Here is a 1,134,144-nt window from a genome sequence, read left to right as displayed (position 1 = left end):
TACAATATTTTATCTAAATACATTCCATCTTAAGAACTGAACGATTATACATGTATGATACCATATGTATATCATACATGTATCATATGTATATCATGTGATATGTATATATCTATGTATTCTACATGTATGATATAATACACATATAATTTAAGCCATCATAATTAATATTTTATAGATTACTTAAGGACTATAATAAATTAGCCAAACTAAGGCTAAATCAACTTGTAATTCAAATTGTGGGGAAGTTATAAATTACAGTGGATATGAATATCAGTTCATAAATCCATTTCTCTAAAAATACTATTTCACAATTTCTTGTAATACAACTTAAATTCTGTTTGAATCTCTGTCTCATATGGTAGAGGTGACATACCTTGAATCAATTTAGATTCTCCTCTTTGTATCAAAGTTCTGGAAGACCTAACAAGTAACCAAAAAGTGTCTCACTGTATATGTGGGTGGGTGCATGCCATGTTTGAATATGTCCCCCAAATTTCACGTATTGGAAACTTAATCATCAAATTCATATGACGAGTGAAGGTGGGAATTTTAGGAGGTAATTAGGGTTAGATAAGGTCATGAAGGTGGGGCCCCTATGATGGAACTGGTGGCTTGATAAGAAAAGTAAGAGAAACATCAGCTGAGACTCATGCCCTTGCCCTTTTACCATATGATGTCTCACACTCTTGCCCTCTCGCCATGATACTGCAGCTATGTTATGACATCAAAAAAAAGCCCTCCACAGATGTGGGCACCATGCTCTTGGACTTCCCAGCCTCCAGAACTGTAAGAAATAAAAGTATTTTCTTTATAATTTGTCAAATTTAAGGTATTCTGTTATAGCAACAGAAAACAGACTGAGACAGTTTTGTTTTGTGTGTGTGTGTGTGGTTTTTTTTTTTTTTGGTCTTTCATCTATCAATACTAGCACTGTTGGTTGTCAGCTGATCTATGAGAGTTTCACTTGAGCATGCTTGTTGCTGTTGTGTATTTCTTATTCTTGAGAGCAGGACACAGAGCTAGCCTGCTCTAGGAATCACCAACACCTCTTTATTCATCGGTCATTTCTAACAACTACATGATATTTTGCTTTGAGAAAATTAAGAAACATTCTACAAAGCACAAACGTAGCAAAAAAAAAAACTCTACAACAATCACAAATTTATATTTGTTCACTTATTGTTATATTATTTTTTAATTTTAATTTTTTATTTCAATATTTTTGGGGGTACGAGTGGTTTTTGGTTACCTAGATGAGTTGTATTGTCGTGAAGTCTGAGCTTTTAGTTCACTCGTCACCTGAGCAGTGTGCATTGTACTCAACATGTAGTTTTTTATCCCTCACCACTCCACTTCTGAGTTTCCATAGTCCATTATATCACCCCATATGTCTTTGCCTATCCACTGCCTAGCTCCCGTTATAAGTGAGAACATACTTGGTTTTTCATTCCTGAGTTACTTTACTTAAAATAGTGGCCTCCAGCTTCATCCGAGTTGCTGCAAAAGACATTATTTCATTCTTTTTTATGGCTTTGTAGGATTCCATGATATATATACCATTTTTTTATCCACCCATTATAATGAGTGAGTAATGGGTACTTAGGTTGGTTCCATATATTTGCAATTGAAAATTGTGTTGCAATAAACATACACATGCAGGTGTCCTTTTGATATAATGACTTGCTTTCCTTTGGATAGACACCCAGTAGTGGGATCGCTGGATCAATGGTAGATCTACTTATAGTTCTTTAAGAAATCTCTATAATGTTTTCCCTACAGATTTTAGTAGTTTACATTCCCACCATCAGTGTATAAGCATTCCCTTTTATTAGAAATGAAATAATTTTTAAAAGTTGTTTTTAAAAATAGAAAAGAGTACAGATAAACTTAAGGTCATTTTATCCCCAATTATTAGTTTTATTTTACTGCCCACTTTGTAGAAACAAACTTCCCAATCTAAATATATATGCTTACATGCACAGAAGCGTGAAAAATAAAAAGATACTTATTATCATTTTTATTTCTACATTACATAAATGCTACCTTAGTATTTGTATTATTCTGCAACTTACTCATTTTTACTAAATATAGTATTTCTGTAATCTGCTTTGAACTGTACATGAATTTCTTTCTATGATTTCCATTTGGATGATGCACTTTCTATACCTTACTCAACTTCAACCATTAGAGCTTTAAAATATGCCCTGAAACCTGAAATGACAACCCGCCACATACCCCACATATTGTGATGATTTTCAATAATTTTTAGAATCAATTTTTTATATTCCACAAAATGTCCTATTGAGCTTTGGCTAAAAGTTGCATTAATTTATCACCTGTAGAGAATTGACAGTTTAGTACATCTTCCCTTTCTCCTTTAAAGCTTTCAATAGCATCATATATTCTAGGCACCATGCACATGTGCATATATTTTACACATATTCCTAGTGACTATCGAGTTTTTGTTGCTCTTTAGAACAGGCTTAAAAGATGAACATTATTGCATTTATTTCTTGTATAAAGATACTAATGATTTTTCTTTGTTATGTATCCATACATTTATTGAACTCTGTCATTATTGGCAGTATTTTATACATTTTCCTGATTTTTTGTGATTTCCTTTATTTCATTTCACTTATAATTCCATTTAAATCTTTTAGCTCTTATGTCTTTGTCTGACTTTATCATATTATCTAAAATTTCCAATAATAATGCTAAATAATAGCCATCATATGAGGCACAATTTCCTGTTGCCGACCTTAATGAAAATATTGTATTCTTTCTGTACAATTAACCACTGTTTCATGAAAATGAATTGCTTGTTACACAGATACAATTTTATCCTATATAACCCTATATCATCTTGAGAATATCTTGTCAAAATTGGTTTGAAAATCCTTGGAATTATTTACCATTTTTGTATTTTTTGTTTTGCATACACAGGTGCATATGGCTTTAATAAGCAGCTTGGCTTAAACATGTTACATAATACTGTTCAATCAAAGATTCTAAGTATTTTACACTTTTGAGCATTCATTTTATAGGTGTTATCTAAAACTGAATGTTAATGCTACTCGAAATGCTTGTCAATATCCATTTAATACATTTCACTGATTTAGTTAAACTGTACATTTTCCCAAAGGTGTTGTGCTTCAGGCTTTGTTCCAGATGCATGTAAGATTTAATGTGCAAACAAATATACTGCCTGTCTAATATTTTGTGCTAAAATGACATGCTTTTCCCTGTGACCTAGTTATAGAACTACAGTGACAATAAATAGATAAAAAGAACCTTTAGAGTCTTAAACATTTAAGCTCTCAAGTCTTTCAATTTGGTGCTGCAAGAATAAAAATGTTACACCTTTTGAATTCTGATACTCCTTCTATAAATACATAGGAATTTATTAAAATATAGAATTGCATGATTAAAGCACAATGTGTAAGGATTCATAAAAGTGATACACATTTTAATGTTAAAGAATAAAAAGCTAGCCAAAATGTATTTTTTTGGTGTGCTATGAAACATCATACTAAATATGCTAAATTACTTTTGAGATGCAGCAGTGGTCTTGAGAATATTATCTACCATGCTAAGCCAATCAATCTCTGGAGAATAAAACTATTCATAACTCTCCTTTGAATATAAACATGATACTATTGGCAAAAATCAGATTTCTGTGTCTTTAAATTTAGATTTTAATTCACTTCCAAGATTCTTAAGCAGTGATATTATCATGGAAGTGAACAGTGCGCTAAAAAGGGTTTTGCAGTCCGTCACATGAAGCAGTGGTTAAATTAATTATCAAGACAAATCATGCAGTTATCTGAATTTACAATGTGTAGCAAAAATCTTCCTTGTTTAACTAATATCTAAATTACACAATTCAAATTCCATTGCTTTTTCCAAATCTGTTCTCCATTAGTATCTTTTTTCCCTTTTATATATTCTAGCAAACTTACATTCAAAATATTAATCATTCTAGGATAATTTTGCATAACTTCCTCCCTGTATTTATTTGCTCCTACTCCTTTCCCAACCAAAAATACTTTTCTCTTTCCCACTGTTTGCCAGACAGGCTCTACCCAAATGTCAAATCTACCTCTGAAAATCTATTACATTTGTGAATGCATATAAAACAACTTTGCCATCATTATTTATTTTATACTACTTGACATGAGATTTTAGTAAATAGTAGATATATTTCTTAAATTTTATTTTAACAAACAGTCATATCAGTTAAGAGCTTTTTTCCTCCCCCCTTCAAGATATTTAGGTTTCTGTCAGTTTCTTCATTAGACCCTTTTCTTCTCACTCTACAGTCTCCTTTGATTCTGACTGGCTCACAGCAAGGCCATCTCCCCGCATCATCCCTGCCAGTTCCTGGGAGCCCCAGTCTTGTATATTTGCCTGGTTATTGTGGAGTACACCATAAGTTCGTGTGGGCAACACAAACTTAACATATAAAATCTGAATTTACTCCCCTTCTCCCATATAATTATGGCTGTTCGCGGTACCACTATGTTTTTAGTAATCAAGGTCAAAATCTTGGAAATAATTCAAATATCTTTATTTTCCTAGTCTCCTGTATGCACTTACCTTCTGGCACCAGACTAAATGTTTGTGTCCCCCAAAAATTCTTCTGCTGAAATACTGACCTCAAACGTGATGCTATTAGTAGGTAGGGTCTTGGGAGGTAATTATGGCTAGATGAACTCACGAGGGGCCTCATGATGGGCCTCATGAGGGGACTGGATGACAGTCACACTGTTGAATCTTAGAACTTATTCCTTCTATCTAATAATGTGTTTACCCATTAAACAACCTCTCTTTATCCCCTTCTCCCAACACACACACCAACATACCCTTCACATCCTCTGGTATCTATAATTCTATGGTTTACCTTCATAAGATATTTTTAACTCCCACATATGGGTGAGAACATGCAATATTTGTCTTCCTGCGCCTGGATGATTTCCAGTTTCATCCTTTTTGCTGCAAATTACATTATTTCATTCTATTTTGTGGCTGAATAATATTCCATTGTGTATGTATAGAACCTTTTCTTTGCCTGTTAGTCTGTGGATGGACACTTAAATTGATTTCATGTCTTAGCTATTGTGAATAATACTGCAATCAACTTGCAAGAGCAAGTGTCCCTTTGATATACTGATTTTCTTTTCCATTGGATAAATTCTGGAATTATATGGTATTTATGTTTAGTTTTTTCAGAAATCTACACACTGTTTTTCGTAGTAGCCGTATTAATTTACATTCTCACCAACAGTGTATACAAGTTCCCTTTTCTCCACATCCTTGCCAGCATTCTTTGCTTTTTTTTTTTTTTTTTTTTTTAAATAATAGACATTCTAACTGGGGCAAAATGATATCTCATTGTGGTTTTATATTCATTTGTTTCAATAAATTTTCGTATTTCCTCCTTAATTTCTTTCTTGACCCGATGGTTATCCAAGTGTATATTGTTTAACTTTCATCTTTTTGTACAGTTTCCAAAATTACTCTTTCTTGATTGCTGGTATTTGCTCTATATATGTGGATACTCCAGTGGTGGGTGCATATAGGTTTAAAATTATGTCCTCTTGCTGAATTAATCCCTTTATCATTATATAATAACCTTGTCCCTTTTTGTTCTTTTTGACAAAAAGTCTGTTTTATATAAGTATAGCTACTCTTGCTCACTTTTTTTTACTGTTTATAAGGAAAATATTTTCTATCCCTTTACTTTCAGTCTATGTGTCTTTAACGGTGAGATGACTTTCTTGTAGGCAGCATATAGGTGGACCAATTAAAATAAAATTCATCCTGCCAGCCTATGTATTTTAAGTGGAAAGCTTAATCCATTTACATTCAAGGTTATTATTGGTATGTACGAGCTTGTTCTTGTCATTTTATTAAGTGATTTCAGGTTGTATGTACCTCCTTTGTCTCTTTTTTTCTGTCTTACTGTTTACCTTTTTGGTTTGGTGATTTCCTGTTTTGAGTCCTTTCTTTATCGTTTGTGTGTTTGTTCTATCAATGGGTTTTATACTTTGATGCATTTTCATGGTGGCAGATATCATTCTTTCACTTCCACGTATAGAACTCCCTTAAGCATTTCTTACAGAGCCTGTCTAGTGGTGATGAATTCCCTGAGCTTTCACCTGTCTGGGAAAGACTTTATTTCTCCTTCATTTAAGAAATATAACTTTATGGAGTATAATAGCCTTGACTGGAAGTTTTTTCTTTTAATACTTCAAATGTATCATCCAATTCTCTCCTGGCCTACAAGGTTTCTCCTGAGAATATCACAGTTATCCTCATGGGGGATACCTTATAAATGACCAGATACTTTTCTCTTTCTATTTTTAGAATTATCTCTCTGCCTTTGACTTTTGACGGTTTGACTATAATTTACAACAGATGACACCGTTTTCAAAAAATTGTATCTGCCAGTCTCTGAGCTTCCTGTATCTCAAAGTCTGATGCTCTTCCTAGACTTGGGGACAGTTTTGTTAAATAGGTTTTCTATTTCTTTTATTTTTCTCTTCACCTTCTGGGACCCTAAATATTTGGTCACTTTATGGTGTCCTATATGTCACATAGGTTTTGTTCATTCTCTTTTATTCTTTTTGCTTACTTTTTGTCTGTATTATTTCAAAAGATTTGTCTTCCAGTTCTGAAATTATTTATTCTGCTTGATCTTGTCTATTGTTGAAGATTTTGAATGTCTTATTATTTTATTTAATTAATTCTTCAATTCCAGAATTTCTGTTTGGTCTTCTTTTATCACCTCTTTGGTAAATTTCCCATTCGTGTCTTGAATTGTTTTCCTGATTTATTTGTATTTTTTTTCTGTATTGTTTTGTACCTTCCTGAACTTCTTTAATGTCATTATTTTGAATTCTCTTTCTGAAATTTTATAATTGTTTTATTGGACTCTGTTGCTGGACAATTATTGTGACCCTTTCAAGGTGTAATGTTTTCTTACTTTTTCATGTTTCTTGTGTCTTTATGTTGGTATCTGCACATCTGGTATAACAGTCACCCTTCTTAGCTTTTGAATTTACTTTTTAAGGGGAGGACATATTTCTGAAGATGTATTTTTGGTGTTCATTGGGTAACATACTTTAAGTTTGATTCTGAGTGTGTGCAGTAGTGTAGTCTCAATATAATTTACCTGGCTATAAACAACATCGATGATATCTGTTATTTTCCCATTGGTCTAGGGTACAATTGTTAGTGGAAGCTGTGATAAAGTTTTGGTGGGTACAGGATTATGAAATGGGCCTATTCTTGAGCCCCGGGGTGGTATAAGTTGTTATCAATGTTAGTAGGTCCAAGAGGGTCAATTTTGGGGCTTCCTAGTGACTTGCTTGGGTGCTAGTAATGGCAGAAGACAGCTAGGTAGATGGACAAGTCCTCAGGCCCCTGGGCAGTGGGTGTGACAAGAACAAGGGCAATAGCAGGGATGGGACAATTTTCTGGCTCACAAGAAGTTCACTTCGGTGTTGGCAGTGGTTGCAACAGGCTGAGTGAGCTGGTCTCCAGGCCCACAGGTGGCACACGTATGGTAACCAGCAGTTGTGGGTGCCAGCTGTTGTGGTAATGGCAAGCGGGGTGGGCTTGACCTCAGGCCCCTGGGAAGAGTGTTCCTTGACCAATGGTGGTGGACTTGGCTGGTTGGTCTGCAGGCTGCCAGGGGGCATGCTCAGGCACTTACAGGGTGGTTAGGTCCTGGCTGGGCAAACTTGCCCTCAGAACCCCTGGTGGTGCACACAGGTGCTAATTGTGGTGAACATGGGTGAAGTGACCCCCAGGAACCCAGTAGAATGCTTAGGTAGGGGCCACAGCAATGGCACTGCAGCCCAGATACTGTGAAGGGTGGGGTTGCTTTCAATGGCAACAGGCTTATGCAGGTGTTGGAGGTGCATGCATTTCACTGTGCTTTGGTCTCAGTGGCAGCAGCCTGCAGCTGCTGGAGGAGTTTGTGCTGAAGGTGCATGAGAATGCATGGTAGCTTTGCTGCTTAAAGAAGTGGGGTTGTTGCCAGTGGATTGTGCTTCAGCCTTGAGAGAAGCAGCCAGCCATGATAGTGGTTGTGGGCAGGGGATGTCAATGAGGCTCCAGGGATGTGAAAATGCAGGGGTTGTTGGGCTCCTGGGCAGGACATGGTCTAGAGGGGACTGGGCTGTCTGTATGGTGCCTTGTTGTAGCTGCTTAGGGCTTGTGGAGGTGTGGTACCCAGCATGAACTCCCTCACTGGAGCAATGCCTTCATGCAGTGTCTAGGGGACTCCCTTTGTTAGCTTCAGGGTTCCCAAAGGTCGAGAGTCTCTCATGTAGCTAGGAGCATGGGAGTCCATGGTGGGAATATGGATTTTGGGCAGGCCACTCCCCCTTTCCACACAATATAGAACCTCTCCAGGATCCCTACTTGTCCCAGCAAAGCAGGCTGTTTTGGTTTCCTCTCTTTCCTTGCTTTAAATGTTTCCTGTCATTTCTCTGTTGAACTCCAGTGTTCTCTCTTAGATAATCTACTCAAAGTGTGATTAGAATTTTGGTTCTTATTTGTAGAAGAGGAAAGTACCAGTTGCTTCTAATCAGATATCTTAAAGGTCTTTCTCAAAGAAACTTTATTAAAAAAAAAGATTCAAGTCTACAAATGAAAAATACTCCGGCTGGGCGCGGTGGCTCAAGCCTGTAATCCCAGCACTTTGGGAGGCCGAGACGGGCGAATCACGAGGTCAGGAGATCAAGACCATCCGGGCTTTAGTAGAGACGGTGAAACCCCGTCTCTACTAAAAAATACAAAAAACTAGCCGGGCGCGGTGGCGGGCGCCTGTAGTCCCAACTACTCGGGAGGCTGAGGCAGGAGAATGGCGTGAACCCGGGAGGCGGAGCTTGCAGTGAGCTGAGATCCGGCCACTGCACTCCAGCCTGGACGGCAGAGCGAGACTCCGTCTCAAAAAAAAAAAAAAAAAAAAAAAAAAAAAGAAAGAAAGAAAAATACTCCAATATCTCTCATAAAATTGATGCACAGTTATCTATAATGAGTGCCTTCTTACGCTACTCACCAGATTTGAAAAGTAAAATAAAAATCATTATGAATCTCAAGGCAATAAAAGAAAAGGAAATAAAGTTAGATAATGTACAAAAGGGCAAAAACCAGGCTCCTCCCAGGTTCTGTGCACTATCATCTAATAATATGTAACAGTGGAGTAATATCTACAATGACTGCAGTAAAAAAAAGTGTGAATTACGAATTTTTTATGTTTTTAGAATTGGAACTAAAAATCTTAAAGTACTTGAGAAAAGGCGGCTTTTTAAAAGTGTGCATTAACTCAGAAACTATGGTTACCGATATGGTTTGGCTGTGTCCCCACCCAAATATCATCTTGAATGTTGTGGGAGGGACCCAGTAGCAAGTAATTGAATCATGGGGGCAGGTCTTTCCTGTGCTATTCTCATAATAGCAAATAAATCTCATGCAATCTGGTGGTTTTAAAAAGGGGAGTTTCCCTGCACAAACTCTCTTTGCCTGCCACCATCCACGTAAGAGGTGACTTGCTCCTTCTTGCCTTCTGCCATGATTGTGAGGCCTCCCCAGCCTTGTGAAACTAAGTCCAATAAACCTCTTTCTTTTGTAAATTACCCAGCTTCGGGTATGTCATTATCAGCAGCGTGAAAATGGACTAATACAGTAAATTGGTACCAATAGAGTAGGGCACTGCTGAAAAGAAAAGATATCCAAAAATGTGGAAGCAACCTTGGAACTGGGTAACAGGCAGAGATTGGAACCGTTTGGAGGGCTCAGAAGAAGATAGGAAAATGTGGGACAGTTTGGAACTCCCTAGAACCTTGTTGAATGGCTTTGACTGAAGTGCTCATAGTGATATGGACAAAGAAATCCAGGCTGAGGTGGTCTTAGATGGAGATGAGGAACTTGTTGGGAAATGGAGCAAAGGTGACTCTTGTTATGTTTTAGAAAAGAGAGTGGTGGCATTTTGCCCCTTCCCTAGAGATACATGGAATTTTGAACTTGAGACAGATGATATAGGGTATCTGGGGGAAGGAATTTCTAAGCAGCAGTATATTTAAGAAGTGCCTTGGGTACTGTTAGAGGCATTCAGATTTCTTTTTTTCTTTCTTTCTTTCTTTCTTTTTTTTTTTGAGACAGTCTCACTCTGTCATCCAGGCTGGAGTGCAGTGGCATGATCTTGGCTCACTGCAACCACTGCCTTTGGGTTCAAGTGATTCTCCTGCCTCAGCCTCCTGAGTAGCTGGGATTACAAGCATGCGCCACCACACCCAGCTTATTTTTGTATTTTTAGTAGAGACAGGGTTTCACCATGTTGGCCAGGATGGTCTCAATTTCCTGGCCTCGTGATCCACCTGCCTCAGCCTACCAAAGTGCTGGGATTACAGGCCTGAGTCACTGCACCCAGCTAGGCATTCAGTTTTATAAGAGAAGAAGAGCATAAAAGTTCAGAAAAATTTGCAGCCTGACAATGCAATAGAAAATAAAATCTCACTTTCTAAGAAGAAATTCAACCCAGCTGCAGAAATTTGCATAAGTAATGAGGAGTCAAATGTAAATCCCCAGGATAATAGGGAAAATGTTTCCAGGGCATATCAGAGGTCTTCATGGCAGCCTCTCCCATTACAGACCCAGAGGAAGAAAAAGTGGTTTCCTGTGCTGGGTCCAGTGTCCACATGCTGTGTGCAGCCTAGGGACTTGGTGCCCTGTGTACCAGCCATTCCAGCCCTAGCTGAAAGGGTCAAAGTAGAGCTTGGGCTGTGGCTTCAAAGAGTGCAAGCCTTAAGTCTTGGCAGCTTCCACATGGTGTTGAGACTACTGCAGTGCAGAGAAGTCAAGAACTGGGATTTGGAAACCTCTGCCTAGATTTCAAAGGATGTATAGAACGCCTAGATATTCAGGCGGAAGTTTTCAGCAGGGGCGGGGCTCTCATGGAGACCTTCTTCTAGGGCAGTGTGGAAGGGATATGTGGGGTCAGAGTTCCCACACAGAGTCTCTACTGGGGTACCACCTAGTGGAGCTGTGAGAAGAGGGCCGTCATCCTCCAGACCCCAGAATGGTAGATCCGCTAACAGCTTACACTATGCACCTGGAAAAGCCACAGCCACTCAATGCTAGCCCATGAAGGCAGCCAGGAGAGAGGCTGTACCCTGCAGAGCCACCTGGGCAGAGCTGCCCAAGACCATGGGAACCCACCTCTTGCATCAGCATGACCTGGATGTGAGACTGTTGCTGTTGAATGGCATGTTAAGTGTATATGTTTTTTAGATCCATTGGGTCTAAAGTATTGTTAAATTCCAATGTTTTCTTATTAATTTTTTTAGTCTGGATAATCTGTCTATTGTTGGAAGTATAGTGTTGAAAATTCCTACTATTTTTGTATTACAATCTATCTCTCCTATCAGATTTTAAAATTTTTATTTTATATATTTTTATATAAATATAAATATAGACACCATGCATTTGTCTCAAGCTTGTATATAAGTACTGGAACTTTCTAAGAGACATTCTATCCTGTGGATTATTGCTACTTTTCATAGAATGGAGTCAAGATTGAAAATTCCTATGCTACCAGCTTGCTAATATCCCCCATAACTGCTTTATTGTTGATGCCATTTAGACTATTCCTATTTCTAGTTTACTGATAGTTTCATCATGAATAGATACAGAATTATTTTCAAATGCTTTTGTACACTTACTGAAATGATGTTACAGTTTCTCTCCTTTATTCTACTAATGAGGTAAATTTCATTGATTGATTTTTAAATATTACATCAAACTTGCATTCTTGTGATAAACGCTACTTAGTTGGTCATGATGTATTAACTTTTCTTTCACATTTCTGGATTCAATTTGCTTATATTATACTAAGTAATTTCCAATTTTATTATCTGTTTCCTCCTTTAATCCTGTCAATTTTGTCACCAATTTTTTTGAAAGCTCTATTATTATGTGCTTACAAATTTATGATTGCTATTCACAAGTTGATCTTTTGGTCATTATTAAATAGTTAATTTTTACTTTGATAATGATCTGTGTCTTGGAGTTTTGCATTATATTTTAGTGCTTCAGATTACAATATATATTTAGAATATGTGTTTTAAATAGCAATATATATTGTAGAGTACTTTTTTAGTGCTCTAGAGATTACAATATATATCCTTAACTTTTCAAAACATACTTAGAATTAGTATTCCATGACATACATAAAATGTAGAAACCTTGCAAACTTACAGGTCCATTTAATCTTTATCTTTTATGTCATAATTGCCATATGTATTATATCTATGTATATTACAAACAACTAAGATAATGATATAAGTTTAGTTTGATCTGTACTATGCATTTTAAGGAAAATTAAAAAATATATATTTATATTCCCCTCATTGTTTACTGTTTCTGACATTTTTCACTCCTTTCTGAAAAACAAATTTTCCCTAAGCCTTTATTTTTCTTCAGTTAAAAACTTTTCTTTTAAAATTTCGTGTAGTGCCTGCAACTTAAATTTATGGCAATAAGTTATCCTAATTTGAATTTAGCTGAATGTATCTTTATTTTGCTTTCATTGTTGAGGAATACTTTGTGTATAGAATTCTGGATTGATATCTCTCTCTTTTTTCTTCACTTGATGATACCGTTGCAATGTCTTCTGGTAGCTATGGTTTCTAAGTCAGGATTTCTTCAAATCACAAGTCCCCAGTATATTATTTTTTGTGGTTAATTCCAATATTTTCTCTTTATCTTTTTTCAATACTTTGATTGTGGTATGCCTAAGCATGCTTTTCTTTGTACAGTCGGGCTTTGTGCAGTAGGCCAACCATGTGTTCCACATTGATGGATTCAACCAACTACAGATCAAAAATATTCAGGAAAAATTTCATCTGCACTGAACATGTACATCCTTTTAAAAAAATTATTCCCTAAAAAAATGCAACAACTATTTACATAGGATTTATATTTTACTAGGTATCATAAGTCATCTAGAGATGATTTAAACTGTATAGGAGGATATGCATAGGTTATATGCAAATACTTTGCCCATTTTATATCAGGGACTGAAGTATCTATGATTTTTAACATTCACAGAGGAGCTCTGAAACTAATCCCCCATGAATACAGAGGGACAACTGTGTCTATTCTTCTTCAACACTAATGTTTTTCACCTAACTTGAGAAAATTTCAACCATTATTTCTGCCAAATTCTTTCATATCTCTCTGCAACTACTTTTTCTCATATGTTAGGATATTAGATAATTGTCTCACAGGCTCTGTTCATTCTTTTTCTCAAGTTTACCTCTCTCTTTTTGACTTGGATAATTTCTATTTTTTGTATCTTCAGGTTTACTAGTCGTCTCTCCTCTATCATCTACTTGTGATCGGGTTCATCTTGTGAATTTTAAATTTCAGGTACCTTATCATTTGGTTTTAGAATTTTTAAATATTTTTATTTATCATCTGAATTTTGCTCTGTGTTCATTTATTACAAGTATATTTTTCTTTACTTTTTGAGTATATTTAAAATAGACATTTAAAAATCCTTCTCTTTGAAGTCCAATATCTGTGTCATTTGGGAGTTGCTTTCTATTGATAGTCTTATTACATGATACTGGATCATATGTTTTTTTATTCTTCTTATATAAAGGAAGTTTGGATAGTAAGCTGGATGTTGTGAATATTATGCGATTGAAATTTTGAATTCTGCTATTGTCCCCAAAGAGTGTTTAAGTTTTTGTTATAAGGGCAATTAACCTGCTTGAATTTTAACTATAAACTGTTTCTTCGGCAATATCTCCAAACTCAGTACAGTTCTTTTATACTTAGCTGGACTGCTTTAAGTCTGTACAGCACATACCCGATTCTGGAGTCAACCTGAATCATGGTCAATATTTATTTACAGATCTTGAGAAACTCCATAAGTTGTCTCTCCTTTTAGGACTTTAAAAAATCACTTTCTAGTGGCCGTGAGTTGCCCCAAACTCCTTCCTTTGATTCTTCAAGCCGAAACTGCTGCCGGTTACTTGGAGAATTTTCACACTACATGGAAGCCACAGCAGTCTGCCCTCTGGCTAAAAGCCAAATAAACAGGAAACTCATATATCACCCCTTCTTCCAATGTTGACCTTCCTCTTCTCTCTGCTCTTTACTACTCGTTTGTGCTTCAGGTCATCGTTGTTTATTTGGTGTGTCAGTTGTGTGACAGAAGCACATAAGTCAGGAGTTACCTGAGCCACTCAAAAACAAAAGTAGCCCTTTAACTGTATGAAGGAAAGTCAAGCTGTAGGATTTTTCTGAAGAACATATGATAATTTTTATCCATTTTCTTATCCATTTTACTCAGTTACATTAAATTGTCATCTTCTGTGTACAAGGTACTATGCTGCTTACTGAAATCACATTTTTTGAAAAAGAATAAAACTTGGTCTTTCTCTAAAGTAATTTTTCAATGTAGTTGTGGAGGAAAACAGTCTAACCGATAGCCAAAACTTGGTGTGCGGCTGGGCGCAGTGACTCACGCCTGTAATCCCCGCACTCTAGCAGACCGAGGCGGGCGGATCACAAGAGGGGTGAGGAGTTCGAGACCAGCCTGGCCAACATGGTGAAACCCCGTCTGTAATAAAAATATAAAAAATTAGCCAAGCGTAGTGGTGTGGGTCTGTAGTCCCAGCTACTTGGAAGGCTAAGTAGTGGGAGAGTCACTTGAACTCAGGAGGCGGAGGTTGCAGTGAGCCGAGGTCGTGCCATTGCCACTCCAGCCTGGGCGAGAGCACGAGACTTTGTTTTTAAAAAAAAAAAAAAATCGGGCCAGGCGCAGTGGCCCACACCTGTAATCCCAGCATTCTGGGAGGCCGAGGTGGGCGGATCACCTGAGGTCGGGATTTCGAGACCAGCCTGACCAACATGGAGAAACCCTGTCTCTACTGAAAATACAAAATTAGCCAGGCATAGTGGCGCATGCTTGTAATCCCAGCTACTCGGGAGGCTGAGGCAGGAGAATTGCTTGAACCCAGAAGGCGGAGGTTGCTGGTGAGCAGAGGTCACGCCATTACACTCCACCCTGGGCAACAAGAGCGAAACTCCATCTCAAAAATAAAATAAAATAAATCAGTGTGATAATTGCCATACTTTATGCTATCCAACATGTAATAAGAGAGCACAGTGAAAAATGCACCTTTACAGAGTAGTTGGCCTTGTACAATCCCCAAGTTTCAACTAGGTGTGCGCATGCACAAGAACAGTTTTGTGGACTTATTAGTGGGTCACTGTTCTGTACCTACATAGATTTTGATTTAAAATGTTCTTTCACCAGTATAATACAATTTGTTGATATTGGAAGGATTGATGTAATGTTTGAAATTCTTTTTATTTATTTATTTATTTTTGAGACGGAGTCTCGCTCTGTCGCCCAGGTTGGAGTGCAGTGGCGCAATCTCCACTCACTGCAAGCTCCGCCTCCCGCGTTTACGCCATTCTCCCGCCTTAGCCTCCCGAGTAGCTGGGACTACAGGTGCCCGCCACCTCGCCCGGCTAGTTTTTTTGTATTTTTAGTAGAAATAGGTTTCACCGTGTTAGCCAGGATGGTCTAGATCTCCTGACCTCGTGATCTGCCCGCCTTGGCCTCCCAAAGTGCTGGGATTACAGGAGTGAGTCACCGCACCCAGCCATGTTTGAAATTATTTGGGCACAAATACACTTATTCAAGGACATCATTCTTAAGCAAAAATCTTTTGTGACCATAATCATATAGTGAAGCCAATTAATAATATATAAGGTAATTACAAATGTTGCCTCTGTACTTTGGTGGGATCCTGTACAAGGTACTTATGACAGGTGAATTGACATCTGTCATAGGTACCATTCAGGCAGAATAGAATTTTGATTTAGTTATTTGGGAGTTACCATCTTGTAAATTTGCGGGTGCAGTGACTACCTCCAAAATTTACACTTCTGAGGGGTAGTAAAGACGATGTATGCAATCTGATTTTCACATTGAGGATCCAAGAAAGATTGTGTCTACCTTCACATATGGGCTTCAATATATTTCTAATAACTGCAAGCATATTGCAAGTTTCATTGCTTGAACAAAGAAAGCTAATGAGTATCATGTTAAGAATTTGTGCCTATCTATAGGCAGTTATAAAATAGGCAGTAATATCATGATTCTGTCACCCAAAATCATCCATCATCTGTCTCATCACTCATCATTAAGATAGCTTAATTTCCATAATGGCTAGATTGCATTATCACTTGTCAATGCATAATTATTAAATGGAGCTAAGCATTGCGTGGGCTAAGCGTCTGCATCATCAGTTCCAGGCATTTCAGTGCCTTAAATAAGAGGCCAGCAGCTGTGTCACACAGGCAGCAGCATGTCACTGGAAAGAATTAGTAAATTGAATGGAAAGCATGATATCTGTGTATTATAGATTGCATGGTTTTCTGTAAGCTCCAAATTGGTACATTTTGGTTATTTCACACATCATTTCCTCCTTTTGTGACCATTAAAATCCACTGAACTAATCATTCCACAAATCCTGGAAGTCCACAGCTCTCGCCTGGATGAAAATTTATGTAAACTTACTTTTTGGACTGTAAGAGGTAGTTATAAAACATGAAACTTACATATCTTTAAAATTCTAGGGATTTTACAAATATGATTATTCAAATAGATTTGTGGTATTACTATGCTCAAAATATATATTGCATCATAAAATAAGTGATTTACTTAAAAGTAATGTGGTCCATTTCCTTTTATCATGTGTTCACAGAAGTTCCTAAGACTTAAAAACATGACATCATGACATGACAGCTCATAGCCATCACTTTGTAGGACACTTCTAGGTTCTTAAATTTCTAATCAATCCTGTCACTTCTCACTGACTTTTGAAACTTTCTGGGAAAAAATTATTTTTGCTCTAGATTTATTCTGTCTAATATATAACCTTATCTCTGAATTTTTATGAGGCTTCTTTCTACCATCTTTTGGTACAGTGAATGATGAACTGATCTTTAGACTAATAATTTTTTTCTGTGTGTTATATAAAATTATTGCATTCTAGAAGTTTCCATTTGGTTTTCAGTATTTTATACTGAAACACAACATTCTGTATACAAGTTGGAGGGCAAGATATTATAGGAGGTAGTTTAAATTAAATACATGAGCTAAAAACATGTGTAAAATACGTTTTCCCTCAGTGTTTGGTGAAACTTCTTGCATACCAGTAGATAACATCTGGAAGTACCAACTCTAATTAAGCAAACACAGCAGGAAAAGATCTTCTTACTGTTAACCCATCTGACACCTGAAAATTTCTCATTCAACTATACATACCAATGAGAAGAGGATTTGAGCATTAGCAAGGCCTCAGCTGCTACCCTAAACTTAATGAAAGTCAGTGAAATGAGAAATCTGTTTTAACGTAGACATCTAACTGTCTTGCTTTTCTTTTAAAAGTTAGTATTAACTTCATTTTCTAATTTGTAATGTACAAAAATATACCACATTTTGCATACTAGTTTTATCATGTAACTATTAAATTCAGTTCATAATTCAAATTTATATTATTGTTGACTTTAATTTAAAAAAACTAGAAATAAAGGCAAATATTTTTCTCTTTGGCAATATGTTATCTCTTCCTCAAGAAATAGATTCCGAAAAGAGCCCCATGGGGCTCTATGTCTGAGAAAAACAAGGGTTGGTAAACACCAAATTATTTTATCTATCTTGAATAATCACATTTCATGCTAATACATTAATGCTTCTGAGAATTATTACATTAAGGATTTCTGTTTTTTGATGATAGAACCTTTTCCACTGCAATACCTATGAGAAGAATAAACTATGATGTAGCTATCTTGGAATGCTCACTGATCTTAATTTCATTTAGAATTTGCAAAGAAGAATCTCATATAATAAGTCTTAGTAGATCTTAATGTGATAACAAGGTCCTGTCCACTGGAAGAGTTGCCATGCCTGGGATAGTTTGTTGAGAAATCATGAAATGCCCCCATCACCTGGCAGCTGGAAAACTGGTATAAAAGGTATGGATCAAATCAGGCCATGTCTTCCCACAACTTTTAAGCCCTGACCCCTCACCTCTCTTACCTTAGAAAAGTTGAAAATATACATTATTCAAATGCAATGCTAAGTTTTTCTCTAAATAACCACATGGCCAAGTGGAGTAAGAGGTCTGTCAGGACTACTTGAATGTTACCATTTCCATAGGTTCCGTGGGTTGAGAAATTGCAGCGGCCCTTCCAGAGGTTATGTAATTCATTCAACAGACGATGCAATAATCTGTCTTTGGAACACTGTCCTTTGTGTCATGGCATTTCAGGTTTTCTTTTGACAGGTCATGCAACTAAAGAATAACACTTCACATAATCTTATTTTTTAACAAATGTATTAATCATTTTTTGCTCAAAATAATTTTATTGGGTATAATATACAGATCTTAAGTACACAATTCAATGAATTTTGACAATTGAATGCAGCCACATAAATCACACTTCTATTGAGATAAAACGTTTCTTTGTGCTGTACCAGGGGTCCCGAGACCATCCCCAGGTTTGATGATTTGCTAGGAGTGCTCCCACGACTCAGCATACAGGCATAGTCATGGCAGTGATTTATTATGGAAAACAGATAAAAAGCGAAATCAGCAAAGAGAAAAGGTGCATCCAGCAATATCCGGAAGAAACCAGGTGCAAGCATCCAAGAATCTTATCCCACTGGAGTCGTACCAGCTGATCTTAATTCACCCAGTAGCAACTTCTAATGGCAAGTATGAAGTGCTGTCTACCAAGGAGGCTTCTGAGAGACTCAGAGTCCATGGATTTTGTTAGAGTTGATTACATAGTACACACTTTTCCTACTCTGTATAAAAATTTTAGACTTCAAGAAAAACAGATATTCAGGATAAACTGATTGTTTGAACAAATAGTTTAGGTTTATTGTTTGAACAAATAGTTTAGGACAATGAATCGTTCTTATGAGGCAATGGTGGGAACTCTCTTGAAATATACGTTTCTAGATGCTAGCCAAGATCAACCTTGCAAGCAGGCCGTTATAAAGATCAGCGTCTCCTGCCTGCTTATGTTAACCCCTTTCTGCACGTTTACTGCAAATCAAGCCTCCAAGAAATCATAGGTCTACTTTTGATCAAAATAAGTTAGTTTTCCTAGTCTAAAAATTCACATAAGTGGAATCAAATAGAAGAACATAATGTCATTTCACCACTTAATTTTCATTCATTTGTCATAGTTTCTAAATGTTTTTGGTCTTGATTTATTGTGCATTTTATGTTGCGACATTTTATAACTCAGGAATCATGGCCATCAGCAGCTCCAGGCTCAGCTTCACACAGTTTGGCTGCTGGAAAGAAAAGTCAAGTGTGCATTAGAAAATCTTAGAATTTCTTCTCAGTTTTTTGGCTAAAATCATGTGTGAAAATTCCAAGGAACAATCCTGATTGTCCTGGATAGGACAATGACCCACTTGTGACCAAGACCTGATAGGCAGGTCTTGGCTTGCATTCTGAGCTACAGTTTTACTGTTATCAGAAATGAGTCATTTTCAGAAAGAACAGGATCCAGTCACTAGAAGAGATGATGCTGGGTGAGACAACCATTCCAGTGTGGCAATATGATATTTAATTTTTTAAGATGTCTTTAATTTTTTAAATTCCAAACCAAATGTATGCTAATTTATTGAGCAATAATAAAAATAATTATTTTCTCAGGTCCTTTGGAAGGGACCTGAGAAAATACAAAATGAATAGAAGAAAGATTTTTTGCCCACATAGTCTCTAGTCTGGAATGGCACTTATAGCCAGCCATGTGAACATTCAGTAGATCCTATATAGTGGACAGAAGGTGTTCCATTGAAAACAATTATATCTTCCACCTCTGAATCAATTTTTCGTCATTGCATTTCAATCTTCTTTAGCTTCTTGTTAAAAAAAAAAAAACCAAAAAAACAAAAAACAAAAAAAAAAAAACCCTCATCTAACAACTATTAATTCAGAAAGCTAAATGCCATGGTTCAAGCCTAGATCCTTCATCCAACTGCTTCTGCAGGCAAAAACGAGATTGAGTTGAGGGTACCTGGAGATCAAAACAGAAAGCACACTGTACAAGTCATTTATTAACTACTTTTTAAAACAATTCTAGTCCTAATAGCAACATTTATTCTAGTTGAGAAGCCAAGTTGAAGATGGCATAATAGACAATTCAAAGTCATTTCCTCTAAACATATTTTGTCTAAACGATCGAATATAAAATTTTCCTGAGTTACATTTGCATCCCTGGAGAAGGGCTTCCCAGTGTTAGCTTGCTGCTGATGTTTAGTGCAGCTGCAGAGCTTTAGCCTGACTCTCCCACTCCTTGAGCATTCCCTATGCCCAAAGAATAATTCATGGTTCCAGACGAATTTTAAAATCTTTCTTCAATGTAGTACTATTCCTCAGTTTATTGTGCAAACGAGAAAAATAATTGTTGTTTTAAATTTGTACATTAAAAATTAATCTTTTTCTCAACACTTTTCGTTCAATTATACGTATGATTGATTGACTGATTGATTATTTTGAGACAGAATCTCACTGTCACCCAGGCTGGGAAACAGTGGAATGATCTTGATCATAGCTCACTGTAACCTTGAACTCATGGGCTCAGATGATCTTCCCACTTCAGGCACCTGAATAGCTGGGACTACAGGCACCTGCCACCACTCTTGACTTTTTTTTTTTTTTTTTTTGGTAGAGATGAGGTCTCACTGTATTGCCTAAGCTGGCTTCAAACTTCCGGCTTCAGGCAATCCTGCCACCTTGGCCTCCCAAAGTGCTGGGATTATAGGTGTGAACTACCTACCACGTCTGATCCATTTGATGTATAATTTATAAAGTCTACAAAAGCTAGTAAAGCTATACCTATACATTGAATATAAATAATTTTAAACATATATATAAAGCAGAACCTGCTCAGATGATTTTTAAGTATTAGTGTTGATCAAAAAAGAAGGGCATTTTAAGGAACGTAATACTAGTTATTTCCCTTTCTGTCTCAATTCTGTTGGATATCCCAGCCTCCAGGTCATCCATTATCTTGAGACTTCTGATACCCACTGTACTTTACACAACCTCCAAAGTACCATAAACATTTCCCATTTTTTCCCCTGAAGAAATCTATCTGGAACTCTTCTTCTGGGATTACAAAATTTTCTCGTATTACCAACTTCTCTCTCCCTTCTCCTTCCCTTTACCCAAACATCACTCTCCCTGACAGACACTGACTCTGCTTGCAGGTGAAGGTCACTATTCTTTTCATGTTCCTTCACAACCCCCATCATTATTGCCAAACCATTTCCACTTCTACCTCCCTCAAAATGTTACTGCTCTTTTGAACTTCAGACCACTTAGCTGTAATCTCCAAATTGTTGTGACACACCAGTGTCAAATGTCTACAAACTCTCCACTGTGTTCACTGAAAAATTGAGTTCCTGGTTCACTGTCATTCCCTTCCCCCTTTTCTGGTACTCATTCCCAGTGATTTTAACACCAGCATGTAAAGCCCATGCCACATTTTGAATCGGCAGCTCTTTGGCCACCTCACTTCCTTTTCCTTTATCCTATTTCGGTCATCTTGTCTTTGATCACATACTGGACCTTAGTAGTCACCAGTAAAGCCACATGGCCACCAAAAATCTCAGTTCCAAATATTCCATTATTTAACTAATCATTTTAACCTTCAGTGTTACTGAAACCAGGGCCTTTACTCTGCTAATTCTTTGGCCTCGGCACATGTTCTATCACACTTTCCAAGCATTTGCTTCCTTGTTTACTAAATTAGAACACATTGACCATCTTCATAATCACTGCTCTGAATAGCAACATCTTTGATTTACTCTCCCTTGTCCAATTGACTGATAAAGCACCAACTCTGGTTGCAAAGTTATAGCTGCCTTTTAATCTGAGCCTAGCAAGTAAAGATTGCTGGAAATTCTTACTCTACCATGCGATACACTACCACAGACTTTGAATGGACCCTCATCATTAGCCAAAAGAATTTACTACATGTCCTTTCTAAGTTTACTTTCTCCCTTTCTAAAAGAAAACAAAACCAACAATTGTATACCCCTTCCTATCTCCTCAGAGGTCCAAACTCTCCCACCATACCCTCTCAGCTAAGACTTCACTTCATACGGTATTCGTAAAACAGATATCATCAGATGGAAACTCAATCAACTAGATTAACCTTCCTGTATCTGTTTTTTTATCTCTTTTGACTTCTCCCCATAAAGTGGGATAATTTTCTTAGATCCTTCCAAAGGCATCCCCTGCAATTGTGATCTACATTCCCTCTTCTCTCCTTCCAAGTATTTTAGTGGTTTTAATGATTTGTTCATCCTAATTCTTCTGAGTAATACATATTTCTCCTTATTCTTTGTTAGTAGATAGTAGTACCTGGGTTCATCCTTGGGAGTCCACTTAAGTAGGCATCTCCTCCATGAAGTGCTTTCCCTGGTTTCCCTAATGGAAATTAAAAATATACTCCTCCTTTATGCCTCTATATTTTGTACAATTTTTTATTGAAAGGTCATTTTGCCTTTTAATGTGGCACCTTGTTGCTACCTCTGCCATACAGTAAATTCTAAGCTACATGAAAATGCTGAAAGTTTTTTAAAAACTTTTTCTATTTCCCATGACTTTAAGTACTAAAGCCTTCCAAATAATAGGTTGAAAAAATATTTGTATCAATATTCAATTCATATGCATACCATTGCATATTCATTAAAGTGACTTTCTCCCCTATTAACATAGTTTCAGTCAATTAGCTGATCATTCTCATCACATGAAGAATGTCATTAATGAAGCTGGATTTTTCTACTCTTACATTTTAATACAGAAATGTCTTCTTTCTTGGTTTTTCATTCAGTCATTATGTTTGCAGACATCCATAATTTAATCATGAAATAACCATTAAACATGTTAATGTATTATATATTTAATATTTGGAATATTCATATTACTTTTATTCCTCTGCATATGCAGATTTAGCTCTTAACGTTTCTCTATTTTAAAATAAAATAGGGCTCAGTTCCCTTCCTAGACTTAAAAATAAGTACACTCAATAACATGCTTTTTGATATTCTAATTCATCCTTGAAATCTCCAGCTATGTTGGCAATTTTTGATATATTGATTTGAAGACCACAATTAAAAATTTTTGCTAGGACATTTGTAGCTTCTCTTTGTACCAGTAATCTTGCTTAAAATGTAGTAATTAGTTTCAAGAAGAATTTAAGTGCATTCAGTAAAATAAATTAAAAAGCTTAGTCCAAGTTTATAAAGAAGAAGGACTCGTGCCAAGAATCCCTTTTTCTTCCATCATATTTACCATATAAAACCTTCTATTCAGCTTAGGATTACTTCTGAGTTATTTTAAATGCTAATTATGTATTTGTTAAAATCAAGTTGAAGTGGTTAAAACAGGGGATATTAGTAATTAAAATATTCACTTACAGTACACTATGACAATCAGATTTATTATCGAATATATATTTTATAATCAATTTCAAGACCACAAAGGGATTGAATGGTATATTACTGTTAATGAAACATCTCCCAGTACAATTATATGTACATAATTTAATAAATTCTTTTATTATATTTTAAAGCATGAGACATATAAATGTATTTTAAAATGTAAACATTAATGAAAGCATCCACCATTTTGTGGTTTGCAATATTTAAGCTTTGAAAACCACTTTAACAATCCCTTTACTGAAAATAGACGTTTGCCGTTTGCTTTTGTAAAATACATGAGTGAGGCAAAGTTAAGATGGACAGCACGACTGATGAACGACACACTCAAGATCCAAAAATAGTTTGACACTTGTAAATAAGCAGGCAAATCTATTAAAAAGAGGTTACTAAGGTTAAATCAAAGACTTTTCTTCAGTTAACATTTTATTATCTAACCTACCATCTTGAGGGACATAAAACAGCTGGTGGCAGTATGAAAATACTGAGTCATTTTATTTTTATTTTTATTTTTTATTTATTTATTTTTGAGACAGAGTCTCGCTGTGTCGCCCAGGCTGGAGTGCGGTGGCCCAATCTCGGCTCACTACAAGCTCCACCTCCCAGGTTCAGGCCATTCTCCTGCCTTAGCCTCCCGAGTAGCTGGGACTACAGGCGCCCGCCACCACACCCGGATAATTTTTTGTATTTTTAGTAGAGACGGGGTTTCACCTTGTTAGCCAGGATGGTCTCTATCTGCTGACCTCATGATCTGCCTGCCTCGGCCTCCCAAAGTGCTGGGATTAATACTGAGTCATTTTAAACCATAATAAACATAAGCCATCCTGAGTCATTTTAAAACATGGTTAACATAAAGGTATTTTCCCAAAATATTTAATGAGTATATAGCTTTCGTTAATAGAAGTAAATTATTCAGAAGAATATTCTTCTGAATGAAATTTACAAGATAATCAACTGAGGAACAGAAAAAAATGTATATTATTACATATTTAATTTTATAAAAGTTAAAGAAAGTTAAGTTGGACTGATATGAAAGATCTCATTGATAATCAAAGTATATAATTACTTAGAAGATATACAATTATTGTAATAGACAAACATTTTTTCATAGTTAACTCTTTTGACATTTCATAGTACCACATTTTTATAACACAAAAAGATTTCCCATTTGTTAGTTTATAATTGGAAGATAAGAATTTTAGTATTATTTCATTTAAATGTTGACTTAATTTATATATGACTATTAAATCAGACTTCCACATTGAATTCAGAGTCTACCATCAGAGATTTGAATTGAAATTTAATAAATTGCGTACAGATGGAAATTCTGTGGAAATGTATTTTACTTTAACATAAAATAATTCCCTAATACATTAATTACTTCCACTGGACAAAACTGTAAAGTATACAACTATTTTTGGCTCAAATGGCACTAAAATTTTGAATGATATGTGTTCTGCCAAATTCAGTATTAATCATATTGTTTTAAAGGAAAGTAATAGTTCCATTCACATATCAATAAACAAATACAAATACCATGGCTCACAGATTTCGGTTCTTCCACTTCCATCACAGAAATTTGGAAAAAGCATTGCACCGTGCAACCTTATATCTACCACAAAAATAGCTAAATAATTTGTAAAATAATAACTTTTCTTGAATTCCTAAGTGAGCTAAGGTTGTAGAGCACTAACCTGAAATCCGAGGAAAAACAGGTACCAGGTAGGAGGCATAAGACACAAATATTTTCATCTTTGAAACCGATGCTGGATGCACCAGGGCTGGTAAGAAGTCAGTTGAAGTTTTTGACAAACTCTTAATGACTGACTGGGCTACCAAGAGACTATGAAACCCTCGGAGCCACAGATACATGGGAATTCGTACCTACATCTAGGCTCTCCACGGCCCTCACAAGGCACCCAGGAGAGACCCAAGATTATCTCTTATGACACAGGCCTGGAGTAAGGGTACAGAACGGCTTTGGGAAAGACACAAAGTCTCACCTTTCTCCATCTTCCATAGAGGAAAACAGCCACAAGTCACTGGGAAAAGGGCAGTAAAACCTGTCTCCTTCTGGATGCAGGAAAGACCCATTCCAGCTGGTCTCGGAAGAGAACTAAAAAAGATTCTTTAGATTGTCGAAGAAACCCCCCATCTCTGGGGCAGGAACAAGAAAACCTCTGGGGTCCAAAATATTAGCTGTCTCCTAGTGACATAAGAGGTGCAGGATCTCGGATCCCCGAGAACAACCCACACCCAAGACCCAGCAACACAACCTTTGCCAAAGACTGGGGTTGCGACAGAATAAAAGAGAACACCCTTAGCCTTTCCACGCCTATCTGCAGAGGAGCAAATGTTAAAAAGTAATAGGGCCGGGCGCGGTGGCTCAAGCCTGTAATCCCAGCACTTTGGGAGGCCGAGACGGGCGGATCACGAGGTCATGAGATCGAGACCATCCTGGCTAACACGGTGAAACCCCGTCTCTGCTAAGAAATACAAAAAACTAGCCAGGAGAGGTGGCGGGCGCCTGTAGTCCTAGCTACTCGGGAGGCTGAGGCAGGAGAATGGCGTGAACCCGGGAGGCAGAGCTTGCAGTGAGCTGAGATCCGGCCACTGCACTCCAGCCTAGGCGACAGAGTGAGACTCTGTCTCAAAAAAAAAAAAAAAAAAAAAAAAAAGTAATAGGAATCCACCACCAAAGGAGAATCAAATCTCACAGAGAGACTTCCTTTGAGACTCAGGCACAAAGGAAAGACCTAAATCAGATGGTGAGAAGACATTGAGGGTAAAATCTGGCAAACCTGCCCTCACCCTAAACACACTGGAGGCATTTGAAGTTTGTGCTGCACTGAGAGAAACATGAAAATCAGTAACAACAAACTGAACAATCCCAACTTAGATTCTAAATGGATTGGCTCAACCCCCAGGCTAAAGGCTTCAAAAGAGAGAGGCAGAGAGAGAGAGAAAAAGAAGACAGAGAGGGGCAAGGTGGGAGGGAGGAAGGAGTTGGGAAAGGAACAAAAGTGGACTTTTCAAGCATAAAAAATATTTACTTCAACAAACAAACAAGAACCTTGACATGCTGACACATGATATTAAAAGTGCTGAAAGTCAAAGATAAAGGTTGCCAGAGAAAAAGGGCATACTATATCCGAGAGGATAAAGATAAGAATTATAGATGTCTACTAATCAGAAAATGTTCAATACAAAATATGACGGAGTGGCATCATTGAAGAATAAGTCAACCCAGAATTTCATAGCCAGCAAGAACATCCTTCAAAACTGAAAGAGAATTAGAGGTGAGAAAAAAAGGCGGGGTATTAGCAATAGACCTGCACTATGAGATATGTTACAGCAAGTTTTTCAGACAGAAGGATTGTATGCATTAAGTAAACAACAGCTATAAAATGTACTTTTTCCCCTTTTTGTTGCTCTAAAATATATCTGAGCAGATAGAGCAAAGATAATACCAACAAACTGTATCTTTACAGCATGGGTAAAAGTGAAGGTTATGGCAATAATAGCACCAAGAATGAGATCAATTTAACTAAAAGCCAATTATTTAAAACAATTGACAAATTTGATAAACACATAGCCAGACTAAATGAGGTAGGATGGAGGGGAGAACACAAATTACAAATAGAAATAAAAGAATGTTCTTCTTCTCCACTCTTATTTAACACTGTTTTGGAGATCTTCTCCAATGTAATAACATAAGAATAGTAAATAAAAGGCACTTAGACTGGAAGGAAACACTAAAAGCTGTCTTTTCAAACATCATGATATTTCACATTGAAAAATCCCAAAGAATCTACAAAAGAGTTACTTAGAGTAACAAATGAATTTTAGCAATGGAATATGATATGAGGCCAATATGCAAAAATCAATAACAATTCTATATACTCATGATAAAAAAAAAGTAAGGTAATATTACAAGGAAAAGTATCTTTTATAATAGCATTAAAAACTAAAAGATTTATAAGTTGGACAAAATATGGTCAAAAGCTATATGCTAAAATTTTCAAAATACTGATGAAAGAATAAAAAAATTCAAATAAATATATACTATATTCAGAAATTGGAAGACTCAATATTGTTAACATGAATATTTTCACAAACTGGTCTATATATTTATCCCAATTCCTATCAAAATTCCAACAGAATATACTTTTATATATAGATAAAGATCGTTGTGACATTTGTAAAGGCAAATGAGCTAAAGTAGTCAAATGATTTTGAAAAAAGGAAAGCAAATTTTCCCTGATTTAAAAACTTACTAAAAAGTTACAGTGATAGAAGGTATGAATAAATAAAATGAAGACATATCAATCAATATAACAAAACAGAGTGTCCAAAAATAGACCCAGAAATACATAGTCAATTGATGTTTAACAAGGCCAAAACCAATTCAGTGGAGAAGAATACTGTTTTCAACAAAAGGGTGCTGACACAATTAAATATCCATATGACAAAAAATTAACATCAATGCCTACCTCATATATTATACAAACGTTTGCACAAACTCTTTTATAAACCTAAATGTAATAGCTAGATCTGCAAAACTTTTAAAGTAAAACACACGCAAAAAAATATTGTGACCAAGGGGGCAAAGATTTCTGAGATACAACAAAATAATTCAAACTAGGAAAAATTATAAACTTATTTTTAAAATGACGACACTGTAAATAAAATGTACAGAGAAGCCACAGATTAGAGAAAATATTAGCAGATAACATATCTGATGGACTTGTATTAAGAATATGTAAAGAACCATTGAAATTCCATAACCAGAAAATAAGCTACACAATAAAAAAATGGGTAAAAGTACATTAAAACATATTCAACATCATTAGTCACTAGGGAAATGCAAATTAAAACTACAATGTAATACCAAAATACATATAGTGGAATCGCCTAAAAAGGTGCAAGTGAAATTTTCGGTTTGATGGAAATGTTCTATATTTTGATTATGGTATGGTTACATGCTTGTCAAAATTCTGTCAAACTCTATCAAAACACAAAAATTAAACTAAAACAGTGAATTTCACTGTATTTCAATTACACCTTGAATTTAAAAAAAGAAAAAATCATGACTGGCAAATAATTTGCATGCAGAAATGAACTTGTAAGGAAAACATTCGTGTTTTACAAAAGTAAAATATTTGGATTTTGAAAGTATAGTCTCCAATTATATGTCATGAATTATAAGTGTTATGTAAGTTGAGTAAATAGCAAGATTATTACATGTGAGTAAAAATTATTTTATGTCTATGGAAAGCTAGATTAGATAGATGATAGATAGATAGATAGATAGATAGATAGATACAAAGAAAACTGATAGATAGGAAGGATATAGACATGCAAATATATATATTCATCTTCAACCTGTTTTTTCTCAAAAGCTTTTTAAAATAGTGATTGTTACACGAAATTAATTACTGACAAGTTATAGTCATCTGATCTAGGCTAAATAACAGAAGCTCTAATAAAAGAAATAATAAATTCAATTCAAAACAAAATAAAAAGAACATAATTCAATACCTTTTCCCTGAGACACCTAAGAATAGATGACTTCTCAGTATTTCAGTAACAAACAAGTATTAGACTCAAATAAAATGTTCAGTCATGTCATGAAAAATACATGTATAAAAAATGCAGCATTTCCTATGAGTTCCTCATTATCTGATATATACTCAGCATCCTTCCAAAGTTTCCATATTTATTTTAGATTGTCTATACTTTTATTTCTACTTTTAAAAATAATCACATTTTTTATTTATATTTGATATTTATATTTTACAGAAGAGCACAGTTAGTCACGAGAAGCTTCAGCAACATTGATTATTAATGGATCCAGGATTTGGAACTGGACAGTCTGAATCTAGAGTCCTCCTTCTTAAAGACTACAGGATACCATTAAGGAAAATTCACTGTGAATGTTATCAGGTATTTTTACATATTAATTTGTGAATGCTGTTTGATATTTAACCCTCTAAGGCTAGAGCTTAAGGCAAACAAATCAATCCTACCCAGTAAGAATGCTCTGGGGCTGCTTAACAAGAAGGATCCCAAGAAAGGTTAGCTTATCAGGTGCTCAAGGAAGATGGAGGAAACAGTTTAAGAATCCACAGATATCTCCAAAAGCCCTGCCCCTGGGGAAGCAGCCAGAGTCTGATTGGAAACCCAAAGGAGGCTGGTTGTACAGGTAAAGCAAATGTCATGCGTTGTGAGAGGTCAGACTTGCCCAGGTCTCCTCGGACTCTCCTACTTCTATTTAGGGGATGAATCATAAAGTGGCATATTTACATGGGTAAATTATTTTTATCATACTTGCTATTATAACGTATTTTACATCAAACAAGACAATATAGATATTCTTACCTCTAAGTAATGATGAAGAAACTGAGGCTTACTCACTTGCCAAGGTTATAAATTCCAGAAACAGAGTTCAAACTCGGCTCTTTGAAATTCAAATGCAGTAGTCTCTCCCATTTGCCAAAGTGCACTCTGTTTAATAAATTCTAGAAACACAGGCAGCTAATTCTTAATGCAGAATTAACTCATTATAGAAGTGTCTGTGCTGTCACATCTGCTTGACTTCCTGTATGAGAAGGGAGGTGTGTAAAATCTTAGTGTGTTGATTTTTTTATGTTTATCTTAGCTGATGCTTATAATGGATGTAGGTTCATTGCCTACAGGATACAGTATCTTGGAGTTAAGGGTTAGCACTAAGATTTTTATTATATAAACAAAAACCATTGACATAATCCAAAGTCTAAACTCTGAAATATTTTATAAAAAACCTGTTTTATTTTTTATTTCCTAGGAAACAAGAGAACTCCCATAGTTTCTTTCTCAGTTACATGTGTGTATTATTTATAATTATCACATGTATTAAACTAAGTGTACATACTTTTACATATGACTTTATGTACACTGTCACACATACTGTGTTCCACTCTCCATGCCTGCTCACCAAATCTGCTCAACTCATTTTCAGCATCTTGTCAAATGGAATGCAATTGAATAGTTGATTATTCCAATAACTTGTTTTGTAAACTTTTTATCTCCTGCACCTAAAACATCAGAATTTCCTACCTTCAAAATATATCCTCATCACTTCTCACACTTTGCCACACTGTTCCACACTGGTCCAAGGCCAAGGATCTTTCGCATGGCCAACTCCAACAGTTTCTTCATTTTTCTTTTTCTCCCACCTTGACTCACTGTAGTCCAGTCTCTACATAACCAACAAAGGAAACGTTCTAAACTGTAAATTGTATTTCATATTATACAGTCTTCCTGTTTGTAACTCTTGAAGGGTTTTTCATTATTATCCACAACATCGTATTTCCATAGAATTTAAACACATATCCATGGCCACCAAAGTCCTATGTCATTTATCCCTGCTGACCCCTCAGGTCCGTCTTCTATCACTCTTAACTTTTCTCAGTATAAATCAAGAGGACATGCCCATCACCACAGAATGGCTACAGGTCACAGATTCCACAATCTACCCTTCCTCCCAAGTCTCCCCAGAGCTGGATGTTTCTCATCCTTCAACTCTGCTCAAATGTTCCCTGTACAGGTAAGTTATTCATAAACAACATGAAAAATATTTTCCCAACTTCCTCCCAATCACTATTCTGTTACTCTGCTTTGGTTTCTATGGTAATCATTAGTGTCTGAAATTCCATTACTTATTTTTGCATTTGTTTGTTTTCTTGCCTCCTAGATAGTAGGTTCCAAGATGGCAGCAACTAATTCACCCTGCTCCTTATTAAATGCCCAGTGCCTTGAGCAATGTTTGGTTTCTCCAAGAGGCTTATGGTGGATTTCAAGACAACCTGCCACATCCCGTCTTCTGGCAGGTGTCCCCACCCGTTTGCTGGAGTTGGCTAAAGAGCAGCTGCCTTCTCTGAGGAGTTCCCTTGCTCTCACCTAGAAGGCAACATGCCTCTTACTACACCTGAAACTCTGACACTGATGACTGACACAGGGTACAAAAGCCTGCCCACCTTTACCAGGATAGGATGGCTAGTTCTTCAGTTAAGCATTTTTCCTTAAATACCTGAGAACATTTCTTGGTAAATGTATATTTACTATATGTAAATGTTTTAATCATTATTATCATACCTAACTTACCCCTGATTATCTGAAATGCAGAAAAGTCGCTTTTTAAAAGATAATGCTCCCATTTCTGCAAACTGTTCACAAATTATATCCTATAGGGGAAAATCATGATTAAACAGTTTATAGTGCATAGAACAAAACTTGGTTTGGGGTAAATAATATGAATAACTAATAAAATCCACAGTTGTAGCATGTGGACCCAGAGTCATTCCTTCAGAATGAGTATTTCTTCAAATGTGTTGGACATTAATCATAGTCTCTGTATACGATACAGAGAGGATCTTTAAACACGTGTTGTCAGTGCTTTTAGCTTTTGAGGCCATTGGAATGAAGGGAACATTTAAGTACCTATTTCCCAAAACAAATGATCTTTTGTCATAAAAAAATCAATTAGTTATGAATAAAGTCTGTTATACCCTTCATGTCTTACAGTGTCTACCATTCCAGAGATCCTTTATTAACATCCTCTACCCTGATCTTTTCAAAATATTAATTTTCCTTGATCTTCAAACTATCCCCCTTTCTCTACCAACATGGGACTTCGTCTCAAAAAAAAAAAAAAAAAAAAGTGTTCCATGCTCATCAGCCAACTCCCACTCACCCTCCATACATTGTAATCTGATTTTTTTTCACACTTCACACTTTGGAATCTGATTTTTATTCACCCCAAACATTGTAATCTTATTTTTATTCACCCCCTTTTTTTAACACTCCTCTTGTAACTATCACCTTGATGTAGATTTTCAATTACTAGCTATTTATGGAGCATTTATCATGCACCCACACACCTTCAGAAGGACTTATGGGTCCTATTCTGTGTATATGGAGGTCTTGAGTGGTGTGAAGCCTGGTCGTGTGTTCAGGAGTGGAGGCAGAAGATGGGATGCTGTTGTGTTGGAACTGGAAACGGCTCTCAGAGACTCTGTGTCTAGAGGCTCAAAGAATGTTTGTGTACAGGCTGCTAATCTTGGCATGTTTTCCTGCAACCAATATACACTAAAAATTAGATATCTTATATAATTAAATGTTTAAGAAATTATTCTTATGCTTTATAATTTATAGGATTCTGATAGTGAGTAATTATTTTGAATCTGCACTTAATACATTTGAGAATCAGTTGGGGTTGGAAATTTGATTAGTATGATGCATAATAAATTTCCAAGTTCTTCCTAAAAAGTCAGTAGCATACAGGATTGTGTAAATTACTCCTTAAGACTAAATGAGGAGCAGGCCAACATTCAAATTCAGGAAATACAGAGAACGCCACAAAGATACTCCTCAAGAACAACAACTCCAAGACACATAATTGTCAGATTCACCAAAGTTGAAATGAAGGAAAAAATGTTAAGGGCAGCCAGAGAGAAAGGTCAGGGTACCCACAAAGGGAAGCCCATCAGACTAACAACAGATCTCATGGCAGAAACTCTTTAAGCCAGAAGAGAGTGGGGGGCCAATATTCAACATTCTTAAAGAAAAGAATTTTCGACCCAGAATGTCATATCCAGCCAAACTAAGTTTAACAAGTGAAGGAGAAATAAAATCCTTTACAGACAAGCAAATGCTTAGAGATTTTGTCACCACCAGGCCTGCCCTGCAAGAGATCCTGAAGGAAGCACTAAACATGGAAAGGAACAACTGGTACCAGCCATTGCAAAAACATACCAAAATGTAAAGACCATTGATGCTAGGAAGAAAATGCATCAACTAACGAGCAAAATAACCAGCTAATATCATAATGACAGGATCAAGTTCACACATAACAATATTAACCTTAAATGTAAATGGCTGAAATGGTCCAATTAAAAGACATAGACTGGCACATTGGATAAAGAGTCAAGACTCATCAGTTTGCTGTATTCAGGAGACCCATCTCACATGCAGAGACACACATAGGCTGAAAATAAAGGGATGGAGGAAGATCTACCAAGCAAATGGAAAACAAAAAAAAGCAGGGGTTGCAATCCTAGTCTCTGATAAGACAGGCTTTAAATCATCAAAGATCAAAAGAGACAAAGAAGGCCATTACATAATGGTAAAGGGATCAATTCATCAGGAAGAGCTAACTATCCTAAATATATATGCACCCAATACAGGAGCACCCAGATTCATAAAGCAAGTCTTTAGAGACTTACAAACAGACTTAGACTCCCATACAATAATAATGGGAGACTGTAACACCCCACTGTCAACATTAGACAGATCAACGAGACAGAAAGTTAACAAGGATATCCAGGAATTGAACTCAACTTTGCACCAAGTGGACCATATAGACATCTACAGAACTCTCCATCTCAAATCAGCAGAATATACATTCTTCTCAGCACCACATCGCACTTGTTCCAAAATTGACCACATAGTTGGAAGTAAACCACTCCTCAGCAAACGTAAATTATAATAAACTGTCTCTCAGACCACAGTGCAATCAAACTAGAACGCAGGACTAAGAAACTCAATCAAAACCGCTCAACTACATGGAAACTGAACAACCTGCTCCTGAATGACTACTGGGTACATAACGAAATGAAGGCAGAAATAAAGATGTTCTTTGAAACCAGTGAGAACAAAGATACAACATACCAGTATCTCTGGGACACATTTAAAGAAGTGTGTAGAGGGAAATTTATAGCACTAAATGCCCACAAGAGAAAGCAGGAAACATCTAAAATTGACACCCTAACATCACAATTAAAAGAACTAGAGAAGCAAGAGCAAACACATTCAAAAGTTAGCAGAAGGCAAGAAACAACTAAGATCAGAACAGAACTGAAGGAGATAGAGACACAAAAAACCCTCCAAAAAACCAATGAATCCAGGAGCTGTTTTTTTTTTTTTTAAGATCAACAAAATTTATAGACTGCTAGCAAGACTTGTAAAGAAGAAGAATCAAATAGACTCAATAAAAGAATCAAGAGAAGAATCAAATAGACGCAATAAAAAATGATAAAGGGGATATCACCACTGACCCCACAGAAATACAAACTACCATCAGAGAATACTATAAACACCTCTATGCAAATAAACTAGAAAACCTAGAAGAAATGGATAATTTTCTGGACACTTACACTCTCCCAAGACTAAACTAGGAAGAAGTTGAATCCCTGAAGAGACCAATAGCAGGCTCTGAATTTGAGGCAATAATTAATAGTCTACCAACCAAAAAAAGTCCAGGACCAGACAGATTCACAGCCAAATTCTACTAGAGGTACAAGGAAGAGCTGGTACCATTCCTTCTGAAACTATTTCAATCAATAGAAAAAGAAGGAATCCTCCCTAACTCATTTTATGAGGCCAACATCATCCTGATACCAAAGCCTGGCAGAGACACAACAAAAAAAGAGAATTTTAGACCAATGTCCCTGATGAACATCGATGCAAATATCCTCAATAAAATACTGGCAAACCAAATCCAGCAGCATATCAAAAAGCTTATCCACCATGATCAAGTGGGCTTCATCCCTGGGATGCAAGGCTGGTTCACCATATGCAAATCAATAAACATAATCCAGCATATAAACAGAACCAAAGACAAAAACCACATGATTATCTCAATAGATGCCGAAAAGGCCTTTGACAAAATTCAACAGTCCTTCATGCTAAAAACTCTCAATAAATTCGGTATTGATGGAATGTATCTCAAAACAATAAGAGCTATTTATGACAAACCCACAGCCAATATCATACTGAATGGGCAAAAACTGGAAGTATTCTCTTTGAAAACTGGCACAAGACAGGGATGCCCTCTCTCACCACTCCTATTCAACATAGTGTTGGAGTTCTGGCGAGGGCAATTAGGCAAGAGAAAGAAATCAAGGGTATTCAGTTAGGAAAAGAAGAAGTCAAATTGTCCCTGTTTGCAGATGACATGATTGTATATTTAGAAAACCCCATTGTCTCAGCCCAAAATCTCCTTAAGCTGATAAGCAACTTCGGCAAAGTCTCAGGATACAAAATCAATGTGCAAAAATCACACGCATTCTTATACGTCATTAACAGACAAACAGAGAGCCAAATCATGAATGAACTTCCATTCACAATAGCTTCAAAGAGAATAAAATACCTAGGATTCCAACTTACAAGGGATGTAAAGGACCTCTTCAAGGAGAACTACAAACCACTGCTCAGTGAAATAAAAGAGGACACAAACAAATGGAAGAACATACCATGCTCATGGATAGGAAGAATCAATATCGTGAAAATGGCCATACTGCCCAAGATAATTTATAGATTCAATGTCATCCCCATTAAGCTACCAATGACTTTCTTCACAGAATTGGAAAAAACTGCTTTAAAGTTCATATGGAACCAAAAAAGAGCCCGCACTGCCAAGACAATCCTAAGCCAAAAGAACAAAGCTGGAGACATCACGCTACCTGACCTCAAACTATCCTACAAGGCTACAGTAACCAAAACAACATGGTACTGGTACCAAAACAGAGATATAGACCAATGGAACAGAACAGAGACCTCAGAAATAATACCACACATCTACAGTCATCTGATCTTTGACAAACCTGACAAAAACAAGAAATGGGGAAAGGATTCCCTCTTTAATAAATGGTGCTGGGAAAATTGGCTAGCCATAAGTAGAAAGCTGAAATTGGATCCTTTCCTTACTCCTTATACAAAAATTAATTCAAGATGGATTAGAGACTTAAATGTTAGACCTAAAACCACAAAAACCCTAGAAGAAAACCTAGGTAATACCATTCAGGAAATAGGCATAGGCAAGGACTTCATGTCTAAAACACCAAAAAGCAATGGCAACAAAAGCCAAAAGTGACAAATGGGATCTAATTAAACTAAAGAGCTTCTGCACAACAAAAGGAACTACCATCAGAGTGAAAAGGCAACCTACAGAATGGGAGAAAATTTTTGCAATCTACTCATCTGACAAAGGGCTAATAACCAGAACCTACAAAGAACACAAACAAATTTACAAGAAAAAGACAAACAACCCCATCAAAACATGGGCAAAGGATATGAACAGACACTTCTCAAAAGAAGACATTCATACAGCCAACAGACACATGGAAAAATGCTCATCATCACTCACCATTAGAGAAATGCAAATCAAAACCACAATGAGATATCATCTCACACCAGTTAGAAGGGCAATCATTAAAAAGTCAAGAAACAACAGGTGCTGGAGAGGATGTGGAGAAATAGGAACACTTTTACACTGCTGGTGGGACTGTAAACTAGTTCAACCATTGTGGAAAACAGTGTGGCAATTCCTCAAGGATCTAGAACTGGAAATACCATTTGACCCAGCCTTCCCATTACTGGGGATATACCCAAAGGATTATAAATCATGCTTCTCTAAAGACGCACACGTGTGTTTATTGCAGTACTATTCACAATAGCAAACACTTGGAATCAACCCAAATGTTCATCAGTGACAGACTGGATTAAGAAAATGTGGCACATATACACCATGGAATACTATGCAGCCGTAAGAAAGGATGAGTTTGTGTCCTTTGTAGGGACATGGATGCAGCTGGAAACCATCATTCTCAGCAAACTATTGCAAGAACAGAAAACCAAACAGCGCATGTTCTCACTCATAGGTGGGAATTGAACAATGAGATCACTTGGACCCAGGAAGGGGAACATCACACACCGGGGCCTATTGTGGGGAGCAGGGAGGGGGGAAGGATAGCATTAGGAGATATACCTAACGTAAATGACGAGTTAATGGGTGCAGCACACCAACATGGCACATGTATACATATGTAACAAACCTGCACGTTGTGCATATGTACCCTAGAAGTTAAGGTATAATAATAATAATAATAATAAAAAGACTAAATGAGGAACTTTGATACTCATTGAGATCATCAAATTTATTAAATAGAACACTAAGCTAAAAAGGGCAATAATTCAAAATCAAAATTACTATGGTTTGATAAAATCCACTGATCTCTCAGTTTTACAATTATATGTCCTCTAAATAAATGAGAATTTGCAGAACATACTAATTAGAGCACATGTTTACTTGCCGAACTTCTTTGAAAATTAAAATTTTATCTTCCATATATTAATCCTTCAATCAACTTTTTCTTATGAAATAACCATATACTAACCTTCATGAAATTTATGCTTTAGAAAACTTTGAACATGCTTCCAATTTCAGAAGAAAAGTTGATGTTCAAGGTGTCAAAATTATTGATGTTATGTAATAGATGATCTTCCGAAATACAAAGCATAGCTGTTCATGCAATTTGTCACACCCTTGCTCAAAATTAAAAGCCATATCTGTAGCATATTGTACCTTTTCCATACTGATATTTTCAAAATAAGCTGTGAAGTTAAAATGCCCAAGTGCTCACTATATAGTACTAAGCACTTTATTATTATCTTTCATCTGAGCTCTTATTTTTTCAGATAAGAAAGTGTGTTTAATATAAAATGGTTAACATTATTAATAAAAACGTTACAGAGCACCTGCCTTTTGTTACCAGGTAAAATAAGTCCAATTCCATTTTAGCATATGAAGGCTTTAACTTACATAGATATTTTAATTTTATTAATAGACACACAGAATTGGCTGTGTCTAATATGCATTGAAATATGTTTCCCTTTTTATTATGTGAAAATATCTTAAGCTAGAAAAATAATTACATTTTCTACAGCTGTGATGATTAAAAAATGTATGGAAGTAGTTGAATGAAAATGTGAAGCATCTAAATAAATAAAAGTGATTAAATAATAATGAGGTAAATACTTGGGATTTTTTTTTTTTTTAGTTTACATTTTTATTTTCTGATTACGTTTATAAGCAGCAGTTACCTGATTAGATAGCATTTAAACTGATAATGTTATTTACAAAAACTTAACTAACTTTTGTTTCCAAAGAAACAATGCAGGAATGAGATGGTAGAAAAAAGATAAATATTTAAACCATACCAAAAGAAAATGAGATTTCAACCATAATTGAAAAGTATGAAAGTTCATAATATATAGACTTCTAAAGAAAATTTGAGTTTTTGTTCTGTGAGTTACTGAACTTTACAGTTGTATTCCTGCTGAGCAGAAGGGAAATTGACCTAAATTTTATAGGCTCTCCAATTCCATGTAGTAGAGAATGGCTTGGAAAAATTAGAGTTGGGAAACTATTGTTCAGTTGCTTGGGGAACATGACTTCCATAGGTGTATTTGATTTATTAATACTGATTTATGTAACAACTTCAGAAAGCCACATGTTTATTTGCCACTTTAAAATACATTATTTCTTTTTTTGCAGGAGGGGGGTGGATTTTTACTTTAAGTTTTGCAGATGAACCGGTATCAAGAAAATATTGAGCCAATATTTTGTGAAATCTACAATGTTAGGCCCTTGAGAGAAAGAAATAAAAGAGTAATTGCCTACCAAGAAGTGAGTACTCTAGTGAGGCAGGCAGACATCATGACTTGGTAAATGGCTTCTAAGTAGAATTGAGTATCAGGAAGCTTGCTGTTGCAGGATAGAAGACAGACTGCAATTCTGACTTTGGGATCAGAAATGGCTTAATGGTGAAGGTATATTTTGAGATGAAGCATGATTAGAGGTTCTCTTGCTGTCAAGATGAAGATGAAGCAGCAAAGCATTCTGACATAAAATTCTAAAATAGCAAAAATAATTTGCAAGACAGCTATGCATGGTATGGTGTGTGTTAATAAGTGGTCTGGAATGGCTGGAGTTGGTGGAAATGATACGGCACCAGCAGAGTAGGAAGATCGTGCAGGAGAAAGTCATGTAAATTAAGACACTGTGAGAGCAAGAAATATTATAGATACTGCTATCTAGAGATAGAATCTGCTGAACTTTTTCATCTAGATGTTGTTATAGGATGAGTTAGGAAAGTACACTCAAGCACTCATCTTTAGATCTATTTCAGGCCAGCCATGATAACTCATATCTGCCATCCCTGTAATTTTGAGAGGCTGGGGCAGGAGGATCACTTGAGGCCAGGGAGTTTGAGATGAGATTGGGCAACAAAGTGAGACCCTGTATCTACAAAATAAAAATAAAAATAAAAAATTAGCCAGGCATGGTGGAACATGCCTGTAGTCCTAGCTATAATACTTGGGAGGCTGAGGCAAGAGGATTGCTTGAGCCCAGGAGTTCAAGGCTATAGTGAGCTATGATAGTGCCACTACACTCCAGCCTGGGAGACAGAGCAAGGCCCTGTCTATAAAATTTAATGTAACTGAAAAATTAAAATTAAAAACAGGATCTATTTTGGTTTCTCATAAGTTCCTTGGTCCCTTTATACCAGACCCCACATACTCAACCTACTTTCCTCAAAAAGTCCCGTGTCTGGGATCTAAAACCCAAATCTATCTACAATATCTGTCTTTCACAACAATATGTAAAATTAAATCATGTGAAGGTAAAAATCAGAAAAATAAAGAACCTATGCCTTTCCTATTACTCCATTCTGCTTCAACAGTAGCAAAGGAATCTTCTTTGCATGAGAACATCTTTCTGGCTTAAACTTGCAATCAGGCTGAAAATGCATTAAACTGATTGATTGTTTCCTGTGAATAAACAACATTGCACAGGACTTTCAGCCATATGTCCAGTTCCCTGGCCTCTGCATGTTGAAGAAACATTCTCTCGTGGACATTTATATAAAAAACTAAAAATATGTCCAAAGCCTCAGTATGACTAGGAAGATAACTGTGTAATTTGCCAGAAACAAAGAAGCAGAGAGAAGAAATGGAAAAGGAAGGAAAGTATGTAAAATGTTAAGAGGCGGGAAGAGAGAAAACACACTGGGATAAACAGATTGGGAGGAGTAAGAGAAGGAAAAGAAAAAACAAAAAACAGAGAATGCATTTTTAAAAATCCTTTTTGTGTCCCCAAAATGGAGAATTTAGTTTTCGATGCTGTATTAGTTATTGCCTAACAATATTGCCACAGTTAGTGGCCTAAGAAACATACATAACACTATACAGGAAGCCCTCACTTAATGTCATCAGTAGGTTCGAAGCAAAATGACATATAACGAAACCAATTTTTTTCTCATCGAAGTTATAATAAAACAATGCTGATCAAAATTTTATTATTCTGGGACCAGCTTTACACTGCTTCCAAAAATCTACAGAGAGAACAACATTAAATGAGGACTTACTGTATCATCTCACAGTTCCTATAGATCATAAATCTGCCACAACCTAGCTAGGTCTTCTGTTTCATGATCTCTCACAAGCCTGCAATCCAGGTATCAACCAGGGTGGGGGTTCATCTGAAAGCTCAGCTGGGGAAGGATCCACTTCCAGACTCATAGGGCTGTTGTCATGTTGCTAGACTGAGGGTCTCAGTTCTTTTCTAGATGTCAGCTGGAGGTTGCCCAGAGTTTCTTGCTGGCTGTTATCCAGAGGGCACTCTCAGTTCATTGCCAGAGGGTCTAGTAGCAAGAGGGAACTTACAATCTTATGTCACATAACCACCAAAGTGACTTCTCATCACCTTTGCCATAGTCTAGTAATTAACAGCAAGTCATAGGTCCCATCGCACACTCAAGAGGAGGCCATTTGAGTGTCTGCCTGACACAAATGCATTGAGTTTTAATTGTAAATAAGTTTATCTTAAAATTTCTAGTGTCCGAGAACTCACATTAACATAACCCACTTTCCCTGTATTGAATAACACTTGTACCAGATGTACTTTCCTATCTCTCTGTTAAACAATGCTGGGTCCAAGTGAAAATGACTTCATGTCTTGCTCCAGAAAATGGCTGGTCCTAGATGACAAGACTGATATCTTTTTAAGACTCACTTCAATACCTTTCTTTGTTGTAACTACCAATCCAAAGCTATTAAGTTATAAACTCTATCCCATCACAATCAATTCCCACCTTTCAAGAACTGACCTAAAATCACATAGTTCAGGGTCTAGATTCCTACAAATATCTTTCCCTGAATCCATTCTCTGAAGACATTACTAAGAGTCTATCAAATAGTATGCTACCTTCAAGCAGTAAGCTTTGCTTAGTCCAGGAGTTTTTTGGAAATTGACCGTCAACATAGTCAATGAATAGATAGATGCAGATTAGGAAGTCACCTTCTTTGTTAAATCAATAGAAATAAATTAGTTATTTCAGGATAAATATACAGGTCAAGAAGGCCAAATTTTGAGAATGTCTTCATGTAACCAAATTCCTCAGCCATAGTCATCAGAAAAATAAGCGGTGAATCAAGAAAGAAAGAGTTGTCACAGAGGCCTAGCTAGAGAACCCACAGATGAGATCTCCCTTAATGTAAGAGTGCATAATAAATTGTGAGAAATTATAATGTTGCGGAATGGTACATAGAGATTAAAATGAAGATCGATAGAGTTGCACATTATGATGTGAATTATTCCTATAAACAAAATATTGAGCAAAAATACAAAACAAGAATGAATGATTAGATTTAAATTTTAGTTGAATGCATAGGGGCACGGCTATGAAGAAAATTAAGAGTATATTTTCATAAATGTTAGTATTGCGATTACCTTAGTAGGGAAAGGTGATGTGGTTTGGGAAGGGAGGTGATAACTTCTGTGGTCTTGGCTTTTTGTATTGCTTCTGGGTATAAATTTCTAGACTGAGAGTATTTCATCTTTATTCCTACAGAACTTCAAAGATACCACTCCATTGTTTTCTGGTCTACATAGCTGTGTTTATGGCAAGAAACCTGCTTTCATTTTAGTTCTTATTGCCCTGCATGTAATGTTTTCTTCTTCCCCTGCTGCCTTCAAGACTTTTTTTCTCCATATTTGCTTTTCGATGTTGTTGTTGTTGATTTTAGTTTGACTATCATGTGCTCAGGTCTGATTTTCTTTGTACTCAGCCTTTGCTCAAAATATTTTTTTTCCATTTTTACACCTTTCTCCTGGTGGAACAACAGGTAAATATGAGTTAATCAATTTAACAGTGTTCCACAGCTCTTAGGTGCTCTGTTGTATTTTTTTTTTTCTTTTCATTCAGTTTTCACTTTGGGTTTCATGTAAGATTATTTCATGAAACGACTAACCATTTCTATTAACCACGAACTGATTGACCCATTTCTACTGACCCATCTTTAAGGTTAGCCCTTCTGGACTTAGTTATGTAAGTGTAATGATAATCTCGTGAAAGGAATTCTTTATCTCTGATAATGTGGGATTTAAAAAAAAAAACAAAAACTTTTCTTTTCATATTCCATCTTCTTGCTTAAGTTTTTCATGTATTGCTGCATGTTGCCCAACTTGTCAACTAGAGCCATTGACATATTAGTTATAGATATTTTAATGTGGCTATCTAGACCATCTCTAAGTCTAGTTCAGTCTATTGTTTTAGCTCTTGAGAATAGGTACTATTTTTCTTGCTTTTTAGAGAGTCGTAATTTTAAAATTAAGTAGCGATTATTTAGATATCGAGGTAAATTGTATGTACACTCAAATGTGATCATTCCTTTGCTTTTTTTTATTCTTGCCATAGGGGGATAAGTCCATCTATTCAGGAGTTAGGATATGTCTTGGATTTTTTGTTGTTATACTTACCTTTAGTGCATTGAAAACAGAAAATTTCTTCAGTTGTGGGCTGCTTCTACCTTGTGCTTAGTGTGATGCCTGGATTATCTGAAGATTTTTTTCTAAATATTTGTTTCTCTGCTTTCAGCAGGCCCTGCACAGACATTCCACACAGAAGCCTCTCTCCATACTTTTGCCTTTCCCCTAGCAAATTACTATCATTTGTTATTAGTGCAGATTCTTGGTGTTAAAAGGTGGAGTTTTTAGGTGCTTATGCTCCAGATTCAGGCACAAGCAGGCCCTGAGTAATTAGTCTCATGGATGGAGCTTTCTCACTCATTCCGTGGCACCTAAAATCTGTCTTCTATAGTGAGAAAAGGTCTTGGGTAGAAGTGTGTTTCCCATTTCTCCTCTGGCAGCAGCTCTTTGTTTAGCATCACAGCAGAATTGGGTACAGCAGGTGCTCTGCCCCTCCTCACAAGCAGATGATTTTTGCTTCTACTCCTCCCCTGGCCACAGGTAACATTTGCCTGCAACCGAGATTTCCAGGGTGCTCTTGTAGTGCAGATGACTTTTGCTTAGATGAGAAAAGTGCTTGTTCAGGAAAGGGATAGGTTTTAGTGGTCCTGCTCACTAAGGGAGAGAGAGATCTCTGTTGAATCTTTTGCTCTCCCCCTGCCCCCTGCCAGTCCTTCTCATAAACACTAGGTGGAGGCCTGTGGCAACAGCTGGTGGGTGGAACCAATGCCCTTGTGTCTGGGGGTCTCAGGCTTCTAAATTGCCACACTAGCCTACACTTATGATTCCTTACAATGTCACTTATTTTCTTCTCACCTGCTTTTATGGCTTTTACTGACCCTGCCTTGCTATTCCAATGGCAGAATGATTTTTGTGTCCCACCGCTCCTTGTAGGGGCTTACCATCATTTGGAATTCACTTCATCTGTATATCCTCCAAACTCTGCCCTCTGATGGGTCCCAAACATATATGATTTTGTCAGTTTTTAAAGTTTGTCTCAATTATAGGTTGAGAGTTTTAAGCATCCTAAGTGCAACTGGAAATTGTTTAAGTGTGTTTGCTTTCTTTTGTGGGGGTTGAGAGTTTTGATATTGTTTTTTATTGAACTAAATAAATTTCTCTTTCTTGAACCTTCTGGTAAGGACCATAATAATTAGAAAATGAAGTTCTCTGTGGATTCACAGAGAAATATTGTTAAAACATATAACTTCATATAAGCTTTATGGATTTTTCTTTACATGTATCACATAGCACAATAAAAAGTTTAAAAATGAAGAAATCTTTATATTTTCATTTAAATGAACACTGACTTTTACTTAAATGACCAGAAATATATAGATTCTGTATTCAACACATAGAGTATAAACTATCCCCTCTGAAATATGACAGAGATAGGAAAGTGAGAAAAAGCTGTGCATTAGTCCATTTTCATGCTACTGATAAAGACATGGCCAAGACTAGGTAATTTATGAAGAAAAAGAGATGCTGGCATGGTGGCTCATGCTTGTAATCCCAGCACTTTGGGAGGCTGAGGCGAGTGGATCACCTGAGGTCAGAAGTTCAAGACTAGCCTGGCCAATATGGTGAAACCCCATCTCTACTAAAAATACAAAAATTAGCCGGGCACGGTGGCACGCCTGTAATCCCAGCTACTCCAGAGGCTGAGGCAGGAGAATCGCTTGAACCCAGGAGGCAGAGTCTGCGGTGAGCTGAGATGTTTCCACTGCATCCAGCTTGGGCGACAAGAGCTAAACTCCGCCTCTCAAGAAAAAAGAAAAGAAAAGAAAAGAAAGAAAAAGAGGTTTAATGGACTCACAGTTCCACAAGGCTGGGGAGGCCTCACAATCAAGGTGGAAGGCAAAACGCGTATCTTACATAGGTGGCAGAGAAGAGAGAATGAGGGCCAAGCCAAAGGGAAATCCCCTTAGAAAGCCATCAGATCTTGTGAGACTGATTCACTAGCAAGAATGGTATGGGGGAAACTGTGCCCATGATTCAATTATCTCTCTCCAGGTCCCTCCCAAAACACATGGGAATTATGGGAGCTACAATTCAAGGTGAGATTTAGGTGGAGACACAGCCAATAATATCACACAGTATCCTTCTTCTTAAAAGTTTTATAATCTAGAGGCAGGAAGGGACATAAAAATAATTTTGATACAACATGTGATACTGTTACAGGAGGGTTTAGTGGAAATACTCCTTCCCTCAAGGATTCAGAATACTATCTTCCTTGGAAACAATTTAGGAAATTTTAGGGTAAAAATCTGATAATTCTGTGTTTTTTGTATTAAACTGGAATATTGTTCTCTACTGATATTTATTTGGTTTTATAAGAAAAATCTAAAAGTACATCTGCTAATGTGACAGAGAGACATCCTTCAAATTCCTCTAAGTGCGCACAATGACCGTTAGATTCTTAGTTTGGAGAAATCTTTTATTTTTTGGAATCAATGAAGTATGCATGAGAGGTGAAGCCACCTGGATTTCCTGGGTCAAGGGCAGACTAGTAGAACTTTTCTGTCTAGCTAAAGGATTTTAAATGCACCAATCAGTGCTCTGTGTCTAGCTAAAGGTCTGTAAACACACCAATCAGCGCTCTGTAAAAATGCACCAATCAGCGCTCTGTGTCTAGCTAAAGGTTTGTAAATGCACCAATCAGCACTCTGTAAAACGGACCAATCAGCACTCTGTAAAATGGACCAATCAGTGCTCTGTAAAATGGACCATTCAGCAGAATGTGGGTGGGGCCAAATAAGGGATTAAAAGCTGGTCACCCAAGCCAGCAGCCACAACCCACTCAGGGCCGCTTCGGCCTTATGGAAGCTTTGTTCTTTTGCTCTTCACAATAAATCTTGCTGCTGCTCACTCTGTGGGTCCGCACTACCTTTATGAGCTGTAACACTCACTATGAGGGTCTGTGGCTTCATTCCTGAAGTCAGCGAGACCATGCAGCCACCAGAAGGAAGAAACTCTGGACACATGAGAACATCTGAAGAAACAAACTCCAGACATACCATCTTTAAGAGCTGTAACACTCACCATGAGGGTCCATGGCTTCATTCTTGTAGTCAGCGACACCAGGAACCCAACAGAAGGAACCAATTCTGGACACATGCATTTGAAAGAAATAGGACTAATAATTTCAAAAAACCCTGCAAATTGACAATCATATTACTACTTGACTAAATATAATTTAACATATAGTTCTACATGAATTATTTATACAGTGTCAACCTTAACATTCACGTTCTCCAATTTCTGTCCAAATCTACATATGTCATTACTTTAAACTAATTCAATAGCACTTTATAGGTTTGCAAGAAAATTTCCTTTTTAAAAGTGTTAATATTGAAAGACAAGTAGTTGGTACTTCTAAATGCATTTGTCATTGTGCAATTCCGTCATAATGGGAGTCAGTGAAACATCATTACTGAGAGTTCAGAAATTTTGCAATGCACTAAAGGGAAACTTAATAAAGGGGAAAATATCCAAAAAGCTCAGAAGCTTTAAAGGACTGTGCAAAACTACAAGAAGACAAAACAAACCTTTCATTCATTAGAACCTTGGATGATATTGTAAGGAAAGGTTTTGGATGCATTCTTCATAATTTATATATAGGGTAATAATGTTGTGTACACTGTTGTTTATACCAGGTAGCTACATCTGCCACAAACAAGTGCCTATTAAGCCAATCAATATATTTAATGCTGGGCCAGGAGCAGTGGCTCACGCCTGTAATCCCAGCACTTTGGGAGGCTGAAGTAGGCAGATCCACAAGGTCAGGAGTTTGAGACCAGCCTGGCCAACATGGTGAAACCCCGTCTCTACTAAAAATACAAGAATTAGCTGGGAATGATGGCAGGTGCCTGTAATCTCAGCTATTCCGGAAGCTGAGAAAGAAGAATCGCTTGAACCTGAGAGGCAAAGGCTGCAGTGAACCCAGATTTTGCCATTGCACTCCAGCCTAGGTGATAAAAGCAAAACTCCATCTCAAAAAAAAAAAAAAAAGAAATATATGTGTGTGTGTGTGTGTGTGTGTATATATATATATATATATATAATGCTAAATTGCCATTATTGGTAAGGCAGATTGTTGAACCAGTAATGATTATGACATTATTATTGCTGTTGTTGCTGCTGCTACTGTTGTTGTTACAGATTGCAGTACATCATTTGCTAGTTTCTAGTCTAAGCATTTGACACACAACTTTCCTATGACCCTATGAAGTAGATAATATTACCATCCCATTGTTTCAGATGAAAATCTAAAGTTTAGAGAGTTTAATTTGCTTCCACAGTCACACAGTTGTTATGTTTGCCAGACTGCTTAGCTTGTGAATCCAAGCTACATTGTAATACTCTATTTGGTAGTGCTCTAACACATCGTGTCTTATGGTGCTTACGCTATTTATTTTTTGATTCCAAAGAATGGAATGAATTCTGCTATTCTGATTCATATAACAAGCTAGAATACAAATTAAAATTTTGCCAGATTTTATTCTAAGTATATTTTTTAATGATAATATTTTTCTTCTAAAAGAATTGATAGAATTTTAAGGGTTTCAGAAGGTAATTACTCACATAAATAGAATTTAAATTCAAAGAACTATATCTCATAGACTACGAGTTTATTCATGAGATTTCTTGTATTGAGTATTCATTTTCCCATCTAAGTCAGTACATTATAATGGTAGTTGTAGATACTCATTTATTCAAGAATATTACTGAATATTTCTTATGTACTAAGGTAAGAATATCCAGCTGGATATGAGCATTGAACATTTAAATGCATAGTTAGAGAGTAAAAAGCTTACTGAGAATTTAGGAGAAGAGATTAATACATCAATACATTGCTGGCCATAAAAAAATTACACAAATATATTTAAGCTTGGATTCACCTTCATTTCTCAGTGACAACAGAAAGCCATGTGATGAGAATTCAAAACGCGAGAATATAAAGCAGCTTCTCACAGTTCTCCACCTAGTAACCACACTCTTCACACCTTTTTATAAGACAGTATCTCTGTACTTGTTTTAAAAAATGCTCTTCAGTCTAGTTATTTATAATGAGTGACTTGTAAAATGCTTTCAGAAGCTACAAGGTGAATATTTTCTTCAAATATTGACTGCAAAGTACATAAATCTCTGACATAAAATAACTACACTTCCTATGACTTCCCTCACAGCATTGTCTTTTCTCGTTTGCTTATTTCTTGCGTGGTTGGTTGTTTTTCTTACTATTACTATTGTTCATTCCACCAAGAGTTTGAACCGAAGAGTGGACAAAGAATAAGTTGAAAGTGACTGTGCAAGCAAAACATATTCTACAGGTAACTGTACTCTTTACAGATAATAATTATTAGATTAAGAGAACAAGCTTCTGTACCTGTGATTTTTCATCTTGTACCTCATAAAATGCAAGGCAGCATAAAGTGCAGAAATTGTACCTCAATTGCTAGTTTTGTTCTGGTTTTACTTTCAAGTTGCTTTCACTTGAATAATTTACTTTTCTTCTAAATTAAGCCAGGCAAAGTTAATATTTCTTCATCTCTTCTCGGGAGTATACGGGTTCCTAGAGCTATTATAAATGCTTTGGGGGGAAAAGCAGAAATTAAAAAAAAATACACTGAGAACACACTGATTTAAAGTCTGAAACATATCAATGATTTAATTGTGTTAACATACAAGGAAAATATCACAACAAAACTTTTGATACTGATGAACTTATTATATAAATACTGAGAAAAATTAGTAAAAAGTTACCCAAGCAAATGAAAAAGTGCATGTTGCTGTAACTCCAAGTAAGAAAAGGTAACTGGGTCATAAAGGTTTATTGAAGGGGGCATGTCTGTTCTGGGGTATCCAGGCAGGATTCTCCTCTGAAAGAGGTATTAGAAGTTAGAAGACAGAGTGGAAGAATGAGGTTTTTTACTTGTTTTGTCCCATCATAGAAAATTACACTATGAATATTTTATACACCTCTTCTTGCATATGTCATGGCATTGTTGTAAGTACTTAGGAGTATAATTAAAGGGTTTGAAACTATGCATATTTTCATATTGATTAGATTTAGCCAATTATTTTCCCAGAGGTGTATTCCAATTTATACATCTATAATCACTGCATAGGCAAATCCCCTATTCCATATTCTCACTGATACCTAGTATTATCCGATTTTCTATTTTTTGCCAATCTGATAAATATGAAATTGTAGTTTCCTGTGGTTTTACATCTCTCTGACTAAATATGCATTTAAAAATCTTTCAGATATTCATCGGTCATTCTGATATTCTCTCCTATACATTGTCCATTTACATCTCCTGATTTCTACTGAGTTATTTCTGTATTTTACTTATACTTAGATCTTTTTATGCTATAAATATGAGTTGTTCATGGCTTTGATGTTTTGCAAATATCTTTTCCCAACCGTGCTCTGCCATTTAAATTTATGTATATGTATATATTATTTAGTAAATTACCAGAATTTTGTCCTCATCAATTTTCCTGCTATAACAAAATACCATAAACCAGGTGACTTATAAACAATAGAAATTTATTTCTTATGGTTCTGGGGACTGGAAAGTCCAAGATCAAGGTGTTGGAAGAGGTCCTCTCTATAGACTCCTGTCTTTTCACTGTCTCCTCACACAGCTGAAGGGGTGAGAGATCTCTCTGGGGCCCCTTTTACAAGGAAACTAATCCCATTCATGAGGGTTGCACCATCATAACCTAATTGTCTCCCTGAGACCCCACTTCCAAATACCCTCACACTGCGAATTAGGTTTCAACATATGAATTTGCAGGGGGTGGGGGAGCACAAATATTCAAGCCACAGCATTTGCTTTATTTTTTGTTTCTTCACTTTAACCTCATCAATATGAATCCACATTTACTTCATTGTTTTGCTTTTTGTGACTGACTCAAAAACTGAAGTCATAAATATATTCTCCTATTTTATCTAAAATTGTTTCAGCTTTGCTTTTTTATTTCAGTTTTGAATGACCTAAAATGTATTTTTTGCATACAAAAAGAAGGGTCCAATTTTGTTGATTTACATATAGATTATTCATTTTTCCAGCATGCCTTATTGAATAATCCATTTTTTCCCTTCTGATAAAGATGGCCAAATCTGTCATGTATCACATTTCTGTATATCTGTGCCATTTTCACCCTCTCTATTATATTTTTTCTGAGGAGTCTGCCTATGGCTGGGCTAGTGCCAAATGTCTTAATTAGGAAAGTTTATAATGTATCTTCATACTAGATTACTCACTTAGAATTGTTTTCCTTCCCTTGGAGGAACTTAAAGAAGAATTACAGTTTTAAAATATGATGATGACTGCCTAATGAGGACCAAGAGTGAATGTGAGGAAACCATTAGAAAAATTGACAAAGTGCAGGGTAAGGTAGCTGGTACTAGGCGGGTGGTGGTAGAGATGTAGAGAAACTGGTACAATAGATATTTAGGAGTAGGAAAGACACAGTGGGTGGGTGGCTATGTTTGATGATAGAAAGCAGTGTATGGTGCATGTCCTCAATGTTATTTGAAGAACTACATGAGTAACAGTGTCATGATTAGAGACAGAGAAAACCAAAAATGAGTCAAAGAAGATCTTTTACCTACTGAAGAGCTAGCAACCTTGTGACTCAGGCCAGCAGTAGACTGAGTTTTAACCCACCAAATATATATGTGTTGATATATATCTGTTATTAATTTTACTTTGTTATTAATTTCATCTTCTACCTATATATATATTTGATGGGTTATATTAGTGTGTGTGTGTATGTGCGCACCAATTTTTATCATATGATTCATTTATATTTCTTAACTGTTCCTGCATGCGATATACTTGCTGCTTTAAACAAAATAATTTTAGCAAATGGATATTACTTGAATACATGAGATTGAAGGACAAATTATTGGTACTATAGATTCTGGTACTATTTGTTAATTAAATGGCTTTCATTTTGTTGTTGTTGATGTTTAATTTTTTTATTTCCATGGGTTATTGGGGAACAGGTAGCGTTTGGTTGTGTGAGTAAGTTCTTTAGTGGTGATTTATGAGATTTTGGTGCACTCATCACCTGAGTAGTATACACTGCACCCTATTTGTAGTCTTATTATCCCTCACTCCCTTCCCACACTTTCCTCCTGAGTCCCCAAACTCCACTGTGTCATTCTTATGCCTTTACATCCTCATAGTTTAGCTCCCACTTATAAGTGAGAACATGTGATGTTTGGTTTTCCATTCCTAAGTGACTTCACTTAAAATAATAGTCTCCAATCTCATCCAGGTCGCTGTGAATGCCACTAATTCATTTCTTATTATGGCAGAGTAGTATTCCATCATATGTATATACCACAGTTTCTTTATCCACTCATTGATTGATGGGCATTTGTGTGGGTTCCATGCTTTTGCAATTGAGAATTGCGCTGTTATAGACATGCATGTGCAAGTATCTTTTTTGTATAAAGACTTCTTTTCCTCTGGTTTGATACCCAGTAGTGGGATTGCTGGATCAAATGGTAGTTCTACTTTTAGTTCTTTAAAGAATCTCCACGCTGTTTTCCATAGTGGTTGTATTAGTTTACATTCCCACCACCAGTGTAGAAGTGTTCCCTGTTCACTGCACTCACATCAACATCTACTATTTTTTTAATCTTTTTGTTATGACGATTCTTAGAGGAGTAAAATGATATCGTATTGTGGTTTTGATTTCAATTTTCCTGATCATTAGTGATGTTGAGCATTTTTTCATGTGTTTGTGGGCCATTTATATGTCTTCTTTTGAATATTATCTATTCATGTCCTTAGACCACTTTTTGATGGAATTGTTTGGTTTTTTTCTTGCTGATTTGTTTGCGTTTGTTGTAGATTCTGGATATTAGTCCCTTGTCAGATGTGTAGATTGTGAAGATTTTCTCCCACTCTGTGGGTTGTCTGTTTACTCTACTCACTGTTCCCTTTGCCATGCAAGAGCTCTTTAGTTTAATTAAGTCCCAGCTATTTATCGTTGTTTTTATTGCATTTGCTTTTGGGTTTCTGGTCATGAAATCCTTGGCTAAGACAATGTCTAAAAGAGTTTTTCCAATATTATCATCTAGAATTTTTATAGTTTTAGGTCTTAGATTTAAGTCCTTAATCCATCTTGAGTTGATTTTTGTGTAAGTTGAGAGGTAAGGATTCAGTTTCATTCTCCTGCATGTGGCTAGCCAGTTTTCCCAGCACCGTTTATTTCCCACTTCATGTTTTTGTTTGCTTTGTCAAAGATCAGTTGGCTGTAAGTATTTGGATTTATTTTTTGGGTTCTCTATTCTGTTCCATTGGTCTATTTGCCTATTTTTTATACCAATACTTTGCTGCTTTGGTGACTATAGCCTTATAGCATAGTTGGAAATCAGGTAATGTGATGCCTCCAGATTTGTTCTTTAGGCTTAGTTTTGCTTTGGCTATGCTGACTTGCTTATTGTTCCATATGAATTTTATAATTGGTTTTTCTAATACTGTGAAGAATAATGGTGGTATTTTGACAGGAATTGCATTGAATTTGTAGATTGCTTTTGGCTGTATGGTCATTTTCACAATGATTCTACTCATCCATGAGCATGAGATGTGTTTCCACTTGTTTGTGCTGTCTATGATTGCTTTCAGCAGTGTTTTGTAGATTTAGGTCTTTCACCTCCTTGGTTAGGTGTATTCCTAAGTTTTCTTTTATAGCTATTATAAAAGGGGTGGAGTTATTTATTTGGTTCTCATATTAGTCACTGTTTATATATAGAATAGCTACTGATTTGTGTAGAAATACAAGATTTTTTATCTGGAAACTGCTGAATTCTTTTATCAATCCTAGGAGCTTTCTAGAGGAGTCTTTAGGGTTTTCTAAGTAAACAGTCATATCATCAGCAAACAGCAACATTTTGACCTCCACTTTACCAATTCGAACGCCCTTTATTTCTTTCTCTTGTCTGATTGCACTGACTAGAACTCCATCATTATGTTGAAGAGGAGTGGTAAGAGTGGGCATCCTTGTCTTGTTACAGTTCTCAGAGGGAATGCTTTCTACTTTTTCCCATTCAGTATTATGTTGGCTGTGGATTTGTCATATATGACTTTTATTACATTGAGGTAAGTCCCTTGTATGCCAATTTTTCTCAGAGTTTTAATCATAAAGGCGTGCTGGATTTTGTAGAATAATTTTTCTGTATTTATTGAAATGATCATGTGATTTTTGTTTTTAATTCTGTTTATGTGGTGTATTACATTTATTGACTTGCATGTGTTAAACCATCCCCACATCCCTGGTATGAAGCCCACTTGATCAAGGTGGATTATCTTTTTGATGTATTTTGGGATTTGGTTAGCTAGTATTTTGTTAAGGATTTTAGCATCTATGTTCATTAGAGGTATTGGTCTGTAGTTTTCTTTATTTGTTATGTTCTTTCCTGGTTTGGGTACTAGGGTGATACTGGCTTCACAGAATGATTTAGGGAGGGTTCCCTCTTTCTCTATCTTATGAAATAGTGTCAGTAGAATTCCTACAGTTCTTCTTTGAATGTCTGGTGGAATTGTGCTGTGAATCCATGTGATCCTGAACATTTTCTTGTTGGTAATTTTTTAATTACCATTTCAATCTCACTGCTTTTTATCGGTCTGTTCAGGGAATCTAATTCCTCCTGATTTAAGCAAGGAGGGTTGTATTTTTCTAAGAATTTATCTATCTCCTCTAGGTTTTCTAGTTTATATGCAAAAAGGTGTTCATAGTAGCCTTGAATGATCATTTGTATTTCTGTGGTGTCAGTTGTACTATCTTCCGTTTTGTTTTGTATTGAGCTTATTTGAATTTTCTCTCTTCTTTGCTTGGTTTATCTTGCTAAAGGTCTATCACTTTTATTTATCTTTTCAAAGAACCAGCTTTTTGTTTCACTTATCTTTTGTACTTTTTTGTTTCAATTTTATTTAATTCTGTTCTGATATTGGTTATTTCCTTTTTTATTCTGGGTTTGGGTTCGGTTTGTTCTTGTTTGTCTAGTTCCTTGAGGTGTGACCTTAGATTGCCTGTCTGTGCTCTTTCAGACATTTTGATGTAGGCATCTAGGTCTATGAGCTTTCCACTCAGCACCACCTTTGCTGTATCCCAGAGGTTTTGATAGGTTGTGTCAATATTGTCATTTAGTTCAAAGAATTTTTTAATTTCCATCTTATTTCATTTTTGACCAAATGATTATTCAGGACCAGGTTTTTTAATTTCCATGTATTTGCATGGTTTTGAGAGTTTCTTTTGGAGTTGATTTCCAGTTTTATTCCACTGTGGTCTGAGAGAGTACTTGATAAAATCTCAATTTTCTCAAATTTGTCAAGGCTCATTTTGTTGCCTATCACATGGTCTATCTTGGAGAATGTTCCACATGCTGTTGAATGTTTATGCTGTGGTTGTTGGGTGGAATGTTCTGTGTATATCTGTTAAGTTCATTTGTTCCAAGGTATATTTTAAATCCATTGTTTCTTTGTTGACTTTCTGTCTTGATGACCTGTCTAGTGTTGTCAGTGGAGTATTGAAATTCCCATTTGAGTCTGTCTCATTTCTTAGGTCTATTAGTAATTGTTTTACAAATTTGGGAGCTGAGAGCTCCAATGTTATGTGCATATATGTTTAGGATTGTGATATTTCCCTGTTGGACAAGGCCTTTTGTCATTACATAGTGTCTCTCTTTGTCTTTTTTAACTGCTATTGCTTTAAAGTTTGTTTTGTCTGATATAAGAATAGCTACTCCTGCTCGCTTTCCATGTCCATTTGTATGAAATGTCTTTTCTCACCCCTGTAACTTAAGTTTATGTAAGTCCGTATGCATTAGCTGAGTCTGTGGAAGGCATCAGATGGTTAGTGAATTCCTACCCATTCTGCAATTCTGTATTTTTTAAATGGAACATTTGGGCCATTTACATTCAATGTTATTATTGAGATGTGAGGTACCATTCCATTCATCATGCTATTTGTTGCCTGTGTGTCTTGTTTTTCTTTAGTTTTGTTTTGGTTTTTTAAAGTGTATTTCATTTTATAGATCCTGTGAGATTTATGCTTTAAAGAAGTTCTGCTTTGATGTGTTTCCAGGATTTGTTTCAAGATGTAGAGCTCCTTTTAGTAGTTCTTGTAGTGGTGGCTTGGTTTTGGTGAATTCTCTCAGCATTTGTTTCTCTGAAAAAGACTGTATCTTTCCTTCGTATATGAAGCTTAGTTTTGCTGGATACAAAATTCTTGGCTGACAATCATTTTGTTTGAGGAGGCTGAAGATAGGGCCCCAATCCTTCTAGCTTGTAGGATTTCTGCTGAGAAATCCGATGTTAATCTGATAGGTTTTCCGATATAGGTTACCTGGTGTTTTTGCCTCACAGCTCTTAAGAGTGTTTCTTTCCTCTTAACTTTAGATAATCTGATGACAATGTGCTTAGGTGATAATCTTTTTGCAATGAATTTCCCAGGTGTTCTTTATGCCTCTTGTATTTAGATGTCTATGTCTCTAGCAAGGCTGGGGAAGTTTTCCTCAATTATTCCCTCAAATATGTTTTCCAAACTTTTAGATTTCTATTCTTCCTCAGGAACACCAATTATTCTTAGATTTAGTCATTTAACACAATCCCAGACTTCTTGGAGGCTTTGTTCACATTTTCTTGATGTTTTTTATTTGTCTTTATTGCATTGGGTTAATTTGAAGACCTGGTCTTCAAGCTCTGAATTTTTTTTATTCTATTTGTTCAATTCTATGGCTGAGACTTTCCAAAGCATTTTGCATTTCTATAAGTGTGTCCACCATTTCCTGAAGTTCTGATTTTTTAAATTTATGCTATCTATTTCATTGACTATTTCCCCCTTCACTTTTTGTATCCTTTTTAAAATTTCCTTAAATCAGGCTCCACCTTTCTCTGGTGCCTCCCTGATTAGCTTAATAACTAACCTTCTGAATTCTTTTTCAGGTAAGTCAGGGATTTCTTCTTGGGTTGGGTCCATTGCTGGTAAGCTAGTGTGATTTTGGGGGGTCGTTAAATAACCTTGTTTTGTCATATTACTAGAGTTGGTTTTCTGGTTCCTTCTCATTTGGGTGGGCTCTACCAGAGGGAAGGTCTAGGACTGAAGGCTGTTGTTCAGAGTCTTGAATTTCTCTCCCATAAAAGTTTTTCCTTTCTCTGCCACATTGAAAGGCTGCAAATTCTCCAAACGTTTGCCCTGTAATTCCCTTTTAAATATAAGTTTGAACCTTGGGTCATTTCTTTACTCCCATATGATTTCGCTCATCTCCTTCTTTCTCTCATCTCTGAACTAAATTAACACTCTTCAGTTCTAGCTTCCACAGATCCCTAGGGCATGAACGGAATGCAGCCAACCTCTTTGCTAAGGTACAACATGGGTGACCTTTGCTCTAGTTCCCAAAAAGTTTCTCATTTCTATCTGAGAACTTGTCAGCCTGGACTGCACTGTTTATATCACTATCAACAATTTAGTCACAACAATTTAACCAGTCTCTAAGAAGATCCAAACTTTCCCTCATCTTCTAGTCTTTTGAGCCCTCCAAACTCTTCCAACCTCTACTCATTACCAAGTTCCAAAGCTGTTTACACATTTTCAGGTATCTTTATATTAACACTTTAGTCCTCAGTACCAATTTTCGGTGTCAGGTCATTCTTGCATTTCCATAAAGAAATATCTGAAACTGGGTAATTTATATGAAAAGAAATTTAATTGGCTCGTGATTCTGCAGGCCACACAGGAAGCATAGCAGCATCTGCTTCTGAGAAAACCTCAGGGAGCTTTTACTCATGGTGGAAGGTGAACCAGGAGCAGAAATTTCACATGGTGAAAGCAGGAGTAGGAGAGTGGGAGGTGCCACACTTTTAAACAGCCAGATCTCACGAGAAGTCAGTCACTATTGTAAGGAGAGAACCAAGGTGGATGGTGCTAAACCATTCATGAGGGATCCACCCCTATGTTCAAATAACCTCCCTCCAGGCCCCACTTCCAATATTGGGGATTACGTATCAACATGAGATTTGACCAACATACACAAACTACATAAGGTATATCTATTTGGCCATGTGCGGTGGCTCACACTTGTAATCCCAGCACTTTTGGACACCGAGGTGGGTGGATCATGAGGTTAGGAGTTCAAGACCAGCCTGGCCAACACAGTGAAACCCCATTTCTACTAAAAATAAAAACAAAAAATTAGTTGGGCGTGGTGGCAGACACCTGTAATCTCAGCTACTTGGGAGGCTGAGGCAGGAGAATTGCTTGAACCCAGGAGGCGGAGGCTGCAGTGAGCTGAGATCACACCACTGTACTCTAGCCTGGGCGACAGAGATAGACTCCATATCAAAAAAAAAAAGATACATTTATTTGTTTGTTAATTTGTTTATGGAGAGAGGCAAATATGTCTCTTCTATGGGCTGTTTTCCCCCATTTCAGAGCCACAAAGTTTCACTGGTCTTTCACTTATTTTATGTTAATTTTATGCACAGCAATTCACACCTAGAGTTTTGCAGTTCTGGAAGCTGGCTTTTCCCTCCACTCATCCTAGGATTTTTTTTAGTGGCAGCCATCCTAACCACTTTTGAGTGCCAGTATGTAGTTCCTCTTGTCTTATCTAGGGAGCAGGACAGCACTTTGAGGCACCCACCATTAGGCAAGGATCTTATTTTAAGCTCCCTCCCTTGTGCACAATCAAGGATTTTCTGTCATGTCCTTCTTGAATAATAACCTCCCTGCCAGCAGCCCTAGGAGCTTTACCTAGGTACCAAATCCTTATGATGGCCATGGTATCAGCTCCCACTTGGTGCGCAGCTTGCCTCTTCATTTCTGCCCCATTAGGACTTTCTTTCTTTCAAGGTTGACCACAAGGTTTTCAACATCATCTTTTTGAGAAACTTCTTCTGCCTAGAATGATATGGCTTGGCTCTGTGTCATATCCAAATATCATCTCAAATTGTAATCCCACGTGTCAAGGGAGGCACTTGGTGGGAGGTGATTGGATTTAGGGGTTGGTTTCCCCCATGCTGTCCTCATGATAGTCAGTGAGTTCTCATGAGATCTGATAGTTTAAATGCATAGCACTTCCCCTCTCTTTCTCTCTGTCTTTCCTACTGCCATGTAAGATGTACTTTGCTTCCCCTTCACCTTCTGCTATGATTATAAGTATCCTGGGGTCTCCCCAGCCACAAGGAAATGTGAGTCAATTAAACCTCTTTTGTTTATAAATTACTCAGTCTCAGGTAGTTCTTTATAGCAGGGTGAAAAATGGACTAATACAGAAAACTGGTACCTGCAGAGTGGGCCACTGCTAGAAGATAACCTAAAAATGTGGAAGTGACTTTGGAACTGGGTAATGGGCAGAGGTTGAAATTGTTTGGAGGACTCAGCAAAAGACAGGAAGATGTGGGAAAGCTTGGAACTTCCTAGAGACTTGTTGAACAATTTTGACCAAAATGCTAATAGTGATATGGACAATGAACTCCAGGCTGAGGTAGTCTCAGATGGAGATAAGGAACTTCTTGGGGACTGGAGGAAAGGTCACTCTTGCCATGCTTTAGCAAGAAACTGAAGGCATTATGCCCCTGCCTAGAAATCTGTGGAACTTTGTACTTGAGAGTTATCATTTAGGGTATCTGGAGAAGAGCTTTCTAAGCAGCAAAGCATTCAATAGATGACCTGGCTCTTTCTAAAAGTGTACAGCCATATTCATTCACAAAGAGATCATTTGACATTGGAACTTATGTTTAAAAGGAAAGCATAACAAAAAAGTTTGGAAAATTTGCAACCTGACCATGCAGTAGTAAAGAAAATCCCATTTTCTGGGGAGAAATTCAAGCTACCAGCTGCAGAAATTTGCATAAGTAATGAGGAGATGTATGTTGATAGCCAAGATAATAGGGAAAATGTCTCCAGGACATTTCAGGGATCTTCATGACAACCCCTCCAATCACAGGCCTGGAGACCTAGAAGGGAAAAATGGTTTTCGTGGGCCCAGCCCAGGGCCCTGCTGCTCTGTGCAGCCTTGGGATATGGTGTCCTGTGTCTTAGCTGCTCCATTTCCAGCCATCGTTAAAATCAGCCAAGGTACAGCTTGGGCCATTGCTTCAGAGGGTGCAAGCCCCAAGCACTCATGGCTTCCATGTGATGTTGGGCCTGTGGGTGCACAGAAGACAAGAGTTGGGCTTTGGGAGTCTCAGCCTGTATTTCAGAGGATGTATGGAAATGCCTGGATTTCTAGGCAGAAGTCTGTTGCAGGGCTGGAGCCCTCATGGAGAACCTCAACTAGGGTAATGCAAAGGGGGAATGAGGGGTTGGAGCCCCCACACAGAGACCCCACTAGGGCACTGCCTAGTGGAGCTGTAAGAGGAGGGCCACCATTCTCCAAACCCTGGAATGGTAGACCCACTGACACCTTGCACCTGGAAAAGCTGCAAACACTCGATGCCAGCCCCCAAAAGCAGTTGCAGGAGCTGTACCCTGCAGAGCCACAGCAGTGATGTTGCCCAATGCCATTCAAACCCATCTCTTGCATCAGGATGCCCTGGTTATGAAACATGTAGTCAAAAGAGATTACTTTAGAACTTTAAGATTAAATGACTGCCCTGTCAGGTTTTGGACTTGCATGAAGCCCGTGGCCCCTTTGTTTTGGTCAATTTCTCCCACTTGGAATGAAACTATTTACTTAATGCCTGTACCCCTATTTAATCTTGGAAGTAACCAATTTGCTTTTCATTTCACAGGTTTATAGGCGGAAGGGACTTGCCTTGTCTCAGATGAGACTTTGGACTTGAACTTTTGAGTTAATGCTAGAATGAGTTGAGACTTTGGGAGACTGTTGGGAAGGCATGATTGGTTTTGAAATGTGAAAAGAACATGAGATTTGGGAGGGGTCAGAGGCAGAATTATAGTGTTTGGCTCTGTGTCCCCACCCAAACCTCATCTCAAATTGTAATCCCCATGTGTCAAGGGAGGGACCTGATGGGAGATGATTGGATCATGGGGCCGGTTTCTCCCATGTTGTTCTCATGATAGTGAGTGAGTTCTCAGGAGAGCTGATGGTTTAGAAGTGTGACACTTCCTCCCACTGCTCACCAGCATGTAAGATGTGCCTTGCTTACCCTTTGCTTTCTGCCATGATTATAAGCATCCTGAGGCCTCCGCAGCCATGTGGAATTGTCAGTCATTAAACCTTCTTAGTTTATACATTACCCAGTCTTAGATAGTTCTTTATAGCACTGTGAAAACAAACTAATACATAGGATGAACAAATCTAGGATGACTGTCACTTCACCCTAACAATTAGAAAATACTGGTTAAAAAACACAACTTTGGTGCAATTCATCACCAGGATCTCCCTCTCTTTTCCTCATCCATATACATAAACTCTTCTCCCACAGAAAAAAAAAACTCTGATTCCCAAATATTTACACAGTTATTCATTTGTTTAGTTCTCCTGTACACATCAAGTCATTTTAGAATTAGAACTCTCATGACACAAACAACAAAAAATTCCCTAAATAAAGTCCAAATTTTCTGTTTCTTTCTTTTTATCTTTAATTTGTATTCCACTGAAGGTATATATGACTGAAGACACAGGCCATTTAAACGTTTCTTGGATTAGTTCTGTGTTTATTTTTTGAGATGTTGTTATTTTAGTTCCTTTAAGAGTTTTGTCACATTTAAAGAAATAATTTGTCATAGACTGTGTAAGTCAATGACATAAATTGTAATATCCAAGGTAACTATTAAAAGAATACTAAAATCATGTTTAATTAACGATATAATTATAGGGAAAAATGACAAAACTATGTTTGATTAGTACAAAGAAGGCAAGAAATTAGAAAAATGATTTTAAAAAATTAAATAGACAGCAAATAGAAGAATAAAATTAATATATTGATAATTACATTAATTATAAATTGACTAAATAAGTCATAACAGTTAAAAATATGATGATGAAAAAGTTATAAGCACAATTGCCTAATCATTAAAAAATGTGTAATGAAATTTATGCTTAATTACTATTAGGATAGATCTAATGTTAGCTCTTATACCTACTATAATTTTAAACTAATCCATGAGTTAATGACAATTTGAGTATCTGCAACAAGTACAATATATCATAAAAATAAGGATAATTTCCATTAGTGAGAAAGTCTCAAGGGCTTCTTTATTTTTGGTTATGTGATCTGCGCGAATCAACTACTTCTCATGATGGCTGTCTGCTTACATTCATAAAGGAAAGACCCGCTAAATTTAAGTTAGTGATTGTGAAGACAAGATTTTAAGTATCTTCTATTCATTATATTGTAGATCAATGAAATTCTTATCATGTCTCCTCTGTGTACTCTAAATGAAGAATTTCTGTTTTAGAGAAATAGAAGAGTTTGATATGGTTTGTTTTGCTGGATATGGGTGACTGTGTGTAAGTACACCAGCCATGCATAGTGGATATCAAGGGTGAGAAGAAAAGAGAGGTAACATCTGCAGGGTCTCATGCCAATAAGTGGGATTTTAGATTTTAACCCATAGATAACAGAAAATCATCAAGGATATTGGATGGGGTAATGTCATGATGGATGCTTTTATTCTTAGAATGTGCATTGAAACTCAAGTAAGTGTTCACAGTAGCCCCAAGAATGCTCAGTAATAGGATTTAAGGCATTTGGGGCAGTTAAAAATTCAAGGCATTTACTGCATCCCTACCAGCCATGTCACTTTTACAAGAAATAGATACCATTAATATTTCATTCTCTTTAGAATTCTTATAAATATAGTTCTAATGAAAAATATGACTTTTGGATCATCATTATTCATAAAATTGTTGGTAAATCTTTCTGAAAAAAAATCCTCAGTGAAAGGCATTTATTACCTTCCACTTTCAGGTTAGAGTAATATTTTAATCCAAAAGAGTCAACAAAAAGTGTTTTCAGAGAAGAATCTTTTCCCTGCCATCCGATACCCCCTTTGTTCCCAACTGGCAAATATCTTTATTTTATTTACTTATTTTTTTGAGATGGAGTCTCATTCTGTCGCCCAGGCTGGAGTACAGTGGCACAGTCTCACTCACTGCAACCTCTGCCTCCAGGTTTCAAGCGATTTTCCTGCCTTAGTCTCCTGAGTAGCTGGAATTACAGATGTGCACCACCATGCCCAGCTAATTTTTAAGAATGAGAAGAAGTTTCACCATGTTGGCCTGGCTGGTCTCAAACTCCTGACCTCAAGTGATCATTCGGTCTCCCAAAGTGCTGGGATTACAAGTGTGAGCCACCACACCCGGCCTAACTGGCAAATGTCTTTAATGTATCCTCTGTTTTCACAGATGGGTGTAAATTCTACCTTAATTCAGCTGATTGTTAAAAGTTTGTTTCTTCCCCAACAAATACATGGAATATCATTATAGATGCCTGTAAGGGAATAATATCGAGTCTTCTGTCATTCTGTATCTTGTAAAAGTTTTATTGAGACAAACAAATATTAATATGACATGCAAAATTTAAAAAGATGTGAGCTTCATTGGATTTGAAATCATGGAAACAATGCAGAAAAATATCGTGTGTGTGTTTTTTCCATCTCCGTATGTTCTGACATCTAATGCTGACTGTATTACCCAGTTTGATCCAAATTTTTTACATTTGCTGATGTAACTAATCATATTTTCCAGTGTTATTCAACATTACTTAGAGTTTATGTTTATGAGCACACTAAAAACTTATAGCGAACCTTTGTCTTTTATGGTAATTAGCAGAGTCTGGTTACGGTGTGAATTCCTCAAACCCCAGCCCTACATTGTAACAGGGTAAGGAGAAAAAGAGAAAAGATAGCACTTCACAGTCTCTTGTTGATATCCTACAGAAGGTATACCTTAAAGCAAACATCCAAATATTGTCATTCAAATATAAACTGATTATAAAGTTATAAACAAAATAAATCATAAACAATTTAAAATATAAAGATGCTTGTTTATGTGTCCCAAGAACAAACTCAAATAAAAAGTCCTTGAATTAATGCCAAATTGACTTTAATTTCATTATCACATTACTGGTTTATAGTACAATATACCATATCTTTCATATGTTGAAGCTTCGAAAGAATCTAAGGTCAAATCAAAGATCATGTTTAGTCAAAACAAGAGCAAAAGGAAGTAAAAATGTCTTTACAAAATGTTAAGATTCTCATATTCTATGATAATAATTATCAGCCTCTTCACCTTAAAAACTATCAGGGTAGTTCAATTCGAATATCTCTACCAGTATTTTCTACCAAGCTGCCCTTAAGTACTGTAATTAGAAACCCATTAATAACATCAGATTTTTCTTTGCCCAGTAGAGGGCAGTGCTACATATGGAAACCAACTTATTACTTGGTTCTTTGAGAGTTTATGAATGAATGACCCCATCAACTCCTGCACCTAGTATAACTCTTAAAATAGAGAATCAGGCCGGGCGCGGTGGCTCACGCCTGTAATCCCAGCACTTTGGGAGGCCGAGGCGGGCGGATCACAAGGTCAGGAGATCGAGACCACGGTGAAACCCCGTCTCTACTAAAAATACAAAAAATTAGCCGGGCGCGGTTGTGGGCGCCTGTAGTCCCAGCTACTCGGGAGGCTGAGGCAGGAGAATGGCGTGAACCCGGGAGGCGGAGCTTGCAGTGAGCCGAGATCGCGCCACTGCACTCCAGCCTGGGCTGGGCGACAGAGCGAGACTCCGTCTCAAAAAAAAAAAAAAAAAAAAAAAATAGAGAATCAAATTCGACGGAACTAAGTGGCAATAGAGATATGGAGAAGTAAAATGTCCGCACAGCAAAGCAATAACTACAGAGCTGTGGCCGCATTGATAACACTAATAGTGTTTAATATGAGTTACACAAGTGTTTTCAAGTAATGAGTCAAATAGCAATGTACATGAGAGCCAGAGATTAGATAATTCTTCAGAATTAATATTCAAAAGTATTATTAGAAGAACATATAAATTATCTTTAGTTGTCTTCTTGCTTACTAGAATTAAGGTAGGTAACGTCCCTAAAGAGTAATGCTCTGAAAAATAACCTAATTTAAGATGATATTAATTCCATCCCTTGAAGCTTTTTCTCCAGTTGAATCTTCACAGTGATTGATTCATTCTTTTGCATTAAAAATCCCAAATTCATGAGCCAGTTTTAGTTCACTGTGCTCTCTTATAATATCAATATCCTAGCACCAAAAATTGAAGCAATCTATTTTCAGAGACACTGAAACAATAGCAAAAATAGTTTTTTTCCCCAACATCTGGGCACTTTACTTTAAAAAACCAGGCACTGTAATATGTGTAATATGTAATTTTTTGAGGAAGACAACATCTACTCTTTTCTACCGTAGGTAGCTTCATTTGCTTCTACTCTATAAACTTATCAAAGCAGCTCCTAAAAATTACTATGGTAATTTGACAGCTACATCACCTTGACCCATATCCTCTTAGATAGAAAGTTTACCTTCAAATATTTCCCCAATATTTCTTAATTTTAATTATTCCTTTAAACTCATTTGATTTTTTATTTGTAAGCATAAATTTAATTAATTATTTGAAAAATACTTCATTCTGGATGTGTAGTCTTTAGATCCCCTTTTTCCAATTTATAAGTTTAGGAAGAAGTTATGTCTTCTTTATTTTGTGAGGTGCTTAGAAATAAATACTTGATGATGATGATAAAGCTCCCATAGGATTTCTTCTCTACTTCATTATCTAAATATTCACTAAGAGGAATGTCTAAAATAATTAAATAAGTATGAACATGAGTTAAACATTTCCAGTTATTTCATGTTGCAGCACCTAAGTCAACACTGCCATATGCTGAGTCTCCTATTAAAGCTCTCTTCAGGGAGGAGAAGAAATTGGTAATCGGATAGAAAATTACCTTTCAAAAGAGTTACTTTTTAAAAAGATACCACCTCCACTATACATTATTTTATATGTCATTCTTTGACTTGAAAAATATATACCCAAATTTTTCTATGAAAGCAAATGTCTTGATATAAATTATTAAATGAAAGAAGCAAAGCTAATCTGGATGAGAGAAAACTGTTTTATAACACACAGTGAAATGCTCTTAGTTTAGTTTTTAGTTTAATTTGTAACACCATTGTAATTTTAGATTCCGCTACTTACTTACCTGGGTTAACTTCATGATGATAGTTAGTTGGAGGTAATATTATGTTCCTTCAAAGGCTGAGGCAAGCATTATAGGGAAATGTATATGACACACCTGTCATAAGGACCAGGATGCGTTTGTTGACTAGTAAATACTTACAACTCTTATTAGCTCTGCAAATCACTTTTTATTTGATGTTGGGCAAATAATTAACTTCTTTGAATCTCTTCTTCACCACTCAAATTGGAATTATAATACCCACTTGTTTTACCAAAGAGCGATGTTAATTTGAGATGAGATAATAATAAACGTGAAAGTGTGAAAACACTTTGCAAGTGGCTGAGTGCCGTATAAATATTAGGATATATAATTAATTGGGAATATACATAGAAATTAAAACTGGCCTTTTTTCAGCATTTTTTAAAGGACCCTAGTTCTACTGCATACTTCGTCATCTGGGGACATTGTTTAGAAAGACCATATTGAATGGAAAGGTTATAGTAGGTTGTAGAGAGCAGATCATTGCTTATAACACGACTGTAATTTTTATTTACTTTGTGAAAAATCATGTTTACATTTTTCAGAGTTTTGCCTGAATATCAATGGATTGATTTAGTGGGTCAGAACTAATACTGTCGACTATATTTGTAAAGTACAAGACTCCCAAGATACATCACATTTTTCTTTTTGAGATACATTTTATTTTTAAATAGGTTAGTTTCATATATTCACACAGAAGGAAAACTTTACCAACAATTTGTTGATGAGAAACCCTGGCCAATATGACAGAGATTTCTATTTAGGATCACTGTATGTATTGTATCTCCTACCTGGGAGTTCTGTAAGGGACAGAGTTCGCGGATGGCATAACTGTTGTCTCCAAAGGAAGCAATGCATCTTGCATCCCTCTGAAGAGTCATCCCACGATGAGTATTATTGAGAGTCAAGTCCTCCCTGACTCAAGAAGAGAAAAAGAAAAAGTGCTCCTCAGAGAAAGTGTTCCTCAGAAACACTTTCTAGAAAGAAAAGTGTTCCTTTCAGTGCCTCTTCCCCCAGACAACCACATCTCCTTCTGTGTCCTCAGAATGCCCATTCAGAACTGCCTTCCACAGCTGATAAGGAAAAACTACTTCTGCGCTTAAACATTATTAGTAGCTCTAGGGGTATTAGCCATACCTAATTCATCTGTCCATCGTTTTATTTACCTACTTGTTTAAGCTAGAATTCCCAACCTCCTAAACACACACACACACTGAGCACACTAACTATATACAGATAGATAGACAGACAGATAGATAGATAGATAGATAGATAGATAGATAGATGATATATGATAAATAGATGATTGATTGAGATGATAGACAGACAGACAGACAGATAAAAGTATTTGAAATATGTGGAATCGCAAGGCCAAAGGCTCTACCATTGGTAACTAATTACTCTAATGGTCTATATTTGTAAGAACTTGGATAACTAAGAATAAAATAACATTACAAGTATATTTACTGATGAAATGCCTCAACAAGGGTATTTTTAGAGATCGGTATAAATTGCCTTCTCAACAGACAGATGGGTGGATGTCAGATCCCACAGTAACCTCAGCTACATAATAAATTACTCAGAGCATCATATATTTAATAGACACATAACTTATTGGTTTTTTCTTTTGTATATATAAATACCTTTTTATTTTCAGTTCTTAAAACACACCGTGTTATTAAATACTTCCTGCCACAGTTCCTCTTCACATCCTGCTGCTCAACCTAAAATGGAACCCCCTACAGGTAGGTCAGACTCCTTCAGATGGGCTGGCTAGAACTGAGACCCTTCCCTTAGAAGGACCTATCAGTTAACTCGTATCATATGCCTACTTTATCAGTTGTTGTCTTTCCCACTAGACTGAAAGCCACATAAAAGGCAGGGCTGGTGCCTATTTTCTCATCATTCTGTCTAGAATCCCTTGTACAGTGGCAAGCTTAGAATAGTGATCAGTAAATTTTGCTGGGTAAATAAAATTGAGAGCTGTACACATTTTAAGCATCATGGAAAGTATTTGCTTGTGTTAAGAGATTCAGGTGACTGTGTCTCATTAAAAAAAAAAAAACCAGAAGGTATTATGGACTGTTTTATGGCTAAAACGGTAGAAAGAGGTAGATAAACTGCAACATAATGAAATGTTTGAAAGCATACAGTAGATCATATGTGTAACAGCGTCAAATGCCATGGAGAGGTAGAAGAGAATGGTGATTTAGGGAGAAAAAATGATGTCGCAAACAGAAGGTAACTTCCGTGGAGAATTTTCAAAAGAAACAGAAGGTAGCTAGAAAGCAGATCGTTGGAGAGTGGAAAATAATTTACTAGCATTAAATGCCCATTCACACTGCAGGAGGCGGAAGCAGAGGGTGATTCTAAAAGGGGGATGATGAAACAATGCTTATAGAAGAGCCTCACTGCTGTGGATCATGGGCACTTTCTCATCCAGCTAAGTGTACATGCTTACTTCATTTGTTAATGAATTTAACTTGGAATGTTAAATTCCAAGTTAATGAATTTAACTTGGTTGGAAATGATATCATGCTAATAAGCATGATAACTGGATAAGAACAAAAAAGTCATCAAATGCAATCCATGGAAAGTTAGAGAATCTGGCTCCTACTTCTCACAATAAGAAACTCAGAACTGCAAGCTAAGTGTTTTATTCCAGGTGCCCAGGTGCATTAGGCATGGGGGTGGGACTGGAACAAAGGTCACTTTTAATGTTACCAGATTTTACACCAACCATTACAAAGACCGATTCGCATTTGGAATATCTTTTTTTCAGCATTTTTTAAAGGACCCTAGTTCTAAAAATCCGGTTTATACTAATTAAATCATAATTAGTTAAGACCACATAATTCTATTTAACTTTGATGATATGCCTCTATTCTTCAGAATAAGAAAGAATGTCTCTGTGGTTATACTTAACATTTTTTATTTGGTAGGTATCCAAGTACAGCTCTTTGCAAGTTATATATAAGCTAAAAATAATGCCTGGGTATTTGTTTCAGAACAGAAGGAATTCTAGACTAATGTGATAAATGGCATTTCCCCAACTGCACCCATACTATTCCATTTTGGTTATACAGTCAGCTCCAAGACTAGATAGAGTCTTAAATGTCTATCTTCATGTACTTTAAGTTTGTGACATTCAAAATTTCAGGGAAGGGAATACAGTTGCCACCGTGTGCTTTAAATGTAGGTAAAATGGTAAATTCAAATCCAAGTCATTCATTTCATTTATTTGAGCAATATTTGAATGGCTAAACCCAGATACAAAATATGGAAATAGAGCTATGAGGGAAATAAAAATGTATAAAGACAACATCCTAATGTCTAAGTCTTCTTACAGTCCAGTGAGGAAGAATATTGTGGTGTACAGTTTTTCCTTATTTTAAATTCATGGATACACTCCTGAAACCCACATTGACATTGTTGCTATGACAAATAATAGTAGAAAATCATTATTACTTGAATAGCTAAGAATAAAATAACATTACAAGTATGTTTACTAACGGTCTGAATTAAATTCTTTCCTTTCAATATGCTTCTTTCCAATGCAACCATGTCTTCAACTAGAACCAGAGGAATAATTTCTAAATGGTGGAGCTTGAGTCTAAAGACAATCAAATAAGACAAATAAAAATGTCTCAAAATTCTTCTCTGTAAATATTGTTTTTAAAAATTATTTTTTTCAAACATTCATTTTCCACAACTTCAAATAAATCTTCCCAGGCAGCCCAGGACTATTTAATCATCTGCAAAAAAAAAAAAAAAGCTACAGCCAAGAACATCAATCCCATGGGACAATGAGAACTTTAGAAATAGTGGGAAGTGGTATCGAGTAATCACTGGCAATGATGAAGCACTGTATGGTCATTCGGTGACTGTGACAGGGACTTTGTCCAAAAGTGAGCACATTTTACTTTCGGTTAGACATAGGTTGGCAAGAACTCAACTCTGAACCAGCAGCCTCATGCATTCTCATTAATTTTAATTGAATGAATTGAATGTCCAGTCTAGACACAATTTTCAAACCCAATTAATAAGATACTTAAGGTGTTGGCAAAAGTCTACACAAGGCTTTTAGCTATAATGTTAAGAATTTTAAAGATGGGCCAAATGCCGGGAAATTATAAATGAGCCAATGCAGTAATTTTAGTTGAAAAAGAAATAACAGATGATACTGTATGCTCTAGGAAGCTCAACTTATTTCTGTACTTATGCACACAAAAAAAATCAGAAATAAAATGTCAGTTTTAACACACCTGGATGAGATGAGGGTACTGGGAAACAAAAAACACTGCTTAAGTAAGAAAAGTTATGTCAGATTCATTGTTTTGCTCACCTTGAATGGAGCCAGAATTAACGTCTTGTGGTGGGAAGACCTTTTACATGTTCAAACATGGTCTAACTTTTTGAAAATAGTCATACCTTTTGGCAAAATTTTTCTTTCTTTGGCAAAATTTTAATATTTTCTTATCTAAATGGACCCATTACTTTTGTTTAATCACCACTCTCTACTAAATTTCACTAAAAGATTGACTTTGTGCAGGGTAGCATGCATTATTAAAACTTGTGTCACAATACAGGCCAATATCACATGCTATGCTATCTAAAGCAAATGTATTCACATGGAGTTACTTGTTCAGTTTGATCTTGACAACATGCTTGCTGAAATGAAGCTAGCTGGCTGCAGCTGAGTTCAGGGAGCTTCAGAGTTAAGTTCCAGTTATCAGTTGTTAAGGAGCGAGTTCTCTGCTCAGAGCAGGCAATGGAGTTGAAACCAGAGCGTAGCCTGTGTGGGACCAGGGGACAGATACCCTGTGTCAAAGCCAACGAGCAAGAGGGAGCTGTGGGTGGGACAGCCATCATGGAGACTGGCAGCAGTTCCGGGTTTCAGGTGTAGAACAGGTCAGAGTGAACGTAATGAGGCGATGTGTGACAAAGGCTGCCACAAGTGTAAAAGAGTGAAAAATACCCTTTACACTGCCCTGCCTACAAGCTTTAGGGATAGAGTTAACGATTGATGATACCCTCAGAACGCCGAGAAACAGAAGCCAATAAAAATAAAAACGTTCATTCTTAACTTACTGAGTTACATATGCAAATATATTACTATAATAATATATGTTATTGCATTATTGTAATATATGAAAATAATATAACATTCATAATAATATATTATAACATATTAATCTAATATCTATAATAATATTTAATATATTATGCATATTCTAGAGAAAGCGAGAGCCTGCCCTGTATATAGTAATATGCTAGGTTCTGGAAGAGTAGGGAGGCTGAGGCAGGAGAATGGCGTGAACCCGGGAGGCGGAGCTTGCAGTGAGCTGAGATCCGGCCACTGCACTCCAGTCTGGGCGACACAGGGAGACTCTGTCTCAACAACAAAAAATAAATAAATAAATAAATAAAATAAAAACAAAAGCCTATGTTTCTCATGCATATGGCTGAGATTGAATTTAATTATGATGCAATTGAAAATCCATGCAGGGCAGCCTATCAAGATCTCAGTTCTCCCGCTGGAGCTAGTCTAATCGGGACAGGGAAACAGTGAGAGCAGACAGAGGTGTCTCCCGGACTCAGCGGGAGGCGGGGGACTCAGCGGGAGGCAGACAGCCGCTCCATGGAAGGGATCAGCATGGACTGGGATCCTTTCTAATTTTCCAACTCTCATCTCAGCTCATCTCAGCTCCTTTTATTTAATCCCCTCTTTCATCAGGCTTGCTGCTGCTTTTTTTTTTTTTTTTTTTTTTTTCCTGCCATATGGAAGATAAAAACAAACGCTCACTCCCTTGCCAAACTTACAAATGTAGACGGACCAAATGCATGAGGAAAATACTCTGTTCATCTGAGCTTGGGTGAGTCACCTCCACACAGGGCTGGGTACAGTGCATAAAACAGCTGCCTGTGGCCTCTGCTATACTGGAGAAGTAAAGACTTTAATACAAAACTGAAGCTGTCAAGTTTTTTGTGTAATGATGTTTTTATATAGCTCTCACATGCGGTACAATTTGCTCAGATGTCTGATAAGCCTGGATTGTCAAATCACACACAAGAATGAAAGTGTCAGATGTTGCTTGAAAACTTGGGGCACCTGGGTAGGCTTTGTCAAGTGCCACACTGGTGGAGAGATAGTTAAGAAATTGCAGGATCAACCTGGAGTCATTTCTTTTTTATTTTTAAAAATAAAACTTTTTTTTTTTTTCTAAAATGAAAGCGACTAATCTCTGGAGCTGGTAAAAATACCAGTCTGGGTGACCAGAGGGCTGTAATTCTTTGACTCCAATAACCCCCTTAAGGCACCGGTGTGATTCCGGCCTTCCCTTGTGCCTGGCTTTTCAGTCTCGAGCTTTGTGGGGGTTGTGGAAGGATCGACACTGATATCGACTGTCATCTTCTTCCCCTCTCTGTTTTCTGCACTGCCCTTTGTTTGGGACAAATCTGCACACTTTTCTTCTGCCACACTGTTACTATTGCTCACTCCCATCTCCTTTTTAGCCATTGTGAAGTTATACCTATTTTATACCTTCACTGTCTTTTTTATTTTTATTTTTTCTTGAGACAGAGTCTCACTCTATTGCCCAGGCTGGAGGGCAATGGTGCAATCTCTACTCACTGCACTTCTGCCTCCTCAGTTCCAGCAATTCTCCTGCCTCAGTCTCCTGAGTAGCTGGGATTACAGGTGCCCGCCACTGTGCTTGGCTAATTTTTGTATTTTTAGTAGAGACGGAGTTTCACCATGTTGCTAGGTTGGGTTGGTCTCAAATTCCTGATCTCAGGTGATCTGCCGTCCTCGGCTTCCCAAAGTGCTGGGATTACAGACATGAGTCACCGCACCCAACCCACTGTCATTTTTAACAGCATTTCAGGTAGTCTTCAGGGGTCACAAAGACCAGCCACATGTTTGGTGATTCACAGAAGGACTCACAGATCTGATGTCCTTTGTACTCACAGCTATAAGGTTTTTGATGATGTTATTTTTCCTTTTGTGTGTTTGTCCCTCTGTATTGTGTTCCTTTTTTTTTTTTTGGCTTACTTACTGTAACTATCTGTTTTGTTATCTAGTTAGATTTTTACTAGCAGCTGGTCACATAGATACCCTCTGCCCAGGTTTTCACCATAAATCACAATGTTTGTACCAACAACCCCATCATAGCAAAACAAACTTATCAACGAGGAGTGGAGAAACTATTGTGACAGCTGAGCTCCCAGATGTCAATCAAAGGCCGGCCCTGCCAGAAAGACCTTTTGAAGATAGTGCCACGATGTTAACTCCTTTCTTCACCACTGATAACAGGATGAACATGTGCAAAGACACACCTGCATTAACAAAACTAAAAACCTTTTATCTAGGCAGCCGCTCAAACGGCAGATTTTCACTACAGTGAAGTCAAGCTAAACTTCCTGATGCAGTTAATAAATACTATCGGAAGAAGTCAGAGAAGTGAGGAATTTTTGTGATCTGGATCATCAGGGTTAAATCTTAGGTTTTTACTTGAATTTCAAAGCGTAGGTGGGGGTAAAATAATTTAAGGAAGTATAAAGCAGCATAAACTGGCATGTGATATTCTGCATGAATGTTCATTGTCATGTAAAAAATTAAGTCACCCTAGAGAAATGGAATCACACGAGGAAACACATGGAGGTAATAATTTATAATTTACAATAGGGGACAATCTGAACAGTAAATTTTGTCATTCTGCTGTAAGCAGAGGGATATAGAAAGACTGTTTTTTTTTTTTTTTTTTCCAGTAGAGATCTAATGGAACTAATATTGTAGAGAAATATAACTGGCTTGGATCCTATGATGATTCTCCTTGGGTCAGAATGGAGCCTTGTGTTATATACATGCACCCACTTGAGCTAAGGCTATAAACATTTAAAAGGCAAGATTTTTTTTTTTAACTAAAAGACTACAAAGGTACACATTACAACAAGAAGTTATAACTATGATATTGAGGGGAGGAGAGGGAGGAAGAGGTTAAAAGTTAAATAAGGGAATTTTAAAAGATGACAGTCATAGAAAAGTCTAGATTTTGGCTCTGAATTTCCTAGCTGCAAAATGAAAGAGAGCTACAGATGGTTACCTATGTAGCGCTCATTGTCATTTAAGATAAAACATTATCCTGGAAGAGCAAAACTTCCCTGTAGATTATCTCTAATATAACCTTATGACAGTGGGTCTCACATAGGATGTGCTGAGGGAAAGGATGTGCTTCCTTGCATATAATTCAGTATGTTCTTGCTTGATGCTGTTTCCTGCAGAAGCCTTTCATGAGAGTCAGTGGAAAAGCTGCCAAAATACAGCTGCAATTCTGCAAGCTTTCAGGACCATATGGTCCCAGGATGTCATTCTCGGGTGACCTGACTTAATTAATGGATGCAATCTCAAGGGATTGAGAGTCAGCTTGGTCTTTCATATTAATCCATAATTATAACTTCTCTCAAATCATCCTGTGATAATGCTGGACATAAAGAGCTCTAGGATGTACTCTTTGGTGAAGACTGGACTGTAAGTTAAGCAAATCTGTTCATTGATAGTTACCTCTATTTTATTTGCTGTATCATTTTAAGTGACTTTTACTTGTTAATATTTTTTAAAATTATCCAAGATAGCACAATTACTTCCTTTGGAAAGTGAGAGCCATACTTTTTCTACCAGGGTTACCCGTCATTCCTTAACCTTGTCCTGTCCTTTCCTGAGTTCCTCCCTCCTCTTGTTAGGGGACGCAACCTGTGAACCTCAGTCTGCTAGTTTAGGAGTGAGCTCCTGACAAGAAAGTGCCATAAACTATGATATGTGACCTATTTCTCAAAGTTACACTGAGACAATTTTATATATACTCAGTCTTGTGAATCAGAGGCCAAGAAGACGAGTAGTTGGGGGGTGAGGACTTGAGCAAGTAGTTCATGGAGCTTTGAGAATGAGACAGGCTTTCTGTAGCGGTGGGTACAGGGAAGTGGAGAATGTAAAGATCCAGACATAACTGCTAAGGAGAGAGGGACCAAGAGAAGTAGATGCACAGAGAAAGGGAGACATCATGAGTACAAGAGATGAAGATAAAAATTGCTGTTTTAGTTTGCTGGGGCTGCTATAACAAAATATCATAAACTGGGTGGCTTAAAAAACAAGAGAATTTAATTTGTCATGGTTCTGGAGGCTGGCAAGTCCAACATCAGGGTGCTGGCATGGCTGGCTTCTGGTGAGGGCCCTCATCTGTGTTGTGGATTGCAGACTTCTGGCTGTGCCCTCACATGGTGGAAGGGAAGAGGGATCTCCCTGGGGTTCCTTGCATAAGGGCACTAATCATATTCGTGATGGTTCCACCATCATGATCTAGTCACCTCACAAAGGCCCCACCACCTCCTCATGGCATTCCTTTAGGGGCTAGAATTTAAACATATGAATTTTGAGGAGACACAAACATTCTGACCATAGCAAGTAATAGTCTGTGAGCAGCCTGAAGTCTCACCTTTCCAAGCATTTCTTCGTTCAACTTTCCCAGAGTCAGAGAGATGTGTCTACATTGTTTTACATCAGAAAAATATGGACCAAAAAAAAAGAAAGAAAATGAAGCAAGCATGCAAAGATGTACAGACAAAAGCAAAATTGATAGACACCATCAGTGCATTAATGGTGAAAGAAAGCAGTCGTAAGTCCCAAACTCCCAGTTCCCAGGCCCAACAACTATGTACTTTTTCTTTATGTCTATGACTTAGACTGCTATGGGATCGTTGCAGTGAGGATCTCTCATCCAGTAGAAAAAAATCCTCATTAATTAGCATCTGCTTGTTTTACAGTAATAACAACAAATGTATAATTGTGAATTTACTTGTGAAAATATATTATGTAAATAATCCTAGCTGTTACTTACCTGTTGCCTTCTATATCACGTACTATATTTTAGTTAAACCTCACAAATCACACTTTTTGGAAAGAGGAAATTGAGACACAGTTGTATTTATTACTGCAATCAAACGATTTATCTAACAGACCCTCCTGAGTAGATCAAAGAGATGGTATATAGTTTAACATAAAATACCTAAAGGAATAAAGTAGAAAACTACTGTAGTTTAATCCCAAAGATATGTTAAATTACTTTAAATTAAACCTGAATAAAATGTGATAAATAAAAGAATTGACTGAGCTTGATTTTATATTATGAAATTTAATTATAGAGTATGAAATCAAAACATATTTTATGTATGCCTTGCTTATATATAATAAAACACATTTTTCAAAATTCATAGTGTAAATATTTTATTTTTTCCCAACTACAGAATATTTAGCTGGCTAAGTCTTTGATTGAAACATGTATGTATATTAATGTACTTGGAAATACATAAAATGAATTCTAACAACAAATAAATCTACTTAGGCATATTTACATACAGTAAACATATTAGCTTTAATCATACAAAAATACATGATTACCGATTATGCATTAGCCTTTTGTGCAATGTAATATTTTAGCTTATAAGAGTTTATTTTACTTGTTTGAATGCATTGCAAAAATAACAAAAATCCCCTAAAAAACAGAAAGAGGACATTTTGTGAATATGTGAGGATGAGGGCATTTATAAATCAGTTTGTGAAGCCCCAACAGGGCATATAGTTTTGAAATCCAAAATCTTTCTATTCAATTGGATATTCTCATGTAGATAGCAAAAATGGAAAAACCTAAGGTATCTGTGGGATAGAGATATATTGACATTTACTGACAGAAATAGAAATGTTAGAAGAGGAGACCAGAGGAAGAAATGACACTTTTTTAAAACGAGAAGCTGAAAATCCACGGGCTGGAGGAGGCCAAGGAAGAAATTGGTCAGTGGTCAGTGTCACACAAGTATTCCAGATAGTAAGTATTGATAGAATTAGAATATCATTAGTAGCCCATAATAAATACAAAACTTATATCACATATCTATTATATAATACATAGTCTCAAAATGAGGTCATTTACAAACAACAGTCATGTATTAACTTACAGTTCTTTGGATAGGTAATTCTGTGAATATAAGGGCTAAACTTGTCAATATGCTGGTCTCCCCTAGAAAACATACATTGAGAATCAATCAGGTCAGATGGTCTGAAAAGACTTCTCACACATCTGTCAGTTGGTACTGACTCTCAGCTCAACCTTTCTCTCTACATATTATATTAAAGAAGGCTAGTGGTTTCAGGGCAGCAACAGGGCATGAATAGAAGGTCTCTGGAGTCCTGTGCTTAAACTCTCCAAATTCACATGCCCTGGATTATGCTGATGAAAGCAGATCACAACACCAGCCCAGAGTCAAGAGGGCAAGAAGTGAATTCCATTTTTAATGGGAGGAATGGAAAAGTCTATCGCAAAGAGAGCAGAGAAAATAGAGAAGAGAATAATTTATGGCCACTTTTTGAAGTCTAGCAAATAGTTCTAGGCAATGATAATTGGGTTTGCCAATATCTCAAAAAATGAGATGAATAAACATTATGAGATTCATAGTGGAAATATAAAATATCATCTATTATAACACACACAGAAACACACACACACACACACACACACACACACACACACAATCTAAATGTAATCAAGCATCCAGATCTAACAAACTAATCTGGGGATAGGAAATTAAGGGACAGAAGATCGGGCTATTCAATGTTACAGATAAATCCGTATTTGGGTAAACTTTTTAGTGCAAGCAACTTTATTTCTTCCAACCAATAAACTTGAAAAAAAAAAAACATTTAAAAGGCACAGATTGGAAAAGGAAAAACAAAACTGTCTTATTTGCAAATAAAATGACTCCCTACATAGAAAATTCAAGAAACTCTAGCTAAAAAGTATTATAAATAATGGTTGCTGGATAGAATATCAACAGAAAAACTGGTATTTCTCTACAAAACAAGGAGCAGAAAATTTAACTAATAATGTCCTTTTACCATGGCAACAAAAATACAGTGTTCTTAGGAACAAATCAAATGGAAATTGGCCAAGAACCCAATATAATAATTTTAAAAAGACAAAAAAGTAAAGGTCTTTATGATCAGAGGTTAGATTGAGACTTTAAAAATAAGACTCAAAATGTGTCAGACATTCTAATCTGTGGATAAAAAGTGATTTCAACTTAACTCTGAACCTAAACTTGAATACATATTTCTAAAATGAGCATAAATGTACAAAAACCCATGAATGGTCTAGATACTCTTAAGAAAAGTAAGACAGGTGAATTTTTCTGCCAAGCAATACCATATCCTATAAATCTGTAGTGCAGGAATAAACAAATAACATAAAGTGATATGGTATGACTGTGTCCCCACCTAAATCTCATAATCCCCAAGTGTCACGGGGAGACCGCTTGGGAGGTAATTTAATCATTGGGGTTGGTTTTTCCCTTGCAGTTCTAATGATAATGAATGACTTTCACAAGATCTTATGGTTTTAAAATGGGCAGTTCCCCTGCACATGCTGTCGTATCTACTGCCACGTGAGACATGCCTTTGCTCCTCCTTCACTTTCTGCCATGATTGTGAGGCCTCCCCACCCATGTGGAACTGTGAGTCCATTCAACCTGTTTTTTTTCTTTATAAATTAAGCAGTCGCAGATATTTCTTCCCAGCAGTATGAAAATGCACTAATACAGTATATTGGTATCAGTAGAGTGGGGCACTGCTAATAAGATTCAAAAATGTGGAAGTGACTTTGGAACTGAGTAACAGGCAGAGGCTGGAAGAGTTTGAAGGTCCCAGAAGATGAAAGGACAATGTGGGGAAATTTGGAGCTTCCTAGAGACTTGTTGAGTAGTTTTGACCAAAAAGTCCAGGCGGACGTGGTCTCAGCTGGAGATGAGGAACTTATTGGGAATTAGACCAAAGGTGATTCTTGCTATGCTTTAGCAAAGAGACTGGCAGCATTTTGTCTCTGCCCTAGAGATCTGTGGAACTTTGAACTTGAGAGAGATGATTTAGGGTACCTGGTGAAAGAAATTTCTAAGCAGCAAAGCATTCAAGATGTGACTTGGGTGCTGTTAAAAGCATTCAGTTTTATTCATTCACGAATATATGGTTTGGAATTGGAACTTATGTTTAAAAGCAAAACAGAGCAAAAAAGTTCAGAAAATTTGCAGCCTGACAATGTAATAAAAAAGAAAAAGACCATTTTCTGAGGAGAAATTCAAGCCAGTTGCAGAAATGCATATAATAACTTAGAGCCAAATGTTAATCACCAAGACAATGAGGAAAATGTCTTCAGGGCATGACAGAGGTCTTCACAGCAGTCCCTCCCATTATATACCCAGAAGCCTAGGAGGGAAAAATGGTTTTGGGGGCTGGGCCCAGGGCCTTGCTGCTTTGTGCAGTCTCAGGACTTCATGCTCTGCATCCCAGCAATGGCTAAAAGAAGCCAACATACAACTCAGGCTGTGGCTTCAGAGGGTGCAGTCCTAAGCCTTGGCAGATTGCACATGGTGTTGGACCTGCAGGTGCACAGAGGTCAAGAATTGAGGTTTGGGAACCTCCACCTAAATTTCATAGGATGTATGGAAATGCCTGGATGCACAGGCAGAAGTATACTACAGGGCAGAGTCCTCATGGAGAACCTCTGCTAGGGCAGTGCAGAAGGGAAATGTGGGGTTGGAACTCTCACACAGTCCCCACTGGGGTGCTGCCTAGTGGAGCTGTAAGAAGAGGGCCACCATCCTCCAGACCCCAGAATGGTAGATCCACCAACAGCTTCCATTCTATGCCTGGAAAAGCCCCAGACACTCAACACCAGCCTGTGAAAGCAGCCAGGAGGGAGGCTATACCTTGCAAAGCCACAGAAGCAGAGCTACCCAAGACCATGGAAACCCACATCTTGCATCAGAGTGACCTAGATATGAGACATGGAGCCAATGGAGAACATTTTGGAACTTTAAGATTTGACTTCCTCCCTGGATTTTGGACTTGCATGGGACCTATAGCCTCTTCATTTTGGTCAATTTCTCCCATTTGAAATGGGTGTATTTACCCAATGCCTGTACCCTCATTGTATTTAGGACGTAACTAACTTGCTTTTAATTTTACATGTTCATAGGGGGAAGGGATTTGCCTTGTCTCAGATGAGACTTTGGACGTGGACTTTTGAGTTAATGCTGAAATGAGTCAAAACTTTGGGGACTGTTGGGAAGGCAGGATTTTGAAATGTGAGGACATGAGATTTGGGGTGGGGAGGGGTGAAATGATATGGTTTGGCTGTGTCCCCACCAAAATCTCATCTTGAATTGTTGCTCCCATAATCCCCACATGTCATGGGAGGGAGCAGTGGGAGGTAATTGAATCATCAGGGCAGATTTTTCCCGTGCTGTTCTTGTGATAGTGAATAAGTCTTCATGAGATCTGATGGTTTTATAATGGACAGTTTCCCTGCACATGCTCTCTTGCCTGCCACCTCCTTTGCTCCTCCTTTGCCTTCTGCAAAATGATTTCATGGGCTTCATGACTGTGAAGCCTTGCCACTTATGTGGAACTGTGAGTCCATTAAACCTCTTTTCCTTCATTAATTACCCAGTCTCAGGTATTTCTTCATAGCAGTATGAAAATGGACTAATACATAGAGTAAAAAAATAAAGTGGGAAATATGGGAACTGGAAACTTGATAAAAGAAAGATCCAGCATTGCAAATAAAATAGTATACAATATACAGTTCCAGAACATTTCACCCTCTATGTAGCAAAAGTCAACAAGGACTTCTTCCTCATCGCCTACATAACAATGAAGTTAAGTTGGATTAGCCTTAAATATTCAAAGCCGAAAATGGAGACTTTATAAAAGAGAATGTAGAAGAGTATTTTATGTTCTTGTGTTCAGCTGAGATTACTTAAATAATACTGAAAAGTATTAATCATAAATTAAAATGATAATGTGCTTTGACTACATTAGTAAAAAACAAAAAAATCTGTTTTCAACTTGGAACACCATGGGGAAAAAGTAAAAAGAAGACATACTCTGGGAGATGATATTTTCAACAAGATAACTGCTTAAAATTAGTATCCAGAATAAATAAAAATATTGCAAATCACTGTGGAAAACAAACAAATAATAGAAAAAAATGGGCAAAAGACAGAAACATACTGTTGCTAGAAGCAAAACAAGCATTTATTCCTAGCAAATAATATTAAAAATTTCCTCAAACTCATTAGCAATTTAGAAAATAAAGATTAATCATCAGTGAGATAGCATGTTATAATGACCAAATTGGCCAAAAAAAAAAGAGGAATTGTTATTACAGTACAAGTTAAAGTGTAAAGATAAAGGACTACATATATTATGACCCAGAGATTTATAACTATATACTTGTTTTTAAAAAGGAAGGGAGGGAGAGAGAGAGAGACAGGAGACGGGGGAGGGAAAGAGGAGGGAAGACAGAAAGAGGAAGGAAGGAAGGAAGGAAGGAAGGAAGGAAGGAAGGAAGGAAGGAAGGAAGGAAGGAAGGAAGGATCACTTCTGTACTGCATGACATAGAAAAGAATGTTCAGGCTGGGTGCGGTGGCTCACGCCTGTAATCCCAGCACTTTAGGAGGCTGAGGTGGGTGGATCACCTGAGGTGAGGAATTCAAAACCAACTTGGCCAGCATGTTGAAACCCCGTCTCTACCAAAAATACAAAAATTAGCCAGTCATGGCAGTGGGCGCCTGTGATCCCAGCAACTCTGGAGGCTGAAGCAGGAGAATCACATGAACCCGGGAGGTGGAGGTTGCAGTGAGCTGAGATTGCGCCATTGCACTCCAACCTGGGTGACAGAGTGAGACTCCATCTCAAAAAAAAAAAAAAAAAAAAAAAACACGAAAAAAAAAAGAATGTTCAATGCAGCATTTTTGTCACATTAACAATCTGGATAAAGCCCAAGTTCCATCAACAAGGAAGACATAAATAGATTTAAGTATTTTCACTTTATGAACATGAACATAAAATCAAACTAAAAATCAATGTCTTTACACATATTAATATGGATGAATCACAAAAATCTATGTAGAACAGTAACAAAAGTTAACAAAACTTCCAAAAATCTCATATAGGATGACAACATATATGTGAAGAATGAAACAAAATACACTTAAAATACAACAAATGCTCAGACATACGCACAAACTTTTGGAAGCAATAATTGAGTTCCATAAGGTTGCAGGAAATAAGAGCAATATGCAAAAATCAAGTATATTTATATATACTACCAATAAACATTTTTTTAAATGAAGAAAGTAATTCCATTTATGACAGTGATAATGGTATGTCCATGTAAGACAGTATTGGTTTCTTACAGAACTAAGCATAGGATCCCACAACCAAGCCCCTTAGTATTCACTCAAAAGTGTTAAAGACATGACTTCACAAAACCCTGTACATAGATATTTATAGCAGCTTTATGCATAATTGCCAAAAATTAGAAGCAACCAAAATGTCCTTCAGTAAGTGAATGGGTAAGTAAGCTGTGGTACGTCCAGACAATGGAATATTATTTAGCACTAGAAAGAAATGAATTGTTAATCTATGATAGACGTAGAGGAAACTTAAGTGCATATTGTTAAGTGAAAGAAACCAGCAGAAATGTTACGTAATGTATGATGCAACCATATGACATTCTGGGAAAAGTAAAATGATGGAGATAGGCTGGGCGTGGTGGCTCACACCTGTAATCCCAGCACTTTGGGAGGCCTAACCAGGGGATCAAAAGATCAGGAGATCAAAACCATCCTGGCTAACACGGTGAAACCCTGTCTCAATAACAATACAAAAAATTAGCCAGGCGTGGTGGCGGGCACCTGTAGTCCCAGCTACTCAGGAGGCTGAGGCAGGAGAATGGCGTAAACCCAGAAGGCAGGAGCTTGCAGTGAGCTGAGATCGCACCACTGCACTCCAGCCTGGGTGAAAGAGCAAGACTCCGTCTCAAAAAAAAAAAAGATGGGAAAGATAGTAAATAGTTCAGTAGTTGCCAGGGGTTGAGGAGGAGGGAGAGATGAATAGGCAGAAGAATTTCAAGGCAGTGAATATACACTGCATGATACTATAATGGTAGACATATGTCATTACACATTTGTCTAAATCTGTACAATGGATGATACCATTCTGAAATCAGAAAGTGATAATGGTTGCATAAGTCTGTGAAGATCATAAAAAACCACGGGAATGTACATTTCAAAAGGCTAAATTTTATGGTATGCATAATGTATCCCAGTAAAGCTATTGTTTTTAAGAAATAGTAAAATCTGCCTGATATGAATTATTTTAGATTTAGAATATTTTAAGGGTAAATTTTAAAATTCTTAATGCTGTGTAATAAAATTTTTGAAAGCAATTTCAAGATGCTAATTTCTTAGAAACCAGAATAAAAAGCATGTTATCATTGCTCAAATTTTTCAAACCCAGCGGAGCTTCCTTATCTTTTTATTTATTGAAATGTCCATTTTAGAATTAGTACTCACTGAACTGAGAAAAAGTGTGCACTTTTGCAGATGAGTGAACTGAAGTGAACTGAATGAATTTGGGACTTTTAAATGATGTCCAAACTTTAAATTACAAAATGATAATATTACCCATTTTTTAAAAACACCATTTCATTTTCATAGTACTGATAAGCCTAAAAAGTCAAGGAAAAATGCTAACACTATAGCTTTCATCAGAAAGAAAAAGGATAGAATTTTCCGTGCTGATTTTAAAACGCTAATTGTAACACAGCTGCCCTTTATAATCATGCAAACTTTTAGCTTGCTCATTGATGTTTGATAGATTTTGCTAATTTTGATTTATTAGAGTGTCTTACACAAGATTATTTGCCATAAATTTAATACATAAATTCCATTCGGTCTTTTTAAGTTGTAAATAAAACTGATCACAGGATAACAGTATTGCTGAAACAGATAAAGGAATTAATACATTGGAATTGTTCTTGGGATGAATTCTCAATATGTGCTTAAAAATCAGTGGGCTGTTTACACATGAGTACATTATGTGAGATGCATGAGATATGCCCCATGTACTGTGCCCCTTGTAAAAAGTAGTTTTACATGTTGAACTCCCCTGTCCTCAGTAGTAACCTGTCTTGATAGACTCTTTCACTAGGTTTTTACAGACCAAAGAGAAATATGAAGAGCAGCCAAAACTTGCCCAGAGGCACTGGGTTTGATGGAAAGTTAGAAAAGGACTGAGAATTCCCTCCCTGCTGGGGAAGAATCTGTACCCCATTATCATTCACACACTGTGGTTTTAAGAAACTGCCAGAAGTTCTCCTCCCGAGTAGGAAAGGAATGGTGACCCCTAACAGGGCTAGGTGCAGCCCCTGGAAGGGTCCTGTTGCCAATGAACCTGGCAAGGCTCCAGCAGGCTTCCTGTGAACCATGACTCATGAGGTGAACAGGTAACAGAAGGCTTCCACCATGCCACCCTTCGTCTTCTCTATGTTGACACAGAAAAGTACCCGCAAATACTATGTATACCCTGTTTCAGGATGCTGAGTTTGCATCTCTCACCCAGCTCCATTTGAAATTGCCATTTTTCTTGATCTCCCCTACCCAACCCAAATGCCTTTCTAGGAAGCAAAAACCTCTAAAGATACTTACCTTTTCCTCCTTCTACGTTCTTTGGCTGTAGTTGCATCTGTAAACTAAGGATGGGCTTATGCCTATTCATTTGTACACATTCTGGTGGGAAATTAAAAATTCAAAGCAGTTTCAACAAAATAAACATCTATATTGCCATATACTAGAATTTACCCCTGGAATTACCACCAGAATTGCCAAGAAACATCTTGGTGTAGTGCTTTCAGTGTTCTCTTTTTGCTTTTTAAATCAGTTTTTGGTAACTAACACTACCTTTTCATAGATATTTAATACAATGAAAAACATGCAAGGATGAATGTAAAAAGAAATCACATCAAATCTCTGTATCGGAAAAACCAATATCATCAATAAGACTCTTAGTCCAATATATTTTTAGGCATATATACAGATGGATAGTCTGTGTGTGTGTGTGTGTGTGTGTATATATATATATATATTTATGTATATATAAAATAAATTTGAAAGATTAAAGAACTTCTAATAAATGCTCTGTTATTAAAGAAAATACTGTTTTCTAAAGACTATTTCTACAATTCCTATATGGAATTAGGTTGGAGTTTTGTTTTGTTTTGTTTTATTTTTCCTTTCTAAACTCCCATTTTATGTTTAGACAGTTTTTTTTTAACAACCAGCCATCAAAGCACTCTCTCAAAGCTTACTCTCATTACCTCTTCTCACCTCATAATTTGTTCGTTTTACTTTTCTTTTACATTATGAAAGTTAAAATGTTAAAACTATTAGAACCTATGCCAGTACACAGTAAGTACTACATACATATTAGTGAAATAAATGCAACTATGTAAAATGAAATGATTATCAAGGTTTGCTATATTTATACTCTCTTCTAAATCCATAACTTTCATAGTTATTTAATTGTTGTCTATATTTAAATACATTTAGTGTTATGGCCTAAATGTTTATGTCCCCCAAAATTCACATGTTGAATTCCTCACCCCCAAGGTAATGCTCTCAGGGGATGGGGCCTTTCAGGGGTGATTAGATCATTGGGCAGAGCCCTAAAGAATGGGATTCTTGTACTTATAAAAGAAGCAAAGAGGTCTGGAAGAGACCCCTCACCCCTTCCAACAAGTGAAGATACAACCAGAGGCACCAACAATGAACCAGGAAGCGGGTCCTCACCAGATATTTAATCTGCGATACCTGGATCTTGGATTTCTCAGCCTCCAGAACTGTGAGAAATAAATGTATGTTGTTTATAAGCTACATAGTTGATGGTATTTTACTGCAGCCCAAATGGACTGCTGAATTAATAAAACATTTAGTAATGCTCTCCCTATGCTTTGTTGACTCTGTATTTTTTGAAACAATTTTTAGTTGGTGGATGCTGTGGTCAATAGAGCTCTGTTGCTGTTGTTATTAATGTTGTTTGCTATTTTTTTTTTCAGTGCTCCTGTTTGTTGTGCCAAGGAAGGTTCATTGATAGTCTGAGTTTCTTTATGTTTTAAAGCATCTACTTTGTGCACAAAGTATGTTTAACTAACATCTTGGCTTGTATAAAAATAAATTTTTTCATCTTTATTTTTGTCTTGGCTGGACGAAATATTTTGGGGTCATACTTTGTTCCCCTTAGAATTTCAAACATTTCTCCATTATCTTCTCACACCAGAAATTGCTGGGTGGAAATCCTTTTATGATGAAAACCAAAACACAATGAGAACAAAAATATCTTCTAGAAACTAGAAATAGAAACTGTCCAACTGATTTTTTTTAAAAAATTACAGCGTATATCATATGTAATAACAGCAAAGAGAAAAGAGGGTAAGGATAAGTTTAATAAAATGCGGGCAACAACTACACAGAACAGAAGATTTTATTGAATGTCATCAAAAAATGACATCAAAAAAGACTCAAATAAATAAAAAGCTACTGTTTCAAATCTTTCCATCCTTTGCATAAAACAAGAAGTGCTTCCGAATCCCAAGGGTTCAAGCTGATTCTTGTTCTAGGATGTTTTGCTCAGCTGTTGCTGAAGAGTTGTTTATTTCAGGACAGAAAAGATTAACAAAAATAATTTAAAAGAAGGTACAGGCTCAGTCAAGGATGCACGGTATGACTTAAAAATAAACTCTAAAGTTAATTTCCAAAACACAAACCCTACTATATCCTGGATGATTTTAAGAGACATGGCATTCAGTAACTCCACCTCCTCCTGCAGGCTGGGACAGGGCCCTGGCACCTCATAAACATATCAATATATGCAATATTGACCATGGTATGTCTCTCCCTCAGCAGAAAGTGGTCCACTAAGAGCAAGAACCCTTTCGTATTTCTCTTTTATTACTGCGGATAGAAAAGATTAGGTACTAAATACATAGATGTATAATATAGATCTATAAAAATGTCCTTAATTTGAGCCCTGACTTCACAACCAGTTATACGAGTTAATTATAATATATCCAAACTTCAATTTTCTCATTTGTGAGATGGGATCAATGATCCTGACGTCCTACCTGTCCCAGCTGGTTTCAAGAACAGAATGAGATCCTGTGTGAAGGTATGCCGCTGACCGCAACCACTCACCAGAGGCAGGGTATTATCCATTGTAATCCCTGTACTTTATGTTGTAGTTTTCTTAGTATTGATTTTATTTTTATTATGATATACACTCCAGGAAGTTAGAAAATCTAAAATATGGCTAATTAATTTGCTTGTTTTTGAGACGAAGTCTCACTCTGCCACCCAAGCTGGAATGCAGTGGCATGATCTCAGCTTACTGAGACCACTGCCTCCTGGGTTCAAGCAATTCTCCTGCCTCAGGCTCTCGAATAGCTGGGATTACAGGCACATACCACCATTCCTGGTTAATTTTCGTATTTTTAATAGAGACGGGGTTTCATCATGTTGGCCAGGCTGACCTCGAACTCCTGATCTTGTGATACACCAGCCTTGGCCTCCCAAAGTGCTAGGATTACAGGTGTAAGCCACCACAATTGGCCAACGTATGGCTAATTTTTTAAAATAATATTGTTTTAAGCATTAATTACCACTACACTTTTTTAAATGTCATGTGTGTTTTGATTTCTTATATTGTGATTTCCCAAGTGTGACATGTACATTTAAAAATATATAGTCATATATTCATCACACACCGGGGCCTATCATGGGAAGGGGGGAGGGGGGAGGGATTGCATTGGGAGTTATACCTGATGTAAATGACGAGTTGATGGGTGCTGACGAGTTGATGGGTGCAGCACACCAACATGGCACAAGTATACATATGTAACAAACCTGCACGTTATGCACATGTACCCTAGAACTTAAAGTATAATTATAATAAAAAAAAATATATATATAGTCATGTATTTAATAAATATTTACCAAAAATAAAGTATGAAAAGATACAACAGCAGGAGAGAAGGGTCACTGATGAAATGGTATAAACAGGTCAAGCTTTTGCTTCTATATTTAGTAATTCACAAATTATACAAAGAAAATCAGATGTTTGTGTTGGTTACAAACCATGAAATGTACTGCTGCAAAGAAAATTAGAGCACTTGCTTAGAAGAAATTAGCATCTTTATTTTCATTAACTACTAACTAAAATATGACATTTCCTCCCATTATGAATGTAAGCAATGAACTACAGTGGTTTTAGACACTTGTCATACATGGAAATCACAGATATTGCCATCTCTTAATATGGTAGCTTCAGATATCAGCAAATATCACTTTTTTGTGGGGGTAGGGGGTATGCGACAGAGTCTCTCTCTGTCCCCCAGGCTGGAGTGCAGTGGTGTGATCTCGGCTCACTGCAACCTCCGCCTCCCGAGTTCAAGCAATTCTCAGATCACAGGCATGTGCCACCATACCTGGCTCATTTTTGTATTTTTAGTAGAGACGGGCTTCATCATGTTGCCCAGGCTGGTCTTGAACTCCTGGCCGCAAGTGGTCCACTCGCCTTGGCATCCCAAAGTGCTGGGATTACAGATGTGAGCCACCACACCTAGGCAAAATATCACTCTTTGAAATTACAGAAATCAGTGGACCCTTTGTTACGTCTTGTTATTTAATGTTAATAGTGAAGCACATGTACTACTATATGACATATAGTTTTCTAAAAATAATGTGATACTGGTATTTCTATATGATTGCTCATTTTGTAATCTTATTTTTAAATACTTTTTGTTGCCTTATTTTGGAAACAGCTTATGGGCTTCATGAGGCTGTTAAAGAAATCCATGATTTATGTTAAAAAAATCAAGAACCCCTGTCTTAGAGGAGATCTAATTCTGCTTCCCAGCCTCTGTGGCCTTCCTACTCAACATAGTAATCAACAGCATCCGCGTCATCTGGGAACTTAGTAGAAATACAGAACTTGCGGCCCTACTCAAAAACTGCTGAATCAGAATCTGTATTTCCGCAATACCCTTAGGTGACCTGTGCATTTTCCAGTTTATTATTCTGTAATGTTAAAATATTTATGATTTTAAAAACCCCAGTAGTACCTATCTACTTTCTGTGACATCATCTAAACATTAGCCAATTCACCAGGACCAAACAAAAACCAAAACAAGTAAGAAAGGGAAAGAGCAGAAAGAAGAACAATACCTGTTCTACTGCCAGTAAACAATGCATTTTCTGATTTTAATTTGGCACAGAGACTTAAGTAAAGTGGTTATTCACAATATTAACTTCATGAGGAAATCATTATTCCAGGCTCCAAATTGTGTAATCTGGAATTCACAAAGAAATAAACACACCTTGCTTCTATTTGATTCCATTCTGGAATTTAAAAATCAATGAAAATATGTATTTATCTAGAAAAGACAGATCACTTTGAAATGGTGAGTGCATCGATTAGCAATAACATCTATCTTTAAAACAAGTGAAATGAGAACGAGAGATGAAAGAGATGGTTAAAGGAAAACTGACATTGGCAAATTACTGCAATTCATTTACCATCCAGTTTTGAAATTTTAACAGTTATTTTAACATATTCATTAATTTCATAAATCCTTAAAAGATGTAGAAATATTTACATGATTTTCAAAGAAACCCCAAATGATGTTGAACCTTCAGAATGCAAAGTTCATAAAATGAATGATGCAATATCCTTTTTTGGAAATTTTGACTCAGTAATTTCCTGCCAAAAACCTTTTTAGCAATATTGCCTTCCAAGAATATAAATAAAAATGATTAAGCAAAGGATAACTTCAAAGAATGAGATAAGGCAACATGCTTACATAATAATACTTCCTAAAATAAAACTAAATGTGCATTTTTATTATTTGTTTCTTTTTTGTTTGTTTGTTTGTTTTTTGAGACAGAGTCTCACTCTTGTCGCCCAGACTGTAGTGCAGTGCAGCAATCTTGACTCATTGCAATCTCCGCCTCCTGGGTTCAAGCGATTCTCGTGCCTCAGCCTCCTGAGTAGCTGGGATTACAGGCGCCCGCCACAACATATGGCTAATTTTTCTACTTTTAGCAGAGATGAGGTTTTGCCATGTTGGCCAGTCTGTTCGAGCTCCTGACCTCACGCGACCTGCCCGCCTCGGCCTCCCAAAGTGCTGGGATTACAGGCATGAGCCACGGCGCCTGACCTTTATTATTTCTTTGAAGCAATATTTATTGATCACAATGTCAAAATCCTGAACAGGACATGAAGAAATGAGTAGGTAAGCAAATACTGATACAGCAACTTTCACTTTTTATTCCTATGATTGAAATATAAAAACAATATTCAGCCAGATTTTTTTCAACTTTTATTTTAGATTCAGGGGGTACATGTGCAGATTTGCCACCTGGGTGTATTGTCTGATGCTGGGGTTTGGGATACTATTAATCCCATCACCCAGGTACTGAGCATAATACCCAATAGTTAGTTTATGAACGCTTGCCCTCCCACCTCCCCACCCCCCTCTAGTAGTCCCCAGTGTCTATTTTCGTCATTTTTATGTCCTTAAGTACCCATTGTTTAGTTCCCACTTATAAGTGAAAACATGGAGTACTTGGTTTTCTGTTCCTACATTAATTTGCTTAGGACAGTGGCCTCCAACTGCATCCATGTTGCTGCAAAAGACACAATTCTGTTCTTTTGTATGGCTGCATAGTATTCCACAGTGTATATGTACCACATTTTCTTTATCCAATCTACTACTGATGGGCACCTAGGCTGATTCCACGTCTTTGCTATTGTGAATAGTACTGTGATGAATATATGTGTGCGTGTGTCTTTTTGGTAGAACAAGTTATTTTCTTTTGGGTATAAACCCAGTAATGGGATTGTTGGGTTGAATAGTAGTTCTATTTTAAGTTCTTTGAGTAATCTGCAAACCGCTTTCCACAGTGGCTGAGTTGATTTACATTTCCACTAACGGTGTGTAAGAGTTCCCTTTTCTCTGCAGCTTTGCCACCACGTGTTGTTTTTGTGTTTTTTGTTTTGACTTTTTAATAGTAGCCATTCTGACTGACATGAGACGGAAATGATACCTCTCATTGTGACTTTGATTTGCTTTTCTCTAGTGATTAGTAATGTGGAACGTTTTTTCATGTGTGTTGGCCACTTGTATGTCTTCCTTCTAGAAGTGTCATTTTTGGGATACAGGGTCATTTCAACATAAGCAAATCAATAAGTATGATGATTCACCACATAAACAGAATTTTAAAAAAACATATAATCATCTCAATAGACACAGAAGAAGCTTTTGATAAGATCCAACATCCTTTCATGATAAAATCCCTCAGGAAACTAGACATAGAAGGAAAAAACCTCAAAATAGAAAGGGCCATCTTATGAAAATACAATAGCCAACATTATACTAAATGGGCAAAACTGGAAGTATTTCCTTTGAGAACCAGAAAGAGACAAGCATAGCCACTATCACTACTCCTGTTCGACAAAGTACTGAAAGTCCTTGCCAGACAATCAGGCAAGGGAAAGAAATAAAAGGCATCCAAATAGGAAAAGAAGTCAAATTATCTCTTTTCACTGGTGATACAATGCTATACTTAGAAGACCCTAAAGCCTCCGCCATAAAAAAGAATGAGATCCTGTCATTTGCAACGAAATGGATGGAAGTGAAGGTCATTATGTTAAGTGAAATAAGCCAGACCACAGAAAGACAAATATCATGTTCTAACTTATTTGCAGGATCTAAAAATCAAATCAGTTGAACTCATGACCATAGAGAGTAGAAGAACTGCTACCAGAGGGTGAGAAGGGTAGTGCAGGGGGTGAAAGAAGGGTGGGGGAAGGTTAATGGGTACAGAAAATACAGTTAAAAAGAATGGATAAGACTTTTTTTATTGCATTTTGATTGCACGACAGGGTAACTATAGTCAATAATAATTTAATTGTACATTTAAAAATAACAAGTATAATTAGATGGTTTGTAACACAAAGACTAAATGCTTGAGGGGATGGATACCTCATTTTCCAGAACGTAATTGTTATGCAATGCATACCTGTATCAGAACATCTCATATACCCCATCACTATATACACCTACTGTGTACCCACAAAAATTAAAAATTTAAAAAAAATTTAAAAGACTCTACCAAAAGGTTCCCTGGAACTGATAAATGACTTCAGTAAAGTTTCAGGATACAAAAGTCAATGTATGAAACACAGCAACATTTCTTTTTAAAAAAAAAAAAATATATATACATTAAGTTCTGGGATACATGTGCAGAACATGCAGGTTTGTTACACGTGCCATGGTGGTTTGCTGCACCCATCAACCTGTCATCTACATTAGGTACTTCTTCTAATACTATTCCTCCCCTAGCCGCCCACCTTCCCACAGGACCCCAGTGTGTGATGTTTGCCTCCCTGTGTACATGTGTTCTCATTGTTCAACTCCCACTTATGAGTGAGAACATGCAGTGTTTGGTTTTCTGTTCCTGTGTTAGTTTGCTGAGAAAGCTGGTTTCCAGCTTCATCCATGTCCCTGCAAAGGACAAGAACTCATCCTTTTTATGGTGGTATAGTATTCCATGGTGTATATGTGCCACATTTTCTTTATCCAGTCTATCATTGATGGGCATTTGGGTTGGTTCCAAGACTTTGCTATGTGAATAGTGCTGCAATACACATACGTGTGCATGTGTCTTTACAGTAGAATGATTTTTAATCCTTTGAGTATATACCCAGCAATGGGATTCCTGGGTCAAATGGTATTTCCAGTTCTAGATCCTAGACAGTGAGGAATCACACACTGTCTTCCACATGGCTGAACTAATTTACACTTACACTCCCACCAACAGTGTAAAAGCATTCCTGTTTCTCCACATCCTCTCCAGCATCTGTTGTTTTCTGACTTTTAATGATCACCATGCTAACTGGTGTGAGATGGTATCTCATTGTGATTTTGATTTGCGTTTCTGTAATTACCAGTGATGATGAGCTTTTTTTCCTAGGTTTGTTGGGCACATAAATGTCTTTTCTTGAGAAGTGTCTGTTCATATCCTTTGTCCACTTTTTGATAAGGTTTTTTGTTTGTCTCTTGCAAATCTGTTTAAGTTCCTTGTAGATTTTGGATATTAGCCCTTTGTCAGATGGATAGATTGCAAAAATTTTCTCCTATTCTGTAGGTTGCTGTTCACTCTGGTGATAGTTTGCTGTGCAGAACTTTTTAGTTTAATTAGAACCCGTTTGTCAATTTTGGTTTTTGTTGACATTGCTTTTGGTGTTTTAGTCATGAAGTCATTGCCCATGCCTATGTCCTGAATGGTGTTGCCTAGGTTTTCTTCTAGGGATTTTATGGTTTTAGATCTTGTGTGTAAGTTTTCAATCCATCTTGAGTTAATTTTTGTGTAAGGTGTAAGGAAGGGATCCAGTTCTATACACCAATAATGTCCAAACTGAGAGCCAAACCAAGAAGACAATCTCATTTACAATATCTGCCGCAAAAACCAACTTAGGAATACACCTAACAAAAGAGGTGAAAGATCTCTACAAGGAGAACTACAAAATACTGCTGAAAGAAATAAAAAATGATACAAAGAAATGGAAAAACCTTCCATATCATGGACTGGAAAAAATCAATTTTTAATGGCCATATGGCCCAAAGCAATCTTAGATTCAACACTACTCCTTTCAAGGTACCAGAGTCATTTTTCTTTTCACAGAACTAGAAAAACACATTCTAAAACTCATATGGAATAAAAAAATAACCAAAATAGCCAAAGTAATCCTAAGCAGGAAGAACAAATCCAGAGGCGTCACATTACCTGGCTTCAAACTATACTGCAAGGCTACAGTAACCAAAACAGCATCACACTGGTACTAAAACAGACACATACACCAATGGAACAGAATAAAGAACCCATAGATAAAACTGCATACCTACAGTCATCTGATCTTCCACAAATTTGACACAAACAAACAATAGAGAAAAGAGTCCCTAGTCAACAAATATGCTGGGATAGCTGGCTAGCCACATGCAGAAGAATAAAACTGGACCCCTATCTTTCACTATATAAAAGAATTAACTTAAGATGGAATGTATATTTAAATGTAAGACTTCAAACTGTAAGAACCCTGAAAGAAAACCTATGAAATACTATTCAGGACATTGGACTTTAAAAAGAATGTATGACTAAGTTCTCAAAAGCAATTGCAACAAAAACAAAAATTGACAAGGGAAACCTAAACTTAAGAGCTTCTGCACAGGAAAAGAAATTCAACAGAGTAAACAGATAACCTACAGAATAGGAGAAACTATTCACAAGCTATGCATCTGACAAAGGTCTAATATCCAGAATCTATGAGAAAGTTAAACAACTCAACAAGTAAAAGAAAAAAAAAATCCCATTAAAAATTGACAAAACTAGCCTGGTGACAAAGCGAGACTCCTTCTCAAAAAAAAAAAAAAAAAAAAAAAAAATTGACAAAAGACAGTTTTTTTGAGGTTTCATGTGCATGTGCACACACCCATACACACACACACACTTCTACTATTTAACCTGTTTTAAATTGCAAATGTAGCTTTAGGAAAGAGTATATTTTACAAAGATCAATTTTCCTGAGAGAGTCATAATTTATCATATCAGAAACTAAGACTAACTTTTTCATCATAAAAAAACTGAAAAATGCAGATGAAAGTGATGAAAGATATTCATTTGGAAATGGAATTGAATATGAATAACTAACTTTAATTACTGTCGGAAGAAAAGCTGCATAAATTTAATTATGGTTCTTTCCAGAGGACAGAATTCCAGGTTCAGAGTCACAGGAACTGGGCTTACATTGAACACAAGTCACTTAGAAACTGAGCTATGAGGTACAACTCACCAATCTTTGAAGGGGAAGACTTTGCTCAATTGTAAAGAGAAACTACCACAGCAGCCTCCGTACCATCTCACAGTGGGACTTTATCCTTGTGGTGTCAGACCTAGATAGTTTCCAATGTAGTCTGCCATCTTGGATTCCTCTCTGGATTCCTCCCTCTATTTTCCAGTCACATTTATTTATACTTACTTTTCTTTTATTATTAATTATTTGTAATAATTTTTTTAATGCTTACGGTGTGTTCAAGACTTATACTCATTGAGACACGAGCCCAGTAAAGCTCATGCTTGTGGTGGTACCTGTGGATAAACCATCCAGATCCCTCTCAAGGAAGCACTTATTTCCACAAATGCTGGAAGTATTTTTGGCATGTGTAAAGTATTCCAGTTAGCCGCCAATTTAATTGATGGTTAAACACCTCTCCAAAGTGCATTTTAATCAGGAGATTTTGAAGCTGCAATTGTCTTGATAATCCAAATGAATGAAGCAATAATGGTAGAAAAAGAAGTTGGGTTAATATTTTGGATCCAGGAAATGTTTTACCATCAACTCTATTACCTTGTGGGCTCAACTGGTATAAATGCCAGGAAAACCAATGCTAAGGAACACATCCTGGGGTCTGACCTCAAAATAACCTCATATGGAACAATTCAAGAAAAATATAATGACGTACACAGCAATATGCCGAATGAATCTCTGTATTCAAGGACCCACTTGTTTCATTTCTTGTGTGTTTTGGCAGAATTTAACCTAAAACCAGTCATTCTCCAAATATTTCACCACCTGCACCTCTTCCTAAAGCATACCTATGGAGATGTTCTATGGTCTATTTGGGAATTTTAATGGATCACAAGTTCTAGAATGCTTGCTGACATCTATCACACTCCTCAACACTCTTCCTAGATTTATCACTGGTAATGATCAGAAATCCAGACCAGGGAATGAGTGACCTGGTATCATAATTTGACCTCTACCAAATGACATTGACATACTTTACATAAATCATATATAAATTACTTGTAGAAATGATTTTGCATTTGTTTGAAAGCAATGTATCTATTTCCAATATGTCCAAATTCTTTTTAAATTCATGAACATATTAACAGATCTGCTTAAAACCTAATTTTGAGTAACTCAGAATCAACCGCAAAAAGCAAACTAACCCAAAACGACTGTTTTTTGGTTTGTTTGTTAGTTTTAATTTATGACTTCAGTGTAGGAGTGGAGGGTGATGTGGGTTCTAATTTACTTCTGGAAAGTGCTGTTCCTCTCTTGAACAAGTTTACTCTTTTCCTGAACGTATTGTCTTCCTTTCCTTTTTTCTTCAAAGTTTTTTTGCTGTTCTCTCCTTTTTGTCCTTTTCTTTCTTCTTACTAGGCCACAGGAGGAGTGCTGAGGAGTTTGTGATGTAGTGGAGCCATTCAAAAATTCTTTTTTCACAGTTCAAGATTTACTTAACCAGGTTTTAGACAAAAGACATGTCTTTCTTTCCATGACCCAATTAACTCCATATAATGTAAGTTCCTAACTCAATGAAGCAGGGCAGAGGGGGGTCATAAGTACAAGAGTCTCTGAGATTTGCCTCTCTGAAACTGGCTTCACAAGCAAGGTCTCTTGCATGTTGTTTTAAAATGACCACTGAAAATGTAAAGACCTATAACGGGTAAATATATTTGCAGTTATTAGTAAATAATGATATTGCAAGAGTAGAAGGGAAAGTTACTTCTTACTGGGGTTAACTTATAATACACTGAGTTGTATTTTCAGCCACTCTGTAATCTATTATAAAACTCAAATCTAGCAAATTCAGATAATTTTCAATAATCTATCACCAAGATTATAGATTTTTTTTTCAGAAATAGTAGTTTTATTTCTTGTTATTATGAAGAGAGAACAACATTGGATTTTTTATTTCTCAAGAATTCACGGATAATATTTAGTAATTAATTTAAATAATTGTTGATGCTTTAACAATAATTGCAAAAGCAAGAGTGGAATATTTTGTCAAACATTTACATATGAATTTTATGTACAATTTACATATTTATTTTATGTAATATAGCCTAAGAATAATGTTTAGAACTGTCCTGTTGTTTCAAACTGATATCTATCCGATTATTTTTAATAATAGTAAATTGTTCACTTTAGTGTAGCATTATCCCCAGTGTGTTATAAACTATCATTTGAATATGCATCCCTTTTTTAAAAAATTTGTAGAATTTTTTGAGAGTAAGTTGTAAGTTAGACACTACTGCAAGGTATAATGAAAAGAGAGAAGAACTAGAAGGTCAAGTATCATATATACTCTGGATATGACCTTAAAAATCTCTTCCACTTTATCTTTTTTATTTTTTTTTTTTTTTTTTACAGGCTCAAATATCCTCATCAATACAATTTAAAATTTTAAAATGGACTAAATGAGCTCCATGTTCTCTTGGTATCTTCTAAAAATATCATTATTCCATTGCATCATTTAAATCTATTTTAGGATATTCTATATATCTCCCATTGTTTCTTGATTTATAAATAGAATATGTAAAATATAACAATTTGTATTCAGTGTTAAATAATATCTATGCAGGCATGTAGTTCTTCAGTAACATGTACCCTGATTCCATGGGATACAATTTTCTCACTGTAAAAAAGTAATTTAAAACATTTTTATATTGAAAAGAAGGTATGAGTATGCAATAGAAATTCATAACCACTCATTATATTTAGCCACTTAACTTTTCATTCAATATTTGCTAAAGCACTGAATTTATGGCTAAAACATTAATCAATAGATTTTTAAATCTAAGTCATCTAATATACTTGAAAAGAATAGAATAAATTGAATATATGTAACTGACTGAAGCCACTTCACCTTCAGAAATATATACAACAGATGTTTTTAAAGAAAGCATACCATGATCAATTTTCAATATAAAAAAGTGAAATATCACCTTTTGTGTGACAAAAGAAATGAAGCAATTTATTGAGTTAGTCCAACATAGTACAATTTTGATCTATTATCCTACAATAAGTATTACGGTCACTTTCAGTCATTAATAGAGCCTCTATTCAATAAGTAAGAGGTTCATTCCATCATATAATAAACATACTGATATATAAAAGCTTTAAATCTTCTCTCACCCATTCCTAAAATCAGTCCTGCTTCAGGCTGAAAACCTGGAGACTGAACGAAGCTGTTTGTCATCTTCTCTCTTTGTCTCTCCTCCTCACACCTATTCCCAGCTTATGTCAGGCCCTTGAAGACTCATTGACCTGAGTGATCGCATTCCTACTCCATGCCTAGAAGTCTTTCCATGCCTTCCACAATCCAGCCTTCAACCTGAGTGTGTCACCCAGGTCCTCTAATCCCTATCCTTTTAGGAGATCCTATTGCACAAAACCCTAGACATCAGCATATGCTGTACTTTACTTCCATTAACCCCATGAAAAACTACTGCATTGACTTGGGAGGGACATGCAAGGAGCAGAGGAGTGGGGCTCACGGCATGGCTTCCTCTGAAAATCTGCTTAAAAAACTTCACTCTTTGCCGTTTTATATATAAAAGTGTACTCTATATTAATATATAGAGTATACATATATATATTATGCTATATATTTTTGGCCTCTAACCATTCATTACTATTCATTCAGGATACTATTTTTCTTTTCTACATACTTTTCTCTTGTATATTTTGTTCATAATTTAATTTGGTACTACTTTGATATATTTGATTATATATTTGATTAATATAGATAGTATACTTTATACATATATAAATATATATATAATATGCTATATACTAAGTACAGTATATATGTTCAGATGTTCAAGTGTCCTAGGACGTATTTCTGTAATATCTCCCTACAGTGATTTTTACCTCATACACTTTCGAGTCTAATCTCTTTCTTATTTGAATCCAAGTCAAAACTAAAGCAAGAAGACACCAATTCTCACTTACTATCAGTCACTTATTACCATACTAAACCCACATTACAAACACCATAAAACTCTCTCCACAGCTTTATATAATAGTGTTCTCATTTGTGTTAGAGTTGGCTGGGGTTTGGTTGATGTGAACTGGGCTCCTCAGGGCTTCCCTCTAAGCTCCAAGTAGAAGCCACATCTGCACCACGTGTCTCTCATCCTTCTGGGACCAGTGCACCAGCTAGGGCCACGTTCTTGCCATGCATCCCCAAAGTGCGAGACAGCAAGCCTTAATGTACAAAACACATTTCAAGGGTTTGCTCCTGTCAAGTTTTCTAACATTAAATTGGCCAAAGAAAGCTTTAAGCAGGGAATTATAATATCTCTCCCTCTGATTGAAGAAGCAGCAAAGTCAGGTGAAAAGGGAGGAGTAAAGTATCATGGCAATAATTCAACCTATCACATCTACTGTCTGAAAGTTGTCATAAAGTCACATGTTTCAATTCAGTATTCCATGTCATTGCTGCTACATTCACGGGTGCTGTCTTCAGACCAGAAGATACATTTTAGAGATGAAGGTAATCTATGAAGATCAGCACAGTTGGCCATGATGCTGTCATGAATGAATATAAAAATGTTCCTCTTCGAAATTACTTTGCTAAATTTTCATCTTGAGTCCCATTTCCTCAGTTTCTCCTAAATTTTACTTTCCGCATGACACTAGCAGCTTCTTTAGAACTTGCATTTAAATTTAATAAATTCTTCGGTTAAAGCACTGTTTTACCTTGCAAGGCAAGAACATAATATCTATCAAATTGAGAATTTAATTAAATTTGATGTTGCCCGTGTGTAATTATTTTTTGACCTCCAACCACTCATGACTATTCATTCGGTATAGTATTTTTCTTTTCTACACATCTTTTGTCTTTTTCTTGTATATTTTGTTCATAATTTAATTAGGTACTATTTTGAGTCTCAGACTCAAGTACTTTGCTATCACAGTGTATAATCTGGATCTTTTATCAATTCTAGTCCATCACTTCCCCACATGTAATTTATAGGTGGAAATTAGAGATTCTGATAGTGTGAAAAACTGTGCACTTGACTCTAGTGCTATAGGTATTTTTAAAAATATGTTTATTTCCATAAACTTTTAATGTGAAATCATTATAGACTTACAAAAATGTTGCAAGGATAATATATTCAAAATTTTATTGTATAACCTTTACTCATATCCTGCTCATGTAACAGCTTATATTCATGGTATAATTATTAAAAGTTAGAAATAAACATTGACACAACATTTTTAACAAATGACTTGGTTCAGATTTTCCCAGATTTTCCACTAGTGTAATTTGTATATTTCTGGATTCAAGCCAGGATATCACATTGCATTTATCTGTCTTTTTTTTTCATGGTCTTCACCAACCTGTGGCAGTTCCTGAGTCTTCTCATCTTTCATAGCTTTGACATTGAAGATTACTGGTCACGTATTTTGTAAAATGCCCCTTGATTTGGATTTGTCTGCTCTTTTCTCGTGATAAGAATAAGGTTATAGAGTTCCTGAAAGGAATGACAGAGAAGTGATGTGCCCTACTTATCCCATCATATTAGGGTGCACATGAACTCCATATATCTTATTACTGGGGATGTTAATCTTCATCATTTGGTACAGGTGGTATCCGCAAGTTCCACTGTAGAATTACTATTTGTTTCTTCTTTGCAGGCTCTAGTCATTTGAAGCAGGTCACTAAGCCCAGCCCACATACACAGGGAGAAGAATTAAGCTCCTTCTTCCGGAAAGAAGTGTATGAAAGTATCTATGAAATATCTTAAAATCAACACAGTAATTAATAAATATTTTGGGGAAATTACTTTGAGGCTGTAAAAACATCCTGCTTATCCTAGCCTAATCGGTTCAGCATTCATTATGGAAGTTGCCTGCAGCAATTATTACTGTAGTGCTCTAACAGTGATTTTCTAATTCCCCTTTTACTTCCACATTTATTGAATGGAATTCTTCTGTAAGGAGATGTCTCTTCTCCCCTATTTATTTACTTATTCATTAATTCAACATTAATTTATACCAGATTAGGGTTATCGATATTTATTGTGTTATTTGGGTTAAAATGCAAATACTATAAATATTTTGTTATTCACATGGTTCCAGATTAATCTACTGACAGCTCTTTCAAATTGTTTCTTAAGTCCTATGGACATGTCCATTTTTATTTCCCCTTTTCTTACCTTTTTCTTTCTCAAGGGCTTGCTTACTCATCACAAGATGCTCCAGATTCATCTTGTATTTTTTCTCCCCCAACCCCAATTCTCCAAGGAGCTCTGCTTGGAGAACGTTCTTTAGAAATCTGGGCATTTAGAAATTCGGGTATTAGATGTACATATTCATATTCCTGCTTAATTTTAGAAAGACTAATCCTTTTTACAAAATCATAATTGGTTAACTTTACTTGCTTCCTGATGGTTCTTTTCTATTTCTTTCTTTGTCTTTGAGCTATTCTTCCTCAATATTCTCCCCTGATTGTGTGATACCAGAGGACATTAATGCACCTCTTACTTTTGGATTGGCTTTCCTTATTTCTTCTTTTCGAAAATTCAGAACATTATGAAATGCTCCTTCCAACTTATCTGTTCTTTTCTATTTCCTGTCAATCTCTAAAAGTTTAGCCAATCTCATAGATTCACAATTTACCTACAATCTTGACTTCCTTCTATCTCCAATTTGCCTGTCAGTTGAGTCCTCTTTCATGCCTAACTTGGTTCAAATGCCATATTTGCCACATCCATCCTTACGTGTTTCAAAAATACCCCAATTTTTATCACTAGATATTAATTTCCACGGTAATACAAAACAGGGTTACCAAACAGAAATTTGCAGATTGAGTTGAATTTTTGAACACTATTTTTTATCATTCCCCTGGCCTTCTTTTGTACTCTTGCATGAGAACAGCTTGCAATAAAAAAATAATAATAATAAAGCTGCCTACAGATGTGAATGCCAATCTTCTCTTTGTAATCTAGGTCCTCAGGAAAGCCATAATTATTAGAAAAAGACAAAATTCTATAATTGCTTAATATATAAATGCTGCATTAGTTAAGATGTAGGTTCAGATACTAGTGTGACAAAAACCCAAATTAACAATGATTTAAACTAGATGGAAGTTTATCATTCTTCTGCATACAGTTTGAGGCATGTAGACCAGGGCAACATAGGATCATCAAAAGAACCTGGTTTCTTCTGATCTAGGGATGCTCTGCAATATTTAGGGTCATCCACATGATTCAAGGTTATGCAATCACGTCTGCACTGCAGCACACAGGAGGATGCAAAGACAAAAAGGAGAGGGCAATTTATTTCCTGTTAAGGGCACAACCATTACGTTGCATACATCTCTTTGCCGTCTCTTTGAACAGTTCTTGGACACACGGTCACGCAGTCACACTTAACTGTCTACACAACTGGGACACATAGTGTTTGTACCAGACAATCACATATTTAGCTGAAATCAGGTGGTTTCTAGCATTACAGAAGAAGGGGAGAAGTACTGTTTGAGGACTACGAATTCTACCTCTTCCAGAAATACCAAAACCTCTATTTTCCCTTTCATATGTTTCTTCTCTCTCTCAGTCTCACTGAGGTTTCCCTACGCTTAATTCTCCAAACCTCACTCATGGATTATTTTCCCACGCAATAATCACACTCCCTAAACACAGGATAACTTAAACCTGTTCACTAATGATCTCTCATCTTCCCCTTCTACAAAACAAATGATACGTAATGTTAACCTGCACTACACAAGCCCATGAATAGGAATTTTGTGAAATTAATTGCATGAAAACTATAACTTTACACTGATTTTACCCCCTCAATAAATATCAAAGAATTCTCTAGATTCTACCAGTTTATTAAAATATTACTTGAAAATATTATTGCTTCATCTATTATTAATAACAAACTACTTTTGACTTGCCAACAGGACTGCATTATTATGTTAAAAACTGCTCTCTGCACTCACAGTTTTTATGAAACCGATCATTGATGACATCGTTCTCCCTGCAAAAGTATCAATTGTTTCTCATTGTCTTGTTTCTAGAATTAGCCTCTTTTGACTAATTTTCATGACTTTTAGATTTAGAGCTTACTTACTGAGCATAAAAATAATTACACAGGAGATATTAAATCATTAAACATTAAATGACTTCTTCTTATCCTATAACAGTTATTTTCCATGCCCGAGCTTTTATTGGAGGTTGCATTGTTTGTTTACTGGTACAAGGATATGCAAACTTGGTCTCCTGGAAAAGCATAATTTGCCAGCAGTAATCTTTCTTCTTATTTCCTAGGCCAGCCCAACTGAAAAGACCATGCAGCCCCATAGAATCAAGAATGCATAATCCTTTGATAAATCCCAGAAGTTTCTTGTTTCCTTGCTCCCAGATGTTTTCTTAAGGCAACACATAAAACATGTAGGGAATGATAATTTTTCCTCCAAATATCAATTGTACATTCTCCTTTTCATATTAATAGTGAGATAATCATTTCTTCTTAAAAATATGTTCTGTTTTTATACTTTAATGTACATTATGAATCAGAGTACCACAAAATTATGATTAGATTTATAGAAACATTAATAGGAATGATGGCTTACTTTTAACTTACGATCCATTGTGGAATTTAATCATACAGCCCTATTCGACTTCTAATTTGATTAAACTAAGCATCAAATTCACTTTCAAGTTCTCTGAAAACAAAATGATCAATTTATAGGTCTATCTTAGAGTTTTCTTTTGAAATTTTACCTTCCGTGAGGATCACTATGTTCTTAAAAATTTGTATACACACCACTTTGATGTTAATTTCCTGTATAAATCAGGGAAGGCCTGAACCACTGTCATTGCCTGCCATCTCTCTGCAACTTTCCAAGGCTGATCATGAACTGCTTCACAACTGTTGTATTGCCAAGCTCGCCATGTGTCATTTTCCAGTTGCCTTCCAAAATATGGCACCATTTACCACATTAGCACTTATCTGTGAAGACATTATGCACTGTAATCAGGTTCCTCCAATGTAAAACATACTCTTCCAAGTTCAATTTAAATCAGCAATGTTAGATGTGGGGCCTAGTGTTTGATCTGCATAAGAAGAGGGAAAGAGGGAAATAACCAGGAAACTCAAACATTCTATACTAAGTTATAGCTTGAGTCAGTCTTAAGAACTGATTCAAGTGATATTTAATACACATTTGTAAATAAGTCATCACCAATTTATCCCTCTTTAAAAATTATAAATGTATATATATTACCAAGCTTAGGTGGGAGAGAGGGCAATATTTGTAAGAGCGATATAGAATATGAAAGAATAAATCAGCTTGCCCCTGCAACATTTGTTCTTTGTCCTGGAAATTTCTCCCCATGCTTCTTTCTGTGATTCCCTAGAATTTAATAACCTTCATTAAAAGGTTTCCAGATACATGGCACCAAATATTTTGGATCATCGTCATATCTGAAACCATCATACCTAATGAATATTAAAGTTGCATAGATTATACCTGAATCCATTATGATTATAAGCAATATGAGAAAATAAGAATACAGGGAAAGCAGTTATAATGCTTATGGTTATAAGCATTGTAAGCTGAATGATTATAAGCATTATGAGAAAATAAGAATATAGGGAAAGCAGTTATCACAGAGACTTTAGATAAGGAAATATAGAATGATCTCCAGCTCTAATGGTATAAAATCCAAGAAAACTTATGACTCAAAACTTCTGAGGCCAAGAAGAAAGACTTAGGAATTCTTTAGGGACACCTAAAAAAATACTTACAATCTGATTAAAACATCCAATACCAACTGTTCTCCATAAGGGCATTTGTTAGTGATCTCACTGTCCAGGAGATAATGGTACAGAACTGGCAACCAATAGATGATTTTCAGGAATTAGTAAAGTCAATTGGCAATGCCTGAGAATATGTATTAGAGTTCAGGCTTACTCTTGATTAAGAAAAAAGCAGTGCAAGTATTTTTTTTTTCAAAATAGAAATTTAGTGCAAGACATAAGAAGAGAAAAAATAGCCTCCAGAGAAGAGAAATATAAAAACATAAAAAGGGGAGGGCTTGGTGGGAGATTGTAAAAATGAATAGAGCAATGAAACTAAGCAATAACACGGAAAGATGGTAAATGTTGATGTATCATATTTTGGTCAGCAATGGAAGTTGGCTTACTGGGGAAGAGACAAAGATGGCCCTGGGGAGTAATAGAAGCAAAGAAGTGGAGAAAGAAAATATGCTGAATATAGTCTCAGAGTTGGGAATCTAAGTTTAATTTTTAAAAAGTCAGGTTTCATAAGACAGAGAAGTGCAGAGTAAATAAAATAGAATTTTCTAACACAATCGAGTGGGCCTGGCACTCTGCTCCTCTTGCTTTTTATTAAATTCAACCTTAAGTTAGGAGTTTAATTCTAGATTTCACCATACAATACACATTTTTAAAGCAACACACTCCCCTCAGCATTTTCAACAAGACTGAGGAAATGTGTATAAAGGCGCTATGTAGCTATTCTTATTCATTTAATTTTGATGAAGTATGAAGGTAAATTTATGACTGTATTAACCAATCAGTTTGGTTCAGCATTGTCAGGAAAGGAAAATTGTAAATACTCTTAATGAAGAATAAACATTCATAATTTAACATTGCCAATTGTCAAGAACTGAAACAGAGTAAGTGTGCCTACCTCTGCTTTTACAGTTCCTACACTCCCATCATTTTCCTCAACCCCAAATCCCACCTCCACCCCTAAATATATTTTCCATCTCTTTTCTGCCAACAACTACATTTCCACTCCAGTTGTATTCCTCTCTCAGTCTTAGGGTATTTGGTCCTTTCTTAATGCTCTACATTGACAATGATGGCAGCAACTGTGTAGGTGAGTATGTGATAAATATTACTCCAATCTGGATAGCGGCACAAGGACCAGTATTTCCGTATCATCTGCTACAATGTCACCAAAATTTTCCTCACAGAGTAATGTTTTTAAATGTGCATTGTCCATGTGACCTTTGAGTCAATGTACACCTTTTTATTCAGTGTTCATCCCATCCCTTTTTCCATATGCTAATTGTTAAACATGAGTCACTAGGTCCAGGTCACTTGAGGAAAGAGATGCACAAGGGCGCAAATACCAAGCATGGAGATCACAGCGGGCCCCTCTGAGGCTGTCTACCACATCATGTGTAACCAGATTCCCTGATTCATTATGGTTGGCACAATCTGAAATGACCCATGACCCTGGCCTATATATATAACTTCCTCCTTTTTGAGTATGGGTAGAACCTCTAAATATGATGAGATAGCAATCCAGTGATTATGTTATGTTATATGACTGAGTTGACTGTAAGAAAGACAATCAGTATGGACCTGTCTGAATCACATGAGCCCTTTACAAGCAGAGAATGGTCCTCATGTGGTGGCAGATGAGGAGGTCAGAGAAATGGAACGTGGAAGGATACCCAAACCAAGGAGATTATTCATTGTTGACTTTGAAGATAGACAGGGCTGAATGGAAAGGAACAGAGAACAACCTGTAGGAGCTGAAGGAAGCCCCAGTCTCAAATTCTGCCAACTACAAGAATGAGCTCTGAAGGGGATCTTTCCCCAGAACCTCCAGATGAGACCTTTGCTCAGCTTGGATTTCAACCTTGTGATACCCAAACAGAGAACCACTCACCACCGGAACCTCATCTCTACTAAAAATGCAAAAAATTAGCTGGGCGTGGTGGAAGGCGCCTGTAGTCCCAGCTACTCGGGAGGTTGAGGCAGGAGAATGGCGTGAACCCGGAGGTGGAGGTTGCAGTGAGCCGAGACCGTGCCACTGTACTCCAGCCTGGGCAACAGAGCAAGACTCTGTCTCGAAAAAAAAAAAAAGAAAGAAATTATTTCTTATCGTTCGTTCTGGAGTCTGGGAAGTCCAAGATCAAGGTGCCAGCAGATTTGATGTCTGGTGAGCGACTGCTTTCTGGTTCATAGATGGTGCCTTCTCGCCACGTCTTCAGATGGTAGAAAGGGTAAAAGAGCTCCCTTGGGCCTCCTTTAAAAGGGCACTAATCCTATTCCCCAGGGCTCTGCCCTCACAATCTAATCATTCCCCTAAAGGCCCCACTTCCTGATATCATCACCTCGGGGAGTCAGGATTTCAGCATGAACTTTAGGGGGACGCCAACATTCAGACCATAAGAAGTTCTGTAAGTTTTGTCAGAAGTGTTTCCATGATAATACTAAGACCTTAGTTTTTTGCTTCACTCTCATTCTCTCACAAGTGTACAGAAGACTTTTTCGGAGGCCATATTGTGTGCAAATTATCACAACAGATTTAACGCAGAGGCAGCTGTGAGATCCAGGTATCTTCTAGGGAGGCAGACATTTTTAAAATTAAAACAATGCCACTCTTCCCACTGTTATTTCTCATTTTGTCAAACATGAATGTTTTCTATAGAAATGTTATTTATCTTAACATGCAATAGATTTTCTACTGCTCTTTTTAAAAGACTTAATCGTGCATAATGATATTTATAATTTCTCAATATTAATTGCTTACATGGGAAATATCAACAGATGCAACCCATTAAGCAAAAGTGGTTTTTGAGTTCTCAATATTGTTTAAGAGTATAAAGTAATTTTGAGACCAAAACATTTGAGAGTTCCTAATCTAAATCTTTCCTCTTACTAGATGCATTCATAGTTCACTGAATGAATAAAATACATTTAATACTGGGCTACCGGTTGATTTTGTAACTGTGAATTCCTGTACGTTTTATTTGAAAGTAAATAACTCTAGAAAAATGCAGAACTTAAAATAGGCTTACCTTTGATCCAGCAGTCCCACATCTGAGCATTCAGTCTAAGGAAACTAAGTTGTCATAGGAGACAGGGGGGAAGTCTTAGTAACTATATTAATCAGGCAAGGTTAAGCTTATATTCTTATAAGAAAGAAATTCAAACTATTGATGATTTAACAAACGAAAGGTTTAAATGTCACTCACGCTGTATGTCCACAATGAAACTGAGGGTACTCTGCTACAAGTACCCACCCAGAGACCAAGAAAAAAAGTAACAACTATTCAGAATATTAGTTTAGCTATAAATATATGAGCTCAATTATGCAAAAACTAAGTCACTGACACATTTGTTATGTTAGCACAATATTCAAATATACTATACTAATGTGATAAAAACTCTACTACTTATGTGAAAGAGGTTAGAGATAAGTCATAGAAATGTATTTGGTTTTTTTAAAAAATACAATTTGAAGTGGAGGTCTACATTATTATCAGTTGCTTATTCTCTCATTTCATCAACCTAAATACCTCATTTTCTTTCTCCTTGAATAATATTCCACAAAATGTACCCATACTTGTCTTTTATATCAGTTGAATTTTAAGGGAAATGTGTTTTAGACAGAAAATTTTGGATGATGTTCAAAAAAATAACATTTTTGCAAAGTTGCTTTGACAAATAATTAGATTTGAAATGTGTATTTAAGTTTTAGATTGGCAATTGCTGCCTAGCAGATATTTTAAGCCAATAAAGCACGAGTAAATTATACGGATGACAGATCCAAAAGTTCACAACTTTTTATCTAACAGTCTATTATTGATGGAAGGAGAAATGGATGACACATTTTTGAACAGTGGTAAGTTTTTTAGAACATGAGATTTTCAATTATTTTTTCAATCTAAAATTCCACTTTTAAGGTAGAAGACAGATACCAGCAATGTTTTTCATAGGAGTTGTTACACGAGATGCTTCAATCTGAAAGTAACCCATCAATCACATTTTTATATATCACAAAAATATTATGACCCCACCCAAAAATAAGTCTAGATTCTCAAATAATCTTTAATATCAACTATGCTCATCAAGGAAGATTTATTACAAAAATGGTCTTTTGAAGGTCATTGAAATATACCTTCAGGTATTTGAGTTTTCCTAGATTTATTCGTACAACCTAAAATATGGCTTCTGCTGACATGGCTTTGCCCAGCAAACCAAATCACACAACACACAATGTTCCCAAAGTCTATTTTTTGCTTCATTGTTGTTGTTGTGTGAGATCAAAATATGAAAACACAATCCTGATTGAAAAAAAAAAACAAAAAGCTGCCATTTGACAAATGCCACGGTAATAATTGTTGCAAAGAATCATAAATGGATGCTAAAATTAGTGAGTTAAAAAATTATGAGAATCAGAATATTTGCATAGCCTCAAAGTATTGCCCCACAAGATATTAATTAGAAAGGGAAAAACAATGTTACAGTGGTTATGCTTGGAAGACACCAGCAAGTGATAAAAGGTAATCAGTAATAAGATGGAGAAGGTGACATGTTCTTCCCGATAACCTACACTCAGAAGGGTAGACATCCCTTTTTGGTATTTGTGCCAAAAATAGATAATCTGAATTTAATCATAAGGAGATAGCTGACAAATCCGATTTTAGAGACATCCAGTTAAATAACCAATATTTCACAAAGGTGTCAACATCACAAAAGACAAAGAAACAGCTAACATTGGGGAAGACTAAGGAGACAGAACAAATAAATGCAACAGGGATCCTGGAGGGCAATCTGGACCAGTAACTTGAATAGATAGTCAAAACATGAGTGAAGCCTGTAGATTAGTTAACGGCATTGTATCAATGTTAATTTCCTGGTGTAATTTCCTATTAAATATGATGCCAAAGGCTATGAATAGATATGTTATGGAAGAATTAACATGGCAAATAAAGTTATCAAATGATGCCCAAATTCACTCACAGGTAAAGGAATGAAATATAAAGTGATATTGAGAACAAGCTTTACAAATCAAATTTGCAAAATTTAAAAACAATATATGAATAGCATGTAGGTGAAGGGTTGGGAAACAGGGAATCCCTTATATGGTTGATGTGTTTGTCAACAGGGATGACATTTTGGATGGCAATTTAACAGAATCTAGCAGAATTTCAAAAACACATGTTCTTTTATTCAACACTTCCTCTGCTAGGAATTTACAGTACTTGTCTACTCTCAACAGTATCCTAAGGATGTCTATTTCGTGATAGTAGAAACTCCATGAGCAAACAAATTGTTTATCCCCTGCCAAGTTCTTAGGAGAATGTGGCACGTACTCAGTGCTCACTGCATGCTTGGTGAATCAGTGAATGTATGAGTCAATCAACGAATCAATCAATTGTAGCATTGTTTGCACAGCACAAGCTGCATACACATGCCCATTAAATAATCTATGATACCTCATGTACTATATAATATCATATAGTCGTTTAGAAGTCTTTTAAAATAAGAAATATCTGTGTATCTGATTTTCTAGATACTCAACTTCAACACAAAGCTGGCTCTTAACTATCTACTGACAAAGCTTCACTCAATAAATCAGTATCATTTTTTGGTTTCCTTTTTATTGTCCCTTGAACCCATAATGTGGGCCATTTATTCCGTAAACTTTGGATGAAACTTGCCCAGGTTTCATAACTTTTCCAGTCAGTGACAGATAACAAAAACTCTTCAGGTCATTTTCAGACAAGCAACCTTCTTGTTTTTGAATTAAAAGTCCTACGGAGTCAATTCCATAGTTTTCCCATTTGAAACTTCCTCTCACTCCCAGCTGAGGCCTGCTTCTGGGAGTGTGGGCTGGAGGAGGGACCCTGGGAGTGGGGAAGAGTAGGCATCCTTGCCCTTCTTCTTTGCTATTCCCTTGCCTATAGTGGCTCTGAGTCTTCTCCATGAGAAGGGGGTGAGGAGGAGGGAAGGGGCTGAGGGCCAGACACAGATGCAAACCTGGTGGTGTCCTCTGGACGTGGCTAATATCCCATGTTGATTTTGTTCTCTCTTGTCTTCTTGGGAGGCTCTCTTGCGCTCAGACTGGACATTGCCCGGTGGCAGCTTCCCCTCACCTTCTGCAGGTCTGGGTCTCAATCCTCACCTGGGGAGTCCTTCCAGGCTGTTCTCTTAGAGCTACGGAGGAGCCCCAGGTCAGTCTCAGGATGAGTTCACATATGATTGAGGGTGTAGACACTTCCTTGGCCACCCCTGCCCTGGAGTAAATGGCTTCTCTCAGGTGACCTCAGAGGCCTACTCCCATCCTCCCACCCAGTAACAGCTTCTCACACTTCCCACCTCCACCTGGGGTCCAAAAGGGCCAATTACTCACTTTGTCAAAGAAAACGGACTAATAAGAGGACAAATATAATTAAATCTTCAGGTCTCACACCTGAAGTGGCTCATACCTGTAATTCCAGCACTTTGGGAGGCAGAGGAGGAGTGACTGCTTGAGCCCAGGAGTTCGAGACCAGCCTGGGCAACACAGGGAGATGCTATTTCTACAAAAGTAAACAAACAAACAAACAAAATAGCTGAGCATCTTGTCACAGGCCTGTGAGCCTAGCTATTCATGAGGCTGAGGCAAGAGGATGCCTTCAGTCCAGGAGTCGGAGGCTGCATTGAGATAGGATCATTCCACTGCACTTCATCCCAGGCAACAGAGCAAGACTGGGGGGAAAAAAAAATCAACTCTTTATATTCAGAGTAAAGTGCAAGAATAAAAAAAAGTTTATCCAGGCACTAAAACAATCTAACATTAAATGTGATATGATTTGGTGTGTGCTACTGAACTGCATAGAATCTTATTTGGTAAGCTTCTTCTATTTTATCTTTCTTCTTTTGGACTCAGTATCATAAAATAATTGTCAAATATAATAACTTTAATGATTTTTGGCAGCTGTAATTCAGATACTTGGAGTATTAACTGATGTGGGTAAAAAAACTGAAGAAATACTGTGATTTTAACTGTAAATTTATGCTAATTCTAAAATACAGGTTTTACTTTTTAAATTAAAAACACCATACTCTATATAAATTTATTTTGTAAAATATTACATTTGACAAAATCTTGTTTAAAAACACACACACATAAGTATTTTTTGTAATGTCAAGCACTGAAATCTAGTATCTAATGAATATAGCTACAGAATGAAGCGTGGGATGGTATATGTTTTAAAAAATCTATTTTCAGCTACACTGCAATAACAAACAAAAAAACTGTGTCTGAGACTCTTCCTTTCTTCTGAGCAATCCCAGCCTAGACATCGACCCTTTGATAGATTGTGCATGTTCACCTGGCTATTCAACGAGAGACTGAGTAGGAATTTTGAATTACATTCTTAAAATGTTAATTTATAGAATATGCTCAGTAACCAAGGGCTGATCGAATTTAACAGCATAAAAATACACACCCTAACGTGTGTTACCCTTTATTCTAAGGATAATATTTTCAAAGATTTATTTCATAGCTAATATATAAGGAATAAGGAAGTAGGAACACACAAGCACATTTAAGAAAAAATATTACTAGATGAAAACAGTAAAGCCATTTCAAAGTATTCTCCTCATATTGTGTTGATATTAATTTAAAACTTTTAATTTTTTAATTGAACTTTGAACAGGCTGTAATGCTTTAATGTAACAATGCCTCCTATATAATGTAGTGTAGAAATGCTATTTCTAGCAATATGGCAGGCGAAATATCCAGAAAATCCTTTCCTGAAATGCTGAATAAAATATGCACCCATGATTTTAAGTGCAAAGCTAGGGAAATAGAAGAAAATATCGGGTAACAAAATGCATGGAGAGCTGAAAACAAGAGGTAGAAACTTGTGAGTGATGCTAGTGTGGCCATTCTGACTCCATAATTAAAAGGCTGCAGTGTGAATTGCCTCATAACATAGATGACATATGATTAGGCATTGATATGGCTGGGCTGTATCCCTACCAAAATCTCACCTTGAATCGTAATAATCTGCAAGAGTCAGGGGTGGGGCCAGGTGGAGATAATTGAATCACAGGGACACTATCCCCCATACTTTCTCATGGTAGTGAATAAGTCTCATGAGATCTCATGGTTTTATAAATGGGATTTCCCCTGCACAAGCTCCCTTGCCTGCCACCATGTAAGCGGTAACTTTGCTCCTCATTTGCCTTCCACCATGATTGTGAGGCCTCCCAGCCATGTGGAACTGTAAGTCCATTAAACCTCTTTCCTTTATAAATTACCCAGTCTTGGGTATGTCTTTATTAGCAGCATAAGAACAGACTAATACAGGCATGCAAAAGGAGGGCTTGGCAATGGAATCCCACAGAGGTGGTTCTCTTGAGGAACTGCACCTTTGGTAAATGATGGGTTTAGGAAGAGAGGACGTGAACCCTTCAGAAAGGGAGACAAGATACTTTTCTATCTGTAGGTTCTTCTCTAAAACTTCCTCATCATATGCACTCTCACATGAGTTGGAGTGCCTGATTCAGGTGAGCAATATCCCTGAGTGTTTGGAGAGCCCAGCAGGGCTTTCTTGGAGGGACATTTTCATATCCAGACACACAGGATTCTCATAGATAATACCCCACTGAATATAAGGTCACAATTTAGAAAAAGAAATTATAAAAGCAAAGGGAAATAAATCATTACTAAGAATCACTAAAAATAATAAAGAATAAAATATGACACCTCCTTACAAACTTCAGATAATGAAATGTTCAGGTATGAAATGTAAAATAAATATGGAAAAGTTTTTCAAAATCAAATCAAAATATGAATTAAATAAATACTATAAAAAGAATAGGAATGCTTGAAAAATAACCAATATGACTAGAAGTGAATAATATCAGCAAATTGAAAATTTGGTAACAGCGTTAGACATCTAATTGGAAGACTAATTAAAAGAATATGTAGATTCAAGGCTATAACTGCAGAAATTATCCAGGATGCATCTTAGAAAGCCATAGATGGTGTAAGGAACATGGCCAAGGTAAACTTCCTACGTGACTCAGTGAGTTTAGAGCACAGGCATATAGCTTAGCTTGTTATCACAGCCATGCAGCCTAATATGGGAAGGCTCATCATCTGGCTCTAAGCCACTATTGTCTTTAAAAGGTATAATTGCCCTGCTGACATGGTACAAGGGCTCATGCCCAGAGAGAGAAAGAGTTAAGTAGCTGACCCTAAAGCCAAGGGAGAGCCAACTGTGCAGCTGTTCATGGGAGCAGCCAAACCAAGCAGCCGAGACAGAGCAGACAGTGTAAAAGAGCTGCTGATGAAAGAACTGCTGAATAAAGCTGTATTTCACCTACCTATGGCCCCCTGAGTGTTTTTTCAGCTATCTGCCACTTATCCACCCACAGCCCTCAGACTTCAGCATGGGCTGGGACCTGACAGAAAATATGAAAGAATGGTTTTGAAAAACGGAGGATAAAATAAAAAACTTCATCATATCTAATTACAGTGTAGAAAATTGAGTAAATGTTGGCTGTGGCATTCTGTGAAAAACTATGTCTCCAATAAAAGCCTAGCCCTCTCATAGTCATATGAGTTCGTAATGTTACTTTGCTGCCCACCATCAAAAAGCAAGTCCATTTCCACATTCCTTGACTATTACTGGCCTCCTAATTTGCTTTAACTAGTAGAATGTGGCAGAGGTGACACTGAATTCCAGAGTAGCTTCCACTCTTGACCCATTGATTTGCTATCCTGATATTTCAATATAAAGAACTTCATCTGGAACCTTGTGCTCAGGAAGCCACAAAGGAAATAAGGAAAACTTAAGGGCCCGATTGACTGCCAGTGCCATCGGCGAAACACATCCGTGAGACCACCTAATCCATTCAGCCCTACGTAGCCTGTCAAATGACTGCAACTACATGAGTAACCCCAGGAGAAGCTGATTCCAGATCAACTGCTAACTGCAGAATCATTAGCTAATAAATGGTTGTTGTTCAGAAACCAAAAAGGTTTGGGGTGATTTGTTACTCAGCAATAGATAACTAATATATTTATCATATTCCAGATTGGTCTCCAGAAGTACCACCAAGGTTTGGGCCTGAAACTTTGCGGGGTTTTCTTTTTTTAAAAAAAGAATACAAGCCTATGACTATACAATTAAATGTAAAAGTCAAAATGCATTTAGACTGAGAAAAAAATCACAAATTTTAAAAGGTTTGTGATAAACATTGCAAAATCACACAGTGTGGATATAACATGTTTAACAATTAACAATCACATACACATATTAATATTTGACTACTTATTCATAGATTATCTTTTCATATGACAGTGATTTGGTAAGAGTTTTAATTATAATGCAAAAGAGATAATTTAGTCTTTCCTCCCAGACGGACTCCCTCAACCTCAACACTATTGACATTTGGGGCTGGATACTTATTTATTGTAGGGGCTGTCCTATAGATTGTAGGTTGTTCAGCAGCATCCCTGGATTCTAACCCCTAGATGATAGTTGTAATTACTAAAATTATATCCACACTTTGCCAATCATCCCTAGGTAGACATGGGGATAAAGTTTCACTCTGTTGAAAATTACTCTTCCAGGATAATTGACCCTGGTTTATAATCATTTATCGTTGATTTTGGATGAATAAATATGCCACTATAGACATACTTAACTTAGTACTGTTACATGTTTGTATAATACAAACATAAGAGTTTTGATAAATTCTATTTCATGTATTCCCATTGTTAAAAATATACCATTATATAAGTGAATGATGAAGTATTATTGTATTAGGAGATAAATTCTGCTTTCACTAGTGTTGTTGAAAATCATATTATCTGTTTACAATTTTATCCATTTGATTGTTTGAAAATTTGCCACAGAATGACTTCTGACTCCATTTATTTCAACCTGTTCTTCATTCCCCACAGCTTTCTAACACCAGGTAACAACACTTTTGTATCACAATATGAGCTTCGCACTTAAACCTCCGCATAAAACCTTTGAATTAAATTAATTTAGTTCAAAATTAAACCTTAATTTTGAATGAGGCAGCCTAGTAAGTGGTGGACGCTCACCTGGAGCCAGCCTACATCAGGATGGCTAGCAATTACATAATTATACAAACTAGAGACTGCCAAAAACGTAACTCAAGTGACTACGCACAAGTTTAAATGATTCCCTAATTTATTGTTCCATTTGCCTGATGCTCAAAATGCTCATGACCCCTTCAAGGGACTCACAAAAAGAAGTCAGACTAAAAATAAACATAGAGCACTCTTAAACAATCGACATGAAAATATATTAGTTTTGCACATGTTACAAAAACATAATGCTGGGTTACCTTAGAGTTGTGAAAGCAGCTTCTATTAATGTGCTCGGTCTTCCATACAAAATACCATAAACTGGGTGGCTTAACTAAAAATGTATATTCTCACAGTTCTGGAGGCCAGTTTTCCTAGTTTGCAGGTTGAAGGGACGAATGTATTAAGTGCTCTCTGAGAAGACTGGACGTCTCTACAGCACTCCTCTGTCTTTTTTGGGCCCTCACCAGAATCACCCTTTCTAGTCTGTTCACGGCAATGTAGTTTCTTTCTAGCATACACCTCAAAACTCTTCCAGCCTCTTCTCATTACCCAGTTGCAAAGCTGCTTACACATTTTTAGGTATTTTTTATAGCAGCACTCTACCTGTTAGAACCCATTTTCTGTCTTAGCCTGTTTGGGCTGCTGTGAAAAAAAAAAAAAATACACTGGCTTGTAAACAACAGAAATGTATTTTTCACAGTTATGGGGCTAGGAATTCCAAATGAAGGCACTTGCAGATTTGCTGTCTGGTAAGGGCCCACTTCCTGCTTCATAGATGGCTGCCTTCTAGCCATGTCTTCACATGATGAAAAAAAGAAGAGAGTCTCTGCAGTCCCTTATATAAGAAAATTAATCTTGTTCATTAGGATTCCATCCTCATGACAAGTCACCTACTAAAACCCTCATTCTAAATACCATCATTTCATTGATTGGGTTTCAACTTACAGATTTTGGGGAGACATAAACATTCAGCCTATAGCACAACTTTAGCTTGAATAGTTTTATTGTACATCTATCTGATTGTAATAAAACTAAAAAAAAAAATTGGGGGAGGCATTTTTAAAAAGTAGACAAGAAGAAAAACTGGAAAGAGAGAACGCTTACAAAAGAAAAATAGAAGCACTGACACAGTTTTCAAGAGGAGCAATTGAATCCAGAAGACAATGGAATGAGGACTACAAAATGCTGAAAATGAGTCAATGTAGAGTTTTATATTTAGTTAAAATGTCATTCAATTACCAAGTTGAAATGATGCCACTTTCAGGAAACCTAAGATAGAACTTATTAATCAACAGAAACTTAACAGAGGAAATTCTCAATTTTATGTTTTGACAAGGAGTACAATTCCAGAAGGAAGACTTAAAAGGCAGAAGAAAGATAGCCAAAAAATATGAATGTGAATATATATGTGTGTGTGTGTGTGTATATACATATATGTGTGTATATATATTTAAATATATACATATATATAAATATATCCATATATATTTGCATGGATAGCTAAACATATGGCAAAACTAACAGAAATAAAGAGAAGCAGGGAGCAGTGGTGCATTCCTGTAGTCCCAGCTATTTACATGCCTGAGGCAGGAGCATCACTTAGCTCAGGAGTTCAAGGCCAGCCTGGGCAACATACTGAAACCCCATCTGAAAAATAAGTAAATAAATAAGGAGGCATCAAGGTTTAGAAACAATTCATTTTAAAAATTGAAAGCAGACAGTTACCCATTATTACTTCAATACAGCACTGCTCTTAAGATTCTAAGCAGTAAAGTTAGAGGGAAAAAGTAATCAAATAAAAGTGGAAAAAATGAAAGCAAAGCAACAAATTACTATTATTTTCAAATAATGACTATAAAATTGTCTAAACAAATGCCAAGATTTTAAAAAACAATTAAAATTAAAAAATAATTGATCAAGCTTCTTGGATGGAAGATAAATACACTAAAAGTAATAACAGATCCATAACTTGAAAGAAAAACTTTGAAGTATAAAGATAACTTTTGGAATGCCATTTACAATAGCATTAAAGCATAAAATATCTACAGAAAAAGCTAACAAAAGTTTTTTATAAATTTTATGGAGCTAAGTCACACATTTGTTAAAATTTTAAATCTCACTAAATGAATAGAAAGATTTCCATATGCCTAGATTGTAATACTAACATTTGTTAGGATGTCAGTTACCCGCAAATGGATTCACAATTGTAAACAGACTTCTGAAAAAATCTATAACACAGAAATTATCTTTATGACCTTTAGTTAAGAAATGACTTTTTAAAGTATACAAACAAAGTATGAACAGTAACAATACAATTAAAAGCATCTTTTTTTCATATATGTGGAGAAAAAGGAATTCTTACACACTGTTGGTGGGAGTGTAAATTAGTTCCGCCATTGTGGAAGACAGTGTGGTGGTCTCTCATATACCTAAAGACGGAAATACCATTTGATCCAGGAATCTTATTGTTGGGTATATACCCAAAGGAATATAAATCATTCTGTTATAAAGGCACGTGCAAACATACGTTCATTGCAGCACTGTTCACAATAGCAAAGACATAGAATCAACCTAAATGCCCATCGATGAGAGACTGGATAAAGAAAAATGTGGTACACATACACCATGGAATACTACATAGACATGAAAACAAACAAACAAACAAACAAACAAACAAATGAGATCATGTCATTTGCAGAGACATGGATGAAGCTGGAGGCCACTATCCTTAGCAAACTACCACAGGAAGAAAAAGCCAAATATCGCATGTTCTCATGTATAAGTGTGGGAGCTAAATGATGAGAACACATGGACACAGAGAGGGAAACAACATACACTGGGGCCTTTTGAAGAGCAGAGGACGGGAGGAGAGAGAGGATCAGGAGAGATAACCAATGGATACTAGGCTTAATCAACTCAAATATTTTTAATTATTGTTAAAACTTGGGGCAAATAATATCCTACAGAATGCTCCCTCATAATTAAATACTTACTAAAAGCATGTTATATAATTTTTACATATGGAAAAATCTTACTGTGTAAATTATTTTGTGGACCGTTAATTTTTTAGACCTGTTCATCTCCCGCATACAACTGTGACTGCTTCAAAAATGTTGAGAATTTCAGATTAAATTGGTAGGTAAAGGCATTTCCACTCCTCTCTGAAACAAAGGAAAGCAGCAAAGATAATCACAGAATAGAAAAGGAAAGCCTATAGTCAATGTAACTAAGGAACACTATTAATTTTTAATTTTGAAGAAGTTTTCCCAATGCCCAATCGGAGGGAACAGGGGAAGCAGGCATACCAAAATATAATGCTGGGCTCTTCACTTCCTGTGCAGAACGAACAATGTTTCCAATTCTGTATTCCTTAAAAATATGGGGGGAAAACTTAGGAACAGCTGGATGGGACAAACAACGGGGTCTCTGTAACAGCTCACTGACTCTAAGCAGGAGCTGGAGAATGTGGAGTTGAATGAGAAAAGAGTGCTCAAAAAGATTATTGATGGAGAAATGTTGGAGGTTGGGAGCTGGAGAGGTAGGATTCTTTGATGATTTGGATTCGCTAAAGAGGCATAAGGTTCCATTCGTGTGTGCACACATGCACACCCACACGCGCACACACACACACAGAAGCAGGCTTAGGTATTCCACAGTGGGCCAAGAAGACGTCTCATGTTTCTGGATTACATTCATATGCTCCCGAGTGATACGTTGGTGAAAGTGTCTGAAGATAAGGAAGGGTGGTTGGGTACAATATTGTTGGAATAATCCCTTCTTTTCCTAAGAACATAGCAGTGTGAATAGCAATATTTACTGAGGTTAAGTGCAAGACAAAGACAGAAAACAAAACACAGAAATAAACTTTACCATGATAAATAAGATAATCTACATTGAAAATCTAGCCACAACAAGTACTATCTATTAAATTATATAACATTAATATTCATGAATTGGAAACTTCAGGAAGTATGAGGAGAAGGCAACATAAAGACCTAAGAAACTTTGTTATCATTTCCATTAGCCCAATGGGAAAAAGTAGGAAAAAGTGCGGTGCATAGGCATGTAAAATAATTAATTAGGCAAATCTAATTGATGTATTTGTATTAACTACTCTATTTGCACTCATTGGTAACTTTCTAGCAAGTACCCATTTTGAGGTGTTTTTAAAGGTTAGCGTGTATCAACACACAAAACGTCATTGGATTCTTCAGTAAAGCAGGGAATTAAGAAAAATGTGAAAAATGAATTACTGTTCTACTTAGAAATTCTTTAATTAAGGAACTGTAAGGCCAAAGAAAATCAAACTACATTTTCACAGTACATAGAAAATTACAGTTATGAAAACCTTACCTTTTAGAAATTAGGGAATAACTACAAAGTAGGGCTTAGAGAAATCTTCACAGCAAAATATGTATTCATCTCTTAGCAAAAATAAACTAAAATGAATTGATTAAGAATTTAATTTTAAAAGTTAGAAACAGAACCAAAAACTAAGCCTGAGAAAAGCAGAAGGAACAAATTAGTAGAGATTAAAACAGAAAATAATAGAAAAAAATAAAATATGTAGTAAGAATAACAAAAATCCAGTGGCTATTTCTTTAAAGAATACTAAGTTTCAGTTATGCAAGATGAATAATTTCTGGAGATCTAAGAGGCAACATGGTGTCTGTAGTTAATGATAATGTATTGTTTATTTGAAATATATAAAAAGAGTAGACCTGAAATGTTCTCACCACACACAAAATATCAGTAACTGTGTGAGGTGATGGATATGTTAATTTAGCTTGACAGTGGTAGCATTTCTCCATCTATACATCTATCAAGACATCACATTGCACAGTTTAAATAGATAAGATTTATTTGTCAATCATACCTTAAAAAACTGAAAACAAGGGAAAAATCGAATAGCTATTTCCTTGAAATCAAACAGTAAAAAAGAAAATAATATAACTGAGAATTTTTCAAAGAAAAATAAACATAAGTTCACAGGAAAAATTATAGTCCAATATGTATATATAAATATACATCTAAAAATGTAAGTTAAAATCAGGCAGCATATTAAATAATTCATATGAACAAGTTAAAGTTTATACCAAGAAGGCAGACCTACCTAAACACTTAGGAATCTATGAATGCAATTTATTATATTAATATATTAAATAGAAAAAAACTCATGAAAATAATAATAATAAAGCCCTCATGAGAAATGGAGAAATTACTCAGAAATATTCGATACACATTTACAATAAGCTGAAAACAAAGAAATCAATACTTCCTTACAATGATATCGGTCTATCCACTAAAAACCTACAGTCAACACCATACTTAATGAAGAAACCTTTGAAGCATCTTCTTTAAAGGAAAGGATGACCTGTTTGGCAAATAGTATCAACATAAAAAGATAAAAAAGACTACTCTATACAATAAAACAAAAGAAGTAAAATATTTGAAATGGGAAAAACCCATCATTGCTATGATAAATATGTCTAGGAGAAATAGAGACAAATTAAACTAATCATGAATTTCATCAGTGTTGTTGGTTACAAGATAGATATGTAAAAATCAATAGCTTTGGTGAAAGAATTGTAACAATTAGAAAATATATTCAATAAAATATCCCATTCTTAGAGTAACATGTGAAGGTACGTAAGTGTAAACTTTCATAAATAATGTGAAAAGCTGGCCAGGTGCGGTGACTCACACCTGTAATCCCCGCACTTTGGGAGGCCGAGGTGGGCAGCTCACGAATTCAGGAGATCGAGACCATCCTGGCTAACGCGGTGAAACCCTGTCTCTACTAAAAATATGAAAAATTAGCCAGGCATGGCAGCACGCGCCTGTAGTCTCAGCTACTCAGGAGGCTGAGGCAGGAGAATCACTTGAACCCGGGAGGTGGAGGTTGCAATGGGCAGAGATCACACTACTGCACTCCAACCTGGGCAACAAAGTGAGACTCCATCTCAAGTAATAATAATAATAATAACAACAACAACAATAATAATGTATAAAGCTTTCATGGAAAAAAATTAAAAGGCAAGATATAAATAAAGGTGAATAGAACATCAAAATTTATGCTATTTTATTGCATATGATTAGAATTAGAAAATTTCTGTTTAAAAATCCCACTGCACATATTGAGCTAATTTTTAAGTAGCTCTTGGTGACAAAATCCAAACATTTTAAGTGTGTTGATTGCTCTTTGAATATCAACTATATTCTAAGATTGAAAATAGTAGTACTACAGAAGTAATTAGATAATATATTGTCTAATAATATACACTTCACGTATAGATTTAAATATCGAACACCTTATTTAATTCACAGGTGACATGGCTAAAGGACTTTAAAAGCAGCAAAAGGTTCTGGAAAACGTTTTCTGCTTCAGGCAAACCTACCAGCCCTCATTTTTAAAAGTTGCCCTCCAACCTCTGATTCCTGAATATTCTCAGATAAAACTGTCATCTCTCTTGCTGTTGTGTTTATCTCTAGAATACAACTGGAGTGTCCACAATTCCGTTTCTTTTTTTAAATAAAGCTCCACAACCATGGATTTCCCCACCTGGGTGAAGTTATTTGACTTTTAAGCACTTCCAGCTGGCAGCTTGGCTGCCGCTCTGTGGGGTTTTATAAACTTCTCTCTGACAACTGCACCACCCCTAAGTACCCAGGCTTTAGAGACAATTTTCACAAAAGACACATAAATAGAGGTTTTAATTATTGGATTAAAAACATATGTTCCAAAGGTGGCTGTTTGAAAGGGGACAATATTTTGGACAGGTAACATCACTCCAGATCAACAAATATACCTGGAGATATCTGCAGTGCTTCCTATTGTAAACAAATAAGAATTTCTCCATGTTTACTCGGTGGTTTTTTTTTTTTTTTTGAGACAGAGTCTCGCTTTGTCGCCAGGCTGGAGTGCGGTGGCGCCATCTTGGCTCACTGCAAGCTCCGCCTCCCGGGTTCACGCCGTTCTCCTGCCTCAGCCTCCCGAGTAGCTGGGACTACAGGCGCCCGCTGCCACGCTCGGACAATTTTTTTTTCTTTCTATTTTTAGTACAGCCGGGGTTTCATCATGTTGGCCAGGATGGTCTTGATCTCCTGACCCCGTGATCGGCCTGCCTCAGCCTCCCAAAGTGCTGGGATTACAGGCGTGAGCCACCGCGCCCAGCCCTGAGTGTATTTTTCAAAAATCCATTATTTCAGAGTGAGCATTGACTTTTTATTTATTAACATAAATATTTATTTGTTTACACTTCACTGAAATTGAGGTAAGGTTATTTGTAAAATGATACTTTGCTGCAGAAAGAACGGGTGCACTTATATACAGAACTGTAATAGTCTTCAGTCAAAAGTCAACTTCAACTAAAATAATTTATTTCAGAGTTAAAATATCTAGTATAAAGGCCATCCCAGGATTGCCATTTATATTAAACTGTTTTCTCTGGGTAATAGATATTGTTAAGCAATGAGATCCGTTAACAGACAGCTTTGAAGACAACGAAAGACAGATAAAAAGTTCCATGAGGGTCCCTAACTAACAGGACTTGCTGAGATTTGCAATCCATTCACCTAAGGAATCATTGCTGAGAAAATTTTCCGTCAGCCACTATTCCTGCTATCTTCTGAAAAATTTCTTACCCAAATTAAACATAAATAGTCTGGTTGATTGGCTAATCATAAATAATAAAGAACACACGAGAAAAACCCTGAAACAAGTAAAGACAAAATAGCCATAATAAGTATGTGCTTTTAGACCAGTAATGTCTTCAGTTTTTAGTGGTCCAGACTAAACGTTTTAATAAAAATCCAGGTAGTCTTGGCCGGGCGTGGTGGCTCGCGCCTGTAATCCCAGCACTCTGGGAGGCCGAGGCGGGTGGATCACAAGGTCAGGAGTTCGATACTATCCTGGCTAACACAGTGAAACCCCGTCTCTACTAAAAATACAAAAAAATTAGCCAGGCGTGGTGGCGGGCGCCTGTAGTCCCAGCTACTCGGGAGGCTGAGGCAGGAGAATGGCGTGAACCCGGGAGGCGGAGCTTGCAGTGAGCCGAGATCACGCCACTGCAGCCTGGGGGACAGAGCAGGACTCCGTCTCAAAAAAAAAAAAAAAAAAAAAAAAATTCCAGGTAGTCTTTCATCAAAAAATGAGCGTTTTACTGGTTTACATATTTGCAATTCTATCAAATACAAAATTAAGGATTTTAGACTAATGTGTCCTATTAATCAGAAAACAAAATTTGTACATTGATTAACACACATGAAAACTAATGCAGCTCTTTACAATAAGGGATCATGAAAAACTAATGTGTAGTAAGGCAAGCTCTTTTCAAATTATTTCAAACCAATTTTGAACCCCTTTGGTCATTTATAGCTAGAGTCACTTTTCTTGCTGTTTCTAAAAGAGAAAAAATTCACTCTTCACCATTGTTGTATCTAAATTTTTTGAATAAGGAGGGCTCTCAAATACAACTCTTTCAAAAATGTTTGCAATGGTGAATATTCAAAATTGAGTTTGGATGATTGACTTTTATATTTATATAAACTGCCTTTCAAGAATCCTGTGTCATCTTCCCCTGGTGCCATAATGTATTTCTATTGTAAATAGTATACTGATGCCAATTTGTAAAGGAAATCATTAGTCTCAAATGATCTTTTTCAGAAATTTACAAATAATATAATGGAATTATTTTTTATGTTCAGTTTTCCTAAGCATGTGAATATTATTTTTGAAAAATTATTTTTCAATATAATTGCAATTTTTGAAATTATTTGTGAAAAATAAAATTCACATGGTTAGGAAAACAACAACAAATAACTTCTCTTTAAATACCTTACTTTTTTCCCACAGATAACCTGAAATAATAGGGCTACATGTACATAAAAGACTCATACTTGAAAAATAGCTCTGGCCAATTTATAACTACTCTACTGCCTTTTTAATCCACTGCTTTGATTTTTAATTTATATATATTTTTTATTTTCTCAAGAAAACAAATAAACGAACAATATTCTCATGAGATGAGAAGATGCCTATGATACATTCTATTCTATATGCTACTTGTCATTTTATTACATGAGAAAGAAAATATTTGTGGATTTATGAGCCATGGATCTTAAAAATTATATCACTTGCCCAGGCATCTAAAAATGATGTCCCCTGGCCAAGTGTAGCAGCAATTCAGTGGCATTGGTCATGATGGGGAAACATCAAAATGACATGGAATTTATTCAAATTGAAACTTACAGGTTTCCAGAATATTAATTAAAACAATGACAATCAGATGGAAGATATATTAAAAGGTGATGGAATATCAAAAGTGATTCTGAAGGAAAATTATGATAATCATATTCACACTGTCTTAAAAATGATGGTTTATTTCAATAATATATGATTGTATGGATCATTTATTAATCTTCTCAAGGCTGTGGACACTTACATTAAAATCAGCCTGGATTTTTTGAAAAATAAAATACTAAAGCAGTGTCTACAAAGACATTAAAAACTCTAATTATAACACAAGATATTCTGTTAGTTGGTCAAATTAAAATGCTATAATAAACCTAAGAACAAGTATTATTATTTTAATAAGGGAAACATTATTTACAACAACAGCATAGAAACCAGTATGAAAATAAAGATGTATATGATTCTGATGGATGAGCTGTGATAAAAATTGAGAAATTTTAAAGTAAAAAGAAATACAAGCTCTGTGGAGAGGAGGTAATTCACATCTTTTAAAACTTGGAGTAATGGCATGTTGTGTTTAAAGGATATCACAGAGAATGGTACTTGTAACATTTTGACCTCTCTGGAATATTATTACTAAAACATTATTAATCGGAATACCTATGAAACAGGCTCCAATAACTAAAATTTTATTTGGATTAGCTATTGGAGACAATGTAACATGCCCTAACACATGATGCGACATTCATACTCCTGAGACCAGGCTTCAGATTCATTTCTGTACTGCCTGATTGTTTGGGGCGGGCAGTCTCTAAGTGACCGGCAGGTGTCTTGGAAGAATAAAGAGTTCCTTTGTGACAACTCAAAAACAGGAATCAACTTTTTGAAACACAGAAAGTAGTGCCTACTTTAGTTTTCTAAAACATATGCTGCTTCAGTGATTACAAGTTAATTGATCTTTTCTCCTCTGTGAGAAACCAGCCTAAATTCATGGTTTTCTCTAAGGATACTGTAATGAGAAGTGTTCTTCTCTCCTTGGCAGTACATATTTTAAACCAATATTCTGGAAAAAAAAAAAAAAAGAAAGACTTAAGTGTAAAAGCCTCTCATTTCAAGTATACGGTTAATTTTCTCAATAATTTTATTCAAATCCAAACCTTAGAAATATTATTCTCATAAGGTATTTTAAAGTGAAGCTTCAAAGAAAGAATTGGGAGAATTTTAAAAATATTACCCACAAGAGTACAAAACTCAGATTTTCAGTGTTTTCCCTCATGCTTCTTTCGTAGGAAGAAATGCAATTAAGTTGGTGAAGTGCTGTTTTTCTATTGTGAGCTTGGGTGCGAGATTTATATATTTGTTTCCTTGCTTTAAGCAGTAGCAGTAGAAGGAAAGCTATCAAACAAAAAAAAATTTCGTTTTGCAGAGTTTGATGTGAGAGAATTTAATCTGAGTACCAGATAGCATCAGGGTTGCATCTGCCTCCAGCCTGTTTTCCGGCCTCGTCCCTTTTCCCTGTCAATGGAATTTGGCATCCAGGTCTACGTGCTCCCTCTGAGAAAAGGACAGAGGTAAATCAAAGCCATTTATCACCTAATTAGATGCCAAAGGTGAAATCACCAAAATAAGGCTAATTCTGACTTCTTTGTAGGAAAAAATTATGTAACGTTTAATATGTAAATTTAAACACATGAGCTCCAAGCACATCTGCCTTAAGGGACCAGCCATCACAATGTAAGAAAAAAGAGTTTAATAATGGCCCTTCATGAAATAAATAGAACACTCAAGACAGGGTGTGTACATTTTGTGTTGTTTGGACTCCCATATTTCATAAAATTAACACCATTCACAGAAATCATGGATTGGGATTGGTTAGTTTTCTGTGAATATCCTAAATCCTGACATTTTCCTTTATAAAAACATATGAACACTAACAGTACTAGAATTCCCCCTTTAAAAATATTTGCAGAAAATAATTAAAATCCTATCGTCTCTGTTAAATGGACTTAATGTAAAGGAAATTGACTCAGTCATACATGAAATACCCGAATGATGTTTCAGAAATGACTTAACTGAAACATTTCTGACATTTAAAATATCTTCCTTAAATAGCAAATTTTCTTTATCTCCAAACATAAAAATTTGTCTCCTATTTGTTTAAAAATATATATATTTTTTGAGATGGAGTCTTGGTCCGTCACATTGCTGGAGTGCAGTGGCACTATCTCGGCTCACTGAAACCTCTGCCTCCTGGGTTCAAGCGATTCTCCTGCCTCAGCCTCCCGAGTAGCTGGGACTACAGGCACAGTTTTTATTTATTTCAAAAGCAGTTTAAAGTTTCCTAAGAAATATACTCTCAGCTCATGATGTAACTCAGCTATTTGTTATCAGTTCTTTTGTTTCTAAAATGCACCCACACAAATATTATACTTATAGATTAGTGGGATGAATGTTGCCCTCAAAATAATTTTTTTAAAAACATTTTTTTATTGACAGGAAACTTGAAGCATAGAGAGGTAAAATGACTTGAATTTCTACCCAGAAAGCTACTGACAGAGACTAAAATATAAAACATTTCTAGTACAATTTCACTTTACTGTTCAATGATAAAATATATGCCACCAGCAAAATACTTGCTACTTTGGGTGTGAGTTGGTAAGTATTGAGAACAGTCATAATAATTTGTTTCAGGCTATGTATGTTTTGTGTTTGTTTTGCTTCAAAGTACTTCACAAATGATCTTGAAATGAAACTATAGATTTGTCTAATGGCAGAGATAGAAAAAATATGGCCAAAATTGCAGGAAAGGACAAACAATAGATATTCAGGTAAAAATTACAACTTAGATTTCTTGAAAAAAAATTATTGTAAGCTACCTATAAGAGAATGTCACTGTCTATAAAATAAATAGTTTTTGTTCTGCATTCCCAACTGTGCAAGTACCTAATTTGCCAGATTTGCTTTTAATGGATTGTCCCATCATTTTGTCAAGGTTTCATACAGTAATAGATACAAAGTCCATTAAAACAAATATGGCTTCTGCCTCATTCATTTGTTTGATAACTCATTTTTTCCTATGCATGCCACACTAATAACCTTTCTTTAAAATAAAATTTTAAGTGCATGAAACATACTGACCCCTCTCATGAAAACTGGCATAACATTAATGGAGTTAGTGGGATTGTTTCAAGGTATTATCAGAGTATTCACATAGTAGCACATTAAGACAAGAGATTACAAAGACCTAAAAATGATAATCAGCAATCAGTACAAAACCATATTTAGACTCCCAGGTGTAACGTTGCAATATCTTCTGAATCCAATTCCTGAAGGCATAGGACACATTTACAGCAATTAAACAACGCTTCTTTTTATTTCATGAAAGGGTGAAAATCTATTTTCGCAATCAGCAGCAATTATTGGTCCATTATCCCATTTTCCCTCTGAGGATTGTTCATAATCTTGGACCTCCTTAAACACATGAGCTCCTAACACATCTTCCTTAAGGGACCAGCCATCACAATATATAAAGAAAAAATAGTTTAATAATGGCCATTTGTGAAATAAAGATAGAGCATTCAAGACAGTTTGCCTCAGAATATTCAAGTAAATGTGATATGTAAAATTAATGAAACAGTATCTGAAAATGCAGAGCATAAAATATATGAGCAAATCTATACTGATTATATCAATATAACTGGCATTTTGGAGAGTCGTGAGAGAAATCACAAGAATTAACATTTGGTAATTTATGCACAGGAAACATAGGTAGTGCGTATTGTGTGCAAAGCACAGTTGCTTGTGGGTGCTGCCTCAGAGTTAAAAGCAGAAGTCTAAATGCCAGGAGATTCAGTGAAGAGGTCAGATAGCTAATGACTTTATACTGAGATGTGATTAATGTTCTAGAAGTGGGCAAACCATGCTAGTTATGTTTATTTAAATCGTTCATTGCTGGAATAACCAGGGAGCATCTACTGAAAGAGGAAGCATTTCATCTGAATTTTATTCTTTCTGGGTGAAATCTCAACGATACCCAAACAAGTTAAATTTATGCCAATGCATTTTCTAATTCAGGTTAGAGTGGTAAAGCATTCCTAATACCTGTACACTTCTGTGTGCCAGGCTATTATGAAAAAGTATTGAGACATTAATCTCAGGAAGGAAGCATAGCTACAATTCCCAATCCAATAGGTGTATGGTGGCAAATAACCATACATGGTACCCTTTAATGGACAGAGGCCAAAAGACTGTTCTGTCCCCCTGATAAGCCCTAATACTTGACCTTTCTTGGGACAACAGAGAAAATTATTCCTAATAATTCGAAGTTCCATGACTTAGAACCAATTCTTACCTCTATGAAAAGTGACCACATTCTCCTAAAATAAATGGAGTAACCTTGGTAAATGCTGGCTGGGTTCTTGTGAGTCATAGCCATTTCCACATTTCCTGGAACATAACTACACTGGTTATGAATTCCCAAGATGGAAAACCAATCCTGGTTATCACAGCTCTGCATTTTGTTTTACCCAAGAGCTTTCTCTCCAGATATTGATCCAACTGGTTTCTCATCTCTCCCCTGAGCCAGCCATGTTCAAAATCATTAGAGGGCAGAGTAATGGTTTTCAGCATACAAGAGAAAGCCAGGGTTGTAGGAAGGCTAAAACTTCTCTTGTTTTTATGGTAATATCAAGATTTCCCATTTGTTTTAGAAAAGAATGTTCTGGTTAATCGAGGGTTAGTTGAAAAATCCCTTTGGAATACCTTGCTCTTACTAAATGAAAAAAAGAAAGATGGGGCCAATCTTTCATATACATCACTATGCCAAAGTAAAACATGGATCTAATCAGAAAAACTCTAGAGGAATAATGTGAAATCTCTTTTTTACAATACTTTCCACAGTAAACAAGCTTTTACTCTTTGCTTGAACTTAAGTGCAGGGAAAACATACTTCTATCCTGCTCTTTTCTCTTTTCATAGCTGCAGAGATAAAGTTATTTTTTGGAACTTTAGTACTACATTTTATCAACTGTAGTACAAAACATTTAAATTTAAATCACATGTTCAAATTATTGGGACACTTAATTTAAAGTCTATTCTCCACAGCATTAATTTTTCTTGTACCTATTTCAACACTAGAAGAAAGGGAGAGAAGAGAGGAGAAATAGGGATGAATTCCAATGATATTCAAGATTCCCTGTTATCTAACTAGATAAAGATGCTCATTGTAACTGCACATCAAAAACTTTCCTGAAATTATCTCCTCTTCTCAGCATGGGGTTTTCTGTTATTCCTATGTAAAAAAAAAAAAAAAGCTGTAATTCATTAAATATTTACATCAAATCCAATTCCATTCAACATTTTCACTGTAGAAATTGACCACTATCATACTAGAGCATATAATTTCTGCCATAATCATGCCTTTTATCAAAGTTTGCGTTTTTGCCATTGTTGTTGCATTTTAAAATGATTTTCATATATATTTATATTTGTTTTGTCTCAAGAATTTAATTTTTATTGTTTAATATTGTTTAATAAATGTCATTAATTACTCTAAATGTTATTAATAATAAGATGAATTAAATATAGATATGCTGCTCATAAAGCTTTCTGTTTAATACGAAAGACTGGACATGGATATGGATGCCTCTGATGTGGAGCTGAGCACACAAAGTCATATGAGAGGCTCAGATTAAGGATGGTATGGGCTTATAAATAGGGAAAGGGAGGGCAAGAAGATGGTGATGAAGAGTGCATTGTACCACAGGCTAGGATATCCAGGTTTTACTTTATATAACCAAAGGAATAAGTGAAATTTTTCAACAGAAAAGTGAAATGGTCAGGGGTGGCTCTAAAGAATTTAATCTGATATCAATGGTTACACTGAATCAGACTGAGAATGGCTGGAGTGTGGGAGAGCACTGGCCTATCTGTATTTAACGAGAAACCAAATTAGGGAAGTGTCAGTGGAACTAAAAAGGAAAATATAGTTTCCAAATATACCTTAAAGGTAAACTTGGCACCACTCAGACCCAAGAATGATGAGGCATCAAAGGTGGGCTAAGAGTATGTGCTTCAGGGGCTAGGAACTTGTCTCAAGTTTTGGAAACTAAATGAATGGGCATTTTGTGGACAAAAGAATTGGAAATACAAGAAAGGAAACCTAGTGTGGAAAAGATAGCAATTTCAGATGGGACACGCAAGAATAAAAGTTAGCAAGACATGCATCCAAATTTTAAGAGATATGGATATATTTTCATCCAGGATTTAAAATTCATACAGAGATGTGAAACCATGAAAAATTTAACTTCTAAGTGAAATATGTAGAAGGAACAACAAAGTGGAGCAAAGACGTCCTTCCTTCTGAAGGAAATTCTTGCAAGGGAGATTACTGTAAGGTCTGCGTCCCCTGTGCTGAACTCCTGGAGGGTAACACAGAGCGCTGACTTTTGAGAGATTTTATAGGCAGACTTTTAAAACATATATATGGTATTTAATCATCTCAAAACCTGGACCAGAGGTTTTATATATGGTGTTATAAGGCAAATGAAGAGGAGTCAACTCTGTGCTCCAGAAGTTTCTGCTTTGATATTTGCTTCTTTCTTTGTAACAAAATGGGGGCTATGATGTCCTGTGGATGATATCACTAATAATGACAATAGAGGTGGAGAAACTCCACATACGAATGGACAAAGGCCAGATCATATGACCATGTATGACGATAAAGCTGGGACTCACAACCTCTGCAGCAACCATCTCGGTAAGCCAAACAAGTTGAACCACAATAAGCCCAGAAAGATCGTGACTTGGTCAAAGATGGTCAGCTTTCTTATTTGTTGTCACTGCTTCCAACTCAAGGCTAACTAGAGAAAACCAAATATGCTTCCAAAACCAATTATATGAGATGTCCCACTTTTAGGTAGCCTGTCTTCAGCTTCCTCATGCCAACAACATCCAATCAGAGCCTATCTGAAGGCTTCCCTTTTTACTTTTGTCAGTATGAAGCCTCCCCACTCCTCCACCTGCCTTTGCATCTCTAGCACCAATGGTGGCTGATACCCTCACTTTAGCAAGCTCTGAATAGATAAGTTTCTGGGTTTTTTCTCACTTGAGTGGGCTTCACTTATCTCCAGAGTTTTCCTGGAAGCCCCATGAAGAAATTATCTACATTGCACATCACTGCAAACCCCAGCCTTCAAACAGGCATAGGACACAAGCAAGCCCCTTGTGCCCTGCTGCGGCTGCTTTTATTAGTCCATTTTCATGCTACTGATAAAGACATACCCAAGGCTGAGGAATTGATAAAGAAAAAGAGGTTTAATGGACTCATGGTTCCACATGGCTGGGGAGGCCTCATAATCATGACAGAAGATGAAAGACACATCTTACATTGTGGCAGGCAACAGAGAACGAGAGCGAAGTGAAACAGGAAGCATCTTATAAAATCATCAGATCTCGTGACCCTTATTCACTACCATGAGAACAGTATGGGGAAAACTGCTCCCATGATTCATTTATTTCCTACCAGGTCCCTTCCACATGTAGGAATTATGTAAGCTACAATTCAAGATGTGATTTGGATGGGGACACAGCCGAACCATATCAGGCTTGTTGACTCTGTGCCAGTGTGGTAACACAGAAGAGGTCTGAAGTCTGATTCTGATATGATTTGGCTCTGCATCCCCACCCAAATCTCATGTTGAATTTTAATCCCTAATGTTGGCAGAGGGACCTGGTGGGGGGGTCATTGGATCACAGGGTGGGCTTTCCCCTTGCTGTTCTCATGATAGTGAGTGAGTTCCCATGAGATTGTTTGGTTTAAAAGTGCGTGGCACTTCCTGCTTCTCTCTGTCTCCTACTGCCATGTGAAGATGTGCTTGCTTCCCCTTCACCCTTCCACCATGGTTGTAAGTTTCCTGAGGCCTCCTCAGCCATGCCTCCTGTACAGCCTGTGGTACTGTAAGTCAAATAAACCTCTTGTCTTTGTAAATCACTCAGTCTCAGGTAGTTCTTTTTATTAATAGTGGGAATGGACTAATACAAGTCCCTTTGCGATGGGTTCCTCAACTATTTTTAGATCGGTACCCAGGTGTCCTTGATTTCCATTTCTTTGGCACCATGGTGGAATTGAGTCATTGCTGTTTGTTCATGTTTACTCTTTCTTGTGCTCCTATGTTGTGTTGTACTGTCTAAAAGTTGTTTTTCATAATAAGCAAAATCACACAATATAACATAGGCGTAGTCCCTATAAACTTGTTCGGCTGACTTCATACCATAGTGAGTTTGCAGTTCTCACCAGATTGGCATACATCCAGACATTTCAGTGGGTCACCAAAAGCTGAATGAAGTTCATTTCAACTCATGTTTTGTTTGTTTTGTTTGTCCTAAGAGTGTGGCTTTGTTCTAGAGAAAGCCTTCTCTCTCATTTCCACTTATCAAGAAGCACAGATAGTCACATCTGCATTTAGTGGCAGACAATTATCAAGTTTGGGGTCAAATACACAATATACACAAGTATCACTTGTGACCAACCATTGCCAGCTCCTATGGGGTCAGCTAAGTCTAAGTTCTCTTCTTTTCCAGGAAAATTTATTTTTTCTCTCATTATATTCCTAAATTTTGCACTTAACTCAGAACACATCGAAAGAGCTTTACAACAAAATTGAGACAAGACCCAAATAAAATTATTACCCTGCAGATCAAACAGTATAATAGCCCACTTTAAAACTGATCATGTATTGACAAGGATGCTTGTAGACATTGTAACAAAAGTGGAATAATAATGGTTTTATTTTACAAAAGAAAATTCAAACCAAAAAACTTCCTCCATTCAGATTAATAATTGTACTTCAAGAAGGGAAAAAGATGCCTATCTTACCCTTAAATAATCAAGTTGAATTGACTATACATATAAAACTAGTCAACCTCATCAATTCCTGGTGGACACAGGTGCTATTTGTTCCATGTGAAATCCTGCCTCTTCCTCAGAATAAACTTACCACACAGGTGGGAGGTATTTCAATAACCCACAGGTTTTTACCATCTCCCAGTTTTTAACACTTGGGCATTTGACTTAAAAACATTTTTTAATCCTCTCTAATAACACAGCTGCAAATATGACAGGGAGAGATTTACTTTTCAAATGAGTTCATAATATTAGATGCACACCGGAAATTCCAGGTATGTTTTGAAGTTTCAGAGGATTTCTCTATTCATAATCAAGTAGTAGATTATACTTTGATATACCTTTGCCCTCTCCATTACATTTGATACATAACTCCATTAGCGATCTTGACATTATACCTGACACACTATGGGACACACAATAACACAGGAAAATAATGGAACAGATCTTATTAAACTTTACCTCACCAAAGTGTTACCCAATCGTCACCAATATCCCTTGAAGCCAGAAGCAAGAGAAAGTCTCAGACCCATTGGCAAAGGCCTTATATCCAAAGGCCTTCTCTTACTCTGAACTAACCTTTGTGACATTGTTACACTCCCATTCTGCAAGGAAAAGAAAGAAGGAAAACACTGCCACCCACAAAACAAATGGCCAAGGATATCTATTTGTTCAAAACCTCAAGGTCATCAATAAAATTGTTAGCCCTCACTTCTCACTTCCCAGTAGTACCTAATCCAAATATCACCTTGTTGTCAATTCCTAAAACCACTTAAGTCCTTGTAGTAGATCTGTGATCGTTTTCAGCATGCCCCTAAAGCAAGACAACAAATATCTTCTGGTCCTACTTGGGGAGAATGACAATATGCCTGCACCATTATGCTCTAGAAATTAACTAAAGCACCCTCATATTTTTTCCAGGCCATCAATCAAGACAGAAGGTATAAATTTTCTTTGATTCAGCTTTGACACAATATGTAGATGATCTATTTTGTTGAGAGGAAAGAGGAAACCGATAAAAAGGGAATCCATTTACTTGCTCCCAACCTTAGTGGGAAAGATCATAAAATTTTCAAAAGTTAAATTACGATTTTACCAAAACATAGTCCATTATAGGCCATGATCTATCTAAGGAGAAAAAAAAAAAGGCCTCTCTTCAGATAGAATAAAAACTACCAAAATGATCCTAAACCTCTTACAATACAATAATTGAGAGGATTTCTAGGTTTAACTGGATGTTGCAGACAACATGTGCCAATTTTTTTTTTCTGAAATTGCATCAACTCTTTATCAACTGACTACATCCTAAATAAGAGACTCTCTCTTTTAGGATCCAAAACATGAACAAGCCTTCTATTACCTAAGGAAGGTTTTTCAAAGCTTTCTTCCCTAGGCTTCTTTAACTGCAAAAAGCCTTTTTTGTCTATTTGTTCATAAGTGGTTTGAACAAGCCTTTTTGTCCTCTATGGTTCATGGGAAACAAAAACCCAAATGCTTACTATAGCCTCATTTGACTTGTTCACTTGGTCTTAGGCCAATTGCTACTACATGTCAGTATTTCTGGTGAACTAGTTCTAGGCTCCATGCTTGATCTAGGTCTCAGTTAAACTGCTGAGTCCTACAACACCCTGAGTCCTTCTGCTTTCCTGCCTTCATCATAATAAGGAGGACCTCAAGATCACCTTACCATGGTTAGGTAACCTTTGCTATCTCACTCAAATGTATTAGAAGCTTACATTGAGCATCTTCTTCTAATATCATAGCTCAAAACTGAAACTGGAGGGAATTAAACAGGATACACTCTAATTTAAGCTCTCCTTTATAATACAATCTTCTACCTGAGAGAAAATCAGCCCAGATGGGAGAACTTACTGCACTTGCTAGAGCTTTTCAATTCGACAAAGTTCAGAGAGGGATATATACTGATAACAAACATGTTTCTGGAGTAATACTTGATTAGGAGTTGCTTTGGAAACAAAGGGGTTTCTAGGTAGCTGAAAACACCAACTAAAAAAAATAGACTATAGTTAAGGAACTTTTAGAGGCACTCCTACTTCCTAGACAGATGACTATGATAATGGTTTAGGTCCATGCAGGAAGGGGCAATATGGAAGTTAAAAGAAATTATCTAGTAGATCATTATGCCAAACAAGTCTTTACCAAGGTTATAATCCTATCTAAACTACCCAAAGATAAATCTATAGGTGAATTCCAAATAAGCCATTATAAATTAATAATTGTTTAGTCTGAGATTTTATAAAGAAAGAGTTGAAACTACCTAGTCTAACCCTTCACTCAGGTAATCTCTGACACTCCCAAGATAGTCTGATGGTGGCACCAGATGAATTCAAATAGATATTCAATAAATTTCTACATGAAACTACTCATCATGATACAAACTGGACACTAGCTTCATCAACATTGGTGAAGAAACTTTACAAAGACAGCTGAGTCTGGCATGTGTTCGTGGCGTGGCATGTATCACCTATCAACATAACACAGGGCCAGGAACCAAAGCTTCTAGGTACCTGTGAAAACCTTCAGATGAATTCTTACCATTTGTCAAGCCTTCTGCTGAACAAGTCAACCTTTCCAGAAGAATGTAGGTGCTAAAAATCATGTAGTTTTTAAGTAAATAATGACACTTTACAGAGTTCTTTTATAAAATTGTTCCTGTAAAGTATATGCCTTGGTCACTTGACATAAAAGTAGATATGCCCCAGGCTGATAACCAAATCAAGCTGCTTTTTAGCAACTGTAATTACTGGTAGTTCTTCAGCAAGAAAATGCTTCAACACATCTTAAAAAATAGATTTATGGTAAGTAAAGTATATTCAAATTCCATGGAGAGTGGAACCAGGAAGGAAGGAAGGAAGGAAGGAAGGAAGGAAGGAAGGAAGGAAGGAAGGAAGGAAACGGAGAAAGAAGGAGAAAGAATGCAGTGCATTTTAAAGAAAAATTATTCAAAGTCAAAGGGAGTTCTTAAGATTATACAAAAGGGCCTTCCTGAGTGTTCCTATGATGCTCAGCCAACGGCCTGTGGGAAGTGTAGCCTCAGAATAAATGCATTTTGCATTTCAGATGCAGCTTGGCCTTTCAGCCAGTTATATTTTACAAGGTAGAAGATCCAAGATGTATGTTATGGGCTAAATAATGTCCCCTCAAATTTATAATTTGAGATCCCAACACCTAGTATCCAGAATGTGACTATCTTTAGAGATAATGTTCCTGAGGGACATTAGGTTAGGATGAAGGCATTAGAGTGGGACTATAATCCAATGTGACTGCATCTTTATAAGAAGAAGAGACACCCAGGATCCATGCAGAAAGAGGAAAAACCATGTGAGGACACAGGGAGAAGGTGGCCGTCTGCAAGCCAAGAAGAGTGACCACAAGAGAAACTGAACTTACCAACATCTTAATATTGGACTTTCAGCCTCCAGAACTGTGAGAAATAAATGTCTTTTGCTTAAGCCACTCGGACTGTGGTATTTTGGTATGGCAGTGCTAGCAGACTAACACAAGGTACACTTTCAGCATTGTTGTAAGCACCTTTCTGATCTATGTGTGTATGTATATAGATTCATTATTATCCCTATTCTTTAAGGCAAGCATAGCTTAAGTTTGTACAAGTTCACACTGCAAGTAAGTGGTAAGGTCAAGATTTGCATCTGGTTGGTCTGGACCCAGGGTCCTTTTAACCATGTGGCATTACATTTAGTGTTACTACATCCAAGCTCCAAATCATAGCGTTCTTTCTTCTTATAGTTTATGCTTCTGTATAAATTCAGGTATCTCTCATTTTGAGTTACTTCTCTTTGAAAGAATGTAGGGTATAAGTAACAAATGAATGATTCCCTTTTCAAAATATTTTTAACGTTTTAGCAATGTGAAAATCCTACAATTTTAAAATTAAATTATTTGGTTTAGCAATCCAATTTTACTTATTTCCATGCTAATCCATGTAGATATTTATTTTTTGGTTATATGCACCATAGCATGTGCTACTAAAAAAGGTTTCCTTTACTCTGATTCCTTACACTTTATGTTATACATATCACACTAACTCCCTAAACTCCAATCTTTCTCCTATTAGGAAATAAAATGGCTAGTGGCTTTACAGCTGTGTACTTTGCCAAAATTTATTCTAACCATACATATTGGGTGATCTTAAGATGGGGTAGCAGAAAGAACCGTACACTTGAATACAGGACACCATTCATTAACTACCTGAGAGTCTCTGAGCAAATATGTTCCTTCCCTGGCTCTCCATTTTTTATTTTTCTTAATCGGTAAAATTAAGAAATTGGGATAGATGGGCCAAAAGACAACACAGGAAAGACGTCTAAACCAACTACTATTTCTACCACTCCACTTTGCCAGCACATTTTCTTATAAAATTTATGTCACTGGCAAAAGATATTAGTCTCACTGGTGATCCATTATTTAGAGTTTTGCAACTCACAAAATTTTCTTGGTTTAAACAGGAAATGATGAAGTCTATAACACCAATTTCAAAAGAGCTAGGGCTTCTTCAGTCAGCACAGGAGGCTCCTGCAAGGGAAAAACGACTCTAGGTGAGTGTTTTCTGATGAGATATAAAAGGTAAGCGGGAGTCAGACACACTTCTGGCAAATAAATCTGGCGTATAATGACTATGGAATACTACCGAATATTTACTAATAAGTTAACTTTAAATATGCACTTATAATTGTCATGTTTGTATTTAAATTTTATTTATTAAAATACACTTATGGCTTGATAATTATCCAGTAGAGATAATATAAATTTTTATCATTTGTTGCTCACTGGCTTTAAAGATTGTAAAAATCTTTTATGAAAGATACTGTGACACTTAGCACTCATTTTCACTCACGATGACTACTTTTAAGAAAGTATATTGGAACTGAAACTGAATAAAAGCTGAAATTAATTTCATGGGAAAAGAAATGCATTTAAAAACTGTCGTCATTACATAAACCTTGGTTTAGTGTCTGTGTTAATAATAAACGTAAGTGTCAAATACATCCTTTGCTTTTAGTAATCATATTTGCTCTGGAATTGAGAGAAAATGTACAATACTAACTCATTTACAATTTGTTCCAAGTGTTCCTTTTGATTATGTTGTTTTTTGTGGTAATTATACTAATAAAAACAATACTGAAATTCAGGCCGGGCGCGTTGGCTCACGCCTGTAACCCCAGCACTTTGGGAGGCCGAGGCGGGCGGATCACGAGGTCAGGAGATCAAAACCATCCTGGCAAACACGGTGAAACCCCATCTCTACTAAAAATACACACAATTACCCGGGCTTGGTGGCGGCGCCTGTAGTCCCAGTTACTCGGGAGGCTGAGGCAGGAGAATGGTGGGAACCCGGGAGGTGGAGCTTGCAGTGAACCAAAATCGCGCCACCACACTCCAGCCTGGAAATTCAACAGCGTTTCTTTACTGATTGGATTTTTCATCTTTCCCAAAAGCATATTTAAAACATTCCTCTCACACAGTGATTTTTTAAATTACTAAATGTGAGCTGACTAATTTTCATTGTATATCAAGGTTACATCCAAATATATGAATATAAATTATGATCTTTCAGATTTCACAAAGTTCTGACCATCCTGAAATTCTTATTTCCAAATCATTTATATGGAAAAAATATAGAGGCTAATAAACACATTAGCACCTGGTAAATAATTCCTTGATTATAATGATTATCATGATAATGATTGATGATGATGATATTGATAACTTTTCAAACAACTTAAAGGGCCCTTAGCATGAAGTGCTTACAAAGCACTTTTCAAAACCCACCATCATTTGAATCCTCATGGAACAATGCTGTGAGGTAGACACAGTTGCTATCCTTAGGTGAAAAAATGAAGACACTGAGGGATGGCAAGGGAATTTTTTTTAAGAAAGTTGCCTGTTATACAGCTAGTTTTTTGCTAGATCCCAGATTTCAACCTGGGCAATAGTAGATTTAATGATAATTCTTGGTATACCTATTGTGAAGCACATGTTGTCTATGTAATTTAATTTGAGCATCACTAAATTCATAGAATTTAGGTGAGATATTGTAAAAATCAGGAAGGTTAGATTCAGTTTGACTAAGTTTGTCACCCACAAGTGTTAAGAGGCTAACACAGAACTAGAATATCATGTCATCTCTTTGTAGACATGCTTATTTTAGTTTATGTGAGGTTTGAAAGAAAGTATCCTAATGGGATGGGATTGGGAACACTGGCATTTATATTCTTTTTACCACTTAGTTCCAATAACCTTAGGGCTTTCACCTCTCTCAGTTTCCTCATTTTTAAATGAACACACCGAAATGGATAATTTCTAAAGTTACTTCCCAGTTGCAAACACTTTGTATTAAACTCTCTAAGACATCTTCTTAAATGGCAATGAAGGCATAGGATAATTTCTGATTATGCTGCTGCCAATGAAAAAAAATTTTCTTTGAAATAATGCACGTAACTTGCTTTAAATGGCACCTGTCATAAGTGAAACACGAAATATATTTTATCTGTAATATTGAATCACTATGAGTGTGCTGTGATACTTTTGAATTTCAATATACACATCTCTTGACATGAGAACAGAAAAGTTTTAATTATAAATCATGCATTTGATCTCCCATTGTCTAGGAGAATCATTGGTCATAGTGAAATAATATATAAAGGAACAATTTTAAAATGCAGGTTTGCCACTCTATAATTGGAATAGTAGACATAAAGCCATAATTGTCTCCAATTTTGTAAAAAGCTTTTTATGTACCATTTTTCATTTTACTTCTCAGGGACCCCTATTAAAATTTTCACCTGTCTCTTACGTAGGAGATGGAGTTGCCTGTGGGGAAGCAGCTCCAGCACAGATCAAGGCTTCACATGAAAGAGTCTGGACTTGTATTTTGTTAACGTTCACTGTGAAGAAGATGCTCAATGGGAAATACAGACATACAGAAGGGAAGGGGAAATCTAAGGAAGTCATTGGTATCTAGGCCACAGATACTGTATTTGTTTTGTGTTGCCTTAAGAGAATACCTGAGACTGGGTAATATATAAAGAAAAGTGGTTTATTTAGCTCACAATTCAGCATGCTGAGAAGTTCAAGAGCATGGTGTGGCATCTGGCTGGCTTCTGGTAAAAGTTGTGTGCTGAGTCAAAACATGGCAAAGAAGCAGAAAAGCAAGCGGTCATGTGCGAAGAAATCACATGGCAAGAGAGGAAGCAAGACAGAATCTAGGAAGCTGGAGTCACTTTTATAAGAGCTCATTCTTCGGCAACTAATTCAGTCCAGCTGGAAAGAGAACTCACTCATTCCTGTGGGAAAGCATTAATCTATTCATGAGAAATCCACCCCCATGAAGCAAACACCTCACTATCCCACCTCCAGACATCAAGAGATTGGAGATCACACTTCAACATGAGTTTCCGAGGGGACAAACAAATCATAGCAGTTACCAATCCTGCTTTAATACAGGCCTGACGAAATGTCCTTTTGCAATCCTGGTGTTTTCTATTTTGTTAAACAGCTTTATTGAGATGTAATTCACTAACCGTAAGTTTGCCCATTTCAAGCACACAATTCAATGGTTTTCAGCATATTCACGTATTGTTGCAACCATCGACCACAACCTAAACCTAAAGTATTTTTATCAGTACTCCCTAAAAGCCCCCATAACTTTTTGCAGTCCTACCCATTGCCCTCCATACCTCCAACTCCCTGCCATAGGCAACCACCAATCTACTCTCTATCTTTATAAATTTACCTGTTCTCCCCGTTTCATATAAATGGGGCCACACAATGTGTTTTCTTTGGTATTTGACTTCCTTCACGTAACACTTTCATTTTCATGTTGTAGCATGGATCTGTTCTTCATTCCTTTTTATTGCTGAACAATACTCCATTGGGAGGATAAACAGCCATGCATCACTCAATGAGGAGGATGCATTCTGAGAAATGTATCATCAGGTTTCATCACTGTGCAAACATACACAAACCTAGATAGTGTGGCCTATTACACACCTAAGCTATGTGGCTTAGCCTTATTGCTGCTCCCAGGATACAGATCTGTACAGCGTGTTGTTACTGTACTGAATACGGCATGCAGCTGCAACACAATGGTAAGTATTTGTGTATCTAAACATATGAAAGGTACAGTAAACATACAACATGACAGATAAGGGCCCGGCACTGTGGCTCATGCCTGTAATCCCAGGACTTTTCGGAGGCCAAGGCAGGCAGATCACCTGAGGTCAGGAGTTCAAAACCAGCCTGGCCAACATGGCAAAACCCCACCTCTACTAAAAATACAAAAATTAGCCTGGTATGGTAGTGCACGCCTGTAAACCCAGTTACTTGGGAAGCTGAGGCATGAGAATCCCTTGAGACCAGGAGGGAGAGGTTGCAGTGAGCCGAGATCGTGCCACTGCGCTCTAGCCTGTGCAACAGAGCAAGACGCTGTCAAAAAGCAAACAAATGAAAAGAAACAAAAACAAACAAAAAGAAAAGAGAAATGAAAGATGAAAAATGGTATACTTATATAGGGCACTTACTATGAACAGAGCTTGCAGGACTGGAAGTTGCTCTGAATGAGTCGGTGAGTGAGTGGTAAGTGAATATGAAGGCCTAGGACATCACTGTATACTACTGAAGACGTAATGAACACTGCACACTTATGCTACAGTTGATTTTTAAAATAACTGTGCTACGACTTTATGACAGCTACCATGTCACTAGGCAGTAGGAAGTTTTCAGCTTCATTGTAATCTTATGGAGCCACTTTTGTATATGCAGTCTCCTTAACCTAAAAGTCATTATTTAGTGCATGACTATACTGCATTTGTTTACCTGTTCATCAGTTGATGGATATTTGGGTTGTTTCTACTTTTTGACTCTGAATAATGATAATGCTGCTATGAATATTTTGTTTTCATGTGGTTTTCATTTCTCTTGAGTATATACCTAGGGCTCGTTTGGTGACTCTGTTAGTACATATTGGGTACAAGAAATGTGTGTGTGTGACTGTATCATGAAAAGTGTGTGTGTGTGTGTGTGTGAGAGAGAGTGAGATAAAAAGGTGATGGTTTGTTTTACAAGACAAGAAGAATAGGAAAAAAATCATTCAATAGAAATTATATGTAAGTAGATTCTTATATTTTAACAACAAATGTATTTATGTCTTTTATACATAAAAGAAGCATATAGACATGGTATTATAGCCTGTGATAGTTAAAAAATATATGAAGTTGAAAGCACCATTCCTGCTTTCATCACGTAAACAGTATCCCAACTCTAAATTCCATGTATTGCCTATTCTAATGAAAATAACTTTGTGACATTGAAGTTTTCCTCATTCTCTTATATGTGCTTCTGTTATTAAGCAACAATAATGCCACTGTTTTCTTTAGGCTGCTCACAACCCCTTGCTCACATGCTTCAGTGGGCTGAGAATGACCAGCCTGCTAAGTGACTGTGTGGAGTGAACTAGAGTAACATCAGATTCCATTAGCTGCAGGCAGGCTTGGTGCAGCAAAGCTTGAGGGAGGAGAACACAGCTGAGTCAGAGCTTATCCATCATTGGTTGCTGAGCCTCACTGAGAGTATGTTGTCTGCTGAGAACAAGATTTACCTGGAGACTGAAAATTGAACTGATCATGGGTGAGGCAAGTTAGTAAGGTGAGTTAACATGTTAATAGGAGTGAAGCAGACCTATAAATAACATATATGACAATGCCATTCAATGTGAATTTCCAGCAATATTGGCAGGTTTTTAAATTATAAGCTTCTTAAAAATCTCTTCATTGTGTTACCTGCTAGTTAAAAATGCAAAACCAAGAGACTGATTTTTATTTTACAACGACTATAGGCTCTTTACTTGATTTTTTTCCTTTTTGTAAAGAACATTTTAATAGCACTATACAGCATTCTTACCTACAGGTACAGTGCTATACAGCAAATTTCTAGAACTTATTCATCTTATATAACTTTATACTCATTGAATAACACTTTCCATTTCTCCCTCCCTTTAACCCCTAGTACCATGAATCTACTCTGTTTCTATAAGTTTAACTATTTTAGGTAGCTCATATCATTGGAATCATGCAGCATTTGTCCTTCTGTAACTGGCTTGTTTCCCTTAGCATAATGTCCTCCAGGTTCATCCATTTTGTTGCAAATGACAGGATTTCCTTTTCTGTTAAGGCTAAATAATATTTCATTGTATGTACACACCACATTTTCTTTATCCGTTCATCTGTAAGTAAACACTTCGGTGGTTTCCATGTCTTACCTATTGTGAATAATGCTGTAGAGACCATGGGAGTGCAGATATCTCTTCTAGATCCTGATTTCATTTCTTTCATGTATATACCCAGAGGTGACACTGCTGAGTCATACGGTAGTTCTATTTTTAATATGTTGAGGAACTTCAATACTTTTCTCAATAGTAGCTGAACCATTTTATATTCCTACCAGCAGTGTAGAAGGTTTCCCATTTCTCCACATCCTTGGCAACCCCTGTGATCTGTCGTTTTTTGATAATGGCCATCCTGACATGTGTGAAGTGATAGCTCGTTGTATTTTTCACTTTGGAATTGCATTGATGGTTTGAGACGTTGAGCATCTTTTATTCTACCTGTTGATCATTTTTATGCCTTCTTTGGAGAAATGTCTATTCAAGTACTTTGCTCATTTATTAATCTGAATATTTGTTTTTTTGCTCTTGAGTTGTAGGATTTCCTTACATATTTTTGGTATCAACCCCTTATAAGATATATGGTTTTCTAATATTTCCTCTCATTCCACAGGCTGCCTTTTCACTCTGTTTATTGTTTCCATTGCTTTGCAGTAACTTTTTACTTTGACAGAGTGCCACTTGTCTATTTTTGCTTGTGTACTGTGTTTTTGGTGTCACAGCCAAGAAATCATTGCAAAGACCAATCTCTAGGAGCTCGTCCTTTATGCTTTTATCTAAAAGTCTTACAGTTTCAGGTATTACATTTAAATTTTTAATCTATTTTGGGTTGATTTTTGTGTATGATGTAAAACAAGGATCCAGTGTCATTATTTTGGCTGTGGATGTACAGTTTTCTCAGCACCATTAATTGAAGAGACTATCCTTTCCCCATTGTGTATTTCTGGCATCCTTGTTGAAGATCAGTTGACGTTATATGTGGGTTTATTTCTGGGATTGAGACTTTGTTCCACTGGTATATTTGTCTGTTTTTAATGCCCACACCACATTGTTTTGTTTTTAAATATATTTTGAAATCAGTAAGTGTGATGCCTCCAGTTTTGTCCTTCTTTCTCAAGATTGCTTTGCCTAATTGGGGTTTTTAGTTTGTCATTTTCATGTAGATTTGAGGATAGAATATTTTCTATTTCTGTGCAAAATTCCACTGGGATATTGATAGTGATTGCATTGAATCTGTAGATTACTTTAGATAGTATGAATATTTAACAATATTAAGTCTTCCAGTCCATGAACACACGTCTTTGTATTTATTTCTGTCTTCTGTATCTTTAATCTCTTTCATCAATGCATTATAGTTTTCAGTGTACAAGCCTGTTATGTATGGTTCGAATATTGGTGTTCCTCCAAACTTTATGTGTTAAAGTCTAATCCCTAATGTGATGAAATTAAGAGGTGGGACAGTTGGGAGGTAATTAGGTCATAGGAACTCTGCCCTCATGAATGGGATTAGTGTCCTTACAAAAGAGGAGTGAGAGGGACTTTTTGTCATTTCTGCCACGTGAGGATGCAGCAAGAAGATACCATCTCTGAGAAACAGGTCCTTACCAGACAACGAATCTGCTGGTGCTTTGATGTTGGGCTTCCCAACCTCCAGAACTGTGAGCAATAAGTTTATGTTGTTTATAAATTACTCAGTCTAAGGCATTCTGTTATAAAAGCCTGAACGGAATAAGCCTCCTTGGTTTATTTCTAAGTATTTTTCATGTCATTCTAAATAGGATTGTTTTCTAAGGTTCCTTTTCAGATAGTTGTTAATAGTAACATGGCTTTTGTGTTGAGTTTGTAATCCTGAAATGTTACTAAATTCATTTGTTAGTTCTAACTGTGTGTGTGTGTGTGTGTGTGTGTGTGCGCGCGTGCTTCATCCTCAGGGTTTTCTACATATAAGATCATGTCATATGTACACATAAATCATTTTACTTCTTCCTTTCCTATTTGGATGCCATTTCTTTTTCTTAGCAATTACACTGGCTAGGACTGCCGATATTATCTTGAATAGAGGTGACTAAAATAGTCATGTTTGCCTTCTTTCTGATCTTAGAAGAAACGATTTCAGTTTTTCACATTGAATATTGTATTATACTAATGGTAGGTGTTTCATATTTGGGCTTTATTATGTTAACGTTAATCCTTGTATACCTAGTTTGTTGAGAGTTTTTATCAAGGAAGGATATTAAATTTTATCAAATGCTTTTCTGCAGTCTATGGAGATTATCAGATGATCAGATGATTTTTATCCTTTATTTTGTTGTATTACATTATTCTGTTACAATGGGCCACATTAATCAATTTGCACATATTGAACCATTCTTTCAGCCCGGGGATAAATCCCTCTTGATCATGGTGTATGACCCTTTTAACTATGCTGATGAACTCAGTTTGATAGTATTTTGTTGAGGGTGTTTGCAACTATGTTTATCAGGGTTATTATCCTTTAGTTTTCCTTTCCTGCAGTGACTTTATCTGGCTTTAGTATTAGGGTACTGCTAGCCTCATAAAATCAGTTTGGAGATCTTTCCTCTTTTTCGATTTTTTGAAATAAGTTAAGGAAGATTGGTGTTCATTCTTTCCTGAGTGTTCAGTAGTATTAACCAATGGAGGCATATAGTCTTTGGCTTTTCTTTGTTGGAAGATTTTGATTACTGGCTCAGTCTCATTATTCATTATCGGTCTGCCATGGTCTGAATGTTTGGCTCCCCTGGAATTCATTTGTTGAAACCTAATCCCTAATGCAATTTTATTAGAAGTGGTGCTGGCCACATCTACAACCATCTGATCTTCGACAAACCTGACAAAAACAAGAAATGGGGAAAGGATTCCCTATCTAATAAATGGTGCTGGGAAAACCGGCTAGTCATATGCAGAAAACTGAAACTGGATCCCTTCCTTACACCTTATACAAAAATTAATTCAAGATGGATTAAAGACTTAAATGTTAGACCTAAAACCATAAAAACCCTAGAAGCAAACCTAGGCAATACCATTCAGGACATAGGCATGGGCACAGACTTCATGATTAAAACACCAAAAGCAATGGTAACAAAACCAAAATTGACAAATGGGACCTAATTAAACTAAAGAGCTTCTGCACAACAAAAGAAACTACCATCAGAGTGAACAGGTAGCCTACAGAATGGGAGAAAATTTTTACAATCTATGCATCTGACAAAGGGCTAATATCCAGAATCTACAAAGAACTTAAACAAATTTACAAGAAAAAATAAAACAACCCCATCAAAAAGTGGGCAAAGGATATGAACAGACACTTCTCAAAGAAAGATATTTATGCAGCCAACAGACACGTGAAAAAATGCTCATCATCACTTGTCATCAGAGAAATGCAATTCAAAACCACAATGAGATTCCATCTCACACCAGTTAGAATGGTGATCATTAAAAAGTCAGGAAACAACAGGTGCCGGAGAGGATGTGGAGAAATAGGAACACTTTTACATTGTTGGTGGGACTGTAAACTAGTTCAATCATTGTGGAAGACAGTGTGGTGATTCCTCAAGGATCTAGAACTAGAAATACCTTTTGACTCAGCCATCCCATTACTGGCTATATACCCAAAGGATTATAAATCATGCTGCTGTAAAGACACATGCACCTGTATGTTTATTGTGACGCTATTCACAATAGCAAAGACTTGGAACCAACCCAAATGTCCATCAGTGACAGACTGGATTAAGAAAATGTGGCACATATACACCATGGAATACTATGCAGCCATAAAAATGGATGAGTTCATGTCCTTTGTAGGGACATGGATGAAGCTGGAAACCATCACTCTGAGCAAACTATCCCAAGGACAGAAAACCAAACACCACATGTTCTCACTCATAGGTAGGAATTGAACAATGAGAACACTTGGACACAGGGTGGGGAACATCACACACCGGGGCCTATCGTGGGGTAGGGGGAAGGGGGAGGGATAGCATTAGGAGATATACCTAATGTAAATGACAAGTTAATGGCTGCAGCACACCAATATGGCACATGTATACATATGTAACAAACCTTCACGTTGTGCACATGTACCCTAGAACTTAAAGTATAATAATAATAATAAAAGAAATTCCCTGTTTTCCAAAAAAAAAAAAAGTAAATATATAAAAAATAAAACTGGTGCTGGCCAGGCATGGAGGCTCACGCCTGTAGTTCCAGCACTTTGGGAGGCCGAGGTGGGCGGATCACGAGGTCAGGAGATCAAGACCATCCTGGCTAACACGGTGAAACCCTGTCTCTACTAAAAATACAAAAAATTAGCCAGGCATGGTGGCATGCGCCTGTAGTCCCAGCTACTCAGGAGGCTGAGGCAGGAGAATGGCGTGAACCTGGGAGGTGGAGCTTGCAGTGAGCTGAGATTGCACCACTGCACTCCAGCCTGGGCAACAGAGCGAGACTCCGTCTCAAAAAAAAAAAAAAAAAAAGTGGTGCTTTAGGAAGTGATTAGATCACAAGGGCTTCACCCTCATGAATGATGAATTAGTATGCATATTAAAGAGGCCTATGGGAGCTTGTTCACCCCTTTCACCATGTAAGGATGCAACAAGAAGGTGCCATCGATGAGGCTGAGAGCTTACCCTCACCGGACACCAATAATGCTGGCACCTTGACCTTGAACTTCCCAGCTTCCAGAACTGTGAGTGATAAATTTATGTTGCTTGTAAATTACTCAGTCTAAGGCCCTTTTTATAGCATACCAAATTGGCCAAGACATGGTGTTTAAGATTTTGTAATTCTTCATGATTCAGTCTAGTAGGTTGTACGTTTCTAGGAATTCATTAATTTCTTCCAGGATTTCCAATGTGTTAGCATATACTTTCTTAAATAAAAATCTCTTATGATCTTAATTTCTATGGCATTAGTTATAATGTCTACTCTTCCATTTCCAATTTTATTTGTTTGGCTCTTCTCTCCTTTTTCTTAGTCTAGCTAAAGGTTTGTCAAATTTTCATATCTTTTCAAAATATCAACTCCCAACTTCAGTGGTTTTTTTCTATTGATTTTTAATCTCCTTTATTCCTGTTCTAATATTATTTTTTAGCCTCTGCTAACTTTGTGTTTAATTTGCTCTTTTTCTAATTCTGTGAGACATAAATTTAGATTATTTATTTGAGATCGTTCTTCTTTGTTAATATAGGCATTCATTACTATAAACTTCTCGGTAATATTTTTGCTGCATCACCTAAGTTTTGGCATGCTGTGTTTTGTTTTTGTCTTTGTCTTGAGATTCCTTCTAATTTCCCTGCTGATTTATCCTCTGACCCGTAGGTTGTGTCAACTGAAGAATGATGAGGTTCATCAATTTGGAAAGGAGAGCTTTATTTCTCAAAAATGATTGCAGCCTGCAAGGTGGCCATTCTGACAGCCTAGGAAAGGTAATCTCCACCCAGAAGCCAGAAACAGACACTTTCAGGGTAGAAAGAATAAGACAGGGATTTATGCTGAATGTGGTGGCCAAATACACATAGTCAATAAGCTATAAGAGAAGTCATGAGTATTTATGATAGGAGTACAATGCAGATGTTCAGCTGGGCTTCATGCTTCTCCATGGGACCCATGTTCAAAAAAAGTGGTCGCACTAGTGTGATTCCAGGATGGAGTTTTCAGTCCTTTGACATAAAAAGGTAAAGCAGAGGACATGAAACCCTCCCTGCACATCCCCCGTAGACTGGCAGAACTACTCTGTGGCCAGTGATCTCTTATTAGGAAGGAATACTGCACAGTTATTGAAATCACAAATGGGAGGGGCAGAATCAGGCAGTTGGTTGATATAGTGGTAGAGTGAGCCTTACCAAGGGGCTGGTTTCGGTTTAACCCTTAGGAAAGAAAGGGTAATGGTGGTTAGTGAGGAAGGGGGTATAATGATCTTCCATACTGTCATGGCCAGAAACTCAGTTTTCAAGGTTTTTCTAGGGTCTCCTTGGCCAAGAGGGGGTCCATTCAGTCAGCTGGGGGCCTTAAGATTTCGTTTTTATTTCTAAGTTGTTCAAGAGTATATTGTCCATTTTCCACATATTTGTGATTTTTTTTTTTCATTTTCCTTCTCTCACTGATTTTTAGTTTTATTTTATAGTGGTCAGGAAACATACTTGGCATGATTTAAACCTTCCTAAATGTGTTAAGATTTCCTTTGTGAACCAGCCTGTGAACTCTCCTGGAGAATGCTCCAAGTGCTCTTGAGAAGTATGCGTTCTGCTGATGTGAAGTAGAATGTTTCTTATGTGTCTTGCTATGGTCTGACAGTTGGTAAGCCCCCAAATTTATACACTAAAATTCTAGCCCTCAAAATGATTAGGAGGTGGGGGTCTTTGGAAAGAGATTATGTCCTAAGGGTGAAGTCCTCATGAATGAGATTAGTACCCTTATGAAGGAGACCCCAGAGAGATATTTGCCTCTTCTACCATGGGAGGACACAGTGAGATGCTGCCTTCTATAAACCAGGAAATCCGCCCTTACCAAACACTGAGTCTACCAGTGCCTTGATGGGGGCCTTCTTATCCTTCAGAAGGAGGCTCGGAAATAAATGTCTATTGTTTATAAACTATGCAATCTGTATTTTATTACAGCAGCCCAAACAAACTAATACACTATATATTAGATCCATTTGGTCTACAGATCTGTTCAACTCCACTGTTTCCTTATTTCTGAAAATAGGATATTAAATTATCCTACAAATATTACATTGCCATTCATTTTTTTCCTTAGACTTATCAATGTTTGCTATATGTACATATGCTTAATATTGGGGAGATATATATATACACACACACACACACACATTTATAATTGTTATATCTTCCTGACAACAGGACACTTTTATCATTATATAACAATTTTCTTCATCTCTTGAGTCTGTTTTCTATTTAAAGTCCATTATATTAAAGTATAGCCTCCTGGTATAGTTTGGTTTGGTCCAAATTTCATGCTGAAATGTAATCCCCAGTGTTGGAGGAGGGACCTGGTGGGAGGTATTTGGATCATAGGAGCCGATCCCTCATGAATAGCTTGGGCCATTCCCTTAGTGATAAGTGAGATTTTGCTCCGAATACACACAAGATCTGTCCACATAAAAGTGTGCGGCATCGCCAAACCCCCACTCTCTCTCTCTCACTCCTGCTTTCTTATGTGATATGCCTGTTCCCACTTTGCCTTCCACCACGAATGAAAGCTTCCTGAGTTCCCCCCAGAAGCATATTCCAAGATGCTTCCTGTACGGCCTGAAGAACTATGAGCCAATTAAACCTCTTTTCTTTTCATAAATTACCCAGTCTCAGGTATTTCTTTATGGCAATGCAAAAATGGCTGAATACATGACCCCTGCTTTCTTTTGTTTGTCATCAGCATGCAATATCCTTTTCCACCCCTTCACTTCCATTCTATATATTTTTAAATTTAAAATAAGTCTCTTATAGGCAGCATATAGTTGAAACTGCTTTTAAAAAAATTTATCCACTCTGTGTATTTTGATTTTGATAAATTTAATGCATTTATGTTTAAGGTAATCATTGATAAGCAAGTACTTATTGTCATTTCATTAATTCTTTTTTGTCTGTCTTGGAGTATTTTTTGTTCCTCTTTTCCTCTCTTGCTATCTTCCTTAGTGGTTTGAAGAATTTCGTGGCTATATTTTGATTCCTTTCTCTTTTCCTCTTGTGTATCTTCTATAGGTATTTTCTTTGTGATTACCATTAGGCTTACATAAAATCTTTTATAACAGTCTATTTATGCTGTTAACTTCAATTGCATACGAAAATGCTACACATTTAATTCTCCCTCCAATACACTTTGTTTTTGATGTGACAATTTACATCTTTTCATGTTGTAAATTGTTGTCGTTGTAGTAATTCCACTACATTTTCTTTTAACTTTTATATTAAAACCAAAAGTATTTATACATTACTGTTGAAGTATCACAGTAGTCTGTGTTTGTCTACATATTTACCTTTACCAAGGAGCTTATACATTCATATGCTTTCATATTTGTCTTTTTTGTTTCAACTTGAACTCCCTTTAGCATTTCCTGTAAGGCAGGTCTTGTAGTAATGAACTTCTTCAACTTTTGTTTTTTCTGGAAGTCTTTATTTTCTCTTCACTTTTGAATAAGAATTTTGCCAGGTATAGTATTTTTTGTTGACAATTTTTTTTCATCACTTTGAATATATGGTTACACTTTCTTCTCGCCTACAAGGTTTCTGCTGAGAAATCTCCTAGTAATCTTTGTGGCTCCCATTGTTCTCTTGCATCTTTCAAAATTATTCCTTTGTTTTTTGACTTTTAACAATATGATTATAATATGTCTTGGTGTATATTTCTTTGTGTTTATACTTTTGGGGTCTTTTGAGCTTCAGCAATCTGGATATCCGTTTTTCCTCCCAAACTTGGAAAGTTTTTTTGCCTTTAGTTCTTTAAATAAGATTTCTTCCTTCTCTCCTTTCCGAAACTTTTATAATGCATTAAAATAAAAATTTGAACTATAAAAAACTTCATTAGGTCCAATAAGTCCCTTAAGTGTTCACTCTTTTTCATTCTTTTTCCTTTTTGCTCCTTTGACTAAACAATATCAAATGACCTCTCTCTGAGTTCACTAATTCTTTCTTCTGCTTGACAAAATCTGCTGCTGAAGCTCTGTATTGAGGTTTTTGGTTTTATTATTATATTCTTGAGCTCCAGAATTTCTGCATGGTTCTTTCTGATAGTTTCTACCCATTTGTTAATATTTCTATCTTATTCATGTATTATTTTTCTGATTTTGTTTAGTTGTCTGTTTTTTTGTAATTAATTGAGCTTCAAGATAATTGCATTAAATTATTTGTCAGCCAATTCACAGATCTCAATTTCCTTAGGGTCATTTAATGGAGATTTGTTCTGCTGCTTTGGCTGTATCATTGTTTCCTTATTCTTCATGGTCCTTGTAGCTTTGTGTTGGTGTTTGTGCATTTGCAGAAATAGCTACTTCTTCCACTCTTTATAGACTGGCTCGGACAGAGGGAGACCTTCATCCATCAGCCTTGGGAGATATTCCGGGTGCTTCTCAAACCCCTTCTATGGATGTGTATTTTCTGAACAAATGCATGGGTAAGTAGACAGATTTACTAGTTTGTGTCTTTCTTTCTTTCTTTCTTTCTTTCTTTCTTTCTTTCTTTCTTTCTTTCTTTCTTTCTTTCCTTCCTTCCTTCCTTCCTTCCTTCCCTCCTTCCTTCCTTCTTCCTTTTCTCCTTTCCTTTCCTTTCCTTTCCTTTTCTTTCCAGGAGCCTTCCATCTCTTACCCCTTCTGGTATCTGACCCCTGTACCACAGGCTGGGACATTGGAGGCATACTACATTTCTATCCATTATTCTCTGTGAAGAAGCTCCTTCTCCCTATCTCACAGAGCCATGCCAGTAGCAGTAAGCCCCACCTCTTTTTCTCTGTTCTTAACTGTCTATGGACATCTGAACTATGCCAGTTCTCTCAGAACTCTGAGGCAAGACAGAATCTGTTTCTTTAGGCAGTGAACTAAAAAGCCAGGGTTGTTGGAAGCACAGTCCATTCTCTCTGCATCCATGAGGGAGAAGTTGTAGGCTGAGGCTATTTCTCTTGGTGCTGAGCTGTGCTGGCTTGGAGAAAGAGCTGACACTAGTAAAGTAAAATTGCTCTTACCTGGTTCAATACAGCCATTCTCAGCTTTGTGCTTATCTAGAAGCCTGCAATTTCTTAACTGGATTCTGACCCTCTCATAAAGGTACACAGACTGATGATATTTGGTCCATATATCATTGTTAAATTGGTGTTTCTGTGTGGGAAAGAGTTGAGACTTCTTATTCTGCCATCTTGCTGACCATCTTCATTGATGTTTTTAGCTTAGTTTCTTCTTTCCAATGTTGTGCTGAAGAATCCTATTTCTGTGCACCATTTACTTTAACTTATTTTTTCTTTTTAAACCCCAGTTCATATTCTTCTAGTTACTGTTATATATGAATGGAATTCATGAATTCTAAGTATGAGAAAATCATACTTGTAAAAAAAGAAGTATTTTTCCTGAAAATGAGAATTTATTTTCCAATTTCCCAGTTCTCCTGAATAACTGAAAAAGAAAACCTGTGTTAGTCTTCTCACCCTGCTCTGACAAAATACCACAAGCTTAGTGGCATAAACAACAGACTGTTATTTCCTCACACTTCTGGACACTGGAAATCCAAGGTCAAGGTTCAGCAAGGTCGGTTTCTGGTAAAGGTTTTCCTTCTGGCTCTCAGAGGGTAACCATCTCACTGTGTCCTCACATGACTCTTCTCCCCTGCACAGGAAATAGAGGCAGAGACAGAGAGACAAGCAGAGAAACAGAGCACTCCCCAGTGTCTGGTCCTCCTCTTATACAGACAGCAATCCCATCAGATTAGAGCCCCACCCTTATTATCTCATTTAACTTTTATTACCTTCCTAAAGGTCCTTTCTCCAAGTACCATCACATTGGGGATTGGGACTTTGATTTTCAATATGAATTTTAGGGGGACATATTTCAGCCCATAATAAAACTCAGGAAGTTTGGGTAATTATACATGAGCTCAAGTTGTGAGTTTTCAACTTTTTTGATCGTATAACATCAGGGATACACACAGTAGCAATCTACACATTCCAACCATGTGCCAGTTCTCTGATTAATGAGACTTTCATGCATGCTGACACATTAATATTCATAAATGAATATTAGCATTTCCTGGTAATCTATTCAAATTTTTAAAACCAGTATTTTATTCATAGTTGGATTAAAATAAAATAAACTGAATTCTAACAGATCATGTGCAAGAAACAGGAAAAGGAATCTATCTCCTGCCTGCTTTATGTTTTATATCAGAAATATCTGTGTACATTTAAGAGAGAAAGTATTTCTATGGCTAATGGTAATTTTGAATTTTTAAAAATAATAAATAATATGTCAGTCTTATAAGACTACTATTTTATAAAGTTTTCAAAAGTATCCCCGAGTTATCCATAATTTTTCTCGTGTGTGAAGTATATATGTACTTGATTGCTTTATATACTGCTTGTTTTTCAGAATTGTAATAAGCATTTACTCATTTTACTTTTTTTTCACTACAAGCGATAAAAATGGCCATAAGTATTTTCTGTGTCTTTGGGAAAACAATATAATTGCAAAGATAAAACATTTCTGATATCGAGAAATTTTCTACTCAATTGCTGCTTGATAGTCAAGATAAATTGGCTCTGATGAAGCTGCTCCCAAAATTCAGAAATGTCTGCACATACATTTAAATTTTTTTTTTCTGAAAAATTAAAGCATGTACTAACAGAGGTTCCAGTGGTACTCTGGTTTTTAAATACTCTGTTGAGTTACATGCTGAAATCTGCAATATTAACTGCAATTCATTATTATGAAAATCATCATATGAATTATATGATTATATGAAATCATTTCAATATCATTGTATGAAAAAATAATTATTTTCCTATAGCATTCTGCTATCACCACATTTTAATTTTTAATTTTTTTACTGAAGGCAGATACTGTTATTCAACAAGTTTCCTCTGTTATTTAATAATGAATCTATCAAATAATGGGAGGTAGTCAATATCCATGTAATTTCTTTACAGAATACTTCATTTGTCTAAAAAATATTTAATTTAAAATAAATTAGAATTAATGCATACCTTTGAGTCTGAGGTCTCATCCTACCTCTTATGACCTCGACAAATAATTTCTCTTCTTTATGCTTCGGATACAAAACAAGGGAGTCTACCCAAATGATTTCTAACTTTCTTTCAGATAAAACATGCCATGATAATCTTGTGATATTAAAAACTAACATTTTAGTCAGACTCATTAAAAAAAAAAGTATTCCACTTAATAGCATCTCTGACAAAAATGTAATTTTTAATTCAACCCATCTCCCTTTTCAAAAAAAATTATAAACACATACCACATATACTTATATTGAATCTAATAAAAATAACAGTCTGAAATAAAAAGTAATAAGTAATCAGAGATGTACTTGCCATGTTTGTGTCTTGCCTTTCTTATGTTGTGAACAGAAATTTTAAAAAGGGCAAGGTTCCTATAGCTCCCCTCACTATTATCCTTGGTTAGGAGGCTTGGAATGCAAACAATTTGGCAACCTCAGATGTTTTTATATAAGTCATATATTTACATGTGACATCATGCAGAAGAAAAAAGGATCTACTGTAAAGATTCAATAAAAAAAATGTGCTTAAAACACTCAGTGCAGTGTCAGACATAGAGCAAATGTATATTGAATGTGGGTTCATTCATTCCTGTGGCCATTTTCAATGATGGCTATGCTAATACATTATTTCATCTCACGTCTCTCCTTAGAGTGAAATTGACACTCATCTCACAGAACAGGAAGTCTATGTCAGTCCATTTTCATACTGCTGCGAAGAAATACCCAAGACTGGGTAATTTACAAAGGAAAGAGGTTTAGTTGACTCACAGATCTGCAGGGCTGGGGAGGCCTCAGGAAAATTACAGTCATGGTGGAAGGAGAAACAAACACATCCTTCTTCACATGGTGGTAGCAAGGAGAAGTGCCGAGCAAAGAGGGGGAAGAGCCCCTTATAAAACCGTCAGATATCCTGAGAACTTTCTCACTATCATGAGAACAGCATGGAGGTAACCACCCCCATGATTCAATTACCTCCCACTGGGTCCTTTCCATGACTTGTGGGGATTATGAGAACTACAATTCAAGGTGAGATTTGGGTGGGGACACAGTCAAACCATTTCAAAGTCTCTGTGTTTTCCTGCTGAAACTGCTCAGGGCTTCTGACTCCTGAGATGACTGGAGTACATCAAAATGAAGCCACCTACCTTCTGATACAAGGACATTTACAGAACACAGTTTCTTCCTGTTTAGTTTGTGTGCTCTTGCTCTCCTTCTGTCAGAGAAGCAGCCATCATGGTATGAGGAAGCCCAGTGGACACGGGGAGACCACAGTTAGGTGGCCCAGCTGACAATGCCAGCCAAGGCTTCAGCCAATAGCCAGTGTCAACCCCCACCCCACCGGTGAATAAGCCTCAAATCCCCTGCCACCCTGCCTCCACATCGTCCACTGAGGCTCCAAAATTGGAGCAGATGGGCTGTCCTCACTATGTTCTGTTCAAACCCTCACCTGCAGAAACTAGGACAGGCTAATACATGATTATTGTTGTCTTAAGTAATAAAATATTGTGACCATATATAGAAAAAGATAAATAGCATAACTTCTTTTATTTTCTTAAGTGGAACAATTTTGAAATGGACACTCCCTTCCCAACACTGTTGTTAGTTAATAAATGTTGACTGAATTGAATGAAGGCAAATTTTAGAACAGAGGCATAGACTAGCATGTACCGCACCCATTATCATCACATAAAACTCCTGAATGAGGATTACTGTAATGAAGAAAGAATAGTTCTAATAGGGGGCCAGAAATAGGAGAGTGTAGTAAAGACAGGCATAATATAATAAGACAGCTAAAGACATCATATATTTTATATTTGTCATTCTCATATGTATGGAAAAACATTTTATATAAGTCAGGTTATCATTTTATTAAACTATTATTGATGCAAAATAATACTTTAATACAAACACTTCATTTCTTCCATTTACTTTCCATCATCACTGAGCTTTAGCCAGAACCTCTCTGGCAACTGGGGATCTCACATAATGTAAGGTGTGACCAGAGGATCCTTTTTACAGAAAAGAAGGCACAAGAATAGGCCCACATCAGAAGGTTTTATCACGTTCTCCACCACCCAGAAGTGGATGGTCAGAGAGTTGATGATAGGCTGGACAAAGGTACAGTTTGCAGTGCCTGCTCAGAGCTGATATGCCCCAAGAATGGATGCTCTTCTCCTAAGACCTAGTATAGATTTTGAGTCAAAGGCCTTTAGATACATTGCTATACCCTGGGGAAGAATACATGTGTTCAGGAGTCAAAGGTAAAAAACATCAGCTTTGTTGCTGTTTTGGGTTTTTGTTGTTGTTTTGTTTTTTGAATTTGTGCCTTCTGTAGCTGTAATGCTGGGTTCTGCAGGTTCAGAGGTCCTGATCCCCAAAAGGGAAACACTTCCAACAGGGCACACGGCAAGTTGCTACTGTATCCCAGTTCCTTTGGGCAAGAAGGGAATTGTAATAGTTTCCTAAGGCAACCATAACACATAATTACTACAAACTGGTCATCTAAAACAACAGAAATTTAGTTTCCCACAGTTGTGGGGCCTAGAAGTCGGAAATCAAGGTACTGGCAGGGCCTTGCTCTCTCTGAAGGCTCTAGGGAAGAATCTGTTCTTGCTCCTTCCCAGCTTCAATGGCTCCACACAATCCCTGGTACTCCTGGGCTTCCATCTGCATCTCTCCAGCCTCGCTTCATTTTCATATGGCCTCCATCCGCATCCTTGCCTGTGTTTGTGTGTTGTCTCCTTTTCTTATGAGGACACCATCATCTGGTAGGACCTTATCCTAACTTCCTCACTTATATCTGCACAGATCTTATTTCCAAATAAAGTCACTTTCTGAGGCTCCAGGTGGACATGAATTTGGGGGACTGTGATGAATAATTTTATGTATTAATTTGACTGGCCAGGGGATGCCCAGATTAAACATTTTTTCTAGGTGTGGTTAATGATCAGACATTATTTCTAGGTAAATTCCCCAGACTGGAATTTACACCATGCACTCTCATTGAATTACACCACCAGCTTTCCTGGGCCTACAGGTTGCGGACAGCAGGTCATGGGACATCTCAGCCTCCATAATCATGTAAGCCAATTCCTCACAATAAATATAAATTTTATGTGTGTGTGTGTGTGTGTGTGTATGTATATATATAAATATATATATGTTTGTATCTCCTATTGATTCTGTTTCTCTGGAGAACTCTGACAGATACAGGGAGTAGGGAAGAATCCTATTAAATTCACTACAAAGAGTCACTATCCTGGTAGTGGTGATTGAATTTGGCCAATAGGAATGTAGAGAAACCAAGAGGAAACTTCCCCTTTGCCTTCTGAAGGGTCGCTGAAAAATCACTGACATGAGGCAGATTAGGAGGAGAAAGGCGCACACAATTATTTAATGACTATATATGGAAGCTTTCAGAATGAAGACCCAACACCCTAGTGGGGTTTGGAAACTTACATATCATCCTTGCTAAACAGGCTGTGGGAGAGGGGAGAAGAGGAATTCTGTTGAGGGGGTTACTAGGGAGAATGAATGGATGCAGGAACAGTAATTCACTTGTAAATAGTTCTCTTTGACAGCGAAAATGTCTGCTCAGGTGTGGTTACATTCTTGGTCTTACAGGAGTGGGAAGAAAATGAAAAAACAATTGTTCTCCTTGGTGTGTCGGATCTTGGGCGGGTAAAGGAACTTCAACTCCTTTGGTGAGATGGTAGCAGCAGAGAGGTCAGAGAGACCTTGAGGCTTTGTCTTCAGTTGAGCATGTCAAAACACCATATTTTGATGTTTCTGAGTCCCAACATGGGAAGTAAGAAGTGTGTTCTACATTTAGAATAGAGAAAAACGTAATAAAATTTAAGAAGTACCTACATATATAAGCTAAAATTTTATTAATGTGTTGTCAATATTGACATTTTCTCAGATATATTTAAATGTGTATTTTTTCTATTGGGGTATATGTACATACTCTAAAGTTAATTTGGGGGTTACAGGTCTTTGAGTTTTGACAAATTCAATAGAAGATTTGGCTCGCTCAAAGGAAAATTTAACTTCCATGGTTATTTAAGAGAAACATGACTTTGTACTTCTAAATCATTTTGGGAACCCATATAGTGTTTACTATAGTGGCACATAACATTTCAAGCAGGAGGCTCGTATTTCATACTGGTGGAACCTGAAAAAGTCATTCCCCAAATTACACAGAATTGGTATTAAAAACTGTACCCACACATGGGGTCGAGCTTCCCAATAATATTTCTACTAAGATAAAGGACAGCATTACAACCTCTTCCCATACATTAACTCACTATGAGTTTGGATGCCCTAAATACAATACCCTTTGCTCACGAACAACAGTTTTGTTACCAAGTTGTCTGACCCCATTTAGTCAAACCTGTCTTCAAAATAATGTTGATATGCTCTGGCAATGGTCATATTTTAGTGATGTGCTGATAGGCTTCACAAGTATTGCTGCCCAATGTAGCCTTTAAACAAATCTTTGCAGGGCAAAGCACTGGAACCAATTCCCCTACAAGTCAGTCTCCTGAGCAGTCACTCTTGCAAGGAGCCTATTCCTCTGCAGCAGATTACCTCATCTGTGATTATTACTAGGGGCGGGAGGTGACTATAATTTGAAGAGTGTGGTCTTTTTAAAACAGTTTTGTAGAAAACAGTGTGAGAAGGGTTAGGGATTACTGAAGAATTCATTAGGCTTGTTTTTCCTCTGCCCACTCTGACAAATCCAGAATTCTATTGTTCAAGTCTCAACGCAAAAGAAGCGTAAAAGAAAATGCAAGGTCAAGTTTCAAAGTCCTCCTCACCAAAAAGTTGAAAATGTATTACCTGCATACTTAATTTTCCTAAGGATTATACTCTCTCCTCATGCTCAAGGCTGTGCATGAATTCCTTTTTGCTTTCGCTCAACAAGTAAAGGTAGGCAGTGTATTGTATTCTGGGACTTTTCAAGATGCCAGGGACTACAAACATTAAGCACATGGGGCACATTGCTAAAAATGTTAAATGTGAAAAAGCAAATCAGTGTCATCAAATGTTAAAATGCAGGGCTTTCCAGAAGGCATCAAGAAACATTTTGCCAAAAGAAGAAAAATAAAACTCCTATAAGAAGCTCAGATGTTGGCTCAGGCAACCAAATCAGGTAGAAGAATCAACTTATTCTAAGTTGATTCTTAGATAAGTTGACCAAGGGTCAACTTATTCTACAGAGAGAAATTATGAAAACAAAAGACACCAATCTGTGACCTCGTCATGAAAATCTGATAGGAAAATCATAGCAGAAAGAATTTAGGGTAAAATTTTAGAGATATTATAATCAAGGACAGGGTAAATTGCCCACTGTCACTATTTTTTTTTCCCCAACATTGTGCCAGAATTCCTAGCCAGAGCAATAGATTAAAAATGATAATAATAATAAACAAAATGTATAAGATTTCAAAGAGGAAGTCACCAACCTGTGTTTCTATGTTAACAATTGTCTACTAAGAAAGTGCAAACAAAAACATCCACCACGAACTGTGTTTTTTTTTTCCCCCAGACAAAATCTCACTCTGTCCCCCAGGATGGAGCGCAAGGGTGTGATCTCGGCTCACTGCAACCTCTGCTTCCTGAGTTCAAGCAATTCTCCTGCCTCAGCCTCCCAAGTAGCTGGGATTACAGGCGCCTGCCACCACGCCCGGCTAATTTTTGTATTTTGAGTAGAGATGGGGTTTCACAATGTTGGCCAGGCTGGTCTCAAACTCCTGACCTCAGGTGATCTGCATTCCTCAGCCTCCCAAAGTGCTGGGATTACAGGCGTGAGCCACCACGCCCGGCCTCAACTATTATAACTAATTAGAGAATTTAGCAAGGTTGCTGATTCATGCTGTTAAAGTGTGATTCATGGTTGTTGGCAATATTCCCTCTTCTAATTCTAATCTTTTCTCAATTTACTATTTTCCCTCCTCACCACATTATCTGCTATCTATTGCTCTATTTTCCAACATAGATTTCATTTTGGATATCTCCATTACTATAACTTTCTATCTGTCAGAAAAACATTTGTAGGATTTATGAACCCATTTTTCTCTTATATGAAAGTGAAATTATAATGCCCCAACTTATAAAGATATGTGTGTTACTTACTTGACCTTCTCAACAGTTTCCACCTTGTCTTTTGTACCAGGTAGCAGCTCTTACTGATGTTCACACTAGTGATCACTGTTCTGCAAATTCTGCATTTTGCAAATGGGAAGAAAACACCTGAGTCAAAATTCAGCTTAAAAGAACTGAATTAGGCCTCTATGCCTCTATGCAGTGCTCTTCCACTCCCACCAGCAGTTCTAATCACATGGGCTTATCAGAACGTTCCAATTAGACAAATAATGATCCGGGCTTAAGAATGGTCAATACAAGAATGATCTCCAAACAAAACAAAACAAAACAAAACAACCTGAGTTTCCACCATCCAGAGATGCCCTGCCTTGTCTCAGGAGTCCCAAACTCCTTGGCCATGAAGTTAAGAATTGTTGGCCCTCTCTTTAGGGTTAGTGACCAATAACAGAGACAACATAATTAAATGCATGTATAATATACTCTCATATATATACTCTCTCTCTCTATACACGCACACACACACACACACACACTATATACATTGTATTAGTTTGCTGGGGCTGCTATAACAAAGTACCAGAGACTGTGTGGTTTGAAAAACAGTAATTTATTCTCTAACCATTCTGGAGGTTAGATGTCTGAGAACAAAGGCAGGTTTCTTCTGAGCCTGCCGTCCTTGGCTTGTAGATAGCTGTCTTTTCCTTGGTCTTTCCTCTGTGTATGGCTGTGTCCTAATCCAATGTTCTTATAAGGACACCATTTGTATTAGTCTGTTTTCATACTGCTATAAAGTACTACCTGAGACTGAGTAATTTATACAAAAAAAGGAAGGTTTAATTGACTCACAGTTCTGCATGACTGGGAAGACCTCAGGAAACTTACAATCATGGTGGAAGGGGAATCAAGGCACATCTTACATGGCAGCAGGAGACAGAGTGTGAAGTAGGAAGTATCACACTTTGAAACCATCAGATCTCATGAGAACTCCTTTACTATCATGAGAACAGCATGAGGAAATCGCCCCCATGACCCAATCACCTCCCATTAGGTCCCTCCCACAACACATAGGGATTACAATTTGAGATGAGATTTGGGTGGGGACATAGAGCCAAACTATATCATTTCGCCCTGACCCCTCCCAAATCTCATGTCCTTTTCACATTTTAAAACCAATCATACCTTCCCAACAGTCTCTCAAACTCATAACTCATTCCAGCATTAACTAAAAAGTCCAATTCTAAAGTCTCATCTAAGACAAGGCAAGTACCTTCCACCGATGAGCCTGTAAAACCAAAAACTAATTAGAGAAGTCACTATCACAAGAACATCATGGGGGAAACCACCCGCATGATCCAATCACCTCCCATCCAGGTCTTCCCTTAACATGTGGGGATTACAATTCGAGATGAGAATTGGGTGGGGACACAGAGTCAAACCATATGATCAGTCCTATTAGAGTAGTTTACCACCTTAATTACCTTGTTCTAACTTTAATTGTCACTTTCTTATCTTCAAATACAGTCACATTCTGAGGAATTGAGGGTTAGGACTCCAACATATGAAATTGAATGGGAGGGAATGAGACGAATTTCAGCCCATAACATACAACAAACAAGTAGCTCCCAAATGTTTTGCATAGTACATGAACTTGTCTACGTTGTCATTATGTTGACGGAATTCTACACGGCTTCACTTTCCAGTTTGTGGGATGTGTCCCAATATATTTTACTCACGATCTCAGTCATCCCAAACCTATGGCCTATGTAAGTACAAATAATATATTATGAAGATTTGCACCCTCCATGACCATTCATGACTTTCTATCCATATGCACTAAATTGGATGTATATTCAAGTTTCAAAGTTTGACAATTCAGAGACATTTTCATTCAGATGAATCACAGTGGAATTTGTCACATTTTAATGTCTATATTTATTCATCCTGACAGGAAATACAAGCTCTCTGGGTCAGAAAACAGAGATCTTAGTGCTGGTCCCTTATTCCTTAATTTCTCCAGGGGCAAGGCAATGACTGCCTGATCTTCCCTGCACATGCAGAACAGGAAAGCCTCAGTGTTATGAAACTCAGAGCATATTTAGTGTGGCTGTCATATCTGTCCCTCTTATTTTTTCAGAGAGACAGAGAAATGGAGACAGACACAGAGATAAAATATGTTTCCGGAATATAAAGAAATCATCTCTAAGGAGAGGAGGAGAAGGTCTCTAATCTGGAATATAAACCAGTGGTTCCAGGATAGTCAAGAAAGGAGTTTGTTATGCTGCAAAGGAAGCAAATGTCCCTGGAGCAACATAGAGTTTCTAACTTGCAAGGCATGTCTACCATTAAACCATTCTTTAACCCAGGTTGAGAGTCACTGTTGCTCGAACATAACATGTTCTGACTGTGCGGAAATGTGTAAAGATTCATGGAGAATTTTTTTTTTCCCAGCAGAAATGTCTTCTCATATTACCTCCAGCTGTGCACAACAATTGGCAACATTGTAGGGTGCTGAAACAGCATCATCTTACTCAATCTTGAGGGAGGGAGGTCTGGCTCCTCTGCCGCTTCCTTCACTTTTGCCCACGTTTATCCAGTTTAGTTTATACTGTTGCCTGGCAGGAGGAAGAGTTTTGAGCTCAATCTTCTGCTACACTACAAGGAGCAGGCCTAACAAAGTCACTCTGCTGGCTTGCATTCCTAGCACAGGTGAGAGGAGTCCATCAAACTTAGTTTGCTTTTACTAGAGATTCCTGGACTTCACACTTCTTGCTACTCCTCCCTCTACCACCAGTGTATTAGTCTGTTTGCATGCTGCTGATTAAGACATATCCAAGACTGGGTGTATCACAAAGAAAACGAGGCTTCACGGACTCACAGTTCCATGTGGCTGGGGAGGCCTCACCATCATGGTGGAAGGTGAAAGGCACATCTTACATAGTGGTGGGGAAGAGATAATGGGAGCCAAACCAAAGGGGAGACCCCATATGAAACCATCAGATCTCATGAGACTTAGTTACTACCATGAGAACAGTGTGGGGAAACTACTCCCGTGATTCAATTATCTACCACTAGCTCCCTCCCACAACACGTGGCAATTATGGGAGCTACAATTCAAGACGAGATTTGGGTAGGGGCGCAGCCAAACCATATCAGGTAAGAATTTCACCTGTGTTGCTATCATCTTTGTCCTGGTCTGACAGGGGAGCAGCCCACTGCCATTCTTGCCTTCCTGTGACCTGTCACCTGTCCTCCACACAGCATCCAGAACTCTGCATTGAGGTTCTAAGTTGGGTAACTTAGGTCAAAACTTGCCCCTGGTCAAAACTCTCTGAAGTCTTTCCCCCGACTTATAATACAAAAAAGGCTTTTCTGTAACTCAAATGCTCTACATTATCCACCCCTCGACTGTCCCGTTAGTTTTCCTTTTTCCATTCTTTAAATTTGCTAAGAATCATCTGACTCCAGGCATTTGCAGTTGCTGTGCCCTCTGCCTCGAAGACACATCTCCAAGATATTCCTAAAGTGTTCTGTCTCACTTTGTTCCAATCACTATTCAAATGACCTGTACTTAGAGAAGTGTCTCCTGAACACTTCATCAAAAACAGCACTCTTACATCTCTAGCCCCATTTCCTTCTTTATTTTTCCTCAGAGACCTTACCACTTACAACCTGGCACCACAATAAGGAAAGGTTGGTTTCTGTGCTTACTGTCTTTGTCCTCCTCCAGAATGTCAGTGCCACAAGGGCAGTGACACTTCCCCACCCGCGTACCCTGGAGCATGGCCTGCCCTTGAGAAGGCATTTATGAGCAAGTGAATGAAGGAATGAACAATCAATCAGCCGGCACCCGGCAAGGGGAGTAAAACTGTAGGGGGTCGACTAAAGGAGAATGAAATTCTCAAATACCACTACAAACAATGGATGGTAGCTGTTTTGGGCTGAGATGTGTCCCGCCAAATTCATAGGTTAAAATCCTAAGCACTGGTACCTCAGAATGTGATTGTGTTTGGAGATAAAACCTTTACATAGATAATTAAATTACAATAAAGCTGTGAATATGGGCCCTAATCCAATAAGACTGGTGTTCTAGAAAAAGAAAGCTTGGAGGCACAGAGACACCAGGGATGCATATGCCTAGAAGGAAGACCATGGAAGGACACATGGAGAAGACTCCTCTGCAAACCAAGGAGCGAGGCCTCAAGGTAATCCGACCTGCCAACATCTTGATCTTGGACTTCCAGCCTCCAGAACTGTGAGAAACACATTTCTGTTGTTTAAGCCACCCAGTCTGTGGTGTTCCGTTGTGGTAGCCCCAGAAAACTAACCCGGCAGCTACACTGGATAAACTAAGAATTAGACAAGAACCTAATCTAGAAATACAGAGGTGAACACAGTAAAAGCAGATGCAGGAATGAGTTTTCTTGCACAGTAAGCTAAATGCCCTGAAATCTAAAATATAGGCAAAAAACCATCTCATAAATTAGAGAAACCAAAGTTCTGATAAAATTTTGTCAGGAAATACATATAATATTAATTTCAAGTAAGAGGCCTATGAATTACCTATTGTTAAATTTTTGTTGGGAGGTAGAATAGAGTTTAGCTTTTTTTTTTTTTTTTAACACAAGGTCTCACCCTGTCACCCAGGCTGGAGTGTGGTGGTGTGATCTTGGCTCACTGCAGTCTCAAATTCCTAGGCTCAGGCAATTCTCCCACCTCAGCCTCCCAGGTAGCTGGGACTACAGGCACATGCCACCATGGCCAGCTCATTTTTTTGTAATTTTTTGTAGATATGGGGTCTCACTAGGTTGCCCAGGCTGATCTTGAACTCCTAGGCTTAAGATTTTAGCTTTAAATAAAGGGAACTGAATTAAATAAACACCATTTGGTTGTGGTTGACTATTGATGATTTAGAGCAACAATTATTGTAAATTTATTTATTAAAGTTGAAATTTAACTTCATTTCCATGTCTTTAGTATACTGAGGAATAAACAATGTAGGTAAATAAAAGTGATTTATGCTTAATGAAAAACAACATGTCATATAAAAAGAGTAAAAACTATGAAACTTTGGTTTAATGAATAGATGTCAACCTGAACAGAGATCGCTTAATAATTTGTACAAAGTCATGAATTTTTAAGAATAAAATTAAAACTAACTTGTTCAAAAAGTAATTTAGGGGTATTTAATTATGTTAAGCCAAAATTTCCAGAGAAGAACACAGGGCTGTGAGATGGTAACAAATAATGAAAAGCGAAGTGACCAGAGGGCTTGAATTTTTGGTGCAGCTGAGGATGGTAGTGCTGAGTCACAATGAGGAAGATTCCAAATGAGGTTCCAGGTGGTGTCAGAGGTCTTATTGACACAGCAGACCGTAATTGGTGCTTCGGCTTCTCGTTCCATGACACTAAGATGAAGGCAGCTTTCCAGGCAGGTGGGGAATCTGCTGGTGTCTCTGAGATTCGCCTTCGAATAAAATTAGCAGCAGCTTGCAGTAGTTAGAAAGGCCAATCTTCCCTTATAGGCACTGAAGGAAATTTCCCTGAACAGATTGAACCGTGTGGGAAGCAATTGATTCCAGGAACACCCACGTTCCCAAGGCCTGGGCGCGGTCAGTGCAGCTCTGCTACATGGATCCCAGTTCAGAATCCACAGCCTCCTAACCTGGATTTATTATACCATTGTTTTACCCTGAGGGAAGGACTTTGCATTTCTCTCCATTGAATTTCATCTTGTTAATTTTAGACCACTGCGCTCATCTCCTAAAATATGTTTTGAGACTATGTTGTCTTTCAATTCTTCAACTTTCTTTTCCCAAACTGATATCATGTGCCCCTTTTAAATGTATAGGCTTAAAATACAAAGCCAGGAAAGGCTACTTACAAATTACTGAGTCCTCTTTTCCGGTTGATTTTTATCCATTAAACAACCTGCCTATCCATTGCACTGCACAATCATCCTGCTTTCTTATTTTACATTCTTTTTTGTCTTCAAGTGTTTTGCAAAATATTGTATTTATATATCCTGCAAAAATAAAGCTAGAAAAGTCCCAGAGAAGTACCTCGATCTCTACTACAGCAGGGACTCTGTTACAAAAGCGGATAGGAATCTTGATGTTGCATATTGTTAAGAGAAAAACCTGGGACCGTAACACCCACAGCCCCCTCTACCTTTGCAACGAGGAAGGTGTTGAGAGACCAAATAATTACTTGGGAAAGTCCAACTTGACAATTACATAAAGCTTATTAGGACTCACATACAGGGCACTCCTGGATAACAGCAGGATAGCTCTAGAGATCCACGCTGCCTCTTGTCTCTAAACTACTTTTAAGCTGATTTTCTGGCTCTTTGCCCACTGTGTTTAAGTGATGAGACTGTTTTTCTTGGTAGGTTCTCATATAGTCCGGGGATGTTTAAGTTCTCAGAGACACTTGCTCCTCCGCTGGGCATCAGGGCCTTGGCTCAATGCCCGGCCTTTGGGTTCAAGCAGTGGGTATACATCCTTAAGTAACCTGATGGGGGACCCATCACACTACACATGTGTGTGTTTGCAGGGAAGGGAATCCTGAAAGCAGAGGCACTCCAATGGCCTGTATAGGTAAGTGCTTGCTTAGTGATAGCTAAATGCTCAAAGATTAGGGTCGTTTAATACAGGTCAAGAGATACTCCAATGACACCTGAGGCTATCACGGTGTCATAGTACACTAACATCTATATTATTGGTCTGAGTTATCAATGAAAGGTTTACTTCAGTTTTCCATGCTCTACTTCGTAATGAGAACTTCAACATCACTTTCCATAAAGTAGATTAAGTTCTTCAGAATTGCAACATGTATTGCAAACTATCCCCTAAAACTGTGGTGATGATATGCATTTCATTGGCATCTCTCCCTTCTAACCAACACTGAATATTACAAGTGAAGACGACTTTGCAAATTTGATAAAGGAATATTGATATTTCAAAGCCATTTTAATTACATCTATCATTACTATGATTTATTTCTGTAATTATATTTTGTGTTTTTATCTTTATATGTTTTATGTTTATATTTATGTATTATAAATCTTCCAGAACCAAATGCATTATACATAATTTTAGAATTAAATCAAAGTACAGCTATTCATAAGTTAAAAAGAGTAAAATAAGAACATCCATTTACTCACCACTCAGCTTAGTGACTGAGACCTGACAAATGTTCCTGAATCTCCATTACAAACCAGCAGTCCCCACCTGAGATCATCGTGGTGACACACACTGACATTCCTAGGGTACCATTCAGTTTAAAGAAGTCACTTTTCAAATGATCAACATCCAAATACGTTTTTTTCTGTCAAGTTTATTTTCTCAACAACATATTTGTGATATAAGAGCATAATTTCCTTCCCTAGTCCCCTTTTAAAATTTCCTCTTTTCCAACTTCACAGAGGAAAGGCATTTCACTCATACAGTCTTCAACTTGCTGTTGGGATTGTTAACTGCTGTTCACTCACAGTTCTGGCATGAGTCAAGTGACCATCCATGTATGTTAATTTCTGAACTCTATCTTACTCCTTTGTCTTTTTTTCTATCCTTGTGCAAATATCACACTGTCTTAATTACTATAGATTTTTATAATAAATTTTGCATGTGGTAGTGTATATCCTATAAATTTATTCTTCAAATCCAAAATTGACTTGGTTATCCTGGGAACGTTTCACTCCTGTACAAATATTAGAATCAAAGTATCAATGTTTGAAAACACCATGGATTTTTATGAGTGTTGCACTGAATGTATAGATACATTTATGAAGAATTTTATCTGAACGATTTTGAGTGTTCTAATTCATAACTATGAATATCTTTATATTTATGTAGAAATTCTCTCATTATTCTCAGCAAATTTTATACTTTTCATTGTTAAGATCTTGCCTATCCTTGTTAGATGCAACATAAGTATTTAATATGTTTTTGCGAATGGTGTTTGTTAAAAATTGTGTTTTGAATGCTTTCTCTCTCCAGAATAGCTCAAGAATAGCAGCCTTACATTGGCTGCTGTCAGATGTTTGCAACTTGTTTTTATTTATTTAGTACATAATATATTTTATAGATATTGTAAAGACTGTTTTTGGTGCATCTTGCAATTTTTATTGTACACATGTTATTTATCATTTATGTTAAAATAATTCAACTTTCTCAAGTAGATTTATTTTGAAGTAGTGCAGATTAAATTATGCATAGGAAGATTTTCTTTTTATAGTTATTGATTTCTGGCTTAATGACACTGTTCTCTGAGAATATTCTCTGAATGAATACAATCATTTCACGCTTGTGACTTGCTTTACAATCCAGCACATGGCTGATTTTGTCAAATGTTACATGTGGATTGATACAATTTTATATGTGATGGATCAAATCAAATTTGTTACTAAATTAATTTGCCATATTTTTAAGTTCTAGGATTCCCAGTGAATTCATTCTTCTCACAGTTTTCAATTCTTCGGTGAATTTCTCCATCTTTTCCTTTTCATGTTTTTTTTTTCTTTTTCATCTTTTTCTACAGTCCTATATTCTGTTGAACATATTGATCATTATCATTCTAGATATTTTGTCTGCTAATTCTAGTATGTAGATCACTCATGGGTCTTTTCCAATTCTACATTTGTTCATTGTTTTTTGGTCATTTGCTCCTAACTCTGAATAACAGATTTTACTGAAGGCTGGACAATGAATATTTAAAAATTGCAGAGGTTTGCCTAAAAGGTTTCACCCCTTCCTCTGCTAGGCAGACAGATCATCTGGTAACCACTATTCCAATGAGCAGCTTCACTGAATTGGAGAGGAATTACAGTATTGTTACGTTTTATTCCGCCTCTGTTTTCTCTAGCTCTCAGGGTGCAACACTCTAGGAGTTTTAACTGATAACTTGAAATATCTCCCAAGGTGGGCCTGGTCCTGGATGTGAATGCTTTTCTTCTCTGCACAGCAGGACTCTTAAAATTGTATCTGGTTTTCAGAGGCTTTTTGTTTAGCTCTTTAGTCCTGTGCAGCTTCATAAGTTATCAAAAGTTTTGAAGGGAATACCAGCCACGTTCTCTCATCCTTTCTTCTTACCGGGATGTTGATCCCTTGGGCTTCGGTTTAAAGCCCTATAAGCTAACAAAGACTCTGCTGATATCTCTGTCTCAAACAGTGGCCCCTACCCAGGAAAAGCCTCAGAACCCAGCCTCTTTCACTGTATCCAGAACCGGCGGAAGTTATCAGGGGAAGAAGCAGACATACCACATTAGCTCGGCGTCCACATTCCTGCCTGTCTGGAATCTTGGCTCCTCCAGTCCTTTTTGCTTCATCTGGTTTCTGATACATAAGATAAATATTTTTGTTTTTCATTCAAAAATTCTAATTATTCTTACCAGAGGCATGGAGGTCCCATAAGCTATTTCATCCTACTCAGAAATAGATATAATTGGAGTGTTTTTCTTTTCAAACAATTTGAGAAAACAACCTTCATTGAACCTTTATTTACCTCGGGAGATGTCATGTGATAACAGTCAAAATGTATCAAATAGAAAATTCATTATATAAAGAATAATCTAACCTTAGAAAAGTTTGTGAAATGGAATGGGAAAGTATAGGAATATAATTTTAAGTAAACAAGAGGATAGGCATTTGTATACTCTATTTTTTCTAGGTGGTAGAATTATGAGGTTTTTCATAATTTTCTGATTTTCAAAACTTTTTAAATGAGAACTTGTTACTTCTCTAATAAGCAAAAATAAATGTTTAACAAAATATTTACACAAACATACTCTTACATGAAATGCTCAATTATTTGAAAAATTTATTAAGTTCCTATTCCTAACAATATACATGTTTCATCTTTGCAGAATTGTAAGGAAAATGATTTTTTCAAATAACCGAATATTTCATGTTAGAGTATATTTGTGTAAATATTTTGTGAAACATTTATTTTTGCTTATTGTAGAAGTATAATATACTTCATAAATAGAAAATCTAACTGCTCACATACATATTTTATGTACATAGACACAATCTCAGAGAATATGGAAAATAATGTTAAATAACACTATTATCAACATATAAACTAAAGCAACACATTGTATGGAGTAGAGAAAGCATATAAATATATAGACATGATGAAATATGACAAAAAGTGATGTATTTTCGAATTCCTAAAAATTTAGTGAAAGCATGAAACACAACCAGTTTACACAATGGAGATCCACGTAAACTCTCATGATTAGTCTGCATGATATAATTACCTGCATGTGGGAGAAATTTAGTTAATGCTTATTTGAAACAAATGAATATTAAAAAGCTCACCGGCAAAATGGTATCTTGTAGGTGTCTTGACGACTGAATAAGATATGCGCAATCAGATAATAAGTGTGTTTTGATATAGCAAGCCGACGAAAACAGTAGAGGTGAAAGGGATATTGTAATGTCATGACTCATGTTCGCCATCATTTACTAATTGCTCACTATTTGCCAGGCATAGAGCCATTTGCTTATCATACACTGATTCATTCATTTAATTTTCACAACAAAGCAAGAGGCAAGATTTGGCTTATTTATGGGTAATAAAATGAGAGCATCAAGGATTTCATTTTAATGAGTAAATCGATTTCAGAACGTGTATTCTGTATAACCTTGAGAGTAACACTGGAGTGGGTAGAGAACATTAAGGAGAACAGAGATTGAAAATGGGGTATTTCATTTTGGGAGATAGTATAAAAATCATTGAGGTGGACTCATTGTGCAATGCTCTGAATGTGAATGTATTGGTCAATGACAATAAAAACCTCATATTATTCCTTCATTTATCTTCTAATACATATGATTTCAGACCATATTCATTTACTCCCTTTGTTGAAAACATGTTTTAATTTTTGGAGAAAATATATTGTGGGGGAAATACTTAAAATAATAACAGCTATAGTGAGCAGAGGGGAGACACTACAGATAACATGTATTTCAATTTGAGTTTGAATTTGGTGCAGGTAACAGAATACAACCACCACGGCTTAATCCAATGATTGAGCTTTCCTCCCACAACAGGAAGGCAATACACTGAGGCACATAGACAATTAGGAAGAAATGAGGACATTTGTGTGCCTCATTTCAGCTTCTGGTGGTGATTACCTCTTTGCAGTGCTTCAATTTCTGCTACCCCCAATAACCCCAATTTATAATTAAACTCCAGGAGGATAAGAAATTTGTCATCTTCTCTATTGTTTGCTACTAATTCTCCAAATTTTGGCCAATACTGAACCACAGTGGATGGATGCTCAATAAACATTTGCTAAATGAATGAATAACACCGTCATAGGAGTTGCAGCAATAATAAAAGGCAATTTGAGTGCATACGTGAAGTTTGCAATCAAATAGTGAAATGACTCACACGTTGATCTTAACTAAAATGGTTCGTTTAAATTAGTTAACTACTTTACAGTCTTCAAAAACATAGAGACACTTTCAGGTAACAAATATATCTTTTATGATTGAGAGCAAACAGTGTGTATTAGCCTCCCAAATATACATACACATGTACTCATGATGACACTATTGGCTGACTATTTCAGATAATTTGCTTTAAAATTTAAATTATGAATTTAAATAAGTATCATTACTCTCCCTATTTAAATGCTGAACAGCAACAATAATCACTTACCTGATTTCATTTCTCAATTTGAAAATTTCTCAATTGTTTATCAATGGATAATTCACTTAAAAAATTACAAAAATATTATCTTCTATTTGAATCTCAATAGCAACAAACAATGCCCTATTGAAACAGCTGTGACTTAAATGAGACTGTCATTCTCCTAAAATTGACATACTTTCAATTACAAAATAAAACACATACATTTATAAAAATTATTTTGAATTATTAGATTTTATTTCTAAAATTAAGTTACACTTCCATATAAAAGTATGTTTGCTTCAAATTTTGAAAAGTGATTTCAAAAATCGAGATATAGCACTTAGTATTTCCCTATATGTGATTTCTGTATCACATAACTCTATTAATGCACAGACAGAAGAAATACAATGAAGGTTTTTCACTGTGCGTTGAGTACTGTAATTTGAAAATAATAAACTAATAATGTTCTGGTCTCATAGTGAATTTGAGGATTTAGAATATTCCTTTATATAGGAACTATCAGAAGCAGGAGGCAAAAGATGGCAGCAGTGAGTCGTTCCAAGATCTAACATTATACATGTTCATTTTGCTTTATTTTTCAGTATTATCTAATTGTGAATTGAATTATATCTTAAGTTACAAATTATTCTAGAAGAATAAAAATCATAAATGTTTCAATGAAATGGGGCACTGAGCAAATTAAATCAAAGCAATCCAGGACATTGGACATTACCACTCTGCTTCCTAAATAACCACATCACACCAGACCCAGCCCCAACAGTGTCTGTAGGGACTGCCTGCAGGTCATTTCCCAGACACACAATTAGTTGATAGAATTTGTCATTGCTCATCTCAAAAATAACTAAAAAACGTTAGAAAATTACTTTCTTTACTTAGATCTCTACTAGGCATAAAAGATACATATATTACCTCTTGATAGTGTCTACATATCTACCTCCATTTTAATCTAAGGAGTAACTGATGTCCCCTCATCTCCCTTACCACCTCCCCACTGACTTCTTGAGTTAGAAGATGCAACGGGAAAACCAAACAATAGCAGACTGACAGAAGCTCGGGTGAGAACTAAGAACATCTCTTGAAATATAATGTGGTCTAATGGATATGATGCTGCTAATTTGTCTTGTACCAAGTACTCAGTGTAATTGAACTGCCTTTCTGAGAACTAAGATAAAAATTACAGTTAAACGTGTGCTGCAAAAAAAAAAAAAAAAAAAAAAAAAAAAAAGGTCTTTCATGTCTTCCCTCACAGGACTCAGGATATTTCAATATCAAACTGGCTTTAACACACTTGGAGTCAGCTTGGGGAACTGTTTTTGCAGGTGAGACCAAGCCTGTGTGTGCATGTCCACACCGGGGTAGCAGGAATAAAAGCGAACATTTGTATTGTTGTCAATAGTCTATGCTTAATCTGCTCCTCCTAGCAATTATTTGTTACCTATTTAACCTCTGTATGACTTTTCTCCTTTACTCTTCCATTTATATTTCAACTTACTCCCAAGTATAATAAAGAATAGACTTGAATATTCAAATCATTTAAGTTTGTTGGATAATCTCTTCCAACACAAAATAGAAGCACAATGTCACTGAGAATCATAAGCACCAAATCCCTCTTATTACAATTTCCTGCATTCTGTCATGCTTATTTGCGTTTCAGAAACAAGCTCTGCGGAGGGGTGGGGTGGAGGAGATCGCAACCTCAGACAGTCTGCGGTGTTCAGGGTCATGCCTGTGGCATAATTAGGAGGAACATTCGCCCTGGCCCCTGGGCAGGCTGTGCTCTGCTTGGCTTGGCTTGTGAATGCAGCACGAGTGAGCCCCCTCCTGACTCCTGAGTCAGAGGGACAGGGTCGAAGGCCCAGAGGTCTTCCTTGGCACATGATTTGGGTTTCGTTTTTCAACAAGACTTTGAATACGGTGATTCTACTTGCTGTATTTCACAGCAGGATACGCAAGAAGTCCCGATGGGGTCAAGGAGCAGTCAAGCCAGGAGGTGATATGGAAAACCGATCTGAACTTGAAGAAGGCAATGCGAGATGCATTGGAAAACTGTGGGGAAGGATTAGGGGAGTGGTTCACTTTTGCCCAGGAAAGAAGGAAGAAAAGGAGGAAGAGAAGGTGGCAGAGGTGCAGCAGAAGAGGCCAAGAGAGGAGGACAAGGTGGCACAAGAGGGGGAGGAGAGAGAACTTAATCTGTTCAAGTTTCAAACTGAGCAAGGGTCTTTCTTGCAGGAAGTTTGCAGGCATTCCAGATTCAAATCTGAAGTGATTTTGCCTAAGGAGAAACTTTCACTACCCTCCAAAAACATGCCATCTGAACAGGGAAGGTGATGGCAAGATTGGGCAGGTGCTGTGGAGAAGACCTCTCTGCTGGACGTCGTGCCTTTTTAGCTCTGCAATCACAGGATCTGCAAGAGCATCCACCTGCGCCCAGCAGCACTTTCTGCCGGCCTCCCTTCCCCAACCCACCTAGCCACTGTAGGACCCCTCGCACCCCTGGCCCTTTGTTACAGGCTGACATCTGCCCCAGCAGAGTCAACTGTCAGCGCCTTGCACGTGAATGAGGAAAGCGGTGTTAACCTGGGGTTCCATCCCTTCCCAGGTCCCTTCCAGCTTTCGCCTAGCTCCGGAGCATCCAACCATCTCAGGTCCAGGGCGTGCGTTCCCAAGGATGCTCGGCCCTCTCCCAACCCGCGGCCTCCTCCCCTCTCTCCCGCGGCTGCCGCTGCTGCCGCGAAAACCAGGAGAACTGGAATGCGCGCGGCGAAGCGCCGCTCTCGCGGCGGCACTGGGCATGCTCCGCACCCGGGGCCGGTTTCGGCGGCGGGGCGGACGCTCCCTTACTAGCCGGGCGCCCGGGCCGGCCGCCGAGGCTTAGGTGGAGGCTGAGGCTGCCGCGCGCCGCGGGAGGAGCCTCGCCCTCGGCGGCGGCGGCGGCACAGGTGGCGCGGGCCGCGCGCGGGGCGCAGCTCGGGAGCGCTCGGCGCCTGGCGCCGCGGCGGCCCCAGGCTCGCGCCCGCAGCTACAGCCGGCCGAGCGGAGCGGCGGGCGCGGCGGCTACTCTCTCAGCCCGGCCGGCTGGCGGCGGCGCCCGGAGTCCCAAGGAGCCCGCAGGAGCCCGCGGAGCCCGCGGAGCCGGGCAGGGGGCGCTGCGCTCGCCGCGCTCGGAGGGGCCGCCGGGCCGGGCGCCGCGCACTAGCGTCGGGAGCCGCCTCTCGCCCGCGGCGCTCGCCCCTGCCACCCGCCAGCATCCCTTGTCCCGCGGCCGCGCTCAGACAACAAAAGCGGAAGATGCTGCAGTTGGGCAAGGTCAGGACCTTGCCCTGAAGCCGGGCGGCGCCGCGTACGCCTCTCCCCGGACTGAGGAGCTGTCGCCGGCGGCGGGTGCATGTTTGCGAGGAAGCCGCCGGGCGCCGCGCCGTTGGGTGAGTTGCGGGGCTGGGCGGCCGGGGCCGGGCAGAGCCTCTTCCCGGCGCCGTCCTCCTCCTCCTGCCGCCGGTGGGGGTGGTCCTGGGCTCCCGGCCGGCGGGCGGGCGGCGGCGGCTGCTGCGGGGGTCCTGCCTGCCTCGGGAAGGACCGCTATCGTGCCAGGTCCCCCTCGGAAGCCGCTGTGCCTGGAAGGGGGTCTGGGGTTAGTGCCTTTCTTGGAGCTGTTACCAAGTGGCTGCCCTGCGTGCTCCCCCTCCCTGCCACCCATCTCCCCGGGAGGAAGCGTATTTAGGGCAACACCGACAATGCTGCTCCCTGCCACCCAGAGAACATACCCGGTGCATTCATGACGTCCCTAATATACGGGAGGAGACGGGGTGGGGGTGGGGAGGACTTCCCTCCAGTCTTTTGCCCTTATGTTCAATGTCATTACGATGTTTGGCTAGAACAAAATGGAAAGACTTAGTCATATGCGTCCATGGCCATGTCTTCAGGCTCCCGCGGCTTGCCAGACCCAGAGCCCCCTTGGTCTATATTTAGCGGCTTCCGAGCAAGCCTTTGCTGCCGGCTTCACAGGTTTCGGGGGCTTCTGCTTGCTGACAATAGACAGCCAGGCTCTGGAAAGCGCTGCCTGAAAGCCAGGTTTGGAAGGCTGTGCGTGTGTATGGGAGATAAGCGATGCGAAATTGGGGTGATCCGTAATTAATGGCTGAAAGCGAAGCTGCTTTTTTCTTTTTTCCCGACCCTCATCTTATTCTGGTGTGTAATGTGTTTTCTTCGATTGCCACTCGGCAGGTTTGAGCCTCTACGTTCAGAATTAAGTCACTAGAAAGGTGATGCAGCCTTCCTGGTGTGTGTGGTAGGAAAACAGACTTGGGAATTTTTGGGGTGTGTGTTTGTGTGTGTATGTGTCACAAAGAACAGTTACTTCCAGAATGCCCAAAGTTGTATTTTGCTGTAACCGTGGGGGTATGAAGGGTGTGGGAGATGAGAGCGAGCGGGGCAGGTTGTGGTTCCAAGGTGTTTTTTTCTTTTCTTGTGTGCCTCATTTGAGCTGCTGTGGTTCGCCTTAGCTCTGGAAGGTGTTATTAAGATGTATTTTTACTGTGCTCAAGCAAATACGTTTATTTAGAAAACAGAGAATGTTATAAGCATAGTATTAGGCCTGACAGGTGTAAATTTTCACTTTTAAGAACTATGTGACCAATATTTAAGAGGCTTGGGATTTTCTGCAGTGACTTCCATGAAAATAGGGAGGTGATGAAACTCCCTGGGAGTTATCTCATTGTGCATACTTCATCAGGGGCTGAAGCTACCGAGGGGAGTCCAGCTCGTCTCAGCTGCTGGTCGTTCACCTACATAATGACAGGGCTTCGGGGCTGCACCACTTCTAAAATCCCATGGAGAAGTGTTTGCTGTGACTCATATCAAGTTATGGCGGTGAACCTGTGCATTATTTTGGGGATTTGTGCTACGAGAAGTGTGACATATAGGGGCGAGTATCCTCAAATATGAACTAGATGCTTTAAACTGCCCTCAGCTGTCTTTTATTAACATATCGTTGCCATACGCAGAATCTGTTCCTACTGTTGTTGGGGGAAAATGTTAAGTGGTATCGTTAGTGATCTGTGGGTTACAAGGGCTCAGGGCTTGAAGGAAGACGATTACATTCCAAGTTAAGTGTTGAAATTTGGGAGGCCTTTGATTATACTCATCACAAGTCAGTGTTGCAGAAGGACTGGCAAGGTCTATATGGCTCAAGTTAATTGAATACTGTGATTAGTTTTTAGCAATATTGCCTTAGTTTCACCTTATTCACATTCAGGGAACTTTCCGAGAGCACTTTGAACACACCGTTGTGCCCGTTGCATTGTTTTAATATAAAATTTCTTTCAAAAAAGAAGCAGTAGATGAAGTAGCATACATTTCTCATTTCCTTTTCTTTTTTCGTTTTGAGCCTAGTGTTTCAGTCTTAAACATGATTCTTAAAGGACTAGTTAGTATTGCTCTTTGCCTGTGTGTGCACCCAGAGCGGCCGATGGGCATGAGAAAAACTACATGTACTGTATATGTGGGTTTTATGTTATATTGTGGATTGCAAATGATATTACCTGATTGAATGGCAATTGTAGTAAGTACATGAGGTTGTTGCTCTAATAAAATTGTCATAGTCTTAGGAGTTATTTAATTTGGTGTACGTTTGTGTAGTTGTATAACCCAATCATTATAGGTGTCACTAATGTTTTCATTGTTTGTAATAAAAGTCATGCACTGTCAAATTACAGTATTTCTATCCACTTTACATCTTTCACAATAGAATACAAGCCAGTTTTTTCTCCTGGTGAAATTGTTCATCAGAGACAAAAATGAAATTCAAATATTAGTTTGCAAATGCAATTTATAGTTTTGTTAAATAATATCTAAGGATAATATTGCTTTCATAATGGCTTGTAAAATTAAAAATGAAGTTATGATATTCTCAAATATAATATTACTTTGGTATTTAGTTGAATATGCAGTGCATTTGCAGAGAATGTTACAGAACTTGCTCTTTTCCGTTTTGTCTTACCAAACTTCTTTTTTGTGTGGTATACATTTATGTGGACTTGTTGAAGGGGTTTTCAGAGTAATTTCATCAGGTTGTCTTTAAGAAAACATTAAAATTTCGTTTGAAATAATGTATTGTAATTTGTCCATAAGGTCAGTACACTATGTATGGACTAGCGTATACAGTTGTAACGAGTCAATTGAATTAAAATAGAAACTGTGACATTTTGAACTTCCAATGTTTTTTTCTTTATGATTAGCCACAGAAAATGGGAACACCCATTGTTTTTTCTCTGTGTGAACATTATTTTCACTTCCTTAGAGGGAAATCCTTGATGCTAGTCTTACTCTTCCTAACAGAGTTTTTATTTTTAAAATACTTAACATAGTTGGGAGTACGTCAACTTGGATGCCATAATTCAGGCAATGAACAAAAACGAAGCATGGACTGCCAATCATTTTCAAGTCCAGTACTTCAGCCGAAGGTGTGGTTCTTTCCTGGGTGATTTACAAGTGAAATACACCGCCAAGCCAAATTCATTGTTGGCTTCCATGATGGTTTTCCTCATTCATCTTCTGAAGGTGTTCTCCTGTCCACAGTACTTTGATAGCTTTCTGGTGTGTGAAAAGTTAATTTGAGTGGGAATAGTTCATGATACTTGTTGCTAGCTTGAAGTTATCTGATTATATGCCAACGCAACAGCTTTTTATATTAATATAAAATATTAAACTTGTCATCAGTAAATAGTTTCTATCACATTGTCTGCCAATCCAGCCTACTGATTAACAAACTGGTTGGGTTTAATGAACTCAGTTATAGTCACAAACAGTACCTCCACACAGGGAACTCACAGAAATATTTTATCATACTGTGCTTTTTAGTCCATTAAATGTTAAGACTCATAACAAAAATCTGCAGTTATGACACCTCCAGTTGTTTATCTTTTGATCACATAGCAGTTAAGTGCAATTCCAAGCTCTGAATCATGGTTAATTGATTTGTAGGAAGTGGCTTAGCTATGTTAGGATATCGAAGTTGTACTCTGTATCTATTCGTTTTTGACAAATTGGAAATAATCATTAAATAAGTGAAACAATGCTTCCTAGAAACTTCCATCTTAGATAAATTTTCACCTCTCTTGGCACATGACTTGCAAAATGAATTACATATATTGAAACTTATTTTATTAGTTTCCTGTATATTATATATTACATTATTTTGTAATAAAGTTACATACACACACACACACACACGTTGTATGTCAGAGTCCAACTATTTCTCTAGAAATATATTTGTGATCTAAAATGACAATTATTGGAAAAATAAGTTTGCATAGTGTAATACTGTTTTGCATTCTCCTTCTGGTGGGTACAGAGATGTGGAGAGAGCACTGGCTTTTGGTGGATTCCAGCCCTATCTCTTCTTAGCTGTGTATCCCTCACCATTTATGTGATCCTCAGTTGTTAACTCAGTTTCTTCAGCTGTAAAATGGGTACAATAAGACAGACTATCTTAAAAGATTTCTTTGAGGATAAAGTGAGTAAAAGCATGGATAAGTGGCTTGTAAATGGTAACATTTATGTAAACACAAGAAATCAATATATACATTTTAAGACAGGTACTAATATTTTATATATATATAATTAAATAGGTTATCTAGGTTACCATCCTCTCTAACAAAGGGTATTAAATGGCTATAATTTCCCTACCCCTACCCCATTGTAATATTGCTTCATTATGCAGATTTGCATATATAATATGCTAAACTTTCTGTTCTGAAACATACCAGCCCTTTATATATTAAAGTATATAACAGTTAAGCTAAAGGAGGAGTAACTTATGTCTCCCAACACCATGATTAAAAGATTCTAATCTAGTAGAAATTATAAAACTTTGATATTCTCTATTAGTGTTATATTAGTCACCTGATTAAGATCAAATTTTCTACAAAGATTAATGTTGTACAAAGACTGTCATAGACAGTTTAATAAGCATCACTCTCTGTGAGGTCATATATTACACATCTGCTCTGTTGAGAACCACAGAGCATGAATCTCATCATAATGTCATATTATGACAGAGAAAAAAGAAACAGTGAATGTATTACATAAAGGGAAGACCCCCTCCCCAATTAAACTCAAGTGCTTGAAGAGAAATTAAAAGTGTGTGAATTGGTACCTCTTTGAAAATAGATGGTCATTTTCGCTTTCGTTTCACTCTTAAGAGCTGCAGTGAAGACAAAAAAGTGCCCAGCTCTTCCAGGTTTGAAGATGCCCAGGTCCTTGGGCTGATCAAACCCAGAGGGGCTTGATTTAGAACTGTGATCTTCAGCAACGTAATTTTTAGGATAATCACAATTCAGTGTATCTTGGAATTTGTTTCAGAATGTGACCTGTATAACGGGGGACAAATTTATCTTCACTCAAAAACATTTTGACAATAAATGTAGTTATTTGTATTCAATGTTATGTGTTGGGAACTGCCAATTATAAGTTACCAGAGCAAAATACATGTTACGATAAAAGACCTTACTGGTTGGTTGGTTTGTTTTTGGATAAAAGTAAGCAGGTGAGCCAATTATATTTGGTTAAATAAATATATGTAACATTTCTACAAGTTTTGAATGATACAGAAATGTTACTGAATAGGATGTTTACTTTACAACAGTAGATGATGGGGGAACAATTAATTTGATCTTTGATATTAGAAAATACACTTCTCTTGCCTAGGTAAAGACCAGAGTTTTCTCATTGGTAACATTTTTGGTTTGACACATGTGATTATCGCAACTGTCATTAGAAATTTTGTCCAGTAGATATGTATAAAGAAAACTGCATTTTGTGCATGTTTTATGCAGTTCGTTCTTTTGGTTTAGGAACCTCCTTATAATGTAAAAATACTTTATTGTATTATCTCTTTGCATTTAAATATGCAATAACATAAAGCACAGAAAGGTATATATTTATTTTAAGAGTTATAAAATATGCAGGAATGTGGGTTGTTGGTGTCCTTAAGGAATCAAATAAATATCTAGCTCTCCTCCTCCCCACTCCCCATCTGAGCAAGTTGGGATATTGGAAGGGAAAAAGATAAGTAAGTGACTGCCATGGACAAAAACATCAGTTTTGATTAGACATAGCTTGATGTGGCAGTTGAATGACATCCCAGGTCGTCGGCCTTCTTTCCCTCCTCCCTCCCCACAGGGACAGAGCTTTTTCTGAGCTGGCAGAACCAAGCCTTGCTCTCTGCAGGGAAGATGATCTCCAGAGGAAGAGAGAAGAAGCAAGGCAAGCTGCTCCTTTATTCTTCAGAGGCAGAGAAAGTGAAAAGCTGGAGAGAGGCCAGCAGTGTTACATTAATTAAGTTCCCTTCGCCTGAAAGGAAATAGCAGAATAGAGAAGAAGTGTTCCCCATTGGCATGGTTTATAAAGAATTCTAGTTGATAGAATTCTCGATATAGTAGCTTTCACAGTGCTTTGCTTGGTAGTTGAGCTCTTTAAATATTTCATGGTATTTTGACACCACATCAAGAATTATCAAGGTAGTGTCTAATGCCCTGGTTGATTTACAACAAGTATGGTCCTTGGAATTCAGCAGATTTATGTATAGCCAACTTTAAAATAACTTACCCTTGACATTCTTCCCCTATTTCTCATGTTATTCTTTAACTGCCAATAATTGGATCACTCTGTAAGTGGTGAGTATTAGACACAAAAAAGACGATGTCAAAATCTGACTTCCCAAACCATATATAAGTGATCCAGGCTAGCTATTATTCACAGCTTTTTTTTTTTTTTTTACCTCAGTGTAAATGATTAGATTTTAGTGGCTGTTTGATGTTTTGCAACTAATAGGAGGAATCATGGACACAGTAAAGAAAGAAGAGAAAGATTGCATTTCTAAATAGATATGATTTGACTCTAAGCATAACTACTCAACCTAAAAATGCTCACTTTTAAAAATAAATTTTATTCTCTATCACATAGTTTATTTGGACTTTCAAATATTAGAGTAATATAGCAGTCTTTACCTTCAACAGTATAGAATAATGTAATTTCCAGAAAGAGCAACCTTTTTGGTAGCTCCAAATGTAAAAGAGCCACAGTTCAATCTCTCATCTCGAACAAAATCTTCACTGGTGTGGAGCCTTGTTCTTGGGGTCATGGAGAAACTGAATAAGGAGGAAGAGGAATCCTCCAGAAAGACAGAGAGGTGTTATATAAAAAGTCTCAGAGACAATAAAAATTATCTCATTAACGCAGGACATGGAAGGTTGATGCAGAAAGGCTGGGGCTTGTAGCATCTGAATTGGATTATTCGTGTTGCTTAACTTGGGTTGAAAAACGGTAATGTTAAATTCATAGCAGGTGCATATATATATTATGGCACCTCTAGCCAAAGAAATATGCAGTTATGAATTACATTTTCAGAGTAGCTAATTATATGAGAAATGTTCATAATACTAAAGCTAAGAAGATAAGGCAAATAACTATATTGAATGTGATACCCAGCACATATACCCACTCAAAAATGTGAGAACACAGTGTTTATGTCAGGGTTTCAAGAGTCGTATTCTTTATATATTACTTTTCCACTAAATATATTATAGTTTTATATATATATAGCATTATGCAGAAGAAAAGCATGCCTTTCCATTCTCGAAAAGAATAGTATATATTTATTTTGGGGTGAAGTTCATTAATTAGCTGAATGCATGACTTAAAGTTAACAAAAGTCATTCATCATGGAATGTAGATTACACAGATTTTGTTCATCCATACTTATGTTTTCTCTCCTTTAAATTTGAGATTTGTTTGTTTTCAAAAGTAATGCATGCTCATTGAAAATTCAAAAACACAGAAATGATTAAAAGAAGTTAAAATTCATGCATGGTTGCAAGCCCCAAAAATGACTATATTTTTAGCAGAAATGTCAGGCGATACACATTTTTAAGTTTAGAAAAAATTTTTCATATTCTGTTTAGTTACCTATTAACATCTCATATAATTAGCATTTTTACTGTTTTTTTTTCCCCATAGCTTTATGTAACATTATTTACTTACATCAGTCTGTTTTGGAGATTGATGACATTTTCATTTTTGGTAGTTATATTTAATGCTATAATTAAGATCCTAATAACTAAATAGTCATCATCAGATTATTTACTCTAGATTACTTCCTAGAAATGGATGTTTTCAAGGTTGTTGATATATGTTGTTCATTTGTCTTCCAGAAAGATTATATAATTTATATTTCTCTCAGCAACGCAGGCGTGTGCCAATTTTCCCGTGATTTCAACAACATTGGGTGTTGTAATGAGAAAAAAAAACTTCCAGTTACATAGGGGAATTATTGTGTTTTCCTCTAATTCATTAGCTTCTCTATTAATATTTCTGAGGTTAAATATTTTATAATTTTGTCCACATCTAATTTTTTGTGAATTATCTTTTTATATCTTATACACATTTCTCAATTTATGTTCCGTTTTAAAAATTTATTTATATTGCTTGTCTATAGTAATTATGTCACTCTTTGTCATGTCTTAACAGCTTATATATCATTTTATTTGTTCCTATTTTGGGAGCATAATTCTAAAGCTTGAAGTTAAACTTATTTACTTGTCCTACAGGAGTTCTTCTTTGAGGAAACATTTTACTGCTTGCTGATTTCATGTGTCTCAGTAGTAAATACAGCAGTGGAGCAAATGGTTGAGAAAATAGCTTCAAAGCTGTACCCCAACTGACTGAGTTCATATCCCCACTTTATCATTTTCTTAGTGAGTGGATATTTTACCACTAAGTGTCATTGTTAACACAGGGGAAACAATAATTCCTGTATCTTCAGGTTGTTGTGAGGGTGAACTAAGAGACCATGGACTTAAAATACATAGCAGAGTATGTGGTGTATTCACTATTATAACACACACTAGCTCTTTGCGCTGTGAAATAATACAGATGCCAGATGCTTTTCTGTAATTCTGGCCTTTGCTTTTCCCAGACGAGGCATAGTTACACACCTGCACAGACTCCAGGACCACTGTGTGAAAAGGCAAGATGTTTGTGGCAGTCTGGGGCTCATGGGTGCAAGTGCTTTGTGTGTGGTTCTGGCAGTTTACTGTGTATTCTTCAGGGATGCCTCACTTCTCAAGTTCAAGTTCCTTGGGAAGAGTCAGTACAGTGTTTTTAGGCAAACACAGGATTTTTTACCTTCTCCCCCTGCTCCCAGGCACACACGCCTTCTCTCTGGTCACATAGGACCATGCTTCTCCCCAGCCCCACTCCATACTGGTAATCTGTCTTTTAAAATAATTGATCCACAAATCATCGGATAGTAGTAGGCACGTAACAAAGAATCAGTTAATCATTTGGGGCAAAAATGGTTCCTGAACCAAGGTTTCTTTGCTTGCTCTGGGTTGGTTTTGGGTAGCAGACACTGCAGCACCCTGGAGGGACCACTGCCTTAGGATGCAAAGTTCTGGGATCTAAATCTTTCTCGGCACTTGCCTTCTCTTATGACTTCGCATCTTTGCCTATTTTGTCATGTGTTCATTGGGATAACAACTCACAGGGCTTTGGTGAATGTGCTGTGATAATTTAGGTGAAAATGCTTTGCGAAGCTTAATCATAACGAACATTTAAGTATAAAATATATTCTCTGGAACTTTTGATGCACTTCAAAAATACAGTAATGGTGGGGGTAAGAGTTCGAGTCAAAAGATTTTCTTGCCTGTAAAACTAAATCTCTGAATTTCATTACTAATATCGTTATAAAATGCCCACTTCCATAATGGCTGTAAAGATATTGCTACATTTCATGCTACTGGGTATTGCCTAAAGGAAGAATTCTCCTTTATCCTTCTGTAGAAGTAATTCTTGTTATTTCTTCATACTGCTTCAAATATTGTAAGTTATACAAAATTGGCCCAAAAAGTTTCTTGTGTTTTTTTCTTGTGGCACACATATTTGCTGCTTAAAGATGGGAGTTGAATGAAGCCCTATTGTCCCTCAAGAGTGAAGTCTGTAGAAATGTCTCCAGAATATTACTTTCTGTGTTGGTGGACTGCCGAGTCTGGCACCTGTGAGGCTTTATCAGAACAGTTTTAGAAGTGTGAACCATAGTTGGCTTCCATTTTTTGAGCATATTTCCTTAAATACTTTGAACAAAATTGCACAGAATTCTTATCGCTCTAACTCTAGCCTGCCAATAGGAAGAAATCATGTGTAAGTTACAGAAATCTAATTTATTCTCGATTCCCAAAACTTTCGAAGGAAGTAAAGAAGTCAAGTTAAACATTCCTCCATGAGTATGTTACTTAGTGAGTTACAGAGTTTTAGGTACTTGAGAGGGGATGCCAATCTTCGTTTTGCTGACTGCCTATAGCAATTTCAGATATGACCTCCTTTCCTTATAAATCAAAAGTCTTCTTTCAGCAGTTTAGCACAGGTTGTGTGATAAATTGTACCGTGACACCATAATTCCTGTTGCCGCAGTTGAGGGGACTCATGGAGTGTACTTAGCTTGTACTTGTGGACATAGGAAAGAAGCAGAGTGTCAGATGATAGAAACAAAATGATGGCTGGAGGAAATTAATGTTCAGGCATCATCCTTCTTCCTCTGCAAATATAGGCGATGGATGTGGAAGGCTGAGGATGTTCTCATGAGATAGGAGCTAGGAGTTTGGTAACACCTGTTAAGTGCAGGAATTTCAAGAAGTGGGAAGGTGCAAGGTAGCTTAAACGTTTTGGAAACAGAACTATTATAATGGGCAAGTCCACTGTTTATTGATTTATGCATTCATTCAACAAACTAGACAAATTTAATTTTAAAAGAAACATGAAGTTATAAATAGTAGCCAGCAGCAAGCTCTGGATGTATATACCTCCAACGCCACATAATCTGTCCCTCTCGGAATGGTATTTTTCTAGTTGAAGGGTAGCTATTTCTATCCTTTTCAAACATAGATTTCCAACTGAGATGGCTGTGCAGCCTTAATTCCATCACATCTCTGAAATCCTTCCCTTTCTCCATGTGCCGATTCTCTTAAAATGCATTAATTGCTACTAGGATTCAAGATCTTTCAGTAGTAAACGTAAATACTTTATGTTTACATAGAATTAATATGAGTTTATATGGCTTCCTTGTGGCCTGATAAATCGTGCATTTTACAATAGTGCAGTCAGACCTACAGAATGGCAGGCGGTGCAGAGCAGCAAGTGGGAGAGCTGGTGACAGGGCTGGATAAAGTGCTGTCTTAAGTTGAACAGAGTGTGGGAGGAAATATAAGCAAAGTTATTCCGTAGAATTTTATAGCATGTTAGTCTTTACAAGTGCTTTCTCATATTTTATCTCTTGAAAGGGAGGATAAGAATTTTGAAAGCAATGTAACAGATTTTTGGACCAGTAGTAGATTTCGTCGTGTTCACTGACTCTTGGAATATCCTTAGGTGATATTCATCTGATTTTAAATATACATGCTGTTCCTTACAGTTATTTATCATTTTAGCTAATTGAGATGTGGTGGGCTGGGATTTGGTGGCTATGTGAATTCTTTTTTAGAAAGAAGGTGCTATCTAACTCCAAAGATTTTTTTTTTCTTTTTTTTTTTCTTTTTTTTTTTTTGCAGTTTCTCTCAAGGTCTTTGATGCTTACACAGTTGTGTTTGTTGTCCATTGCCTTTCCTTTTTCTTTTTATTCTTTAAAGCAAATTGCTTTGTGGATTATGAGGGAAGATATTTCTTCTTTGCTGTAGCTTATTAATTTTCAATATGTATACCCAGGACTTATGTTAAATTGTTACTATTACAGAAGTGATTTCAGTTTTTCTGCTGAATAGTTTTCCTATTAGTAGAGCATTGTTACTTACAGGTTTACTGTCAGCATAGCTTTGAAGATAGAGCTTTCTGGTTATTTGGAGAAATGTAGGACTGTTCGTACATTGATTAGAAGGCACTGAGAAGACAAATAAGGTAGGCTAGTCATCTAATATCAGCATGTGGTGCTATACTCTTTGCATGAAACCAGTGGCATGTGGAAAAGTTTGCCATCATCAACAAGCTGCGTGTGCATACTAGGCTTAAAAATATAGACACAATGTAAGATGTCAGGTTTTCTGATGTACAGATGTGTGATGTTATAGAGAATATTATGATGTCAGAAGAATTTGTGAAGCTGTTCATGAATCACCAGGAGAAGATGGTAGAACGTTTTGACAACAGATTCACAGACTGGGCTGTAGCACTGAGTGGATAATTGAGTACCACATGGAAGGGCATAAATATTTCCTAAGGGCACAAATATTTCCAAATTTATTAACATACTATATCCCCTTTCATCTCAGAAGTTCAGGAAAACTTGTCCAATGTCAAGTGATAGTGCATCCTGTCTTTGGAGGGATTCCACCAAATTTTTCCAAGACCGTCACAGTTGGCTCAGGCTGCCCTAGTACCACAAATTGTGTGGCTTAAGCAACATTTATTTCTCACAGTTTTAGAGACAGGAATGTCTACGATCAAGATGCTGGCAGCTTCGATTCCAGGTGAGGGCTCTCCTCCTGACGTGCAGATGGCCGCCTTCCTGCTCTTTCCTCACATGGCATTTTGTAGAACTCTCATCTGTTTTCTTAGAAAGCTACTGATCCCTTCGTGAGGACCCCATCCCCATCACCTAATCTAACACTAATTACCTTCCAAAGGCCTCATTTCCAAATGCCATCACGACGGGGGCTAGGGCTGCATCATATTACTTTGGTGGTGGGTGGGGAGAAGACGCAAACATTCAATCCATAACAGAGACCACAGGATGAAACCAGCAAGGTACCCAGTGTCAAGGAAGGCCAACCTCTGATGGCAGATTTTGGAACTTTGGTATTGAATTATTCCCTAAATGAATGATAATTCCTGATGGATAATCTGAAGCTCTTTGAGCTGTTTTATAAATAAGTGATTATTCAGCTCACTTTAAATGTTTAGCTTTGATTTATAAAATTTGGAATGTGATACACAGAACAATATGGTATATAGAGTACCTAGACCCACATGTCTATATTTATTAACATATGGCATTCCAGAGTTCCTTTTTATGTGTATTTTTCAAAATTGCATGGATGCTTCTCATCTTGGTTGAACCTCCCACTTCTTGCCACCTTCAGTCTTAAGAGGCTGATCCAGCTGTCTCATTGCTCACCAGGGTTTCTGCAGTAGGCTCCTGCCTGGCCACCCCACTGTGAGCTCATCATTCCTACAGCTGTCCTAGGGCTCCTTCTAATTCACTCACATCTTGCCTTTGTTTATAACCCTAGCGGTGACAACCAGCAAAAGGTCCAGCTTCTTTCTGTTTTATCTTATCTCCCCTCTCTGTTCCCGGGTTTATTAGGCTGCAGCCACTTTGGCCGCCTGTCTCTGCCCATCATCCTGCTAAAGCAAGTGTTTCTGTCCTAACAGTTATCCTTTTGATCTTTTTCATAACATATGAGTGATAGAAATCATCTCATTTGTTTGTTTTATTTATTTATTTGTTGGTTTATGGGTTTATTTCCTTGTTTCCTTCCATTAGACTGCAACCTCCTTGAAGGTTGGTCATTAAAATGACTTTAAAATTGATCATTTACTGATATAGTACACATAGGAACTCACAAGCATTAATGTATACCTGGCTTCTAAGTAGCTGCCTTATGAAGGATAAAATTTTAATATATGGTCATCAAGTCATATAATAGATAGATGTTGAAATCAGAAGACAAGACAGAAGACAGTCTATCTGAAGGGATGTGAGAGATCAATATGAAGATGAGTTTGTAAGAGCTGCCTGCCTTTCCGTGTGCAGATGTAATATAGTGCTTTTTGCCTCTCAGGTCAGCTGCCATGGATTTCCTGGCATCCTCAGATAGAGCAGGTTGTCTTTCAAAGGCAGGTCATCTCATGATAAATACAGCTATGATAGGTTTTTGTGGCAGGAGGATATGTTAAATATATGAGAATATACTTTTGGTTCATGATTTTAATATGAACCAATATAGAAACAAAAAAATAGAACGGTACCAAGTTTATGTTTTCAGGGACCAGTAATCAGCGTCTCAAAAAAAAAAAAAAAAAAAAAAGTAGTGGACTGTGAACTGCAGGAAAAAGTTGATTCTGATGGGAAATTTCAGGTTACTTTTTCAAGACATTATAATGAGAAAGTATAGATGAATAATGGCAAAATTGGAAGTACAAATATATAATTATCAAAATAGATTCATTTTCTCAGATTGAATTTATATTTTTCCTTATCTTTAAATTGAAGGTACTATCTATGACTTGGAATATTGTCAACTAAAAGAAAAGTATTTTAAAAGACTATAAAATATTCGGATGCTAATTTTGGCATAAGACCACCAAAGTGATAAAGGTTGAAAACATTGTGATGTTCTTTATAAGGAAGAAATTTTAATGTGTTTGGGATATGGAGTTTTAAAAATTGCAATGTAATAAAATGTTAGAAGTGAATTCTTGTGACTTCAAGAGTGATATTTTAGTAATTCCATGTTTACTTTTTTTCATCCCATATAAGAAATGTCTGTATCTGGGAATTTATATTAATACAAAATGAAGTATTTGCTTTTATAAACTTTAATATTTCTTGTTTGGACTCCACTGTCATGAAATCCCCTGCTTATTTAAATTAGCTGTGCCTTTAGTGAATTATGTCTTTGATATAAACCTGCACATAGAAATGCTTGAAAGTATCAAATGTGTCATTAAATTGGGAAGGTTCCTTTGGCCTAACGAGAGTATTTTAAGGTAGTTCCCCTTTGATGTTTACATTGTGGCTACCTACTCAAACACTAGTTTAGATTGAGTTGTTTCTCTCTTGCAGCATTGAATTGGCTACATAGCTGTGCATCTTTAGTGTTTGAATCTGCTCTAAATTATGTCTTAAAATCACTAACTCAATTTTGTCCTGGAGAGACATTTGAAGGTTTGTAACTGAAAATGTGTCACCTGTGGTGTGTCTGGGTGCAGGTCATCTCAGGACTCGGTGGAAGGTGGCATTCTGGCCCCTTCTCCCTATCTTCAGCTGCATGATTGACATTCTGCCTGCTGTCTAGTAATTCCAGCTTTTGGCTTTGAGTCTTACAGAAAGAAGGAAAACGGCCTTCATCTGATTATTTACCAAGGGTGGTACATGCCTTGTGAAGTTTTCTATTTAAGAGTCATTATAGGGGCTGGGTGTGGTGGCTCAGGTCTATAATCCCAGCACTTTGGGAGGCTGAGGTGGGCGGATCATGAGATCAGGAGTTCAAGACCAGCCTGGCCAACGTAGTGAAACCCTGTCTCTACTAAAGATAGAAAAATTAGCTGGGTGTGGTGGTACGTGGCTGTAATCCCAGTTACTTGGGAGGCTGAGGCAGGAGAATTTCTTGAACCGGGACTGAGGGGTGGTGGTTGCAGTGAGCTGAGATTGCACCACCTCACTCCAGCCTGGGTGACAGAGCGAGACTCCATCTAAAAAAAAAAAAAAAAAAAAAAGAGTCATTCTGGGAATTTGAAGAATACACAACCAGGCCTACATTGCTGTGTTGCAAGTAGTAGGTAGGATCATGTGAAGTTTCTGACAGGTGACTATGTTAGACCTATAAAAATGTTCTAATTATTTTCATTCTCCTCAATGGAGGAGCTGATTAACAATTGAAAAACAACATGTATTCCTTTCTTCCCCCTGAAATTCTTCATTTGGTGGCTTGACAAATAAGAGATTTGAATTCTCTTGTGTTTCCAAGTACTAAGGGAGATGTGCCAACTCTTAGGTCATGGGGGAAACCATTGATTGGATTAAGGTTGGCAAGGCTGGAAAGAATTAGCTTAAGTCCCTGAGCAATTTAAAGAACTGTGGGCTAGTATGTTTGGCCCCGGGGAATGGGGTGCACGCAGTCACTATCTGCCACAGGCAAATATTCTTATCTTCGTCAACCTTCTACCTTTCCTGGGTCTTTTAGCCTAGCCTAAAGGTTGTAACTTTGGCCTCTAAGCTATAGTAGGTTTAATTAAAGGACAGATGCAATGTTCCAATATTAACAATATTCTATTTTCTAAGTTTCAGCAACATTTTGTTTTTGTACTTTGAAATGTCATATGATTATTCTAAATGAGGTTAGAATTAATTTAAGAATGCCATTCATTTATAAAATTGAAGCCCTCAAGTCTTGTCCAAATGTTTACTTCAAATTGAATATGCTGGTAATACCAGGTTGAAAGCATTAAAATATAATTTAGCATCCAAGGAGATGAGTAAGCAATTCATGAAAACTGTCAATTTAAAAAATCTCTTTTATACATACCTTGATATAATGTGTTGAAAATAGTACTTTACTTTTGTGACTTCCTTCACAAATCCCATAACCTCAGTCTAATCATGTGGAAAACATTCTACAGAATGCCTGACCTGTATGCCTCAAAACTGTCAAAGGCATCAAATACAAGGAAAGAAACTGAGAACCAAGAGGAGCCCAAGGAGACACAATGACTAAATGTGGTGTGGTGTTTTGGATGGGGCCCTGGGACAGTAAAAGAACATTAGGGAAAATTACATAAATCTGAATTAAGTAAGAACTTTAGTTAATAATAATGTATCAATACTGGTTCATTAATTTTAACAAATGTGCCATACTAATCTAAGATGCTTATAATAGGAGAAATGAGGTCCTAAAAGGTAAAATGTATTTCTTTTTTACAACCTAATTTTTAACACTAGAATTTTTTTTTTTAATACTTGCTCAAACTTTTTAAATACCTCTGTAAAGGGAAAGATGGTTTTGTTTGATTTTAGTGGGGTTAGACTATGTCCCAATATTTTAGAATTATTATTCAAATTGATTTCTAAATAAATAGTAAATCAGCCTAAAATATTTTTATCAGTTACGTCATGGATTTTTGGCAAAGGTGAGGGGAAGGAGAATAAGTACTCAAAATTATTTTGAAAAAGCAATAGAATGGAAAATATATTATTTGATGGTGGCTTGGAATCAAAAGAAACAGATAACTTACATTTGTAAAATTGCTCAGGTATTTTGTTTAGAGTATGGCTTTTTATAGAAGCAAAGAACATTTTCATCATGTTTTGAAATTACTTTAACAAATGAGTGGGGAATGCTATCTTTCCATTTACGAGGCCAAAAAATGTAATTACTCTTTAAGAATCACCTTACTGATAATCTGAAGATAAACTTTTAATGCCTCCTCACCAGCCCTTTTACCCAACCCATGTAATCCTTAGAAAGTATACATAGTTAGGGTTGCTAGATTTAGCAAATGTAAATACAAGATGCCTACTTTACTTTGAATTTCATATAAACCATACTTTTTTTTTTGGTGCGATTATGTTCCAAATATTGCATGGCACACACTTGTACTAAACAATTATTTGTTGCTTTTCAGAAAACCAAATTGAACTTGATTTGTTCATGGTTCAATCTTGGTAGATTACATGCATCTAGGAATTTTTCTATTTCTTTTATGTTTTCCAATTTTTTGGCATATAGTTATTCATAGTAGTCTTGAATGACCTTTTATATTTCTGTGGTATCAGTTGTAATGTCTCCTTTTTCATTTCTGGTTTTATTTGGTTATTAAATAACCAAATAAATTACTATTTGATTCTTCTCTTTTTATCTTGTTTAGTCTAGCAAAATATTTGTCATTTTATTTATCTTTTGAAAAGAACTCAACTTTTTGTTTCATTGATATTTTATATTTTTGTCTCAGTTTCATTTATTTCTGCTCTGACGTTATTTTTTTCTTATACTAATTTTGCGTTGGTTTATTCCTGCTTTTCTGGTTCCTTGAGGTGCATTTTTAGGTTATTTATTTGAAATCTTTCTACATTTTTGATGTAGGCATTTATTGCTATAAACTTCCTCTTTGTACTGCTTTTTTTGTATTCCATAGGTTTTGGTATATTGTGTTGTGTTTCCATTTTTATTTACTTCAATAAATTTTAAAATTTTCTTCTTAATGTCTGTATTGACCCATTGGTTATTCAGAAGTGTGTTGCTTAATTTCCAAGTATTTGTAGTTTTCAAAGTTCCTCTTTTATTGATTTCTAGCTTTATTTCATTGTGGTCAGAAAATGTACTTGATATGATTTAAAAAATTTGTTGATACCTGTTCAGTGGCCTAACATATGGTCTGTTCTGAAGAATGTTCCACGTGCTGATGAGAAAAAATGTGTATTCTGAAGCTGTTGGATGAAATGTTCAGTAAATGTCAGTTAGGTCTATTTGGTTCAGAGGTAGTTTAACTCCAATGTTTCTTTGTTGAATTTCTGTCTGTCCATTGTTGAAACTAGACTGTTGAATTCTACTGCAGCCTATTTCTTCTTTTAGATCTATTAATATTTGCTTTATGTAAGTGGGCACGTTCCTGTTGGGTGCATATATATTTACAATTATTATATCCTCTTGCTGAATTGACCCAAAGATCATTATGTAAGGATCTTGTTAGTCTCTTTTTTTTATAGTTTTTGACTTAAAGTGTATTCTCTTTGATATAAATGTAGCTACTTCTGCTCTTTTGTGGTTTCCATTTGCGTGGAAAACCTGAACAGACCAATAACAAGTAATGAGAGTAAATCAGTAATAGAAAGTCTCCCAAAAGAGAAAAGTTCAGGGCTGGATGACTTCATGGATGAATTCAAATGTTTAAAACACTAATACCAATTATTTTTAAACTAGTCCAAAAAAAATGAAGGGGAAGGAATTTTTCTAAGCTCATTCTATGAAGTCAGCATTACTTGGATGTGAAAACCAGACAAGGAAACAACAACAAAAAATAACACTATAGGCCATTATCTCTGATTAACATAGATATAAAAATCCTCAACAGAATACTAGCATACTGAATTCAGAAGCACATCCAAAAGTGCTTTTGTACACCATGATCAAGTGAGATTTATCCCAAAATGCAAAGATGGGTTAACATATGCAAATCAATGATTATGATGCATCACATCAACAGAATGGACAAAACACTATATGATTATCTCAATAGATGAAGAAAAACATTTTGATAGAACTCAACATCCTTCATGATAAAAACTTTCAACAAATTAGTAGTAGAAGGAACGTGCCTCAAAACAATAAAGGCCGTATGTGACAAACCCACAGCTAATATCATAGCGAATGGGCTAAAGCTGAAAGTCTTTATTTACTATCTGGAGTAAGATAAGGATACCCACTTTCTCTACTTTTTTTCAAGATAGTACTGACACTTCTACCCAGAGTGATTAGACAAGAGAAAAAAAAAAGTGCATCCAGATTGGAAAGGAGGAAGTCAGATTATCCACTGTTTGCAGATGACATGATCTTGCATTTAGAAAAATTTAAAGACACCACCAAAAAGGTACCAAAACAGGCATATAGAGCAATGGAATAGAACAGAGGCCTCAGAAATAACGCCACAAATCTACAACCATCTGATCTTCGGCAAACCTGGCGAAAACAAGCAAAGGGGAAAGGATTCCTTTTTAATAAATGGTGTTGGGAAAACTGGCTAGCCATATGTAGAAAACTGAAACTGGACCTCTTCCTTATACCTTATACAAAAATTAAGACGGGTTAAAGACTTCAGTATAAATCCTAAAACCATAAGAACCCTATCAGAAAACCTAGGCAGTCCCATACAGGACATAGGCATGGACAAAGACTTCATGACTAAAACACCAAAAACAGGGGCAACAAAAGCCAAAATTGACAAATGGGATCTAATTAAACTAAAGAGCTTCTGCACAGCAAAAGAAACTATCATCAGAGTGAATGGGCAACCTACAGAATGGGAGAAAATTTTTGCAATCTACTCATCTGACAAAGGGCTAATATCCAGAATCTACAAGGAACTTAAATGTACAAGAAAAAACAAACAGTCCAATCAAAATGTGTGCAAAGGAAATGAACAGACCCTTCTCAGAAGAAGACATTTATGCGGCCAACAAACATATGAGAAAAGCTTGACATCACTGTTCATTAGAGAAATGCAAATCAAAACCACAATGAGATACCAGTTAGCATGGCAATCATTAAAAAGTCAGGAAACAACAGATGCTGGAGAGGATGTGGAGAAATAGGAATGCTTTTACACCGTGGGTGGAAGTGTAAATTAGTTCAGCCATTGTGGAAGACAGTGTGGTGATTCCTCAAGGATCTAGAACTAGAAATACCATTTGACCCAGCAATCCCATTACTGGGTATATACCCAAAGGATTGTAAATCATACTATATATAGTAAATTCTGTTATAAAGACACATGCACACGTATGTTTATTGCAGCACTATTCACAATAGCAAAGACTTGGCACCAACTCAAATGCTCATCAGTGATAGACTGGATAAAGAAAATGTGGCACATATACACCATGGAATACTATACAGCCACAAAAAAGGATGAATTCATGTCCTTTGCAGGGGCATGGATGAAGCTGGAAACCATCATTCCCAGCAAACTAACACAGGAACAGAAAACCAAACACCATATGTTCTCATTCATAAGTGGGAGCTGAATAATGAGAACACATGGACACAGGGAGAAGAACATCACACTGGGGCCTGTCGGGGGGTGGGGAGCTAGGGGAGGGATAGCATTAGGAGAAATACCTAATGTAGATGACAGATTGATAAGTGCAGTTGATGGCACGTTTATACCTATGTAACAAACCTGCACATTCTGCACATGTATCCCAGAACTTGAAGTATAATAAAATAAGTGATAAATGCAGTAAAGTTTCAAGATACAAAATCACCATAGAAAAACCATAGCATTTTTATCTGCCCAACAGTGAGCAATCAGGAAAAGAAATGAAGAAAGTAATCTCGTTTGCAATAGCTACCAAACCCTCAATCTTAGGAATACATTTGACAAAGGAGATGAAATAGTTCAACAGTTAAAACTATAAAACATTGATGAAAGAAACTGAAGAGGATACAAAAATAGAAAAATATCCCATGTTTGTGGATTGGAATAATTATTATGTTAAAATTAATATATCCATTCTACTAAAGAAATCTACAGATTCAATGCAATCATGCTGAAAATGCCAATAACATTCTTCACAGAAGTAGAAACAACAATTAAAACATTTTTATGGAACCAATAAAGACTCTTAAGTAGCCAAAGCAATCCTGAGCAAGAAGAACAGAACTGGAGGCATCACACTACCTGACTCTAAAATATATTGTAAACCTATAGTAACCAGTACTGTAGTAAGCTGTAGTACTGTTATAAAATCAGACACACACCAATGAAACAGAACACCAAAATAAATCCATGTATTTCTGGTTAACTGATTTCTGACAAAGTTTCCAATAACACACAGTGGGGGAAAATACAATCTTTTAAATAAATGCTGCTGGGAAAATTAGATATATATATTTATTTGTGTATGTTGAGAGATATTCTTCAGAATAAACTAGACCCTTATTATCCTTTATCCTACAGAAGAATAAAACTAGAACTCTATCTCTCAACGTGTACAAAAATCAGCTCAAACATTGATTAAACACTTAACTGTAATACCTGAAACTATGAAACTACTAAAAGAAAACATTGGTGAAATGCTGTATGGTTTTGTTCTGGGCAAAGATTTTTTGGATAGGATTTCAAAAGCACAGGAAACAAAAGCAAAAATACATAAATGGGATCATATTAATATTAAACTAAGAAACTTCTGTATAGTAAAGGAAACAATCAATAGAATGAAGAGACAGCATACAGAATGGAAGAAAATATTTGCAAAGTATCCATCTGGCAAGGAGTAAATATCCTGAATATATAAGAATCTCAACAGCAGTTATAATAATAATGATAATAATAATCCAAGTAAAAATGGGCCAATAATCAAAAAGACATAGAGATATCTTAACAGGTACATGAAAAAACGATCTACAGCTCTGATAATCAGGGACATTCAAGTTGAACCCACAATGAGGTATCATTTCAACCCAGTTAAAATGGATATAATCAAAAAGAAAAAAAATATAACAAATGCTGGCAAGAATGTGGAGACAATGTCGGTGGAAATGTAAATTAGTACAGCCATTATGAAAGTAGGACAGTTCTTCAAAAAACTACAGATAAAAATACCATATGGTCCAGCAATCTTTTGGGTATCTATACAAAGGAAAGGAAATCAGTATGTTAAAGAGGTATCTATGCTCTCACGTTTATTGCAACACTATTCACAATAAACAATATATGAAATCAGCCTAAATGTCTATTGATGGATGAATGAATAAATTTAAAAAAAAACCGAAATCTTGTGTTTTGCAGCAACATGGAAAAGCCTGGAGGACCTTATGTTAAATGAAATAAGCCAGGCATAGAAAGACAAACACCACATATTCTTACTCATATGTGGGAGCTAAAAAATTTCATCTCGTGGAAGTAGAGAGTAGAATAGTGGTTACCAGAGGATGAGAAGGATAGTGGAGAGGGAGGGATACAGAGAAGTTGGTTAATGAGTACAACATTACATTTAGATATGAAGGATAAGTTCTAGTGTTCTGTAACACAGTTACAATAATAGCTAGATGAGAGGATTTTGCATGTTCACAACACAAAGAAATAATAAATGTTTGAAGTGATGGACATGCCAATTACTCTAATTTGATCACTACACATTGTATACATGTATTGAAATATAACATGTATCCCATAAATATGTGTAATTCTTATGTGGCAATTAAAAATTAAATGAAAAATTTGAGTTAATTTATCCATGCAGAGTTTCTTGGGCACAAGGGGATCTACAATTGATTCCCTTTAATAATAATAATAATAGTAGTAGTAGTGGTAGTAGTAGTAGTAGTAGCAGTAGTAGTGGTAGCGGTAGCAGTAGTAGCAGTAGTAGTAGTAGTGGTAGCAGTAGTAGCGGTAGTAGTAGTAGTAGTAGTGGTAGCAGTAGTAGCGGTAGTAGTAGCAGTAGTAGTAGTAGTGGTAGCAGTAGTAGCGGTAGTAGTAGCAGTAGTAGTAGTGTTATCAGTAGTAGCGGTAGTAGTAGCAGTAGTAGTAGTAGTGGTAGCAGTAGTAGCGGTAGTAGTAGTAGCAGTAGCAGTAGTAGTGGTAGTGGTAGCAGTAGTAGTGGTAGTAGTAGTAGCAGTAGTAGTGGTAGTAGTAGTAGTGGTAGCAGTAGTAGTAGTGGTAGTAGTAGCAGTAGTAGTAGTGGTAGCAGTAGTAGCGGTAGTAGTAGTAGCGGTAGTAGTAGTAGTGGTAGCAGTAGTAGTGGTAGTAGTAGTAGCAGTAGTAGTAGTGGTAGCAGTAGTAGCAGTAGTAGTAGTGGTAGCAGTAGTAGCGGTAGTAGTAGTAGCGGTAGGAGTAGTAGTGGTAGCAGTAGTAGTGGTAGTAGTAGTAGCAGTAGTAGTAGTGGTAGCAGTAGTAGCAGTAGTAGTAGTGGTAGCAGTAGTAGCGGTAGTAGTAGTAGCAGTAGGAGTAGTAGTAGTAGCAGTAGTAGTGGTAGTAGTAGTAGCACTAGTAGTGGTAGCAATAGTAGCGGTAGTAGTAGTAGTGGTAGCAGTAGTAGCGGTAGTAGTAGTAGCAGGAGTAGTAGTGGTAGCAGTAGTAGCGGTAGTAGTAGCAGTAGTAGTAGTAGTGGTAGCAGTAGTAATGGTAGTAGTAGTAGTAGCAGCAGTAGTAGTGGTAGTAGTAGTAGTTGAGCCTTCATTCCATATCGTAGACCCCCACATCTGACTTGTGATAGAAGGCCTTCTTCTTGGCTTGTTAACTCTTTAAAATTACTGTCTTAAATGCACTTTGTTGTGTTAATAATTCTAGTCTTAACCTCTGCCCAAAGTGAACTCTTACAGAACTTTTGTTTTCCGTTTATTATGGAATATTTCATATATTACCTTTTATAGTAATCATTTCCTAACTTGGCAGACCTTGAAAAGAGAATGTTATAAATTTCTTAAAATGAGCGTAATGTTTTAATGAAACATTATGCTGGGCCCCTCTTACAAATGAGCGTAATGTTTTAATGAAAATATTTTATAATTGAATAAGGGGGGTGTGTATCAGGATGAACTAAGCTAGGCTGCTTTAACAAATAATTCCCGGTTTCAGCAGCCCACAAGAGTAAAAGTTGATACATTTTGGGCATGGATTGGCAAGAGTTGAATGGAGAGTTTGGCAGTCCTGGTGACTCCAGAACCCAGGCTAGTGGATCCTCCATCTCAGCACAATCTTCCACAGCCATAGAGGTAGGGAAATAACATGGAAGATTGAGTCGTGTGTCACTGACTCCTGTTTCATCAGGCAGAGTGGGCCATGTGACCATGCCCAGCTCTGAAGGGAGAGGGAAGTCCAGTCCTTCCATATGCCCAGATGATGAAGAACTGAAATACTGGAGAACAGCCCTAACCGCATCAGAGAAAAAGCCTTTTGTGTACTTTTGAGAATTGGATAGCATACATATACTTTAATTTTGAGAGCTACTCTTTGCGGACCTATAGTTTTTATTAGTAAAACAAGTCTTGTTTCGTAATTCTTGTACATGAAATAGAAACGAGACTTTTGTATAAGAGAAAACGAATGTCAAAAGCTTATGAACGGCACAGAATAGGATGTGAATTGTGATTGGAAACATCATTACAATAATGTGGTCAAATAAAATGGTAGCATGCTCCAGAGCCATCTTGCTGGTTTTTGATATTTCCATGGAAATTAACCTTTCTATAAATGCTGTTCCCAGATGTTAAGAAAAGGCGAATCAAACTTTTCTTGTGTTTCATATATACACATGCACAGGCATATGTGTATGTATGTATATGTTTGTGTGTATATATCCACACATTTAATTTTTTAAATAAACTTGAAGGTCTGATTTTTATATTTCATTTTGGTAGAAACAGTGAATCATACCCAGAAACACTTGACAATTTTAACTGTATCTCCCTGTCTCTCCCATATCCTGTCTGCCCCACAGCCCTGCTGCTCTGTCATCCCCCCACCTTCCTCTCCTTTCATAGACACGTCTGTCCCGAGTACTTGGGGCTCCGTGGTGCTGCAGTCATATTCTGCGGTGCCACTTGGCATCTGCCTCACCCTTCCTCTTCCGTGGGGTACTGTCTCCATGGTAACCACAGGCTGCACTGCAGGCAGCTCTGCCATGTGGGGCGGCTGGAGCTGGCAGAGGCAATCAAAGAGTGAGGAGGCCTTGAAGAACCCTGGAAAAGCTTCCAGTGCAATTGCAGAGACAGAAATGAAAAATGTTATTAATTTGAGACATCCAGGCTAGCGGCGAAACTCCCAGGAGGCCCCATCTCCCTTCCCCACCTTGCAAATGATGGTGCCCCAATATCCACATGCTTCCTTCTCTCTTTGGCTGCTTTTTCTCTGTTGGTGTCTCAGGAAATATGGTGTGGGCAGGTTTGAGGCTGGGCGAGAGTGAGTCTCCGCAGTGGGTGACTGCTAACATGCATGAAACAGCAAGGACTCTTAGCAAGTAATAACCTGAAAAGGTGTAGACACAGAAGTTTGCGGATCTTAACACTGCAAACTTTAGCTCAGGATTCTGGAAATAACATCTAGTCACTTTCCCAGCTGTTCAAGCCTTAAAGCAGGTTTCTGGTGCAATTGTACTCAGTTTGAGTTCCGGGGTATAGAACACTGCCAAACATTTGCATCTGTTTTCTCTATGCATTGATCTATCCTAAAGATTTGAAGTAAACCGAAAGTACAAATGCAATTTGTTTCTTGGGCTCCTGTGAACCCTACCTTACTTGGGCCTGACCTTGTCTCTTGGGAGCTCATCCCAGAGAAAAGCCAGCAAACTTTTATATGAAATAACACATCTCGGTGAGGAGAGAGAGTAAAGAAGAGATAGAAGAAATTCTTTAGGGACCAGAGCCAGAAAATGTGTAATATTTATAATGGAGTTATTTATATATAAAATTGTATACCACATTTGTTAATATACACCGCTGTAGTTTTTCAAATATAAAATGAAAAACTAGAAAGGATATAATCACATTTTTTAGTGTTTCAGACTGCTTTTACAATTTCTGTTCCTTTGTGTGTCTGTGTGTACAAAATTGTTAAGCTATTCTGTACCACACTTTCAAAAGAAGAAAGCTTGAGTAGAAGATAATTGCCTTCTACATTTCTTTTCTTATACACAAGATATATTTATTTGTTTCTGCCATATACAAAGTCTCAGAATTTTGCATGCTGCTCTTTGGTACTTAAATATTTTTATATATTAGAGGAATTTATATATAGTTTAATGAAATTTGATGTTAATAATTTGAAATTGTATTTTTCCTCTCTTTGTTCTATAGCAGTTCTTCCCAAATGAAAGAAAAGTCTTTTTGTCCTTCAGATTTTGAGAGTTTTATATCTTTGTCTTAAAGAGAAATACCTCTTGATAGAATCTGATGATGATGATGATGAAGATGGTGGTGGTGGTGGTGGTGCTCTTGACAACTATCATTATTGAAAGTGGGAATTTTTTTTTCAAACATTGATTTTCTTGCTGTGAATTAGACAGTAATATGAAATGAAAGCTTCTCAATAATAGATATTTTACATATTAGGGTTAATCTTCAAGCATATTCAAATATTTGTAACACAGCTTAAAAATTATTTGCTTATCTTTCAAAATATGGTCCTTTTAAAAATTACATATGCTTATTTCTTATAGGCTTGATTTATAATGATGACTCTAGGAAGTTTACTTTTAGAAATTAACTTCGAGACATCTTATGAATTTTAGAAACTGTTTATAACTGGATGCCAATTAAAACAGCAAATAGCAAAACTCAAAGAATATAGCTAGTTTAGTACACAGAGGGAAATTCATTAGAAAAGAATAACTGATAATTAGTGAGCTAAGTACTCATCTCAAGAAATTAGGAAAATAATGGCAATGGAGTAAAATGAAAGAAAGATGAAAACCAGCTATTACAAATGTGCATATTTTACATTTAAAAATGATAAATTTCAGTATCACACATAATTAGTATCTCTTAGTGAACCAGGAATTAAAACATTCTTAGTCTAACTAATACTGAAATCTAATGTGTATAGTCCCATTTCAGACACAAAAATGAAAGTATATCTGCTAACATCACTTCTTTAACCTCAGTCATTACTATAAAACAAGAATAGACATAAGAAGTATAGGCAGGAACAAGAAGAAAAGCTTAAAACTATGTGCAGATAATATTTACTTACAAATCTCAAGGGACTCTAAGGTTTTAACTGTCATAATTAAGGGAATTCAGCAAGTTTGCTGGATGAAGTATCATGATAAGTGTGGCTTATTCATGTTTGATTTATAATAATAATTTAAAATTACTTTTAAAAGTTAACATTGAGATATCATAGCAAAATTTAGAAACTGTTTATAACTCAGTGCCAATTAAAGCGCCTAATGTATAAACTTAAACAATGCTAGCTTTGAACACCTTTTCAATCTGCATCATTATTAAATGCTCTTAAATATGTGGTGTGTTTTTTCAAAACAGTATTTTACCCAATCCAGGCTACTGGACTGTTTCTCCCAGCTTTATTTCCCATGCAAAGTAATCCTTCTCTTTTGTTTAAATATTTATGTGCTTTTTAATTATATGTGCATGTGTGTACATACACACATAGTCAATTTGTTGCAAATATGATTACATTGATTTTAACTCTATGATTAAATGTTAAACTTGCTAACTCTTAGATGGAATTTTTCTCCATGAATTGTGTTTTGACCCAAGTCACCTTTGACTCAAGTTGAAAGATTATATATACAATCTTTTTTTTTCTTTTTCCTTCTTTTCTCTTCTCCTCTCCTCTCCTCCCCTCACCTCCCCCCTCCCTTCCCCTTCACTCTGCCTTCTCCCTTCCCCTCCTGTTTCCTGCCCTCTCCTGCCTCCTGTCTCCTCCCTCCTCACTGATCCCTCCTCCCTCCTCCCTCCTCCTCTTCTCCTCTTTTTCTACCTATCTATCTGGAATCATACCATGCCAGGTTCTGCCCATGTCTAAGGGACTGTGGATAGGGAATGATCATGTCTTCCACTTCTTTGTATGAATAGCACCAGGTTGAAGATCTTATAAATGGGAGTCATTCAGGAATGTTATTCAGTCAAGCTGTTACAAAATTAGAGAATTTATACACTTTCTTCACAATTTCATGTTTTATTTCTTATCAAGGATGTTCCTTGTGAGATTGTGTGGAAGCAAAAGCGAACTTGCTGGTGAACCAACATTTGGTCTTGGTAACCTTGATTACTTTCTGGTCTTCATTTATGGATGGGAAACTCCATGAGCTATTGAATCTTCCTAGTGTTATCTCGAGTCTCTTCAAGGTCACTGTATTAGTTTGCTGGGGCTGCTGTAACAAAACACCATAGACTGGGTGACTTATAAACAGCAGTATTTATTCTCCACAGTTCTGAAAGCTGGGAAGTCCAAAATCAGGCTGCTAGCAGGGTTGAGTTCTTGATGGCTTGCAGACAGTTGCTTTCTCACTGTTCCCTCACATGACAGGGAGTTTTTGCTTCTCTTCCCCTTCTATACGGACAGTAAAATCCCATCATGAAGACCCAACCCTCGTGACCTCATCTAAACATAATTTTCTCTCAAAGACCCCTGGCTTTAAATGCTGTTACATTGGAAGTTAGGGCTTCAACATATGAATTTGGTTGTGGGAGAGAGGCACAAAGAGTCAGTCCATTATAGTCATTAATCCCAAATGCTTAAAATGCTTTGGGCAGCAGTTTTCTTTCCCAGGGGATGAATATTTCGAATTGAATTATGTATTCTCAGAGAAGCAACCATAAATAGCCGTGTTCTTACACAAATTCATAGTGAATTAGGGGTTAGGAAGCAAAAATTGAGGTTGTAGGAAAAGGGAGGTAGTTTTGAAGTTGAAGAACTACGTACAGTAGTCTAACAGCTAGCTTGTACTTAGAGTTTGAAACCCTGAACAACAAAGGTTTCTAGCAGAATGATTGAACAATTTAGAAACCTTTGCTTCTGAAAGGACAAAGGTTTTGTGATTCCATAGGAAAATTATTTTTAAGCTATCAACTTAAGTGAAAGGATATAGTCATGATTACTATATGAGGTCAGAATTCTTGTTTGTTTTCTACATGGGCAAACCAATTTGTGATTAGATTGTTTATATATTTTTTTCACAATTGTTTGAAAGAATCAAGTAATCACTGGTATGTGTCCATTCTTTTATATTTAACTTAAAAGATGTCTAGGTTATATTTTCCTTTGAAAATTAATGATGGGGTTTACCTGGGCATAGTACAGGCTATCCAGGTAAGAGATTGTGGTATCAATTTCCTGAGTTAAACATTACAGTAGTCCCCTCTTATCTTCAGATTTTGGGTTTCAGTTATTCACAGTCAACTGTGGTCTAAAACTATTAAACAGAAAATTATACAAATAAGCAATTCGTAAATTTTAACCTGCATGCCATTCTGAGTAGCATGCTGAAATCTGTCTGTCCCACTCCTTCCCACCTGGGATGTGAATTGCCCCTTTCTCCAGGGAATGCATGCTGTCTGTGCTCCCCGCAACCCAGTAGTCACTTAATAACTGGCTTGGTGATGGGGTCCCTTGTCGTGATATGGCAGTGCTTGTCTTCACATCACCCTTATTTTACTTAATAATAGCTCCAGTGCACAAGAGTAGCGAAGCTGGTATATTGTAATAATCGTCCTATTGTATTATTAGTTATTGTTAATCTCCTACTGTGCCTAACTATAAATTGTACTTTATCGTAGGTATGTATGTGTAGGAAAAAACATAGTGTATAGAGGATTTGGTACTTTCTGCAGTCTGGGGGATCTTCTGGGGGTTCTGGCACATACTTCCCTCGGACTGCTATCTTATGTTTACTAGTTCAGTGATATTTGATATTACTGCTGTGGTTTTTTTGCAGTGAAGAGCTTATTTAAAATTTCTCACAAAGAGGTCATAAGAGTGAGAGAATTTTATCATTAAAAGTTACTGTTTTAACTTAAAACTGGGATAGGACTTCAATGCATGATAAATCAATTCCAGTGTTTCAATTTATTTTTCTTGGCTCTCAAACTAAGGCTGTAAATATGCCTCACATTTCATTCACTGCTGAATATTAGGGCTTGGATGTCTGTGTTGTGAGGGCACTCGATTTCCCCATCCCCGCCATTCCCCTGCAGGTAGTAATATTACATTGCCTTTTTTAGGCTACCTCTCTATTGCTTTTACTTCCTTGTCACCAGTGGGGGCGTGTGTCACCAGCTGGTCCCGCTTTTGGATGGAATGGGTATGTTGAAGGTCAGTGCACCATGCAAGGCTGCAGTGAAGCTGCACATTTTCTCCTTGTCACCCCCACCTTGGGCAGGTGTCAAAGGGGTGGACTCCATTCCAGCCCCTTGTCCAGTTGGGAAAGTTGCATGCGGAAGGTGAAGTAGCAGAGTAGCTGCTTTGGCATCCAGCCCAAGGGGATAATTCAGCTCCACTAGCAATAAAGTGGATGCTATCTTTTTAATTCCATCTGATATTTCTTAATTGCTTCAGAATGGAGAGGTGACTTATACACAACATGTTTTTATCGATTTTGACGTTATGATAAAGTGGTAAACTCACAGACAGTCAATAAAAATCTCTTTGTGATCCAATTCACCTTGAAAGATAAATATTAAGGGGCTGGTGACAGGTAACCTCAGCCCTGCCAGAATGTGTCTCTGTATATCCACTAATTAGGCTTGAGAGCAGGTTTGCTGTACTTTAACTTCTGCATGCTGCCTTATTTATGTGCAAAATATAGTTATGTTTTGGGATAACTGTTTCATCTTTTAGTATCAATTCGGGTCATTTTGAGTCATATCATAATATTAACTTTTAAATACTTGTGCATAAATGTGCTCTGCCATAAACACTGTAAACATCCTGGAACTACCTTTTGCTTTTTTTGGTTATTATATATGGGTTTCAGACAGATAAGCATAACACTATTGAATTCCTGTGTTTCCAACAAATGTTAGTTTTGTACAAATTTAAGAATGAATCGCCCTTTGTCAGATGGATAGACTGCAAAAATTTTCTCCCATTCTGTAGGTCGCCTGTTCACTCTGATGATAGTTTCTTTCGCTGTGCAGAAGCTCTTTAGTTTAATTAGATCCCATTTGTCAATTTTGGCTTTTGTTGCCATTGCTTTTGGTGTTTTAGTCATAAAGTCTGTGTCCATGCCTATGTCCTGTATGGTATTACCTAGGTTTTCTGATAGGGTTTTTATGGTTTTAGGATTTATATTGAAGTCTGTAACTCATCTTAATTTTTGTATAAGGTGTAAGGAAGGGGTCCAGTTTCAGTTTTCTGAATATGGCTAGCCAGTTTTCTCAACAACTATCCAGAATCTGCAAGGTCCTTAAACAAATTTACAAGAAAAAAACAACCCCGTCAAAAAGTGGGCAAAGGATATGAACAGACACTTCTCAAAAGAAGACATTTTTGCAGCCAACAAACATATGAAAAAAAGCTCATGATCACTGGTCATTTGAGAAATGCAAATCAAAACCACAGTGACATACCATCTCACGCCGGTTAGAATGGCGATCATTAAAAACTCAGGAAGCAACAGATACTGGAGAGGATGTGGAGAAATAGGAACGCTTTTGCACTGTTGATGGGAGTGTCAATTAGTTCAACCATTGTGGAAAACTGTATGGTGATTCCTCAAGGATCTAGAAACAAAAATACCATTTTATGCATCCATCCCATTACTGGGTATCTACTCAAAGGATTGCAAATCATTCTACTATAAAGACACAGGCACACATGTGTTTATTGCAGCACTATTCACAACAGCAAAGACTTGGAACCAGCCCAAATGCCCATCAATGACAGACTGGATAAAGAAAATGTGGCATATATACACCATGGAACACTATGCAGCCATAAAAAAGGATGGATTCATGTCCTTTGCAGGGACATGGGTGAAGCTGGAAACCATAAAACCAAAGCCCGCATGTTCTCACTCATACAGGGGAGTTGGACAATGAGAACACATGGACACAGGGAGGGGAACATCACACACCAGGGCCTGTCGAGGGGTGGGGGGCTAGGGGAGGGATAACACTAGTAGAAATACCTAATGTAGATGACAGGTTGATGGATGCAGCAAACCACCATGGCACGTGTATTCTGCACATGTGTCCCAGAACTTACAATAATAATAAAAAAGAATGAATAGATTTTTCTGCAGGAAATATCCAGAAATTATCAAGTAAAATAATTCTGCATTTTTACCCCTCCCCTGAAAGAATGTAATCATTTCTTCCTCCCAATATTAGAATAAGAAATTTGACAGTGAAAACTCTTACTAGTATATTTGTGTCTCGGGCTTATCCAGTCTCAAGTCTCACAATAAGTTGTGAAGAGTTGTTTCATTTGAAAATACTAAAATATGAACAACATTATGAAGATTATTTAGAGACAAAAATAAAATCGCTAGAGGGTGCCAGAAAGTCTTTCTTTGGTATAGTGATGAAATCTTGGTAAACTCTCAGTTAAATTCCTAAAGATTTTATCATCTTTTCTTCTTTAAAATACAAATTCTTATAAGTCTGATCGTTCTTAAAGAAATGATGCTAATCAGAAAGGCTGCCTCTAATATGTTAGCTCTTTACAGTCTGTATTTTATAAATACATATGTAGCACTTTTTTTATCATTCCAAGTCCTTTACGAATATTAACTCCCTGAGTCCCCCTAATAATCCTATTGGACAGGGACTGTTTTTATCCTTGTTTTACAGATGAGGAAATTATGACATAGATAAGTTAGCAAACTTCTCTGTCTCTGTGTAGTATCATCTACTGACTAAGCCATGTAAACACGAGAGATGGCTTAGAGGAACGCTGTCTTAAGTCAGTTTACGCCAAATCCCATTCACAGAAGCTCTACCCTCATGACCTTACCTAAACCTAATTACCTGCCAAAGACCCCTGTCTCCAAATACCATTACGCTGGGAATTAGGATTTCCACATTTGAATTTTTTGGGAACACAGCCCTTCATTCTGTTGCAGGAACGTTACTCCTGTGTCTCCACCAAAGGTTAGTTTTCCATAAATCGAGGTTACAGAGTTATGTCTTGATCAGTAGGTAGTAAGTTTGTCCTCTGCACCTGACTGTTTGAATTTGTGGAAGTTTCCCTCCAGGCATTAACTTCCATTTTCCGGCCAATTCTTGCACTAGCGCATGCTGGGGCCACCTCTTCATGAGTGAACTGAGTGAGCAGAAGGGTAGCAACAGCAAGGACCAAACCGTTCTCTGCTCTTCAGGAGATGTGGAGAAGACAGGTTTTCTTGCTTTGCCCAGTAAAAGCCGACTAGGCACTTGATACATTTTTTCACTTCCTTTTACAGGGAATTGAGCCAAGGGAGATTCTGTTGATCCTGGAGCTTACTTAAGTCAGGGAATTCTGCAAAACATGTTCTTTGTAAGCAAATTCATCTCCAAGTTTTCTGACCGTACAGCTCTATCATGAGTGTCCCTGTCATTCCATCTTAACTGATTGACCAGCTACATAGAAGGCTCAGCTTTCATGTAGCTGACAGTTCTCCATTTCAGCACTATTGGCGTTATGGACTGGATCACTGTTGTCACGGGCTGTCCTTTGCATTACAGGCTATTGAGCAGCATCGCAAGCCTCTGCTAGATGCCTGCAGAACCCCACCACCCAGCTGTAACAACCAATAATGTCTCTAGGAATTGCCAGATGCCTCCTGGGGCACAGAATTGCCTATGAATGAGAACCACTGATGTAGATTTGCAGAGGCTTTCCATGGACCCAGCCCCTACTGCAGTCCTATATTCTCCCTTCTGATTTATCCATTGGGCACTTTTGCTAAGCATTGTGGTCATGGATGCAATATGACCATTTTTCCACTCGAAGTCAGTCTACGTGTAAGTATTTGCCAGGTGGTTTCATGCTTCTTCAAGGCCTCTCTAGTATTCTCAAGGTGCAGACGTTTTGAGATTTTCATCCTACTACCAATTAGGGTTGTGTCAGGGGAATTAGAATATTTCTTGCTTCCTTATTTTCTTAAATTTTGTTCCTAACACTTTAGTGCCCCCCTTCTGGCACAGGAAAAGGAAATACACATATTTGGACTAAATTGACTTGTCTCCTCACTTTCTAGTGTACCTCTTGGACAAAATACTTTTGAAAAATAGATATGTTTTTATTGCATTAAAACATACATAGGCTGGCCACGGTGGCTCACGCCTGTAATCCCAGCACTTTTTGGGAGGCCGAGGCGGGCGGATCACGACATCAGGAGATCGAGACCATCCTGGCTAACACGGTGAAACTCCGTCTCTACTAACAATACAAAAAATTAGACAGGCGTGGTGTCAGGCGCCTGTAGTCCCAGCTACTTGGGATGCTGAGGCAGGAGAATGGCCTGAACTCGGGAGGCGGAGCTTGCAGTGAGAGGAGATCCGGCCACTGCACTCCTGCCTGGGTGACAGAGCGAGCCTCCGTCTCAAAGAAAAAACATACATAAAATTTGCCATCTTAGCCATTTTTAAGTATAGAAGTAAGTGGCATTATATACATTGATGATGCTGTACAACTGTCATCATTTCCAGAACTTTTGCATTATTTCAGATAGAAGCTCTGTACCAATTAAACAGTAATTCTCCACCTTTCCATTCTCGCAGCCCATAGCCAACATCAGTCTACTTCCTGTCTTTATGAATTTGGCTATTCTTAGTACTTCATATAGCTGGAATGACATAGTATTTGACCTTTTGTATCAGGCTTATTTCACTCAGCATGATGCTTTCGAGGTTAATCCATGTTGTGGCATGTGTCAGAAGTTGGCACCTTCTTATGTCAGAATAATATTCCATTGTATGAATAAATCACGTTTTGTTTGCCCATTCATCCATCAATTGACATTCAAGTTGCTTTCACCTTTTGGCTATTATGAATAATGCTGCTGTGAACATCAGTGTGCAAGTATCTGAGTCTTTGTTTTCAGTTCTTTTGGGTATATACCTAAGAGCGGGATTGGTGCATCATATGGCAATTCTGTGTTTACCTGTTGGAGGAGTGAACAGGCGGTACCATTTTACATGCCTGTTAGCAATGCATGAGGGTTACAGTTTGTCCACATTTTCACCAACATGTATTTTCCATTTTTTAAAGTATGGCCATTCTAATGGATATGAAGTGGTATTTCACTCTTAATTTTGATTTGCGTTTCCCTAATGACTGTTGATGTTAGGTGTCTTTTTCTTGTGCTTATTGGCCATTTGGGTGCCTTTGTCTTAGTCTGTGTTTGGTTGCTTATAACTGAAAATGTACAACTGGGTAATTTATAAAGACAGGGAATGTAGTTCTTCCATTTATTGAGGCTGAGAAGTCTAAGGTCCAGGGGCCGTATCTTGTGAAGGCTTTGTTGCTGTTTGGGACTCTGCAGGGTCACTAGGCTGTGGAGGGCCTCACATGGCAAGGGGGCTGAGTGCGCTAGCTCAGGTCTTTTCTCTTCTTACAAAGCCATCAGTCCCACTCCCATGGTTCTCATTCATCTGTTAATGAATAAATTTATTGATGAACTTAGATCCCTCATGATCCAATTACCTCTTAAAGGCCCTGTCTCTCAGTACTGCCATGTTGAGGATTAAGTTTCAACGTGCATTTTGGAGGGGACGAATATTGAAACCATAGCAATCTTCTTAGGAGTAATGTCTGTTCAAGTCATTTGCCCCTTTTACATTTTCTTCTTCTTCTTGTTGAGTTGGATACTTTTAAAGAACAGGCAAACTCCATGATCCCCTTGATTCTGAATATTCAGTCATTTAACACCAAAGATCATTAGTTTGATTCATTTAGTTTCAGTGAGTTTCGTACCTCATTTGAAGGTAATATGATGTTCAAGCTGGTAACTTGGGTCTATCATTATTGTTTTCCACATCAGACTGCCCTGAGGTGGAATTCACACGCAAATCACCACCCCGGAGCACCCAAAGACTGTCCTGACAGAGCAGAGGCAGGAGTCCAGCTGCAGGTCTTAATTGGGGCTAATATGATCCTAAGCACCACAGCAGGGATGGTGGCTGCATTGGAGGGCAGGGACACCCCTGTGCCTGCTTCTCTGCTTGCTCTAGCAGTGCCTGCAGGTGAAGTGACCTGTCAGAGGTCATGCATAATGGTAAGCATTAGAGCTAGTGCTCCACCTGGGGACTCTGTCTCCCCCGCCCCTGCTTCTCCATCATTGGTTTACCTTGGTTGACAAAAGAGCCCTGAAGCAAAGTGTAAGGAACTAGCTCCATGATAATTGGGAAAAACAATCCGATGTGCCTTAGATCACAAAACAGGCATTCTACATGTTCAGCACTGCTTACATTGTTTCGGTTTTCATACATGCTTAAAATTTATAAATAGTACATTATTTTAATGAAGTCACAATGTAAGTTGGTGTTTTACTAGGTGTATTGATTGCAATGATCTGCCAAAGTTCTTGGCTTAGAATCACAGCTTTAGCACTGATTTGCTAGTTGATTTAGGGTCAGTGTCTTTGACTAGTTGAGGCCAGCACAGGCTTTATAGAGCATAGATACTAATGAATGAATGAATCAATGGTCTCACTATCTATAACTAATGGCAAAACTGGTGGGTCTTTTGAGTTACTTTCTGGTCTAATACACAATAATTCTAAACATAATGATCACTCATTCTCAAACAGTAGCCACAGAATTTTCTGCCGGTGTGACTGAGTATTCTGTTAATGAAACAGAACTGGCATCTCCACGTGAAGAGAGAGAAAATCTTAAACAGCTTGTTAAAGTTCTGATTGACTGATTATAATAATCTGAGATCTTATTCCTTCCCTGTAATGTTTTCTGTGATTTTGTATTTTCTTCCCCCAAATAAAAACAAAAACAACAATTATTTCTTGCCTCAAATAATTATTGGACTTTTCTCTGAAATCAGTCCAAAGTCTGAGCAAAGGGCAATTTTCCTGGCTAGAATTAACATGCAATAAAATTAGTACCACAGCCTCTAGCAAGTTCATCCTTCTCTGGAATAACTCGACTTGTTGAAACCGTCCCTGGCTTCACAATATTTCGTACCAGCCAACCAGCTGGATAGTCAAGAAAGGTCATTATGCATTGGCAGTCCGGAAAGCATTAAAATGTGAGCTTGGATCAGAATCCTGTGGTATTGCATACAGACTTGTGATATTAAAACAAGGCTAAGAAGAGAAGATATAATGCCACATCATGCATTTGTCACAGTGACAGATGTGCTTGCAGATATCTAGAAAAATTGTTACAGCTTATCTACTGCTCGTGATAAGGTGTCAGGGAGGCAGTGACTTGGAGTGAGTTCATGATAACTAGAATCATGTATTGATTGGGACCACACAGAAGAGAATGCATTATTGATCACGCGAAGGATTCCAAGAGAAGCCTAATGGCATGTGATTTCTCTTTCTCCCTGTGCGTTATTTTGCATGAGCGGTAGTGTAGTTTGTTATTAGGACGACATGGGAAAGGCAATTACATTGTGGCAAAAGCTTTTCTGCTTGTAGGAAAAATGCAGTAGGAGATCTATAATAAATGTTTATTTAGCACGTAGGATGTGCCAGGCACAGTGTTGCACACTTCAGATACAAAAATCTCCTTCAATTCTCCCAGTCTCTGAATGTATTTGTTTTTAAATTTCCTGTATCAGAGCTGCCAGTGAGGACCTCCTATTTTTGTAGATGGTTAACCTTGGCCCATACTTCCATTTACAGGGCAACTGAGATTTGAACCTCCTGCTCAGGCTTCTTTTTAACCAAGTCCTGTGTCCTCACGTGATGCATTGGTTATACCTGACTGCATTCATTTTCTGATACTGCTGTAACAAATCACCATAAATTTAGTGGTCTAAAACATCACAAATGCATTTTCTTAAAAGTTTTTTTAGATACAAGGTCTTGCAATATCATCCTGACTGGAGTGCAGTGGCAAAATCATAGCTCACTACAGCCTTAAACTCCTGGGTTCAAGCAATCCTCCCACCTCAGCCTCCCAAGTAGCTAGGTTAATAGGCATGTGCCACTGCTCCTGACTAACTTTTAAATTTTTTGTAGAGACAAGGTCTTTCTATGTTGCCCAGGCTGGTCTCAAACTAATGACTGCAAGAGATCCTCCCACCTTGGCCTCCCATAGTGTTGGGATTACAGGTGTGAGCCACTACGCCTGTTCCTCTTAAAGTTCTTTATGTTTGAAGCTCTGTGTGGGTGTCACTTGGCTAAAATCAAGGTGTCAGCAGGGCTGTATTCCTTTCTGGAGGCTCTAGAGGAGGAGAACTCTTTTTTTTTTTTTTTTTTTTTTGTCTCTTCCAGCTTCTAAATGTTGCCCACATTCCTTGGCTTGTGGCTCCTTCCTCCATCCTCAAAGACCGTAACAACAGATTGAGTCCTTTCCACTTTACATCCATATGTTCTCCTCTTCTTGCTTTGTCCACTTCTCAGAACCCTTATGATTATTGTAAGCCCACCTAAATAATCCAGGATGATCTCCCAATTTTAAATTCAGCTGATTAGAGACCTTAATTCTATCTGCAACCTCAATTTTCTTTTGTGTTGAACATAACATATTCACTGGTTCTCGGAATTAGAACATGTATGTATTTGGGGGGTATTGTTCTGCTTCCCTCACTGATCCAGCTTAGAAGTGAAAATCTGTCTCCTTTGCTGGTCTCTATTAATAAATCTGAATTATATCAAGAGTTTATTTAGTTAATTGATGCCTGAAGAGGTTGACAGTTATTCCCCTTCAGTAACTCCTTTCTCTCTTTTCCCTTTCTTTTTGAAGTTATTGATAAATTCTCTCCCTTTCTCAAAATACATAGTTCTTCCCATATCAGGCCCTTTGAAACTTTTTCCTTTCAGTGACAATAGGCTGCCAAACAAAAAAGAGAACTTCCAAGCAACATAATCCTAATTCTAAAAGGAACTTTTGTGAATATGCTTGTAAATATGCTTTTCTCCATCTCATATTCTTATATCAGCCCATTTTACACATTCAAAAACAAGAACAGGCTGGGCATGGTGGCTCATGCCTGTAATCCCAACACTTTGGGAGGCTGAGGTGGGCGGATCACCTGAGGTCGGGAGTTTGAGACCAGCCTGACCAACATGGAGAAACCCCATCTCTACTAAAAACACCAAATTAGCCAGGTGTGGTGGTGCATGCCTGTAATCCCAGCTACTTGGGAGGCTGAGGCAGGAGGATCGCCAGAACCTGGGAGGCAGAGGTTGCAGTGAGCCGAGATCGTGCCATTACACTCCAGCCTGGGCAACAAGAGCGAAACTCTGTCTCAAAAAAAGAAAAAGAAGAAGAGGAAGAAGAAGAAGAATTGAGGCCAGACAGATTTGTGATTCACTGTACACTAGTAGCTTTCAAGTGGGGACAATTCTGCCACCTGAGGGACACGGAGCACTGACAGGAGGCATTTCGCATATCACAACTGGTGGAGGAAGTGTGGCAGGGCAGCTCTCAAGTTAGGCTGTAAAGTTCGGGGATGCCACTCACCTCTTACAATGCAAAGGAGAAAGGAGAGCCCCCCTACAACAGAGTTATCTGTCCTGTGATGTTAGCAGTCCTGTAGCTGAGAAAGCCTTCCTTACACTAGACAGCTAGATAGTGGATCCAGGAAAGGCAGTGGGAGAGCTAATCCTAGGGCTGCTGGAGAGTCAGCCCGGTGCTAGGACCAGTAAGCTGAGTGGCCTTTCTAGAGGAGAAAGATGAGACTTTTAGATACAATTGTAACTCCTCTTGGTTATAAGATGATCATATTTGTTTTGCGAGAATCATGGTCAGAAGATTTGTAAATACTTAAAATGTCACGTTTTTGCATCTGCTTATTGTGGCATCCACATTTCTAAGTAGTACAATAATGATTTCTACTAAATACTGGCAATAGAACTTTCTAGGAAGAACAGCATCATTTGTCTGCCTTTAAAATTGAAGAATAATTTGTCTCTGGGACCTGACACCTTTTTTCAGGCCATGGAGGTTGGTCAAGGCCTTTGCTGGTGGCATCCCTCAGGTGAGCTCTTGGAAGCCTGCCTTTCATTGTGGGAAGTGGCTTGCTGTGATTGAGGAAGACGAAGCAAGTCAAGCAGTAATTAGAAAGTGGACACGCTGACCTGAGCCATGCAGAGAAACATGACGTTCATGACCCTGATCAGTTCCTGATTCAGCAGTGGTGAATCAGCAGAGCAGACCCAAACTGCTGAAAGATCTTGGAGTTCTGCTTTAGATGTCCCCTAAATAACACCTGACATCAGGAGCTCTTAGTCCTAGGTGTACTTCTGCTGATTTCACTTATCTGTTGTATCTATTTTGTAGAGAATGTTGAATAGAATTGTAGAATTTGGGGGTGTGAAACCATCTCTTTCTGTCAGACAACCCTGCATCAGACTGTTAAATTGCCTATAATCTTGTGTTAAATATGTTGCTTCCAATATGCGATTATATTATTCCCAAATTTGGTTTAGACAGAAGTGGTACTTTGATAGAAGAGGCAAAGTATGGATAGTGATTATCATTTTATGCTGATTGTAGCACATGAATTTGCCAAGCAATTGTTAAGTTGGCCTTCCAGTGCTCAGATTTGATTATTTTTTATGAAAATCAGCATTAAAAAGGAGGTTCTTTCACTTCCTGGTTTGCCCGTGTAACACATATCCAAGCATCTATAATCACAATAATTGAATTTACTGCTGGAAGTTATTAATAATTTTATTGTCCTGGTAGCAGCTGTCCATGTAATGCTTACACCAATCAAAAATAATTGGTTCCTAAGCTAAGGAAGCTATTGTACATGAGGTCCTGGTGTGATATATCTGGCCCCATAATTTGATTTATTCCCATTGAGTAAAATCCTTTGAGACCTACAGCCCTTAAGTCCTGACAGAGAATATTTTTGGGATATACCATTTACACTAAGAAACAACAATTGTTTGGCAATCAGCAGTTTTATTATTGAACATCTATTTGCATAACAGTGTGCTCTGTACCATGGAGAATACAGATGAATATCAATATGTAATTTCTTTTCATAAAGAAAAAGCTTTAAGCTTTCTTAGGAAAACACAATTTAAACACGTGGACGTTTTCATGTAAGATCAAAGGTTAAATGAAATACGAGAAAATATATGTGCTCAGGTTGCATTGCTAAACTAGGGGCAGCTAAGCAGTACAGAGACTCCAAATCTAATTCTGAGCTGTGTACAATGAATTTTGAAGTCTCACTATTCTTTATATTTCATGTTAGTCTGAAATTTTCTCTTGAAGGGGATACAGAAAACTGTTTATCTTATGTATTCAAATGATATTCATTCTATTTTATTCATATTCAATTTAATATAGTGCTTGTTTTTCTCATGTGCACTGACAATAAATATAAAGCAGTTTGAGAACTCTCAAGAGGCTGAAAACAGAAGAGCTGGCCAATGTCTCAAAGGAGATAAATTGTCGTATAGCCAAGAAACAATGTTCTAATAATTATGGCGGAATGAAGACTCCTTTTTGAAGGAAGGGCTGGGGAATGAGAAAGCAGGTGTAATGGTAGTAATGGTGATTATTTTTTGAGTGACTCTTCAAAATACTAACTTCTTAGGATTATAGGGTAAGGCATGGAAATGTCTGTTTTAGAACTAATGGTAAGAAATGCATCAGGTTTTCCAGTTTCCTAATACCATACTCCTTGGATGTACTTTTGTGAAGAAGTCTTTGAATAGATGGAATAAATTTTTTCAAAACCATGGTGCCTTCAAAGTAAGAAGATGTCATGTTGTTAGTGCATACTTGAACAAATTCCAAGATTTGAGAGGGAACCTTCCCAAAGTTTGACCAACTGTCCGAAAATACTATAGTAAACATGAATTACTATAACAAATGCCTTCATTTTAATGGAAAATGTTTTATTTTCCATAAATTATTGATTTTAAATGGAATATTTTAAACATTTAAATGGAATACTTTTGCAAAGAAGTCTGAATAGACGGAGTAAATTTTTTCAAAACCATGGTGCCTTCAAAGTAAGAAGATGTCATGTTGTTAGTGCATACTTGAACAAATTCCAAGATTTGAGAGGGAACCTTCCCAATATTTAACCAACTGTCCTGAAAATACTATAGTAAACATGAACTACTATAAAAAAAGCCTTCATTTTAATGGAAAATTTTTATTTTCCATAAATTATTGATTTTAAATGGAATATTTAAATTTTAATGGAAAATTTCTAGTAGTAAGTTGGTTAAAACAGGACAGTCTTTGAGAAAAGTTTCCTAAGAATTGGTCCATATTTACATAATGTAAATGTGGAAATTTGTTTAAATCAGTGGTTGAAAGAAGTCTTAATTTCTATTTCCCATTTAATTCCATTTACCCAATTTGAGTATAGAGTATCTAATGAGGCAACAAGTGCTATAGAAAACCACAGAGTAAGTTTAAAGGGATTGGGCACAAAATGGTAGGGGCGTTGTTGGAAGTTCTGTTAATTAATAGGATAGGTTACATTGATAAGACATCATTTGAGCTAATATTTCAACAAGATAGGGATGGTAGCCTTGTAGATACAGTAAATTGGATCCCTAAAGTGTGAGAATGCCGAATATACTCAAGAAATGCCAAGGAGTCCAATCATGGCTGGTACACAGGCACAAAGACAAATCATAGGAAATGTAGTCATCACTTCAGAGAGATGATGGGAGAGCACATCAAGTGGACTCTGTAGGCCACTGTGAGGGCCCTTTGGCTTTCACACTGCAGAGTTTTGAGAAGAGAAGGGACGTGATCCAGCTCATGTTTTGCAAGGATTCTTCTGACTACCCTGCTCAATTGTGAGGTGGGGATGGTAGCTCAGATAGCAGGCACTTGTAGAGGGCCTGAACAAAAGATGACATCAGTTTGGACAATGGCATTCAGAGGAGAGATGGCAAGAGAGGTGATCATCTTCTGGTTATGATCTGAAGGTCAAAGAATTTGCTGACAGATTGGATGGGGTATAAGAAATAGATGGATAAAAGATGACTCCCAGTTTTTGGCATAGCAACTGGAAGGATGGCGTTCTATTCATTGAAAGGGGAGAAAATGAAGTTTGAGTTGGGAGAGGTTCAGTAGATCATGTTTGTTATGTTTTTATTTTGCAGTTCTGTTAAGTGGTATTATGCTCTGTCATGTGGCAGAGGTTTATCAGATGTCTGAGTGGAAGGGTCCAATAGGCAGTCGATGATACACGTCTAGAGTTGAGCAGAGAAGGCTGAATGGGACTCTAAGACTTTCTGAAACATAAAACTCAAAAACTCAAAACTATCACATATATTGGTGATCATGCTGTACAGACATAAAAAATGAACTTACATATATCAGAACATGCATGTGGGAGGGGTTGTTTTCTGTTCAAGTCATTTTCTATAGTTTACATCTTAGAGGGCAATAACAGGAAGAGCATTCCAGTACCTTTTAGAACAAGATCACTTCAAAATACTTACAATAGAAAAATTTCTGAAAACATTATTTACCTTTTAGCAACAAAAGAAATTATGTTTTATTGAGAGAAAACCTTTACTGATATAGTAATGTGTAGATGGCAGTTTAGGCAGACTTGGGACAATACCCTATATTTGCAATATTTATGGAATTGACATGTTTTATGCAAGACCCTGGAGTAATGGAGATGTGCCAACCTTCTTCAAAAACTATTGTATTTAAATGCTACGACTGTGGTAGACTAGGTCACTGCTTGAATAAAAGTGAATTAAAAGTTTTAATTGGTACCTAAATTACCTGGTTTAGCTTCTTTACATATCTGTTGTAAGGTAAATTATAGCACTTTTATAAAAACAAACAGCCTCTGGCTTGTAATTTTTATAAGCAGTAAAGGCGTGTGTATATTTTAAATTTTTCCTGTTTTGTAGCTGAAACACTTCTTATGTGCATTATAGAATCTTAGCTATAATTGCCAGAAATCCAATTAAGATACTAAAATGGTAAAATTTACAGATGAGCTTAACAGTACTTAGCTCTAACAGAGAACTGGTTCTAAACCTCTGTGTTAAACATTAGGGATTACGTATCTTTTAAAATGCTACAAAATATTAATAAAACAACAGCATTTACAACTGAGCTTTACAGTTTACTAAAAAGGGAGTTGTCCAGCAAATGTGATTACAGAATTGTCCAGTGGTTGAAACATTAGTAAATCTGTAAAAAGCATTGTGTATGGAAAATGTGGGTGCTATTTTGCTTAAAAGATGTAATACCTCTCAATAGACAAATTCATCATGAGATTAAAATATTTTTATGGCCAGTAAATCCTGGTTACAAACCATCTCTATTTTGAAAATGCTTTATATTGGCCGGGCGCGGTGGCTCAAGCCTGTAATCCCAGCACTTTGGGAGGCCGAGACGGGCGGATCACGAGGTCAGGATTTCGAGACCATCCTGGCTAACACAGTGAAACCCCGTCTCTACTAAAAAATACAAAAAACTAGCCGGGCGAGGTGGCGGGCGCCTGTAGTCCCGGCTACTCGGGAGGCTGAGGCAGGAGAATGGCGTAAAAACCCGGGAGGCAGAGCTTACAGTGAGCTGAGATCCGGCCACTGCATTCCAGCCTGGGCGACACAGCGAGACTCCGTCTCAAAAAAAAAAAAAAAAAAAAAAAAAAAAAAAAAAAAAGCTTTGTTTATTATACATATGCTGTCTATACATTCATGTCATTCAAGGACTCAAAAATATCACAATAGCATGTAATACTTAATAAAATCACCTGCTAGTTAATTTCAGTGTGAGTGAGCAAGTAAAATAGAGTAAGAACACTGCTTATGTAAATACGCTTTAGAACAATAATTGGTTGTAAGAAGTAGCAGTTCTTCTTTATTTTTGGTGGTGCTGCAATTTCTCTTTTCATGGAAAATTGAAGTGGAAATGCTAAAACACTGATAGAATCACTCTTCCCCTGGCATTTACTGGCAGAATAGAAACTCACAACTTACAAGGCAGATCTAGCTCAGATCTAGCTTTTGAATGGAGTTGTACTTCAAATTTATTGTCTGATAAAATTTTTGAGTTTTCACATGTTTAATTGTAGCATAAACCAATTGAACCTTAAATATTTTAGATAGTTAATCCGATTGATCACAGTTGTTATGATGAATGAATGTATGATTGACAGTTGTAAAAAGTACAGTAACAATTCAACTGTATTATTTTTTCTCCCTTATTTTGCCAGTTCTTTAAATAAATGGCAAATAAAGGGATGGGGAGGGATCTTTCAGTCTATATCTGGTAGGCCCTGTAGTGTGCTCATACTGTGGTAAGTATAGGTGTTAAGGAAAGAGTGCTGAATACAAAATAGGTATGGTACCTGCCCTTGTGGTGCTCAGAGTTTTCTGGGGACACTGATTTTACCCCATTAATGAACAAATTTTGCTACTGAGAAAAAGGTTAAGTGGTAAGAAAGCAGGATCTGGAGGAGAGAGCATTGAGACAAAGGCTAATGTGTGCGGTGTGTGCGAGTTACAGTCATGTAGGTGGCTCTCATAGATGAACAGCAGTTACTAAGGGTAAGAATAGGAGACTGTTCTGTGGAAATCATGTTCAAAGTCTCTAGGGCCTTCCCTGTATTGAAAGCAAGTAGTGGGCAGCAGGAAGATGACTGATAGAGGTCCCCCAGAGCCGTGTAGACATATAGGGGGACCAGATGATGCGTGAACTTGTTTTCTTCCAAGAACTGGCTATTTATTTTTCCTATAATATAATCATCAGCGTTGATGATTGATGGGAAGATATTTTAATTTCTATTTTCGTTGTCATTTACCGTATTTTGTTTTGTTCTTCTAGATCTGTGACCATGTGAAAGTCTGCATGTGGAATTTAACACCTGTGGTGATAGTGCAAATTATGAAACAAGGCACCATGTGTTAAGCATAACACATAATGGCACAGAAAGGAACTGCTTCAGTCATTCATAGGAAGGAGATGTCAGTGTTAAAGGAGAGTGAAGACTCCATACAGGAAAGGAGCATGAGCCGTGTCTTAGCAGACAGTCCCGAAGGAGATGTTCTTGTAGTGATTCAGTGTGGGCCTGAGTTCAGGCTTGATTCCAGCCATTAGCTTTGTGACTTGACCATCATAGAACCTACTTCACTGGGTTTTTCCAATTAACAAGATAACACATGTAAAGCATTTAACTTGGGGAAAGTGTATATAAGTTTGTGACATATTAGCTAGTTTTACTGTTGTTGTTTTAGTCTTACTTATTATTTTTATTATTTTCTTTTTTTTTTGAGATGGAGTCTTGCTCTGTTGCCTAGACTGGAGTGCAGTGGCGCGATCTCGGCTCACTGCAAGCTCCGCCTCCCGGGTTCACACCATTCTCCTGCCTCAGCCTCCCAAGTAGCTGGGACTACAGGAGCCCGCCACCTCGCCCGGCTAGTTTTTTGTATTTTTAGTAGAGACAGGGTTTCACCGTTGTAGCCAGGATGGTCTTGATCTCCTGACCTCGTGATCCGCCTGCCTCAGCCTCCCAAAGTGCTGGGATTACAGGTGTGAGCCACTGCGCCTGGCCTATTCTTACTTATTCTTGTTGTTTTATTATTTGATTAAACGTGGATAGTAACAATAATTAATGCTTTGGGGCTAAGAATATGCATCCATGATACATATATCAGTTAAGTTCTCTGTAGGGTTCATGTGGAGCAATATAGTGGGTAAAACTACAAGGAATAGGACAGATTTGCTATTTTATTGATTGTATTATAATCATACATTTGCAGACAGCAATTTTGGGTTTAGTTACCTTACAAACACTTAAAGTTCTTTCTGTCATCCAACCTTCGACCCCCTCACCCCATTCCTGTCGACTGGCTATTTGCCTGTAAAATTGTGGGAGTTTCTTTGTGTGCATGTATATTGACACCATTTATAAGGCAATATTATATAAAACCAACTTAGCCAGCTATATTTGTTATTAACTCAATAGAACCCAATGTCGTGGAAGGTGTTTAAGAAGGTGTCTAGGGATTGATCAGAAGAAACATCAAATTAAAACTAGAGGGAAACAAGAGTGAAAAATAAGCACAAGCAATCCCCATATAAAGTTATTTTTAAAAAATGGTCCATGGCTGGGTTGAAGCCACATCATCTGTAATTTCATTTGATCACAGTCATTTTGAGGTAGTAAGTCCAACCTCCAAACATATGCCGTAAGGAGTGCCAGCTTAGCTATAGGCCCCTAAGGAACCCACAATTTCTGTAGTTCCTATCTGAAGTTCTCTTTTCTATTTCACGGCCATCCTGATCGTGGGCAGACCTTGTCAGCCTCTTGTGGATCCTGGCTGGAAGGTTTGTGTTGAAATCATAGTATATCATGTCGTGTATTCTTCCTTTTCTTCGATGCTCATGCACGTTCACAAAACACATTATAGAGCAGGGAGGCATAATTTCTCTCATAGAGAAGATATTTTTCTTTAATAGCATAGGTAGTCCCTGATCAAATATGCACATTTGTAGCTCAGCTCAAATTTATTAAATATGACACTAACTAGGTTAACCCGTACTTAATATATGTCAGCTCTTCTGTTTATTGACCCCAAAGATCATAGATACCCTTATGAGTCAAGAGCTTTGAGCATTATTCTGGGTCCAAATGACAAGATTTGCAGGCCTCATTAGGACACAGGTATAAACTCATCAGTGAAGGGCCATCAGATCATATTGTCCTCTTGCTCACAGCCTGTCTGGCTCTTGTGCAGGAGGGAGCTCATCTTTACCATGGCCTGCTAACACACCCTCATTGACTGCTGTGCTCCAGCCTCATTGCTGTTTTTGTTTCTTGTACAAACAAGGCTTGTTGCTGCCTCAGTGCCTTTGTTTCGCCATACATTCCTCCTGCAAACGTCTTTGCCAGAGCTTTGTACCTTGATATGGCTGGCACATCCTCCTCATCCCGGGTGCTTTTCAAAGGTTTGCTCCACAGGAAGCACCATTCCTCTGTCTCTTTTCTTGTGTTGGATTCAGATTAACCATGTGAGAGTAGGGGAAATTGAACTGTGAAAACCAATGTTTTTATTATTTAGTATGGACTGTATAATTTAGGAATCTAATCCTGATGTCAGTGGTGTAAGAGTGGATTTTAAGCTCGGATATCTAATGTGAAGTATGTGAATTTTTTTAAATGCATGGTCTCAAATCAGCTTATTGGACATTGATATGTCTGCATGCACTAATTTCAACTATTTAAGTGTGTTGTTTGGGAATTTGATAATTTTGAAAATAAATAATCTTACGTAATTATTAAAGGGATTTCCAAAACCACCCATATTGCTTTCACACTCTAGACTGCTGTGATTTCGGTTTTATTTCTTGTGCCAGGAACTCATCACATAAGGTTCAGATTTATTCTGGTCCAAGTACATTTTTAAAAAATATTATAGATAGCTCAGATTCAGCCATGTTACCAGTAAGTGAATCATATCACAAACCACATTCATGTTGAAGGGAGATGCATTTTCTGGTGTTCTTTTTAGTTCTTTTTAGTTTTGACTTATCTGGTAATTCATTCTGCCACTGTAGTTCCTGATGCCCTTTCATATTCTGTCCTCTGTTTTGCACTTTTTACTTCCATTTCTTCCCTGCCACCTTCCTTTTCTGGACAGTTGCCTTTTCTTCCTGTGTCTAGCCTCTTTCTAACTTTGACACTTAGATTTATACTAAACTATCATCCTGAGCCGAATTTGTCAAATACAGAGAAACACAGCCTTTTGCAAAAGCCTTCAGCAACTTGGTGCTGAAAAAGTGATAAAGGCCACACTCCTTCAGATGACACTCACTCCCAATTTCCCATCAGCCTCCCCTTCCACAGCGTCCCTTCTTACCTTGTTCCCTCTGGCCATGCCGGATGAGCTGCTGTTCTGATCTTGCCTTGTGTAGTCAGTATTCCAGAACTTTGCTCCATGTCTTAGTTGGGAAAGCAGAAAATATATTTTGCTTTGTATTTCTGTTCATTCTTTCTTTATCTGAATACCTTATAATATTATAAACTCCCAGGGGGCAAGGTCCATGTTTTATTCTTTTTGTCTCTCCCAGTTTATGGCATGGTGGCTTATACATAATAAATGCTGAATAGATATTTGTGAGTTGAAAATTTTGTGCCCTACTAAACTAACCACAGTTTCTTAATGCACATAGTATTCATTCAGTGCTTTCTCAAAGCCTTTTCTTGCAACCACACTTTAAAACGAGTAACATAGATAAAGCAGTGAAGAGTCAAGTTCAATTATCTGGCAATATCCTTTATTCTCTCTTGGAGTTGATGGCTTAGGGCAGTGGTTTGCAGACTTTGACCTCCATCCCCATCATCTAGAAAGCTTGTTAAAATTCTAGGTCTGGGCCGGGCGCCGTGGCTCAAGCCTGTAATCCCAGCACTTTGGGAGGCCGAGACGGGCGGATCACGAGGTCAGGAGATCGAGACCACCCTGGCTAACATGGTGAAACCCCGTCTCTACTAAAAAGTACAAAAAACTAGCCAGGTGAGGTGGCGGGCGCCTGTAGTCCCAGCTACTCGGGAGGCTGAGGCAGGAGAATGGTGTAAACCTGGGAGGCGGAGCTTGCAGTGAGCTGAGATCTGGCCACTGCACTCCAGCCTGGGCGACAGAGCAATACTCCGTCTCGGAAAAAAAAAAAAAAAAAATTTCTAGGTCTGGGGCCCAGAGTTTCTGATTTATTAGGTCTGTGGTGAGGCCTAAGAATGCACGTGTCTGAGAGGTTGCCAGGTGTTGTGAATGTCTCTGCATCAGAACCTCATTTAGGGCACCTCTATGCAGGGTGACCAGAAGTCTCTGACTCTTCTAAAGTGACTGAGTTCAAGAACACTTAATCTCTGAATAATCTCAAGATGAGTTAAAAGTGGCTTTTAGTTGTGTGTATTTCATATACCTTTTTATCTTGAGATTTTGTTTTTCATCAGTAAGGTGCTTACAGATCTCCTCTCCATTGGTCTTTATTTGATTGAAAGGGAAAATGCTTTCACCTTTGGATGTACACACTAAACTCTTCTTGAATTTTCCCACCCTAGTTTGCCCAAAGGAATTTCTGTTGAACACACATCATAGCGCATCCTAGATGGTAGCTCCGTTAATCCTCATGCTAATCCTACAATTTGTCTCTGTTTTTCCAATGAGGGGAGGTTAGTTCACTGGTCCAAGGTTATACACACAGAAAAAGTAGGGGAACTAGGATTCAAACTTGGTGAGTCTGGCTCAGGAGCTCACACACTTCACCACCATCCTTTGGTATCTCCCTAGGTAACATAAGATGCTGCTGTCCTTGTTTCAACCTGTGGGTTGATGCCTTTTCCACAAATCCTTTTGGCATCTCCAGCTAATCCCTGGTTTAAGGCTGCCCTCCGGCATTACAGGTTTTTTATGCTTGATTGCAAAAACTCAAGTAACCATCACTCTTTAAGGAACTGTGTCTTAATCAGATTTATTTTGGTCTGTGAGTGCAGCTGCACATTAGAGTTACAGAATATTTTTATCACTTGCTTTATGAAAAATGACAGCGCACCACAAATGGCCCAGTTTAGAAGAGGATAGTGGGGCCTCTTATCAGATGATCTTGCTTTTCTGAATTTATAGTTTTACATGCATCATCATATTTGGTTTTAAAAACCAAAACAACAACAAAAACTGCTAAACATTATCCTGATTTTACAGGTAAAGAACTGAGTCTCAGGAAGGTCGAAGAACTACTTCACGGCCGAATCATTAGAACGAGATCCAGGTTCAAACCCAGGGTTTGAATTCCCAGTTCAGAATTGATTTTACTGCATGTTCGATACTTGTATTAAGATGGAATATATACCTTCTATAAGCTGTAGGAGAGATTTTGCAAATATTGGATACAGTTCTCAAATTAGAGTTTTGAGTATTCACTTACTCAACAAGTTTTTACTGTGCTCTTTCTTTGAGCCAGGCATTCTTCTGGATGCTTGGAATATATCACAGAACAAATACAAACTTCCCTGTAGTTCGAACATACTATTTATTTATAAAGTAAATAAATATCGGAAGCTTCCACATTTACTGTGATAGGTAATTTTAAGTGTCTGCTTGACAAGGATTTGGTGCCCAGCTGTTCAGGAGGGTGACAATAAACAGCAAACAGAAATGAGTAAATTGTGTGTTAGCTGTTGATAAGTGCCATGGAAAACAAAAGTAGAGGAAGGTTGGGGAGAAAGGATTCCAGGCAAAAGCAATGCAGTTGAACTTTTATGTTGGATAATTATGTAGAACTGACACTTAAGAAGTAAAGGAGGTAGAATGGCATAAACCCGGGAGGCGGAGCTTGCAGTGAGCTGAGATCCGGCCACTGCACTCCAGCCTGGGTGACAGAGCGAGACTCCGTCTCAAAAAAAAAAAAAAAAAAAAAAAAGGAAGTAAAGGAGGTGAGGGAGTTAGCTGTGATGCTGGCTTTGAAAAGACAGGTCCAGGCCCAGAGAGCAGCGGGCACAACGGGCCACCCGTGGCAGTGTGCTGAGTGTGCTTTGGGAACAACAAGGAGGACAGTGTGGCTGGAAGGAGAATAGTGGGAGGATACTTAGGAGAATGAATGCTCAGTCAGGTTTTCCAGGACCTTCTTTATCATGGACGGTTTTGAGCCAAGAAGTGACGTGATCTGACGTAGACTTGGATCAGTCTGATGAATCTGTAGAGAACAGACTGCAGGAGAGCACTGGTGGACACGGTGAGACCAGTTCAGAGATGGTGTTGTCAATCTAAATGACACATGATGGCGGCTCAGACTAGGAGGAGAGAACAATGGAGGTGGCAAGAAGTGACTCAACTCTGTACCTATCTAGAAGGTAGAATCAACGGAGTTACCTGGTGGATTAGGTGTATAATGGGAGAGAAAAGGCTGAGTTAAGAATGACTGCCAAGCTTTTCGGCCTCAGAAACTCTGAGGGATGCAATTGGCACCAAATGAGTAGGAGAAGGAGGTGAGTGGGGCAGGTCTGAGAGGTGGATGAACTTGAGATGAATTTCAAGTTCACCAAGGCCTCTGGGGCACCCAGCTCTCAGTGGATCTAGGTGGCAGTGGCTCAGTAGGCAGGTGGATCTAGGAGTCAAGGTCCCGGTGGGGGGAGTGACCTGAGATTCATCAGTGTATGGGTGATATTTAAAGTCACCAGACTGGGTGAGATCTCTGAGAAAGTGAGTGTAAATACAGAGGAGGAGGTAAGACCACTGAGCCCCGGGGTGAACGTGATTGGGATGTCAGGGAGAGGGGGGAAACAACAGAAGAGTGAGAAGTGGCCAGTGAAGTAGGAAGAAAACGTGCAGAGAATGCTGTTCATGAAGCCAAACTCAAAGACCCAGGAAGAGCTTGGCTGTGCCTCCACCTGTCAAATGCTGCAGGAAGGTGAAGAAAGAAGGTCTAAAAATTGTCCCCAGCTTTAGAAAGAGGATGGTCCTTGGGGAGCTTGAGTAAAGCAGTTTTGGCAGAGTGATGAGAGAGAGAGAGCGAGTTTTCCTAGCGCAGGAGACCTGGTGAGAAGATGGGGAGCCATCTGCAACTAGGTAGATTCTTCCCAGAAATGTGTGTGTTTTCCAATGTTGACAGGCTTTGATTAATCTTCTGAGGTTTGAATGTGATTCTTTTATTTGGAAGAGGTTTAAAAAGAAAGAGAAAAACATCAAAAGAGAGACACAGAGAAACAGGTAAGTAAAAGACAATCAAAGGAGAGAGAAAGAGTAATTCTCAGACAGATCACTTGGACTTTCTAGCTGGTAAAGTGCACACATAAGGGCAAACCCATTATCAAATTGGTTTCCTATTGTTCATTTCCAGCTGCCTCTTTTCTTTTTGCTGAATAATTAATTGGGTCTTCTATGAACAAGTAATTCAAATACATATATTTGGTTGCTCTATTACATTTCTTACCTGCTTGTTTCTGTTTCTGAAGGGTCAGTCACTATAATTCCAGGATCTAGGAGACTGTGTCCCACTGCATGTAAACAGAAACTTTGAGGTTTTCCCTGTGAGTGTACAGTATCTTTTCATGAAATGTGTATTTTCGAACTGGATACTGTTTGGATCACCCTGACTGGTACCTATTTCTTTGGCCAGTGATACTGTCACAGTTGGGATTTCCTTCACGTCATATAGAAGTGTCCCCAAATGTTATGTTTACTCAAGTTTTCTCGCAATATCATCCTCAGTTCTCTCCTGTTTCTTGCCATTTGTTCCTTACTGCCATTAGACCATCACTTAGGATCAAGGTAGGAATATAGTGATTTGGCATTGTGCTGACCATGTTTCATCTATAATTAATTAAGCAAGGATTGTGGATTTTTTTTTTCTAATTTTAAGAATGCACTTAAAAAAATCTCAGACTTAGAATAATCACCTTTGGTTAAAATGAATGGCTTTACTGTGAGCATTTTGAGGTCAGTCTCTGGGTGACATTCCTGTGGCATTCTTGGGGCTGAGTGTGATACCATGGCCTACAGTGGGAGCTGGAAAATATCTGATGAAAGCCGAAGAGTCTGAAAGGTAGGAACAAGGGGGAAGAAACAATAAATGCCGTTGGGTGTGACTGAAGAGGTGGCGTGGTTAAGAGACGTAAGTTAATAGTAAATGTGTAACAGGAAACAGGAGATAGAAGGTGAAGGTAAGCTTGTAGCTGACTTGAGGTGGGAGGAGAAAGTATTCCATGACTGAATGACTAGCAATTATACTCAAAATCTTTTATTTGCCTTTTCTAGAAAGCATCGACTGCATTTAGCTGCCCTCTGCCCTAACTGCTGATTAAAATATAAATAACTGGTTCTGGCTAGGATTTTGAATATCAAAGCTTAGAATTTTGGATTTACTTTTACCACCAGCACCTTATGAAACATACTGTGTTTACCAAAATCACAAATGGAATTGGCCATTGCCTATGTAGAGCCTTGGCAGCAGCACACAGGCCAAGCAAACTCTCCAAAATACAAACATGATTGCCTGTGACTCAGTACTACAGGCAGAATCCAGCACTTCTGTGAAGAAGCCCTGGGTAGGCGTGGTTTAATGACTTTAAAAGTAGGATTTCCAAACAGGCCCTGTGTTAATGAACAAAGCTGCGTGAAGCCCGCTGCTCCTGTGGACTGCACGTGGGTGAGACCAGTTCCCTTCAGGCCACAGAGTAAAGTCAGCAAATTCCTCTAGGAAATAACTAGGGCTGAGAAAACAGACTCTGTACCATTTCTTTCAATCATGCAGCGTGAAGACCTTTCTTCTCCTGAAAGGTAGTGTTTCAGCCAAGATCATTTTGGGGGCGTTTAAATGTTATTCTAATAAGAGAAATTCATTCTAGGGAAACAACACACACACACACACACACACATTGGAGAGAGAGATAATACGAATATTATTTTAAGGATTGGCTCATATAGCTATGGGGCCTGGAAAGTCAAAAAGCTATGGGGCCAGCTGACAGGCAGGAAATTCAGGTAGTGATGCTGCTGCTGTAGGAAGTCTGAAATCTGCTGGACAGGCCAGTAGGTTGGGAACTCAAACAGGGCATTTATGTTGTAGTCTTGAGGAGAATTCTGATTTGGGGAACCTCTGTCTTTTCTCTTAAGTTCTTTAGCTGATTGGATGAGGCCCACAACATTAAGCCTGGTGATCTGCTTTACTTAAAGTTAGCTGATTGTAAATATTCATCAAATTCACAAACACCTTCACAGCAATATCTAAACATGTGCTTGACCAAGCAGCTGGGCTCCATGCCCTAGCCAAGTAGACACATGAAGTTCCCTATCACAGTAAATGTGGAAGCTTCCGATATTTATTTACTTTATAAATTAATACTATGTTCGAACTACAGGGAAGTTTATATTGGATAGTACAAAATGTACTTCAAATAGAAACTTTTGTTTTTCATTAATGAGATGCAAATATGTGTGAGTGCATGCTGTGATTTTGGATTGGCACTCTGGGTGTTATTATCTTTGTTTAACTCAGTAGCGAATGGATTTGAAAATAAATGAAGAAAAGAACTCCCATTATTTTTTTAAGAAATATTTTTTATTAATCATAATTGCCTTTTTTCTCATTCTCCAATACAATGTCTCCTGCCAATTTAATAATTTATTGAAAATGGGAAGTAGAAATAATACTAGTATTCATAAAAGAAATAAAGCTATATATTTAGTATAAATAATGCAGATAAGTCCATACTTTCTATATCAATGCGAAGTTGATTGTTTGTTAGTAGCTACTTTATTACTTATTACCTTGGAATTTCATATCTAGGGAATATATTTGTCTTTACAAAATACGTTCATCATTTTTAATTTGCCACAAAATTTTAGCCTAGTTTTTTCATTTATATTTCTCATTTCCACGGAGTTTTGGGTGGAGTGGAGTGAAACATCTTTCCACGATGGTGTTCATGTGCCTTTGGACTTAGAGGATGCATGAGAGCTCTGTATTAGCACCTCAGCTCATCTTCCACCTATATCCCTTCTCCTCAGCCACTGGCTGTACTTCCTTTTTTATAGTAATTTTATTTAATATTATTCCATTTTTTTTATTATACTTTAAGTTTTGGGATACAGGTGCAGAACGTGCAGGTTTGTTACATAGGTATACACATGCTATGGTGGTTTGCTGCACCCATCAGTGGAGTGCTGGGTGTATTTTAAACCTCCTACCTTATAGGCAGATTGCTGGAAAAGGAGGTCTGAGCCTTGGATTAGATTTGGCTTTCAACCCTGCAAGGCTCATGGTTTTCCTACTCAGCCATTCTGGGTTCCTGGCCATGGGCAGAATGTGCCACTGTGGTTAGATATTTATTTTCTTTTCTCTCTGTTTCTCACTGTGCCAGTCTGGATGTAAGACTGCCTGTTCTTTGGAGAAATCTACAAAAGGCCATGAGAATCATCTGGCACACTTTGTCAAGTCCTCAAACCCTCCACCCTGTGGTCTGAGATACATAGACAGGAGTTTAACAGCCACTTTCTTAACAGATAGTGAATACCTACCTTTCCAGTCAAGGGCAGTGTGCTCACTACCTAAACCACACCCCCAGATGAACCAGTTCTTTAATCTGGACATATCACTGACAGCCAGTGGTAGTTTTCTGATTAGTTGGGACTCCCTTTACAAATCATGGAAAATGAACTTAACCTGGAGTAATAGGAAATGTGGAATTTACAGACTCTCCTTAGAAAAAATGCTAGAGATTTGCTCTGTCCCCACGTTCTACTGGTCATAGCTCATTTTTTCTCTTTCTGTCTGATATGGCCATGTCCCTACCCAAATCTCATCTTGAATTGTAGCTCCCATAATTCCCACATGTTGTGGGAGGGACCTGGTGGGAGATAATTGAGTCATGTGGGCAGTTTCCCCCATACCGTTCTCATGGTAGTAAGTCTCACGATATCTGATAGTTTTATAAGGGGAAACCCCTTCACTTGGTTCTTTCTCTCTCTTGCCTGCTGCGTTATAAGACGTGCCTTTTGCCATCTGCCATGATTGTGGGCCCTCCCCAGCCATGTGGAACTGTGAGTCCATTAAACCTCTGTTTCTTAATAAATTACCTAGTCTCGGGTATGTCTTTATGAAAATGGATCAATACACTGTCTAGTAGTTCTGCTTTCTTCTTTACTACGTTCATCTTTAGCAGGCTCTTTACAAGTAGTGTCAATATGTCAGTGGGAGCTCCAAGTATACATGCTAGGAGTTGAGCAGCCATAGGGAAGAATATACTTTTTCCTGATGGTTCCAAAAGACTGTTAAGGATTCACTTAGCCTGATCTAGCCTGAATCTCATGGAAATCATCCTGGACAAGAGAACGAAATATTCTGACCTAGCAGGTTTGGGTCAGGATTTGACTCACATGATACATGATCCACGTATACCATATGCCTCCCCGAGCACCTAGAGTCATTACAGGTGGAGCTATGTGTATAGAAGCTCTTTACCAGAAGCTTTGCATGTGGAAGACATAGCCTGAACCAACAGTGTGGAGCACAGCATGATGTAGGCTTAGGACATTCATGAAGGCCATTACCAGTCAGCCCCAAATTCACGTTAGGCCTGGTAACTTTCCCAAGCTACAACATCCAACACACTATATTAATGCTGTTATTTAGAATTTTATTTATTTTACTATTTTTTTACATTTATTTTATAATTTTGCATTTTGTAAGTGTGTAGTTTCTGTAAACTTAAGGACTTCTAGCCTAGCTGTATTTGTACATGCCTAACTATAATAAAAATAATTTGAAACTGGATATCTTTATTTTTTTTTTCTTGAAAGACATACTTTTTTAGACCAGGTTATAGTTTTTCTCCCATAAACACAAGGAAGTAATTTGGTAAATATTTTAATATTCATTGTTGAATAAAACAAATTAAAGTTGAAAGAATGGGGGCAAACTTTTGTCTTGCAAGGGAGAAAAGTCTATGAAAATTATGTGTGGAAGTATGGAAAATTGTTGTTACTATAGGAATTTAGGATTCTCATTGGTATTTTAAAATATATTAAAATAAGCATTAAATAACTTTTTAACATAATTCTAAACAATGTCCGGTTTTTAGCATAATTGCTATTGTAATTGAAAGATTTTTCTATTTGACACTTGACAATATAAGCCACAAGTAATTCATTAATGAAAGTATATGTAGATATGTTGTTGTAATTATGCTTCTTATTTAAAAATTTCAATATCTATTTCCACATTGTTTCACATAGTTAATTTCTTTTTAAATTTAGTTTTTAAAAATTTATAATTGACACATATAATTATACATATTCATGGGGTATACTGTGATGTCTCAATGCATGTATACATAGTATAATGAACAAAGCAGAGTAATTATCGTATTCAGCACCTTAAACATTTATCATTTCTTTATGGTGACAGCATTCAAAGTCTTCTAGTATTTTGAAATATATACTACATTGTTACTTGCTGTGGTCACCCTACTGTGCAGTAGAACACAACACTTATTCTTCTTGTCTAACTATAATTTTATAACTACTGACCAACCTCTCCTGATACCTCCCTCTTCCTCCTCCTTCCCAGCCTCTGGCAACTACTATTTTACTGTCTACTTCTATGAAGTCTACATTTTTAGATTCTACAAATGAGTGAGAGATCATGCCGTATTTGTTTTATTGTGCCTGGATTGGTTCACTTAACGTAATGTCCTCCAGACTCATCTGTGTTGCTGCAAATAACAGGATTTCTTTCAGTTTTATGGCTGAATAGTATTCCATTGTGCATATGTGTATATATCACATTTTCTTTATCCATTCATCTGTAGATGACTTTTAGATTCATTTCTGTATCTTGGCTATTGTGAATACTGTTGCAGTAAACATGGGTATGCGTGTGTGTGTGTGTATATATATATATAGGAAATAAAATCAGTATGTCAAACTGATTGCATGTATACATACACACACACACACACACACACACACACACACACATATATATATGTAATCTTTGACATACTGATTTTATTTCCTTTGGATATACACCCAGTAATGAGAGTGCTAGATCATACCATAGTTCTATTTTTAATTTTTTGAGGAACCTTCATACTGTTTTCTGTAATAGCTGAACTAATTTACATTCCTACCAACAATGTACTAAGTTCGCTTTCTCTGCATTCTTGCCAGCATTTGTTATTTTTTGTCTTTCTGATAATAGCCATTCTAACTGGGGTGAGGTGATACCTCATTGTGATTTTGATTTGCATTTATCTGGGGATTAGTGATGTTGATTTTTTTTGTATGTCTATTAACCATTTTCATATCTTGTTTTGCAAAATGTCTATTTGGGTCTTTTGACCATTTTAAAATCAGATTATTTGCTTCTTTTTGCTATTGAATTGTTTGAGTTCCTTATAAGTTCTGGATATCAGCCCCTTGTCAGATGCATATTTTGCAGATACTTTCTCCTGTTCTGTAGGGTGTCTCTTCATTTTATTGTTTACTTTGCTGTTCAGAAGCTTTTGAGTTTGAGGTAATCCCATTAGTCTATTTTTGCTTTTGTTGCCTCTGCTTTGGAGATCTTATTACAAAAAAAGATTGTCCAGTTGAAATTCATGAAGCATTGATCCACTATGATTTCTTCAACTAATTTCATAGTTTTAGGTCTTACATTTAAGTCTTTTATCTATTTAGAGTTGATTTTTGTATATGGTGACAGGGGTCTGGTTTCATTCTTCTATATGTGGATATACAGTTACTTCTAATTGTTGCTTAAAAACACAGCACCTTTGCCATCTGTACAGTATGAAGCTAAAAATTGATAGTTTGTTGAAATGTTGAAAATGTTATTGTACTTGCATTTTTATCAAACTGACAACCTATATGCCATATTTCTAATTTTTCCATTAATATTTCTGTTTTAATTGGCTGACATTCACTTAATACAACAATGACAAAATTGTCCAAATAGAAATAGTTAGAAAAGATTTTTTTATACCTTATTTCTGGTTTGGATTTTGAGTTTTTAATGTTTCATTAAGCAAGTTCTCCAATTTGCTCCTGTATTTGGAATATTTCTTCTCTGCATTAGCCATTCATTCATTTAAAAATCATTATGGTTTGTGGCCATAATGTGCTAAGGTGTGATTTATGTTCCAGGGATGTGTCAAAGTACAAATCAAAGTTTCTCTTTCTCACAGGGGTTACATTTTAGATGTCTTGATTTGATTTATTTTATGCATTTATGCTTTTCTAAATATAGACTAGTCACAATTTATCACGGACTCAAACATTAAATATAGTGCAACCCATCCCTTGAAAAATTCCTTTCTTAGCCTTGATATTTTATTGATTTTATTCAGATTTAAACTTTCCATGACTTGTGTGTAATATCAAGCCATAGATCGTCTTGACGATTGTATTAGCGTGCTAGGCCTTCTGTAACAAAGCATTGCACACTGAGTGGATTAATTAATAGAAACATAGTTTTGGAGATGGAAGTCAAAGACCAAGGTGTCTCTTTAAGGGTTGTGAGGGAGAATCTGTTCTTCCAGGTTTCTGGTAGTTCCCTAGCAGTTCCCTTTTCTGTTTCTTGGCTTTTGTGTCTTCACTCCAAGCTCTGTTTTCATCTTCACGTGGTGCTCCTTTTCTTAAGGACACTAGTCATATTGGACTAGAAGCCTTTGCTACTCCAGTATGACCTCATCTTAAGTAACTACATCTGCTATGCCTTTGTTTCCAAATAAGGTCACATTCTGATGTACTGGGGGTTATGATGCTGTGAATTTTGGGAGGCCATTATAATATAGTCCATATCCATCACCATGGAGTAGGTGAGATTTACTTTTTCATTTAAAAATAGTCATTAAAGTATTGTGCTGGGGCAAGTGATATAGTAGTTAATAAAAAAAGAAAACAACATGTTTAGACCCTGATTTTATAAAGTTGACTGGCAGATCACATTCAAAATGGTGCTAAGACAAGCATTCAGGTCCTGGCTATTTCATGTCCTAAAAGTTGATGGTAGAAACCTGATTTCCACGTTGAAGCTGCTGTCTTAACATAGCTGTGGCTTCCTAAGGTGTCCTCGGCTAGTAGCCACTGGAGAGTCAGGTTTCTTGCCATGATACACTAAGGGACTCCAGTTACAGTCACATGCTAGCTCCTGTTCGTGAAAATGATGGCTCCCTGACCCCCTGTCCCTCCTCCCCCAGTCAATTAAGGGGCTAACTCCCTGATCTTTACCTTCCTGCCTTTATGTATAGCCAACCTCAGGACATCCAAATTCAACTCAGACACTTGCTCTGAAGCTTGGTTAAAAATATTAACGTGACTTACTATATATGAAGTTTGCTAGGAAGAAAGTAGTTTGCCAGCCAAATACAGTGATTGATTAGAAAAATGAGCTAGTTATTGAGATTTTAAAAAATCAATTCAACAAAATGCTGGCAACAGAATATACATGGTACCTATAAAAGAGTTCAAATTAAACAATAGGTGCTCCCTGAATTCATTATTTTGTGATTAGAAACAAAGTTCTGTGATATGCCAGAACTTCTGTGTAAAATTTTTTTTTTTTTTTTTTTTGAGAGGGAGTCTTGCTCTGTCACCCAGGCTGGAGTGCAGTGGCTGGATCTCAGCTCACTGCCAGCTCCGCCTCCCGGGTTCACGCCATTCTCCTGCCTCAGCCTCCTGAGTAGCTGGGACTACAGGCGCCCGCCACCTCACCCGGCTATTTTTTTTTTGTATTTTTTTAGTAGAGACGGGGTTTCACCGTGTTAGCCAGGATGGTCTCGATCTCCTGACCTCGTGATCTGCCCGTCTCGGCCTCCCAAAATGCTGGGATTACAGACTTGAGCCACCACGCCTGGCCCTGTGTAACTTTTTGTAAAACTAATGCCAGAGTTATTTTATGCTATAAACTATTTTCCAATTTTCAGAATGGGATGAAGTAAATATAACTGATGGTTGCTTTCATTTTAATGGGAATCTACAAATGTGAATCCTAATTTGGCTTTAGAGGTTGCATTATTAGTCTTCAAAATCTGGCAAGCAGTGTGTGTGTGTGTGTGTGTGTGTGTGTGTGTGTGTGTGTGTGTGTATGTATTTTTTAGTCTATCCATCCCTTCAAGATATTCGCAATGCACTCACGTTAGATCGATTTATAAACTTTAAAAAGTCTTCAGGGAGCTATCACACAGACTTCTTAGAAACCTGTGTTAAAAGTTTCTGTAAAGATTTTCATCCCTGAATAACACCTATTTTATTAAAATAAATATGCATGGGCTTTAGTTAGTTAAATGGGAAGTCATTTTTTCCCTTCTATTTACATAGAAATGTGGAATATGGGAAGTAAAAGCTGGAGGAATAAGTACAACAGCCAATGCCTTGGTAAATGATGAGTGAACTAAAGTCTCATAAACAGATTGAGCTTGATGAGAACTGGGACTCAGACTGAATTCTTTTGAATCTAAATTGTTATCTTAAAGACAGCAGTGTTTGAAACACTTTGGGGTACTTATATTTTATAATTTGAAGGTCGATCAAACCATTGTTAAGATTTTCTGTGCTAGTACAGATAATATAGTATTTTATTTTTCCTTTAAAAACCTGGTTCTGTTAAAGAAAATCAAAGAAACCACCCCTGGAAAAAAAATGAGTTTTTTTCTGATTTTATTGATCCAAATAGAGTCAAAGAGTCATTCTCCTAGGATCATAAATAAGTATTTAGCATTTCTAATACACAGTTAGAAAGTGAACTATGTAGAACTAGTGAAATAGCCACATTATTGTAGCTTTAACTTGTAATAAAGGTAAATTTTCCTGAGTATTATCTCAAATATCATAGTGGTGAGACAGACATGTTTTGCTAAACTCTGTTGACAGTCTTAATACTTCGTTGAGATCAAGTTTATGGACACAGGGTGGTTTTACAAATTATTTATTTTTTCCTCCTCTGATACTGATGATACAGGCTGTCTGAGAATCCTGACAGTCTCAAGACAGCAAATATTTCTTCCAGGAGATGATCTGTAATGTATCCACGAGGAAGTTTAACAAAAGTAAGTGTCACCGTCAGAAAAATGTTCATTTGCAAACCTGAATGTGAATCCCTCTGATGATGTGCTTGCCTGCCTGGGTGTCCACCTGTTATTCTGTAAAGAGAAGATAAAATGATTTATGTAATTGTTCTCTGCAGGCAAAAGGAGAGTGTACTGGGAACTACTAATGAGACAGTGCTTTTTGACAGGTAGTTTGGTTTTCTTGTTTTATTTTTATTGCCATATTTTCACATCTTTTGGTAAGACAAGAAGTGCAACCTTTTCGTGAGAGTCCGATTCGAAGATGGATCTGTCAGAATGATGACATTCCCTACTGGGCAATGTTGGGAAAGAAAGATTTGTTACCTGCCTTTGCTGATCAAGCAGTATTATAGCAGGGTTCTAATTATTGTTTCTGGACTGAGCCAAGTTAATGTTTCTTCTATATAACAGCACTTCACATGTTTGAAAAGAACTACTGTACCTGTTCCTGATTGTCTCTAAAGCAACAATGCCAGGAGAAATAAAATGTTTGCCATATAAGCAAGTTAAAATTTCTAGTAGCCACATGAAAAAATGCAAATAGAAACAGGTGAAATTAATGTTAATAATATATTTGAGTTAAACGAATACACCAACATATTATTTTGACATTTTCAGTATAAAAATTATGAAAGAGACAGTTTACTTTTTTTCTTATTACTAAGCCTCAGCAGTCTGAAGTGTATTTTATGCTTATGGCACCTTTTATTTTGGACTAGCCTTATATTATTAGCTAAATAGCCACGTGTGGCTAGTGGCAACCTTACCGAATAACACATTCCAAACCAAATCATCCCAGCCTCTGAATAGCCTTGATAGTTTTAGAGATTTGAGTTTGTCCATGCCCTGGTCCAGTTGATCTGCATCTCGTTAATATGTGCTGATCCTGTCTTGCAGTTGTGGTCTGTCTAGGATAGACTAGAACTTTACTTGGTCTGATGTGAGTAACAGACTGGGATACGGCTTCTGAAACTTGAATGAGTATACTAAATCACCTGGGAGTCTTTTTGAGATGCGGAGTCTGATTCTGTAAGTCTGGAGTGGACCTCAAGATGCTGCATTTCTGAAAGCTCTTGGTGACACTGATTTAGCTGCTCCAGGGACCACACTTTAGGTAGCAAGAGCCTAGGGTGACAGTTTTGGCAGAACTTCTTAGTATTGATTATTCCAACTTAAACTGATTGCCACCATATTTAAGGATATTTTGTCCAATGTATGTTGCTACCAAGATTTGGCTTTCCATATTATTCTTGCACATTGGTTTTCTAAACCCTAATATAGAATTTTGCTTGTGTTACTGGTACATTTTACTACATTCAGCCCATCAAACAGAGCTTGTGATGTCAATGTGCATCCTTGTTCTTTAATCTATGTTTTCAAAATTGCTGCCTCCCCTTAAGTGACCCCTACATCCTGACACTATTTACATAATACCATCCTTCATGTCAGAGAAAAACAAAGTGGACTGGGTTCTCTGTGTTGAAATTGATTCACTGATTTTTTTTTTTTTTTTTTTTTTTTTTAGATTGTGAGAATTTGAGCGGTAAATAATTCACCAAATGACATCTTTCTCCCTGTCTAGTCCACAAGATCAGCCAGTGTGGAGTCATGACACATTCCTTGCTGATGCTCAGAAATATTGTTTCTCTTATATTGCAATATTTACCAGAAAGCTTTATCAGATTAAAAAGAAGAGAGCAGATCTTCACCTCTAGGGGTGAAAGGTACTATTCATAAGGGAGTGTGATTGATTGATACTGTTGGTTCCATTGGAATTGGATGGATACTAGATGAGCTGTTAGTGCAAACTCTTCTTTGAGAGGCTTTCTTGTGAATGAAAGGGCTCAGGGTCATAGAACTTCAAGGCTTGGAGGTCCATTAAATGGCATTCTAGTCCAGTTCCTCATTTTACAGATCAGGAAACATGGGCATACAGAGGTTATGTGATTTGTCTAGAGAAGCTATAATGTCTTTTCACCCCTGCTGAAATGCCACCACCCCAGAGAGCCCATTCTTTCCATCTCCTGGCCTACTTCATTTTTCTTTCTCACCACCAGCTGTTATTGTGGTGTGTCTATTATATCTATTTTATTATTTGTATTTTGTCTCTCTCAACTTCAATCTAGAATAAAAGTTCCATAATTTTGTTTGAACAGTTTTGTCCTGTTGCCTGGCAAAGAGTGTGTGATTAGAAGTCATTTTTTACAGACTTAGTCAACTTATGGCCTAAACACAGTGATCCATATTCCAAGTTTAGATAATTATGTAACTGTAATGACTTATGGGGTAGGGGTGGGGATGAGGGCTCATTAACTTTTTGTTTGTGTTTTTGGTTCTTGTTCTGAGATTAAATGCTGACCTTTAGACATCTTATAAGGCTAGTAGCAATGCTGAAATTCAACAAGGGGCTGGCATGAGAAATAAAAGTGCCTCTAAAATGGATTAATGAGAAACGAGAGGGTAAAGAGTGCACGTTGGAAGGTTACATTACTTTTTTTGGTTCATCATTGTTTGTTGTAAGGAATTCAAATGATTCCTTGAACCATTTATATAAAATTGGGTGATTTATACAGTAGATGTCTCAGATATAAAATGGGATATTATTGGCCTTATAGGTTTCTGGTGAGAATACAATGAAATAATGTATTCCTGGCATTCAGCATGGAAGTTTGTTATAGTAGTATTATCAACATAAAAATATTTTAGATATTTTATATTACCCATTTCAAGTTTGTCAGTGGCTGCCTTGTTAGGGGAGATATGCTCATTAAAAAGTGGAGTTTCCAAATTACCTGAATGTATAGATACATGGACAATCAGATTTTGGGTATTTCTTATTTTAAAATTTAATACATTAATTAACAGTATTGCCCCCTGTTAAACCTACAGCTTCCCACTGTGCCTACATTACATTGAAAATAAGTGCCAGAATGCTGATTCTGGAGACTTTATTTTACTCAGCTTGGATTCCGACACGTAAACACTCGTGATTCTTAAATAGCGTGAAGTGATACGAGTTATTTTGGTGGGTCCAGTTTGTAGCATTCAGATCAAAATGTGCAAGTTTTAAAAGTTGAGTCAAAATCACAAACAATGGGCATCTCCCCACTTAATATTTATTTCTCTGAAAAATATAAAAACATAGAGGACATTTATTGTCATGATTATTCAGACCGCTAGGCTTCACGTCTCTCTGGGGCAGTTCATAGATAAGAAATAAAATCAACCACTAACCTGAGATAATTAATTTTGAGGGACACAAGTTACTTTATAATATACTTTAAAAATTATGTTCAATACATAATAGTAAACAATTAATGTTTCACAAAGAAACATTATTTATGCTACTTTAAGCATCTTTGATGAGAGGTTTTGTGTTGATCCAGTTTGTGTTTTGGAAAGACAGGCATCGTGAATTTCGGTGGGTGGGTTTTTCTGTTTTTATAGGTTGTGTGTGGGTTTTTCTATGTTTATAGGTTGCTTAGAGTTCTGTTTGACTCAGCAGACTACTCAGATGTAGTTACAGTTTTTTTTTCCTAATGAATATATTGCAGTAACTTTTATAATTTTTTAAGAATGAAAAAAGATTTTGTGTTAATTAACTTTCAGATTATTTAAAATGCAAGACTCGAATTTTGGATTCAGAGAATGATTCTCTCTCTCTCTCTCTCTCTCTCTCTCTCTCTCTCTCTCTCGGGAGATACTCACCTTTGGAGCTAGGAGCCTGCATATAAGAGATATGACTACTCGGAAGCTAGGGTCTTGTAGAGACCTCATAAACAGGCCACATGGAGACTGGGAGAGGCGCCCAAGGTGTCCCTCTGTTTCAACTCCCAGCCATTTGTGTCTTCCCACCCAGGCACCCAACATGTGGGCCGTCTCTAGCCCCAGCCACTCATGATTTTGCCATTAATACATCCATATGCAAATCCCCAAGTGAAATCCAGTTAGTTAAGTCCAGGTAACCCCTGGAGCCATGATAGGCAGCAATAAGTTAAAAAAAAAAGTCATTGTTTCATGCCACTAAATCTGGGGTAGTTTGTTACACAGATATAGACACATCTGGTTTTTGAAGTGTTCTCAGAATGAACCTAAGTTTGATGACCCACAACTTGAGAGACAGTTCAGAACTGAGATGTGGTCCATGCCCCATCCTTTAATGGTCCCTAACAGACCAAATTGGCTATTGGATGGAATATGTTTCAGTTCCCTGGGTAATTAACTATGTCATCAATCGTATGACCCCATATCCCAGCAATACTTTTCAGATGTCCGTGTGTATCACTGTCCTTGCTTGGACAGCTCATAAATCATTAAAAGGCTGAGATTCATTTAAGGAGAGAGCTAGACTCCTCCGCGTTTTTACAAAATTGTGCAGATGACAAATTCCTCCTTGAAACTTTCATATTTAAGCATCCTAGCCTGAATTCAATTAATCATATAATATTACATCATTCTACCACTTTATTTCCACAATATTTATTGAACCATTGGGTTACTTCTAATTTTGAGTTAGAGTGGAATTTTCTTATCTTGATGTCTTTGCTATTGTATTTCACCAAATCTAAGAAAACTTGATTGTAAGAAGCACAATTATGTTAGGTGCTAATGTGGAAGAAAAGATGCTGACAAATAATTTTAAGATGTCATAGATTTTAAGATATGACCCAGTATCAAAGACATTAAAATGTGAAAAAATATATCTCTTAAATTGATGCAGTGTAATGTTTAATAACGATAGTCTCATACTCTAGCAAAGAATATCTCAGAAATTCAGGATAGGCTTGAGGGAGGAATCATTAAGTTGGGTGAAGCTGATGCAGGGCCTGACCTTCATTCTAAAATGTAGAACTTAAGTAGTCAGCTATTTGAAACCGAATCTTTCTGTCACAGCTGAATCCTATTACCTCAAACCCCAGCAAATACCTTTCAAATGTCCATGTCTATCCCTGTCCTTACTTGGAGAGCTAATAAGTCATAAAAAGGCTGGGATTCATTTAAGGAGAGAGTCTGAACCTCTGTATTTTTCTCAGATTGCCCAAAGTTTGAGAACCACTATTCTGGAACATACTTAGTTCACACCTGGCAGAGAAAGTTCAAAATAAATGTGCCTGGTATGTTTGAAATTTTTAAAGGACAGCTAATGTAATCTAAAAATGCAGAGCTGGGAGGAAAGGACCTCCACAAGGCATAAAGATTCATCTCAGGAATTCTGAAGTTTGGTGGAAACAAAAGGCCTCAATGTGGAGAATTAGGAAATTCCCTTAGAAAGAGAGAGAAACATCTCAGACTCCCTTGAGATGTTGGGAAGGGCATGTTTTCTAAGAAGGAAATGTTAGGATATAAAGTGCAAAAAAATGTTTGGTGTTTCTAGAACGGAAGCTTTGTGTAAAATTGATTGTCCTGGCAGAGCACAGGACTGGAGTCAGAGAATCCAATTCTGTGGGCCTAGTGATGCCCTATGCTGAAGGTAATGAGAGCTTGTCGTGGAGTCGTGGCTACTGTAATGGAGACAAGTAAAGGGCCTGGAAGTAAACTAAGAGCAAAAATATATACATTTGATTGTTTTCAGAATTGATTTTTTCTCCAAAAATGACCTGGAGGTTCAACAACCAACTACTTTGTAGATATTAGTGACCAAAACTTGTGTACATTATTGTCTCCCTCTGTAGTACACTCAGGAGTCTTGGAACTGAAAAAAAAAACAACAAAAAACAAAACAAAAAAAACCTTTGTTTTTTTCAAAAGAAAAAACAGATCCACAAGTCTTTGAGCTAGGAAAACGGAAGAAAACAAACAAACATAAAAACTTCATACTTTTTGTCCAGATGATCTGATTTGTTCCTAAAGATACTCATACTGTAAATTTAGCTTAGAAATGTTTGCAGATCCAGCTTCTTAAAACCCAGTAGCTAGGGCAGTGGTGTGATTGTCCAGCTGTGAGTGGAGATTCGAGATCGCCTTCTCTTACAATGACTAGTCTTTCCTGCCCTTGGCTCACAAGGCCTTACCAATTCTGTTCTTCAAATATTGACCACCGGCAATAATGTCCCATTGTACATTTACAATTTACAGAGCATTTTAATTCACATCATCACATTTATTTTTCAAACAATCATTAATGTTGAACAAGATAGACTTCATATACTTCCAGTGGCTTTCTGAAGCCACACAGATTGTAAAATGTAAAGTGAAGGTCTGATCCTGTTTTGATTCAGTGCTTTATTCTTTCTCTCCATTTGCCAGATTTTTTCATGTCCTTTGAGGTAAATGTCTAATAAATGTTGGAATCATAATATTTTTCATCAGGAAGGGGACTTTAACAGACATGTGTTCTCTCCTATGTACTTCAGAGCTAGAGAAATGGTCACCCTGAGAATTGTGGTGGTTGAACCAAAGTCAGAAAACAAGCTAACAAGTAGCAGATCCACGTCTGATTCCCTGATTATTCTTTAAAACTACATCCCATTCTGTTCTCATATTCTAATTAATTAAGCTCTATGGCAATTCCCTTTACTGCTGCTGACCACCTTTCCCAGAGCGGTGGTAGTAAGGGAATACTGTGTACAACTGTACGTACATATTTGACAATTTAGATGAGATGGAAAAAATCCTCAAGAAACACAAACTACCAACACTAACATTAAATGGGTAACCTGAATAATTCTACAGCTATTAAGAAAATTGAACTCATAATTTAAAACCTTCCAGAAAAGAAAAAATAGAAAGAAAGGCCTAGATGGTTTCCTGGTGAGGTGAATTCTACAAAATATTTACAGATGGAATAACAATCCTGCATAGTGTATGCTTTTGTGCAGAAAACAGAAGGAAGGAAATATTTCCCAACTCATTTCATGAGGCCACATTACCCTCATACCAACTCAGACAAAAACAATAGAAGAAAAGCTACAGGCCAATATATTCCTCATAAATATAGATGCAGAAATCCTCAAAAATGATAAAATCAAATCCAACAGTATATTAAAAAATTGTTTTCTTCCTTTCCTCATTCATCTACTTTATTTTTTATTCTTGGAGATAGTTGCACTCTGTTGCTCAGGCTGGAGTGCAGTGGTGTGATCATAGCTTACTGCAGCCTCGACCTCCCAGGCTCAGGTGATCCTCCCATCTCAGCCTCCTGAGTAGCTGGGACTACAGTTGCAAGCCAGCACACCTGGCTTCTTTTTGTATTTTTTGTAGAAATGGGGTTTTGCCATGTTGGCCAGGCTGCTTGAACTCCCAGACTGAAATGATCCTCCTGCTCTGGACTCCCAAAGTGCTACGATTACAGGCAGGAGCCACTGTACCCGGTTCCATCCACTTTTAAATGTTCTTCAGTCCTATGTTTTCTATGAGGGATCTCATGTTGAAAGCGGGCACATTCAAAGACCTGTGAATCAGGAGATTTGAAAGTGGGTGCTACTTTTGTTTGTAGTTCTAGTTTCTTCAGTGTAGGAGTCAGAATTTATTATTCTATGATGTAATAAAAGGTATGTTCACAATAATATTCAACCCAAGATCCTGCAGAATATAGGTGTTTGTGTATTCAATTTAACTGAGTACTTTTAAAGCACATTTATTTATATATGTATTTATTTTTTAATTCGACAAATAAAACTTATGCATATTATGGGGTGCACCATGATGTTTTGATATATGTATATATTGTGGAATGACTCATTCAAGCTAATTAACATATTCATCACCCTCACATACCATTTTTTGATGAAGAAGACTTTTTTGTATTTATATTCGCAATCAACATTGTTCATTTACTTGTTTTGGCATGTTACGTTATCTAGCGAAGAAAAATTAGAATGCGTAGAAATGATCTGTAGATACCAGCTGGTTACAGGTGTCTTGGATAAATGGGTAGAGGAAGAGAGGGTAAGATGCCATGATGTTATTTTGCATTTATTTTTACATGCATATATTTACCATGGAGGTTTTATTAATATTTTTATGGGCATTTGATGGTGCAGTTATTGAGTGCAAGCTCTTCGCCATTGGGTATGTGCTTTGATTTTATTTCCCCAAACTCCTGTTTTCCTTGGCATTTTACTACAAGCTACTACTTCAGAAGGCAAACTATCCCATCCCCTCGCCTAGGTCTCACCTGCCTCTCCCACAATGGATTATTTTTTGGTGGACTGAGACCTTTTGATTTCTGTCATATGATGAACAGTTTTTTAATTCAATTTTGTTTCAGGATATATTCAGAATTTGATGTGTAGTATACATACTATAAGGCTCAATTGTTTTAGTTTAGCATTCAGTGAAGTTTGACAAATGGGTACTGTCATGTGACCGCAGCCAAAAGGGAGATAGAAAACAGTGGCAGTTGAGCTCGTTGGCTCACGCCTGTAATCCCAGGACTTTGGGAGACCAAGGAGGGTGGATCACCTAAAGTTAGGAGTTTAAGACGAGCCTGGCCAACCTGATGAAACCCCGTCTCTACTAAAAATACAAAAATTAGCCAGGTGTGGTGGCGAGTGCCTGTAATCCTAGCTACTCGGGAGGCTGAGGCAGGAGAATCACTTGACCCTGGGAGGCCGAGGTTGCAGTGAGCTGAGATTGTGCCATTGCACTCCAGCCTAGATGACGGAGTGAGACTCTCTCAAAACAAAAATGAAAACAAAAACAAAACAGTTTCACTATCCCTCTAAGCTCCCTCCTTCCCCACTGTAGTCACCCGTCTACCCTCCCTGCCCTGGCAACCCCCTCTGACTTCTGTCCCTGTAATTTTGCCTTTTTCCGAATGTCATATAAATAGAATGATGCTGTACGTAGTCTTTTGTGTCTGGCTTCTTTCACTCAGCATAATGCATTTGAGCTTAAACTATGTTGTATCATATATCACAGCACATTTAAAAAAACTGAGTAGCATTCACTGTGGCTTTATTACAATTTGTTTATCCACTCTCCAGTTAATGGACTTTGACGTTGTTTTCAGTCATTAGCTATTATGAATACATTTGCTACTAACATTTGCTTAAAATATCAAACATGTTTTTGTTTCTCAGGTAAATGCCTAGGAATGGAATAGATATTCTTAAATGCATGCTTAACTTTTTAAAAACACCAAACTCTTTTACAGAATTGCCATGCAGTTTTCCATTTCCATGATTCTAGGTATAAAGGTTCTAGTTTCTCCACAATTTTGTTAGCTCTGTGTAGCACTGTGTGGAATATATATAATTTTTTTTTCTTTCTCGTGCTTATTTATTTAGAGACAGGGTCTCACTCTGTTGCCCAGGCTAGAGTGCAGTGGCACAATCACAGCTCACAGCAGCCTTGACCTTCTGGGCTCAAGCAGTCCTCCTGCCTCAGCCTCCTGAGTAGTGGGAACTACAGGCATGCACCACCATGATCCACTAATTATCCTGTTTTTTGTAGAGATAAGGTTTCGCTACATTGCTCAGACTGGTCTTGAACTCCTGGGCTCAAGCGATTTGCCTGCCTTGGCTTCTCAAAGTGCTGGGATTACAGGCATGAAATGCCACGCCCAGCCTGGAATATGGTTTTATTTTATCCATTTTATTAGGTGGGTAGTAGCATTTCATTGTGGTTTTGCTTTGGGAGAGAATCCCAAATAGCCATTGATGTTAAATATCTTTTTATGTTCTCTTTTCTAACTATCTCTCTTCATTGGTGAAGTATTTTTTAACACCTTCTGCCAATTTTTTTTAGTTGGGTTTTTCTGTTTCTTAGAGTAGTAAGGGATTTTGTTTGTTTATTTTCTGTTTTTTCCTAGCTCCTGCATACAAGTCTTTTATTAGATAAGTACTTTGGAGATACCTTCTCTCAGACTGTGCCTTATCTTTTCATTTTCTTGACAATATGTTTCAAAGAACAGAGCTTTCATTTTTTTTTTTTTGAGACGGAATCTTGCTCTGTCGCACAGGCTGGAGTGCAGTGGCATGATCTCGGCTCACTACAAGCTCTGCCTCCCGGGTTCACGCCATTCTCCTGCCTCAGCCTCCGGAGTAGCTGGGACTACAGGTGCCCGCCACCACGACCAGCTAATTGTTTTGTATTTTTTAGTAGAAACGGGGTTTCACCATGTTAGCCAGCATGGTCTCGATCTCCTGACCTCATGATCCGCCCGTCTCGGGCTCCCAAAGTGCTGGGATTACAGGCGTGAGCCACCGCGCCTGGCCAGAGCTTTTGTATCTTAGTGAAGTTTTGTTTTTACAGTTTTTCTTTGATGCTTCCCTTTTGCATCATACGTACGAAATCTTTGCCTAACCCTTACATTGTCTTCTAGAACTTGTACATATTAACGTTTACATTAGATCTATGATTAATTTGATGTTTTTGGAAGTGATATGAGGTTCTTTTTATGGTTATATACAAAAATATGTCCAGTTGTTTTACCATCAGTTGTTAGGAAGACTCTCCTATCTCCAGTGAATTACGTTAATACATTTGTCAAAAGTCAGTGGCCCGGGGGAGGTATTTCTGAACTCTTTTTTCCTCCTCAATCTGTGTGTCTGTTTTTATGTCAAAAAGATACTGTCTTGATTACTCTTACTTCATATTGGGTCTTGAATGAGGCAGTATAAGTTCTCCAACTTTGTTCTTCTTTTTTGAGCTTTTTTTTTTTTCTGTTAATACTATTCTAGGTCCCTCAATTTGGCACAAAAATATAATATCAACTTGTTAATTTCTACATAAGTATATGCCAGAATTTTTATTAGGATTGTGTTTAATTTCAAGATCAACAGTTTGGAGAGAAGCAACAACTTACCCATGTTGAGTCTTCCATTCCAGTAGACACACACAAACACACACACACAAACACACATTCTGCTTTAATTTATTGCATTATTGTCTTGTAATTTTCACGGAATAAACTTCATATATATTTTATTACATTTAACCCTATATATTTAATGCTTTGATGGTATAAATGGTATTGTTTTATTTCAGTTTTCAATTGTCAGTTGCAAGCATGTATTTTAAAAATAGATTTTTCTACATTGAAGATTCCAGAGGTCTGTGGAAAGAGAGGGCCACACCGGGTCTATTTAACTCACTGCTTCCCTAGGAGCCACTGGAGGTGCATAAGGAGTCCTGGTGCTCCGCAGCTCCTTGCAGGGTTCCCAGCTTCCTCCACTTTCAGCCCAGGTTCTGCTCCCTCTCGCCTCTCAATGCCTTCCTCTAGGAGAGGAAGTCTGCTTGGAGTCTGTGCTAGTCCGTTTTCATGCTGCTGATAAAGACATACTCGAGACTGGGTAATTTATACAAGAAAGAGGGTTTAATGGACTTACAGTTCCACATGGCTGGGGAGGCCTAATAATCATGACAGAAGGAAAGGAGGAACAAGTCCCATCTTACACGGATGGCAGCAGGCAAAAAGCGAGGTTGTACAGGGAAACTCCCCTTTCAAAAACCATCAGATCTTATTCGACTTACTAACTATCCTGAAAACAGCATGGGAAAGACTTGCCCCCATGATTCAGTTACCTCCCATGGGGTCCCTCCCACAACACATGGGAATTCAAGATGAGTTTTGGGTGAGGACACAGTCAAACCATATCATTCTGCCCCTGGCCCCTCCCAATTCTCATATCCTCACATTTCAAAACTAATCTTGCCTTCCTAACAGTCCCCCGAAGTCCCTACACATTTCAGCATCAAGTCAAAAGTCCACAGTTCAAAGTCTCATCTGAGGCAAGGCAAGTCCCTTCTGCCTGTGAGCCTGTAAGATGAAAAGCAAGTTACGTTATTTCCTAGGTACAATGTGGGTACAGGCATTGGGTAAATACAGCCATTCCAAATGGGAGAAATTGGCCAAAACAAAGGGACTACAGGCCCTATGCAAGTCTGAAATCCAGCAGGGCAGTCAGATGTTAAAGCTCCAAAATGATCTCCTTTGACTTCATTTCTCACATCCAGGTCATGCTGATACAAGAGGTGGGTTCCTATGGTCTTGGGCAGCTCTGCTCCTGTGGCTTTGCAGGGTAAAGCCTCCCTCCTGGCTGCTTTCACGGGCTTACATAGAGAGTCTGCAGCTTTTCAAGGTGTGTGGTGCAAGCCATTGGTGGATGTACCATTCTGGGGTCTAGAGGATGGTGGTTCTCTTCTCACAGCTCCACGAGGCAGTGTCTCAGTAGGGACTCTGTGTGTGGCCTCCGACCACACATTTCCCTTTTGCACTGCCCTAGTAGAGGTTCTGCATGAGATGCCTGCCCCTGTAGCAAACTACTGCCTGGACATCCAGGCATTTCCATACATCATCTGAAATCTAGTTGGAGGTTCCCAAATCCCAGTTCTTGGACTTCTGTGCACTGGCAGGCTCAACACCACATGGAACCTGACAACACTTGGGACTTGTACCCTCTGAAGCCATGGCCTGAGCTCTATGTTGGCCCCTTTCTGCTATGACTGGAGGTGCTGGGACTCAGGGCACCAAGTCCCTAGGCTGTACACAGCATGGGGACCCTGGGCCTGGCCCACAAAACCACTTTTTCCTCCTAGACCTCCTTGCCTGTGATGGGAGGGGCTGGTTGCTGTGAAGACCTCTGACATTCCCTGGAGACATTTTCCCCATTGGTGATTAGCATTTGGCTCTTCATTACTTATATAAATTTCTGCAAGCAGCTTGGATTTCTTCTCAGAAAATGAGATTTTTCTTTTCTTTCACATTGTCAGGCTGCATGTTTTTCAAACTTTTATGCTGTTTCCCTTTCAAAACTGAATGCCTTTAACAGTACCCAAGTTACCTCTTGAATGCTTTGCTGCTTATAAGTTTCTTCTGCCAGATACTTTAAATCATCTCTCTCTCAAGTTCGAAATTCCACAAATATCTAGAGCAGGGACAAAATGCCACCAATCTCTTCTAAAACATAAGTGTCACCGTTGCTTCAGTTCCCGACAAGTTCTTCCTCTCCATCTGAGACCACATCAGCCTGGACTTTATTGTCCATATCACTATCAGCATTTTGGGCAAAGCCATTCAGTAAGTCTCTAGGAAGTTCCAATCATTCCCAGTTTCCCTGCCTAATGAGCCCTTCAAACGGTTCCAGCCTCTGCCTGTTTCCCCATTCCAAAGTCACTTCCACATTTTCATAGCACCCCACTCCTTGTACCAATGTTCTGTGTTAGTCCATTTTCACACTGCTGATAAAGACACATGTGAGACTGGGTAATTTGTGCAAGAAAAAAGGTTTAATGGACTTACAGTTCCACATGGCTAGGGAGGCCTCACAATCATGGCAGAAGGCAAGGAGGAGCAACTTATGTCTTACATGGGTGACAGCAATCAAAGAGACACCTTTGTGGGAAACTCCCCCTTTTCTATTTATTTATTTATTTTTAGTCAGAGTTTCACTCTTGTTGCCTGGGCTGGAGTCCAGTGGCGTGATCTTGGCTCACTGCAACCTCTGCCTCCCAGGTTCAAGCGATTCTCCTCCCTCAGCCTCCCAAGTATCTGGGATTACAGGCACCTCCCACCACATCTAGCTAATTTTTGTATTTTTAGTAGAGATGAGGTTTGGCCATGTTGGCCAGGCTGGTCTTGAATTCCTGACCTCAGGTGATCCACCCACCTCGGCCTCCCAATGCTGGGATTACAGGCATGAGCCACCATGCCTGGCTGGGAAACTCCCCTTTTTAAAACCATCACATCTCATGACACTTATTCGCTATCACAAGAACAGCACATGAAAGTCTTACCTGCATGGTTTAATTACATCCCACTGGGTCCCTCCCACAACATACAGGAATTCAAGATGAGATTTGGGTGGTGACACAGCCAAACCATATCAGAGTCTGTCAATTTTCTTGCTGGCCGGTCTCTGGGTAGGAGAAGCTCTTCCTGGCTGCATCTAGTCAGCCATCTTGGCCCTTCTGACTTACAATTTTGGACTGTACTGTTCTGGCAGTGACTATATCTAGATTTGGTATCAGAGTAAAGAGTCTCATAAAATGATTTAAGAAGTATTCAATTGCTTCTGTATTTTGCAAAATCTTATATACAATTGGTATAATTTCTTTTAAAATATTTGGCAGCATTCACCTTTGAAGCAAATTGTGTTTTCTTTGGGTGAAGGATTTTTACCTGTGAATCAAATCTTCTATGAGAGGGAGAAAGTTACACTTGTTGTGTAATTCCCCTTGACTGAGATTTAGATATTTGTGTCTCTCAAGGAGTTTGCGGTTTTATCTATGTTATCACAGATAATTGGCATAAAATTGTTAATAATAATTCCTTATTTTCCTTTTAATATCTTTAGTTCTTGTAGTGATGTTCTATTTTTCCCTGAGTTGAGTATTTTCTGTTTTCTCTATCTTTTTCTTGCTTGATGTGTCTAATGATGTATCAATTTTATTGTTTTCAGAGAACAGGCTTTTCTGTTTCATGGATTTGTTTCTATTATTTTCCTTTTCTCAACTTCATTGATTTCTGTCCTTGTTTTATTCATTATTGTTACTTCGCATTTTATTTCATTTTTTTCTTCTTTTGTAAGGGTAGAAGTGTAGATTCTTGACTTGCAATCTTTCTGGTTTTATTATAGAAGGATTAATGAAGCAGATTTTGCTCATCGCAACAGTTTAACTGATTCCCACATATGCTATGTTGTGTTTTTATTCAGTTTAAAAATATTTTATAATCTCTCTGACTTTCTTCTTTGATAGCCCGTGAATTATGTACACCTGAGTTTTAGATTTTCATATATTTAGGGATATTTCAGATGTCTGTCTGTTGTTAATTCCAAACTTAATTTCATTTTGTTTAGAGGGAATATTTTAATTCTGGTAAATGCATTGATATTTGATTTATGTTACTGAATATGATCTATATCAATGTCCCAGTGTCCTTTAAATAATAGTTATTCTGCTCTTTTTGTGTGGAATGTTTTATTAATGTCAATGACATCATGTTCATTGATACAGTTGTGTAGGATTCTTTTATTGTTGCCAATGGTCTGTCTACTGCTTTTATCAGCTATTGAGAGGGGAGTACTGACTTCTTCAACAATAATTATGGATTTTGTCTTTTTCTTCTTTGAATTATATACATTTTTGTACTACATATTTTGAATAATGTTGTATGAATATGTATATTAGATTCTTATGTCTTGATGGATTGAATCCTCTATCATTGCTCCTTATAATTGTTTTTTAGTTTGAAGTCTGTCTTGTCTGATGTAACTACTCTGGATTTCTTTTGTATAGTACTTGATATTATAATTTTCTGTCATTTTACTTTTATCTTTTTGTAATATATTGAAATTTGGCTTTATGTTGACCACATTAGATTGGATATCACTTTTTAAATATAATATGACAATCTCAGCCTTTTATTTGGTGATATTTAATTCATGTGCATTTCATGTGATTATTGTATTTTGGGTTTACATCAACCATTTTGGTCATTGTGTTATATTTTCCCCATCTGTTTCTTATTTACCCTCAAAGTTTCTCCATTATTTTGGATTAACTGAGTTTTCATTTAAAGTATTGCGTTATCTCCACTGTTGGCATATTAGTCATAGCTCTTTCTTTTATTTTTACCTAGCAGTTATGGGATTTACTGTGTATGGGTTTATATAAAATTTACTATGTCTACTGCAAATTATATTGCACTGTGGCTTATATATTGTAAGGAAGTTATAATAGTATAATTTTTTTTTTGTCTCAGAATCTGAACTATGATTTTTTTCCTATATATGTTGTAAAATCCACAATATTTATTATTTTTGCTTATGTCAATGTTATCTTTTTAAATGATTAAAAAATTTTAAAACTTTTTTCTTTACCTTGACTTTTACTATTTTTACTAGTCTACATTTCTTCTAGGAGTCTAGTTACCCATAGGTTCGACTTCTTGATACTGTCCCACAATTCTTGGATGCTCTGTTTAATTTTTAAAATTCTTTTTAAAGATAATCTGTATTGAGTTATCTTGAAATTCACTGTCCTTTTTTTGGCTCTTTTTTTTCTGATAAGCCTGCTTAAGGTGCTCTTCAGCTCTGATCCTGTATTTTCATTTTCACATTTTGGTAAGTGTTTCATTCTTTACTTACAGTTATATTTCTTTGCTTATATCCCCATCACTTCATGCATGTTTCCACCTCTTCTATATTAATTTTAGTTCTTTTAAAATTCCTATGTGATAGTTTCAATACCTGCATCATTTCTGAATCTGATTATTTATTATTTTATTTCTTGGTAGTCTGTTTTCTTTTTCAGTTTGTGGAAGAACAGCAAAATCAAAGGTAAATACTGTATACCTCTGGATATGGGAATCTTTGTGAGTCTCTTAGTGTTGGAGGATAAGTCAATAATCCAGTAATTTAGCTGGGTTGGGTTTTGTGGTGGCTAGTATTATCCTCAGTTCACTACAGTCTCAAATGTGTACAGCGATGCACTCTGATTATCTTGCGGCTATTATTGTTCTCCTCTGTTTGGGGTGACAGAGGATTGTTCAGCTTCTGTCACCCTATTCTCAGCCTTACACAGTGCCTGACTATGTGTTCCACAGAGGGTGTCTTTCTCTGCATTCTTGTCCTTCCTCAGAGGTACAGTGTTGTGGCTTATGATTCAATGTTAGACATGGTGGGTGCCAGCAGGATTCTCCAAGTCTAGATTTAGTCTTACAGAACCTATCCTCCTAGGTCTAGGATTTAGGGCCTCTTCAGCGTCTCTGATTTTTCTTAGGAGGGACTTTCCTGTACCTCTCCTAATGGTAGCTGACTTCTGCTTTGTGTCACTGAGGAATTTAGAGCCCTAGAGATTTCCCTTCAATTAGGGGCAGATTGCTTTTGCTTCTACCCTTTACCCAAAAGCAGTGGATATTTTCCTGCTTCCTCATGGTGAGTTGGAGGATTTCCTCCCCATCTCCCTCCTGAAGGGACACTATTTGCTTCTACCACTGCCACTGCTGTCTCCTGCATCAGGCCTGAAGTGAAACATTTGCTGATGCTCCTTTAACACCTTTGTTTTCTATAGCAAAGGTGTGGAGAAGAGGGTTGTGTTTTACACTTGTTGATTGAATTTTTAACTGTAATACTATGGATGTTTATGAAATGGATTCTCATTGGCCAATGTGGTATTTATGTGTAACTCACTTGTTTTAAGCCTGGATGAATACTGAGGGACATGGCAACAAAAAGTCTAATAATTTTTTAAACGTTTAATTTTTTATCAGTATTTAAATTGAGTTTTGCCATGTTTTCTTTTTTTTTTTTGAGACACTGTGTTGCCAGGCTGGAGTACAGTGGCACAATCACGACTCACTGTAACCCCAGTTCAGGCGATTCCCCATCTTCCGAATAGCTGGAATTACAGGCACCCGCTACCATGCCCAGCTAACTTTTGTATTTTTAGTAGAGATGGGGTTTCACCATGTTGGCCAGGCTGGTCTCAAACTCCTGACCTCAAGTAATCTGCTGGCTACAGCCTCCCAAAGTGATGGGATTATAGGTGTGAGCCACTGTGCCCAGCTGAGCTTCACATTTTGTGTTACACTTTCTATTATAAGCATTTCCCTGGATAAAATTCATATTTCCTCAAGACTTGATTTTTAAAGTACTACTGTACAATATGGTATTACCGTGGTACCTAATGGCCCAGAAACCTTTTACATAGCATGAATAATACCTTTCCCTTAAATTTACTAATGTGAGAACATTGCCTTATAAAATATGTAAAAAAGTATAGCATATACCATCAATTTGGCTAATGAAAATGAGCTGCGTAACAGCTAAAAATCTGAATGTTTTATAATGATTGATATTTACATTTTTATCATTATACAGCAATGAAATTATCCTCAGTGATTAATTATTTGGATGGGCCACCAGTGTGTTTTGTAACAGTGGCTATAACACTTTCAGAACCAAGCTAAAAAATAAATACTGAGACATTTTCTTTGGAAACATTTGAGTACAAATTTGAGTCAATACAATTCATGATTGACTGTAGTAATCCTCCCAATGCACACCCAGCACAAATCCACAAACTCATTAATTGGAAAAAATTGCATGCATCATTAGTGGTTTTGTTTAATTTCATCTTTTCATTAGTCTTTTGGAAGACACGAATTGTCAGAACTTGAAATCTTTACCATGTGTAGGTATTGAATCCTCATTTATTGAGTGTTTTACTTCTGAATATAATTCTCATTATTGTTGAATATATATTTGAATTGTTGACATGAATATTAAAAGTATGCACTGAATATGGATTCAACGAATTTGGAGTTAAATGTAAATTATCAATGGCTACAAAAATTGAGTAATTTTAACACAGGCAATTGAATATTTTAATTATCTATTGTTGCATAACAAAAATGCTCTGAAACTTAGTGGTTTGTAGTGACATACATTTATTACCTTATGGTTTCTGTGTGTAATGAATCTGGACATGGCTTAGATGGATTCTCTGTTTCCCGATCTCTCACAAGGCCTGAATCAAGATCTACAGTCTCATCTGAAAACGTGCGTAGGGAAGGATCCACTTCCATTCTCACCTAGTGGTTGTTAGCAGCATTGAGATTTTCATAAATTGTTGGACTCAGGTCTTTATATCCTAACTGAGTTTTGGTCAGAGGCCTCCTTCATTTCCTTGCCAGGCTGGTCTCTCCAATATGGCAGCTCACTTTATCAAAGTGTGAAAGTCAAACAGCACTAGAGAGGGACTACTATCAATATGGAAGTCACAATATTTTATAACTTATTTATGTTAATGATAATCCCATCAATGTTGTTGTGTGATTAGAGGGAATTTATTCAAGGAGAAGACCATGAATACTAGGATGGGGAAATTATTTGGGACTGTTTTTGAGACTGCCTACCACAATAAAGTACTCATTTGTTACACATACCATATATTGTTTGAATATATTGTTGGAGTCACTGACGTTCTTTATCTTAAAATTGCTTTGAAGAATTAGAAACTCATACACTGCTCATTGTTTTTACCATGTCACTAAAACTTCTTCTCAACCAAAGGTATTACTATTGTGCCATAATTTATGCCAACTCTCCAAAATAGAGCAGTAGAGATACAGACCAGTAGGCAGTTACTGCCTCATTAATGGAAGAGGTATAACAGAGAGGTCAGGATAGGAGTTTGTTTGCATTCCTGTTCTGTCATTAACTTTATATTTCTGAGTCTCAAGTTCTTCTTTTTCAAATGAAGATAACATTGACATTATATTTGATAGTTTTTACAATTTACCTAATATAATGAAAATAAACCACTTAATATAGTACTACTACATAGTATTTGCAACATAGGATGTATTATTATGATGCATATCATTACTTAAATAATGAGGAATCCTGTTGAATTGATGAAAAATTCTGAATGCATTCTTACTGAACTGAATGTGTAGTTTACTAAATTGGGGGACACATTTGCTGGACTGATGGTTTATTAGAAAATGGTTTCAGTCTATGGAGTACTAACTTAAACTGTTAAAATAATACACTAGTAAATGAAATTGAATTGATGTAGTTTTTCTCAACTAAATAGAAGTGTTCGTGTTTCTAATTGATAAAACAAAGCAAATTTAAATATCTCTCATGCTGATTCTAGGCCATTGCCATTGACACTTCTCTCAGAAGTAATTTCTGAAAGTGATTTACAGTGGGGAACATCGCCTGCCAGATGCTAAGTCTTCCTGTAAAGAAGACTGGGTAGTTAGAACAGTGTAGAACTGACACGGGTCAACCAACAGGTCATTTGAAGAGATTATAAAATTCAGGATCAGATGAAATTTATTATTTTTTTTTTTTGGTTTTGCTCTTCTAATTTTCATGAAGGTTTTGAAATAAATTTCCCTACATTTTATTATGAAAACCTTAAAGCTCAGAAATGTTGAAAGAATTCTGCCACCTAGATTCTGCAGGTGACAATTTATGAATTCTTTTGTGTATCGATACACTTTGCCATTTCTTTACTCTTCCATCAATTCATTGTTGGTGCTTTCAGAGTAAGTTGCAAAGTGAAGTACACTGTACAGACTATACATTTAAATACTTCAGTTTACGTAACATCAGCTAATCTCAGTGTTTCCCTGTTTCTTTTGAAATAAAAATCTATATAAGATGACAGGAATAAGCTTATATTCAAAAAGTTCTGACAAATGAGTGTTAGACCTAAGTTTATATGTGGCTATATTATATGTTAAAAGTCAGAGTTTAAGGAAAAGACAATTGTATTTTGATAACTGACTAACATTTGGAGAAAGTGGTATTCTTTACCAAAAAATCAATGTGAATTAAAGATATGATGTTTCATAATATGTGGAAGACATCATCAGAGAATACCATGGACATTAGTAATTTGGCCAATGGCATCTAGTTTGTGAATTGTCAATCCCTCTGAAAGCTTAATTTATCATTAAAAATAATTTCTATTACCAGGATAATCCTAGTAGTAACAGACAATTACCAATTAGTTTGTGGGATGAAATGAACCTTTCATTACTTCAAGTTCAGACACAAGCACCTTGTAAAACCCACATCCTGCAGTACCTGAAGTTTCAAAGAGTTGTATTCAACTTGTTTAACGGACATAGAGCAACACTTTCTGAGTTCCCCATTAACAGGCAACCTCCTATCAAAGCAGCACATTAATTTACAGTCCATATAGGAAAAGAAAATCTGATTTGGAGCAGTTGTGTAAATTATCATAAAGGAAATCTTTAACGTAGGATAAGCAGTCAAGAGAATTTCATTTTAATATGTAAAACTCTTCATGAGCACCTCTTAGTTTGTGAGCTGGGACTATCGTCATTTTACTAATTCACCATAAACTGCACTGTGAATACAGGGCATTCTATTAATTTTGGAATAGGAGTTAATGCAATATAGGTACTATTTACCAAGTATTAAAGTTTTGCATTTTAATTTTTACCTCCAGTCGTGTTCCCTAGCACCATTCTTCTAAGTTTGAGCCTTAAGGGTTATGGTCCCATGGAATGAAATATTAGACCTTGCCCAAGGTAAAGAGGCAGGCTTAGATCTCAAGTTGACATTCTTAACCTTTTAACATGACAGATACATAAATGGCAGGGGATGTGCAGTTAGAACAGGATTTTCCATATTCCTTTGCCTCCCATAGACTGTGTCAGTAACCACAATTAACAGGTTAGGCTATGGAGTTTCATATCTGAGGCCATCTCAGACAGAAAGTACCAGGGAACTCACATTTTCTTTCCTTGACAGTGTTGGAAAGAGGGGAGACAAACACGGGGAAAGCAGGCAGTCAGACATGTGACCCTGTGTCTACTCTTCCAACCACAAGTCCTGAAGGACGGGGATTGGCATACAGGAGAAAGCCAAAGGCTGAGCGCTGCTGAGGGCTCTTCCTTTAGCAGTCAGGGAAGAGCTTGCTTAGCACGCCACCTTGCAAGAAGAGAATTGCTAACACACCTTCTGAGACTGTTGCAGGCCGTGTGGAGGCCTGTGTTTAGCTCCTGTGCCACCCTGAGAACTCCATAGCATGGAATGTCATAAACTTCCAGGATAGGGCCCAGGATTCTGCTGAGGCCATTCCTGGAGGGTTTGCCAAGAGTATTTCCTTGTCCCTGGCAACGGGGCTATACAGTAAAAGAGGCGGCAAAAGTTACTTTGGCCAAGACTCTGCAAACCACCAAAGATTGACAGCACCTTTTGTCTCAAGGAGTCTGCAGGGAAGATGCCTTGACCCTGACTAATGGCAGACACAGGGGAGGCTGTGAATTTTCCCTAGCCGACAGCTGTTGGAATTCCTTGCTTCACCTGTTCCCACTCCTATGTATGTCTTTGGGAAGACCCAAAAGGACAGGAAAATAGTGACATCCTAGTTGCTGCTGTCACAGCTACTGAGCCTGAACAGAGGTGGATCCACGTGTCTAGTCTTGCTGCCCCATAAGTGTCAGGAAAGAAACTGACTTAAGGTTTTGCAGGGGTTTCTTCATTAAGAAAATATATATATATATATTTTTTTTAATGGAGTCTTGCCTTGTCGTCCAGGCCGAAGTGCAGTGGAGTGATCTCAGCTTACTGAAACCTCTGCCTCCTGGGCTCAAGTGATTTGCCCGCCTCAGCCTCCCAAAGTGCTGGGATTACAGGCGTAAGCCACCGCACCTGGCCTAAATTCCATATGCCTCCTTCTGTCACATTTACATAGCCAGGTTTAATACTAATGAAGTATTTATTGAATTTCTACTGTACTGATACTGTTTCAAGTAAGATCTTCAAGGAGCAATGCACAGCCCCTGCCTGCAAGGAACCAGCAATCTAAGAGGAAAGAAAAACGGTAAAGCCTGCTTGCAAGCCTCTCAACAGGTTCTGAGAAGGAAAACAAGTAGGTCTTTGAGACACATGGTGCTACTTCCCTCCACTCACCACCTCCACAGCCACAACTCTTTGCTGAGGAGAGGAAACCTGCTCTAATCCAAAACCGAAGTTGACCGTGTGACTCACAGTGAGGGCTCCGTGTTAGCTGGCAGAGGAGCTTTTCCTTGTGGACGTGTGACATACGCTCTCTTAGGTAGGTTCTTTGGCGTACTCTTATTTAATTGGCTTAATCTAGTATTTCCTTGCCACTTGGATACAATAGGGCATATCGGTTAAGGATGCACATGCAGCCGGGCACGGTGGCTCATGCCTGTAATCCCAGCACTTTGGGAGGCCGAGGCGGGCGGATCACGAGGTCAGGAGATGGAGACCATCCTGGCTGACACGGTGAAACCCCGTCTCTACTAAAAATACAAAAAATAGCCAGGTGTGGTGGTGGGCGCCTGTAGTTCCAGCTACTCGGGAGGCTGAGGCAGGAGAATGGCGTGAAACTGGGAGGCAGATCTTTCAGTGAGCCGAGGTGGCGCCACTGCATTCCAGCCTGGGCAACAGAGCGAAACTCCCTCTCAAAAAAAAAAAAGAAAAAAAAAGAAAAAAGCACATATAGGGCTGTGAGCAGTGGCTAACGCCTGCAATCCTAGCACTTTGGGATGCCAAGGTCGGTGGATCACTCGAGGCCAGGAGTTTGGGACCAGCCTGACCAACATCGTGAAACCCTGTCTCTACTCAGTATACATAAAGTAGCTGGGCATGGTGTTGGGCACCTGTAGTTTCAGCTACTTGGGAGGCTGAGGCAGGAGAATTGCTTAAACCTGAGAGGCAGAGGTTTCAGTGAGCAGAGATCACATCGCTGCACTCCAGCTTGGGTGACGGCGAGAAAAAGAAAAGAAAAGAAAAGAAAAAATGCGTATACAGGAGCCAGGCTCGCTCTCGCTCTCTCTCTCTCTCTCTCTCTCTCTCTCTCTCTCTCTCTCACTCTCACTCACTCTCTCTCTGTCTCTCTCTTTCTCTCTCTCTCTGTCTGTCCCCCTTTCTTCTCTGCCTCTACCTTCCCTCCCCCATCTGCTCTCCACTTGGCTTCTCTGGTGCTGGAGCAAGGATATGGCCTTAGGGAAAAAACAGTTAATACTAACACCAGCCAACCACAGGCATCCCAGATGCTGACTGAGGCCCCTCCATGTGTTTTTCTGAGGTTCTCCTTAGACCCCGATGCGTGTTGTTTGCGTGGTCACACAGCCTTGGAACTCCCTCTCTCAAACTGTTCCCGCGCACAAAAGACCTCCTAACCACATCTTGTTTCTGTGGTTTCTTTGTACCAGCAGGTAGCCCTTGGGGACAGGATCTCTCCGAAAAGGTTCCAGCTCAGTGCTCTTTTGTGTTGTTCAGGTAGCCAGTGGGAACTCTATACTCACTTACTTATCTCACCAAAGAAAGGAGCTTACTTAATCTGTTCTTATCCTCTCTCCTCACCCTGCGCATGGTGGCTGCTCCACACTGCATGTGTTTTTAGGTTTCTCCATATAGGAGGCCAGTGCCAGCCCCCGGGTGCATGAGTGGCTCCCAGGACCAGGGCCTCTTGCCAGGCTGCCACAGGTGTGCTCTAACTGTGTTCTGTGCTGGATACCGGGGTGGACTCATGGGCTTTACGACCCAGCTGGCAACAGAGGACAAGGACATGCTGTCTCCTTCCTCACAGGCACCCCCATGTATCTCAGTGGGTATCTTAGAGACCTTATCAGTGACATGAGATGATGATGAGGAGCCTTTTCTCTGCTCCCACAAAGTTGGAACAGATCCACCGCTTGCTAGCAAGTCTTGGGGGTGTCTGAATCCCCCACCTGTTAGCAAGTCTTGGGGGAGGCTGATGATCTCTGCTCTCCGCTGTATTCCTGAGAATGTGAACCTGTTTGGGCTTTTGCTGAAATGCCTACACAACAAGAACCCTACTCTTCATCCTGTTATATTAACAAGCTGCTGGCACAAGTGCTGTTACTTGAATGGCATACTTGATTTGATGAAATCTATGACGAAATACCACTGGTTTTGTGCAACAGTGTGTAGTAGTTACTACTTAATAGAATTACACAGGAAAAAAAAAACCCTTGGGGTTATAATCCATTAATGTTGTTTAGGTAGCGTAGATAACAACTGATCATAATCATAAATCATAAGACACAGTTTGAGTCTCCTAAGGATTTTATAAGATAAAATTCATTAATAGCTGCCAATTGGTTAAAGCAACTTATTAAGTGACATTTTTCACGTAAGCTTTTGCTATTGTTATAATTCTAAAAGTAGGCATAATTATGGCAGTATTTTCTAAAAGTTCAATATGTTAAGTAAAATAGGTGAAAATTCTACATTAACGTTAATTTTAATTAACATTTAATGTTAATTCTGATTTCTCTATGGTTTTTGAATTAAACTCCTTTTCTATTTTCATTTTATTCATGGCAGTTTTCACATAATTTCTATATCTGTCTATATATTACTTCTTAGTGATATCTGTTGTCTCTTAATGAACTATTTTGTAGGGATTTGTTTGTTTAGATATAATTTGTAGATATAATTCCTTCAGCAAGTAAGATCCTGGCATCCACAAAATTCTCACTAATGAGAATCTTATGAAATAAGAAAAGATCTTAAAAATAAGTTCTTTACATTGCGTTTACGTCTAAAATAGGAACCTATTAAATCTGCTATGGTCAATTATAACTTAGCTCTTGTTGATCATGATAATGGAAATATCAACTCAGTTATTTTGTTTAGAAATCTTACATACAACAATCTATATTGTAGTCTCACAACTGGAAATGTATTGCTATTCTGCTATCCTTTCATTTGATGTTTTATTTTATTTTGTCAAGTAGGGAAAGCTTTCTTTATCTTTAGGCAACATTGCAGAGTCCTATTCAGAGTGAAACCTAGGGATTGCTAGCAAGATCGTTGATATTTGTCTGTTAAAACCTGCAGCTTGGAAATAATTGAAAGTAGCTTAGCGTTAACCAACAGTGGCTCTTTGCTGTCTGGCTTTCCCTTTTCAGCTGGCCAGGAGCCACTCGCTTTCCTTTTCCACGTGTGCTTTGCATCTCTCCAACCTGGCCAGCCCACGTGCTGTCACCGTTTCTTGCAAACTTTAAAGTAAATTTTAGACAGATGTGCCTTAGTGTTACAGAACTGTTTAAACCAGCAGTCTTTTACCGTGTTAATACATCCATCAGTGATATCCCACTCCTGTGGGCTTCAACTGCTGTCCTCTACCACATCTTTTAAATAGACTTTTGTCCACTGGGGACTGAAAGTTCTGTAATGTCAAGATGTCTTCACTTTTGTATGTGAGATTCCTGATTGCTCTCTTTAGATACACAAAGATATATTCTATTTCAAAATACAGATGCATTTTATATTCATGTAAAAAAATCTACATTGGCATGATTTAATATGTTTTAGGTACAACTTAATTGATCTCTGAATATTTGACTTTTCATTATTGTTAAAATGACATATGCTAGAAATAATAGATACATAAAGTAAATGTAATTAAATAGATGATGAAAATATATGTCAGGTACATAAATACGCGTTAAAGAAAAAAGCATCTAAATTAATAGCCTCATTCAATTAGTAATTTCATGGTAGTTGTAATAGATTATGTTTGTCAAGTCATTATGCAAATTCTTACAGAATTTACCTGGAGTTTTCAAAGTGTGCCCATCAGTGCTGTGTGGCAAAGCATGAAAATTATGGCTTCATTTTAACGTCTTGTTCATTCGTCAGTTACATGCATGCTGATTTAAATGTTTGTTCTAGGCCAAGTGGGGTGACTCATGCCTTTAATCCCAGTGCTTTGGGAGGTCGAGGCCGAAGGATCGCTTGAGGCCAGGAGTTTGCACCCAGCCTATGCAACATAGCAAGACCCTGTCTCTACAAAAAATTTCTAAATAAATAAATAGATAAATAAAATTTTAAAAAGTGTTTGTTTTAAGACAGATGTGGACTCTTTTAGAAAGTTGATGTTGACATAGAATGAGATACATGTATCACCAAAAATATCTGTTGCTAAGGATATTTGGATGTGCATTTCAGTTCCTACAAGACCAAATTAGGAGCAGAAATGGTTTGATACATTTCTGTAACAAGTGGTGGGGGAAGTTGTTATTCAGGCTTCCAAAAGGAAAAAAAAAATGAACAGAGATCACTTCAGATTGTGAAAACATTCCAAGATTCGGGTGGCTGAGGCACAGCTGTACTATTTCATTTTGTTCCAGAAGGATGTGGTAAGGTCTGCCCTGCCTAATGACCAGGGTACGTTCTGAGAAACGCATCAGGAGGCACTTCGTTGTTATGTGAACATTGCGGACTATACTTACACGCAAGTAGATGGTACAGCCCGTGTGGCCCATTGCCTCTAGGCTACAAATCTGTACAGCGTACTACTGTACTGAATACCGTAGGCAATTGTAACACAATGGTGAGTATTGGTGTATCTAAACCTAGCAAACGTACAGTAAAAATATGGTATTCTAATCTTATGGGACTACTTTGATATAGGCAGTCCATCATTGACTGAAATGTCCTAATGCAGTGCATGACTATCAAATAAGATTCTAAAACACACCCGATTATATGAATAGATATTGGTGTATAGATGAGTATGTGTGTGGCGGGTGGTAGTTCGGGTTACTTTTGGTTACCCAAAGCAGGAAAGAACACAGAATTAATGGTGGGAATTTTTTGTTTGACATGGAAACGTGTCCTGGCATCGTGGGCTTCAGTCACGCTTTGATGGGGGCTCCAGTAACTTTTTTGTGTGGTTCCCTGCACTGTGTCCTCTCCTAAGAGTCAGCTTCATCGTAGGCTGTCTTCCCCTATCAGAAAACAAAGGCTACTATGTTTGGATCTCACATTTTCAAATATATTGTTTAGAGAAAGGAACCTTTTTTCTTTAATCATCAAACAAAAGTGCTCAACTTTACTGTTACTTTCCTGAAATCCAACAACCTGCTTGGATTTGTTTAGACCTGGGATACTTCCTCATCATTGCCCCAATGCGGTGGCCAACTAACCAACTCACTCATGGCCATTGACAAATGGGAGAGAAAAGGAATTGATGCTGGGAGAACTCCACAGTGTCTGTTACTGGGGAGAGTTTGGAATAAGAAGATGAGGAGATAAATAGGGGTCATGCCATGTCAGCCTTAGGATGGTTTCCAGGCTTGCAGTTATGAAAGAATAGAGAGCATTTGGACCTATTTTGAAGCTGACCTCTTATGCCAAAAATATGATTTTCACAGAATTAAAAATGTTCCAATTCATCATAAGAATAAAAATAGAACTGGAAAAGCAAGAAAAAGTATACCTCTCCCAGCAATTGCTATTCACTCTCTCTGCTTTGACATTCCCCACACAACAGGACATCTGTGTTTTACTAATTTATTTGTGTTTATGGTTTCTTTCTTTCCTTTCGAAGATAAGTTTCATAAGCACAGGGAGTTTTGACTATCTGGAACCTTGAAGGAAATAGTGTTTCTGTTTGGTAGGAAGTTAATAGATACTTGAGGACTACATTACCATATATGCTTTCATTATGTTACAGTGACACCTGAAGTTTATGGGGATAGCCATTTTAATAATGATTTTTTAAAAATCTCTAAAAAAGATCATAAAGCACTCACATATTTTTCTCTGGATGCCATGTGATGCTGCTTCTAAAACATTGCCCAGTTCTTACTGTTCAAGAACAGACAGCTTACCTGTAGATCTAGTGTCTAGGAAGAGTCTGAGCTACCAAGCTGGACATTATAAAGCAGCCGTAGAATTCATTATCCTGTGATGTTGCTGATCTCCCATTATGGAAATGGTGACTTCATGTATAGTTGTTCCACTTGATCCTTAAATATCAAAATGAAAATAGATCAGAAGCTTAATTCACTCTCTAGTACTTAAGCAATGAGTAATAGAAAACTAAGGCATCAATTGGACCCTGTCTAAACAAGTTGGAATTGGATGGATCTAAATTTTAAATGCACAAAATGGAAATTTTTGACACCTTTACAGTATCATGCCTTATCCAAGAGAATTTATACTAGCCTATTGGATTTATTTATGTTAATACACCTTCTTATTTCTTGATAATCTTTAAAGAAATCTCATGTGGGATGGGTAAGTTGTGTTAGATGTAGGCACACTCAATCAGGGAAATCAGAATGGCCATGAAATTTCACTATCCCATTTTACAGAGCACTGGAGGTGGTGGTTTAAGTTCCCAAGGCAGCAGTATTTAACCACATCCTCTGTATTTTGTTCTGCCTGCCCAGTTCTCCATGAAGCTGTATGGTGGTGCTATAGAAAGAGCCTGGTCTTTGGAGTTGGATGGTCAGAGTCAGATTTTAGCTTAGCAGTGCAGTCAATTCCATCAGGCCTCAGTTTCCTCAGTATCTTTCACAGACCCTGAGTGACTGGTTCCTAGGCAACGCAATGAATATTTGTTGGCCGAAGATAAAATCCTATGTAGGAAGAGTAGTGGTTTTTGAATACAAACATTTCACTTTTTTTTTTTTTTTTTTTTTTGAGACCGAGTCTCGCTCTGTCACCCAGGCTGGAGTGCAGTGGTGTGATCTCGGCTCACTGCAACCTCTGCCTCCTGGGTTCAAGTGATTCTCCTGCCTCAGCCTCCAGAGTAGCTGGGATTACAGGCTTGTGCCACCACACCTGGCTAATTTTTGTATTTTTAGTAGAGACGGGGTTTCACTATGTTGGCCAGGTTGGTCTTGAACTCCTGACCTCAGGTGATCCTCCCGCTTCAGCCTCCCAAAGTGCTGGGATTCCAGGCATGAGCCACTGTGCCCAGCTAAACATTTCACTTTGAAGATGACTTCTTATGCTTAATGTGTAATAAGTATGTCTAACTCTTGGCACAAACCATAGTAAAATTCAGATGATATGTATAAAATATCACATTATGGAAATAGATACAGAACCATTTTCTCTGTTGCGTGTCATAAAATATGTCTTTTTTAAAAAAATTGGCCCTTAAGTGCCGACACCGGGTGCTGCCTAACTTACCCTAGGATTTTAAACTCAAATTTAAAGTAGTATGACAATACTTAATTAGCTAATTTAAGAGGCATATTGCTTCTCATTTTAATCAGTAGCATACCTGTATACATATACACCCATGTACGCATGCCAGTAATTGGGTTGCTTTTCAAATTACAATCATGCCTTATAAGAAGCATTATAAACAGAGTTGTTTTTCAAGTTAATGATTTTTCTGACATGCCACAATTGATATAATTGCAAATAATTTTTATAGTAGGAGGAAAATGTGATCATTTTTAATTTAGAAATTAACATTTGTTAAAAGGTAGTAATCCACATTTAAACATTTAATGCATTGCACATTTAATTTTCACAACATTGCTTGAGGCAGTGTTCAATGTTTTCTTACAATTTATCAAATTGCTTTCAAGATTAAGCTTTAAAAGTAATTTTCTATAGTAAATCCTTGAAAAAATTATGAATATCATCCCAAATTCTACAACTATCCTTCATGAAGCCCTTTCTTCCCTTTCAAGGTCTGTGTCATAGTCATTGTTAATTACTTTTAAAGCTAAGTCATAATCTTAGCAATTTAACTGAACGTGGTAGTTCAGATGGCAACTTTAGCAAATGCTAGGAAATTAACTTAAAAGCATTGTAGATACATATCTAGTATCTACAGTAGATACTAGATATGGACTTTTTGTATAAAAATGTAGCATAGTACACGCTAATATTTAATATGTTAAAGAATATCACATTCAAGTTGGCGTGTATAGTCTTACATATAAGTTCTTATATTTAAGATGTCGTATTTGTCAGGGGACATAGTTTTCTCAATAATTGAAAAGTAAGATATTGTCAGGTTCTGTATGTTTGCTTCAGGGACTGATAGTTTCTTTGATATGTTTAGCCTGGGATGTTCAAGGCCAGCATTTATAGACATGATTGTTTCTTAAGTTCTGCTCTTCCATTGAGATCTGCAAGTCCTCCCTCTTGATAGAATAATTATTTACAATAGGGCCACAGTGACTTCCCACATGCCCTGTACCCTTTTAATCATTACTGGCTGCAACATGCATTTGACAAGAGACTAGTCAGTGTTTACAGTTGTTTTTTGTTCTCCTCTACCAAACTGTGACCCTTCGGTGAGCTGTGACCAATTTCTATGTCTTGGTATAGAACAGAGCTTTACCTGGTCCGTTGTTTATGCCTGGTGATAAATCAATATTTGGTGATGATGAAGAAGTCCATTTGCTATTTGGAGACCTGTGGTCCACCCTGACTCAGTTATTCCTGTCCTTGACAGTGACATATGAATTTCCACCATGATTTACTCTTTCTTGATCATTTGTTAGATTCATGGTTTATGGCTATCCTGTGGCAGTGAGTAAATTCAGAGTTAAGTAATAAAATTATGAGCATGTCTTGATTTTTAAAATAATCTTCTTGGTATATATTCTCAGTAAAGATGACTAAGTTAGAATCCCACCAATCTATTGCTATACGCATATGCTTTTAGAATTTGGAGCTTGAAAACTCTGTAAGAGTCTCCCAAAATTCATCTTTTATATCCTATTGTATTATGCATAGCTTTACATCACTTTCAAAGTGATGCAATAAATGGAATCCTGGAATAATGGATATCTCAACTAGAATCTGATATTCAATTCTCCTAAGAAGCTTAAAATAAGGCAGTAATAGTTAAAACCTGATTATGAAAACATTCACATTTGTCATCCTTATCACAAGGAGAAATTTTGCTTTCACATTTTGTACATTTAGAATTTTGCATGATGCTCAACCTGCAACATTACCAAGGAATTATATCCCAATAATCTTCTTCCCAGTCTGCCCATATTGAAGTATCCCCACGCAGCCTCAGTGATGATAATTCTCACAGCTTTCCATTCCAACTGGACTTGTTCCATTAGTAGTTCAAGTTAATTTTCTTAGTATCTTGGATGTTCTGTCTGTAGTTGTCAATATTCTCATTTCCACTTTCAACATCTTTTCAGATAATAAATACAATAAAACTTATTTGTAATCACTGTGTTGTTTCTACTAAGAAAATGGTAGAGTCCTGAACAAACAGGCTCAGGGAAACATTACTGTGATTAGGAAAATGTAGAAAGTTTGGTGTGTGTTGCTGTCTCTAGTGAATGTGATTTATATTTTTATCAGAGTTTCTGCCTGTGGTAGAGAGAAGAAAGAAAGCAGATGCCAGAGAATCCGAGGCAATGGATGAGACCAACTACAAGGGGAAAATATTAAAATAGAAACCATGTAGTTGTAACAGAAATCAACTTCTGGCAGCTATGAAAAGCACTTCAGAGCAGTTGGCATAAAACTGCTTATAGACTGAGAGCTGCAGAAAAGCCCTGAGAAGATCTGATTCTAAATTAAAGAATTCCCAGAGAAAGTTAGGGTTAGTTTAAGTAATGATTGATCTTGTCCTCATGGCTCTGTGTTGTTGTTGCCTGTTTGTATCTCTGTTCTCCACTCTAGACTGTCAGCTCTGTGAACATAGCAGTTTCTGTCTGTGCTGTTGAGGGAGGGGCTCTCAGCTCCTCGACTGTCATCTGCCAGGTGGCAGGAGTTCATTAAGTATATGACAATAAGTGAATAAAGTATGCTTAGTTATGGTTCAATGACTGTAAGTCTTCACGTTATGGTTTAAACAGTTGAGGACGGGGAAGGAAGTGGCCATATGCTTTCAGAAGTTGTAGCAGAATCTCTTTGGGTAGAGAAACCGGACTTATTTTGAGCTTTCAGTGCTTATGCCATCCCATTCAAATTCTAATATGTCTTGTGGTACCCTTCATCTGACGGGAAGTTCTATTGTAGGGAGCCACTATTACTGATAGACTGTATTTCCTGTACTTCTTTTGTACGGAGTACAAAATGAGGGTGAGAATCACTGTTACAAATGGTACATAATCTACTCAAACACAATCATTTATAATAGAACTTACTTTATAGGCTTAGCAGTTCTAATAGATGGCTGTTTTAATATGTGTTCAGAAGCAAACCATGCCATGCATTTCCTTTTGGTGAAGTAGGCCTGTGGGAACATGCAGACGGGACCATTATGCCTCTGTCCATGTGTCTTAGTGCATGGTGATGGTGAACTAAGAGGAAATACACAGTGTTTTAGAGTGGGCTTTGAAAACCTAGGTCTGTAATGATCACACAATTCACAATTCTAAGGTTGTATTAGATATAAATCTACATTTTTTTCAGATTGCCAATAAATTCTACCCCATAGATCATAGTTCTGAACTCTGTGTTATATACACCTGTTCCTTTGAACTCGATGACACTGGGAATGTGGAACACATTTGCTAATGTAATACTGTGGAACACTAAGGGCAAAAGACATACAGCCTTTTGAATATTACATAAATTAAAAACCTAATCAATGCAAGGACTTAGAGTTATGATATACATACCAAAATCTGGGAGGCAAAAGGTAGTAGGGATTAAGCAAGCTGAATCCTCATTTATTGTAGTCTAAAGTCAAAAGATAATGTTTAATTGGACCCAACAAGCATTCTTTATATAAGTCTATTATTTAGAGTTATGGGAGTAACCACTGGGAAAACCACAAATAGGAAAGTATTCAAGTTGCCAGCAGTAACAGAGGAATTAAATGTGGAAGGAAATAAAGGGACAAGTTGTTTTTCAATATGAAATCCTCCTGAACTGTTTAGCAGTTAACTATGTGCATGTATTATTTTAATAATATAAAATTTAAGCAGAGACAATATAACCATTGATCTCATGTAGCAAATTGACTCAGAATGTTAAATATTTATTTAATAACTTAGAATGTTTATATAATCACTTTTATATGTTTATATATATTATATATTTATATAACTCAGAATGTTATTATAACTGAATACCCATTAGGAACTTGAGAATAACAGCAAAACATAAAAAGAAAATCACCTCTGATCCATCCACTCAAATGTAATTACTACTAGCAGAGAACTGTCTAGCCCCAACCCTGCCGTGGTTTTACTTAATAAAAGTGGAATTATGGGAGCAATTACTGATCATCTTTTTTTTAAGATCAGTTATTCATGATCATCAGAATCATTGTAATGATAGCTAATGTTTATATCCATTATTGTAGGCACCCTCCTCAGTGTTTTATATATAAATATATATTAACTTTTTAGATTTCCCCGATGCGCACATAAGTGCCATTACAACCCTGATGTTATAGATGAGGCAACCAAAACCCAGAGTGCTAAAGAACTTACCCATGTTTCCACATTGCCCATATTATGTTTTAGATCTGCACATTGCTTGTAGATGGCTGGCTTAGGAAACGAACCCTGGAAATGAATGCACAGCAGTGACAAAAGATCTTCAAACAAATTTTGATTGAATATATTCTACCTTATGAAATGTGGATTAGATACTATGACGTCTTTGATCACTTCAAAGTTCTTGTAGTGTTCTGTAGTTAGAGTGACATGTGGGCAGTGAACATTAGTTGCTATTGATTTTATTTGCTTTAAATTGTTAGATATATAATGCATTGTAAAATACATTTTAAAATAAATTTTTTGTGCAGTTTTAGATCTACAGAAAAGTTGAGAAGATAACACAGACTTCTCATATATCCCATTCCCAGTTGTCCCTCAGCTGAACATCTTGAACATCTTGCATTACTATGTCACATTTATTGTAATTACAAAATTGTATTGGTATATTATTATTAACTAAAGTCCACACTTCATTCCAGTTTTCCTAGGTTTTAGCTAATGTCTTTTTTTCTCTTCTCAATCATGTCTCCTTATGCTCCTCTTGATTCTGGAAGATTCTCAAACTTCCCTTGTTTTAATGACTTTGATAGTTTTGAGGAGTATTGGTCAGTCACATTATAGGATGCCCCTCTCCTGGAATCTGAAAGGGTTAGTGTACATACTATTGACATGACTGACCATTATTGACATTGACCTTGCTCACTTAGCTGAGACGGTGTTTGTCAGATTTCTCCATTGTAAAGTTACTCTCTCCTGCTTTCTGTACTCTACTAATTGGAAGGAAGTCACAATGTACAGCGTCCACTTGAGTGTGGAGTAATATACTCTACTTTTTGAGGCTGGTGGATCTATGTGAGTTATGTGGAATTCTGCATGTGAGATTTGTCTTTTCTCCCCATTTACTTATTTATTCAAACATTTATATTAGTATAGATAGATGGGTATTGATTTTATGTTATCATCCAATGCTACCATATTTATTTTGTTGTTCCAGTTATTCCAGCTTTCTTCAAAGGGGCTACTGTGTGGCTTTGACATATTCCATCCATCCATCCATCCATCCATCCATCCATCCATCCATCCATCCATTCATTCATTGTTCGTTCATTTATTTGTACTTCCTTATTTTCTGGCACTCTGAGGTTCTCTGAACTCATCTTACATGTTCCCTGATCCAGTCCTAGGATCAGCCATTTCTTCTAGGAGCCCTGATTCCTTTTATTGAAGAATACTATTAAAAACCAAGGGTGGCAGATATGCTTGTTGCTAGTGGAGTGTCCATGTTTTTAGATTGTCAGTTGATATAGCAAATAAGTACGTGAGTGTATACTAACCTGAGTATATACATTACCTATGAATATTTCTATCTTCAACCGTCTCTATACAAAGCTATATATCAGTTCACAGTGATGGGTCCAACTCTAGTCTGTTACCTCCTGGATCATTCTGTTCTCCTCTTGCTTAAATGTATCTTCCCACTCTAAGTTTAAGAAACATGCCATCCTTTTACTTAATTGTTCAGTGACAGTAGAGAAGTATAGCAGGATCACAGTCGTTACCCCATACTTCCATGGGAAACAACATCATTGATTAAATCACAATGATTAAAATGATGATTTTCCCTTTACTTTCGCAACTGCCATTCATTTCCAAAGTTACTTAGATCACCTTTTATTTTCTCACCTTCAGTGAGGTTGTTTTGTACAGTTAGATTGCTTTGCCACGTTTGGCATTTCATCCTCAGATCCCTTGCTTCTTAAATGTTTTTTTAAAATGTGCATACATTAAGCTTCATTCTTTGTGTTGTAAAGTTCCATGGGTTTTGACAAATGAGTAGTGTCATGCAGAATAGTTTCACTGCCCTAAAAATTGCCCTGTGTTTCACCTCTTCAACCCTTTTCTCCTCCTTCCAGACCCCTGGTAACCACTCATCTTTTTATTTTTATTTTTTGCCATCTCTATAGTGTTCCTATTCTCGAATACCATACAATTGGAATCATTCGGTATGTACCCTTTGCAAATAGTCTTCTTTGCTTTAGTAATGTGGGTTTCAGCCATGTCTTTTCATGCCTTGATAGCTCATTTATTTTTAGGGCTGAATAATCTTCCATTATATGGCTATACCAATGTATTTATCCATTCATCTTTTGAAGGCAATCTTGTTTGCTTCCAGTTTTGGCAGTAATGAATAAAACTACTATAAACATTCACATGCAGGCTTTTGTGTCGACATATTTTCAAATAAGTTGGGTAAATACCTAGGAGTATAAAGACTGGATAGCATAGTAAGGCTATATTTAGTTGTATACTAAAGCAGCTGCCAAACAGTCTTCCAGAATGGCTATACCATTTTGCATTCCCATCAGCAGTGAATGAGAGAGGGCCTGTTGTGCTGTATCCTCGACAGTAACTGTTATTGTCAGGTGTTTTAGATGTTAGCCATTCTAATAGTTGTATAGTGTATCTCATTGTTGTTTTAATGTGTAATATATTGTTAAACAGAAACCATGACTTGTATTTAAAAGTGCATCTACCTAGAAGTCCCTGAATCAGTCTTGCCCCCCAAAATATGAAGACTTTATAGAAGTACAGGATTCATATGAGTCCCCAGAACAGAAGCCAGTGGCTAAAATTTGGTAAGACTTTTTGCTGACTTGGTTGGAGCAAAAATGAGCTTAAAAAAATGGAGATTGCCAGAATTTAGTAAGATATTTTACTGAGTAGATTGGAGGAGAAAAATGAGTGGGGAAAAAAGAAAAATTTCAAGTATAGCAATATTGCAGACCAGATATCTGGGAGGATGAGCACTGGTGATAGAACAGTGAATTATAAGACGAGTGATATAAAATTCAGTGGGTCGTAGGATCTCCCTTTGAAACAGTGAGAAAAGCAGTTTGTGGAATAGGAAGTGAACTCATCTCACAGTGGGAAAGCATTAGACAATTACAGCCTGAAAAACCTTAGAACGTGAGCTGTGTGAGTCACATGTGAGAGGCAGAGGATTCATTTCCTTAATATTTCGGTAGCCTTAATGTTCAATGACTCTCTTTCTCATCTTCAATTCAGTGGATCTGGACATCCTATAGCGTCTACCTCTGAAATACCATTTGGTGCCCTACTTTATGTCATCCAATCATAAGTAGCTCCTGGCAGTAGCCTGCTCTGCACAAGTTTATACAAATCAGATTACTTTTCCCCTTTGGAGCAAAAATGATCTTTCAAAAGCAAAAGGTTGAATTTCTCAGTGACCCCTCTTGTGCATATTGGAACTTCTTTTTATTTATTATTTATTTATTCGTTTAGTTTTGAGACGGGGTCTCGCTCTGTTGCCAGGCTGGAGTGCAGTGGTGCGATCTCGGCTCACTGCAACCTCCGACTTCCTGGTTCACGTGATTCTCCTGCCTCAGCCTCCTGAGTCACTGGGATTACAGGCACGCACCGACACGCCCAGCTAATTTTTCTATTTTTAGTAGAGACGGGGTTTCACCATGTCAGCCAGGAGGGTCTCCAGCTCCTGACCTCGTGATCCACCTGCCTCGGCCTCCCAAAGAGCTAGGATGACAGGTGTCAGTCACTGCGCCCGGCCTGGAACTTCTTAATATGGTTTAAAGGCCTTGCGTGAACTTACCTTTGGTTAACAAACCTTTGAGAATATTCCCCTCTCTTCTTTTCACAATCTAGGTATCTTGAAATATGTTAGAGTTACTGATATTTGGTGTTTATGACATCTGGGCTACTATAAGTTTTCAAGAAAAAAGATTGTATTTCCTAGGTACATGCTCATAGAAGGGACTCAAAATTTATTAGTTGAATGAATACGTATTTGATAAAACAATGTTCATTACATTGCTATTTATAATAAAAAAATACTCAGAAAATAATGGGTAATTGTTCAATAAATTACTAAACAGCTATATAGTGGGCTACTATATAGCAATTAATATCATGGTTTTATTATATATGACCTGGTAAAGTGTGTACATTGTAATAAGGTAACATGTCATAACAAACTGAAATACTTATATGGTATGATTAGAAGATATATATATTTTTTGAGATGGAGTTTCTCTCCTGTTGCCCAGACTAGAGTGCAATGGTGCAATCTCGACTCACCACAACCTCTGCCTTCTGGGTTCAATCAATTCTCCTGCCTCAGCCTCCTGAGTAGCTAGGATTACAGGCTTGCACCACCACGCCCAGCTAATTTTGTACTTTTAGTAGGGACGGGTTTCTCCATGTTGGTCAGGCTGGTCTCGAACTCCTGACCTTAGGTGATCCTCCTGACTTGGCTTCCCAAAGGGCTGGGATTATAGGTATGAGCCGCTGCACCTGGACTTGTTTTCTTTTCAGACAGAGTCTTGCTCTGTCGCCTAAGCTGGAGTCCAGTGGCACAATCTCGGCTCTCTGCAACTTCGGCCTCTCGAGTTCAAACAGTTCTCCTGCCTCAGCCTACTGAGTAGCTGGCATTATAGGCATGACCACCACACCCAGCTAATTTTTGTATTTTTAGTAGAGATGGGGTTTCACCATGTTGTCCAGGCTAGTCTCAAACTCCTAAGCTCAAGTGATCTGCCTGCCTTGGTCTCCCAAAGTGCTGGGATTACAGGCATGAGCTACCATGCGTAATAGAAGATTTTTAATAGATACACACTTGAGCCTGCAGAAAAGTTTGGGGAAAATGTATCATATTCTCAGAGTGCTAATTTCTTTTTTTTATATGTTTGGAAGGTATTTTCCAAATATTATAGGATCAAGAATGAAATTGCTTATTTTGTTAAACAAATCACTGTAAAATACAAATTTGCTATTTAGATCACTATATGCAACTCAGAATTACTGATTATTGTCCAGTTATTTGATGCTATAGAATTACTCTTTACTAAAGTAAAAAGATGCTGGTTTCATATTCATGCTCATAGAGTAAAATTTCCAGTTCCAAATAATACAATATAACTAAGGGCATTTAAGGATATACAAAAGAAAAAAAAAATGGTTGCTGCCTATGGAGTTTTCCCAATTACATACCTGGAGGGTGCCAGCTATCTCATTTCAAATGCTCTTAGTTACAGTGTCCCTCCAGAAGCATTGCAAAAATGGAAACTATAATTGTTGAATTATCATAGGTAAGAAGAAACCAGTGTTGCCATCTCTGTGCCTATTCAAATTAGTTCATTTGCAATCGAGGAAAAGCCCAGGTTTTGTTCTTAAACACAGAGCCAGAAACAGATGTGAGAGTTAAAAGAGATTCAGAAGCAACTGTATCATCAGGTGGATGCTTTGCCCTTAGTAAATGTAGCTATCACTGTTACTCACCCTAGGTGAGTAAGAGTTTGCTCATTATTACATTTGTTCTGTTTTGGCTCAGAAACTAAAACCACTGTGCAAACTTACAAAAAAGCTCCATGCTTAACTGGTACCTATCAGCTAACAAGACATTTTGCCAGTGTGCTATTTAACTCACAGAACAACAATGACAAAAGAATGCATTCACTTTGCAAGATAAAATTGTGAAAGATAATTATGGAAGAACAGTCCTGAAAGTGTTTAAACCTTATATTATTCCTGTAGGAAATTAGCTTCTTAAATACCTTCTTTCTTTTAGCCTTGATAGATGCAAAGAACACCCTCTTGCAAAACAGTCATGAAACTCTGTACCTTCTCATTAGAAAATTAGCATGTTACTGCTACTTAACAACAGTATTTTTCTGAAAGTAATGAAAGCAAGAGAAGGGAATTCTAAAATGTATTTTATGATTTATAAATATGACTTATAAAGTGTCTACTACTTAATCTTTGGATTTCAAATATAATACTCAATTCTAAGTGAGAATGATCAGGTTTCCCAGTAGCCGACAATGTGACGAGACAGTGCTGTTATTCTACTAAAAGAAACTGTTCTGCCTAATTATCTCAATTGATTTTATGTTTATCAATCATTGGTTTATATGCTGTGGAAGAGTCAAATGAAAAAATTTTTTAGAAGTTTCTCTAATGGACGGAAGGGTATGCCTTTTCCTTCCTCGTCACTTGGTACTCAGTAGAGTGTCTGGCACACAGTAGTATCACAACAAAGGTCTGACATATGGTGAATAAATTAAGGAACTTATGCTAGTCAGTTTCTGTTTATTAATTCTGCTAATTAGATCATCAGGCTCAATAACATCTTTAAATGTATTATATAATTTCATGACCACAATCCTGATTAGATCCTATCTATATTGAATTTTAAAAGGTATATTTCCAGGTATTTTATGTCATTAAGCCTTTCTTCAGTGTTGGAAACTCAAATATCTTTAAACCGTATCATATTGAATCATCTTTGCTTTCATTTCTTCTCAAAAGTTCCCTAGCTACTAACAGGTGACTATAGAGGGAAAGCCAAAACTGATACTCTATAATGGGAGTAATTCTTTGAAGGTTTAAATTCCATTCAACAAATATTTACTCAACATTTATTATGTTTCAGACTTTTTAATATATACTTAATTTCATTTCATTGTATCATTAACACATGAAATTGATAGTCATTGCTTAAATTTTAGAAAAATTACAGTGAGGCTAAGAGAAATGAATTTAGTTCCTTAAAGTAGTAATGGCTAAGTGGGCAGCTAGTCCAAAATTCTGGAATGTCAAACTCTACCACCCTAGTCTATTCCTTCTTAAAATAATTGGAGAGGGAGTCTGGAATAGTAGAAAATGCATGGAGTGTTTTGATATGGGTCTGAATCTAGCATGCCTTTTTGTGTGATGTGTGACTTTGACTAAACTACATAAACTTTCATGCCTCATTTTTATCTATAGACAGTAGCTTGCCTGACACAACTTAAGTGTCACATTAATAGTATCTATCACTGTCTATACAGTTAGAACGCTGTTTCATTATGTTTCAAAATATTGCTAGCATGGATAAATTATTAAACATCTCCCTCTTTATTCAAGTAGAGATATGGACAGAGCAAGGGGGGATATTTCATTATACGATAGTAGTAATAGCTAATGTCTTTTCCTATTAAATTCTACAAAAAAGTCTGTATATTGTCCCAGTGAACAAAAGTGCATTGAAAATGATGTAACAAATAAAAAGGGGGAGTAGAAGTTGATAAAAAGCCATAGGAGAAGATAAAATATTTGAAAACCATATACACCTCAATAGGAGGAAGAAGCAGGAGACATTGAACTCTAAGCCATGAAATTCTGTCTCAAAACAAAGACTTGGAAATCACCAAGGAACCCATATTCTGAGATAAAAAGGAAGAAAGCGGGTGGTAAATAAAAACAATACAGGATTAAAAACCTCACCAGTGACATAAAACTACCTAGAATTTAAGATAGAATCACAGACTGGGAAACCACACCAGTGAAGTAGAAAATAGTCACGCAGCACCTGTAGAGTGTGTAGAAAGGTTTTAAAACGGTGAACAAATATGTGATGGATTATTTAAGACCTAAATATAAATGCTAGTATACTAAAGATTTTTACAAATGAATGAATTGAGGTTTATAGAGGTTAACCTACTCGAGGATCACTTAGCAAGGAAAAAATATTGACAAACCAGGATTCAGCCTCAGGTATTTCAGAGTCCAGAGATAGTGCTCTTGTACATGAATGAAACTGCCTGTTACCTCCCTTTATTTCTGCAGATTAAACTAATGATTATTTATATGAAAAAGAGCACAAACATTTTAAAGTCATGATTTATACTGTGTTTTATATGGCCCACAAAATGTATATAGTACGTTTTAACACAAAACCTTACTTTTTTTTTTCTTGAAATACTTGTTATATGGAGATAAATGCAACAATAAAAATTCTCTTTTTTTTTTTTTTTTTTTGAGACAGAGTCTCGCTCTGTCCCCAGGCTAGAGTGCAGTGGCTTGATCTCAGCTCACTGTAAACTCCGACTCCCTGATTCCAGTGATTCTCCTGCCTCAGTCTCCCGAGTAGCTGGGATTATAGGCACACGCCACCAGGCCCAGATAATATTTGTATTTTTAGTAAAGCCAGGGTTTCACCATGTTGGCCAGGATGGTCTCAATCTCCTGACCACGCAATCTGCCTTGACCTCCCAAAGTGCTGGGATTACAGGCCTGAGCCACCGTGCCTGGTGAAATCCTCTGTTTTTGTAGAAAATGACATTAAAGCATATGGACTCTCACTTCATACACACACATGCACACTGGCATAATCAGTGGTTACCAGAAGAGTAGAAAAAGTCTAGTATACGTGAAAATAGTTCCCCACTAAAAGAAAACAGCATTTACAATATTTAAAATTTAAAGAAGTAAATTGGTATCTTGGTTTGAAGACACACAAACTTTTTTTTTTCTTTGAAACAGAGTCTCACTCTGTTGCCCAGGCTGGAATGCAGTGGCACGATCTCAGCTCACTGCAATCTCCGCCTCCTGGATTCCAGCGATTCTCCTGTTTCAGCCTCTTGAGTAACCAGGACTACAGGCGTGGACCACCACGACCGGCTATTTTTTTTTTTTGTATTTTTAGTAGAGACAGGGTTTCATCATGTTGGCCAGGCTGGTCTCGAACTCCTCACCTCAGGTGATCTGCCCACCTTGGCCTCCCAAAATGCTAGGATTACAGGTGTGAGCCAGCACACCCAGCCAAAACACAAACTATTGAGACACTTTTTCTGTTAACTTTTGCTGTGTGGTACTTTTAAACTAAAGTCATTTAAAAAAGTTATGAACATAGAAAACATGCTTTGTTGCATGCATTGTTACAGAGGGGCAAAGGAAACTTATAGCACTGTCTTTTTATAAGTAAAGTCAAGTAACTATCCTACAAATTTGAACTATTTGTATACATAGATACAAGAAGATAATTGTAATGCAAATCCAGAAATGATGTTATCTTAAATTTCTAGGATACTAGCAAACATTTATTCAGAAGTTTGAAAATCGTTTATTATTTTCATAATTTTACTTCTATAAAATTTCCACATTCAGAAATATAGCTACATCATTTATATTTAAATTATTCAAGTACATAATGAGGATGATGGGAGCTTAGAGGTGAATATTTGAGAATAGCATTTAATTCTAAACATATTAGTTTGGACTTGTAAGCTTACACTTGGTTACTCTATAAAATATTTATGCGTTTTTGTCTTTGATCACAATTTGATCCTGTGGTAATGATACCACTGAACCCTGAAACTTGGAATACATCCAAAATGAGGGAAAATTAATTCCACTTATCCTTGCCCCATTTTGGAAGTCCTGGCCGGGGGCCAGGAATATTCTCCAGCCCGTGGTGAGACTCAGGCAAGTGCCGGGCTGTGAGGATGACAGGAATGCAGTGTCCCCACTGCCCTGTGTCCGTATCAGCGTTACACCGAAATGATCAATGATCATTCATTCAATTGTGGTGAATGGAGGAGACCTTGAAAGTCTTTTCCTAGTTGTTTCATTAGGAGATCTCATTTAGAAAAAATATTTGTAAAGCCAATCTCAGTGTCAGAGAAACCTTTGTCCTCAGTGAATTTTGCTGTTTTCAGGATCTGTAAGGGCTCTTTTCCTGGTATATTTGCCTTTTTACTGCTAGTAGATACATATAAACACAATGAGATAAATATAAACACAATCCAGTGTTTGTGGACGATAGTTCTGTAAAATTCCTCCCTCCTGTGCTACATCAAAGACAAAAAAATAATAGTTGCCTACTCCTCTTTGATAATTTGCTTTTTAAGTTTTATCACCAGAAGTAGTTCTTCTCTTGAGCTTTTCACAATTTCTATAACTATTAATTTTTAGCAGCAATATATTTTCCTACTGTTTTGTTATAAAAATATAGGAAATGGATTGTGTAAATTGATGTTTAGTTTTTATATGGATTTTTGTAACACTTAACCATTTGAAAAATCAAGACATCCTATAAACAGCCCTAAGTCATATGATTTTAAGTATATTATTTCATTTTCAAAAACAGGTTGGGCTCATTACCTTAAAAATGGGCAAATGCTTATGTTTGAAAATGTTATATGCCCTTGAAGGAAAGCTATAAGAAGTAAATTAGGCAGTACAAAGGATGAGATAAGGTTTTAGCAATGCTGTAGGTTCAAAAGGACAAAATGCCCTTTATTTGGAAATCATTCTTGATAGGATTATGCTGAAATATTATTGCAAATGAAAGCCTATCAGATAAGGCTCTATGGGAGGAACATGGCCCATAATATGCTTTGTTCAGAACAGAATAGTGCAAAAGTAGTTTCTAGGGAAGTAATTGGGCTGGATATGGACTAGCATGTGTAGGCAGAAATGCTGCATCAGTGTAGTTGGTGGAAGAATGGCCCTGAAAGGTGACCGTGTCCTAATCCCTGGAACCTGTGAATATGTGACATTGCATGGTGAGAGGGGTTAGTGTGGCAAATGCGGTTAAGGTTGCTACTCAGCTAATGTGGGAGGTGCAGAGGAACTAGTTCATCCTCTCGGGCCACATAGAATTCCATGAGTTCCTAAATGCTGAGAACTTTCCCTGGGTGTAGCTGTATGGATGGTTGATGATGGAGAAGGGTGAGGGGAGGACTCAACCTGCCATTGCTGGCTTTGAAGATAGAGGTAGGAGGCCAGGAGTCAAGGAGTGCAGGTGGCCTCTAGAAGCTGGAAAAGGCAAGGAAATAGATTCTCTGTCAGATCATCCAGACCTGCTACTGGCTTGATATGGCCTGCTGAGGCCTGTGTGGACATTCTGACCTAAAAACTGTCATGTACTAACTTCGTGTTGTTTTACGTTACTAAGTCTGTGGTAACCTTTTCTCCACCAGAAATAGAAACCTCACTGAGTAAGGTAGAAGAGTCACATCTTCCATATTGAATGGCTGTTTCTCGTACATGAATAACATTTTGGATTTTAAGATACCATATTCTCCCTCCCAAGAAATCTTTGTCTTCTTCCTCAGCCATCATGGGCCATCAACCACTGTGTCTGGGCTGGTCCACATTCGAAACCTGTCTCAGAGCAGTTCAGTTCTTTCATTTCCCCTTCTATCCCTACCACTCTACATTTAGCCAAGATTATGGAATCTGGCTCCTCACTGATCTCGCTTAGCCAGTTACTCCCCTATCTTCTCCCATCATTAAATCTGGAGTCACAGAGTGGGATCCTAAAATGAACTTGATGATGTCAGTCCCCTAAAGTGAAAACTCTTCAGTGGTTTCTCATTACCCATAGGATAAACTGAATTTCCTGAAACCATGTTAAGTCTCGCTTCCAGATTTTTATTCCTTCCCCGCAGTTTGTATCCTCACCTGCTAGTTTGCCCACTCCTCTTTTTATGTCATGGCTCAGCTGAAGTGTCATTTCCTCCAGAGACCTTCCTTGGCCTTCTCAATGAAAACATTCTTGGCATTTATGATAGCTACTGCCTCACCCTGGTGGGCAGTAAGGCCTACTTGCCCTCCACTGGAGTCAGGGCACCTAGTACACTGTCTAGCATAGGAGGAACCCTGACTCTTCGTTTCTAAATTAAATGAGTTAAGTAAATAAATGAATATTTATGGTCCCTGAAGAGCATTTTAATTTATTGTTTGTTATCCAATTGTATAAGGTTGTGAAAAGGAAGTAAAAAATACATGGGAAGATATGGTAAATACAAATATAGTAGTGTTTGGGAAGATAATAATAGTACATTTATTTTGTATGGAGCTAATACCTTGAGTTTTCTGTGTTGAGCCTATAAATCATAAATAGGAAAGTTTAAACCATACCAGATGGAAAAGAGCATCCAAGAAGACATTCCTTACCCAGAAACACTTGGAGCCTTGCAAACGGGGAAAACCCATCTGCTTGGATCCTAAGCATTTATTTTATATCCTGTCAATCACTCATGCATGGGAGAAAAGATGGTATAAATTCTAATTTTGTAAATGACTGATGTTTATAATTCTTGCTCCCTACTGGCTTGCAAGTAATCATCTTTCAGTCCTGTTGAAAAATCAGCATTCCTTGTGGACAAAGATGTGTAAGTTACGCTTTCATATTGTAAATTAATTCTAAGTACTTAAAAATATTCAAAACAAAGATGAGTCTACAGATGACAAAGCTAATCAAATAGAAAAACACAAATTCACACAGCAAGACTCCAGTCCTCTGGTGTGCTCTCATTGATCTAAGGCTGCTCTGATCTCTTACAGCATGTAGCATGTGCGCGCACAATTTATCACCTAATTATATAGCACCTTTTATCAGTAGCTATTGTGTTTCAGGTTCATACACCAGTTTTTCTAAGTTTAGATCAGTGTTTAAATTTTCAACAGACTGATGGAAATAATATAATCACCATGGATGTATTAAAATACGAGGACAGAAGATAGTGCTTAGTAACTTTGAGGATGCCAGTTGGTGCCATTTACTCATCCCTCTTCCAGAAATAAAATTCCTTAGGACAGAGAATTAATATTGGAAGCTTGACCGTGAATGAAGAATACTATGATAGTTTCAGGAGTTGGCCTAATGCTAGGGGCAGCCCCTCCCAGGGTGTGATATGGTACACTGATGTGCAGTGGGCGAGCAAGTGTCGCTGTAGTTGGTCACCAAGGGTGGAGAAAACAATAGAACACACTTTACACCATACAGTATTTCTTTTCAGTAAATTTAAAATAAGTATATGTCATAATATGGGAGTCAACCTAGACATAATACTGTGTCTATGAAAACTGTCACATGAGGAATAACATCTAGGAATAAATAACCCCAGTGTTAGAAGAAAAACATTTGTAAGTAATTTCATAGGTATCAAAAGCCAATATGATTGGTTGATGGACTGATCACTCTATGAGTTTTCTAGGGCTGCTGTTTCAAATTGCCACAATCTGAGTGACTTAGGACAACAGAAATTTACCTTCAGTTCTGGAGGTCAGAAGTCCGAAATCAATGTGTCAGCTGTGCCATGCTCTCTCAGCAGGTGCTAGGGAAGGGTCTATTCCAGGCCTTTCTCCAGCTTCTGGTAGTTCCTTGGCTGGTGGCAGCATCACTCCAGTGTTCCCATGGCGTTCTGCCTGTGCACATGTCTGTGTCCATATTTCCCTTGCTCATGAGGACATCTGTTGTGTTGGTTTAGGAGCTCACCCTACTCCAGTATGACCACATCTTCGCTAATTACATTTGCAACAATCCCATTTCCAAATAGGGTCACATTCTGAGGTATTGGGGGTTAGGACTTCAACATACGAATTTTTGGGGGACACAGTTTATCCTGTAGCCAATAATACCGTGTGTGACATTATGAAAGGCATCAATTATGAATCCAGGTTTTTTGGACTGAATTACTAGAGGAACAGAATTGCCATTTCCTGAGAAAGGGAAATGGAGAGGAGCAAGGAGGCAGAGCAGATCAGAGTGGGGCCTCAGAAAGACCCACCTGTTGGGCCTACATGAAGAGTGGACATTTATACTAAGGGTCAGGAGTGCCATAAACCAATAGCACAGCAAACCATAAAATACTCATTAAATTCTTTATCTCTGGAAATCGACATCAATACCTTCATGTCCATTGTATGGAAAAAATTATGAAAATTGGTTGCATTAGAATTTTTAGCCATCTAAAGCATTTCTAATTTTACTTAAAATGCATCACTGGGAAATCATGATATATATTAGAGAGTTCTGTAAATGTGGACTTTTTTTTCCCCTAAATAAATGTAGCTTCTGCCGTTTATCCCCGAGTTAGTTTATCATTTTAAGCCTTTGTTGGCAAGAGTTTATTGGCTGTGAATGGATTCTGGCAAGGAAGCTTTCCGTAGGGAAAGAGGAAATGGAAGCAGAATAGAAGCATTGTGCGCTGCTAGAATATTTTTCTTTTAAGAGGACATTGCTGTTTTATTGGTGGAAGTAACCATGGAATTTGATAATTAAAAGAAAGAATCAGTAAAATTCTAGGTGACAAGAAGTGTAATTTATAAAAAGCCATGTCAGGCATGAATAATATCTTGAACACTCAATTCATTGGCCTTGATGTGCTTCCTCTTAGACCCCTGCTGTACTCGTATTTAAATGTTTGAAAGCGTTCATGCTTGCACAAAAATATACGGGGAAGAAGCATCTCAGGACTTTTTCTCTTTCTTATATTTGCAGACCATGTTAATAAAATATTCATGCATTCATTGATGTAACCAGTACTTTTGAATTATTTAAAAATGGAGAGCAAAACATAAGCCTCACAACTAGTTTTGCTAGTTACAAATTTGTGCTAACAATCATTAATGATGGATTTTTTGTGGCATATACACATTTAGACAGTTTTAAAAATGTGTGTGTGTGTGTGTGTGTGTGTGTGTGTGTGTATTTTAAAGAAAATTGTGTCTCGGTATCTAAATCAGTCAGCATCGTCTGACAGTTTTTGAGGGTAGAACATTGCAATAATTATTATCAGTTCTTCCTAACTATGTAATTAGAGCATTGGGTTTGGCAGGCGTTCTCTCATTTAAACTGATTATCATTGGAGAATAAAAACTTTGAGACCGCATGGTCTAGAGAAGAGAAAAGAGAATTGATAGGGAGAAATTCTGGTTTCATTCCCAGAGTTAGAATAGCTTCATCATATGACTTGGAGAGCAAGTCAATTAATTCTATTTGGAGAATGTTAAATGCAGTCACCCACTTTCTTGGCATGGCATCCTCATCTTTGATCCTGTTTGACCAGTGTGAAACCAGCATGACTGCATTTTGTTTGCCTAGAGTATCTGATCAGTTAGAATAACAATTGACTTTGCTTCTCTCAGCACTCGGAAAATAGGGAGAGATGGGGAGGGTGAAATTCTGAAGACTGAGATTGATACTACCTAGGAAAGATTATGGATCCCAAAGTTTAACAGTAATGAATTGATAGGATAAATGTTAATTCTGAGGCAAGAAAGAGCCTCTATGCCCAAGGTTCATTTTCGTGAACCACTTTCATAGCAAAATTACATTGGAGATTATGCTGATGTTTCTTTGTTCCATGAAATTGTGTTTCTATGGCAACGTTTGCCAAATACATTATCAAATATATTTAACAGTTACAATCACACCTATTAACTAGTGGATTGATGAGCATCAGATGCACTTTTAATAAATCTTCAACATAAGTAGCCATCATGGCATTTATGCCATTTATTCTCTGACCCTTTCGGCTATTTCCTTCCATTTGTTCTGGCTGGTGTGCACTTGAGAACATGTTCTTGCTTTCATACTAGCTCAGATAACATTTGACTTAATATCAGCATTTTCTTGTTACACGGTCGTCCTCTTGGTTTGCTTCTTTGACAACCTGAACCTCTAAGTTATTTCTTGGCTCTGATCCATGAGACACCCCCTGCCCATACCCCGCAGGCTGCTGTAACAAAGTGTGACCAACCCTGTGGTTTAGAAGAACTGAAATGTATTATCTTACCCTTCTGCAGGTTAGAAATCTGAAATCAGAGTGTTGGCACAGCCACGTTCCCTCTGATGCCTCTAGAGGAGGATTCATGCCTCTTCCAGCTCCTGGTAACCCCAGGTGTTCCTTGCTTGTAGATATGTTGCTCCACTCTCCGCCTCTGTCTTCCCATGGTGTTCTCCCAGGGTACCAGTGTCTTCACATCATCTTCTCTCTTTTTTTAAGGACTCCAGTCCTATTGGATTGGGCCCATCCCACCCCAGTGTAACCTTATTTGAACAAGTTACGTCTGCAAAAATCCCATGTCTAAATAAGATCATATTCACTGGTACTGGGGAATTAAGCCCTCAACATATCTATCTGGGAAATACAATTCATTCTGTGACAATTGCTATGTGGGCTCCTGACCCTACCACATGGTGTTCATTCCCTCCACTGTCAGATTGTCACAGGGTCCATATCTAACTTTTGATTTTGTAAATAAATGCCAATTTATTTTCAAAGGACTACCTGTAAGTATTTCTTTTATGAGTGATGTTTGTAGATTTCCCATGTAAACTCTGTGCATCAGTCAACATGCAGAGACCAAGGCTGACATATTCAAAGAAGTAAATGTTCACATTCACATTCATCAAGAAAAATCAGCACATCATTACTTGTAGAAAATCTTGTGTGCCCTAGGTACTCTGTGAGCATTACCTTATTCAGGCATTACAGCAGCATATAAAGTAGGAATTATGTTCATTTTACAAAGGAAGAGATCATAAGTTTAAACTGACACAGTAAGGGGACATATCAGGTCTGACTCAAAAGCCCATGCTCAATCTACATCTCTATGACATTGTCAGTCAACTCAAAGGGCTCCAGGACTTCATATTGAAATGTTTTTCTAATGAACGACAACAAGCATATGGCAGGTGCTAAGTGGCTGAAACTTAATCTGGAGTAGAGGATAATGGAAAGACTGACAAATGAATGACATGACGCAATTCAAATTGGTTAACCAAATAAAGTTTATTTTTGAGAAATTGAATTTTTAGGTAAGCAATACAGGATACCCCAGTACCTCAGCCAGAAATGGAATCAGTAAATGAAATGATAGGGCCAGCTCAGTTTTAAACACTGGAGCAAATTCAATCCTCTAAGCCTAAAAACTAATCATAGCAAAGCGTGTTTTATTGCAGATATGCAAGGATGGCTCAATATTAGCAAACTCATGAATGAAAACTAGTACATTAATACTAGTCAGAAGAAAGGCTTTCTGATCATCTCAACAGATGTTCAAGATACGTTTGATAATGTGTAATACCCAATCTTGGTTAAAAAATAAATCTCATAGCAGAATAAAGTAAAAGGAAGTTCTTAAACTTGTAAAGGAGTTACCAATCGGAATATTATATTCAGTAGTAAAATATGAGAAGTATTTTAATGAAAATCTGGAATGTTATGCGTTGTATCACTTGCAATATTCGACATTATATTTGAGATACTAGGCAATTCTAAATATGGCAGGGGTAAAAGGATATGGAAGCAAGAAATATGCCATTATTTGTAGATTTTATAGTCCATGTACCCAGAAAACCCAAGGGAGTAACTGAGAAGCTATTATAACTAATAAAAATGAGTCCATTAAGATATTCAGATTAAATCTCAAAATATAAAAATTAATAGCTTTCCTCTATACCAGCCGTAAATAACTAGAAAATATAATAGAAAATGTATTCTTACTTGCAGAAATAATAAAATGATAAGATGCATAAATAAAATCCTAACAAAAATATGCAAAACTTTTTAGGAGATAATTATAAATTTCATAGAAGCCCATAATGAAGATCAGGATGAAAGGAGACAGTAGAAGGTTTGTGAACGGGAAGGCAAGAGAGAGTTACTCCTAATAAACAAATTTAATACTCTCCCACTCCAAAATCCAAACAAGATTTTTCAGGAGTAGCAAAAAAAATTGATTCAGAAAGTCACATGAAAATGCAAGTGAGCAAAATAATCCAAGATAATTTGCAAAATAATAATAAGATAATTAGACAAAGTATGCATCGGCACTGTGCTGGTTTTTATTTATATGGATTGTGTCATTAAGCTCTTAAAACAATAATGTAACTAGAAATAGACTTGTACATATGTGAGAATTTCATATATAAGAGGGAGAAAGAGAGGAGACTTTTTCAACCAGTGCTTTTGTCTTAATGTGGTATCTTTGGCTGTCTATATGGAAAAATAAAGTAATATTAGACTTTCATCTTCCCACTAAACATAAATTCCAAGTTGATTAAAGGACCTACATGTTTAAAAAGTATAAAATATGAGGTAAAGTTATGATAAAATTTAACCAAAGTTAATTTAAGGCTACGGTTGGTCAAACTGAGCAGCATCAACTAGAATTAAAAATTAGATGTGATCATTAGGTAATGAGTTGTTTTGAAATCGTCTTAAAAAACACTTTCAAATATCATTTCAACAATGAAATATCATTGGATTTTAAGCATATATTCTTCCAAAGCAATAAACTTAAAGGGAGCAATGTTCTGTAAATGAATGTCTACTGTGTTTTGTTGGAAAGTCAGTGTTATTAATTTATAGGATCCTGTCAATTCATATTCATTTATTTGCACTTCCAAGTAAAAGTACATTAAAAACTGAACACAATCTCACAAGGGAATAGAAAAATTCCCCTAACAAAATGCAACTCTGTTGTATCTTTACCTACTAAAAGCTCAAGTAAAACTGTACAGTTTAATCCATGTTGTTCAGGCATGGATGTACACAAATGTGTGCACAGACATGGACGTACACATTCAGAGTTTCCTTTATTAAATTATGGGAATGTGTAAAGTTGAATGATTTGAATATAACCAGCCAAGTGTTTCAAGTGGAGTTCCAATAATACTTTTTGTTAATTAAAAAATCTTAAAATGCTCAAAATTCTTTAAGAAATAAAAAGTTAGCTTTACAAATGCTTTACATATTAAATACATCAATTGCAGGTAGAGTAGTCATAACTGAAGGGACTACTTCATGGTGTGGCTGTGGTGGCTAAATATGTTGGCATGTAAATGTTTCTCTAGAAAAGTGGCCGAAATATAGTTTTTAGTAAATCATGTGTTACAGTTATTAGTGTTGTTGCATTTATTTTTACCTATGATTTGTGTTCGCTTTCAAATCTTGCTGAGTTGTTAACATAATTGGAGACATTTAGTGTATCTTGATTATCAACAGACTGTCCAATCTAGTTGTGCACACACATAACAATTGTGCTTAGCTCTAGTTGCTCCAAATACTATGTAAAGATACCATTGCTTAAATTAAGAAAATTTATTGGTACTAATAAAGACTTGCTTTCCCCCAATCCCTACATTTTAGGGACTTTAATAACTTGTCCACTATCGCATAGTCCAGAAGTTTTTACATTAGGATCATGGGATCATTCCATCCATAGCATCACAAACATACTGCCCACTCCGGGTCTAGAGGAACCTAAGTTGCTGATAAGATGTGACCTTATTGTGTAAACAATTTTGCATGTTTGCGGAGGCCAAGCTTTAGGAAGGTAGAGTCCCTTCCTCTGACATTTTCATATGCTTGCTTCTGTCCCTCAACTCTATTCGAGAAAATGTTGTGACTTTAGTTCAACAGTAAAATACAAGTGGGGGTAAACCCTAAAATTTCTCTGGGAACTACAAGCTCAGTATGTTAGTTAGCACGGTGTAAGAACTTTGGATAATTCAAGATGAATGTGTATTCATGGAAATGATTAAAAAAGAAGAAACTAAAGGAGAAGGATCTTCAGGAAAAGTTCATTTTCTCCTTCAGTTCAGTTTCTTTAGTCCTAAATAAGCTACAAACTTTCTTTAATTATCCTAGCATAGGTTTACATTGTCTTTGTCATTTTTGTTCTTTCTAGCATCTGAAAACATTTTATCTGCCCATCTTGCTTCAGACTTTCCTGATTTTAGGGAAGAATTGAATTATCAATAGCAATTAATTTTCAGAACATCTCTGTAGAAAATCAGTAGCGTCTAGTTTTCTGGGTTAGATACCCAGGGAATTAAGGTGTAATGCTTTATTTATGACCACCTCAATGATTTATCAGACAGAGAGCATCTTGGGAAACTGCATCCCTTTAAGAAGTGTTAATAAATTAATAGAGTAACAGAAAGAAGTCTCCAGGAAATATGCAAATTGAAGAATTCCCTTCTGAGAGGGCAATCTTACACTTTACTTTTCTAAAATGGAATCATGACAGTTGTAGAAGTGAATTGTGATTACTGAGAAAGAAAAAGCAGCCCTTGTCCTCTGCCAGCTGGCCTGGTCCTCTGAGAGGCTCCTGTGGTTGCTGTGAGATGGCTGGGTACCCAGAGTTCAGCCCTGCTGATGCGCTGTTACGTGTACCCACTTGCAGAATGGGGGTCTGGTTGAATAGGGTGAGGTGAGCCATGTGCTCCGCACTGGTCTGGGTGCCCAGGACATGCTGCAGGTGCAGGTGGTGAGAGTGACAGCAGCAGCAGTGTGACCCCTCTCCATGACTGCCCTGGGCACTGGCTGTCCAGCCCAAGAGGCTGACTCATGAAGAGTCTCTTCCTGCAGCAGGGCAGTTCCCCTCCATGGCTGGCATCCAGACCCAAAAAGGTGCTCAGGTTCAAACACCCTGTCCTGATACTACTGATGTGTTTGTTACTCCCTCCCCTATGGAAGAGAAAAGTGGGGCAGGAAATTACCCAATTACCCTCTTTGATAAAGTTGGGGAAGATGCTAGTAGCCCACCCCTGACATTCTACCAACATACTTCTTTCTGCAAGGTAAAATTTGGCTAAATTTTAAGACTTTTTTTTTCACTATTTAATCTGCAAGTTTGGGACATTCTTATACATTCTGTTTTACACTTTCCTTTTTTCCCACATTAACAGTATATTAGTAGCATATTTCCATCTCATGCTTGCTTCCTACTATGTTAAATAGTTTATATTTATTTTGATAGAACATACATTATCCATCCAATTCATATTTTATTCACTTTAAATTAAAACTTAGTTTTTTAAAAAAGAACTTTTTATATTTGATGTTCAAGTTGCTGAAAAGTGTTTCTAAATGGTTATTTTGTTCAAAAATACAAATTAACCCTTCTTTACTCCAGCCATCATTATTCATGGTATTTCCTTTTAAGATCTGTATCTGTCCTGTTTCCAAAGAGATGGCTTGCAGAATAACTTGTGGAGAGGATGTGGAGAAATAGGAACACTTTTACACTGTTGATGGGACTGTAAACTAGTTCAACCATTGTGGAAAACAGTGTAGCGATTCCTCAAGGATCTAGAACTAGAAATACCATTTGACCCAGCCATCTTGTTACTGGGGATATACCCAAAGGATTATAAGTCATGCTGCTATAAAGACACATGCACACGTATGTTTATTGCGGCACTATTCACAATAGCAAAGACTTGGAATCAACCCAAATGCCCTTCAGTGACAGACTGGATTAAGAAAATGTGGCACATATATACCATGGAATACTATGCAGCCATAAAAAAGGATGAGTTTGTGTCCTTTGTAGGGACATGAATGAAGCTGGAAACCATCATTCTCAGCAAACTATCGCAAGAACAGAAAACCAAACACTGCATATTCTCACTCATATGTGGGAATTGAACAATGAGATCACTTGGACACAGGAAGGGGAACATCACACACCGGGTCCTATTGTGGGGAGCGGGGAGGGGGGATATAACTTGTGGCTATTTTTGACCAACCCACTATCATCCTCATCTTCTAGGTAAATGTGAATACTATAATGTTGGGATACATTAACTATGTTTCACTGAATTATAATTACCAATACACAGAATAACAGTTTATGTTTTGATGTGAGGAAAAAGCCTATGTATAAGGTATTATGTTAAAGAACTCTAATCAAGGGGAATTTTTTATTTTTCCATTGTATGCACTTATGAGCAAGATAGTTACATGTACAGTCAAGTTGCAAGAACAATAGAAGTAAACTGTGGTGCCAGTTATCCTCATATTAATTATCTATTGCTGCATAACAAATTAGCACAAAGTTAGTGGCTTAAAACAATGCCTGTTAACTAACAGTTTCCAAAGGTCAGAAGTCCAGGCTTGGCTTAGTTTGTCCTCTGCTTAAGGTGTCATTAGACTGAAATCAAGGCATTGACCAGTTGTGGTCTCATCTGCCTGCTCGACTGGGTAGTGACCCACTTACATCCGAGCTGTCTCAGATTGTTGGCACAATTCCTTTCCTGTTTGGGGTTTACTTCTAAGCCAACAATAGAAACATCTGCTGCTTTGAGGCTTTCATCTCTAGACACTTTTAAAAACTAGTTCACCTGATTAAATCAGGCTCAACCAGGATAAATTTCCTTTTGATTAACTGAAAGTCAGTTTCTTAGCAACCTTAATTCTACCTGGAAAAATCCCTTTGTGTCTGTCATGTAACTTAGTTTGATCAATGGAATGATATCCCATTATATTTGCAGATCTTTTCCATATCTGTGGATGAGGGGATAATAAAAGGATATGGATTACATGGGGGTTGTTTTAGAGTTTTGCCTATCACATCCCCCTCCCCAAGAAAAACCTACTAAAATCAGTTACCACTGATATTCTTTGAGTCATGAATATGTGACAGATCCTGTATTGTTTTCACCTGTTAATCACTTAAGTTCTTTTTCACAAGAATTTAAAATGTTACCTTTTTTCATTTCTCTTATATTTTCCCATTGTCCATTTGAATTCCTTAGACATGAGTTTGATGTTCTGTCTGTGTGTTTCAACCACTGTTATTTTCTATTGCTTATGCCATTTTCGGCAGGACAACAATAGCTCTTTTATAGTATCCAGCTTGTATTTGTCCACTGATCAAAACGAAAAGTCAGCTTATTCCCTAGTGTGTTCTGTAAGTGGTTGTTGTTTTTGTTCTGCTTTGTTTCGCAGCAACTTTTGGGGACATAGTATGTGGTCCATCTACTGAACGTGGCTGGGTCACCGGCTCTGTAGGATGGTTCACAAGTCTACTCCCTGACTCTTCTCACTTTTCTGCTAAGTGATCTCTCACCCAGGGTGCCATTGAGAGACATCACCAGTGTTGTTCTGAAGAAGAGACAGATAGTATAAGTAGTCAGGGTCTTGCCTCCTCCCCCGATAGCTCTGGGAAGGAAAGTAGGAATTATGCCATCTGCTCTGTATCTAAAAACCATTACCCTAGAGAATTTCCTAGTTGATGTGCCTCCGTGGGGAAAGAGGAAGGTAGGCAAAAGAAGTTTCTCCTCCATTGCATACAGGTATTCAGCATACTGCAGACTTGCTCATGATCTCCGCTGGCCACTGTCAAATATGCACTATTTCATCTTGGCAGCTCTTCCCATTTGCTACCTGCAATTATGTCATCTGCCCTATACCTAAAAACCATTATGAAAAACCAAGCTGGTCTAGTGGACATTGGAGAATGTGGTTTACACCGGTGGCCCAAAGGGAATCCCGATGCAGAAGTACAGGCATGGCTAGACCAACCCACTGAGGCTGCCTTTGGTTGACTGAATAAGTTATGAAGAGGGCCAATGGAGAGGCAGATTCCTGAGCAGTAGGGTGCAGGAGAACGGATTTTAGATATAGAGCAGATGACTGACGTCATTACAGGTAGCAAATGGGAAGAGCTGTCAAGATGAAATAACAGTGCATATTTGACAGTTGTCAGTGGGGGTTATGAGCAAGTCTGCAGTATACTGAATATCTCTATGCAGTGGAGGCATACCAACTAGGAAATTCTCCTGCATTCTCTTGGCTCCCTCACTCATCTCTCCTTAGGGTACTGGACACATATGATCTCAACCTCTCTCTTCTCTTTGGGATCTGTCCCTCCATGAGCCCCTTCGTAATTTATTAAGTTGACCAAAGGCAGCCCCAGTAGGTTGTTCTGGTCATGCATGTGCTTCAGTGTCACGATTCCCTCTGGGCCACAGCTGTAAGCCACGTTCTCCAGTGTCCACTAGACCAGCACCAAAAGTGAACTTGTTATGTCCTTTCATCTGAATCCTTTCTGAATCTCTTACTTGGTTCTAACTTGAGCAGTAAACATAAGTGTGATTATTTACTCAGTCCCTGAAAATATTCACATCAAAGATTTGGGGACTTGATTATAACCATATAAAAGAAAGATCAACATATAGACGAGAAATGAAATCTGAATCTCATAATGGAATCGGATAATGGGTTGTTTGAAAGATACTGAGCTTTTCACAGTGAACCCAGACGGTTCAAGAAGAAAAGAGGTTGAATTAAGGAACAAGCACGTAGATTTTTTTGGAATGCTGATTGAAATAGATTCGTGGTAGTGGAATGTAACCATTATTAAACTATTTTAGCACTAGTTAACAAAGGATGCGACTTCACAAGAGGAACATACATTTATGAAGGCTCATTTTATACCTCCATGTGGGTGCCAGCTACACATGGTTGGAATTTACATAATAGGTCCTTTTCTCAGACCTTTGTTGCCCTCATGAGTGTGCATTCACGTATCTGGATAATTTAGGTTTAGTTCTCCTTCTATCTTATTTTCTTAAAAGTTTCAAATGTAGTAAGTTTACAAAAGGTCAGCTTTTTTTTTTGTATTTAGTGTTTAGTAGAGCAGTGGTTTTTAAACATTGTTGCATATTAAAATTATCTCCCTAAACCTAAACCACACCCCAACCCAGTTGCATCAGTGTCTCTTGGCGACTGTATTAGTTCATTTTCATACTGTTATGTAGAAATATCCGAGACTGGGTAATTTATAAAGAAAAAGAGGACTCATAGATCCACATGGCTGACGAGGCCTCACAATTATGATGGAAGGCAAAGGAGGAAAAAGGCACGTCTTAAACGGTGGCAGGCAAGAGAGTGTGTGCAGGGGAACTGCCCTTTATACAAACATCAGCTCTCATGAGACTTACTATCACAAGAACAGCAGGGGAAAGGCCCCCACCCATGATTCAGTTACCTCCCACCAGGTCCCTCCCATGATGCAGTGGGATTATGGGAGCTACAATTCAAAATGAGATTTGGGTGGGCTCAGGTGTCAATATATTTTTTAGAAACCCTAGATGATGCCCAAGTATAGGCACATTTAAAAGTCATTGTAGCTATAATTTAAAAGTAGTGCATTTACAGGTAATTAGTATTTATAAATTAGATGCAAGGTCCAGAATACACAAGGAGAAGATCAAATGGGTAATTGTGATGCACTTGAGTATAATTCAGTGTGGAGAAGTTCAAAGAAAAAAAGATCAGTAATTAAATGTTTATTTTACCTGGTTCAGAGTTGAGGAGTCATTTGTAACCGTATAAATTGTGTATTGTGTAAATTATCCGTAACAACAACAACAACAACAACAAAACAGAGGTTTGCTCTTATATACGGTTCTTCATTTCAAAACCTGTCTTAACAGAGGTTGTGTTCAAAGAACATCATGAAGTTTTATCAAATATTCTTCAAATTATAAATTGTATTGCAAGAAGACAGTTGAAGGGCAATAAAAAGCAAAAGCCAGACTGCTGGGGGAATGAAATCCCCAACATTTGATTATAAGCTTCCTAAAGGGCAGAGGCTGGCTTCCTCAGAAACCTCATACTTCTTTGTGGCTTTGTTAAACTCAGCATTCAGAAAACGACTGTGTTAGGGAACTGATAGATTAGCACTCCATATGGAAAATTGCAGCATGGAATTGGAAAGGCATAAGCTTTATTTTTTATTTTATTTTTTAATTGAGCTGGGCTGGAGCTCAATCTTGGTTCCACCTAACACTCCTTAGATCCCTTCTCTGTCAATTGGATTAGTGTTCTCTCTCTCATTTGCTTGCTGGGGAGTGAGATAATATTTGCCAAATCCCCAGTTATTGCCAGCAACAGGTGTGTGTTAATGATAGTTCTTCTCTTCCATGCCTACCTTGAAAACAGTTTATCAGTGTGTTTCTTTAAAGCAGTGCCTTTAAAAGGGAAGTAAAGTAGTTGGTTTGGAACAAAGGCTAAGGAGATTGTAACATTTAAATTTGAAGGATATAGAGGGCACTTTATTGGATAAAGAAATTATTGTAGAAATCCGTGGTCCTGGGCAGGCTATTTTACTTATTCTGCACCCAACACTGACATCACTGGCCAGCTTACAGTGGCTCCTTGGGTCATCTGTTGTGTCACTGCTCAGGATTTCCTTCAGGGCTGGCCTTGGTGGAGTCACAGGAAAAGCATCACCTATTTTAAGCATCTTCAGCTTTGTGTGTCACCTCTATTACTCTAGAAAATCCTGGGCCAGCCTCGCCTACCCTTCTCATCTCCCTCCTTGTAGGATCTGGTGAGAAAAATGTCTGAGACTTAGGATGTGGCTCTAGGGATCGTCTAGTTGCTGCATGTGGGAATGGAGGTCCCTGGTTTCAATCCCATTCCAGTTCAGAGGCAACCTGGCCGTGGATTCTAGCTCAGAGGAGATAAAAGCTGCTCTTTCAACATGTCCCCCATAGCCTCTGCACTCTCCAGGTGAGAGGGCAGAGGAGGATGTGAGATGGCTGTGGGCAAAGTTCACTGGGAGCAGCAGCCATCCCTCCAGTCTTTCTAAGGTCATGACAATCACTGGCAAAGTTGGGAGACAGCACATGGAGTGGAGGATGACATCTACTTCTCAGGCCTACTGAAATTGGCTGTGGAGAAGATGTGGTGAGGTGGCCGGCATTGCATTGAATTCCTGGTTTCTGAGAGGTAAGAAAGATAGGTCCAATCTGTGCCTGGGGACTCAGGATTGGGTGGCTGAGAGCAGAGGAGGTGAGGACTGCTGGCACTCTAGGGGATGATGTGGTGTGTAACTTGAAGATCACAGAGGTGTTCAGCTTCAGGACCTGGCCCTGCCTCCAAAGTACTACTGTCCATAGTAGATTCTCAGGTCCCAGCTCCTCCCCTCCCTTTCTCCAGGAACTGGATGAGTGGGGTCCCTCCCAGGAAGGGACCATCACACTCAACAGGGAAAGTTAAATGGAGGCCCTGCTTTTATCTTTCTCTTGCCTTTCCCCCAATCCTAGTGGGATAAAAGAGAGAAGAGAGAGGGCAGTTACAGGGAAAGGTCCTTGCTTTACCCTGTGTGCTAGAGAGGGGAAGATGGAATTAGGAATGATGATGGACTCTTACGATGGACAACCATTAAGTCCTGTTTACTAAATGACACTGTTTCAGTGACTAAAATTGCTGAAAATTTAATACATTGAACTGGACTATTTTTAAGGAAACCAGCCACCCAGCATAAAAGGAAGTTTGACAGATCACAAGAGGTAGCAGTTATTGGACAAAAATAAAACCATTTGATACTTATACATCAACAAGTGGTGACTCCTCATATAACCAAGGTAGATATTTGAAGTGCAGGAAAAGCTGTAATACCAGCTGATCTCCATCGAAGTGACTTGCCAGGTCTACCAACCCATGTTATAATTCCTGTTACAGGCTATGCTATAACCCATGTTACATTTGGAACTGATGCCAGCACCTTGCTGGGCACCCTCTCTCTGTAGGGCAGCCTGCAGTTCTTCCCCCACTAGGTTGATTGGAGTCAGCAGTGCTTGTTTCCACACCTGTTTGTCTGCTTGTGCCTGTTGTGTTATCATCAATAGATAACTCAGGTAAATAGCACTAAACCAATGGAATGTGAGGATAAAGTGTGAAAGACAGCTATTGTTTTAGTAAAAGCTATAATAAATACTTGAGAGCGAGAAGACAAAAATAACTGTTGAATTAGGGTGTGTGAGAAAACATTAAAAATATATGGCAAAAAATGAGAAAAATTCAAAATTGGTTTACACTCAGTATGTTTCAGGGTCTTCTGATTTTCCTTGCCTCTTTAAATTCACTGAAACATGAACATATGGAGGATACACCATGCATCATGCATGAGGACGATGTGGCCTTCTGACCGGAGACTTATACCCAAAAAAGACCTGTCATGTCATAAAAAGATGGGGCATTGGAAATATATTCTAATTTTAAGGAAATGTTTAAAGGATGTGTCAGTATTTGCCAGTGGTTTTGCTTAAACTGATTTTGGGGGATCTTTTAAAGGAAACCTTTAAATCTTAGAACAGTTTTAAATTTTCAGAATGATTGGAAAGATGGTACAGAGAATTCCTGTATGACTCACACCCACTTTCCTCCATTCTTAAAGTTTTGCATTCACATGGTACATTTGCCATGACTAATAAGCCAATATTGATACATTATTACTAAGTGTAGCCTATAGTTCAATCATATTTCCTCAGTGTTTCTCCAGTATCATTTTCCTTTTCCAGATCGCTTTCAGGATATACCACATTACATTTAGTTATGTCTCCCTACGATCCTTCGTGGCTGTGACCGTTTCTCAGACTTTGCTGGCTTTTGATGACCTTGACAGTTTTGGGGAGTACTGACTGGTCTGGTATATTGTAGAGTATCTCTCAGCTAGGATGTTTCTGTTTTCCACATGATTCAGTTGGGATTATAGGTTTAGGGGAAGAGACCACAGAGTAAAGTACCATTCTTCTATTATGGGCTCATCCTGTTAGGCATGGTTCATCTCTGATGATGTCACCTGGTTGGAGTGGCTGATCTGAATCACCTGGAGAACTTGTCCATGATTCAAAACCTGAGATCTGGACATTTTGATTCGAAAATGAAAAGAGATCACAGGTAGTTTGGGACAAGTAGTGCACGAAGTGGCACACAGTACATACTTAAGACTGAGTGGTCCAAAAAATCTTTTATTCTGGGACTACATTAGGTCCACATACCAGGTGCAAAAACTTAAACGTTTGTGGATCAGATCAGGAGTTCTCAAAAACATTTAGATATCTCAAAATCACCTGGGAGAGCTAATAAAAAATGCAAGGACCTAAGGTTATGTAGAGAGCCAGACCTGAAGAGTTGTATTTTTTAACCAATTTTCCAGGGGAAATTTGACAGGACCAACGTTCAAGAACTAAAAATAAAGATGTTGGAGATGGAAGAATTTTGCTGTAGGGAGATGCTTGTTGTTTTTGCCCAGCAAGCATCCATTTCCCCTGCTTCAGGCGCAGTCACCAATATTTATTAGAGAAGCCCCCTGCCCCATTCTCCAAATTTTGTGCTGGCCTCTGTCTAAGGTTCAGGAGTGGGGCTTTTCCGCAAGCCTCACCACTCAACCACCTCCATTTTCCAGGTCTCAGAACTCGATCCAGGGTTGGAAAGAACAAAATCAGCCTCATCAACTGAAGTTAAGCAGATGAATGGAAAGTATGAATATAAACATTGAATCTAATCAACACAATAAATTAAATGTTGACATATGAAATACTAAGGTAGATATGACTCAAGAAGTGTTTTATAACCAATAGTCAATGAACTGTGATGGTTCTAGTCATGGGCAAAACGCCATCTTTGGAGGAATGATAGATGGCTATTGTTAATTGCGTACAAACGTCCTGTTGATTGAGGGTTAAGTGATTCATTTGTAGCTGAAAGGCAAATTTACATGCCAAGAGATATTTCATTATATTTTGCTCATTTGAGGGTCAATTATGGTAATATAGTTAAACAATTTACGGAGTTTGTTAAAACAAAGTAATTGAAAGTGAGAACTTGCTTATACAGTTATTTATTTGAAATAGTGTCATGAGTGTTATATATTTGTTGAGAATTAATTAATTCACACGAGTATTTTTTAACAAGTAGTCACCCCATAGATTATCCTTTTTGAAAATCTGAATTTTCTTATACTGTTTTTATTAGGAGTATGGATGTCCAGTAGTATAACTTGCCTAATGATTTATTATGGGATGCTTCCTACTTCTCAAGAGATTATAAAATTTTTCACTTATTACTAAGGACTTATAAATACAGAATGTTTAACAATAAAATATTTCTATCTTCTGGTGACAGTATTATGCCTTTTTCAAAGTAATTTTGTTTTTTAAAAGTAATTTTTATTTGCTAGATGAGTAACTTGGGGATATATACCTGCGATAAAGCATCGATAATAGCTACAATCAGATATATTCTGGGTGGATATCCCTGATCAGTCACTCATCAGCTCTTTGTGAGGTTGAGGCTATTAATTAATATTTCTGAGTCTCAGTGTTCCCATGTATAAAATAAATGGGATTGATAATATTACATTTCTCATTCTGTGGATAAAAATAATTATGCAATAAGCCTAGCAAATAGTATGTATTCAAGTAATGATAGCTGTTTACGGTCTTGTAGACTGCATCTATTACTTATCCCCTTCTCTGACCTTCCACAAACACTAGGGCTCACAGTATAGGCTTATGATTAGAAATGCAGTTAACAGAAAATATTGTTTTAAATGCATTGTTGTTGGGTATCTTATGGAGGTTGGTATTTTAACTCCTTTCCTTCAGCGTCCTTTGTCTCACTCACTGGCTGATGAGGGAGAGGTCTCCCCCTCTGCTTCCAGTGTTTTCTGTCTGAAGTCCTCTGTGACTACAGAAAAGCTAGGATTCTGCCCCCCGCCATTGTTCCCTAGCTGTATTTGTTTCCTACCACTGTTGTAACCAATTACCACAAACTGAATGGGGTACAACGCTAGAAATTTATTCTCTTTCAGTTCTGGAGGCTGGAAGTTCTAAACCCATGTCAGAAGGGCCACCCATGCTCGCTCTGAAGGCCCTAGGAAAGATTCCTTCCTGGCCACTTCCAGCTTCTCTTGATTGCCAGCAGTCCTTGGAGTTGGCTTGTGGCAGGATACTCCACCCTCTGCCTCCATCTTCATATGGCTGTCTTCTGTGTGTGTGTGTCTGTGTCCAGATTCCCCTCTTCTTATAAGGACCCTAGTCTTTGTATTAGCACCACTCTAATCCAATATGATCTCATTTTAACTAGATTATATCTGCAAAGACTCTATTTACACGTAAGGTCACATTCACGGGTCCCAGAGGAGCTAAATTTCGTGGGTATATTATTCATCCCAGTGCCCCAGGGCTGCAGACATATGCTGTATTCAGAGTCCCTTCCAGAGCCCAGAGCTTTGCTCCTTTGACTCCTCTGACTCCTCTGAAAGCGGCAGCACCCGTAAGAGCAACCACGGCCCTCCCTGAGCTCTGTAGGAAGGGGAAGAACCAAGCTCTCCTTGTGATATTACACACTTGGATTGATTAGGGAAAAGCTGTAAATACTCCAAGGGGAGATACTTGACAAGATAAAGTGACGTCAAGTAGCAGGGGAGTTGGGGACAGTGCAATGGAGGGACATGCTGGACAGTTATTGAATGCTTAGGGAACCTTCCTGTGATTCTCTTGTCTTATCCTCAGGAGTGTCCTTAGTGTTATCTCGATTTTACAGATGAGGAAATGGATATTCAAGGAAATGGATTTCAGGGAAAGTTGTGTGACTTCTCCAAGGCCCTGTAGCTAATGTATGGCGGAAGAGAATTTTATGTCCAATTTTCTTCAATTCAAATGCCCAAGTCCTTTCTTGTTCTCCTAGAATTTAGGAAATGTCTTTCACTCTTTTATTTAACTGCCTATTGAAATTCTATCACCTTTATGTAAGGCCAGAATGGAAGAATAATTCCTAAAAGGCAATGTGGTAAAAACTGTACTTTTCTCAGCCATTCGAAAGAGGTGTTTAGTTCTCACACCTCTCTTCTCCCCCACCTGCCGCCCCCCTAGTCTGTCTGTCTGTCTTTGATGACTGTGAGACTGTGACTATAAAGTCAGACATGATGTGCATTTTGAGAGACAGAAGAACAACTAGGATGGGATTGGATGTAAGAAGTGAGAAGCTGGTGACTACACTTCCAGCTGAACGGTGTTGTACGTAGTTAGAGCATTGCCAGTATTTGACGTTAGTTGTTAAGGATGCCTCTTCCATAGGCAGACAAGCTCAGTTAGTTGGACTGCCCTAATGTGCAGTTAGCTGGATGCTCAGATTAATGCACAGAGCCATCTTTGAGTCCTTGAAGAAAATCGTACTAATTAAATGGCATCATGGGGTAACACAAAATTAAATTGTATTCTCCAATTGAAAAAATGCATTTCTTAAATCAAGACTGAGATACGTATTACTTCCATATTGCAAATGGCAATGTGACTATCTGATAATCAGCATGGCTAGCATACCAACCAGTGTTTTATACTAAAACCATCATTGTTTTATTCTCTATCAACAAATAGGCAAACTGATGTGTGATGAAATATATCTCTATGAACTTTTCTTTGTATTTTTAATAATTGTCACAACAGTGTCAAAGTTCAGTTATTTTATAAAACAACTACTTGAATTTCCTTCTGCTTAACGTTATTTGATACCTAGTTTCAATTCTTTCTACAGATTAATGTATTATCTCTTCCTGCTTGACAACATGTTTAGTAAATTTTATCTGTTCCAAGAAATTGTTCTGAACAGGAAGTGCAGATATTAAAAGATAGTTTCTATCGATCATTCTGTTAATAGTAAAAAAAGAATTTAATGACTTCTATTAATACATGATGATCTCCTTTTAAAATTGATTGGTTATAAATTTGCATGTTTGTTGCATGACTTTTTTTTTTTTTTTTTTTTTTTGGAGCTGGAGCCTCGCTCTGTCACCCAGGCTGGAGTGCAGTGGCACGATCTTGGCTCACTGCAACCTCCGCCTCCCAGGTTCAAGCGATTCTTCTGCCTCAGCCTCCCCAAGTATCTGGGATTACAGGCACCTGCCACCACACCTGGCTGATTTTTGTATTTTTAATAGAGATGGAGTTTCACCACGTTGGCCAGGCTTGTCTCTAACTCCTGACCTCAGGTGATCCACCCGCCTCAGCCTCCCACAGTGCTGGGATTACAGGCATGAGCCACCATGCCCAGCCCTGTTGCATGCTTTTTTACTAAGTCCTTATATATGGAAACTTGTAAAGAAACAATAAGTTTCAGAGTTCTGTTCTTAAGTAGCGTCCAGGACTAAGGCTACATTGGCATAAATAACTCTGTATCACAGGAGTGTCCAACTCATTTGACTATTGTACTCATTAAATAATAATTGTTTTCAGCAATATTATTAGTAATTTGCACCATTACTAATTGTGTAAATTAGTCCTAATAGTAATACCTGTATGGCACAAAACAGAAAAGCTGAAAGACCTGGATTGTACTGCTTGGGAAAAGAATCATTTCATTTGTATGGATTCTTAGATATATTTGAATTTACATGTGGATGCATTGTTTCCTGTCACTTCCTAAAATAGGTGCACTGACAGATGATTGAGAGGAAGTTTCGGTGTTTATTGGGCTCTACTGGCATTTGAGGTTGATTTCCTGGCTGACAGTAACTGTTCCGCACAAAAGCTTCTTTTGTGATACCATCATTCCAGCTTTGCACTAATACCAGACAGTGTGATACTGGATGATGATCTGGGTCATCTTATATTTTTGCTCTTTGAGAAAAAGCTTCATTTCTCTTAATTAATCCGCAGCATTGTTTATTTCAGTCTCCACAACCATAACAAATTTGAGTTATGATGAGTCATTCTGAAAACTTTTATTTGAAGAGGTAGAAGATGTATTCATGGAACATCTTGCCACCTTGAATCATATTCTGATGCAATATTTTCAAATTCTGCCCCAGATTTCCAGACTCCCCCACTGTGGCTTTAACAGAAGAACTCTGCTTGTGTCTGTAGGGCTTTGTGTGACATTCAATTGGATCAAAAACCTCAGTGGCCAAAAGATCATAGGACTCTGTCTGCTCCTCTGAAATTAAAAGGGATTTACCACCTTTTTAAAGGAAAGGATTGCTCTGTGTTTAATCTACAGTTTACTCTTTAAATCAAAGTTCTTCACCATTAAGAGCTCACACACCTCTTTGAGAATGTCATATAAGCTTTAGGACTTCTTAGTAAAATCCAAAAATGCATACACATTCAACTTTTCAGAGACGGTTTAAAATATTCAGAGTCCTCTGTGAGCTCTTCTATGGACTCCATGTTAAGAACGCCTATCTGAATTTCATACTGTTGTTTTTATTGTTAATTTTCCCACAGAAAAACCTGAGACAAAAAGCCCTACCGCTTGACTTTAAACTCTTTTCCAAAATGAGTGCAATTGTCATCTAATGTGAAGTGTAACAGTAAGACTTTAGAAATAGATAAAACAAAGGGTATTTATATCATCGTAGGGAAACAAAAGCAGAAATAATAAAGAAAAAGGTTGAAGATTTCATTAAGATTAAAACTTCTAATTTAGTTAGAAAATCAATTTCTGCTATTTAAGGAAGAGTTTATAAGAAAATCTGCTGTCTCCTTAGGAGAAGACCAGACAGAGACCATGGTCAAATTGATTGTAAAATAAATAGACATGGCCAACATGTGGGGGAAGATGTTCATTTTTGCCTCATAATTAAAACAATGAAGTAACTGTCCTTTGGATCAGCAAACTTGACTAGAAAATCCTAGTGCCTAACATGGCTTTTCAGTGTGCCTGCTGAGCTCGTAAATCCAACAACCTAAGCAGAGTGAAAATCTTCAGTGTTTCAAAAGCCCTCACATGGTATAGATCTTTAAGGCAAGGATTCTAACCCAAATAATTTATCTTAAGGAAGTTAAAAAGCAAGCAAAGGTTTCCAGTCTAATCTCTTTTAATAGTGGAAATTAGAGAAAACTTAAATATTCAAAACAGGAGATCAGGTAGCTAAATTATAAGGCGTCAAGTAATAGATAATAGAAAGTTATTAAAGTGACTGCATAAATGATTATGTAAATAGAAAGGAGTCAGGAGAAGGTATTAATTTAGGTCTACAGTCATAAAGACTACAAGTTATAAAGCAACATTGTGGAATTTTGTTTGTGTCTGTGAAAAAATATCTCTCATTAAAAAAAACTTGAACATTGGCTTTTCTCTAAATGGTAATGTTTTTAAGTATTTCAACTCTATTCTTTTTTATGTTCCTTATCTTTATTTTTCATTTTATATTGTAGATCTGCACTAATTAGATAATTTAAACATTGAAAAATGTTCAAATTCTAAAAGTTAGGCTAACAGAGGCAGGCGGATCACAAGGTCAGGAGTTCGAGGCCAGACTGAACAACATGGTGAAACCCTGCCTCTACTAAAAATACAAAAATTAGCCGGAAGTGCGGAAGTGGGAGGTTGCAGTGAGCTGAGATCACGCCAGTCAGGGAGACAGAGCGAGACTCTGTCTCAAAAAAAAATAAATAAATAAAAAAAAGCTAACAATGTGGATTCACGGAAAAAAAATAGAGCTATTTCCAGGATGGTAAGAAATTTGGACCACTTTCCTTTTATAATGTAAAGCTTTCCATTTCATATGTATATCGTGATTTTATGAGTATGTTACTAGGAATATTTGATTCTGACAGAATCCAACGGATATATATATTTAAGAAAAGAAGTGATTTTGTTTTGTTTTATAAGATACAGTCGTGTTTCTCATAACCCAAGAAGAGGAACATAGCTGAGTACCAGAAAGCAAGTGAAACTAGTCCCCCCACTCCTTTTTGATCACCTACTGTGGTGTTGGGTCTCTGGCTCTCTTCTCACCCCCAGTCCCAGTCCCAGTCTCTTTGTCTCTGTCTCTGTATCTCTCTCTCACACACATACTCTCTTTCTGTGTCTGCTTTTCTGGTCTACTCACTGCTTTCAAACTTTACGTCATATTTGTAGTCATTGAAGAAGGATTGGTTGACTCCTTTGGGCCCCAAATCCACCAGTCCCAGGACAGGTTCTCTCTGTCCTAGCATGGTCAAATTCAGATGGCTAGACATTTGCCTCAGGGGAAGGGGTGAGGGAAGTATAGGAACATGTCAGCCTGCTCTGCTTTTTGTGGATCACTGTGTAGGCATGAGTAGGTTCCTGCATGATTGGAAATATTCAAATTAAAAATATATCCACCATATTGAACAGTCATTCTTTCTTCCTTTCTTTCTGTTTTAATACCACGTGTGACAAGCCTAATCAGAATCTTAAGTAGTATTTCAGGATCCTTATCTATTCTAATTCTGTTTACTTCATGTATTATTAGTTCAGTACTGAGTATTCACATTAAGGTTAGAATAGTCAGTTACTATCAAAACCCACAAATACTAGTCCTATGTTTTGAAAAATACAGACCAAGTTTCCTTGACTCTTCTGTCTGCCCCTATGTCTGTGATGCTGATGAGGTCACCTAAGCCCTAGGGAGTTTCTGTTTCTTTCTCTTCAGTGACTTCCCCTATCCTAAAAGCTTCTACTCCTCTTCACAACTTAGTCCATGGTGGTAATATTTCTCAGAGGCTGATTACGTCTTTTAAATTCATCAGCCATTTTGAATTCCATGCTTTCCCCCTGAATTCTACCAGAATATACTTCTGAAAATATACAGAAAGTTATTCAAACTGGAATTAGACTGCTAACATATTTTCAAGTTGAATGTTTAATTTTATAATTGGAAAATGATACATCTGCCTGGAGAAAATCAGTGGGGTTGGAAAACAAATTATGTGTCGACAGTGTTGGTACGGAAAATTATACATATTTATGAATGGCCAAATCATCTTATTACTGAGATTTGAAAATATAATTATTAATCACTTATACTGTAATGATTTCAACTGAATGGCTTATTCTGGGGCATATATTTTATGTGTGTGTTAATTTGCATATATCTACTGTCCACTGTACGTTATCTCTAGTTACCATCTCATTTTATACTTAAACCTTCATTAATGGAATTCAGTTTCTAGTGAATTGTCTGTTTCAGTGATATAGGCAAATGGATATTATGTAAAATTATTAGTAGAATATATTGCCATTTTTAAGCTCTGGAAGAATGGTATGTTTTACAGTTACCTTTATATGCATGTATAATATACACTTTAAGTACATCATGAGAATTGCTCAAAGACCATATTAACCACAAAGTTCCTTAAAGAATTTAGTTTTTGCAATTACAAATGTGAAACAATTGCCTTCTGTTGATATGCTCTTGTAGTTAATTACAAATTCAAGTGTGTTATTCATATCATTTCTGCTAATACTGTTGTGGACCTGGTGCCATCACCTTCAGAGAGACCTCTGGAGGCTCCAGCTTTGCACCCATGGAGTTGCCTCCGGAGATTCAACCTCACTGTGGTTTCTGTGTCTGGATTTTCAAAGCAAGGCATAGAGCAGATAGTCCCTCAGGTGACCCAGGACTGGATCCCTGAAGGAATTCCAGAAAGTATAAGTTCTGAGTCTGATGCCGAGAATTCTCCATTTTCAACAAGGTCCCCAGGAGATTCTGATGCATATTGAGGTTTGAGAACCACTGATGTGATTCTGAGGGGAATTGCCTCTTATTTTATAGTCTATGAAAGACAAAGAATATGAAAACAATCTTCTTTCCCCTTTATGAGAAATTGGCTTGATTACGTTGGCTAAGGGGAGCTCTTTCCTACAGAAAGAAAAGTCTGGGCCAAACAACTCCCAGGAATATTTTGTCACCGAATTCCCCAAATGTTTGAAGGATGGAGAAGGAACTGGGATCCTGAAGACACTGGGCATCAGGGCCCTTAGGGAGGCTTCGTTTCTCTTGGGATCTCTCAGCGATTCGCGTCTGGCAGTGGTTTGCCCTCACAAGTGACTGCAGGTAGTGTTTCTCAGTGAGCATGGGATGTGATATGATCACAAGATGCAGCGTGGGTCTGGCTTAGTTACTCATGGGTTATGTGAACTTAGTTACTCATGGGTTACGTGAACTTCAGCAGTGTCTCTTAGCATCTCAGATGTTTTGGCTGTTTAATAACATCCTGGCTGGGTGTGGTGGCTCACGTCTGTAGTCCCAGCACTTTGGGAGGCCAAGGTGGGCGGATCACATGGGGTTAGGAGTTTAAGGCCAGCCTGGCCAACATGGTGAAAACCCGTCTCTACTGAAAATACAAAAACATTAACTGAGTACGGCGGCGGGTGCCTGTAATCCCAGCTACTGGGGAGGCTGAGGCAGGAGAATCACTTGAACCTGGGAGGTGGAGGTTGCAGTGAGCTGAGATGGCGCCACTACACCCCAGTCTGGGTGACACAATGAGACTCTGTCACAAAACAAAACAAAACAAAACAAAAATCCTGAGTGGGAAAGAGACTCTCTGAGTGCTGGGTGCCCCTTACTGCTCATGATTTAGTATAATACAGCCCGAATATTGTGCAGTGATTGTCAGGAAGACAAGACTAATGAAGAGACCACAGAAAACCTGCTCCATTTAGTTTCATAAAGGTGCGTGTAAGAGCTTTCTCATGCTGAAAGCTGTAATTAGAAAAGAAAGTAGTGTGATAAGGCAGGTCAACTCCCATTTTGTATTATTAGTGGAAATGAAGGAGTCTGTTGTTTCAACCTAGAACTTTTGTATTACAGTTAAGAATTTAGTGATACATTATTGGAATATTCTCTTAGCAGACAAATAAAACTATGAGATATGCACAATATTTATATCTGCCATACATTTTTATTGTTACCTAATTTGACATATATCATCCAGATAATGTACAATGGTCTAGCCAGGGGGAACAGAGATGAAAGCTCTGTCAACAGACCTCCCAGTGCTGCTCATTTGATGTTTGCAAATACAGAGCTTACCGCAATGGCCTCTGCCTCTCCTTCAAAGTGGTCATCAGTGCTTGGCCAGTCAAAACCTAGCATCGACCCGAGCAGAATGGTGCCGTATGCCAGTCTGCCTTAATAGGCATCCTAGGAATCCATTTTCAATATGCTTAAGGAGGGGCTAATGAGCATTATATTGGAGGTTTTCCAAAAGACCCTAAGATAAAAATGGGCATTCATCTGACTTGCTTGTCAAAGGGAATATAGTTCTTGTTCGTGGTTCATTTCTAAATCATTTCTTGAGTGTGACACATACTCAGTGATCTTTTGTCTTAGAGACAGAGGTGCACAGGCATGAGTTCTGCATTTCTGGAAGTGGAATTAGAGAGATGCAGTGGGTGTATATGAACAGATGGAGACATAGACACATACCCACACACAACCTCACACCTGCCGCCAGATGGCATGCTGGGAATTAATGGGCATTGTGTAGCCAGTGGTTTTCCTGCCATCAAAATGTTATTGAAGCACTGATGGGATTAGAACTACCATATACAGCTGCATAGGTTGTACATTGCTGAATTCTAGGAGATGCTGTTCACCTACTTCTGTGCTCCTCACATGTGCTTAGCATCTTGTTACAATGCTGATTCATTAGGTCCAGGGAAAGGTGAGATTTATTATTGTTAATGAGCTCCCAGATGATAGCTAATGCTGCTGGTGTACTAACTACATGGAGTCACGAAGACCCAGATGACAATGTGGATGGAGTGTTGAGTGCTGGGATGAGGTAGGTCCCAGGCTGAGCTCTGGCTTGCAAGGAGATGCCATACCCCTGGCCACAGCTGCATGGTACAGAGATCAGGCAGTTTCCTGGTTCTCTTTTCCTGAGGTGTTTATTACTGTGAACATTTCTGACTTAGAAATATTGCCCTGAAATTCAAGGCAGGTTTGAAAGTTTATGTTACCATATGTCAGGAGGGAGGAGAGGAGTTGAGAAAGAGAATTCACAGCGTATTATTATTATGTGAGACAGGACTGAAAGCCTTCCCTCTGTGACTTCACTGAGACTCCCAACACCACCCTGGTCTAAACTGAGGCTCAGGGAAGTGCCCCAAGCCACCTGTATTACTTCGTTTTCATGCTCCTGATAAAGACATAGCTGAGACTGGGCAATTTACAAAAGAAAGAGGTTTAATGGGCTTACGGTTCCATGTGGCTGGGGAAGCCTCATAATCATGGCAGAAGTCCAAGTCATGTCTTACTTGGATGACAACAGGCAAAAAGAGAGAGACAGCTTGTGCAGGAAAACTCCTTTTTTAAAACCATCAGATCTCGTGAGACTTATATTCGTTCACGACAACAGCACGGGAAAGACCTGTGCTCATGATTCAATTACCTCCCACTGGGTCCCTCCCACAACACTTGGAAATTCAAGATGAGATTTGGGTGGGGACACAGCCATAGCATATCACCACCCATTTGAACATCAAGTGGCTCTGAGCCACCAACACTAACACCATTGTAACTTGCATTATTATCCCTATGGAATGTTTTACTTCTCCCTATGGGGTCCTCATTCCCTCAGCCAAATGGATGTTGACAATACAAGTATACGTAAATAAATTATTCCTGGAATGTGATTTAATTATTTAGTGCAAACCTAATGGAAAAATAAAAATCATGTCTAACACAAACCCTTATTACAGAAGAGAAATAGTTAAAAGGCCTGGTTATATATGCCATGAGATTTCCCAAAATTTAACATTACAGTGCTAGTTTCAAGGTACGTCTTTTAGAAAACCCAAGCTTTTGCTTTCTGTCTCTATACTGACTCTAGTTATTAAGAAATAATACAGAATCCACAATGTATAACAGTTCTATTCTGATATAATGAACATATAGCATTTTACAATTTAAAATTATTTTAATTGAAATATTTATAACATTATTATTAACAAATTATTTGATTTGTTTTCTGACTATAAGCCGTGCTGAGTCATTTTGGAAAACCTATGTCTATCAAAAGGCCTCTGGAGGTGAATTCTTTGCATCTCCAATGTATCCCCTTCTCTACATCTCATTTGAGCCTGTCGCATACACAGATGACCCCAGTAGCTCTGCCGAGAGTTCGACACCATTTTCAGCTCATTTTCAAGCTGTATTTTTAATATTTCCGAAATACTAAAATCTGATCTTGAAGTTCATACCTCACATACAAAATATTTTACTTCATCATCAGTTTTTTTTATTTTATTTTTTTCTTCTTTTTTTTTTTTTTTTTTTTGAATGCAGAAGAGTGGACACAGACCCTGTCTGGCCTAGCTTTCCTTTTCTTTCCAGTCTCATCTTCTAAGGTTCTTGTCTTCTGGTCTTCGCTCCCCTTCTCTGATCCACCTGGCAGCCTGGAAGCTTGCTATGTGTATGACTGCCTCTGCCCAGGTCACAGCTCCCAGTGATTGGGACTGCCCCTTCTCCATCTTCCCACTGAGTGACTTCTGCTTGTCCCTGGGCATTTGGCCCAGCAGTGTGCTCCCCAGGCATGATCCTGACCTTGCCATCCCAGTCTAACCATTTTAACATTTGTTTCATCATAGAGACTGTCTCTTAATTCATCTGCCCCCAGCCTAGAACCGCAGAACTGCAAGATCCTCTAACTTAGCTTGTCTGCCTTAAATGGGTCTGATATCCCCTATGCTCGATGTATCAAATAGGGGCTCATAAACATTTTCTCTATAAGGAAGGAAGGAACGGAGAGTGGGGGAGCAGGATTAATGACTCACTCCTTGAGGATAGATTTTACCATATTCATGTTGCCCCATGGCCAGTAGAACTTGATAAATTTGCAGTCTGAGTTAGATAATATTCTTTGTTTTTTATCTGGACACTTTTTTTTTTTCAAACATACAAATTTGACTTTTATTCATGTGAATTGGGTCTGCAGTGTTGGCTACTCAGTTAGTAACACTTTGTAGTAGAAACTGCTTTTGTTGCTGATTATTTGATCCTCAGTGCTGAGCACAGTATCTGGCCCACAGAAAAGATATGTTTAATAGCACAGTCAACTAATGGCCTTGCTAGAACCAGGTTAAAGAGCTGACTGAACTATATCAGTTATGATCTTTGGTTACAAGTTGAAGAAACCACTGATTTGCTTCCAGGGGGAAAGGAAAAGTCACATGTTGGAACCATATAACATGGCATAAAGGAAAGTCCAAAAGCCAGGAGTTAGGGAGGGCAGGACCCAGGAGCACTCCAGAGATAGGAGCATCAGGGACTAGTAGAGAGTGACTTTGGGGTGGCCGCACCTGCAGAATCAAGTTCAACTGTTTTCTATCCTTATTTTGCTTTTCTTAAGGTTTAAATCCCAAGAGAAGCCCACTCAGAGACATGCCCACAGTTGGCCAAGGAAAGACATTTTCCTATGGCTGCTGTAACAGATTGTCACAAATGTGGAGATTTAAAACAATATAAATGTATTACTTTCTACTTCTGGAGGCCAGGAGTCTGAAATGGGCCTCACTTGGCCAACATCAAGGTGTTGGTAGGGCTGCACTCCTTCTGAAGGCTCTAGAGGAGAGCCCATTTCCCTGCCTTCTCTGACTTCTAGAGGCTGCCTACATTACTTGGCTCATGGACCCTTCCATCTTCAATGCCAGCAATTACATCATTCCTTCTTTCTTTGTCACATCTCCTTCCTGACTCTGACTTTCCTGCCTCTCTCTTCCATTTATAAGGACCCTGTGACTACACTGGGCTCAACCAGATAATCCAGCATAATATCCACATCTCACAGCCAGCTAGTTAGAAACCTAACTTTCATGTGCACTAATTTTCACTGCCATTTAACATAATATATGCACAAGTTCCATGGATTGGAATTTGCATATCCTTGGGGGCCAACTCTGACTGCAGAGTTGTGGACCCTTCAATGGGAGTCCATAAAATTTCATTCAGTGTCAGAATGGGTAAGTCTGTCAAGGAAAATCAAGATTCAATGAACAAAAACAGGGAAACCAGATCAACCAAAACAACTGATTTCCACTGTACACAATGAAGTTCACATTATCCATTTTTGACACTGAATAGTGCCTTGTAAAGATGTTTCTCCATTCAATGAGAATATCTGAAGTTAGGTCAGTGAATTTGCTAATATGAAATGTTTAAAATGGCATTCAGGGAAGCCATTTCCTCTGAATTCTTTATTACTTACTTTGGAAGCTCTTGCAGTGCTCATTGGATCAAATTTGGAGGACAATTAAAACTAAGTCAGTGTTTCTTCTACAAGAGTTTCTTTGGTCAATTGAAGCACAGGCAGGTGGAACATTAATAAGCCAAATAATCTGTGCAGAATGGGTCATGATCCTACAATGAAATGACCTACAGGAGTTTTTAGTCCATTGACTTACTGTCATAGGGTTACCTGGGCTTGGGTAGTTGGGCAGAAAGCACAATGGCTGAGTAAATAGTGTGTTTCTCCCATTTTCATTGCCTTATATAAACCTTTACTGTATTCATTCTTTCTCACACTTCTATAAAGAACTACCTGAGACTGGGTAATTTATGAAGAAAAGAGGATTAATTGGCTTATGGTTCTGCAAGGTATACAGGAAGCATGGCTGGGGAGGCCTCAGGAAATGTATAATCTTGACGGAAGGTGAAGGAGAAGCACGTACCGTCTTCACATGGCCAGCAGGAGAGAGAGAGTAAAGGGGGAAGTGTTACACATTTTTAAACAACCAAGTCTCATGAGAACTCACTATCATGAGAACAGCAAGGGGGAAATCTGCCCCCAAGAGCCATTCACCTACCTCTCAGATCCTCCCCAACACGGGATTACAATTGAACATAAGATTTGGGTGGGGACCCAGAGCCAAACCATAACATTTACTAATAGCAAGTGGAAAGGAGTTCTGTATTTTAGATTAAGAACAGTTGTCCAGGCAAAATTCAGTTGGTGAATTATCATTCTTTTGTGAACTCAAATGTGTGGTTTCAGATCCAAATCCATATATGAACAGGAGAAAAGAACTAGACAGAAGGTAGTACTGGGGTTTGACCAGTCCATGTGGAAGATGTACTTGCTGTACAGAGCTGCTCCAGGCAACTCCAGGACTGATAAACTTATTATTTGTGAAGGCCTGGGTTAAACTCACAAGGTCATTGCAAAATATGTTATGAATAAAAGCAAACAAAGGAGACGTGTGCTTGATTGCTTTCATCCATCTTAAAGCGAGCTTTCATTTGGAAATTGTAAAGGAGCTTTATTTTGTCTTTGATTTACTTTTCAAAATAATTCTTTTTTGGATCATTTAGTTTCTTGGATAAGCAGGTGTTTCATATGCACGTATGAGGTTTGTCTCGTGCCAGGTACTTCCTTTTTGTTTATTGTACAAGATTGCAAGATTGGAAGCATGCTCTAGACATTGCAGTATAGATCTAATAACCAAAACTTATGGTTCTATTCTCTGCTCTATTAAAGACTCAGGGTATGACCTTGAAAATGTTACTTAATTTCTTTATGCCTCATTACTCTCCCATTTATAAGATGTCTGGGCAAAGAGTCCTTACTCTCCCTTGTGCTGCTCAAGGGCTACTCATGTGCATCTGTAGTCTTTGCTGTGTGCCAAGAGGAGATGTATAGAATGGATGCCGTTTTTGTAGGGGACTCTAGAATTTACAAAGTGAAATTGAAATTTCATCCAGTTATATCAGTAAGCATATTTTTATATTTAAAGGTACGTTTAATCTTCTAGATAATAGAAACTAAATATAATAGAAGTCACCTATGCCTGCGGATAACACAGGTTTTTCTCTTACTGATTTGACTAATATCACTTAATCTTTATATGTGACCTGGTCCCTTCATTTTTCAATTTCCACATTTTTTTCTAATTATGGTAGAATCTAGTTTTCCAGATTTGCCCATTGTATTCACTATTGTGATCAATTTAGATTTTAAATAGGAAGTTTTCTTGGTTACCAATATAAGCTACATATTTTTTGTATGAAATAGCGTACAGTGTATCAGAAATAATTAGCGTTAGGTCCTACGCTACTTGAGAACCTGATGAAGTCTTTTACAGCCAAAGCAGTTTCCTGTATTCACACAAGGCTTATCTTCTGCCCTGCAGTTGTTTGTTCTAAATCAGTAGGTGGCAACTCTAATAACTCGAGTTTATTGACATATTATGATACAAATTTAAATATACAAAATTAAAATTCAATACTTTATTATTTACTTTTTCCTTGATGAAAAAGTGATTAGATTGTGACTAGATATTGTACCATCTTGAATATAAAATCTACAAATTACTTTCTGATTAACATTATTTTTCCTATTTAGTTCACTTTGTTCAGAATATCAATGGAACTTTAATCCTCTGTTCAAAGTTCACAAAGCTGTTTCACTTTTTAAAATAGCTAATTGAGAGACTTTTTTTTTTTCCCAATTGTGCAAATTATATGTGTGGTACACAGAAATTAGATAATGATTTTCCAATAAGATAATGTGTAGATTTGTTATTCTAAATTGAAATTCAGTCACTTGTACAATTTAAATTTAGCATCATTCTCAGAGTAATTACAGTTTCATGAAATTGGTCTATCCGAGTGCATTGCCTCATGCGGGTGCCGTGCGCAGACACAGTCACAAGGGAGCAGAGGCAGATTCCAGGCGAAACAAAAGAGCCCTTCAACACTCGGTATCATCTTTGGTGGAATTATTGACATCATCAAGTACCAGTAGCCACTTGTTTCTTAATTAAGTTAATAGATGACTAATTGATCCAGTAAGTAAATGATTCCAGGCAAAACAAATACTCATACAATGAAAAGACCAACTAAACAATCACGTAACGGCAGAATAGGTTAAACATTATCAATTCACTTACTGCTCATTCTTTCATTCATTCAACCAATAAATATTGAGACACTGGTTGGTAAAAACTCTTTCAATCGAGAGATTGAGTTAGGAAGAGTCATTTAAAATAGAGAATCATTAAAAAAAACACTACATAAATGCTTTGTTTTATTTTTAACTTAATTGTACCTGTGTTCACTAACAGTATAGGACCTAGGTCAGTTATTTAAATATGAGTCTGCTCGTAATAATACCCAATGAGCATTCTTGCTGCTGTGCTCCCTACTCTTTCCTTCCTCTAGGAGGAATTGAAGAAACTTGTGAAGTATTTTAAAGAAGAATCCTCCTAGCGGTTTGTAATTTTTCCTTTGCCTTTTACAATTACCTTATCTATAATACCATGGCATTTTTCAATGACTTATTTTAAAGGAATTTCAACAAGTATTCATAAAATAACAAAAACTATTCTTGATGCAGTTATGTCTCATTGTCTTATATATGTTTAATCACATAATATAATTATTTGACAAAATTGGAATGAATGGGTTTAGAAGCAACGCAGCTAGCTCCGAGGCAGAAGGGTCTCAGGCTCCTGTGGAGTAGACAGATGACCACAGGTGCAATGAGGGGCTGGGTAACAAGGATTGTGGAATGGAGTTATTTACAAGAGCTTCTAGAATACTTGGTCATTGTGGTAGGCACTGGAACACCAAAGCAAGCCCTCTGAAGACTTTCCTACTTAGAAACCTTCCTTCTTCATAACCAAAATATATGCTTTAGATCCAATTGCTATATTAATTATTTTACCTATGGCTCCTCCGAAGTAAGAAGGAGGGATAAATTGGAATTTTTTTTTTTTTGCATCCAGTACTCAATGCCGAGTACTGGACCTGGCAAAGAATGTGGTCCATGAATGATTTTTAAATTAATAATTTACCAAATTGGTATCAGTATTAAGAGGCATCCAGTAGATTAACAGCACAGTGTAGTGATTGAACCATAGGCCATGTAGGTTTAAACAGTAGCCCTTTCCTTCGCCACCTTGGGGAGATTAACATCTCTATATCTCAGTTCCATCATCTAGAAAAGAGGATAATAATAGAAGTGCTGCATAGCATTGCTGTATTAATTGAGTCAGTACTGGAGAAGAGCTTAGAATAATGCCTGGTCCATAGTACATATACAATTAGTATTATTATTACCTGTAAAAATTTCCCTTTAACTATAACTTAGAATTTTATTACCTCATATGTATAACAATCCATGTACAGATAATCTTTGGCATACCTGCTGAGATCAGTATGACGCTGATATGCTTTTTTATCTAAGACACAGGGAAATTAATTGATAAGAAACCTGATTGTAAATATAGAAAAAAAAACTTTTGTTGTTGAATATTTATGCTTTGTCTAACAAAAATCTAAATAACTACCACGTTTGCATAATTGAGATTTTAAAAAGAAACATGTTGATTTATCTTTATGTATCATCTTCCTTAAGATCCTTGGACATGTTTATACAAAGCAAATTCTGATTTTAAGCATTTGCTAGTGTGCTTTTAATAGCTCCTGCAGGTCATTAAGGTTTTCATAATAGACAGTTAAACATAAAACCATTTTTGCTCTTTGTAAAAAATATCTTTAATTGATTAAGATTTCATCTCCCAATTATCTTTTGGAGATGAAAGCTTGTCAAAAAACAGCGACATGAAAAGATAGATGATCATCAGGTTCATGCTTGGACCTATCCCTCCAGAAAGACCATCATGCTAAAATATTTCTATGTAAAGAAGCAAGCGCTTCCTACCTAATTTACAGAAATTGTGTTTTTGGACATACAGCCAAAGTTTATTTTTCTACAGGTTATTCATGTTTTATTTTAAATTTGTTTACTATTTTTGAGCACTTATAATTGACTGATTTTCTAACAATTAAATATTAAAATATTTGACATTGTATTCAGGAATAATTTATGTATTAGAGAGTGGTAACTGCTGATGATATGAAACATTCTAAATGTACTGAAAAGGAAGAACAAAGAAAATAAAACGTGTGAAGCCTGCTGCCATAAGGAGAGTTTTCCTAAACATATTATAATTTAATTGGTCAGGGAAATTACTTTTAAAAGTACAGTAGAGAATACTAAAAATGAATTTTGAAATGTTAAATATTATTATTGTTAGACTGGGAATATGATAATTTAAACAAACCTGTTTACTCAATCTAAGATTTACAATATGCTATGATTACATAAAATAATTGTAAACAGAGAGAAATTACAACTTTTCTGAAATTTGCCTTTGGAGTTTTGAATAAGCATGGTCTCTTGGAAGATAACTGACTTCACAACACATTAAAAAGATACTATATGATGGTTACCAGATGCTAAGGCCTGAGTGGATACAGAAAGGGGAAATGTTGGTCAAGAGGCACAAAGTTTCAGTTAGACAGGATGAATGAGCTTTCCTGATCAATTATATAGAACAGTGACTAAAATAACTGTGTTGCATATTTCAATATTGATAAAACAGGAGAAGTGAAATTTTTTTAATCAAAAAATATTTGCAGTGATAAATGTTAGCTGTCCTGATTTAATTATTCCACACTGTTAATATATATCAGAACATCATATTGTACTCCCTCACGAATGTATACAACTATTATGTATCAATTAAAAATAAAATTTTTAAATAGATATTGGTATCATAGGGAATTAAAAAGATGGCATCTTCAGGATTTCAAAAGTAATTACTCTCTTAGTGACACAGCTGAAGGATTTATCTAAAATTGTAAAAACAACTTCCTTGAAACTAATGTGTATTGTTTTGTAATAGGATGTATATACAAAAGAGCTATTACATCCAAACATTGACTATTCTGGGGTCTAATCAAAATAAGACGACGTGACAGGATGTCAGAAATTTAGTTTAAAATCTGCCCCCAACTACACTTCTGAGACTGTACGTGCTATTTATTTTTCTTGAGTCCCATCTTTCTCCATTTGTGAAATGAAGTTAAAAGTAATGACTTCATACATTGGATGTAAGGGTCAGAAGATTTTTATCTGTAATTGCAGTAAAGTGGGTAAAGTGCTATAAGAGAAATATAACAACACTAACTTGACAAGTCATAGAAAGATGACTCATGTTTTTCTGTTAACACAATCAGCTTTTTGTCTAACGGACTCTACAGTTTAAAATGTCATTTTACACAAAAGAAAACAATTGCACATTACATTTTAACTATTCAGATTATTAAAAATTTAAATGACCACTCATATTTCTGTTTGCCAAAGTGCATGTAATTTGGCATTCCTTTATGTTGTTGGTGAAGTCTCCATTGGAGAGGCATTGGGAACAAGATGGCGGCATCTGTCACAGCTTAAGATGTTTGTATTCTTAGACACAGCAAATTCATTTCTAGGAATTTATTCTAACATAATACTCACACATACACACATATACCCTTATAAAGTGATCCTGATTTCAACATATATATATGAGCAAAATAAAAAAAGAAATGAAAAAAAGCATTTGTAGAGGAGAGAACTAAAAATGATACATCAATACAATGGAATAGCTGCATATAGATTTAAACAACATGGTAAATTCATAAGTAATGGTCTGAAATGGTCTCAAAGACATACTGATTGGAAAAAAAGTTACAGAACAATATATATAGCATCATCACGTTTTTGTTAAGTGTGTGTGTGTGTGTATGTGTATATCAATTTGTGTGTATATGCATGTATGTATGTATATGTATGTACCTTTACATACATATGTAAATGGATAGGGGAAAACTAGCTGAATACTCATAAAATATGACTGCTCAGAAATTTGTCTATATGTTGTTTTATTGTTTTAAGTTATTTGAATATTTGAAAACCAGATATTGTGTAATTTTTCAGTGTGTTAAGCAACTTTTTATAATGGTACTATGAATTTTTATATTGGAGTTACCTTTCCTTTAACTTATCAGTTTAAATGTATTCTTAAAATACTTAGAGATGATTATTGACTTTCCCATAACAACTAAAAGCAATGCAATGAAAACAACATTTGTAGAGTAGAGAACTAAAAATGTTACAGCAATACAATGAGATAGCTGTGTACAGATTTAAACAACATGATAAATTCATAAATAATGGTCTGAAATAGTCTCCAAGACATACTGATTGGAAAAAAAAGTTACAGACAATATATATAGCATCATCACATTTCTGTTAAGTGTGTGTGTGTATGTCTGTGTATATTGATTTGTGTATATGTGGATGTATTTATGTATACGTGTGTACCTTTACATATATATGTAAATGGATAGGGGAAACCTAGCAGAATACCTGCAAAATAGGACTGCTGAGAAATTTGTCTATATGTTGTTTTATTTTTTTATTTTTTTATTTTTTTTGAGATGGAGTCTCGCTCAGTCGCCCAGGCTGGAGTGCAGTGGTGTGATCTTGGCTCACTACAAGCTCCGCCTCCCGGGTTCACGCCATTCTCCTGCCTCAGCCTCCCGAGTAGCTGGGACTACAGGCGCCCACCACGGCCGGCTAATTTTTTGCATTTTTAGTAGAGACAGGATTTCACTGTGTTAGCCAGGATGGTCTCGATCTCCTGACCTCGTGATCCGCCCGCCTCGGCCTCCCAAAGTGCTGGGCTTACAGGCGTGAGCCACCACGCCCGGCCATTTTATTGTTTTAAGTTGTTTGAATATTTAAAAGCCAGATACTGTGTAGTTTTTCAATGTGTTAAGCAACATTTTATAATGGTACTATTAATTTTATATTGGAGTTACATTTCCTTTATCAGTTTAAATGTATTTTTAAAATACTTAGAGGTGATTATTGACTTTTCACATAACAATTAAACAACTGTTTTATCCAGTGTTCAGTTTTTGAGTACTGTATTTTTTTCACTCAGATCAGATAGAAGTTATAATATTTTTAAAAAATTGTCCATATTCCTGGCTCAGCCACTTGTTAATAATTTTGTAGTGCCTACAGCCTAGACTTTATAACTGTTAAAACTTATTTTGCTTTTCTTTTCTGAATTTTATGTTAAATCCGGGCACAAAGTTTTGCATAATGTTAGCATTAAAAAGTAGTCTTTTTGAAGGAACATTAGCTTACCCGGATGAGAAAGACCACAACAAGAACTCTAATAACTCAAAAAGCCAGAGTGTCTGCTGCCTCCACATGACCACACTAGGTCTTCAGCAGTGGTTCTTCACCAGGCTAAAATGATTGAAGTGACAGACATAAAATTCCAAACAGGAACAATGGTTAGGAAAAAAGATCATCAAGATTCAGGAGAAAGTTGAAACCCAATCCAGGAACTATAAGGAATGAAACAAAATGATACAGAAGCTGAAAGATGAAATAGCCATTTTAAGAAAGAACCAAACTGATCTGGTAGAGCTGAAAAACTCACTTCAAGAATTTCATAATATAATTACAAGTATTAACAGCAGAGTAAACCAAGCTGAGGAAAGAATCTCAGAGCTCAAAGACCAGTTCTCCAAAATAAAACGATCAGCCAAAAAAAAAAAGAAAAGGAATACAGAGGAATGAACAAAAACTCCTAGAAATATGGGATTATGTAAAGAGACCAAATGTATAACTCATTGGTGTCCCTGAAAGAGTAGGCGAGTAAGCAAGCAACTTGGAAAACATATTTGAGGATATCGTCCATGAAAACTTTCCCAACCTTGCTAGAGAGGCCGACATTCAAATTCAGGAAATGCCGAAAATGCCTGCAAGGTATTACAAGATGACCATTGACAAGACACATAGATTCTCTAGGATCTAAGTGAAAGAAAAAAATGTTAAAAGCAGCTAGAGAGAAGGGGCAGGTCACCCACAAAGGGAACCCCATCAGGCTAACAGTGGACTCTTCAACAGAAACTCTACAAGCCAGAAGAGATTGGGGGCCTATACTAAGCATTATGAAAGAAAATAAATTGCAACTGAGAATTTCATATCCAGTCAAACTAAACTTCGTAGATGAGAAGAAATGAGATCCTTTTCAGACAAGCAAATGCTAAGGGAATTTGTTACCACCAGACCTGTTTTACAAGAGGTCCTGAAGGGAGTGCTAATTATGGAAAGGAAAGAATGTTCAACTAGCCACCACAAAAAGACATACAACTACATAAATCAGTGACACTATACAGCAACCACACAGTCAAGTCTACATAATAACCAGCTAATAACAAGATAATATGATCAAATCTGTACATATCAGTAGTAACATTGAATGTAAATGGCCTAAATGCCCCACTTAAAAGGCACAAAGTGACAAATTGTATAAAGAAACAAGATGTACTCTCTTTAAGATACCCATCCCACATGCAATTAAACCCACAGGCTCACAGTAAAGGGATGGAAAAAAAAATCCACTAAGTAAACAGAAAAAAGCAAGGGCTGCTATTCTAATTTCAGACAAAACAGACTTTAAACCAACAACAAGTAAAAAACACAAAAAAGGCTTTACATAATGGTAAAGGGACCAACTAAACAAGAAAACATAGCTATCCTAAATATACATGCACCTAAGACAGGAGCACCCAGATTCATAAAACAAGTTCTTAGAGGCTTACAAAGAGATGCAGATAACCACACAATAATAGAGGAAGATGTCAACACCCCATTGACAATATTAGATAATCAGAGCCGAAAATAATGAAGTCATATGGGACCTGAACTCCACACTTGACCGAATAGATCTGACAAACATCTACAGAACTCTCCACCTCCCTGCCCCCTCACCAGAAAAAGCCACAACAGAATAATAAGGAAATTCCTTGAAAGTAATGAGAACAAAGATAAAACATATCAGAATTTCTGGGACCTACCTAAAGCATTGTTAAGAGAAACGTTTATAACACTATATGCCCACATAAAAAAAAAGTTAGAAAGATCTCAAATTCACAACCTAACATCACACCTAGAGAAAGTAGAAAATCAAGAGGAAATCAACCCCAAAGGTAGCAGAAGATAAGAAATAACCAAAATCAAACCTGAAATGAATGGAACTGAGAAAACAATTGTTGTAAAAAGGATAAAATATTTTGGAGTTGGTTATTTGAAAGAATAAATAAGATTGCTATACCACTAGCTAGATTAATAAGAAAAGAGGGAGAATCCAAATAAACACAATTGGAAATAACAAAGAGGACATTACCACTGACCCCCAAGAAATACAATAATCCCTCGGAGACTACTACAAACACCTCTATGCACACCTCTGTGCACTAGAAAGTCTAGAAGAAATTGATAAATTCCTGGAAACATACAATCTCCCAAGGTGAGACAAGGAAGAAATTGCAATCCTGAACAGACTGATAATGAGCTCCAAAATTGAACCAGTAATAAAAAGACTATGAACTAGAAAAGGCCGAGGACCAGATAGATTCACATCTGAGTTCTACCAGATGTATAAAGAAGAGCTGGTACCAATCCTACTGAAACTATTCCAAAAAATTAAGGAGGACAGACTCCTCCCTAACTCATTCTATGAGGACAGCATCATCCTGATACCAAAACCTGGTAGAGACACAACAAAAAAAAACACTTTGGGCCAATATCCTTGATGAACATTGATGTCAAAAGTCCTCAACAAATTTCAAACAAACCAAATCCAGCAGCACACGAACAAGGTATTCCACCATGATGAAGTAGACTTTATTCCTGGATGCAGGTTTGTTTCAACATTTGCAAATCAATAAATGTGATTCATCACATAAATAGAACTAAAAACATGAAACCTAATTATCTCAATAAATACAGAAAAGCTTTTGATAAAATTAAACATTCCTTCATGTTATGAACCTTCAACAAACTAAGCACTGAAGGAACATACCTCAAAACAATAAGAGCCATCTATGACATACCCACAGCCATATCATAGTGAATAGGTAAAAGCTGGAAGCATTCCCCTTGAGAACTGGAACAAGACAAGGATGACCACTCTCACCACTTCCATTCTTTTGCTGTGCAGAAACTCTTTAGTTTAATTAGGTGGTCCCATTCATCAATTTTTGTTTTTGTTGCAATTACTTTTGGTATCTCCATCATGAAATCTTTACCAGGGCCTACGACTGGAATACAATTTCCTAGGTTATCATCAGGGTTTTTATAGTTTTATGTTTTCCATTTGTCTTTAATATGTCTTGAGCTGATTTATGTAAGGAAGGGATCCGGTTCTGGAAGTCCTAGCCAGAGCAATCAGGAAGGAGAAATAAAAGGCATCCAAATAGGAAGAGAGGAAGTCAGGCTATCTCTGCTTGCAGACAATATGATTCTATACCTAGAAAACCCATAGTCTCTGCCCCAGAGCTCCTAGATCTTATAAACAACTTTAGCAAAGTTTCAGAATGTAAATTAGGAGATATACCTAATGTAAATGACGAGTTAATGGGTATATGGCACATGTCTACATATGTAACAAACCTGCACATTGTGCACATGTACCGTAGAACTTAAGGTATAATTAAAAAAAAATTAGTGCACAAAAATCAGTAGCATTTGTATACATTGACAACATCCAAGCTGAGGGTCAAATGAAGAAACCAATCCCATTCACAATAGCCACAAATAGTACAAAATACCTAGGAATGCAGCTAACCATGGAGGTGAAAGATCTCTGCAATGGGAATTACAAAATACTGCTGAAAGAAATCTGAGATGAATGATAAAATGGAAGAACCTTTCGTGCTCATAGATAGGAAGAATAAATATTGTTAAAATGGCCATACTGCCCAAGACAACTTATAGATTGAATGCTATTCCAAACTACTAATGACATTCTGCACAGAAATAGAAATACCTGTTGTATAATGCATATAGAACCAAAAAAAGCCCCAATAGCCCAAGAAATCCTAAGTAAAAAGAACAAAGCTGGAGGCATCGCACTACCTGACTTTAAACTATACTATAAGCCTACACTAATGAAAACAGCATGTTAGTGGGAAAAAGAGAACAGACACATAGACCAGTGGAACAGAATAGAGAGCCCAGAAATAAAGCCAGACCATCCAATTAACAAAACTGACAATGAGCAATAAGAGACCTCCTATTCAATAAATGCTGCTGGGCTAACTGGCCAGCCATATGCAGAAGATTGAAACTGGATCCCTTCCTTACATAAATCAACTCAAGACAGACTAAAGACAAAGGGAAAACATAAAACTATAAAAACCCTGATGATAACCTAGGAAATTGTATTCCAGTCGTAGGCCCTGGTAAAGATTTCATGATGGAGACACCAAAAGTAATTGCAACAAAAACAAAAATTGATAAATGGAACCACCTAATTAAACTAAAGAGTTTCTGCACAGCAAAAGAAAATATCAGCAGAGTAAACAGACAGCATACAGAATGGGAGAAAGTATTTGTAACTTATGCATCTGACAAAGGTCTAATATAGAGAATCTGTAAGGAACTTAAAGTAGCAAGCAAAAAACAACCTCATTAAAATGTGGCCCAAAGACATGAACAGACACTTTTCGAAAGAAGACTGTGTGCAGCCAACAATTTATGAAAAAGTACTTAACATCATGAATCATTAGAACAATGCAAATCAAAACCACAGAGAGACACTATCTCACACCAGTCTGAATGGCTGTTATTAAGAAGTCAAATAGTAACAGATACTGGTGAGGCTGTGGAGAAAAAGGAAAGTTATACACTGCTTATTGGGATGAAAATTACTTCAGCCATTGTAGTAAGCAGTGTGGCGATTTCCCAAAGAAGTTAAAACAGAAGTGCCATTCAACCCAGCAATCCTATTATTGGGTATATTCCCAAAGGAATGTAAATCATTACACTATATTCGTCACAACACTGTTCACATAGCAAAAACATGGAATCAACCTAAATGGCCATTAGCAGTAGACTGGATAAAGAAAGTGTGGCAGATATACACTGTAGAATATTATGCAGCCATTACAAAGCACAAGATCGTGTTTATTGAAGCAACATGAATGGAGCTGGAGGCCATTGTTCTAAGTGAACTAAAGCAGGAACAGAAAGCCAACCCTCATGTTCTCACTTATAAGTGGAAGGTAAATACTGAATACATGTGGACACAAAGAAGGGAACAACAGACACTGGGGTCTGTTTGAGGGCATAGGGTGGGAGAAGGGAGATGATCAAACAACTACTATTGGTTACTAAGCTTCTTTCCTGGGTAATGGAATAATCTGCACGCCAGACCCCCATGACACTCAAGTTACCTATATTACAAACCTGCCTATGTACCCCTGAACCGAAAATAAAAGTTGAAAACAAGTTGTCTTTTCTTCTGCTTTATACTTGAGAAATTTCAGAATGAATGGTGGAAAAGATGATTAATATTGATTAAATTGTGAGCACATCAACAAAATTCACGATAAATCTCTTTTAAATAATGGTTTCTGTAAGTAGAAATTTCAGGTTTACACTTTAGTGGAGTGTTTCTTTAATTTCCTGATATAAAAAAGTCTACTAAATTTTACCCTGGACAGGTGAGTGTCTATGAAATCTTAATTTTATCATACCAAGAAGTTAAGAAATACATTTGGTTTTAAAAAATGCATTGCTTAAACCATGCGTCACAATGTAGTGTAAGTATTTGTAGTCATAGTTCATTTATCAATTATTATTGATTACATCTTGGTGTGTAAGATAATTTAAAATATGTTAACAAAGATAATTTAGGAATTAAAATCTATTTTGTATTAATGTTCTAATGTCTAGTAACAAGCTTTGTAATTTTTAAAATATAATAAAAATTACTGTTTTTGAATCTTGACTCAAACCTAGAATATAGAGCTATACCAATGTTACCTGTACCAGTTAGGAAACTGAGATCCAGAGAAATATTTTTTCCAGTAGGACTGTAATTAAAGCTGAACCCTTTGGGGGCAAAACAAAATTTGTTTTTCAAGAGACATTTAGACTTATCACGTTCTTTTAACTCAGAAACTTTTGTAAGTATCCCCCATCATGCACTCTGGACAGTGTATCAGTCAGGATGGGCTGAGTATGTCAAAGCAACAAACAATACCAAAATCGCCCTGGCTTAATCCAAGCAGTCTATTTAATCACTCAAGTAACATATCCTCTCTGGGTAGATGAAACCTCCTCTTCCACATAGCTGCTCTTCAATCTCTTATGCCTCTGCCACCCTAATACGACACACAGGATTTTTCAAAGTAGGAAGAAACAGAGGGTGAAGAATCATACATGGGATCTTAAATGCTTGTACTCAACTATAATTGGTTGACCAAAACGAGTCATAACAGCAAGACTGATTTTAGGTGAATGCTGTCCTAGATGAAGAAGAAAAATGGAAAATCAGTCAGCAATGCTAGTATCTATCAAGGTAAAATTAACCCACTGCACCTTGAGTTGGGAGATTATGCAATTGGTTCACACCAAGACCAGAAAGGTACTAGTTGAAGAATAGGAAGAAAGTCAAGTGCCATAATACTGGCTTCAGTATGAGCATAATAACGAAGTAAAATAACTTGCCCAGAGGATCCTGCAAAAACCCTGCCAGAAAATTAGTCATTGGAAACTTAGCACTAATCATAGCTATATAATTATAGATTATGATATGCAGTCATTGAGAGAAATACCTGAAACCTAAATATACAAGGGTCTATTTTTCTAAAATAGGGTGCAGTAAATGAATAAGATTAGATCATCTTATGACATAAAAGCATTGTATATCCTCATTATTCATATTTAAGACTATTATTGTATGCATATTTTATGGAAACCATGGAGAAAATATCCATGTCCAAAAATATCAACCTAAACTTCAGCAATAATTATGAAATGATTAGTTTTTAAATGTGTATGTATATGATTTAGTAAAATCTTTGAACATCTTTAGAAATCTTTAAACAGACAAATGTAAAATGTATTGTGAAATCATGATTCCACTCGTGCTAAGTCATTCATACGTTATTTTCCTTGATTTCTTCCTAGCTATGAACCCTTCTTGGAGATGGCTCCTGAGGAGTCTAAGTCATAAACTCTGAGGGACTATATAGAATAAAATTTGGGGATGGAGCAGAATCTCGGGCCTGGCATTTTTTCTGACTCATTCTATGTGCCGGTGTTCAGCATTAGTTAATGACCCTCAGAAACACCTGAAGATTGTCACTATGCTCAATATTAGTTATCTGTTGCTGTATAACATGTTGCCCTAGAATTTAGGATCTTAACTAATATTTACCTCATGGATTCTGTGAGTCAAGAATCTAGGAGCCACTTAGCTGGGTATTTCTGAGTCAGAATTTCCTCTAATGTTTCAGTCAAGATGTGAGCCCGGTCTATATCATCTGAAGGTAGGCCTGGGACTGGAAGATCTGCTGTCTAAATGTCTTACTCATATGGCCCATTGGTTGTAGGTATCAGTCCTTTGCCAGTTGTTGGTAGGTGGCTTTAGTTTTTCCTTACGTGGACCTCTTTCTCCATAGGGCTGCTTGAGCATCCTGTCTACCTGGAAGCTGACTTCCCCAAAGTGAATGATGAAAGAGCGATCAATAGGGAAGTCCAAGTGTCTTTCATAACTTGTCTCAGAATCATATACCATCACATCTACCATATTATTTGTGCAAAGGGTCACTAAGTCTAGCCCCCTCTCAAGGGGAGGTGAATTAAGCTCTACTTCCTGAAGAGAGGAGTGTGAAAGAACCTGTGGACATAATTAAAAATTATCATATTTTCCCAAACTCAACCCAACAGAGATAGTAACAAATAATAAGCAGATAAGATATAAATGCAGGTGAGAGGGAAAATATTTTCATTTGGAGGTAATTTAAAAAGGGAACAGTATCTGAGAGTCTTATTTGGAGAAAAAGGGAATTTGGCAGTAAAGAAATGCTATAAATTTTGCTTAACAGGGTAATGATTTGTACAAATTGTAAATGAAAAGAAAACAGAAAACAAATTGGCAAAAGTAAGGCTGGGAATTGATAATCACCTTTTCATAATATCTAATTATTTGTCCATTTAAAATTAGTTATTGATCACATACCAGGGTGTTTGAAGCCCTAAAGTATAATATTGAATGATTATATTCAAAAAATGAGAGTTTCATTGCCGTGTAACCTTTACAATTACAGTAATACCTCTTAAATATATATAATTTAGATTTAACTCCTAAGCACAGCTTACTTTTAAAGTCATGTGTTGTAATAGGCAGATTATATCACTTAAAATTTCAAAATTTGTTATATGTGGGTAAAAAATGTCAATGTATCTTGGCAGCTATAAAATTATTATGGCTGTATTCAGTCTTTGTTTTCTATTTGTTCTTTTAAGGTCAGTAATTTATTTAAAAAACTGCTAAGTCAATGGTAGTGACTAAAGTTGCATAAGAGTAGTTGAAACTCGGTTTTATAGTTAATTTTAAAATACTGATTGATACTGTCTCTGTTGTAATAGGTTAAACATATGGGCTGAGTGCAGATATCTGTTTGCAGAGTAAGATTTTTGTCCTTGACTGTCCATTGATAGCAATTCTGGAAAAACTAGATGTGTCATTGAGATTCGGTATCTTGAGAAATTGTGAAGTGGCAGATACATATTTGCAATCAATATGAAGGGTAAATTGCCATAATTTGAGTGGACACTTTCAAGTACTGTGAAGTAAGAACATGTTGCGAACCACTGTGTAGCTGGCATTTGGGGACTTTCTGTTTAATAGATTGTGACAGTCAAAGTTGGCAATTCACAGTGGTAAAATTGTTGTGACTGGCTTAAGCATTTTTTTTTTTTTTACCAGATTTTATGATGTAAATCTATGATTAAATGGGGAATCTAAGCTGGAAAACTACATATTTGTTTAGGATATTACTAGGGAGAATATTTAGGAAGACAGGTTGTGTTTCACTAATAAGCTTAGATGCTTTTGTTCAGTGTCTTGCACAGATACAGTGTATGAGATGGATTCGAAGTCTATAGGAGCTGTGTGAGGGGAACTCCAGCACCTGAGACATTTGGCAGTGACAGTGTATCCTGGACAGTCACTGTGTGTGATGAATACCGTATTAGGGGCTGTGCTAAGCATGCTTCTTTGAAGTTGCAGCCAAAAGAATAGTCAACTCAACACTGAGCTTCATTTTTGTGAAATACATTAGAACTTCCTCTTTTATTCTGGAAGAGTCAAATTTTAAAGTACGGTGCCTATTTCAATTTCTGCTCAATCTTCTGTTAGTTTGATGGGTCTGTAATTTTAGAATCCCAGACTTTATTTTTCTGGCATAAGGATAATTGTCCCTGTAGCTTGGTAAACCCATCAATCAGCTTTGAAATATATTTGTGTTGTCTAGGGGAACTAGGATGGTTGTTGATTCAAGAAATGTGTCACTATCTAATTTGTAGTAGAGATGAACCCTAGAACTTATTATGATTATTAATTTTATCTAGACATATTTCCATGATAAATGTAGACATAGGTGTGATTGGTAGAAATATATATGGTTTGACTACTTTAATATTATGTATCAACTGAAGTCATTAATTTGAATATTTCTATTTTTATAGATATATACTTAATATATTTAATTTAACATATTGAATATTTATGTTTCTAAACCTGGGAAGAGTTATAGGACATTTATGTGCCAGTGTTGTAAGTGTAAAATTCTTTGACATTTTAAAATAGGACTGACAATAAATTATAAATGTTCTTTCATTTTGACTTATTCAATAAGCATTTAATGATGCCAGCTCTTTAGTAGGCATTATTCTGGACACTGAGGTTATAAATATGAATAAGACCCAATTTCTGTGCTCAAAGAATTCATGAACTAATTAGGAGACGTAAAATGTAAAATATATGGTATTTCCATAGATCTAAGATATTGAGTATATCATTGATTTAGTAACAGTTTTAGTTGCAAATGACAGAAAATTTATCCTGAATGACTTAAAGGAAAAGGAGACCATCGTCACATGAAGAGGCATCCCAATTTCAAAAACATAAAAAGATTTTTGTAATCCCAGAAGAGATAAGATCATCACAGTTCTTAGTGATGATGTAATACTTGAGGAAAGTTCAAGCTGTAACTGTAACAGTATAGAGGATGTGAAGTGATTCATAGTGCCTGGAGTTGTCCAAAAGGCTTCATGGAGGAAGAAATGCATCCATGGGACTATGAAAGCGAAAAGAGAAAGGGAGTTTTGCAGCCAACAGAAGTCTTGGTGATGATAAAGAGAAGATGGTAAACTGAATTGTGGTAAACTGAATTGGCACACGCAGGAAGAGAACTCCGCGTGTTCACAACACAGTTTAATAAGTAGTATTGGGAGCAGCAAGAGGCTTGGTGTGTGTAGTGTAAGGTGTGAGAGGAGAGGCAACAGTCTTAAGAATGGAGACGTGTGGGCCAGGGCAAGAACAGCCTCATACGTCATGCAAAGCAGATTGAACTCTATCCTCTGTGTCAGTGGTTTCCGAACTGTTTCATGTCTATTGATTTAGTGGGTAACACTAGCATTTTAAATAAAATGGAATAAAATAGAAAATATAGTGTATTACATGTTATAAAGCTTCTTTTTTCATGAAATCTTGTTTCAGTTAAAATACATGCTTATGTGTCATTGGGCTGTGAGTTAAAACACATTTTCTGTCAAAGAAAGTTTGGAAACCTCTGTTTAGGTGCTGAGATCCCCTCAAATAAATTTAGGGAAAAAGCATTATGTCATCAGATGGTTGGTAAGGAAGATTGACTCTTTTAATGAATAATGCATGGACTTGATTGAAGGAGGTCATATTGCAGGCATGAGAGGCAGGTTAGAAAGGTTTTTGTGTGTCCAGGCAGGAGACTAGGACTCATGCTGAATTTGGTGTGTTTCTCAGGATCTGATGGAGCCATTTGTAATAGGTTGTGGCTTATTACAAATGTATAGGTATGGATATCAACTGTGAGGTCTCAGCTAGAGGTAGACATCTGAGTCATTACTTGCACATCCAATCTTGGGTGTTCATGGCTTTGCCAAAGAGAGGTCTGGACAGTGTTCAGTGAGAGGAAATAGAAGGTGTGGACCCGTTGGAAACTCATGTATGTACACCAGTGGCCTTCAGCCTCATGGTACTAGCCTCGCTGCAGGATTCCACATGCAGTTGTAGAGAATGGCTCACTTCATTTGTTGATATAATAATATAGCACCCCATGAAGGGCCCATCTAAAAAAGACTCCTGAGAATGCCTTGGTGGAACCAACATATGTGAAGGGTGACAACATTGCCAACAGTGTATGTGCCACACTTCCATTACTGGGATATGACACGGAATTCCAAAAAAATGCAAATCCATAAATACAATGTTTATTCAGTTTAAAAAACAATGATAATATAGTATGTTATATATTGGTAATTTCCTGAAATTAGCAGGTTCAAGGTCAAGATCATTAACAAATTCAAGGTCATCATCCAATTTCTTAAAATCCATAGCTGGGCATGGCAGCTCATGCCTGTAATCCCAGTACTTTGGCTGAGGTGGGCGGATCGCCTGAGCTCAGGAGTTCGAGACCCGCCTGGGCAACATGGTGAAACCCCATCTCTACTAAAAGCACAAAAATTAGCTGGATGCGGTGGCACATGCCTGTAGTCCCAGGCTGAGGTGGAAGGATCACCTGAGTCTGGGAGGTGGAAGTTGCAGTGGGCCGAGATTGTGCCACTGCACTCCAGCCTGGGCAACAAAGTGAGACCCTGTCTCAAAACAAACAAACAATAAAATAAAAATAAACACACACACACACATACACACACACATACACACACACAATTCTCTTCAAGGATCTACCAACAGCATCGCTGCTCTCCCCACTTTCCTTCTCTGGCAGTGTTTCAAGGCTCACACCAGTGCTCCCTGCATCTCAGCCCAGTTGCTCCTCTTTCCTGCTCCTCACGTCTCCCTATATACATTTATTCTGATCCCTTCCTCTCTGCTCTAACCCTCTGCCATTACACTGTCAGTCACTCCGTCTCCAACCCTTATTTAGCTCTTCCCTCAGTCCTCAGGTCTGAGGGGACCCTGATTGCTGTTGAGAGATCTGTCAGCTCTGCTCTGAGAGCCTGACCTGTTGCTTGGTTGACGCGCATCTTCCTTGCTTCACCTGTGGTGTCGGCTCTGGCTCTCAAGTCACAAGCTTGCTTGGGGTAGAGCTCAGAAGCAGCAGCAATTGATTCACCCTTAACCACTGGCTTGTTTTTAAAAGCACTACCTTTTCAATAATATTTTTAAGATAGATAAGTTGTTAGTGTAATGCCTGTTAAGATTAGATGAAGTTGGCTGAGATCATGCTTTAGAAACGGGACGGTGAGATATTCAAAACAGCCAAAGGAAGACCCGCTCCCATCCTCAATGACCACAGTTTGCTGGAGCCTGGCTGCTTAGGCGTCTCCCCTGTATGAGCACCACCATTCCATTTTGCTTTGTGGAAGTCACCACAGAAGCTTCCTTTTTACCTTCACACATAATATATGTCACTAAGAATAATAACTCAGGTGAACATAAGTCTGTAGTAATATTCAGGATGATCCCATTCTTCTCAATGATGAATAGCTCATGCAAGGATACAGAATGTGTTTCCTGACCCACCAAGCTATGTTAACTCTCCCACTGCTCCTGCCTCTCCGAACACAGAGGTAGAATGATCATCCCCTTGTGTTTGACACATGAGCTCAACACTGAGATCCCACCAGCTCTCCACCATCCGGCCATCACATCTTCCACTACAGCAGCAAATGACCTGTGTGGCCGACTCCATGAATAAGACCTGATGCCACACCCCCAACTTCTCAAGTGGAACTGAACATTCCTCTGCCTCCTGCCTTTGTCTGCTGTTGCCCTTGTGGTTGCATGTTCTGACTATGGCTCAAAGGCGCTGCTTCCCATCCTTGCATGGTCTTCTCTATATGTTTGTCAGATTCTATTTGCAAGCTGTTGGTTGCAGGTATCAGGTTCTGGAAGCCTACTTGATCAATGGTTCTATCTTGGAAGCCTCTTACCCAAGATGTACATCATTCTCAGATAGTCGACTGAAGCAAAAGTATTAAACTAGTCCTAGAATTCTGAATTCTATTTCTGCTTTTACTGAAAAGCAGCTATCTTGAGTTGAAATAAAGGAGTATCATTTCAAATGCCACATAGAGCAATTCTCCTAATGCAAAGCCCATTGTATTTACGTTACATGCTCTCGTAAGCAATTATTATTGATTTTACTCTAATCGTTCATATATTAGCTCAACAAATATTTATTAACCAGCTGAGCTAGCTGTGGGAAATTGAACGTAGACCAAGACAGATTGAGTTTCTGCCCTAATTATCTGTGATTTTGACAACTGTTATTATATTGTTTATATTATGATAAGCAATAACTTTAGCTTTCTCTTTATAAAGTGAGAAGTGGGGATGAATATATTTTTACATGTGCAGAGCACGTCTGAGTGAGAATGACATGATGCCTATTTCTCTTGGTAGCAACATACTAGTTATGAATAGAGAATTGCAGTTTCGATGAAGAGAGTGATTATACAAATGAGGTACTCAGTACTGTTCTTCCTGTTGCTAATTTGTACTAATCCACACATTCTGTGTACCCTAATATGCATAAAAATATGTTTGTGCTTATTCTTCTATTATATGTAGTAGGAGTCTTTAAAATGTCACATATTTTGTGGAAGATTTTAAAAATAAAATATGTTAAAATATGTAAATTTTAAAAACATTCAATAGCTCTTATTTATATATATATTTAAATAACAATACTTGGGATGTTCTAATGCCCTATTTCTTTATTCACTTGGGTATAAGGTAATGGCAAGTTATGAAAGTAATGCCTAATGATGGAAGTAAATCCAAAAGTAATTCAATTTTGCAAACATTTGTGTTTTAGAACATAGGATCAAGAACAGGGAAGGGGTTATTCTCTGGAAGAAATGGAAGACATTTCTTTGATGTACATGAGAGAAGGAAAGAAGGCTAAGTATGGCTGTAACAGGGTTTGCTTGTTTGTTTGGTGTGAGGGGGCGCAGGAGGTCACGGTAGTTAACGTCAGAGTCTCTGGAGTTGAAGTCTATGGCTGAAGGTAAAAGAAGAAAGTGAGAGAAGAGTTATAAATGTTTCTAGCTACTCAAAACTAAAAGATAAAAAGGGATCTTCCTGAAGAGAAGGAACAGGAGGGGAAACAAGATTTGACAAGCAATCTTTAGAAGTCATCAGTCTTTTTTTTTTTTTTTCCTCCATAGTTTTGGGGGAACAGGTGGTGTTTGGTTACATGCATAAGTTCTTTAGTAGTGATTTCTGAAATCTTGGTGCACCCATCACCCAAGCAGTATACACTGTACCCAATATGTGCTCTTTTATCCCTCACCCCCCTCCCACCCTTTTCCCCTAGTCCCCAAAGTCCGTTGTATTCTTCTTATGCCTTTGTGTCCTCATAGCATAGCTCCCACTTAGGAGTGAGAACATACAATGTTTGGTTTTCCATTCCTGAGTTACTTCACTTAGAATAATTGGCTCCATTTCCATCCAGGTTGCTACAAATGACATTATTTCATTCCTTTTTATGGCTGAGTAGTATTCCTATATACTACTCAGTGTATATAGGATGCAGTGTTTGGTTTTCTGTCCTTGTAATAGTTTGTTTAGAATGATGGTTTCTATATACTACTCAGTGTATATAACATGCAGTGTTTGGTTTTCTGTCCTTGTAATAGTTTGCTTAGAATGATGGTTTCCAGCTTCATCCATGTCCCTGCAGAGGACATGAACTCATCCTTTTTTATGCCTGCATAGTATTCTATGGTATATATATGCCACATTTTCTTAATCCAGCCTATCATTGATGGACATATGGGTTGGTTCCAAGTCTTTGCTATTGTGAATAGTGCTGCAATAAACATACATGTGCATGTGTCTTTATAGTAGTATGATTTGTAATCCTTTGGGTATATACCCAGTAATGGGATTGCTTAGTCAAATAGTATTTCTAGTTCTAGATCCTTGAGGAATCGCCACACTGTCTTCCACAATGGTTGAACTGATTTACACTTCCACCAACAGTGTAAAAGCATTCCTATTTCTCCACATCCTCTCCAGCATCTGTTGTTACCAAAGATGGTATCTCATTGTGGTTTTGATTTGCATTTCTCTGATGACCAGTGATGATGAGCATTTTTTCATGTGTCTGTTGGCTGCATAAACGTCTTTTTTTGAAAAGTGTCTGTTCATATCCTTTGCCCACTTTTTTTTGATGGAGTTGTTTTTTTCTGGTAAATTCGTTCACATTCTTTGAAGATTCTGGATATTAGGCCTTTGTCAGATGGGTAGATTGCAAAAATTTTCTCACATTCTGTAGGTTGCCTGTTCACTCTGATGATAGTTTATTTTGCTGTGCATGAGCTCTTTATTTTAATTAGATCCTATTTGTCTATTTTGGCTTTCGTTGCCATTGCTTTTGGTGTTTTCTTCTAGGGTTTTTATGGTTTTAGGTCTTACATTTAAGTCTTTAATCCATCTTGAATTAATTTTTGTATAAGGTGTAAGGAAGGGATCCAGTTTCAGCTTTCTACATATGGCTAGCCAGTTTTCCCAGCACCATTTATTAAATAGGGGATCCTTTCCCCATTGCTTGTTTTTTTCAGGTTTGTCAAAGATCAGATGGTTATAGATGTGTAGCATTATTTCTGAGGCCTCTTTTCTGTTCCATTGGTCTGTATATCTGTTTTGGTACCAGTACCATGCTGTTTTGATTACTGTAGCCTTGTAGTATAGTTTGAAGTCAGGTAGTGTGATGCCTCTAGCTTTGTTCTTTTGGCTTAGGATTGTCTTGACCATGTGTGCTCTTTTTTGGTTCCATATGAACTTTAAAGTAGTTTTTTCCAATTCTGTCAAGAAGTCATTGGTAGCTTGATGGGGATGGCATTGAACCTATAAATTACCTTGGGCACTATGACCATTTTCATGATATTGATTCATCCTATCCATGAGCATGGTATGTTCTTCCATTTGTTTGTGTTCTCTTTTATTTGATTGAGCAGTAGTTTGTAGTTCTTCTTGAAGAGGTCCTTTACATCCTTTATTTTTTTATTTTTTTTATTTTTTTTTGAGACGGAGTCTCGCTGTGTCTCCCAGGCTGGAGTGCAGTGGTGTGATCTCGGCTCACTGCAAGCTCCGCCTTCCGGGTTCACGCCATTCTCCCGCCTCAGCCTCCCAAGTAGCTGAGACTACAGGCGCCCGCCACCATGCCCGGCTAGTTTTTTGTATTTTTAGTAGAGACGGGGTTTCACCATGTTAGCCAGGATAGTCTCGATCTCCTGACCTCGTGATCCACCCGCCTCGGCCTCCCAAAGTGCTGGGATTACAGGCTTGAGCCACCGCGCCCGGCCCACATCCTTTATAAGTTGGATTCCTAGGTATTTTATTCTCTTTGTAGCTATTGTGAATGGGAGTTCATTCATGATTTTGCTTTCTGTTTGTCTGCTATTGGTGTATAGGAATGCTTGTGATTTTTGCACATTGATTTTGTATCCTGAGACTTTGCTGAAGTTGCATTATCAGCTTAAGAGATTTTGGGCTGAGACATTGGGGTTTTTTAAATATACAATCATGTTATCTACGAATAGTTACAATTTGACTTCCTTATTTCCTAATTGAATACCCTTTATTTCTTTCTCTTGCCTGATTGCCCTGGCCAGAACTTCCAACACTATATAGAAGTGGTGAGAGAGGGCATCTTTGTCTTATACTGGTTTTCAAAGGGAATGCTTCCAGTTTTTGATCATTCCATATGATATTAGCTGTGAGTTCGTCATAATTAGCTCTCAATCTTTACATTCCCTGACTGACATCAGAGTGTGGTTTCTGGCCAGAGAGCTCAGCTGCCCAGATGTCAGCAGCACAAAAGAGTCATAGGTAGATTTCAGGTTGAAAGTTTGCAGGCAAGGTTGCCTTTCCCTGCCCCAAGTCTGTTCCACCCACATCTTGGCTGATGGCCGGTCACTCAGGCCAAGCCCCTGGACTCACCTGGACTCCTCTGTCTGTGGCTCACATCCACATAGAATCTTTCAGGTGTCCCACCAGTTCTCCCTTCCAATTATCCTGGTAATCTGACCACGTCTCAAGACCTCTCCTGCCTAGATTCAGCTGCGAATAGAAGATTACATCAGAGAGTTTACTACTGGGCATAGACTTGGGCCATCAGTAGAACTTTCTGCAGTGATGGACATTTTCCACTTTTCACTGTTAATAGTGTACCCACTGGCCATCTCTAGCTATTGAGCAGTTGAAATATGAATAGTTGACTTTTTAATGTTATTTTAATTAAAATGTAGATAGTCATGTGTGGGTGGGGCTGCTGTAGTGCAAATCTAACTGAGGAAATATCTAGCTTCCCACAGCATGCTTGGAGTTTGGAAATGCTGGAATTTGAAGCATGTGACTTCAGATCCTGAAGGCCCTAGGACCCCAAGAGTGACAGAATGAGAGGAGAATTGGAAGGATAAGAGGTCATGGCTTACAGAGAGGGGAGGGCAGCTAATAAGGAGCAAAACCCATAAATGGCCAAAGGAACTTACTGGCAAATTGGAGAGGAGGAGGCCAACAAGTAACGGTGACACAAGAATGCTGGGTGTGTCACTTAATTGGATGGTTGTATGATGCAGACATCATCATTTATTTTGTTGAAGATGACCATGTCTTGATGTGTAAGTCATCAGTTGCGATGCAGAAGTGACAAAAGAAAGAACAAGTTCAAATATGAAGTAAGAATTTGCGTGTGTGTTTGTGTGTGTGTGATGGATGTCAATAAAATATGACATTGAATGTTGTCTCTGCATTGATGGCGAGAGAGTTTGGCCTTCCAAAATGCAGTTAAGATTCTAGCATGTTGCCAAGTGTAGTGTAAATTTATAGAGACTCCTATTTGGGAAAGAAAAGTTTAGACTATTCATTTGGATGTCGTAACATTTTATTACCTATAGTTATAAGAGTTCAAACTGAGAAGAAGGCTCGGCGTGCAGGGCCTACCTGCTTTTGCTGTTATTGTTATGCAGGCCAATTTTTCTGAATTTCTTATTGCATCATTTATGAAAGTGGTAGCATTATGGATGTGTTTAAGATACTGTTTTATTCTGTAGGCTTATTTCATACAATGGGCTATATCCCTTTGTAAGCTTTGCTTTATCCCGGTATGCTGATTTGAAGCAAAGTTGGGACATATGCCTTCTCCTGAGACCTATGATTCATTTTAGATGAAGATGATACCAAGAGATGTTTTACCTTGCTTCTGTCAGTTCCCAAGACTCCGCACCCAGCCTACAGGGGAATTAAGGGAAAGAAAGTTGAGAAAATTGAACTCTTCTTGTATTGGTCAGCTTATGCCGCCGTAACACAATACTGCAGACTGAATGGTTTAAATAACAGAAATTTATTTTCTCATATTTCTGGAGAACAGAAGTCCAAGGTCAATGTGCTAGGAGGCCACCTCTCTTCCTGGCTGGTTGACAGTACTTTCTCATTGTGCCTACTTATGGCTTTCTGTCTATGTGTATGCAAAGGGGAAGAAAGACCTCTGATGCTACTTGCTCTTCTTATAAGCACATCAAGTCATGTTATATTAGGTCTCCACCACTCTGTGACCTTAATTTAACCTTAATCACTTTCCTAAAGGCTCCATCTTCAATACAGTCACATAGGGATTAAGGCTTCAGCATATGAATTTGGGGAACACAGTTCTGTCCGTAACACTGCTCATGCATGTGTGGGCATAGAGCAGTGTGACTTGCACCCTGAAACTGCTAGGATTGTTGTTTTATTATTTTCTGGACATAGGACTTGCTGGTACCAAGTTCTGCTAGAAGAACCCACCCAAAATTTAGGGCTGTTCTTCCCTCACTGCTGTCTCTTTTTCTCATGTGGAAGACGGATCTGTCCAAAATGCAGCTTGGGTATTTGCAGATTATAATTCTACTGTGTGTAGGAAGACTTCTTACATGGTAACCACTTCAAGGGTAGCAAGAAGTGCTGTACAGGATGAATAAATCTATGCAAAATGTACACTGTACTCATAGTCAAATAAAACAACGTCAAAGGGGTGCATTTTCCTATATCAGGTTAGCAAAAGCCCGAAAGGATAATGGAGATCATGTGGTTAACGCTGTGGTGAGGTCACATTCTCGTGACCTTTCCAGTGGGCGGGTAGACTGGACCAGCCTGGCAGCAGGACTTTGGCTAACAAAAGGCCGAAAAATACACAGATTCCTTATTTTACCAATTCTACTGCTGGGAACCCATGTATTGAATATGTTACAGATGTAAAAATGAGGTAAAAATCACATATAAAAGACAGGTAGATAACTTTCAACATATACAGATTATTGAATACTAAGTATTCTTTATAATTAAACTATAGAGCAATGTTTGTTGATATAAGAAATTGTTCATGAGATGTTGCTGAGCCGAAAGAAATTCAAAAACCTTGCATTAGTACCTTATTATGTAAAAAATCATTGTACAGAATAGATTATATTAGAAATAATAAATCACCAAAATCCCAGTCAAAGTAATTTTACTTATCTGGAATGACAGAATTCCTGGTGGTGGTTCTTCCTTTGTTCTTGGTTTTTGCTTTTTATTTCTCTATCCTTTCCAGATTTCCTGGATTTAGCACAGAGTAAATACTAATTTTTAGTAGATTAGCTGTGATTAAGACTGAAGTAGTTGGCTACATTACTGCGAAGTAGAGGCTTAACACTTTTTATACTTACCCTAAGGCCATCCAGGGATTCACTGGGGCAGGTCTTTTGCCATCTCCTCTCTTTCTTCTGTGTGCCCTGAGCTGACAAGATTGTGATTGGAAGGTGATTGTCTTTTCTTTCCAGACACAGTGAGGACCAATAGTTAAATTAAATTTGGATTTAAAAAATTATGAATCATGGAAATTATTCCAAGTCATTTGCATTCAGGAATGGAGGTTGCCTTAGGTAGCGGTAGCTCTGTATGGTGGAATAAGCCTTGAAGATTCCACTTCTTTCTGTTATTGCTGTAAGGAGAAAGGAGGTAGACAAACAGGCCTAATTATTCCCCATACTGTGTGGGTCACACTTGTCAAGTGCCCGAGGAGAAACCTTGATTCAGTGCCTATTAAATCCCATATTTTTTTAATGACAGGTCACTGTTACGCTTTTAAAGAGTTACATTTTATAAAAATTAGTTAGTAGAGTAGCATTTAGGAGGCAGTACAGGTTACGGGAAATAGGCTGACACATCAAAGGACATTGAAATAGAAATTAAAAGGCAGAAAGCCTGAGTTCCGGGCCCACTTATGTAACTTAATAACTTTGGGCCCTTAAACAATTTCTTTGGCAAAACTATGTTGATAATAATACTGGCTCAGAGCCTGAATTAACATGGGCCCAATAAAATGTAAAGGAAACAAAAATTACAATGGTAATTTAAAATATGTAAGACTCCTCCTTTCTCAGCATGAGGTGCTTCTTGTGTATTAGTCCATTCTCATGCTGCTAATAAAGACATACCCAAGACTGAGTCATTTATAGAGAAAAAGAGTTTTCATGGACTCACAGTTCTGCATGGCTGGGGGGGCCTCACAATCATGGCGGAAGGTGAAGGAGGAGCAAAGACATGCCTTGCATGGTGGCAGGCAAGAGAGCATGTGCAGGGGAACTGCCCTTCCTGAAACCATCAGATCTCGTGAGACTTACTATCATGAGAACAGCATGGGCAAAACTTGCCTCCGTGATTTAATTACCTCCCACCTGGTCCCTCTCACTACATGTTTAGATTATGGGAGCTACCATTCAAGATGAGATTTGTGGGGGGACATTGCCAAACCATATCACCTTGCATAGAGTCCCCTGTGAACCCATGGACATGGAGAGAGGTGGCAATAGAAGGTCACGGCAGCTGTCTCGGGGACCAGAGGTGACTGCACACAAGAGCTGCGTTGTCCTTCGTTCTTATTTTCGGCTGTCTTCCACCGTCTCTGAAACCTTCCCTAGGTGGAAATTCATAGGTTCCACTCTTTATCTGGGCACAACATTTGCTGAACTGCTTGTTTACATTCTACATAATTAAGAGATTTGATCAAATAAGAAAACCATATGAGAAAGCATGTTGAATACATAAATACGCTTCATTATGTTCTTCCTAACACACCACCAGAATTATGCAAATCTCTTTCTTTCATCCTGTTGGTATTCATCACCTTCAATACTTTAAACTTTTTAGCTATAGTTGCATTTTGCCAAATCATATTTAATCTGATTCTCACTCTTTGCTCAGATTTTGTCTTGTTGATATTATTTCCCCAAACCTTCTCACATATTCTGTTCATAACAGATTTACTTTTCCAGTGCTATTCCAGTCCCCATTGGTGATATTATTATTCCTTTTCACATATTCTGTTTGTAACAGATTTACTTTTCCAGTGCTATTCCAATCCCCATTGGTGATATTATTATAAGTACTTCATAAAATTAAAACAAATCAAAAATTAGATGAAATGTTCAATAAGAAATTTGGATGACTGCTTTCCTTAACATATATTTTAAGTAAAATTCTGTAATGGGGCCTTTTTAGGTTTGCATATCTCTAAATTATTAACTAGACACAGGTAAAAACATAGGGCAGAGGTTACTGTGAAAATCACAGGATGCTTAGATATGCTATAATAGAAAATACCTTTTAATATTTACACAACCCTGGTTCCTGGAGGGATGTGTAATATAATAGCTTTAGGCAAGAAAATAATTTATATTTACTCTCAGCCTTTTATTGAGATGAGGGTTTTGTAATGCCTTGGTAAATATCACCTTCAGTTAACTATTGCTTTCTCTGTTGATCATTGCTAGATGATACATGTAACAAATACTTCAGTCCCTTTTTTAGTTCATTTGAGCTACAGATCTCATGAGACTTATTCACTATCATGAGAACATGATAGTGGTGGGCAAACCTGCCGCCATGGTTTAATTACTTCCCACCTGGTCTCTCTCACTACGTGTGGGGATTATGGGAGCTACAGTTCAAGATGAGATTTGTAGGGGGACATAGTCAAACCGTATCACGTTGCATAGAGTCCCCTGTGAACCCATGGACATGTAGAGAGGTGGCCATACAAGGTCATGGCGGCTCTCTCGGGGACCAGAGTAACCAGATACCATAAATTGGGTCCTTATCAGCAAATTTCCTTATAAGAAATTTACTTGAAGTTCTGGAGCTGGGAAACACAAGATTAAGGCCTGGCAGATTTGGTGTCTGGGGAGGGCCTGCTTTCAGGTTTATAGATGATGTCTTATTGCTGTGCCCTCACATCGTGGGAGGGTTGGTAAGTCTCTCTCAGGCCTCTTTTATATGGACTCATCCTATTTATGAGGGCTTCACCCTCTTGACCTCTTCCCCTCTCAAAGGCCCCTCCTCCTGGTACCATCACGTTGGGTATTAGTATTTCAGCATATGAATTTGGGAGACATCAACACTCAGACCACAGCAATCTCATTTGTTTGTGCAGGAATGATAGGAACAACTCTGAGAATGTTGTTTTTAACCTGTACCTATGCATCCATTTATGCATTGGGTCTAATGTTATTTGAGTTTCTGCTTTCTTTCATAAATAAACTCAGACAAAATCAACTGTGGCAAATGGCCTTGCCAGTTTTCGTCTGCTGTCTATCACAGACTAGGAACTTGGTAAATATTTGTGGAGTAGATTAGTTATTGACTGTATTTCACAATATTAAGCTTCTTATGTTAATTCAGGTATCTCTTTAATTATTGGTAAATTATTAATCATGGCTTCTGTATGGTTTTCTTACAAAGGGGAATGTCTGATAGATTTTCTTTTGAGTTGGAAATATACTGTTTTGGGGAAAACCTTCTCAAACTGTTTTTCTTCTGCTCTCACACAGCGACAACAAACACAGAAGACTTCTGTGACCAAATGTATGGATTTTTTCCCATACACGCCAAGCAGCAGACATAGCTGGCTGTCCTTTAATTCAGTTCTGACACTATCTACTCTATCACTCCGACACGATGTACCACACTATCTACTCTCAGAGAGTGTCAGAGCCCACAGGTTGAGGGTTCAGTCCCCAAGACTGTCTCATCCCCCCAGACACCAACTGCAAGTCCAAGCCTCAGAACTTCTGACCAACAGGCTTCAGCTGGGGGTCCCACAGTCCCTGGGTTGGATTCCATTAATTTGCTAGAGCAGCTCAGAGAACTCAGGGAAACACATATGTTTACACGTTTATTTCAGAGGATATCACAAGGGATACAGATGATGATTTGCGTAGGGCGAGTTATGGGGAAAGAGGTGCAGAGCTTCCAAGTCCTCCCGATGTGCCACCTTCCAGTAACCTCCACATGGTCAGCTCTCCAGAGGCTCTAGAGCGCAGTCCTCCAGTTTTATGGAGGCTTCTTGACATCAGCCTTTTTTCCCCCAGGGCATGGGGGCAGGACCTTCTGTGGAATGAGGGTCTTATGACCCGTAAGCAGAAAGGAGGCAGTGAGGATTAGAGTCCTACCTTAGAGCAGGTCAAAGGAGGGCAGGGAAGGTCAGAGAGATTCCTTTTGAGGCCTGCTCCTGAGACCTGACACACCCAACACCATCACAAGACTACAACAGGGACTATAGGAGATATGAGCCAGGAACCAAGGAGGAAACATATAATAACACCACATATACCAATAGGCAGGTAATAAATTTACCTAAAATAGTCATAAATTTGTAGTTGGACTAGCTTCTTAGACTCAATACTCCTTTATGGCTTTACTCTTACAATCTCTCCTCTTTCCTTCTCATCATTTCTTTCCCCATTTACCTCAAGACAAAACACTAGGTGGGAGTGTGTTCTGGAATTTGGTTGGGGGTAATAAAAGGTTAAAGCATTCCATTTACTTGTACTGTTAATTTACTGTAGTACCCCCCTTCTATAATTATGTCTTGGTCTTTCTCAGCAGCTCATAGTTTTACTTTTTTTCTGTGTGTATCTTTAGAGTGGTCTGATAGTTGTACCTGTTTAGTGTCAACATCTGATTGTATTGATCGTGTCCTCTTGCCTTGCAGGAGCTATGCCTGTCCCAGACCAGCCTTCATCAGCCTCAGAGAAAACGAGTTCCCTGAGCCCCGGCTTAAACACCTCCAACGGGGATGGCTCTGAAACAGAAACCACCTCTGCCATCCTCGCCTCAGTCAAAGAACAGGTAGAAACATTCCATTTCTGTGACATGCGTTTGGGGACATTTTAAACACTTTTTCTAGATGAAAGTTGAAGATTAAATTCTGTTGAAAGAAACATACTTATCTAGCAGAGTGTTGGTATTTATTATATAAATAATACTATAATATGGTTGTAATTCCTTTGGACTGCATGTTTTGGGCAGTCTTCCTTGAAAAGATATTTTATAGGGGAAGAAAAACAACTTTGCAATCAAAATTTCCTATGAGTGAAGCTTTGGCATATTCATTGATGGACCTGACATTTAATGCTTTTAAACGTACAAAGTGAAATAATTAGTCTTAGAAAACATAAAATCTAATAAAAAATATCCAGGAAGTTAAAAATATGTATGACAGTAAATGAATATCACATCAAAGTCAAGGCAAATTGGTTTGTCCAGTGTTTTCTGAGATGGATCTGGAAGGATACAGTCTAAAACTTTCCCTCTCAAACTAATGAAAGTCTGAATGATTCTTCCTCCGATATTACTTTGCCAAAAAATGCGTAAGTAAATAAAACCTGAACCTTAGATTTAAAACGTCACTTTATAAAAGTCATGTTTCTTGTAAATAAAAAAGTAGTGAATAAAGAGAGCTGGATGATCAAGATTCTTTTATTTACTGCTTCTTCTAAACATGTGCTAGAAAATATATCAGTTTTTACAATTTTAAGTTAAAAAGCCTGCTGTGTTTGGGTTATGTGATTTGGTGATGCTGAATTAGAAACTTACCCGACTCCAGGAACATCTCAGCAGAGCAAGAGCCTAAAATGGGAGCAATTAAGAATAGTAACTCTACTCAAAAAGAAGAAGGGCTCTAGAGGAAACTGATTCTGTTTCATGAGTGGAAACTGATTTAGGTAAGAATGGGAAACCACCTAAACAGCCCACTGACAGAAAGGATCAATGATGCTATCAGTCAAAAGTGTGCCATCTGGTCAGGAAATGTTCAGCTAAGTAGGTACTCAAGGGAGAGTTGAATAGATTGAGTGGATAGTCTAGTTTGTGAAAATAGTCAGGAAGCAGGAAATTGGGTTGAGCTTTAGGCTGTGCTCCTTGATTACTTTGCTTTCCAAAGCTTGCTCTTGAGAGTTTTCTGATTATGTTTAAGGGGAAATGAAAAAAGGGACCACCAAGGGAGTTAACACCACTCCCCATCCTCAAACCACTACCTTGTTATGGTTGGGTTATGTCATGCTTTCTTATTCATGTGTGATCTGGAAGTCTTGCTAGGCTACTGACTTCTGAGTAGTAAGAAAATTTAAAGCAGGAAGAATAAATGTAACAACAACAACAACAAAACAAACAAAACGACAAGACCTGTTTGCTGAAAATTATTTTTTCACAAGGATGTAAAGTAATTCAGGATGAATAAAAAGGCATGGCATGGTCCTCTGTTGAAAAGCTTAGTATCATCACAATATTACTGTCTCCCAAATTAGGATATAAAATGTAGGTGGTTGTAATCAGAATCCTGTGGCTGGCTGGTTGTTTCTTTGGCAAACTGGATCAAACTATTTTAAAGACCAGTGGAAGTATAAATATATGAGAGTGCAAGGAAAGTTCTGAGAAGTTTTGTCTTACAACCATACCGATCACAATACTGCCCAGTGGGCTCAGAAAAGAATGGTCTCTGTGTAAAACATAATTGAGGGTTCAAAACAGATTCATGTATACATATCTGCCTATTCACTTAAAATTAGTGTTTCAGTTCATTACAAAGAAGTGGCTTACATGGTGTTGTCATAACTGATTCGACATCTGGAAGAAAATTAAAACTGTTAACCTACAGCGTAAAGATAAATAAATCTCACAGGGAAAAAATGATAACTGTAAAAATAAAACCATTAACATATTAGAAGAAACTTTGAGGAAAGAGCCTTGTAAACTAAAGGTAGGCAAGGTTTTAGGTAAGAGAGGAAGCCCAGAAGCCATACATAAATGGTTGATGAGTTTCACAGTGTGAATACTAATTAGTAATAGCAAGACACAACTCAAAATAGAAAGGAAAAATAGTCCAAGAGAAAATATGTGCCACAATTATAATGAAGTGTTGATAAAATTAATATATGAAGAGTTCCTAATGTTGGTGAGAAAAAGATAAATAAAAAAATACAAAACTAGGCAAAGGATATAAACAGAAGAAAGACGCAAGCAAGTAATGAATGTTTATAAAGTCTACTCTAATATACCCATTGGGGACACACAATTTTAAGTGAAAATACGACTTATTTTTGATCTACCAGGTACACAGCTGTTGAAAAGTAGCTTATATTGTATGCTAGGTAAGAGTTAAGGTTTGGAGAAATCCACATTCTTTTTCATTCCAAATGGGAATATAAATTGCTGTAATTTTTTGGTAAAATGATTTGTTTCTACGCATTGACATTAAAATGTTCAATAACCACTGGTTTACTCATTTAGATATATATTCTGTAGAAATTAGTGACTAAATAGATAAGACTTTATGTGTATTGAAATTTATTATAAAATTATTTGAAATAGCTAAAAATGTGGATGGCTTGGTGAAGAGTTGAAAATGTTTTATTTTTTCTATAAATGGTATGCAGTCATTAGTAAAAATGAGTTGGGGCTATATGTTTAACCTTTGGGGAAAAAAATCTGTGAGAATTTTAGACAGGAAATTATACAGTAGGGTATTATCCTGTTTTTAAAAACTCAGAACATTAGATATGTTTTTGGTTTGTACATATTTATGAGCATCTAGAAAAGTATAGAAGGAAACAAATCAGTCTATTAACATTGTCTAGCATATGTGTTTTACAGTTAGATGGAGGTGGAAACAGACTGAAGACTTTGGGAGTTTGGGTGGGGATACAGTCAAACTATATCACTGTGAAAAGCTTTTTTCTGAGTAATTAAAAAATGTATTGTTCATTTTTGGGCAGCAAAGATGACTTTTTTTTTTTTTTGGTGGCACGTAAGTAATTTGGGGAGGGATGCAAATGTGTTCTGGAAACTTGAGATAGAGAAGCCCCAGGTGCCCAAGTCATAGGCTGGGAATTCGGTCCCAAGGGCAGCATCTGCCTAGGTAAAAGCATAAATCAACAAGCAGCAGATTCCATGAGCTGTTTGGGGATGGCCTGATGGAAACAACCAATCTTATCCTTCATTGGGGGATTTGTATCCTAAATCATTCTTAAAGATTCCTTCTTTTTTCCCTCAAGTCTAGAATATTATCTGTGTAGTGAAAGCTAAGGTAAATTGTTTCTTAAAACTTTTATCTGAATTAGCCCTCAAGTAGTTAGCAATAGAGTTAAAAATATAAGACAACCATATGTAAAGAGTTTTAAAATAGAAAAAATTATAGATGAAAATTTCAGGAAACTCTTCTGTCAATATATTATCAAGCTCCAGATGATTTTTACAGATTAAAAAGAAACTTGAAATTGAGAGTGTTTGTAACTCCAGATACTCTATCGTTACACTAATTTTCATTGTTCTTTTAGTTCCACAATCATTATAAACCGTATTCTTGATTTTAGAGGAATTTTTGAGTACCATTATTTAGGATATTGGTAGCATTATTTAGGATATTCAAAGGTAGCAAAACAGACATTCTCTTCCTTTTAGTTGTTTTTCTTATGGCACAAAATATAGGAAAGTAAGAGTAAGACATTTCTGAGGGTTTGTTTTGTTTTTGAGATGGAGTCTTGCTCTGTCGCACAGTCTAGGGTGCAGTGGCGCAATCTTGGCTCACTGCAACCTCCGCCACCTCCACCTCCCAGGTTCAAGTGATTCTCCTGCCTCAGCCTCCTGAGTAGCTGGGTTTACAGGTGTGCGCCACCATGCCTGGCTAATTTTTTTTTATTTTTAGTATAGATGGGGTTTCACCATGTTGGTCAGGCTGGTTCTCGAACTCCTGACCTCATGATCTGCCTGCCTCGGCCTCCCAAAGTGCTGGGATTACAGGCGTGAACCACTGCACCCAGCTGACATTTCTGGGCTTTTACCATGGGGCAAACCATGACACTGAATACTTTATAAATGTGTGTCATATGAAGCTACAAGGAAGAATTTTAAAAATATTCATTTAAAATCTAAAGAAACTAGATTTTTTACATCATCTCTTATGAGGATAGCATGCCTTCCTTTTTATTCAACTTGTACATTTAGAATTTTAGAAGTAACTTACCTCTGTATAACAAGAATCCTATTTGGAAGAAGTTCATTATAAAATACTCCCTTAATTAGTTTTCTTCCAGTGCCACATATCATTACTAAATCTTTCAGCATTATTAGCGTTACTATCATTTGCAACAATAATTTCTGATAACACGATGTGTTATTAGGGAAATGACCTATAATTATTAATCAATTTTCAGATGGTATTTTGGGAAAGCATTTTATGAAATTAATGACAAAATTATCATCCAAGAAAAAGTGGAAGTTAAAACACCTTAGGAAAGGTCAAGAAGATAGAGGATTATCTGCAAAGACCAGTGAAGTTTATATTCGTTTAGTCAGAGAAGGGAAGAATTATCCACAGCATAGTGCTACCCGTTGAACTTTCGCCACAAATCAAAATTTAAATGAGAATTACGTGATTGCTGAATTTTTATTTCTTCTTTCAAACCAGGGTGGATTAGAAATGAAAAAAACAAAACATGAATTTCGTTTAATTTTTATTGCAGAAACACTGCTGTATTAGGAACAGTGATCATCTGTTTCAAGCTGTGAACTGAGAGATAAAGGCACAAGCTAGGAGTCTGTAAAACTGGGTCATGACACATGATATTCCTTATAACAAGGAAGGGGGAACAAGGATCTGAAAGCCTTGTGAATTTCATGCGTACAGGATGGGAGGATTGTGGATAGATTGACCAGATGGGGTGTTTCGACTTCCAGGAGGGTAAAGAAGGAAAATGAGTGTGTATGTAAAGTTACGAAGTTCATGGATGAAGGAAAGGGATGCTCAGGTAGCATGAGATTGATGCAACCACCTGCATTTGAAGTGTATTTGTTTCTTTGTTAACCCTGTGCATCAGAAAAATGATCATTCAAACTATAAATCAAGGAGAAAAGAGTCATAAATTACTTATTCAAGTCTTGGGAATGTATGCTGGGAGTTCCAGTTATGGATGAATAATTCTAGAACTCTGGATAGATCATCTCTGTCTCTCCACCCCTGCTTCCTGATGCTCTCTTGTGAGTATTTCGTTAGTTACTATAAGTTATTTTGACTTTTTCCCCTAAAACTTAATATTTTCTTTAGTTTCAGCTTGTAACTCCTCTCAGGACACTTATATTAAATCTATCTGTCCTTTTGATAACTCCAGACTCCATTAGAATTAACTCATTTGATTGTTTTATGCTCTGTTCTCTTTAATAGTATTAGTTGTTGGGTTTACAGAGCACTGGAGGCTATCATGGGAGAAAAATAGACTATGGTGTTATATGCTAGATTAGAAAATAAGCTTTTAGTATGCGGGGTTTTGTAACATGACAATACAGTGCTTCTAATGCGTCTGTCATATTTATTACTACAATTCATTGTTAAATATTCATATGTAAAATCATAATATGTAAATGTGGTGTTGGTAATTTTTATGAATTGTCCACTATAAAGGTAATTCATGCATATTGTGTAAAAGTTTAAAACATTAGATAGGAAAAATAAATGAATTGGGTTTTTTTTTTTTTTTTAATGTACCACAAACAGAGGTAGCTGCAAATATTTAGGGAGATTTCCTTCCAGGATTTTTATATGCATATAAGATGATCTGTACAAAATTTTCATTTTGCTTTATAAATATTTTATTCTTCTTTGTACATTTAACGTTCTATGAGGAGTATTTTTTCATGTCATTTAATATTATTTCAAACAAGTTTCTAATTAGTATGTGATATAGATTCATTGTGAATTATTTAATATCATAATTTTATTTCACATTTCTACCTTTGTTGATCTCAGATTGATTCTGTTTTCTCAGTATGAAAAAAAGTGACATGTCACACTTCCTTGTACATTAATCACTGGGTCTGCTTTGACAGACATTGCCTGGAGCAAAGGCTTGGAAAAAAGAGTTTCAAGACTCTTAAAAATTCGCTTGGAAAATATGTCATCATTAATTACTGACAAGGGCCACTGGCAGGTCAACAAAGCAGGGGCTCCTGGGGTAAAATAGTCAGTGCCCTGTGCAGAGTTTGCACAAAGCAAGAAATTAACCAATAGAATATTCTAGAGGGAGCTCATGGGAAAAATGTTGATTTTTTTCAGAGAAATGGAACCAGATAGGGTAGGAACAGTTAAGAAAAACACAGGAATTATTATAGAGCAAGGAAACAATGTTCTATAGTATCTCAAAATAAAAACATTTTTTAAAAGGAACAGATAATAAATTCCTTTAGTTTACATATTTTTGTAAAACATGTATTTCTATGAAATATACATGTGAAACATTTCCTCAGATATAGAATTAAATCATATGTTTTTCCTTTAATAATTATTTTGCTTAGTATGTTTTATGATCAAGAAACTGAGACTTTAAAAAGTATTCAGTGTACCCACCAAAAGTCATACAGGAAATTGCTGCAGAATTGAAATGAGAAATTAGTTTGTTTCACTTCAAATTCAGTGCCTCCCCCTCCACTACACTAAATGACCTCATCATTTTGATAACATAAGAGGCCTACAATATGTTGTCTACTATTTTTCCCAAGAAAAAGATTTTTCTATGACCAAGGTTTTGCTAAGGTCAAATTAAATAGTATTCTCTGCCAGTCTAACTCTTATATAACTAGGAGAAGAGAATGGGGGAATTTCTACATTAATTTGATCTGCAATATATTTAATTTGATACACAATTTTTAAAAGGAATCACTAATAAGAACCCAATTACAAATAATTTAAGGAACTACTATGCCTTATTTTTAATTAATTGTGTCTGTAGAGAAAATGTAACAGGAAGGGAATACTGTAGGTTAGACACATTCTTACTTTAGCTGAAAATTTCTATTGCTGGGCATTAGTGGCCTGGACTGGAGTTATCTCTAGCATGCATCAGTGACACAGGTAAACATGCCCGAGGCAGCCCATCGATCATGTTCAAGTTTGCTGTCACTGGGCTGCAATCATAAATGGCACGTGCAAGTTCATGCCCTGGGCTCTAAATGAGCCAGCCCTGTGGCCTCCTGGCATGAAAAAGTGAAGATTAGCATCCTCCTTTTTCACTGAGGACAAGTTCTGACTTTCACATTCTACTCATAGCCTCAGGAAGCAGCTGGGCCGCTTGCCTAATTACTGTGAGAAAGAACAACTCAATATCAATAAGGCAAAAAAAAAAAAAAAAAAAAAATCACTTTTGACAGGTAATCTTCAGCATCTAGAGAGACAGTGCTAAATAGCTTCATTCCCCAAGTCAATAGATTTAGTCATTTGGGGATGCATTTTTGCAAGTTACACATCCTGGAATGATAAAGAAGTCATGCTCAGATTAAAAATTAAAATTACATAAAATTCTATCTAACTATTCCATAGTTTTTATAGGAAATCACAAACAATTCCACATATAATTTTGACACCGCCATATCTTCTATTCTGAAAAGTAGAACTCTGGGATAGCAGCCAAAGATGTTTGAGTCTTTTATTTGATTCAGAGCTTTTGAAATACAATCGTAGCCCTGTTGGCCAGCACCCATACCCACCACCTCCGCGAGAGGAGAAATCTTCTACCCAAATAGATAAGCTTGGAGTCCAGCCCACCTATTAACAAAGCAGCCACTTTTATTAAATTATTTTATTAAATAATACCACACATTTGAGGTACCGTTCAGAGATCTGAAATTGCCTACTAGAGACCTCCTGTCAAAAGCCAGAGGCAATTTATTCTTAAAATGAATCATCTAGAGTGTAAATCTCTCACTTTTGAGAGCTCTGCTTATATTGAGAACAACACCTCATCCCTCCACTGGAATGCCCCCCAAGAACACGGCTTGAATAATGCTGTGGTGATATGGTGACTCTGTCTTTATGGAGACTCAAGATAAAAAAATATCATACTAGGAGCTTTACTGGTTTGTTTACTGACATTGAAAACTTTTCAATAGGTAACTATAGTCAACTGATTTAATATAAATGAAACATTTCAGTAACAGACATATTACTATTACTAGTAGTAATAGTTAATAGCTGTATTTTTTTTTTTTTGAAAGGGAGTGTCGCTCTGTCGCCCGGGCTGGAGTGCAGTGGCGCGATCTCGGCTCACTGCAAGCTCCACCTCCCAGGTTCACGCCATTCTCCTGCCTCAGCCTCCCGGGCAGTTGGGACTACAGGTGCCCGCCACCATGCTCGGCTAATTTTTTTATCTTTAGTAGAGACAGGGTTTCACCGTGCTAGCCAGGATGGTCTTGATCTCCTAACCCCGTGATCTGCCCACCTCGGCCTCCGAAAGTGCTGAGATTACAGGCGTGAGCCACTGTGCATGGCCCAATAACTGTAATATTTTTCTAACTTTCACCGAAGTGTGTTGGTTGGGGATGTGGCCTTGTCTCCCCTCCTTACTGTTGTGTCAGCAGCTCTTGGAGCAGTGCCAGCCACGGAGGAGGTGTTTAGTGTATTTGTATTGAGAGTATGACTTAGGAATGAACTTACTGTTTCCATTTTATTTTAGCACAAAAGTAAATGCTTTGCTTAATTGTGGTAAAAATCCTTAGTTATTTTTGTGGTATAGGGGTCTCATTTCCAGTGTTACATTGGTCATATACTTTTTATCTTATTTTAATGGTTGTATTGGATCTAGATCTTCCATTTGGGCTGCCTGCTTATCGCTTCAGAATGCGCCCATTGACTTTGATGAATCCTAGGCCCCCAAATTGCAATTTTTTCTATAAACAACCTCAGTCGAAATTCATTTAATCAGGTGGAATGAGACATTTTCAGTTTAATATGAGGCTTATTTACTCAACCATATCCTCCATTAGTGAAATGTGTCTTTGTCTTTTTCTTGAAACTAGACTGTGTGCCTTGTTTTAGTTAAAAGGAAAGAAAAACACCTACCATGTTAGTACATGACTCAGCAACTTTACACATTAAAAAATACAAATACACTTAATTATTTTTGTTTGTATACAGTTATCCAAGTTTATCGTATTTGTTGACAATCTCCTTCAGTGATTTTTAACTACTGTTTGAAAGCATACTCTTCCCCAGAATCTCAGAAAAATCCAATTATTTGTTTTAGTGCTTTTTCTACATGCTTTTTGTGTTTGGGAGAGTTTTCACTTATTTGTGCTTGATGAAACTCTTGATGTTGTCATGTTAAAATGTTCATTACAGATTTTGAAGTAATTTTTTGTGTTTACTATTTATTTTTATGTTTAATGGTGGTGTGTCATATGTGTTTGACATGGTTTGGCTGTGTCCCCACTGAAATCTCATCTCGAATTGTAGTTCCCATAATCCCTGCGTGTCATGGGAGGGACCTGGTGGGAGGTAATTGACTCATGGGGGCAATTACCCTCCTGCTGTTCTTGTGATAGTGAGTTCTTACAAGATTTGGTGGTTTTATATGGGGCTTTCTGCCCCTACCTTTGGTCATTCTTCTCCTTCCTGCCATCTTGTGAAGGAGGACATGTTTGCTTCCCCTTCTACCATGATTGTAAATTTTTTTGAGGCCTCCCAGGCCCTGTGGAACTGGGAGTCAATTAAACCTCTTTCCTTTATAAATTACCCAGTCTCAAGTATTTCTTCATAGCAGCATGAGAATGGACTTATATAGTGTTGTATATGAGTAGTTCTTTTATTGTTGGCATTTTTTTTTTATTTTAGCATGTTTCCTTTTGAGCACATTTGTGTAGATGGTTCCAAAAAAGACAAAAAGCATACTTACCTGCAACTGTATAACAATTAATTTTAGTCTTCAGTTTACGGGAAATAGAATCTTCATAGAAGAAAATGCTAGAAGGATTTGTGTTGAAAAATTGTAAGTGCTGTTATAGAAAATTCTTTATTCTTGTCCCTGGCTCATGTGAGGGTTTACTTTTCAGCATCTTCTTAGGAGAAAACTCTTTGTGAAAATGGTGTCTTAAAGCAGTCTATTATTGAAAGCTACCTCACTAAAATGTAAAATATGAATATATGTTTACATCAGCACAGGAAGTGAGTAAATAGGTGGTTTTCTTAGAAATGTTAGAAATGTGGACCCTAAATAAAGATTGCAGGAAGATGAATTAAACAGGGGAATTGTGACAGTAAACTTAGCCTAAATCTCACTATGGCAAGTTGTCTTGTTTCAGAGTAATAGATCGCAATTTCCTATGTCTCCCATCCTTCTTGTGATGAGAATCTGATCCTCTCCCATTGATAGATGAGCTCTGTATTTCCTCTTCTTCATTCCAGTTAGGCTTAGGACTATGGTGGAAAGGGAATGCATGTCGCTAGGGCTACAGGGAAGTAGACCTCCTGTCTGGTTCTTCTGAGATGCTCATTCTTAAAAACCAGTCACCATGAGGTGAACATGCTCAAGACCCTTGTAAAGGGGCCATATGGACAGGCATGCAGTCTCCAGGCATGCAGCACCATCTGAACTCCTGGCTGATGCCAGCACCGACTTGGCAGCCTTTCCCGTGAGCCATCAGCAGTGGAGTCCTGAGCCCCAGCTAATGCTGTGTGAAGCATAGGCTGTCTGTCTTCATTGATATTTGGAGATAGATGACCAAAGTAGATAATGGTTGTAGTTTTAAGTCAGTAAATCTTGAGGTGGTTTGTTACACAGTGGTAGATAACCAATTCACTCATTTTTTTCCATGTTTATGAAAAATCAGTCATGTTAGATAATTTTCTCTACTTCTAAGTCTTATGATTCTATGTAGCCTGGAGTGAATTAAAAAAAAAAGCAACGTATTGAGATTTACTCACATACCATACTGTTCCCTTCTTTATGTGGTTTCATTATATTCACAGTCACTCCAGGAAACCACTATTATACTTTCTGCTTCTGTAGATTTTCTTATTCTGATTGTTTCATGTAAATGGAATTAGAAATATATGGTCTTTTGTAGAGGGCTTCTATTGATTATCATAATATTTCAGATTTCATTCATGTTGTAGCATGCATCAGGATTTCATTACTTTTTACTGCCAAATAATCCATTGTATGGATATACCTCATTTCATTTATGCAGTCATTCATTGATGGCCATTTGGGTTGTGTTTACTTGTCTATTTGGAATAGTGTTGCTAGGAATATTTGTGTACAAGTTTGTATGGACGTATGTTTTTATTTCCCTTGGGTACATACCTAGGAGTGGAAATGCTGGGCCACGTGACAACACTAGGTTAACATTCTAAACTGCCAGACTGTTTCTGTATTTTATGAGGATTACAGTTTCTTTACATCCTTGCCAACACTTGATATTTTCTGACTTTTTTGACTATATGCAGAATAGTGAGCTGAGATAACACTGAAATGAACTGCTAGACCAGAGCCTAAGGACATCAAAAAAAAATTCAATGGCAGAACAACAATACATTTTAAAATATGTAAATATTACATTAAAAATATTAGCCATATATTTAGTCAGTAGACAAAATAAGTTCCCAAACATGAGTCGCGGCAGCATACCCACGCCTGTGAAGAATATAGAAGCCAAGTTCCATGTGTTGCAGGTGGGAAAACCAATGATGTTTGACTTGCAAACTGTGGGTGGTGGGGTGAGACAGGAAGGGGGGCTGTAGGAGCTGTCTTCAAACATGGTTATGCAAAAGAAGAATCAAACTTTTGTTCAATAACTGTTGTACAACTGAGAAGAGCATTAGAATAAAGGGTCAAAATTTAGGAGAAGCAGGTGTCAGTTTTGTGTCAGATATGAATCTTAGTTACAAATTTGAGGAATTTTAAGCTGAAAGGAATAACTCAAAGATTTAGGTAGCCCCCCATATCTTTGGAAGGAACAAATAGGTTTGGGGTTTACACTGCAAGTGACAGTGGCAAGTTTTACTGTAGATCTGCCTTGGGGATGTGTTGAAAAGGTAAACTTTTTTTTTTTAATGGAAAAAATGTTGTCAACGATGCCAACAAATGACAAATTTAGGGAAGTACTCTCAAGTGCTGCCAGTTCCTGCTGTCTCTTCGGGAAATTCGCTGACAAGCAGTAATCAATGACAGACCTTTTGACCAGTGGGTGGCAGCACACAGATGTGCCATAGCTTGTCAGTAAATGTGCTAAGATGCAGTTCTTTTTAGCCCCAGGTGTGGCTGGGTAAGCTCTTTGCACTGGCTTCATCCATTGCATTGCACAGCGTGCGCAAAGTGTATTTTCTAACTACCATATGAAACTAGGATATGAAAAAAGTTGGAAAAGATCTCTGAGATATATGTGTATATATATACACACACACACACACAAACACGCATATATATATATATATGTATGTATGTATGTATATCAGAGCTATCCACAAATTCAAAGAGAGAAGCAGTGAAGTCCTAGCTGTTAGAATTAAGCAAGGAGAATCTGAATGAGTATCTGCGAGGGACTTAAAATAGAGAGAAGATTTAAGTAAATGAACTAAGGATTTCTCCAAATCGTAGATATTGTTAAACTCTGACATATAACTTATTAGTAGAATCTACTTATTAGTATTTCATCGCTAAGGATAAATATTGCAAATTATTTTTTAATATGGACAACATTTAAATATAGTTTCATTGTTGTTGTTGTTGTTCCTGCTAAGAATCTTTCCTCTGTGGTCCGAGATATTCATACTTTGTAAATATGTAGTATCTAACAACAGACAATTTATTATGTGGCATTAGAAACCATTGTCTCCAGTACAAGTCTGGGTCAAGACTTGAGGTAGGACATCTGATTACCTTTGTTAATTAGGGGGAAAGTCAGTCAGTACTACTGGGCTGTAATCCATTTTAAGGATCAGTTCAATTTTCATGGCTTCTGCCATGACACAGAGTGAGATACATGACACATGCTTCTGAAGGAGAAGTATGCCATCTTGTTTTAAGGATTTATTCGTAAGTGGCCGTGGAGTGTGGGCTAATATTCTGCATGATGGAAAAAGTGATACATTTGGCATCAGTAGACTTACTTCAGATTCCTCCAGCATTTTCTTACTGAATGGCCTCAGTTAAGTTATGTAACATTTCTGAAATTGATTTTAATTCTCTGATAAAATGAAGACAATTAGATCTCAGTGTTGTGATGGAATGTATGTATATAAAAACACATATTTTACAAACATATATTAGTTTATTAAGATACCCATGGAAATCTATGCTCCTTAGTCGATATCAGCGTAACGAATCACTCTTTGCCATCTCTCGTAGACAATTAGACAGTGAAGAATATGCAGTCTCAAGCTTAGGATTAAATCAGGAAATCCAATGGTGAATCTGCAGTTTCTTTCGTCACTAAGGTAATTGGGAGAGAGGAGAGGATATTTGGCAGAGAAAAAAATAATAAATTAGCTTTCAGAATTTTACTTATTGACTGATTATTACATGAGATGGTCTATAAATACGCTGGAGAGAGAGTGCAGGAGGCGTTTCAAAGCTCCTTGATTACACTTCAGCATGTTACATTTCAGTGTTCTGGGAGGAGGTGTAGATTTTTTCTTACTTTTCTTAATTATATTTTTTTTTGTAAAGAAAAATAAACATATGTGTTAGAACTCTTGATAATCGGGTCATTTTTGTTGCTATGACTTAAAATCCTCTGGATCACAAGAGTGTTTGCAAGTCCCAGCACCTGCCAGTGTCTGATATCAAGAGGCTTTGGGGAAATCAAAGAGAACCAAGTTGGGTTGCTCATCTTGATCAGCACATCGAGTAGTTATTATATGTGAATGAAGAAGGAGATATTTCGTACAGAAGCAGGAGCTCAGAGCCAGAGATGACCAGTAGAACATGAGGTTCTGGGGTTTCCAGAAATCTTGGACCAATCGAAATTCTCACAAAACGTGGGGTAGGAGGCTCTAGGTAGTCCTTATTAAATCTCAAGAATGTTAGCCACTATTTGAATTAGGTTGTGCAGAGTGCCCCTGTGTCCCTTTGAGACATCTTCCTTCTTTTGGATTCAATGGAAAGGGCCTGTCATAGTGCCTGGAATATGGAAGCTGCTCTTTGCATAGTAGCTACAAATACGAATGTTGAAATTATTTTATTAATTGATAATGAGTAACAATAGTAATACATTTCAAACTTAACCACTGAGATTGAATTGAATGTGTGAAATTCACTTCAGGAGTCCTTATATTTTATTGCCATTGGGCTATTTTATGGAAGTAAATCCGTCTATTTTATTTGAATTGTTGGAGTATATCTAAGAAGGTGTTGATAGCATTAATAGTGAGTGATATGGTTTGGCTGTGTCCCCACCCAAATCTCACCTTGAATTGTAATAATCCCCACATGTCAAGAGTGGGGCCACGTGGAGATAACTGAATCATGGGGGCAGTTTCCCCCATACTGTTCCCGTGGTAGTAAATAAGTCTCACGAGATTGGATGGCTTTATAAATGGGAATTCCCCAGCACAAGCTCTCTTTTGCCTACCCCCATGTAAGATGTGACTTTCCTTCTCCTTTGCCTTCTGCTGTGATTGTGAGGCCTCCTTAGCCATGCAGAATTGTGAGTCCATTAAACCTCTTTCCTTTATAAAGTACCCAGTATTAAGTACATCTTTTTTTTTTTTTTCAGTCTCTTGCTCTGTCACCCAGGCTGGAGTGCAATGGCGCGATCTCAGCTCACTGCAACCTCTGTTCCCAGGGTTCTAGCAATTCTTCTACCTCAGCCTCCCAAGTAGCTGGGATTACAGTTGCCTGCCATCATGCCTGGCAAAAATAAAACAAAAACAAACAAAAAAACAAAAATTTGTATTTGCAGTAGGAATGGGTTCTAATGGCACTGTGCCCTGCCAGGTACGTCTTTATTAGCAGCCTGAGAATGAACTAATACAGTGAGTAAGGTGAAACTCATTTTCTATCTTTTCAAAAAATCACTATTTCATGACAAAATTTCTAGTATCAAGACTAGTACTTTTGGCCGGGCAAGGTGGTTCACGCTTGTAATCCCAGCACTTTGGGAGGCCCTGTCTCTACTAAAAATACAAAAATTAGCTGGGCATTGTGGCACACACCTGCAGTCTCAGCTACTCAGGAGGCTGAGGCAGGAGAATCGCTTGAACCCGGGAGGCAGAGGTTGCAGTGAGCCAAGATTGCGCCACTGCACTCCAGCCTGGCGACAGAGTGAGACTCCATCTCAAAAAACAAAAAACAAAACAAACAAAAAACCCACAAAAATTAGCTGTGCGTGGTGGTGGGCACCTGTAATCCCAGCTACTTGGGAGGCTGAGGCGGGAGAATTGCTTGAACATTGGTGGAGGAGGTTGTGGTAAGCTGAGATCGCACTACTGCACTCCAGCCTCGGTGACAGAGCAAGACTCCATCTCAAAAATAAATAAATAAATAAAAAGACTAGTACTTTCCAATTTCTTAACTGATGGGACTCAATTTTAGGTTAAATGAATGAATGAATGATTAAATAAATAAGAACTGTTAGAAATTGTATATATAGAGAAAATAAGTAAATGAAATTTAATATATTTAGATAGATTCAAGGGTTGCAAGGCTGTGATGTGAATATTTCGATAGCAATAATACCTCGCATTTAATTTTAAAAGAATTTAACCCAATTAAATAATCTTTCCTATTCATAGTAATGCTATCTGGGCACATGCTGGAATTTGACCTTTTTGATAACATACACATAAATAAATGAATGAAAAGTTACAGTTATCCTTTGTTAACTTCCATCATTTATTTTATTATTTAAACTAATTAGTTAAGTGTATAACTAAATTGCTGTTCTTTTTGTTGTTGGGTTTACCTTTTTCAAGAAACATTACGACTTGATAATGATGTAGTATCACATCAGGCCTGGTATAAAGGAATCTGGAAGTTACTATGGGAAACCACTTATGAGTGGCTGTCAAGCTTGCCCTAATTGCTCACTTTGTCGATAGTCCAGATACCCCATTCTCATACTGGTCGTAGAGGGTTGGTGGCCCCACAGTGGTTACTTGGACAGATGCGGACACATCAGTGCATTTTTCTGAGTCCTTTCATCCCAGCATTATTGTGTATTGAACGAAGTCTGCTTGACTATGATAGAAAGTTTGGATAATTGGAGGCCTTGTTTTCTGCTCTGTAAAGAAAGCTAGAATGCTTGCTTGTTCAACTTTTTAGATTCAGTGAGAGATCCCAGTATTCTTCCAATAAATTGTTTTTTGTTGTTGTTTGATTTTGTTTATTGTCATTTTCATTTTTTTTTTTGTTTGCTTAAACTAGCTCAAATTGACCTTCTGTCACGACCAAATGAATTCTAACTAAATAATGTATTTGGGACTGGGATGGGTAATCTCTTTATAGGCAGGCCCATAACATTTCCATTTCTATCTTAAGACATTTGTAAGATGCCTTTAAGAAGCTATGCATGAATTGAAGCATTCTAGAATATTGGCTTCTGGCAAGGCCTCCCAGAACTGAATTCCCAGAAAAGAGTAGGAAAGGTAAATCTACTTGTCACATGTATCTGTTATTTGGACAACGTTCTGGAGATGTTTTAAGGATCTTTTCCTTTCTTAAAAAGGCTTGACTAACAGGAGAGTTTTGGAGTTAACAGTTAAGTTAGTTACTGGAGAATACATTGAAAAATTCATCAGAATGTGCCCGTCTGGATTCACTAAGAAGGTATGGTTACAAACTGCCTTGTTTTATGTTTGTGTGTTTTCCTTTATTTTTTTCCCAACAGATTACCATACAGATAAAGCAGTGACAACTTGAAGATGTAATGCTTCGTGATTTCAATAAAGCATTTGGCAGTCTCTTGTGATATTCTTGTGTAAAAATGAGTGAATGAGGAGTTCATTCTTGATAGTATCATTCACATCTGCTCTGGCTATGGAACTAAACTTGCCCAGAGAGTATTGGATATTAAATTGGGGCATTTATTGTCCCCAGTCACTCTGTCTGGTAACTTAGGGCCATGAAGAAAAATTCACTCTAAGACAGACACCCTCTCTCTCAAAAGCTTAAGGTATTTTATTTGTACGTAACTATTATTGCTTCTCTTACTGATAATCATAAACATAATAGCTAATAATAATGTGTCACAATACACATACATTTTCATTCTTTACCTTCCTGAATTTTTTTTTTTTTTTTTTTTTTTTTTTGAGACGGAATCTCCGTCTGTCACCCAGGCTGGAGTGCAGTGCTGCGATCTGGGCTCACTGCAAGCTCCGCCTCCCGGGTTCATGCCATTCTCCTGCATCAGCCTCCTGAGTAGCTGGGACTACAGGCGCCTGCCACCGCACCTGGCTAATTTTTTGGTGTTTTTAGTAGAGATGGGGTTTCACTGTGTTAGCCAGGATGGTCTTGATCTCCTGACGTCATGATCCGCCCACCTTGGCCTCCCAAAGTGCTGGGATTACATGCGTGAACCACCGTGCCAGGCCCCCTGAATTCTTATAATTTACATATGAGGAAGATTGTATCATCCCCAAGTTAAAATGAAGATGAGGCTAAGAGAGATTTCACAACCTACTCTGGGTCACATACTATTAAATGTGAGAATGGCATTCAAACCTAAATTTTCCTACATTTCAAGTGGGCTTGCTTCTAGCTACTCTGTAAATGCATATAAATGAAGTAAAAGATCAAGGCAAACAATGTTATGCTCTGTAACTTTACCTGAGTAAGGTATTAAGAGAGGAAGAGAGAAATTCATGCAGTAATCTTTAGAAAAATATGGAGCTGGTCATAAAAGAAAGTATGTCATTATCCCCAGGAAAATAAAAACATTTAAAGATTTGTGGAGACATTTGTTTTGCTGTCTGGAAGGCCGACTCCAGCCAGGTTTTGATGGGGTTTCCCTTTTTTTCATTTTCTACCAATGTTAGCTCCACAGGAGGACTCCTTCCATCAAATTCATTCGCTATGTTTCAGAAGCAATCACAAGACATATCTTTCACTTTCTCTTTAAAAATAAATTAAGTCATCACTCACAGCAAATATATACTCCCTGTGTAACAAAGTTAAATATAGAATGTAATTTACAGTTAAGCTAATATTGAACTTGCTGTCAAGGCTACAGTCTTGTTAGGGACCTGCCATACTTGAATGGAGTCCTTAGAGTCCCTCCCCCATGCTGTCCCCAGTGTCTATGCCATACTTCCAGGTGAACAGTAGGTCCAGAAGCCTTGATCACTAAACATGGCAAGTTTAGATTGTGTTAATGAATGTTTTAAACTATTTATTTTAGTCTTCAAATCCATCACATTTTTCATTGCAATTTGCACCCTAAGAAAGTTGCAGAATTAAGGCTCTGTGTTACATTTTATTTCTCTGTATTGAAATAGAGCTGATATTTAAATATTCTAATGATATCCAGGTTGTTACAGAAGTCTTATCCTCATGATGAAAATACTGAGAGAAAAACTATCGTGTGTGTGTGTGTGTGTATATATATTCTATTTTTTGTTTGTTTTGTTTTGTTTTGTTTTTGAGACGGAGTCTTGCTCTGTCACCCAGACTGGGGTGCAGTGACATGGCACGATCTTGGCTTACTGCAACCTCTGCCTCCTGGGTTCAAGCAATTCTCCTCCCTCAGCCTCCTGAGTAGCTGGGATTATAGGCGCGTGCCACTGTGCCTGGCTAATTTTTATATATTTATTAGAGACGGGGTTTCACCATGTTGATCAGGCTGGTCACAGACTCCTGACCTCGTGATCCGCCTGCCTCGGCCACCCAAAGTGCTGAGATTACAGGCGTGAGCCACTGTGCCCGGCCTACATATTGTATTTCTGATATAGGTAGGTGCTAATAGTCTCCACAAAGAACAGTTTTTAAATTCAGCCCTTATAACAATAGTAATATTAACAACAAAAACAAATGCTATTTGTGAAGTCACCCATTCACATTGATTTCTCTCATCCCAAAGTAAGAAATAAATTGCTGACGGTATTTACTGTTTCTGTCTGGTCATAGTCAATATAGGGGAGAGGAGTACCCTATGTTCTCATTTCTTCTTCCTTCTCCCCAATTTGCAGCACTGTGTACATACCATTTTTGCAGGAATGGGGCTGTAACATTATTTTATTTATCTTTAGCCTGACCCTTAGGATACTATGAATGACTGTATTATCAAAAAATACCTCTGCTTTCCTGTGCTGCTCTTCAATAGCATTTCCCCATTTTCATTATGGTGTATACTTAATCAAAAAATAATCTTATAGAAACTTATCTTCTCCAACTGGTATATTGAGTTCTAATTTAAACTTACTTTAAGCTATTAAGTATGCTAACTGTGGGAAGTTACTAAACTCTGATTTCTAGGATGAATGACTCTTTTGTTTTATTTTACCCTTTTTTTTAATGTGTAAAAACAATCCTTGCACCCACCCATTTATAAAAAATATTACTTCAATTATACCTATTTAATCAGCATCGTTGGAAAAATGAGTTTCGAATAAAAGAATTTAGAGTTTGAACTTTACAAGTACTTTAATATTTCTATTTAAATTGTCTTTATAAAATTATTTTTATTTTAACATTGCTGTATGCCCTTTATTGAATAAAGAGCAGAACACTACCAACATTTCAGCATTTTCTTGATGTCTCAGTGTTGTTAGTAGGAATACTACATTTCATCCATAATTACAGAAGCAAGGACTGTGAAACTTCAGAGAGACAGGCCTGTATCCTAAGACAGTTGCTGAGAGTTACTTTGTTGGAAATATTTCTGAAAACTCTTTAAAAATCAGTCACCACTTTGCCATTAAAAAAAAATGTAATGAAAGCATTTATCAGTGTTAGCTCAGAGACCCTGCAACTTTCAGAAATAGTCACTGTGGAATCAAAGGTCAAAGCCTTTTTCTCCCTGTTGATTTAATAGAAGTAGTAGTTTGTATGTGTCTAGTTCTTTACAGTTTACCGACTGGTTCTGCAAACATTGTTTGATTTGACCTTGCCCTACATGATGGAACTGGCTGGGGACATTTAGCTCTCACTTCACAGGCAAAGAAATTCAGAAAGCAAAGATCTTAAGTCTTTTATCCAACATTACACAAATTATAAACTCCCAATCCAAGACTGGAAGTCAGTGTTTGAACTCCTAATAATAATAATGTTAACTAATTATCACTGAGGACTTACTGTGATCCAGGCACCGTGCCTCACACACATTATCTTATTAATTTGCCCACCTACCAAAATCATATACAATTCCCAGCCCATCTGAAAGATGAGGAAACTGAGGCTTAATGGGATAAGTTAGCATACTTAAGGCCATGTGGCTAGTATGTGACAAAGTATGAATGACCAAGGTGTGAAGGTTATCCACAGATGAAACTATACTTCATTTTAACAATAACCAACAGTGTTGTAAATATATTTTATTACATTATTTAACCTCCCTGTGCTTCACTTTTATCTGTTAAAGTCAAGTTAATAATAGTATTTATCTTACAGAATTGTAAGAATTTCAAAGTTAATATATATAAAGAACTTAAAACAGTGCATAACATGTAGTAATAACAAAATAACCATTAGCTATTACTTTTTTGTGACATTAGCATTAGAATATCTGCTTGATTTTTTAATATAAAAGACAATAGTGAAACCTGAATGTGCATTTCTATATGTAAGTGGCACGTAATGAGCATGCCTTACATGTTAAAGTTAGGACTATGCTGATTAAATATATATTTTTAAAAATGCTATCAAATTAGGCCAGTTGGCCAGGCTCAGTGGCTCATGCCTGTAATCCTAGCACTTTGGGAGGTCAAGGCAGGTGTGTCGTCTGAGGTCAGGAGTTCCAAGACTAGCCCGGCCAACATGATGAAACCCCATCTCTGCTAAAAATACAAAAATTAGCCTGGTGTGGTGGCACATGCCTGTAATACCAGCTACTCCGGAGATGAGTTTGAGAATCACTGGAACCCAGGAGGCAGAGGTTGCAGTGAGCCAAGATCATGTCAGTCTGGGTGACAGAGTGAGACTTCCTCTCCAAAAAGAAAAAAAAAAATTGGCCAATCATTGATAAGAAGAATGGGAATCTCAGTGATTTCCCTTTGATAATTAAAGTCAACAAGAAACACATTGGAAGGAAATTAAATGTATTATCTGTACAAATGATGTGGAGTGACAAGGGTTTAAAACTTGTTTTTCGTATGTTTAAACTGAATAGGCAAAGGATCAGATTGCATGGTATTTTGTTTTGCTATGACAAAGGATAAAAGAGAAATATAGCAAAAACTCTGATGCACATAGCAAACTCAACCCTAACCTCCCTTCCACTGAAAATGCCACTGTAGTGGTGCACTGCCTGGACGTTCAGCTGTAACTGCTGGCAAAGGCAACAGGCTGGGGCATTTAGGGAAAAGATAGAGATGTAGAGTTAAAGTTCGTGTTTGTTTTTCATCAGTTCCTGTTTCCTAGATCTACCTTCAAGGATTTCTGCTAATAAGCCAATGAAGGAGAAAGTGTAGACATTCTTCAAGCTGTTTTTGCTATATCTAAGATCAGTTTTCTTTCTTCTTCTTCTTCTTCTTTTTTTTTTTTTTTTTTTTTTTTTTTTGAGACAGAGTCTTGCTTTTTGGCCCAGGCTGGAGTGCAGTGGTGTGCTCTCAGCTCACTGCAACCTCTGCCTCCTGGGTTCAAGCGATTCACCTGCCTCAGCCTCCTGAGTATCTGGGACTACAGGTGCGCGCCAGCATGCCCAGCTAATTTTTGTATTTTTAGTAGAGACAGATTTCACCGTGTTGGCCAGAATGATCTCGATCTCTTGACCTCTTGATCCGCCCGCCTCAGCCTCCCAAAGTGCTGGGATTACAAGCATGAGCCAGGGCACCTGGCCAGACTGGAGGATTTCTTAAACCATCACCTGATTTAGGAGATGGAGACAAAGGGAAGCAGTCAAAATCCAAATAAGTTGTTCTTGGCTCCTTAAAAGCCAAGGAAGGAACAATCATCTTTCCTTTGCCTGCCCTTCTCTTGGGATGCATAGTCATTTCTAACAGGTATTAGAGTTATCTGTGGTCTCCTCTCCCTCACTACATTGAAATGTCTCTGTGGGTTTAAGTTAATCTCTTATGATACAAATGTTTTTATATACCATGTGTTACAGAATACATATCATTCGTGGATCTTAAATGGAACACTAAAGGCATTTTTCTAAATAACTATTACATTATTAATGTACAAATATGCTTTTTTGTAATATCTTTACTTGATTTTATTAAATGAACATGATTTCTGTTTTTAAAATGTACTTAAAGGACAATTTCACTGTATGATAATTTAGCTGAGAAAACATTAGTTCAATATTAAAGGAACGTTCTGTACAAAATCTCTCCATAGTAAAAGGAGCCCAACCTTGTACTTACTGACAGCGTCATTTACATTGGTTTTAAGGCTTCTGAATACTTTGTCTACATTTTTTAAATGATGGAAGCAGTTCTCTCTGCACTGTTCTTACTGCTTTCTGTACAATTGATAACTTTTTGCATTGTTTTTACAGGTCATGCTGTATTCTTAGCAAGCAGAAAACAAATAACTCAAAAGTGTTTGGGATTATTGTGTACAATTTTATAATGCGGTTTAGTTCATCATCTTATTTTATCTGACATTTTGACAAGTGTCTTAACAGATGCAAGAAGAGATACTTTTACGTGATTAAATTATTTGAGGAAACACGCCCATGTCACAGTGTAGTTGAGAGTTTTTCTAGAGTCAGTGGTCATTGAAGAAGAGATCATTCACACTGCTGTGTAGCTGGGCCCTGGAGTTAACTCTAGCTGGTGATGCTCCTAAAGAATAGCAGCTATGAAGGACTTTCATCTTGTAAATCTTGGCCAGACACTGCCCACTGGCCGAGTGAAACTGCCTTCTCCTTTTCTGGCTTCTGCTGTAAAAAATGGGAAGGCTGATTTTCTCTTCCCAGCCTCTTCTGTAGCCGGGTGTGTCGCAAGGCGTAGCTCTAACACATAAAAGCAGAAACCTACTGTTTTTTGAAACAGTTCTTGCTTTCTTGGGAACAGTCGATGCACTGCCATTCTTCAGTCTTATAGGACACCTAGTTTTCACTTTCTTATCGTGGTAGATTCCCTGGTAAGAAAGTTCATAATCAAAAAACTAATTACTGATGCATGTGACGATTTGTGCGAATCTCAAAGGCACTCTGTTACGTGAAAGGAGACAGACACAAGAGGCTATGTATGATTCTACTCATATGATATTCACAAAGACATAACTGGAGACAGATCCCATCGGTGGATACCTGCGGGTGAGGGGAGGGGACTGACAACAAAGGGAAGGAGGGTACTCTTTAGGGTGATGAAACATTCTGTATCTTGATTTTGTGGTGCTTACCCTGCCTTAAATGTGGCCTGATGCCTGGGACTGCAACGGAGCTCGTGGCCCTGAGTTGACAAACAACACTCCCAGGCTGGGGAAGCATCCGGAATGATGGGGCCTGTGTCTTCGTCATACTTGAGCCGCACTGCGGAAGGCCTGCCCTTAGACAATCCCAGACTTGCCAAGCAAGAAAAATAAACTTGTATATTTAAGACATTGTTATTCAGGTTGTGCAAATGGATACATCCTAGCAGATTAGTATCCTGTAAATAAAAGACTTGTTACTAGTGTTATTATAATTCTTAGAACTACGCAGATCTCTCCAATATCTAGAGATAACCATGATTAAACCCTTAAAGAAAGGTTTCGTTTTTTCTTACTTAAAGCTTTTCACTTTACGAGATTTCTTGGCCCCCTTTGGTAATGTTTAATTGCTTTTTTCCTTAGTAAACTGATGCAGCTTATATATTATAGGAAAAATTAAAATTCATTACTCTCCAATTAGTATTCTTACATTTTACCACTGATAAATCTATTTACCTATTAAGTTTTAACAAATCATCTTTATAGCCAGGTGTGGTGGCATGCACCTGTAGTCCCAGCTACTTGGAAAGCTGAAGTGGGAGGATTGCTTGAGCCTGGGATGGGGAGGGTGTAGTGAGTTAAGAACGCACCACTGAACTCCAACCTGAGTGACAGAGTGAGACCCTATCTCAAAAAAAAAAAAATCATCTTTAAAACATATTTTTAATCATCAATATATTTCTTCTGAATATATGTGAGTAACATATTTTTAATCATCAATATATTTCTTCTGAATATATGTGAGTAACTCATTTTTAATCATCAGTATATTTCTTCTGAATATATGTGAGTTACCACTTAGCATAATAGCTAATGTCCTACAGTCAGCAAAATGCAGAAATTTGGGAGTGGAAAGTTTTAGAAATACTTAACTTTGTCTCTGAAGATGTAGAAATGGAGGCTCCAAGAGATTAATTAGAGTCATGCAGTGAGAGCTGTCTATAGTGATGATGTTTGAAGACCTTGAGGCTTTTTTGAAGCTTTTCTTCTTTTGTTTTTAAACAGACTTTGTACTCGCAAATTGTTGTGTGTCTAAAATATTGGCTTACAAAAGTGATTTTCATAACAGAGAGAGTAGGAAGACGATACTATATTTTTAATTTATATTTTGGTTTACTGTAAAAAATAGTTGAAAATTTATCATTTAGTATGTACTGTGGCATTTGCGTGTCCTGTGTTCCTGGTTTTGGGGATTTTGGACTATCACTCATTGCCTATTGTAGTTTTTTCCCGTGGTATCTTCCTGGACTATAGAGACTGGAAAGGAAAAATATATTTCCCAGACTCCTTTTCATTTAGGGTCCTGAATTTGTTTGAGGTCTTACCACTTGGATTACTTGCATGAGAAAAAGAAGGCGGAAATGAGATGCAGGTCATCATTCTGCCTCCGCATGGAGACAACGGGTATGTTCTGTAGAAGAATCATTAGGTCTGTGTGCATGAGAGGAGGATGGGACTGGCAGGCCGGCTCTGTTTCTGCAGTCACACCTTGTCAAAAGTCATGGTTATGGGGCACCTAGTTCTCACTTCCTTATTTTAGTAGCTTCCCTGGTAAGAAAGTTCATCAACAAAAGAAAACTAATTTCTGATACATGTAACAATTTGTGCAAATCTCAGAAGCGCTGTGTTTCTGCAGTCACACGGTCGTCAGAAGTCATAGTTATGGGACACCTAGTTCTCACTTTCTTATTGTAGTAGCTTTCCTGGTAGGAAAGTTCATCATCAAAACACCTAATTACTGATACATACAACAATTTGTGCAAATCTCAGAAACGCTATGTTAAGTGAAAGGAGACTAACACAAGAGACTGTGTGTGATTCTACTGATGTGATATTCACAAAAAGACGTAACTGTAGACAGTCCTATCAGTGGATGCCTGTGGACCAGGGCAGGTGGCTGACAAGTAAGGGAAATAGAGTACTCTTTAGTGTGATGAAGCACTCTGTATCTTGAGTTGGTGGTGCTTACCTGCCTGTAGATGTTTGCCAAAATGTGTTAAACTTTATACCTAAGAAGGGTAAATTTTACTGAATGTAAGTTTTCCTACAATAAACTTGACTTTCAAAAAATATTTGGAAAGCACAGATGTTGAGAAGGCCTCATCCCTATACCCTGCTCTGCCCATATTTTACCACCATGATTCAGCAATCACACCAATGGAAATGGTTTCAGAGTTTTGCTTTTGTTTTGTCTTTAGCCTAAAAAAGCACACATTTATGAGTTCAGTTTCTGCGATCCAGGCACAGATTAGCTGGACTCCTTGCTCAGGACCTCACACAACTGCAATTAGGGATTGGCTGGGTTGGGTATTTGTTGAAGGCTCTACTGGAAAAGAATTTGCTTCCAAGTTCACTCAGGCTGTTGGCAGAATTCATTCAGACCCCCAGGTCTGAGGGCCTGGGCTACTGTCTGGCTCAAGGCTGGAAGCTACTCTTAGTTCCTAGAGGCTACCTGTGGTCCTTAAAGATTACTCATAATTCCTTGGCATGTGGAATTTCCCAGTACAGCTGCTGCTTCCTCTAGCCAGCCAGGGGAGCCTCTAGAGTGAGTCTGTTTTCAAGACAAAGTCCCACATAATGGCATGTGTATATAGTGGAGTGTAATCATAGGTATGACATCCCATCACTATGCCATATTCTTTTGATTAGGAGCAAGTCATTGGTCCTATGCACACTCAAGATGTGGGGGACTGCATAAAGGTGTGGACACTCTAAAGCTGTTCACCAGAGTCAAGGGGAAGATAAAAGGGATAGAAGACAAAGGATCAAGGTTCAAGTCTGACAGCATTACTTCCCTGAAGGGATGTTCACTGTCTTCAGAGGCTAAGCTCAACTCAGCTCTTTTTTCAAAATGATACTTCAAGAGAATTAAAATGTTCCTATATGAATAAAACAAAGAGTAGAAGCGTCACATGAACCCCTGTCACTACTCAGATATATACTATTTACATTTTCAGATGTCTCATCCCAGGTATCATTTCATTTATATGCCCACATACACATATTTTCATAAAAGTAGGATCTGGCTGTATATGCTGTTTTGCAGTTTGTTGAATTATTTCTGTCCTCTGCCTTTTGCTTTTTCCACTTGTATTACTTTAGCCTTTTCTCTTTCTAATAATTATTCTCAAGTGTGGTCCATGATTTGCTCAGGAATGGAGTTGGGTGGGGGAAGAATTCTGGCTGGCATACTGCTCAGATACATTCTGTTTCTCCATACACAATGTGTAGCTTCCTTTGGGTTGGAGACACATCTTTGAGCAGAGGAGCTGATCATCCTGGCAGAAGGTCAATGTGGTATTTGTCCTGTTCAGGCATTTGGTTGGCTATTTGGAGATGACTTATGCCTGCACCATTGACAGATGTCAGCTCTTCAAAAGCTTGTGGCTATTTTTTCTTTCCCTTCTGGATTTATCTTCAGACAGTTTCCCTAATTTAATTGTCAGAAAATGAATCATTTTGAGCTGAGATTCTCAAGAGTCTCTCATTTAATACTAGCAAAATCTGCCTTCTGCTTGAGCTCTGGAGAGAAACACATTGGCTTTGTGTGTCCTTAGTTTAGTTTCACTAGGTTTGCATTTGTATTGTAGATATTTTCCATTTTTAATACACGTGATTATGTTGTTTTCCTCCATTGCAGTGGGGTTCAGGGAAGGGAGCCAAGTAAATATGCTTAAGGTAGGTAGCTTTTTCCTTTTTCCTAACTCTGAGCCACGACTGAACTGTGACAGCTGTATCATAATTGGGCTGGACATAGGGCCTCCAAAGGAACAAGCTGAAGACAAATTCAGTTAGAGGTGGGCTTAAGTACATTTCTCTTATTTTGGGTTAAAGGTTAGGATGCATCCATTAGAGGAGCCCTCCGGGACCAACACAGTCCGTTCCGAAGCTAAGTGGCCTCCACTAATGTTTGCTAGAACATCCTCTGGAAACTAGAACTTGAACTGTATCCCTGATGCTCAGGACTTGGGTCCAGGATCCCTCTCTGTGACTGAGGTGCTTTCAACACTCTGCCAGGTGGCAGCTGAGAGGCACTCACTCATGTTTTCATCAGGCTTCTGTTAAAGTGAACCATCTGCTACTCTCTGTCATCTGTTTCTTGACGGAAGTGAAAAATGGTATGTGTTATTTCAGCTCTCATTAGGTAGGCATCTGTATTCTGAGGAGTCTTCTTAATTAGTCTTCCTGTAGTGAATGTCAGCCAAGGCCATGCACTGGATTGTTCTGAAGTCTGAGCTGTCTTCACACCTTTGCAGGTAGTACTCTGAGGTCAGACCCGAACAAGATTGATGGGATGAGCACTATTGAGGCTTCTTAGATAATTAATTTCAAATGAGTTTGACTACATCTAGGCTTCTTCTAGTCATTGCTATTAAAACAGCATGTTCAAATTTTTGATCAAAAATCATTTCCTTTCTTTTTCCCTATCCTCTGAATGAAAGATGAAAAAAATTGTAGCGTGCTTTGAGATGAGGATTCCAGTACATGTATTGTTAAGACACTCTATGCTCATTTAAGATTCCTTGAGAACCCCTCAGAAAAAGATACTTCTTTTAATTTTCCTCCTCCAGGATAATATTCCTTTGCACCTTCTTAACTGTTTTAGTTACTAATTGATTCTGATCAGAGATATGGGGGTCTGATCAAATTATATTTTGTATCTTTATTCCAAAATCTAATTCTTTGGCAGATAAGTATCCAGATAAGTAATTCAAATTCACCCTTTTAAAAAATCCATTCTATGAGACCCACAAGACTGAAAGTCATCTGTGTATTTACTAAATATAGTAATCCTGTGAAATTGTCTGCTCCCTGAGGGCAGAGACAATATTTTATTCCACTCTAAATCCTGCAATCACGAAAGAAGTACCTTGAACATAGCATTTGCTGAATAAATGTTAGAAAGTTAAGATCTTTTACATATTATACTTGCTGTTGGCAGAAGGTGTAACTCTACAGCAGCAGTGGAGATTTGTCTGTGTGGCTCTCCTCTCTGTGTTCCATTCTGACTGCAAAACCCAGGTAAAGGCAAGGCAAGACCCTGTTGCTTCTAGTAAACAACATGATTCAGGTACCATGCATGTATCCTGACTGTAAGAACACTGTTTTCCTGCTGGAAGAATCCACCAAATAGATCAAACCACTGTGGTGGTTGCTATCTCCTGATAGCATGTATAAACATATATCTGTAAACTAGATATATGTTTCATTTGGACAATAGACATCTTTAAAAATTAATTGCCAACTATATATTTTTAATTTCTTTTGAAAATTTGAAAAATTGAAACACCATTCTTCTTGGAACGAATTGACTTCAGTTGAGTTGCTCTTAGCCTATTTGGATGAAGGCTGGAGACACTAGCCAACTCTTATCCTAGCCAGCCCACTGCATTCATGTGTGTTACCTGCCTGATCCTGTAGGAAGTTGCCTTGTGATCCCTGAATACTTCATCCTAGAATGTTTCTGTCTTGGTGTTCTCCCATTGCCGTGTTTTGGGAATAACACTAAAGCATCTGAGTGTTGCGGATGTTGGTTAAGAGTTGACATGATCAGGTACTAAGCCTGTCCTCCAAATTAAGTAGGGAGTTTGGCTCTCTGATGCAGTTTGGGGTCCAGGAAGTCAGGGTTGGTTTGCACCTACAGAGATTAGAGCAAGGAGAAATGGAAGAAAGCATCCCAGTCAAAGCAGAGCTCAGTCTCTACATAGGGACCTAAACCATGCTAACAACCTCTGTGTTTTTGAAGAGTACCCAGGGGAAGCCCTCCAGATATGAAGGGATTAGCAGATAGCCAGAAAAGATTCTCCTCTTAGATTTCTACCCTAGGATCCAATGTAGCAGTCCTTGTCCTGGAGAGTGGCTTGGAGTCAGTGACTTGTAATTGTCTTTGCAATTCTGGGTAGAAGGAGAAAGAGAAGAGGGACAGTAGTAATTGTAGATAGAAGCACTAATTGTTGTGGGAAAAAGAGAAGCAGAGCTGATCAAGGGGAATAACTAATATGAACATGTGGCATCTTTTTGGCAGGAAATGCAATAAAACAAGAACTGTCTGAGCACCTCCTTCATGTATTCCATGTGACTATAGGGCAATAGATTGGGAAAACGAATATGTACATGTGGACTTGAAACTACATTAAACAGTGTTCATCACAACAGAAAAATAAACTGAGAGCTAAAATCAGATACTGGGACCTTGAAAAGTGTATCAGCTGTGTCTTGCCACAAGTATGCTATGTAACAAACAACCACAAACCCTCATGGTACCCAAAAAACATTTTTTTGCTCACAGGACTGGGTGGTCAGTTCCATTCTGCTGATTTTGGCTGTGTGTGTCTAGGTTTCAACCAGATGTGATCTGGAGCAACTGGACCCCCTGGTTCTGTGCGCTTGTTTCTTCCTGCAGTAGACCTGGCATTTTCTCAGAGCGATGGTTGAGGCATGAGGAAGAGGACAAACCCAACTGTACGAGTGCTTTCCAGGCCTTTGCTTGTGTCCTGCTTCCCATGATGAGTTATGTGGCTGAGTTTATAGACACAGTGGGAAGGCACTGCAGAATTCATTCTCTTTAAACTTTCATTGACTCAAGCTGCTGAGATTTTTAGGTTGTTTTTACTGCAGCATAACTCAACCTATCTGGAGTGATAAAAATCCTTAACTATTTTCTCAGCATCATTTTTGTGTTCTAGCTAATGCAAAAATTATACAAATAAGAAATTCATATATTTTATAAGACTTTTAACAGCAATGCTATATTTATACCACAGGGAGCTTATATTAAGGAGTATTCCATAATTCTTTCTTATTCTTTCTTATACTTATGTATGTATAAATATGTTCTTTTGAGGTTTTAATACATAGACTAGGTTATAGTAAATGAAGTGGGTAAACTTGTGTCCTCATACATACTCATCATATATAATGTAGAAAACTCATTAATAATTCTGTATTTCATAATTCTAGCAGTTTAACTCAGAATAAATACAAATATTGAATGTTAGAAATTCTTTGAGAGGTCTGAATAATCACTTGGTCAAAGATGTCTATTGATTAAATTTGATATTATTATTAGGCTGTCAATTAAGTTCACTTTGGATTTATTTATACTTCATGCACATTTGTCCTGGGTATCCAGCAGACTGGTTGAAATGCAGCCATTATCTCTGACATCCGATGGAATTCTCTGCATGGAAGGTCCCTAGCTGACGGGGTAGTGCTAGGATTTTCCTAGGGGGAGTTTCTCATGGGGGCTTAGGTCTTATTGAAATAGAAATAGATACTCAGAAAGCCTGCTGTGTCCTCAAGTAAAGAGGAGAAATCTCCACCTGTGGCCCATGATTTTGTTAAAAGCCTCCTTTCAGAATATTGACAACATCATGAAAGACAATTATATACAGAATGGGTCTCAGGTAGTCACAGAATATTTAACCAAAGTGAGCATCTGTTTAATAAAATACCTGCCATGTGATTATATCTGATGCTACTCATGAAATAAAGATAATCATTTTATAGTTAACCCAAATCAGCGCAGATTCTGTCTTCACCAACTTCCTAAGTATTCTTTCAACGTGACAGATTTATATTATAGCCCAAATCCTCAAATTTCAAGTAGATCGCATGCTTTTCAAAGGCTTTTCTCTCTATTTAGTTCAGTTGTTCAATCAGATTCTTATTTCAAGGTCTTATCTCTTCTTTTCCTCAGCTACCTGGCGCTGTTACTTTTTTCAGAAATGTCTCGAGATCTGAGAGCGTTCCATCTAAAATAATCTTCTATTCAACTAGTGCTCTATTGACCGTAGGCTTCAGTGAGTGAATAGGTACAGACAAAAGGATGGCAGCCCAAGAGGATGACAGAGAATGCAACCACACAGCACCGATGAAAAGAGCTCACAAATGTGCATCACCCCAAAGCACATTCTCACCATGGCTTATTCCCCAAGCATGCTGAATACAACCAAGTACGGCTTTGATTCTTTAAGTCATTGATCCCACAGCAAACTGTAAGCTCCTCAAGGTCGGGACACTCACCTTCAATAATTAAATCTTTGTTGTTGTTGTTTGTTTGTTTGTTTGCTGTTTGTTTTGAGATGGAGTCTCACTCTGTCACCCAGGCTGGAGTGCAGTTGCATGATTTTGGCTCACTGCAACCTCTGCCTCCTTGGTTCAAGCGATTCTCCTGCCTCGGCCTCCTCTGTTGCTGGGACTACAGTGCGACCCCATGCCCAGCTAATTTGGAGAGTTGGGCCACAGTATTTTTGGAGGCTTCTGTTTATGTTCTTGTCCTTTAAATATTCCTTTCATCTCGGCCCTTTTCTCTGCAATTCACAATATTGCCGAGAAATATTATTCCTCCCTTGTTTTCACTTAAATGTTGAAAATTTGCAAAGGTCTGGCCCACTTCTCTCTTCAGTTATTTAGACTTTTTATTCAATTTCTCATCCCCCATGAGCAAATTGAACTCTGCACACCTATAAATAATCTTATTTCCCTCTTACCCACAATCCCTCTTTCTGTCATCCTCATTGAATCCTCAGGTCATCCTCCCAGGTCCCAAGAAATAGGCCATTGCTACCTCCACTGCCTTCATGCTTCTGTGATTCCACTCTCTCCGCTTTGTCTCCCCATGGACTCTTGGCCTCTGTCCTGAGTTGACCCAACCTATCTAATGACCAGGCAATGATTCTGAAATGTAAACCTGACCATTTGTCCCAGTGCTTACGATTCTGACTGAGTGTGGCAAACCTGTTCTATAGCTACTTATTTGATAGAATTGACATATGTAGTGACACTTTTTTAAAGTAACTCTTTTTAAAAGTATAAGTAGATTAAATCTAACTCTGTGTGTGTGTACAAATGATATGTATATATATATGATATATAGAGTTAACTAATACATAAATTATAACATATTTTAATATTTAATAATAGCACAAAATAGTATGGCATTAAGTAAAAGATGGAAAATATGCCTATTGATATTAATTATCCTTCAATTATTATAATATATATTTACAATTTAGAATAAATGATCAAATTTGTTTATAAATTATTTAAAGCTTTAGTTTTCCAAAAGTCAATCACCTGTTTAATGAATTGAACTGGGCAGTTCTTACTTTAAACTTTGTTGTGATACTAGCCCCATTGCTTTCATAACATTTCAAATGAAATTAAGTGTATCTTAGTTGGATAAGAGAGAAAAAATTCATCATATGAAAATTTAGCCCCTGATTTATTTACTTCATGGAGAGAAAGGTGTAAGCTAGAGACAAAAAAGGAAGTGTGTAATTTACATTAGAATAATGTGTTCTTTGGGTGGGATGTGGTGACTCACACCTGTAATCCCAGCACTTTGGGAGGCTGAGGCAGGGGCATCACGAGGTCAGGATATTGAGACCATCCTAGCCAACATGGTGAAACCCCATCTCTACTAAAAATACAAAAATTAGCTGGGCCTGGTGGTGGGTGCCTGTAATCCCAGCTACTCGGAAGGCTGAGGCAGGAGAATCGCTTGAACCCAGGAGGCGGAGGTTTCAGGGAGCCGAGATTGCGCCACTGCATTCCAGCCTGGGCGACAGAGGGAGACTCCATCTCAAAATAATAATAATAATAATAATAATAATAATTAATATGTTGCTTTAATACAAGAAATACAATTATGTATCTTCAGCATCAGATAGATTTCATGGAGGGTTTGGTTGGGGAATATTGTTTGGGAGCTTTTGAACTGTTTCTTCAGTGGGCTACATCAGTTTCTTTCACTGCAGTATTTACTGTGGTCTAAGCCACCTTTGTTCTTGATCTTCAGTGGCCCCCAGCTAGAATCATTTTTACTTTCTTGTCTCCCTAACCCCATTATGCAATCTCTGCACAGCAACCAGACTGATTTTTAAAATTAAATCTGACTGTAACTCTCCTATTTTCTGCTGACTTAGAATAAAAGCAGGTCCTACCTGTGGCTTCCCAGGTTCTAGGCATGTCAACCTCCTTTCTCTTATAGGAACAGAGAAATCTCCTCCCAGATATAGGGTGTTAGATGTGCTGTGTTTGGCTTTTTTCATAATAGATGCCTTCCCATCCTTCAGGCTGCAGTTTAAATTATCCCTGCTAAGAAAATCCTTCCCTGACTGCCTACCTAGGTAACTGCCACTTTGTACCCAAATTCATTCACCAAACCTTGAAGAACAGAGACTAAGAGCATAGACTATGGCCTCAAACTGCTGGGGTTAAAACCCAAGCCACCACTTTCAAGTTGTCTTATGTCAAGAGATTCCTTAATCTTTCTATCCCTCAGTTTCCTCGTCTGAAAAGTGGGCATCATAATATCACCTTGTAAGGCTGGGGACTTGAATAGATTGATATATGCCATGCCCGTGGGACAGTCCTGGCTCGTAAAAATTCCTGTTTTAGGGATTGATATAGTACTCTGTTACTGACTTATAAAATACAAAGGAATATTAAATACATGTTAATGCTTATTTTTTATTTCCACTTATGCAGTAACAATGAATATCAGGACACAGGGGCCGTATCTGCCTTTATTCCACTACTGTGTCTGTATCTATGCCTGACACATAAAAGACACTCAGTAAGTGTTTTATCGAAGAACTGTGAATTGAGATCAAACTTTCATACACTGTTAAGGCCCAACATTTTTTGGGGCAGTGGAATGGCAGCTTCCAATGGTTAGAATTAGGTGCAGCTTGCACACTTTCCAACAACCTCTATATAACAGTTGAAAGTGAGAGCAATTCTGACACCAAAATCTACCATGCCTGCAGGCATTTATATATTTATTCTGGCACTATTTTTAATCACTTACATACATAATGATATTTGTCCAGTTCCTTAAAACAGTCTTCAAAAACAGTTCACATTACCTATAATGGCTGAATAATTTAAACATTTAACATTTTATTACAAACATTTTGATACTTTTTCTGAATATCTATAATTTAAAACAGCATGGATAGTGTGATGTTGCCCAGGTGTTTAAGGCAAGGGTCAGCAGCTCTTTCTATAAGGGGCAAAAATGTATCTTTAAGCGAGCACAAAAGATTTCATCCAGCTATCTGTCAAATCAGGTCACGCCCATTTAGGCAGGGCTGATTTTCAGCTGTTATGCAGCATGTCAGTTGCTAAGTACTGGTTGTTCATACCTGTTGATATGTAACTACTGTCTGGGTTTCAGAGTGTCTCTGACCTCCCTTAGGATCTGTAGGTGCTCAATCTGAAAACCACCAAAGACGGGTAAATGCTGGCTCTAAATATCATGAATTTGAACAATGAGCGCTCATGGCTTACATCTACATTATGCTAACAAGCCATTAATTTCACCCATGGAAACTCATTCTAATGCAAATTGTTAAAAATATCTGCTGTTGATCAGATATAAAATTAGTCTAAACAGTCTAAGGTAGCCCTCCTCTGGAGAAAGGGACTTCTAACTGGGAAGGGAGTTGGCCAGTCCTGGAGCAAGAGATTCTCATTAGGGCAATTGACTGAGTCTGCAGTGGGGCTTGAACTAGAGCCCAAGGCTGATTCCAGCCTGCTGCCTGTTTCTCTATGACCTATGAGCTAAGAATGATTTTTCACGTATTTTAAATAGTTGGAAAAAATTCAAAAGAAGATTTCGTGACATGTGAAAATTAGATGAAATTCTAACAGTGCCTATGAATAAAGTTTTATTGGAACACAGCACACTCATGCCTTTATACATTGTGTGTCACTGCTTTGGCACTACCATGGCAGTGCTGAATAATTGGAGAAGAGATGAGGTTACTCACAAATCCAAATATATGTACTATCTGGCCCGTTACAGAAAGAGTTTGCTGACAGTTAAATAATTGCATGGCAATATCACTCTATCCTTGCTATTTTAAATTAAATGATAGATATTCATAAAAAGTATATAAATATTTATAATAAAAGTGGCAAATGTTTAAATAATTAATCCATTACAGACAGTGTGAACTTTAGACAGTGAAGACTGTCTAAAGAACTGGACAATATTCATTAATATAGTTAAGTGATTAAAAATAGTGTAAGACTTTATATATAATATCACAATTTTAATATGTAATTTATGTGTATGTGATATTACATCTGTTTATAGTGTGATAAAAATGGGATAGATTAAGGGATTATGGGTTTTGTTTTTATTTATTGCCTAACAATTCTAAATAAGCCTGCCTAAGTATTAAAATGATAAGACAACATAAGACCATCAAACTCATGCAAAGCTAAGTAGAAGGAACTCTGCGTAGTGTTCTTCATCAGTGAAATCAATGTGAATGTGGCATTGTTATGGAATAAAAATATTCCATATTTTTCTCAAGAAATAGAAAAGCATTATTTTAATACATAAATAGGAAAACGTCTCTGAATACCTTGTTGTTTACCTATTCCATTATAACCAAGGAAAAGGGAAGTGGTAGGGCATTCTGTTTATACTTCTTAGTGATTCTGTAGAGAATAATTCAACTCTTGAGCTTCGGTGGAATGAGAAGTAATAAACCAATACACAAGCCACATAGCTCTCAAAACAAAAGAGATTTTCCCCTCATTGCTTGCCATTGAACAGTAGATCAGAGAGATTCTGATAGGATATTAATTTCCTCTCAGGCCAGTTGCTAGATACTTGTCTTGAACAATAAGCAATGTGACAAGATATGACAAAAATCAGCATTTTTAATAACATACTATACAAACCAATTTCCTCCTTTGTGTGATCCCTTTTCTTCCAGCCTGTGTCTTCCTGGTCTGACCTTTTTCTTGTTACAACCTACTCTAGACCCTGATGGAAGCTAGTGTTTTTCTATCTACTTTCTATTTACTTAACCTCATCTAGCATATTTCCATTTCTTCTAACTATTCTGTAACCCTAACAACATTCATTGAAAGGTTTGTATGTAACATTTTTAGAAAATGACCTGCTATGTGCAGTATTCTTTTGCGTGACTACTGTACCATATACATTTAAGATGACAACACATTGGGGTTCCAAGTCCTGTTGTGTATTTAGTCTCCATTGGAATGAAAATCCTCAAAGCATATGTTCATTTTTTTCTTTTCAGCACATACTGATTGGGTGTGTACTGCTTGAAAAAAATATTTATGATGGTGTTGAGCAGAGAGAGAAGGAGAGAGGAGAGAGATGCAGAAATAGAAGGTGTAAGCCTTACATGAGTACCATGGATTCCCTGTTGGATATACAATCCATCCTCAGTATTTAAGCATTTCATGTTTGTGAGATTGTGTATTTGTTAAAATGCATTTATAACCCCCCAGTTAACAAACAAGGTATTCACAGCCCTGTGCAATGCATGGACACACATGTTCCTAACTGAGGCCTCATAAGATAATACTCTGCTTTCTCCTTTCAGCTCTTCTTCTGCAAACAAATGTGCTTTTCATAGTCAGTTGGTGCCACATTTTAGTTTGGTTTTGGTTTTTTCATTTTCATGGTGATTTCATTGTTTAAAATAGCCCTCAATGGTAATGCTGATTTGTTATCTCATGTTTATAAGTGCAAGAAAGCTGCAGTATGCCCTATGGAGAAAATAAATGTGTTCAATAAGCTTTGTTTCCGCATGAGTTACAGAGCTATTGGCCATGAATTAAATGTTAATGAATCAACAATATATAAAAATTAAGATATCTTCAAATAGAAACACCCATAAAACAAGGTTATACATTAATCAGTTGATGAAAACATTGTGACCAAAGGCTTGCAGGAACGTAACTGTTTATTTCTCCTAGGAATGAAAGTTCAGTATTCATTAATTCAGTGTTATTGACTTTATTGAATAAAACTATCACACATAACAAGAATCAGTTGTACTATGTTTAGGCTGCTACTTAAGTTTAGGGGAAATTATTAAAATAATTATTGATGATAATACTAGTTCTCTCATTCTCCAAATACTTTTTTTTTTTTTTTTTTTGAGACGGAGTCTCGCTCTGTGGCCCAGGCTGGAGTGCAGTGGCTGGATCTCAGCTCACTGCAACCTCTGCCTCCTGGGTTTACGCCATTCTCCTGCCTCAGCCTCGCGAGTAGCTGGGACTACAGGCGCCTGCCACCTCGACCGGCTAGTTATTTGTATTTTTTAGTAGAGACGGGGTTTCACCGTGTTAGCCAGGATGGTCTCGATCTCCTGACCTTGTGATCCACCCGTTTCGGCCTCCCAAAGTGCTGGGATTACAGGCTTGAGCCACCGTGCCCGGCCCCCTCTCCAAATACTTATGGAACCTTTCTGTAGGATATCCATGCACCAGTGATCAAAAGACAGAAACAGCCCTGTCCTCACTGAGCCTCCACTGCGTTGAAGATTTGTTGATTCCTAAGTGCCTGTTCCAGGCATTTTGTGTGTACCATGTAATCCTTTCAACAGTGCTATGAAGCAGGTATTTCTAGCTCCTTCTTAAAGAAAAAAAAAAAAAAAGCTGTGATTCAAATAATTTAAATAACTTCCCTAAAATAAAATGCAGTGTCTTCCACAACTGGATTTCAAACCCAAGTTGACTTGACTCTAAATCCTGCGTGTCTGTCCATTTGGTTTGCTGTAACAAAATAACATAAACGAGGTGGCTTATCGATCACAGAAATTTATTTATCAGAGTTCTGGGGACTGGGAAACCTTGGATCGAGGTACTGGCATATTCAGGGTTTGGAGAAGCTCCGCTTTCTGATTCGTAGATGGTGTCTTTTTCCTGTGTCCTCATCTGGTGAAAAGAGTGAACATGCTCCCTTTCACCACACAAGGAATTTTTAAATTACTCCGAAGTTTAACATTGGAGTAACTTTTAAAATGTTCTTGGTTTTTGGACTCTGAATTTACATGTACAATATATGAAAATGGACGACCCAGATATGTTTTAGGACTAACCTTTGAAGAAATACGGAAATTTTTGGGAAGATACGAAGAGGTTTTTGTCACACACCTCAGTGAGACTTTCTAAGTCTTTTAAAGATGTTGACCCAGCTGGGTGCCGTGGCCCACGCCTGTAATCCCAGCACTTTAAGAGGCCGAGGCTGGCAGATCACTTGAGGTGTAGAGTACGAGACCAGTCTGGCCAACATGGAAAAACCCCGTCTCTACTAAAAATATAAAAATTAGCCAGGCATGGCGGCAGACACCTGAAATTGCAGCTACTCAGGAATCTGAGGCAGAAGAATCACTTGAACCCGGGAGATGGAGGTTGCAGTGAACTGAGATCGTGCCACTGCACTCCAGCCTGGGCAACAGAGCGATACATACAATAAAATAAAATAAAAAAATAAAATAAAATAAGTTTTCTGAATTCCACCTAATGGGATTTATCATCTCAGCACACACCCAACTGCCTCTTGAGCCATTACACATCCTCAGACTCTCCTCAGACCTGATATCCTCTTGCCAAGGTTTGTTTTGCTGCCTAACCAATGAAACAAATTCTAAGCAATGTAATTTCAACGAAGCCAAACACAGACAGCAGCCTGTCTCACTGTGCATCTGACTACTTGTGTTTTCACAAGCTGTAGTTTACCAATGTTTTTCCAGTGTTATTTTTATGTTTTTATAATGAGTTGGGAATCGTATTCTTTTGTTTTTAAAAATTTTTTTTGTTTGAAATTTCTGAAAGAAGGTAAGATAAAAGGGACATAATAAAAACCCCTAATAGTTACATGCCCAGAATTAACCAGGATTAAAATTCGCAAAATACATTGCAGCCATGCTTTCAAAGTATTAAATGTTCAGCTGCTGCAAAATAGTGTTTTCATGATTGCATGGTCTTTCAGAAAAAAAAAAATAGATGTATGGTATTTCTTAGATATTAGGAAAACTTTTTAAAAAACCAGTTTCAATCATATAGTTTTTGTTGATTAGCTATGTAAACTTTACATTGTATAGAACCAGTTAAACAAAAATCTTAACATAGAATATGAGCACTGAGCCCATGAAAAAAAATATAGTTACATAATTGGGAACCAAAACATTTCTAAGTTTTTCTTTATTTTGATACAAGGTCTCACTTTGACTTAGACTGAAGTGCAGTGGTGCAATCACAGCTTACTGCAGCCTGTAACTCCTGGGTCTCTAGTGATCCTCCCACCTCAAACTGCCATATAGCTACATGTGCACAACACCACATCCGACTAATATTTTTGTAGAGGGTGGACCACTGTGTTTCCAGGGCTGGTCTTAAACTCCTGAGCTGAAGTAATCCTCCCACCTCAGCCTTCCAAGGTAACAGAGATTACAGGTGTGAGCCACCCCAACTTGCCTCATACTTTTCTTTATTATATATTTAAAGTTTCTTTTAAAATATATATAATTTGTATCTGAACTGTGTATCTTTTAGATGAAACTAATTTTTCAAAAAGTTGATGCTTTGGTTGAGTACTTCTATATTGGGGGAAATGGTAATTTTCAAAACATACCGGAGACCACTTTGCATGCTCTGTTAGCAAGGTATGTCATTTCTTTTTAAGATATTTGCATTATTCACATTTTTTGTTCTTATCTTGGGGAGCCTCACTGTTAGATGGACTACAAAAACAAACACAAAACAGTGCACCTCTCATTATGGTCACAATCATTACATTTTGTTAATTAAAATTTCACTTTTCATTTTCAACATGTTTTCAGGTTAATATGCTGTGATCCTTCTACTTGGAGTTATTAATTTCATATTAAACCCAAAGAGCATGCAGCAGTATTTTACATAATATTTATAAGCAATCAAATTTTTTGTTTTGTAAAGGAGTATATTGCTGAAAACGTAGATTCCTTAAGTGAGAGCCTCTAATATCTTAGGTGGATAAAAGGGGCTACAGAACCTGATATACTTTTCATTTTGCTTCACTTCTCTGTGTTACTGTAAAAATGAAGCAGCACTTGAGGACTATACAATTTGCAATAGCATTCTTTCTTGTTTGTAATATTGTTTGACAGATTTCTTTTGTTTTAATTTTTAGTTGTACAGTTAAGTTGTAGTGTTCCTGTTTAAATATTTGTTAACAGTTACATGATTTTGAATTCCTGCACCAGTTGGTTGATACATTGGATTCTATTCTCTTCCATCCCATTCCTGGCACTGATTTTATTTCCCCATCACGGTGCACTTTTCTTTGACTTTGTCAATTTCATGTAAGTCGTTTTAAAATTGAGGCAATTTGAAAGTCTCCAAACTTGGAATGATTATCTTTTAAAATATAAACTCAGGTTATTATTTTTGAAAGAATGAGATAGATTTCCCCTGATGCTTGACTGTTGCTCTGTATTCTTCACAATTTTTGTGTAGGAAGGAAGAAGAATGGCAATTCATTCATGTTGCTCGTTTACTGTCCTAGACTCAAGGCCATGGGTGGTGATGCTGCTGTAACAAAATAGCTTCTGCTGTGTTACGATGTGCACTACTGGAAAGAGACGATGGGATCAGCAGTCTCATATTAAATTGAAGGAAATCAATTTCATTACTTCAGTTTTCAAGACAATTCAATGTAATTGATCCCTTTTTTTATGAAGATACACTCTCACCACTTTTGCTTCTCAAGTATCAAAATATCACCATAATAAAATACAGAAGCAGTGTGGTGAATAAAAGACGTATTAGACGATTTCTGCAGTACAGTGATTATTAGCTTCATGAAACTATGATACAGTGTATGTGAAACAAAAAGTAAGTCACAATATTCTGTACAATGGTGTTCACAGATTGATTTATTTACTGAAAAGTGACATTAAGATGTGGGTATGGAGTATGATTCTGTTTTTAGGTGTTGATAATTGTTTAGATGGCAGAAAAATTAATAGATATTTTAGAATCATTATAAAGTAAAATATTATTTAATCTGAGGGCAACACAACTAATTCACAAATAAATGTGGAGAGAAGAGAGATTTTAATTACGTTTGCCATCATAGAACAGTTCATCATTTTTAATACTCTACCATATTATTCATTCTGTAACAAATCTTTAAAATAGACATCGCCATTCCCATTTTTGCAGATTAAGCAACCAGATCCCAGAAGTCAAAAAACAAAAAATAACACCGCCTAAGACTCCATCAGTAGCAGATACAGAGTTTAACCTGGGTGCAGGTGCTGTGCTGGTTAGTTTTTGATTGGTGCTACAGCTGTCCCGTGCTCCATATCACAGACAGTGCTGCTACTGTGGAATTAGAATCTGACAAAAATGCAATGGAATAAAACAGCCGTACAGAGAAAAGACACTACCAGTAGTAACTTTGGTGTCAATGCTGTTCGTTCCCAGTCATCTTGGTGTCTGTTGGCAGCACCTCTGATTTTGTGGCCCTTGCTGTGTCATTCATCAAAAGGGCAACTCCGTCTGTGATCAGTGAATGCAGAATGGAATGCTTCCTGCTTTGGTTGTTTCCTCTCACTGCCAAGTGCTGCTGCATCATCTCAGTCTGTTGTCTCCTTCTTTCTGCCTTGCTTCAGCTCACTGTGCTGCAGCCGTTTTAATAGGGATGCTCTCTGTGTCATAAGCAGCCATGCATTCTTTACAAGCGTCAGGGCCCTTCTCCTGGGTGGTGGGTTTCTGAATTATAGGACTGAGACTTTCCACTCGTCGCTTGATATTTTGAGCTTCAATTTCCTTATTTGGAAAATGGAGTTACTTAAATCTAAAAAGCACAGGGTTATTTTTGAAACAGATTTAGATAACCCATGCGAGAATTTTTCAAAATTGTAAAATGAAAGAATCTCAGCAAAATAGTCCAGCATCACTGCATCGTATTGCTGAAAGTGCTGAGAATTTAAACATGATGTCAGTGGAAGGCATATGCTTATTTCCCATCACTATTTTTAGGATCATACAGAGTATATTTAGTGCACTGTAGAACGGACACTTTTTGGGGGTCTTCTCAAAGTCGCTCTTAATGAAGCCATTCCTGCATGCTGAGTAACCCACAGAGTGCTGGGGACACCGAGATGAATACTTAAGCCTTGTCTTCCAGGAGTTCAGATGGGGGACTGCTGTGCCATAATAGAGGTTTCAGATGTCCTGTCGGGGCAGACACATGAAGCTCTTGAGCCAACCTGGGAGACTGGGCTGAAACTTCCCAGAAGCATTAATAAGTAGTAATAGCCAGTGGCAGTCATATACTTTTCCACTGCGCTCAGAGTAAAAGCCTATACCCTTCAAATGGCCCCCAGAACACTCTGATCTGCATCACCACCACCGTTCTCTTTGATTTCATTATCACTTGCCCAGGCAAAATTTGGCTCCAGACACTGATCTCCTTTCTATTCTCCAAACTCTCCAGGCATATTCCCCGTCTCAGGGTCCTTGCCTTGTGGTTTTGTCTGCCTGGAATGTTTCTCAGATTTCTGTATGGTTCACCTTCTCACCTCTTACAAATCTTTGGTCCAATGCCACTTTCCCATTAATGTTTTCTCTGCCCAACCTAATGAAAATGACACTCCTGGCCAGCTTTAGTTTCTTCATGGGAGTTTTTACTTCCAACACACTATGTATTATACTTGTTAGTGTCTGTCTCCAGTGGAACATGTGCTCCATGGGGGCTAAGATTTGTCCCCTCTTGTGAAGTGCAGTGCATTTTTAGCTCTGGAAAGAAGGCCCACAGATATTACCTGTGTGTGAGCCAAGCACTGTATGGAAAACTTTGCAGGAATGATCTCATACACCTGATGATCCTCACACCTAAGCCATAGGTTAGGTCCAGCTACCTCCTCCGTATCACAGCAGAAGCTGCCGTTTCAACAGGGGTAGTAGCTTGCCCAGGCCTCAGCGACTAAGTGGGAGCAGCAGGTTTTGAATCTGGGTGGACTGCTGCTGGAACCTACATGCTTCATCCGTACCGTAGAATCTAGGTAGGAAAGAGAACATGGTGTATCTGGGGCCCTGGAAATAGCTTCATGTGATCGTTGTGATGACTGTGGGAGGCAGTGCAAGGAATTGAGGCCAGTGAGGTGGGCAGGAGGCCAGTGAACACGGCACCTTGTTGCCTTTGCAATGCAGCTGGGTACATGTGACAGTCATTGAAGAATGTCACAGGTCAGGGATGAGATTGTATGACATGATCAGATCTGTGATTTAGCCAGATCACTCTGGCAATTGCATGAAGAATAAATGGGAGAGAATCAGTGTGTTTGGGAAGCCAGTTTGGAGGTTGCTGGAGTAGTCCAGGCAAAAGTTTGATAAAGAACTTAACCAGGTGAATTGTAGTGAAAATGAAGAGAGAGGGTGAGTTTAAAAGACTTTGGGAAGGCAAAATGGACTGAATCATAGCACAAGTCGATATAAAGGGCACGTGAGACCGAGTTCTTGAAGACACATCCCTGGGAGGGATGAAAAGTACCATTTTCTTACCTTCTTAACTACATTTTCCATTTTTGTCTATATTTTAAAAACATGTTATAGATTATTTATATAGATATATAGTATATGTAGTATGTATATATGTTTATAGTAGAATAGTATATGACAGATGCATAGAGTATATAAATATATATTTATATTTATACTATATATGTATATTATATATGTGCATTGTATATACATGTACTTCTGTATAAGAATAATATGTTTAACATGATGTTAAATATTATATATGCATTACTTCCATTAATAAAATATATTGTCAAATATTTTAACATGCTTACATTTAGAAATTTATTACATTTCTTCTCCTTCCACTACTCATCAGTAAGACCTATACTTTGATGTGGAACCTGAGGTAGTGACTACCGAGAACCCCTTTTTGGAGCTCACACATGCTTCTCGGAGAAGTCTTTGAATGTGGCAAATATAAAAAACAAATATAATTTATTCACTATAAATAGTATTATCATTGTTATTATATAATTTAATAGTACATCCCTCCCCTAAAAAGTTCACTCCTACAAAAGTTTGATTGCCTTCCTAGTGCTGCTGGACAAGATGACTGAAAATTAAGGTCAGTTGCGGCTAACAGCAAATGAAGTGGACTGGTATTGGCAGGGCTCTCGTAATGCCTCACAGAGTTACCCATGGCCTCTTGTTACATACTTGATCCTTTGTACCGTAGAACTTTCCAAAGTGTAGTGCTTCACATGAGTTTTTCCCTAAATATATGTTTTTTCTTTTTTTTTCTGAGACATGGTCTCACTTTGTCACCCAGTCTGGTATGCAATGGCACGATCTTGGTTCACTGCACCCTCCACTTCCTGAGCTCAAGCAGTCCTCCAGCCTCTGCCTCCTGAATATCTGGGACTACAGGCACATGCCATCACACCCGGCTAATTTTTATATTTTTTTGTAGAGAAGAGGTTTCTCCATGCTGCCCAGGCTGGTTTTGAATTCCTGAACTCAAAGCTATTCGCCTGCCTTGGCCTCCCAAAGTGCTGGATTACTGGCGTAAGCCACTGTGCCAGGCCTTCCTTAAATCTTCACGCTTATTTATGTAATAGATTTGAATGCTAAGGGGACTTCTTCTTAGGGAATGTGAAGATTAAGTATAAACAACTTCTGGTCTTCATTTCCTCACCTCTAGACCGGGAAAATAATTCTCACATAGGTTGACTCTGAGGGAATTACCTGAGGCACTTGTTGCAAGTATTCATCAAATTGCAATTCATAGTAGTAGGATTGGATCAGCATCTGAATGATTTGTTGATGGAATTTAACTTAAAAATATTTTCAGTGGATATATGCAAAGTGTGCTGTGTTTAGAGTTTGCATATTAAGAGATTAAAAGGTAGAGTTTAATAATACAATCCTTATGTTTGGAAAAGTAAGCCATAGTTAGAAGAATTTGTTTTACTTGAATTAATTATTATATCTCAATCCCTAAATCTATGTTGTAGTAACTAGTAGGCCATTATGATCCTAGTTTGCATACAATCAAATATTACCTGGCACTCAAAGAACCAGAAAGCTCAAGTGATTATGTATTTGTTGTAAAAAATTCATGACAGGTGAGATTGTGAACTGCCTGTAGGTTAATATGATGACTGACCCTTTGCTTTCATTTTTAAAGAAATTGGACCAGTTTTGACTGAATATGTGTTCACCATTGTTTTTGTTTGTTTGTTTTTGTTTTTTATGAGATGGAGTCTCGCTGTGTCACTTAGGCTGGAGTGCAGTGGCCGGATCTCAGCTCACTGCAAGCTCCGCCTTCCAGGTTCACGCCATTGTCCTGCCTCAGCCTCCTGAGTAGCTGGGACTACAGGTGCCCGCGGCCACACCCGGCTAATTTTTTGTATTTTTAGTAGAGACGGAGTTTCACCGTGTTAGCCAGGATGGTCTTGATCTCCCGACCTCGTGATCCACCCACCTCGGCTTCCCAAAGTGCTGGGATTACAGGCATGAGCCACCGCGCCCGGCGTGTTCACCTTTTTCTCTAAGACTCCCTTAGCTCTTATGCCCAGCACCTTCACACATACACTTCATCTGCTACCTCTCATTTGAACTTGTGACGCTAGGTATGGACAAAGAAAAATGTCTTAGGGTCAGCATAGTATTGCTATTTCCATATACTGTTTTCTGTTTTCTTTTTAGGATAATCTACTTTCTAAAATAACAATGCACTTACATTAAACTATGAGGAATTGATGATACTACACTGTTTTAGATGACAAGATGGCCCTTTTATTAGGTTGCACTATGAATAAGATGAAGGTTCTAAGCTGTGAAGCATCAGCCTAATGATTTCACGACAGTGATTATTATATTCGCAGGTAGAGGGAAGAAGGATTGGACCATTCTCTTTGTTCCTACTTGTTTGACTATAGTGGGAAGTATTCTAAGGAAGGAAGTTTAAGGAGTTTCAGAAATAGGAAAAAGCTTCCTATTTTAAAGCAGTTGAAGAAGGAGCTGATTTGCATAAATTCCTCAAGGAGTACAGCTGAGATGACTTTCCAAAGTGGTTGACCAAGCACACAGTAACTATAGGAACAATCAACAGATCACCTAACAGAGCACTATAGTAAAAAAGCACTACAGCATCAAACTTCAAACTCTCATTCACACTCATGTTAGGAATTAAGGTGGGAGGCACAGTACCTGTACTAACTGTGCTGTGACCAACTTTCTGACTGGATGTATGACTTAATATACCTTGATCTTATTGGAAGAAATAGAGTTTGGAGAATGAAATATGCACTTAAAGAAAAGTATGTTGGCCGGGCGTGGTGGCTCAAGCTGTAATCCCAGCACTTTGGGAGACCGAGACGGGCGGATCACGAGGTCAGGAGATCGAGACCATCCTGGCTAACACGGTGAAACCCCATCTCTACTAAAAATACAAAAAAACTAGCCGGGCGAGGTGGCGGGCGCCTGTAGTCCCAGCTACTCGGGAGGCTAAGGCAGGAGAATGGCCTAAACCCAGGAGGCGGAGCTTGCAGTGAGCTGAGATCCGGCTACTGCGCTTCAGCCTGGGCAAGAGAGCGAGACTCCTTCTCAAAAAAAAAAAAAAAAAGTATATTGAATGTTCTATCCTAATTTAAAATAATCAGTTTTTTCAATGAAACAGTGTCCTTTAAAATATGTCTCATTAAATATTTGCACTATTTCTCTTCTATTAAAAATAATGTGTAAAAACCTAATAGTAGCTGTCTTTCTCGATTAAAAGTGGACCAGCATCATAATGGTATATTATTAGGTCTACACCCTTTTTATTCTCTTCCCTGAAATCATGCAATCCTAGCACTTTTACTGTCATGATATATTAGGACTATTGGGAGCTGAGAGTTTATGTCCTCAAAACCCTTCATGTTACGGTGAGAAAATGAAACATGGGCATCGCGTCAGGACTCAGGGCCCTGACCTAAAGTCTGCCAGTCATCATAATGGAAAGACATGGTAATGCTGCCTGCAGCTGTATATGTTGTTTCTCCCTAGGGTGTCAACAGAGATTTCTTGTTTATATGATTCCAAGTGACTTTTTGAAGGAGAGCGATGAGAAACTCACTTTCCAGAGAATATTTGCCTTCACTTAAAAGTTTAAGAAGATACACATTAGTTTTCTCTTTGAGTACTTTATAAAGAGCCGTTCAGTAGAAAATAAATGAAGAATACTAATTATTGGCAAAGTACCATGTTTAAGTGCAAAGACACTCTTCAACGGTTACAGGATCGCTAACTTAGGTTGTGCTATGGATTATTTAAAATGATTAATTTGTATTTCAGAAAAAGAAATCATTGTCTTTATACTGGTTCATGAGTATTCTATTAATGGTTTTATTATGGACTATGAATTGAGGTGTAAATATGTGACTTAAGAGAAGTTAAATGTTTCGAGTAATGAAACCTGTTTATTTTCTACTGCTGTTTGATAAATAGTCTGTGCATTGCTCAGAATACTTAAAATTCTTTCAGTGAAATTTTTATCACCTCATTGGAGTTTACATTCTGACATGGAAGCTTAATATTCTATGTAATACACTGCTTTTAAAAGAATATTTAAATGTCTTGAGTCTCCATTACGTGTCTGTGGATTTCTAAGTGAAGGGTAAAATACGTTAGAAACTAGTTAGATAGATAAACCCCAGAAGTGCACGATAAATTAGCAGTGCAAACTGAACCATCAGAAAATACAGAAGAGATTACAAATCGATGCTTCATTGACTGGCAAATAAGTGATGTAGAAAATGTGATTTAAATTGTGTTGTGGGGCTATGTATTCTGTTCCAATAAATTTGGTAATTATCTTTATTTAATTATGTTTTCTACACATTGAGTTTGCAGATTCTAATTCCTCCACCTTTTCGTCCTCATTCATAGTTGCATATTTCTGTAATATTTTCAGTGGTAGAGTTTTTGAGTTTCGTTGTTTCTGTTTTTCATCCTATCGGAACAGCAGACCACATGCCAATCTGTGAAGCCTCTTGCTTTGGTTATGCGTTGCATTTCCACCCAAGAGCAAGGACCCTTGTTTTACCTGCCCATCACACAGTTCTGGGTAAATTTTTGATGTTCAGTAATTTTCTGTATTGCCATTAAGAACAATAACTGTGTCTCTTCTACTGTTCACTGTCCATGTGTCATGAAATGTATTATGATTTATGTAGCTCCAAATCTGTTGCATCTTTATAAATACAGCAAAAGACCATTAAGAAAGAAATTAAAGGAGGAACTTTTTTTCTCTAAATTGACCCAAAGTATCATTTGATATAATTTTTATAGATATAATTCTTTTATAGATATAATTTTTATAATTCCAGTAGACATTTGATATAATTCTTTTATTTAGAACACATTCGCTGACCAAAGTAGACATTTTCACATTTTTATGCATCTATCCAGATGTTGTGATAATGTGCAAATGATTCTGAATGAGTTGTGTTTGGAACGCCTGTGGAACACTGGATGTTAAGCTGCAAGGGCAGTTTTCAACACCTCGGCTTTCTCTGTCATCTTGCTTCCATCTGTTGGTTTCTAAAAAATATTGTCCCCAGCCCAATAGAAATGCCCAGGGCTTCAGGCACAGAGAATAACTTTCATATAAAGATCTGAGAGTCTAGTAAGAGCATATAAAACCGTGATACGTGAAATCAGCGTGCAGCTGATGCATGTCTTCTTTGTAGAAACCAGAGATAATTCAGATGCTCTATGACTGCACTGTGTCTCAATGGCAGGACGTTACAGATAGGCCAGTTGCTGCTCCCAGTTACCTGGGGAAAACCAAGCAGGCACTTCCCTGCACAGAAGGCCAGCATGCTGCTCCAGTCATCTCATGTGTAGACAGCTTGTCTGTTTCTTACTATATTGTGATAATTACTTCAAATGGTGACCGCAGGAATGCTACTGAGAAAGATTAACCCTTTCCTGATAGGTCAGTAGATTTTCAAAGCAGGTAATTAGCAAACTTGTGGGTAGCTGGCAAGCACAGCCTTTCTGACAGGTGTAAACCAATTTGTTCTAGGAAGTACACATAAAATTATTAAATGTATCTATGTGGCATGATCAGTGGGAATTACATTGTGATAAATAGCTGTAATTAAGATTATTGTGAGTTATAAAAATTGTTGGCTTACACAAATAAATGAATCTTTAAGCTTTCTTTTGCATTCATTATCTCTTCATTAACTTCGCTGTTGGGACTGGAAAGAGAATTTTTTTTCCCCTCAAGAGCAGGATTTCTAAGAGACTTCAGCATGTGCACAATAGAAGCCATGTGGAATAAATAGCAAGATCAGGGCTGCTGAAGAAAACAAACCATGAAAGAGAAAGGGAACCTGAAAAGTCAGGGCACATGTCAGCGCAGACACAAGCTTTGGACGTCATGTTCTTTTGAATGCTTTTATTATGTTCAGGAGACTTTAATCTGCATCCTTTAGATTCATCCGAGTACTTCTGGAGTGTCAGCTATGGACACGGTTCAGTTCTCATTTATATCTGGGTTTTCTTCCAAATTGTTGAACACTGCATCCTTCTTGAAATACATTTTTCTTGGGTATAAAATGTTTTTCTCCTTTGTTTTTCCTCGTACTATTCTGACTGTTCTTCTGTTTTCTTAGCCAGTTTATTCTTCCTCACCCAACTGGGGGTAGAATTCCTCCAGGCTGAGCTGGAGATCTTCTTTGCATCTCATTCTATCCTTCCTGAATGAGATCACTCATGGCCATGGTGGACATCTCTAAATTGCCATCAGCAGCCCAGCCCTCCATCTCATCCTCTAGATCTCCACCCTCCTGTTTCCCAGACATCTAAAGCTCAACATGTCTGGAACCGAGTGTGTGGCTTTCTCTCCACCGGCATTCATGTGAGTGAGTGATAGAGCTCTGTTTACCTAATGGCCACAACCACAAAAGTGGTTCTTGGGGACTTTCCCTTTTCTTGCTCCCATGGCTGGTGATAAGCAAGCCTGTTGGCTTGTTGTCCGTGACATGTGTTGCCTCTGTTCATCCTGACCTCCTCTGCAGTCCACCTACTGCTCTGTGTCGTTATTTCTGTCCTGACTTCCTGGGTTGTTTCTTTTGTCAGCCCACACACATCTACTCACTCTCCTCCTCCTATCCATTTTCCTGATAGGAACAATATTTTGGTTGTTTTAAGTGCATGTGATGTGCATTTTAATATGATAATTTCTTGGCTAAAAACCTTTCTAGGTCCTCGTGCTGTGTTAAGACAGGGTTTCTTAACCTCAGCATTCTTCCCATTCAGGCCAGCATGATTCCATTTGTTGTAGGGGGATGTCCTGTGCGTGGTGGGATGTTTACGGCTGCCCTGGTCTCTTTCCACTAAATGTGTCAGTAACACCCCCTCCCCACTCCTACTACCACAGTTGTGGCAATGTGACAACCAAAGTGTCTCCATTCAATGCCAAATGTGGGGGTGTGGCGGTGTGGGTGGGGGGCAAAATTGTTATGTGTGGAAACCACTGCTCTGGGGATGAAGAGCCAATTCCTTACCATTAGGGTAAGTCTGTGTTCCTGCATTATCTAAGAGCTGCTTTAGGGGTTGGTGATAGCCACCTGCTGTTCTCACTTTTTCTTGCTCTGGCCTTCTCCCCGTTTCTCAGCATCCTGTGGTCTTTACACCTCAGAGTTTTTCCTTAGAATGTCCCATTTGTCTGGAACATTCTCCCTCACTCCTGCCACCCACATCCCCTAGTTAATTCTTGACTTTCCTTCATGTTACACTTCCAAAATCCCTTTCTCGAGAAACCTAATCTAGTCTCCCAGAATAAGTTATGTACTCGAATTATATACTCTTTTGTAATTCCTGTGATTGTGCTTTAGAACGTTCATCACAATAACCACAATAATGAATGAATGTGTTACTAGCTGTTTGGTTTGTGTCTCCCTCACTGGAATGCTGCCTCCATGAGGTCAGGGAGCTGGTTGTTGTCATTCCTCAGTTTCATGAGTGCCTACAAGAGGATACGTTACTAATATCATTAGCAGCCACTAGTGGGATTGTACTCTTTGGTTGAATTCAACAAATCATTATGCTGTTGGTTGGCATGTTTAATTAGTTAGAGGTTTGAACATATTTGGTTGCCGAAAGTAAAGAAACACCTAAGTGTTGGGAAAGACAGGGACCACCAAATTAGCCCACTTGATTGCAGCCAGTGAAGCAATGACCAGAGACTAACCCTAAAGCTTTGAGTTGTGGTGAAAGTTATTAACACCTAAGGGAGTGAGAGGCAGCCTGGCTGACAATTCCTAGACTTTATTACATACTGTGTTTCAGAGAAACACTACTAATAAGATAGTCCAGATTCATGGGCCTAAAGATGGTATAAAACCGAAACTTCAATGAATTACAGTATTTTAATTCTGATAGGGATACAAGCATCAGTTTTAATCTCCGTGTTTCTGGAATTATAGGGTATAGCACAAGGCCTGGCCCATACTAGGTACTCAGTAAATACCATCTGAATGGATTGAGTACATAATGTGTGTGTAGTAGAGTTACAGGTTTTTGCAGTCCCTTTCCTTTAGGTAACTAGTCATTCTGTGTGATTCTATTGAGATTGTTCATTTCAGTTCTTCAGGATAGGGGTGTGCCTCATGACTGGCCCATCTAGGATCTTATCTCCCTGATCACACTGATTGGTTCCTGAATGGGCATCATTTCAGGAAGGGCTAGTCAGAGTCCCCCATGAAAACGAAAGGAATGCTGAAAAACAAAAGTCTTTTCCCTCCTCTGAGATAATGTAATTCCGGAACTATTGGTGTCCATCCCAGCACCATGTAGAATAAATATATCCATCAATAAGACCAAGCAGAGGCAAGTAAAGAAATGGAAGTGAGAGATGTGGAGTGGGTGGCAAAAGATCATACATACACCTGTCCTTTGTTCCTGGAGCCAATGAGCCAAAAAGTCCAGTGCTCTGGATTTTTCACGTATACAGGCCAGAACGTTTTACTTTTTTCCTTAAGCTCATGTGTAACTTGCCATACTCTTATTATAGTATTTAAAATAAGGTTTGTTACTCTTCACTAAAGGAAGATTGACCTTAATTTTGTTCATGATCTGCATGGTTTGCAGTATTTTAGCTAGATTAATTTGTGTGAGATAGACATAGCACCTCATGTTAAGCTCAGTTCCCTGCTCGTATCAATGATCAATAGTGCTAGAGGGCTTTGTCTTAATAACATTTAGTTTCCTATTGAAGGCTGATGATTGTCAGAGCATTAATTAATCCTCCTTATTTCAATGGACACCTATCAAAGACTCCACCGTCAGCATTGTGGCCGCTTGCACTATCTAGGTGATGGATTGCTGGTTTGGGAGTTTTATTTTAACTCTTGACTCAGCAGGTCTAGAGCTCTAGCCAATTTTATTAATGTAAAATACCAAGCAGGGGTTCTGACATAACTACTTCAGAAAACCTAGTCTCCTCCTGATAGATATCGGATTTGTTAAGCTGCAACCATTTGAATAATAAATAAGTACACATTTCTATCAGAGTAGGACGTAACTTCAGTTGGCAGGAAGTGGATTGATCTGATACATTAGTTTTTTAAAATACCTATCTAGATTATTTTCCTGATAGTGAAGGGAATCCTGACATTTTTTTTTTCTTGTATTATCAACACCAAGTAATGTTTAACTGCTTATTATCAGAGTTCTGTCTCCCACGTGTACCTATCCACCGTCTGTGGTAGAGTGAATATTTTTCCTGCTCTCAGGAAGTCTCTGACCCTCTTTTTAGTTCACTACCTGTTTATGGGATATTAACTAGAATAATATTTTTGACGGAGTAGAAAACAAGGCCAAAAATGCATTTCCAGTATGAGTGGGACCCCTGCAGCGTGTTCTGCTTGATACTTCCTGAAACAGATTCACGTCACCTTTGCCACAAATCTGGACCGCTTGTTAGAAGCATTGGTAATGATATTGGACAAGCACTGATGAAATCTAGGTGTTTTATGTGGAAACCACATACAACTGTGATCAAAATAGAATGGACTTGTAGTGTTTCCTGTCACAGTTTTTGAATGACTTAAAACTCGAATACATGGGCTTTCATTGTGTACTGTTTTTACCTTAAGAGTTTCATAATCGTGTGTTGTTCACATTTCATAAACACATTATTATCCATCAGAGTTTTAAGTATTTTTGCTTAAAGCCTGTTCCTCTACTTCACATTAGTCTTTGTATTAATTCATTTCCAAGGAAGCATAATCACTATAGTAGTCTATCTGGTATCACCTTACTGGAAAACCAGTCAGATCTGTTGAAAGGAAACTTCAGACAAGTCGAATTTAGCATAGTTTATCTGAGCAAAAATAGTTTATAAATTGGGCAGCTCTCAGAACCAGGAGAGATTCAGGGAGCTCTACTCAGGGGCAGATAGTATTTTTAGATCAGAAAAGCACAGGAGGTGTAGAAACAGCCTGATTGGTTATAGCTCAGTGTTTGCCCTGTTTGGACAAGATGTGATGAGGCATTTGCCTTATATGGACAAGGTCTTATCAGATGGCAACTTGTGATTGGCTGAAGCTTGGCTACTGTGATTGGCTGAGACACAGCTATTGATTGCAAGAATAGACTGTTAAGTTGGTTTGCTCTTGGTTGACACACTAGGTTAGGTTGCAGTTAACTACATACAGCAGCAGAATTGGGCCAAATTTAAGTTAGTTTAACAGAATCAAAAAGTAAGCATACAATCAATTAAGCAAGCCAGTTCAGAAAGGAAGGATTGGTTTACAATGGAAGAAACTAACTGAGGATGAAGTTTTGGATTATCTTTTAAACAGAATGAGATAATTTTGAGAAATGTTTGGTAAACTTAAATATAATTTAATGGTAATATATTAATTTACACAAAAGGGAAACAGGTTTGATATTAATGAAAGTTGTAGGTTTCATAAGAAATGTTCTAAGCTTGAGATTTGGAAGTCAAGAAGAGTGGCAGAGAACTGCAGTAGAACATAAAATACAACTTATCTGCACCAAAGAGGAATGACTCAAGAACCTTCTGACCTTGAGTTGAAAACTCCATGAAGGAATGATAACATGTATCACAAACCAATATGGGATTACAGGATTTTTTTTCAGGTATTGAAAAAATAGCTCTGAAGAATGTATATCTTTCTTTTAACTTTTTACAAAACTTTCGTCAGCATTCAAGAACTATTTGGACAGTTTGGTATGCTAAGTGCTGTTCTTAAACTTCAGAGATTTATGTCACTCATAAATGCTTCTCTCTTTTGCAAGCTCTTCCTCATTATATTAACTCACTGATTTTCACCCCACTGGCCTCCTCCTTAACCTGCGCCCCCATAAATTGGGTGCTAAAAGCCCAAGATTGACAATACTAAAGATATATGATATGTGTAAATCACTGCCATGACGCTAAGAATTTCTCAACTCTTTTTTTAGTATTTGGGACAGAGTTGAGGGTGGCAAAGAAAGGGTGACAATATGAAGCTGTGATGTGGATTTAAGTACCTAATCTAATAATGACCGTCTCTCAGAAGGATAGCTGTTCTATAAAACTGTCTTTATACCTAAAAGGCAGTAAAGTTAAGCCAATAGTATATAAGCAATTGAAAATGTTATATATGTGTGTGTATATATATACACACATATATATAATCACACCCATATATATACACACACATATAACATATATAGATGTAATAGTTTATATATATATATATATATATATATATATATATGGTGTAGCAGGTTTTTTTTTACATTTATATTTAGTGAATTTATGAGTGTTTCATTCACAAAAAAATGTTTTGATTGTTTCTACATTAAAATCTCTTCTGGGTCCCCTGTGATTTTAAGGACTGGTGAATGCAACATACAAGGGCAAAAGGCAAAAATATAAAAAGAGTTAAAAGTTGGAGGGGGGTCAGGTTACACAGAGGTGGTGAGAGAAGATGGGGTTCTGTGAGGAACAAGAACTGCCTTGCTCTGGTTTCTCTGAGGGCTCCGGTTGCCTTCTGTCCCTCCCGCTGCACTTGCTGACAAACGGCATTCATCTCTACTTGGATTCAGAATGTTGCACTTGCCAGGAGAACACAGGTTCTATGGAAATCAGTCTCCATGGGCAGTGCCAGTGGCTGTTTGAAAATTGGGTATCACGATTAAAACAGGGACTGGGCTGGTGCTATGGAAAATGAGTTTCTGTTCTGCTATACATTAGTTTACCTGATTGGTTCATTTCCCATTTAAAGTATGAGTATTGCATATCAAATGCCTTTTTTCTACTCTTTTGAGTAAATGTTTATATTTTCTTCAGTTCCATGCCTTTCAGAATACTTTCATTGACAATCTTAGTTTGAATAAATATTTTAGGCACCTCAAAAATTCTGCCTTCCTTTAGAGACTGCTGGGGGGATTGCAACCTGCAGTAACCCCATTGGAAAGGATATAGCAATATCTGACAATATCTGACAAAACTACATATGCTTGAGGCAGGAGAATCACAAGGTCAGGAATTTGAGACCAGCCTGACCAGCATGGTGAAACCCCGTCTCTACTTAAAAAATGCAGAAATGAGCTGGGCATGGTGACATGTTCCTGTAATCCCAGCTACTTGGAAGGTTGAGGCAGGAGAATTGCTTGAACCCGGGGGCAGAGGTTGCAGTAAGCTGAAGTCACGCCACTGAACTCCAGCCTGGGTGACACAGAAGAGTCTGTCTCAAAACCAACCAACCAACCAACCAAACAAACAAAAAAACTACATATGCATTTACCTTTTGACTCAGCAACCCCACTTCTAATGAAACACTTCTAACGCTACAGAAATTCATGTACATGAGTTTAACTACACATGTTGTTATACATTTCTTCAAACCCATAGAACGCACAATACCAAGAGTGAACCCTAAGGTAGACTATGAACTTTGGGTGATTATGTTATGTCAATGTAGATTAATCAGTTATAACAATTGTACTACTTTAGTGGGGGATGTTGATAATGGGGAAGGCTATATATATATGTGTGGGAGTAGGAAGGAGAAATCTTAGTACCTTCCTTTTAGCTTTGCTGTGAACCTAAAACTACTCTAAAATTAATAAGTTAAGTGATAAAATATATGCATATGTGAAAAAATCTGTTTTCATTAAATAGCTTAGAAAGTCCATAATGGAACATAGCATATGTTTTATCTCATATATACTGTCTTTTAACCTTGCTATAATTTTGAAAGCCAGTGGATTATTTTCTTAGGAGGAAAAGCTGTAGATACAGTTTCACTTTAAAGTCTACTGGTGTACCTTGTATTTGGAATTCAAAAGATATTCAAAGAATCAACACTTAGAGTAGCCACACTGTAGAGTTGCTTGGGAATCAAAAACCCACTGTGTTTATTTATTGTAATTTAAGAAGGATTTTTTCCTGGTAATAACTTAACCTGGTTTCCAAACCTCTGTGAATAAATTCGGCTTCACGTTTTAAAATGTGGTTGAATATACCCAGGTCTTGTAAATCTAGTCATAATTATGGTATAGAGGACATGCACAAATCAAAACCCTCACCCCTAAGCCAACACTTGGACACTTCACTCTTTCTGTGGCTCTGATTTAAGACTCATATGCTGATCAATCATAGAGCCTTAAACAAACATTTAGATATACTTTTTTTTTTATCAGTTCTGTATTTATATTTATATGTTATCTGAAGTTATAAATGTCTTGCCTAAATTCCCTCTTCGCTTTTCATGTAAAAATTAGCTGCCTTTCTAATATTGAATAAATAATTCAGCATGGTAATTCCAATTCAAATCTATGGTGCTTTGGGCTTGAGGCCATTACAAAACTTACAAAACAATAAAACACAGCCTTCAGAATAAGATTTTAAAGCATGAGAAAAAGATTAGACTGAATTTCCAAATGTAAAGCAACAATATCACAAATTAATTTTAACTCATAAAACCCAAAACTTATGCATAACCATTTATTGCAATTTCAAATAAGTCTTTGCTCAACCATTAAAGCAGATTTTCTAAAAAAATAAAAAGAAAAAGACCACAAAAGCCACAAAAATGCCACAAAATGCATTTATAACATAGTGGGATTTATATCTGGGTATTTATCTGTATAATGATAGCTATATCTGTAAATTAATTGAGAGAGAACTGTTTAGAGAGAGAACTATACGAAGTGAAAATCTACAGCAATTACTTTCTGTCTTCTCTACTACTCCTGCTTGGGTGGGAAAACGTGATTTATCTTATATAAAAAGACTGTGTAATTTCCAGAGTTCCAGAATTTCTGAAAAATTCGAGAGTGATGGGCCCTACATTTTCTGATTGTAAAACCCATGAATATTACAGTGACAAACAGGAAAATTAGAAGAAATTTGGCCTTACTTGTACAGGTGTGTGGACTCTATATTAGTTTCATAGCCCAGCTCCGGTCTGCAGTGCCCAGCGAGATCGGTGCAGAAGGCGGGTGATTTCTGCATTTCCAACTGAGGTACCCGGTTCATCTCACTGGGACTGGTTGGACAGTGGCTGCAGCCCACGGAGGGTGAGCCGAAGCAGGGTGGGGTATTGCTTCACCCATGAAGTGCAAGGGGTCAGGGGATTTCCCTTTTCTAACCAAGGGAAGCTGTAAGAGACTGTACTGGGAGGAATGGAACTCTCCGGCCCCGATACTGCTCTTTTCCCATGGTCTTCACAACCAGCAGACCAGGAGACTCCCTCCAGTGCCTGGCTCGGCAGGTCCCACCCCCGTGGAGCCCAGCAAGCTAAGATCCACTGGCTTGAAATTCTCGCTGCTAGCACAGCAGTCTGAGCTCTACCTGGGATGCTCAAGCTTGGTGGGGGGAGGGGCATCTGCCATTGCTGAAGCTTGACTAGGTGGTTTAACCCTCACAGTATTAACAAAGCTGCCAGAAATTTTGAACTGGGCTGAGCCCTCTGCAGCTCAGTAAGGCAAACCACCTCTCTAGATCTCTCCTCACTGGGTAAGGCATCTCTGAAAGAAAGGGAGCAGCCCCAGTCAGGGACTCACAGATAAAACCCCTATCTCCCTGGGACAGAGCACCTGGGGGAAGGGGTGGCTTCAGGCACAGCTTTAGCAGACTTAAACGTCCCTGCCTGACAGCTCTGAAGAGAGCAACAGTTCTCCCAGCACAGCATTCGAGTTCTGATAAGAGACAGACAGCCTCCTCGAGTGGGTCCCTGACCCCTGTGTGTCCTGAATGGGAGACACCTCCCAGTGGGGGCCAACAGATACCTCATGCAGGAGAGCTCTGGCTGGCATCTGCCAGGTGTCCCTCTGGGACGAAGCTTCCAGAGGAACAGGCAGGACTGTTTGCTGTTGTGCAGGCTCTGCTGGTGATACCCAGGCAAACAGGGTCTGGAGTGGGCCTCCAGCAAACTCCAGCAGACCTGCAGCAGAGGGGCCTCGCTGTTAGAAGGAAAACTAACAAACAGAGGAATCGTACCAACATCAACTAAAAGGACGTCCGCTCAGAGACCCCCTCCACAGGTCACTGACTTCAGAGACCGAAGGTAGATAAATCCACGAAGATGGGGATAAATCAGCACAAAAATGCTGAAAATTCCAAAAATCAGAATGCCTCTTTTCCTCCAAATGATCATAACTCCTCACCAGTAAGGGAACAAAACTGGGTGGAGAATGAGTTTGATGAATTGACAGAAGTGGGCTTCAGAAGGTGGGTAATAACAAACTCCTCCAAGCTAAAGGAGCATGTTCTAACCCAATGCAAGGAAGCTAAGAACCTTGAAAAAAGGTTAGACGAATTGCTAACTAGAATATCCAGTTTAGAGAAGAACGTAAATGACCTAATGGAGCTGAAAAACACAGCACGAGAACTTTGTGAAGCATACACAAGTATCAGTAGCTGAATCAATCAAGTAGAAGAAAGGATATCAGAGATTGAAGATCAATTCAGTGAAATAAAGTGAGAAGACAAGATTAGAGAAAAAAGAGTGAAAGGAAACGAACAAAGCCTCCAAGAAATATGGGACTATGTGAAAAGACCAAATCTGTGTTTGATTGGTGTACTTGAAAGTGACAGGGATAGTAGAACCAAGTCAGAAAACACTGTTCAGGTTATTATCCGGGAGAACTTACCCAACCTAGCAAGGCAGGCCAACATTCAAATTCAGGAAATACAGAGAACACCACAAAGATATTCCTCAAAAAAAGCAACCCCAAGACACATAATCGTCAGATTCACTAAGGTTGAAATGAAGGAAAAAATGTTAAGGGCAGCCAGAGAGAAAGGTCAGGGTACCCATAAAGGGAAGCCCGTCAGACTAACAGTGGATCTCTCAGCAGAAACTCTACAAGCCAAAAAGAGTGGGGCCAATATTCAACATTCTTACAGAAAAGAATTTTCAAATCAGAATTTCATATGCAGCCAAACTAAGCTTCATAAACTAAGGAGAAATAAAATCCTTTACAGACAAGCAAATGCTGAGAGATTTGGTCACCACCAGACCTGCCTTAGGAGAGCTCCTGAAGGAAGCACTAAATGTGGAAAAGAACAACCAGTACCAACCACTACAAAAACGTACCAAATTGTAAAGACCATTGACGCTATGAAGAAACTGTGTCAACTATTGAGCAAAATAACCAGCTAACATCATAATGACAGGATCAAATTCATGTATAACAATATTAACCTTAAATGTAAACAAGACAAATGCCCCCAATTAAAAGACACAGACTGGCGAATCGGATAAAGAGTCAAGACCGATCTGTGTGCTGTATTCAGGAGACCCATCTCACATGGAGAGACACACATAGCCTCAAAATAACGGGATAGAGGAAGATTTACAAAGCAAATGGAAAGCAAAGGAAAGCAGAGGTTGTAATCCTAGTCTTGTCTCTGATAAAATAGACTTCAAACCACAAAGATCAAAAGAGCAAAGGAGGGCATTACATAAAGGTAAAGCGATCCATGCAACAAGAAGAGCTAACTATCCTAAATATATATGTACCCAATACAGGAGCACCCAGATTCATAAAGCAATTTCTTAGAGACTTAGACTCCCATACAATAATAATGAAAGACTTAAACACCCGACTGTCAATATTAGACAGATCAATGAGACAGAAAATTAACAAGGATATTCAGGACTTGAACTCAGCTCTGCACCAAGTGGACCTAATAAACATTTACAGAACTCTCCACCCTAAATCAACAGAATATACATTATTCTCAGCACCACATCACGCTTATTCTAAAATTGACACATAATTGGAAGTAAAACACACCTCAGCAAATGCAAAAGAATGGAAATCATAACAAACTGTCACTCAGACCACAGTGCAATCAAATTAGAACTCAGGATTAAGAAACTCACTCAAAACCACACAACTGCATGGAAACTGAACAACCTGCTCCTGAATAACTACTGGGTAAATAACAAAATGAAGGCAGAAATAAAGATGTTCTTTGAAACCAATGAGAACAAAGACACAATGTACTAGAATCTCTGGGACACATTTAAAGCAGTTTGTAGACGAAAACTTAAAGCACTAAATGCCCACAAGAGAAAGCAGGAAAGATCTGAAATCAACACCTTAACATCACAATTACCAGAACTGTAGAAACAAGAGCAAACAAATTCAAAAGCCAGCAGAAGACAAGAAATAAATAAGATCAGAGAAGAACTGAAGGAGATAGAGACGTGAAATACCTTTCCAAAAAAAAAAAAAAATCCAGCAGCTGTTTTTTTAAAAACATCAGCAAAATAGACTGCCAGCCAGACTAATGAGAAAAGAGAGAAGAATCAAATAGATGCAATAAAAAACGATAAAGGGGATATCACCACTGATCCCACAGAACTACAGACTACCATCAGAGAATAGTATAAACACCTGTATGCAAATAAACTAGAAAATCTAGAAGAAATGGATAAATTCGTAGAACCATATACCCTCCAAAGACTAAACCGGGAAGAAAACAAATCTCTGAACAGACCAATAACAAGTTCTGAAATTGAGGCGGCAATTAATAGCTTACCAACTACAAAAAGTCGAGGACCAGACATACTCACAGCTGAATTCTACCAGAGGTACAAAGAGCAGAAAGTATCATTCCTTCTGAAACTATTCCAAACAATAGAAAAAGAGGGAATCTTCCCCAACTCATTTTATGAGGCCAGCAGCATCCTGATACCAAAACCTGGGAGAGACACACCAAAAAACGAAAATTTTAGGCCAATATCCCTGATGAACATCACTCCGAAAATTCTCAATAAAATACTGGCAAACTGAATCCAGTAGCACATAAAAAAGCGTATCCACCACGATCAAGTTGGCTTCATACCTGGATGCAAGGCTGCTTCAATATATGCAAATCAATAAACAGAACCAGTGACAAAAACCACATGATTATCTCAACAGATCAGAAAAGGCTTTTCACACAACTCCACAGCCCTTCATACTAAAACTCTCAATAAGCTAGGTATTGATGGAACGTATCTCAAAATAATAAGAGCTATTTATGGTAATCTGACAGCAAATATCATACTGAATGGTCAAAACCTGGAAGCATTCCCTTAGAAAACTGGCACAAGATAAGGATGTTGTCTCTTACCATTTCTGTCCAACATAGTATTGGAAGTTCTGGCCAGGGCAGTCAGGCAACAGAAATAAATAAAGGGTATTCAATTATGAAATGAGGAAGTCAAATTGTCTCTCTTTGCAGATGACTTGATTATATATTTAGAAAACCCCATCGTCTCAGCTGGAAATCTCCTTAAGCTGATATGCAACTTCAGCAAAGTCTCGGGATACAAAATCAATGTGCAAAAATCACAGTCATTCCTATACACCATTAATGGACAGAGAGCCAAATCATGAGTGAACTCCCATTCACAATTGCTACAAAGAGAATGAAATACCTAGGAATACAACTTACAAGGGATATGAAGGACCTCTTCAAGGAGGACTACAAACCACTGCTCAAGGAAATAAGAGAGGACACAAACAAATGGAAAAACATTCTATTTTCATGGATAGGAAGAATCAATAACGTGAAAATGGCCATACTGCCCAAAGTAATTTATAGATTCAATGCTATCCCCATCAAGCTACCATTGACTTTCTTCACAGAATTGGAAAAAACTTCTTTAAATTTCATGTGGAACCAAAGAAGAGCCCACATAGCCAAGACAATCCTAAGCAAAACGAACAAATCTGGGGCATCACACTACCTGACTTCAAACTGTATTACAAGGCTGCAGTAACCAAAACACCATGGTACTGGTACAAAAACAGATATATAGACAAATGGAACAGAACAGAGACATCAGAAATAACACCAGACATCTACAACCATCTGCTCTTTGACAAACCTGACAAAATCAAGCAATGGGGTAAGAATTCTCTATTTAATAAATGGTGTTGGGAAAACTGGCTAGCCAAATGCAGAAAGCTGGAACTGGATCCCTTCCTTACACCTTATACAAAAATTAACTCGAGATGGATTAAAGACTTAAAGGTAAGACCTAAAACCATAAAAACCTAGAAGAAAACCTAGGCAATACCATTCTGGACATAGGCATGAGCAAAGACTTCATGACTAAAATACCAAAAGCAGGGGCAACAAAAGCCAAAATAGAAAAATGGGATCTAATTAAAGAACTTCCATGCAGCACAATAAACTATCCTCAGAGTGAACAGACAGCCTACAGAATGGGAGAAAATTTCTGCAATCCATCCATCTGGCAAAGGGCTAATATTCAGAATCTACAAATAACTTAAACAAATTTACAAGAAGTAAAGAAACAACCCCATCAAAAAGTGGGCAAAGGATGGGAACAGACACTTCTCAAAAGAAGACATCTATGCAGCCAACAGACAAATGAAAAAATGCTCATCATCACTGGCCATCAGGAAAATGCAAATCAAAACCACAATGAGATACCATCTCACACCAGTTAGAATGGTGATCATTAAAAAGTCAGGAAACAACAGATGCTGGAGAGGACGTGGAGAAATAAGAACACTTTTACACTGTTGGTGAGAGTGTAAATTAGTTCAACCGTTGCGTAAGACAGTGTGGCAATTCCTCAAGGATCTAGAACTAGAAATACCATTTGACCCAGCAATCCCATTAGTGGGTATATACTCAAAGGATTGTAAATCATTCTACTATGAAGACACATGCACATGTATGTTTATTGTGGCACTATTCACAATAGCAAAAACTTGGAACCAATCCAAATGCCCATCAATGATAGACTGGTCAAATAAAATGTGGCACATATTCAACATGGAATACTATGGAACCATAAAAAGGATGAGTTCATGTCCTTTGCAGGGACTTGGATGAAGTTGGAAACATCATTCTCAGTAAACTTAACACAAGAACAGAAAACCAAACACTGCATCTTCTCACTCATAAGTGGGCATTGAATGATGAAAACACATGGACATGGAGCGGGGGAGAACATCACACACCGGGGCCTGTCGGGGGTGGGGGCTGGAGGAAATATAGCATTAGGAGAAATACCTAATGTAGATGACGGGTTGATGGTGCAGTAAACCACCATGGCACATGTATACGTATTTAACAAACCTGTACATTCTGCACATGCACCCCAGAACTTAAAGTATAGCTTAAGAAAAAGAAAAAAAATCAGATTCTCTCAATTTGACATGTAGAAGAATTCATTCACTTTACGTTACAAAAGAGTAGTTAAACAATCTCAAATGGTTTCCTTCTCTCGTACATTACAGAAACAGGCCAACCACAAGCTCCGTCTCTAAGACTCCGTGGCAGAAAGAGAACAATTCCAATGATGAGGCAGACTTAGTTCCATGTTATGACCACATTATAGCACAGTTTTATTTTTACCCAAACATATTCCTTCAACTTAATCTGTGAAAACCTTGTTTTAAATTTTGTAATGTCTGACTATTGAAACAATCCCATCCATGCAAACTCTCTAAAACTTCTCTGAAGAGTGCAATAATCTTTCAAGGGAAAATAATTCTTTCGTTTATCTTTGTTTCATTCTTAATGTATTTATTTCATTCTGGGCTTCTAAAGTTTGGTTTCCCCTCTGGGTTGACACAAGTCTGCTGACTTGGGATGTTTCTTCCTCCTGGAAGACACAGCTCTAGACCAAGGTGCATAGCTTGGATAATTCAATGAGGTCCGATTACAGCCTCTAATTACCTCTTTCTCCAGGTGCTTTTTGGCAGTGCACAAACTTTGCAGTTATGTCACAGGCTGTGACTTTGTTTCAGGTTACAATTTATATACATGCCTTCATTCCCCTAAATGTTAGGTTTGGGGCTTAAAAGTCATCCTTCTTGGCTATCATTCTATAGTACACATTCAACTTGGTTAAAAAATGTAATAATCATATAGTCACTGCATACAAGTCTAGTACAAGCTTAGATCTTTGGAAATTATATTTCTTTGCTCATAATATATATGATTTCTGATCGATGATTATGTAAGAAAAATATGATGCCTTTTGTTTTCTCCTACATATTTCTGCTGTCATATCTTAAGCATAACACTATATGTACGAAACAGGAGGATAACCCTTGTCGTCCACTTGGAAGGACAAAGCAAATGTGTTTAAACAATGTGAGACAGGAAAGGGTTAGGGTCTTCACTTCCTCTCTCTCCTGTCATTCAACTGGCCCCTGAATACACATCTCACTTTGTTCTGAGTTTCACATCAATATTATGATGGAAGAAGAGCAAGTTGATATTTTCTATTGAATATACAAGCCATTATGTAAATCTGTCATTCTGAAAAACTCCCTGAGAAGTAGCCATGCTTGAAGATGATATTCCGTATAGCATTGAACTAGAAAACCAAATTACTACTGAAACAAGAGAAAACCCTTGTGTCACTTAGTCTATTTTCTCCTCAAGTGAAAGCCCTAAAGACGGTAACATTGTGGTTGTCGAAATGTGGCAAGAATTGTACATAGGTTTATACATAGGTTCAGGCATTCTGTTTTCAGGAACTAGCCTGCTATATGGTAGAGCTAGATGTTTTTCAGAACCACTTATTAAACCAGTACCACAACTCTGTATTGTGGTTATCACTATCTGCATTCTTTCAGTGAAGCAGCTGGATGGAATAACTTGCTCACTGTCTCATAGCTGGTAAGCAGTGGAGCTGAGAGTCACAGGCAAGGTTCCCAGGTAGCCCACGGATTCACCACGTATATAAGAGCTACACAGTTTCTCTATTAAGCTCCAAACGGAGATGCGCTATGCACCAATAGCACATATTAACCCAGTTATCTGTAAACTCAAGCATGAGTTTATTTATTCATAGGAAATCTGGTTGGGAAATTGAATTTCAATTCACCCTACTGCTCACCATCAAAAGAAGGCTGGCAACTCGAGTAATGGAAACCCTGTGACACCAAATATTAACATTTCATGATTTTCATTCCGGGGAGGCATTCCTTTTGCTAGGATTCTTTCTTCAAAGCAGTGATTTCACAATGCAATTAATTTGCTTTCATTTTACAATTACATACTTAATCCAACAATAAAGAGTGACTTCATACTTCATTCCCTGAACAAGACCTGATGGAGCACTTCATTCTGTGGAGAATGGAAGACTAAGTTATCAATTCTAGCTTTCCCTGATAAGTATCCATGGAGGAAATTGTGAGTGAAATGAACTGGAGCTAATAATTTGGATGAAAAGGATCTCAACCCGAAGGCCATCTGAGACTTAGGAAATAAGCAAATGTTTTTTTCTATGATAAATTATTTTGGTACTTTCATGAGTTTATATTACAAAATTTAAAGTAAGTTATATATTTTAATTTTCTTTCTTTCTTTTTTTTTTTTTTTTTTTTTTTGAGATGTAGTCTCACTCTGTCACCAGGCTGGAGTGCAGTGGCATGATCTCAGCTCACTGCAACCTCCCACTCCCTGGTTCAAGTGATTCTTCTGCCGAGTAGCTGGGATTACAGGTGCCAGCCACCACACCCAACTAATTTTTGTATTTTTAGTAGAGATGGGGTTTCACCATGTTGGCCAGGATGGTCTTGATCTCCTGACCTCATGATCCGCTGACCTTGGCCTCCCAAAGTGCTGGGATTACAGGAGTGAGCCCCCGCACCCAGCTTGTATTTTAAATTTTAAGTCATCTTAATACAGTCAGTCCTGAAAACTCTTAATGTTTGTCAAGGTATGACACAGAAATGAACTTTTAAAAAATGTTCTATTGATAACAATATAGTATATACATAATTATTTGATAGATATGATATTTTGCATAAAGGTATCAAGGTTAACAACCAATTTATATTATTATGTAATAACATTTTCATTAGCAGCTTTATCTGAGACATTCAGGTCTGAATGAATTTCTAGATGAAACCTTTTACATTAAGTTCTCTGTAGCTTTGAGGTATGTTGGCAACTAATGGAATTTGAAGAAGGAATAGCATCTAGTCTTGAGATGGTTTCTATCTTCTTGGCTTGCTAAGAAATGCTAATTTGGAGTGTTGCCAATCAAATCCCTTTTAGTATCATTAAAATTAATTTCACAAACTAATAAAATTTAGAAGCATAGTAAGTTACTTAATGCTATTAGCTATGAATACAATGATAAAGAGTATCTTTAAATATTATTATTATACATATCAAACACCTTATTGTACTTATTTTCTTATTCTTCCTAGGTCAAATTATGACTCTATTCTGGATTATTTTAATTATTATGATTTTTGATTTATACAGTCTTTGTACTGGAAAAGCATTTTAAGGTTTTTACAAGTTTAAAATTTGGCTTTATGAGTCTCTTGTTTCTAAATACTGCTTTGGAATAGAGTATTTGGGGATGGTAATTAAGAAAATAATTTATCGTGTTAATTGAAACCACATGCATTTTATACACACACATGTAGTTTAATTCATGCTGTTAGGAAGACATCATATTTTAGTGGTTTTCCCCATTGTTGTTTTCCAGGAATAGGTATCTTTTTCTTCCGGAAATATTTCTGTTCTGCTCACTAAGCACCTTAATAGTTATATAACTCTGTTTTCCACTGTACTTATTGACAGGCTCTATATGTTAAAATGTTGATTGCAGATAGGAATGGAAAACTCAGTTTCATGATTGAATATCTTCTCTTTAATGGAAAAATTTGATTGTCTTTTTAATATAGATCAGTCTAAAGGCAAGTGGAGAACATTAGGGTGATCTAATTTTCATCAGTCTTACATTTCAAATCAATTATGCGGACACATTTTTTATGATGTCACGGCCACTTTACAGAAAGTGCAAATGTATGGCAGGACATCTGTAGTGACTTTGTGGGTGCTGTGTTGGAGTCTTGCATTTCCTTAGACCCCGACTAGAGGCATTTCTTAAAACAAAAATCTTAAAAATAGCTAGGAATCATTTGGTGCCTACCTCACTTCTCATTCTCACAACTCACGGCTTAATACCATCCGGGTCTTGACATAATGCTCCGGTGTGCTCCTTCTCAAGTGAGTATAGACTGGAAATACTTTGTCCGCTTTATCTGTTTACTGGCAGCTTTATGTAGACCAGCAATCTCCAACCTTTTCGACACCATTGGCCCAGTTTTGTGGAAGACGGTTTTTCCATGGATGGGCTTTTGGGATGGGGAGGCAGGGGGATGTTTTAGAGATGAAACTGTCCCCTCTCATAAAGAGTGCACAACCTGGATCTCTTGCATGTGCAGTTCACAGTAGAGTGTGTGCATCCATCTGTGATGGTTAATACTGAGTGTCAACTCGGTTGGACTGAAGGATGTAAGCCATTGATCCTGGGTGTGTCTGTGAGGGTGTTGCCAAAGGAGATTAACATTTGAGTCAGTGGGCTGGGAAAGGCAGACCCACCCTTAATCTGGGCAGGCACCACTTTATCAGCTGCCAACAGGGCTAGAATATAAAGCAGGCAGAAAATGGTGAAAAGCTTAGACTGGCTTAGCCTCCCAGCGTACATCTTTCTCCATTGCTGGATACTTCCTGCCCTCAGACATTGGACTCCAAGTTTTTCAGCTTTGGGACTCAGACTGGCTTCCTTGCTCCTCAGCTTGCAGATGGCCTGTTGTGGGATCTTGTGATCATGATTGTGTGAGTTAATACTAGTTAATAAACTCCTCTTTATATATATACACACACATACACACACACATATACACAAACATAAATATGTGTACATATATGTATATATGAACTATGTAGCCATGTTTCAGAAATATATGTATGTGTGTGTGTATATATATATGTGTGTGTATTTATACATATATATGTGTGTATATGTATCTGTATATATGTGTGTATATATATATACACACACACACACACATATATATATATATGTATCCTACTAGTTCTGTCCCTCTAGAGAACCCTAATACAGAATCTAATGCCGCTGCTGATCTGACAGGAGGCAGAGTTTGAATGGTAATGTTTATTTGCCTACCACTCACCTCCTCTGTGCCACTCAGTTCTTGACAGGCTACCAACCAGTACCAGTCCATGACATATATAAAAACAAGAAAAACTTAAAAAGAAAAATTAATTCAGCTTATTGGAAAAAAATTTAAAAAACAAATAGTCATTAGGGAACAGAAATAGATGTCTATGATGATTGCTTATTTCTTTTTCTAGCTAAACCCAAATAAAGCAGTTGTTACAAAAGTTACTGGGAAGTTGATTATTTTTTTTAAAGATCTGTATTAATGATAATAAGGAGTCAGATGTAAGCATGAACCTGTAGGTTTGGGAAGAGTGCCAGACAAAGGCACAAAAGCTATTTTGTGACATAGATCCTATGATGTTACTTGGAAGATATCTTAGATCACTTATTCTAGAGATGAGAAACAAGTTCAGAAAGGTAAGTAGATGTTGGGAAAGTTTGTAATAAAAAAGTAGCAGAACTGAAATAGTCATACTTTCGTAATAAGTAACTTATGGGACCTTCTAGGAACTTAGATTCCTGATTTCTTAAATGAGGCATCATGTCTTGTGGAATCCATCACCTCCATATCTCTTGAAATGACACTTTTTTCAAGTCTGTAACTTTCCTTAATCTGATCTTTTAAGAAGTTTATATTTCTCAACATTTATTATCGTGAAACCTAATTAGATTATCTCAAAATTAATAGAGTTTTAAAAATATGTAAACAAGAGAGCTTTATAAAAGCACATATCTAAAGTGGGTGATAAGCTGTATCTATGTTAGGCCATTCAGAAAGCAACTCACTGTGGCTACAAAAATGGAAAGAGGCCTATTTTCATTAAAAGCAAGTATTATCATTGTTTTTTGATAAATATTACTCAAATAATTCTCTGATCTAGCAACTGAGTAGCCGTGTTTCAGAAATCAAACCACATTTTCAACTCCCACTTAGATCCTTTTTTAAAAGTTTCCATTTGTTATTTTTCTCAAGATTTTTAAATTAAATGTTACTTTTAATTATATTGATCCTACATAGATTTGTGTACTTTAACTTTATTTTACTTTATCACCTGGATAATTTTATGCCTTTAGAACTAAGACATTTTTAAGGTTATTGTATCAACTTACAACGCATGCCCGCACACATGCAAACTAGACTAATTTAAATATGTGAAATTTGTAAGGGTACCATGTATCAATAACTGAAACACGTTCAATGTCACCATCTTCTCTTTCTCAACTTGTTTTTCCTCCGAAATTCTATTTTATACTAATGACCCATTTGTTTCCTTGTGTGACTCACTCGTTGCCTACATGTATATGAAATCTTCAGAGTTTTGGGGGGAGCTGAACCTACTCCAGAGGCTCAAGACCCATATTTTTAGGCATCTACTAGTCATTTCCATCTGGGCATCTCCTCTTTCAACGTTTGGCATCTTACCAGCCTCATAGTCAAAATGATATCATTCATATGATTGTTCGCAGAGTTAGACACTGTTCCCAAATCTCTTCTGCCCAATGATTGTTCTTTCTCCTTAAATCAGGCAGGCTCAACACTTTTGACAGACTTTTCTCGTACCATACTCATCCAATAGTAGACCTTCATGAAGTAGCTTATTCCTGTTCTTTCATTAAATTTCTCCTTCCCCCATCCTTCTTCATGGCCTTGTGACCTCAGGTAGCAGCTTCTTGACTGGTCTGCCTATGGAGATCTCATTCTATTACTATTGCCTGATAAATTCAGCAGCCAGGTTAAACTTCTTCAAGCACAAACTGCTGAGCTTATCCCAGCAGCTCAAATTTCTTTAAAGTGTCTCCATTGCTAATCTAATAAAGACTCTTTATTGACAGCTAAAGAAGTTCAAAATCTGATTTCATCCTGTCTTCTCACTACTTCAGGATAAGTATCCAATATTCTAGCCTGTTAAGTGTTTACAATTCTCCTGAAAGTGGTATATACTATTACGACTACAGTAAGAACCCTTCTTGACATTTATTTGCCTGGAATTCTGCTTCTGGTCATAAAGACGTTACTGGTAGCTGATGTACACTCATGACATAAACAATTATAAAACTGGACAAATATATGAAGCAACTGTTTTCAGGCTTTGGGCCACTGAAGAGAGTCCTTGAAGAGACAAGGAGTAAAAAGAGCATTAAAATGCCAGGACCTAATGCAGGAAACAGTGGCCCTGATCATAATTGCATTTGGCCTTAATGTGTCATGCTGAATGGTATGGAGCAGCCACTGCACCTGTGTAGGGAGAGTCTATTGAGCAGGCATCAGGAGTCCTTGTTCCATGTTCCCTTGTTCTAGTTCTGGATGGAGAGCCATGTACCAGCTCTATGTCCTTGCATCAATGTGCATGCTAACACTTGAAAGCTATAATGCACCAGACAAGAGAATGATGCCTTCAAGTCTACAGTCCACACATGAACTTATGCTTCTATAGGAGTTAAGGATTCATTCTAATTGCATATACTATATTAAGAATACAGTCTTACTGGTATACGCCCTTGGTATCTGAGGAGGATCGGTTCCAGGACCCCCAGATACCAAAATTCACAGATACCCAAATATCTTATATAAAATGATGTGATATTTGCATATAACCTATGCACAGTCTCCTATATATGTCAAATCATCTCTATATTACTTATAATACCTAATACCATGTAAATGCTATGAAAATAGTTGTTATAGTGTACTGTTTTTTACTTGTATTATTTGTATTGTTTTATTTTTTAAAATTTTTTCTAAATAATTTTGATCTGCCATTGGTTGAATCTGTGGATGAGGAACCATGGATACAAAGGGTGAAACGTATTTGCAAGTAAATAATCTACCATTAAAGCACAATCGACTGAAATGAATTTTTAAAAGTTTTTATTAAACTACCAAATGATTGCTAAATGTGATCTGGTTATAAGCTCTGTTTTATGATAATATTTAATTCATAATTGATCTCTAAATTCTTTTCAGTAATCCTTTGTAAACTAAATAAAAACGTGATTTGTGTTATTAGATAAAACTGTGATTTAAAATTTCAAGGTCTGTACATCTTTTTGAAACTCATTTTAGCAGCCAGTAATGCTGATTGTCAGGAAATGTATTCATATAGCGCAGTGTAAATTTTTAATTCACTAATTTGTCACTTCCTCCCCTCAGCAATCAGCTGTCGTTTATGGAAAGCTTACAAGCTGAGTGCATGAAGCCAGGGGGCTTAAGTTACTTCAAGACATTGACTGTAATGTTTTTATGGCCTTGACAAAGATGAGGGATGTCAGTGTTTTTCAGTTTAGTGAGTTTCCACGGAATACAACAGTACAGATAGAACAGGAAGTCAGGAAATAAGAGCTTTCCCATAATGGATTCTGTTTATTCCTTGGTTGTCAGTAATTTGACTTGACTGCATCTGATCTGCTGGAGAACAACAGATAGATTCAGAATGCATCACTGCCACTGAGCTACTCACAATATCTCTGACATGTATTAGGGAAATTAATACAGATTTATTTCTTCATCTTGCTCTTGCTTCTCACCTGCTAGCAATTATATTTTTCCTCACCTGCGAAAGGTTACTTGGACTAGGTTTATGTAATGAAGACAAGGGATCATGAGTCAATAGGCATATACACAGATACATACAAGATATTTTCAAGAATTTTTTTTTATTCTCACTTGGTTAAAAGATGTAATAATGTAAGTTTCACAGTCTTTATAAAACTTGAAGAGGAAGCTTACTATAATTTGAATATAGGTATTCAGGAACTACTTGTGTAATAGATTAAAGTATGATATAATTAATTTTTAAAAAATAAAAATTTGATTTAGTAATGAAAATAAAGTGTTCTTCTGGATGATGATTTGGAGAAAATGATTTTCAACTACTTTAAATAAAATTATAACCACCTATATAACAAAAGTCATAAAGTTAAGAAGAAGCAACTTAGGTTTTTGTATCATTAAAAATATGAAGCATTAAGTTTATGTTTTTTTCTTTTTCTCCTTTTTATAATTTCAACTTTTAAATTCATGGGGGACATGTGCAACATTGTTACATGCATATATTGTATGATACTGAGATTTGGGGTTAAGTTTAAAGGTATTTGAGTTTTATGCACAATAGATTTATCAAAATGTTTTTCAAAAAGTATTTTGATTGATGTGCCAATTGAAGTTATTTAAAATGTACTTGTTGAATAACATATTAATCTGAAAAATTGCCATTTGTATTGTCAGTCTTTAGTGTGATTGTCACAAACTGTTTGACTAATGGTCAGAATTACTAGCACTGCTTAAATGGGAGTATTCAGAGCTACTTTAAAACTAAAATGAAATTATTTTTTGTGTTTAAATGTTTAAATAAAACCCGAGACACTTTGAATTTAATATATACAGTTATTTTATGTACTGCTAAGAGAATAAGGAAGAAAAGAATGAAGGGAGGAGGAAATGAAGGAAGGAAGGAGAGACAAAGAGGAGAAAGAAAGAAAAAGGAAGGAAACAGAGAGAGAGAGAGAGCGAGAGAAAACCCAATACAAATATGTTAGCATGCAAAGTAGGACACAATGCTTTTTTGTTACTTCACATGTTTATTTTATACCTATTGGAAAAGCTGGTTTAGACTTATCTAGATATAAATTTTTATCATGTATGATTATATTGCACATTCTTTAAAAAGATGAAAATAAGAGTTCAGTAAGGTGACTAAGAATTCCGAAAAAATATTCCACTTTCTCTTCTGATTCACTTTTGATGCTGAGCCATCAGTGTCTTAGTTTTCCCCACACTGCCACCCTCTGTGACATGAAAAGTGGTGAGGCTGCAGGACATTTTTAAGAAGTGTTTCACGATTGCCTTCTGTGCTTGACTTACAAGCTGTTGAGACACATTCTTCGAGTTTTATTTTCTTGGTCTCATCAGAATATGTCACTGGAATGTTTTCAGACAACAGTCCCAACGGATATTCCTAACTCAAAGCCCTTAAAGTGTTTGTTGATTGATACGCAGAGGGCCAAGTTCTCACCTGTGCTGGGTTTGAGAATTCTGCCATGGCCACCATAAGGCCAAAAGGGATTGTTAAGAAGACACTGCCTGTCCTCTTTATTCTGATTTCAGAAACATTAAAATGGAAGAAATGTGCGTTTCAGAATTGTTGAGATGGACTGTTTTATCATTGACTTCCTTTCGTCATAGTTCCTTTCCTCCATAAAGGAAGGAACTATACAAATTGCTTCCTTTATGGAGCTTGCATAGTTACAAAGTTGTTAGTTGTGCATCTTTTGTGGCTCTGCTTTAACACTCACCTGCGATAAGAGAGAGGGTGAAGGCTTTCTTGTCAATGAGTTTCCACTGTTTGTGGATCAGTAGGAGCAAGAGTTATCTTTTGAGATTGGTGGGTGGTGGGGTCATTGGTGGTAACAGTTCAATGTGTGTTTGGAATAACCTGTGCAGTTACTGAGAGAGATAATCTGGAAAACAAAGAACCTAATACACTGAAGGCAAAAATGAGGTTACATAGTTACTCTGGTTCACATTAGTATTTCTTTTTTTCTGGGAGTGTTCAGCAGGGGTATAGAAGCAGGAATGGTATAGGGTTGGGCTGAGCAAAGGTAGAGGTTTTATAAAGTCAGCTTAGACGGCTCTAATTTCTGGGGTGTTTAACAAGACCATTGCAAAGGGTAACATTGCACACAGAATTAAAGAGGAGAGACATGAAACCACTTATTGATTGTATTTCTAGGTAACGTATATATGAATTAAAACTGAAAAAGCATGCATAAAGATTTTAAAAATCCAGATGCATCTTGTTTGAAACGTAGGCCTTCTTTGACTGTAATTTATAGTCTCATGACAATTTATGGTTCTCTTTTTATGTAACCATGTCTGAATTCTGAAATCCTGAAACCAATTTAGAATGGAAATATTCAGAGCTACTTTAAAACTGAAATGAATTTTTTTTTTTTTTTTTTACCGAATCAAAGAATAATCTGCTGCAGGTGCAACCTTTACGACACCGTTATGGAAATAAGTCAAAGATCGTTGACTCAGTACGTCCTGTATTAGAAACCAAATGAGTGTGTGTCATCATTGAAAGGGAAAAAAAATAGCAACCTGGGAAACCTGGAGCCACATTAGCGGCTGCTTCAATTACTGAAACCACAGTGTGTGTGATGTTTACTTCCTGGGTAACCGTACATGAAATGTATGAAAGCTACTTAGGGCTGCTTCTAGTACATTTGGATTGATCTTCTTTGATTCCTAAGCTCTGAATGAAAATAATCAATATAAGCAAAGCTTTTTGCCATTTATATTGTGATGTATTTCAGCTAAAAACACATGACCTTGAGCTGAACAATGCATGGACTTCTTCCTTAAAAATTATTTATTAATATAATTTATTATGGAATGATCTTAAGTAAACCTGGAAGGATTGATCATGACAAGAATAAGAGTAATGAGTTTCTTCTCAATCCTGTTCTTTTACTTTACAAATGCCAATTGTGAGATGTCCATGTTATAGAGAGCAGAGTCCTACTGGTTGATGTAATGCTGTCTTAAGGAAATATATGGCTGTGTTTTGCAGAATGGGGGTGGTGGTTGCACCTTGAATAATGAAAGATTCAGGAAATAATAGTAACTGACTGAATATAAGAACCTTAATCCCCAATGTTTTCTTAACAGGTTAAATATCTGCCTGAAAAAGAAATTAGTTAAGTCTCTCTTACATGTGAAAAACTAGAGGCATTCCCATTAAGGTGCAGTATGGACAACTGTATTTAGTGATATATCTGTTTAAAATTTCAGTAAGTGCTAATCAAAACATTCTGTAAAACAATATGAAATGATAAATTCTGAATGTTGAAAAACTGAATGATTTATGTAACCCAGTATAACTGATAAATGATTAGAATTAATAATCTTCCAACAGGGCAGCAAGATAATATACATAAACCAATGCTCCCCACAGTTGACAAAATTTTTTATCTGTCTTATCTGAAACATATTTTCATGATTAAGAAGTGTCAAACAATTAGGTAGAGAAAAAAATAAATGTACCTAATCATAATAAAGGCCATAGATGACAAGGCTGCAGCTGACATTATCCTCGACAGTGAAAAGCTAAAAGCTTTTCCTCTAAGATCAGACGCAAGACAAGGATGCCCATTGCCACTTCTATGCAGCATAGGGCTAGAAGTCCTAGCCAGAGCAATTAGGCAAGAGAAGGAAATAAAAGACATCCATATTGGAAAGGAAGAAGTAAAATTATCTCCATTTGAAGATGACATGGTCCTGTATGTAAAAAAAAAACACAAAAGATGCTGCCAAAACATGGTTAGAACTAAGGCATTCAGTGAAGTTGTAGGTCACAAAAGCAGCATACAAAAATCACTCATGTTTCTATACACTAATATTGAATTAGCGGAGTTTCTTTAATGAAAATCTTTTAAAAATCTCATTTACAATAACATCAAAAGGAATAAAAGTGCTAATGAATAAATTTAAAGAGGAGAAAGATCTATATACCCTGAGAAGTAGAAAACATTGATGAAAGACATTGAAGATGACACAGATTGACAGATAACCCATGCTCATGGGTTGGAAGAATTAGTATTGTTAAAATGTCCGTACTACCCAAAGTCATCTACAGATTCAATGAATGTAATCTGCACCAAAATCCCAATGGCATTCTTTACAGAAATAGAAAAATAGTTCTAAAATTTGATGGTACCATGAAGAACAAAGCAATCTGGAGCAGAAGAACAAAGCTAGAGGCATCATACTACCTGATTTTTAAGGGTACTGAAAAGCTATGATAATAATTTAAATAATATGGTACTGGCATAAAAACAGACATAAAGACTAATGGAACAGAATAGAGATCCCGGAAATAAACTAACCTACATATGGTCAACTAGTCTTTGACAAAGGCATCAAGACCAAACAAAGGGAAAAGGGCAGTCTTCAATAAATGGTGTTGAGAAAAATGATGTCTGCATGCAAAATAATGAAATTGAACCCTTATCTTAAACCATACATAAAAATCAACTTAAAATGGAGTAAGAATTAAATGTAAGCCCTGAAAATGTAATAATTCTAGAAGAACACACAGTGAAAAAGCTCCTTAACATTAATCTTGGCAATGATTTTGTGAATGTGACTCCAAAAGAACAGGCAACCAAAGGGGAAGAAGAAACCCAAGCAAGCAAGCCTACATCAAACTAAAATGTTTTGGCACAGCAGAGGAAACAATGAACAAAATGAAAAGGCAACCTATGGAATGAAAGAAAATATTTGCAAACCATGTATCTGCTAGAAGGCTAATATCCAAAATATATAACAAAACTCATATAATTCAATATTTACGAAAGACACACATAACCCAATTTAAAAATGACCAAAGGAACTGAACAGACATTTTTCCAAGGAAGACATACAAATGACCAACAGGTATATAAAAAGGGCTAAATAACACTAATCATCAGGGAACTGCAAATGAAAACCTTGGTGAGATATCACCTCACATCTGTTAGGATGGCTTTTATTAAAAAGCCAAATGATAATGACTGTTAGTGAGGTAAAGAGCAAAGAGGACCCTCATCTTGAGACTGAAAATTGGTGGAGCCATTAGGGTATGGCATTTTCTCAAAAAATGAAGAACAGAACTAGCAGACAGCAATCGCACTATAATGGGTATATGTGGGACTATTAAAAAGGAATTAAAATCAGTATACCAAAGAGATATCTGCATTCCCATATTCCTTGTGGCATTGTTAGTAATAGTCAAGATATGGATACAACCTAAATGTCTGTCAGTGGATGAATGGTTGAAGAAATTGTAGGTTACACACACACACACACACACACGTGCGCACGCACACACATGAATTTTGTTCAGCCTTAAAAAAGAAGGAAATCCTGCCATCTGCAAAAGCATAGATGGAGGACATTATGCCAAGTAAAATAAGCCAGACACAGAAAGAAAAATGCTACATGAGCTCTCTTATATGTGCAATTGAAAGAAATTGGATCCTTAGAAAAAGAGTAGAAAGATGGTTGCTAGAAAGATGGTTGCTAGGGGTTTGGGTGTGGGGAAAATGGGAAGACATAGGCCAAAGGGTACAAACTTTCATTTATAAGACTAATAAATTCTTGAGATTAAATGTACAGCATGGTAACCATAGTTAATGTATATTTGAAATTTGCTGAAAGAGTAGGTCATAAGTCTTCCCATCACACACACAACATCTTATATGAAGCAATGGATATGTTAATTAGCTTAATTGTGGTGGTTACTTCACAATGTCTATGTATATCAAAACAATAAAATATCCAGTAACACAAATTTCTGCTCTACGTCTTGAAAATAAAATTTAAAAAGGAAAATAAGGAAACAATGCTTTCCTATAGACTAACAATAACAATACAGTGAGAAAAGATGCCATTCGCCAATGTCAATACAATATAAATCGCTAGAAATTTATAAATTATTTGAGAGTCAGTCTGAAAGCTCACTGAATGTATTAGTCCATTCTTGCATTGCTCTGAAGAACCACCTGAGACTGGGTTATTTACATAACAAAAAGAGGTTTAATTGATTCACACTTCTGCAGGCTGTACAAGAAGCATGGCTGAGGAGGCCTCATGAAACTTATGACAGAAGGCAAAAGGGAAGCAGGTGTATCTTACATGGCTGTAGGAGGAGGAAAAAAGCAAACGGGGAGGTGCTACATGCTTTTAAACAACCAGATCTCGTGAGAACTCACTATCACAAAAATAGCAAGGGAGAAATCCATCTCCAAGATCCATTTACCCCCAACCAAGCCCCACCTCCAACATTGGGGATTACAATTTGGCATAAGATTTGTGCAGGGACACAAATCCAAGCCATATCACTCTGCCCCTGGCCCCTCCCAAATCTCATGTCCTTCTCACATTGCAAAATACAATCATCCCTTCTCAACAGTCCCCCAAGTCTGAACTCATTTCAGCATTAACTTAAAAGTTCACAATGCAAAGTCTCATTTGAGGCTAGTCAAGTTCCTTCTACCTATGAGCCTCTGAAAAAAAAAATAAAGAGTTATTTACTTCCAAGATACAATGGCATTGGGTAAAGACTCCTATTCCAAAAGGGAGAAATCAGCCAAAACAAAGAGGCTACAGGCCTCATGCAAGTCTGAAACCCAGCAGGGCAGTCATTAAATCTTAAAGCTTCAAAATAATCTGCCTTGATTCCGTTTCTCACATCCAGGCCACAAGGGCTGGGCTCCTAATACCTTGGGCATCTCCACCCCTGTGGCTTTGCAGGGTACAGCTTCTTGGCTGCTTTCATGAGCTGGTATTCATTGCCTATGACTTTTCAAGGCACACAGTGCAAGCTGTCAGTAGATCTACCATTCTGGGTTCTGAAAGATGGTAGCCCTTATCTCACAGCTCCACTAAGCAGTGCCCCAGTGGGGACTCTGTCTGGGGTATCCAGCCCCACATTTCCCTTCCACACTCCCATAGTAGAGGTTCTCCATGAGGGCTCTGCCCCTGCAGCAGACTTTTGCCTGCATATCCAGGTATTTCCAAACTTCTTCTGAAATCTAGACAGAGGCTCCAAAGCCTCAATTCTTGCCCTCTCTGCACCTGCAGGCTTCATACCATGTGGAAACTGCCATGGCTTCTGGTTTGCAACCTCTGGAGCAGCAACCTGAGATGTATCTGGGACCCTTTTAGCCATGGCTAGAGCTGGAGTGTCTGGGACCTCAGGGAGCAGTATCCTGAGGTTGCACAGAGTAGAGGGGCCCTGGGCCTGCCTTAAAACCATTATTCCTGCCTATGCCTCCAGGCCTGTAATGGGAGGGGCTACTGCAAAGGTCTCTGAAATGCCTTCAAGGTATTTTCCCCATTGTTTTGGCTATTAACAATGGGCTTCTCTTTACTTGTGCAAATTTCTGCAGCTGGCTTGAATTTCTCCCCAGAAAATGGGTTTTTCTTTTCTACCACATGGTTAGGCTGCAAGTTTTCTGAACTTTTTACTCTGCTCTCCTTTCAAATATAAGTTCCAGTTTCAGATCATCTATTTGCTCGTGAATATGACTGTATGCTGATAGAAGCAGCCAGGCCACAGCTTGGACACTTTGCTGCTTAGAAATTTCTTGCACCAGATACCTTATATCATCACTCTCAAGTTCAAAGTTCTGCAGCTCTCTAGGGCAGAAACACGGTGCCACGAGTCTGTTTGCTAAAGCATGGCAAGAGTGACTTTCACTTCAGTTCCCAATAAGTTCCTCATCTTCATCTGAGACCACCTCAGCCTGGAATTCATTGTCCATATCACTATCAGCATTTTGGTCACAACAATATAACAAATCTCTAGGAAGTTCCACGGTTTCCCACAACTTCCTGTCTCCTTCTGACCCCTTCAAACTAGTCCAACCTCTGCCTTTTACCCAGTTCCAAAGTCACTTCCACATTTTCAGGTATCTTTATAGCAATGCCCCACTTCTCAGTACCAATTTTTGGTATTCGTCCATTCTTGCATTGCTATAAAGAACTACTGAGATTGGGTAATTTATAAAGAAAAGAGGTTTAAAAGACTCACAGTTCTGCAGGCTGTACAGGAAGCATGGCTGCAGAGACCTCGGGAAACTCACTATCATGGCTGAAGGTGAAGGTGAAGCAGGCATGTCTTCCATGGCTGGAGCAGTAGGAAGAGAGTGAAGGAGGAGGGGTTGCACACTTTTAAACAACCAGATCTCATGGGATTTTACCCACTATCAGGAAAACAGCAAAGGGGAAATCACCCCCATGATCCAATCACCTTCCACCAGGCCTCTCCTCCAACACTGGGGATTACAATTCAACAAGAGTTTTGGGTGGGAACACAAATTCAAATCATATCACTGACTAAAGTCATGGGTTCTGGAACCAAGAGTATATAACAAAAATACTAGTTTTGTCACTCACTGGCTAGGTTGTATTAAGTCATTCATTCATTTAATTTAAAGGGACCTCTCTGTGCCTTGGTTTTCTATCTGTGAAATGAAAATAATAATTATAAAAATAATAATAATGCCAAAGTCATATGGTCATCGTGAGACTTAGAAGAGTTAATTGTTGTAAAACATTCTAACAGTGCCTACAATATAGTAAAAACTGTGAACATTAGTTATATTAATAATAGAAAACTTTAATGAAGAGCATAAATAATTGGATTAAACAGTAACCACAATATTGAACAAGAAGACAGTATTCAACAGTGTCAGTTCCTCCCAAATTAGTCTGTGTTTAACCCAAATCCTATCCCAACCTCATCATAGTTTGTTTCTTTATGGCCAGGTGCAGTGGCTCACGCCTGTAATTTCTGCACTTTGGGAGGCTGAGGTGGGTGGATCACTTGACGTCAGGAGTTTGAGACCAGCCTGGCCAAAATGGTGAAACCCCATCTCTACTAGAAATGCAAAATTAGCTGGGTGTGGTGGTGCACACCTGTAATCCCAGCTACTCTGGAGGCTGAGGCAGGAGAATCACTTGAACCCGGGAGGCAGAGGTTGCAGTGAGCCAAGATAACACCACTGCACTCCAGCCTGGGTGACAGAGCAAGACACCATCTCAAAAAAAAAAAATGTGTTTCTTTAATGAAAGTGATATGTTATAGTCATATAGGGTACAAAGTTCAGACTTAGACAACCTGAGTTACTTAATGTTTGCAACCTTTATTCCCCTAATTCATAAAGCAAATGTAACAATAAAGCCTGTCTCATATGAGTAAATTTGATTACCTATGTAAATAAAGTTTTTAATACAATCCTTGTCCCATAGAAATAAATACAAAAGTGGTAGTTGACTTTTTAAATTAGTATTTGGAGGACAAAGAATTTTACTATAGGCATAATTACATAAGAGTAGAAAAGTATTTTTTCTAAAAGGGAGGGCAATTAATAATAGTCTCTTAGACACAAAAATGTGTTATCCATCTTCAGCAATAAATGTAGCACAAGTTCAATAAAGTAAATGGAGCTGAAGATAAAATATGAAATCAGATTACAGTAACAGTACACAGTAGTACGTAAAAATCTTCTCTATATCAGTACCACTTTAAGCATTTTACTTATAAATTAATCACAATGAGATTAAGTGATCTGCTCAAAGTCTGTTGAGTATCAGGTGGAATTGGATCCAACCAGCTGACTCTAGGGTCTGTACTCTTTGCCAGGGTGCTGGAAGATTCTATGAGTTATAGAGTTGAAATTTTAGATCATGAGAGAATAGTTGAAGAATTAAATGGTGCTAAGATAACTTATTAATTGGAAAAAATAAATGTAGCAAAACAGGCATCAGGTCGATTAAAGATTGCAGCACGTTAAAAAACATAAATTAGGGGAAAATAATTGTGAGGAGGACTTTCCAAGTGCAGCAAGTTGTAAGACTGAACCCAAGTAGGTCTGTAGATTCCTCTTCCCTGAAAAATGGATAGGTCAGTAGCTTACTTGGCATCTATTAGCAAGAGTTGATAAGGTTGCAGAAAGGGGCTTTTGAGGAAATTGTCTGCGTCACCATCCCTAGAAAGTAACAGCTGAGGCATGGTGATTAACAGGGCAGGACCAAATAGCCTTGGTTTCATGGCCTATATTCTCAGGCAGAATTAAATTCCATTGAGTTTAGTTTATCTTGGTAACAGGAACACCTGCTGGTTGCGCTGTATAAAGCTGGGAATATAATAGTAAAAAAAAAAAAAAAAAAAGTCAGTGTTCTCTCTGCCCTCATGGATGGAGCCAGTTTACAAAGATGGATGAAAGAGAGAAAATTATATAAGAAAGTATATGTGCTAAGTGGTATGACAAACGTTCAGGATGCAATAGAATAGAAATATACTAAATCCAGATTTAACATATATAGAAGGCAGTATCTAAGCTAAAACCCAAAAGTTAAGTAAGATTTAGCCAAGCAAACCTGCTTCTTTGTCTATGTCTGTCCATGAACATGACTATACTGTATCCAGATGGTGAAGACAGAAACCTGGATTTCTAAAGAAATAGCAAATACACAATTAGATGCATACACTTGGACTCTGGAGCAAGATCATGGCTAGATGTGGAGGTATCCTTAGGAAAGCAGTTAGTGATGGGATGCCCTTGAATTGTCAAGGGACAGAGTGTAGAGTTAGCACAGGTCCTGATGCAGCCTTGAGAAGGTTGCCAATGGTTATCGGACAGGTGGAGAAACGCAGAAAGAAGAGTGAGTGGTGCAGGAGTCGTTTGGGAGAACATTAGGGGTGTGAGTTGTCATAAACTAGCAGAAAATTATTTCAATTATGGAAGAGAGGTGAAGTACAATTTCACTGACAAGCAGATAGCAGGGGTTTGGGGGGCGCACTACCAGCAAAGTGGCTTGCATGGAAGCCACCCTTTAGTGGGTGGAGCGACTGGTAGAGATGAGAGGGACAGGTCGGTAGGGAATAAGAAATGCTGTGCGGAACACTGAAGGAGGACCAGCTGATGCTGGATTCCTCACAGCGTGGATTCTCCTGAGCAGCGTCCTGTCCAGTTGTGCTCTTTTTGCAGCCGAAGTTAATTTTGTTGGAACTTAGACATGGAGAAGGAAGACAGCTTTATTGATCCAGTTTTGGACTTTTTGCCAGACTAGCAATGACCAGAAAATTGACAAAGGAATTGGGGTGGTGCAGTATTTGAGGAAAGCTGGCTGAGTTTTTAAATACACCATGGAGCCCAGCTGAAGGCGGAAGGGAGCAAAGAACAGTAGAGTTTGCTCAATGAGCAGAAAGGGTGATGGAGACAGGGATAGTAGTGACTGAGTACTCTACAGGTGCGAGTATAATTTTACTAGTTAGGATGTACTGAAAGTGTTGGAAGAGGAGGAGGCTGAATCGGAATAGAAGACAGAAAAATAAAGGTCGGTTTTAGAAGGATGCGAATGAGAATGTGTGGCTGCTTTGATGTCCTGGAAGCACCGTGTGTGCATGGGGACTCAAGATGCCCCAAGTGTCAGCAGCTTCCTGAGCACTGACGGACCGGGGTGCACCTTTCCACCTGACTGCAGAAGGAGGTCAGGCAACTTGAGGAAACTCACCATTTGCAGACATTCTTCAAGAGGCTGGGTCGTTTGTCCTGCTCCTGTGCCATGATCAGGAAGAACAGCATCTTAGAGAGGAGGGGAAGAAGACCTTCTACCTTAGCAGATAGGAACAAAAAGACAAATCGAACCAAAAATATTTTAAAATATCAAGTACACAAAATTGGATCCTAAGAAATAGGAAGCCAGGACTTTTCCAGGCATCATTGGTAAAATATTTCTTGAAGATAATTTGGAAGTATGTATCCAACATTTTAAGTTAGCCTGTGAGTTGTTCCATTGATGGAAATGTATTCCAAGGAAACGTTCAGACAAGAGGACACTGGCACATGCTTGAGAATGTGTGTTTTGGTGTCTATTACTGTGAAAGGCTCTGGTGCTGGAAACAGACCCTGTTGAATATGAATCCCAGCTTTGCAGTCTGCCATCTTGATGACCTTGGGCGACTGCTTAATCTCTCTAAGCCTCATTTTTGCCTCATCATAAAATGATTACCACTAGTAATGGCTCTTCAGAAAGTTGTGAGGGAAGCTAGGATGATACACATAAGACTCTGAGCACAGCAGCTGAAACATAACATGGGAAATATTCAGCATATTTTATCCACAGTAATAAAGAAGGAAAAACAAAACAAAACAAAAGGCTAGAGGGAGGGGCGATGGGCTCATAGACTTAGAGAACAGACAGAAGAACAGAAAAAGGAAAAAAGGACAGAAAAGAAAAGGAAAAGGAAAGAAGATTCACAGAGGACTGCTGAAATAAATACATAAAATGGAATCATATGTTTTATGCAGATTGAATATTTATGTGTATTAGCAAGAACCGCGGTGGAAGATAGGTTTTTAAATTAAAAAAAAAACCCATAAAACTATAAAACTAGATAAATGATACACTGTTTATGTTTAAAAGTTGAACATTATTTTCGTAAACTAAATATTAATATAGATGAAATTTCCTACTGTACTTTTTCGCAGGTAATGTGATTGTTATTTTATTCTTTATGCTGTTTGTTTTTCTAAGCATTTTATGATAAGGACGTATACTTAGATAAGCAGTAAGGACAAGATATTTTTATTTCCCTGGTCTAAAAATGAAACAGTTACAAGTGCACAGAAATACAGTGAAACTATCTGGAAGTGCTATTAATCCTTTCTTAATTATTGCACTAACAGTGATTCTCAGTTTGTTGAAAGACTATAATGACTATCGACATATTCAAATATCTGGATAAAAATTCATTTTTATAAAAGGAAAATTTAAAAATCTAGATAAAGAATCGTTCACATATGATTGAATTTAATATAAATAACTATAGGAAGAAGTGATTTATTTTAACCATGCACCTTTTTAGGCAAATACAAAGTGTTTTTAATGTCACCTTTTTAAGACAGTGTTGTGACGATGAGCAAAATTTCTGGGATAGCATTCTGTGTTATATGGACCTGTTTCACATTCTGTTGAGTCATAATATAATAAATATGGGGAGGGAACCATTATAGCTTGTAGTTTGAAATTATATATCAAAAAATTAGACTGGGCATGGTGGCTAATGCCTGTAATCCCAATATTTTGGGAAGATTGAGGTGGGAGGATTGATTGAGGCCAGGAGTTCAAGAACAACTTGGGGAACGTAGTGAAACCCCGTCTCTAGAAAAAATTAAAAAATTAGCTGGGCATGATAGTACATGCCTATAGCCCCAGCCATCTGGGATACTGTGGCAGGAGGATCCCTTGAACCCAGGAGTTTGAGCCTGCAGTGAGCTATGATGGTTATGCAGCTGCAGTCTAGCCTGGGCGACAGAGTGAGACCATGTCTCTTAAAAAAAAAAACAAAACTGTGAAAGTATATATATATGTATTTGATGATTTTAGAATACATCTACTTTTTTTGCCATCAAGCTGAATTAGTTCTTCATACCTCTAATTATCTAACTGATAAAAGATCAGTTAAAATAGTTTTATTTTGATAGTTATCCACAGTTCGACTTATAGGTGACAAGCATCAGTTGTTCAATTTTATGACCATATGGTAGGGAGTCATGACTGATTTCCTTTGCTGTTATGTTTTTGTAAAACCAGCAGAATTAAATACTATATATTGCTTGGTATCATGTACAGGACTTAACTCTTATAGAAATTGGACATAACAATTACTATTGTTATGTTTCTTGCCTAAAACATCTTCGAGATGTTTAAAGCAAGAAGATAAGCTAATTTAATGTGAAACATCCTACATAAAGTGCCACGTTGGTACCTGTGTCCTGCAGAAGGAGACACATTCCTGTCAGCCTTTCAAATACTATTATCTAGGTTTTTTTCACTTTTTCTTATTGATTCATCTATTGATTCAACTATTAATGAAACTTTCCCACTGTGGAGAAGAACAGCCAAAAGTAATAAAGTCGGCCTCTAGACTAAGTGATTTTATTGTACTTCATGCACTAAATATTTAAGAAATAAAATCAATGAGTTCCTTCCAATCTTTGGTCTGCTTTATGTATTCAACAGCTGGAGTAGGTCCTTTTTTTTTTAACGTTTCTTCCTCTATTCAAAAAGTTATTTTCATTAATAAATATGACGTCAAATGAATAATAATAATGACCAGGAACAAAAAGTGAAAAAATGAAATTCTTTAATTTTACTTCATATATGTATTCAGAGCAATAGAAACAAACAAATATTACAGTACATAAAAGGAAATAAGTAATTATGTAACATTTTTTAATTACATTAGTGCATTTTTTGGGAAAAAAGAAAAAACATTGTAATTATTTTTTGGTCTCACAATAATAAGTAATCTCAGTAAAGTTTAATAACAAATTACAATTATATGAGAATAATTTCACAGTAACAAGTTTCTATCATAACGGTGTGCTTAAACATAAATAAAATATTAAATGTATGAACTAAAATGTGCACGCATAGACACGTAAAATATTACACCTTACAGTTTGTGATCTATTTTACTGTTTTAAATTTGAAATAGAATTCAACTGCCAAGTGCTTACATAGATTATAACCGAAGATCTGTTTCTTTGCTGTTATTACTGTAGTTTTGTTAATTTGAATCTAAATTCAGAACTCTCTGGTGATACAGGGATCGGAGACACAGACAGCACTCACACAATTCTGGACCACTACCAACTTCTTCCTGACCCAAATCCATGCAGCTTGAGTCTCCATATTTTAGGGGTTGACCGTATAGCAGGAAGTTCCATATATTACACGCAATTAGAACTTCACAGTAACCATGACAATTATTTAGCCCTTAGACCGAAAAAGAATTGAGGGGTTGAGGAGTATTTGATCTGTGACATTGCTTAGAATTGCTGGCACACAGTGATAAGAAAAGCAGACTGAATGCCAGTTGGTTTCTTATTATAATTAAATTCCTCACAAGCTCACCCTTATTGTCTGTGCCTAGGATCTGTGGCCCCAACGTCACATTTGTGGGCAACCTGCTTCCTCCTTTGAGGCCTGGTGGTGACAGCTAGCCTCCTGTCACCACTTGGCCCTCACCTCCCAGCCCCACCCTCGACTCACTCTGACCAACTCCACTGCTGCTTCCTGTGCCTTGAATATAGCAGTTTGCATCTACCCCAGGGCCTTTGCCCATCTCTTCCTCTGCCTGGAAAGTTTATCCATCAGAGCTCATGCTGCTGGCTTCATCATCTCCTCCAATTCTTTGCTCAGTGCCACCTTCTCAAAGCACCTACTTTGACTCAGCTGCTTCAAATTGCAACCCCCTTGTTCTATGATTCCTTTGTAAAATATGTGATTGCCATCTTCCAACAAAATACATAATTTGATGATTATTATAATATTCTTTATGTTCTGCCTCCTGCTGCTAGAATCGAAACTACACAAGGATGGGGATCTTGATGTGTTTTCATTATGGATATGTTTCAAACACCTGGACTGTACCTGCGACATAAATAGGTGGTCAATATGTATTGATAGAATGGATCTACCTCAATATGTAGTAGGTGTAAATTGGGGCACGAAATTTTTCTCCAAACTTTGTGGGTTTTTTTTTCACTTTTAAGAAACGATGTTGCTATTTTTACCTGCCAAGCTCATACAATGTAATATTCACTGAGAAAAACAATTACCCTAAACCTTAATGAAAGAAAGCTACAATTGTTATGCACCGTAAAGAAAAGGGAATGGAATCAATGAACAGTTTTATCATTTTTAAACATGTAAATTATTTTGTATTACCTAAATGAATCCTTTTAATAACCTTGCAAGTGTGGCCAAAAAAAAAAAAAAAAAAAAAAAAAGAGAGATATCCTTTTACTCCTCTTCTGAGAAGGAAATAGATGCTCAAAGAGATTAAGTATCTTTTCCAATGGGAAGTGGTTACTCCTAGTAAAACAGATTAGAGTGTGGTTTATCCTGTTCCTGGGCCAGTGATGTTTCTACTGTGTTCATGGAACTCTCACATTGCACACTTCAGAGCAGAATGTCTGAGAGAGTTATAATGTGCATATTTGATGCTTCCAGAGAAGCAAAGTTCAATCACTGTTAAATGAACAAAGTTATTTAACAACTTCACATGTAATCATAAAAAGTGAGGCGGGCTCACCTTTTTGAAATCCTATGCTGAAAAAAGAAAGAAAGAAAGAAAAAAGAAATTCTATGCTCAGAATGACCTTGAATACGTGCATGGCTATCTTTGCCAAAACCTTCCTGACACCTTGAGCCCACCATGTGTCTCACAGTAAACACTGATATATTGGGTTTTATTTTAGTGGAATGAACGATATACTCAGTAAAAGTTAAATACTTTAGAGTACTCTCCTAATGCCATCTGGGTTACACCACTCCCATTGGTCAGCAGAGTTGATAGGGCTCAGTATGTCTTCAGGAGCTCTGTCCAAAAGAATGATTCTGGTGGACCAAAATGACTCTTTCTCATCCAAGAATGTCTGAATAGCTAAGCAGTCCTAAAAATAGCAAAGGTGATTGCTAACAGAGTGATGCTGAGACCCTGTGTTCTCTGTTTTTGCGTGTCATGTGGCTCATGCCACATTCCACTCAAGTGCTTGATGAGGAAGATTCAGGCTTTCCCTTGATGCTGCTAGGCAGTCAGGGCACAGGGGGTGTGCAGATTTGAACCTAGGTATGTGTGACACCAGTCCGGTTGTCTTATTAATTAATCATACTTACAAATATATGCTTTTTGCTATTGTTGTTTGTTTTTTCTAGATAGTATAACATTACACCTATTTATAGATGTCCAACATATCAACATTACATGCCAAGGATTTGCACCCAGTGTGTGGCAGCCTTAGGGAATTCTTGATTGCTAAGGAAATGTTCACAGCTTTGCAAAGCTGTCCATACCAAGGCGATTCTATTCATTCAGTGAACCTTACATAACCAGTAATGCAATTAGTGATGAAAAGAGACAGTCTGCGACTCCATGTAATTTATGTGCATAATAAAGTCACCATTGACATTGAATTACTTATGTGTGTTTCCTTCTATTTTGCAATTGTTCCCAAGAGTTGCTTGTTAACAGATTTTTTCTATTACATAATAAAATGTTTTATCACTAAAGTAGATAATGTGATAAAAGCATGTGTCTTTTTAATATGATTTCTGAATGTAGAGAATTCATCTCCAGTCCTAAGCTTTGTTCTTTCAACATGCAGCAATACCTAAGATATTTTTTTCACCTGGATTTTTATATGTCAGAAGTCTTCCTTTGCAAGTTTCTACTTAGGCATGGTTAACACTTGATAAAGGTTTTCTCTTGTTGAGGTTCTATGGGATTCCAGCCAGACTTTCATTGTTAAGACAGGCCTTGGGTTTTGTCTTTCGTTGAAGCAACATGCATCATAAGTAATAACTGATTCAAGGCTCTGTTGAGAGAGATCTCAACCTTAATCAGTTTCTGTTTAGTTTCCATGCTGAGAAAAGCAAATTTGTTCTGTGAAAACTTAGACTTATTAAAAGCTCTGAAAAAAAAAAAAAAGATTCTAGAGTTACATAATTTTGAGAAATGGTACCTATGATATCCCTTTCTTGGAGATTCTTAGATGCATTAGCCTCTTAGAGGTTCTAGTATGTTCATTTTCCCTAACCAGAATTTTCCATACTGGTTAGGGAAATTTTCCGTATTGCATGGAATTTTTTCATATGCAATACAGTGGAACTAATGTTAATATATTAGAGACAGGATGCTGTAATAGTCTGTTATTTCAGTTAAGGGTATTCTTGTGTGCTATAAGACAGATGCTCTTTTAGAATATGTAGGAATTGCCTAAGTGTTGTATAAGCAGTGCTTCTCAAATTGGACTATCCGTATGAGTCACCTGGGGATCTTGCTAACTGTAGATTGATTCAGTAGGTCTGTGGTGGGTTCCAAGTTTCCAGCAAGCTCCTGGGAAAGGCCAAAGCTGCTGGTATGAAGACAGCATTTTAAGTAGCCAGAACTAAAATCAAGGTCCTCAGCCTTTGCATTATTGACTCTGTGGACTGGCACATTCCTTGTTGTACTTGGTTTCCTGCGTGTGGTAGGATGGTAGGCAGCCTTTCTGCCCTCTGCCCATTAGGTGACTAGATGATCGTAGCACCTTCTCATCCCCATTGTAACAACCCCAAATGTCTCCAGACATTGCCAAATGTCCCCTGGGGGGCAAAATCACCCCCTTTTGGAGACTACTAATGTAGATAGTTTGCATCGCAATGTCCTATTTCTTTGATTTTCTCAAGTATTCCTTCTCAGTTCTGATGGAAAAGATTGGCCCAAACCAGAATTCTTTAAATTGTCACAGATCATGGAAATCTTTTTGCTTATAAAGAAATAAGAAACCTGCCTTGTTCCAAAATGGAGGTTATGGCCAGGGCGCGGTAGCTCACGCCTGTAATCTTAGCACTTTTGGGGGGCTGAGGCGGGCAGATCACTTGAAGTCAGAAGTTTGAGACCAGCCCAGCCAACATTGTGAAACCATGTCTCTACTATAAATACAAAAAAATAGCCAGGTGTGGCAGCAGGCACCTGTAGTGCCAGCTACTCGGGAGGCTGAGGCGGGAGAATCACTTGAACTGGGAGGCAGAGGTTGCATTGAGTCAAGATGGCACCACTGCACTTCAGCCTGGGTGATAGAACAAGAGTGGTGGGCGGGAGCCCATGGTTCTCTACAGTTATAAGGAGAGCTAGTGAGCACTCAGCAACTTTTGTGTAGGAAACATCTTTTTAATTTCAGGGGAATTTCTAGAACCGGAGAAAGAAATATGTTGCAGAGAATTTAAGGGCCCTTGCAGAGATAAGGAGAATTAAGACATGTCATCTATTACTGCAGTACCAGTTATTTCTTAGACTAATGCTAGTGCTTCTTGCTAATTTTTTTATAAAGCAATAAAAGTAGAATTATACCATAAATAAAAAATTGGCAAACACAAAATAAGATACCAAAAATAAGTGTTGCTGGCTTTCTGAGGAGCTGAATTCTCTAACCAGAGAACCATGGGCGGAATGTTTGGGAATGGATAACACAGGCACGTGGCAGGTGCATTACAGATCAGTGGAGAAGAGAGGTCACATAGGCATGGGCACAAGCCATCAATTACCCAGCGGGGCAGCTAGTAACAGGAAAACACTGCCTCCCTCAGCTGGCGCAACTAATTTAAAGTACTAAGAATGTATTAACAAAACTTTAATAAATTTGAAACTAATTCACTTGATGAAAAAAAGAGAGCCTGTTATCTTTTCCCATTAAAATCAAAGACTTGAGAGACCGGTTCTTTACATTAGGTTTTACTGATGACTGATAAGGTATTAGTTTTCTTAAGGAGATTTATCCTATGTTCAATTAATATCACTTCTCTAGAACTCAAATGTCTTCATCTATAAAGTGAGTCTTAGATGAGATGATGTCTAAAACCTCCTCCCCTTTCACTAGATATTTAATAGGTTTTGAGTGGAGGTAGTAGAAATCACATGGGATTTGAAAAATAAATAATAAATAATTTTAAAAGCATAAGTGTATGTATTTTTCAAGCAGTTATTTGTTGAGAAGATTGATGTTCCTCAGGTTTTTAAGGTCTACGTTTTTTATGTTACTAAAATATAAATGTCATTATTATAATGTTCAGAATGAGTTAGGAATGGATGCTACAGAATGTGTGTGCCAGTCTAATTTTCACTAGCATTATTCTGAGGCTAAAGAGGTGGAATTCTGTACTAAGATTGTAATAAATATATAAGCAATTAAAAAGTAACTTTGTCATATAACATTTTGCAGTAGATGTAATTGGAGGGAAATTAAGTGCAAGGTATTATTTTCCATATTCACAAGATGAAATTATTTTTAACTTACATTCTGTGGTTGCAGGTGCCAACTTCTCAACTGGCATTGAGACATGTGTACTTATTTTTTCAAGGGAGCTGTTAGCAAGACGGTCTTTTGATATATCTCTATAATTCTGAGTTGTGTATTTTGTTCAAATGGTTCATTGGCAAGAACTCAACTTATTTGGGAGCATACACAGTCCCTCTATTAGCATTTAAGCTCTCAGTGGACACTTAGAAATAGAGAAAATAAGTAAACTTTTTCCAAGGTCATGATTGTTTTTCGAAGGTGTTTTTTTTTAAAAAAGAAATTATATATATATATTATATATATATATTTATAATTATATATATATTTATATATATAAAAACAAACTTTTATAATTACTAAATGAAAAGACTGTTTTGCTTTTTTCTTGTAAAGAAATTATAATTGCCTTTCTGAAATTGCCATCTACTTGAGGTAGTAACTCCTTTTCATGCTGGTAACCTTATTTTTCCTATGGTTTCCTGGATCATGATATTATTTATTCCTATTACAATCCACCTGCACCTTGGAACCCAGAGAAATAAATTTTAAATGCATAAAAGCCCATATGAGGGATTGCCTCCAACTTCCAAATGGAAGGTCATTGCTCAATATTTATGTGTTCTCCACTGCCCCTTCTTCATGCTCCATTCAACTCCAATGTGCAAGTCTTAAACTTGCTCTCTGTGTGTACTGATAAATAGATGTGCTCCAAATGGTTGCACTTCAGCTGGCTGCCAAGATGACACACTTTCTAATGTTTCAGAAGTGTCTTCAAGACATGTACATTGGACTTCATTTCCTTTGATTAACAACAATGCCTGAAAAAAAACTTTTTCAGGCAGAGTTAACTTGCCAATTGTGCAGAGGTTGGAAAATCATCAACAGAGGATGGAAATGCTCACTTCAGTTGCCTGCACTGTTACAACTTCCTTGTGGTTAGTGTATATTAGCCATTTGGATGACTTCCCCCCTCCCCCTTATTTTATATTTTATTTCTAGTAAAAGTTTTATTTCCATAATTACTAAGGACATGAAATCTGTTATATTCAGGATCTGGATAGATATAACAAAGCACTATATTTCTTCATGCATTTACTTCCTATTTTAATAGATATTTTATTCTGGAATGAGAGGAAAGAGAAGACAAGATTATTTCCAGGTACAGTTACCTGAACAATGATTCTGGAGCAGGCAGAGGTTTGAGACTGGCAATAGTTACAGCTATATCCTATAGGCAACATAGAAACAGCTTAAGTGGGTGTGTGCTTGTTTGGTGCTCATTAGAAGTACGATATACAAAATAAATAGCTCATGTCTCCTAGGATTGTTTATGGTGCTTATTTAAGGGGGTGAGTTTTCCTCATTTTTATTTTCTTCTCTCTAGAATTCCATTCAAGTTACTGTAGAATCATGAATGTGTGTGTGTGGGGGGGCAGGGTGGGGAGGATTAAACCATTGATGCTTGGAGGGCCTTAGGAGATAAGACATTTGAACACATTTCTATAAGACTGGAAATTAGTGTAAGAGCTTTCAGTTGTGATATAAGGTACAAGAAAAAGATACTCCAAAATGCATGCTGGCATTAAAGAGTAGGAGTGGAAGCTGGTATTAAGGAGTAGGGGTGGGAGCTAATCTGCTAATAGAACACATAAAGGTTTCAGGTTCCCCAGGCAGTGTGTCTGCAAGGCAAGACTGAAAGGGGGCCTGAAAACAAGGGGTTAAAGAAAAGCCCATCTATGTTATAAGGAAAAAAAAGATATTCTTTCCTATGTAGAATGTTCAGGACTGATTTACTATAGTACAGAAATAAAAGGGCAGAGAAAAAAAAATGTTAGAATGTTGGCAATAAGACATGCATGTTTAATTAGAATATACAGATGTGGTTGAGAAGTTGTGGCAAATCTGAAAAAAGGATTTGGAGAAATATGGAGAGCTCTAGAGGACAGTAATAGGAATGGAAATGCCTTATCCCTAACATCCCTTCAGAAGTTATCAATGTTCATCCACTCCCATCTTATCTGCTCTTAAAACTCCTGTGAAATTACGTCCTTGCTCCTGAGGAGCTTCATTTCTTGTCCTTCATCTTCTGCTTCCCTTTAAGTTTCCATTCTTTTTTGCTTCCTCATGCTTAGTAGTAGGACTCCAGTTTCTCACTGTTCTCTCTGATTATTACCCCCCTCTTATGGGTGATGCCTTCTTCTTTCTAAAGATAACATTTAACCACACAAACTCCCACACTCATTTTTGTTCCATATTCTTCCAAATCTTGCTTTATATTCCATCTTGTTTCTCAATTTTTTAAAAACTCTCTTTGCATTACTCCATGTTCTTTACCTAAAAACATGCCCAAGTCATTTCTTCCATCCTCAGTTTACAGAAGAAAAAAAAAAATCTTTGCTTATATTTTATGAAGCTATCCTTCCCTTGCCTTAACACCAAATGTCCTAAAAGAGTGCTGTATAATCCCTGCCTCTAATTTCTCATTTTATATTGATCTTTCAACCCATTGCCTATATCTTCTGCCCACTAGATGACATTAAAATTGCTCTAAAGGTTCATAATCTTCAGGCTGCCAAAAAATAATGGATTATTTTCATTTCTGAAGCTACTTGACATATTCTTACCATCTGATACCTCAAGCTGCACCTTTAGGAAGTGGTTTTTCACTCCAGATTTTCTAGCATCATGTTTTCTGTGCTCCCTCTTTTCTAAGATTCTTCTGCTCTCCATCATTACCTCATTTTCTTCCACCTTTCCCTTAAATATTACAGTGTGCTGGAGTTCTACTCTGAATCTTCGTGTTGCTTTTTACATACTTTCTGGGCTATTTCATCTTATCTTTTGTGTAACTGCCACCTACTTAAAACAGTAAAATATTCAACTTTCCTGATCTGACTTTCAAAACTCAGTGTGGGATTGCATAGAAAGAGCACCCTATTGAGAACTCTGGTTTTTAAATGAGAGTCTCCTGGTTTGTCACCTCCTCATCCTCAAGAGCAAGAACTAGAGGCAGAACTGGAGAAATCGTGCATGGGATTGAGATTGAGAAGAAAGTCCAGAGCCCATCCATGCCCTTCATATCCCCATGGAGCAGAAAGTATTTTTCTGACTTCTGCTCTCTAAAATTCTCAACTGTGAATCCTCAAGAGAAGCAATTCTGAAGTTGAGGTGCTTTCCAGGAAGGGGAGACGGCCACCCTGCTCCATGGCTGTGTGTGTGCCTGTCGTCTTGCTCACGTTCCCCTGGGGCTGAAAAAGAATATTGGGAAAATATGGCATTATGTACAACCAAATAAAGAAAAGGGTAACGTTCTCTCTTTCTGATGAGTATATAGTCCTTTGAATGTAGAGAAGACTTGACTTATGGTGGCCAAGTGCCCAAGAGTTGGGGAAAAGGATAGTTGAAATTGGGGTGGCTGGATAAGTGGGCACTGCCGACTCATGGGACAGAGAGCTGTGTGCATGAGAAGCATGAGCCTGATTCTGTCAACTGGGTATTGGACAGAAAATAGAAACAGATGTCACGAGGGGGGAAATCAGCCAATGGGTACTGCTTGGGGCCATGTCTCTCGTGAGTTCTCACCTTCCACCAACTTACACAGAGACCCTTCTCAAGATTTTGGAAGTGCATGATAACCAGCGCATCTTCCCACTTCCCATGGTGGAATTGTTCCTGGGTTTACAGTTAATGAGAAGATCGCCCTCTTTCAATGATAACCTCAGAAGGAAATATCTTTCTCTTCTTCTATCCTTGGACAACACCCAAGAAAAAACATCAGGTATGAGAAGATGAACTATACCACTATCCACTCCAAACCACTGAAGCCTCAAATACTAGTTCACACTGGAAGAAGAAAGATGTCCAGGTTTATTTCTGGACCTTCCATTCTAGTCTACTGATCTACGTTTCTATCAAGTTGTACTAATTTTTTTTTTGAGACAGAGCCTCATTCTGTCACCCAGACTGGAGTACATTTGCACATTTGTGGCTCACTGAAAACTGTGCCTCCCAGGTTCAAGAAATTATCCTGCCCCAGCCTCCAGAGAAACTGGGATTACAAGCACCTGCCACTATGCCTGGCTAATCTTTGTATTTTTAGTAGAGATGGGGTTTCACTATGTTGGCCAGGGTTGTCTCAAACTCCTGACCTTGTGATCCATCCACCTTGGCCTCCGAAAGTGCAGGGATTACAGGTGTGAGCCACCGTGCCTGGCCTATCTAATATTTTAAATGGGATATTGAAATCTTCAACTAATACTGCTGAATTTTCTGTATCTTCCTTCAATTTTCTCATTTTTTTTCTTCATCTAATTTGGGGCTCTGTAGTTAGTTTCAGGTATGTTTCCTTTGAATATTTCATCCCACTCCCTCATTGCCTTCATTGATGTTGGTGAGAAGTCAATTGTTAATTTTGTTGGCATTCTTTTGTTAAGGAGGAGTGATTTTTCTGTTGCTGCCTTCAATATTTTTCATTGTCTTTCATTTTCAGCGTTTTAACTCTGATGTGTCTGGATATGGATCTCTGTGTTCATTCTGTTTTTAGTTATTGAGCTTCTTGGATGTGAAGGTTGATGTTTCCCATTGAATATGGAAAGTTTACAACAATTATTCATTTGATATTTTCATGCCTTCCCTCTCTCTCCTGCCTCTCTGGTGGTCCCATTATCTGCATGTTAGAGTGCCAAATAGTGTCCCACATTTCTCTGAGGCTCTGTTCAATTTATTTTCTTCTTCATACTGTTCAGGTTGCATAATCTCTACTGGTGTTTCTTCAAGTACACTGAGATTTTCTTATTCCAGCTTAACTTTACTGTGGATTCCCTCTAGTGAGTTTTTCATCTCAGTTATCATACTTCTCAACTCCAAAATTTTCCTTTGATTTATGTTTTAATAATTTCTCTTTTTATTAACATCCTATATTTGATAAGTCATCATCATGTATTCCTTTAATTCTTTAAGCATGGTTTCCTTTAGTTCTTGGAACATATTTAAAAAGCTGCTTTGAAATCTTCATCTCCTAAATCTACCAGCTAGGCTGCTTCAGAGGCAGTTTCTAATGTCTGGTTTTTGTTGTTGTTGTTGTTGTTGTTGTTCCTTTATATGGGTCACACTTTCCTGTTTCATTGGGTGACTCATAATTTTTTGGTTGAAAGCTGCATGTTTTAGATAATGTATTGAAGCTACTCTGAATACTGACCACCCTCCAACCTGCACTTGTTGTTTCTGTTGTTTGTTTATTTGGTAACTTGACTGGAATGGTTTATTGAGGTCTGTTTTCTCTGTTCCACTTCTGCTGTCACTCCTCAGAGGTTGCATCCTTAGGCGGGTACACAGTCTTCCTTAATGTCCTCCTCACTCCAGCATCCCAGGTTGACTGGTTTTAGCTGGACTGTCTATCACTGTCTCTTTTGATTTTTCATCCCGCTGTGAAGCTTCTTGCTGTTATACCTCTATTGCTATCACACTCACTTAACCTTCACTAACTGCTAGTCTCTGAGAATTCTTCCAACTACAGGAGGGATTGTCTTAGCTATCTCTGTCTTAGATCCTTCTAGAAAACTTCTAACTTCTAGGTCATTTGTCATTTCATTTATTGCTATCATGGAGCTGCCATTCTTCTCTTAATTGTTCAACGCCAAGAGCTTCATTGTTTTAAAAAAACACTCGGACTTAAGTTCTGTATGCTGTATTTTAAATATAGCCGTTCCCATTAAGGAGAGCACTGGAACTCTCTGTTTATATGCCTTCCCTGTCCTCCCAGGCAACACATTTACACCACTTCTCTGGAGCTGGGGGCTGGGACATGGCCTATGTCTTGGAATCGCCCTCCTGCTCTGTAAGTGGGGATGGGACTGGATGGTAAACTTCATCCTCCCAACATAGAGTCTCCTGAGGAGCAAGCTGGGGCAAGGCCAATCAGAGTCATTAGTCTCAGCTTGCTGCAGCAGGGGAGAACTTCCGCCGCACATAGTGCCTGGGTGAAAGAAGGGTGCCCTATACCTCTCAATCATATTTATCTGAAAGGGAGCTTCTACAACATGGAGCTGTGGAGGATGAGAAACTCTGGTGGAAAACTGCATAGCTCTATACTTGGAGGTGGTGAGAGAGTGAACCCTGTGTTCTTGAACCAACCAGTCAAAGGAGAGTACAGCTTCTCTCACACTGATCAGCAAAAAGGAGTGTGTTGTGGCTCAAATGCCACAGACTCTCTTCCCTCCAAGATTAAGTTGGTTATCTTGAGTAAATGTGTCTCTATTTGCTATGTGTTCTTAAAGCAGTTGCCAGAGACTTTAAATAATTTTTAATGATTCTTACCAATTATGATTGTTTCATTGGAAAAGGAACCTTGGATCTCCTCATACTGCCATTTTTCTAGGTGCTTCCTTACCAGAATCCAGTTTCAGAGCCTTTGCATTACCCTAAAAAGTTCCCTATGCTCTTTTCCAGTCAATCACTCTCCCAACCTCAGCTCTATGCAACCATTGATGTGCTTTCTGACTCTGTAAGTTTGTGTTTCCTAGATATTTTATAAATATGGAATCATACAATAGGTAATCATTTGCCTCTGGCTTCTTGCCCTTATAATGTTAGTGAGAGACACCCATGTGTTCACATGTATCGGTAGCTCCTTCCATTCCATCGCTGAATGGTATCCCGTTGTATAGATATTCTATATTTCATTTACCCAGTGAACATTAATTTTTCTAGTTTCAGGCTATTATGAATAATGCTTCTGTGAAAGTTAGCATCCATGTCTTTGTGGGGACATAAATTTTCACTTTTCATGGGTTAATTCATAAGAGCATATTTTCTAGGTATGGTGAGTTTCTGTTTAACTTCTAAGATATTACCAGACTGTCTTTCGAAGTGGCTCTCTCATTTTACATTCCTACCGGTTATGTATGTGTGTTAATTTTTCTATATCCTGAGCAACATTTGTTATTATCTGTCTTTATTGCAGCAATTCTAGTGAGTGTGTAATGTGGTCTTATTTTTAAATAGTAATAATGAGATAGTATTTTTAATAGCCTGTAAAAAATGTGTACATTTTGGAATAGATTTTCTCTAAAATATCTGAAGAAACTCAGTTTCGTCTCAAGGAAAAACTGGCATAACTCTAAGATACAAGTATTATTTTTAAGTGATATCATACATAATATTATTAAAATAGTTATTTGCAATAAAAATGACAGTATTCTCTTAGAAATACTAATTTTGTTTGATGAGATATATCCAATCCATTTAGCTCATATTTTATTAAATTGCTCACCTCAATCTCGAAACATTTTTAGGTATTAATTTTACACAGAATTTCTTCGGTGTTATTTTTGCTGTTTAATTTTTTAAGTGACCTACTTGGCAGTGAAGGATGTTTCTGTATTCTCAGTTGGTGCACAGATGTTTGAGACAAAGCATGAAGGTGAATGTACAAGTAAAACCTACCTTCTAGGAAATTTGTCCAAAAATAAAGACATGGAAATGGCCTTTTTCCACTGAAATTTCTATGTGGGTGATTTTTATAGGCTCATAAAAATTTTAGAGCTTACATAGACCTTCAGCATCATCTTGTCCATCCATTTTATTTTAAAAATGAGAAACCTGTGTCTTGGCATCAGATTTTAATGGTAAAAAATTTTAAGCCTTATAAATGTTCCCTTATATTAAAAATAGGTATTTATTTTTCAGAGCAAATATAGTGAATAGAGTCTTCATCCATAATAATACTTGGATGTCTTTGGACAAAATAATGTGTTCTAAAATCTAGTTGAATATTATCAAGAACTTAATGTTTTAATTGGATGTTGTAAAATATAGAACAGAATGTTTTAAACTTAAGTATCTTATCTTTCATATATACAATTAAAATAGTAGGACCTCTCCTTACCAAATAATAAGAAAATTTTTATACTAGTAAAGTGTGTGTATAGTCTTTAGGATAAGGCATAGATCCTTGCTACAGAGGAGTCCAGAAAGTATCCCCATGAATATATGTTTACTTGATGTGTGATAAAGGTAGCATAACCTTGTACAGAAACCTGGCTTGTCATGGAAAGATCCTATAAAACTTTCATTGTTTTAAAGACCTAAATGTGAAAAGTAATCCTATGAAATGTCTAGAATAACATATTGGAGAATATCTTAATGACAGCAAGATTGGAAAAGCTTTATTGAATGGACTTTCTTTTCCCCAGGAAGGAAAATCCTAAGGGAAAAAAGTGACATTATATTACTATATCAAAATTAATATTTCTGTTTAGTGAAGGACAATCTGAAGAGTTAAGAGATGTATGAAACAGGTGACTGGGAGAAGATGTGATTATTTATGTATTTTTTTTGGTTTGTTTTTTTTTTTTTTTTTTTTTGAGACGGAGTTTCACTCTTGGCATGACCTTGGCTCACTGCAACCTCTGCCTCTCGAGTTCAAGTGATTCTCCTGTCTCAGCCTCCTGAGTAGCTGGGATTACAGACACCTACCACCACACCCGGCTAATTTTTTTTTGTATTTTTAGTAGAGATGCCATTTCACCATGTTGGCTAGGCTGGTCTTGAACTCCTGACCTCAGGTGATCCACCTGCCTCGGCCTCCCAAAGTGCTGGGATTACAGGTGTGATTGTTGACAGTAAGATTATTTGACAGCAGGATATCCTAAGAACTAGGATATATAAGAAAACAGTGTCAATAAAGGAAAAGCTTATCCTAATGGAAAACCAAGCAAAGCACATAAATGGTTAAGTTACCAAACCAAAGTAGAATTCTTCTTAGTAATTTCTGCATGCAGTTTAAGAAAAAGAAGACCTCTTTACACCAATTGATTTGCCAAAGGTCAAAAGATACCAGATGCTTTCAAGAATTGGGGAACCAGAAACACACCTGCACCCCCGGTTGCGGCATTTGCTGGTCAGTCCCTCCGGAAGCCAGTGGACTGAATTGAAGAGATTCAGTCTGCGTGTTGCCCAGTGTCCTGCAGTCCACTCTGGTGTGCATTACTAGAGACATCCTCCTAAGGATCACAAGGAGATGTGTGTAGCAGACATTTATCACAGCACTGTGTGCATTGAAAGAGCTACGAGATCCCTCAAGGAATAAAGTGTAGCACATGGGGAATTATACATTGGCCCAAGGTAATGAGTTATGTCTCTCTGCAGATGCAGGGACTCAGAAGCACAGTGTTGAGCAAGAAAAATAGGAAATAGAATGAGAAATAAAAGTCACAGTATGTCTTTTTCAAAGATGCACGTATAAGTAGAAAACTATGTGGAACATTAAAGAAACATATTAAATATGCTAGAGTTCATTACTATTTGGAGAAAAAAGTTTACTTTTTTCCCTCTATAAAATGAGGCATTTTAACTTTCAATTACTTTTAATTAGCATTTTTTCAACAATTAAAGCATGACATATCATAGCCTGTTTGATTTGGAGACCAATGGTATGTTAAAATAATGAGTGAGGCCAAATAATGAGTGAGGCCATGAGGTGGTTCATGCCTGTAATCCCAGCACTTTGGGAGGCTGAGGTGGGAGGATTGCTTTAGCCCAGGAGTTGAAGGCTGTAGTGAGCTATGATGGCACTACGGCACTCCAGCCTAGGCAACAGAGCAAGACCATGTCTCTGAAAAACCTAAAATAAAATAAAATAGGAAATGAACTTGTATTCAGATACGAACAACATGTACCTACAAATGAAACATAAAATGTATAAAGCTGTAAATGCTGAAAACTCACCAGTGGTGTTACTCCATCTTCGGCTGTTTATGTCGTGATCTCTCCTCTAATTGCTGGTAGTTTTTATTTGATATGTTCAAACTCTTCTGTTTCAGGGGTGAAAATACATTCTTCCTAAACAAATGCTGTTATCACTTTTAGTGACCTGGAGAATTTTAATGAGATGCCAGGGGTCGGGAGTGGGGTTTGGACCACCTGTAGAAAACAGCTATCATAGCAGACACCAGATAAATCTGTTCTACCTCCTGTGTATCTTCTGCCCTTATTTAAGAGGCTTATTGTCTCTTGCATGAGTTTTTTGTTGTTGTTGTTGTTGTTTAACTCTTCCGGGTTAGGCAGTGGCAACAAGGCTAATCGTCAGTAACTGTAAGAAATGCTTGATATACATTACTCACAAATATTGACATGGAAATTAGTTATCGAAGCATAGCTCCAACATTTTCATTTGTTCTGCTGCCTGGGTCGTTGATCACTAAAGGTACGGATCCCTAGAGCAGGAAAGGAACTTGCAGTCACCTGGTCAAATCTGCTGGCCGCATACCACTCCCAATTATGTGTCATTTACCTTCCACAAAAATGGTTTCCAGTAGAGAGGAATTGATTGTCTCACAAATTCGTCTATTTAGTTTTAGAAATTTCTAATTGCTAAAAAGTCTTTCCTGCCAGCTTTTGTCCCATCACCCAGAGGCATGCAAAAAGTGAAAGTGCCATTTGCATCTGCAGTTCTCTGTGCATTCCAAGCTGGCCCTTGTGTTTTTCCAAGTCTTCTCAAAAGCTTAACCACTCTTTTTTTTTTTTTTTTTTTGACACTTTCCCATCCTGGGGATACTGTAATTGAGACAAATATAATTGTACAAGAAGTACAAAAAGTGGTGAAGAACAATCAGCCCTCTTAGTCTGGTTGTAATACATCTACTAATGAAGCATAGAGCCTTATACTTTTTTAGAGGCCAAGTAACTCCCAGACCGCTTTGAGAATCAGTAGAGCATGGTGCTTATAGCTGAGGCTGGAAGCAGTGATCGACTGGAAAAGAGCATAGGGAATTTTAACCCCGGAGAGCTGAGGATCACACTCATGTTGTGTCACATACTCTTTGATCTGACCTTGGGCAGGTTCCTTCTGCCCTCTGAGTTTCAATTGCCTCATCTTTTACATGCAACTTCTAATATTGCTACATGGTACTGTTTTGAGAATTGAGTTAGCTGATACTTGTCAAGCACTTCCCACTTAAGCTAATGCAGAACAAGAACTTAATGAACATTATCCATTATTTTGTGGTCTTATATGCATATTATGGTTTTTAAGCCTCAGTGTCTTGATCCTGGACCATTGCATATTTTAATATAAAATTAAGACTTTTTGATGTATCCTGTTTAAAATCTGTCTTTTTGGATTTACCCATTGTTCCAGCATGGTGAAAACGTGTGGAATTATTTCTGTCATCTGTATAATACGTATCCCTATCCACATCACGAATTTGATTAAAAAGTTAGTTGTATTCTATAAAGCAGGGGTCCCCAACCCCTGGGCCATGGATTGGTACTACTCCATGGCCTGTTAGGAACCTGACTGCACAGCAAGAGGTGAGTTGTGGGTGAGTGAGCCAAGCTGAGCTTCACCTCCTGTCAGATGAGCTGCCGCAAGAGATTCTTATAAGAGCGTGAACCCTATTGTGAACTTCGTATGTGAGGGATCTAGGTCGCTCGCTCCTTATGAGAATCTAATGCCTGATGATCTGTCACTGTCTCCCATCACCCCAAGATGGGATCATCTAGTTGCCGGAAAATAGGCTCAGGTTTCTCACTGATTCTACATAATGATGAGCATGTAATACTAGAAATAAAGTGCACAATAAATGTAATACACTTGAAACATCCCGAAACCATGACCCACCCCCCACCCAGTCTGGGGAAAAATTGTCTTCCATGAAACTGGTCCCTGGTGCTGAAAAGGCTGGGGACCACTGCTATAAGGGTACTCCCCATCCTTTGAAATAGCAAATACTATTTCCGCATTGTCATTAACTATCTATTTATATCTACTGTTACCCATAGTAATTTTTTTTCATTTTGTCTGCAGGATTTCAACCATAGCTTTCATCAAATATCTATTGATGCCTGCATGCAGTCTGAACATTTTGAACTATAGAATCATGAACTATAGTCTGAACTATAGAATCATGGTCCAATAGAGGAGGCTGTGTTAAAACGAATTGTTAAAAACATCGTGGTACACAGCTGATAAAGGGCACAATGGAGAGCATTTGTTCTGTGGAGCCACTGAAGAGCTGCTGGTGACTCCACCCGGATTGTGTAGGGTCTGCTTTGCAGAACTGGGTACATCTAGATAGGTCTTGAAGAATTATCAGAAGTGATGAGAGTTAGAAGGGCATTTCAGCACACTACCGCTAGCCCTCTCAGATGTTTGGCCAAAGTCCAGAAACTTTTTTTTTTTTTTTTACAGAATTCCCTAGTTCTTCCAGTGTTAATAAATCTATCCAAAAGACAAAAGAGCTGTTTTATGGGACTTGCTCCTCATGACCCAATTTTGGAGCATAGTGATCACCAGCAATTTTTCAAATGCTTTCCAAACACCTCTGCAAATTAGCTCAAATTTTATTCATCATCTATCCTCTACCTGACAGCTGAAAATAGATGAAATAAGGTTCCTCCTTAGCAGAAAGAGTGAGAGAGCCTCCAGCACACCAAAAAAAAAAAAGAAGAAATAAGAACAATTTGGCACAATTTTTAAAACTTAGAATTAAAACTCTAATGGGTTCTTCCATTTGTGTGTGTCTGTGTGTGCTTGTACACTTGTAAAACTCTTCTTGTACTTTTCTGATTTGCGTGTGAAGTTTAATGCTTTGTGTAGAGCAAATATTTCATTTTAGAAAAAGCATGAGTAGGTATATTTTTGTGGATGTGACGTGCGGTGTCATAGCTTCCTATATCTGAGCGAGTTAATCTTGCTGTCTTTGCTCCTCTAAGGAGAAAGAACATAATTACACAGTGGCAGCCACCAGAGACAAAGTCAGAGTGTCTAGCAAAACTGAAAACACATTCCAGGCCTCAACCACTTAACAATCTAAGTGACTTAAACACTCTGACTCTTCAATTTGTGATGGTTGATGGGATATAATTTTACAATTAGCAATGTGTACATTCCTAATATGATAGTGTTTCATATAATCTCAATGAATTATGCAAATCTTTCCTACCTGCAAGTTTATGTTTTAGGTTTTACCTCATTACTAAATATCACACATAGTATAGTGTTCATTTTTAAGACAATGCAATTTCAAACTTTAAAGGAGGTAATCAGTAAGCACAACAAGCAATCAGCCTTACATATGCAATGAAATGGAGTGAAAGGCAAAACTGCTGAGCATTAAGGGGAAGGTAGACAAGTTGGCATCAATGTGCAACGAAAGACTTGGGGTGGAAGAAAATTGGCCCTTTGCTGAGCTTACAGTGGAAAGCTCTGGGACCAAATGAGTTCTGGCATTTGAGTTGGGTTGCCTTTACATTATGGCCTCATGTTTTATTTCACATTAGGTATCTGCGACACCTACTATTTTATACTCAGGCTTTGAAAGAGGCTGACAATACCATTCTATACTTGTCAGCAGAAACATTGTATGTTTGGAGTGAAATGAGTATATTCATAATTTCAGTGAAAAATTTATGTATAATCTGTAGTTAAACTGTAGCAAACACCGATGGCGTTAAATTTTTGTTGGCTTTATTAAGGTATATTTACAAATTGTAATACTGACCAATTTTAAGATATTTACTTATCACCCTTATATCTTATTTATTGAAGAGTTCATTCAAATAATTGACCTAGCTTTTTAATTGAGTTATCTTTTTAGTGTTGAGTCATGAAAGTTCTTCATGTATATTGGAGACAAGTCCTGTATCAGACAGGTATTATGAAACTATTTTCATCCAGTTTGTGGTTCCCTTTTAATTTTTCTATTATTTGAAGAGCATAACTTTGTAATTTTGATGAATTCTAATACTGTATATCCATTTTTATTTTGTGTTTTCATGTTATTTTAAAGAAATTCTTAATCAGTGATTGCAAAGATTTTGTTCCTTTATTTCCTTATAGAAGTTTTATACTTTTGCATCCTACACTTCAGTCTATGACCTATTTTAAGTTATTTTTTTGTAAATGATGTGAAATAAGAGTAGGCGAGAGAGAGAGAGACAGAGAGAGAGAGAGAGAGAGAGAGAGTTTTCTGTTTGCATTAGCCAATTGTTCCAGCATCAGTTGTTGAAAGCATTATTCTTTCCCTGTGGGATTGGTTGACCTCTTGTTTAAAATCAGTTTCTGCATGTATGTCATATTCAGACTTTTAGACAAAATATTTCCCCCCAATGATTCTAACAAGAGAGTTAGTGGAATGAATTTTTGAGGACCAAGTCGTTTTCCTGTGAAGATTAAGAGCAAGAAACAAAAGGTACACTGATTCATAGCAATTTCATGTAATGTCATTGTTTAAATATTTTTATCTGCTATTGTGCTCTGACATTTTCAGCCATGTGGTCATATCTTTGTATGTTGTTTACGGTGTGTACAGTGCATACAGTGTTGAAGTGTGTTTAGTTTTTTGAAAATATTTTGGGGTTTTTTGGTTGCTGCTGTCAATGGATTTTTTGTTTGTTTTGGTTTTACAGATAGCTGCCTCTAAAATTTAAACCACAAGTTACATTAGGTTACATGCAACTTCAAGCATAGTAACTGGCATACAGTAGATGCTAAATAAATATATATAGAATCAATATATAGGTAGGTACAGTTTTAGCAGTTGTAGTTGTTTGGTAAAAATTTGGAGTTCCTTAATGTTGGGGGAGGGAAAGGAATTATTGCTGTGGGAGTTCCAAGTGTTAATTTTCCTTAACTGGAGCAGAATCATTTTATTTTATTTTTCTAACCTCTTATAAAACAAAATCACAAAAACCACTTTTAAAAGAAGATACTCTTGATAAAAGTTAATTTTTATGAATGTCACTGCTGTATTTAGGTCTCCTTTTAATTTTGTGCTTGAAATTACATCTGTTTAACAAAATTACATCTAAAATTAAATCTGTTTAATAAAATACAACCTACAGAATACATTTTGACTGATCATCATCCATGAATACAATAACACCATTGTCAAGTATTAAAGGAATTCTGTGCTCTCCTTTGTAAATGAAAACAGCAAGGTTATTCAACATTTTTATTCATAAATAGAGATACTCACGTTTCACATGTTCTTCTTTCTTTTCAACAAGCCAGCTGATGTAAAGTATTTCTTTAGAATAAAAGAGATGACCTGAGAGTTCTCCTACGGCTACTGTTCAATCTTGGTCAAGACATGTAAATTTAACAAGCTTTGGTATCTTTATCTCTAAAATTTAGAGAACAATAGATTTGTCCCAAGGATCCAATGAGATTTTGCCTTAAAACCTTTGCATTCTGTCTAACATAGAAATACTCAATGCATGGGAGTTTACATGCCCTTAACTTTTCACTTATTTACGAGTTTATTAGTCTGTTCTTACACTGCTAATAAAGACATACCAGAGACTAGGTAATTTATAAAGAAAAACAAGCTTAAATGGTTAGGTGTCAAGTTTGGGTCCTGAATATCTTTGCTAGATTTCTGCTTCGATGATTGATCTAATAATTTCAGTGGGGTGTTGAAATCTCTCATTATTACTGTGTGGTTATCTAAGTTTCTTTGTAGGCCTCTAAGAACTTGCTTTTATGAATCTGGCTGCTCCTTTGTTGGGCGCATATATATATTTAGGATAGTTAGGTCTTCTTCTTGAATTGAACCCTTTACCATTGTGTAATATCTTTCTTTGTATTTTTAGGATCTGTGTTGGTTTAAAGTCTGTTTTGTCTGAAATTAAAATATTAACCCCTGCTTTTTTCTGTTTTCCATTTGCTTGGAAGATTTTTCTGCATCCCTTTACTTTTAGCCTGTGGGTGTCATTGCATGTGAGATGGGTGTATTAGTCCATTTTCACGCTGCTGATAAAGGCAAACCTGAGACTGGGTACTTTATAAAGAAAAAGAGGTTTAATGAACTCTCAGTTTCATGTGGCTGGGGAGTCTCACAATCACGCCACAAGGAGAAAGGCACATCTTACACGGCAGCAGACAAGAGAGAATGAGAGCCAAGCGAAAGGGGAAACCTTTTATAAAATCATCAGATCTTGTGAGACTTAGTCACTGCCATGAGAACAGTATGGGGGAAACCACTCCCATGATTCAATTATCTCCCACCAGGACCCTCTCACAACGAGTAGGAATTATGGGAGCTACAATTCAAGATGAGATTTGGGTGGGGACACAGTCAAACCATATCAACAAACCTCTAAGAAAATAAAAATAAAGCAAAGTCATGAACACTTCTACCGATTTGACATTTTTTTTCCTCTAAAATAAAGAGCCTGTCTGGAGGCTGAAAGTCTCATGTACTACATGGAGGAAGGAATATTTCTGCTGGAAAAATATCAAAGACCAGCAGCGTTATTAAGTTTCTCATTCTCATTCAGTGGGAACAGTTTGCCAGTAAATAGTCCTCTTATGGTACCAAAAATAAACCAGTCATGTTGTTAATGTTGCTTTGAAGGATATAGTCATAGTAGATTAAAAATGGCAACAATAAAATAAGGATTTAGGAAGTGGAAATCTTACATGCTTAAGGGGTAAAACAGTTGTTTTAATCATTCTGAAATTAATATGAATGATATTAGTGTTAATTGCTTTGCTTTTAGGGCTTCTTCCTCCCTTGATGTAATTGTCTAAACTCCATTTTGAAGTAGACAGGATATAAATGAATACTTAAGAATATATTTTTGAGGGTCCAGGTTTGTATGCAGGTAGGAAAGGCTTCTGAGCCATGCTTTTGTTGGGACAGATTTGCCTCTGTAAGATCATGTTTTTCTGATAAGCACCTGACAGAGCTATAGTCAATCTGATCATTTTAGCCATTTTAACTGCATGGCCAGTTCAATCAATTGCACCTTTTTGGATGGTTTGGAATGAGACCGAATCATCAAAAACTCTATGGTTTATGAACCCATATGAATAAAACTGAGATGTCCATTTCCGATAAGAACTCTTACAGAAAATAGTCAGAACACTTACATTATTACTGTGTTTATTGCCAAACCTATTATATGTAGTTGCATGCAATTGATGTTTAATATTAAGGTGGCTAGTTTCTTACCCTCAATCAAGGGTACAGTCATCTTGTTTTATGCTGGCAAGAACGTAAGTTCATTTACTTTTTGGTCTTCATTTAAATTAAATCTTAGCTTAGGAAATAGAATCTATTCAATATAAACGTCTATAGAAAATCCTAATTTTAAGGTATTTTTAGAGCTTGAGGAACAACTTGTATGATTTTTTACCAGAAATTTATGTTGGGTAATTTTTTGTAAATCCAAAAGAAGGCATGGGGTGTTGCTCTTCTGTCTTATTTCTTAGTGAGCATTATGATAAACCTGATATCGGGTCCCCGTACTCATATTTAGATCTTTTGGATTTTTAAGCATCCATTTGACAAATTTGAATTTAGTTTTAATTTTAAGCGATGCTGAATATTTCATCTAAAAATACTATATTTTGTTTGTGTATTATATCTGCAAGATGCAAAGAGTTCAGGACAAGGGAAGGAAAGTGCTTCAAGGCAGCTTATAGAATCAGCCAACTATGACAGCGCCGCCTACATATGCTTAATGAGGCAATCCTTAGTATTAGGAGAGCGCTTAGGTGTATAAAATTTTCAGATGGGAAACATGTAACAAAGATAATTTACTCCCCCCAAGATAACGCTAGAGGTTGGGAGTAAAGCTGCTTCCTACCCAGCGTCACCTTTTTAACCACATTCTCTTTTGTTGCATGAAGGATGCTAAGTGCATTTTGATATATCATCTGTACACGTCTAAATAAAATAAGCTGTACCATAATGTATTTGTGATGTATTTGTATTTGATTTCTTTCATGTTTTTACATGATTTAAATGTATTTCTGTAAGCTACAAATGCATGCCATTTACATGATTTTTTCTCAACCAAAAATATAAATTCCAAAGTTAAAGAAATCTGTGATCTAACAAAAACCTCCAATATAATATAAATGAAAAATCTGGAGTCAACTCTGCATTAATTTTCAATGGTGAAATCAGCAAAGATGCTACTGGAAATATAAAATTTTTTGTATGTTTGATAATTCAAAGCTACTTACAAATAAAATATAATGATTAATGTAATCAACATGAAATTTACACTGAACAGATTTTTTTGCATTGCCAAAATATTACCAGTAATTATCCACCAATGTATCCATATTACAGAATTACTTTTTAAGAAGCATAAATGTGGTATTCTAAAATCTGATATTTATTTTACATAATTTTTTGAATGTTGGTTTTATATACTTAAATATGGCAGAATTATTTTATTTTATTTTATTTTATTTTATTTTATTTTATTTTATTTGAGACGGAGTCTCGCTGTGTCACCCAGGCTGGAGTGCAGTGGCGCGATCTCGGCTCACTGCAAGCTCCGCCTCCCGGGTTTACGCCATTCTCCTGCCTCAGCCTCCGAGTAGCTGGGACTACAGGCGCCCGCCACCACGCCCGGCTAGTTTTTTGTATTTTTAGTAGAGACGGGGTTTCACCATGTTAGCCAGGATGGTCTGGATCTCCTGACTTCGTGATCCACCCGCCTCGGCCTCCCAAAGTGCTGGGATTACAGGCTTGAGCCACCGCGCCCGGCCTGGCAGAATTATTTTAGATGGATGCTTGCAAGTGTGTGTGTACACACATGCAGATACTCGTCCACTCACACATACACAGTGCTTTCAGGAGACTCCTGAGAATGGCTGAGTAAACAGCAGTGAGCCAGACCTACAGCTATTCTTGATATCTGGCATGAGACAGACAGGGTCAAGTAGACCGCATTTTGGCTAATAGGTCAGTGTTCCATCAGGGCCATGTTGAGGTTCATATGCCCTGAGCACTAAATAGACTATTCAGGTATTCGACATCCAGAAATTCTGGGAGTAGGCTTCGGAGCCACTAGACTAAGTGTCACCTGGCACTTTCGCCTGGAACGAGGAAGAACAACTCCAGCCTCCAGATATAAAGAGCCCAGAATGTCACAGGTTATAATCATGGGGACTTCAAAACAGATAATAGACCCAGTGATCTATTGTTTTGAAAGGTAGGTTTTATTATTACTCAGGCATTGTGAGGCCAACAGACCCGGAGACAACTGCCATTAAAAGATAGTTCTTTACTCACAGTTCCCAAAAGGAGGGGCACCCAAGATATTCCAGGCTATGCGGAGAAGCACTGGGCGAGTCAGGAGGCAGAGAGAGCAAAGGGGAGATGTGGGCAAGCACCTTTATTGTGCTTTCTGTATGAAGGAAGGATAAGGCCGGGCAAACAGGTTTAGGATTGGATGGTTTGAATAATTTCAGCAAGCTGTGGGGTGTAGACGGTGTCCTGGATGTGTCTTTTCTGCCCCTGGGATGACTAGGCAGGGGAATATTAGTCTTGAATGTGACAGCCCTGTAGAGGAGGTGGTGATGTGAGTGGTCACTGGATTGGTTACCTTGCATGTGAAAGGTAGGCTGTTGGGCTGGTCATATACTCTCTCTAGGGGTACACAAGCGCTGGCAGGAGCGGTCCCTTCCAGGTCAGCCAGGTCACAAGATGTCAAAACATCAGCATTACAGAAGATAAAAAAGGATGATTAGGATACCTATTAGCCATTATTCATTTCTTGTGAAGAATACCAAAAATAATGATGAAGCTACTGTTTTCAAAGTTTTTAAGATTTATATTTTAAAATCAAGAAATGTAAAATATCATTGATTAAAATGTGTTTTGTTGATATTGAAATGCATTTCATACATTATTTTAAACATTGAAAACATTTGAAAATATCTAATCACTAAAGTATGATGGTAACTTCACAAGTCAGATAATAAGGTGAATCACATGATTTTTCTTCTGTGAGTGATTCAAATACCCACCAATCTGGATGCCCATTCATATCATACCAACAGATGGCACCAGTAGTTAATGGAGAAGGGTTATGACTGTAGCTGGGATAAGCACAGGGAGAGAGATTTCTAGCTACTTGTGCAGCATTAAGAAACTGAAATATGTTAGATCATGTCATTTTTATAAACTCACCCAAGCCAAAATGCATATGCCTTCTGTTTGGAATGTTTATCTAAACTTCTTTCTATGCCATCATGCAAACAAGTTCAAAAATTTAAAATATATTTATTACAACCCATGCAGAGAGTGCATATGGCTTCTGATCAATAGACTCCTGTACATAGGATTTAAAAAGACTAATTAATGAGTAACCCACTAGGACTACATATCAACTGTACTCTCAGACTGCATGCAGTGCCAGATAAAGAAAAGAAAAGACACTGAGAATAAACTTTGGTTTTGGAGGTTTTTGTTTTGTTTTTTTTTTTTTGTTTTGTTTTTGTTTTGTTTTGTTTTGAGACAGAGTCTCACTCTGTCACCTAGGCTGAAGTGCAGTGGCATGTTCTCGGCTCACTGCAACCTCTGCCTCCTGGGTTCAAGTGATTCTCATGCTTCAGCCTTCAGAGTAGCTGGGATTACAGGCATGCACCACCACACCTGGCTAATTTTTGTATTTTTAGTAGAGATGGGGTTTCACCATGTTGGCCAGGCTGGTCCCGAACTCCCAACCTCAGGTGATCCTCCCGTCTTGGCCTCCCAAAGTGCTGGGATTACAGGCATGAGCCACTGTGCCTGGCCTGAGAATACTTTTGTTTTTATTTTTAGGACTCTTATGTTTTTAGTGCATATAAATAAAAGCCATATACCACAAAACTTCAGAAAGAACATAGTAGCTTTTAAAAATGATTGTCTATTAATTTTGCAAAATATCTTTCTTGAATTCATACAAGTTCCAAAGTTGCGTAATTTTTTTAAAAATGGAGGGAAACAGAATATGGTTTCTAGTTACCTAATTGTGTTTACTCAAATGTATTTTATATTTAGCTGAGAATGAATATCTCATGGATACAATAATCTACTGATAAAATGTGATAAAATGAGTATACAAATGATGCTCAATATGTGTAAAATTAAGCTCACCTAATTCCTGAAAGATTGATTGGATAATAATCATTAAGTGTTTGCTTTGACTAGAATAGACTAAAGTGACATGACTGTGAAAAAAATCAATTTGTGGTAAATTTTACCATGCAGCAGTAGTTATTTCTTGGTAAAATTTCGGATAGTCACAGGTATGGAAAAATGAGAGGCTTAAATATTATGTTTACCAAATTACATTTATTATCACTTGACTCCAAAATCTATAGGATATATGTGCATGCACCTGTGTGGACATATGTGTGGGTTTATGAGTGTGTAGTGAAATGTTGTGAAGATGTTTCCTAGGAACAATTAGCAGCATGTTCTCACTAGGTGTTAAGGATACAAGTGTCCAAAAGCTTTTTCGTTTTTGGATCCAAACCTGACCTGAACGAGCATGCAACTATTTATAGTTTTATTAATCTCACTAACTGTGAACAATTGCACATATTTTTGCAGAAATTTTAACGTGTTGATCCTGAGTGCTTCCCTTTGATTCCACAGTATAGGTATAGTAATATATTTGTATTCAGACATTATGAATTCAGAAACACATCTAGCTCCAAGTATTTTGCAGAAGGGATTGTGGGTCTATAATTGATAGAGAGTTTCCTTTAAGATTTTTCATATGATATGAAATGGACATCATGACACAAGTAGCTGGTGTGGTCAGATATGAATGGGGGAAAAAAAAGCCTGATAGGGTTAGGTAGAGGAGGCAGAGAATGATGAAGATGTAGAGCATGTTGTTAAAGTGCTAAATATGTGTAAAATAAAGGAGCTGAAACTTTTAGCAGACCTTGAAGCATAGATATTAGCCATCAGCCTATTGCAGTCTATTACTGTATTTACCTGAATTCGCTTAACATCAGTTTCTCCATCCATAAAATGTGGGCAATCAGACACACCTACTTTATCTGACCTAGTAAAGAGGCAAAAGCCTGTGGTATAATAAATTGGTGGTTCTATATTCCCTTCCCTTTCTGGGAAATTGAAAATGTGTATTCACATATAAATGGCTCTGATAATTCCATAATAAAGACCCTTGTTTAACTTTGACCCAGTGTGTGCCCTTATTTATTTCTCTCTAACACTTGTGGAAATATTGTTCCCTTGAAGACATTTTGCAAAGTGGCTCATATTCCTCTGTATACCAATATTACACAGAACTAAGGTCAAGAGCCATTTAATACTCATTTTTGTATGAATGTGCTTCTGACCTAACAATGAGCTTAGAATAATAGCTGCTCAGTAAATGTTTGTTAAGTGACCACGTGAAGAAAAACTTCTCATGTATGTACCTGTTACAGTATACATAGTTAATATATGATGAATGAATGATGGATGAGCTAAAATATGGCAACATAGAAGGCAAAACATAAATCAGATCTAGAAACTATGACATCAAGTGATAGATGTGGTGAGAATGAAATGGGATATCAGGGATCCAGCTAGTGAGGAATGTCCAAGGAATTTCCTTCCAGGGGTGAGAAATTATGAAGATGATGTCAGTAGAGGTCAATGACTCGAAGCCAACATCAGTGTTATAACCCAAGATAGAGAATTCAGAAATAGGAGCATTTGCATAAGGGAGAAAAACACTACTATGTGTATGGTTTGTAGTAACTACTTGGCTATCTTTGGAGGTAATGGACAATTAGAAATGTATTCCTGGAATTTTCTAGAAATCTTGGCACATACATGGCCACAGGTCTGATACAAGTAGATATGATGGATGATGCTTTAGGAACAGAACAAATAATGGAAGAAAATGTATGCAGAGGAATAAATCCTTGCAGGCAATACCTAGGAGAATGGCTGCATTTTGAGGGAAACAAAACCGAACAAAGAGATTGGCAAAAAGAAACAGCAAACAGGGCTGGGCGCAGTGGCTCATGCCTGTAATCCCAACACTTTGGGAAACAGAGGCAGGCGGATCACTTGAGGTCAGGTGTTTGGGACAAGTCTGGCTGACATGGCGAAACCCTGTCTCTACTAAAAATACAAAAATTAGTCGGGCATGGTGGCATATGCCTGTAATCCCAGCTACGTGGGAGGTTGAGGCAGAAGAATTGCTTGAACCCAGGAGGTGGAGGGTGCAGTGAGCCAAGATCACGCCACTCACTCCAGCCTGGATGACAGAATGAGACTACATCTAAAAAAAAAAAAAAAAAAAGGAAAGAAAGAAAAGAAAGAGAAAGAAAGAAAGAGGTAGAAATTAGAATACTGTTAAAACCAAGGCCAAGGTATGTGAACCACATTAAGAAGGACGTGTAGTTAACCATCAGATACTGCAGATGTGAAAGTAAGTAGGAAACTATTGGCCATGTGTGACAAGGCATTTCTATAAAGTGGGAATGGTAGAAACTCTTTTGCAGTGGACTAAAATATAAATGCATGAGAAAAATACAAGGAAATATTTTTAGGTGCTTGACAAAAAGTCGTAGTAGATCGTGCCTTGACAAAAAAAGAGTTGAAGAAAACTGTAAAAAGTGATCATTTTTGTAGTGAGAAAGTGGCCCAGAGGACAGAAGGAGATTAAATAGGAAAGAAAAGGCGTCTCAGCAAGTAAGCAGGCAAATGTAGTCAGCAAAGGAGCAAGAGAGCTTAAAACCAATGTCACAGTTTCAAACTTGGGTGACAGGAAAAATGTAATGTCATAAACCAAGAGAGATAAGTCATAAATAGAAGCATTTGTCTAAGGAAGAAAAATCATTGTTGTATGTATGATTTTTAGTAACCACTTGGCCATCATGGAGGTAGAGGACAATCTCATGGTGCTAAAAAAAGCTTGAGACTTCTGATGGTCCACCACACAGGAATATTTGTGTAAGAGAGAATACCATTGTTATACATGTGGTTTTTCAGTAGCCACTTGGCCTTCCTTGATAACCTTGGACCTTCTGATGGTCCACTACATAGCCCCAGGCCGTAGAATCAAATGCCTGTGGTCTCATCACATACATAGCTCTGTGTCACAGGATATATTTATTTAGAATGCACTTATATGACACACTAGAAAGAGAACTAACAACCAGAATATAGAGTTTCTACATATTGTCCTGCCCTCCAACTCATGTGATTCTTTTATTCTTTGTTAACTTCTCTGGTTCTCCATTTTCCTCATTTGAAAAATCAAGGGTTTTGAGTGGATGATTTCAAAGACCTACTACTTCAATTTGGACTTTTTTATTTGTATTTCTAAGATTATCTGTCTCCGTCATTTCTGATTTCAATACTTAAAAATGTATAGTCATGCTAAAATGCTTATTTGATGAAAGACCTTGCATTATTTTTAAGAACATAGTTTTTTTAAGTATAAATTCAATTAATAGGGGAAATACTTTATATTAAGTGTCTATGTGTTTCTTTAAGGGACTGCTTACAAATAATTAGAAATAATGTCCTTTGAAGTTATAACCGCTGTTGTTCATGGTTTCAGTTATTAGGCAATTGCAAAAGTAATTGTGACTTTTGCCATTAGAGGTAATGCCAATTACTTTTGCAATTAAATAGGAAAGAAGAGATGTCACAGGAAGTAAGTAGTTACTTTTGCAATTACCTTTGCACCAACCTAATGTGTCAGAATTTTTAGTATGTTAAATACAACAAATATAGTTCTACTGTAAGATACAGAAATGATCTCTTCTACGTGTGCTTAATGAATATGAAGCGTAAGTAATTTGAATATCTACTCAAATTCTACTAGATTCTAGTAAATGATGTTTAAATGGTGAGAGAAAACACATATTTTGCATCGTTGCCCATTTTAATTGCTATATGTATATTCACTTAGTTCTCACAAGGACCCTATCAGGTAGGTACTATTGTCCCCACTCCAGAGATGTGGAAATGGGGATGAAAGAGTTTCAGAACTGTCCAAGGCCACACTGATACTGGTGCTACAGCAGGTCTGGCTCCCCATCTGCACTCTCCAGTGTATGCTATGCCGCCCCACTCAGTGATGAAACACAGGTTGATAGGCCGGTATGCTGTGCCCCGCTGTAGTTTATCCCTGCCCTAGAATATTCCATCATGTGACTATACCCACAATCCATCCATTCTCTCCTCAGTGAGCATTTGGACTGCTCTGAGTTTCTGCTGTTACAAACATTTCTGCCACGAACGGCCTTGCACATGTCTCTGCCTTTACATTTTTCCGGAGTTTCTCTTTGTTCCATACCCAAGAGTTAAAATTCATCTTAATACGCTAATGCCAAATTGTTTTCCAAAATGGTTGTCTAATTGTATTCCCATCAGCAGTGGAGGTGATTCTGTAGATTCACGTTTTTTACATCACTTGAAGTTTTTAATCTTGGTAGAATGAAGCAGAAATAATTCATCAGGTGGGAAAAAGAGAGGCAGAAATCTTGTTTCTTCAGACTTATCAGAAGTCAGACCTCAGGCACATTTTTTAACCTTTCTGAACATCATTATGTAACTTTGTAAATTAAAGATATTTTATTTAACCTGCTAAACATAGTCTCTACATAAAAGGTGATCAGTGTAAGTTAACTGAAAATGTAAAGGACATGCAGATACAACAGAAGCATAATTGTACTCTTAATAAGAAGCAAGTTACCTTCAAAATAATTATACTGTTTTAAAAAAAGAAGTATAGGAAAAATGTCCATTGTCAAGAAAGAATTATCCAAATTTTTTATTGAAAATATTCAACTTCTTCCATTGGCAGACATTTTACTCTTCACTACACAAATACATGTATATTTTAAATACAATTCTGTCATGCCACTATAGATGAAAAAATAAAGAAGACTTAAAGGACTTAAAGCAATTGATGCATTGAATGACGTAGACATGGGGTTTTGTCCAGGAGTCAGATGTAGAGACAGGGGAGCAAAAGTTGTCAGTCCCTGGTAGGGTGGTACTAAGCTGCAGACGTGCACTAACCATCATGGAAACACAGATTAAGGCCTAATTCTAATCCTAGCTTTACCCAGCTTGAGGACAGTAAGAGAGCTGGTAAGAAAGAGATGACCCAAGTGCTGAGACTTTAGCAGGTAACAGGGTCTGATTCCATGAGCTAGTTACACTGGTTATCTCCAGGAAATGCGTACACACCAGCGTTTAATTCAGCCCTGAAGCAATATGTTGCCGGAAGCAGAAAACACAGGTTAATACATAAAAATTCAATTCAGAGGCGTCCATTAATGTCTTTGAATGCCTGATTGGACAGCAGCTTTGGCTAGTTCCGTAGCTTCTAGTGATGGTTTTTCATGAATTCTGAATACCACAGAATGATGGTTCTTGTGACATTTTTATCTTATCGTTTTGAAGGAAGCATCGGGGTTTGCTTACATCTCTCGTAAATGTCATCGGTGGTTTTAATAAGAAGCACTTTAAAAAGATTATTTTAATTTCAGCTTCAATAAGTGTCATACACATACACATACATGTATATCTACAAAATTATGGAGAAGAAGCAAGGTAAGTCACAATTTCATTACTTACACAAGCTACTTGCAACAGGATAATTGTCATATGAATACCATCTTGACATTAAAATGAAAACCCCAAAGCAAAATGGATTTTGATTAAGAAATCTTGACATTGGCAAAAACTTCTTAGAAAATGTCACAAAGAAGCTGTTTTGTATTGGCCATGTATCTCATTGGCAGCATTATTCAGCCAAAGCACAAGCGTATGCACTCAAGAAATAAATACCACTATCAAGGAGACAAATTTTGGATTCTATTAAAATATGGAAATTAAGCTATTGTTAATTACTCCTGGAGAATGATGAAAGTCTATGTTTTTCTATTTTATTTTATTTGTTTATTTATATTGAGACAGGGTCTCCCTTTTTTACCTAGCCTGGAGTGCAGTAGAACTATCATAGCTCTTTGCAGCCTCAACCTCTAGGGATCAAGTGATCCTCCCGGCTTAACCTCCCAAGTTGCTGGGACTACAGACCTGCACCACCACACTTGACTAATTTTTTATTTTTTGTAGAGGTGGGGATCTCACTGTGTTGCCCTAGCTGGTCTCAAACTCCTGAGCTCAAGCAGTCCTCCCACCTTGGCCCTTCAAAATGCTGGAATTATAGGCATGAGCCACTGTGTCCAACCTATTTTTTATTTTAGAAATAGTAAGCACCATAGTATTAGTAAGCAATACGCCTTTTTAATGCTGTTGCTATCAGCTATATTGTCAGTGAATAGTTTTCCCTTTATAATCAAATTTACTTAATGTGTATGCCATGAAGAAAGAAGAAGGTACATAGCTAAGATCCCAGGTATCTTAGCATAAATCTGCTTATTTGGGCCATTAGTAATTTAAATATAATTCAGGGATATTGAATTACTTAATAGTAGTCTTTCAAAATAATTAACTCTTACTTCTGCAACACTTTGGTTTCTTTAAAGACAAAACTCTCAGGTCAGAAGGCGTGAGTAATGATTTACTGATAGGAGTTATAATTAAGCAAAACTTTTCACTTCAAATGTTCCTTTTGTAAAGTCACATCTCTTAATTTCCCAAGTCAACGCCATTTAAGTGATAAAAAGGAGGGTCCACTTTCTGATGTTTGGGATTTCCTATCAGCCTGATCATATATACACACTGTTAGTTTTAAGGTACCATATTCTCGAACTTTTGTGACTTTCCATGATAATGTAGGCTTGGTGAACCCCTGATATTAGGATTTCTGTAAATGGAAATGAATATGATATGTTTTGCTTTTAATGTGAAATATTTCTTGATCACTTATTTGTGTTGGGAACACAACTAGAAATGAAACAGAATCATTGCCTTCAAAGAGCTCAGAGTCTGGTGGGAGCTGGTTGTCAGAGAGACAAAAGGTGATAATATGTTGTAGTGAGAGATGCAGTAGAGAAGGAAATATCTAGATAGTGTGCCCATCTAACCTGTTCTGAGTTCAAGGAAAACTTTTTTTTTGAGATGGAGTCTTGCTCTGTTGCCCAGGCTGGGGTGCAATGGCGAGATCTCAGCTCACTGCAGCCTCTGCCTCCTGGGTTCTAGCGATTCTCCTGCCTCAGCCTCCCAAGGAGCTGAGATTATAGGCACATGCCACCATGCCCAGCTAATTTTTGTATTTTTAGTAGAGATGGTGTTTCACCATGTTGTCCAGGCTGGTCTCGAACTCCTGACCTTGTGTAATCCACCTGCCTCAGCTTCCCAAAGTGCTAGGATTACAGGCGTGAGCCACTGCACCTGGCCCAAGAAAAATCTTGATCATCACATCCTGGTAAAGGGGAAATACGTAGACTCCATGATTAAGTGACAACAAACCATGATAGTCTTAAATCTTGCTTAAAGCAAACTTTGAAGGCTGCAGACTTGACAGGTTTTGCAGTTAGAATATTTCTACTGTATTAGTCTGTCCTCATATTGCTAATAAAGACATACCCAAGACTGGGTAATTTATAAAGGAAAGAGGTTTAATTGACTCACACTTCACCTTGGCTAGGGAGGCCTCAGGGAACTTACAATCATGGCAGTAGGAAGAAAACATATCATTCTTCACATGGTGTTAGCAAGGAGAAGTGCCCAGCTAAAGGGGGAAAAGCCCCTTATAAAACCATCAGATCTCATGAGAACTCACTCACTACCATGAGAACAGCATGAGAGGTAACTGCCCCCATGATTAAATTACCTCCCACCAGGTCCCACCCATGACAGGTGGAGAATATGGGAACTACAATTCAAGATGAGATTTGGGTGGGGACAAAGCCAAACTATATCATCTACTGACTTAGACTTTAGATTTTATCCTAAATCTGGACTCCAGATTACAGTCCATTTCTAAGCTTTCTGACCTCAGTAAAATATAATATCTTCTCATTTAAGCAAACAAGAGCTTCCTTTGATCACTTGTGATAAATATTGTTTTTTACCTGAGCAAATATGCAGCTACAATTCATCCATCAAGACAACAGTGTAGGCAAACCTCTAATGTCATTTATAGCAGAAATGTGAATTGATCACACTGCTTAGACATAAATAGAACTCTGTGGATATTTTTGCGTCATTATATTTTTGCTATGATCCATTCAGGCAATAACATTCATTGAAATAACATTCTATTACTTGAAATTTGTGGACTTCCAACTAGAACCCAAACATAGGCAGGTGGAGGAGAGTGGCTTATTGGATGGTGGGTTCCCTGGGCTGAGAGTGAAAATCGAGGCAGCCTTCTGGCATTAAAACATAGTGATTTATAAATCTATGCCAGTCACATCACTTCTCTAGGCCTCAATTTCTCACCACTGAAACGGGGATATTATTGCTGCCTTTTGTGAGTTGCATGCCTTATAGGGTTGTGAAAATCAGCTCTTCTCACAAATAAATTATTTGACATCTTTTCAGCTAAAGAGTTTGAAATGTTTGCTATTTCAAGCTACAGTGTATGAGGCAAGATGAAGCTTTTCAATGTTATTTCCTTGATGACATTGATCCCGGCCAAGAGAAGGCACTGGGTATTTGCTTAGGATCCATTTATGAAGGTCACTGCTATACTTGAGCTGGCCAGGTCTTCCTGGGCTCCATTCTCAGGGAATGGCCAGGCGACTTTGATCTGTGCATGTAGAGAGAACTCAGTGTATGGGGAACTAAAGTGGAACTTGGTGTCCGGAACAAGTCATAAAACTCTTTGTCATCTGCACTTATATTGTTATCATAAATCAACATAATAAATACTAGGACTCAAACCAAATTGCTGTCAAATAAATCAGGACTAAATTTCTCCTCATGTTTAAAGGAGGTCATTGTGTAAGTTAAAAGATTCTCAGTGTGATTTTGTTAGGGACAAACTATAATGGTAAAAGGTTAGCAGAGCCTGACTAAGTGGAAGAAGTTTACTGTCACTTGGTCTTGAGGTCAAGATCCCACAGCTGTGAATGCAGAAGGCTCCCAGGTTCAAGCCTCCCCTGGAGCAGGTGGCTTCAAACCCACCTGGGTCCCAGCCAGGCTTTGCCAAGACACATCCTCCTAGGACCGGAGTGCACTCAAACACACAGACAAGGCATTCCTTTGTGTTGTTTCACTGGTCAGTGTTGGGCCTTATCAGTCTATACTAAGCTAAAAAATAAGTATTGGAATTGTGTTTATTATCTAATACTATTACTTAATACAATAGTATTATAAAATAGACTATTGTTCTCCCAAGAGTTCAAGAAATGTCATTCTGCCATGAGGGTGTCATTGAGTGATGAATAATTCTTTATCAGGTAAGACTGACCATTGCAGTGACAGAGGGTCCATTGAGAGTCACTGATTTGGAAAGAAATTCATACGTTTAAAGAGGGCACATTTTCTGTGTTCATTAGAAACCAAAAGCTGAAACTTTCGATCAACTACTCATAATTCATAAAAAAGAAACAAATAAAACACTCTCAGATTTAGTGGACAGTAGATAGGAAGGCATAGTTCTTAAACCACATGACTTACTGGGGGACACATGTAATAAATACGTAGGCAGAAACAGCAACAAAAGATGAAAAAATAAACAAGTAATACGTAGAGTTTCAGATAGGGATGAGTGGATGAATAAAACAAAATACACAGAGAAAGAGACTATGAGTGAACCAGAGAGACTTGGGCAATGCTGGCTGAGGGGAAGGTGTCTCTGATGAGGGACACCTGTGCTCAGATTCACAGGACTAGTAGAGGAAGCCATGTGACGAAAACGTGGTCCAGGCGGCAGGAATCGCTTCTTGGATCTGAGGAAGAAAAAATGCCATGTGGTTGGGGCTTAGTAAAAAGTGGGAAGGATGAAAGTAAATTAAATCAGAGAGGTAGGCAGAGTCCTATCAAATCCAGAAGCCTCAGGTATCCTTGGAATGATAATGGTGCTGATGATGACGATGATGATTTCATGGGAAGGAATTTGAACATTTTAGGCAAAAGAGTAAAATGATGTGATTAAACAGTTGGAAAACTCTGCTTGCTCTGTGGAAAATAAGACTCTGGAGGTGGTGGGTGGGTGGCAGGGGGTACAAGACGGGAAGCAGAGAAACCAAGTAAGATGCTGTTGCAGAAATTTAGAATAGAGATGATGGGCTAGTTGGCAGCAGTAGAGATGATGTGAAGTGGAGGAGCTCAGCATATACTTTGTAGGCAGAACCAACAGAAACTCGCTGATGTATTATTGTGGGGTAGGGGGAAAGAGGCTGTTCTAGAATCTCTTCTATATATTTGTTCCCTACAACTGGGTTGCTGGTGGTACCGTTTACAAAGATAAGGGCGCCTGGGAGAGAGGAAAGGTGGAGTGGTGGAATGGGAATAATGGGAGAAATACCAGATTTTATTCTGGGTATGTGAACTTAGAGAAGTCTAGTAAGTAAATACCCAGTGGAGATGGGAAGTAGGCAGTCGCCTAGATTAATCTGGTGCTCAGTGGGGAGGGCAGAGTTGGAGATGAAAGCCTTGGAAATCATCAGCATATAGATGATGTTTAAAGCCTTAGGCCTGGCTGAGAAAACACTGCATTAATTTTCTACTTTCAACTATGTGTTTTCTGGGTTTCTATGAATCATAGTGTTTCAGAATTTAACAGGACTCTTCATAGCTTCCACTGCTGTGGGTAGATTCACATTGCATTTGGTATATGTGTTCATCAGGGTTCTCTAGAGGGACAGAATTGGCACTCAATATTAATCATCACAGCATAATACCTTAAGACGGTAGCATCTATTTCTAGATTTGTTGTGAATTGTTGATAAAATTCAGAGATGTTATATTTTATAAGAGAATTTTCCCCTGGGTTTTATGGTTGATAATGAACTTGAGAATTTCTTCTAATGCATAGTGTCAATGTGAACACATTCCTTGCATGGGGCCTAATTAGGTATCAATTTCTGCTTATAGCAGAGGGTGTGCTCCTTTTAAAGTTGGATGGGGTTTGATACCTGCCGTGTTCACAGACTTTCAGCCCAAGTTTTGAGTTTCTTTCATTTGGGAATTTGACAGTTTGACATTATTAACAGATCTAAGTTAAGTAATACAGTATTTGAATAAACACAAGGAATATCATGCAGAAGTGGATTCATAACTCGGACTGCTGAGCACCTTCCCTTCCATCATTTTGAATAGAGGATTAATATTCAAATAACAATCATTTCTGTCAATTGAATTGCCATAGATTTTAAGATCCTCTAATGAAAGAAACTAACTTCTGAGTAATTTGTGCTTGAGAAATACGTTTGCTGTTTCTTAAAATTCAGCAATCAAAACTATATTATTACTGTTATATAATTATTTTCTTGCCATATTTTAATCATTTTTTATTTTAAAGATGGAGATAATATTATATGTGTCAGATAAGCAGACCATACCACTCCAAATATTTCTGTACGCCTTGTCTTAGGTATCGACTTCACAGTATTATGTGAGTGAATTAGTTTGTTAGGGCTGCTATTAAAGGCTACCAGAAACCAAGTGGCTTAAACAACAGAAGATTATTGTTTCACAGTTCTCAAGGCCAGAAGTCCAAGACCAAGGTGTCATCAGATTGGTTTCTTCATCAGAATCTGTCCCCAGCTACTCCCCTAGCTCCTGCTGGTTTGCTGGAAGTCTTTGGTGTTCCCTGGCTTACAGAAGCAGGTTCCTGACCTCTGACTTCATCTTCATGTATCATTCTTCCTGTGTGCCTGTCTAAATTTCTCCTTTTTACAAGGATGCTGGTCATATTGGATTAGGGCTTACCCTATTGATCTTATTGTAACTTGATTACATCGATAAAGACCTTATCTTCAAATATAGTCACATTCACGTGTTCTGGGGATTGGGATGCTCACATACTTTCTGGAGGGAATACAGTTCCACCCATAACAGGGTGTAATCTCCTGTCCTTCTTAATGTTCCTTGTTTTCCTTAGACATTGTTAATGAACAAATCCTGAAGACATTCTCTGTTTATCTATCCATATAGGTATCCTGGGAACACATATGTAGGCCCATATTTAAAAACATCATTGATATGTTTATGACACACTTATAAAGCTGACTCATGTCTCCAGCCGTCACCTCTTCCTTCAGTTCCAAGCTTGTGTTTGTTCCTGCCTTCCTGTCACCTCCAGCTGGATGAATGATAAGACATCTCAAGCTTCACATGTTCAAAACAAAGTGTTTTCCATTTTTCTCCCCAAATGTTCTTCCATCATGTTTTCCCATCTCAGTAAATGATTCCTCCATTCCCTCAAACTCTGTCCAAAGAGCCGAGCCTTCCCAATGCGTCTCTTTCCCTTACTGCCTTCTGATACTTTCCACTGCTGTGTTAGTTTTGTATTGCTTCTGCCAAAGTGAATTGGTACAAACTTAGTGGTTTAAGACAACACCAGTTTATGTATCTCACTGCCTCGGAACTCTGATGTAGGCTTCACTGGGCTGACATCAGACTGTCTTCAGGGCTGCATTTCTTTCTGGAGGTTCTGGGGAAGTATCTGCATCTAGGTTCTTGGCCAAATTCAGTTCCATACCATCCTTGTGTTAGAGTCTCCATTTCCTTACTGTCTGGTGGCCAAGGATCATTCTTGACTTCCGGAGTCCACTTGTATTCCTTGGCTCATGGCTTCATTCCTCCATCTTTGGCTTTGCATCTCTCTTACCCTCTATTCTGACTCATCTCTTGCCTCTTCTGAACATACAGCTCTGGGTATAGCTGGAGAATTATCTGCTTTTACCAGCTCATCTGATTAGATTGGGTTAACCTGGATAATTCAGGATAGCCTCCCTATTTTAGGTCAACTGAGTTGTAACCTTAAGTCTATCTTTAGTCCCTTTACAGTAGAACCTTGGTGAATGTTTGATTGAGTAATTATAGGACCAGGGACTTGGGCGGGGGACATCTTTAGAATTCTTCCTCTCACAACTGCCATGCCCTCTTAGCTCTATTTTAGCAGGCTTTTCTTCTCTCCCTCCACCACTACCACCAAATTTCCAGTGACCACCGTTCCTGCATAGTTACAAAAGACTCCTCACTGGTCCCTTATATGATCTTTATGAACCATGGCATTTCAGATCCAAACAAGACTATTTCTTTATGACTCCTGTTATTCTAGATAGGGTCACATTAAATGTAACATAATACATTAAGTTGATCTTTTTAAAAACAGCACCTGCAAGATCAGGCCACTTAGATACCTCTAATGGCTTTCTTTAGTGCTTAGAATAAAATCCAAATCTTAATATGGTCTATAAGGGGCTTTTTATTCCTGCAAAAGCTCTATCTTTTTACCAGACTGTTTTACTTTCTTTATAGGACTTATCACCTTGAGAAACCATCCTCTTCATTTAGTGTGGATGTTAAATTTGTCTGTGATGCTTCAGTAGAATGTAAGACCCTTGTCTGTTTGCTACAGCTCAAATCTTCAGCACATTAACATAAACATGTCATTCTGTATAATTTAAGTTGCTTTCATATGTGTATGTTCATGTAGTAAGCATGTCTTGTTGTGTGGGCACCAGTGTGCCTCTACTTAGAGTCCCCCTTGGCACTGTTAGGAGAATGAATGTGTATGTGACTAAGCCCTTGACCCCAAAGAACTTGTAGTTTCATCTGACTGTATTCCTATAATATTCTCTTGAGCTATACTGTATAAGAGTTTTTCTCATTTCATAAATTAAAGAACTTTATTTAAGATGAATTCAGCAACCTCCCCAAGGAATCCTGGTGCTATAACTAAAACTCAGAGCTATTGTTACTTGCTCCAAATACCTTTCTGCATCATACCAAACTTGTAATTATTTTCAACATTCTTAAAGCACAGGTAAATAAATTGCATAAATGTAACTGGACAAATGCTCAAGTAGGTCTTCCATCTCTAAAACCAAAAGCCAACACAAATGCCCATGAATCTCTTCTCTCTCATTTCTTCTCTGATGTACTTGGTATTATAAATGCTTCTGAAAATACAAAAGCAAATGTTTTAACAGAATATTTTTTGAGATCTTAGGACATGGGTGGTTAATTGGGTCCAGGTAGTATCAGAGCCTTAGAATCATCTGGGGAAGGCGAGAATCAGACTTTCTAGGAGAGAGAGGAAGAACCAAGATGGGAAAAGCCAGAGGACATAAGGTAGATGGAGAAAGAATATGGACTGTATACAGAAGGGCAAGGGGACTTGCAAAGCTTGGGGTTCACATGTTGCAGGAGGAAGCTCGAGTCTTTGGAGGCAGAGCTGTGCGCAGACCCATGCTCCACAAGACATCAGCCGCGGGGCTTGACGTGAGCCACTCCCATTCTTGAATCTCCCTCATTTTTCAAATAGATCAATAGTGCTTTCCTTTCCATGGTGAATGTTGTTGATGGTATATGTAAAGAATTTTGTACTATGTCTAGATCATGGACACTGTCCAACTCATGGCAACTAGTAGAGAGTTTGTAAATTTTTCATGCCAAATGGATGGCTGTGAAGACATGGGTCACAGGTTGCCTCAGCTCATTGCTGCATAAATGAAACACTGTTTTTATTCCAGAGTCTCACTCCCCATAAACCACATTCCAGAAACTGAGACTTCAACAGTAAAAGGAGAAGAAGCCTGTGAATATGAATACTCACAAAACATCAAATAGTAAACTTCTGTGTTCTTATTTTCACCCTCTGTGACAGTGAAGTAGCCAATCATATTGAAATTTCAGAATATGCCTTAATAGTGTACACTTATTAATTAAAAAGGAAAATACCAATTCAATCTGTCAGGCAATGATTAAGTGTTTGCTATATGCAAGTAACTAGGAATATATATGCTGATTTGTTTAAAAGAGATAAAATTGAGCTACTGGAAGAAGCAGAAGCAGATATCAAATATGGAGTGTTTCCAAAATAAAACTGGACGGTAAGCTGTGTGAGGGAGGGATCACATCTGTTGCTGCCCTTCCGAAGAGTGCCTGGAACAAAATGGATATTTAATAACTATTTGTAGAATGAAGGATGAATGATAATAAAAATGAGATTCTTCTAGTAATTTGTTGGACTGTATAATAGACTTCTCTGAACTATGTATTATCATCTCAAGCTCTGTCATATAGCCTTGCCTTTTATTTTTAGGGAAAATAATCATCCTGGGTTTTGCATTTTACATTAAAATAATATGATAATAAGGCTGAATGTAGCAAACTCTATAATTAGCCATTTACTCTGAATTCCTTTGAGGCCTCTAGTTGATTTCACTGTCGAAGCAGGAATGTGGCAGGGTAATCTTGGATACTTACAGACAGGCAAGAGGTTTTGAGAGTGATGGTGTAGCATGTGAGGTCCTGACAACGACACCAGCAATGGGTAGCCAAGTTGAACTGTGACGTTAAAATTATAATGTGGATGAACTAATTGTGTTTGTTTCATGGGATGGTTCGTTGTGGGATCGATTTTGGAAACCAGAACTGTTGATGTTCGTATTGCAAAAGTAGGTGGCCAACTTTTTAATATACTAAATATAGATGCAATCTGTTCAATAGATTTATGAAGCAATGACATTTATGCTTCTATCACGATGATGAGTACGGGTTGCATTTTGAAAGTAGAGGCATAAAGGGCCAACAATTTGTTGTGATTGTTATTGTTAAGATGCCCATTGTGGAGTAACCTCTCCTAAATGCCTCTTTCTAATAGGGTAGAGAATAATCTGAGAAGCATCTTTGCTTTTAAATTACCAACCTATTCATTTCTGTTATAAAAATATTTAAATAAATCATTATTATTTATTATGTTGTAATGTGCTAGATTTTTTCCCTCATCAATTTTAGGCACAGGAGAAATTTAGAACAAAGATTGCTTCATTCTATCAACATACATCAATATTACTTCAATATTAGCTTGAAAAATGGAAAGCAGTATTCCAGACTGTTGATTTAATATATATATGTGATTTTTAAAATAATATATAATATAATATGTATTTTTTCATATTATATATAATATATTTTTATACGTATATATATTTAAAAAGAAAGCAAAGCTGTCTCTTGGTTTCTTTTTCAAACATGACTATTGTAAGGTTATTCCATTAGTGTCCCCAGTGGTTCGGTGTGTCACTCTGCCATCTGGAAAGACTACTGGAGGAGACTCTCTGGTCTCTGTGGCCAAAGGGCAGTGCCCTTGTTTCTTGCTTCAACTGCCAAGAGGGTGTTTGAATAGTATTATCTAATGTCATCATGTTGATTATGCATACTGACACATGTCCGTGGGGAACTTGCCTGAAACGAAATATTCATTTGTGTTGCTTTGGATTCTCAGATCTTCCCAGATGATAAAAATCACTGAATTCTTGGTACCAACAGTGTAAAACTCTAATAGATTTCTATCTATAATTTCCTAATTATGATTATATTGATATTGAAGTGATGCTACTGCATTGTTATGAGCCACTTGTAATGTTAAAAATTAAATTATGATGGAGTATTTTATAATAATCAAATATATTTTTAAAGAAATTATATTGTTAACCTTCTTGAGGGGAGAAATTGTATCCCATAGTGCTTTACATCCCTTTATTATTAAGGGAACTTAATTAACAGCCTGTTGGAGGAATGCCTGCCTGAGCCTTGGGAACACAGAGTAGTAGGGAGGAGGGCACTTTTCCCCACTTGGCAAAATCTTCTAGAGTGTTTGGCGGGGGCAGATTTGAGGTGAACAGGTTCTGGTGTATGTTTTGAGACATAGTACTACTATCTAGGTGCTTTCTTTAATGAGCAGTACCTAAGCACTGAAGCATATTTTAATGTGTGCCTGAGTATTTTCAGTAATTAGCTTGGCAGTTTAACTTCCCAAATAAGAATTTTGATCTAAATTAGCTTTCTGTTATTAAATTCATAATATCTCTTTGGTTTTAGATTTTAATAACTACTTAAAAGATTATTAAGAAGATCAAAAGTGATAATTTATGTAAATCCATTTTATAAACTATAAGGCAGCAGATACATTTTTGTATTATTATGATATATTGTCATTTAGAAAAATATGTTATTAAAATCTTAATGAGTTGTGAGAAGTGAACAATTAAATATTAACAATTACATCTAATAAAATAATTTGAATAAATTTAAAATGATTAAGCGTTTTCAAATAGACCACATTAAAATTTAGAGATCTAAATTTTATTTTTAATAACTGGAATTAAATCTTTTCCAGTTATTTATGGCTTAATATGATGTGTCTTCCTTTCATTTTTTTCACAAAAAAATAAAATTATTATAGAACAATACATCATTTTCCATAGAATTGCAAGAAAGAGTCTATGCAAAATGGAGAAGGATGGAACCTGATCATTCCAATTAGGTCATAAAGAGAAAACAGGTGAAAATAATGCTATGGGAAAAAGAAACAATGTGATACTAGCTTTCCTGTCATTCTCAAATATTTTGTTGCTCAACATTATGTTTATGTGAAATATGGGTATGCATGTTCTCGTTTATACATCTGTGGATACAAACACATTATTCACATAGTTCTTAGTTATACATTCAGAGATGTGGCATCCTAAGATATTTCGACATCTGTATATATAGTATTACTAAAATAGAGTATCATGTATAAAAAAAAAGTCCTTGCTGTTTTATGCAAGTCAAATTAGAGTATTTGTCAGATTTAGAATTCTTTGTATTCATTTAATTTAGCTCTTTACCTGTGAGCTTCCCTTGTCACCAGGAGGCAAGCACTCATGGACGACTTCACAATGTCTGCTGGTACCTTCTTCCCACCGCACTTTTACCACCAATGCTCTCGTTACCTCCCGATTTCTGTGCTATTTATTACTACTACGCTAATTTACTAACATCATTGTCAGGAAATGTTCTGCCCAATAATTTTGAAATACAATTTCCTGGACTAGTCTTTTTTTTTTTTTTTTTTTGAGACAGAGTCTTGCTCTTTTGCCCAGGCTGGAGTGCATTGGTGTGATCTCGGCTCACTGGAACCTCCGCCTCCCAGGTTCAAACAATTCTCTTGCCTCAGCCTGCCAACTAGCTGGAATTACAGGTGTGCACCACCGCGACTGGCTAATTTTTCCATTTTTAGTAGAGATGGGGTTTCACTATGTTGGGCAAGCTGGTCTTGAACTCCTGACTTCAAGTGATCCACCTGCCTCAGGCTCCCAAAGTGCTGGGATTACAGGCGTGAGCCACCATGCCTGGCCTAGTCTTCATATAAAAGATTTGCACACATATTAGCACAATTATTTGCCTACAACACACAATATACTTAATCTGTGGAAAATATTTGATAGGTATAATACATAGTTTTTTGTTGTTGGTTTTTTTGTTTGTTTGTTTTAGTTTTAGTGTACCTCACATATTGCTTAGAATTTAGGTGTCAGCAAATGTTTTTCCCATACTTGACACAACAATGTGTCCACAAATTTGCTGTGTTAGCATAGGTATATTCATCCGTAAGTAGGTAAATACTTCAGTGATTGCCTTGGACATTGACAGTGTCAGCTGAGGAAAACTCTAGATGCTAGATGGAGGAATGGAAATTTAAGTCACATATTTTAATCATAGATAATTTAAATTCAGATCCTTTTTTTTTTTTTTTTTTTTTTTTGAGACAGAGTCTTACTCTGTTGCCCAGGCTGGAGTGCAGTGGTGTGATCTGGGCTCACTGCAAGGTCTGCTGCCCAGGTTCACGCCCTTCTCCTTGCTCAGCCTCCCTAGTAGCTGGGACTACAGGCACCCGCCTCCACACCTGGCTAATTTTTTTGTGTGTTTGTTTTTTTTTTTTTTTAGTAGAAACGGGGTTTCACCGTGTTAGCCAGGATGGTGCTGATCTCCTGACCTCGTGATCTTCCTGCCTCAGCCTCCCAAAGTGCTGGGATTACAGGTGTGAGCCACAGCACCCGGTCCAGATCCATATTTATAGTTTTGCTTTATAATTGGATAAAAATCATTTGTGGTCTCAATATTTGGGACTTGATAAAAGTAGGTACCTTGATGCATTTTGGAGCCACTTCTTAACTTTGGAATTCTGAGTGTAACCCAAGTATTAACTCTATGGCCATAGAATGCCATCAGAAGAGCAGAAGAAACTTCCACTTTTATGGTTCCTGGGCATGCAATAAGACTCAAGAAATTAGATAGCCAAATCAGTGTTCCATGTCTCATCACCAGAATATCAAGCGTCCTGGCCTGACAACCCCAAGGGAAAGTCTAAACTTCGTTTTCGTAATCACTTTTTCATTTTTCTGACTTTTCACTGAATTGTACTCACAGATATAAATCTAACCTTTGATCTACATGGACCTCATGAATAACTACAAGTTCTACTTGTTTGGGATTGTAAGAACTAGCAAAAGCAAAACAAACAAAAAAACCCAAATCCTCTGCCAGTCATGGATGTCACATTTGAGAAGAAATGCTATATATGGCAAGAACTATTATGGGCAACTTCAAAGTTTCATACACAAAAGGAGTTACTTTTTCAAAACTCCAAATGTGGTCATTAAATAAATGTGTAAATATATTTATAACTACAGAAAAGTTCTAGAAGACACAAGCTTCCAAAAACATCTGTTAGAAATAAAATACCTGTTCAAGATGAAGTTTACTAGGGCAGTTAACTTTTCTCCTGTAGCACTTATTATAATTCTTTTTTTTAGTTTTCCAGGAAATACTGCTATGTTATCATGAACTCCTTGAGTAGATTGCCCCATGTATTTTTGATGTTGCTGTAGATGTTATGATTTGGATCTGCGTCCCCACTCATATCTCGTGTGGAATTGTGATCCCCAAGTGTTGAAGGTAGGGCTTAGTGGGAGGTGACTGTATCATGGGGGTGGTTTCAGATGGCTTAGTACCATCTTCCTGGTGCTGTCTTGTGATAGAGTTCTCGTGACATCTGATGAGATCTGATGGTTTAAAGGTGTGTGGCAGTTCCCTGCTTGCTCGCTCTCTTTCTCCTGCTGCCATGTAAGACGTGCCTTGCTTCCCCTTCACCTTCTGACATAATTGTAAGTTTCCTGAGGCTCTCCAGCCATGTGGATCTGTGAGTCAGTTAAACATCTTCTTTTTAATGGATTACCCAGTCTCAGGTAGTTCTTGATAGCAGCATGAGAACGCACTAATACAAGATGCTTACTTTTCATGTTTTTTGACCCAACTGTTAATGCATATTCACTATAATAAATATTGAGGTTTTACATTTACACTTGTTTGTGAAATCTTTTGGTTAAGTCATATTTTTCATCAGTTTTCATGGAAAAGATATATTTTCCCAGCTCTTCATCTTCAATTCGTATATTAAGACTATAAGAAATAGACACTTCCTCCTTTCCCTCAACTTGTAAGCCCTCCCATAGGAGGCTTAATGAAAAGAAAGGTGATATGTGTTTCCTCTTATTTAAGGAGGCGCAACACTATACCATTTAAATATAATCAGATAAAGGATTTTAAAATGTGTATACAGTATCAACCTTGATTACCTTTAGAATAGTTGACAAAACCATGGTGGTAAAGAATTGCTTAGTGGGATTACTGGGTAGGAGACCCCCCTGGAGTCCTGTCACCCCTAGGAACTTACCTGATTCTTAGGGAGCTGGAATTTCTCCTCATCAGCACTTATCTCCCTTGGTTGTGGTATAGATGGAGAATCTGATTTATCATTATCATATGAACCCAATGAGAACATGATGTGGTGGTTGTTAGCCATGGCTCCTAGAAGACAAACTTAAAACTTGGTAAATGATTATAGATAGGTCTCTCTAGTGGTTAAGAACACAAACATGATTTTGGACAAATTATTTAACTTCTCTGAATCTGTTTCCTCATTTATGAAATGAGATCATAATAGCTTGCCTCATTGGATGCACACAGAAAGAATGATAACATTTTACTTTAAGGCTAAACTGTTTTTTGGATACAACAGCAGCAAAAATACAGCTGTTTTTATCATGTGAGAATATGGAAAAGGGTAATTTCAGTGATATGGGAAATGAGTTCTCCTCATTATTCCGCGGTGAGTTGCCTTTTCAGTAAAATACCAGCTCTACTTATCTTCATTGTTATTATTATCTTTTTAAAGAATATTCGCAGCCAGGCTTCGTGGCTCATGCCCATGGTCTCAGCACTTTGGGAGGCCAAGGCAAACGAATCACTTGAGCCTAGGTGTTTGAGATCAGCTTGGGCAATATGGCAAAATCCTTTTCTACAAAAAATACAAAAATTATCTGGGCATGGTGGAACACACCTGTAGTCCATCTACTTGGGAGGCTGCAGTGGGAGCATCACGCGAGTCTGAGAGGTTAAGGTTGCAGTCAGCAGTGATCACACCACTGCACACAAGCCTGGGTGACTGACACCCTGTTTCAATAACAAGAATATTCCCTAATTCGGAATGCTTATTTGTGAATTAAGAAAAGCACATTATTGGCTAAGGCCAAATTGTAAGCTTAGAGCAAGAAATAGAGAACATAACACAAATCTGTAGAGCTAAATGAGCCTTAAATTTTTCATCCAGTCCATCATATATGTCAGCAGCTTTGAAATACCAAGGAATCCTCTCATTCCAGATGGACTGGGTAATAAAGGGAGCAAACTCAGTATTTAAGAGCTTTACAAAGCTGTAAGCAAAGCCTGTGGACATCTAAACATTGATTTGAAATAATGCAATCTCAGTTCTAGAACCAACTTAGGCTGTAACAGACACGGAAGGGCTCCATTTTTAAGATACCGATATATAGGCACTGTTCAGAAATAGAGGTGTATTCAACAAGTCTTATAGAAAAGTCTTCAAAATTCTAGAAGAACAACGTGCTATATCTACAAATGATGAGTTCTGGAGCCTGTTGTGATTCACATCGGTTTAATAAACAGTGCTGCCATATCTGTGAGCAGCATCCTTTTATCGTCAGAGATTCCGCTGGACTTTTTTGGGTTCTCGCTGCCTGTCCTGCTCCACACACACCAAACCTCACCATAGTACAAAGAACAAATGAGAGCTTGTTCTCAGGCAGTCAAGAAAAAATGGAACAAATATACTAGAATTCATGAAAGATTGATTGCTAACAGTTTAAACACTGCTATCAGTTAAAAAAATGCTGATAAGCAAACAAAAAGCACAAAGAGAACACTGGAGTCCTAGAAACAGGGGAATGCCAGTCATGTTCAGCCTGTTTGTCCACCTGTAACCCTCACCTCCAAGGAAGCACCTTTAACTGCTATCCCCTACACATCTGAACTTCCCAAGGCTGTAGGAAGTTAACTCTTTAAAGGACAAAATATCCCAGCCTAAATGTAAGGGATTTTTGTAATACCCAAGGCAAATATATCCTACAGGGAATGGTTATACAAAAACATGTATATAGTTATGCTTTGATGTATCGAAATGTGATATGTCTTCAAGAAATTACTCATTTGTTTTATTTCTCTTTGCACAGAAATATTTTTAAAGTAGTCTCTTTGGCTAGTGCCTTAGCCAAGCACATTGTGAGAAGAACTTAAAATGCTCGGTCATGTGCCTTTTCTTATTGGTATTCCTTAGGTGCCTCGGCCAAGGGCAATGACATAATACCTAAGCCCAGTCAAAGAAACAGGGCCCACTCTGTCTTGACAGAGTATTATTCATGATCACCACTTTACATAAATGTTAAGGGATATCAAGTAAAGACATGAGCTAAATATGCAAAAAATTGAAACAAATGCCACTCTTAATGCTGGGTGATTAGGATGCAGTATTCTTAGTAGTCAAACAAGTCGAGTTATTTCTTAGAAGACAGTGCCTTAAATTTATGCCTGAGATCTAGAAAAGGATGAAATATGATAGATGCTTTCCGTCTGCTAATAAACAAAAAATACTCCCAGTTCTGCCATAAAGATACTCTCAATTTGTAATTTAAAATTTTGCATTCTGCAAAGGCGCACATGCCTATGTGCATGCGTGAATGTGTCTTGGAGAAAGAGATTACTTTAAAAGTGAGATCCTGCATTTATTATTGATATTATTTGGAAATAATATATATTTATAGTAGAACTGATGCATCGTGGCATTTTAGGAGGCAGTGGTGCTGATTCCATATAGCAGATGTGTTTCTTTACCTCTAATTAATTAATACATTTTTAAAAGTCTGTTCTAAGTTAATTTCCTGGCAATCATTGTCGTTGTGTATTTGATAACTTGATGGAGATTGCCGTCTTTAAGCTTTTTAATCCCAAAAATATAAAATCATGTGAATTTCATGATTGATAATTTACAACATCAGGTATGCCAGTGGGTTTAAAGTTGAACTATTACCGAGATGGTCAACTATACATTCCATTTGAGAAACCCTGTTTTGAATACAGTGAAATTAATTTCATGCCAGGGTAGAGAGCTGCTTCTGAAATCATTTTGTCTTCCTCATCTGTCATTGCGTGAGCTTTAGTTTGAGGCACCAATTGAAGGAAGGCATGTGAGGTCTCAAATAAGAGGTTTATACCCTGCTAAAGCAAATAATAACCAGAATATATATTATTAATAGATTTAATAGACCCTACACTGCTAGTACAGACTTTGAATTTACACTGGATTCAGGGGTATTAGCTAGTGTGTGTGATGACACGTACATCTAGTCTCTTAGTACCAAAAGTCCTGTTTTTGAGTCTGTCTGACACTTGATTTCAAGAGTTTAAGGCAGCAGCAGGCAGCACTGGGGTTTCAGTTGTATCTGAGTACTTGTCACTACAAGGGCCCTAGGCAAAAGTCCAGCATTGTTTGTTTGACTTCCTTCCTCATCCCTTTTCCCCATTTTTTTTAACCACCTCCTGCAATCCATTTCAGCAGCGATAACTGTTGGATTACAAATAAAAGATGAGCTGGCCCTAAAAATATTACTCCTTGCAAGGATTTAATTGCAAAAGAATCTTTGTGTTGGAGCTTCCCCATGTCCCTTGGAAGGCAGACTCAGTAATTTGGCTGTCAATTGTGTGTAATTTTATACCTTAGCGTCTGGAAGGATAATAAGTAGAATTACAGAGTTTTACACTGAAATGCTGATTATCAGAAAATAAGAAGCCACAATTTCAGGAGTCATGTCTTTTAAAGTCTCTCCTAAATATCAAGTTTTGTTAGCATAAACATTTTAACTGTTAATATTAACTTATTTGTAAATCACTACCAAGTCCCCCATTTCATGTTAAAGCTTTTCTGTGTTAATGCTACTTATTCTTCCACCCCTCTGTCCATATGAGTAGATAAAATTTGCCGGACATGAACATCATGAACATCTTGTAGGTTTTGTTTCTGTGTGTTTGTTTGTTTGTTTTTTGTGATTATTTGTCCAAAGGGCCACAACATAGTCAATTATTTTAACGTTAATGATACCACAGCAAATAGTGATTCCTTTACACTTTAGTTCTACTTTTATTTTGTAAAATGTAAAAATCCTTCATTTTCTTTAAGAAGAAAATTGGCAACAATATTGCTAGAAACCTTTGAAATTGATTTTTTTAAATCAAGAACAGTTAGTAGGTAAATAATATTCCTGTTTTTATATGTGCATGCCTGTTATAGCTTTCAAAAATCTAGGATATAAAATAATTTAGAACCCTTTTAAAAGTAGAATATACATACAGAAAAATGTTGGTTTTTGCTCTAATGGTAAAAACTGCAATTACTTTTGCACCAACCTAATATATTCCAGCAAATGCGGCTTGCTCACTGTTATGTGTGTGAGACTAATAGTGTGTGCGGTTTTACATGGTTTACTTTGCTGAACAGTATTTCACTGTGTACATATATTATACTATATTCATTCTAGTGACTGGGCATTTCTGTAGTGTTCAGTTGGGACTGATATGAGCATTATAGGAGATGTCTTCTGGTATACTTAGGTGCACATTTTTTAGTTTGTGGCATTATCGAGTAGAATTGCTGACAAATAGAGTATGTTTATCTAGAATTTTAGAAGAAATTCACAACCATCACATTTATTTTAACATTTTATATTCCCACTTACAGTTCTATGAAAGTTCCAGTAACACCCAGTACTTGCCATTTTGGGCATAATCTAGCTCTCTAAATTTTTATCATTCTAATGAGTACTTAGTGGCATCCTATGGTGGTTAAAATTTTGTACGCTGGTGAGTAGTGAAGTTGATTGTCGTATTAGTCCATTTTCATACTGTTATGAAGAAATACTGGAAACTGGGTAATTTAAAAGGAAAAAAAGCTGTAATGGACTCACAGTTCCACATGAGTGGGGAGGCCTGACAATCATGATGGAAACTGAAGGAAGAACAAAGACATGTCCTACATGGCAGAAGGCCAGAGAGCATATGCGGGGGAACTGCCCTTTATAAAACCAGTAGATCAAGTGAGACTTATTCACTATCATGAGAACAGCATGAGAAAACCCAACCCCATGATTCAGTTACATCCCACTAGGTCCTGCCCATGACACATGGGAATTACGGGAGCTACAATTCAAGATGAGATTTGGGTGGGGCAGAGCCAAACTATATCAATTGTCTTTTCATTTATTTATTGGCCATATGGGTCATGTGGTTGTTTTCTTTTGTACAGTGCTTGTTAAGTATTTTACCCTTTTTCTATTGGGTTGTCCATTAATGTCATATTACATTGCATTTCAGACTTACGCATATACAGAGAGAGAATGAAAACATCTTATCCCATTAGTATACTTTCACTTTCCTGATGGTGTCTTTGATAAACAGACTTTCTCAATTTTAATATGGCCCAATTTATAACTTTTTAATATTCTGTCATGGTTAGCTCATTTTGCGTCCTGCTTAAGAAAGCCTTGGCTACTCCAAGGTCATGCATGCGCTGCATGTAAGCATTTTCATTTAATCTTTCACATCTAGCCCTTCACTCCAGATGGAATTGATTTTTTTTTATTTTTTGCAACTGGGGTCAAGTTGCATTTTTTTTCAACAGCTGAAGGCACTATCTTTCCCTCTGCATAGCAGTGTCATATTTCTTGTAAATCAGGTGTATGTGTGGCTTGGCATCTGGTTTCTCTTCTGCTCCACTGTTCTGTTTGTCTCTCCTTACATGGATACCATGCAATCTTTATGACTGCAGTTTTCTAGTCCGCCATGTTATCTGGTAGGCTGTCTTCCAGATTTGTTCTCTTCCTTTAAGACTGCTTGGTCTTAGCTCTGTGCATTTCTATATAAATTTTAGAATCCACTGTCCATTAACTCAGGCCCCTTACTCCCCAGAAAAGCATGCTGAGGTTTTGATTATAATTTTTTGGTAGATATTTGGTTGTTGTTTTGATCAAATTGAGGGCTTTCCCCCACTATTTCTGGTCTACAAAGATTTTTGTTGTTGTTGTTGTTTTGTTTTTTTTACTTAATACTGTTGAACTTTGTCAAGAGTAAATATTTTTGCATCTTTGGGATTTCCCTTAAACCACTATTACGATTATCTCACAATGTTGATTTCATTCTACTTCTTTCCTGGAAACACTAAAATGAACCAAAAATACAAGAGGATTGAGAATAAAATTCCATTTACAATAATACTAGGAAATAAATCAGCCACAAACTTATATGAAAGAGATATGTGAGTTTAGACATCTCTTCCCAGATACCATACAGTATGCATATTTCATTTTAGAAAAAAGAAGAAGAAGGAAGTAAGGAAGGCAGAAGGAAGGCAGGCAGAAAGGAAGGAAGGCAGGAAGGCAGGCAGGAAGACAGGAAGGCAGGCAGGCAGGAAGGCAGGCAGGAAGGAAGGCAGGCAGGAAGGCAGGCAGGCAGGAAGGCAGGCAGGAAGGCAGGCAGCAAGGCAGGAAGGCAGGGAGGAAGGCAGGAAGGAAGGCAGGCAGGCAGGAAGACAGGAAGGCAGGAAGGAAGGCAGGAAGGCAGGAAGACAGGCAGGAAGGCAGGAAGACAGGCAGGAAGGCAGGAAGGCAGGAAGGCAGGAAGGAAGCATTCCTTCCTTATAGGTTCCTGAGTCATAATCCTCAACTGAAACATTGAGTTCTGAAGATATGAGGGGACACAGGAGAGACAGGGAACTCTATGAAGGACAAGCTCCAACAGGAGAAAATAATGTCAGGGTTTGGGGGGTGGGTAGCATAAGAACTACATTTTCAGCTACCAGCTGCTTTCACTTTTTTTCATACTTAGAATTGCTCCCCTCCCCAATCTGTTACCAAGCAAAAGTCAGGCCAAGATAAGGTTGCTATAATTCAAAAATAAGTAATAAACTGGAATATTTAAAGTAAGATAGTGGGTTGACATTGTCCAAAAAAAGTAAGAAAGAAATCAAAAAGAGAATAAAGGAACACAAAAATAATATACAAAAGGCAGAGAAAGTATAACTGCAGAAACATAAAATTACCCTCAGGAGATGTCAGAGAAAGTTAACCATTTTTTATATCTTAAAGAAGTTTAAAATTATGAACAAAAATGAAAAAAAAGAAATCATTATACGATAGAGGAGGCCTGAAAGGAGTAACAAATGAGCTGGCAAAGATTATTCAAAAATAAAGAAAAAAAGAAAAAGAAAACTATTGCTGAAATGAAACCATGTTAGAAGCATCAAGCAGACAGTACAGAAATAAACAGAACGGTGTGAGGAAATAAAGCAGAAGAGAGAAAAAAAAAAAAAGGCAATAGATGTGGAAGAGAGATAACCAGGAGCTAATATATGGGTTGTTATTTTTACAATAGTTCTCACCTGGGAAAGTAATTTTCTTACAAGAGCGATATATCAATCTGGCTTTTTAATTCTATTCTGCAGTTTTCAGTGTCAGAGGTAACTGAATGATTTCTTCCAAATTGTGAGTGAGGAAAAGTGTGATCCCAAAGTTGTATAACCTTCTAAGTAGGGCACAATTCCAGCGATGCCTTCACAGAATGATGGTGAGTTGTGCTAATGGAGGTACCACGAACATTCCATTCTAGGTGAAAAATGCCTCTGAGGGTTACATGGGGACATTGTAACCCTTTGTAACCCCATTGTAAATGGGGACATTTGTGTGCCTTACAGGTAATGGAAAATCCTCTTAAACATGCATTAACAGGAAAGACAGGCACCTGTGAACTTTCTTGCAAAATTGCCTTAAAGCCAACATAGTGTCAATACCTAAGTAAAGGTGAATAAAGACTCTAGGTCTAGACAAGCAATCGTATAAAATGTGTTAAGTGCGTCCCTGTAAGAGACCACCTGAGCAGGCTTAATGTGAGCAACACAGCTATTTATTCACTTGGGTGCAAGTGGGCTGAGTCCGAGAAAGGTGTCAGCAAAGGGTGGTGGGATTATCTTTAGTTTATAGGTTTGGGATAGGTGGCAGACTTAGGAGCAATTGTTTTGAGGGCAGGGAATGGATGTTACAAAGTGCTTTCTCAAGGGCAGGGAGGATATATCCTACAAAGCACATTCACAAGGGCAGGGAGGGTGTATCCTACAAAGTACTTTTACAAGGGCGGGGGAATATCACGAAGTACATTATCACAAGGGCAGGGGAATGTCATGATGGCTTGACCATGGTGCAGCCAGCTCAGAGGACCTTACAAAAAGGAGAATGGATTTGATGCTGGAAGTATATGGAATAAGGACTACCCGGTACTTTAACAAAGTATGTACTCTGAATTTTTAATAATCTTGTATGTTTTTGAAAAAAATTGACAGGGCTGGGCGCGGTGGCTCACGCCTGTAATCCCAGCACTTTGGGAGGCCTAGGTGGGCGGATCACGAGCTCAGAAGATGGAGACGATCCTGGCTAACAGAGCGAAACCCCGTCTCTACTAAAAATACAAAAAAAACTAGCTGGGCGTGGTGGCAGGCGCCTGTAGTCCCAGCTACTCGGGAGGCTGAAGCAGGAGAATGGCATAAACCCGGGAGGCGGAGCTTGCAATGAGAGATCGCACCACTGCACTCCAGCCTGGGCGACAGAGCAAGACTCCGTCTCAAAAAAAAAAAAAAAAAAAAAAAAAAAAAAAATTACAAAATCTTATTTTTAAGAAGTCACCTTGTTTAATTCTTATCTGAACTAATACTAAATACAGCCCTTGTCAAATGTAGACTAGTATTTCCTTTCAATGCCATCAAATATTATCCTAACCATTTACATTTGTATATTGTTTTAGAATTGAAGAAAGTACTTCTGCAGATATCATCTAGTTAGTACTCACAGCAACCTAATTCCACTGGTGCATTTCCTCTGTGTTAAATAACTTGTCCCAGGTCATCTAATTATAAAATGTGGACCTGGGATGCATTTGGTACACAGGTCAATAAAAAGTGCTTAAAATACTTTGCGGAATTTATGTTTTTGGAAGCTGTGGCTATAATAGAAAGAATCAGGTAAAAGACTCAAAGGAGTTGTTTGAGGTACTATAATAGCTGGGAGTGGGTGGGGATGGATATCATTATATAAAATTTAGCTTCAAAGTCCATATCTAGCAAGTTCTCTTTCCTGTGAGCCTTTTGGGTTGGTTAGATTTTGCCATTTTGTACTCTCTTTGAATTGTAATCTGTTTCAAAAAACCAAATAATTTGAATAAACTTATTTTTTGAACAGCTGTTCATCTTTGAAACCAAAAGTGGACTGGCTTTGAATATGAACTCTAAACAATCTTGAATCTGCCTCTTGCTTTTGAATTAATCAAGGAAATAAAGTCTGCTTTGAGTTTGATAATAATTTCATGATCTTTTGTTGTTCTTGTTGTTGTCTTGTCTGTGTGTGTGTATGTGTTTTAATGTGAACATGCAGATAGCTAAGAATCCAGATACATTCAAGGCAAAGGAAGATTAGAAAACTAGAATTTGCCAGGCAGGCTAGTGGGAGGGTCCTTTTGTGATGAAATGTTGCATAAATAATGCCAATGGGGGTCTAAATTCACTGTTGCCATGGAGACCTTTGTGCCTGGCTGAACTCTATTCTTTTCTCTTTTAAGACAGCAACCACTGGGCTTGTGGTATCTCTGATATGTCTTGCTTTGCTTTCTCTTAAACTGTTTGCCAGTGAAAGCAGAAATTACCATAGGCTAATTCAGCCTCCTGACTTTTTTGAGGCTGTTCTTCCCTCCCTTCTCGGTTTTTGAGCTGCTCTGTGGTTCCTTTTAGCCATGGTGCAGGGAGGCAGGAGGAGGTGGGTAGGATGCCAGGAACCGCCCGCTCCACAGCCCGGGGAAGGAGGGAAGAGTAACCCTTCGTCTTTGGGACTAGTCGTCTTGTTTGCCTAGACTACAGTTTTCAAGTATTTAAGGACCATTTATTTCAAAACGTACAGCAAAGGTAAAAGACAAAAAGTGAAAACTAACTGTATTTGGTTTTTCAGTGCTTTCTTATGAATGTTGTTTTTGTGATCATTTTAACTAAAGTTTTAAAAATGCAGGTTAAAGTTATGTGTAGAAAATATGGTAAGAATTTATTTCTGACCTTACAGTTATCAATTTATTCAGCATCTGAACATTGAAATTGTAAAGCCAAATAACCAAATTAAACAGAAAGTGGGTGTAAGAATTCCTGGGCCATTTCCCTATTAACTAACCATTATAACCATTTAATTATTGCTTTTAGTGAGACTTCACGTGTCATAGATATATACTTTAGATTTTATGAAAGTTATGATTATCCATGTAAATAATCACTTACAATTCTGTGAGAATTAAGTAAGAGTTAATTTGGAAATTGTAGGTCTTTTTTTTCCCTTTGATGCACAATTAAAGGAATAACCCCATCCAGAAAGAAATTATTCATGGAGAGTAAAGTAAAAAAAATCACCCAACTAGCGTCACCATGTAAAGTAGCCAAAAATTCAATATACTGGGCAACTAACTTGGTGCATAGCTTTCTCTTTTTGGCAGAAATTATTTGCTTCTCAGTGATAAGTTTATACTAGAACTAGAATACAATAATTACATGTTTTGATCACTCTAAATGGTGCAGGTGTAAATAAGATGCACACACCCCTTAATTACAGAAAACCTTTACCAAGTGTTTCCAGATTGCTTTTATTCAAATAACTCATTGAGAAAATTGTTGCCCAAAATTTACAATGACTTCATAGATTTCACCTGTGCCACCACTGTAGCTAAAAAATATATATTTGAGATACCCAACAGATTAAAGAAACAAATTGATGTTTTGAAACCAGTGATTGAATAAAATGACAATCTATGGAATTATATTTTAGATTGCTATATATTTAAGATAGCTGTACCTTGTAGAATTGTGAGTGCAGTAAAATGGAATGCCTCAGATTCTTTAGTATTTATAAAACCTTTATTAAAAAGTCTTTAAGTATTTATCTTTAAACTTAAAGTTTTTTCAAATGGATAATAATAGTGAGAGAAAACGATTTTCACCTTAATTTTGACAAACATCAGAAAAAACTTATGTTTGATTAATACTATTTGAAATTTCAATGACTAAGTTATAAACTAAGTAGAAGAATGACCATATTAACTTAAAAATGATTTAGTTTTATCAGAAATATATTGTCATGTTTTAATATATTAATTGCCTAGCCATGGATATTTTTATTTTAAAGAAATTAAGGAAGGCATATATTACTCTGAGAGCATCTCTTATTAAATATTTCATTTCAACTAATTATTAAATAAATGTAAAAGTTTATGTTTATCGTCTTAAAGCTAAGAAGTCTTTTTATTTTTAAGGCGTGAAAGTCAGTCTCAATGGTATGGATTTAGAAAGTGATTTAAGAAAACTTTGACCTTTGGAAGTGTTTTCCATATTGACTGTAATTTAATAATATTGCTGAACTATAAAAGTAAATGACTATGAAGTCTCACCTTAGGAATACAGTGTTTGGGTGCTCATACTTTCTGTAAATCAATCTAATAGATTTACATGACATTAAGTCTTCAACTTCAAACAGTATTTGCATGTGATCCAAATAAAGAGTTTAAAAACACAATTAAGTTAACTCATTGGATGCTATGATTCTGATTGCCCATTCCCTTATATTTCAGAACGTAAGTATTTTAAATTTGAACACTTAAAATTTTTTTTATGTGGATATATCTGAAAATGTACTAAGTAGACTCTTTAGGTGGCATTTTAAACAAAAGCAGAGAGTCAAACGTGTGATAAAAAAAATTGTGAGAATTTTCTAATGCCATGTTACAAAATCTTTTCTGGAGTGTTTTACTCATGAATTGTATCTGCATAATTAACAAAAAATAAGTTTCAATTGTTTAAAAATATATATTTGCCCATTTTACTCATAAATTTTATCCACACCATAAAGAAAAAAAGAATTTTCATTGTTAAATATATGTGTATTTGTCCAGACAATTCCAGATCTGGTTCAACTCTTATACGATGATAATGGCCACATTGGAGAATCCTAGCTAATAAGTCTGACCAAAAGTTCCAGTTGGAATGGTGTGGGAACAAAGATGTATGTTTGTGTTTCCACAAGTACCTTATTAACATGTGAATTCTGATTTAGAGTTGTGTTTTGTGGCTATTGTAGAAGTCTTATATTTTGCATTCAAAACATCTTGCATTCAACAATTTTTTTTTAAGTCCTTCCTCTGTTCTCAATATTGAATTACCACATATAAAAATGGAAGAGACGTTCCCTAGGGATCAAGAACTAAAAAGTCTGGGGGGATGCAGATGTGAGAACTAGTACCTGGGATGTAGTAAAGGAACCGCTGTACTGGTGCCATGGCCAAGGAGAGCATGAACAGTGCGATAGCTTATATGATGCATTTAAATGTATTGGGTCCTCCCCATGTGTCTGAGATGAATAAATATTAAGTGACACACAAAATAACCTTTAATAAATGAATATAAAGATTATTTTTGAATAGCAGGCAAAGGAATCCTATGAAAATGTAAATCTTATCATGTTACTACTCTATGCAGAGTGGAAGTCCCTACGGTAGCCAACAAGGGCCGCTGTGCTCTGCCACCTGCCACCCAGCCCTCCCACGCCTCCCAAGATTGTTTCCTCCTCTCACTTTTTGCTCCTGCACAGGGGACTCCTCACCTCTCCTAGAACATGCCCCCAGAACTTAGATTTTGCATTTTCTGTTGACTTTGCTTGAAACACCATCCTAGCCCCTCCTTTCTCCCCACCTCCCAGCCCAGACATACATACGCCTCACCTCCTCATTCTTTCCCATCTTTTCTGTAATGTCACCTTGTCAATGATGTCGTTCTCAATTATTCTACTTAAATTGTCTCCCCATCATCTTATTTTCCTGAATTACTTTTTTTTTAATTGCCTTTACCACAGGTAGCTCTGTGTAATCTGTTTATTTGGTTGACTGTCTGTTTTCTCCATTAGAATGTAAACTTCATGAGGGCAGGGGTTTTTGTCTGACTTTTTTCATTGATGCATTTCTAGCACTTAGACTGTGCCTGGTATTGAACAAACAAATGAGAATCTGATATAGATATATTATATTTACATGTGTATGTATATAGATAGTGTGTGTGTATACACATACATTTTTTTCTAGCATCAAATATATAGTGTTCTTTTTCCCCTGATTAAAAAAGCAAAATGGATGCAGTAGTGAGTATTGAAAGTTATCACTTGCAACCACTTATTCTGTCTTAAGTAGGAGAGAAGTGGTCAGTCACAGGCAGCAGATTCACAATTGCTTATCTTCCAACACCCTTCTTATTCTGCATCGGAGCAGAATAAGACCTGAGAATTTCCCTTCTGTGGCATGGTATATTATATCAGACAGACTCTAAGTGAAACAACCTTAAATCTTGTCTCCTGTTACCACCCTCCAGCTGTGGAAATGTCCCAAATGCCTTCGACTTCTGTGGGCTCTGCCTGCTCCTTCCTTCCAGTGGGAAAAGCATGGCCATTATTGTAATACCTCAGCTCTCCCGAAGGTTTTGTGATTTGTCTGCATTTCCTCCAAAGTATGTTTTCAACAAAGAACACATAAAGAAGTATATATAATTTCTAAAATACTAAATCATGTATTTCGTTATGTTTCTATCCTCTATTAGCATGAGAAAAATGATTCAGTGGCCTGGATTTTTTTTATGGAATCATAGTCAGCAGCTCTGATCAAGTTTTATTCGGAAAACAAAATGTATCTTTAGGGTCCTAAGAATTACCAATCAGTACTAATCACGTGCATGGTGATATTATTTGGCCATATCTAATACTAGCTTACTGGAAAACAGAGCAAAAGTGGGCGTGTTTTTGTCATTTTTGAATCAAATTACCTGCTTCTATCCCATGAAGTTCATCCTACCTTTGACATGTTTAATTAAACTCAGCACATATGATTTAAAAAATCAACTCTGTAAGCTCTAGGAATGTAATAAATACTGCATTGTGGCTAATTACATTGTGACCTTCTCCAGTGTGTAAATATTTTTCAACGTTATGGGAGTTCCTTCTTCTAGGAATAAAAAATACTGAGTTAGTCTGTGACTTTAAACAGTACTAGCTTCCCCCCTGCCCCCACCCCCCAAAAAATATGTATATATATAGAGAGAGAGACAGAAAGAGAGAGAGAGAAAGAGAGAAAACAAAAACTGATTTTAAGTGTTGGTCAACTGTCTAGTTGTTTTAGTACAAGGCAAAACGATTATTAGAGTCTTTCTGCACCCGTTCCGCCTCCACTACTGTTTTGCATGTATAGAGTAACATTTGCATACGTGTTCCTACAAGGAGAGCAACTCTGAAGATGGTTATTTATTGCATAGCTTTCGCATTAGTCACACGTTCCTTCTTCATGAATTTTATCTGCTTCAGTTCATTTCAAGCCCCCATGCTCTTCTGAACCAATTTCTGGTAATTTTCATCAGCATTAATAGTCTCTTCAAGAGATACTATATTCAGTGTTGAAATGTTAAATGTAATTAAATTTACTTGCCGAGGTGGGGGATTAACTACACCCACATTATCGTGGAGTACTTCTTCCAAAAATTGGAAACCGTAAAAACAGAGGTGGAGATGAAAAAGAATTAAAAAGGGAGACTTTCAGTTAATTGTGAGGCTGTGTCTGTAGAATCAGACGTAACCCTGAGGTGCTGCCCTGGCCCTGACTTTAGTTTGTAGATGCTGGTACGTTTGGGCATGTATTTGGCAAATAGAGTGCATACATATTGACCAGATGTCTTGCATATTCCATTTAGGAACTTATTTTATCTCTGGGTATGTAGAATTAAATAGGAAATTTACATTTCTTCATTTAAAAATTTATCAACCTGACCTCTCCATTAATTTTATTATTATTCTGAAACAAAAATCAATAAAATTATTTTGCACATCCAGTGTGCTCTTGATTATTTACCTATAATATCTCATTAAATCTTCACAGTGTCCCTACGTGTTAGATATTATCCCAGTATGACTGATGTGAAAATTTACACTAATTATTCCATTACATGGTATTTCTGAGATCACAAAATTAAATGAGCACAGGATTTTGCACCCACATGTACTTAACTGAAGCAGACCCTCCCTCCTTCAGCCTTCTTCTGTCCATGGGTATTGCTCAATTTAAGCATCTCACTTAGATTTTAGAAAACCCTCCTAGATTTCTGCCTGTTCATAGACCCCTCTCACTGCATACGCCCCTTCTGTTTTGTTTTGTGATTTACCTCCATTCAGGTGGTCCAGGCACTTTTCCCTTACAAAAACCTTTTTGACCCACTGAGCAGCATGGAGCTCAGAATGATGGTGGATACCATGGGAACTACTGGTGTCCGAATTCCCAGGGCAACTGTTATAAATGCAGCTTCCTTACTCAGTTGCATTATGGTTGCATAGAGGCTACACCCATCCTAAGGCGGGCAAGTGAGTCTATCCCTGTCAATTTTATATAAGAGCTTACTGTTTACATTCATTTTTAGAAGGAAGCCAGAAAAACTTCATCAGCCTTGCATAAAAATAGCATTCATGTCTTGAGAAACTTTGAAAAAACGTTTTCACTAGATACAAAATTCTTAGTGTATTTAACCAGGTATGAAATAAAGTGTATTTAACCAGGTTGTAGTGTAGAGGAAGCAATATGAGATTGGTGGTCAGAGGCTGTTTTCTGTGCTGGCACCAATGCATTCCAATTGTATAATTCTAAGAAAAGATGCATGTGTTTTGATTATAACTTTCTCAGAGTAACAGTAGCAACCTTCTTATCACTGTGGTCCAGGCTCCATGTAATGCTGTCTATGAAGTGTGTGATGTCTTCCTCTTCCATCTGTAGAATATTTTACTGGAGCAAGATTAGGACTGAATATTTCTATATGTAAACCTTTATTTTTTGAAGATGTGTTGATATTATTTATCTTAGAAAAGGTGGATAGTCACAATTTTTGAAGGCTGAATGCTGAAGGAATTTAAAGTTACAAGATGAATATTCTGCACGAGGTATGCACTGCCGTTACTTCAGTGTGCTTAATGCTGTCAACAGAACATGTATCAGCATTTGTGAGGTGCCGAAAGGTGTAGTTCAGTGACTCTCATTCTCCGTTTCCTTCTTTTTCTTTTCTTTCATTGTTTAGTTTTTGGTTTATTTCCTAACTGGGGCCATATATTTTGAGAAAGAACAATAGAATAGAATCAGGTCCCACTCTGATGTGAACTTCGTTTCATTTCATTTTCTTTTCCCTGGTATGTCCCAAAAGGACTTTAAAGCTGCTCATTTTAGTCACTTAATCTCTCTCCACTTCAATTTCCATAACTGCAAAATTAAAAGCTTCAATTCTGTGATCCCTTCCAAATGAGTAGGAATTTATTGTCTCTCATACAGGGGCTTCCCAGTGCCAGGTTAGAGTAGACTCTAGCTGTAATGCAGACCAGATTAGCAGAAATGGACTCTCACTTGAGCCCCTGGCCTATTCTGTGGGAGTGTCTCATCCACTGGTTTCCATCCTTTGTTAATCTCACTCCTTGCTCAGTAAAAGTCTTCTGAGTAAGAACATCTATTATATACTCATTTATTTATACATGATACAAATACTACTGTACTGACATTTATGTTAGAAAAATATCATAAAAACTAAAACTGAGAACAGTACATTTAAACATAAGTTCAAACCTTCCCTTCCCATACCCCTCTTCAGAGGCAACTGGTGCCCTACTAGCTAAGCTGCATCACTGAGCATATTGTAAGGAAGTTAACAATCAAATTTGAAACCTGAGATATGAGAAATAGGTAATTTATGAAGCTTAGGCGTTTATCCTTGTAAGACCCTCTGTCTTGATTATTACTGGAGTTGGGGGTCAACCAAAGATGACAGTTGTATAATTTTGAATGATTGCTGTTGGTTTGCAAAAGAGTCCGTCACCACCAGCGATTCTGCAGAGAGGGAGCCAATAAGATAATGTTGACATCACAGTGCAATCCATCCAGGGGCTGGAAAACAATCCAAGGTGTTTGCTGATCTGTGTATGCTGATGACATACGGTAGACATATGTCTATATATCCTTTTGGATATGCTGTTTAATGGATCACTATCAACCTGAAGAAGAGTCTGTGGCAAATCATTGAGCTCTGTACTTTGTATTCAACGCTATAATCAAAGATGGACTAATGTCTTTATAGCAAGCTATAGAATTTTCAGGTTACACAGGGCTAAGAAAATATGCATATGTTTGATACAGAATTCTGTTTCAAGAAGAACATAAAATGCTGAAAAATATGAGATAAAAAAATAAAAATTTGGGATACACGCCCCACCTTGTCTGCAGGTTCAGTGTTATCATTGAAGAGTCTGTAGTGTAGGTAAGTCTGGTTTGACAGGGGTTCAGAAGAAAAATAATTACATGTAGTTGAATTCAGGTTTCCTATAAAACAGCTGTTTCATAATGGGAAGAAAGCTACTGTAACCTTAAATTATATTATTGGAAGTTTGATTTCAAAGTTACAAGAAAAGAGATACTTTTAGACCATATGTGAAATCATGTATAAACTGTTGGGTGTTTTGAGTTGTGAAAGAGGGAATCGAAAACAAGAGGGTAATGCAAAGGTGTGGGCAGAGGAGGAGGAGGGGGCTTCTGAAAACAATGACGTAACCTCTAAACTACCCCTGTTTGAATTACAAAAGAGAAGATGTGGTTTTTCAAAGTCTACTATGTCAGTGAAAAAGTCAGTCTCATGCTTTGGTAAATTAGAGGACAGAACTAGAACAGAAGGAAGAATCATTTTATTTTTATAAGAAACCATACTATGAATTTAATTACCAGAGCTATCCTTCCATGGAATGGTATGCATTGGGGTTTGAACTGCTTTTCTTGTCAACTTTCACTGAGAAACTGCTGGAAAGGCTGGCTCTTGAAAGAGAAGGATGATGAATAAAATGACTTTCTAGATCCCATTCACATATAAAATTCTATGAGACTTTAAGATGTTGTACCTAGATTGATTAAAGAACTAGATCAGGTTTTGATATGTAAAATTCTAGAAAAGACATAATGATATATGCATTACCCATTTTTCTGCATGCTAAGGTTTCTGCAGGTAAGATGCAAAATTTGAAAACACCGCCGAAGTGAATAATGTACCCTTGTTGTTTAAGACAGAAAAATAATAAGAAAGTTAGATTATTCCCATAAATATGTATTCATTCTTTACATAAAACTCCATGGAAAATACCTTAAATTATATACTGAATATCTGTTTCCTCACTTAGCAACTGGTTAACCATGGGTAGTCTATCTCTCTGTTTCCCCATCTGTAAAACAGAAATAACTATTATAATAATGGTGATATTATTTCCTGAGTCCCTAAAGAGTAGTCAATCCACTATGGGAAAAGAAGGAGGACATTGCTTTTTGGGGAAAAAAAAAAATGGCCTAAGTTTATGAAAACATCTTCTCCATGCTGAGTAGAGTAGGATAGGATTTAACTCATTGGGTTTAACTAAATACAAGGGTCTACAGTATTTATTAGATATGCATGCTTTGTTGACTGTCTAATTTCTGAGTAGACTATTGCTTTTCCCACTTGAATAGCAAGGGAAAATTGTTTGGGGAAAAAATTGGCCCAATATGTAGGGAACAACTGCCAGGATGATGCATAGCTTGCTGCTGGACACCACAGCCAGGGAGGCCAGTGGTGATCAGCCCGGCCCTATCAGGTAAAACTGCAGTTGATGGAAATTATAAGTCCCTAGTTTCAGGGGACACAAAGATAATTTGGTTGTTCCTAAAAAGGCATAAACAAAATGTTGGCTAAGCACAGACAGATGTTAAGGTTATACTTTGTACATGAATTCATGTGCTTGAATTTGGTTTAATGGAGTTGAGCTTATGGTGTAAGATCTTGCAGCTCATTATAACTAAGTTGTTATGGGCTGCTAATTTGCTAGAAGCTGCTGTATCATGAGCCAGCCCAACTGCCTTGATGGGTCTCCTGGTAGTTAATATGGATTAAATGTGAATCTTTTATTTTTTTCCCCTGTGGTCTCACATAATGATATTAGCTTGTCTACGGTGTGACAAATTCAGTGTACCAAGAGCATCTGGTACACTCTTCTTTATGACTGAAAATAAGCCTGCAAACTTGATAATGCACATCCATTAAGACGCTTCCGCACATTGGAGCAATGTAGATGGGTGATGGCTGTGGAAGGAATCTGTTGGTCACAGTTCATTTTGCTCCAACTTATATAAACGATTTCAACGGCAGTACATTTATCACTGCTACATTCTTACAAGTTCTTGTTTGATTAGCAGGATGCAAATATGGATCTATCCTTTGCTAGGCTGTACTTAATTCTTTCCCAGCAGAGGAATTTTAAAAGGAAAAAAAAAAAGGAAAGGAACTAAAACCTTCACAGCTTGAAGACAGGTTTAAATTCAGTCTTTTGAAGTTGATCTGAGAACGGATCACACTGAAATGTTCAAATCATTAAACTACTTTAGTAAAGAGAGTATTTAATTGAATGCACAGTATTGTAAGAAATGAACAGTAAAATCAATCCTGTTGTCCCAAATGGATTTAAACAAGTTAATATGAGAATGTTCATGTTTTGAATATATTACTTCCTAAGCAGCAGGAAAATATATTTCTCAAATGAAACAAAAGTGTTGACATGCGTGCATATATTGCATACCTTATCAAGAATAGGAACGACCAGTGGGCCAGCTATCTCTTTATTGCCTCTGCTATCCCACTAACTGAGTGATCCTGAATTATTCACTTAACCTCTCTGACTGCCAGTTCACTTTACCTGTGTGATTGCCAGTTCACTACTCTTTTTATTATTTATTTATTTTTTGTGATGGAGTCTCCCTCTGTCACCCAGGCTGGAGTACAGTGGCACGATCTCAGCTCACTGCAACTTCCGCCTCCTGGGTTCAAGCGATTCTCCTGCCTCAGCCTCCCGAGTAGCTGGTACTACAAGGGCCTGCCACCATACCTGGCTAATTTTGGTATTTTTAGTAGAGACGGGGTTTCACCATGCTGGCCAGGCTGGTCTCGAACTCCTGACCTTGTGATCTGCCCTCCTCAGCCTCCCAAACTGCTAGGATTACAGGCGTGAGCCACTGTGCCTGGCCCAGTTCACTACTCTTTACACAAATGGATTATACTTTATATCCTAAATCAGTTATTGGGTCATTGTGAAGAAAAAATAGAGTAACAATATGACTGTTATTATGCAAATAATAAAACTATTATGCTATTACATTAGGGTACAATTTTAATAACTCCCTCTTACCTGATGTCAGCCTTATGGTAACCTCCGTCCCCTCAATCAACAGTGGATGTGTCAGCAACAATTAAAATCCACTCTAGAGGCAATGAGGACCAGGAGCTATGAAAAATAACACTTGAAATGGGTGGGGAAAAAATTGTCAGCAACATAAATGAAGCAGAAAAAACTGAAACTGTTTTTTTTTTTTTTTTTTTTTTTGACTCTAAGAGCGCATATCTACTGGTGTCCGCAACCCAAGTGGACTTTATTGTGTTCGCCTAATTATGAAAAAGCTCTACAGTTGACAGGGACCAGCAAACTAACATCCTTGCAGCGCAATATAGTGCAAGATCCATGTTTACATTATTGACCCTCAAATGTCAAAAACGTAGTTAAATTTTATTAACTACTTTCTTCTCAGTGAAACACATGAGTTCCATAAAATTTTGAAGGGTTTCTTATTTGGAATATGGAAATAGATGAGACGGGGCATCAAATTCAGTAAATGAGGAAAATCAGGATCATTGCTGAATATCAACCTTTTACTTATGTCAAACTTCCAACGTAATTTGCCTGATAGTAAATTTGCCCCTAATCTCCCATCAGATGGAATCTAATTGCTCTCTGAAAAACATCCACACACATTCAGTATTTGTCAATGTCTGTGCTGAAATTCCTGCTGCTGAGTCTGGAGTGACATCTCTTTCACATGGTCAAATAATAACCTCCCATGGTCCGTCTCAAATACTAGTTCCTGCATGTGACGTTGCCCTCCTTCTCCTCACACCCTTCCATCATTTCTAAGAGAAAGTCATCTTTGAAATTCATTTGTATCTCATTACAATTTAGCTTTACTTTTCATTCTATTTAATGATGCGTCGATTTCAACTATTTTACTAGACTTAGAACTGTCCACAGGATCCACACCTGAATTAATTTTATGCTCATATCTTCCCTGACTGCGTCATTCAGCACCTTGCAGAATGCTTTCCGCATAAGCGTCTGTTGCCGTACTGCTATTTTACTTATTTATTCCATACATGTTGGTTTGATACCTAATATGTGATAGGATACTAGAGATTTCGATGAAGAAGACAGTGTCATTCTTGCTTTGAAATAAAACATAATGATAAGTCAAAAATAATTGGAACTTGCGATTAGCTGCCAGGTAAAGTGTGAAAGGCTCAATACAAACCTGTGGTCGTTGTTAGTGAAAAGGTGGCACTCTCTTGGCATTTCATGTATGCACCAGAAAACTCTGATATTGTGGGTATTGAAGAGAAATTCAGCAGTAGTACCACCATATTGTTGGGGGCAAATGTTGATTTCCAGTGGTCAAATTAGATAACTCACTGGGAATTCTTCAGCCACCAAAGAGACTGGAAACTTTTTGTAGTCTTGAAATACTGACAGACATTCAACTCTCAAACAGCTACTGAACTCTGAAATTCATTAGAACATTTTATGTTAGGAAGAAGGTAAATGATGAGAAAACAGATTATTCTGCTAGAAAAGAGGTAAATGATGAGAAAATGGATTGTTCTGCCATGCAATGATGTAGTATAAAAATATCTGAAAGTGTCAATTTTATGACTGAGTTTTTTTTTTTTAATGTAGATTTCACAATTTGGACAGAGGACTTTGCAGCGAGGTTGATAGAAATCAGGTATCTACTGATGCTTTTCTGAAAAGTCAGAACAGTGTTCTTCCTCACTCTGCAAAGTTTTACATACATTTCTTGGTGGCCAATAAAGGGAGCGTATCTTTGAAGATGCTGTCATCTTCTAATATAACTGTACTGTAATAAGTAACCTTTTAAAATTAATTACATATTCATATATAATTTTTAAATCTTATTTAATTGCATATATTATATCTAACTACATTTTATATAACAATATGTTAAGAAAAATTAATTTTTATCCTTTGGAAATAAGGATCCACTAAAAGATTCTAAATAAATGAGTAACATAATCACATTTGTTATTTTTAATGAAAATTTTGGGCTGTATTGTGGAAAACAGATGGAAAGCAAGTATGAGCAAGGCAAGAGATTAATTAGGATACTGAGTTTAGGAATCTGGGCAAGAGATACTTGTGGTCAAACCTGAAGTGGTATTAGTGCATCACTCAATGGGCAGATTAGAGATGATTTGTTATATATGTCTGGAAAGGACAGAGTCTAGAAAGATTTGCAAATCTGTGGATCAGGCAACTTGGGCAAATGATGCTGTCATTCTGTGAGATAGGAAAATGAAGAAGTGGGAGTAGGTTTGTAGGATTTGGTGGATTTGGGTTTTGGATGTGAACCTCTTGGTTTTGGGAATGAATGTCAGTGGATAAACACCAAGAACTAGTCACTGAGTCTTTGGGAATGGATGAGCTTGTTCAGAGAAAGTATAAGAATCACAAGGAGAATAGTCGCTTAAGAGAGGAAGAGATAGCCACAGAGGAAAATGAGAGGGTCAGCCGAAGAGGGGAAAGAAAGCAAGAGATGGTGTGTCAGAAACCATCAGAAGAGTTTGTGCGGGAAAGAACAAGAGGCCAACAAAGTAAAATGCTGTTACCAGGTCAAGTCAAGTACACGATGTTTGGTGATAACAGCATGTATAATTATTCCATTGATAGGGATATTTAGCTATTTAAGTTTCAACAAAGAGCATTGAGTAAGAAAGGATAAACATCATCCTTTGTCACTCAAATATTTCTGTTCTGAAAAAAATTATTCCTAAAACAGGTTAGTTAAAGGATGTACAATGATGACACAAAGAGTAGAGGGGAGGGAGAGATAGAGCGAGTGAGCAATTCATGGAAAAGGATCATTGAACAGAAATTCTGCATTGGAATTACTATAAAAGTGATTTAATGTCATATTTTAAATTTTCCCAGATTGATGTTGTGAGTTTGCTCTTCACTATTGCACATTTTCTCATATGGATGCAAACATTATTTGTTGAGGTCATCTAAGGCATCCATCTACTCATCCATCTATTCCTCATGTATTGAGAGCACTCTATGGTAGATGAGAAGAAGGTGATAATGCAAAAGCATGGTCTCTGCCATCAAGGCATGTATGGTCCAGGAGAGGAGACAGGAATGTAACTAACAGAATTCAAGAAAGCGTTTTTGGTGCTATGAGTCTGGTGGACAATTCTTCTCAGGTGCTGAGATTGAGGGTGAGGTCAGAAATGTACATATATATAGAACAGATGACAATTAAATGAAGTAATGTGATTCACCACTGTAAAATTGAAAGGCAAAGACATTTTGCTAGACTTGAGGAATAAGGAAAGGATAGAGAAGAGGAAATGGATATTTAGAGCAATGAGTGAATAAATCCAGATTGAACACTTGCAGAGTCCATTTGAGGAAATGCAAGTCATTGATTTTGGCTGAGCCTAGGGTTCTGGTACTTCTTCTTTCACTCTTTAAATATGGAAAGGCTGCTTTCTCTACTATGGTATCAGTATAGGCGAAGATGTTGGTGCACACTCCTTCTCTGTCTTCATTGCCCTTGTTTGGTATATCTGAGTTTGGCAGTGTCCCTCTTAAAAGTTAAGGGCCATTATTCGAAGGAATTATTTCAGTTGTAGTGTGAACTTGAACAGTACAATAAGTATAATTCTTTCTATGGTTGGACATAATAATTCTAATATTTTATTTCCAGGCAGGTGAGGAAAACTAAAATAAAAGAGAGTGTATAATGATGAGCTATAGTTCTTCCTCATTAGAGAAATTTATGCTATTATTTTGGCTGTATTGTTCCTGATTATATAGCCTTCATTAAAACAGTGGAAATAAAGATTCCTAGAGTTTGGAAGCAATGGATTTCTGAACTGTTAGTGTGGGTTAGACTTCTTGTTACAGTTCTAGCTAATCTTTGGGAAGCTATTTAACATCTTTGAGTCTGAGATGTCTCCGACAATCAAATGCCTACCTTATTGAGTCAAAGTTGGAATAAATAAGTTAATACTTGTAAAGCACTTAGCAGAATAAGGTACATGATAAGTAAATATTTAAAGTATTAATTGCCATTATGTGCTATTATCATAAGTAAAATAGTCATTCCCAAGCAGATATGGGCATGATAATCACTAGTAGGACATTTTCAGAATGCACATGCTGGGCTCTGTTGCCTACACATTTATGTCTTCAGTTCTGGGGAAATGAACCAGGCATTTTTAAACAGTTCTAGAGATTACTGTGATAGACTTTAGAGTCACCCATATAATATTGCTACTAAATTTTTAAACATAATGGAATTGTTCGTCATCTTAAAATACCAAGAAATGTAGCCTTTGTTAATTTCATGGAGTCTTGTCATCTAGAATTAAATAAACTGTATTAACATACTGTATTTGGCTAACAAGGCATTTGGCAAGAGAAAATGGCAGAGCAAAAGCAGATGGAACACTGCAGAGTGAAGGAGTCGGAGAGAAAGGGGTGTTTCGTTATATTTTTATTTTATTGAATGTGTTCTGGAAAGGTGCTTATGATTCCGTTTCCAAGTCCTGATTCCTGTCATCTGCTGCCTTGCTGGGTAACCCAGGACGACACTGTCATTGTTTAAAACATTAGTCTGTCAGTTTTGTAAACTTTCATAGACAGCACTTTGCCATAGTTTCTGACTCATCAATGAGGTCTACACGGCTTTACAGTTGACATTGATTTGTTCCATTCCATCTTGACATCGTGGCTTGTTCTGTCCAGATTTGTTGAACACTCTGCTGTAGGCTTCCCATTATTACCCTGTCATTTGTGCCACTTTCCTTTCAGACTTGGCTTGGCAACATGTCTCAGTGGGGTAAAATTAACATTGCCAAGAGGCGTGGCTGTAGAGTCAACTCATTCATGTGAAATGGGAATTAAAAGTGATATAAGAAAAAAGATCACCCAGACATACTCAATGGTATTAATTGTTGGTCAGTGCAGAGAGGAGAGACACCAGGCGGCAAGAACTCACCTACAGAGTGGCAAAGTAGGACAGAGAAACCACAGTTCTGTACCCCGATCCTCTCCCAGGTAGAACATCTAAGGAAAAAGGTTAGACAATGATAATGACCATAATCTGCTTTCTAATTAAATACTTCAGAACACTTGAATAGTCTCTATTGTTCTATTTTGCTCTATTATTGCAAACACTGTCACTAAGTCAGACTCCATAAAACCATTTAATCTTAGCTGCAGAAGAAATACGGAATTGCTGTTTCATTCTCTTATTTTGCATGCAGCTAACTCGACGGTGGTGGCATTTGTGCATCTGAGAACCACGTCTCATCTACAGACAGGATAGGCCAGACATGGGGATAGTGAATGAAGTATGGGGGCTATAGCGGGCCACTGGGGGAAATAGATAATTTGCTGAGACTCTGGCAGGAGCCAGTGGATATATTAGCTAGTGGTCAGTCGTAGGAAAGGAGGAGGGAAGAAGTCGAAGTGGAGCAGAGGGATCTATCAGGAGGATGTCATCAGACAGGCCGAGCCTACCATCCAGTGGAGCCACCAGCAGGAAGAGGTGTGGAGAGGCACAGCATCCTCCCCAAGAAGGCTGAGTAGTCAACAAAACGCTTCTGTACAGGCCCAGGCCTAGACAAGGACTTCTCTCTGTATTATTGACCCAGGGATTTGCTCAAAATAGAACTAGGTATGAACCCAAATTTCAGAAATAGAGGACACAGCAGGAAAGTTGACTGAAACTTGAAGTATGGGACTTCAGACATTCTTTAAATCTTTCTAAACAGGAACATGACCAGCATCTTGGTGTGGGATATGGTTATGCTTGGAAGGAGAGCAGAGGGACCAACCTATGCCACTAGAATATTCCAGCTCAGGGGTTCAGCAGATGGCACAAAGACCTGGGGCATTTTAGATTCACTCCTACGCTGACCTGTCCTTCTTTGCCCTTAGCTTGCGGAGTTATTTTAGAAGATGATCTGAATGCCAAATGAAGAAGATGCATTGAACCCTTTTGTTAACCCCTGCTTCCTTGCCAAAATGGCAGTAAGACTTTTAGAAAGGGTTATAACCCCCTAAACCTAGAGAGTGGGTAAATAAAGAACCATATTTCATCAAGTTTGAGAGGCCATCAATTTTTAGAGTTACTTAAAGCACTGTGAAGAAAGCAACAGTACTTCCAATAAAGAGTCACACACTATCAAATGCAAGTCATCCCAATTCATGAGCTGGTAAACCCAGAGATACTAAAGTGTGAAAAATGTGTGACTTAGAATGGATGAAATAAGGTAGATGGACAAAGTGGGAAATTTCTTACACCCAAGGGAATGCAGTTCTAAGCAGGAGGACAAGTTAAATCGTAGACCAATTTACACAGGAAAATCTCTCAAAGGTGTGGGGTGTGGATGCATGGGGCACGAAGTATAGTGGTAAGCCCCAGAGATTGGCTGAACACTCATTTAGATATCAGCTAGACCTCCAAATCCCCTACCCTACCATGCCAAAAACTGGAAGCTTATTCTCTGGAAGGGGTGAAATTAATTGTCTTAGGGACCACAAGAAAAAGTATTAAAAGTGAGGTATTGAATACAGTTTTACTTGCTAAATTTTGAGACCCACCCTTCTCCTCAACCTTGTTCAGCTTTTAGAGCAGGCAAATGTTTACACTCAAAGCTGGAGCTAGGAAGAGCCTTTTCAGGGGATGCTGCATGATGTTCTGCACACAGGGGTTCTCCTGGAAGGCACAGCTAACAAGCTTTGCTCATGCAGGTGCTCATACAAGTGTCAGCTCTTTCACCCCAACAGCCACATAGGAGCAGACTGCGAGGGAAGTTGAGATACCTTCAAAAATACATATTTAAAACAAACAGAAAAGCCACAAACTAGGAACTATGCAGAGAGAAGAAAACAAACATGACCACATTAATATTGTGGAGAAAGAAGAGAGATGATTTTACATCCATAGAATAAATAAATACCAGATGCAAATTAAAAGAAATATTCAGAGAATAAAAACTAGCTCTGAGAAACTAAAAGCACAATAATAGCAATGAATTATTCATTAAAGATTTACATGATCAAATTGATAAAACTTTTCAGAAAGTAAAATAGAAGATAAAGAAACAGAATAATACAAGAGAAGAAGACTAACGGAAGAAACCTTGAGGACTAGATTTTAGCATCTGAATAATGAGAGTTGAAGAAAAAAACAAGAGTAACAAGAAAAGTGTTAAAAAGGAGAAGAAAAAGCGTTAAAAATTTTGAAAAGAATTGCTTAGAATAAACAATAGGTTTTGGGTTGAAAGATCCCTAAATAAATAGATCACTAAATGTGCAGCAAAAATGTCTAAAAATAGAGATATATCAAGACATGTCACCATATACAACATGTTTTCTGGGAGAAAGTAAAAGCAGATTTCATTAAAAAAAACAAAAAACTCTGAAAATTTTCACACTTCTCAACAGCAACATTGGAGAGTAGGAGATAATGAAGCAAAAAATCACTGTCTCAAAACCCTGAAGGAAATCGATTTCCAACCTGGAATTCTCTATTTCTTTACCAAGTCCTATTATTCACTAAGTGTGAGAGTAGAATAAAAACATGTAAAGATTTGCAAAGTGTCGAAACATAATGCCTCCCATTCATTCTATCTCTGTGTATCTTGAAAGACATTTTCTACCAGGAAAGGAAATAAAGTAGGAAAATGAAGAAGACAACTCCTAGAGGAGACAGGAATCCACAGAAGAGAGGGATGAAGGAAATCTCCTGCCTGAAGAGGGAGAGAGATCCCAGAAGACAGCTGTGCAAAGAAGGCAGCCAGGCCTGATTGGAGCAGCTCCAAAAACTCCAGGAGAGATTTCTTCAGTAGTTGATACAGACATGTTATTTCATATGTTTGTGTGGGGAGAAGTTTTATACAAATTGGAGGAGTTTGGGATTTGATAAGTCCATAGACAACTGAGCAAAGGAACAAAAAACTCCAAGTTCTTAAATTAGGGAAAATAAAATGTTGTATGTGAATGGAAATGAAACTGTGGAAAAAATAGCATGTGCATCTTGTCTTAGTCTGTTTAGGTTGCTATAACCAAATACCATAAATTGCACTGCTTATAAACAGCTGAAACATTTCTCACAGTTCTGGAGACTGGGAAACATAAGATCATGGTGCAGGCAGATATGGTGTCTGGTGAGGGCCCACTTCCTGGTTCATCGCCTCCCAAAGGCCGTAACTCCTAATACCCTCATCTTGAGGGTTAGCATTTCAACATGTGAATCTTGGGCAGCGGATGGAGACACAGGCATTTAGACCACAGAAATGAAGAAGCCTCAATATTATTAAGACTTAACAATTGTACATTTTTATACTTCCTTAAATCTGGATCATACCATCCCAACTAATGCTATACCACAAAGTTAAGTAACATTTATTTAAGAAAGTAGTGAAACTATGATGATGAGTTTTCTGATTTCAGTTTTCATACTAAGTTAGCTAAGTCCCCCCAAGAGACTTTACATGCTTTTATCTACTTAAAAACATTTCATAAACTCCATATAATTAAACCAAATAAATCATTAATTTAGGCTGCTTAGGACAAGTTATAAAATGTTTGATAATTTTTCTTATAGTCCTAATGTATTATATGACTCAATAATGTGCTATTCTAGGATGAAACCATTTAAATCTGGTTCTTTGTACATTTTAATGAACTTTTGCATCATATCTCCAATACTTTTATGAATATTTATGATCTCTTACATAAGTTAATTTCCACATAGTGGGGAGATTTAGGCTTTCTAACACTGCTCTGCTTTTTCTTACAACTTCTTTTACCATTGAATGTCCTGTCTAAACCACCAGGTACTCTAAATTCCCATGAAATCTTAATGTCTCTGGGCAGTCTCTGTATTACCTTTTTTAGAACCTGGTTTACGTCACGACTTCTCCACCGGAATTACCCAGGAGAAGGCCATACCAGTTGTCCTTTATCTTGGCTTCTGTTGTTTCTTCTATTCTGCGAATCTAGATAATCTTTAGAGATATTTCTTCTTCTTTCTTGACAGTCTCACCTTCACTGAATTAATTTAATACTACATATTTACTTATAACCAGAATTACAAGTTTCACTAAATATGTTCACATACTTCTAATTTTCCAATGAACTTCTTGTGTACTCATCTGCCCTTATTAGCAACATCCCTCTCTTGAATGCTGTTCCATCTCAAATTTTCCAAGAAACTCAGCAGCTTATTCATTCTTGAGACGTCTGTCCTCCCTCAAACCCCAAACTGTGTTAGAGATGGATAATGTCATCTTTCCAGTCACCCCACAGTTTAAGTATCCTCCAGTGCAATAGAATCTCATCCATTCTTTGGAAGATGCTGTGTCTTCTCTAGATGCCTTTGGTCCACAAGAATGTCTATACCAAGGAGAAAAATCAATCCTCAGTTGAAAAATCAATCAGTCATTTGAAGGTAGAGAAATTCCATTCTAGCTCCTCTTGTTCCCATTCACAAGCTCAGTTATCAGCTCCAAAGAGAATACCATTCCAGTTCAGGGTGGTTACATCTTAACAGATCCTAGCCTCAGTGGTGTGGCAAGGCCCAAACAGTTTTCCCTGTAAGCCATAGACCCCTGACTTGGGGTAAGGTGAAAAATGATTGCCTTGAGAGGGTTTCCTCACAGCAGTGCAGAAAGGACAAAGCCTAGCAGGGCCTGAGTAGTTAAGACAGCGCTGAGAGTCCAGGAAGCTCATGGGTTCAAATATCAGAAAGGCAAGCTACCCCTTCTCATATTCAGCAAACAACTTAGCAGCCCATGTGTGTAAGGAAACTAGCAGAGACCAGGGAAAGAACCATCTGAAAGGATGTGAGGAAGTTGTGCCTGGTACTCACACAGAGGTGGGAATGTTTGCCAGCACCAACCAGTCAAGCTGGGAGACCCCATAGTCCTTGGGGCATTGAGTTGGGTCTCAGAAGTGTCTTGCCATGGTAGGGCAGGATGATTAGCCCTAGACTATGTCCTGTCTAGACTTCATGCTCCCCCTAACAAATTTGAAAAGCAAGGCTCAGAAGTATCAAATTGCTTTCACATAATGTAATGTGCTTCATAAAAGAGCTGAAGACAATTATAGGAATACAAACCTATCCAGAACCCAAGAAGGTAAAATGAAAATGTCTGTGTTGAAAGATGCTTACATGTCCAGAGGAGCAGAAGATATGACCCAGATTGAGGAGAAAAAAGTCAATCAGCTGAAACTAGCACAGACGTTAGAATTAACAAAAAGAGGAATTAATATCGGTATAATCCACATGTGCAAAAAGTTAAATAAAGTCATGAATGATACAAAAAAGACCCAAATGAAATTTCTAGAGATGTTTGATTCATCAGTGTCTGATATAAAAATACACTGGATGGGATAAATGCTTGGTTAAGCATTGCAGAAGTAAAGCTTAGTTAACTTGAAGGCACCAATAGAAACTACCCAAATTAAACACAAAAGAAAAAAAATTTAATTGCAAGAGAATCCATGAACTGTGGGACAATTCCAAGTGGCCTAAAATGCACTTAATTGGAGTCATTGAAGAAAAGGAAATAATAGAGAAGAGAAAAACAATTCATAAAGAAATAATGGCCTAAAATGTTCAGATATGATGGAATGTATAAAACCAGAGATCCAAGCTCAATAACCCAGGCATAAGAAACATGAAGAAAGCTACACAAAGCAGCATAATCATCAAATTGCCCAGTGCTTCTGGTAAAGAGAAAATCTTAAAAGCAGAGAAAAATTGAAAAGAAAAACGATACACTGAGCAGAGATCGCGCCACTGCACCGCAGCCTGAGTGACAGAGCGAGACTCCATCTCAATACAAATAAACAAACAAACAAACAAACAAACACTATATACATATAGAGAAATAAATTTAAGGGTAACTGTATTTTGTTGTTGTTGTTAGAAACAGTGCAAAGAGGAGGACGATACAGCAAAACTGTCTTCCAAAATGAGAACCAGATACATACCTTTTTAAGGTCTGTGAAGCTGGAAGACTTCTTTACCCAAAGAACTGCACCATAAGAACACCTCTAAGGTTGTTTTTTCAGAGGGAGGGAAAATAAAGCCAGATGCAAATACAGATCTACGTGAACAGATGAAGAGTCTTGGAAAATCTGACTGCGTGCTGGGAAGGAAGCTTGCAAACGAGAAAGTCATCTCCCATTGTCACCCCTCCTGTGAGACAGACAAGAGGTAAAACCATGGAGAAGTCACAGCCTGAAGCAGGGATGACCAAGAGCAACGTCCGTCCTAGCAGAAGCCCCTGGTTTATGAATTCTGACTCCAACTACTGCGCTGTTTCACCATGTTCAACTTCTGTAACACAGGAAAGTGGGCAGCAAATTAAAGTACTTTAGATGCTACAAAGAATGAATTTCCATCGACATGTGAGGAGTTCTGTTTGGTCTTCAAGTATTATGTTTTTAAAGGTGTTGTCAACTTAAAAGTATGGGGGGGTTTGCTGTTACACAGAGAGATTTAAGATGCAATATGTTAAGAAGTCTAGAAGTGAAAAATCTTCTAGAAGTTGGATATTATGAAAAGGAATTTCCTGAAGGAAAAAAAAAGCAGTAGAACTTTAAGAGAGAAGAAGAAGTTAGATGCATAAAATACATTCAGCTGAGGTCTTACTAATTTCTTACCTGTAATACTTGATGCCCTTCAGAATATGTAAGATTAAAAGTTTGAGGTTAAATAACAGAATGCTCCCTCAGTTTCAGCGCCTTAAAGGGGAATGTTAAGCTCTCATTTACAAAGTGTCTTTTACTTCGATTCTCAAAATAATGTCAATATTAAAGAAAATCTGCACCTATGGAAAAGAGCGAGGATGTTTTTAATGCATATAGGGGACACACCAGATTCTACCTTTTAAAGACCTTATGCAAGAGTGTTCTGGGATAGCAAGTAAATAAAATCTTATTTTCTGGAAAGATATATTCCTGCAACCTTCTGAGTTTAAATTCTCCAAAACTGACTCCTAAGCTATTTTTCAGCATGAGAAAGCATTCTTTTCTTGTTTCTTATCCCCAAAACATAACTGTTTAGATAATGTATTTTTTAAAAGGTATTAAATGTGACATTGTAAAAACTTCTCTTGCCGTTTCTTATTAAAATACATGATTTGCTCTGGTTATTCTTATTTTTTAAAAAAACTTAAGTGTATGGAAAAAGAAAACATAAGTACTAAAATATGGTACCAAAGCCCTGTTGTTGGAACAGCTGAGATTTTTGAAGTTCTGATTGAATCATTCATTAAAGTTTTCGACAGTGGATTTGAGGCAGTTTTGTAGAAGCATTTTTCATTGGTTCAATTGTCTGTTTTTAAGGCGATATATCAAATATCTCAAAGGTTATGTACTTTGTAATGAGGCTGTATGGAGTTGGTGTCATTGTCATTCTGCTAGAATGCAAAGTTATGAAGAGTGTGGGTTATAAAGCATTATTTACCTCAGTCTACAATATATAAGTAATATGAAGAAAACAGTATACACTATAGAGTTGTCCAAGTAGGGAATAAACACAATACTCCAAAAGATAATTAAAAACTGAACTTTTTTCTAATTAAATGCTCTACTTGTGGTGTGAGGAGTATCACTATCTGTCGGGTGCTGACCGTCTGCCAAAGATAGCACAGGATAATTTTTCATGACAGTGTCTCCTTTAATCTTCATTTCCATCTTATTAAATAAGTATTTAAGTCTGTTTTACAAATGATGAAACTGATACTTACATGAATTAACTTACTCAAAGTTGCATGGCCAGTGGGCCCCAAGCCCGTCTAACCTTCGAATCCTAGTTTTATTGCACATTTCTCAAATTTGACATCTTGGAAAATCATATTTTTCCCCCTCAGCTGTCCTATCATTTTGGTCTGAATTTCACCTGTCATGTAGACGATTGAATTGATCTTGTGCATGGGTTTCTTTCAGGAATTACAGTTTGAAAGGCTGACCCGAGAGCTGGAGGCTGAACGGCAGATCGTAGCCAGCCAGCTGGAGCGATGCAAGCTCGGATCCGAGACCGGCAGCATGAGCAGCATCAGGTACCAGCGCGGCTCTGTTCATTGTCTGTGCTTTGAGTTGCCACTGCAAGTAATTGTGCTGTTTCTCTGCTTTCCAACCCGGTGGTGGAATTGGAACATTCAGTCAAATGTTGGAAAGAAATTGTAACTAACCTGATTTAAGATGTTCCAAAGGTGTCCAAAATGTCCTGATTTGTACTTGAAACTCTTTTAACAAAATTAATGCCTGCCCTGAATGCAAATTATACGTAATTTTACACAAAGGAAGGCTTTGCATTCAGCCAGCTTGCTGGAAATCAGGAGATGCCAAGTCACAGTCTCCCAGTGTGGGTCTTTTTTTTTTTTTTTTTCTAAATGATCCAGAGTTCCAGGTTCCTGAAATAAAAGTGAGAACATTCTGGTGGAACCAGTCTTGTTTTTGCTAATACATAATGCTAAGTTACAAAACTGTGCCTTGAAGATCAACCACGTGTGCAGTTCCCCATGTGTAAAAATATTTACTCATTCATAAACATAAATGATTATTGAGTTAGTGATTAGTTTGAGATAATGAAATATATGTTTTTAAAACCTATAACGTTTTAGCCACTTGACCACAAAATAAATTATCCTCCTTAGAACCAGGCTTTCATATATGAAAATGTAAGTGTATGTGTGCATGTGTGTGTGAAAGAGACATAAGGCTTAACTTCCATTTCTCAAAAACACTCTCATTCGATGGTGTGTGTTTGGCACTCTACTGCATTTTTAGGGAGGAAATCAAAGCTGCTATGGCAAATAAACTCCAACACTGCAGTGAACTTAGCACAATGGTAGTTTGTTTCTCTCTAAGGTAGCGGACTGAGGCTGCTACTTCTCCATATAGTGACTAATGCCCTCTTTCTAACTTGATGACCTTGCCATCCCCTATGGCTCTATCCTGAATTGCATTGTCAATTCCATCACTGCACTCAGAGTCCTTAGTGAATATCAGTCACATGACCTCTCATCGATGGAAGCGGGTCAGGGTCCTGGGGTCAGCAGCCACTCTGCAGAAGCAGGAACATGAGTTTGTTGGACTCTTAGCCACCTGCTGCCACAAAAGAATAAAAATATCTTTGTATTCATTGCTCCAAAATACTTTTATCTTTGTAAGAGTATAACTTTGTAATTGGAGCATTTTGTATTGGAGTCACATACTATTAAACTTTTAACATTGCTTAGTTGTTTTTTTTTTTTTCTTTAAGTAGAAAACACTGCACTCTCTGTTGTTAAGCAGGGTTAACCACATGGATGGAATATTATTTTCCGTTATAAAACCTTGTCTAGGATATGTGGAAGCATCTGCCTCTGCATCCAAATGTATATGTTGCTGCAAATAAGTACATCGTGGTGTTTTAAACTCATCGCAGACTTGCCTTAAACATCCAGACCAACCAAAGCAGGATGGATAATGAAAACGAAAAGTAAACTGTGTTCACTTGAAGTTGGTTTTATAAGTTGGACTAATTGAAGATGGTGAATTTAGGGAGAGAGAAAAATAATAATTTTAAGTGTATTTTTCCTGTACTACATCTAATTTTATACATATGAAGAGCTTGCTGTTAAAGCTGAACATCTCCTGAAAAGCTAAGCCTGCCAGATTTTATAGGTCCATACGCACCATTGAACTGATACCGAGTTTGCTTTGAAGCCTCTTGTTTCACTATTGGTCTGTTTTCCTTTTCAATTCATGTTCCTAATCTTTCTGCGTGACATTTTTCCATGTTGTACACCTTGTACGTGGTTTCACCCAACCCCAGCCCCTGATAGGAACAGGTCTAGGGAACTATGTAGTAACCTGTGCATCAATTTCCAATTCCTGATTGGATCGTAAATGGACCTGACCAGACTGTGAGTATCAGGGCTCTTTCTCTGGAGGATGTGAAATAAGCAACCCAAAATCTGTGACATAAAATAATGAGTGCTTGGTGATGGTGGCCATAGTGGCTTGTGTGCTAGTGGAGGACTCTGTGGTAACAGTGAGCCTCCCAACGGAGAAGCCAATGGCCCTGAAAGTCAATGAAAGCAATATAGTTTTCATTAGGCCGGCTGCCTAATGTATGTTTCATGTATATTGCATTCACGAAATTACCTGATACCTTCTTAAAAACTGTCCTCTTTCCTCATTTGATTTGATTCATCTCAAGTAGGTTTCATTTATTACATCCAAAGTGTCTTGAATAAAATATGTCAGTTAATTCCAAGGTAGACAGAAAAATGATACCATGACGACTTTTGATTCTGCACACTGTGTCTTGTATGTCTAGCTCACAGCTTATGATATATCATCAACAAATCTGTCTTAAATCTGTGCTAAATAATAGTGTTGAGTGAAGGTGACACTGCCTAATTATTTCCCTTTGCCATATACAATATCAGCCTTCATCAAGCTTAATTATTTTATATTTTGAAAATCTCTAATGTATGAATCTGCATTTGTATAATACAAGCAATTTACTGGTACTTCTCTGGAGAACAGCTGATGCATAGCAAAACTTCCACTGTTTGTTTGTTTGTCATAACCTACTTGTTTACTTGGCTTCAGAAATGCAGCTTTAGGAATTCAGGTTTTCTTAAAGGTGATAGACTACCCTAGTTAGCACATCAAAAGGGATATTTAAACAAAAATAGAGTATCAACAATTTTTTTTTTTAAAGAGGGCTATTTTAAAAGTCTGCTAATTTTGGTGTTGATTCATACCTCTTAATGACACTAGGGAGTGAGTAAAAGAGGTTCTTAGGGGAAATGAAACAAAATCAAGTCACAATTACCAGACGTATTTTTATATAACAGGTAGAAATGACTAATAAATATACTTGGGTTTTACTCTGACTTTAATGATGGTAGGAATTGTGCCATCTGATTCCCAAGATCTCTCTCTCTCTCTTTTTTTTTTTTTTTTTTTTGAGATGGAGTCTCGCTCTGTTGCTCAGGCTGGAGTGCAACTGTGGCACGATCTTGGCTCACCGCAACCTCCCCTTCCTGGGTTCAAGGGATTCTCCTGCCTCAGCCTCCCGAGTAGCTGGGATTACAGACGCGCACCACCACACTCAGCTAATTTTTTAAAATATTTTTGGTAGAGACGGGGTTTCACCATGTTGGCCAGGCTGGTCTCGAACTCCTGACCTCAAGCGATCACCTGCCTTGACCCCCCAAAAGTGCTGCACCCGGCCAAAGATCCCTTTCCAGGTAGTCACATCAACATTTCAACTTTTTTAAAAAAAGTATTAGTATGCATTTGTAATACAAGTCAACCTCCTAACAGTCCGTCCAATAGTACAGGAGGGTGCTAGGAGTTTGGGGGACAGACAATCTGGAGATCTTTATTGTTGCAGCAGATCAGTCTCTGCATCCACCTCTCTAGGTTATAACTCCCTGCAAATGGGAACGTTGTGTTCTCTTAATCTCTTCACAGACTTTCCTAAACATCCACATGCATATCATAGTTTCCAGAATTCAGACCATTTAGTGATTGTCTAAGGGTTCTGAGTCATCTGGAAAGCAGTTATTGGTGCTTTTTATTACAGCTAAAAGTTTACCTTGTACCTTATCTCATTTCTGTCTTGGCTTTTTCACCCCAAACCTATTTTCAGATCATAAAGCTGTTAGATTCTTCATCTTTCCTACAAGCAGAGATTTTGGTTTCATATTTTCTCCGTGATTCCCAAGAACTATGCAGAGCTGAGGCAGGAACGTTATACACATGTTGCTTTTTTATGTAGGGTCATGATCAAGTCCTGCTTTATTTAAGATGATAATCAAATCCCTCTTGGTAGTAGCCACCCCAAACCTCTGGCCAGTACAAAGATCTGGCTCATGCCCAGCCCAAGGCCCATTCCTGAGGTTCTAGGCCTGTCAATGAGGTGTTATCTGGCAGCTTAATGAGCCATCCAGTCCCCATCCAGGTTGAGGCCCCTGCCTGGAGACCTGCCTGAGTCCCTGCCCTTGTCATACTCTCTGTTAACCCTGTAACAGCATTCAGACTCATCCCTCTGTCTGTATTCAGCCCAAGTCCATCCTCTACGTGGTGTGAGATAGATCTGCAGGATACATAAACCAGAACCATATCTGTGAAGGATCCTTCCTTCCTTCTGCAGTTCTTTGAATGCATGATGACTTCTCATCTCAGAGCCTATGATGCTTTCTTCCTAGAATGTCTTCCCTCTTTAGCATGGTTACCTCTGCCTATGGATCCAGTGACCCAGCTCAGGGCTCATGTCCTTCTGAACGTCTTCTTGCTCAGCGCAGGCTGGACTGTTTCTCTTCTTCGGCAGTGGTTGTAACTTCACAAAGTGTTGGAGAAGGGTTGGGGCTAACACTCCACTGACTTTCCGTAAGTGCTCTGCCCAAGGATATTTTAACCTTCAGTCAGAGAATGGGTGGAGATTTCTCCAAGTGTTGATGAAAATTTAAGGGCACCTAAATAGATGCCTATTCATATTCCTTGATTTCCATAGGCATCAGTAACATAATGGTAGAGAAATGGAATTCGCATCACAGTTGGACCCCTCTTATGAGCATCTCCTAAAGGGGACTTGACTCTGGAAAGATTTACGATTGACAATCAGGGTAATTTATGACAATAGCAACAATCATGAAGACTGTGACCAACAGTTAGACCTATCTATGGACTGCTTCTAAATGAGACATAATTCTTAGAACACTTACGCTGATGAGAATGATGATGATTTATGACAATAATAACAATTATAAAGAGTGAGGACAACAGTTCCTGAGTTTTTCCTGCAGGCTAGCACTCTTTGAAGAATTGTACATGTTGCCTCATTTCATGCTCATGTTAACCCTTTCAGTTAAGTGTCATCATCGTCTCCACTTTGTCAATGAGGAAGCCACGGCAGAGCAAGACGGGAAGAATGGGTCCCTTTGAGGACGTGGAGGAGTCTGGCAATGTGGGCCACATTGAACAAAGCAGATGGAGGCTGCAAGGGACAGGGGAATCAGACCCAGCGTCAGGGTGACCATCCCTGCAGATGGCCTCTGCAGCTGGGTCACTGGTAGTCTCAGGGCTTTGCTGAGGTGACTTCTCTAGCAGAGCTGACACTGGGCATCCCATTCAGGGAGGGAGCTAGCTCTACTTGTCAGTTGTCCAGCAGTGAGGATGTGGACTGTAGCCCAAGGACAGCAGAGCACAGCTCCCACTAAAGGAGAGAGATGGTGACAACAGCAAGCTGCAGAGAAGCAAGTGGCAGTTCTGATTACATGCACTGTGCCCTTGCGCACCCTCAGCCACTCCTGGAAGGCACTGATGGAGAGAAGGATCTCAGGAGGCTGGGCAGGCAGACAGGATATCATAGCATGGATTCTTGGGGTGCTCTGACCTTTGCGATTCCTCCAGGTAAGACCTGGCTGTAGTAGAACAACAACCATGTTGTTATTCAGGGGATCACAGTTGAAAGCATCGTGCTAAATTCATTTTATGTGGTATAAGTGGAGAGCATAGAATATTGGACTGAAATGGACTTGAGCAGTGGAGACATTTATTGTCTCAGCCTTAGTTAACATGAAGCCTGAAGGTAGACAGGCTTCTTTTCTTTAGGTGTCTCAATGGTGCCATGACCCTAAGTCAATCTCTGTGAGTCCCCAAGCATTCACCTGATGGTTATAAGGTGCCACGATCTCACTTGTGAGCATGCAGAGCTGGAAAGGAGGGAAGGGACTTACCTCCTATCTCTGTGTCTCCCACAATCCCCCCCCACACATGTATAAATATATACACATATACATATAGAGCTATATGGTATATTAATTATATAATTAGTGATATATAATATGAAAATATATGAAAAATGTTTCCCAGAGGGCCTCACATGGCCAGCCATACCTTGGGGGATCTTGTAAATTCCAGACTCGTCTGCAATGGTTTTGCACAATGATGCCCAAACCAAATCACACATTTGGTAGCCAGAAAATGGGGTGGTAGTGGTGCTAGTGTAGAACCTAACAGCTCCCAATTATGTGTTACCTTTTTAGTCTACACAACCACTTGCAAGGTAAGTATTCTCACATCACATAGATGAGGAAACAGGCTTAGATGTTAAATAACTTCACCAATGCTGCAAGTGCATAGCTGGGATCGAGACCTCAGTCACAGGTTCCAAACTCCATGTTCTTCCACTCTAAGCTATAGGTTGACCCTGATCCTGACCACCTGGGCCCCGCCCAGCACCTGTGTATACCTCACAGGTATATTATATATATATATAATATACCTGTGAATAATATATTCTCACAGGCCAGTGGCTTATGCCTGTGATCTCAGCACTTTGGGAGACCAACACAGGTGGATTGCTTCAGCCCAGGAGGTCGAAACTAGCCTGAGCAACATGGTAAAACTCCATCTCTGCAAAAAGAAAAATACAAAATATTAGCCTTGAGTGGTGATGCTTTCCTGTAGTTTCAGCTATACTGGAGGCTAAGTTGGGAAGATCGCTTGAGTCCGAGAGGTCAAGGCTGCAGTGAGCTAAGATTGTGCCACCGCTGCACTCCAGCCTGGGTGACAGAGTGAGACCTTGTCACACACATACACACGCACACACACACACACACTTGTTTCTCACAGACAAACTATTGCCATTATCTGCATCTGCATTTAGGTAAATGTCTCTTTCCCTTGACTATGAGCCCTTTCCGGACGTGACCTTGACATGTTCATTCCTGTATCCCCTGTACCAAGATGGTACCTGCCATGGAACTTTTCCTCAGTAAATGCTTATTAATTGACAAAATGATAACTGAATATTTCCAAAATGTAGTCTTGAGATTTGTACCATTTTCAATTAAACATTGTTTCTGAAAGTAACCAACTTCACTATGGATTTCCAGATTTATGGATTTCAGTCACCTCCCCCTTTGTTAATTATTGAAATAATTCCTCTGTCTTTTTTTGGAAATCACCTCTTAATATTTTTGCCAATGAACAGCAACCTGTGCCCTTCCTAAAGAAAATGAACTGTTCTTTGGAATTTTCAGCTAGGCTAGTACCATCCTGGATTATCAAGAGATTCCAAATGTGTATGTATGTTCAGTTACTCCCTCATTCCCAGCATGGTTTCAAGGATTATTAGCTGGAAAAAAATTCATTGCTGCTTGAGGTAGGCAGAATTCTAAGGTGTCCAGCAAGGTTCCCATCATCACTTGGTTTTCGCAGACTGCATAATCCCAGGAATGTAAATATGAAGGGGCCTCACTCTCCTAATTGGGTTATTTTAATAGCACGGTTGACTTTAAGAAAGTAGATTATCTGGGTGGGTCTGACTTAATCACACAAACTCTTTAAATCTGGGTCTGGAGGTCAGCGACAAAGAAATTCCATTCGAAGCTAGAGAGTTTTGACACGAGATAAATTTTCTGGTGCTGACTTTGAAGATGGAGGGGCTTTGTGGGCTAGCAGTGCAGATGGCATCTACATGCTGAGGAGGATCCTGAACTCACAGCCTACAAGAAAACCAGAACCTCAGTTCGATGGCCCAAAGAATTGAATTCAGACAATAACTTGCATGAACTTGAAAGGGGATGATTCCCCAGAACGTGCAGAAGAGAAAGTAGCCCTGTAGAAATTTTGACGATAGCCTTGTAAAACTGAACAGAGTACCCTGCCAAGTCTGACTTGACAAAACTTATAAAACTGTTAGCTAAAACAATGAATGTTGCTGTTGGTGATTGGTTATGCAATGACAGAAAAGTAATACAGTGCTTTGTAATCGATCATGTTAGATATATATTACAAAAAGCTGAATTGTAAAAGTTTTTGAGAGAAAATAAATTTTATTCTGTGACAATATTCCCTTCAAAAGCTTAATATATATACCCTATTTTATTTTTCAAGCATATATGCATGCATTTATACTCAAAAGCTAATCTGTAGCTTTGATTCTGAGAAGTGGAAGAATTTGAATCTGGAGTGGAGTGATGGTTTACTATAGAATAAGGACAACTAAATAAAGAAATCATCTTTAGCCTCACCATTCTTACATAGATTCACAAGATGTTGATTGTTGTTAGCTACACCTAAAAAGATAAAGCATAATAAATATTAACAGTTGCTTGCTCCACATAAGGAATTGCTTTCCTTCCTTCCCACCTTTGAACTAGTGAACTTTTTGCAAAGACGTTTCCACCAAAGTCTGCCATACTTTGGAGATTAGGGTGCAAAAGGAATACATGTTATAAATACTATCAAAGGCCATTCTCCTTATTAGCTAAATTTCAAGAGCCCAAATGCCAACAGTTCTATAACTAGAGTCTAAAAATCTTTTCCACATATGCAAAAATGTCAAACTTATTTTAGGGAAGATGCTGATTTCCAGTTAATATATTAATAGTTAACAGTATTTAGTGAACAAACAGAAGCCAGTGGTCATATACATTTTGTAAGAATGAAATTTATTTCTTCAAAAGTGTGATTAGTGTGAATTTTCATGAGAAAATAAATAATACAGGAATGTAATTGTTTCACAAAGTAAGACATTTTGTAGTTTCATCTTCTGCAGGATGCAATATTGAAATAATTCAATTTATTTTTTTAATAAATAATTTGCCAAAATATTTATTTTTGAAACCAGACATATATTGAAGAATCTGCTTTTTACTGTTTACCAACCATAGCCATAGGAATTTATATCCTTACCACAGTGAGTACACATTTGCCAGCTGGAAAAAATACAGTTAGATTGCTTTTGGATCATTTTTTTGGAAATTTTTTATTAAATATAATTCCTGTTTTAAAGTTAGGGAGTAACTGTTAGTTTCCATGCTAGGAAAAAAACATTTCTCATGAGGCTGAATTATTACTGCTCCAATAAAGTTACACTGATTTAGTTAAACAAGACAATTAGCTTATTGAATTGTCATTCAGAATTAACATTGCAGTAGTCATTTCCAAAGTCTTTGAGAATGTCTGCTTCACTGCAAAACCAGAAGAACAAATTAGAGGGACCGTAGACATATTTTGGAGACTTCTCAGCATTGCCAATTTTGTTTTTTTCCAAAAGTTTTTCTGTCTTTGTTTTCTTCCAATTTAAATTCCAAAGCAGAACCTTCCCTCACAAATATTCCTAATTCAAAAGTCTGCTTATGAATCATTGTTCTTCTTGTCATAACCCCTTTATTCTTTCACATTATTTGTTTTTTTATTTTATTTTAATTCTAACCTCATGTAGTTTGCCTTTTAATGCTGAAATTATTCCTCTAAGATTCCCTCTTATAGTTTTTCCTTTTTCCTCGCAAAGTAGGAGGGATATTCTAAAATACTTTCTGGATCCTCAAGATTCATCTCCATGCTTCCCAAGCACCACATTTCTGGTCAGATTTTCATTCTCTTTCTCCTCCCAAATAGCAGGAGCATTTACAGCCATTGCTCCTTTAACAGGGAAGCTCTTATTCCTCTAAACTTCTCTTTTTTTGTAGTCATCAGCCCTCTGAGCCTTTCTCATCTAGCCAAGAGTCCAAGGTCAGTCTACTGAGCCATGTCCATATAGTACCCCAGCTTTCTTTGATTTCCTAATCCTGAAGCAAAATGTACAAACTGGATTAAAGCTGCTGCCTCCTATACTAGACATTGCTGAGCCTTGTCAACTGCTAGAACTCGGTACCTGTTTCTCCTCCATTTCCTTGGCTAGTCTATAAGTAATTTCTCCAGGACGGGGACGACAAGCATATGCCAAAACAGTGGCCAGCACATAGCAACTGTTCAACCAGTGCAGAGTGAATAAATGAATGAACAAACCAATGAAAATACAGTAATTTTATTACTGTTCTTATCTCATTGGCATTGTTTTGGCAAAATCACCAGTCTTATTAATCTTAAGTATTTCTATCTTTATATGTTCCAGAGTACATATTATCTATTGTGTTATTCATTTTTCTATATATCATATACATTTTATATGTATTATATATTTAGATGTATTTTATACATATAATTTATTTATACAATACATTAAATAGTATATATTATTCTGACCTTGCTAGATCACAATATTACATTTTGATATTCATTGTAGTTAATTTTCATGAAAATATCTACTTGTTAATGTGGTATCTTGGATTCCAGGGCCAGATAGCTTGATGTCCTCCAAATGTGGAACTATAGTTGACTTAGTCTCATACTTTCACTCTGATCTTAAGAAAAGAATGATAGTAGTTCTAACAATAGTAATGACAGTAATAATTTTAATAATAACAATTTCAGTGTTTATTGAGCAGTTTCCCTAGGCCAGGCACAAAATTAAATGGGTTGGATAGATTATGCCATGTCATCCTCATGAACCCTTTAGGTCTTATTTTTTTTGTTGCTATTTTTTTGTTTGTTTGTTTGTTTGTTTTTTGAGATGGAGTCTCCCTCTGTCGCCCAGGCTGGAGTGCAGTGGCCAGATCTCAGCTCACTGCAAGCTCTGCCTCCTGGATTTACGCTATTCTCCTGCCTCAGCCTCCCGAGTAGCTGGGACTACAGGCACCCGCCACCTCGCCTGGCTAATTTTTTGTATTTTTTTAGTAGAGACGGGGTTTCACCGTGTTAGCCAGGATGGTCTCGATCTTCTGACCTCGTGATCCGCCCGCCTCGGCCTCCCAAAGTGCTGGGATTACAAGCTTGAGCCACCGTACCCGGCCAGGTCTTATTGTTTTTATTTTGTAGATAAGAACATTGAGATATAGAGAAAAAGAATCACGTTCTACAAATTCAATGGTGTCTAGACATTGATTTCTGAATCTAGGCATCTGTACTCCCCAAGCACATGCATTAAAATGTCACACCACAAGACTGCCATTCAGTCTAACACAGTATCTTGAATTGTGTTGTAAATAACCATCTAAATGTGTCTCGTCTGTTTTCACCCTAGGGATGCAAACATTCTTGAACTGATATTCTGCTTCTTTCCTTTCCATATACTGTAGTGATTATAGTTGTTTTGAGATTCCTCATCAATATATGTTTCTCAGATTTATTTTTATGCAAATTAAGAGGTTAAAAGTGTATGTTATCATTAGTATAAATACCTTCATATTAACTCTTGCAAATTGCCAGTTGACAAATTATACTAATATTCTTGTCTATAAAATACCAATCATCATATTAAGCATAAGATTGTTCTAAATTTATTTGAGAATAATAAAATAGTCAGCTGTTTTAAGAATTTGATGTGGGGCCTTAGAAAGGTTGAATACTTTATGGTTATAATTATTTGATGTATTTCTTATATCAATTACTGTATCTTAATGCTTTTATATCCATTTTGAAGTGTGCTTTCTTCCTAAATGTCATCTTACTTCAAAAAGTTAGTATTAATTTTACATCTAAAAACAATCAGTATAACAAATTTTATTTAGAAGAATTGCAGTATAAACAGATGTTTTACAAAAACTAACTCTAATGAATTTTGAAATTTAATATTCTGAACAGTAGAGAACTGGAAATCTTTATGAATTTATTTAGAGTTGAAAATTCCTTATATTTTCTCTTATTCTTAGAGCTTTTTCAAACTCGTAGATCCAAAACGTGGTGTTTCTAATTCCATAAATGATAGCTAAATCTCATTGCTGTGGTTTTTTTTGTTGTTTATTTTTTGTTTTTTGTTTTTTGTTTTTTTTTGTTTTTTTATTTATTTATTTTTTTTGAGACGGAGTCTCGCTCTGTCGCCCAGGCTGGAGTGCAGTGGCCGGATCTCGGCTCACTGTAAGCTCCGCCTCCCGGGTTCCCGCCATCCTCCTGCCTCAGCCTCGCGAGTAGCTGGGACTACAGGCATCCGTCACCTCGCCCAGCTAATTTTTTGTATTTTTTAGTAGAGACGGGGTTTCACTGTGTTAGCCAGGATGGTCTCGATCTCCTGACCTCGTGATCCGCCCGTCTCGGCCTCCCAAAGTGCTGGAATTACAGGCTTGAGCCATCGCGCCCGGCTCATTGTTGTGTTTTTATGATAGTTCCTAGCTTTGCCTTGAAATATAGTCATAATTTCTCTTATATTTATTTCTTTCATCTATAAAAATGGGGATAATGCTCTTCTATAAATTTGCGATGGCTAAGTGAGAAATGTAAGTAAACCATCTCACATACCAACTGTTACAAGTGAATCACATATATTTTCCCTTTTTGATGAATACACAGAAAATCTTTCATTGAAGTCCCTTTTCTAATTTTTCTACAGAAGATTATAAAATTGTTCCTCTCACTGTGGGCTAAACAGATGTATCACAGTAGTACCATGTTTGTCTCCTTCATAATATAGACTAGACAACCACACAGAAATTGACAAGATGAGATGGAAGAAAACTTAAATCAATTTCCCTTTCACGCAGGCCACCTTAATAAGTCTCCATACCCACTGCTGGAACTGAAGATGAGATTCTCAATATTGTGTGATAGTAAAAAGAAGAGCGATAGTGCAATAATAATATATGTATAATAGGAAATGCATAATAAATAAATATATAGAAGCCAGTGACTCTTTGAATAGATATTCTTCAAACAGCAAACAGCAAGAGATGAACAGATTGCCCCAATCATGCACACTTGTTCCTGTCTCTGCTGTAAGTGTATAAATATGATGAGGAGTAGAAAGGCATTTGTGTCTCCATCATATCCGCTCTATCTTCCTTCAGATGCTGAGAGTCTGAAAGCTTTTGCCAAGATACATGTTCATATTTGTTTGTTTGTTTATGGTCATTATAGAACATTGGAAACCAGTGATATTTCTACCAAAAAAATAACAATGAGCATTTGATGTACTCAAGAGGAAAGTCAGCTGAAATGTCAGCCATCAATCTTGGGATGACTACAGCTTGTTGACCACCATGAACATGATTCCAAGTGTTCAAGTTATTAGGATGGAAAAGAAAGGAGGGTATAGCGGAAAGATTGTTGTAGTGAGTACTAGAAGATTGTGGTCTTGGCAGCAACACATTTAAGGTGTGACTTTAAGGCAGTCATTTGGGTTTCTGTGTCTTAGTTTCACTCACCTGTAAATTAGGATGCAAGAAGAGTCTTGGTTTTTCCCAGTGACCCACTCTGGTGCTGTTCATCTGAATATTTTAGGATGGGGACATTAATTAAACTTGAGTAAAACAGTAATGAGATTTAGTGCTTTCAAGGAAAGCAGATGAATTATCTATATATTTATTTAGCTTTTTTAAAATATAGAAATCTCCTGTTAGGTGAAGGCATGAACTTTATATGAGGGCGAACACAATTTAAAAGAAGTTTATAAGTATATCGTAAGTTGCCTCATATGGTCTGGATGTTTTCCAGTTTGACTAAAATGAGCTAAAGATAAGGAACTTGAATAGTGTTTCACGCTGAGGGATACCTTGGAGTGGGCCTTTTAAGAAATAATGTTTGGTTCCATTAAAAGAAAATACGCTTATGTAGTATTCCCAAGGGCTTAATGTGTTGGAGTGATCCTTGTTCTTCAGGGATGACTATGATGTGGCTCTTGCCCTCTGGGGTCTTACTATCAAATAAAGACAGAAGCAACAGGGCAAGGTGGCTCAGGTTCAGGTTCAGCACATTGGGAGGCCAAGGTCAGGGGATCACACGAGGCCAGGATCACTTGAGGTCAGGGGGATCACTTGAGGCTAGGGGATCACTCGAGGCCAGGAGTTCAAGACCAGCCTGGGCAACACGGCAAAACCTCATGTCTATCCAAAATGTGAAAAACGCCCGGCACAGTGGCTCACACCTATAATCCCAGCAGTTTGGGAGGCTGAGGTGGGCAGATATTTGAGGCCGGTAGTTCGAGACCAGCCTGACCAACATGATGAAACCCTGTGTCTACTAAAAATACAAAAAAAATTATCTGGGTGTGGAGGCGGGCGCCTGTGATCCCAGCTACTGGGGAGGCTGAGGCAGGAGAATTGCTTGAATCTGGGAGGCGGAGGTTGCAGTGAGCCAAGATTGTGCCATTGCACTTCCAGCCTGTGTAACAAGAGCAAAACTCCATCTCAAAAACAAACAAACAAAACCAAAAAATACCTGGGTGTGGTGGCACGCACCTGTGGTTCCCAGCTACTCCGGAGGCTGAGGTGGGAGGAAGAGGTTGCAGTGAGTTATAATTGCACCACTGCACTCCAGCCTGGGTAACAGAGTGAGACCCCATCTCAGAAAAAAAAAAAAAAAAAAAAAGCATAAATATGTTAAAACATGATAAAATATATTGCTGCTGTGAAAAAAAACAGTAAGTGGTACTGGGGTTGGTTCACAGAGGGATATTTCTTTGTCAGGGATGCAAAACATTGGCAGGGAAAGAAATGGGGTAAAGGTGTTGCTCAGAGGGAAAGACAGTCAAAAGACACAAAAGACAAGCCGCTATTTGGGATCAGTGTGGTTGAAATGGAGTTGATGGGGTATGCCAGTGTTGGGTAAGGATGGAGACCGAGTATACCCATTCTTTGAGTGGCCATGTGCTGCACATCCACCTAGAGACTTTGCATGTTGCTGAGTAGTCAATAGAGCGTCCAAGGGAGGGATGGAAGTCCAGGGAGGCTGGTCCACAGTGCAAGTTAGAGAGGGTGGCCTTACCCAGGAGGTAGGTCAGAAAAATTTCACCCAAGGTAACAAGTGCTTCCAGAGGCTGCAGAGCTAGGGCTGAGAAGATCTGGAGACTCACTTGTGTCAAAGGACACAGAGCAGGGTTGGGAAGCTATTACTTACTTCAAAAAAACCTTTAACAAAACATTTGGTAGGCTAATCCAATATTGTGGGCTTAACTTTTACCACAACCATTCCCCATTTTCAGCAAGAACCCTTTGATTTTTAAATGATTTTCATCCTATGTGAATGTATTCTAATTCTCTTTTATCCAGGAGAAACTGTCATGGAATTTTATATTTCAGAGTTTGCTGTGTTAGCAGCAGGCAGCGAAGAAGTCGCCTAATTAGTTGACAGTAACGCTGTATTCATAAGCCCCAGTCTTCTCACACATCTGTTTGTTTAGTACCTTAAGAGCTGAGGAAGTTTAAAAATTGTCACACATTGTTGCTTTGTCTTATGCACTTATTAGAAAATGGGATTCTCAGCAAGATTTTATTGAAAAGATCTGTCCAAGGCATTGACTGCCAACTTTCCTCGGAATTTAGCAATTAACCTTCTCTCCCTAATGTGGGAATGATGGCATCCACCTGCTGAGAACTCCTTGTCATTTTGACATATCTCATTTAAGGTAAAGAGTTTAATTCTGTCTTTTGGACTCACGTATTGTTTGTCATGTCATAAATGTCCAACAAATTCTGAAGCTCTAATTTAAGGAGGTAGCTAGGGTGGTGGTAAAGACAACGGAGTTTGGAACCATAGACTTTGAGATTTGAATCTCAGCTCTGCGTATTACTAATGATGTGTAATTGGAAAGTATTCTGGTAAACCCCATTTACCTATTTGTAAATTTGGGAGAATAACACTTAACTCAGAAATCTGTTGTAAGCATTAATGTGGATGTGTTTTCAAACAATTAGCTAGTATTAGGCACTGAGAAAGTATTCCATACATGTGGGCTCTTCCTCTTCTTAAATAATTAATTGATTTAGATAAACATCTTTATGACATGTTACACACATGAGTAGATAGGAAATGCCCTGATCTTTACAGATACATTATTCACTTAATGACTTTCCTTCTTTCTCTTGTTTAGTGGATGATAATGATGTCTTTAGTTAGCTAAAGACAAGTATGGTAGCTATTACCAAAGAGCACCAGAGTACAACAGTGTTCTTAAATTAATATGTAGTAATATGTGTATGATAACATAGCTGTGATACATGAAAGTATCATACTCCTTAGGACACAGTCTCATCACCTTGAAAATGGTATTGCTCTCAGGTGGATAGTTGCTCAAGGCCCCCGCATTTTGGTCTATGTTCTACTACCAATAAGCTTCATTTAATTCCCTGTTAACCTGGTACTAGAAAATAATTTTACCTAGGAGAGTAATGTGGGAATAGAGAAAATCCTCAGTGTTACCCAACCATTGGAATTGTTTGAATGTGTTTAAAGCCTGTGGATATTTGGGGGATTATGGAAATGTATGACATTCTGCAGGATTTACATCTAAAATCTGGAGTATGCCTGTGGCAGGTGAGTGGATGCTGGGGTCAGCCAATCAAGGACAAATCTATAGGAGCATGAGTTTGTGCTATCCTCTGCTCTGATGGCAAGGAGGGTCAAATCTCATTCCTCCATCCATTCCTTTGTTTATTCAACACATAAATTGTGGACGTACTATGTGTTACACAATGTTGCAGACGCTGTATATAGATCCGGATAAGAAAAACTGCCTGCCCTCAAGCAACCTATAGTCTTTATGCTACCTTAAATGCATACCTTAGCAGGGATGGTAGCAAGACCTTGCCCAGGTTAAAAATGCCTTTCTAGGAATCTATAACAAAACGTGTATCAAGCTAACCCTCCTGCGCATGACAGGGCAATTAATACTAAGATAAAACAGCAAGTGCAAGATCAAAATTCAAGAGAAGAAATTAAATTTAAAATAACTCTTTTCTAGTTAAACTACCTTTTGGGGCAGGGATGCAGAAGTGCATATTAAGCTTCAACTGGACCATTTCAAACAGTTATTATGTTTGGCTAGTGAACTAGCATTCCAGAGGAAGAAAATTAATCAGAATTTAGTTTTATATGCAAATCTTAGAATCAGAACACAGAAATAATAAACTAATAAAGAAATAAAGCTCCATAGAATAGTTAAAACATTTAAAGAAATATTGACAACTACAACATAAGGGAATTATAAGAAACAAAATGTAAAGAAACTAGTGGTTTTTCTGTTAAAGGATTGGATTTGCTGTTTTACACAGAAGATTTAACTTCCTTCATTATTACTGAGGAAAATTGTTATATTTTATGTCAGAAAAGTACAAAACCAAATATATCTCTGAGGTGTTAATTGGACACAATGATAAGATACTTCCAAATAAAAGTATTATGTTGTACTGAAGTACATCATAGACTATTTTTAAAATATTGTCTTTGATTAATAAGGCTCTAATTATAAAGCAAAGAGAATTTGAGATTTTACTATACAAATATAATTTTCAGAAACATCTTATATTTTAAGATAGTAGCTTGCATAATGTAATGAAATCTATGATATATACAATTGCAAATATGTAGTATTTGCAAATTCATGGTTTTTAAAAATGCTATAACTCTGTTGAAGAAGTACAATTTGACCAGTAATTGTTGGAGAGTCTTCTAGGCCCCTTCCTCATTGTCTCTCTCCCACTATGTCAGAGATAAACAACTTTCTCAATTTTGTGTTTATTTGTACCCTTGAAGTTCTTTATATTTTTTCACACATATGCATCCTAATAAGTAAAGTATTACGTGGTTTGCCTGACTTTGAATTTTACATAAATATGTTATGTGTTCTTTGCACCTTGCTTTTTACCGCACTCTACGTAGATTTGCCCGTGGTGTGATGGGTGCTGGTAGTTCATGCAGTTCTTTTTTTTTTTTTGGCTTTCGCTGATGACTCTTACTCCATCATTTGAATATGCCACAGGGCATTTACACTTTCTCCTGAGAACATTTGCAGAGTTTACAGGGTTTTCTTCTGTAAACATATAGCTAGAGACGTTGTCATATGAGTCTCCTTGTGTGGGCGCGCAAGTGGTTTGTTGGGCGGGCACAGAAGAGAAATGTCTGGGTTGTGGGATTGGAACATCCTCAACTTCTCTCCATAATGCAAAAGAACTTTCAAAAGTACTTGTGCAAATTTACATTCCCACTAGCAATATGTAATCCATTGCTCCACATATTCAGCAAAACTTAACATTTTCCTAATTATTTTGGTGCTGTTGTTGCAAATCTGGTGAGTTTGAAGTTTGCGCTTCCCTGATTTAGACATTATTAGCACTTTTTATACATTTATCACTTACTCTTGTCTGTTCTTCGATTAAATACCTAATCATGTCTTCAGCGTATTTTTCTGTTGGTGGTGTGTCTTTTCTTTTAGTTATTTTAATTCTGAATATATTTGAATACTAATCTGTTAGTTGTATGTATTACAATCATGTTCCCCCAGTTTGTGTCTCCTTTTTTTGCACTATAGTGTTCTTTGATAAACAGGATGCTTAGTTTTAATGTGAGGTTGATCAGTGTTGTTTAAGAAATATTTAAACAATTTTAAGAATTAAAACAACATTTAAATAATTTCCAATGATTTATTCTATGAATTGTAAAGCTATATCCTTTTACATTTTTTTTTTTTTTTTTTTTTTTGAGACAGAATCTCACACTGTCGCCCAAGCCAGAGTGCGGTGGCGTGATCTTAGCTCACTACAACCTCTGCCTCCAGGGTTGAAGTGATTCTCCAACCTCAGCCTCCCGCGTAGCTGAGATTACAGGTGCCTGCCACCATGCGCAGCTAATTTTTGTATTTTTAGTAGAGATGGGGTTTTACCATATTGGCCAGGCTGGTCTCCAACTCCTGACCTCAGATGATCCACCCACTTTGGCCTCCCAAAGTGCTGGGATTACAGGCATGAGCCACTGCACCTGACCTACATTAAAATCTTTAATCTATTTTTCATTGAATTTTAGCATATTAGGTTGCGTAGATTCAATTTTTTTTTCATGTGAAGTAGCTCTCCTAATACCTGCTGTTGAGCAGACTGTTCTTTGTCTCATAAGTTGCAGTGCCATATCTGCCTTTTTCACATATGTGTAGTCTACTTCTGAGAAATTCGGGAAGAATTAACAGCTTTATGATGTTGAGTGTTCTCATTCATGAACTTGATGTCCATTTATTTCATTCTTTTCAAATGTTATTCAATTAAATTTAAACATTTTTCCAGAAAGGTTTTGTGCTGCTCGCTGTTTCATTCATTGCTAGGCTACACAAAGTTTTTGTTGCTCTTGGAAATAATCTTTTTTCATAAGAGACATCTTCTAAGAATTTCTGTTTTATATAGAAGTGCAGTAGAATTTTTTATGTTGATCTGATATCAAGCAAAGTTACTAAACTTTCTAATTACCTCTAGAAATTTGTAGACTTCTTTAGGGTTTTTATATAAGCAATCTGTGAAAATTACTGTATTATATCTTCTTCTAAAATCTTACAATTTTTGTTTTGTTTTGTCTTTTTGTACTGATAAGAAATGGGGGAGAGCAGACAACCTTTTTTATTTAATGGAATTACATTAATCTTTATCATTAAAAGAACTGCTGCAGGGCTTTTTTGGAAAAAAAGCTTTATTGAGATATAAATCAAATACCATGCAATTCATCATTTAAATATAAAATGTAATGATTTTTAATATATTCTTAGATTCTTACAAACATCACCACAGTCCATTTTAGAACATTTTCATCACCCCAAAATAAACCCCAAACTTCTTCTAGCCCTAGACTTTCTGTGTCTATGTGCCCATTCTGGACATTTCATATACATGGAATCATACAATATGCAATCTTTCATTATTGGCTCTTTTCATTTAGCATCATGTTTTCAAGGTTCATCGATGTTGTACTAAATATAAGGACTTTATTTTTAGTTGCCAAACAATATACCATTGTATGGATAAATCATACTTAATGACATAAGTATGTATAGATATATATGGATAAGTATGTATGGATAAATTATACTTTAATGACATAAATCCATTAGTTGGTGGACATTTGTATTGTTTCCACTTTTTGGATATTATGAATAATTCTGCTATGAACATTCATGTACAAGTTTATATGTAGACACGCATGTTTGCATTTCTCTTAGGTTTATAGCTAGACAAGCAGAATTGCGTGGTCACTTTATGTTTAATGTAGCTTTTCTTTTTTTTTCTTTTTTTTTTTTTAAGACACAGTCTTGCTCTGTCACCCAGGCTGGATGGAGTGCAATGGCGCGATCTCAGCTCACTGCATCCTCCGCCTCCTGGGTTCAAGCAATTCTCCTGCCTTCAGCCTCCCGAGTACCTGGGATTACTGGCACCCACCACCACGCCCAGCTAATTTTTTGTATTTTTAGTAGAGACAGGGTGTGGCCAGGCTGCTGGAACTCCTGAACTCAGGTGATACACCCACCTCAGCCTCCCAAAGTGCCGGAATTACAGGTGTGAGCCACCGTGCCTGGCCAAATGTAGCTTTTCTATAGGCTCATTTTATCTAGCTCAGGTCATTCTCTTGATTGATTTATTGACTGATTGAGATAGAGTTTCACTCTCACCCAGGCTGGAGTGCAGTGGTGCAACCTCAGGTCACTGCAACCTCCGCCTCCCAGGTTCAAGCGATTCTCTTTCCACAGCCCTCCTAGTAGCTGGGATTACAGGCACCTGCCACCATGCCTGGCTAATTATTGTATTTTTAGTGGAGACGGGGATTTCACCATGTTGGCCAGGCTGGTCTTGAACTCCTGACCTCAAGTGATCCACTTGCCTCAGCCTCCCAAAATTCTGGGATTACAGGCATGGGCGGCCATGCCCAGCCCTCAGGTCATTCCTTTTAATTGCTAATTTGCTAAGTGTTTCATCATAAAGAATGATTGAGTTTTAGTTATTGCACATATCAATAGCTCGTTCCTTTTTTGCTGAGTAGTATTCCATTGTGAGGATGTAACACAATTTGCATATTCATTTACCAGTTGCTGCACACTTGAATTGTTTATAGTTGTTGCTATTTACAAATAAAGCTGCTGTGAACAAGTGTTTGTGTGATTTAATTGTTACTTTTTCTTGAGTAAATCCCTAGTTGTGGCATCATTGAGTCATATGCTTGCATATACTTAACCTTTTAAATTACTTCCCAAAGTGGTTGTACCATTTTCTAATCCTGTCAGCAGCATATCAGTGTTCTATTAAGCTGTTTCTAATATGCCACTTTAAGTTCCATTTTTCATTTCTAGAAGTTCCATCTTTTCTTATTCACATCTGCCTTGGAATATTGGAAGAGCTCTTCATTTTAATTTTAAAGTCCCCTTTATATTGTCAAGTACATTATATAGGCTTTTCCCATATTTTTTTTCTGCATCGGATAATCCTACAATCTTCAATCTCCTTCCTTTTGATTCTTCTATTTATTGTTTTTAATGACAGCCTGCTCACTGAAACATTTTTTCTCATGTGTGTTAGATTTCTGACTATGGATTCATGTTCCTTGTAACTTATTTACAGGAATTACAGGTCAGATTTTTAAGGTATGGTCTTCCAAGAAAGTTGTATTTTTTATTCTGCCAAGTATGAGGGCATCCTGCTGACTTAGGACCACTTTGAACTAAATTATTAGTCTGTGTTGGGTAGAGCATCATACGTAATGTAAACAGGGCATTAAACCCACATGAGTAAGGACTCTTCTGTTTTGAAATATCTGTGAATCTCCTTTATGTTTTGACTAAGCTATTAATTGAATGGAATTCCATTGATCTTTATTGTTAAAAAAACTGCTGCAGGTGTTTTTTAAAAAATAACAGCTTTACTGATATATAATTTATATGCCATGCAATTCATCCATTTAAGTGTAAAATTTAATGGCTTTAGTAGCTCCAATACATACTTATGGCTTTCAACAGAAGTTGACATAATTCATTGTATTATCAGTGAATGGGTAAAATGCAGTAAAACTAAACAAGACAGCAAGAAACCATCAGACTATTTGGTTGTCACAAACATAAACTATACAAGCTATATCAGGCTGCTTTTTATCTGTGGATACCTGTGTATAGTCAGAAAGAATGTCTTCTGCCCTGAAGCCTTGCAAGGTCTCCCTTACATGAAGGAATGCCTGGATCTGCGGAGAACACTTACCTTAAGTGGAGAGGACACTGCCATAACCTTTCTGATTAGTTCCTGTTATGTTTCAACCCAAAGAAGTATAACAGAGCCTGGATTGTTTGCAGACTTCATCGACATAGAACATGATGAGAAGACCCTGCCCATATGGGTTGTCCCTGAATAGTTTTTAAAGTTAGACTTGAAAAGCATGAGATGATTTTGACTGCAGTTGATTGAACAATCACATAGATGAAAGTTGATTCCACTTACTTGCAGTACTCTCGTTTGTTGTTCCTGGAGCAGAGGTAGAAGAGGTGCGCGCAAGTTTATCTCATGGCGGACAATCCAGAGCACTTATATATGTGACTTGAGATTTTGATGTGAAGATTTGATATTAATAAATGAGTATAACATTCAGAAATGAGATGCAGGGACATCCTGTGCACTCCCCATCCTGACCTCCGCGAAAGTGTAGCCTCCCTTTCCTGTTGCTCTGGGTTTTGGGGGACCCACTTAAAGCAGAGTTAGGGTGATGCTTTATCAAGGCTTTGTGATGAACAAGAAGTGGCATAGGGCTTTGATTGACAGACAAGGGTAAAAATGGAAATCACTATTTTAACGTTTATCAAAAAATTGCCTGAATTAAGAGTGTATAATGACCTTTTCATTTCTTTTAAAAGCACAATTATAATAATTTGACTGGATTATATGCCTTCCTAAGTATATTATTAAATACATACATCATTTCACCACCTTCTCATTATTTAAATAAGAATGTATGGGAACATATTTTTAAATGGTAAAGCAGTATGTAAATGGAGGTAATTATAGTTGGTATAATAATAAAACATTTTGCATTACTGGCTGCTATATATCACCAACTTACGTTGGCTGCTCTAGTCATCAAATCATTTATTTTAAAACTAATCAAAATTAATACTCAGAATTCTCATTTCGAGAATTTACCCAGAAAATGAGCAGGAAAACCTGGAATGATTAGTTGAAAGGACATTTGAAATAATGAATAGGTAGAGTCATTCTTTATTTTATAGTTTTCTATATTCTAACCTTCCCTCAAAAGAAGGCGTTTTATCCAAACAGGCGGTGGGTCCCTGCAGCATGAAGCAGGGATCAGGGTTAGAATCTGACACAGTTCATTCGTGTTTGCTGGCCTGAGCTTTGCAGGCATATCCTCTTGTGTTGCCTCTGAGGTAAATCCCCGCAGGTCATGTTCTTGGCTGACAGAGCCATTTATTAATAATTACATTCTGCTTTTTCAACAGCAAAGGGGTAATGATGTCCCTAAGGGGACAAAAACAGTTTGGTTTTTGTTTGTTTGTTTGTTATTGGGGAGGGCACAAAAGTTTAGATATTATAGTGGTCTGTGAACCTCCAAAGGCCACAGTATGAAAACAGATTGTCTGTGGTGGTAAAGTTGCTTGGGGTGAGGGAAGCAATTAGGAATAACAGTTGGAAAAGGCTTTTGGGAGGTCAGTAATGAATAATAGGTTGACAAATCCGACTCTTGAGGATTAGGAGCCTTGTGCCATATAGAACACAGACCACGGGGCTCTGATATGCATTTGGATTAGCATGCTCTGAGAAGGGCTTATCGTGGGCAAATAACACACTCAATTCAGTGGAGATGTCTTATCTAAATGTTCCCTTAGCAAAGACAAGAACACTGGTTCTTGTTCTTTATCTGTAGCCCTGTATAGAAAAATGCAGGTTTGAGTGTGTTTGTCATTCTCTAAGACTGGAAGCTTAGTTAGGCTTTTCCTCTGATCCCTACAGGCTTTTCACTAAGTTTCAGCTTAATTTAGAAAATGTGTTCTCTCCTCTTATGTCCTTTTATGGTGGTGGCCACAGGTGAGGAGGTAGAAGAAACAGGACTGGTGATACTTTCCTAACTGAGATTATGATGACCTTGGAAAAGAACTTTTCCTCTGAATGACTTTTCTTTATGGCTATTTACCTTTGTCCCAGAAACTGGTACCAAACTGTTAAAAGTAATTTTAAGTGTGTTCCAAGAGTGTTCTGCACCAGTGGTTCCTGACAATGCTATAATATTAGAATCACCTAGCAAGCTTTCTAAAACACTTATCCCTGGGACCAACCTCAGGGAGCCTGATTTGATTGGTCTGTGGGGGGAGCCTAGGGGTCTACAGCTCTAGGAGTGCTCCAGGTGAGTTTAATATGCAACCAGGGGCAGTGCCTAGCTCCATATTCTAAAGCTGCTGCACTCCTCAGTTGATGGCATCCACTGCCTGTGAGCCCTGGGCTTTGGATCAGAACAATGGTGTGGTATTTTGCAGTCTGATTCATGGTATTTCTGTCAAAGGGCTAAGTCCTGAGTCTAAATGAGACAAGTTTACAGCAGTTGTCACCTTTAAGTAATAACAATAGCAGCCAGTATTCACTCAACCCATGCCTGTTCAAAGCACTTGATGAGTTAACTTACCTAACTGTCATACTAGAGGTAAGTATAAACCCTTGTTATTTCCATTATTGGGTGGGTATAAACCAGTAGGAAAGAACTATGTTAAGACTGCATCATGATTGGGAGGCTGAGGCGGGCAGATCACCTGAGGTCAGGAGTTCGAAATCAGCTTGGCCAACATGGTGAAACCTCATCTCTACTAAAAATACAAAAATTAGCCAGGCATAGTGATATGTGCCTGTAGTCCCAGCTACTCAGGAGGCAGAGCCTGGCTTGAACCTGGGAGGCAGAGGTGGCAGTGAGCCAAGATCCTGCCACTGCACTCCAGCCTGGGTGACAGAGAAAGACTTATTCTCAAAAAACAAAAAACAAACAACAATAAAAGATTGCAGCATGAACAGTATGACCTTAAGTCTGTGTCATAACCATTTTTTCTACTCCCTCTTAGCAATTCCCAGTGGGATTCCCAGTGACTCTTGGAAAAAATGATTAAGTATTTATAAGGAGTAAGGGAATCTGCAAGATATAAAGGGGAAGGGGAACAGGTGCATACCTCAGGAGGGCATGTACTCCACAACCTAACAGCAGGTACATATCAAGAAGGGCAATACTGGCAACTGAAAATTTCCCTGAAGAGGGACTCTGGAGAAGAGAAAGTTTCCTGTTAACTGAAGTGAGCAGCAGGAGGGCGCACTTGGAATGTAGTTTATTTTAAACTGTGTCAGGTTGTACAGGATGCCGATTTGTAGAAATAGCGGGTGAAATATATGAAATTGTTCATTTCTAACCATTTGACGCACCACAATGGTAATTTATTTATTTATTTATACTTTAATTTTTAATTTTTTTTCTTTTTGAGACTGAGTCATGTTCTGTTGCCCAGGCTGGAGTATAGTGGCGTGACATCAGCTCACTGCAAACTCCTCCTCCTGGGTTCAAGCAATTCTCCTGCCTCAGACTCCCAAGTAGCTGGGATTACAGATGCCCACCACCATGCCCAGCTAGTTTTTGTATTTTTAGTAGAGACGGGGTTTTATCATGTTGGCCAGGCTGGTCTTGAACTCCTGACCTCAGGTGATCCACCTGCCTCGGCTTCCCAAAGTGCTGGGATTACCTGCATGAGGCATCACACCCGGCCCACAATGGTAATTTTAAATGTTTCAGGTGGAGGAACAAGCATGTGGCAGTGCCATGGGAGCCCCAGTGGCATTGACGGCTTCACATTGGCTGCAGAAAGGCTGCAAATTCCATTGACCATTGGCAAGACCCATAATTTGCTGCTTGCATAAATGTCACAAGACAATCCTTGCAACTGTGTGACTTGCTCATCTAGTGCATGGACCTGTACTAATGGTTTCATAAACAGCAACAGTACAGAGTGACTGAAATATCAGCAAGCCACTTGTAAACAGCAAGTTATTATAGGTGATAAGCAGCTAGGTGGACACCACACTTAATTAGGGCTGAGAGCTCTGTAGCTCCAGTGGGTTGTGGGAAAGATTTATGGGACTGAACTCACAAAGCAGACGTGGTCGGGGCCCTGGGCCTTGGAGATGGGCAAGTTCTTTCCGAAGACGCCAATCACCCGGAAATCAGATGTGGATGCATTCTATCACCAGTCCAATTAACTTCCAAATCAAAGAACACTCTTAACTTGACATTTATACGATGTTTCAAAAATCTCCTATCTCACATTTTGGCCTTGGGGAGCACGTGAAGAGTGGAGCCCCTGACATTTTCGTCTTTGAGTTCTCTACAGCCTGAACATAGGACACCAGTGATTATTGTACACTGGTGAGTTGAATTGCCCTGAAATGAACACCAGGCATCTGGGGAGCAACAATTAATGGCAATAATATTAATGAATCTTAATAGCAGTAACTTAGAGATTTTTAAAATTTCAGTATATGTGCTAGACATCATTTTTGTAAGAATTATATATGGATTTTTTGGATTCCATTTAACTCTTATTATAGATATCCAGGTGAAAAATCCTATTAGTGTACTGGAAAACTATTGAGAATTGTTTACGAGAACTTTGTCATTAAAAATAACATCCTGTGAATAGTTGGAGAGCTCTACAAAACAGAAAGAAACTACCTGAGTGTTACAGCTAGTCTGATTAGGAAAGAGCTCTTCACAAAAAAATAACAAGACACCAAGAAATCGATTACTCACATTTCTCTTCATTAATCATCTATATCTCAAGGAGAATGTCTTTGAGTAATGATGGACTCTATAGAATATTATAAATAAAGTTTCTCAATTGCCATGTTACTGGGTTTCTGGGCATCTAGAGAGTGTTATGAAAATAGCAGAAGCAGCCACAATTACTCTTTGGGATTAAGGCTGGGAAAATAATTATTACAGTAAATCTTCTTTTGCCCTCTTTATACAGCTTTCTTTGCTTTGATATGCTAAGAATACCTAGTGGTCACTGGTTAAATGAGGAAAGTGTTAGTTACAGAAGAGTTGAATGAGTTCAAGTTACAGCTGTGCTTCCTTTTAATGGGCATTACTTGTTGACAGAAAATTATTACACAACAAGCAGAGGTTGGTATGCTTTGCTGAGTGTCCTGCAAAGATCCATACCTTATTTGTTATTCTTCCTTCTCCCTACTCTTATATTAGATGAAAATTCTGACTGACTTCTAAACTATTCTAATAAAATTGGAACCTAACTATTCCTGTAGACTTCAAGGCTGTGCTCAATCAGGCAGTCCTACAGAAGCAGTTGGTTTATGGACAAAACACTAGTTTGCTATTTAAGAATAAAGTAGTAATAGTAAGGGAATGGATGGTCAGCTCCAAAGTTGTAATCACGCAGGAAGAGTTTCTTTAGGTTGAGTCCATGGTGAATCTACCAAAGGGCATGCAGGCTCTCATGCTGCTTCAGAATATCCTAGGAACACTGTATGTGAATAAAGAGAATTGTGAGTGTGATTAGTGAGCTCAAAAGCAGCACTTATGAGTCCATACTCCATAATATTATTTTCCAGGAGAAAATAACGAAAAAACATTTATAAAGTAGTTTGTGAATAGGTATTTTATTCAGTTTGCTTTTCTTATATTTTTATATGTGAGGCTAAGATATGTTTGTCTTAATCATTTCTACTAAAGCTGGTACTATACTTTAAATATATATGCTGCTTTCTTCATACTCTTGGGAAGAGTCACTGCTTCTGAATTCTACCATACAAAAGTGCCAACTCCCCAACCTAAGTGTGAATGTCTTTCTTATTTTATCATTGAATTCCTTTTCCATGTAAAAGCAGGGTAGAAAGGAAATATAATTTTTAAGGTAACTATTTACACTATGCCTGTGGGATATTAATGCCCAACACAAAAGAATCCTACAATACCTGGGAAGAGATGGATTTTCAAAACTATGAGTTGAACAATGTATATAAATTCTATTCAACCCCATATATTTTTTTCAAATAAATTTTCTAACACTAATTTCTCTTCGCAGTTGTATAAGGAGTTACATAACAAAAAGGATAAGTTCAGCATTATTTTTCAGATATATGATTTATCAATCAGACAAAGGATTTTGTTTCAGAATGCCCAAATATTATAAAGATTATGAACTAACATTGAAGATGTGTGGGTCATCTTTAAGTGGTGCTTTATAGCTGTGAGCCAGCCTTTCCCAAATTTGTCAAATTAATTAAACAAAACTGAAAATCCATTGGGAATTCATATCTCTAAAAAGAGTCCATGCTATCTTCTGCTTGTATCCCAGTGGTTTGTAAAATTGGGAGTGCAGCAGAATGATTGGAGGGGTTAGTAAAGACTAATTGCTGTCTTCTTCCCCCCACCTACTGCCTCCAATTTCTGATCCACTTGGTCTTGGATGGGGCACAAGAACTTGTCTTCTAGGTCCCCAGGCAGATACCAATATTGCAGATCTGGAAATCACACTTTGAGAATAATTGCTCTAACATATTAAATGCATTTTATTTATTTATTAAAACTTTTTTGAATTACTTTTTATTTCAATAGGTTTCTAGGGAGCAGGTGATGTTTGGTTACATAAATAAGTCCTTTAGTGGTGATTTCTGAGATTTTGGTGCACCCATCACCCAAACAGTGTATACTGTACCCAGTGTGTAGTCTTTTATCCCTCACCCCCCTCCCACCCTTTTCCCCTAGTCCCCAGAGTCCAATGTATTATTCTTATGCCTTTGTGTCCTTAAAGCTTAGCTCCAACTTACGAGTCAGAATATACAATGTTTGGTTTTCCATTCCTGAGTTACTTCACTTAGAATAATAATCTCCAATACCATCCAGGTTGCTACAAATACCATTGTTTTCTTCCTTTTTATGGCTAAGTAATATTTCATGGTAAATATGTACCACATTTTCTTTATCCACTTGTTGATTGATGGGCATTTGGGCTTGTTCCATATTTTTGCAATTGCAATCTGTGCTGCTATAAATGTGTGTGCAAGTATCTTTTTCATACAACGACTTATTTTCCTCTGGGTAGATACCTTAGGAACTTGGCCAGGTGCAGTGACTCACACCTGTAATCCCAGCAATTTGGGAGGCCTGGGTGGGAGGACTGCTTGAGGCCAGGGGTTCCAGACCAGCCTGGGTAACATAGGGAGACCCTATTACTACCCAAAAATTTAAAAAAAAAAAAATCAGCTGAATGTGGTGGCTGAGCCTGTAGTCCTAGATACGTGGGAGACTGAAGTGGGTGGATTGTTCCAGCCCACTAGTTCAAAGTTGTAGTGGGCTATGATAGTGACACTGCGCTTCAGCCTGGGTGACAGAGTGAGAACTTGTCTCTATAAAATGAAAAATAGAAAATAAAAATAAAATAAAAGAGCTAACATTTATTAAGCACTTACTAAGTGCTCTTTCAAACACTTTCCATAGAGAACTGCACTTAATTCTATAACAAGCCTGTGAGGTTGGCTTTGGTTTTAGCCATGGTTTACAGATGAGGAAAGTTCTGGTTTTTAGACCCTTTTTTATAGTTGGAAAAATGGAAAGTCAAAGCATTCAAGACACTTTTCTAAGTCACCTGATTAGTTCTAAGTGACAGATCTGGGATTTAAACTTAGTAACGTAGATTCGGACCTCATGCTTGTAACACCAGGGGGAAAAAAAAAGATCTTTGTAACTTAACCCTTTTATATAGTTACTGATTGTATAATTTTCCCACTATGCATTTTTTGTATTTTACCAATTCCACTTTTCTGAGCTGTGTCAAGCTTAAAATACCATAGTTTTAATAATATTCTGTGTGATTGCAGACGGAGTCATGCATTTAGTTTTCCTTCAATCTATAAATACTCCAGGAATACACAAGGAAAAAGTTGCCACTTATAAGATTACACTTGTAAAAAACATGTTCTTGTTATAATGGAGAGTAAAGAAAAGAAGGCCAGACATTTCATAGTTAGCATGATGCTACCTATAGGAAAAAACTATATATGGAAACAAACAAACTTGAAAAGTAAATATCCCATACTGCTAACATCCACGAGAGAGTGATATATAATATTTTGGGGTATCTTGAAGCACATTTTACACCATATTGCAGGCTGTTTCTTTGACAAGAACTGGAGGCAGTATATTTGAGTAGAGTGAGAAAGTGAATCATTTTATTAGAATTACTTTTGCATTTTAAATCAGTAGAGATAAGTGAATGTTCCATAAGAAGTCTTTTTTTTTTTTTTTTGAGACAGAGTCTCGCTCTGTTGCCCAGGCTGGAGTGCAGTGGCACAATCCTGGCTCACTGCAAGCTCTGCCTCCCGGGTTCACGCCATTCTCCTGCCTCAGCCTCCCGAGTAGCTGGGACTACAGGCGCCCACCACCGCGCCTGGCTCATTTTTTGTATTTTTTAGTAGAGATGGGGTTTCACCGTGTTAGCCAGGATGGTCTCGATTTCCTGACCTCGTGATCCGCCCATCTCAGCCTCCCAAAGTGCTGGGATTACAGACTTGAGCCACCGCATACGGCTTTTTTGTTGTTGTTGTTGTTGTTGTTTTTGTTTTTGTTTAAGATCTTGAGTGTTGCTCTGTTGCCCAGACTGTAGTGCAGTGGCGTGATCTCGGCTCACTGCAACCTCTGCCTCCCAGGTTCAAGCCATTCTCCTGCCTCAACCTCCCAAGTAGTTGGGATTACAGGCACCTGCCACCATGCCTGGCTAATTTTATGTATTTTTAGTAGAGACCGTGTTTCACTATGTTGGCCAGGCTGTTCTTGAACTCCTGACCTCAGGTGATCCACCTGCCTCAGCCTCCCAAAGTGCTGGGATTACAGGTGTGAGCCACATCTCCCGGCCAAGGAATCTTTTTTTAAAATGTTTAATCCTCGTCCAAGTTCACTTCAGAACAAAAGTTAGAGCAGAGAGAATGGATTGTCAGCAAAGTCTTTGAGGAAAAGCTAACTTACATATTTCTTAGAATATTTAGCTCATAGACAGCTCTCAGGCTTCATTTTTTTTGGATGACAACCTTCTAAAGAGGAAGGCATCACTCCTGTTTTCAATCATGAAACCAGGAATTCAGATTTTAAATAGAGGTCACCAGGTCTCATCACATAGAATCACCCTCAGGATTTCTTCCCCCCCCCCACCCCGAGACGGAGTTTCACTCTTCTTGTTCAAGCTGGAGTGCAATGGAGCTATCTTGGCTTACTGCAACCTCTGCCTCCGGGATTCAAGCACTTCTCCTGCCTTAGCCTCCCGAGTAGCTAGCACTACAGGCACGTGCCACCATGCCCAGCTATTGTTTTGTATTTTTAGTAGAAACGGGGTTTCACCATGTTAGCTAGGCTGGTCTCGAACTCCTGACCTCAGGTGATCTGTCTGCCTTGGCCTCCCAAAGTGCTGGGATTACAGGGGTCCGCTACCGTCGCCTGGCCCACCCTCAGGATTTCTGTCCCCTGCTCTTATGGGCTACACTGTTCCCTAGATGTTCCTCCAAGAATATGAGATTTTAGTGCCTACAACAAGCTGATGTGACTGTGGGAGTCAGCAGTTATTTACAACAAACTTGGGGTTTTCAATTTTTCTTCAGGGTGTTTCTACACATCAAATTAAGGAAGGTGAAATGGCTTACAAAATATAAACGGTATAAAAGCGGTAGGAGGCTGTTTTTATATTCCTGCCATTTAAGAATAAAAGGATGGATGGTAATTTTTTTATTGGTGAGGGGAAGTAAAGTACAAACTCTTTACATGAGGTGGTCCTCCAAAGTTCACTGCTATACAGAAGCCTGCATGTTGTGAATGCATCCATTCTTACAGGCAGTGTGAATGCAGAATGCTCTACAGAATAATGTGTGAGCTTCCCCACCCTCTACAGTCCAGATCACTAAGCCCTAGCACCTCAAAGTGAGGTCCCAGGCCTAGGAACATTGACGTCAGAATCTTGTTAGACGTGCGGAATCTCAGGTCCATCCCAGAACTCCTGGGTCACAATCTTCATGTTGGCAAGACCGTGAAGCCACATAAATACATATCAGGTTTTGAGAAAAGCTACTCTGAGTGGTCCATTGATTGTAAAAACTGGTGCCTCCATGAAGCCAGAGATGAAGTTTCCTTAAGTGAGAATGCTGATGTCCAGAGCAGAGTTTTTTGCCAAGGACAAGAAGCTTCATGGGCCACCATGGAAAGGAAGAGTTGTGCTGGGTGTTGGGCTTAACTAGCGCTGTGCTATCCCACGTCTGCTGGCTCACGCTGGACCTCTTTGCCATGGCCAAGGCTACAGGGTCCTTGCTGCCTGAGGTCCAGTGACTTTGGCTTATTCTTCACAATGAAGCCAGCCTGGAGAACATTTTCTGCTGGGGCATCTGTGAGCTCTGAGTCCCACCCTAGGTGGAAGGAGCCATGAGGTGATGTCCCCGTAGCACTTCAAGGACCATTCCTGAGTATAATTTACATTAAAGGGCTGTTGAAGCCTATTAACTGATGACTCGGAAAGATAAGTACAGGCTGTCACGTTGTTTCCTAGAAAATATGCTTATATATTTGCATTGGAAGCCTTGGTTTGACAGAAGAATTAACAGAAATTCAATATTGTTGAGAAGATGGTGACCTTTTATGCATATGAATGTGAGCTCTTCTTGACTCCTCTTAGCCCAGAATGAGAGTCTCTGTGAACTTGTGTTTCCACTTTTCCCCCTTCTCTGGGCTGCCACTTCATGGGAACACTAGTGGCTGGTTTTCAAGTTTCCACTAATTGCTTTATTATCTCATAAAGAGGCATTAATTGCTAACATAATTTCACATTCTCCTCTGAATTGCATACTTCTTTTATGCAAAGTGACTACTTCAAACTCTTTCTCACCTCCCTCTTTCTTTTTCTCCTGTCACTGGAGAAATAACAAGCAACCCTTCTCTGGAGGCCATAGGAAGTCACTTGCTGTAACATCTGATCCGGATCCTCGATCATGTAAAAATTTATTCAGTGAAATATTGATTAAAGTCTATTTCCTGAGTAGCAAATGTCCTTTTTCTTTAAGCCCCTTCTTGATTTTGTTTTGCGATTTTGAACCTATAGAAATAATTTGAAATGACAGAACAAACTATTTTTGTACACCGTTTTCTTACTTTCTGTTAATTCCACCACTCTTAGTTGGTGAGTTGCCTGATTTATTCATAAATTTTCAGCCCCTGGCAAGGTGGATGAACTACAGTAGGTGCCCAATAGCTCAATAAAAAGTTCCTTTATAGTTCAAAGGTCTTTAATATCCTTTTGGTTATTGAGAGAGTATTTTAAAATTTTGGAATTGAAGTTGGCTTGAAGAATGTTCTCTCAAAAATGTTGGAAATTAAATATCTTATGTTTCCAATAAACGTTATTCAAGTTCCCTGGGAAACTGACTGATATATGGAGAATAGTTTAGTGGGGATGTTCTTGAGGCCAACACTGGAGGAGGGGTGGGGGAGGGTTTGGAGAAAAAGGAAGGAGAAGAGGGAGAGGGGCGAGGCATGGGGAGGGAAAGAGCCTGCAAACCTGGCAGAGGGAAAAGTTGGGCTGTGGTGTAGTCACAGCCAAGGCCACAGTGGTCCTGTAGGGAGGCTCTGGAGCTGGGAGAGCCCTTCAGGATTGTTTGGAGGTGGTGCAAGGGGGCTGCACCTTTCTATGTCCACAGCCAGCCAGTTACAGATGTCAGCCATTCCTGGAGGGGAGCATAACGTCTGGCTCTTCCTGAAGCAGTTGACAGCTGAGTGTTGTCCAGAGGCAGCTGCACACCCAGCAGCTGGGCGAACAGTTTGGGAGGCACGTGGCAGTGCGCACTGTGGTTAATGTATCTTGAAATAATGTGACCAGACTTTATTTGGTAGATAAGCCAAATAAAATCTAAAAAGTGCTTTTATGTGATATTAATTGTAATGTTTGGTGAAGACAGCAGAATGTAAATTTTTATGTGCAGCATATCACCCGTGAAGTATTCATAGAAAGGAAGGCTGAAAAAGCATATATCAAAATGGTGAGTCTTACCTTTGAGTGTTTTTATTTCATCCTTTACTCTTTCCTGAGCTGTCTCATTTTAGTAATTAATGTTTATTACCTTACGATAACAATCCTCCATGGCAGTGGCTCTCCCTGTCTTTTTTTTTTTTTTTTTTTTTTTTTTTTGACAGAATCTTGCTCTGTCCTCTACGCTGCAGTGCAGTGGCATGATCTCAGCTCACTGCAATCTCTGCCTTCCAGGTTCAAGTGATTCTCCTGCCTTAGCCTCCTGGGTAGCTGGGACTACAGGTGCCTGCCACCACACATGGCTAATTTTTGTATTTTTAGTAGAGTTGGGGTTTTACCATGTCGGCCAGGCTGGCCTCGAAGTCCTGATCTCAGGACACTGCCACATCCACCTTGGAGTGAGCCTCTTCTCCCTCCTGAAAAGTGACTAAGGAGATGTCCCAGGGCTGGAAAACAGGGAGGGGGACTTCCCCAAATCACACACACAGGCCATGTGACCTTTTGTATTTGCTGGGTAATGAATAATTGATTGGGAGGCCAAACTGGATCTATAAGTCTATTCTTTGAAGCCACGTGATGGTTATAGGGGCCGGATTATTCAACTCCTACCCATTTCTAACCATCTGACATTGTTGCTATTTACTAAAGGGAGCTTTCAGTTGGTATACTATATACATATATACTCAATATAATATATTGAGATATTAGGAGTCATCCTGGAATCCTCATCATATCCTTGCTTCCCCAGTAGTGTTGTGCCAACTGTTTTGATAATGAAAACTTCGAGGTGAGCACTTACGGAGTTAAAATCAAAGAAACTATTGCAGTCAAGGAGAATCTAGGATGCCAAGTCCGTAGAAATATTTTTGGTATCAGAAACTAAGCTTACTGCAGGGTATGGTATTGCTTGAAGCTCAGAAAAAGTCCAGCTTTAAAAAGCAATCTTATAGCATCTTATAGCATATAGTATGTAATTTTCAAGATAAATTACTTTTTCTAAATAATATAGGAATTATGGGGTTATTGGTACAAAAGGATTTTGATAATTCTGTTTTAGATACCCAAGTGCATATTGTTCTGGGTAATTTTAAAGACAATAAACCAAGGCAAGATCTCTCAAATCCATGATTTTAGATTGTTTGAAAATACCATTAATCTCTTTACAGCCCTTTTTTATGAAAATATTTCTAAATCTAGTTGAAATTTTGCCTGGAGTAAAGCTTAAACTATCTACATAATCTTGGGTTAGCTCTGGAGACCCCATTCATATTCATAGTTATGCTAAAGATCTAGTAAATCCACTGCATGCTTTGTATTTAGGAAACTACAAAACCAGTTTCCAAACTAAGCTTTATTTGATTATCTTCCCATGAGGATATTGCTTTTTATTGAATCATTTTTTTCCCTGTGAGTTTTTCTTCAGTGCCAAAGCAGAGTTAAAAATAGATCAAAGATGGCTCAAATTATATAGAACCATGGTGTGTATTTCTTATTTATGAACTATGGAAGAATTTTGTTTCCTTTTCTGAATATCTGCAAATAAAATGTACTTCATTGGAAGAGGCTCTGGCTTTTTAAAGCATTTGAATTTTTTAATGGAAATTAAATAATCCATTTAGTATCATTCCTGAACAAAATATGTCTGTTTTTTTTCTTTTCTTTTCTTCTTTTCCTTTTTTGCCAGGTTTTTGCACAGCTAATAGAGCATTATGCTAAGTAGGATGGACACAGTGCTGCCTTTCGGTCAAGACTTCATTTCAGTTTCCTTTTGGTCAGTGGCAAGCAACCCTTATTTCCTAGATCTTCACAGCCATTGATGGAAAAATATCGTCTTGTGTCCCTGTTTTCCGCATTGCTGTTTCCTGCCAGCACCAGTCTGTCCTGGTTAGCACACTGCGATCCTGGGGTTCTCTTTCCAAATATTTTCATCACTCCATTGCTGTCAACGCCAGCCCCTGTCAGCAGATCAGATACTCAAATGTGTCTCTTGAAGCCGACAACATGAATTGCCAAGCCCAGACAGCTCTGCTCCATCCCAGCAGCCTCTGGGGCCACCTGGCCACTGATGAAAAGGGGAATCTAAAGAGTCCGCTGAGGTCAGGGCAGGTGCCTGCCCCACTGGAAGGCCTTCTTCTGTTCAGAGCTAGGTCGCTGCTCGTTTCCTTTGTGGCCCCTGGTTCAGACTCCAGGGTCTAAGGTGTGCATCTCAGAATGGCCAGCGTGGCCAACTCCCCAAGGCCATACTCTCTGATGCAGGCTTACACTGGGTTGGGCAGGGCTTGGCACCAGTGTGAAGCTGGACATTGGAGGTAGCGTCCCCTGAGGACCTGACACCAGCCCCAGACTCTGCACCTTCCTTTTGGTATTTTCCAAGGGATGTTGTTTCCCACTGTGTTCAAGGCTGTCCCAGTCCCTCTGATACATTTCAATTACTTTGACTTTTGAAAACTCCATGACATGGAGGACGAACTCCTGAATATATCTAATAAGAAATTTCATTTTTTTTTTTTACGTGAACTACTGGGAATAAGAACTCTTCATTTCATGAGTTGCTGTGTTTTGCTTGTTGACACAAAGTGAGTATACAAATGAAAAGCCAGAAAGCCATTATTTAAGAGCACAGCTTCAAGACTGTGAAAATTATCTCAATTCCAAAGGCCTCTGTGCCTGTGACCTGTGCGGCCTGGCTCCAAGTTACAGTGACGCCTCCTTGATGGATGATCTTGTCATTTGACACCAAGTACAATTGCAGTAGTAACAATATGTTCATTCTTTCTGAACCCTGTATGAGATTCCCAGGCTTAGGGACCTATTGTGAAAATGACATTGATTGATAAGTCCCCCGTGAGCTTTTAAATGTGGCTCTCTTTATATGAGTGCTCATACTGCATGGGTTTTTTTAAATTGACTCTATTAATATTGTTATGTTATTATGATATTATTCTAGTTTATTTACTTTTCCAAAGAAATCTGTTTTAATCTGTTTAGAAAAACACCCTTAATGCAGGCCAGTATCCAAGTCATAAACCACTGCCATTATGTTGACGACACCCTAGGGTAACCCGTTAGGAAGACATTTATTACACAATGTTTATTGCACGCCTGTATGTCCGTTGTTCTCTGTTAAGTGCCCAGGGAAACATAAAGCATATGATCACCTTTTCTCATTAAGAGTAGACAGTAAAATTTAGAAGACAGGTTTATATGAAATATTAAATATAATGACACAGCAGCTTAGAGGATTGTCATCCTATGACCGAGCTCTTGTTGAGAAACTATCACTAGAGGAACAACTGATGAAAAGTCTCAGAGATGCCTGGAACTGCCATTGACTCCACCTTTGCTTCTAAGGGGAGCTTTGGAGCTTGGAGATAAAGGGAAGTGGCCAAGATGGAGCAAAGGTGGGGAGGCCTTGAGCCTGAGTCCTACCTCGAGGTGGATGGGTGGGAAGGGTACAGGGGGTGGAATTCCAGGACAGGCTCCCAGAAGGCCTTGTGCGGGATACAGTAGAGACTTGGAAGAGGTACCGTGGGGCACAGTGTGTCTCTGCATGTGTGGGGAAGGATGAGGCCTCTGGCGCCAGCCTGCCTGAGTTCTAAGCCACACTCTGCCATTTGTAGGCCTGACCATTTGGAGAACTGTATTCCACTTCTTTGCATCTTAGTTTTTTTCTTTTTTTTTATTGTGGTAAAAAATACCTAAAATGTACCATTTTAATAATTTTAAGTATAAAATTCAGTGTTATTAAATATATTTACAATGGTGTGCAACCATCACTCTATCCATTTCCAGAACTTTTTCATATTCCAAAACTGAAACTATAAACTCTAACTCCCCAACTGCCCTCCCCAAACCCAACCTACTTCTTCTTTAGTCTCTATGAATTTGGCTACTCTAGGTACATTATGTAAGTAGATTCACACAGTATTTGTCCTTCTGTGTCTGGCTTACTTCACTTAGCATGTCATGAAGATTCATCTATGTTGTAGCATGTATCAGAATTTTATTCCTTTTTCAGTTTAAATAATATTCCACAGTATGGACAGACCACATTTTCTTCTTCCATTCCTCTGTTGATGGACACTTGGGACCTTCCGCTTTGGGTCGCAGTGAAAACTGGTGTACAAGTGTCAGTGTGAGTCCCTGTTTCAGTTCTCCTGGGTGTGTACCTAGGAGTGGAATGGCTGGATCAAATGGTAATTTTGTTTTTAATTTTGCACCTTAGTTTTCTTATGTATAAAGTGAGGATGTTGACAGTTCTCAAAACATAGAGATATTGTGAAGATTAAGTGTTAATACATAACAAAATGCTTAGACATGTTTAGAAGAGGGCTGGCGTGTGGCAAACTCTAGCAAGTGGTGGCTGGCGTGATTTTACCAAAGGCACCAGCTGCCCCTGTCCTCAGCCAGCTCGGCCAGCACCTGGAGGTGAGGCCTGAGGATCAGCACTGCCTAAAACAAGGCAGCATGCACAGCAGGTGCTCACTTAACATCATCGATAGGTTCCTGGAAACTGCGACTTGAAGCAAAACAATGTATAACAAAACCAATTTCACCATAGACGAATTGGTATAAATAAGAGTTAAGTTTGTATGGCAGCTTCTGGTCACAAAATCATCACCGAACTTGTGAATAAAGACCAAAACACTTCTAATATTAAACACGAAATGAATGTGTGTTATCCATACATTTAATAAAGTTTAATAAAAACAAATAAGATAGACCGGGCATGATGGCTCATGTCTGTAATCCCAGCACTTTGGGAAGCCGAGGCAAGTCCATCACTTGAGACCAGGAGTTAAAGACCAACCTGGCCGACATGGTGAAACCCTGTGTCTACCCAAAATACAAAAATTAGTCATGTGTCGTGGCACGCACCTGCAATTCCAGCTACATGGGAGGCTGAGGCAGGAGAATCCTTGAACCTGGGAGGCGAAGGTTGTAGTGAGCCAAGATCGTGCCACTATACTCCAGCCTGGGTGACAGAGCGAGACTCTGCCTCAAAATGAACAAACAAACAAAAAACAAGTAAGATATTGATTTACCTACTTATTTCTGTTCAAGGACTTGGGTGGCCCAGAGCCTATCCCAGCAGCTTGGGGTACCAGGTGGCCACCAAGCGCTGAACAGGGCGCCATCCCATTGCTAGGCCACTCGCACACACCCACCCACCCACACACACACTATGACTGTGTAGGTGTGCTGGTTAACCTCATGTGCACATTTTTGGGATTCTGCAGACCTGCGGAGAATGGGAAGACACACAGACAGCGGTCGTGGACAGGGATGGACGCTATATGAGAACTGCTGAACTTACTTGTGGTGTTGAACAATCCACGCTTTTTACCTGTGTGTGGTTCACAGTACTGCTGTTCTTGTCCTAGCTTTTGATATTTCTTTGGTCTCATAGGTAGGTGATGGAATGTCATGGATCCTTATTTACAAAAGACTGAGAGCTGGATCAAAATGTCTAAATTTTAACCTCTTCCTAAATTCTTTGAGAACATGAAATATGATTATGTGTTTTTAATTTGAAAATGTTACTCATAGTGCAAAAAGACAATGTATCAGTTTGTGCAGCCGGGAAGTTTAGCTCTGAAATATCGCATGTTTTGACAAGAGCCTCCTGGGGAAGGGATTACACAAAGAGGCGGTTTCCTGTTAAGAATTCAGCACATTGTGCTCTAAGTGCTGTGAGCTGGGCTAAGGATGAAAAATCTCCTTTGATATGTAACTCAAGCGTGGATGTTTGGCTGTAGCTAAAAAGCCCTAGAGCTCTCCATAGTGTGTGTGTCATGAGGAAGTTAGGAATGCAGACATGTTGCTCGCTGCCACTGGGGAAAGGTTATCTTACAATAAACACAAAAACGACTTTCGGCTTCTTCAGACAGCCTGCTTTTCTAAATTAGTAAAAGTTAGTTAAATATTCCATTTAAATTCCTTGTCAAATCTATCAGACAAAGAATTTTGAGAATTGTGCGTAAGCTATGGATCGATGAACATGGCATATTTTTATCTGCTATGTCAAGTAAAAGGATAACATTGTAGTCTTTTTTTTTTTTTTAAGGTTTGCTTTCTTTGCATGATGAGAAACAAAATAAGTTTTGCAAAACAAAGCGATTATGCGTACACAGTTTGATGTATGTTACAAACTCTAGTGTATATTATCACCAGTAAACATTGCAACTGCATTAATTTTGTTATGGCAATCATTTTGTTAAAGTATGTAGGTACTTTGTTAAAACAAGGAAAGGTGGGCTCTTTTAGACAGGAACTTATGGAAGGGAACAGACAGAAGCTCGTCTCCTTCCTTAGGCCTCTAGCATCCATTTTCAAATTGCCTAAAATTCTTTTGAGCAGGGCTTTGTTGGGGAAAGAAACTGTGTTAGTGCAGGGTTCCCTGTGTCACCGGGAGCATCCTCACTGGGACTCCATTAACCCAGGGAGGACTGGAGGGTCTCTTCATTGGTCCTTCTAGACACAAAAGAACAATAAAAATCCACTGTTTGCTGATGCTTGAAATTCCATTAGCCAAAGAACAAAAGCATTTCATTCTGCAACTTACAACAAAAGTACTTTCGAATTTCATGCGTTAGTGTGTGATTGTGTTTGAGTCAGGGTATCATAAGTCAGGGAAACAATTCAGATGACTGTTTTGTTAGGAGGTGAAAGGGCACACGCTGTCCTAGTGTCTGCGAAGGCTGAAGAGTCCTGTGGAGGGGACGTGGGAAGGTGGAGGTCACAGGTGGGGTACGTGCGAGGTGCGGTGAAGGGATCAGAGATTCCAGCCCCAGGCTTTAGGGCCTCACAGCCCACCTCCTGCCCACCCTCTTACCTTTATCTGAGACAGTTCCAAAAGGAGCTGGCCCTAGAAGGACCTTTTTCCTTAACAAGCGTTTCTGCCCATGATGATTTATGAGGATCACTTTTTAAACATGGTTGGGTTTGTATAACCAGGGGATTAATTAGCTGAGGAATCACTGTGACAGCAACACAGATAAAGCACCAGGACCGAAGGCCATAGATGGAGAGAGTGAGACGCGCAGACCACCTGCACCCCCTTCCCAGCAACGTGGACTCATTCTTGCCAGCCCTGGCCAGGGCAGCCTGGTCAAGGGCACCAGTGAGTAGGCCTGGCTGAGAAGGGGTTGGGGTTTTAATAAGGGAAGAGGAGGCAATCCAACCAGAGAAAAGAGAACCATAAGAGCAGGTACAGGAAGTCCCCATTGCATTAGATCTTTTCATACCCCAGTGAATGGACTTGTCTTTCTTGTTATGTTCTACTTGGAGATGACCTGAGATTGTCACTGTAGTAAATTCATCAAAAGTTCTTCTCTCAAGAAACGTGGACTCCAGCATCTAGAACTCTGCACTGAACCACCAAACCTGTGCACAGCTGAGAAATGCCCCTTTGTAGGTTTGTGATTATTCCAGTGTAGAATCATAAAATACAAAGATGTCATTGGAGGTTTCTGTTCTGAGTACAGGCATTTAGGATCATTCATTGTTGAGGGACTTGATGGTTATGCAAGTGTGCCTCAATATACCTTAATACCTTATGTTACATTTGATACACATGATACCATAAACTTATGTTACATTTGTGTTTTTGTGTTAAAAATATGAAGTTTTTAAAAGCATAGAAACAACTCCATATCAGAAACCGTAGAATCTTAAAAAAAAAAAAAAAAAATCTCATGTTACTTCAAAATAAGATTATTGTGCTTCCACATATTACCACAGATAATGTAGAATGATTTGCTTTAGGGCTGGAACAAGCCTTGGAAAAAGCCTGATTGTTTCCTCCATAATTATATTATGGATTAAACTTCCAGCATAGCTAGTATATGTAGATTAAGTGTGAAATTAGTATCAGTTATGGAACCTTTTGAAGAAAAACCTACATATTCAATAGCATATGGCATAGGGAAGCCAGCCCATCGCATCCAACCATGCCAAATAGCTCCACCGTAACTTGATATCAGAAATGTTGGAGAATGTGTGCTGAAAATGTCCCAGTTTTCACACAGCAACTTGACTTTAACAGTAATTCAAATGCATGTGTGCTTCTCTACAAAAATACATGTGTATGTGTAGCTTGTTGAGGCAGTCTTTATCATAGTAAATTTTTCTGTGGCCAAAAATTTCTGTCTTCCTCTTCATAATCCAAGAAAAAAACCTGTGTCTATATGGAATAACTGGGCTTAATTGGTCCCGAGTAATGCAGTCTGATACCTACTATGGCCCTGTCTGCCATCTTGTCATGAGTCGACTGTGATTAGAATGAATGGGAAATACTCGCTGATGATATCTCTGGACTATGTGCAATTTCAATTTGCACAGAGAAAGTCTCATTCGCATGGAGAAAGAGTTGGCTGGGTATAGCAAATCATCAGTGTGAGCACTGATTTGATATTGTTTCCCTGTAGATAGAGCCTGGGTATAATGTTAAAATCTAACATGGATAATAGAGTTGATTGTAGTCTGCGGCATTGCTTTGGGAGAATGATACTAACAGAACACCAGATTTTGATGATGGGGTTATTATTAGAAACTTAGGGTTTTACAGCTGGAAGGGAACTGACAGGTTTCAGTTGAAAACTAAAGCCGTAATGTAAGGTGACTTGTGAAAATTGCAGAGGCAAGGCTATGACTGTATTCCTGGGTCTTCCAGCCCAAGCCCTTTCTACTAAACCACACAGTACAGAAATTGAGAAATAAATTATACTTCGATCACATTTGTCATGGAAAATTTACAATCTTTCTTCTAACACATAGAGATTCAGAAAGTATGTTAAGTGACCACATTAAGTTGCTCTCTATTTAACAGTTACCTGTCTATTTAGTGTTTATGATTTTCAATTCTCACACTGCGTGTCCACAGAATTAATAGGCAATAATCATGCACTGTGTCTGCTTGATTTAGGAGAGATCTCTCCCTTCACTATGCTTTAAGTTTGCTCTGTGAGGCTGATCTCATACAGCTGGATAGACTCTATAGATTGCAGCAATGATCTTCAAATATGTAATCAGTTATCAGCAAAAGGCAAGAAAGGAGAGGTTATAAAATGTTCTCGTTGGGAGTGCATCCGTTGTCACTTGTCATTGTAATGGAATGCAAAGCTCTCTGTGTTATTTCCTAATGGATGTTTAACATCGATTCACTAGGCACCATTCACTCAAGGAGCATCCATTGTGTTTGCTGCTCCTGATACTTTGTCTAGCCTCAGATGGAATGCAACATGGTCTTTGCCTCAGTGAAGCTACAAAAGAAGATAATATGTGACCAGCACTTAATATACATTTACTAAATGCCTAATTTGTGCCTGATACTGTTTTAGAACCAGAATACTAATATGTATGGTAAACTATTTTGAAGAATGCTAAGAAAATTCCTAGTTAAATGTTGACTGTGTACATATGTTTAATGGTGGTGATGAGAATGATGATGACAAACATGCCTTGAGCATTCGCTAACCAAGCAGCTAAATATTTCACCTGGTTTATTTCAATCAGTTTTCAGAACAGCTCTCTAATGTAAGAGCTATCACTGACCTTTTTTGAGAAGGATGATGAGAAAAGAGGCTAAAATAAATTAAATAATTTGCCCAAGAATAATAAAGAAGGCCTAGTAAGAGAGAAGAGTCCTCAGATATGTGCCTTGGTGTTACAGTAGGATGTTTTTGACTTTGTGATTGCCGGGGGAGAAGGTAGAATTGAAGGTGCTATTAAAAGGTAAGTAATATTAAGAAATATATGGCCAAATTTTGAAACAAAAATTTTGTGTCATTTTTCTGAGACGCCAAATTTCCCTTTGATATGAATGTTGATTGTATTTCTAAAATGGTAATAAGTGCATCTTCAACTTGAAAATTCAAATTACCCCTCTACTTTCCTATGACTTAAAATACAAAATAGAGAAAATTGGAAAACAATGAAAATTGTATCAAGTAAACTATAAAACAAATAGCACCAAGTAATTTATTTTCATTTGTTTCCTTAGGTTTATATAATCACATTGTTGCATCGCAAAATGTAAATCTTTATCATCATTAGCATTTTCCTTAAACAGAGATCCTGACTATATTAAGTCTATTTATCACAAACTGCTAGGTGCTAAGCTCTGGCATATGGTTGTTGAAATAACACAGCTTCCCCACAAGAGCTGCTAAGAAATTGGGGCTGCCCATCTGGCTGGGGAAAACAGGAGGCATGACAGGTGATGGGCTGGTACTGGGTGAAGGCAGCCAAATGCCTGGATGAGGGCCACAATTCAAGGCCAATCTAGACAGCATCCTAGAGGACTCACAAGAAATGAGATGAGGGCTGGGCGTGTCTCGTGGGCAACAAGTTGCAGTGATTGAGATCAAGGTCTGATGCTAAACAGTGGGCTTCTCAGAAACACTCGTAAAAGGGATCCTCTACTGAGAACACAATCACTTTAGGCCTGGTACATACCTCACTCTGCCCCCATGAGTTTTGGCATTCCTGCTCAGTGAGAGAGTGCCTGAATCCAGCATGACCTAGTTCCTCTATGGAACATTTGCACTCATAGCAAGTATCACAGCTGACCAGGCCTTTCTCTTTAATCTAGGTTGATTTTAGGATTTCATGGTAGCAGGGCCATGATAATAACTTGGAGTCAACCATTCTGATGCAGTTGGCCTAGGATGTGGAATACTGAGGGGTGCAGCATGCAGACAAAGCAGACCTAAGCCTTACTGGAAAAGAGAGCCCTAAGATAGAGATATTTTCTTTTTCTTTTTTTTTTCTGTCTTTTTTTTTTTTTTTTCCAAGACAGAGTTTCAGTCTTGTTTCCCAGGCTAGAGTGCAATGGCACAATCTCGGCTCACTGCAACCTCTGCCTCCTGGATTCAAGTGATTCTCCTGCCTCAGCCTCTTGAGTAGCTGGGATTACAGGTGCCCACCACCATGCCCAGCTATTTTTTTTTTTGTACTTTTAGTAGAGATTGGGTTTCACTATGTTGGCCAGGCTGGTCTTGAACTCCTGACCTTAGGTGATCCACCTGTGTTGGCCTCCCAAAGTGCTGGGATTACAGGCGTGAGCCACCGCACCTGGCCAGATAGAGATATTTTCAACAGTCACTCCTTATTGGGTCAAATCACAGTTTTCTCGGAAAGGAGGGATAAAAATTTATCTTCCTTCCTTCCTTCCTTCCTTCTTTCCATTTATCCATCCAACAGACTCTTATTAAATACTTCCTATCTGTTGTGACTCATAAAGTTTATACACTAGTGTGAGGAGATGAAAAATAAATAAACCAATGAATAAGGAAATAAAATCCAGATATTATTAAACAGTATCTTGTTTTGTTTTGGAAACTAGGGATGCAGAAGACAAGATGCCAATCGTCTAGGCCTAAAGCACTCTAATATTTGGCAGTTGACCAAAAAAAAAAAAAAAAAAAAAAAAACACACCAAACCCCACAAAAGAGAATGAAAAGTAAACCGTAGAGCCTTTAAGTCACAGTGGCTGGGAATAGAGAACTTGAAAGATAAGGCTGTCGGCTGGGTTCAGTGCTGCTTTGAAGATGTGTAAGATGAATCAAGACTAATACGTATTGGAAGTGCTAACATGGAAGCCATTATTGACTTTAGCAAAGTCAATTTCAATGAAATGAAGGGGTCAAAAGTCCAATTAAAGTAGGTAAATGGTCCTCAAAGAAGTGAAAGCTTTTTTGAAAAGTTTTGCTTTGAAAAGAAGCTGTAAATTGTTGCTATTAAGAATGGTCAAGTGTGTAGTCTACAAAATTAGGCTGAGTTTGAATTCTTTGTTTGCTAGCCATGTTGAGATGAACTAGTCACTTAACCTTACTGCACCTCCATTAACTTCATCCATGCAATGATGATTTTAGCAGTACAGTTAAGGGAGAACACATGGAGCTATTTTTTTTTTTTCATTTTTTCCTCCATATACTTAAACTTGTGTGTGTGTGTTTTGAGATAGGGAGAGGGACTAGGGAAAAAAAGGAGAGCCAGGGGACGTACTTGTGTTGAAATTCTATTACCTTTGCATTACTTAAGTATAGTCATGTGTCACTCAATGACAGAGGTCGGTCCTGAGTTCTGAGAAATGTGTCCTTAGGCAATTCTGTCATTGTGTGAACATCATAGAGTGTACCTACACAAACCTAGTGGTCTAGCCAACTACACACTGGGTTATATGGTATAGTCTACTGCACCTCGGTTATAAACCTATACAGCAGGTTACTGTACTGAATACTTTAGGCAGTCGTAACACAGTTGTAAGTTTTTGTTTATCTAAACATAGTAGAGGTATAGTAAAAATACAGTATAAAAGATTTTTTAAAAAGGTACACCTGTATAAGACACTTACCATGAATGGAGCTTGCAGGACTGGAAGTCGCCTTGGGTGAGTCAGTGAGTGGTGAGTGAATGTGAAGGCCCTAGGACATTACTGTGCACTACTATAGACTCAAGAAACACTGTATACTTAGGCTACACTCAATTAATTGAAAAAACTTTCTTCAATAATTAATGTTACTGTAATTAAGCCTAGTGTAACTTTTTACTTTAGAAATGTTTAATTTTCACTTTTTGACTCTTTTCTAATAGCACTTAGTTTAAAACACACACTGTACAGCAGTACAAAAATCTTTCTTTCTATCCTTATTCTATAAGCTTTTTTCTTTTAATTTTTTTAAACCTTTAAAATGTTTTCATTAAAAACTAAGGCACAAACACACCCATTATTAGCGTAGGCCTACATAGGGTCAGGATCGACAAGGCGATATCACTAGGCGACAGGACATTTTCAGCTTCATTACAATCCTATGGGACCACCATCTTATATGCAGCCCATTGTTAACCAAAATGTTGTTATGTGACATCACGTGACTGTAACTAAAACTTTGTACCCTTTAGCAATATCACCCCATTGCCCGGTTCCACCAGTGCCCGGTAACCACCTTTCTACTCTCTGCTTCTATAAATTTGACTTAAACTTTTAGATTCCACATATAAGCATCATCCTGCAGTATTTGTCTGTGTCTGAAGATCTAATAGATAGCATGACGACTATAGTTAATAATACTGCATCGTGTACTTCAACTTTGCTAAAAGGAGAGATCTTTTCTCCTCATGTATTTCATTTTTATTTGTTTATTTTATTATTTTATTTTTATTTTACTTTAAGTTCTGGGATACATATGCAGAATGTGCAGGTTTGTTACATAGGTATACATGTGCCATGGTGGTTTGCTGCACCTATCAACCCGCCATCTAGGTTTTATGCTCCACATACATTATATATTTGTCCTGATGTTCTCCCTCCCCTTACCCCCCACACCTCCGACAGCCCCGGTGTGTGATGTTCTTAAGAAATAAGAAAATGTTAACTATGTGAGGTGATGGATATGTTAGTTTACAGTGGTCATTTCACAATGTATACATACATCGAAGCATCACATGGTATACCTTAAATATGTACAATTTTAAGTTTTCAATTATACTTTAACAAAGCTGTTAAAAATTACTTAAGTAGCAGAAGCACTGAATTAGTGTTACCCTATTGTAGAGAGAAGAATTTAGACAGTTTGAGAATTACCTTAAGGTTTTTGTATGCAAGTAATGTGATTTTGTTGGGGACAGATATTAAAACTTGGCTTTTCAATATTTTCTCTTACATTAATTAATAAGTGTAAGTTGTAGCAGAGTAGTTAAAATAGATGTAAAATTATGGAAGGCCAAATTAAGCCAGTGATTTAAGAGATAAGAGGATACTTGCATGATTCGAGTGTTTTTTGTGCTTGGTATTTAGCAGTGTGTATTTCGCATATCACATATGGAACATAAGCACAATGGTTACGTGTTGCTTATTCAGCAACTAGAACTTCCTGAAATCTGGAATATTGGAATGTATATTGATATTGGAAAGTAATTCTATAATATGTTTGCCTAAGAAATACGTATTTTGTATGCAGAATTCAATTTATATGGTAGTAACCACATAAACAACTATAAATTTTGAAATTGAGAAGTATGAGTTCTCAAAATTTAATCTTTTTTAAGATTGTTAAGCTTTTCCAGGTCCTTGCATTTCCAAATGAATTTTTGGATAAGCGTGTTAACTTCTGCAAACAAACCAACAAAAGTACACCTGAGATCTTGATAGAGATCATATTAAATCTGTAGATTAATTGGGCAAGTATTGCCATCTTAACAATATTAAGTTTTCCTGTCCATGAACATATACCATTTTTATATTTATTTAGAGCTTTAAAATTTCCTTCTTTTTCTTTATTTTCATGACATGCATTGTGCATTTATTTTGCTTTGATTAATTTTTTGATGCTATTGTAAGTGAAATTGTATTCTTAATTTCATTTTTGGATTGTCTATTTCTAGTATATACAAATGCAAACAATTTTTAAAATAGTGATCTTGTACCTTGCAATTTTACTTAAGTTGATTATCAGTTCAACAAATTGTTTTCTGAATTCTCAGCAATTTCTATATGTAAGATCATATCATCTGCAAATAGAGATTGTCTTACTTTTCATTTCCTATATGGATGCCTTTTATTTTTATTTATTTATTCATTTTGCCTAATTGCCTTGTCCAGGACTTCCTTCACCCTGTTGAGTAGAAGTGTTGAGAGTGGACATCCTTGTCTTATTCTCAATCTTAGTTGCTATGATTTGTTTCAAGGTGTTATTTCTTATAATTAGGTAATAATAATAAAAAAAAAACTTGTGGTGACTCTGACAATTTAGTTACTCTTGCCCTATTTCATATTTGATAATAATGCAATTATTGCACTTAAGCTAAGTACATTTTTTTGAGGGAGTGTTTTGCTCTGTTGCCCAGGCTGGAGTGCAGTGTGCATTAATGGCACACTGCAGCCTCAATCTCCCAAGCTCAACGCAGCCTCCCCAATAGCTAGGACTGCAGGTGCATACTACCATGCCTGGCTAATTTTTTAAATTTTCTTTTTAGTAGAGATGGGTTCTTGCCATGTTGCCCAGGCTGGTTTTGAACTCCTGAGCTTAAACAATCTTCCTCCCTCAGCTTCCCAAAGAGGTAAATATTTTTTGACTGAATTGAACTATTAACACATTTTTCATTAACTACATTAAAGACTTTATGAAAGATTTTATAACTGTTTTTGAGCCTTTTAACAGAAAATTGTACCTTTGAATATTTAAATTTTCTATGAACTTCTGCTGAAATTCAAACATGAGTGCTATTTTAAAGCCTAATGTGGTGCTATGTTGAGGTTCATAGAATACTTTGTAGTGTTGCAAAAATCATGTAATCACATACTTTGTGATTTGCTTCCATTTCAAAGATTACTAAATACAAAGAAACTCAAGAAGGACATGCTATGGGATGGTATAGAATGTTATAACTCGACCCAGTTTGTCCCTTGATTATAACATCGTGAACCTTCTTAACCAATTTAAAAAGTTTATGCACATTTACATACTACCTAGTCAAGTGGAGGCACTGCTAGGAAAAATACATCCTAAACAGAATTTCCACCTAAGATTCTATTCCTCTCTTTCTAATTTGTCACATTGCATTACTGTGGTCTTGTCAGCAGAAAGAGGATAGTAGCTTCATTTTGTCTGCAGAGTTTCACATCATTAACCTTCCAGTGTCACTTTTATTATAGAGGGAAATGAATGGACTAATATTTGAGGAGAATCACTGCAGTATTCACCGTGCTGAGAAAATACACACTCAGAGTCTGATGACCATGATGCTTCTGTAGAGAAAAGCGTCTCCCATTCATTAGGAAATTCTTTTTTTTTTTTTCTTTTTGGTGTGCATTGATGGGATGCGTGTTTTGGTTCGTTTGTTTGCCCTGCCTTTAAGAATATTTGATTGATTCCATTTCATGTTCCCACTATGTGACACAAACATTAGAACACATTCTTTTCATTATTGTGATGCAAAAAAGTACTTGCATGTTTTTATAGAAATGTGGTGTGCACCTCTAATCCCAGCCACTTAAGAGACTGAGGCAAGACAATTGCTTGAACCTGGGAGTTGGAAGGTGCAGTAAGCTGAGATCGCACCACTGCACTCCAGCTTGGGCGACAGAGCGGGACTAAGTCTCAAAAAAGAAATATCACTGCGTGTGATTTTTGGGGGGAATGGGGTGCATGCACATGCATATTTGCATCTTATGGAAAAGTTCCAAGTCTAACCAAATGGGTACTTTAAAGGTGTGTTTTTGTACTTCCTTTGCAGATGCCTAAAATGCCAACTCCTGTGTATCAACTGTCACTGCACATTCATGCAGCGTTGCTTTTTGAGGTCACCCTATGACATTTAAAGATGAAGAAATTTTTATATTTTGGACAGCTTAAAGAACACAGTAAAATAAGCTTGACGGCTGATCACCCGTGAAATGTGTTGTGCAATTATACATAGAGAAAATGATTTTTAAATATTTGTATTACATTTATGCTCTTAAACATATTAGTAACTCGAAATCCATCAAGTGAATACAGCCAGCTGTCAGGAAAAGAACACAACTAGCTTCTTTCCAGAATATGACATATGTTTATAAAACATTATTTTTTAAAACCTGGATTACCTTGGATATTTAGCCAGGTATTAGGCTTTATTTTAAATCTTTATTTATATAGTACATATAAATGTCATATATATGGAGATATATATGCATATATTGAAACTATTGCACTTAAATGTTCATACATTTTTTTTATTTTTATTTTCTTTTTTGAGATAGGGTCTTGCTCTGTTGTCCAGGCTGCAATGCAGTGGCATGGTCCTAGCTCATTGAAGCCTCAACTGCCTGGGCTCAAGCAGTCCTCCCCGCTCAGCCTCCTGAGTAGCTGGGAGGACCACAGCCACATGCCACCATATTTGGCTAATTCTTTTTTTTAACTTTTGTAGAGACGAAGTCTCACTTTGTTGCCCAGGCTGGCCCATTTCTTAAGTTACATTTTTTTTTTAATTATAAATATATGGAAATGGAATTGCAGAGTCAAAGGCATGTTTGTCTTCAGTGCATTTGATACTTATACATACTTTCTATTGTTATACAAATATGTGTCAACATTTTCTCTCTCTCTCATTAGATTATTGAGGTGTGGCTGTGTGTCTCTAGACCACAAATACTATATAGTATAGACTCATTAAATGTCTGTCAAATGAGTGGTTCACTTGTAGTTAGGCACCTTTGCAAATTAAGACATATTTAAAGAGATTTTTTTTTAACAACCGTACAACTGAATTGCTAGAAAATCAAATTCAAAAACATATTTAAGTCATCAGTACATATTTAGGGATCTTCAATTACATATTTTTGCCCATCTTCTATTTTTCTATAATAGAAATAATTTTTATTAGTGAAAAATCACAATTTGTAAAGTGAAATGGAGAAATGAAGAAAAAATAGGTAAAAGTAGGTGAGAATAGGAACCTGAGAATAGAAGTAAATGCTAATCCTTTCTTGATCACATTGATCAAACCTTTTGCAGCCTGTCTAATGAAACGGATGTGGGAGGATTTTGAGGGTATTTGGAAACAGCAATAATGGTCCTGCTGTCAAGGACAACATTGTTTATTATTAGTTGAGACTGGTTTGCAAAACAAGCATGGTATTAGGCCAGGAATTCAGATCCCTGATTTCTTAGAGAGAAAACAAGGAGAGGTACTTGTGGCCCATGCACAGTCTTGCAGCTCATGGAAGGGATGCGTTGAATTCTGCACACAGCTGGAATGCAGCTGAATGAGCCTGGGCTACTCCTGACCCTGGTCTGCATGTGCCCCGTGTACCCACTCCTGGGTGCCTGGCAATGGGGCTCTGATGCAGACTAACATGTTTTTGAAGAAAAATAGCAATGAAAGTGAAGTCAGCTGTGATTTGAAGTGAGTGCCTATCACCTTCATGGAGATATGGAAAGGAGTATGGGCGAGTTTCATGGTGCAGAGAAAGAATCAAGTCAACAAAGGAAGGACTTGGGATTTGTATGAAAAACTAACTTGAACATGTATACTTGAGTGGATGTGTAGTTTGGGAGCATCTGTCTTTTCTCCTGCAGACTTTGCTCAAAGCCAGTGTAATGAATGTACCATGCAGTCACACACGCATGTTGTCTCAGCTGTTCCCCTATCGAAGATGTTGCCAGAAGAAATCCTGGACTGAAAGGAGGTCTTCCCTCATTCCCCTGGAGCCCTATGTAAATCAGCTAGAAATCACTTACCATGCTAATAGTGTTGACCACAGGTGATGGACCTACCTAGGAGAATGATGGAAGGCCGAGAAGAGTTATACGCCACATTGGGGAAATTGAAGCTTGAAGGATGAATAGAGTGTGTCAGATATAGAAAGGAGGTGGTGACTTTCAGTCCTTGTAATATTGGCACAAATACATGATAACCAGGGCAGGCTACCCTTTACAGGTGAAAATCAAGATGTATGGGAATTTTTGCTGGAAAATTCATTGCAGCGAAGGCTCAAAAACACTTTGTGGGAAATTGATAAGCCACAGAATTTTTGCCTTTAACAAATTTTGTTAATGGACATCCTAACTGCCTAGATTTAGAAGAATTCTAGCAGCAATGTGTAGGGACAGATTATAGAGAAGCAGGACTAACAGAACAATTTATAGGATTTGAAGACTGAACCAGTCATACAATTTGCAGGGTCTAGTTCAAAATGAATATTGGGGAGCCCTTTGTTCAAAAATATTAGGAATTTTAAGATGGGGACAGCAGAACATTAAAGCAAACACCGTGTTTTTCTTCTAAGTGTGGGGCCCATTGAGACTGCGCAGGTCATATGCCCAAGAAGCTATATTGGTTGGGGAATGAGGGAGAGGTGAGATCAATCAAGGATCCTTCTGTGTTTATATTTGAATGAATTTGAATGAATAAAGGAGTCTTTGTCCCTTTGCATGAGAATGGAATTCAGAAAGAAAATCTGGTTCATGAGAGTGCAAAATAGATTTGTTCTGATGATTTTTAGCTGAAAAAAAATTCTTTGGTAATATCCAAGGGCAGTCAGAAATATGAATCTGGAGCACAAAAGAGAGGCAAGATCTTGAAATACCAAGGTGAGTGTTTGCAGTGTATAGGTGGTATATGACACCTGAGCGAAAACTGTGTGAGGATATAGATTGAGAGTAAAGGCAGCCACGGACAGAAACCTGTGGAACAGCAGAATTCAGAATGGGGCAGGATTTCTTCAGATGTCTTTTCTTCTCAATATTCCTGCCTCAAGTTCAGAGCTTGACATATAAAGGGGAAATTAACAGATAGGATAAAATAAAAGATAAAATAATTTTTTGGGATAAGACGCATGTTTTCAATGCATAGCTAGAAATTAGATGATCCATTCACCATATGTCCCAAAATGGGCATATCACTCTCAAATGAGGGGGAAATGGAATGGGAATGGTTGATGTGAGGGGTCCTGGGTTTTGTCCTGAGCCAGGACAAACCTTGGCCCATTCACTAACCTTGGCCATATCCTTCTCCCCTCCCAGCCCTGGCTTCCTCTTTGTTACCACCAAGGCGGATGGATCCCTGCCATCGCTCATCCTCCCCAGAGCCAGGACTCTGGATCAATTACTCTAATTTCTGGACACATCCCGGGTTAAAATTTTGATTTTGATCTTTGCCTACTACACATAGAAACCAAATAGAATGATATGTCTGTGACTCATTAAATGTTAGATATTTTTTCTTAAGAAAATGAAATGACCTTTAACATTTTCTGAGAAAACATGACAGAAATGCTGAGAGTAATGATTCCTTGAAAGAATTACCCCAATCAGCTCTCAGCAAGACAATGTGAAATGCCACAGGGCTTTTACTGTGCAAGGCCTCATTAGCATACAGTTCAAAATCTTGGACATAGTACCGCATTATGGAAGTTCCCTATTTTGTCATGTAGAGTCTTTGCTGTATGTACCTCTTTCAGGATACGGTGATGACAGCTAGAGAAATAATTTCTACTCAAACTCTTTTTTTTTTTTTTTTTTTTTTTGAGACAGAGTCTCTCTCTGTTGCCCAGGCTAGGGTGCAGTAGCTCAATCTCAGCTCACTGCAACCTCCACCTCTTGGGTTCAAGCAATACTCGTGTCTCAGCCTCCCAGGTAGCTGGGACTATACGCGTGTGCCACAATACCCAGCTAATTTTTTGTATTTTTGTAGAGACGGAGTTTCACCATGTTGGCCAGGCTGGTCTTGAACTCCTGGCCTCAAGTGATCCACCCGCCTTGGCCTCCCAAAGTGCTGGAATTATAGGCATGAGCCATTGTGCCCGACTCAAATTCATTTAAAATTTGAGTGTGTTTGCTATTTTGTTACTTTGAATTATGTTTCTTACGTAATTTTAATGCCACCTACAAATATGTGTAATTGTAGAGAGTCCTAATAATAGTTAATAAAAGAAAGGTATAAATTAAGATTATTCCATTGCACAAATAAAACCACAAGGTAGACGTTGCCAGAAGTGATACCTAGACAAACTCACTGTACTTCTCAAAATTTGAGAAGTGTAGGAATAAGGAATCTTGTTAAATGCAGATTTGGGCTGAGTAGCTTGGGAAGGGGCCCGAGATTCTGTAATTTAACAAGATTTTAGGTGATGCCTTTATTTCTGTAATCAAAGATCCTGTTTTTTAGTTGTCAAGGATTTAGATCTTAGAGTAAAATTTAGGGCTCAGTAAAAAAAAATGCTTATGGTACAGTGGCTCATTCTGTAATCCCAACAGTTTGGGAGGCCAAGGCAGGAGGATTTTTGCTTGAGGCCAGGAGTTCAAGACCACCCTGGGCAAATTAGGGAGATATCATCTCTACAAAAAAAATGAAATAAAAAATTTGCCAAGTGTGCTGGCATGTGTCTGTAGTCCCAGCTACTCAGAGGCTGAGGACGGAGGATCGCTTGAGCCCAGGAGGTTGAGATTTCAGGGAGCCATGACTGCACCATTGTCCTCCAGCCTGAGCAACAGAGCAAGACCCTGTCTCTAAAAAAAAATAATTATTTGTTTTTTTCTTTTATCTGCCTTGTGAAGCTTTGATTCTGTTCCTAAAAGTTACAATAAGCATTTCTGCCTTTGTGGGGAGGGGAAACTCTCTCTAGAAAAGGTGAGAAATCCGAACGCATTCCTCCACGGCAGCTGTTTGGCACAGCTGTGTCTGTGTTAACATTTAACCACATTTCTGCCTAAAGAGAAGTAAAGAGACTAGATCCAGTTTCAAGATATTTCCTAGTTCAGAGATTTTATGAGTTATACATGTATAAAAAAAGAATCCTCATTTCTTATTTACCTTTTATTTATTTGTTTAAATTTCTCACTTTTTTAACTTTGTGGTCTCTTCCCTAATGCTCAATTTCTGTATCCTATAAATGTAAATATTCTCCTGCTTTCAAGCTTCTCTTATGTGATCCACTCTTTAACCCTCCTACTTTCCTTTTTATCATTATTCACTTTGTTTTCCTTTGTTGCCCTAAAAGTCTACTATTATACAGGAAAAATGGGAAATATAAAGCTGTTTTGAACTAGATAAACGTTATAAAACATCCTATGGGATGGCTTTTAAATAGTTTTTTTATAGTTCCACAATGTGTATAATTTCCAGCATCTTCTATCTGTTTTATAAGCACCTTTTATAAGTCTAAATGCCTGTATTTACAGAGAATTGTTCCCTTTAGCCAATAAAACCCAAATCTGTTCACTGATGAAATGCCTTAGGGGTAACTGCAAGAATGCTAGACCTTAGCATTTCTGGAAACATGTTCCTTTTTATTAAAACTTGGTTATATGCTCTTCATAGTACTCTTCTGTATTTTAAAGCAGTTGATTGGGTTTTGTCCTTACAAAATTCAAACGTATCAAAAAGTTACCTATTTCAAAGTTAAATCATGTTAACATCTTATTAAAGTCCCTGCAACTTAATTGTAAGTCTACTTATTCTCTTCCATGCAAACATTAATATTACCTGCTCTGTAATTTGATGACTTGAAAACTGTGTTGTTTCCTGGGAATTTTTTTTTTTTTTTTTTTGAAAATGGAGTCTCACTCTATTGCCCAGGCTGGAGTGCAGTGGTGCAATCTCAGCTCACCGCAACCTCTGCTTCCCGGGTTCAAGTGACTCTCCTGCTTCAGCCTCCCGGGTAGCTGAGATTACAGGCATTTGCCACCACACCTGGCTAATTTTGTATTTTTAGTAGAGACGGGGTTTCACCGTATTGGCCAGTCTGGTCTGGTACTCCTGATCTCAGGTGATTCACCCGCCTTGGCCTACCATAGTGCTGGGATTACAGGTGTGAGCCACTGCGCCCGGCCCTGGGAATATTTTCTATGTTACATTTATTTTTTTCTAACTCCAAGTATTATCTTCACATGAATATTAGGAGTTTTTCAGAGTGTAACACAAAAGAGATTATCTCGCTTGATAATGTGTTGATATATGGGTTTGGGGGTACATTAAAGGAAATGAATTTTCTCATTTGCATTATCATGTGAGAAGCAGAAGGAAGGCACTTCGCCTCTCTACCTCTACATCTATTGTTTTAACCTGAAATCTCGGGAACATGGCAATTGTTGGCTCAGCAGAACATCATCAGAACGGCAAGGGAAAAAGTCAGATCCCACATCAGCCTGAAACATTGTCTTCAAATGCAGTGTGTTGAAGAGAGAACCTTTACTACAAAAGAGATTTGTGGTTTTGTCCATAAGAAAAGGAAATATTTACAAGCAAAATTATTTTGGCCAGAGAAGAGATCAGCTGTTTACAGTAGCCGAATTATTTCTATGGAATAATTCCTTAGAAATAGAACATTGTTTCATTAAAGTAATTCTAATCCTAACAACCACAGCGTAAAATCCCAGACCTTAGGACAAAGATGCAATATATAGTGAATCATGTAACTGCTGTCTTTTTCTGTAGCTAATGCCAACCAAAAAAAAAAAAAAAAAAATTCCACTTCTTTGTATGTCCAAAGCCTCACAACATGAGCCTTTTTTGTCCTATTTGCTGGAGTTCAGCCCATTCAAAGAGTTTTCCAACTGAGCATTTTGGACCATTGTGGCTGGGGCCTCCACGCCAGGACTGTGGAACATGCCACTCCATTTTTGTCCTTAGACTCCTTGGGTCCCCAGCCATCTGTGGCTGCTCCTGCTGTGATCTGTACACAACTGTATTTCTTCTGCTGTTCATAGCCAGTTGTCCTCCAACTGCAGGCTGTGGGACAGGACCCTGCACCGTCTGGTTTCCCACAGCACAGATCACTAAAAGCTGGGTGTTATAAAAACCAGGAGGAAGGCCGGGCGTGGTGGCTCAAGCCTGTAATCCCAGCACTTTGGGAGGCCGAGACGGGCGGATCACGAGGTCAGGAGATCGAGACCATCCTGGCTAACCCAGTGAAACCCCGTCTCTACTAAACAAATACCAAAAAAAAAACTAGCCGGGCGTGGTGGCGGGCGCCTGTAGTCCCAGCTACTCGGGAGGCTGTGGCAGGAGAATGGCGTAAACCCGGGAGGTGGAGCTGGCAGTGAGCTAAGATCCGGCCGCTGCATTCCAGCCTGGGTGACAAAGTGAGATCCGTCTCAAAAAAAAAAAAAAAAAAAGAAAAAAAAGACTTATAAAGACTTATAACCATTTCTTTGGCCGGGCGCGGTGGCTCACGCCTGTAATCCCAGCACTTTGGAAGGCCGAGGCGGGCGGATCACAAGGTCAGGAGATCGAGACCATGGTGAAACCCCGTCTCTACTAAAAATAGAAAAAAATTAGCCGGGCGCAGTGGCGGGCGCCTGTAGTCCCAGCTACTCGGGAGGCTGAGGCCGGAGAATGGCGTGAACCCGGGAGGCGGAGCTTGCAGTGAGCCGAGATTGCGCCACTGCACTCCAGCCTGGGTGACAGAGCGAGACTCCGTCTCAAAAAAAAAAAAAAAAAAAAAAAAAAAAAAAACCAGGAGGAAACCCGTAGAGGAAATGGCTTACACCTGCTCTCAGAGCTGGCTGCTTGCTGCTCGTGATCCCATTCCAGACTTGTCAGCAGCCTGATGGTGAGGGCCCCTTGTGTTTCATCACCACGCCTAGAAGCCCACATGATACTAACCTTACGCAATGGAGGAAGGAGGAAATCCCTTCCCCACTCAAAAGCCCAGTTCCTTTCTGCCTCTGGGTGATGGAGGAGGGGCATTTACTTCTCTCAGAAGGCATTCCCTGCCTTATCTCTACAAGGTATGCTCTTGATTGTATGGCTTAAACAAGACCATCATCATGCATGGTGGTATTTTCCATTTGGCCTGTTCTCTTAGCTTACTCCACATGGGACTAAAAGCCTGGACTTGATTCTTCATGCAGTAAAGAGCCATTGGATGTTTCTCTGCCATTTAAAGCCATTATTATGTAGGAACACCCTTAGCCATACTAAGGATGTATTTGCAGGTAAAAGAGAAGTATTATGAGCAAGCACTTTACAGGTAATCCTTGTGTACTGTTCCAGGTACGAGCCTATTGTAGTGGTCGCTATGAAAGGTGATGAGGTCTAAAGTAGGTCTGAGACTATGAAAAGAAAGGATCAGGTATAAGATTTAATATGTAGATATGGGAGAGTATGTGGAGAGGTAAAGCTTGACAACTGATTCGATGTAAGAGTTGAGGGGGAAGTAGAAAATGATTCAGAAATTGATTACCAGTCTCATGGCTAAAGCTGGGTTGATTTTATTAGTGAAGGAAGGGAAGATGCTGTTTGATTTTAAGGTGATGGATTAAGTTTTGGACACATTTGAGGTGTTAGAGTGATATGAGTGAACTGGTATCTAGCAAGTGGTTAAGAAAAGCAGCCTTTTATGGAAGCCTTGCTGGCCATCAGGCACTTTGTCAAGCCCTGAGCATGCCTCAGATTGTTTACAGTAAATGTTTATCTTTTAAAAAAATGAATTGTGTATGTTTAAGGTATACAACATGATGTTATGGGACACATATGCATACTAAAATGGTTATGATAGTGGAACCAATACACATGCCTCATCTCACATAGTTACCTTTATTTTTTGTAGCAAGAGCAGCTAAAATATACTCATTTAGCAAAAATTCCAAATATAGTATAATTTTATACATCATAGTCCTCATGCTGTCCTCTTCAGACTTGTTCTTCCTACATTTTGGCTATTTTGTATCCTCTGACCTGTGTTGAAGGATTGCTATGAATATTAATAATAAAGCTTTTGGCATAAAAAGTAAACAAAACAATATACTGCTTATTTTTTTAATCTCTATTTTATTATCCCTGTATCGTAGGTAAGAAAAAGTATCTTAGGTTGAGTAACTTTCCCAAAGCCTTCCAATTTGCTAGTGCTGGAGACAGAGTGTGAACCGAGGTGGTCTGACGCTGTAGCCTGCCCTATTGGCCACTCCCCTATGATAGCCCCCTAATATGTAGGTCTGGAGCTTGGGGAGGAGTCAAGGCTAACAATATAGGTTGGGAAGTTCACAATTTATCCTACAAACCTTTCCCGAGCCTCCGTCAGTGGCCAAGTGCAGTGCCCCAAGCCATGATACCATGCACACAGACACCATGAGTACCACCCTAGAAATGTGAGTTGAAACAGTGGTCTTCAATCAAGGTGTTATGAGCAAGAGGAAGAGAAGAGGCTTCAGGGAAGGATATTGTGGTTTAGCAATGAATGGATGCCATCGAAGAGAGGAAAACCCAATGCAGCTAGCACAGGAACCATGGGAAAATGATGGGGGCCTGTGTCATTACTCCAGAAAATAAGTCGGTCAAAGAGGATCGTGACGAGCTGCTGAGTTGTATAATTTGGGGGATAATTTATTAGCTTCGTGGAAACTGGCCTCTAGTGACATTTTGAGGGATTTTGAAGTGCAAGCATGGAGCTATAAGTAGACTAAGGTATTTAGAACTTGGGGTGCGAATGAAAAAACAGATATGGGCAGATGGGAGAAACCAAATGGAGGAGGGGGCTGTTTTTTTGTTTTCTGCCTTAGGAGTTTTGGTTTTCCTTTTTGTTTTCTGGCTCTACAACCTGACAGTAGGAGACAACATGATAAAACAGAAGCGCTTGTTCTTATAGAGTGAGGAATGGTGGGTAGCCTGTCAATTAGCTGGAAAACTTGTTTCAGACAAAATTATAAATGTGTTACATGCAAACATATAAGCGATTTACTTCAACATACACCCTGTAAGTGTGTTGATTTATTTACCAGCATTTTGCTGAGGAGCCCGTGCCTTTTCTAAGCATGTGGCTCTGCGGACTGCATTTTCTCACCTTCTCTCCTAGGCAAACTGCACCCATGATATGGCCTCAGCCATTTCTAGTTTTGGCGTCTTTAAAGAGCAGGGTTTCTTGGAGTTAACTTGTGAAGCAATTTGCATCAGAGACTTCCCTGAAAATTTTTTTAATGATTTTACTCATCATTTGTTGTATTTTTTCTTAAATGTTAACAGTTTTTGATAGTGCCTTTCCAAAGCATTAGAACTAGTTTTTATGAAAGCACCAACTCTTTTAACAGAAATATTTCACCAGTTCACGCTATGACTCATGCCAGCAGCAGCCTCCAGGCAGGAGACTAGCTGATGTGGACGTGCAACAGAGGGCCCCAGGGGAGAGAATGGCTCTTCAGACTCCAGGACAAAAAGGAGGCCATGTGGGGGCTCTGTGGATGGGAGGCTTACCAGATTCTCAGGAAAAGGAGCCGATTCAAGAGACCTGCCAAATCAAGGAATCTTCAGCAAGGAAGTCTACAGGGCCACTTTCAACACGCTAAAGCTGCACTCGGGAGTGGGACTTGGGGAAGGAATAACAGAGAGGTGTTGCCCTAGTCTCAGGCTCAGGCAGTGGCTGTCAGATGGTCCCTGTGGGGCCTCTCAAGGAAACCCATGATACGTATCCAAAAAACGGAAACATCAGCTCCCCACAGCCATCCACACTGGAGAGCACCAAGGCCGGGCCGTGACGCTGTTCCTCCAGGAAGACTTTTCCATGCCCAATTGCTGACCTGGCCCCAGCCAACTTGGCCCTGAAGGAGTGGGAAGCCCTTGTGGATGCCAGCTCAGGGTGTGAAGGGAAAGAATTGTCAGGTAGGGAAATCAACTGGAAACCATCCATGCCTCTTAATTACCAGAGGAGGATTCTCAGCTGAAGCAGGTCCTAGCTGGTGCAGGGACATGATGAAATTTTATATACAAATACAATTTTTTTTAAAGACTGAGCTCTTAACTCTTAAAAAACCCAACATTTTAGTTACTGAAATTATCTTGCTTTTATGATTAACAATTATTTCTAAAATTATGCTGAGTGAGCAGCAGCAGCAGCAGCAGCAGCATTAGACCTGACCGTGCCTTTATCCAGGGAGTAGATTTGGTTCCCCAGAGAGGGTGGGGTTAGGAGAGGAGGATCAGGTTCCCTGTCTGCACTCTTCACGGTTATCTTATTCACATGTAAAAGCTACAAATAATGGCCAAATTCAGTCTAGCTTCCAGAGAATGTCGATGATAAATATAACAATTCTTTAGTGCTCTCTATCTTTTGTACTTTGATAATTATCTTTCAGAGTGAGGTAGCAGTAAAGCCATTTAAATGGAAATACTGGTTTAATATATTTCATGCAGAGTTTTTTTCTTTGTGAATGATTTCTATGTTGTCCTTCATTCTGAATGGCTCATTCTTCCAAGATCAGAGATAGGAAAGGAGGCATAGGACAATATACTTAGGTTTAGATGTTTTCTGCTACCTCTTCTTCTTTATAACATCCTTATTTTGTTACGTAAGTAATCATCACAAGGTATGTACAAGGCATCATAATGTATAGAAGTATGAACAAACCAGTTTACAGAAAGAAAAGATTATAATGCCCAATCCAATGGCAAAATTCATGGCGCCCTTTAAATCACTCTGGAGTTTGAGTGAATGTGTGATGTGTTTGCACCATCATGACTAAAGTTGTCCTTAGGCAATGGTAATAAACCTACACAAACCCACTACTTTTAGATACCAACAATATCATAAGATACCTCCTTATGAAGATGCATTGATTGATTAATTGATTAAAGCTTATTACCACATAATTGACAGCTCACGGAATTCTTTCAAAATAAAAGCTGAAAGCAGAAGTTTAAATAATAAGAAAACCTTAGTCAACGGAGACATTTGAGGGTCACATACACTGTTGATCTTTCAATTGAAAACAAGATTCCCAAGCGAAATATAATAGCCTAGAAGATGTAAGAGTTCAGAGTCATAGTTTGTTTTCGTCCAAGCAGTATATGAAAAGAAACTAAGACTTTCAGCCCTCACTAAGCGTAACAACATACCCTTACTTTGTTCAGACACTTAATAGTGAAGGAGCTTTGATAAGCTGTGTATCCCCTGCATGGCAAATGTGTTTGCAGGCTGTCTTCATGTGGCTGCGAAGGGGATAGATGCAATCTGAAGATGTGGAAAGGGCAGATGCAAGCTGGCCCCTATGAAATCAAGACTCCATCACTGCAATGTTTAGCCTTATTTCTGTTGCTACATACAGTTTCATTCATTGATAGTTTCTAATGTGAATATAATAATCCACACATCAATTTAATTTGTATGTGCTGGTCGTGGATATTGTGAAAGCTTTCATTAGAACTCCTATTTGATGGTATATACAAATCATATCCTTGTATATGTACTTACATTTCCACTACTCTGCTTATTGTATTCTCATAGTGTGACGTACACTTGGCCTCAATTTTTACATGTATTTCTAGGTCCCTTCTTTCACAGTGTTTTCTTTAATAAATTCTTTTGGTGTTGACAGCTTCCTCCTTCATCTTTCCATGAAGACACAGGGGAAGGGTTTCAGGAGTTGGTGAGGGTAGAAAATCTTAGACAAAGGGATGTGCAAAACCCTATGAGGATGATAGTCTGGGGTACCCAGCGTTCCTGTGCTCTTTGTGGTGATTGATATGAATAGGGATAAAAAGCACAGAGAAGTTATGCTCAAGGAGCTCAAGACAGATGGTGGTGGTGAGGGCTGCTGTGGAAGATGTTTTCCAAGAGTCTCACTGTATACACATATATTAATAATTTAAGTATCTTTTTTATTTATAATTAATTCACAGACGTGAATGGTCTCAACCATGTGCTGATATTAAATTCCTTGACCAGTCTTTTATCTCCCAACTCGAAGCAACCATCAGCAGGTACAAATCGTAAGGATTATGTAGGATTCTGTTTTCCACACTACACTCCTTGAATTGAATTTCCATGAAGAAAGGTAACATCTTGTATATCTGCTATACAGCCGGTACCTAGAAAAGCGCACAGCACGTAGTGGTTGTATAATAAATGCCTTAGTCAGCTTGGACTTCTATAGCAAATGTTCACAAAATGGGTGGCTTCAACAACAAACATTTATTTCTCACAGTTCTGGAGGTTTGAAGTGTGATGTCAGTGCTGGCAGGAATGAGTTCTTGGTAAACTCTCTTCCTGGTTTATAGACAGCTGCCTTCTTGTTGTGTCCTCACATGCAAAAAGAATGCACTCCTGCCCCTTCTTATAAGGACACTAATCCCATTCATGAGGGCTCCACCCTCATGACCTAATTATCTCCGAATGTTCCCACCTCCAATAACTGTCACATTGGGATTAGGGTTTCAAGAGATGAATTTGGGGAGGGACAACATAAACATGCAGTCCATTGCAATAAGTATTTGTTGAAGTGGATTGAACACTGACTTTCCATTTATGTTATAAGGACCTCCCAGTGTTGAGATGCAGGGTTTCAGTGGCTTCTGCTTTTGTTGAGCTTGGGTGGTCACTGGTCAGGTGAGAGACCCAGTAGTTACTTCCCATTTGTAGTATGGGAACTCTTGCCAGGAGTACACAGTTCTGGAATGTCATTCTCATTCTTAGGGGAGTATGGGGTCATATCTGGAGAGAGATAATCCTGAAGGCTCGTGTCTTGTTCTTGGAGCATGTGAAACTCTGGGGCTTCCCCCTTGGCTCCTAGGAATGGGTGGAAGAGAGATTCAAAGAAGTAAGTCTGTTGAAGACAATAACCCTGCCTTTTTGTTTATTTCTCTAGCATTTGCTGAGTTTATAACCATATTGTTTTTATAAGCTATCTAATGAGAGAATGAACAATTAGATAAACCCTGTCCTCTTTAAGTGACTCCACTAGAGTAGTCTCTGTTTTCAAGGAGGGTTAAAATCTGCTTGAGATGCACAAAAAGTTAAACATCACGAAAATTCAATAAAAGAGATACTATAAAGCAGTTTTTGATTAATTGCAAATTAAGAGATATTTATAGTTGACATGCTAATGTTCTGGCTAATGCAGTCTTTACATCAGGGTTCATTAGGTTTCGTCTATATAGTAATAATAATCCTTAGTTTTTTTCTGAGCAGCAGATTTTGATTCTGAAAGAATACAAACAAATCAATTCTATTTATGTTATTTACATAAAGTCATAATCTACTCTGAGATACATTTAGCATGCATACTTCACAATGTGGTGTTCAGTATATGTATTTTAGAATATGTAGCTCTTGGAGTAATAAACTGGTCAATGTATGGAATGACAGTGGTGACGATTACCTGGAATATTCATTTTTCGGCAACAATAATATGTAAGCCGGCTAAGATACTGATTTTGCCTTCCTAAGTTATATTCTGGGTCTGCTGCCTTTTGATTAGGTATTTTTGGGGCTGTCGTTAGTTTGTTTTGATTATCAGTCTTTGGATATCAGATAAGCACAAAATTGGCTAGAAGTCAACGTCATCCGTGATGGTGAATAGGAAGAGGTATTCTTATTCCATTTCAATGCAGAGAACATCTTGATTTATATTATGATGGGTTGTGAAGAACTTTCTTTACCTCAATTCAGAAAGGGATTATTTATTTTAATAACTGATGTATAGTTATTTTGAGTGAGAAATGAGCTTTATTTTAAGCTTCAGCTAACATTTAAGAGCTTGCCATGTGTTAGGGATTGTGCCAGACACTCCCATGCATATTGTCTCAGTGCAAGATTTGGAATATGTTTTATTACGGCCTACCTGCTTTTCAGAATAGGATAATATGCAGGCAGAGAGGGTGTCTATATCAGGAAAGGCCTGTTTCTTATCAGAGAATTAGTGAAACAGCATCTTACAGCAGAGATGAGGGAAATTCAGATTGAAACATAAAAACATGCCCTTCATTGATGATACTTTTCCTAAGGGGATTCTCACAGGCCCTCACTCCCTTTTTATATTAAATAGAATTGAGCAAAAAATAAAGATCACTTATCTCTACCTGCCAAATTTTAGGGCAGTCATGGGATGAAGAAACAAACTAAATGAAAGTACAAGGAAGTAATTGGCCAAACCCAGAATGTGGGAGATTCTTCAAGAAAAAAAAAAAATAATTCTTTTTAGAACAAATCAATAAAAAGAGAATTTGGGAAGGTACTATTAAGTAAAAGAGCCTTAAGATGAATTTAAAAATTAAGTATACAGATTTTTTTTTTTGGATTCTGACTTAAACAAACCAACTATTAAAAAAATCTTTCAGACAAGAGAAATTTTTATGTGAATTTGAAATCAGGTGATAGAAGGGTTTATGTTAATTGGCCTGAGAATTGCTATTAATTGGGATAATGGCATATTCTTATCATTTGGGAATACACACTGCAGTATGCATGAATGAAATGGCAGGATGCCTTGGATTTGTTTTAAAATACTTCAGCCAAAAATGGAGGATAGTTGAAACAAGGTGGCAAAAATGTTAACAAATATTGGTGCCTGGTAATTGATATACCAAAGTTCGGTAATTCTCTTTATATTCATGAAATGCTTCAGATAAACCAGAAGCAAGTTGGCAAACAGTAATCATGCCATTGTCTGGCTTCTTATCAGGCTTTTGGCTGCCACTAAGTCTATAGGGCAATGCTGAATTAGATGGACAGGACAGGAAAAGTGATTCTCATCTAGAATGTGGACAAGATCAGAGCTATTTTTCAGAGGATCATGAACTGGTAACATATTCATAGATGGGTTTCAGGAGGGCTTTGCTCCCTGTAAATATATACCAAATTTTAACTTGAAATTTTTTCTGTTCAGGTAGTTCATAGGCTTTACTAGATTTTCAAAGGTATTTATGACCCTTAGAACTTGAGATATAGTAGAACACAGGAGTTCTGAAGCCTCTTTAGCTGGAAAATTCTATAAACCTATATATCTAAGAACAAGAAATTTAATTGTCCTATTTTTAAAACACCCTGCACAGTAGAAAGGATTCCAGATCTCATGAAGTCTGCATTTTAATGTGTTCAGATTCTTAGGAGATGAGAATGTTCAAAAGCCATCAAATCCATTTTTTAAAAATCACATCTAGATCTTAGACTGCTTGAGCCACTTACACAATGACCAAATATATCAATGCAATTTTCTTTCCCTTAGATGCCCTTCATTGTCATCCTAGAGTCTATGTAGGAAAACCTCACTGTTAAAAGGTATGCTTTAAAAGATTTGTTTCAAGCAAAGGAAAAAAAAACACTTAAGAAGTGGGAAGCATTTTTGCAACACAAAAATGCTCTAGCTATAAGCAAAGGGCCAAAGCAGCAGCTTTAACTGCCAGCATTTTATTGGTTGTATGGAAGGAAAGGTGCTAGAAAAGATGGAAGCATCCATAAGCTGAAACCTGAGCTCATGGATATGGTAGCTGGTTAATGAAGGTCTTTTTTGCCATCATGTTTTGCTTGTACCCTTCGTTGTTGTAAGTGAAATAATTTTACAGACCATTGAAAATATTCTGAATAATTGGTTTATGAGGAAGTCTAGAGCAGTGTCATTGGTAGTAGCAGCCTAGTTTTCATTCAATTAAAAGGTCATGGCCTAACAAGCCATCTTCTAGTGGTGTTAAAGTTCATGATCAAGGTTCCTGTGCTGCATTGACTCCTAATCATCATTTTCCTGTTGTTTTGTCGAACCTGGTGATGAGCTGGGCAGAGTCGATATGTGTGTGTGCTTGTTTGCAAATGCATATGTGTATGTGTGTTTGACAGGTAAGGGGAGAGTGATTACCAGTTTTAATGTTAAAATTTTTCATTAGTCTGTTGTTGTGGCAATAAAATTGGGCAAGAAACCACCCCAAAACTCAGGAGCCTATAATGCCAGACACTTATTTGCACACTCAGAATCATGCACATTGTTCCTGAGCTCCAATTTGCCAGTTCTTGGCTGTAGAGTCCTGATTTCAGGCACTTCATTCACTGGGTTTGACTCCACTTTGCAGACAGGGTTCAGGCCCCTTTGATGTGCGGTTGTTCTGGGCCCAGGATAAAGGAGTATGTGCTGCCTGGCTAGAAAATCTGATGCCTCGCATCACATCCTCTCGCATCCCATTGGCTGAATCACGTTACCTGGCAAAGTCCACAATTAGGGGGGCACGAAGCCTGTTCCATGGCAGTGGGCCAGGGAGGAGTACAGATTTGCTACATGATAGTACAGTTCATCACAAAACCATTTCCCTACATCATATAATTATCTTCTTAATTTTTCTTGCCCAGTTTATGAGTAATTTCTGACTTATACACACTAAATTCGTGGATGATTCACACACACAAGTCAATGTCTAGAAAATAAGCCTTCTTATTTCACCTTTGCCTGTGTCTACTAATTCTCCTCTCGCCACTCCCTTGTAGTATCTCCCAGCAGATATTTCAGTTCTTTAAAAGGCATCATGCTCTTTTGTGCCTCAGGGCCTTTGCATATATTGTCCCCTCCACTCTGCACATCATTCTTTGCCTCATGGATGGCAACATATCATTCCTGTCTTAGCTAAAGTGCCACTCTCAAAATGGTCTTCATGGCCACCTAATCTAACAAAGCCTCCTCTGTGCTCACAGCCCCCTACTCCTTCCTGCAGCACCCATCTTAATTTCTATTTGCCTCATTCTTTATGTGGGTAGATTACATCCACCTTTCACATTAGACTTCAAATGTCATTGACTCAGAAGTGACATCCTTGTTTCCATTTATATTGGAAATACCTGGTCTGGTATGGAAAAAAAAAAAAAAAAAAAAAAAAAAACAGTAGTCACTTGAGTGAATTAATACGATTAGAACCCTGGAGGAAGAACTTCCTCTGTTCACATGGACTGAGTTACTCACTTTAGAGACACACAGACCACATGAGTCTGAGCGCCAACTCTAGTGGTTGGTCAGGCCTTCATTCTTCCTTCTTCAAGGGACCTAGCTTGTCTGAGCTTCTGTTTACTAACCCTGTGCTCCCTAATTATGATCACATTTTTGAGGAGATAATGGATGCACAATACCTAGCCCAGTAATATGCTGATACCAGGCAGGCAAAACTGAGGACCTCAGGTGGTACTGGCTCTCTTTCTTCTCCCAGATGTGAGGCCCCGTCCCACTCTCACACCACATCACCAGCCCTGCTTTATGCCTAGTGTAATCCAAGTAGTGTTCTTAGATGTTGAAGAACCTTATGAGCAGAACTTGGAACTAACATATACCACTGTTTCTATGGGAAAATGAATTTGGAATTCAGAACAACTGGCTGAGTGCAGGGCTTTCAGAATATAGTGCATCAATAGATGCAAATAGATGCAAAATTTGCCAAGTTTGTGGCAAATTCCCTTTACTCACAGTAATGAGGGATTCTTTGCCTCCCTGATTATGTAGAACCTTCCCAAGTTCATCACATACAAGTATAATAGTTCATACACATTCCTACCTTAGGGTGGAGGGGACTCCACAACCCCAAGTACATTTTCTGATGGAATGCAGTATAACCAGCGCTGCTGCCCTGGACACCCCTATTTTCTGTATCGCGTGCATAAAGAGCAGCTCTAATTGGACTAGTCCCATGAAGAAATCTTACAATAAGACATTGATGACCTAAATGATCTTTAGGATGGAAGCCAAATGTGTTCTCAGTGTGACAGTCGGAATGGTAGCAGAGCTGCACAGCACGTGCTGAGAGGCAGTGAGGTTCCAGCCCTGGCCTGGCGCACCTGAAACTACCCATTCCTGAGTGTTCCAAGGTCAAGACACAGGCTTTCAATGGGTTCTACTGTTTGTTCATGCCTTATAACAACAATAGATGAATGTACTTTAGAAATAGCCTTGGCAGAGTATTCATGGTACTGTTTTATCCAGGTAAGGAGAGACAAAAGGGAAGGTAGTGGGGGGATTGTGTTCACCTGTACTTAGTGTAGCCCGATTCAGAATAAGCATGTTAAAGGATATCAAGCGAGGAAATACGGAAAAGACCTGAGGCAGCATGGGGTGAGGAAAGGAGAGGAATTATAACAACATCATAGCAATGACTTGAGGTACTGCCAGATGTACAGGTCCTCTTATGAGAAAAGCATCTTTCAGGCCATTGGGTTGAGAGGTTGTGAAGAAGTCACTGGGGGGAGTGGGAACAGAGAGGAGCTGAGAAATTGATCCTATGTGTCCCCACCCTCCTCAGATGTCAGCAAGGGCTGCTGGAGTCAGAACTTGGGTGAGTTTCTGTTGCAAAAGTCACTTAAGAGCTGAGCTTCAAGCCCTGTTCTGCTAGAGGCAGGAAAGAGGAAGGGGTGGGAATGCAGAAGTTCAAGAGGAAGAGGAGTCATGGATGGAAGCCCTGCTCTTCCTCCTGAAATGTGAAGATACTCAGAATAAGCCAAGAGTCCAAAGTCCCCATTTGCAGATCTCAAGGGGAAGTGATGGTCTCAAGGGCAGTTCAAGGTTGATGCCAGTACAAAAACTGGATGAATCTCAGTTGCCTTGAATCCTATGGAATTGGCCTGTGGCTCACATAGTTACCTTCGATTCTTTTAGGCTACAGGTGCATTTTGGAAACTCTGCAAGCTTTTGGTTTTTAAATTGTTAATTTGAATAAATAATTATTTTAAAGGCGATAGAAGAAATATTGTAAGTATCAGCGATGCTACTAAATATTCCTTAAGACGGGGTTTTAAAGTGAAATGTTTGGCATTTAGTAAATGATTACCAATCTTTCTATTGGTTTCACACATTTTGATAATTAATAAAGATGACCATTGGCTCAAAAAAGACTTCCAATTTCAAGTCAGGGTCAGTTAAATACAGTTGTTAAGAATCATGGAACACACTCTTAGTGTAATTATTTATCAGATGGCAACTAAATTAGCCACACTGTGGCAAAATGATTTCCTAAGGGGCTTCTGCTCTTTCAACATTAAGGCAAATTGATTCCTTAGGAAGGAAAGCAATTTTAAAGAACTTAGAAGTCAAGCAGTGAGGAGAAACTTGACCCCTCCTATGTTTAGAGAATGGCATTGGTAAAAAGATATTCACAGATATGAGAAATAATAAATGATTAAATGAAAGATTGAGTCTGAATGGAAGGCTGAGACAAGAAAGTATAAGTGATCTTTCGTGGTCTTTTGTTCAGTACAATAAAAATTACTTTTTTATTGACTCTATTGGTATCAGAGGCATAGCGTTAATATGGCCGACCTCAATAAAACAAGGAACATTTCTCCATTTCTGAAATGGATCTTTCTACTGCCATATTAACATCTGGAAAACCACTTCATATCAATGATTCTTTTCTGAAACCTATCAGAAGTATTGGGAGCCATCCAAATAAGAAATACTGACATAATGGAATTGCTTAGTATTCTGATATTTTCACAGTCCCTTCATCAAGCAGTTCTCATTTTTATTGCAAATTTTCAGAAATGAGTGAATGCTTCAGGGAAGTTCAACCAAAAGATGGCAGCACCTCTTTGAAAATTATTCATACTTACTTTGTTTCATTTTTTTTTCTTTCAAATACCGCTCACACATGTTTGGTACTTGAGCCATATTATAATAGGTATTTATAGAGGAGAAATTGCTCTTTGTAAACAGATGAATGCAGTAAGTGATTGGTAAAACTGAACTTCAAAAAATGTCTGTTACCAGTGAAAATTGTCCTTCTCTTTGGTCATGTGAGACCAAATGGTCCATCATGTTTGATTATATAACAATAAATTTACTCTGTAATCAGAATGAGAAAATGTTCATGAAGTCACCTAATCTATTAGCAGTGATTGTAATAATTAGTCACTGGAAGGTTTAGAAACCTGCCAGTCAGGATATTGTGACAACTACTATATTCTTAAGGACCACAAATAGATCTTTTGTTCCTGAGGGATGGATATTGAATTAACAATCCTTTAAATCTAAATAATTTTCCTTGTGCCCCAGTTCTACCACTTTTTAATAAAAAGATTTTTAAATCACTGTAATATTTGACATCTCTTTAATGTTATATATCTAAAAATTTACATTTAAATATTCATAATTCTAAATTATCGCAACTACAAATCTGCAATAATACTAAATTAACCTTTTTCATATCCTTAACCTTTTTCCTATGCTGAAAATATTTACAGAGAAAATTAGTAAAGCCACATTCAAAATTTTTCTTAAAAGAACAGCATGTTCTTCTGGAATAAGACATTAAGTAAAACCTCATTGATTCTAATAAAATGAAGTCTGAAGGTTAGAATTCTGCTAAATGGAATTTAACTGTTGTGAAGTGCTGACAGTTAACTGAAATTAATCTAAGTAGGGCAACAGCTCTTGTCAAAGTCTTGCATTGATATGTAAACCACAGCCCAGTATACATGACTTCTAGACAATTATGTATCTCCATTAAAGCAGCAATATTGTGCTTGCCTGTGTTTTGCACAGATGTATAGATAAGAAGATGCCATTCTTTATAAGATTACATTTAAACATTAAGGCGATTCAATGACAAAAGTGTACAACCCTAAGGAGCCTTCAGGATCAATGATTTTCATGTCTGCTTTGATGGGGAATTCCTAGTGAAATATTTCTCGGAAGTGCAGCCTATAGTTTAACCCAGAGAAATGGAGTTTTAGTTGCTTGAAGTTGTGGAGCCTGAAATCTCAGTTCCTTCCCCTCTACCTCAGTTATCCCTGATACTTCAAACTCAGGGATTCTGCAGATGAGACTGGAAGGTACTGATGTAATTATAACCCCATCCCTTTGCTTTCCACACAGCAGACCAGGATGTGGTCATTTAAGCAAGGCCATGCAGGTCACTCATTCAAACCCAGTAATTGTTAGAATAATTGCGTGAATAAAGATTAATTATTATTATTTTGAGATAGAGTCTCACTCTGTCATCCAGGCTGGAGTGTGGTGGCACGATCTGGGCTCACTGCAGCTCTGTCATCCAGGCTGGAGTGGAGTGGCACGATCTGGCCTCTACTTCCCAGGTTCAAGCGATTCTCATGCCTCAGCCTCCTGAGAAGCTGGGATTATAGGCACCCGCAACACTACCCAGCTAATTTTTGTATTTTTAGTAGAGACAGGGTTTCACCATGCTGGCCATACTGGTCTCACACTCCTAGCCTCAAGTGACCTGCCCCCGCTCGGCCTCCCAAAGTGCTGGGATTACAGGTGTGAGCCACTACGCCCAGCCTATTCTTAACATATATAAAAAATAATTTCATGAATAAATATAGGTATGTATATATCTATCAATGAATATATATTTTTATTAATGATATATATCTTTATTAATGGAAGATGTATATATCAGTGAATAAAGATATATATCTATTAATATGTATATACATTTTAATTTTACTACTTTGTATTAGTTTATTTCTTTTTCATAGAATAATGGCTGGTAGGAGAAAGTCCAGATATATATATATAGCTGTAGAAAGAGATAATCTGAAAATCATTCACAGAAAGCATATATATAGACATATGTACAGATATCTACATATGCACTTTCTGATATTTACACACACTTACAAATATGTGTAAGACACACCCACACCACTGAATAAAACCTTCCTTTTATCAAGACCTCAGGAAATGAAGAATGCTGCCCATCTTGTAAAGGCGAGAGCACCAGTCTAAGAGCTCCTTTGCCACAGGGTAGTAACCATGGATTGATGCTTTCACCTTTTCTGAGAACACACCAGTAAAATGCCTGTTTACCTGCCCCACATGGTAGTTGCAGAGTTCATGTGAAGCCACATGGGCATGTGTGGTTTATTAGCATCATAAAGCAATATATGGGGTGCGTGCACGATAGTATTGTATGTTACGAGCTTTGAATGCTATACCCGGTTTCCATCTCACACTTAAAGATTACCCAGCAGCTTATTTTATGATTCCTCACATTGCAAAGGTTATGATGATTTTTGACAGCTGTCCTTGTTCTTCTTGAAAATATTTTTGCTAAGCAAGTTTTCATGCATGAAATAGCAGTGTTTTGGTGACAGCAGAATGTCTAGAGAGAACCAAATGTTCAATGGTAATTAGAGAGAATGCGTCACAAGTAGTTGCTGAGTCACTGGGTTCTGTCTCAGATATGTTATTTAAAACATTGACTGGGTATCGGCTTAGAAATCAGACTTGTCACTTTAGCATCTCTTCATTTTGGCATCAATGACTGCTTCAAGGGTCCCACTCGCCAACAAGGAACCAGAGCACTTGCACAGAGGAGATGTAACTGTGATGACGGGCATGAGCCTTCAGTCATTCTAGAACATCCTTTGTAGAAGTAGAACTTGACATTCTGCTCTGCATATGAGATGCTCTGCATTTCTGTCCTCCCAGGAGGTAGGGTGGGGTTAAGATTTTAAGCTCTGGAGCCAGACTGCCTGGGTTGGAATCCCAGCTGTGCCCCCTTCCTAGCACTGGGACCCAGAATAAATGATTTAACTTCTCAACACATTAGTTTACTCTTCCATAAAATGGGGATGATATCAAGAATGGTACCTACCTGTTGGTGTGAATGAGAGGAATGAATGAGATAATACATGGAAAAAAGAAAGCACTTAGTGTATGGTACCATGGAAGCACTACTGAACTGTTTGCACTTCTTAAAATAAATGGGCCTTCCCAGTAAACATCCAAAACCCCATCATTAATGGAGACCTCCGCAAGAGAGCCTGGAGGTGGATATGTGTCCCTGGGAAAGCAACTGGAACCAGGACAGGAGGAGACTAGGTGATAATAATAATCTGTGTCATAACTGTAGTATCATGGAATTTTGAAAGCTTCAGACTTTCTGAAAATTCACTCTGCCTTTTCAAAAATCTGGAAGTTGATGGTCACATTCATCTTGCTTTTTGATTTCTTAATTATGGTTACAGTTCCTCTCCTAAACAGTCTTGTGATTTTTTTTATTATTTTTAATTTTATATTTTTAGACAAGGTCTTGCTGTGTCACCCAGGCTAGACTGTGGTAGTGCAATCATGTCTCACTGTAGCCTCAACCTCCTGAGCTCAAGTGATCCTCCCACCTCAGCCTCCCAAAGCATTGGGATTACAGGTGTGAGCCACCATGCCAAGCCTTCTGCTTTTATTCTGATGAGTAATTATTTGGCATATTTCATCTCATTCGAGAGTTTAAGTATACTATAGATTACTGAAGGCTTTTGATGAACTGTGGTCAATCCTGATATATTCATTAATATTTAAGAATGTCGCCAGGTGTGGTGGCTCACTCCTGTAATCCCAGCACTTCGGGAGGCTGAGGTGGGCGGATCATGAGGTCAGGAGATGGAGACTATCCTGCCCAACATGGTGAAACCCGATCTCTACTAAAAATACAAAAATTAGCTGGGCACGGTTGCACATGCCTGTAATCCCAGCTACTCGGGAGGCTAAGGCAGGAGAATCGCTCGAACCAGGGAGTTGGAGGTTGCAGTGAGCCGAGATTGCACTACTGCACTCCAGCCTGGTGACAGAGCAAGACTCTGTCTCAAAAAAACAATTTAAGAATGTCAGATTATCTAAGCAGATTACCTAAGCAATGAAAAACCAAAATTAAAACATAGAGTGTTTCTGCGTGTGTGTGTGCATGTGTCTGAACAGGTGCATGTTATTTTGTTTATTTATTTTTTAAGGCCAACGTTTGTAGTCAGGCACAAGAATTTGAATATAAAATTCATAATGAAATGGCTTGAGATACTTGAGTAGTCCTCATTACATCTGCCTGGCATTTCGTGGATCTTTTAGATCTTTTATTTAGTGCCTAGTCCATATTTGCCAAAGAGTAAATGTGTGATAAATATACATTTACATTCAAAAGCTATGAAATAAATTTGGAAACTACATTTTAATTTTATTTTAACATTATGTTTTATAAATAGCACATAAAGGATAAAGCTCAGCATACATCTCAAAATATATTATCATTTTTAGTAGGTAAAACACAATTGTGAACCATTTTCTGATTCTTCGACTGTTGGAGTCTGGCTTCAAAAATATGTGCATGGTTATTTTCATATGAAAATTAAAAAAAAAACTCATTGACTGGAGTTCTTAAAAATGCGGTTGCAAGCTCTGTGTAGCAAAAAGTCAAATGTTAAAACAATAGAGACAGAAAGTTAGACCCTCAGGAGAAGCTGAGATTTTGTTTTATCTTGAGGTTTGCCTGCACCGCCTATCAGCATGAATTCACATCAGGGCTTTTACCCTCTGCCATTGTGGGGTAGGGGAGATACTGGGCTGGCTGCAGAGCTCTTTCTAGAATATGAATCTGATTACTGGAGCAAGTGGAGGCAAGAGGCATTGGAATAAATACAATAAACCTAGAATGAAATTCACAGAGACAATCTCATATGCATTCACTAAGTTGTTGTTTCACACACAGCTGTGCCTGCAGATGATAAATGCTTTCCTAATAACAAATCTAGTTTAAAAAGTATAAGTAAAATGAATAACAATCACATGTGAATTAGGATACCTCATTAAGCAAGCATGGCGAATAAATTTATGTGAATGTAAATGTCATGTGGGCAGCTGTGTGCCAATCACTGTGTTATTACTCATTAACTTCTCTGCATATTTGGTTACATTATCCAGGAAAATGCATCTCCCAACCCATTCTGCTTTCAATTCACACCAAGGAAGTAAAACTGTGTGTTGGGAAGCTCCTCTAGTCATGTTTTTTTTTCCTATTCAATAATTTTCAGACCACATTTATTGATTTTTTGAAAGGAAAACAAGTTGACAGCATAAGACATTCTAGCAAACTGTGGAATCCAGCCATATTTTTATGTCTTACAAATTTTATCTAGGAATATGGTCAGAAAGAAGTAGGTCTGTGCTTTAAAATGGAAGGACTTGAATAGACACTGAATCTCAGAGGGTATAAGGATGTCAACTAAGCACATGGATGTTGAATATCATTAACCATTGGGGAAATGCAAATGAAAACCCCAAAGAGATCACTATATACTTATCACAATGGCTAATGTTAAAAACAGCAACAATACTAGGTTCTGGAGAGAATGTGGAGCAAATAGAATTCTTTTACATGGCTCGAGGGAATGCAAAATACTATGGACTGTGGTAAACAGTTTGGCAATTTCATATAAACGTATACTTACCCTGTGACCCAGAATCCAACTTTTAGGTATTAACCCTAGAGAAATGAAAACTTATATCTACACCAAAACTGCACACAAGTATTTATACTAGCTTTATTTGTGATAGCCAAAAACTGGAAATAACCTGATTTACCTCAACTAGGGAATGCTTAAACTCTACACATCCATGTTCTGGAATACTACTCGGCATTGTAAAAGAACAAACTGTCGATGTACACAACAGCTTCAAGGAATCGCACAGACATGCTGGGTGAGAAAAGATGTTTGGAAAAGATTATGTAGTATATGACAATTTATTAGTATGGCATTGTCCGCGGACAGTCGTAATGATGGAAAGTGGGCCAGTAGGTCAGTAGATTGCTAAGGATTTGGGTGCTGGCAGGGTGTATCTGAAGGATTGCATGAGGGAAGTGTTTAGGTAACTGAACTCTTCTCTATTTTGATTATGCTACTAGTTACATGAATATATGTATGTGTTAAAATTCACAAAATTATATACCAAAATTACCAAATCGGTTGGTAATTTTTAAACATTCTTTGCAATCATGTTTTTACTTAAACTGCTTAAGAAGCTAAACTTTTACATGAAAAAGATGAAGCCAATAGCAATTTCAAAAACATAAAATATGTAATGGAACCGCATTTTTTATTAACATGGTCTTTATGATGTGAAAGATATTTAATAATAACTGTATTTAGATAGTGTTTTCTCAAGTGGGGCAAGAGAAGTAGTGAGATATGACATGGTTGCTAGTGGCCCCTGGCTCAACAATTACATATTTTAGTGGGTATTTAAAAGCCATTCGTAATACATCTGATCCATAAATTCATGGATATTATTACTTTAAAGTAGGCTAACTCTAAACATTATTAAAAAATCTAAAGACAGTTTTTGAAAGTATATAAATAATGGGAAATCTATTGAAGTTTAAGAAACCCTAAGTCAGTATTTTCTTAGATAATCAGATTTTTTAGATCATAGGCAGTAGGCTGGGATATGAGGTTTTGTAGCTGTGCAAATTGCCACCACAAACAAAACAGTGGCTGTGTTAGGACAAGCTGAGAATGAATGTGGGTGGCAACTAGCGGCATCTGCTGCGTCTTCCCTGTTCATCTCGGCATACCTGCTATAGAACTCTGCTCCCTGATATACAGCCTCTTGCAACGGTGTGCTGGAAAATGTTTAACAACTAGCTCTCTGGGACAAAAAAAAGCCACTGATCCGTAGTCTTTGTATCTGTGGTCGAAATACTCCCACCACGGTCAATTTCAGGTTACCAACATGATGTCACATGGAGTTGGAAAGAGAGGCAGAGTAACACATTAGTCTATGGTATTTCCACCATAGACACGAAAGGTAAAAATCACCTCAAAAATATAAATCATAGTAAAACGTAAAATATTTATCTTATTTGTAATATGAATGATTTAATTGTAAGCATATATAATTTAATTTTTAATAGTGTCTGCATTTAAAGACTCACAACATCCCTGGAAATGTGACTGTGCCCTCTGACGAGCACACTGCACTCTGACTGCCAACATGCCACCTTCATGGATCTCTGTGCATTTCCTGCATTGTGGTTATCAGGTTATCACTGGGCTATTCACGTGATTTGGAACTTAATATTTTTTGCCCCTACAAGACATAAACTCTACTAGGGTAGTGTTTAAAAAAAAATTACGGTATGGTCAGATTTTTAAATTATCGTAAAAATGGTGGTATAAAGGAAAACATGACACCAATAATTTGCATTGTTTAAATAACCACTTTGTGTCTCTGTGTGTATGTATTAGTAAGAAGACTCGAAGGTGCAGAACATGCAAGGGAAACCTCGTTTTGCGTTTTGTTTAGTAGAAACTAATAGTGTAGTAAGAAGGAATTTAAATAAAAGTTTTGCCTTAGTTGATCTATTTATAATTAGTTCTGACGTGATCATTTATATCTTCTAGTCAGTATTTGGTCATGGAGGTTTCAGCAAAGAAAAGAAAATCTTACTAACACAGAAGTGAATAAAATATACGTAACTCATTTTGTATTTTCAGTGAACCAAGTAAAACATCATTTTATATGAACATAAGCACAGACATTAAAATAAACATTTTACATATGTCCAAAGCTTTGGGTTATTACTATATATGTAAGCTGCTTTCAGATATACTATGTGTGATATAAACTGTATTTCAAACTATTCAGCAGCAACAAGTAGGATAAAACATAACTACTCAGTAGATGGTTATTTATATTATCAATTTTAAATTATTTCGTATATAGCTTTGGTAAAATTTTCCCAAATTAGAGATGAAGAAAGATAGCTTCACATTGTAATAATACTATAAAGACTATTTAGGTTCATTCTTGCTGAAGATAAACTAGTGATGATTTCTGAATTGCTTTTTTCTCAGTCTCTCCTTTTCCCCTTCTTCCTCCCTCTGTTTCTCCCCCATCTTCTCTGCTCTTCCTTCATTCCTCCTGGATTCCCTCCTTCCCCTGTCTCTCCCTCTGATGTCCTCCTTTTGTTTCTTCCTTCTTTCTTCTTACCTTCTTTCTTCCTTCCTGGATAAGGAATTTTGGGGGGAGGGGGGAAGACTATATGCACTTTCCATTTCAATAGTTACTGGCAAATTGATTTTCTGAAAGTTTCTGCCAACTTGAACCAGTATTGTAGGCGAGAAGACCCCATCCCGGCCCCATGCAGATGAGCACTGGATTTTATCACCTAGTGCCATCTCATCCTCCTGGCAATGTGCATTCCCCTGATCATTCTGAAATGGAGGCTGCTTCCTTCCATCCCTTAGCAGTTTGTATTAATTCTCCTTTAGTGAGTTGCCTGCTTATATATTTTGCCCATTTTTACAAATTGGGTGTTTTTTTCTTCTTTATTTACAGGGCTTCTTATTATACTATTTTTTATCAACTCTTAATTATATACTTTGCAAAATTGTTCAGGCTGCTTTTGTATTTTAAGTTGTTTATGATATCTTTGGATTACTGAAATTTTAATTTGATTTAGTCTTCTTTATAACTTTCGCCTTTCGCATCTTGTTTAGAAAGACCTTCTCAATGAAAGATTATAAAATAAAAGCAATGGCCTTATACGTTTTACCTACTTTCATAGCTATTCGTCTTCTTGTTTGGAGTTTGTTTCTCCCGAATATGTTGATCTTGCTGGAAAAGTTTACAGTATCACATGAGACACAGACCTATATTTTCCAAAATGAGTACATAATTTTCCTAACATCATTTATTAAATATTATTGTTTACCAAATAATGGTTTTTACTGAGCTGTCATATGCCTATGAGTTTATCTGGACATCTTGTGTTCCATTGATATATTTGTTTATATCTGTACTACTAACAAGCTATTTATTTTAGAGTATATTTTCATAGCTGATTTTCTTTTTCAAAACTGGCTTTCTTCAGGTACTCTTTGAGATTAATTTAGGCTTGAATTTTCAAGTCGAAAAAGAATTAAAATAGACATTTTGGGGGGATTTCATTGAATGTGTGCACATGCATACACACACACACACACACAGAGTTAAGAAGTGGCATTTAAAAAATACTGTGTCTTCCCATCTAGAAACATGATTTTTTCCATCAGTTGCATAAAATGTTTTCCTTTTGTTTTCACTCTTCCAATAACAATTCTACATTTTGTTTTTATATTTCTTTCACCTTTTCTGTTAAATCTATGCTAGGCATATTGTAATATTTGATGCTAGCATGAATTTCCCCCAATGCTGTTGTACATTTTTTGCCAGTTTACAGAAAAACTATTGATTTTCAGTGTATATTATGTAACCTGCCATGAAACCGCATTTTTTTTCCTGAAAATTTGCTCTTAAATTTTTTTTTTCAGTTGATTATTTGGACTTTCCTAAGTATATGGTATAATCAGGTATAAATAAATAGTGAGGGTTTTACATTTTTCTTACTTTCACCTCTTTTAGAAAGTTTTGGCAGGTCCACTAGGTCAAGATTGCCAACTTTATGAGCATTCCTCCAGCACACACTGAGCTCTTTTTGTGTACTCTTCTGTCTTGTTTGCTGTTTTACATAGAATCTTTGCTTTTCTTTTCATAAATGGGGTAATTGTATGGCTTAATGAGTTCATACTTGCTCCATATGATGCATATGGAAACTTTCTGCCATTCTTTATATTCTAGAATAGTTAAAATCACAGAATGTAGTACTTAGCATTTTAATTGATAACTGTGAAGAAATAGTTGTCTTGAGTATATATTGGGGGTATATTTGGGATGCTGGGACTGCTTCCCACGGGATATAGATGCCGCCTTTCTTAGTGCATGAATGTAAACACTTTTCTTAGTAAATGTAAATGTTTTCCTTAGTACAGAAATGTGCTGTCTCTAAAGGGATATTTGGATGCAGCACATTTATGTGACAGAATGACCCTTTCTTATTTGTGAGGTCTCTGTGTTTAGATCCTGTGTGACTTCAAATACAACCCACATTTACTAGCTCTTACCTAGGCATTGTCCTAGTGCTGCGGAAGCCAGAGGGCAGATTTGGAGCCATATTCAACTACACCTAACATGATGGACAGACTCTGCATTTGTATGACGTGGTGATGGGAGGTGGCGTTACAGAAGCAGAACACTTGGCTAGATCATTGAATATTGAGTGAGAGTCCATGGGCTGAAGTGGACAGACAGGTACTGGAGCAGAGCTCAGTCACAGTTAAGGACGTGTGAAAGAACATTCATTCGTGCAATGTGGAGTGGTCCTTATTTGGGCTACTAGAACCTTGAGGGTGTGCAGCCAGACAGCCTGGCTGGGGGAAGCCAGCTTGTGATGCCAACAAATTTGTGCCTCTGTGTTGACTGGGACTGATTCTAATATCTGTGGCTATGCCTACTTTCAGTTGTCATTCTCAGTTTTTCGTACCTGAGTCACTTGTCTATCCCAATCCAGTTTTCTCCATCCCTTGGGTCTGGTGGCAGTAAAAGGATTATTCTGGTACATTTCTTTCTTCTGAGTCTGTTTCCTGCATCACTCTCTGATCTTCCAGTATACTCCTGGGAGTTCAGTTTCCTTTCAACTTTCTTGAGCACACTGCATTTTCTGTACCAGAAATCATTCATTCGTTTGTCACTTTCTGAGAACAGACTTGGTGCCAAAAACACGCATCACTGAACCATGAAGTTCACAATCCTTACTCTCCAGAAGCTTATAAGACTGCAGGCTTCGCAAGTGGGTAAAGTAGGATAGGAGTAAAGCAAAACAGATCGATGGCCAGTGTAGACAACTGGAGGTCATATGCTCCATTAAAAGTACAACAGAAATCTCTTCTTTTAAAACCCTGGGCAACAATGTGAAACAGTTGTGCCAGTTGGGTCCCCTCTAACTTTAAAGGCCGTCTGTTCTTTGCCAAAAGCCAGATGTGTAGCCCACAATTCTCCTTTGAACTCCGCAGCCCTATCCAGCACCCAACTCACATGGATGCTCTGAAGTCTCACAGACAGGTCACACTCCTCATAGCCAAAAGTGAACTTTCAACCTGACCCACTGCCAATCCACTCTTTCTGGGTGGCCTTCTCCAGGTCAGGAAATGGTAATTCCAAGCTTCCAGGTGCTCAGGTGTGAAAATCAGGTATTATCTTTGACCGTCACCTGTTATCACATGTGTGTTCGATTCATCCACCCCATTGGCTTTGACATCAAAAATTACCCAGAATTCAGCCAATTCCTTCTGCTTCCTCTGCTGCCACCACTGCTATCCTCCATCCACTTCTGCCTTTGACAAGAGCAAAATCACCTCAGTAGCAGCCAGAAGGAGGGTGTCAATGAAAACCAAAGCCATTTTATTGCTCTGACCAGTGCCTCTCTGTGGTTTTCCATCTCAGAGAAAAGCCCAGTTCCTCTCAGTGCCCCAAAGGCTCCATACATGCGGTCTTCTTTCTCCTCCCCTTTGCCTGCTGACCCTCTCACACCTACTCCTTGCCCCCTGCTCCCTCCTCCCACTGCCTGCTTTGCACCCTGGTTCTGCACCAGCACCTTGGTCTCCTTGCTGATACTGAACCTTCCAGCCTAGTTCCAGCATCACAGACTTCTCATTTGCTAGAACACTCTCCTGGTTCTCGACTCACTCCCCGACCTCCTTCAAGTCTTTGTTCAAATGTCTGCGTCTCAGGGAGACAATGTTTTACCACCAACCAATTTAAAACCACATACCCCTCCTCCCAGCCATCTCTACTGCCCTTCCCACTTGTTTTCCTCTCTAGCACGCTGCTCTCTGATGTGCTGTGTGTCCTTCTCAGACGTCTGCTTACTGGCCGCTTCCTCACTGGAATGTTAGCACCTTGAGGATGGTGATTTTTGATGTTTTTATTCACTGCTTCATTCCCAACACCTAGAATAGTGTCTGCACATAAACGGCACTCTCAGTCATTCTTTGTTCAATGAATGAATATACTAATGCATTCAGGAAGACCTCCATTCACTGAATCCTGAATATTTCTGGGGAAGAGTACAGAATATTTGCCATTCATTTTGTATGTGTAGGTGGTAGAGGGCACTTCACCAGGAGACCTCACTATCCAGATTCCTATCCATAGAGACATCATTTACCGGGGATGTAAACCTTCCAGACTGGGGAGCTGCCAGAAAGATGCCATGAATGGCAGTGTGCTTAGGAAGGACCCTGGGAAACTGCAAAACACCAATTCCTGCGTATTGAGGTCAGTGCCATCGAGTCCAGGGCATAATGAAGTTCAGATATGAGTCCGGCTTCAATGATGGGAGAGAATTCGACTTTAGAATACCTTTTGAACTGGTACAAAGGTGTGGACCTAAAACTCAGAGAGGCAGTAGCAGAAAATCAGGCACCTTCCTCCAAACCCAAGGCTGTGTACTGTTCTTTGCAAAAGATTGTGCAAAGGAATTAAGAAAGAAACAGCAAAATTAAAAACTTCGCAAATGGGGCCTTCTGGGGCCTGCACAGGCTGCCTGTATTGACAATTCGTATGTCTGATTTTGGACTGTTTAGGCCACTGACTTTCTAACTCCTTCCGTTTTTCACCTACAGAGAGGAATCAATTTTCTTTCCCAACCCAGTTCACACAAATATGACTATTACAAATAAATAATTCTCAACCTTCTTTTGCGTGTGAGGCACCCAGATAATTCCTTTTAGGTTCTTTCTCTCTCTCTCTCTCTCTCTCTCTCTTTTTCTCTCTCTGTCTCTCTCTCTCTCTGTCTCTCTCTCTTTCTCTCTCTGTCTCTCTCTCTCTCTCTGTCTCTGTCTCTCTCTCTCTCTTTCTCTCTCTGTCTCTCTCTGTCTCTCTCTCTCTCGACAGGATCTCACTGTGTTTCCCAGGCAGGAGTGCAGTGGCAGGACCTTGGCTCACTGCAGCCTTGACCTTCTGGACTCAGGTGATCCTCCCAACTCAGCCTTCCAAGAAGCTGTGACTACAGGCATGTGCCACCACACTCAGCTAATTTTTTGTAGAGACAGGTTTCACCATGTTGCCCAGGCTGAGTTCTCTTTTATTTTGTCATTACTATTTTTAAAATGCTGGCTGGTAGAGCCAGGATTAGAATGAGAATGGTGCGGAACTTGTTGAAGGCTCAAGACTTAAGTGGGAACCAAAATTGTAGTCCATCAAGTCACATTTTTAGGGAATATTTATAAAAATGAAAATTCAGGAAAACAATCCATGAGGAGCAAGATATCAAATTTTTAAATGAAGACAGGCATCCATGTGTTTGTTTTATGATCCCACATTATTGTGCACCTTTTTGTTATTGTGTCATTTACAATTGGCTGTGAGTCCCCTGCCAATGGGTTTATGAGTGTTGATGATGACATTTGGAGAGCTTGGGCTGCGTGGGGCTTTATATAATCATGCTTTTTCATTGTAGAGCTTTTTTCTTTTTTGACTTTTTCCAGTTGATTCAAAATATCAGCATGTGCTTCGATGAGTGTACATAGAAGCCCATTTCCCCTTTTGTCTCAAGCTCTAGCAGGGCTGGGCAGGGCACTCTTGGGTGAGGACCCTCTACACTCATTTTCCGTAGTAACAGCTGGAAAGAAACAACACAAGATGGTTCCTGGCCTTTCTACATCCTGTAGGTTTTGTCAGCATGTGCGGCTCACCTGATATCAACAGTTTTTCCTGCCTGCCTTCTAGACATTGCACCCACCTGCCTGGGTCTCTGTGCAACTCTTTTTCTACAGAAAGAAGACCTCTTTTATAACCTCTAATTATATGCACTTACACACACACACACACACACACACACATATATATATATATTTTCAAATCATAGAATGTTTGGTGGGGGGAGTTAGGTAACAGAAAAATGTCAAAGTAATTTCAGAACAGAGAGCTATTACTGAATCAGCCTTAGATAAGAATACACTGGGAGTTTGAAGGGAGTAATCTGTGTTCTTCTTTAAGCACCTAACTTACATCATGGGAGAAGCATGTGGGAGAAAAAAGTCCCATAATGAGCTACTTAAAATGATCACACAGGAGATACACTCTTAGTGCAGTCTGTGTTTTACTGCTGGAAACCTTCAGTCATGCAGAGGTGATTACCCAAGGCTGCTCCAAGTGGCGTTGGTGAATTAAAAGTTCAAACATGAAAGCTGACAAAAAACAAGCACTGGGGAAGGGACTCCCTGTTCAATATTTGGTGCTGGAATAACTGGCAAGCCATATGCAGAAGATTGAATCTGGACCCCTTCCTTACACCACATGCAAAAATCAACTCGAGATGGGTTAAATACTTAAATGTAAACCCCAAGCAATAAAAACCCTGGAACACAACCTAGGCAATACCATCCTGGACATAGGAACTGGCAAAGGTTTCACGATGAAGACTCCAAAAGCAATCAACAAAAACAAAAACTGGCAAATGGGGTCTAATTAAACTTAAGAGCTTCTGCACAGCAAAAGAAGCTATCAGCAGAATAAACAGATAACCTACAGAATGGGAGAAAATATTTACAAATTACATACCTGACAAAGATCTAATATTCGACATCTATAAAGAACTTAACCAGTTTATAAGAACTTAAACCAATTTATAAGAAAAGACATTAAAAAGTGGGCAAAGGACATGAACACTTTTCAAAAGAATACATACATACAGCCAACTACCATATGAAAAAAAAAAAAAAAGCTCAGTATCACTGATCAGTAGAGAAATGCAAATCAAAACCACAATGAGATACCATCTCACACCAGTCAGGATGGCTATGATTAAAAAATCAAAAAATAGGCCGGGTGCGGTGGCTCATGCCTGTAATCCCAGCACTTTGGGAGGCCGAGGTGGGTGGATCACGAGGTCAGGAGATGGAGACCATCCTGGCTAACACGGTGAAACCTCGTCTCTACAAAAAATACAAAAAACTAACCGGGCGAGGTGGTGGGCACCTGTAGTCCCTGCTACTCGGGAGGCTGAGGCAGGAGAATGGTGTGAACCCGGGAGACGGAGCTTGCAGTGAGCCGAGATGGCGCCACCGCACTCCAGCCTGGGCGACACAGTGAGACTCCTCTAAAAAAAAAAAAAGAAAAAAAAAAAACCCATCAAAAAATAACAGATGCTGGTCAGGTTTTAGAGAAATGGGAATGTTTATACACTGTTGGTGGGAATGTAAACTAGTTCAGCCATTGTGGAAAGCAGTGTAGCAATTCATCAAAGAGCTAAAAATAGAACTACCATTCAATGCAGCAGTCTCATTACTAGGTATATACCCGAAGGAATATAAATTGATCTGTCATAAAGATACATGCATGTGTATGTTCATTGCAGCACCATTCATAATAACAAAGACATGTTATCAACCTAAATGCCCATCAAAGGTACATTGGATAAAGAAAATGTGGTACATATATACCATGGAATAGCACACAGCCATAAAAAAGAACGAGATCATATCCTTTGCCAGAACATGGATGGAGCTAGAGATCATCATCCTTAACAAACTAATGCAGGAACAGAAAACCAATTACCACATGTTCTCATTTGTAAGTGGGAGCTAAATGATGAGAACACATGGGCTCGAAGAGGGGAAGAAAGGGACACTGGGACACTCTTGAGGGTGAAGGGTAGGAGGAGGTAGAGGATCAGGAAAAATAAGTAATAGGTACAGGTCTTAGTACTTGGGTAACAAAATAATCTGAACAGCAAACCCCCATGACACGAGTGTACCTATATAAGAAACCTGCACATGTACCCCAAACCTAATTTTTAAGTTCAATTATGTTTTCCTCTCTGGTATTTAATATAATAGAACCCTTTCTAGTAGTTTCTAAATGTTGCTATTGTTAAATTTGTTCTGATAACAGTGAACTTTTAAGTGAAGTAAACATGGTATGTACAGTGGCCATCTAATGTCTTTTAACCTTAAATCTAATCGATGCATTTCTTTATATTCAGATTTAAGTTTACCAGATTGAGTGAAGCAGTTCCAAGTTCAAAATTAATTGCATTGATGACTAACATTGCTTTCGGGAGCTAAAATACTCAAAGACCAGTGCAAATTTCACAAGGCTGAAATAAAATGCATAATTATTATAGGTCACTGATAAGTTCAGGCTGCCAAGGGGACAGTGGCATCTACCTTTGGGAAATAGTTAAGCAGCAATATGCATGATTGAAGAAGATCTTAAAAGAAAAGCTGTTTTCTCTGGTTCAAATAAATGAACAGATGTGGCTGGTACGATGTGTTTTGACAAAGTGCTTTAAAGACACGGTGCTTAAAAGGCTGAAAAGCCACCGCTCCAGCAATTCCCATCTTCTAAGAGCCACACTGCCAGATTTCACAGATCTCATGCAGGAAATGAAAGTAGTTTATGAAAGTGCAAGGGACATGAGCAATTTCAGAGCCATGGATAAACTACAGGATTTTACATTCAATCAGCTGTGTTATAAAAACTGCTTTGGAAAAATTGATATCAAATTCATAGGTCCTCCAAGCACAGCAAAAGCAGTGGGCCCATGATCAAATGGCTACAAATTAATAAAATAAAGTGGGAGGGCCGGGCGCGGTGGCTCAAGCCTGTAATCCCAGCATTTTGGGAGGCCGAGACGGGTGGATCACGAGGTCAGGAGATCGAGACCATCCTGGCTAACACGGTGAAACCCCGTCTCTACTAAAAAAAAATACAAAAAAATTAGCCGGGCGAGGTGGCGGGCGCCTGTAGTCCCAGCTACTCGGGAGGCTGAGGCAGGAGAATGGCGTGAACCCGGGAGGCGGAGCTTGCAGTGAGCCGAGATCGCGCCACTGCACTCCAGCCTGGGCGACAGAGCAAGACTCCGTCTCAAAAAAAAAAAAAAAAAAAAAAAAAGAAGTGGGAGAAATTTTTTAAAAAGTTGCAGTCTCCCATAAAATAGAGGAAACAGTATGCACACACACATACATATATCCATCCATGCATATATATGAGAGAAGAAGTCTAGAGTGAGAGTCTAGTGTTAGTAGATGACAAAAAATGATTCCGGTAGACTGGTTAACAACAAAGAATTTTTACCAAAGTCATGTTGTTGTTGTTTTTGGCTAAGTGAATTTAAGGTTAAACTCTACCACCCAAAGCTGGATGACTTCCAACAACTTCTCAGTGTTTGACATCAGCCATATTTATTTGCTTGCTTGATCTTAAATCCCTAAAAATCAGATGGACAGTACAGGAGATCATTTCCATTGGTCCACTATTCATACCAACATTCTCTTCTTTACCACCCAGCTTTTCTGAGGAGATATGGATGCCATCACCATGAAAAGGAACCCCTCATATATTCCTGTAACCATAGCAAAGGGACACATTTGGAAAGAGTAGTTTTGTCATAGGGTCAAGATGGGCAAGGTGGTGGGTCGAGTGTGTTGTCAAACGCCACAGAGCTTTTGGAGGCCAAGTCAGGAGGATTGCTTCAGCCCAGGAGTTTGAGACCAGTCTGGGCAACATAGTGAAACCCTGTGTCTACAATAAACAATTTAAAAATTAGCCAGGTGTTGTGGTGTGAACTTGCAGTTCCAGCTACTCAGGCAGGTGAGGTGGGAGGATCACTTGAGCCAAGGAGTTTAAGATTACAGTGAGCCATGATCAAGCCACCGCACTTCAACCTGGGCGACAGATAAAGATCCTAGATCTTAAACAAAACAAAACAAAAACAACAACACCAAAAAAAGATAGGCGATGTCTATTCATAAACATTTTTCCTTGGGTTGAGTCTCCCTGACAGGTATATGTCTGTTCTGTCCAACATTACCATTATATGGTGGTTAAAAAAACAAAAACCAAAAAAACTTGCTTTTCTAAGAATAGGCCCTGTAGAATTGAGAGTTAATAATACATAGTTCATGGGAGTTAATTGCCATGATAATTGTGGGATAAATCATGACCTGCTAATAAAACAGTGAGCTATAAAACGCCTGCCTGTAAAGCTATGGAACTGAATCCACAAAATAGACATTCAGCACAGTCTCATTCTTCTTGACATTCAGCCTATTCCAGTAAACTCAGAAAAACATGACTGAGAGCCTATTATTTTCTTTGTCAAGTGTTCTTAACTGTGAATCCCCAGTTTTTTATGTTAAAATGGGATCTTTGTATAAAAAGGGAGATGTTTTACTTGCGGCAAATAATTCCAAGAAAACAGAGACCTACTCCCTTTCTGTGCAATATTACAAATAAATTGGAGGGAAACAGGAAACAAAAAATCACTCTAATCCCACAACCATGATTTCAATAGTACGCAGCTGTCAAGTATTATTTTTTATAAGGAGTGTTAAAATACTTTTCATTTGTGTAGCACTTTACATTTTTAAGTGTTTTGGGCTATATATTAATTTCATTCTAATAATCATGTACATTTAGTATATGATTCTTGCTCTATCCAGAAATAATTTTTTCTGGACATATTTCCATACTGAATAGCAAATAAATATTGTTATTACTGCAAGAGAAACTTGTAGGAAGCTGATTGTATGGGAAAGATTGTTAGGTGTGTGAATGTATGGAGTTTTTAATATGTAAAGGTGATATGGAATGAGCCAGGTTTGTGTTCACTTTTGACTCTACAAAATTTCAGTCGCTGAAATTTTTCCTAAGCCATCTGGACCTCTATTTCCTCATCTACAAATGTGAATAATAATACCTATCTTGCATTGTTACTGAGAGGTTTGAGTGAAATTATGCATATAACTCATCTAGCAAGTTGCCTGGCACCTAGTACATTGTCCAAGTAATAACCCTCATTGGTAATTATAGGTGAACACAGAATCATACAGTGGGAATTTAAAGACACTCTGAGGTTCTGAAAAATCATTAATAATGTGAGTCTACTCATAGAGTTACAAGTTCTTAAGTGGGTTTTCCGAGTTAATTAGTCCTGGCCGGCTGCTGTGGTTCATGCCTGTAATCCTAGTACCTTGGGAGGCCGAGGTGGGCGGATACCTTGAGTCAAGGAGTTCCAGAGCAGCCTGGGCAACATGGTGAAATCCCATCTCTACAGAAAAAAATAATAATTATATATATATATATATATATAAATTAGCCAGGCATGGTGGTGCACACCTGTAGTCCCAGCTACTCAGGAGGCTAAGGTGGGAAGATCACCTCAGCCTGGGGAGATCAAGGCTGCAGTGAGCGATGATGGGACCACACACTCCAGCCTGGGTTACCAAGTGAGATCCAGTCTCAAAAACAAAAACAAAAACAAAAAAACTAGTAAATTGGTCCTCAGAAATCATCGGGTTAGAGTCCATCCGGGTTTACCAACGTGAAGTCATCTATTTCTTTTCTTTATGTGAATATAGGACATAAAATATCTAAAGTCATCCTATATTTAAATATAAAAGTAGCGTATAAAGGTTTCATTGTGCCAGTCTCTGCATTCTCACATCAGCTGACTCTCTTTGAGAACTGCACCCTGATATAAAACTAACTTGACTTCTGTGTCTCAAGTTTACCATTTACTTCACTAACACTGGACAATCAGCACATCCAAGTTTGGACATTCCTTTTGTCTTGATTAGAGTTCATCCTTTATATGTGTGACTTCCCTAAGTTCCTTGAGAGCAAGAGTCTAATGAAGTGTTTTGCACACCCAAACTAGGTATATAATAAATGCTATTGAACCCAAACTGATTCGAAATGGCATACTAGAAATGTTTAACTCTTATGCCATTAATTGTTCACTTTTAGGGAGTTAGGTGAATAAAAGGGATAAAAAATTAGTTACTGGTCCTTGAGTATCCAAAATCCTGAATTAAATTCCTAGCAATCTGGCTACTTGAGCAAGCTTTGACAAGTCATTTAGCCCCTCGATCTTGCTGGTCAAAAACAACCATCATCAATTCTAATTGCTCTCACTTTCTGCCAATATTCAGTGTAGCTCATGGGCTATAAATGTGAAATAAAGCTTGTGAGTCAAATTGACTTGCCTGCAGTATGAAGAGAATGACGGTAATACCTGAGACATGCTTGACTTATAACCTCTAGCTAAAAGGGCTTTCTAGAGAAGTCTGATTGGTAGTTCAGAAAATTATCTCTGCAGAGGCAGCACAGTTCTGCTGATTACACCTCAGCTTTGTGGGGTAGGTGTGAAAATGGGTGACCATGAGGTGTCACAGAAGTATGGCTCTAGCACAGTGAACCAATGAAGGGCAGGTGTACACAGAGCGGGTACTTAGAACTTCAAGGGCACCATGGGAGGTAATTGGTAATAATGACGACAACCACTGCAAAATAGCAAGAGCCAACTTGCTGTGCTAATGGGACTCAATCTAAGGGGCTCAGTTTGAATGCATATAATGACATCAGGCTTGAGAAATTTCAGTTATCAGGGTTTTCAAAAGTATTTCATAAGCGAAAAATATATTTTTTCCCATCCAGTATTCACAATGATGCTTCAAGGAAAACCATGGCTGTTGCTGTCCCTAAGGAGACACCCGCGTTGGTGGCTTCTGTCTTGGTGCCCTCTTTCTGATTTACCCTTAAAGAAAACCCCAGTTCCTTCTGCCTTTTGAAAGCTGCCCGAGTCAAAGTACCTTCTCTTATGTGCTTGTTTGCTTCTCTCTTCTCCAATTAGCTATTATTATATCTTTTCCCTGGGCTCTCATAGTATCATTTTTAAACCTTGATTCTTATAAAAAAATTGTTTTTGTATTACAATATTTAAGTGCTTTTCTGTTGCCCCTAGCTAGATTAGAAGATCTTTGCTAAGCCTTGCTCATTTGGGGAGAGTTGGGAGAAGGGGTCACAATGCCTTGTCCAGTGCATGGTGGTGGGCCGAACAATTAGTTAAGTTGTTAAATAAATAAATTATTATCTACTTGAACAATTAATTGAAGTTATAATTGTATAAACCATATTGGATTCTTTTTGCTAATCTCACATGGGTGGAATGCAAAAATCTGTGGTTAAAAGAGTTGGAGGTTTTTCTCCAGACAAATGTCACTGTAAACCAAATAGTGATCATATACAGGTATTCCTTTTGTGGGCCCTCTCTTCCAAACAGCATAGATGCCATGCTTCAGGCTCTTGATTATTGCTTATTAAGAAAGAAAGAGTTCTTTAAATCCCAGCCAAACTTGGTCACAAGATCATGCAGAAGTTTAAAAATATTTGAGAGGAAGGGGAGTGTTCAAATTCATCACACTTATTTAACTAAGATCCACAGCTTCTTTGCACGCTGCAGTTTAGGCCTGGCATCCCCATTGTAATAGCAGGGGTCCTACAGAAGCTCTTCTCGGATGCTCTGGTATCAGATTCTATCCTAGGATTTCCAGTGGTGCCTTGCTAACTGTCTCCTCAGTTCCTGGCTCACCCGTTGGTCTGTTTGCAGTGCTTTGCCTGTGGACACACCTGCTGTGTCCTTCTCTCAGTGTGCTCTAGAACGGGTTTTTAACTTTTCCTTGATATGAGCATTTTTTCTGGGAATGGTGATGGAGCCATTTCCAGTAGTTGTTGAGTGTATGTTGAGTGTTTCAGTGACGTCTCAGCACCAGTGAGAGAAAACTTGCTTAGGCCTTTTTTATTGCTCTGGAAACCATTGAGAGTGCTGCTGCATCTAAAATTCAGTATTCCCTTCTCACTCAGTATCCCCTTCTCAGCCGACTGGATGCCCTTATATGCCATGTCTTGCTTATGTCTTTATTATTTGGCCTAGGGAAAGCCTAATACTTATAATAATAAACAATATGAACGTTCAATGTCAGGAGTGGGCTAGAAGATGCTGCTAGCCACACTTGCATCTTACTGATTTTGCATTTTCTCTCTCCCCACTCCCAGTTGGCCTTCTTCAGTTGGGTGCCATTAAATCTTTGAGAATGTAATTGTCATCCATTCTCCTTAAGTCTTATAGTCAAAGCTTCTGGCTGTAAAATGAATTCCATTAGTTTAGCTCTTGAGGACTACCAGTCCGATTTGTATTTTCTACAGAATATTTGGACCTGCACTAATTTTCTTTTTCTTTCTTTCTTTGAGATGGAGTTTTGCTCTGTCACCCAAGCTGGAGTGCAGTGGTGTGATCTCGGCTCACTGCAACTTCCTCCTCCAGGTTCAAGCTATTCTCCTGCCTCAGACTCCTGAGCTAGGACTACAGGCATGCACCACCATGCCCAGCTAATTTTTTGAAGACAGATGACACTACTCAAATTTAATTAGTAAAGGTCTCTCCTCTTAGATGAGACTAGGAAGCATTTTGGTTTTATCCATTTCACTCTCTGTGCTGAACTTGATGTCACATAATTGCTGATCAGTCTAACACCTTCATATTATACGTCTTTTTCAAATTAGAAAATATACTGTAATATAAAAGTCAATATCAGTTCTAACAATGCATAGGAACCTTTTAGAAAGTTTAATGATATAAGTTCTAAGAACTCAACAGTGTAAAGATCTCAAGACTGTAACATTCTTAGAAGTTATTTCAACGAAAATTTCCTAAGATTGAAATGCAGAAACTTACAGAATTGAGTAAAAAGACAAAAATGTAAATACTAAATATTGAAAAGATGAAAGTTCTACCCAAATCCACTTATAGATTGAATAAAATTCAAATTTAAAGGCAATTAATTAGGGATGAGGCAAGAATCTGGGAAGAAAATTAATCTGAAGTTTGTCTGGAAAAATCAGTGGGTGAAATGAAAATATTTTAGGGTAAGGTTAATGAGAAGTAAAATTCTTTCAGTTATAAAAGTAAAGTGATAAAATAATTAGACCTATATGGTACCGATGCCAGGAATGTTATACAAAGCTATGGCAAGGCTTGAGATAATTTTATTGAAAGATATTCGTGGTTATCTCATTGACTATAAAAGAAGAATTTACAATAGTTGAGATTCTTTTATGTGTAAAGTTGTCCAACAGTTGTAAGGATTAAATGAGAAACCCTCACAAAAAATTTTAAAAATAGGATGAACAAGTACTTATGTAAAATAAAAGACTCATACGATGACACCACTTGCTTCTTAAATACTTAATTTTAAAGGCAATAAATTGAACTGTTTTTTAGGATACCTTTGAAAATGACAGTATTCACTTCTGAAAACAAAGGCTGAATTCTTCTATATATGATAACGGGAGAACAAGAAGTTTTGCCAGCTTGTATTACAGACAAAATGAAACCGGACATAGATTTCTTCACTTTAACAATAGTAATATTTTAAAAGTACCAAATTCAAGTTCTTTTTGGCTTCACTTTGGGAATGAATGCCATATTAAACCTAATTCCTATTCTTCTGGAGAGTGAGATTTATTCTTTTTGGCGTTGGTAACTCCTATTTGGAAATGAAGTCTTGACAAGGACAGCAAGCTTCTGTATCAATTTTTCTCAGAATGATTTTGTCATGATATTTAACAGACCACTTTTTGGCCTTTATAGAATGTACTTCCCGAGCTCTTAAAAGTCATAGTCAATATATGACTGTCAGATAGAGAGGACACACTAATTAGTATCATATGCTCTCGATTTGTTTAGCATTTACCGTCGGTAAATACCTTTATCAAAACCATTATTCTGTTACTAGAATTTGTTATTTACAAACGTTGATAACATCTCCTACTGTGATTTTTTTTTAAAGTAGGAAACAGTATATTCTGAGCATAATCAGTCCTTGATTCTCCTTGTTAAAGAAACAAAATTGAAGAAAGTTTTTTAATTCAGAAGAAAAACATTCAAATGTGTTTACTTTCATTTTTCAGACTAGAAAATCTGTGTGTATAACAAGAAAATTAAAAACTGCGTTAAAAGATAGAAAATGAATTCAGATTATAGACTTTGGGCCAGGCGCAGTGGCTCAGGCCTGTATCCCAGCACTTTGGGAGGCCGAGGCGGGTGGATCACAAGGTCAGGAGATCAAGACCATCCTGGCTAACACTGAGAAACCCTGTCTCTACTAAAAATGCAAAAACTAGCCGAGCATGTTGATGGGCGCCTGTAGTCCCAGCTACTCGGGAGGCTGAGGCAGGAGAATGGCCTGAACCTGGGAGGCAAAGGTTGCAGTGAGCCGAGATCGCGCCACTGCACTCCAGCCTGGGTGACAGAGTGAGACTCCATCTAAATAATAATAATAAAAAAATTATAAACTTTGTATCAAATAATAGTTAACATAAAAGGACTTAGATATTTAGACATCTTGGTTGAAACCCAGCTTTGCCCATATTGTGATGAAAATGTGATTTCACTTCTGTGGTGGTCCTCTCCAAATCCTGTCCTCCCAGTTTAATCATGAGATCATGAGAAGAATCTCAGATGAATCCTAATAGTGGGACATTCTACAAAACATTTGACCCGTACTCATCAAAACCATCAGGGTCATTGAAAATAAGGAAAGCTTGAGGAATTGTCACAGCCAAGGAGAGCCTAAGGAGACAGGATGACCAAATGCAATGTGGAATCCTCGAGGGGGTCATGGGACAGAAAAAGAACATTAGATTACAAATGAAGGAAATCTAAATAAACCAAGGACTTTAGTCAATGATCATATTCTTGATTGAATAATTGTGACAAATGAACCATATTAATATAAGATGTTTATAAGAGGGCATCAACTGGGTATGGGACAATCAAAACTCTCTGTACTATCTTCTCCATTTTTATTTTTTCTTTTGAGTTGGAGTTTCATTCTTGTTGCCCAGGCTGGAGTGCAGTGGCACGATCTCGGCTCACCACATCTCTGCCTCCCAAGTTCAAGCGATCTTCCTGCCTCAGCCTCTCTAGTAGCTGGGATTACAGACAGGCACCACCATCCCTGGCTAAGTTTGTATTTTGGTAGAGATGGAGCTTCTTTATGTTGGTCAGCCTGGTCTCAACCTCCTGACTTCAGGAGTGATCCACCTGCCTCTGCCTCCCAAAGTGCTGGGATTACGGGCATGAGCTACCGCGCCTGGCCTATCTTCTCAATTTTTCTTTAAATCTAAAACTATCCTAATAATGTAGTATGTTTAATAAAGAAGAAGAGAGCAACAGTGGAGTTGGATAGCACAGAATTATTATATGCTGTACTAAGCAATTTAAAACATATTTCAGTTATATTTGGAGCCTCTAAAGTATTGAGTTGTAAGATATGCACTCCAGTAGCCCTGTGAAGGCTCAGACCAGGCCAGAGGAGGCATGGTCAAGGGCTTGAATGAAGGCAACAGCAGTGAGACTGAATGGAGGTAGGAGGCAAAGTGCAAAGCAGTGGAGTTAATAGCACTTAATCCCTGATTAAGTTGGACCAGGTGGTGAAAGGAGGGAAAAGTCTACGATGATGGCTTTCAAGATGAAAATGGAGCATTGGTAAAGGTTTATAGAAGGAAGGAAAAAGACTTGAGTATTTGAAATTATCTAAGAAAAATAAATTCTGTTGAGAAAGTGTTGAGTGAGCATCTAAAAGAGTGGAGAATTTTCTGAGAAGCTGGCCTTGACTGTGTGGCTGTGGGTGTTCTGGTCTTGAGCAGATAATACTTAGAGCCTTTCTTTGTCAACCCCTGTGATGTGATCATCATCTTTTTGTAACAAGCAGTGTCAGGTGGTGGACTGACTTCTCTGAAAGTGCATCCAGGTTTCAGGGCCCTGGTGCTCCAATAAATGCAGCAGTGTACACCTTTCTAGGCTGAAAGTGACTTTAAGAGGATTGTGGATTTAGTGTACTCTTCCATATCGATTTATGCAACTCCCAACAATGTGGGTGACTGAACTGATATTGGCTGACCTTCTTCCTGCACACCAGAAACTCTTCAGAAATCAGGAATAACATACAACCTGCACACAAAAATATTAATACATATTTCCAGGGGGAAAAAAGGAAATCTCCAGGCACCAGACATGGAGAAATCGAATGCAACTTTGTTTTACATCCTTAGGCTGGATGTAGAGGAAGTTGGCATGGCATCCCTGCACAAAGCCTGGAGGCAAAGGGCAGCCCCAGCTGTGGAAAGAGCTAGAAACTCCCTGATCACTTGTTTGAGATCAGCAGAGCAACTTGCCATCTCAGGGGTCTTGGGTGAGGAAAATGTTCTCCCATGAGAAACCCAAACTCCAGACCTTCTTGAGAGTAGAGTCCAGATTTATGTATGACCTGCAGAAACCCAAGCTGAAAAAGTTAAACTGGAGACTTATGTAGAAACCCTTAGGGCCACTGCACAGGCAAATGTGACTCTTCTCTCCAGGCCCTTCCGCAAAGTTGATCATGCAAGAATCCCACAGGAAGGAAGAGAAAACCCCACTGAAAATGAGCTCAGACTTAAAAATTCCAGGTGACAAGATGAGTGAGTCACCATGAAGAATCAGCAGTTTCAACAAACAGAGTGATTAGCAACCCAGGAATTGAAGTTACTAGAGGAAACTGAATGAAAGGAGAAAATAAGGGACTCTAAAATTTGAAAAAGGAAAAAATAGAATTTCTAGAAATGAACAAGTATAGTCATTAACGTTAAAGCCTCGCAGGAGGGTTTGAGTATCTCCAGTATTGTCCGAGCACCCTTTGGATGTTTCAGGACCTGACAGACGTATTGGATACTGTATCTACAGAGAAATCTGAAAACCTGCTGCTCTGTGGAAGGGCTGTGGCTTCGGGGGGCTGACAGCATGGCACTCTTGAAATGGTTCCCTGAATTTTTATCCTGAGTACGTTTGCTTTGATTGAAAAGTATCCTATAGCTGACATTTTTAAAACCAAAAATGTCCTAAATGAGTTTACTATTCATCTTAATGATTTTCTGTTTTATGATTACAAAAAGTTTTTAAAGTCACTTTTGTCCTCTTGCTTTCATCTCCATTGGCCGTAAGGACTGACTGGATGCTTAAGGACTGCGATACCAAGGGTTACTACCTCTTAAGTTTCTATGATTCCCTGTTCCATGGGCTAAGGACTACTTTAATCTTAGGATTGGCTCCCTGGAAATTCTGCAGTAATACAGTTTTTTCTGTTATTTGTACTTGAGTCTCATTTGTCCTGCTACCTTTGCAGTTTTTGTTGTAGATTACAGTAATGCTTCCAGATTAGGACTTCACACAGATGCACATTTAACTCCCCAGTTGAAATTAGCAAAAGAAGAAGAAATTTACAAACACTTTAGTCAAAAGAAGAAGAACAGCACGATATCTCTAAAAGCTAATGCATATATTTTATTCTATTATTTTTTGAACTAAATTTAAAGGCAGAAAGTTACTTGTATTTATCTTTATGCCACCTAAAGTACTATATATGTGTTAGTTAAATACATTTACTGGAAGTTTTAAATAGTTCTGCATGTATAAGAAAAATAGGAATGTTAGTTGCACAACATAGCTAATTGGTTATAATTCATTTTTGGACTTCCACCCTTATCACTGGGAATAAATACCCAAAACTGCTGCTTAAATGACATTAAAATTTGTGTAAGTGAAATGATACCCCCAGAAGCCCAAGTCAACTTTTTCTTTTAAAATGTAGTAAAAACATATTTATTTGTTAAGTCTACTACTTATTTTGACTCACACACACACAACCCTAGAGAAAACTAACAATTATATTTCAAAGGCCAGAACATGTCACAAATTCTTGACCCTCATTGAATATTCTGGGTAGAATCAGGCCTGATGTAAACAGCAGGCACTTGGATTATAACTATTCATCTCCAGGACCCTCAAAAATGGCAGGGCCCTTCTCAGCCTCCGACATAAGCAAAGCCTTGCCCCAGTGTGGGAGAAGGACAGAGAGCATCTCAGGGCCAGCCCATTCCAGATACAGCCAGGATGAGCAGAAACCCTCAGGAAGTGGAAGGGGAGGGATGAAGCGAGTACATAGCGGAGCTTGCCCATCACATCTGGGATTAAACGGGCCAGCCTGGGAGAGCTGAGCTTCTCAGGGCCCTTGATCCAGTGCACAGCCTGTGCTGGCTCTGCAGACGCTTTCTGCACATCCAGGGCCATGCTATGGATCTCCTACAGAGGATGGTATAGGCGCCAGCCTGGTGCACTGACTTAGGAAGGAGCTTTTTGTATGGCTTCAGTGAGTGCCCTGGTGAGCAATACCACCTTTGGGCCTGGGTATTTCAATGTCCTGATCTGTCCTGGCTCAGAGCTTTTGCTGTGTCCAGACTACACTTCACAATACTTGTTACCCTAGGAAGACTGGCATAGCACAGATTTCTCTCATGGTGAATGGTACCTGTGTGATGTTGTTGCCGCAGTACATGCATATGTGGAAAACTGACCATCACATAGAACATCGTTTTCCCAGAAAATGAGTTTGTCAAAAGCAATTGATTTGGTCTTGGAGGGGAAGATAAAGGCACGAGATGGCAACAGTGACTTTCCCACTGATGGTCCTGCAGAACCCCCACTAATGTGGGCCCTGGAGATGTCATCTTGTCAATATCTCAGGAGTCAGAGGAGAGGGATGCCCTCCTGTTGATAATTTTTTGACTGTCATTTTTAGAGACATGATTTCTTAAAGTACTTAAAATGGAATGGAAGAGGATTCCTGACAATATTTAACTTTTTATAAAAGGAGAAGAGATTAAATTTTCCTGTTATTAGTTTTTCATTAACAATTCAGTTTTTAGATGTTCCTCTGTTATATATCATAGTCTAATGTGGATTTGATTATAGAATTTGGAGGACACTAGTATATTTTTCATTTTTTTTTCAAAGAAAATGGATCAGAAGGAACTTACTAGTAAATTGACAGATAAGTCCCAGGATACTGATAAAAGGCTTAGAACTCAGTGGTGATTAGTAGTTGTTACAAATGAGCTACCTTTCAAGTGAATGACTGTACAATGGAACAGTCTCTTGTGTTTAAAAATGGTTTTATGTCCTTTGGGAGGCCGAGGCAGGAGGATGACTTGAGGCTAGGAGTTCAAGACTAACTTGGGCAACATAGCAAGCCCCTGTCTCTACAAAGAATTTAAAAATTAGCCAGGCATGGTGGTATGTGCCTAAAGTCCCAGCTACTTGGGAGGCTGAGGTGGGAGGTTTGCTTGAGTACAAGGTTGCAGTGAGCTATAATCGTACTACTGTACTCCAGTCTGGGTGACGGACTGAAAACCCCATCTCTTCAAGAAATAGTTTTATTTTTTTAAGTTAGAAAATAAAAATTTCATGACGTTCATTTTTAGTTGTACCACTGGTCTGTTTCCATGAAGTCTGCCATTAGGAAAGGTTCTCCAGAACTGGCCATCTGCGCCTTGGAGATGGAAGTTGACTGTTGTCTTCAGCTGCATTCTGCCGTGAGGAAGCCACGTAAATTACTGCAACACCCTCAATTTTACAATGAAATTCCTAGAAACAATAGCAGACTCCAGCTGGAATTGGTCATCTTTCTGCCAGTATATTTGGAGATTCTAAACTGGACCAGCTTGCTGAGATTATTTAGTCACCATGATGGTTTTAATATTTTCAGGGTCTCAGCCCTTTTGCAAGGGGAAGCAGATGTTGAGTTATAGCTATGAGTTTTTCAGTAGCTGCTGCTGAAATAATTACCCATCAGGAACACCACAGTCGATAGTGATCTTCATTCAAGTCGGTCTGGCAAAAATAAAGGTGACAGGAAAGTTGAGTCACTTTTGTTTGTCTGCCTAATTCTAGCATTTCAAAACTAGGACATCGGTCATGTGAGAATGCCCAGGTATACAGTTGCTGCATTTATGATGTTTCAAATTTTTACCAGTTGCCCAAACATTGCATCTCTATCCACAGTAATTCGGAGCAACCCATTAACTGTGCTCAACTTGTGAAAATAACAATAGGGACAGGAAGAGAATGCAGAAAAAAAAAAAAAGTTCAGTTTTGGATATTCTGTGCTATTTCAAGGAAAACTCTGGATAGGTATGCCTAGTAAAAGACTGGGGTTTTTCAGAAAGTATTTTAATACTGCAGAATAGGAAAAGTTATGCAGATTATTAACAATGTGAACAATTACTGCAAAAATGTAAAATATCTTAGTTATTCTTAAAATGATTGCTTAAGGAAAATGTGCCTTCCAAAAGATAGAAATCAGTTATGAAGATTAGAAAGTCTAAAGAGAAAATCGGGGGCTAGGGGAAGGGGAAGAAGAGAGAAATGTCTTTTAAGCTAGGAGAAACAAAGCCTGCAAGCAGAGATCATTTAGGGATCTCAGCCTGTACTCACAATAACTGAGGAAGGCATTTCCTCTTCCATGTGGTTATGAATTTAAAATAAATATGATCACAATGATTGAACAACCCACATCAAATCCATCATGGCACATTGCTAGAATTTTAGTTAATAAAGTACGGGAGCCAAGCTTAGCTCCTTTTATCTCTTAAACCCCATATTCTACCTGATAGCCAATCTTGTCACCCACATTTTCATAATCTAGCTAGGATCAACCACTTCTCACCACCTTCTCTCCTGCCTGGTCCCACCACGCTTTCACCTGGATATCTCTACCTCATGGCTGGCCTTCTGGCTTCAGTTCTCCAGCAGAGTGTTCTCAGCACAAGCATCAGCATAATGATTAAAAACACAAGTCTGATCACTTCACTCTCTACTTCCCAAGGCCTTTGAGGATACTCGGAGTAGATATGGAAGCTCTTACAATGACCATGCCCTAGTTGTCTGGAGCCCTGTTGCCCCCACTAAGTCTAAGTCCTGCTGCCCGGCGCCCCGGGGCTGCAGCCTCTCTAACCTTGGGTGCTTTCTTCCTGGAGAATATTGCAAGCTCCCTTTTTTCTGCCCGGGACTCTCTCCCAGTGATCACCCTGCTTTAGTACCTCTCAGTGAAACCCCCTATGCAGAGCTGAACCCTTGACACTTTCTGTCCCTATTTTCTTTTCCATCACCTTCTAACATGCTACAGAATTATGTGCTTATTTATTTTGTTTATCTGTCTCACCCAACTGCAAATGGAAGAATTTTTGTCTGTTTGGCTCACAGCTGAATTCCCCAATGCCTAAGGAGGACTAGGCACTTGTAGGAACTTAATAAATATCACATGAATGAATGAAAAAAATCTCCTACATACTTATAATTTAACTTTTATTCATATCCCTTAGATGAAGTCTTGGAAGTAAATTTTGGTTCTGGTTCAACATCAGTTAACAGAAGTTAACACAAAATAATCAATGAAAATTGCTTTGAAACTAACACTTACTTTGGCTGTCTCTATAACCTGCCTCACTAATCATTTGAGAATGGAAAAGAAACCAGAAACTTGTCTTTCTCATCTTCAAATGAAATCTTTTTTTCTTTTTTTTTTTTTTTTTTTTTTTTAATAAGGTGCACTTTCCTCAGCTGTCAAAGCTTAGCTGGACCTGTAGTTCATAGACTCCTGCCTCCATTGCCCAGTGCTTTTCCAAGTCATTAAAATTGTATAAGACATTGAGTCAGTAGGTTTGCTTTTTGCATCATGATAAAAAGAATCCTGAAAGTGTTTTTTATTTTGTTTTGTTTTGTTTTTAATGAAGCACACCCATGTGTGCTCTCTCATGTATCTGTATATCCATGCAAAAGGGTTTGTGCTTTGAATTTATCGTATCCTACTCTTGGCAAGGAGTAAGCCAGAACATGGGGGCATGGAATATTAGGGAAAATGCTAAAATATTAGCATTTTCCTCTCTAATGTACTAGGATCCAGTAACCACAAACAAGGGTCCTGCTTAATGACCACATAACTGAGAAGCACATCACCATCATATATGTGCTTATAAACCTGAGACAGCAAATGGCTGACATCTTTGGTGTAAATTTCTCAATACAAACACAAACTAAAAATAAAGTTATTGTACAAAAATCCATAGTACTCAAAGAATAATTATCTCCCTGTATGAATGTTTGTGTATTTATATAACTGTGCAATTTAAGAGATAGATGGATGGATGGATTAATAGATTACTCTTACTTCTGAAGACATTTATAAGTACATTTTCTAGTTTTCTACATAATGAATGTGAGAAATAGTGTTAAGAATGTATCATATACCAAAAGTAGGCTTATTATTTGAATATATTTTCTAAGTTGGCCAGAAGCAATATAATATAATTACAGTACACTTGAAATGCTAAAATGGGAGCATTTAAATTGTCAAGTCTATTATGTTGGACTAGTGTGATTAATCTTTGAGAGGAATGGCAAACAGATTTTTAATGAGTTTTAAATGCAAGACTAAGATTGATGGATGGTCCACATTCAATATGAAGACTGAGGAGTCTGCAGATGCAGGACAGGAGGGCAAGTGTGCCAAGTCCACATGTGCCAAGTCCACATGTGCCAAGTCCACATGAGGCAGAGACAGCTTCTGATAGGTCATTTTGTTGTCTTGTTTCTTGTTTCTTTTCCTGGTGATTGTTTATTTGCTGCAGACAGGTGTTAAGAAACACATAGATTAGAATGATAGCGGCTTATTTCTTAGTTGGCATTTATAATTATTAAAAACAACAACAACAGCACATACCATAAAAATAAGTTACTTTCGTGGACCTCAACTAATGGAATTGATTTCCCATTTATATTTTTTAAATTACTTTTTATTTTTTATGCTTTTTAGCTTTAGATTTCTTATTGATGCTTTCTCTTCATCATAACCTGTTTCTGTATTCTGCTGTTACTCTGGAGAAAAAACAATAATAGAATCTTTCTTCTATAGCTGTACCCATAATATCTAAGACTAAAGCCTGACACCACTAATGTCACTATTGGACTCCTCTCTGCTGCCATAACAGCAAAGGCAGGGAGGCTGAAGAGACCAAGGCCAGGGCTCAAGTTGAGGGGAGATGTCAGGGATGTATCAGTGCTTTACAGTAGGTCAAATCCACAGTGAAGGCCAGAAAGCCAGGCCAGGCCTATAGGAGAGAGGGCGGCTCTTCCAAGTCCTGTGCCCACAAGGTCATCGAAATCAACGAAGAAAGAACCTAGACCGTAAAATGGGAACTGTGACCTTTCCGATCCTCAGTCTTTGCTCTTGGCCAGGAATGATGCCCTCTGCTTGGTGTGCTGGGCAAAACCCACAGAAGTGTGTTTAGATATCCCTGGATGATAGTGGGGGGAGGGGGAGGGCATTCATTTCTGAGCACTGAGACCAAATCTCAGGAACCCTCTGTGGAGGCCCTGAAACCACCGTGATCTGGTCACCACCTGGGGTGTCAGTCACCTCCTACCCTTGTTTTCCTCCTCAGTGGTATTTTGTCAGTTCAGAACAGACCCTAAGACTCAATATAACCTGGGTTATCAAGTACCAACTAAAATCTAATAGTGAAACTTCAGTATGAACAAAACTTTATTCTTGTGTCGATTTTTTAAGCTTTACCCAGAATTTACCTAGATGCTGCGCAGTATCTCTGAGAATCAGTGTCTCAATCCTTATTTCTTTCTAATCTTAAATTACTTATTGGATAGTAGTTTCCCTGAATGTGAGTGCAAACATTTGAAATTTTCTTAAATGTCACTCTTTTGTTTCTTTATTTACCAGAAATGTTGGCTGAACGATGCCTAAAATCCATTCCAGCTTTGAATTGTCCATAAGTTTATGATTTTTGCTCATTCGAGCTACAACATGCTCAAGATGCATTAGGTCAACCACACTGAAGGGACAGAGGTGACACATCCACACCAACCTTCACCTGGGGTCTCTGGCCTTAGACCACCGCGAGCAAAGGTCTACCACAGAGTTCATGAAACTCTACTAGATCTCTGCATCCTCCCTGGCCTAATTTTCATTTCCTGGGTTTGCAGTTACATTTACTCTCGGGTTTTTGTGAAAGGGCTGGGTTTGGACCAAGTTGCACTGTGATCTCTTGGCTTTCTGCATACATTTCCAGTTCCACATGCACCTGAGATGGGACAGTGCTTCACTTATCTATGTGTGCCTGTCCCTTCAGCGCACATTTGTTCAGGACATTTGTTCCACAAACTTTTAGAGGCTCAAGATTCACCAGTAAAAACAACAACAAAGTCCCTGCCTTCATGAGGGTTACACCTAGTGAGGGGAGACAAAAAATAAAGAACCAGAAAGAACAATGAAGCAGGACTAGGGGGGAAAGTGAAGGGAGGGTTCATTTATTTATTTATTTATTTTTCCAGACAGAGTCTCGCTTTGTCGTCAGAATGCAGTGGTGCGATCTTAGCTCGCTGCAACCTCCACCTCCCGAGTTAAAGCAATTCTCTTGCCTCAGCCTCCCGAGTAGATGGGACTACAGACGCATGCCACCACGTCCAGCTAATTTTTATATTTTTAGTAGAGACCGGTTTCACCATGTTGGCCAGTATGGTCTTGATTTCTTGACCTTGTGATCAACTCACCTCAGCCTCCCAAAGGACTGAGATTACAGGCGTGAGCCACGGTGCCTGGCCAGCGTGCAATTTTATATGCAGTAGTCAGCTAAGGTAAAGTGATATTTGAGCAGAGCACTCTAGGGAGAAGAAAGGGAGTGAGCTGTATCTGAGGCAAAGTAGTAGGGTGGCTGGCGCAAGGGCGCTGGGTTAGTAGAAGGAGATCACCCAGACTAGAATAGCCTGAGCGAGGGCCAGATCCAAAAAGAAGCAGAGAAATGCACAGGGGCCCCCAATGGGGGTAGAGCATCACTCAGTTAGTGGGGACAGCATAGTAGAGAACAGTAGAAGGTGCATGTTTTTGGTCCTCATATGTAAACACACTTCTCAGAATTAAAATATGAGTGATGTCTAGTGTCTCAGCATTTAGGTTATTCAGATATACATCAAATTTAGAAATTGGCTGGATAATTACAATCAATGCCAGATATTACATGTTAATTCCAAGCTTTATTCCTTGCATTTCTTCCATTGGCTTTCTCTCATAGGGCATCTGTTTTCTCTTTGTTCTTGGATAATTTTTTCCTGAGATAGTTTGAATTCTGTCAATAGTCCCGTGATCTGGGTGAGATGTAAGATTTTTGTGGGTTGTGGGCACACACTGCCATGGTCTCGCCTATGTTGGAGGCTCCCTATGAGTGTATTTGTAGACTGGATTGTTGAGGACAGCATGTGTTGAAGACAAGACCATTAAATCTGTTACCAAAGGGGTTTAAGAGCTCTTTCCATTCCAGTCAGGTGATCTTGTCAACACGATAGGCAAATATTATTGTGTGAGAAAGGTTCAGCTTCATCAAAATACTAAGCATGAATTTTGCAACGTAAGAATAGTCATTTAATCAGATTACTTGAGGCATTAACCATCAGACACTATCAGTACGTTGACCACAAGTTCGTGAGACGTGAGAAGAATGTAGGTTCTGAATTCATTTGTAGGTACTTAGAACTTGACATTGATCTAAATGTACTTATAAAATTGTAAAATATTAAACAAATACAATCTTGACTAAATGCACTCTGCCAAAGTGTACCCACAACTCCTTCCGTGTAGAAATATACCAAGGTTTCATTGTCATTAGTTTTAAAGTTTTAAATAAAGTATATTTTAAAATGTCCTTCTGCAGGCTTTTGGAATTCATGATATATAGGGAAGACATAGTTTCTTTGTCTGGTAGACACATAAAGGAACTACCTGGAAACATTTCGTATTCTTAGAACGGACGTACTTAGCAGCATGAAAAGTCAGGCAACTTTAAGTCTGTCCCCTTATGTGGTGCTTTTGTTCTTGTCTTTAGAAGGGGGCCGAAAAAGCAATTATCTTTATCTTTCAATGTATTGTATTTAATAAGACAAAACAATACCTTTCCATTGAATTCTTCGAGTAGAGTCTCCTATGCTGGGGTTTTAATATGAAGACTCTACTTATTTTTCTACATAAACTGGCAAATTTCAGACTGCCACATTGTTTGCAGAAGTAAGATCTAAATGAAAATCTAGAACTCTTGTCTTCATATTCTAAAGATAGAATGATTTTCATCATCAACAGCATTGTTGTACTAAATCCTTTAAACTCTTTAACTCTGTAAACTGTAATATAACAACAATAACAACAAAAACTTGTAATAGCCACTTAATTGGTGTCAAGCACCCTGCTAAGCAATTTCTGTGTATTGCCTCATTTAATTTTCACCTTATTTATTGATTCCTTATAAGAAGTCATTGAGGGCCAGGTATGGTGGCTCGTGCCTGTAATTGCAACACTTTGGGAGGCTGAGTTGGGAAAATTGCCTGAGCCCAGAAGTTTAAGACCAGGGTGGGGAACATGGCAAAACACCATCTCTATCAAAAAAAAAAAAAAAAGAAAAAAGGAAAAGAAACAAGTGTGGTGGTATGTGCCTATAGTCCTAGCTAATCCAGAGGCTGAGGCAGGAGGATCTATTGCTCTATTGCTTGAGTCCAGGGACTGCAGGCTGCAGTGAGCCATGATTGCACCACTGCACTCCAGCCTGGGCAACAGTGATACCTTGTCTCAAAAAATAAAACAAGGCCGGGCGCTGTGGCTCACGCCTGTAATTCCAACACTTTGGGAGGCCGAGACGGGCGGATCACGAGGTCAGGAGATCAAGACCATCCTGGCTGACACGGTGAAACCCCGTCTCTAATAAAAAAAAAAAAATACAAAAAATTAACCAGGCGCAGTGGCAGGCACCTGTAGTTCCAGCTACTCGGGAGGCTGAGGCAGGAGAATAGCATGAACCTGGGAGGCGGAGCTTGCAGTGAGCCGAGATCCGGCCACCGCACTCCAGCCTGGGCAACAGAGTGAGACTCCGTCTCAAAAAAATAAAATAAAATAAAACAAAAACAAATCTTTGAGTTAGACCAGCACCATAACCTCTGCTAAAGTTGTGCCTTATGAATCTCCAAGAGGGAAGTAGAACTGAAGAACTAACAGGGTGCAACTATTAACATCTTGTAGAACTTCTGTTCTCCTGGTCTCATTCAGAAAAAATAATGAACTAGAGACGCAGGATTTGCTCTCTTCCTGGTTTCCACCTCTGCCTTCCCAACTGTGTCTGCTCAGACACTAAAGTTTCCATTAGGAGATTGCACATCCTCAAGGGTCCACCTGAAAGTTGCCCGGCCATGAGGCTCATGCGGAAATGGACTTTGGACAACTCATTCCTGCTTCTATTTTCCAGGATTGCCATGTTCATAATTTTCTCATGGCACACTTACTCTGAATCCATCAGTTGGTGTGGACTTCACTCCCATCCTGTGTATATAAACTACCCAATCCATAACCCTCAGTGGGTTATGGAAGTTGCCCAGCATGTTCCCCTGGGCCTGTCTTCCTCTTACATATCCACAGTCATATATTTTAGCTTTTAAGTGAGCAAATCTCAGGGCATTTCCTGAGTAGACCCATTGGTGAGGACTAGAGAGAATGGAGAGGTGAGGAGTTGAATGACTTAGTAAGATGCTATTTTGTAGGCGGTCGCTAAATGCTAGAGACTGTTTTGGCTCTTTACATATGAACTCATTTAATCTTAATAACATCTTTAGATCCATACTGTTATCATGTCATGAAAACATGCTCAGCTAGTAATTAGCAGAGCTGGAATTGAGCTGAAGGGTCAGACTTCAGAGCCCATGCGAGTAAGACTGCAGTCTCTTGCGTCTCATCAGCCATCACGGTTGCTGAGTTTCTAAGGGAGTTAGGAATAGAAGGGGAGAGCCCATGGACTGCAGTCGACAGCTATCATGGAATGAGTTGGAAGCAGGCAAAGAACTGATGGGCCATGTTGTTGGGTCTTGAAGTCACCCATGATGATAGCAGAAATCTGCTCTGCCGGATCCCACACAACAGTGTCCTGTGCATGGATAGAGAGATGGTCAAAAATGCCTGCCTTTTGAGAATAATCCAGCACAATCCTGAGGAGCTACTGATAATTTATCTCGATTTCTGCCAATGAAGACTCAAGGAGTATACAGATTTTTTAAAACTATGAAGTAGAAAAAATGCCAACTACAGAGTGAAGAGTCCTGGCCCTGCCACTCTCTAGCTCTGTGACATTGAACAGATGAGGTCACCTCTTATTATCTTAGAAATAGTATAATACTACAGAGGATGTCATGGGTTAATGTGATGACTTAAGTCAATTGTCATAGAAATGTAATGTTTCATTAATATTGTTTCTCCATCATGCTGCTGATATATATAGCAATTCTACTTCCAGAAAATTCCAAGTTTTGAGATTACCTGGGCTCATGTGATCCTTCTGCCTCAGCCTCTGAGTAGCTGGGACTAGGGGCATGCACCACCATGCCTGGAAATTTAAAAAAAAATTATGTAGAGACAGGGTCTCACTATGTTGCCCAGGCTGGTCTTAAACTCCTGGACTCAAGCAGTCTTCCCACTTCAGCCTGTCGAAGTGCAAGGATTACAGACATGAGCCACCTCACCTCACTCTCAAAGATTTGTTATAAAAAAGAAATAAATAAGGTGAAAATTAAATGAGACAATATACAGAAAGTGCTTAGCAGAGTGCTTGACACCAATTAAGTGGCCATTACAAGTTTTTAATTTTATTATTGTTGTTATTTTACAGTTTACAAAGTGAACAAGTTTAGACAGGTTAGTACAATTATGCTGCTGGTGATAAAAATCACGGTCTTCAGAATACGAAGACCAGAATTCTAGATTTTCATTTAGATCTTACCTCTATAAACAATGTGGCAGTCTTAAATTTGCCACTTTATGTAGAAAAATAAGTTGTGCCTTCATATTGAAACTCCATTATAATAAATTCTACTTGGCAGTATTCAGTGGAAAAACACAATATATTGAAAGCTTTATCTTTTAATATTTTTTAATCTTTTTAACAATTTTTCTCCTTTTTAAAGCCAAGAACAAAAGCACCAAATAAGGTGATAGTTCCCATACCTTCTCCCTGGATATACTTTTGGAAAATATAATTTATGATAGAATTTTTGAATAACAGAACATGTTTGAGGCAACCTTCCCAGGTATTGGGGTTGAAATGTAGATGTGTGCAACTGAGGACATGAGAAGAATCTCCTCAACTCACGTGATGTAGTTTTCTGCTGGGTCACAGCACCTGTGTCTGGACACAGATGTGAAACTAGAAATCTACACCTAACTCATGTTGCTGTAAATGAAATATCAGATAAAACTAGAGGGTGATTTTTAAATGATTCTCTATTCCATCTCCATTATGCCCTCTTGCACAGCAAAAAAAGGCATCAAAAAGGCAAAAACACAAAAGTTTATATGTGGGTCAAACCAATATTGTCTCCTTGATGCAGGGAGGAAAACCAAACACAATCCTTCTTCCCTTGAGGCACATCAAGAAGTAGCAGAACCCGTAACAGTCTATTGCCCAGATGATTCAATTAGATGATAAATGAGTGACGGTAATATGCAGAGATTGGTCCAAGTGAGGAGATACTGAAATGTAACGTGCAGTGTTGGGCATGCTCTGCAGTGCACATAGTAATTTGTAGAAATGGATAAAAGTTCTGCTGCCTTTAATTGTGTTAATTTAGGAGTACTCCTTCTCATGGTATATGAAAGACTTCATTTTTCCTAAATAAATAAATAAATAAATGCCCATCCCCATTGGGGAAGATTTATGCTCACAGAATCTAACAGCATAAGTAATCTTGTGTTATTTCTCAAAGGCGCCTGAGCAAGCATTCTTGGTTTGCATGGAAAACAAAATGCTCTTATTATATATGATTGCTTTAATTCCGAGCCAAAAAAAAAAAAAAAAAAAAAAACCTTCTTTTATAAGTATTAGTTACCATTATCTAAAGCAAAATGTCATCTTTTTTCATCCACTTATTTTCTCTCCTGTTAGGAAGGTATGATCACTTCTTGAATGACAAAATGATTGATTTTAAACCAACACCTCAACAACTAAAAGGCAGAAGGCAGGAAGCAGGAGGAATTGACTCCCAGAGAACTTTCTAAGCTGTCTCTGAAAAGAGACATGAAAGGTCATCTCTTGCCATTTAATCTGAAATTTCTGGTGTATGCTTGGAAATCAAAGTCAATATGAGTCCCATAATGAGAGGGTAGGGACGCGCCAGCTCTGTTTCAGGCATTGTGCTTCACATAGATACACATGGATTGAACAAATTATTTCCACCCACAATGGAAAGATTATGATCATAGTGTATGCACCATGCGATTATGTGAATCTGAAAATCATTAAGTTGGGACCCAGATAATAGTATTTTCACTATACTTGGCAAAATAAATATGTTGTTTGCACTATGCATCACCTTGGCAACACAAATGGAAAATGGTACTGATTTTCTCTTACGACTCTCCATCTGAATAAAGTAGCTTTCTGTACCTACTTCAGTTCCATTTTTCAGTCCTATGTTTGGCCTTTTTTACTATCAGTCTTTGAATGGTTTAAAGGATCTAGTGCTATGCATTCTTCCTAAGCCAACCCAAAGAAACAACCAAAAACCCAGAAGTTTCCATCTGTCCCGTCCAGCCTTAGACCTTAAATGAGTACTTTCAACTTCAATGTTACATTGCAAAAAAAAAAAAAGAGTTAAATTATTTGCCAGCATTCCATTTTCTCTCTTTTTTTTAATGTTTTCTTTTTAATTTTTTCCTTTTTTTTTTTTTTTTTGAGAAGGACTCTTGCTCTGTCGCCCAGGCTGGAGTGCAGTGGCGCGATCTCGGCTCACTGCAAGCTCCGCCTCCCGGGTTCACGCCATTCTCCTGCCTCAGCCTCCCGAGTAGCTGGGACTACAGGCGCCCGCCACCTCGCCCGGCTAATTTTTTGTATTTTTAGTAGAGACAGGGTTTCACCATGTTAGCCAGGATGGTCTCGATCGGCTGACCTCGTGATCTGCCCACCTCGGCCTCCCAAAGTGCTGGGATTACAGGTGTGAGCCACTGCGCCCGGCCCAGCATTCCATTTTCCAATACTCAGACATATTTTTTCCGATTTTTAAGAAAGAATCCAAATGATGTCTCTTCTGGAAAGAAAGAAAAAAAAAGTCAGGTGCAGTGGCTTACACCTGTAATCCTAGCACTAGCACGTTGGGAGGCTGAGGTGGGCGGACTGCCTGAGCTCAGAAATTCGAGACCAGCCTGGGCAATATAGTGAAGCCCTTGTCTCTAGTAAAATACAAAAATTAGCCGGGCATGGTGGTGTGCACCTGTAGTCCCAGCTACTTGGAAGGCTGAGGCACAGGAGAGGATTGCTTGGAACCAGGAGGCAGAGATTGCAGTGAGCTGAGATCGTGCTACTGCACTGCAGCCTGGGCAACACAGCAAGACTCTGTCTCAAAAAAAAAAAAAAAAAAAACTTTCTGTTATGAATATCCTATTACATTATGTCTTGTGAGTGCATAGCACAGACCAATCAAAAAATCCCTCTAAACAAATATTTGATTTCTATCAATAAAATTATTTTTGAAAATATACAAATATTATGTTAATGAATTTAATTTTTTATTATTTACTCTTTTTTTTTTTTGGACATGGAGTCTCACTGTGTCACCAGGCTGAAGTGCAGTGGCGCAATTTTGGCTCACTGCAACCTCTGCCTCCCGGGTTCAAGCAATTCTTCTGCCTCAGCCTCCCAAGTAGCTGGGACTACAGGCACACACCACCACGCCCAGCTAATTTTTATATTTCTAGTAGAGATGGGGTTTCATCATATTGGCCAGGATGGTCTCCATCTCTTGACCTCATGATTCACCCGCCTCGGCCTCCCAAAGTGCTGGGATTACAGGTGTGAACCACCGCACCTGCCCTATTATGTTTTCATAAGTAGAATCCTAATATCATCTAAGAAGTATTATAGAAAATATAGGAAAACTCATGTGGAGAGGAACAAAGTAAATAATTTGCTGCTAAGAACAGTTAATTCTGCCTGTTGGTCTTTTTAAATATGTGAAATCCTATAAAGTGTTAATATTGATAGAATAAATTTGTATTTCTGTAACACTCCGTAAGAGAATGAGTTTCAGATCTTCATAAGACAATCCACTTTCTGTTAAAAAGTTATAGTATTGTGTATTAAATGACTTTCAAGAAGAGTAGTATAAATCCTGGAGAAACTAATAGAATAATTTTCAAAAGGAAGAGTACAAGTATATATGCATGAAAAAAAAAAGAGATTCATGTTACATCTTTATCTGATGCAAAGCAAAATGCCTAAAGTACAAATGCAATTCTGAATTTGTTTTTAATAAGGGTTTTCTTTTTGGAGAATATATCATGGCTGATAATACTAGGTTATATATTCTTTGAATATACTCAAACCGAAACGGAGCCTTTCAGATGGAAATCTCTTCTTATTTGTCATTAATGATTCTGAGCTTCCTGATAGTCTGATACTCTGAGTCTCTGATATTTCGGCTGAAACCTCCTATGATTTACAATAAGCAATGAAAAATTTTCCAGTGATTGGATTATTGTGGGAAAATGGGAATGAAATTTTGACTAGGTCTCAATAACTCTGGAAATGACATAATTTCACTTTCTTAAAATACCCTGACTGCAACAAGAGCTGATGTGTTTTGCCAAACATTGGGACAGCTTCTAGTGCTGCAGCCATATATGTTATTGTTGATAACATGGATTTTAGTCTTAGAAATCAGCCTCTGATATTAGCTATCGCCACCATCTCACATTCAATGGGATGGTGCTAATGATTTATTAATAGAGTAGTTGTGTCTGTTAAGAATTAGAAGCTGTGTTTTAGGAGAGAGGCATCTTGCGGAGGGCACAGGTTTTGAAGTCCCTCAGATTTGGTTTTAAACTTCAGCTACCTTTGCCACCTTCTAGCTCTGTGGTCTTCGGTGAGTCACGTTAGTTCCTCGAAGTGTGACACGGAGATCATGCCACTTGCTTGTCAGGGTAGCCAAGAAAGTCTGAGAGGCAAATATACTGTACGTCAAACACAACAGGAACTCATCACTGTAGCCATCATTGAGTAACATTGATGAGTGTGATGTAAGATTTTTTTCTTAGGGTGAAGTTTTTCTTCACCCTAAAATTGATCAGTGTCATATACATATATTAGGATAGATCTCAAACATATGTACTTCAAACAAATTTGTGCACATATTATGTGTGTTTCAGATTCCAAAATTCTTCAATTTTAAATTAACTACATCCAAAGAAGTTTAGATTCTATGCTGAAGTATTTTTTTCTTTCTGACATCAACCTATATTTTATAAATTACTGGGTGAAGATTCGAATGCCTGTTTGTGAACAGGCTACCTAGAATGAATAGTTAGAATGAAAAGAATCTTGAACAATCTCAGTGTCACTCAGCATCTATCTGTATTTTGATGTCTCTACTAAAAATAGAAAAAATTAGCCGGGCGCAGGGGCGGGCGCCTGTAGTCCCAGCTACTCGGGAGGCTGAGGCAGGAGAATGGCGTGAACCCGGGAGGCGGAGCTTGCAGTGAGCCGAGATTGCGCCACTGCACTCCAGCCTGGGCGACAGAGCGAGACTCCGTCTCAAAAAAATAAATAAATAAAATAAAAAAATAAATAAATAAATAAATAAAAATAAAAATTTATAAATCAAACATTGTGAGGTAATGGTATTCATCCCTGAAATCCAGAGAGCTCTGTGTGTTTTAAAAGAACTGAGCTGCAGAAAGTGGATTTCCTGGGAGGAAGGAGCACCTTTACACATGTTTAGCTCTTCTCTGGACGTCAGGGTTTCCAGTCACATTTTTTAAAATTGTTTTTTCGACATTTCTAAGAGAAATTATAAAATTTTATTCTTATTTTGGGGTGTATTTTCCATAGCGACTCAATTTCTCTTTGTGGAGCATGAAACTCATTTCTGTTTACCAATGGAGTCTCTTCATTAACTCAGGGGCTTGTGATAAAACTATATCAACCATAGTAGTTGAAAACCCAGGATTAAAAAGGCAAATATTGAATTGCATTTGCCCTTTTTATTGATGTTCAATAGCCTGACTTTTCAACCTATCCATCTATCTAGATATTTAGCCCACAGAGCTGTAGTAATTATTATCTGTGCAGACATGTGACATTATTAAAGTAAGCTAATCCATTTTCAAAAAGTTTCTTCCTGAAGCATGTTTAGCCTTAAAATTTACAATTATGCCTTGGTTGATTCTTGTAATCACCATGCAATGTATGTACCATCGCTGGGGAAAACAGCAAAGGAAAGTGGTCTTTGGAATTCCATGGTTGCCAGTTGCGTTTATTTGGGTATAAACAAGTAAAGGATAATGCTAAGTAGAAGCATATGCCACTACATTTATTGTTTGTTAATGAAAGAATGTGTTATTCACATGTGTTGTTCAGTATGAATGTCTTAGTCAATTTCCTCTCTCAAATTAAAAATAGGCATGTTATAGGATTTAGCAAACAGATCTTGAATGTGTGAATTATGTAAATAAAAATAATATTGAAACTGCCTTTCATAATAAAGAATGTGTCATTAGAATTTAATATTTTAGTCTAACGTTATTGTAATCCAGGTTGAGTATCATTTATCCGATATGCTTGGTACCAGAAGTGTTTCAGATTTCAGATTTATTTGGATTTTGGAATATTGACACTATACTTACCAGTAGAGCATTGGAAATCCAGAAATACAAAATGCTCCAAGGAGCATTTCCTTTGAACATCATTTCAAATTTTGGAGCATTTCAGATTTTGGATTTTGGGATGAAGATGCTCAATCTGTATTATTTACTATTGCTAGGATAGTTGCACATTTGTGTCTTTGAGCACACATAGTTGGAGGTGAATAATTATATTGTGGTTGGTTTGGTTTTAGAGCTCTTGGTTCTAGGTGGGGCTCTGGTGCAACAATAGGGTGATGTTGGGGTAATGTAATGCCTAGAAACTTTTAACTCTTATATTAAATATAACTTTTTAAATATGTGATTATATGGGAAAAAATATTGACAAAAATGTTAAGGGACAAATACTACATACACCAACAATACACACATGAAAAACAGTGTCTCTGGTTAATTTTTATGTTCGTATTTCATATTTATACCTTTGGTTGTGACATATGGTTAATTTTTATATAAAATATAAATTTAGAATTTTTAAAATTTCTACGCTTGCATGTTATGATTTGATAGTCAGACCAAAAGAGATTGCCTAAACTAAATTCACTCTCTATAATTGATAAATGATTGAACATATCTTTTGTCCAAAACTGTGAAGGAACCTGCCCATAAAATGGCTGCTTTGGAACACACTTTTAAGATTGAAATCAGTCTCTTTCCAGAAACTCCTGTTTTGCCTTAAAGCTAGATGAGGCCTTGCAAAGAAGCCTGCTGTGCACTGAGTAGTAGTGGCACAAAGCTGAGGATTTGCCGGCCTCAATTCCCCTGTCCTAAGACATTGGGTGAATGAATGTGATAATTGACAATACAACACCCTTCATCAATGTGAGTCATTTTTAAGAGACTTAAGTTTACTCATTGGCACCCTCACTGAAGGCACGACTGTTCTATTGCATGGTGCGACATACAGCTCAACACTCGAGTCCTAGGAATGTTTATGGTGACATACGGAATAACAGCTTCTATAGATTTTATGATAGAACCTACCAATAGCACCTTTGACAGATCCCGGTTTCACATGGTGAGGAGCCCAAGGAGATCTCAGCAGTGGGATTTACTACATGGTAGAGAAATGTCAGAAGCAACCCATTTTACATGAATGATACGTAGGTTGAGAGCCATTGAAGCCAAGATCTGAGAAAGGTGAGGAATATGGACAGTTCAGTGTAGACAAGCCAGCCCTTGCTAAATCCGAAAAGGGCTTTTCTTACCCTCAATTTATTCTAATTCTAAAAAAAGTAGGGCTTTTTCAGAACTTCTTGGAATGAAACGGTAACAGATCACAGTGTCTAGCAACTGTACAGATGATGAATTCCTTGGACTGACATTTTATTTAGAAGATCCAGGGAAAGCTTTCTTATGTACGGTGCAACATTTACTGAATGTCTGTGTGCCAGACACGGCAGTAGATGTTGAGAGTACAGCAGTCAACAAGAGAGAAACTATCTTCACTCTGAACGAGATTACATTCTAGTTAAGGAGGCAGACTATAGGTAACTGAGCAATAAATTATAAAATTTCATATAGAAATAAGGGACATCTAAAAAAGAAATCAGAATTCTTTCATCTTCAAGTAACAGAGAAACGAATACAAGTAATTAATTTGTCTTCTTTTGAGGGGACAACGTGGACGGGGGGCTTTTTGAGTGTGCTCCCTGCTGTCATTATTCCATAATGTGCAACCCCTACCTCCATCCCTGTGATCCTCAGATGGCTGCCAGCGTTTATAGGGCCACCTGCTAAGCGTTCGTGTTAGGTAGGAGACACTAGCATCTTGATGAAAGGCTGATCCAAATCTTGTTGGACAGCAGAGCAGCCAATGACAATGTGATTTTTGGCTAGGATAATGCAGCCACATGTGCTTATTGTCAAAGCCTAACGATGTTGAATTCTGCCATGAATTCACTGTTCATTTGAAACAGTTGATCAATTAATTTGCTTTCAAATACAGGGACAATGAAATGCTAGTGAGACAAAAGCATAGGTTTCTCTTATAGACATTTATATCTGTAAAGAACCTTGAAATAAAGGAATGGTATTTTTAGACAACAATGGAAACATTTATGTATATGACCTTATAATTAGCAAGAAAAATAAATTGTGTTTTGATTGGAATTCACAGTAATTGAAAATTTTAGATAGCTAGACAATTGTGTTTCTTTTTTGTTTGTTCATTCTTAGAGTTTACTCACAACTGAGCCCAAGTTCTAGGATTAATAAAAAAAAAATTATGAGGCCAGGTGTAGTGGCTGATGCCTATAATCCCAGCACTTTGGGAGATTGAGGTGGGAGGATCACTTGAGCTCAGGAGTTCAAGACCAGCCTGGACAACATAGTGAAACCCCATCTCTACAAAACAAACAAACAAACAAAAAAAAACCATAAAAAGCCAGGCTTGGTGGTGCATGCCTGTAATTCCAGCTACTTGGGAGGCTGAGGTGGGAGGAGCACTTGAGCCCAGGAGTCAGAGGTTGCAGTGAGCTGAGATCGCACCATTGCACTCCACCCTGGGCAACAGAGTGAGATCCTGTTCAAAAAATATATACGTTTCAGGCAAGAGAATAATGTAAACACAAGCATTTTCAATACTTTAATATTTGTAATTAAAACTTGAGAAACCAAACTGAGATCTTTTGCTTATATTGGTATAGTAGCCCTTGGGCCGTAACAAAATTATTTTATTTAAAAACAACAACAAAATACACACAAACACACGCAGAGACAATAAAACGTTAATAAAACAATGAAACCTAACCTCCCTGAAAGGCTTGAAATATCATGATAATACTCTGTCGTTTTTTTCTTGGCTTGTGGGTAAGGATGGATATAGCACATTTATTGGCTACTGAATTTTTTTTTTTCTTTTTTGGCTACTGAATTTTTTAAAGTAATTTTTAACTAATTTTTTAAATAATTTAAACTAATTATATAACAAATTTAGCACAAAAATTCGTAACCTCAGTATTCCAAACTAATATTGTACATCTCATATCATTATTAAAGTTACACATTCTCATTAGTTTTGTCTAAATTGTTTGGTATAACCAATATCAGCAGTAACAATTGAACAGCACAGCTAGTCCTCAGATGTGCACATCTGAGGAGAAAACACGATTTTGTGAATCTGCACACCGACTGATCCTTCACCTTCATTTCCTCCACTCGGAAGATTCTCCCTCTCCTTTTGCAGAACACTTGCCCAAGCTTTGATTTAGGGGCCAGTTTCAACTCCCAGTTTCTATAACTTCATTCTCAGGAAAACTGAATATGATATATTAGCGTAGATCAAACCATCTCTAAGCAGCTTACATTGTTAATGTACACAACTAGTACATCAGGCAGTCAAGATTCATGTTCATGGGATGTGATCACAAAGCAGTTTTCTTCAGTTCATACTATTCTTTGAAATGTATTCAGTGGGAGAAACACCTTCCTTGGCCCCTGCTATTCAGGTCATAACAACCACCTGAGTTGTTGAAATAGCAATATGCTTCTGTCTGGGTGGACAGTAGCCATGTGCCCTGTGTACACAGCCCCCATCCACCCTCAGGGACGGGCCATCTGGATTCTCCCTTATGCTCTGAGCCTCCCAACTCTCTAAGTTTCAGCAACTAAAAGGCACAGCAGGTGGCCTCCAGGGACATCTTTGACATGGCTGATGTCTGTTGCTGTTGACTGGTGTGCGTGCCACACAGGTTATTCACTATTTTGAATATTTGGGTAATAAATACTTTTTTTTTTTTTTTTTTGAGACGGAGTCTCGCTCTGTCACCCAGGCTGGAGTGCAGTGGCCAGATCTCAGCTCACTGCAAGCTCCGCCTCCTGGGTTCACGCCATTCTCCTGCCTCAGCCTCCCGAGTAGCTGGGACTACAGGCGCCGCCACCTCGCCCGGCTAGTTTTTTGTATTTTTTAGTAGAGACGGGGTTTCACCGTGTTAGCCAGGATGGTCTTGATCTCCTGACCTCGTGATCCGCCCGTCTTGGCCTCCCAAAGTGCTGGGATTACAGACTTGAGCCACCGCGCCCAGCCAATAAATACTTTTTAAAGTTACTTTAATTTTTAAAGCATTGTCTTAATTTGATACTTATCATTCATATTCCCTTATCATAGTCAAAGCTGCTGATTTCATTCAAAGTTACAGCTATTTACACTCCCTCCAGATAAGGTTTTTTTTTATATATATACACACACACATATATATATATATGACGTCTCCCTCTGTTGCTCAGGCTGGAGTGCAGTGACAGGATCTCAGCTCACTGCAACCTCCGCCTCCTGGGTTCAAGCAATTCTCCTGCCCCAGCCTCCCGAGGAGCTGGGATTACAGGCACTCACTGCCCTATCTGGCTGATTTTTGTGTTTTCTAGAGATGGGGTTTCACCAGGTTGGCCAGGCTGGTCTCAAACTCCTGGCTGCAACGGATCCGTCCGCCTTAGCCTCCTGACAGATAAGGTGTCTTATAGAAGGTACTTTTTGTTGTCGTTACCTGGGAAGGGGCTTAAAGAACCCTCCAGAGATGTGTATGTGTGTGTGTGTATGTTAGAGCCATTGAGGACTGAGGTAGGGGGATAGGGAAGAAAAGACACCAGAGAGTTGCGAGGAGCAGTAAAGTTCCAGAACAGCTGGCACTATTGTAAGCTGGGCGCCCAGCAGGAACACTCCTCTGCTCCTAGTGCTGCGACCGCCATCCTTAAGAAACTTTTATCCACAACTCGCTTGCTCAAGTGGCGTGCTGTCTCCTAGCCTGCCACCTGCTCCTTCTGTAACTCAGCTTCTCTCCGCAGGGGCCGGCCCAGGTGCGTCTTACCCCTGTTGATCTCCAGAGATTCACATTCCTTTTCCCACAGCTGTGGCATACAGACTGAACCCAGCACAGACGCTTCTCCTTCAGGCCTTCAGGCAGCATGCAGGCAACCTATCTTGTGCAACCTTTAGTTTTTACAGTTCCAAGTCAGAATCTGAGACCCCTGTGTCACCTCAAGTCGTCTCCACACTCGTGAAGACATGTGAAGGCATCTCCCAGAGGAACTGTGAGCATAGCAAATCGTAGGCTGGCTCTTAGCACGTCTTGTGATATACAACAGCCCTACCCACATGCCATGGCTCAGAGGATGTCACCTGACCACTCTTCACGCTGCTGGAGTAGCAGATCCCGACCCTCCCATGAATCTGGGAGAAGAACTGGAGTCATTGCTCGCATCACTAATGACTACTGTAAGTCAAGCTACTGGTTTCATTAAAATGTTGCATGTAGGACTGGGCACGGTGACTCAAGCCTGTAATCCCAGCAAGCACTTTGGGACGCCAAGGCAGGTGGATCACTTGAGGTCAGGAGTTTGAGACCAGCCTGGCCAACATGGTGAAACCCCATCTCTACTAAAAAATACACAAATTATCCATGTTTGGTGGTGCACATCTGTGGTCCCAACTACTCAGGAGGCTGAAGCATGAGAATCTCTTGAACCCAGGAGGCAGAGGCTACAGTGAGCCAAGATCATGGCACTGCACTCCACCCTGGGTGACAGAGTGAGACTCCATCTCAAAACAACAAACAAAAAATTTGTATTAGGTTTGCACCTTATTTTGGTATCTGATCCACGCTACCTGTGTCCAAATATCTATTTAAATACTCTGTTACATTTACGTTTAATTGTTGAGAATGACTGCATTTCAAACCAACATTTTACTTTAGAAAATTGGTTTCCTGCCGGGCACAGTGGCTCACGCCTGTAATCCCAGCACTTTGGGAGGCCGAGGCGGGCGGATCACGAGGTCAGGAGATCGAGACCATCCTGGTTAACACAGTGAAACCCGTCTTTACTAAAAATAGAAAAAATTAGCCGGGCGTGGTGGCGGGCGCCTGTAGTCCCAGCTACTCGGGAGGCTGAGGCGGGAGAATGGCATGAACCTGGGAGGCGGAGCTTGCAGTGAGCTGAGATAGTGCCACTGCACTCCAGGCTGGGCGACAGAGAGAAACTCCGTCTCAAAAAAAAAAAGAAAATTGGTTTCCGTATTATTTATGGAACTTACTGCTTAATGAAACTCTGCATGCACTGTAGAATACTCACTACTGACTTCCAGCAGTTTGACCTCACCAGCCCCGCCATACGATTATTTTGTCAAAATTTCCTCCCTCTGGCTGAAAGCCTCCATAGGTGGGCTTTTATTGGTGTAAATTTTTTCTGCTGGTTCACTGGGATGCAGTCTTATTTTTGGATATTTGCAAGGTGGAAATCCCAGGCATGGGTGAGGAGAAGCACACAGAGCTGGTGGCAAAGCCAGGTTTCCAGTCCCTGTCGAGGCACCTGGCAGGAGCCACTTTGCTTTGGAGACTCCTGATACTCTCACAGTTGCAGGAGAAGGGGACACTCAACCCACCGTTTAGTTCCAGTTATGGGTCAGATTGTGTCCCCTAGAACAACATGTTAAAAGTCCTAATCTCAGGAAACCGTGTGTGACCTTAAATGGAAATAGAGACTTTGCAGATGTAATCAAGTTAGGATGAGGTATCCCTAATCCAATGTGACTAACGTCCTTATAAGAAGATGGAGGTATGGACACCTGGACACACAGAGGAGAACACCAGGTAATGACAGGAGGTAGAAATTGAAGAGATGCATCTGTAAGCCAAAGAATGCCAAAGATTACTGGCAACCAGCAGAAGCCAGCAGGGAAAAGGAAGGATCCTCCTATGGAGCCCTCAGAAAGAACATGGTCCTGCCAGCATCCTCACTTCAGACTTCAAGCCTCCAGAATGCTGAGAAAAATATATTTCTGCAGTTATGAAGCACCCAATTTATGTTACTTTGGTACTGCAGTCCTAGGAAACTGAGGCAGTTTCTTCTTGGCTTTCAGGACAAGCAAGGTCCTCATACTCACCTCTGCCCTCAGCTGATCCCCACATGGCTATGCTGCCCCAATCACATACCCCCGTCCAGTCTCACTCCGTTACCCAGGCTGGAGTGCAGTGGCACGATCTCAGCTCACTGCAACTTCTGCCTCCTGGGTTCAAGAAATCCTTGGGCCTCAGCCTCCCGAGTAGCTGGGATTTCAGGTGTGCACCACCACGCCAAGCTAATTTTTGTATGTTTAGTAGAGACAGAGTTTTGCCATGTTGGTCAGACTGACCTTCACCTTATACTTCCTTGTTTTTGCATTCCTCTTGACAGCCACCAATGCCTAAGAACCAGTGGATTTATACTTGTTGAGCATTTGAATGATCAGATTTTTAGAGAATTTCTTTCTCTATGTGAGGTTACACATTTGCTTTTTTGTGGCTCTTTGAAGGCTGCAATTGTGGAACTAATTCGTGTTTTTGTTAGCACTTTTTGGAGTATGAATATCTGAAGAAGAGAAAATGCTTTGTGTATTCTCTACATCAGTTCCAAAAATAATCTGATGACACAAGTTCTCCAGCAGTCCAGTAATATTTATTTAGTACCTGTATCACTTCCACAGTGCATTCAGTCAGTTGAGTTATCTATTACTTACTTCTAAGTGTCTTAATGCTCCTGAATTTTGGCATTAAGTCGATGCCAAGGTAGCCTACTTGGCTTCTTCCCAGTGACTGTTTCTGAACTAAATTAAAGAAAGCCGGCCGGGCGCGGTGGCTCACGCCTGTAATCCCAGCACTTTGGGAGGCCGAGGCGGGCGGATCACAAGGTCAGGAGATCGAGACCACGGTGGAACCCCGTCTCTACTAAAAATACAAAAAATTAGCCGGGCGCGGTTGTGGGCGCCTGTAGTCCCAGCTACTCGGGAGGCTGAGGCAGGAGAATGGCGTGAACCCGGGAGGCGGAGCTTGCAGTGAGCCGAGATCGCGCCACTGCACTCCAGCCTGGGCGACAGAGCGAGACTCCGTCTCAAAAAAAAAAAAAAAAAAAAAAAAAAAGAAAGCCAACATTCTGCACTGCTGATGGAGAGTAATTAATGACTTTATTCATCCATATGTACAAATAAAATTGTGCCATTGGTAAGCAGCCAAATAACAGTTGGTGTCAGTAAGAAATAAAAGGATTAAGTGGAAGGAAACTACTATTATCCAATGCCTAGTTTTTGTTATGCCACCCAATAAGTTTGATATTATAATGCCATCTTGCAGAAGAAACCTGAAACTCACAGAGTGTTTTAAAATCTTACTCAAGTTCACCCTGTTGAGAGAGAGCAGAGATTGAATTTGGACCTGATTTCATGTGATTTCCAAATGAAAAAATATTTCTTCTATATCAGGGTATTTTGTTGTTGTTTCATTATTTAGAGTGCTGGTAAATGTCACATTTAGTTTATTTCTTCTTAGGGTAACAGTACATTACCTTAAGGGAATATAAACATTAAGAGAGTAAGAACATCAAAATAGAGAAGAAAGTAAAGATAACATTTTGAAAGAATTTTTAACTAGAGTAAGAACATCAAAATACAGAAGAAAGTAAAGATAACATTTTGAAAGAATTTTTAACTAGAGTAAGAACATCAAAATAGAGAAGAAAGTAAAGATAACATTTTGGAAGAATTTTTAACTAGAGAACTTAACCTGTATCTATCTTCACATGCTTGTATAAAGACATATACACGTATATAATATATATGTATGCGCGCACACACACCACACACACAACCTGTGTCTATCTGTGCGTGCTTGTATAAAGACCTATACACATGTATGTATACACACACACACACCCTATATCTGCACATGCTTGTGTAAAGACATATACACATATGTATGCACACACACACCACACCCACATACACACACACCACACAAACACGTACAACACACAACCTGTATCTATCTGCACATGCTTGTATAAAGACCTACGCACATATATATGTATGTGCGCACACACACACCACACACACCACACATAAAGACATATGCACATGTATGTATGCACACACCACACACACACGCCACACACACCACACACCACACATAAAGACATATGCACATATATATGTATGCACACACATACAACACACACACACACAGACACCACACACCAGACACACCACACACACACACACACCACATACAACCTGTATCTATCTGCACATGCTTGTATAAAGATATATGCACATATATATGTATGCCTGCACACACACACACACACCAAACACACCACACACAACCTGTATCTAGCTGCACTTGCTTGTATAAAGACATATGCACATATATATGTATGTGCACACACACACCACACACCACACAAAGACATATGCACATATATATGCACACACACACCACACACCACACACACACATACAACCTGTATCTACACATGCTTGTATAAAGACATATGCACATATATATGTATGCACACACCACACACACACACCACACCACACACACACACCACACACACACCACACATACACACAACCTGTATCTACACATGCTTGTATAAAGATATATGCACATATATATGTATGCACACACACCACACACACACACATGCACACACACACCCACACACACCTACACACACCACACACATGCACACACACACCACACACACGCCCCCCACGCACACACCACACACACATGCACACACACCACACACACACACCCCGCACACACCCGACACACACCACACACACCACACACCACACAAACATATTTAAAATCAAAATCAAAGTCTGGATTTGTTGTAATAAACAAAAGTAACCTGTGTTGTATACCAGTTTCATAGAACTGATGCCTTTTCATTGGGTCATATCAGTGGGTTTTGTTGAGGTGTACTCATTGTGGTAAAATGCAATATAAACCAATATACTCTTTAAATATATTCTTCATGGTGTATGTAATATATATTATATATATTTATTATATATATAACTATTATGTATTTTATATATAACTATTATATATATTTATTTTATATATAACTATTATATATATTTTATATGTAACTATTATATATTTTATATATAATTATTATATGTATTTATTATATATTATTAATTTCAGTGTTTTTCACTAATATATAAAATAAGTATTATATATAATATTTATAATAATTATAATATAATCGTATATATATATAATGATTGCAATCTCATAAAATGGAATTTTATATCGATAGTGGTTGGCTGTCCCACTGTGCCCTCAAGACCATGCTGATTGAAGTCTCTTTCCTTATACTTCAGTAATAACTTGGATTCAAAGCAGAACCCAATGAATGTGTCTGATTTGTACCCCATATTTACCCTTGGAGCACTGAGAAAGCCTTCAACAAAGCTAATCCTATTTCCCAGAACTACTTTTTCAGTACCCAGAATAAAGTAAAAGTTACTTCAAATTAACTCTCCGTAAATGAATGCTTTTTAGTGATTGTATAAAATGTTTCAAATCAGCATTAGCACAGTGAATTTTATATGCTTATTTGTTCTATGTCAGTGTTAGTTGTATTTTCATAATACTGAACCATTAAGCCAAATTCTGCAACAAACTAATTAGATACCTTTGGTGTATTCACAAGGCATTCTAATTTAATCTATTAAAAATATATCGATATCTGTATCTATGTACTATTTTATTGAAAACTGAGTTAAAGAAAAAAGCCCCAATACACAAACTGTTTTAATAACATCCACACATTGTTTCCACATTCTGTGAAACAAAAGTATTGGTGCCTAAATAGAATGTATCTGTTTGGTAAATATACACTATCTTTTTCATGGTTATTTCTTGGAAAGTGTAGGGGAATGTTGAATGGATATCTATTCATTAAAATAAAGAGAAATTGAGCTATTATTAAACAAAATATATAATTGATAGGGTTTTTCCACTCATATAATCTAGATTCAGATTTGAGATATTTAGATCGCAAAGATCATATAAGAAGTAAAGATCTGAACAATTAATGGCATTGTGTCAAATGTTTACCTATAAGAATTATTATGAAGAAGGAAACAATAGCACACTGAAAAAATTCAGTTATTCTTTCTTGCTAAATTATGTTTAGTTTGATCAGAATAAGACAAATTACGTCAATTATATTCATATACCTTTTTTAATATTTAGTAAGGCTGCTTTAAATGGGGATAAAAAATAAATTTATTGTGTGCTTTGTAAAGAGCAGTGTGTTCTCCAACATTCTAATATGTTTGGACTTAATCTGTGTAGAATTTATTAATCTTTTATAGTCATATATCTTATACAATTAGGAAGTGGATTTATTGAGAATTTCAAGTTTGTATTTGATTCATTACAAATCTTAATATTAAATTCGGTCATTAAAAAACTTTAAATGAGTTATACTTGAACTTTGGACAAATACTTATAAACTATTTTTTTGAAAAGGAATTTGTAAAATTAGTGGAAAACACTAAAATTATTTCATTGTTTGTTCCAGCAAAGCCACCTGTAGAAATTTGTTCAAAGAAAATGAAACTTTTACAAAGATAATTTATTACAGTAATGTATATACATATATAATCTAATATATACTGATATACATCATTTACTAAATTAAATACATTGGAAATAAACTAAATAATAAAAGATATGGTAACTTTAAAAATGGTATAATATAATGTATCCCTAATGGCCTGATACGTAGCCATCATAAATTTTTTCTTCAAGCAGTAAAGACAGGAAGAAATACTAACAAAACAGTGGCTAGTAAGAAAAGTAGTATGCTTTCATTTTTATAAAATAATAAGATGCAAAATAAGTATATGTTAACAGATAATAATGGAATAAAATGCGATGAAATGCCCACAGGGATTATCTCTGACTCACAGAATTATAAGTGATTTGAATTTTTTAAACTTTATGGAATTTCTAAATTTTTTCTATAAATATGTATTTTGTTCTTTTTTAAAAAAGTGTTAAGAAGTAATAAAAAGAACTGGATTTAAAGGCACATCAAAGAATGTCATTTCTGACAAGTTTGGAAAAAATGAGAAAGCCACACAGTCCTGTTTGCTACTATAATTTTTATGTCAGATAGTTAGAGATGGGAAAAAAAGCGTAAGTTAATTAGGGCACAGGTTTATGCTAATGGAAGCTCATATTGGTGAAAATATCTTGTTAATAGTCACATAACTGATGATTAAGGAGAAGACAGTGTGATGGATGCACTTCCCTCCAGACAGGGTAATGAGCTGAGAAACTGCCCAGGAGCTTCCAAGTTCAGTGAGAAAGGGTGTTAATCCCACATTGGAGATTTGAACACTTTCCTTCTTTTAAAAATTATGAACATAAGCTCAATAAAATGACCTGATGAGCAGTTTTTATATCATCTCTGTTCGGTGCAAGTGAAATTATACATTGCAAAATTATAGAGAGTGGTAAGAAAAATTCTAAAATATCATGAGTATATTTGGTACTAATGCTGTGACACATATTTCAGTAACAAAAAGTAATTACCAAATATGATCCTGATATAATTTTTAAATGTTGCCTCACATCAAAACTATCATTCTTTAAAAAAATCAATGTAATGGTAATACATTACGTTTTCAGCTCTTTAGATAGCAAAAGTAGATTCCTCTAAATCCAAAACTCTGTATTTCTGGCAACTATGAATGTCCTCTATATACTTTACATCTTTTCGTGAAAGATACTAAGATATCAACAAATAAGTATTCTCCCTTTGTGTGATTATATTCACGTTGTGTGTAAACTCAACATATAAAAGCGAAAGTATAGTTTGATAATTTTATAGATACTAGAGCTTCAGCAGTAACTCTGTCCATGCCATCTGGAAGTTAAACTTTAATTTGGGGAAGGAGCATATTTTTTCATACATTAAATTTTTCTAACATGTAACTACCTTATCATAAATATGTACAAATATATACGTTGGCTCTCTAGCATTATTCTCGCAATTATATTTTATAATGCTGGTATTGTGAGAATTTTCAAATAGTAGTAGGAAATCAAAATACACTTTAGTCTCAATTTCTGAATACAAGTCTACTATTTCCCAGTATTTCTCATTTGGGGATTCTTTATAGTCAATCTGTTCTTACCCGATAATCATACCTAAGAATTTGGAGATACATTTTATTTGCCTGGAGCTTTTCAGAAGAATTCCAATATTCTCAAGGTAAATTTCCTGTCTTATTAAAATAGTTTCCTAAAACTCACATGCCAGGGTCATAGCATATCACAATATAAGCCCTCCACAGCCAGTTGACTAGGAAAGTAGATGTTGCACCTGAGGAGAATGAAAGCATCATAATTTATTTTTGAGTTTAAGATAAGATGAAACATGGATCACAGAGAATTTTGATGCCATGAGCGAGTTCACACATCAGCTAGACACTGTTTAGTGTACATTAAAGTTAATGAGATAATAGGTGGAGATGAAAAGAAATATGTTAGGTTGGGCAAATTTTATCATCTAAATATTTTTATTGAAATATTAAGAATGAGATCTTCTGGGTTAAAAATGTGTTAATTACAGGGAGGGGACCCATGTCTGATTTTCTGAGAACTGTCCTGGCTTCTGCAAGTTGTACCTGCATAACTATTGGCAGAAATTCTCTTCCTTTGTCTGTCTCTCTTAAGAAATGTCCCAGTGTGGATCAGTTATGGTGGTGGCTCATGCCTATAATCCCAGCAATTTGGGAGACCGGGGAGGGAGGATCAGTTGAGACCAGGTATTCAAGACCAGCCTGGGCAACATAGCAAGACCCTGTCTCTAAAATATATATATACACACATATATATTTTATAAAAATATGTATTATATTTATATATAATATATATAATATGTATCATATATTATATATAAGATAGAGCCAGCAGGAAGGCAGCTAGCTCAGTAACATCCCAGTTCCTGAACAGGCCAAAACCATAGTTTTGTATCCCTAGCTACTGGGGAATCTGAGGTAGGAGGATTGTTTGAGCCCAGGAGTTACAAGCTGCAGTGATCTGTGATTGTGCCACTGCACTCCAGCCCAAGTAACAGAGTGAGACCCTTGTTTCAAAAAGAAAAAGTCCTGGTTTGGACTATAACTCCAACTGTTAATAAGAAATGATTCACATTTATTTATCACATCTTCTTCCATTAATAGAAAACTAAAGGAATGAAAATTCCTTTAGTTTCATTCCTTTAGTTTCCCCTTTCTATTAATGAAAGGGGAAAAGTGACTTCCCCTTTATGACTAACGAGGGTATCCCAGAATTTCTGGCCAAATCGTGGACAGAAGATTCACCCTCTGCAACCATTACTATCTACAGGGATCTCCTCTCCCTAACCAAGGCATCCCCTCTGCTGTCTAGGCCTGCCCCTAAGGAATTCATCTGATGACAATTCAAGCATGCTGAACAGTGACAGGGCTTGACTTTCACGTTAAAAGATGTGAAAACGTGGTGTTAGTTGGAGAGGTCTGAGAAGCCCATGCATCCATGCATTGGACTATGGTTTTGGCCTGTTCAGGAACTGAGAGGTTACTGAGCTACCTGCCCTCTCTGCCAGGTAAATATGGTATGTGGGAAAATGCGTGTCTGCTGCTTGTTTTAGGTACACACCAGTGGTACTAGCATAATTTACATCTCAAAACTAACATTTGGATATTTAACTCCAAGGTACTTTAAGACATTGAACACATGTAACTTTTAAAGCAGCCACATTTTAGTAGCTATGTTGACTTGCCCTGGGGAAAGGGATAAATAATGAAGGACAGAATGCCATGTAGTTTAGATTTTCCATAAAAGAAGTAAGTCCCTTAGGAAGGACTGTCCTGCTATTGCTAATAAAGTTAAAATTGAAGCATGTCTTTCGGAAGGGATTAAATCATGTTTTTCCAGATACTGATTAAAGTATCGAATCTCAACTGGCCTAAGTAATTAGGACATTGTTGATATTGCAGAGAACATGTTAATCTTGTATGTGGACAAGATTGACATCCAAATAGCCTCCTTTCATAAACTGTAGATCATGAAGATTAAGAATCCTGTTCATTCCTAGTCATTTGCTGCTTCTTACATTCTTTAAATCTAATTCCAAAGATGGCAGTCAACTTAATCACCTTTAAAAACTCAGACCCTTTATCAAGTGTGACTCTGAAATGAGGCACAGATTTTTAATATGGAACCATATGCTTTTCTCAACACCACATGTAGTTCATATATTAGAATTTGGAAGCTCCCTAACAACAGCTTCCCAGACAGCCCATCCTGTTCACCGCGTTGATTCTATAATCACAATTGTGCCTGCTTGTATCGCTGACATTGAATCCTCAGCATTTAAAAGAATGCCTGGTACATTGTGGACATGAATGCATGTGTATCTGTTGATTGAATGAATGAACGAAAGAAATGGAAGCATATAATTGAATCTGCATTTGTGGTTGTAGTTTTGTAATTGGTATGCCTTTACCATATTGAAAGTCCTTTGAAGATGACGATCCTCTTCTCCTAGTTATGTATATCCAGTCCAAAATGCACAGCTGGCCATTTTGTGTACATTCGAGATCCTCTTAATATTTCTTCCCAACCAAGACTCTCATCAGCATCAGTTGAGGTTAGATCATCAGGTTCTTCTCCCATGTTGTCACACACACCCTGAGAATGCTGAGTTGAGATAACATATAACAGCTTATACTGACCCTGCAGGGAACCCCCAAGGTGCTAATTTTGAGATCTTGTACTTCAGAAGAGGCCTAGTCACCCCTGAACTTGCAGTGCTTGTGTGAGGGTGCTTGTGGGAAATTCTTCTCACTACCTTCTATAAGCAGGGCAGCCTAGTACCCGGAAACCTCCAAAGACACTCAAGTCTTTCCAGAATAAATGCCAAATATTGGCATTTGGGTTCCCCAGTTTATCATCTGGGACCATCTCCTATTACAGTCCTCTCCTCTTCCTTCTTGAAGGCACCTCCTTTGCTCCAGGCATTTGAGGATATTGTCTCTGTCCCAGACTCACTCTTTGGGTTCACACTCATGTGTGCCTTCAACCCCAAACGCTCTTTCCCTTATTATGCCCAATTCAAGCTCAAACCACATCTCTATTCCTTATTTACTCCCCTCAGCCTTCACAGTTTAGTTCTCACATCATGTCTCCGTTGGCATGTCTGCCATTTCCTCCCTTACACAAAATCATTCCCGACACTCTTTCTGATAGTGTCAAATCTTAGACTTGGTGCCCACTTACTGGATTCTCATGCATCTGGAAGACAGGAACGCTGTTCGTTTTCTTTTCTCCTCCAATTCCGGGCACAGTGGTGAGCACAGATTAGGCGCATAAAGATGATGACAGATTATCCAAACTCTTACTTGTTCCCTTGTCAGAAAATGCTCTCTTGGGAAAGTTTTGAATATCTTAAATCCAACTTTATTTCTTTTACAAGAATTTGAGAATTACTGTCATGAAATATGCAGGGTTTCTGAAGCTCAGTAAGTCACACACATAAGGAGGTAACCTAATTGGCTCAGTCTTAAAAAGATGGAAATACATAACAATAATTAAGTAAACTTTACTGTTGAGTGACAAATGCATACACCGAAAAAGCATATTATTGGGTTTTTAGAATGCTTTTATATTTCCAGTTGGTACTCTGGAATATTTCAAGGAAACTAGGGAATTTATTTCAATATTGGGAAAATATGTCTTTAGCATACTCAGATTTAGTGGAATAGGCTGGCCTGTATTTTTAGATACACATCCTTTCCATTTGTAAGTTAACATTTTAAGGCATGACTAATTAATAAAATACCAAAATGTCAATAAACTGAGGTGCTGTAGTTATTTCATTTTCATTGAATTTATCTTTCAATTCAAAAGGGAAATATTAGGAAACTAAAAGAGCTTGAAAGTAATCAGTGCCATTTGTGTCATTTTAAAACTGTCAGCAAATATCATGGGTGAAATTTTTGAAATCCTTTGTTCTAAATAAAATAGCGTATGCTTTAGCTTCTAATTTAAGATACAAGGATGGATGTTTACAAATGTTTCATTCTTTTTGAATCAGTCAAAACCAAGGAAAGAGTAACGAACATCTTTGGGAAGACATTGACCATGGCAGTTTGCTGAATTCTGGATAAAGAAAAAAGCAGATACATGTAAAAATACTTTAGAATACTGTGCATGATGAGGAAGAAGGCCCTGTCACTCAGGATAATCTATAAAATCTTGTATTTTCTCTCTTCCAATATCAAATTGAATTTGTAAGTTGTGACCTTATACATCAGATTCTGGATTTAGAAGGTTCTTCCTCATTGAGAAATTGCTCTAATAAATAGCCTGGTTGGAGATCTTTCTGCCTCTCCTTGAGTGCTTCCAGGGATAGTGAGCTTTTTCTCTCTCTTCAGGTATAAAATTCAACTCAGACAGCTCTGACTGTGAAAAGGTCTTTATAATGGGTGAATCTTTCTCCCACTCGTCTGTTGGCCACTGGTGCTCTTCCAACCAACAGTGTATATTCCTGAAGGATAGGGATTGTGCCTTGGTAGTGATTGGTTCTCCCACTGTGCCAGCACCCGAGAGCGGGTGCTCAGGAAGGAAATGGAGTCTACTTTTGCCTGTAGGACTCAGAGGCACCTAACTCTGCCCTGCCGTCATCGTTCTCCTATTCCAGTTATCTCAACACTCCTAGTTATATTCACAACTTATTTTATCTTTGCCATTATATGTGAGCACTAAAGTCCCCATGAGTAAGCACTCAAACAACCAAGAAATGTGAACGTTTGACACCCAGTGAATTTGAAAGCAAGAGCTGGGCTCCAAAGCAAACCCCAACCCAAAAACCATCCTGTAAAGAAGCCTTCAGATAATAGAACTGTGTTCCTAAAGTCTCTTGAATTGGAAGACTTGAGGTTTGACATCCCAGTTGAATTATACTATCTGAAACCAGTATTTGCTTTATAAATACTATAAAATCTGTGATGTGAGGTTGAAGAGAAATTTAATATGAATGTTCTTCAGTCAAATAGAATAGGAGTTGGTCTGTTTTTTTAATAAAAATGTATGGGAACACAGCAGCATCCAATTGCCTACGTTGTTTCTGTGGCTGCTTTTGCCCTGTGACACCAGAGTTCGGTAACTACAGCAGAGACCTAGGGCTTGTGAAGCCTGAAATAGCTGTGCCTTTACAGAAAACGTTTGCCAGACAGCGGGGTGCGGTGGCTTACGCTTGTAATCCCTGTATTTTGGGAGGCCGAGGCGGGTGGATCACGAGGTCAGGAGATCAAGACCATCCTGGCTAACACGGTGAAACCCCGTCTCTACTGAAAATACAAAAAAAAAAAAAAAAAAAAAAAAACAGGCGTGGTGGCAGGTGCCTGTAGTCCCAGCTACTTGGGAGGCTGAGGCAGGAGAATGGCATGAACCCAGGAGGCAGAGCTTGCAGTGAACCGAGATCGTGCCACTGCACTCCATCCTGGGCAACAGAGTGAGACTCTGTCTCAGAAATAAATAAATAAATAAATAATAAATAAATAAATAAGGAAAAGTTTGCTAATCTGTAAATAGAATATCAGTCAACGTAGCCATTTATCTCATAACACTGGATATCTCTATTTCTGTAATAAAGTAAAATGTCTTATTTGGATTATCATTGGAGAAAAATAACCTCATGCATTTTGTTAATTAATGTTTGTGTGTATGTTACACTTGTGCATACTATATTTTCTTTGCAGTTATCCAGTTTGATTTGATTACATAATCTATTTACTTGGAGAATTTGGCTTTTTCTTTCTGGCATACTACACAACATGTTTGAGCCTGGGATATGGGATTCATTCTTTTCCTCTACTGTTAATATAGGAGGCATTTCTTTTCTAACATTTAATTATATAAAAAACATACAGAAAAGTTGAAAGAATCTAACAAAGGGAAGCCTTCTACTACCTACATTCTACCATTAACAGTTTAATATACTTGATTTATCACATATCCCTTTTTCTACCCATCTCTCTTTCCAAATGCTTATCCATTTTACTTGTTGACACATTTCATAGAAAGTCACAGACATCAGTACACTTCCCCCTACATAGTTTATTGTGCATATTAATAACTCGATTTTAATCTTTACCTTGAGCCCCCATTTTTTCTTTTGAAGTACAATTTACACACAAGGAAATGCACCAGTCCTAGGGGTACCACTCAACAAATTTTGACAACTACATGCAGATGTGTAACCTAAACCTCGTCAAGATATAGAATATTATGCTGTCTTCCCAGGAAGTTGGTTCATGTCCCTTCCAGTAAATCCCCACCTTATTCTCTCTAAGGCAGCTACTGCTCTGTTTTGTTTTGTTTTGTTTCCTACCATGGATTAGTTTTGCTCGTTGAAGAATTCCATATTGAGTGGAATCAATGACTTGTTTTATTTTGTGTAAGTCTTCTTTCACTGAGCAGGAAGCATTGGGATTCCTCCATGCTGCTGCATGTATTGGCATTTCCATCCTGTACATAGCTGAGGAGCTTTCTATTGTATAAATATACTACAAATTGTTGATTCATTCTCTTATTGATTAGTTACTGGACTTATTCCAATTTGGGACAATTATGAATAAAACTACTAAGTACATTCTTTTACAAGTCTTTTTGTAAATATATGCTTTATGTTTCTTGGGAAGATATCTTGGTTTGGAACCACTGGCACTTTGGGTAGGTATATGTTTAGTTCTTAAATAAACTCCTTGACTTTTCCCCAAAGTAGCTGGACAATTTTACACAACCACCTATTTGAATTTGGCAGCTTTACAACGGATATAGTTTGGTTATTTGTTCCTACCCCGATCTCATGTTGAATTGTAATTCCCAATGCAGGAGGTGGGGTCTGGTGAGAGGTATTTGTGTCATGGGGGCAGATCCCTCATGGCTTGGTGCTGTCTTTGTGATAGTGACTGAGCTTTCACTCTTTGTTCACAGAAGGTCTGGTTGTTTAAAAGTGTGTGGTACCTACCCACACCCCTTTCTCACTCTCTGCCTCCCATTCTCACCATTGATGCGCCTGCTTCCCCTTTTCCTTCTGCCATGACTGGAAGCTTCCTGAGACCTCCCCAGAAGCAGACACAACCACGCTTCCTACATCCTGCAGAACCATGAACCAATTAAATCTCTATCTTTTTAATAAATTACCCACCCTCAGGTATTTCCTTTTAACAGTGCAAGAATAGCCTGAAAAACAGCCTTGCTGACATTTGATGGTGTCAATTGTTTTAAAAACAGTCATTCAAGTGGATGTGCATCAGCATCTCATTTTGGCTTTAATGTGCATCTCCTTAATGACCAGTGATATAGAGCACTTGTTTATGTTATAGTAAATCATTTTAACGTAGATCGGTGGTCTTAAAATGACTTCTCTGAAAAACTTGATGTGGAGTAAATATACTCCCACTTTGTGTCTGTTTTACAGATTTTTTCCCTATAAAATTCCATTAAATCACAGATTTCAACCCCTTTAGAGAAACCTAAGATATTAAGAGATTTGTTGTTGCAAAAAATGCACATACACACATGGTTATAGTAATGAATCCAAAACAAAGTGCCCCAGCAATACTTCATTTCCTTGTAATTTTTATTCTTTTGCTCATCATTTTATTTGGCTTATCCTCTCAAAGATATTCTCTCTGAAAGAGTCTCAAATATCACTGTTCGGTTGAAATCGTCACCCTCTTCCCCTCCCTGCTTCACCACCACAGCAGAACTAAAAGAAGTATTTCACAGGCTGTATTCTATTCTGCAGAGTCACGCCCACCTAGCTGTAGTGGTTTTAGAAATGTTAAACTGAATTAAGTAAGTTATTGATTTTGATTCTCCTTTCATCTTTATCTCATGTTAGAAATCGGCCATGTCGACGCTCCCATGGGATTTCCCTCCATTCTGCCATCTAATTTTATCCCGTCATTTCTTTCAAAATCTGGCTCAAACCGCATTTCTGCCCAGATGTCTTCCCTGCTAAATTTCACACAGTTTGGATCTTTTTTTTTTCCCACCCATGTCCTCATATGGCCAATTTATGCTAACTTGCAACACTTTCTATGTTGTCAGGTATTAATTTATAATTTATATATCATTTCCATTTCAAACTATAATTTTTCTCAAAGTAACAGTCCTTAAGCCCTTAACGTAAAAAAAAAAAAAAAAAAAGCAAGCCTCAACCTCAGAAACTGACAGAATGGAGTGCATGTAGTCTGTTGAGCATTTTATTTAACAATTAAATAAAATAGAATATTTACCCAGAATGCAATGAAGCAGATAGGTAAATGTTTAACCCTGCGTGTCTACAAGTATCTTTTCTTCAAAATAAAATGCAGACATATAATATACCATGCAGATTTACAAGTCACTTTGCTACTGTTGATGGCCAAGGAGTGTTTCTGTGCTGTGCATATTATTTTGGTTATCTGCCATTCTTTAACAAACTAGCCCAAACAGCAGCTTTAACAACACCATGTTACTTGCCCGGAGCCTCTGGGTCTAGAATGCAAGCAGGGCACGTCTGGGTGGTTCTTTTACTCCACGTGGCAATAACTGAGGCAATTTATTCTGGTGGTAGGGCTCAGAGGAGGGTTTCAGAGGGCTTCACTCACAGGTCTGTCACCTCCGTGCTTCTGTGTGGCCCCTCTTTCCACCTTGCTAACGCGGGCTTCCCCACAGCATGGTTGTCAGCAGAGTAGCCAAAGTCTTTATACGGAGGCTAGCTTCCAAGAAGAAGCATTCGGTCATGTGAAGGGAATCTACAGCTGTTGATCTCTTAAGCCTTGCCTTAAGATGTTAGAAAGTTTCAGAGCATCACTTCAGTTGTATTTTATGTCTCAATAGATCACTGGCAAGTCCAGAGACAAGACGAGGGAAAACAATTGGCATCCCTTCTTAATGGATGAAATGGCAAGGATATGTGGCTAACTTTAATCCATCATATGCATTGCTGACCTAAGTGTGTCTAGGTTAACTGACTAGACCTGTTTAACCAAGCAGGTTGCTTTCCTGACCTCTGTGGACTTATTGGGTTTTTAGCTGAGTTCATCTCCAAGAGTTTTATGTCACCTTTTACCTTAAGTTGCAGAATACCGGCTCAGGGCGTACAAGCAATAGAATGCCTTCCACCAAAAGAGGGTCAGGAAAAAGAAGAAAGTCCATAAAAATCCTCTACTAAATTATATAACCTCAGTAAAGAATAGCTGTCCAATATGATTTATTTTCTATGATGATAGTTCTACTGACTAATTCTCCATAGATAGTATAGATTCATTGTTTCTTTCAAATAGTTATGATATCCTTTAAAGATTCAGACACATTAAACTGCTCGATCCCATTGAAATACACAACCCATATTTTAGCATGATGGGTTCTCAATTGAATCTTTGAAAATAAAAAAAGAGATATTAAGTATGACCCCTTTGCATAGTTCAGATTATCCAGATAAACTGGATAGTGGTTTTAGAAATGTTAAACTGAATTAAGTAAGTTATTGATTTTGATTCTCCTTTCATCTTTATCTCATGTTAGAAATCGGCCATGTCGACACTCCCATGGGATTTCCCTCCATTCTGCCATCTAATTTTATTCCATCATTTCTTTCAAAATCTGGCTCAAACCACATAAGATTGCATTTTCCATATATTAACCCTAAGGTTCAATACTGGCATTTCTGCTCTCTCTTCCCTGACACAAAATACTGTCCCAACTTCCAAAGTAGGACAAAAGGAATAATGGTGGTGGTGGTGATGGTGGTGTGTGAATGTGTATACACATGTATGAGTATGTTAATTAAACAGTAGATGATGACTAAATAAAGAAACACATGTTTTCATCCGTTTACTACATTGACATTCTGAGTCCAGTTTGTCTATTCACTATGGGGGAAAATGGAGTCATTTCCCAGGATAGTGCATTAATTAAAATTCTAAATTTCAAGAGGATTTGATGTTTTGGGAATTTTCCTGTATTTTGAAGATCAAAGGAGATAAAGGAAAGGAAGTATGGTTTTTATTCTCTGTAAGCTTTTTTTTTTGTAATCAAGTCATCCGCACCTACATCATTATTTTTGAACTACCCTGACTTTGGAAGAATTATTATTATTTTGTTTGTTTGTTTTATGTCCCATTCCAACATTTTACTCCTTTCTGTCTGTGTTTGTTTTGTTTTGTTTTGTTTTGAGACGGAGTCTCTCTCTGTCGCCCACGCTGGAGGGCGGTGGTGTGATCTCTGCTCACTGCAAGCTCCGCCTTCCCGGGTTCACGCCATTCTCCTGCCTCAGCCTCCCGAGTAGCTTGGACTACAGGTGCCCGCCACTACGCCTGGCTAATTTTTTGTATTTTTTAATAGAGACGGGGTTTCACCATGTTAGCCAGGCCAATCTTGATCTCCTGACCTCTTGATCTCCTGACCTCGTGATCCACCCTCCTTGGCCTCCCAAAGTGCTGGGATTATAGGCATGAGCCACCACACCTAGCCCTGTCTGTGTTTTTTATACTAACTCTTAATGGTAAAAAGAAAAAAAAAAATCCCGTTTTTGAGATGGAGTCTAACCCTGTCACCCAGGCTGGAGTGCAGTGGCGCAATCTCGGCTCACTGCAACCTCCACTCCGGATTTCTGTATTTTTAGTAGAGACTGGTTTTCACCATATTGGCCAGGCTGGTCTCAAACTCCTGACCTCATGATCTGCCCACCTTGGCCTCCCAAAGTGTTGGGATTACAGGTGTGAGCCACCATGCCCGGCCCTTTTATTTTCTAGTAGTGAAAATGAAGACTAACTCCAGCAATTACAGCTAAAACAAAACAAAAATTACATTTGTTTTTCTAGTTGTTTCTTCCTGAATAGGAAAAGAAAATGAAAGAAAACTCAGTTGCAGTTAGGGTATCGTTTTCCCGTAGGTTGATAATGGCCTGTGCTTTGAGGGGTGCGAGAACCCGCTTCCTAGAGACTCTTTCATCACTTCGTTTTTCCAATGCTTTTGGAAAATCTATACAAAATGCCAAAGTCTAATCTTCTGTGGTGCATTTTCTGAGAGAAGGGCTCATTAGAGCAATTTATCGATGGCTTGTATGACTTAGAAATGGGTCCAAGAGGAGCTAAACCAACACCACCAACTCATTTCATTTAGACCATTAAGCACATTAGGTGATGAGGGTTTTGTCAGTTCCTCTCTAGCCAGATTAAATCAACAAATTAAAAATGAAGAATGTCCTGGCAGCCTGCGAATTTCCCGAGCTGCTTCATCAGGGCTCACTCCGGGTCCTGCTCTGCCCGGGTGCCTTAAACAAACACGTGGGCACCAGAGGCAGAACAGGGACATGCTCATGACAGCTGCTGCTGATGAGTTCTGATTTATCTTTTTATAATTGTCCCCAATTAGAAGACACTAGGAACACATCGTGGAACATTTATAAGTGAAAATAATGTTTCATTTAATAGAAAGCTTGAGTGAATGAAATATGGCATTGGGCTTAATTAGGGAAAAGGAAATTAGTTTGCTCAAGTTTATAGGATGGATGGAGTTTAACAGCTAAAAAGCATAAAGATGACTCTGAAGTGCCGTCACATGCAGTGGCACTTGAAAAGGGTGGATTTTCCTTGTATATGTAAACACCACCCCCATCCCCTTCCCTACAGAGGAATAAGTTAGTCCCTGTAGCTTTCTCTTAAATCAAGGTATATCCTACGTTTAGAGGGGGGTGGGGGGGGGAAGGCCATATGTAAATTTAGGGATATAAAAATAGAAGTTATTATAAAAATATAAGTTAAAGTTTCATTGTTTTCATAAAAGGATTTGCCATGATGTGTTCTTAAAGCATTTAATATTAATATATAGGATGAGGACAAAGGAGCATGACTGTAGCTCAGGAACTGATTCGTGAATGGTCTCCTTCCGAATGAGGTTATACAAATCAAAATATTCACTCGGTAGATTGCTCACTTCTTCCAGTGATGCTTTGTGATGAAAGTTGAATAAAAGTGTTGTAGTCCCCTTTTTGTCACGGTACAATTCTAAAGGCAAGATTCAATGAAATAAATGCAGAGCACACTTAGAATATTAAGAAGAAGTCCTGCACTTTAGTAACTGTGGTGACCTCCATTTGTGAACACCTGTTTTGTGAGTACCAGGAACAGAGCTTCCCAATGCAACAAAAAAGGAAGAATGTTGTTTAGTCTCTGTTCTCAAGGAGCTCCCAGTCCAGAAAGACAAATGCTGAAAGACAAAGAATCCTAGCCTGTTTTGATAAGGGATAAAGCTACTGTGGAGTCTCAGAGGATACAGAGCTTCACTCAGTTGGCCTCATCTAAGGCAGGTGGCTGAGATGGGGTCCTCAAGTTAGGTCACGGAGGTCTTCACAGTTGGAACATGCTTTCCAAGGAGCTGGGACTTGATCTCATAGGTGATGGACAACCACTGAAGGCTTTTGAACTGGGGATTGCTGATGGTCAGATTTTGTCTCTAGGATTGATATGGTTTGGCTGTGTCCCCACCAAATCTCAACTTGAATTTTGTCTTCCAGAATTCCCACGTGTTGTAGGAGGGACCCAGGAGAGGTAATTGAATCATGAGGGTGGTGTTTTTCATGCTGTTCTCGTGGTGGTGAGTGAGTCTCGTGAGAACTGATGGGTTTATCAGGGGTTCCTGCTTTTGCTGCTTTCCCATTTTCTCCTGCTGTCACCATGTTAAGAAGTACCTTTCACCTCCCCTCATGATTCTGAGACCTCCCCAGCCATGTAGAACTGTGGGTCTAGTTAAAGCTCTTTTTCCTCCCAGTCTTGAGTATGTCTTTATCAGCAGCATGAAAACAGGCTAATACAAGGATGTGGATTTCACTGACAGTGGAGATAATTGATGGGAGCAGAAAGACTGCAGGCATGAAGAATGAGAGAGAGACAGTGGGGGGGAATGAAGTCTGGGAGAGGCAGGGGAGGATGTCTTGATGTCCTATTTGTGCCTGGGACCTTCATGTACCTTATTATTGAATCACCACAGTGGCCATTTGAGGTCAGTCATGTTCACATATTTCACAATGCCCAATGCAAAATGCAAATTTGGAATCTGTTGTTCAAAAAGCAGATAGGGGCTGAGCATAGTGGCTCATACCTGTAATCTCAGCAGTTTGAGAGGCTGAGGCAGGTGGATCACTTGAGGTCAGGAGTCCAAGACCAGTCTAGCCAACATGGTCAAACCTCATCTCTAATAAAAATACAAAAAAAAAAAAAATAGCTGGGCATGGCAGTGCATGCCTGTAGTCCCAGCTACTCTGGAGGCTGATGCAGGAAAATCACTTGCACTCGGGAGGCAAAGGTTGCAGTGAGCCGAAATGGCACCACTGCACTTCAGCCTGGGCAAGAGTGAGACTGTCTCAAAAAAAAAAAACCGTATGGGAAAATGCTTTCTTCCACTGTCTTGCTCTCAACTTGTCATAGTGTTGTTTTTTACATACTATTTAGTATAATTATAAGTATTGTTTTTTACATACTATTTAGTATAATTATAAGTAAAGAAAACTTAAAATTTTAAGTTGTTAGCACAGATTTTACTATTTATCTGTGTATTGTGCTATTCCAGATTTAAACGCAAATATAAGAGCATTTAACTTGTTTGCAGAATCACTGAACTTTTACAGTTCATATTTCGTAGCTCATGCATTTCTGTGTGCTTGTTCTTACTGCAACAGGAGAAACACTGTGCAAAACCACCTCAACTGTGTTTCTTTCATTTCTTAATATGCACATATTCCACCAACATTCTCTTACTGGTGAGTTAGAAATGAATGAAAGCAGATGGAACTATGAATGGCCCTGACTTTTCCTTTCCAAGTTATCATTTTCAACTTAACTGATTGGCTGACCTGAGTAAGAAGGGAGATGACAGGGCTCCTCAATTGTTCATGTATTTCAGAAGGTCATTGCCTTCTTCATTCAAAGTAAGTTCTGGCTTGAAGGGAAAGCGTGGTCTTTTGGAGCTGACAGCACTCCTGCTTACTCTGCCATAAACGTAACACATTTACCTTGTACTGGCTTGAGTCTCACTCAACTCCCACAACACATCATGAGTCCATCAGGGCATTGCAAATGCTCTATGTGAACGAGGCAGCAAGGAACAGAGGAATGTGGATTGTGCATATCTCCTTCATTCTGCACATGCTCCATTGACCTGTCAGATTTCACTTGCAAAACATAAGCTCAAAGATAGACTTGTCCAGAGTTTTAAGAGGGCAATAGCAGAGCATTAAGCCAAGCCTGGGGCCTTCTGAGTGTAGCACTGTGTGCAACTGCACAGATCTCAGGCCCATGAAGCCAGCCCTCATAATGTTATCTGAGTACATATGTGTAGACTCAGGCTATGGATAAGATATGACTTCTTTCACATTTCTCTTGAGCAGTAAGGAAGCTGTGATGGTGGCAATAAAAAAGTATTCAATGACACTTGATGAAGAATAGGAAGGATGACTTGTGTTTTTCAAGGGGGGCTACAACAGTGGGGTTTGATAGTGGAGGAGAGAGATTAGGCTCAACTTCAAATACAACATGGCAAAGTGGGAATTTATCACCGAGGAGGAGGGTGGGGATCAATGGACAGAAAATTACTGAGAGGAAACATCAGGGGCAAGAAGGATTCTGGCTAACCTGACCTAACAGGATTTTTGCTAAAGGCAAGCTGAGGGGATCCAATATCACCTGGAGGCTGATGGAGGTGTAGGAACCTGATCAGACATGGAGGATGGGTGAAACTGACTTAGCAGGGTTGTTGCTAGAACTGCACTCCCTAGGGAAGATCATGGAAGTCAGAGAGCTCAGAATCGCCCAACGAACATTTGGTCAAGGAGAGAATCTTTGTCAATGAGAAGTTATTCATACCACCCAGGCACAGAGCTCTTTATACCACCAGGCAAGAGATGATAAAAATCCCCAACCAAGGCAGTTAAGGGGAGTAGATTTCAAGGGACATTTCCAGTGGAAAATGGATAGATGGATGTAAAGAATCTCAAGAATGATTAAAGATATGCTTTAAATATGTTAAGAACATTAGTAGGAATTTCAATTCATGGCTTTTAAAATGATTTTATACATTCGACTGGCAGTGTGGTTGTTTCGTCAGACCTCTCATTCAAATCCTCATTCTTTCTTGAAAGGAGAATTTCAGGACACATACAGCTGCTGTATACCTGGAGAAGGTGGGGAGGCTGCTCCATCTTTCCTGTTTCAAGTATCAGTGCTAAATGCTGGAAAGAAAGTAATTTTTTAATGTGTAATTTTTTTTTCACAACAATAAATATGGAAGGCAAAAGACACAATCAATCAAGGAGACCCCTTTCCAGGCATTAGGATAGGGGAGTGGAAGCAGACTGACGCTGCAGTAGTTACCCTGCAAATCATAGTAAATATGCTTCCAGAGAGCCAATGAAGTATATTGTGTGAGGTCTCCTGAACTCACGTAGTATGCATTAAGACATGTACTCTGCTCCCGTATTGAAAGCCAAAATATCATTTTTAATTTTCCCTGAGAACATATGGCAATGGAAGCGAATACAGGATCCTGATGAGCAGGGAATCTTACATATAATGGATGAGTTTTCCTTCAGTAGCAGCACAATTTCTTGTCTCTGATTGGCAGTGGGCAGTATGATTGGTGTATTATGCTCCAGGGATAACTCCTTCATTCACAGAACAAAGCAGAGATGAGTCCAGGGCAGGGTCACCTGAGCTCTGGCAGAAGAATGAAGAACAAAGGGATAATCAGAAGTCAACAATGGTTTCTTTTTTCTCTTTTCTTACTTTATTCCATCTTCCTTCCTTCTTTTCTTTCTTGTTACTTCACTAGTCCCAATGTTTTTTTAAAAAAATTCTAGAATAATTATTACGTGGAAATAATTGTGTAGCAAATTCCACATAAAAGAACCAGTCTGGGAAAAGAAAGCACAGTGGTATAAAACCACATTCCTCTAATTTTTTTTTTTGCTTTTTTATTTTGAAATAACTATAGATTTTTATGACATGCCACACACACACACACACACACACACACACACACACACACACACACACACACACACACACATACACGTCTCTTCTAACTTCACCTAGCCCCTCCAATAGTCACATCTTGGATAAGTACAGTATGACAACCAGAATCAACATTGCTACAACCAACAGATTTCCCCAGTTTTGTATGCACTGATGTGTGTGTATGTGTGTATGTGCGTGTATGCGTGTTTAGTTCCATGCAGTTTTATCATGTCAGTGGCTGTATGTAACCATGCCACAATCAAGATTTAAAACTATTCCATGACTACAAGGCTTCCCCATGCTACCCCTTTGTACCCACACACCCCCTTCTCCGTCCCTATGCCCTGGCAACCACTAGTCTGTTCTCCAGATCCACAATTTTGTATTTCAAGAATGTTATTCCTCTTTTTCACTCAGCACAATTCCCTTGAGAGTTGTTGCATGTTATACATACATTTCCTTGGTGTGGATATATCGGTGTGTGTGACCGTTCACTTGTAGAACATTTGTTATTTGTAGTTTTTGAGAATTACGAATAGAACTCTAATGCACATTTGTGCATCCACTAAACCTTTTAACAAAATGTTCAGATGGTTTCAGATGCCTCAGGTGGTCAAAAGGCCACTATTGCTCGTAAGGAAGTATAGATCTGTAACACCACAAAAAATTGTTGTACGTGACTATTACATGGTTTCGGCTCTATAAAGGCACTAAGATTGAAACTTATATTTACCAATCTTCTGTTGATCCTCAAAAAAAAACAAAAAAAAAAATTTTTTTTCTTTCTTGTGAAATCGGCAATGGTTATTCACATGTATTTTCATTACATGTCTAAGAGGTGTTAGCTTTGCTTATATTAATAAAATCATAGCAAATGCAGTCAAATCCAATATTCAGGGTTTGATATACCTATAGTAGATGACATATGTAGGAAGCAACAACAGAGGAAAGAAAAGCTATGAGCACACCAGTGCATTTTAGAGGAACAGAATGAGTTCACACATGTATGCAACAACACACATTCACACACTCCTGCACATAATATCACACACAGGATCACAGGAAGCCAGGAAAATGTAAGCTTGACCCCGTCTGTTTGCTCAGGAAGGTCTCCACAATTAAGGAGCTGCCTTAACTGAGATGATCTGACAACAGGGATTATTCTGGGAACAAAAATACATTGAATGCAAAAGACTGAAACTTGAAATGTCTGGGAACCTTGATACACATGCCACTTCCATCAGCAAACAAACTAAGTACTCTTCTCCTGCAGAAATCTCAGTTGTGGATCATCCACCTGAAAGATGCAGTGAGTTCCCTCTTCACTCTGAGGATCAGGGAGTGAAGTGTTCAAGTTAATCAGCATCTGACTGTGAGGTATAATGTCCCCAAAACAGAAGCATCATTGCAGCATATAGAATGCCGCAGTATACACCAAGCACACAAACGACACCAACTGTTCAGTTTGATGGTTTGAAAGCACTTCAAAACACTGTATTAGGAGACCTAACAGTCAACTGGTGAACAGTACCCCTGGCCAACCAGAATTTCAACTTACTACATTCCAATTTGTGGAATGCCCACTGGCAAAGATACTGTGATACATTATTTTCTAACATAGTTGGTGTTTGGAAATGTTACTTTACTGTAAATTTCTCATGTACTGTTAGGAGCATTTGAAAAATAATACCTAGCCCCATACATGAGAAGCTTCCCAGAATACTATAGAAGGAGCTACAGTGTGAGAATTTTCTACTCTATAATGCACCCTTTGTTGCTGCTTCTGATACTGAATTTTACGCATAATCTGTCTGTTGTAATATAAGTACAATCAACTTTGAAGCTATGAAAGAATTTGAAGAAGAAAAATATGAATGCATTTCTTTCCCACAGTGACAGCTTGGCTTGTGTGTAGACAGAACATTTAGGGTGACTGAGCCTCTAGCTAATTCTTTGTGGCTGTTAGAAACTAGAATATTTATTTTGAAGAAATTAAAACAAAACAGAATTTATGTGAATTCTCCCTGGTTTGGCTCTAGCTGGCTGGCCCGCAGACGGGACAGTGCTGTGATACTCTGTGATAAACACAGGAGTCGTGTGTGTCTAGGCCATGGCGTGGGAGCTATTACCAAACGTTGCAGTGTCAGTTGCTTGGACAATTGTCAGTCACCGGTGCCAACAAAATTAGCTTAAGAATATGAATTTCCCCTGCCTCAAACTAAAAAGAAATTAATAGTGGCAATTTAGTTCTGATTTATTTTCTCCTGTGGTCTTGAAAATAGCAAACAGTCTTGATGGCTTTTACTATGGCCAGAACAGTAGCAGTTGCCAGGAAAGGCATCCTGAACAGCACTGATTTAAAAACTTACGGCTTTAAAGCAAGTCATCTTTCTTTATACATCACAGACTGCTTTGTTTCTTCTCCATTTCACTGTGGGGGAAAAAAAGGTAGACAATATAAATTCTGCAGAGCCTGTAACTTACATTTTTAATCATATTTATTGGTCCCCAGGTATAGACAAGTTGAATGCCATATGGTTGGCTTACGTTCGTCTTTCAATTCTGTGAATTTGCTCACAGGCCTCTGTTCTTCTCTATGTGATAATGGTAGCTTAACTTTTGGAGGGTGGGTAAAGCGGGGGGCCGTCCTGCATCCTGTGTTCCTGGAAATGTTCTATGGATTTTTTTGTATTTTATACCCTTAACTTTTGTAAGATCACTATGGGGAAAATTCTAGTGATATCCCTATTTTACAAATGAGGAAACAGACTTAGAGAGTGTAAGGCAGAAGCGTCTTGATCATATCCCGTTAGGCAGCAAACCCCCAGTTCTGTGTGTTTACCTACCCATGCACCTACCAGTCTGCAAAGTCATAGACAGCTGGCACTACACCTCTCTTTCTTATCCTCAGAGCCACAGTGAGCACTCACCAAGAGTTTGTGGTGACTGTGTTACCCTTTTCTCTGGGACTCGTTGTGTCTGGCTGCTTAGATGCAGACACCACCATGCCTGGGTATTTTTTTAATGTCCACTCTTCCCGTTTCCCCATATTGGCCCCATTTTCGCCCTCCCCCAGTGGACCACAGTGTACTCCAAGTGATGAAATAGATTAGAGTAAGCCATAGTCAATAAGCCATAAAAGCCATTTTAACAACATGTTAACCAGCATAGCCAGTCCCCCTCAAAGTGGGGTGTTTTCCTGTTTGGTGCCTCGAAGCCAATATGCAAAACCAAAAGTAAGCATCAAGCAGAGCAAGCTTTATTCAGTGGCCATGAAATCAAGAAGTGGGTGTGTGACTGGGGTGACAGCTGGAAAGTCACAGACGTAGGGCATCTTGAATGAAGGGGCTGGGCGTGAAAAGCAAGGGGAAGAACATTCATGTCTTTTCTGGGAAGGGACAGAACTGGAGGAGTTTCTCAGAACAGGAGGTGCCACTTTCCTTTTGTCCTTTTATGGTTTCTTCCAGTTGTTGTCATGGTGATTGCCAACAGTCATTGTGCTAGTGGGAGCATCATTTAGCATGGAAATCAGATTATAATGGAGTTAGAGGTTCTTCAGAGGTCAGATGAGCTGCTGTATTGGTTCCCACCAGTCTTAGCCAGTTTGGTCAGAAGGGGGAGCTTCTGACCTCGGAGGTCTAGTTTCCTAAAGATAAGCAGATTTAAAGTGGGGTCAGAATTCACATAGGCATGACACTGGGTAACAGTCTCATAAAAGAGGAAGCAGTTCCATACTTCATCAAGATATACCAGGTTTTGAGATTCTGTAGCTATCCATTGTAGCCTGTAAAAATGTTCATAATAGCCGTTGTGTTTTTGATGGCAATAGTTAAAGCAAAAAGAAGATGTACAATCTAAGAAAGAAAAAAGACATTCTAATTGCATGACAGAGATATTAGGACATTCACTTGGGATTATATCACAAACAAGTGTAGAGACCACAGGCAGCCGACCAAAGGGAAATCAGTTCCACAAAACGTTCTGTGGAGAGTGGTGTTATTCAGCAACCCAAACCAGTGATTCTGGACAGAGTGTGCTAATGGATAAGGGCAACAGCAGCCTAGAGCCGAGCTCAGTGGGGGACCACTCCTCTCCATTTTTAACTAAATACGTTACATTTTCACAGTACTTGCGGCTTTTGACTACGGGCATTTTATTTTGCAATCCATGGCTATTCTTGTGAGGTGCTGCATGCAAAACTATATATTAAAAATGTTCTGCTGTCCAAATACAAGGTCAAGTCATATGGACATCATCAATATAAAGATCTTTTTTCCTATAGATTAGAATGAAATGTCAGTTTTTTGTTTTTGTTTTTGTTTTTGTTTTTGAGACAAAGTCTCACACTGTCACCCAGGCTGGAGTGCAGTGGCGCGATCTCAGCTCACTGCAACCTCCACCTCCCTGGTTCAAGTGATTCTCCTGCCTCAGCCTCCCAAGTAGCTGGGATTACAGGCACCCGACACCACGCCCAGCTAATTTTTTGTATTTTTAGCAGAGATGGGGTTTCACTATGTTGGCCAGGCTGATCTCAAACTCCTGACCTTGTGATTCGCCCACCTCAGCCTCCCAAAGTGCTGGGATTATAGGCATGAGCCACCACTCCCGGCCAAAGATCAGTTTTGAAGCAATTTATTTCCCAGTAGTTTCTATGGCTTATGTTTTAGGTACATTGCTTAACTCAAAAGCAGACTAACAAAAAAACTCATAGTTCTGTACCTTTATTTCATTTTGAAAGATATTGTAAGCAATAATACACCACATGATACAATGTAGAGATTGATGCTTTAGGCATCAAAAAGTTGAAAACGACAAAAAAAGTATATTGGAGCAGGTTCATAACAGATGGAATATCTCTAGTAATGGTTTGTTTTGTGTCTTTTCCTGGCATTAAGAAAATGCTTTGAACTTTCATATATATATTTTTATTAGAAATGGCCTGCAGATAGTTACTAAGGCTATGATGTTGGAATGATGAGGTGGAAATCACTTCTCAAGGAGCTCAAAGGTTATCTTTGGGTTTACAACAGGGTGCTTCCTGTTTCATGCCCTCTGAACTTGAAAGTTATTGGTTGCTTACTTGAAATGTTCAAACTAAATCAAACTTGAAACATTGTAAAAATGACACTGTCATTTGTCTCACATATGAAATGGAAAAAGAAGTTAATATATCTCTAAACAGTTGATGCCATTATTATTTGTAATTATGTATTTCAGAGTTGTTTGGCATCATTTGAGTTTAAACTGGGAGTGATTCTAACAGTGATAAGAATATTATAAAGGTTGCAATCACGGGGGTTTATCTAAGCATTTAACTAAGCATATTTCTAAGTGCAGGAATCATGGGGAATTTTTTCTCTTCCAAGAATCAAAGATATTTTAAAATAATGTTAACATTTTGTCATAATAATTTCAGGTCATTTTGTCATTTTTTCATAAATAAAATGTTGGAGATAAAAAGAGAGAGGAAAGTTATCTTTCCTTAGACTCAATTTTCTTCACCCTCCTGACCCCTGTAAAGCCACCACCACCATCTTGAATTTGATACCTTTTCAGTTCATAGATTTTTATTTTCTCTTTCTCTATCTCTCTCTATATATATCTATATCTATATATATCATAGATATATATCATAGATAGATATAGATATATATAGAGAGACACATGTGTATATATTAATGTGTATATTTATAAACATTATTGTTTATTCAGTGTTTCTAAAATTCACATAATTGGGATCCTGCATTACATATCTTATTGACAACTTCCATTTTTTTCTCTGTATTTTCTTTTTAAGAACTACATATGCATCTGGCTAATTTAGTTTATCTGCCAAATAGTATTTATTCCATAAGTATGTCATATGAGGGGATTTCAAAAAGTTTGTGGAAAAATGGAACTCTATTTCTCCCAATATCCAAGTACTAACCAGGCCCGACCCTGCTCCTTACAAATTGATGTGGATGGTCTGCCATTGCAAGCTTCATCTTCATCATCATCTTGTCCCTTCTTCAAACAAGTTATCCATTTGTAAAATGATGATTTCTTTGGTGGCTTTATTCCCATAAAGTTTTTGTAAGGCATCAGTGATTTTGCCATTCTTCAAACCAAGCTTCCTGTAAATTTGATATTTATTCTTCAATTTTAGCAGAATTCATGTTGCTGTAATAAGAGCTCTTTTCTTTCTTTCTTTCTTTTTTTATTTTTTGAGACAGAGTTTTACTCTTGTTGCCCATGCTGGAGTGCAATGGCCTGATCTTGGCTCACCGAAACCTCTACCTCCTAAGTTCAAGCGATTCTCCTGCCTCAGTCTCCCAAGTAGCTGGGATTACAGGCATGTGCTATCACACCCAGCTACTTTTGTATTTTTCGTAGAGACGGGGTTTCTCCATGATGGTAAGGCTGGTCTCGAACTCCCAACCTCAGGTGATTGACCTGCCTCAGCCTCGCAAAGTGCTGGGATTATAGGCGTGAGCCACCACGCCTGGCCCACAAGAGCTCTTTTCAGACTGATATCTTACCCTCGTTAGTGTGTCAAATTAGATCATGTTCAGACATGTTATAACCAGGTAATATCAGTTTATTTGGGTGCCACAAATTTTTGAAATCTACACATAAATTTTTCATAATATGCATTTTCCATAAACTTTTTGAAGACCCCTCATGTATGATATGTAATCATATTATTATATTTGTCTATTTTTCTATTGCTGGAACACATAGGCTGGGTTTCCATTGTCTTGCTATTACAACAATGTAGGCATGAACAATCTTGTACAAGTCTCCTGGGCAAAGGTGCAGATGTTTTCCAGGAGTCTCTACATAGAAGCAATATTCCTGGGTGATTAGGTATTACATTAGGTATTACATGTACCAGGTACTATCCCACAAGTCACCTGTGTGTTTCACTAATTTAGTCTCCCTCCTACAATGTATGAGTTATTTCTGCATTTCTTCCCCAACACTTAATGTTGTCAGACTTTCAAATTTTTGGACACTTTATGGTGTGTGAGGAGGTATATTTGTTTAATATTTATCCCTCAAATACTTTTAATGTGGTCACTGGCCATACTTTTTTTTTTTCTTTTTTTGGCTATACATCAGCTATTATACATGTCTGATGACCTCTCTTCTATTTGATTTTTAAATCTCTATCTTATTGATTCATTGGAGTTCATTATATATTCTGGAAAGTAAGCCTTTGTAAGTTATATGCCTTGCAAATATTTTCTCCCAGGATATGGCTTGTTTTACAACTTGGTTTCTGGTAGGAGTTTTTTAGCCACATAAGATTTTATTTTTGATGTAGCCAAATGTATGACTGGAATAGTGGGTCACACATTTCTATAGACTCTGGAACCAGAAATCCAAGGTCATAACCATGCCTCCACTACTAACTGACTGAGGAACCTCCATCTTTTTACCTTGGTTTTATTGTCTCTAAAATGGGAAAATATTACCTCTCTCAAAAGTTTTAATATGAGGATTAACTATCAATCGGTTAGACTGTTGTCTGCTGCCGAATGAGACCTATATAAATATTAGCTATTAGGATTTTTGCTTTTAATGTATTGTTTCAAAATTTCTTTCCTAGCATCACTGATGTCTTTATGTATTTAAAGGCTAAGTGTTATTTATGGTGTTGTCTTTGTCTTAAATACATGTTTTTCTCACAGTCAGTAGGTTCTGGATCTTATATTTAGGTGTATTCAAACACATATGGGCTGATCAAAATTATGTCTATAGTTGTTTTTACATTTATTTCTTCAGAGGTGATTTCTATTTCATAAAATAGCATTTCAACAGTAAAAGCAAACTTTATTTCCTGAAATTGAACATGCATTTAAGTTATAACACCTTCAAAAATGACTTTTCTATTATATTAAATTGAATTATGTAATTGAGAGAAAATTTACCACAGGTGATTCCTAGACACCTGATATGAGAATGTCTGAGAGCCAGGTATAATCTATCTTTATTGAATAAATAAGTAGTTTGTTTGCTTTTTAGAAAGCATCTACCTTAGAGCAATTTTTAAAACAAGGAATCAAATACATAAATAGGCAATTGCATACAATCTCCTAGCTAAGAGATTAAAGTGTGCACTTAAAGGAAATAAAATCCAAACCAGCTTTCTCTTGAGACTTCCATTCTCTATGATCAGTCATACTTTTAATGCATTTTAACTGTGCCAAAGAAATCAGGGAAACCATTGAAGTGATTAATGCCTTTTGTCTGCCCAAAAGGAAGTTGCCTGTGTTTTAGACAGTTTTATATTCACTTCCAATTATATTTTTTAAATTATAATAAAAATTTCTTCTTTTTTCTGTTGCATCATAAAATTGAAACACATTTGAAAGAGATGAACAGAAAAATAAATATCTAATAGCATGCTGTGTAGTCTTAAACATAAAATCAACACCTGTACATAAAATCGGCACCACCTTATTTGTACTAGGGTTAACCCTGGACATTTTCTTCCAACTCTGCACTGCAGAAATTGAAGATCAAAAGCAAGAAATGCCTTAGGAATTCACCTGTTTGTATTGGTCAGTGTGACATTTATTCTTTGGGATCAAACAGCCCTCTAATTACAGAGTTTTAACACAACAATGGTTTATTTCTCACTGGTGCTCTGTGTTCTCTGTGGGTTGGCAGAGGACTCCATTCCACATACTCAGGCATGCATCTCAACACAGGGCTTAAGAGAGAGAGAAAGCGTGAAGACCTCATGCTTATTCGTCTGTGCTTGGGCATAAAGTGGCACTTGTCACTCCCTCTCATAGGCTTTTGTGACCCCATCCATGTTCAAGGGAGCTGAGCAGAGTGTGTTCCTCAAAATACCTTCAATGAGAGGAGTGCTGAACTTTACTGAGCACTGGGAATTACTTCCATTGACACCCTCACTCATATCACCTAAAATGGTGGCAACTTAAGCATGTTTCTTTGCACAAATTTTTTAAAATTATTTTTAAATTTTTTAGAGGCAGGGGTCTTACTCTGTTGCCTAGGTTGGGGTGATGAGGGACAGTGGTGCAACCTCAGCTCACCGCAGCCTCAAACTCCTGGACTCAAATAATCTTCCCATGTTGACCTCCCAATTAGCTAGAAATAGAGGCATGTGCCAATATGCCTTGCTAATTTTTAAAAAGATTTTATAGAGATGAGGTCTTGCTATGTTGCCCAGGCTAGTTTGGAACTCCTGACCTCAAACCATTCCCCTGCTTCACCCTCCCAAATCACTGGGATTATAAACATGAGCCAGGGTTAGAGGCAAGAGGCACCATGCCTAGTCCCTCCATGACTTTTGATTTTGAAAGAGTGGCTGTTACTAAAACGTCAAAAAATAATAGATGCTGGAGAGGTTGAGGAGAAAAGTGAACACTTACACACTGTTGGTGGGAATATAAATTAGTGTAACCGTTGTAGAAAGCAGTATGATGATTCCTCAAAGAGCTAAAAGCAGAACTACCATTGAACCCAACAATCCCATTACAGAGGAATATTAATTTTTCTACCATAAAGACACACATGCACACAAATGTTCATTGCAGCACTATTTACAATAGCAAAGACATGGAATCAACCTAAATGCCCATCAATGATAGGTTGATTAAAGAAGACATGATACATATACACCATGGAATACTATGCAGCCATAAAAAAGAATGAGATCATGTCCTTTGCAGGAATATGGACGGAGCTGGAGGCCATTATCCTTAGCAAACTAATGCAGAGACAGAAAACCAAAGACTGCATGTTCTCACTTACAAGTGGGAGCTAAATGATGAGAAATGATGAACACAAAGAAGGAAACAACTGACACTGGGGTCTATTTGAGGGTGGAGGGTGGGAGGAGGTGGAGAAGCAGAAGAGATAACTATTGGGTTCTGGGCTTAATTCCTGGGTGATGAAATAATCTGTACAACAAACTCCCATGACATGAGTTTACCTATGTAACAAACCTTCACATGTATCACGGAAATAAAGGTTTTAAAAAAAGAATTTGAGTTTAGGAGTTCACACATCAGTTTAAATCCCTGCTGGGATCCTTAGGAGCTGTTTGGCCAAGTTTTTCAACATTACTACCTCTGTTATTCTCCATCTATAAAGAAGAGATTTGTGATTGTTGTGAATTAACTGGACCTTGGTATACAGGAACCACTTAGTAAATAGCTGTACTGGTGAAGGAAAGTACTAGTATAGAGATAGCAGCAAATCCTGGAGGACATAACACGAGAACTTTTTTGTTGGATCTGTTTCCTGGCACTGTCATAACAAATTACCACAACAAGGTGACTTAAAACAATAGAAATTTATTCTCTCCTGGTTTTGGAGACCAAAAGTTCAAAATCAAGGTGTCAGCAGGGCTGGGTTTCCTGCAAAGACTCCAGGGGAGTTTCCTTCCCTACCTCTTTCAAGTTCTGATGACTTCAGGCATTCCTTGACTTGTGCCTGCATCACTCCAGTCTCTGCCCCCGTTTTCACATGGCCTGCCCTTCTCCGTTTTTGTCTCTCTTCTATCTCTTAAAAGCACATCTGTGATTGGATTTAGGGCCCGCCTAGATGATCCAGGATGACCTCATCAGAAGATTATTAACTTAATTACACCTGCAAAAACACTTTTCCCAAATATGTTACCATTCACAGGTCTTAGGGTTTTGATGAGGACATATATTTTGAGAGAGGGGGGCCCTCTGTTCAACCCACTATCAATATGGAAGTGTTTTCTATCTGTGTGTTATGCCACCTTGAGAATTTGTCCAGCTTTAAAATATAGAAGAATGAAGTTGTGGGGAGCCCTGAATTAATAATGGATGATTAATGAAAATAATATCTAGTATTTTTCAAAGTTAGAAGTACGCAAGGATCGTCACAGAAGCTTGTTACGCAATGCAGGCTCCCAGCCTAATCCGTAGACTTTTTCATCTTGTAGGTCTATGGTAGGGCCACAAAATACATATACTTAATAAGTGCGACAGGTGATTCTGACACAAGTAAGCATTCGGAATTACTCAGAACCCATATGCCTGAGTTCTAGTCTAGCTTCTGCAAATGACCAATGGGACTGATCTTTAAACACTAGTATTTTGGTATTCACATTCTTGAAAAGTAACGATCCATAGACTTAGAGGATTAAAATAACCAGGATAACTACTGTTCTGAGTTTTGAATTGGTGATTCTTGAATAATAAGATGGGACTACTTTATGTTAAATTCCACTTACTAAGTGAACCTGTCCCATAATTTTTTAAATGTTTTTATAATTTTTAAAATCATTTTTAAAATGATTTTGGGATTATGTTTCTATTTTAAGGGCTAAACTTTGTAGTCAGATGTTAGTATTATATAATGCCACATCTTTTTGATGCAAGAAAGAGTTGCATTGGACTGAATTTGAAATATTATCATTTCAGGTATCAATATTGTCTACAGCTCTCATCATTATGAAACCATTGTCCAGTTTCCTAGTATGGATTGACTCAGGGGCAAGATACCCTGTAACAGTCACATGTCTCTTAATGGACTACTCTTGTTTGCATTTATGCCAGCCATGGCTTTTCTGAACACTGATTTATATCCAGAATTCCCTTTTTCTCCGTAAATGTATTCAGAACCCACCTCTAAGGTACAGACAAAAGGTCTACAATCCACATGCTCTTGTGAAACTAATGAGCTATTCATAGAAGCTGCTTGAACAGAGTAAAATATCATGAAATAAGTGTACAAAATCATTCTCAAAACGATGCCTTTCAGGAATTAACATGTAGATTTCTCACCAATTATTTACATATAAAAGGGGGGCATGTAGGAAGTGTTTGCATACACAATGGAAGAGTTGCTCGTATTTAGAAACTATTTATTTTGTATTTAATCCTTCAAAATAAATCTCTGTTACCTAGATAGAGCCACTCTATACAGTATCTTTGGCATATGTATATGGAAAAACCTTTCCGTCTGGGTCATTTTATAAGATGTATTATTGAGACTTTTGGAAATGTGTATTTAGTTGGTGGTAAAGTGTTATAATTTTTAAATTAAACTCTTAATAATCAACTAAATGGAAATTTTAATGTGATATGGCTAAATGGAGGCAAAGATTTACTTCTCTCTAATAAGAAAAGAGATAGTTATTTCCATGTTAGGCTACCTTACAAAGTCTACATGATCCTATTCTAAAATAGCTAAAATTGAGTAAAACTGCATCTATATAGACTATTGTAAAGAATGAGTCTAACAGGTTGGGCTTTGTAAAAAATGAGCTCTTCTGATAATTACTGAACAATGTCCATTTAAAACATGCTAATACTTGTGAATCAAAAGGAATATACAGCAAATGGATTAAAATTAAAACTATATAAAAGTGGAATCCCTTTTCACAGTAAGAAATGAAAGGAAATGCCACAGAGCCACTGTTACTTAACCCTAATGTGCCTTTGTGTCTTAGATTTTAGGGTTTTCTTCTTTTCTAATCAATGCATTATATCTCTGTATTCTTTTTTTACAGTTCAGCAGAAGAGCAGTTTCATTGGCAGTCACAAGGTAACGTCTATCTTATTGATGAACACTTACACTTCTACACATATCTCTACTGATGACTTTTCTTATGAACTTTAGAATGAGACTTAGAAAAGTAATAGGAAAACATCCCGATAGTAAAAATTAGATGAAGTTGTTACGACAGCTCACAATTTATTAGAAGTTACGTCTTTCAATTCTGTAGTAACTATGGCTCTTCAAGGGTACATGAAATTGCTGACCTTGGCTTTAATGCTGGTTGACCAAAAATTACGATGGAATAGCTAATGAAAACTTCATAGAGGTAATATATTTGATTAGGATATTTTCCATGATTAAATGATAACCTAAATCTTAAAGAATAATATACCAAGTGTTTGTTCATCACTTTAAAATATTTTATTTCAGATGGTCAAAAAGATATCGAAGATGAGCTTACAACAGGTCTCGAGCTGGTGGACTCCTGTATTAGGTCACTACAGGAATCAGGAATACTTGACCCACAGGATTATTCTACAGGTGAAAGTAAGTCACCTGGCAGTTATGCTTGAAGACAGTTGAAATATAGGAGTATTATGTCATTATTTCTAATATCATTACTGTTATGAGCCATATCAAATGAGGATTGCAGGATATTTTTATGCTTGTTTTATCCATTTCACTCCGTCTCGTCTATTCCCTTCCTACATTATCCCACCTCAGTTCACATTAGAGTATAAACTCTTTTAAGTCAGTAGTTGGCATCTAGTTTTCGCACTAATTACTGACATACTGGTGATTCTCACTGTTGTCTGATATCCTTTTCAGTATCTACAGTACTGCATTTTATGAACTCATCGTATATTTTGTAGTCAACACAATGTCTGCCTTAAAATTAACTGTCAATGTTGGCTGGGCGCGGTGCCTGGGACTATGCCTGTAATCCCAGCACTTTGGGAAACCGAAAGGTGGGCAGATCATGAGGTCAAGAGTTTGAGACCAGCGTGGCCAATATGGTGACATCCTGTCTCTATTAAAACTAAAACTACAAAAAAACTAGCCAGGTGTGGTGGAGCATGCCTGTAGTCCCTGCTACTCGAGAGGCTGAGGTAGGAGAATCACTTGAACCCAGGAGGCAGAGGTTGCACTGAGCCGAGATTGCGCCACTGCACTCCATCCTGGGCAACAGAAGGAGACTCCATGGCAAAAAAAAAAAAAAATTACCTATCAATGTTTTACTCATACACATCACTGTTGGCAGAAATCATAAAAAGCAGCAATTATATGACAAAATAGGAAAAAAAAATTGTGTACTCTTCGTATTATCTGTTTAGTACTATGCTAAGGTACTATGCAATAAATTCTTACATTTCTGTATTTAACCATCTTGCATTGCTATATTAATTCCATAGAATATTTAAAGATCACTTTCTCTCCACTTAATGACATATTTTTCAACCAGAATGGTTGCGTCTTAGGAGTTGAAATGAACCTTCTTTAAATAAATCATAAAATTCTTTTTACTTATCTTAATAAAATTCCACAAAAGGCTAAAAATTTCATCATTAAAATAGGTGTTATCCTGGTAATACATCAAAAACCAGTGAAGCATTGTATTCCTTAATTTAAAAAATAAAATTTCCTCCAATACCCACTAAGCTTTGTCATGCAAAAGGAAGACATAAGGATAAGATGACAAACTGATCTTGAAAACCATTTAATTTACAGATTAGCTCATTTTCTCTATAATCTTTGTAATACCATTACTCTTAGGATAACATTGTTGTGCATACACAGATTTATTTATACCCGTATGCATCCTCTTAATACAATTCGTAAGAAAAAGATTGGTTGGTATTATCCTTCTTCTCTGTATTTTGTATTGAAAAATGTGTAGTGACCTCTTTTCACTCAGTGTTGTAGGGACAGCTCTAGTTAGAACACATTTAATGAATATTTGAAACACATGCACTCATCTTAGTAGCGAGTAAGGAGAGCAGCAACAGAATGGTTTGCCTTGTTGGGGAAGGGGGAGATGATAGTGGAAATCTCATTTTTTACATAAAAATATATTTGATTATGAGTTTAGGAGGAGTAACATTTAATAGATGGAAAGTACAGAAAATAATGAATGAGTTAAATAAAAAGTAAACAAATTAAAATAGAAGGGATAATTTAGGTATATCAATCTAATGCTGCATGTAAGCATTCTAAATTCTCCTGTGAAAAGAATTAAAGTTCAAATTTGCAGTAAACAAAGATAAAGTAGTTATGAGTTATTCATAACATTTAATGAAATAAGTGTTGAAATTAAAGGAATAGTCAAAGTATTGCCGGCAAATATAACCAGTGCAAAGAGTGGGATTGGAAGAGTCACGTGAGATAAATTGGAATTTAGTACAGAATCACTTAGCAGGGCCAAAGATGGGAGTTATGTACTGAGCTGTCTTAACTTATAAAGATGTGTTAAACTCGTACTCAAATCTAAAGAACATGTGTGCACCAAACAGCACAGTGTGTGAATATTAAAACAAATATTACTAAAAATAAAAGAAATTAATTAAAAATATTATTGTGAACATTTGAATGCACGTCTCATGAATCAGACAGAATGCTAGAAGGCAAAGCCACAAAATGTTGAAATAACAAATTAAGAAAATCATGGATTAAATAAATTTTAGAGGTTTTATTTATTGCATGATAGTATATGTTTGTTACATATGTCCAAGGAAAATGTATAAAAATTGACCAGCTACTGGAAGATAAAGGCAATTATAAAAGTTAAGAAGTATGGAGGGCCATATTCTTGGATAAAAATCTACCAACATTAAAAGTAAATAATAAAACTGTAAGCAGAATGAAATAGTATTAAAACTAAGAAAAATGCTTCTGGATATTTACTGTATCAAATGGAAATAATAAAGAAAATTGCATAGTATTTACCAAGCAAATAAACCAGGAACATTTTTTAGTGAAAACAGAAGTGTGGGGGAAAAAACACATTCAGAGGACATCTCAACTTCATTATTAAAAATAGAAAACAAAATAATGTTGTACTTATTTGGGGAAAACCTTAACAGAGCTAAATAAATAGCAAGAAACTAGTAAGATGGACATGATAAAAGTAATGCAGAGATTAAGTAATATAAAGTAAAATAGTCAAAGATCAATGTCAGAAGAGATAGAGCAGATAGATGATTTTTTTTCTGTAAGTCAAATAATAGCACTGAGCTCTCTTAGTTGAGAAACTTACACACAAGGAAAATGGAAAGAAAATGTTTTAGCTTTCACTTTAGTTGGCCTGCAATATGTATTCAAAAATTACCTACAAATGGTTTATAATAGGGAAATTAAATGCTCCAATATGGTCTTTCCAAATATATTTGGTAACCACCAAATATTTGTTTTTCAGAAAGATTAGTCAGTTTATATTGTCATGTACTGAATTATCTTATTGAAGACTCTTAGGGTTTTAGTTGATAATTTCTTTTGAAAGCTCCTGTATCCTGCTTTGAAGAAAGGAAAAGAAACAAAACAAAAAGCAGGTGAAAAAAGTATCATTCAAAAGTTGTATGCCAAAGGATTCTGAACCGTAGTCACATAAAGAATATTATTATTCTTAAGAACCATTTGGGCCGGGCGCGGTGGCTCAAGCCTGTAATCCCAGCACTTTGGGAGGCCGAGACGGGCGGATCACAAGGTCAGGAGATCGAGACCATCCTGGCTAACAAGGTGAAACCCCGTCTCTACTAAAAATACAAAAAACTAGCCGGGCGAGGTGGCGGGCGCCTGTAGTCCCAGCTACTCAGGAGGCTGAGGCAGGAGAATGGCGTGAACCCGGGAGGCGGAGCTTGCAGTGAGCTGAGACCCGGCCACTGCACTCCAGCCTGGGCGACAGAGCGAGACTCCGTCTCAAAAAAAAAAAAAAAAAAAAAAAAAAAAAAAGAACCATTTGCCCTTAACATCTTCGGAGTCACCTTGAAACTGAAGTAACTGAGTAAAATTTAGGAAAATCATTTTAACATATTAGGTAGATAACTATCATTTTGGGGATGAGTATTGCTAATTTTAAGTGTTCAGAGGATCATAGAATAAAAATCTACATTGCTCTATGTTTATCTGTATTAGTGAGGTTCCAGATGAGATATAGATTCTATTCAAAAGAGTTTAACTGAACAGAATTTAATTCAGGGACTATTTATGAAGAGGTGGGCAAGATTAAGGGAACAAAGAGTGCGTGTTGTGGTATTCAGTCAGTAGAAGACAGACGCCCTTACCACCCTTAGACCCTAAGGGAAATCGAGGAACTAGCCCCGGCAGAGTCTGGCAGCAAGGAGGGAATCAATGACATAATCTCTTTTTCCTCCTGCCTCCGATCTCCTTCTCCTGCCTCCCATTGGCCAAACCCAACCAGAAGCCAAGCTGCAAGACATCCTTGTCTATGCGGAGGACTAGCGGAGAATGAGTGTACGGCACTTGGCAGCACAGCATCCTCCTCGATAGTGGAACGACCGTATACCGTATTTATCTCTCCCATATAGAAACATAGCAAATAGATATGCAGTGGCACATTGACAGATTTCATCTAATTAGGAAAAGCCCATCAGATTCTGGCAGTCAGTGATTATTCAATCAATGGATTCATTAGCTATGAACCAGCTAATGCTAAATTGGACCTGGCACCCTGCCCTTGAGAACCAGTCTCTTAATCCTCACTCAAAAGGGACTAAAACAAGGCTAAATACTGTCTAAACTCAGTCTGGAAAAGTTCTAAAATGGAAAGCAGTCTCACCCCATAAGCGCATAGTTCTTAATTTGTTTTATTTAAAGCTTTTTGCTATTTGTCTTTCAAAGGTCTGATTAAAATAAAATCTGAATCATAGTATGCATCTTCTTGACCTCAAGGCAAGCAGTAACTGCTCTGCTATGCTGATTTTATTGGGTCATACAGTTACCAATGTTTTCCAACACTTTGTGTATTTTCAACAGTGCTATCTGAAACACGTGGTAAACTGTGTGCACAACCTTTGCCACCCTGCCTCTTTTTTGTGACTACTGGCTGTATAATTTCAATTTTAACAAATAAGTGTCTCTGAGTCACTAGGAGAATTGCTTCAGAGATTGCTGTTGCTTCAGTGGAACAAAACAAAACAACAAAAAATAATTTACCAACAGAAGCTTGGGGCCATTAGCTTTCTACATAATGAATAATGTGACTTGAATTGCCTAGGACCAAGTACTTAATTTAATCTATGCATCCTGTTAGATACAAACTCGGAAATAAGGGTGATTATATCTTAGCTAGTAATTCACAAAAATGTTGTCAGTCAAAATAAGAAATAGAAAAGACAGCCTGGAAAAAAATAACTTATATGTTTAACCACAGATTGTTAATTTGTTTAAGTATTGTGTTTTGCAACAGTAATTATTTTTTCTGTAGCATATTAGTGAATTGAAGTTCTGTCATATTTTAGAAAATTCCATTATTCAGTAGGAAGAAAATCTTCAGAGCTAATATATTCTGAGTGTTATGGTTAAAAGGTACATGTTATTCTAAGTTTTCAAATCTGAATATATTTTTAAAACTCAGGAATCAATCATATATGTTACCATTCTAAGCAGGTGGAATTAAAATACAGTAATCATATATAGTTTAACAGAGGTGAATATATTATTCAATGTTGACTTACAGTCTTATCATTTTATTTTAATTACTGTGAATATACTTAATTCACAAGAGAAGTTTGAGAGATCAGGTTATTTAAAGGCTACAAAACCTAATTCCTTATGTTCTCATGTAATAATAATAATCAAGGTGAGAGGCATCCTTGTGAAGTGAATGTTTTCATAATTCCTGTAAGCATGACACCAAAAGATGCAGACGACGTCTTAGGAGAGTAAATTTTTCATGAAAATTATAATAACCAAAATGATAAAGCCATTCATCAAATTGGCTGAAGAAATGAAAGTCATGGTCAGTGAAAAGGGGCTGTTTTCTGTGTTTTGCTTTCTATTATAGTGGAAACCAGGTCCTCCGATAGACCCAACAGGATAGAAAACCTCCCTCGCCCCAGAGGTGCCCAAGGACTGTCACCCGGCCTTGGAGACCCCACAGCCTGAAAATGTGTCTATTTGAGTCAGTTGAGCTATCCTAATTGTTCATTCCCGATGAAATCACTTTATCATATACTCTTTGGTCCAGGCTTGTTTGTTTGCTTATTTCTTTATTTTTGAGACGGAGTTTTGCTTTTGTTGCCCAGGCTGGAGTGCAATGGTGCAATCTCAGCTCACTGGAACCTCTGCCTCCTAGGTTCAAGCGATTCTCCTGCCTCAGCCTCCCAAGTAGCTGGGATTACAGGCGTGCCCCACTACACCTGGCTAATTTTTGTATTTTTAGTAGAGATGGAGTTTCACCATGTTAGTCAGGCTGGTGTTGAGCTCCTGAACTCCGGTGATCTGCACGCCTCGGCCTCCCAAAGTGCTGGGAGGTACAAGTTTTTAAAATACAAACAAGACTGTTCTTTCCAGAGGTTTGTCATGGTGTCCAGGTCTAAAGTTGGCTGGTGCTACCATTCCTTTTGAAATTCACTTACACTCACTTTCCCCCCTACCTTGGGTGTATGAAAGTAATGGGAGGTTAGCAGTGGCAAAAATGGAAGGTGAGGGCAAAAGCTGAGGGAAAACACATAGGTGGCCCACAGGAAATAATAAAATCCTTCAGGAAGCTGTAACTATCCTCCCTTCCAGAAAGTATTTCTATCTGTTTCTCAGCTGGTGTTTAATTTCTTTTTCTTTTTCTTTTTCTTTTTTTTTGAGACGGAGTCTTGCTCTGTCACCCAGGCTCACTGCGAGCTCGGCTTCCCGGGTTCACGCCATTCTCCTGCCTCAGTCTCCTGAGTAGCTGGGACTACAGGCTCCCGCCACCATGCCTGGCTAATTTCTTTTTGTATTTTTAGTAGAGACGGGGTTTCACCGTGTTAGCCAGAATGGTCTTGATCTCCTGACCTCGTGATCCGCCCGCCTTGGCCTCCCAAACTGCTGGGATTACAGGCTTGAGCCATCGCGCCGGGCCTTTTTTTTTTTTTTTTGGACGGGGAGTCCTGCTCTGTTACCAGGCTGGAGTGCAGTAGTGCAATCTCATCTCACTGCAACCTCTGTCTCCTGGGTTCAAGTGATTCTCCTGCCTCAGCCTCCTGAGTGGCTGGAATTACAGGCATGAGCCACCGTGCCCGGCCTAATTTCTTTTTGTTAGATTTCCTTCTACCATGTAGATGTTTCAGAAGCATGTTATACCTTCTCTAACAAGGTCACCAGCTGAGAGGAAAACCTAAGAATTTAAGGAATAGGCAAAGGCATCAAGTAAGAAGAGCTCTTTAACCATATACTTAATAAGAGAAAACAGTGCAGATTTCTCATTAAAGACCCCATTCACACTTGAGTTATCAGGATCTTCTGGGATCAAGCACAATGTGTGTAGAACCTGGTGGGAATTTCCTGGTCTTGAAATTGTCAAGGCGCATTGTAGATTCTCAAAACACAAATTTGAAGATTAGATGAAAGCTACGGGAAGTGAGGACAGTTTCAGAGCTGCCATCGGTATGAGAAAAAGCAAAGAGGCTGCCAGCCCCAGTGAGAAAGCCTTAGAATAAGCCTTAGAATAAGCAGTGGAAGGAGAGAACTCGCCTGGTAACACATTATGAAAATGTATTGAGGGATTCCCCCAAAAGTTGAAACATTTGAGTACTGGCCAGGCACAGTGGTTCATGCCTGCAATCCCAGCACTTTGGGAGGCCAAGGTGGGCAGATCACTTGAGGTCAGTAGTTCGAGACCAGCCTGGCCAACATGGCGAAACCCTGTCTCTACAGAAAATCAGCCGGGCATGGTGGGGCATGCATGTAATCCCAGCTACTTGGGAGGCTGAGGCAGGAGAATCGCTTGAACCTGGGAAGTGGAGGTTGCAGTGAGCCGAGATTGCCTCACTGCACTCCAGCTCGGGCAATAGAGCCAGACTCTGTCTAAAAAAAAAAAAAAGAAGAAGAAAGAGAAAAATGAATACTGATACTGATCAAACACTAAGGCACTTGAATAGTAACTGATGCACCCAACTCTTAATGTACTGGGTTTTTATTATATCACTGTAGGCACAGGTGGATGTTCCAGTCATTTATTTTGTTAAATGTATATATTAACCACTTATTAATGGCAGGAACAAAGGGCCTCTGTCCTTGTGGCATTTACATTCTAGTCAGAAAAGGCCAAAATCAACCTTTTCAATACTGAAGGGCCAGATCGATAATGGCTTTGCGGAAGGACAAAGCCAGGTCAACAGTGGAGTAGAGCACCTTTTCTCAAAGTATACTTGGGAATTCCAGGGTCTTCGTGGCCCCTGTTGGGGACTTTTAAAGTCAAAACGTTTTCATAATAATACTAAGAGATACTTGCTTTCCCATGCTTTTTCTCACACAAATGTTGTTGAAGATTTCCAGAGACTACGTGGCATGTAACAATGTCATGTCCCTGACAGGTCTGGGAATGTGTGCTGCGTATTCTTCTGTTGGAAACATTTTGAGTCACTAGCATCATATATAACCCAGATAAAATAAAGTTCTTTGGAGTCCTCTGTAATTTTGAGGGTTAAGAGACCAAGGGTTTTGAGAACCACTAGAATAAAGAATGATAGAAAGCCAGGAAATCCTCTATTGTGAGAAGACATTGAATCAGAGACCTGAAAGAAATCCACCAGCAAGGCATGCAGATCACGGGGGGAAATGTGTGATGTGTGGGAAATCAAAGACTGATTCTTTAAACTCCTGTGTTCCCATTCACAAACCGCAGTGTTTTCTGAGTTTCACTTTTTCATTTTATTTTCTTCAAAACCGATTTCTATTAATGTTTTATTTCTTTTCACAAGTATTGATAGTGAGAAATATGAATATATCAGATTCTCTTTAGACGATTTATGAAGAAATATATAATGTTTTTCTTCTCTATGTGCTACATTAATTTTTAATGGCAAATAATCTAAAGACAAAACTTGGTAAGGTATAGTAGGGAATTGGAGTGAGTGACGAAAAGTACACTTCTGTGATTACAATATCATGTGCAATCCCACTCATGATAAAATTCTTTGGGTATACATTCCAAACTAAAGTTTTATATTTGAGAGTTACTTTTATGATAAATGTCAGTTTGCTCATGTCTTCCATTTTACACCATTGTAAAGAAATCGAGTGACCTTGCAGCCATAAAAAAGAATGAGTTCATGTCCTTTGCATGGATGAAGCTGGAAACCATCATTCTCAGCAAACTAACACAGGAACAGAAAACCAAACACTGCATGTTCTCACTCATAAGTGGGAGTTGAACATTGAGAGCACATGGACACAGGGAGGGGAACATCACACACTGGGGCCCGTTGGAGGCTGGGAGGGAATGGGAGGGAGAACATCAGGACAAATACCTAAAGCATGCAGGGCTTAAAATCTAGATGACAGGTTGATGGGTGCAGCAAACCACCATGGCACATGTATACCTGTGTAACAAACCTGCACATTCTGCACATGTATCCCAGTAAAATAAAATTTTAAAAAAAGGAAAAGAAGGTGAGTGACTTACTGTCACCAACCCGATACGTATCCATCCACAGTAGTCAAACTTGGAAAAGCATACTAATTAAGCCAAGGACATTGGTTAAGTCTAAATCAGTTTAAAGACTGAATGGGTACTTCTAGATTCCTAGGATCATTAACGTTTTCATTTTCACATAAAGCATTACACATTGAAAGCAACTGACCAGACGAAATAGATGTTCTGGAGACAGAGGCTTAGGAATGAAATTTAAAAACATACCTGCCCATAGAACAACTGCATCAACTCTGAAGCTTTCTTGCATAACGAGCCCCTTGGGCTTTTTCTCTCAGTTGATTTTTGGAATGGTAGATGCGCTGAACCACTATTTTTAGGGGACCTCCTCAGAGAAACTCCTCCAAATGAGCTTTATAAGTTACTAATGAAGATCAGGAAAAAACAACCACTTTATCACCAGTAGCTACCTCTTACTCTAAGTACGTTTGTAAATGGGCAGGTTCTTCCGGAACCCATAAAGGCGAAACTGCTGCTACAAATGAAATCATTAGTAGTGAAATTTAAACAGAATATTTTTACTCTGCAGAGTTAAGTCTGATCAAAGTGCTTTGAACCTATTTAAATCAGTTCAGTAATTTTAGAAATAATCAACAATTTTTCTCATTGATTTTGTAATCTCCAATAACCCTTTTGTGTATAAATTCTACCTTCTGTTTCCTTTATTCTTACTTAATATTTTCTATTAAAATATCAGGAGGTGACTTTTAAGCAGAAGTTTAAGTTGGAGAATGAGTTTTGAGGTTGATGGAAAAAAGAATTTCAGACTGAGGAAACAGAGAACTGTCTCTAAGTGCCAAAAGATTATAGCTTCTCATCTATTTGCTCTGATATTAGTTTTGTTGTTGTTGCTGTTTTATTGCATACAGGCCATTTTAATGAACTGTGCCATGTATGTCTTGTTTGTAAGATGAAAGCTTGCAGGTTGTTGAAAGAAAACATAAATGATGTGTGGGACAGTCCTGCAATAAGATTTTCAAGACCAAAAAAATCCCATGGAAGGTTTTATTATTATCAGATCATGTGGCTATGCAATTAGATAATCAGATAAGAATAACTGATATTTGTATAGCAGTTAAAATTTTTCCAAGCACTTGCACATCCATTATCTGCTTAGGTGTTCAAATTTGGAAAGATTAAAATTTGTCGTGACAGAATCCTGAAGTGTGTTTAAGAACACACATTCTGAACCCAATCTGCTATTTTGTTTTAACCCCAGGCCCACCAGTAACTGTGAGGGCTCAGTTAATGGATCCCTCAGTTCCCTCGACATCAGTAGGAATGGTTGTACCTTCCTCGTTTAGATGTCATTAAAATTCAATGGGTTAGTAGATAGAAACTGCTCAGGACAGTCCTTGGAGCTTCCTAAATACTCAAAAAAGGTTAACTGGTCATTACTGTCACTGTCATCATCATCTTTGTCATCATCATCTGTGGTCAAATAAATATTAAGATGGGCTAGGGCCCAGGTCTGTGGACGTCCAGTCCTGGAATTTTTTCAACACACATTCAGATACTCCATTTGTGACTTATAGAATAACTCGGGAATGCCACATTGTAGACCTCTGGCCTCTTCTGTATTATTACAAAGTATATTCTTTAATTGAAGGTCTACTGTATTCTGAAGCAGATGTTCAGCTAAAGCAGGCCAATATTAGCAATTCCACATAAAGTCTCTTTAACACTATGCAAACAGAACAAGTGCACATAATCATGGAAACTCTAAAATACTCAGTTAATCTGATCAGAAGAAGCTGGCCATATTGTGTCTGTGTTATATATGTCTGTGTTGATATGACCTGTAAGTGGGTCTGAGTTTTTAATGCAGAAAAGTAACATTTCAACCTCTATATCTTCTGAGATTGATTTTGTCCCACAAGTAGTGGACAGCGAGTTTCCTGTAGCCAGCACCTGGAATCTGTAAGCAGCAATTCACTGGAGAAGCAACAAAATCTGAGGCATGAAGCTTTCTCCTGGAAACAAGTGGATTTCTGTTTACACAGGACTTTTTCAACCTTAAACTGCTGATATGTATATATGACTTAAAGAAACAGTGCTTTGATGTTAAACAACAGCAACTTTTGGACTTGGAGACAGAAGATAAAGATCCAAGCCTCTTCATGTTACCATATGGGTGACGCTGGCTAACAATTTAACCTCTCTCTGCCTCTGCTTGTACTTCTAGGACAAAAATGAAGATCATGCAGTTTTTTTTTTTCCCACAGGTTGCTGTGTAGTCTCTAACCAATTCATACATGTGAAAACATATTGAGACATTGGTGTTACACTAAAGATCCTTGCTTCATATATCTTCTTAGAGTTAATGGGATCAACTTTGTAGTTCCCTTGGAATTTCTTCTCTCTATCCAGTTAAGACTAGTGGATTTTGTTCAGAACAAAGACAGAAAACTGTCTTAAGCATTATCAGTTTATCAGGAAATGGTTTCACCTTCTCTTTCTGGCTCACGGGGTGATTCATTTTGGGAAAACCCTTGGGCTCAGTTCTGAGGACTGTTCCATCACGGAGAAGGGTCAGAATGGTCAAAGAAGCCACTGTGACCCCTCAGGTCAGTGTCTTGAAGGCAAACGGGAGCATGGCTTCCACTCTCTGTGGCCAAGAAGGACATGATGATCCACTGCCGCCCACCGTTCATATGTCTTCTGGAAATCATTGCATTAAAGATGCAATTTTTGAAGCAGATGTTCTGCTAAAGCATGCAATTTAATGTATTGCATTAAAGATGCAATTTCCCTGGGTGAAATGTTAGGGCCCAGCTTCTTTCTCTTCCTCTACCATTTCTTTCCATATTACCTGTGTCCTTCAGGTCATAGATTCCATAGGTTCAGGACCACAGCCTCATTTTACCTCTAGCCCAAGCAAGGCTTGATATAAAGTCAAAAGTTCCAGAGAAAAAAAAGTCATAATTTGAAGCCCAAAACTATAAGTGCTTTTTAAATCCTCAGCAAATTTGTATTTTCTACCTCATTGCACAGTAATATTAATAAAGCTAATCGAAAGTTAGTTACATTTAAATTGTACTTTCATTATAAAGTAATTAAGAATTGTCCTAAAATTTTCACCAGTTTCGTATATTCATATGTCTGTGCTCTCCAAAATTGGAATGAATAAATGAGACTGACTTAAAACCTAGTGAGCAGTGGAAAAACATCATTCTAAAATGCGTACACAGTCTTGGCTATTGTCTTGACTGTTCTGTCCTTGCCAGGTGATATGTCAGTGTTGTAATATTCTGATACATTGCTCATTGTTGCAATTACTTTTGTCAGAGTACATCTAGGTTTCAGTGCTTGAGATGTATGAATACAGTAATGAGATAGAAAATCCTGGTTAGTTTTCATTGAGTACTGATCAAATACACAACTGATTCTATAAAAGGTGAATAGATTTCATTATTCTATCATATATATTCTGGGAGCAAGTAAACCATATTTTTAATTGAAATTCTTTTGAAAAGGGACTTTACAATGTCATTAGAAGATCCTGTATAGACAGCGTTTGTAGGTTTCTGGAGATAATTGTATGAGTCTATTCAGAATATACAAAGTTATCTAACTTGCTAACTACATATTCAAAAAAGTTCGTAAGAGCAATTCCCGCATTCTCTTTGAAGGACAAATAATAAGGAATGCAACTATCTGTTTTAAGATAATGCTAAACTACTTCCATGAAATTAAATATTTTGTTTATGTGTTTATTTTATTTACTTCATTCTTTTAATATTTCCAAAGGTCTGTGCGCTGTCGTATCTGCTGTAACCTTCTTTCAACTTTAGGATGCATTACTATCTCAAGGGGGCGGAGAGTATAGCCAGTGCAAACCATTATGCCCAGGTAGACTGTACAAAAAAGAAACAGCCAAGAAAGGCTCAGCGGGCAGCCCCCCATTGTCAGATAGAATGGTGACCACCCAGCTGAAAGGGCCTTTGCTTTTCCACCATAGCTCACTCCCACCATTAAGATGTGACCTTCGGAGGGACCAAGGGTAAAGCCCTTAGCCACAGTTGTCACTGCCTTCCCAGTGCCCACCTCCTTCTCCTCCGCTTTACGGTTAGTCTCCACTTGCCCAGCCTCCAGAGGCTCTCCCATATCTCAGCCTGCCTGTCACTTGGACCTCAGACATTATTCTTTGACTCCGCTGGGCCTGGCAGCTTCCATAGCAGTGATGGGGACCATATGTTACTGGCACCCAGAATCAAACTCTAAATGCATCTCCCCTCAGAGACTTCCTTATATTCAGTGATTTAATACCATTAGGATGGAATAAATGATTTTTTTTCCAGGCTATTGGAAATGTTACCATCTGGTACATACTGTTTTCTCAGGACTGGTTTTCTTAAAGTAAAAGTAAAAGGATTGCAATTGTACTTTTGTTATACTCTTCATGATGAAGTTGTGGGTGGATGAAAACACTTTTATTTTCTTGCTTACCTTTTTTCCAGAAACTGCATAGATTCCAAAATAACTGTACTAGTTAATTAGCATTATTCAGTATAAAATATTGATGAAATTTTATCTTCATGTTGTTTCAAATGCTGATGAAAAAATATCTTGATGTTGTTTCAAAGTTCTGTCAGAAAATCAGAGGGATTGGGAAGGCTTTAAGTGCCAAAGATTTTATGAACCAATGTTATTTAAAAGAGGATGCATTATTTTTATGAAAGGTGATCCACATCATGTCTCACTCAAAATATAAAGTCATGTTCCATTCTTAAAAAGAAAAAAATAAGGAACTTGTAATCTGCTCATACTTATCAGAAGTGATACTATTGTCTAAAACAGCCAAAGAGGGGGATCAAGAATGATTTAATGGTTATGCTATAGTCTAGATGTGTATTATTACATTCGAATATGTGACTTTGTACTATGGTGCAAAGAAACAGGAGAAAACTTGTTTTGCCAAGTTTTTGCCACTAATACACTCTTCTTACCCCAGCCACTCTCAAACACACACAATAGAAAACAGCAAGCACATTTACTCTCCTCCATAGTTATTTGATCCCCAAAGAGAGTGTTAAATTTGTTCAAAGAAAATTTGCTGAAAAGAAAATGGGAAAATGCAAGGATCTCATCCAAATAGAATATAAGAAAACAAAACACAATTTCATATGCAATGTTTAATTAAATAAGACCAGAAACAGATTCTTCATCCCTTGTAATATCAGCTATATTTGTGGCACGAATTTGGACACTGTATGTTCTCTTTGTTCTCCTACTGTGCACTGCTGTGATGGTAAAGGTAACCAATCATCAGGGATTATGTGAGGCGACGGTGAATTCCACATTGTACAAAGAGCTATTAATATTTTAAACACTGTCTACCCTTCAGGCACTGAGGTATTATATCACTATTTATACAATAGAATTTGTCAGTGATTGGAAGGTTTCAAGTGTTTTAGCATCTCAATCATTAAGTAGGAGATATAATTATATCAGCGAAATTAACAGGTACCGAAAAGTAGAGTTTTACATTATTTCAAATGTTTCTGATATTGTCTGATCCCAAAATAACTACTTGATTAACTGATTTGTCTCATAAGAAATGTCTCTATGTAGGTCAGGATGAGATCATTTGAAAAATCTACTCCTTTGAGAACTTTTAAACCACCACCAAAAAAAAAAAAAAAAAAAAAAAAAAAAAAAAAAATCTCATTTGAGAGCTGGAGTCAAATTATATGGTCATTTTAGTTCTCAGAATTTTAAGCGTGGATGGCTGGAATCATGTGCATGTGATAATTCTAGGCTACTCTCAATAAATAATACATGTCATTTCTGCTTCACTGAGACTGTCACTGACTGTTCTAAATGACTTTCAATGCAGGGCCCAGCCTGCTCTCCCAGAGTGCACTTCAGCTCAATTCCAAACCTGAAGGGTCTTTCCAGTATCCGGCCAGCTACCATAGCAACCAGACCCTGGCCCTGGGGGAAAGCACCCCTTCACAGCTCCCGGCCCGAGGCACACAAGCCCGAGCTGCGGGCCAGAGCTTCAGCCAGGTAGGTACCCGGTGCTGTTTGGTGTCAGTGGACTCCAAGGGGACAGGTGGGGAACGGGCATGCAGTGGATGTGGAGGCCCAGCCTGCCTTTTTGTCTGTGTGTTCCTCAACTTGAGGGAAATGCCCTTTGGTGCTGTGAATGAAGGAAAGAAATAATAAAGTACAATTATAGAGTAATGCTAAGTTACAAACATTTTCTTTAGAAATATCTATGTGTTGTTCAGCTGTACCTGTCTTATATGTGTTTCCCTGTGTGACTATGTCAGTGTCCATCTAGTTAGTCCCTCTATGTCTATATGTGATATCAATTGATACACATTCTGAGTTTGTGAGTGTACTCGGAAAAAAATAGAGTATTGTGTCTCCTAAAAAAAAGCATGGGATTCCTCTTTGGGTTTTTGATATAAATATAAAGAAATATACTATAAATGTGTAATCAGGTAAACAGAACTGTTTGGAAAATAATTGTGATGAGTTTAGGCATAGCTACATTTTGTGAAGTCGGATTTTTAAATGTGCTCTCAATTGTTTCTTTAAGGCATGTGCTTGATCTTACAGTTTCACTGCACAAATACATTAGCTGCAGTTAAAACCAACTCTTGGTAAAAAGAAGCCGCTACCTATCTGGAAATAATTTTTTTTCAAGAAAGATGTAAATGGTGTTATATAGAAGAGAGGAGAGAGAGCATGCTAATATTTTAGTTTTTATAATTTTGAGATACCCACCAGAGTATAATTTTGATCATCCCACCAGAGTTGATTTATTGGAAGGCTATCTTGTTTTAAGCTTATTTTCAACAACATAAGCTCTTTTAACTTCTGTGCTTTTGCTTCTGAAGAACTGAAAGCCCCACACCGTTTTCAGCTGACAAAGTTAGTTTCAGCCCTTTTGCATTTATTGGGCACTGTCTCTTCTAGGAACCCTTCCTCTGAAATGCTCATTATGCACCACTGGCTCTGTGACCCCTGAACCCATCTCTTTTACCAATTTATTGATGTTATCCATCTGTGCATTTCACTAACTAAACTGAAAGCTACTTGAGGACAGGACTTTTTTCATCTTTGTATCAAAAGCACCTGGCAGGCCACATGGCTTCAAGAAATGAATGCAGAGGTGAGAGGCAAAGAGGGTTAACAGCCTGGTGCAGGCATTACTACGTGCTCATTTATGTGACATTCACATTATTGAAGCAGGAGCTGAAAGTTTATTTGGATTACCACTACTAACGTTAAATTATTGTGCCAGAAACAATTTTTAAAATATGATTACCTTCTTCAAGAAACATCCTTCTTCATCAGTGGCTTTGTAAGTTTTACCTTCTCACACTGCTGAATGATAGGAATGTGGGTGAGAGGAACTGATAAAACATTCCACTGAGATAAAGGGCCTGTCCCTCCACCCACATTCAAAGTTGCTTTAAAGTTTAATCAGAAAAGGTTACTAAGTCATAAAGACATCAAAGCTCTGTATCTGAAGTCATCAGAGTTATGGTTTGAAGACATCGATAAATGTAAATGTTCAAAGATATAACTTAAGTTTGAGGCAAATGTTACTGGTAGACTCACTTCCGTGGCAGTGGGTAGAATGCACAAGTCTGAATAATCAAACCAGGAGTTGAAATGTTCTAATTCACTCCACTAACAGAAGGGAAACCATTGTGGAATATCTCATTTATTTAGCTCAGTGGTAGATATTGCTACTATAATTTACTTTAGCTGTGTGCTGAAGTATGAAAGACATGCCTATTGAATATTCTGTAGCGCCTGTGACTTCAATGTAATGTCAGAGAAACGTTCAACAAATAAGCCAGCGTTTTCACTCTGCTTTTAGTGTTATAGCCCTGAGAGAAGGGAGGCCACATTCCATTCCAATAATGACACTATTGTTCAGATCCCTGTATTTGAGTGGTGCGATAGTTTTCTTTTCAAAATTCTGATCAGTGTTAAATCTTACTCCTTCAAGCCTAGGTTAATTTTTACAATATCCTGTAACAATAAATTGCTACAAGGCTTAATATAATTCAAACTATGGCTAACAGATGTCAGGCCAAGTGAGTATGGTCAATAATCAGTCAAAACAAAAATATTCTATTTTTTTGTCTAAAAAACTATGTAATTCTAAAGCAAAGCAATGATCTTTTTATCTGGTTCATAAATTTAAATGTAATTTCAAAGGAGTATTATACATGCTCAAAGATTCTAATTCAGTATTTAAAAATCTCTATTCAGCATAATAAATGCTTATTCAGTGATCATCACCAGGATCTACAACAGGCCCTGATGATATGTGTGTAACCTGCATTGCCCCAGCTCATCAACCCAAAAGTCAAGCTGTAAGCCACCCATATTGCCATAAAATATTTGTTCTCTGACATCACTCCAGCTAAAATTCTTTAACATCATTCTTCTGAGACTTTGGATGATTCATGGAGCTGGTCCACAGGAGAGAGAGTGGACTACCCTTCCCATTGGGACTTCAAGGCCATTCTAGAAAGTGACCTGAGCTAACTTATAGATATCCTTTCCCCACTGCCAGCACTCTGCTCAGCTATGCTGCAAGCTCCTGCCCGAGCCTCTAAACAAGTTGTGTAGGTCACCCCTCCACAGACCCCTTCTTCTTCGAGGTCAACCTTCACCTTTGTGTTTCCAGGTCATTCTTTGATGCGTTCAAGACGTTTACTGTGCCAATTGATGCCATAAGTCTATGTGCATGGGATGGAGAAGTAAAGAAAGTAGACACGATCCCAGTCCTCAAGGAACTTCTATTCTAGCAGCAGGGATGGAGACTCAGAAAATCAGCCCAGCAAATAAGTAAATTGCACAGTACATTAGAAAGTGGTGGTTTCTATGGGAAGGAAATGGATACAGACTAGGGTCAGCAAGATCCAAAGTGCATGGGGGAGTGCAGCATGATAGGGACCTCGAGGAGACGTTTGGGCAAAGACATGGAGAAGAGGAAGGAAGCTATGTGGCCCCCTCTGCACAGCAAATGCAGTGGCCCCGGGATGGGGCAGCCTGGCATGCTGACAGGGCAGCAAGTATGCCAGGGTGGCTACAGTGGGCTGCAGGAGTTGTGAGGTGATGGGAAACCCCACAGTCATTGGTAGGATTCCATTTGTTACCAGGAGTGAAGTCAGGAACCAGTAGAGAATTTCAAGCAGAGGAACAGCATGATCTACCTTATGTGTTAAAAACATTACTCTGTCATATAATAAGTGATATCCTATAGTTAGTTGCATTTAAGTCTGTTTCTTCCTATTAGACTGCCCTGCTGCAAGAGTGAGAATGTTGCAAGACTTGCCTTCATATCCCTCACAGTTGACCCAAGGTTCACCAGATATCCATCAGGTTCTGCCAGCACCAGCCTGTTGTTTTGTAATTATTCTGTGCAGGTTTGTGGGTGGGTAGAAGATAAAGAGTTGGCTATCCTCCAGGTTCTTCCTTCTTCCACTCCCATAAAATTTCCATTGGATTATATCAAATGCTAAATACAAAACTTCTGGCAAAAAGGAGCCAAAAACCAACTCTAAACATGTTAGTTTTGCCCCATGTCCACACATAAAACAGTTTCGCCAAGCATTTTGTCCCTCAAACAAAAAAACTATACAAGAAATATAAAAATATATATCTGTAGACAGAGCACTGACAAAGGAGTACACAAGCCTAAAAATTTCAAAATCTTTGCATATTCTCCAATAGAACTGAACAATGTACACAACCACAATCTTAGGGAAATGACCTGCTTGCTGTAAGAAATTAAGAATTGAATGATAGATCTCTAAAGTAAAACTGAACAGTGGCAGGTGTTCTAGAAAAGCAATACCCTTTTTGAGAAACAAAATTTCCATTTCTTTTTGATCTGGCTTATCTATTTAATGTTGTGCTGACTTTTATGTCTTAAAAGTCCTCATTAATGCTATGTCATAATCATAAATACAACATCTCACTTCTTTCAGAAGGAAATGGGTTCATTGTGTTTGGAACATTGCTTATTGGTACACACTCATGCAGGTGGATGTGAAGGCCGAGGGGATGGGGAAGTTGAAGGAGGAGCAAGTTTCCTTTAAGCACCTCTGTCTTGAGTGTTGAATAAAGAGGGTGGTAAAGACAGCTAGTACAATTTCATTCCCATCTGCTTAATTATGAAATAAGTTGTTGTTAGGTAAAACCTGCAGAGAAAAGTTACCAATAAATTTGGAAAACACAAAAATTGCTGAGATATTTTTAACGTAGATGTATACATTATGCAACATTTAGAAGAGAATTCATATTGTTTCACATATTTTCCTTGACATATTTGCAGGAAAGTGGCAGAATATTTGTTTTTAAGATAGTTTTAGGATGACTCTCTGTTGTGCATCCCTATTCCTTGCTTTGCTTTCAAATCTTTTCTCTCCATTTTCTCTTTGAGGATAAGTATATTTAGTTTGGTTTCAATAATGGAAACATTTCTTATGGCAGGGAGGGTGTATATGTGTTTTGCTGTAACATTTTCTCTTCTGAGCAAATATTTGGGCTATTGCAGTTATATTAAATGAGACTCTTGCTGAAACACAGTTCTGTGTAGTATGTTTTTGCCAGTGCTCATGTAGGTTTTAAGAAAGAGTTTCCATCAAGAAATCTCTCCTTATGTATTCTTTAAGATAAATTTATAAGATACTTAAGTCATTGTTTATTTCTTTTCTATTTTCTCTCCACTGGTAGACCACAGAAATGGCCACATGAAATACTTTTCAGAACATTTACTGATAATGATCCTAATCAACTTTCATTAAAGGGAGGTCAAAGGGAAGGAAGAATCAGTACTCAAGGATGCAAAAACCTACGTCACCATGTTTGCACTTGTGACTTAGAGACCTGGGGAAAACGAATCCATGGCCACCGCCTTCTAACTGCACTGGCCAAGACAAAATAATTTGCAAAATTTCTCTCTCTCGCCTTCTCTCTTGTTCGTTCCCTCCCCATCCTCCATAATTTTGGGACCCTTGGGCAGAAAGGAAGCAGTGAGGGTGGTTTCTATTATTGTTTCCAGGGAGATAGTTGCTTTTATGGTCTTTTGGATTGGGATGTTCCCATCTGAGGAAAGGAATTTCTTCCAAGAACCTTGGGTTTTTAGTTACTTAAGTTCAGTTTGTCGTGGACACCACCTTTCAGTGTCAGTGGGATTTCACCACCAGGTAAACCCAGCCCTTCTTTCCTCACCAACAGTAATGATGCCAGTGGTGATGACTTCGGGGAAGGTGTATAAACTGTGCGTAGACGCTGTCTCTTCTCTTATGTTACACACTAGCTTTTACCAAAACCAGCGCCCCTCAAGAGAATCATCACACAAGGCCCTGGATGATTTTACTTAGTTATTGCCAAAATCAAACTTTTCTCACAGTACCAGAGTTTTCTTCCTTTGGAATTAAAGAATGCCATTCCTTTGGAAGATGATTTGAAAAGAAAACTTGTCAACATTGTTTGAGCAATGGTGCACGTGCTCAGGCAAATTCATTACATCCCAGGGAGTAAGTTCAAGGCACACAACTTATTTGGGGAGGTAGATTTGTTTTAACTGCGCTGTATTATAGGAACATTTCATATAGTCCTAAATATGATTGTTTGCATTTTGGAGTTGGTGATTTCTTCATGTTTCCAAGTTGTGAGAGTAAATCGCCTTGTCTGTCTTTGTGCGCAAGCCCAAAGCTCTAGACAAACTTACGCTGGGAAAGTGCAACAATTTCTGAAAACTGTTAATCAGCAGCACAGAGCTGGTGTGATTAAGTTACCTTACCAGAGTGCTTTCAGTAGAAACAGACTTCTTTGAAGATGTCATCTTTAAGCCATGCCCTGTTTTTTATTATGCAGGATTGATCCTGCCTTTCTTAACTCACTGAAGGATTACACTTTGTCATTGCTTTTACTTTCTCATGGCCCTGTCACAACTTAAACCACTCTGCATTGAGACATCTTCCTCACACACAAGCTCCAGTGTCTTCCTCCCACATCCCAGTCCATGGCCACATTTGTGTTTTGACTCCTCTGTGGCCCTGGCCCTGTGGCCTGTGCCTTCCTCTGAATGTGCTCCCCAGCTGCACCTGTCATAACCCTGTGCTTGCCTGGGCACACTGCTCCCTGCGGTGACCTTAGGTGCCACCAGCCAATATTATCTGGAAAAGGAAGACATCATTAGCAACTAGGTTTGCCAGTCTGATTGTAATCCCAGGAAAACAGAAAGGGATGAATACAGTGAATGGGGGAGCAGACTGCTGATCCCGTAAAGCTGGACTCAGGGAAGCCACAAAACAAGGGCTCCAGTTCTCCATTCCTGACACTGTCAGCTCGGCTGCCCAGCATCCTGGGCAAATATGCCTCCTGTCCGAGAACTGGGGGCCTTGCTGACAATTTAAGAAAACTTGGCAGGTCTAAATGCATCTTCACAGGACTGCTTATAAATCATGGGCCTGCTTTATAAAATGTGCTTTTGCTTAGTGACAGGGCTTACTCATGATTGGAAGTCAAGATTCCTTAGAGATTACAGGCTGTCAAGTCTCTTGTTAACTGGATATAAGCATTGGGGGGATTTGTTTTGTTTTGTTTGCACTGCCAGATCCCCAGAGAATGAGAACTGAATAAATTTTCAAGTTCTGAGAATTGTCCCCTTATGACTCCTCTGCCATTCCGACTCCCTCCGTAGAAGATTCAGCGTGAAAGAATCTGGAAGCAAATGTCCTCGGCACTAAGACCAGTGCCACTTTCTGGTTGAAAAGTGCCATATTCTCAGGGGCTCCTACTCCCCCAAAGAGCAGTGTCTTCATTGTGAGCCAGACAGTATGCTGTACAACAAAAATACGTCATCGATAGATCTCCAAAATAACATCAAAGTAAAAATACTCCATATAAGGGAATTGTTGAGAGCTCTTCAAAAATAAACTCCTCATTTGAACATGGTATAGACAGGTCGAGCATCCCTTGTTTGAAATGCAGGGGATCAGAAGTGTTTTGGATTTCAGATATTTGGGGGGCGATTTTAGAATACTTGAATATCCGTAATGAGATATCTTGGGGATGGGACCCCCCAAGTCTAAAGACGAAATTCATTTGTATTTCATACGTAACTCATAGCCTGAAGGTTAATTTATATGACATTTTAAATAATATTGTACGTGAAACAAAGTTTATATACATTAAACCATCAGGAAGCAAAGGTGTCAGGTGTAGAATTTTCTACTGTGACATTCATGTCAGTGCTCAAAATGTTTGGGATTTTTGGATTTCAGATTTTGGATTTTCAGAGTAGGGATGCCCAGACTGTAGTAGGCTCTTGTTAATGGTTTATTGAGTCAGTGAGTAAATGAATACATCAAACTTGAGTACTGTTAATTAATGGCTGTTGGAATAATGTACATATTCCCTAACTTCCCATTTCAATATTTTTTCTACTGTACTTTGTAAATACATCCTCCCCTTAAACAGTTCTATAAAATAGGTATAAATGCATCTACAATTACACAAGAGGCCTCAATATACCACTAAGTACACACACACACACACACACACACACCATGTAATGTAAAAATTGTGACCCCGAATATATCCTAAATCTGACCCATCTTAAACATATGTATACAGATAAAATAGTTTGTAATAGCTTTGATGAGTTAATGTTCCATATTTTTCTTGAAAAATTTCCCATAAGGGAAACAAGAACTGAACTACACTTAATGTACACCACACTCTGCCTATCAGAAACTGTTTAATCAGAACATCTCCTTGATGGGGTTGTTTGTCTGTGAACATCCTGCTTCTTTGTCCATTTCTCATAAATGGGTTCCTCATTTTGAAGGAGTGGGAAAGATAAATAAAGTTGCCCACCAGTCTGAGACTGATCCAAAGAGCTGAGAATGAAGACAGAGTCAAGAATTGTCTCTGCCAACAGCCTAGATTGTGTGACCAAGGATGGGGTCCAATCTGTTGCAAGTATATCTAAATTTGTTATATCATTATTTTTATTTTCAGAGTCACACATCAATAAAAAATTATTTCAACTGTCTTTGCATGTACACACATTTCCAAATATCCCCAAAGAAGCAGTGTGTTTTTAGTTTAAAAAAGGAAAATGAAACTTTATTTGAATTCTAACTTTTAAATCAGATTTGCAGCTTTATAGTGCTAACATACTTTTATGGTAGAATTGAACTTTCGTGACACTAGTGAGTGACAAAGAATATAATTCTATATGTGTTGAAATGTGTTTCGATTATTTCTAATGCAACGATGGGTAGTAATAAACTATCCTATGATTGTACAACAGGCTTGAATGACAGCCTCAGGTATCCTTAACTGACAGAGTTACTAAATCAAATTCGGTAATGAAAGAAAACACAAGCACAAGGGTGAAAAGAGGCTCCCCTAAATTTTGTTTTTATTTAAATGATGCTACAAAACAAATTCCTCTGTTTATCCAAAGACTAGTTCTTAGGCATTTATTACTCTAAAAGCCATTGGAATGGAGTATAGCACCTCTGGATTATTTATTGTAAACTGCAGAGGGCCTTAGACAACTGTGCTGTCCAAGAAGGTGGCCACTAGTCATTTGTGTATGTTTAACTTAATTAAAGTTAAGTGTGTACTAAAGTTCCTCAGCTGATTAGCCACATTTCAAGCTGTCAGTCGGCCGGTGTGTTCAGCGGTGCCATATTGAGCAGTACAGATTGGGAACATTCTCTACATTGTAGAAAGCACTGCTGCTAACTCAACCAGTGTAGCTGATGCTCCTGAGAAGGCGCTCTAATTGACGATGGCTTCTTACACAAATGGATTCGGGAGGCTTTTTTGGAATTGCATTTTAGTACATAGTGGACAACACCACTTACTATGTTAAACAGTATATAAAATTTTATTGTTTATAGTTTTCCTTTATTCATGCCAAAATTGTTAGCACAATTTTACCAAGATCCTATAATATCTAAAAGACTTTCAAATTGGTTGCTATAGCTTTTCAAAATGTCTGCAGCTCATGTGGCGGTTCTCAAGGCTTCTACAGATTTGGGGTCCATTTCAGAAAACATAGGAGACAGTCGTATTCAGCACTTAGTACTCCTGAGACTAGATGTTTTGACAGATTACAAGAAAAATAAAATATTTGTAAAAATTATTAAGGTTTTCACAGGATACGTGTTGCTCTAATATTTAGATATTAGAATGAATCCTGACTTAATATTCTCATTTACATTGGTATGCTTTAGTTAGTATTTCTTTAAAATTATGCTATTTGGTAATGGTATCATTGGTATACTCTAAGGTTGTTTTATTAACGTTACATATCCGAGATATAACAACAAGTTTTTGTTTTGTTGTAAACAGGGAGCAGGGAGTGCTCCTGAAACCTTAGAGAAAGGGTTCTTTCTTCTCATTGTGTTCCTGTGGGAAGGGATTTCAGAAATTTTTGTCGGACGCTTTTCCATCACTTGCCAGCTGTGTTCTGCATGGCTGAGTGTTGCTCAGGCCCCAGTTGATAGGGAACCCCGGTAGAGCTTCAGAACAAAAATGTCTGCAGCTTAGTGGTAGTTCTCAAAGCAGCAGCATCTGTCTGCTCTGGGAGACTGTTAGAAATGCAGACTCTGGGGCCCACTCCTCACCCTCCAAATCCAAGTGTCTTCGGGAGCAGCATTGGCAAACTTTGACCAGCACCATCATCACCCGTAGTACTGGTTAGAACCCAGATCCTTTGGCCCCTGCCCCAGAGTTTGTTCAGTTTACGATGGGGTTTCCTCTAGAATTTTGTTTGTTAATGCTGAAAAGACCATCCACAATGATGCTGCAGCTGCGGGAACAGGGACCTCCCTTTGAAAACCACTGCTCTAGGGGGGACCTGGGACTCATACTTGGTTGCACAGTGAAATCACCTGCTGAGCTTCCCAAAAAACCTGACCTATGGGTCTCACCTTCAGGGATACTGAATTAAATGGCAATGATAAGTCATGAGTATTGAGGTTTTTTTTAAAGCTCCCCTGGAGATTATAATATACAGCTAGATTTGAGAAACCCAATCTATTTAATACATGTTTCATGCTCAGAGCTGCCACTGGGAGAGAAGCAAAATTGCATCACAGCCACCCCCTGGATGACTCTGGATGAAGCTGGACTATTTCTCTGGGGTTCAGAGTAAGCACACCCACATCTGTAGTGTTTGTCCCCCATCCTCCACATATAAGATCTTCACAGCCTTGAGACTAACTTGAGGAACCATTCCACAAATATTCCTGGAGTCTCTGCTAGGAATCAGACCCTATTCTAGTTGCTGGGGACACATCATTGAATAAACTCATGAAACTTACATTTTACTTTCACTCTTAAAGTTAAAATAATTGCTTTATGGATTGCATGTGTGTATGAGAATATTTAAAATATATGCACGGTGCATAAATACATATGCATACACATACACACACTCTGCATAGAGAATGTCTCTCACCAAAGTGTTTATCTACCTCCTATGCCAGGCTACTCGTAATAGAGAATTTTGATGTTGCTCAATTAACTCCCTCAGATCTGCATATGAACTTGACATCCCAGATGAAATTTCGAATGCCTGTGTATGTGCACCAAAAGTGCCCAGTCTATTATTTGCCAATTGCCATTCCAAAATGGGTAGAGAGGCATAATTGAAACTTTTAATGGCTAGCATCTGTTCAATCTTCTCTTCCTCCCTTCTCTCCATCTCTCTGGAGTCTTCCTCCCCACCCACCTCCCACCCCTCATTTCAAAACCCTCCTTCCTAGCTTCTCTCCAACCCTGTGTGCAATCCTATTCCCTTTTCACACCAGCAGGCTCTCAAAATCCCCTCTGCTCCCCCGGGAAAGCCTGGAAGATCTGAGACCTCCTGCCCAGAAGTGGCTGACAATGTAGTGTTTTCATTCGAATGCAAATTTGTCTCTGGACAAGATTCAAGGAAAGTGCTTTCCCCTCCAACTGTCTCTCCAGCTCCTCCCCAGCCCTTGTTGTCTTTTGTGTTCTTGTAAATAAATGAGAGGCGAATGGCTTTCAATTTGAAGACACAGCTGCAGGGGGCTCTTAAAGGCAGCTAGAGAGAGAAAGATGCTGAAAGATTGGGCGCCCAGTGTTAAAATCTAGAAAAGGGAGGCTTTTTTAGTGTTCTCATTTCCAATTGCTCTAATTCCTCTAGAAATTTTTTAATGCTGAAAAGACGAAGCAAATTCATTCTGACTTAATATTTTTCCCTCCGTTTAACTTTTCGTTGTCCAAAAAGAAGAATCCACGCGACAATCGCAACAGAATAAACCGTAAGAAGTATGTTTATTCTTGATGCTCTCCAGATAAGTTTGTAACTCGGCCAATCTCGGAGTTAGAAAGTGTATCCAATGAAATGACCTGGGGCAAGGGTGGGGAGTGGGAGGACGGGAAAAGATTTACTGCCCGAATATCTCATTAAAACTAACAGATCGTGATTGCGACCAGGGAGATCATGATTGCCCTGTCGGGGGGCCTTTAAAAATCTTTATGTGACAAATGCGATGCTTCTGCTATTCCCGAAATAACATCGACATGTAAGCAAACACAGGTCTCATTTGTCAAACGTGGCTTCCCTCCAGTAGTCAGCTGGCCTGTGCCAGTGTCAGGACAAGAAATCCGCCCCAGGAGAGTCTAGGGCGCAGGTTCGCGTCCAGTCCTGAGCACAGCTGGGCTCGCAGAGCCGCCGGGCACCCGCGGCATCCCCGGTGTGCCCCTACTCTCGGGGCCGGGCTGGGCCGGGTGGGCCGTGTGGGCCGTGTGCTTCTCCCTCGCTAAGTGCGCGTGTTCTCTCCTCTCCCGGGCACAGGGCACGACCAGCCGCGCCGGCCACCTGGCGGGGCCCGAGCCCGCGCCGCCGCCGCCGCCGCCGCCGCGGGAGCCGTTTGCGCCCAGCCTGGGCAGCGCCTTCCACCTGCCCGACGCGCCGCCTACCGCCGCCGCCGCCGCCGCGCTCTACTACTCCAGCTCCACGCTGCCCGCGCCGCCGCGCGGGGGCTCCCCACTGGCCGCGCCCCAGGGCGGCTCGCCCACCAAGCTGCAGCGCGGCGGCTCGGCCCCCGAGGGCGCCACCTACGCCTCGCCGCGCGGCTCCTCGCCCAAGCAGTCGCCCAGCCGCCTGGCCAAGTCCTACAGCACCAGCTCGCCCATCAACATCGTCGTGTCCTCGGCCGGCCTGTCCCCGATCCGCGTGACCTCGCCCCCCACCGTGCAGTCCACCATCTCCTCCTCGCCCATCCACCAGCTGAGCTCCACCATCGGCACGTACGCCACCCTGTCGCCCACCAAGCGCCTGGTCCACGCGTCCGAGCAGTACAGCAAGCACTCGCAGGAGCTGTATGCCACGGCCACCCTCCAGAGGCCGGGCAGCCTGGCAGGTAAAGGCTCGCTGCCACCTGGCGCGGCTCACCTGGGCGCGTGGCGGGGGCGCGGAGGCAGCAGCCGGCTAGAGCAGAAGCGAAGCCGGGAGCGCTGTCGGCCAGGTTGCAGTAGTGACAGGAGATAGAGAACGCCAGGGCTTCCCTGGAACAAGTCGGTATCTTGCCTACAGTTTGTCAGTGACTTCTCTTGGGGAGTAATGTGGTGTCTCAATCTCTAACACCTGTCTCACTCTCTTCTCTCCTCTCTTCTCTCTCTGCCCTCGCCCCAATCTAAAGACTAAATCATAAAAGTAATACACATTTAGGAAAGCATTCCATGGACCTGTTGATGGTATCCAGAAAAAAGTAAAACAAGTAACATTTGCAATATTGACAGGGTCACCTTTAGTTTTCTACATGTCTACATTTCATTGTGGAAAAAGTAAGGGATTTTCCCAAATTAGACGTTCAGCTTACATAGTTTTCAATGGTAGTGGGGAAATAACGAATAATGAATTGCCTTGAATTATTACCCGTTTGTTTTGGCTTGAATTTATTTACATCTTTGCTAAATTAGTTATTGGGAAAAGTAACGGACTCTCCCATACCTGCCATTGGATATACTTGGGTCCTAACACTTGGGACAAAGTCAGCAATGATGCAGTCCCTTGAATTTGTACCTGCTTTATTACAGGGAGGGAGGAGCTGGGTTGGGGGAGACAAACCTGCTTTCCTCTGCCAATTTAGAGGAGGTGACATTTCTGTGGTTGTTATGCCCGTCAGCGACCAGGCTGAGCTGGTGCCTCTCTGCTGTTAGCACCATATGCTCAGCTTAAACAAGACACCATGATTGAAAGACTAATGTTTTGTCTTCTGAAACACCTGACAACTAACCCGGATTTATTGTGAATTTTTTTCCCTTATAGAAGTATTTGGTAATTGTGTCACTCTAGTAACAGATGCTGTGCTCATATGCTTCCTTTCTTGACACAAATAGATGACTGTGAAGATAAATAGGATTAAAAAAAAAGGAACTTGTTGCATGCACAAGGCAGGTGGCCAAGGGCTTCTTTAATTCAGCACAGTTAATTGCCAGTGTGGACTGGCCTGGCCTAACAGGACTCAGGCTGGAGTGCCGCTGCCCACAAAATTGTGCTAGCTACATTTACTGAAATGAAAATATTCTCTCACTCACTGCCTCTCTCTCTTAAATAGAATTTTTGAGGTAGACAATTATTAGTGCCAACCAAGTGTGAGTACCAAAATCTTAATGCTGTAGGGACTCAGGAGTAGCGATCTGCTTAGAAAAGGGGGCGGGGGAACATGTACTGAAACTTCATGTATATGATTCTGTAAAATAATTTACCAGATCATGTCAAGAAATGGGAGATGGGTAGAGTTCTTATGGGACTCCATGACACCCTTCTCAGCCATGCCCACCACCACGGAGAAGAGCAGACTGAGGCGCCAGGAGTCCAGGTGGCCTACTACAGGCCATTTCATTTCTTATACTTATCTCATGAAAGAAATCAGGAGTCTTAGCTTCCAGTTCTTCCTCACACAGGTGATATGTGTAGACTTTTGCATGTTCTACTCTATCATTTCAGTAGCAATCGAGAGGGTGACCACATGGCTGAAGATACCTGTGGAGAGGTTAGGGGAGGGTGAATGGAGCTGAATAGAGCCAACAGCTCCTATCATTGTGTCTAAGAAGGGGCTGTAAAAGTACATTGTAAAAATAACTTGTGTTGCACTTGGGTTACACTGTGGCCCAGGTAAGGTATAAGGGACAAACCCTATGCTTCTGAGAGATTAGAAATATTGGAACTCCGAGACCCCCATGCCTTATTTGGTTTGCTTGATACCATTTGAGGTGTTGTGAAGTTGGGAGCTACTTGGTTTGCTAGTTGAAAGAGCACAGTTAGGTCACGATGGCAAAACAGCTTTTGGAATTTCGGGGTTGTGATTTTAGAGATTTGTCACTGATGACTAGGAAGGGTAGATAAAGGATAAGTAGTGACTTTCACTAATTCATCATTCTGTACACACACACACACACACATACACAGAGTCTCACTCTATTCGTTGCCCAGGCTGGAGTGCAGTGGTGCGATCTTGGTTCACTGCAACATCCACCTCCTGGGTTCAAGCAATTCTCCTGCCTCAGCCTCCCAATAGTGGGATTACAGGCGCCTGCCCCTATACCTAGCTAATTTTTGTATGTTTTGTAGAGACTGGGTTTCACCATGTTGGCCAGGCCAGTCTCAACCTCCTGACCTCAAGTGATCTGCTCGCTTTGGCCTCCCAAAGTGCTGGGATTATAGGCCTGAGCCACCGCACGTGGCCACCTTCGATAATTACCTTTAAGCACCTTTTATGTACTGCCACTGATTTAGATCCCAGGGATGAAGTATCAGCCCAAATCTCTGGCCTTGTTTCAAATGAGGAAGACAGAAAATTATCCAAATACTTTTGATAGATGGCCAGGGAAGGTTCTAATTAGGAAGTGACTTTTTAATATATAATTTCCAACTTTTATTTTAGATTCAGGGGGTACCTCTCTGGGTTTGTTAGCTGGGTATATTGCATGATGCTGAGGTTTGGGGTACAGTTGATCCTGTCACCCAGGTACTGAGCATAGTACCCAGTAGTTTGTTTTTGGGTTTCCAGTGATGCCATTAGTTAGTACACAGTACTTATACAGAAGGTAAGTTTGAATCTGTCCTCACATAGGTGAGTGAGCTGGCCCTATGACTATCTGGGAGAAGGTTTTCTAAGCAGAAGGAACAGCAAATTCAAGGGCTTATAAATGGGGGTGTGTCTGATATGTTTGCTGAGTAGCAAGGAGACCAGGGGGGTTAATCAGAGAGAACAAGAGCAAACACGTGACTTGAGGTCAGTGAGGTGGGAGTGGAAGGCCAAGTCTGAGAGGCCTTGTACTTTACGTATGTTACATAAATAATGTACTTTACATATGTTACATAAATAATTACATACATTACATAAATAATGTAACATATGTAAAGTACCAGCACATTTTCTGGCTCAATAGAAGTTAACTCGTATTAACCTAAGTAATACCTACCATACTACCTTGGGTGTGCAAGGAAGAAGTCATCCATCTTTGCTTCAGACATAGAGCAGGTTTATTGAATCCCAAAACATGTCAGTGTCTGTGTTGGACATATGCAGATAAGTGAGGCATAACCCCTGGTTTCAAGAGACCTACTTTCAGACTGGACACAGGACTGGTCAGTTTTAAACCCAGTGCAGAGTGAAATAGAAGCTAGTTACTATGGGAGCATGCTAGCGGAGCATCTTGCAGTGGGGTTCAGTGTGCACCCGGCATGCTTCCTCGATGAGGTGGTCCCAGAGCAAAGCTGTAAAGGAGCCACTAGAAAAAACAGTAGCCAGAACAAAGTCAGAGTTGAGAGGGTGTGTGTGGGGTGCAGGAAGGCCGGGGAAGATAACCGGCGGCTGAGTGTTTCTTGAGCCAAGACAGAGTGGTAGGAGTGGTGAAACATGAAGGTGCAGAGGGAGGTAAGGCTGCTGCATCCCACCGTAACGGGCTTAGCATTTTATCCGTCCAGCAGACAACTGACATGGTCATCTTTGCTTGTTAGAAACTTTGTTCTGGGAAGTATGTGGAGGCCGAAATTACAAAGAAAAAATGGGCAGGAAATCACTTTGGAAGCCACTGAAATAGTCCTCCACTGCTTCTTAAAGCTCGTTCTCGTTTGTTTTGAAATGGGACAATACAAAAATTATCACTTATAAATGGTTGAGAAAAAAGGCTAGCCAGCGACATAACCTACTTTTTCTGTTTTTTCCTGACCCAAAGTTTGGTTAATTTAAATTTTTTTATAAATTAAGAATTGAATGTATTATTTTAAGAAATCTCATGTAGTCTCCAGCAACTTAATGAGGCAGACATGATTTTTACCGCCATTCTACAGATTTGAAAACTAAAATGTTTGCCCAAACAGCACCCTTGCCCAAAGTTACTTGTCTAGAAATGACAGGGATGTGATCTGAACCTACGTTGCTTTGACCCCAGAATCTCTGTAGTCTTAAATGTACGTGATGCATAGTTAGAGGTAGTATATTTTTGTGTCAGTGGAGAAGAACACGAAGGATGTAGAAATGCAATATAAGTTTTCAGCTTATTTAAGTGACTCATTTTAAAGAAAGTAATAATAATATCTAAAAAAAATTGTCAACATCCTATTGAATGTGCGACTGTAACTTCATCGGTACCAATTTTTGTTCATTTTAACAAAGAAAATAACATAATCCTTTCACTTTGGGGATTTATAGCTAAATTAATCCTATTTTGAAAAGAAATACGAGTTGTAAATATGCATTAAAGTTAAGTCAAACATCAGAAACTTATTTTGAGGTAAAATTGAAATGAATGAAATGGAGACTCTTAACCAATGATTTTCATCAAAATTGACCTAATATGGAGAGGAATTTGGTCAAGGCATGTCTAACTTGTCCCCCATTCAAATGGACCTAAAACTCAGTATTTAGAGTGGATCATGCACTGTAAATACTGAATCTTTACTGTTTAGAGATTTCAGACCCATTCCCTGACTGGTTAAGGCTTCCGGGTACACTTTATATAAGGAAGAAAAAAGAAAAAAAAAGAGTCTAATCCTAGATGAAAGCTTTGCAGTCTCTGCAGTGAGGTTCTCAAAGGAAATGTGAAGTCTACTAGGGTAATGAGCGAGTTTGTTTAGGCCAGGGCTCCTGGGATGGGGTCAAAATGCAACTTGGTATGTGGCTCCTGCTGCTCCTTTCAATTCATTTTGGAAAGCTCATCTTCCTGTGCCGTGGACAAGCATTGCGCAGTTCTCATGAACATTCTGCTCACTCTAGTGCTAGATATTTAGATTTTCCCACCATCACTTAAAGTTAAAAAAAAAAATTCCAGTGTAGATTTACTAATTAGAATATGATCAACCTGTGATGTCAATCAACTTTAACCTTATAAAGGTGGTTAAGGCTGATTTGCTGTCAACTGGAGCTTCCAGGGATTCTTTCGAACTAGACCTAACTGGGCACTCTCCTAATGACAGTGACTCATTGCCTTCCCTTCTGGCCATGCCTCGGGACTCCAGCCCCTTCCTCATAAGCATTAGGAACCCAGTGCCTGCGCCGGCTGTCTTTAGAATCAATGTAATATGGGTCTCCCTTCTGCATGGTGCATTCTTGCATCCTACACCCCCACACACTTGGGGAGTGCAGGCTGATTTCCACACACCAACCATCTCCTGCTTCCACCAACAAAGCAGTTATTCAGCCAGCCACTTACCCTCTGGAATTCTAGGACCCCCTGTTATAGTAGGGAATCCATACCTCAGTGGCTTCGTGCAAGCTCATCTCTCTGGAATTCCTCACCTCCCAGGAAGGCAGACATGAAACCTCTTCAGCAAACCTTCCATCCTCTGTACATGCTAAGCCCAGTCTAATAGCGTTCATCGGCCTACAGGTCTGGAACTCACAGAAATGGTAATCAAACATTTCTTTTGTACATTCATTTGATATAACACCTCTATTCAGCTTACCTTCATATCCAGTTTCTATCCAACTGATGTCTAGGTCAAACTGAAGTGGAAACAGTGCAATTTTAACACTCCCATATGGCAAGTTAGTGCCTAAGCCCAGAACTAAGAGTTGGGATGGCTAGGTGGCCCAAAAGGTCTTCCTGGTGTCTTTCATTTTTGTTTCCTTCACAGAAGTTAATACCTACCCTTCTTTTCCTACCTCATAACAGCCTTGTAAATCAAATGGCGGTAAACAGACCCTTTTTTTGTTCTTTGGTAGGAAAGTGGCATCTTTGTATAGAATTCTGTGAAAGCTTTTCTAATATTATTGATATTGATATGATTTTGACTATGCTTTAACTGAGAAAATGTGCCCTAAAAAAATGAAAACTATCTAAAATAATTGTTCAAGATGGCATCCTCTGCCCACTCATTTTTTCCCCTATTTCCCAGACACCTCAAAAAATAAAAGTACAGGAATACAATAGGGAATGAAGTCACAAAAGAGACAAAACACAGAGGCTAGGCGCAGTGGCTCACACCTGTAATCCCAGCACTTTAGGCTGGGGGGGAGGGGCAGATCATGAGGTCAGGAGTTCGAGACCAGCCTGACCAACATGGTGAAACCCTGTCTCTACTAAAATACAAAAAATTAGCCAGGTGTGGTGGCACGTACCTGTAATCCCAGCTACTCAGGAGGCTGAGGCAGGAGCATTGCTTGAACCCAGGAGGCAGAGGTTGCAGTGAGTCGAGATCATGTCATTGCACTCCAACCTGGGCAACAGAGCAAGCCTCCTTCTCAAAAAAGAGAGAGAGAGAGAGACGAAACCACAGAGACCAGGGTTTGAGTGTCGCCAACAAGCAAGCCAAGTGAAGAATTTCTAGAAAGTAGAGTGACAAGCAATTAAAATATAGGAGTGTTGTCTTTTGAGGATGAGCTGTCTGGATTTTGGAGGTGGGTCAGCTGTCTTCTGTGAATCCCTGAACAGGCCCAAGGGTCAGAGCCGAGCTTGAGGGGGTGGGGCTGGGGAGAGATGGGCTGAAGATAGAGGGATTACTTGAAAGTCAGTGTTCAAGACAATTCTAAGTTGGCACCCCCTGACAAACATCTCTCCTACCAAAATGGTGACCCTGTAGCCAGTGCTTACTCTACGAGGTGTTCTCTTGAAGAAACTTCAAGACTTCTGTTATAGATGCTGGTTTACATTAGATAGTACAGGCGTATGGAGTGGTAAGGAAGTCGGGACTGCTCCTCTAACCCCCACCACTCATTCTGAAGGAAGACTGCCAGTCTGAATGCCCTGCCTTCCCCTCCAGAAATTCTAACTCAAGAATGCACAGTGGCAAATATTGCCCTTGATACTGTGGAAAGAAGCTGTCACTGGGTTTTTCTTTCTCAAATATGATAAATTATCAAAGATTACTGAGGAATTGGAAAGAATTAGTGGCATGAAAAAGAGAGACCAAAATAGAAAATTGATGTAGAAAAGGGAAGTCAGTATTTATTTCTCTTTAGAATAAGAAATACACACACACAGTCACACACACACAGATATATGAACACACACACACATGCGCGCACACACACACACACACACACACAAAGGCATTCATTATTCAGGGTTTAAGCTCAGCTAGTTAGAAGCAGATAATGCCACAGTTTTTTCTATGGCTGAGTCAGGGTCTTAGTCTGTTTGGGTTGCTATAAAAAATATCATAAATTGTGTAACTTACAAACAACAGAGATTTATTTCTCGTAGTTCTGGAGGCTGGAAAGTCCAAAACCAAGGTGGTGGCAGATTCATTGTCCCATGAGGGCCCACTTTTCGGCTCATAGGTGGCCCCTTCTTGCTGTGTCCTCACCTGGCTCTCTCTGGGGTGTAAGGGCACTAATCCCACTCATGACAGGTCCACCCTCATGACCTCATCACCTCCCACAGGCCCCACCTCCTAACACCATCACATTGGGTGTTAGCTTTCAACATAAGAACTGGGGGCCAAGGAGAGCACAAACATTTAGACCCTAGTAGTCAGTTCGCTTGTTGTTATTCACATGACCAAAAACAGTCCCCTTCCCCCAACTTGGAAGCTTTTCTCAGATATGTAATATTTACTGTATGTAGTCAAAACAAATTGACTTTCTGTACTAGAAAGCATCACTAACATCACTAGGGTACCATACCAGTTGGTTGTTTAACAGTATATTCTCTGGATAATGACAACATTTGAAAAAGGAGATGGGAGAATTTTAGCTATAGATTGGTTTCATCAGTTTTGTATTGAATTAGAAAATTAATGTTTTAATGAATACAACTGCTATTCAAATGATCATTATATGTACATAACCCAATACATAATTGAACTTTAAAATCTAAGTGCACACACACATATTAAAGCTTTTGAGAGGAAAAGAATCAAAGGAAAATTTTAGTTCTCCTTAGAACTGTTTATTACACAACAGACTTCCTCTCTTCTCCAACTCGTTTTATATATGCTGAATATTATGTTGAATAAAATAATAAAAATTAATAAAATATTGATATAGAGAGGTTATAAAATGTAAGTACAGAGAATTACTGATCTGTGAGGCTGTTTGTCATTTCCTCCCTTTAAATTATGCTGAGAGTTAGGGTGTCTTTTTCTTCTGGAGTTATGACAGAGGTCACTCTGTGAGTGTTGGTGAAAGATACAAAGCAGTAGAAAAATGATATGGGGAGAGTACATTTTAAATTTGCATTTTAGAAGCTAAATGTCTGATTGTTTAAAGGGAATTTGTGCAGCCTACCTATGACTTATCTTACACAATCTGAGGAAAAAGGCCTCTGTTTAGGGTGTTGAGATGTAAAACATCTTAGTTTACATGTTTTTCAAAATATTTGAACCCATTTACAAAGATTACTGCATGTTTAATCCTATTCTTGCCTGTTAAGCTTATTCTTGTTCATACTTGAAAAGTTCATCTGTACCCCGTTGATGGGCAGAAGCCACATAATCAGAAATGAACAGTTAGCTTAGTTCCCACAGCAGTCAGCACTATGGAAAGCAGAATGGAGACTTCTGGGCTCCCTGAAGCTTCAGCCCACAGGTCTGGCCTGCTTTGCATCTTGATGTAACAACAACAACAACAAAAGTAGATTGGGAGCACCTTGTTCTGGATTTTTTCCATGGAAATATTCATCATGATCCATAATAATGAGGTCTGGAAGCCAGACTCCAGATGCACTGTTGGAAAATTGCACTGATGGGGTATTGAGACACAGCTGTTGAGAAATAAAATGCCACTCACTGGTAAGGAAGAATATCTGTGTGAATATGGCCATTAAAACTCTGGTAAGTGACTCGTTAATAAAGTACCAAGTCATAGATTGCCCTGCATCTGTAGTTCATCAGGACAATCAGAAGTTTGTGGTGATGAAGACTCTGGGTCCACTCCTCCCATTAACTACCAGAAGCTACTCCCAGGGACGAGAAGTAGTTTGAAACAAATCTTAAATACAAGGCTTCTCTCAGGTAAAAATTAACCTTCACAGATTAAATTTCTTTACATGCTTATGTCAAAAGACTTCTAAGTCTGAAGTCAAATCATGTTGCTCTTCTGTACAAAGATACTGCAAATTCCAAATTTTGATCACTCCATAATTTCCTATTCTACCTGGTCTCAGCTGAGAAGGGTTTAGGGTGCCTGGGTAGAGTCTTTCTAGGAGTCTTTTCCGTATCTTCAGTCAGGACTGTCTCTCACTCGAAGGGTATGGCTACAGTAGTTCTTTATAGCAAGAGTTCACAAGACACACATGGTTGTCACAGCACTGACCCCACCCTCCTCAGACATCACGCTTGATCCAGCCCAGAGACCTGCAGAAGGAAAGGGAAAAGGCAGAGGCAGGAAATGTCCTGCCATCTATGCCTGGCCACAGCCTGTGACCTCCCAGGGTCTTTCCAGCAGGAGGCATGCTAGGATCGTGCCCCTAGGTGTAGCGTGCTAGGGGCAAAAAGCAGCCTCTACTTTTAAAGATACCTGCAAACTTCCGACACTAAAACCTCATCTAAGAAGAAGTTCCTTCCTTCCCTCACTTTCAGGAATTGATATTTCTGGGGATATTCTGAAGCTCCAGCCTTAAAGGGTCTGTTGAGGACCAAACCTTGACACATGCTCCTTAAGATGGAGCCATCTAGCCCCACATCTACTAGTTTGACCCCTAGCCATCCAGAGCTTGGATGCTTCTTGGAGACACCTGGAGAATGTTTGAGCTGTTCCATTCCCTGGGCCCCTCCCCTGAGGTCCTGGTCTGGAGTGCACCCACAGCATTGCTCCTCTTTAAAAAGTCTCCCAGACAAATGCCATGCATGTTCTTTCAGGGTTGAGAGGCCCTGCGCTATCCTTACATATGTGTGTATTGTGGCAATGCAGGGAACCTAGATACTTGCCTCTCCAGAATCACCCAAGAAACACCATAATCATAGCAAAAATGTTCCAGCCCACCCATGTCTAAAAAATCCACCCTGACCCAGACATGGTGGTCAGTCCCCTGTAGTCCCAGCTACGGGAGAGACTGAAGGTGAGGATCACTTGAGCTCAGGAGTTTGAGACCAACTTGGACAACGTAGTGAGAAGCCTGTTTTCCTAACAGTTTGGGAATAAATGCTTGTGGTTAAAAAGAAAGTACAGGAACAAGGGGCAACAATGTACTGTCTTAAAAAAAGTCCACTCTGAAAATGGAAAGATGCTCTTTCCCCACTAGAAGTGACTCTTGCCCCAGCTATCCTGCTCATTAAGGCCTTTGAAGTCCCCCTGGTGTGGGGCCTGGCCAACTGTAGCTAAGATCAGTTGCTCTGCAGCAGCTGATAGAATGGTCACAGTTGTCATGGCCAGCACAACTTGTGCTTGCAGAGCCCAGGCTCATGAGCACCTGCATTACTAGTGTCTAGCTATACTCTTGACCTGTGCCTTTCTTGAGGCCACTTGTGTTTGCCTAACAAAGCAGGGGTGCTGGGCACAGTGGATCACACTCATAATCCTAGCACTGAGGCAGGTGAGACCATGGCATTGATGGTCTGTCTCCGGGACTCCTAGTGACCAGGTATGTATTCATAGCTAGACAAATATGTCCTAGCTTCTCAAAGGGTGGTCCGTGGACCAGCAGCGCCAGCATTGCCTGAGAACTTGCTGGAAATGAAGAACCTCAGGCCCTTCCTCAAACCCATTGAGCCAGAACCTACATTCCAATTAGGGCATTGATATGCATGTGGCATTTTGAAAAACACCAAAATACATGGCTAGTAAATTTGGTGCTACTTCGTATTTCCCGTGAGATAGGAAACCCAAAACAGATATTGGTTACACGTGTCAAACCATCCCTATGTACTTCGTATGTTTCACTATTACCAATACCAGCTTAGCCATAGGTTCCTACTGGTTCTTCATTAAGTTGGAGCCGTGCATGAGGGGTGGGGTGTTACACTCCATCCATGTCACTAGAGAGGAAGAACAACCGTCCACTGAAAGTAAAAACGCAAAGCTTGATACAGGACGTCACATTACTCATTATACTCCATTACCACTATCATTATGTTCCAGATGCCTGCCTGTCGCAAAAAGAACTGAACAAAAGAAGCCTGTTTCCCTAACCGTTTGGGAATAAATGCTTGTGGTTAAAAAGAAAGTTCAGGAACAAAGGGCATATACTTTTATAGGGATGAGATCACATGGACATGCTTACCATGATGTCCTGGGCAGTGATTTTGGCTGTTAAATTATTTTTGCTGGAAAGGATTTGAGTCCCAACAGTTGATAGTGTTCATTTTGTAAAAGGTGTGATGAGGTTTAATCATGACAATAAATTGTATTGGAAAACCTCATCAGGAAAGTCACAGGAACAAATTCTGTGTTTTGTACGCTGCCAGAGACTGCATAGTATTCAAGCTATTAGTGATAGCAGCAAAGCTGTACTAAGTTAGTACAATATAAGAAAATCTAGCATTTATGAAATATGATGGAGAATTTTTTTCTTTCCGAAAACAGATTTATAATAGGATCATTTTATATTATCGGATGGCCTGTTACACTGAAATTATTTGTTTCAGTGCAATTTTATCTTCGAAATCATGTGAATTAATAATGCTCCTTCCAAACCTAAGTCTGAAATACAGCTCTTAACCTATATGAGAAATGTGTCCTTATATCTTTACATTGATAACAACATGATATAAGATGTCAAATGAATTACAACAAATTAGTGATCATTTGCAAATGAAATTCAGTTGATAGGCTTGATTCAGAATACATAGGGAAATATTTTGGGGTCCTTGAAATAGCAGGTTTAATTTTTGAATTAACATAGGAGTAGGAAGGAGATTTTGGAGTTTTGGGTCAAAAGCAAAAATCAAGAATAAAATACGTCAGTCTCAGTAAATAGAGTTCAGAAGGAAGAATGTGAATGTGCCCAGTTCCTCATGGATACTCCTGAAGTAGCCTCTGAGGCACACCTTTCTTGATGTGCCTTCTCTGAGATAAGTTTTATCATGATGAGGTATTCCTCAGATCTAAGATGTAATATTTGCACACCTCTCAACAATTTACCTAGTACACATTTCTGAGATAATGTTAACCAAAGTTAAGTTAATTTTTGTATATCTCAAAGTGTTTATATGCTGATACCACTTTTTCCCCCTGAAGTTTTATGATAACAGGTATCAAGCCAAACATTTTAAGAGGTTCAAAGTCCAGAAAAGAGCTATTTCAAAGCCATCAACTATCAGAGAGTACAGGCTGACTACACTACCTGCAAAGCCATGTTGCCTAGCGATGCTGACCTGTCATCATGGGCCATACCCCTAAAATCAGGGTGTCCACAAAGGAACAACAGCAGTGTAGATTTCCAAGGGAAAAACTGGCGTCTAGTCCAGGCCCCACCCTTCTCTATAGAAGTTCCCTTTTGCCCTTCAAAGTTGTAGTTTCATTAATAATTAGCAACGCATTAACTGATTACACAATTTTTAAAACCTCAATTTTGTTTTGGACTTCTCTTCATATCATCAGAAATTTACTTTTTTTTTTCCGTACAACAGCACTTTATCTCATAATGAAAGAACTGTTCACAAGCACATTAAGCCTGCTCGCTCTGGCCATGTGAATACTATGTCGTTTAGATTCTTCTTTTTCTCCCTCCATCTCTTTGCAAATGAGCATTTGAAACTGAGTGCTAAATTTGAAGAGACCAGTTAAATAGCAGTATGTCCTTATAAACTATATTGATACTGCAAAATGAAAACATGCAAAAATATATTTCTTTGTAAAGGCAGGTGAATTTGCATTAAATTAGAGAGTCACAAATGATAGAGTATATAAATAAAATAATATGAATTCCAATTAAAAAAAAACAGCATGGACCTGTTTTATTAATGTCGTAAAGTAATTGGCATCACCTGTATTAAGTGGAATTGTTTGAATAAAGCAACAAATGATAAATGGAAGGTGTAACACATTAGATGCTTATTTTTTGAAAATAAATATGCCCATCTCCTCTTTTTCTCCTTTATTTGGGACAGGATGGCTGATGGTGTGATCCCTGCATTAGAACCAGGAGGCTTGGGGGTGCCCATTAAAATGTACATTGATGCATCCCCACGTGGCTGACCTAATCGGAATCTCTTGGGGGTTGTATTCAGAAGTCAGCATCTTCAGCAAGTTTTCTAGACGATTCTTTGAGGAATAAACTAAGATTTGAGAATTAATCCTATTCTAAGGAATGAAAATTGAAATGCCAAAAAAAAAAACAAACCCAAGTAATTGGAGCTTAATTTTCAGCTATGCAGTTCTCCCAAGGTTGTGTGATCTACCATTGAATGCTGCAAATCCTTCTGATAAAAATGTGTTTGCCATGAAATTTCAAAATTTTGAAATTTTGAGTTAAAAAAATCATTTTGTTCGTACAAGCAATTGTAGTATGTACTCATAAAAATTTCATATACTTGTGTTTCTTTTAAAGTCAATATTGTTTCAGTACATAAAATCACTTCTCTGTATATTCTGAAATCCTGGAGGGACGCTTCGTGTCTGCTGCTGGTTCCCTCTGCCTGAGAACCATACAGCTCTTTCTCTAGTGAGGCTCATTCTCTTACTGTCTGCAGCTCTCTGCTAAAATGTCAGATGCTCAGAAAGAACTTTCATGATCCCCCATCCAAGCACCACAACCTCCTGACACTTTGTCTCTCTTCTCACTGCCCTGCCTCATTTTTCTTCAACACCTTTACCTCCATCCTCCTGCATGTAATAACTTATTTTCAAAGCCAGGGACCTTGTCTGTCTTGAGCACTAGGACATCCTCAACTCCTGGAGGTTCCCGGGCACTCGGGGAATGTGTTGAATGAATATATACATCCATAGGGATTAACTAGTACTTATAAATGATAGATGTAAAATCTAGTACATGGAAATTTAGTTGCAAATCATTGCAAAAATAATAAATACATTGTTTTGTTGGCCAAATGAAAACAGAGCCTTGTTGACCCAAGGAAAACATGGTGTGGAACAGGAACAGGCAAGACACAAGGCTGTGAGCCATATGTAGCCCTTTTCAGCTGTGCAATTTCTGGGCAATTTCTGTGCCCATTAAATTAATTATTTTCTGTGTCAAGAACCCCTGGAGATCTGTCACTGGCTTCCTACTGAATTAGCAGGTGTTTGTTATTTTCAATTTGGAGATTTAATTATGCCCTCTTCCTTTCTAAAAAGGATGGCACCTTTTTGTGGTCATTTCGGTGTTTTCTTTCCTTAGGAACTTCATTCATTCCTGCATTATTTTAAAAATAATCCATTAGAAAGCACACATATTTTTAAGAAAAGATAAAACTATAACATTCACATTTTGCAATAATGCTTCACGACATTATCTGAAAAATGACTGTTACTTAGATTATTTCAAATTGAAATCTTCAAGTTGTTTTTGAAATTTGGATAGTTTATGGTAAGAGGTATTCAACTATTTTGTCAAATCAAAAGATATATTTGCATGCGATGACAATTTATTGATTCAAAGATTCAGTGGCTTGAGGACACCTATTTTGATGTTGCTTTATCAATTGCACAGCACTTTCACACTTAATCTCTCTCATCTGATCCTCCAACAATACCACTTATATTATTATCGCTGTTTTTACACTTGAGGAAACGGGATCAAAGAGTTTGGTGAGTTTCCTGGGTTTATCCAGCTAGTTAGAGACAGATCTGGGACAGAATTCACATATTCTTATTTCGAGTTCTTTGGGCAAAAGTGACACAGGAAACAGCAGTAAAATTACTACTTTAAATACGATTTCTGTTTCCCTCAAGCTGTTGAACACCGACACCCCAAGGACACCTTTCACGTGTAGAATTTGAGGCTGAGCCATGTTGTCACGATTCCTCATGGTAGTTGTACATGGAAATGAGAACCAAGGAATAAATGTGTCAACATAGAAGCAGGCGATGTCTGAGGTCTTGTGCCCCTTCATTCTCCAGTGGTCCCTTCTGCCCACCTCGCTGAGTCCCTGGAGTCCATACCTCCCTCCCTGCCATCGGACTGAACCCTTTCCTCTCTGCCCCGACACCAACCCCACAGCCAAGTGGTCAGTCATCATGTAGGTTCTGAGCTGTGTAAGCATCCATTCAGGTCACCTATTGCTGCGGGGAAGAGGAGATGGCTGTGAGGTGCCATGGCAGGACATGTGGTAGTTCTTAGACAGCAAATGCCTCAGGCTTAGTCCTAGATCAGCTTGAAAGCCCTTCCCAGTTTTGGGGGGGGCTCTCTGAACCTGTAGAAGCAGCAGCCAGCACAGAATATATGTAGGGAAATTCCAATACCCGTTAGCCCTCCTGCATCATGAAATCTTCCTTAGCCTGTAAGCCGAGTACCCATGTTTCAGCTGTAAGTCTTCAGGCTCACTTTCAGAAATGCATGTATATGAAAAACTGCCAATGCCTGAGCTCTCTAGGCCCCAATTTTGTCCTGTGAAGAGAAGAAATAGGAAGAGCAAAACCCTATTATAAAATTGAGACATCAATGCTGGATGATGTAGGAATTGTTGCAGTAATTGATCAAATGCTTTATAGACACAGGTATTATGATTGCATGACATGATGTCTGTCATGGCAGGGGAAACCATCAGGGCAGTTGGTCTGGTCTGTGGCTCTACTTCCCCTTTTCTCTTTGGCTCATCCATGTTTTGGTTGCACTTTGCCATCTTGCAGGGTCTTGGTCAAGGCCAGGTTCCCAGGATTGTTCTCCACCAGCATAATGGGCAAGAACATCTGGCCTTGACATCTGTAACATTTTAGACAAAGTTGAATTTTCTCCAGCATTTTTTCTTGTGATAATAACAGAGTTCCAGTCCCTGGCAAAGACGTAAATTCCCATGAATGACGTTTTGAGTCCAGTGTGATGCTTGCAATTCACTTTCAAGTAGACCATAATGATGAAAGAAAATTGCTACTAAACAAAAGGACATTTTAGTTGAATCAGCAAATATATACACCATCTAATGACATTTTGTAGCAGATTCCCAGAAAACATTGTGTGAGAATTTTTTCCTTGAAATGGCCCCAAATAAAGTAGGCCTTGTTCGTATGCATCTAACATGTTCTTTCTTGAACACGGGTGGTAGAACACATGAATTCCAGCAGTGACATCTTTAACCTTTGTTTCCTTGGCTCTTTTTTTCCCCTAGTTCTCTGTGTCTCTCTTGCCAATAACTGTGCCCACCCTTGAGCAATCGAAACTTGATCACAGTGGATAAAAAGAAGTGTAAATCATGTTCTTTTTAAAATGCCTTATCTGATTCAGAACTATGCATAATGCTTACATATGTAACTGTATTTTGCACAAGCATTTACACAGGGAAACACTATGGGCTTATAGTTTTACTCAGAGCACTCTAATACGTAAAAAAGTATAGTGTCCTATTCAGATAGTTAATTTGATTATTATATTTGTAATAATATCAGCACATCAAAAGATGGATATCCACATGGATAGACTTTAAGATTCTTCCTCCTTGCCTAGCACCCTTGGTCATCAATTTGATTAATGGCACTCATGAAAATTTCTGAATGCCAAATAAATGCATGTAATAAGAAGATTTTTACATATACCCTAAGACCATGTTACCAGTTAAAAGTTCAGCAGATCCTCTCATTGGTCATCATTGGATGTTTTTTGATGCTTAGAATAAAGGAGTAATGATAAAGTAACAACTCTAAATGTACCAATGATGGATAACTTTTATTTATCTCTGCATTTGGATGTGATGACTGTTTTTGTTTTTTTTTTAATTTTTACATTTTTAAATCCTTAGCAATATTTTCAAAACCTTCAGGAATAAGAATTGCCAACAGGAACGCAAAGTATATTGTACTTAAATATATTCCTGGAAAATATAAGCTTGAGATAATATTCAGAGTGATGTTGGCATTTGATAAATCAGATGCAGTGAACCTAATTATGCAAAACAGTTATTTTGAATCTATCATTCATCGGAGCGCTATCTAAATCGGAATTTAATTACCAGCAAAGAGAAAAGTAAGGAACTTGCCTGCCCTGTCCCTTTCTCCTCCTCAGAATACTCAGTGGTTTTTGTTAACACTGAATTCATAGGGTTCTCACCACTTCTCCAATTATTCAGAAACGCTGTTTTCTGTGTACTTAAAGTAGCCCATGTTAAATATACCAGTAAAACATTTTTCTATTGGCAATTTAAAAAACTACAATGGCTTTTTTTCTCAAATATTCTAGACAAGAATATTACAATTTTGAGTTTATATGTTCCTGCCGAAACAGACCTAACGTCGAGCATTTGAAGACTTTGGCTTCGAAGTGCTCCCTGAGGAAGGCAAAATGGAAGGAGAGCTGTGGAGATATGGCCAAGATCCAGGAATCCCAGCACCCTGACATGTTAATCCAGAATGGAGAGGCTGAACTAGGGCTGCTGAAAGACAGTTGCCGGTTAAATCCCAGTGCTCCATGTGGGGATTAGTTGTAGGATGTAGCTGAAGGCTCATTCCCAAAATCAGCCGTTGTCTCCTTTGGTTCCTGTCTGTGTTCTGTATTCAGCATGGAAGACGCCACTTCCCCTTGATGCCCCAAGGCCATCTTATTGCCCCAATGCAAATGATTCCCCTGATGTTTCTGCTCCAGTGGTTCTGACTGTACCTCAGATAAAATATTGGCGCTCAGTCAGCGTCCTCTTTCCTGTCTGTCAAGCCAGCCTCTTCGCCCACCCTAAAGTCTTATTTCCTGATGTACAGAGGCTTCCTTTCTTCCAAGACCTTCTCATGGTTCTCTGGTCCATAGCATTGCCTCACATCAGCACCTCTTCCCATACCATGCAATGAAGTGACACAAATAAGGATTTATAAATACTACAAAGTGATGTGTAGCCGCAATTTATACATTAAACCAGTTAGTGGCAATCATTCCTAACTTTTTCAGAGAGAGGCAGGCTAAATGTAAATGCTTCAACTGAAGAGGGTCAGAGTAAAGGAAAATATAACTTGTAACCTTTTTCTTTAATATCTGCTTCTCTCGGGGATTTAAGCTGTTGTAAGTTCAAACATTTTGGTTTATCCTTTTCCCAGGGAAATACTGCTGATGGGAATAAATTCTGGTTCATTTTTTAGGAACAACATCAAGATGGCTTTGCCATTGTAGCTCATCGTTTAAAATGATTTCTATTGTACGATTTAAGCTGCAAGGACTATGGGCTAATAAGAGATTTTTAGGATTGACTATCTACCTGATTCCTTTAGTGAAGAACCTAGCTACATTCATTAGGTTTTGAGAAAAATAACATTTCACCGGTCTTGTTCCATGTGGGTTTATCTCAGAAACATCATTTTTAGAGTGAGATCATGTTTGGTCACGAAGCCAGGCAGCTGGGTGATGCCGATAAGCTGATGAGATTGACGTATTGCTGCCATTTCATGTTATTCATTTGATTTCCTGAGAATTTCAACAATTTTGTCCAAAAAATTTGAATATGTCTTTGATTAATCAAGTTCTGTGTGGAGGTTGCCTGAGCCTTGATGCCTCTCTGTTAATTTATTTCAGCTGGGTCTCGAGCCTCATATAGCAGCCAGCATGGGCACCTGGGCCCGGAGCTGCGGGCCCTGCAGTCCCCGGAACACCACATAGATCCCATCTACGAAGACCGCGTCTATCAGAAGCCCCCTATGAGGAGTCTCAGCCAGAGCCAGGGGGACCCTCTGCCGCCAGCACACACCGGCACCTACCGCACGAGCACAGGTGTGTAATCAGGACCCCACTGGGTGGCCTGTCCACAGGGGGTGGGCTCTGCATGGGAGCTTCAGTAACACTCCCAAATGAAAGGTGTGTGTCTGTGTGTCCACTGGCCCCACAAGCACTGTGACCTGCTTCTGTCAATGTCTGTAATGATAATGGTGGAAACAGAGTATGACTTTAATTGAGGCTACCTTGTTATAATCTGAACGAAAGGAGGCAAGTGGCGATTGTAAGCTCATTTTGTCAAAGAGAAAAATTGAAAGAAGCAATACTAATGTTTATCAGATCATTATTCACTTATATAATGAATATAAGTACCCTGAGGACATAGTCATTCGTAGGACGTGAAAGACATATGCTTGATGATGGTAAGAGTTTTTTTTCATGATATTGTCTACCTATTTGACAAGCTTGGAACAAAAACATATTTGCTAAACATGTAGCATATTTTGAAAGGCAGACAATTTATTTCATACATACTAATAGATTGAATCACAGAATTATTGTGTGAAGGTTGGATGTTGGCAATTGCAAATGGTTCAATCAATTATATAGCTCTCCTAGATTAAATATATATTTTCAATTGAATACAGCCACAGGTCACATGACAAAACGCAAGTGTTTTCCAGTATCTGGAGCCATTGGCAACATAATCTGTCAAATGTCATAATTAGATTGCTAGAGAACACTTATCTTAACTCTAAAATCGATGTAATTAAAAACAGGTTGAGAATTGCATTTATTATCAAGCTGCACATTGCTAAGTAAACTGGAATGACTGTGTTGCTGGTCTGCAGACAGTACAGCTCTCTCCTTCTTTCCTAATGATATGTCTGAGAGCCAGCAGAGACTGAGGCTAGCAGAGCTGGCTCTCTGCTTCGGAACCTGGCACACAGATCTCTACATCCTCAGACTATTGGAATTTCTAGTGACCGCTAAGTAGAGCATGGCAATTTTCTTAAACTGCATTATGATGCTAAATTACATGCTTTGAAATCAAGGCGAGCCAAGCTGCTTTTATAGTTGATTATTGATATTTACATTACAGTATTTCACTGAATCATAGGGAGAAAGGCACAAAATACTCTTTATTTATTTTTGACATCATAAATGCCACCCCATATTAATAATACATCCCTTGGTTTTCATGGAAAAGAATGCCCATTTATTCTTCTGTCAGATTTTTTTTCACCTTCAGCCTGTTAGATCCACTCCTGCCTGGAGGTGGGTTACTTTAGCATTTAGTTTTGCATGTTATTAAGTAAGGTAATTTTATTTTTATGCACATCTTATAAAAGAAGAAGATAACCACAGTGACATTCAATATCTAATTTGAATAAAAACTGACAACAAAAGAGATTATGTTGATTCTCTGTTCCATATTCATATGCTCTTAGAATTATCCCTTATTAATAAACTTCCAGGAACTTAATGAAAAATTAGCTACATAAGAAAAAGGAAAAAAGAAACCTTCATTCGTCTATATCACATTAAACACAGGGAAGATATCCACACTTAAAAAAAAAAAATTCTAGTGTGATAGTGTTTTCTCTGAGTCAGCGTCAACGAACGATGACCCATGGACCAGTTGTAGGTCACCATCTGTTTTAGTAGTGCCCATGAGCTAAGAATGATGATTGTATTTTTAAATGGTTGGGGAGGGAAATCAAAAGATGATTAATGTTCTGTAGTATGTTAAAATTATATGAAGTTCAAACTTCAGTATCCATCAATAAAGTTATTGGGATGCAGCCATACCCATTCATTTATTTATCATCCACGGTGGCTTGGGCCCTGCAGGGGCAGAGTGAAGTGCCCGTGACAGAGACCATATGGTTGGCAAAACCAAGAATATTTACTATCTGGCCCTTGACAGGAAAAATTTGCTGTCCCCTGCTCCAAGCCATCAATGGAGAGCTATCCAGAATGAATAAGTGTTTTTTTCCTACCGCCTATGAGGAAGGCAGTAGTACCATCTAACTGCTTCAAAGGTGAAACCCATTTGCTGGGGGCTTTTCCTGGTAATAGCTGTGGCAGAGACGTGCTACGATTGTGACATTCAGATGTCCAAGACCCCAACCCAGCCTGCACCTTTGAGCTTAAGGCAATTTTGAGAAAACATGCTGATTGACATAATACAATGGAAATTTCCGGAAGTGCCTGGATGACCTCTTAGGACCACAAGTGGAGGAGGAGAAGCTACCTCTCTCCAGCTCCTAAGCATAAAGCCACAAACTCTCTCTTCCCTGCATCCAACAAGGTTACCCCTGTGTCTATACCTGATTCATATAATTTCATGTCTTCACATTTTCACAGCCACAGAAACTGTATCACAACCTGAATGTATGAGACAATGCCTTTAATATGTGTATATGTCTCTTTATTTAGATATTAAAGACATCATGTATATTAAATTCTGTCTAGTATAACACCCATAAAAATGGAGATTACAAAGAAGTAAAGATTAAATATAGTTATCCAGTAGCCGTAAACAAACATTATAAGTTTGCTTCCAAGAATCTTTGTGGGGGTCATCTGTGTTGTACATACCCCTACCCTGGAGACCACTGGTACAGACCTCTAAGAGACTTGCAGGCCTAAAGCAGATACCCTAATTCCTTCAAAGAAGAGGACGGGTTCTTATGAGGCCTACCAGACTTAAAATGTTCATGGCCTCTGGCTCTTAGCTCAGATGGGTGGCTGAGGGGACTGGAGCAACTGGTCTTATCTTTCTGCCCTTAAGAATAGACCACCAGCTGGAGGTCTTTCAGCACAATTCATAAAGCATTTCCAGATGATACTGCAAGAGAAGTGGGGCAGGAAGATCGAAGGCCAGTTGCTTCCCTTCCAGGGGTCAACACTTGGGAATGAAGAAAAGTAGACATGCCTCAACAATTAGGGAATTATTAGATGGTGTCATAGAAACAAGCATGGGAGGCTGGACAAACAATGGCAAGATGAAGAAGAAAGGGCTGGAGGAGAGATGGAAAAAGATGGTGGTAGGTGGAGCCTAAAAGGAGAAGCTAACTGAGAAATCCCCTTTGGTGGGGACACATGTAGCTTGTAACTGCTTCCAAGGAGTGTGTCAAATGCTTTGGGTATTTTACCAACCCCCAGAACAGTCCTTGGAAGGAGATGCTGTTACGATACTCAATGCTTGCTTTTTGGATCAGAAAACCAAGGCAGAGATGTTGAGTGATATGCCAAGGTCACACAGGTTGTGTGGAACCAGCCTTTAAACCTTCATAGAGGCTGGGCATGGTGGCTCACACCTATCATTTGAACACTTTGGGAGGCCTAGATGAGAGAATTGCTTGAGCCTAGGAGTTCAAGACCAGACTGGGCAACATAGTCAGACCCCATCTCTATTAAAAATAAACAATAGGCCAGGTGCAGTAGCTCCCACTTGTCATCCCAGCACTTTAGGAGGCCAAGGCGGGTGGATCACTTGAGGTCAGGAGTTTGAGACCAGCTTGGCCAACATGGTGAAACCCCATCTCTACTAAAAATACAAAAATTAGCCAGGCATGATGGCAGGCACCGGTAATCCCAGCTACTCGGGATGCTGAGGCAGGAGAATCGCTTGAAGCCAGGAGGTGGAGGTTGCAGTGAGCCAAGATCACGTCACTGCACTCCAGCCTGGGCAACAAAAGCAAAACTCCATCTAAATAAATAAATAAATAAATAAACAAACATTCATACTTAGGCAGTCTTACCCTAGATCCGGGGCTTCGTTGACTGCATTTGTAAAAATCATCATTTAAAAACAAAATAGACAGACATTTATTTTCATCTGTGGAGCTTAATGGTCTTCTATATCCTGTTAAATAATATCTGTTGAAGATACTCTGTGTGCTAGATATACTGGCAGATTCAAAGAGGTTTAAAATCTACTTGTCCTTAAGCATGTTCAATTTTGTTTCAGATAAAGACATAAACATCTGAAAAATTAACCAATATTGGAAGGTAATATACAGGCTACGTGCATATTTCAAAAAAACCCGAAGACATTGAAATGAGAGATTGAGTTGCCCCTCACTCTTCTGCTCATGTCCCCGCTAAAGTGGCCTTCCTCTCTTTTATGGGTAGCAAGTCGGGTCATAGAAAGGTATGGATGTGAATGGAATCACACCAAGGGAAAGTATGAGTGTGATCACTCATTCAGTGCTACAGCTGTCCTCTCTACCAGCTCAGGTTCATGGGCGTGACTCTGGCTCTGGTGGCCAATCTACTTTTTCTGCCCTGCTCTGCCCCATGCTGACCTCACCCCTGGGCTTTCCTTACTCAAAACACCACTAAGGTTATCCTGAGTAAGAGACCATTCTAGGGCTGAGAGAGAGGCAGGGAGATGACTGCACAGAGAAGACCAGAAAAAAACTTCAGACATTGAAGATAAGACATGTTAGATCCCTTAACTTTCCCACCAAAGGGGATTTCTTAATTAGCTTTTCCCCTAAGATTTCACCTACCGCCATCTTTTCCCATCTCTCCTCTAGACCTTCCTTCTTCATCTCTCCTTTCTTCTTAGCTGTCACAAGTAATCCATCCACGCCTGTTACTTTATTATGAAGACTAATTTAAATCTTGGGTACCAGCTCAGATGAGGATTACTGTCTACCTTTTCATAGTCAAACAGGTCCTCCAGACTTTCCTAACCCAAAGAGCTACCTGCCCATAATGTTAGAGACCTCCTAAGCATGAATATAGGAACATCTATGTAATGTTCAAGGAGCAGGGTGCCCAAGTCCTACTCCACACTTCTCCTGTACTCCGGGCTTGTGGATGGTGACAGAAACAAATTTCACTATTGACACAGGAAATAAATAGGATTTCATGAAGCTGAACAGGCATGCCATCACCCAAGGCTGTGTTAGAGAACATGGTCTAAAGGGGGTCCCCATCCTCCCGCCCCAGACCTAACTCTGCCAGCCATTGCAAGATAAGAGCCAAAGACCTTTGTCCCTCACCTAGGTCCAGCAGAAGGATGTGGGCTCTGGGAACAGCACTGCCTGCATCCCTGGTCCCAGGCTTGGGATAGGGAGGCAGATATAAAGTGCTTTGAACAGGGAGGCAGATAGAAAGTACAGCAGGGCCCACATGCCCGAGGACTCCAAGAGGGAGACAGAGCCAGCGTGGTGGCTCCAGAGATCTGGCAGCCTAGGAAAAGGTGAAAGGGTCACTTTGTGCCACAGAGTGGTCCCTGGTTCACAGAGCTCCCGGAGAGTACCCATCACCAGACATGACAGCCACATCTTTCTTGCAGGACCATTCACAGGGGGAGGGGGTAATATAATAGAGAGGAAGGCCACCAGTGTCCTTTCCCTAGTTGAAGAAGCAGAATTGTGTGAACTGCAGCAGAAATGACAGACTTACTTTTACATGACCATCCCCCCAATATTTGGGCATTTATGTCCTGCATGATGAAAATGTAAAGAGGCACAAGTTTAACTAAGGCGTCTATTTAGATAAAATATACATTTCATCTGAGATGAGGCTTGTTAAAACCAGAGATTATAAAATAAGGAGTACAGTGAAACAAGGAATGTGTGGGCCTCATGAATTTGCTTGTGGTAAAGTCTATTAAGCAGAAATAAATAACATGAATTTTTATTTCAAACTCAAACATATGAATGACTGTCAAATTAGGAGTTATTTGATCAACACAAACACTTGACTCTGACAACCCCTTAAACGCATTTTTATAAACCAGTGAAAATGGCCAGCATCTGCTGTGATGATAGTCAGATGGATTTTCTTTTGGATAAATGCTATTTGAAGTGAGTGTTGAAAACAAGCTTTCTGTGATGTATGTGTCAGCTTGTAATAAAGAAAGAATTATCATAGATATGTTGCAAGGAGCAAACCTGCTAAATATCTTCATGAACATGACAAGTACTGCAACATAAAAGGAAAAAAGAATGTGGTGAAAATAGTTACACAAGTAGAGAAAATAGTCTTTAAAAAAAACTGAATCCTCTGCAAGAAGAGCCCAGTGTCTAATGAAGTGATAGAGGGATTACGTAGGACCTGCATGTTCATAATATCGTATTACTGTTATTCGTTGTGATATAAATAATAGTCTTAGTGTCAAAAATATTTTAATTAAAATTATTTGAGTTCACAAATATGTGAATTATCAGTAGTTTATTACTTATTAACTGCTGTTACTTAAAATTTTTAAATCAAGTGCTCCCTATTGGAGCAAGTCGAATAAGATACTCCATAACCTATTAGTTAAAATTTTCACCTTTTTTAGGTTAAAAAGTTAAGGTCCTGGTCAGAAATTTTAAATCAACCCAACGATAAATGTCATCTTAGAACGAAAGAGAAATTTCAGATGCTTACCTATGTGGATTCACTTAAAAAGGTGTAAATAAGAAGTCTAATTGTTTAGTTGAAGGAAGACAGAGCGTTTGTTGGGAGAACAGTTTATTGGTAAAATTCAAAAATATCGTAACTGTCGTCCCTTTGTACAGATAGATCATGAAACCATGTTTATTAATGTCACGTCAACTAGGGATACACATACTGAAAATTGCAAAGCTGGCCTTGACCTGGATGATGCACCCCAATTACTGGAAGATGTGTCACCTCATACGTGGAATTATGTCATTAAGCATAGCAATGTTGAAAAGAATAGAAGCCAAGTATTAGATTTCAACTGCACATTGAATGGGGCTTCATATAATATAATACCAAAAGCTGGAACTTAAGAATAATTAAGACATTACCAGAAGACACAGCACTATGGAACCATAATTACATATTAGCAGATTCTGCCCTCAACACCAGACATGCTCTATCAGTTAAAATTATAATAGAAAAAGCTCTCAAATTTTAAAAATTACTCATTTAATTTTTTAATTGACACATTGTAATGACACATGTACATGTTCATGGGATACAATTGGATATTTTGATACATATGTATGCTGTATACTGAGGATCCAGTCAGGGCAGTGTGTGTATCCATCACCTCACGTGTTTGTCGTGTCTTTGTGGTGAGAACATTCAAAAGCCTCCCCTCTAGCTATTTTGTAATACGCAATATTTTACTGTTAACTGTAGTCACCCTACTATGCAATAGAAGCACCAGAATTCACTTTTCCTGTCTCATCGTAACTTTGTACCCATTGGCCATTCTCTCCTCTATTCATCCTCCTCCCCTCCCCAGTCTCTGGTAACCACTATTCTATTCTCTGCTTCTATGATATCAGCTTCTTTTTTAGATTCCATGTTTGAGTGAGATGATGTGGTATTTCTCTTTCTGTGCCTGGATTAGTTTACTTAGCATGATGTCCTCCAAGCCCGTCCATCTTATCACAAATGACAGGATTTCATTTTTCTTAAATGGCTGAATAGCATTCTGTTTGGTAGATGTGTTACATTTTATTTATCCATTCACCCACTGTTGGACACTTAGTTTGATTCCATATCTTGGTTATTGTAAATAGTGCTACAATAAACATGTGAGTGTGCAGGTATCTCTTTAACATGCTGATCTAATTTTCTTTGGGTATATACCTAGGAGTGAGATTGCTGGATCACATGGTAACTCTATTTTTAATTTTTTGAGGAACCAACATACTGTTTTCCATAGTGGCTGAACTAGTTTATAATGCCATGAGCAGTATATAAGTGTACCCTTTTCTCCACATCCTTGCCAACACTTTTCTTTTTCTTTTTGACAGTAGCCATTCTAACTGGAGTGAGGTAGTTTTTGTGGTTTTGATTCACATTCCCCTGATAACTAGTTATGTTTAGCCTTTTTTTATATACCTGTTGGTCATTTGTATGTCTTGTATTGAGAAATGTTAAGTAAGGTCTTTTGCACATTTTAAAATCAGGTTATTTAGGGTTTTTGTTTTGTTTTGTTTTGCTATTGAGTTGTTGCAGTTTCTGATACATTCTGGATGTTCACCACCTGTCAGATGTATCATTTTTAAATATCGTTTCCCATTCTATAGATTGTCTCCTCAGTCTATTAATATTAATAGCTTGCTTATTAATATTAATATTACTTGTGCATTTGAGGTCTTATTTTAAAAATTCTTGCCTAGCCCAATGTTGTGAAGCATTTTACCTATGTTTTCTTCTAGTTGTTTCAAAGTTTCTGGTTTTACATTTAAGTCTTTAACCCATTTTGAGACGATTTTTGTATATGCTGAGAATTAGGGGTCTAGTCTCATTCCTCTGCATGTGGATATCAATTTTCTCAACACTGTCTATTGAAAAGATCATCTTTTCCCCAATGTAAGTTCTTGGTACCTTTGTTGAAAATAAGTTGGCTGTAGGTGCATGAATTTATTTCTGAACTCTCTAGTCTGTTCCATTAGTCTAGTGTCTGTTTTTCTGCTAGTGCTGTGCTGTTTTGGTTACTCTAGCTTTGTCATATATTTTGAAGTGACATAGTGTGATGCCTTCAGTTTTGTTCTGTTTACTCAAGATTGCTTTGGCTATTAAGAGCCTTTTTTTGTTGTTTTGTTTTCATACAAATCTTAGTATAGGTTTTCTATTTCTATGAAGAATATCTTTGGTATTTTGGTAGGGATTGTAGTAAATCTGTAGATCACTTTGGGTAGTATGGCCATTTTAACAATATTAATTATCATAACCCATGAGCATGAGATATATTTTCATTTATTTGTGTCCTCTTCTATTTCTTTAATTGAAGATTGATAGTTTTCAGTGTAAAGACCTTTTATCTCCTTAGTTAAGTTTATTTCTACCTATCTAATTTTTTGTAGCTATTAATATTATACATAAAATTGTTTTCTTGGTTTTTCAGCTAGTACATTTCTGTACAGATAGTGTATAGAAGTGCTACAGATTTTTGCGTGTTGATTTGGTGTCCTGCCATATTATTGAATTCATTTATTAATTCTAACAGGCTTCGTTTTATGTGTGGAGTCTTTAGGGCTGCCCATTTATGTGATCATGCCATCTGCAAACAGAGACAATTTGACTTTCTCCTTTAGAGTTTGAATGCTTTTGTTTTTGTTTCTTGCCTAATCACTCTGACTAGGACGTCCAGTACTGTGTTGAATAGAATTGGTGAAAGTGGGCATCCTTGTCTTGTTCCCGACCTTAGAGTAAAAGCTATTAGCTTTCCTTTTGTTCAGTATGATATTAGCTGTGGAGTTGTGGGTTTGTCGTGTACGGCTTTTATTGTGTTGTGGTACATACTTCCTATACCTAATTTGTTGGGAGTTTTTTTGTTTTATCATGCAGGGATGTTGAATTTTACCAAATTCTTTGCAGAATCTATTGAAATGATTATATGGTTTTCATCCTTGATTCTATTAATGTGATATATCACATTTATTTATTTCCATGTGTTAAATCATTCTTCCATCCATGGGATGAATCCTATTTGATCATAGTGAATGATCTTTTTAATGCGCTGTTGCATTTCTAGTATCTTGTTGAGAATTTTGATATCTATTGTTCATCGGGGATGTGGGCCTATAGCTTTCTTTTGTTGTTGTGTTCTTGTCCAGTTTTGCTGGCCTAGTAAAGTGAATTTGGAAGTGTTCCTTCTTTAATTTTGTGGACTAGTTTGAGGAGAATTGGTATTAGTTCTTTAGACATTTGGTAGAAATCAGCAGCAAAATCCTGGGCTTTTTTTTTTTTGATAGGAGACTTTTTATTACTGATTCGATTTTATCACTAATTATTGGTCTATTGAGATTTTCTCTGTCTTCCTAATTTAATCCAGGTAGGTTGTATGTGTCTAGGCATTTATCTGTTTCTTCTGTTATCAAATCTGTTGGCGTGTAATTGTTCCCAATCATCTCTTACGGTTTTGTCTCTTTTTTGCCTCTGATTTTATTTAATTAAGTCTTCTCTCTTTTATTCTTAGTCTTGCTGAAGATTTATTGATTTGTGTATTTTTTTGAAAAAACAAACTTTTCATTTTGTTGATCTTTGGAATTGGTGTTTAGTCTCTGTGTTGTTTATTTCTGTTCTTACCTTTATTGTTTTCTTCTTTCTTCCAATTTTGAGTTTAGGTTGTTTTTGTTTTTCCAGTTCCTTGACGTACACCATTAGGTTGTTTATTAGAAATCATTCTTCTTTTTGGATATGGGTGTTTATTGCTATAAACTCCTTCTTATAACTGCTTTTGTTGTGTTCCATAGGTTTTGGTAGGATGTGTTTCCATCCTCATTTATCACAAGGAAATTTTTAATTTGCCCTTTAATTTCATTAAATTGTTGATTGATTGGTTCAGGAGCATGTTAATTTCCATATACTTGTAAAGTTTCCAAAGTTTTTCTTGTTGATTTCTAATTCAATAGTGTTTTTGTCAGAAAAGATACTTGATGTTGACTCTGTCTTCTTAAATTTGTTAAGACTTGTTTGTGGCCACATATGATCTATCCTGGCGAATATTCCATGTGCACTTGAGAAGAATGTGTATTCTGAAGCTGTTGGATGGAATGTTCTATAAATGTCTGTTAGGTACCTTTGGTCTGGAGTGTAGTTTAAGTCTGATGTTTCCTTACTGATTTCTCTCTGGATAATTTGTCCATACTTGAAAGTGGGGTTGAAGTTCCCTACTGTTCATATATTATAGTCTCTCTCTTCCTTTAGGTCTAATAATAATTTTCTTTATTCTAAAATGTATTTTTATGACTGTTCTTGGAAATTTTCTCAGAAATGTTGCAAGTGTATAGACAAATGAATAGATCAAGATCAGCATGGAATACACTTGACATGGAAATGCTTATTTTTATAAAATAAAAAGGGTCACAGCACCTGTGGTTTTAAATCCACCAGATTCCAAGCTATATCCCTAATTAAAGGCCCTTAGCCAGCTGAGGTATTTTGTTGGAACACTTAAGCTTCCTTGGAGTTTCTTTTTGAGCCTCTTATTCAGCGGTGGACATTTGGATGCATAAAGAATATAATATACCTTTTATGCCATAACCACATATTGCCAAGTACTTGATGTAAAATCATTTAGTGCTTAAGATGGCAGAGCAAGTTTTTTCCACAGCTAATTCTGTTCTCAGCAAACTAGTTCATGTTTGAGAGCAAACCCAGCTCTATCGCCACATTGTTGAACCTCCTGTAAAACCACATGAATAATGCATCTCATCTCGTCTGGCTCTCTGGAGATTGGCAGCTAGGAAACCTGCTCAGGTTGCCCCATGCAGCCTCTCCTTCTGGCCTGCCTCTCTCTGTCCTGTGATGAGTTTGCTCCGTCCCCTCATCTCACTCAAGGTAAAGAAATAAGTCCACTGTGGATACATTAGCATTCTCCACCCAACCGCCCTATTTCCATTTTTATGGAAAATTCTATTCATTGACCTTCCCCTAAGCCCTTTCTGTCTTCAATTAAAGGAGATTCTTCTACATTTCTTTCCAAAGAAGAATCCAAAGAAAATGATAATACAATTTTTTTTTCTTTCTTTTTTTTTTTTTTGTTTTGAAATGGAGTCTTGCTCTTTTCGCCCAGGCTGGAATGCAATGGCATGATCTCGGATCACTGCCACCTCCATCTCCTGGGTTCAAATGGTTCTCCTGCCTCAGCCTCCCAAATAGCTTCGATTACAGGTGTTTGCCACCACACCCAGCTAGTTTTTGTATTTTTAGTAGAGACGGGGTTTCTCCATGTTGGCCAGGCTGGTCTCGAACTCCTGACCTCGTGATCCACCCACCTTGGCCTCCCAAAGTGCTGGGATTACAAGCATGAGCCACCGTGCCTGGCCCAAGGAATATTATGATGGGGCCAATTATCCAGGTCATAGGGATTTAACCAGTTACACTCTATGTCACATTAAATTTTAGTCTTTTTTTTTCTTTTTTTTTTTTGGTATTTCTGCCAAACATACTGCACTTCAAAATGTGTAGGTTTTATTAACCAAGCATGCCCTCACCTCTAGTGCCCAACAGTGGAGGAGAGAGGGTAAAACACGCAGACCCTGGAGTCCACTGCTACATTTCAGTCCCAACCCTGCCCACTGTCCTGTCACTGCTCTTCGGTGACCTAATGAGGGTGATGTTAGTGATAGTAGTACCTGCCATGTAGGCTGTTGTGAGCATTAAATGAGGTCATGTGTAGAAGCCCCTAATATGTTAGTTGGCACAATAGGAAGCTCTAAATACATGTAGCATTTATTATTATCCTTTCCCATTGATGGCTGAAAATGTGCTTGGAATCGTTAAAAAAAAAAAATGTGTATCATCATTCATTGTGACTCCAGTTGCGCACACTATAAATTAGAGGAAAATTGAAACACACAGTGCTAAATGTACATTTAAATAGATGCAAATACATACATATATAGGATTAAACATGGGATTATTTTTCTTTCCTTTTTATTAATTCATTTATTTATATTTTTAATTTTTATACCAAGTTCTACAAATCTACTGGAGTCCATTATGCTGTATATCACAATTACATTCTTAGAAATAGTAGTAGCTATTGCCAGTGATTGAACAGGATCCTCTCTGTTAATCATTTGGTTTTTTTTTTTTTCCTGCTAATTTATATCATGAAGACCTAATGAGAAGCTTGCATTTTTTGAAAATTGTACTTACATAGAAATCTATCTGCTCACTTCAAGGCTATTGGTTAAGATAAGTATAGTCACCACCATCACAAAAATGTTATTCAGAGTTTCAACATGGTCATAGTACCTCGTATCTCATCTTGACTTTTTTTTTTTTTAAGTTTCAGGATACATGTTCAGGACATGCAGGTTTGTTATGTAGATAAACATGTGCCATAGTGGTTTGCTGCACCCATCAACCCAACACCTAGGTATTAAACCCCACATGCATTAGCCATCTGTCCAGATGAAGAGCTTGCATTTTTAAATTCTTTCAAGGATATAACAAGAAGGAAACTATGAAAGCTGTTTAAGGATATGGTTTTACATCATATTCTCTTTCAAATATATCTACAATATATTCATACACATGTTCCCACATTCAGTTTGATAACCAATGTGACAGGCATGTGTGGCCTGTTCTGGTGTTTTTAATGTCTTCTTTTCCAATAAAAGCAGGGAAAACAAGATTAACACCAATGACGATTATTCCGTTACTAGTAAGAATCATGCATTAAATGCCTCTCCCCACAGAGATAGTAATATATGAAATTATTTTAAATTTTAGATGTTTAAATTTATCCTTGAGTATTCTTCCATTGAATTTAGATGGATCAAATTGTGCTGAGTACAGAAAATTGCAAAATATTTATACTTCAGTTCTTAATGATGACACTCTTGGATATATGCCAGATTGGGTGCTAAAGTTTCCCTATCCCTAAAGAAACGGAGTTGAATTTCTTTTAAGAGTAGGTAGGTCATTTTCTTGGACCCATTGTCACCTCATCTATTCTTATTTTCTGAACCTTCAGAGGGACATTCTTTAATTACTTTATTATATGCTTATTTTGTATTTACATAACATGTAAATGTGCTTTATGTTTTCATATTTATCTGTATATGCAGATATACTTAAAGGCAAAGATAAATAATCCAAAAAGTAGTGCTTTTTTTCTTCCTCCTTATTGAACATTACCTTATATTCCCCCCACCAAGTTTCTATAACTGTGTGCCCAGATTCTTGTATTTTATTCTGTTCTTCTTTTTTCCTTTGTCTGCAAATAATGCTTGCAATTATCTATCATAAAGCAGAATATTTCGCTTTATTAAAAAGATGCCTCTTCCCCTTTTCCAAACGAACATAGCACATAAACATAAAACGTCTCTTTATTTTTCCTTTATAAACTAGGCCTTTATTTGTGCAGCTCTGCAGAAAACAAACAGATAATTTCTTGAAAGCATAGGTATCTATTGAAGTATCAAGTCAGCTGCTGAAGTGGCTACTTGTGAAATCTCCCAAAGAGACCAGTGATATAGTTCATTGAATTCTAAGAGCTTATTGAGGGGAGAAAGGGCTGTTTGCAGAGCAGGTGAGACGAGAGAGGAGTGTGTTTACAGAGCTGATGGAGCACCTTCCCTCTCCAGTGTTTGCCCTGAGTAGGTTCAATTGGATAGAGTAATCCTACAAGGAGAATGGTTTGGTCAACTGAGCTTTAAAACGCAAATAAGGAAAAGTGTTCAATAGCCCAGAAATTAAGGGAAAAAGTGTATTAAAGGAAAGTGTTTTAATAGTGTGACCGATATTAATTTATCTCCATAGTAATGGAGAGCCAAGGATTGCATAAGCCACATCAATGTCTACATAGTTGGGGCCAGACAGGAGACTTGAATCCTGAATCTTTATGACATTTTACCCAGTGCCATACGCACCTTTCTGTTTTCTAATATTGATTGATTTCAGAGTTCTTAATGGTAATAATAATAGCTCATTTATTTAATATTCTCTACATATTAGATCTTTAATGATTTTCATTCATTTAAAGTAATTGTTTTTATCTATATACTTTTACAAAGTAAGGTATTACATTGTTACATTACTAATGGTTGGTTTGAGATCCATTAGATTCTCATACATTTTCTTCTATATGATTATATAACCTGTCCTTTAATACAGTGTGTTTTCTCTCCAATTGTACTGGTATTTTACATTACTTTCATTGCATTGATTAGCCTCCAACTTATTTTATTATAACAGCACCAATCTGGATTGAGGTTTTATATTTTGAAATTCTCATCCACTGTTTTTCTTATTATGACCTAAAAGAAGTTTAAAGCATGGATTTGGGAATGACACTTCTAAAAGACCATTTGACAAGGCTGAAACTACACATGATTGTGATTTTTTTAAATACATAATTTTTTTGAAAGTTGTTTCTCATCTTAGATTTCGTATCCCAGCCTCTTTTCATAATAGTGATATCACTGGTTAAACTAAGATGTAAAACACTTTAAAATAAAATTAAGATATTAATATATATTGTTATTTTTTGATTTTCCAAGGAATGAACAAAGTTAGGTTTATTTGGCATAATTTTTGTACTTTTTTGCATATCTCAATAAATTCAATTTGAGAAATGGTGTAAGTTAACATACCAACTTGTAATATGTTTTTCAACATAATGTTCAGGTTATTAATTCTTTAATGAACCCACTCCTCTCTGTATCTTTAGTAGAGAAATAGTGTAAATTTTTTTTTCTTTTGAGACGGAGTCTCACTCTGCCACCCAGGCTGGAGTGCAATGGCACGATCTCAGCTCACTGCAACCTCCGCCTCCTGGGTTCAAGCAATTCTCCTGCCTCAATCTCCCTAGTAGCTGGGATTACAGGTGCGTGCCACCACACCCGACTAATTTGTTGTATCTTTAGTAGAGATGGGGTTTCACCATGTTGACCAGGCTGGTCTCGAACTCCTTGACCTCATGATCCGCCCACCTCAGCCTCCCAAAGTGAAACAGTGTAAATTTAATGAGAAATAGTGTAAATTAGTTAACATACCAATTTGTAGTATGTTTTTCAACATAATGTTCAGGTTGTTAATTCCTTAATGAACCCGTCTTTTATCTGTACCTTTAGTAGAGAAATAGTGTAAATTGAATGAGAAATAGTATAAATTAGTTAGCATACCAATTTGTAATATTTCTTAATATAATATTCAGGTTGTTAATTCCTTAATGAACCCATCTCTTCTCTGTTCCTATAGTAGACATTTCCCTTCATTTTAGGCCTCGCCATTTTTCTAAGTTTTCTGACCGTATTAGGTAATTCGATAATCTACAGCTTTGAGGTTTTAAACCTGCCCTGGTAGCCATGGTGTCTATGAGCATAAACTCTAGAAACCAACTCCAAGGACTTCAGTTCCTTTTTTGTTATTATCAGCTGACTTCTGGCAAGTTCTTAATGTCTCTGAGCCTCAGTTTCCTGTCTGTAAGGTGAAAATGATGTGTATACTCTCTTGTAAGGATTGTTGGAGAAAACATGAATTTATACAAATCAAGCACTTACAGCAGAGCCCAGCACTCAAAAGGAGCTATATAGTCTGACACCCAGTGAAAGGGCCTTTCTCCCAGTGCCAAGTGTACAATTCCCTTTTCTACTGTCAGTTGATTTCAACATCGTTCATGGTGGTAACATTAATAATTCATTTGTTTAATATTTTCTCCATATTAGTTATTTAACACTTTTCCTGGGTTGAAATCAAACAATGATCCCATGAAGCCATTTTTTCTCTTCAATAACATTGAAGCTGGAGCTTGGAGAGCTCAGTGAACCTGTCCAGTGCCAAGAACTGACCAAAAGGCCAGAATAGGAACCAGTTCTCCACCTTTAGCAGCCAAGCTCTGAAAGAGCTCCAGGACATTTCCCTGAAAGGGGCTAAAGTGAAATATAAATAGGAACCCAATAACATTCATAAACCTTTTTCTACCTTTTCTTCCTCCATACATACCAAAATGTTGCCTTCCTGTTTCTGCTTAATTAATGGAATTTCCCACCCTATTTTCACATTTTGAACCAGTCCCTCTTATATTATTCATAATTTATTGTCTGCTGCTTGGCAGAGTTTGTCCTAAACTCTTTCTTGTTATATTTTCTTTTAACTCATGGTCCTTTGAGAGTTTTTTGTGTGGGTAGTCAAATTGTTCTCCTTACCTACTCTGTTGTTTTTTTAACAAAAAGATTTCTTTAGATTTCAATATTATTTCCTGATCTCTGACACTTTAATCGTTGTATTGAACACATTAATAGCAAATGATTTTGCATAGAAAAGTATTTCTTTTCTGAAGACCATTTTCAGCAAGATTAAATGTTGATACTTAGTTTCTGAATGGAAAAAAAATGCACATCTATGAAAAATGCCAGATGTACTTAGTTTTATTTTTTTGTCCTTGATTTTGTGGCTAGCTTATCACAACTCGGAGAAAATGAAATTTTGTTTACCTCTGTACATTTGTTCATCCAAGGGCAAGTTTATGACTTGTCTATTTTAAACCCCTTTTACCATAATATAAGGCACATTATGCATAAATTTTAAAATGTGGATTTTAATTGCACATGCTGATAATACTTTGGAGAAATGATAAATCCTCAAGGACTTGCATAAAGACATAAAGCAGATTTTCTGATTGTGCAATTAGTGTTTATTAGCCTAATCTGATTATTTTGAGACTTAACACATCAGGACAACCTTCATTATTTCAAAATATTGTCCCTCTGGGAATATATGCACTTTTTGTTTATAAAGTTTCTCTTAAATATTTTTGCCATTTTTGTCATGTCGCAGAACCTACTTTCCTACATTTTTGTAATTCTGAGATGAAGTCTTCAAAGTTCATTGGGAAAGAAGAGCCCTGAACTCTTAAGTCAATCCTTGGTATTCAAGTATATTCCTCCCATTCACTTTGCAGCTTTTCATCATTTCAACACAATTTCCTTACCTCTTTAAATAATTATTTTCGTAGCGTGACATAATTTCCTTTGTCTCTGTTTTGGGATATGTCCCCTAATGTAAAAGAGGATAAAATAAGCTCTATCATTGTTCACTAAGAAATGGTCAGGAAGTCAGAGAAGTGTAATTGATAATTAGAACCTAATTCCTTAGAGCAATTCCTTAGAGCACCCATGTCATAAATGGTCCTATCTAGTCACTGGCTGTATTTTGAATATGAAGTCTGTTCTACAGCACCAGAAAGCAAGTGGGTTGTCTACTGTGGATCATGACTAGCAGTCATTAAAGCAGTTCATAACTGGTCATATTCTACTGAAATGAAAGATGCTATTTTCATTGTATATATCAACCAAACCTTAGATGTCAAATATATTTTGAGAACTGGATAAAAATAATGACATGAAAGGATCTAAAAAGAATCCAAGAGGGAAACAAAAAATTGAAATTCAGTTTGAAAATAGTCAAACTGATTTTAGAAACCAGCGTAAAATCTTCTCAAAACAATTTAGACGCATTGAGAAGATGCAAATACTTTCAGAAAAGCTAAGTCAGCTCCTTTATTTTGTCTGTCTTGCAGTTGGGTTGGTTTTTGCCTTATTCTCCCTTCACCAAATGTGTTTGTTCCTGTGACAGCTTCACTTGAAAAAGAAGCACATAAAAATCTTTCGGGAGTTACTTTACAGAAACTAGAGCAGTCCTGTATTGAATGTTCTTGTGCTAATTATGGAGATGTGAACCCCACCTCTCCCCATCTCCACCCCCATTCATATGCTCCCTCTCATTTATTCTTATTTTCTTTGATTCAAGAAAATTAACTACATTGCTAAATTTGTTTTACATCCTTAATAAAGTTAATATAACATTACCTGAACACATTCTGAATTTTCTCAACTTGAACAATAAAGAATTAACTTCCCATGCCTCCTTAGAAAGTATTCTCTATATTTCTCCTGAGTTTTACTTTTGCACGAAGTTTATATTGCAGCTGAACATACCTTCTCTCGGATGTGGGTAAGCAATATACACACAACAGATGCGTTCCCCCGTACCTGAGAGGTTTGTCTCTTAGGCATGCTGATTATCATTTGACTGGATAACATTGAATGTATTGGTTCAAATATGATGGATTAATTTTTTTTTATTCTTTCGAATCCCCTATTTTTTATGTGTGTAACTTCCCCTGCCCCTGCCTAGACCTGGTTAACCGTTTCTGTGAGCAGGTCCTCAATTTTTTACTTTGTCCCTACTTTCCTGTCGTAGCCCCATCTTCCCCTGGTGTCGACTCCGTCCCCTTGCAGCGCACAGGCAGCCAGCACGGCCCGCAGAATGCCGCCGCGGCCACCTTCCAGAGGGCCAGCTATGCCGCCGGCCCGGCCTCCAATTACGCGGACCCCTACCGACAGCTGCAGTACTGTCCCTCTGTTGAGTCTCCATACAGCAAATCCGGCCCTGCTCTCCCGCCCGAAGGCACCTTGGCCAGGTCCCCGTCCATTGATAGCATTCAGAAAGATCCCAGGTGGGTAAAAACCTTTTTCTTTCCCTATGATGTCTAAAGAGGTTTTGTAACCGGGTTACTGTAATTTATTTCCCGTCATGTTGCATTTATGTCATTGACTATTAAAGGGTTGGCTTTTCTTGGGTTTTCTTTTGTTTGACTTGGAATGTGTGTGTTTGCAGTGGATCCCTAGTATCTTTGGTGTTTCACCACCAAAAACAAAGATGGTCTTTTGATCAGAGTATCTATATGTGCTTGACATTTAGCCACTTGATGAGATGTAAACAGCGGTCTTTAATGCAGGGGAAACTGGGGACTGGAGGCTATGTCATTTGACTTCAGATAGCATGGCCCACATATTTTATTGTCTCAGTGGAAGTATGTTTTGTCATCATGTGTATTTCTGTTTATCAGATTGCAAAGGGGTACACCTTCCCAGTTGTAGTAAAATTGAAAATTTAGAAATTTTACATGACTGAAAATAAACATTAGGATGAAGTTGTTTAAAGACTGATAAAAACTGGAGCATAATATATTAGAGAAATTGTTGTTATGGAGGTATTGTTTTTGTGGTTGTTGTTGCTGGGTTTTTTTTTCTTTCTTTCTTTTTTCCATCAGTGGCAAGGGGTTTAGCAATGCTCTGCTTATAAAGTTGGATTTGAGTCCCAGGAGACTTAAATGATGTTTTATTCATAGCCATTGGATTTATGCTGATAGAGTTCCATAAATATATATCTGCATCTGTGAATACTATTGATATGTCAGATTGCTGGTATTTCTTTATGGCAGGGCAGGTGGCTTGACTCTGGTGTCGTACTTAAAATTCATCTCAACAAATTTTCACTGGTGGAGCACACAAGTTCCTGTGTGCTGTACTGAGGGGTTGGCATAGATTCTTTTGCAAAAAGAAATCACTTCTGCAAATATAAAAGGCAGAATGAGATTGTTATATGGTTATTGTTGAGACAGCTACTTTAGCACAATTCAAACCTGCTTGGAAGATCCATGTTAAATATTGTATTTGGTATAACACCATTGTAAAAGTGAACTGTAATACATGCTTACTGTTATCTACTAGAAATCAGAAGCATTCTTTCGTTTACTATGTTCAGTGGTGTGGTTATCTAGATTTTCAGTCTCAACAGCACTCTTTCTAGTCTTGGTCCTGAAACCTACCCCAGATCTTAAGTATTCTTGGCATGTATGGCAAGCATATTCATCAGAAAATACCTCAACATATTCCCTATTTTAAAATAGTCTTTCTTGATATGCTACTGAAAATGTATAGGAATAGCATAATAGTGAGCCCTTAAGAAATGCTAAAAGACAAAATTATATAATTGAATTGACATTGTTTATATTTAACATTGTAGGTTTAAATTGACAATGAACATTTTATCTCCAATGGAAATACTTTACATTTTTATATTAGGGAATTCAGCTTAATAAGAAACCAAATTATATTTCTCTAGCTGCAGCGTAGCTTCTGTATTTTATTAAATGCATTAAATGCATTTTATTTTATTAAATGCATTAAATGCATTTTGTTTTATTAAATGCATTAAATGCATTTTGTTTTATTAAATGCATTAAATGCATTTTGTTTTATTAAATGCATTTTATTTTATTAAATGCATTTTATTTTATTAAATGCATTTTATCTTATTAAATGGCATATCCTTTCCATTTTATGTTACTGTCATTTTTACAGCCTTTTTTCTTCTCTCAATATATTGACACAGCTCTTACCTTTTCAAGTTATGAATTATGTCACTTATATTTATTGAGTGCCTGCTATAAACCAAAAAAGAAAAACACCAATAAGAAGGGTTAGAATGAATGAGAGAATATTGACCACTAAGCTTTTGTATGCGTCAAATTTGTATGCAAATTAGTGCTATATGAATTATAAATTCATCCTGAGCTCAGACCTACAGACCAAAAAAGAAAAAGAAAAAAAGAAAAGAAAAAACAAATCTAGAACCGGAACCAAACTATTGTGGTTTATTATCAAAGGAACTCATTATCTGGCATCATGCAAAATGTATGGAGCATAAACTGTACTAATGGGTTTCTTGTCAGGTTTTCCTAAAATGAAGGAATGTCTCAACATGTTTTTATTTAATGAAGAGACATGCCAAATTTAAACTTCAAGTCCAAAATATAGTACTTCTTTCAAGACAAGATTTTTGCATTTTCCCTTAAATATTATCATCTGATTCCTCGTAGATGAATATTACCAGAACTAATATGTTTAACTTCTAGGGCTCACATTTATTTATCTTGGCGTTATGGCTTATTGTTTAAACTTTTTCAATCTTTTCAAGCTTTTGAAATATATTTACATACAGTTAGGAGAATTTGTTAACATTTTATTTACCACTAAACACCAGACTATGTAAGCCTCTTTATCATTATAAACATATGTTTATAGCACATTACAATCTTCAAAGTAGGCTTACTTACATCTTTGATGTAATCATCCTTTGTGAACAGAAACTGATATCCCTTATTTAGTACCTTACATAAATGCAGACTGAGAATGTTAAATGACTCTTGAAAATACATTGGTGCCAGGTGAGTTTGCGGACCTCCATCTACGTTGTTAGCACAGATTGAATCCACACTGCAGAACATGTTGGCAAGAATATTTTTATTTCTTTGCAAAAAAATGAAAAGGTAAAAGAAAGAGTTTATTTATGATTTTTTCAGAGGATGAATGGTGGTACCAGTATCTGTGTAGGAGTTGGGAAGAATGAAGGAAATTGTCTCAGTAACTCTGGCATGCCAGATCCATTGCTTATTGGATGTGTGGTCTCTGTTGTATTTTTCATTTCTGGCATCTACCTTAGTTTTCTTATTGTAGACCAGTATCTCTTCTCTGTTTAAGAGTTTTAGTATTATTCAGTGAAAAGTGTTTAAGCAAATACTGCATTTTGAAATAATAATTTGAAGTCATGGCGGTTCCACTTCATCATTAGAGTTGAAACCAGAGAAGCCGTGTTGGCTTTCTGTTACTCTAAGTCATAGGATACAAAAGGATTGGTTCTGAGGGGTTGGGATTTTCTTGTTGATGGTTGGCTCAGTCATTTGGATTGTGGCAAAGCTTTGGTCTTTTCTCTTTTGACTAGTCATCCTATACTCCAACAAAAAACTCGCAGAAATGTCTTATCCAATTTTCTTTGTAAAGCCAGCAGTCACTGAGAAAATCACTTATTAGACATAAAAAATTCACTTTATAGCCCCATTTGCTAAGAAGATTTTATTTTGTGATTGTATGTTATTTTCCATAAAATGTGAATCTCTTAAGGATTGTTATCATACCTAATGTATTTGTAGGTACTGCACCAAATACTGAGTTCTATATACTGTTGTTTTTAAACATGAAAGTCAAATATAACTGTTAAATTATATGAAAGAAGTGTCAGTCATGTTGGTAGTGATAAGTCACAAAAGCATTCTTATTTTAAAAATTTGATTGATGAAACAAATGGATAAAAAAGATGCCAAGACTGATATACCCAGATATACTAAGGGTATTATAAATGTCTTGTCTATCAAATAACAAAAGTCATGGTTAAGACATCTTACTGACATAATGTGTAACTTGTAGCAGTAGCAACAACTTTTAATCATGTTTGATTAATCCCTTTTTGGGAGGTTGTAATCCTTGGTGTACACTATCTCAAAAGCAATTTTTCAAACATGCTAAAAGAATCTCACTTTTCGTGAATGTGATTTGCAATAGAACACTATCTTCTATTTAGTTATTCATCATAACAGGAATGCATACAATGGCACATTTTTAATGCTGATATTGGGTCCAAATTAGCAGCTGCACTTTCAGTCGGCTCTATCAAACTCACTCCGTGGATTTGTTCCATTTCAAACCACAAAATTTGACTAATAGTATGACAATATGCACTTTTAAGGAATTATTTATACATGTCCACTATATTTTATGTGCTATTTCGAAATAGTAACAAAATTTATCTTATTGTTGGACATTATGTTATTAAATCTCATTAATGAATATTAGTTATAAATATTTTATTACTAAGTAAAACTTGGTAAAGAATGTTTTCCGAATGCTGCTTTTTCTTTTTTTATCTGTTCACGACACATGTGCACATGTGGACACACACATGTGTGTGCACACATGTATAGTGAATTGAATGCTCAGGAAACACAATGTACTATAAAAATGCTTTTATTTTTTGAGACAACTTTTTGCTCTGTCACCCAGGCTAGAGTGCGGTGGTACGATCATAGCTCATTGCAGGCTCAAATGATCCTCCCACCTCAGCCTCCCAAGTAGGTGAGACTACAGGCTGGCCACAAGCCTTTATTGTTTTTATTTTTTTCAGAGAAGGGGTCTTGCTATGCTGCCCAGGCTGGTCTTGAACTCCTGGGCTCAAGTGATTCTCCTGCCTTAGCCTCCCATAGGGTTGGAATTACAAGCATGAGCTACAGTGCCTGGCATAAAAAATGCTTTTAAGAAATGAAGACTTGAAGAATATTTTTTAAATATTAAAATTTAAACAGTATTATGTAACTTGTTACCATGTAACTCAAATAACATGACGGAAATGTTGGCGGTAAATCACATATCATATTTTCAGAGTCCAGTTCTCTCAGGTGATGAATCTCTGGGTAGTTTGCTTTTAACTTCAAATGCTCAATAATTATTTATTTAACTGAGGAAATGTCCAAAGGGAGAAATACTGGATTCACAATTTAAAGACTTCTGGAGTTTGAAGAGCACTGGAGATTGTTTATCAGTTAAGCTAATAGGAATCCCAACACCTCGCCATTCATCCCCTGCTTGGATGCCTTGAGCGAAAGGCCCCTGACTGTCTCGTGAACCATTTTATTTTTCTTTGAATAATCCAAGCCTTATGCACTAGTTTATACTGATACAGAAATCTGCATCTTTTGTAAGTTCCTTCATTGATCTTGTTTCTGACCTTTGAAATCATTTGAGAATATACCTATCCCTTTTTCAAAGAGTGGCCTTGGGAGACAGTTCCTGCACCTCGCTTTCATGCCCAAGGCTCCTGCCCCTGTGCTAGCTGCCATTGTTCCATGAGCTGTCACTTTAGGGCCTAACAGTGATTGATGTCCCTCCAAATTATGCTTCTCATCTCACCAGCAAGTATAGAAAGAGAACAAGTGTTACCTTGGGCAAACCTGGGCTCACTTTAGGGTTTCTTGACAGTAAGATGACAACGTTTATAGCAGTGTTGATGATAACAATGATGATGAAAGTTAATTATTAAGTTCCATGCTGAGTGTTGAACATTTTATATTCATTATTTAATTTAATCATCCCCAAATCTCTCCCTATCACATGACTTTTTATAATGCCTCTTTTACATATAGGGAAACTAGGCTCAGAGAGCTGGAAACAGAACCCAAATCTGACTTTCAATCTCATGTTTCTAATTGCAATGGACATTCGTACCGATTTGAGCTGTAGAATCAAACAAAATGCCAAGTCTTTTCACAGGTGACTTCTGCAAAACCGTGAATCAGTGATCTTATCTGGAATTTTAAATTTTGTTTTTAACATAAATGAAGAACTTTACATTCACTTCTTGTAGGGTGATTCCATTATTTGATACGACAGAAATCTTTTTTGGGTCCCAATTTTGTTATCCAGTATAATTATTGTAAACACTGCTCCACATCCCTTGAAATGGGAAAATCAGACATATGTGTCCGCAGTGAGGTTGCATCCAGGTACAACCAGAGCTGGACCCAGGATGGAGCCTGCAGCCCTCACTCCTCAGGACCTCTCCCCTTGAATCCATCTGAAGGCATTACTATCTTCTAGGTGACTTTTCCATGGAAGATTCTAGGGTGGACTCTGCAGATCTGATAAGAGCCTGAAAACAGCCTCATTTTTTAATGAGCTTTCAGAGTTGTGTGAGAGGGAAAGGGACATCTACAAATGACCGTCATGCTATGGGGAAATAACACAGATGTGACAAAAGCAGCACCGTGGGAGGAGGTGAGGGCTGGTACACGGTGAGGAACAGATGGTATCTCCACAGGAAAAACTGAGATAAAGCTTTCCAGGTAAACAGGGACAGCTAAAAGGAAAAGAGGTCTGGAAATGGAGGGGGAAGCCAGTTGGAACACTCAGGCCTGACTCAGTTGGGATGTGGGGCTACAGAGGGCAGCTGTCTCTGAATGCCCTGTCCACCCACCCAAATCAGGACAAAATGGTAACTTGATAGCTTGCACGTCCAATATGTGGATTTGTTTAAGTTATAAATTATAACCATAATGTATTCCTTTCTTAGGGCATTTGGGCTACCATCGGAAAAACACCATTGACTGAGTAGCTCAATGTGAAAAGAATTCATTTCTTACAGTTTCAGAGTCTGAGAAGTCCAAGATCAAGGTGCCAGCCGACTCTATGTCTAGTGAGGGCTCTTTCTGCAGAGATGGTGCCTTCCCTCTGTGTCCTCACAAGATGGGGTCTCTTTTAAAAGGACACTAATCCCATCAACGAGAGCTCTACCCCCATAACCTAATCACCTCCCAACATCTCCACCTCCTAATGGTATCACATTTGTGATTAGGTTTCAGCCTGTGAATCTGGGGGGGGTCACAAACATTCAGACCATAGTGACTGTCATAATAGATTGCCACAAAGTGGGTGGCACAAGCCAGCAGAAAGGTATCATCTCACAGTTCTGGAGGCTGGAAGTCTGAAATCAAGGTATCAGCAGGACCTTCAAAGTCTCTAAGGGAAAATCCAGCCTTGCCTGTCGCAGTTTCTGGTGGCCCCAGACATTCTTTGGCTTGTGGCTGCATCACTCCAGTCTCTGCCTCTCTCTTCACTTGGCCTTTATTTTTGTCTTTCTGTCTCCTTGTCTCCTCCTGTCTTTTTATGACACCAGTCATTGGATTTAGGATCCACCCTAATCCAATATGATCTCATTTTAACTACATCTTCAGAGACCCTGTTTCCTAATAAGACACCTTCCGAAGTACTGAGGTAGATGCTGATTTGGGGAGGAACACTATTCAACTGACTACACATGTTTTAGGGTATGAGTATACCATGTACACTATAGTACAGATGTTCCTAAACAGCATACATTCAATATAAACCATATTTCACAGTTTTTATTTTATTTTACATTTTAATCGTAAAAACCGTTCTTTAGAAAGAACAATGTAGTTAAACATGCTTTGTCTGTGTACATTATCGCTGCTTTTTTTACTGATTAATGTGGCTGGCATACCCGACAACAAGTATAGGAAAATGGATAAAGGTGATTGCTTTCTTGGCCTTTTTTTTTTTTTTTTTTTTTTTTGACGGAGTTTCACTCTTGTTGCCCAAGCTGGAGTGCAACTGCGCGATCTTGGCTCACCGCAACCTCCACTTCCCAGGTTCAAGCAATTCTCCTGCCTCACCCTCCCGAGTAGCTGGGGTTACAGGTGCATGCCACCATACCCAGCTAATTGTTTTGTATTTGTAGTAGAGATGGGGTTTCACCATGTTGATCCGGCAGATCTCAAACTCCTGACCTCAGGTGATCCACCTGCCTCAGTCTTCCAAAGTGCTGGGATTACAGGCATGAGCTTTTGAATGTGCTTGCACTTGCAGTGCTCTCTTGGCCACTTTGAGAGCATAAAAGGAGATAATATAATCCCGAATCCCTCATGCACCATCACACCTGGCAGCAACAGGGAGCTCTCTGGAAATACGTCACAAGCAAGGGCATCACTGGCAACCCTCCCTGTGTGGTTTCCACCAGTCCACACCCTCCACTGCAGCTGGGGCCGTCCCAGAGAGTAAATGCCACAGTGCTTCGTTGCTTTATTTTCTTTAGCTAAATGCATTTGAAATTCAAGAGTTCTCTCCTCCCACCCGTAGTCTTTCATAGTCTCCATTATGAATCCAGGAACTAAGATGTCGTTGGTTACTTAACTTGTGTCTCTGATGACTTACAAGTATTAGTAGATCTATCATATGTGCTTATTCCATCTTTCCAGAACTTTCTTTTTTAACCTTTCTCCCTAAATGGTAGATGACGTTGCTCAGCCCTGAGGTGCATGCCATCCCTCACACACGGGAATAGAGGAGGTGGCCTGTCTTGTGAAGGGCATCAAATACAAGGGGAAAGGGATTCTTAGCAAATCGTCAATTCTGGGCATGATCTTGTCGGCACTACCCCCTGCCCGGTGGCCATGGATGTACAATGAAAATAAGGAAAGCACCTTCCTCATTAAGTTGTTGTGAAGATGGAATATATTCAAACCTTAAGGTCCCTGGAATACCGCCTTGGTTGAGCGGTCCGTATTTACCTGCGGCTTCAGTCACCCCCACCACTGCTGCAGCCACCACTCCTGCCCTCGGAGCAGCTTAGGACAGAGGTGTGGGCTAAGAGTGGCCTTGGGAGCCAGAAACGTGGAATAAATGAGTGAAGGTGTAGAGGTCACAAGCTGTCTTGTTGGAAAGACTGAAAGAAGCCCAGGAGCAGCCCCCAGGGCCTTCCTGGTGGGAAGTGGGGAGTGTGAGTAGGAGGGGTCCACTGAGGCCTGAGCAGGGCAGGGGGACCAAAGGGAAGAAGGAACTGTGTACTCAACCCTCATAGCCAAGAGGGAGGATAGGAAGAAGGGAGAGAAGACTCCAATGCAAAAGGACCTTTTTGTCTTATAAAAACCTCCTTTTCGAGAGTTCTTTTATCAGTTTAAAAGAAAGTAATGTTCACACACAATATTTGTCTGTGGTAATATTGATTTTTTTCTGTACTTAGAATAAACAATTGCATTCCAAAATAACAACTCATTTCTAATGCTACCTAAATATACCCACCTAATTTATACTAAGGCAGGTTCTGGCATAGGGGCCTCCATGATATCATGTGGTCAAGAGTAATGAGAGACAGGCAGTCATGGCTGACGAATATTCATACTCAAAGTACTAGTTACTTAATTCCTCATTAGCAGATACGCCATCCACTGCAATGGTGGAAATCTGTTTTGTGCTGCTCTGGTATACAGACTTTCCTCTAGAGAACGAGCCCCTTCTCTTCCCAATCCATGTGCTATCAGTAAAACAGACTGTACCCCCCAAGTTCAGAAGGTGAGTGTGGAACTCATACTTGGCCCAGGAGCTGACAACCCATGGGGCCCCCACTCACTAGCCAGGGCCTCGAGGAGTGTGGAGAGGTCTGTGAGACCCACGTTCCAGTTCTCTAAAGTGGGCTCCAGGCATTCTGGGCCTCCCTACATCACTTGGGGCAAAAAGCCAAATCCAGGGTAGCTAGAGCCAACATACAGCAGCCAAAGCGACTTTCGCATGTTCGCTTCCTTCTCAGTGTAGTTTACCCTCCCTAACACCCCTGCCACACACCTTGTTCACTCCCTACCCATCCTCTTTGGATGTGGCTGTGGTTGTGTTTCTTACATTTGGTCTCCATTAAAAAGCCAGGAACTAAGATGTCCTGGTTCACTTGTATCTCTAATGAATTACAAGTGGAATCATCATATATGCTTATTCCATCTTTCTAGAACTTTCTTTTTTAACCTTTCTACCTAAAGTCAACTATACCCCCTGTTCCAGGAACAGATATCTTTCCCCCAATTTAAAGCAACTGAGAAGTGCCATGCAATAATTAAACTATCAAGCAATTTTTACAAAATAAGCTTATTGGAGAAGCTAAATCTGTATCAAGGGCATCTTGGATCAGTAGAAGTCAGAACTTAATGAATTTTAAGATCCTTAATAATGCTTAGTACAGTGATCACACATAAAAATAAAAGCAGGTAGTGTTTTAAAGGAATAACATACTGAATTCTCAAATAATTATCTGCAATGTTGTTATTATGCTTTAAGTCTATAACTTTACCAGTAATTCGTATTACTTCCTCTTTCGTGGTTAATCTCTGTCATTTTACTGATGATCTTTTATATGACGTATATGTGATATGCATGTGTCACCTATGGGGATTTAGATATTCTCGTACTGGAAGGAGAATGGGGTCTTGCAGGTGGAATTGTTCCTTGTACCATTTGGTGATGAAGCAAATATCAAAGACTGCAAATGAGAAGAAAGGTCCTTAGTAGGTAGGGGAAGTAAATCTCTCTCTTCATCTGCATTTGAAAAAAATGATCAGAATGTTTAAGAGCACAAAAGGAGTGTGAATATTAAAAATGTCACCTCTTGGAAGTCAGCTGAGAACCAAAAACAAGGGAGCCTCTTTCCCTGGAATCTCATGGAGAATTAGAGCGGCTTGTAATTCCAGACAGGAAGTTCTGAAATCTAAATCTAAACACTCCAGTTGGATACACAGATTCTATTTAAAATCCGTGTGCTTCCCACTCATTTCCTGCTTGATATCTTTTAGAGTTCTGGGAAGTAGTCTCGAAGGAATGCAAGGAAGGTTCTGTGCTTCAAAAGGTATCCAAGGAAGATTTTGTGGGCCTAGTCTTGAACGAGATTGTGAAAATGGAGAACAGCACCCCTGCTACCCAAAGTTGGTTCCCACGAGGGGGCACCCTCACCAGAAAGAGGGAAACCAAGAAAATTCAGGCAACAGAATTGGCTCATTGGGTCAATCATTCCTCAGGGACTGTCTTCCTCTAGGGATAATCTTGACATCCTTAGACTTTTATTTTACTAAATAAAGTTGTATGTGTATATGTTTGTGTGTGTGTGTGTGCGCCACATAGATTATGAGTGTATTTGTGTGATAGGAGAATATGTACACAAAAATTATATGTAGATATACTATTTGTATGCATACATATACACACATAATTTGTCTATGTGGCATACAGATGACAAATAATGTGTGTATATGTATCCATGTAATATGTGTACACATGTGTATAAATACGTGTATTTATATATATACATGTAATCCATCTGTTTATTGGCTCTGCATGCATTTATCCAGAGATAAAATATACAAACCTTGCGTAAGCACATGGTTGTTAATGCTACAAAGGATACACAGTAACAAAGTGTTGATTTTCTGTCTTCTCTATTTATCAGTGTTGATAAGGTGTTGAAAACTAAAAGTATAAATTCACAGACTTAGACACAAGACATGTTTTCCTTATAGAAGTATAGATAAGTCATAGTAGCTATAAAATTTTTGAAAAGCCCATTCTGGTTGTGTATTTATGTATTTAATAAGCATCCACACAGCTCTGTTCAACCTTTTGAACTCATGTTCTGTTCAAAGGACACTATTCCTTTCAGAGAGCTTGGCCAGTTCTGTTACCAGTGGAGAACGTCCAGGTTATTGGCATGTTGAACAAAGAATTGGACAAAACTCACAAAAAAAGCAAGGAAAGAATGAAGCAACAAAAGCAGAGATTTTTGAAAATGAAAGTATTCTCCACAGGGTGAGAGCAGGGCTGAGCACAGGGGCTCAAGAGCCCAGTTCCGGAATTTTCTGGGGTTGAACAGAGGTTCAACCTCTAGAGGTTTCCCATCGGCCACTTGGTGTACACCCAATACAAATGAAATAGTGGCCCAAAATCTGACTGTAATCTTTGTAACTTTACGTCCTATGCAAATGTCTGATTGGTTGTAGAGAGCAACCAATCAGAAGCTAAAGTGAAGTTACAAAGTTACGTCTCTATGCAAACAAAGACTTGGCCCACAATCAGTCTGATTGGTTGTGGACAGCAACCAATCAGAGGTATTTTCAGTTTTCCATCTGCCAGGCAGAAAAGGGAGTGGGAGTTTGCAAAGGGAGTAGGCTCTGGTCCTTTTGTTACTTAGGTGTGGAAAGTTGGGATTTTTCTTTTGATTTAGTTCTAGGAAGTCAATGTGAATCAGCCTTAGGTTGCCTGCTGCCACACCCTATTCTCCTGCCTCAGTTCCTAAAAGAGCTTCCTTCCCTTATTCCTCAGTATGTACTACTATGGGAAACGTGTTTTATTTTTAGCATATCTCAATTAATCCATCCTCAAAGTCCTTATTTATTCCACCACAAGTGAAATTCTGAAATCCCCTTTGGTCATTTCGTGTGCAAACCAGTTTTGATATTTAGCTTGCTGTCATAAGTCATTTTCCTTCACCATCTGACTTTGAACATTTGAGGACAAAAGTGGAGCATTCAAAATATTTATTGTCTTACAAAGCAGGTTGTAGTTGACTGTCAGTGTTTAACTAATAGAAATTAATTTCCATTGCTTCTTAAGATGTTTTGCAGCTAATAGTGCTCATTAATTTGGAGGTACTGACCTTGATAAGGAGAAGATTAGCATTGTATAGTAAAAAAATATATTTTAAACAGAAATCCCATTGCTCATGGTGTATTTCAAGTTTGACAATCTTAGTAACTTAAATTCTTGGATCTACTGAAGAACATGTCCAGCGACTATAACTGGGTTGCTCAACCAAGTGTGCTTTAGAAGGCACTTAATTCTACTAAGAAGACAAGAAGGAGGAGGAAAGGAGGAAAGGTAAGAAAGAGAAGAAGATACTAGTGGGAAATTCAGCAAGCTATACTCTGACACACACAGTGCTTTATGTACTAAAGTGCATTGAAGAGTAAGAAGACAGAAGTACCCTCAGTTTTTCATTATTTTACCTTCTCAGTATTCTAGGGACACTTCAATATATGCGTTGTTCTTTGAATGTGTTAATTGTGTAAAATTTCCTACTGGAGGGGCCCCAGTTTGGGGGCCTCTTTAAAGATGAAGCTCCACGTGAATGGAGTTCGGATTGTGTTTGTTAACTGAGACATTTGCAGGAAGCCCCCAGAGTGAGGGCTTCCATCTACCCTGTCCATGTGCTCTTGAAGGATGCTACAGTGAGACCCTAGGGTGGCTCCCCCACCTTTGAAATATAGCCCAGTGGTTCCCAACATTTTTGGAATTCAGACACGAGTTAGTTACATATCAAATGATAGGTGAGATGCTGGCAGAGGGCATCCAGTCTTCACTTGACAAAGGATCTCCCCCAGTACTTCTTAATATACTGGAAAGACAGATAGGAAATCACCCTGGAATGCTGTCTTTTCAACTGAATAAAAGAGGTCTTATGAAAAAAATGAAAGTGGTATGCAGGCAGATGGTTGGAACCACTGACTTAGAAACACACAATGATGGAGCCTTTATTTTTCTGAGGGAGTGATATAAAATTACCTTAAGATACTCAGGTGCCATAGAATAACTGTATATATTTATGGGTTACAGTGTGATGTTTCTATACCTACATATTACATCATTATTAAATTAGGATACTTAGCTTATCCATCACCTCAAACGTGTATGAGTTCTTTGCAGTGGAAACATTCAAAATCTGTGTCCCGGTGAGCACAAAAAAGAAATCCTGGCCATTTTTCTTCTTTACCTTACCTATATATACCATTTTGAATGTGTTTGCTAAATGAATGAGTGACTAGGATTATAATAATCTCCTCAATATTTTCAAGTTTTTCAAAGTAGCAATAATATTTAAAATCTTAATAATTTCTGAAAAATCTCCCAATACCTAGCATCCAGCACAGAATTAAAGTAATAAAGTGTGTGGTAGGGTGGCCGCAATGACCCCGGTCTCCTGGGGTTCACACCTTTCTGTCTTCCCGCCCACAATGAAGCAGAGCTGGCCTGTGTGGCCACTAGGATGCTATAGGAGTGGCAGTGTGTGGCTTCTGAAGGTGAGGGAGCCAGGCCGACATACTAAGGACACCCAAGCAGCCCATGGTGAGGGGTCAGCCTGCCCGCCATGTGAGCGAACCCTTTCAAGCAAATTCCCCAGGGTCAGTAGAGCCTTTGGATCTTCCAGGTCAGCTCCCAGACATGGTGAAGCAGACAAGGTCATCCCTCCTGTTCCCTATCTGGTGTTCCTATGAACCTGTGAGGTGTCATAAATGAAGATTGCTGTTTCCAGCCTTGTGGGATGATGATTTGTTATATCTGATCTGACTGATCATCTCACAAAACTATCCATCTTTCCTTCTGATATCATCTGGGGAATTCCCTCTACCTTTGCTTATTGAAATAAAAAGAAGCAGCCTGGAAAATGTGGCAAAACCCTGTCTCTACAAAATAATACAAAACCTAGCTGGGCACGGTGGCACATAACTGTGGTCCTATCTACTCTGGAGACTAAGGCAGGAGGATCATATGAGCCCAGGAGGCCGAGGCAGCAATGAGCTGTGGTTGCACTACTGCACTCCAGCCTGGGCAACAGAGTGAGACCCTGCCTCAAAAAAAGAAAAGAAAAGAAAAGAAAAAGTCAAAAGGTTGAAACAATCTAAATGTCCATTGCAAAATGTAGTATACGGTATACATATGATGGAGTATTATTCAGCTGTAAGAAGGGAGGAAATTCTGATACATGCTACAACAGGGACGAATCATGAAGACATCATGCTAAGTGAAATAAAGTAGATACAAAAGGATGAATACTGTATGTATGAGTCCATTTTCATACTGCTGATAAAGGCGTACTCAGGACTGGGTGATTTATAAAGAAAAACAAGTTTAATGGACTCAGTTCCACGTGAGTGGGGAGACCTCACCATCATGACAGAAGGTGAAAGGCATGTGTTACATGGTGGCAGGCAAGACAGAATGAGTGAAAGGGGTTTCCCCTTATAAAACCATCAGATCTCATGAGCCTTGTTCACTACCACAAGAACAGTGTAGGGAATTCAATTATCTCCCACCAGGTCCCTCCCATGACACGTGAGAATTACAGGAGCTACAATTCAAGATGAGATTTGGGTGGGGACACAGCTTAATTTTATCACTGTGTGCTCCAATTACATGAAGTACCTAGAATAGTCAAATCTAAGAGACCAAAAGTAGAATAGTGCTTTTCCTGGGAATGTGGAAAGGAAAAATTAGAAGTGTGTAATGGGCATAGAATTTCAATTTGGATGATGAAGTAGTTTTGGAGATGGTTAGTGTTGATGGTTGTACAACAGTGTGAATGTACTTAATGCCACTGAACTGTACACTTAAAAATAGTTAAAATTGTGAATTTTATGTTATGCACATTTTACCATCATAAATAGAAGGAAGGAAACAAGTACAGACTGGCCAGGAACTGTCTCTTATAGACAGAAACCAAGGCGACATGGAGGAGCAGGAGATGAAGACCCAGGCCTCATGGATCTTGATCCTTTCAAAACAGTGCCTCCCCCTACTGTGTAGGAAGCTCAAAAGCCCACCTTTTTTTTTTTACTTTCTTTTTTGAGACCGAGTTTTGCTCTTGTTGCCCAGGGTGGAGTGCAATGATGCAATCTCTGCTTACCGAAACCTCCGCCTCCCAGGTTCAAGCGATTCTCCTCCCTCAGCCTCCCAAGTAGCTGGAATTACAGGCACCTGCCACCATGCCCAGCTAATTTTGTATTTTTAGTCGAGACAGGGTTTCTCCATGTTGGTCAGGCTGGTCTCAAACTCCCTACATCAGGTGATCCGCCCGCCTCGGCCTCCCAAAGTGCTGGGATTACAGGCATGAGCCACCACGCCTGGCCTACATTATTCTTAAATCAGGGTACTTAGCTTACCTATTGCCTCAAGCATTTATGATTTATTTGTAGTCAAAACATTCGAAATCTTCTAGTTATTTTGAAATATACCATATACTATGGTTAACTGTAGTCACCCCAGTGTGCAGTAGAACACCAGAACCTATTCCTCTTATCTGTAATTTTGTACTCATTGACCAATCTCTGCCCATCCCTCCTCCCCATTAAAGTAGCTTTTAAATTAAATGACATAATATTATTCTATAAAATAAAAATAGTCATGTATACTATTTGGGAAATCTCACCTTGGGGTTTTAGATATTTTCTTCATTCATTCACTCAACAAATATGTTCTACTTACAAATAGTCAGGTACTGATCTGGACTCTGGAAACTTTTCCATAGGGAAGATGAGGTAGGAATGTTAACTAGGAAATAAAAAATAATCATGTTTAAAATTATATCAACTTCAAAATAGGTCACATTTAAATGAAAGCGACTTGCCATAGTTTTATTAAAAATTACCCTTAGTAACTGATTATGTGAGCTACCACATAATTCTATTAATATTTTAATAACCTCAGGAGTTCCTACAGTGCCTTTTGCATTTAGAACCAAAGTTCTATTTCCTGACTTCTACGGGGGTTAATTTCCCCTCACGCTGAGGATGAAAGCAGTAACTCATACCTCAAAAATGCTAAATCAGAAGGCTTTCAACCAACACAAAGAAAGCAGATGAAAAATAAGCATCCCTTGTCTTCCAGGAACCCACAGTACTCTTGTTCCTATCTCTTCTTGACAAAGAAGTCTACTGTATTTCAAGTCAGGCTCTGTTATATTAGAAAAGAACTCATTAAGATAAGTGGCAATTAACATCTATACTGCAGTAAAAGTGCTTTCGACATTAAAGAAGAAAATACAAAGCATGGGATTTTTTAGATAAACGGAAGCGTTTCTGCAGGGTGCCTTGCTATGTATTTGCTATTCCTTTGTTTTGAAGATGACTGAAGTATTAACAGACTTAAATTTATTATAAATCAGCTTGAAAGTAACAGACAATATTGCTAATACTGTAAAATTGGCCTCTAGGAACTCAAACACTGTGTGTGTTTGCTAAACAGTGTCCATGCACTTATGCTTACACATAGACACACACACAGGCTGGACTTGCTCTGTATAAGTTCAACTCTTTCCTTTTTTTTTTTTTTTTTTTTTTTTGATACAGCATTTTCTCTCTTGCCCAGGCTGGAGTGCAGTGGTGCTACCGTGGCCCACTGCAACCTCTGCCTCCTCAGTTCCAGCGAGCAAGCCCAGCTAATTCTTTGTATTTTTAGTAGAGATGGACGGGAATGGTGGGGGTTCATCATGTTGGTCAGATTGGACTCGAACTCCTGACCTCAAGTGATCCACCCGCCTCGCCCTCCCACAGTGCTGGGATTACAGGCATGAGCCACCACGCCCAGCCTGAACTCTTTATAACCATAAATTTTCATGTTTACAAAGGAAACGAGTTTCTGTCTGATTATCCTTCCCTATTGCTTTAATAAAAATCAAGGCAACACAGGCAACGTACAACAGGACCCTTACATACATCCGCGCGTGATGTGTATATCATTCAGACCCATACTGTCTGCTGAAGCCCTGTATTAACATGCTGCATTAGCTCATTCACTGCAGTAATCACTTACAGACTGCAAGGAATGAAATAGACTCTGGTTATCTCAGTCAATAGGAGCTTGTTGTAAGTTTCCAGAGGGGTATGAAAGAGACAGGAAGCTGTTTCAGCAACCTTAGCCAGACGTGTCTCATTGAAAAACAGATCACGGTGCTGGATACCAAAGCTACTTTGGGATCATGGCAGGAGCCTTGAGGATGGTGCTGAGAATCGGGCATTTGCTGAGCCCCTTTGCAGAACCTGGCAGTGTGGATCTCTGCCTCTGCACTCATGACCCTGCCACCCTGCCACATCCCTCTGACCACCTTCTTCCCTCCTGGTCTCCAAGCTCTGGCTTCCTGGGCTGCTATCGCACAGGACTTCTGCCTCTGCCCTCTCTCAGCATCTCTCCAGTGTGGGTAACTCTGTAGCACCTTGAATTCAGACTTCCTTAAGAGAGGTGTTATAGGCTGAATTCTGTCCCCAAATGTATATGTTGAAATCCCAACCGCCCAGTACCTCAGAATGTGACTGCATTTGGAGATAAGCCTTTAAGGAGATGATTAACTTTGGCCAGGCATGGCAGCCCACACCTGTAATCCCAGCACTTTGGGAGGCTGAGGGAGGCAGATCACCTGAGGTCAGGAGTTTGAGATCAGCCTGGCCAACATGGTGAAACGCCATCTCTACTAAAAATATAAATATTAGTTGGGTGTGGTGGTGCATGCCTGTAGTCCCAGCTACTCAGAGGCTGAGGCAGGTGAATCGCTTGAACCCAGGAGGCAGAGGTTGCAGTGAGCCAAGATCGCGCCACTGTACTCCAGCCTGGGCGACAGAGCAAGACTCTGTCTCAAAAAATTTTAAAGAAGGATGATTAACTCAAAATGAAACCATTAGGGTGAGCCCCAATCCAATAGGATTGGTGTCCTTATAATAAGAGGAAGAGGTGTCAGAGGTGTGGTTATACAGAAAGACTTCATGAGGCCAGTGGGAATTTGGTCATCTACAAGCCAAGGAAAGAGGCCTCAGGCAGCATGTAAGCTGCCAGCACTTTGATCTTGGGCTTCTAGACTCCAGAACTGGGAGAAAATAAACTCCTGTTTAAGCACCCAATCTAGAATATTTTGCATGGCAGGCCCAGTAAACTAATACAAGAGGCTCAGTCTGGAGCCATGAGTGGGTGTCCAGTATGGAACACGCTGGACACAGCTCACCCACTCTTGGCAGAGTTTTCCATGGGTCAGTGGGAATTTCCATAACATTCAGCTGAAGTAGGATTTTGCAATAATCTGGATGTGTATCTTCAAAGGGGGGCTATTGGGAGTATGGTAGCCACTGAGAGAAAGCTCAGAAGGAGGCAGATTAAGTGGCCCTTCATTTTGCTCATATAGATGTATCTTTTCTGAAGATGAATTTTGGGTTGGACGCAATGCCTCACACCTGTAATCCTAGCACTTCGGGAGGCCGAGAAGGGCAGATTGCTTGAGCCCAGGAATTTTGAGACCAGCCTGGGCAACATCACAAACACCATCTCTACCAAAAATACAAAAAAAAAAAAAATAGGTGTCGTGGCAAGCACCTGTAGTCCCAGATACTCTAGAGGCCGAGGTAGGAGGATCACCTGAACCTGGGGAGGCCAAGGCTGCTGTGAGCCATGATGACGCCACTGCATTCCAGCTTGGGTAACAGAATGAGATACTGTCTCTAAAAAAAAATGACAGAATTTTGTGTAGTGTTTAAAATTTAACATGCAGTTCAACACATATACATTTATCTGCTCTAAATTTGAAAAGGTTTGTGTAGGTTATAGAAAATGAGATTTGGAAAAAAGTCGTTTTTGTAATTTTCCATTTAGACCATTAAACATATGTATAAATCAACCTAATGTAGTAAATCACTAGTGCTTTGATAAATTGAACATACTCACTTATGAGAATGAAATGGTTTCTACAAAGTAAGTATCACTGTCATTTCCATTTTATTCCTTTGGTTTTAAAATCACAGAAATGAAATATTTAGCCTACTACATCTTGAATTTTTCCATAACATATATTATTGTACTTAAAAAATTACAAACACTAGACTGACCAAAACTTAAACTTGTTAACACCTTCTCGGGATCCTTGCTGTCTGCAATAAGGTCCTGAGAGCTGGGTGCTGGTTAGAAATGCGGAATCCCAGGCCCTGCCTCACATTTGCTGCATCAGAATCTCCTTTTTAACAAGATCCCCAGATGATTTCTGCACGCATTAACGTCTGAATCACTAATTTTTATCATCAGAAACGTCTCTTAACAACCACGTCTCGTTTATTGCAGAAATTAAAAACCAAGCTATGACGTTACGATGCTACTCCTGTTTGACCTTGTAAATCTACTTTTAATTACAACCTCAGTGGCATCATAAGGCCCCAGGATCACTTGACCTTGGCAGTCTTAGAGTTTTCGTTTATTTGGTCAGAAGTCTGGATTTGAGAATCCAGGTGTTTAGTTGATAACGTGATCAACAAATTTTACACTTACTTTTTAGAAGGGTGCAATATAGTTTGTGAAGACAGTTTACCTTCTAGATTTTTCTCACAGCAACTATTCCCTCTAAAAAGTCCAAATTTTCAGCTTGCCTTTCAACAGTTTCAGACAATGCTTGCACCTTTTCCAGCCTGGGCCAAATCCCCCTAAGGTCTCTTTTTTTCTCCCACTGAGCCTTTGTCAGTTTGCTGGGGGATCTAGACTGATCGTCCCAGAATCACTTACAGTAGCTCAAAGCTTTATTCTTTCGCTTGCTTGACTCACCTTTCTTTGTCCTTTCCCACGGGCCCTTGACCTGCATCTGATTCAACGCAGTAGCCACATCCAGGCTGTCTTCTCTGGTTAACTTCAGCCTGTACCATACCCTCTAGCTTGAGATGCCTCAATGTGGACCATGGACACAGGCACTTCATGCTGTGTGATTGTCATCAAGGAATCGGATGGTGCCTTGTGTGTGCTCCTTACCAATTAGGTGGACAGTCATCAGAAGTCACCAATGCACAGACAGATGTAAGACCATTCTCTACAGCCAGCATGCATCCCAGGAGATGCCTCTGCATCACCTTGAAACTTCGAGTTCATTGTTTGAAATGCAGAATCACAGCCGCGCCCCCACGCACCTATTGATCTGAATCTGCATTAACAAGACCCCCCAGTTGTGATTCATTTCACATCAACGTTAAAGAGGATCCAATCTGGAGGTCGCTATTGCCCGGCTCTTCTCCTTCTGCCTTATTGAAAAAGGCCTTCCCATTTGTTACACATTGTCATGGAGTTTGGCACCCTAACCTGGGGTTGAGCTGTCAGGGAGCAAAGGGATGAGGGTGTGGAGGCACACAGCTCATTACAGGCCTTGTGAGGGAGAAGAGAGAAAGGTACACCTAGAAGGCCACAGTACTGCAAACTCTGTTCAGGATGCTTTCACAGGGTTAGTGATAGGAATTGGACCCTTTAAATTGTAGATCAGTGGCTTTCAGGCTGAGATGGTGTATCCCATTGGTGAGGGGTTCTGCCAATCGGTTTCAAGACATCCAATGTCTACCAGCTCTTCCCTGAGTCTCTTTTCCATGTCCTTCTCACAGTAATCCCACCCTCTTCTCAAATAAAGGCCAGCCTCTGACTCCCCAGGAACCTCACTGCATATTACTATGGACAAACCTCAACTCTTGCATCTGTAAAAACCAAAGATAGAAATAGATTTGTTGACCAAAGAAGTCACACATCTGTATACTTGGTAAGGAAGGCTTTATTTCTGAAAGAAGGTACCACAACCTGCAGGCCAGAAGCAGAGCATCCTGTTGAAACCAAAAAGCAAGCACTTCAAGGGAGGGGTAAAGGGAACAAGAATTGTTGCTGGACGGGTGACTTGTTTTACATATTCAGCAGGTTTTAGCTGGAGCTAGTAAAATTCACGAAGAGGTGGTGCATGCATGCATAATAGGCTAACATATATGCAGCATGCATCCCATGTTCACCTTGTCGTGGAGACTCAACATTTAAATGTACTACAGTTAGGCTCTGGACATCAGAAGATGAAGCAGAGGACATAAAGCCATTTGTGCATGGTCCTCATAGACTGGCGAGAAGCACTCCATGGCCAGTGGTCTCCTATGTTGAAGGAATGCTGGCCAGTTGCTTTGTCAAAAGCACAAAAGGGAAGGGCAGCATCAGGTGGCTGGTTGATAGAGTGGTGGAGTAAGTCTTTGCAAAGTGCTGGTTTCTGTTTAGCCCTTGGGAAAGAAAGCCTAATGGTGTTTAGCTAGGGAAGGGCTATAATGAGTCCAGGAATTCCATTTTCAAGGCTTCTCTAGGGTCCCCTTGGCCAAGAGGAGATTAGTTCAGTCAGTTGAGGGGCTTAGAATTTTATCTTAGGTTTACAGATTGATATGGACCTGTCCTATTCTAGCAATAAATAGCATTCATTCATGGATACATAAATTAATTTTTTAAAACCCTGTCTCTACTCATTAAGTGATGCATTTTTCAATAGAATAATGTTAAAGATTCATAATTGCATATCACAATTTGTATGCTTTAATAATTGTATATAATAATTGTATATGTCTTGATCAGTTGTGTACTAATGATGTCCACATGATGATAACTCAATCCAAAAGAAAAATTAACAGTTACAGCTTTATGGTCAGAGGGAAAAAGGGATATATATGTATATATATATATGTGTGTTGGTTTAATGAAATATCAAGGCACTGTCTTTTGATCTATATAGGATTTATTTTAAAGGGAAAAACCATGGAAATTCCTTTAACAACTGAACGCTTCATACTCTGAATTTTATTGGGTCAGCTCTAAGCCTTTCGTTAAGCCTGCAAAGGAAAATAAAACTTCTGAAACATTCCATTAGGCTTGACCTTTGAACCAGTTTCTCAGAAACAAGAAAGGAAATGAAGAGTTTCAGCTCTCCTTAAACACCAGTTCAGGCAAAGAGGGTTCATTCTTGTGCTACAGACTTTGATTTCCATTTAAGGCTTTCACTCTTTAGAAAAAAAAAAAAAAAAGGATACTGCATTAGGTTGAAAGCTGGAAAAATTAAACTTGGCTTTCAGTTTTCTGAGAAATCAGCACTCAGTTCTTAGCAAATTTCAGAAGCAAACTTAGCCACCAAACAAATGGTTTCTTTCAATTAACACACAGCAAATAAGGATGTCTGGAGTCGCTTTTAAACAATAGGTCAACTATACACTTTCCCATCCTGTTACCCTCTCCACGTTCAATGGCACACTGTGGTGGAGGTGGCAGGCTGCCCTTGGCTCAGAAGACAGGCATTTCATCTTTTCAAGAAAGCCAGAATTCTGCCCTGCCAATAACCTGATGTGCCCCCGACCTTATTAGGATAGACACCATTTAGTTTCATCGTTATTATTACACAAAGAGAAGCCAAGGGAAATAGTCTCAAATACTTCCCAGATTGTTAATACAAGAGAAGGCATGCTTTCTTTAGATGGTCATTGGAATTGATAGAGAAAGTTTCTTTGGTAACTTTCAACAACAACAACAACAAAAAATGAGCATATGATGACTTACTAAAATGTACCCTTTAAGGTTTTCTCTGCTGTTTCAAGTGGTAACACTTGGAGAATGACATGCAAAGGTGTGACTTAGAAAATGTTCTGTGTACAGGGAGTGAACATTTCAGCAGAGTTTCAATCTCATGGGGAAGATTACCTGTAAAATGGTGTGGGCATTATTCTTTCTAGTTGTTTTGGGTCGTTTTGCTGTTTGGCATATAAACATGAGAAAAGGGTAACTGGGGCCTACGCAGGGTCCCTGCTGCCCTCACCACGAGGTTCAACTTCTGCAGGTTTGGAGTCAAGCCAGACCATAGTCAGAAAATATCTAAGACAGAGTAGCTTAGTGGAAGCAGGGAGTGGGAGAGGGAAAGAAAAAACGTGGAGCTGATATAATTTGAGAAATCTTGAAGTGCAAAGATGTGCCGGAGGAATGGCATTACAAATTGCAAATCCCAATTTTTCTGGAGACTGGAAATAAATATGTTTGAAATGTATATCTTTTAGGGAAAAAAATACCAGAAAGTATTAACTAAAATATCAGAACATTGAAAAGAAAATAAGGACCATAAAAACATATTTTACTGCAGTTGACTAATGACAAGCTAATGCCATTTAGGTTTTTAATGAAGTTATTAGTATTTAAACCTTAGACAATATTCATAGACATCCCACGTATTTATTTCAAAAGGCCCTTGAAAAAGTTTATTCTGTTTTTGTAAATATTGTTGATAAACTGATTGATTACCTAGTTAGATAACTCAAGAGTCTATGTTACATGCTTTTTACCCCTGTCTCTGACAAGAAGTTATTCCTTGTCACTGTCTCAGTCCATTTCCTAATGGTGCAGGCAGCTTTATAGTTTTTTGCTTACTTTACATTTATTCATCTTTCATTTGACAGCATTCATAATTTTAATGATAGAATAGTATGTATAAAGCATGATTTTTTTTCTTGACGTGCACCATGGTTTACTAGACATGGATAGGTCAGAGAGCATTGAAGAATCTCATACTCAAAGTTGACAAAGAGTACCTTTCTGAAACATTCGTTTCTATTACAGAACAAAACTAGACTGGTGATTTTAAAAGCTTTGGATCAGAGAGTTATCTTTGCTGTCTAACGTCTTTTAAAACTATCCTGAAGGCAAGGGAAGAATCAACATGAAGTGTGACATATTTGAATGAAATTAAGGTATCATCTCTGAGCCTCCTTAGTTGCTCTCAGTAAATTGTCGCGATGTGATGTTTTCTTTCCTGGGGAGGGGCAGGTGCTTCCAGAATCCTTTCGGAATGGTGATGCTTGGAGGGAAGGATAAGACCCCAGTGAGTTGCTCAGTTGCCCACTCCTCACTATGTCCCAACTTAGTTCATCATCATAGATCCTGTGACTCATTGACTTTCAGGATGCTTTGAATTTAATAGCCAGAGAGTGTTGAAAAAAAGTCAGAAATACCCTGGATGCAGTGTCTCATGCCTGTATTCTCAGCTACTCAGGAGGCTAAGGCAGGAAGATCGTATGAGGCCAGGAGTTCAAGACCAGCCTGGGCAATATAGTGAGACCCCCCCATCTCTAAATTTTTTTGTTTCTTAGTTTGCTGGGCAGTGGTGGTACACACTGTAGTCCTGGCTGTTCAGGAAGCTGAGATAGGAGGATCACTTAACCCCAGGAGTTCAAAGCTGCAATGAGCTGTGACTGTGCCACAGTACTCAACCCTGAGCAAGACAGCAAGATCCTGACTCAGACAAACAAATGTGTGGTAAAGCTGTGCCTCACATATTCATGAAATAAGCTGTCACAGACATAATTTGTCAGATAACCACATCTGCCCACAGAACTAAAGATCATGTTACTTTTTGCCTCTGATCTCTCAATTTACATCTGTTTCTTTCAACAAATTGCCCTGTAGCCTTCCCTTTAGAGCAGGTATCTCCATACAAAGAGCAAGTGTACATACAATCTCTTTAAATGTATTTATTTTTAAAAAGCACATGCATGTGCTTTGTTACCTGCTGAAGGAGAACACCCATAGTTTTGTAAAAACATGTGTTGACTTTGAATATATATTTTGTCCTATACTGTGCACATTTTAAAGTATCTCACTTGTAATAAGGCACTTTTTATCCTATAGCTGTCAAAATAAAAAAAAAACTTACATAATAAATGTATCCAAGAAGCCACTCAAAATACATATTATAGAACAATTTCATAATATAGAACAATTTCATAAAATATTGAAAAATGAATCAACCCAGTGTAGCTTTGCTGCTTTTATATATAGAGTGAAATGACACTTCAGTGGAACTCTTGTGTGGGATCGTGCATTTATATCACCAGTCTTTTTGGAGGCAATTCATAAATGCTTATTGCATAATATTATTATGCAACTATGCCTTCATTATGTCAACAGAGATTCTCTGTGGCAAGCACTGTGGTAACACGAACATTACCAAGATGAGTAAGATATGTCTGCATCTTCAAGAAACTTTGGGATGTCTGCGGGAAAATGACGGACCTGCAGTTTCCGTACTGCAACACATGAAGTGAAAATGCTGGGCACTGATATCATGGGAGGCTGAGCAGGAGCAGTTAGCATGGGCAGGAAGGGAGACGCTTTCTACAGCAAGCCGCATGAGGTGACTGAAGAAGAGGCTACTTCAGTCAGGTTCATGATGAGTTTCTTGCAAAAGGAAGAGTATGATATGTATAGAGAAGCAAAAGTTACCAGCGTGGGAGTTGCAGAAGTGTGGAGGGAGGAACAGAACAGGACACCACCAGAGGTGTCGTGTGGCAGGCCCAGTTCCCAACAGGGCTCACTAGGGCCTTCCACTGTTCCAGGGGCTTGGAGCCAGGAGATAACATAACTAGGTGTATTTATTGTGCTTGGAATCACGGCCATAAGGAGTGGAGAGATGGGGTTGAGCTTTAGGAAGTTCACCTCTGCTTTAGAATCAGACATGGGAGGACAGTGCTATAAGCCAAGCTTCATGCTGAAAATCTCTAGGGAAGAATCACCAAGAACCATGTTAATTACCTTTGTGTGTTTGTGTGTGTGTGGTGTGTGTGCATGCATGTGTGTGTGTGGTGCGTATGTGCATTGGGGGAGTTATTTATTTCTCCAGTCTCTGAAACAGGGACTGTCCCTCACAAGTTTCCCATCTTTCTCTTGCAACTGTATTACTTTCCATCTTTTACGAACCTCTCACAATCCCTACTTCACATTTTTAGTGCATCATTCTCAAGATGCCTTGGGTTGATGAGGATGACTTTTGCAGCTATTACAGGACTTTCTTAAATAGCAATATGTGCAGGCATGATGAAGAAGGTTGTAATGTTGGCAGTAAGTCAGAGCTATTTGTCCCTGGCTTGGTGGCTACTGTTTAAACCTCCCAGCCTTGTTCAGTTATCACCATCACCCAAGTAAAGCATGGAGGTAATCCCAGAGCAGGGGGCAGCATCCATGGTAAAGAACACAGTATAATGTTGATTTGACATAATAATCTTATTATCCACACAATATCTGCAAGTGACAAGAATGGAAAATCAAATTCCTTTTTAATGCAGCAACACACATATGTAGAAACTCACTGTTGTATAAAACGTTGTCCATTTTTATGTCAATTTTCCCGATCACTTAAACTGTTTTAATTTTCTTTTGCTCGGTGGTAGATCCATTACCATTTCAGTTTTATGTTATGTACATTAGAAAGATGATAAAACTGATCTTTAGAATATGTTAGTTAGCTCTGCATTTATTTGAGAAAAAAAGAGGTCATATGCATACATTTTCAACTTAGAAAATACTACTTCTTGCATAACATTTTGAAAACATCTTCATGTTTATCAAACTCAAAAAAATAGATCATGTAAAGCTATGTTAAATTCTGTTTCTTTAATCTTAGGAATTGGTGTCACTTTCATAATTTTCTAAGATTAACCAGGGCCTATTTTAGAATTTTGCTTTAAGATACTTGATATGATTAGCTTTGTGTCCCCACCCAAATCTCATCTTATAGCTCCCATACCTCCCACGTGTTGTGGGAGGGATCCGGTGGGAGATGATTAAATCACGCAGGTGGGTCTTTCCCATGCCATTCTCATGATAGTGAATGGGATCTGATGGTTTTTAAAATGGGAGTCTGTATGCAAAGCTCCCTCTTTGCCTCTTGCCATCGACATGAGATGTGACTTGCTTTTCCTTGCCTTCCACAGTGGTTGTGAGGCGCCCCCCAGCCACGTGGAACTGCAAGTCCAATTAACCTCTTTCTGTTGTAAATTTCCCAGTCTCCGGTATGTCTTTATCAGCAGCATGAAAACGGACTAATACAATATCTTTTCCTTTTCAGTTCTTCAGCTGATTGGGTGTTTGGTATGCTGTACTATTTTCTCACCCACATAGGATTTTTAAAACCATGACATAGTGGCTGGTTTGTCTGAGGATACCAGTGTTTAGATAAACAAGAAACCTAGTGGAGAAAAAAAAAACTGAAGCAACTTTACTTATGTGAGTGAAAGTGAAATATGTTAATGTTTATGGAGAACAACTTTTTTCCTGCCAAAACCTGCCAACCAAATTTACAGAAACAAAAGAAAAAAGAGAGTTATACAAAATATTGTATTTGTGCATCGATTTAATTTCCTTTTGATATTTACCTGTGTTGTAAGTGAACTATGCTAGTTGAACGCAATTGAGCAGTGCCTGTGACTAAGGAACTGGAATGTAAACTCCGTGTAGAATGGTCAGAACCACTGGGCATCGTTTCCATTTCACATGTGATTAGTGTTCTCAGAGTTCAGCTCACTGCCTGTGCATATGTGGCATCCATTTGTGAGCCTGCCAAGGCAGGCCTGACAACTTCATGGAAACAGGAAACGCGTTATGCATTTCCCACTAAAATATGACAGGCTAAAGTATTCTGATCATCAGCTAAAGAAAATTCAAATAAAACAAATACATGAAAAAATACAGATAACTACAGACTTCTTCAGGCTGTGCGCAGTGGCTCATGCGTGTAATCCCAGCACTTTGGGATGCCGAGGCTGGTGGATCACCTGAGGTCAGGAGTTCGAGACCAGCATGGCCAACATGGTGAAACCCTGTCTCTACTAAAAATACAAAAATTAGTTGGAAGTGGTGGCAGGAGCCTGTAATCCCAGCTGCTTGGGAGACTAAGACAGGAGGATCACTTGAACAGGAGACGCGGAAGTTGTGGTGAGCTGAGATTGCGCCATTGCACTCCAGCCTGGGTGACAGAGTGAGAGTATGTCTCAAAAATAAATTTAAAAAAATGAATGAATAAATAAATTAAAACACTATAGAATTCTGTGGTTTGTCACACACTAAAACTTGGCAAATGACTTCACAGGATGATTTTAAATAGAATGTCCATTAAATAGACATTTTAATTTATAAATATTTATTTTGCATATTCTTAAAACTCTCTAATTACACAAAATTATTGTGTAGGTCTTTAACACTCTTTATTCAACAAATACTTATTGAGTATCAACCATGGGCTTGGCTCTGTTCCAGGTATTGGAAAACAGGCACAGTTTCTGTTCTGTTGAAGCCTACCTAGTAGTCAGAAGAAAGAGACATGCAACAAATAAACACAATCTTAAGTAGATAGAAGGTTCTGCAGAAAATGAGGCAAGGTAAGGAGACTGAGAATGAAAGATGTGCCACTTTACATGAGGTGGTCAGGAAAAGCTATGAAAGTGAGTTTGTGACTCAGTTTGCTTAAGAGTAAAATGAGGATAATAACAGCCCTTTGTTAACAATTACAAGATTGCTGTGTGGAATAATTTGAGTTAAACGTACAAAATGCTTGAAACACTGCCTGATGTTATATAGGTATGTTCTCTCATTATTAATACATCTTTTTATTATTGATATTATTATAGACATTTCTATATATTTTTTCTGGGTAGAGAGAGAAAAATGGGGCAGCACCTAGAGTTGCATGTGTTGTGACTGTTTGCTTTGTTTTATTTAAAATAAGAAGTTTACAGCATGTTTTTATGTGGTTGGGAATGCCACCAAAGAAGGATAAAACTTGGTGCAGCAGGAGAAGAGGCCATCGTTGTAAGGAAGGATCTTACCTATGGCAGAAGGAATGGATTTAGTGGTGTCAAAGGGAAAGGGGACGATTTGTCTACATTTTCACAAAAGCAAAGACACAGTGGATGAGAACAAATCCAGTTGGGTTGAAGGATCTGGTGAGGAGAGGGTGACTTTTTGTTTTCTGACTGAGAAAAGAAATCAAGTTCTTGCTTGAGCCTGAGGAGGGGCCTAGGGAGCTAAGGATTGAGGGTTAAGATTGGGGTGCCCTTCCTGTACGTGGGAGGGGGCATGGACTGGAGAGGGAGGTGGAACTGCCTGCCACGCAGGGCTGAGTGTCCACTGGAAGGGAGTGGTTATAAATTCAGAGGACAGCCTTCAGCATGGCTTGATGTTTGTCTTTGGTCACGTTCAGGAGCCGGGACAAAGGAGGCAGTGAGTCAGGCCTCTGGGGTTGCCAGGTGAACACCGTGGAGGGACGGGAAGAAGGGGTGATAGCAGCTGGACTTTGGGTCTAGCCTGGTGAGGAGAACCAGAGAATGAGCGAGTGATGGACAGAGGGAAGGTGGTAGGTCCGTGTACCGGAGTTTCTTTTGGGTTCATAAAGAAAGAATTCAGATTCCTTGAGTCTACCAAAGGCAGTAGAATGCAGCTCAATCCTGTACTTCACCAGAGGGACCGCGGGTTCCCTGAGCACCTCTGAGCATGCCACGCGTGCTCACTGGCAGTAGGGCAAGGATATGGTTCAACTCCTAACTCTGGAACTCTGCTCAGTGTGGCAGGGGCTCCAGTACAAAGAAGCATAAAGATCCTGATAATATTTTAGTACCATGATCCATGTGGTGCTACATTTGAAGTCCTGCACCCTTTCAAACATCTGATGGAAGCTCTGGGCATCTTCACATTTCCATCTTTGCATAGATCCATACTTGTAGAATTCTGCAATTAATTTTAGGGTTAATTGGGCATGAGAGAATCCTGTCTGTGGACCTAGGAACCTCAGATTAAGGATCAAGGCTTTAAAAGTCTGCATTACATATGTCAATTATAAAAATTAATAATTTGAATTAAAGAAATAATCATATTTATAACTGGAAAATACTTTCCCTGAAAGATACTCTCTTCGCTCAAAGGAACCAATCAAAATATAAAAATAATTAGAAAGTACTTATAATTAACACACAAAATATACTTTCAGTGGACAAAGTACCATAGAGGGACACATAAAAGTTTATAAGATATTCAGCATTCCAAACAGTGGATAATTGGGAGTTTCTTATAGAGAGAAAGCAAAATGGGAAGAACTGATACTTAGAAATCATGCAAGAATGCACTGACCTCAGTGTGTTTTCTGGGCATTAAAGTATTATTTATTCAGCTAACTATGCTACCATAGCCACCAAAATGGTGTTATCAATGAAGAGAGGGCATAGTATATGGTGTATGGCAGTTAACATGATGGTATCTAGGGTAAGACTGAGTTCAAATCCTAGTTTTCCACTAACTAGCTGTGTGACCCTGGGCTCGGTAATAAATCTCATTGAGCCTCAGTTTCTTAACCTGTAAGATGCAGATACAATAATAGTGGATAAGAGTACCTACCTCATGGAGCCCCCAAAAGATTAAAAGAGATGATGCACCTAAAGTGCTTAGATTAGCTGGGCATGGTGGTGGGTGCAGGTAGTACCAGCTACTCGGGAGGCTGAAGCATGAGAATTGTTTGAACCCGGGAGGCAGAGGTTGCAGTGAGCCAAGGTCACACCACTACACTCCACCCTGAGGAACAGAGCGAGACTCTGTCTCAAAAAAAAAAACAAATAAATAATAAAGTGCTTAGAATATACCTGGCAGCTAGTAATTGTTCAATAAATGGTGAGTGTCAGTCCTGATTTACCCTAATTATATGCTCCAGCAATAATTTAGATTTTTTGTGTTGTGTGTGTGTGTGTGTGTGTGTGTGTGTGTGTGTGTGTGTTTTCTTAGCTGTAGCCTTTTAATTGGGTCTGGAATCAAATTAACATTTAGAAACCTTGTTAATAAAATGTATTGTGAAAGAAATCATAATTAACAGGATAAATGCTCTTTTCCTCTTGGTCTCAACAAGCATTTTAATCCAGGTTGGTAATGGCCAAAAGTTGTCCGTTTTAGTTGCTACCTAGGGTATTATATGAAATTAATTTCTATCTACTGGTGATAAGACAATCAGAGTATTCCAAAACAATGTTATTTATATTTTCATAAAAGTCAAACTCTTTATCAAGCTTACTGTGTAGGACCAACCAAAGAAGATAAAGAACTGTAGCCATCCACTTCCATAGCTAAGATAAAGCCTGCAGACCCTTCACTATGGCACTGAAATGAAACATTGAAAACTGGAGTTTTTCAAAACAGAACTCTAACATGTTCTGCAAAGTTAATTAGCTCTCAGAATTATTAACAGGAAAAGTTGAAAACTTGTATGTTTTAATTATCCAGCTTCAAAAACCAAATTCATCCCTCAGTTTTGTATTTAATATAAACATCTATCCACATGTATTTGTATGTTAATAATTTACCCTAAATAAAATGTCATTGTTTACAATTTCCCAGTTATTGTACTAGGTTGTGTGAACAAATAAAACTCTAAAATAAAAAGTGCTGTGAAGCCAGTTTCTACTGGCGAAAGTTAGAGAAATGGGATAGAACAATGGAATCAACAGTACAGAATTGTTTATACATTGTTTCAATATTGTTCAGATGTGGAGTATAAAAGAATTTGAGATCTTCACTCTCTCTAAGACTGTATCACCTTTAATAAAATGATAGCAAAAGCTGTACTCTGCATTACATCAGTTGCCATATTAAATTACCTCTTGAACTGCTCTACTCTTTCTAGTACAAGGTAGTATGGAGAGGATCATAGCTTTGAAAACTCTAAACTGATGGATTTCATTCCTGGTGAACCCTCTGCTACTAGGGTTTCCTGTTTTTATTTAAAGTTCTTATTGCTAGCATAGCCTAATAAAAAAACTGGAAAATTATAATTAATGATTATTTTTGTTAACAAATTAAAAGACTTGATACCCTGTGATAATTGAATTTTAAATAAACAATGAAAAGTTTTTAGTATAGAATGTTTCTTGCAATATTTGCAACATATTCTATATATATATATATATATATATATGCATTGTTTAGCTAAAATTCAACAGTAACTGGGCACTCTCTATTTTCCCTGGCCACCCTACCAGCCACCCCTGGCTACCCCATACCTCCCCCAATCATGTCCCCATTGCAGCTAAGACATTCATTTCTTCAGGGGTAGTGGGAGCCAGCAGTCAGAACTCATTGCTCAGCTTTGAGGTTCAAACAGACATTTTTAAATGGTTAGCCAAATTTTGGTAGGAATGCAAGATTCTTTGATTTTAAAAAGTCAGTCTGGGCCAGGCACAGTGGCTCATGCCAGTAATCCCAGCACTCTTGGAGGCTGAGGCAGGAGGATCCCTTGAGCCTAGGAGTTCAAGACCGGCCTGGGCAATAAAGGGAGACCCCACCTCTACAAATAGTAGTAGTAATAATAATAATAATAAACTAGCTAGGCATCGTGGTGTGCATGCTTGTGATCCCAGCTCCTTAGGAGACTGAGGCAGGAGGATAGGATTGCCTGATCCCTGGAGGTAGAGGCTGCAGTGAGCTGTGATCACACCACCACACTCCAGCCTGGGTGACAGAGTGAGACCCTGTCTCTAGGGGAAGAAGACTTTTGGGGTGCCCAAAACACAACTTTGAGTCTGACTTGGGAGCAGACAAGACTCCAGATATAACACAGCACATTTCTGGACTTTAGAAAAGAAGAGAAATGATCAAGCAGGAATCAGAAAGTCGGGAAATTCACAGGGGACTAGTCCACAGTTCAGCTGCTGTGTGAGACCCCAGGAAGGTATCTGCAGACCCTGCCTCCTAAGATTGAGCCAGGTTGGATAGCCAGAAAGGGGCTGGTGGCTTGATATGGTTTGACTCTGTGTCCCCACCCAAATGTCATGTCGAATTGTAATTCCCTATGTTGGAGGAGGGGCTTGGTGGGAGATGATTGGATCATGGGGGTGGATTTCCCTCTTGCTATTCTAGTAATAGTGAGTTCTCATGAGATCTGGTTATTTAAACGTATGTGGCACTTCCCCCTTTGCTTGCTCTTCCTCCTGCTCCTGCCACGTAAGACATTCCTGCTTCCCCATTCACCTTCCGCCATGAGTGTAAGTTTCCTGAGGCCTCCCAGCCATGCTTCCTGTACAGCCTGTGTAACCATGAGCCAATTAAACCTCTTTTCTTTGTAAATTACCGAGTTTCAGCTATTTCTTTATAGCAGTGTGAGAACAGACTAATACATGACTGCTCTCTGCTCAGGATTCCAAGAAGACCTGTCCTCGCAGGTCACCAGCACCAACATGGTTGAGGAGAAAGGCAGCAGGTGAAACGGGACTCAGGAATGCCTCCACTTCCCTTCCACTGCACCTCACAGGCAGGAATTCCAGTTGTTCCCACAGGTCCCTGAAGAAGGGCCCAGAGTGTCGGGGGCTTGGAAGAAGATCTCGGGACTGGAAGTCAGAGAAAGTGCAAAGCTTGTCACTGAGCCCTGGAAAAACCTTGTCCCTGAGCACCCCAAGCAGCTGTACTGAGGCTGGGGATCCTGCACAGGCCTGTAAGAACCTAGCCCTGTTTCCTGCTGCTGCCCCAAATCCTGCTCAGGGAGGAGAAGGATGAGGGACAGGAGGAAATCTGAACAGCTCTTCTTGTGATGGAGTTGAAAAGCAGACCTATCTGTACAAGTTGACTCTAACTGGAATGTCACTGGGTTCTGACGGGGATGAAGGAGAGTGTCTGTCCAAGCACACAGAAGCTGTGGAACAGGAGTTTAGAGAGAAAAACAAAGTCACCTTTCTGCGCCAAAGATGAGTAATGTTCAGATTCTGACCTGCTCCAATGGATGTGCTCAGAGCCAAAGGAGCTGCAACCCACAGGCATTCTCCAGGCCCCTAATTCTCCACGGAGGAAGTACAGTTTAAATTGATTTTAATGGTGTTTTGAAACAGAGATAAAAGTGTTCTGGAAGGGTAAAATGCCACAAGCAAAATCTCATTTAGAAAATATACAGATATGTGACAAGGAGAAGTTGTCCAGGGATGTATGACTGGCTTCAAGTGTGTGTGAAAGACTGTGTAAGCGTGTTTCTGTGAGAGCACGGGGTGGGTGTGAATGTTTAAGACTGTGGGAGGTGAGGGTGAGGGTATATGGGGAGTGTGTGTGAGTGTGTGTGTGGGATGGCAGTAGTTGGGGAGTGATATGGTTTGGCTGTATCCCCACCAAATCTCAATTTGAATTGTATCTCCCAGAATTCCCACATAATGTGAGAGGGACCCAGGGGGAAGTAATTGAATCATGGGGGCCAGTCTTTCCCGTGCTGTTCTCGTGATAGTGAATAAGTCTCACGAGATCTGATGGGCTTATCAGGGGTTTCCGCTTTTGCTTCTTCCTTATTTTCTCTTGCCACTGCAATGTAAGAAGTGCCTTTCGCCTCCCGCCATGATTCTGAGGCCTCCCCAGCCATGTGGAACTGTAAGTCCAATTAAACCCCTTTTTCTTCCCAGTCTTGGGTATGTCTTATCAGCAACGTGAAAACAGACTAACACAGGGAGTATGTGTGTGTGGGGTGGGGGCAGAGGATGTATGGGGAGTGTGCATGAGTGTGGGGTGAGGCTCTATGGGGAGTGTGTGTGAGTGTGCGTGGGGGGTGACCATGGGGAGTGTGTGGGGAATGAGGGTATATGGGGAGTGTGTGTGGGGGTGGATGAGGGTGTGTGGGGAGTGTGCGTGGGGGGGGAGAGAGGATGTATGGGGAGTTTGTGTGAGTGTGCCTGTAGGGTGTGTGTGAATGTGGGGGGGTGAGGGTGTATGGCGAGTGTGTGGGGGGGGTTGTATATATGGGGAGTGTGTGTATGTGTGTGGATTTAGGGTGCATGGGGAGTGTAAGGGCCTGTGGAGTGAGGGTGTGTGTGAGAGTGTATGTGCATGTGAGGTGAGGGTGACTGGAGAGAGTGTGAGAGTGTGTGTACGTGTGGATTTAGGGTGCATGGGGAGTGTAAGTACATGTGGGGTGAGGATGCATGGGGAGTGTGTGAGTGTATGTGCATGTGAGGTGAGGGTGCATGGAGAGAGTGTGAGTGTATGTATGTGTGGGTGGAGGGTGCATGGGGAGTGTGAGTGGATGTGGGGTGAGGGAGCATGGGGAGTGAGTGTGTGAGAGTGTGTGTGTGGGTTGAGGGTGCATGGGGAGTGTGAGGGCCTGTGGGGTGAGGGTGTGTGTGACAGTGTATGTGCATGTGAGGTGAGGGTACATGGAGAGAGAGAGAGAGTATATGTGTGTGGGGGGTGAGGGTTCATGGGGAGTGTGTGTGTGAGAGTATGTGCCTGTGGGGTGAGGGTGCATGGGGAGTGAGTGCATGCGGGATGAGGGTACATGGGGAGTGTGTGTGTGAGCGTATGTGTGTGTGAGGTGAGGGTGCATGGGTAGTGTGAGTGCATGCGGGGTGAGGGTGCATGGGGAGTGTGTGTGTGACTGTGTGTGTGTAAGGTGAGGGTGCATGGGGAGTGTGAGTGCACGCGGGGTGAGGGTGCATGGGGAGTGTGTGTGTGAGTGTATGTGTGTGTGAGGTGAGGGTACATGGGGAGTGTGAGCGCATGCGGGGTGAGGGTACATGGGGAGTGTGAGTGCATGCGGGGTGAGGGTGCATGGGGAGTGTGTGTGCATGCGGGGTGAGGGTGCATGGGGAGTGTGAGTGCATGCGGGGTGAGGGTGCATGGGGAGTGTGAGTGCACGCGGGGTGAGGGTGCATGGGGAGTGTGTGTGAGTGTATGTGTGTGTTAGGTGAGGGTACATGGGGAGTGTGAGTGCATGCGGGGTGAGGGTACATGGGGAGTGTGAGTGCATGCGGGGTGAGGGTGCATGGGGAGTGTGAGTGCATCCGGGGTGAGGGTGTATGGGGAGTGTGTGTGTGCGTATGTGTATGTGAGATGACGGTGCATGGGGAGTGTGAGTGCATGCGGGAGTATGAGTGCATGCGGGGTGAGGGTGCATGGGGAGTGTGTGTGAGTGTATGTGTATGAGGTGAGGGTGCATGGGGAGTGTGAGTGCATGCGGGGTGAGGGTGCAAGGGGAGTGTGTGTGAGTGTATGTGTGTGTGAGGTGAGAGTGCTTGGGGAGTGTGTGTGTGAGTGTATGTGTGTGAGGTGAGGGTGCATGGGGAGTGTGAGTGCATGCAGGGTGAGGGTGCATGGGGGGTGTGTGTGTGAGTATGTGTGTGTGAGGTGAGGGTGCATGGGGAGTATGAGTGCACGTGGGGTGAGGGTGCATGGGGAGTGTGAGTGCATGCGGGGTGAGGGTGCATGGGGGGTGTGTGTGTGAGTGTATGTGTGTGTGAGGTGAGAGTGCATGGGGAGTGTGCGAGGGTGAATGTCTCACAGGGAGGAGGCACATGAGAGAGGCGTCTACTGAGAGGCCGCTGGGGAAAGGCAGAGAAAGATGAGGTCGGCAAATCCGGGTCCTCCGTGTGTCTCCACTTTGAGAAACATCATGGCCTTTGTTTTTGAAGGTAAAGGACAACTCCCCAGGTGTTATGAATGAGGATTGACAGAATCAGAGCTGAGTTGCAAGAGGATTACAGTGATTTTAACGTGTAGGATGCAGTGAAGGGATAGATCTGTGAGCTGTCACAAAAGATGACTTTGGGATTTTAAACCTTAGAGAACAGAGTTATAAATAGAAGTGATGAAGGCAGAAGGAGAAACTAAGTTTGAGAGGAAGATAAGGGCTCACTTTAATTGTGTCAAATAGGATATGGCAGTTCTCTCAGTCAACAAGGATTTTTTTTGAACACCTACTAGGTGCCAGGCCTGTGTGCAACACTGAGCATGTAATGAACAACACACTAAAAGCTGTCGGACCCCATGAGCAGGAACTCTGTGAGAGGTTGGTTTGATTGATTTCTCCCTAGCCACTGCCTAGCCCAGGACCTAGCCCATTGGAAGGGCCCAAATATTTGTTAAATAATAAAGACACATATAGATAGTATGTTAGTCCATTCTCGCATTGCTAAAAAAAAATTTAAAACTACCTGAGACAGAGTAACTTATAAAGCAAAGAAATTTAATTGGCTCACAGTTCTGCAGGCTGTACAGGAAGCAGGGCTGGGAGGCCCCAGGAAACTTACAATAATGACAGACGGCAGAGGGAAACTAGTCACATCTTACGTAGCAGGAACAGAAGGAAAAGGGCAAAGGGGAAGGTGCCACACATGAGAACTCATTGATTACCACTAGAGAAGCAGGGGGGAAATCTGCCCCCATGATCCAGTCACCTCCCAGCCAGCCCCTCCTCCAACACTGTGAATTACAATTTGACACAAGATTTTGAGCAAGGACACAAATCCAAACCATATCCTTCTGCCCCTGATCCCTCCCAAACCTCATGTCCTTCTCACATTGCAAAATACAATCATCCCTTCTCAACAGTCCCCCAAGTCTTAACTCACTTCAGTATTTACTCAAAAGTCCACAATCCAGAGTCTCATCTGAGACAATGCAAGTCCTTTCCACCGATGAGCCTGTAAAATCAAAACCAAGTTAGTTACTTCCAAGATCCAATGCAGATACAGGTGTTGGGTAAATAAAAGGGAGAAATCAGCCTAAACTAAAGGAATACGGGCTCCATTCAAGTTTGCAACCCAGCAGGGGAGTCATTAAATCTTAAAGCTCCAAAAGTATCTCCTTTGACTCCATGTCTCACATCCAGGCCACACTGATACAAGGGGTGGACTCCCAAGGCCTTGGGGAACTCTGCCCCTGTGGCTCTGCAGGGTACAGCCCCCTCAGCTCCTTTCATGGGCTGGCGTTGAGTGCCTGTGGCTTTTCCAGGTGCACAGTTCAACCTATCAGTGGATCTACCATTCTGCAGTGGGGAGGACAGTGGCCTTCTTTTCACAGCTCCACTAGGCAGTGCCCCATTGAGAACTCTGTGTGTGAGCTAATGATATGGTTTCAATTTGCGTCCCTGCCCAAATCTCATGTCAAATTCTAATCCCCAGTGTTGGAGGACAAGCCTGGTGAGAGGTGATTGGATTGTGGGTGTGGATTCCCCCTTGCTGTTCTCATGACAGTGAGTGAGTTTTCACAAGACCTGATTGTTTAGAAGTGTATGCCACCTTCCCCTTTGCCCTCTTCCTTGTGCTCCTACCGTGTAAGACGTGCCTGCTTCCCCTTCACCTTCTGCCATGATCGTAAGTTTTCTGAGGCCTCCCCAGCTATGCTTCCTGTATACTCTATGGAACCGTGAGTTGAGTAAACCTCTTTTTTATAAATTACCCATTCTCAGGTAGTTCTTTATGGCAGTGTGAGAAAGGACTAATACAGATAGACTGTGGTACATCTGAATGGAAAGGTCCAAGCCATTAAAAATGTTGTCTGGATTTGCATCAGTATTCATTGCTTCTGATTACTTTTGCTCTGAATGAAGCTAAGTTTATGTTTAAAAGTAAAAGTTAAGCCAAAACACTTTTAAACAATGCATAGACTTCAGGTTTTGTGTAGTTCATCACTAATTTTGAGTTTGTGATTAGTGGAGCCTTAGGGGAAGTGAAACCACAACTTTCCGTAAATCAGGATTGGTAAGCTACAGACCACTGGACAAATCTGGCCCACAACCGTTTTTTTGTTTGTTTGTTTTGTTTCTTTTGTAAATAAAGTTTTATTGCCATGCTACTTTTTATTCTATGGCTGCTTTTGCAGCACTGTAACAGCAAAGCTGGCTAGTTGTGAGAGACTGTTTCTAAAGCCTGAAATATTTACTATCTGGTGATTTACAGAAAAAGTTTGCTGGACCTTGTTTCTAAATCACTATGTGATACATTAAGAGCTGTTTGCAAATTGAATAGATAGCTTGCTTAAAAAAAAAAAAAAAAAGTAATTATAATCTAAGCAGAGGCTGACCGTGCTTAGGCGTACAATTTAAAACACTGTCTTAGCCTATTTGGGCTGCTATAACACAATGCCACAAACTGGGTGCCTTACAAACAAGATAAATGTATTTTTTACAGTTCTGGAGGCTGGGAAGTCTGAGAGCAAGGCAGCAGCAAGTTCATTGTGTGGTGAGGGCCAGTGTACTGGCTCAGGGACAGCAGTCTTTGCTGCGTCCTCACATGGTGGAAAGAGAATGGCTAACTCTCTCGGATCTGTTTTAGAAGGGCACTGTCTACCTTCATGAAAGGTCTACTCTCATGACCTAAGCACCTCCCAAAGTCCTCATCTTCTCACACCATCCCCTTAGGAATTAGGATTTCAACAATGAATTTGAGCAGGGACGCCAACATTCAGTCCATAACAATCAGTAATTATGCAGTAACTAAAGCAGGACTTTTAACAGGCAGCACTATGAGTTTAATATAATGCGTATTTGCCCTTAAAAGTAATAAATTTCATTTATCTTGAAAATCTTCTATAATTGATACTTTTTTCATCATTAGACTAATATTTTCTTATGAAACCAAGTTTTTCTTATAGAAAATTGTTTCATGAGCCCCAGTTAAAATGAGCATAAGATGATCCCTTTACATAAGGAGATAATATGGTACAAATTATTACTAGTGAGAGGTTATTTTAAAATATAGGCATTGTTCAGCAAGCGAAACTTTCTTCAGCCCCTTGGCCCCCTGTCATGTTTTTACAAGTCTCCAAAGCAGGCCTTGCCTTGCTGTCTCCTGCTGAGAATAGAAGGCTTCCTTCCACCGGGTTGCTTCTCCTGGTGCCGCTGTGCATTGCGCCCTGTGCCGATACCCTTGTGTACACACACACACACACACACACACACACACACACACACACCCCTCTACCTTTGTGGTTTGGGTATTATCTCACAAACATAGCCTGATCTACCCTCGCTTCATCACTGATTCAGGAGCAGAGAAAGAAGGGATGAAAACTTTTCTGGGTATGGGATATGGAAAGAATTACTATAGCAGTAAAACTAACTTGCTCTTAGAGACTGATAAATGACTCTGAAGGTAATTTAAAAAAAAAAAAAGGCTTTGGAATCACACTTTGAGCAAAGTAGCCTCATTTAACTAAGCCCATGGCCACCTCAGGGGGCCATTCTGAAAGAGGTCCCTTCAACCTGCACCCCTAAGACGCTGGTAACAACCCCAGGTTGCGGAGAGGAGCCCTGCACTGAGACCATGAGCACGCTCCCGCAGGGACACACAAAAGGGAAACCCGGTGTGAGCAGAGGTGTCACTCCTCTGTTTTGAGGCAGAATGAGGGAGTTGTCACTAAGGACAGCACACTGAATTGTATGAATTTGAGATCACACTTCATTCTCTCTGCCTTTTCATTTGGGCACAGTGCAAGCCAAACCTTTGAGGCATTTTGGCATCTTGACTCAACAACATGGTGAAAGATCAAAGCATCAGATATTCCTATGCATATGTGTGGATAAAAGCACATCCATAAAAGTTGAAGATAGTTAGGCCTTGCATAACAGTACCCAAGGTCAACCTGTGAGTTTTGAAAAAATAGCAGATCAAGAAAGCAAAAGTCTTTTTGTTTCCAAGGCAACAGAATGACAAATAACTTGACTCTTAGTTGAATGGATGATAAGATGATTTCAGTATCTTTTCAACTGAAAATGGCTATAGAAAAGCAGACATCCTTGGATCCACCCCATGATAGCTCCTGGAGCCTGTTTTCCTAAGTTGTCCCAAAAGATGTTCTAACAACGTTGATGGAAGCAGCTTGCAACTTTTAATTTGTTGCAAAGAAAGAAGGGAGAGGTGAGGCAAATATACCATTAATTCACATGACAAATATTTATTAAGAACAACTGTATTTTCAAATATCCCCCCAAAATATATCATGAATCTATTTATTTCTCTTCAGCCTGCACCTCCACACGCGCATCCTAAGCCAGCATCATCTCTTGCCTCTTCTATTGTCAGAGCCTCCTAACTGGCTTCTCTGCGCTTTCAGTCTTGGTCTCTTCTAATCAATTCTTCTCACAGCAAAGAGAATACAAATCCTTCATTTGTGGAAATCAGAGTGCTGCTCCCCTGCTCACATTCTCCATTGTCTTCCTGTTACATTTAAGAACAAGTATAAAGTCTTCAAAAAATCTCTCTTGAGACCTTGGATGGGTCTAGCACTGCCCCCCCCCCCCGCCCGCCCCATGTCCCATCACTCTTTCTCTTGCATATTTGAGCCATTTGTGCAGGCCTCCATGCAATACCTTCAATGGTCCAAACTTGTTTCCACTGCAAGGGCCTTCCTAGGGAGCCATCCCTCTGCCTAGGACATTCCCCCATGTTTCTCGCTTGGCCAACCCTGCTCATCTCTCAGATGTGCTCGAGAAGAGCACATTCTTAATCCTCAGCACCACCTGCCCATCTAAGTCAGGTTATTTATTAAAAGCCGTCCTGGCATCCTTAACCTTTCCTTCCCGACACTTTACATAGTTTGTTTCTGTGCATTAAGATGCAGGTGCTCCTTGTTAATTTTTTATTTCCTGTAGCAGCCCTGTCACCTAAGTCTGCACCTGGCTCACAGCAGACAGTGACGGACATTTTTAGAAAGAGGACGTGTGAGAGGGAGGGTGCTGTGTGAACAAGATGCATAAACAAACAATTCAATAGGATGTGACAAATGACACAAGAGCCACCTACATCAGTGAGGGCACAAGAAATTGCTGCCTGGGGAGATGGCTGCAGGGAAGGTGTCGGGGGAACACTAAGAGGCTAATACAGTATTGGCCTGAAAGCTGCAGTGGCATGACCAAAGGCACTGGAGTGGGGAGGTGGGGAGAGAGAAGGGCAGAGCGCAGTGGTTAGAAGCCAGGATTGGGAGCCTGACGCTGAGGCCCATTCTGACTCTGCTCCCGACAGTGGGGCGATCTTGGGGAATCCATGCAAATGCTTCCTGTGCCAGGTTCCTCCTCTGTCAAACGGAGATGGTAATAGTACCTGCCCTGTCGGGTGGTGCTTAAGATGAAAGGAGTTTGTGTTTGAAAGGCGCTCAGAACCATGTTTTGTGTGTAGTAAGAGCTACATTAGCACGTGGTATGACACGTCCTCTGAAAGGAGCAAGGCAGTGAGAGCGGTGACTGGGGGACGCAAGTGCGACCACAGACACTTCTTAGACTGCTGTCTGGTGGCTGAGTGGATGCAGTGCATCCATTCATTCATTCATTCATTCAGCAAACAAATAAACCCACCATGCTGCAAGGAACTCGGGATAATGTGCTTCTTAAACTCAGTTCTTTTCCACATTGAGCTCAGACTAGCGGGAAACACATGGAGGTACCCAGCAGATGGAGAGAACAGATGGATGCACAAAACATGTTGGAAAAGGGGGAAAGAAGCTAACTGATCTCTGAGCACAGTGGCCAGGAAGAAACGGACTCTCTGCTGGGAGCACAGTTGAGTCAGGACAAGGTGGTTGGAAGAAAAGGGTGGTACAACCGAGTGGGCTGCCATGAGGCTAGACTGAGAGCGGAAACCCCTGGCCCCGCTCCTGCAAGGAACAAAATCCCTCCCACCACTGTTCCTTGTCCCTGATCTCAGTTTAAATAAATAGAACTCTTTTTAAAAAACTGATTTTATATTTGTAGTTTATATTTTTTAGATGGACCAAAAATTATTATACAAGTTTCAGGTCTGCAAAAACCTGGATACATGTAGGGATGAAATGCATTGCTGAGCACCATTGAGGGAAGAAGTAGTGTTATGCATGGGGGAGAGAGAGAGACAGAGAGAGGTGCGTGCCTGTGTGTAATGCATTTATGTATACAAAAGGCCAAATAAAAAATGAAACAGTTTGTGCAACACTTCACAAAGGATTTTAATACAGTATTAATCCTCAACAACCAATAAGTCAGATACCATTTGTATTAGTCTGTTTTCATGCTGCTGATAAAGACATACTCAAGACTGGGTAATTTATAAAGAAAAAGAGATTTAATGGACTTACAATTCCACCTGGCTGGGGAGGCCTCACAATCATGGTGGAAGGTAAAAGCCACATCTTACGTGATGGCAGGCAAGAGAGAATGAGAACCAAGCAAAAGGGGTTTCTCCTTATAAAACCATCAGATCTCCTGAGACTTACTCACTATCATGAGAACAGTATGGGGGAAACCGCCCCCATGATTCAGTTATCTCCCACCAGGTCTACATGGTGGGAGCTACAATTCAAGATGAGATTTGGGTGGGGACACAGCCAAACCATATCAACGTTATCTTCATTTTAGAATGAAGACTGAGATTCAGGATACCCTCAGTAACTAACCAAGGCTACTGAACAAAGTGGAAACAGCTGGCTGGTTTCCCATTACCACATACTTCCTCCTCATGGAATCAAAAAGCACCCGGAGAAATCTATGTCTTGGAGGTCTTCCTGAATGAAGGAGTAGTAGATCATGTCATTGCGGTCAGCAGATAAATACCGATGGCTGACATTTATTGAAGGCGAAGTCTGTGCCAGGCATCCCCTTTAGCAATTTGCATCCATTACATCACTTAAGTCCTCAGCAACCCAGTGAAAGGAGTGATAGTATCATCTATGTTTTATAGAAGGAGGAAACTGAGGCCAAAGCCAATGGGTGACTTACCCAGGGCCATAGAGCAAGTGGGAGGAGGTCTGAATTCAGCAAGGCCATCTGCGTGCAGAAACCATAGCATAACTACCATGTTAGGCTGCCCCTTATGGGTTCCATGAGCAACCTGTACCGACAGAAACAAATAATTAGGAATTCACTTTTTCCTAAGGTCAAGAGCATTGTCTTATTCTCATCATAGACTGAATTTGTATCCCAAACACCAAGCTAGAATTCAGTTTAACTGTATTTTTGAGAAGCTGCTAAATGCCAGGTACTAGACTAAGCTTTGAGTGGAAGAGAAAAGAAGTTTCTGGGGGCAGCCTGTGGCTTGATTATGTTCACAGTCTTAAGGAGAAAAGACACACATGGAACATTACATTACATATAGGAGGTACCATGTGCTGAGCAGTGAGTGATTAAGACAGAAGGTTAACCCAGGGCTCAAAGTCTACCTATGCCTGTGGGTCTGAACACGGGGATGACTCTTTGGGGCAGTAGGCAGAAAGGAGGAAGGACATGAGGTTTCTTAAAGGAGAAAGGGCATCTGAAATGGTCCTCCTTCTCCTAACTTCCCTCTGCATTGTGAAACCTACCAGGTGATCCCTCGTAACCAAAGCCAAAGCCAATGGGTGACTTACTGCACGTTTACATCCTCCATTTGCCCAGGAGATCATTTTCCCTCCAGCTGCTGTCACTAGTCAGAGGCAGCCTCTCAGAGCTGGGAAGCCGTGGTCACATCTGAAATCATCCTGTGACTCCTCAGCATGGTTTCTTCTGCATTACCTGACAGTGGAGAACAGGTGAAGCATCATTGGAGACCTGGGGAAGGCATCTTTCTCTCTTCACTGCCTTTCTCTAAACCACATCTAAACTGAGGTGCTCAATTCTTAATCCCACATGCGGCATTTACGGGGTTTGTTGCATTCCTTTGGCATCGCCCCTTTTCTGTCTTCCATGGCCCCTTGTAAGGAAGTAGCAGAAGGAGCAGACTGGGGGATATAAGAGAATAACTTCCTTTGTTGAAAGATGACACACATCCCCCCAAGACTTCAGCTAAGAGGATTCCCCAACAAGAAGTGTCTCCAGGTGTGCAAGGTTCCGGAGGAACATCCCCTCTGATTCCCTGGATCTCTCCCTGTCCCCGTGGTCTTCCTGATTGGGAGTGGCTCTCATTCTCAGCTGCCCAGAGAGCACTACTTACTCTGAAAAACACAAGCCGGCTTCCCTTCCTTCCTCTCAGGACTGATGGGCTGAGCTAACCTTAGGGGAAGAATTGTATTCAAAAGCACAGAGGGCAGATATCAATTAATTACAAAGAAAAAGCCAGAAGCACAAGTCGAGGAAAGCAAATTTGGCACAGGTTTCTGATGTGACAGTTACCTTTCAACTCCAGCTCCTGGTGTGCCAAGGATCTAACTCCCAGTTGCCCACATTCCTTCTTGGGACACCGACCCCTCCCCTGATTTACCCACTCCCTCTTCCTCGAGGACACACCACTCCGAGAAAGTCACGGAGCAGTGAAGGGCTGCGTTCCGTCTTCCAGGAACAGTGTCCTTTCCATCGTAAAGATGAAAGTTTAGGGCAATTAAGTCTCCAAAAATTTGAATCTATTTTTCCCCCGGGGTAGGAGGGGGCAAAAAACAGCAGAATTTCCACGCTTGTGATGGAAATGCAGTATGTGACTTTAGTATAAAAATGTATGTCTTAAGATTAAAACACAAAATATGTTTTCACCCACTCCCTGCTTGCTTGCAAACTGTCCTTATATTGCAGTGCTGAGCGAAGAATAAGAATTTTAAAATGTAATTTCTTCTCTCTCAACAGTGAAACTTCAGGGCAAGAAAACAATGTTTGATATTTTGGGGGTCATTGGAGAGAAACAAAAAGAAAGATTGTAAAGCGTGAGGAAGTTCTCCAAAAACGCACTATGTATGGTTGTTCGTATTAAGTCTAAAACATGATACAGTTCCTTGGTGGCACACCCTGCCACATAGTATTGGAACCACACACACACATTGGAATCTACTTTGTTTTTCCCTAGTTCATTTCAGCGACTCCAGCTGAGGGCATCCCAGATGTTTCCTGTCTGCTGGATCCTAGAGTAAGAAAGCAGATGGGGGCTGGGCACAGTGGCTTACAACTGTAATCCCAGCACTTTGGGAGGCAGATGTGGGCAAATCACGAGGTCAGGAGTTCAAGACCAGCCTGACCAACATAGTGAAACCCTGTCTCTACTAAAACTACAAAAAAATTAGCTGAGCATGGTGGCGGGTGCCTGTAATCTCAACTACTTGGGAGGCTGATGTAGGAGAATCGCTTGAACCCCAAAGGCAGAGATAGGGCCACTGAGCTCCAGCCCAGCCCAGGCTCCATCTCAAAAAAAAAAAAAAGAAAAAACAAGAAAGCAAAAGGGGAGACCACACACTGAGATACCAGTTCCTGTTTCATTCTGTTTTATTTTCTTCCCCATCAGTATCTTCCCCATCAGTATCAGATTGTGCCCTCTAATCCCAGGAGAAAGCTGTGCTACAGGCCGGTGTTGCCTGAAGCCATCTTCCCTTTCTACTTCCTGTTTCCAAAAGGCGGCACCCTCAAAGGGATGAGAGTGGGAACTGGGGGTCCTCAAAAGGGTAGAGGCTTAGCCTGCCATGGGGAGGGGCTAGGGTAGCCAGATAAAATACAAGATGTCCAGCCACATTTGAACTTCAGATAAACAACGGATAAATTTTTAGTATAAGTATATATGTTCCAAATATTGCCTGGAACATACTTTCACTTAAAAAAAAAAAAAGTTGTTTGTCTAAAATGCAAATTTAACTGCGTGTCCTGTATTACTTGCTAAATCTGGGAACTGTGTGTGGGGAGGGTGGGAAGGACTTCGGATCTGTAGTCATTGGGGCCCCAGGCCTGGTGTTCACACTGGGAGGTGGAGGTGGCAGCACATCCGGGGGGACAAGGAGCCCTGACAAGGAAGCTGGACCAGACTTGAGGGATTGCAAGGGCCTGAATGATGGGCATTTCTGGTGTGACCAGGCCCATCGAGGACCAGAGGGCCAACAGAATAGCTTCCTCTGCTTAGACCTTCCAGGCCGTGAAGTTCCCTTGGGTGTCCTCTGCCTACCCTGCTTTTCGGTGGAGGAGGGGTTGATTCTCATCCTCATTCCCTTCTTCAGGACACTCTCCTAGCTGTTTTCTGCTGGAGACCAAACCCGGTCTCTTCTCCCAAGAGCAAGAAATCCTATCCGTTTCCCATGGAAGGGATCTGAGAGTTAACCAGAGGATTGATGGTGTCATGGATGTGGGCAACTGAGATGTCTCTCCTGAAATGGAGTCCATGACCTCCCAGAGGCTCTTATGATCTTCAAACTTAGATGTATATAAATGAATACAACAGCCCGGAAAGCTGCCCATTTCTTTTGAGAGGATCATGTGTAATGTATTCACATGTATGTTTCATGCCCATCGATTAGCACACATAAGTGGCCACGTTTCTACATGGTTCATCAGAGCACTGAGGCACACTGGCGCTACCTGCCTTTGCCAGATCTCCCTTACCAGCCCCTGGTTATTTAAGGATCCGAAAAGTCTGAAGGTCTGAGACTTCACATCTGCAAATGTCAAGGCCTTCTTCATGGCTGGCCAAGGCTCCCAGCATCCTGTTAAGGTTTTGCACTTGTTGTTCTCAGCACCCTTAGCCTGGGAACACACTCAGCAAAAATCAGATACATCTTAGCAGGAAAGTTTCACAGAGGGGAGGAATAACATGGCCATTCTACGTGTTTCTACCCTAGACAACCCACAGATCCTGCTAGTAGATGACCATAGCTTCTCCCGAGGTTTCTCTCAAGGTGATGAGTGATAGAATAGAAACACCCTCAGAGAGCCTGTGAGAGGCGGGAATGGGAGAGGCTGCCGCTCTTTGGGGGTACCTCATGCAAACACGCCTACTTGGCACATGTGAAATTGGGAGTCAAGAGCTCCACTCCTCTCTCGACTCTGCTACTTTGAGCTTTGTGACTTTGGGTGAGACTCTTCTAAGAGTTTGTTTCTTCTGGTAAAAGGCACTGGCAGTAACAAGGTCTCAGCTTGTTAAGAGAGTATATACCAAAGAGTTTGACATATGGTTTGCCTATGACAAATACATAAATGGTAGCTAAACCTCCACAAGTGGGACATTGAAGTGGTAAATTTAGACCAAACAGTGAAGAAAAGTCAGTCCAAACCCAAAGAACAGCTAGGAAAACAAAACAGATCCTCACTAAAGTTAACAAGAGAGGCGAGTGGGAAGGCAGCCTAAAGAGGTGACTGATATGCGTCACTATCATTTTATTATCTAATAAAGTAGTTCTCCAAATAGCTTCTGTGCAACTCATATCCAGAGTGAACATTTATACGTTTGTACCACACGGGTTTCTATACAGTGGAATAAAAAGGTGTTCCAAGTAAATATATTTACCAGCTATATAATAATAATAATAATTCACCACCAATCACTAGGTAGTATTCTAAAGTGTTTACCAAATATAAATCATTTTAATTCTTACAAAAACCCTCTGAGGTACTATCACTAGTCCCATTTTGTATCTAAGGAAACTGAGGCAAACTGACATATGTAACCTGCTCAGCATCCTAAGACTGAATGGTGGAGTCTGGGATTGTAGCTATAGCCCGTGCTACAAGCCACATTTGTATACTGACTGTGCATTTCTATACAGGCAGTGCATGAACAACTTAAATTCTTAGGAAACATGTTTGTAGATGCAATCGTCAGAAAACAAGATCATTGAAGTAATAGAACTAGCTCAATGAGAGACATAACTAAATGAGAGACAATCCAATTATTTAGGCATTTTAAAAGCAAAATAGAAACGATTTAGGAGAAAAGGAATTTTACTGTTCAGATTAACACGTATTCATTCCTAAGCTTTAGCACTGTTTATAAAACAAAAGATGGCTGGGAGCAGCGGCTCACATCTGTAATTCCAGAACTTTGGGAGGCCAAGGTGGGAGGATCACTCGAGACCAGGAGTTCAAGACCAGCCTGAGCGACATAGCAAGGCCCCGTCTCTACAAAAAATACATAAAATGGCCCAGCATGGTGGTGCATACCTGTAGTCCCAGTTACTCAGGGGGCTGAGGTGGAAGGATCACTTGAGCCCAAGAGTTTGAGGTTGCAGTGAGCTATGATTGTGCCTCCAGCTTAGGTGACAGAGCAAGACCCTGTCTCAAAAGAAAAATGAAACAACTAAAACAAAAGACAGCCATTTATTTCCTGAGGATTTTGCTGTCACTTACAAATTGTCACCATTTTCGTAGGGCATGAAGTTTTAATGTCTAGGTGCAGTTACAGTGGCATGGTTTTTTATATACAATTTACTGACTTTGAAATGTGATGTCATTAAGAGAAAGCAGAGAAACAGGACATAGGACATTTCAGAGCTGTGCTCACCCCTGTTGTACTCTGTCAGCCCAATGTTGAAGGGGCTAATTTTTACTTCAACATTAGGGTGATGGTATTTTCATTGTCTTATTGTCACTTTTTTGAGGTGAAAATAACTAAAGATATGGAAATTTGTTAGACAATGGTGGGTGGAATAGATTTCTGCATCCTGGGATAAAATCCAAACTCAGGAATATGTTGGTTCATAGCTTAGTCATCCCCACTCCTCCTATCCAAACTCTGTAAGATAGAGGTTCTTGACCTTTTTTGCCTCCTGACCTCCCCTTACACTCTTAAAAATTATGGAAGACCTCAAAGAGCTTTTTACTATGTGTTACATCTCTTAATATTTACTGTACTTAATAGTAAAATTTAAAAATATTTAAAGGCTTAATTTAATACCTCTTTTAAGTATTCATTTAGAATCATGATCGTAAACCATTTATGTATTGATGTAAATATTTTATTTAAAATGACTATGTTTTTCCAATATGAGAAGAATAACATTATTTTATAATTTTGCAAATGTCTTTAATGACCGACTCTGTGGAAGACAGTCACATTCTCATACCTTTCTCTGTATTCTGTCTGTTGTAATATGTTTTGTTTGAAGTATATGAAGATCTGGCTATACACAGTTGCAAAGTTGGAAAAGGGAGAAACATTTTCAAAACTTTTTAGACAGTTGTGGTTATTATTTGATACTACACCAAAACTCTACAAGTTTTAGTTCCTTAAAGGTTAGTTGAAATATGGAATTTAAAAATATAGCAATAAACTTTGTTGTACTGTGGAACTTCAAATCCTTGAACGGACCTTGAATGTTGTAAATTTATCTCTTATGACCGTCTGTGATGTTGGCACATACTGGACTGACTTTCTTGCAGATCTTCTAAATGTTGACACAGTTCATTATACAATGTATTTTGAAGTCATATTTCTTAATATTATTAATGATCACATCAGAAAGTCTTTACTGAGAAACTTTCAAGCTTAAAGTGTTGGATGTTAAGTTTTCCAACTTTCTATATTTTCATGTAAGCTCGAACTTTATCCGTGGTAACAAATATGGTCAGTTGTTTTCCATGAAGCAAGGAGCTTGCTTTTTCCCTTTTCAAAAAAAAGACTTGCAAATACCCAAGACTGAATAACCATGTCCCATGAAAAAGTGGCTAGTTCATTTCACAGCTCAGCACATTAGTGTTTTTCTAGGAGAGAACCATCAGAAACAGATGGGCTTTATGCGTATTCCATTTTATCACCCAAATACTGAAAAGGCATGCATTTGAGGATCAAGATTTCATAAAATTAATCCTTTTTACTGCTACATCAAGGATATTCTTAATTGGAACTGGCTGGTTTTTTTTTTTGAGATTGTGTAACAGTGAAGAGTAAAATGACTACATGTACAAGTTGATGTCACTGGCTGGATTCATGCTTAAGCATCAGTTTTACCCTCCTGCAGCTTCAGTGCAAATGTCAAGAAAGTTGACAGAGCAAATAATGGCTTAGTGTAATTATGCAAAATGGCCTCACCTTGTGGGTTCCCAGAAGGCAGTCCTGGCGTTCCTGAGCCAAACTTTGAGACTCTGAGAACTGCTGCTCTAGACCAGCCCTCATCTGTGCCAGTTCTATTATTGCTTCCAATACACAGACATAATTTAGTAAAACAACTCACAACTCACAACTCTGCCTTAGGAAACATATATATACATAGTATTTAAGCATTAACCACAGGCCAAAAAAGACTCAAAGAAACATTTTTTGGCCTGTGGTTAATGCTTAAACAAAAGGTGGTTGTATTCTGTGTTTATTAGTTTACATAAGTCCACTGTTTGAAATAGCAAAGGAATGTCAGGGCCGTTGAATGCTTTTTTCATTCAGTTGCTCTACACATATTAAGAATAAATATAAACTTTGAATGAAATGTTTTTAGAATGTCGGTTTTGTTATTTGTGCACTATGTGATGCTACAATTTTAATTTCTTTTAACAAGGGTAATACCATGTTTGCATTATAAAAGAAATAGTAAAAATGTGCAGTGGAGCATGTTAGCTTTGTTTATGAGTTATTTTATTTTAAATGTCACATCTGATAAATCAGATAAAAATAAGTTCCCCTTGGAGATCTTTTTATGAACACAATCTCACCTAAAATAAAATGAATTATGTTCAAGTTTCTATTTCCAAGGAGCACCTCAAGGAATATCTTAGGTGGAAATTCTATAGTATAATGCACGGGAATTGTATGAGGCTCACCTGTATAACATTGTCCCAGCTTGGAAATGTATCAAGAGAAGCCTGGAGTTTATTGCGTATGAACTTGGGATTTCGAATCACAGATGTTTTGGTTTGCTGTGCTATTGATAAGTAGCTGAGCTTATCTGAGTGACCTTGATCTAGGTACTTAACTTCTAAGCCTTTGTTTGCACAGCTGTATAATGGCACAATAATTATATGAATCTCTAACTCTAGATGACTTCAGGGTCATTGTGAGCATTAAATAAGTTTGCAATGGATTTTAGCACATTGGCTGGTGCTTAGTGTATGAGTTTCTAAGGGCTGCCAAAGGATTTAAACAATAGAAATTGATTGTCTCACAGCTCTGGATGCTGGAAGTCTGAGATCAAGGTGTTGGCAGGGCCAGATTCCCTCAGAAGTCTCCAGGAAAGGGTTTATTCCAGGCCTCTCCTGGCTTCTGGCAGTTCCTGGGCTGTGGCAACATCACTCAGCCTTCACATAGTATTCTCCCTAAGTATGTCTGTATTAGTCCGTTTTCACACTGCTATAAAGAACTGCCCCAAACTGGGTAATTTATAAAGAACAGAGGTTTAATTGACTCACAGTTCTGCACGGCTGGGGAGGCTTCAGGAAACTTACAATCGTGGCAGAAGGGGAAGCAGGTACGTCTTACATGGTGGCAGGCAAGAGAGAGTGTGTGGAGGAGGAACTGTCAAACACTTATAAAACCATCAAATCTTGTGAGAATTCACTCACTATCATGAGAACAGTACGGGAGAAACCACCCCCATGATCCAATCACCTCCCACCGCATCCCGCCCTCCACACTTGGGGAATATGGGGATTACAATTGGAGATGAGATTTTGGTGGGGACTCACAGCCAAACCATATCAATGTCTGGGCCCAAATTCCCTCCTTTTAGAAGGACTCCAGCCAGTAATATTGTATTGGGGGCCCACCCTACTCCAGTATGACCTTATCTTAACTAAATACATCTACTATGGCCCTGTGTCCAAAAAGGGCCACGTTCTGAGATACTGAGCACTAGAACTTCAATTTATGAATTTTAGCAGGGCAAAGATACAACACAACTCATAATTTAGTAGATCCTCAATAAATGTAAGATTTGTTATTGTTGTTTTATTGTTGTTATTGCATGGCAATGCAGATAACTCTTCAATCGTAAGCAGGAGAACTTGGAACTAAGGATTATTCTGAGGTCTCTATTTTTCACAGGCAGATTGGTACATAGTGCTGCCATGAGCTGAGCTAGAAACTCAAAAGGAGGAGCAGGGTCTATGGGGTGGATAGGTCAGGATGTGGATTTTTTTTTAATTTAGGGAAACTTTGTATAGCTGGTTGATATAGCAAGCAAAAATTTATGGTAAATGCAAACCTGAAGAGAAATGTGGCTAAGATACAGTTTTGCAAGACATCAGGAAGTAAGTGTTTTGTCTGTATGTTTTTATTCATTCCACAGACATTTATTGCCTGCCTATTTTGTACCAGATTTCAGGTATGTTTTTTGTTCCATGTTATCAGGCACTGGGGAGATTTGGGGAGCTACGTCATAAAGCTAGAGATATGTTTGGAGAAAAGTGAATAGGCTAGTTTGGCAAGAGTGGCAAGAGAATCTGGAGAGATAGGTCAGTACCAGAGAGAAAGGACCAGAGTTTCCTTTCTTTAAATTTAGTTCCCTACTCCCAAAAAGCAACAGGAAACCACTGAGAGCTTTGAGCAGGAGAGTGTCATGTGCAAGTGTGTGTATGAGGGAGGCTCATCTGAGAATAATTGTGTAAGGAATTGGAAGTGGCAGACATTGGCACAGTGAACTGGGAAAATGATTCACTTCATGTTAATGAAGGAACGGGATCAAACTTGGGACCAATGAATAGGAGAAAAACTGCAGAGAAAAATCCAATGGCATTTGGAGACTCAATCTAAACAATGAGAGGGAAATTCAGATTTACTTCAAGTTTTCTAGCCTAGAATGATGGGAAAATGTATTTAATAATGAACAAAAATAAGAAAAGAGACATTTGAAGGAAAATGGATTTGTGGGAAGAAGTGGCTCCCAGGTTAGGCCGTTGCCTTTAGTTGACAGCACCAAGGGTGGATGAATCCTCCAGGTAGACATGGACCCCAGTCAGGAGCGCGGGAGAGGCAGGACAGCACCAGGCAGTAGCCAAGAGACACACCATTCCTTGAAGACGGTTAATCCACGTCACTTCTCTTCACTTCTCTTCATGTATCTGGCTTCCCTCTCTCTCCAGTAGCATGATTTCATCTGTGAAGACTCCAATATAGGTAGCATGTTAACTCGCTAGGACTCTGCTAAAATCAACAGTTTAATTAAACTTCACAAAGCCAGCTGCCAGCACATGTCCCTTCTTAGGGGCTCAGTGTGTCCTGCTTTGACTATATGACATTAAATAAACAACTAAGGTTACTTTATGTTAAAACCATCAGGGTTTTTTTAGAAAGACTCATATTTTGCTTCATCTCTTTTAATGTGATAGAGGGATCTGAGCACAAGACTTAGGCCGAAGCACCAAATTGACTTCAGAGATCGTTTAAAAGGACCAATCATGGGTAAAACAGATGTTCTCTATGAAACGTACCTTTTCATATAATTCTTTTGTAGCTTTATAAAAGCTCTCTATGAAGGTAAATTATACTTGCATTCAGGGTCATTTGTTCAGCAGATTCCATGAAATGATGGGTGTTTATTCATATGAGGTCACTCATTTACGGATGAAATGTAATTCTCAATATAAAAGTGGTATTTAAAGGAGGAAACGTCATGGTAGAGGTAGAAATGGTCAAAGGCAAGCAATTGCTATTATTGTTGGAACTGAAAGTGGGTACAAAATGCACTATCATTGTGTGAGCTACAAATAGAAACCCACAATCATATGTGTGCTAGGTTTAGCTCTTATTATGCAATGAACATCCCATCAGGTACCTCATAGGTAGTTATAAACATAATTAAAAACCTATTTTGTTCTCACGTGGTTTATAATCTAGTTCAAGAGAGAATGCAAAGGCTGTTAAATTACTTAGAGACTTACGTAGTGAGAGAGTGGGTCTTTGCTAATGGTGAGGGAGGGAAGTGGAAATGGCTACACATCATTATTGTAAAACCACGTAAAAATGCTGCTCTTCTCCACTCTTTAGGAGCATGCAGTAAACATTCCTTAGTTTATGTGTCCAGAATCCTACCTCCTTGTCTTCCGGAAAATGTGTTGGTCCATGCTGGATCCATGTAGTTGCAAAGGGAGCCATTTTCTGTTGCTGTGTGATCCTGGTGATTTTTCCAGAGGTCACCAACCATGGTGCCCCACCTTCTGTCACCTTCTGTGACAGTAACTGCTCCAGAGTTCAGCACCTTGCCCCAGCTGAGCTCATGGGAGCTCTTCCCTGGAACTTTTGGGCTTGGAACCAAAAAGGATGATCTGCATTTATCTCTGGTGGTGAATAATGAGGAACTGGAGCCACAGGTGGCCTTAGAAGAGATGAGAGGGTCATTAAAAGAGAAGCTTAGATGGGAACCATGGAAAGAGGATCTCTGAGACGCATTCTGAGCCTCTGTTTTAGAGGTTACAGAAGCCTGATGATTAAGGTCCCCTGGGCCTAGAGAGCAGTTGCTGTTGTTGTCTGTTTGATGGTTTAATCTTTCGGGTTGTTGTCACTTGTATCCAAAGGCGTCTGACTTATACCATAGGGATGTCTGAGCAGTTGGCTCTGCAGGAGAGTGCATCTGTACTCATGATGCAGAGGACTATTTTGAAGGCGAGGAGTTGCTCTTTTGTGAGCATACTAAGAATAACTTTCCCAGTGCTCAGCTGTTGTTCTTTTGGCCAAATCCAATTTGATAAGAGAAGATGCCATACGCACTCTAGTTAGAAAGCATAGAATGTTTTCCCTTGTGCTACTCGGTAGCTGTTCCTCCACTGGGATATGGAATCTGAGCCTGAGGTCAGACTGGGAGTGCTTAAGAGCATCTGAGTGAAAATTTACAAGACAGAATTATTTTGTTCCCATAGTCACCTGCATTGGGTCACGTACTGTGTCAGATGCTCTGGACACTGGGAAGAGAAAACAGGCACTTCTTGAGGCACTCAGAGGCATGCATGCAGAGGACAGCATGAGGATCTGATGAGATCTGCGCTAAGGGGTGCAGATAGCGGCCTGGAAGCACAGGTGGTGGGGCTGGCAGGCTGCAGAAGGCTTGCAGGGAGATGGCCACAGCAGAACTGAGATTGATCATGTCGGTGGTAAAGGCCACATGGGGATTCTGTATGCTGAGGGACTGAAATGTCCACACGTGCTCTGCCAGGGTTTCCACGTTTGACAGCAATTGAAGTTACAACATCCTTGGCACCCCTAAAGGTGCCTCCTCTTATATCTTGCAGCACACAATCTTTTTTAGTTTTCTTTTTCTTTTTTTTTTTTTCTCATCATACAATCTCTTATAATCAGCCTGAAGTAAGAAACTAACTGAATTCCTTGTAACATAAATCCCATCCACTGTTCTCTTATTTCTTTAACAAAGTCAATTCGGAACAGTCAGTCTCTTCCTTCTTTCTAGAATGCTGCATTTCCATTTTGAGAATCTATTGGTTTACCTCTGAGGTACCTTAAGAATTGTGCTCTCTCCATTAATTTGTCCAAAGCTATGGAAGACAGAGCTAAATATGTCAAAAGATCTGTGGACAAACAAGCCCTCAGTATAGGTTTATGATACAGTTAATAAGTGTCTGACACCTGAGAGCCTATATAATAATTACACCCATGCAAGCGCTCACACAACACACAAAGAAAGACTGATCTGCATCACAAGGAATTCAATTAGAATTTTGTTAGCATAATTGACATGGTGTTAAAATTAATTAGCAGTTGTTTTTCCCAAGTCATATTTAAAAAAAAATACTTGAAGGCACACTGGAAAACATTTTAGAAGCAGTTTCTGCACAAAAAGAAGAACATGAATGTAGATGATTGTCAGTACATCAGTGTCATTTAGTGTTTGTGTTACTTTTGGAATCCTAATCTCATAGGACTTTAAATATATAGCAGGTGGCTCCCATGCCACCTCACCTTAAAATATTGGCATATTTTATGCAAAAACAAATAACCTCCAGCAATGCATCTGCCTACAGTAGTTTAATAACTTAGAATGCATTGAGTTATGTAAGTGTCATACTTGAATGATGTCTGACATGGTCCAGAAATCAGTACAGCGTATTTTCCCCAAAATCATAAGAGAAAAACACATTGTAAATTATAATACACATAAGAAAATAAATTATTTGCTGTTACAAAATAAAAATAAAAAAACTACAGCTGAGGAAAATGGATAATTTGCATTTATTATATCAACTGATGTGGAGTTTTTATTTTGGTGTAACATTTTTGTGTAGTTTTTAGGAACTGGTCCAGTGATTCAAATTATAATTGAGGAAAATCAACTCATCTTCTTATGCTAGAGAAGGAGGCATATTCACTCTCTAGAAAAATGAAATTTACTCTAAATGCAGCTCTCAGAATTGTCTAACCCTGTCCCCTGCACTTCTTGCATGTTAATAAAACTTTTCAAATCATCCCTTTATAGTACTGTAAAGGTCATATATGGACTATTATTCCTGCATATTGAGAATTAAGCAGGACACTACCTTGAATACTTCTAAGGATGCCATTTACATATGTGTTTGCCCATGAACTGCTTTGTGTGTTTTAAATATTGGCACCTTTGACATCTGTATTACCCAGTGTTCTCCAAAGAAATACACCCAACAAAAAGATGTCTACATAAAAAGAGAGAGATTTATTTTAAGGAACTGGCCTCTGCATTAGTAGAGGCTTGGCAAGTCCAAAATCTGCAGGGTAGGTCAGCAGGGCTGGAGACTCGAGGGAGAGTTCAAGTCTGCAGCCAGAATCCCCTTTACTTCTAAGGTGGGCAGTGTTTTTCTCTTAAGGGCTTCAACTGATTGGATGAGGCCTGCGCACATTTTGGATTATCTGCCTTCCTTAAAGTTGACTGATTTAAACGTTAATCTCATCTAAGAGAATGCCTTCACAAAAACATCTGTCATAATGTTTGACCAAATACTGTATCTGTATACTGTGGCCTAGTCAAATCGACACATAAGATTATTTGTCACAGCATCACAGTACTACATACACAGAGATACAGAGACACCAGAAAGATGCTTTTTTGTCTCAACAGTGTTATTGAGATTTATCCACGTGGGTGTGTATATGTAGATTTCATTCCTCTTTTCCTACTTGGTAGTGTTCCGTTGCATGGATAGACCACAATGCATTCATCTGTTCTCTGGTTGATGGATACTTACTTGGTTTCCATGCTCTTATTGGTAGACAGCAAGCAAGGACCGTGCTTGTGCATGTGTCCTGAGCAAATGTGGAAGAGTGTTTTTGGAGCATGAACGTTGCTAAACCAGAGGAACGTCTATCTTCAAATTTAAGAATTACTCTCCATTTGTTGTCTAAAATGCTTGGGCCCATTTTATACTCCCACTGTCAGTTTATGACAGTTTCTATTTCACCGTGTATGTGCCAACTCCTGTTAGCCTTTTAAATCTTTGCCAATTTGATGGGTTGGTTGTTCCACTCTGCATTACCCCAGTTATACCTGAAGTTTAGCACGTGTTCAACACTGTTAGTGGTCTGTGAATTGTAAAATGGGGACCATTTTACTGTTGGCTTTGAGTGAGAGTGCTGGAACTAAGGCACTTGGGTGCAGGTCCCATATCAACTATTCATGTGATCTTGGGAAAATTTTATCTTTAATATCTGTAGTCTTTTTATTCTTAATAAAGAGCCTAATGCAAGCACCTACCTTGTTGAACTTTTCTGAGTTTTTAATAACATAAGACATGTGAAGTGTTTCAGTGGGATTGGTTCATAAGTGAAAACCATTATTAACTATATAGGAGGCATTTATAAATTATTGATAGTATCTAGAGTCTTATAAATTCTTCCAACTTGTGGCATGTCTCTTTTTTTACTTGTAAATTTTAAAATATTTAAATTTTGTTCTTTATATGTCTAAAAGTCTTCCTTATATGAAGTTCATAGTATCATTCTCCTTTATTTTCTTATTTAAATATTTAAGTTTAACCTTTCACATTTGTTCTCAAGTGTGTCTTCAACTTCTTGTGTGTAGTGTGAGGTAGAGATCTGTTTTTGTTTTTTTTTTCACACGGATATCAATTGCCAGAAAAGCACTTATTTTTCTAGTGTCTTTGTCCTCTAATTTGTAATATTACTCCTACATTTCTGCTGTGGCATCATTATTTATCTGCATCCATCTATTTTCTCTTATTAACACTTATATTACACTGTGTATTGTGAATGTATTTAAAAAGCACTTTGGATTTAACATGCATGTGTGCACCTCCCCCCAGTTCCTGGAAATAAACCCCCTTGCTTTTAACTCTCAACCACCTACTTAGTTCCTGTGGGTAGCAGGAAAGGCCTCCTGGGCTTATAGGAGATAAGGAGGATTCTGGTTGAGAGGGTAGCGGAGGGAAGAATTGGAGCAAAAGGAAGGAGTGGTATCTCAGGCTCCCTGTACCCAAACCTGCCATTCTTTTGTTTCATTCTACTGCAGTCACAAGAGGTTGTTGCAGAGAGGCCAGCTGTCTATTTTCTGGAGAGAAGTGGGAAAAATCCCCCTCATTCTCCAAATTTTTGGATCTCCAAATTTAAGGGGTGGTAAATATTGATCAGCACCTCTCACTAGTATTCATACACTCTTGTGTTTATCTTCTAGTCTTTTCCAGAACTCTTCTCCCTTGTCTTTGATCTTCTCTTTTTCAGGAAAACTTTTAGACTGGGGCTTGTGAAAGAGAACCAGAGCTGGACAGTAATTAAAGCAGCAAAATCAGATTTTATTCAGAAACTATTGTAATAGAGGAAGAGAGATTTCACTATAGAACTGGGCTTCATTCTGAATACAACAAGGAAAAGTGGGGACTTAAAGCTAAGGAGGAACGCGGTGGTGGGTGGGGTCAGTGGATGAAAAAGAGGGAGCCTCCAGGGGAGATGGTTCTTTGCTAATCTAACAAGATTCTTGCTAGGGGATCAGATATAACCTGGAGTATTGTGAAGGATGAGGAATTTGATCAGACATTAAGGGGAATCAGATATCAAGGGTGGGAATTCTCTCTAAACTAAATTATCAGGATTCTTGCCAAAACTGGTCTTAGCAAGGACAAAGCCAAGATTGAGGTCTCATTGAGAAGAAGGTTCATAGGAACCTAACTAAAGCTTTGTCAAGGAGAGGGGCTCTGTCAGGCCACCAGACCCCTGTGACACAAAAGAAGCAGATTTCTGGTTTCTGCTATCACTCAGCCTCCATTCTCAGTCCAGACAGTGAGAGAGGCAAAGTTCCAGCCTAGAACACATACATGCTTAGAAGGCAAAGTTAATGATGAGATCGATTTGACCCAGCAATCCTATTACTGGGTACATACGCAAAGGAATATAAATCGTTCTGTTATAAAGACACATGCACATGTATGTTCATTGCAGCGCTATTCGCAATAGCAAAGACATGGAATCAACCCAAATGTCCATCGATGATAGACTGGATAAAGAAAATGTGGTACATATACACCATAGAATACTATGCAGCCATAAAAAGAGAAAAGATCATGTCCTTTGCGGACACTTGAATGAAGCCGGAAGTCATTAGCCTCAGTAAACTAACACAGGAACAGAAAACCAAACACCTCATGTTCTCTCCTCTAAGTGGGAACTGAACAACGAGAACACATGGGAACAGAGAGGGGAATAACACACACTGGGTCCTGTCCAGGGGGCAGGGCAGGGAGAGCATTAGGATAAAGAGCTGATGCATGTTGGGCCTAATACCTAGGTGATGGGTTGATAGGTGAAGCAAACCACCATGGCACACATTTACCTATGTAACAAACCTACACATGTACCCTGGAACTTAAAAAAATAAAATAAAAAAATAGTGAGATCGGCCCTGCATAACCTTCACCTCCCCATAACAGGAGCCCGGTACTGAGAGCCCTGCACTACCCTGGAGTGCTGTCAGATGGTGCCTCACGCTCTCCGTGTGGCTGAAGAATTCACATGACCAGAACAACTGATGTGACTCAGAACCACATTCTCCTAATGGAGAAGAGCGTGGAGCCCACACCAGGCAGCAGCAGGAATCTGCTGGACTTTCCTCAGTAAAGGGACCTTCTCAGTATTAGAGAAACAGTTTTATGGTGGTGGTTGCTAACAGCCCACATGTTAAAGACTGTATTAGAGGCACACTGGACAAGGATAAAACACAATACCCATCAGAGGACGTGAACAGAACCACAAGGTCTGCATTGCATGGCTGCCGCTGTTTAACTTAAGGAATTACTTTTTCTAAGGTTTACAAGAATTTCGTCAGTACTAAAATTTTTAATGTGTGATTTACTTATTTTCTAAAAACGTATGAATAATCTAACATGTATTTGTTTATAAAAATTAGCTTCTTCATTTTGAATTCCAAATATACAGATTCCCGTCTTGTTTTTATTTTGTTTTGTTTTGTTTTGTTTTTTATGAGAACTCTGTCACCCAGGCTGGAGTGCAATGGCGTGGTCTTGGCTCACTGCAACCTCCACCTCCTGGGTTCAAGCGATTCTCCCGCCTCAGCCTCCCAAGTAGCTGGGACTACAGGCGCGTGCTGCCACACCTGGCTAATTTTTGTATTTTTAGTAGAGACGGGGTTTCACTGTGTTGGCCAGGCTGGTCTCAAACTCCTGACTTCATGATCTGTCCACCTTGGCCTCCCAAAGTGTTGAGATTATAGGCATAAGCCACTGCACCTGGCTGATTCTTGTCTCTTTTTTTCCTCCCATGTTAACAGTAGCAAGGAAGTTGATGTATCTCTTTAGTATCATGACACTCCTTATACCATAGAAAAATACCAAAAAAAGTCTTTATTTGTACACTGAGCATGGGCAAGTGATTTCAATTCCCATACAGTACGGGAAAAAAAGTCTTTATTTTGTCTTACTAAAACCACAGGATTTGCCTGAGAGTTAACTCATGGATTAAGCAGCCTGGTTAAAAACTACTCAGAATTTCTTCAGTAAACATGGTAAAGCATAGGGGCTGGGGTAAAAGCAAGCAAATAACAGTGGTAAGGGTGTCAAAGCATTTTAGGAGAATTTTGTAAGACTGGCTATTGAGGATTAAATCAGGCTGAGCTTGTTGGATCAGCTGAAGGGTCTTCATTTGTCAATCTTTCATCTTAAAAAGATCTGAGGAAGAGGGAGTGTTAGAACGAGGCAAGTTTTAACACGAGTTTCCTGAGTTTTGAGTAAACATTATCTGGCAAAGATATATCAGTGTGCGATGGTACAATAGCCAGGGCATTACTTGTTTGTTAAGATTGTTGCAGTTAAACCTGTATAAACAATTGAAGATAAAAAGGAATAATTTAAAAGCATTGCACTTATTCATGGCTTATTGTTCTATAAATATTCAATGCAAGATTTAAGTTTACATATGAAAGCCCACTTTTTATCACAATTAATTGATTCAAAAATGATATGTAAATCATACCCTCCTAGGTAATCTAAGTAATGTTAATTGCCTGGCATCTACAGAAAGACAAAACAGTCATTCCCTAACAGTGTATGCATCAGAGGAGGATCTCTAGCAGGAGCTGCTGGCCTTTTGTAAATCGAGGCTGTAGCGTTCATCTTTATGGGGCGTTGGAGCTTATCAGAGCCACTTTGTAGTGATTTTCAAAACAACACGTGATTCTCTTCCTGACATCATGCTTGAAATCAGATGCTGATGCTGCATGCTAGGAGAGAGAGGGTATCAAGTCTGTAACCTCTTAACTCTCCCTGTTGAGTACATCTTCTCTGGGCACTTAAAAACTAGTAATTATTTAGCACCTACCTCATGCCAGTCACTCTCCTGGGTGCTCAGGTAGGAAGCTTAGAAATGTCAGATGAGAAGCATGAATTGCTTTTTTTTCAACACCCAACAACATTGACTGATCGTGCTGATATTCTGAGGTTTTCAGCCCATCACCCTGCCCCTGAATGCCCCATTGACAACCAACCAACACTGACTTGCCAGCCATGGTAGCAAACCACCATGAGATTGGATTTTCCAATGCCACTTCAGTCTCTTCATGTTATACTGCCTGGAGCAGAGATAAGCTGTCCCTGCTGAGCCCTGCCCAAATTAGATTTGTGAGCAAAATAAGTGACTATTGTTTTAAGCTACTAAGTTTTAGGATAGTTTGTTCAGCACTATGTTTTGGGCTGACCTGTGTTAAGCCAAAATTCATATGTTAAAGCCTCAACCTCCAGTACCTCAGAATATGACTATAATTAGAGATGGGGCATTTAAAGAGGTGATTAAGTTAAAATGAAGCTGTGAAAATTGGCCGTCACCCAGTCTGCCTGGTGTCCTTATAACAAGAGGAAATTTAGAAGTGAAAGAGATGTCAAGGATGCATGTACACAGGAGAACAACCATGTGAATTCATGGGGAGGAGGCAGTCAGCTGCAAGCCAAGGGGAGAGGCCTCAAAGAAACCAAACCAAACCAAACCAAACTGTGATCTCAAGTTTCCAGAAATGTGAGGAAACAAATCTATGTTGTTTATGCCACCTAGTCTGTGATATTTTGTTATGGTAGCCCTAGCAAACTAATATACATGATGGGAAAACAGATTCAGTCTACAAATGTTGACTTTATTTTGCATACTCTTTCAAGTTTTTGCCATTGGCCGTTGCTTCATGGAATTCTATGGCTATTTGCTGTTGCTTCATGAAATCCTATTTCCTATATTTGTTTGCTTTCGGTAGCACTAACACCTTTCATGAGGTAGCAGCTTTAGTCACCGAAAGGAACATTTTAGAAAAACTGATGGAGTTCATGAACATTTCCAGAAACGTAGCTTCCCCAAGGCTGTTTTAGTCAATAATGTAAACATACTTGGCCTTTCCTTTCCCTCAGTGACCTTATCCTCTCTGGGATTTACTGGGCTTCTGCAATTATTTCCTAAAGGTGAAGAAACCATTTACCCAAGGAGCAAACATCTGCCATTAAAAGGCCAAAAACATAAATTGTTTGATATAATATTTTTTGCAATACACTAGCTACATGGTCGTTAATTTGTCTGGAGGATTTCACATGTAGTGAACATGTTACACACTGAGTCAAAGAAGCTGAAGTCTGATCTTTTTTTCTTTTGCTTTTTTCTTCCCCACCTTGATCTGAAATGAGACTTTCTCCCATCCCACGGCCATCATTTCTTATACCGCCCACACTCCTTACCCTCAGTTTGCTCCTTGATCTAGGGAGTTGAAGGACACACAGCTGAGGAGGGGTCTGTGGGAAGAAGAGACAGGGCTGGATAATAGAGTCTTCAGGGCTGGAGTAGCATGCAAGCTTCAGAGAAAAACTAGTGGAAGGAAGAGGCCCCAAAGACAAAAGCGAAAGTGCTCGGGGATTGCCAAGTGTGTGTGTAAGAGAGAAACATGACTGTAAATGCTTCCATCTGTTTCTGTGGACTGAATTGTGTTTCCCTTCCAAAAAATGTATATGTTGAAGCCCTAACTCCCCTCCATATGATTGTATTGGAGGGGACTTCGAAGAGGTGATTAAGATTAAATGAAGCCACAAAGGTGGAGCTCTGATATCACAGAACTAATGTTCTTACGAAAGAGGAGGAAATAGGGCTTGATCTCTCTCCATCATGTGAGGGCACAGCAGGAAGGTTGCCACCTGCAACCCGGGAAGAGAGCCTTCATCAGAAATCAAAACCTGCTGGAACCTTGACTGTGGACTTACCAGCCTCCAGAACTATGAGAAAATATATTTCTGTTGTTAAAGCCATCCAGTCTGTGGTATTTTGTGTGGCAACAGAGAAGTCTAAAACATTATTATTATTATTATTATTATTATTATTATTATTATTATTCCTTTATTATTCCACCACATTGATATTTGATCTTCTTTTAGTAGGTTGGTGTTAACACTTGCTGTCCTGTGTCCCTTTTCATTTGAGTTAAGACGTTGCTGGATTTTAAATGTTCTGAGCTTTACAATAAATGCTGCTTATAGAAGTGGGTTGGGGGAAGCAGAAACAAATTACACAATTTAAGACATCAGACTTTTAAAATTGAGTGTGGTTGGGGTATGGACTTTGACTCTATTGCAAGAAAGATGAGGAAACATGATATAGTTTGTATATCTGCCCCCACCCAAATTTCAGGTTGAATTGTAATCCCTAGTATTAGAGATGGGGCCTGATGGGAGGTGACTGAATCATGGGAGTAAATTTCTCATGAATGGTTTAGCAGCATCCTCTTGGTGCTGACCTCGCAATAGTGAGTGAGTTCTTGCAAGATCTGGACATTTAAAACTATGTGGCATCCCACCCCCATACCACGCTCGCTCTCTCTTGCTCCTGCTTTCACCATGTGATGTGTCTGCTCCCCCTTCACCTTCCGCCATGATTGGAAGCTTCCTGAGGTCTCCCCAGAAGCAGATGCCACTATGCTTCCTGTACAGCCTGCAGAACCATGAGCCAGTTAAACCGCTTTTCTTATAAATTACCCAGTCTCAGGTATTTGTTTATAACAATGGATGAATCATCTAATGCAAGGCACCAGAGGGATTCAGCCTCTTTAAGAGGGGTGACATGAATATCCTTAGCTTTGAAGTGGATTGGCTATTCCTGCTCTCTTGAAAGTATACACCAGGGGGTAAGATCAGAAGCAGGAAGACCAATTGGGACGCTATTGAAGTAATCTGGAACAGAGATGATGGGGTTTGCACCAGAGGGGTGCAGGGATGAGAATGAGAAGTGGTCAGATTACAAGCATATTTTCAAGGTAAAGATGACAGAAAGTGTTGACGGGTTGATTACAGACTTTAGGCAGGGATGGGTTGCCATTAATTGTGCTGCTGAAAATGGTGACAGAGAGAGTTTTGGAGGGGGTGTCATAATTTTAGTCATATTTTGTTTCAAATGTCTCAAGTATTGAGTGGACATCACAGTATGGAAGACAGGGACGGTTCTGGATTGGTGGTATAAAATCAACAGGTATTTGTCTATAGAACCAAGCAATCACGTATTCTCATCTGCCCAAGGCAGTTCCATGGAAGCCTTTTTCCTCAGTGTAAATATTTACATCACCCCATTTCAGTCCCAGAAGCATCGGGTTTTGACAGCAAATTATACTGTCACCCTAGTCTATACCCTACTTTAATTAAAATCATGAGACTGGATGGGAACACCGTGGGAGTGAGTGAAGGTAAAGAAGAGAAGAGGACCAGGATGAGCCCTAGGGACTGCCATCACTTAGAAGTCAACCAATGAGGGACAATTGTGGAAAGAGACAAAGAAGGAGCCTGTGAAGTAGGAGGAAACCAGGAGAAGTGAGTCCCCAGAGGAGAGTGCTTCAAGGAGGAGTGACTGATTTTGAGATGCCCCAGACACAGTGCTCACATATCTTCTCTGCCCATCTTCATCCATTTCCCTCCTTCATCCAGACTCAAGGCTTTGATTATCATCTGTATTGCAATGATGCACACACATGTATATCCTGAGCTTACTAACTGGCCACCGTCTTCAAGCCACATACCCTGCTCCTGTCTCCTCTCATGTCAGAAGCCAGGGAGGCATTTTCTCAAATGTCACCTCCTCACTGAGGTCTTTCCTGGTCACTAGCTTTTCCCACTCCCCCTTTTCCTATGTCATTTTTGTACTTGTCCCCTCTAGTACCTGGAACTGCCCAACAAGCTTTGATGCCTTCCTTCCTGTTTTCCTCTTCTGTGGAATCAAGCTCTGCGGAGGAAGAAACTGTTCTTCATGCTTTCCAGTGCCTGGCACATAAGACATGCTCCACGAATATTTGTTGAATAAATAAATGAAAGACAAGGAAATAGGACCTCTAAAGGAAGCCCAGTGAGGAAGCAGAGGCAGGAGAGAGATAAAGATAGTTCAAGGGCAAGGCCAGACATGCAGGAGAGGGAAAGCTTATCCATTGTGCATAGAGGTTGAGTAGAACGGCAACTGTAGAGAAGCATTGGATTGGCGTGTCCCTTGTGACCTTCGATGGAGATAGCTGGTGGGGAGGCACAAGGAGAACTGAGCTTATAAGAAATTAAGAAGAACATCCTAGTTGGAGGGATACTGGGATTTTTAGAGAATGTGTTGGAGCAGGACAGAGGTGTTGGAGCCAAGATAAAGTCCCTAAGAAGTAACTACTGTGGGGTACAGAAAAGTGGAGACAAGAGGTTTTGCAGCAAAGTTGTAGATGCGCTGGCTGTCTGAGAGAGAGAGGAGCTATGGGGAGGTTGGACATCTGGAAAGGGAAGTGCACTTGGGTACTGTTGTCTCCCAAGTCAGACAGCATAAAAGCCTACAGCAGGCTGGATGCGGTGGCTCACACCTGTAGTCCCAGCACTTTGGGAGGCCGAGGTGGGCGGATGGCTTGAGGTCGGGAATTCGAGACCAGCCTGACCAACACGGTGAAACCCCAACTCGACTAAAAATACAAAAATTAGCCAAGTGTGGTTGTGCACATCTGTAATTCCAGCTACTCCGGAGGCTGAAGTGGGAGGATAACTTGAACCTGGGAGGTTGAGGCTACAGTGAGCCAAGATTGTGCCACTGCATTCCAGCCTGGGTAAAAGAGAGACTCCATCTAAAAAATAAATAAATAAATAAATAAATAAATAAATAAATAAATAAATATTTTTAAAAATGCCTAAAGCACCAGAGCAGCCCATACATAACATTCAAAAGCAGCTCTTGAAGACTGGCCCTTGAAGTTTCTTTCTGGGACTTAAGCTGTTCTGAAGTTATTTTATTTTTTTAATTAACAAGTGAGTTCAAAATGTTGTTTCTAAAGTAATTATTTCCTCTTCATTGATGATGTGAATTATAAAATTGGAAAAATCTGTAATTTGTGTTGTTCTGAATAAAAGTGAGAGTTTCAAAAGCTTACATTTTCTTAAATAATGTTAAAGAACCAAAACTTCTATTGAGTTGTATCCTCTGATTATGCTCTGAGGATTACTTTAAAAATATTTTCTCTCACTACTCTAGGAAAGAAAAAAAAAAAGGCAAGGGGGAATCATTTTCAAGTTTTCTACATAGTAAGGGAGAATTTTCATTAGATGGCATTTCTTTTTCTCTTCAAAAATATAGTGGATTAGTTTCCTTGGGCTGCTGTGACCAATTACTACTAAATATGTGGTTTAAAGCAACAGAAATGTATTCTTTCACAGTTCTGGAGGCCAGAGGTCTAAAATCAAGAAATTAGCAGGCCCACGCCCTTGGAAAGCTCTAGGGATAATCCTTTCAGGGTTCTTTCAGTTTCCAGTGGCCCCTGGCTTTCCTTGGTTTGTGACCTCATCACTCCAATCTCTGCCTCCATCTTCACATGGCCTTCCTCTCTGTGTGTTCATGTCTCAAATCTCCTTCTCCTTTCTCTGACAAGGACACCAGTCATTGGATTTTGTGCCCACCCTGAATCCAGGCTGATTTCCTCTTGAGATCCTTAAACTCAAGTACATTTGCAAACACACTGCTTTCAAATAAGGTCACATTAACAGATACTGGGGATTAGCACTTGGATGTATCTTTTTGGGGGCCACTTTGCAACCCACTATGCACATTTTTGTAATTTGAGATGTATGATTTATTTGTTTTAAATCAATACATCATTATTTGTGTTCTGGAAAAGTCACATCACTTAATTATCTAAAGAAATAAAGTTGTTTTGAGTTTCTAAGAAACAACTAAGACCATGTTTTAATTGTATTTTTTAGATCATGTGCAAGTAATGAATGAGTTGGGAATTAAAATCAGATATTCAGCAATCTACAAATCGTATGTTTCTCTGGCTGGCATTAAATTGTCTAGAAAACAGAATTAGTAAAATGTCTTTTGAAGAAACACATTCTACTCAATAAATTCCCCCATGGATTGGCACAAAATAGAATCCTGATTAATTTGAAGTCATGTCAAACTTTAATTCTAGCTGTTTCAAAGTCCCGTTTCCCTTGAATATAGAGCTGTAGGAATTTATAAATAAGCAGGGAACCAAGAAAGGTTTAAGGGAGAGAATGTGTGTAGTGTAAGAGAAAGAAATGATGTTTATTAAGCATCTCCTTGATTAAAAGTGCTCTTGCGGCCGGGCATGGTGGCTCAGGCCATCCCAGCACTTTGGGAGGCCGATATGGGCAGAGCGCAGATCACAAGGTCAGGAGATCGAGACCATCCTGGCTAACACAGTGAAACCCCGTCTCGACAAAAAATACAAAAAATTAGCCGGGCGTGGCAGCAGGTGCCTGTGGCCCCAGCTACTCGGGAGACTGAGGCAGGAGAATGGCGTGAACCCGGGAGACGGAGCTTGCAGTGAGCTGAGATCGCACCACTGCACTCCATCCTGGGGACAGAGCAAGAGTCCGTCTCAAAAAAAAAAGAGTGCTCTTGCAATGAGTGCTCGTTCATTAACAGAGCAGCCCAGAGTGGTGGATAGGATCTTACCCCTCTTATTGTAGGAAGAGACTGAGAAGCAGATGTGTGTATCAGTGGGCCTGCTGGGAATCCCCGAATCAGAATTGGAACCCAGAGTGTCCTACGTTGCATCCTTCTCTCTCAGTGCTCACCTCACTGGCTGCTGTCAGGACACTTGGAGCAAAAGCTGGGAGAGCTGGCTTCCAGTCGTGACATCACCACTAACCAGCTGTTGATTCTGAGCAGGGATTAGGAGGCACCAGATGCTCTGGGTTTGAATCTTGCCTCTGCTGCTTGTTAGCTGTGTGACCTTGGGCCACTTACTTGTGCCTTTGTGACTCAGTTTCCCCATCTGTAAAGTGGGGGCATTAATAGCCCCTACCCCATAGCATTGTGTGAGAATTAAATAAAGTGATTTATACATAAATCGCTTGTAATGGTGCCTGGCACTTTGTAAGGCCTGTTGAGGACACTTGTTCCCACCCACGTATTAGCCTGCATAAGTTTATCTTTGGAGAGAATTTAAATCAGCTCTTCCAGCTTCCTACCAACTCTACACCCATAATTAGGTTAGTAACGTTGGTGAAACACCCGAGGAAGACCAAGTACTAGTTAAGCCCCAGATTTCCTGTTTTTCTTGCAACACAAAGATTTTTAGAATGTTCATTAATGACAAAGAAATATTTAATATATTTTTAGAACTCTCTTGTAGATCGCTAGTTCTAGACCTGCCTCACTCTTTTTCCTTGGAAAACAGTTCTTTGTTCCAACAACAACAACAACAAACCTTTGTTTAGAAGAAAAACATTGTTCTCATTAGAGGTTAACAAGCAAAAATAAACTATAATATTATATGCAGGGAGAAGATAATTAATTGTCACACTTGATTGTTTTATAATCTAATTCCAATAGATTAAATCTTGCTCCAGGGAAATTTTTAAGTGTTTTGTGTTTTGGTGTTGTCTTTAAAAAAAAAAAAAATCAACTTTCTGTGAAAATTATTTTCTTTGTTTTGTTTGTTTTCTTATTACTGTCCCAAATGTGTTTTCAATGTGATATTGAACATGTTTTTTTCTGTCTCGGGCTTGTCTCACATTTTTGCTGAGACAGGTTGTTTACCATTCTTTTTTCACATGAAATGAGGATTTAATGCGATGGTCCTTTCATATGAAAAAGTTATTAGTTATTGCTTAAATAGATATGTGGCCAAAAATACTTAATAATCTCTCAAAGCAGTCATAGAAACCTCCATGCATTCTTCAGCCCAAAGGCTTTAAGAAATGAGGCTTTGATGAATACATGTCATGAAAATTAAGTAAGATTTTCATAAAGTTGTAAAATATTACTTCTAGGATGAGTACAACTAGCTGTCAGGGATTATGCCAATAGAAAGTACCTTGGCTCAGCCCCTAGTTAGAATGAGAAGAAGTGATGAATGTTGGCATGGACTGTTGTTTAAGGTTTTCAGTTCAGCGTGTTCTCAAGGTAAATATTTAGGAGAGCAGGAGGAAAGGAAAGCGTGAAGCAGGAGCAGTCCAGGTAAAACATGGGAAAATGAAAAGCGAAAACATAAATAACCACCCCCCCCGCCCCCCCGCCATGAGGAAATCTATGTATTCACTCAAATTGTGTTTTTCCAGTGCTAAACTTTAAAATCTTCATATCCAGAAGAGCAAAACGTCTTTTTAGGAAAACTTACTGTGTATCAGGATGGTGCACAACTTTCTTCTTCTAGTGGAAAATACACGCAGAGGGAGCTAACCCACGCTGCTTCATGTCAACCTAGAAACAAATGTGAATTTCCCGAGTGCAATAAACCTGAGGTTGCCCAATAATGCCATTTATCTGGGCCGATAAGTGTCAGTTATTCAAAACGCAGTTGCTGTTGCAAGGAGATGGGAACAGCTCATCTCACCGCAATGCTAATTAAGTAGAACGTCTCCCGCTGTAGAGCTGTGCACGGTCCCGTGATATGGAAGGAATTAAGTGAACAGAAGTTTCAGTGACCGAAAAGCCCAATTTTCCTTCAAGCTTATGGCACTTAATAAAATAAATGCTAAGTTATTTTTAATGAAGGCATCTGAGTTTCCTTGGCTGAAGAGAGGGACTCCTCTTCAGTGAGACGCTTCTCCCTATAACCAAGGGGACAGTTTTGCACCTGGCTCACCGACGGCAATGTGACTCATACACTTAGTTACACACTTGTTGTGCGTATTACCCATGTGTCCACTTGAGCCTCAGGGTGTGTTGAGGTTGTAGCCAGATCACTTTCTGATTTGACAGGTATATATAATAATAATTATGACAATTATTTTTCATTCAGCTCAAATATTTGGGTCAGCAAATGTTCTGTGAAGAGCCAGATGTCAAATATTCTAGGCTTCATGGGCCGAGAGGCAAAACTGAAAATATTGTACGTAGATACTTATACAACAGGAGAGAAAACAAATTTCCACAAAATTATTAGTAATGAAATTCAGAAACAATTCATAATATCAATAATAATCATGTTTTGTAACACAGGTCTGCCAGTAAGAATGGGATTATTTTTTGTGACAATGACTAGCTGGTCTTCAAAGTTAGTGTTCCCTGTCATCAGATAGATTATAAATGTGCAACTGTAGAAGCCATTTTTAGCTTACAGGCTGTACAATAAAAGAAGGTGGTCCAAGTTTGTCCCAAGGGCCAGATTTTGACACCTACTCTAATATGTCTTTAATTTTATATACTCATGGATAAAATTCTAATGTCTTTCTCTGAATTATAAAAGTAGATACTTTGCCCTAATATATTTTAGTAATGTCGCCCTTTGCCCTTTGAGTCTAAGTGGTGCAAATGAAAATTTGATGATGATATTTTTATGGCATAGTTGTACTGCAGCTCAAGAGTCCATGACCTGATTGAATTAGTATAATTTTGTTTTCCACGTGGGGACCACCTACGATGGAGTTGTAGTATTTAGGAGACTGAATAGGATGGAATAGATTATAATAACCGTAGTAAGGAAAGATTGGGTTTTGTTTGACATTTTAGGAAAGAGTCAGACTTGTGAGTATGGCATGGGTGGATCTAAGCATTTTATTGTGGGCCTTGATTTAAAATACATGTAAAACACTGATTTAGAAACATTTATCTTTCCTAAAATAATGTATTTAAAAAAATATTTCCTAGACTTTGACAGGAACAACGTTGTCAAATGCCTCTAGCTATTTAAGACTAACAAATATGTCATAATTGATGGATATAAAATCATCTGAGTGGCTATAGAGTGGTGTGATTCACAGTGGATGGTGAGCGATCAGATGAAGAAAGGACAGAATTCTATCACAAAAGTAATCTCACATTGCTATAATTGTTTTCTGAATTAATCCACAAATTTTGGTGTAAAAATTATCTAAACTCGTTTGTCTGTCAGGAATTGGTATTTTAAAAAATAATGGACTGTATTTTTTTTAGAAAAGTGGAAATTATACTTGTAAAAGGAAATAATTCTGTAATATTTTATAAAATATTTTTATATTTTCATTTGTATTATTCCCAAAACAGTTTATTTATATTTCATTTATATTTTCATTTGTACAATTCCCAAAACAGTTTGGGAATTGTAGCTTAAGATGTACAATTTGTATCCTACCCAGTAAAAGTTGTTTTCTCCTTATATTAAGTGAGATGAAGAGTATCTTAGAATGAAGCCTTCCCCGACACATCCCCAGACACCCCCATTTCAACCTCCCGCTCATTTCTCATTCAGTCAGTCCTTGGTAAGGACCCACTTGGTAATTGGAGCCAGATTTGCAGATGATATGATATATTTAAAGGTACAATATAATTCTTTGCAGTGTATCATCTGAGCCCATCATTCCCTCTTTATCTGAATATACAATATGTCATAATGGCAGTGGAACGCATCCTGACAATTGAGATGAGTGTCCAGGTGGCAGGGGGCAATATTCTCAACATTGCTGTCATTCTCATCATGTGCACATATCTTTGAAAAGCAGACCATATCTTTGGAGGAAGGGAAGGAAGGAAATACCCAATAAACCAGGAAATTAAATAAAATTAAAATCATGAAAGAAAGCTCTTTTTTTCCTTGGTTTACTTTTAGCTTTTAAAGCTAAGTATTACCCAAATTGCCAAACTGTTAATATTGTATATGCAATACTTTATGTGATATGAGTATGCATGATTATCTAGTTCTTACATTAATTTACGCATGTACATATGTTTGTATAGTCACTTTTTAACTACAGGTTGTGATCCATTAGTGGGTGGTAAAATACTTTTATTGGTCTTGAACAGTGTTTGTAGAATAATAATGTAATGGAATAGAACAGAACAGACTAGAAAAGAGCAGAGCCTATTCAAATGCATCTACCTTTGCAAGGATAACTTGTTTTTCACTTAATTATGCATACACATATGTGTGTGTTTGGGTATATGTGACCTGGCTTCCCATGTAATTATTTTATATTGTGGCTCATTAAACATTTTTAAAAGTAGTGCTAAAGTCATAGTGACAGTAATGATTAACATGTTTCTTTTATTCTTCTAGGTAGTTTGTATTTTATTGCCAAATGCTAAAGGGTGCTAATTAGTATGTTTCTTCATATAATCTAACTTCAATAAATACTTTCATGTTTGGTTCTACGTGGCATTCACGTGAACTAACTATTATTTGGTTAGCTTTTTCTATCTGCTGGTTATTGAAGGTTTCTTATCTGCTATTTTAAGCTTTCTTGCAATAATAAGCCTAAGGATTGAGTTGCAGTAATCCAATAATACCAACCAAAGGAAGTATTAAGAGACATAGCCTAGAAGTATAATGTTGAACACTGATTTAGGGAGAAAAGAGCTTGATCCTTTCTAATGCTGCTTCTCATGGTACCACGTGTTGAAGCAGGGATCCTGTATTTTTTGTGAGCATTGCATAATCTATTGTCTCCCTGTTGAGTAAAAATTAATTCAGACAGAAATCGGACACTGAAAAGCATGAAAATTCCCACAGGCTAAATATTACAGTGAATGGATCTTTTTTTCTTTTTGTACCACATTGTTTTCCTTTGAATGTATACTAATAGGCTTATAGAAACACAGTCATGTTCCTGATAAGTGGCATAGTTGTTATGTGTGGTATTTCACCAATTGTTATTAGACAATGTATATTAATTACATATAAATGCATTGCTTAACGTGTGTGTCTCTGGTTATATAAGCTATATAACTATATATATAACTATATATGTAACTATATAACATATATATAACTTATATAACTATGTAACATAACTATATAGTTATATATAGTTATATATCTATATATATAGATATATATATAGGTTACATGTTAGAACTTCAGAAATAATGTAAAGGGAAAAATCCTACCATGCTCATACATTTTGTGAGTGAAATAAAAATAACAACAGCCCCACTTTGGGGAAGTTCTTCTAGAAGGAACTAATTCTAGTAAATTTCAAAATTCATGGGAAGTGGACTCAACATTGAGGATTTACATACAAATTTAATTGAAGTTTGCCACAAAGTTTTGTTTCCCATTTGAAGTTAAGAATTGGTGAAATATAATGTTTGTGAATGTTGTTTTATACATATATACATTTTTGAAAAATTATTGTCATGTGATTAATATTTCCAAGGTTGACATAATCATGCAATTCAAGGCCCCATGTTTTTTCATTTTCAATCACTAGCATAATTTTTCTAGAGCATTATCTAACTTTCTGACCAGGTCTGCCTTTTGGTTTATGTTATATTAAAGTAAATACAGATGATGTCCTGCATATTCTGAGCGGGGAGAGCTTACTCCTGTGAAAATCATTCTGCAGGAGTCCAAAGTGCAAGTCTGGAGAGGAACTCTGGCAGCAGTTTCAAAGAGAGGCACCTTTTTTGTGAATATTGGCATTTATGCCAACCATCTATTATGAACTTCCTATTCATGTGGTCTTTGTGAAGCCAGAAGCACTGATTTCTTTATATTAAACATGGAAATCTATGTCGGTTCATTCAATCCCATTACAGTACAATGAGTTAAATATGTGCTGTGGTCCAGTTGAATATTAGGTATGAATATAATGTAAATGTAGGCTGAAATCTAGGTCCTTCTGAAGTGAAGAGACAGTGTACTGTTTTTAAAGACTATATCTATTTTGATAAGATCAGTAAATCAGAGGAAACTATTTTCTAGCATTTCTATTGTAATAAACCAGAGTAGATTTCCAAGAGAAGTTTTGCAGATCAAGGGCCCCAAAGTGTTATAAAGCTGTTTTCTTACATTTTTGAAGGCTAAGGAGCAAATAAAGATGAGTGATTCAGTTATCACTTGCTTGGGGTAAGCGCTGCTCAAAGCTCACTGCCTCGCTTTCCCCCATTCATTCCTCTTCAATTCTATAAGCTGGCTGCTGTTATTTTTCCATTTTACAACTGAGCAAACTAAATCCCAGGGAGCTAATGTAGCTTGCCCACAGTCTCACAGTCAGTAAGCAGAGAAGTTGGACTCAACCCAAGGCAGGTAGCCTCCAGAGGCCATGCTCTTAGCTCTGTTGTTGTGTTTCTAAATGAAAAGTTCTGATAAAGAAAAGGAACAGAGTGAGCATTTATGCACGTTTGAAATGAGGACAGTTCAGTTTTGTTAACTACCATTCCCTATCTCTTCAGACATCTATGAGAATGCTATTGGAAAACCTTTGCAACAGTGGCAGAGTTTAAGAGAGTCAGTGTGCACATTGCTTCCTGCAATGGACATCTTGTTTTAAAAGAAAAGAAATATACCGGTCATTTTGAAGACATAAGTACAAATTTAAGTAACTGTCTGCAGGCACATAAGCTCTAAATGGTTAGTGTTGCAGTGAAAAATTGCAGATTATGATGGCATACATGAGTCTTCATTACATCATTTTTTAATCCATTCAGTATAGTATGATGGTGCTTTGTACATATTTGCTATGTTATTTTTATGTTATTTTTAATTTGTTGTGTATCAGAGTCTTACTCTGTCACCCAGACTGGAGTGCAGTGGTGTGATCTTGGCTCACTGTAACCTCCATCTCTCAGGTTCAAACAGTTCTCTTGCCTCAACCCCTGAAACCGAGTAGCTGAGACTACAGGTGCACGCCACCATGCCCAGCTAATTTTTTGTACTTTATAGTAGAGATGGGGTTTCATCATGTTTTCCAGGCTGATCTTGAACTCCTGGCCTCAAGTTGTCCGCCCACCTCAGCCTCCCACAATGCGGCAATCGCAGGCATGAGCCACCGCGCCCAGGCTGTTGCGTTATTTTTAAATTGAACCTTTGGTGACTGAGAAAGTAAATAGACACCTTACTGAAATTACTCTTTAAATTCACTCAAAATAGGTGTTTAAAAATGTTTACATTTTAAAATATCCATGCAGACAAGGAAATGTATGACACATGTACCATGCCTCATGGCACCTACCTGGACTTTCCAGAAATGATGCTGGTGTCTAGCATCTCTAAAAACCCCTACTTCTTTCAAGGACTCTTCAACCATTGGTAGACTCGCACCTTCTACCTTTGCCACTTTTGGATTTGAAACAGTTTTTTTGGGAATTCACAACAATCATTGGTTTGTTGCATCTGCCTCCTTTCTAGTTTTCTTATTAAAGTTTTTCTGGATGACAGCGATGATTTCCTACTCTTTTTCGAAGTTCATCTTCTTGTGCATCATACTGTGACTTCCCGTTCAACATCAGGAAATTCAGAGGAGGCAAAATGCCTCATTCTTCTCTCTAAGGGATCTGGCAAGAACACGAATGCCATTGGCAAAATCTTTTTTGCAAACTTTATTTGAATAGCCAGATGTTTTTGCAAAATATAATGAGCTACTAGAACTGAAGATTTTCCTTTATATCAGACAATTCTGGTTATTATCAGGACAGATTTCTGACACTTGAAAAGTGTGTGCAGTCCTTTTAAATCACACGGTAGGCATTTGCCATTTCAGGGCTGGACAAATAGATTGGCTCCCTCGTTGTTAACAGGCTCCCACACAAGGGAGCTGCAGAGAAGACAACCAGTTGCTTAGGGTCTTTCAAGTTAATAAAAACATCTTAAAGGGCTCATTTATCTGTGTCCCAGTTAATGACTGGTGACATCTAGTGGTAGCTGGATTTCAGGCACTCAAATGGCTTTCCCCTGGAGAGCTAGATCCAAAATAAACTGTAGAAATGTTTTTCAAGCCTCTCAGATGAGACATTTGCAGACTGATGAGGTCAAACCCCATCATCACGTGGCACCATTGCCAAATCCCCCATCACCAACTGTCAGCCATCACGGAGGATTCCCCGTTAGCTCCACGTGGGGAGAGTCCATCAGGTCCCCTCCTGCAGAAACTTGCCCTTCCCGACAGTCCTATCTCAAGGAAAGGCAGCTTCAGGTCGGGCACCGTGGCTCACGCCTGTAATTCCAACACTTTGGGAGGCCGAGGTGGGTGGATTACCTGAAGTTAGAAGTTCAAGACCAGCTTGGCCAACATGGCGAAAACCCGTCTCTATTAAAAATACAAAAATTAGCCAGGCATGGTGGTAGGTGCCTGTAGTCCCAGCTACTCGGGAGGCTGAGGATAATTGCTGGAACCCTGGATATGGAGGTTGCAGTGAGCAGAGATCGTGCCATTCCATTCCAGCCTGGGCAACAGAGTTGGACTCTGTCTCGAAAAAGAAAAGAAAAGAAAGTCAGCTTTAGGTCGTCTCTGCATTTGTGTCGGTTAGAGAGTAGGAAGCATTTGTATCTCCCTGGAAGAGTTTCCACATGGGAAGCCAACCCATAATGGCAGCTTCTTTATTAAAATATGTGCAGTGGAAATTATGCTAATTAAGCTGGAGTGTAATTATAGACTAGAAAGATTCTCTCTTGCAGTCTGAATTGAATTGTTGTAGATAAATGTGCATTAACTTAATAGTGTACAGCTAATTATGAAAGGTAAAGGGGAGGAAGAGATGTAATCAGTTCCACAATGTTTTAGAGATGCCGCTCTCCCAGGCGAACCCTCCCATTAAAGCCCAGGTAACCCTGTAATGAGAATTCTTCTAGCATTTGTGCCTGATTTTCAATACTGCAATTAAAATAACCACTGGTAACTAATTAACCCATTTAACTCTATTTGTCTGTGGCATTTATTACAGCAGAGAGGTAAATGCGGTGGCACTGCAGCTTTATGTCTTGTTCCAAGTATATTTGTGAAGTTAATTCTTTATTCTTTATTTATGCTTTTGTGTGTATTTATGATAATTATGGAAATGAGGCAGGACTCCATTGGCCCAATGTGATTTTGCCATGTTCAACTAAAGCTGTATTCTGGGAAATAAATTATTTTTACTTAGAATTCAAACAAAACCCAAGTGGTAGCAATACCTTTTGAGTCTGAGTTATTAATTCGAAGGATCTGAGAGGCATCAACATCATGCTGTAGTTAGGTGATGAAAAAGTTATTTTATTCTATTAACTAAAGATCTCTAAATTCTGTTAGTAATGTGGATTTTGTGTTTATGGATCAAAACTACCTGAACCAGTAAATGAAAAGGTACTTTAAAAAACAGAGAGAGATGACCGGGCATGGTGGCTTACACCTGTAATCCCAGCACTTGGGGAGGCCGAGCCGGGTGGATCACAAGGTGAGGAGTTCAAGACCAGCCTGGCTAACATGGTGAAACCCCATCTCTACTAAAAATTAAAAAATTACCTGAGCATGGTGGTGCAATCCTGTAATCCCAGCTACCCGGGAGGCTGAGGCAGGAGAATTGCTTGAACTGGGACCCAGGAGGCGGAGGTTGCAGCGAGCCGACATGGCACCACTGCGTTCCAGCCTAGGCTACAGAGCGAGACTCCCATCTCAAAAAAAAAAAAAGAAAAGAGAGAGAGAGAAAGAGAATACATACAGCGATGCTGAGTGATTTGCAACTAATTTTGGACAACTTAATGTTATATGTCTTCTGAGCAGAACAGTTTAACATTCAGTCAAACACTACTAGAGAGTTTGGAGTACTTTTGTATTAGGGAAATAAAAGATTCAGCAAAACACTACTGAGTAATATAGGAGTATGGTTTGGAGGTCAGTAAAAGGCCCCTCTGCAGTGTAGAGAGGGGCTTTGCAGAGGGTGAGACCATCCTGCAAAAGAAGGGCTTGTGTTGTGAGACATCACAATCCTCATGGTTTCTTCTGTGTGCCCCAGAAACTTGAAAGAAATCCCTTTAATTGGGGTTTCACCTAGGAAAACCAACAGAAGCTTTGAGATGTACATCAAGCTTTCACCAATTCCCTAAGATTTTTGTTTTCTCTGTTCTCTCATGTACATTGTGTTTTCCAGTCCCATACACAGATTGTTGGAGACACTAATGTTCAATAACTTTTAATTGCCTGAATCTTCTAACATATGTAACTTCTTTAGAACATTTATGGCAGTTTTTTTGATTTAATAAAATTTAGCCTGTGTTTGTTTTGCTTCGAACTTGATATCTTTCTTTTGCCACGATAATATAGTTCTAAAATATATAATTTATGGCAGTTTTTTTGATATAATAAAATTTAGCCTGTCTTTGTTTTGCTTCGAACTTGTTGATATATTTCTTTTGCCAAGATAATATAGGTATTGGAAAAGCTTGCTATTTATTTATTTATTTTTTAATGAGACGGTGTCTTACTCTGTCACTCAGGCTGGAGTGCAGTGGCACAATCTCGGCTCACTGCAACCTCCACCTCCCAGGCTCAAGTGATCCTCCCACTTCAGCCTCCTGAGTAATTGGGACCACAGACACACTCCACCACTAAATTTTTGTATTTTTAGTACAGACAGGGTTTCCTCATGTTGCCCAGGCTGGTCTTGAACTCCTGAGCTCAGGCCAGCCGCCCGCCTCCCCCTCCCAAAGTTCTAGTATTATAGGCATGAGCCACCATGCCCAGCCAATTAATATACTTTTAACAAAAGTGCAGAATTGTTCTTGCCTCTAAGATAGTGTAGCCGACTGATTACAATGGCGGCTTCTGGAGATGTGGTGTCAGTTGAAACTCCAGGACTACCCTGTATTCACTGTGAGATTTTCTACAAGATTTTTAACTTTCGGCCTCATTTCCCTCACCTGTGAACCCAGTAAAACCATTATCTTCCTCAAACAGAGGAAGTTTCAGCAGTCATCAGCAAACTGTATCCCATGGACCAAATGTGGCCCACTGTCTATTTCTGAAAAATAAAGTTTTATTGACACATAGCCACGCCCACTGCCACAGCCTACCCTAATCCAGTATGACCTCATAACTTACTTACATCTGCAAAGACCCTATTTCCAAATAAGGTCACGTTCACAGGTTCTGGATTCACCAGTTCAGTATAGTGTTTTGAAGGACACAAGTCAACCCATAATATTGAATGACTATCCTTTGGAAAATTGACAGTTCTCCTTATATTTTAAACTAGATATTAGATCAGACCAAATAATTGAAATAAGTATTTCAGTTAATTGGTCATTCTGATGGCCAGAACTAAGAAAAAAGACTTATCAAAATGCTGTTAGCAAAACATGTTTTAAAAGAACATCTATGTTAGTTGATTCGAAGGTTCACGTGAGATTACAGATGACGTGCCACCAGAGGGAAGGCTATGTCAAACGCATGGAAAGAAAGACCTTGTCCAGGGCAAAGGAGACCCTAATCGACTGCATCTGAGCTATTCACACCACACCTGGGGTGCTGTGTCTAGTTATTGGCAGTTCTAGAAAGAGACACATGCACAAACTGGAGTGTGTTTACAGTACAGGACAAAAGACTCAAAATCTTCAGGTGAGGAATACTTGGTATTTGATGAAATTAACTGTAAAGAGTATAGGGCGGGTGTGAGTGCAGAGATACACACAGTAACTGTAAAGGCGTGAATTCAAGGCTCATATTGGAAAATACAAAGACGTATTTTATAAGTGGTTCATGGTGCCACCACTGATAACACTATTCACATTTATTCTCTCCCAGGCTTTTAAAATTCTCTTAATTTTCTTATTCATTCTTTTCCTCTGTCTTCACTCTTTCTCCACCTTAGACATACACACACACACATTTGTAATCATAGTTCCAATATAGATTTATATCTTTTTTTATTGACTATCATTTCATGAGCATTTTTGCATGTTATTAAGTATATTTTCAACACATTATTTTTTACTGGCTTTAAATATGCTACTCTACGGTTATAGTATTCTTTAATCATTTCCTTGGTTGCTCTATTTAAAATGCATTTAAATTAAATACTGAAATGGATTTCATATTTGAAATACGAAATGGGCCATTATACAAAAGAGATTTTTAGTTATCTTGAAAGGTTTCAGAAGTCAGCAATAAAGCCAAGTGGGTTGAGATATCGACGTTGGGTCCATGGAAAAAGAAAATGTAGAATCAAGTCATCTTTGAATGGAAGTGGGCCAGCTAGAGGAGGTGTCCTCTTGTCATACACACAGATGATGTCCCTACAATCCAAGGTCACATTTCAGGTGAAAGTTGCACTTATGCGGCATCAAGGTTTCTTTCACCTCTGAAATGTTATGCTTTTGTGAGAGCCATCGGAACTTCGTTCTAGAGCATGTCAGGCTGTTGGTAAATAAACTAAACGATTCTCTGACAGGAAGAGTCTTTTTTGAAGTTTCTAAATGCCTGTGTTGTTGAAAGGAGTTAGGGAAATCAGAAGTTCAGCCTGTGAATGGAAAATGTGTGGCAAAGAACACAATTTCAACAAATTTAGTTTTAAAGATCGAATTGGCTTTTATTAATGATTCGTGAACTGGGCAACATCCAGTCTAGAAAATACTACGGAGCTGCACCGGGCATCTTAGAACAATTGTCTTCAGTAAGGCAGCTTTAGTAGGAACAAGGAGATAGCAGAGTGCAAAAAGCACATGGTTACCCTCAGTTTGGTGTGGGTTTAAGCAGAGGAGACTTCCCTATTATGTTGCTCAGGTTGACTGGGCCCTCTTGGTGGGTCGGTTGCTGTGAAATCTCCTGGTTTTGGTTTTGAAAGGTTTGTTTGGAAATGTGGCCCTCATTTCTCTTCTGGCTTCTGGGAAGGTCAGATCTTCCACGTAAACAACTTACGTTTCGATTGCTAACGTGGAACTTCAGCATGAGTGACTCCACCTGGAGCCTGCTATATTTTTTAACAGGTGCCTATGAAACTCTTGATCTCTATGATAGATAAATTATGAAATACATAACTAAGGCATGGATATGTTTTGACTCACCTTGATTTTATGATTAACTTAGACTTTCTACATGAGATTTTTAACTTTAAATATTTATCTAACACTACCGGGCCGAGTAGTCGTTGAGTTGTTTCACGGTGTATCACCCCATTATTTCAACTTCAAGTTGACTTTCAGGAAGGGAAAATTGTGGGCCCATTCACTCACAAATAAAAGCTGCAAAATCCATTATTTCCCATGATCTCCCTTTCTTTCCCATTTACCGATACTAGTTGGTTATACTATAGTATTCTAACTTCGGTTAGAAAGACCAAGGTTTGCAGTGGTGGAAGACCCCCTGTATCCACCTTGGGGTGGGTGAGACACAAGGATGTTTTGCCCTCAGGGCATCCCACCATCCAGAGCTGGAGAAATGCATGACCCTTGGTTTGTTCATTCTGAGGCTGCTTTAGTGTCTGAGATGGAAGCCAAATAAAAATGCTAAGTGAGTCTGTCCTTTGCAGAGTTAACTGCCTCTTCCGCTGGTGGATTTTATAATTGGGTATTTGTCAGTCTCAATTGCAAAGCACCCGGGAGGACATTGGGTAGCTTGCCAGATCCTAAGCACAGTGTCAGCATGCAACAAATAACAGATAAAGTATTCTCTCAGCGAGTTCTGGAGGAAGGAACTCTCAGAATATAAAGAGGCTCAAGCCCATGCCCCTTGTCTTGGGGCAAGACCAAGAGATCTGGCCTAGACCGATGAGAGGCTGGGACAGACGGCCAGCCCGATATCACTGTCACTAATGCTATCTGTGTCATTTGCCTCTATATGAAGAGCCATAATTTTAATTTTTAAATTTTTGTTAGAGTGGAGGAAACCTCCACCAAGTCCTTTCTGGGCCAAGGTGAAGTATAAATCCACACAAGCATTCGTGTGACTGTGGCTGGGTGTCATCTTGAAAATGTCAGAGCCCTGCCTGGCATCAACCTGCATGCACAGAGCCAGACCCATCCCTCCAAGATGTGTGAGCCAATGACAGCTAGAACCTTGAGAGTCCTGCTCTCAGGCACGTCGTAATTACGGATATGTCAGAATTAATTTAATAACCTTTGTATGGATTCAGTCTTTACCCACCAACTCATCTATTATACTTCCCTATAATAGTAAATTTTATGTTACCCCCTTAATGATTGCCAATAAGATGGTTGTCCTTGTCACCTTGACTTTTTTTCAAATTATTGATTGCTAAGGTTTGAATGTATCCCTCAAAGTTCGTGTGTTGGAAACTTAATCCTCAGTGCAATCTTGTTGAGAGGTAGGACCTTCGAGAGGTGACTGGCTTATAGATTAATGTCATTATTTCTGGAGCAGGCATATTATTGTGAGAGTAGGTTCTCACTTGTGTGTGCTCTCTTGCCTTTTCCCCTTCGACTGTGGGATGATGTAGCAAGAAATCCCTCGCAGATGCATTTTCTGTTATAGCCACACAAAACAGATTAGGACATTGATTGTCCTCTTTTTACATATATTATATGAAATTTTAAAATATTTTGATATTGTAAAAAATAATTCTACTGTTTTTTTTTCATTGGGTTTTCATGTGAGACCTTGTGCTTTTAAGCCTTTTTTCTTAGTGTGTAAATAAAGGTCTTTAGAAGAAGCAACAAATTTAAAATGTCATTAATGTATAAAATATGTCGTTATTTTATATATTACAGTGGCAATTTGTAATTTAATAGCATCTTATAGACAGGGTCTTCCAAAGAGGTCTAAACACCAGGAAACAACATTTTGTCCATTTATCCTCTCTGCATGAGTCTTTGTCTATTTAAAATATACTTGCTTGCCTGCTCTGTTTCTTCTCATTCCTATGGTCTGTTCTACTCCTCCTTCCTATCTGCATCACTTCACAACAGTAAGTATTAGATATGAACACATCATTCAAGGGAAGGCCATCTCAGCATGTAACGAAACAGACTGATACATTATTTCACTCACCATATGCAAAGCTGCATAGGAAAGTCATAAACGAGTTGGAAAAATTAGGTAGTATTTGCAGTATCTCCATTTGAGGACAATTTTTAAGTGGCTTAAAATGTGTTTATCCCTTTAAAAAAATATTAGTGAAAAAACATAGCAGATGAACAGCTCTGAGGGTCCACAGTCTTGATACAGTGAGCTAAATCCATTCCAGGCTGACTTTGAGGGTTGCTAACAACAAACTGATGGCCTCAACAAAGTGGTTCTTTTCAGATATTTTATTCCTGTCTGATGAGAAATAATTCAGCAAAATCCAGGTGCTGTTTGGACAAATTGCATTATCTTCTTGAATTATTTGAAGAAGCTCCTTTTCAGATACAAACATGACTTGACAACAACATAGCAAAAGCTCTTCCTGCATGTCATTGTCATTTGCTGCATAACCAGCCACCCCAACCCGTAGTGTCTAAAAGAACAGTGAATCTTCACCTCTCACGATTCTCTGTGTAGACTGGGCTTAGCTGGGCAGTTCTCACTTGAGCAGTCTTATGAGCATGCAGTGAGATGTCAGTGGGCTGCATCTTGTAATGGTCCCATAGGGCTGGATGTCCAGGATGGCGCAATCTCGTACAGGCAGGTTAAGCTGCTGTCAGCTGGGAGCCCAGCAGGGGCAACTGACCCAACGTCTTCTCTACATGGCACTGTCTTTTTTTTGGCGTGGTGGCTGAGATCTAAAAGGGTATATCCCAAGAATAAACATCCCAAGAGACCCACATATACACATAGAGGGGGAGAGAGAGATTGATTTTAAGGAATTGGCTCATGCAGTTGTGGGAGTTAGCAAGTCTGAAATCTGCAGGGCAGACCATCAGGCTGGAAACTCAGGCAGGAGTTACTGCTGAAGTCTTGAGTTTTTGTTTTTCAACTGATAGTACAAGGCTTACCCATATTATTAAGGGTAACCTCCTAGACTTGAAGTCAACTGATTGTAGATGGTAATCCTAGCTACAAAATACCTTCAGGGAAACTCGTGGATTTGTGTTTGATTAAATCACTGGCAACTGTAGCCTAGCCAAAAAGAGCATGACCTACAAAAGGGATACACTGATTCATATATTGGGGATAGATGAAGAATAGGAAGGAGACGTAAGAATCTCCTAATTAGGTGATCTTTTCTGTGCAGAGGGAAATGAGAAGAAAGGAAAAAGATAGGGAGAATGTACAGAATTTTTCTGTTAAAATGCACCTCAGACAAGACTTCATGAAATCTAAACATAGGAGTTCTGTTAATAATTACCTAAAATCCTTAGGTTTTGATCATTTTTTAAATTCTGCAATCTCAGAAAAACTCACTTTCTTCCATTTCAGAGGTGAAGAAACCTCTCACGAGAGTTTTTCATAACCTGCCAAATTGAAAAGAAAAAAACACACACACATAATCCTTTTCTGTGCAAAATGAAAAGAGTAGACAAAGCGAAAGTTACCAAGATTAGATAATTTTAATCTAGTAAGGATGAAGTGGTCACCGGATTCGCTTGCCTTGGAGGGGCATGGAAGTCTTTTTCAGCTTTTGTAAAGTGTTTCTGTGTGACCCTGAATAATTCACTGAACGGATTGGTGCCTGAGCTAAGCTTGTGAACAGTAATAGCAATGTTGATGAGTGAGTGTCTTAAAAGATTTTTGGATGACCAGATGGAAGCCATGATGCTGCCAGGGAGAGAAAAGAAAGGAGAGCAGGGGCCCAGCCAGCCCCTCCAAATGCTTTGGGCCTGGCCGGCCCTCCAGTCCCTCTTTGGGCCATATGTCTGCTGCCTCCCTGGCCTGTGGACATTGTGAAGATGCAGCATATTTCGGTTCCCTAACGGGCAGGACTTTGCACTACTCTGATAGCTGGGATTGATTAGAATAAATCTATTCAGCCTAAGGTACGAGTCTCAATTCCTGCCAACACAGCGCTCATGGATGCTGTGCTGAAAGGATCTGACTTTCAGAGAGATCTAAGTTTGACTGAGACACCAGATCAGTTGAAGAGCATTATTCTCCCCCAGGAGTACAATGAACTGAAGGCGCTGCACCAGCTCTATTCCCCAGTGGAAGAGGGCTTGGATGGGGTAGTAGGAGAATGATGGTGATGTTGAAATGCATGAGAAGAGTTACTTAGCACGGAGACTGTCAGGTGCCTTTCCATCTGAATAAGTGCAGTACTGCAGAGCTATGAGGAGCCAGCAGAAAATAGTCATTTGTTTGCCTGGCAAGGTTCATGGGGCACTGAGAGGGAGGACATGCTGTAGAAAGCCCAACAATCATCAGGCTCTTATTAAGGTGGGTGACACGGTTTGGCTTTGTGTCCCTACCCAAATCTCATCTTGAATTGTAACCCCATATTCCCCATGGGTCGTGGGAGAAAACTGATGGGAGGTAATTGAATCATGGAGGTGGTTTCCCACATGCTATTCTCATTGAAAATGAGTGAGTTCTTAGGAGATCTGATGGTTTTATAAGTATCTGGCATTTCTTCCGCTTTCCTGCAAAGGGGTGCCTTCCACCACGACTGTAAGTTTCCTCAGGCCTCCCCAGCCATGCAAAACTGGTTCTTAAATCTCTTTTCTTTGTAAATTACTCAGTCTCGGTTATTTCTTCATAGCAGCGTGAGAATGGACTAATACAATAAATTAGTACATGGTGATGAGCTCTGAGAATATTCCCATGACTCCTGCAGCCTTATCACATGTGCCAATGACTAATCATTCATGTAGGTGCTTGAACCAAGGAAACAAGAGGTAATTATTACACACCCTGTCCCATTCTTTCTTTCCTTCACAACACAATTCCGGACCAAAAGTCCCTGAGATTCAGTGGAGAAAACCTCTTGCTGTACCATTTGGCAATATTATTAGCAAGAAATAAGTCAACAGAGGTCTATGTAATATGACCAGAGGTCATACAGAGATTAATTTCCTCTGACCTTTCTCTTGCTGTTTTCAGAAATATTACCTTACACCAGTAATTCTCAACCAGAGATAATTTTGCTCCCCAGGGGACATTTGGCTATGTCTGGACTTTTTTTAGTTGTCACAACTTGGGGGGAAAGGGTGCTATTGGCATTTAATTGGTAGAGACCAGGCATGTTGCATAAATATCTTATAAGGCAGGGCAGCCTGCCTTCCCAACCAAGAATTATCTGGCCCCAAATCTCAGTGGTGCTGAAGTTGAGAAACCCTGGCATACACTGATGTTACCCACTCTTTTATCCCACCTTGACTTCATCGTCCATAGCCCCTGGGGGCCAGTGATCTTATATTATTCACTATGCCTCATTGGTATCCAGTAAATGTTTGCTGAATTAATGAATGGGGTTAAGGAGGAGGTATAGTAAGCCAGAGAGCAAGCGACTGATAATTTAGTACGTATGTAATATAGCATATATACTCTTTCTGTCATCATTCTTATTTTTATCTTTGAGATGACTGTATCTTGGAATAGTTTCATTTGTTCATTGAGTATCTACTATCTGCAAAGAAGTATGCCAGCTACTGGGAAGATATTGATGAGTTAAACTTAGCATGAACCCTGCTCTCTGGAGTTTACTGTTGAGTGGAGGAAATTATCATTACAAACTTACACAAATAAGTGTCAAGTTTCAACGTGACGAGTGCTACATGTTCTCCTTGGTTGCCACAGAGAGGCTGGGGAAATTTTCATGGGGTCAAAAACCAGAGAGCACTTTTTGCAGAGTAGTGTGACCCACAAATGTGTTTTATGTATCTATGTCAACAAATACGACCTGGGAATATTATCAACGTTTCTGCCATTAGGAAAGGAGCTTTACAGGTACTAATGCTGGAGCAGAACCAGCATTGCCAGGTAGGAGATGGGGCCAAGTTAGCTGAGGAGGAATTGACACAGCTTGGCATGAGTAGGGAACTACAGACGGTTCGGCCTGGAGCACAGGGCATGCAGCAAAGGGCATACAGGCACAAGTACAGCCAGGGAGGAGGCAGCAACCAGAATGCAGGGCTGTTCTGGAGCAAAGTCCCATGACAGAGTGCAATGGAGGGTTGCTAGAAGGTCTGTAAAATGCTGGGGTTTGCCTGTCAAAGCCTCACAGGGATGGAGGTATGCAGGATAAACTGGACAGGCTACAGCCTGGAGCTACAGAGCCCATTAGGAAACCATCACAGTTTTCAAAGCAAGACGTAATGAGGCCCTGGGCCGTGGCTCCAGTAATGGGAATATTATGGAAAGTGAGTTTCCAGCTCTTGTGAGTGATTGATGCTGGGAGGAGCTTAGAAACCAATCTTTTATTCTCACTATTTTTTTTTCCCCAATAGTTACTGAAGAAACAGACTCTGTTAAATATTTGTGTTCCTCCATGATAACCGTGCCTGTGCCTTCCTTCATCTGCATCCTACTAGATAGAATGCATAACCTTTGCGGTCGCAGCCAAGTATGGATTTTGTGTTTCAAAGAAAATGAGAGCATGAGACAAGATTGAATTTTTCTTTATGTCACAATATTATGGTGATTTTAGTTCTAAAAAAGTATTTTTTGAAAGATGTTTGAAACCTCCCTAGCTGTTAAATGAACAGGAAAAATGCTAGGGTTTCTTTTTTTTTTTTTTTTTTTTTTGAGACGGAGTCTTGCTCTGTCGTCCAGGCTGGAGTGCAGTGGCCGGATCTCAGCTCACTGCAAGCTCCGCCTTCCGGGTTTACGCCATTCTCCTACCTCAGCCTCCCGAGTAGCTGGGACTACAGGCGCCCGCCAACTCACCCGGCTAGTTTTTTTGCATTTTTTTTTTTTTTTTTTTTTAGTAGAGACGGAGTTTCACTGTGTTAGCCAGGATGGTCTCGATCTCCTGACCTTGTGATCCGCCCGTCTCGGCCTCCCAAAGTACTGGGATTACAGGCTTGAGCCACCGCGCCCGGCCAAATGCTAGGGTTTCAAGGTGCTTCTGCGTCACACACTTGCCTGTCGAAAGTTCTCATTGGCCTCTGTGCAAAACCAGCGCAGATAAAGTCCGCTGTCTAGGAATGAAGTGTAGAGACAGCTGGAGGCCCAACTGTTGCAGAAATGGGCCAACGTGACAAGTCCTCACTGCAACTGAGATATAGACATTTTTCATGAAGTGAGTTTTTTCTCCCCTGGAATTGTTAATTCAGACCTTTTTTCCTTCTTCTATTTACCACAAAGAAGTATTAAATCATATAATGGGCAGTAAATTAAAGTCTCATGTATTGTAAAGTCTTAAAACATAAACAAATCAAGGGATATTTAGGAAAAAACTCATAGATGATGCAAACATAAGAGGAGATGGAGGGAAATTGTTCTGAAATGCATCCCTAAACCTTTAGCTCTGGCATGACTCCAAAGACAAATTTTAAATGACAACAGCAACCCAAAACCTTGGTCCTATTCAGAGAAAGATATTGGGCTGAATTGACAGTGTTTTGACCTAATGTAGTGCCTCTTACAGTTTATGTTCTGGGCTATCAAAATGTGCATAATATCAGTATATGCCAGGGTTTCTCAACCTCAGCACTACTGAGATTTGGGGCCAGATAATTCTTAATTGGGAAGGGAGGCCACACTGCATGATAATTTGCAAGTCTAAAAGTAAGGGTGATACCTGCTTCTCCTAGCTTAGAAAAGTATTTTATACATTTCATACTTCTTGAAGTGTAAAAAACATTTCTAGACCATCTTCCACTTCATAATTTTGACATGCACTGTTGTACAGTGAATCTGAATGTTCTCAGAACCTAGGAAATGGGCATTTCTTCTGACCTAATAGAAGAAAGCCTTCTTGGAGATCTTGCCTCTGACCACAGCCTGCGCCTCTGATACCTATTCAAACGGAGTCAAAAACATTCCCTGAAGAGCACCAGAAATTTTGAGAGTTCCCAGTTCTATTGTGCAAGGTAGGAACCACGTTCTTTCCTCTGCCTATGATTAAATTATTCTTTTGTGCCCAGACACATTCAGGTATCATATCCAGCTTCCTTTACTATTCCTGAGAACTACAGCCAGGATAGGGTGGGCTTTGCTTCATGCATTGAGCAGAGGGTGTGTATTCAGGAAAACTTGAAGTGATGGGAGCTTCTTTTACCACCTTTGCACAAGTCATTTAAGATGTCTGAAAATCAGGCTCTGGGAAGAAAAGTGGATTGACTACTAATGTTTATTGAGCAACTAGTAAAGCCCATCACTCTGCTAAACTGAGTGTGTTAAAATTGCAGTAATTTATGTAAATTTTACAAATCCAGTCAGTGTTTCAAGTAACTAAATTTGATGACTAGAAAGTCATCATTTTCTAAGTAGCCACTTAATGTGAAACTTTTTTTTAGTCATAATGGATTGTAATAAAAAATACTAAATAGTTTTGGGACAAGGCAATAGATTACACCAAGTAAGTAAACGTAAAAAATTAAATATACTGAGTGTACAGAAAGATAGGTGTTTTGTATCAGACCTTGTTTAAAGAAAATATCTGTTTCAAATCAAACCAGTAGATTTTGACTGGTTTAGCAAATCTCTTTTGGGAGATTTAAGCCAGGGGAACACTAAGGTGAGTAGAATAATACAAATTAGGAAAAAGTATTTTATCCAGAAGGTTTTATTTATTGTACCAACAAATAGCGTAACTCTTTATGGACATAGATATCTAGATGGTCTGTTGTATTTGTACATCATCGTTATGTTAGTCTGTTTTCACACTGCTGACAAAGACATACCCAAGACTGGGTAACTTATAAAGAAAAAGAGGTTTAATGGACTCACAGTTCCATGTGGCTGGGGAGGCCTCACAATCATGGTGGAAGGTGAAAGCCACATCCTACATGGCGGCAGGCAAGAAAGAATAAGAGCCAAGAAAAAGGGGAAAACTGCTATAAAATCATCAGATCTTGTGAGACTTATTCACTAGCATGGGAATAGTATGGGGGAAGCAGCCCCATGATTCAATTATCTCCCACCAGATCCATCCCACAAACTTGGGAATTATGGGAGCTACAATTCAAGACAAGATTTGAGTGAGGACACAGCCAAACCATATCAATAGTCCTTAATTGAATAAATCACAGGTAACCCACAAAAGCCAGAGAAAGGCAGGACATGACAAATCTGGGAGGAATTTGAGCAAATGGGGCCCAATGAGAAACCAAATAAAATTTAGAGACAGATCATGAAAGAAAAGAAAAGGAGAGGTGTAAGAACTGGTTGAGAGCATTGATGATTTTTTTCTTCAGGTATGACCTTTTATTCTGTGTTCCATCTGACCCTGGGCCCTGGAATAACCTCAGACTGAGGTTGCCTGAGATTATAAATGGAGAAAGCATAGCAGAGATATTTATTTGCAAACAGTTCATTGCTTTATAAAAGTCAGCAACGTGAAATATATTTGTGTGAGATACTGCTATTTTTAAATTATACAACTCTTGATTTAGAGGGGAGAAGGCAATTATAATTGAAAGATCCATAAGAAACATGGTGTTAGTCCTACAGTAGATGAATTTTGCTTTATCCTAATGAAATTACTGAGGGGTACACATTCATTTTGGTGCCCAACTTGCAGCGGCTTATAAAAATAGTAACAAAAGGTGTGTGATGAGACAGTGAGCCACCTGGGTAAGACTGTAGGCTTTAAAGAGAGCCTATGGTTAATTCTGCCTCTATCACCTGATCATCTCTGAGACTCCTAGCAAGTGACTGAAGCTCTCTATACTGCAGCTGTTACATCTATAAAATGGAATATTTATGGCACCATCCTGATGAGAATGTGGTGAACATTAAGTGAGGAAGGCATAAGAACAGTTCTTAGCAACACAGAACATACTCCTTAAATGTAAGCTTGCATTATGTTGACTTCTACTTGTAAGAAATGAACTTATGCCAGTGCTTATTGTAGAATAATGTTATGTACAGGAGATAATCTCTCTAATTATTAAATCTATAGTTGTCAATAGACATAGGACTAAGGTATAATCTCCCCGCCCCCACACCCAGTTTCTGACCACTGCAGTGCAGTGAAATCTAGAAAGAGCTGCTTGTTACACTGACCTGACAGCAGTTTTCACATCACTGAGTTTGTTTGCTTTCTCTGGCTCTCAAGTCTCTCATGTGATTTCTCATTCTGCAGTCTAAGTCCATATCAGCCCAATAAAGGATCTGGAGAAAGGGCAACAAATGGGTGTGAAGGAGGTCCCTTAAGTTCACGTACAAGATTGAAGACATTAAGAGCAATTTAATGCAGTGAAGAACAAGCCGAATATAATAAAGCATTTCCAGTAATGCAACTGCCACTAAAATGGTGTTTTAGTCATGAACATTGCATGATCTCATTCTACTGATTCTTGCTAACGTAAAAAAGATAAAGCAATTCTAAATGCTGATATTTTTCCCCAAATTTATAATATTTTTAAATATATAAAGAATTGTTAAGGAAAGCTGTGATTTAGGACTTTCAAAGTCATAAAATGATACATTTCATAACATTTACATAAGCAAATTTTTAGAAATGAGTGAAAGTCTATTTTCCCAAATGACAAGTGTTTGTTTATTGGACTTAGTTACTGTGTCACTTAATTGAAATTCTGAAATTCTGAGTATAAACTTTACAAGATGAACTTCCTATTCATATGCACATAATTTGCCTTTCCCCCAATAATTGTTCATTTTGGTAAAGTTCTTCATTAATGGTTAGGTCATGGCTATCATAAGGACCATTTATTTGCTCTGTTACCAAACTATGTGCCAACATGTCCCAGGGCAACACAGGAAACTTGAGGGATTCTGAGGGATATTTTAAATTTTCAAGATAAATACAATATCTTGAAACCAGGTTGAAACATGAGCTCCTGCTAGTTTAGTTCCTTTCAAAATCCAGTTGTGCCACATTCCTTTCGATGATATCATCACCTTGCATACCTGGATTTTCAGAGGTTTCTGTGATATGAAGCAAATGCAAGTGACAAGCAGCATAGGAGAGGGTGTGAAGATGGCACTGTCTGCTTCCAAGTTTTGAGAAGTTGTGCAGTGCCCTAAAGCACGGACATGTTAGAATGTGTAGGTGTTTCAAGTTGCTCAGACCTAAAGACTTACTAAATGGAACTGTCAGGCATTTATTTTGGCCCAGGGGGCACCCTGTGAAACATGAAGAAGTTTGTGAACCAATAAAGTTTGGGAAACTCAAGTTCTATAAAGTCAAGCAGCTGAAACAGTCCAGCCAATAATTGTGTTCAATCACTTCTCATAAAGAAAAAAAAAATAAATCTGTACAGCACTTAAATAATAAACCAACATTCTTAAAGACCCAAGTTCTTTTTTTTCCTAGTGGCTTCAGTTTGCTGCTGTGGAAATAGAACTTTAAAAATGTTTAATAAAGAAACCATCATTCATAATTAGTGAAAAAGATCATAGATGCATTTATTATTTGCACGAACAAAGCTATGTGTCTCTACCACTTAGTCTTTATGGTGTAGTCAAACATCTTCCATCTGCCTTGTGTACCCCTCTACTTCATTTTAAATTATAAAGATCTATGAGCTGGGTGCAGTAAAGTCATGCCTGTAATCCCAGCCCTTTGGGAGGCTGAGGCAGAAGGATCACTTGAGCCTAGGAGTTGGAGACCAGCCTAGGCAACCTAGTGAGACCCTGTCTGTACAAAAAATTTAAAAACTAGCTGAGTGTGTTGGTGCGTGCCTGTAGTACTAGGTACTTTGGAGACTGAGACAGGAGGATCACTTGAGCTCAGGAATTGAAGGCTACAGTGAGCTACGATCACACCACCACACCACAACCTGGGCAACAGAACAAAACCCTGTCTCAAAAAAAAAAAAAAAAAAAAAATTATAGAGATCTATGGCAGCAATGAAAGGTAACACCCTTTAAATTCACTGCAAACTTTCAATTAATTTTCAAATTAATTACACACATTCTAGTTAGAGTTGAGCATACACAGAGGTAAGAAAAAGGCTAGTCTAAGACTTGGTCAGTGGGTAGAAATGAAAGGTAATTGGGTACCATTATATTGAAATCAATATTATTTTTTATTATTATTGCACTTGAAAACAAAACTAGCTTATGTATTCAGTTGTATAGATATAGAATCATCCAAGACAATGACCTATAGTTGGGCCTTTCCACAGCCTTTTCACCCATGGTCCAGTGTTGGTTATTTTATTCAAATGGAAGGGTGAAAATATTCTCCACATTTTATATTTAAAGAAATGCAGACTCTGGAAATGGAGGTAAGTTAAAAGGTTTATAGCAAAGTACTCTGAAATATGATCAAAGAAAATGCCTATGGAATTGCTTTGCTTTTAATGTCTAGTAATGAGAAATAATTATGAATGGACACTTGGACACTGCAGCATTTTTTATCCTCATATTAAGAATATATCTAAATATTCATATGTTCTTTAGGATTTCTTTAAGGACAAAGTGAAGCAATACACATAGATCCATGTGTTTGACATGGATACTAATAACTGTAGATCTAATTAAATGGCTTTAGATTTTTGTGTTTTGTTGTTGTTGTTGTTGTTGTATTATTCTAGCAGCTAAACAACCACATTCAAAAGCTTTCCTCCCATTCCTAATGTATTTCAGGTTAAAACAATGTAATGTAATCCATGAAGTCATTCATCAAAAATTATACTGAAGTATCAAAGATGAGTACGAATGGTAAATATGAATATGACATACCATGGCCCCCAAACCACAAAAATGACCACACAACTCACAGTAGCCCGGCTAATACGAATGACTGCTCATTCTTCGCCAGTCACAGGTTGAGCATTACTCTGTTTTTTTCTCTTTCTAGATAAGATTCTCCAAGCCCCCCAACCAGGAAATTTCCCCTACATCCTGGTAGCATCCACTCCAGAACAAAGCCTTGCTCCTTTGAATCTTCCCCAAAACACCCAACACAAGTCAAATTTTGTCAGTCTATTCAACACCGTCTTACTGAAATGTCCCATGGTTCCCCATGGTGTGAGTCCTTTCTTATTATGAGCAATAAGCCCAACTTAGTTCAAACACAGGTGTGATCCTGATGCCCTCAGTTGTGTGGCAGTGACATTGCTAGCAGCTTGTTTCTAAAGTACACTCTTCCCTGCATGCCATGCCACATGGCCTATCAGGAAATGAACCCATAAAACAAGAACAAGGAGTACCCTCTTCCTTCTTAGATAACAGGCTTTTTCTGGTAGATGACTCTGCTCCCACTGTGTTGCCCCTACAATCTGAGGGCAGGAACCAGTGTTTGGTACTAGAGGCTGAGAGCTTTGGAGAGCACAGCGACCACATGTTAGACCAAATTAGACCACATTTTGTTAGATTCTACTAAGATTTTCTTTAGAGGAAGTATCTCTGCTCAATATTATCTGAGATAAATTAAGTTGGCATTCTTCGAAGAACTAAGATAAGGTGATGATGATGAAAACCAAAAGTGGATATTGTTAAATCATGTTCTAGCCAAGGCTAGACTCTAGTAAACCGTCAGCCCCAAAGTATGTGTTCATGATTCACATTGTAAAGACACTGTGACAGGTGCTTCGGGACAGGTTCTCACTTCCAGAAACACAGAGCTTAGTGTGGAATCTCAAGAGATAGTGTTCTTGTTATTAGAATGCATCTACCTGTATCATTGTGCCTTCTATCAGAAGTTAAGTTTTCATAAAGAGATTCATTAAGTGCACCATTTGTATTTTTTTCAGTGACAATTGTCAAGTGGTATGGTTACCTAATTTATAAGAAAGTGTGCTCTAGTCTATGGTTTATACACAATATATTTTAAGTCTATATATCAAGTTTCCTGTAATATGTATATTATATGTGTATATATGCATTATATGTGTGCATACGTACAAACATACCCACATACTATGTGTATTATACATATATAATATCTACACACTATATTTTATACACATATATCTGCACATATACATACACATGTGCCCACATGCACACATATATATGTATGTATAATAAAACATTTTGAGGGTGACCAAGGCCTTTGTGGTTTTCCCAAATTCTTAATCTAATCCTGAGGCAAAATTCTGATCTTGCCCTGCTATCAACAAAGTAAAAACGACTGCTCAAATATTCTTAAATCATGCACTCCTAATCCGAGTATTTTGGGCATCAAATCCCTTCCCTCTTATTTCCGCTCCAGGTTCACAGGTCCAGGTGATTTTCTAAGAAACATCATGGGCTGTTAATTTTAAAATAGATACATAGTGGTGAACATAAACATTTTCTATAAAGTCATCATGCTTTACAAGGTAAAGTTTATGGAAACTAATTTGTACTTGTTTCCCTTGGGCCGTTACCACCAGACAGAACCTGTTAGAATTTCCAGGGCAACTAAATTCTTACATGTTTGAGGTTATTTTTTAATTTTGTAGCATATTTTTACTGAAAAAGTCTAGTTGCATGAATAAATGAATAAATGTTGTTTTAAAGTTAATTGGGTATTGCATGGGTATTATGACATAATTGATGATATCCTTTGTAATCTAATGGTCTTGGAGAATATGTCTTCTAAAGGACCTAAATATTCTATACAGAAGCAGAAATGTGTTAATATTTAAGCTACATGTAATTAAATATGATAAATAATAGCATAAATTGGGGCTAATCATTTTACATCATTCCTTACCCCTAACTTCTAATACATTGAATTCAGAGAAGAAGCCCATTGCCTGACCAAGGTTAATGTAAGGCACTTAGTACCCATAATAGTTCAGACATATCCAATTTTCTGATCATTTTACTGTTTTTCTGTCTTCACTTTACCAGCCAGTAGAAAACTTGCTAGTTGAAACTGTTCCTCCTAATTGTAAAACAAGAGCTCCCAGTCCCCACAAGGTGGCCTTGCCTAACCTGCGCAGTGAGCCCAGGCCCCCAGTGATGTGGGTGGGAGGGGTGGAGTAGGCTTCGCATAGGGGCTCATGGAGGGCCTCTTTCTTTTCTTACACTCAAATGCACCCCTCCAGGAATTCTTGCAGGCTCTACCTTCAAAGGGCATGCAGACTGCCCACGTTCTCGGCACCCTCTGTCCCTGCTGGCACTGAGCCACCATCTGCTCCCCACTGCTCTCTGCTCCTGCCCTGCCCCTCAGAATCTGTTCTTAACCTAGCATCCAGCGGGGGCCTTTTCCAGAACTCAGCGTCATCCAGGTATAATGGATACCCAAGAAATGCGCGATTTGAGGCCTGCAGTTTATGAGAGTCAACAGATGCACACATCCAGGCAGCCACCATCAAAGGGATCCTTTAAGGATATGAGTCAGATCCCAGCGTTCCAGTGGCTTCCCTATGTCTTGGAGCAGAAGCCAGAGAGGCCTGCAGTGGCGGACACATCGGGGCCCCCTGTTGGTCTCCCAGCAGGGCCTGGGGCTCACTTCTCTTCACCCCCTGACCTTCTTACCTCTTGTCTGACATGCCAGGCACACTCCTGCCTCAGAGGCTTGTTACTCCCGTTTTCCTGTTCGGGAATGTTCCCTCCACTCAGCTCCGGTGTCACCTTCTCGGAGCAGTCTCCCCTGGCCTCTGTATTTATAATAACCACCCCTCACTCCCCACCCACCTACAGACACAAAGACTGTCCTGTCCCTGTCCCTATCTCTGCTTGGCTTTATTTTCCCATCCCACTTGTATGAGTTTCCTGGTGGTGGCCATAACAAAGCACCACCAACTGGGTGGGTGGCCCAAAACAACAGAAATGGATTCTGCCAACGTTCAGGAGGCCTGAAGACCAAAATCACAGTGTGAGCAGTGTGGCGTCTCTCCAGAGGTGCTGAGGGAGAGTCCTGCCTCTCTTCTTGCTTCTGGTGGTGCCCGGAATCCTTGGTGTCCGTGGGCTTGTGGCTGCATCACTCCAGCCCCTGCCTTCATCTTCACATTGCCTCTCTCTGTGTCTGTCTTCCTTTGTCTCTTATGAGGACACTCTTTTGACTCAGGGGCCACCCCAATCCAGTCCGATCTCATTTCCATCCTTACCTCAATTACATCTGCAAAGACCCTATTTCCAAATAAGGTCACGTTCTAAGGTTCCAGGAGGACACGAATTCTGGGAGACACTCTTCAACCCACTACACATGCATCACTATCTGACAAATAATACATTCTGCGCTTTTAATAATTTTAATGACCAGTGACCAATTGAAAGTCAACTCCCCAAGAATAGGACCCTTTGCTCTGTTCAATGCTGTATTCCATTAGACAAACACAGTGGCCATTAAACATTGGTTGGAGAAGTGAGAGGGTTCCTGACTGAATCCTTAGACAAAGCAGGCAGGTAGCCAGCCTGCAGGAACATGGCAAGAGGTGAAAGCTACTGGGCCCTACTGAAATAAGCTGAAGCTCAGGGAAATTGCATTTCCAACTCTTAGATGAACGAGAGGTGGGCAGAAAGTCAGAGTAAATCAATGGAAGAGTTGGCCTCACAATCAGAGTCACATTGAAGACTCTCCAAATTGGAATCAGAGGTGGTGCTTCTTGGCCTCTCTCACCTTCTTGCCCTAGTGGGGTGGTCTCTTTCCAGGCTTAAAAGGCCCATGTCCTGGGGTCAGATGGGCTTCTGTATTAGATTCCTGCTGCTGCTAATACAGATGAACACAAAACTGGTGGCTTAGAACAACACACATTTATTCTCGTACAGTTCTGGAGGCCAGAAGTCCAACATCAAGTTCATTGTGTTGCAGTCAAGGTGTCTGTACTGCCAGGCTCCCTTTAGAGGTTCTAGGGAAAACTGTCCTGGCGTTTTCCAGCTTGTAGAGCTGCATTCCTTGCACCCCTTGGCTTGTGGCCCCCTCCTCCATGTTAAACACAGCAGCATGGCCTCGTGCATCACTGTTACAGTCTCCCTCTGCCTCCCTCTTCTTTGGACACTTATGATGGCATTCAGGGCCCACTGGATAACCAAGAATCATCTGCCATCTCATTTGGCCATAGAAGTCAGCATTAGCAGGTTCCAGGAACTAGGACCTTGACAACGTTGGGGGCTACTCTTCAGTCTTTCCTAGTGTCCTAACCAGAGTCTTTATCACAAATATAGGGGCAGGTAGAAAAGGTCTCACATCCCCACCCCCTAATTTCCCAGTGGGGATTCTGCCCTTTCACTGAACGAACAGGAATAGCCCCTTCTCACCTTTGTTCATTTCTCTCCTGTTGTCAGGGCTACTGGTAAGGAAAGAATCAAATTTGATGCAAATTAGGCTTGAATGCTGACCCTGTGTTTATAACATTTGAATTATCTCTCTTTTGTGTACTTGATTTTTCATTTCTGTGTTATCATCTTATCTCATATGCAGTTTGTTTGAGTTGCCTCAATCTTTTGTGGAAACGTGGGTATAATTAATAATACAACTTTCATATGAAAAGGGAATATCTGATTGGAGAAGGAGCTGCTGGCTGGATGGTCCCAGAGCACCTTCTAGTTCCCCACGAGCTGAGCACATCTCCAGGGAGATCTGTGGCTGCTCCATCATGAGGCCAGGACCAGAAATCCTGGTTGAATGAATTAATGTTTATGATACAGTTTGAGGAATTAATTTTTCTTAGCATATGCTTGGAGAAGGCCATTTCTTCCTTAAAAAAGGTATAACCATTGAGCTTGCTTTCCAGAGAGTCATAATTCTAGTGCTGTTTATATAAAAGCCAAGTTGGCGTTTTGAAAAAATGTGATTAATTGTATAGGGCAGGCCGGGTGCCATAGTTCATGCCTGTAATCGCAGCACTTTGGGAGGCCAAGGTGGGTGGATCACTTGAGGTCGGGAGTTCAAGACCAGTCTGGCCAATATGGTGAAACCTTGTCTCTACTAAAAATACAAAAATTAGCCAGGTGTGGTGGTGAGTGCCTGTAATCCCAGCTACTAGGGAGGCTGAGGCAGGAGAATCACTTGAACTTAGGAGACAGAGTTTGCAGTGAGCCGAGATCATGCCACTGCACTCCAGCATGGGCAACAGGGTGAGACTGTCTCAAAAAAAAAAAAAAATTGTATAGGGCAGCTTTTTGTTTTTGGTTACAAACTATCCAAGAATGAGCATTAAGATATTAATGCTTTTGTATGTTAATTATAGAATAAGTTCTCTTTGGTCAACAAGAATGTAAATATCTCCATTTTGTTCTTTAAAAAATCTATCTAACTTTCTTATGACCATCACCCCTGCACCCTTCCCAACTGCATCAACAAGACCAAATGAAAAACAAAATCGCCTACTTCCTTATGACTTCAAATATGAAAGTCAAAATCGGTACAGTCTTCAAAACATTTTGAGTTTAGAGTTTCTAAAGGATTAAAATTATCATCCATTTTAATAATGTCCACACAGCCCTGCCCTCAATGGAAATAGTTTAGATTGCAATCAAAGTGAGCCATGTCCACCACCATAAAGCTTTGCTGAAAATAGTTTGAAATTGTGAGGATTCTAGTTGTCCTGGGACTCTTTCCAATGGAGAAACTAACTTGATAAGACATTGTGACAATGCATCAACTTTTTGGTTTCCGTACCAGCAGAACAGTCATGAACTGGTGAACATAGTCATGAACTGTTGGCTGCTTGAACAGCTGTGCTGAGCGTTGTGATTTTAACAACTCAGATAGTCCATGTAAGAGTGAGGATTTAGTCACAATATTGTGGGCCTGTGTGACAAGTTTTAATGGAGAAAAGGTTACATTTGCATATCCCCAGTTCCATTAACATTTCTAAAGTGAAGCCCAGTCACAAATGAGAGTTACGAGTTTGGCTACTGTGGGAAATTGTAGAGGGTTCTCATTTCTCCTCTTCTTAGTTACATACAATACCTGACATTTCTGGAGAGCCCAAGCTGGGTGCCAGCAACTGCTCTAAGGGGTTCACATATATTATTTCTAATCATCCCAGTAATACTCCCAGGTAGGAATTTTTATCTCAGTGGGACAGATGGACTCCATATTCATCTACACAGTGAGCACCTCCCTGCCAGCCAGCAAGACTCAGACCCAAGCCCAAGGCTGCAGAGACAGTTAACGGTGGAGCAGGATTCCAACCAGGTCTGGTTGCATCCAAAGACCATTTCCCACTGTAGCACACTGCCTCCCAAGGGGAGTTAGGAAGAAAGGAAATTGTTTTGAAAGGGCAAATTTTACTACTAGCCAAAGCAGTGTCCCCCTTTACATTTAGAGTTCTTCAAATAAGTATAATATCTAAATGAATACACATCAGTGAAAGATTGTAAGGTTTATAAAACCTTAAGTGGTATTACATAGATTTTAAAGAGAAATGCATCCCTTTTGGCAGTCTTAAAGTAAAAATTACTAGAAAATATCTAGCTCTTAGTAGTTTTTCAAGCACTTTCGTATATATTATTTTATTTTGGCATTTTAAGAGAAATGCAGTAAAATAGGTGGTATTATTCTTTATATATTGATCCATGGAAACTAAGGCCAGCAAGGTCTAAGGGACTGTCCTGTATTTATGGGATAAAAGGGACAGAGCCAGATGCTCAAATTCTGAACTTCTTGACAGGTATTCTGATGCCAAATCCTGTGCTCATTCTAAAACAACAGTCAAGAGGGAAAGATTTACAACATCCTTGCCCAACAAAACTGATCAAATACAGTACATGTTGAGACCAGAGCTTCTCAACTCGGGCTCTTGTGGCATTTGGGGACCAATAATTCTTTGTTGTGGGGACTGTCCCGTGCACTGCCCTAGCTTGGCTGCTTCCCTGGCCTCTACCCACTGGATGCCAGCAGCGCCTTCCACAGGTGACAACCGAAACTGTCTTCAGGCTTTGCCAAATGTCCTCGGAGGGACACTGTTTTAGACGTTATTCTTTAGACGTTGTCTTTTAAAAAATCACTGTTTTAGACATTATTTCAAGAGAATGATTATAGCAGGCAACATAGTTTTATGGCTACATTTATGAATTTGAGAGGAGACAACTAGCGTTTTATTCCAGCTTCATCACTTAAGTTCAGTAACACCTTAAGTTGCCTCTTCTGTAAGATGAAAATAAACCACACAATGTTCATTAAGGTTTAGAACATTAAAGTGTGGGAGCAGAGAACCTTGGCAACTGACTTTTAGTTTGTGCTCACATTATTACTGGAGATTATTATTCTTCCTGTTCTGTAATTCTAAACAAATCTTACTTGATTTCTTTTTCACAATACTATCCACAGACCAAGTCCAGATTTTTTTGTATTGGAATGAATGATCTTTCATGATCTCATCTCAAACTTGCTTTCCAGCCCCTGCTCCAACTCCCCCTGTTCCTAGACAGCCCTCCTCTCTGGAGGCCCCCATCCCCTTCACAGCTATGCCCCCGACATGCTGAATGGCTTACCTTCCCCAAATAACCCCTCCTGTGACTTCACACTTTGGTGTGTTCCCTCCTCTGATATTTGTTCTTTCCAGAACTTTTTTGTCTTATAAGATCCTCTTTGTCCTTAAGGATTAAGACCTTATGTGAAGAAACCATACTATACAGTGAATTCTGGCCAAAATGATTCGGACAGACTTATTTTCTCCGGGCCTGCTGCTATTTCTCTGGGGTATATCTCCAGGATCAGCAAAAAGAAAACCAAACAGAATCTCATCTAAGCGAAACGAAACTGTTATGGAAAAAGAGCCTTGGAGATAAATCATTCCCCCAGACTTTCTGCTGGAGGGTGCTCTTTTAGCATCTATTTTGTGAAATTGAGGAGAACATTTGAAAAGATTAGTCTTTTCTTAGTGGGTAGCTGCTGCAGTGACTGAGTCCTGAGGGACTGCCAATTAGAATAAACCAGAAGTCAACTGCCTGGAGACACAATCAACTCCAACCCAATTTCTGGGAAGCTGGTTTAAGGCCAGAGGATTTGAACACTAACTTTACATTCACCTTCCAGTCTTGTCTGGCTTTGTGATCTGGGCTTTTTCTCCTTTACCCCCTTTCACTGTGCCCCAGAGTTGCCCCCCATAAATGTTGCACCTTCACGTCACCCTCACAGATTGTTGTCTAAGCGCAGTGGGAAGCCACTGGTGAGTCTAAGCCATAGAGTTGTGAGATGCGATAGAGGCATAGAGAAGGCTGCTTAGGTTAGCAGCATGGAGAAGGACTCCTCTGTGTGTGTCGGTGTGTGTGAGCATGTTTGTGTGTGTGTGCATGTTGGGTGTGTGTATTGGGTGTATGTGTGTTGGTTGTTGGGTGTGTGTTTGATGTGTGTGTGCATGTGTTAGGAGTGTATGTTGGGTGTGTGTTGGGTGTGTGTTGAGTGTGTGTACGTGATGTGGGTGTGTGTATGTGTGTTTGTGTGTGTGTGTGTGTGTGTTGTGTGTGCTCAGGGTGTGTTGGGTATGTGTGTGTTGGGGTGTGTGTGTGCTGAGTGTACGTGTTGGATGTGTGTTGTGGGTGTGTGTGCTCAGTGTGTGTGTGTGTGTTGGGGGTGTGTGTGCTGAGTGTATGTGTGTTGGGTGTGTGTGTTGGGTGTGTGTTGAGGGTGTCTGCTGAGTGTATGTGTGTGTTGGGTGTGTGTTGAGGGTGTCTGCTGAGTGTATGTGTGTGTTGGGTGTGTGTGTGTTGGGTGTCTAATCTAGAAATGACTCTTGCTCTTCTGAGAGTCACCAGTGGAACTGTGGAAACGCTGTCTCTGTCCAAGCCCTTTCTTCATTCCTTGGCACCTTCATTCTTTTAAAACGCATTTATGTGGAGTCCATCTGATGTCAGGGAGAACTGTAGGAACCAGCTGATAAAGATGACCAACAGAGTTGCAACCCTGGCCTCAGAGCCTACCAGAGTGAAGCAAGAGATGGTCACCTCATGGCCCACAGCATGACTGTGTCATCCTCCACTGGGCATTGCGTGGATAGGAGTTGGGACGGGATTCCCTGAGGAAGTCATAAAGAGCCTGAGGCCCCACATTTGAGTGAGAGGCCACTAGGCCAGGCAGGCCAGGTGACAGGAGAACAGGAGCAGAGGCAGGCCAGGGCCAAGCAGGAGCCAGCGAGGCAGGAGTGGGCGAGCCCAGCAAGGCCTCCAAGGTCATGGTAGTGTCTTAGACTCTCAAGGACAGTGGGAGCCATTGTGGGGTGTGGAGCAGGAAAGTGGCACAATCACGTGTGCGTGTCTGCATGTTTAAATGCCTCAGGTGGGAAGAGTGTTGATTGGGAGGTGGGAGGACATTTGCAGATCAGCAGGGTGAAAGTAAGTAACGAGGTCTGGGAGAACAGAAGTGGGGAGGGAAGGGATGCTTGGGATTCCAGAGGTTTTGGGGTTGGGGACAGGGCAGAGCTGGCAACAGGCTTTCTTTTGTCCTAGTGTGAGGTACGTGGATCCCTTCTGCACTCATGAGTCTTTGGAATGTTCATCCACCTGTCTGAGTTTGGGGAGGGTGTGTGCAAGTACGTGTGCACAGGTGCATGCATGTGTGTAAAGAGCCCCTAAGTCTGCTCCCTAGAGTTCTTGTTCAAAAGGTGCACTTGGCATATGCCATGTAAGCCGTCGCCTAATAGAGCAATTACTGACTGGTTAATAAAATAGATCGAAATGAATTATTTATTAATCACTTTCCGAAAGCATAGTTTTACCTGAATTCATCTTAGCCATCCAGTGTCTCTACACTTCTAATTTTAATTAACAGGTATTTAGTAGATTTTGATTTAATTTGCATAAAGAATATAATTCTAGAGGGCTACTCTTATAAGAAGGACTGTGCTATCTGAGCGTTGCAGACGTGGTTTAGAATTATAAAACAAAAGAAATTAAATTTTTTAAAAAACAGGCTTTACATTTTTAATTCTGTGTTTTCTACTGTGATCACATAGCCAAGAAGGATTCAATAGTTTGTTCATTATCAGCCATCACTTGAGTAGGTTTCTTGACACATATATTATTATACTGTATGTCTTTCTGAGTATGTGTGTCTGTGTGTGTATATATATATAATCTATCTGACTGTATGTAAATTTATAAAATGCTAAATGCGCATTAAATAGACTGCTTTATCCTTCCAATAAAAACTAAGCCACTTCAAGAGGTATTCTATTTCATATTGTATTCACTTGCTGTAAAGGAAGCACCAACATGTATCAAGGTTTGCCTGACAACCTCTACCAGTTGTGATAAAGGAAAGATAAAGAGACGAGGTTAAAATCTTTGAGAACACTTTTAACCTTTGTCTGTTCCTTCTCTATCCCATTTTTCACGTCTTCTTTTCCCAGATGACAGCATCGACCTGGCATTGATAGGATGTATGCTTTTGAGCTGTTTCGTGAGGAATAGAGGTGGTTGCAAAACTGGCTCATTTCTCTTCTAACCTGTCCTTTGGATAAATAGTGCCCTTTGGTGGCTTGTGGGGTCAAGTTTTTACCTGTGGTCTTGGAGGTTGCTATTTTATTTCTCTGTTAAAAATTGGTTCCCTGCTGCAGGGATAGAATTCATACAGTTGGTCCTGTTAGCAGCATGGTCTAACTGGTTGAGCGGAGAGATTTAATAAAAGAATATTTCTTTGTATGACAGTACAATCAAGATAATGTTTTAGAATGGACTTAAATATTTTAGAGCATATTGCTTAAGATGACAACCAGCTTTTTGGAGTAGCTCAGATGTAAAAAGGAGGAGACAGGAAAATGTGCAATGCATAAAATGTATTAACGTTCTGCAAATAAGCCTAGCTTTTTAAATAAATAATTTCCTTTTATAAAGTCATTATGTTATTATATTTTTATCCCCAGAGAATTGTATAGGGCCCCTGTCTATTTTTAAAGAAGAGATTGTGAAAATAACAACTGTAATAAAAATAATAATGATAGAAACATTGGCTGCTGTCACAACGTTTTGGATTGGACTCATCCAATTCTGTTTTCTCTTGTCTGATAATTTAGCTTAATTCTGTGCCTGAATCAGACTATTGAAACAATATGCTAAATAGATATGACCTCTGCACCTGATCCATTTAAGATGGACATGGTTACACACGCCTGTAACCCTAGCTATTTGGGAGGCTGAGGTGGGAGGATGGCTTGAGCCCAGGAGTTTGAGGCTGTAGGGAACTATAATTACGCCACTGCACTCTAGCCTGGGTGACACAGTAAGACCCCATCTCTTAAAAAAGTTAAAAATAAATAAATGAATAATCCACTTAAGCTCAAATGAAAATGTGTATATTAAAATCATATGCTATTTTAGATTATTTTTCATAATCATTAACATGTAACTTCAGTTGATAGATTGATCTGTATATATAATCTATATAATCAATATATGTAGTATGCATATGTTTGCGCTTGAAAACTATTTACTAGGCCAGGCACGATGGCTCACGCCTGTAATCCCAGCACTTTGGGAGGCCGAGGCGGGCAGATCACGAGGTCAGGAGATCGAGACTATCCTGGCTAACACTGTGAAACCCCGTCTCTACTAAAAATATGAAAAGTTAGCCGGGCATGGTGGCGGGCGCCTGTAGTCTCAGCTACTCAGGAGGCTGAGGGAGGAGAATGATGTGAACCCGGGAGGCGGAGCTTGCAGTGAGCCGAGATCACACCACTGCACTCCAGCCTGGCAACAGAGTGAGACTCCATCTCAAAAAAAATTAAAAAATATAAAAGAATAAGAAAACAATTTACTCTAGGAAATCTCTTCCAAATCCTCTTAAATGAGTCTGCATGTAAGAAAACCAGAACAGTCATCTGTGAAATATCTTCTTATAAACTCAGATACATTTCATACATGAGCTAACCGTATGTTAACAGTGTGGTAGTATTTCTCTCTCATATTCTCCCCCATTCTTTCCTTTTGTTCAGAGAGTTTGGATGGAGAGACCCGGAACTGCCGGAAGTGATTCAGATGCTGCAGCACCAGTTTCCCTCAGTCCAGTCTAACGCGGCAGCCTACTTGCAACACCTCTGTTTTGGAGACAACAAAATTAAAGCCGAGGTAAGTGCTCCTTGAATTCTGAAATGATTGGTGTCAGATTCATAAGCCCTCAGATCTTCTTAATGTTGGCGGGGAAAGGAATTAGGAGAACTGAAGTTACGCTTTTAAAATTTAGATCTATATTTACGACTAAAACATAGCATGTTTCATGTAATTGATTAGCAGGCCTTTCATGCATTCTTCACTTTTAGTATTTGAATACCGAGGAACGGAGGACCAATAGTGTATGCTAGTCATCAATAGAGGCTGGATTGTCAAATGCCGTACTTGGAATTTGATTTGTCTTTCTCTTCCTGATTCCGACTGGGAGTTTTCTCTGCCCCTGAATCCTAAAGACATACTAAGTATCAATTGTTATCTCCTCAAATTACAATAACATTATTATAGTCAGTATAAGCTATAACCTGGCTTTCCTGAAGAACTCATTGATAGGATAAGGACTCTAGGCACTAACTTGGTTTTGTGTTATAACCACGTGTTTGGCGCTATTTACAAAGGAGTAGTGGATTAAATGTGGATATGCATTCCATTAAGGAGACTATTGTCCATGTCCATCATGTAAACAGCTGTTAACATGCTCTGTGTTTTTGGAATACATAAAGTGCATATATTGTGCTGTGTGGTATTTTTGGAGAATCACAGTGGTCGCTGCAGCCAAATCTAACTTTTTGAGACGAGGGACAAGCATTTGCATATAAGGAACTGAGTAGTCAATTTTTTAAAAAAAGATTTTGTAAACTATAACGAGCCATCTTTATGGCATGTAAGCAATTCTGGGGATGAATCTAAATTAGTTTAAGAGTGGAAAGAGAGACTTGAAGATATAATTGCAATTTATTATAGATTTTGCTTGCTTGCATTGGGATATACATAGCCTCATGGCTTTTTATATTTTTCCATCTCTCTTCCCCTGGGACCGCAGGGAACATGGTCCATGCTCATGCTTATCAGGAAAGTGCTATTTCTTTGTGGAATGAATATAGAGCAGTGGTTCTCAACCAGGGGTCATTTTGTCCCAAGGTACATTTGACATCTGGAGACATCTTTGGTTGTCCTAGCTGGAGGAGGCTGTGGGTATCACTCGTAGAAATCAGGGATGCTGCAAAACATCCCAGAAAGTGCAGGGCAGCCCTCCAAAGAGAATCACCCAGCCCGAAATGTCAGCAGTGCCAAAGTTTAGATACAGAGAAATATTGTCCATCTGAGAAAAATTTTAAATGTGAAAAAATTTTAAATGTGAAAAAAAAAAATGAGGTCAGTTAAATTGACCTAAAAAAGCATTAAAGTTATGTGTGACTATTGTCCCAAACAGATGTTAACTTAGTCATTCTCTATTTTTAATAGAAAAAAAAATGGCCATGCAAAATTAAGGACAGATTTCTGACTAGGGGATCACATACCATCATCATATATTGTCCTTTTTTGAAGACCATAAGTTTTCTCTTTTTTGAAGACTATAACTTTGAGAGTTTCTCCAAAGGTCATGAAAGTATTTCATTTCATTGTTAGCATGAATTGATTCAAGAGTGTTGTGGTGCCCTGTCAAAGTGGGATGGACTCCCACCCAAAATTTGGTTGTTCTAATGCCAAGGTTGCTGGCATGACTCACACACCAAGAGGGCCTGAAAAGGTATCACTTACACAGTGAGGATGTCTGGGACAAGCACAGTGTATCCTAGGCAGGTCCAAAATTGGCTTGAGAAAGCTTTTGGAAAGGAAATTGGCGTGGAGTTTTTATGGTTGTAGGAAGTGGGTTCTCACATGCAGACTGGGCCTTGTACAGGTTGAAACTCCTGCGGGTACCAGAAAAGGAAGCTCTTGAGTTTTCTCAGCTTGCTCAGATGTGGGGCAGAGGAGGGAAGGGTGAGGCTTCAAAGCTGTCAGAAGTCAAACATCAAGAGATAGAGTCAGACTCTATTACAGGGAGTCACCCGGCCAGGCAGTGCAGGCTTCATGGCCCAGGGAAGTCTGAAGTCATGGTCTAACTGGCTCCGTAAACATGATCCATGGGCCAGCCTTGGGGCCTCTCAGTGGCGATGCCACCTGACAGGAACTGTAGTGACAGCAGCTGTAGACTTGTTTCTGGCTACATCAGAATGACCCCTAGCGCACTATAGTGAACACAGGCCTTCCAATGAAGGGGCGACCAGCACAAGTCATGGTGAATGGATGAGCTTCCCGGGCTGGCTTTCCTGCTTACCAGCTCAGTCACCTCGAACTACCTGATTATACTGGGGCCTCTTTTCTAATCTTTAAAATGAAGATGCTGATACCTTCTCTGTAGAGTCTTTGTAAGAATCAAATGACTTAACATATGCAAACTGCTTAGTGGTGAAATGTGCATTCATCCTCCTTCGTTTTGGCCAGGAACAGTAAAGACACTAAAGTTACTGTTTTATTTCATGTATATTTCTATGTGTCAGTGTGTACATGTGTCTCTGTGTGTACATGCGTCTGTGTCTGTGTGTATGCCTGTGTCTCTGTGTGTGTATGTGTGTGTCTTAGTGTGTCTGTGTGTGTATGTCTGTGTGTGCGTGTGTGTACATATGTGTGCTTCTGCTTATTTTTTTTTTATTTTGCTATGGGTGCCCTCAAGGTTGCTTGTATCACTTCTCATTGTTTGGGGTGGCCCCCAGCAGCTGGCACTCCTAGCAGCAGTTCATGTTATCGATGGCAACCCTCCATACTACCTTCTAAAGGCTGCAAACACTGCCAGGACCCATGATAATGTTCCCAGGAGACCTGGGAGGCTGGAATGAGAAGGAAGGGAAGTGTGATGTATGACTGAGTGTACACCCTGATCCAGAGTTGACAAAATGAGATTGAAGTTAGCAAGTGTTAGCCAAAGGAACATGGGAAGTACAAAAGACTTAAATAAAACACAAAGTGAGCTTCCAGAGTTTCCCTTTCTTTCTCCCATTCAGTCACATAGGGAGGCATGCATATTTGCATGCACACACAAACACACACACACACAAACACACGTAAACTCTAATAAGGATTCTACACAGATCTATTTTGTTCTCTCATTCTAACTGCAAGTCCAAACTATTAGTAATTGGTTCTCCCTTTGTGACAGATGGCTGCCTGTCATGTTTTCATATACAGACATTGATTTTTGTAATTACCTGTTGTCCAAATACTAATCTTGCAGGCACTAGCCTTTCCAAATTCACTCAGTCCTCTAGTCTTTCTATTGCATTTTATTGAACTGATTTAGCCCTTCAGTCTACATTTCATTATTGGTATTGACTTTGCTCACACAATGCGTAGGCCATTGAAAAAAAAGGCAGAACTACATCTTCTATATGCAGGGGGTCATAAATCGTTCCCTTCTTGTTCCTTGTTCCTGTGATTTGTACAGTGTTAATATAATAAAGCCAAGAACATCAGTTTTTTTCCAAAATGATAACTAGATCTTATATGTGCAATGATGAGAATTTGCTTCCGTAAGTCAGCAGATAAAAATCCTCATCCCTAGCTTTTCCTACTGCTCTAGTGAACTTGGATTTAACACCATCTCCTCAGTTCCCCTCTGTATTAGTCCATTCTCATGCTGCTATGAAGAAATACCCAAGACTGGGTAATTTATAAAGAACAGAGGTTTAATGGACTCATGGTTCTGCATGGCTGGGGAGGCCTCAGGAAACTTATAATCATAGCAGAAGGCACCTCTTCACAGAGCAGCAGGAGAGAGAATGAGTACAAGCAGGGGAAATGTCAGACACTTATAAAACCATCAGATCTCGTGAGAACTCACTGTCATGAGAGCAGCAGTGGGGGGAACTGCCCTCATGATCTAGTTACCTCTACCTGGTCCCACCCTTGACATCTGGGGATTATTACAATTCAAAATGAGATTTGGGTGAGGACACAGAGCCAAACCATATCATTCTGCCCTAGCCCCTCCCAAGTCTCATGTCCTCACATTTTAAAACACAATCATGCTTTCCCAACAATCCACAAAGTCTTAACTCATTTCAGCATTAACCCAAGAGTCGAAGTCCAAAGTCTCATCTGAGACAAGGCAAGTCTCTTCTCCCTATGAGCCTGTAAAATCAAACACAAGTTAGTTCCTTCCAAGGTGCAATGGGGATACAGTCAGTGGGTAAATATACCTATTCCAAGTGGGAGAAATTGGCCAAAACAAGGGGGCTACAGGCCCCATGCAAGCTTAAAATCTAACAGGGCAATCATTAAATCTTAAAGTTCCAAAATGATCTCCTTTGACTTCATGTCTCACTTGCGGGTCATGCTGATGCAAAAGATGGGCTCCCATGGCCTTGGGCAGCTCTGTCCTATGGCTTTGCAGGAAACAGCCCCACTCCCAGCTGCTTTCACAGTATGATGTTGAGTGTCTGCAGCTTTTCCAGGCACATGGTACAAGCTGTCAGTGGCTCTACCATTCTGGGTTCTAGAGGATGGTGAACCTCTACTCACAGCTCCAATAGGCAGTGCCCCAATGGGGACTGTGTGTGGGGGCTCCAGCCCCTTGTTTCTCTTCCTCACTGCACTAGCAGAGGTTCTCCATGAGGCCTCCACCCCTGCAACAAACCTCTGCCTGGACATTTAGGGTATTTCCACCCATCCTGTGAAATCTAGGCAGAGATTCTCAAACCTTAATTCTTGACTTTTGTGCACCCACAGGCTCAGCACAACATGGAAGCCACCAAGGCTTGGGGCTTGCACCCTCTGAAGCAATGGCCTGAGCTGTACCTTGGCCCCTTTTAGCCATGACTGGAGCCAACGCATCTGAGACACAGGGCACCATGTCCTGAGGCTGCACAGAGCAGGGAGGCCCTGGGCCAAGCCCACAAAACCATTTTTCCCTCCTAGGCCTCCATGCCTGTGAAGAGAGGGAAAGTGAAGGTCTCTGACATGCCCTGGAGATATTTTCCCCATTGTCTTGGTGATTAGCATTCATTCGGCTTCTTGTTACTTATGCAAATTTCTGCAGCAAGCTTGAATTTCTCCCCAGAAAATGAGTTTTCCTTTTGTATCACATTATCAGGCCTCAAATTTTTCAAACTTTTATGCTCTGCTTTCTCTTGAATGGTTTGTGACTTAGATATTTCTTCTGCCACATACCCTAAATCATCTCTCTCAGTTTCAAAGTTCCGCAGATCTCTGGGGCAGGAGCAAAATGCTGCCAGTCTCTTTGCTAAAGCATAGCAAGAGTCACCTTTGCTCCAGTTCCCAAGAAGTTCCTCATATCTATCTGAGACCACGTCAGCCTGGACTTCATTGTCCATATCACTATCAGCGTTTTGGTCAAAGCCATTTAACAAGTCTCTAGGAAGTTCCAAACTTTCGCACATCTACGTGTCTTCTTCTGAGCCCTCCAAACTGTTCCAACCTCTGCCCATTACCTAGTTTCAAAGACGCTTCCATATTTTCAAGTGTCTTTACAATGACAGCCCACTCCTGGTACCAATTTACTCAAGACTGGGTAATTTATAAAGAAAGAAGTTTAATTGACTCACAGCATTGGGAAGGCCTCAGGAAACTTGCAATCATGGCAGAAGGCACCTTTTCACAGGGTGGCAGGGGAGAGAATGTGTTCAAGCAGGGGAAGTGTCAGATGCTCAGATCTCATGAGACTCACTCATTATCACAAGAACAGCATGGAGGAAACCACCCATGTGATCTGATTACCTTCACCTGGTCCTGCCTTTGACACATGGGGATTTTTACAATTCAAAGTGAGATTTAGGTGGGGACACAGAACCAAACCATATCACCCTCCCAGCAGTGAGGTGGAACTAAGGAGGGAGGGCTAGGTGGGGTCTAGCTCAGCAATCTCCAGTGACTAAGGCAGAGTTTGAATTCCACTGAGTTCTCTGATCCAGGGTAGGATATTTAGCTTTAAATACTTTGTAGATCAGCAAGTGTTTAAAAACTGAGATAGGAGTGTAGTCACATAGGCAGTAGTCAGAGCCAGATTGAGATAAGATCAGAAGAAAAGCAGTTGTGGAAAAATTAAAGAGGATGGGAGAAGGAGAAGGAATAAAGTGAGGGTTCAGGTGATTGCTGCAAACACAGTTTGTGTGGTCCATATTCATGGGCTAATGAATATCTGAGATGGAAGTGGATCCTCGCACTTTCAAGGGCACAGGCATGATTAGTGTGGATGGATGGCAGTACTCCTTGGACGATGTCTGTCATCTACACTGTCTCCTAGATTGTTGGGAAAGTCAGCATAAATTAAGCCTCTAGACAGAGGAATTATTAAACATGGATACTCCCTCAGGTGTATAGACTATAAGCATCTTTTAGGAGGTGTCTAAATGCTGCTAACTTTTGAGCATTTTTTATAAATCTTTTCTTCATTCTTTTTGGAAACTCCCCTCAGCTAAGAATGAAGAAAAGATTCATTCTTTTCTTCATTATCCCATTGATTTGGGGACACTAAGTACATTTCATGGGTTGTGAGGATTGCAGTTTATTTATGTTCCTCCTGCCTGCACTTTTCCCGATTTCTTCCAATGCACACACCAGAGTTGGCATGCAGGTAGCACCCCCTTTCATATATAGACAGTTATACAAAACAAAGAGTGTATATATGTACATATATGTACACACTATATGGCTTCATTCAAGGTAATATGTATCTTAGTGATTTAAAAGTGTGTGCACATTTTCAAGTGGCAAATAGGGATTATTTTTAGATGTTTAAATATTTCTGTTTATATATTTATTTTTAGAGACAAGGCCTCTTTCTGTCACCCAGGCTGGAGTGCAGTGGTGTACAATCATAGCACACTGTAGCCTTGAACTCCGGGGCACACGCGGTCCTCAGCCTTAACCTCTCAAGTATCTGGGATTATAGGTGTGCACCACCATGCCCAGCTACATATTTAATTTTGTTATAAGTTAATAAATCAATTAACTTTTAAAAATGTAAGTTAAGCTAACAAAAATTACAAATGTTCAAATAATTGGAAAATGTATTTTCTTTTAAACATAGACCATCCTATTGACATGCCTCATTTTTAAACAACATGCCTTATTTCAAAAATTCAAACTTTATTATGTGACTTTATGTGTAAGAAGGATTGACTTGTACTCCTTTCTTTTTGTTAGAAATGTCTGGTGAGCAGCACTGATAAAGATGTAATTTCAGGTTTTGACCTGATTACTTCTTGCTATATCAAAAAGTAGCTTCAACTGTCATATATATATATATGAAGTGTTTCCAGATCTTATATAGTAAACTTACAGAGGCACAAGATAAGAACTCTTGCTCTAGGAAATCAATATTGATTTTATTTTTCTAACTCCCAACAATCTTTCCAATTACCTTATCATCCTAACTGCTATAAAGCATTTTTGTTTTTAAAGAAATGAAATTTTCAGTCCTAGTGCAACACAAAAGAGTATATTGATAGCTAGCTTTGTGTTAGTGGGAGGGTCCAAATATCAATAGCATATAGATCCTATCTTTAAGGAATCTGGCTGGGTGTGGTGGCTCATGCCTGTAATCTGAGCACTTTGGGAGGCCGAGGTGGGAGGATTGCTTAAGCTCAGGAGTTCAAGACCAGCATCAGCGACATAGACAGAGCTTGTCTCTACAAAAAAATGCAAAAATTAGCTGGGCACAGTGGTGCACCCCTGTAGTCTCTGCTACTTGGGAGGCTGAGGCAGGAGGATCTCTTGAGCCTGGGAGGATGAGGCTGCAGTGAGTGGAGATCAGGCCACTACACTCCAGCCTGGGTGACAGAGTGAGACTCTGTCTCAAAAAAAAAAAAGAAAAAGAAAAAAAGAATCCACAACCTGCAGGAGAGAAAATAAGTAAACAGGGCATTCTAATACTGTGTGTTACACATGATGGAGAGGTGAAGCCACAGCAGTAAACTGGGCATTCGCATTCGCATTTTTTTTTCTTTTTAGAGACGCAGAGTCTCCTCTGTTGCCCAGGCTGGAGTACAGTGGCACAACATTGGCTCACTGCAACCTCTGCCCCCTGGTACAAGTGATTCTCCTGCCTCAGCCTCCCAAGCAGCTAGGTTTATAAGCATTCACCACCACACCAGGCTAATTTTTGTATTTTTAGTAGAGATGGGACCATGTTGGCCAGGCTGGTCATGAACCCCTGACCTCAGGAGATCCACCAGCCTTGGCCTCCCAAAGTGCTGGGATTACAGGTGTGAACCATCACACCCAGTCAACAGGGCATTCTAATACCATGTGTTAAGGCGTGATGAAGAGATGATGCCACAGCTGGCGAGAGTCCTTACAGAATGCTTACATCCCAGCCTTGTGGAGTCAGGGAAAGCCGCCTGCTTCCTACACTGATGGCTACACTAAGTCTTAAATTAGAAGTTGCCAGAAAAATATAACCTATGGCATACCCACTTAGAACTGATGGAAGACAGCCATCGTATTTGCAGTTGTCTGTTTGTGTGTATGTGTCTGTGTGTCTGGACTAGATAGTTTCAATATATTTATATCATTTATACTAATATTTTGTCGAAATTCAGATTGCCTTTAAGTATAGAACATAGAAATTGATTTCTGTGTATAAAATATACATACGTTTCCCCTCCCCGATAACTTTTTATTCCAACAAATTTAGACTATTACATCTGTTAAAAAAAAATTGAGGCCGGGCGCGGTGGCTCAAGCCTGTAATCCCAGCACTTTGGGAGGCCGAGATGGGCGGATCACAAGGTCAGGAGATCGAGACCATCCTGGCTAACCCGGTGAAACCCCGTCTCTACTAAAAAATACAAAAAACTAGCCGGGCGAGGTGGCGGGTGCCTGTAGTTCCAGCTACTCGGGAGGCTGAGGCAGGAGAATGGTGTGAACCTGGGAGGCGGAGCTTGCAGTGAGCTGAGATCCGGCCACTGCACTCCAGCCTGGGCGACAGAGCGAGACTCCGTCTCAAAAAAAAAAAAAAATTGAGACTTGTTCCTGTCTACTAGACTTAAAGTGCTTCATAATTTCTATTTTATTCTTAGTTCTTTCTACCTCATATAGTTCAAGTGAATGTGCTATTCATCTTTTCAGTCGACTACCTTTGAATCATTTCTTCTCTTTCTTTCATCGTAAATTGTTTCACATTTTTGAAAAAGAGCCCGTATTTCTTTGATTAAATATCGGTAAAGAGGATACCACTGAGCTTATAGCAAGGGCTCTGGAGCCAGGCTGCCTGCATTTGAACCCTGGCTGCCATGCCACTTTCTAGCTCCATGACCTTGAGCAAGTTGCTTTACCTCTCTGAGACTCCATCTCCCAGACTATGAAACCGCGTTGAGACTCCATATCATGGCAGAGAGAACACACGTAGACTGCCAGCACAGAGCAGGTGGCAAAGGAGTGTGAGTTATTCTTAGTATGGGCTGCAAAATAAATAAGGAAATCTCTTTCCAACAGTTAAATGTAAAACCAATTCCATAGTTTTATAGACAGAATACTTGTACTGTTCATCATCCACATTTTGAGATCTGCTGTTGTCAGCAAGGGAAGCTGAATGCACACACACGTTGTGTGTGACTCTGTGCTAAGCCGCTGTTTACACAACTAGATTCAACTACTGCCCTTTAGGAAGTTAGAATCAAAGAGCCGTCTGCACATACCAACATAAAGCAACATATAGACCCAAATACTTGATATATTGATACGTGAAAGTGAAACTAATTCATATTCAACAGATAATCATGGAGCGACTTTAAAGTTCCAGGCTCTGTTTTTGACCTCAATAATCCGGCAGTGAACAAAATAGACCCCCATGAGTAGGGGGAAGCAACAATAAACACATATAGGCTGATATCACAAATCTCGAATTGTAGCTCCCATCATTCCCACATGTCGTGGGAGGGACCCAGTGGGAGGTAATTGAATCGTGAGGACGGGTCTGTCTTCTGCTGTTCTTGTGATAGGAAGTCTCACGAGACTTGATGGTTTTGTAAAGGGGAGTTTCCCAGCACAGATTCTCTCTTTGTCAGATGCCATGTAAGATGTCCCTTTGCTCTTTCTTCATCTTCCGCCATGATCGTGAGGCCTCCTCAGCCATGTGGAACTATGAGTCAATTAAACCTCTTTCCTTTATAAATTAGCCAGTCTCGAGTGTGTCTTTATCAGACGTGTGAAAAAGGACTAATACACAGGCATGCATTGATGATGGGTGAGATGGTGATGCGGGCCATGGAGGAAATACAACACAGTAAAGCGGGTGGACAGTGATAAGGAGTGGGTGGAGAGAGGCAGCTGCCATTCTGTAGCAAATGGTCAGGAAAGCCCTCTCTGAGAAGATCTCTGAGAAGCAGCCTCGGAGCAGAGCTTGACGGCAGTCAGAGAGAGAACCTCAGAGCTAGGTCTCTAAGGCATGTGCTCCAGGAGTGTGCTTCCAAGGGCTGTGGGAACCAAGTACCACACACTGAGAGATGTGGAACAATGGAAATATGTTCTCCCACGATGCTGGAGGCTAGAAGTCCAAGACTGAGAAGGGGCAGGGCCATGGTCACTCTGAGACTCAGGGTGGAATCCTTCCTTGCCTCTGCCTGGCTTCTGCTGGTGGCCACCAGTACTCAGCATTCTTTGGCTTTATGGATGCATCACTCTAATCTCTGCCTCTGTCTTCATGTGGCCATCTCCTCTAGGCGTGTTTCTTTCTGTATCTATTCTCCTCTTCTTATAAGGGCTTACATTGTACTGGATTAGGACCTATCCTAATGACATGATCTTAACTTGATTACATCTGTGTAGACCCTATTTCCAAACAAGGCCATGTTTGTAGGTCCCAGATGCTAGGGTTTCAATATATCTTTTGTGGGGGACGATATTCAGCCGATAACAAGGAGTAACAAAGAGTGTGGCTGGAACCTAGAAAGTGAGGTGGCGAGGGGTAGGAGGTGAGAGTAGACAAGTAATATCCCAGGGTTGGATCACATAAACCACGTAGGCCAGTGCCCTGTTATTAATATCACAGGAGAGAGAGCTGGGTGTGCTTTTTGGCAGGGTGGTTTGGAAAGTAATGCATCTTAAGAAACGGTGCTTCACCAGATTGTGGAATCTATGAAATGGTCAAAGGAGGGGTAGCTGGTGGTATAAAAGGAGAGGAAGAAAAGCTCTAAAGAAGAAGGGAAATGGGTAAATTCACTGGGTAGTGTCAGCCAAGAAGAGGTGAGAGACCAAACTGCAATGCAAGAAGACAAGGCGTTTATTGGGGTCTTAATCTTAGAAATTGTAATTCAGGAGACAATTTGGCTTCTGAAGAGACAGAGGGGAGTAGGGGATTTTAAGAGAAAACTAAAAGGAAGCTCAGAGTGATTACACAAATTGTTTTGGAGAATTATTATTGGTAGAGGTGGCTGACTTAGAACATGCGTCCATAGTTTACTGGTGGTCACTGTTCAAGAGTTGCAGTGCTGGAGAAATTCAACTGTTTTCCAGAATGTGATGGTCACTGCAGTTTGACCCACTTCAAAGGTTCCAGACAAGTTCCTGGTTTTTCCTGGTTTTTTTAGTTGTTTTTTGTTTGTTTGTTTGTTTTGCCAGTTAGCAAGAAACACAGGCTGTCCTTCTCACAATGACTGTCTGACTCCAGTTTAGAGCTCTGAACCACAGAGACAGCATATCATATATCACACTTCACAGTGGGATTTCCCAGGAAGATGTAAAAGAAGCCAAAAAGGGCTGCCCAGTAACCTACAGTAGCCACTTGTAATCATCCAAAAATGACACAAAGAAAGTGTCATAAAAACAAAGTGGCTTATTGGATCTGAAGGAGATGTGAGTGATTTATGATAGGACATGTAATCTGTAATTAGGAAGTAAACCAGAAAGACTCAGAAATAAGAGAACGTTAGTAAGTGGGAGAAAGTGGAGGGGTATTTGACTAAGAACCTTCCAGAACAACACTGTGGAATAGTCCAGGAGCCACGAGGCAAGATGAAGCTCTCCTGTGAGGTTGGCCACCAGGATGCTAGCGGCTATGCATACAGCCTGCAAGAAGCAGCTGGGTGACATGTGAGAAGTTAGGTCAGCACAAAGGAAAAGAAGGAAGGCAGTGACTTTAACAAACAGACGTATAATTCCTATTTCAAAAAGATATGGACTCTTGTCATGTTTAAATACAGCCAGGGAAGGAGGAAGAAGAGAGCGAGGAATGTGCTGAGGGTCAGTGTACCAGGCTTCGGTGGAGGGGTTAGCTCTGTGGAGAATTTAAAGCTTCTCAAGATCTACAACCTTTATGAACACAAGAGAGATGTGATATGTGATCCACAGTGAGCACTACTGCAGCCAGAGGCCAATATATTTTTTCCATTTTCATGAAGGCTTGGTCCTTCACACATGAAGGATGATGGACGAGGCACACTCAGGAATTATTGAGCCAGTGCTTTGAGCGGAAAGGACCATGAGTCATCCTCAGTGGAGGAGATAATAAGAAGGCAATATTGCTAACAGCCTGGGACAGAATTACAACTAAAGAGGACAAATACCACTGCATGGAGGTATAGATCAACTTGGAGGGTGAGGCAGAATCATAGACTCAGAATACAGGGGGAAAAGCCTAGTAAGAAGGCCCCCCGAGACACCAAATCATGGTGATTCGGTCGTGTTTTTACTTAGCAACAGATGGGACAGATGAGACGCAGGTGATCCCAGGCCAGGTGATCCCAGGCCAGGTGGCCCACTGCTGCTCCCTGCCATATGCATCTCTTTTTTGCACATTGTATACCTCTCTACCCTCCTGTCTCCACTGCCTACTCCTTTTAACTCTCCTTTCTCCTCCTTTTCCTCCTAAACCTAAGCTGGTTCTAGCATCCTGTAGCCATCAAGAGACTTGTCCTGGCCTTGGAGATTTTCCCTGCAGGCTAAAGAGACTTTAGGGCTCCTCCAACAAAGGCCTTCTCCTCCCAAATGTCAGGGAAGCATCAGATGTCAGCGTGACCGTTCTGTGTGAGGTGCCAAATGAGCACCTCTCCTGACTCTAGAGGTCACTAAGCAGAGACCTCAGCAGATATGGCTCCCCCAGGACCAAGTTGAAGGGCCCAGTTCTTGATAGAAGAGCTAATCTCTCTAGGGGTAGTAGAGACCTCACTGGTTTGGTGATCTTTTCCATTTAGAAGTTTAACGGGAGAGCTAGGAGAGGAAAGGAAACTACACTTGGGGAAGATGGAGCCTAAGGATGGGAATAGCCCTTAAAGTTTGCAGGAGGCAGCAAGAAAAGAAAACTGGCATCTTCTTCCCCAACTGGCTGTCAACTCAGCTTCTGAGCTGGTGACTTGCCTTGGGCTGCTGGAGTACAGTGGGGAGATCACACAGGGATTCAGCCAGACTTTGAGCAAGGACTGTGTTCCTCTATGCTTAAAGGTTTCTTCAAGGAAGATGGATAAGGGCAGGGTCGCAGGGGAGAGAAGAGACTAGCGATGGAGGGATTTAGATGTGTTCCTGCAGGAATATGGCAGAAGGGGCGAAGCAAGGTGTAGGCATCAAAGATGCAGAGCCAAAAGTGCAAAGATTTGGGGCGGCAGAGAACTCCAGCCACCTAACTGGCCCCTGCTGGAGCCCAGGAGTCACCTTGGCAGAGATGGCCCACAGACATAGGCAGTGGCCTGGTAGCCTCATGGCCTGCCTTTATGTAAGGAAACACCTCTTCCTTCTCCCTCCCACCTCCAGTGAGAAAGGAGAAAGAACAGGGTGGAAGGAGATGGGTGGGGAGGGCATACCAGGGGGCTGGAGCTCACATCCAGCGTGCTTCAGGAGGTGGGATGCTGGAGATGGGGAGGGGAAAGGATGGAAGTAAAATGGACAGGCTTATTCCTTTTAATGTTTTTGAGACAGGGTCTCACTATCTCCCAGGCTGGAGTGCAGTGGTGTGATCAGAGTTCACTGCAGCCTTGACCTCCTGAACTCAAGAAATCCTCCTGCTTTGGCCACCCAAGTAGCTGGGACTCCAGACAATGGCCACCATGCCATGCTAATTTTTTTTTTTTTTTTTTTGTAGAGACAGGGTCTCCCTATGTTGCCCAGGATGATCTTGAACTCTTAGACTCAAGTGATCCTCCAGCCTTTGCCTCCCAAAGTGCTGAGAGTACAGCTGTGAACCACCACGCCCCACAGGCTTTTTCTTTATAACCAGAAGGAGACCATTTTAATAGCCCAAAGTGAATGAAGTTAAGGAATCAGACCAATATCGTAATGAAATGTAGCTACCCTGCAGCAAGGCGAGACTCCTGATTAAATCCACCAGGTACACTAAGTTCTCTTTGCAAAACAGACATGAGTCAGAGAGCAGTCTCTGAAAGTGGGTCATGACTTGCGAACAATGATGCAGCAGGTATTTTTCAGACCTCTTTGAAGTTTCCTTTCTGGGTTTGCTAAATTTCACTTTGGGTTATTTTAACTCCATTTCTTCTTTGGGCCACGCTTCCCTTCTATTTTAATGGGTCTTCTTTTTATCTTCCACCCGCCTCTCCACCCGGTTTGTAGTCTTTGCAATAATGAGCAGAAGAAACAGATGACCTGCGTGAATGTCAGTCCATTCACATTTGCATTACAGGTGAAGGAATCAGCACTGTCTGAGGGATTTCTTACTGTGCTTTGCTGTTTTGAAGCATTTCTGATATGTCATCATTTAGAGAAGAAGACCTGTGCCTGAAGAACTAGTTGCTTTTTCAGGGACATAGTTCAACTTTATATCCACCATAAACTTCTTCATCTGGCATTCTGGTCATTTCTTTTGCTTTAGTCTGTAGGGGAAGTGGCAGCAAAACTCTGGCCTTTCTCCTCCTGGTGACACTCAGCTTCTTATTGCTACCAACTCAGCACCCTCAGGCCTTGTTTCCAAGTGAAAATCTCTAAATCATTGAACCAAGGAAGAGGCATCTTGTTTATCTGTCATTTTCTTGATTTTTCCCCTCCAGACGTTCTCCAGGTTTTTCTGGCTCACAGAACTGGAGAGAACATTTTGTCAAAATACCGAGAGAGTCAATACAAGAAGGCTTCGTATCACGTGATGTCCATGCATAGATTATAAGGAACCATCATCTCCTAAGATTTCATTGCAGTTACGAGCTTTCCTATATTTTTGCAATCTCTGTTTCATTAATCCACCCTATGTAAATGATCTTAGACTTACTCCTTTTGAGCCTCTGACCACTCTTCCAACCTTATCTTCCAAGGTTATTGTTCAGTTCATTCTAAATCTAAAGATTTAGACCTCCTCAACGTGGTGGAACTACAAATGCATAATAAGCTTGCTCTCTGGGCACCTACGTGTGCCATCTTGGAAATAGTTAACACAATGGAGGGGAAGAGCCTCCCTGCCTTGAACAGGTGCCCCAGTTGACTGACTTTAAATGTATGCAAATTTCTGGCTTGACCACATTTCAGTCATTTCATATCAGATGCTGATTGGAAGATCTGTGTCTTCTTATTAGATGCACTTCAGCATTACAAATGTTTTTTAAATGTTTCAAGGAAAGCTATAGGTGCTCATTATATGACTATTCTAGTTTGTTAGCCCTAGTGCACTTTCTAACCACACTCCAAATGTAAGGGGAAAAAAACCTGCTTTGCTAAGAGCTCTTCAAAATTCACATTGCTCTTCTGTACTTACAATCCTTCTTAATTAATTTGCCTCTTGCATGACAAGTAGAACACTGAGTTGGCATTAACTCTTTTGTTATTTGTATTTAATTGTACTTATGGGATGATTTCTGTGTTTCCTGTGGATCTATACAGGCTCTCTTCAACTTCCAAAGATTGTTTAAAAGAATCTTGCAATTGAAATGTATGTTCCCTGGAAACACTGTGATATATTAGGAGATTAGGCCCACACAAGCTTTGTTAAGCCAAAACGTCTCTGAACTCTAGCAGTGGGTGAATAATACTGGCATATCCAATCTCTAAGTATTTATGGAGACGGTCAAAGAGCATTCCAGTAGGATGCTCGGGACTCATCCCAGCACAACATACCCTTGCATAGAAGGGTATGTTCGCTGCACAGTTTCCTTTCAAGCTTTGGAATGGAAGTGGGGACTATCCTTGCTACTGACCCCAGGTTATCAAATCTGTTGTCTGGAGCAGGGGTCCTGGAAAAATGGAGACAAATGAAAAGGAGCACAGACACAGCGACATTGCCATTGTTAGGAGGGCTGGGTGAGCTTTGGGACTCCAAGTATGAACTGAATGATGGAGATGTCAGGAGTAGAAGCTCCTGTCTGCATTTCCCTTAAATCCCAAGGGAACTTCTCAGACTTCACCAACTGCCTGGCACTCCCTTCATTTAATTCTACTTAACCTAACTACTGTTCTTTCTGTTGCCACCACCTATGGGGCTTTTAAGCCAGTTTCCCTCTTTCGCGTCCACTGGAGAATAAGACACAACCTCCCGGCTGTTCCTTATTCTTTTCTATGTAATGCAAACACACTCTCAATTTTGATGGGTTTTTTAATGGGTTTTTGCCGTCTTCACAGGTGATGGAGAAGCATACCAGGAATTAAATGTTTCCTTCCTGTGTGTCCCTCTTCTGTTTTTCTTTCCTGTTGTGAAGACACCAATAATAATATCGTGTACAAATGATAAAAGGGTGACATGGACAGTTGAGCTGAACACTTCCCTTCGATTGTCTTACAGAGCTCCCCTTTCAAGATGGAGCTGTTTGACGATTACTGGTGAGTGGAGCTGGGGAGGTGGAGTGAGAACTAGGCCCCCTATTCACAGGCTGGAATAACTCTACCCTATCCTAAGAGATACTAAAATTAGACCACAGAAGAAAGAACTCTGTCAACAGAGATCTAAAATTTCAGAGCTGAATAGTTTCCAAAGTTCTTTTCCTGGGCCAAAGTCAAGGTGTCCTGAGGGGAGATTCTGATCCTTTGACTTTTTTGGCTTCTGAAGGCTAGCTGCATTCCTTGACTTCTGGCCCCTTCCTTCAACTTCAGATTTCATCATTCTGACCTCTGGCTCTAACATCACATCCCCTCTCCCTGCTTTCTTCTTATAAACACTCTTGTGATGACATTGGGACCATCCAGATAATCCAGAACAATTGTCCCATCTCAAGTTTCTTAATCACAGCAACAAAGTCCCTTTTGCTATGTAAGGTCATATATTCACAGGGATTAAGACCTGGACATCTTCAGGGAGGAGAATTACTCAGCCTATCATAGAAGTCCTTGTCCACCAATAAGTAAAACCTAAATACCTTGGAAGAAAAAAGAAAAATTGATGTTCTTCTCTCTGCTATAAGATTCTAGGAAATTTAGAGTACTTATGCTTAATAGGAAATTTAGAGTACTTATGCTTAAGTTAGCTGATTTGAAAAATTCCCTGATGGAGGTTCAGGAAGGGATGAAACATGGTGTTCGTGAAGAAAGATTTTGATTCCATTCTTGTGATGGTGGGAGGATTAGCAGTGGAAGCGGGTGAGGAGGACCAGCTAGGTGACCCCACTGCATGGGGAGGGCTGGTCTACTCTTTCACCACTTCTACCAAGAGATCTGGGACCACATGTTGAAGCTAGTTTTATGGCCATTGGTTGGGAAGCCACATTTTACACTGAGCTTAATCAGTGTAATTATACCTGGCCATCCTACTAAAGAAGTGGAGGCTGCTCAGAGAGATTAGGGAAAGGTGGCTGTTCAAAAGGAAAGGTCTCATTTCATATCCAACTGGCCCAGCCACACCTTATGTGCAGGCTAGGGTGAGCTTCCACGTGAGGGGACAGGTGTGGTGAAAATGGTGGGTATACCTGTTGCAATTGTGCACATTGACTGAGTACCTCTCTGCCAGAAAGACCCAGCAATCCCCAAACAAAAACAAGATGGATTTCCTGGGAAGGGACTGGCGACATCTGTATTAACTAAGAATGTCACAGAGGCTGGTCTCCTGGCTCGCAACACCTCTCTATACAGATGGCTTATTTGACCAAAGCAGTCAGCTTTTCTTGGTTGACTTTATAGATTATTAAGGTCTAAATAAAGTGGTGCTTTCTGTAGCTTTGACAGTATTCAATATAGTTCAAGCTAAAAAGGAAGCTTGGTAGGCACCAGGGGCTTACAATACTGTCATCCATCTGAAAAAATCCTTTTTTTTTTTTTTCAATCCTAGTTTCTGAGAAAAAGCCAATCTCAATTTGCATTTATTTGAGAGACCACACGCAATCTACTTTAACAGTTTCCACACAAAGATATGCTTATTCCCTTACCCATGTCCCAAAACTTTTATGTAGAGATCCAGACTTACTAATGATAAAAGATACTTTGATACGCAATTTTACTGGTATAATGATTATCAGGCTTACAAATAAGAAGGCTGTCAGAATTGGCACCAGCATGACTCCTATGGCAAGATGAGGCTGGCTTGTCAATTCTGGAGAGTTACGAGGATGACCCAACAGGGAAAATTTGAAGAATCAGGGATATTTGTCAAGTGATGAAAAAATGTTTCACTGATGCTACCCTGAAATGAGTAACACATGGTACAACTCCTTGGATACTGGAGAAATCCTATCTTATATTTGGGGATATTGTTAAGTCCCATTAGAAAAAAGAAAGGGAAAAAAGAAAAAAGACCCGTGAAGAGGAAAAGGAAGGAAGGAGGAAGAAGGGAGGGAAGAAGGAGGAAGAAGGGAGGAGGAAGGGAATAAAGAAAGAAGGAAGGAAGGGAGGGAGGGAGGGAGAGAGGATGGATGGGAGAAAGGACGGGAAGGAGGGAGGGAGGGAAGGAGGGATTTATTTTTCAAGGGAATCCCAAATAACAAGAAGCTCTCAAGGTCTTTAGTGGATAAGAATACGAGCCACAACCTTGGGGTGCCTAAAATCCACAAGCTGCTTTACTCAAATAGCAACAAATACCCAAAGAGATTGGAGTTCATGGCAAAAGCTAGTAGGGGCAGCAGAAAGACAACCTTAAGCTTTTGAGCATGCTGACCACCAGAGTCCACCATTAAATATTTACCTTTTGAAAAGTGATTAGTGGCTTGCTCTTGGGCACTGGTAGAGAATGCTTGCATCCCTAGAGGACATTTTTGGCCTGAAATTCCTGTTAGACCCTGGAAAACTTCAAATACAGACATAAAAAGGGTCTGCCCCCAAAACTGTCTAATTAAATGTAAGGAATTCCTTAAGAATGACCTGTATTATGCCAGAGATGTCCACTAAATGCATGAGCAGGAAGCCTCAGAATTCAGGCTTCTCTGCATCCTTTCTGATACTTCATTCTTTTCCACAGTGAAATCATAGGCACTGCTTATGACTCTATCAGAGCAATACCAATGATAAATATTAATAACAGGAGTTGCAGACACAAGATGATGGAGAACACTTTTGAAAAGCTACCTCCTTCCTCCCTAGTTTGTGGGAAAGTTAATGTTAACAGGACAAAAACCAAAACCAAAATACCAGAGCACATCTTCCCAGTTGACCAGGTTGTATTCTCTTGAATGACTCATCTGAAAAGATACTAGTTACAATGAACCATTTCTTACTTGTATAGACAGGATTAGCCATCCATTGTGCAATCTGCCACCTTGGGAAGACTTTTCTGTCTTCCCTCATTGAAGTTATCTGAAAAGAGAGTCATTTAACAGTGGCTTGTGGACAATGGCCAATGAGTTGGCCATTGAGTCAAGAAAATGGACAAAGAGTACTTCACACTTGGTACTTCTTGATACATAGAAGTGCAATATGTGCACAGCACACACTGAGATTGCCTTGGTCCTATCAGACTTATATTTGGCCAGGCAATATAGATACACCTCCTTCAGCAGGCACCTCCTCTAGCAGCCAAAGAATGAGCCCTGGTGGTTATAGGAGGAGGATGATCTATTGGTTACGACCTTGGAGGGAGCAGCTTGGACTCTGGGAATGAGTGGGCACAGCAACCCTCTGCTGTTTGCAGGTGTGCTGATCAAAGCAACCACTTCTTTTCCAGCAAAGCTTGAAGCGTTCTTTATGAGCATATAACTTGGCAGCAGATTTTCCACCTATGTTTGAGCACTGTATTGCTGCTGTAACAAATTACCACACCCTTAGTGACTTCATATGACATACACTTACTATCTGGTAGCTCTGGGGCTCAGAAGTGCAAAATTGGTCTCACTGGGCTAACATGCAGGTGTTGGCAGGTTTGTATTCCTTTCTGGAGGCTCTAGGGTGAAATCTGTTTTCTCTCATTTTCCAGCTTCTAGAGGCTTCCTGCATTCCTTGGTCGATGGCTCCTTCACTCTTCAAAGCCAGCAATTGCTGGTTGAGTCTCTCTCACACTGTTGTCCTTCTGTTCGGATTCTCTTGCCCCTCTCTTCAGCTTTTTAAGGAACTTTGTGATTCCATGGAGCTCACCCCTATAGTTAATGTTAGACTCTTTAAGATCAGCTAATTAGCAGCCTTCATTCCATCTTCATCCTTAATTCCTCTTTTCCATGTAACATGACATATTCATAGGTTTCAGGCATTGAGACATTGACATCTTATACGGTGGCCGTTGGGGGCATCGTTCTGCCTACCACCATGTATTAGAGTGAGGAAAATGCTCTCTCAGCTCTTAGAGGAACCCTGCGCAGCTGCACATCTGCCTGTAGGATGCCACATTACATCCTGCTCTGTGGAGCTATCTTCCTTCAGATAAGGTTCAGGATTTTTTGCCACTTAACAGAGCATTATTCCTTTGACTAGTTGGTTGGCTAGTCACATCGATCCATTCCATCTTTATGACCACATGGTCTTGAAAGCAAATGTATCGATTATACGTTGAATGAGTCCCAACTCTCGTTATGAAAATCCCCTTTTGAAAATTTCAATGTAAATCACAGTTTCCTTAATTAGTCATTCAAAATCACCATTTCTCTCACCCCTGTAAACGTATCTGTATTAATAAATACCTAACAGTTTTTCATATTATCTCTCAGAGTTCCCGAAGGTAACATTTTCCCCCTTTTGGTAGTCTTCCAGGCTCTAGATTTAATTTCTCTGTGATGAACATCCAAAGAAATGAATCAATGGATGATAATTTGTTTTGCAATTTAGATTTTTTTCCCATTTTAGTGTCTTAAATCCTGAAGAGTGACAGCAGAATGTGAAGATTTTGAATTATGAATAATCTTCCTTATTGTTCTGACTTTATCTGTCTCTTTACCATTTAACCCAAGTTCATCTAATGGAAATTGGATATTCAACCATGGACCCGAGTGCTACACTATTTCACATGCTTTTACATATTTTTGCATTAAAGAAAACAAGGCATCTGCATATCTATAATTAGCTGATATATTCAGCACTGGCTCCTACAAACAAGATGCAGGTGTACATAGTGCAGAGGCATTTTATACATAGTGCTGTCATGTACTTGTGGGAAAATTACTCTCACTCATGAAATAAAAAGATAAAGCTATTTTAAAAAAACGTTTTAGATGTTTGCTGGACCAGTGTCATGGTATTCATGGTTGTATAATATTCTGAGTTTCTGAGATATCTTCTTAGGCACTGGAAGTCCTTGTTCCCAAGTGTGAATCTGCTTGATATATATTTCTCCTGACGGGCAGACGTTCCAATCAGACATATTGCAGACGTTCAAAGTCAATAGTCAAAACTGCGTTCAGTCAAAAGATAACATGGATATATGGAATGCCTGCTGGGTGCCAGACACTCCTCTCAGCCCTGCAGACACGGCGTTGAGCAAGTCGGGCAAGATCTCTGCTGTTGCAGCACTGGCATCTCTCTGTGTGAGGATGGAAGCAGAAAATGAACCAATAAGTACGTGAAATCTATCAGGTGGTAAATGGAGCTAAGACAGAACCTAGAGAAGGGGAAGATTGAGGATGAAGAGGAAGGGGTGGTCATACCATCATTTTTGATGGCTAATCATGTTTAGGGGACACCTGCATGATGGAAGAGAAGCCACTCTGCAGACTCTGGGAGAACAACCTGCTCAGAAATTTCCAGAAGCCCAGGGCAATGGAAGCTGAAGTGAGTAAGAAACAATGATGAGAGATGGAAACAGAGAGAAGACACAGGCAGGTCAGGCAGGACTGAAGGCCAAGATTAACGATCTTCTGAATGTGGTGGGAACCATTAAAGGATTTTGAGCAGCGATCAACATGATCTGATTTGGTTACGTATGTTTTTTGAAAAGACGACTTTGACTACTGTGTGTGCAGAATTTAGAAATAAAAGACAAAAATTCCTTCCCTAAGGCCCTGATCCATTATTAGTCCTCAGCATCTACCAGCCTATTGAAAACTGATAGTATAATCATTGCCTGCCTTCCAGTCTGGAGAAAAATTGTGTGCCATAAAACAAATAACTCATCTAAAAATTTTTAAAGAATTAAAAATACGAACCAAGGTATTTATATAGCCTGTATTCTTTTAAGTGCAAAATTAGAAAATCAGTAAATAAAACAGAAAAGAAAGAAACCTGATTTTTGTAAACCTGAGATTTCATGCATTAAAGATTTTTAAAGAGTTTACTCCTAAGAACTAACCTCTGAAAATCAATTAAAATCAGAGCATTTTACTATTTATTATTGAGGTTATAGCCATTGAATCTGGTACACTCCAGAGCTGAAAATCTTTGAACGGAAATTATTAAAGAAAAAACAGCCTTCTCAATGTCTGTAGCTACTTGAATTATTGGAAAGGAGAGTACCTACAGGCAGGTCCTCTGAATCCACAAGTGGTGGGTTACAAGAAAAAAAAATTAATGCTACAAGCTTTAAATTGGAATAAAATAGTATAAAGAACTGAATGAATCCCATTTTGGTGAGGGAAGGAGGAGAAGACCTTTCTGAACGATTTTCTCTTTTAAATGTATACATTTACTTATAGGCATATGTTATACATTGTTATATATGTATGACACTATACTACATATATGTGTGTGTGTAAAACTATTGGCATGCGTGTAATATAGCAGTACTAGCCCCCAAACTGCTAGGAGAGTTGTGATGCCTTCAGAATTTCTGCAGCGACCTTCCATGGAATGCCTAGGAGAAGGTCTCCTTCTCCATTAGGATGACACATCAGTGTGGGATGCACTGCTTTGCACTTGATGGGATTTTTTGGTACATAATTTTATAAATTTCAAAGGTCACAGATACACCAAATGTGTATTTTCTTATACCAAGATCCAAGTGTCATATCAATGTTCTGCTTGGACTGAAGGATAAAATGAAGAGTGAATAATATTTAATCAGCTGAGCAGCACCATTCAGTAAATCATATTTCAGTTTGCCTTGTTGCAGACAGATTTGCCTGGTAACACTTTTCTTTGTGTTCAATAGAAATGTGAGAAAATAAGGTTGACATGGTTCAGTTTGTGGAGTCTCAAAAGAGCGAGTCATAGTGGTTAAATCCAGCAGACTCCTGGTGGAGCTCCGGGGAGCTCTGAGTGCTGGAACTTACGCTTTTCCCTTTTGCTCAGCCTCTGGGATCCCAGCAGCCTCCACCCTCTGATTGTGGAGGCAGAGCTAAACGCAGAAACACAAGATGGCTCCACCAGTTACCTTGCTGGAGCTCAGAACACAGAGTTACTGGAGTAAAAACATTTAAGTTGATTGAAACAAAAACAGTTGAGAGATGTAGAACCCCCCATGTGTGTTATACTACAGATTTCTAGGTGTCAGGAAAATGGTCAAACCATTGAATAGCTAAGATACACTTTTACATGATGGATAATTCCTTCTTTTGAACCAGCTCTCAAATTTGTTCTCATGTCTTCGTGGCCACAACTTCCCTTGTCATTCCTGCCTAGAAACCATGTGTGGGTTCTATCACCTCATTTATGTGGTTATTTCCTCCTTTGTGTGGTTTTCAATGCCAGCTCCTGTCTGGTCTCTTCCCAGCATCCCCCACACTCCCTGTCTCTTACCTCTGGGAAGGGCTCTGTGCAGGCCGGGGCCCTTACTGAGACCGGCTCCCGCTCTCCAACCTTCCACTGCTGGTCTCTCTGTGGAGCCAGGCCTCAGCCATGTGGCCAGGAATCAGGGCCTGTTGACCAGAGCAGCTCTCTAGAAATGTGCCACGTGCTTACATTCTGTGCTTTGGCTTTAAAATTCCCATACATCTTGTATTCTACTTCGTAAAGTCTCCAAGTCTTTATTAGTATGAAAAATAGTGCCCCCCAGTCTTTGGGTGAATTTAAGGGCCAAAAAGAGGTATCATTGTCTGGCATACTGATACCCGTCCTTTCCCTGAACCCTACCATATGTGCCCTCGACTTTAAAAAGCGTGGACCTACTACACTCCAAGCATTTGAGAGTTTAATCATCTACTACATTGTACAGGTCACCAGTTTTTCAACTCCCAAGAAATCAGTTCAGCTGATATTTCTTCCAGAAACAACTACCCTACCCCATTTCCTAAGGAGGCTGGTTTTGTGACTTTCCTGTGGGCTTTATACACTGTATTTGTTCCTGTGCGTATCCCCTTCACTAAACCATGACTACCCCAGGGAATGTGGACCGATCTTAATAAATATCAACTGAACTGAACAAAACTGGAATTATTTTCTCAACCACAGTTTAGTGTGGTTAAGCATTGGCTTTTACTACTACAAAAATATATCTTCAAAACATATGGGAGACTTTGTCACCTAAAAATAGAAAGAAAAAAAAATACATGCATAACAACAAATACTTTCCATCATGTAATACATATAATAAAGCAAATTATATTCTGTACAATTTTTACTGGCTTAATGAAAATCTTGAGGTGATCTAAATTTTTTAAAGTCAGGATATTTTTAATTTAAAATTAAAATAAATACATAAGAAAATTTTCTCGACATTTCTATCATAACTTCTTTTGGTGGAATATATTACTTTTACTTTATTTCTCATTTGTTATAACCATAGGCTAAGACACAAAACAATTTCTCTATTATTTCTGCATGTATACTTAGCATAATTTTATATTTTAGAAAGATGTTATTTTCCATTTTGCATGAACAAAAGAATAGCAATTTTTAAAATGTGTGCTTTTGTCATGCCACTAACATAGAAATTTAAATGAGGGGCTGTGTCTTTCCAAACTGCTTTGCCATCTGTCAGTCAACCAAAAACTACTGCTGTGATGATTATCAACACACTCGTTTATTAAAAGCCCAGGACCCCAAATCGTAGTCACGCGTGATTCCTTTCTTTTGGTCAGACTTGATATTTACCACCCTACCTATAAAACAACCTAGAATTTGGCCATTTTTTAGTGCTTGTACTCCCATCAATCAGTCAAAAGCTGCTGTGGTTCTCTCACCTGGACAACGGGAGTGGCCCTAGCTGGTGGTCAGTCTGTCCTCACGTGGCACATGGTGTTTAAAACAATGAGTTAGGGCAATTCATATTCCAGTCTTCCTCAGAGTAAGCCCAGGGCCCTGCAGCCTCATCTCGCCTCCCCCGGCCCCACTGCCTCTCTTTCACTCAGCACTAGCACACAGGTCTTCCAGGTCCCCCTCTCTTTGGGGCCTCTGTCACTCCATGTCACCGAGTCTTTGCTCAAGTGTTCCCTGACCCACTCCCTGGCAACACCATCACACACTCTTCATCCTTTCTTCCTTCTCTGACTTCTTTTTGGTTCTTGTCACCCAGAAGAACCCAGGTGCTGATGGACCTAAAACTTGTCCAGTTTAGCGGATCTTCTTTAAGCAGAAGAATACAAAATAATGACTGGAAAATTGCGAGGTCCTCTTTTAGTAAAGCCGCCTCTAGTTTTCATTATTGCAAGGGTCATATTTGCTCCCTTGTTGGTTTCTTTACTTAATTCCTGACTCCACAGGTTCCTTGATTCCTTCCATCAGGGACCATGGCCCATCACACCTCCTCTAAGCCCCAGCACCTTGAGCAGACAAGGCCCACAGGAAACATTTGCCAAACAAGCAACTGTCCAGGCCTTATACAATGAAAGCTTTGCGGGTAGTATTTGTAGGCCTCTTATATTCACATTCTTAGATGTTTTAATGATTTTCAAATAGTTAAGTTACATATCTACCTTTTGGGGTGTGTGTTTTCAAAATTTCTATAGGGTCATCCAAAATTCTCTTTGAGATGTTGAACAATGTGTGACTTTAGCTTTGCCACATACAAATAAATATGTTAGATCTTGTCCTCTCCAAATGAAGAGATAATTAGATTAGTAATTGTTCACTTAAAAGGTAGATATTTATGCTCAAAGGAGATGACTGATTATTTCTTTTCAAAAGTAAGACTGGAATTTGAAGAGTATTTGTTATCAGTCTTAGATATTTATTTCTTATTTATTTTATTTTTATTTATTTTTAGACAGAGTCTTCCTCTGTCATCCAGGCTGGAGTGTAGTGGCAAGATCTAGGTTCACTGCAGCCTCCACCTGCCAGGTTTAAATGGTCCCCGAGCCTCAGGCTCCTGAGTAGCTGGGATTACAGGCGTGTACCACCATACCTGGCTAATTGTTGGTATTTTTAGTAGAGACAGGGTTTCTCCAGGTTGACAAGGCTGGTCTCAAACTCCTGACCTCAAGTGATCTGCACATTTTGGCCTCCCAAAGTACTGGTGTGAGCCACCACACCCAGACAGTCTTATATCTTTATTTAAATTATCTCTATAAAACTACCAACTGTCACACTCTATCCTTATTGTATTGACTGGGTGGAGGAGGAGAAAGAAAAGGAAGTGAATACCCGAACCATCTGAAGATGTATCCTAACTTTAGTATGGATATTATGCTTCCCTATGCGGATATATTAAAATTATATTTAAACTTTTAAAATCAGTATCACTACTGAAGCTGAACAGTATCATATATCTGCATACAATTATTACTTTTGAAGTTAAATTGCTTCCATTCTTGTTTGTGTTCAGGACTCCGCATTCATTCTTGAAATCTCATAGATATTCCTTTAACTTATTTTTGCCCTTATTTGGTTTATTTACTTCTTAAATTCTTGGAATGTACATGATCTATAGTCAACTTCCCTAAGACCTTTAGGTATGATTCAGGCCTGTAACATTGGCTTGCAATTCTTTGTATCACACGTTAGCCCCTAAATACACTGGGCTTTATTTCCTGGTTATCCACTCTGTTCCGCTAAGCCATCTTGACTACTACGTCAGTACCACAACATTTTAACTATTGAGGCTTTATGTAGCATTTATAAATGAGATAAAATAATTTCTCCCTTGTAGTCCTCCTTATTGAAATAGTCTTACTTTTTATTGCTTGCTTAAGATTCCAGATGAAAGTTGGAATCATTTTGTCATGTTCCAGAAAATCCCTTGAATTTTGATTGAAATTGTGTTAAAAGTATAAATAAATTTTGGAGAATTTATAGCCTTTTCAATATCCACTCTTTTCATTCATGAACAGAGCATTTCCTTATACTTCTTAATGTTTGTGTTTATATTGTTCAGTAAAGTACTTTAATTTTATTCATGTTGATTATTTACATCTTTGGTAAAGAATGTATTCAGAGACTCAACCTCACTAGTAATTAGGAAAACACAAATTAAAACTAAAAAGAGATATCACTTTACATCCAATAGATTGGTTAAATTCAAGGAAGACTTTAGCAATGCTAAGTATCTAAACTTCTTGTCTATCATATTCATAGCCAATATTTTGTTGAGTTCTTTCCTCGCAACTTAAGTTTGCTTATAATATGTGTGTGTCAGTCCTTTTCATTGTGGCTCCTGGCTTTTGTATCAACCTTAGATCTTCCCAGTAATATATAAATATCCATTTGTACATCCCCCTAGTGCTTTTTTGTTGTATGTTTCACATTTACATTTCTAATCCATCTGGAATTTACTTTTTGTCATTGTGAAGAAATCAAATGCTATGTCATCCCTTATGCGGTGAGCCTGTTTTTACTAATTCTAGGTATCGAATCCATACTGCTTTCTGATGAAATCCTAAAGTCTTGTAAACATGTGTATCTTTCCTGGAGTTTTTTCTTCTCTCCCATTGTTATCTATTGATTCTGGGGTCATTTCATATTGTTCTGTATATTGGTGCTTTAGAATATGTTCGTCTTTCCATAATTCTTTATTTCTCCTGTGATTTGTTTTCCTATGTTCATTCTTCCAGATGAGCTTTAGTGTCACTGTGTCCAAAAACAACTTTAAAATTTACTGGGCTTTGGATTTGAACTGCTTTAATATTTAAATTAATCTAGAGACCAATGGAAATCTTTATAATACTGAAGGAATGTGATAGTCCATTTACATTTATTCACATCTGCTTTTATGTATTTCAGTCAATACATGTCATTTTCTTCATACAGAAACTTCCCAATTCATAATATATTTATTTCCTAAGTATTTTCTATATCAAGTTGCTTTTCTGAATGGAATAATTTTCTTAATATTCTGACCAATTATTTTTAGTATGTAAGAAAATTATGAATTTTTATATATATCCATGAGGAAGCTTTCCTTTTTAAAATTTTAAGCTAGTATTTTACTGAATTTTCTAATTAATTCCAAAAGGTTTTTTCAACAATCTTTATAATCGTCTTTTTTCCAAATGACTCACCTCCTTATTTCAGTTTTTCAGTTTTACTCTATTGACCATCACATCCACAACAAAGTTAAATAATAAGGCTGGTAACCAGTGTCTTCACTTTATTATGGATTAAAAATGACGATCATTCTAATGTTAAGTGGCTTAAATGCCATAGTAGTGGCAGGTTTTCTCAGAGTCAAGTTCAAGCTCAAATAGTCTGCTCAGTTAGCTGTGAAGCAAGGACTTACAAAGCTAAAGCCAGTAACAAAGGCTAGTGGTGGATTTGGAGTCCAGGCAAGGAAATCTAATCCAGGCCCCAAAGGAGAGACCTCTGCTTAATCAGTTGGGGAGGATGAGAGCTGTCCAGCAACACAGAAAGAAGCCAAAAGATCAGAATTCAGAGAAGTGAGAGAGAAAGAATGTGTCAGCCCTCACCATCCATCTTTAAATATTTTAAACAATGTCCATCTTTATAAACAGTGAATATTTGTTTTAGGATATGGTACTAACTGTATGTAATTGATGTAATAAACTCAAATAATATGAGGCCTTGAATGTATTCTTTTTTTTTTTTTTTTTTTTTTTCAATTCTTGAAGTTCCGGGATACATGGTACAGAATGTACAGGTCTGTTACATAGGTATACACGTGCCATGTTGGTTTTCTGCACCCATCAACCCATCATCTACATTAGGTATTTCTCCTAATGCTATCCCTCCCCTAACCCCCAACCCCCCAACAGGTCCTGGTGTGTGATGCTCCCCTCCCTGTGTCCATGTGTTCTCATTCTTCAACTCCCACTTATGAGTGAGAACATGCAGTGTTTGGTTTTCTCTTCCTGTGTTAGGTTGCTGAGAATGATGGTTTCCAGCTTCATCCATGTCCCTGCAAAGGGCATGAACTCATCCTTTTATATGGCTGCATAGTATTCCATGGCATATATGCAGTATATATTCTTATGAAACATCCAATGGATTAAATCTCCTACTGTGAAGTAGAGCATACATCTGCTTGAATAGACTGTGTGTACAGATCTACAGAGATAGGATAGTAGTCAGAGAGAGAGAGAATAAGTATAAGTGTAGCCTTTAAACCTGGGAGCATAGTCTTGGGAGGAGAAATCCACCCTGCACTTGCACACAATATTTGCCTCTGACTGATGATGTTACAAAGTTATTCAAGGAAAGCAGTTATTCAAGTTATTCCAGGCCCTAGAATTTCTTAGGTGCTTTCTAGTCCAGGTTCATCAACACTTTGTAATTTGGAGAAAATCATGGGATATTAGCATCATGAAATATCTAAATGTGGAAATAAAAAGTCACATTGGAGTTTAGTTAGAGTGCAGTAAGAGTTACTGGAGGCTTTCTTCATAATTGTCAATGCTTTGTGATTTTTTGCATTCAGTATCTGCAAAGACAGCTCAAAATTTACACCAAGTGATAGAAGCCATTAGACTTATCGAGATCACATTTCCTGAGTGGCATCTTTAGAAAAGAAACTCAAGGAATCACTTGAAATTTTTTGTGTTTAAAAAAAAACGCAGAGGTCTTTCCTGGGTGCACTTAAAGAGTAAAGTTGAAACTCACTTACAGTGTTCAGCAATTCTGAGGACTCCCAAGTGTGTTTTTGGAGGGTGTCTGCTCTCAGAAAAACAGTTGCCAGAGAAAAAACAGCTTTGAGGTGCATTTGACCTCCAAGCCTGCTTCATCCCCAGAAGACTTCACTGCTCATCTCACAGTTAGCAAGAGATCTATTCAATATATACGGTTTACATCCTAAATCCAATTTATAAAGTTAAACCCTAAATTGTATTCCTTTCACTATCACGTATCAACATTTTATTAAATTAATTTATATTTTGGCCAGGTAAGAAAGCAATTAAGAATATCATTTAAAAAGTTGATATAGTAGATAGTTCTGTGATATATAATGTTTTCTGAGCACTTTGTTAATCAATTCACTTTTGAAATCTCATTTAATCCTGAAAACAACCTATGAGGTAGGTTCACACTTTGTTCATGCTTCACAGGCATTTAAGTAACTTACCTGGGGGACATCGGTTTTAAGACTTGATTTGAACGTAGGTCTGAGGTAGCACCTCCAATCACTGCAACATGCTTTCTCTCGAAAACACAATTGAGAAAGAAACATGACTCATCTTGGTTCGCCTATCGCATGGAGAACACAGGCCGTTTCATACAACTGGAGGGAGAGAGAGATTCTCAAAAATAATTTCTACTAAAAAATTATGACCTTTATGAAATATACTTCTGTATTACTCAGAGACAGCTACATGGATATACCTCAATTCAGATTTTATGGAAACATTGATTGTTTAACTGGCTTTGTAATAAAAGTAAGGGTTGAAATTCAGTGAGGTAAAACGTGCATTTTACAAACTGGTCACTTTGCACTTTCTACATACATCTGGTTAATCATCTGGTTTGGGATCCACAAACTTTGTATCTTCCATTAGCTTATAAGCCGAGAAAATTATTGAAATTCTTAATATTAAAAAGGAATGTGTAATAATTATATCACTTAAGAAAGCTTTTTCAGAACCGGCACCATAGATAAGTAACAGTTAATTGAAAATTTAGTAAAAAAAAAATCACTGCATTCCCTTATCTTCTTTTTAATCAGCTCTTTCTATAAACCCGTTCTCAGATATTGGGATTTGAGTTTTCATAAGTATCTAAAGAAAATAAGTACTATAGTACATAGTATCCATAGTTTGTGTGTGTGTATATACTCTATATATGTGTGTGTGTATATATGTTTATGATATACTATACATATATATAGTATGTAGTGATAGTCTTGCATACTATTATTAAATTTTACTTTGAGTCTCAGGCACAGCCTGGTTTCTTTCAACATGAACCCGGAAGCCCAAAAATATATCCATTTTATTAAAATGAAAGATTCCTGAGAGGAATAGCAGCACACACCCAGGTCCTTACCTGTTTTGAGGTCCTTGTCTCACCAAATAATAGGTTGACAAAAGCTACTCCAGCCTTTTCTGTCTTCTGTCCCCAGCTCCAAATCCCTCCCTTTTGCAAATGCAGAGCAGGCGAGCAATCTCTTCTGTTGCCCTGAATACCTGGTAGGCCGTGCCCTCAGGGTCTCACTATCCTCTAAGCAACTTGTCATAGTATTTTTTCTTTTAAATAAAGACAGATACCTCCCGAGAGGAATTCTGTTGCAAGCTGTTGAAAGTATTTTTTATCCACTATACATCATCATTATCATTACATTTTTATGAAGACTGTCATAAATATCTGAACACCGCTGTAATTGAATATGCTATACATTATTCATTGATGTTGATATCAGTTGAATGATAATAGCTAATTCATTGACAAATATATGCTATTGTCACTATATGCAGATTATGTTAAGAGTAACAAATCCTTTGGTGATGAGGCCCTATTTTTGCAATAGGTACTGTTGCATTACTTGCATTTCTCTTGTGTATAGTTTAATTACCTATCCATTTGTTTTCTGATTTAAAAGCCTTAGATATATTCTACGTTGTAAGGAAAAGGCAAAGAAGAAACTCACTGCATCCTTCTCTTGCATGATTCTTAGATACTCTCAGTTCCTTAGATGCTCTGAGTTCAAATTGTAAACATACTTTGAAGCAGTGGATTTTAGGGCAAAGGTATGAAAGCCATTTTTATTCTTCCCTGGTGCAAACTGGGAATGCATTCTAGTGTTCATTCCCCAGAGATTATCTGCATCAGGCTTAACAATGCCCTCACTGTAAACAACCTAAAAACAAAACCAAACCAAACAAAAGACAGGCAGTAGGGCATAGTTTTGTCTTATTTGATTGGTTAATTCATCTTTTGTTTCCCCTGGGGATGGGGTTTACCAGCCTCCACCTCCCTTACTCCTTATAGATTACTCTTGCCATCTAGATTCCTGAAGTGCACACCTAAGCAGAAAAATAAATGTGAGGCATTGACACAGGAACAACTGACTAAAGTCAATCATCTGTCAAAGAACCACTTAATAAATGAGTTTAAGACCGTCTATTCAGGTCATGTATGAAAGTCCCTTCTGGTCACTGTCCAATTTTATCAGGTCCAGGAAAGTAGCAGACATGAGAATTGTTCAGTCCAGATTCAAATGAAGCTATCATTTCCCCGTATGTATTTCAACATTCATTGTTTCAATTTTAATCATTTGTATAAATATAAATAAATCTGAATCACACAGGTAATCTTAGAAGAGAAGGAGACACAATGAGGCACCACTATACACCTATCAGAATGACCAGAATGAATGCAAAAGGTGACAGCACCAAATGGCTAGGGAGGATGTGGAGCAACAGGAACTCCCATTCACTGCTGGTGGGAATGTGAAACAGCCATTTTGAAAGAATGTATAGCAGTTTCTTACAAACTAAACATACTTTTATCATGTGATCGAACAATGGCACATCTTGGTATTACTAAAGAAATTTAAAACTTACATCTACTCAAAAACCTGCACGCAAATGTTTATAGCAATGTTAGACAACATTACCAAAACTTGGAAGCAACCAAGATGTCCTTCAGTAGATGAATGAATAAATAAACTGTGGTACATCCAGAAAATGGAATATTATTCAACATTCAACACTAAAAAGAAATGAGATATCTAGCAAAGACATGGAGAAACCTTAAATGTATATTACTAATAGAAGACCATCTGAAAAGGCTACATCCTCTGTGATTCCAACTATTTGAAATTCTAGAAAAGGCAAAGTCATGGAAACAGTAAAAAGATCAGTGGTTGCCAAGGGTCAGTGGAGAAAGAGGGATAAATAGGCAAAGCACACAGGATTTTTTAGGGCAGTGAGACTATTCTGTATGAAACTATAGTGGAGGATACATGTCATTGTACATTTATTAAGAATAGAGGGTATAGCCCAGAAATGAACCCTATTGTTTTTGGACTATTGAACTCTGTAGAATTTGGGTGATAACAATGTGTCAATGTGGATTCATCCACTGTAGCAAATGTACCTTTAGGGTGCAGATCTTTGATAGCAGGGGAGGCTGTGCCTGTGTGGGGAAAGGGAGTACATGAGAATTTTGCCCTTTCTGCTCAATTTTGCTGTGAACCTAAACCTGCTGTAAAAAGGAGAGAGAGAGATAGAGAGAGATAGAGAGCGAGAGAGAGAGAAACAAATACCTGACAACCAGCTGCACCATTCATCTGATAAATACTTATTCACTTACTACCGTGTGACAGGCATGCTTTGAATGCATCTTATTTTATTGTTGAATTATATATAAATATAAGATATACATTAACTAGCATTTTATTGACTTTATTTTAATGCTATGAAACCTAAAATCTTTCAAGATTTGACTTTTAAAGAATTCTGCATGAGGCCTGGCATGGTGGCTCACGTCTGTAATCCCAGCACTTTGGGAGACCAAGGTGGATAAATCGCTTGAGCCCAGGAGTTGAAGACCAGCCTGGGCAACATGGTGAAACCTCATCTCTACTAAGCGAATCGCTTGAACGCTGGAGGCGGAGGTTTCAGTGAGCTGAGATCGCGCCACTGCACTCCAGCCTGGGTGACAGCGCAACTCTGTCTGAAAGAAAAACAAAACAAAACAAAACAAAAACAATTCTGCAGGAAGACGATTAAAGAAATAATGTGAGGAGAGGGTAAACTGACCTGCAATGATCATATGTTAACAAAAACCTGGGCTCAGCTTGCTGGATGTGGAGTGATCGACTAGGGGGATAAATTGGAACTAGACAGCTTGTCATTTTTGGGGAGAATAAATAAAGGTGCCATTTCAAATAAGACAAGTTCCTTCTGATAGGTTTTCAGAAAGTTGTACATTTTAAGGGTTTAAAATAGGTTTGTTTGGAAGCTTGGAAAGATTTCATGTTAGGTACCAGAAGAAACTGGTAGATGGATTGGGTGCAAGAAATTGGAGGAAGGGGCCGGGTGCGGTGGCTCACGCCTGTAATCCCAGCACTTTGGGAGGCCAAGGCGGGCAGATCACCTGAAGTCAGGAGTTCGAGATCAGCCTGACCAATATGATGAAACCCCGTCTCTACTAAAAATACAAAAATTAGCCAGACATGGTGGCATGCGCCTATAATCCCAGCTACTCGGGAGGCTGAGAAAAGAGAATTGCTTGAACCCGGGAGGCAGAGGTTTCAGTGAGCCGAGATCATGCCATTGCACTCCAGCCTGGGCAACAAGAGGGAAATGCCATCTCAAAAAAGAGAAGAAAGAAAGAGAGGGAGGGAGGGAGGGAGGGAGGAAGGAAGGAAGGAAGGAAGGAAGGAAGGAAGGAAGGAAGGAAGGAAGGAAGGAAGGAAGGAAGGAAGGAAGGAAGGAAGGAAGGAAGGAAGGAAGGAGGGAAGGAGGGAAGGAAGGGGAAGGAAGGGTCCTGGAGAAAAGCAAGATAGAGGGAAAGTGAAGAGGACAGCATCAGAGCCATGCACAGCCACCAGAAGCAAGAGGACTGGAGTCCATGTCAGGGCCTCTCTCCTGGTCCTGATGGGAGAGGGGAGGCTGCAGCAGGAGGAGGGAGAACCAAGGACCTGGCCATCCCGTTTCACGCATGTGACCATTTACATTTTATCTCTGAGTAATGTTTGGCTTCAGAAAACAAAAGTAGGATTCTCACATTCTTAGATAAAATTCAATCCCAAGAAAACAAGTTTTAATATAGAGTATCTGGTGACCCCAAATAAGAGCAAAAGAAAAAGGTTAATTGACTTATTTATGTTTATCTAAATAGATTAAAATCGAACTGAAAATCTCACTATAAATATGGGCATATGGCATTAATTAGGGCCATACTGAAAACATTGTGTTTTCATTTTAGCATTAAGAATTCATGCTGCATTCAGTTTGAATTCATTTTCCCTTTAATGTTTTAATATTTTAATCACTTAATTCATTAAATCATATGAATTGGAAATATAATAAATTAGGCATATTAATTATAACATCCAGTATTGCTAAAATATATAAATATGAATAAAATGCATAGATTGATTGATGATGCCATCTGTTTTTCATATATAACTAATAGATTCACTGTAAGAATGGATTTATGATCTCTTTTCAATGGTTTCATTATTGTTTAAATTAAACTCAGAGAACTTTGAACTAAATCACAGGTTGGCAAATATACACACAAAGAGAAAGTGACACTCATAGTTTAACCTTTTTTGTACAAGTGGAATATCCCTTCTCAAGCACTGTAATAAAGTGGGTGTGCTTATAATCTGGGTGCATGAACAAGACACACCTATATAGGAATACAGACATCATCTCTCTTGGGCAGGAGTCAAGCAAGCTGTGGGTAGAACTGTAAGTTGGGCAGAGTTGTTTCCCACTTCTTTCTCTCTTTCCTTAGTTGACCCAAAAGATCCTTGAGTCTCTCTTACCCAGGTGCTGTCACCACCCTCAGGCTGGGCAACCATAACCCCCTCAACTACGCTGTCCCTCTACATCCCTCCCTCTTCCTTCCCTATCATGTTCCTATGGAGGTGCCGTATGTGAAACGCTGCATTCATGGTTTCCAAGTTAGGGATTTAGAGTCCAAGAGTGCTATGAGGATTTCCCCTTTTTCTGCTTTCATTTGCTGATGAATGAAAATAATTCCTGTAGGCATATTCGGAATCATCAGAGGCCACGCTGTGTGAATGAAGCATGCTCTATTTTGTTTGTAAGCTGGGTTGGAAGAGCTGCGGGGCTGACGCCTCTGGATACATCCCTGGCTGCTCACAAAAGAGGTGTTTGTTTTTTGTCTTTAAAGAGGGATATTTCTTCATTTTGAAAACACTATTTTAGCAAAGCTGAGAAACACCAACACAGCAAGTAATATATTAACCCTCTCCATTCATTTGACAAATATTTCATGAATAGTTATGATGTGTCTGGCATTGCACTGGTTTTAGGGATAGGGATATATAACACTTTTCCTCCCGGAGCACGCATCCTTATAGGAGAAGACAGAGGATAATGATAAACATAACAAATAAGTTAGAACATGACAAGTCCTATGGAGAATTCAATAGCACTTGAAGATAAACAAGAATGCTGGCTTGGGGTGAGGGTGTGGTTCCAAGTGCAGTTTTAAACTGTGTTAGAGTCACCTGACAGAGAGCAGCACTTGGGCACTATTGAAAGAGCCTGGGGATGGCCGGGCAGGGTGGCTCACGCCTGTAATCCCAGCACTTTGAGAGGCTGAGGTGGGCGGATCACGAAGTCAGGAGATTGAGATCATCCTGGCTAACACGGTGAAACCATCTAAAAATACAAAAAAAAAAAAAAAAAAAATAGCCGGGTGTGGCGGCGGGCACCTGTAGTCCCAGCTACTCGGGAGGCTGAGGCAGGAGAATGGTGTGAACCCGGGAGGCGGAGCTTGCAGTAAGCCGAGATCGCACCACTGCACTCCAGCCTGTCTCAATAGAAAAAAGAAAGGGAAAAGAAAGAGGCCAGGGATGTAGCCAGGTGTCCCGGCACGTCTGTGACATGAATGAGTTTTTCTGTAATCAAAAAATTAAGTAGAGAAGATGCAATCCTTCGATCCCTGAAGAACGCTGAAGCATACAGTATAGGAGAAGAGTATTCCTGAATGAATCATGCTCTTTTTCCATATACATGCAAAAGTTTTCAGATGCAGCTTTGCTAATGAAAACCCTGTGAAATAGCCTGTGTGTTAAGTAGCCACTTTATTTCGTTTCTAATTTAAATTTGAAATTGTTCCCCAAATCAAAGGGCAACCAGGAGAACATGCATCTCGAAATACACAGCAAAAATATTTTGCATTTACTTATAAAAGATTAAAATTTTCTTTTCATAAAAAGAAGAGTAAAATGTACAGTGGTTTTGTTGTCGTTGAATCAAATACCTAAATTAAGCGTAACATCCCTTGGCCTCACATGTTCTGTCTCTCATGTAAGAAACGTTCTTATTTCCACGGGTCATCTGAGATAAAATGCCTCGTGTCAGTTCGTCCAGTCTCTCATTTTGCTTCTGGTTCCTTTGAAATGTTTAGAGCATATCCCTATTAAGCATAATTTTAACATTTTGTACATCATTCCTGCAGCCCTTTAAGACAGTGGTTAAATTTAATAAGTCTAGGGAATGAGGATCACTCTAATGCCTTTTATTTCTTCATGTGCTTCATCCATAAGGATGTGGCATGTTTTTATAGAGAAATGTCTAAGGCACTCATTATGAAGTTAAAATCACCTTTCCCAAATTCTGTGGTTTGAAAGAAATACATTTGGATTTTTATTGGTAAGGTATTAAAGCAAATACAGGCAATCAAATATAAAACAAACACTTTTTTTTTTCCGTTTCCTTTTGCATGCCTTAATTCAGTTTGGTGCAATTAATTGTTAGCAGATACTTTATATGAAAAACATGTTTTGGGGTAGGTAGGGAAACCTTACACTGTAAGGCAAAAGTGGTGTCCTTTGCTCTTTCAGATAAGGAGACAAGGAGGCATCCAGCTCCTGGTGGACCTGTTGGATCATCGGATGACCGAAGTCCACCGTAGTGCCTGTGGAGCTCTGAGAAACCTGGTATATGGGAAGGCTAACGATGATAACAAAATTGCCCTGAAAAACTGTGGTGGCATCCCAGCACTGGTGAGGTTACTCCGCAAGACGACTGACCTGGAGATCCGGGAGCTGGTCACAGGTTAGAATCATTATCAAATTATTATACTTTATCTCAAGGTAAACTTTCCATTATCCAACACAGAGGCAAATGGGCTAATCAAATAAATATTGTGGTGTTCTAATAACGTAGGCAGTCTCAATATGTGTTTTCAGATGAGTAAACAACTGAAGAAAATGGTATCAGATGTGACACGCATGGATTGATCATATTCAATAATCCAGTAAATGTAACCCTCACTAAAATTCTGTGATCATAATCAGCTTTTGTCAGTGGATTTAGAAGTAGTTGAGCGTCGTACAATACCCAGGGCTCTTTGTTAGAATAGCATTAATAATAATTGATCAAAGGACAAGGCATGTCAGTTTTTGCTAATAAGGTATATATTCTGGTTTCTAGTGTGGTTAGCAACAGACAGCTTATCCTACTTAGCAGTTAATTTTTTGAATGAAATATTCATGTCTATTAAAAGTCACAATTATTACATATTAAGGAATTTTTAAAAAGTGAACATGAAAGCTTTTCCATGATTGTAGGACTTTCGGGTTTTGTAAAATGGAGATAATTATAGTAGCCACACTATGGTCCTGAGGGTTTAAGAAATGAGACCGTGTAAAACATTTGGCACGTATGTGGAATACATGTGAACACAGTCAGTGTTAGCCATGAGCTGTCATCCCTCCCTTTTAAATATGCAGTGTTACTTGGAGTATTAATGGCCCAGGTGGCCTCAATACAGCATTTCAAATTACTCTGCCGCTTACTCATCTTAATCATGCTCACTATCGTTCGAGGTGATATTTGGTTTTCAGTTCATCAAAAAGTACCCCATCAGCAAGTATTTAGCAAATGGATTGCGTAGTTGACTGTCTAAAAAGATCTTTTAATTATCTGTGATTCAATCGACCTTCTGTCTTAACTCTAAATTTTCCTTGTAGCTATGCTGATGAAGTAGATGAAAATGTATTTTTTAAGAAAATACACTATTCAAGCTAGAGAGTCACAAATATTTGTCCAGTTCTGGGTCAAGACTCCCAACTTTTGTATATTTTCTTAAATATACACTCTTTGAGATTATTGGCCCATTTCTTTCTCACTCTTAGTTACATTAGAACTAGATGCAAATTGTTTTTTTTTTCTTTTGTTTTGTCTTTCCGTAAGTAGAAAATCATCTTTGTGGAAAAAATAATAATTGTTAAGAATTACCGTACTACTAAAGCAATATTTCACACTAAACTAATGTGGGAAGACATGAGTCAGGGAAAGTAAAAGTATTTTTATCTACGCAGTGTGATGTCTATGATAGTTTAGAGGTGAGTTATGTAACTGAAAGTATTTCCTACCATTATGGTTATGAACAACCATCCTTATATTTGTGGGTTTTGCTTAAGTTGGAACTGCCTGCAAAAGAAAGAGCTCAGTGCATGTGATGGGGACAGGAGGCAGTAAGACTCCACCAACAGATACATGAAGCCATGAGAAATGAAGACCAGCAGAGCCCTTCTGTGTACACTGTATGGATTCATTTATGATTTGAGAATAATTGGATTTGACTAAAATTTAATTTTGCTCCAACACAAAATTCATTGTCTAGAAGAACCCCTCTGTGGTGGCTTCCCTGATTGCCAAAGAAACTCAGCCACGTGTCAAAGGTTGAGATGAATGATGGCTTAAAACAGAATGGAAATGCCATACCCCTGACACATGACATCTTCTGCAGAATATACCTTATGCTGTGCTGACATTTGAAGCAGCTATAAAGAACTGACCACTGTCTACTCCACTGCCTTCAACATTGCTTCTGACAGCTTCTGGGTGTCAGCCATTCACAACTGCCAGGGCAACATCAGAAATTCCTATGTGAGCCCCATTTGGAAAACCAAAGGCGTAACCTCTTGTTTCTTTTCCTGGTGAAACATGGGCTGTAGGAATGATGCTTGCTTGATGTATGGAGAGGATACACTCTTACTCCACTTCTTTTAAGAAGGAGGAGGTTTGCACCCACTGTCATGTTTGGACCCACTGTGTTTTCATCAGCATGTGCTGGGAGTTTGAGGCTTTCTCTGTGTCTCCTCCTAGAAGAAATGCCGTGATAGCCACATCCATTGAGAAGGACAGTGGTTGTTACTTCAATAGATGTTTTCTGCCTTTCCAGAAGCATGTTCATATTGTGCTTGGCTGAACTTCAGGCATCAGTTTCACCTTTTTTCAAAGAAAAACATATCAGAACATGTTGACAAGCTGAAGTTCATGGTTTCTGAAGTTGCCATCATGGATTCTCGAGAAAATCCACAAGCCCCTTGGCCAAGCTTCCACTCTAGTAAAGGAAATTGGAAGAGAGTAGGAGAACATTCTAGTGTGGAAGCAATTGCTCCTGTAAGCCAGTCTAGTGATTGGCTCTAGACAAAGCCTTCTGAGTTTCCTTACTGACAGAAACCTGAGGGGGCCTGGAAACCTGCAGGAGTCAGCTAACTTCTGCACAGACGTTGCCTCAATGATGTAAATCAAGCCAAAGCCAGCTTCACCGCCTAAAGCAAAACAAAATAAGGCAAAAGGAATTCACCTCAGACAAAGCTTGGATTCTGTTGACCAAGCCTGGGATGCCCTCAGTTGACCACACAGTGCCGCCACAGAGATGCCTACACCAGTGCCCACTGCCCACTGCAGGGTGAGGCTCTGATCTGAATGGTCAGGTGTGTGCAGCACTGGCTGCTAAATATTTAAAGCAATGGGCCTGACAAACAAGACCACATTTTAGGAACTTGCTAGATGAGCAGCAAGGGAGTGGATGACTCTGAGAGGTGGAGTAGTGTGTACAAGAAGAAGGGCTGGCTTCACATCTGTTGTCACAAGGAGCCGCTGCAAATCTGTTTAGGAATTAGGTCAGATATCCATGCATGGATTAAACAAAACGATGATCTAAGTATAACAACTATACCCCTTACTTCCTTTGCAATTCTCCCGTGCATTTAATACAGAACTCAGCGAAGAATAACGACTCAGTATGTTACAGGAGCCCCGCCATACAGGGGAGTTTTTCTGATCACTTTCCTGCCTATTATCTCATGGATGAGAACAAATGTTGAACGAAAAATTACATGGGAAGGCAGGGTGAGGTCTCCCTTTGAATTTCTTACTTATTCGTAGACTAGGATGTATTATAAACAAATATTCAAAAGAACAATTTTAGTGATTTTTTAAAAACTAAAGCATAGTTTATAAACCAGATTTTAGATTAGACCCAGCTATATATCCTGAAGAACCTATGATGTCAAGAGTGCCAAATTATAAATAAGAAAGAAATCATCTTGCAAAGCTTTACATTATGTGTTGAATATTGCTCGGCAAACTATTCAAACCATGATAAAGTGTTGAAACTGAGATGTTTACATACATTTACATCCAACACATAAACATGCATGCTGAAAAAAACAGCTGCCTGTTTTCACTGCAGTATCTCTTCACAGTAGAATATATTTTGCTGCCTGCTACGTCTTGCAATAAATAATTTTCTTCCTATGCAATAATTACTATGAGATGATGATGAGAATTTTTGTTAAATCCAATCGAAGCTATTGTATGCTAGCTGTTGCTTGAAAAGCTCCTAAGCAAATAAACTTTGATTAGAAATGCTTCACATCCTTTGGGCCTGACTCATGTAATTTTTCTCTCTCTAAATGTGGAAATAATGGACCAAAATTTTGAGTATGCCCAACTAAAGATTTCAGAATGCTTTACAAATCATAATAAAATGGTTTTTATTAAACTGTAGAACTTAGTAAATAAGTGTTATTTTGGTGAAAGCACATGTCTTGAGAACTGTGCTTCTCCAGGAGAAGAGTATGTTTGTCCATCTGATGCTTCGCATATCCAGATGGTCTTTCCTTTTAGTTAAGGAGTCAGGCTGAGGACTCAACCATGTCCTTCATTTTGGGTATCATTAATTCCCTCCTTTCTCCATAAAAGTCCCTTCCAGAATCCTCTGTCTTCGGGACAGATTTGGATTTTGCTCTCTAGACCTGCACGGCAATCCTGGATTAGAACTTCTGTTTCCAAGACCCTGTGCCCTCTTCTCTCTTGTTTTTCTCTCTTACAAGTTCCTGAAAAGGGATGCTTAGGAGATTAAATTCTGAAAAAATAAGTCTTTAACCCTCACACATGAGTGATGGTTACTAGATACACAATTCTAGATGGAAAATTATTTTTCTCAGGAATATTTTCTATAATTTAATTTTAGACTTAATACTATTAAATTCTCTCGTGATATATGCGGTGTTGCCTTTTTAAAAAAAAAATCATTGAACATTTTCAGTTTAAAGAGTCATGACCTTGTTCAGTGCCAGAAAATTTTCTTCTTTTTTAAAATAATTACTTTGTCTTCATTTCCTCTGTCCTCTTTTTCTGAAATTAGTCAGATTTTGAGCCTCTTGGATTATTTCTCTTGTATTTTCTTATATAATTTGGAGCCCTTTGCCTTTTAATCATATGTTCTGAAAGAATTCTCTAGTATCCAACATTTATTTTCCCCCAATTTTTCTGTGACTTCCATGCTCCCACTACCAGGGGCCCAAGAGGGTATCATCTTTTGAAAAGAAAAAATCTGGAGCTCTTTCCTTTCGCTGCTGCGGCCGCAGCCATGAGTATGCTCAGGCTTCAGAAGAGGCTTGCCTCTAGTGTCCTCCGCTGTGGCAAGAAGAAGGTCTGGTGAGACCCCAATGAGACCAATGAAATCGCCAATGCCAACTCCCGTCAGCAGATCCGAAAGCTGATCAAAGATGGGCTGATCATCCGCAAGCCTGTGACGGTCCATTCCCAGGCTCGATGCCGGAAAAATACCTTGGCCCACCGGAAGGGCAGGCACATGGGCATAGGTAAGCGGAAGGGTACAGCCAATGCCCGAATGCCAGAGAAGGTCATGTGGATGAGGAGAATGAGGATTCTGCGCCGGCTGCTCAGAAGATACCGTGAGTGTAAGAAGATTGATCGCCACATGTATCACAGCCTGTACCTGAAGGTGAAGGGGAATGTGTTCAAAAACAAGCGTATTCTCATGGAACACAGCCACAAGCTGAAGGCAGACAAGGCCCGCAAGAAGCTCCTGGCTGACCAGGCTGAGGCCCGCAGGTCTAAGACCAAGGAAGCACGCAAGCGCCGTGAAGAGCGCCTCCAGGCCAAGAAGGAGGAGATCATCAAGACTTTGTCCAAGGAGGAAGAGACCAAGAAATAAAAGCTCCCCTCTTTGTCTGTACATACTGGCCTCCGTGACTACATAGATCAGCTATTAAAACAAGCCTTTATCTGCAAAAAAAAAAAAAAAAAGGAAAAGAAAAGAAAAAATCTAATAATTATCTTTTGTGTTTTTAATAGCTCCTATTTTTGTTTTATGAATGTAAAATATTTTTGAATTTCTCTAAGGATATTATTTAGAACTTAAGTTTGTTTTTATCTCTTTAGCATGAATTATCTCAATTTTTTTTCATTGTCAGCTTTTCTTTTTTTATGGTGGGCTTTTTCATGGATGTTGCAGGCTTACTTCAAATCTGTGGTGGTCCTCAATCTTCTGCTTATTTTTAAAATAGTGGAATAGAGTTTCTCTGAGCTCTGTGCATGTCGGTGAAGCTTATTCACAGTGAAGCTTCACTTCAGGGTGAGTGGGTGGGAGGGAACTGTTGTAGTGGGGAGTCTTGTTGGTGTTTTAAAGAGGAGGGTTTTTCTCTAAGGCCCAGATATCCGCAGTAGCTTTTTGGTTCTCCCCAGTGCAGTCCATCTATTTGGAGATTCTTCTGAGTTGTTTATTTTGTTTATGTGGCCTGGAGGAAGGGGATAGTACTTTCCTGTCTGCTGGCTATTCTTTCAAGCTAGGTGGAAGTGGAGAATGAAAGGTGACTGCTTCCTTTCAATCACCCCTTTCTAGCTTGTCTTCCCATTTCTGCACCCCAGGTTCCTGCCATCTCTTGAGTACAAATCTTTCCTAGGGTTCCACCAGGACAGTCAGCCACCTCCCTGAGATAGGATCCCCTAGGTGTGTATCTTGGGCTGTGCTGGCTTCTCCCTCAGCTCCATCTGTCAGCTCACCCCTGGCTGTTTTGTATCTTACAGAAATGTGATGAAATTTCTTGTCTGAATTACTCCTTCCATTCTCTTCTCTATTCCATTATGTCCATGATAAATAACATCTTCTGTCCTGTATGAGTTCTGAACTCATACAGTTCTGAACTCATACAGTGAGCTCTGAACAGTTTTGAAGGTTGAACAATGTTAAATATGTTTACAGATATTATCTCTGTTGCTGATAAAAGCCAGGCTGGAGGCCTTCTTTAAGGTCTGTCAGCCAAGTGACCTTGCTAATGTCACAGAAGTTCGGGTATAACATTAATGAAGCACCTGCAGGGAAGAAGACACCGGAACAGAGGGAATGCATTTCTCCCACTAACATCCCCAGCCTATTTTTCTTTCATCCTCTTTGTTATGATCACCCAGAGGCGTAGCCCCTCTCCCTAGAGCAGGAGCTAAGCAGTTTGTCAAGAAAGCTCTTCTTCTGTCTTGTTGGCACTTTTTGGGGATTACCTGGAATTCCTGGTGGGCAATTTGTATATTACACCAAGAGGCACCAAAAGGGGTCAGAGGAGCAAATTATTTAAATCAAATTGAGGGTTACTATGTTCCCAAGATTTAAAATTAAGTCTAGTTTTATTTCTTATTCCAAATATTGTTCAGGTATGTTGTCCAACATAGCACATTAGAGGTTCTGTGAGAAGATTAAACAACATCCCAAAGATAAAAATGAATACAGACTTTTCAATAATGAAATGCCAGCAATGTAGAGATGCTTCGAATTTTAATATGAACCCCTCCAAATATCAAATTCCCATGGAGAAATTAAAAATCAAAGTTAAAATCCACTTTCATGTTGAAGTCCGAAGACATTAAGGTTCAAAGGAATTAAAGTCAAAAAATCAATACCTCTTGCCGTTGTGTGTTAAAGTTCAAAATCCACAATTCTTAAGTTAGCTAATGTGTAAAAATCATCTTCTCCCAATTTTTTATTTTGCACAGTCTCAGTCAAGGGGATTCTTGTGCCTCTGTGGGGCCTGGGTCCTCCAGCAACCTGAATTCGGGGCTGCCTCACACTGGAATTGGCCACATACTTTCCGGGCCTCAGGCGATACATGATTGCATTGTCAGCTCTCCCTCCTCTCACTGTTCAAAGGTGTGAGCAATGGCGCCTGCCCATCAAATGTAGCAAGCAAGCCATTGTGAGCCTTTAAGGGAAATTATCCCAGGCAGGCATGTTCCCAGAAGCCAGCCCTCACCGGGGGTGCCGCAGGGCATCAGTGCAGTCTGTATTGGTCATCTGTGGCTGCTGTGACAGTTCACCACACATTTAGCAGCTTAACACCAGGCAGATTGATTTCCTTATGGTTCTAGGGGTTACAGGCCTGACGCAGACTCTCCTGGCTTCAATCTAACTGTCACCGGGGCTGTGTTGCTTTCAGGAGACTCTAGGGGACAGTCCATTTCTTTGCCTTTTCCAGCTTCCAATGCTACCCACGTTCTTTGGCTCATGACCCCCTTTCCACTGCCTTCAGAGCCAGCAACGTTGCATCTCTGATGAGTCTTCCATGGTCACATTTTCCTCTGATCACTGCCAGAAATGATTCTCTGCTTTTAAAGCCCCATGTGATTAGATTGTGCCCACCTGGCTGATCCAGGATTCTCTCCATGTTAGTTTCCCCATTTTAGATGCTTTGTCTTCATCCCATCTGCAAGTCCCTTTTGCCATGTAAAGGAGCCCATTCATAGGTCCCAAGGCATCAAATGTGGACATCTTTGGAGAGTGATTATTCTGCTGACCACAGTGTCTGAGGGAGTGAGCGCATGGAGACCCCTTGGATTTAGTCAGGGGATGCCAGCCTGGTGTTGTGTGGCTTTGAGAGTCCATCACCTGTGGACTTAACCTGAATCAGGAGAAAGAAGTCCAGGCAAAGGTTCATTCTGGCATGATGCACTTCCTGCTTGAAGGGAGATTCCACCATTCCCATTGTCTCTTCTTTGGGAAACTGGAATCATGGATATTGTTGCCACCTTGCAACATTTAGATACTGGCAGCAGAGGCAGCACCTGTCTCCAGGTGCATCATGGTTTGACCAGGGAGGCAGAAGCACTGTAGATGACATGGAAAGGGGGACTTGTTATGAGGATTAGACCTGACACCACGGTGAGAGCTGGTGAAAACGCCTGTGGAAGGCTTTGCCGCTGTGTCCGATGATGGGCCTGCAGTTGACACAGGCCAGCAGGCAGCAGTCAGAAAGAACAGCAGGATGTGAAGCAGGGGAAGCCAGAGCCAGCTGCCACTCGTGGGGACAAATGGCACCCCTCTTTTGCCTCTCACTGCCTGCAAATCTGCCACATGAGTGATACACAAAGCTGCCGTTCTTTGCCACAGAGCCCTACATGATTCTTCCTGGCCGGGACCTAGGGAAGTGGAAAGAGGGGATGTGATGGGAGCTGTCAGAGCTGTGGCCTAAAAGGTGGAGTAGCAGCAGGGGGGACGTGCACACACTGTAGCTGCCCTGATGCCCTCTGCCCGCAGCCCTCAGAGTTCAGCTCTGTGCTTCACTTGCACCAGCCAGGCATCCTGCAGATGTCTCCATGGACTGCCTCAACCTGCAACCAAGCAGGGAAGGAAATCCTGGGAAGCACAGTTGCAGTTCAGCTGGGGTGACACAGTACAAACCCACCACTCCAGGTCTTATATGAGGTGGTTTCTTTCCCTTCCTGCATACTGCAAACCTTTGATTTTGGATTTCCTCTTTGGGAGTCAGGTGTCTTGGTCCAGTGTCCCATGAGTGTGTTCTGTCCCGTAACAAGCCTTCCACTGTCCTATGGTTTGTTAGCAGCTTTTCCTCAATCCTATGGTGCAACAGTGATTTTTCTGCTTTTTATGATGGAATTGATTTGCTCCCTTGGCCCTACGAAGATTGCAAAATCACCCTCAACAGACTCCTGTTGAAGCTGCTCTTGCCATTGTGGGAACCTGCTGCACCTTCCAGCCCAGACCTCTGCTGTGTGCACTGCAGGCCACTGTCTCTGCTTGCTCCTGCTCTGGGCCCTGAGAAAAGCATTTTTCTAGCACTTCTTTTTACTGCTGGGGTGGGATGTCCTTCTGTGATTCATTTTCCTCTGCTTTCCTTCTGCACATCTCAGGAAGGCTCAGTTCTCTTGAACCTGCTTCCTAAGTTGGACACTTTGCTTTTTAGCATGTGGAAGTGTAGCAGTGTTTGCTGAAATTGCATCCTGCCTGCCTTTTACTTTTCCTTTGTTCTCGAACCCGAAAGCATTGCACTAGAGGCAATACGCTTTTCTACCATTCTCTTCTAGATTCTCAAACAGGAGTTGGCAAGCTTTTTCAGTAAAAGGACAGATAGAAAATATTTTAGCTTGTAGGCCCTAGGTCTCTGTTACAACTATTCAGCTCTACCTGTGCTGGATGAAAGCACCATAGGCAATACATCAACAAATGTGTATGGCTGTGTATTAAACTGTATTTATGCAAGCAGGTAGCTCAGGCCATAGTTTATAGAACCTTCTATTGCATACTGTCTTCTGCAACCAAGTTCTAATGGAATAAAGAAGGAGGCCACATTATCACCTCATTACTGCTAGGGGTTGGGTTGGAGGCCAGACTCCAGGCTTTTTAGCCAGACTGGTTTGCTCACACAGAATGCCAGAATTAGGTAGACTTATCTATCATGGCACAGGCAGCCGTTGGGCCAGGGTAGCTTCCCTTCTCCTCTACCAGCCACTAGGGCACATCTCATGGAGACCAGGGGAAGCAGAGTTCCTCATGGCCTTTCATGCCAAAGTGGAAGAAGCTCAGAGCTGGGCCAAGCCCTGCACACTCACTAGTGCCTTGGACAAGTTCCTGTCTCTCTCAGGGGAAGAGCAAGTGAGGAGCTGGGAGAGTCCAGTGTTACAGTAATTGTGCTCCATTCGCAGTAAGAAAACATCAGGCCTGGGGAAGAATCCTTCCCGATACATTGCTATTAATTCTGATGGATCAATGATGGGGAGAGGAGATAAGTATTTGGTCTACCTTTTGATGGCAAGTCGTCTCCTAACCAGCTTTGTGTCTCGTGCATTCTCTGCTGAGACATTGCCTGTTCTTGTCTCCTGTCATTTTGACCATTTTAGGATTATCTCTTCACAGAGGCTAGCCCAAATCATATGCACCGGCAGAGTGCAAAAATGTACAACCCTCAGCACTGTTCTGATTCCTAATTGCTTCCCCAAACAGACTGACTGTAATCCAATTAGGAAATCCACATCTTTAACTTTCTACATGCTCCACCCTTAGTCCTAGAGACAGAAGCCATTCTGTAGACTGTGGGTCTCGTTCCCTCATTCATTCAACAGATTGCTGTTGAGTGCCTACTATAGTTGACCTTTGAACAACCCAAGAGTTAGGGAGGCTGACAACCCCTAGAGCTGAAAATTTGCATACAATTTGGCTCCCCAAAACTTAATTACTAATAGCTTACTGTTGACGGAACACCTTACCAGCAACATAAAAAGTCAATTAACATATATTTTATGTATATATATACTCTATTCTTACAACAATGTAAGCTAAAGAAAAGAAAACGTTATTAAGAAAATTATAAGGAAGAGAAAATATGTATGCACTTTATTAAGAGTGGATCCTCATAAGGCCTTCATTCTCATCTTTGCATTGAGTAGACTGAGGAGGAGGAAACAGAGAAGTTGGTCTTGCTGTCTAGGGGTGGCAGAAGTGGAAGAAAATCTGTGTATAAGTGCACCTGCACAGTTCAAACCATGTTGTTCAGAGTCAAATGTATATGGAAGTGAAGTTTAGGTGCTTGGGATACAAGCACCTTCTAGCCATAGACCAGCCTTCCTTATGTTATGGCTTTCTTCCTAATGGTCAAGATCATGGCACCTGTTTTTCAAGGAGCCAGATGGAGGAAGGAAGGAAAAAAGGAGCACCATTGAGAGGAGTCTTGGTATTTCCATTGATTCGTATGTAAAGGAGTGAACTATGTCAAGACAATACGTGAAATTTCATAATCTATTAACAGAACCGTTATGGGCTGTTAGAAGCTTAGAACTCGTAGACCTGCCCTCCTAAAGCTTGTTTGGTAGTGGACAAGTCAGACAATAAACTGAGACAAATAAATCTGTGACAAGTGCTGGGGAGAAAAACCAAGCAGGCTAAGGAGATTAGAAAGGGTTGGAAATTTACTACTTAGAATAAGTCTGAAGAAAGGAAAATCCCCAGATAATGATCTGTTAAACTAGAGAAGTTTTGTTTCCCATACATGAAATCTGCAGGTAAGTGTTCCAGGGTGATAACACAACTCTATCCCATAGAGTCTTCAGAAACCCTTCTAGCCATATGGCGTCTTCCAGCCATAGCTCTCCCTTCCTTATGGGATGGCTCTCTTACCAGTGACCAGGATGGCGGCACCAATGTCTCAGTGAAAAAGATATTTCCATATACAGTATTTGTTTTCATTTTTAAATTTTATTTATTTTAAAGTTCTGGGGTACATGTACAGGATGTGCAGTTTGTTAAACAGGTAAACGTGTGCCATGGTGGCTTGCTGCACCAATCAACCCATCATTTAGGTATTAAGCCCAGCATGCATTAGCTATTTTTCCTGATGCTCTCCCTCCCCCAACTCCCTGACTGGCCCCGGTGTGGGTTGTTCCCCTCCCTGTGTCTACGTGCTCGCATTGTTCAGCTCCTACTTTTAAGTTAAGTGAGAACATGCAGTGTTTGGTTTTCTGTTCTTGTGTTAGTTTGCTGAGGATTAATGGCTTCCAGCTCCATCCATGTTTCTGCAAAGACATGATCTCACTCCTTTTTATGTCTGTATAGTATTCTATGGTATATATATATATACCACATTTTCTTTATCCAGTCTATCACTGATGGGCATTTGAGTTGATTTCATATCTTTGCTATTGTGAATAGTACTGCAATGAACATACTTGTGGATGTATTTTATAATACAGTGATTTTTATTCCTTTGGGTATGTACTTAGTAATGGGATTGCTGGGTCAAATGGTGTTTCTGGTTCCAGGTCTTCGAGGAATCACCACACTGTCTCCCACAATGGTTGAACTAATTTACATTCCCACCAACAGTATAAAAGCATTCCTGTTTCTCTGCAGCCTCGCTAGCATCTGTTGTTTTTTGACTTTTTAATAATCAGCATTCTAACTGGTATGAGAAGGTATCTCATTGTGGTTTTGATGTGCATTTCTCTAGTGATCAATGATGTTGAGCTTTTTTTCATACATTTGTTGACTGCATGAATGTCTTCTTTTGAGAAGTGTCTGTTCATGTCCTTTGCCCACTTTTTAATGGGGTTGGTTTTTTTCTTGTAAATGTGTTTACGTTTTTTTGTAAACTCTGGATACTAGACCTTTGTAGATGGATAGATTGCATAAATTTTCTCCCATTCTATAGGTTGCCTGTTCACTCTAATGATAGCTTCTTTTGCTATGCATAAGCTCTTTAGTTTAATTAGATCACATTTGTCAATTTTTGCTTTTGTGGCAATTACTTTTGATGTTTTCATCATGAAATCTTTGACCATGCCTGTGTCCTGAATGGTATTGCCTAGGTTTTCTTCTAGGGTTTTTATAGTTTTGGGTTTTACATTTAAGTCTTTAATCCATCCTGAGTTAATTTTTGTATAAGGTATAAGGAAGGGGTCCAGTTTTAATTTTTTTGCATATATCTAGCCTGTTCTCCCAGCCCCATTTGTTAAATAGGGAATCCTTTCCCCATTGCTTGTTTTTGTCAGGTATGTCAAAGATCAGATGGATGTGGACGTGCAGTCTTATTTCTGAGTTACTTATTCTGTCCCATTTGTCTATGTTTGTCATAAATCGTCTTTTTAAGGGAGCTGTAGTTACTTGTGCTATGTTAAGGTTAGACTGCTAACATTTATATCTGGGTAAGTCAAGCTTGTATCCCTTCTTTATTACCTGTGTCACAGAGTAGGACATTGCAGATACCTCTAGAGCCAATATGTCACATTGTTTCCTGTGTTTTACATTCTTATTGTTGTCCAATGTGCCTAACCTGAGAATCCAGGTATTCTCTGCATTTATTTCTTGTGGACCAAGAAGAGAGAAACGAACATTTCTGAACACCCCCACTTACCAGTCATAGTGCTAGTACCTTCCTGTCTATCATTGCCTTGAATATTCCTGAGGTCCTGTGAGGTTGGATGCAAGGGGCATGCTGAAAGTCATAGCTCGTCTATGGTACTTTTGCAGTCCTTGATTTCCAAAGCCAGTCTCCTTTACACCAGTGATTTTCCGGTTTATCCAATCATAAGAGTTTCTTTGGGGCCACTTGATAAAACAATACATATTTCTGGATCCTAAATTTCCATGATAATAGCCTGGGAATCCACACATTTAGCAGTACCCTCTTGTGGTTCTTAGGATCATGCCTGTTTGAGAAACACCACTTTCTACTTTCACAAGACCAACAATTACAGCGGACAGCAGAGGGGTGGAGGATTAGGAGACACAGATGTGTTTTGAGAGATGCCAAAATAATTTGATGCTAATAGTAACTACATTATCCAATGAAAATATATGGCCCGTTTATCACTTTTCTCAAATTAGAATGAATGCATTTCAAATTAGAATTAGGTTAGCTGATATTACAGTGTGCTTCCTTAAGTGAGAGAGAAAATAAGTGGAATCGCTTCCACCGGATATAGAAGAAATTGCCTGTACCGCCCCCTGACTTACAGCCAGCAGTAAGCAACTGTTACTGATGGCAGTGTTAACTGGGGTGGAGCTTGCAAATATTATAGTCCTTTACTTCCCTACAAAACCTTTGAAGAGATTACAGTACTGTAATGTATTAATTACAGTAATATTGTAATTAATATTACTGTATTTTGAAGTGTCATCAGAACCTTCTGTACACTGATCAGTGAGTGTTTCGTGAGCATGCTCCATTTTACGTACTGCATCGGTGAAATGTTGGATGTTGTTGAACCCCGTCTGAAGTTGCCTTCAGTTTTCACCTCCATGATCATTAGGGCTGGTGACGTGAGATGTATCTGTGCTTATCTCTAATTACATTTCAGAGCATGCCAAAATTGTATAAGGGCTTAAAGGAAAGTTTTTCTGGGTCTTTGCGTCTTGTTTTGTGTTTGCCGAGATTGAAATGTACAGCTCATTTCCACTTGTTAGGTCTGACAATGCATAACTGATTTGTGGCTTTACTTTGCAACTCACGAGTTACAAGTTAATTAGAAACACTTTTCCCTAATTATATTTGAGAGTTTGCTCTATTTGCTCTACAATTATCACAAAAATTACATTAACTAGTGTTAACGAACACAACATAGCAATCCCCACTGGATCCTGGAGGAGAGCACCAAATCACAGAATGTCTACATCCCTTGCCCAACACCTGGTTTCCTTTCCAACAGATGTTTTGGTTTGCCATTCCTGAAGACACCTTTGAAATAAACTTCCTTTCTGGTTGTCCCTTAGAGGATGAAACTCAGCCTAGTGGAGGAGAAGCTTCAGTTTTGCACGTGCAAAACTCTTTTCACTTAGCGACTCGCTCTTCCTTAATGACGGATGTTGTCTTTGCCATCACGGCAGCTGTGTACATCAACTGTGTGCCCTCCCCAGGGAATGCCCAGAAGAAGAATCTCTGTGAAGTGGTTTCCTAAAATAGGAGCCTTTATCATGAGACCTGTAATCCCGGGGAAGTCAGGAAATGGGACTGCTTAGAAGGTGACCGTCTTGTCTTCCTTCTTTCTTCACCTGTTCACAATAGATATCTGAGCAACACTACAAGGTTGCTTAGTCAAGGTAGACGAGAGCCTCTGAAAATGATGTCGATGCGAGCTCTGTTCTCTAGGAGCAGTCCATCGAGTTAGGGAGAGGGAGATGGAGAACTGTTCTACAAAATAAGCATGGAGAGCGGGCCGGAGGAGCTTAAGGGAGGAAAGAGAAACTTCAGTTGAAGAGATCAAGGAAGACTTTATAAAGAAAGCAACATTTGAAATGGGTTTTAAAGATGCATATGGGTTTGGCTTGCGGCAATGGGAGCAGGAGAATAAAACCTGGGCCACGAAGGTTGCGAGGCAAACTCTCCCATGCATGCTCCTTTAGTAAGAACGGATTGAGAATTGAGTCATTCGTGTGCATGCAGGGGTGGGCATGTTTGTTCTTGCACGCCTGCTCAGACTCAGGCACAAGCACTCCTGCACAAAGCAGCTTCCTTCTGCATATCCGCTTGCGACTCTTCTTGCATTGAGTCCTAGTGCTGTCGGCTTCAAACAGTCTGGTCTTCTTCTTCCATTCATATTTGCCTTTTAATCTACGATTCTTCTAGAAGTTAAGGGCCTTTAGGTGGAAGGAATAATGAGGAACGTACTTGATAAGTTTCTACATAACTTGATTCACTTCACACAAAAATTGCTAGGGGCACACCCAGAGTCAGCTGTGTCCTCATTGATGAGAAAAAAAAATTCCACAGACTATTAATTCACAATAGTGAACAAGGATTATTCTACTGTGCAAATGACAGTCAGCCAACTTAAAAGTTAGGACATATTTTCAAGCAATTTAAAAACCATGGAACCTTGAGCATAAAAGTATTCAGTACTTCAAGTACAGCAGTCTATAGCAAGCACAGTTAGCACTTAAAATTATGATACATATTAGTTAAAAGAGCCACTTGCCCTACATATTATTTGGCTTTCATGCATGTAGTATTTTTTTTTAGAGAAAATGGATTTTAATTCATAAGTGCAATTCTGTTTTCAAGTGGCACACCTGCTCTGTTCACAAATATATTTTCTGAGGCTTATCTGTGCAGTTAATTAAAAGCAAACATGAACATGCACTCTTATCTGGTTTCCAGATATACTTAACAGTGAACCACATTTGCATTCGCAGGTATCAGTAGAAAAAAGGCTCCTTCCATTTCTCACATTTTATGTCAAGTGATTCTTTTTAGATTAGAAAGAATCGTCCTCCATCCTTTACTCTTTAAAATTCTTCCCCTCCATCGTTAGTGAGAGGCAATAATATGCATGGAAATATAAGGCTGCGAAATACTGATTTCACAGCATTAAGAAACACTTTTATTAACAAAAAGAAATGTTGGACGTTAACTTTAGCAGTTTTTGTTTTGTTTCTGTCTTTGCCTTTTAAGTGAGTTTGCAGTTTTGAAGCAGATGTTTAATTTTATATCGGTTCTACGGATGCTCATGGTAATGAAAGAAAAGAGTTTGAGAGAAAGAGAAAGAGGGAGGGACAGAGAGAGACAGCATGAGCGAGCAAGAAAGAGAGAGTACACAAAACTGGATCTAGGCCAGGTGTGGTGGCTCATGCCTGTAATCCCAGCACTTTGGGAGGCCAAGGCAGTTGGATCATTTGAGATCAGGAGTTCGAGACCAGCCTGACCAACATGGTGAAACCCTGTCTGTACTAAAAATACAAAAAATTAGCCAGGCACAGTGGCAGGCACCTGTAATCCCAGCTACTCGGCAGACTGAGGCAGGAAAATCACTTGAACCCAGGAGGCGGAGGTTGCATTAAGCTGAGATCGCACCACTGCACTCTAGCCTGGGCAACAAGAGCGAAACTTGGTCTCAAAAAAAGAAAACAAACAAAACTAAATTGATTTGCTCTTCTTTGGCGGTGGGGCCTTAGCTGCTGGGTATCTTTCCCAGCTAGCTGGAGAGTGGTGATGCCATCCTCTCTACTTTTAACCTTGGGGTATTTTCTGATATGTGTAATCACTTACGCACACCCAATCACATGCATCCTTTATTAAGGACATGTATGGGTGGAGGGGCATGTTAATATGCCTTACTTTCCATGCCTTTTTCGGGAGACTTCCTAAGGCTTTGTTAAATTAACAGGAGATAGAAATTTGTATTTAACGCACAGTTGTGGTTATGAGGTGAACATGGATCATTTAGAATTTTCAAGCAGTCTATCAATTTAATAATTTTCTGCAAAACTGCCCTTGCTATTAACTTAGTTATCGAAGTGTGTAAACACAGATGTGAAATTTTATTGTCATGTATAAACTTCACATTGAGCATGGCTAGGTATTTATAATTTAAATCTAATGAAAATGGGATTGAAAAGAAGGAAATGATCACGTGATCTCAGAAGGGCAACTCTCTCAAAAGCAAACACTAAGTCTGATTAGATAAGCCACACGCTTAGTGAATGGAAAGGAATATCTCTAAAATTTGCTGATCAACCTCCAAATACCAGGATCTTACTAAAATTCCCTTTACCTCCAGGCGGCTCCCTCACCATCTCTAGGTAGCTTTGCTAAAGCTGCCATTAGGGCTGCAGTGTAATGAAACACAATCTGAGTTGCTATGGAAACAGCTATATATATGCAAATTACCTTTTAAAAAATCATTAGGCCACAGAAAGTCTGTCAGTCATCTGAAATTTGCAAGGACAACAGCCCACAGCGACCTTGGCATTGCTTCTCCCCATTGGCTGTCCCCAGTTTCTTTTGCTGTATCTCTTTTATACAAAGATAGCATTACCCAGTCCTTCGGGGACATGGCCAGTAGTAAGAGTTGCAGGTGGGAAGTTGAGGGCAGTCACCTGCAATTAAGAGTTTTGAAGCCATTGTGGGCGGTGGAAAAGCTACCTAGACATGGATGGGGGAGGAGAGAGGTTGAAGTTGAGGTAAATTTACTTAAAATCAACTGTCTCACATCCATCCCTCTCCTCCCAAAACTAAGTCACTAACTTTACTTGCACACACAGATATGTACACACAGGTGTGCACACTCTTAGATGTGCACACCAAGGTGGGTGCATGCAAACATGCCTGTGCAATGTAGGCATACCCACACAGACCGGCACATGCAGGCATGAACATACATGCCCGGGTGTGTGCATGCACACACTACACACATACACACCACACACAGCCACACCCCCCCACACACATACCACACAGACCACACATACACACTACACACATACACACCCACACACATACCCCACACACATACCACACACAGACCATACACACACACACCACACACACACATACCCCACCCACACACCACTCACACACACCCACACACCCCCCACACACCACACACACACCCACACACCACACACACGCACCCCCAACACACACCACACATATACCCCTACACACACACCACACATACATCACAGACACCACACACACCCACACACCACACATACACCACACACACTACACACACACACCACACACCCCCACATACACACCACACACACACCACACACCCCCACGTACACACCACACACACTCCACACATACCACACAGACACACACACACACGGGGGCTCCTGGATTTTCAGCCCTCACACAGCTCCCCCTGCCATCCTGCTCTACCAGACACAGTTCCACACTGGAAGCACTACTCTCTCCGACTTCTTTGTGTATCTGTTCTATCCACTGGGCTTAGCAGAAGCTTCCACAGTGCTTTTAGAGCTTGCAGTTCTCCAGGCTGGTCACTGTGGCTCCCCGGGGCATGGCCTGTGCTGCTCTGCTGGTTGTCACCGTCTCACCTGCTGCTCCCCGGGCAAAGTGGCCCCACAGGTGTCTGCCCTGAGCCCCCAGGAGACTGTAGCTATGAGGTAGTAGGTAAACCAGAGAGAAAGAATGGCTCACTGCCCTTCGCATTACAATTTGTACTAGAATCCCTGAAGAACACTTCTTATGCCCCAGGCATTATAGAAAGAGCTTTTACCACCTTAGCCTCTTTCCCGGGAATTGAGATGTGCCTCTCTGTTGCTAGGCTAAGCACGAGTCAAATAATGGCTCCCACTCCAGTCCTTGGGTCCACCCTCACCGCCACATCACCCTGCTAATGGTACCCGCTGGTTGGTTTGCATTCACATCAGTTCCCTCCTAGGAGCTTTTCCTGCCCCACATGTCAGCCTCTGCCCAGCCTGCCTGACCTGCCCAAACACATCCCAGACCTCAAGTGCACACCCTTGGTTCTTCCCCAGAACCTCCAGGACCACATAGTAGTAGACTCTGTCAGCTCCACATCCTCAGGCAACCCGGAGTGCTCAGCCCTGTCTGAACTCTGCAAAGGACAGAGACATCAACTCAGATGGGAGCCGGCATCCCTCCTACATGAGAATTCTTTATAGGAGTTGCCAGTTGGCATCATTAGGAGTGATGTATTTCAGTTTGGTTCTCTAAAGAGCCAGGTCACATTTTCACTGTTTTCTACAAGGTAGCAGGAGCTAGAGAGTGTTGCTCAGCTAAGTCCTAGGGCAAATATGGAAAAGGGATCAGTGTTACAGGCCCTGTCCCCAGCAGGATAGGTGAGGTCCTTCTTCACCCTACATCCTGCCTTGGAGGTCAGGGACATGAACAGAGGAGCCCATCTACTTGCAGGGACTGTGATGCTGAGATTCTGCAATATGTGAGGCACATAAGCCTTGCTTGTGCTTTCAGTGTGTGAAACTTAAAAGTGAGTTCTCACCCAATTGCTGTTACCTTTCTTTCTTTAAACGCTTTAATTATTAACCTAGGATTCTGCTTCCAAAATAACATATTACATTTAAGGCCACATGACCCTTGTATTAGTCTGTTTTCACACTGCTATAAAGAACTTCCTGAGACTGGGTAATTTATAAAGGTAAGAGGTTTAGTTAACTCACAGTTCCACATGGCTGGGTAGTCCTCAGGAAACTTACACTCATAGCAGAAGGCCAAGAGGAAACATGGTGGAGGAGAGAGAGAGAGCGATAGGGGGAAGTGCCCCACTTTAAAACCATCACATCTCAAGAGAATTCACTTACTATCACAAGAACAGCATAGGGAAACCGCCCCCCATGATCCAGTCACCTCTTACCAGGTCCCTCCCTCAACACATGGGGATTACAATTTGAGATGAGATTTGGGTGGGGACACAGAGCAAACCATATCCACCCTACTTTTATTGCTAGTTACAGAATTAGTGCCCTAGCCTCAGCAATCCCTCAGTGAAGGTCATTACTGTGAGTTATTTCTTCAATGAGCAGAGCCTTTAATTTATTATTTGCAGCAAATAAAAAGTGTGTCATTGTTATCCCCATGTTAGGATGAGAAGCAAATATTAAAAGGTTAATGTAATAAGTACCAAACCAGAAGTTCTTTCATGTTTACACAGCCTCATTTTGGAATACAAATGTCTGCTTTCTCCAAACCAGTTACATATTTTTAAAATATTATATAATATCCAGGGTTATCTACTCTGAGAGTAATTTAAGCCTTTAATAACAGGGTTGAGGTATCAGTAGGTTCTCAGCCCTCAAATTTACTAACTTTTAGAAGTGGAGGTCAGAATATGATTTTTTAAAACCACATCTCTTATAGCAAATATATCTCCTGTCTCCTTTGTGAAGATAACTAAAAATGGAGACATTATAGAATGTCAGGGTTAGGTATAGATAAATATATATATATAATACATACATATATATATATATATATATATTATATATATATATTTAGTCCAGGCATGGTGGCTCATGCCTGTAATCCTAGAACTTTGGAAGGCCAAGGCGGGTGGATCATCTGAGGTCAGGAGTTCAAGATAAATATGTATATTTAAAGGCATGGTTCATATTTTATATGATAACCTTGTTTTAGGAATATAGTACAGTGCTCTGCTTTATCTTTTGTTTTTTGTTTATTTATTTATTTAGTATTTATTTTTGAGATGGAGTCTCCCTCTGTTGCCCGGGCTGGAGTGCAGTGGCGCCATCTCGGTTCACTGCAACCTCTGCCTCCCAGGTTCAAGCGATTCTCCTGCCTCACCCTCCCCGGTAGCTGAGACTACAGGGCACCTCCCACCATGCCCAACTAATTGCTCTGCTCTATCTTTAAGAATAAATGCCAATGTGATTTGCCTTGAAATGTGTCCATCCAAGAGAATGTAGGCAACTGAGATTGAGAAAATTTAGTCAAGCTATGAAAAATTATCTGTTCATGCTGAACATACCATCTTCATAATTAAGAAACAGTTGTAAAATATATGCACTGTCATCTCAGTGGGGTAATTTTAAGTAAGAGTTTTCTAGCTATAAGCTGTTGTAGTTCCACAGTATCATAAAGATCAGTAGGACATATGTCTTTCTAAGAGTTAAATTTCAGTATAAGGCGAAGAATGTATTGTATATGTCTTCCTTGTACACTAAATTGATAATCATCATTACATTCTTTGCCAACTGAAAATGATTCAATGTTGTGAGTGCCCTGAGACTAATTAATTGTAACAAAAATATTTATATGCCATAAATTTCCAATTATATATATATACTTTTTGAAGAGTAAAATTCTGCTAGGCTCTACTGATGTCTTACATCTCAAATTTCCCAGACTTCCGTAACCACTATTTGCCTCATTTTGCTAACATCATCTTCCATTACGAGGCATTGTTAATCATACTCCTCCCACCAGGGCTCATATGACAGATTTTCCATTCAAATTGTATCATCTCTATCTCTGTATCACCAACATAACCTATAAGCTCCTTAAGAGTAGGGGAAGTTTCCTAGTCATGGTTGTTTCCATGATGTTCAAGCCAACATATCATAGGAGTTCAATAAATCCCTCTTGGATTAATTTGGTGGAAACTATATTCCAGTTTTCCCCACATTGAGCTGCATTCCTGGGCTTCAAGAGTATTCCTCAACTAATAACCATTGTTGTGTTCTCCTTTTAACCTACTGAGAAAAAGACTTAGGTCAGTAGCAGACTTATTGGTATTCACTGTTGCTCATCCATCTTTGATTTCATAGTAAGACTTGCTTAATGTGTGAGTCGTCATGGGTGACAGTATGTTAACACATCTGTAAAGAATACCTGAACGCTATTGCAGGAAAAGAAATGGGCATTGAGAGATCCCATTTCTATCCTGAACAATATAAAACCAGCTTGAATCCTAAGCCAACTTTGTGTCTTCTTCAACTCTTTCTTTTCTCTTTGTTTGCCTTCACCAGCACCACTGCCAGAATATCAGTAGCTACCAGGAGCCAACAAGTATCATCTTACATACATTTCTCTGGTATAAACAACTTGCTATAGTATTTAAGTTAATTGATGCATGTTTTCTTGCAATAGAATTGAGGATACTTTTTACCTGATGATATGATTTTATCACAAATCATAATTCACCTAAGGAAATAAATGGCATTGCTATCTAATTATTGCCATACAGAAAAACTTAATATCAAAATGGCAAAGGTTATTTTTGCAATGTATTATTCAGAATTTAGATGGATGATATAAATTTCCATGTAATTTGATCCATGTAGTTTAGTGAGAGTATTTTGTAGATCTAATTATCTGTGAACAAGACCAAAAAAATAATGTTCCTCAAAATTTCACTTCCGCTAAATATTTTTTTAGTCTCCAGGAAGTGATAGGTAAAAGCTTCTCTTAATAACTTGCAATACATATATTTTATACGTATATTTCAATTAATTTTTCTATATTAAAAAAATCTAGAATCACAAATAAGGAGTGCCTTAGATTCTTGTGTAGGCCAATACTTTTTTAGCTGTTTTTTGTCCTTTTTTTCTGTTTCAGAGCAATAGGTGTCCTGACGATAGACAGTGTTAGGTATCACCATGTTGTAGATACATAGTAAGAAACTTAAAACCAAATGCCTTGAATTTTATCATTGAATATCAGTTTTCCTATCTAGACACCTAGAAACAAAAGCACCAGGGTTTCCCTTGAGGGTAAAACACAGAATGTCTAAACCTCACTCTCTTCTTATGTAGTCCCTGCTGAGAACCTGAGTGCACTGGAAGTTGTTGAGGTGAAATAAGGGATGTAATACTCATGCATCTTTGCGGGAGTTTATAAACTCCCATCTGTTTATAACATTCAATCACAAGATTATGTACCTGGACCTCATTAGCTCAGCTCCCAGAGGAGAGGTTATATTTTAATGTTATTACTCTTACTCTTATTAAGAGTTTAGGTAAGAAACTTATATGAAAAACAAATCAGCAGATCCTACAAACTTGGCCTTTTAGATGCTGTCTGTTATGTCATTGGTTGCTAAATCTGTGGAGGATGGGACAAACAGATGGTTGTTGAGTAGGGCAGTGCCATGAATCCCTCCTGTAGGGTAGGAACATTAATCTGAGAGCAATGACATGATAGATTGGAATAAATAGCCAGTTGAGATAAACAGAGGGGGTGAGAACAGTCAGGTTATGATTGGATTTTTAGTTAGAAATTATGAATCAGTCATGACAGTAGAGCCCAATTGGGATCTCGCTGGATCTTGGGTTCCCATTATTGCAAGTTAGGATAAGGAAACCAGTCTTCACAGAGTAAGGTGGTTTGGAGGAAGAGGTAGAAATTACTAGATAGATCAATAGGATCTCACTCCATGAAGGAATTCATCTTGTTTTCAGCTATATCAGTGCTTATACTCTCAACCTACAAACACAGTAAAATGGATATATTTAGTAAAGTGAGTGGCTAGAGCTTTGTATCCTTACACTAGCAACAGAGACAAGAGTTTGCCATGGAAACAGTGTGTGAATACTAATGTCCGTTGTCAACAACGAACATGTCCAGTGGCTACATGTTTTCAAAGCCTTCTTACACATTGGGTTTATAATTGTTAAAGCGTGCTCTCACCAAGACAGAAGACAGGGGAATCATGTTGTGGGAAACAGCAAAGACAAGTGCCCCCTGGATTTTTAAATAAGGGATTCATTGTAGGAAACAAATAAATTAAAAGATACTATGAAAAGAAAAATATAGGTGTCAACAGACTAAGGGTCACAAAAAAGACAAGAAAAAGGAAAAATAATTATTGTGGGCATCAATACTAGTTCTGATAACTTCTCAATTCTTTAGCATCTCTACAGCTCTGCAACTTTTAGTAGCTTACTTATGTGTTCATTCCCATGCATGACCCAACTGGGAAATAAAATAACAAAAGATATGAACTGGCATTTCAAAAAACAACATGCAAGCAGCTAATACGCTCATAAGAAGAAGCTTAATTAAAAGGAATGCCCATGGGAAGGAGATGCCATGTCTGCTAGTAGATCTCCAAAGATGAGAATGATTGCTGGCACCCAGGGGTTGGTGAGGGGCAGCAACACACACTATTGGGTGACAGTGTCAAGAGGGTAATCTTTCTGGAGAGCATTTTGGCAATATACCCCAGTATTTAAAATGTGTATACTCCACCCAGTGATCCACGTTTTAGGAATTTATACTGAGAGACTATTAAGAAGCATCTTTAAAGCAGATGAGTTAATATATGGAAAGCATTTCAAACACTCTAGTACATAGTAAGAGCCAATGTCAGAAAAAAGAAAGAAAAGAAAAGAAAGAAACAACTTAAATGTCCATCAATACACAATTAGATAAAAATGGACCATCAAATAGAGCATTAACAGGCATTAAAAATTAAGATGTGGCTAGATGTTGATATCAAAATATATCCATAACATGTGTTGAATGCAAAAGGCAAGTTAACGAACAGCGTGTGTACTGGGATTCTATTTCTGTGAAGTGTCATGTGAATATGATAAGAATAGAGTGATAAACAAGAGCATGTCTCCCAAATCTCATTATCTCTGGGTGGATTTTATTCTTACTTTATTCTTTATCCCGTTTTAATAGGCTGAAGATTTTTATGTTACCATGTGTATTTTATAATCATAGAAAATAATAACTATTATTTTCATTTAAAAAACTTGAAAATATATACCAAAAACATGCACCTTTTCTGAACCTAAGATCTGATAAAGATTAATTGTAATGTAAAATGGAATTTATTTTATACCATATATATCCATACAGAGAAATTACTGTGTACAAACATAGAAGCAATCTAAAATTTGGTTTGAAATAGACAAGAATAGAAATTCCAAAGTTTTGGCATAACGACTCAGGAAAGTCACCTTCAATTCTCAGGAAACAATATAGTTTTATAGTAACCTTAGAGTTAGTAAATAGATAAATGCATTACATGTGTTCAGCATATTCAACAATATCTTGAAAAGCCAGTTTATCAGTTTTGTAATGTTACCTGAAGGAGTAGTGCTGAATGTCACATAGCATTTAAATAAGCAAGATTGTCACATTTTCTAAATTGTTTTCTGAAAATCCTATTACACTTTACATTCCAATCATAATAGAGGCTGTGCCGTTCTGTGTGCTTTGCCACGCTCTGCTGATGTTGCTCCTGCCTTGACTCAGGAAATTCCTAAAATAAGTGATTTTATCCCCTCCTGTCATGTGTTCTGTGTATAATCACTGAATACAAGCCATAATGATCTACTGGCTAATGCGTTTTTATTTGTTCTCAATCAACCCTCTGATAGTCCTGAAACAGATGCTTTTAAATGAGAACTGTGGCTCAGTATTTTTTACAAATATGCACAATAAAAGAGAAACATTTTCAAATTACTTGTGATATTTAAAACAAAAAAATAAGTCAGCAACTAACAGAAGAAGGTGTCCACTGACATTCAAGAGTAGCAGACCATCCCAAGATTAACAGTTTGTGCAACTACATTTTTTTACACTGCTTTTTCTTCTTTATGCCAAATTACCTTCACCACCAGACTCTTCAATGCAGGCATGCTTAGGACCAGCCCTGGGCTGATGGTTCTTAATTGGAACCCTTTATTTCTTAACTTCTGTGACTTCATCCAGTCTTGTGCCTTTAATTACCATTTAAATGCTGAGGGCTCTACATTTCTACCTTTGTGCAGTGCTCAACTCATGCATCCAGCTGCCTCTTGATAGTGATATCTAATTGGCATCTCAAACATAACACATCCCAAACTGGAGCCCGTGACTTCCCACCAGACCTGTCCTTCTTCCAGTGTTCCTCACCTCTGTGCTCAAGGCCAGGACATCTCCATCTCCCTGCATCCCCACATCCAGCCAAGCTGCCAGCCAGACAGTGTTACGTCTGAATTATGTCTCAGACTCGACCACGTCCATCTCTGCTGGCCATTTCTCCCTTGGGGTTCTGAAGTGGCCTCCTAGCTTGCCTGCCCACTTCTTTTCACCACACTTCAGCCTGTTCTCTGCTGCACACCTCCAGAACGGTGTCTAAAAACCAGCCGTCCTTTTGGTGTGACGGAAATGTTTGGGAAGTAGGTGGAGACAATGGCTGCACCTCACTGTGAATGCACTAAACAACTCTGAATTGTGCATGGTAAAGCTATTAACTGTATGTTATGGGAATTTCATCTTAAGTTTTAATAAAAGATTTTACAAAGCCTAACCTTGTAGCTCCAATTGGGAATTTATCTCGTACTTTGTTATTTAATGCTATTGATCCACCAAGAAGGAATGAAACATTATAAAACAGATACAAAAACCCAATTATGACAGTTACCTGCTTAATGATATCCCTCCTACTGCACTTGTTGGATAAAATTGAAACTTCCGATAGTGGCCTCTGAGGCCCTTTTTGGAAAGTGCCTCCTGCACATCAGCTCTCATCAAGATTCCTGCAGGACATGAAAAGAACACTCAGCCGGGATTCTCTACAGAGTCCAATGCAGGGACGCTTCCAAGGAGTGGGCAGGGCTAGTATACGGGTCTAGAGGGTGGTCAGCAGCTGGTGACTCAGCAGTGGGCAGCAGTAGAAGCAAACACAGTCTCCAGAACTCAGGAAAAGTGGGAGTCATGAAGAGGGGCTGCTCTAGCCACAAGGCTTCCCAGCCCTAGGGGAACAACAGAGGAGTGGACATAACATTCCCCAGCTCGCTCTCTCCTCCTGCCCTCTGACTGCCTACTTATTCTTCCATTAGCTGAACCCTGTGGTTGGCTGCAAGCCAGAAGGCACGGGTACCCGGGAGGTTCGGCATGTGGGCAAAGTTGACATTTTTTATGACAGTGTGAGTTCTGACTGTACACAGTGCCAGGCATTACAGTGTTGTAGATATGGAGCTGGTAGGAAGCTGCAAATCAAATGCCTTGAATTCAATTGTTGAACATCAGTTTCGCCATCCAGACACTAAAAAACAAAAGCACAGTGATTTCCCTTAGTTCCAAAATATACAATACCTATGTCCCACCCTCTTCCTGGAGTCTTCACTTCAACTGCATAGTCCTTGCTGGAAACCTAGCTGTGGTCACAGGGAGTGAATTCAGTGTCCGTCATACCTCCTCCAACACTCTCTCTCCACACAGACCTTCGTTTTATTTCCAAAGAGGACGTTCTCTCTGCCTAACTGATATTATGAGCTTTGTGATATCCCAGTCTTGGTAGTGCCAAGAAGCTCCACCCTGCATCTTCTCTCAATGTCAACCTTTGTTATTTCCTCCCCAGTGGTGCTCTCCATCCTTAATCACATACCACAGGTGTTTGCTTTCTTGTTTTAGCCTCTATCACCCACTGAAGCTCCTTGAGGCTTAAGACCACTTCTTTCATTTTCCTATCATTGTCTTCCCAGCTCTGCAGAAGAACTGAACCAAAATTGCTGAATTTTGCGAGATTGAATTTTTTAGTGATTTGCTTGCTCTGAGCCTTGAAACAGTTCTGGACCCAAAGAACATTCTGTCAGCTGAATGGATGGATAATGAGACAAATGAACAAATAAACGAATGAAGTTGTTCAGTCACGATGAGGCAAAAGTATGAAGATCTCACATAGGAAACTCAGTAGTCACTTTCCTATAGTCATAACTTACAGTTTTTTCCTGTTTCTCAGGAGGAAGTAAGTGAAGGAAGCTGACGTTGGTGAAGTCAGTTAAAGTTACCAGGACTAAGATAAAATAACGCCCAGCCTCAGTGGTCGCTCACTCTGACTACTTTTTTAAAAAATTCTTATGTGGCAGGACCCACCCCAGATCACCTTCCAGATTTTCCAGAGATGAAGCCAGTGCATAGGTATCTTTCTTAATGCCCCCCAGGTGGATCACATGAGAAATATTATGGTGTAAAAGTAATTGCCATTTTTGTCATTGTTTTTAATTACTTTTGCAGCAACCTAATACTATTCTAGTGTAAGACCACAATTGTCCAAATGTAAGTATCATTTTGTTGTTGAATTTTTTACTCAATTAATATTTTATGTGGCATCTACTATACAGTTAGGCCCATAGTCTTTAGGATTGTTATCCATCACCCTTTCTTATCTGCAAGGCTTTGCTCACTTTTTCTTGATACCTGAATGTTTTCTCTCATTCTGGCTAATTCTGCTCGTCCTTCATGGGCCAGCTAAAGACCTCCCTCTCCCATAGAACCTTCTGTGATGCCCTCTCATGGTGACTTTTCACTGCCAGAATTTTCATGACACACCACCTCTGACAGTTGATGGACTTTTAGGATCTACAACTCTATAAAGTGTGTTTTGTTTTTCCCTGGGCAAGTGTAATTTGGTCTCCCCAAGTGGACTCTTATTAATTTACTGTATATTCTTTAGAGTACCTAGCAATGCCTTGTCTCAACAGGTATTCACAAAATATCTGCTGAAAACCTAAAAGGAAGAAGAGAATATGTTTGGAGGAAAATATGCAGTAGTAAATGTTCACATTCAGAATTATAGAAATGAAACTCAGAAATATAAATTTGAGCATGATCAGCAGAAATTATAGATGACTGTTAATATTATTATTCAGTGATAGCACATTTTCCATGAAAAATAACCTCTTATTAGAATATCTGGAAGAAACAATATAATTGGAAGTGTGAGAGCCTGTGTTTATACCCCAGCTGTCTCTCTCATTCATTACCTGTCCATGGGAGATTTCTGTAACTGCTTTAATCTTTGGTTTCCTTCACAGATCAGTGCCCCTCTTCTAAGGTTGTGGTCAGGATTTAATTAAATAGTGCATATGACATGGTAATGGCTCAGGAAATGAGGACTTATGATCATCACTGGCATTATTATGACAGAGCAACAGTATCTGATACAGTTTGGCGGTGTCCCCACCCAAATCTCTTCTTGAAGCGGAGCTCCCAGAATCCCCACATGTCATGGGAGGGACCTGATGGGAGGTAATTGAATCATGGGAGCAGGTTTTTCCCATACTGTTCTCATGATAGTAAATAAGTCTCCCAAGATCTGATGGTTTTGTAAAGGGCAGTTCCCCTGCATGTGGTTCTCTTGCCCACCACCATGTAAGATGACCCTTTGCTCCTCCTTCGTCTTCTGCCATGATTGTGAGGCCTCCTCAGCCGTGTGGAACTGTAAGTCCATTAAACCTCTGTTTTTTTATACATTACCCAGTCTCAGGTATTTCTTCATAGCAGTATGAAAGTAGACTAATACAGTACCAGACAATTTTGATTTAGCTAAAAAAAATGATCTAGTCATGAAATTAGTGTGCTGAATAGACGAACAATTGGGTTTTTTAATTACCCCAAATCTCAATCTGATGTTTCTTCCATGCTTCCCACAGAAGGTTGTAGCTGTGTGTGTGTGTGTGTGCGCGCGCTTGTGTGTGTGTGTGTCTGTTTTAGTAGAGGTCAGCAGAATTAAATGCTTGCAAGAAAAATTAGTTGTAAAAGTAGTTTCAATGCTGAAAGTTCTTTTTAATTAACTACAGTTAATCCTTACACAATGTATATATACTTCAAATATCATGTTGTATAAAGATACATACATACAATTTTATCCGTCAATTGAAAACATATAAAACTGAATGTTCTTCTTTCTCTGAACTCAAATGCCTTCTTTAAATTTCTCAAGCTATATTACCTGGGGCAAAAAGGGAACTGGCAAAAGATGAAAAGCAGAACATTCTCCTGTGTTCATGTATTCTGCTTCAAAGAATAGCACGCCACATCACTTTCCTCCCATTTCAAATAGCAAATTTATGTGTCTGACATTTGTCTGATTGTTCATATGCATCACAGTCAGACTCTTATCTGACCTTCATTTTCCCCAAAAGTTGAATGACTTTGACAGGTAACTCAACTTCTCTGTGTCTCAGTTTCCTCATCTGTAAAATGGACTTGGTTGAAGGTTTGCATAAGTTAATACATGCAAGGTGATTAACAAAAACCCTAGTGCATGACAAGAACTCAAAGATGTTAGATATTTTTGGCTACGATTTGTGTTGTGTTTTTTTCCAATTATGGTCTTGTTTTGGGCATGTAGTTCAGCGATGCTCTGTGGAAAAGCTGTCGCTCTTTTTACTCTGCCACCATATCTTCATCAGGGTTGCTTTGCTTCTCTTTGAAAGCCATGGAACCCAAGGGTGCCCTTTAAAGTGGCCCCAGTGCAGAACAGTGTCTCCAATCCAGGGATTCTTGGGTAAGCAAGCTCCCACAAATTCAATTAGAGCCTTTTTGTTGACATCAACAGGACCTATGAGGTAGATGTGCTACCTATAGTATAAAAAAGGAAACCCCAAGGCAATAGCCATCTCTGTCTTTGTAAGAGGTTATATATGCCTGCTCACTCGAGACCCACAGAGTTTGGAATGACAGCTAGGGGCCTTGCCAAGATGTGCGCTGGCTGTGTAACTTCTGGGTTATGGTACTTAATGGAACTGTAAACAACTCAATACCCTTTGTTCCATGACTTTATGGATAATGGTGATGACTTTATGGATAATGGATCCCCTGAATATTCAAGAATTTGCCAGACTCCGTTTTTACCAAAGATGACGACATTAGCCATCCACCCATTTTCAGTAATTTATATGGTTTGTCAGCTGTCAGATCCCCAAAGACTACTGTAAAATCCTAACTCAGCAAAGTTGGGTTTGTTAGACTTACTGCAGTAAGTATCCTCCCTCATGGCAGTGGGTCTAAAATCCTCCCTTGAAAGAGTCTTAGTGTCAAAGGGAAAATGAAGGCAGGGTATTTATAAGGCTGTAGGTCCTTGACTGGGAGATTTTAAGGTGGGTATTGCAAGGTGGGGAACTACTGGGGTTAGGCAGAGTTTTGACTAGTAGCACAGTGAAGGGAGGGTCTTGAAATGGGTCATGATGAGCAAACTGTTAACGCTTGATTAGCTAGCTCTCTAGTTCACAGCCTAAAAATTCGCAGGCATGTATTTCCTAGAGCAAGCACTTAAATTATTTTTGATCAGTCTCAGCATGGTCTAACACAAGGATAGGAAAATATATCTGTCCCAGTATCGTTTAACCCAGGGCCAAAAAATTACGGTGATTTCACCTCCTGCCTTTACTTTCTTTTAATCAGATAGTGGGGGTATTTTGTCTTTAAATCTCTATCTCTCTTTCACTTTCTCTCTCTCCTCTTCCTCATTATGCTATTTATTGAAAAGTCAAACTTAAGTTACTTTATTTAATGTATGTAATTTAGGGCACCAAACTATCAAGAAACAAAACAAAGTGTAAGAAATCATTTTATCAACACATAGAAGAATATGACAGCTGTCAGATAAAAGAGTATGATCTTTAACTGTCATAACTTTTAGGAAAAGAGTTCCAGGACCACTTTCCAGAGATTGTAGAACTCAGCCTTGGTGCTTTGGTAACCTCTTTTCAAAGTTCTGGCACACCCAAGGTCATTGAGGAAGGCTATAGTTCTAAGCAAACCTAATTTTGTATTCCTAACTGTTGGTCTCTTGGGGATTGAGAAATATGAAATTCTATGGTTCATTTATAAAATGCTGTGATCAAAGATGAACCCATGACTTTCGCAGATGGCTACTACCAGACATTGACATACAAATTATTTTCAATTATCGTTACTTTAAAAAATTACTGTGCGGAGAGCTTTCTACTTCTTGTAGTATCTGCATTGCCAGTTGCAGACAGGCATCCAGTTTGGGACAGGCATCATTTTCTAACATTAATAGAGCCTGATCTGTTGTGCCTTTTTGGTAAACGTTTAATAGAAGAATTCTAAAGAAACTAGGATATGCATACTCTATTTTGGAATGAAAAGAGAAATCATAGATACATCTGAGTTTTGATTATTTTCATTTTTAAAAAATCAGTCAATTATAATCTTTTGTCTGTAACATTACCTAATTTTAGGTAGAATTAATTCAGGCTCTGAAAACAAAAGTGAAGGTTATTTTTTAAACTAATCAAAAATTTAGGTGAGGTTCAGGAATAGTGGCTCCTGCCTGTAATCCTAGCACTTTGGGAGGCTGAGGCTGGAGGGTCACTTGAGTCCAGGAATTCTAGACCAGGCTGGGTAACATAGTGAGACCTTGTCTCTACAAAAAAAAAAAAAAAAAAAAGAAGTCAGGTATGGTGGCATGTGCATGAAGTCCCAGCTACTCAAGTGCAGAGGTTGGGGGATCACTTGAGCTCAGGAGGTTGAGGCTGCAGTGAGCCATGATCATGCCACTCCTCTCTAGCCTGGGCAACAGAAAAAAATTTTTTTTTTCTGTCTGAAAAAAAAAATGAATATGGCTTCTGGCTTCTTGCCATCTAAATGTTATCATCTTGATCTAAACTTTTAATGTATGCTTCTGGTACTGAAATTTGAACATCAGAAAGTTGCTGGCATCAGTTTTGGCTTAGAATGAGGTAGTACCTTAGTATTGATGGCTGTATCTTATAATAAAATTGTTTAAAAATCTGCGGATTTAAAACATTGCATGGAGACCCAGGTAAATTTAGTCAGTTTAAGCTAGAATCTGCCTTGTATGCAGCAGCCAAGATCTGAATTACTTTCAAATATCAAGGACAACTCATTCTTCATCCATTCTGGGGCTAAATAAATTTTGTATGTATTTTGAAAATGAGCAAGAATAATTCTACTTAATGCTCAGTATTTGTGCTTAAGTGATTATCTTTTAAAAATTCTGTATTTGGACCTGAAGCATTATGTGGCAATTGTAGAATGAGAGTTTACAGCTATGGACCATGGCACTCCAATTTTCCCTCTTCGTCTCCCACACCTATCGGCCTCAGAGGCCCTTTCTTCCCATTGCCGGCTCTGTGAGACTCAGCCTAGAATGATGATTCAGCCTGTTGAAATTCTAAAAGGATCAACCTTTGTGTAATCCCCACTGCAAAGGCCACAGCAGGTTCCTCTTCTGGAATATTAAGGAGGAAAATGTAGAGGTCATTTGTTCTGGTCAACGAACCCCTGGGACTCCTACAAGAAGCCTTGGCCTAAGGAGCTGTTAATAGAGCAACATTTGGTAAACTCTATCTAACATTGACTCAAAATAAATGCTTTAATTTTTTAAAAGCGTTCACTGAGTGTGGTATGTGAATCTTTTCCATCTAGAAGGACTCTCAAAATGATCTCAATTAGCAGCCACTCCTGAGGTTTATTGCTTCTCGGGGCCATATTGAGAGTTTACACACATCCAAATACTCATTTATATGGCAGATGCACACACACAATAGTATAACAGGACTTCAGGGTGTTCTGGGCCTCTATATTTCAATCATTCAACCTCCACACACTAGGGACTCAAAGTGTGAATGGGTGGGGGTGCAGGAGGTAGTGGTGAGGGCCCCTAATCATAATCAGATTTTGCCCCTCCCCGTGCACTCCCACCCTCAACCACACCCGGCTAATTTTTTTTTTTTTTTTTTTTTTGGATTTTTAGTAGAGAGTGGGTTTCACCGTGTTAGCCAGGATGGTCTCGGTCTCCAGGCCCGTCTCAGACTCCCAGAGTGCTGAGATTACAGGCATGAGCCATCGGGCCCATTCAACTCTGGCTTTTTTTAAAAAATGAACTTGTGTCCCCATTCTTCTCTTTTTTCCTCCCCACTCCCCAGGTACACAAACTGTCACTCCCAAAAGAAATAACAAATTTGTTTAAAATAGATTATCATAAATACACTAAGTAGATGCTTAATTCACTAATTTTAAATACATTTTGATAAACATTTATTTAAAATGAATGAAGCCCAGCTCTCCTTTGGGCTTGGTTTGAGCCTCGTCCACATGAGGGGATTCGTGCTAGGTCTGAAGAGCTAAAAGCAAGCCAGTGGGCTGTCGTAAAGTCCTGCACGGCCACCAGGCAGTGTTTGATTTAAAACCATCATTTAAAACTTGCTTTTATTAAAACGTGCTTTTTGTTCATCTGGATTTTTTTTAACCAAGATAGTCTTCATCTCTTTCAGTAAAAAGAAACTACAATTACCCTCTATTAAAGCATTATAAAGGAGCAAATGAAAGTAATTAAGGTTTTATTAAGGAATTTTTATTAAACCAATCATTGCTCATGAATATGGATAATAGCAAGGAAAAGAGCCATTCTGTGCCTGAAATAAAAATAAACTATATTTTAAATATCTTTAGTGTATGTAAATGTCTTCTCAATTAAACTTTCAAAATTATGTTTGGAACAGCAATAATTTTACACTGATGAAGGAAAGCTATTGGATGGAAATAATGAAAGATGCTAATAAAACAAATTTATCACAGATTATAATCTGGAAGGAATTAGCATATTTTCATCAGGTAAATTTAAATCTTCTAGTGACCATCAACCAAAATATTAAACCATTTTTCATATTATCCTCAGATATAAACAAACAGGGTAATTTGTTATGGATGCTGAAAAACTGGTGTGAATTCAATCAGTTTTATAGTTTTTCCTCAAATTGAAAGTTTAGTATTACCTGCGTTAATTTAGAGTTATCAGGGAGTTAATATAAGAAAATTACCCAAGTGAAACACCAGAGATAAGCCTTTTAATACAAAACAGATTAATATGTTTCAGTGCTATAAATTTTTCTCTACTAGCTAAAAGTAGAATTTCTGTAGATTCAAAGTAAATAATCCCACTGAAATAACATTTTTCTATTCTCGTTTGGATGTATTATTTGCGAAATTACATCTTGCATCTGCTGTTTTATTTTTTCTAGGCATGATGTCATTTTGCTAACACTATAATACTTACAGAACATTCGATGCTTAGAGCACATGGCATCCTATAAGGTCCTACCATCCAGCTGTTATTTTTTATTTTTCTTTAGTGCCTGTTTGGTGAACACTCGTGTGTGTCAGGGCGTATTCTGTGTGCCAGGGATTCTGTAGCTCTGTGTGTTCTGCATACGATGGGCATTCAGCAAGTGTCTGCTTTCATTTTATGCCTGGGACCCTGTTGGAGGATGGAACTGTGAGCAAATGACAGAATGAGTTAGTGTTGAGGTTGCTGCTGAAATTAAATAGGAGATCTGACAGCAAGCATCTAGGAAGGTAGATTAGACTGATCCAGAAAAGCCTCTCTGAGTTTAGCACATTTAAGGTGACGTGAATGGAAGAGGGATTAGCCATGGAAAGATCTAGGAAAGAATGTTCCAGAATGAGGCAGCAGCAAGTCCAGGCATCTGGGACACAAAGGAGCTTATGTGTTCAAGAAGAAACAGGCTATTTTGGCTGGAGCATAGTGACTAGAGCTATGTGGTACCTGGGCCACCAGCACAGGGAATTTTTGTTTTCTTCACTGATGTCTCCATTCCTTGTCCAACAGAACCATGTGCATGTAGTAGGTCCTCAATATTATGGAATGGATAAATGAATGAATAAATGTGATTCAAGATGAATTTAGAGATTTAGAGAAAGGCCTGATCATGAGCCTACCATAAGAAGTTTAAATTTATTTTGAGCATAACCGGTTATTTTTGAAGGGATATGTAGTAGACTGAATAATGCCGCTGCCCTCCAAGAAAAGCCCACGCCCTAATTCCCAGAGCCTATAAATGTTACTTTTCATGGTGAAAGGGACTTTGCAGGTACGATTAATGTAGGAAGGCTTCATATGGGGAGATTGTCCTGGATTATCCAGGTGGGCTTAATGTGATCAGAGTGCCCTTATGAGAGGGAGGTGGAAGGGTCAGAATCCAGGAAGGAGATGTGATGATGGAAGTCAAAGTCAGAGGGATGTAAGATCTCAAGCCAAGGGATGCGATGCAGGCAGCCCCCAGGAGCTTGACAAGATGAGGAAACATATCCTCCCCAGGATCCTCTGGAAGGAGCCAGCCCTGCCAGCCCATTTCAGACTCCAGACCTCCAGAACCTAGAAATTTGTGTTTTTCAAGCCCCTGTGTAGAGATTTGTTAAGGCAGCAATTGGAAATAAGAGCAGGATTATTCCAAATTAAAGAAAGTGTTGGGTCACTTATTGAATTGCAAACATGAAGAATGATACACTTTTAAAAATTAAATTCTTGTCACTTAAAATGCATTTTAAATTTAGTTACAAAGTGTAGCTGGATCATCCTTGCTATATCTTGTATACTCTCACATTGGAATTTGGAAGGAATAAGGGAACACGTGGATTTAGGTAAGCGAGGAGTAAGAATTAAAGTGTAGTGGAAAGGCAAGAGGGAAAAATGAGTCCATCCATTGTAGAAAGGCAAAGGGATAGGAAAGTGAAGCCGAGAGAAGAAAGCAACAGAGAGAGTAGGAGCTTCATAGGAAAGGGATGCTATATTGTCTATTGCTGCGTAACAAATTCCTCCACAATTTAGCAGCTTAAAACAACCAACATTTACGTCACCCACTGTGTAAGTGCGAGGAGTGCAAGCAGGAGCCACGGATTTTGTGGTCCTGGCTCGGAGTCTCTCATGAGGCTGCAGTCATTCGAAGGCTTGATTGGGGCTGGAAAATCCACTTCCAAAATTTTGGCTGAAAGCCCTAGTTCTTTATATAAGGCTGCCTGAGGGTCATGATGGCATGACAGTTGGCTTCCCCTCAAATAACAATGTGAGAGAGGGCTTGGAGGGAGCCACAAGGCCTTTTTAATTACCTAGTCTTAAGTCACAGTCACTTCCACCATGTTTCATTGATCACAAATGAGTCACTAAATCGAATCCCCACGCATGGAGAGAAGGATTAGGCTCCACCATTTGAAGGAAATGTCCAAGAATTTGTGGACATATTTTAAACCTGTATGGAAAAGGGGAGGGAGGAGTGAAGTAAAAGTTGGAGCAAAAAATTTATTTTCCCTTTGTTCAGAGGATGCCTAGATACATCCAGTTCTCTCCACTAATCTCTCTCCCATCAGTCAAGACGTGTGTGTGCGTGTGTGTGTGTGCGTGTGTGTGTGTGTGTGTGTAGCAGGAAAGATGTGGAATTCCGAGTTGTTTCCCGCTTTTCCTTCTGCCGGACGATGTAAGTCTTCATCTCAGTTGTCTCCAGAAACTGCTGCTTCTATACTTAAACCTGTCTCATGTCCAGATCATCTAACCAAAACTCAAAATTTTGACGACCCTCTGCAGCTGGTTTGCTGAATTCCCCCTCGAGAAAATCTGCCACGTTACATCCACTTTACCAAGACTTCATCCAGAGGTGATGAAGCGGTTCGATAGAGATTCATTGCAGTTGTAATGAGTTCAGGAAGCATTGTGCATTGCAGTTATAAATTAAGATAGAAGGTTCAGAGATATGGATCAAGTACTGTGATCAGTTCACTGGAATGTGACTCGCAGATGGAGACAGCCTGGAAAGGTGGAATGAATGTGAACTTCTGTTTGTGCATGATTCTGAATTAGGTTATACTAATTAATGAATTAATGGGAAAGGTGAAGGAGATAGAACAGCCTATAAAAAGATGACCCAGACTGCATTTGCCTTTCTATTCCTTCACTTCTTCTCAGATACTAGATTTGGCCTTTAGGTTTTCATGGATTTCCTTCCTCACTTTCCCTGTCTTTTCTGTTTGTAAGAAAACAGTAAAAATAGCTGTATTCTCATAGAAAGCCTTTGGATTCTCATATTCATTGCATGTAAAAATGCAAATATTTCTCTTTGCTATTTTGTTGTTTGTTTGTTTTCCTGAGACAGTCTTGTTCTGTCACCCAGGCTGGAGTGCAGTGGCATGATCGTGGCTTACTACAACCCTCATCTCCCGGGTTCAAGCAATTCTCCTGCCCCAGACTCCCGAATAGCTGGGATTACAGGCACACGCCACCACGCCCAGCTACTTTTTGTATTTTTAGTAGAGATGGAGTTTCGCCATGTTGGCCAGGCTGGTCTCGAACTCTGACCTCGTGATCCACCCGCCTGGCCTCCCAAAGTGCTGGGATTACAGGCGTGAGCCACCATGCCCGGCCTGCCATTTAGTTTTTAAAGGATATATACTGTACAGCAGAATATGTCACCCATATTTTAAAACATTTACAAGCCTCAATTTTTAGATATTGGTATTTTAAGTCTGGATTTGGGAATGAAAAAAAATGCACATTTTGTTCCTGTATTTTTGCATTGTATATTTAGAAGAGCAGACACAAATGCCTTAGCGTGATATTCCTGAAAGTTATCCTCAAATACTGGAGTAGATACTAATTTCTTTTTAATATACTATTTAATACTGCAAAATCAATTATTTTACTCTAAAAATAACATTTTTGTGAGGCTGGAAATGATTGAAGGAAGTTATTTTGATTATTTAGATTACCAAAATTTGGTAAAATGTTTCTCAATGGATGAATAAGCAGCTTTGTATTTTATTTAAAACAAGATAAATGTATATGTTAATATTCCTAGTATTTCAAATCAGTCCAAATCAGAATATATTCTGAGCACCTTCTGTGTACCATTGAGCATTTTTTGTGTACTCGATTTAGGATACTAATGGCGATACAAGCACAAACAAAAGTGTATATAAAATGGTCAAATTCACTAAAGTACGGGTGGACAAAATTTTTCTGTAAGGGGACAGTTTGTAAATTGTTTATGGTTTGTGGGCTGTGCAGTCTCTGTTACTAATACCCAGCAATTCCTTCATAGGACAAAAGCAGATGTAAAAAATTTAGAAATGAGGCCGGGCGCGGTGGCTCAAGCCTGTAATCCCAGTACTTTGGGAGGCCGAGGCGGGTGGATCACGAAGTCAGGAGATCGAGACCATCCTGGCTAACATGGTGAAACCCCGTCTCTACTAAAAATACAAAAAACTAGCCGGGCGTGGTGGCGGGCGCCTGTAGTCCCAGCTACTCGGAGGCTGAGGCAGGAGAATGGCGTAAACCCGGGAGGCGGAGCTTGCAGTGAGCCGAGATCGCGCCACTGCACTCCAGCCTGGGTGACACAGCGAGACTCCGTCTCAAAAAAAAAAAAAAAAAAAAAAAAAATTTAGAAATGAACAGACATGGCTGTGCTTCAATAAAAATTTATTCATAAAAAAGACAAGCTAGATTTGCCTTCAAATTAACCCCCTGTACTGAAGGATTATTTTATGCATGCCAGGCACTAAAATCATTTTGTTTTCTTTGCATTCACTTAAATAAAATTTCCGGTAAATGTTATTTCTAAAGACAGTTGAGTTTGCCTCTGTAGTCACATTTTTATTGAACTTTATAGTCACTTTATTTTTATAGTCACTTATTTAGTTATTAACAGTCAGATTTGTATTATTAATGTCCTTGGATAGTTCAACATGTGCAATGCAAGGAACCAATAAAACAAATTTTAGAAATAAATATGTTCTGTTTGTTCTATTCTTAACACAGTAGATGGAACAAAATCCCATTTCATTAAAATATATTGAAAGCGCGTTAAAAATATAAGCTAGAAGTTCTATTTCTAAAGACAACTATGTATTTTATTTCCAATATCTGCAGTGATGGTACCTGTTTAGGTTGAGGGTGTATACAGGCTTTCTTTCAAAGAAAAATAGAATGTTATTCTCTGTTTCTTTTTTTCTTTATGTATACTGTTCTAACAAAAAAAGAATAATTATTTAAAAGCATTTTCAAATGATGTTATAATATATATGCAATGTTCATGACCTTTTCTAGAATATCTCCTTTTAAAAAATATTTAAAAGCCTAAAGCATTCTATTTGTCCTTAACGTTTTGCATTGCTCTGCCTGCATGAATTACTGTGATGCTCTGTCCATTGTGGACATGCCCTCTTCTTCTCACCTCTCCCTTTGTCATTACTGAAGGAGGAACATTCTGTAGGTCCTCCATGAGCATTGCTTTCGGAGAAAAGCTGACAAAACTGTCACAGGGGGCAACAGTTTAAATTGCTTGTTGAGCCAGTTGTCATCTGATGTGATGCTGGATTCTGATAAGGTCCTACCCATGGTAGCTGGTTGTTTATGAAAGCACTTAGCTTTCATGGCAACCACATGTGCACACTGAGATCTTCGGTAAAACAAAGATGCTCTACTAGTCCATTTCAAATAACTTTCACATCTCTTTGGTCTTGGTCAGAATTTAGCAACTTGGGTCCATTGTATTAAAATGGAACAAAAGCGTTGTTGGTAACCTCAGTTCAATCAGACCTCTCAATATGCACCATGAGGAAATAAACATACTCGTGTCACAATTCCTCTGCTCACTCATCAGATTTTTCACAGAATGCTGTTAATGGGTTCACACAAATGTTCTAAAATCAAGGGTACGCTCTAGGATGTGTGTCCACAGTATCTTCATCCTTCCTGCCAGTGCCATTAACTCAAATAAGGAAGATAGTTTTGAGATGAGAGAAACTCGTGGCCACCCAAAAGCTCTTTTTGTGTGTCTCTTGCAGGAGTCCTTTGGAACCTCTCCTCATGCGATGCACTCAAAATGCCAATCATCCAGGATGCCCTGGCAGTACTGACCAACGCAGTGATTATCCCTCACTCTGGCTGGGAAAATTCGCCTCTTCAGGATGATCGGAAAATACAGCTGCATTCATCACAGGTGCTGCGTAACGCCACCGGGTGCCTAAGGTCAGTCCTATGTCACGAGTGCCTCCTCCCACCATCTTCCCCTGGCCAGACACTGTCTCTTTCCATAGCTTTAATGGCTCTTTTACTGAGGATCAGACCATTCTGAAAAGATGAATGTTTATGTGGCAACGGAGTATAAGAAGTTGATTTTAAAAGTTTCTAACCAGGTAATAAAGACATATAGGTATCTTTCTCTACCTAATCAATGTTAGATTTATTTCACATGATTTCTTCGATCTAAAGTGAAAAGCAAACATTTTTATTCCAACCCCAAATAAGTCATTTTTTTGGGCTGAAAACAGTCGTTCTCGGTAATTTCACATTATGTCATGCATATAGCACAACCAGGCAGGCTGACTGGTTGGGCAGAGTTCATAACAGGTACTTAGGGATCTGGTTAACTGTCGCAAGTAGCTATTTTTAAAAATATTCTTCTTTTAAAAATTCTCTGTTTGACTGTAAGAATCTATAATTCTTAGGAATAGCTCTTTAATAAGGCCTGTTATATTAAATGGTTTTTTAAATAATAAAAGTAGCAAATGTATTGTAATTCTCTCCTGATACATTTTTCACAGAAATCATCCCCCAGGAATCTATTGAGATTTCTTAAAATCAACTTTATGTCTTGTTTAATTTTTGCTCTTAGGAAGGAAAGTAGTTATCAAGATATAATTCTCCTAAACTCTAGAAACTCTGCTCCCCAAAGTGTATTTTGAACCAAAGTTGCAAATCTCTGCTGGATGAAGTTGCTGGGATAGGGGCACAAGGGGTGATTAAAAACACCTCGCCAAATAATCTGTATTTTGAAAGTCAAAAATACAGGGTTGCTTTAGTTGGAATGGTTCAAAGCTGCCATTTCTCCTACAGTTGATCAGTTTCTAGGTATAACCACCAGTCTCTACTGAGAAGGAACAAAATCACCTCAGTGGTATTAATAATCATCATCTCATGAATATTCATCACAATGCTCTCAGCCTCCAGTCTTAAGAGGCGATGTGTGTTTGTGTGAATGTGTGTGCACAGAGCAAGATAAGAGCCTGCCTCCACGAATATCTACAAGCCCTCATGGGCAGGAGTGGGAATCCTCTGACAATTCTGCTTTTCATCCGAGTCACGAAATCATGAACATTTGACATGATTTCTCTGGATAGGTGCTACCATATGCCAAATATACAGTACTCTGAAACCTTCTACTGGGGCATCCATTTCATAACCCCTTAAATTCTGTTATCCTTTAGAAAATGTCTGTCCCGCCAGAAGAGATATAACTCCCCCAAAGCTAAAATTGTAGGCACTTCTGAACTCCCATGCCTGATTTTTTTCAATGTCACTTATTCGCTACTATTTAAAAGTGTTTTTCCCTTGCTAGCATTCCCTACTTTCAGAGTGTCAGGGCCCATAGTGAAGACTGCAGAAGGAACTGTCTCAGAAGCGATTGTAGAAGTGTAATCAAGAAGGACCTGGCTAGCTCTGTCTGTTAAAATGCTCTCTGATTAATATAGTAGCATAAGTATGTCTTCATGGTGTTTGAAAGGAGGTAGGCTACCACCTTTATGAAAGTACATTTGACATCCTTTGATGAAAAAGTAGATGAAGAAGCTAGACCAGTGTAGGCTCACGAGTCCCCTTTACACATCATCTGGCTGAGTTTAGGGTCTGGGTTGTGGTGCCAGAGTACAGTTTGGTGAGACCAGAATGACTCCCCATCCCTGTCTATTCCCACCTACAGTAGCTTGACACTTGCTGCTGCTTCTGCTGCTGGCTGGGAGTGACCACATAATACATAATAGGAAGCAAAAAATGATGCCATCCATATCATGATAGAAGGATTTAGATTTACATTCTTCATTCTTCCAACAAAGCCAAGTTGTTGTTCACATTAAAGAAATGACTTCCTGTGCTGCTTCTGCCTTGCAGCTGTTTTATCCCAGGAGTGTTTGCTGATCACCTGCCGTGTGCGGGGGAGGGCTAAGGAGGCCGAGAGAGGGCAGCCTCTGCCCTGCAGAAACTCAGCCCCAGCACAACTGCCTAGTGGCAATTTAGTGTTGTGATCATGGCAGTACAGGAGGAAAAACCGGTGAGAAAGTGACTGACAGCCAGGTGTGGTCGAAAAAGGCTTGAAGGGTCAGGTGAGATTGGGCTGAGCATAGAAATGATGCACTGAGATACCGTCACGGAGGGCAGTAGTGGCTACCCAGTGCTGAAAAGAGTCCTGTAGGGGAGTTTGAGATGCACCATCAATAAAGACTAGATTTTGAAGTAAAATTAAAGTAACTGTTATTATTCATAAAATCCCTGTCTCCCAGCAGCCTGAAAGGTCCACTTCAGATACATTGTTGATTCTCATATGCATCGTAAGCCCAGTGAGCTCATCTGTAGTAAGTCGTGAAGCCAGGACTTGAGCCACATCCTGACTATGGTTTCAGACCATCCCCACCGTGCCACACAGAGAGGAAATACAAAGTTAGGGGATAGGAGACTGCTAACAGATCTGGGCTTAAAACAATACACAACCACCACCAACTGCTCACAGGGCAACACTTGCCTCTCTGTTGGTTCCTTAAGTTTGCTTCCAGAGATAAACGGAGTGGCATCCAAGTGGCCAACATCATTTGGTTTTTAAATGCCGGTGGTCTTCTCCCTCTCCCTTCTTTCTTACTTCAAATTCTTCCCTGCTAGGGCCTACGGAGTGCTTGGGTACCTTCGATAGTGTTAGCCACTCAGCCCAATGCAAGTCTCTTCTCTTGACCTCCACTTTTAATGTTCACATAGACAACTAGAGCTATGGGTGCCTTCTTGTGTTTTAAGATAAGACTATATTTTAAGGCATATTCTAGATAATAATGTTGACATTGGTTTTCCAGTACTCAGACTCCTTTCTTCTTTTGCCAGTGACTTTAAGATGAGTTGATATTTTTGGTTTGCTTCTGTAGCTATTGTTTCAGGAAAATATAAAGAAAATAAAACGTCCAAGAAAATAAAACTCTTCCTAGAATACTATTTCCTAAATTAGTGTAGCTTAGAAATCCAGCAGAAGAAGCATGCGGTAGGTAAAACTAAATTCATCAGGTCATTATTGAAAATCATTACTCTTGATTTTTTTTCCTAGCAGGATTCAGACTTTATGTGATTTCAGGGTGGGGAGCCAAGGTTAAGAATTTAAGGAATTACTATTTTTAAAGAGGTCATCTTTTCATTTTTTAGAAAAAAAAATTATGAATGCAAATTATATTGCTTGTAAATGTCCAAAAGCTTATTAGTGATCAATTTAAGTCAGTAAAATATGCCTAAGTCTTAGCCAGAACCTGACAAGCTGACACTATTCTGTCTTTAGACAATTTCATGCAGGCTTAATAGGCTCTGTCCAGTTTCTCAGACCTTCCTCTAGGCAGTAGATATTGTGGCTGTTCCCACTTCATGCCCCAATGCCAACCCATTCCCTACCACCTCCAGGTCCCAGAATAGTGAAGGAGGCACATACACAAGGAACATTCTAAAGAGAGGAGACACTTGCTTTGCCTTCTCTAGAAAGGAATGGAAAATCTTCATGGGAAGCTATATCATGTTGACATAGCAAAAATTTAAGCACATGTGAAATATAAAATGAAAAGTTAATTCCCTTAGTCCTTTTTCATTTGAAATTCATTTGGAGACAAGAAATTGAATTTTTAAAAAGCAGATCTATCTATGTGTTCCTGGAGTATCTTTCTGTCACTGAGGAAAAAGGATAGAAATGGGAAAAAAAAGGTCTTACATTTTGTTGGAGGCTTGAATTGATAAGGATGATGGCAGCTAGATTGTGAGAGGCCCGGCGGCTTGGGGAGGTGGGGTTGCGGGGGTTTGAGCTGTATGTGATCAGAAGGGAAGGGCTTCATCTCTACGCTCTGCCTCCACTGCCTCTTCCCCACCACCCCCAATCCCAGGCACACTAACACTGCCTTCTTCATTTCTTCCCGTTCGCTAGTTGTTCCTTTTCCTCCAATTCTGCCAGATTCAAGCATCCATTTTTAACAGAAAAATTTTAAAATATGGCCCCAAACAAATGTGACAAAATATTGGAGAGGCTTAGGAGGTAAGAATAAGTGAGGTTATTTTGTTAGTCATCTCTGTTTCACTTTATGATTAAGGAGTCCTCCAGGGAAATGAATTTCATATAGACTCAGGTTCAGACCTTGAAATCAGTTCAGTTTTGCACTCATTGTTCTTTCCTTGCACATCGTGTGATCAAATCCATCTCTTAACCCATGGCCGCTATAATCATCACCTTCAAACAAAATGTGTTGAGAGACCATGGCCTGAACGCTAACTAGGGAACATGGAGCTGGCTCCACTCTGGACAGTGGCTGAAGTCACTGTGGTGTGTTGAGTAAATCTTCCCCCAAAATTCTTATCTACCCAGAACCTCAGAATGTGAACTTATTTGGAAATAGGATCTTTGCAGATATAATTAGTTAATGAAGATCAGGTCATAGTAGATAAGGGTGGGCCCTAAATCCAGAGAATGGCATGTTATAAAAAAGAGGACATATGCACAGAGAGACACACAGGGAAGAAGGCCTTGTGAAGACAAAGGCAGAGATTGGAGTGTTGCAGCCACAAGTCAGAGATAACCAAGAATTGCTGCAACACCAGGAGCTAGGAAGAGGCAGGGAAGGAATTTTCCCAAGAGCCTTCAGACAGAGCACAGCCCTGCTGGCACCTTGATTGTAGACTGCTGGCCTCTAGAACTTGAGATAATAAATTTCTGTTGTTTTAAGCCACCTAGTTTGTGGTACTCTGTTCTGACAGCCTAGGAATCTATTATGGTTGCTCCAATAAGAAAATAAGAGAGGGGCTGCTCAGCTAGGAAGCCAAGGAGCCACCTGAGGATGCAGCACTGAGAAGAGGAGGAGGTAGACAACCCAGAGATGCTGCCTGTCCCCAGACAGTGCCCACACACTCAACAAACAACCCAGATCGGAGATGTTTTTCTGTTTTTCTCTGTGCACAAGGCCATTCCCCTCTGTAGCTTAGCTACAAAACCAAACACTACCTGTAGCAGGATTGAGTTCTACAAGCCGAGATGTGGCTGTCTCAGCCAAAAAAGGTTCAAATCCAGCCTCTTGACTGGATAGGCATGAAATGAGGGTCTCCCCACACACGGATCTGATTTCTGTGTGTTCTGCTCTCATTTATGAGCCAACCTTTCCTTTTCCTCCCGACATCAAACTAGCTTCTGAACATTGCATGGATTTTTCTGTTACTATGGACAGCCAGAAGTCATTTGAGGTTCTTAAGCAGGGGATGTGACACCATATCAGTATCATTTAAGGATGTTGACTCTAGCAGCTGCGTACAGACCTGATGCTTTCTGGATTTTTCTGTGAAACATGACTACATTTCCCATTTAAAATATCACCAATCAATATCCTAAAGATCCTGTCGTGGCCGTTGTCATTTCAGGGTGAACTGTGGGTAAAAGCTTGCAGAGCATTCTTTTTTACCTTTTAATCTAGCAGCTAGCTCAATAAAACAACTGTGATCCGCACTCCTGTATAGTCACATTATATTTAGTCATGGATACTTAGGACTTTATCTCCAGCTGAAGTATGTGCATGAGGCTGGCTGGCTAACTTCCACAGCTCATTTCCTGGTGCCGCTGAGTCGTTTATTTATTTTTATTATTCTATTCCCACTTCAGTATCTTGTCCTAAAGGACAACAAGATACAACCCTAATTTTTTCCATCTATCTTTGTGTACATAAGAATGTTATTAAGCCCATCAAAGTATCTGCACTGTGCCTTTACTTGCGATTATAATTAAACTCAGACCCTCAATTAGTCATTTTAACCCATATAATGGATGAGCGCTTGGTCCCACGGTGCCTCTAATTCTAGAGTGACCTTGAAAAAAGCCCCTTCACAAAGTAATGTTAATGATAATCACGCTCTGGCTGCCAAGCTCCAAGGACGTTTATTTTCTGTGGTCTACTCTTATATTAGCCACAGGTAAGAAGAGGAATTATTATTGTTTTTATGTTAAGTTCAGTTGGCTGCCAATATTATTCATCTATTAAAGAGAATTTTTTGAGAAAGTATTTTTAAAGTGTTGTATCATAAGCCCCAAACTAGCTCATGCCAGTCTTGGCCAAGGATGAGGGGCATGTGTCAGCTGAATTCAGCACCCTTTTTTTTTTCTTTTGAGACGGAGTCTTGCTCTGTTGCCCAGGCTAGAGTGCAGTGGCGTGATCTCGGCTCACTGCAACCTCCACCTCCTGGGTTTAAGCGATTCTCCTGCCTCAGCCTCCCCAGTGACTGGGACTACATACATACCACCACACCCAGCTCATTTTTGTGTTTTTAGTAGAGATGGAGTTTCACCATGTTGGCCAGGCTGGTCTTGAACTCCTGACTTCAAGTGATCCTACTGCCTCAACCTCCCAAAGTGCTGGGATTAACAGGCATGAGCCAATGCACCCAGCCTGAATTCAGCACTCTTAATCCAGGTTCTTGAAAATGAGAAGGACTGTGTGTGGACATGGGAACAGATGAGACACGCCACTCACCCCACTCCACCCCATTTTCCCCACACCTGGTCCTAGAGCAGAGGAAGCTCCTGGCCGGGCAGCTCACTCCTGATCAGTGTGTCTAGTAAAGATGTGAAGTGGTTTTATTGAGTCAGGGCTCAGCAGTGACAGTCCTCTTCAATGGGAGGGGACAGAGTTCAGTGGAGTGGAGAGGAGTAAGGTGATCTTAGGAGCTCCTCAGAAAAGACAGTCGGCTGTCCATCTCAGCAGCTCCACCAGGGACAAGGGCTCAGGTCTACTGTGGTGCAACCCAACACGGCCAGATCACTTCCTCCCACCCAGTCAGAAGGAGGTGTGCTTTATACAGTCATACATGGCTTAACAACAGGAACGTGTTCTGAGAAATGCATCTTGAGTCCATTTCATTCTTACGGAAATGCCGTAGACACCATAGGGTGCACTTACATAAACCTAGACGTTATAGCTTATGACACACCCTAGGCTGTATGATATGTCTGTTGTTCCTAGGCTACAGGCCTGTATAGCAGGACACTGTCCTGAATACTGTAGACATTTGTAACACAAATAGTAAGTATGTGTCTATCTAAACATATCCATACATAGGAAAGGTAATACTTTGCACTTAGTTGCAAATAGAAGAATCCGTGGAGTCTACAGTTGACATTCCTGCATAATATCATTAAGATAAGACAGTCTGATGCATCTAGGTCCACGTTATATGCCCCAGGCTGGACAAGCTGGGATATGTTTTCCATAATTAATGCCTCAGAAGACAATATTCCTTTTTTCAGTATCTCCGTGGCTGATCCACCTCTCTCTTACTAACACATTCATTCTTTACATATAAAAGCTTTTTACTTGAAGCTGGCTTAAAGTTTCTATCTTGTAGCCCCTGAGCTTTGTATCTCTTCGGGGTTTTGCATGTGCCCTGTCTTTTCCATTAGGAAACGTTTGAAAAAGCTTCATTTTTCATTGCTTTCAGATGGCCTTTCTTCCCCAAAAGGAGTATCGTTGTCCAGAGTTCTTCCTGGCATTTTTGTTCCATGAAATAGTATTGGGGTAATTTCTTCCCAAACACTATTTTGTTTTCTAAGCTAGAAAAAGTGAGAGTATAATGATTTCTCCTTAAATACAAATGATTAATATAAAATCCCACATCATGCTATTCCCTTTTAAAGTTTTCATCACTTATTTCTGCGATGTTTGATCTACTTAATTATGAAAATTGGCACACTGCAACTAAAAGTTGTTTTAAATTATGTATCCTATAATTTGGTTGCAAATATGGGCTTCTTTTAAAAGGAAAAGCAAATATTTAATTTTATCTTTTCAGTGTGAATGACTAGTCATTCTTCCTATGAAGACATGAATATTTGGATTCTTCCATTAATATGAACAAATTACTCACTTTAAAAGAAATTCAATGAGAAAGTCTAGTGAATTTTCAATTGGTTTAAAATGGTGTTTAATAGATATTTCTATAAAACAGTAGTACAGGGTATTAGCTCCCTGATAAATAAAAAGCTAGTTCATTCTTTAAATCCTTCATAACTTCTTGATATTAAAAATATAATTTTTCTTCCTGCTGCCTCCCAAATTATATTACATTGCATAAGAAGTAACTTCCCTGGAGGAGAAGCAAACAAATCTATTAACCGTAAATTGAAGAAGAAAGAGCACACCAAACACTATCATTTACTGCTTACATACCCAGCCTCTCCAGCACTTTAACACATCTATTTTCATGCTGTTTATTCTTTCCCTTTTCAAAGTAGCATTATTTGAAAATAAATAAAACTGACATATACCAAAGTTGGGCTAAGCAACCAGTGAGTTAGTGCAGCTCACAGAACAAGCAGAGTCCACATGGGGTCATGCCCCTGTTGACGAACCTTAAGTGAAGATCTCCAGCTGGTAGATGTTATCCTTTTGGAGGAAGGAAAACACCAGCAATGAGAAGCATGAAAGGCACTTAGAAGGCAGCAGTTTAGGCCAGACATGGTGGCTCATGCCTGTCATGCCAGCACTTTGGGAGGCTGAGGTGGGTGGATCACGAGGTCAGGAGTTCAAGACCAGCTTGGCCAACATGGTGAAACCCCGTCTCTACTAAAAATACAAACATTAGCTAGGTGTGGTGGCGGGAACCTGTAATCCCAGCTACTCAGGAGTCTGAGGCAGAGAATCTCTTGAACCCAGAAGCAGAGGTTGCAGTGAGCCGAGATCATGCTCCTGCACTCCAACCTAGGCGACAAGAGCAAAACTCCCCCTCAAAAAAAAAAAAAGAAAAGAAAAAATGAAGACAGCAGTTCAGAGGCCTGACCGCCTGCCGCCACCTGATGTCAGCGTGCAGAGCTGGATACTCTTTGTGCTGCACCGCGCATCTCCACATTCTGCTGGCCCCACATCCTCTTTTTCTTGAGTCTGGTTGGTCCTTAATTAACCAAGAATGTTTGAAATAAAATTCAGTTTCCCTCTAGTTGACCAAGACTATTTCAAGTGAGTGAGTAGAAAAGTCTCCATGTGCCGTTCTGTGCTCTCGGGCCCCTTTGCCTAGGATAACAACTTTGTCCTGTCACTGTGCTGGCCAGTGGAGAAGTCCACCGGATTTACTCAGGGATGCTTGACGATCGCTGTGGGATGGAGGTTCAGCAGGAGGTCCGGTTCCCTAGGTTCTTTTCCATTGCCCTGTGCAGCTGTGCTGTGGAAGTGAGAGGTGGGGTCTCCGAACACTGACTCACTGGCAGTGTGGGGGTCTCATAGGAAGCAGAGGTGCCTTTGGGGTGAGCAGAGAGAATTAGCACTTGCCTTCCTGCACAGCCTCGTGGGGCCCCCGTCTGCCTCTCTGGGATGGGATCTTCATCATGTCACAGAAAGCCAATTGCTTATTCTGGAAACAGAATTGAGAAGCAATTGAAAGTAAAAGTCAATACTCCTTAAGTCTTGTTAGTTCTTGTTCTAAACTGACAGAAGCTTCTAGAAGTACCCACTACAAAATTTTCTTTTTTTGTTGTTTTTTGTTTTTTTTTTTTTTTTGAGATGGAGTCTTGCTCTGTCGCCCAGGCTGGAGTGCAGTGGCCGGATCTCAGCTCACTGCAAGCTCTGCCTCCCGGGTTTACGCCATTCTCCTGCCTCGGCCTCCCGAGCAGCTGGGACTACAGGTGCCCGCCACCTCGCCCGGCTAGTTTTTTTTCTTTGCATTTTTTAGTAGAGACGGGGTTTCACCGTGTTCGCCAGGATGGTCTCGATCTCCTGACCTCGTGATCCGCCCGCCTCGGCCTCCCAAAGTGCTGGGACTACAGGCTTGAGCCACCGCGCCCGGCCCCAAAATTTTCTAAAGCAGGCAAAAGCTAAAGGGAAGACAGCCCTGTCCAGGTTTCGTGCTTGGTCGACATGTTCTTGCCTCCAACAGGATTAACCGAAGAAGCGATATTTAGTAATAATATGTGTGAACGGACTGACAGCCTTCCACACTGGCTTTTCAGGACCCTGGACTCTTCCTCTGTGTCATATACTCATTTTCAGTATTTCAGTCTGCTACCTAAAAGGACAGACTGCCAGGACTTCAGATTAGCCCTGTGTCCTTCCTTGTCGTTCCATAGAGGTACAAATACATCATCGCTCCCCATTAACAAGCAGTAAACTGGCAAGGAAGATGTTGTACCGGTGATGCACTGACTGGAGCTAATGAATCCCAACAGCTAATTACACTTCTCTTACGGTAACTTATTACCAGAAAGTAGCTGCGTTAGCACAAAGATTGTATGTGAGAATGGCCGTGCCCAGGAAGAGGCCAGCTGATTAATCATCCCCCATAATTCTCCATAATAGTCCTGTCTGGACTTCCATGTCCAGACCATTGTTCTTCCCAGGGTTACATGTTGCCTGCCCTTATTTTGGAACAACAATGTAATTGCTAATTGCGGACTAATTTATATAAACACATGAGGGTTCTGCCAAAGGAAAGCATCACCCTGATGGGTACTTACTGCTCACGGAGCTATTTTGCACAAGTTAGAGTCAGGTGTTGGAGGAAATGAAGCTTACTGCAAAAAAATAATGGTTTCAGGTAAGCAAAAGCATCGTGTCCTTTTGAGGCCTGCCAGGAGGCGTGGCGTGTGGCCTGTCGCATTGCTCAGAATCTGATGGGGCTTGAAGGGCAGCGTTTCTCCTTAATGTGCATGGAAGCAGCGCTGAGTTTCTTCCTAGAACACAAAGGAACTTTTCTGATTTCTCCTCTGCAGGCAGCATTGCCATCCTGGCTACCACACATGATTAAATGTCATTTGTCCTTGACCCCGTCACTCCTAAGCAGCTGAAATAGATTAAGAGTCAGATGAAGCAGAGCGTCCTCTGCCAGCTCCTGCAGTAACAGGCTCACAAAAGAAATGATGCCAGGGCTTATTAGGATTTCCCAGGGATCATTCCTGTTTGAGGGGAAATCATTGAGGCAGAATAGCCTCCTGTTTCCTCTCAAGCACCAAGCTGGGATCCCCAGAGCTAACACAGAGGCCTGGGAAGGTGGAGCTGCCTGTCCCAGCAGCTTCCCACTCCCACAGGGATGGAAGGGGACAGCAGCCCAGACAGGCAGCACCAAAGCACCACGAGGTGGGGACACTGCTGGAGAAAGGGCTCCCCTCACTTCTTGTACCTCATTGGGCCTGGAAGCTCCCTCCTCTGTCATTAAAACTTACTGAGCTATGAAGACTTTAATTCAGGTGAAGACAAAGGTCAAGGAGTGCCATAGACCACCAAACCCAGATGCACCTGCCTCAAGCAGATCCAACCAGCAGCAGAATGAGCCCCTCCAACCAGCAACACCTTCTATTTGTGACCAGATTATGACCCTCCAACCTCCCAGGCATTTCCTCCCCTATCCTTTCTATCCCTTTCATTCCAACTAATTTAGAAGAAATTTACATAACATCAAATTAACCATTTAAAACTGAACAACTCAGCAGCATTTAGTACTTTCAAAGTGTGGTGAAAATCACATCTACCTAGTTCCAAAATATTTTCGTCACCCGGAAAGAAAACCCCATATTCATTAAGCAGTTACTCCCATTCTGCCTTGCCCAGGCCCTGGCAATTACCAACCTGTGCTCTTTCTCTATGAATTATCTTTCCTGCATATTCCATATATATATAGGATCATACAATAGATGGCTTTTATGACTGGCTTCCTTCACTTAGCGTGACGTGTTCAAGGTTCATCCATGTTGTAGCATGTTTTAGAACTTTATTCCTTTATGTGACTGAATAATATGCCGCTGCATGGATATAGCACATTTGGTGTATCCACTCATCCATTGATGGACACGTGAGCTGTGTTCACTCTTCGGCTATTGTATTTGTTTACATACCCATTTCAATTATTTGGGGTATATACCTAGGAGCAGAATTGATGGATTGCATGGTAACTCTGTATCACTTTTTGAAAACTACCAACTGCTTTTCACAGCTCTTCCTTTTTTTTTCTGTATGTTCACCTCCATTACATTTTCTGGGCCATGTTCTTCTCTTTTTCTCACATTACCTTCCTTGTATGTTGTCTCCTCATTCTGCAAAAGTTTTTTCTTCAACTGCTGGATTATTATGGCCATCTGTCTTGTATCACTCTTCCTGAGTCCTTAAGAGAAAGGTTCTACACAGATTTCACCATTTTATTTTAAGCGTCTGAGAACTGGTGTCAGCCCGTCTCAGCTGTGTGGACATAGTGCTCTGCAAGTCTCCTGCCTCGTGTGGGGCCCCTCTGCTCCTCATATGCCATGTTTGCAATACTAGCCTCTTTTCCGTTGTTCTGTACATTGAGGTCTTTTCTATCTCAGGACCTTTACATGTGACTACCAGCATCTGGAGGACTTTCCACCTTTGTATTCCAGCTTAAATGTCTCTTGTTGTAAGAGGCCCTCCTTGACACGTCCATCCCATATACATTCGGTCTTCTCTATGGCCTTGTCAAAGCGTTCTGGGCTTTTGATTCAGAACTTCTCACAATTTGGAGGGATGTTCTTGCCTGTGTGCTTGGGTATTTAATGCCCATCACTTCACAAACGACGTTCTCATGTACATGATGATCATGTCTTTGATCAGTATCAGTTTTGTCTTTCCCCAAAACAACATCCTGAATAAATAGCTCCTACCTGAATGAATGAGTGAATGACCGAATTGATGAATGGCCCTTCTTTTTCTGCTGTGCCAGCTGCCTAATAACTGTCCTGCACTAATCTAAGCAAGGAACCTTTTCACTGTCCTGGTTGTTCATAAAATCTTCCCAGTTGGAGAGAGAACTGACTTCATTTTTGTCATCCCCAGTTTCCAGATTAGATTAATTTCTTGGGTAGAGACACATAACTACTTGTTTTCCAGCGTGTGCGTTGCTGATAATTCTGCTAAATGAAACCACCGCATCAATTAGTTTTGTCAAACAGCAGAATATCTTTTCCTTGGGGCAGCCTCCCTGATCTGCTTAGTACATTCTGTGCTCATGAGGTGCTCATGTTGCCCTTGGTTTTTATGATTCTGAATTCTTCAACCACCTCATCTGAAGGAAGCCATTAGAGTGTGCTTATCAGCACCGTTAAGAAATCAATAAATAATAATGTCACTCTCGTGCTTTATGGACAAAATAACTCTTTAATACCTCTAATCATCACGTAATTCTCAGGATAACATCATAAATGATATGTTGTGGGGTTTTTTTTTTCCAATTTTAAATAAGAAAAAACTGAAGCTTGGAGAGGTTTAGCAGTTTACCCTGGAGCCCTTGGTAGAAAGCCACAAACCAAGATGCTAAGCTGGGCTTTCCGAATCTGGACGGAATGCTTTTCCCAAGACGCTGCTGCCTTAGAGTCAGCCTGTCAGCCCGGAACTCCGCAGCCAGTCTGCCCCTCCCCTAGATAACTGGAGCAGCCGTAGCCATCTCAGCCTCTCCTTCTTGGTTGGCCCAGTGTTAGATCAACAGCTTAGATGAAATGGATCACAGCTCTTATTCCACACAAACATATCATGAATTTCTAGTATGTGCCCAGGACTTTGCCAGGCATTATAGCAACAAAGATGAGGAAGACGTGACAGTTGTGGTTTAACAGAAGAGGAGGAAGCCTGAACTGTGGTGCATCGTGGGGATACTTAGTGTCATTAAAACAGTCCATGCTAAACTGCCGGACAGCTCCTTGGGAGGGAACCATGGACTCCACCTGAAGAACTCTAGGAACCCACCCCAGAGTATGTCCTGGGGAAGAAGGAGAGTTTGCGGGTGAAGGCGCAGAGAGATGCTCCAGACCAGAAGATCCACCTGTAGGAGGAAGATGATGCATGTCTGGGGACAGACAGGTGGCTCAGTGTGGCCCGCCAGGGCGTGGTTTGCGGGGAGGGATGGAGAGGGGAAAGGCCTACTGGGAGCTGATTGTTAAGACTGTCTGTGAAGGAGGGTCATTTGGAGGAGGTGTCTTGATTTTCATAGACCATGTGGAACCATGGAAGTGTGATTGGAAGAGACACGGGGCTCCTCTTGCTATACAAATGTAGCCATTCCCATAGGGTGGAGAGAAGATTAGAGAGGCGGGGCAGGGACAAGGAGGAGAAGAGAGTGGAGCTGGCAGAAGGACGAGCGGACCCATGATAGCACTGGCCCCACTTGCAGATCCTGGACTGTGTCCTAGGTGTTGCACTGGGAACCTCAGTTAGTTGCCACTGTCTTTGAGATGAGTGTTATGTGGACAGGCGTAAAATCCAAGCTCAGAGGAGCAGGCGTCCACATCTGCATCTGAATGGAAACCACAGGTTGTATAATCTTGGGTCACTGAGGTAGCTGCTCTGTGCCTCAGTTTCTCCATCTAAAGAGGGATGGGCCAGTCACGTAGGGCTGGGAGGGAATGAGGCAAGGGAGGCTGAGCAATGCAGGGTCAGACCCCACCTTCAGTTTACATTTTTGGTAATATTTTCATCCTGAATTTTTTTGCTTTGACTTAGATGAAAAAATATTGCATTAAAATATTCTTCAGCACAACAATGTGAATGTACTTAGCCCTACTGAACTTTTAAAAATGGTTAAGATAGGCTGGGCACGGTGGCTCAAGCCTGTAATCCCAGCACTTTGGGAGGCCGAGATGGGTGGATCACGAGGTCAGGAGATCGATACCATCCTGGCTAATGCGGTGAAACCCCGTCTCTACTAAAAAATACAAAAAAGACTAGCTGGGTGAGGTGGCGGGTGCCTGTAGTCCCAGCTACTCGGGACACTGAGGCAGGAGAATGGTGTAAACCCGGGAGGCGGAGCTTGTAGTGAGCTGAGATCCGGCCACTGCATTCCAGCCTGGGCGACAGAGCGAGACTCTGTCTCAAAAAAAAAATGGTTAAGATAATTTTATACAATACATATTTTATTATAAAAATATATACATTGTTTATCATAATTAGTAAGGTTTTTTTTTTTTTAGCACTCCCTTAAATGTTGCACCGAGGTGGGAGCCTCATATTCCTCATCCAAATCCTGGCCCTGCAGTCATGCACATAAATTGCTTGGCATAGGGTCTGACCAATCGGAAACTGATGGCTGCTGGCTTTAGTCCGCTGTCTCTGCTGAGGCAGCCATCGGGCAATTGTAATGAAAGTCTTGGGAGCTGTTGGGAATGATAAAGGGAGAGTCAGGGGCTGAGCACTGGGTCCCGTTCTGCATCTTGGGCAGAGCATCATGCACACATCTATTTCCTTAGGAAAAGTGGTCCACCAACAGGAGCTAGGAACCCCATCCAATAAAACAACATTTGTCTCCTAGATCATCTCAGCTTGGATGGAGGCCCTTCCTCCAGAAGAGGGGTGAGACGGCGGTCCCTTGAGAGAAATATAGCTTCTTTCCACCAACTCGAAGGATACCTGTTGTCCCCTAAGACCTCATTCTCTGCCTCCATTTCTGTGGACAAAAAAGAAGAGCCCCAAGGCCTTGACATCTCCTCTGTCGGTGGCCACAGTAACCCTTACCCTGACTCACTCAGCCCTTTGTGCCCCAGGATACAAGGAGAGCACGTGATGGGTCCTCAGAAGAAGCAGCAGGCGACTCCAAGTAGGGAGACCAGGCTCTGGTCGGGCAGCCTGCACGTGGATTGGAGGCGGTGGGAGCTCAGGCCACTTCCCAAACCTTCCCGAGCTCCCGAGGCCTCTGATGCCTCCTTAAAATCTGTATATTAGGACCCAGGGGCCTAATAAACACACCCTTTTCCTCTCCCAAGTTTAGGACTAATTGAAAAATAAGACAACGAAAACAGACACATGGAAAGTAAACAGTCTGTTTACTGGTGAGAACACTGGATGGAGATCATGACTTTCAAACTGCCACCAAATGGCAGGCTAAGGATCTGCTCATAGAAAGCCCTAGCTGGTGTAGACCTGGGGACCGCCCCTATGGAAAACCTGGGATTTGAAAAGCTGACAAACCCATCCAACATCACTGCCTCCCACGGTCCCTGGTGCTATGTTATAGCTTAGCTCCAACAAGTGCAAAATCTCAGCCACTGCCAGAGCTTCATCACCCACCAGTCAAATGATTCACTCTCCTTATTGGGGGCTGTTTTGGGTAAAATTATGCCTCCCTCCAAAATCCACATTTTGCAGTCCTAATCCCAGCTACTGAAAAATGTGGCCTTATTTGGAAGTAGGGTCATTGCTGATAAAGTTAGTTTAGATGAAGTCATTAGGATGGGTTCCAATCCGGTGTGACTGGTCATTACAAAACTGGGAAATGTGGGCACAAACACACATACTCACAGGGAGAATATCACGTGAAGATGAAGGCAGAGATCAGGGTCCTGCTCCTGCAAGCCAAAAGAGCATCAAAGACTGCCAGCAAACCAGCAGAAGCTAAGAGAGAGGCACAGAGCAGAGTTTTTTTTCACAACCCTCAGAAAGAACCAGCCCTGCAGACACCTTGATCTTGAACTGTGAAACGATACATTTCTGTTGCTTAAGCCTCCCAGCTTGTGGTAATGTTTTACAGCAGCTCTAGCAAACTAGTACAGGGGAGCAAGTGTATAGGAAGGGTAGGGGAAGTCCTGGAGAGTTTCATGGGAAAATAAAGCGAGGAAAAGAGGTTCAGCTTTCCCAGAGCTAATGGGATATTAGCTGAATAATAGGATAGCCCTCTGTGCATGGCATTAGGTTCTTTACATGTATTGTTCTTATTTTCTCTTTGTTAAATGGGTTCCTCTGCCCTTTGCTCGGGCACATATGCCTGAGTGAGCAGAAGTCAAGGGGGAAAGAGGAAACAGGTCTGGCTCCCACGTGCATCACACACTGCCTCATCTAATCCTTCTAAACATCAGCCCACTTTATAGATTTAGAAACTGAGGGTATGATGTTAAGTGTGTTGCCCAAGACCAGGAGGCTACTAAAAGAGTTTAAATTTGACACCAAACCTTTTCCAGTACCACAGCCTGTCTTATGGAGAATAAAATACTTCCATTTCTTACAAGTGAACTATAAAAAGGAGGACCTGCCAAGGTAGGGGTATGGAAGTGTTCCTGGTGTGTTCCTCTCACTGTTCACACCCTTCTCCCTGGCTCTTCAAGAATCCCTCTTGCATTCAACTTCACACTCTCTTGCTTGAAATTCCTTTAACATGTTTGAGATAAGAATGTTATCTGGTCTGTTTCTAATTTCTCTGTGGAATAGGGATAAAGAAGAAGCAGACAGTAGGAAGCTGCTCTCTTGCTGGCTTTCAATTTTATTTCCTTTCTGTGGCTAGAGTACATTAGTGTTGGCATCGTTTAGTCATTCTGTCTCCTTTTCATTCGAGCAAGTTATCATCTATTTGACAGGTGTCTCAGTCCATTTTATGCTGCTATAACAGAATACCACAGTCTAGGTAATTTATAAAGAACAGAGATTTAGTTCATACATATCTGGAGGCTGGGAAGTACAAGGTCAAGGGACTGGCATATGGTGAGGGCTTTCTTGCTCCATCATGGTTGAGGGCAGAAGGTGGAAGCTCAAGAGAGAGCCAGAGGGTGAGTGGGGGCCAGGCTCAGTTTTATAACAAACCCACTCTTGCAATAAGGAACCTACTCCCATGATAACAATGTTAATCCATTGAGAGCCCTCAGGATCTAGTCACCTCCTCAAGTTCCCACTTATCAACACTGTTACATTGGGATTAAGTTTCCAACACATGAATTTGGAGAACACCTTCAAACTATAGCAACAGGCAAAGAAATCAATCACAGGCAGCCATTCATATTCATTCACAGACCAAAATTGGCCGTAGATGAAGATGCAGAACCTTTGAGGGCTGTCTGCTGCCAACCTGGACTCCTGAGTGCAGACACAGCTGGCCTAGGGCATCTGTCTGGTTTCTCCTATCCCTGAAGAGTTTTTTCTCCCTTTGCCAGCTTGCACAGCTGCCTGTACTTCTCACATCTGGCCTTCTTGCATATCCAAACTTAACCCATTCAAAGGCAATATTTATTAGATCTATAACTATTCTTAGAATAACTAAGCATCCCTGAAGGATTTTACTGAAGATGACTTCCAAAGACTGGAGCCTCTAACTTCTAGCTTTGGCTCCTTTATTCGCCAGGAGCATCGAGAGGGTACTCTGAGCACAAAAGAAACAGGTAAAGCCAATCACTTTCGTCATGGAATTGTCACTAATTACTCTGACCTTTTCTGTTATTGTGTTCACCAACACGTTACACAATAAAAAAAAAATGACAGTCTTGTATGCATGTGTTTTAGAAAGTAATCAAACAGCTGGGCGTGATGTCTCATGCCTCTAATCCCAGCACTTTGGGAGGTCAAGACAAAAGGATTGCTTGAGCCCAAGAGCTCAAGACCAGCCCAGGCAACATAGGGAGACCCTGTATCTACAAAAAAATAAAAAATTAGCTGGGTTCAGTGGCATGCACCTGTAGTTCCAGCTACTCGGAAGTCTGAGATCAGAGGATCACTTGAGGCTGGGAAGTGGAGGCTGCATTGAGCCCTGATTATACCACCACATTCCAGCCTAGGCAACAGAGTGAGACCCTGTCACAAAAAAAATAAAAATAAAAATAATTTTTAAAGCAATCAGGCAATACAAAAGGAATAAAAATAGTATTAGTAATTCTCTCTTACCTCACCTTCCAACCCAGAGCCAAACCAGTTAATTATTCTCCATATATATTTACATAATTTTTTTTTGTAAATCCAGTGTATAACAACTTAAATAAGTGTACATTTTCTCTCCAATACTATTCACAGATGCCTTCTCCTATACATTGGATGAGCTTTTGGAAAAGACTGTGTTTTCCCAGATCCTTCTTTCCATTGCACATCCTGAATGGCCCCAGTAACTGTTTTGTAGCTGGGGTTGAATGGGCTCTCCTTCTGCCCCCTCTTCCCATGTGCTTGACATCACAGTAGGAACTGGTAGCACTGGTAAATATAGATACAGATGTCTTCCCTCAATAGGTAGTTGTAGAGAATCATTACTAGATTGTTACAAGTAAGCTTGAACTTTATTAGCATACATAATGTTTGAAAACAACTTCAGCACTTGGCTTGCAAAAACAATCGTTTGAATGTAATCAGATAACATTGCATTCCAATTAATCAATAGAAGACCGATAAATTGACCAGATAATGTTCTTACCTGTTTTTCCTTTGGAGATAAAAGTATTAAAAGAAGAGCCTAGGAGTACTTCGAGGACAGTCTTGTGAATACACTTCCTGAACCTGTTCCTTTGCCCTGGACAGGTTGAAGGAGGCAAGAGATTATCGTGTTTTCTTTGGGTACCAATGTGTGCCCAACTGTGATGAAAAAGCAGTCTGACCTCTGGTGGTAGGCCAGACCCCCAATGATGTCCATGTGCTAATCCCCAAAAACCTGTGAACACCTTAAATTACATGGCAAGGGAAAATTAAGGTTGCAGATGGAATTAAGGTTGCTAACACCTGACCTTAAAATAGGGAAATGATGCTGGATTATTTGCGTGGATCCTTATAATCTCAAGGATTCTTACATGTGAAAGAGGGAGGCAGAAGAGTGTCGGAGTGATGCCACATAAGAAAGTCTCCATTGGCTCTGAAGACAGAGGAAGCAGCCATGAGCCAAGGTGCCCGTAGAAGCTGGGAAAGGCAGGGAAACATTCTCCCCTGGAACCGCCAGAAGGAACACAGCCAACACCTTGATTTCAGCCTGTGGGCCCATTGCTGACTTCTGTTCTCCGGATGTATAAGAATAAATTGGCATTTTATGCCCCTAAGTTTGTGTTAATTTGTTACAGCAGCAGGAGGAGCCTAGCAGATGCCCTCAGGCAGCTGTTGCATTGCTATGAAGCACCAGGAAGCCACACCGCCAGGCAGGTCGGCAGCACTCAGCACTCAGGGAGCAGAGCTGCACGGGCAGCTGGCCAGCAGGACACGAGGTCTGGCAGCAAACAGATAGAAAATGGGATTAGTTTTCCTTTCTCCCTTTCAACCCAGGCTCTTCTATCATCCAAGATTGCATAAACATCACACCCATGATGATGCAGTAGTTACCCCAGGGAGGTGAGCGAAGATTCAAGTAAGACAGGGATTCATCAGCTGGTCCAGTTCTAGGTGTGAGAAAACAAGCGTGAGATGAAATGCAGCCACTGCAGCGTGCTTCACACAGCACTGAACTCTAACACGTGGTATGCTGGGATGCTGACAGCCTCCTTGGGTAACAAGATGGTTTTCCCCTCTTTTGGTAATTATGGTTTCCGGATCAAAAATGGTTTCTGGCCGGGTGTGGTCACTCATGCCTGTCACCCCAGCATTTTCGGAGGCTGAAGTGAGCCAATCACTTGAGGCCAGGAGTTCGAGACAAGCCTGGGCAACATGGCAAAACACTGTCTCTATTGAAAATACTAAAATTAGCCTGGCATGGTGGTGCGCAGCTGTAATCCCAGCTTCTCAAGAGGCTGAAGCACGAGAATCACTTGAACCCCGGAGGTAGAGGTTGCAGTGAGCCAAGATCGTGCCATTTTACTCCAGCCTCAAAAATAATAAAAATAAAATTAAAATTAAAAAAAGTTTCCTTTTACTTTGTGACTCCTCTGAAGACAGGGAAAGAAAACTCAACGCCAGCTTCTTGGGGAGATGATTCCAATGCTTTAGTTCTGCATGGACATGCAGGAAGGAACCTCCTCATGACTAATCAATGCAGCAGTACCACTTCATTCACTCCCCACCAGAGACATGTACAGAGCAGAGCTCTCATGACTCAAATTATAAGCCAAGACACCAACCTTGGTCCTGTTGTGTAGCTCCTAGAAAAGCTAACTTTTCTAGGAAAAATAATTAATCAGTAGCTACAAATAGAACAGAATCTGGACCACCCATTAAATTTGTGTGATGTCACAAGGTTTAGAATATTGAGCCGAACTCACACCAATCATAGACCCTACAAGGTATCAAGCTTTTCGAAAAATATCAAGGACGCAGGTAACCACAGGGCACAGGTTGGGCAGGCAGGGGATGGCACCACCAGTGCCACTACCAGGTCCTTCCTGCTGTGTCAGGACACGCACTGACCCAGTTTAACATGTGTCCTCACAGAATGGTGTGCATTTGCAACACTTACAAATAGGGAGTCTGGGAATGGCAGAATAGTGGCCCCCAAAGATGTCTACATCCTAATCCCAGCAACCTGAGACTGTTACCTGGCAAAAGACACTTTGCAGATGTGAATAGGGTTGAGAACCATGAGATGGGGAGATTGTTGTGATTTTCCTGGTGGGCTCAATCTGATCACATGAGCCCTTAAAAGCAGAGAATGTTCTTTGGCTGGAGTCGGGGAGATGCAGCAGAATGAAAGATCATGGCTGGATCTGAAGATGGAGAAAGGAGGCCACACGCCAAGAAATACGCACAGTTGCTAGAAGCTGGGAAAGAACCTCAGCTGATAACCAGTCAGGAAACAGGGGCTTCAGTCCTATAACCATAATGAACTCAATTCTACAAGTAAGCTGAATAAGCAAGGAAACAGATTTTCCCCTAGCACCTCCAAAAAGTAATGCAGCCCTGCTGATACCTTGATGTTAGTTCTGGAGACCCATACTGGACTTTCAGCCTGTAATAAGAGATAACTGTGAGGTAAAAAATGTATGTTATTTTAATCTGCTGAATTTGAGGTAACTTATGGCAGTAACAAAAAGCTAATACAGGGTCATTTTGGTCATTAAATACCTCCAATTTCATATCCAGATAGATACCTAACTTAGATATTTCCCATGAGGAATCCTAGACATCAGGAATAATCTGAAGAAAACGTTCCATATAAATAAGGATTTGCCTGCTAGTAAATATTATTGTTTTGTTTGCTAGGAGGTCTGTGTTTTGCATGTTTGCAAGAAGACCTGGCAGTCATCAGTCACCTGCTTTCCATAACAAAAGCATTCTTCCTCCCCACATACAACTTAGACCTGCTGCTACTTGTCTTCTTCCCAAGTTATTTTGCAGGAGCTTATCTACAACTACATGGAAATAGTAAACCAAGGCTTAGAGTATTACCCTGTTAAGTTTATGAGGATTAACCTTGTTCTTGAATATAACAAGCAAGGAAAAACAAGGAAATTCCTGGACACTTTGGGGTGTATGTACTATTTATAGTATTTTCCAAATCATAATTAACTAGACGACTAGATACAGCTTCTTGACTAAAGTGGCCTGAAAAAAATCAAATTTCTGGATTCTGAATAGGAAAATTAATAAAGTTCCTGCCTTTAGATAAACATGCTCCCATTAAAATTGAGATAACATATTAATAAATAAGAAATAAACTAATGAATGGATTAATTCCTCATATGGCTTTTCTGTCATTCAGCTCCTCCAGACCAATCTGGAATAAGTGTATTATTTATGGAATTTGATTAGAGATACACTAGTAAGTCTTTTCAATTCAACACTATTTATTGCGTGCCTACTTGATGCCAGGCACTGTATTAGCTGCTGGTGACATATGAGTGACAAGAAAGGTACAGGTCCTATTTTCATGAGCTTTGCAGGAAGGAGGCAGTAAGCAAGTAAATCAGTGGGATGGGAATTCTGAAAGGGAGCCTTGAATGAGCATAGAACCAATGAATTTAGCCTGGTCAGGGGATCGGGGAAAACCCTCCTAAGGAAAAGATTTGAATGATAAGTACGAGTTAGAAGAGGAGTGAGTATTCAGGCATGTGCCTTTGAGTTTGACTCAGTGAAATGACCCTGGAGTGGAGGACTTGTGCTTCGATATATATTTTTGAAGAATCACTGCAGCCACTACATCAGACTTCCCTAGAAGGTAGAGAAGATGAGGACAGAAGCAGAGAGAACATATAAGAGACAGGTGATGGCCATGGAGAATGCTTCTGGAAATGCTTTGAAGTTGGAGCTAACTTGATGTGCTGCCTGATTGAATGTAGGTGTGGGAAAGAGGAGAGTCACAGATGAGTGACACACATATCTATCCAGCAAGCGTAGCACTGTTGGTGCATAACAACATAACCATTAAGAAAACCCTCAAAATAGGCCGCAGTTAGCACCATTGTTCTTTTTCCCCATTTCATTTTTATCTCCTTTTTTCCTTCTTGCCGTTTTCATTTTATCTTCTTTTGCATCTCTTGATCACTGTGGCAACAAATATACTTTATAAAGTCCTTTTTCACTCTTATTATTTCTATTTTATTCATCACTAATTTAATTCATGACCTCTAAGATGAAGAAAATTCAGAACTAAAAAACAAACAAACAAGCAAAAAAGGCTGGCAGTCTCTGTCTGTTCAGTCTTCAGTAACACAACACCTTAGACCAGGTAATTCACAAACAACAGAAATGTATTGCTCACAGTTCTAGAGGCTGGGAAGTCCAAGATCAAGGTATCAGCAGCTTCAAGGTCTGCTGAGGGCTGCTCTCTGCTTCAAAGATGATAACTTCCTGCATCCTCAGATGGTGGAAGACGCTAACAAACTCCCTCAGGCGTCTTTTATAAGGCCACTCATCCTATTCATGAGTGTCTCACCTCTTAATACCATCACCTTGGGGGTTAGGTTTCAACATATAAATTTTGGGAGGGACACAAATATTCAGATGATAGCCGTAGCCAACACTAATTTAGAAGTGGATATCTCCACCTACCACCATGATATGGACCAGATGGAGAGCAGGGGCAAAGTTGTGGCTAGCTTGTTTGCAACTTCATGTAACCCATAGCCCCCTGCATCTTGCTGCATGGTGAGGGGCCAGTGCACGTAGGAGAGTGTCGGTCATGGGCACACTATCTTTGAGGTGTGTCTGTGTGGAAAATAAAGGTGGGAAATGACTACTCAGAGACTTCAGTGATCCTAATTTTCTTTGGAGCTGGAATCACCTAACACTATGTATTTGATTTTCAACATAGTCTGTAAAAATATTCCATGATGAGTACTTGTGATTCAAATTAAAATAATACCATGTATGTCTTAGAGACTTTTAGCAAATTATTGGGTTAAATGAAGTCATTCAATCACTGAATCTACCGATGTACATTTGTATGATATAGAAGGATCCTCTCTCTGCATCTATTTTGTCAAAAGTTGAATCCACTCTGTTTTTTCTGTAACTTTTTTCTTTACTGATTGACAGATCTCTAAAACCTTTTCATTTCAGCATATATAAAATGATGGATAATAAGAGTAAATTTATTAAGATGAACTTTAGAAAAACCTTGAGTTTCTAGATTCTGTTTTCCAGATTATTTCTATGGAGTATTGTTGCCTTGACATTTTCTCCCATGAAGTCATTTTATATAGTTTGTGCCAGAGTTCTAAGAACCATTATTATTTATGAAAAGCAGTAAAACCTGAATGACAAATGTGCCCTGCGCTGATAGTGGAGGGCACAAGCCTTCTCTTTTGTTTTCTAGTTATTCTCAGGGTGGCCACCAAGCTGGTTGAGTGCACAATTTTTAAATCAGACCTTAACACTTGCTCGAAAGCAAAAGACTGACACATGTACTGTAAAAGATTAAAAGTCCTTTGATTGCAGCACTTAGTGCAGTGAAGATAGACAATGGAACTAAACTCTTCATGGCCAACTTGTGACCTGTTTTTAATGATGTTCTGTGGCTCCTCAAAGTGTCATTGCTATTTGACCTTTTTGTGCAGCTTTAAAATTCTTGGATTTTTGAAACATTACTCCTTTCACAACTAAAGCAGTAAAAGGAAATTGCGCACCCAGTGGTGCCATTATCCTACACTCATATTGCGTGCAAGCCATCTGGTAGTAATAAAGCAAGAAAAGTCACTCTTAGGTGCTACCTAGAGTTGGTGAGAAACTCATTTAGCTTACTGTTCTTCCTGCAACAAGAGGCATCTGAAAATCCTAATGACTACATCTCGTCTTGTCATTCAAAGCATGTGAAATGCCGCCGTCTGAAGACACAATGTTTATCTAAAACTTTTGAAATAAGTTAGCAGAAATGTTAAAATGAACGTTTGTGAAAATTATTACGGTGAGTTTCTTTTTGTTTTATCTTATGTGAAAATAGTAGTTTTCCATTGCCACCCTAACAAATTACCATAAACGTAATGGCTGAGAACATTACTAATTGATTACTGCAGAGTCCTGTACCCTAGAATTGCAGGGGTCTTGGCTGGTTTCTCTGTTTGGAGCCTCTCAAGTCTGAAATCAAGGTGTCGGCCATTGGGCTGTTTTTGCAAAACTTTCAGAAGAGCCTATATCCAGGATCATTCAGGTTGCTTGCTATATTCAGACCCATGCAGTAGACTAAGGGCTGCATTTACTTGTGGGGTGTCAACCAGGAGTTGTTCTCAGTTCTAGAGGCCATGATATTCCCTGGCTCATTGCTCCCTTCCTTCATCCTCAAAGCCACTAGAGTAGGCCCCCTACCTTTATCTTTCCCCCTTTCTCCTGCTCCCTCCTCAGCCACATCTCTCAGTCTGACCCTTCTGCCTTCCTCTTCTGCCTTGAAGGGTTCCTGTGATTACATTGAGCCCAGCAGGATAATCCAGGATCATTTCCCTGTCCTAAGGTCAGCTGATTAGCAACCTTGATTCCACCTGCAAAGCCCTTTCCCCAGTTAGCATTTGGTTGAGCGATCAAAGGGTAAGAATCTTGGAGGGATGTCTTTAGAATTCTCCCTACCGCAGTGAAGGGGAAAAGTGCAGTCATGATAATAATGGAAGCAGACAGACTATATCGGTGCTATGGCAGCCTTGCTTTTAAAATGCAGAATCTTCGAGCTGCTCTGTTACTGCGTTTTCCAACATTATTCCTAACTAGTGATTAAGACCTATGCATAAACTTGCAAGAGCTCATTGATACTTCTCTTTACAGAAATAACTCCTGCTTTCTTTTAGTAAGCCTTCCAGAAATTTCTTTCAGAAATTTAAGAATAGACCAGGCATGATGGCTCACGCCTGTAATCCCAACACTTTGGGAGGCCAAGGATCACCTGAGGTTGGGAGTTCGAGACCAGCCTGACCAACATAGAGAAACCTTGTCTCTACTAAGAATACAAAATTAGCCAGGCATGGTGGTGCACACCTGTAATCCCAGCTACTCGGGAGGCTGAGGCAGGAGAATTGCTTGAACCTGAGAGGCAGAAGTTGTGGTGAGCCAAGATCGTGCCATTGCACTCCAGCCTGGGCAACAAGAGCAAAACTCCATCTCAAAAAAAAAAAAAAAAAAAAAAGAAAGAAAAAAGAAATTTCAGAATATATTTTAGTAATTAAGATTAAATTACTAATTACTAGAAGAAGACAGTAAGGTGCATAGTAATTTGAACAGCAAGACTATGCTAATATTTCCCTTTCAGGAAATAAAAACAGCTAAATAATCTTAAATTTTACTGTTTTCTGTATATTTTTTCTTATATGGATATATATGTGTTCTTACAATCTTTCTTCTCCCCATCTTCCATCACCTCTGTATGAGATATTTTCATTCTGAAACAAGGAAAGTGGTCCTTAGAATTCTTGGCAGTCTTAAGTAACCATTAGCCAAAAACTTGGTTTGTTTTTAATACAGTATTCACCTAACTAGAGCTATACAGTAATATCTGGTCAAGTTAACTGGAGTCCGGATTTTCTAACATTTGTCATGTTCTTTGCCTCAAGCAAAAAACCACTAAATGAGTTGTCAAAACTTCTCAATTTATGAGATAGCAGTTAGCAGCGATGGGCACATTTCCAAGAGGTTATAGGAAAGGTGGTTTTTATTTTCAGTCACTTCCTTCCAATTTAAACATGGGGATTAAGCTATTTTGATCCAAGGAATGTTTCTATTAGCATTTTTGCCACAAATTCAGGAGTTGGTTTCCAGGGAAAATCTGTAAGAAGACTGTCTTAGTCAGTTTGGCCTGCCATAATGAAATGCAAGAGACAAGATAGCTTACAAACAGCAGAAATGTATTTCTCACAGTTTTGGGGGGCTGGAAGTCTGAGATCAGGGGGCCCTCACAGTTAGTTGGGTTCCAGTGAGGACTCTCTCCTGGGTTGCAGACAGCCGACTTCTGTGTCTTCACACGGCAGAAAGAGGGCAAAGAGCTCTCAGAGTCCCCTTTTATAAGGGCATTGATTTCATTCATGAAGGCTCTCATCCTTATGATCTAATCATCTCCCAAAGTCCTCACTAACACTGTGACGTGGGGGTTAGAATTTCAACATGTGAACTTGTTGGAGGACACAAACATTCAGTCCATAACAAAGACTATAAAAAGCAGAGAGGGCTAGATACCCGCAGGCGGCAGGCCTGGACCCCACAGAATAACAGGGGCTTCTGCCCTTCCTTCCCTACTTAGTGACTCCGTCTTCCAATTATTTAGCCCCACAGTGAGCAGTCAGCTTACAGAAATAATGGGGTGGCTTCCCAGAATAAAACAATATTTTAAAGGGGTGGAGAATTGCACAAAACAAAGGGTTAAGACCCAAGAGTATGTGAGAGTATATGCAGTTGTTTGCCTCTGTCAGTGTTTTGATGATGGTTATTGGTATTCAATAAGCTATCAGTCAGTGATCAAAGCAATCACAAAAACAAGAAATAGACCTCAAGGAAAACTTACCATCTAGATAAGTGAGCTTATAAAAATCACATGGATTCTCAGCTTTAATAAGTCTTTGAAGTATGATTTGTTAAAATATCCTGCAAGTAAATAAACCGAAAGATTGCATGCCTGCATATGTGGAATTAGGGAATGAATTGAAATGAAAGTTGGAAAGGTTGTTTTAATAGTAGCTGTTAATCATCCAGGACATAATGCCAAATCTTGAAAATCTTTTTTTGTTTTGTTTTGTTTTGTTTTAACGTTTCAATCATTTATTTGAGTATCATTTGAAAATAGGTGTACTCAACACAGTTAAAGGATCATATTGTCAGAATAGACATTAACAATAGTTCAGTCTTATCTCTCCTATTTATACATGAATCTCATGTATGAATCTAACAGATCACTCTTTGTGTGTGTGTGTGTGTGTGTGTTTGGCTTCTTTTTTTTTAAAATTTATTTATTATTATTATACTTTAAGTTGTAGGGTACATGTGCATAACGTGCAGGTTTGTTACATATGTATACTTGTGCCATGTTGGTGTGCTGCACCCATCAACTCGTCATTTACATCAGTCTTGAAAATCTTAAAGCCCGCAATCTGACATTTAAAAAGGCAGGTAGCCAATAATCTATAATCCCTTATTAGTCAAGTTCTGTTCCCCTACATCCTGGAAGATAGGGGACTCAGAATGCAAGGAATTGGATCACATTGGTATTGCCGATTATTTATTTAGTCACATGGTGTTCATTTTCCTGGAAGCCACCCGCTTGGTGAAGTGAATATTGCATTTCTCTTCCGCAGTGTTTCCTAGCATATTCATTTATTATATATATTTTAAGACTTAGGTTTTGTGACTTGTCATATAAGTCACACCTGGTTGACCATAAGTAATTTGGTTTAACAAAGAAAGAAGAAAACAACTAGTTAGTATTCATTTGTTAATCTAATTTGTGTTTTGACCCATGACATTTTCTTTTCGCTGTGTTTGCAACTGGCCATGGCTGGCAAATCATTTAGCAAGCATGAAAATGCTTGCTGCAATGGTGTGTGGTGGGTGGACTTAACAGAGGCCCCCTTGATGGGAAGTCAAGGTGCCAGAATGAAGGTTAGATATGGGAGGCTTTCAATATATAGTGCACCCTGAATTTCTGAGCCTACCACGAATGTGCCAGAATAAAACATTATGGGAGTTGGTAGAATACAAGGAGGGCGGGCGTTGACCCAGGGGATGGACCATATGGCATTACTCCAAGCTTGAGACGTAGTCCGGTCATGAAAAAAATCAAGGCCTGGTAAGTACAGCTCACTCCCCAAGTACTGTGAGTTAGGAAAGAACTGTGAGCGGAACGTGAGTGTTTGTGGAGCACAAAGGGCCACCCGCACAATTAGGCTCACAGTTAATGGTTTTAGCCACACAGCATCCACGCTTTTCTTCCCTCAGATTTCCTTGTAATTTAGCCCAATGGGAAACTTTCAGCAGACATTTCATAGAGCAGTTAACTCTGTGGCGACCATCAGTTTTAATTGGAATCATGTAGCTAAAACCCTAGGTAGTACTTGACAGCAAGAGGGTGTCTTTTAATTCAGGTATTTCTGGTTCCGCTCTGGGCTTCTCTGGAACAATGTTCCCTGATGCATGGCTAACTCCAGAAGGCACAGATCCAGGCAGTCTCACAACGGTGCTGTGTTTAATCGTCACCAGAAGAGGAGCCCTCCATCCCTTTCTGATGGCTTACGTTTATAGGTGGATGGGGGGGTGTGTGGTATGAACCTAGCAAGCACCACTTTGGGTACAGAACAACAGCAGTGTTCGCGGCCAGTCCCAGTAGGTAGTTGGTCTTGAGCCACCGAAGCATTCTGTCCCTGCAGCTCAGCAAAGCAATTACCAAGCCATCATTGTTCTGATTTATAAAGAAATTGCCTTCCTTGGGAGAAGACAGTAAGGTGCACAGTAATTCGAACAGCAAGACCGTGCTAATCTTTAAAAAAAAATTAGGGAAACTTATTTTTTTGGAAATTATTCTGATGTGGCTGTGATGAGGGAACAGCTTTCCAAACACATATGGAGAGAGAGAATTCAAGAGCTTTTCAAGTAAATTCAGCCTTACATTATTTGCAGCCAATAAAAGTTTACAGAGATGTGGCTAATCCTAATGCTGGTAATCCTAACTGCCTGGTACTTATGGTTGGTGCTTCAGATAATGTTCTGGGAATTCATTAAAAATAACAAGACCACACTGCAGACTTCACTTCCACAGGGCTAGGAAGCTGCCTCAGTTCTCTGTCTTATAATCCAGTGTACTCATGTCCTAGACTGATACAGAATGCCAATTGTAGCACTATCTGTTCTCTGCAAGCTCTGAAGACTCCAGTTTTCAGGGGCCTCTTCTGGCAGAAGTGGAAGATACCAACCAGGCAAAAGAGCAGTCTGGACCAAGCTGATGGCTGCAAATTTGGTGGCACTCTTGTAGCTGATGAGATCAGAGATAGGGAAGAATATATTGAAGCATGTCGTTCAGCCTCAAAAAGTGCATCATCACAACATCACATCAGTGTTGCCCATGCAGAGGGCCTCAGCGTGCCCTGAGTCCCATCCAACAGTGGCCTGACCTTACAGCGTTGAGGGCAGGTATTTTCTATGCCACCACCTCACGCCCCTCCACATGTGTATATGTATATGGCATTTTGTTCTTGATCTAAGCTATCCAGTTGTTTGATTATCTAGAAATCTCTTCTTGAAACTTGCATGTGCCCACTGCAGGCTGAGCAGTTTTCCTGGGAGGGAGTGGGACATGAGGCATCAGAGACAGTGCTGAGAAGAATCTGTTTACCCTGGAGCAAAATGAGCTGCAGGCTCCCTGTGAGTTTCCTCTTGCTGCTGCAACAAATTGCCAGAAATTCCATGACTTAAAACAACACAAATATATTATCCTGCAATTTCCCAGAACTTCAGACACTGGTCTCACTGGTTTAAAATCAAGGTGCTGGTACAATCGTCCTCCTTACTAGCAGCTCTGGGGAAGAATCCAAGCTATTGCAGGTTGTTAGCAGAATCCAGTTCCTTATGGCCATGGGACTGAGGTCTCCACTTGCTTGGTGGTGGCCAGTTGAGAGCTGCCCTCAGCTACTGCCCTCCTAGTGGTCTCTCTCTCCCCTTTGCCTGTGGCTACCCCATATGTCGAAGCCAGCAGCTGGGAGCTGAACCTTTCCTCTTGGGATCTCTGTCATCCCTTCTGCTGCACCTCTCTGACCCCAGCCAGGGAAAGCAGAGAATAAAATAGGGAGATTTCCCAGGGACAAAATAGGGAAAGTCTCCCTATTTTAAACTTTGTAACCTTAATTCCATCTGCAACGTCTTCCCCCCCATATAAAGTAACCTGTTCACAGATTCCAAGGATTAAGTTATAGACATCTTGGAGGGGCTGTTCTCCGGCCTACCATAGTCCACCCTCTGGCTTCCAAAGAGTCACATTCATCCCACATACTTTCATTCCATCCCAGAGTCCCCAAAGGTTTCATCCCATTACAGCATCAACTCAAAGTCTTAAATCTCTTCAGCTCAAAAGTCCAAAATCTGAATCATCCAAATCAGAACTGGATGAGTAATCTGTTAAGTACAGCTCCTGGGGAAGAACTTCTCTCCGTCTGTGAACCTGTGAAAATAAAGAAGCAACATTTCTGCTCCCAACATGCAGTGGTGGGACGACATAGGATAACAATTATAGACATTCTAAAAGGGGGAATTGAAAATAAAATGGAGTCATTGCTCCAGAGCAGCTTGGAAACCCAGCCCAGCAAACGCCATTGGGTTTCCAGGCCAGAGCTTATCCAATGTCAGCCTCAGCTTTGCCCTCTGGGTCAGATGTCAGAAAAAGATAACACTGGAAATGCCTCTTGTAAGCTGGTGGGGGAAGAAGCCCTGCTTCAGTCCACTTTTGAGTATCATGCAAACGTTGTACATTTCCACCTGCAGAGAACTACAAGAACAGAACTGCATTTCCACCTCCGCGGAATTACAAGAGGCAAGAGTGGAACCTCTGGTGAGGGATGGCCCAGGATTTGTAGCAATCAACCTGGGCTGTCCTGTGGCCAGATCTCAGGGAGGACTTAGCACAGGGAATGTGGTTGAGTAAAAGGGCATTAACAAGATTTGCCCTTGGTCCACCATGAGCCAGCCACCGTCTTAGTAGACATGTTGCACTGGCTGAGGATGCCAGGCTTAGTAAAAATGGAAAATTATGTGCCCAAATTAACATTTGCCACAGAATGCCATGGCTCCCTGCCGGGTCCTGTCCTTGGTTGGAGCCTGCAGACCCCACCCCTGCATGGATGTGCATGGATGGTATTTGCACAGGCTCTTCACCTGGAACTTAGCCCAAGCCTATGCCTGAACTTTATGCCTTGCCCTTCGCATTTAAAAGTATGCATTTTAAATACTTTCCATTTACGTTGCATGAGCTGCTTTTTTGCTGGAAACGTGTTGATTATGTTCCGTGTCCTTATTTTTTAAGTTACAACCCATGACTTGCTGCTATAAGCGTGAAGGAAAATAAATTTACAGATTACAACTTAAGGAAATATTTTACTAAAATAGATGAAGAGTAAAATTTTCATCCATTTCAGCCTATATTTGTTTTCTGTTGTATATCCAGATGTCACTTCCAAAGATTGGTTGCCAAATTCTTCACACTGCTAGTTACATGCTGATGATATCATGATTACTCACGTCAAATATGTCTGTTTACCTTGCTAGACTGTGACCTTCTAAAGGTCAAAAGTCAGATACTCTCATCAGTTTATCCCAGGACTTATCATTGCGTATGGAAGAAAGCAGGCATCCAGTCAAGGTTGACTGCTTTGTAGATTTGAAATTATTTATCTCTGCTATTTTATCTTCCTGAATGATTCCTCTAAAGCCCATATCTCCTCCAAAATTGAACCAAACATTACATAATAGAGTAAAAAATTAGAAATAATCTGGATATTCATTAACAGAGTATTAATTTGAAAAATTATGAATTGTGATCTATTTTTTGTTGTTGTTTTTGAGACAGAGTTTCACTCTTGTTGCCCAGGCTGGAGTGCAATGACGCGATCTCAGCTCGCCACAACCTCCACCTCCTGGGTTCAAGCGATTCTCCTGCCTCAGCCTCCCGAGTAGCTGGGATTACAGGCATGCACCACAATGCCCAGATAATTTTGTATTTTTAGTAGAGACAGGGTTTCTCCATGTTGGTCAGGCCGGTCTCGAACTCCCAACCTCAGGTGATCCACTCGCCTCAGCCTCCCAAAGTGCTGGGATTACAGGCATGAGCCACCGTGTCCGGCCGATCTATTTATACCATGAGATACCAAAATTCATTCAATGATTGTAGCTACCATCATGAACAGAGACAGTGATAAACTTTGGAGACATAAAAGCCAGTTGCCTGAGGAATTGTTACGGTAAAAAACAGAATGTTATCTACATGGTTTATTAATACAAGTGGAAAATAATCTTGAATGATAAATACCAAATGGTCACAGTGATTACCTTAAGGGAACGCAAAGAGTGTGGACATCACTTTCAGTTCTACATTTCCCCCACTCTGTTAATATTTTTACATTAGTTTTAGATTTTTAAGAAATAAATGACTAAAATTGCCAACGCTGCTGTGAAACCTTCTGTTCTTTCCTCTCGCACGTTTGTGGAAGACACATTTCCTGTGGGGTGCTGGTAACCCGCCTGGTATGTTTCTCCCCTCTGGGCTGGAAGGTCTTTGGTGGAGCAGCTAGCTGCTCAGCCAACATTTACTGAGAAGAAACCAGCCCGACCCTGAGCAGCTGCCCTGTGTCACTGCAGATCCCCTGTGATGTCTACACCATTCCCAGCAGCACCTCCCGGATGAGGAGGCCAAAACGAACAAAGCGCCTTCACAGCTAAGTAGCGCAGCCATGTGTACCGCACCAGGTGCAGGAGAAGCCACCTTTGTGAACATTTTGAATAGTGAGAAAGCCAGCCACTTCCTTTTTGCAAAGGAGCTACAAATCAAAGGGATGAGCCCTCGCAGATTTTGTGGGAAGAATGAAGGGGATGGACAGACTTGGAGGGTCTCATGCTGCCCCCAGCCCTGCACCCTCTGCACCTAGAGAGAGAGGCTCTGGCTGGATTACTGTCACTGCATTAAAGGCCAGGTGGAGTCAGCAGACCCAGTGACTGGGCAATGACACCCCTTCCTTCCCCGCCCCTGGGCACTCAACGAAGAGGACAATCTTCCCGCACGGAGGAAAAGGATGGGCTTTTTTGACAATAATTTTGGAAACCACAGACAAAGTCTCCCAAGGCCTTGTGGGAGGACACGAGGCAGAGCTGCTGTTTCCCTGAGGAGGCAAATACATTGGATTTCTGAAACCCAGACTGTAGATTTAGGAGAGCAGCCTGCTGCTCCAAGCAGGGGCTGCTCAGACCACTTATTTTGGTGAGATGTTTTTAGACAGTTTAGGATCCCAGCCTCAGAATATGCTGCCAGTTCTGTACCTCTAGCACAGAAAACAAGCAAATAAAAAACATGCATAATGTTCATATAAAAATTTATAAAACTTGGAACAAAATATCAGGAGTTCACAGACACCCTCCCGAATCCTATGTCTGAGCTTCAGATGAGAATCTAGGTCAGGGGTTGATCATGCCAGAGACCCGTTTCTATATGGCTTCAAGTAAGAATAGGTTTTACAGTTTTTAAAAGGTTGTTGAAAGAAAGAGGAAGAGAAGGAGAAAAGAAAAAGTGGCAGAAACCCTGTGTGGCCCTCAAAGCCTAAAATATTTATTCTCTGATCCTTTACAGAGAGTTTTTAACTCCTGATTTAGGTGTTCACGGATAGAAGATCTCTTTAAAATTTAATGTTTTTAAAGCAAAAGCGAGTGCACTTTGTGGAATCAAGAAAAGCATGATTGGCATAATTTCTCATTCTCACACTTACTCAGATCAGGTAAGTTATGATAAATTCAAGCCATCGAGGATGTCAGGATGTTCTCCATAGAAGGGAGCTAAGTATAGGCATCAAACTCCAAAGAGCCAATTTTTTGCATCTTTACGTGTAATTAATACTTGAGAATCGATCTGGCTGCTAATAATATGGCTCTTTGAAGGGGTGGCTATTAGGTCTGTTCAGTCTCTGCCTAACTAAGCAAGAGAGAGCAGGCAGGAGAGGCTGGACGTTCTGGAGATCTTGTTAGTGGGGGTGGCTGTGCTGTTGAATTATAAGATTGTCATGAGTTAAAAAAATTCCATCCATTTCTGAGTAGGTCATTACATGGTCAAAAAATTAAGACGCTCCGTATTTATATTCTACTTGTGAGATTCCCCCTCACAAGTTTAGTGTTATTTCCCATCATTTGCTGGTTGACTGTTAGAAGCTGAAGGCCATTGGTCCAAAGGCCATCACTGGTAGGTGTAAGGGCCATGGTCCCATCCTGTTAGGAAGAGCCTGGGGCGTGTTGTTCAGAGTCTATACATCACATAGCACACAGCAGACAACCACGTGGCTTCATGGCCATTCAAGAAGTACTTTACCTTTCTACGTTGAATTTCCTACCATGGGCTAAGGTCATGGTTCTCACCTGTGGAGTGTGTTCTCATCACCTGGAGACCAGTGGAACACACTGAGAACTGGGCTAATGGAAGTGTAGGGGAAGGGCCTGCGCCTTTGTATTTTAATCCAGTTCCAAAGCTGATTCTGATGCAGCAGAAGAGCATAGGTTTGAGAAGCCACAGGCTGAGCACAGGTTAGGTGCTAGGGAAGCACATGTGCAGATTAGATCCTCATGGAGCCCAGCTATCCAGAGCAGGCCTCTCAGCCTCGAAACAATTGGTGTGCTTTGTGGCGGGGGCAGTCCTGAGCATTGTGGGATGGTTAGCAGCAGCCCTGGCCACCTCTACCCATGAGATGCCTGTAATGCCCCCAACACTCACCCAGCGGTGACAACCAAAAATATTCCCTGGTGGCACAGTCACCCTAGTTAGGAACCACTGGTCTAGAAAGAGTCCTGAAAAGAACCATATACTCTTTCATCCAGTCAATATCCAGTGAGTTCCTACTGTGTGCTGCATGGTGGGGAGCACAAACAACCAAATAAAATGATGCTCCCCTACCTCCTAACACCTTGTGGGACCAGACTCAAACATTGCGTGTTACAGGTGCTCTAAGAGAAGCTTGTGCCTGGAGCTATGAAGGAAGGAGTAGCAGGGCTGAGGCAAGGCTTAGAAGGTAGAAAAGGCTGTGCTTGGATTGAGCCCTGGCAACTGCAAATGTCAGAGTCAATGGCTTCAAGGTGGAAGGAAGAACATTCCAAGGGGAGGGATCAATGGGCCTGGGAACCCCAGACAGCCTATCCGTATCCTTGGCCAAGTGTCCAGAGGCTCTCAGCTCTGCCCTGGGGCTCCCAGATATCCCCGGGGTCGGGTCTGGTCTCTGGTCCATGCCATCATCTCTGGTGTCTTCTGCCTCCCCGGCCTGCCTTGCTGGGTTGCACTGAGGCTGTACTAAGTACGTGGCTTCATATTTCGACTTTGCCTTGGGACTCTCTGTATCACTTAAACTCAGCTCTATTCTCTAGCAACCTCCAGACAGCCTACCCCACTCCTCAAACTGGTGTATGGTCTCAGGAACCCAGGCCAGATCCTGCAGAGACCCAGCATCTGGGCTCTGCTGGTTATGAATTGGAAGATGGGATGAAGGAACTCAGGGAGTGCTTGCCCAGGGATGTGAAGGGTTGGGCCACCTGATGGATGTTGATTATAGCAGGGCTGGACCCAGGGCTCAAAGACATGTGAATTGGCTTGGTATGAGACAACTCCAGTGGAGTCCAGATCCTGAAGGCCAAGGAGAAGGTGAGGGAGAGAGGAGAGGAGGAAACAGACATAGGAAGACAACCTAGCCTTGAGCCAGGCCGTGAAAGCTCTTCCTCCAAGCCTGAGGTTGTAGACGGGTGAGAAACTGGGAAATATCTGACTGTCTCCAGGCCACAAAATTGTGCTGTTCTCTTCAGCACTCAACCAATATTATGAACAATCATAAGAAAGTTTATATCTTGAGCTAATTTTACTCTCAATGCTGTATGCTATCTTCAATTGCATTTTCTTTTTTTGCAAATTGAAACTGCCTCGAATAACTCAGGATGGGGCTTGTAACACAGGTACAGTTTAAGAAGCCAGTATTCAAATGGCAGAACAAACATCTAATATTTATTCTGTAAGCACGAAGCACAGTCAGTCACAGAGTAAACATGCCCCTGCTTTTCTGAATTCCAATCCGATGGAAGGGCTGAATTCTGAATAATAACCAACTATGTGTCACACACTCAACTAAATGCTAGGTATAAACATAAGAATGACATGCTTTCTACTCTCCAGAAACTCCCAGTGCATTAATTAGGTCACAGCCTAAATAATACCAATACAAAATCAATGATATCAGTAAAGGAGGTTCAAAGAGCTAAGAGTGTGTGAAGGGAGAGGCTAATTACAAATACATTAATTACCCAATATCTCATTCCTTGGTTTTCTCTGTGGTTTGATCTTCAGTATCCTGGCCATCTGAAACAGAGACACATCTTTCATGCAAAATGCCACAGTCATACAGGTGAACATATAGTCTGAGTTCCACATTGGGTCCTAGGAGAGCACTGAGTGATGGAGATGCAAAGAAATGAGATGTCAAGCAGCACAGAAGACAGGGGAAAGGAAGCAGTTTAGTTGCATTTAAATTAAAAAAAAGATTGGTCTTTTAATTGGAAGACATAAAAATGAATTGTTTCACTTTTTATCTATTAAGCAAAAAGATTATAGAATCCAATTTTAGCAGGAACTTCCCAATGACATAGCAACTGACAATTCAGTCACGATTGTAAAGATTACTAATAAGGACGAGATATTATGCACACTTTTGTGCTTCTAACAAATTATCTACAGGTATTTGTTTTAATGCTATGTTTATGCACAGAATTTTTCCATACCCATTTCTAACCAGACATAGAAATCACCTTCCTCATGATGGGCAGAAGATGGTTTAAGTATAATGGGAGGGAGGAACTTTCTAGCTTGGACATTGATTAATTGTCAAACACTAAGGACCATGATTACTATTAACCATGTAGTGAGCATCACAGAAGGTTATCAGGGTGTTTATTTTTAAACAGTGAAACATCTTGTTAAGTTTCACTATAAAGGTGTAGAGACAAAAATTTGAGCTGTGTTCAAGTCGTGATGCTTACAGCTTTATCATGTATGGTTAACACAATTATGTTTCAGTCATAAGCTGACATGACTTTACCTTAACACGTTGATCAAAAGTCTTAACCAACAACAATAAAAAACTGAAATTTGTGGTTGAAAGAGTTAGAACTTGTGTTTGTGGGGAAGAGGGAGGAGCAGGAAACCCTCCTTACCACCAATGTGAAAATCAGATTCTCTTAAGATATGTTTCACGCACTGAGGTATAGTTGATTAAAAGTGGAAACCCAAGCCCAAAGACCTGTAGGAAACCATTACCCATTGAAAAGAGACAGTTCATATAAAAATGTATACTGAGCCTCATCATGCCTGCAGACAGTATGATAACCCCCTCTTGAAGTCTATATCTTAGGTGCTGTGTGGGTATGAGTGTATCTCAGTTACTCCCCTTCTCTGCTGAGACCTTAAGTTATTAATCTGTCTCATTTTTCAATATCTTACACATTGTAATATAGTAGCCAATTAATAACTTTTTAAATTTTGGAGGAGACTGGACTAGAATGGAATAGAAAGTAGAATAAAGGAAAATGCTAAGATTAGTATTGACAGCTTCAGATGTTAAGTTGTTCATTTTGATTATTTCCTGTTGGTTGGTCCCATACATTTAATGATTACCAGTAAAATTAGGACTGATCATTAAAAAGTTTATTGGTGAATCAGGAAGCAACCTGCCTCCAAAGAAAGGATACTAGAAGGAAAGACCGAGCACATTAGTCAAAGAAGAGCTACAGAGGGTTTTTTCAGATCAGGGTGTATACACGCTACCCTAAGTTGTTTGCCAGCCTGAATTTCATTAATTCTATTTGGAAATAATAACTCGCTACACTAAAGAGCCAAACATAATCACACATTGCCACGCAACATTCTTCTGGCCAAAGAGGTCTGATTCAGAATCTTTGACAAACTTATTATTTTAACAGCTTCACAGCTCAACCTGGTGAAAATCATTTCAAGAAGGAATGAGCTAAAATGCTCCTTTAAAAGGGCCATTCTTTTAGTTTAAAATAATATCCAAATGCCTCTCACCACCTTTTCCCTAGCAGAAAGTTGATTCCTCTCTGGCATGCACCACGGATTGTGTCAGAAACAAAAGTTGGCCATCACAGGATGGAATTTATAAAATTTTACATAAAAATGCTGGCAATATTTGCCTAGTTATATTATCTAAGAAGCTGAGAAATTTTGTTTATATTTGAAGATCAGCAAATGCCAAAAATACTAATTTGAATTGTATAACCTTTCCCGGTGTTACACAGAAGTGCCGCTGATAGAGCCTGTCTTAATACGTCTGTGGAACTTTTTAGGTATCAAAAAAAAAATGATTTATGTTCAGTGGCATTTTAACATGAAACCTATTTTATTTTAAATCTTAAAAAACCATATTCTGCATTCATATTTGACATCAGGCCTGAAGCCCTTTCTTTCCCATCTTCACAGGTTTTGTTCCAGCTCCTCCTCAGCCGAATGCTAGGTAGAGACATAGGACTGACATGCCTTCTATCCTCCAGAAAGTCCCAGTGCAGTAATGAGGTCACAGCCAAATAATTCCAATACAAAATCAATGGTGATCAGTAAAGGAGGTTCAAAGTGCCAAGAGAGTGTGAAGGGGGAGGCTAATTGCAAATAGATTGATTCCTCAAAATCTCCGTCCTTGGTCTTCTCTGGGTTTGAGCTCCAGTATCCTGGCCATCTGAAGCAGAGACACACTTACTGCATGGCCTTGGACAACCTCTGAGGCTTGGTTTTATCATCTGTAAAATAGAATTTACTACAACAGCAAAAGATGTTGTGAATATGAAATGAGACTACCTGAGTCAATTATAGTGGGCTGGAGATTCATTTCATTCAACTTCTTCGACTTCTCCAGACTCTGTCCAGGCTTCCGGATCCTTGGGATCTGCCTCATGGCTGCCCCAGCAGTCAGTAAAGAACACGACCCTCCTCCCAGCCAGACCCTCTGTAGAGAACTGGGGTCTGAGTTCTCAACATCAGCATCAGTATATGCAGCTTATCTGACTCTAACCCGGACATTCTGAGTCAGAGACTCCAGCATGGAGCCAGCAGTCTGTACTGCACGCACCCTCCGGAGGATTCTGATGCTCCCAAAGTTTGAGAATCATCCTTCTTTTTCTACCACTGTCCCCAAGGTCCTTAAATTCTTTCAATCCCTTCGTACCACCCACTAACTCACCTCCTCCAGCCTCCCTTTTACAGGTTGTGTTCCCTGTAGTAAGTCATTGCAGAAATTCTCTACTGGAACCATACGCTAACCGTGGGTAGGAGAAGAACAACATACTCTCAGGTGGTAGAATAACTAAAAGCACCCCAAGATTTTCCTTCGGATTATCTCTGTCTCTTGTAGGAGTAGAAGATCTCTCTGCTTTGTAGCCGCACATTTCATTACAGTAGGCCCCGTCTGTTGCCATTAGCTCAGCATGTGCTAGCACAGAAAAGAGCTTGGAGCCGCTCCTTCCCATAAGAGGTATCATGCACATCCCAGTGACTAAACTGTCACAGAAACCTCTAACTATGTCCTTAGAATAAATTCCTAGAAGTCTACTTCTGGCTGGGCCAAGGTAGGTATCTTTGCGGCAGACAAATTTAGATGTCTAAAATATTTCAGAAGTTACAAGCTCTGTCTTTGAAAGTGTTTCAGACCTCTCAAAGAAGAATCCTTGGAATCCAAAAGCTTCTGATTGTACATGAAGTAAACCTAGAAGACTTTCTGAAACTCCCCCACCCTCCGTGGTCATGAGACTCACAGATCCCATATTAGGAATTCTTCATTGTCTATTCCAGGAGTGGCATTACAGACATCTGTGACTTACCCAACTCTGGGATGTGTTTTGTGGAAGCCATCCCTATTCATTAAAGATATATTCTTGATAAGCATTCGGAAAAAGTGGGGAAAAAAGCATTTCCTTTCAAACTATGAGAGCAGATGGGCATGGAAAGACATTCTTTTGGTGACAGCCGTAAAGACTGCTGACGTGTCCTTTTGCTTTGCAGGAATGTTAGTTCGGCCGGAGAGGAGGCCCGCAGAAGGATGAGAGAGTGTGATGGGCTTACGGATGCCTTGCTGTACGTGATCCAGTCTGCGCTGGGGAGCAGTGAGATCGATAGCAAGGTTGGTTGTGTTTGCATAGATTAAGCATGTTCGAGAATAAAGACTCCCACGGGACTCAACAATAGCTAACAACCCCGGAGAGCCGATGCAGTAATTCAGACTTTCCTTCTGAACTCTCTCCTGGTTTCCTTATAAGAATCCAACACTTTTTAGACTGGGCTTCTAATTCTAGCATGGAACTAGATACCTGACTTCTGATTAGCCATGAGTAAATATGCAGATTGTTCTAAGTTACTCAAACCACAGGTATTCCAGATGAGTGTGTAAACTTGAATACCACAAGCTTCTAGTTTTTATTTAATGTAATCCACTTTCAAAAGAAAAGACAAGATGTTAAAACTGCCTGCTTTTTTTTTTTTATTTTTTGCAACAGTCTCGCTCTGTCACCCAAGCTCTGTCACCCAGGAGCGCAGTGGTGCAATCAAGGCTCACTGCAACCTCCACCTCCTGGGATCAAGTGATTCTCCTGCCTCAGCCTCCTGAGTAGCTAAGATTACAGGCATGCACCACCACGCCTGGCTATTTTTTTTATTTTTAGTAGAGATGGGGTTTTACCACATTGGCCAGGCTGGTCTCAAACGCCTGACCTCAAGTGATCCACCCACCTCAGCCTCCCTAAGTGCTGGGATTACAGGCGTGAGCCACCGCGCCCAACCTTGGGATTTGAATAATCCCATATTCTTGTAAACTTACTTTTTAACAACTGTTGATTATATTAAGTGCCATTTTAAAAGGCCTGCAAGGTCTAAATAAATGTCACAGTGCTAAATAAATGTGGCTTCCCAACAAAGTAAGTCACTGAAGTCTATTCAGTGTTATAGTTCACAAGCCAGAATAGAATTGGATGGGCTTCTCCAGTGTTTGAGCTATTTTATTTAGTCTTCAATAAGTTTGATTCATTCATATAAGTTTGTAATTTCATAATATGCTGTTATAAACACAAACTTTACCAATAGTCATAAAGTAATGCAGGTAATAAATGTGATTTCTTAATAAGGATTTCTCAAGAGCCACCCTTATTGACATTTTGGGGTGAATTATTCTTTGTCATGGGACTATCTTGTGCACTGCAGGGTGCGTAGCAGCCTCCTGGGCTTCTGCCCACTGGATACCAGTAGCAGCCCCCATCCCCACCCCAGTAACAAACAACAATGTCTCCAGACATTGCCACATGTCCTGCAGGGAGCAAAATTGGCCCTGGTTATGAACCGTGGCCTTAATCCTATGGTTCTCATTCTGATTCTTTATTAGAATTGCCTTTGAAGTGTTCATGTAAATACATCTGCCCAGACCCTATTGCAGTCCTCTGAACCCAACTGTCTAACTCTGGTCACAAATTTTTGTACCTTTAAAAGTTCATCAGGTAATTTGATGTACATCTTAGATTAAGAACCTGCCATGGTAGATAGAGCTTTAATAAGACTCTCTAATTGGGAATCTGGTATAATGTAATTTAGTTACAAAGTTAGATAAAGAGCAGATAAACCTGTTTCTATCCATGTAGTCATTAATTGGTTGTGTCTATAAGTTAGCAAAGCACTTCCCAACCCTGACTACACATTAGAGTTACCAAGAAATTTAGAAAATCACTGATGCCTGAGCCGTACTCCCCGAAGATCTCAATGCAAGGTGCCTCTGGGACGTCAGCCCTTTGAGTACTAGTTCACCCCCATCATGAGCACCGCTTCTCATCTTTTAACTTCTGCTCAGCTGGGTTCACATCCATTCCCTGACTGTGTGTTTTTAGTTTCAGAGATGAACATAATGTAACAAAGAGTAAGCATTCCCCTTTCACAGAGCCCTTACATGACCAATTTAGACCATTTAGTATCATCGACAGGAAAATTAAATTCCTAAACAAATGTCCAGTCAAGATGTCTTGAATATTTAGAAATGCTTGTTAGCATAACAGACACGTGCATTTTCAAGGGGCTCCTGAAAGTAAATCACTGAAGCGGCAATGCTTAGCATCGTCATATTCAGAGTGGTGAAAGAGTGAGTCACTGGGAGACTATACCTTTTACTGTGATGGCTACGAAAAGAGCTTTGATACTAGCTGGACCGTGCAGCTGAAAATAAGAGTCAACAGCCTCATGCTTCGGTTAAGTGCGGTCACCAGCACCAAAGGTTAAGGCATCCTTCAGAAGCCGTGGTTCAAGAACCAACATGGCACAAACATCTTCTTTCTGTCAGATGACCAGATTCGTAAAACACTGGGAGACCTTGTACGTCATCTTTTCTAATGTCCACATTTTCCCTCAAAGAGGAAGTTGAAATAATTGGGAGTATTCAGGGCCAGAGTCAGAAAACCCAGATATACCTGGTGGAGTAAGAAGAGCCCTGAGCTGGCATCAAGACAGTGCCAGTGGACTGTGCCATCTCCACCTCCCACTGGCTGGAGCACCATATCCAAGTGACCTCAACTCTGTGACAAGGAGCATACTCATAGCTGAATGCCAAGGCTGTTGAAAGGATCAGATGTGATCAGCTACTCAGTAGGCGATTCTTTGGCTGGATTGTGCTGTTGAGTTTTAACGTATTATTATGGTACCATCATTTTCCACTCAGCCCTCTGCTTGGCCGCTTTTGAGCTTTCACAATAACAACTTGAGGATGAGGGGGCCGAATGAGTACATCTTTTTAAGGCCTGAGAAGTTAAAACATGAAAGAGCCTGGATTCCCTACAAGCTTGTGGCTCTGGTCCTATAACTGGTCCAGTGTGTTGACAGGATGACATATGGTAGAGCACTCTACAACTTCCAAATTAACCCTTTCCAAGAGAAAATAAGGAACCAAAATGACCCTGGTAACCAAAAACAACTGCTGAAAGCGCTGCTGACAGCAATGGATGTCCCAAGCAAAGCTACTGGCTGCCACCCTCCTGCTAGGCTCCCAAGTCTTTTGTCTTCTCTTTCTTCTCATCTCCTTAGAGAAAAGCTCTTGAATTAAGTAACTCCCAAACCAACCCAGACTGCAAAACTCCAGGAGGCTTAAATGAAAGATAAATGTGGTCCCTGTGACCTTCCTTCCCCCATTCCTCCCTCCCCACCCACCCCCATCCCTACTTTCTCTCCTCCTAGCTTCTTCCCAAATCATCTCCCCAGCTGCAGCTCGATTATAAAGCATTTTTCACAACTGCAGATTTATTCCCCAGTAGTCATTTGTTAAACAGAGGAACAGCGATGCCTCCGGGGAAGACGAACAGTGGGATGAGAAAGAAGTTTATTCTCCCAAGTCTTTGATGTAAGAAAAATCAGTTTGAGCTGATTTAAAAATCATTCTGACTTATGCCATAACATTTTCCTTTCAATGAGAGTCGTTTCTCTCTTTCATGCATTGCCCTGAGTTTACCTGCTTTCATGCCAGTCCACGTTTTGATGCTGAGAGGATGCTTGGAATAGAAAATCAGGTTGACTCAGAGCCTGTGGGATTAGCAGCCCATGACACCTTGAAAAGCTGACAAGAAAGGTCTGGAATGACAGAGGCTCCAGAGATGTTTTCTGAAAACTGGTTTTCCTCATAGATTTTCACGCCCTTGGTAATAAGTACAGGACACCCGCTACCTTTCACCAGATTCCAGCCAGTGGAGGGAAGCTGTGCAGGACTGCGATCCCAGCAGCCCCGGCCCATTCCAGTCCCACCCCAGGACTGCAGAGAAGCAGCTCAGTCTGGTGGGAGGTACTCACAGCTTTAGCTGTCCTCACCTTCACCTGTACAATGGAATTGTATTATGTGCCTTCGCGGCTGGCTGTTACGTAGCAGGTGCCTGAAAAAATGATAGCCAACTTGGTAAGATTCTTCAAATAAAACTTGGCTCAGTTTATTTTTTTTCCCGTGATAATTTTGCCACTTTTAAAAATTGGATATTTGGCCGGGCGCGGTGGCTCAAGCCTGTAATCCCAGCACTTTGGGAGGCCGAGACGGGCGGATCACGAGGTCAGGAGATCGAGACCATCCTGGCTAACACAGTGAAACCCCGTCTCTACTAAAAATACAAAAACTTAGCCGGGCGAGGTGGCAGGCGCCTGTAGTCCCAGCTACTCGGGAGGCTGAGGCAGGAGAATGGCGTGAACCCGGGAGGCGGAGCTTGCAGTGAGCTGAGATCCGGCCACTGCACTCCAGCCTGGGTGACAGAGCGAGACTCCGTCTCAAAAAAAAAAAAAAAAAAAAAAAAATTGGATATTTTTCCCCTCTTTCCATGGTTCCTGGAGTCAAAAGGTCAGCTTTGTCTTAACCAGCGAATGTTTTCTGCAAAAGGTCAGAGAATAAATATTCTTGGTGTTGTGGGCCATACTGTCTCAGTCACAGCCATGTAATTCTGCATTGTACCATGAAAGCAGCTACAGATCATTCATAAACAAATGGGCCTGGGTGTCCTCCAGGAAAACAACCTGTCATGCACAACCAGCTGTGGGCTGCATCGGACCCCTGGGCGGCAGTTTGCTCACCCCTCTTCTCAGCAATCACAAGTTATTACAGCTGGTATTTTAGCAAATACTTTTGAGCAGACACTATTCAAAAAGCTGTATCTATGAACTTATTAACCCTCACTGTTGCCCTGTACATGATACTGTTTTTGTTGTTGTTGTTGTTGTTTTTCTCAAGAAGGAGTCTCACTCTGTCACCCAGGCCGGAGTGCAGTGGCACAATCTCGGCTCACTGCAAGCTCCGCCTCCTGGGTTCACACCATTCTTTTGCCTCAGCCTCCCGAGTAGCTGGGACTACCGGCACCCGCCACCACACCTGGCTAATTTTTGTATTTTTAGCAGAGACAGGGTTTCACCTTGTGAGCCAGGATGGTCTCGATCTCCTGACCTCGTGATCCGCCCACCTCAGCCTCCCAAAGTGCTGGGATTACAGGCGTGAGCCACTGCGCCCGGCCTGTACATGATACTGTTAATATGACCCTCTATTTACAAATAAGAAAATAGAAGCACAGAAAGATTAAGCACTTTGCCCAAGGCCCCACAGCTTGTGAAATGGTGGGCCCAGGATCATAAGCCAAGCCGGCAGCCCTAGATCACATGCTCTGGACCTCTGCACTGTGCTGTCTCCTGCCATTGTTAATGATACAAACCTTTGAAGAGCATTTGCTGTGCCCCTGCTTTCTTCCCAGTACTTGCGTGCTGTGTTACTTTCCTGCTGCTGTTGTAACCAATGACCACAAACTTGGTGGCTGAACCCAATGCAGGTTTATGATCTTATAGCTCTAGAGACCAGGGGTCTGAAATGGGTCTCACTGGGAAAAACTTAAAATGTGGTAAGGTCTGCGTTCCTTCTTGAGGCTCTTGGGGAGAATTTATTTCCTTCCCTATTCCAGTATCTAGACCCTGCCCACATACCTTGGCTTGTGGCGCCTTCCACCATCTTCAGATCCGGCCATGGCCAGCCACATCGTTCTCACATCACATCACTGTGACTCTCCTGCTTTCCTCTTTAATGTACAGGCCCCTTGTGATGACACAGGCCCACCCAAACAATCCAGATAACCTCCCCATGTGACAAGCAGCTGATTAGCTTAACAACTCCCACCTCCTCCCAACCGCGTGACCTAACATATTCCCAGGTTCCAGAGATTAAGATGTAGACCTTGTCGGAGGGCCATTATTCTGCCTACCACACACATACTTTAGCTCACCTAATGCACAAGCAACCTAAGATGTGGGTCCCGTTATGACCATTTTTCAGAGGGGTACACCGTGTCCCAGAGATGTCCAGTGCATTGTCCAAAGTCCCACATCTAAATCGGACACCTAGGGCTCTACAGGTGTGCAGCTCCACAACAGGTGGCCTTAACCACTGTTTAACCTTTTGGCTAAGAAAACATGAGTGTCAGGCATCTCAAAAAAATGTAGACTAAAAATATTTATGCCCCCAGATGATCACAGCCCCTCACTTTCCTGGGATAACCCTGGTTTGCACCTGTGGCCTTGACACTCAGAAAATGCTCTGGTGGGCAGTAAATGTGTCCCCCACCAGAGCTGACCGAAGTTCTAAGTCTTTGACTCCTCATTATCTGATCCCCAATCCCCAGCCGGGGAGTCAGAGGTGGGGCACCGTGTGTTAGTGGATGATATTTGGGATCTCTCATGGTTGTATATTCTTCCCTTCTCACAGGTGAATTTCACTCAACAATAACAGATGTTTATAGAAGTAACTATTGCTGATAAGTCATTTCTTTGTGGGGGAGAAAAGGTCCTAAGACCTTTCCAAGTTTCTCTGATTGTTTTCCACTGTGGCTGTCAGGGGAGCTTTCAGCAGCTGTCAGCTAAACACTTCCAAAGAGAAATGTGTCCGTGGAGAAAGACGCCTTTCCAGGTGGAAGGATGGAGTGCTGAGTGCTAGTTTTATTCATGCCTTCCTCTGTTTCCCCCTTTTCTTTTTGGGTTCTGCAGACCGTTGAAAACTGTGTGTGCATTTTAAGGAACCTCTCGTACCGGCTGGCGGCAGAAACGTCTCAGGGACAGCACATGGGCACGGACGAGCTGGACGGGCTACTCTGTGGCGAGGCCAATGGCAAGGACGCTGAGAGCTCTGGTTGCTGGGGCAAGAAGAAGAAGAAAAAGAAATCCCAAGATCAGGTGATGCGGGCTGCTTGCAGCTGCATGCAATTATCCCCTTCCCTAATTGCAACTTTAATATTTCCTCAATATATAGAGTATGAGCCCTGCATTTTCATCAGGAGGTAAAATCACTAATGCATCTGCACAGCTTTCCTGTGGGAATTTCACAGCTGAGACGGTGGGACATGAAATGACTTCCCCCACATCTCGCAGTTCAGCCAAGATAGGAAATTACCTAAAAAACGAAAAAAGACACCCAAGGCCCTAAAAAACGAAAAAAGACACCCGAGGCCCTAGCAGGCTCTGACATTCCACCTCTGAGCAGGCGCTGTGTTAATTCACACATTTACTTAGGGCATTGTCGGAGCTGGGTTTGGCGCCATCCAGGTGACGGGGATGGGTGGAATAGGAGATGTGGTAAAAGAAGGGAAACAGAGAGAGAGACAGGGAGACCAAAGATCTAACGTGTATGTAATCGCTGGTCTTGAAGCGTTTGGATTTTCAGTCATGTCCCATTGGAAATGGGGGTAACAGAGAATTCACAGCCCTTCCACAGGATGGCATTAGAAGCTTGGCCATGGGGGACGATTCAGATGAATTCAGAACAGTATTCAGCCGGAGCTGGAGGCCTCTTGAGAACAGAATGGCCCTCACCTGCTGCAACTGGTAGTAGGTTCCCCTGCAGCAAAACGAAGACTGCTAGGCAGCAACTCACAACCCTCATGCATCAGAACAGCCTCTGCCCCTGTCCCGGGCTGCTCCTGAGAGAACAAACCCCTCACCACAGGCCCCACCAGGACAGGGAGCGATGGGAGGACAAAGCATCCCCACCTTTGCTAACACTGGAACCGAGGTTAACTTCAGGGCCTGGAAACTGATTTATCTCATCAAGGAGATTACAGAGAGTTCTAGATTTGCAGATGTAAAGATGGTGGATATCATTTGTCCCCTGGAATCTCTACTACATATCAAGTCAGGTTTTTAAAGAGTATTTAGAGATTAGAGAAAATATACAATACAAGTAAAGTGGAAAAAAGCAATATAGAAACAGGTATGTACATAAATATAGGTATAGATGGTACAGATATAGTCTGGCCAGTTTTGTATGATATGTCTCTTATGCAAATACAAAATGCTATCTGCATGTACAAAATGTGTGTGTTTCTTGAAAAAGCAGAGTAAGATCCAGGAGAAGATAATGATCGATTCTTTTTGTACTTCTGTATTTATAAATTTTCTACAATGGAAATTACATTTGTAATCTTTGCAAATGGCCTTTAAAAACTAATGTTCGTAAAGGCACGAAGTTCATGTATGCTTATAAAAGTGTATGGTTTTTTTCAGAGAAATTTATACCTCAATGAAAGGCGTAAGAGATTTTGGAAAATGAAAGGTTATCTAGTCTACAACACGGACATTCCAGGACAGAGTAGCCAAATATTATAACAAGAATAAAAGTGATACAAATAATCATTGGTTTAATGATGGCCTCTAGAGCTTTTTCTAGCCCAGAAATTTATGTTGACCCTTGACTTTGGCATTGGTATTCTTGACCTTTAAAAGACACTATAATATTCTGCATGTCAAATTTACCTGTAAGAAAAATCTCAGAAAGTTTTTTTAAAAAATCCCCATAGGGATAATTCAATAAAATATATGATACAAAAATATGTTGCGTGCATGCCCTTAGTTCAAGACATGGTTCCTCTTGAACCATATGAGAAGTATCAGACTTCTAGGCCATTCTAGTCTAGAAGTACCAGACTGTGCGCTCCCGTGTGCAGAAGCATTTGACACTCTGTGCTTCATATTCTGGTCTAAGAGGTCCTTGCCAACTCATCCACTTCTGAATCTGCTCTGTGCCTGTTGCTGAATTCTAAGGAATTGCTAGTTCCTCTAGTCCATTTTGGGCAAAACCTCCCATGAAACAGTCTGCATGTCATCTGCCAAGAAGGTACATCTCCCCCAGCAGGACCCTCCCTGCCCTCAGCAGGGCTTTGTGCCAGCAGCCTGTCACTGCAGGGTTGGTAGGGGGAATCCAAAGATTAGGGTCCAGGGAAATAGGAGGAAACAAAATGGATTCATTTACATTTTGCACCTTTTGTAGCAATAAGCATTTTTTAGTTTTTCACCTTGGTCTATGGCCAGAGATCCTGTGATGGTGTCCTGAGGTGGGTACTGTTTTGATGTGATTTGGAGGTGACGGGACATTGTCCTCCACCAGCTGCTGGCCAGGTCAGACCTTCTTCAAGATGCTCATGGTGTGAGATTGACCGTGTGCAGAGGGCCACTGAGAAAAACAAAAACTAAATGAGCAGGATCTGCTGGAATTCAAAACCTCCCTTTTTAGCTTATAAATGAATTTAAAGTTATTTAATTCAAATGGGTAAAAAAATATGTATCTATCCACATGGGTGAGGAGACAAACCTATCCATTCCAACAGGATTCTGATCCACTCTTTTTATCTGGTAGGTCTTCTTTCATGATAATCTTTGTTTCACAACTGAGTATGCTGTAGTCAATTTAAGAGGAAATATGTTTGCTCTTTTTCACGTCTTTCTTAAGTTGTAGATGCCAAATGCATAGATGACTGGAAGATTCACCTGTGATATACAGCGTGCTATTTTATGCATAAAAGCAATAGGAATGGGATTCTGTGTAAAACTTCAGTGCTCCCTTGTTTTTCCCATGATGAAAGGTATGTCTTGGAAGAGCTTTCAAGGCCTCTTGTCCTCACACTTTCCTGGCCTGAGGATCCCACAGACCAGCCTCTAGGCTTCTGTCCATGCTGTTCCCCTGCCTGGCCCTCCCATTCCTCCCTTTCACCACTCACTACTTGGAGAATAATCATTCAAGAGCAGATGAAACATCCCCTCCGTCTTTCCAAATCTTCTTTCAAGTAAACAATTGCGCCCTAATCTACTTCTCCATAATTTTATTTAAACTTCTCTGCTAGTTATTATCATATTATGGGTTAAGTATAGCAACTGATCCCCAAAGAGAGCGAATTTTCTGGGGCAAAGGACTGTGTGGGTCTTATTTCAGTCTGTGACTTCTAGCCCAATGCCTGGCCCCAGTTACACTGTGGCCTATGGTGGCCCCTAGCTCTTGCTGTGGGTTTCATTGTGGGTGGATGCTCATAACTGTGACTTTTCCCAGACTCATCGGTTTCTTTCCTGGTGAGACTTTGCCCCTAAGGGCCGCTGTGAGCCAAACGTCTTCCGCAGTCCTCCCTCCCTGTGTTTTGAGCTGTTCCCCAGTCTCTCATGACAGTGCTGCATTTATCTTATTGTTAGTCAGTATTCTGAATCTGCAATCGCCACCAAAACGAATGCACCATCTAAATTACTATTATCATCTAAGAACTTAAGTTAATATGCAACAAAGGTGTATGCATGTGTGTCACAGTATCCCAGGAGAAGCAGGACTTTTGATCCTGCCAGACTAAACAAATTATTTGCACTGAAGGTATTATGAGATATCACGAAATGCTATCACCTACAAGGTTTTCTTGGATTTTCAGGATATCGGTATTGGCCACCACTTCTTCAACAGCCTCACACGTTGCCTGCGGTGTCATTTGGATGCTCTTGACCCAAAAGTGAGACTCTATCGCTAAACAAACAGCATGCATGTCCCAAAGCACAAACATGAATTTTATTAGTAGTTAAAATGACCACAATGGAGATTTGAACTTTAAATAACAGTTTCTTCTCATTTCAGACAAAATAGATACTAATGATAAATATCTAGGTATACACGTACACACTTAACATGTAAATAATATGTGAGTAAAATAGCACTAAGCTCCAAGAAGAAAATAATACCCACACCTTCAGCACGCCTCCTCCTAGAGAGATTCACAATTACAACTTACATCTCGGCATATATCCTTTCAGATGTTTTTCTGTTAGAGGCCATATCAGACAGCAAAATTCATAAGGTCTTATAGTCAGTAAGTGTATTTTCACTGATACAGAACTCCAGTCTCTTGGGTCTTCAGAAGTGAGGCTCCTTGTATTTTATGGGCTCTCATCTTCAGGGTGCTGCCTTCCTCCTCACGGTCAAGAGTCTGGCTCTTCACATCCATAGTTCAGGAGTGGAAATGGGAGGAAGAAGACAGGAGTACCCTTTCCTTTAGGGCCCCACCCAGAAGCTGCACACATCACTGTTACATCCCTGTGGCCGCGACTGACTCCGTAGTGGCACCAGAGCTGCGAGGGAGGCTGGGAATTGTAGTCTTTTGTGACAACCGTGACCCTAGGTGAACCTTGGGCATACTCTTAATAAAGAAAAAAGGCATGTAGTGGCCTATTCAGGGTGTGCAGGGAGTCGGGGGCTCTCTATCCTTGTGGGGAGGGGGTCTCTTACCAGTGAAATCGTGTAGCATTGTCTGCACATGGTAATGAACAAAAACCCAACTTGTATTCATTTCATTGCCTGTACATTCCCTGCAAAGACTGCAGTCTCTTACTACCTGCCCCCGGGTGACAGCCCGCACTGCCCACCTTGGCACACCACTGATGGGCAGGAAGATGTAGGCACAAGTCTGCTCTGTGTCCCTTTGCTGACCGCTTTATGACAGCTTATCATTTGACACAGACTGACATTTTTCCTTGCCAGTAAGCAGTTCTTCACACTGGAATGCGGAAGAGCTACTGTGCATTCCATGGTAGAGGAATACCACGATGTGGCGAACCAATCCCCTATTCCTAGAAAATCAGGTTGCTTCCAAGTTTGTACTAATGTAAACTGTAATCAACATCTGTGTAGTTAAATCTCACCTACCCCCTTAATCACTTCTTAAGAATGAATTCTTAGAAGTGAAATAGCTAGACCAAAATGCATGCTTTTAAGACTTTCAATACACAAACCATAATTTATCTTAATCACTCTAAATGTCAGTGACAGTTTCTGTTCATGGACTTGATTTTTTATTATCACTTCACGGATCTGCTCCTCACGACATTTCGATGCTCCTAGGCTTCCATTTCCTAATATCACGGGTGGTTTTTCTTTCTTTCTAGACAGTTTTCATTTTCTCATTAGTAACCATACTCTTTCTTTTGCCGCTTAATACCATTTCCTTTCTAACCATCTGCTTCTTTCAGCTGCTGCCCGTTCCTCTTGGCTGGTTCGAGTACAGTCTCCCTCGGCCTTCATCTCACCATATGCTGGGAACTTGTTGACTCAAGGCATGATATTTCATGTCCTGGAAGCAACATATCTCATGAGCCTGCAAAGATCACGGCTGTGCATTTCTGTGCAGCAACTCTCCTCTGCCATTATCCATGGATGAACCCGATTCTTCTACTTCTTTCTCACTTCTAGTAGAAAATATAGCCCATCACCTAAAAGTGCTGCTATTTTAGTTTCAGTGAGTTTATAGACTTAAAACTCTGTTTCAGGTGTCTTGTTTAGTTTTCTTTTATTATCATTATACTTCAAGTTCTAGGGTACATGTGCACAATGTGCAGGTTTGTTACATATGTATACATGTGCCATGTTGGTGTGCTGCACCCATTAACTCATCATTTACATTAGGGATATCTCCTAATGCTATCCCTCCTCCCTCCCCCCACCCCACGACAGGCCCCAGTGTGTGATGTTCCCCTTCCTGTGTCCAAGTGATCTCATTGTTCAATTCCCACCTATGAGTGAAAACATACGGTGTTTGGTTTTCTGTTCTTGCGATAGTTTGCTGAGAATGATGGTTTCCAGCTTCATCCACGTCCCTACAAAGGACATAAACTCATCCTTTTTTATGGCTGCATAGTATTCCATGGTGTATATGTGCCACCTTTTCTTAATCCAGTCTGTCATTGATGGACATTTGGGTTGGTTCTAAGTCTTTGCTGTTGTGAGTAGTGCCGCAATAAACATACGTGTGCATGTGTCTATCAATACTGTTTTACAACTTGACCGGGGGCTCTCGGCCTCGGCACTGGTCACATGTGGGGCAGCATGCCTCTGTGTTCCAGGGAGCTGGCCTGTGCATTGCAGGGTATTTTCCAGCCTCCCTGGACTCGACCCACTGGATGACAGTAGCACCTTCTGCCGCAGCCACGACAACCAAAAATGTCCCCAGATATTGCCGCTTGTCCCCCTGGGTGTTAAGATTGCCCTGCTTGAGACCATTGGACTGGATTGTCCTTTGCAGGACATATTTCTGAACATATAAATAAATAACCAAGACCACAGGATTATCTGAAGGAGGTTGGCACGTCAGGGACAAAGCCCCTTTAGAAGGTAGTAACAGGGACAGCCATGTCCCAGGTTTCCCGAGATGTGGATGGCAAATTAGGAGCAGAGAGAATTCTAGATGAGCATCAGTGATGCCCCAGTTGGTTCTATCACAGTGACTTGGGGAAGGGACGGGCAGGCCCAGTCATATGGAGCAACCTTGACAGCTGTCCTCTGTGGGGCACAGCACGGTGGCCGGCCTCGTGATGCCAGTCTGTGGAGTAGGCAGCATCACCAGCTTCGCTCCTGAGGGGTGTGTGCCCACCTGGCCCCGTGGCCCCCCACAGGAGGAGGTGCATCAGCAAGGCTATTCCTGAATCTCTTTTGCCCTAACGCTTTGTTCAGACAGCACCTCATCCTGCCTCTTTAATGTGGGTTTCGAATCTCTCAAATGCAAAGCCCCTCCCGTCTTTTGCGAGGAGAGCCTGGAAACAATGCAGTGCCACATAAGTACAGCTAATTAGCCATCAACTCTGTCCCCTCTTTGCAGAGCCTCAGCCTCAGCCGCAGCTGAAGTCTTCTGAACAGCTCCTGGGGGATTCAGACACCCGCACTACCGTTTTCTTTGAAATTCCTAAGAATCGACACAAAGCATCATTTCTTTCTGGCTTTTTACAGTTAACTGGAGTCTTTGAATACCCATCACCTCTATCCTTCCGCCTTTAACCCCCCAAAAGCTGGAAGTGGCCATGAAACACTATAAAGGCAAATTATGTAATAACTCTGCTGTTCAAAGCAAGCCAAGCAGGAGTGGCAGACGGTGGACGGACTTGGGTTTTGAATGTTGCTTTTTAAAGTACCTAGTGCTGGCTGCAGCTTAATTAAACCAAACCCTGCTTGAGAGAACATTCTCTGACAGTTTACCTACTTAGAGCCATCTTCTCTTCCTACATTTTGCAATGTGTGACTTCCCCTGAGAGGAAAGAGTGGGATCTTAAAATCAGAATGTTTCTCTGATGCTGCAGCTCTGCTCCTTTTATCTTGCAGCATCTCTGGTCTGTTGTTTATTTCACCGAAATCTCTTAAAAAATGAAAGTGAGCCTGCACATATGTAATGACTGTGATGCTCCCTAATTGGTAGAGAAATCTAGGTAATAGAGATGCATTCCGCTGGTGAAGACAGCCTTTTCTGTTTATGTTCTGAAGATACGACTCAGCAGTAAACGGTCTTTTCTGCGCACAAACTTGATTGGCTGAGACTGAATGACGCCTGTGACAGGTGGGAAGAGGAGCTGTGTATTTTAGCACTCCTCCTGAAATGAAAATCCTTCTCCATACTCTCTGACTGCGCCTTGTTGGTGTCTCCTCAGTACCCAGCCCAGTGCATTGGAGATCAGAGACAAGGGCAGCTGTAGGATGGCTCACAAAGCCTTGTAAATTGTCTTATAATTCTTCTCATTCATTAGGGGGCTTTTATGAATGTGATAATTAGAGTACTCCTGTGACTCTCCCTAATTTAAAGAACCTCATGTTTACAAAGTCTCTTTGTTTTTAATATAGTATGTAACATCTTTGCTTTCAGGGTTTTTTGTTGTTGTTGTTTGTTTTTTGTTTTTGAGACAGAGTCTTGCTCTGTCACCCAGGCTGGAGTGCTATGGCGCCATCTCAGCTCACTGCAAACTCCACTTCCCGGGGTTCAAGTGATTCTCCTGCCTCAATCTCCTGAGTAGCTGTACTTACAGGTGTGCACCATGACACCCAGCTAATTTTTGTATTTTTGTAGAGACAGGGTTTCACCATGTTGGCGAGGCTGGTCTCAAACTCCTGACCTCAAGCGACCCGCCTGCCTCGGCCTCCTAAAAGGGTGGGATTATGGGCATGAGCCACTGTGCCCAGCCTACTTTCAGGTTTTTATCCCTAAGTTACGTCTTTCTCTTCATCTAAGGAGCAAATGGCTTCCAGTCTTTCAGTCTAAAACCCAACTGAGATAGAAATCTTTTAAATAGGCCCAGGGAGGTGGCTCACACCTGTAATCCCAGCACTCTGGGAGGCCAAAGTGGGTGGATCACCTGAGGTCAGGAGTTCAAGACCGGCCTGGCCAACATGGCGAAACCCCGTCTCTACTAAAATTACAAAAATTAGCTGGGCGTGATGGAGCACACCTGTAATCCCAGCTACTCAGGAGGCTGAAGCAGGAGAATTGCTCCAACCCAGGAGCCAGAGGTTGCAGTGAGCCAAGATCGCACCACTGCACTCCAGCCTGAGCAACAGAGTGAGACTCTGTCTCAAAAATATATATATATTTTTTTAAATATAATTTAAGCCCTGCATAGAAGCAAAAGTATTTAAAGCAAATCCAAAGAAAGGCTCTTTCCTTTTCCTTCTTTTTAACATGCACATTGAGCACATCCCCATGCAAATGTTATTTTCTTCCTAAGCAGACCTTTTCTACAGGGGCCATTATGTATACTCTGTGCTGATGGTGACCATATCAAAAAGCATAATGTCTAAATTTCAGCAGTCCCTTGACCTTCTATCTTGGGAAGCTTGATATCCTCTTTTTTTTTTTTTTTCCAAAAATTTTTGAGCATTACCTTCTTAATGAGAGCATACATATTTTCAATTCTATACAGTTTTAGAAATGGAATGACAGAAACTGTTGGCTGTTTTTTTATGGATATTAGTCATGCAGTCGTATATTTGAAGCCAGTAAAGAAAAGTGCTGATACGTTATTGAGTGAGGCACTATTTGGGGTGGCAAAAAGTGAATCTATTGGTTTGTTCTATGATCTATATACACTCACTGCTATTATGCCAGCCTGTCTCCAACAGAGCTCTAATTCTCAATTACTCAGTTTTCAAACACTCTGGTTATAGCCACCTTAATCCTTAGCTCTATGTACTCTAAATATGTGTGTAAAATTAGAAATTTCTGTAAGCAAGACAATTCATAAGAGGAGGTTTAATATTATGCTAGTAATATATTCTTTGGTCTATTTTCCTATTCAACAACATGTGAATGACTTGCACAAAGTGTAACTTGAACGTTTAAGTAATATCTGTAAGACTCAAGGGATGCTAGAACTTTTGCAAAATTTGTTTGTTAAAATATAACAGATGAAAATTAACTTGTTACACAGAATTGTGGAACATTTATGTAACTCTTAAACATAAGCAGTAAAATTCTGAGGAGGAAGGGACATTTTCATTGAAAATTTCCCCCAAGCTGGAACAAGATGAAACCCAGCAAAAAAACTTGTTTAAAACCACAAATGCCTCTCTCCTCATGCTATTTCTTTCACTTTCTCTATTCTGCTTAACTTTTAAACTGCATCCTGAGGAATGAAGACACACACACACACACACACACACACACACTTACACACACACTTATATGTGGTCATCATGCAAAAAAAATCCTTTTCTGGCATTGCCACCACTGCTGTCCTGGAAATACTTTGTCTTCGTGTGCTCTTTCTTTATTATGTGGAAAGTTCTCTCTCCTGACTTGATGACATTTTGCTTCTTTATGTATTCTTTGCATATTTCAAGCTCTTAAAGAGTTTTTGGTGGTAGGTTCTCAAGATATTGTCCAAAACAAACACAGTTTGCACCAGATTTGTAAGTTTAGTCTTGTGTTCTTCAGGGCTAAATCACTGTGTGGTCACTGCTTCAATTATGTTACAGATTAAAGCCATTTGCTTGCCTTCAGATAATGTCCCATTTTTGTAGATATTTTAGGATAGAAGCACCTTATATTTAAATTTGTAAATAAAGTATTTCTACTTTGGTGAAAGAGTTGTATATCCCATGATTTTTCATGAATCTTCACATTCGAGCCTCAAAAGTTTGCATGTGCAGAACTGTCTCACCTGCATCAGTCTGATCATAACTTTACCATTGCCCTGCTGCCTTGTTGATGTTGATGAGCTAGACAAAATAGTGTCAAGCATGTTAACCGAAGTCTTACAGAAAACTTCCAGTCATTTTACAGCTGATAGAAATCTATTTTAATGGGCTTTTCCCCCTATTAACTTATGATACTTTTCTCCCTGTTAACTTAATAAAAGTTCGAATAAAGTACCCAGATAAAGGTCTGGCAGATACATTTACTGGCTTTGAGATAGTCCTTTTTCTTCAATATCAACGTGCTAAAATAGCCAAGAATCCCCTTTGAACTCCATCTCCAGTTGCCATCAAAGATTATCTGTGTTCACATCAGTTGTCCTTTTATTTCCTTCAGAGTCTCTCTGTAGCTATTAAGAAAGGATTGTAATAAAAGGTATTTAAGAGATACATAGATGACATGTCAGAGCCTGCAGAAAATTTTCTACTGACTTAACCATTTATCCCACTTTATTGCACAGAAGTTAGAAAAGGAGAACAAGATGAAACCCAGCAAAACGTAACATGGCTACTTTTTCCTCTTTTTGTAATGAGCATGCAAATATTACTTCTCTGTACCTCTCACTGTTAGGTTAGCTCTTGCATGAGAGGAAAATCTATCCATGTTGAGTCGGAAGTTTCACATTTTTATTTTTCTGAACTTTATCAAATTTTTATATGAAAATATTGCTTTAAATTTTTAAGGAGATAGCAAGATATAAAATGAAATAAAAGAAATAATTTGCCATTTCTTGTTACTCTAGCAGATAGATTCACTACCCCAAGCTGGTCTCCTTTGAGAGGCCAGTATTGCTACTGCTTTGTCATTGAAACTGGCAAACCTACAGAATGACTGCTGTCTTTTTCTAGTGCCCACTTTCTATTCAGTGCAGCAAGCCAGGATCAAATAATGAACTAGGAGCAATGTGGCAAGGCTAGTTCACTTCCTTCTTTTTTTAATTTAAAGGAGATGTATTGGTTTTATTGATAGGCTGTTCACAGGTGCAAAGTCATCTTTGAATAGTTAGGAAGTGGCTTTGGTTAAAAGGACAGGAAGCTTCCCACGCTGAGTGTCCTTGTTACAAAGTTAAAATTGAGTGACATGTTCATTGAAAATGACCTTTAATGGGATGTCGTTCATCTCTGAGCTTGACCCTTGATTTAAACTAAGCTGTATCATTATTGAGGAAAAGAAGACGTGCAGTTTAGCTTATTTCAGGAAATAAATAATGAAGTTTTTGAAACTATTTGTATCAACAGCCATCTCTATCCACTTTTCTATTTTTATGTTGCAAGGATACAAAGTAAGCATGTATTTTCTTGCAGTAAAACTTTCAGAATTAAGGAACTTACATTCAGAAATATGGTTTTGTTTTTCATATTTATACACACATATATACATGCATGTATATGTATGTACATAAAATATCTGCAAGTATGTTTAGCATGTGTCATTTACAGTGTATTTTTAAGTAATCATTCATAAACACTAATGAGCTAAATATCTTCATTTTCTCACACTAAAATTATAAAGAAATTGTTTTATTTTACTGTGATTTTTCTCAGAACTGAATATGTGTATTTTTTTCTAAAAGCATAGCATCTTTCATTTCTAACTTGATTATACTCTTTATTTTCACAAAAGACAAAGCCTTTGTGTAATCAAAGATCAGAATCATTATTTTAATTTTTAGTATGTTTTAAATTGTAAGAGTAATAAACAGGAAGTTTGAAATGTAGAGAAAAAGACATTGTATTAATAAATTTTTATGATAATTACAGGTGTTTTATGATGCATTTTACTTGGAATAATGTGCAAATCCCATACTACTTTGCATCCTGCTTTGATCATTTAACTTTTATTGTTATAATTTTTCCAAGTTGCTACATAGTCTTCATAAGTATCATTCTTAATGGTTGACTGGTATTCCTTTGTGCATGTAAGCCATAATTTCTAAATTATGGGTAATTAATTTTGAATTACACATTATCCTGTTATTCATTAGATTCAAATCAAAGCAAACTAAACTATCATGATTGCTCTAAGATCTAGATTTACCTATAGCTCATGTCAATGTGTCTAATAAACCATAGCAGTTTTCTCTCTTTTATCGATTTTGTCATTTGTTAGATGCAACAATAGAACCCAATTTGTATGTATGTAACAAATTATATAGGAGTTTATCACATTAACAATTATGCACAAGAAGTGAGGGCATTTAATTGTCAGTAACTGTTACGGAACACCTGTAGTATGCTTACTATAAAATATGCTACTTTGATCTTTATCCTTCTTCCAACCTGCTCAATCAAAATTAAAATTAATTCCTCTCTTCCCCTTCCTTCCTACAGCAACATGTTAGAATCATTCTTGGAGAGCTTATCCACTTCTTCTGCCAGTTACATTCTCTTGTGTGCATACACCAACCCGCCCTCCACCCTCGATCCCAAGCTCTTGCTGGGCAGGAATGGCTTCCACTTTTAGTGATCCCTGGACTGCTGATGCAGTAGCCTCCGTGCAGTCTATGTTCGGCAAATGTGATAATGCTCTGCTTTTGTTTTCACCTGTAATGTTTGAGGAAGGCAATGTTGGGAAGCATAAAGATGTTAAAGATGTTTGCTCTCTTGTTTTTCTTCCGCCAGTGGGATGGAGTAGGACCTCTTCCAGACTGTGCTGAACCACCAAAAGGGATCCAGATGCTGTGGCACCCATCAATAGTCAAACCCTACCTCACACTGCTCTCTGAGTGCTCAAATCCAGACACGCTGGAAGGGGCGGCAGGCGCCCTGCAGAACTTGGCTGCAGGGAGCTGGAAGGTATGGCCAGTTCATTACAATAAAAAGAAATCTGGAGTTATGAGCAGCTCCTCAGATATCAATACAAGTCCGGTTTTGAGAAATGCAATTCTAATAAAGATTTCTAGGATGTTAGAGAAAAAAAGCATTTATATTGAACTGTTTTACTTGGAAATGTATTCCTTTTAAAAATTCATCTGAAAGGCTCAGGGGTCCTTAAAGATCGCTACAAACAGAGAGGACTAGATGTGATGATAGTCACTGAAGATGCTGTGAAATGTTTTTCATTCTATTCAGCTGAGCTACTTTGTTTTCAGTGGAGATTGTGACAGGTTAACATTTTTTCAAAGCACTGTCATTAACGGGTAAGAGAGTTAATACTCAAACAACTGTCAAACCCCATGTGAACACTTAGAATGTACCAGGTCCCAGTCCCAAAAGAAAAGAAAAGAACCCTTTACGTTTTTAAAGCATGGGCTTACAGAGAAGAATAGTATTGTTGGCTGACTTTGGCAAAAGTGTTAAATAGATTATTGGAGAGGAGATTAGAATGGCCTTTTTCTCTGAGTCCTGATAAACTGACACTGTTCCTGATTGATTTTCATAACACTCATTTTGGGCAAAAAGAGATTCAGCATAGCAAGCAATTCCTGAGTCTGGTCACCAGTGCGCTAACTTGCTTTGTTGCATAAAAAAAGTGTGACCTCTTAGAAGAATGAGGGCGGGTGGGGAGAATACCAAGAGAGAAAGTTTGCACTTCTGTCATGCATGATCCATTCATTTCCTACCAAATCCTGGGGTGTGGCATATTCATCAATCACTCCTTTCCTTGACATTTATTTTCATCCAAACCATGTGAACATATACACACGGATACAGATAACGTTCAGAAGCTCAAAGCTGTAGATGTCACACACACACCACACCCTGGTCTCAACATTATGTAACTACACCCTTCCCTTTGCTTATTCCTTTGGATGTCTGCCTTCTTGTCATTCTCTCTCTGTCATCCTTTGTTTCCATTGCTGCAGTCCAAGCTACAGAACTTCCTTCTTTCTCAAGTGCCATCCCAGTTCATGGGCCCCAGGCCCTGACAATTCTTCCTACAGAGCTGGCCGCTGCCCTATGGCCAGACCCACTTCTTCTCTGAAGAGTCTTAGGAATGGACATAATTAGCCCTTTTCTACACCCTGCCCATAGGCAGCCCTAGAGCTATACACATCTCTTGCTTGCAACCAGAGATTGGTAGAGAAAAGCTTCAAAAGCAGAGTTGCACCAGGTAGACATCCGGAGCGTAGTCTTAAAGGAGGAGAAAAGAGATACTAATGGAAATCACTTCCTGGAACGAGGCCTTACGTCTTAGGTCTCTCCAAATTTAGCGTGATCTAGGAAGCTTTGATTCACATCATAATTCAAACCGAGGCTCTACCTTTTCTGAGCATGGTGAGCCTGGGCAAACTACAGCACATCACTGTGTCTCAGATGTGTCATCTGCAGAGAAAATCAGGGCTGCCTCACTCTACATCATGTACATCAATCAGAACACGGGAAGCAAGGATGGCAGCGAGATGTCATAGGCCAAAACACTGTATGTGCCCATGAGCACTCACATGCTCATGAGCTAAAAGCCCCTACCCAGCTCCCCTGCCGTGCAGCACTAACTAGACGGGTACAGGGAAATGGGCTCTGGGCTTCAGGCATCAGCCTGGCTAAGACACAAAGATCTAGACGGTGGCAAATCAGGTGTGTCATCTTAAGATGTTGTTTCTCTCTGTCTCTCTCTCTCTCTCTCTCTCCCTCTCTCCCTCTCTCCCTCTCCCTCTCCCCCCCCCCCACCCCATCTCTCTCTTCTTTCTCTCTTCCTTTACTTTTTTTTAAATCAATTATCACTTTCCTTGAGAAATACTTATGTCATTATCATGTAATCATAACAACTTAAAAGTGGAGAAATATCTTTGGGCTCCAGAAGATTTTGAGTTTAAGACTTCAACCTTTAAACTCTATATTCCATATGTTCAAAAAGTAGAAATAAGAAAAATATACAAAAGAACAAACTCAAGCTTCTAGAATTAAAATATAATGCCTCATATATACCATGGAATACTATGCAGCCATTAAAAAGGATGAGTTCATTACCTCTGCAGGGACGTGGATGGAGCTGGAAACCATCATTCTCAGCAAACTAACACAGGAACAGAAAACCAAATACCACATGTTCTCACTCATAAGTGGGAATTGAACAATGAGAACACATGGACACAGGGAGGGGAACATCACACACTGGGGCCTGGCAGGGATCGGGGGCTAGGAGAGGGATAGCATTAGGAGAAATACCTAATGTAGATAACGGTTGATGGGTGCAGCAAACCACCATGGCACGTGTATACCTATGTAACAAACCTGCACGTTCTGCACATGTATCCCAGAACTTAAAGTATAATAAATATAATATAATATAATATAATATAATATAATATACCTGAACAAAAACTATGTGGAAGGGGATTAACAGCAGATTATAAGATTACAGAATAAAAGATTAGTGAACTTGAAGACAGCAGTAGGAATGATCTAAAATGAAACACAAAGAAAAAAGAAGAAAAGAGGTATAGTGCATCAGTGAGCTTCAAGTGACCTCATATGTGTGTAAATGGAGTCCTCAAATGAGAAGAGAAAGAGAACAGAAAAAATATTTTAAAAAATAATGGTTGAAAATTTTCCAAATCTAATGAAAACTATGAACTCACAGATCTAAGCAGCTCAAGGAGCCCCCAGCACAGAAAACATGAAGAAATAATACCAAGGTGTCTTTTAATCATATTGCTCAAAATTAGTAACAAAGAAAAAAGATCCTAAAAGCAGACAGATAAAAAGACATGTTAAAGTACAAAGAACTGCACCACATCTAAACACCAAATTTAAGGATCAGTGACACTAATCTTTCTTTCATACAGTGATTCCTTCTGAGCTGCTAAGACTGTCCTCTGGAAGAGAATTTGGTCTGTACGCCCCTTATGGGCAGACCAAGCCCCATTTATCTCTTTCTAGCCCACTGCCTACCCCTGTGCTTGGCTGAGAGAAATAATTCAAATGTGAACATTTATCTCAACTGCTATCTGTCTACATGTCTTCCTTGAGGATCGCAGTGTTTTCTATTTATTAATGTCTACTAGTCAATAAGAATTTAGTAGTACATACTGTGTTCCAGGCCATCCTCAGATGGTCACTTTTTATGATATTTTGATTCTTCGGTTCAGCTGGCAATATACTGTCAATACAATGTAAAACTGATAGAAAGAAGTTATGAGAGAACCATTTTCTTTTCAGTGTTCAGACTGAACAATGTTTTGCGGGTTGCAGAGTTCAGTAGCAAAGGGCCAGTTCTGCAGTTCCTACCATGCTGAGATTTCTGTCTAAGTTTCCAAGTTCTGTGTCTCGGGGGCACCCAAATCAGCTGCAAGAACTGTGGGTCTTTAGGTGTGTAGAGTAAGAAAATGACGAGTTTAAAAAGAGTTTACTACTTTTATATTTTAAGATTCTCTTCTACTTTACATAATGGGAATTATGAAAGAAGCATGATAATTCTTAATATTTTCTGGCAGTAGCATCTTACTGTTTCTAGCACAATTAATCTGCATTAGTTCAGCACAGTTATCCCACATATCCAGAGGACATTTCTTTGGTAAATTTCTCTACTGCTAAGAGAGTAGAAACTACTAGGAAAAAGGCAGAAGGGTCTAGAATAGTCAAAGTCAGCATAACAGAAGCTGTTCTGTCTTAGACAAAGCTGAACAATGACGACCATAGATTTCCCAGTCCATATTGGACTTCAGTCAACATGTTGAAAAATGCAAGAACTGGCCAGTTGCGGTGGCTCACACCTGTAATCCCAGCAGTTTGGGAGGCCGAGGTGGATGGATCATGAGGTCAAGAGATCAAGATCATCCTGGCCCTGTCTCTTTTAAAAACACAAAAATTAGCTGGGCATGGTGGCACGTGCCTGTAGTCCCAGCCACTCAGGAGGCTGAGGCAGGAGAATCACTTGAACCTGGGAGGTGGAGATTGCAGTGAGCTGAGATCATGCCACTGCACTCCAGCCTGGTGACAGAGTGAGACTCTATCTCAGAAAAAAAAAAAAAAAAAAAGGAAGAACTCTTGTAAGCAGACACATAGACCATCATAAGGAGGGAGAGTAGATACTGTGGTGGCAAAGAGAGAAGACAGAGGAGTTAGAAAAACTGAGTTAAAGAATGCAAGAAAGAAAAACTGTCAGAGACCATTTAATGTCATGGCTGTTCCATCTATTCTGAGAGTCATAAAGTTGGCCCTCTCTCATCAAGAAACTGTTATTACTAATAATTTCAGAAGACAGAAAGCATTTGCGAAAGATTTCCATCCCAATGGTTAAAGTAGAATTTTGCCTCTTAGGATGTCAGTCTTGCTTATGAGAAGCACTGCTTCCCTAATAATTCTAGATAATGGGATAGTTCTCAGACATGACAAGGGGCTGCTAAGGAATATTTGGGAGTAGTTATAAATATATATATATAATATATATATATACACACACACACACACACGCATAAGAAATTTCATATCAAAATACAGATACGCACATGGGGATCAGTCACATCATCATCTTTTGTATAATTTACTAATTTTCCATATTTCATGGGACAAGCAAGTGGACAATTCTCAAGGAAGATTTGAGAAGATTGTCATTAAGCCAAGCAATGATAAATTATTATAATTTCAAGAAGACAAAGGATGACTTGTCCAGAAACCAAGCAGATAAATGCTTACTTTTAAAAAGATGATTTCAGAAAAAAATCTTGAATTATTAAAAGATTGAGTTAGGATACACAACAGCATATAGTGTTACCGTCTGAACTCTAGAATTCAAAGAATGCATTTTTATAGCAACTGTTAAAATTTAGTGGTATTTCTTTAGTGTTCTTAACTTTTTATGACCCAACAAAAACAGAAATGTAGAGGTAAAATACTTTAATTTTGCACGGAGATGGCTTTTTATAGACCTCATCATCTAAAACAATAATTTCTCTTTATAGGAAGATCATGCACACTCTTTTTCTGTGACAAATTGACTAGCAAACTAGATATTCATAATGGCCCTAAACACTTTTTAAACTTTAAAACACTCATTACTTGGTTTATGAGCATCAGAAAAACATCATGTTATTATGGCAGAAGCAAAGTGATACATGTTTTTCATTGCCGACATGGGCTTCAGTTACCTTTTTCTCATTTATAGTATAATGATTTTGTTTGTTGCAGAATATTAAAACAATTGGATATAGTGCTTTGAAGATTTCCAAAATGTGAACGAATGTTCTTTTGACTCCCATTTATGGATTATTTCTATTGTACTTGAGCTTTATGAAAACCCAGGATTTGAACTGTAGAAATATATATCTGTGCTTGCTATGAAGTCAAACATTTTAAAATCTTTGTACACTCAGTTTTCCTCCTAAAGTGTGACTCTTTTCAAAGCATCTGTTATTTGCCATTTATTTTAAAAATAAGACAGAACAAGAGATACTTGAATGTTAATCTATTAATATTTAATGAGCTAACGTAATAGCAACATGGACTTAGTGAAGAAGGAAACAGAATCTCTGGCCATGTGGCCCAAATGAATAAAAAATTTAGGAGAACTGGGAAATTGGAGACTTGTCCTTAGAGAGAGAGATAACAGCCTTGAGAAAGACCCTGAATTTAACTTAGTAGGTAGTGTATCACGTAAAAGTGAACCAGGGCAGATTAGTGGAGTCCATCAAATGCAAGTTAAGAATCATGGTTTATCGTGTAAGACAAAGTGACTTGTCTTTGTTCTAGTTAATGGTGTGATGCCAAGCTTTAGATTTAAATGTAAAGAAACAGAGTTTTGAAAGACTGATGAAAATGGAATGCAAAGCGTCGTGCCTAATCAATTAGAAACTAGGCCAGTATAAACACAGAGGCGATCAGAGCACCCTGTCCAATCAGCAGTGTCCTGGAGACGGAACACTCAGACACAGGCAATGACCGGTCTGTTGCAGGATGAGGACAGACCCACTCTATGGAGCAGGAGATGGGAGGAGCACGGCCACAACCAAGTCACTGGTCCTAATCACAGGACTCAGTGATTTCTTCCCTACGAGACCCGGGAAGCAGTACTGATAGCAAAGATCACATCTACGTTGCAAATGTCATGTGCATCCAAATTGATAAATGGAGGAAACCCATTTTTAATAGTTTTGCATTAATTTTAGTACTATCATTGGATGATCTGATTTCTAAAGTTCTAAATTACAGAACTTTAAAGTTGTAGAAACAGCCAAACCAGAGGGATTTCTACTTCCAGCCAAGATGCCAAGATGGAATGACAAGGTTCAAATTTACCTTTCTTCAAGGAAAAACAACAAAGAAAGACATATGTGAAACATTGAGGTTTTTTAGTAAGACACTAGACATTAGTCAGCAAAGGACAATGATCTCTGAAAGACAGGAAACAAAAGAAGGTGAGTCCTCTGATTGTCTCAGCTCACCGCCTGGAGAGAGAGTTTCCAAGCCATGGCACGAAGATTGAGGGACCAGGGGGATCTCGATAGACTCACTGTGTTAGGGAGATGGATCTGGGAATCTGGAGATATCAAAGTGATCAGAGTTCGTAGGACAAAGTATCAAAGAGGAGAGACTCACACACAGAACCCTAGAGATGTGCAGAGGACTCCCCTTAAACATCAACAGAGAACTCTCAGCACATGTGTGTGAGGCAAACACCCAAGGCTGGGAAAGAAACACCTGAAGTTGTTAGGGAGAATGAAATTGGACACTCACATGGGGTGCATATAGTGCGTGTTCCCAAGAGCCAGAGAGGAAAATCTCATAATCCGTGAGCTACTGGGGAGAATACTCAGTAGGATCTTGCCTCAATACAGAGGAATCATTAGCCCTGGACTAACTGTGCTCTAGTCTTTCCTATCAAATCTTAACTTAGACCCAAAAGGATCAACAGTTTCCAAGTAAATTAACTGCATCCTAGGACAAAGCTTTAAGATATCCGTAGGAATACAAAAATATTCAGCACCCAACAAATTAAAATTGAGAATGTCTGGCATACATCTGAAAACTATCCTGCAAGTAAATAGAAAATGCAATCCATAAAAAGGAGAAAAATCAATCAATCAAAACTAACTCAGAACTGACAGATGTTAAAATTATCAAATAGGCAGTTATTATAACTGTATTCCATGTGTTCAAAACATTTAAAAAGTTACACATGGAAAATGTATAAAAGACTCAAATAAACCCTCTGGAGTCTGAAATGCAGTGTCTGAAAGGAAAAATGCATAGGATGTGATTAACAGCACATTAAACATTACAGAAGAAAAGATCAGTGAACACAAAGACAATAGAAGCTATCCAGAATGAAACACAGAAAGAAAAAAGAAAGATACAGATCATCTGTGGGTGTCGACTGGCCTGATATAGATGTAGTTTGAGTACCCCAATGAGAGGACAGAGAAAGGAGGAAGACAACAGAAAAAAAGTTTTGAAAAAATAATGATTGAAAATTTCCCAAATTTAATGAAACTCATACATTCACAGATCAAAGCAGCTTAACCTCAAGCACAAGGAACATGAAGAAACACAACCAAGGTGCATCAGAATCAAATTGCTCAAAGTCAGCAATAAAAAGATCTTCAAAGCATCCAGAGGAAGAAAAGAAGTGTTCCATACAAGATAAGGAAGATGGCAGATTTCTCATCAGCAACAATGCCAGCGAGAAGACGGGGAGGCATTATCTATTAAAAAAAAAAAAAAAAAAAAAAAAACAGCTGAACCTATCGGGCTCAATCATATCTTAAATTGTATTAAGCTGATTATTAGTTTGGTGTCTAGCAGACACAGACTATCCCTAAAGCAGTGGTCCCTAACATTTTGGCATCGGTAACCAGTTTCACGGAAGACAACTTTTCCATGGGTCTGATGGGGTGAGGAATAGTTTTGGAATGAAACTGTTCCACCTCAGATCGTCAGTCATTAGAGTCTCATAAGGAGCATGCAACCTAGATCTTTCATATACACAGTTCACAATAGGGTTTGTGCTCCTATGAGAATCGAATGCTGCTGCAGATCTGACAGGAGGCGGAGCTCAGGCGGTAATGCTCGCTCACCCACCACTCACCTCCTACTGTGCGGCCCAGTTCCTCACAGGAGTTAGGAACTCCAGGGGTTGGGGACTCCTGCCCTAATGGGAAGTCCTAGTCCACCAATTGCACTGAGAGCACTTGTAAAACTACCTGTACATGAAACCCTTTTTCAGCCCCGTTGAAGACATGGGCTAACCTGTCACCTGAGCAGTCACTTCACAGAGGAATTCTAACATAAAAACTTAGATGAATTGACATAGCATGATCAGCGCCGTGGTGGCTCAAGACATGCCACCTCGATATTCTGTTCTTCAGTCCTGGAGACAAACAAGTATTCATAAGCCCTGCGTCACAGGTTCTAGCACCACACCAGGGGCCCCAGAATGAAGAGATTTTTCTGACTTTTGAACACACTCCCAAAGGGGCATATAACCATTTTATGTATTTATTTATTTATTTATTTATTTATTTAGAGACAGAGGTTTGTTCTGTCATCCAGGCTTGTGTGCAGTGGTGGGATCTTGGCTCACTGCAACCTCCGCTTCCCTCGTTCAAGGGATTCTCCTGCCTCAGCCTCCCAAGGAGCTGGTATTACAGGAGCCTGCAACCACGCCCAGCTGATTTTTGTATTTTTAGTAAAGATGGGGTTTTACCATATTGGCCAGGCTGGTCTCCAACTCCTGGCCTCAAGTGATCCACCCACCTTGGCCTCCAAAAGTGCTAGGATTACAGGCGTGAGCCACTGTGCCCAGCTGTGTGACCATTTTAAACCCTAGCAGTAGTTTTGTGGAAGTGGTTCAAATTTTTTGGCCTCCTTGGTAATTTCAGTGGCTCTGATCCTTTTTGCATAGTTCCCTTCCATGCAGAATGCTGTTGTGAAATCATCAGACTTGATGCTGTAAATCAACCTGACATTTTTTTTCATCAGTTAAACATTTTAAAATCTCCAACTGTGGACCAAAAAAGACAAGACAATTGAGATAAATGGATGAAGATGACTTGGTCTCTTCCCTTACAATATGATAAACATGTAAACAAAGCATCTACAAAATCCATTACAGATGCAGCTATAGGAGTACATGCTAGCACAGGGCCATCCATGAGGTTATTTTTTCAACGACGTGGCGGAGGTGAGGAAGCACGCTTCCAGCATTGCTTGTTAAAGCCTTAGGGCTGGGATTCCATGATTGAGAGTTTATTTTAGTACACTAGCATAGTATTATTTAGGAGAGCGCTAACTGCAGTAACAAAGAGACCCCCAAATATGCAAATGCCCAAGCAAGGTAAGTTCTTTTCTCCTGATGTCACAGTTAAGAGCAGGTTAAGGCAGACGTTCCCCTCCACGAATTAATTCACCCATGCTGATAGCTGTTCTGCCATCTTCAATTTGTGACTTAGAAGACTGCTGTTGTCATCACTATCCACCAGCAGGAAGCAAAAAAAAAAAAAGCAGCAAAAACACAAGTTCATAACAACATATGTTCTCTTATGAAAGTCAAGATCGCAGCTCTATGTCCCTTCTCATAGGCTGGTCTCAGCTCCTAGCCTCTAGTACACAAATGTCTTCATAAACTCATCCCCTACCAACAATCAATAATAATTTGCAGTAAGGTCATCTAAATCTAGATCCAAGAAAAATAAAATTCTGTCTCCTAAATAATTTGCTAATATATTTGATTTATACTATACTATTAGAAAACAAAACACACTGTCTTAGTAAAAAAAAAATTGCACTGTAGTTAACTTACTACCTAAGACTTCAGCAAAAACTTTGCCTTATAGTTGCAAAACTGAAAGGGCTTATCAACAGGGCCCCTCCAAACTGTGCCCTAAAGATAAATTTCAGATTTCTCCCTCCTCATAACCAAAAAAAAGAAATTGCTTAATATTCCAAAAATGGCATGTTTTCTGGTTCCAAAAGAAAAACATGAAGTCCAGATCACTTCACCCGTGAGACATTATGTTTAAAGAGGAAAAAAAAAAAGCTATGTAGAGGAAAAGCTTTCTGTCTTAGTGCCTATTGACTTAGAACAAGAAACAACTGAATTAATTTTATTTTCCTAAATTGGATAAACAATCACCAAATCTTCCATGTCTGTGAATGCAGTGGCTCAGAGCCTGTACCTCTCAACCACCACTCTTGTTTAGAGGGTAGCAGTGTGAGCAGTTTCATTTTGGACCTCCACTGTGGTCAGTTCCCCCTTCTCAATGGTGTATTCATGCATCACTGTTACTAAGGAACACACAGGGGCCTCTGAATAAGATCTGAGGCAGCCTGAGTCTCATACCATGCACTGTCTATCATTTAACAGGGTTGTGTTTAGTTCCCCAGAAGGCATTTCTAGATGCCAGTTGCACACAAGGATGACATCTCTAATGTTTGATTACATTCACAGTGCAAACAAACAAAAAAACCTTTTCATGTTCAGAAAGTTGCCTTTTTAAAATAAATTTTTTAATTGAAAATTACTGGTCCTTGAGATAGCTTGAGAGTTGGGGAATGAGTGTGCTTCTTCCAGTCTCTTCAGTGAATGCTTCCTCTGGGTCACTTTTATTTGAGCTTGACCTTCTTTGTTTGTTCTTACTACAAAAGCACATCTAAATGCTTCCTCCCCCCCTCCCCAGAAAATTATCTTGCCTGTACATTAATATTTTGAGCATTGCATTAACACATGGGCTAAAATTCAGTCTTTGCCCTAACTTGACTTACATTTTTAAAATTCAGACAAAGAAACAACAGCAAAAAACAGTAAACATGCAATAGTTGCCATTGCCTTAACCAAAATTTGTATTTATTAAATTGATTTATTTCTTTACTAACAGATTGGAATTCTTCACTAGTCATCTTGACTAGAGATACCAGTTTTCAAAATAGATTTTGGAATTTTGAAAACAAAGATATGTAAATCTGTAATGTAACTCTGGATGTGAAGAGCCAACACCTGACTTCTGTGTCCATTGCAGAGTAACCCCATCGTTAGAAGGACCTTGTGCTAATACCACCCCATTATTTCATGAATCCTAGAGCAGGAACCAAGCACAGTTCTTTTCCAGCTGGGAGAATCTGATAATTCAAATAATAATCCATTCTAGAGAGAATAATCTGGGGCATACAGCAAAAGCCATGTCATTTCCTAATATGTTGTACATTGTTTTTATAGTAAACTACTGGTAAAAATAAGACTAATTAAATAAGCTTTTCAGTGCAGGAGGTGTTTCCTACCCTCTTGTCATGGGAATGAGACACCCTGGTATCATAAATAAATTCAGAAACAAATTTAGGAATTACATGCCATTTGTACCAAATTCATTGTCTGTATTTTTCATTGGAAGAGTTTGGTTTTAAAATTTGACTTTACCTTGTTAAAAGAAAAAGTGAGGAAATGGCTAATTTGATAAAGTTAATGGACAAATGATCATGTAACTGACAGTCATTTAATTGCAGACTATACTTCTAACACAAGAGTACTTTTAGAATATAGAGAATTAATCAACAAATTCAGAATTTTAGCACTATAATGGGGTCAGCCTCAGAAGAGAATATTTAGTACTTAAAGGAAAACACTGTCATTGTAATTTAGCAAATTATTAGGATTTCAATGAGGAAAAGTTAAATTATAGTATTAATCTCCCTTCAGGAACAAATCAGCCTTCACAGAATCACCTCAGTTTCAGCAAGGAGGAACTCTTTGGAAAAATTGTGGCCATCAGTTGTATTTATAGCTGGGCTGGGATTTGTAAAAGTCAAGTCCCTGGAAATCCACATTAGAATGAGGCAGCCTGGCCTTAAAGGGTTAAAAGTTATTGACTTCTCTTTGTTACCAAATTCTCAATACATACAACTAGGAATTTCATGGGACACAAACTTGTGTGCAAGTATCTTTGTTAATTCACTTCAGGTTCATCTCTGAGCCCTCATTTGCCTGATGCCAAAAAATAGAAAGGAAAGAAATGTGAATCTCAACATTTCTAGGCAAACCCAGTCAAATTCAGCTGTTTCCCAGTCCTGTCAGGCTTCAAGCGTGGCCACATTTATGTTCCTCACCTTCATCCTCTCCTGCCCCTGCAGTTGATGCTAAACTTGGGGGTCTTACCAGTATAGTCCTACACAGAGGATGAGGGTGCGGTGTCCATTTTCTCAGTGTGGAATCGACTCTGTTCTATGCGGCCTCTTCTCCAGGATGTGGTGATTGGTGATTGGACCATCTCTGATCCAGGGTCCTCTCTTGGCCCACACCTGCCTCCATCCGTTTTGAGCTCCACTGAGATGCAACCACCTCCTCTCCTTAATCCAGAGAGGCACTGTCTGCTCCCACCATGTGCTCCACTGATGTGTCTCCTCCCTCCTGGCCAAGTAACCCCTCTGCAGCCCTGAGTTCTTCATTTCTCCTCCTCAGCTAACCTACACACCCCACCCATTCAAGACCATCCTCAGCAGCTACCCCTTGCTACCCTGGGGCTACAAGAATCCTCCCAGCCCTTCCCAGCCCAGCAAGCCATGTCACTGTTCCTACCCTGTGGCCCCCATCCTGGGACGGTACAGGACACTTCGCTGAGTCTTGCTCAGCCACTGCTGTCCTCCAAGAAGGGCAGCTGAGCTGTGGACTTTCCATTCTCCCATCTTAAGGGGGATGTCATACTCAGTTCCCTTATCCATGGAGGGGGCTTGTCCAGGAGGACTCCAGGAATCAGGTTGCAGCCCCCACAGTGTTGCCACATCTCTTGCTTCCTCTCCAAACTGCATCCTTTATTTCCCCAGCATGGAGGCTCTGTATTGACTAGGGAGAGGGCAAATTATTTTCTCCCTGTTCTAATTCTCTTTCAAATATATTCCATCTTTTACCTGGATCTGTGCCCTCTAGCCTTAGACAATACATGCTTGCTGCTTCTTCTCTGTCCCATGCTGACAACACTTCTTTGGGTCAAATAGTGGCCTGAGCCTCTCCCCAGGAAGAGGAGTGCAAAAGCTTTGTCCCATCACCTGCAAGGAGAAGGGATCCTTTCCTGACGCAAGCGAGAAATTCCAATTAGACATGACTCCTTTTATTGGACCTACTAAATCTGGGCAAATTGGTCTCATTTGCTGTGACAATATTGGAAATCTGTATACACACAAACATACACATAACTAACCTTTAAAAATGAAAGCTATTTTCTATGCCTCAATAATAAAAATATCAAATCTATTGTCTGGTTATCCTTTCTCTCTTAGGGAAAACACACCACTGTTCACCAATTTCTAGTATCAAAAATGTGTTTCTATATCTCATACACATTTTTGGTCCTAAGTAGCCTCTTTTTGTTGTTATTGCTCTCAAATCAATTCCCAGCAAAGCTGAAGGATTCCCATTGTTCTCCAAATACCAAATCACCTTTTCATCCAACACTGGGGGGTATGGCTAGTAGCTGGGCTTCTAAGAAAGACAAAGTTATGTCCATGTATTCTTGGCTCATTTCAGATATGGCCAGGTTCTCCTCTGTCTGTGCCTGGAAGGATGGAGGGAAAGGCTAGGTCATGTCTGGGAGACTAAGCATGAAGGATTACAGGAGAGGGGATGAGATGATGGTAGAGGGGGTATAATGTCAGCAGCATAAAAAAAGACAGATATGGAGTAACAGGACCCAGAGTCGAGTGCAGGTGACTCTGCAGGTTATTGAATATCTTTGTGCCTAAATTTCCCCGTGTATAAAATAAAAATGCTGACCTCCCTGGAGTTTCAAGAATTAGAAGAGATCTCAAATATACAAGCCAGTTGCATGGGGCCTGCAAAGAAGTGGTGCTGGGGAAGAGATGAACTCACCTTCCTCAGTTCATCTCTTCCCTACCAGGCTGAGGGCACATGCATCAGCCTGCCTAAGTTGCCAGGAATACCGTTGCCATCTCCCAGAAGGTCCAGAATATCTCCCCAATGTTGTCGTTGATGTTCCTTTTGCAATATGTCAATGTTGACCCCACACCCTGATTTGCATTCTCTTCCTTTTTCTAGCTTCTCTCCTTAGTTTTAGGGAAGATCCCAGGATTAAGTGGGCTGCATAAACTCAGATTTCCAGGCTTTTCCAAGCTGGGGGACTGGAGACTCAGCAGGGCACAAGAAGTCCACGTATTCTTGGCTCATTTCAGGGGGAGGCAGATGTGTCCAGAGGAAGTCGTGTTTCAGCAGGCTGGTTGAATGCATCGATGGAAATTGGCATTGTACCAGGAGAAAGGGCTTCCTCCCTGGGAAGGGATGTCAGTTCCAGATTCCCACATCCCAAGAAGCAGTTTGCAACCCTCAATGTTTTGTCATGTCTGACACTTCCTGACCTTCCACTTCTTTGCTCTCTAAGAGTGGAGCTGTCAAATAGATCACCACAGCCAAGAGATGCTTTAGTGAGTTTTACCTGCTCCCCTAACCTCTCAAGGCTTCCTAGAGCTTGAGGCACAAACTAGGGGTGCGAGAAAAGCATACAGTGTGAGTTGATGGTGATAAGAAACTATGTGAATGTGACTTCTAATGTAGGACAGGATGAAGTTGTTTTTTTGATCTCATATTTCATGCAGGGCTGGGCTGAGGATGTGGCAGGCATGGCATATGCCCTACGTTCACTGCCAGAGGGGGCTCCCTGCCTGCCACAGGTGAGAGCCAGCTCTGGGGTGCCTGCCCCCATGGGGGAAGGGGGGCGGAGGGGGCCTGGTGGGGGGACTGGGTGGGAAAGGACTGGTCCCCAGGAGGACCCTACCACAGAATCCACAACCTCATTGCGTGAATGTAATTTTCTCAAATCAAAATGAAATTGCAACAGGTAAAACCCTTACATTTGTCAATTTTTATATTGTACTCTCTTCTCCAGGACACTGTAGAAGAGTATACATCATTCACACAAATGTCTGAAAATCTGGGCCTGCATTCTGTTAAGTGAATCGGAATGCTTTATCATCTAGATATTGCAAGGACATTTTAATATGAAGCATTACCTGTGTTCCATTAAGGCTGACGACCACCAACCCAAAACAAATTTCATGTCCTACTTTATAAAGAAGACATTGAATTATGGCCCTTAACATTATACAGTTTGACCTTAATGTTTTTTAAAAAACATTTTACCGTGTGCACTCTTGCTTTTCAATGTCAAACTTGCATTTGTCCAGCCCGGCCTGTTTCTGACTAGTGGGCTCTTTATTGTTCAGCAAACGACTTATTGACAGCACGTTCAGCAACTCACCTGTGTGCTCCATCTCCAAATTCAAAGCTGTCTTTAGAAATCACTCCCACACAACCCATTCTCATTTTCTACTTTTTCAGGGTTCTTGTTTTATTTCTCTGAATGTCACTGGCCACATCCGCTTGTCCCAAACCTCTGTATCTTGAAGCATCAAGTATACACATCACGCAAATGGCTTTCAACTTCAAGTACTGAAAACAGTGTCACAAAAGAAACCTAGTGTGGTTCACTGACTAACCCTGAAATCTTTGTCCCCAAGTTGAAGGCAAAAAATACAGTTAAAAAGTTTAAATGCATGTCTAACAGATTCAACCCATTCTACAATAGGTCTTGGTAATTCAACCTTTTTGGCTCCTGTAAGCATCCGTCTGAAAACGCAAATGTACTATTTGCCTGTAGGGTTTTCTCCCTGTCTCTAACGCCCTTCGCCTTCCCTGTTTTTGCAGTGGTCAGTATATATCCGAGCCGCTGTCCGAAAAGAGAAAGGCCTGCCCATCCTCGTGGAGCTGCTCCGAATAGACAATGACCGCGTGGTGTGCGCGGTGGCCACGGCGCTGCGGAACATGGCCTTGGACGTCAGAAATAAGGAGCTCATCGGTATGTTCTCCCTGATTCACAGTGTCGCAGGTGTTAAGTGAAAATATTTTCTCTCGGGGTAGGTGTGGTTGAACCCATATGCACAGCCTATGCTTATACAGAAGCCGTGCATTTATTAGCAGCCTCATTTTTTCTGCTGTCCTTCTAGTTTAAATCCGCTGCACTGATTCATCTTCTAGAATTTAGAGGAAAATACGATGCTTGTTGACATTTCTAATCCTTGCAAATTAAAAAGGACCTCAGTGCTCAGCCCTTGATACCGTTTTCTCAATCCTCTGAACCTCTACCAGGCTGTTTGTTTGTTTCCCATGCAGCGAACCGAGGAATTCTGATAGGATTACTTTTCTTCCCCTCTCTATTTTAAATTTATTTTGGATGAGACCATACTAGCCCTTTAATCCTATTCGTTTAAGAAATTAATCTCTCTTTAATTTGGTATTCAAGAAATACAGAGGATCTTTTAGTAACAAGGCACAAAAGAGGTAATACATTCACCTGTCTATTCAACGAAACTCATGGCCTGCTTTGTTCCAGGCCTATTCTAGGCCCAGACATTAAATCAATAAGCAAAACAGACAGGAAGCCCTGCCTGCCCTTGTGGAGTTTACATTCAAGAGAAGGAGATGTTCAAGAAGCAAACTAAACAAATGAATCACACAATGGAGCTGAGTAAAGGGTAATGAGTGAGATTGCAAATTTATTTTTAATTGATGTGATATTCACATAACATATTGACCACTTTAAAGTCTACCATTTTAGTGGCATTTAGTATATTCGTAATGTTGTACAATCACCACCTATATCAAGTTTCAAAACATTTTCATCACCCCAAAGGCAAACCCTTTACCCATTAGCAATCACTCTCCATCCCCCTTCTCTAGCCCCTGGCAACCATCAGTCTTCTCTCTGTCTATGGATTTTCCTATTCTGGGTATTTGGTATAAATGGAATCATAGAACATATGACCTTTGTGTCTGACTTTTTTCACTTAGCATAAGGATTGTGTTTCTTTAATGGTAAACTAGTTAAGTTATAATCATAGACATTCATGGGCCACAAAGTGATACTATGATATACTGGCTGAGGGTCTCTAATCCAGAAGTCTAAAATCTGAAATGTTGCAGAACCCATAATTTTTTTGAGTGCCAACGATTTGCTCGAATGAGCATTTCCAATTTTGAATTTTTAGATCAGGGATGTTCAACCAGTATTCTTAACTGGTGTGTATTCTGCAAATTTTCCCAAATCCGAAAACATCAGAAATCCGAAAACACTTCTGGTTCTAAGCATTTTGGATAAGGGATCCTCAACCTGAATGCATACAATACGAACTAATTAAATCAAGCTGGTTAACATATTCATCTCCTGAAATAATTATCTTTTCTTTGGTGAGAACATTTGAAAATTTACTCTTAACAATTTTGAAATATAAAATACATTAACTCTAGTCACCTCGTTGCATAATAAGTCTCGTATTTAAACATATTCTTCTTAAGTGAAACTTTGTACCCTTCCACCAACATCTCCCCATTCCTCTTACCTTCAGTCTCTCAAAACCACCATTCTACCCTCTGCTTCTACAAAGCATTTGTGTGTGTGTGTGTGTGTGTGTGTATGTGTGTGCGTGTGTGTGTGTGTGACGGGGTCTCACTGTGTTGCCCAGGCTGGAGTGCAGTGGCATAATCTTGACTTACTGTAACCTCCACCTCCCAAGTTCAAACAATTCTCCTGCCTCAGCCTCTTTGAGTAGCTGGGATTATAGGCACGTGCCACCATGCCCAACTAATTTGTCTATTTTTTGGTAGAGGCAGGGTCTCACCATGTTGGCCAGGATGGTCTCGAACTCCTGACCTCAGGTAATCCACCCACCTCGGCCTCCCAAAGTGCTAGAATTACAGGCATGAGCCATCGGCACCCAGCCTGTGCTTCTATTAATTCCTTTGTTTTAGATTCTACATTTAAGTGAGATCATGTGGTATGTGTACATATGTAAGTGGCTCATTTCACTTAGCATAATGTCCTCCAGGTTCATCCATGTTGTTGTAAGGGACAGGATTCCCTTCCTTTCTATGGCTGAGTAGTATTCCCTTGTGTATATACGATATTTTGTTTATTCATTTATCCATTGATGGACACTTAGGTTGCTTCTATACATAAACTATTGTGAATAATACTGCAAAGAACATGAGAGCTATAAATGGTTCTGTGACATACTGATACCAGATCCTCTGGATATATACCCAGAAGTGGGATTACTGGATCACACGGTAATTCTATATTTAGCTTTTTGTAGAACCTATATACAGTTTTCCTAATCAGTGCAGTAATGGCTATACTAATTTACATTCCCACTAATAACGTACAAGGATTTCTCTTTCTCTTCATCCTCACCAACACTCGCTATCTTTTATCTTTTTTATAATAACCGTTCTGATAGGTGTGAGGTGATCGCTTATTGTGGTTTGAATTTGCATTGCTTAGTGATATTGAACCTTTCTTCATATATCTGCTAGCCATTTGTATTTCTTCTTTTGAGTAATGTCTATTCATATCCTTTGCCCATGTTTTAATCAGGTTATTTGTGTTTCTTGCTGTTAAATTTTTTGAATTCTTTATATATGTTCGATATCAACCCATAATTATATTTTTGGTTACTAATAATATTTTCTCCCCATCTGTAGGTTGTCTCTTCATTCCATTTTTTTTTTCTGTGCAGAAGCTTTTTAGTTTGATGTAATCCCATTCGTCTATCTTTTATTTTGTTGCATGAGCTTTTGGAGTCAAATCCAAAAACATTATTGCCCAGACCAGTGTCATATAGTTTTCCCCTATGTTTTCTCCTAGAATTTTTATAGTTTAAGTCTTGAATCCATTTTTAGTTGATTTTTGTATGTAAAAGTCTAGTTTCATTCTTCCATATGTGGATATCCAGTTTAGGGTTGTGATTTTCAATGGGAGGTGAAGATAGGGGTGGTTGGGAAAGTAACACTAGAGACTCAAAGGAGGTGAGACAGGAAGCCATGCAGGTATTTGGGGGGAAAAGAGTCCAAGTTAAAGGGGCAGTCTTTGCACACAGCCCCTAGAGAGGGAACTGGGAGCAGGCCAGTGGGCTCCAGGCCTTCAAGAGGCCTTGTGTACCTGGCAGGGTGAGTGGTAGGAACCAAGGTCAGAGAGGCCTTCTGATGCCTTCCTCTGTAGGTGGGAAGGTGCTAAGGCCAAGGCTGATTGATCTTCTGGAGAAAGATGAATCTACTGAAACCTCTCAGAGGATGACACAGTCCCTGCAGGCCGTTGTTCTGGCTGGTAGGCATCTGGTATTAAGGATATGATTTATGTAGGGTCACTAGTCCAATGACAGCATGAAATCTGGCAGCCTGAATACAGGGAACAGGTGTCAGTAGGCAGCATCCAGAGGCTCAGCAGAAGAGAGCTGCACCAACCCCCGTGGCAAGGGTGCAGGTGATCTTGGGAACTGGGAGAAATTAGGTGACAATGGACAGAGAGCTCAAGATTCTGTTCCTGGAACAACTGGAAGACCAAGTGTGGCTCCAAGTTGCAGACAAAATGTTTCTATAGTTACACAGTTGTTTTTCCCCTATGCAAATTACAGAGAGTGGTATATTAAGCCTTTTATGACCTGGGAAGCAGCCACTTTTTCTCCTGCCATTTCACAATAGCCATCATATCCTCCAAGAAAAACCATAGTATTTGCAGGTCTTCAGCCATTTATTTATTCACTGCAAGGCCAGACTGCAAATCGGTGTCTAAGAGATTCACCATACTTGTAATACATTATACAGCAGGAAATAAGCTTGCAACTTGCTATTTACACTTAGTTTGCATTGAATGTAAGTGTTATCTGTGAATTTTGTAGATTTGGTATATCTAAAGTAGGTCGTTAGCTCCAAAGGTCAAGGTACTCTTCCCATATACTTTTTTTTTTTTTTTTTCATTGCACAGTTGTTTCAGACAAGACAGCGCTGGGATTCCCAATAAAATCCTATCCCTTCTCAAAAAAATGGAGAAAAAAATCAATAGCTAATCAGTCTACTGCCTGGATACTAACTACTAGGTATTGTGTGTTTGTGTGTGTTTTCTTCTTTTGGTGGATTACAGTATAACAAAATAGTGAACTGTTGATTGGTTTGCCAGCTCCTAGGCATCTCTTCTTTCTCAAACGCCAGTTATCTAGTCTTCTCTCAGAGACAGGAGCATTTAGACCACTATACTGCCTGTGTTCAACTAAACCTTTACTATCAAATGTCACCAGACAGGAAATGAAGCCAGTCATTTAAAAGTAGAAGGGAAAATATCTAAGTCACAGGTTTATGAAATCAATACTTTTTTTCCTCACTGAGAAGAGCAGAATTTAACAAGAACAACATTGAATTGTATTTAAAACAGAGGAAATGTGACTTTTGCTGACTATTTTACCTTAAATACTGTACCCAAGTGGTTTTTGTAGGAAGATGGTATACAGAACTTCATACACAGAAGAAAGCTGCAGTGACTTTGAATGAAGAACAATGAAAGGTTAATCTTGGACCTCCTCTCCTCTCCTGTCTGTCACCTCTCACAGAAGGCTAGGGTGACATCATATGGTTTCATGACATTGAAGATCATCTGTATTCTGGTTACTCCAAACAGGTATCTCCAGCATGAATCTCAGATCCTGTGTCCAATGTCTGTCTGCTCATCCTCTCCACTGGATGTCTTATGAGTGTCTTAAATATAGCATGTCCACAACCAAGGTCTCTCCCAGACCTGACCCTTCCACAGTCTTCCCCCAGAAAATGACCAGTTATTCTTGCAGGGGCCCAGGACAGACACCTTGACACCCTCTTTGACTCATGCAATCCACCTCATACCTAATCTGTCAACAAATCTGGTTGTCCTTCTGAGTTTTCCCAGACTCCGACACTTCTCTTCATCTTCATTGCTTTCTCTCTGGTCCAAAACTCCCATCATCTCTCACGTGGCTTATTCCTGTGCCCCCCCCTTACCTAGTCTCCCTATGCTTCCTTCACCTTAGATGGTCTCCTATTGCAGTGGCAACCAGAGTCATCCTGTTGAAACCTTAGTCAGAGCATGTTACTCCTCCACACCAAACCCTCCTCATCTCAGTGTAAAATCAAGTCTTTGCAGGGCAAGTGTGGAAGCTCCCTATGACCTCTCCAACCCCACCTAGTCCTCTTAAAATCAGTAAATTTTCTGCGGTCACTGGTTGACTGTGATTCCTGTATTACATGCTCTGAGATCCTGCCTCAGGGAATTTAAACTTGCTGCTTCCTTTGCCTGGAGTCTCTTTCTTTCTCTTGGCGTTCATGCAGCTCAGTCCTCACTTCACTCATGTCTTTCCCAGAGAAGCTTTTCTGGCCACCATATTTAAAATCTTACCCTCAGCTCCTTTCCCTGCTTAATTTTCTCCACAGCCCCAATTACCTTCTAATATCTAATGTTTTTTTTTTTCCATCTTGTTTTTTTTTTTCCATCTTTCCCCACTGTAAGGTAAGCCTGTTAAGAGCAGAGAGTTCTCTTATTTCTTTGCTGGCATATCTCATGTGCCTAGAACAATGTCCAATCCATAGTAGGGACTTAATAAATATTTGCTGGAAAAAAAATGACTGAAGCAAATATTTCCTGCCTGGTCATCATCTTAAAATGACCTCCAAGTCAGCAAAACATTAAGGAAATTAAATAAAACATTAACTTTAAAAAAAGGGGTTTTCTATTTAAAAAGCCAAGAATTAAACAGGCAGTTTGTTTTCTCCATAAATTTACTAGATGCATGCAGACATTCAGGATTTCAGAAAGAATCCAGTTTTTTCCCATCATTGGTTCTGGATTTTCAGTTTAAAATAGAATTCTTCTTAGATCATTCTTTTAGTTAGAGGTTGGGGGAGACAGGCTACCACAGTCGCAACTAAGGAATTGTTCATCTTTCTTAGACTTCATTATCAGGGAAACTCTAAATAGGCTATTGAACAATAATCACGCTATCCCATGAGGTCTAATGAGAATCATACAGTAGCACTAGCAGAATGTAACACGCTTTTCCTCTCCCTTGGCTTTCTATTTGGGCTATTTCCACAGTTACGTGTCTGTCTCTGGGAACCAGCGATAAGTATGCTATAGATAGATCTTTGTGTTCTTCCTACTGGCATGGAATAGTAGCCGAGGTTAATGCACATCCATACATTTCTTTGCAACCTTCAAAAAATGTTAATTATCCTTCTGAGTATGGAAGGTTTAAAAAAGGAATGGTAATAATTAGCTTCAGTGAAAAGAGCAAACAATATTGTATTGCTTCAACAAAAAGTTTAGCAAAATGCCACCCATTTCAGCACGTGGACAGTTCCTGATGTAGATGGCAGACATTTATTTTAGGCAAATCCCATCCTCTCTGCCAACAAACAAACTCAAAGAAACCAAACACTTAAAGCATACATGAGCCTGCATTTACTACCTGCCGTCACCATTCAAAGCCCACCTTGCAGTGGCCTTTCCTGATAAAGGCTGCTCCCTGCACCCAGAGATGAAGCAGGCAGCAACTATTTGATAAGAAACCTTCTCGCTTATTTTGGATTTCCATTGTGTGAAATTTATCCTCACATTGTGTCTTATGTTTTTTTGTGTATGCATGTCTTCCCCAAAGGAAACAATAAGCAGGCATCAGGTGATGTATTTATTTTATGTCTGAGAGTGTCTAGCACTTTGCTATGCTCATAACAAGCGCTCAGTATGTAGTTGATGAATGAATTAACTGGTGGATAAATAACACAGTGTATTTATTCAAAGAGCAGATCTGGAGGAGGTCTGGGGAATCCAAATAGAGGAAGGGGTAGGGGGATGTCTGTGTCTGTCTCTTTCTACGGTGTCCAGGGAACAGAGGAAAGAAATACAGCTTAGATGCTCTCTCAAATCCAGACTCTAATCAAACTCATTCTGCTGCCACTGTGGAAGAGGCTTGAGATTGGGAAGGAAATAGTAATGCTTTCTGTGTGCGATTCAATCACTGCCAAAGCTTTGTGTTGGCGGGGCCACTGCATCCCTGCGGGTACTGGCAGAGCTCGCACAGCCCTTCCCCTGGCTGCCCTGGTGGTGGCGGCTTGCCACAGTTTCCAGCAGGCGAGCCAGGGCTGGGATGCTGCGAGCATCCTCCCAGCACCCTCCTGAGGCTGAAGAGAAGGGCCTATCCTCTGTGTCATGAGCCTGGCCCTTTCCCAGTTTGCCATCATCCTTTGGCCTCATCCTTCTGTGCTTTGCAGGACTGTTTCCCTACATTCTGCTCCCATTGGGATAGCTGCTTCACCACATTGGGGAGGATGTGTAAGAATCTTCCTTTGACTCACGCCCCCATATGTTCCTATTCTGTAATCCACTTTTCACATTGGGCTTTCTTTTCACTTTACCAGCTAGCTGAGCTTCTGTCCAGGCAATGCCCTCTCTCCCCATTCCAACCTCAAAAGGAGCACAAGACAGGATCTGACTTTCTCTGGAGTCAGGATAGGACCATTTCCTAGGGGGAATCTGCTGCTTCCCAAACACAGGCGAGATGGAAAGGAAGGGAGCTACACAGCGCCCCCCTGTGTAGCGAGCAGTACACAACTCATGATTTCCCACGGGAATGAAATGAGGAACAAAATAAGGGTAGTTTCTTGCCTGGGAATTTATTATTTTTTAAGTAGTAAAAATCATTGCTATTCCTTTCCCCACATAGGTCTTTAGCTCATCCTTTTCGTTCATTCTGGGGGTTAAGGAGGTCAGGAGTAGGCAGGGGGAATTAGGGCCATCCTTTCAAGCTTCCTTTACTTGCCAAAATGTTTTAAATATTCAAATGAAAGATTTGATCTGCACATTGTAAAGACTGTTTCCGGACAAAGATTCCTGGTGATATTTAAAGGACAATATAAAAATGGTCTGTCTTTGAGTGAAAATAAAGATAGAATAAAGAAAATGGTGATACCCATAGAATTACAATACTCCTTCCTCCATGCCAGGTCTTCACTTAGTGAGAAATGTTTTTTCCTTTGGAGAACTGGAGTGAGGGGTGGGGAGAACAGGGAAAATCTTCCTTATATCAATACTGTCCTGAATGTTACATATAAAGCTTTATAAAGATTTTCTTTTATTTACTCATCTCGCAACGGAACCTGGGAATTCTAAACTTGGAAACACTGCTCTTCATCGAAGCTTTGAGATACCTTGTTAACCAAACCCTCGATGACCAGAGCATGAGCTGGGGAATGAACAGATCCCGACAGCCATGTCTCCACTTCCATGACAAATGCTTACAAATGATACTCAGGACATCATTCCTCAAAGTCGGTCTAAATTCCGCAATCTAGGATTGAAATGCACCCGAGTCAGTATTCTCTCCGTGCTCAGAGTATCGCATTGCACCCCCATTGTCTGCTGGCAAAACTGAAAAACAGAGAGCTCTAAGAAACATTTAGACTCCTATCACTTAAAATAGTTACCCGAGTGTTTTATTATTTTGCATCTCATGCTAATGGCTGGCACGTGACAAAATGCTCTGGGATATGGGCGCTCCATTCAGGGGAACAGACTCTTGAGGGTCACTGATCACCATAGGCACCTTCTTTACTTGCGTTCTTGAGCCTGGACGAATCCCACCTCCATCCAGGGAAAGATACAAGGCTGTGGAAACGCCAGTGCAACCCAGGAAGGCAACATGCTGTTTTTAGTACTAGAAATATGTAAGTTCACTTTATTAAGTAGATATGAGGAAATTTTAGAGACACATCTTCTCTGCTTTTTGAAACATGTTTCTTCAGACCCAGACAGATGCCGTTTTAATTAGAACACTTGCAATTTCAATTAGTATTTTAAAAAGAAACCTGATTTCTTAGGCAAGGTGATTTGTTGGAGCTCTCTCTGCTGGACTGTTTTAATAACTTGATTTCACAAGCCACATTTTAGGCAGAAGGCAAGCTCTGTGCCTTGGCTCGAACGTTGTATCTTCAGATTGGGTGCCTGTTGCAGCTCCCATCTCCTAAACCCCAGAACCTAATTTCATGAAGGCTGCCTCCCTTTTCGGTGAAGCCATGGGTTCTTTGTTAATTAACTTGGGACACCTGTTGGGGAATTTTGGCAGCTGGGTCTGGAAGATAAGAATTCCTTAAAAGAGAACTTGTAAATAAATTGAAGAGCCAATAATTATTTTATTAAATAAGAATTAATGTTGTCCCTTGGATATACTCCATGTGGGAAAAAAAGGCAAAATTGAAACATTTCCAGTTTATTCAAATTCAGGACTTCTGCCCAAAGGCTTAGAGATCTCAAAGAAAGAGAGCAAGAGGGGGAGAGCTGACCGAACTTTATCTGGACTGTTTAGGTATTCATGTTATGCCTGGCCAAACAGTTTCCGAAGAAAAGCTTTAGAGAACAGGATGCGTGAGAAATGAAATGGCTCTCCTCAAATACCACAACCAAATCTTGAGAATATAAAAATAGAAAAGAGACTTTCACAGGATAATGTTTTTACATTGAATTCCCTTCTATGTGTGGACTGCTATCTTCTCTCCTTGTTGAAAACAAAGTCTCAATCAGGTGGAAAGAAATTATTATTTTTGCTCTTGAATACTAAAAAGTAATGGATTAGAAAAGAGTTTAAAAGTTTAAAGATGAATCCTCTTTAACCCATCCTGGCTGATGTTTGATTATATTTATTATACTGGATCTCAAAAAATTACGGAGCAGACAAGGACGGCTGTAATTGGGTTTCAGCTAAAAGGAAGGCTCCAGGCTGGTGCCATCAATCAGATGGGCCAGTGGTGCTGCCCTGGGGGGCACATAAGGCAGAAGAGAAGGAGGCAGACAGCAGGGAGGGGACACCAGTCTAGCAGGAAGGGCACCGCAAGCCCCCCGGGCATACACCAGGGAACAAGGAAGGAGACAGAAGCCTGGAGATGCAGCCCCGCCAATGTCTGGGCAGCCTGAGGCCGGATGAGGGATGCTGGTCTGTGACCTGGCACAAGCAGTAGGCACAGATTCTGCTCCCAAACCGATTGCCTGAAGAAGAAAAAAGCTCATGTTGTTCATCCTGCCAGACTCCAGTCAAAGGGACATTGAGTGAGAGAATCAAGCAATTCCCAACAGCTCCTCATGAAAATGTCCTGAAAGTTCATTCAAGAAAATTAGCTGAAATTCAGACATTGTTTCTCTCATAACCAGAAAGTTCATAACAATGTAGTGTCCATTTGGGAAACTTGGTTTTTTTAACTTAAAACAAAATTTTCCTATTCAATTTCTTGTATTGTAATGTATTTAAGCAATGTCAGGTAAAATGAATGGATTTGAAGCATAGGTGGTTTATTTCCTAAGCATATAATAGCCTTCACTTCCAAAGTGTATCTTTCTTTTCATTTGATAGAGGCAACTGAACTGGAGGCAGTATAGCCTGGGCTGATGCATGTATGTGTTAATGTGCAATGTGTTACTTTTAATTAAAACTCACTAATATTGCAACATTAACATTAGAGGTTATTCAAAGCTCAAGACAGATCAAAAGATACAAATCCCTGTGGTCCTTACCTTGAGACTTGAACAGTCTCAATTTATTGGTCTAATTTATTGGTCAGAAAGGGAAGTTATAGTGATGGAATAGAAGCTGGTGGTATTACATTTTAATTGACTATTAACTCCACAGACTAATACCCCCAGTGTCTATGTGAGTGACCTTATTCCTCTTCAAATGTCAGAAACTCAGCAAGTTTAATTTTCAAGTCACCATCTCCTTTCTTCCTCAGATCCGAACACAAACCCCACTTTGTACTTCGCCTTCTTGTCCCAGTGATAGAAATGAACAGAAACTTTTATTGTCTTCTTTTCTTCCTTTTCTTTATCCCAAGTGAGTAAACCAAGTATTGTCTCTTATTGATACTTTGCCAAGGAGTTTCTTGAGTTCTCTTTACTGCCCCACTGTATTTTACTTTTCAGTTTCAGCCCATAGCATGGCAAGCCTAGGACACACGCATAGCACCCTATGGGGGTTCCTGCCCTCCGTCCCTTCTTACCCAGTCTGCACTCCCCCCTCCCACATCACTGCTGCCACACTTATCTTTGCAAGGTACTCCAATTACAGACTAGTCAGTGTTTCCTGATGTGAATGACACAAAATGACCTCTGCTGCCTCCATTTTTTTTCTTATTTTAGAAAAAATTTTTTGAGACAGGGTCTCACTCTGTCACTTAAGCTCTGTCAGTCAGGAGTACAGTAATGCAATCTCAGCTCACTGTAACGTCAGCCTCCGGGATTCAAACGATTCTCATACCTCAGCCACTTGGGTATCTGGGCCACCATGCCCGGCTAATTTTCATATTCATAGTAGAGACAAGGTGTTGCCATGCTGGCCAGACTGGTCTTGAACTCCCAACCTTAAGCCATCTGCCTGCCTCAACCTCCCAAAGTGCTGGGATTACAGGTGTGAGCCACTGTGCCCAGCCCAGATTTTTTTCTTAATAAAAATTTTTATTGGGGCCCCCAAGAGCCTTTGTGCTTCTTAGTGCATTAGGTATGTCTCTCTTCCAAACTTGCTGGAACCTTCCAGCAGCATTTGGCATATTCACGTATTTTGGTTCCTAGGATAAAACTTTCCTAGTGTTCGTCCTACTCTTTTCCTTCTCCATTTTTCTCCCCTCTTTGCCTGTGTCTTCTCCACTTTATGTCACTGCTGTGTCCTGCTGTGTCCTGTGTCATTTTGTCCTCTCCCCTTCCCCTCTCCCCTCCCTTCCCTTCCTCCTCCTTCCCCTCCCCTGCGCACTCCTCCTTTTCCCTCTCCATACACACACTATATCTAAGACCTCTCCTCCATTTTATTTCAGGTCCTCTTCATTTCTTCCTGCAATCCAGGATAAACTTGTATAAATCTGATATAATTTCCCTTCTGCCTGAAGAAACCCGTTCAGCACTTTTTATAGTGCAGGTCTGCTGAAGATAAATTCTCTCAGCTTTGTGTCATTTTGAAAATGTCTTTAGTTGCCTCCATCCACAAAGGATATCTCTGCTTAGTAGAATTCTGAGAATATTTTTTTTGCAGCACTTCAAAGATATTATTCTATTGTCTTACGGTTTCCATTGCTTTTGATGAGAAGTCAGTTGTTACTGTTGTTTCCTGAGTATGTGTTTTTATACTACCTGCTTTTAAGATACTTGGTCATTATTGATTCTCATATTTCCTCTACCCCTATCTCACTTCCCTGTCTTTCTGGGAATTCAATTACATGTATATTACACTACATGATACTATCCTGCAGCTAGGTCTTATAGCCTCAGCTTAAGATTTTTTATTCTTCTTTTTCACTTTGTGCTTTAGTTTTGATAATTTGTAGTAATCTATCTTTAAACTCACTGGTCCTTCCATGTGCTATTTTCAATCCTTTATAATGGCCATTATATAAATCCTTCCTGTCTGATACTGTATTTTCCAATTCTAGAATTTCGATTTGGTTATTTCTTATAGTTTCCATTTCTCTGCTGAATTTAACTAATTTTTTTCATGCATGTTGTCCATTATCTCACTAGATAATTTAACAAATATATCACAGATAAAGTCCTTATCTACATATTCTAACATCTATATTATTGCGGATTTGCCCATGATAAATTTAGTTTCTCTTAATTTTTGGTCATATTGTCTTACTTCTTTGCAAGTCTTGTGATTTGTTATTGTATGCCAGATGTTTTATGTTGAAAGATTTGAATAGACTGAAGTCGGTAATTCCTTCCTCCTAAAAAGCACCTCATTTCATCCATGGGTTTGCTAAGGTAGAGGGCTGAGTCAATCTAATGCATGCTTTAACTATGTCTGGGCTTTAATTAAACTCAGCCCAGTTATAGCTTCAGTTAAATTCAGTTTACCACTGAGTTCAAATGTTTCAAGAGCATGATCAGTATTTAATCTGCAATTAGGCTCAGAAGGTGAGCACCTATAGATTCCAAAGATTTCTCTGTACTCTGTATACTATTGCCCAGTTTTCAGTTTTCTGAGCCATATAAGATCTCTTTCTCTGTCTCTCTCTCTCTCTCTCTCTCTCTCTCTGTTTCTCTCTCTCTCTCTCCTTTTTTTCCCTCTCTGCTGTGAAGCTCAGCTGCCAGCTTTTTGGATCATTGCACTACCTGTATTTTTCAGGCTTTGTATAATTTTACATCCACTGTCTCTATCTATCCTCAATATGCACCATTTCTGAGTTCACAGCCTCCTTTCCAATTGGACACTCTCTCCTCTGTCCCTACAGATAACATTTTCATTCTAACTCACTTAGATGGCTCACGGCAGCCATTTCCCCACCCTGATGGCTCTTTCACCTCCTTTCCTATCTACTCCTAACCCATCTTCCAAGACAAATTCAGGCCCTACCCTTTTTACAAGCTTCTGTGAGTACTCTGGATTTATTTATTTTTGCCCTATTTACACTTTTTTGTGTTAATCTGTATACCCCCCAAGTTTGGCGCTTAAGGGATTTAAGGAATGCTGTGTACAACACTCATGTAAGTTCACGGTGACTCACGTGAGCAGTGTCATCTTCTCATCTAACCTGGTCACTCTTTAGGAATAAGAACAATACCTTTCTCGATTTTTACTTTTACTTTTTGTGCTTCTTTTGAAAGCCCCACTATGCCTAGCATTGTGTTAATGTTGTGATGAAGATACTCGTTGCAGAGTTACTGTTCTGCTAGAATATGAGCTCTGTGGGAACACAGACAGCGTCTTCCTTCTTTGCTACTATAACCCCCAGAACGGATCTGTTCTGTCATCTAGCAGAGTCTTATTAAGTTATGTTGGAATGCATAATAGGTCGCAGTCATAATATTGTGGTTTTGTAAACCAAATTTTTTATTGTCATACATAGATTTCCTAAGTAATTTAAATCAGTTTGCCATTATAACCTATACCAGAGCATCTTTTATAACTGAGACCTACTTACCCTCACTGTTCTTCCCTAACTTGAACACACCACTACCACAAACTTATAAAAACAGAACTACATGCTTTATTTTTACTATGCAAACTGAAGCAGACAAAAAGTCCTTTTTAAAGACCACCATTCTTAAAGTTGGATGCACACTGGAATCACCTGAGCCTGACCCAGAGCCGCCTAGATATGAGTACTTGTTTTGAGGCTCCCTGAGGGATGCTGAAGTATAGCTGAGGTTGAGAACCACTGATTTGATTCTGTGAAACCCACCATAAATAAAAATTGCCTGCTAATCTTTTGAAAAACTGTCTTCTTCCAGTTTTGAAATATTTTATAATTATTAAAGTTTAAACCTAAGAGTATTTTTCCTCTGAGATATTCCATTCTCTCATTAGAGAAGACAAAAAATTTGTTCCAGAAATTGCTGACCCAAACTTCCTCTTGATATTATTTGTGTAATAGACAGTTGCTGCTAATGGAATAGCCAACTTCAGCCAACATTGCCACTAATGTCATTGATCCCTAGAGTGAAAACGCAGCTTAAATTGTTGCAAATACTGTATATAGAGAGAGTAGGAATATCAAGTGGGTATTATTTTAATATAATCTTTCACGACACACACTTCAGTTCAGCAAAAGACTCTACCTTTCCACTTAATAAAGCCCCTTATGTTTGAAGACCAATTTAATCAAGAGGATGGGTTTAAAGAGCTCCTTGAAAACAGTAAAATGCAAATATAACATTGACAATTGTATAGGGGTCTGGGAAGCCTCCAGGGACGCTCTCAATTCTTCAGTGGGGGCAGGGTTTCCTGCCCTACTCAAGGTGTGTAAATTCCACACCATTCAGGATGCCTACATGTGACCAAGCTGGCTAGACCACAGGGTTGGAGGTGCTGCTTCCCCCTCACCCCCCGACGTCCCCCCACTGCCTTTTCCCAGCTCCAGTCTTGGCTAACCTCTGGGACCTGAAAACCTGATCCTTCAGGCAGCATCCAGATATTCCCTCTTGCACTTTGGCCCATAGTTTCTTTGAAGCTGTGTCTCTGTTTAGTTGTGGGTTGAGTAAGAAAAGAATTTCTTCAGCATTTCAGTGAGCAAGCAAAGGAGAAGAAAAATAAACAGAAAATATGTAAATTAATACTTAGAGCTATAACCCTGCCTTGACCATTCTCCAAGAATGCTAGAGTATTACCACTGCATTTTGGTGAACAACTTTTCTCGAATTAAAGCTACATCTCACTTCTTCAACGCTATTCTCTGCTTGTACTCTCCTCTATCTTATACCAATACCTGGATGATTTTTAAAATGTGTTCTCTTTGATATAAAGAGGGGATGTGAGGCAGTGCTTGCTTTGAATTGCTTTTGAATCATGGCAACAGGATTTTTCATAAGCTCTTCCCTCTTGTCCCTTCCCCAGGCCCTGACTGACAGCATGTGTTGTGTGCACAGTGACTCGGGGGTTGGTATATGGCTGCATCGGGTACTGGGAGGAGCTAATCAGTCCCCTTGAAGATCAAACCTTTGGTCTTGCTTTTTGGTCAGATTGCTAATCTGCTGAACTAAGGAAACATAGGCAGTGGGAGACTCAAGGAGAAATTCTGTGGTCTGCTCTGAATATTCCTTAATTGAGCTGAGACCACATCCCGGCATTAGCATCGCCTTCTTCTGACAGCTTGCTTAACCCATCAGAACACTATTGCAATTGTATTTCACTCTCACTCAGTCTCACTGTTGGTTGGTCTTGGAGGTGTCTACGAAAAGAGTCAAACTCGGTAGAATATTTGAAGAGATTTATTCTGAGCCAAATATGAGTGACCATGGCCCATGACACAGCCCTCAGGAGGTCTTCAGAATATGTGCCCAAAGTTGTCAGGGTGCACTTGGTTTTATACAGTTCAGAGAGGCATGAGACATCAATCACATACATTGGTTTGGTCCAGAAAGGTGGAACAGCTCAAAGTGCAGAGGTGGTGAGGCGGGGCAAAGGGGGGGGGCAAGGGGGAGGAGGAGGGAGTGAGGGGGGCTGTAGGTAAATTTGAACATTTTCTGGTTGACAATTGATTGAGTTTGTATAAAGACCTGGGATCAATAGAAAGGAAATGTTCAGGTTAAGATAAAAGATTATGAAAGGCCGGGCGCGGTGGCACACACCTATAATCCTAGCACTTTGGGAGGCCAAAGTGGGTGGATAATGAGGTCAAGAGATTGAGATCAGCCTGGCCAACATGGTGGAACCCCGTCTCTACTGAAAATACAAAAATTATCTGGGCATGGTGGCATGCACCTGTAGTCCCAGCTACTTGGGAGGCAGAGGCAGGACGATCTCTTGAACCCAGGAGGCGGAGGTTCCAGTGAGCCGAGATGGCGCCACTGCACTGCAGCCTGGTGACAGAGTGAGACCTCATCTAAAAATAAATAAATAAAAGAAGGTAAAAGATTGTGGAGACCAAGATTCCTTTGAAGTCTTATAATGGCTGCCCTTAGAGACAATAGATGACAAATGTTTCCTATTCAGACCTTTAAAAGGTGCTAGACTCTCAGTTAATCTCTTCAGGATTGGGAGGGCCTGCAATAAAAAGTCTAGTTATGTTAGCAGAGATTCTTTACAGATGCAAATTTTCCCTCACAAAGGACAGCTCTGCAGGACCATTTCAAAATATGGCAAAGAAACATGTTTTGGGGTCAAACATATTTTGACTTTCTTCTTTGTCACATAATGTTACGCCAGAGTCAAATTGGAAAGTAAATCACGATATATAGAGCTAAATAAACCCATCTGATGAGAATGTATGGTTTGTAGGGCGTGACTCCCCAAACCCCTTAGATAGGAATTTGGGCAAGATAAAAAAAAAATCAGAGTCCTCAGAGGGAAGAGGTAACAGATAAAAAGAGATAGAGTGGGTGATGAATATTGGCAAGGATGTTTGTTGAAGAAAGGGAAGTGTTTTTTTCTAAAGCATCTTCATAGGGGAAAGTAGAGGAATTATGCAGTGAGCTTCTTTCTGTTAGGCAAAGGACTAGCATTCACTAAAAAAATTTGAATGACAAAGTATCAGGGCTCCTCAGGATATTTAAATTATACACCTGTGTGTGACTGTGCTACTGGATCAAGAGGTAAAGTTCCATGAGCAACAAACAATACTGAGCATTCCATAACTAAGTACAATTTGCAAAGAACTATCTTAAATAGGTGAGTGACCTCATACTTGTAATCATGACTGCATCCACAGTTATTAGGCACCCGTGGGAAAGGCCCAGGTGACTGAATCAGGTTATATCATCCTCCCAGCTTGGCTTAAGGTGGGAATTCTAGTAAACCTGAATTTTAGCTTCTCAGTTGTCTCCAAAGGCCATCTCCATCCCTCGTGAGCTCAAGGCAGAGATGGAATGGAAGATGTAGAAATGTTTGAAATAAAAATGAAATGCAGGAAAACTGCAGCCTAGACAATAACTAGCAGTAACAAGAACAACCACAACCACCCCTCCAACTAGTTAATCTGTAACCCACGGGCTGCTAGGTGACTTGAAGGAAGCTGAGCAACCAGCTTGAACTGGGTGCAGAAAAAACAAGCCACCACTGCCTAAAATCCCAGTAAGTCTTAATTAGACGAGGAATAGGTCTAGATAGCAACAGCGTGATTGACAGGTATGCAGACTTTCCTATACATTTGTTTACTTTATGACTTTCCTTTAAGCATTCTGATGAACTTTTAGGAAAAATAACTGTATCTTCTTTTTGCTCTGGCAAGAGAGAAAGGGATGAGATTAGATGGTAGAGCTGACAGAACTGGTAGACCCAGGCATGGGGTAGGGGTTTAAACAGCTGTAGGCCAACTCTAGTTTTGTTTTCTGCAGAATAGATGAGCAATCCTAAGTGACCCTTGCTGCATGTGAAGAGTGGGGACAGTTACCGGAGAAGGAGGGGAGGGAGCACGTGGAATATTGTCTATCTCGAAGGCACATCTTCTGCAGACTCCTCTCTTCTCATCCTTCCACTCTGAGCCCTGTTCTTCCTCCCGGATAGAATCAGCCTCTGATTGGTTATGAAGTCTCCAGATTCAGGACTTTTCACAGTCTATACGATTGTTATCTAGTCTCTGCTCAGTTATCCGGTCACTAGATGCTAGTCTCTGCCTAGTTTTCTTTCTAAATTCCAAGGCATGTGGGATTCCTTATTTTAAACACAGAAAAGAAGGAGCTTAAATATGTGCATAAAAATAGCCCCACAATTGGCTGAAACAAGCTGGTATCTTTACTTGGAGAAAAGAAATGGAAAGAAATGCAAGGGAACGCACCTTGCCTTCATCTTGACCTTCCTATAAATGCCTAAGAGGACTCCATTTCTTCCAACCCTCCCCACCCCCAAGCTCCCTGAAGTTCTGAAGTCATCCTACCTGTTGCTGGCATCTCCTGGGTCTGAATTACCCACCCTGGTAATCTCCTTGAGAGAAGATGCCCTGTTCTTATGGAGGATCCCTATGCTTCCCCAGCGTGGCCTGACCACACACATAGGCTGGAGGATGCCTATGTCAGTTTATTGGTAGAATCAATGATTGCAAATCATTAACAGAATGTTTAAGAGTAGGGGTGTGCGATTTATTTTTCCTTGTTAACCCCAATCCCCTCACGTTTTTAGATTTAAATTGTTGCCAAAAGTATAGTTTAGTTTCCCAGGTGGCATTTTAAAAATAAAACTGACACATCCATCTTTTAAATATGTCTTTAAAAATCTGGATACCACAGTGGTTTAGTACCCAACGTCATGTTCTTCAGCAATATGTGAGCAGATTATTTATCAACATTAGGAACTCTACATCATTCCTTTTCCTCCTTAAACATACAAGCTTTGTACATCCCCCAAAAGTTTTACCCTGATTAATGTATTTTACGCTTTAAAGTCTCTTATTGCTTATTCTCTTATTCTCTTTGCTAACAAAATTTATACAAATTAAGATATATTTTAAATATTTCTTACAGTATTGGGCTTTAAATGAAAACTTTCTTATAGATTATTACTGTAGTTATTAGCAGAATAAAATTGATCAAAATAATATGTCATTTATCTTGATTGAAATTATTCGATATAAAATGTAAAATTGTATTGGAAATGTAGTCACCAGATGGATGAGCCTTTTTTCCCAATCCATTCATGTATTTAAAAATAATATTACTTACTGCGTGATTGAACAAGATTCAGTCTCATTTTATTCTCTTTTTTTGTTTGTTTTTTATAGATTTAAATACTGAGAAACATTGCTCCTATATGTAAGGTAAAGAGAATAGACAGTCTTTCCTTATAGTAATGCTACTTGATTCTTTGAACTTCTTATGCATTGGTGTTTAAAAATCTCATTGGGATCCATCATCAAGTTATTTTTAATGATCTATTAACTGTCAACTTCATTCAGTCTTCCTTCAATCTTGTGGAAGGTAAAGAACTAGAAACTGCCTCATTGAAGAAAACGATGAACTGTCCGTCATCATGGTTGTTCCTCCTCAACCCAGACACTGGCATTAAGCAATACCCTTGGCTTCATCTCAGGGAATGTTTGCCAATCTGCAGCAGGGAGAAAATTGACCTGGTGTCGTTAAACAAGAGAAGGGAACCTGTGAAAGAACATGCAAGCACGTTTTTCAGGCAGATCAGTTTTGTTCAGAGTGCATAAGGAAGTCGAGAATCTGAAAATGGATTCCCTTAAAACCCCAAACCCTGCATCCCCTTGGCAAGCCTTTTTGCGGCCACCAGGGCACACAGGGATCCTTTTGGAGTCTGCCCCAGGGGAGCCTGCCCCCAGTGGAACTATAGCTATGACCTTGGCGTTGTTCCCACATAGTCAAGGGTTAACATTAGAAGAATGTGCTTCTCTGATGAATTAGCTCTGGCTTTCCCAAGTCATTTCCACAAATGCCATTTTTGAGCTGCAGTTCCCCAGAGGGAGCTTACACAAAGAGAAAAGCAGCCAACTGTGTGGTGTGAGCCACCAGGCAAGATTTAGGGGTTGCGTTTTAAGCTAATTAAGACTACAGTAAGAATTTTATGCTAGATCATAATTTCTTATTTTCATATAGAGTATCATTATTGGGACAATGAGTACAGTATTTAAAAATTCCCAGGGACTAATTAAATATAAAGAAGTCCAGCTTTCAAACTAGAAATGCCACAATTCATTTTTCATACCATAAAAGTCTAATGTGATTGTTTAATACAGTTGCCAAGATATGGTAATACATAGTTGGATATTTCAAGGGTTTAGTGTAATTTTATCCTTGTATACCAACTTCCAAGATGTGGAATTGATTTATCTCCTCATTCATTCATTTGACCAATATTTATTGAGTGCCTACTATGTACCAGTCACAGTACATCAAAGTTTCTGCTTTGCAGAGCTTACAGCCTAGTGGTGAAAACATTCTCAAAAATAAGCAAACAGACCCTGCACAGTGGCTCACTCCTGTAATCCCAGCTCTTTGGGAGGCGGAGGCAGGCAGATCACCTGAGGTCAGGAGTTCGAGAGCACCCTGCCCAACATGGTGAAACCCCATCTCTACTAAAAATACAAAAATTAGACAGGTGTAGTAGCAGGTGCCCATAGTCCCAGCTACTCCAGAGGCTGAGGCAGGACTATTGCTTGAACCCAGGAGGAGGAGGTTGCAGTGAGCCGAGATTGTACCACTGTACTCCAGTCTAGGTGACAAGAGCAAAAGTTTGTCTAAAAAAAAAAGAATATCTACTTTCCACTTCAGACATGAATGAAATAGGGTAAGGGTTTAGAGAGTGACAAGAGGAAGGGAATGTTGAATGGAATGGTCAGGAAAGAAGTCTATGAAGAGGTAAATCCTAAGAGACAAACAGGAGCCAGACCTTACACCATCTGGGCAAGGGAGCAGCAAGAGCAAAACCCCTGGTGCAGGAGAGAAGTTGGCAGGTGGCAAAAATAGGAACAAGGTCAATGTTGTCGTAGCTGGTAAAGGAGGCAGGGAAAGGTCAGAGATACTGATGGTGAGTGTGGGATGCCTTTCAGCCTAGATAAGGAATTTGGATTTTTCTCTGAGAGTTTTGGCTCGTGAAAGCATGATCAGATGAATATCACTAAAAGTCCTCTCTGGCTGCTGGTTGAACACTAGACAGTAGGCAAGATGGAAGAGCAGTGAGGGCTTGGATTCAGGAGTCTGGGAAAGAGATCATGCCGTCCAGGACCAGAGCTGTAGCACAGGGATGGAAAAAGTATTTTGAAGGTGGAACCAGCAGGGTTTACTGATGGATGAAATACAAAATGCCGTAAGTGGGAAAAAAGACAGAGGAGGGGAGGGGATGGTAGATCACAACTTTGATTTTGGACTGAAAGTTTGAAATACCCGTGAGACATGAAAGGGGAGATGCCAAGTAGAAAGCCAACGATTTCATTTTGAGCTCAGGACTGAGATATTAATCTGTGTGTCATCAGGGTAAAAAAGAAAAAAAAAAAAAGGTAAAGTCATGGTCCAGTTATGTTAATTCTCTAAGTATGGAAACATCTACAGGAAGTCTCATCTTAAAATAAAATGCCTATCCACAGGTAGACAAGCATTTCCTGATTTATTAACCAAAGACAGATTTCTTACGTAATTGTCTTCATTTTTACTTTGGAATAAAGAAGACAAGAGGTAATGTTGTTTCTTTGTGTGGATGATACTGAAAATTATAAGACCACACATGTTCAGATTATTTTAGGTTGACTGTAGGCCATCGTATGAAGCCATTTTAAGTTCCTCTTACTTGTTTAAGAACAAAACTTAAACAGATTTATTCATGCCACTGCTGTTGAGGCATCTTGGCTATTTATCCAACCCAAGAAAAAATATGGGACGTGAGGAGAGGGCCAATCAGTTGAGACTGATGAGAAGTCTGAATTTCCATCCACTAGTCTAGACTCTCATGTTGGGTATTATTTGTCTTACTTTCATCTCTTTAGGCTCATTATTCTGGATGGTCACATTTTACTGCTGAAATTTTTATTTGTCAAGTAATTTGTGGGTGTGTGTTTGTAGTCATCCTTTACTATATGGCTTCTGGGACTTGATGAATCCCTGTGCACAGGACCACATACCTAGACATTCTGTCTTGATCAGTTTTCCATGTGGAGGAAATTGTTTTAGGGGCCCATATGTGCAGTGCCAAGTTATTTATCCATGGAATATATTATAATGAAAATGAATGGAAATGCTTCTTTGCTAGTACCTTTGTAAATGCAGTGGGGGTAGCTCCCACCCCTTGAGCCATCCCTGCAAATGCTGTCGTTGTGAACTTATCTTCCATTTTTCAGCTGTGTGCATGGCTTGGCAGGAGACTCTGTCGAACATTTAGAAGTGAGAATAGCCTGCAGGGAGGCAAATGCTCCCGGAAGATATAAATCTAATCGATAGAGGACCATTAGACACCTTGTAGTCAAGCTCTCCTTATTTTGCAGGAAAAAAATATTTTACTTCTTCCTTTTTCTTCAAAATCCTAGATAAGGCTCAACAAAATTACCATTTTATATATAAATATGGTGTGAATGTATATATTCATGCGTATGGGTATATCTATATATATACACACACGTACTTCAAAAAGAGTTTCTGTGATACTTTTTCTTATAAATTGAATACTTTTTTCATTCATGAGAATCTTAGTTGGCGGTAGGTGAATGATTTTTTTAATCTTATTTGTAGCTCTGTATGCCACAGGAGTTTTTATAAACAATGTGATTTTTGTTCCAAACTATTTTCAGAAATTTCTGTGACTGACATGAAGTGGGAAATCATGGTGATTCTGCCTTCAAATTTCCAACAGATTCATGATGCTTGTGTGCTTGTAGCTAAAACCCAGCTCTGTAGTACGGATACTCTATAAGACTGTATTAGTTCATTTTCACGCTGCTGATAAAGACATACCTGAGACTGGGTAATTTAGAAAAGAAAGAGGTTTATTGGACTTACAGTACCACATGGCAGGGGAGGACTCACAATCATGGTGGAAAGCAAGGAGGAGCAAGTCATATCTTATGTGGATGGCAGCAGGCAAAGAGAGAGAGTTTGTGCAGGGGAACTCCTCCTTTTAAAACCATCAGATCTCGTGAGACTTATTCACTGTTGTGAGAACAGCACAAGAAAGACCTGCCCTCATGATTCAATTACCTCCCAGCAGGTTCCTCCCACAACACGTGGGAATTGTGGGAGTTACAATTCAACATGAGATTTGGGTGTGGACACAGCCAAACCATATCATTCTGTGACTAGCCCCTCCTAAATCTTATATCCTCACATTTCAAAACAATCATATCCTCACATTTCAAAACTAGTCATGCCTTCCCAACAGTCCCCAAAAGTCTTAACTCATTTCAGCATTAACTCAAAAGTCCACAGTCCAAAGTCTCATCTGAAACAAGACAAGTCCCTTCTGCCTATGAGCCTGTAAAATCAAAAACAAGCAAGTTACTTCCTAGATACAATAGGGTAGAGGTATTGGGTAAATACAGCCATTCCAAATGGGAGAAATTGGCCAAAACAAAGGGGCTACAGGGCCCATGCAAGTCTGAAATCCAGCGTGGAAGTCAAATCTTAAAGCTCCAAAATGACCTTCTTTGATTCCATGTCTCACATCCAGGTCATGCTGATGTGAGAGGTAGGTTTCCATAGTGTCGGGCAGCTTCACCCCTGTGGCTTTGCAGGGGATAGTCTCCCTCCCAGCTGCCTTCATGGGCTAGTATTGAGTGTCTGTGACTTTTCCAGCTTCACGATGCAAGCTGTCAGTGGAGCTACCATTCTGGGGTCTGGAGAGTGGTAGCCCTCTTCTCACAGCTCCACTAGGTGGTGCCCCAGTAGGGATTCTGTGTGGGGCTCCCATCCCACATTTCCCTTCACACTGCCCGAGCAGAGGTTCTCCATGAGGACCCTGTCCTTACAGCAAACTTCTGCCTGGGCATCCAGGCATTTCCATGCATCTTCTGAAATCTAGGCAGAGGTTCCCAAACCTCAATTCTTGACTTCTGTGCACCCGCAGTCTCAACTGAGACTTGGCGCATGAGAGCTGCCAAGACGTGGGGCTTGCACCCTCTGAAGCCATGGCCTGTGCTCTCCACTGGCCCCTTTCAGCCATGGCTGGGGCAGCTGGGATGCAGGACACAAAGTCCCTAGGCTGTACAAAGCATGAGGACCCTGGACCCAGTCCAGGAAATCACTCTTTCCTCCTAGGCCTCCAGGCCTGTGGTGGGAGGGGCTGTTATGAAGACCTCTGACATGCCCTGGAGACATTTTCCCCATTGTCTTGGGGATTAACATTTGGCTCCTCATTACGTATGCAAATTTCTGCAACTGGCTTGAATTTCTCCCCAGAAAATAGAATTTTATTTTCTATTACATTGTCAGACTACAAGTTTTCCAAACGTTATGCTCTGTTTCTCTTATAAAACCAAAAGCCTTGAACAGCACCCAAGTCACCTTTTGAATACTTTGCTGCTTAGAAATTTCTTCCACCAGATACCTTAAATCATCTCTCTTAAGTTCAAAGTTCCACAAATCTCTAGGGCAGGGGCAAAATTCTGCCAGTCTCTTTTCTAAAATATAACAAGAGTTACCTTTACTCTAGTTCCCAACAAGTTCCTCATTTCCATCTGAGACCACCTCAGCCTGGACTTTATTGTCCATATCACTGTCATTACTGTGGGCAAAAACATTCAACAAGTCTCTAGGAAGTTCCAAACTTTCCCACATTTTTCTGTCTTATTCTGAGCCTCCAAATTGTTCCAACCTCTACTTGTTACCCAGTTCCAAAGTCATTCCACATTTTCAGGTATCTTTTCAGTAGCACCCTACCCTGCTGGTCCATTTTCTCACTGCTGATAAAGACATACCCAAGACTGGGCAATTTACAAAAGAAAGAGGTTTATTGGATTTACAGCTCCACATGGCTGGGGAGGCCTGACAGTCATGATGGAAGACAAGGAGGAGCAAGTCACATCTTACGTGGATGGAAGCAGGCAAAAAGAGAGTTTGTGCAGGGAATTCTTCCTCTTTTTAAAATGATCAGATCTCATGAGACTTATTCACTGTCGTGAGAACAGCACAAGAAAAACCTGCCCCCATGATTCAATTACTTCCCACTGGGTCCCTCCAACAACATGTAGGAATCGTGGGAGTTACAATTCAAGATGAGATTTGAGAGGGGACACAGCCAAACCATATCAACAACCCACCCCATTAGATGAATATACTCCTCATTAAAGTTCCTGTTTTCTCTTGTTTCCTACTTACTTTATCAATGAAACCATTTTCTGGTTTTGACAACCCAAAATGTTGACCTTGAGATAGTTGTCCTATACTTGGAGACCTGAGCTGGAGGAGAGATTTTGGTGAAAGCATGTGATTTTTCTATAGTGCAGATCAAGGGACAATGATAGTGATGATAGATGGATCTCACACCAGTGTGGCACAAGACTGGATTCCACACACAAATGACTGAATGAAAGGTACTCAGTGTGAAATCATCAGACATGAAGAGTGACACTGGCCCTGACCAGACCTGAAGCCTCCTGAATCTGAGTCTCTGGCATGTGGCCTGAGCTTCTCTCTATCTCCAGAAGCCCTCCAGAGGATTCTGATACACAGCGCAGGCTGAGCATCACGTATCTGCATTGCACTGTCAGCCCTAGCTCGTTCAGCCATTTCCTCTTATGAGTGGCACTGCCCTTTCCACTCATATGAAGCTGCTTCTCACTGAGCTCTAAATTACTACTTACAAAAGTTCTTAGGACCTTTAAAACTCAAGTCAAGTGCTATTAAGATTGTGCAATGAACCCATAAATTTAAAATACTTAAGCAAGCTGGCCACAATAACACATGCCTAAAATCCCAGCTGCTCGGGAGGCTAAGGCAGGAGGATCGCTTGAGCCCAGGAGTCGTAGGCCAGCCTGGGAAAGACAGTGAGACCCCTGTTTCTAAAAATTTTAACAATAAAATAATAATTTTAAAAATACACTAGCAAATTGGAGCGGCAAATATGTCATTATTTTGAAAAGAGCTATATGCATCACATCAGGTTTTAATATATACTAAACACTAAAACGTTTTCCCAGATTCATTTCCATTTGTTTTCTACATCTCATTTTTCAATATTTCCTGATTAGCAGAAATCCAAGATAATCAGTCAATGAACATTAACTAAGTGATTCTGTGTTCAAGGCATCACTGCATATTGTGACTCAAGGCCAGACATTTATTTAGATTCTCCGTTTGAGAAAGATTCACTAATAGTATTGAAATGTGAAAGATTTGTTCTCAGAAATAAGTCATTGTTTAAACATCTAATTTTTATTCAAGCATGTACTTAGCAAAAGCCTGATGGTAGGAGACACACCGCCCCATCTCCATGATCCAGGTCACTGCATGTTGCAATTACTCATGTTGGAATTCAGTACTCCTGAGTGAGTGTATCTGAGAACCTGCACTACCATGTGTGCCGTGACCATGAGATTTTGTTCTGCAGCCAGGAAATCAGCTCAAGCCCAACTTTATTGCAGGTTGACCTCCTGTGTCCTCAGCACACACAGACATCCCACCATGAGCCAACCCTGCCTGTGGCTTGTGGCAGTACCCGCCATCCACAAGGACCTAGGGTGTAGGCCAGTAGCAGCTCATTCTCTCTGTCTCTTGCTCCTCCCTACCTGAGCCAAAGACCACCTAGCCCCGTACCCCCAATCACGGCCAACCTCCACAGCACTGGCTGCCTCAGACAGCACATGCCCCAGCATACCCAGCTCCAGACTTCAGGCCATCCCTCTACTAACTTAGGTCCTAATTGGGGAGGTAGAGGTGAGAGACTGCAAATAAATTGACAATAGACACATTAACAGGAGACAAGACACGGTTTATTTACCTGTGTGTGGGAGTACTCAGTAATGAGAAACTCACTGAACAGGTATGGGTAATGGTTTATATTCCAGCTTAATAGGGGAAGGGTGGATAGATAGGGCTTCTGTTGAAACAAATGGGCTTCGAGGGGAAATAAATGGGGATATGGCACTTCTGATAAAGTTTGGTTTATGCCATTTCTCACCCCAGGGCTAAGGGTCAGTCTCTCCTCCTTGGCTGGAGCCTCCTCAGAGGGGATTTATGGCAGCTGCATTCTCAGAAAGCTCAGCCTTTAGCCAACGAAGGAAGCTCAGAAAAGGCTTCTTTTAAGTTTAAAGTAACCTTTATGCCATTCTGATGGGTTCTTTAAGACTTCCACACAACCTGTTTAGGTAGCCTAGCTCATTCAGTACCTACGCCCTTAACCCTACCTTCTCCAACCATTTTACTTTATTCATTCCTCAATCAAGCCTGTGATGTCAAGAAAAGAACTCAATCCTGCCACACTTCAAGCCAGCATTCCCATGCTAGGTGGAAAATGGGACCATTGGTATTGCTCAGCTTCAGCCAGGGACAGAGCTGCCCGGGAGCCCATACACTGCTGTCAGAAAACACGTTAAGGCTCTCAAACACTGAACAGTAGAGAATATTAAAATAAAGTAGTCAGCCAGAAATCCATAGGCAATAGGAGAGGATGGAAATGTAAAGATTCTTTGTATAAACACAAGCGTGGAACTATCTAGGACCACTTAGTGTGGGGCAGAAGCTCTTTGTGAGAATATTAATACAATATAGAAAAACCAATGATGCTCCCGGAAGTCCCGGAGTCATTCGGAAAATGTTAAATCACGCTGACTCTACAGCAAGCCTTCAACTTTCGCAGAGAAAATGCTCGAAAGCTTCAATTACAGCAGCACCCAGCAAAGAGCAAGTGCTGTCTTGAAGGCGGAGCTGGGAGATGATGAGCGATAGGAGGCAAGTGTGGGGACTGGCGGGAAGGCGGGAGCAGTGGAGGGGATCCCAGTGGACCCAAACTACAAGTTGGGACTTGCAGGGAGCCTCTGATGAAGGTAGTAGGAAATGTGCTTCTTACTCTTCCCTTGCCCTCTCTAATACTCCTCTTAGTTCTTTTCCTCTTGCATACCCGTTTATTTCTGGCTAAGTGTTGGGCATTGTCATACATTTTCTGGCATGACTCCCTTGGGCAAGTTACTTTCCGTCTCTGTGCCTTTGTGTCTTCATGTTTAAAATGGAAAGAACTGCAGTGTTGACCTCCTAGGGCTGTTGTTAGAAATCACTGAAGACACAGAGTACTTAGAATAATATTTGGAATTTAGCAGGCCCTGAGTGGATTCACTGCTGTCATTGCCCTCGTGCTTCATAGCAGTAGCTGTGGTGCTCGTCTTAGCCACAGCTCTTTTGTGGGCTTCTTTTGGTTCCATGGAGGCTCCCAAGCAAAGGTTATTCAGCGCCTCTGTTCTGTGAAAAAGAGATTAAGCATTTTCAGTATATTTAAAGTTATCTCCAGCCTATTGTGATGATGCCTTTTCTCCAACCCCCCCCCCTTTTTCTTTTCATTTTATTGTAGGCACAAATCTTTTTTATACAGATGCCTAATTTTTCCCAAAAAGCAACTTACTCCTTTCAACAAGATTTTCTATTTGGGCATCACATCTGCATTCTTCCAAGAAGCCCACTGGTAAATAGTGGAACAATGAAGCAAAGTGTGGCCACTAAAGAGCAATCTGCAACCACACAGGAGCTGGAATCCCAAGTACCTGTCATTACATTCTCCTACACATGTGCTGAGTTTGATAAAAAAAGAGAGAGCCAGTTTTGTTATTCCTTTAAGAGGAAAAAACTGCCACGAACTCTTAAGCTTTAATTACCAAAATAAGCTTGCTTTAAACAAATTCAAACACATGAACACAAAGTAGAAGATCAAATGCATTTTGTGGCCCCGTGCACGTATATCCTCCATGGGCTTGTATCTTCAAGGTAACGGTGTTGTGTCTTTAATATCCATTAGCGCTGCACCGTCTAAATGGTCTCTAGGTGTCTCAATGAACCATGAAAAATCTCAGGGAAAATGTATTAATATATTTTTCAGCAAATCCTTTGAGATGAGGATTCTCAGGAAGGATTTTAGTGCATTATGCAATGTAGTTGAATTCCCTCTTCAGTATTGAATATGCTTTGCTTTATTCCAAAGAGCTCAACCTCTTCCTATAGACATTGAAATTCATCTGTTTAATTCATAGCACCACGTGAACTTTTTATTTTTGTCTTAAACTTCTCTGATAAGCTTGCCTCTGCATACAAAAACATCAAAGCCTGCGGGGAAAAATTATTAGAGAAGAAAAGAGAAAAGCACCTTTAGTTTAAGCTTCAAATGAGACCAAATTGATTAGTCATCTGAGATTAACTCAGCCTAGCAGTGAGCTTACAGCAAATCACGTCCGTCACCCTTTTCTTATTGTAATTTCTCTTTGAAACTTTTAAGTAAATTGCCTACATTGTCGTATCTTTAAGAGACTCTGATTAAATCTAAAGCTGAACTAGCCACTGCTCTATATAAGTCTTATTTGTTCTAATACAAAGAAATAAATCAACTCATGGGGGAAAAGAAAGCATTATGAACAAAGACCAAAAATAAGCCTTACTAATGAAAATATACAAACCCGAAGTGTTATTTGGTAATTTTTCTAGTGTTACTAAGTGTTACCAACTAGCAGCTGCCTCAGATGCCCTTATCTGCTTGAGTTTCTTGTGAAAAAAGTGGTCCTCCGTGATGCCCAGGGCCGCCGCCCTAAAGATCATCAACACAACCTGTTGCTGAAACAAAGCTGAACTGATTTCTTACCCTGGTAAGGGGGACAGCACTCAAGGGAGCTTTGGCAGTGCCTTGGAGGAGGGAGATGAGATTTTGTGGAGAATTTGAAGCCTGGTTTAAGGTGAATCTTCCAATGCTAAGACTTGCCACCATTCAGGATTGGTAGAAACAGGAATTCAATACGTCATAGGACACAAACTGTCTTTTGATACTTTCCATGAAAGAGTCAGTAGGCTTTTCTACAAGTTTCTGGATTTAACAATCAAGTTATTTGCATTGGCAAGAATCTCTTGGAATAGTGACATTAATGAGGATGGGGGTAGTTAAGTGGTGGTAATAAAACCATTTCTATCTGCATATAAATTTGTTGTCCAGCTGTGTGTGTGTCAGGGGAGTACTGGGCAGACGTTGAGTTAGGAGAGTGGGTACATGGTTTTAGTTCCCCATGAACTGAAAATGTATGCGCATCTCAAAAATTGCTCTGTTTCATCATGGAAAAAAAAGCCAGATGATATTGAGAAGAAATGGAAACACAGGTAGTACAAAACCATCAATGATCTAAAGTGTATTTCCATTTAACAGCCCTTTGGCTCCTGAGTCCACACCTATACACCCTCTTCAATTCCTCCACCCCAGCTTGGTACGGAAAGTATGATGGACTCTCTGCTCTTAAGGACCAAACCCTGGCCTACTTGAAACCACATTTACATAGTCACAAAGGGCTGGGATTACCATGCATGCTTTAAGTGCTGTGGGAACTCACAGAAGATAAACATGACAGGCAGACAGTGCTTATTAAATGCACAACTTTACATAGTGAAGAAGCAATAAACAAAAATTTAGTTTTTTTAAATCAAATTTTATTTTGAAGTTTATTCTCAGTTGCTTTGAGACACAAGATCTGATCATGCCCCTCTTATTTGCCTTTTGATTAAGTCCAAGACCAACAAAATGTCAGACTATCAATATATATTTGTTTAATGAACAGTTGGTTGATATCCATGCTTTAAGTTTATAGAGAACAGGTATTACAAGATATCTATAGCTTTGAAAAAAGAAACCTAATTCTAAAAATTAGAGGAAATGACTCAACTCTCATGAAAAACCTTTTGCAATTCTGATTTCTCAGTTATTAGAAGAATTTTCATATCTTACAGACTTCTTTATTAGTCTCAAATGTCTGTATTTTTCTGTTCCTCACTTCTTTCCTAAGAGATGTAGATACAATCAAGAGAAGTTCCAAATGCTTGAGATTGAACCAGTGGCTTACAATGCAGCTAAAGCTCTTGTCAATGAAGGCCAAGGTTCTTGTCAGTTTATCTCAAATTCCTACAAGGCTACTAAAATTAACCAGGGAGCTGTGTCTCCATTTTTATATGCTTATTGCCCCGGCCAAATTCTGGTATAGCTCATTGCTTGTCCCCCACCCAAAATTCTCTTCTATTTTAGTCAACTGTTATATCTCTCTGCATGATCTAAGCTTCATAGGTACCCACTAGAGCTCTGGCCATTGGGCAAATGTACTGCATCCTAGTGATGGCAGTATTTTTTAATAAAGAGCCTCTTTGAGACCCTTGAGAAGGAAATCCACTAGCCAGTCTGAGCAGTTTACTTAAGAGTGAATGTGCTTTTGTTCTGGTAGGGCAGGCTTTGTGGAAATAAACAACCAACCAAAGGAGAAAAGCAAAGGCTATCTATTCTGAGCTTGCTATAGCAAGGGAGTTGGCCATCATCACTTGTGTTTTGGCAGAGACTCAAAGGCAGAAGAGTGGTAAATATTATAGTGGAGAAGAGGGAAGCTTCAGGTATGCCCTAATTGGAAGCCGATAGCACAAAGATGTCATGAGCCAGCCAGAAGTGGAACACCCCAGGTGACTGGTTGGGGTGTGTGCCTGGCCTTCGCTGCTTGTCCTCATTCGGAAGCAGAGACAAAAACTAGGGAAGCTTTCACTTATCAATCATGTCCTGGCCATTTGGGGCCAAATGTTACAGAAGTTCTGAATGGAGATAGCAATCTGTCTTTCTGTGAGACTAACCTACAGCAGGCTTGCTTCCTGAGTTGCTTATTATAGATAAGGAGTTGGTTTCCTGGGCAGGATGCTCAGGTTGTGGGTCAAAGTTCTGTTTTTATGCATTTTCTGGCCATTGTCCATTTGCATATTCAGTCTCTCCGTGGGGACATATGTGAGAGTTACAATGTAACAGAGCTCTGCTTCCAAAATATACTGTATTTTAAATTAGTTTTTAGTTAATTGTCATGAAACTAAATGTAGCCAGGTAATTTTGAGTAAATTATCTATTATTGGTTTTTCTCCTTCTGGTACTACATCTGTAAGCCATTTGTAGCAGTAGATACAAATTGTAAAGGAAATCATTGTGGAAATGTAAGAACCAGGGAGTTAACCAACGGGAAACATTGAAAGTAACTTGGTATCTCCTTGGACCTGTTTTCACTGGGACCTGAGGTGGTGGACGCTTCTGGGTGTGGTTGCAGGGAAGGTGTTGTCGACTCTGGGTCTCAAGGCCTAGGGACCAATAGACCTGGGTGGAAAAAGAACATGGCTTGAAAGTGGAAAGAAATATACCAGAAATTGGTAGAAAGGGAAGAAGAAAGAGCATCCAGCTAAAATTCCATAGGCTAAAATACACATATACAATTGTGTCCTCTAAACCATGTTAAAAACAAGTTTTCAGGAATAGATGATTGAAGAAGCACTTTGATCAACTTGCTAGACTCCTTCATGGAAATTCGTTGGGCAGTACTATGAGCCTGGCACTGGAAATGTCTCCATTCTTATTTGTTAACAGGTGTCTGTATGTAGCAACATGGGCAGAACAGTGTATCTCTCCACTAAGACAGTGAATTGCTTGTGGCTTACAAAGTTAGTGTTTAAATGAAACTACTAACTCCCAGGAGGTATAAATGGTGAGATATTTCTCCTTAAGGAAAAACACTTTTTATGTTGCTTTTGCACAAGTGGTGTGAAACCCAGTTATTTATTGGACACATTCCATGCACAAAGGGGTGGGTTTGGGTGCCTGGAGAATGGACAGCATTTCCAGGAGGAAAGTTCAGAAGGAATTTCAAGAAGCTTTGTAATGAGGGGTAGACACAGTCAGCTACAACGCAGGGGAGATGGTCAGTACACGTCTGGATGGGGTAAACTCACAGGCGTGCCAGGGCATCCGTGGGGAGGGTGATATTTCTTTGGCACTGAAGAGTTATCATAACACATTTGACAAGCCTCACATTTTCATTCGTTAGGTTTCTTTCATTAGGTTGAAAGTTAGTGCACTGTCTGTGCCAATGCATGTTTAGACATTTATTTTTCTCTGTGCAAATGTTCCTACTATTGCACTCTGCAGACAAGTGAGAGGAAATTTGACAAGCAATTTGTATTATGTCAGTTATACCAGATCACACCCTTGTCCTCCCCTCTAATCACACAAAAGCCTCCAAAAGCCCATGAGGCATGAAGTTCCAGGAGCTTAGGAGGTTATTGAGGCAACGTGAGAAGTATGGAATCGATACCAGGAGGCTTTAGCAAAAAGGATCCTCCCTTTAGCTCCTTGAAAAGCCCATCCTGTGACTTTCAGAAGGTGACTTACCTTCCCCCATTTCCAGCAGTGACCTCATCTTACCTCGGAATCTCTAGAGCAATAGCTTTCAACAGGGCACAGTTTTGTCCCCCAGGAGGTATCTAGCAATATCAGAAAACATTTTTAGTTGTCACAACTGGTGTGGATGGGAGGGTGCTACTCGCACCTGGTGGGTGGAGGCCAGAGCTGCTGCAGTCCATCCTGCAGGCTATGGGACAGCCTCACAGCACAGCATGGTCCAGCCCAAAATATCAACAATGCCAAGCTGGAGGAACCCAGCTCCAGATCTTGTACAGACGTCTCTCAAGGAACCCTGGGACCCTGGCAAATTCTGTCTTTCTCCAAAAGAACTATTCCTATCTTTTTCAGTAGGTATAGATTATGTCTACATATATGTGAAAATCACAACTGGGAAATCTAATGAAGTCTAGTATGCAATCCAGCCAAATGACACTAGCTGGATATAGCACTGCTGTGACCCTCTACACATCTGTGTTTGAGTTGCCATACATGACTCTACCTGTCAGCTCACCACAGGGGCAGTGTGGGGCAGGGATGTTCCATGGCTCAACTGTGTAAGTTATACATCCATGGGGTGGATGGTTGTACCATTAGAGAATATTCTAGAAACACTTCTGTGGCTAACTCTTTCTGAAATGTTTCCCTCTCTCTGCACAGACCCTGCTGTTTCCCAGGCAACTAAATGCAGTATCTAAAAATACATGCATGCAAGATTTTTATGGGGAAATAAAACAATATTACATTAAATTTAAGACTGACTAATATTTGAGATCATGTAAATCTCTGAAGGTGGATACCCTCACTCAGGGTATAGCTTACACTTCAGTCTTAGAAACTACCTTGGGATACCTGACTGGGTTTGCCGTGGTTTGGTTGGGATGGGGCCCTGTTTTGTTTGTTCATGGCTGAGTAGATGCAGAGATTAAATGCCACATCATTCAGGGCAGTGTTTGTGGAATATGAACCTTGATCCAGGCCAGCTCCAAGTTCTGGGAACTCAGGTGATAAAGAGCCTGTATTCCTTGCCTCAAGGAGAGTACTGAGGTGAATGGACCCTTGTGCTATGCTAGAGGAATGCCAGGATGGTGAAGCGGGCAGCAGAAGCAGCTTTGGAAGGAGCGATTTGGGAAAGCCTCCCTAAATGGTGAAACCCCTGAGCTGAGCCCGGAGAAGTTGAAGTTAACCAAACAAAGGAGCAAACAAAGCAGGAAGCAAGAACAACAGGACTTAAACCTGAGAGTCACATCTCCTGGAGCATATTTACACAATTACAAGCAGGGCCACCTGCTAGGAACACAGCAGCTCCTCACACCTGCAGGGGTCCTGTTGGCCAGTCCCAAAAGCTGGTGTTTTACTCAGTAAGCAAGAGGGAGCTAGCGATATGACATGGACAACAGAAAAAAATGGCACACACAGTCTCGTGCCCCCAGGCTACTTCTGCTGGGATTAAAATATGTGATTTGTACTTATTAGGGTGATGCTGGACCTATACCAGGGCAGCAAGCAATGGAATACATTGATCTTTCTATGTTTTTATTGACCTGCCGATGAACAGAAGTCACGGCACATATGTATGCCTGTATCTGTGCATCGTGTGTATGCAGACAGGGAGCCATACTCTTTATACCCCTCAATATACACATATCATGTCCCTCTCTCCCTCCCTCACCTAGCCAGCCCACCCCTTGGTGGATAATTGTGTCTCTTTATTTTAAACTCAGACCCCAAAACAATGCCTTTTATGTGGAAAAGAAAATGCAAAAGGCATTTTTGCCATTGCTGTTGGTGTTGAACTGTGTGTGATGTGATTGAGTCTGTGTGCTCCAGTAGAACCAGTTGCCCAGTCCTGCTTCCTGTGACATCATCCTCCTGGACAGGCAGAGGTGTGTACTGGCAGCTTCTCCTGCTTTCTGAAGCAGCCGGAGCGCCACGTGCAAGTAATCGTTCATTTCCAAGACAAAGAGCCTCTGTACATACTCATCTCCCTGAGAGAAGCATGGTTTTCACAGAGGTACTCACGGTCCTGAAACCCAGCTCATTAACCCTCCTGAAATTCATGAGGAGGCTCTGCTGAGAAGAGTCACTGATGACAGAATTTTAAACTTTATTTTCCGTCCCCAATAATGTTGGTGATTATCCCCATGAAAACGCATGGGCTTTCTGTGGCTGTCAAGGACTTTCTAGAGAAATTGGCCTTGAGCTTGCCGTTTTGTCAGTGCTGGCTCTGTGCTTCATTAACTCCAGGGAGCTCGAAGCCTGTTTCTTTTTTGTTTGTGTGTTTGTTTTTAACAGATTTGGACAAAACAGAATCCAATGATAGTGACAGACAGTGATGATGGCAGCCAATGTGATGAACTGAAGCATCGTTTTTATTTATTTTATTTGCTTTTGCTTGTTTGGTCTTAAATACCAAGTTGAGATAACATTCAATGAGATTTCAGACAGCACTAAAAGTGAAATGACGAATTCCGTGGGATTCCATATAACAGATGAGACATGATTATTTGTCAAATAAAACAAAATAGAACTGTTCTTTGTGGTGTCTTCTTCAAAGCAGCAGCTCTGAAACATACCTAAACCCAAATGCCAAGCAGTGTGTTGGTTTGCTAGAGTTCCTGTAACAAAGTGCCCCTAACTGCATGGATTAAATGTGCTGGAGGCAGGAAGTTTGAGATCAAGGTGTCACAGTGTCTATTGCCTTGGAAGGCTGTAAGGGACAATCTGTCCCAGGCCCCTGCCCTCGCTTCTGGTGATTTGCTGTCAATAGATGGCGTTCCTTGGCTTGTGGAAGCATCGCCTCAGTGTCTGCTTCATCTTCACATAGTGGTTTCCTTGTGTGCCTCTGTCTCTGGATCCAAATTTCCCCTTTATGTAAGGACCTCTGTCGTATTGGATTAGGAGCCCACCCCACTCCAGTATGACCTCATCTCAACTGTATCTGCAATGACTCTGTTGCTACATAAGGCCACATTCTGAGGGACTGGGAGTTAGGATGTCAACATATGACTTTTGGTGAGGGGATAGAATTCAACCCAGAACGAGCGGCATTCCTGTTTCCACCCCATCCCACACCAAGTAGCCCTATCAGCTGCTGAGCCAGCAGCCACTCTGCCCTGCAGCACAGATAGGGGGTCAGCCACTTAATATTTGTGGTTAAAACCAACAAGGAGGAAGGTCCTGAGTCTCCAACTAATCAGTAGAAGAAAGGAAGAGAGGACAGAGAAGGGAAGGGAACATTCTTTAAGAAAAAGGGGGAATGGAGAGGAGATGAGGAAAGTGTAGTGGGTAAGATGATGGGCCCCCAAAAATCCATCCAAGTCCCCAGAATCTGTGAGTGTGACCTTATTTGGAAAAAGAGTATTTGCAGATACAGTTAAGTTAAGGGTCTTGAGATAAGATCATCCTCGATTACCCAAGTGGGCTGTAAATCCAAAGCTAAGTGTCCTTGTAAGAGACACAAGAGGAGATGACACAGACACAGAGGAGAAGGCATGTGAGGGCGGAGGCAGAGATGGGAGCGATGCATCCTGATTTGGTTGGGATGTTTGTCCCCTCCAAATCTCATGTTGGAATGCAATCCCCACTGTGGGAGATGGGGCCCGGTGGGAGGTATGTGGGACACACGGGCAGATCCCTCAGGAACGGCTTGGTGCCTTAATGAGTGAGTAATGAGTGAGTATCACTCTATTTGATACTGCAAGACCTGATTGTTATTGTAAACAAAGCCTGGCACCTTACCCCCCTCCCTCTTGCATCCTTCTCTCCCCATACGATCTGTTCACTCACCACTGGCTCCCCTTCGCCTTCTGCCATGAGTGGAAGCTTTCTGAAGCCCTCACCAAAAGCAGATGCTGGCACCATGCTTTTTGTACAGCCTGCAGAACCATGATCCAAATAAACTTATTTTCTTTGTGAATTACCCAGTCTCAGGTATTCTTTTATAGCAATGCAAATAGACTAAGTCACAGCCCCAATCCAGTAAATGCCAGGAGCCACCAGAATAAATGCCAGGCCTCCCCTAGAGCCTTAGGAGGGAGCATGGCCCTGTCTGCTGATACCTTGATTTCAGACTTGTGACTTCCAGAACTGTGAGAGATACATTTCTGATTTTTTAAGCCATGCTGTTTGTAGTAATCCATTGAAGCAGTCACAGGAAACTAATGCAAAGGAAAAGAAAGAAGTGCCGTTTTGAGAGGCCCTTAGGGTCCCCAGTGGTGGCCCAAGGGGGCACTACCCTGAAACCCCTGAAGTCCTACATTTTTCTCCAGCTCTGCTGTGCCCTCACGTGAGGAATAGCAGAACCACCAGCTGATCCTGTGCTGTCTCAAGCGACAGTTTCCTTTGAGCACCAGCATCTATCCCTTCCCTGTCCACCACTCTCCTCCTGGATCTGTATTCAGACCCATGCTCACCTGAACTTGACCTTAGCAATGTGACACTGGAAGGAAAACAGTTGCTGCATAAGCTCTGTTTAACCAATGGAATTATGTTAAACCAAACAAACATCACTGAATCTTCAGACTTTCAAAGAAGTCAACAACCCATACTTTTTTTTGCAAGTGTGAGTTGAGTGAGTGAGTAAATGAGTGAGTATCACTCTATTCAATATTGCAAGATCTGATTGTTATTATAAACAGAGCCTGGCACCTTCCCCCACTCCCTCTTGCATCCTTCTCTCCCCATACGATCTATGCACACACTGCCTGCATTTGAAAATAGGGTAGGAGGGACTGCTCATATTGGATTATGAAAAGTACGTAGAAAATATCATTCTGTAGTATGAAGACCACTCTTTGCTGGATGGTTGTGTGGATTTGTGTGGTTTGGGTTGGTTTGATGGGGCTGACCATAGTCACTGTGTAATAATAATTAAGCTACTTGTCGACCAACGTGTAGGCTCCTGCAGTCCTAGCAGATGATCACTCACCTCACTGTCGTCTGTCAGATCATGCCAAATGGGCTTGACAGAGTGGCAGGGCAGTGTGCAGGGCATGCTTGGTGCCTGCATTTCGGAAGGTGACACTGCTAAGAAGTCATTCTTACCAAGGGAAAGGACCTCCTGTCACGGTACCTCATTGCAGAATGAGAGCAGACAGCCAGGAACATCAGAGTCCTGCCAGGCAGAGGCTGCTACCCCGCTGCACAACCTGCTGGAAGATGTAGGGCCTGTGCCTGTGGGCCAGTTACTCTCAGCCAAGTGTGAATGACAGCCTCTATCCCCTGCCTGGGCTCCCTAGTGAGGGAGACAAATAGATACTTAAAGTTTTCCAAAAATTGCAATTTCAGAAGAGAAAAACACTGAACACTTTCCTGAGGTTTGAGCCAATTGATGTACAGAAGCCCTGTGTCTAGTGTTTTCCTGCTTTTTTAATCTTCCATGCAATCTCTTGTACTCATCAAATCTTTCTCCCTTTGCTACAAGTGAAATCCCATCCCAATAAAGAAATTGCCACAGCACTGCAGCTTCTTTTCTTTTCCTGAAATTTTACAGCATTAATATTGCTTGTAAAAAGTGGGTCATCAGCTTGGCTCAGATATAGCAATAAGTCATTTTAATTGAGTGAAATTAGTGAAAATAATCTTTGGTCCATTTTTGGTCTCCTAAGCTCATTTTTTGCTTCTGTTTTTATATCTACTTGGTCTCTTTTTATTCATTTCATCATACCTTGTGTTTTTTCTACCTATCTACTTGTGAATAGTTCATACAATTACAACATATAGTTACTGATTTTTTTTTAGTTTAGCACAAATACAACCACCAAAGTTTTACACTCATCAAATATAAATCCTGTATGTTTTATGCATTCAACATAAGCCTACAATATAAATGCTGGAATCCTGGGTAGATTAATAGTAATGCTAACAGTTTCATTAAAAATGTCTACTGTGGTTAATTAACAAAGATACAGTCAATATTATATAGCCTGAGACATTCTTACAGTTCATAGGAATAGTGTTTTCGCCAGCTAGGAAATTTGGAGAAATATCTAAAGCACAAACCAATTTTACTAAAATACATTTTAAGTTTCTTTGGGTTCTCGTGTTATTTTTCTTGAAATAGAAATTCTGTGTACTATAAAAATACAAAAGAGGCCCAATTCCTTTATCAAAAAATAAAAAATAAAAAACAAAAAATAAAAAATAAGCTCTGACCTAGATATCAAAAGTTTTGTAAGCTAACACTATTAAAGATCAATCTCGAAGTGAGGACAAGTGATTGGAAGCATTTTTTAAGAAACGATACTATCTCTTTTGTTGGTTAGAACCATCTAAACTATCTTGTGTCTAGGAAAGAAGATTACCTCCTAAGCGTAAGAAGGACGAGTCTTTTATTTATAAGATCTGGAAAAGTTCAGGCTTCTGGCATGTAATTAGGGCCCCATTATATGTGTTAGAAAAAGAGATAAAGTGATGGTCCAGCCACCCGAAGCCACAGTAGACTTGCTGCCTTCTTAGCTCTATTTCAGCTCTGGAGGAAATCTTAGATGTACAGGTTTTTTATAAGCCAAATCAGACCCTGGTGAACCAGTGACCTAAAGCCACCTAAGACTTCCTGGTATCCAAAGTTCAATTCCATAATTTATTGCCATGTGGAAACCAGCACTTGGCTTGGCTGGTAGGTCCCAGGACAAAAATCGACGTGAGCAACACAATTATATAAGTTTCATACAGTGAACTTCCTCCATTTGAGAGCCATCTTGGAATTCATCCATAAACTTCTCATTGGTTAATAAGGAAGATGAAATTTTAAGCAAATAATTATATATCCTTCTTTAATGCCATGTATCTCTCTAGTTTATGAAGTCCTCTGTGAACAAGGTATGCATGTATAACATAAGAACAAGACAGGTGCATTTAGGAATAAAGTATATTGAGGTGAACTGCTCCCATCAGCCAACACTAAAAACAGACTAACACACGTCTTCTCTGACCATCCCTTTTTCATAGTAAGAGTTTTTCTTTCAGTTCTGGTTTTCATCAACATTAATTTAAGTTGTGAAATTACAGCTTCTGTGGTGTAAAGATCTGTGTGCACTTGATGACATGAAAACTTAATAGAAGGAACAAGAACAGTAACAGCGGGGCCCCAGACTGAGCCCTCAGACCCCCACTTCTCTGGAAAGGGAATGGATACCATGCCCAAGACGGCCTTCTCTATTCTGATAAATTTCTCTATTCTGCTAAGTTTGGCAAAACCTGTGCTTAAACAAAGTTGAACACTTGGCTTCATTGTGTCTGTTGGTCTGCTCAGAGCCTTTACTTTGCTAATTCAAAGTAAATTTACTAATACATTATAAATCTCTGAGATGAGTATGAAGTACAGTATTTCCTGCATTTATGTTGCAGTGAAACCCTGTTTATAACATAACATCTTATAAAACTAGTATTCCCCAGACCTGCATAGATGTAAATAGCAGCTGCAACAGGATAAATGTGAATGCAATTTTCAATTATCAAAGTACTGTTGCACCTTCTTACCTTGTGTGATCAAAAGCCTCATGCAATTTGTTTATTAATTTATCAGTAGACATAGGTTTGTTAGCTGTCATCCTATCCTCAGTTTGTATGATAGAAGGATAAATTATATACATCAGCAAACTGGATGCAACTTCAATGAATGTTTTTGGAATGACTGGCTGAATAAATGCATGATAGGGAAGGTGTCACACAGCTGGTAAAGGCAGTCTATCCGTGTGAAAAGAGCTCAGAGGAAGGAGTCAGGAGGGTTAGGCTGGAGAGAAGAGCTTCTGCCTAAGACACTTATGGTCACCAAAGCTCAGGAGACAGCTCTGTGACCTTTCCCATACCATTTAACTTCTATTTGTCTTCTGGATAAATTGGAAATTACACCTGCCATTTTTATATCCCTAGGGTAATGTAAGACACAAATGGAAATAATGAATATGAATGTTCTTGAAAAAGTTAGAACACTACATAATGTCATCTATGATTAATAGCATATGAAGAAAACCAACAGATGATTCCTTCTGTCCATATCCTTAATTGGGTCTGATTTTTATTTTGGCAGAGGTGTAAATCAATTTGGAAAAGCAAGAATGAGGGAATGTGATTTTATAATTCATCATTAAGCCACTGCAGTAATCAATGAATGACTGCTATTCCAGTGTCGCTCAGGTTGGAGGACTAATTTCAGATTCTATTCCTGAAAACAAACTTTTCTTTAGAGAAACACTGATCTCATCTGTCTCAGACAGACAATTGTCTTCTGAAATTTTCATCTTAGGAGAGTTCTTCGGTTTTGCTAGATAGCAATCTTGACCTAAAAATAAAACACCCTTCATAGGTTTCTCCCCTGAAGCTAGAATCAGTAAGTTTAAATTTTCATCATTCCTTTGTGCTAAAATTAGTCAATGAATTAAGATAATTATTTTTATGGCTATTATGCTTAATAGTTAATCAAATTATTTAAATCCTGTTAAAATGTATCATATTAGTTGGTTGCCTCATTTTCAATATTTCTCAAAAATCAATTTATTTCTAGTTCAAAAAGGAACTTCAGCAAATCTCTTGTTAATTAACTGCCATTTTTATTTTTAGAATCATTCTTATACTAGTTAAATATGCATATCTCAGCCACCTTCTTGCCCATATTTCTACTCATTTTCTTAGTTCTTCACACTTCAACAGTGTGAGAATTTCTCAGAATCTAATTCAGTGAATTCCCCTGGATGAGACAAGGTGCTGAAACATACAATTCCTTTTGTCTTCCAAACAGATGGAATAGGTTATTTATTTGAGTGTAATAACTCTTGAAAGAACTGCATACCGTATGCCATAAACCTGTCAGATTCTGCCTCATTCAATGTTATTTCTTTTCAGAGGATTGAGTTACTCTTTGAATCATTTTCTCAGACCAACTGCTTCCCAACTAGGGCATGTGAAATAGGATCTTATATGTGTTACAGGTCTGTTCTTGTTTTTGTTTTTGTTTTTGCTTTTTTGAGACTGAGTCTCACCCTGTCGCCCAGGCTAGGGTGCAATGGCATGATCTCAACTCACTGCAACCTCCACCTCCCGGGTTCAAACAATTCTCCTGCCTCAGCCTCCCAAGTAGCTGGGATTACAGGCACCCACCACCATGCCCAGCTAATTTTTTGGGGTTTTTTTGTTTGTTTGCTTTTTTGAGACAGAGTTCACTTTGTTGCCCAGGCTGGAGTGCAGTGGTGTGATCTCAGCTCATTGCAACCTCTGCCTCCCAGGTTCAACTAATTCTTCTGCCTTGGCCTCCCAAGTAGCTGGGACTACAGGCACGTGCCACAATGCCTGGCTACTTTTTGCATTTTTAGTAGAGATGGGGTTTCGTCATGTTGGCCAAACTGGTCTCGAACTCCTGACCTCATGTAATTCACCAGCCTCGGTCTCCCAAAGTGCTGGGAGTACAGGTGTGAGCCAGCGTGCCTGGCCTGTATTTGTTTTTTAAAATAATGATTATTAGAAAAAAAGTAAGGAACTTTAGTGTACCTTCTAGAATTTGTCTTATCATCTGCCCATAGCAACTATTTGATCCCCTGGCTCCAGCTGGTCCCTTCTTACATTCCTTCTCTCTCTCTTTTTCTATTTGAATAAATCTCTAATCAATTAAAACAACAGGCAGATTACAAAAGAAGATTCATTTTTTAAAAAAATCAAGGCATCTCGTGAAATATTTATTTGAATCTAGCAAGAGCAAAGGGGCAGATGTGGAGATGAACAGGTCCCTTTCTGGGAAAAGGGGACTGGTATGATCAATCCAGAGGGTTGGTGTTGCCACAACCATTTTCCACTGTGTGAAAGGAAGACAGAAAGAAAAAGCATCAAGATGAGAAAGGGGTTTTCTTATGGATTATGGCAGGAGAGTCAGAATTAAGACCAGCCCTCTACATTTAAAACTAAGTACAAAATGACCCTGGTTTGTAACGTTACATTTAGTCAGGTCATGCTGGGCAAACAGCAGTTTTCTCACAAGTTAATCACATTGTCACATATTGGTATTGCCAATGTCAGAGATTATGTTAATTAGGGAGTCTGCAACTGTTAGGAAATGGGTCAAAGATTCATTATTTGAGACTACAGTAGAAAGGCGGTTGTGTGTTTAGTTTGTTTGCTTGTTTGCTGTGGGTTCATTTCCCTGAGCTTGGCTTCATTCTATTTCCCTGAATGGGGACTGTGACAAGCACGTGATGTGCACACTGCCATGACCAGGGCAGAGCTGGGTACTGGTTTGCCTTTACAGTTCTTCCTAATGCTGACGTTCTGCCCCTAAAATAGATTTAGCCACAGGTGTTTGGTTCGCAGTTTTCTTATTTGTGATCATTCATTTGATATGTTGTCTTATCAAGCCAGTTGTATAGACATAGGTATAGCGAGCAGTGTTCATTCATTCACAAAGACCCCTTGGCATGGTTATGAAAATGAGAGCTATATGATGTTAAATCTTGAGGGTTAACTTTTGTTTTGTGGTCACTTTTATATCTGTGGCAGAAATATTTTGGATTGCTGAAATCAGTAATCCAGAACTTTCAGATTCAAAGTTCGCCTCTTCCAGGTTTCACTCCCATTACCTATGTCTCAAAGATTATTCCATCTCTCTGAGCTCCAAGTTTTCAGTGCTCTTGCCCATACTACCTGTAGGGTTGGGATTCCCTAAGCCAACGTTCCCCCACCTTTTTGGCAGCAGGGACCAGTTTCATGGAAGACCATTTTTCCATGGACTGAGGTCGGTGGGGAAGATGGTTTCAGGATGAAAGTGTCCACCTCAGATCATTGGGCATTAATTAGATTCTCATAAGGAGTGTGCAACCTAGATCCCTCGCATGCACTGTTCACAATAAGGCTCACACTCCTGTGAGAATCTAATGACACCACTGATCTGACAGGAGGCGAAGCTCAGGCTATAATGCTTGCTCACCTGCCACTCACCTCCTGCTGTGTGGCCTGGTTCCTAACAGACCATGGACCAGTATTGTTTCATGGCCCAGGACTTGGGGACCCCTGCCGTAAGCTACACAACATGAACCAAGCCAATGTCCTGGGAGGATGGTATAGGCATTAACTCCACATATGAAATGCAGTCATTTTAAATGAGCTTGTCGTGTCCAATTAGATTATATTTCCCTTTAAATGTAACATCTCTGGCATGGTCATTATTACAGATTTGATTTACTCAATTACATTCTGGTAGGAAGGAGGACAGATTCTAGGTAAATGTGAGAGCCCATGGCTAAAGAAAACACCCAGATTAGTAATAATAATAGTTAAATACTAATGTAACTATTGCTTTCAGTTGTTGTATAGTTTCAGACCAATCAATATATGTCATATTTGCAGGACTATTATAATTAGTAGCTTTTCCTGATAATTTATTGTCGTCTTCTGTTTTAAAATTTTTAAAGGATTTTTAAAATGAATTTTGAAGGATTAATTAGAAGATACCATTTAAGGAATGTTTTATTCTAGTCTTTATAAGCTTAACCTGTTGGATCAAGCACTGGAGACAGAGGAAATAGAAAAAAGGCTTCTATAACATGCCTGATTCAAATCAGGACAGTAATCACAGTGAAATTTGTGTCATTTTTTTGAGGTAATTAATCCTTGTTTTGTTGATCTTGGATTAGTAGGCACTCCAGTTTCTCAAAGTTTTCTGCCTCCAGTGCAAACAAGTTCTGGAACTCCTGACTCAGTCCCTTGGTAGTCTTCATTTGTGGTGGTGATATCAGCTGATACAGGGGTGCGTGTAACTAAGGTCCAATTTTAGAGTCCTTTAATCGAGCTTTTGTGATGTTTCTTCCAGCAGACATCATTACTGACCCATGGCTTTGGCAGGGGTATTTAGGATCGTGTGACAAAAAATCAGAAACCACCTGTTGGTGCTAAGACTGAATAGGTCTGGTTGTTAACTCATTATAACCACTAATATCCAAATTGAGGCCAGTTTGTTTCATAAAGAGCTAGTCAGTAACTGCCATGAGAGTGGTGAGGGCGCAGAACAATCTCCACGGCCTTTTCATTTATTCCATCCAATGTGTATTTGGATTACCACCAACTGAAAACTCTATTTTTTTTTTTTTTTTTTTTTTTTTGAGACGGAGTCTCGCTCTGTCGCCCAGGCTGGAGTGCAGTGGCGCGATCTCGGCTCACTGCAAGCTCCGCCTCCCGGGTTCACGCCATTCTCCTGCCTCAGCCTCCCGAGTAGCTGGGACTACAGGCACCCACAACCACGCCCGGCTAATTTTTTGTATTTTTAGTAGAGACGGGGTTTCACCGTGGTCTCGATCTCCTGACCTTGTGATCCGCCCGCCTCGGCCTCCCAAAGTGCTGGGATTACAGGCGTGAGCCACCGCGCCCGGCGAAAAGTCTATTTTAAATGTGGAAATGGGATCTTCTTTTAAAAAACTGTTGACCATTATTGTGCCGTTCTTTAACACGAAAGAGAGTGTGCCTCTCTCCACAATGAAAAGGTCATCACTGCTGAATCGTAATCATGATGCTCATATTTTACTCATCATAATTAAGTGGTGGTTGAGCTTTTCATGTTTTCATTTGGCAGGTCTTTTTGTATTGGATTCTTGATGAACAGGACAGCTCTCACCATAGTATTAAATCAAATAAAAATCTACAAAATGCTGAACATAGCTAATTATTTCTAGGATCCCTTTTCTCATAAGGTGAAGAAGAAAAATCTTTAGTGTCACCAGAAGCTTTGTGAGAAACCCCAGAGATGGTTTAGATGTAGAAGATACTTCTAAAAGTTGTATTAGTTTGAGGCCAGGTGCGGTGGCTCACACCTGTAATCTTTACCAGCACTTCGGGAGGCCGAGGTGCATGGATCACCTGAGATGAGGAGTTCAAGACCAGCCTGGCCAACATGGTGAAATCCCATTTCTACCAAAAAATATAAAAAATTAGCCAAGTGTGGTGGTGGGCACCTGTAATCCCAGCTACTTGGGAGGATGAGGAAGGAGAATTGCTTGAACCCAGGAGGCAGAGGTTGCAGCCAGCCGAGATCATGCCATTGCACTCCAGCCTGGGTAACAAGAGTGAAACTCTGTCCAAAAAAAAAAAAAAAGTTGTATTAGTTTGACTGTGGGGGTGCAGATTTGTGGAGGGCAATTTCAAAAAGAGTTATCTGGGGATGCAAGATGTGAGTGTAAATCTGGAGTGGCTAAAGACAAGACGTAACTTCAGCTTGGCTCAGCATGATAATATTTATAATAAAGTGGTTAAAGAAGTTATTAGGAATGCTAGCATTTTCATGAGCAAGGATCTTTTACTAAATATTAATTTGAAAGATTGAACTCTAGTATTTCCACAAATGAGGAAGTTTTGCTAAAAATGACTCGAGATTAACAAAAGCACAAAAAAATTAACAGGATATCAAGTAGGAGGATTTTAGTGATAAAGGAAGCTTTTGTTCTTTGGGCACAGACTATTCTTCACAATTTCTTACTGAAAACAGAGTATATACTCAGATACACAAAGAGAGAAAACCCAACTGTAAGTTTATCATTTTCGTACCCTACTATGTAACATTTGCAGTAGAGAGTTCGCAAGCCTTTACTCTATCTTGTAAGTAAACTCATCAAAATTACACAAACTTTATAAAGACAGTAACACCTTTCATTGTTTTTTTTTTTTCAAGTTCATTATTTCCAGGCACTATAAACCAACGCAAATAAGATTCACTTCTTCTCAAACTTTCCATAACTTACTGCACATCCTAAAATATGGCTTAATTTTACATATTAACACACAGCCAGACTTTTTAACCTGAGATACACTTTCTTCCTTGATAAACAAAACTGCATTCCATTATCTTAGAGACACATTCATATTATTTTACAACTATTGTACCTAGTATAGTGTAGTAGGCAGAATAATGTCTTCTCAAAGATGTCCAGAGCCTATTCCCCGAAACCTGTGACTGTGTCACCTCACATGGCCAAGGGGAATTAAGGTTGACAATCAGCTAACCTTGAGATAGGAAGAAGACCCTAGATTATCCCAGTGGACCCAATGTAATCACAAAGGTCCTTAAAGTGGAAAAGGGAGCAGTTGGGGACAAATGAGAGGGTCAGAGCGATGTGACACAAGAAAGGCCCGTTGTTGCTAGTTTTAAAGTTAGAAACAGAGGGTTACATGCCAAGGAAGTCAGGTGGCCTCTAGGAACTGGAAAAGGCAAGAAAATGATTCTCTCCTAGAGCTCCCAGAATGCAGTCCTGCCCACACCTTCATTGTAGCCTAGTAAGACCACTGTTGTACTTCTAACCTGCAGAACTGTGAAATAATAAATGTATCTAGTTTTAAAGCACTGAACCTGTGGTGATTTAGTATAGCAGCATTAGAAAACTAACACATACAGCATCAACTTTTCATATTAGTTATAACTTTGAAACCGTGTAACTGAGTTGTTTCCTCACAGACATAGAGAAGGCTGGGAGACAGTTACCTGTGTGTACTTGAGATCAGCTGAGATTCCAGAAAGCGCCTGTGGTTCCTCACAATGTACTTCCTCCAACAGTTTGATAATATTGTTTTGTATTTCATGAATTAGCAACACGAACAAGTCCAGGACATTTGTACATCTGCAGATATTTGAAGCACATATATGTGTGTGCCTATGTGTTTAGTGGACAGTGTTTTTTCAAAAAGAGGACATTAAAAATTTTCCTCAGGGGAATTTAATGGAGTAACTCAGTAACAGATTGTTGTAGAATTCTCTAAGGTGAAGAAGAGCAACTCCTTCATGAAACAGGAGTTATTGAAATTCAATCTAGCTGAACACTTATTAACCTTTTTAAATTTTCAAATAATAATGTTAGCCTATCTGTTTAATAAACCTAGAACTGGAAATCTTAAAAATTCATATTATTAAAAATTGAGGAAATAACCTAATCTTTTATAAAACAGATCATGCTAACCAAAGATTTATGAAATGATAAGACCAGGGGAAAGATACCTCTGTTTTTCCCCTAATATTATCAAACCAGTCTAATTTTGCAGAGATTTGCTTAACTAAAAATACTGCATCCACTCTTTCTACCTTAGATACTAAATATTGAAACCTCTTCAAATATCCTCAAAGGTCCTGAAGTGTCTTAGTGCTATTTTTTCCCTTGTCTTTGCTAACCTGGTATCAACTGTTATTTCTTTGCTTTAAATTTTTTAACCTAGCTACCAAGGCTGTTAATGTAATTCATTGTGAAATTTCTTTGTGTCTTTCCTTGAAATAAGCTTTTGTGAAAGATATATATGTGTGTGTGTGTGTGTGTGTGTGTGTGTGTGTGTGTGTGTGTGTGTATAAATATATATTTTGTTTTGTTTTGTTTTGTTTTGTTTGAGACAGAGTCTTACTCTGTCACCCAGGCTGGAGTGCAATGGCATGATCTCGGCTCACTGCAACCTCTGCCTCCCAGGTTCAAGCGATTCTTCTGCCTCAAACTCCCAAGTAACTTGGATTACAGGCTCCCACCACTGCACCCAGCTAATTTTTTGTATTTTTAGCAGAGACAAGGTTTCACCACGTTGGCCAAGCTGGTCTCGAACTCCTGACCTCATGATTCACCCTCGGCTTCCCAAAGTGCTCAGATGACAGGCATGAGCCACCACACCTGGCCAAATTTTTATTTTTTTCTTAAAGGACCAGCAGCTTAAAGCATTCTGAGAGTGTTTTTTCATTGGCAATTTTTTAGTTTTCTTGTTATAATTACATATATAAGGACTTACTTGTTTACATAAGCCCATCAAATTAGGAGTCCCATTTATCAGTCTCGTCCAGAGAATAGAAAAGTTATACCAATTTCTAGACAGAGAAAATGTTTATACACATACAACAGGAGAATCCCCAGCAAACTCTTGGGTAAGCTGGAGGATTCAGGAACTTATAACTGGATTTCTTATCTCATATGTGCTATTTTTTTGTAATCCTTGTCAAGTCCATTGTGGGTTGAACCAGGGGATACATGTTAAGATTTATTAACACCTTTTTGTCAGCATATGTTTATTGGTATATTTCTATATTTCTGTGTGACTTTTCTAACTTTTAACTTGAAAAAAATTATAGATTCATAGGAAATGGTAAAGATAGTAAGGGAGGGTCCTATGTATCCCTCAGCCAGTTTCCAGCAATGGCTATATCTTATGTAATTGTAACACAATAAATCAGGAAATTAACATTATAATATGTGTATACAGTGTCATCACGTGTGGATTTGTATAACCATGAAGGTTATCAAGATACAGAATTATTCTCTCAGCCCAGTGATATTTGTTGTACCATCTTGTCATAGTCACACTCTTCCTAACTATCCTAAACTCCTAGCAACCATTAATTTGTTCTCCATCTCTATAATTTTGTTATTTCAAGAATGTTATATAAGTGGTGTCTTACAATATATAACCTTTTGAGATTGGCTTTTTTCACTTAGCATAATATCATTCAAATATTTTCAGATGATAGCATGTAGTATTCCTTTTGATTGCTAAGTAGTATTCCATGTGTTTTGTTTTAGGGGAAAAAAAAAAGATAAGCACTCAGAACCTTCCAGATGTTTCCAGAGGTCAGAGATCTCCGGACAGTCCAGAAGAGACCTTTCCCATGTTAACAAGCATTCAGACATTTTCAGTAGCTAAGCAATACCATTTTGAATGCTTCACCAATTTGGTCTATAAGCCACATTAACCAGTTTTAAAATATATTATTTTTGCATATTTTTTCCCCTTTGATGATAGACTGTGTTTAAATTGGATATATTTATAGTGTGCAGATGACAGATTTCTGTAAATTAAGCTCCAAATATTTCCCAAAAGAGAAATGAGAGACAAAACATTCCAGCATTCTAAACATCAAACAACCTTTTATATACAGAAGGAAAAAAACTCTTTCATACTAGCTTACAGACATCCAATCACACGGAAATCAGCTCATCACTTTTATATCATCAATTATTGCTGAAAAGTAAATTCAGAGAGGGGAGAGGATTCTAGGCTGATGGAGAAGTAGGAAGCACCAGGAGTCTGTCTCCCCACCTAGACACAATCACATTGGCAGAATCTGTCTATTAGTCAGGGTTCTCCAGAGGGAGAGGACTAATAGGATATATGTATATATGAAAGGGAGTTTATTAAGGAGAACTGGCTCACATGACCACAAGGGGAAGTCCCATGATAGGCCATCTGCAAGCTGATGAAGAAAGAAGCCATCAGTGGCTCAGTCTGATGCCAAAAGCCTCAGAAGTAGGGAAGACAACAGTGCAGGCTTCAGTCTGTGGCCGAAGGCCCAAAAGCTCCTGTCAAACCAATGGTGTAAGTCCAAGAGTCTACATGCCAAAGAACCTGGAGTCTGATGTTCAAGGGCTAGAAGCATCCAGCATAGGGGAAAGGTGAAAGCCAGAAGGCTCAGCAAGCCATCTTATCACACCTTTTTCCACCTGCTTTTGTTCTAGCCATTATAGCAGCCGATTGGATGGTGCCCACCCACTGTCTCTCCCAATCCACTGACTCAAATGTTAATCTCCCCTGACAACACCCTCACAAACATACCCAGAAACAGTGCTTTACAAGCCACCTAGGCATCCTTCAGTCCAATCAAGCTGGCACCTAATATTAACCATCACACTGAATGTAACTATTTTGAAACTCTGGAGTGTATTGAAGGCTTAAAAATTTCAGAAGATTTGGACAGTAAAGTACAGTTTATTTGGTCAATCAGCTTAGCTCAGCAGTAGCTACCCATCCCCCACCCCTCAGCCCTGTGGCAGGTAGCTGTGCACATGTTCCTAGAGCAGCTTACTTGCAGCTGGCAGAAGCCAGAGTTGGTACAAAATACTCTGTCATCTAAATATTGGGGATCTGTTCTTTCTGCTGATTGCCGCTTCTCACTATAGCACACAGAGGCAATACACACACAGAGGCAAGCAGCCATTGTTGCACACACACATACCATGATTGCAAGCCCCTCCATCTTTGGCTGAAGTTATTTTCAGAGGATTTAAAGAGCTGACACACTCACCCTCCTCATCCACTTTGTTTTTTTCTTTTTCCTTTTTGGGAGCCAGTCATTAAAGACTAGCATATTGAAAAGCAACTGCATATACAAGAGAAATAAGAGAGCCATTGTGCTTGATCAGGGAAACTCTCATGCTCAGAAAACATCTGTGAAGATCTTAAGGCTAATTCTTAGCACAGAGACAGCCTAAAACAGTCAAAAACAAAACAAAAAACAAAAAAATAACAAACCCTGAAAAAGAGGAAGAATCTGATTTCCAGATAACCCATTATTACATTCAAATTTTAAGTTTCAACAACAACAAAAAACCAGAAGGCACACAATGAAACAGGGAAGTATGATCAGTTTAAAGGGAAAAAAAACAACAACAACAACAGCCAGAAACCATAGCTGAAAAATGGCACAAAGGCAGAGCTACTAGACAAAGACTTTAAAACAACTGTTTTAGAGATGTTCAAAGAATTAAAGGAAAATATGGAGAAAGTCAAGTCAAGAACATGATGTGTGAACAAAATGGAAACATAAAGTCATAGAAAACCTAAAAAGAAACAAAAAAAAATTTAGAGCTGAAAAGTACAATAATTGAAATGAAAAATTCACTAAAGAATTGCAAAGGTAGATTTGAGCAGGCAGAAGAAAGAATCAGCAAACTTGAAGTTAGGAAAATTGAAATTATTGACTTTGGATAACAGAAAGAAGAAAGATCAAAGAAAAGGAACAGAGCTTAAGGGTTCTGTGGACATCATCAAGAGGATCAAATACACACTACAAAAGACTCAGGAGAAAAAAAGTGAGAAAGGGATAGAGAGATTATTAGAGGAAATAATGGCTGAAAACTTATCAAATTTAATGAAAGGCATAAATATAAACATTCAAGAACTCAATGAGATTCAAATAGGATAAGCTCAAATATACCCAGACTGAAACACATTAGAATCAAATTGTTGAAAGACAAAGATAAAGAATCTTGAAAACAGGGAGAAGTGACTTATCACACACAAGAAATCCAAAATGAGATTATCAGCTGATTTTTAAATCAAAATTTTGAAGGCCAGAGGTTGATATAGTCATGGTGCTGAAAGCAAAAAAAAACTGTCAGCCAAGCATCCTATGTCCAGCAGAAGTGAGGGAAAACTTAAGACATTCCTAGATAAACACAAACCAAGAGAATTCATTACCACTAGACCTGCTCTGTAAGAAATCCTAAAGGGAGTCCTGCATGTTGAAATGCAAGAACACTAAATAGTAATTCAAAGGTATAAGAAGAAATAAAGATCTTAGTAAAGATAAATACATGGGCAATTATAAAGCTCATATTGTTTTAACAATGGTTTATAATGCTACTTTTGTTTTCTATGTAATTCAATACATTTAAGAAAAAACAATTACTAGTTTACAAGCTAACATTATTGTGAGTTTGTTTCATAACTCTACATTTTTTTCTACATAATTTAAGAGACTAATTCATTGTAAAAAAAATTATGTTTTGGACACACAATGTTCAAAGATGTAATTGTGTGACATCAATAAATGAAAAGTGTAGGATGGAACTGTAAATGAACAAAGTGTTTGTATGTTATTGAAGTTAAGCTGGTATAAATTCAAATTATAATGGTATAATGTTAAATGTAATCCCTGTAGTAACCACAGAGAAAATCATTAAACTGTATACACAAAAGAAAATAAGGAAATTAAAACATTTAACTACAAAAAACAGCACAAAGGAGATAGTAATGCAGGCAATTAGGGACAAAAACAGCTATAAGGCATATAGAAAACAGCAAAACGCTAGAAACAAGACCCTCTTTATGAGTAATTACTTTAAATATACATGGATAAATTCTCTAATCAAAGACAGAGATTGACAGAGTGCATTAAAAAATAGTCTCCAATTATATGTTGCATACAAAAAACTTACTTTAGATTCAAAGACAGAAATAGATTGAAAGTAAAAGGATATTTGTACATCCATGTTCACACCATTATTCTCAATAGTGAAAATGAAGTATAAGCTAATTCTTCATCAACAGAAGAATAGCAAAATATGGTATATATACACAATGGAATATTCAGTCTTGAAAAGAAAGTTCTGGCTGGGTGCAGTGGCTCATGCCTGTAATGCCAATGCTTTGGCAGGCCAAGGTGGGCAGATCACTTGAGGCCAGGGGTTCAAGACCAGCCTGGCTAACATAGTAAAACCCTGTATCTACTAAACATACAAAAAACTAGCTGGGTATGGTGGCACTTTACTGTAATCTCAGCTACTCAAGAGGCTGAGGCACGAGAATTGCTTGAACCCAGGAAGCAGAGGTTGCAGTCAGCTGAAATTGCACCACTGCACTACACCCTGGATGACAGAGTGAGACCCTGTCTGGAAAAAAAAAAGAGGGGATTGTACATTCTGACATACGCTGCAACATAGATGAACCTTAAGAATATTATGCTAAGTGAAATAATCCAGTCACAAAAAGACAAATCCTTTATGATGCCATTTATATGAGGTACCTGGTTGTCAAATTCATAGAGACGGAAAGTAGAATGGGGGTTTCCAGGGGCTGAAGGAAGGGGTTGGGACGTTGTTTAAATGCTTTTAAAGTTTCAGTTTTACAAGATGAAAAGAGTTCTAGAGATGTATGATTGTAGAATGATATGAGTTGACATAATATCAACAAACTATATAGTTAGAATGGATGAAATGGTAAATTTTATAAGTCTTTTACTGCAATAAAGAATTTTTTTAGAAAAAAATAAACTCGGAGCACCTCAGCAAAAACCCACAAGTCAGTTTTAGCAACTCCAGAAACAAGAGGACCATAGAACTACTAAGACCTCGAAGACAAAGGAGTTGTGAGGATTCTCATCCAGGGTTGCTCTCTAGTCCAGCTGACCTTCTTGAAAAATATATTTTCTCTCGTCAGTTTGAGACATTTAAGTTTGTAATGGTGCACAACAAAGACCATCTACACATAGGACTCCATCAGTGATTAGAAGAGATCTATAATAAGTGTCAGAAGGGACTCAAGTGACTTCCCCATTGCCTGCTGCCTTAGAGAATGCAGGTCTTTAGACCATAAGACCACCTCTCAACATTCCTGCCACCAAAGCGAAAAGCAAATGGTAGTATGCACATCAGTAACAAATACAGGCTTACTTCAGAAATGGAAATAGAAAGTCATAAACACAACATGGAAACAGAAGCAGTCAACGAGAGCAAGGCTGTTACCTCATCATGAAATCCCCACTAGCTCCTTTCTGCACAAGCTCTCTGCAAGGAGTGCCTTTCTTGGGCAACACGGTTTGTTAGGTCTCCTGAGTCCCTCAGGGTACCTTGGTGTGCCCAACAACGCTTAACGGAAGATTTCGAGAATGAAGCATTGCAAAGAGAAAATAATCTTTACTTGCAGTTTTTCAAGAAAATCTGGATTTAGAAAACTGGTTCACAAAATACAAAATACAGGTATTTGAAGGAAACACACACACAGTGGAAAGCATAGCAAAGTTCCAAAGTTGCAGTTAGTCCATCACTGATGAAAATATAGTCTTTTTTCCGCACAATTATATTATCACCAGTGGTCATCTCTTACCAGTATTGCAAAAATCAGAGATATAGTCATTGTTATTAGAGACTAAGTAACTTAAAAGAAATGGCCCAAGGATTCATTTCTATTGGGAACTTTAGCAAGAAAGAGTGATTTTGTTTGTGGTAGTGATGGTGGTAGAGTCTTGTTTTGTACTGTTTCGATCTGACAGAGCAACAAGCTTTTCTTTTTTAAAAAACAAAATATGGAACACCTCACAAATTTATGTATTATCTTTGCACAGGGGCCATGCTAATCTTTCTCTGTATCATTCTAATTTTAGTATATGTGCTGCCAAAGCGAGCACCATGATTTCCCTTTTTCAGATGTGATTCCATGATAGTGGATCATTGGTAGCACATTTATTCAAAATAGAAGCAAGGCAAGGTATCCACTATGCTTTCATAAATCTAAATATTCTTTGAACCTGATGACCTGCTTGTCTCTCTGATGGGATTTTGGTATGTGATTCTCTCATATAAGTAATATAATTTTGCATGTTTTTCTTTGTGTGGAAAAATAACATTCAACTTATCCATTAATATTAAGCTTTAAAATTCACTTGGTTCTTACTACCCTCTGTGTTACTCTCACGTGAAATCTCTGAATCATGTTTCCCTGCATTACCTCAACATTTCCATGGGCTCCAAGCCCTGTCAGTTGCTTCTTAAGAATTTCCATCATGGCTACTCTCATGTCCTTGATGCCCCCATGACCACCTTTTTGTAGTCACAGGTTCTTCTTTCTTCCTGAAATATTATAGTTTCCTGACAAATGAATAAATCACTCTATTATTTTCAGTCTGTGTCATACCTTTTACTTAACCAAATTAAATCTAGAAGAAGGTAGAGTCAGCTGTGCATGGTGGCTCACATCTGTAATCCCAGCACTTTGGGAGGCCGAGGCAGGCAGATCACTTGAGGTCAGGATTTGGAGACCAGCCCGGCCAACATGGTGAAATCCCATCTATACTAAAATTCAAAAGTTAGCCAGGTGTGGTGGCGTGTGCCTGTAGTCCTAGCTACTCGAGAGGCTGAGGCAGGAGAATCGCTTGAACCCAGGAGATGGAGGTTGCAGTGAGCTGAGATCATGCCACTGTACTCCAGCCTGTACAACAGAGTGAGACTCTGTCTTAAAAAAAAAAAAAAAAAAAAAAAAAAGAAGAAGAAGAAGGTGCAATCAGCTGGAGCAGCCATCTGCAGTGGTTACTGGTGCCTGCTCCTTTTCAGGGCCAAAGCGGGTCATTCCAAGACAGGTACCTCCTCTGCCCCATGCCAGGCTCAAACACAGGGGGAAGCTTATGCTCTGCATCCACAGAGAATCTCAGTGCACCACAGGACCACAGCTGCCCTTTCTGCCTCTGGGACTGTGAAGAACTGCCCACAACCTCCACCTGGTGATCCAGCCTCTTTCTTCCCCAGTCCTAAAAGAACCCTACCTCCATCCATTTCTCTCTCTAAAAAGACAAGGAAACAATTTGATCACCTTGATGGTGTCAAACTATAAAAAACGTTTGAACCACCCACTTTGCAGTTTCCTGTTGCCAATACGATCCCCCAAGAAAGGGAATTCACTTCTTTTACCCTCTGAAGAAATCCCAGACCTCAAAGACCCAAAAGTCTGCCTGACCAGTAGAAGGAGAGGAGTCAAGATTCCTCCTACTGGGTAGCAAGAATAACTTTCTGGCTCTTTCAGGTGTTTGGAAACTTAGGTTAAAAAGACAATACAGGATATGGAACAGTTATAGATACACACTCCCTTGAGTTGTAGTGTTTACAATTTCACTAGAAGCCTAGAAGAAGGAAGCATTATTGTCGAGAAAAAGACTGTATGTTTCTTCCACCTTCAGTTTTACTATTCTGAAACCTTCCTTCTTAATGCACCAGAATTCTTTTTGTAAAATATCAAGTTGTTCTTGTTGCCCCCTTGACATACCACAAAAAATCCTAAATGTCCACCTCCTGAATCAAGCCTTCCACAACAACTCCAGTCCTATCTAACTTGTGTCTTCCCTGAACTACTGTTATAAACATACAATGCAAGGTCACTTGCGTCTGTAATTATTCTATGTCGCATATTTTATTATTTCCCTAATCAGCTTCAAAGTTTCTAAACACTTGAAAAAGCTAAAAATCTTTTCTTGCTACCCAAATTTCTTGTGAAGATAGGATGTAAATTTCACTGTAAAATGACAGCATTTTCAACACATAATCAAAGGCTAAAAAAGAATTGTAACCTTTTAAAATAATTAACAAACTTTGCCGCGAGGTTTCCTTCTCCATGGAATAATATTACCTGGTTTGTTTCTTTACTTGGATGATCAAAAATATAGACTAAAATATATCCCTCCAGATAGACTGATAAATTGACTTCATGAAAAATCTCCAATTGCCTAGTAAAATGTCAGTGACCTATACTGGAAATACTGGAAATAAAATAATTCCAATGAGTTTCCTCGACAGTAAAGTTGGGGTAGGTTAAATATAACAGTTACTCCTGATCTTTTCCATATCATGGGGCACGTGGAAAACAATAGCACTTCAATGGCACACTTGGGTGAGCAGAAGAGGCTGCTCTGCAGGGGTTGGGTACCCTGCCATCTGCTTATTCTCTATAAGTAAACGAACATTACAGGGACACCTGCATCTTAATCAGGACTCAAGGGTTAGAAAGTCATGGAGGATGAGACTACATCTTCATATTTATCTGACGTAATTTTCAAAATGATAATACCAACAAAACTAAAACATACTACAGCCAAATTCTTACCCTCTCTTCATTTTTAGTTTTAACCTTGACAGTGCCCAAGGTCACAAAACCAGTTCTCCATACACAGTCAAGGGTGTAAATGTCCCTGTATATACAATGACGGGAGTATTTTTTCAGTGATTTTGCCCTTCCTTCATCACTTTCCTTATAAGGAAAAGGAAAAAGGAACACATTGATCATCTCATGTGTATGGAGCTCAAATGTGTGTTCTAATGATTTGTGGGGGTTAATAACCTGATAGAATCTCCAGCATGGTGAGCCCTACAAAAGTAAACTCTTAACCAGAGTTAAGGCTGATTTAATGATAAACAGATAAACTATTTTAGGTGCTGTCATTAGAAAATAAGTATGCTACATTTGGGGGTTTGCAGGCAAACCATTTTTGTCAGACACTTCCTCAGCTATCATCAAGTGAATGATCACACTTTTCTATTTCAGTAATTTAAGCGTCAGCATTTTCTCTCTAAGCTAAAATAAGCCACCTAAACATAGGATAAGAGCAGATACCAAAATTACAAGGGCCTGTGTTTGCCTGGAATTAAGATATCATCGCCTACTCTCACAAGGTTCCCTTCCTGCTGCCAGGCACCATGCGCCAGAGAATTAAATAGCAGAAGAAGACATTATTTATAGATCTATATGGAGGTGAAATATTTCAAATAGCCTTTAGGAGCTAGCTAAGTATGCCTAATTGGGGCATGGGAGACAAGGAAGGGATCTAACTTTGAGCACTTGCCAGTTCCGTCTGAAAAATGTGAGAACGGCCAGCTTTGCTACAGGCACTCATTTACTTAACTTCCAGAAGTCAATTAAAGGAGCAGAAATGGAAGCTGCAGGTGGGATAAATTAATTGTCTTGCCGGGTTATTGGTAATGCCTAAAGTGCTTTGTAAACGAAAAGTACTCCATAAATATGTCATTATAAGCACCTTTATCATTGGGAATAGTAAGATTAATAATGCTAAAGTGAATTAAGGAAGCAGAATTAGATTGTATTATAGTTTTCACACAAAAACACACCAAATTAGTAAGTGTTACATGGTAGAACTACACAATAAAATTCCGTCAGAGAGGCAAACAGCATCAGGTTACTGTAGTTCAAAGGACACACAGTTATAGATTGTCAAGTACCTCTCCTGCTTTCAGTGTTTTCCTTTGCTGTAAATGAATCAAAACTCAGTACTCACATATGTGATCATGTTCCCCACACGTTTTTGCTTTGACTGTTTTTAAAAAATGCAGGTCCCGACATAGCTTTCATTAAGTTATTTTTGAGAGTTATGTTAGAATTCCCATATATTTTTCTTGACTTCTATAAACATCAAGCGAGAACATAATAATAGCTAATACCTGTTGAGTCCTGTGTCCTTGTTCATTTCCATACATTCAGTCATTTATGCTTTATAGCAACCTTGTATGGCAGGTACCATTATTGTCTTACTTTAGAGATTGAAAAAACTGAGGCTTCAGAAGCATGAAATAACTTGGCCAGTGATTTGATCCCAGGTCAGTGTAGCAGCAGAGTGGATGCACTGCCATGAGGAATGACTGCTTTTCTCTGTAGATGTGTCCTGAACTACCCAATAGAGAACATTCAGTGATGGGAAACAAACAATATTGCATAAACATGGTCTCTTGTATTCTCTTCTCCCCCATACCCACCTCTGCCACTATCTCTGCCTTCACCTTGACCTCCTTTCAACTCTTCTCTTTATTTTCTTTGCCAGGCAAATACGCCATGCGAGACCTAGTCCACAGGCTTCCAGGAGGGAACAACAGCAACAACACGGCAAGCAAGGCCATGTCGGATGACACAGTGACAGCCGTCTGCTGCACGCTGCACGAAGTGATAACCAAGAACATGGAGAATGCCAAGGCCTTACGGGATGCCGGTGGCATCGAGAAGTTGGTCGGCATCTCCAAAAGCAAAGGAGATAAGTAAGTTACCTGGTGACGCCATATCTCTGTCCTGGTAAAATTGGTTCTGAACGTGCCTTTCAACTCTGATTACGGGTAGTACTATGACTGTCACTGGAAAGCATTTGTCTCTGAGAATCAAGAGAAGGAAAATGGAACATGGTTTCCAGTCTTCTCTCTTACTGTTGGTAAAATGGACTTGATGATCCAGCACACCCTTGTGCTCCTTCCACATGGCAGCAGCACGAGTTCAACCTGGATACGTGAAGGCATTTTGTTGTTGTTCCTCTGTGGTGAGAAGTCAGTGTGTTGATGATGTCTCTACATCCTTCTGCTCTGTGCCTCTTCAGCTCTGCAACCAAGTCAGGTCCACCTTACCAACATCACAGTAGCCACCAAGTCATAGCAAGTCACTGTGCAGGATGGGGGAGGAGACAGGGCATGATGGAGTCAGAGAACTCAGTTCTAATCCAGTACCCTCCCTTACAAGCTATGAGTTGTGGGGCAAATATTTAATTTAACAAGTCACTATGCCTATACTTTCCAGTCTAAACCTAAGGGAGAGGCTGTCACAATATGCTAGCTGGAAGAGGTGTTAATCAAATCTTAAAGAATGAGTGGAAATTTCCCAGGCAGTGCCGATAGTGGTGAGAAAGGACGGCCTTCGTGCAGATAGAACAAAAAGAGATGAGACTTGGTATCAAAGCAACTGCACCTCCTTGAATAAGAATGCCTCCCAGTTTTTAAGAACCAACAGTATCTTACTATATACGGCCAGAGAATAGATTCACAAGCCAGCGCATCAGTGGATCAGCAAGGTGTCAATTTCACAGAAACCTTCACTAACCTTAATTAAATTTTGCCCCTTGGAAGTCCCTCGATGTAATTAAATAAGATTAAAAGGGTAAACATTTTGTTATCAAGAGTCTGTTTCTTGACTTTTCATTCCCTGCCAAGCCACCCTCACCCCCATGCTTTTACCTGTAAATGTTAAGTCATTTTTCTTTTGTTAGTAAACACTTGAGGGACGCACTTTGAGACTTTCTGGAAATTCTGTCTCATTATTTCACTTAATTCAGGATAGTACCAATGTGTTATAGAAGATTCAGAGTTCCTGTTTAAGCACCCAGAGACCTCCAAATAGGCTCGCTCAATCAACAATTTTGCATTTGGATTTGAATGTTTTCTCATATCAAGTAGAAAAGCCCCACTGAACTCATATAATAATTGCACAGTGGAGATTGTCGGCTCGAACTATATCTTATGATATTGTACTTTACAATTAAGCGCTATACTACGTAGGCAGGAAACCATATGATTTTCTTTTTTATTTAGCTTCAATAGACCTTTGGAATCTCTAACTGAAGCGCTTACCTGTTTTGAGCATTAAGAGCTTAATATGGTAATGCTTTTTTTTGAGCATACACACCTACACACATAATAAAACCATAGTCTGCAAAACAATCTGATATATTTTTGTCTATATTCATGAGACATTCAAAGATTAAAGTATTTCCTCTGAATTATACAGTTAGAGAGCTTTGAGGAGTGGTTTGGCATATATTAATTCTCTCCAACTGTATAAGCATTCCTACAGCAATAAGCATCACTAAATGGGCCTAAAGAGAAAAAAAAAAAGGTTTTATTGAGACCTATGGTCAAAGAAAATTATTTGGTGAAACTAATTTAAAAATCACTTGAAGAAACCATCTATGAAATGATACATATCTATGCTGCTAAGATCCTGATAAGCCGGGTCCAGTCTTGATTATTGTTCATGGGAAGATTTTTTTCACTAAAGATGATCCCATAAATGCCCTTTAATTTCGCTGAAAATTTCCTTATAGAATAGGTGCTCATTCTATCTTGTTGTTCCTTTATCTCTTTTTCCAGTGCCAACAGTCTAGATGTACGAGTTTAATAAGAAGTGTTAAATTGGATTGAATCAAGCATCTTCCTGGTTACAGTTCTCCCGCTTAGTCAGTCTCATTCACTGTTTCATGTAGTTTATCTCTTTTTTAGTATATATACTGACTAATTTGGAGATCAAAACAAGGTTTTTATAACTACATTTATCCTCGTCTCCTACCTACACTTCAGTTTTATTATTGCTTTTCACTGCTCTTAAAACAAAATGAATTCAGAATTGCTCCAAATTTGAGCATGGAACTCACCATTTCTGACTCAATTCTATTATGATAGTAGGCATAGAGATTCCCATGGACTTCTAGACAAATTGTAAGGAAATAGAATTTCTTTATTGAAAATCAAATTTTTGGAACTGAGGATAATTTAATAATTAGGAACAGTAGGAATACAAATACTGAATAGCTTATTTATAAAATGATTGCTAATCTGCCCACCCTAAATTATTCCTTAAAAACTTATTTCTAGAAATAAGTTCAGTTCAAACCTGATTTTTGTTTGTGATAGTACGGGAAAACACAGATGGAAGAAACGTGCCTTGCTATGATGCTCTATTTTTATGTATTTATACATGTTCTTTATATATATATACAAGCTTAAATATGCAGTGATGTTAATGAGTCAGACTGGCGAGTTGCCAGTCACAGTCTATCAGAACTGCACAACTCACAGTGTCTGGTGGACACAACCAAGGGGGCTGGTGTTCTGTGATCTGGCCGCTGGCACAGCTGTGTTGACAGCCACAATGAACTGCACCAACTGAAGTCCTCACTACCCCTGATGTGACAGCTCTGCTGAAGATCAAACTCCAATTGTATAATTGTTATTAACTCTTATAGTAGTCTTGTACTCGCCATTTTGAAATCTTGATTATTTATTCTTTCCACATCATTTTAAACATCCATTATGGACATTCTATCATGTTCATCTGTCTCAAGAATACATTTGTGTTTTTTCCCCCCAATTTTAACAGTTACATGGGAAGTAGTGTTGAATGTGTCACTGTATTTTGTCATAAGACGGAAAAGCTATTAACAGTCTCAACTGTTACTGTCAGTAAAGAACTGTGTATTGTGGCTTGGGTTATAATCACTTGTCACATTAGAAACACTCAGTTGTCCAAGCCCTTCAATCCATACTTAGAAGAGTTTTTCAGGTAGAAATTTCTATGGCACCCGTCTAGTGAATGCATCAAAATTAAAGTCTAAAAAGAAAGCGAAGTTTCTTTGACCTTCACATGTTAGTATAACACTGTGATGTATTGGCATTTTAATTGAGAGGTTAAAACCTGCTGTTCATTACACATTCACAGTCTCTTTTGGTTTTGTAACTATGCAAAAGATAGAAACAAAAGACTACACTTTTGTTTCTACTCAGAGGCATTTTTGCATACTAATTATGTTTCAACTACACTATCATGACCTGAATATTAATATATGTTTTTCTAGAGTTGCTTGGCTATTGTCATGAACAAATATTTAGCTAAATGATAAAATACAACAAAACATCACATTTAATCTTTGTTCAGCATTGACTATATGAGAATTAAATGCAGCTTCATCTGGATTCATGAAAAGATCTAAAATTCTCTGTATTTAAGTCAAAGGAATTATAGGCATACCTTAGAGATATTGTAGGTTGGGTTCCACACTACTACAATAAACAAATATCTCAATAAAGCAAATCACACAAATTTTTGGTTTATGTTATAGAAATATCTTCTTTCCTTAAAAGTCATGAATTAACTTCTGCTAGCTTTAAACTTTTCTCCCGTAGCTTTTTTACCTCACCAAGCCTTCATAAAATTAAGAGAGTTGGCTGGGCATGGTGGATCACGCCTGTAATCCCAGCTCTTTGGGAGGCTGAGGTGGGTGGATCACGAGGTCAGGAGTTCAAGACCAGCCTGATCAACATGGTGAAACCCCATCTCTATTAAAAATACAAAAATTAGCTGGGCGTGGTAGCACGCACTGTAATCCCAGCTACTTGGGAGGCTGAGGAAGGAGCATCACTAGAACCCGGGAGGCAGAGATTGCAGTAAGCCAAGATCTCGCCACTGCACTCCAGCCTGGGCAACAGAGCAAGACTCAGTCTAAAAAAAAAAAAAAAAAAAAAATTAAGAGAGTTAGGGCCTTGCTGTGGATTAGATTTTAGCTAAAGGGAATGTTGTGGCTGATTTATCCAAACCACTCAAACTTTCTCCATATCAGCAATAAGCCTGTTTTACTTTCTTATTATTCATGTGTTCACTGGGGTATTACTTTTAAATTTCTTCAAGAACGTTTCCTTTGCATTCATAACTTGGCTCACTTTTTGCCACAAGAGGCCCAGCTTTTGGCCCGTCTTGGGTTCTGGCATGCCTTCCTCACTAAGCTTAATCATCTCTTGCTTTTGATTTAAAGTGAGAGATGTGCAACCCTTTCTTTCATGTGAACACTTGTGAGCCATTGTAGGGTTATTAATTAGCCTAATTTCTACATTGTTTTGTCTCACGGAAGAGGGAGGCCAGAGGAGAGAGAGGAGGAAGGGCCAGTCTGTGGAACAGTCAGAAGGAACAACATTTATTGATTATGGTTGCTGTCTTAGGTGGGCGCAGTTCGTGGTACTCCAAAACAATAATGGTAATAACATGAGGGACCGCTGATCACAGATCACCATGATAGATATAATAATAATGAAGAAGTTTGAAATACTACAAGAATTATAGCAATGTGACACAGCTGTCCCACTCACATGTTGCCTTTCCTGTCTTTCCTTCATCAGACACTCTCCAAAAGTGGTCAAGGCCGCATCTCAGGTCCTCAACAGCATGTGGCAGTACCGAGATCTGAGGAGTCTCTACAAAAAGGTAAGGCTGGCTTCACCTGGGCCCTGAGCCCAAACACTCAACGCAGGGCCCTGAGACGCGTCACAGACGTGGAGGGCACTTTTCCACAGCCTCAGTCATTGAAACACAACTGAAACGAGAATCAGTAAAGAAGCCAGAAAAGAGGTGATATGTCCCCTGAGTAGCTCCTAAGATCCGTGAAGTTTCTGGACTGGACAGACCCATGCTCGCAGGGTGTTACCCTAAATCATCTTACAGAAAAGGAAATAGGCTCATTTTCCTGAGCTTCAGTATTCTACACTAGACTACAAAGTAATGACAGAGGGATTTGGGAGAAAAAAAATGCATCAACAAATGTTAACAAGTAATTTTGGAAAAAAAATATATGGAAAGATATATATATGGAAAGATATATATATATATAAAGAGAGATGCAGAGCACATCATTCAGGGAATCAAGAACCATTGCAGACTAGGAACATTGAATAGGAGACTTAACTGTCTGACCCATGTCACTCCGCCCCTGAGAACCTCGCGGTGTTACTGGCCAGAGGGAAGAAGACGGTGCTTCCGGTGACAAATGTGGATCACCACGATGCTCGGCATTTGTTCACTGCACTCTCACAAGGCAGGCAGGAATTCATATCACACACTTCCAAAGAGTCTTCACCCCCAACATGGCTCAAAAATGCCTTAAGAGAAAAAAGTCACATCTAGAAAGTTCCATTCAAGGCCTCATTTCCAAAATCTTCTCAATAAGGAATGCCAAACTTTACTCTTTTGTTTAGGAGGGGAGAATTTTTTTTTTGACGTTTCCCAAAAGTTGTTGTTTTATTGTGACAAGCCCCACAAGCATGGGAGTTTAAATCCGAGTTAACAAATAGGGCTAGAAGGCCATGCACAGTGGCTCACACTTGTAATCGCAGCATTTTGGGAGGCTGAGGTGGGCAGATCACCTGAGGTCAGGAGTTTGAGACCAGCCTGGCCAACATGGTGAAACCCAGTCTCTACTAATAATACAAAAAAAAAAAAAGGCTGGGCGTGGTAGCAGTGCGTATAATCTCAGCTACTTAGGAGGCTGAGGCAGGAGAATTGCTTGAACCCAGGAGACAGAGGTTGAGGTGAGCTGAGATCGCACTACTGGACTGTCGCCTGGGCAATAGAGTGAGACTCCATCTCAAAAAAAAAAAAAATAGAGAGGGTAGAGGACATCACCAATAAGCAGGGAGAATGGCATAGGCATTGGTCTCCATGCAGGGATTCAGGAAGCACAGACAGGACTGCAGAAGGGTGCCTGGGCTTCCATCAGCAACTGCCCACAGCACCCACCTGCAGCCCCCTGGCCACTTGCAGGGAGTGGGAAAGCCAAGATCATTGCTGCCTCCATCCCCATCTACAGCCCCCATCCCCCAGGTCACCAGCCACTCACTGGCCAAGGACATGGGCCCACAGTAAGGGGCTTGCATCATAGGGAACAAGACCCATCTTCCCAGAGGGAAAATTTGTCTTTTTCTAAGCAATGGGGAAAAAAATAAATGTTTAATAGCTGTCTCTACTAAGTTAGAGTCTATTTCTAGATTTCCCCCAAGGCCTTTCTAACTTCCCTTAAGTATTCATTACTTTGCACTTTAAGTTTTATAAGGGGTACCCTATATATTTTTCTTCCAAAATTTTCCTGTTCCCTAAGAGGAAGTGTGTTTAAGTTGAAACAGAGTGCAAAATGAAGTGGAGGTTCTAGATCAATGAGAGTCATCCCTCAGTATACACAGGGGATTGGTTCCAGGACTGCCGCAGATAGCAAAATCCGTGAATATTCAAGGCCCTGCGGAAATTAGTCAGCCCTCCTTATACATGGGTTTTGCATCTCACAAATGCTGTACTTTTTATGGGCATTTGGTTGAAAAAAAATCTGCATATTAGTGGACCCATGCAGTGTAAACCCATATGGCTCAGGGGACAACTGTTAAGTCCTTCCCGAAGCATTTTATATAACAGGTTAGCATAAGCCATTTATCTACAGTGTTTTGGCTTCCATTCTATTTTGTTTGAAATTCCTATCCCAGCATCCTTAGTTAATTCCTTCTTGAATTCCTCCAGGAGACAAATGAAGTCTCGCCCAGGAAAGAGTCCTTCAGTTAAAGAGGCAGCCAGAAATAAGGAACATGGTATAAATTAGAAAGGAACTGGCCATTCTGAATCAATGGCTCCAGAAGCTCAACGAAATATTGCTGCATGAAGTAAAACCCTCTTTCCTTTAGATCCTGAACGTTTCCTGTTTGCTGAAATATACCTTCTGATACTTCTGTGCATTGTAGGGAAGCAGCTTTTAGAGACTTTCCAGACTCTTTCTTGAATAGTCGTATGAGTCTTCCATCTTAATGTTTTTCATTGTTGTTAGTAGAGTTCAAAAAGCATAATTGTCTGTCTGTTTCCATGAAAAAAAAAGGATGTGTTGACAGGAATTTCATGGAGCTAAAACTCAAGAGCTGAAGATGCTATAAAATATGTTTCATTTGAGGAGATTCAAGAAGGATGGGCTGAACAAATGCTCTTGCTTCTCTAGTTCTTTTAATTGCGATGTTAGAGTGTCAATTTTACATCTTTCCTGCTTTCTCTTGTGGGCATTTAGTGCTATAAATTTCCCTCTACACACTGCTTTAAATGTGTCCCAGAGATTCTGGTATGTTGTATCTTTGTTCTCATTGGTTTCAAAGAACATCTTTATTTCTGCCTTCATTTCGTTATGTACCCAGTAGTCATTCAGGAGCAGGTTGTTCAGTTTCCATGTAGTTGAGCGGTTTTGAGTGAGTTTCTTAGTCCTGAGTTCTAGTTTGATTGCACTGTGGTCTGAGAGACAGTTTGTTATAATTTCTGTTCTTGTACATTTGCTGAGGAGTGCTTTACTTCCAATTACGTGGTCAATTTTGGAGTAAGTATGATGTGGTGCTGAGAAGAATGTATATTCTGTTGATTTGGGGTGGAGAGTTCTATAGATGTCTATTAGGTCTGCTTGCTGCAGAGCTGAGTTCAATTCCTGGATATCCTTGTTAACTTTCTGTCTCGTTGATCTGTCTAATGTTGACAGTGGAGTGTTGAAGTCTCCCATTATTATTGTATGGGAGTCTAAGTCTCTTTGTAAGTCTCTAAGGACTTGCTTTATGAATCTGGGTGCTCCTGTATTGGGTGCATATATATTTAGGATAGTTAGCTCTTCCTGTTGAATTGATCCCTTTACCATTATGTAATGGCCTTCTTTGTCTCTTTTGATCTTTGATGGTTTAAAGTCTGTTTTATCAGAGACTAGTATTGCAACCCCTGCTTTTTTTTGTTCTCCATTTGCTTGGTAAATCTTCCTCCATCCCTTTATTTTGAGCCTATGTATGTCTCTGCGTGTGAGATGGGTCTCCTGAATACAGCAGACTGATGGGTCTTGACTCTTTATCCAGTTTGCCAGTCTGTGTCTTTTAATTGGAGCATTTAGTCCATTTACATTTAAGGTTAATATTGTTATGTGTGAACTTGATCCTGCCATTATGATATTAACTGGTTATTTTGCTCATTAGTTGATGCAGTTTCTTCCTAGCCTCAATGGTCTTTACATTTTGGCATGTTTTTGCAATGGCTGGTACCGGTTGTTCCTTTCCATGTTTAGTGCTTCCTTCAGGATCTCTTGTAAGGCAGGCCTAGTGGTGACAAAATCTCTAAGCATTTGCTTATCTGTAAAGGATTTTATTTCTCCTTCACTTATGAAACTTAGTTTGGCTGGATATGAAATTCTGGGTTGAAAATTCTTTTCTTTAAGAATGTTGAATATTGGCCCCCACTCTCTTCTGGCTTGTAGAGTTTCTGCTGAGAGATCTGCTGTTAGTCTGATGGGCTTCCCTTTGTGGGTAACCCGACCTTTCTCTCTGGCTGCCCTTAAGATTTTTTCCTTCATTTCAACTTTGGTGAATCTGGCAATTATGTGTCTTGGAGTTGCTCTTCTCGAGGAGTATCTTTGTGGCGTTCTCTGTATTTCCTGGATTTGAATGTTGGCCTGCCCTACTAGGTTGGGGAAGTTCTCCTGGATGATATCCTGAAGAGTGTTTTCCAACTTGGTTCCATTTTCCCCCTCACTTTCAGGCACCCCAATCAGACGTAGATTTGGTCTTTTTACATAATCCCATACTTCTTGCAGGCTTTGTTCATTTCTTTTTCTTCTTTTTTCTTTTGGTTTCTCTTCTCGCTTCATTTCATTCATTTGATCCTCAATCGCTGATACTCTTTCTTCCAGTTGATCGAGTCGGTTACTGAAGCTTGTGCATTTGTCACGTATTTCTCGTGTCATGGTTTTCATCTCTTTCATTTCGTTTAGGACCTTCTCTGCATTTATTACTCTAGCCATCAATTCTTCCACTTTTTTTTCAAGATTTTTAGTTTCTTTGCGCTGGGTACGTAATTCCTCCTTTAGCTCTGAGAAATTTGATGGACTGAAGCCTTCTTCTCTCATCTCATCAAAGTCATTCTCCGTCCAGCTTTGATCCGTTGCTGGCGATGAGCTGCGCTCCTTTGCCGGGGGAGATGCGCTCTTATTTTTGGAATTTCCAGCTTTTCTGCCCTGCTTTTTCCCCATCTTTGTGGTTTTATCTGTCTCTGGTCTTTGATGATGGTGATGTACTGATGGGGTTTTGGTGTAGGTGTCCTTCCTGTTTGATAGTTTTCCTTCTAACAGTCAGGACCCTCAGCTGTAGGTCTGTTGGAGATTGCTTGAGGTCCACTCCAGACCCTGTTTGCCTGGGTATCAGCAGCAGAGGCTGCAGAAGATAGAATATTTCTGAACAGCGAGTGTACCTGTCTGATTCTTGCTTTGGAAGCTTCCTCTCAGGGGTGTACTCCACCCTGTGAGGTGTGGGGTGTCAGACTGCCCCTAGTGGGGGATGTCTCCCAGTTAGGCTACTCAGGGGTCAGGGACCCGCTTGAGCAGGGAGTCTGTCCCTTCTCAGATCTCAACCTCCGTGTTGGGAGATCCACTGCTCTCTTCAAAGCTGTCAGACAGAGTCGTTTGCGTCTGTGCAGAGGTGTCTGTGTGTCTTAGTTTACTGTGCCCTGTCCCCAGAGGTGGAGTCTACAGAGACAGGCAGGTTTCCTTGAGCTGCTGTGAGCTCCACCCAGTTCGAGCTTCCCAGCAGCTTTGTTTACCTACTTAAGCCTCAGCAATGGCGGGCGCCCCTCCCCCAGCCTCGCTGCTGCCTTGCCGGTAGATCACAGACTGCTGCGCTAGCAACGAGGGAGGCTCCGTGGGTGTGGGACCCTCCCGGCCAGGTGTGGGATATGATCTCCTGGTGTGCCTGTTTCCTAAAGCGCAGTATTGGGGTGGGAGTTACCCGATTTTCCAGGTGTTGTGTGTCTCAGTTCCCCTGGCTAGGAAAAGGGACTCCCTTCCCCCTTGCGCTTCCCAGGTGAGGCAATGCCTCGCCCTGCTTCAGCTCTCGCTGGTCGGGCTGCAGCAGCTGACCAGCTCTGATCGTCCGGCACTCCCCAGTGAGATGAACCCAGTACCTCAGTTGAAAATGCAGAAATCACCGGTCTTCTGTGTCGCTCGCGCTGGGAGTTGGAGACTGGAGCTGCTCCTATTCGGCCATCTTGCTCCGCCCCCTTCGGGCTGAACAAATGAATGGTGATGTTTTAGTTGACCCATGATTTAAAAATGTTGAGAAAGAGCTGTTCTTAATAATTTCCAAATTATGCAGTTGTGAAATGAAAGGAAGATCTTTGTACCCAGTATCATAAGTGCCGCTAATAGCAAAGCTCAAAATTCAAAAAAGCTTTTCTTTTGAAAAGCTCCTTTGTGAGAAAACCAAATTCATTCATCTTTATGAATTGTTTTTAATCAGTGGTGAAATAGATTTCTATTTTGTTCTTCACTGACAATTTGCATATCATTGAAAAAAATGTCTGATCCATATCTTTTAATTATCCATGCTTCAAATCTATTTATTAAACATCTATTGTAGGCTTAGCAAAGGAAGAGTTCCAAAGGAAAACATAAGATATGGGAAGAAGGTACTAGGGGTAAAGATGAAAATATGAAACTATAATTGGCAACTTCATTCAGTCCTGAATTACATACTACAGATTTTAAAGCGTGAATTAAGGGAAAGAAACTTGTAGACCAAGTCTTGAGAGGCATTTATGGAGTTTGCACAATTAGGAGGTAAGAGATAAGGACATTATGGATAAAAAGGAAAGTGTGAGGGGAGAGATGGAAATTGGATTGAGAGTTACATGTCCGTGGAACAGAATTCAGCACCATCTGTCATGCTCATTTTCTTATCATACCCAGGCACAGAGGCCAGGATGTCGTTTCATTAGCTCACCTACTTTATGTTACCTAGAGAGACACATTCTGACTCAAATCAGAATATTCTTCTAGCTGGGTGTATTGATTGATATAAAACTATGTTTGATTCATGCTGCATTTGGAACCAAAGCATATTTATATCATCGGAACCTTTGACTTTTGTGAAGCTTGGCCTTTTGCATTATTTTCCCCTAAAGAAACATCAACAGGTGTGGGAGAATGTGATCACTTGCAGGCTAAAGAATACATCACCCTTTTAAAGCCAGTCTTTAGAAAACCACAAAGAGAACTTCAATGTTCTGAGTCATTGCAGAGGATATTTTCTAAAGGAAAAGAGGATGTGCCATAGGAAGAGACTGGATGTCGGGATACAAGAGAAGCAGGAGATGGAAAGTTCTTGTCTTTTTTGAACCTTGGGACTTAAAAAGAAATGAAGTGACTGAAATAATGGGGTGCTTATGTTTGACTATGGTTGGGGAACTGTCAGGATGGCTGGTTTTGAAGGACAGAAGATGGGTGAGGGGGAAGACATAGAATTAAAATATTGTAGAAATCATCATGTATAAATTCTTAGATGATACCTTAATAATCTGCACAACATCTCCAAGAAGTACTTGCATTGGTTGGGACACAGGCTAAGTGTCTAACAGAGAGACCCAAAACTATAGGAGCTGAGACTACACATGGATCCCTTTCCCTCTTATGGAGCCATACGTGCTCAGGCAGGTGGCCCAAGGCCAGCAGGTGACCCTGATGCCTGTCGCATTGCTTTGCCTTGCAAAAGAAATGTCATTCCTGCCTGTGTAAGCAAAGCACCCTGGCTCTGCCCACTTCTCATTCCAGCCCATAGGGTGAGAGAGGGGAGAGGGGAAGGCAAGTGGCACAGAAGTTGCCAGTGTCAGGCTCACACCCCGGGGTGAGAACTCAGTCCCATCGCCACAGCCCCCTGCCAGGGAGGATGGGGACAGGGGCAGCATAACCGCTGCAAAAGGTTTGTGGCAGGAGAAGAAAGGCAGTACCGTTCCAAAAGTCGTTTTCTTCTCAAATGGCTTTAATGTCAGCTGTAATCACAACCTAATGAGGCATGTTATCCCATTTTGGGGTAACTGTGATCATCCAAAACTTCTTACTTGTATTAAGCAACAATCTCATTATTTGCAACTTCTGTACTCCAAAAGCTGTACTGGAAAAGTCTAATCTCTCTTCTCTGCAATAGCCTTCCTGGATTTGAAGCTAGCCATCTTTATCTACAAGGTCATTTCTTTTCTAGGTCTAAAATGTGTAGGAGAGGAATAGAAATAGCCTCCCTCACCCATCGCTAGGTTCATGACTGAAGCCCCTATAATGAAAAGCAAATTATAGTAACAAGAGAGAAGGCATACAAAATTATCTGTATAATTAGATAATTACATGAGATAGTTACATGCCAATTAATTACATGAGAACCTCTATAAGGAAATAAAGGCCCAAAGAAACAGGTAAACTTGTGTATTTTTATGCTTAAGTCTGATGGAGAGTGGACACCCATGGAGAAGTTTGATTGGAGGACAAAGGGGTATGATCTAATGGTGATAAATGGGGGGATCTTCCAGATTCCTCTCTGTGCCCCTGTGAGTTCAGAGATAAGGATGTTCCTTTGCTCCAGTATAAGGAGGCACCTCTCGAATGAGGGTTTTATGACCTGCTTAAGGGAAGAAGCATGAGAGCAAGGTGAGAGAAACCTTTCTGCCTTTGTTGTTTTCCCAAATGCCAAGGTGCCATATTTGGGGTTAGCATGTCCTAAATCCCGTCACATGCTAAATTCTAATATGTCAGCCTTTCCACAGCCTTCACCATGCTATCCTTTTTTGCCAAATGCATGTAAGTTTGTTGGTGTCCCTTTGGTAATATAGCACCCCAAAATGAATGTATTCCTCCAAGCTTGTTTGAAGCAGAGGAGAATAGAACAGACTATGCTTTCCTGATGCGGGACACTCAACTTGTACTCATAAAACTGGAGATCACATTGGTGTCTGAAAGGCTCATCCTACAATTTGGTGAAATACAAAGAGTGGATGGCCAGGGGTTCATGGCACAGCCCTGCCACTTACCAGCAGCATGACCTTGGGCAGGTGACTTGAGACCCTCTGCCCATCAGTGTAAGAACTGACTTCGGGCAGTCCTCTGACCACTTCTGCTGAAGGTTGGAACACAAAGAGTAGCCCTCTGATTTACCAGGTTTCAGATGCGCTAGAGTTGCTTGGCAGCCAGTTATCTGTACCTGATGAGCAGCCATTCCTGATGCAGAGCCGCCAGAAAAGTAAACGACCTCTTAAAATGGTCTTTGGCTGTTCTTATACCTGGCAGCATGTTCTCTGGAGGCAGCGGGACAAACCCTCGGGTCTCTGGAGGTTTGGAAGCCTGGGTCGCCATGGTGCCTTCCTTCCACTTTGTGTATCCAAGTCTGTATCTTTCCTTGACCTTTGCATCAAAGAACCTTCATAGCCTTTCATGAAGACTGCAGCATCTCTCCCTCAATCCCACCCACCCCCTCCCTTGGTTTTCCCATCCATGACGGGAAAGCCATAATACTTGCCACAGTGGATTGCTGACGTCTCAAATAGAACAGAAGTCATCACAGTGCTTTGTAAAATGGAAAGTAACAATCCATGGGAGTTGCTGCCATTAGTTCTACAACATTTTTCCAAGCTGTTTGATTGGCAAGTGCCGTCTCTGCCATCCTGTCCACAGGCAGCTGAAGGTTTGGATCTGAGTATTTCATTTTGTCATCATCATCATCATCGCTATTCACCTCTGCCTACATTTTTACAGCCCCTTTCTCCCTGGTCTCTCTACTCTGTCTCCTCTAGTCCCTAGAGGCCTATCCAGTGTCTGCTTCCCACAGTCTTTCTCCTTTCTCCCACGCAGCTCTGCCTGCTGGCAATATTTCTATAGGAAACAGAGTCCCATGTCTACAACTGAGAGTGCTAGGTGCTGAAAGCTGGCGATCAGAATTGAGGGGTTGCTACCTCCATGCTTCCGTGCCCTTGCCTCTCCGTGCACTGCTTGCCTGGAAGACAAGCCAGGCCATTCAAACAGACCCTGTAAAGTTACTGTGGAAAGGGTCAGGGCAGTCCCTGTTGTTAAAGTGACAGATGATTTTTCCAATGTTCAGCTTATGGTCCTGAAGCTCATTTTGCTCTAAGAATCTCCAAGTGCTTCAGAGAGAACAGCATCCACTCAGTATCTCTCCGAGTGAATTAAAATCCATAGTTCAGGTAGGGCATGGTGGCTCACACCTGTTATCCCAGCACTTTGGGAGGCCGAGGTAGGTGGATCACTTGAGGTCAGGAGTTTGAGACCAGCCTGGCCAACATGGTAAAACCCCATCTTTACTAAAAATACAAAAATTACAGGCAGTGCACGCCTGTAATCCTAGCTACTCAGGAGGCAGAGGTAGGAGAATCGCTTGAACCCAGGAGGTGGAGGCTGCAGTGAGCAGAGATCACGCCACTGCACTCCAGCCTGGGTGACAGAGTGAGGCCCTGTCTCAAAAAATAAAGATAAATAATAAATAAAATCCATAGTTCCTAAGTGTATGGATCAAATCTCACAGGTAGATCAGATGTCAGACCCCAACCTCTTGTTGGCAAGCAGTGGGGTTAGAAACCTCCTAATATTGATGGCCTGGTGTTTTTATGGTTGTGCCACCCTCCACTCCACCCCACATACATTGTTGGTATCTTGCACAGTGAGCTCATGTCTTGAAAAATGCCAAACTGCCTGTGCTTGAAACGGATAAGATCATATTTCTCTGAATAGAGATACTGTATCTGCTCTTGCCTTCGTGATGAGAGAAAGAAAATGTAAAACTAAACTTTCAGTATCCTTCCTTTTATTGTCAGAGAAGATAGACTCTCGGGTTGCACAGCAAGTGAAGAATGAGCTTTGATGGGAGTGGAGTCATGCCCTTCATGGCCTGTCTCACACCAGGCTCTCTTTCCTTACCTCTCTTGGATTCATTTTATTAGCTCTTGCCGCCATTGCACTCACAAAACAAGAAATCAATAAGTAATTATAGATGGGTAAGAGAATGCCTGTAGATTTCCTCAAATGTCCAAACCAGAGTGGATGAAGGAGTGAATACAGCCTTTTGTCATCTTTCACAGCTTGCTTATGGGAGACTGATCACTCTACATAGATAAGCCAGTAGCCCATGGCCCTGCAAACAGAAGTGATGTTCTCATGTTTAATATCACTCCATTACCCTCATCTGCTGGACATTTGAAAAACAATACCACATTCCAGTGAGAATTAGAAAGATACTTTGAAATAATGTCGAGGAAAAACACAATATAGTCAAAATTCAAAATTTTGATGTTTAAGCTTTGCAGTATGAAGAGTGAGGAATACTGAAGGGCTTTAATATGTCTTCCAATATGTTGCCATTTTGAGAATTAATAGATTCTACTTTCTGGGTATCTAAGATAGGGATGAAAAAGTAGTAAATCCTCTATAGAAATAAATTAAACTACTAAATGTAGAGCTGTCATTTTATCAAGGAAATTGCTTAACGGGAATTTATTAATCTTTCTACTGTGCTGGAAAATTCTTCAACAACAGATTATTGGAAGAACATAAGGACTTTCGGCCAGATTTTAAAACAACCCAAGGCTAGTGTCCACAAGGTTTGCAATTGTAGCTCCTCAAGTTCTTTCTTTTCTAAATCACTTGATGTCAAGTTAGGGTAGAAAACAAAAAGTCTAAGGTTAAACTCAGCTACCATACTGTCTCCTCCATAAATCGGGACGTTTGCTTGTGATGTTTGGTATTGACAAACAAGGTCTTTCTTCACGAAGTCTCCTGACCTCTCTGAGACAATTCTCAGACACTCATCATATGATATCTGTCCAAAAGCAAAGAAGAACAGAAGCAAAAATCAATTGTGCAAAAGTGGAAATCAATGCACATGGCAGTTGCTAAACAAGAAGTGACTAACTTACAGCTGTTGCTGGGATAGATCCCCAAGTCAGGGGAAATCCCATATAGCAGTACCCAAACTAAACACTTCCTCTGTAATTCCACCCTTTTACGAGGCTTCACTCATAACATTTTGAATCAAAACCTACAAAAATACCCCAGAGACAAAAGGCAGAATCAAAGGACCAGATCAGGAGCTAGTAAACTCAGTAAGTTTAATGTAAGTATACATCCATTCTTCTTACTTACTTTGGGGCAATTAACTCAAACTTACTCCCTCGTTTTCTGGTGGATCCAGTAGACTGGGTGATATCACATCTATGAGAACTCAGTGTGCTTGAGAGACAGCGTGATCAGTTTCTTCTCTCTTCCCAGCTCCATCTCCTCTCCCTCCCCTTCTCATAAGCTGCGGCTTCCCCGTCTCAATGCCTCCCAACAAGGTTGAGCTAAGTGGGAAAGGAGACTCAAGAGGAGGAGAGAAGAACCTGACCATCTTGGTTATATCCTGGCTCGGGTACACTCTGCCCATGGGAGATGTCTCCTGGCTAGCTCCATCTCTCATGGGGGCAGTGGGGTGTGTTGCTCAGAAGTACCACCATGCAACCAAGGACCTCCCAACTGGGGATGCCTGACCTCCTCAGCCATCTCTCTCAGAATTCTCAGTCGGCCTCAGACTACACACAGGCCAGGAAAGACACCAATTTTGTGCCCCTGTAGCTTTTGTCGTTTTGGAAGTCTATTTAAGAAGAAGAGTACACTTTATGAATATAAAATTAGGTACAGACCCTGGAAGGGGCCCATGCAGTGGGTGGGCCTGAAAGTTCTTGGCTCCATGGTCAGTTCACCTCTGGCACTGAATCTCTCTATCACCCTGCTAATGCCACTGAAGACACTAGGCCCTGCCACCCCCAAACTTCAGGGAGCTCATGGTGAAACTCTACATAGTCCACTCTCTGGGCTTCTGGAGAGGGAGGGTGAGGAATCCCCAACCAACTGATTACTTCCAAGGAAGTTTTCACCACCAGCCACTTCCACCCTCAGCCTAATCTTATATAATCTGGAGTTGAGTCATATGCTAATACTGCAAAACCCTATTTTGTCCACCACTTTTGCAGCTCCAAGTGGAAGGTCTAACATTTCGAGAAAGTGGGGCAAGGGGACATCTATTATTCTTTGCCTTGCTTGAGACCTTAGCCAGAACAGAGACAATAAGGAAATTACATTAATATCCTGGCATAGTACCTTATCACCAGTATTTAATTATCTACAAGTTCTCTAGAGAATCTGTTTTCTTGCCTTTTCCAGCTTCTAAAGGCTGCCTGCATTCCTTGACTGGTGGCCTCCTCCACCACCATCAGAGGCAGCAGTGCAGCATCTTTGAAATTTCTTTTTTTCCGTCGTCGTACTGCCTGCTCTGTGACCGCCCGAGTCTCTCGTATAAGAAACAACCCTTGAGATTACATCGGGCCTCCTGGGATATTCACAATGACCTCTCCCTTTCAAGGTCCTTAACTTCATCACATCTGCAAAGTCCCTTTGGCCAAAGGTTGCATATTCACTGCTTCTGGGAATTAGGATGGTTACATCTTCTATGGGGCAGACAGCATTATTCAGCCTCCCACTCCCTCTCACGTAAAAACCTGAGTGTAATGGTCAAAGTCTGATATAACTTCTGCCAGAACCAGGGGTTTGGCTCCTCCTAACTCCAGGCTCCCCACCTCTGGAGTGTTGCCCTCATCTGTATTATCCACATTGACTATCAGTCTGCCCACATTGCAAACAACTGGAATGGAAAAGAGCCGGGTAGGGCATGCGTTTTTCTTTTAGAGACATGCCTTTGTAAATACTTCCAGTTCTTAATCAAGTGGCCACCTACGTCTCCCTGTCTAGGGGCTTCACTGGAAAGCACAGTTTTTATTACAGGGTGCAAAAGTGAAGAAAAGGCTACGGAGATGTTCATTCCCTGGACGTCCATGCTATGTGTGCACCAGCACCTGTGCTCCTTTTGAGTATCTGTGCCCAGTTTTTATAAAGGCCACATTCTTGGGAGATCCCACAGTGCTGTCATTTCACTGGAAATACTTCTACAGTAATTACCAATTGGCTTTAACCTTGAAAACGGCCCCAAGTCCATGACTCCTTTGCCCTATGCAGGGAGGCCAGCTAGTTCGATGCAAAGAGAACTGTACATTTTCAGACTGTTTTGTAGTTGGAATAACATAAGAATGTCAGCAACAACCAACGGAAGAAGTGAGGTCACAGAATGTGGAACTGCCTCAGATGCTTCTTGCTGTTGCCACGTGTCCTGTCATAACCCCATGCCCGTGACAGGCTGCCAGCAGTTCCTGAGGTTAAAGCTGGGTGAACTTACAGTTCCATGTACATGAGAGAGAGAACAGTTCCATGTTCATGGCGTCCTCACCGCCAGTGCTCCATTTAACTGGATGACATATTGACCACTGGTAAGATATGTAGCATAAAATAAAAGTATGCAGCAGTTGGGTTTTTCTCTATGCCAGTCAATGCGATAGTACCCCCATTTTCTTATTCTCCTTAATACCACGTGATTCCTCTTAGAGCAATCCTGTCAATCCTACAAGCAAATGGCCACTCCTAGTAACTTACATTCATTCGTTAATTCAGTGCATATTTACTGAGTACCTGCTAGATCCTCTGCTCCCTTCTAGGTTCTGGAAATTCCGAAGTGGATGCACCCATATTGGGTTAGCTTTCCCCAATTACATAGTGGCATGCATTTTAACAATGATTTCTTGATAGTTTCACTTTATGCTTATTTTCTCCTGATATTGTCCGTTTTCCTCCTTCCTGTTTCTTCATCCTCTCCCTCTGGTCATTCTTCCCCTAGAGATACATACGCTCTTCGTGCTTCTATCTTACGATGTTTGAAAAATGTCCTCTCCCCATCCTTTTCCATCTTCTGCCTTCTCACCTTCTGCTCTCCCATGGTCCAGTTTTCACAATGAGGTTTCCAGGAAGGTTGGAGTTCATTCATGGTGCCTTTCTCACTTTCTGTTGTGCTCATCAACCCCTAGCAGTCAGTCCTCATGCCTCCATGGAAAGGGCTCCAAACTGCAGCGTCCGACGAGTCTCATTGCCTGTGTGACTTAGGGAGGGCTCCCCACTGTAACACGCAGACCGAAACATCTAATGATCCAACTACACGAAAGTTTATTTTCTTGCTCCTGTAATCATCCTGGACAGGTGTTCAAGTAGACAGGTCAGCTCTTCTCCATGTGGGCACTCGGGACCCAGACTACTCCTTCCATCTGTGGCTCTGGCACGACGTAAGGCCTGCAGCTATCCCTGGCAACACACATGACCACTGCCCCACCTCCGTTGGCTAGATCTCCATCGCATGGGTGTGAAAGGCTGCCACATGGCAGGAGAGGCTGGGACGTGTGGTCTAGATGGGTATCCAGGAAGAAAAGGCCATGGACTGGGGAGGCCCTGACACATCTTCCTCTGTTAAACAGCCTCCTCCCGGGCTGCTTTGTCACTACTCTTATTTTTCTCTACCTGGCAAGCTGCCCCTTCTCAGTCTTTTTTGCCAACACCCTGGTCCTGGTCTTCCCTGCGGCATCTTTGTTTGGGACCCTATATCTGCTAATGTAGATGATCTCATCTGCTCTCACATTTTGTTTTCTTTTGTTTTGTTTTTGTTTTTGTTTTCACAGAACCTGTCTCATGAGAACCTCACAGCATATAGGCAAGATCCCTTCACAAAGCACTACCATCTTAAGACAATTGTTTTTTAATTATACTTTGAGTTCTGGGATACATGTGCAGAAAGTGCGGGTTTGTTACATAGGTATACACATGCCATGGTGGTTTGCTGCACCCTGCTCCCATGGTTTTTAAGTGCATTTGAAGACTAGTTGTATCCACATTTATTTCTCTATCTGGTCTTAACTATTGAACACTAAACCCATCCATACAACTACCCACATGACATCTGCACTTAGGTAGCTCATCAGCTCTAACTGTCCATACATCCAGTGCTTAGCTCTCAGTATATTCCCCAAATCTATTCTTCTTCTGTGGTTGCCCATCTCAGTAAATAGCACCTAACCCACCTTGTTGTTCTTTTCAGAAATCTGAGAGTTATCCAACTAATACTTCCTTCTTTCTTACCTCCACTCTATCTTTCGCAAACCCTGATGATATATTTCCCAAATATCTCCCATACCTAACTATATCTCCCATCCTTACTTCCATCATCATCTGTCCCTGGTCCTGGTACAATATTACTGCCTAATTGGTTTTCTGGAATCAACGTTACCATCTTCAGTCTATTTTCCATTAAGCATTCAGAATATACTTTTAGAAATCCCGATCTGACCTGGCCTTTCGCCTGATTAAAACTCTTCAGTACCTTCCAGTTTCTCACAAAATCCTGCTCACCTCCCTGCGCTGACTTGCCTCCACCCTGCCTGCGATCGCTTTGCCTCAGCCCACGCTGTTCTTGCTTCCCCTGGCTCTTCCTTTTCAGGCACAAAGCTGTTTCCACCTCAGAACCTTGGCATTGCCTGGACACAAGTCAGTTCCTCCCCTGGGAATGCCTCCTCTTCTTTCCCTCCAAGCCTGGTTATTGCTGCCCCAGTGTAACTATAACCCTTCCAGAAAACCTCCCTGACTTTCCCAGCTCTCTAAGGCTAATAGCAGTCCTTCCCAATAACCTGTACTTTTCCTTCATGGCTCTTACAACCTGGCTGTATGAAGCATGATGTGATCATGCTTTGAACACCTGTTTCTCCTTCATCTTCCCCTCAACAGCCATGCCAGTCTTTCTCTGTTCTTGCCCTGTGCCCAGCATGGTGCTAGCTATTTACTAATTTTTATTGAATAAAAGCTACCCCAGAGTGTAAGCCTAGCAGAGTAGCAGAGGGCATGTTCAATGACTCTGCTTCCATTCACATTGTCAGAAGCACTTTTTTTTTTTTTTTTTTTTTTTGAGAAGGAGTTTCGCTCTTGTTGCCCAGACTGGAGTGTAATGGCTTGATCTCAGCTTACTGCAACCTCTGCCTCCCTAGTTCAAACAATTCTCCTGCCTCAGCCTCCCGAGTAGCTGGGATTACAGGCATGTGCCACCATGCCCAGGTAATTTTGTATTTTTAGTAGAGACAGGGTTTCTCCGTGTTGCTCAGGCTGATCTCGAACTCCTGATCTCAGGTGATCTGCCCACCTTGGCCTCTCAAAGTGCTAGAATTACAGGCGTTAGCCACTGCGCCCATCCTGTCAGAAGCATTTTGAAGTAGACTGGAATACAGGGAACCTGAAGTTGAGACCCAGGGTAAACATCAAATTTGTTCACCAGTGATAAGTATATATGTAAAATAGTTGACTATTCAAATGACATATTAGAAGCTAGACATTTGGATTCCTAAATCTGAAGACTGGACTGTTTAGTTTTATCCCGAACTTAACTTTGCAGTACTAATTGAAACACAGATTGTTAAAACTCATCCAAGTCAAATCTTTGTTTTAAGGCCTCAAAAGCAAAGCCAGGGAGGTAAGAGGACTGGTTTGGTCTTATTTCAATTTCCCAGGTGTTTTCATTTCTTTGTTTGTTTTGGTTTTTTGCATCCATTGGTCCCTATTAACTCCTAGCGGTTAACAGTGGTATACTTTCTTCTACTAAATCATATACATTTTTTCCAAGTTTTCAAATCTTCTTGGTTACACTGGTTCTTTAGAATTAGCCCAGTAGCAGTAAATTGAATTCCTAAAACAGATTTACACAGTATTTGCTTTTAAAAGATGGTGTTGCACAGATCCTTATGCTTATATGTACTGTACCTTTAAGTATCCAAATCAATTTAATTAAATTTCATTAGAAGCAACAGAGCTGAAACAAACTAATGAAAGCTACTGGTATGTCAGGTGGTATTTATTTGTACATTAAGCCGCAAATACTCCCTTTTGGCCCTTAAAATTTAGTTTAAATATTTAACTCTAATAGCTTTTGGAATTGTTGATGGAATTAGTTTTAATGAATCTTTAACAAACAGTTTACCTTAAAAATAGATGGAAGCTTGTTTTATTACAGCAGAGATGAGCAGAAGGTTTTGTAGTTAAGCAAAATCTGGCTTGGTCTTTAGTCACACAGACAGTGCATCAGAATATTCTGCCTCCCATTTATTGTATTTAATACCTTTTCTTGAAATAAGGATGTATATATATAAATACCACTAATTTGAAATATTTTTATTCTCTGCTTAATGTGATTACATTAATAGGTTTGTTCCACTCAAAAATGACTGGAAAACTGGTACAATTCTGAACAATCAAGCTTTTGATACGTGAGCATTAATATCTTAGCTGGTTACCTAAGGCAACGACTTCTGTTTTGACTTTCGTTTGAAAAGTAGGTCCCAGCGAAGTAGTCTTGCTTATGAATATAAGTACCAAGCCCTGAGTGTTACAGCTGATGCATGGGTGAGCTTGGGTTGCTAAAAGCCCAACAGATTTTTACCACACTTTCCTTTATATCTCAAGTCACTTAAAAAAAATTAGAATTGACAAGCTTTATGGGCTGTAGAGCCTCCAAAGACAGCTAAGGTGAAAGGCTTGTGTTTGTGACTTCGGTACCAAATAATCTGTACATGGCCACTGAGGAATCCTTGCTTAGAGGCCAAATAAATCTTGCTAGATTAAAAAAGTTCCAGAACTGTTTAAAAACCAAGGAGAAAAAGGCCATAAACGGGCCAACAGTATCCTAGTCATTATTTTGCATTCCAATTAATATCCCCAGTAGAAATAAACAAGCATTGTTCATTTTCAAAGTTAATTGTTTATTGAAGCTCCTGGGTCAGAGAAGTCTCTTATAAGAAAATAGTTGATGAATCTAACTTCTAAGGATAGAAGACAAAGTTTCCAAAACTCTCTTTGGAAACAAAATTATCAATAGAAACATCAACATTGACCATATCATCACAGCTGTGGCTATTCACTGGGTCACCCTCCATCCCATTGGGGTCAAGTTTCTAAAAGTTGTCTTCCAGGAGCAGGATCAGAGGCCACCATGCACGTAACTCAAAATTCCATTTTCTGCTAAATCTCATCTGTTGAAACACATTAATAAGGATTTGGTATTCAGCCTATTTTCTTTCCCCCGTAATCACCAAATCCACTCAACCTTCATTTTAGCAGCCCTTGAAATATTTACTGTCCCCTCCCACCTTCTCTCTAAACTCTATTACATGGAATGAGCCAACTTCTCTCTCTAATCCCCTTTCCTCCACCTCCATCAAGGAGTATCCTTCTCCATCCTTTCTGTGATTCAGCAGAAGTAGGGTGCTCTCACCTGCTCAACTCACAATGGCAGGATGTCCCTTGATAGTCAGAGGGAGGTGGGAGCCTTGGAACACATGGGTCATTCTCATTCCATCACATCTAAATTTTCTCCACCCTCTTGTTGACATGCTCTGCATGCTTTCTGGAGCACCGACTGGTCATCACTGTTCCCTGCCCAGTAATATTCCCACAAGGTGACCCATCCAGAAACCAACCCCTTCAGTTTAGTAGGCACATTCTGGAAGCAGGTGTGGACTGCTGTACCCAGCCCTAAAAGAAATTGGGGCATAGCTAATGAGAAAGGTAATATACTCTCCCTTTTTATCCAGTTTCCTGATTCTCCTAAGGATCTGTGTTTGAGGGGAACTGAATGCATTTGCCATGAGCAAGTACATCTATCTTCTGAGTTCCATGGGGCAAGAAGCACTGGAGGTGGAGGGACAAGCTGTGTGCTCCGACTGAGTCAGCACCCACCCAGGGGCCAGAGGTGGCAGAGATAATGATGCTTCAAAATTATTTTCCAGACTGGTTAAAGAGGAGGCAACTGTATATACCTCATGGTCAGTGGAGAGAAATTACCATTTAAACATGGTCAGTGGAGAGAAATTTCCATTTAAAATAGAGCAGGCAAGCCAAAAGCCACTTTTTTTGTGATTGTCGTTAGGTACTATTTTACCTAAGCTAACACTACCTTCAGCACAGTTGCGAGAATGTCATAAAAGACAGATCTACCAACAGCAGAAGATAATTCTGATGAAGTTACTCTGAGCTACGATTAAAAGAAAAAGGTTCTGAGGTTCTGATTGTATTTATTTGTTACAGAATAGAGTGTAAGAACTGTGGATGCTAGCTATAAAACATGTGAAATTGATTATCATTTCATTTTACAATAATTAATGCTGTCATCTTAAATCATTGACTCCAGCTAGCATTTATTAGGCACCTCTTTGTTCCAGGTACTATGCTAGATACCAGGGCTTCAGAAAAAAATGAAGCACCCTTGCTACCTCACAGCTAGGGAGACAGACTGGATTGCAAAAGTCTATAGTGTGATGTAGAAGCATTTTATTAGTATAATGGAAAGAAAACTGGTTGCATTACTGAATGCTCCCCCCAAACCAGGGTGGCATAATTTATTTGGCATTAGTAACTGAATGAACATGCACTGCTTGCCTCCTGTTTGCCTCATACAGAACCAAGCAGAATAAGATTTAACAGGCAGAAAAAGACAAGGTGCCCTGCCACGTCATAGAACTGCCTGATCAAAGGTGGGGATGTTTGAAATTGAGTCTCATAAGCAGTACATGCTGGGTGATCAGGTGTGATTGGGGTTCAGTGTGTGTGGCACCTCTCTGGCCTGAGATTTTGACCTGTTTTGTTGCCATAGTAAGTCAACCTTGGGAATGGAGACTGAAGGGTCTTCTGGGATTTGGCACTTTAAAAAATGTGCCCCAACTTGTCACTGATAACCTGTGCAAAGAAACCCCAAGCCAGTGGTTCACAGCCCTGGCTGTTCATTAGCATCCATTTGGGGGAGGAGTGGAGCTTTTGAAAATAAGGATACACAGGCCCTACCCAGAATAACCTAAAGAGAACCTCAGGGCTGGGGCCCAGTCATTACTATTTTTAAAACTCCCCAGGCTGATAAGTCACATCGCCCTTAATGTATAGAAAAGAAGCTGAGACAGAGCTTGCCAGTAATGGGAAGAGAAGGGCATACTCCTGACAGCTCTCTAATTCCACCTCTCTATCTGCAGAGACATCCAGGGTTAGCAAGTCAAGTAGTGAAAAGATATTCATGAGAACAGTTTTGAGCCTTGCCAGACAGTTCTAGCTCATCCCCTGCATACAAACCTAACAAACTCCCGTGCTCATCTGAACTGAATGTCATGCACTTTATTTATTGTTTGTTTGTTTACTTATTTATTTATTTATTTGAGGTGGAGTTTCACTCTTTCGCCCAGGCTGGAGTGCAGTGGCACGATCTCGGCTCACTGCAACTTCTGCCTTCCGGTTTCAAGTGATTCTCCTGCCTCAACATCTGGAGTAGCTGGTATTACAGGCGCCCGCCATGACGCCTGGCTAATTTTTGTGTTTTTAGTAGAGACAGGGTTTCACCCTGTTGGTCAGGCTGGTCTTGAACTGCTGACTTCGTGATCTGCCCGCCTTGGCTTCCCAAAGTGCTGGGATTACAGGCGTGAGCCACTGCGCTCGGTCACACAATTTCTAGAATAAGAAGCTATGGCTCGAGTGTGTGTTGTCCTAACCGCCTGTAGACCCGTCCAAATGAAAGCTACTTAGTCCCCTCATTCAAACTGTTAGTAGAAGTCTCTCTAGTAATACATTCTTCTTGGCGATGTTTACAAGATGTTCAAAAATATAAAATGGAAAGCGTTATAAATTCAGGGCACTCAAAATACATAAAAAGAAGACCTGTATCAACTAAACAGACTGACCACATCCTAGAAATACCGTGAAGACCAATGGTAGTGGGACTGTGGGGATGAACATCGCCCGATTCTTGTGCACTCTGAACCATTGGAAATGCCCGTGTGGATGATTGTAGCTTTGGGGAATAATACAGTTTCATAAGAAACACATTGGAAACTTGAGCACAGAGGCTGAAAGTGGTGGAAGGACAGCAAAGGGTGTAAGATAAAGAAAATCAGATTGTTCCTGGTGGCAATTTAAAGTTCAGTGACTTTGCACTCGTCTTCTTTCTTGGATTTCTATCTCTATATACTTGGAACAATTTAACAACCCCCAGTTTTAAGTGTAATGTGTTAAAAATAAAAACCAATTTGAGGCACAGATATCATATCACATTTTTGACAGCTTAGCTGGGTCTTCAGCTGAAGGGCACAACTTCTGGGTCATTCTGTTGAAGGTGAACGACAGATAGTAAAAGAGTTCTTTGTCGTCAATAGAAAGGATTCGTGGCCCTTTCCCAGTTACCGTGGCGATTCTTCACTCTCCCTGCTCCTTCCCTAAGCTTTCTTATCTAACCCCTATGAGTTGTGCAGGTGGCGCAAAGAAGAGCTAAGGTGAAATACCCAATACAACAATTCACAAAAGAAGTCTCTGGCCTACAATAAGTTAATATTTTAACAAGAAAAAACAGTCACTAAAGAGGCAAATATTGATTGAAAAGATATGTGCCCGAGTTGTATGTACTTATGTGAACCACCTCCAAGCCTTTCTGAGTGACAGTGGGAAGTAAATGAATAATAGATGGGTTGCTAACTGGCTAGATAACAAAAATGTATATGGTTAGTGGAATAGAAGGAATGTCAGCTTAGCAATAACTTTCCCAAAGAATCTCTATCTTCATTTCCCTTCTTATTTAAAAAGCAAAACATTATTTTAATTGAATGGCTAAAGATTTTATACAATAAAAGATGAGGAAGGCCATGAGATTTGTTCTCAAGTAGCTAATTATTCCTCATCACTGTGTTTGTAATGGGTGTTGATTGATATATACCATGGGCCAGCTGCGCCCTAGTCTCTAGCATCTAGTGTTCCATGAGTTTCCATGACATTTGACAGCTGGTCCTCTATATCTGTGGGAAATTGGTTACAGGACTTCCCAAGGATACAAAAATTTATAGGTGCTCAAGTCCCTGTTGTATTAATAAAATGGTGCAGTATTTGCTTATAACCTTCGCACATTTTCCTGTAAACTTCAATCATTTCTAGATTACTTATAATATGTAATGTTAATACAATGTGCTATGTAAATAATTGAACTGTTTAGGGAAAGATGACAAGAAAAAACAACATGCACATGTTCAGTGCAGACCATATTTTTTGCAATATTTTCCACCCTAGGTTGGTGAAATGCATGGATGTGGAACCACAGATACAGAGGGCTAACTGGATGTGGCGTCGGAACTAACATTTTAAAAGTCCTTTCTGGGCATTGTTGAGCATAGCAGTGTTGAAGTTGTGTAGTTTCGTCACTGTAGCCTTCACTCTGCATCAATGAATGAGAGAGGGGAGATAGAGAAGGTCACCTCTTCTCACAGCACACAAATTTTGTGTTTGTCTCATTGCAATGTAGAAGGTATTCTGTTCCTCCTGGGGCTCCTGAGCTGTGGGTCAGGAAACAGCTCTAACGAAGACCTTTATTGGGTTTTTACTCTGCCCCATTCCTTAAGCTCCCTTCTTCCCTCCATTCAAAGTGCCTGTACCCACAGGCGTGCAGTCCCTGGCCATCCTCAGAGGGGTCTGAGTCAGGGGTTGCTTCTCTGTTTCTCCCACCGCACTCCACTCTCATCACCCTCAGGTGTATACTAACCCCATCACCTACAGACAAGTTACCTGCGAGACCACACTTCTGCCAGGCAGTCGCATTTTCCACATTGGATTTTATAAAGGATTTGAGTTTTTTGGGTGCATCCATATAAGAGTTCCTTTGTAAGCAATTTTGTTATTACATTCACTCTTCTGATAGTTCCAGAAATGTAAATACTTAAATGGTTGCAGTATAGTCTAAACATTATGAAATCTGAATTGCTGAACAACACATATCTCCAATCACCTGCATTAAGACAGCAATGCTAACAAACATACTGATGTCTCACCAAGTGAAACCAGTCCTATAGCTGTGCCACATTTAGGCCTAGTGTGTCCTTGGGACTTAGAACCTAATATTTAGCCAACATTCATATTGTAAAGTACCTTGTTCACCTTTAATACCACACAGATTATCATCACATTCATAACCAAAGAAGCCAAGGTTTTGGCTAAAGGACTGTCCCGAGCCACTAGTTGGAATCCCAAAGCATACCTTCTACATTGCAATGAGACAAACATAAAATGATCTGTCCCCATTCGGTCATATTTAGGATTTTTGGCGTCTACAAAGCATTTCCTTCAAAAAGACAGGGATTTAAAAAAATTTTTTTAAATCGTTCCCATACATAAGTAACGGACACATACAGTTTCGAAATATCTTCCACCCTGCACGTGTTTTTTGTAAGACTGCTCCTCCTCTGTGTTTGCTGCCACCCTCCAGAGGATTTCAGAGAACACCTCAGAACTCCGGTGGAGACATTTTCTCCTGCCGTGATACCTACCGTTCCCTGACACGCCCCAACCTTCCCTAAGGAGGCATTTATTTGTACCTTATACCCTTCATCTCTCATCACCTCAGCTGTCACAACCACCCAAGCCTCCCGGGACGACCATCATTACCTGGACCCCTCGATCGAAGGCTCTGAGCAGCCAGTTATCCCCCATATATTCCACCTGTCTTCTGTCCACCTCCCATTTCTTTCCCCTCTTTAACCTGTGGTTAAAGACCAGCAAAATTGGCCAGGTGCAGTGGCTCATGCCTGTAATCCTAGCACTTTGGGAGGCCAAGGCAGGCAGATCATGAGGTCAGGAGATCAAGAGCATCCTGGCCAACATGGTGAAACTCCGTCTCTACTAAAAATACAAAAAGTAGCTGGGCATGGAGGCACATGCCTGTAATCCCAACTACTCCGGAGGCTGAGGCATGAGAATCGCTTGAACCCAGGAAGTGGAGTTTGCAGCAAGGCGAGATCACGCCACTGCACTCCAGCCTGGTGACAGAGCGAGACTCCGTCTTAAAAGAAAAAAGAAAAAGCAGCAAAATCCCCTGTGTCCGTTTCACAGCCCCTCTTCTGCTCATCTCCTGACAGCCCTGAGGACACTGCCCCCCAAGCCCCTCCTCAAGGGCTGTTTCATTTCCCACGCACCCTCCCTCCCTTGTGTCCCTGGAGGTGGAGCAGACGTCCTTCTTGGAACAGTTGTCCTTCTTGCCCCCTCCTCACTGCTCTTTCAAGAAGGATCTCCACTCTCCTCCCTCAAGCAAACCCCCGGCACCTGTGAAGTATCCTCCCAACAGCCTGTAGCCTTCATAAGCCCACCAGTGCCCTGATCAATTTACACTCTCCATATCATCTCTAGCACCTACATTTTCCTCCCTACTGGGCTTAGTTTCTGTGGGCTTCCGTGACGTTCCCTTGTCTCTCTCTCCAAGTTGCCTGATGACCCATCAACTCTACCCACTCCACACCTGCCCTAGGACAGCTGACTGTGGCTGGAGAGAGGCACACATGGATGCTGACCAGTCAGCTCTTTTTCGGTTCACTGCCACGGCCTCCAGCCCCGCCCAGCACCCCAGCCACTTGCCCTGGCCAGTTAGCTCACTCCCCACCCAACTCAAGAACCGCTCCACATTCCCATCCCCTTCCTTCCTCCCTTCCATTCCTCTCTCCTCTCTGTTCTCTAAGCTCCGACTCTTCCTCAGTCTTAGCAGATGACCTCACTTCTTATTTTCCCTGAGAAAATGCAAAAAAAAAAAAAAAATCAACAGCGAATATCCTTATCCTCCTGTCACCCCAGCTACCCGTCTCTTCCCCATGTCCATGGCCACAGTCTGACTGTTTCTGTGGCCAATGACCCCATTGCTCTTATTCACCTTTCCTGTCTTGAGAATGTTCTTCCTGCCATTTTTCCCTTTCCCTCCTATGTCCCCAGGTTTTTCCTTCTCTGCATTGAGTTATTCCCATCAGCACATGAAATACTGCAATATCTTCTGGGTGGTCTATGGAAAACCTCTCTCCAGCCTCACTCTCTTCAAGCCCATTTCTCCATTTCCCTTTATAATAAAACTTTGCCAAAGGCTTGTCTGTACTCACTGTCTCCCCTTCTCCAGTTCTCATTATCTTTTGGGCCCGCTAGAGTTAGACATTTACCAACCTGACCAAAGAAAGCACTTTTGTCGCCGGCACGAGGACTTCCTTCCTCCCAGAATGCCGGGCAGCTCTTGGTCCTCCTCGGTATTCTGTTGGTCTCCTTCTCCTCCTCACGCATCGCTCTCCTGGTCTTGCCTGATGCCACAGTCACACCCTCCTGATGCTCCCTGTGGTTCCCTGGGTTCCTTCTTGGTCTCCTTTGAAGCTTCCCCTACTCTTTGCGCCCTCTAAATATTGGAATGTCCCCAGGCTCACTCAGTCTGCCTTCTGCTTTTCTTTATTTGCATTCGCTTATAGATTTGTATCCATTCTCTTTGCTTTAAGTAATATCTATATGCTGACGTCCAAAATTCTGCCTCCAGCCCTGAGATCCCAGTTTGCAGATCCTGCTTCGTTCTCTGTCCCTCTTTGGTAACCATATACATCCCCATGAGGCAGTCCTGGTTCCACTCCCTAAAGCTACTTCCCTCCCTCCTATTGTTCCTGGCTCAGTGAAGGGTACCTCAGGCCACTGTGGTTCACACCAGAAGCATTGATTCCTCTTTCCCACACCAATAGCCATGCCACTAGCAAACCCTCCAGTGTGGATACCAGATCTGCACGCTTCCCACCACCAGCACCCTCCAAGCCTGGACCATCTCTCCTCTGTCCAGCAGCTCTCCCAAGTGGCTTTGCTGTGGCTACTCCTCCCCAACCTGTCCTGGACACCCAGAGCTTTCCTGTCCTCCTGTCCCACTGCTCACTCCTCTTCAGTCCCAGGAGCCTGTTCTCACACCAGCAAAGCTGTTCCCACTCAGGGCCTTCACATCTGTTCTTCGCTTGGCTGGGAAGCCCAGATCTGTGTCCCCAGGGTCTGGTTCAATTGTCATCTCCAGGTCCTGCTGCAATGTTAAGGTTCCCGACAGCACCTCCCTGACCCCACTCCACAAAAGAGAGATGCCAGCATCCTCACCCCTACTTTTCTATCCCCACCCACTCTATCCCCACATCACGCCTCCATCCCCGCCCCGCTCCTCCATCCCCACCCCCGCTCCTCCATCCCCACCCTGCTCCTCCATCCCCACCCCGCTCCTCCATCCCCGTCCCCCGCCTCTCCATCCCCGCCCCGCTTCTTCCTTCCTGGCCCCCTTCCTCCTTCCCGCCTCCATCCCTGCTCCCTTCCTCCATCCCTGCCCTCCCTTCCTCCATCCCCGACCCTGCTCTTCCTTCCCTGACCCGCTCCTCCATCCCCCTTCACCCCTCTCCTCTATCCCCACCCCTGTTCCTCTATCCCCCAATCCTGCTTGGTTTTTCCTTCCAAGCTCTTGTTAGAATGCCATATGTTAGTATGAATATATTTTTTGTAACTTCTGTATTGTTTGACTTTCGAAGGCTCAGATTCCTCCTGTGGAATGCAGATTATAGTATCCATTAGTTTGGTTTCATTTCCATTAGAGTAATACATCCAATATTACTGACATTATAGCAAAGGAAAGCAGGCACTGTCCCCGCCCCCCTCCCCCCAGTTCCCACTTTACATTGGCACTTGTTTTCCATTCTTTAACTTTTTATTCTGATAATATTTAGACTTTTAAGGGGCTCAAAACTCTATCAAAAATCATTGAAAACATAAATAGGTGAGTTAATAGAAAACAAAATGCATACTCATTTCCACTTTCATGTCTAATTCTTATTAGATACACCAAGACTAATCTTTGTGTATCTAATTCTCATTATTCCTGTTCTACTTGACTGATAGGATAAAGCCAGAATGAGAGGTGCGTGATTTTAAAAGATACTTCCCAGCTTACTTACTAGGTGCTAACTGTGTGGCAAGATTCTCTGAACAATCCCAAGAGAACAAAGCATTGAGCCCCCTAAAAGTCTAAATGTTATCAGGGAAAAAAATAAAATATCTAAAAGAATTGAAAGCAATGGCCTCTATAAAGGAGGATTTGGGGGTGGAGCAGGTGACTGCTTTTCTTTGCTATAATGTTAGTACTATTTAACATGTTACTTGGAGAAAAATAAAATCTATTTAAAAAAGAAAAAAAGACTGGAAGGAAATCCCATGACATGTTAACAGGAGTTCTCTCAGGTGGAGAGAGTGGAATTACCGGCTATTTTTATTTTCTTCTTTATGCTTTGTAAATTCACAAAATAATCTGTGATATATTTATGTGGTTTTTATAAGGAAAAATAGTATAGATGCTTTCTGTATATTAACTAGATATCGGAAGCCTAATGGAGGCTTGGTAGGATGCATTTTGAATATGCTCTATTTTGAAAAATATCATTCCTGGAGCAAACCAGCTTGGAGACAGGCAGGGTGGGGCATTTTGGGCTGGAAAGGACACAGGGAGGTAAACGGGAAGGGAGGACGCTGCCCTGGATTCTGGTTGCCAACAGATAGGTCCTGGGAGCAAAGGGGTAAACCCTTGTGGAAAATATTGAGGCAGTGGAAGAGGGAGCCAGGCAGAGCTGGAACCAGGTAGGCAAAAAATAGACACTTTCCAGGTCCCCTAACATTCTGAGCATCGTATTTTCATCGAAGTAAAAGCTTCCGACCAGAGCAGGTTTCTAAAGAAACCATTTATTCAACGTTCATGAAGGAAAGCAGGCCCTACCCGCCAGGCTGGCTGGAGGGAAGGAGGTGTGTCTTCATTCATATTTGGCTCTGTTCGCCTCGATGAGGGCGCAGAGCTTCAAGAACCTCTTTTGACACAGTATAGAAATATTATGCAAATCCAGATACTTGGCACTTAAAAATGTCTGGAGGTGAAGAATCACTCTGTCTTGCCCATCTAACAGGAGTGTGCTGTGTTTTGCAGGATGGATGGTCACAATACCACTTTGTAGCCTCGTCTTCAACCATCGAGAGGGACCGGCAAAGGCCCTACTCCTCCTCCCGCACGCCCTCCATCTCCCCTGTGCGCGTGTCTCCCAACAACCGCTCAGGTAAGAGGCTGCCACACTAGCCAGCCAGGCTTTATTTCTCTTTGAGCAAAGACCCTCCTTCCCAGTCCCAGGGCCAGCCCCTACACAGAGGAGAGCCTTCCATTCAGACTTTTGCTAGAAGTAGGAAATGAATCTGTTCTTTGTACTGTGGTGGCCACTCTGTGTTTTGTATACACAGACTCAGAGCAAATCTCCTTCTCTAACAGGTTCCTATGCATGACATGCATGTAATGGACCTGAATTCATGAGGAACGAGTATAAAGAAAACTGTCATGTGTCTGCAAATCAGGGGTTTCCGTGGACAATTTTTCCAACTTAAAATAGTTTGAGTTGGCCGGGCACGGTGGCTCATGCCTGTAATCCCAGCACATTGGGAGGCCGAGGTGGGCGGACTGCCTGAGCTCAGGAGTTCGAAACCATCCTGGGCAATGTGGCAAAACCCCATCTCTACTAAAAATACAAAAATTAGCCAGGAGTGGTGGCGCCCACCTGTAACCCCAGCTACTTGGGAGGCTGAGGCAGGAGAATCACTTGAACCCAGGAGGCCGAGGTTGCAGTGAGCCGAGATCACGCCACTGCATCCCAGCCTGGGTGACAGAGTGAGACTCCATCTCAAAAAGAAATAAATAAATAAAATAAAATAAAAATAGTTTGAGTTGCATTTTGTCATAATTGGGATAAAAAGTAGAGGAGACCAAATGTGCTTTCTTCCTTCAGTGTGATATACATTTGACACATATCACTGATGGTTTCATAACTCTTCCATATCTAATTAGCTTTTTTTTATTAACAGTAAACCAGCAGATGCCATGGTTTATTGTTAATAATAACACATTCTTATCATAGCCAACTATAGCTTCTAAGTCATTCCATTTATTTTTTCTAATTTGGTCACATTCCTATTGCTTAAAATTTGAACTTCTTTTATTTACAAAAATGCTTTATTTTATACCGTTTTTAATTCACGTTAAGGAATGCCAAAAATCAGAGGAAATATGACAGGCAAATGTGAACACACCATTTAGTAATATAAATGGCATAAATTTGCTGTTTTCCTCACAGTTTAAGTTTTTAAAACTTTTATTTTGATTTCTGCATTTTGATTTTGTTCTGAGAATGAAAGATGGATAACAAGTTATATGCACCCACACAGACACAGCGATGTAGGCTTTAATTTATGAAAGCTTTCTTCCTACTCTTCTTTGCCCTGTTCCTGCTAAGGAAATTCTGTTCACTGAAATGGCACCTGGGAGGACCTGGTGGAGAGCATTGCCCAGCAAAGTGGTCTTCCTACCCCCAAGAATGATGGTTGCATAACTCCATACCAGACTGTACTGTCAACATGATGAGAAATGAATGGCCAATATCTGACTGAAATAAATGGCCCACTCCCAGCCCTGTGAAAGCTGGTCCCTTTAGTGTACTGTCATTGCTTATCACATTTAGTCCAACCCTTGGTGATGATCAGGAACCACCTGTACCTGTGGAAACGTCCACCCATCTCAGAAGCACGGAGGTGGCCTCTTAGGCCTCTTATTTCCATAATTCCAGCAGGCTGAAAAAGATAAAGTACATGGAGTGTGGGAAGCATATGGACCGTGTCTTTTGGAAAGCTCTAATTATTAAGAATTACAGTGAGCCAATCAGTGTTATGAGAATGAAACAACATGATGGATCGGCAAGGGCTGGGAGAGAGAAGTAGCCCTTTCTGGCAAGCAGGCAGGGCTGTGTTCACCCAGCCATGCAGCCAGTGCGCTGCCTCAGGATTTCCTAGGCAAAGCACATCCAGACACCTAATAAACACTTGTTTGCGTGATTTGATTTTTCCCAGAACTTAATCCTGATTTACCGGAGACTTGAAGGACTGCTGCGTGTGAGGTCTCAGGAGATAATTACACACTTGATGTAGTTTAATAAACACCACCATCTGGGCAATATTAGATTCTAATTTTAAAAGCTTTGGTCAACAGCCTTTAAAATATTGTCCCTTTGTGATTGTGTGGCAGTAATTCATAAAAGGCTAACCTTTATTAGGGAAGACCCAGAGGCAAAAGGGCAAAGGCAGGAAGAGAGATTTTCCTGGAAGAAAAAGATGGTGAACAGAAGAGAAGGGAGCAGCAGGTGGAAGAGGTGAACGAGGCACCAGCGAGCAGGCAGGAACTGGATGCAGAGCCCAGTTGAGTGACAGGGCTTGCTAAGGACTCAGTTGTTCTTGCAGAGGTTCCCCTCTCCAAGCAACAGAACCCAATCTTCATAAGACACAATGGCTGCCCCTCAAATCTCCCCCAGATTCACATTCGGGACGGAGATGGCCCATGTCCCAGCCTTTGTCAGTCTTCTCCCCTGGGGCCTCTCTTCCCTCACATCAGAGTCTGGGCATTCTCTGCACCTGCACAGGGTCACCATGGATCAGTCCTTGATCAAGTCATTGCAGCTCTAGTCTTGTCCTATAAGTGATGAGGGTGCTGCAGCTGTCCAAGCTGCGTAGTTTTCTTCCCTGTCTGCCACTGGGTTTGTACCCAGGGCTTCTGGCCAGCCGGCATTGGTTGGGGTTCAAGCCTCGGTATTTTTTAAAGGATTCCAGGTAATGAATTCTAATAGGCATCCAGGATCCAAAACCCCTGAGGACTTCAAGAGCTGAGCATTGAGGCATGATTTTATTTTGATAGGTTTGAGAGGGTGGCCACAACCCGCTGCGTTTACCTTCCCAGCACTTGGTTGTGATGTCTGTTGGGCACTTCTGCATCTCATTCTAGTTTACTTGGACATCCATTTCCTCACTCGAATGAGAGCTGCACAAGTTCGGGAAGAGCCATATGATGTGTGTGTCCGCCTCACACAGTGGCTAGCACAGTAATTTGTACATAGAAGACACTAAGGGTGACAAACTGAATCACATGACTCAGACAGTGACATGAGAGATACCTTAGGGGGACCACAGACCCAGGGAGCAAAGGGACCCTACAGAGGGTGTGAATGATAAACTGGAAGGTAAACTGAGGTTTGGCTGGAGAGGCGCTTTGAGACTAGCAAAGGAAAAAGGGGTTTATCCTAAAAATCAGAGTGCTCTAGGGATTCCTAGCCTTAATAGTCATCAGGTAGGCTCGGTAAATATGGATTCTGAAGCCTGTCACTGAAAATTCAGACTCAAAAGGTCCAGGATGGGCTCTGGGCATCCATAAATTCTCAAGTGAGTGTTGAGGGTAAACAAGGCTCTGAAGCACTGCCCTCAGCTACAGGAGCTGGAGAGAGCTTCCTGACAGAAGGACATGGCACCTGAGCGCCTGTGGAGCCGGACACAGCTGCAGATGCCCACAGGGTGGGGTGCGCGACCAACTGCCCCCTCACCCAGATGCACGGCTCCTCCCCACCTCTCCCAGTGCCCCTCTGCACTGGCAGGAAGGTTGAGTTGCTGCCAATCCATTCAATCACTCATGAAAATTCAACCTCCTTTTATTGACTTCCTTGCCTCTGAGTTCAGCTTTTCCTCTCTTCTAGTACAGTTTGTTAAGGACTCCCAGCAGGATGCTCCAGTTACAACCCAGCACTTTAGAAATTGGTGCAAGAGGAACGGCAGGGCTCAGCCTCCCAGTAGGACAGGCAGTGAGTGGCCGAGGTGTAAGGAAGGCCTCAGAGATTATTGGGGTGTTTATGCAAAGAGCTGGAGCAAGAATGCCCTAGCAGGAACTACAGCTGCCTCCATGCCCCTCCCCAGCCCACCCCAGCCACAGACAAAGAAGGTCTTTGTGGGCTTGGTTATTTCTGCCCCACAAATCATCCTACATAAAGAGCTGTTTCCTCTGACTTTTTTAAAGGCAATTTCTAGGTGACTCAGTGTTTAAGTAAAACTGCATTTATTTTAATCAAGGATTAGTCAATATCAGTAATAGATCTTCTGAAAGACATCTAATTAAGGAAGGGAGCGTGGGAAGGAAAGGGAAGGAAAAGAGAAGAGAAAGGAAGAAACCAAGAGCAGTCTCATTGCTAAACTGCCCCACACACCTTGGGCAGGTCATGTCCCCTTCATGATCTGTCTCTCTGAGGAAGATGGCCCCAGGATGTGGTCCCCAGTTGCCAGCCTCCAAGTCCTGTGTCCCCTAACTATAAAGCTCCAGTTGTCACAGTTGAAGGAATGGGGTAGGGACAAGAGCCAAAACTGCCAAAACATAAAAATTAAAAAGAAAACCCATGAGGTCCTCACGTAGGCATTGAGAGATGCGGGACGATGCACAGGGAGGACCCTGACTGTGTGGAAGGTACACACACGCTGTGGAATGAGACGCAGAAAGTCACCCTTTTGATTTCTTTATGTAGCAAGTGCCCCAGCTTCACCTCGGGAAATGATCAGCCTCAAAGAAAGGAAAACAGACTACGAGTGCACCGGCGGCAACGCCACCTACCACGGAGCTAAAGGCGAACACACTTCCAGGAAAGACGCCATGACAGGTGAGCGGCCCTCGCGCGCCCCCTCCTGGGACTCGGTGGCTTGACCTGCAACAGGGCAGAAAGATGGGGCTTCAGGCTTCATGGGGCTGGCAGCGCCCGGCTGCTCAGCAGGACTTAGCAGCTGTCTGGTCACTTGAGAGCTTGATAATGATGATTCCCAAGAATTGGTACTAAGATTAGAAGCATAACTAAGAGAAAATGTTTTCTACCCGTGTTTTTTCTCAGTCCTTTCCTCTGGTTTGCCCAGCTCATAATGTTCTTTCAAATTAGAGAGAAGAGTCCCATATATTTCTTCCTCATTGACATCACCCATTGGGGAGGGGACTCGGTGGAGGCAGTGTAGACAGGCCCTGTGCGTTAGGAATGGAGGGAACTGAAAAGAAGGTGGAAGGAAAGGGGAGGGGAGGGGAGGGGGTGGGGGGAGCGGAGGGCGGGGACGGAAGGAGGAAGGGCAGGAGAGGATTTAAGGGGAACCCCATGAAACTACTGTTGAGATATTTTCCCTTCTTGCCATGATACAACCTCTTACCCACAAGAAGCTTCCTTAGAGCTGATGACTGCAGATTCTCTGGGGAGGCATTCATCTTTCACACTCATCATCCCTCACTATCTCAGTCACACCCATTGCCTTCCTTTCTCATCAGCCAAGACTCTATGGAGGCCAGAATTGGTACAATGAGTGCCCGTCTCTGCCCCCTCCACCGTGCTGTGCCCAGCCCATCTGATAACAGGGCTTACCCTTAAATCACTGTATATTCTGTACACATTGTACACTCTGTATATGCCTCTTTTGAGGCACTCACAGCCCCCTCCAAACTCTCCATACTTCACCGTCTCCCTGGATGGCCCTCCTCCAAGAAGCACTACGTGGGCTCTGGCTGTAGAGGGAGTTATACCTTAAAAGCAGAGTCGCTGGAACCCCGAGGACCTTTCAACGGGGACCCCACACCCTCTTTACCATATGGGCGTGGAGATGGGTCCCTGCTGAAAATAGGCTATGAAGAAGAGCCTTTAATAGAACAAGGCCAGGTTAGATCATTCATAAAGCCGGGCGCAAAAGGTGCCGTGCATACACCAAGACCCTCTTAGGAGAGGAATGTGAAGAGCAGGAGGCAGTTCTCCAGTAGTGTTTTGGTGTAGACCGGCAGGGAAGCAGAGCAGACAAATTGGATGATTTATTAAAATGCCTTCCAAACCAGGACAGCGAAGATAAATTTTCCTAATAGCAAATGCATTTACCCCAGCGGCAGTGTTTTCCATGTTAACTCTGCTCAGCTGCATGAAGAAAAGTATAATAAACAGATGTTTCTTATCCCTGCCCCCAGGACCACATTCTGCCTCCATGTGCAGACCCTACAAGGGAACACCTCAGTGCTGCTCCTGAGATGTTTCCTGAATGGGAAAACTTAACTCATTACATGGACTCCAGGTTATTATTCACAGTCACTTCTTCCCCCCCTTACATGGTGCCGCATAGATGAACAGGAACCAAGAAAGCTGTGAATCTGAATTCTGAGTCCCTGGAGTCTAGACATTCGGCAGAGGATCCAATTTGTACTGATTATGCTGAACTAGTCGTGACTCCAAATTCCATGTGCAGTTAGCATTGCCCTGGGTACCCACACCACCAGCTGTCTGGCATGATACACTGAGATTAAAGAATCGTTGTGATATCGACTGCATTATTATTAAGTTTAGTGTTTCTCTTTAACTCTCTTGCCCAAGAGAATCATTCAAAAGGACTTCAGGTGTGGGTGTGGGTGTGGGTGTGCGTGTTTTATGTGTTTTATGTGTTTTATGTCAAAACAGTTCCAATGGCACATGATTGTGCCCTGGACTCAAAATAAAATGAAGCCTAAAATTTACTATGTTTCTGAGATTTAATCTTCTTAGAAAATGGCAGGGATCTTGACAATTTCAGTATATGTAATTCTTCAAACTTATTTAGAGGCTGAAACAGCTTTGCTCTAACTTACTTAAAAATGCAATTCAGGAGTACACTATCAATCATGTAGCAAGCCAGAAAGAACATTGAGATCTTTATTGAATAATATGTGTATATAGGGAAATTCCTCTAAAGCCAATGAGTGTTGTGTAAATGCCGGTTATTATCACAACAATGATGGTGGTGGTGGTGGTAGTGAGGGTGATGGAGGTGACGGTGGGATAGCAGAAATGAGGATAGTGGTGGTTTTCCACTTTCAATAGTGATATCAGTAAGTCCCCAGCCAAGCCGGGTGGAAGCCAATCTTTCACATAGAGATAGGGAGATTGAGTTTCCAACCCCCACCCTGCAGGATGTTAGCAAATGCCCATCATTCCAGGGTTTACTTGCAAAATCAGATTTCTCATGGCCTCCACATCAAAAGCAATGCTTTTTCTTGTTCAAGAACAAATCCACGGGACACCGAAAGTTCCGTGCATTGAAAGATAACCTGAAAAACTGCCATCTTCCTTGTTTCATTCCCTGCCAAGAAAACGTTCCTTCTGATATGAAAACAAGGGAAGCTTCACCCTCAAAATGCAGCCTATGAGGGCTGGAAGTGGAAATATCTCTTTGATGGAGCTGTCATCTCTTCTTCTGAGCTCTTAGAAGTTCAGATCCATCTAGGTGTTTATTCCAGGCTTCCCCCACCCTCCTTTTGTGGATTCATTTTCTAGCTTGGATGAAGCCTCTTGAAATTCTTCTCTCCTAAGTGTTTCTCTGCCACTGGGGAGCCCTGAGAAATCCAGTCGGCTGTTCATTCAGGCATGCCGGCTTCAGCAGCGAGTTCTTGCAGCCCTGGATGCCTGGGAACCTCACGTGTTCAGTTCATCTCAAGAAAGGGCTGCATCAACCCCGCAGCTCCACTACCTGACCTTTAAATTCACCTGGAGGTTTTTCCCTCCTGTCTGAGCTTCCCACATACCCTTTCATCCAATGGTCTGTTTGTTTTTGCCAGTGTCTGTCTTATGCCTTTTATTTATATTTATTCATTTATTTTTGAGACAGAGTTTCGCTCTGTCGCCCAGGCTGGAGTGCAGTGGCGCAATCTCAGCTCACTATAACCTCCACCTCCCGAGTTCAAGCAATTCTCCTGCGCCAGCGTTTCAAGTAGCTGGGATTACAGGTGCCTGCCACCACGTCTGGCTAATTTTTGTATTTTTAGTAGAGACAGGGTTTCACCATGTTGGCCAGGCTGGTCTTGAACTCCTGACATCAAGTGATCTTCCCCCATCAGCCTCTCAAACTGCTGGGATTACAGGCGTGAGCCACCACACCCGGCCTCTTAGGCCTTTGAAAGTCATTCTAGTTTTCAGGGTGTTGATTCAGTTGGAAATTGGGTATTTGAGGGCTGATAGAAAAATAGAAAGGCATCCTTTTGTGGATCCACTATTAGCTGGGCCATATGAGGGTGGAGCCTCTGTGAATTCCTCTGCCTCAGGCGTCCATAAAGGTAGTTCAGTCTCAGCTATGGTCTTGTTTAATGGGTGAGGGGAAAGAACTTCCAGTATTAACATCCTAGACTCAGAAGCCACAAACTCTGCCTCATGCTTTTAAGATTCCTCTGATAAGAGGAATCTTAAATCTGTTTATGATTTCACAGCAGGGAGGGAGGCCAAGACTACAATATTGCAAATGTTCTAAAAAATATGTGCATTTAATTCTAAGCAACAGAAAAAAAACAAAATTTCACCTTATCCCTGAAGTGACATTTTCTATAGCAAATTACAGCTCTGAAGGCAGATTTATCTAAGGTTTACTCATTTATTCATTCAGCAAATGGGGCACTTACTCTATGGGTGTCCACTGAGGCCAGGCGCTGTGCCAGGCTCTGAGGATACATACAGAGGTAGCAGCAGGACGGACTGTTTCTGTCTCATGGGCCTTCTGCTCTGGAAGAGGAAGGCAGACAGTACATAAGGTAAACAATAGAACAAGTTCCCAGCAAGATGGTACTGCACTGTGTTGAGTAGGAAGAAGAAACTGAACAGGGTAATGAGATGGGGGTGCAGGCGGCAGGGGTTACTTCACTTGACGTGGGAGGAGGAGACATTGAAAGTCTGAGGGAAGCAAGTTCCAGGGAGAAAGATCAGCAAGGACAACCCAGCTGAAGCTAAACAAGTTTTCCCCGCTCTGAGGAAGGAGGGTCAGCAAAGCTGGGGCTCCTTTAACAGGAGGAGAGGAGGGAGAAACGATTGGGAGGTTAGGCAGGAAGCAAACCTTGCAGGGCCTCATGGCCGTAGCAGAGAGAGCCATCTCGGGGTGAAGAGCATTGGAGCGTTCCAAGCAGAGAAAGAGACAGACCCCAACTTGGGTTACAAAGACAGCATTCTGGCTGTTGGTAACAGGATGGATGGAGGAATCGGGCTGGGCAGAGTGGAAGTTGGGTCTTCAAGGAGGATTCGGTAGCAGTGGTCCAGAGAGAGACGGTGGTTTGCACCATAATACAGAGACAGGAGTGACATGCATTCAACAGAGAGGATAGCAGAATGGTCTTTAAAATGGAAAAATGGGCTCTTGGCCCTCACTTTCTAAGCCGAACTCTCCAGGAGGAATTTTATTGCACAGCTGTAATGAACTCTTAGGTAAAAAATCATGGGTGGAGTGAACTTAGACCTTGAAAGGCTATACTGACCTTTCTCTTGTGGCCTATAGGTGGAGTGATCCTACTTCATTATCCCCAAAATACTGGAAGCAAACAACCCCTTCCTAGTTTTAGAGTGTTTTATACCCCACTGACACTAGACAGACAGCATTTTCCAAAGCTTTTTTTTTTTTTAAATTTATGAATACATAATAGTTGTACTTAAGGGGTACATGTGATTTTTTTCATACAAGTATCATGATTTTCATACAGCGTATAATAATCAAATAAGGATAATTAAGATACCATCACCTTAAACATTTATTATTTATATTAGGAACATTCCAATCCCATTATTCTAGTTGTTCTGAAATATACAATGAATTATTGTGAATTATGGTTGCCCCATTGTGCTATGAAACACTAGATCTTTTCTAACTATTTTTTTACCCATTAACCATCCCCTCTTATTCCTCTCTCCCAACTCCGCTTCTGAGTCTCTGGTAACCATGATTCTGCTGTCCATCTTCATGAGATCATTTTTTTTTAGCTTCCACATATGCGTAAGAACATATGATATTTGTCTTTCTGTGCCTGGCTTGTTTCACTTAACATGAATCACCTCCAATTCCATCCGTGTTGCTGCAAGTGACAGGATTTCATTCTTTTTATGGCCAAACACTGTTGTATACATATACCACCTTTTCTTTACCCATTCATCTGTTGGTGGACACTTGGGTTACTTCGACATCTAGGCTATTGTGAACAGTGCTGCAATAAACATGGGAGTACAGATATCCTTTGGTATACTGATTTCCTTTCTTTGGAATATACACCCAGCAATGGGATTGCTAGGTGATATGGTCATTCTACCAAAGATTTCTTGAACCATGACCCTTCAGCAGCTGTGAAGGGAGTGGTGGCCTGTGCCCTTCGTCTGAGTGGATGGCTTGAGCTTCAAGGGTTTCCCATAAGGAAGTGGGCTAACAGGCCCCCTCTCTGGGCCTTCAGAAGCTGCTAGCAACTAGAGGAGACCTTCATCTCTTTCATCTAGACCACAGGCAAGCCAGACAACAGAGCGGGATCCTCCCTCTGCATCTAGTTTGATTCCAAAGCCTCAGGCTTCCAGATGCGTGGGGGACATGCAGCGATGCTCCCTGCCCATCTTTTGGGCCTGTAAGAAATGAACTGTCTGAAAGATGATCAAGCACTTCTGTGAGCTCAAATTAGAAATTTTATTCTTGTCACTCTCCGGCTAAAAGCTAAGCTGCTAATACAGACTCCTGCATGCTTCAGTGCAGGTGACAAGCCTTTATTACCCGCCAGTTTTCACCAGAAAAGAAGGCCATAAAACTTACAAAATGACCATCTGTTTGCAGCACCTGCCCTGACCCTGTCTGCGATGTGAGCATTATTGCAAGCTGCTGACATGCTATGGGGATTTTCTAGAATAACTGTTCTCCTTTTTTAATATCTGTATGTAAAATGAAGTGTTCAGGGCCAAAGAATATCTTCTACTTGGATTGGTCCCCAAGAAAACAAGCTTTGTTAGGGCAAGAACTTGCTCCAGTAACCACTATTCCTCATTTGTGATGTTGTTTTCTTCGCTAAACTTTTGTTTTCCTTTTAATTTTAGCTCAAAACACTGGAATTTCAACTTTGTATAGGAATTCATATGGTGCGCCCGCCGAAGACATCAAACACAACCAGGTAAAGGAAATGCACCACGTTTGTATTTCTTTTTCAATGTGACTCGTGAAATAACCTGAAATTTTAAACATACATTTCATCCAACTAACATAAAGAACTGAAAGAGGAGGCAGTGTCCCCTGAGGCCCTCCTCACTCCTGTTGCAGCATGGAGGGGGGTGTGTGTGTGTGTGTGTGGTGGACTCGGCAGAACAGCCCCAAATTTGCAAATGGCCTTTGAACCTTGTGCTTGATCTGATGCAGAAAGCAAGTATTCTGCTATGGTGCAAAACTAAAAGAAACCCCCAAATGGACGAGTGTAGGATGTTGTTACTAAATAGGAATTGTCTGGACAGGAATTACTGGACAGAGATCGAGTAGCTCCTGTAACCCTGCAAATGCGTTAGGAAGGAAGCATTCATTATACATGATCACTACCAATAAAGGAGACACAGGAAATTCAGTAGAGAACTTGAAAAAGACAGAATACATAAATAAGTTCTATTATTCTGCAATACATTAAATGCATTGTAGTGTCTTGCTACTCAAAGTCTAGTTGGGGAACCAGCAGTGTCAATGTTACCCGGAATCTTGTTAGAAATACAGGAGAGATTCTTCTCTGGCTCCTAACCCTAACCCGTTCAAGATTTTCTACAGCACAGTTGCATTCTAATTAGATGGCCTTGTGTGCACATTCAGGTTTGAGGAGCACTGAACAGTAGATTCTTTTTATTATTGTTATTGTTTTATTTTTATTATTATACTTTAAGTTCTGGGATACATGTGCAGAACATGCAGTTTTGTTACATAGGTATACACATGCCATGGTGGTTTGCTGCACCCATCAACCCGACATCCAAATTAGGTATTTCTCCTAATGTTATCCCTCCCCTAGCCCCCCACCCCCAGACAGGCTCCAGTGTGTGATGTTCCCCTATGTCCATGTGTTCTCACTGTTCGACTCCCACTTATGAGTGAGAACATGTGGTGTTTGGTTTTCTATTCTTGTGATAGTTTCCTACGAATCATGGTTTTCAGCTTCATCCATGTCCCTGCAAAGGACACGACCTCATCCTTTTTTATGGCTGCATGGTATTCCATGGTATATATGTGCCACATTTTCTTTATCCAGTCTATCATTGATGGACATTTGGGTTGGTTCCAAGTCTTTGCTATTGTGAATAGTGCCGCAATAAACATACACGTACATGTGTCTTTATAGTAGAATGATTTAATAACCCTTTGGGTATATACCCAGTAATGGGATCGCTGGGTCAAATGGTATTTCTAGTTCTAGATCCTTGAGGAATTGACACACTGTCTTCCACAATGGTTGAACTAGTTTATACTCCCACCAACAGTGTAAAAGTGTTCCTGTCTTTCCACATCCTCTCCAGCGTCTGTTGTTTTCTGACTTTTTAATGATTGACATTCTAACTGGTGTGAGATGGTATCTCACTGTGGTTTTGATTTGCATTTCTCTAATGACCAGTGATGATGAGCTTTATTCATACATCTGTTAGCTGCATAAATGCCTTCTTTTGAAAACTGTCTGTTCATATTCTTTGCCCGCTTTTGATGGGGTTGTTTGTTTTTTTCTTGTAAATTTGTTAAAGTTCTTTGTAGATTCTGGATATTAGCCCTTTGTCAGATGGATAGATTGCAAAAATTTTCTCCCATTGTGTAGGTTGCCTGTTCACTGTGATGATAGTTTATTTTGCTATGCAGAAGCTCTTTAATTTAATTAAATCCCATTTGTCAATATTGGCTTTTGTTGCCATTGCTGTTGGTGTTTTATACATGAAGTCTTTGCCCATGCCTACATCCTGAATGGTATTGCCCAGGTTTTCTTGTAGGATTTTTTATGGTCCTAGGTTTTATGTTTAAGTCTTTGATATATCTTGAGTTGACTTTTGTATAAGGTGTAAGAAAGGGGTCCAGTTTCAGTTTTCTGCATATGGCTAGCCAGTTTTCCCAACAACATTTATTAAACAGGGAATCTTTTCCCCATTGCTTGTTTGTGTCAGGTTTGTCAAAGATCAGATGGTTGTAGATGTGTAGTGTTATTTCTAAGGCCTCTGTTCTGTTCCTTTACTCTATATATCTGAACAGTAGATTCTTAAGGAACCAATCTGAGAGAGAGAAAGAGAGAGTGTGTGTTATTCAGCAAACATTTATTGAAGGTTCATTTTCTCTGGCTCTGCAGAAACTATAAAAGCCAAAAGACACATTCTGTTCTCCCTCGTTGATCAGAAACTTCATACATCTCTCCTTCCCACGGTGCGCATCAGCCCACTCCATGTGCAGCACTCTGGAAAACATATGGTGTTGTCTGTGACCCCCTGGTGAACAACTTGGCCCTCATGGCCTATTTGTTGTGTTGCTAACATCTAGTCAGCCTACTCTCAGTTCTAGTATTTGCTAAAAGCAAAGAAACCAATGCCTAAATAAATAGGGTCATGAGTTGTAGACACCAGGTCACCAGGGAGGCCCCAACTGTTCACTTGCCAACCTGCCTCCGTAAAGGCAAACAGAAACAAAATGTATTAGAAATGCCAACTTCATTTATGGAAATCAACCATGCCTCTTGCAGCAAATATTATGAAATTCTGGATGTACAGTAAGCAGACTATTGCCAGGTATTACCGATTCTTGTCGGGTTGTAATAGGACCATGATTTTGCCGCCAAGAATGTAAGATTCATCTCAAGTTCCCCCAGGTAGAGAGAAGCTCCTCACCAGAACCAGCTCCCTCTGCACCAGCCTTCCTCTCCCAGGAGTTGGCATTGAAGAAACGCCCTGACATGGCCAGGGGTCTTTGACATCCCACAGAGTGGCCGCACTAGGTTCCAAAAGACTGCTTGCCATCTAGATTTAGGGGACAGTCCATAATGGCTCTAAGGGGCACATTCTTTTACCTAGGCATATCCTGAGCATTTAAGCAAATGAGAATTAATATGCTAAGATGGCATCCTTGCCGCGAGTGTGAACACAACCTAGCCATAGCCTTTCTCCCAGAGGTCCCCAGAATGTGCTTGACTCAGTCTCAGAGTGGAACACCGAGGCCGCTGAGCTTCAGGCAAATGTTGCTAAAATCCACCCTGAATGGAGAGCAAGCTCCACCCCTCTCGTCGGGACCGAGACATTGCAGGCAAGCCCCTGGCAGAGCTGCGTCCTGTCTTCACAGCTCAGGACCACCATCATTCCCTGTGAGGCACCAGCCAAGGGAAATGAATGATTGGATCATTCTATCTTAGCCTAACATCCAACAACATTTTTAAATGTCCAACGAAGAGAGGGTTCCCCCCCAAAAAAAAAATATTTCCAAAGAGATCATAATGATACTCCAATGAACTTGGAGAGGAGGAAAGAAAGCATTTTACTTATTTTGGATTAAGTTATAGGAATAAACCTTGTCTTGACTTGCAGCTTTCTCTCTTGGGGACTCAATAAAGTGCAACTATCCTAACCCTTCAAAAGACACGTTTTCACTCTCTTCCGGTTGGAAGTCCTAGAGAGGACTCATATACAGTATCCCTGACTTGGATTCTCTGGCCATAGAGGTGTAGCCAACCATTCTAGGTGGAATGCTTCCATGTCGGGAGCTTCCCTGGTGACAAGTTACCCCAGAACTTCGCGCCTGCAACAGTTTCACCAGGAGGGATGCTTCAGGGTTTGGTCAGTTTCAGCATCGAAGCTTGTCCTCTGCTGAGCGTTCCTGTCTCCCGGGTGCCTCAGTCACCGGCCGGGTCTCACAGGCTTCACACTGGACAGTGACTGAGCTTATGGGGAAGCGATTCATGGAGGGAAATCAGTTTCAAGTGGATCTCCAAGATAAGGCAAAAGATAGTGAGAACTGAGAAAGAGACTCCTGCAGCAGACACATGGCCACACATGGGTGCTGCTCCTGTGACTACCTGGGACTCAGGCACATTTTCAGCGAACTCTCAGCTTAAAGCCTCCTAGAAGAAACCCTCAGTGGTATAAAACACAGTTTGTGATCTTTGGTTTGAATGTCTGAGGTCAGCGGGTTACAGACATCACTTTAGACTTCACTGACTGGGCGTCGTGGCTAATGCCTGTAATCCTAGCATTTTGGGAGGCCGAGGCAGGCAGATCGCTTGAGTTCAGTAGTTCAAGACCAGCTTGGGCAACATAGCAAAACCATGTGTCTACAAAAAATACAAAAATTAGCTGGGCATGGTGGTGTGTGCCTATAGTCCCAGCTACCTGGGATGCTAAGGCAGGAGGATGGCTTGAACCTGGAAGGTGGAGGCTACAATGAGCCATGAGTGTGCCACTGCACTCCAGCCTGGGTGACAAAGTGAGACCCTGTCTCAAAGAAAAAAAACAAAAAAGTCTTAACTATGCATACTTTCCAAAAATCCTTTTGAGCTTCTACCAGTCCACCCCATACTTATAAAGAGAAATATCATATTGAACGGTATCTATCTAGCTGACAACAGGATTTTTGTTCAGGAACTAGAAACAAAGAGCTTTGCTGTTTTGATGACCAATATTTAAATGATAACAAAACCAGAATCTTGGATTCCCTCCTGGTGTCCTTAGTTCCACTGTCACGTGAGCAGCCCAGTTGTAACTGTCCGCAGAAAGGAGGAAGAGGAGATCCCAGGAGCATACGTGTTTCCTTCAGTCCCCCAGGCAGGAAGAGGCAAACACTCATCCTGGTTCTTCTGTCTTCCTGTCCCATTTTTTCACCTCTGTGCCAGTGGTTCTCAAATTGGAGCATGAGCCAGAATTCCCCAAAGGGTTGTTAAAGCACAGATTGCTGGAGCCCATCCCCAGAGGCCCTGATTCAGTAGCTCTGGAGTGGGGCCCAGTAATCTGTATTTCTAACAAGTTCCCAGGTGATGCTGATGCTGCTCGTCTTGGGATCATGCTTTGAGAACCACTGATACTTAGTATCTGGCCTCCTTCATTTTCTGTGAACACTCTGAGTCTTTCTATGAACACTCTGAGACATGGAAAAGTTTGAAGATCTGTACTGGGCTAGTGTTCACCTTGTGTTCAAAATAAATCCAGTTTCCTGGCAAATTTGTTAAGGAATAAATCCATATAAGTCTTTTGTCATTATGCTAACAGAGTTGGAAGGTGTCATGACACTGTCCTTCATAATTTAGAGTGAACATTCTACTGTTGAGGAAAAAATTCAGCAAAGATAACTTGGTAGAAACAGAAGCCACGGAACGGAGTGCAGAGAGTGTGGGCACATTGACCCTGGAGTGAGCTGCTGGTCTTAGCCCCTTTCAAAACAAGATGCAGCATTAAGGCAAAGAAGGCAAAAGCTTCCGGCTTGTGTGTTGCTGGGCTTCTCTAGGCCATAACAGACACCCAGATTCAGAAATCCCCACTGCTGTATTGGGGCATCATTCTACTTCCCTCATCCAAATCTGGCTGATGCAAACTGTGCAATTTTTAATGCATTTATTTTTAGCTCTTATGTGGGGAGGGCTTTGGGAGGGGTCATTTCATCAGCCAGATTTTCAACACTGTCAGATATTCTCTTAAAGTTTAAAATGCAGCCAGTATTCGTCCACCGCAGATGTGTTTCACCAGCAGACATCCATACCACTAGACCGGTGAGCAAATTCAGTCTCTCCGGGTGCAGCAGTGTCACATGCCACCTGTGACAATCCATTTCTACACACTCTTGGGACTGGGCACCAAACCTCAGACGTGATTGGTGTGGGTTATGAACAGTGCAGATGAATGGAAGAAGTTAATTCTCTGGGGTAAGAGGCTCAAAAAGCTGATACCCAGCTCCAAAATGTTCACCAACCAGAGAGAACATGACAATAGTCTCAAAGCAATTTGAACAAGGTTGTGCAAAAGAAAAAAAAAAATGAAAGCAGAAGCCACTTTGGAGGAAACCCATAACCCTTGTGAGTGACTCCCCCTGAAGACATTCCTGTCCCCTGCACTGCCTCCCCTGGCCCCCGAAATATGCATCAGAAAACACACTGCTTCTGGGTCTCTTTTGTCCACCAACTTTCTTTCTTATCTTAGAGCCTGGAGTCAGCTCCTTGAGGCCTGTCCTCCAAGGTTTGGCCGCCTTGGCTCTGATGGGACTGGGCTAGGTTGATAGAACACCTGGGTTTTAGAGTCAGCCAGCCATATGTTCCAGTTCCAGCTCACACCACCACTAGCTACAATATTTTGGAGAAGTTTCTTAACTTCTCTGTGCTTAAGTTTTCTTATCTATAAGATGGGAGTTTGCTGGAGGGATGTATGGACGGATGGATTGGTGGGTGGATAGGAAAACAGACAGATGATAGATTATAGATATTGATGTAGACAGACACAAACACACATAAATATTTATGACTACTGGAGTATTAAAGAATTTGCTAAATGTTGAATAGGGTGCCCTGCTGAACTAGAAACACAGCAAATCTAGCTCCCTCCCTGTGTCATTTTTCCAAACTTCTAGATTCTGAGCCTTTGCATGTCTTGCAGTTGGAAAGCAGCCCTGTGTTGGAGTGGAGTTCAGCAGAGCACGAGCAGAGCTCTTCAAAGAATAGAAAAGGGCACCCCAACCTAGCAACGCAGTCCAGTAGACCTGGACTTAGCAGTATTTAACTGCAGATGTTGCACATTCATTCCAAATGTTCCTCTCATCCTTTATTAGCTCTCAGGCTAACAAAGGTTTATGCTTATGGACTTTTGGACTTCTCTAGGTAGACAGAAACCTCATTCATTCAGCCACCACTAACTAGACACGTGGGACATCCTAGACAGCTGCTGTGATGAAGTTCACCACTTCTTTGAAGATCAGGTCGATTACTAGTATAAATCAATGACATATATAAGAGGGAGTTTCACTTACTTGAGAGAAGAATTATGTGTAAGCCGTTAAAAGCATTCATTTACACACAACGTGCTAATTACAAATCATTATCTATTAACTAAGACCAATTTCTAGAGGACATTTCTGTGCTGAACTTTAGTTAAATTAATAGGGAGTCACAGAGTCCGCCCAAAAGTGATCAAACAGTATTTCTTTAAGAGTGTTTAATAATTCACACCAGACTTCCTCCCCAATTACTGCCCATTAGCAGAGCTTCGTGCCTCCCACTATGACTTGCTATAGGGTTACCCTCACCCTTCACCTTGTGAGGTTCTGCTCATTTCAGGAACAGGTGCTTGAAAAGGGACCCCAGGGACTAAAACAGATACTAATGCACCAATGTTTATTACAACATTATTTACAGCAGCTGAAAGGTAGAAATAACCCAAGTGTCCATCCACAAATGAATGGATAAATAAAATGTGGTCTGTGCCTACCATGGACTGTTTTATGTTTATAGGGATACAATCATGGGGTGCAAGTGCAGTTCTGCTACACTGATACATTGCATTGAGGTGAAGTCATGGCCTTCAGTGCATTCATCAGTGGAGCAATGCACATCACAGTGGAATATTATTCAGCCACAAAAACGGATCAAGGTCTGACATATGCAACACCATGGATGGACCATGCAAACTTTATGCTAAGTGAAAGAAGCCAGTCACACAAGGACAAGTACTCTATGCAGCACCTATATTAGGCAGATTTCTAGAGACAGAAAGTAGAATGGTGCTTGCCATGGGCCCAGAGAGAGGGGATGAGGAATTACATTTAATGGGCACAGAGTTTCTGTTTGGGATGATTTTAAAAGTGGTGGAAAGGGATGGTGGTGATGGTTGCACAACACTGTGAATGTTCTTAATGCCACCTAATTAATCTTATACTTCAACATTTCTTAAAGCAAGCAGCTTTATGTTACGTATATTTTGCGATGATAAAGATTATGCAGAATGATAGCACATGGACCTAGGAGTCAGTTTTCAAAAAGAAAGCCAATGACAGTTGGCAGTTTTGGAGGAGCAGTGCCACAGTGGTGAATGCCTGGATGTACACAGTCTCTTCTTTGAAGGAGAGTTGGGTGCCGGGGCAAGAGGGAGGCTGAGTCAAGGGAAACCAAGTAACCCAGTGTGGCTCTTCTTTCCCGTTCAGGTTTCAGCACAGCCAGTCCCACAGGAGCCCAGCAGAAAAGATTACGAGACCTACCAGCCATTTCAGAATTCCACGAGAAATTACGACGAGTCCTTCTTCGAGGACCAGGTCCACCATCGCCCTCCCGCCAGCGAGTACACCATGCACCTGGGTCTCAAGTCCACCGGCAACTACGTTGACTTCTACTCAGCTGCCCGTCCCTACAGTGAACTGAACTATGAAACGAGCCACTACCCAGCCTCCCCCGACTCCTGGGTGTGAGGAGCGGGGCACAGGCGCTCCGGGAACAGTGCATGTGCATGCATACCACAAGACATTTCTTTCTGTTTTATTTTTTTTTCTTCTGCAAATTTAGTTTGTTAAAGCCTGTTCCGTAGGAAGGCTGTGATAACCAGTAAGGAAATATTAAGAGCTATTTTAGAAAGCTAAATGAATCGCAAGTTAACTTGGAAATCAGTAGAAAGCTAAAGTGATCCTAAATATGACAGTGGGCAGCACCTTTCTAGTGTGAGCTGTAGAGTAACGAGAAGTGCTTTATACTGAACGTGGCTGATGGGAGGAGAGACGAGGCATTTGGGCCGGTGGGGCGTGAGGGTTATCGTTAAGCACAAGACACAGAATAGTTTACACACTCTATGGGGGACGGCTTCTCACGCTTTGTTTACTCTCTTCATCCGTTGTGACTCTAGGCTTCAAGTTGCATTGGGGTTCCTCTGTACAGCAAGATGTTTCTTGCCTTTTGTTAATGCATTGTTGTAAAGTATTTGATGTACATTACAGATTAAAGAAGAAAAGCGCGTTGTGTATATTACACCAATGCCGCCGTGTTTCCTCATCTATGGTTCTAAATATTGCTTCAATTTCAAACTTTTGAAAGATGTATGGATTTCCAGTTTTTCTTTTCTTTACTTTCTCCCAGTATGTTTTAACAAAAAAAAAAAAAAAAAGCAGGAAAAAAGGAATATTTAGCAGTATTGTTCGTTCTGATATGTGAATTTGTTTGTGGCAACTAAACAAGGCATTCAGCAGTTTCTGACAATTAACATACATCATTCCACACTCCTTGTCAACAAAGTGCTTTTTCACTGCCTAAAATTTTAGATGTAGATATTTGAAATAGATTTTTTCATTTATACCAGTTTTCTTTATGATGATACAGTGTTAAAAGAAAATAAATTACAATTGATCTGTCATCCATATTTGCTAAGAATGTCTATTTCCAAGGACCTATATCTTATAAAATACACATTCTTGCTTGTGTGTCTGTGTGTGTGTGGGTGTATGTATGTCCACATACTAGAAAAACGACCTGTGTGAGATTTTGTTTTGATAGAAGCTATTTCATTTGCTGTTCATCTTGTACAAACTTTGTTTTTGGTTTTTTAGTATAAATGTACATCGGTTTGTTCCTTTTGTACTGTATCTATTCTTCTGACCATCTAGTGACTCAGGATATTAGGCCAGTTGAAGTGGAGTTATAGGATTTTCACACATTCACACATACTTGGATATCAACCCTTTCTACAGGTCCGTTTCCTTACACATTTTATCCCCTCAGAACACGATAAACCATGGCCAACTCAATTTCACTTTGGGGCCAATTACTTGAAGTATCCACAGAAAATGTAAACTGCTCGCCTTATTCCCCCAAACTTTTTGTTCATGTGGCAGGGAGCAGTAGACAACTATGGCATAGATTATTAAAATTGAACTTGAAGCTAACATTAGAATAGTGGTTAACAGAGCTAAGAAATAAGGCTAACCATTTAAAAGAACATGGGCCGTGGGTAAATTAGCTTTGCTCTTTAGATGCAAGTGACTGAGGCCAATAGGTGCCTAGTAAATGTTAACTGTTCTTGGAAAAAATAAAAACATAAGTAACAAAAGAAATTGGCTGCCATCGTCCTTTAAAACTGGCTTCCCTTCACACTACATAGTTTAATTCAGCTCCAAGTCTCTAGTAAGTGGTTCTTTCTCCAAATTTAACAACAATCAAATGATACTCGATTCACGCATAGTTTTGGAAATGAAAAGTTAACTTTCAGAATAGAGCAGTAGACAGAAATGTATGTATGACTTATGTACTAGTTGGACATACAGGACTCAACATTTCTGGGTTCCCTCACAGGAATGCTTCAGCCCCTCTAGAGAGACAGAAACATGGCGCATCGAAGACAAGGTTTCCACTTCATCTGTATCATACGATCCAACAGTAAAGAGAATGTGATATGGACATGACTTCCCTATAACGTAAGGGCTGGCTTAACCTTTCCAGAAGGAAGCAATAGGACTCATTCTCTGGTTGGAGTTGTGCCACAGAATTAATGTGCTATGAAATTCCTCCTCCTAGTACAAACTTTATATTTTCTTTATGATTTTTGAGTCTCAATGCGTGCCCTACATTTGTGACTCTTGAAGAGCATGGATGTCTTTGCATCCCATAATTCTTTGAGAGCACATTGTGCCAGGCTGTGAGTAGCTGACTCAGCTAGGAGCCTCCAGCATCAGAAGTAGAGATAGCGGGAAAAATTTAGAAGTGTTTGTAGTTATTCAAGCCAGTCCTTTTTTCCTTTTTATGCACATATACAAATAGATTGAGGATAGATGTAGACAGAGAGAGAGATGATAAATAGATGATAGATAGCTATAGATAGATGATAGATGGTGGATGGATAGGTAGATGAAGGTAGATAAGTCGATAGATGGGGTCTTACTTGAACTATGAAATAGCCTAAAGCCCCCACAGGTTCCCTTGGCAAAGAAGGTTGGTCAGCCAGTGATTTATTGTTTGTAACATGGGATATACTGGATAAAAGCCCCCAGTGACAAGAAACCTTTGTTTTGGCTTTCAGTGTCCTGAAAGTAAGGCCCCCTCCCACAAGTGGCTGTGTCTTGCATCTACAAGAGCCTCCAGACCCTGAATTTTCCTACAGAGATGGGAATGGTGTTTTTCAGAGGAAAGGGGGGAAGCGAGGATATTTCTTTTTCTGTTCAGTCCCTGTGGTAGACCATAAAAACCCAATGCACTTAATAGGATGTAAAATCCAGTCCCCCCACTCTTTTTTTTACTTGAGAGTGGTCACCAGGGACTGATTAAGGAACAGTCCCTATACCCTTGTACCATTATGGATAACAGTAGCATTTAAAAATAAGATCTTTGTATTATCACACATTTATGCTATGATCCTCATTAAGAGGCATGCATTAGGCAATAAAATATCAGGTTTAGAAGAATCAGGGTGACATAAGATGTCACATCGTATTTGGAGCTAACCTAGGTGAAGGTTAACCAACAATGACCTGGTTCATATTAATAAGACTGGTGCATTATGGAAAGCTGCTGTTTAAAGAAAGCAGTGTTTAAACTCAGTGGAAAAAAACAAAAAACCTCCATGTATTTGGTATGTCTTGTTTCTCTTCAGCTCCTTTTTAATGTCTGATACTGTCCCCTTCGTCTCTGAGAACTGTGCCCCCGAGAAGTGAGGTCTGACTGTCTGAAGACACAGTATTCTCACTCACACGGCAACAGGGAAATGAACATGGCTCTTGTCTGACAAAATGCTGTTTACAAAAGTGTTCATCCAGGCTGTTGGGGTCTCTTACCCACAAAATAGGACACTCCAGACACCTCAGCCCACCTCCACCTCCGACGGCAGAAGAAGAAAGGCTGCAGCCAGTCGGTTCACAGAAACCTGACCTTTATCTCAAGACCAAAGGAACCTCTGTGTGACAGAGAAAAAATAAGCCAGCAATCAGGGGAGCCCAGGGGGTGCTTTAGAGATCTGTGCATCACAGGCCAGAGGCTGCTGACATGCCGGAGACTGCTGACATGTAGCAGGATTTTCCACGGCAACATTTCCCCTAAGGCCCCATAGCTCCACTCCATACCTGACATTTCATTTCTACGCCGTGGTTGAAACGAGATTATAATAGAAACTCATGCTGGGCAACCATCTCATCAAGACCAACCTGATCTTCTTACCAGCAGCCTTGTATCCCTGGGTCTCTCTAAAATCCCCAAATCTCCAAAACAAAAACAAAAACAAAAACAAAAACAAAAACACCTTGTAGTGCACTTGGTAGCAAAACCTGACCTGAACAAACTCCAAGCTATGAATGGTCTTCGCTTCTCTGACCTCATGAGACTCCTCTGATATTTCTCACACATGGTGCATTGACTACCAGGTCCTGCCTAGACTCTGCTGAGCGTGTTATGGAGTTTGTGGTGCACACCCAGATTACCTTCTAAAATCTGAAAATTTCTGAGTTCAGTTTGCCCCAAGGGATTCACACAGATGAACTTGTACCTGAGTGCTTAATAAGAGAAGTGGACTTGTGAGTTATTAAAGCCTGGTTTGGCTCTCAGAACCAGTTCCCTTCCTGTGGTCCATTTCAGATCGGAATCTACATTAAAGTGTGCTGGTCTCCATCCTGCAGAGAGGTCCCTGTGGGCAAGAGAGCCTCATGCACACCACCTCATCGCAAGGCAACATATCGCTTTGTAACCTGTAGATACATAGGAATGAGACTTCTGGGTGTCCGTGACAGTGCTTGGCTGTACAAAGCAAAGAGAACAAGACCTCCAGTTGCTTGCAAACAACAGCTAGAACACGCCCAACCAGGGGGCCCATGCATGTTTTTTCCAGACAGCAGCTTTCTAATGCAACCCCTGTTGCAATACCCAGTTTCGAACTAGCAAAGCAGGCACTTGACCCTCCGTCTCTTCATCAGTTCCATCATGAGTAACTTGTCTGCACCTAAAGCCTCATCAGCCACAAAGGATAAAGAAGAAATAAGACCCACCCCCAACTCCCTAAGCACACTAGGTAATAACGAAAGTGGAGTTTTAAGTCAAATTCGGGCCTTAGTAAGACAATAGAATTCTTGACATAATCTTCAACAATAACCACATAAAAATCACACATTTTTAAACTTTACAATATTTGATTGCTCAGTTTCTCAAGAAAATGAAGACATTATGAAGCACCGGGTTCTCTGTACTGGAACTTGCATGCATGACAAAGACATAACCCCAGGGTGGTGCTGACAACAATCTCAGAGAAAATACAACATACACTATTGCTCTACTGCAGGGCTTCTCGACCAATGCATTACTGACTTTTTGGGCTGAATAATTGTTTGGGGGTGGTGTGAAATGCTTTCCTATGCATTCTAGGATATTTATCAACATCCTTGGCCTCTACCCACTTGTTGCTTACAGAACCACCACCTGCAGCTGTGACATTCAAACCCATCTCCAGGTATAAGCAAATGTCCCCAGGGGCAAAATCGGCCCCAGTTGAAAACCACGACTCTAGTGCAATGCACAATATGCTAACCACAACTGAGTGAAAGGAAGGGAAAAGATGTACTCCTAGCTGAGTGACCTGAGGAATACGAAACAACAGAGATGGTGTCTGGCAAGATGTAAGGAGTGGAGAGGCTTCCAATGAGCAATCATGGGGGTGCTTCAGGAAAAAGAAACAAGTGAAGGAGAAGATGGAGGAAGGACAGGGAATGAATAGACAACAAGATGCAATAAATTTCACTTCAAAATTAGGAAGAGGAGGAGGATGGAGAGAGAGAGAAGTCCACTAGGGACAAAGCTTGAGGCCCTTGAAAGCTGTATTGTGACAGGTGTGGTGGCACATGCCTGTAGTCCCAGCTACTGGGGAGGCTGAGGTGAGAGAATCACTTGAGTCCAGGAGGTGGAGAGGAGCCTAAGCAACATAGTGAGATCTTGTCTGTAAATAAATGAACAAACAAACAGACAAAAAGAAGAAAGCCATATTGCGGAAACACTAAAAAAGCATTTACAACATTGTTGCAAAGATTCTGGGGTGTGGGTGTGTGTGATGGCTATAAAGGTAAGATCTAGATAAGTGAGTCTCAGACTCAGCATGCATTAGAATCATCTGGAGGACATCACCTGGATGGCTTATTCAGAGAGTTTCTGATTGGGTAGGGCTGGAACTGGCCAAGAATTTGCATTTCCAAGAAGTTTCCAAGCGATGTTAAAGTTGCTTGTCTGAGGATCATATGTTGAGAACCACTGGTTTAGGGAGAATCACTTCTGAGACTGTTGTAATAATTAACCTAGAACCTCGTTACTCAAAGTGTAGTCCGGGGATTAGCAGCATCAGCATCACCTGGTAGCTCACTAGAAATACAGAACACTGGGTCCCACACCAGAATCTGCATTATCAAAAGGTGATTTTTAGGAACATTAGGTTTGACAGCCATGATCCAAAAAACACATAAGCGTCTGAGCTAAAAGAATGACACGCAAGAGAAATAAAACTAATGTGAAATATTGTAGATAAAAAATTAGTAGCCCTTGGCTACTGCTCAATGAAGGATGGAGGCACCCAAAGATCCCTCTGAGGTGTGAGCCTAGGTAACCAGAAGTCCAGCAGTGGAAACTCATCCATGAGAAGGAGGAAAATCTTTTCCAGCAAGGAAAATCCACTTGGTTTTGGACACGTGAAGTTGCCCATGCTGATGGTAATTACAGAGGGCGGTGGGATGTCCAGATGGTACTTTGAACTAGAGATGTGGAATTGGGCGTCTCTTTAAGGTTAAAAGCTGGAAAGTGGGTGTGGACAGAGCATCCATGAAGAAGAAGATTTGGAGAAAAGAGAGTCCCAGAATGATGAGAACCTTTGGGGGAGCAGCATAAGGCAGAAAAGAGGACTGAGGAGAAAGCCAAGTGGGGTGGAGGCAGGAAGAATGAGACCAGCGTACTTTGTCCAAACCAGAGTAGGAGAGCATTTCACGTGCAGACAGCAGCAAATGCCACTGGCGGGCACAGAGGATGACTAGGAGAAAGATGGCTGAGAATCAACCTTTGCATATCGCAATGTGCATACTGCGCAGGACTTTCGGGAGTAACTCCGGAAGCAGGTGAGGGTGAGTGAACGGGAGGTGGGAGGCCGAGGCAGTGAAAAGTTGGGGAATGGGCTAGCAATTGAGATGACAACCTGGGCTGGAACAATCACAGATGGAATGAAGAACTATTTTAGGACAGCAAAATAAACTTTTAAACCAAGGCAAAGGTAACTCACACTCGTGCAAATGGTTTAGAAATAACCCCTTCTATTTGTACGATATTGTATTGCCTTCATTGTGTTTTAACATTTATTCTCCTTGTCCTGCCCACTACTAGTATCCTCAGTCTTGCTTTCTTTTAGCAAAGAGGAATAAGGGCCAGGCGCGGTGGCTCACGCCTATAATCCCAGCACTTTGGGAGGCCAAGGCAGGTAGATCACCTGAGGTCGGGAGTTCGAGACCAGCCTGACCAACATGGAGAAACCCCGTCTCTACTAAAAATACAAAATTAGTGGGGCATGGTGGCACATGCCTGTAATCCCAGCTACTCGGGAGGCTGAGGCAGGAGAATCACTTGAACCCAGGAGGCGGAGGTTGTGGTGAGCCAAGATTGTGCCATTGCACTCCAGCCTGGCAACACAGCAAAACTCTGTGTCAAACAAAAAAGGGCGGGGAGTGCATGGGGGGGGAGGTATAAGATGCTGTGATAGCCAGCTGAATATAAAATTTTGCAGCTGGATATTAAACTGGGACTTTTCTGCTCAAGAGATGATTACGAGTGTGCCAAGCAAAGGGGCCATAAAGAGGAAAAAGTATAATTCTCCAGGGTCCACCCTTTACTCAGCACCATGACATCCATACAGGGCAACATGCAATAAGTCTGATCCTTAGCTCAGTGAGTTTGGTTGTCTACTGCTGTTCACCATACACCTGACACAACCAATGCCTGCCACATCAATTACCATTGCCATTGATCTCTCTTCCAGACTTTCATCCTTACTACCCCATCACAACCCCATCTGCTCCAGGCTACTTATCCTCATTTCTCGTATGACCAGTCTACCAGAGGCCTGGCCCTTGATGGAACCAACACTATGTTTTTGTTCAGAGAGTTCTCATCACAGCTTCCATTACTCCCATACTCAGCAGAGAAGCCAGGTGCCCATTTCCTAATGGCTTCAAGGATTCTTCATACCTCATAATTGCAAGCAGACATCTGCGAGATAATCACATAATTAAGTCACGGAGCAGGGGAAAGTGAACTGGCCTTTGTGGGAATTACACCCAAATCTTTGGCCGTGTTAAGACTGCATGTGCACACCTGAGCTAACCTGTCATCAGTGGAAACACTATCCCAATTCTATCTGAATGTATAGCCAACTCTTAATTATCAAAGACAGAGTTGAAAATCATATACATACATAATTTGAACTAGACTAATTCTGATTTTCTATTGCTCTGTAACAAGCTGCTTCAAAAGTTGTGGTTTTAAAAAAGAAAAAGAGAGAAACACTTACTTTGTTCAAGAATTTGTAACCTGGATTGTACTCCATGGGGACACTCAGCTGTGCTGCACTCAGAGTCAGCTGTGGAGGCACCGGGGCTGAAAGCTGGAATCACTTAAAGGCCAATCACTTAGCTATCTGGCACTTGGGCTGGAAAGACTCAAGTAGCTGGGACAGGGACAGCTGTGGCTCCTCGGGCGTCCTCTGAGCTCTCTCCACGGGGTCTCTCCAGCAGGGATGCTTCGGGGCAGCCAAACTTCTTACATAGTTATCTCAAAGCTCCCAAAACCCATATCCCAAGGGAAAAAGTCAGGCACAAAAGTCGGGATGCATTCCATCAGTCAATGCAGCGGCAACATGATGCTCAGTTTCAGGGGACAGGGTGGGAAACAGACTGTGTTTCTTGACGGAAGAGTGGCAAGATTCTGAAAGAGCCTGTGGGATAGAAATACTGCAGTGGCCTTTTTGGTACAATCTGCCACAAAGCTTGTAACATTTTGCAGCAATAGGTTCAGCTTCCTCTTTCAAACATTTAGCCAATATTTCTTAATAATGGCAAAAATGATGAGTTTTACTAGAAGAAGTGAAAAACAAATAATGTAACTAACATAAATGTGAGAAAGTCATACCATTATGGCAGAAGAAAAGGTTTTGGATCTTGAGTTTTTATTTTCCTCCAGCTGAATGAGAAGGAAGCAGTCAGCAACTGTCGTTCCTGGCAGCCATCTTATGACCACGAGGAGCCCAATTAGGCTCAAGCCAAAGTGGAGGAGAGCAGAACAGGAGATAGAAATAACCTGGCTCCTTATAAGAGCACTCAAAAAGCACCAATCACAAGAATATTCCACAACAGGCAATGGTCAAGTACTCACGATCACATTGTAGAGACCCAACCTGCCCACTCCTAGGAAGTAACAGAAGGCTGGACAGATGGAAGCAATCGCAACACAAAGCCCAGTTAAGTATTCATATTGTCATTTTATTATAAAAAGAACATACTTTTCTGAAAAGTTAGGAAAATATAATTACTTTTTAAAAACTCAATGCCAATTTTCGTAAGCAGAAAAGTATTCCATAGACACTTTCTGTAGTCACCATCCTAATATATCTTATTCTTTCAACCACCAGTAAAATATGCTGCAGATTTACAACTGAAAGCATTTGAAATTGTATTATTGCCTCAATACACTATTTATTTATGTATTTTTTGAGATGGAGTCTCACTGTGTCCCCCAGGCTGGAGTGCAGTGGCGCGATCTCGTCTCACTGCAATCTCCGCCTCCCAGGTTCACTCCATTCTCCTGCCTCAACCTCCCGAGTAGCTGGGACTACAGGTGCCTGCCACCATGCCCAGCTAATTTTTTGTATTTTTAGTAGAGATGGGGTTTCACCATGTTAGCCAGGATGGTCTCAATCTCCTGACCTTGTGATCCACCTGTCTTGGCCTCCCGAAGTGCTGGGATTACAGGCGTGAGGCATCGTGCCCGACCTCAATACACTATTAAGAGCAATTTCAGGTTCTCAAGTAATTGTGTTCTTCATGTGTTCACAATCTATAACCAACGAGAACAATCATTGAAAGATAATCAAATCATTGAAATAATAAGGAATAACACAGGCTAGGAAACTGAGCAGTGATACAAATGATACATCTTTCTTCTGAGTCTGGCTTTGAGAATACTGTTTCCAAATGGGAATGCCTCCAAATTGCATGGCCCTTTATCATGTCCTTTTCTGCTAACACACACCACCTAAATTACTAATGCAATGTAATTGCCTGCTCCGTTTCCACAACTCCCAGTCCCATACCTTCTGAGGGGAGCTCTTTGCCACTAATCATTGGGCCCTGTTGAAAATAAACAGCATTCGGCTGGGCGTGGTGGCTTAAGCCTGTAATCCCAGGATTTTGGGAGGCTGAGGCGGGCAGATCATGAGGTCAGGAGATCGAGACCATCCTGGCTAACACGGTGAAACCCCCATCTCTACCAAAAATACAAAAAATTAGCTGGGTGTAGTGGTGGGTGCCGGTAGTCCCAGCTCCTCAGGAGACTGAGGCAGGAGAATGGCATGAACACGGGAGGCAGAGTGCCTGGGCGACAGAGCGAGACTCCATCTGAAAAAAAAAAAGAAAAAAGAAAAGAAAGAAGAAAATAAAGAGCATTCATAGCAAATGAAACACGGCCCAGATGAATGGCGCCAGCTTTCGATAGCCAGATACTCGACATTACAGGTGCAATAATCAACCTGCCGACAACTGCTTCACTGGTCCAGGCACACTCCTGAGCTCCGTTAGAGAGGTATCCCAATCAGATTTTCTGTTCACCCAAGATCCAAGATTCTGAAGGGCAGCTTTACTTACTTTCCTAAGAATTTCTAATCCTAAAACACTAAAGCCACTGGCCAAGACACAGCTGACCCCAGAGTGTGCTAATGACAAGGAGACTGTTCCCCCAGAAGGAGATGGCTGTGCAAACTACGGCACGAAATGGCCATGAATGGAAAAGGAAATGTTTTTTTTTAAATGCTTCTATTTTGTTTTAGACTGTTCCAGAGATGTCTAAAACATCGGAAAGGAGATTGGCAGTCCCTTTTCGGTAGAAATTCAAAGTCACTAGGTTATTGTACCCGCACTAGGTAATTGTAAGCAATTTTTTTATGCAATTAACTTTGACCTAGCAAAGGTTTAAAAGGTAGAACTGACTAGAGGAAGTGGTAAAGAAAGTCAAATTTTGTCAGGTCCTCTCCTACACCAAATGTCAGGCCCAGGGTCAGGTTCTAGCCCATGCTGAGGTCCAAGAGGAGTGAGTAGGTGGCAGATAGCTGAAAGAACATTTGGGGGGCCGTAGGCAGGTGAAATGTAATTTTATTCAGCAGCTTTCTCATCAGCAGCTTACTCACTCTAGCTGTGTCACACTGTCTACCTTTATCTTGGCCGTCTGCTCCGACTCTGTGGCTCCTCTCAGCAGCTGGCTCCACAGCCCCTGCCTCCCCCATGCCTACAGCTGCACTCCTTGACCTACAGGGCTAGCTCTCCCTTACAAGGGTCAGTAGTATTACTCTCTCTCTCTGGGTATGAGAGCCAAGCACCATGTATCAGCATCAGCAGGGCAGTTATACTTTTTACAAACAATAGTGGCATACGGCTGGGCACAGTGGCTCATGCCTGTAATCCCAGCACTTTGGGAGGCCGAGGCAGGTGGATCTCCTGAGGTCAGGAGTTTGAGACCAGCCTGACCAACATGGTGAAACCCCATCTCTACTAAAAATGCAAAAAATTAGATGGGCGTAGTGGCACACACCTGTAGTTCCAGCTCCTCAGGAGGCTGAGGCAGGAGAATCGCTTGAACCTGGGAGGCAGAGGTTGCAGTGAGCTAAGACTGCACTATTGCACTCCAGCCTGGGCAATGAGAAAGTGAAACTCCATCTAAAAAAAAAAAAGGCAATAATGGCGTAGAGCCAAGCATGAGCTTACACAAACAGCTTATATAACAATTGGAGGTGTGCGCCTGCACACCAATCCCGCTGAGTCATGCAGGCCTGATGTCTGCCTCGGCCTAATTCTTGACCAAAGCACATCGTGTACATTACAGATTTAAAAAAAAATAATAGAAATAGAGTAAGAAAACTTCCTGTCCTGTTAATATGAAAGCATAGCTAGTGTTTCACTGAATTTGAGTGAAATAACCCCAATTTTTTTTTTTTTTTTTTTGAGACGGAATTTTGCTCTTGTTGCCCAGGTTGGAGTGCAATGGCACAATCTTGGCTCACCACAACCACCGCCTCCCTGGTTCAAGCAATTCTCCTGCCTCAGCCTCCTGAGTAGCTGGGATTACAGGCATGCGTCACCACGCCCAGCTAATGTTGTATTTTTAGTAGAGATGGGGTTTCGCCATGTTGGCCAGGCTGGCTCAAACTCCTGATCTTGTGATCCACCCACCTTGGCCTCCCAAAGTGCTGGATTACAGGAGTGAGCCCCCACAACTTTTTTTTTTTAGTATAAATATGTCCCATGCAATATTTGTAATATACTAAAAAATGTTTTCATCATTTATCTGAAGTTAAAATTTATCCGGATATCCTATATTTTACCTGGCAGCCCTAGTTTCATCTATATTTCTACCATTATTTTTCTAATGTATTATGCTTTATAGGAAAAAGCAAAATAAATGTAATTTAGTAATTAATTTCAATTCTCATAACCATAGATAATTGAGACTATTTCAATTATTAATAAATGATTTAAAAATTATATAATGGTAAAAATATGGAGTATGTCCAAAACCTTCTTTGGACAAGCTCATTAATGTCTGGGTCTCTCTTTCTGTATTAGTAAATTGGTGGTAATATCGGTTCTGCTCCCATTTTGGAGTCTTTGTGAAGTCTTTTGTGAAGAACTGGCTTAGGAACAGTGGTGTCTGGTGAACATTTAACAACTGACTCAAAAAAATATTTGATTTATAGCATTTGCCAGTTTCTGTGGTGTAACTTCACATACCATGACCAATTTCAACCTGCCAATATGATGTCACTGAATGCAGAGTTGGAAGTGGTGGTTGGTAGTAAACCTATATGTACTCTCCAGGAAACAGAAAAAATAGATAACGTAGGTAACCTCTAGAACATAGATAATAGTAAAATGTACTGAAATAATTAGGTTGTGATGGATTCTGAATATTTATTACCTTTATTTTCAATTTAATTTAATTATAAATTTATACCATGTAACACTTAATAATGGCTATATTTAACTAGCATGCAAAGTTCCTGAAAATTTAACCATCAGCTCTTGTGAGCCATTACAGGCCAGCTCTACATACCATTGCCCATAACTTCTTTAACTACTATACGAGTGTGCAACCTTTTTTGGGTTTGGTTTTGTTTTGTTGTGGTGGTGGTGATGGTAAGAACACTTAACATGAGATCCACCCTCTAACAAATTTTTAAGTGTACAATACAGTATTGTTAACTGTAGGGACAACATTGCACAGCCGATCTCTAGAACTTGTTCATCTTGCTTAACTGAAACTTTACGCCCTTTGACTAGCAATTCCCCATTTCCCCTTCCCCCAGCCCGTGACAACCACTATTCTACTCCAATTTTTTGAATTTGACTATTTTAAATACTTCATTTAAGTGGAATCACGCAGTACTCATCCTTCTGTGACTGCTTATTTATCTTACCATAATACCCTCAAGTTTCATTCAAGTTATCTCTTACTGCAGGATTTCCTTTTTAAAAAAAAATAATAATATTTTTAGAGAGAGGGTCTTTCTATGTTGCCCAGGCTGGAGTGTAGCAGCTATTCACAGTCACAATCAGGTAACAGTGCAGCCTCAAACTCCCGGACTCAAGCAATCTCTTGCCTCAGCTGGGATTACAGGCGTGTACCACCACACCTAGTTAAGACTGAATAGTATTTTTGTATGTATATACCACATTTTCTTTATCCATTCATCTGTCACTGAACACAAGTTGTTTCCACATTTTGACTATTGTCAATAGTGTCACAAACTATGTTAGAATGCTAGTATCTCTTCAAGATCCTGTTTCAATACTTTCAGATAAGTACCCAGAAGGAGGATTGCTAGATGATATGTGTATTAGTCCATTTTCATGCTGCTGATAAAGACATACCTGAAGCTGGCCAATTTACAAAAGAAAGAGGTTTAATTGGATTCACAGTTCTATGAGGCTGGGGAGGCCTCACAGTCATGGCAGAAGGCAAGGAAGAACAAGTCACATCTTACATGGATGGCAGCAGGCAAAAAAAAAAAAAAAAAAAGATTCGGCAGGGAAACTCCCTGTTATAAACCCATCATATCTCATGAGACTTATTCACTATCACAAGAATAGGATGGGAAAGACCTGCCCCCATGATTCAATTACCTCCCACCAGGTCCCTCTCACAACACATGGGAATTCAAGATGAGATTTAGATGGGGACACAGCCAAACCATATTGATATGGTATTTTTATTTTTTTTATTTTTTGAGGAACCTCCATACTGTTTTCCATAGCAGCTGTACCATTTTGCATTCCCATAAATAGTGTATAAGGGCTCCCTCTTCTTCACCTCCTGGCCAACACTTGTTATTGTTCATCTTTTTGAATAGGTGTGAGTGATATTTCATTGTGACATTGATTTGCATTTCCCTGATGATTTGTAATGTCAAGCATGTTTTCATGTACCTGTTGGCCATTTGTATGGCTTCTTGGGAGAAATGTCTATTTAAGTATTTACCCTGTCTTAAATCAGGTTATTAGTTGTGTTGCTATGGAGTTGTAGGAGTTCTTTATATATTGTAGAAATTAACCCCTTAATTGATGGTTTGCAAATATTTTCTCCTATTCTGTAAATTGCCTTTTCACTCTGTTGATTGTTTCCTTTGCTGTGCAGAAGCTTGTCAGTTTCATGCAGCTCCATTTGTCTAATTTTGTCTGTGCTGAACTTTGCTTTTACTGTCAGACCCATTAAATCATTGCCAGGACCAATGTCATGATGCTATTCCTGTTTTCTCCTAGGAATCTTATAGTTGCAGGACTTATGTTTAAGTCTATGAGTCATTTTCAGTTTACTTTGTGCATGGAGTAAAATAAGGGTCCATTTTTATCCTTTTGCATGTGAACATCCACTTTTCCCAACACCATTTTTTGAAGAGATGATTCTTTTCCCATTGTCTGTTCTTGGCACCCTTATCACCCTTATGAAAGGATAATTGATTGTATATATGTGGGTTGATTTCTCAGCTTTCTATTCTGTTCCATTGGTACCATAAGCTTGTCTTTATTCCAGTACCATACTGTTTTAATTACTGTAGCTTTGTAATATATTTTGAAATCAGGACGTTTGATGCCTCCAGTTTTGTTACTTTTCAAGAAAGCAACCTACAGATTCAATGAAATTCCTATCAAAATCTCAATGACATTTTTCACAGAAATAGAAAAAATAGTTCTAAAATTCATATGGAATGATGAAAGACCTCAAACGGCCACATCTAATGTATATTATTAACATTCATTCAGTTAGCCCACAATTACTGAAGTTACCATGTGAGAGGCATTATATAAAAGTTTTTGGAAACAAATATAATGAGAAAACCAGTGTTGTTAATAACCACCCAAAGCTTTCCAAGTTGGATACATTCTAGTACCTGAAGGAGACTGTTTTCTGGATGGAGGGAAGTGATGGCTGTCATCAATGCAAGAGGAGACATGAGATGGGGCCAGATGCCATACCTAGAGGGAGAGGTGGGCTTTAGAAGGATGCCAGTAGTAGGCTCTTGGAGCAGGGAAAAGAGCAGTCAGTGTGTTGCAGGGAATGTGGAGAAAGGAGGGAGGTCTCCAAGGTGAAACATTTTAGAAGAAATTGAGGAAAGGTGATGTGTAGAAGAGGGATTTGTAAAGGGGTGGGCAGTGTAACACCCTGCCCAACTCAGCCCAGGGACAGCAACAGTTAGAACAAGGGTAGATTATGAACCTGAGACCCCGTTTCTTCTGGACTCTGTAAGCCTCAGATGCTGGATCAACTCAGATGAGGGAAAAATAGCCATTAAATTGACAGATGGCGCATGTCTTGTTTTAGAAAAATAAAAAAAGTAGGCCACTGTTTGCACCTTGAAGATGCTGAGGCAATTGTTCAGTTATAAAGTTACCCAGTTACTTCTGGCTGCTCAAGATACAGTAGCCTAATTACCCTGAGGTTTTAGTGTCCTATTGCTGCTGTAACAAATTACTACAGATTTCATGGCTTAAAACAGAAACGTGTTATTTTCCAGTTCTGGAGGTCCAAGATGGGATGGCAAGGCTGTGTGGCCGTGCTCCTATGGGGGCCTTAAGGAAGAATCTGTTTCCTTGTCTTTTCCAAGCTGCCTGTTTTCCTTGGCTCCATCTTCAAATCCAGCCATGTAGCATGGCTAAAACTCCTCCTCTCTTCTACTTCCCCATCCCTGTCTCCTTTTTCTCTCTCTCCTTTGTAAGAACCCTTCTGATTACATTAGGTCCACCCAGATAATCCAGGATAATTTCCCCACCTCATGTGCTTTAATCCCATCTGCAAAGCCCCTCTTGCCATGTAAGATAACATACAGGTTCTGGAGACTAGAACGTGGACATCTTTGAAGGACTATTATTCTGTCTTCCATACCTGGCTTTTGCAATAGCATCATCATCAGAGTCTATAGAAAACAGCAACAACAACAAAACACTCTCTCTCTTTTTTTTTTTTTTTTTTTTTTTTTGAGACAGAGTTTCACTCTTGTCGCCCAGGCTGGAGAGCAGTGGTGATCTCGGCTCACGGCAACCCCCTCACCGCCTCCCAGGTTCAAGTGATTCTCCTGCCTCAGCCTCCTGAGTAGCTGGGATTACAGGCGCCTGCCACCACACCTAGCTAATTTTTATACTTTTAGTAGAGACAGGGTTTCGCCATGTTGGCCAGGTTTGTCTTGAACTCCTGACCGCAGGTGATCTACCCGCCTCGGCCTCCCAAAGTGCTGGGATTAAAATAGCTTCTTGCTGTATATACATTCCTAGAACAAGGCCCTCAAGTAATCTATCTCATATTGAGTTCTTCTATGTAACTGGGATTACAATTATAACAAAGTCCCTCATATTTTTAAGTCCCATGCTTAGAAATAGGTTTATTTGCAACCTGGCCTGCTGATTGCAGAAGTGGATAAACGTTTCCAGCATGGTTGGAAGTCAAGGTATAAAAGTCTTGAAAAAGCTCCCTGAAGACTGGGATTCTCTAAGGGAAAAGTCAAGAAACTGTCAGTGCAGGACCTCAGCTCAGACCCCTCAGCATTCGTGCACCCCACACTCTGAACTGAATCACGATTCTGAGCTCTCAGCCTGGCTGTGCCTCATGGCCCTGCCATCTAAAGTCTAAACCCTTCCTTGACAGTCATAACTTTCAGAGAGAGAAATGTGTAACAAAGAAAGGCACGCACTTTGCTCACTCAGAACAAATGTGTGGAAGGGATTGTTACGGGCTTAACCGTGTCTCCTGCAAATTCATATGTTGAAGTCCCAGGCCACAGTAGTTCAGAATGTGACCCTATTAAATTACCTCTAAGAGGGTATTAAGTTAAAGCAAAGGAATTAGAGGGAGCCCTAATCCAACAACAGGACTGGTGTTTTTATAAGAAAAAAACACTTGAACACATAGGGACAAAGGGAAGCCCACGTGAGGACACAGTGAGAAGACGGCCATCTGCAAGCCAAAAAGAGAGGCCTCAGAGTGAAATCAACACTGACAGAGCCTTGACCTTGGATTTCCAGCCTCCAGAACTGTGAGAAAATACATTTCTGTTGTTTAAGCACCCAGCCTGTGGTACTTTGTTATGGCAGCCCCACAGGAATCAAAGGGGGATGCCACTGAATCCAGCCGAGCTGTGGGAAATTTTCAAATTGAATGTGTCACCAAGCATCAAATCTGTCTTAATGGGGCACCGGCCATGAGAACTGTATTTAATAGCACTGGTGACCGCACTCATCCTGAGGCCATGACGCTTCCAAATGGCACACTCACTGTTGCTGACTCAGCTGTGTCTCTGCTGGGAAAACAGGCCATTATGGGACACTAAGATTCTCCACCCCCAGCCAGTGTTGCCCTCAGGTGAGGGCTGAACAGGTGGCATCCTTGTTCCACTGCTTCCCCCTCCCAGCTCTGTAGCAAATCCATTCTTTAGCTCTCAGTCCTCTTCAAGGGTCAGACTTTCCTGGGAACCCCATGAGCCTGTGAAGGTTCTTTCCAGTCCCGTTTTGGGAAGCAGAAATTCAGCAATATGGTAAGTGTGATAAGATGATTTTTTCAGAAGCGATAATGAAGTGTTTTCACTCTGTGGACTGGGTTGAACTGTTTCTCCCAAGAATTCACGTCCACCCAGAAGCTCAGAATGTGACCTCATTTGGGAATTGATCTCTGCAGATGTAATTAAGGTGAGAGATGAGGTCAAACGGGATTTCACTGGGCTCTAAATCCAGTGAGCATGTCCTGGGCTCTTAGCCACTTATTTGAAGGCCCGAGCCCATTCTTCTGCTCTGCCTGAGCCAACCCTAGGCCTGCTGGCACCTGCTCAGCTCTACCAGAGAGTCCCTTGTGTGAGTAATAAACCGTCTCTCAAACAGTCTTGTGCATGGAGAGTCATCAGCCTCCGTACTTGAACCAAATTTGGGGTAAGTGTCCCTGCTGCTTTTGCAAGGGGACGATACGACACTAACAGAAGAAAGAGGCACCTCTGGGAAAAACGCCAGCATTGAATGACTCGTGTCTATGAAAACCAGTAGGCTCTTAAAGCTCTTCCTCCAGCAGCTCGGCCACGAAAATTCAGATTCGTGTCCATCAATAGACCCATGGCCTCCTTGGAGGTTGTCAGAAGAATCTCCAGGAGTCATTCAGACAAGCTGACATCAGAAAGTATCAGAGCAGTGACTTCAACAGCCTTGTTCAGGGATGGTCATGGAGATCCATGTTAGTTCACTTCAGCCTTAACACAATTTGTAGCAGGTTTTGACAGTTAATTTAACTAGCAAGCAGGTGATGGCAGACATGTAACATTCAAAGAAGACAACCTCTGGTGAATCTACATTGTGACTGAGCTTGTCTCAGCATTTCTATTTTCGTTCCAACTTTTGCTTGCCACGAGACCCAGACTCGGTGTGCCCCTCCTCAGGCCAGATGCTAAAGTCAGTTTGAAGACATCATGGCTATTCATTATTGATTAGGCTTTTGGCACCTCGAGGGTGAACTAAAGAATACACAGCTGTGGTTTTAAAGGTATGATCTGTAAACCGGGAGCTGCCAAAAACAACAATAGACTTCTCAGGTCAATGTGTCCTCAATGTGTCAAGCATGGCTGCCCTGGGCTGTAAGAAGAGGTAGATAATTAAGAAAAGTAGTGCCCATGGTGGCTTCATAGCTCCATGCATGGAAGAAAGGAAAAGTTGTTGCCAGGTTGGGGCTTTGCATGGAGCAAAAATAATAAAACTATAAGCATACAAGAATGTCTTTCTCCAGGACTGCATCCGTCACAATTCTTTAGTTAACATTTGTCTGAAACCCTGCAGGAAGCAAAATGGGATTAATTGACACATGTAAATGAGAAGCCTAGAAGTTATCAAGCTTCAGGCATGGTGGATCAAAGTCCTTACAGGCTTGTTTCTCTCTGGCTCTTGCCTTTGTCTCCAGCTGTCCTGGTCCTAATCTCAGAGTTCAGATATAATAGGATCTCCAGGAAGTATCATCTCAGCCTTAAATCCATTAAGCAAGAAGAACTCCATGAAGACTTGGCGGAAATCTCAGTCTATCTCATTAATTGTTATGGGGTCACACGCTCATCCCTGAATGAGTTGTTATAAATGGAAGAATGGACAGTTCTGACACTACAAACATTTTTAAAAATTATTATGTACCAAGCACTATACTAGGGGCTTTGCTTTACACTTCTTAAATTGATTTTTTAAAACAGTTTCTGAGAGATGTATTTAATCTTCCTGATCTTAAAGCCAAGGAAAAGAGACTCAGAGAGGTTTCATAACTTGGCAAAGGTCACACAGTATGTGGTGGGACTTGGAGAGTAAAGCTGGACTTTTAGACTTACACCCTTGAGTTAGAGTGGAGCTGGGGGGCATCTTGTCAAAAGCAGAATCAAGTTTACAGCATCCTTGACAGATGTTCACCCAGCTGTTCACAACCTTCCAGAAATGCACACCAAATTGTCAGCCCAATCTAACACCACAATAATTATCAAGAAAGTTCCCTGTTATGTTGAACTTGAATCTATACTCCCTATTTGTTACTTCCTCTAGGGCTTTTGGACACTGAGCCTGATTAATTCGGCCTAAGTTGTCTTCCAGTTTATATGACAATCACATCACACCCATGGTGCATCCTAAGCTTGAATCAACTGAAACTCTAGGTCTTTTTTTGGGGGGATGGGGAGGGTGTTGTTTTTGCTTCTGCAAATAAAAATTATTATTATCAGGCACTCTCTTCTTGCATCTATGCCTTTAATCTTTTTAATTGCGTTTGGATTTCATCTCATTTCAGCCATGCCTTTTTGCATCTTGATCCAGCATGGAGGGGGCTATCAGTGCAGTAAGCCTATCATTATAGGGTTTTATTCAGGTCCTGTATTCAATACGAGAGTGCCCATTCAGGTCTATGGAAACTCAGGCAACTTTTCATATTAAAACAATTTTATCCATGGAGAATATTGCTCACCTTGCCGCCTACAGCATGGAGGAACCAGGAGCTCCTTACTTTGCAAATATTCCCCAGACTTTTATTCATCACGATGGGCACATTGTGTAGGTATTAGCATCTCTTTTTTTCATGTAACTAACTCTTATTTATTTAAAAAAGTTTATTTCCATAGGTTATTGGCGAAGAGGTAGTGTCGGTTATATGAGTAAGTTCTTTAGTGGTGACTTGTGAGATTTTGGTGCACCCATTACCCAAGCAGTATGCATTGCACACAATTTGTAGTCTTTTATCTCTCACACCCTTCCTACCCTTAGCCTCCCAGTCCCCAAAGTTCATTGTGTCATTCTTATGCCTTTGCATCCTCATAGTTTATCTCCAACTCATGAGTGAGAACATAGGATACTTAGTTTTTCATTCCTGAGTTACTTCACTTAGAATAATAGTCTCCAATCATCCAGGTTGCTGCGAATGACATTAATTCATTCTTTTTTATGGCTGAGTAGTATTCCATCAGATACACCACAGTTTCTTTGTCCACTAGTTGATTGATGGACATTTGGGTTGGTTCCATGTTTTTACAATTGCAAATTATGCTGCTATAAACATGCACGTGCAAGTATCTTTTTTGAATAATGGCTTCTTTTCCTCTGGGTAGATACTGGGTAGTGGGATTGCTGGATCAAAAGTTTTCACAGTGCTCTGTCCTTTGACACAGTCTTCTAAACTTACATTCTCTGTCTTAACCTGTTTGGGTTGCTATAACAAAAATGACATAGACTGGATGGCTTAAACAGCATTTATTTCCCGCAGTTCTAGAGACTGGGAAGTCCAAGATCAAGGCCATGGCAGTTTTGGAGTCTGACGATGACCTGCTTCCTGGTTCATAGATGGCCATCTTCTCACTCTACTTTCACATGGCAGAAAGGGAGGAGAGTGGTCTCTGTGGCCTCTTTTATGAGGGCACTACTGTCATGCAAGAGGCCTCTACCTTCATAACCTATTCATCCCCCAGTGGTTGGTACCACCTTCCAATACCATCACCTCGGGAATTAGGATTTCAACATATGAATTTCAGAGGGACACAAACATTAAGTCTATAGCACTTTCCCACTACCTAATAAGTGACTTTGGGTAGATCACTTTCTTGGCTGGGCCTCAGTTTCCCCCATTGACAAAATGAGAGCGTTGAACTAAATGCACTTCTAAGGTTTCTTTTAGTAAATTTATTCTCTATATCTACAGTTTTGCTTCACACACCACAAAAAGCCCAATGAGGCTTTTCTTTCTTGTTACAATGGCTTGGTTTTGGATTTAGATACTATTTTAAAAATACTCTCAACTTCTTGGCAGGATAAAAAACAGCTAGTAATGTCTCACCTATTATGTTCATAGCCCATTCATTTATTTGGTTGTTGATTTTTTAATTCTCTCTCATCCCCTTTCAAAGGTTTGCATAACAAAGTAGCTTCTTGCCTGTCCGTACAAATCTCACCAAGTAATCTTGGTGAGGAGCGAAGTATACCTTTCAAACATTTGAATATATACTTCCACTCTAAAACAACTCCTACCAGAAACTCCAAGTGATTTGCTTTCATCACTGACCAGGAATAAAGTTATTTTATGTTTAAAAGACAAGGACTTGATGGTGCTTTATTAAGATAGCATTTCCTATCTTCCATGACCACATCTTATCTAATTGACTCCTGGGGGATGCATCATCCTGGTGGCTCAGTTGACATCATAATTTCCACTCTAAGCCACAACTACCCATGCTGTTTTTAAAAGGTGCACATTTATCCATAACAATGACTCTGGTCTGTGCATTTCTTTCAAAAGAATGAATTGAAGCATAGCAGGTACATGTTCAGCTTACAAATGTGAATGAATGAGAAGTTATAAAATTAATAAAACCAGATGCTATTTCCAAGTCTTCTATTAGAGAAAACCATTTGTCAGCTTAGTACATCCTATACCTTGATTACTAATGTCCATCTCCAGAAATGCTTGTAAAGCCTAGAAACTTGTTGAGAAAATATATGGTTTATACAGTGCTGACACAGGTCATTAAAATATTCAGAAACAATTCTAGACTAATGGAAGATTTTATTTCAAGTGGAAAAATGTTACAGTTGACAATAGAAAGAGATAAGTCTTGGAATAATTAATGTCTTTGTTCTCTTCTGGTCTTCAGCATCGGTCTATGATGTACACAGATGGCTTATAAATCAGGACTTACATCTACTTGGAAGCAGCTATTTAAATGTAGCCTTTCTTTATTTGATAAAATGGCATCCTATTTTTCAGTTACCTCTTTGCCAATCATTTGCTACTTAGTCAAATAACAATACAACCAAGACAGTGAGTCTTCCAAATAAGAGTGGAATTCAGCCCACTCTGGTTGATGAGGAAGAAAAAGGAGGTACTTTTACAGAATTGTTGGGATGGCTGGTGAAACAGACCAAAAGCTAAGGTTCTGGGCACAGTGGCTAAAATCCAGCCGTGAGCTGCCTGGCCAGGGAGCCAAGCCTCTGCTGTTGCCTCCTGGGTGCCAGAGGAAACAGCGTGATAGCCTCAGTCCACATCAACCCACTTTCGCCCAGGGAGGGTACTGTAATTTGGTTTGCTTGACCCTTCCAAATCTCATGTTGAAATCTGATCTCTAATGTTGAAGGCATCACCTAATGGGAAGTGTTCGGGTCGTGGGCAGATTCCTCAGGAATACATTAATGTCTTCCCTGGGGTGAGGAGAGTGAGTTCTTGCTCTATTAGTTCCCTCGCCCACCTCTCTCGCTTCCTATCTCGCCATATGATCTCTGCATACACTGGCTCCCCCTCGCCTTCCACCATGAGTGGAAGTAGCCTAAAGACTTCACCGGAAGCAGATGCTGTCACTGTGCTTCTTGTACAGCCTGAAGAACCGTGAGCCAAAGGAACCTCCTCTTTATAAATTGCTCAGCCTCAGGTATTTCTTTATAGCAACACAAATGGATTAAGACAGAGGGTCTTGCCACATAGCTGTGCCACGACTTGTTCTGAGAGAATGGATTCTGCCCAGAGCCACGTTCCTCAAGTCACTCAACTGAAAGGCCTCAGGGCGGAAGCTGATGGTTGGAGCCCAGGTCACAGGCCTGCATCGATGACTCAGTGACCACTCAGGATCCGAATGTTCTGGTCTCTGCCTTGGGAAGACTGGACTTAGACTAAAGCAAATATATCCTAACAATGCCCCACCTCCAGAAAATGTGATAAATGTCCAGCAGGACATCTTGGGGATTCAAATTACATTTAGCCATTGTCATTCATCAGAGAACCAGGAGAAGCTGTGAGGATGGTGTCCAGCAGTCAGAACTCTGGAGCCAGTTGTATCTTCCCTCCTTCCTCTGTCCATTCCACGTGTCCTCCTTAGGCCTGCACTCCCGGCCAGGCATAATATATTCCCTGCATGTGTCAAAGGTCAAGATAGAGTAGCAGAAGCCAGATTTCCCCTCTCACTTCAAACACACAGAGAACTGGAGAAAACAGATGCAGTAAAAGGGTTTGCACAAAGGGCTGCACAGGACTGTGGTCCTTGAGTGGAAGGAAACAAGATGAGCCGAGCTTTGTGGTCTCAACAGCACACTACCTGGGGGACAGGGAGGGAACCCCACACAGTACCTTGTTGAGTTGAAGAGAGAGAGAACCCAAAGTTTGGGGAGACCAAGGAGGCTTGAATTTGTGGGTCAGATACAGGAGAGAAGAAAGCTACACAGAGTTAAGCTAGTTTGAGTTTGTGTCCCCCCAAAATCTATATGTTGAAATCCCAAGGTGATGGTGTTAAGAGGTGAAGCCTTTGGAGGGTGATTAGGTCACAGGAGCAGAGCCCTAGTGAATGGCATCAGTATATATATATTATATATATATATATGTAATATATATACAATATATATAATATATATACACACACATATATATACACACATACACACATATATATACATACACTAATAGGTCACAGGAACAGAGCCCTAGTGAATGGCATCGGTGTATATATATATGTATATATATATACACACACACACACACATATATACACACACCAATGGGAAGCCCCTCACTCCCACTGCCATGTGAGGTTATAGTGAGAAGTCAGCAGTCCGCAGCCCAGAAGAGCACCCTCACCAGAACTCAACCATGCTGGCATCCTGGCCTTGGACTTCCAGCCTCCAGAGCTGTGAGAAGTAAATTTCTATTGTTTATAAGCCTTCCAGTCTATAGCAAGCTGACCAGACTTAGACAGCTACACAGGGTCCCTGTCACATTGATTTTGAAAAGCCCCAGCTCTTTGTTCTCCCTCCCTAGACTTCTCCTAGACCAAGACTCATGCTTTCTCATAGTCTTCAGACCATTCAGAGCAACTTATTAGGTTACAGATTTTCTCTGTTAGCACAATATGGTCCAAAAACAGTTCACTTTTTGACTAGACAGGGGTGTTTTCCAAGAACCCCAGGACATACATTTTAAAAATATCATCTTAAATTGTATCTGCAAATTTATTCATTAATTCAGTCAAGAATGGTCTTCTAACAAGTTCTTCAGCACAAAGTATTATGCTGAGTAACAGGGAGGTGGAGATAAAGTCCTTACCCTTAAGGAAACCAAGTTACTAAGGAACAGAGCACTGATTAATACTCTATGAAGTGAATTTTGAATGGTCACATTTTCAGAGGCTAACCTTTGCTTCATATTCTGGGGACATCTTCTTTCTCTAGGATTTTCTATAATAACTGCAGGCATCTTTATTATCTGCACCACTAACCTGCTAATCCTTTAATCTTGTAAAACTGAATTGCTTTGAATACATAAAGACCAAGACACATGCTGGCTGATGGTTTCCTGTCAGCTGCAGTTGTATTCCGGCCACCAAAAACCCATTCACTCTACTTCTGGTAATAATGCCACAATTTTTCTCTGGCAAACCACTATCTTGCCTAAATTCTGACCATGTGCATTGTGTGGAGTTGGGCCCTTGCCCTGGTCCCAGGACTCAGACTTGACCAGAGTATGGCATCTCCCTGGCCACTATGATGGGTTCAGAGAGGATCATGTCATCCAGTCAGCAGAATCAGTGAAATGCAAGAAGACTTTTCTGACTTTTCCCTTGCAGTGAGGAAGATGTGAGTTCAGAGCTGGCAAAGACACCACCTGGGGTCCTGAGAATGAAATCAAAGAGGCGGAAGTCAGAGCCAGGAGATAGGAAAACACCAGTCCCCAATGACTATATTAGAATGCCTCGGCCAATCCTCATTTTGGGATTTTTAGTAAACAACCCAAGAATTTTCCTTTTTCTGCTAAAGTTTGAGTTGACTTTCCTAATATTTGTTAGTGTAGGCCAAGCCCCAGCTGAAGCAAATGTACTCTTAACGTTTCATAATAAATGAACCAATGGTTTCCCTTCTTCCACCTGCGTTTGAGTTGAGTGTTCTCGCCCTTGCTGTTGAAGGCCTTCCATCCCAAACACCAGCTGAGTAACTTCTCGGTTTCGCTTTGTGCTGATGCTTTCCAAAATAGTTTCCTGTCCATTACTGAGGATGACAGTTCATCTTTAAAGATTCTTTATTCTTGACCAGGTCTCAGGTCCTCTGGTCTTGTAGATGGTATGATGGGAAATATTGTGTTAAGTGACCTTAAGTAAATTATTTGGGGTATTTTATTCTCGCATGTGCCAAGGCACACTACAAATTTCCAAGATTTATTTGGCAACTGAACCTACTTTCTATGTGGCAACTGTTCACTTGCTGGGAAACTTGTGTTCTAAAGAATTCACGCTGGGAATTCTAGTTAAAGTCCTGTATTTCCAGCCATTCCAGAGAGGATGACAGAAGCATACGAGTGCCTTCACAAGAATCCGGTTGTCTGATGTGGGATAAC

The 1,134,144-nt window shown here is 39.2% G+C and overlaps 1 protein-coding gene, 1 non-coding gene and 1 pseudogene across 6 annotated transcripts; 2 read left to right on the top strand and 1 right to left on the bottom strand.

The window, feature by feature from the left end:
* Positions 1-175,690: 175,690 nt before the first annotated feature.
* Positions 175,691-1,108,894, top strand: CTNND2 (catenin delta 2). Of its 4 annotated transcripts, XM_028849341.2 has the most exons (23): positions 175,691-176,321; positions 345,974-346,110; positions 512,628-512,740; positions 669,011-669,045; positions 669,430-669,546; positions 684,483-684,655; positions 696,480-697,047; positions 715,658-715,852; positions 734,453-734,708; positions 841,261-841,393; positions 879,285-879,498; positions 919,911-920,094; positions 960,922-961,039; positions 967,435-967,620; positions 980,315-980,488; positions 995,165-995,239; positions 996,273-996,423; positions 1,055,766-1,055,976; positions 1,060,645-1,060,729; positions 1,088,857-1,088,983; positions 1,093,298-1,093,429; positions 1,099,634-1,099,707; positions 1,107,702-1,108,894. In XM_028849341.2, the coding sequence occupies exons 1-23, from the start codon at positions 176,285-176,287 to the stop codon at positions 1,107,960-1,107,962; spliced, it is 3,756 nt and encodes a 1,251-aa protein (XP_028705174.2). In that variant the 5' UTR covers positions 175,691-176,284; the 3' UTR covers positions 1,107,963-1,108,894. The 4 variants fall into 4 exon arrangements, with proteins under 4 accessions (XP_028705174.2, XP_028705177.2, XP_014995230.2 ...); XM_028849344.2 differs by lacking the exon at positions 995,165-995,239; XM_015139744.3 differs by lacking the exons at positions 175,691-176,321; positions 345,974-346,110 and adding an exon at positions 489,258-489,334.
* LOC100428649 (large ribosomal subunit protein eL19 pseudogene) lies at positions 884,090-884,725 on the top strand (annotated as a pseudogene). Its single transcript, XR_003730240.2, has one exon. The product of XR_003730240.2 is annotated as a large ribosomal subunit protein eL19 pseudogene (transcript).
* Positions 1,051,470-1,051,577, bottom strand: LOC114679072 (U6 spliceosomal RNA). The gene has a single exon (XR_003730760.1). It is a non-coding gene; the product is annotated as a U6 spliceosomal RNA (small nuclear RNA).
* Positions 1,108,895-1,134,144: the final 25,250 nt, after the last annotated feature.

The sequence above is a fragment of the Macaca mulatta genome, chromosome 6 (genome assembly GCF_049350105.2).
Source record: "Macaca mulatta isolate MMU2019108-1 chromosome 6, T2T-MMU8v2.0, whole genome shotgun sequence".
In the NCBI taxonomy this organism is placed as follows: domain Eukaryota; kingdom Metazoa; phylum Chordata; class Mammalia; order Primates; family Cercopithecidae; genus Macaca; species Macaca mulatta.
The sequence above is the reverse complement of the archived record's forward strand: the minus strand, read 5'-3'. Positions and strand labels throughout refer to the sequence as shown.

Excerpts from the sequence above, each read along its gene's own strand:
- CTNND2 (XM_028849341.2), top strand. The coding sequence starts at position 176,285 with ATGTTTGCGAGGAAGCCGCCGGGCGCCGCGCCGTTGG. Across the intron at positions 669,046-669,429 it reads GTTTCATTGGCAGTCACAAG|ATGGTCAAAAAGATATCGAA; the intron begins GTAACGTCTATC and ends ATTTTATTTCAG. Across the intron at positions 980,489-995,164 it reads TGGCTGCAGGGAGCTGGAAG|GGCTGGGCTGAGGATGTGGC; the intron begins GTATGGCCAGTT and ends TATTTCATGCAG.